The sequence below is a fragment of the Siniperca chuatsi genome, linkage group LG10 (genome assembly GCF_020085105.1).
Source record: "Siniperca chuatsi isolate FFG_IHB_CAS linkage group LG10, ASM2008510v1, whole genome shotgun sequence".
Classification (NCBI taxonomy): Eukaryota; Metazoa; Chordata; class Actinopteri; order Centrarchiformes; family Sinipercidae; genus Siniperca; species Siniperca chuatsi.
The window spans coordinates 5,418,990-6,537,850 of NC_058051.1; the positions used below are offsets into that span (position 1 = coordinate 5,418,990).

General features: G+C 40.1%; 27 protein-coding genes and 8 long non-coding RNA genes across 129 annotated transcripts; 21 read left to right on the top strand and 14 right to left on the bottom strand.

Moving 5' to 3' along the window:
* Window positions 1-233: 233 nt before the first annotated feature.
* Window positions 234-26,586, top strand: trim33 (tripartite motif containing 33). Of its 4 annotated transcripts, XM_044211011.1 has the most exons (21): window positions 234-864; window positions 5,323-5,441; window positions 6,435-6,588; window positions 6,949-7,081; window positions 8,581-8,697; window positions 8,856-8,970; window positions 9,933-10,079; window positions 10,733-10,850; window positions 11,137-11,426; window positions 12,464-12,658; window positions 16,277-16,333; window positions 16,573-16,773; window positions 17,350-17,482; window positions 18,044-18,107; window positions 18,258-18,411; window positions 19,186-19,616; window positions 20,199-20,310; window positions 20,392-20,466; window positions 21,343-21,495; window positions 23,595-23,645; window positions 25,824-26,586. In XM_044211011.1, exons 1-21 carry the CDS (start codon window positions 288-290, stop codon window positions 26,043-26,045), a joined length of 3,618 nt encoding a protein of 1,205 aa, XP_044066946.1. In that variant the 5' UTR covers window positions 234-287; the 3' UTR covers window positions 26,046-26,586. The 4 variants fall into 4 exon arrangements, with proteins under 4 accessions (XP_044066946.1, XP_044066947.1, XP_044066948.1 ...); XM_044211012.1 differs by lacking the exon at window positions 23,595-23,645 and having other exon boundaries at window positions 235-864; XM_044211013.1 differs by lacking the exon at window positions 16,277-16,333 and having other exon boundaries at window positions 235-864.
* Window positions 26,587-28,787: 2,201 nt separating this feature from the next.
* On the bottom strand, window positions 28,788-29,897 carry LOC122882998. The gene is made up of 2 exons (XR_006379517.1): window positions 29,570-29,897; window positions 28,788-28,851 (listed from the first exon to the last, which is right to left on the bottom strand). It is a non-coding gene; the product is annotated as an uncharacterized LOC122882998 (long non-coding RNA).
* A 531-nt stretch (window positions 29,898-30,428) lies between these two features.
* On the top strand, window positions 30,429-41,450 carry slc66a1 (solute carrier family 66 member 1). 4 transcript variants are annotated; one of them, XM_044211697.1, is made up of 8 exons: window positions 30,429-30,580; window positions 35,471-35,664; window positions 35,759-35,888; window positions 36,388-36,475; window positions 36,942-37,096; window positions 37,209-37,301; window positions 37,966-38,151; window positions 39,905-41,450. In XM_044211697.1, the coding sequence occupies exons 2-8, from the start codon at window positions 35,474-35,476 to the stop codon at window positions 39,989-39,991; spliced, it is 930 nt and encodes a 309-aa protein (XP_044067632.1). In that variant the 5' UTR covers window positions 30,429-30,580; window positions 35,471-35,473; the 3' UTR covers window positions 39,992-41,450. The 4 variants fall into 4 exon arrangements, with proteins under 4 accessions (XP_044067632.1, XP_044067631.1, XP_044067633.1 ...); XM_044211696.1 differs by lacking the exon at window positions 30,429-30,580 and adding an exon at window positions 33,561-33,706; XM_044211698.1 differs by lacking the exon at window positions 30,429-30,580 and adding an exon at window positions 33,662-33,800.
* A 962-nt stretch (window positions 41,451-42,412) lies between these two features.
* nr1h5 (nuclear receptor subfamily 1, group H, member 5) lies at window positions 42,413-58,001 on the top strand. Of its 2 annotated transcripts, none has more exons than XM_044211694.1 (11): window positions 42,413-42,542; window positions 47,143-47,278; window positions 51,680-52,078; window positions 52,223-52,363; window positions 52,526-52,650; window positions 54,239-54,337; window positions 54,426-54,522; window positions 56,447-56,563; window positions 56,679-56,768; window positions 56,886-56,999; window positions 57,405-58,001. In XM_044211694.1, exons 2-11 carry the CDS (start codon window positions 47,182-47,184, stop codon window positions 57,605-57,607), a joined length of 1,482 nt encoding a protein of 493 aa, XP_044067629.1. In that variant the 5' UTR covers window positions 42,413-42,542; window positions 47,143-47,181; the 3' UTR covers window positions 57,608-58,001. The 2 variants fall into 2 exon arrangements, with proteins under 2 accessions (XP_044067629.1, XP_044067628.1); XM_044211693.1 differs by having other exon boundaries at window positions 42,418-42,542; window positions 47,139-47,278.
* Window positions 58,002-58,229: 228 nt separating this feature from the next.
* brpf3b (bromodomain and PHD finger containing, 3b) lies at window positions 58,230-72,412 on the bottom strand. Of its 2 annotated transcripts, none has more exons than XM_044211692.1 (13): window positions 72,049-72,412; window positions 69,304-70,865; window positions 68,805-68,961; window positions 66,964-67,095; window positions 66,174-66,302; window positions 65,315-65,627; window positions 63,527-63,817; window positions 62,244-62,837; window positions 61,342-61,423; window positions 61,166-61,251; window positions 60,303-60,397; window positions 59,829-59,983; window positions 58,230-59,489 (listed from the first exon to the last, which is right to left on the bottom strand). In XM_044211692.1, exons 2-13 carry the CDS (start codon window positions 70,839-70,841, stop codon window positions 59,306-59,308), a joined length of 3,756 nt encoding a protein of 1,251 aa, XP_044067627.1. In that variant the 5' UTR covers window positions 70,842-70,865; window positions 72,049-72,412; the 3' UTR covers window positions 58,230-59,305. The 2 variants fall into 2 exon arrangements, with proteins under 2 accessions (XP_044067627.1, XP_044067626.1); XM_044211691.1 differs by having other exon boundaries at window positions 61,166-61,254.
* Window positions 72,413-73,835: 1,423 nt separating this feature from the next.
* mapk13 (mitogen-activated protein kinase 13) lies at window positions 73,836-84,869 on the bottom strand. The gene is made up of 12 exons (XM_044211695.1): window positions 84,651-84,869; window positions 82,688-82,817; window positions 82,472-82,530; window positions 80,843-80,948; window positions 80,432-80,461; window positions 79,407-79,454; window positions 78,494-78,608; window positions 77,810-77,881; window positions 77,134-77,213; window positions 75,487-75,565; window positions 74,736-74,909; window positions 73,836-74,246 (listed from the first exon to the last, which is right to left on the bottom strand). The coding sequence occupies exons 1-12, from the start codon at window positions 84,761-84,763 to the stop codon at window positions 74,161-74,163; spliced, it is 1,092 nt and encodes a 363-aa protein (XP_044067630.1). The 5' UTR covers window positions 84,764-84,869; the 3' UTR covers window positions 73,836-74,160.
* A 1,535-nt stretch (window positions 84,870-86,404) lies between these two features.
* Window positions 86,405-89,632, top strand: LOC122883276. Its single transcript, XR_006379592.1, has 2 exons — window positions 86,405-87,993; window positions 88,741-89,632. It is a non-coding gene; the product is annotated as an uncharacterized LOC122883276 (long non-coding RNA).
* Window positions 89,633-100,117: 10,485 nt separating this feature from the next.
* On the bottom strand, window positions 100,118-118,089 carry LOC122883277. The gene is made up of 3 exons (XR_006379593.1): window positions 117,944-118,089; window positions 101,353-101,448; window positions 100,118-100,625 (listed from the first exon to the last, which is right to left on the bottom strand). It is a non-coding gene; the product is annotated as an uncharacterized LOC122883277 (long non-coding RNA).
* Window positions 118,090-131,284: 13,195 nt separating this feature from the next.
* tafa5l (TAFA chemokine like family member 5, like) lies at window positions 131,285-182,203 on the bottom strand. 4 transcript variants are annotated; one of them, XM_044211702.1, is made up of 5 exons: window positions 180,787-182,200; window positions 167,775-167,924; window positions 156,129-156,256; window positions 144,153-144,196; window positions 131,285-135,688 (listed from the first exon to the last, which is right to left on the bottom strand). In XM_044211702.1, exons 1-4 carry the CDS (start codon window positions 180,881-180,883, stop codon window positions 144,173-144,175), a joined length of 399 nt encoding a protein of 132 aa, XP_044067637.1. In that variant the 5' UTR covers window positions 180,884-182,200; the 3' UTR covers window positions 131,285-135,688; window positions 144,153-144,172. The 4 variants fall into 4 exon arrangements, with proteins under 4 accessions (XP_044067637.1, XP_044067636.1, XP_044067638.1 ...); XM_044211701.1 differs by having other exon boundaries at window positions 144,149-144,196; window positions 180,787-182,180; XM_044211703.1 differs by lacking the exon at window positions 131,285-135,688 and adding an exon at window positions 135,950-136,950 and having other exon boundaries at window positions 144,149-144,196; window positions 180,787-182,203.
* Window positions 182,204-197,921: 15,718 nt separating this feature from the next.
* LOC122883279 lies at window positions 197,922-201,902 on the top strand. The gene is made up of 2 exons (XR_006379594.1): window positions 197,922-198,282; window positions 200,929-201,902. It is a non-coding gene; the product is annotated as an uncharacterized LOC122883279 (long non-coding RNA).
* A 21,229-nt stretch (window positions 201,903-223,131) lies between these two features.
* mtor (mechanistic target of rapamycin kinase) lies at window positions 223,132-337,617 on the bottom strand. 2 transcript variants are annotated; one of them, XM_044211706.1, is made up of 58 exons: window positions 337,460-337,617; window positions 336,861-337,003; window positions 336,463-336,571; window positions 335,043-335,275; window positions 331,030-331,230; window positions 330,762-330,896; window positions 330,407-330,682; window positions 329,259-329,367; window positions 328,767-328,950; window positions 328,275-328,403; window positions 327,780-328,024; window positions 325,473-325,682; window positions 325,013-325,218; window positions 323,958-324,080; window positions 322,103-322,186; window positions 321,167-321,259; window positions 320,682-320,816; window positions 319,893-320,022; window positions 313,883-314,133; window positions 313,661-313,747; window positions 312,183-312,350; window positions 307,904-308,016; window positions 307,613-307,775; window positions 307,070-307,162; window positions 306,556-306,702; window positions 304,687-304,829; window positions 303,942-304,104; window positions 302,354-302,499; window positions 279,806-279,881; window positions 276,917-277,056; window positions 265,018-265,118; window positions 264,257-264,372; window positions 255,026-255,103; window positions 254,329-254,436; window positions 250,157-250,282; window positions 249,254-249,385; window positions 246,900-247,015; window positions 242,519-242,636; window positions 241,728-241,925; window positions 241,009-241,109; window positions 240,704-240,800; window positions 240,370-240,468; window positions 240,122-240,244; window positions 238,650-238,832; window positions 237,749-237,883; window positions 235,616-235,790; window positions 233,952-234,087; window positions 233,596-233,743; window positions 228,632-228,754; window positions 227,991-228,073; window positions 227,802-227,874; window positions 227,644-227,718; window positions 226,937-227,072; window positions 226,089-226,154; window positions 225,910-225,990; window positions 224,539-224,619; window positions 223,984-224,089; window positions 223,132-223,673 (listed from the first exon to the last, which is right to left on the bottom strand). In XM_044211706.1, exons 2-58 carry the CDS (start codon window positions 336,987-336,989, stop codon window positions 223,658-223,660), a joined length of 7,551 nt encoding a protein of 2,516 aa, XP_044067641.1. In that variant the 5' UTR covers window positions 336,990-337,003; window positions 337,460-337,617; the 3' UTR covers window positions 223,132-223,657. The 2 variants fall into 2 exon arrangements, with proteins under 2 accessions (XP_044067641.1, XP_044067642.1); XM_044211707.1 differs by having other exon boundaries at window positions 337,453-337,610.
* angptl7 (angiopoietin-like 7) lies at window positions 295,401-299,030 on the top strand. The gene is made up of 5 exons (XM_044211708.1): window positions 295,401-295,957; window positions 297,268-297,368; window positions 297,493-297,687; window positions 297,946-298,141; window positions 298,263-299,030. The coding sequence occupies exons 1-5, from the start codon at window positions 295,597-295,599 to the stop codon at window positions 298,430-298,432; spliced, it is 1,023 nt and encodes a 340-aa protein (XP_044067643.1). The 5' UTR covers window positions 295,401-295,596; the 3' UTR covers window positions 298,433-299,030.
* Window positions 337,618-350,903: 13,286 nt separating the features above from the next.
* Window positions 350,904-605,586, top strand: agrn (agrin). 10 transcript variants are annotated; one of them, XM_044209931.1, is made up of 40 exons: window positions 350,907-351,427; window positions 352,976-353,237; window positions 419,057-419,077; window positions 455,290-455,328; window positions 496,461-496,676; window positions 518,156-518,380; window positions 521,833-522,057; window positions 525,235-525,441; window positions 535,613-535,834; window positions 542,916-543,113; window positions 543,640-543,840; window positions 549,274-549,416; window positions 550,378-550,483; window positions 553,155-553,274; window positions 553,830-553,994; window positions 555,633-555,776; window positions 557,241-557,365; window positions 557,520-557,625; window positions 561,933-562,373; window positions 564,666-564,791; window positions 568,941-569,068; window positions 572,857-572,971; window positions 574,589-574,708; window positions 574,886-575,278; window positions 576,775-576,967; window positions 579,338-579,553; window positions 580,753-580,982; window positions 582,507-582,641; window positions 585,287-585,377; window positions 585,713-585,877; window positions 586,155-586,266; window positions 587,981-587,992; window positions 589,937-590,053; window positions 592,191-592,374; window positions 593,236-593,323; window positions 594,252-594,275; window positions 596,024-596,056; window positions 598,010-598,234; window positions 599,857-599,960; window positions 602,682-605,586. In XM_044209931.1, exons 1-40 carry the CDS (start codon window positions 351,227-351,229, stop codon window positions 602,840-602,842), a joined length of 6,339 nt encoding a protein of 2,112 aa, XP_044065866.1. In that variant the 5' UTR covers window positions 350,907-351,226; the 3' UTR covers window positions 602,843-605,586. The 10 variants fall into 10 exon arrangements, with proteins under 10 accessions (XP_044065874.1, XP_044065866.1, XP_044065868.1 ...); XM_044209933.1 differs by lacking the exon at window positions 587,981-587,992; XM_044209938.1 differs by lacking the exon at window positions 561,933-562,373.
* A 4,598-nt stretch (window positions 605,587-610,184) lies between these two features.
* Window positions 610,185-660,189, top strand: ptpn11b (protein tyrosine phosphatase non-receptor type 11b). Of its 4 annotated transcripts, none has more exons than XM_044210927.1 (16): window positions 610,185-610,341; window positions 627,836-627,958; window positions 636,560-636,754; window positions 640,125-640,317; window positions 640,575-640,694; window positions 640,913-641,026; window positions 645,151-645,247; window positions 645,479-645,558; window positions 645,994-646,149; window positions 649,130-649,261; window positions 650,639-650,793; window positions 654,340-654,407; window positions 654,513-654,664; window positions 654,910-655,010; window positions 655,135-655,261; window positions 656,900-660,189. In XM_044210927.1, exons 1-15 carry the CDS (start codon window positions 610,328-610,330, stop codon window positions 655,217-655,219), a joined length of 1,785 nt encoding a protein of 594 aa, XP_044066862.1. In that variant the 5' UTR covers window positions 610,185-610,327; the 3' UTR covers window positions 655,220-655,261; window positions 656,900-660,189. The 4 variants fall into 4 exon arrangements, with proteins under 4 accessions (XP_044066862.1, XP_044066863.1, XP_044066864.1 ...); XM_044210928.1 differs by having other exon boundaries at window positions 640,578-640,694; XM_044210929.1 differs by lacking the exon at window positions 610,185-610,341 and adding an exon at window positions 620,365-620,510.
* On the bottom strand, window positions 658,923-667,694 carry LOC122882942 (RING finger protein 223). The gene is made up of 2 exons (XM_044210931.1): window positions 667,363-667,694; window positions 658,923-663,217 (listed from the first exon to the last, which is right to left on the bottom strand). The coding sequence occupies exon 2, from the start codon at window positions 663,121-663,123 to the stop codon at window positions 662,428-662,430; it is 696 nt and encodes a 231-aa protein (XP_044066866.1). The 5' UTR covers window positions 663,124-663,217; window positions 667,363-667,694; the 3' UTR covers window positions 658,923-662,427.
* Window positions 667,695-668,101: 407 nt separating this feature from the next.
* Window positions 668,102-679,021, top strand: LOC122882947. Its single transcript, XR_006379500.1, has 2 exons — window positions 668,102-668,642; window positions 676,233-679,021. It is a non-coding gene; the product is annotated as an uncharacterized LOC122882947 (long non-coding RNA).
* Window positions 679,022-679,262: 241 nt separating this feature from the next.
* Window positions 679,263-703,999, bottom strand: dennd2c (DENN/MADD domain containing 2C). The gene is made up of 19 exons (XM_044210934.1): window positions 703,687-703,999; window positions 699,417-700,533; window positions 697,153-697,277; window positions 695,888-695,970; window positions 695,533-695,691; window positions 694,399-694,477; window positions 694,062-694,106; window positions 693,125-693,309; window positions 687,598-687,707; window positions 686,703-686,772; window positions 685,963-686,040; window positions 685,604-685,744; window positions 684,970-685,118; window positions 683,484-683,661; window positions 683,142-683,183; window positions 682,010-682,118; window positions 681,150-681,392; window positions 680,280-680,366; window positions 679,263-680,206 (listed from the first exon to the last, which is right to left on the bottom strand). The coding sequence occupies exons 2-19, from the start codon at window positions 700,313-700,315 to the stop codon at window positions 680,175-680,177; spliced, it is 2,814 nt and encodes a 937-aa protein (XP_044066869.1). The 5' UTR covers window positions 700,316-700,533; window positions 703,687-703,999; the 3' UTR covers window positions 679,263-680,174.
* A 2,054-nt stretch (window positions 704,000-706,053) lies between these two features.
* Window positions 706,054-724,507, bottom strand: ampd1. 2 transcript variants are annotated; one of them, XM_044210935.1, is made up of 17 exons: window positions 724,357-724,488; window positions 722,836-722,847; window positions 721,783-721,791; window positions 720,773-720,938; window positions 719,800-719,947; window positions 716,895-717,060; window positions 716,544-716,763; window positions 712,955-713,084; window positions 712,059-712,253; window positions 711,432-711,563; window positions 710,997-711,160; window positions 710,627-710,753; window positions 709,730-709,893; window positions 709,352-709,472; window positions 707,179-707,352; window positions 706,650-706,760; window positions 706,054-706,463 (listed from the first exon to the last, which is right to left on the bottom strand). In XM_044210935.1, the coding sequence occupies exons 1-17, from the start codon at window positions 724,376-724,378 to the stop codon at window positions 706,308-706,310; spliced, it is 2,217 nt and encodes a 738-aa protein (XP_044066870.1). In that variant the 5' UTR covers window positions 724,379-724,488; the 3' UTR covers window positions 706,054-706,307. The 2 variants fall into 2 exon arrangements, with proteins under 2 accessions (XP_044066870.1, XP_044066871.1); XM_044210936.1 differs by lacking the exon at window positions 722,836-722,847 and having other exon boundaries at window positions 724,357-724,507.
* Window positions 719,958-720,475, top strand: LOC122882946. The gene is made up of 2 exons (XR_006379499.1): window positions 719,958-720,300; window positions 720,395-720,475. It is a non-coding gene; the product is annotated as an uncharacterized LOC122882946 (long non-coding RNA).
* A 5,290-nt stretch (window positions 724,508-729,797) lies between the features above and the next one.
* Window positions 729,798-733,712, top strand: rassf11 (Ras association domain family member 11). The gene is made up of 3 exons (XM_044211204.1): window positions 729,798-730,334; window positions 730,758-730,870; window positions 730,948-733,712. Exons 1-3 carry the CDS (start codon window positions 730,225-730,227, stop codon window positions 732,279-732,281), a joined length of 1,557 nt encoding a protein of 518 aa, XP_044067139.1. The 5' UTR covers window positions 729,798-730,224; the 3' UTR covers window positions 732,282-733,712.
* csde1 (cold shock domain containing E1, RNA-binding) lies at window positions 733,479-749,031 on the bottom strand. Of its 29 annotated transcripts, XM_044211176.1 has the most exons (24): window positions 748,877-749,031; window positions 745,497-746,219; window positions 744,198-744,450; window positions 742,842-743,030; window positions 741,972-742,170; window positions 741,647-741,813; window positions 740,663-740,749; window positions 740,474-740,571; window positions 740,312-740,393; window positions 739,880-740,008; window positions 739,592-739,717; window positions 739,251-739,466; window positions 738,925-739,095; window positions 738,669-738,833; window positions 738,466-738,477; window positions 738,175-738,192; window positions 737,311-737,418; window positions 736,833-737,011; window positions 736,601-736,713; window positions 736,353-736,472; window positions 736,059-736,237; window positions 735,766-735,929; window positions 735,456-735,588; window positions 733,479-734,984 (listed from the first exon to the last, which is right to left on the bottom strand). In XM_044211176.1, exons 3-24 carry the CDS (start codon window positions 744,321-744,323, stop codon window positions 734,937-734,939), a joined length of 2,829 nt encoding a protein of 942 aa, XP_044067111.1. In that variant the 5' UTR covers window positions 744,324-744,450; window positions 745,497-746,219; window positions 748,877-749,031; the 3' UTR covers window positions 733,479-734,936. The 29 variants fall into 29 exon arrangements, with proteins under 29 accessions (XP_044067111.1, XP_044067121.1, XP_044067122.1 ...); XM_044211186.1 differs by lacking the exon at window positions 744,198-744,450; XM_044211187.1 differs by lacking the exon at window positions 744,198-744,450 and having other exon boundaries at window positions 742,842-743,051.
* Window positions 749,032-750,088: 1,057 nt separating this feature from the next.
* sike1 (suppressor of IKBKE 1) lies at window positions 750,089-753,476 on the top strand. The gene is made up of 5 exons (XM_044211206.1): window positions 750,089-750,535; window positions 751,427-751,532; window positions 751,613-751,755; window positions 752,205-752,318; window positions 753,205-753,476. Exons 1-5 carry the CDS (start codon window positions 750,377-750,379, stop codon window positions 753,328-753,330), a joined length of 648 nt encoding a protein of 215 aa, XP_044067141.1. The 5' UTR covers window positions 750,089-750,376; the 3' UTR covers window positions 753,331-753,476.
* A 1,162-nt stretch (window positions 753,477-754,638) lies between these two features.
* Window positions 754,639-757,017, top strand: micos10 (mitochondrial contact site and cristae organizing system subunit 10). Its single transcript, XM_044211207.1, has 4 exons — window positions 754,639-754,881; window positions 756,052-756,099; window positions 756,553-756,659; window positions 756,796-757,017. Exons 1-4 carry the CDS (start codon window positions 754,809-754,811, stop codon window positions 756,799-756,801), a joined length of 234 nt encoding a protein of 77 aa, XP_044067142.1. The 5' UTR covers window positions 754,639-754,808; the 3' UTR covers window positions 756,802-757,017.
* A 1,360-nt stretch (window positions 757,018-758,377) lies between these two features.
* Window positions 758,378-766,001, top strand: htr6 (5-hydroxytryptamine (serotonin) receptor 6). The gene is made up of 3 exons (XM_044211209.1): window positions 758,378-759,956; window positions 763,118-763,252; window positions 765,302-766,001. Exons 1-3 carry the CDS (start codon window positions 759,042-759,044, stop codon window positions 765,656-765,658), a joined length of 1,407 nt encoding a protein of 468 aa, XP_044067144.1. The 5' UTR covers window positions 758,378-759,041; the 3' UTR covers window positions 765,659-766,001.
* On the bottom strand, window positions 765,688-774,632 carry tmco4 (transmembrane and coiled-coil domains 4). The gene is made up of 14 exons (XM_044211208.1): window positions 774,545-774,632; window positions 773,710-773,860; window positions 773,090-773,264; window positions 772,564-772,591; window positions 772,328-772,463; window positions 771,839-771,936; window positions 771,567-771,710; window positions 771,250-771,369; window positions 770,385-770,549; window positions 769,982-770,118; window positions 769,524-769,608; window positions 769,093-769,210; window positions 768,751-768,868; window positions 765,688-767,059 (listed from the first exon to the last, which is right to left on the bottom strand). Exons 1-14 carry the CDS (start codon window positions 774,591-774,593, stop codon window positions 766,553-766,555), a joined length of 2,031 nt encoding a protein of 676 aa, XP_044067143.1. The 5' UTR covers window positions 774,594-774,632; the 3' UTR covers window positions 765,688-766,552.
* A 10,957-nt stretch (window positions 774,633-785,589) lies between these two features.
* On the top strand, window positions 785,590-797,073 carry vwa1 (von Willebrand factor A domain containing 1). The gene is made up of 6 exons (XM_044211238.1): window positions 785,590-785,957; window positions 789,396-789,953; window positions 792,374-792,706; window positions 793,298-793,573; window positions 793,893-794,168; window positions 795,248-797,073. The coding sequence occupies exons 1-6, from the start codon at window positions 785,873-785,875 to the stop codon at window positions 795,274-795,276; spliced, it is 1,557 nt and encodes a 518-aa protein (XP_044067173.1). The 5' UTR covers window positions 785,590-785,872; the 3' UTR covers window positions 795,277-797,073.
* On the bottom strand, window positions 795,692-800,087 carry LOC122883076. Its single transcript, XR_006379557.1, has 2 exons — window positions 799,956-800,087; window positions 795,692-797,919 (listed from the first exon to the last, which is right to left on the bottom strand). It is a non-coding gene; the product is annotated as an uncharacterized LOC122883076 (long non-coding RNA).
* On the top strand, window positions 800,069-829,364 carry LOC122883074 (ral GTPase-activating protein subunit beta-like). Of its 25 annotated transcripts, none has more exons than XM_044211211.1 (34): window positions 800,074-800,213; window positions 800,587-800,650; window positions 801,300-801,520; window positions 804,040-804,242; window positions 804,492-804,658; window positions 804,741-804,927; window positions 805,266-805,397; window positions 806,035-806,213; window positions 807,237-807,305; window positions 807,800-807,951; window positions 808,301-808,544; window positions 809,155-809,190; window positions 812,773-812,974; window positions 813,100-813,267; window positions 813,443-813,557; window positions 813,784-813,931; window positions 814,084-814,148; window positions 814,264-814,408; window positions 816,074-816,210; window positions 817,096-817,278; window positions 817,564-817,712; window positions 818,413-818,600; window positions 819,887-819,990; window positions 820,159-820,314; window positions 820,464-820,529; window positions 821,555-821,764; window positions 822,776-822,934; window positions 823,151-823,319; window positions 823,834-823,956; window positions 824,063-824,199; window positions 824,315-824,423; window positions 824,701-824,779; window positions 826,175-826,323; window positions 827,199-829,364. In XM_044211211.1, the coding sequence occupies exons 3-34, from the start codon at window positions 801,344-801,346 to the stop codon at window positions 827,390-827,392; spliced, it is 4,701 nt and encodes a 1,566-aa protein (XP_044067146.1). In that variant the 5' UTR covers window positions 800,074-800,213; window positions 800,587-800,650; window positions 801,300-801,343; the 3' UTR covers window positions 827,393-829,364. The 25 variants fall into 25 exon arrangements, with proteins under 25 accessions (XP_044067147.1, XP_044067165.1, XP_044067146.1 ...); XM_044211217.1 differs by having other exon boundaries at window positions 820,162-820,314; XM_044211218.1 differs by having other exon boundaries at window positions 816,074-816,204.
* Window positions 829,365-831,079: 1,715 nt separating this feature from the next.
* Window positions 831,080-915,548, top strand: prex1 (phosphatidylinositol-3,4,5-trisphosphate-dependent Rac exchange factor 1). Its single transcript, XM_044211210.1, has 40 exons — window positions 831,080-831,622; window positions 849,077-849,142; window positions 849,395-849,517; window positions 855,027-855,131; window positions 858,436-858,537; window positions 858,977-859,138; window positions 863,049-863,182; window positions 863,491-863,606; window positions 865,521-865,670; window positions 869,538-869,685; window positions 874,978-875,078; window positions 876,992-877,095; window positions 877,912-877,961; window positions 880,013-880,088; window positions 880,497-880,569; window positions 884,093-884,238; window positions 886,472-886,564; window positions 889,093-889,241; window positions 889,326-889,411; window positions 890,947-891,086; window positions 892,521-892,665; window positions 893,265-893,440; window positions 893,913-894,074; window positions 894,852-895,062; window positions 896,370-896,655; window positions 897,384-897,602; window positions 900,732-900,820; window positions 901,548-901,630; window positions 902,401-902,491; window positions 902,631-902,759; window positions 902,854-902,895; window positions 903,813-904,030; window positions 906,035-906,137; window positions 908,717-908,860; window positions 910,026-910,140; window positions 910,907-910,973; window positions 911,766-911,941; window positions 912,179-912,281; window positions 912,933-913,000; window positions 913,105-915,548. The coding sequence occupies exons 1-40, from the start codon at window positions 831,479-831,481 to the stop codon at window positions 913,145-913,147; spliced, it is 4,938 nt and encodes a 1,645-aa protein (XP_044067145.1). The 5' UTR covers window positions 831,080-831,478; the 3' UTR covers window positions 913,148-915,548.
* Window positions 915,549-916,345: 797 nt separating this feature from the next.
* Window positions 916,346-947,990, top strand: kcnq2a (potassium voltage-gated channel, KQT-like subfamily, member 2a). 12 transcript variants are annotated; one of them, XM_044212032.1, is made up of 19 exons: window positions 916,372-917,136; window positions 929,323-929,413; window positions 929,501-929,627; window positions 930,048-930,223; window positions 931,523-931,648; window positions 931,829-931,939; window positions 934,072-934,167; window positions 934,288-934,382; window positions 935,031-935,090; window positions 936,491-936,520; window positions 937,240-937,293; window positions 938,155-938,360; window positions 940,771-940,818; window positions 941,103-941,120; window positions 941,913-942,018; window positions 943,366-943,497; window positions 944,158-944,226; window positions 945,010-945,103; window positions 945,264-947,990. In XM_044212032.1, exons 1-19 carry the CDS (start codon window positions 916,838-916,840, stop codon window positions 946,116-946,118), a joined length of 2,793 nt encoding a protein of 930 aa, XP_044067967.1. In that variant the 5' UTR covers window positions 916,372-916,837; the 3' UTR covers window positions 946,119-947,990. The 12 variants fall into 12 exon arrangements, 10 of the variants coding, with proteins under 10 accessions (XP_044067974.1, XP_044067976.1, XP_044067967.1 ...); XM_044212033.1 differs by lacking the exon at window positions 937,240-937,293 and having other exon boundaries at window positions 916,373-917,136; XM_044212035.1 differs by lacking the exon at window positions 944,158-944,226 and having other exon boundaries at window positions 916,378-917,136.
* Window positions 947,991-979,058: 31,068 nt separating this feature from the next.
* LOC122883451 (neuronal acetylcholine receptor subunit alpha-2-like) lies at window positions 979,059-992,779 on the top strand. Of its 2 annotated transcripts, XM_044212161.1 has the most exons (6): window positions 979,059-979,441; window positions 984,175-984,326; window positions 987,057-987,101; window positions 987,191-987,300; window positions 989,208-990,645; window positions 991,324-992,777. In XM_044212161.1, the coding sequence occupies exons 1-6, from the start codon at window positions 979,390-979,392 to the stop codon at window positions 991,447-991,449; spliced, it is 1,923 nt and encodes a 640-aa protein (XP_044068096.1). In that variant the 5' UTR covers window positions 979,059-979,389; the 3' UTR covers window positions 991,450-992,777. The 2 variants fall into 2 exon arrangements, with proteins under 2 accessions (XP_044068096.1, XP_044068097.1); XM_044212162.1 differs by lacking the exons at window positions 979,059-979,441; window positions 984,175-984,326 and adding an exon at window positions 984,363-986,448 and having other exon boundaries at window positions 991,324-992,779.
* Window positions 992,780-1,002,623: 9,844 nt separating this feature from the next.
* Window positions 1,002,624-1,012,556, bottom strand: zgpat (zinc finger, CCCH-type with G patch domain). Of its 2 annotated transcripts, none has more exons than XM_044210821.1 (7): window positions 1,012,472-1,012,556; window positions 1,011,144-1,011,804; window positions 1,010,677-1,010,810; window positions 1,010,287-1,010,451; window positions 1,009,944-1,010,060; window positions 1,004,139-1,004,550; window positions 1,002,624-1,003,706 (listed from the first exon to the last, which is right to left on the bottom strand). In XM_044210821.1, exons 2-7 carry the CDS (start codon window positions 1,011,746-1,011,748, stop codon window positions 1,003,568-1,003,570), a joined length of 1,572 nt encoding a protein of 523 aa, XP_044066756.1. In that variant the 5' UTR covers window positions 1,011,749-1,011,804; window positions 1,012,472-1,012,556; the 3' UTR covers window positions 1,002,624-1,003,567. The 2 variants fall into 2 exon arrangements, with proteins under 2 accessions (XP_044066756.1, XP_044066757.1); XM_044210822.1 differs by having other exon boundaries at window positions 1,012,340-1,012,510.
* Window positions 1,012,557-1,012,980: 424 nt separating this feature from the next.
* On the top strand, window positions 1,012,981-1,048,145 carry tti1 (TELO2 interacting protein 1). Of its 5 annotated transcripts, none has more exons than XR_006379491.1 (14): window positions 1,012,981-1,013,134; window positions 1,013,743-1,014,482; window positions 1,016,380-1,016,717; window positions 1,016,816-1,017,101; window positions 1,020,036-1,020,213; window positions 1,020,481-1,020,773; window positions 1,022,881-1,023,297; window positions 1,023,914-1,024,073; window positions 1,024,754-1,024,921; window positions 1,025,134-1,025,285; window positions 1,026,460-1,026,600; window positions 1,029,987-1,030,191; window positions 1,034,286-1,034,440; window positions 1,034,573-1,038,555. XR_006379491.1 is itself a non-coding variant. In XM_044210816.1 (14 exons), the coding sequence occupies exons 2-14, from the start codon at window positions 1,013,757-1,013,759 to the stop codon at window positions 1,047,619-1,047,621; spliced, it is 3,372 nt and encodes a 1,123-aa protein (XP_044066751.1). In that variant the 5' UTR covers window positions 1,012,981-1,013,134; window positions 1,013,743-1,013,756; the 3' UTR covers window positions 1,047,622-1,048,145. The 5 variants fall into 5 exon arrangements, 4 of the variants coding, with proteins under 4 accessions (XP_044066751.1, XP_044066753.1, XP_044066754.1 ...); XM_044210816.1 differs by lacking the exons at window positions 1,034,286-1,034,440; window positions 1,034,573-1,038,555 and adding exons at window positions 1,042,723-1,042,810; window positions 1,047,402-1,048,145; XM_044210818.1 differs by lacking the exons at window positions 1,034,286-1,034,440; window positions 1,034,573-1,038,555 and adding exons at window positions 1,042,723-1,042,810; window positions 1,047,402-1,048,145 and having other exon boundaries at window positions 1,025,137-1,025,285.
* A 9,419-nt stretch (window positions 1,048,146-1,057,564) lies between these two features.
* Window positions 1,057,565-1,116,876, bottom strand: LOC122883238 (V-set and transmembrane domain-containing protein 2-like protein). Its single transcript, XM_044211620.1, has 4 exons — window positions 1,116,386-1,116,876; window positions 1,066,141-1,066,310; window positions 1,063,260-1,063,304; window positions 1,057,565-1,060,183 (listed from the first exon to the last, which is right to left on the bottom strand). Exons 1-4 carry the CDS (start codon window positions 1,116,501-1,116,503, stop codon window positions 1,059,719-1,059,721), a joined length of 798 nt encoding a protein of 265 aa, XP_044067555.1. The 5' UTR covers window positions 1,116,504-1,116,876; the 3' UTR covers window positions 1,057,565-1,059,718.
* LOC122883240 lies at window positions 1,086,395-1,098,633 on the top strand. Its single transcript, XR_006379586.1, has 2 exons — window positions 1,086,395-1,088,179; window positions 1,089,855-1,098,633. It is a non-coding gene; the product is annotated as an uncharacterized LOC122883240 (long non-coding RNA).
* Window positions 1,116,877-1,118,861: the final 1,985 nt, after the last annotated feature.

The following is a 1,118,861-nucleotide window of genomic DNA, read 5'->3' on the forward strand; positions in this document are numbered from 1 at the left end:
GATTTGTTCAGTATTCTGTCTTTTTGTATGCACCTGCTCCTATTGATCAAATGTAAAGATCTTAAAGCCATGATTTTTGTACATAAAAAATAAAATAAAATAAACAACAACCTTGCGCTAAACCCTGATTTGGTGTGAATACAGCCTTATAATACATCCATGGTTGAGAACAGCAAACATGCAAATAATAAACAAAGTCGTGTCTTGGTCAACGTCACGACGTAATCATACGCAATCCTGGTTCGAGAAGTTACGCAGGACGTGCAGCGGTTCAAAGAGGAAGGAAGATGGCGGATAACAAAGGCGAGGAGGATATGGAACCGTCTGCTAATTCGGACTCAGTACCTCCAGCGCAAGATAATGAGCAGCCAGAGACGACAGTCGAAAATGCGGTAATAGTCATAGAAGCGAATACAAAAGGCGCTGAAGAAACAGAGTCCCATGATAACGCAAACGAAGCACCTACTCCCACCAGCGACGGAGGGGACGTTAGCAGCGGCGGGACTGCTGGTGCGGGAGGGGAAGCCAATGGTAGCGCTAGCAACGCCGTCAGCCCGGCTGGTACCAGCAGCACCAATGCAGAATCAACGGCAACGGAAACCCTGGCCGCCGGGGATGTTCCTGTTGGCGGTCTCACCACTGAAATGTCCCCCCCTCCTACGGCTCCAGCGGCCACGCCGGTATCCGTTCCCATTAATTTACTGGATACGTGCGCAGTGTGTAAACAAAGTCTTCAGAGCAGAGACTGTGAACCAAAACTTCTGCCTTGTCTGCACTCTTTTTGCCTAAAATGTATCCCGCAACCAAATAGACAGATAAGCGTACAGGTGCCTGGACCACACGGGCAAACTGACACACACATAGGTGAGTTTTTCACGAGCAAGTCACTTAGCTAGATCTACATGCTAACAGTCGTCTGCGCTGTCATTTGATGTTAGTTAAGATAAATTGCTGTCTGTCAAAAGTTCATGCTTCAGTAGTTGGAGGGGTAAGTTAAACTTAATTGATTTCCGGTGGGAAAGGTGTTGATCTGAGACTTCACACCTAACTACACTTATGCTTACCTGCCAGGGAGTTGAATTTAAGACTATTGCATTGCGCAGAACAAGGTGGCGGGTCTGTCTGTGGTTAAATACACTCCCAGCCCTCTCGGGAACCTACAATTGGACCGTTAATCATTTCTTCCATCATAATAGATATAAACAGGCTGCAGTGAGTAAGATGAACCGAAACGATCACTTGAGTTTTAATTGAAAAAAGGACTGTAATCATATATATATGCCGAATCAATGACAGTGCCGAAACCATTTGCAACAGACTTCACGTTATGCTCTGGCATAGCTGCCATGGTGAATAGCAAGGCAATATTAATTTGACAGATTTCCATTGGCTTCTGGCATTAGTACTTTTCAGTAGATACAGCCAGATGACATGAACGTGAATGGATGCTGATCAAACACTATGGGCTACTAGTCAAACCGAGAATGCACCACTACATGTTCAGTAGCAACTAGTAACAGTGAGACATTAATTAATAATAAATGACAAATGTATTAATAACAATATTATAATATTATAATAATAAATTAATAGTTATTAATATATTCTTAATGTGCAAAAGTATTCCTAATAGATTCCTATAAATCCAAATGTCATGTTAAAGTGTAAAGCATGTTATAGATGTGTACATGCTAAGTTGTTGTGTAAATGATATGTATCAAAGTATGACTGTGGGATGTCTCTGTAAAAAATGTCTTTTCTCATAATTATGACATCCATATCTCGAAATTATGAGATCTTTTCTCATAATTATGAGATCCCGATCTCCTAGTTATGTTATTTTTTTCTCGTAATTTTGAAATTGTAATAATACTTTTTCTGTGGTGATTGCAGTGCAATATAATGCTGTGTAAGTGCATACACAAACATATCTTGTCCATATGTTTGCTACCTTACAGCTTTTAAAAGATACACACATCACACGTCGACCTAGTAGACTCCATGATGTTGCTACATTTTTGGAAAGCTTGATTGTCAGATACCAGGCAAAAGCCCCACGAATCAGTTAACAACAGCTGTTCAGCTGGTGTAACAAATGTTTCATTCTGAGAGCAGACTTAGACTAAAGCAAAACTATAGATTTGTTTTGTTTTCACTTCCCCCTCAGTGAAAACAGACCAGGTTGAAAAGGTATATTCACTCCTCATGAGTAAATTCATATTTTGCATAGTCATATTTCATATTCATATCATTTTGTAAGGTTCTCTCTCTTGAAGACAGATTTAAGCAAATTAAACCTCAGCCTTTGCTGCCATAAGTTGACATTTTGTAGGGCAACTCTACTGATAATGTACTGGCAGGTGTCTGGACTCATTTCGTGTTGATGTGAACCTCTGCACAACAATAATTGTATTGCAGTGCTGAACCAGAAAATGTAACCATGATGTCCATGTAAAACAGATCTTAGCACTGGCAGTCTACACAAAATAAGTGTCGTATTACAAGTTCAACGAAGGGACTCTTAGAAGTGCCTCATGGTGACATCTCATATTACTCTTTATTCTCCAGTTTTAGCTACGTGTGTAAAGTTTTACCTCCTTACAGTACCTGTTACCAAGCCTGATTTAATTTTATTAGTCTTGGTCTCAGTGGAGAGTTTTAATATCACATGGTTTAAATGCTGTTTTCAGTAATTACATTAGAACTGGTTTCAGGAGAGATTTAGTATCACATGGTCTGAATTGTATTTACAGAACTTCCTGTCACCACAAAGGATTGCTTATGGAGTCATTTTTAGGTGGAATTTTCTCTTTACCTTTAGTAGATGATGTGGTTAATATGTTCTGACTCAGCCCTACAATTTGAAATTGACATGGGAAAATGTTCCTTTGGCCACAGTTGCCCACAGTTGGCATTGTATAGGTCATTGTAGGGGCGGCTGTGGCTTAGAGGTAGAGCACGTCGCCCACTAATCATAACATCGGCGGTTCGACCCCCGGCTTCCCCCTCCCGCATGTTGATGGACAAGATACTGAACCTCAAATTGCTCCCGAAGGCTGTGTGTGTGTGTGTGTGTGTGTGTGTGTGAGAGAGATTCGTCTCTTTCTGATGAGCAGTTGGCACCTTGCATGGTAGCTTCTTGAACACACATTCTATGACTAGAAAGGCACTATACAAGTAAAGTCCATTTACCATACCCTGTCTGGAGTTTTGGAAGGTGGGGTCTTAAAACACTTCTTCTCAGTTAACATAATAATGAACTACACAGCATGAGACCCAGTCTTTCCACTCTCTACTTTCTTCAGTTTGTAAAAGCCCTTACATGTCAGAAAATTATTCATTGACCACTTCCACCATAGCAGTTAAAACCTACAAAAAGTTTGTTAGTAACTAGATTTACAGCATTGATTAACATGGCTTCTCATAAAGGATTACAAATGTCATCCCTGCCCTGGTCACAAAAGGCTACTGATTGATAGTATTAAACCCTGTGCTTTAGCTGGTCAGAGGAGTTATCAGAATTTGTGTTAGGTGCCAAAGCTTTTACATGATAATCAGTTAAAGTGCATATTTATTTCATGTACATAAAATGAGGAAATGTAAAAGCCAGGTGAGCATGCTCAGTTCAGAAACAACTTCACTGTTTCTTACTTGGACTGACTAATTCATTCATGAATTCATCCTCACTTTCTACTTCTCTTTTGTAATGTCTGCTGTTATAGCTGATAGCAGCTTGTAATGTGACATGTTGTTTAGCTTCTTACTAATATAAGCCTTGGAATATCAAGAAATGCCCGTCAGGTGCGTCTGAAGAATGTTTTATTCTTAAGTTAAATGTGCATTAACCTCCACACGACTACTCCTTAATAACTAGTCTTTTTCTTCTTATGGCATACATGATTGCTTTGTTGTGAAGATAATTAAATATGACTAAGATGCTAATCATTTTCTGCTGGACCAAAATTACCATTTAATGTTATAACCTAAATAAATTATAGCAGGGTTCAATAAAGCCAAGTCTCCAAATCTACTTTGTGGTTTCTATATATTCCATATCTGTCACTTCTACACAATAAGTTATGTCCCCTGTAATTTCTCTCTTTTCCTGTATTTCGGGAAGATTTGGTATTATCTTGTTCCCAGTTTGATGTGGTGGCAGCTCGCTCTGGGCTATCAGTTGTATTAATGGTACCTTGCAGTTACATAATGACTAGGTTAATATTTGGCAAATCAATAGCCTGCTTTGGTTAAACCAACCTGTTATTGGGGTTAAAATATGCTATTATAGTCTTGTTTCCCCTTCATATTTTCTGTAGCAGCGGGGTGTACTTTTGATGAATACAGGGAAACACAACCCCAGTCCTGTTTTTAAAATAAGGTTTTAATTGTGTGTGTTGGGGTTATAAACAGAGGTGGAGCTGTGGACTGCTCCAGTTCAAAGTGACAGCTGTGTGGTACATTTGTTTTTGTATATGTGTGTGTGTGTGTGTGTGTGAGTGTGAATATTTAGGGGTTGTGTGGGTTCCTCAACACAATCCCAGTGGCGGTGCTTTCACAACCAATCAAGCAGGGACCCATGCAGCTGGAGCTTACACAAACCGGCTGTGTGCTGCTCAAGCCAGTGTAGACTGGCTCAAACCGGCTTACACCGGTTTTTACCTCAGCTGGCTGGTGAGGGGGGAATTTATGGATTTATGAGGAGGAGCGATATTATGCTGACTCAATTTAAAACATTAATGTAAAGTTTAATCTTGTGCATAATATTAGACTTTAGGAAATAAGTGGCAAAGTTAAGACGCTGAACTAATTATTTGTTGGGGTGTATGATTATAGCACTAATGCTATTAACGAAGCCAACTAAGGTGATTATGTGGAACAGTCCTCGTTGTTTGGCCATTTGATTTGATATTCTAATAAAAATGCCAAGGATGACAAGAATGAATCATCTGGAGACAAGCGCTAAATCAATTAGCCCTCACGAATAGGTAGTGGGTGTCCCACGGTGCCAAGAATTTTTAATAACAACAGGAATTTACCTAAAGGAAATTATGGAAATAAGCAGAAAGTCTGCTGAAGGCCTATTAATAATCGTCTTTTGTTTGAAGCAGGACTATTCTAAGACAAGAGTTAAGGGGGCTTCATAAGAACTCAAGTAGCTTAAATATGAACTTGTCCCCGATGGTGGCTCCTTGTTTGGCTTTGTTTCTATTTTTCTTCACAGATCAGTCATCAATGAAATATCACTAAGCACTGAATTTTTAGCCCAGTGATCTCATTTGACTCGTGCCCCCCCCTGATTTTCTGTCTCTTCTCTGTCTTTAGTAAATGTTATGTGCTGTTCGGTGTGCCACCAGGACTACAAACAGAGTGATATTATTGACAACTACTTTGTCAAAGATACCACAGAGGCCATCAGCACGTCTGATGAAAAGACTGCACAGGTATGTCATAACAGTTGGCCTTGTGGCCATGATGTTTTGTACATAAGTGTATCCACATCAATGCTTTGCCATGTAGTCTTTCCTCTGCTGTTTAGAGGGGTCTCAGCATAACCTTGGGATTCAGATATTTATTTTCTAATAAAAGCAAAGATGCTGCAAAGTCTCATTTTGTCCATGATTCATAGCAGTTGTATCTAGATATGCACCAATTTCATTTAGTCCAGAACAAATGTAAATACTAAGAATCTGATCATATGTTGCCATTCTATAATCCTTAACCATGTTTTTTTTGTATTGATATTTTTAAACCAAGTGGGTAGGTGGACATGGTTAATATCGAGGCATTACATGAACAGTCTTTCACATCTTGCTTATGTGTGTTTTAAAACAAAAGTCATACTCTTTATACAATTTATTTCATTAATATTGCTGTCCAGTCATTCTTGGTGGGAGGACACGCCTGCAACCATTTTTTGAAATATTGTAATTCCTGACCCCTTAGTTGTCAAAACAAATACTCGTTCACAAAGTTCATGATCTACAAAGTACAGTGTTGACTATGAGGTCACAGCTATAATATTAGATCTTAGTGGTCTGCACCCCGTGTAGTGCTTTTTGGTTTAAGTATTGGTATCAGAATTTGGGTAGCGTAACAGCACTTTTTACAGTTTAACAGTAAACAGTTTGTTTAGGCTTTAATATACCAGAATGAGTTTTCTAAACAATAGGTGCTTGTTATTGAACTACTAATATCTGTAAGTTAGCCCTTTCACATCAGACATTTTTCTTCAGCCTGGAAATGTTTTACATTGTCCCAAAACATGTGCTATCAAAGTACTGTGTCAGTATCAAGGCAACATAATTTGATGATCTGTTTACACGTTTGTAGGAGCTGTATCATTCAGCACCAATACTGATTCTGGAGAGACTACGAGTCCACCTCTGATTCTATGTAGAGTTCTTTTAGATGTTTTCTGATGTTATCTTCTCAAGGTGTGCACAAGTTGCGAGGACAATGCAGGAACCATAGGCTTTTGTGTAGAGTGTGGAGAATGGCTGTGTAAGACCTGCGTGGAGGCCCACCAGAGGGTCAAAATTACCAAGGACCACAAGATTCACACAAAGGAGGATGCTGACGCTGCCTCTGGTAAGATGACTGACTCTCATAGTGAAAAACTGACCAGTGTTTACTGAAGCTAAAACTGCAAAAGCCTCAATAAGACAAACCCTAGTTGAAGCACAGTGAATGTGGTGCTGCTGATAGGTTGTTGCCATGGTAACAGTGCTGCAGAGTCTGGTAGCTTAGATGGTACCTCTAGCTGGGGGACCATACATCCTGAAGCTCTGACCAGACTTAAGTTATGTCAAAGCCCCAGTAGTTATTTCTATTTTTGTCTTTCTTTTGTTCTGTCTTTCTTTCACTAGTTTCTATGATAAATTGCCTCTCTATTTATTTCTCTCTCTACAATTAAGCATCAGTGGTGTCTTTTCTGCTTTGTGTCTATAGAGTCTGTTGGTACGTCAGGACAGAGGCCTGTTTTCTGTCCCATCCACAAACAGGAGCCACTGAAGCTTTTCTGTGAGACCTGTGACACTTTGACCTGTAGGGACTGCCAGCTGCTGGAGCACAAGGAGCACAGGTAGCTCAGCATTTACCACATCCCACAGATCTATTTTATTACTTCTCCTGTATGGTACCAGTATTTTTTGACTAATTCTGCCTCTAGTCAGTTTTTTGTGTTCAATGTTCATGTTAATTCAAATTTGCCTATTGGTTGTATACTGGTTTGGTATGTTTTAGGCCATTAATTACCGTTGGCATATGTTACTGCTGACAATTTCCATACCATAAAGTTTTTGATTGATTGCCTACCCTGCGGGCAGCCATTGGTTTAAGCTCATTTAATTATGAAAATCAGTTGCAGAGAGTTGAAACATGCTTTAAATAGGTAATTCATCAGAGTAAATCACATGGCCACCTTTATGTTTGTGTAACTGGGAGTGTGAATGTGCACCACCAAATTTTATGTCAATCCAACCATCAGATTTGTTGGTCATAAAAAAACAGATTTAGCAGTCACATTAGTAACCTTATTAGTAGACAACAATGGCCCACCAATGTAGTCCTGTCTGAATTTTTTTTCCCCCCACATTATGCTTTGTCAACTTACGTTTATTTGTGTAGCTCATTATCACGTGATGTCTCAATGGGCAACAATTCCCGACCCAGCTGACAAAACCTAACGACAAAAGGGGAAAAATGGTTAAAAAAAAAAAAAAACTTCAGGAGAGGACATTTAAAGAGAGCCGAATTATCCAATGAGTTCTCCTCCTCTGGACCAGGTGATTAAAACTGATTAAAAACTGAATAAAGCAGTTTCACGTTAAAAATCAGTATTTCTCTGACACTGTTTGGTGGACAAAGTATGTCCCAGAGGGGCTGCGAGCCGACAGCTTGTTTCTCTGATAACTTAAGATCCAGACGTTCAGGATGTTTTTACTGGGAAACGAATTATCCGTAGAGGTCTCCTCTCCAAAACAAACGGACCCGGTGATTAAAACCGGTAAAAACACTGCATAAAGCAGTTTCAACTTGCTGGTGTACCATCAGGCTCGCTCTTCCGCAGGAAACTCAATATTTAGAACACACTATAAAATCTTCAGCATAAGGTTGGTTTCCCACAAAGCCATTAGTAGTTTGAAATCTTTATGGTTTGAATCTGGAGCGCTGCTGGTTTTTCATTTTAGTTATCTAATCACGGACTGATTTACATCTTGCAAGGTGAATGGAGGCTCCCACCCGGTAAGACGGAAAATGAATGCTGCTCTTACCCACCGCAAAGCAAAAGAAAGAATTCCCCTCTCAGATTCTCATAAATCTTTTACGCTTGACGGCAAGAGACAGTAGTTGGATTCATGCATGGTTCTTTAGTACTAATTAATAAAATGTGAACATTCCCAATTGACAGGGTCCCGGTTTGACACATTATTTTTATTTCAATGAAAATTTTCCCCTAGAATTCTCATACATTTTTTGTCCCTATTTCTTATTTTTTGTTTAACACAACTAGATATTCACGGTCATTCAGTTAATTGAAAGTTGTTGGTGACTATAATAGTGTTACCCCTCGACTCTCAGGTACCAGTTCCTGGAGGAGGCTTTCCAGAACCAGAAAGGCATCATTGAGACCAGCGTGGCCAAACTACAGGAAAAGAAGAACTATGTCCATTACTCTGTCTCTCAGGTGCAAAGCAGGTGCGAGTTTTTCATCACCAGCTTCCTCTCCTGTGCTGCCCATTGAAATAGTTACTGTATGTTAATACTCATGTCAGTGGGCTGACACATGCAGTCAGCATGGATATTGGTGGCTTGTGTCTCTAAATGTTTTGTGTCTCTGTCTTTTTATCATCCAGGTTAAAAGAGCTGAATGAGACACATAGGAAGGTGGAGCACGACATCAAAATTGCTGTATTTACTCTTATTAATGAGATCAACAAGAAGGGCAAGTCCTTGCTGCAGCAGTTGGAGGTAATCACTTAGAAAGATAATTAGTACATTTATTGTAATGGATTTGAAACAATAGTTTTTGTAGAAATTTATGTGAGCTCAGACAGTGTCTTTTGTCTCACTGTCACTGCACTGAAACATACTAATTTCACTGAAATTACACCACATATTGAAAAGCTTTGCAAAAAGCTTTTGTGTAGTTTGTGTGTCTGGACTCGCATACAATTCTGATGAGACATCCAACAACACATTTTTCACATTGTGTACTCAAACCCCCTCATTTATTATAGATATTGAATATATCTTGATATTGTGATGCGTTCTGTTCACTAAATGTGTTTTCATACACAATGAATTACACATTTTCATTACTTTCTTCTCTCATGTCTACTGCTTTATAACAGCCTTGCTGTGATTCTTCCCCCCCTGCATTTCTTTACGTTCTATCATTGAATCAAATATGCTATATGTTATATATACTTGACTACTTCTCCATTTGCTGTGCTCTTATTTATTTAATTGTTTGTCTTTGCTGCATTCTATTATTGACTGCTGAAATAACCCAAACTCCCCACTGGAATCATTAAATTTTAATCTAATGACATCTAATCTTCTAATCCATGTCTATGCATATGCTAACATTTTTGTAATAGCTTAGAAGGAAATTTGGCTTTGTCAAGACTCATTCATTTAAGGTCCATTGTGTAGGATTTAGTGGCATCTAGCAGTGAAATTGCAGTTTGCAACCATTTGAATAATGCTCGCCTCACCCTCCCCTTCCAAGCGTGTAGGATAGGGCTGGGACGATTCATTGACATAATCAATGACATCGATTACGGAAATACGTCGATTTGCATATCGTGCGTCAGCGCGTCAATAAAGTATGGCTGCACCCTAAATGTTATACACTGGGCCTTTAACTGGGGTGTTCAGGCTCTCTCAGTAGCAGTTCCTTAACCAGAATAATCTCACTTTCTGTCTAGAGTGTGACCAAAGAGCGCAGTATGAGGCTTGTGGCTCAGCATAAGGATACCACCCAGCTGGCCCAACAGATCCACCATGTGCTCAACTTCTGCCACTGGGCCATCACTACTGGCAGCAGCACTGCGCTGCTCTACAGCAAGAGGCTGGTATGTTTCTCATGAGCCCTAGATGTTCAGTAGTTTGAGAAGCTAAAGCCGACAGTGTGCTCTTAACAAAACTGAATTTACTTTCCATTCAACATGACAGGTTTGTGATAGCGTTGCTTCTGGCTTTGTTTGGATCCCAAATTTTTGCTGTACATAAAAAGAAGTATACTAGTTTTAGTGTTAAATTCTTGTTTTGAGGAACGTTTGAGTTGTGTCTGCTTCCAACATAACTTGTGACTTCGTCATCATCATCAGGTGTCAACAGCAATAAACTATCAGATGTAGGGTCGTAGCTATGTTGGTATTTTTTGGCCCTGGAAGTCTGTATTCAACAGCTGTTTAAGAACATGACATTTTGGAGTATACTTCTGGCCCAGCCTTTTCTAGATCTTTTGGTGAAGTTGCAGAACCAGCTTTTTTCCCCACAATATATGGATGGAATTTTTATTTTTTGGCTCAAATCTGGGAGGCTTGTGCCATGTGGATTTGACTACTTAACCACAAGACAGTCAGCAAATGAGATAATTGAGATAACCTTATTGTGGAGTAATGCTCCCAAAGGGCATGTTGATAATGAGTTGTTTGTTGCTCTGACATAGCCAGGCTCAGTAACCGAAGAACATTATTCTGTGTGTGTGCGTGTGCGCATGTAGATCCTATTCCAGCTTCGCCAGCTCTTCAAGGCTAGACTGGAGCCAGCGCCCCAGGCCAATGGAGTAGTGCGCTTCTTCTGTGACCCCACCTTCTGGGCCAAAAATGTGGTGAATCTAGGTGAGAGGGGCCTATTGCCTTATTATCCTGCATTAGTCAATATTTCTCTGTGTTAAATATTGACTTTCTGTTTCTTAATAATTTATTATAATCAAGCTTAATACTGAGAACAGTCTTAATTTGCCATTAAGTCTTGCCTTACTGTTTAGTGGCCATAAACACTGTGAAAATTAAGTTGTAAGCAATTGATTAATGTGCCCTGCTGCATAAATATTATAAAGGAATATTTCTAGAGCATGTAAACTTTAAATTATGCTTACTGTCAACCCCCTTCTTCGTATTGTAGGTAATTTGGTAATTGAGAAGCCACCTCCACCTGCGCAACCGCCCAATGTGATGGTAGGAGGACCGCCTATTTCACCAGGCCAAGGTCACCCCGGCAAACACCCAGGACAGATCAACCTGGCCCAGCTCCGGCTGCAACACATGCAGCAGGCTGCCTACGCACAGCAGAAGCAGCAACAACAACAGCAGCAGCAGCAGCAGCACCAGCAGCAGATCCAGCAACAGATGCGCATCGCCTCCCAAATGTCCCAGCAGCACGCCAGACAGGCCGGTCCACCCATGGTGCAGCAGGTATGGCAAACATTCACCAATCAATTAGGAACTCACTTTTAAAATGTTATTCTTAGTGTAACAAATTATTATTATTATTATTATTATTATTATTATTATTATGTGGGTATTAGGTATAGGGTCTTTGTTAGGGAGTGTACGGTTTTTGATTGATCTCCTACCTTCCAGAAAGGCAAATCAACTTGCAGACACTGAGATAGAAATTAAACAGTTCATCACATTTATTCTCACAATTTTATCTAGAGTTATCATACATTGTGTGGTAATGCATTTCTGAGCAGGAACTGAAAATTCTTCTTGGTGGTGTATTAAGGGAACATCATGCTATTCATAATTAAAGAAACAGCTGCAAAAAAGCATTGTATGCATAGGTTGTATATTGTCACAAAATCAAACTAAAAAGACAACAAGTAAGCAAGCATGGATGTTGTGAAAAGGATAATCGGGACTTCAGTCTTGCTTGAAGTTGTTGCTGTTAGGCAGTGGCCTTGACCCCACCATCAGTGAGTCAGACCCTACTTGCCAAAGCATCACCACATGAGAATGTGGTGATCGAAATGTGCCCTGTGATGGATTACCTATCTCATGCACGGTTCAGGACTCTGGAAGTAAATAATAATAATAAATTGATTACCTCTCTTTCTCTTCTTTTTTAATTAGTCTATGGCAATCACAAAGGACAGGAACCCAAAGTGATCTCTTAAAATCACTTAAGTTGTCCAATCAACAGTCAAACTAAAAATGATTTAGTGTTGTTAAACAGGGGAAAGCAAGCATTTGAGAAGCTGTAACCAGTAAATATTTGGTATTTCTAAAGGATAAATGACTGAAGTGATGAATTGATAATTCAAGTCTTCAATTTATTTTCTGTAGATCGACAAATCGATCAATCTACTTATAATGTCAACACTAATTATATGTTTTGTATGTAATTGTATGACCCTGAAAATCGCCTGCTGTTTGCATTAATTGCCATGGTTGTGTTTATCCGATGATCTGATTTTCACACTGTCTGGGTATATTTTTGATTTTGACAGCCTCCAAGGCTCATCAGTATGCAGCAGCTACCGAGAGGGCCTGGGGGTATGAATGGTGGGCCAGGTCCACCCATGTACCCTTCCTCCCACCATATGCGTCTCCCGGGTCCACCACAGGGCCGAATGCCCACGGCTCAGCCGAGACATAACGGACAGCAGTATCCCCCCATGATGCAGCCTCAGCTACAGAGACAGGTCAGTACAAACACAATCCGGTTTCACTGTATGGAAATAGATGAACAGATCCTTAGAATTTGAGTATTTTACAGTATATTTTGGATTTTACATGTGATTTTATTTTTTGTGTAATGCATTTGTGGCTGTAAATGTTGGATAAACTGAAACCGATATATTGATATGTCAATGTGACTGTTAAAAGATTGCTTAACCCAAAATGTCAGTTCTACTGTGATACTTAGTGTATAGATACACAGGGTGAGGCTGGTCTGAAGCAGCCAAACAGCCTGCCTAAGAAACAAGATATATATATATATATATATATATATATATATATATATATATTATGCAAAAAAAAGAATTGTGAATACTAACAGACATTGAAGTGAGGTTTCATTTGGCTTTTTAGCACCTAGTACTCCTAATTTAGGAGCAGTCAGGCTCCAACAGGTATATCTATTTTTTCTTGTTTGGTGGTATAATTATGTTTTTATTCTTTAGAGTTTGTTTAGAAAAAGGTCATTAATGGTGAGGCCATTACATAGTTTGTCCACCAGAGAGCACTGACAGGTTTATTTTTCAACTGTAAAATGTCTTATTTAGTACATATTGGTCATAATTCTTTAAAAAATTAATTTAAGGCATCCTTATCAAAAATGTTTGTTCATGTTATGTGTTTAAGTGAAAAAACAAATATCGGCTCAGTTATTGTTATCTGAGTTTTTAAAAACTCTCAAATAACTTTATTGGTAAAAATTGGTATTAATATTGAAAAAAACAGTATCGGTCAGCTAATGCTTTTTAGGCAGTCTGAAAGAAGGCTGGTGGCACTGCTTTGTAAAGAGTTTAGAGCTGCCAGTAGTAAAATAGAATCATTTAATCAAAGTGAAATTTCACTAGCCATGTGTGCATGATATAAGAAATTTAAACTGAAAAATCTATCATTTTTTAATGTGTGAAAATGCAATAGAACTGACCAAATTAAATTTAAAACCCCATTGACAAAAAACAGGTTACTCCCAACTGTATAACCCTACTGTAATGACATTGAAATTAAATGTGGAATGGGGCTTTGCATTTAGCAGAGAAGACACAGTTAGCGACTAGCTGGTGAACACAGTGGAGCACTTACCAGCTGAAGAGCCAGATATTTCCATCAGGAGTTGGTAGACACCAAAAACAGAACTAAAGGAGAGTGAATACTGGACATTCACCAGGTGACCAAAATACGACTCCAAATGAATGATAATGTTGCTCCATAACTGCTAACAAGTTTGCCATCAACTTAAAAGGTGATGATATATTAGTGTTGTTTCTGCTGCCCCCAAGTGTCCTAAAAATCAGTTATTGCAGGGTTAATAATCTGTAACCTGGGGCTTTCCATAACCTGAACCTTTAAAAACCTTGTGAAGCTTTCTAGGTTCAAGGTGCTGGGTGCTTTTGCGTTTCCACTGTATTTTACAAACCATAACGTTTCAGATATACTTCATTAAAAAGACAATGGCAGGAACGGTCTCATCATATTTATGTATGCACTGTTTGAGTAGCAAGTTAAGTAAGTGGTTGTGTGACAAACAACAATAGAAGACATGGTGCTGATACTGTTACTGATTTTCTTTCATGTTTATATGAACATGAGATTCAAGATTATATGCCAATGGAGAATCCAGTTCACTGCTGGGGCAGCCAGTGTCAAACCACTTTACACTGCTTGGCTGTGTTTTATCTCCATTTATGCCAGATACTAGACATGGTGTCTGTTGTAGTCGACCTTGTTGAGATGTGCTGACCATCTGCTTGATCAATCATGATAGACAGCACTAGTGGTCGACCGATATGGGTTTTTCAATGGCCGATATTTAGAGAGCAGGGCAGCCGATGGCCGATTTATAATGGTGATATCAAAACAAAGAAAAGTAATGTATAATTCCAATATTCCATGCACGTTACAATCTAATATACACGGTTGTCTTAGCCAGTAACATTTTGTTTTAGATTGAATTTTTTATTAATTAATGAAATAGAAAAATACATTGAGTTATGTTGTAGATTTCAGAATGTGACTGGTATTCAAGGGAGAGCGGGGTACAGTCAGTCAGAACTTCATTCAACTGCATTATTCTATACATTATAACAAAATATATATTTAACGCTAGCCAGTAATGGTTTTAGATTAGATTTGCTGTCATTTAGGATGGGAGAAACGTGTTAACATTTAGAAAAGACGATGGTGACTGAGAGATTTTAGGCAAATGTTTACAGCAGGATGCAGGAGAGTTATTGTACAGGGCTCCAAACGAACTTCCCAGAACTCACAAGGGAGAGCACTAACATTGTTCCACAGCAGCCACACTGACAAGGCTGCTTGCTAATGTGTCTGCAGACGATCTTCCTTGGGGGTGCAGGCATCGACCAATGCCGATTATCTCAAAATGCCAAATAATCCACCCGATTATTTGGCTGACCGATTAATCGGTCTATCACTAAACAGCCATCCCTGAAAGTACCTGGAACTTGCATATAGTATGACCTCCTGAGCTGTGCTGAAATTTTGTTCCAGCAGATGGATAACTATGGAAGATTCCTACAGTGGAAATTTAACAAGTGCCCACTCTGCCCACTAGTTTTGATAGGTAACTACAGATTCCTCAAAACAAGCGTGGGAGAATGCTGCCTTTATTTAAATGAAAATGAAAACTGCTTTGTCTGAGCTACAATTTTAACAGAATTTAAATGCAAAACTCCAGCTTTCATTTTCAAGTTTAAAGGGTCCCTGTGGAGTTTTCTTGTAAACAAACAAAAGTTACGCACCAAAACACATTGTGTGTATCCTAGAGGTCTAACAAAAGTGTCGAGTGCATTTCCTTCCTTATAAAACATTTGCAAAGCTGAATTTTTAAAGTATTTTAAATCCATTGTTTACATCCATGCTTACTAGCGTGAAGTCTTATTCTTCCTTGCCTTTGCTGGCACATTGTATCTTATTTTGGCATGTTACCACCACCTGTAGATCAGTGGAATAGTGTGACACCATTGGTAGGATTGTGTATCGCGTCACCCACGTATGCATGCATGTCCGTCCTCGTGAGTGTGCAAAAGATAAACATAATTGGGACCCCCTCATAGCTCCATAGCGCTACTAGATGTCTTAAACTCCACAGGGAACCTTTAAGTAGCATTTTGTCCACCAATTTGAAAATTAAAATGCATAGTGCATTTCACATTCAGTTTCAGTATAATTATGGCAAGGTTATACTTGGGAGTGCACTGAAAACTATTTGTAAGTGGAGTTTTGATTTTAATTTTGGCAGTAATAGTGCATTTTCAAACATGGAAATGAAAAGTGTGTTCTTTTAATTGTAATTTTGCGCACACACAACACAAACTGGCATAACTGAACTTCCATACCCAAGATGCAGACAAACCAAATAAAACAGAGTTGTTAAATTTAAAAAAGTTGTACCGTTCATTCAGTCCTTCTTTGCACTGCCTTGCCAATGTCTCTACACATATAAAGCTGATTATTTGTTCAGGTCAAATAACGTGTACAGTATGAAAATGTACATTTACTGCCTGCGTGTAAGACTAGATAAGAGAAACCTCCATTATATCCAGCCCCTTTTTCTTTGTGTCCAGATGTCTATAGAATCTGAGATGAGCCACCAAAGGTTTCGTTTCTTACTACAATCAGGGGTTTGGCACCTTTTCCTACTTTGTCATTTGTGTGTCTTGTGCAGCATGTGTTGTCACCCAAATGCATGATCATGCAACCATGTTGTTTTCACAACAAAGAATATTTGATAAAACTCATTGAATGACCTGCCTCATTGTTCCTATCCTTTTTTCTTTTTTCCTTCCCATCATTGTCCTTCCTTCCCTCCTTCCTATGATCTTCTTTTCCTCCATCCCTCCCTCTCTCTTTTTCTGTGCAGCATTCCAACCCAGGGCATGCAGGTCCTTTCCCGGTGGCATCCCTCCATAATGCCAACCCCACGAGTCCCACCAGTGCTAGTATGGCCGGTGCCCATGCTCACCGCGGCCCTGCCAGCCCCATCATAGGTCCTATCGAGCTCATCCCCTCCGTGACCAATCCTGAGAACCTGCCCTGCCTACCTGAGATCCCGCCCATTCAGGTGCGCACATTTTAACCATGTATGTTTGTTTCAACCAGGGTAGGACCTCTAACATTTTCTTTTTATTGACCTGCCACTTTTAGGTTTATGTCAGCCAAATTAATTTTCAAATTAAAATGAAAGTTAGAAATATAAAACTATGAACAATTCTTTCAATTAAGGAAACAAATCAAGTGTAAATGTATCTATTAAAAGTATTACATAATTAGCATTATGATGAACAGACAAGAAGAATGAGAGAAATGTTGTACAATATTTAGAGAAATTATAAAATATATGCAATATAGACAAATGAGAGAATGAAAAGCAAAATAAGCAAATATGTGAATTCATATACATGTGTAAAATGTACCATTGACTGGGAAAGATAAGGAGAAGCACAACTACAACTTCTAATGTGGTGCAGAAGTAGACAGATTTAACACAGGCCAAAATGTCCCAAATATTTGTCTGTTTGCTGGTGATATTTCCCCTGGTTGTCATGTTTTCATTAAATGTATTCCAAAAATCCATCTTTAGTAATTTGATTCTCTGTTGAAATCTTTCCCTGCCACTGTGCTTTTCTGGCATCACTAGCTGGAGGATGCAGGTTCCAGCAACCTTGGCCACCTCCTGTCTCGTTACATCACAGCCAGTACGCAGCATCAGCTAGGCTCAGTGGACATAAACCCCTCACCTGGACTGTCCACACACTCGTCTGGATCTTCAGGTACCCACACTTTCAGGAAGAGGGACTCCCATTCTCATCAACTCTCATTCACATCTAACAGACCTTCCTGATTAAGTGTTTTTTTTATTTTTATTTCATGCCTTATTTCCTGCTTTCTAAAGTTTTCCTAATCAGATTTATAATAACATCACAGGCTTGAAGGATTTAGTGGTAGGGACTAATGTCACAAAGAGCAGCCATTGGCTCTACTTGTAAAATACTGCCAAATAATCAATTTTGACAAAGTACATTTTACACATATGTAATACACTGGATACTAGTCACAAAAGCAATAAAATAATTGAACGTATAAGCCATTCCTAAATTTAATTTCCAGAAAATTACCATATCGTGATATATGTCATACCATGTTGGAAAAATGATATAGTGTAAAATATTGGCAGTATTGCCCACCCCTTCATCATATCCTGTATCTCCTTCCTATACACTGTGTACATTTTTGTGTCCACTCTAGAGAAATGAAACTTTCATGTACTTGTACAATAAGAAGTGATCAGTGCTGCTTTATCACCTGTTTCCTCTTTCATTTCTCTTCTGCAGGTCTGTCGAATGCTCACACACCAGCACGACCTTCTAGTACATCCAGCACAGGCAGCAGAGGCAGGTAAGAAGATATGAAAGTCACTACAGTTATGATACCTGTGCAGCCTCAGAGAAGTAGAGATAATTAGTAGGTAATAGGTTTGATGTTGTTAATGAGTTCAAACAACTGCAATAATAATTTCTCCATGGTTTGTTTTTGTTTGTGTCTAAGCTGTAGCTCTGCGGGGAGGGCGGTGCCAGGAGGTGGAGCTGCGGTGGAGCAGGTGAGGGTGAAGCAGGAGCCTGGTACAGACGACAGCTATAGCTGCCCAGCTTCTTCACTGAAGACGGAGCGGGGGAAAGATGCTGGGAGGAGTGCCTGCATGGTATGAATACTGTTGTCATTAGTTTTTAAAAAAGCCATAGGGTTTGGGAATGTGATAACGTCATACTGCACTGATCTGCCATACTTGTTGGTAGCTGGTTATCTGTACTGCGTTGTGCTTGTGGTCAGCTTACATCATGATATGGCTCACCCTGTCACAAGGAGTCTCATTCCAATACCTTATTTTGGAAAGAAAGTCCAGGAGTGCAGGAAGACCGATTTGGAGAGTAAACAACGGTAAATTCAACAAAATATGATGACATTGTTGACAAAAAATGTTCGGTAAATTATGATCTTAAGAGTCAAATGTTCAAATGTCAAAATTGTAAAATATGCCTGATAACTGGTAACATGGGCTAAATGGGCCAGAGTATCCTTCTAACAATATTAATTGGCATATAGGTGGTAATTATTGCTTTTGCATGGTATGGACATTTTTGTTGTGAACATTTTCAGCCACTCTGCGCTATGCATGACTTGTGCACAATGATTCCATCAGAATCCATCAATCTTTGCTTTGGACATAACTCAGATATGCCCTTCTCATTGATATATAAGTGAAAATGGGAGGAAAATGGGAATGCAGTATTGACAAAATGGGAAATAAGAGAAGTGACGAAATAAACTTTGCTTACTGTCATTTATTCTGTGACACACTGGGGCTCCATACTTACAGACAGTATTGTAAGATGTGTGTTTAAAATAAGACAAATACTCAGAAGATTTTCATACTGTCTTAAAATGGTCTAATGTTTTTGCGTGTGTTTTCCCCCAGATGAGCAGTCCGGAGAACAGCCCCCTCCCTGTATTGGGAGTCGTATCTGCAGGCCAAGATGCTCTTAAGGCTTTAGGGGAGCGCATCAAAACAGAACCGCAGTCTGAGACACCTTGTTCTGGACTAAATGGCTCCAGTGTCGCCACCTCCTCTCCTTCCACTACCACTATGACCTCCACTACCTCGTTGCCCTCCGAGGACAGCAGCAGCACGGCAGACACTCAGCTCACTAATGGAAACTTAGACAAGGGGGCAGAGACCAAAGGGGGCAGGGCGTCGGCTGGAACCAGCAATTCTGGTGGGAAAGAGGATGACCCTAATGAAGACTGGTGTGCTGTTTGTATCAACGGTGGTGACCTGCTGTGCTGTGACCGCTGTCCCAAAGTGTTTCACATGAAATGCCATGTACCCACCATAAAAATCTTCCCAAAGTAAGTGATCAGTATAGGTGATTTGTTTTGTTTGGTATTTTTTGGTGGTGTATTTTTATAACAGTTTAACTACTGTTGCACACTGCCAAGACACTCTCTTAAAACTCACACACCTCCAAGTTTATTAGAATATGACCAGTATGAATTATTTTTTTCAGTGAGGTAGCCAGTAATAGGGACAGTAACATTTAGGGAAACATGCAAATGCACACAAGTAGAACCACAAAGTTAAAAAAGAGAACAGAAAAAGAAATGGCTAAGCAGAATGGCTGAGATGCAACAGTAAAACCAGAACATATTTTAGACATTGACAAAGTTGATACCTGATTTGTAGTAACAGGGTCATACTAGCAGACAGATACATCAGTCTAATTCTGATGTCTAAATACACCACTCCATATTATTCTGAATGTTCTGGATCATCTCGAAACATTTGGCTTTGACTGTTGTTAATTGACCATGCAGATGAAAGGTCAAACAAAATGAAACATAATGTTAACATAATGTCCTGTGTGTGTGTGTGTGTGTGTGTGTGTGTGTGTGTGGTTTTTTTTTTTTTTTTTTTTTTTTTTTTGATCTCAGGGGTGACTTTCTCTGCACGTTTTGTCGGAGTCTCACCAACCCCGAAATAGAGTACTGTGACGACAGCAGGAAAATCAATGGAGAGCAGGGCCTGAGTACTGAAAACCAAAGGGTTAGTACAGCATCCACACCCTCAAAGGCCTCTTCAAGATTAGTACAAGGCAGCTAATTCTCTCTCCTCTTCTCTCTGCAGAGATGTGAACGCCTCCTGCTGCACATCTTCTGTCATGAGCTCAGCGTAGGCTTCAGAGAACCTGTTCCTAGCTCTGTAAGTAACTCTACATGACTCTCTCACACACACACACACACACACACACACACACACACACACACACACACACACACACACACACACAGACCAGCCAGTTCCTCTACCTGATGGCCCAGGTCCTGTATCTTCCCCCTTTGCTTTCCTCTCGTCTTTGTTGTTGTTCCGCCCAAACAGATTGCACACAGTCACGGAGATGTTTGAAGTAGACATGGTTGCCACTTGAAATTACAAAGCAAAAGATAAATGCCTGTTTATTTTATTGTGGAACCAACTGTAACATTTTGTTAGAATTCCAAGATACTTTGACCCTTTTTGCAAACCAGGACAATTTTGAAATGCACTGAAAACACCTGGCAGCAGCACACCAATTTTGTGTCCTGTGTGCTGATTGATTAGATAGTTCTTAACTCAGAAAATCCTTCGAGACATACTTGTGATGAAGAGCTGTTCAAATTAACATAATTTCAAATAGCCCTGATGTTGGCAAAGCAGGTACCTGACAATCATAATCACTTCTGATTAATGAGTTTTCAAGAGGGTTGAAAGGAGAGACTCAGTGGAAACGTTTCATTTATATTTGCAGTATTTACCACATGCTTGGGGCAAGTGGAAAATGTTCTTGTTGTGCTTTATGAAATGTTTTTGTTTTTCACAATGCACAATGAATCGAAATGTTATCGAAAACGCAATATGGCCAAGTGCAATATCCAAATTGCAGAAGCTGCAATTGATGTCTGATTTCTATGTTTCTGTTGTTTCTGCCAAACTACAAGCCACATTGTCCTCCTCCTTTCATGTTCAAGGCAAAAAGAAACGTTTCACCATCCTCTGAAGTAGTTAGAGATGTTGTCTGACCTACTTTTGTTCAACCAGGTGCCGAACTACTACAAGATTATCAAGCAGCCCATGGACCTGAAGAAAGTGAAGAAGAAGCTGCAGTTACGGAGCTCCCAGTACTACCAGTCCACCCAGGAGTTTGTATCCGATATGCGCCTGGTCTTCAAAAACTGTGCAAATTACAATGAGGTGAGCAGCATGAGTCTTGAGCCTGCTTTGGGGAATGGCATCTGCTGGTGTGTGTGCATGCAGACAAGGGTTAGACTGATATGAGTTGAAGTTTAAATTGCCACCAGCTAAGTAAATAGCTTAGATTGAATCATTTGACCATTTTTATGCCCCAAAAAATACTAGGCTAACACACTAAGCCTTTAAAATGAATAATTAATTTGCAAAAATGTAAGTGAACAATGAAATGAATGGATTAAACAATGTTCATTTATCAGTGTTATGTATCATATATCACTTCAGTCAGGCCGGAGTTGGCAAACCAATATATTAGTCTAACCTTATGTGAAGACACAGCCTGACATTGGAAAAGGAAGTGGGAAGTGGTGCTTACGGCTTGCAGTGTACGTACAGTTTTGAACACTTACTAACACTGGCTTTTGGAGGATTGAATGTAAAGGTGTCACTGTGCTCTCTTCATACTGGCATTGTCTGAACCCTGTTAACTGTCTGCATCACAATGATAAATTACAAGTTTGGTTTTTAATGGTTGGCTGTTGTCACTTGATTATTTCATATTTCACTTCATCTTTAAGTATATTCTTCTATGGGGGGGAACTATGTATTTGAATGTATATTGGATGTACTTAGTTTGATTCTTTACGTTTGGATGCTGGTGGGTATCCGTTTAATTGCTTATGATATCGTGTACCCTCTGTGTGTAATAGAACACAGTCTTGATATTTCACCTAGATGGGTCTACTATAAAGTATACTGTACATGATCACGTATTATACCTTCCAACCACCTGAGGGAGCTTGCTTCTGTTTTATCAAGAAGTGAACAATGTCTGGAATGACAACCCAGACTACCCCGAGACATCACTTCATTTGGCTATGTTGATCGTAAATGTTCTGAGCCTTGCAGGACCTCACCATGCACCTGATGTTATTATGTAATCAAAATTAACAGCAAGCAGGGTTCTCGCTTGAGAAGGATGTTGGTAATGTTCGATACATCTTGTGATTTTAGTTTGCATGACTTAACAATATAGAGAGACATTTCAGCAGGACATCATCACAGTAATATAATTAGATTACTCAAGTCTTAAAGTAATTAGTAAGTCATTAATTAGTGCGCAATTACTCATGTGACCATTCAGGTAACATACGGCACCACCCATTGCAATACATGTAAAGGTTTGAAGCTCTTTTCATTGGTCCATCTTCCAGAACTGGAGGCTTTAAAACCTGTCAAACGATTCTTCTTACAACCATCTGAATTTGTATAATTGAAGAATCAGTTTCTCTTTAACAACAGAAAGTGCCGTAGGCATTTCTTCAGACATTTGGAACAGCTATGGGTCGGTCTCTCTGTTGTGCAATTAGTCCATGTTGGGTAGGTAATAACCCGTATACACGTAGCATATATACACAACAACAATACATTTTTTCTAGGTGTGAACATTAGAAAAGGTTCTGATGAACTAGTAACAACAAAATATATAACATCAACTAAGAATGGTTGTCCTGTTGAATGCTGTCTCTGTCAAGAAAAACCTTCTTATAAACCAATTGTATAGACTTAAAAAAAAAAGAGAGGGTAGAAACAAAAAACATAATTCCCAGAGAATATTTTTCTTCAACAATAAACTATTTTCAGGCAGCTACAGTTACATTATCTATAATTGATTCATTCCTGTGATGATACTAGTTGTAGACAACATTCTTGACACATACTATCAAATTGTAAGAAGTGACATTTGGTAAAACAGGAAATGTGTCATTGTATGCATTGTATGTACCACCATAGAGATGGTGATATAGAAAATGTGCTGCAGAAAAGTGAACTAGATTTATACACTAGAGATTAACTATATTATTACACGTTCTCTGTAGTTTCCTGTAGCTTATGTGACTAAATGGACCTAAGAAGACCTAAGACTGAGTGCAGACTTTACTTGCTGTTAATTTCTGCAGTAACACCTCATAGGCTTGAGCACAGTAGGCCGTAAACCGATTTCTGATCGGTCATTATGTAACCTGCCTGTGCTGTGAACTCTTTTCTTCCCCCCCCTGCTGCTTCACTGTGTTTGTTGTAATGTTATTGCCCCTTTTTAGATGTCTCGAATAATCCAGGTTTATGATGAGGAGAAACAGATTAATACGCAGGTAAGCCGTTTCAAATAGAGTACAGATGTCCTGTGCCCTCCCACTGAGGCTCCAAGAAATGTTTTTGTCCTCCATCTTAGCATAGAGAATTCATGAGCAGCAGACTTGGGCAGTCATACAGTTTCAGACTATAAAAATTATGTCTAAAAAGCTGGAAAAATTAAATTACATTTCTTCCCATTTAATCTTAATGAAAAGGTCTGTAAAGGTCTAAAAATGTCTCCATGTGTTATTTGGATCAGTTTACTTCAGAGGTCTTGAAACCAGTCTATTTAAGGGGCCAATATACTTTGTCAGAACTGCTTGTCGGATAGCTTTAAAACCACCCCCAAACCTCTCCGACATTGGATTAGAGGGAGGCTGTGTGGAACCATTTTAGTAACTTTCCGAAATAGACAGTCTGACATTCACACCCACTTCACGCCATGATTGGCCAGCTGATGAGAGAGTACGCTGGGTTTGAACATCTCTCTCTGGCGCTCTTTTTTCATTTGTTAAACAACAGTTTGTGGCACTTGTCATGTGTACAACAGAGTGCAGCACTATGAATGTCTACCTGGAGAGGCTGATGAAAATGTGCGCCGTTATCCCTATTTTTAAACTCCCCCCGTCAGACAAAATGACGTACGAACCACTTCTTTTCTAGTATAACCTTGCCCTTAGATTGTGCGACCATATGAACGGTTGATTCTAAGATGCAAAACCTAATGTAATGTAGATGTGCTCTAGAGGCTGTGCCAACCCTAATTCATTGTGGACCTCTCACATACATTCATTCTGCACTTACATATATTTTCACTGTCATCTTTGTATTTTTTCTTTCAAATGCATGTTATTTCACTTTCACATTTATTTTCACTTTTAGGTCTATTAATTTCATATGATAAAGAATATATGTGTATAAAATGAGAATGAATGGTTAAACAAGCAGATAACATGTACATGTACAACATTTGTATGTATGTGTCTGTATGTGTGTATGTATGTATATATATTAAATTTTATTTATATAGCGTCAATTCATAACAGAAGTTATCTCATTGCACTTTTCCTATATAGCAGGTCTAGACCGTACTCTTTATAATATTATTTACAGAGACCCAACAAATCCCACCATGAGCAAGCATTTGGCGACAGTGGCAAGGAAAAACTTCCTTTTAGAGGCAGAAACCTTGGACAATTTTTTATATATAATATAAATATAAATATGTAAAGTGTACATACATGTGAGCGAATATGCATGTCTTGACTTGCACAACCCCCCATAGTATTTGGTTCATTTAAGAGTTTCAAGTTCCGAATGTTACAAGCAACAGTTGCACATGAGCATCAATCCAGACTTCCATTTGGTGTTCTAGGCTTTCTAAGACCAAGGAACTACTGGCTGTGATATCACATTCTTTCTCTTCATATAAGTGAACTCCTGGTTTTAGGGCTCGTTTCCTGTAGCTGGTTAAATTTTGTTTTCAGGACTTGGGCTGTGGAGTTATTTAGTGCCAGTAGAGTTAAGATTGCTGACCAAACAAACTAAATCAGGGGTCTCAAACTCAAATTACCTGGGGGCCACAGGCCGTTCTCTCATAGGGGAGAACTATAAATGTACGAAATTTCAGAGTTAATCTGAAAAGCTCCAAACAAACGCTCTTAAATTTATATTGAGTTTTTAGTTTGTTGGTGTGCGGTCTGTTGAGAAACCAGGGAAGCCAATGGATGCTGGATAGGCATTAAGGATTTTTTCTTGTTAAGTCTACAGAATTGGTTTTTATGTGTCAGTGGTATTAAAAACTGTTTCAATGTTGATGTTGTTCTAACTGGCCTTAAAGGTTTTCAACAACCTATAAAAATGGATATACTTTATTTTAGCCCCACTGGTTTATTTATTGACCCTTTAAATTGTATGGAGGAATCTGTAGCCAGCCTTGCTGAAATTTTGATACTTAACTGAATTGTGGAAATGCTTCATGGAGCCAAAGTGGGACGGGGCTGCAGGATATCTCTGCTCTGTACACCAAGGTTGAGCCGGGGCCACCCTGCCACCTGGAGTCTTAACCAGATCTAATTTGTCTCCTCATTCTCCTCTTCCTCTTCCCTGCTTCAACCCATTCATTCCTACTACTCAATGGTACTCTCACACCTGCTTCCTCCATATCACTCTTCCCCCTCCTCCTCCTCCGGCAGGTGGGATCAGAGATGGCGATATCCGGCAAGGCAGTAAGCCTGTACTTTGAGGAGAAGTTGCAGGAGATGTTTCCAGATCAGAGCTTCCCTGAGACACCTGAACCTGAGTCCCTGGACACAAAGGAAAAGGAGGATGATGACACAGACAACTCTGAGGAGGACTTCCTACAGCCCAGACGCAAACGCTTAAAAACAGATGAGAAAGTGGTTCACATCAAGTGAGAACCAACCACAAATGAAACGAGAAGTGAAAAACTGTCTTCCTCACATCCCACACTTTTCCTTTGTTTGAGGCAGCAAACAAAAAGGACGAGATTCGCTGTACAAACTGCTTGGTTTATCTCATCCTTGCCTTTAATAGGAATTACTGTCAACTACATTAGACATCTGCCTTTATCAGAACTCTTGAGTTGAGTTCAGAAACATAGAAGAGCTGCATTCCCTCCTTATTTCATGGACACTCAAGAACTCGCTTGTACAGATTTTGAAGTAGGACTTGTTTTGCAATAGTTAAGTTAACGATTGGCCATTTCTTTTCTATCATCCATTTTCATTTGTAGATTTGTTGTGACAGTTGCTTTATAAAACATTTAAATCCCCTCTTCCCAGTTCTTAATGTATTATATCTATAATTTGAAACCTACCAAGTATTTGTATGACTTTGTGGAAGCGTTATGTAAATAAGAGAATCTAGCCCACTGAAGGTATTCCTACAGTATTGATGTTTGGGTGCGTCATCAATAAAACCTGTTCATGAAATGTATCAAAGAAAATGTGTGGTATGGCTAGGTTTGGGGTTGCCAGGGAGCTCTTAAAGGAGCATTTCACCCAAATTACAAAAAGAACAACAAAAATCTAGCTGTGTAGATATTTTTGGTTTATTTTGTCCATGTTTCAAGATAGAATTTCATTTGTGATGCCTACAAATGTAGTAGCTACATCTCTTTGCAGAAATAGTGTCCCCTTTACTTTGGATAATCCACAGAACTAACAGTAGTAAAAGTTCAGGTGTAACATTAGGCTAGGCAAGGCAAGTTTATTTGTATAGCACATTTTATACACAAAGGCAATTCAAAGTGCTTTGCATAATACATTAGAAACAAAAAAGAAAGAAAATCAGCATAAAAACATTAAAATGCAATTTATTTATTTTTTTTAAAGGAAATGAAAACACTAAGAGACATAAATACAGGAGGGCAAGGGATCATTCTAAGTATGTAAGGTTCAGTCAAAGGCAGTGCAGAAAAAAAGTTTATAATCTGGATTTAAAGGTGGTCAAAGTTGGTGCAAGTCTAATATCCTCTAGGTTTGTTCCAGCTCTGATGCACGGTAACTAAATGCTGTGATGGCTCTGTTCTATTCAAGGTTTAAGGTACATTTATTTCATTCTACAACACAGGGCTGCACAATGAAATTAAACTTGTAGCCCACTTCACGCTACACACACAAAACATATATACAAATATTTAATATTAGAACACAATAAAAACAATATATGCAGTTACTTATATACATATATTATAAAAGGTAGTGGTACGGTAATATGCAAAAACCAGCGTAACAGAAAGTTCCATGTCATTTATTTATGGTGGAGTGTGAAGGATGAGGTGGAGTTGAGGAGTCTCACAGCCTGAGGAAAGAAGCTGCTGTGTAGTCTGGTGGTACGACAGCGGATACTTCTGTATCGCTTGCCAGACGGCAGCAGGGTGAGCAGGCTGTGGCTGGGGTGGTACTGTCTTTTAGTATCCTTTGGGCTCTGCGCAGGCACCTCACCTCATTGATATCACAGATGCTCAGTGGGTTGGTACCAATGCAGTTCTGGGAAGTTTTAATCACCCGCTGCAGAGCCCTCTGGTCCTGGGCCGTGAACATCCCATGCCAGTTTGTGATGTTTCCAGTCAGGTTGCTTTCTATTGCTCCTCTGTAAAAGAACTTGACAGGAATTTTGCTTTCTTAAGTTTCCTTAAGAAATAGTTGTTTCTGAGCCTTGTTGTGCTAATATTCTGTGATAATTATTGAATTACACTGAATCTAGAAAACCAACCACTTTAACATGTTTCACAACAGTTAATATTTTTCATTCGATTCATAATGATATATTTGGTGGGGGGGTTGGCCGATGATGGTGGCGTCGTCCACAAACTTCACAACAATGTTCTCACCCTGTTGGGGATTGCACGCAGCCCTGGGGGGGGGGGTTGAGCCCAGTGTTGAGCACCAATTACAGAGTGTGGTACTCGAGCCCAGAGTGCTAAGTCAGCCAATCAGTTTCATGGGGGAGATGGTGTTGAATGCTGAGCTGAAATCAACTAGGTGTTGTTCTCAAGGTGTGTGAAGACTGAGTCGAGGGCAGTGGAGATGGCATCCTCTGTTGATCTGTTGCCTCCAGAAACCCTTTTAAACACACCAGTTCTCTGAGGAACTTCGTGTAGCTTATCAGGTTCCTTGAGGAACCCTTTTGTTCACCATGGTCTGGAACTACTTTGGGTTCTTCAAAGCACCATTTCCTAACCATCTGAGGTTCTTCAAGGAACTTTAGCTTATTTGGGGGTTTAAGGCCTATTATTGCTACTGCTGCAACTACTATTACTACTACTAAAACAAAACATTACAACACCAAATCAAATTTAATTTAAGGCTGATTTATTTTATTATTTTTTATTTATTATTCATAATATAATGAAGAATACAATGAGGTGTCATATTAATAAAACAAACATTACATAAATAAATATCAAATTACACACAATAAATAATAAATAAACAAATAAACAAGACAAGAATTAGTCCTGAAAGTAGTCCTGAAATTACTTTCAAATTTCAAAAGCAATTTGATGACTTTTACTGGCACACTTGTCACCACCGATGAGTCATTTCACAGCCAACACAGAAATCCACACTTATTGATAGTGCTGTATTCATTTAAGTTCATTATCAAGTAAAAATACATTTGATTGTTACAGATTCCAGGGTGGGGTGGGGTGGGATGGGAGAGGAGAAACAGGAACAACGATGGACCAGTCTTCTTCTGCAGAGTGTGATCCAGAAAGAAGAAAGACAGTCTTTAATTTCATTAAAATCATTCCTCGTGGTCATTGCATGAATTATTATTTGAATGTATGTTAAGTCATGTGACTGTAAACATGTACAAAACAAATATTTTAACAGAATTTAACTATTGTTGTGGAGCACAACCCACACACACACACATAACCAACGATCTTGACAGAATGTGGCTATCAGCTTAAAAATGTTAGTTGCAAACACTGACTAGTATATAACGTTAATTGATTCAGTTTATAGCAGAAAGACAGTTATATTTATCTTGCCTGGCTTAATGCTGGCCAACAACTAAAACTGCAAACATAAGTGAAAAAGACAGACACAAGGATATGAGGATTGCCGTTAGCTAGGTGATAACGTTAGATTTTTTTTTTACATTTTATATGATGTTAGGGTAACTGAGTGAGAGAGTGAACAAGACAACATTTCCTATGTAGTGGGAAAAAAAAACTTTCAACCCTTTTTTGTCAGCTAGCATAGCCAAAGTTAACATGAGCGACTATACGGCCGTTAGCATCATTGCTAACGTTAGCTAACACCACAGGAATAGTAATGCTACATTCAGGCTGTATTTGTGTAAACTTCATATCAGTTATCACGTCAAATTAAACCACTTAACCTGTGTGTTTTACTGTTAAGGAGTTAGCAGCAGTAGGTAGAGACAGATAGCTAAAGTTACCTACCTCAAAGGAACTGCTGTTGGTAGACGTTGAGCAGTTCAATTTGACCGTGGCGCGTTCAGGGACACTGGGACATTCCAGAGTTCAATGCGGAGAGCTTCAAAAATTAGACTAATATGATTTTTTTTTTTTAATATATTGTATTATACATATATCATATCCTCATGGTTAACTTCATTTGTATAACCTCCAGTTTAATTTATGGCAAACAGTTTGATGGCTATAGTTGTATCTTAGAATGCTGTGTGTATGAATATTATAACATAAGCCCATTGTGTGTGTGTGTGTGTGTGTGTGTGTGTGTGTGTGTGTGTGTGTGTGTGTGTGTGTGTGTGTGTGTGTGTGTGTGTCTCCTGAAGTGTATTAAAATGATTTCATGGTTTGAAGTTCTTTGGTGATTCGGATTTCCGACTATAAGTGAATGCACAGTCTGTGAGCTGAGGAAAAGTGCTTGCTGGAACCCACTGTGGTGGTCAGAGGTTCCTGCAGGAGCTTACAGGTTGTCGAGGGTTCTTTCAGGAACCTCATCCTATGGAAAGGTTACTCGAAGCACCTTTAATGTAATTTTAAGTTACCCAATAGGATATTTGAGTAACTTGTAAAGAGTTTCTGGAAGCACCTCAAATATAGGCCTATTTATAAGTACCTTGGGTGATATTTGTTATTCTATGATAATAAGAAGTCGGTATGACTCCATAAAAATATCGCAGCCTCGACTTCTGCATTGCCTATTTCAGCCTCCTCTTTATGTTGTTACAAGCACATTGACACATTAGATAACGTCTCCAGTGGTCGGAATCAGTTTAGGAGAAGCACGTGACCACAGTAGAAACTTGACTTGCAGCTAACCTGAACATAAAATCGCACCAGCTGACATCAGCGCAGCGAGGTGCTGAGTCGTCAGTCTGTCAGATTGTCAGCTGACACATTTTGCGTCACCTCAGAAATTTCGGAAATAGCTTGTTGAATCTACTCTTTTTCTTTTTATCTGACGTCGGATTTCATCGTTTCCAGGTAGGATGTTTTCTCCTGACAGTTGTCCTTACCAAATATATAATGGCAAAAGAAACTGCTTTCTCGTTTTTATGACGATATCGTTTTCACACCTTGAATGACTTTTTGCCACTCACTACAAAGTAAAACTGACATTATCAACTTCAGCTATAGTGATAGCGACAATGAGCCATCGCGTCATCTCTGCACAGAACAAAAGAGAAGAACTGTCACTGTTACATTACTCTTACAGTCCGCCTAACAACTTCTCCAAAATTCACTGGGAACATTTGCATACAAGCCCGTTTTACAAAGGGTAAAGTCAGGTAAATGGACGCGGGAAGTAGGGTTGCTGAGGGGGCTGCAGCCCCCCCTAATATCAGGCTCAACAAAAACATCAATTAAACGTATAAAGACTTTTTTTTTTACTGGGATTTATATGCGTAGTGCACTAGTATTTGTGGTAGCAAAGAGGTTTGACTGTAGTCTCTGTTAACAGCTTTTCAGCCAACATCAAACGGAGTGACAGCTGTCTCACATGACCGGATCCGTCGCTGGTTGAATGGGCATCGGTAGATCCCCGTGCCCTCGTCTCCTGCGTGAAATGCGCGTCCGGGTGTTGCCTCACTGCCTCTTCCTCTCCTTGCAGTTTAATTAGTTCAGTGTTCCTGTGGTTGCTGTGGCTGCTTCGACATACAGCAGGCCTATGTTGGTGTTCATGTTTGCTGTCTGCTTGTGAAACACGCTAAAATTGTTAGAAATAATATAGCCTATATATACTGTGTGTGTATATATATATATATAAAGCAGCATTATAATGAAGTACTGTAGTGCTGCAGAGATGCCCTGGCCTACAAATCTTGTTCTCCGGATGTTTTCTTACATCTTCATAATATCTGTCAGAATAATCGCACATCGTGCAGCCCTAATAATAACCACTTAAAAAACAAACGAACAAACATGAAATACAATTGTTCTTCAATTAAGTTGAATTGTTTGGTGTCCTTTTTAACCATCAGTGACTGTCCCATTTTACATCACCAGCTGTCCCATTTTACTTGAACATGTCATCGGAGTGAGGTAGGGGTTCTTGATGTGATTCATAATGTATGTATGTATGTATGTATGTATGTGTACATACATACATACATACAGTTGCCTCAGGTAGATAGGGTTTTCCTACTGAATGCATATTCTGTGCCACTTATTTTCCTCTTTGCTCGCCTCTCTAATGTTGTAATGTTAATGGCTTTGGCACATTCCATGCCCTTATCAAAAAATATATTATATTCATTTATCGCATTCATTTATCTGCTGATTATACTTTCCTCCAACTTTTCTGCCATGCTTTCCCTGTTCATATTGTCTACAATGGATATTAAAAATGTTAATATTCCCTTTTAAAGTATACCTCCCTCCCCCCACCAGGATGTGTGTGGGGGTGTGTGTGTGTGTGTGTGTGAGTGTGAGAGAGAGGGCGAGAAACATGCAACTGTACATAAATGCACAAACACTTGCATTGTGTGTGCATGTATGTGTGATATGCACAGACACTTGCGTGTGTAACGATGATGGCTAATTCTGGACTATTATGGCTGAAATGGGCTCACAGGCTGGCACACGACAGCATAGTAACTCATGATTTTATGGCACCTGGTAGCCCAAAATCATGACGGTTTCACTTCAGAAAAATGCTGAATTTTTTTGTCCCATTTTACCTAATGCGTTCAGGTAAAATGGGACAGTCACTCAAAACCCTTTCCCATAAAAAGTTAAGTTTATTGGGAAAATATTTTGATTATAAGTCAAACAGTTAATAAAATGCAACATCCTACAACCATTTTTGGTGCTATGCACTTATTGTTTTATCTGTAGTACTCTTATTAACAGAAAGAGAAAATCAACTTGCCACTTATCTTGCAAGTTCGGGGACCAGTGATTTTTTTTTTGACGATTGTTTCATGTAAAGGACATTTGTAGCAACAATGCAATAACATGTTTGGTGACTGGCTGATAATATTTAAAGAGCCCATAATGTATAACCCTATTCGTCCCATTTACCTGATATCCCAAATTACCTGACTTCACCCTATAATTTATGAGCCTGGCTATTATAGCCAAGGTGTATTGTTTTTCACGGCTGCATACTAAGATGCAAAGCTAGCGGAAGAATGTAGGAGGCCTCGGAACTAAAGAAGGCCCAGGACTAATGACTGAATTACCATGTGGAGCGAAATAAGCAGTTTAACAAGGCTTGTAGATATGTGATGAGAGTATGTGAAATGTGTGAGCGCTGGAACATCAGATTGGCACCGCTAAATTGTCCCAGTTCTTTAGAAAAGTAACATTAACATGAAAGCATACCATTGTATTGCTTGTTCCACAGTCTCAATAAATCTTTTACAACTCAAAAGTCTTGACCAGAGACTGTTATACACTGATGTTGATCCTGAGCTGTCCTGTGTGAAGCAGAATAATGATTTCTCAATCTTCAAAATCATAACATATCCTCAAAGGGAAAGGGATATATCGATGAGAGATTTTATTCTATTATAAATAAAACCTCACGCCACAAAAACTGTTTCTTTCATCTGCACCTGGCCTCATCAACAAGGCCCGGGACCCCCACTGACACTGACAATCATATAGGCCAGTACTGTAAACTTTTGCACATTCCCATGTAAATATTTTGCACATTGCAAAAACTGTAATTTAAATAACAGTCATATTGTACATATTCATTCTTATTTTTTAAAACATATTTTTTAAACATTCTTTAGTATCTTACTGTCAATTTTATATTTTATATTTATGATTCTTGACCTGGAATACTTGCTCTATCTTTCTTCTTTCTCTGCTATGTTCATTGTTTTGCACCAAAATACCAAAGCAAATCCCTTGTATGTGTAAACCTACTTGGCAATACAGCTGATTCAGATTTTGAAGGCCTGGCTGATTTGTTTTGGCGCTCGCGAGCCGCTAGTCACGTGCTTATTTTGATGAGCCCTACAGTGACGTTTCAGTTTAACGACCAATCAGCTCATGGACATAGACCTAGCTCGGTCATTGCCTGCTTCCGTGTTATTTTCCCAGAGGTTTTTGTTCAGCTAAGGATTTGCCGGAATGGGAATGTCTGCGGCTCCCCAGGCAAGATGCATATGCTTGATTCATTTCCAGTTTGGTGGTTTGTAGACTTTTTTGACGTAAAAACCACAGGCGAGATCCAGCTATCTATTATTAGGTAGTAGTTCTTGTGGTTGTTAGCTAAATGGCTAATACATAATTTGGGTTATTTATTCTCTGGTTTCTGTTGAGCGTATTTTGTGTGAAAAAAGTGTGTTTTCTAGCGTTACTCAATGTATAAATGTAGCTACACATACCACCACTTTATTTAACGCTTACTGTCTTGATCTAATCAGCAGAATGTTTTGTTTATGGCAGGTTTTGTTTTTAAGCAGGACTGCCAACTTTAAATTTCGTTTGGAGTGAGATTCGGTATCGGTGAAGTCGGTGCATTTTATGAGTAGACCTTCTGTGGCATTACCCACCGCAGGGGTCGGGACCATCACTCCTCACAATTTGAATGCATTTATAGATGAAAAGTCATTAATCATGGTCAATGATGAATAAGTATGGTTGATCAGCACACCTGCTGACCTCCAGGCATCATAACCTAAATCATGAGACCAAACCTAACCTGGGTATCTGGAGATCTTCCCCCAGAAAATTGTTAATTTCAGAGACTGTTTTCCTGCGTTCTAGTGAATTTATGGAGTCATTTTGTTGCCAAAATGTGGAGTCAGGAGGACGGGGGAAGTGGGACTCTCAGGAGAATCTGAGGGTTAAATATATGAGCTGCTGCTGCTGATGATGATGATGATTTTGTTCACTTATATTGTTAACGGATACTATTGGTGATTTGATTTTCAAATGTGTAGTAATTTGTGGGTGGGTGGAAGGGTGGGGGGTGGGGGGTGGGGGTTGGTGCACACCATAAAGCGGGGGTCTGGGGGTCCTTCCCAGGGGAAAAAGGATTTAATACCATTTTCTGCGTCCTTTTATCATATTCTCAGCTACTTAAAAGCAACACATTGGGTTTAAGATGGCTATCATGCTTAGTTTAATCATTCTCTCATGAAAGGTGGTAAATATAATATATGTATAATATGTACAGAAAAAGCTGTCTTACTCTCTGCATGTTTAATCCAGAACCCTACTGAACATCACATGCTGTGGTATTCAATTAGAGATAGGCACTATCAACAGATAATTCCATTTTCAACTTCAATCACAACATACAGAAACAGAAATGTATCAAAATCTGAAATAAATATATATATATATATATATATATATATATATATATATATATATAATTTAAGAAGTTAAACACTGTCAGTAGTTTTATCAAGTTCACTGTAAAATAATGTGTTAGCTTTTGTTTATGTTCAAGTCCAGTGTCTAGTACTCTTTATTATGAGGAGTACATTATGATTATACCTTCTCACTGTAACTCAAAATACATGCCTTTTTTACTCCCTTTAAAAAAATAGACATCAATTAATCGATGAGATCAATTCATCAAACTTGCTGTTGTTGGCGACGCTTCATTTTTAAATTTTTCTATCACAAAACTCTACCAGTAATGTTACCACTCTGTCACAAACTGTCTGCACCTCACAGTGCGAGAGGAGGTCCGCTTGATTACTATCCCAGCCTTCCCCTGTGTCGCATCATCTGGGCGGAGTTGATTCATGCCGAGACGTTATCAGTTATGCATCTGTTTTTCACTGCCTGAGAAAGTGGATGTGTGGCGTGAGAGCGTGTGAAAAGTGTCAATTGCGTGAGTGAATATGTAGGTTATTTTTTTTAATAAACTGGATGTTTTACAGACGATTTTCTCTCCTGCAGAATATGTGGACAGACGGAGTCCTCACACGGGGTGCCTTTGGATGGACCACTGAAGGAAACTTCACTTACTTGTGCCCTAATGGGTCCAAATGGGTTTGGGACGGGTTTGGGGAATGTGCCCAGGATGCGAGGGACATGGCCAGCATTTACCTAGGCCTCCTGTCCATCCTCTGCTTCATGGTGTCTTCTCTTCCGTAAGTGTTTATGGTAGTGTCTGTGCCTCTCAGAGGAAATGCTCTTTTATCTTAACACTGTGTATAATTCTGTCTGGTTTTTTTCTGGTTGCAGACAGTACTACAGCTCATGCAGAACAGGGAATATGGACAGCGCCCTTTCTATTTGGTTTCTGCTGCTGTGGTTGGGAGGTGACACCTGCAATCTGGTGGGCTCCTTCTTGGCAGACCAGCTTCCACTTCAGGTGACTTGTAGTGATATAATGATTGCCTCAGTGTAAGGGTGTTTCCCGTGACAGAGTTGGGCTGCAACTAACAGTTAGTTTTATTATAAATGAAGCTATAAATCATTGTTTTTTGCTCAATTCTTTGGTTTGTAAAATGTCAAAAGCGATGAGAAATGCTCATTACAAGTTATGAAAACCAGAAATTATGCTTTTAAATTATTTCCCATTCAATGAAAAAAGTAGGGATTTTATTATGTTATGACAAAAAAAGCAAATGAACATTTTTAGAGCTATTACCTGTTCATAATTGTTTGTGTCTTGATCAATGACTTAGATGATTAACTAATTATTCCAATTGTTATTGATCATTTTTCTGTCAATAGGCTAATTCATTACTTGACTAATCGCGTCAAGGAATGATACAAATAGCTTTTTAAAGTGAATCCCCTTACAATGACTTTGTTTGTGTGAAGAAAATCTAATCTTTGTTACATGTGTCTTACTCCCTGTCATCCAGATATATACTGCCATTTATTACGTTGTAGCTGACTTGGTGATGCTGGCCATGTACTTTTATTACAAGATAAGGAACAAAATGGTTGAAAGTGAGTGTTTTTTTTTGTTTTGTTTGTTTGTTTTACTACTCAATTTTCAAAATGCCCAGTATAAGGACCAAATTGTCGTTTTCTGTTGTGTTTGAGTTTCAGTGCGCTGTTTGCATCGTTGTACCTCATTTGGTATCCTAGACATAGGCCTTTCTTAACATATGGAATAGAAATGAAAAACCCCAAACATGTATTTAATCTGCAACTGTAAAACTTGGGGATGATTCAGTTGCTAATAAGGCATTGCTTATTTAAGTCTAAATCAGTTTTATCTGACACAGCAGCTTAATGAACAGCAGCTTCTTATATAACAATGATCTAACACTAGACAACATCACATGCCTCATGTTGCTGTGGCGTTTGTTCCCGTACTGTTGACCTTTGACACAGTAATCCTTGTCTGAAAGAATGTGCTAAGATGTCCTCCCAGTGCTGATGATGAACACAGGTGTTGTCTCTTCTCCAGGCAGGATGGTTTTGCATGTGTTGGGTGTAGCCTGCGTCCTGGGCTTCACCACAAGCCTCGCCCGACTCCCCGGGTTAGGCACCCAACAGGAAATCATTCCTTCTGGTTTCAGAAGTCGGGCCTTGCTCTCAATCTCTGACGTTAGCCCTATCAAGGTGAGTCCTATTAATTTGTTTAATAAGTGACCTGTGGGAAGTGAACCAGTTATGTGTGGCTTTTTTTTTTTTTTCATGGTGTAATGTTGTGTCTGCCTCTCTGTCGCTTCAGGCTTTTACCCCGAAAGAGATTATTGGTTTCTCCATCGGCTCAGTGTCGTCCGTGCTCTACCTCTGCTCCAGACTTCCCCAGATGTACACTAATGTGAGTATGACAAAGTGTAGACTCCTTAGTACTATTGGCTGCATACTGTAGTTGGTAGTCATTAACTGATATTAATACTTAAGCTAATATTAATAAAACATGGATAATAATGATAATTAGAACAAGTATCCCCATCATAATATTACTTTAGCATCACTCTATAGTGCAGACTTTCAAATTATAATAGTTACACTTTTTTTTTTTCTCATTACATGAATGTTGGTAAAACTACATCCAATACAACATGTTCTAAACTAAAAAATTCCGATATTTTGGTATCGAGATTGAAAATTCCTATATCAGGTCAGGTATCTACGGGTACCCAATGAGTAACATGTATAACATTTAACAATAATAATAATAATAGACAAAAAAGCTGTAAAGGCATTACAAGTTGTGTTTAGATGTATGTTTAAATCTGCATTAGATGCAAAATGTATGTCAAAGTGAAAGAGGCAAAATTCAATGTAACTGAAAACTGAGCAGGTGAAAACGCAAGTGAATACTCACAGCATGGAGAGTTGCCTCTGCAATCTGCACATATCGCTGCACATATCACTCTGGTAGAAAATATGTGGTGGCTGTGTAAAACCTATCTTCTTTAAAAAAAAAAAAAAAAGGTTAATGTTATTCCCACTTCCTGTCCTCTCATTTCTCCCCACAGTTCAAGAGAAAGTCGACAGAGGGAGTGTCTTACTTTCTGTTCGCGCTGGTCATCCTGGGAAACACCACATATGGCCTGAGTGTGCTACTGAAGAACCCTGACGAGGGCCAGGGTGAGAGAAGCTACCTGGTCCATCACTTGCCCTGGCTCATTGGCAGCCTCGGCACCCTCTCCTTAGACCTCATTGTATCCTTTAATGAAAAAAAACATGGCCGCTGCTGCTGGGCCTCTGGACTGTCCTTAATCCCACGTACATGCTACATTTTAGGCAGTGCTGACCTTGTAGAGAGGACACTTCATCGGATGGGTGAAGGTCTCATGACTGCGTGTGTGGAAACACAAAGGTCCAAACACTCAAGGGGAAACTGGCTTGTCACCAGCAAAGAAACAGTGTAAAAGCTGCACTACCAGCCCCAGGAGGCCACGTGTCTCTTTGCACCCCACAAATGTGGTGGACTAAAGTATCAACTTGCTTGCTGCTTTGTTTTTCAATTAACATATAGATGAGGCAGGGCCAGCTCTCAAAAGAACCAGGTGAAAGCTTTTACTGAACATATGCCAAGATCACTTTGGTTCTCTAAATATCCACATCAGACATTTTCAGCTCATACCCCAGCTCTACTGTCATAGTCATTTGCAATTTATTAAAAGCTGAATATCAGTCTGCCTTAGCACTTGGTATAGCACCATGGTTAGATTAACACTGTACCCCTATTGCCCCCCCACATGTACCTTATTGCCTCCTAGTTCTCATTAAAGGAGATTGATACCATTCTCTTATCTGTCTGGTAAATATGAAGCTACAAACAGGAGACGGTTAGTTAGCATAAACTAAACTAACTGTGACAACCAGCAGAGACTCCAGGTAGTCACAGTGCCTGGCCAAAAAGTAGCCAAACAAGTAACCTCCACAACCATTGTCATTTTAACAAGATATAATGTGTTAATTTTAATTGAGCTTCATAGTGCTTTTTAACTTTGGACAGAGCCAGGCTAGCCTCTCCAGTCTTTATTCTAAACTAACATTGCTTGGCTGTAACTTCATATTTAATGGACAGACATGAGAGTGGTAGCAACCTTCTAATTCTCAGCAAGAAAGGGAATGAGCGTATTTCCCAAAATGTCAGACTATTTCTTTAGGTATAGTGCCCACTAGCAGAATATACATCAGAATCAGAATCAAATACTTTATTGATCCCCGAAGGGAAACTCTTTGTTACAGCAGCTCGTCTTTACGTCTGTGCACACAGGAGAAAGTACTAGCAAAAAAATATATAATACAATACACTACAAAAACTATAAAAAACAGGTCAGAAAATAAATTAAGTACCAAGTGGGTATAAGTATAAAATAAAATAAAAACCATTTGCAGCCTCATATACCCAGAGACCAGCCCAGGTTGTCTGTGTTTCTATTTTGGTAATTTGACTAAATGCAACTTTATTTAGGAATATGCACTATGTAAGAACAACTAAAATAACACAAGTGTTAAAACTAGATTTTGATACAGGATTCCATCAATAAGACAGGGCTATGGTTAGGCAATAATGCAGGATACGCGTTAGTTGATATTGCACTTGAAAATTCTCCAACACATTTGCAATTAATTTAAATTAGTAATATCCAATTGCCACACAGTGAACCTGGGACTTTGGGGAGTCTTGGGAATCTGTGGCCCCAGTGCCCACTTTGCCCGGTGGGTGATCCAACCTTGCACAGCAGATATAAAGGACATTTTTCTTTATACCATGAATTAGGGTGTCAGCAAGTGTTTTGTCACTTTGTGGTCAAATTATCTTTTCAAAATTGAAAAAGCCAAGTATCTTCTGTTCTTCATACTTGTGTGTTTTTCTAGCTGAAATTCTGACAGTAACTGGTTTAGCATTAAACAGATTTCTTTCACAGGATTTCTTTAGATTTCCTTAACGCTGTGGTTCAGATCTCCATCCAGTTCATAATTTACCGCAAATCTGCAGTGGAGCTGGGCATCGGCCAGGATGAGACAACGCCTCTGATCGTGAGCTAAACGAACAAAAGAAGAATGTACCGGTGGGACACAAGCCAGACTTACTACTTCCAATGAACCCTCTAAATCAAATTTCTGACAAAATCAGGATGAACAAACTCTATATTTTAGTTTAATTTTATAGGTGTATTTATTATGCTCTCTATTTTTTTTTTAATGTTTACAGTGTTCTTTTTTTCTGCAAAAAAACTGTGACACAAATTTCTTCACTTGGGTTCAGCTTCAGCGATGTGATTCACACACTGCTCTTAATGTTTGCGTTTTAAAGGGACAATTGAGGGTTTCAGGTGTCTGACATGGATTGTAACTCCTCCTGCCAACCTGAACTCCTCCGGATTTTAGGTCACAACCTCAATTTGATGTCAGACCTCATATAGGTGTCAGAAACCTGCTGGCCTGGGTGAACAGACGATACAGGTTTCTCTGAAATGATTCAGGAGTTTTTAAAGGTGGGGTATGCCATTCTGGAGAAATCCAATACCATGATATATAGCGAACAACAACACCGCAAGTAATGTAACTAACGTTAGCTAGGTTGTGGGTTAGCAAACTGTTCCTATATTTGCTGCTGCCAAGCTAACAGCCAGAGAGGACGAGACGGTTTCCCAGAGCCAGCACAGCAGCTCCAGACAGCGATACTCATAACTCTCCTGCTACCATGGCTAACATCACAACAACAGCATATCTTGGCAAAGGAGAAAGTAAGCTGAATGTCAGTGGGCAAGTCATATAACGTTACCGGACACACAAATCATGGCTGGAATAGTGTTGTGTGGCTCGGTCCGAGCCACTTTGTTTATTTCGCATTTACAGAGCCAGGGCTGCGTACAAACACCAGATTTTATTTTTTTTTTCAGCACGCACACTGAACGGACAGCTAGCGGACCGTGAGGAGATATTAGCTGAATTTGACAAAAAGACGTATATCCGATTAGAAAGGCATACCCCACCTTTAAGTTGACACTTTCAAATTATGACACTAACCACTGCATGAAGCCCTGTCTGATCTTGTTTACAGTATTTCAGAATTAGCACAAGAATCTTTAGTTTTTCGGGCTTCAATGATGTGTCTGATTGGAAAAGAAGAAATGTTTTGTAAAACATTTGCAAGTGTAAATTGTATTTAGTCCATCTTTAATTGATGTTAACAGCAAGTGCCATAATTAAAAACCAAACCTTTTCTGAGCATTTATGTTTTTTGTGCATTTTAGATATCTTTTTAAGTACAGTTGTACGATTTTATTTTACTTTGTTTTTCAAATACAGACACTTGACTTGATTTTGTTTGCACTGGTGATAAAAGTCACACGACTTTATATAGGTTTCCTCTACCATGTTTAATTTACACATTTTTATTTTCTCAGTCTCACTGTTTTGCACATCAAAAGTTGGTTTTGTACAAAATATTAAATATGTTCAGTGGGTCAGTGTACTGTAAAGATTAAAAAAATGAATAACACTTTTCTATGTTCCTTTGATTCTGGGTGAAGTGTTGATTGAATCATTTTAAGATTGTTCCAATTCCTTTTTTTTTACTTGCTGTAATTTATGAGTTTTAGTCAAACTGCTCCTCTTAAGAAGAAAAGCTCTCTGGGAGCACCTCCTCCCCTACAGTTTACTCTCCCCAACTCCTACTTTTTTCTGCCCAGTAGAGGTCAAGGCCTGCTATTGGCCTTGATGTTGACCTTTGACCCTTTGCCTTCACTGACCTCAACCCCCAGCGACTGTTTGACCTGCTCCTGGGAGGCCTTGACAGCCGTGTTGTTTTTCTTCATTAGCAGATTCACACTGGCCTCTCAGTTACACCCCCATAACACGCACGCACACACTTTCCCTCACTATTAAACATAATGCAATCATACACACTCAGAACAGTAAGGGCCCACCCACCAAGGAAGCAAGGTCAGTACAAAAAATATCAAGGGTTCAGTAAGTAAGTGTGTGTGTGTGTGTATTTGGGGGTGGAGGGTGTGCGGTTGTGAAACAGTGGCAGAGAGATTGTTAAGCGGGTTGGGGAGTTAGCAGGAAGAGCCAGTGATAGGGAGCATCCATCCATCACAAGGGATGAACAAGAAGCTGTTTATAAACACTCTATACTGGGAATTTCTTAATGAGATGATTCCAGTTTCTACAAGCAGAGCAGGGAGGGGGTCCTTTGTGACTCAGAGGGTGCCAGTTCAAATCCCTTGTGCAACTATAAGGCCCCATGCTGGGAATTTTTATTTTAAGTTCCTAGTGTTTTCCCAATACTTCCCCTATGAATTATTTCTTCTTGCCAATGACACACACTTGTCCTGTAAGAGAATATTTACAAGAAAAAAGATCTTTGGTCAGGTTTCTGCATGTCCAGCTCAAACACACATCAAGAACAACTGTCTCATTTGAAAGGTTCTGTTTACTCTGTGTGTGTGTGTGTGTGTGTGTGTGTGTGTGTGTGTGTGAGTGAGGATAAAGGCTGGGCTGGAGCCAACATTACAAAAAGTGAGATAGTTGGACAAAGCGAGAGGACGTTGGGACGCTCAGTGCAGCAGTAAGGCTCCCACCATCAGCGGTGAGTCCACAACCTCTGCTTCTAACTAACACAACTGCAACATAAACAGAATTGTTCTTAAGCCAACGCAATGTTATTTAGTTATCTTCGACCTAAACATCAGCACGTTAACTCTCCTGCATTTTGAATAAGTCATCTACAGGGGTCAAAAGAAGGGATATTTAACATTACATTTTGTCATTTTTTTTTGCTGCTGTTAGAGTGGATTCTCTTCAAGATTCAAAATTCAGCACTTTATTGCCAGTTCAACATAACTGATAGGAATTTGTTTTGATGAGCTCACATAGAACAAGAAACCTAAGGACATAACATGACCAAGAGGAAGGCATAAAAAATGTTTAAAAATGACCAGTAAAAGCTTTGTGCATAAAAATGTAAAATGAATAAGACATTTGATCCAGTATGGGTGCTATTAGCACAAAACGACTTCCCAGTTATTTAAAAGAAGGTAGAAATTAAAAAGTCAGGTGAGACGAATGCTGTAAAATCTTGTGCTCATTTTTCCGTTGGCCAGGTTGTACACGCTGCATTAAGTAGGGTAGGGTACTGTTTTTATCAGGAATTCAATGTATTTGATTACATCCAGCATACACAACCATTATATCAAAATAGACAGAACATAGAAGAAAATGAACAAACAACATAGTATGAAAGTCCAATCTCAATAACCTCTACAGATTGGAGGAAATGGTTTCAACCAAATACTTTATGTAGACATAACTACCATTTGACAATTTACATTCCTTCTCATGATAAATACCCTCCAACCACACTCACTCACAAATGCTCAAACATAAGCTATGGACTTTATTCATGAATACTGAGGCCACTTTAATGTAAGCGTCAGTTTCCTGCAAGGATCAGTAAACAGTCCAGGCCATTATCGAGCTGCAGCTACCAGCCAGCAGCTCTCTGATAGAGAGGAGCTGGCCACATGGAGAGGACGTCCTGAACGGGATTTATGGTGTGCTGAATTTATCTTGTAATGTGAGTGGTTCAGGACTAATGAGTTTAGGAGTTTGCACATGCCATCAGTTTGTTTTCTTTGGTCTGAACTATAGAGGAAAAGTTGTCTTAGTTGCCTTTTTCTGTTTGGTTTATTTACATTTGTGTTAAGTAGAAACACTGGACTTTCCTCGATTTCTGTGGTGTTCGTCTCATTATACTCCATTTCTTTTTTGTGCACACATTTTCAGGAATCTTGGTGCCCTAAAAGTCTTTCCCTCCTTTCTCCCCCTCTCCTTCTTTCATGACACTTACCTCCCATGGGGCAAGCCCTCATAGTCAGGCCTGTGTCCAACAATGTGTCCAACAGTGTGACACCTCCAGAAGATCCATGGCGACATTTGCACAGTCCCAGATATTGTCCCCATCATTTAGTGTCACTCTCAGCACTGCTGCCTGCTCTCTACTGTCCTTCCATTCCTCAGAGGTCAGAGATAGTTGGAGGAATAGCTGATGGCTTGTTTTGCCACATATGTTGGGACATGACACACTGCTGTTAACTGAGAAATAACAACAGCCTCTTCTTTAGCAATCGATTCATGCAATTCCTGAAACTAACAACAATCTATCATATAGAGGCATTTGTTTATGATACACTACACTTTACGCAGATGATACTATTCTATTAAGTCAGCACATGGGCGTTAAAGAACTGTTGATGGAGACGTTCATTTTTAAGTCTTTTCCATAATTTCCATAATTTGAGCTATGCTTGCAGTGAATGTCTAATTTAGACTAATGCCCAGGTTCACTTAATCTAGGAACTTTCTAGAAACAAAGGTCAACACACTGAAGCAGGGCAAAAATGGAATGAAGAAAATCAAACAAGTTGGTTTGAATTAGAATAATGTGAGTTGATGTTACCTCTTTGGAAGTTATTTGTTAGCCATGCTAGTGGCATAAATCCAACCAACTTTGGTGATCTGCTAATGTTTCCATTAGCGCCACCATGAGGTTGACGTTTTTGGCTTTTATTGAAACATAGCAACAAGTATTAGATGGATTGCCATGAGATTTTGGTACTAATATCCATGGTGGCCAGAGGATGAATTCGAATGACTTTGGTGATCCCCTGACTTTTCCTCTAGCCCCACCATGAAGCTGACATACGTGGTTTTGAGTGAAATGTTTCAACAACTATTGGATGGATTAACATGAAATTTGGTACACAAATTCATGCCCCCCTCAGGATTACTTGTAATAACTTTGGTGGTCCACTGATTTTCCTTCTAGTGCCAACATCAGGTCAAATTTGTAATTTGTCCAGTACTTTGGTTTATGACCAAATACTTGCAATGATCAAATTCTCATCAGCTTCAGCTGCACTTTGGATTTAATGCTAATTAGCAAATATTAGGATGCTAACATGCTAAACTAAGATGGTGGTGAACATGGTAAACATTATACCTGCTAAAGAAGAGCATGATAGCATTGTCATTATGAGCATGTTTTTGCTATCATGCTGATGTTAGCATTCAGCTCAAAGCACCGCTGTGCCTAAGTGCAGCCTCACAGAGCAGCTAGCATGGCTATAGACTCTTAGTCTTGTTTCATTTTGAGTGAACGAATTAAACAATCACTCAAATCAGTTTTGCTGCAATAACTGTCCAGCAAGAACTAACTTGTCTTCTCTATTAAAGTCAAATACATTTTTTATATAAACCAAAATCACAAGTTTGTCTAAGAGGAAAACATACACCGTCAATCCTTAGACCCTCAATTTGGAAAAAGGAAAAATCTCCACAAAAACAATTTTTTAATGGGAAAAAAGAGGAAAGCAAAGGAGGATTCCCTCTTCCAGGACAGCAATAGGTCTTGTATATACAGAATAGACTTCAGAAAAGAATTCACTATATTATATACTGTATATATATATATATTCTCACACTGGGCTCACTGCTTGTCTTCACAAAGTCTTAGAAGAACTTAAAAATAATCTTGAGACCTTAAAAGCAATATTATCAGTGTAATTAGTCTTGTATTTTTCACCATGTGAAGGCAGGCTTGTAGTGTTGAATTTATTTTTGTTCCTCAATAATTCATTTTCTGTTAACCTTTTTCCTATTCTGCAAATTTGTAGTTTTAAGTAATGTTTTTATTTTATTTGGTTTTCGTTAGTTTGATTTTAATTGCTCTGTGATTCAAATCAAAAGCTCTTAAAAATGTAACATTTGGCTTTCTGAATCCTGCAGGCCGCCTTGCAAAATTCAGGTGTTTGTGTGGTTCTATATTACAACAAACTTTGTGGTAGGTTTTTGACATGTAGGACACAATTTTGTTTTGTTTGATTTATTTGCTCTCTTTTAGTTTGTGCTTTCCCCTAAATTACAATTTAACTCGAAGCAGCATTGTCATTGTGCACCGTGTGCACATGTGTACTAATTTACCCTTTGGACATAATCTTCAAAGGAAAGACACTGTGTAGCTAGCAACCGAATTCCTGCGTCATTTGTCACTGAGATCGATCGTAATCACTCCAGTGAAGGCTACAGCTTCAGTGTGCATGATTGGCTCTTCTCTAACCCTGTGCTATCCACCGGTCAGTCCTGGTTCCCATAATGAGCCAGTGAAAGGGATGATATGCGGGTGGGAGGACGCCGTTAATCCTCAGTAAGCATGCTGCATGTCAAACGGCCCTGCTCAGAGATTTACAGGCCAGTGTTGAGGTCACTCCTCTGTCTCCTCTGGATGGTTCAGGCCTCAACTCCTTTCGCTCTGCCCGGCCTGGTTAACTGTCTGTGGGGGAGGCGGAGGTCGTCGAGCCCCTTCAATCTAACTGCTGTCTAATATTAACTGCAGCACAAACAGAACAGCGGTAAACAAAAGGCAGAGTAAACACACTCTCAAGGCTTGGAGGACAAACATGGACAGACACACACACACACACACACACACACACACACACACACACACACACACACACACACACTAAGTATAGTAAATAGTTCAATGTAAGTAATAGGGTTTGTTTCGCATGGATTGAACCTGCCAAAAGCTGCAGCATTAGTCCATGAAATGCTCATGAAAACTTTTAACAGGTGATTCATTGATGGGAATTATTTTATTCGTCTCATTAGATTAAACTGAGAAATTGTTTCCTTTGCCCAGCCCAGCTGTTGCACTCTTGGATACATCCATTCAGGCCAAACCTCAACACATACACACATATACACACATGAGTGTCCCTCACTGTGCCCATGAGGGCATCCATCTTTTCCTCCCTTCATCCATCCATCCGTGCTGTCTTCTGATCTGTGAAGTCCTGGCCAGCTCCAGCTGTTTGGACCACAGTCCCATTCCTGTTCTTCCTGGGTGTCCCCGCTTTCCCTTTCGTCTATCCCCTGGGGACGGTTAAGACCTCCTCCAGCACATCATCCACCATAGACCAAGAGCCTCAGCTGCACTCTTCCTCTCTGCTTTGTAAAAATAGGCTGGGATATCAGCCTGGACAGCTAAGAGACCTGGACGCATCCTGGGGATTGAGGAATGTCTCCATACTTCCCAGATCCTTCATATCTGTGTGAATCCTCTGAGTAATTGTCTGTGTGTGTGTGTGTGTGTGTGTTTATATCTGCATGTGTGTGTGTGAAGATAGATCCCGTTTTACAAGCTAAAGAGAGGATCTTCTGTCCAGATGAGAGAGTGGACTGAGTTGGAGATGAGCTTTTCGGCAGGGGGGTTTCTCTCCGCCGCGGATGGTTACTGCTCCACAGAGCAGCTCCAGTACTATGGTGAGTCCACAGTGACACTCCTGTCTCTGCTTCTTTCTCTTCTGCTCCTCCGTCCACTTTTTGGTTTCGCTGTTGTTTAGCCTTTAACTTTCTCTTCTCAATCTACTTCTGTTTTTTTCTTTGCTTCTCTAAAATAAGTTTGTGACATATTAAGACTTGCAATAGTTATAGATAAAACACTGAAGATGGACTAATATGAGAATTTATGATCCTCTGTCTTAACTAGACTGTTGACATGTGATAACAATACATTTATACCAAGAGTTGAATATAAGTAAGTACAGGAAAGACTGGATATTCAGACATGAGTGGTCATGTCTTATGTGATTTGAATGTGTGGAGACATTTTATTTGCAAAGCACTTTCAGTGTTGTTGATCAGTGGTAAATGAATTCAAATGCTGTGTAACATCATTGGTTTCACTGGCAGGTAGATATTTCTAATCTGGAATAGCAAGGAGTCACAGCTGGTATATTTTGTTTTCTACTGTTGCAAAGGGTTAGTTCACCCAAATTACTGAACAAATGTACGCACTTCAGATAGATTTTATGGTTTAATTTGTCCATGTTTTTTTTAGATATTCACTAATAAGATTTCTGACTACACCTCAATACGATGAATGGAATCAATTTCCTTTGTGGTGCTCTCAACTTTGATAAATTGCATCTATAAAATTCAAAAGCAACCATCTCTTTCTAGCATTGTCCCTGTACCTCGGGGGAATCCACAGAACACACAGTTGGCTGTTTTTATAGAGACTATTTCTTCAGCAGAACGTAGTTCTTATGAAAAATGTTCACTGTTTTTTTTAACCTGCTTCACCTGGGTAAATTAAACCCAAACCATCTGCATGGTTAGATACCACCAGTGTTAAGAGATTTTTTTTTATTTTTTTTGTCATTTGGGTGAACTGACCCTTTAAAGTGGCCTATTAAACTGTTGTGACCTCAGTCCTAACTGGATCACCCATATCTATTCATGTTTCTATACACTCTTATTGACCAGTTTCAATGCATACTATCAGAGATACTGCCATTTCTTTTTACATTTTTTCAACATATGTCAGCTGATTTGTTGATTCAGTCCAATGCTGACTTAACGTGAGACTATGTAACTTTTGAAAGAAGAAATAACACTTTCTTCTTCTTACAAATGAAAAGTTGAATTCATAAGCAATAAAATGCACCCTTGCTCAAGTCATTACACACGGGGGTTTTGCTGCTACAGCTAAACTTGGTCTGGTATGACCAGTAGCTTATGGTGGTTAATGATTAGCAAACTAAGTAAGTGGGTAATTTATACATTATACAACGAAGATGTGACTGCTCTCTGTGTGCAACGCAACCTTATCTCATTCACTCTCACAGTTGATGAATGAATGTCAAGCGTTTATTTACCGCCTTTGAGAACTCAATGACATGAAAAAAATTGTTCTTGAAGAGGTTCAGCCTGCTCACTGCATTCACAGCACGCAGGGAGGCTGAGCGTGCATTGGAGGTATCTATACAGTATTTATACTGACGTGTATCATCAACAAATTCCCCTTGTTGTCTGCCCTCCTGCCCTTAGGAGCAGGGGGTGGGGTGGGGAGCTATGTGTGTATGTGTGTGTGTGTGTGTGTGTGTGTGTGTGTGTGTGTGTGTGTGTGTGTGGGGTTGTTGGTGTTGTTTGGCTCCCTAGTGTGCGTGGGATGGAAGAGAGGCTGAGGAGTGTTTAGACAGGGTTCAAATGGTTTACAAACAGTGCGAATCACAGTCCTGTCACATGCCGAGAAAGCAAGGACCCCCCCCCAAACCATCACCGCCATAGTCTGGTAAAGACAGGAAACATCTGGAGAGGGAACGAAGGAGAAGACAAAAAGGAAGGAGTACAGAGGGGTTAATAAGTTCCCGTTAAAGTGATGATTCTTCTTTCGGACATTTACTCGACCAGAGCAGGGGTGTCAATCAACTAAATACACCAATTTTCTACATCTGCTGTCATTTGTCATCAAAACTTGAAAAGTACTTAGATGAATTCGAGGGTCCAAAATGTATCAGTTTTGATGACTATTTGTCAGGTTGAAGACAGATGACTAATAGATAGTCACAGTGGCAAAGTATTGAGAGTAGCAGCCCTTACCACACGTACAGTAAAAGGCCCTCCTACATACCAGAGCAGAGTTGCTCTGCTGTAAAAAAAATAAAAATAAAACTAATTTAAAGGAAAAGTTCGACATTTTGGGAAAAATTCTTCTTCACTGTCTTCCTGTGACATAGATGAGAAGATTGATACCACTCTCATGTCAGTACACTACATATGGAGTTATACCAGGCGATAGTTAGCTTAGCTTAGCATAAAGACTGGAAGCAGGGGGAAACAGCTAGCCTGGCTCTGTCCAAAGGTAACTAAATCCGCCTAACAACACCTCACTAATTAAGACATAATATCTCGTCTGTTTTGTGGTTTTACTGGAGGCCATGTGTTGGACTATTCCTGGACCGAGTGCAGTGACTTCCTAGAGTTGCTGTTTCCTTTTTCCAGTCTTTCTGCTGAGCCGAGCTAACCGGCTGCTTGCTCTAGCTTCATATTTAGCGTACAGATTGGAGAGTGGTATTGATCTTCTCATCTAACTCTCAGATCAGACTCGGTATCAGCAGATACTCCATATTAAAGCATAATGATAAAAATGAAATGTGATCAGGACATCCCTACTTTTGACTGAGCCTTGTGACTTTTCAACAAGAATACATTTTTATAACAGTCACTTCAAATAGAGGCTCTTGCTCACAGGCCCTTAGCCCTTGGCCCCGGAGCCTCTGACCGGGAGGCCGGTCCAACAATCTATCCATTGTCATCAGGGTTACAGTATCTTCACTTAAGCCATTCTAGGGACTAAAAGTCAGGATATCACGACCTTTGCTGTTTAGATGATGACCATTCCTTTTTTATTTTTATTCCTACGACTTTATGGGAGTGTAATACTAAATCATGTACCCCTTTAACAATGCTACAGAGCTACAGGGATGGTTGGTTGGTTTCCCTGTCAAAGCTTAACGGCACACTTCAACCACAATTTAAAAGAACACACATTTTTAACATTATCAGATTGATATTATTATCAGCCCTCATCTTCATGCAACATGTTTTACCCTTTAAATTTCCATCTCCAGCAGTTCTGAGACTCCTGACATTTGGGTGGGCTTTCCATTTAATCAGTGCATAACAGATCCCACAGCAGTCCCAGTTGTACTGGTCCAGCTGTACTTTAAGAGGCTGCCAGTGGTCACACATGTTTTCTCAAAGGAGACAGGACATGCAAAACACAAGCTGCTGACCCAACTCAAAGACGTTTCAGTCCGTCACAACACTGAATGGCCATTACAGACTGAATGAAACATCCAGAAAGAGCATCAAAAATCCTAAATGGCACAGGAAGCTCTCAGCTGCATCCTGTTTCAGCAGTCTGAACAAGTTCACAAGGTCTCACTCTCAGCGTTTTATTGTATCCCCCAAGAGCCATAAAAGCAGTGAAGTCACACGAATCACGTAAGACCACATTCCTACGATGCTCTTTGACTTAACACGTAACAACGCAATTTCATTGCTTGAAATCTTCATTCATGTTTCTGGTCTTGCTAATGCAGTTGTTATGGCTGAAAATCAGTCTTCCTTCATTGTTCTGTTTTTTTGTTGTTATTCAGATATGTGTGTGTGAAACATTTTTAATGTTTATGGTACTGACCAGATTACGTTTTTGGGAAGGATACCTGCTGGACGTCAGGGAGATGCACAACATAGTGACTGATCAACCTCTCTGTTTACAAGTAGTATCCTGGTTATGATTGGGGTTTTGGAGTATCCTGGTGATGTATTGTGCATGTAAACTTATCCTGGTTTTGAGAAACCCGGATATGCTACTTGGAGTACTCCTATAGAAACCATTATACTGTGGCATGTAAACACCTTATCCAGGTTTCTGAACATTCTTTGTTGGTACAGAACATAGTGGCTGAGATGGTGAGAAATCAAGACAGAACTGTACACAGATGATCATAAACCTGGATACTGTTAGAATCATGTATACAGAGAAATTAATAACCAGGTTGCTCATGTTCCACGTCATCATCATCAACAGTTTTCTAAGAAGTTCAAATTCCCTTTTCATGTGGTCTTTAAATGTCAGGTCAAATGCCTAAATAATCTTGCTTGCATCATTTTCATTTGTTTTTTTGCTAGAAATATTATAAGGAAAACTGAATCAGATCATAAATCTGAACACAAAATTGCAAAAGCCACATTGAAGTGGTCCACATCTGCAGGTCTACACAGTTCACTCATTAGTCATAAACTTAAATTTCTGACATACATAACAATTAGTACAAGTTTTTGTTCCTGGACTTCCATTTCATTCCATTTCAGACATGCTGGGTGACCCTCTGGGCTACCCCCTGCAGGACCCTGACCTCCAGCTGCTCCCTTACAGCCAACAACAGTACAGCACCGCCAACCTGCCCTTCTCCCTCTATGGCTCTCCGCCCTCCTCCACCTCGTCTCCCTCCTCTTCTTCTTCCTCCTCACAGCCCTGCCATCCTCTGTACCACTACAGCCCTCATTGCCTGGAGGCCCCCTGTGAGCCCAGCCCCGAGCCCCACTGCGGGGGCCTGGCTCAGGGGCTCGGAGCAGTAGGACTGCCGCTGGGGCGGAGGACACGGGTAGGGTCGGGAGGGAAGAGCAGAGGTCAGGACGAGCTGTGTGTGGTGTGTGGAGATAAAGCATCAGGGTATCACTACAATGCTCTTACCTGCGAGGGATGCAAAGGTATTTCTCACTTTTCACTTTTGTATTCTATCTTTTTATTCTTTTCTCCAATGCTGTATAGTTGTATTCTGAAAGCTAATCTAGTAAGATTTTGTTTCAACCTCACCTGGTCCTTCTTTTCCCTTCTTTACCTGGATGCTGTAGGTTTTTTTAGGCGTAGTGTGACTAAAAAGGCTGTGTATCACTGTAAGAGTGGCGGTAGCTGTGAAATGGACATGTACATGAGGAGGAAGTGCCAAGACTGCCGACTGAGGAAGTGCCGCGCTGTGGGAATGCTGGCTGAGTGTAAGTGACCTCTACTATACTTCAACGACATGAAATTAAATGTAAAACATCATGTAATAAATGAAAATGATTGATGAGAGTAATTAATACCTCCTAAAATAAAATTCATTTAACTGATCTGGCTGGTTTGTTGTGAGTCTGAAAATGCATATTTTTTCTTAGGCCTTCTGACAGAGGTGCAGTGCCAGTCCAAACGACTAAGGAAAGGAGGTAAAGATAGAAGACAGGAGGAAGAGGAAAACACAGACAGTAGAAGGGTCAGCTCTACTAGCAGGCCACCTGGACAGGTACTATAAAGCAGGACTGACTTAGTCTGTTCTTGATTGGATGGCAGATGGCAGCTTTTTTAGCCATGCTAGTGGCATGGCCCCGATGATTGCAATGCTGGTCTTTTAGTTGGCCCACAATTCTGGTCCAGACTGAAATGTCTCAACAAGTATTGATTGCCATGAAATTCTGTACAGATATTCATGGTCCCCAGAGGATGAATCCCACCGACTTTGATGATCCCCTGACCTTTCCTGTATGGCCAATATGACGTTGATGTTTTAGTTTTTTAGTGAAATGTCTCAGCCTCAGCTGTACTTTGTATTTAGTGCTAATTAGCAAATATTAGCATGCTAACACACTAAACTAAGATGGTGAACATGGTAAACACTATTCCTGCTTAGTGTCAGCCATGTTACCATTGTAATTGTGAGCATGTTAGCATGTTGACGCATTTAGCTCAAGGTACCACTGCGCTGAAGTACAGCCTCACAGAGCCGTTAGCATGGCTGTAGACTCTTAGTCTTGTCTGGAGATTGTTGATTGTATAGTTGTTTAGTTTGAATGTTGGGTTGAAGGATGCTGCCGTGATAGCGCTTTAAATTTATTAAATGCTTGGTTGGTCAGTTGGTTGTATGATTGACTGTTATTGACTGCAATTTGGATAAAATCCAATTTCATGGTACATGCAATTTTATTTTGCCATATTAATATATATTGTGATATACTACATTTTGTTTTTGGACAAAACAGCTACATGGGAATGTTTGTTTTAGACTAATCTAGCAAATTAGATACCTGGCAAATCTAATAGTGCCACGAAGCAGTCCTGCTCATTGATTTGTAACATTGCCCACAATGCCCTAATACACTTTTACACATTTTATAGACATACAAATTTATATCGTTTTATGGTATAGTGTCATATCGCCCAACTCCTATTGGTTGAACAATTAGATCACACTGATGATAGGTTGGATTCGTTAATCCACTGGTTATATGGGTTGTTTGTTTTTATGATGTGATAGGGTGGTTGGCTCTTTTTAAAAAAAATGTTTCTGTTAAATGGTTTGGTTGATTGTTTGTTGAATGGTTGGTTGGCTGGTGACCACGTGGTTGGTTGATGGTTCAGAACACAGAGGATTTGATTAGTGAAATGGTCAACATGTTGTTTTGTTGGTTGGTTGGGTGCTTGGCTAGTTAGATCCTTGGGTGGTTTGTTGGATGGTTGGTCATTTTGTGGTTTGGTTTTTGGCTCGTTAATTGGATGGTTGGATAAATGATTAGCTGTGTAGCTGGTTGGATGATTAAACAAAACCATATAAGACCAGTGTAAACTCTCCTCCCCCTGCGGTGGTCAAATTCACACAACATTTATCTTTCATCTTAATGCACTTTCTGTCCTGTAGTTTTAACATGGGGAAATTATATCATAATCTTGATACTAGTTTAACCTTGTGTTGATTGATTTGTTGAGTCTCTGTAATTAATATTATAAAGAGTACGGTCTAGACCTGCTATATAGGAAAAGTGCAATGAGATAACTTCTGTTATGAATTGGCGCTATATAAATAAAATTGAATTGAATTGAACATCCATCTGCACCAGGCTTCGTCTGCCAGTTTAACCCGAGAACAGAAGTACATTGTGGACAGGATGGTGGAGGCCCATCGACTGTACAGAGCACAGGACAGCAGCCATTGCAGGGTAGGTCACAGTGTGGAAACACTAGTTGTACTTTCAAACCAGAGTTACATTTTTTATGTTGCCCTCTTGGTTTCTTGTGTTTGTTCAGTTGTTTGAGTGGCCATGTACAGAAGAAGGGGAGGGCTTGTCTGATGTTGCATCGCCCCAATTACAAAGACTGCTACAGTTTGCCAGGACAGTGCCAGGTAAGACGGGAATGTATACCCTCAGAATCTCTAATCTGCTTTCTGCTGTGTTCACTTGAGAAAGAAATATAGAATCTAATAAAGGGAAAATATGATCAAATTACAAGGAAATTTAAAGGAGAGGTGCTATCTGTTGCTCTGTGGCACTCTCCTACAGTATGTTGAGATGAAGTAGCCCTTGTAGCTGAAGCCCTGCACTGAGTTTTTAGCCTTGCTCTATAGATGGCTCTAGGGATGGCAATGTTGCCCTATTGGTCCACCACTTTGGTCCAGACTGAAATATCCCAACAATCATTGGATGAATTGCAATGATAATTGGTAGCCTACACACACTTTTTTTCCCTTCAGGATGAATTGTAATAACTTTGGGGATTCTCTGACTTTTTATCTAGCCCCACCTTCAGGTCAAAATTTTAATTTGTACAATACTTCCATCAGCCTCAGCTGTACTTTGTGCTTATTGCTAATTACCAAATTTTAGCATGCTAGCACGCTTTCCTAACATGGTGAACATAGTAAACCCCACAGAGCCACTGGTATGAATGGCTTTAGACTCTAGTGTGTTTCACTGATCATGTCAGAAATGACCAGTGACCTCTTAAAATGCTTTGCATTAGGATTTTAAAACCAGTAGTGCCAGTATAATCAATACTAAGCTACTATGAAGTTCCTGCAACTCTCATTTCCCATAATTTCCTATCTGGGCACTATAGGTTTTAGCAAATGCTATTCAAACAGGACTAAATAGTGCAGAGAGATTATATTTATCTGCTGATTTGGTGCTCTAATGATTATTTACGGCACCAGGGCTGTGTATGATGGATTGGCGTGAAATTAAAAACAGTTTAGCCATGTTTATGATAATGAAGGAACATGTCACCCAGTGCAACAGTGTGGCTAATTGATGTGTTTTAATGGTTTTTCAACAATGGATGTCTATGGTACAGAGGAATAAGTTATATCAGACTTTGGCAACACATACAACATTTGTCAGTAGGATCAATTCATTGTTGTTTTTGATCTTTTCATGGGATTTTTGACAGTAAGAAAAATATCCTTTAAATATGGATATTTTGACAAGATTTCTGGGGACTAAAAAGAGCAAAAACAGATGACTGCAAGGAAACAATGAATGGATGATTTGTCTGTTTTTTTTGGTCATGAAATTAAAATGGTTCATCCCATATGGAATTCCATGGCGCATGATAATACCACACATTAATAAGGACTTCCAAGGAAGTACATACTGCCATCCATCATCACAGCCATTGTGTTGAGAGAATGATAACGTGATTAAAACATGTAAATACAAAGCAGAGCCTCATCAAATTCGGTAATTTAAAGGTGGGGTATGCGATTCTAATCCAATACGCGTCTTTTTGTCAAATTTAGCAAATATCTCCTCACGGCCCGCTAGCTGTCCGTTCTGTGTGTGCACTGAAAAAAAATCTGGTGTTTGTACACAGCCCTGGCTCTGTAAATGGGAAACATACAAAGTGGCTCGGACCGAGCCACACAACACTATTCCAGCCATGATTTATGTGTCCGGTAACGTTAAATGACTTGCCCACGGACATTCAGCTTACTTTCTAGTTTGCCAAGATATGCTGTTGTTGTTGTGATGTTAGCCATGGTAGCAGGAGAGTTGTGAGTATCGCTGTCTGGAGCTGCTGTGCTGGCTCTGGGAAACCGTCTCGTCCTCTCTGGCTGTTAGCTTCACAGCAGCAACTGTAGGGACAGTTTGCTAACCCACAACCTAGCTAACGCTAGTTACATTACTTGCTGTGTCGTTGTTCGCTTTATATCATGGTATTTGTTATGATATTGGATTTCTCCAGAAACACATTTCACTCATAGGAAATCCTGAAAAAATCAAATAAACAAATGCTGTATATAAAAACAAATAATGATGTTCCCGTCACAGGTTTTGACCTCCTGGATTTTTCAGACCAGCGCTCTCTCTTGTCTGTCTCTTCACTGGAGGTCATGTTCCTGCTCTCAGCTCAGCAGTTCTCCCACAACCCAACAAGCCCCAGTCCAGGTGAATAAACCAACAGACAGGCATTTATGAACCATACTTGCATTTGAGTCGGTATGAAGCAAGTTCAGTCTGATATTTAGTAAAAAAAAAATTGTTTCTTTTTCACTATTATCAGCCCTGCAGCTTTTCAGTATGTCAACACACAACTGGCTGAGAAATGTAGAGTCAAAGGAAAGCAGCCACAGTAGGACATTGGTCAGCTCAGGTGAATCCAGACATGCACTCGCTCAGAGAATATATAAGAGCTTACACGCTTTGAAAAAAAATAGTTAAAGATATTTCACATAAAAATTAACAATTTCCTATTTGCTGGTGTGAACAGGAGGCAGTGAGGATCTCTTCGGGCCAGTGCTCAACTTCTTCCACAGCATGGAAATGCTGCGGGTGACGGAGGCTGAATACACCCTCCTCACTGCTACAGCTCTGCTCTGCTCAGGTCAGACCAGGAATCTATGCTCTCTAATTTGTGGATGTTTGGTCTGAAATAATCCAATCAGCTGTCAAGTCAAGACATGTCGATGCTCTATTCAACTGTAAAAAAAATCATTAGCTCTTCAGCAGGTTGTGATAGTAAAACGACGCCTCTGAATGATTCACTCAGTCTGTCTCACAGGGTCTGACTATAGACATTATCAAGGCTTAAAATGGCTTTGCTGCTTTCATGCTCTGTAGGGGTTTTCAAAGTCTGACAACTGCTCCCCCCCATGCAACACAGTTGACGTTTCCATACATTAGGTGTTTGGCAACTTGAATGTGGCAGTCCATGTTTGGATATAAACACAAAGAAACTCAAGATCTCATCTATGTTTTAGTGTTATGAACCTGTCTCTCTGTCCTGTAGACCGTGCATCCCTGCAGGCAGCCAGCTGTGTTGAGAAAATGCAAGAACTGATCCTGGACATGCTGTCCAGGGTGTGTGGGGCTCATGTTGGAGCTGCGTGCGGGAGACCTCAGCGGTTTGGCCGCCTGCTGGGCAGACTGACGGAGTTGCGAACCCTCCGTCACAACTACCTCCTCCTGACGAGACAGCAGCTTGGACACTGACAGAAATGGTGAAAACCACCACTATCATCTCTGGGGAGTTTCATGTTTGAATTTAAGGACTAGATGGTTCTGTATGAGCTGAGAAATTGCGCAAAAACATTTTAGAAATGCAAGCTTTTCACCTGATATTGATCAGATTGTGTTGGATTCTTTGGTCTCAGTTTTTGAAAATCACACAAATCTTTCACCATCTTTTCAGCTGACTTCAGTTCATTCAGACCTGCAGTCATTATTGAATTTTAGCTTATGATGGGACTGAAATGTGTTTGTGGACTGCTGCATTTTAATGGGACAAAAGATATGTTTTAGGTCTTTTTATAACTGTTGTATACAGCTAACATGTAACAGTACTTTTCACTATGCTGAGTAATGTTAAAATAAAATGAAAAATTAAGACTGTGTAATGAATTTTTTTCATTGGAAAAAAATGAATGACTAAATGGACTTCACTGTCACCACGCCTGTTAACTCTTCCAGAGATTTGAGCTAATGGTCTGCATCCTTGCTTGCAAAGCAAATAAATGTCCTCCAACCAAGTGATTATTAAATAATACTTGAATGAGAACTGATCTCGCCTTTGGTTTAAAAAAAACAAAAAAAAACCCAAAACACAAAACAGCAGTTAATTATTCAAAAAGGTTTTTAATAGAGCATTTCTTTCCCAAAATTAGGAAATACTGGTTCAGACAAAATATTTTGTGAGCAGGTAAAATATGCAGGTAGTACAAGCTTATAAAGGTGTATTTTTCCATTTGATAAAATGGGGCTCTCGACAATAAATAGAATCTTCTTGGGGTCAACAGTGAATGATGGCGGTTGGTCTTGAGTAAAATCATCAACATCAAACCAACCGTGTGAACTCATTTGTTAAAATCTTGGCTGCATGTTTTTAAAACACTCCATTTGTTTTAAATAAGAATTAATTCTCAACTTTAACCAATATAGCTTTATTTCTATAGTTCTGTCTTCCATAAATAAATTATTTCTCTCCGTATCAAAAAGAGAATTCAAATATAAAGAACACTGGCTCATTGTGTTGTAAGCAAGTCAGGAATTATTTTATCTCCACAAATACACACAGCCTCACTTTGCCCTTTGTGGATTGATTGAAATACGCATTTCAAAACAGCAACATTAAATTAAATTGGGTTTGATAATACACATACATATGTACACAAAGTATGCCTTTATATTATACAAGTGTCTTTGTAAAAGATTAAAATGTAAAAAGCTATTGTATAAAAGATGGCAGTGATCCATTCATACGTCATCTGCATTTCATATAAATATGGCAAATCTCTTTTCTGACAATTTCATTCCTTGGCAGTAGCATTATACAAAATAGAGGGGAATTCTTTTACATTTGATCCAGACACACAGCTTGAACACATCCAGGTGGAGTAAGCAGATCCCTCAATACACCCCTGAACAGGGAACTAGCGCTTACTGACTGCAGCAACACGGGACCTAAAGGTAACTTCATCCACAACAATGACACAAAGGCAAACACCACTGCTCTGTGTGTCAGACACTAGTGGTTTGGTAATGAACTTCAGTTCAGGACTCGGTGCTGCCACAGCAACCTCTTCAGACCACAGTGTGAATACAAATTCAACTTGCAGTAGGACTCTGCCCACCTGCTCCTTTAAGACCAAAGAGAAATGCATAGTGGCTGACTGTGGCGCTCACAGTCGCCCTCTACAGGTAGTTTGAGGCCACAAAGCCGTGGCTGTGGCTGACGCGGCTCTGGTGGATCATGGCGCGGTCATACGCCACCTGGACAGACTTGCGGATGCTGGACTTGCGGCCCTCCATTATGCGCAGCTTGTCTGCTGTGTCGTCTACACCCAAGGGTGTCACCTTGTCACGTGGGAGCCACTGCCTACAGTAGATATACATAGATTCAGACTGTTAGAGCCTTTGAAGAAGAGTGATGATGACCACCTTTCACTGCTTTAGACCTGTTTTGTATGACCCCTCTCTCTCGCTCTCCAATGTAAAATATAAAGTGTAAAGTAAATGTATACATATAACTACAACATATAAAACTATATTCATTTTACAATTTACAAATGAAAAAGTCCTCCTTGACTGGACAATTCACCCAGCTGAAGTGTATTTAACTAAACACCTGCTCCATGTAGGTCTATAGCTGACCTCTGACCTCACTGTGGCAGGAGGAGCATTGCATTAGATTTGAGCATTTCTGTTTGACCCTCACCATGTTCGCTTGTTATCAAAGAAGAGCACCAAGTAGAGCCTCTCGTTGGTCTCCTCCTGCCTCTGCTCCCCCAGTCGGAGGACGTCTTTGGGTGGGACAGGGATGGGCACCCCGTTGTGCAACAGGCCCTCCTCGGGCATCTCTGGGTCAATGATCTGGAATGAACACAGTCAAACAGGGAATTTAGGTCTGTTTCTAGCACTGCACACAGCTGTTCTATGGTCCCAGGGTACTCTTGATTTTTGTTTCTTCTAGATGTGGTTATATCACTGTCAAACTCACTTATTGAGTTTGAAACGCTTTGAGTAGTTGGAAAAGACGAGAAAGGCGCTATATAAGTATGGTCCTCAGTCCACTTATTTCGATTTCTCAACATGTGGTTTGGTGAAAGCTGCCTACATTATTTAAAAGCTTCACCACCTGTTGACAGCTCATATTAGATGGCTCTTCAGTAATACTAGGTAGGGGGATTACCAGAGCAGGATAGGAAGGATATCCCCGACACTTAGCCCACACCAGTTCTAGAGGCTCCAGCTCTGTCTCATCGTCAGACGTTTGGCTGCCGTTGCCTGCAAAACAGCAGCAGATGGTGGCATAATTTTATGAATAAGAAGGAAATGAACACGACATTCATACATACTCTTAACTTTACTGGGAATATGTGTTATATTTTGTGACACAAAAATTGTGTTGTTAAAAGAGTAACTAAACCCCCAAACCACTTTTTGAAAACCAATGTATATGGGTATTTAGTGGTGTTGTTGATGGATTTAGGTCCAAATCTCGACATTTTAGTGCTATGTTTCGCTGCTCTGATTGGTTGTAGGTCTGGGCCTGTGTCCAGTCTGCAGGTCTTTCCAGCACAACATACCGGGCTCACGAAACTCAAACTAGGCAGTGTCAAGATTCTGTTACTACATTGCCTATTTCCCCACCTTTTCAGAAACACATTTTAGTGTACTGTAATTTGAGAAAGTATGTGACCAGGCCGCCATTTTTTCCTGCTTGAAAACGGACCAAGCATCGCTCATGGCACCTCCCCATCGCTCAGGGCTACGTAACGACACATGTTTCGTTGCGGTGATTGATTGTATGTCAATCCAATTGCGCCCCCTCCCAGAGCTGCCCATGTTGATACTTGTTTCATGTTCTAGAGGCATTTTTTGAATTTCCAGGGTAGAGGCACTTCAGCCAAAACTTTGGGGTTTTGTTACTCTTTAAGGCACATTTGTGAGCAAGAGAGAGGGAAAAGAGGATGATATGCAATGTTACACAGAAGAAAACTTCTTTTTAAAATTCAGGTGAACAAAAAAACAAAAAAAACAACAACAACATACCAGTGTAATCTGAGTCTCCGTTGACTATCTCCAGGAAGGGAACTTTGGAAAGAGCTGGTTTCCCGAGGCTTCGTTTGGGTGGTGAGCTGCTGTAAGATAGCACCTTGTATTGTCAATGTACTGTCAATCATTACTATAACCAAACAACCACTGACAACAGATACACCATGTCTTACATTTCTCTGTGGAGGACTGGACAAGGGCTGTACTCAGAGTCGGACTCGCCGTCTTTGTGCTTATTGAAGCCATTGGTCAGTCCTGAAAGCAAATGAGAGAAATCTCAGAACAGCGGCAGCTGAAACAAGACCAGGAGGAAAACTAGACAGGAAAAGGGGACACCTAAGCACAGATATCTTTAGATATCTTTCTCTCATCTCAGTCACAATGAAAACAACACCACAATATAGTGCTACAACAATGAGTGTAAAAGAGTACAGCACACAATAATCCTAGATAATGGGGGGATGCAGGGGTGGTGTATGGGTGAAGTGAAATGGGCAATTGTTTGTTTTGTTGATCAGGTAGACTGAGATAGGCAAAAACAAGCTCCTATACTGTGATCAGGTAGCACACTTTGTTTCCTCACGACAAAGGGAAAGAACAAGAGCTCAAAGGATGTATGATTAATACACAAAACTAAGTTTGACATGTTGTAAAATATGTAATTAGTATTAGCTAGCTAACCTAAAGTGATAAACAGATAGTAAAAATGGATAAAGCCAAGTTGAAGACTGCTATTTTATCTCTTGAAGAGGTCTGTTCTGAAAGAATGTAGCTAAATTTAACATTACTTAGTGGGAAACTAACATCTGTAACTGCATTCTAACAAGTTATACATCCCTCCACATATTTTTGCTGACATTGTCATTATTTGTATCATGACTGTTGAGACATGTTTAAATTTGTTATTAGCTACCAGTTAAGTAAGCACATTCCAACAAGCATCCTATTTGATCACTTTCTAGTGAATGTCTTCAGCGCCAACAGTAGTCAGTTCTAAAACACCACCCTGAGTGGTGGATCTTAAACTTGGGGCAAAAGAAGTGTCCAATGTCAGTAACTAAGTGAAGCTTCTCACCACTTTCCAGTGTATGATTTGGTGTCTTCTCCAGCTCACTATCTGAGCACATGTCTCGGCTGGGGGTCCATTGTTCATTGAGGGTGGGGGGTCCTGGGCTTTTCTGTGGGGTCTTGGATGGAGTGGACAAAGGTGTGGAGGATGTGGAGTTGGGTGCTGTAGGGGTGTTGCTTGTATCATCGTCCTGTGGCCCCTTGCCATTCAGCAAAGGATTGTCTCTCTCTCTGAACAGCTTAGCTCCATTTTTTGCCTTCTTGAACAATACAGAGGTTCGTCGCCCAACTCCTCCGGTGGTGGGCCGTGGAGGGGCGCTGAGCACTGGCAGGCCGTTGGCCACTGCCTGTCCTTGTCCACTGTGCAAAATGGGAGGCGGTGACACAGGCCACTCCTGTGCTTTAGTGCAATTAATGTTCTCTGTGGTGCTGTTTGAGAGGTCACCGTCCAGCTTTAGGCGTTTGCAGGGCCAGCTGGGGGACTGGGGCTCCCCTGTGATTGGCCGCAGGGTGGGAGGCTCCAGAGGTGCGTCCCCCCGTCGTGGAGGAGGAGCAGGCCCTGTAGGTTCCAGTGTCGGGGGTGAAGTGGATTTGAGGTCTTCTGAAAGATGAGGACAAAAACGACATTCAATTTCATTCAGCGTTTATTTGAAATGAATGCCCATTTAGTATGTAGTGTGATGTGGTGGTGTAGTATTCACACTGGAAAATGGTTTCACTTCATAATGATTTACACTTCACTCTAACCACAGCCCAAAGGGAGCTGAGGTATTCTGTGGATATGGAGGACCTTATCAAGACGAGTGAGTAAACAACTTTGCGCTCACAACTGTACACCAGCAACATGGTAACATGGCAGTATTTTATGACTCAACTGACACAAATCAAAGGCGTTCTGCTGCCCTCGTCTACGGTAGCAAGCCCTCCTCTACTGTAGCAAGAGACTGTTTGTAGTCAGAAGTGGGATGATATGACATGACTGTACGTGGCCAATGGAGAGTGGTGAGTCCATGAGAGTGATGTATAGAAGAGGTGCAGACATAGAGTGCACTGGGAGAGAGGAGTTGTGAGGCAGCCATGGCTAACGAGACTCTGTGGGCCCCTACTTACTAGACTGGAGACAGTGGGGTGGTTGGGGTTGGTGCGTGGGGGGGACCCTGGCTCAATTACCTGAGGACAATGTTCCGTTAGCTCATGTTCACAACTGGTCTCATTGAAAAAAGTGGCTTTTAAAGGTTCATGCATTGGCAATTTCATACTGTTGAAATGTCAGTGCTTTTCATCACCCACCTTTGTCCGAAGATGAAAGGCTGTTGTCTGCCTTGGCCTCTTTGTCGTCATCTTCCTCATCATCGTCATCCTCATCGTCTTCTTTCAGATGTCCATTGTGAAGGCTGTGGCGGGGGTGTTGGCCTTGTCTGTAGCGGATGTTGTTGATCTCACGACGAAGCAGGCGGATGCGTCGAGTTCGGGCGCCACTGCATCGCATGGAGCTCACAAAGTCCAGCTTTTCTAACAGCTCCTTCAGCTGTTCCTCCACTGTCATATGAAGCCGGTTGTCTGGATCCAGCACACTGTCAACTGGACACAAGAGGAAGGAGTTAGGCTAACAGTGAAGCTAGCATGCATGTCCCACAAAAGGTACAACAAATATGAGTTTAATACTGATATTTTTTAACTGAAGCTGAGTTGCTTGTATTAGCTAATGAGCAACAGTACAAGAGCCAATGCACTTGCAAATGAGAGATGAGAACCATTCTCTGCTCTCAAAAAAAGAGGAGAACCCACCACCTGTTTATCACACCTGAGTTCAATTGTTCTAGCCACACCCAGGCCTGATTACTGCCACACCTGTTCTCAATCAAGAAATCACTTAAATAGGACCTGCCAAACAAAGTGAAGTAGACCAAAAGATCTTCAAAAGCTAGACAGCATGCTGAGATCCAAAGAAATTCAGGAACAAATGAGAACGAAAGTAATTGAGATCTATCAGTCTGGAAAAGGTTATAAAACCATTTTTAAAGCTTTGGGACTCCAGCGAACCACAGTGAGAGCCATTATCCACAAATGGTGAAAACACGGAACAGTGGCGAACCTTCCCAGGAGTGGCCAGCCGACCAAAATTACCCCAAGAGCGCAGTGACGACTCATCCACTGACAAGACAAAAGTTGAAGGTGTGTGTTCCATTTACATCTGGCGTAAAAGTAACACCGCATTTCAGAAAAAGAACATCATACCAACAGTAAAATATGGTGGTGTGATGGTCTGGGGCTGTTTTGCTGCTTCAGGACCTGGAAGACTTGCTGTGATAAATGGAACCATGAATTCTGCTGTCTACCAAAAACTCCTGAAGGAGAATGTCTGGCCATCTGTTCATGACCTCAAGCTGAAGTGAACTTGGGTTCTGCAGCAGGACAATGATCCAAAAGACACCAGCAAATCCACCTCTGAATTGCTGAAGAACAAAATGAAGACGGAGTGGCCTAGTCCTGACCTGAATCCTATTGAGATGCTGTGGCATGACCTTAAAAAGGTAGTTCATGCTTGAAAACCCTCCAATGTGGCTGAATTACAACAATTCTGCAAAGATGAGTGGGCCAAAATTCCTCCACAGCGCTGTAAAAGACTCACTGCAAATTACACTTAAACACTTGATTGCAGTTGTTGCTGCTAAGGGTGGCCCAACCACTTTTTCACACAGGGCCATGTAGGTTTGGATTTAGTTTTCCCTTAATAATACTTTCATTTAAAAACTGCAAAAAAAAAAAAAACCTGCAAAAAAAAATAAAAAATCAGGAAGGGGGCAAACACTTTTTCACACCACTGTATACACAACAGCCTGAAATCTGAATCTGAGCTGAACTAAATTTCAATCCCATCTAATCAACTTTAAGTTGCAGTGTACTGATGTATTATCGTCAAAATTAATGTTTATTTGTACTGTATCATAGACCATGTATCTAAATAAGTATTAAATCATTTGGGAGCGATACATACAGACCCCTATCTTAAGTACAAAAGGTGTGTGTGTGTGTGTGTGTTCATATTTCCTGTTGAGTACCACCACTTTGACTTACCATCCTCCCAGGTGCAGCTGTAAAAGTCTCGTTTCTGCGGTGACTCGGGAAGGAGCATGCCAGTGTCCATGTCCAGGCCTGTGTTGGTGGCTTGTCGTTGGGCATGGCGCAGTATGGCTCCCCCTAAGTCTCGAAGACGCAACGCTGCCCGGTGGAAGACTGTGTCCTTGGCATTGTAGAGGAGGCAGTTGGACACCATCAGGTTGAAGTCTATTTCCAGGTCAGCCACTGAGCGGTAGGCATGACTCTCCAACTTAGAGCACATAGTGGAAAAGTCCATGGGCTTGCTGATAAACTCCATGTAGTCTGGGACCTTAGAACAAGACAGAATGGCATATAAAATACAAATTAGTGAGCTTAAAATTGTGTCACGTGGACCGCTAACAGAGGGCAGGACCTTTTAAAATTATGCTGTTGAGAAACTGATTTCCAGTCTGCAGCTTAAATCAGTTATTTTAATTTCTGGGTCAATTCGCAACTATGGAGCCCTGTTTTTATAATCGCAACAATGAAGCGTTCTGAATTTGCTACCTCTCTGATTTCACCTTTGACTGGCTTCTCCTGCATAGCAATAGCAGCCAAGGCTCATGTGTATTGTAGTACATAGAACTGTACATCAAAAAAAGATTTCTCAGAAACAAAGTTGAAATAATTGAAAGTGGTAAGAACATCTTTAAGGTCTTCATTATCTCGGAGTCCTGTGATTCTCTGTTAAGTAACATTGGGCATGCCATTTAAAGAAATCTTTGAAATGGGAATACAGGGGACACTTCTGGCCAGCAGACCCTCCCACTTCACAATCCTATATAAACTGTGTCCATGCATCTGGTCTCAGTGTTGTAACAGTGAAATGTCTGACCTCCTTGATGTTGACTGGCTGTGCAAAGATCTGGGCTGTGTCCTTCTCCTGTAGTTGCTCCAAAGTGGAGCGGAGCAGCACCAACATCGGGGTCAACTGTATCTCCAGAGCTGCTTGGTGAACTTTGACCTGCAATTGTTAAAGGATATGTATGTGATGTCAACATACATGGAAGTTGCTACCATAAAGAATTCAGGCAAGTTCTTACAGACTGCCGCAGGCTAAAGAGAAAAGATGTAATGCGAAGCAATACTTGTGAGGGACTGTGTAATGTTAACTAACCAAGCCAATGGTTTTCTGTATGAAATGTGATAAAATCAAAATATTTCTACAAAGATGTCCACAGACAACTACAATATAATTTAAAGTCCTCATCTGGTCAGACTTCAATATTCACAGACCACTGGCTGTCCAGCATAGCTTATGTATGTAAGGTAATTGTCAGTTTTGATGGGCTTTACTTTTCCCAGTAACGGAGCTCTACCCATTCATAGCAGCCACAAATAACGGGTAGAGCTGCAGTTTGTGGTTAGTATCACCACGAAAAAAAGAGATGTCAAAGAAAAGTGAGACCATCCAAACATCTCAGAACTTCAGACTACACTGGAGAACACATTAACATTTTAAATACCCATAATTTATGCACTTCAGATCTTCAAAATTCCAGCTTTGTGTTCTGTACATTGAAAGTTATGCTTTCCAAGGGTAAATGGTGAATTAACAAGCCTGAATATGAAATACAGTTAATAGCCATGCCTGTTTGCATGTCAGATTCATCCGTATATGTTACCTGTTCTCGTTTGAGCTTCTCCCTCTTGCGGATGAGCTCAACCAGCAGCCTGGCTTTTTCAAGGTCATGCCGCAGCTTCTGCCAATATCTCAGTGCTTCTCTTGCAGCAGAAACCTTCTCATCCACCTCAGGCTACAAAGTACAATACATTTTTTAGAGCTCTGTTGTATAAACACTGTATCAGAGATGTACAGTGATGTGAAAAAGTGTTTGTCCCCTTCCTGATTTATTTTTTTGCATGTTTGTCACACTTAAATGTTTCAGTTTATCAAACAAATTTAAATATTAGTCAAAGATAACACAAGTAAACACAAAATGCAGTTTTTAATTGAAGGTTCTTATTATTAAGGGAAAACAAAATCCAAACCTACATGGCCCTGTGTGAAAATGTGATTGCCCCCTAAACCTAATAACTGGTTGGGCCACCCTTAGCAGCAACAACTGCAATCAAGCATTTGCAATAACTTGCAATGAGTCTTTTACAGCGCTGTGGAGGAATTTTGGCCCATTCATCTTTGCAGAATTGTTGTAATTCAGCCACATTGGAGGGTTTTCGAGTATGAACTGCAGCATCTCAATAGGGTTCAGGTCAGGACTTTGACTAGGCCACTCTAATGTCTTCATTTTGTTCTTCTTCAGCAATTCAGAGGTGGACTTGCTGGTGTGTTTTGGATCGTTGTCCTGCTGCAGAACCCAAGTTCGCTTCAGCTTGAGGTCACGAACAGATGGCCAGACATTCTCCTTCAGGAGTTTTTGGTAGACAGCAGAATTCATGGTTCCATTTATCACAGCAAGTCTTCCAGGTCCTGAAGCAGCAAAACAGCCCCAGACCATCACACTACCACCACCATATTTTACTGTTGGTATGATGATCTTTTTCTGAAATGCTGTGTTACTTTTACGCCAGATGTAATGGGACACACACCTTCCAAAAAGTTCAACTTTTGTCTTGTCAGTCCAGAGTATTTTCCCAAAAGTCTTGTGGTTTTAGTCTTGGAACTCTGCCATGCAGGCCATTTTTGCCCAGTCTCTTTCTTATGGTGGAGTCATGAACACTGACCTTAACTGAGGCATGTGAGGCCTGTAGTTCTTTGGATGTTGTTGTGGGGTCTCTGAATGGCTGAAGAAGAACAAAATGAAGACTTTGGAGTGGCCTAGTGGAGATAGGTTGAGCAAACTGTTTGCGAATGTTTATTCAACATCTGTTGCATAATAGCTGAACCTTATATGGATTCAGATGTGAATTTGATACAGCATTCTAGTGAGGCTGACAGACGAAGAAGAACAACAAAATGAATCTGAATCCTATTGAGATGCTGTGGCATGACCTTAAAAAGGCAGTTCATGCTCGAAAACTCTCCAATGAGGCTGAATTACAACAATTCTGCAAAGATGAGTGGGCCAAAATTCCTCCAAAGTGCTTGATTGCAGTTATTGCTGCTAAGGGTGGCCCAACCAGTTATTAAGGTTTAGGGGGCAATCACATTTTCACACAGGGCCATGTAGGTTTGGATTTTGTTTTCCCTTAATAATAACAACCTTCATTTAAAAACTTAAAAACAAGCATTTTTTGTTTACTTGTGTTATCTTTGATTACTATTTAAATTTGTTTGATCTGAAACATTTAAGTACGACAAACATGCAAAAAAATAAATAAGAAATCAGGGGGGCAAACACTTTTTCACACCACTATATCTAAAAGGCAATCAATGAATTGTAGAAATTGTTTGGTAGGACAATGGCAAAATAAATACACTGAATACCATCACAAAAAATGTAATCATCAGAGTACAAAAACAGTTACAGAGTGCCAAGGTTGTAGTTCTGTTTCCTGCCCTGACCTGTTCAGTATTCCTTTGGGATTGGACATTAGAGTGCAAACGCCGGACCAGCGGCACACCATTCCTCGACTGACGCTTCAGTAACCAGTAGCTATGCAGCCTCTGCATGAACTGGTTTTTTCTCTGGAAGAGGATTCCTTTGCAGATGATATTCAGCCTGTACAACAGAAGGATGCAAGTTGTCTTACTGTCAACATGACAACTGAGCATCAGTTCAGGCATTACCACTAGAGAAATGTTTCTTTTAAATTGTACACCAATGCTTAATTAAACTGGCTAGCAAATTCAAAAATCTCCACCAAAAGCTGCTTTAAAACATTTTTTTGGTATGTTTTGACCAAGTTGGTCTTCACTAGGCGTGTTGAAGATTTGATGAAAATCATCTTGGTCAAATGTTAAAAGTATTGGTCAAAATAAAATAAAATTGGGTGTTTAATTTTTGTTGAACAGCAACAGAAGCACAGCATTTTATTTTATTCATAATAAAAGAAAATTTAACCTGTTTGTGGGTATCTGAGGCATTGCCATTTGTGGTGAAGCAGTGTGTCGTGTTGTTGACTCTGTGCTCTTCTTCCCTTTCTTTTTATCCGTCTTGGCATCATCTTCAGACTTTCTGCCTTTTTTTGGTGTTATAGGACCCTCTGTGTAGGCACTCCATCCTCTACTAGCTCTCCCTCTGCTGCCCACCACTCTTCCTTCACTCTCTTCATCTGAGATGGTCTCTTGTCCTGGTGGTGAATGGGCCTCACAGAATGCGGTCTTCTTAACAGAGAATGTGGTCCCGTTGACATTTGTCTCTCGCACAGGATCTATCTTCATAAACAAGCCAGCACGCTGAGCACATGTGACATGAAACGCTGTGTAACAGTTGGCCTTGTGACACTGAATTGATGCACCGCGGCCCTTCTGCTTACACAGGTAGCAGGTCAGTTTCCAGCGTGCTGGGGGAATGTTAATGACCCCTTCCACTGGTTCTAGAAAAACTGTGTTGGCAAAGCAGACTTCAGGGATCCAGATGGCACAGACCACATGTGCCCAGCGGCCGTCACTCGTTTGCTTGAAGGCGCCGCCACGGTTCGGACATAGAACACAGTCAACAGGTTTCTGAGGGGACTGTAGGCAGCAGCGGCACAGCCACTGGCCCTCAGGGATGTAGGGCACTCCGTAACACTCCTGGTGCACAGCCAGGTTGCAGGAGTCACAAAAGAGGATGACGTTGCTGTTGAGGCACTCATCATCTAGGCACACACAGCAGAAGGCATCGTCGTCAATAGTGTTCTGAGAGGGTGCCCGGCTGCGGGCTTCCCGGTACGCCTCCTCCTCCAGCCGGTCCACCAGCAGCTCAAAGGTGTCTGGTGAGACAGTGGAGTAACCCTCTGATGTCCGGCCAGCATTGACCATCTCCAACCAGGCGGTGTCCTCTTCGTCCATGTCATATTCTGCCTCAGCTTCCTGCTCCTCAGCTAAGCATTCAATGTAGCGGTAATATGCTGTAGGCAGAGGAGGTGCCTCGACTGGCGTGAAGGTTTCTAGCACATGAAACTTAGGTTCGGGGAGGGTCATGTGGTGATGGTGTGATGTGTTAAACTTTTCGGGTGTTTGTGGATGAGAACTGGGGCAGTGGTTCTTGGAAGGTGGTGGCGACTTGACAGGAGGACATTTGGAGTCTTTCCTGCGGCCTCGGGGTGTGACGGGTTTGCGGACTGTTTGGGCACTGCTGGTGGGAGATGATGACTGCTCACTGTTCTCCTTGTTGCTGTTACACTCACTAATGTCCTGAGCCATCATCTCATCTTCAGTAATGACCTCCAATGGCTCCAGTATAGAAATGCGGTGAAGCCTACCATCCAGTTCCACTTCCACCACCTTCTGGGCCTGGGCGTAAGTCAGGGTTTCTCTGCTTGGAGACGCTTTAAGGCTATAAGGGGACGGGGATCGCTGGCGGGCACCCCCACGCCCGCCAATTGTCCCATTGGACTTCCTGACATCGGCTCCACCTCCTGCTGCCACCTGGCCTTTTCGACGTGGCTTCCTCATAGGCCACCAATCACACGTTCCCTCCTGTTGGTTTAAAAGGAAATAAAATGAGAAAACTGTGTTGTCAACTTGTCAGACTGTAAGTACAAGAATAAGCATTTCATGATGCTACAGTAGAATATGAAAACATTATGCCATCATTCCACCATTTACAGATAGCCCTATATAATGATACATTCATACAGGACATTGCCCTTGCTGTAATATTTTGCTGTTATTGTTAGCTTTTGTTATCTTAATAAATTGTTCTGTAATCACTTATTATCTAGCTAGATTTATTCTCTGCTGCTTCAACAGCTTAATTTCCCCTTGTGATGATTATAAAATTTACAGGACTAAGCAAAATCTAATGCCATTGCTGTAACAATGCCATAAAACTAAGGCCTTAAGAGGCTAAACATGCTCTAAACATATTGACTTATTAACTCATTCAAAACAATCTCGTGCATTGCATTTTACTGTGTTATCAGGCAGGGATATGGTCAATATCACCTGTAGTGTAAAACATTCCTTCACACACCTCAACTCGCAAAACCCTTACTTACTCAATCCTAGTAGCTAAATATGTAGACCAATGTATTGACAACTGACCAATTGTCAAACTGAGGGTTACTCTCCACTGTCAATACACACACGGGCAATAGAGAAAAATTATCTGTAGATGATTCTCGACTTAATCTCATAAACTGCTGGCAACTACTATCAGGGCTAGCCACAACACAACGTGCACATCCAATCAGCTTTCATGAAAGTTTAACTGATCCATCCCAGAGCCAATCAGCTTTAAGAAAACCACTGTCTCAACTGATCAGCGTCCTTACTTTGGGAGTAAAATGTCAGCCATATTTACAGTTTTAAAACACTGTTAAAAGCTCTTCTATGGTTTGCATTTTAATAACGTTAATAGTTTTGGAATGTTCAAGCAGTGCTTCATCTGGTCAAGTCGGGATGAGAAAGGCAAAGTACTGTGACAGTATTCCTGTACTCTGACATAAAGTACGGAGACAAGTAGGTTAGTATAATTAAAGATATCAGCTAGCTAACCTGCTAACTTTAAAACATGGGCAGTGCCAACGTTAGCTGGCTATTATTTTTAACGTTGACAAGGCGCAGAACAAGTTAAACCATTGCTAGCTAAAACGGAATTAAAAGTTCTGAGCCACTCTATAATATAGAAACGTTAGGTAGCAAACTTAAGCCATCTTACCTATTATGGCAACTGACTTGACACAAGTAGCTCGACAGCCGGCGGTCTAAAGCCGCTTCTACAGTAATGGTTGCCTAGCCAGCCGCCTTACTTGCTGTAGTTTCGAAGCTAATAGCTACCGTTAGCCAGCTACAGTTTGCTGGTACAACCGGTATATTTCGATATTTTATAACGCTTCCGTTTCTTCACAACACGGCGATTTGGAGGCAAGCAATCAATCCCAAATGCTTACTGAGAACACGAGTGGTACATTTACATTGATAATATGAAAAACAACTTATTGTCGACCCAGTTTTGTGAGAAGGAGAAATACTAGCCTCCTTTCGTCTAGCTGGCTAGCTATTTGCAGTATGTGCCAAATTGAAATTAGCTAAAGTAAAAACACAGGACTTCCGGAAACGTCTTTCAGAATAAAGTCCTTATTGGCGTATACTGTTTTCAATGTTTCACCACTAATACAACTAAAAATAATTAGTTACATTTAACGTGAGACCGAATTTAATTACACCTAGTTTTTTCCTGACATGTCCTTTTCACAGTATTCCATTACCGTACAGTCTATGTGTGCTGTATCAATACACATGGTGAAATGTAGCATATGTTGAGTGAGCAGTATTATATATGTGGCCTAGGTAGTTAGGGGCTGCAAAGTGCAGAGATACTCCTACACTTTTTATTTACAGATTTTAAATAACCCATATTTAATATATTCTTGCTTGAAGTATGTTTTACTGTTTTTAAATTGTATTTTTTCCATCTATGTTGTGTTACTATTTCATGCTGTAATACGTAATTTTCTGGGGATATTTAATCTTCTTGATCCAACCTATTGTCTTTTGTTTTGACATGATGCAATAATTTTTAAACTTAATTTTTGCTTCTTACACTTTCAATAGGACATTCTAGGATAATTATCTTTAAAATAATGTATTGCTTTAGAAGCTAGACTTTCAATCTTGATAAATCAAATTGCACAAAATGAGTTGTCATTCTACATGATTGTAAATCATTTTATTTTGACAGCGAAATATCTTGCATCCGTTTTTATGGAAGCATGTGGGCTACCTTGATAACAGCAGATTGATACAAGTTTATCCCGCCCCCATGACGTCAGTAGACTATGATTTTCGCGCGCAAGCTACTTAACAGGGTCAATGACAGATCAGTCTGTTTTGATCTTAGTACAGCTTTATTAGCACTCTGAACTTTATGTGGACGGTTTTCTCTGGAGTGGAAACCTGACATCTGTCCTGTCACCCTATGTACACAAAACGTGTGCAGACATGCATGTGCATGAATTGTTTATTCTATTCATATACACACATACCTACTCAGAGCAACAGGCCCATGGATAAAATGAGTGTCATGGGGAGCAAGGTGTCTAGTGCAGGATCCCCATCAAATAGATGACGTGGAACCACAAAGTGATTCAAGCAGAGACATGAATAAAAGGACTAGTTGCTTTTAGCATCATACACACCATCATGGTCACATATTGCAGCTGACACTGGTGACATATTGCACATTAACCGCCCAGGAACCGCTAATCTTTTGGGGACTTTGTTGGTCTGGGGTTTTTATGGCATTCATAGGCAAAACCCAGACTTTGTCCCTTTCTGATCATTTTAATTAACAACATATAAAGATTCTATTTTCACCTCAAGCCTGCACTAATTTTAATGACAAGAGATTTTAGTTGGCAATGAGTTAGACCTTAGATCTATTTGTGTAGTCTGTCTTGGGCAGCAGCATTTACTATTTGCCGTAAAAACAAAACTTCATACACATCTTGTCTTATTGTTTAATTGGAAAACAATATTACAGTAAATCTTACAGTAAACCCTGTGACCTTTGGTCACAAAACATTTGCAAGACAATCCACTGATAGGGAATGTGTAACATGAAGAGCAGTCTACACTTAGGAAACAATTGCACATTACTTAAAAAAAAGGTGTGACAGTTTAAAAATAATTACTCTTCTGAACACTGATTCAAAATCTAAACATATACAGGGTAAAAGCAAGAGTGAATCCATGGTTCAAATATGCAAGGGCACCATTGGCTGTTTGCTGTGAAGGTTGGGGCATCAGTAGTTACAAGACATTCATCAGGTCACTGAGACATAGTCAGGGTGTTTTTCCTCTTGGAGTCCCGCCGTGGGAACGGCACAAAGCTTTTCACCTCTCTGAAACATAACCCTGTAGGCAAAAGGGGAAAATCATTTGTTTTCTGCATCTACAGAATGCCCACAACACCAACAACTTAATGTATCCACCATAAGGCAAGTTTATTTATCTGTTTATATCTTTCTCATTTAACAATATAGAAAAAAATTGTCTTTCAATATTGTATAAAAGGCTTCTTTTCTGAGAAATTTGTAAAAGGACTGTAAACAAATGAGACCATAACTGATACTATAACACATCAATTCTGTGAGATAAATCAGATCAGAAATACTTTATTGTTCCCCGAGGGGAAACTCTTTCGTTACAGCTGCTCACTATCACATCAATGCACACAGGAATAGAAGTACTAAGCAAATCAAAATATAATACACTATAATACAGCTAAAATTGTAATGACTAGTACATAAGCAGTGTATACACAGTATACACTAAGCAAATCTGCAAATTGATTATATTACAGCAATTTCTTTCAATAATGTTTACTTATTGTTTTTCACTTACGCTTCCACTCATCCAGGGACAACGTGGAGTTGTCATGGCTGTCATCGTATGGCTTAGGCTCAGGGAAGTCGTCTGGGTCCCTTAGGCTGTCAAAATATGGGTGCTCCAGAGCTAGTTCGGCTGTGGGCCTCTCGTCTCCGTCCAGAACCAGCATCTTCTCAAGCAGGTCAATACCTGCAAACGGTAAGTGGTACAGAATGATTCACCAATTTGTTCAAACATAAAAACCATAAAAATGTACATGTCAGTCAATGGTTAAACATTTTTACTGACATTAGCCACATGGAAGGTTGCTGCAAGCTTTTCAGAAGAAGATTAAATTGTGCATACCAAAGGAAACACTGTACTATTTGTTTTGTACCTATTTAACAATTTAAGGTCATTCCAAAAGATACAAAAAAAGAAGAAATTCTGCTGCTGCCAGATACATAAAATGTACCACTTAGAAAAAATCTCCTGTTCTTGACCTACCGACACTGATTGTGGAAAAGCTTTCATGAACAGGGTACATGGAGAATCTTTACAGTGTTACATCATTCAGAGACAGAAATATGCAAAATGAACATTATAAGCAAATGAAACAGATGATTAGTTCAACTACAACCTTTTGATCCCTAATTGCTGTGGTGGACCACCACGACAGTAGTAAAAGGCTGTACTTGTACTAAATGTGTCTCAAGTGTGATAAAAAGATAAAAATAAAAATGTGTGGACCAGTCGAGTCCAAGAAAAAGGGTGTGGCTAAACTCACCCTTTGCACTGGCTCTGGGGAACAACGTTGAGAAGTCTTTTCTGGGATAGCGAGGAAGGGCCTTAACATAATTTTTGGCCTGTTTTTAGAGATTAAAGAAAAATAAAATTAAGCATCAAAAACAAAATTTGACAAAATTGCAATGCAAATCAAAACAACAGCTCATATGTATCTATTCGATTTTGCAGACTTACAGTGTTTTGTATTTCATCTCTGGACATGGACTAGAATGATTCAAATTACAAGCATTTCAACTGATGAAAAACTGTGACTGTGTTCACTAATGCCTATATAAATATACTGTATCTAAAAATCACTTACAATAAACTACTTTATATTCTTCAAAGACATCAATTGATTCTTAGCTATTAGCTTATGTGATGACAAATCAACTGCTTGAGTCTGCAGATGATACAGGTGTTTCTGTAAAAGTCAATGAATCATTCAGTCATCTAACTTACTTTGTTGAAGTTAAAAGATATTCTGTAGTAATTTCATTGTATGCTCTGCACCTTGAAAAAATTAAATAAATGAAGCTAACAGTACCGCTAAGCATACATAAACCATGATGTGCTTTTAGTATTTATCATTAAACTGTCCAAATAATTATACACAATATTTGAGCCACACAGTGGCTTACCAGCAAAGACAGGGTTATGATATGAAGTGAAATATTTGGTCAGATTCATTGAAAAACAAATTTCAATACTATTTGGGAATTGGTAAAACCATGACTGAACCAGCTTCTTAGGATGGTGCTCAACGCTAACCAAAGGTAACTCCTAGAATCCGGGAATCCACACCAAATAAAGGGGGAAAACAGAAACAACATGAAAACCACTGAAATGACCTTGCTAGTAACATTTAATGAAACTTCTGATGCACAGAAATCCACAATAGTGCACACAGAGCAAAATATTAGCGACATGCGGGTATGCAATATGTTTTGACCACATTCATTCCATTCATTATTTGTATTATTATAGTGTGACATTAATAAATACAATAATTTATCATTCAGTTCCTGTTTCTGGGTTTTATAAGAAATTATAGGTAAGGAACGTAACTTGTTTCAGATTGACTGATTTGTAAAGACATGTCTTTAAGCTGTTACTTGTGGTGCACCGTGGATAAAATTCATATTTCTATGATTCATTTCCATGTCTCTAAATAACTTTATTTTCCATTATCCCTTACTGCTACATGTTTTTGTTGATGCCCTGACTTTTCCTCTAGTGCCACCCTCAGGACAAATTTTATGTTTTTACTGCCACTGCTGGTAAAGCGTAAAGAATGGCAAAATTGTTGGATGTAAAAACTGCTAGTGGGACTTTAGCCTTGTTAATATTATTTTCATGGGTGTTAGTGAAGGATTTAGTGTACCGTATTCCAAATGATTTTAGAGAGATGAGTAATTTTCACCCTGGGGGAAATCACCTAATACTTGGTATTTATCTAATTGTTTTAAAAATTTGTCAGCTTTGAAGTTGGTGAATATTAGCTAAATATCAGCCACTGGGATCAGTGATTTAAAAAACCATCTCAGTCAAACTGTAGTTTCATGGCACACATGTATTTATTTTATGTTTATATATTTATATTTATTTACATGCATTTATAACATACCCATACTGTAATTTTCCCTACCTCTGGACTGTCCAGCTTCTGTATGAACTCTGGGCCAGGCACTCCAGTCACTTTCATGATCTGAGTCAGCTGATCCATGTCTGGTAGTGAAGGGGTTACAATCAAGGATTTTTAAACCTGGGATGTCCTGGTTCAATAAGCAAGCGTCCACTCAGAAGCAGTGAAAAGTAGGGTTTCCAAGCAGGTCCATAAAACAGAGTAATAAAGGAAACTGAAAGCCACTTGATGAAACAGGGGCAGCTTTATTTGCTAGTAGGCACTATAAATCAGTGAAATGCATCAGGTGCAAAAAAGAACATAAAAAGCAAATATAAAACATGTAGGAAAAGTATGTAATATAGTGCAGCAGTAGCTGCATTGGATGCTGCCTGAGGAAACATGTAGCTTTTGCTGCATGTAATATACTGTAATTGCCTTTTGTGTTCTATTCTGCACCTGATTTATAGTACCCAATACCCATCATCAAATAAAACTGTCACTGTTTAATCAAGTGGCTTTCAATCACCTTTTTTATTCTAATGATTTAATAAAGTGATATTAAAACTCGATGTGAATCATACAGTACATTTCCATTTCTGTATACTGAAACTTGTCATTATTTTGTATTACACATTACATTATATTAGGCTTTAAAAGTTAAAAGTCCAGTACACAGACAAGTCAGATGAAAGGATACAGTCTCTCCCTTTGAAAAGGGTTTTTCCATTGATCATTTCTGCCATGATACAGCCCACAGACCAGATGTCCACTAGAATAGACACCAAAGGAAAAAAAACATCAGTGAGAACCCAAGCAGAATACACATCACTAAGAGTGTTTTAGTTTTAGCTCAGTGCAGTACAAATGAGGAAGGTAGCATTTATATAGCAAGTAAGTAAGTAAGTAAGTTCCTATTCACGATAGAGTGCACAATCTATTGTTCTGTTTACATTGGGGACTATTTGGCGAGTAATACAATCCTATAAAGGGTGTAAACTTGCCAGAGTTGCTTTCTGTGATACATTCCATTCTGTAGATGCTGTTTACAACATGAAAAACCACTATCTCCTAAAGAAACACAAATCCTGGGAAAGTCAGTGTCAACTGCTAACAGATTAAGGGAAAAAGGATTGGTTGTCTGAATGACACTCATGCTACTTCAAATGTGTTTCATGCACCGATGACAGGATTATAAAAACTGCTGACCCATAAAGTACCATACAAGCCACTGCTAAAAAGAAAACATTCCTATAACTGGGGTTGGGATGTTTTCACACGACAAACAACAAACAGTTACAGTTACAGCACCGGCAGGCCAACTCTGTACTGAGACGACAACAAGGACAGAGGTAAGAATATGTAACAGCTACAATTGTCTTGCCAGTCTGGGTGTAGTGCATCCAGTTCAGAATGACCTCAGGTGCCCGGTACCAACGGGTCACCACGTAGCCCGTCATCTCAGCGTCAGTACTGCGAGCCAGCCCGAAGTCCAGGATCTGAATCGGAAGCAAAGAAACTGGTCACAATCTGGAACATCAACACTGTATATAACAGCTAATATATTGTTTGATAAGGTGTTTCATTTTTACATGCATGTCCAAATGTGTGGACACTTAATGGACATATAGGCTGATATTGTCCATAATGGTTCCAATGTTTAAAGGTCCAGTGTGTAACATTTAGGAGGCACTATTGGCAGAAATGGAATATAATATTCATAAGTATGTTTTCATTAGTGTATAATCACCTGAAAATAAGAATTGTTGTGTTTTCGTTACCTTAGAATAAGCTGTTTATATCTACAGAGGGATCGGGTCCCCTTCCACGGAGGCCACCATATTGCACCGCCATGTTTCTACAGTAGTCCAGAACGGACAAACCAAACAGTAGCTCTAGATAGGACTGTTCCCATTTTGGCAAGTTTTGCGGCCACCGTAGTTTCTCCTACACGCTCGGAAGGAGAGGATGATCCAAGTGGTATTCAAATGGTTGCAAACTTCAATTTCACCACTAGATGCCACTAAATCCTACACACTGGACCTTTAATATATACGATATTTTCATACATCAAAAACAATATCTTAACGATTTTCTGATCCACTTTTAAGTAAGAATCAAAACAGCAACATCTGTCTGATAACGCAAACAACTGGCGGTAAATACATATGTTGTTTTCTATATATTACTTACTCTATATACATTCTTCTTTACCTGCTGAATCCTATTATTTTGCTGCAGCAGCAAACATTTAAGTTTTGTCATGATTTTATAGTGTATTCCTTCAAAGTACAAACCTTCAGTTCACAGTCTTGGTTTACAGCCAGGTTTCCAGGCTTAAGATCCTGTACAAGATAATTGTGATGGTTAGTTATTGCACACAGTGATTAACAGCAAATTATAATGTTTGTACTGTGCAGCATCAAACTGGGACTGGGAAGAGGCTTAGTGCTTGTGGTTCCTGTGGCTTAACTTGGCTCAGCTGTTTGTCTCAATGCATGAATACTGTGGGGATTTTAAACAGGGATTCAGTGGTGTCACTCAACTATAAGCTGACCATAAGGCTTGCTGCAGCATTTCTGCAGAACCATTCACAAAATACTGTGACATAATGTGTGAAAAGTGTGGCACTGTTAGTGAGTGTTGATAACACCTTAACTGCGTTAGGAATTACAAGAGTAATAGCAGGGTAACACTTTAACAGAGGACTGAATCAGAGTGTGCACGACCATGTTTCCTGCAAGGAAAACAAGAAAATAGTAGATTTAACAGTAGATCTTGCAGGTTGAAATCCTGCACAAATTAGTTCGAACAATGACACGAATTTAAAATAATGTTTTGTTATGTATTTTTGGCAACATGGCTGTATTAATAGTGCCACTGAAAGGTCTTTGGGTGTCCAAGAGATAAAAAGCCATTAATATCTGCCTGATATATAAGTGCTGTTTTGGTCTAACCCTATTTTCCCTACTCCAGACACACACCCACACGTCCTGGCGCTTGTTCTGAAGGGTATGGCCTAACATCTCTAGACATGCAGTCAGACATCAGACGACTCAACTCATCCTACCTGTTGGGGCAGGGTTTGATCAAGCTCGATAACAATGATTAATTAAATCAATATTGCCATGTTGTTCTGCAGTACAAGAAGAAGTGCATGTCTGCTACCTGAGCCAGAATAATATGCAGTACAAACCACTGCACACATAAAAATTTCTTAATTACAGCCTGTAAATATCAAATCATTTACCCAAAATAACACTTTTTTTTTTAACTAAGCTCTAATGTCAGCTCACTACAATGACATTTGACTTCTACTTACCCTGTGGATGATTCCAGCCTTGTGAATGTACTGCAGAAAGGGAGAGACAGAGCAGGTAGCAGACGTTTTTATTGCAGTGACATCCAAAATGTATGTATGGTATATTGCATTTATTTATGGTGTTTTCATATATTTAATATGCCTGATGGTTTTATAAGTACACCTGTTTGCACTATGACCTCACCTGACAACTTTTGTTGTAATGGCAAATAAAGTTAACTGAACTAAATAAAGTTTTGAGAGGAGTTTGAACAAAAACACTTTTTGCATATGGCACATAGCACATAGCAAACAACCCATTATATTTTCGTAAAGTACATTAATCTGTGTTTCTTTTAACTAATACCTCTCTACTATTCTATAATTATATAAAATCAATCATGAGTTTGTGTTATCCCTTCCTCAGCTCACCCTGAGTCCACAGAGCATCTGGTAGACGAGAAACTGAACTTTGTCTTCTGAGAGATTACCTCGCACCTTCGACAGGTCAGTAAACATGTAAGGCATCACCAGATAGCTGAGAAAAAGAGAGGGAGAGAGGCAGAGCGAGCAAGAAAATAAATGAAAAAAGATGGACAGTATGATTACCCCTCTTGAGCAGTCCAAAGACTATACAAGCTTTATTCCGTCAAGATCACAACTAATGTACAAGAAAAAGATGTCCTTTGCTATTAGCGGTTATTTTCCACACCCTGTTAATGCTGTAATCCATGTCTTGTCATACTTTCATTAAGGAGCTTAGGGTGCTTGTGTATGTTTATGTAACACTCATGTTTACACATCCTTCAATATATTCTTCCTCTTTGCAGAATTAAATTATCAGAAAATGTAATGACTTTAAAAATATTCAAACACAAATTTTCAATGTTATGTTTTTTCATACCAATTGTCAGTTTTACTTACTGTAAAGTTGTGTATTTTAGTGTTTACAGGACTGCTGTGTCATTAGGCATAAATCAAAATTCAACCATTAAAATGTAGGCTTACTGTTCTCCAGAGTGCAGAGACCAATAAGTTCAAGACAGAGAACCATCACTGACTTTTTAACAATCCTCATTGAAAACCACAATGACCTGTCTGTTCTTTAGCCACAAACGTATCTTTTTTGATTTGAAATCCACATCATGCTAAAATTAAAATTTAGTACAGCTAACTTTAGCTCACTGTCCTGGTTAGTTTTATGATAGGCTAATTTTTCTATATCAGAGTTCCTTCATCAAGACCTTAGGTTCTTGCTTGATTTGTAGGTTTTGGTCTAATTAGTGTGTCACCCAAATTAATCTTCACAGCAAACACTAGTATGTAGTGTATGGGACAGGGGCGTCCCATACAATGAATAGAACCATTAATTCCATTTAAGGGAAGTCTTAATGATACAGCATACACTGACACTTAGTATGCAGGAACAGTATGCTTCCAAATTTGTGGCAACAGTTTAGGGAATGGTCTTGTTTCAACATGACAATGCCCCATGCACAAAGCCAGGGGGCAGAGAAATGGTTTTCAGCGTCTCACTAATACTCTTGCGGCAGAATGGGAGAAAGCACCTGCAACCAGGTTCTGAAATCTTGTGGAAAGCCTTCACAGAAGAGTGGAGGAGCATATTACATGTACACATTGTCCGTGGTTTTAGAATGACATGTTCAGCATTAACAAATGGGTATAATGTTTAGGTGTCCACATACTTTTGGCCATATAGTGTATGACATTACAGTGGACCTTTGTTTCATACTTATCCTGAAAAGCAAATGACTTTTCAGATCCCGGTCTTGAAAGTCTTTAAATGTTATGGGGACTTGATGCATATTAGACCACATCAAACATGTCAAACTGAGTAACCTGACATGCTCCTGTCAGAAAAGTGAGAAGAGAATCACACTGGAGAGCGACCTATTGTTTAACCCCCAAAATAGAAAACAATGTTTGTTCCCAAAGGTTCTGCAGTCCTGTAGACATTTGGTGAATACTAAACCTGCAGATCATCAGAGGCGTTGCTTGTCTCTGCCTAAGGGCTTTGCTAATATTGCGAAAAACACTCACAAGTCCTGGATTTCATCGAGGCATGAGGCGGGTGTAAACACATCAATAAGTCCGATCACCTAGTTGAAATGAAAGAGCAAGATGACGAATACACAAACATGGGAGCAGCACATTATCATATTTAAAATGCAAAATTATTATGCTTTTTAAAGGCTAAAAACACCAGTCAAAACGGTCTGTTAAAGGAAGTAAGAGATGTGTGTTTAATCTACTCACATTTTCATGCTTCATGTGTTTGAGCAGTCGGAGCTCTCGGTAGGCTCTCTTAGCAAAGATCTCTGACTGGAAGGGCCTGTGGAGCTTCTTGATGGCCACTTTCTCTTTAGTCTTTTCATTTATTGCTGAGCTGTGGTGAATAATGGAAAAACATTTCATTAGCTTTGCACTCTGAGTCTGTGTGTGCCTTCTAGTTTGATTTCACTCCTTTGAAGTCAGAACAGTGAGAAAATGACAGGACGGTCTATTTTGAGGTTTCCCTCTTGCTATGAAGTTCTACATGAAATCCTATGCAACAGCAAAGGAATTCTCAGATGGAGGTACTGTACGTGAGACTCTCTCTAACTGAGTGGGGGGTCTGTGGTTTATTGAGTATGAACATGTAAATGTTTGGCAACTCGTGATGTGCATGTCTGCAGTGATTTGCAGGGCACCAAATCGTAGGAGGAAAGGCTTTTTAGGCTATTTGGAGCCACATCCACCAACACACATTACACACATCACTTGTGCATAGTGCTGTGGACAACGTTGATGCCCTAATGTAGGATATTACAGTCAATTTTACACACAGCAGCTGATCCATGCCAGCCAAACATGATACAACACAATACAGTACATCTCATACATACAATAGTTATGAAACTAATGATTATGTTACTGTTAATTATTTCCTTCTCTCCCTATGTTTGCAATTTTCCACAAGACGGTTTATGAGCGATGTGCTAATTGCCAAAATTACAGATAATGGTGGTGGCTTGATCCCAGTTCATCAGATGGTGCTTCTTTTAAAGGTCAGACTTTTTTTTAAAGCTTTAACAGACCATCACTCCCACACTATAATGCTTAAAACCCTGGTAACCATAGTTAGCAGGCCAATATCTGCAGCTCAGATGCACCAAAGTCCACTATGATAAACCATTTTGACTTTTTGGCTCTCAAAATGTTCTCCTTCTAAGCCTCATTGGTCAGTGTACACAGACAGATGATCTATAAACCCCTTCAATGGGATAAATGACAAAGCTGAGACTGGGTCTGGCCTAACATCAAAACTCAAAGTCAAGTACTCTTTAGGGGGCTTAATGACGTGAAGAGGAGTTTACAATCTATGATTACGCTACACACATATTAGACTTAACTACATATTAGGTTCTGCTGGGGAAACTTGGACTCATTCATGACCAGTATTTCTAAAATCCTGGCTATGGCCGGAGTGTAGGTTATAGACCCCAGTGCATATATATAATATTAATATGAAACTTGACAGCAGATGAATTTACTGTATTTGCTTAAACAAACGTGAATGTCACAACAGCATCAACATGTTGCCACTGAAAGCTGTGTTTCCCTTGAGGCCTGACCCCCTATATCTATGTGTATCCCTAAAATTTCATTTTAATTTCTGTACCATGTATGTTACTACATGTAAATGCATGTAGACATATAAAAATTAAAAAAAGTAAAAATATACAATACGTTATGTATTTACATATATGTGCATCTGCAATATGCACATGATCTGCTTCTGTGGCTTCCACAATGTATTTACTGTACCTTGCATGTAAGTGCAGGTAGAAATCAAAGTAGAAAGTGGCCATCTTTAATATTGCCATTCAAAAATAGCTGCATCACCTCTATTATTGTAAATTACAGATGAATAATACATATAAGGTTGAAAGGCACGTGTTATGAGATATGTAACTGTTAAGTCTTCGTGCTAACACATGACACATGCTGTTAGGATGTGTTATGAGGTACCAGGTGTTATAACTTGTTAACATGAGTAGCTAGCTGTGTCTTCAGTGTTGACTGTGTGTTGGTGTACACTATGGGACATAACCCAGGCCCACCACAGACTGCACAGTGTTCGCTAACGTTAATGAGTGCTGGGCTCAGACTAAACATAGTCCAGTCCCAACTACGACACACACTTCATGCAGCGTTCAGTAAATGACAAGTCACTCACCAAACCGATCCGTACGCCCCGGTCCCTATCTGTTTGAGCCGTGTGTATTTCTCCGGGACTTCCCACACCGTGCTGTTGATTTCCTCACGGGAGAAATGTGCCTGAACCTCCATGAAGAAGAGGAGAAGGCGAAGCTAGAAAAAAACTTCTCCCGCTGTACGCCTATCACTTGTTCAGAAGGTAAAGCGAAACACTGTTCAAGTACGAGACAATATACCCTACACCGTACTTCCGTTAGTGGTTTTCAAAAATAATGTCCGTTAGACACTAACTGTGGGAGTGGAAACAAACAGCTAGATAACATGCTGCGCAAACCCGCGAACAAAAAGACTAAGGACGTAAAATGCATTCTGTAAAAACTGACTGAACTCGTCTCGTATAGCTAGCTGTGATTTACACTGGAGTCTTTGTCACTTTTTTGCCTCCATTAATGTCAACTAATAATAATAACATAAAGATGGTATTTAAAGCAAATACAAACCCTGCTAAATGTATTCAGAAAACATGGCTTTTTGTTTGCTTTTTTTGATTTTCTTGTTTTATAAGATTCTCATTTGAGTTTCATTTGACTTTCACTTTAAAAAGCTAAATAAGCCTATATTTTCAATAGTCATGAAACGAAACTTTATTTTGGAAAATCACTAAAGTTCCGGTCTAAACCTTACTGTCTCCGGTGGGCTTGACTCAGCAGCACAGTATTTTGATGTCAGTAAACTGCAGCCACTCTATTACAGTGGATAACATGTTAGGTAACCTGTAGGACTACTTAACATGTAGCCTCATGTGGTCTTCCCTTTGCAGAAAAAAAAACATTTCACAACAAAAAGCTTCATCCACCGTGTGGAAAACAACCAAATGGCGTAATCGCTATACTCTAATCTCTAAGTCAAGAGATCCTCACTGAAAAATCAGGCGGCTTGCTTGCTGAAACATGTCAATATGACTCGATTTGCTCCCACCCACGCACAGTAGGTGTTACTTGTCATGAATAATTACTGTACATTTCCAGAACTTTATGAATCATGGCAGCCTACGGCAAGACATTCACACTTTCAGGCATGGGCAAAATCATGTAAACTAAGCCCTGCGATTTTGACTTTGTACACAAATATACTGTATGTTTATTATCAAATTAGTAAATGATTCAAAACTATGAACCTTTCTTTTTCAGTCATGCTGTTTTTAGTGTTATAACATGAACAAACTAAAAAGACTAATGTTATTCCTGTACTGTAGCTTAAACATTTGTGTAAAAGAACAGTTCCCCCTGAAAGCCTGAAAAGCCAGAAAATCAACACTGAAATCTACAGTGCCATCAAGATACTTAACCTGGAGCTACTCTGTTGGCAGTCTAAGACTGGCCTTGTTAATTCAATGCTGGTGTTTTTCTTTCCATCTGAATGGATATCCAGTTGCAATAATACTGTCAGTTTTCTGTTATCAGAACTGTACCTGCATATCTGTGTGATAACAGGCTCCATGTTAACTCAGTTTCAGCTGGATCTTTTCTGCTATTAGTAAATCTGTGTTCTGACGTTCTCCATAAATCCAATTTTATTTGAACTAAACCTCATATGTGTGTATGTGTACAGAGGGTGGTCTTAAACTTCCAAATCTTATATAACTAATTAACTAAACTAAACTAAGATTAGTTATATAAGAATTCCCCACAATATTCCTATTTGGAATATCAATAATGATACAAAATGCAAATTGACAAATCAGGTTATTTATTTATTATAATCATAAATGTTAGATCAGGTAGGGACTATGTAAGCATGTGCGTTTGGAAGTGTTTATTAATGGTTATTTTATTCAATAGCAGAATGTAAGAAAACACAATGGTGCTAAGATGGCGCATATAAAATCTAATTAAATGATCATACAGTCAAAAAAATAAATGAGCGAATTAAAACTCAAATGTGGTATTCATCTATAATGCCTGTTTGGGATCTAAGTCAAGGCAGCTCTCATATTGGGGGACAGCATTTTAAGTAAAAAAAAGGGGTGAGGTGTTTTTAAGTCTGCAGTAAGTAAGATTTTTACTGCTGGATGGCACAAAATGACCGTAATATATCTGTGGGGGTTGAAAAGGTTATGGATCGATAGGAATGACTCAGCCAGTTCTTGGCCAGCTGCTGAACTTTCTGGCTTTCAAAACTCGCTTTCCATTCTGTTCTCTGTTTTGGAGAGAAACCACCCTACCTACTGGACTTTCGAGACCTAACCTCTATTTAGTCAAATGATTGGCAAAGTAGACTAGCCCTAAGGAGGATGAAACTGTAGCATCCACGTGTCAAAGAAGTTTTCCCCTTTCCCTCATTTGTCACAGAGATTTGCCCAAGAGTTGACTCAATCAGCCTATGTGCCCACCATGTTAGCAGCATTCACACACAAGCGTGTGCGTCAGTAAAAGTCATGGTAACAGAACAGTGACACGTGACAGAGGCCGTGTAAGATCTGCAGACTTTCCACCTTCTCACTTTGTACTTGGACTTGACACGTGTTGACCTGCTGCAAAACCTAAACGCTGGACAGCTAAACTCTTGGAGATCTGAAGCATGTGGAAAACGAACCTTGTTGAAGAACCAAAGCAGTGGATAACTAATCTACTTTGAAAAACCAACCTACTGGAGAATTGCCTGTCAACTGACCACCAATCACAGAGGAACACCTGCTGATTGGAGTCCAGTGTGAGTGATCATGCAGATAGGTTAAGACAACTTCTAAATTCATGTTTTTCCTATGCTTAGTTCATCAGTTCATCTCCCTAAAACCATTAAAAGCTTTCTCAGCACAAACATGAACAAACATATCTAGGTGACTTTAAAGGTGGACAAGTAACACAGTTTAATTTGGCCTGTTTGAAAAACACAGATTGAGGGATACAGACGTTTTATCGGTGTAAAACTTTGTCATGTGCTGTGCATGTGCGTGTCCTGCGTCCAGGATGCCCTCTCCAGCACGCCCCCTGACCTGCAACTTATAAACTTGGAGAAAAGTAAGTAACCATATTATGGCCATGGTCAGCAATAAAACCTTTATACTTAAAAGAATAGTAATAAAAATAATAAATTATTAAAACAAGCGATCCAGTGAGGATCCTTTCACTACCACAAAACAGCTATGATGTATACAATTGGATACATACTCATCCATTATTAGGAGGCCTACTGTAGTTTATGTATTTTATTAATCACCTTTTTCTATAGGTGATGGGGCCCTACATGAACACACTATTATTTGCCAAAATATGAAGAATAATTTCACATGATTTCTGTATGTGTGTTTTGTCTGTGCTCCCGTCACCATTCTGTAGTGGATGAGGCTGTATTGGAAAAAGGTAATGTCTCAAATTTGTATTATTTAACAATATCTAAAGAATCTAAATCTGAATAATGAGGTTTGTGGTTGTGTGTTGTGTTTTTTTTTTCAGTTTTAATAATTTGGCAACACTTTCTTTTAACCCCCCATTTAGCATTTATAGGCACTATATAAACATGTACAGTATAAGTAACTGTATATATTGTTTTAATTTTATTTATATTCTATTCTAATTTTAAATATTTGTATATGTGTTCTGTGTGTGTAGCATGAAGAGAGCTACAACTTTAATTTCATTGTGCAGCCCTGTGTTGTAGAATGACAAATAAATTTACCTTGATTTAATAAATGGTTTATAACACACTATTAAGAAGTTGTAAGCAGATAGGGCAGAAAGAACATTTTTAAATCTTTATTAATGTACAGTATTTGTCTACCGTTATAAATTATCCTATGAAGATATATTTTATATTATTACGAATGTGTTTTACTATATTGTCATTCTTTATGTTTACACTCCAACCTCCAATTATGGGTGGTTATAAACCATGTATTAAATGTTTTTACACTGCTTATCAATGCTAAATAGGGGGTTGAAACAAAAGGGTTACCGTATTGCTTATTTATAGTGGTGATGGTGTGGTTGATGATGTGTTTGACGGTGATGATAAGGGGGATCTCCTCTCATCCAGAAGTTTCCAGCACCCGATTTTTGGCTTGATCAGTGGGTCTGGGTATGATTAGTTTTCTCTTAAATGTTTTTCAGGAAATGACCATCAGATAACTGCAGGTACAAGTTTGAACCTGAAGAAGACCCATCGGGATGTGGCTCTCTCTCAGTACCATCTGTCAATCATAGGAAGAGTTGTGAGGAAAGCCTTGGCAAAGAGGAAAGCTGTAAAGAGCAGAATCCTGTATGATTGTCAGCCCTGTATGATGAAGGACTGATAATCCATTTGGAAAAAGTAGGATCTGGTGGCTGGACCTTTCTTTGTAACTGTGATGGCTGACCTTATGCGTCTGGCAGAGCTGGCAGTGCCCTAGGTAGCACCTTGCATTAGCTCCTATTTATATCTAGAGGCTCGATTTTTTCTTTGTAATATTTAGGGCTGGCCTCTCTGTCTGGCAGGGCTGGCGATGCTCCAGGTCACACCTTTACCGTTGCTCTTTTGCATTGAAAGGAAACATCTGAGGTATTTCAGATCAACTTGCTCATGTGCCATGCTTGCCTGAGGTTCAGTTGGCTTCATGTGAATAGGACGAGCCATGGATCGAACCACAAAAAAAACAACAACCCTGAAATGAATGTAAGACCTGCTACCACCTGAGCTACTGCCATTCACATAATGTGGGAAAAAAGGGTGAGTACAAGCTTTTGACTTGGAAAGAATGTGAACTACAATGGTCTAATATATAAGACAAAGAAAGTAATGTATGTTAGCTTACATATACATATACTGTACCTGTGTATCCATTTAACATCATTTATTTAATAATTCAAAGTCAATTTATCTTACTCTGTTGTTCTTTTATTTATTTATTTATTTTACTGAGGTCAAGATGGCTTTACAAGACAGATATGGAAAGCATGAATGACAAGATTAACAAAAGAGTCTTGTAAGTCTTATTATTAATAAACAAAGTGATTATTTAACTCACTCTGTTGTACTTCCATGTTTTTTTTACTGAGGTGCAGATGGCTATAACATGCAGAAGCATGGTAATAATTAGTAACACTGACAAAAATCTTATGCAAATCTTAATATATGTCATTTATATAATTCCTGAGAGTCAAAGTCAACCAACCAGTCACTATCTGACAACAACACTATCTGAAGAGCCAGTGAGTCAGCAGAGGATGGCAACCATTCAAGAGGATGAGGAGCGTCATAACTTACCTGTGCAGACAAAGCTAACGCTATCCGTTTCCTGAGGCAGTAGGTTTGGTAAGCTCACACGCACAGAACAATCTGTCACCATTTGCTCGCCTCCATGTGCAGAAATCAAGACGGACAAGAAAGAGACATTGACTGCTCAGGCTGAATTAGAAGTGGAAAACGTTTAACTCGTATTATAGCCTTACATTGAGCAGGTAACGTTTTAGGTAAGGTTATGTTTTTATTTAATATAAAAACAATAAACTTTATTCCCTAAAAGAAATAGTACTTTATAAATATGTCTTTATTTTATTTAACAGTATTGTAATCTTACATACACTATACAGTATAATAATGCATCTGTTATAGCATGACATCCACTTATATTTGAGTGGTAACTATAGATTATAGGCACTAATTTATATACAGTAAATACAGTATTTTGCCTGCAGTAAACTATTGTTGCTGTCATATGTACTCTGAGGCGGTGTAGTTCCTTCCTCTGCTCTTCTGTCTGTCCCCACAGTTAAAAAGAAATTTGGAGGCTCCTACTGTGCCCCCTTTCTCCAGAATAATCTTTCTGCTGACATCAGACAGTCCAACTCTGTAGCGTCCTTGAAATCCAAACTTAAAACTCACCTTTTCCCCTTAACTTTCAATTAGTTGCCAATTCTTTGATTACTTTGGGCCCCTGTACCTGTTACCATTATCCTTCTGACGGATTGATCTCTGAAGAGATCAAAACTCCAGCAGCACTTGTAGTATAATAACAACTAACTGGGTTGGCCTCAGTCTCAATGTATTTATTGAGCCTTAGTAATTAAAGTCCATTTCTGTCCTGCCGACAATAATACTGTTAACTGTTTGTTTGTAGTCTAAAAGCCATGAGCACATTAGTGTCCAAGCTGTGTGCCTCTCTCTCTCCCTCTCTCTCTCTCTCTCTCTCTCTCTCTCTCTCACTCTTCTCCCTCTCCTCCCGTCCTTTCTTTTCAGTACCGAGGCTTCTCTGTACTGGACCATCGGCTGTCCTGGGACCTCTCTCTCTCCCATGGCTGTCAATACCTCATTGCAGACTATTTGGATCTGGATCTCAGTCCTCCAGGAGATTCAGCCTCACCTCTTGTCTCTCTCTCTCTCTCTCTCTCTCTCTCTCTCTCTCTCGTGTGAACAGTGCCGTTGTCTCTTCTCCCTTCTGTGAGAATGGTATCCTTGAATTTTTTTCTCTTGTGTGTATGTGTTCTCTGTCCTCTTTCCCTCTTTCTAGGTCTTCATGGTAGAGAGGAGGCGTATGGCTCAGATCCTAACTGTTTTGGCAGCACCTGCATGTTCCTTGACGTCCTTCTGGATCCATATTCTTTATATACTGTACGTTTGTAATCTATCTACCTAAAGTTCACTGGTTTTCCACATTGTACATTAAACATTTTTTATTTATATTAATAGCAAATATTATAGATAACCGATTTTTTAAGTTCACATTTTCTGCACCATAGATAACAATTAAAGTCTCATGTTTTTGTTTTGTCAGGATTATCTGTGTTACCAGTGCCTTAAACTCTCTCTTCTGTGGCTGTTGTGGTGTGTCAAGCAGGAAAGCAGGAGTAGGACCCAAATGCAGAAAACAGCCGAGCAGGTGCAGTTTGATAATTTTATTAACAAAAGAAGGCTTACACTGAATTGGTGGCCAAAAGCAATTCTCAGCAGGTAAGCAGTCGAAGACAGAAAAACAAGTCAAACGGTGAGCAGGCAAAAGCCAAAATCCACATACAGGTAAGGAATAAGAAACCAGGGCGCTTGACAGAGATACAACGTACAACGATCTGACACAGAACAAAGGAAGGACACAGACTAAATACACTTATGTTAGGGAGACAGCAAGACAAAGGTGAAACGGATCAAGATACAGGTGAAAACAATGAAGGACAGGAAGCAAAACTAAAAGACACTTGAGGGAAGGAAGCTATTTCAAAATAAAACAGGAAATAACAGAACACAAACCCAAAACCATGACAGTAGCTTTCCATGGTGCCATGGGTTAAGTGCCATCCAGGTCACAAAAGCATTTAAAACATCCATTATGTTTTAAACACAAGAAGTGGTCATTGTAAGGTGCAGTTCTAACAAAACCCAAAGTTCTACAAAAAGCAACAGTTGTCTTAGTGGAGGCGAAAAAATAGATTTGCACTAATCAGGGCTAACCCTGTTTAACATACAGTAATTACACCTCCACACTGCAGCACATACTTTCAGACAGAATTCAAAATTTAAACAACCAATGCCCCAATGATCACAATAAACATACCAAAGCCTACCTAAACTCAGGTTAATCATTTTTGCCTTTACAGTATACGAATTAACCACAATTTTACCTGCCAAAATGTAGCACTATTCTGGTTTTGCTGAATACATTGTACTGAATATCAAACTGACATAAAAACAAACATAAATCAATGCTTTTTGGAAATTATAGTTAGTTCTCGCTATAGTAAAGCTGATAACAGTACCTCCATCCATCTATCCATCAATTTTCTAAACCGTCTATTCTAAGCAGGGTCGCGGGAACCCTTTTTGGAGCCCATGACAGCAGAGACACACACAGTCTATCACAAGGCAAATACATCCAGACAGACATATCTCTGGGGATGAAACCAGAGCACCCAGACACGGGCAGATCTTCAAACAGAAACGACCCATCTGAGGTCCGAACCCAAGACCTTTTTGCTGTAACCACTGAACCACAGTGCAGTACAGTCGTTTAAAAAAATCAATAAACCTCAGATGCATTTCAGTTCATAAAACACATAAAAGCCTGCTGTCATGATATAACCACCATGCTTGTAGTTTACGATAGGCTCCCACCTGTAAAGTAACATTTGAAATAATAATCCACTAATGGCTGGAGCCAATGATCTTCAAAGGACAATTTAGCACCTGGCACAGGCTTAATTTAATAGTCTAACTGTAAAATGAACCAAATTAGCTAAAAGTTTCATTCACTTTGTCATTCACCTAGAGCAAAGGCTAGAAATTTCTAAGTATAGTCTGGCAGCCACACTGTCCCTCTGTCCTTCTGTGGAGTTTGGGATATATGCATTTGCATTATTGACTTCACTCTACCATAGTTGCACATTATAGGTAAGTCTGAGTCTGCATACTTTGTATTGTTCTATGTAATTACTTTACATACTACCTAACCTGCAGGCTAATATATCCAAAATTGAGAAATCCAATTTGACAAACATCTGTGTTCTGTCATCTGTTGCGAATATTGAGCATAAATCTATTTATTTATTTATTTGCATTTTCATCTCCAAAAATAGTTTTCATCAACTGCTTGAAGAGAGCCCTGTCACTCTGTCTGGGTAAATGTCAGTGAAATGCCAAATTTCAGAGATTCTTTGAGACACCAAACACAAAGGATTTTGATTAACTTCTAGTGAGTAAATTACATCAGCTTCTGGCAGAAAAGGTATGGCAGATGTGTCAGTTACAAGTTGGCTAGAGCAGAATTTGACAGCATTTTGTGATTTAAAGAGTTGTTTAAAGGTAATCACTTTCCTTTTATAGGAACCTAATAGTTCAATGTTATTCATGCCATGTCTAAGAGTCAAATAAAGCTAAATGGATTCAGTAAAATGATGATATGCTAATGCATATTTAATATCACCCACACAGTGATTGAACACTTTATATTATAAAGGCTGCAAAAAGTCAGTCAGTTATCTCAATCTATGTGGATTTATGTTATGCTTAAATAATGAAATGATGAACCCATTTTCGAAAATAAAGCATTACATATTCGTTAAGCCTGGCAAGCCTGCCACATAGCCTGCTTTGAGCTATAAGCTTGTTTTGAAATAGTACTTTTACAAGATGTAGCAGATTGATGGCATTAGCCACCCCTGATCCTACTACACTTTTCTCTCAGTCCAATTCAAGCCCAGCTTGGCTGTGTGAATAAAAGCTATGAATGTGGAAATGTGAAAACACTCACACCCAGGTTGCAGCCTTAAGGTTGCAGCTCAATATTTTCTGAAAAAGATCTAAATACAGCCCACAAGATGGAGCTAACGTCTAGCAGAGGGCCACAGGATGAGCTGAATGGTGCATCTGAATGGTGCATTCAGGCCATTTGATCAGATCAGTGACCAGTCCAGCTTTGTTTAGGCATAGCTGTGTGTACTGTTTGAATCTGTTCATGTGTTAACTGCTTAGAAAATAAAATGAAATGTCATGTCTGGGCTTTCAATTTTGTCATAAAGTGGTAATCCAAAAATGGATGTTTTTCCTCGAATTTTATGTTGATAAAGTTTGAGTTTCTGTAGATGCTGCTCTTATCTTTCAGCAACTGTAGCTATCCCTTCTAATGCTAACTACCAAGTTCTTTTTTTTAATTCATGATGAATCCAAAATGTAAAATGCATCACTTCCTGTGTGCAGGAGGATTATTCCCAGGAAAGATCTTCCAGACACTGACTGTTAAGAAAAGCAAATGTAAAAACTATCATAGGTTGAATCATTACTCTTTACTGCTTTAATAATTGGCAACAGAAACAAAGAGACTGAATGAGATATTAGTAGATGGCACATTTATTTATTAAACATGTCACAGAGTATTATTTTAAAAGTAAAAGCCTCTGAGCTGTACATTGCATCAGCTTCCTTCACACAATGGGGATTAGTAGATAATAAAATAATATGGCATGTCCTCTATTGTTGCTTGTGATGCAGATACTCTGGCTGACTGGATGATGACTGGTGGCGTATATGTGACTTAAGACAAAGTCAGACACATACAGACATGTACCTATAGATCACTGCAAACATAAATGCACAGAAACTGACACTGACTGCCATACATTCGTGCAGGCACACACTTGGCCCTGTGAGTCTGTTCATTCCCCCATCATTTGTGCATTAACCCGTCTGCCAAAATCCTCTCAAAAATCTGACATGACATTTTCCAACACTGAATCAGCAGAAAAAGTAGGCTAGCACGTAGATGGATACTGCTAGAGAGACATAGGAAACAACAGAGAGAGGAGGATAACAAGCATCTTGTTTCACAAAAGGCCACGGGTAGAGGAAGACATCTATTTGCCCCCTGTGCCACCAGAGCACAAGATGGCATTAACCTAATGTGTCTTTACATAGTAATTAAAGGTTCCCCACTGAATGATACTCTCTGTCATTCTGTACCGAAGGAGAATTAATTATTAGTATCAATCAATGATGTTATCTGTGGGTGTTACTTGGTTAAGAAGGGAGACGGGCAGACAGTGGCATTTAGCTGTGATTAATGAAGTGACCTTCCCTACAGCCTTGGCTGAGATCTAGAAAAATCTATTCCATTTCAAAGTGACCTCCGGGGGGGATGGCTGGTTGGAACACCCATACACTCAGCATCCAAATGCAACAAAACACACACGTACACACACGACCTTCACCATAAGGACTGGGCAGTGGTGTAGATGCAAAACTTCAGAAATTAATTTCTGAGGAAGTCACATCAGAGGTTCCTCACAGTCCTCCAGTCAGACCTTGCTCTCATATTCAGTTGATTCTGACATATGACTGAAGATTGTCGTCATTGCAGCTAAGTTTAGTGGCTTGATTTTATTCCTCAAAGCTTTAGCACACCATCCACTGGCATGCAAATGTGATGGTTGCGGTGATGATAATGATATTAATGGGTGCCCAAAGACTTTTCCTAAGAAATTTCCATATTTTGTCCCATGGGCCTCAGTTGGTAGAGCATGGCATTAACATTTTTATATTGGTACCATTCCCACTAGAACAGGACAAGCCAAGCATGTAGGATATTCATTCTTCACACTGGAGAACAAGAGGGAAGAACCGTGTTTTCCACATGGAAAGGTTCACAAAGCAGGCATGGAATTATTATTATGGACAAGAAATACTTTTAGTTTAAGTCAGTTTTAGTATATTTTGTCATTGTGAACATGTTTCATATCATATATGTACATATAGATGCTGTAAATGTTGCATATGTACAATGCTCTGTTTGAGTTCTGGCACAAAGCAGGAAAGTACAAGCTGTGCTGTGCTTTTACAGTGCATTTGTTTGACCACAGAACCCTTAAATTATAATGCAGGAGCTGTGTGGAGAGAATTGCTGGATGTTTTATGTTTTTATTTTATGCTACTTTATGCAAAAATACAAAGATGATAATTTAAGAGAAGCTGCAATAGAAGTAGTTCGGATAAGTAGTTGTGTTTAGTGGCCCCCATGAACATCAGTAGAGTTAGAGCTGATACGGCTACGGCATGGGTAGATAAAGATAATGACTAACAATGACTGTTAGTGAACTTGCTGTATGTTAGTCTCAGATTAAGCATTATGGAACCCTCCTGCAATGGCCAAAACTAAGGTGAAGGTAATACAATTTATATTGATAAATGCAGTAAAACCAACACTAGTGCCAATCCCATTCACATGGTTAATCTGTGTGACAGTAGGAAAAGCACAGGTGTAAATAATGAAATGAATAAATTCCATATAGCTGCTTCAGTTTCACTGTCCTTGCATTGTTCATGTTGGCTCACTGTCACACTGTCATACCTTACTGGGGCACTTGAATAGAACAGAACCATAGTTAATGTTGTTAGTAAAACCTGTGCTTTACCTTCTATAACAAGTCAAGTGTCTGCTGTGAAAAATACCTTCTAAAACTCAACAAAATATCACTGAATGGAAAGAAAAAAAAATCTAAACACAGAAATGGAACATGTAGGGAGTATGACTTACTGTATGATCAGTTCAGAAACAAACTGCAGATTTTCCTGCTATAACTCAAACTCTTCAACTGTGTATGTGTGAACCTTGGCCATTTGGAGGCAGTGAAACAAGCTTAAAACACAACATTTTATACCTTATAATGTTGTTATGACGAACATGTTAGCAAGCAATTGCCTATTTCAAATCCAGCAGACACTGCACCTAATGAACGTAAGTCCGATATTTACTCTCCTTTTATCTTTGCTAACTGTGTCTGTTTAGAGCTAGGCAGGTAGTGTACAGTGGGTTTATCAGATCATTTTTTTGTTGCTGAAAACAGTTGACCTCTGCAACTGGAATGGAAATGAGGTTGATGAGAGCAGAGTTGCAGGCTGGGAAACCAACACAATAAGCTAAAAGAATCAAAAATAGCTCTGTAGAGCTGAAAGGAGTTGGGGTTTAATTCTCTGTGGGTTCATCACTACAAGCGACTCATTTCATATTACACATTGTCATCTGATCCATTGTTAATATAAAAATATTGATTAGTGCAGCTTTAAGTCCTTTACTTTAGATGATTGATGATTTGTATTTACTTTTAAATGATCTGCAGGTAGCATGATAAAGTGTTGCTGTTAAGTTTGGACTTGGCCATGCAGACAGCTGTCATGGAGGGTAATCGTGGATGATGATCAGGACTCAGATCATGAGCATTTTACAATCCCAAATGTGTCCAATCCATTCAGACGGCCACCTGGCTCTCCCTCCGTCTGACCCAGCACTCATCTCCCAATGAGGATGAAGAACAAAAATACATTAGTTAAAATAACTCTCCAAGCTTTGCAGATGTTGCATTTGTTTTGTCACAGATTAACATTTGGTAACAGATGGGTAATACACGCACATGCACACAAACAATGCCAGCAATAGCAAACACACTAGCACTCATCCAAACAGCGATTACCATCTCATATGAGGCTGGTGCGCTGCCCAGACTATGACAGCTCCTCATACAGTACAGGAAGTCCCTGCGGTGCCACTTTACAGAGCCTCAGAGGCATGCAAGTCATTGTGCCATGTTTCATCTCACACACTCATTAATGATGCTCGCTGGCCAGCACATGACAGACCTCAGCTTTACCACTGTTTGTCTATTGGCTGCCTCTGCCTCTCAATTCTAATAGTATACATGGCATGTAATTGCTGCATTTCTGGAGCGTACAGCAATAATGGGCTATAGGAGGCTGTTAGTGGGGTGACCCTCAGCATAATGACCCAACTCAGGCCTTATTCAGGACATTGACTTTTCATTCATGAGTGTGAGACTGAGGAAAAAGGACATAATAATGAGAATTAGCCAGGCTAGTGTATTAATTTGTGAGAATGATGACCCAAATAGTGTCAGAGGTTACAGAGCCATGTGAGTAAGAGGATATAATAAGACAGTTGTTCATGTCGCAAAATGTGTCTATATATATTCAATGCGGCTTAAATGGTGATTTTATTGCACCAACAGTGGAACAATGTGGTGTTATTAGACTGCTCTAAGGAGAAAAGTGCAGCTAGTGCTGATCAATAAAATTTTACAATCAACCCTAAATTGCCCTGGTAGCCAATGAAGTGAAGTTAAAATGGAGTATTAGATTGTCTTCTCCACTTAGCTCCCATCAGGAAAGCAGCTGCAGAATGCTGGACAAACTACAATCTGGATTTAATCTGCAGCTTTCCAAGGAGGCGTAATGAAGGAGAAGCATGGGTTGCAGTTTTAGCGGTGAGTCAAAGACAGAAAATCTCTAGTGTTATAAAGTTAGAAAACACAACAACACAACGGCCTTGACATGTTTTTTTTTTTCTGAATTGACACTTCTGGCTTTGTTCAAACAGTAGGCATGTAAGGCTAAATGTGTGTATGTTATACCAGTATGAGCATAACTAATATATAACTAATTTATCTTAAAGTATAACTCCAGTATATTACAACTTTAGTCTTTTTATAGTCTTGACCATCATTTCTATTGATCGGTTATGATAACATTGTACTCACCAATAGAATCACTGAAATGATGGCCAAAACTATAAAGTAACACCCATGTAGTAATAAACCAGAATCATCCTTTAATTATGTTATTTATTTTCATCAAAACCTACTTGTAGGTTTGTGCATGCTGACTGAGGTTACCTTTCTTGTCCAACATGTGCTAGTAACAAGCAGGATTTCCTGCTGCTCATTTTGTCTTATTTTTATAATGGCATATCCTAGTCACGTTGCATTTATCACAAGAGACACCATCAGTGACAGAACAGAATAGTATCTGTCATGTTGTGTGGTCTTGCTGTCAACTGTCTTGTCCTTGTTTGCTATGCTTTTGTTTCCACAACTTCTGTTTTCTACAGTTAGAAAATACCAGACAGCAGGGCTGGAGCAATGCTGGGCCTAATAACCAGAATGTCAGATTCATCCATAATCATCTATAAGAAATCACTTTAATATACAGAAAAAAGTCAGGTAATTAGGCTAATTGCTACATACAGTATCTCCTGGGTTTAGAGACAGTTGCATTTGGGTATTTTCAGCAAATCAGTGACAATACCCAATTATGAAAGAATAATGTACTGTATATATAGAAAAAGACCCAGCATGGACCTCAAGGGAACACCACATTTTACACAATCAATATCTATAAAGTTACTTTACAGCAGAGGAACTGTTGTTTATTCAGTTATAACAGTACAAAACACCTACTGGGTTTGAGACTGTCCAGATATGTGTTTTCATTTGTTTCATGGGCCTTGTCCTGCCACATAAGAGACTGTATAAATGTTCACTCTAATTTAAAAAAATGAACACCAAAATTATAGTTATGAGATTGAAACAGCTGTACAGCTGTAAACTAATTTAGTCTCCTCACAAACAAAAGGCTCATTATTTTGAAAAGTCTACATTCAACTTCAGTGCAGGAAGAGTTTTTACAAGCAGCTGGGAAACACAGCCGCAAAAAACTGTACGTGTGTGTGTGTGTTTTAAATCCACATGTGTATATGGCTGAACTTTGCATTCTCCATGTGCTCTTGTAACCATGTGTGGCATCCTATTTGTTTATGTATTGCACACACTACATTGCTCACAGCATGACATCCCTTGTGTATGTATGTATGTATGTATGTATGTATGTATGTATGTATGTATGTATGTATGTATGTATGTATGTATGTATGTATGTATGACATATGTGTGTATGTCAGTGTTTTCACTTCAACTGATTTTACAAGAGATACTATACATTTGATCTTTTCTATGACATTCACTGACATCACGAATATTCCGCAAATTCAGTTTTGACCAACTTCTATCTAGGAAAACAAAAATATAAATTATGGAAATTTCAGTTGGAGGAGCAGGAACTTTCTTTCTCACAGTGACTTGCAGGGTTGTACAACAAACAGTACATAAGTCTCAAACTTTGTCAGTTAACTGATATTAGCCTTTTATTAAAATTCAGGTATCAGCTAGTCAGTGTCATCCACCTCATTTATGACAGATATATGCTGTTTGACTATACAATATTTTATTGAAGAATGGATGAATTCTAATAAATACGGTCTATGGGAGGCTTTGAACATGCTGCCAGTGCAATATAACATTTTAATTCCACCTGGAATCATGACCTTTATGTTTTAAATAATCACCTAAGTCACTTTGAGCACAGTGGCTGGAATGCCTGCGGTGGTATTGTTTATAGTATAGGGGAAAAAATCATATATTGTGGTAACAAAGAAATACCTAGTGCATAGGTGCCTGTGTGTGATTGAGGCACTTAAGTAGCTTGTGAATGGAGATGAACTGTGGGCACCCAATAAATGAATATTTAGAGCCTGAGCAACCACATCTGTCCCTGAGATGTGCTGTTGTGTTGTTGGAGAGCTCTGCATGTTGACTCAGTCAAATCCTCTAGTGAAGTAGAAGTCCAACCTTGCAGCTACTAGCATTATACTTTGCATTCCTTGGTCCATTTTAATAATGGTGGTGTTTTATTCCTGTGGGTAAGTGAGTACTCATTCAATGATTGATGGATCGGTTATTAAAAACACATACATTACATGCTTTATAAAGAAGATGGAAAGCCTATGATCTATGTTCATCATTTGGTCTATTAACATTACTATTCTGAGAAATATGGGAGAAGCAGAAGAAAAGGTAGACAAGGCAGGTTGAGGAAAGTGAATATGAAACAAAGAACGTTTCCACAATGAGTCACAAAATTACCCCCAGCACATCATAGATTGATGATACACAAAACTGAATAGTTACTGTTGAGTTTTCCATCCCTTTAGTTTGCATTTGCATGACGATAGAGCCCATTAGCGCTCATTATGCTTGTTGATTGAGTTTACCAACAATAAAGCATGTAGGCTTTTTCTTTCCTAAATAGAAACTTGATTAAGAGAAACCAATGACTTGTAACATCTTTCTACTCCAAATACTTCATTTGTTATCTCAGTAAGTGGTTTTACAAATACATTGCAGGCATCATATCCAAGACTTCTTTCACATTTTTCAGCATAAAACTGGCTCTACATGACTGACAAACATGTACGAGGCATCATTCATCACCAAGTTTCAGCCAACTCACTGGCATTCCACCAACAACATTGTGTGGTGCCTATAATTAGTGTAGAAACTGTAAGTGGTGAGTGGGCAGCCTGTGTGTTAGAGAGCATATGTCACAGTGTATTAGTGTCCAGGCTAAAACGTGTTACTTACGCCTGTCATGGCCGCCCTGCCTGCCTGTCAGACCAGCCGTAAGGTGACAGTGATGCGTCTTGTCTGTCTAGTTCACTGGCCCAGAAGACCAGTCACCTGTCAACACACACACACACACACACACACACACACACACACACACACACACACACACACACACACACACACGTCGTGTTTCCATCACTTCAGAGGACATTACATTGATTTACATTCATTTCCTTCCTAACCACTACTTGCCTAACCCTAACCCTTACTCTCACTTTAAACCAAGTCGTCACCCTAAAATGTAATGATTTATGTTATGGGGACTTGCGTTTTGTCCCCAGAAGGAAGGTGAGTCCCCACAATGTGACTGTGTAAACAGATTTATGTCCCCACAACATGAGTGATACATGTCCACACACACACACACACACACACACACACACACACAACCTTTTCCTTCCCCAACAAATACAGCAGGACACACTATCGCGACATGGGCTAGTAATTCTAAAGTGCTAGCATGGAGCCTCCATTCACCTGACAAAATGTATGTTACAGTGTTAAAATGTAGCTTGACACCTGTGTATCAGACTTTTCACCTGCTCTATTTTGGTGCTGCCCATTGCTTCCTCCTGGTAGCACTTGTTCCAAAAAGTCATGATATGGAAGCAGATATAAACACAATCTCCTGCCCATGACTAGTCAAAATCTAATGCTGGAGTCTGATGTGACAGGAAGTCTGTGCTCATTTCCTCAAAAACAAATGGCAGTCTTCTATCTGACTTGAATGAAATATTTCAGCCCATGTGGACTCAACCAAGGCACTTTCTTTTCATGAAAATAAACAAATCCATGAAAAAGACCTTATGCAGCCTTTACCAAAATAATTTAATCCAAACTTAATCCCAAAATTTAAAACTGCACCAATCAATATTTTTTATATCAATTGTCGATCAAATGGCCATGTATAGTGCAAAAGGGGTTACTTGTAGTGACAAACCCACAAAAAATTGCCGCCAACTCCACTGTCTCCCTCAGCTCTATGGAACCTTTTAGTTTATTTTTGATCACTGTTTTAGTTTTTCAGCCTGAAACTCAGCTTCCATCAACCTTATTTCCAGCAGCAGCACGGCTCCAAATGCTAATGTGGCTCTGTGTCTGCTAGATGTGGTGGGCAGTGGTCGCCTAAAGGTTAGATAAGTGAGCTTGTTACCGGAAGGTTGTTGGTTTCCCCTGGACTGGCAGGATAAATCTGGGTGGGGAAAAAGGCCCTTAACCCCAGCTGCTCCAGTGGAGCTGCTCAGTGGCCAGACGATCAGACTGTGGTTCTACTGGACAGCTTTCAGGTGTGAATGTGTAACTGTTAAGTGTTTTTCCACCAAATTATCTCTGGCTCTTGAACTGGTTCTGTTCAAGATTCTTGGAACCATCTAGTGAACCAGCCTGTGTTTCCACCAGTTTTGAGCGGAATCATTGTAATCAAGGATGTGTCAACAGAGGGCGTTACACAATGCACAACGATCTGTAGAATACCCACTTCGGTTTGGAAGGAAAACCTGCTGTTTTTGCACTTGTTTCCCAGCTGGAACCAAATTTTTGGGTTCCGAATCAATTTACATTTGGTCAAAATGCTCAGAACGGTTCAAAATTAGGTGCTAGCAAAAAAAAAAAAATACTGCTAGCAGTATTCATGTTATGTTACATTGTTGTATAAATCTAAATGTGTAGTTGTGTTATGGAAAAATGGGGACACCTTTTTGTAGGGGATGACATTATTATTATTATTATTCTTTGCTTTTTATTGGATAATGTACAGAATATGTAAAAGCATTAATGGCCATGAGAACACAATGCAAGCTCCCTTTGTTCACTGTTAAAGTGTTTTAATTGTTAAGTTCAACAACACGCCTATTTTACCCTATTCTTATTTTTGTCCAATTTAGCTTCAGTATATCTAACTATCTACAACAACCTTGTGTTCAAATGGTAATCATTGAGGTTTTGTCTTATCTTATCACTCCCTTTCTTCTCCATCAGATCCCTCCTCTCCTCTGTCCTTGTGGATGGCCCTGCTCCAAACCTTTGCCTTCCACCCTGCAGCACATCAGCCCAGCTACACTCGCTCTTTCTCTCTAACAGCTCCCTCTTCCTCCTCCTCTTCCACCCTCTTTCTCCTGTCCAGTGGCCCTTGTCTAAGTGTGTTTTTGTGTCTCTCTCTGAGGCCCAGTGTGTTAGTGCCAAATGACCTGAAGCCACCCATGACCAGTGGTCCACGGCTAAAACGATAAGGCAGGGGACTTCTCTACTTGCCGTACCTCCCTTACTCTCCTTTCATCACCTTTTATTTTGTTGTTTTTCCTCTCCTTTTCTTTCCTTGCTTAACATTGGATATTTCAAACCAAAAGTGGTCTTAGAACTGGCCGGCATCAGCCTCCCCATTGACTTTGACTGCAGCTTTGCAGCCCTGTGTTGGCTTCCAGAAACCCCAGAGAGTTTTGATTAACCACATCTGGCCCCGCTCTTTATTTGGATTGATCACTGCAAACTCTTCTGTAATTAGAAAGACCGTCCTTCATGTCAAGTCAAAAACATGACTGATGGCTATTTATAATCTTACAAGTACATGTGAGTGTGTGTGTTGGTAGTATGCAATAGAAAAATCTGATTAATGATGCTCATCTCGGCCTCCCTTGGCTGTCCAAATGTAAACAGAGGACTCAACTGTTTGCTTGCAGTATAATTAGTCAGTGGTGACAGGTCTTTTCTCTCTCTCTGTCTCCCTGCTCGTCTTGTCAACAGGACAGATACGCACCATGCTGTCAACAAGCCTGATAGCCAGCACTGGTAGAAAGGTTAAGATTTACATAAAATATAGCTATCTGCTTACACAAACTCCACATCAGACAGATTTCCATTATTGTTTTTTTTTTTATACTTTTCTTTCTGCGCTCTCTACCTCTACCATTTCTCTTTTCTAATGCAGACTGTTGCTCTGATTGACTCACATACAGAGGCAAGAGTGCATGCATGATTGAGTGCACACATACACACAAATAGTCATAAACATTCCTCTTTGTTGAGCAGGTAGACAGCAGAGTAACGGTCATCTGTCACAGTCAAGGTAACGTAGTTCTAGTACACACTGTATACAATATATATGTACCTTATTGTTTTATTGTACAACACTGCTGTCATTAAGTTATCGTCGTCAACAGCCAGAAAGAAAACACTCCTTGTAAGAAAGGGATGGATTGAGCAATTCAGAGGTTCATTTTCTAAAGCCTGAGAACCCAAGGTGTTATATTTCCTGGAAAAGTAGAAGAAAAATGTACAAGGAAAATGCATGTATTATGGGCTACATATTGTTAGTATCCACAGAATGTTTCCTGGTTAATGGATGAAAGCAATAAATTCATAAAAAATTAACAACATGAAAAAGATTTGGTAAAAAGAGTGAGCGATAAAAATATTCATAGATGTGAATGGAGTTAAAGGGGTGTGTTCGGGGTTGAATGGTCATCTTGTGCAACTAAAATGTCAACTTCTCCATGTGTGCACGCAGCTAGTTCATTTTCACATAACGGCAAATTTGCCCTTGACATTTTGCGATACGCTGAGTATCCCCTTTAATAGGTGCACCTCATCATTTAAAGTAATGCCCCGCTCCAGACAGTGAGTCACATATGAATAAAGCATAAGTGTGAAGCATGCAGGCAGGGTTGAGAGTTGAGAACCTTTAATATATCCTTACATTAGTAACGCTAGGTCCTCTATCCTTTAATTAGGGGCTTCTGGCAGTCCAGTCTTCCAGAGGCCTCAGAACAGGTGCACTAGTCAATATTGGTTATTTGCTTTTCAGTGAGTCATACTCATCGTGTCCTCTTCCATACAGTTTTATTGATCTTCTTTCAAGCTTTTATCCGTACTCTGGTATCCATAGTTTGTGTTCCATGCTTTTCCCTTGCTTTGTAAAGCAATTACAACACACATAGGCGGAAAGCAATTAACTGTATTTACTGTCTATTCAGTCAGGAAAGTTTATGGTCAAGGAATTGATTATTTATAGCAAGCGGTTATAATGTTAGATTTGACAGAAAAGGCTCTGTCAGCTTTTTAAAGGAGCTCTCAATGAATCGGAACAGCAATGAGGATTCTGCTGGAGAGGAACAATGCGAAAAACTTAGCACATAAATAGGAGGTTGAGGTGGAGGAGGGAGCTGCGGCAGTGTTGGCATGAGCGTCTCAGCAGAGTCATAGTAGAAGTGTCAGGTTATAATGGCTGCACTGTACACCTGCATGAATATGATTGGATGTTACTAGCCACACAGCCGGGGAATGAGCCACTGATTGTGAAGCATACATGAAACAGTTGATACCAATCTGAAAATAGTAGTAGTTTGCAGATTAAGATTTTACACATAAAACATAAGATTAAAATATGATTCTTTGTTGCAGATTAAACTACCAAATGGTATGATACATTAACTACAACAGAGTAGTTAAAATTAGCTTCACCTCAATAAGCCGCAACAATAAAATGTTGCTTGTATTTTAATGCATCAGTAGGGCTAATGATAATCCAAAAAATAATGCACCTGTTGTTGTTTTTATTTGTACTTTTTGTATTTTTAATTTGTTGGTATACTGGCAAATAATTCTAGAGTGAAGCTATACTTGGAATTAGGTGATTTCACCAAATGTCAAGCACATATTAGGCAACTTAAGGGAAAACAGCTGTGTGGGTGATATCTTTATAAAATATGATGCATTGCTCTTGTTATTACTTGACTACCAAATATTATGATAAGTAGTTAGCATTAGCTCAAGCTACAACAATAAAATGCTGCTTACACATAAATGCATCAATTGTTGTAGAGTTAAAGAATTTTTCAAACCCAGATGCAAGACTCAACAAAGTTAATCACAGTTTAACGTGAAACCAGATGAATGGAGATGAGCAAGGTGAGCAGAGCAGAATGACAAAGCAAGGTAGACAGCGTGAGCAGATCCGTGAGCTGGTGAATGGTCTGGTACGGCAAAAGAGTGAGGCAGGCAACAGGAATCTCAGCAGAGACGTGAACCACATTGGCAAACTGAATGATCTGGCAAAGACTAGACTGAAGAGCCGGGGTAGATATAATGTAGAGTCATGATTAGTGGATGAGTCACAGGTGTGCAGGTGTTTAGCAGCAGGAGAAGGAAAGGAGCGACACAGACAGACAGACAGACACACACACACACACAGAGATAACAGACAGGGGACTGTCAAGAAACACAAGGGAGGGGAGAACAGAAAGAAAGAGAGAGGCACAGCCATACCATGACAGCAAATTAATAATACATAATAGTATAACACTGACGGGGTCCACGCTGCATAATGAGTACTTTTACTTTTGATACAAGTTAATTTTTCTGATAATACTTATGTACTTTTACCTATGTAATTTTTTTAATGCTGTGGTATTTCTACTTTTTTAAGTAAAGCATCTAAATACTTCTTTCAGTCCTTACTGGTCCTTTCCAGCAGCAGGAAGTTGTTTTCAGGGGAAAAAGCTCAGATAAATCCACTGTACACTACCTAACAAGCACCAGTAGAGAAAGGTGAACATTGTGGAGCATTTAGCAGCTAAAGAGGCAGATTTTCCCAGTAGGAGTTAGAGAAGTTTGTTAGTGATGACCAAAACAGACAAAAATGATGAGAGTGAATATTTGACTTACCTCCATCAGGTGGCCAGAAACATGACTCCAAATGAATGCTAATGTTGCTAACACATTTTCCATAACATCTTTATAATGTCAGATGTTGTGTTTTTTCTGATTCTGATTTTTAGCTTGTTTTGTTGTTCCCAAGTGGCCAAAAACTAATGCAGCTCTAATGCTTCTGTGCTTGGTAAATGCAATGCACCTGAGAAGAGTGAAGAGGGCCAACTCTGGGAGGTCAGTTTTTGACTGCCTGCATGCCTTAAGAAGCACTTACAGTAGCGTTATGATAACCTTAATTGGCTTATATGACGATATGTCAAGCTTGGGACTGTTAAGTAGCCTGATAAGCTTGAGTTGTTTTGATTTAGCAAACGCTAGCCATCACAAGTTGGAGCACAATGACCCCTGCTGGTGTTATAATTTTTATTGATTAATTCAATTCAATTCAGTTTTATTAATATAGCGCCAATTCATAACCAAAGTGATCTCATTGCACTTTTCCTATAGAGCAGGTATAGATTGTACTCTTTATAATATTATTTACAATTACCACCATGAGCAAGCACTTGGCGACAGTGGCAAGGAAAGACTCAGGGTGGGCGGCCACCTGCCACTGCTTTAGAGAGAAAGAGAGAGGGAGAGAGAGAGCAGGAGGAAAGAGAACATACAGCAGTACAATGTAAATTCTGAACAAACACGTTCTGTAGTTTGGTGTATTTAGAGTTAGTCTTCATATTGTGGGTTTTTGCTTTATCTTTAATAAATGCTTGTGTATAATTATGCGGGCTTCTTTAATGTTTCACAAGAGTGAGTAATTTGCCAACCTCTACTATGTTGAACTCCAAATCCTTCAACTTACTACCTATGAATGGTAATTTTGGTTATAGTTATTAATTTAATTATTAATCTGAGTTCCAAATTGATAGTTTAGTGTATTTTATGAGACTCAATCAATTAATTGTCTATCATTTCTCTTCTTTAGGAAAAGTGGTGTCCAGATGACTTTATTAATTAAAGTTATTATTTATGATTATCTTTGATAATTCTGATTAATTACTCAGTTGCTAGTTGATTGCACCTACACAAGTGGGTGCCACCCTTTAACCATTGTGAATCCCAACATAATGGTAGTGGTAAAATTAATATTAATAAAATAATAATTGTAATAATAATGATAGGAATAAAAATTATAATAATAATAATAAGACTAATAATAATAATAATTGTGTGTTTAGCAGGAACATAGGTGCAGTAGGTGGCTTGCATCATAGATCCAGATTCTGCAGCTCCGGAGGCAGAAATACCTGCTGACAGCAACCGAAGGAGAGAGGAGAGAGAGACAAGAAAGCACAAAACTACGGGAGAGAGAAGATGTCGAGTTAGTAACATGCATTAATGGGATAAGAATGCGTACAGATGGAGAGGGAGAGGTGGAGAGAGGTGCATCATGGGAAGTCTCCTGGCAGTCTAGGCCTATAGCTGCATAACTAAGGGATGGTTCAGGGCTCACCTGAGCCAGCCTTAACTATAAGCTTTATCAAAGAGGAAAGTCTTAAGCCTACTCTTAAATGTGGAGATGGTGTCTGCCACCTGAACCCAAACTGGGACCTGATTCCACAGGAGAGGAGCTTGATAGCTCAAGGCTCTGGCTCCCTTTCTACTTTTGGAGACTTTAGGAACCACAAGTAACCCTGCATTCTGGGAGTGCAGTGTTCTAGTGGGGTAATGAGGTACTATGAGCACTTTAAGATGTGATGGTGCCTGACCATTAAGAGCTTTGTAGGTGAGGAGAAGGATTTACCATTCTGTTCTGGATTTTACAGGGAGCCAGTGCAGGGAAGCTAATATAACTCTTTTCCTAGTTTTTGTCACGTGACGCAGCATTCAGGATCAACTGGAAAGTCTTAAGGGACTTATTCAGACAGCCTGATAATAAGGAATTGCAATAATCCAGCCTAGAAGTAACAAATGCATTGATTAGTTTTTCTGCATTTTGAGACAGGATGTGCCTGATTTTTGTAGGTGTTATGTTGGTGAAAAAAGGCAGTCCTTGAAGTTTGTTTTAAGTTAACTGATTAGTGAGCGTATCCTCTTCTTAAAACTCACTTTTATCTTGTGGCTTTTTATTAACTGATAGTATTTGTTGTAATTGTTTGAATCATTTTATCTTGTTTTATATTTTATGATTTGGATTTTATTTACTTTTATTCTTAGTATTACAGATGCATGACTGTGTAAAAAGCCTTTTAAACTTTTAAAGTACAAGTTACATGTTGCAACTTTAACTCATCAGTGGGCAGATTTGACTTTCATGCCATTAAGTGTCTTCAAGGCCTCAATCCTGAAACCCTCCCAACCCCTTCCCTTGCCCACCGCCTCCTTAAAAAAATACCCTGCTGGCTCTGAAGCAGGAAAGAGAGAGAGAGCTGGCATTAGTCAACATTTTCAGAGATTTCTCCCCACTGATGCACCACCCACTCCCATGAATGCCAAACAGTTCCTATATTATCTCATTTACATGATTTTCGGGAGTAGCTTATTCCTCCACCCTTCCCTCTCCTCCGCCTCCCTGCTCTCCTCACTTTCCTTTCCCCCTCTTTCTGCCTTCCCCCTTCTGCTCTATCAAAGTGCTGTATCATTACGCTTGGGATAATCCTGATCCCCTCGCCCCTCCTTCCTTGTCCTTCCTAAGTCTCGAGCCTCACCCTTCAAATTCTTCTGTTTTACAGCATTTTCAGAGTGGGGGGAGGAGGTGGATGCAGGGGTAGGTTGGAGGGGTTGGGATGTCTTTTTCTTGTGCTACTCTGAAATGATGATGAAACCATATGGAGACTGGTGGTGGGGTCTGTAGGGAGGGAAAGAGGGAGATGGGGGAGAGGAGGGGGGCTACACGGCAGCGTAAATGACTTCTTAGCAGTGCAGCGAGATGTGAAGGACAGACTGGCGTGAGATGGTGTGGTGAGCAAACTAATGAGCTACACATTTCACGTTGTGAAAGAAAAGGAAAGAAGAGAGGGAGTGGAGGGTGAAGAGAGGGAGGGGCGATGGAGCAGGAGGGGAGAGATGATGACAGAGATAGAGGTGATGAGAGGAAGAGGAAAGGAGAGGAGGCAGGAGAAGATGGGAGAGGAGAAGGGAAAATAATGGAGGGAAAACAAGAGACGGTGAAACCTTACATTTGCAAAGTTGGGAAAAGAAAGAGGGAGACGGGGAAAGAGACAGAAAAGAGGGAAAAGAGGGGGCAGGATAGAGTGACATGAAAAATTACCTCTTTCTTTTCTCATTTATCCTTGCATGACAATGAACAATAAAGTTAGCTTCTATGAGATATTGCATGGGTACACAATCTCACAGGCTGCTCACACTTTTCATGTTTTTTGATTATGACTTTCAAAGATTTCTTTTTATTTGACCGCAAAGGAAATACTTATCGATGCAAAAAAGTTCCAAAGGGATGTACAGTGTTAGTGTGGAGCTGATATATGGCTCCCAGACTAACTTTAAGAATGAAACATCAGATATCCGCCAGTCAGTGCAGTCCACATCTGATATGATAGTTTGTTTGATTACATGTTCATTGTGGAATTAATCAATACAACACTTGTTGCCTATGGGAAGCCCTGGACCTACTGTTACAGAGGCCTTTCCACTCTGGCAATAATAGAATTCTGCAGAAACATCACTGAATATTATCTTTTGGTATGAGGATGTCAAGATTGACAAAACAATTTTCCAGGCCGCATCCAAAAATATTGGCGACAGAATCCATGTTGGTTAGACTGTAGGCTGAATGAGTTTCTATTATGAACAAGCTAGACAATAACGTACTTTTCAACTATATTGTTTTGTAAAATCCAGTTATATTTACTCATGAGAAAACAGCATATGGTGACCTTATGCTATATCAGTAGGTGTACATAAAGATATTCCAATCGTTAATATCACCACAAAACTAAATGTACTGCTGCAGAATGCTGCAGCAGTACATTTTGTTATTTTTGGCCTCACACCCAGGACAAAACATCCTGCTCTCATCCCTCTTCCTTGGCTTCCTGCAGCGCAAGTTTTTCAGTACCTGGTGTGATGGGTGTTGGAGGAGGGCTGTGGTTCTTTTTTACTGAATGCAGGCTGGCATCCAACTCGTCAGTCACTTCCAGTGTTTGTTCTGGTCCAACCCGCCCACCACTCCACAGTCCCTCAATGTATCACAATTTAAAGCACAAAACACTGATAAAATGTGGTTAAAAAATACAGGGCTTTGCCTTAGGGAGTTAAGCCTTTGCTTGGTGTGAGCTAACAGTAGGCCATAACTTTGCCTTGAAAAACATGTGGCCAGTGCATTTCTTAGACCAGGACGTGTCTAAATCCCATGATGTAATCATCTTTAAATGAGTAAGAGGGGAGCACCACAAAAACTTTTGAATCAATGTAATAGGACTACCCAACTCAGAATTTTGTCAGTCAAATCAGATTTGGCTGTTACATACAAATATTCAACTATTCGTTCCTTTTTTTCCCCCTATATAGACTATGAAGCTACGCTTTATTAAACTGACAGATTTTTTAATGGGTTTCGGTAAGACATTCAGGGTGACAGCGATGCTCATGTAATATAGTAAACAAGCCAAGTTAGCCCTCCAAGCTAATACGTGCTAACGATGCTAACAACAGATCGGAAATGTGCAACAACATTTTTTGCAGACACTAGATATCAAACAAAAACTAGAGACTATATCGTATTAAGTTGCTGTGAGCTGTAAATTCACCACTTCTAAGCAGAAGGCAGAAGATAATGTTATTGCAGAGCCTGACCGGGCAAGGCCTCTCTTCCCCCCTCCGAATCATTAGGGTTTTTTTGTCAGTCAGTGTGCAGTGTACTTCTGGGAACATTTTGGTCCCCAGAACGAGCTGCAGAGCGAGCGCTCTTCGCTTTCACGCTGCTCTCCAGGGTAAAATCATTCCACTATGTCAAGTCGTCCTGTCCACTCGGTGAAGATGTCTGCAACGAGCACAGGCTTTTTTATGAGTGCTAGATACTAACTGCCAGAGTGCTAGACACTTTCAGTTTCAGTTGTGATGGCAACTGCTGCCTGCTATTAGTATGGATTGCACCAGCAGTGTCGCTGCAGCTAAGATGACCTATTGAATCGTTGTGTTTTCATTACCTTAGAATAAGCCGTTTTAATCTACATACATAGGGAGCAGGTTCCCTTCCACAGAGGTCATCATGTTGCACCGTCATGTTACTGCAGTAGCCCAGAATGGACATTTTTCGTGAGTTTTGCCAGTTTCTGGGCCACCATAGTTTCTCCAACACACTTGGAAAGGGAATTTGATGTGAGCGGAATTCAAATGGTTGCAAACTACAGTGTCACCACTAGATGCCACCAAATCCTACACACTGTACCTTTCAAAGGAGTTATATGTAAGAATTTAGGTTTAAAACATTCAAAAATAAACAAATTATCAGCAGAGTGTGAAGAAATCACAGTTATAACGTTTATGTTTCAGAGATATCTACTGAAGTTAGCATGCTAACCAGCTAGTCTCTGCCCATCCTGTCTCATAATACCACTTTGTACCTCAAGATGCAATAGTGAGTCACTGTAGCGTCCAGTCTGCCCTCAGTCCCACAACACTAAGGGGGTTTTCTTGCGGGGTTTGGCTGCTGGCACCCTGGGGTGACCCTGCCGTAACCCCCACTCAGGCCTCCGGAGGTGGATGCTAATTGATGCCCGACCTCCCCCTCGCTCCTCTCCTACTTCACACGTCTGAACCTGCCGTGTCTTCATTGTCCCTGGAGTCAGAGTCCTGGTCGAAGCGGCTGTAAATCATCTCTGTACTGTATTCCCTGTCGTCAAACTGGCGTCCGTCTGTCTCCGAGGCTGTGTTCAGTCCCGGTTCGGCTGTATTCACTGGTAGGCTGCTTGCCCGGCTCTGGTTCCATTCCGGCACCGCTCCCCACCAGCATTCCCCGCTGGGTCCCCCCCCCCCGGCCCCCGGCCTGAAAACCTCAAAGCTCCTGTGCTAGCTGTGTAAATACCAAAACACCCCCAGTGCTCAAAGCTCCCAGTCTGGGCAAAGAGAGCAACTGGCGAGCAATAGGACTGCTAGCTGCACGGCTAACTGAGCTAACTAGCTAACGGCAGCTACAGTTAGCGGTTACTTTGGTGATATGCTGCCCTATTTGTTTGGAGTATGAATTCGACAGGTGGCTAATTCTTAAATATTATACCTTTAATTGTCAATGTAATAATGAAATGTAATTTAGACATTTGATTTTCTGTTTCTGCAGGGCCATGTTAGCATAGGTGTTTCTGCAGTGTAATTGGTTCATCCTAACCAGAGGTTAAAAAGGGCTAACATGTGAATCAACTTCCTCTCTCTCTGTCTCTATTTATCTCCCCCCCCGCGCACTATGCTGATATATTATGCTATTTAAGTCTCCCTCTTTTCCTCTTTTAGTTGAGATAAGAGTTCATTTCCACTGCCTCTTCTGCTTCTCTCATTATTGTAAAAGTCCTTCTTTTCATGCCAAGGAGCCTGGCAAAGAAGCAAATTGCTTGTCCTGCTAATACTTTATTAGACGATACTGGTGCGCACGTACTCCTTCAAACTCAGTCAGACTCACTTATTCTCTTAATCAATCACACGCACTCCCCTCAGCTTGCCCTATCTGGTGACCACTTATGCTAAAAACCGACCTTATGCACACTCAGACACACAATCACACACACACTCAATTCTGAGTGAAAACATGCTGCAAAAATGATCATCTTAATATGCGATTAAGTCTTGTATTTAATCTTAAATTTGCATTTTCTTCAAGTGGTAATATGCAAGTTTGTCTTCATTATGCAAGTCTCTTCAGATCACTTGAAATGAGTGTGGTCAATAAGTATGACAGCTATGATATTTTCATCATTGATGGAATTGTGCTGTACTCTTTGGCCATTTCTATCACAGCCTGTGCAAACTCTCCAGCTCTTTTACTATTTATTCAAAAAGAAAAACACATTAACATACAAGACACCTGTAAAAGCTTTCAGCTTCTCGTAATTACTGCAAAATTATCTTACTAGTCAAATGTTCCGTTGGTGGCCTATATGAGTACATGTAATACCAATACATATTGGTATTAGGCAACACCATAAAAGCATTGCATATAAACTGTTACTATCTGTACCACCTCATCACTCAGGCTTGTTCAGGTATGTCCTTCCCAAGCAGCTCCCAGAGGTTTTGGAGGCACAGTTGCTGCTGAATTCTAGCACCTGCATTCAGGGGGCCGTGACCTTCGCGTCTTGTTGAGCTAGAGAGAGATGGGTCACTTTCCAAGCTGTGTTTACAAGCTACACAGTGCAGAAATCCACTCAGTATGCATTTAAAACAAGTGAAACATGCCAATAAGGTAAGATTATTCTGACGGAGTTAAATTCAGAGACAAGGGTGTATATCTTGAAAGAAATCACAATAAAGCAGAATATAGTGGTAGTGTTGACAAAATGTGATTTTCAAGGTGGATGTGCATGAAATTATCTGATCACAGGGGTAGATTTTGACTCAATACCAGACAAAATAATTAGTGGTCCAAGTAGCGAAGCTGCTGGAACCCTATTGTATCTATAATTTTTAGGGGTCCAAGCAGTGAAGCTTGGACCCCAGGATTATTTTTCTTCTTCTTGACTGCACCGCCCTGTTGGGAGAAGGGGGTTAAAGGAAACGCTAGTGTGCTTGCTCTATGGGCCGCACAGATGTGGAAGCTATGTGGAAGATCCAGGTTATTTTATTCCCGGAATTCAAACTTTTTTGGCTTCATGCACCACTGAGCAACTTTCATAGGAATGAGCGGGGCCCCAGGTCTGACGCTGTATCCAGTTTTCTTTATACGTGCATGGTCCAGACGAATCTATCCATATAAGTCACACCCGAATGTTTTTTCGCTACTCCTCCTACAAATTTTGAGAAATTGACATCAAATTGGTTACATTGCATATCTTGACCAATACGGAATTTAGTACTTTAGATTTGATATTCCATATGGTTTTGAAATTATACATTTTTAAACCTGTGTCTTTAAGTTCAAAACACTGTTTACATAAACACTCAAATCAAAATTGGCTTAAGCTATGCTTGGTGCACGTGTTCGGACGCTAGGTCCAAGCTTTGCTGTACAGTCCTGGGATAATCTGCCACTAGGGGGCACCACAAAAAGTTTATATCTCATAATAAACTGCACAGATTTGAGTGAAAAAATTTCCACACGTTCTACTGTCATGTTCAATTAATTGTATAAAGTTTGGTCATGATTGGCGAAAAGGGGAGTGGTTTATAAGCGTAAACTCACGTTTTCATCTGTGTCAAAACTTCCTTAAATCCTTTAAATTTCACCTTAGGTCCTAGAGAGCTGAAATTTTTTCAGCACATCCACTAATGTGTGACAAAAGTTTGCCTCGCTGCAATTCACTCTATATTTCAAAATCAATTAATATCTATATCTCCACAAGTCTTCATTCAAACACTACCAAAATCTCCAAAGACATTCTTTGGATACTAGATATTCCATGTTTCGAATGGGGTTCAGATATGTCAAATGAGTCCACAGTGATATTCAGTGTCTTACTGTAATTAGTTACGTATCCACAACGCTTTCTTATTTGCTCAATGTTGGATCAAATGACACCAAATTATTTGAGAATACATCCAAAACCAGCAGAATGATTTTTTTCAGAATTATCTCACCAACATTTTGACTGTTGTGTTTTAAGTTTAAACAGACAAAAATACCCCAGTATGGCACATGTGAGGTCATTGCCTCACGTTGTAAGAAGGTGTGTGGAAAGCAGGCGCGGACTGGCCATTGGAAATTCAGAAATTTTCCCGGTGGGCTGGTCTTTTTTTTACCCAACCCTGGCATTATGTAGCCTATATACAGAGATTCAATAGGTCATCTTAGCTGCAGCGACATGTTTGGTGCAATCGGTAATAGCAGGTAGCAGTTGCCATCACAACTGAAAGTATCAAGCACTCGGGCAGGTAGTATGTAACACTAGTTGCTGAAATATGGATAGAAAGAGAAAACCCGCGGCCGGCGGTGCAGAGAAGGTGCACCAAAAAAAGAAAAAGGCTTTGCCAGCTGATGCCACAAAGTGTGCTAAGATTACAGATTTATCTAAGCAGTCTGCAGGTGATGAGGACAGTGGTGAAGAGGCAGAAACAAACAGGCGTGAGCAGGTGTTTTGTCATGCTTGCATGCTATGAACTAGCTAAATGAACTAGAGAACATGTTAACCTTGTTTTTGTTGGGGTTTCAGTGCCACTGCACATTTGACCATTTCCAAGGTTTAACTAGTAAATTTGATCATTTTCTTTCTAGACTACTCAATTCTTTTTCGCGTTATAGCTTATGGGGGCATATAATATTTGATAGCCAGCCCAGCAATAAAAATGATTTGTTAAATACTTATAAACATGGGGATAAAATACAAATTAAGATTGTTTAAAAAAATAATGATTTGTTGATTGACAAATGTGTTTTGTCAATTCAAATTTGATGCATCAAATTGGGCATGCTAGACAGCAAATTCCCTGGTGGAAAGCCATGTCTCCCCAGTTGTGCAGTCAGTAAGTTACCTTCTCTGGGGATACAAAAGGTCCTTAGTTCGAGTCCCAGGGTGTCCAATTTAAACTTGCCAACCAAGTGACAATTTATGCAGCATATTTTCAGATTCTTCTGAAGGTCATTTCATAATTTAACTTACTTTTCGTTCATAGATTACCATTGTTTTTAAACAAATGGATAAGTATTTCATTAAACAGTGTATGTGGTGTTGTATTTTACATTGATGCATTAAACACTGATCAAGTCCTTGATTCCCATAAATGGATAGGATAGAATATGGAAAGCTTCCTTCCATAATAGAACTATTGAGAAACACTGTTGTAAAATGTCTCTTCCTTGTGTATATGTTCAAAGTTCATAAATGAATCAGTCAAACATACATCTGAGTAAAATTTTACTATTCAAATACTACAATACACAAATATAATAGAATACAGAATATTATAAGCACTAGTAAACTATAAACTGAACACAACAATCGTCCCAAAACGTCAGGATCATCTATGGGCTTACTTATAAAGTCACTTACCTTAAGTTGTTAAAGAAATTTTGATACGTAAATCATTTCAATTATAACTAAATCTTTACTATCTATTTTTAATCAAAATAGCAACAAATGGAGTCATGTGAAACATGTCTTCACTGAAGGTCATGAGATACATCAAATGTTTCTGAAAGTAGTTTTATATACCTCAAATGAGCATCAGCATATAGTGATGACCACAATTAATTATTTTAAATAAATATCAAGAGTTTTGCTTGTAGTCAAATAAGAGACAAGCATCCAAATGCTCGCGATCTGCTTGGACCCCGATCAGTACTTTAAATTTCCAACAAATGATCTCAATGTCAGTAGACGGATATCCTTCAATGTGATGATCCTCAAAGGGCTTGCACCCCCCCTGATATTATGTCCCAATATTATAAAGAATCTTTACCCCTTATACTTGTTTCCCCTCTAAATCTCATTGTATATCAGCTAATACCTGAATAACTTCAACTATATTTATTATGGAGGTGCAGTATGCAATGCACAGTTTAAGGACCCAAATGCAGAAGACTACGAAGCAGTAAGTGGATGAGGTAGCAGGATGACTCAGTACAGGCAGGCAGGCAGATACAGGTCCAGGTAACGGAAAACGGGTTACAGGCTGGCAATGGTCGAAACCAGGAAACAAGTCCAACAAGGCCAAACAAATCTGACAAGGAGCAGGCAAAGTTCAAAGTCCAGAATCCAGACACAGTCCAAGGGAGACAAAGAATAACACCAACAGAACTCACCAGAAACAATTGCCCAGCCGCTTGACATCGGCACGATAATACAACGAAACATGCACATGACAGGAACAATGACATGACAATGAACAAAGGAAAAACCCGGGACTAAATACACTAAGGTAAGGGAGACAACGAGACACAGGTGCAAACAATCAAGGTGGGGCCAACACTCAAAACTAGAGGGAAAGCAAACAAAAGACAGGAAATAAAACCACAAGACACACAGGAGAATACTACAGGGAGGAGAATACTACAAAATAAAACAGGAAACAGGACAAAACCTCAAACTATGACAACATTGACATCTGTAAAAACTGAACATAGACTTTCCAAAAAATACTTACAGAGTCCTACTCCATTTCATTTAGCTCAATTTAAAAAGTACAGAAACAAATTAAATCATGTTATCAAAACATCTAAGAAACACAATTTTAATACTAAATTGTCCAACTATAAAAAATAATATAGCATATCTTTGACAAACCATTAACTTTATTATTAATAAAAACAACAAATCCACAAAACTACATTCCACCTGGTAAAAATGATCCTTTAAAGTTTATGAATTATCCTCTTCTAGAAGATTTTTAATTTTCTCTGGTTACGAAAGCTGATGTCCAAAAGGTTCTATACAATCTAAAAGATTCATCTCCTTGTTTTGATAATATCCCTGGTAGTTCATTTAAATCAGTTCAGGATCTAATATTAATGCCTTTAAGTCACATCTCAATCTTTCCTTACAAAAAAGTGTTGCCTCTGCTGAACTGAAAATAGCAAAAATATTTCCAGTATACAAAGACGATGACCCAGCTATTTTCAATCACTACCAACCAATTTCAATTCTACCTGTAATGGCAAAAGTGTTAGAAAAACTTGTTTATCAAAGAATGTTGAATCATCTGGATAGGCATAATATTTTCTATATACATCAGTATGGGTTTAAACAGAACCACTCTACTTCCATAGCTATCTCTTATCTTGTTAATGAAATTTATAAAGCTTGAGATAGAAAGGAAAGCACTGGAATCTTATTAGATTTATCTAAAGCTTTCGATACTGTAAGCCATCCCATTCTTCTTCATAAACTAAAAAAAAAAGAAAACTGCGTTGCTCTGGTTTTCGAGTTACCTTAATTACAGAAAACAGTTTGTATCTTACGATAATATAAATTCTTTTTGTTATATCACTTGTGGAGTACCTCAAGGATTGGTCCTTGGGTCATTATTGTTTTTAATTTATATTAATGATTTATGTAATGTTTCTAACAAACTGGCTAAGGTATTATTTGCTGATGACACAACTGTTTTTTATACACAGAAAGACCCCAACGAAATAGCTAAAGTAATAAATCAAGAACTCATTAAGATAAGTGATTGGTGTAACAAATTATCTCTCAATATTAAGAAAATATGTTATGTTCTCTTTGGTACTCGGCCAGGGAATGATGGCCAGTCTTTAAATATAAAAATGAATAATACGATTATTGATAAAGTGCAGTCTACATGATTTCTGGGTGTTCAACTTCATGAGTATCTTGGGAAAAAAGATTAGCACAATTACAACTAAAATTGCAAAAAGTGTATTTTGGGAAAAGTCCAACCTATGGCAGACACTGTGGTTGCCACTCTTCTATGCTATTCTTTGGTTTATCCACAAGTAGGTTTATCCATATTATATATATATATATATATATAATTTGATATATAATTATCAAATCAAAAATCAAATATACTATTGAACATGCAGGCACATATGATGGAACTGGGCTGAGTAAGGTAAAGTTAAGTAACAAGTACTGTAACCAATTATTACTATTGAGGAGTAACTAAGTAGTGACAGGAGTAATTAAGTAAAGTAATTTGTAAAGTAATGTGATGTGAAATTTTCAATGAGTACTAAGTAATGAGTAATAGATAAAATTTTTCAAGGAACTTTCCCAACACTGATATGACATACAGTACACGCACATCACATAATCTCATGTAGACACAAACACAGAGCAATAGGAAGCTTGTCTGAGTCTGGAGGAAGAGGAAGACCTGCCATGACTGCTGGGGGCTTTAATCAGCGTCTGACAGGAGGAGGTGAAGCAGCTCGTCTAATTGACTATAGACAGAGTCTCTGCATTCAGGGCTGCCGCTGTGGCCTCCAACATGCAGCATTGATCTGACACTGTCTGTCTTTACTTACCCTCTTTCTTCATCCATCTGTCCTCTATTCCTCTTGCACCATTTCCTTTCTCTCGCTTTCATCCAGTGCCCCTCCTCCTTTCCTCCTTTCACTCTGCTAATCACTCCTTCCTTCTATCTCCCTTGCTGACGTTCTTTCTTTCTTCCTCATCAACATATTCCACTACGAGGGATCTGAGCCAAGCCTTTAAGACAGATGGATGATGATGAATGGTGAGGAAAACCAGATCTACTCCCTCTCTGTCTTTGTCTTTTGCTTTCTTCCTTTATTTCACATGGTCTTGAATTTGTTTTCTTTGATGCACTTTTGAAGTTAATGAGAACGCGCCTTAGGGAGGGAGATGATGTGCTTTCAAATGATTAGGGCCAAAAGCTACTTCCTTGGCCATCGAACATCAATAGAACAAAGCCAGTTGGACATAAACAGGGGTGAGACTGAAAAAAAAGAGAAAAATGTTCTATTCAGAAGTCGGTTAAGAACCCTCTTGTGGAAAACCAATGAGGGGTCATCGCCAACTTCTTAGAGCTTCTACCCCTTAAGTCTTTACTTCCCTATGATAATGATGTGATCCTGCTTGTATCTCTAGTAGATTCAAGGGTTGTGGAGGATAAAGATCTGTGAGCAGAGTGACACATAGCTTTCGCCTTTGAAGAAACACAGATGAGGCCTTTTGGGAAATCCCCCCAGGACCCAAGATGGACTCCCCTTGGTCTCAATTATACCAGTTTCTGCTTGATACTACAGCGTTCCCTCTCTGCAGTCTCTATCTCTCTCTGCATGACATCCCTAGGTCTCTTGTAGCACCACAGGACAGTTCTGTCCTTCACCTTTTGATCCAGGCCAGATCAAACACCAGCTGCTCTTTGATGATAGCAGAGATGGTGGTAGTACTAAGGATCCCAGGGCATCATACCCCCCTTCGGTTTATCACTGCAAAATCCTAACAACCTGTAGCAGCAGGCCTGCAGTTATGCTGTTGACAGCTCTTAGCGGGAGGCACTATAAATAATGGTCGTCTAGCTGTGGTGATGCAAGGTGTGGGTGTACATTTTGCTGACTGTTAAGTTTCCAGGGGTGTTTGAGGAGCTGCTCTGCTGGAGAACGCTGTGATGTAGGTGGTGGAGCCAAGCAGTTTATGATTCATAATGAGTGACAGAGGTTTGGGCCAAACCACAAAAGCTATCAGAGTGAAGTTCAGGCTAATGCAGCAGTTCTGAAAAGTCCTGTCTGTAATTCTAGGAAACAATGACGTCCATGCACATGCACTTGACTGATATTCTTTTTGCCTTGAAATTTAGTACAAATAATCATGGTACCCATAGGATGAGTTTCAATTATCCAGTGAAATATCTCAATATCTACAAGATGCTAGACATTCATGGTTCCCAGATGCTGTACCCTAATGACTTTAGTGATCCCCTGACTTTTCCCTAGCACCACCAGCAGGTTGAGGTCTTTAGTGAAATGTCTCTCAACATGGATTGCCATGATATTTGGTACAGACATTCATGTCCTCCACAGGATGAAATGTAATAACTTTGGTGATCCCATAACTTTTCTTGTAGGAATTCCAAAAAATATCCAAAACAAGGACAGTTTAGTCATTGGTTTCACTTCCTACTCTGTTCTCTATGGAAGCCCTGAGAGGCAAGTGAGAAAAAAATTTATTCTGGTGATCCATTTTCTAAGTCTGATCTAAATTGTTTTCTCTCCTGTGTTTATGACTTATTGTGTTTGTTGTTGTAATACTCATTTCGGCCACAAGAGGCTGAAGTGCACCACTACCCCATGTTCTAAATAGGACTAAAAGCATTCATGTTTTCTTCCAGGTGAATACATTTCTAGCTAAAAAAAAAGACATGACAGTAATGTTACATAACTTGCTAACGCACAATATATGTACCTTGCGTTTAGAGTGCATGGAGAAATTATAACTCACCTGGAAGAAAACATGAATGCTTTTAGTTGTGTTTAGAATATGGGGTAGTGGGGCACTCTTGTGGCCGAAATGTGTATTACAATAACAAATACTTTTTTCTAAATTTATCCTGACCAAAAAAAAATTTCACTTGCCAAAACTTTTTTCCACCTGTTTTCTAAGATGAAAAAAAGTAACTTAGAAAAACTATCCTGGCAAAACTTTGTTTTCTCCTGGCAAAACTTTTTTTCCCACCTGTTTCACAGACGAATTTTTTTTTGAAGAAACTGTTTTACCTGTTCTTAAGTCATAAACACAGGAGAGAAAACAATTTAGATCAGACTTTTTTCCCTTCATTTCCGTAGTTCTCCCACACAAAGTGCAGAAAGTTGTACAATAGAAAATGAAATTAGTGTAAACAACAATCTTTCATTGGTTCTTTGGGACCCCCATTAAATAGTACTCCAAATTGTAATAGGTGTCAAGTCAAATCACATTTATTTATATATCCACTTAAAACCTGTGGGCCTTACAGGCAAACACAACACCAACAGTTCCTGACAAAAAATACAAAAACTAAAGAAAAAAACGATATAATTAACTGAAATTTTGCCCATTTAGAACAGGAAGCTTGTATGTTTTTTGTTTGTAAAAAGGTCTATTTGTGGATCCAGTATATATAAACATTTTTGGACCTCTGGATTATGAGAATCTTAGTAGGTTGTATAAACTCCTTTGGCTCAAATCTTGCTGCACATTGTACCTTATCCATACCAGAACAATATTAAATCTTATATCATAACTAGAAGTGATATTTTATATAGCTATATCACCTTTAATACTGTTGAAAACTAACCATTAATTATGCAAATTACAATATCAAACCCACTGACAAATTGAGGAAAAAATTAGAATGAGCAGTGTGTCTTTGAGATTTATGAATATTATCATCATCTATTCAGACCTTTTCATCACCTCGGGTGCTTACCTTCTCAAGCCCTGACTAATACAGCTCTGGACGGTGATATAAAATGATTACGGCTGATATGGACATTTATGGTGCCCACATTCATACACAGAAGAGATACAGATACTTGAAGGTCAAGTGGAAGGGGGGGGGGGGCAGTCAATTTCAAAGGACCTTTTGTCAAGTCCTTATTGAAATTCATCAATAAAAATGGGCTGCCCTAAGCCTTTTCAGAAATAAAATTGTCATGCTAATTCATTTTGATTGCCACATTGAAATGGCTAAACAAAATGAATGGCGGGGGCCAGATGCGCCCACTGAAGCATAACTCTGGATATTTCATAGTGAATTACCCTTGATCGACTTGCCCAGTGGATCTTGGTGCAAATTCCAATCAAATGGCCACGTGTGGAATTCCAATCACCACTTTGCTAACTCATTGATTTGCATGCCAAAGACATACACATTAAAAAACCCAATGAAAAGCAGCACTGCTGACTGGGACTTTTTTTTTCAAATCAAAGAACGAGGAGAATTTAAATTTTCATCCCAAGCGTGCACCTCCTGACAGTGAATGAAAAAATGATTCAGCCATTTACAAACCAAACAATGAATATTCACCCTTATCATTTGCAGATACTTACAAACACTTGCAGAGAGTAATATGTTTCATTAAGTTTTTATTAAGGCTGACATTTGTGCTCAAACATATAATTTTAGCAGGGACTTAAGAAACACAGCAACTGACACAAGTTCAGAGCAAAGTGCATCAAATACATGACAGTTCCTGTAGGTTAAAGACCACAGACCATAGTATGGAGGAACACTGAGGAATAACAAGCCCTCTGTGTTGCATGAGAGACAGGACTCTTGTGGATGAGGGGGGAGGATACTTTCCAATGAGCCATCTGGACATTGCCCCCCTGGGGACACAGAGCAAAGCATGCTTGATCTGTCTGCCTCTCTCCCTCTCCTAGTCTATCTATCTATCTATCTATCTATCTATCTATCTATCTATCTATCTATCTATCTATCTATCTATCTATCTATCTATCTATCTATCTATCTATCTATCTATCTATCTATCTATCTATCTATCATTTTAAATACATAGGAAAACACTAGGAAACACAGCTACAGTACTGCTGACGCTAGCTGGCTTTCTACATTTTGAATAACTGCTCATGTTGATTAAACATTATAACTTTTATCCCTAACCAATATGAACTGAGTAATGTGTCATCGTATCTTTTTATATTTTACTGAGTCTTTAGTAGCTACAGTAGCGTGTAACATTTAATTTTATTATTTTAGCACATTTTGGGTGTAGTAGGCACCTTTAGATATTGTCTGAATCAGGAAAATCCCTAAATACAATTCAAGCAGGCTTTTTGTTTGTATTCTTTGTTTTCATACCATGTCCACTAAAAGTGGATGCATTTTAAAACTTTATCTTTTTCTTCTAATTTTGGAATCCCAAAGATTGCTAATTTTATATGCATTGTGTTCATGGCCACAGTCATTTTTGCTAATGCAGGCTTCACCAAGCTGCTGTGTGTGCCACACATTTAAACCTCCAATAACAGATTTTTTTTCAATTTGAGCAGAAGAATCTTCACCTCAGTTTGCGCCAACATGCACAAATTTACGTCTGTTCATGTCCACTTGCGTGAATCCAACTTCCTTAAGTAAACTGTTCAGTTTGCTTTGGTATGCTAGTAGTGTGATTAAAATGCATTGTTTCATTTTCAAGCAACCTCGTCAAAAGGGACCAGAAGCTAGTGAAAATGAGAGAGTGGAGGCAGGCATAGAGAGCAAAAGACTTACAGTAGAACAATGAGAACTTCATTCATTTTTTTAGCAACCCCCCCAAAAAAAAAAAAAAAAACCTGTTGTTAATGTGTAGTACTTTTAAATCATCATTTCACCAAAGCCATAGGATACCTCAAATGGAGTTTCAAACGAAAAAAATCTAGGTATGTGCCTCCTGTGATCACAGTGTTGTGTTCAGATAATATGGCTGATAATGAGCATTTTAATACAAGCTGTACATAGGTTGCATTCTTCAGGATCTTCTGGATGATTATAAGGTAAACCACACATTCATATAGTCAGGATGGAAATTAACAATGTGGTTGCATATTTTTGCGATTAAGACAAAACATCAGACTGTGTAAGTCAAATGTGAGGACATAAATGAGACAAGGGACACTTACGCTGCAATGTGAACGTAGCTTTGGACTCAATGCTCTTATCCATCACTTTACAAATCATTTCTCCATCACAATCTCTTTGTCTTCCCCTCTCACCCTTTCTCAGTCACCCTCTGGTTTGTCTGTCTCTCTCTGTGTCATTCAGTTGTAGGGATTGGAGGCCCACGGGGTATTGATTGGGCTCAGCTTAATGCTGTCAGACTGATGGGAGACATGTGATTCACAGACGAGATCTTGGCCCTGGTACACTCAGCCTCCAACCACACACATATACTCACATGCATATAAGACAGCAAGTGCATGCATACACACATATGTGGGCAGCGAGCATATAGACACAAATGAACACACATTGGATCATGCACTGATGCACAAAGGCAAATGCATGTACACACACTTCAATGGGTACCACACACATGCACGAGTGTGCACACTCCCACACATACACACCCCCTTGGGAGTCCCTCCTGACACCCTCAATCTGTCACAGCTAAAACCCAGAGGACCTCGTCTTCGAGTCAGGAGGGCCGGGACAGTACACTGAGCTCAGCAGAGTTTGAGCTAATCAGGACTGGCAATGACAGACTGCCTGCAATGACAGACTTTTTTTTTCCACTTTTACATGTTTCACAGTTGAGTATATCTCGTTTCTTTGATTAGAAGCATGGAAAAGGGAGTTTGTCCTGGTGGACAACTATGTATTGTGCTTGATCACCCATCATGGGACTGAGGCGCAAGTCTGAATTGATAGACAGCTTCCGGTTATTCAGCCATATTTACTGACAACAATAACTGTTACGGACAGAGAGGTAGGAGACACCGATATGGAAACAGATGGTGATTTATTGGATTACAGTACGAGGAATACAGGAATGCAGGTGACGGAGTATTAATGGAATGATTGCAGGAAGACAGATACAGTCCCTTGTCTTACGGTCCTGCAGATAGTAGATGGGTAGATGGCTGGTGACCAGAGGAACACACGAGGAAGGTGGGTAAGCTCACAACCAGACGATGAAGCACGGAGACTAGGGAAACACGCTGGAGTGGAATAGGGATTTCTTTCGAAGTCGTGGAGATCAACATCAAGAGTCCTTTGTAGAACGAGACCGGACAAATGGCTAAGGTGCGTGGTGTGCTTTTATACCAGTTGTGATTAGGTGCTGATGGGAGCAGGTGTGTGTGATTAACTGATGGTGGAGCCTGCATGTCTCCCACGGCCAGCTCCCGAGGGCCGAGGACCCCGACCCAGTGGTGGGCGTCCTCTTCCACGGGGAGGAGGTTGATGGTGAAGGGGCCAATGAATCTGGGACTGAGAGTCACTGGAGGCCGGCGGCGAAGACTGAGACCTTCTGGGGACCGACGGCGAAGGCGGAGACAGTCGGGTGGCGTGCTGCGGTCCAACCAGGGCAGGAGGCGGCTGCGACCCAGCAGCAACGAGGGATTGGTGCTGCTGCGATCCAGCGGCAACGAGGGATTGGTGCTGCTGCGATCCAGCGGCAACGAGGGATTGGTGCTGCTGCGATCCAGCGGCGGCAAGGGATTGGGGCTGCTGCGATCCAGCGGCGGCAAGGGATTGGTGCTGCTGCGATCCAGCCGGGAAAGGAGGCAACTGCGATCCAGCGGTGACAAGGGGTTGGGGCTGCTGCGATCCAGCCGGGAAAGGAGGCGACTGCAATCCAGCAGGGAGTCCAGGAGGCTGCTGTGATCTGGCAGGTAGTCCAGGAACTGGGAGCTGCGGCGATCCGGCAGGGGGTCCGGGAACTGGGAGTTGCTGCGATCTGGCAGGGAGTCCAGGAACTGGGAGCGGCTGTGATCCGGCAGGGAGTCCAGGAACTGGGAGTGGCTGTGATCCGGTAGGGAGTGATGATCTCGGGGGTCCTCGCAGTCATCAGACTGCACCCCAGCCTGCCGGATCGCAGCCGGCACCCCGTCCTGCCAGTCGTCAGCCTGCAAACCAGCGGCTCGCCTGCACCGCTGCCCAGCTGCTCACCCGCAGTGCTGCCCAGCTGCTCGCCTGCTTTGCTGCTGCTGCCTCCAGTTCCTGCGCCGACAAATGGCTGAGGTGCGTGGTGTGCTTTTATACTGATGGGGTGATTAGGTGCTGATGGGGAGCAGGTGTGTGTGATTAACTGATGGTGGAGCCTGGTGTGTCTGTGACAATAACATGAACAATAAAGATTTTTATTAGTTGCATTAATTCTGGTTCACAGAAAATGCAGGAAAAGATTTTATTATCACAGCAGATCAACGCTGTGATCTAGAATTAGTTATTTAATGGTAAAAAATATATAAGTAAATGTAAATTATAGGCTTTAGTCACTGATAAACATAAGGCTAAAGATCAGTAGAATGGAAGCCAATCATAGTATACAGTATTCAGAAAATTTTAATTAATTTATGATGTCTGTCTTCAAAAAAGATATGTTTCACTATATAATCAAGATGAGAGTGATAGCATTTAGGATTGTTTATGATAAATTTCCATGATAAATATAAATATTTATGAAAGGTGAAGTTATTGAACTGTCTATCAATAGTTGCTGACCTCCCTAGACTGCGTGTGGCACTCACTTTAAAGCCCATTTGTTCTTACTGAAGACATGAATCTTATTAAGAACTGGTCACAAATATATAGTATTAAACAGGTTAATTTGTTAAAAAAAAAAAGTCAAAGCAATTTCCTAAAAAACTGGAAATAGTGCATTTCTTGAGGTCTATTTTCAGCTGCAGATTAATACAAATTTGGTGTTCTACTCAGTATTTAGCAGGAAGTTGGTGTATGTTGGATTGAGTCAAAATAAACTGCAGTTCATGGTGACGAAGGAACATGTCATCCAGTTCAACAGTGTGGATCATTGATGTGTTTTTAATAGTTTTTGGACAACAATGGAGCTCTATGGCACAGATGAATTAACTATATCAGGCTTTGGCAACACAAACAACATTTGTTAATAAGATCAGTTCATTGTTGGTTTTGGTCTTTTCGTGGGATTTGTTGACAAAATGAAAAATAACATCAGCCTTATCCTCTAAGGTTGTTTTAACCTCCATTTCTTCAATGAGTAACGCAATTATATAATCAATGTGCTGCAGCTCCAGTGCTGTTTATTTACCATTTCATAATACACCTATTGTGTTTAATTTCATCAAAATAAATACATTTGATTGAATGCCGTCCTTGAATAGAGTATACTGTCTTTGTGACCTAATAAAATGTACATTTGTCCTTTTCCTTACGCGAGTACCCAGTGTCCTCTGTGACATCTGGATGTTCGCTTTGTGTGGGTAACAGAGATGAGTAGCTGCTGCTGAGTCTAAAGGCAATAAGCGTTCAAATAAACAACAGAGTCCTCAGCAGTAGGCCTGTTAATTGTCTGCATGCAGGGCTGGGGATCAGTGAGACAGATGTGGCAGGAAGCAATCATGTGATGAATTGACCCTGGTGTTAAATGGTGCCACTCAACCTTTTAAAATTCGATAAACAAGTCAGAAGGCCTGCATGGATATCCATACCCTCATCACAGTGAATTTCCTGCTGCGCAAATGGGTCAATGCCAAAAATATGACCCCTGACTTTGTTTTTTCAGGACGGTCCAAGGGGCAGCCTGACACTAAAAGAGACAATTCACCATTTGGGCAGCTGCACTAATACCAATTATTTTTCTGGTAAGAAATTGCTAAATTATTTAAAAACTAAATCCTAATCCTATATTGCTGTTATGCTAGTCATTATTCTTTTACACTCATCTAGTTTAGATGGAATATTGCAGAAAAGTTGACTTTTGTGTTGAATTTACAGTATTCTCACTACTTTATCCAGTAAAGCTACAGCCATGCTAGTGAAGCTTTGTGAGGCTGTACTTAGACAGCTGTGCTTTGAGCTAAATGCTAATGTCAACATGCTAACTTACATGATAATGTTTACCATGCTCACCATCTTTGTTCAGCTTGTTAACATGCTAACATTTGCTAAATAGCTCATAACACAAAGTACAGCTGAGGATGATGGGAATGTCATTAGTTTTGCAGGTGTGCGGTCATAAATCAAAGTAGCAGACAAATTAAAAGTTTGACCTGCTTGTGGCACTACAGAAAAAGTTAAGTAACCATCAAAGTCATTAGCATTCATCTTCTGGGCAGCATGGCTATCTTTACAAAATTTCATGGCAATCCATACGATATTAGATATTTCAGTCTGGACCAAAGTAGTGGAGTGATCGAGTGACCATCATTGCCATCTACAGAGCCATGCTGTTAGCAACAAGAACATTGGCCATCAAGGGGAAGAGACTAAATGATCAGAATCAGAAATACTTTATCGATCCCCGGGGGGAAACTCTTTTGTTACAGCAGCTCGCCTTTACGTCAGTGCACACAGGAATAGAAATACTAGCAAAAATATAATACACTATAATACAGGTCAAAAAATAAATTAAGTACCAAGTGGGTATAAGTATAAAATGAAATAAGTGTGAAGTACCAAGTGGGTTTACTGGTTGATGATAATAATACGGTATACGGTAATAGTGCATGAACTGTCAAGTTAAGTGTAGCTTATTAAGGTTATAATGAGATGGGGGATATTGCAATAAATATGCTGATAAAGTGACAAGTGAGTTCAACAGATTTAGCCCAATTCTGATACAATATATAATGCTAGCATAATGACTTAATACTTGCTGTGTTGTATTGACATTACTGTTGAAATATTACTTCTTCTGAGTAATGAGTATTATTATTTAGCATGCACAATCTGAATGCAGATCTTCAGAAAACATGTGAATGACTCCCATAACTTTTCCAGTACCTTAAATATTTCACCTCACCGTGTCCTATTAGTGTAAGAAAATGATGACTCCATTGGTTAAATTTGGCTCCGGCCCCTCTCTCCTTGACTCACTAAATGAGCCGAGTGAAGGATGTTGTGCTCTTCTGCATAAACGCTCGCAGCAAAATAGAGTTTATTAAGACCCATAAAAAACAACATTAAAATTCACAACCAAGGGAGCGTCGCCTGACCCCTGGAGAATGATAAATTAGCTTGTGTTGCTCTAGCAAAACGACCATTTTATACCTTTTTCTACCCCCCACACCCCGGGGGTGGGGGTGTGGGGGGTGGGGGTGTGGGCCGAGAGGCTTTGGCAAGGAAACGTTTTCAGATGACACTGATATCCTCCTGCCTGCTTCCCTCCTCATAGGAAATCACTCAGTGGTTTGAATGACACTTAATTCAGCTACATGTCTGCTTTTCACATTATCAGTGTCAAGTGGTGCCGTGCTGCACATACCTTAAACTAAGCAGGTCTGAATTTGACATTGACGTGTCTGTTGTAATAATAGAGAGCAAGGGCCAAGAAAATAAAAGTCAGAAATCTCTCCAGAAAAGTCTTGGTATAAGCTTAGGGCTCTTGATACCTTTGATTGTATTCAACTTTTCACTTACGATGTATTAAGTGTTTTCTGCAGCGAGTGCTGCTCTGCTTATCTGGGACGGGTTGTAATTGTTGAGTGCAGCCACCTCCTCATTGTTAGTTTGAGGGATGGTACAACTGATTTCATGTGACAGCGACACTTCCATTTCCCACAAACAATACATGCAGGTGTCTGGGCAGCATTTGAGAAGAGATGAAAGAAAAAAAAATAGGTCATAATGTAAAAACTTATCAATGATACTCATTGAAAAAAGAGGTTAATACTAAGCCCTAGTATTCTACAACCCAGGCCATGTACTCTTTACATGTATGAAGCTGTTGCCCTGTAAGTGTCTACCTTTAATGACAATTCGGTTGCTAACCAAAGTCCCCTGTGAGTCATAACCGGCAACTCATTAGCACTATGCTAAGCTAATGGATCAGTAAATGGATTTTTATGTGGGCATAAATGCTAATTCGCTACACTGCAGCACTGTTTAACAACGCTGTGTTTAGCAAGTCCATCTGAGCCTCGGGGGTGTGTTTGTGTCTCATTAGCCTCGGCCAGGGATCTATTGTGGATGTGGTGGACTCAGTGGCAAAACAGAAATACAATGACAAAGGCCTACAATGCTGAAACACTTCCATCCTGCACCTGAAGGTTTTATTGAAGAGGGGAAAGATATCCCACAAGTGCAGACACAATAACTTTTTAATAACAGAAAAACAGCCTGCAAGACCAGAACAGGTTGAGTGTCAGGTGTTATTATGTTTCATGCTGGTTGTTACTATCTGGGATTGACAGTGACACAAACTGAAGCTACTTGATAAAACTTAAGAAGGTGTGTAGCTCAGAAATAAACACAGACATGGTGACTTTTAGCCCCTCTTCTGTTCCCACACCAACTTTTACTGAATGTCTGTCCATCCTCAACTCAAATACATTTGCACATACATTTATTCATCAATTACTGACACATTCTCAATTGGTGATCGTAATCATATACTCTCCACTAGTCCGCATGAACATAATCTGTGTAGGGAGGTCATTATCTGTTTAAACTTTCTATGAAGCCCATATCTACAATGTCTGATACATGTATACACTAACACGTTGTATAATGCATCATAAGACTTTCTATAAGCCTTTATAATGTATAATGTTTTCTACCAAAGGTCATAAGGCATTACAAGAATGATCATAATGATTAGGTCAAGTATCACAACTGCTCATGCTAAATCAGCTTATTTGCATTAGAGATTATAAGGTCTGATGAACATTATGGTTCTTCCTGCAATCAGAGTACACAAAATGTGGTTATAGCTTACCATAACAGCTTCATGACAGGTTATTGTCTGCTTCTGGTAATGTATGCGTTTTCTGATATCCAGCGAACATACTGTACTGTACCATAGATGGCAGGGGGCAGGATACCACCTTCACACCATTTGTTGATCCTGACAGCAGCCTACATTCAAAACCCTCAGACAGCAAGACAGACATTCAAAATGGAAGGAAGTAGCAGCAGGGCCTCGTTGAAAGAACATCTCTGAGTGGGAGTTGAGTGGGAATACTGGCTTGGCAGCAGCCACAGAAGCCACATGTCTCAGAGATTCTACAGCCAACTGGAACACAAAATATTCTTGATGATACTGTATGTTGCGGTATTATATTTTCACCTTTCTTAAAGCAAATATTACCTATTTCTATTATGTCATTAAGACATTGTGGCAAGCATAAGAACACTCTCCATCAATAATGGTTATAGAAAGCATGGTAACGCTTTATGTTCCAGGTCCGATATTTCCTAATGATTTCTTTAAGGTTTCCTGGAGTTTATCAATGGAGCTGATCAATTTAAACTGAAGTAAAAATTGATTCATCATTCATGTATTATTGGAAACTTTATTATTACATTTTTTTGCATGGTCACCTGACCTGCTGGGCTCTGAGTAAAAGATTCAAGGTTATGCTAGTTTAGCAATTAACTAGGATTGATTAATAGAAAGTGTTCCGATTGAACACTGTCTCTATTTTACCAGTGATTTTTTTTCTCCAAAAAACTTGCTACAGATGAGTAGCACCCTCATCACTTTTCTAAATAACTACTTATAGCAGGAAGTCTGCTGGTTTCAGTCACTATTACACACGATCTTCTATTTGTTGGAGTAGTAAAATAACGATTACTCCAAGGTTATTCCAAGGTTGACCAAGATTGTGGCGATACAAGTTTTCCACTAAAAGAGCATATTGTCCCCCAGAATAAATAATAAAATACTGACTGTGTATTCTAAGTGCTGGTTTGTGGGAAAATTTATGATACACCGTGCAGTTATGAAATATAAATGCACTCCACACTGTGCGTTATATTTTGGTACCCACACCCCACCGCACACCACATTGTGGATAATCGCTCACATGAAGGCCTCTGGCAAAGTTTGTAATGTAATGCTGCTGTTATAAAGCATTATGCAGTAGTCTACATTATAAAACATCATACACATGGGCTTCATAGAAAATGTTACCCAGTTTCATTTTAGTCTTCACAAGAAAATTTTTTTATTGTTCCAGTTTGTCTCAGATACTGTTGCTGTGTCGTGTTTGGGAAATAATTGGCCTGTAGTTTTGTAGTTTTCAACCAAAGCCTCTTTTAAAACAAGGACAGTGCGAAATGGAGGCATAAAATATTTATATATAGATATTTGAGGACCACAAAAGACATTTATAGTCCTGACAATTTAAGGACACTCCCTCAGCTTGGGGCCTTATATAGTTCCTCCACCACAGTGCACCAGAGCTTGAGAATCAGCAGCTCAGTGATAGAACTTGCAGAACTTAGTATGATGATATGTGCTGGTATAAATGCCTACCTACTGTCAAATCTTAAAATTTTTTAGACAATTTTACAAGTGGAGGAGGTCCAGATATTTGCTGTTTCTGTCCAGACCTACTGTGCTGCCTTGCTGAGTGCAGCTGCAGCAGCAGCTCCACCATTGACAGTGACTCAAATCAAAGGGACAATTTATTTATTGTGAGTGCAAACCAAAGAAACGATAAATAAAGGAAGCATGAAATCAAAGGTATGGGATCAGGTGTAAATTGGTATTTTCTCACTACACAGACCACTGTTGACCTGGAAAACACTCACACACACACACACACACACACACACACACCAAATACACACTCCGCAGCTCCCGGGAACGGACACTCTCTTTATATCCTCAAATGCATACATTAAGATGGAGATGTACAGGATTTTTTACTACAAAGAAATGAAAAAACAGGGTGTAGACACATAAACAGGAACACCTGTACAATATAATTAATTAATCATTAATCATTTTTGCAGACCGTACTGTAGGTTGTTGTGTTGTGGTATTTGGATTGTGTTTTATTCTGTGTTTTTGAAATATCTTACTGGTGTTTGTGTTATTGTGTCCACCTCTTGTACTTCTCTCAGAAGCATGCCTCTTGTGCTCCATCTTTTCTTTATCTCCTCTTGGAATGAGACCCACAGAACATAAAATACATTAATTGAATATATACACAGACATATATATATTTATACACATAATTTATATGTATATATATATATATATATATAGACACACATAATTTCAAATATATCAAGCATCTGAAATCAGCAAATAGCACTTCCAGCTGGCCGAAACATTTCATATCAAAATATAATCAATTTAGACAAGTATTCTGAATACATTTAATCATCATTAATTCATTAATCATAATTACAGAATTTAACTTATGTGACATAGTGTAGATTTGTCCCCAGTTTCAATAATATTCCCCCCAATATAAATATCTCTATGTACTAAAGAAAGGACAAGAAAGACAAGAAAAGGCAAACCCAGGATTCATCCGTGAAGATTCAAATGAGATCCAACATCTGTAAAATCGCAAAGGCTTCTTTTGCCAGATGGTGAGCTCTGGTCTGGGTGTGTCCCAAAAATATACAAGAGTATGAATAATGCATTGGATATGACTTATTTCACAGTGTATTTCTGGATGTGCACACCCACTCACATACAGGCACACAAGCATACACACACACATATATTCACACAGGGACAGATGCAAACATGCACACACACACACACACGCGCACAAAGAGTATAGACCATTAAAATGAGCCAGGGGTCCACATCTGCTAAATGCTCCCAGTGGTGTATACAAGATGTGTGAGGTTCATTGACAAAAACTACTCTTCTAGTCTATGTTGGCACCACATAAAAAACATAAGTTATAAGCTAAGTCGTCCAAAATGTCCACATTTCACCATCATCACCTTCTTTCACTGAGGACAGACAGTCAACTCATCTCTGTCGTCTCTTCTGTGACACGCCGATAAACTTTTTCACAATTTCCGTCCTGTGTGTATGCAGAGATTTTGGAGGCTACAGCCTTGTAAAGTTTCACCCAGCCAAATGAGAGAAAGGTGTTAAAGGCTAGAATCCAATGAATGATACGGCCTGGCTCAACCTCTGTAAAGTCACAACTCTTTAGCAGCGAGCTGTCATTAAAGAAACTTGGCTGGAATATAACCCTGGACGGCTTAATAGCGGGGATAGTAAAGAAGATGAAGGGGCTGACTTTTGAAAGACCTTCTGACAAGTCTAAATCAAGCCACAAAGGTACGAAAAATCTTCAAGGAGCCGTTCCCTGCAGACCTGATGTTGGATAACAAAGACAAAAAAAGGTAATGTACTTCAGTGAATATTCCACTGCCCTGTTGATAACTGCTCCTCACAGGGATTTTGTTTTATGATGTGTCCGTGAATTTAGCTGCAGTGAAGATTCTATGCCAATGGTGTACCATGCTGCTCACTTGAGACAGACAGACAAGTGTCTACTGAGAGTCTTTCACTGTGGTGATTGGAGAAGCTCTGGGTGGTTGGGGGTTTTTTTTGTTTTTTTACTGAAGGTCAAGCCTGGTGTGAAGTTTGGGAGCCTCGTTGATACATGGACACAATGTTCTGGTGTAGTGATTGGCCTCAGTTCCTTTTGTAGCATGGATGTCAATGAACCTGCAAAGGAATGGAAGAAAAAAACAAGTATGTAAGTATGCTGACAATGTTACATGTTAGTCAAACAACTCAATAAGTGCCTGAGTCACTTTTATGTAAAAGTCACGATGGTAATCTTGCTAGGTCAAATGTAGTTAACATTTCCATAACATTTTCTGTAACACAAGTCCTAACTGAACACCATCACATTAACATAAAGGCTACTGCAGCACAAAGCAAGGTTAAATATTCACAGAGATTAAATGCACATGTTCCGCCTTCTTGAGAGAAATGTAATACTTTATTAAATCACTTATCATTTCTTATCCACAAAGAAAAGAAAATCATGTAGCCATTATAATAAAGGCTTTTTAATTTTTGTACGTTAAAGCAGCAGAGTGCCTTGACTTTTTGGGAATTCATTCCCCTTTTTTGTAGACATTGCCTACCAGCGCAATAGGAGCACCTGTTTTGTGTCACATCACTGTCAGATCCAAGTAGCACTTCCACATTTGTTTTTAATCAAAACTAAAATCAGTTTAATAAACCACAAAACTGTTACGGACAGAGTAGGCCGGAGACACCAAGATGGAGACACAGATGATTTATTGCACAAGATGGAAACAAGCAGTGAGTAGAATGGTGGATAATGGTTACTGATACTGTCCCTAGCTTAGCGGGGTTGGAGATCTGATGCTGAAGAGACACACACGGGAAACAGGAGAAACACAAGGCAGGAGTCGGGAGCTCAGGAGAAGCGAAAGCACTCTTTTCACAGGTTTGAGTCCAAAACGTTGTTGTGCAATATTGAGAGTAGTGTCCTTGCTGCAAACAAGACCGGACACTGACTGAGGTGAGTGGTGTGCTTTTGTACTGGGGCTGGAGTGTTGCAGATGGAGATCAGGTGTGTGACTGGCAACAGGTGTTCTGATTAGAATTCTGGTGAGGGAACGTATTGTGGTTGTGGAGCCTGGCGTGTCTGTGACAGTACCCCCACCCACGGCCCACTCCTGAGGGCCGAGGACCTCGACGTTGTGGTGGCCGTCCTCTTCCACACGGGGCAGGCCAGTCTGGAGGGGTTATGTGGAAGGCGTCTAGTAGCGAGGGGTCGTGGATGTCGTGTCTTGGGACCCATGATCTTTCCTTGGGACCATACCCCTCCCAGTCCACCAGATACTCCAGAATGCCACCACGGCGCCAGGAGTCCAAGATCTCATTGCCCTGGTAGGCGGCTCCATCCTCCAGGATCAGCGGCAAGGAGGGCTCTGTAGCAACGCCAGGCTCTGTTGAGATAGGAACAGAAGGGTGGTGAGGTTTGAGAAGGGATACGTGAAAGGTAGGATGAATCTTGTATTGTGAACTGAAGCTTGTACGTGACTGGGTTGATCTGCTCGAGGATGGTGAAGGGGACTGAGCTTTCTGTAGGGCAGGCACATCCTGATGTCACGGGTGGACAGCCAGACCTTTTGACCGGGATGATATTCTGGAGCAGTAGACCGTCTTTGGTCGGCTGTGAACCTGCGCCTGCAGAGCGCTCTTTGCAGCTGGTGGTGCTCTGCATCCCAGAGTGAGTCCAGTGGTAGGTTGGCGTAGGGAGTTCTGTGCATACTCTGCCCAACCCAGGAACTGGTTCCAAGAGTCCTGGTGGCCATGGCAGAAGGTATGTAGGAAGCGCCCGATTTCCTGGATCTTCCTCTCAGTCTGTCCATTGGTTTGAGGGTGGTAACCTGAAGAGAGGCTGACGGTCACACCTAGGAGCGAGAAGAATGCCTTCCATACCAGGGATATGAACTGGGGGCCTCTGTCGGACACAATGTCTTCAGGGATACCATAGTACCGGAAGATGTGGTTGAACAGACATTCTGCTGTTTCCATGGCCGTGGGTAGTCCTCTGAAGGGAATTAGTTGGCAAGACTTTGAGAACTTATCCACAACCACTAGGATACAGGTGTTATTGTTGGAGGGTGGTAAGTCGGTGATGAAGTCAACTCCTAGGTGTGACCAGGGAGTGTTTGGCGTGGGTAGTGGGCATAGTTTGCCTGCTGGAAGATGGCGTGGGCTTTTGGATATGGCGCATTCCTGACATCCTTGTACGTACCTTCTCACATCCCTGGCCATATTGGGCCACCAGAAGTGTTCCCATAGCAACGAGAGGGTTTCATTGGCCCCTGGGTGACCAGTGCCCAGAGATGTGTGGGAGGCGTGTATCAGGGTGTTGCGTTGGGTTCTAGGAACATAGTGATGGTTCGGTGGGCAGCCCAGCGGAGTGTTGGTGGAGGTATTGGAGGAGGGAATGGAAGTTTCCGACCACTAGATGGGGTTTACGACAAGTCGTTGGGGGAGAATGGTTTCGGGTTCTTCGGGTGTGTACAAGTGGGACAGGGCGTCTGCCTTGATGTTTCGGGCACCGGGACAGTAGGAGATGTTGAAATGAAACCGAGTGAAGAAGAGTGCCCAGCAGGCCTGGCGAGGGTTTAGCCGTTTGGCGTTTTGGAGGTACTCTAGGTTCTTATGATCACTGAGTACCGTGAAAGGGTGTTTGGCACCCTCCAACCAATGCCTCCATTCCTCCAGGGCCAGCTTGATGGCAAGCAGTTCGCGGTTGCTGATGTCATAATTCCTCTCCGCCGGGCTGAGTTTCCGGGAGATGTAAGCACATGGGTGGAGTTTGGCCGGGGTACCCTGTAGTTGAGACAGCACCGCTGCTACTCCTGTGGTAGAGGCGTCCACCTCTACCGTGAATGGTTGTTCAGGATCAGGATGGACTAGGAGCGGTGCACTGGTGAAGGCTCTTTTGAGGAGTGTGAAGGTTTCATTAGCGATGGGTGGCCAGGACAGAGACTTGGGCTTGTTGTGGAGCAGGTCGGTTAGGGGTTGGACAATGGTGCTATAGCCTCGGATGAAGCGACGTCAAAAGTTAGTGAATCCCAGGAATCTCTGTAGTTCCTTGATGGTGGTAGGTGTGGGCCAGTTCTGGATGGCGTCAATCTTCCCCTCGTCCATCTGGATGCCACTGCTACTGATGTTATAGCCTAGGAACTGCACTGAGGGCTGATGAAACATGCATTTTTCTGCCTTGAGGAAGAGTTAAAAGTCCCTCAGGCGTTCCAGGACCTCCACAACGTGCTGGCGATGTTCAGCCAGGCTCCGGGAGTATATCAGGATGTCATCGATGTAGACTATCACGGACTTGTGGAGAAACTCCCGGAGCACCTCATGAATGAAGTCCTGGAATACGGAGGGGGCGTTTGACAGGCTGTACGACATCACCAAATATTCATAATGACCAGTGGGTGTCACAAAGGCAGTTTTCCCACTCGTCCCCTTTGCGTATCCGGATGAGGTTATACGCACTGCAGAGTTCCAGCTTGGTGTAGACAGTGGCACCGCGTAGCTGTTCCAACGCTGCACGGACAAGGGGAAGCGGATACCGGAATTTCACGGTGATCCAGTTGAGTCCTCATTAATCCACACAAGTCCGCAAGCCTCCGTCCTTCTTGGCCACAAAGAAGAAACTGGATGCTGCCGGAGATGTAGAGGGTCTGATGTATCCTTGGGCCAAGGCCTCCTCGATGTGCTCCCCCATGGCTTTTTGTTTGGGAATAGAGAAAGGATATATTTTCCCACGGGGCACTGGTTCACCCGGTATGAGGTCGATGGCAGTCCCATGGCCGGTGTGGAGGCAACCGAGTGGCTCTCTTAGGGCAGAATACATCTCGGTAGGCGGCGTAACAAGGAGGAATATCCACAGACTGTTTCTCTTGCGGACTCTCGATGGATATGGTGAAGACTGGAAGTTTCTTCGGGCGAGGAGGAGATGGTGAGGGCAAGTGAGGGAAACAGTCTGGGAAACAGGAATGACCCCACTGCAACACCTCACCAATAGTCCAGGAAATGATGGGGATGTGTTTTTTTAGCCAGAGGCGCCCTAAGATCACCTCCGCGGTTGAGCCCTCCCGAACCAACAGATGTTGTTGCTCCTTATGCAGCACTCCAACTCTGATGTGACGGGGCCGGCGGCCTTTCGGATATGGGCTCGACTGAGGGGTCTTCCGATTACTGCATGGATCTGGTAGATGGTGGGAATGGGTATGGTGTTGAGGTGTAGCTGGCAGCAGAGAGTGCCGGAGATGAAGTTGCCGGCTGACCCGGAGTCGATGAGGGCTTGTACTGGGAGGGACAGGTTGAGGGTGATCAAGGTTATTTCTGTCGCTAGCGGTTTCACATTCTTAATGGAAGGTAGGATGGCACGCAACATGGGTCGGAGCGGTCTTATGAGAACAATGACTCTCTGGCTGGCGGAGGGAGGGGATGGACTGTTGCTGGTCCTGGTGTTTGACCAAACATGCCTGCATACAGGTAGCTACTCGGATGGCTAGCTGGATGAACCTCTTGAGGCCAATGGTGTCTTCATATGCGGCGAGATGCAGTCTTACCCTGGGCTCCAATCCCTGACGAAAGGTGGTGATGAGGGATTGTTCGTTCCAGCCGCTAGCAGCGGCGAGGGTCAGAAACTCCAGGGCGTAGTCATTGACGGAGCGGTGACCTTGCTTGAGGTGGTAGAGCCGTTCGCCGGCGGATGTATCCTCCGCTGGTCTCCCGAACACATCCTTAAAATGGGAAGTTAGTCAGGGATTGGGTCACTGGTCCATCTTGGGTCCAGATGGATTCGACCCACTCGCCCCTGGAGCCGGGAGATAACAAAGGCTACCTTTGAGCGTTCGGTCGGGTACAGGGAAGACTGCATCTCCAGGACCAGCGACCACAACAGAATGAAGCCGTTGCAATCCTCCGCCGAGCCAGAGAAGGGCGTGGGTTTGGCCATGGGACTGGCACATAACAGAGATAGCGGTGTGACGGAAGCGGATGCGGAAGTGATGGGTGATGTTGCGACTGGTGCAGCGATATCCACCAGCTCCTGGAACGGGTCCGTGGCACTCATGCTGTTGTCGTATGGGGTCCGGTCTTCTTTTACAGACAGAGTAGGCCAGAGACACCAAGATGGAGACACAGATGATTTATTGCACAAGATGGAAACAAGCAGTGAGTAAAATGGTGGATAATATTTACTGATACCATCCCTAGCTTAGCGGGGTTGGAGATCTGATATTGAAGACACACACACGGGAGACAGGAGAAACACAAGACAGGAGTCGGGAGCTCAGGAGAAGGGAAAGCACTCTTTTCACAGGTTTGAGTCCAAAACGTTGTTGTGCAATATTGAGAGTAGTGTCCTTGTTGCAAACAAGACCGGACACTGACTGAAGTGAGTGGTGTGCTTTTGTACTGGGGCTGGAGTGTTGCAGATGGAGATCAGGTGTGTGATTGGCAACAGGTGTTCTGATTAGAATTCTGGTGAGGGAGTGCGTTGTGGTTGTGGGGTTGTGGAGCCTGGCATGTCTGTGACAAAAACACTGGATGAGCCAAATTCTTTTTTCACCCTCACAGTGCAGGGCAAGAAAAGCACACACACCACAATAGTAATAATCATTTTCATCTGTGTCAGCTCCAGCAACAACACTTTACATACAGCATGTGAGCAAATTAAGAATTACATGAGAGCCCCAAATGAACGTCTTGTCATTCTATGCTCGTGCATTGTTGGATATATCAAACAGGGAGCACATTTCACCACTTGTATTGTAAAACTTTATCTAATAAATGAAATATTATGAGGGGCTTCACTGTGAGAAGGTGGTGAGCATCCCTCACACTCACGATGGTCATCTATTAAGGCTTCAACAACAAAATAAGTTTTAAAATCTATCAGTGATGAGAAAAAAACACTTTTCTTCCTTGATATTATTTTTTAACTCACCGTTGTTTGTAGGAGTGCCAGTTGCTACCATTCATGCAGGAGGTGCCAAATATGGCACAAGCATTGGCGTTTACATAACACACAGGTCTGATTGACAAAATAAATTACTTTAACAGATATGGGTCATTCGGTGTCAAATCAGATAGAGGTTTTTGTTTACATTTTAGATTTTGTTCATGCTGATTTTGTATATCTCAAAAAATACGTTCTGTAAAATATTTTGAGAATTACATAGTTTTTAGATTAGAGCCGTTATCATTACTGGCCCTTTATAACTTGAAAAAAGTGCAAAATGGGTGATTTTGGGGCCCCAGGCAGGCCCCCAAAGTATATACATATGGATGTTTCCATATTTCCAGCTAAAAATACAGTATTTGAATGATGTTATACCAAATTTCAGGAGCTCTAACATAAACAGAATCTGATATATGGCAAGTACAACAAGCCAAAGTTGCAATTTGTTGCCTTTTTGAGATGCCAAAATGGCAATGTGGACACATTCCTAGGACAATGAAAATTTGTATGAAAAGGGGTCTACCGTATATGTGGGCATTTTGTGTGTAAAGTTTAAGTACAAGTTCCTTCCATGTTGTCTTCATGTTTAAATTTAACAAGATATGAGGCTTATTATGCCCAATTGACTACCCATGCATAGACATGTATTCAGCAATATAGCAAGTGAGGTGGAGATTAATGCTGTGCTACAAGTAACAAACAATGAAAAGTGATTATTCCTCAATTGATTGTACATTCACTTATTTGCAGAAAGGAAGCTCTCAAAAGCCATTGCAATGTCTCTGGTGGTCTTCCTATCCAGGTTGTATAGTCTTCTCCTCCTAGTGGTAGCTGGAGCTGGGAGGGTGGACAAAACATGTACAGTTGGCACCCAACTGATATCATCTGATGGATCTCACTTATATATCCAATGACATAATCTTAATCAGGTTTCTCCAACCCTGCTCCTGGTGAACAACCCTAATCAATCATACCTGACGCTAATAATCAGATTTACCAGAGAGGTCCCAGTCTCCCAGTTTTTCCAGTGCTCAATATAAGCATATCGGAAGTCGATGTTTGAAGATACTGAACCCTAAAAATGGCTTCCCACCTAAGATGAAAATGACAACATTCCCAGTGGCATAAAACTGCAATTCTCAAAATTCAGCCAAAATATTTTACAGAATTTCTTTTTTGGTCTCAAATAGCATATACATAAGATTTGAACAAACTCTAAAATGTAAATAAAAATCACTATCTACTTGACCTGAAATGACCCATATATAAAACCAGCAATTTTACGTATTCCATGTCTGAAAGGGGCTTTATTTTAGGCCAATCCTCTAGCTCCTTTTTCACAAAATGTCTTTAACAAAGCAAATTGTATGAATGATTCTGTAAAGGGATGGGTCCATAAGTATATGTACTAATATATTCCTCTCCACATGGTGTACATTTCACCTCCAGTGAAATTCTGCAGTTAATGACTTAATTTAGCCAATCATTTGATCAGGAAACCCATTTGAATCATAATAAAACTCTGCCATGAATATGTTATATGGATAAACCCATAAATGTTAATACATAAATGATCCAGGGTGACAGTGGACAAATGTGACACCCAGGACTGCCCATATAAATCATTCAGACACTTAAATATGAGTTGGCAAATCCACACAGAATTGCACAAATTCCCAGGGCTGGCAAATAAATATTAATGACGCCCCCAATTCCCTCTTTCTCCCTGTCCTTGGTAATTGTGCGTGATTCATTTTGTTTTCTCGGTGGAAGAGGGAAAATCAATCTTAGAATATTGGCTAGGTGACATAAAGCATGCAGATTCCAAATGCCTGTGGTTTTGCAGAATATAAAAGCTTCACATTCTCAGTCAGTGTTCTTGGGAGAGGAATTCAGTTTAATCTTTAGTAGATTTCCTTGTTTTTTAAAGAATCGAATTGTTTGCGGAAGTGAAGTTACCCTGCCAGCAGAGTCAGGCTAACCTGCTCCTAAACTAGACCTGCCGACTTTTAATAAGTGGATATTGACAGAATGTAAGGCAGGAAACCAAATGTTAGGAATCTGTTACCATGGCATTTAGAAAGTGATTTTTAAAATGTAGCCTTTTCTTTCGGTAATTGCTTTTGTCAAGAACATCCTCCCATTCATATCAGTTTTCTACATCTGTCCTAAAAGAAAGCTAGGATACTTGAAGTAGCCTCTCCCTTTGATGTAACCACAGTGGGGCTTTTTAGTTTCCATCCTTATGCATTTAAAAGCGTCCCAATAACCCCCTTTGATTTCCCTTTTTGCATAGATACATCAAAGTGACTGCATCCTGAGAAATGGGGGATCCCACCGTGTCTTCTCCAAGTCCTGGATGATCTTTATTTAAACTCAGTGGTGAGAGCAGTACTGGAAAATACATGGTGAGTAGACACTGGGACTCATTCATTGCAGGTCTAAGCTAAACTGAACCTTTATACAACTTAGAATTGAGGCCTGGCTTCTGCTGTTCATCGAGTTTCCCTTAAAAGTTATTATTTCTACTTTCTGCAAGATTCAGCAATCAAAATGTCTTTGTTTGCTTGTATGTCAATGTGAACTGAAGTAGGCTTATACATCCAGTATGCAAATTAGAATGATATACATAATATAATAATACTTACATACTTGCTGTATTCCTCTGCATCCTATGACGGCTCCTTGGGCAAAGGCTGGAGAAGAAAAGTAGAAGGTCAGCATCGGAGGAACAGAGGGCCAGCCTTCACTAACATTTTATTCAACTTTCCCTCAGCACATTGGCCTTGGACACAGAGCAGCATATGTCCATTTAAAAAGCACAGATGGCATGTCCTCCAATTATATCTTAGGCGAGACGATGGAAGCTGAAGGTTATTTTGTTCTCTCCCATTTTTTATGACCTCTGAGGACGCCACTTCTCTCCTCGACCAGCAAATACGAGCGAGTAATGGCCACCTCATCATCCGCGTTAACGAGTGAGAGACCTTTCCTTTCTTCCATCAATGGCATCACACAGATAGAAAATGTTATCACATTAGCTGTAGGGCAGGGTGATAAACAGTGTTCCACTTTGTTTCTCTGTGAACAACAACTTTTTGCCTCCTACATTCATCTTTAGGAGAACACACAAAAACACACTGTTTTCCCCTTGACCGGAGGAAAAAAACAGCTCCCTTGCCTTCTTAATATTAGAATGAGCCACTTTTGTGTAGATAATGACTCGGCTAATCATAATCAGGAAGCTAATGGTCTGTTTAGCCAATCAGAGGAGCCAAGGCGAGACGGCTGTCTGGGCAGCGCATTGGCATTCCCAGCAGCCGCTGCTCTCCTCTCAGCTGTGCCAGGCTATCTGCAGCAGCGAGGCAGACTTGGTATTCCGCTGCCCGCCCGGCCTGTCGTCCTGCGCTCTGTCTGTCTGACCAGCCGAATGGCCCCGGCGCTGTCGAAGAAATTCAGTCCTCTGAAGAGGCACTGATCCATCACACCTCTCCAGCAGCATGTCATCTAAATGCTAAGTACTTCCACTGCATCTTTAAATCAAAACAAGAAAAGAAATGAACACGGGGGCGAGCGGTTGGAAGGGATAAAAGCTTATAAGGGCACAATAGAATCTGCCGAGCAAACCCTTAGCTTTTTGATTACATTCATTTTCGAGCGAGAAGAAATGTGGGAGAGGAGAAACAGGGTGAGAGGAATGTGCATGAGGGACCCAGAGACCTTGTTATCCCTTCAAATGCACAAGGAAAAAAGAGAAAGAATGGATATTGATACACAAGCCCCAAAGGTTCCTTCAAAGAAAATAGTATGTTGTTTGATTTCTCTCCAAAAACCATCATGAATGTACCTGAGCTGCTCCCACAATAGGACCCCCTTCTCTCCCTTGTCTCCCTGTCTCAGTCGGACTCTTTGCTATTGATTGGAGGGATTCTTGAAGTCAGAGCAGAGTGCTGAGGGGGCAGAAGCGGCACTATTAACTGCTCTTACTAATTAAAAGGGTAACAAGGTGAGTTTGGCCCCACGGGACGAACTGTTCAAGAGACGGAGCTGGCTGTTTGCCTTGCACACCGGTAAACAGTGCTCACCGCCTATGGTGTTTACAAGACAGGAATCCAAGGACATCGAAGACATATTCATCTCCCGCTGGCATGAGGGATGAGGGAGATTCACAGATAAGGAGTGAGTGAGAGAGAAAGAGAAAGCAGGGAGCACACTAATAAGCGCTTTGCTAATTGCTTATGTTGCAGTGAAATTGAAACATTTGGACCTCGTCTCTGAGCTTGGGGTGCCCTCGTTTCATCATCACTTGTAAACATTGAGCACTGTGCATAAATGATAAAGTTTCACAGTTTAAATGAGGTGCACAGTCTGGATCTTTGAGAGAGTGCCAGTGGAGATTGGCAAAAATATTAAGGGATTCAATTAACTTCCTTCCTTATCATCAACACAGCATATTTTAGGATCAAAGTATTTTTAAGATACAGTATGCCTCACATTACACAAATAAAATCCTCAGCCAAGGTAGCATTACAAGTCCCAGAAATCTTTGTAGCTGAGAGGGAAAGCCACTGCAGGTACAGCAGACAGCTTGTTTGTTCAGTGCTCATGGGGAAACAAAGAAGAGACTGCATATTTGGTGGCACAAATTCTCACCAGCAGCCCACCCAGTCATTATGGAGACAGGCACTGTGCCATCACTGCAGTAACTAAATATCTTTGTCTCTCTTAACAAGTGGACTCCTGCACAGGACTTAGTTGGTTTCATCAACTGCAGACTCATAGAGGTTCCAGTCATTACCAGCCACTAGTACTGCTGTTGTTATTAGGCTAACAAGCACAGCTACAGCCTACTGAAGACCCTGAGTGGATGCTTCATGCCCAGACTGAAGACCCTGAGTGGATGCTTCATGCCCAGAGTATGAGCCTGATGTACAAAATCATCCAAGCATCCGACCCAGAGCTATCTCAGAGGAACAAAACCAACATTAGTTACAAAGCATCTGGTTCTATTTGCTGCTTCATTTCTGGGGAGGGAGCTACAGATGAACCCAACATCTACTGTCAAAAAATTCTGATCCTTTACTGAAGTAAAAGTAGCAATATCATAATGCAAGAATAGCCCCTTACAAGAAAAAGTCATGCATGAAAAATTATACCTTGCAGTGTTTTTGAAAGTTTTAGCTCTTTAAAGCTGCATTCATTGAACAAACTGTAAACACAACAGTGACATTTTATAACCTAATAAAGTTGTTATGGTTAATATGTTAGCAAAAAATTGCTTAGTTACACATCCAGTAGAAACAGAACCACAATAGCATTAAAACACAAGGGCAGTTCAAAGCCTGGCAATGACAGAACTTCAAATAGGGCAGTGGGGTAAAATGTGTTGAAAGTGACAGCAGAAGGGACCACATTCACTCCAGGTCTGAGGCAGAGAGGAGAGGGGGGCAACATTCACCTGGCGAATGCAAACTGAAAAAGGAACTCTTTTAATATATAATGGCAGTACCAGAAGAGACAAAAACAAAAAAGAATGCGTTGCTTTTTTGCGCCCTGTGAATGAACACCAAAAGAAACATTAGATACTATAAATGTAATCCTGGCTAACTTCCTGCAGTATTAATGTTCCATAACAAAACACCTATGATAACACAAATGAAAAAGGGGAATGGAACGGTGGTCTTGGTTTAGCTGTTTCTCTCTTTTCTGAACATCTCTATCAGTCTAACCTATTTCAATATATTTTCTGCATCAGTCCACACGCTATCTCCTGAAGACTGATGATCATGCCACCGCTTCAGACAAACAGATGAGTTGAAAGGAAAGGAGTGCATTTTTCTTTTCCACTTGATAAACAGAAGATCTGTAAATGAAACCAAAATAAAGAGTATATTTGCTTGTCGAGCGTAACCTCTGTGTACTCTGTGTATGTTTGGCAGGAGCACGTGTGTTGTTTGAACGTTAGTCATTTTATAAATGTACATCCAAAGCCAAAGCGGCCCGGCCACACTATGTTATCCCTGAGGATCCAGAGAGACGCTGTCAGATACATTATGAATGCGACTGTCAGTTCACAAACAGGTATGTCAGTGGAGGTGAGCCGGTAACACATAAAAGCTAGACTTATGCTCTTTTGTCTGATGTATGTATCAAAGAAAGGATGGTGGTGCGTTCAAGTCATTAGAACAATTAATTAAAAATAATAGTCCCAGTTAATTGCAGATTTGCATCTCTCTTGGCAGATACTGCTGCAAAAAACTCCAGTAAAAGTAAAACTGCTTCTTTCAACCCAGCACTGCTGAAATAGATTCTATTAGTTGTGCACGATTGTTGGAATTTACTTGCTGGTGCACAGAATTTAATAATTTCAACTGCAAATGAGACTGAAAGCCAGCAGAGCATTGAAGGACACGGTGCACATCATGCATATCTAATATTTGGAAATGCTCTGGCCTGGTTTTTAAATGCATTTTGAAGATGCAAACATTTCTCTAATGACCTCCAGCCCTGATTTCCTCACTAATATTTTCCCGATGTATTAGAAACAAGACCATTTATAACATATCCTTTTACTCAGGGCCCACTTTTTACTGTATCCTTCACAGCCTTCAGTACAAGGAGTTACTATTCAAGAAACAACCTATTTTACTTCTCTCATTATGCACTTTATTTAGGCTAAATTAACGCTGCTGGTCACAGCACTACAGCACCTAATAAAAGTGATTTCACTGTCATAGACCACCTTTATCTAAAGATGACATCCAGAGAATACAAATCTGTTTGCAAGAGGTTCAGAAGTCAGCTCTGTGACAAATGAGTCATAAAAGAACAAAAAGCAACAATTTACATAACCTAAAAAAATACACTCAAATCATGTAAAAGACAAGTGCAAAGTCACATACTGTACACGCTAATGCAACTGCAAATTAGGCTGAAAGCCAAAAGAGCACTGAAGGACCTCTTGAAATATAGATTTTATTCTCAGTAGGATGAGCTATTTAGATAAAGATTTGGTAGAATCGAAAGGAAAAATGTGTCTATAAAAATGAAATCACAGATAATTCCGCCCGCTTCTTTGAAATAACTTACTTGTATAAATGAAATTTTATCAATTCAAGGAAGTTGTAGGAAAAGGTGGAATTGCAGTTGGAGGAAAAGTGAAATGATGTCACCACAATATTAGATTTCACCAGTTGTTTTGACACATTAGAGATAGATGACATGCTACAGTGCTACAGCAGGACATTTTTGGCAGTGCACCTGAGGCTCAAATTTAAACCTTATTGCTTTCTATTTATTCTTACTTGGGCACCACATCCTTTTCCATCCTTTACACTAATGATACCAAGCCAGCCAGAAATCTGTCATCTCAACTCTCAACACAACTCTCCAACCTCACCAACTAATCAACAATTCATTTCAAGAAGATGCACACAAACAGTTGTGTTGCTGAGAGAGCCTGGGAGTGTATTGCTTTGCCTTTGAGATGCAAGCTCATTAGAAGTCTGTCTCTGGTCAGATGGGTTGCCAGCACAGCAGTGACCATGACTTGGCTGCCTGGTCGTTTGTCGTAGACATTGAAGCCTTTATAACTGAGGTGCTAGCAATATATATGTATAATGGACTATATATCATCTGTCCATGTCATTTTCTCACCTCATTCCATAAGTTCTCTGTAACTGGACAGGAACATTTGTATCTATGTTGTGCCATAAATCAATTTTTCTGTTTGTTTTGTCCACCTGCATCACATTTGTAACGTTTTCTATTCAAACACCTGTTTCCTTTTTCTCTATTATTATTACTTCATTGTTTCCATACAAATCAAGATTTTGTGTCATATGGCAAAAATTTTATTTCAAAAAGCCTGCAGAGCTAACTGGCTATGATGTCTTCATGTTTACAGCAGCATTGGCAGAACTACACACATTTCACTAGCTTTTCGCCCTGGCTGACGCTGGAACAAAGAGCACATAGCTGGAGGAGGGCCACCAGAGCAGAAAAAAGAGAAAATGCTAAAAAAAAACATGACGCAAGCCTCTCTGACCTACTGGGTTGCGCTCTGCGTGTATGTCTATGTGTATGCTGTTCATTTTGCAACTCTCCTTCGTTTGGCAAAAACGCCCAACTGCAACTGTTCTGTTTCTCTCCAGGCCACACACTAGCTCAGCAGTGGCATTTGTTGTGTGGGTGTAGGATTTTTTTCCCATCTACTGATGAGTATTGTCTGAGGGACAGAGTACACATGAAACCGCAGTCTGAATATGATCAAATCAGGGTTTCAAGTACTTATATTTCACAATTTAAGCTCCTTCTAGTCTGTGAAGTGACATTTGAAGCCAAGAACATAATATTTGGGAAAATAGTCAGGTCTAAACTCTGCACTGAAGAAGCACTTCTAAGCGTAGTTTCAATTTGAGTCATCACTTGATTAGCAAAGGCTGATAATAGAGCTCAGTAGTGCTCTCAACTGAGCTCTCACCAAGCAGGGAGCAAGTGATACAATCGCACAGCCCTCTTGCTCGCCTGAAAGGAGAAAAATCTTTTTACTGTTCTGAATCCAGTCTGTCTTTCTTGTCAATTTTCCACCTGACGGCCATTTCCACCTCACATACATTCATACAAATCCAACACACAACTGTGCTCTTGTGTAACCTAGCAATTCACATACACACCCCCCTGTCAAGTGTATGAAACTGACCTCATAACACCCCACCTCACCCCTCCTGAATTGCGCTTTCCACCACGGAGAATATCATATGTAGACCTTTCAGCGGCTCACTAGTGAAGACAAATTGCCAGCTTGTTTGGGGGGGCCTCCAGAGAGTGATTCATATTAATGGCTAGCTGGCAGTGGAGAGCGGGCTGCATATGCAAACTCCATTAGTAGGTTAGGCTGGAGTGTGCGACCTGGCAGTGCCACCGTGAGCTGCACACACAGGAGGGCGGGCTGCAGCGATGAGGATGTGTTTAGAAAGAGTTGCAGGTGCAGGAGAATATGTTTACAGTATGTGTGTGTGTGTGTGTGGGGCAGTTAGACTGGTATTTCATTTTATCAATATATCAGGTTTTATTAAGACATTTATTTTAATATTCTGCAGTAATATTTATTGTAGAATTAGAACAAAAGCATGCTACATCTGAAAAGTAACAGATGACAACACGAGATGGTCACGTGGAGAAAGATACATACAGTATATATGTTGTATAAGTACACAACACAGCTGCTCAGTTAAGGAATGTTGTTATAAAATCCTTTCCCATCTTAAATTAACCGGTTCCACAAAGTTAATAATAAATATTTTCACATATTATCAAAGTTTTAACTGCTGTTGGTTTGCAGTCTACTCCATTATTTTCCCAGGTAAACTTATGTAACAACAAACATATGTATTCTGTGATTTAAACATATGATCTTCATAGTTCTGAATTAGCTTGTGAAAGATAAGGTGTAAACGTCAGTAGGTGACATCAGATTTTTCAACATGTCAGATTAATTTAATCAAGATTTCATATCTTATACTGCTCATCTCATTGTTAGGTTGTAGTTATAGGTTGTGAGCATTAATTAAGTATCTCTGCCTTCTCAGTGGATAAAATACAGATCTCAATTCAACCTCTACGTCATTCTTAACTTAAGCTACCTAACAATTGTTGAAAGCTTAACTTAAATAAATTCGATAAGCAAATTTACTGGATATAGATTTGATAAAATGCTAACCAACCACAACCATATGTTTAACTGATATTTAGAGTATAACATATGTTATATTAGATGCATGATCTGCCACCATCAGGTACATTTGTTTCTTTATTTTAGTGGCTAACTCCACCTACATCAAGCCTACGCACCACACCATGAATAATGAGCGCAGCCATTATCATTTTCAGAAACCCACATTGTCACACTGAATGCTCCTATGTATTGTGATTATGTACACGTGAAGACAGAGTCACTCACAATTAAAACTCCCTCTCTACACTCTTTTTCTCACAGATTCTTGCACAGAGATGTGGACAGACAGAGCTTGGCCAGTGGCCGAGTGGTAGCCTGGTCCTCTATCCCGTTCCCTCGCTCTCTCTCCACATCGTTCTCTCCATGCTTCAGCCTGATCAATCCTTTTTATAGATTTCTCATTTTCATTTATCTTCCAGAATGTGCTTTCCTCCCATTTCAGGTCTTACAACAAATACCTCTGGATACTTCCTCTCTTCTCCTGCCAAATCCTCCCTATCCCTGCCCCCTCAAAAATCACAAGCATTGTGATTAACTTCTGCAATAAAACTCTCCTCAGCAACAGCTAATTGAGAATATGCAGTGGAACACTTAATCTGCATTTTTATAAATGTATGTACAAAAGCAAAAAACTAACCTAAGTGTGCTGTCAGGGTAGATTACAGCAGGATGGGAATGCGTGCGTGAAATCTGACACAGCTGCCCAGGGCTGCTGGACGGAGGAGGCGGAGGAGCGAGAGAGATAAAGAGACAGCAAGTGAGCGAGATAAAAGAAAGTACGAGAGAAAATCAACAGACCCAATCACAGGTTGACCTTTGGCCTTGTGTACCTGACGATGAGGATAGCAGTCTCTCCTATTCTGTCTGTCGTGTCATCTCTTGCTGACATCAACATGCTGTATTGTGCTGTTTCACTCGCTCTGTCTCTGTAAGTTACATCCCTCTGCTTCTTCCTTTAGTCTCTCTCTCTTTATTTTGACATCTTCATACCTGAGGCAGATATCTGTGTATTTGCTGCTGTTTGAACAGATTTATTCACTTTATTGACACAAAACGTAGAAAATCACAATCAAAATTAGTCTTTTAGTCTGTAAATCGGCCGGGCTGTTATATCAGCCACTATAACTGTATGGCAGTTAAGTATAGACATATATATGCCAAATATATGTTTGTCAAATATATACATATATATGCCAAATATATGTTTGAGGTAGTTTAGAAATAGTGTCACCATTACATAGTTTGTCCGTGAGAGAGACAAGTTTATATTTCAACTACAAAATGTCCCGTTCCTGTCTAAGTACATATCTTGGTCACAATTTTTTTTAATTTTAACTAATTTAAGGGATCATTAACAAACATGTTTGTTTATTTTATGTGGTTATGTAAACAAAAGTGAATATTGGCCAATATATTATTATTGGATTTTTTTTTACTTTAACCTTTTTGGTATTGGTCTTAAAATCCAGTATCTGCGGGGCTATACATTAAAGCAAGCTTATGTAAATTTTGCTGGATGGGAATGGTAATAATGGCATATGCAAAAACATAGTGCAGCACTAGGGAGTCATTAAGTCAGCTAATTGACTCATTAATGTCAGTCATATAATATCCAGCTAAGGTTCGCTTGCATTAGCTAACATTAGCAAAGATAAGCCACTGGTCATACTAGATGAAAGCAGGGTGGCATTAAACTGAGCAATAGAGGACTTTATTGTTTGGAAATTCAAATTTCCATTTCTAAAAGAATGAATATGCCATTTGTCTTTCAGAATTACATAGTCCTGCTTTAAAATTTGTGACTATTGTTGAGACAGCCTTGGGACAAATCAACCTTGAAGGTCTAGTCTACTAAGCCTCTAAGAATATTAAGTGTGTTAGTGTTTTTAAATAAGCAATGAGGACCAAATGGAGCAATTATTTACTATAATCAATATATTACTATAATCATTGTTTTTACATTTACAATGGATCACATGACTGTGTATGTGGGGTTGCTCGTAGCAATGAACTAACAAATATTATCACCGAACTTTCTTTTGCTCATTGTTTTGGTTTGATGGCCAGCAACTTCGGCCACAGCAGGCAGCTGTTTTCAGTAAAAAACCTCTGATAAAGTAACTGTACGCTACCTCCCCAGCACCAAACAGCAGACGGACAGAGTTAGCGACTAGCTAGTGAACATAGTGGAGCATTTAGCCAAGAAATAGATATTTCCCTCAACATGTCAGATTAATTTAATCAACATTTCATATCTTCTGCTGCTCATCTCATTGTTAGGTTGTAGCTATAGGTTGTGAGCATTAATTAGGCTGCCACTCAAAACTGAAGTGTCTGTGCCTTCTCAGCAGACAAAATACAGATCTCAATTCAACCTCTACGTCATTCTTAACTTAAGTTACCTTATAATTGTTGAAAGCTTAACTTAAATAGATTGGAGACCGAAACCTGGTGCCCAGAAACACGACTCCATTAAATGCAAATGTTGCTCTGTATCTGCTGGATGTGTAAACAGGCAAACACTTTTTGTTTGAAACATTTTCAAACAACAAGTTTGCCATATCAACTTAAAAAGTGATAATATGTCACTTTGTTTAGAACTTGTTTCTGCTCCCCCCCAAAATGGCCAAACTTTGTAAATGGAAGTTCACATTAGATCAGCAGATCTGATTTTAGCAGGTGCCAGCTTTTTGCTAACCTGATCCTGTGGCTTGATTGACGCTTTTAAAGATTTGACACAAAAACAAATTTTCTCGCTTACCTCTAGTAGAATCTACTGTAGCCATGTAGAGAGTTTAGATATTCCACCACCACAATACATAGGGTTGTCATAGGGATTTTTTTTTTCTAATATAAATTGTTCACAGTGAGTATTGTGGATTATTCAGAGTGACAAGGACATTGTTTCTGGTGAGGTTATGTTGCTGTTGAGTTGAGCAGCTCAAACGAGACTATCTGCATGGCTAGATGCTACTTGAGGTGACGTGATGTAATGCGGTTTCAGATGGTGACATACAGAAAGCAGTTTCCAATTTTGTAACTGTTTTCAGAGATCAAGCAACCCGTAGCTGCAGAAAGTAACATGAATCAGAGAAAATTCAAGCCAAAATTGAAAAAGCTGAACACAAACATATACATATAATACTAGTGGAGCCACTGTTAAGAGACACGGCTGGTGGAACTGTGGAGGGAATATAATTGTGTCTATTGGACATTTCAAACACAGATTAGCTATCAGCACCACGTCAAGATAACTGCTTGAAGACCTGGTGAGAAAACTGGCCTGCATGATATAAAAAGAACAGAGAACTCCTCCATTTCCACACTATGCATAAAGTTGCATAGTGTGAAATTGCCAAGTAGTATAGTGTGAACCACACAGCTACAGTGATACCTGTATCCATGGCGACTTAGCCAGTGACCAGGCAAGTAGTAGTGCTCGGAGAGCAAATATTGTTGGCCAGTCTGTAGGTGCCTTTAGAGTTTTTTCACTCATCGCTTCCATCACATTCATAATACTTCTTTTATTATGATACAAAAAACTAAAATATCAAGTTAACCCACACCTAGATTGATAATGGTATGATGGCTTTGTTGTTCCTGAGTATTTTTTCACTGCTGAATCAAATTTCAAGTTAATCACAGAGCAAAGCCTCAGTCAGCACTGCAGCATTAGCAGCTCTGAGGCATTGGATGCATGTTGCACTGTGAGAGCCTACAGTGGACCAGATGACACCATATTGAGGGTTTTAAAAAATTTAACATGTTATGTATTCATTTACATCTCTCACAAAGTCAGGGAGAGGTCATAGACTGTTTTCAGCTATTATTATTTTTCTCAGCACTACACTAATATCTAAAATGTCTGATCTCTTGTTCGAGCAAATTATTTAGTCATATTTGAATTCAATGTGAGTTTGTAACAGGCTCAAATCTGAAGAGGTTCTGTATCAGAATGGTTTCAAATGATTTATTTTAGGTTTGGGAGGAGATACTGTATTTGAGCCTACTTAGTATTCCTAGTAAGATGCTGGTGTTTCTGACTAGTGTAAGTTAAGAAAAAACTTTTGTAAAATATTTTTCCAGATAAAAAGCAGAATACTGATGAGGTTTGGTTTCGACTGATAGCCAGGATAGTTTGGTATGCATTTTGTCAATGCTAATGTGATATTGGCAATGCAGAACTAATCTAGCAGCTTTTATATCTTTGGCTGCAGACCAAACAGAACAATATTAGAGGTGGGTTAGAACCAATGATGATATGACCATGTTCATAACATCTTCAGAACAAGTCAATTTTATTTATATAGCCCAATATCACAAATCACAAATTTGCCTCAAGGAACTTTACAATCTGTACAGCATTCGACACCTTCTATCCTTAGACCCTTGATTTGGATGAGGAAAATTTCCCCCAAAAAAACCTTTAATGGGAAAAAATTGAAGAAACCTCAGGCAGAGCAACAAAGGAGGGATTCCTCTCCCAAGACGGTTCTGCCTCTCACGATTTTCTTTACAGTATTATTAATGTACTGAGTCCAAGAAAGATGAAAAAATATGAAGAAGTGATACCCAGAAATTTGGTTTCTTTGGTTTGTTCTAGTAAGACGTCCCATAATGACGTCCCGGCTGTGACATCACTGACCATGGTAACAGAGAATGTTTGGAAGTTTTAACCCACAGAGAGCAGTTCAGCATTACTTTTCTACCCTTTGTGATTCAGTATTGATGCAGTCTTTGAAACCTGGGAGCTGACCTAGTTTGCTGCCTCTTGCCCTGGGCTGTGGCTTCACATAATACTATCAGCTGCCTGGGGTTACCCATACTGAAAAAGTAGGCGTGATGCTGTTAAATGCATATGATGTATATTAATGTCACGTCTTGTAAATTACCGTGACAGTCTTGATGCGACCGCTGCCCCTGGTGCAGGTCCAGCCAGATCGGTTGAACAGGAGGCTGCAGACCTCCCCCTCCAGGCAAGGAGCCATCTCACACCACTGACGGCTCCGCACAATTCGTGCTGGGAGGGCGAAAGACAAGAGGGCAAAGAGGCAAATTAGGCAGACAGATTCATATAGAGAGAGGCTTCACATTGTCAACTTTTTCTGGAACAAACAACAAAACTATCCTTTTTATGCTCACCAGACAGGAAAGCATCTTGATATGAGGATATGTCTACAAGCCTGTAGTATTTTAATTAGGTTCTTGCTGAACTACCATGTCTGAATTGCCTGTGGTAGTAACCTTTACAGACCAGCTGGCTGTCCATAAATTACACTCCTGCTAATGCTAGCTTTCACTGCAGCTGTAGTTTTGATTGCTTTTTGACATTTTGTTACATTTAATATGACAAACCGAAAGGTTTGTCTAGGTAATGTTCTAGGTAAAAAGTAATTTGTACCATTTTACAACATAATATTGTTGGATTCTTGAAGCTATACAATGTTTTCCCAAATGTGCACTCAATGGACAACACACCAAATAGTTGCAATGTGAGATCTTCAGGCGGTTTGATGCTGTCTGTCTTTTCACCATTAAGGCCAGACATAGTGTGCAGTATATCACAAAAATCTTGGGCATCTCTTCGTGTATCAGAATAGAGCTACATAGCAGGAATAGCAAGAGTGCGGACTCATTGTTGGATCACAACAATTGATGAAAAAGCCCTAGCCACCTTATCCACCAAGTTCAGAAGAACTTCACTACAAAATTCTGCAAGTAAATAAGGAAAATGATCAACCTTTGCAAAAGAACAGTAGTACTGTAATTGGGATTGCATTTGTGGAGATATAATGATGAAATGGACAATTTCAATTTTTACTTTTTAAAATTAAATGACGACAGTAGAGAGATGACAGGAAATGGGGGAACAAAATGCAACAAAGGTCCCCGCGACCCTTAAGGATAAGCGGGTATTGCTAATGGATAGATGGATACATTTTTATTTTATACAGTTGTAATGCTACATTGGACATTGTTACAGCAATACTGTTCAGTTTTGGCTGATATCAGTTAGCTGCACATATATCACAATGTAGACAATGCAGGGCAAAATAAACTGTGAAAGTTGTCAGGCCATGGACAACTAACCTAAATGAGATTTGAGATTTGAGAAATGAGTTTTGTTTTGATTTTGGAAGGAAATACTGTAGGTGGATACGTTATATATGATATACCGTAAACATGCTAGCAATTTTGTTTAATCTTATGTTTCGTTAATTCATGCACACAAATTATTAATGTATTATTCAATACATAGATTAGAGGGAGTGGATTACAGATTAGAAAGGCAAGAACAACAACACCAACAAGCTTCATTCTTCTTAAAGTTATTTGTCTGCTGCAGGCTGTCAGAGTGAAAGCCACTGATGCTTTCATTCTTCCTCTGCAGTCTGTCTGCATGACACTGAATTAGCATTCGCCTGTAGTCGACGCTGATAAGCACTGATTGTTCTTTACACAGCGTGCTAAAGCAACACTGAAAGGTTATCAGCCCTCTGCGGACCTGGCCAGGGCCGCTGCTCCTGCCTACCCACGATCCCCTGGGGCAGCACATTGTGGAACGAGGTAACATGGTCGTCAAATTGAAAGAGAGGAACTACAATTCGTTGAATGTCCACAGGAGAGCTGAGGGTGGAACAGAGAGGGAGCGAGAGAAAGGGAGAGTAAGGAGGAGTGGAAAGGGAGGCCTTGTGACATTTTGCTGTGAGGTATTCCTGGTCCAGGCCTTGTTAACTGTCTGAAATTGGTCTTTGGAGTGTCAGACCTCGACTGCTGCTCTGCAATAAAGATCTGTCATCTTGTGGTATTTATCTAGCCAGCTGAACAGTACCCTTATGTATGTAACCACACAGACACACACACACACACACACACACACACACACATACACAATTACCGCTCTGTAGATATAAAGCCATTCTCCCTCAGCAAATAATATATATTGTTGACACGTCGGAAGAAGAGCTGTATTTTTTTGGTCTGCCCTCACAGTGTAGTCAGGCAGCTAGGAGGCACAGCAGTAGAACAAAACAATCCAGAAACCTGTCATCTCATTGAACCGAACAAGCTTAAGAAAATATTAAAGCTTCGCAACTCGAATCTGAGACAAAATGGTCATTTCGGCTTCACCCTGAGCAGAGATTCTCAGTGAGCAGAGGAAAATCTAAAGTGACCTTCCTCCTGACACAGCAACATGCCGTGGTGAATTTTCATTTTCACAGCCATCCGTCAGGCGCAACAAAGCGTAGATTTATCAGTCAGTTGCAGATGTAGTTTTGAGTACATTACAGGGCCAGCAAAACTCAATTTCCAGGGCACGGAATAAAAGCTGAGCTGGCAAAGCGGTGGGAGTGCTGACTAACCGTGGAGTGCATCAGCCCAGCCAGCCCAGAGTCGTGGATGTTGGCTAAAATAAATGCATTTTTCAGCTGCTGCAACAGTATCCAGGCACCCGATAGTTTGCCCTTGTTACTTTTTCAATGCCATCCATGACAGTGTGACTTGATCTATGATGACTTGTTGTATTTCCTGGTGCCGTAAGCTGTGGAGCAGTCGCACAGCGTTGGTTGGGATTAGAGTGTCGCTGTGATAACTTCATCAACAACATCATGAATAACACAAGCAGCAACAAAACGGCACTGCTGCAGTTTGGCTTCAGACTGTCTCTATCCATCATACCTATCTGTCCAATATGCTGGCACAGGCAATTGTAGACACATTAAAAAGCTTATATGGTACAACCACCCACATACACATCAACAGTATCCTGAGCAGATTTTAAGCTTCTCAGCTGAAGCTGTCTGAAAATATCTGTCTACTGTTATATTTCATCTTAAACTATCTTTTGCATGCTGCTAATATAATAAACCTGGCTTGTTGGATCACTCAACTACTGCAAATGGCTGAAAATGATTGTGGCTATCCTGGCATTATGGTTTTATTATGATAGGTATCTGTTTGTGTTGTATTTGAGCATGATTTCAGGCCTGTTGTGTAATGTTTTCCTGTTTATGATGGTGGCAGTGTGCAGCAGCATCAGAGGTGAAACAGCTGGCTGTGGTGGTTGGAAGAGAGAGAGAGTGTCTGTCTGTCTGACACCTGGGTGGCCCGTCCTGTTGCAGTCACTGTCTGAGTCCCACCCAGGGACCGTGGACGTTGGGCCAGGCTTGTCAGCTGCCAAGGTCCCTGCTGGGGTACGGCTCTGGACCTCCAACTAGATCACATGTAAGACCATCTGTCCCTCCGTGCACAGTGCCAAGGCCTGCCCTGCCCAGCACAACACAACACTGCCAGACGAGACTCAGAGCAAGGCAGGAGGCACAACAGCGAGTCCTAAACCAGACGCACTGTTAGTCTGATGAAATTCTGCCTCTGCAGAAGTAAAAAATAACATAAAATTTTTACTAAAGCCACAGGCAGGTCATTTAAAATGTATTTAGATGAGGTACAAGAAACAAAAAGAGACTAGTGACAGTTTCTCAAATGCTAAAAGGAAAAACACCAAGAGTATGTTCATTGCATTGAAAAGATGACGTTAAATGAAGCATGAACCACCATAATAAATAATAAATTGTGTGTCTTTTCGGGTAATTTAATAATCATACTAATAGTGATGCTTCTTTTGCTAAGTATCCAACAAGATTAGCTAACTAGCTTAGCTGGGCACCAGAAACACTATAACAGATTTTACAGGCTTCCTGGCTGATGTTAATTAAGCTTCAATCATGGATCAATTTGTAGTGGACAGATTTTCAGCCCTCTGTCCTCTAAGCAGCGCAACCTGCTACCAGAGGGCTGATGGGCTTTCAGTTCTAATTATGACAACAGAAAAACCCAACATTAAACACACTTAAACACAGCCAGCAGCCAAGCTACAAATGACTCTATACTTCATAATAAACTGTGTGTTTTGTTGAGCAAAAATGGCTTTGCTTTTTGTATTTCTGGCTGGAAATGTTTGACATAGGAAGTTAGATCACAAATGATTGAAGGGAATTTATCAGTTTAGTTCATCAAGGTGGCATCAAACCAGGAAGTTAGACAGATTTAGTGAAACCCATTTGGCAGCATCTTGAAAATCTAACAATCTAAATCTAAACTGATTCTGTGGGTGTGTTTCAATTGTAAGGTTAGCTAGTAATGATGACAATGTAACAAGATGTGTCACGTTAATTTTCCTGCTGACTTAAAAATGTTGCTTTGGGGAAAACATTACACTGTTGTCACATACACATTCACTGCTAGAGATATTGATATTCTCATATTTCAAATTAATTTGTCTCTTTACAGCATTTGGGGGCTAGAAAACCCTTCCACTTTTATCAGAAATATATAATTATTTGGTTTTGCTGTTGTTGACATGGATGGAAAATGTAGGCTCCATTGATTAGAATTTTTTTTAGTGTTGGGCTGGTGATCCATTTGAGATGTAAAAGAAGCATACTGTAAATTCTCAAATAAAAGCTGGTATTCAAATAATGGCTCATCATTAATTATTTCCAGTAGCTTTTCCTTTACACTTTTCTGTAATCGCAGTTAACTACTGTCAATGAAACTCAAGTATATATTAACTAACCGTATATTTTACAAATTAAAAGCCAGGGATTATGCGTTTGAGCTGCTGGAAGGTTTTTATTGTGAAAGAATACTGGGCAGGAAGTGTTGCGTGTCATTGACGGTAGCTTAATAGCGATCAAAAAAAAAGGAAAAGTAGAAGCATTGCAGATAATTAGTTAATGAAAACAGTATTTCTGTTAGAGAAGGGAAACTAACTTGTGAATATGACATGACTGTGTTGTTGTACAGAATTAGTTCTGTGAAATGTATACAGTATTATACTGAATTTATCAAGACAACAGGTAAACATGGAGGGAGTGTTGAGTTTGCATTACCAGCAAACAGCATCAACAGCAAACTAAAATGGGAGCAGATCCGAAAAAAGGGAAATATGATAAAACTTTTAAAAAAATGTAAAGGTGTCTAATATAAACTTGTTTCAGATAATTTAAGGTTGGTTGGCCTGGTTCTCTCTGCATCTTAGGTAAATTAAGAGTACTACAAATCTTCTCAATTGTGTGTCTATATTATTTATTCATTAAGAAAGCTTTCCTTTTGCTTAATCCCCTTTCAGCATCACTTTTTTGCTCATTTAGTGTCAATAATCATTTCACTGAGTGTGAAAGCAGAAGCTTGCATCCAGCATATAAACAGCCTCCCTGCAGCCTGCAGACTCTTATCATGGTGACCATCAAGCTTCATACGATTACAGTGTGATGTGGTGGCATGGCAACAACGGGCCAAGCAGAGAAAGGGAGTGGGAGCGGGAGAGAGTTGGGGAGCAGATTAGAGTGAGAGCAGGGAGACAAGCAAGGAAAAGCACATAATCCTCCTGTGTACAGTGTGCAGACTAAACCTGAACAGCAGTGACACACCGCAGCACAAAAAGAGGGCAAAAAAGCTTGAAATATGTCCTGAAAAAGACTAACAAAAGAAGTTATTTTGACGAAAAATACACTGCACTTGTCGCATAGCAAGAAATTGTTCAGTGAATTCAAACAAATAAGGAATAACAGAGTAAACATGTCATACTGCACGAACGATGCAGCCACCATCTGGGCCAATCAGCCAATAAATTCTTAGGTAACTCACATATAACAAACTTTATTCACTGCAGGGCTTAGGTAAGCTTGTTGGTACGACATTATGGAAGTATGAGTATTGGCAGGATGGCAAGGGAGATAAAAAATATTTGTCCAATTGTCTCCTTTAAGCCACCAGCTGCAGACTGTTGTAAATTTGAAAATGTCCCAACGGCTACATCACAAGCCTTGGGTTTTAATTTCTTATCATTACAGGAAACAGCAAAGAGACTAAAATCCATTAGCTTTTGCTGGTGATTATAATTGTGCAGATGAGTTTCTCCAATCTTAACTCCCTGCATAAAGCTGCCTGGATACACTCTGAAAGGTCAGCTGCGAACGTCAAACAGTGTATAGCACTAGCTCTGTGTACAGTACCATGTGAAAAGTAGCACTAGCACCATTCTGTTCACAGAAAACAAAGCTGATGATCATGTGTACTAGCCTCTGTTCTTCGCTACTGGGATGGGATTCAAAATGGTGGAAAATCCATTATGACATAAACTGATGTCTTTGAAGTAAGTTTGTAAAGCAAGAATCATTATATTCCACATCAGGAGGGTAGGAGAGGATGTTTATTAAAGTTTCAGTTCTGACTCGTAATCCCCCCCAACACCAACATGCCAATCACTATAACTGCCAATGAAAATGCATGAAAGTGTCATTTCTGTGAGTTTCATTAAAAATCCAGGCAGGGGTACCTGGGATATTGCATGTGACGAATGAATAAACAAATGCATGAACAGGCAGATCCATTACTGCCCACTCATTTAATTTATAATTTAGAAAGGTCGAGCAGGGGCAGCAGCTGAGGGCCAAATAAATGCTGTGTTCCAAATCAAATTACTAATACTATACAGTATACACTACATACTAACCTTCATAGTACACTTCATAGTTTTTCCAGACTATATATATATATATATACATGTGTATATATAATATATATATACATATATATATATATATATATACATATATACATGTGTATATATATATATATATATATATATATATATATATATATATATATATATATATATATATATATATATATATATATATATATATACATACATGTGTATATATATATATATATATATATATATATATATATATATGTATATATGTCTTATTGACACCACACCATCGGCCTTTGTTCCAGTCAGTCCTGTCACATTAAGGAAGGTGATTTAGTTAGTATAAATTCGGTTGCCTAATATCTGCGGAAAGTTTTGTTATTTATTTATGCCTATTCGATGCTGATTTTTAGATTTTTTTGGAATTTTGCCTTTATTAGATAGTGACAGTGTAGATACAGCCAGGAAACATGGGGAGCAAAAGAGGGTCACAACATCCCATGCGGGAAATGAACTGGGCATGTTGCGGTTAAACAAGTAACTACAACCCAACTACTCAAACTTTCTACCTCTTTTCAAATCACTCCAAACAAGAGTTACGTATGTAACTAAAATTCTATGAATTCTGGATTAGAGAAATGGTATGAAATACCTGAACACCAAACCAGGTTTTGCATCTACATGTATGTTTCTAAAATCAGACGTGACCAAAAGTGAGGAATAATCAGATTACAATAGTTCATGTAAACACACAATATTAGGACAGAGTTCCTAGCCTTTGTTTACTCACTACAGTCAGGCAGTGATAGTTTCATTTTCATTAAAGGTCACTATTCTATCCACCACACATCTCAAAAAGGCAGTGATCCACTCCTGCTGCTGCTGTGAAAGAGTTATATTAAATTGACCCAGTGGACAGTGAGCCCTTGCTGTGTTAATAACAGCTCAGTGAAAAGTATGCCAAAACCTCAGTGAGAGATACAAATGAATATACATGTTTATAAGTCAATAAATTAGTTTATGTGCTTAGAAGGGCAAAGGGGCATTTATGGGAATTCACATCAAAAGTGTATGTAACGGAATATACTCTCAACTAAATGTCAGAAAGGATATCTGAACAGTTGCAGCATTAGACCCATTGCATTCTCATGCAATATGCAGAAATTCCACTTTAAAGCCCAGTGATGATGGACACTATTTCAGCTGTCAGCAGAAAGGCTTTAAATGAGCCTGCAAGCAACAGGTTCCATCTTTAATGCACTGGCTATTAATGGAGTGTAGGGTGTGGTGCGGCTGGAAGCCAGTGATAATCAATTTCCTGCTGCTGTAATCATAGTTCTCTGTAAGTTAATTAGCATCTGTTGAGTGTTATGGAGAGGCGAGAGAGAAGGAGAGGTGGTTAAAAGCAGTGTGGGGAGTGTGACACAGGCTGTGGGACGGCGCTCTTGTGTCAGGGCTATTAGATGAAGGCTAACATGAGTCACTGCGTGATAGAACTAATAGTGCATCTGATGCATGCAATTGTGATATTGTGAGATCCAATCAGCATCACAGATAGACTGTGTCACCACCACCACCCCAACCCCAGCCCCACCGCTAGTCATCTCATCTGTCTTATCACCCTCCTTTAGATGCTGTCCAATAACACAGAGAGCCCTCTAAAGTATAAAATCTTATCTGCAAAGTAGATGAACACCACACATTCTCCATTAAGTGATCTTTTTTTCAATTGGAGTATATTAAAAAGACCAGAGGAGGAGGAAACTTCAACATGATACAGAATGAAGACAACAAAAGAGACACAACGTGATTATTAATTTGCTGATGCCACACCACCTGACTGGACGAGGTCTAATGCAGACAACCAATCACATTCTAAGTCAGTCTAAAAGGCATCAAAAAGGGAGACATGCAAAGTGATTATCGATTGACTGGTTAAACAACCAAATTACATCGGCAGTTGCTTTTAATGGAGAAAGAAGGAAGCCCATACATTTTGTTCAACTGGAGCTTTGTTTTTTGTTGCTTACACTCTGTTGCTGACTTTTATTCAATGTCTAGGATGGGAATGGGTGATATGGTCTTAAATAAGGGTATCTTTTTTTATAACAATGTTCATGACAATACGATACATTTTGACAAATACTTCATTACTAATTTTGTTATTTATAAATGTATTATTATCCTTATTATCATCATTGTTATATATATATATATATATATATATATATATATATTACTTGCCAATGATTCAGCAAGGCTGTGTCAGTTGTGGTTTTGTTGTATCTTTTATAACCAAACCAACGCCACACTAGCAAACTTGCTCCCTTCTGTGGAACTAACTCCTCCATAGTGGAGCCTTTAGTAATGTTACTTTCACTTTCAGCCATGCTTGTTGGCACTGTGCGTTGTCATGACTGATGAATAAAGGTATCACCATGTCACAATATCACCCAATCATACTGTTATACCAGAGAGAGAAGAAATTGAGGTAAAAAAAAATAAAAGTGGTCTTGTTACAACAACCTTTTTCACAATATTGTGACATTTTAATATGTCACAGCAGGAAAAACACAGGTGTAATTAATTAACCATAGCATTAGTTCAGGAAGATCACTGAACGCGCTCGTGTTGGCTGATTGGCACCAGCTGTTTGCAATATGCTTTACAATGATTGGCTCATTCACAGCTGTGTGGCTAGTAACATCCAATCATATTCATTCAGGTGAACAACCCGGACATTATAACCAGACACTTATCACTGTTACTCTGATGATCATGCTCATGCCGACGATGTTTGTGTCTCTGACTGAAATAACATTAATAATGACTACATTGCATTCAGGTGTGCCAGATGTAGGACCATGGTATTGTGCATGCTGGTACACTGAAATGGGACACATAATGGATGTTAATAGTTACACCTGTGCTTTTCCTATTATGATTTTTCATGATGTTCCTGTTATGTCAAAATGTCTGCTGTGAAAAAGGTCTATGGATGTTGTTGTAGCAGAGTTAATGATTCCACATGCCATTACTTGCCCTTATCACTGTTTATTTCATGTATTTTTAGTCACTGCTTTATTTTGCTCTAATGGTGTTTACAATTTTATTTTTGATCATCTTATTTATAATGTATTATATTAGTTTCCAACTGGGACTGGTCTGTTGTGTATAATATGTGCGCCCTCTGTGGCAACCTTGCAGATTTGAGGGGTGTTCTCAGAAATTCAAAACCACTCTGCAGTATCCTGTACCTGTGGTAGGTTGATCTGTTAAAATATTTCAGTGTGTTCAGAAAATTATTCTAAGCTCAAACTCAGCACTACAGACCTCAGGGGTTATTTTCTCGAAACGTAAAGTTATTTGCCCTGGTTGATAGTAGGACTTAGTCTAGCTACTATTTTTGGGCCGTTATGTTTGTTGTAAAAGCCGATACTTTAGCAAGCTAACTAAGCTTACCGTCGGCACCTACCTGTCCAACAGAAAACAAGTCAACTCCACATTACTCTTCATCCCCATCCTCTAATTCAGTGCTCGCCAGCGGGTGAAAGCCAACCCCAAATTCACTCTCGTTTTGGAACAAGCTCTGTCTGCTTGCCATTTCGCCCTGTTATATTTGCGTTTTTTCAGCGCTGTGTCTGCCATTTTTGTACCTTCCTCTTGGATGCGTGCTTACAATCTGGCACCTGGTCACTACATTTTTATACAGTCCCTCACACCCTGTGCACTGATATTGGCTGGCGACTACACACCTACTCCAAAGGTTGAAGCCAAGAAACGTCCCGAACACAGCAAAACAAGAAAATACAGGCAGAGGGCAGGGTCTCTGCAGATACAGACACCGCCACACACTTCTAGTGGGTCATAAGTGATGATTGAGAGGGATTATTTTTGTATGAGTCTATACATGGGTTTTTAGGAAAATCCTCTCATTCTGCCTTTAAGCACACCACGACATTGATTACTTTGCTAGCTTAATTGCTAAATCGCTAAGCAGCAGCTACTTCTTACTTTATTATTTTTAGTATTTTTGGAGCTCATTACTACAAAGCTAGCTGTGGGAAATCTAATATCATTCTGTTTTTACCAAAGATAAATGTCTGGTTGGAGCCAAAAGTGCTAGTTTGTGTCAGAGGCTTTACACCGCCCAAGAGAGAGTACACAAGTGATACACTGTGAAGAATAGACTAACCTTAAACTAATACCATGGTTCTCTTTTTGTCCTGGTTTACTACCAGTTTTCTGTAAAATTTGAAGCTACAGTGAGCAAGCAGGTAAGCTTAGCTTATTGTATAGATATGAGAGTGGTATCAATCATCTCATCAAACTCTTGGTAAGGAAGCGAATAAGTGTATTTTCCAAAATGCCAAACTAAACTACAGTACATGATCAACATTATATTTACCACTGAGTCAAAATAAAGCCATCAGTCAAGCATTCAGTGTTCACTTGGTGGACATTAAAGAGTTAGTGCACACTTAAACGTGTTTTTTGAGCTGTAAACTAAATTATATGGCTATACTGTGATGAAACACATCAATGCTGGTGTTAATATTGACATTTCTTACCTTACTGTTTTAAATCACCCTGAACCTTGCAAGGCCAATGCTGACATAGAGTCGACCGTTTGGGACTAATTTACAAGAGGTGCCTATAATGGGAATAGTAATGGCAGCACTTTCAATAAATGGAATAACATCCAGTGAATTAAATTACAGTACATTTAAACAGTTTCTAATGTTCCTAAGGACCAGCTAAGGAACCTTTTTTGTTAATTCAACATTTATTTATCCACAGAATGCTGCTCTTTTCCAGCACTGCCCTGCTTCACATTCATACACTTGGGCTTGCTATTTCAGTTCCCTGCTCAAGGGGACTACAGTGGTAGTGAATAGAGGGGGAAACATTTACATTTCCAAGACATATTTTTTCATTAGCTTCTCTAACCATTTGGCCTGTTGTTTTGACTCATCCAAACTAAAATCTGCCATGGCACAATTGTCCTCCCCTGGTCTAGGAAGGTCATTCAACTCACCGTCTACACATGCCGGCCTCGCCCTGGTGGTCCCGGCGATCTGGCCTCTCCGGCAGGCGCAGCGGGCCGTCTGCCTAGCAATGGTCCGTCTGGGAATGCTGCTGTCTCTGTTGAGCATCACTATCTCGCAGGTTCCCACCGCCAACTGGCCTGCAAAACACAGCAGACAGGAACATCAGAGTACATCACATTAGCATAATGAGACTGTAATGAATATATTACAGAGGAGCAACTGGTGTTCGAAGGTACAAACAATAGGCAGCCTGGACGCAGGGCCCTTTTTTTGGTCTGTGTAGCACTGAACAGTTTAATACTCTCATTTAAAGTCTCCAATAGAAAAATGAGAAACTGATTTCAATGCTTTAAAAGCAGCATGCTAGAATGCTTCTTCAGTTTTAATATTGTATGGCTGGTTGCTCTGTTGATAAAAGTGTCTTATAGTGATCATGTCGAAAACAAAGATCCCTCCAAGAATATGTTAAAAAGGACATTTTCTATTTCTATACAGCACAGCAAAAGGAGAGGAGGTTGGGTGGATGGTTGTTGTTTTTTGTACAGACATTCATGGTGCCCAGACAACGAATCCTAATTACTTTGGTGATCCATGAGTTTTCCTCTAACACCACCATGAGGTTCACATTTGTGATTTTGATTGGAAACGTCTCAACAGCTATAAATGGTAAATGACTACATTTATATAGCGCTTTTATCCAAAATGCTTTGCAAAGTTTTTGCCACTCATTCACACAATTTTGGGGTTCAGTGTCTTGCCCAAGGACACTTCAACATGTGTACATGAGGATCGAACTGTCAACCCTGTGATCAGTGGACAACCCACTCTACTTCCTGAGCCACAGCCACCCCAGCTGCCCCAGCTATTGAATGGATTGCCATGAAAGTAGGTACAGACATTCATGTCCCCCTCAGGATGAATTGTTATCTTTTTGGTGATTCCGGACCTTTCATTTAGTGCAATCATCAGGTCTAAATTTCAATTTGTGCAATACTTTGGTTTATAACAAATACTTGCAAAACTAATGAAATTCCCATCAGCCTCAGCTGTATTTTGTGTTTAGTGCTGATTAATGCAAGTGTGCAAAAATAAGTGCAATTTTACATTTGTCCCAGGAGGCAACAAAATTTAATTTTTTTAAAGTTACATTTTGGGATTTTTTATTTGCCCATTGAACTAGTTAATGGACCACTGGCTGAAATAATGTGTGACTCGGTTGACATGGCAGAAGCTGCTGGGCACTATGCTCCTACAACAGACCAATTTTCAAGCCAAGTTAAGCTCTTCTGAAACGGCAAATGGACAGAATGTCTTAAAGTGATGATTGCCTTGCTCAGAAATCTTTGTGGTGTGTGTGTGCTATTCTTACATTTCTATCCAAGCACAGAGAATTACTTCAGAGTTCTCCAGCCATTACAAATTGATGGATGACTCCCTCCTTTCAAATTTGTCAGAATGTGATCTCTAAATTAATTACACAAACTGGAGAAGCCTACAATTCACAAGGGTGTTTCAGCTGCAAAAGGAGTACTTGGGAGAGGGGAAAATTTGTATTAAATAAATGTTCTTCCTCATCTTGACTTTTTCATGTCAGGGGAGTTAAAAGAGTTGATAAAACACTTTTAAAACTTTTCACTCAACTTTTTACTTGGCAAATTGTGTGATGAAACTAACACGATTCCAATTTGAATCGTGTTCATTTGAAATATTGAGTGACTTTTTTCTAGCAGCCACTCAGCATTCAAACATACAGAACACCTGTGTCAAACTATGTTAAGGTGAAGAGCTTTGTGCCCAGAATTGCAGCTGTAGCTCATGCATGGCTCTGATGATCATTTCTGATGAGTAACAATGAAAAGTTTCCATCAGTCATGGGCAAACAAAAGAAGAGCTGTAACAATGATGTTTTCAATGTTTAGATTTATTAAATGAACCCTCTGCGTGGCCTTTTGTAGCTGACAGTTTGATTGAATACTTAATGTTGAGGCAGCAGTTTTGTGTGGGTAAATTATTTCGAAACCCAAGGGAACATATTTAATTGTCTTTTATTTAGGCATTCCTGGTGTGTTTGAGAGGAATTATTAACTGTTAATAGTCTTGTGTTTCATAGATAAACAAGCTTTAATCAAAGTAAAACGCTTGAGGTTGTCTGCTGCTTTCAAAAACACATTATGAAGAACAAATGTTTCAATATATGTAGATGACACATTTTCCTTATTACCTTTGTCATTCAAAATCAAAGGGAGGTTTGTTGCAGCCTCAAATGTGAACTAAAAAATAATCAATAACCTGCTGAACTGCAGCTGAACAATACTAATATATGTGAGTACATCAAATCTGACTCAGCTTGAACTCAGCACATTTCTTAATAAGTGTAATATAAATGCATGTGAAGTTTAAGAACTATATCACAATTTATGTGCTCTAGGTTGAACAGTAAAGCTCAGAAAAGGTTGGGGAAACTTACTTCACCTTTGTAATGATCTGGAAAAAGTAGCATAGTTTCTTCCTTCTTTTTTTTATTGAATGGAAAGGTGCCAGTGAAAGCCATTCAGGCTCACAGTGAAATAAAATCAGCTCAGCAAAGGTAGATTAGAGAAGAGTCTGTGCTGCAGTTCCTGTAAGGTCAATCTCTGGCATTCACCAACCATCACTCCTTTATACTGAAGCTTCCCAACACCATCAAAGGTTCATTAAGTGAGACGCTAACTGCTCTATAGCATGAAATTCCTGTAATAATGGCAAAGGTTGAAAGGGTTGTTGATCAACATAAATGACTCATAAAATGACCTCAGCAGGTGCTGAGACTTCCAGGTTTCAGAAGCTACTAAGTTTCAGAGCAAGACATCTTATAAATATTCCAGATGATGATTCCTACTGATTATGGTGACCCTGTGACCTTTCTTTTAGGACATCATAAGGTCAAAATGTCTCCTGGCCATGGCCGGATTAACCCACTAGGGGGCCCCCAGGGCAAAAATAAAGTTTGGGCCCCAGTGACCACCCAACCGATTATTCTCGATTATTACCAATATACCGATATATTACCGATTATTAACCGATTAAACTCTCTGTACACTGACAATGTAACATAACATAACAAGTACCCATCAACTGCAGTGCAGGTTAAACCCAGATGTATTAAGTGTCAGTTAGTTTGTGGTAATTTAATGAAATATAAAATTTTATATGTTATATATAATCCACCTACTGCCACCTCTAAAGCTCACTCATTAACATTTGTTTTATCCATAAAAAAACAATTTGTAAAACTGACAATTCACTGTTTTACAGGGAGTTAAGAAATGTAATGGACAGATAAAGTGGTATCAGTTTTCTCATCTAACAAGCCAGAAAGTGAATAAGTGTATTTCCCAAAATGTCCCAAACTATTCCTTCAACACCCTTATCATTTTAGCTGATACTGTACTTTAGATGTGGATGTGTCCTTAACAAATCAATGAATCAAACGGCCATAAATCAAGTGAGATCCTTTCGGGCCCTGTTGCCTGCTTTGTCTTGTTGGTAATCCAGCCTTTTTCCTGACTTGTTAAGCTATAAAACGGCTGAATTTCCACAAACTTTGCAGTCTAAATTCACGGTCTCCAGAGAATGGATCCCACAAATTTTTGTAATCCAGAGAAAAGATCACTTGATTTTCAGTGCTCCATGAGCTTTCCACCAGCTCCACCACCTCAACATTGCAGCCTCTACGGCCTAGTAGCCAGGGTTAAGACTTTTGTTAAACTAGTTTCCCCTGTCATAGTCCACACCAAACTTTTGCCAGGCTAATAGGACAAATCTGCATCCCAATTAAATGGATTTGTGGATAGGTTGCTGATCTCAGTAGCACTTTGTGATTTAGGCTGATAAGATGGTGTATTTTTACATAAAATTATTACCTAGGCCAGTCTTGGGAGTCATAAAACACAATCACCTCTACGAAGAACTGCTATGCACATTTCATTTCATAGCATCAGCTGTGCTGCCCAACTTCCCCCACCCACTACCCACCACCACCACCACTCAGCCCACCCTCCACTCTCTTTTTGCTGAGGCGAGTCCCTGTATAGTTGGTGGCTGTTTGGAGGACAGAGCTGCCATCAGATATCAGTGCTCTCTGCCATGTTTCAACACTGAACAGATGAATGGGCTTCATGCAATAAGCCTGAAGGAGGAGAATAGTAAGGCGGAGGGGGGAGTTGAAGTGGGGAGTTGTGTAGTGTGTGGGTGTGTAGGGGGACGCTTTGTAAAGTGCCCTTAGCCACGGCCAGCGCTCCATCATACATACAGGAGTTAATTCATGTGACAGGGGGTTTCTGTCACTCAGTAGCGCGAAGACACTTGGCCTCGTCTCTATTTCACATGATGAAATACGCATGCAGCGGCGAGAAGCGTGCCGGGTGAAGGATGGTGCCACGTTGCTGTCCAGACTCTGGATCCTGTCAGAAACGACATCTAAAGGGCTACAGGAAGCCAATACAGTGTACAGAGATTGGCTCTCAGCACTGACTGGCAGTGTGATGACCTTATCACTGAATCACAACACTATACAAGTGCAAAGTGGCAGTGTATACACACACAGGGGTTCAAACACACACAGCTTAGCGCAAACATGTGAGTCTGTGCTCTACATATCAGCGTTTTGATCAGACACTGCAGATCACCAGACACCCAGACACACTGCAGATCACCAAAATACAAGAGCACAAATATCTTAATATCTCTGCCTGAAATAGGCTGCCAGGAGTCCACACTTGCGTTAACAATGTTCCCCTGATTCAATGTGCATCATTGCAGGATTGAGAACTGGTGGGCATGATGAGATTATTAAACACTAGATACATTACACTGGCTGACCCTGGCAATGTACAGTAAATATAGAAAACCTCCAATTATCATCTTTCCTGTTAACATTGCAATCTATTCCAACTATTTATTGTTGCTTATTTAGACAGTTGTACTTATCAATAAAACCTTCACTTCATTCTAGCTTGTCTTTTTTCTTGCTTGTCTCTTTAATTGAGACTGTGCAGATACAAGTAGTTAGTCCTAACTGATAAAACACCTTTATCAGATTTAACAGACAAACACATCAGACACAGCTCTGCACTGCTCCTATACAACTGAAACCACATTGGGAGCTGTGAGAATGGCTCTGCTTCTCCTCAGGGAATTTGCCATAAAATTATATGAAAAGCTGCACTGAATGAACTATGACAAGGATTCCATTTCCATATTAAAACAATCTTCCTTTATAGATTGTAATTACTTGCAGGCTGCTAAAGATGGAAGTGAGGTTTTACAATGTTTTATTGCAAAGAGCGCCTCTGCAAACTACATTTTCGAACCATATTTATTAAAAATTCCACTTCTTGTAAAGCTAATGCAGTTAATTATTCATGACAGTATGTATTGTATTTGGTATTATTCCCAATAAAGGAACAGATATAGCGCCGAACTGTTTTGTGCTGGCTTGGCTTAAACTTCCTGGCATTGAATCTAACCGGTTTTCCCTGAGAGAGCCAATCAGACTCTAATCACTACACTGACATACAATAATAAGTCTGAGTGATTATCTTCATTCCATTGTATGCTCATGTCTTGATAGAAGTGCCATTCTCAAGGATGAAAATGGGGCTGCCAACAAAGCCAGTTTAGAGAGCATGACAATCATATTAACATGCATCAAATCAGATGTGAATTCAACTGATCTTTTAAGGAAGATTTAAAACATTGTGTGAGATGTTTTAAATATTACAGGTAATCAGTCAAAATTGATTTGTAGTGGCTACAGTTATCAAATTTTAAAATGTAATGAACACTCACTAAACCCCCATACCACCACAAATCTTAAATCCATACTGCTGTCTCATACTGCTTAGATTAATGCTTTTCTCTTTGAAAGCCTTATGTTTTGGGCTGCAACTAATGATTATTATCATTATCGATTATGGAGTAATTGAACTATTCAAATGGACTACTTTTATATAGTGCTTTTCGACCTGAGCAGGACAAAGCGCTTTGCAAAACCTCTCATTCAGACACACACCAACACACTCAAATACTGATGGTGGTAGAGATGCCATGCAAGGTGCAATTTGGGGTTCAGTGCATTGCTCAAAGACACTTTGAAATGTGGACAGGAGAAGCCAAAATTGAACCACAAACCATACATCATGTAAATCTTCGCAAATGACAAGCTGAAACTGAAGAATAAGCTTCCACTAGTACAAACAGATTTTTTCTTAAGTGGCACGAGTGATTTAAGAGAACTTGTTGCATTCACCAATTTTCTCTTATTTAGAATTTTCTCAAAATTCACAAGTGGCTCAGGCTTGTCGTACGAGTCATGTACAGATAGTCTTCCTTTCTACAAAGGGGGCATGAGCTTGTTTGACTTAAACATTGTAGTGCCTTAATCTGAATGAATTTGGAATTTAAATATGTTACTGGAAACTGGGAATAAAACTTGCACGTATAAAGCAATTCGGGGGTGTTGAATGAGTTAATGTTACAAATGTGCACTTACTCATGAACAGGTTAAGGTCAAGTTAAAATGAGCAAGGTTTGTGCAGTTAAAAGGGCTTGCTCAATCTGACTGGAACACTCTTACAAGCAAACCTCAAAAGTGAGAGAGGTTTAGGATGAGATTTAGGGCTGCAAATAACAACTATTTTTATTATTGATTAATCTATTGATTAATTGACTAATCGTTTGGTCTTTAAAAAGTCAGAAAATTGTGAAAAATGCCCATCACCATTTCCATAAGCCAAAGGTGGTGATATCAAATTGCTTGTCTTGTCCCAACACTCCAAACCCCAAAAATATTCAGTTTACTAGCACATATGACAAAGAAAAGCTGCAAATATTCACAATTAAGAAGCTGCAGTTAGGGAATGTTTGGCATTTAGCCTGAAAAATTATTTGAATGATTAAATAATTATCAAAATAGTTCCCCATTATTTTTCTGTTGACCAACTAATCGACTAATTGTTTCAGCCCTAATAAGAATACCAAGTGTTCTTGCATATGGTCCGTTGTTTGGATTTTTTGCTTGACGACTTTTAATTGATTATCAAAATGATTCACCATTAATTTTCTGACAATCAACTAATCAATTAAAAGTATTTCAGTCCCACTTATGATATATATTAGTTCACCTATAGGTTAGTCACCACAAACTTTGACATAACACTGTTATTCGGTGTTATATTAGCTAAAAAGGAGGCTAATCCACTCAGTCCTGCAAATAAAAAGGTAATCTAAGTGAGTTTTTCTGGATTCACCCTCCACTGCTGCTCTGGTTTTTACTTCAGTCCTAAGACCTAAGCTTCCCTTCATGCCTGTTCTGATCTCAGAGCTCTATCTGTTATCAACAACTCAGGACGACATCAAACAGCAATCTTATTCGACTGAGCATATGCTAGTCAAGGCAGCCACAGCCAAGTACATCTCATTACCTTGACACCATTTGACGCGTGCAGCGCAGTAGGTAGCATGTAATAGGACACCAGGTGAGAGAGGCAGATGTTTGACTGACCCCATGCTATACGCTTCCTGACACTGCCGTGATCTTCTGCTGCTAAACAAGCAGGGCAGCAGAGCAATGGAGCGAAACATGCACTTTATATTAATGTGCTTGGTTTAAAGGGAATACCACCGTTTGATTTCACATGCTATTTGAATACTCTACAGCAGTCCAATCAATATTTATGCAAGTGAACAACTCTCTGCTGAAGTCGGTGGACCTGTAATGGTACATAAGTATGCAATTTAATCTGAAGCTGACAGAAATGAATCAGGAACGATGGTAAAGGGAAGTGTGGGAGCAGCCGGTGTGACTCCTGGAGATCAGGGGTATGTTATGCTATTACAGGATGAAGCTCATTTATTTGCAAGCAGTAAAATAAGCACTGTGTCGGCCCACAGTCAGTCCACCATTTATTGTTCTGAGGAGCAGTTCCAGTTCTCATATCCTGATGACAAAACAGGTTGGAGTTTCTTCTCTAAAAAGCTCTTCATATTCACAAATGTGTACCAGCATTGTATTCAACTGTTGGGATTTTTAAGCTGCACCAAGCATGAATTTTATGCAATCATGAGCACCTAGTGGGGCTGCAGAGGAAGAGAGAAAAGCATTTCAACCCCACAAGCCGAGACGCCAGAAATGTGCTCTATTTGATCAAATTTAATTCTCGTGTCAGGTGTGTACACTACTCCACCCACAGGGACTGACAAATTGAAACTTCTCGTAGCAGCAGTAGGATGGCGCTCCCTCGGGGGAAAGCCGGACTCAACACTGTTAGATTGTTTCCTTTCTCACTGGAAAGCAGGAGAGGGTGTATAGTTTACTAACTTCACTTTACAGAACTTCTAGGTCTTTGCAGTTACATTTTTGTAGTTCTCACCACTCTCTAACATTCAGTGCTGCCACTGTGTGACATTGCCAAGGGCTTCTTTAAAATAGAAAATATTCCCTTTACATACATCCCCTGCTAGGACTGACACTGTAATTTAGGTCTGGTCTGCGACATGTCCTGTACAGTACACATGATGGAGGTGACTTCTGATAGATTTCTTTTGCAGTGATGCAGTCTGGGTTGCAGAGATATTACAATGTAGAGTACACTCAGACAATTGGTTGTGGATGAATACAGGCTTGAGGCATCAAGAGTGAATGTGCAATATGCCTTGCAAAAGCAAACAGTAGCTCTGTAATGCAGAGAGGACTGTAAAGCCAGTGACTCACTTCAAATTTCACTCAGATAGCCCTCCAGGATGCCCTCTTCTTTAATGCAAACACAGAGAAAATGGTGAGCATTAGAAGACTATCATGACCCCATAAGTACTGTACAGTAATGCGTGACTGCGTGAACTGCGGTGTAGTATTATTATTCAAGCATGGCCCTCTCAGAAAATATGATCATGGCATCAGGAAGAAAATAGAACAGGACACAAGACTGAAGGAACATAACTCAAATCATTTATACCACTCTGCCAATGATGGAGCAGTTTCAAGCCCAGAGCTTTCCGCAGAGAAAATAACAATGCAGAAATACACTGAGCGGTGCACTACACTCAACCACAAGGGAGGTCAAAGCTGACGGCTAGAAAGAATTCATATTCAGGGAGCTATGAAATATGAGCTTTGTGTACTGCCAAATTGATTTAGCTGTAAAAATTCTTTTCATTTTGTTCCATAAAGATGCTCATACTTTTACAGCTCTGCCGCCTATAGAAGCAGGCCTCAATGATTTGCTCAGAATTTACAACCAAGGTCATAATCAAAGCGGGTCTCCCTTTGCATGCTTAATGCCGCCTTGAAGAAGACTGGAATGGAAATCATCCTTTTCACTTCAAAAAGTCGGTAATTCTCTGCTACTCTGATTAGTTTAATGCTTGGATGGATAGGCCCTGCTCCCTGAGTTAATGGAGAATACCAGCCAAAGATTTTTAAATTCATCATTCTGAATTGTTGTCCCCCACACTGAAGCTAATTTGTTAAAAATGGAAAAAGTAACCGCGACAGCATCTGGAATAATTTACCGGGATAAAATCAGTCTGGTTTGTGAATGACATCTGGACCGGAAACGTCACACACATTGCAGAGTCCACAACGCAAAGAGTGGTCTGACTGTGTGAGTCCGTCATCAATGGAGCTCTGTACTGATTGTAAAGCCACAGTGAGTCACTTCAAAATTTAGTGACACAGCCTGTGGACGTAGCTCATAAAATGTGTGCTGTCATTCCCATCGACAGCTCTTACTGCAGTGCAGGATGACAGGATAGATTGTTGTTTCTGCTTCTCAGCTTCAGAACGCTGTTATTTGTGTTCAGAAGCACTGATTTAATAATTCAAACAAATCAAAGTGACTAATTATGACATGTGACATGCTGTAAAAAGCAAAATTGCTGTCTGTTGCACTTATACGATACCAAGTTTAGACTATAGCTCCATAGATTAATTCAAGTAATTTGGTATATTAATGATGTTTGCCATCCCACACATTGTTGTTTTGCTGAACAGGAAGTGATGTTCAACATTTCTATTTGAAAAAGCAGAGAAAGGGCTGGGTAGTTAGCATAAGATAGCTAGCGCCAACCACCACAAACTTAAAGATGAATGATTTTTTGGCCACTTGGGGGCAGCAGAACAAGCTGAAAAGAATGTAAAAAGTTGTTGTGACGCATGTGTTAGCAAAAAATTGCCTATTTAAACATTCATCAGACATGGATTAACATTAGCATTCATTTGAAGTCTTTTTTCTGGAACACCTGATGAATGTAAGTCCAATTATTCATTCTCCTCTAAGCTTTTTTTTTTTTTTTTGGTCTTCACCAACTCCTGAGAAAAATATCTGGCTCTTTAGTTACTAGATACTTCATTGAACATTGCTCAAGAATCAAGTTGAACTTCATTGAACATTGCTCAACTTCTTCACCAGCTAGTTGCTAACTTTGTCTGTCTGCCATTGGATGTTGGGCTGCCTGTTGCTGCTTGAAATGAGACTGGTGAGAGAAAAGTTTGTGGGCTTGAAAACCAAAACATTGAGCTAAAAGAGGCTAAAAAGCTCAGTTGAAGTGAGGGGAACTGCAGAGATAGGTGATAATTTTCTGCGGGTTCTTCACTACAGACCTTTTACATAGTCATTTGATCCAATGTTAATTTTAAAAAATATTTTTTTTGTAGAGCTTTAAACTCCTTCAACAGGATATCAGAAAAAATGGGGTTATACTACTGTACAAACTGTTTGATTGACAGATGATCATTGGAAAGTGCAGTGCAGAAACACCACAGCAATGAGTGCTTGGCTTAGCATCCAAGATGCTCAAAGATCTTGAGGATTGCCACTTCTAAGATGTACAATGGCCTCATCACATTATTTTAGAAGGAGTAATTTTCATGCTCCCACTTTAAGTTGAAATTTATTCTTGGAATTTGAATTCCTTGAGCTAAGTTAGAGCAAAGGCCAACTGTCCTTCCACCGCCAACTTACAAATGTGGGTAAAAATGCTCCACCCCCCTTCCCCTTCACACACACACACACCAACTCAATGGTTTGTGGTGGAGCAGGGAGGAGTTGCCACCGCTCTCTGACTGCACCACTGAACCGGAATGTGGTCCAGTGAGGAAATCCAGACATTTCCAAATTTATCATTGAATAAACTGGCAACGTTGAGAGCGGCTGACAGGCCATTCATCGTGGTGGGTGCTGGCCCAATGGCGTGAGCGGACAGGGCTGCTGTGCTTTGATTTCCTGTCCTGGCCGCCATGACAGATGAGCTATGGAGAGGGTGGAGGCGACACAGTCTCTCACCACCACAAGGCTTCACCTCTCTGCCCACCAGTTCAACCACACTCGTTGCTGCTTCTCGGGCCCTCCAGGGCCATGGAGGTGGAGGTGGTTGAGGGCTGGTCATGGAAAGTAATGAGTGCTTTGACTCCATCAGTGGGGAGCACTCATGAACACTAAAAAAATATACTGTAAACTTAGCGAGTATTATACTTGCTAATGAAATGATAAGAAGGCAGAGGTGGTCAGAACTACGTTTCCAACAGCACTTCCTGGTCAAAGCAGCCAGTTTCAAAAGAGGATTTTAGTAGGATTTGAAGATTACAAGTAAGGATTAAAAAATACTACGTTTCATTCTTAAAATTCAGCTCAGAGCTGAAAAGAGAGGTGAGCGACATAAAGAGAATGTCAAAGCTCAAATCATATCCAGAGGTTTTAACTGTTAGGCCAAACATTGGAGAATCTATTTACTCTAGGAATATCAAGGGTAGTAAAGTTCACAAGAGATTGATTGAACGATTTTGTACAATAACACACTAATGAGATCATATTCAGATGAAAACGAGTCGATAATAAATGGCTGAGGGGAAGGGGAGGGTTGCTCTAACTCCTCAGATAATATGCAGAGGCTTGAGAAACAGTTCAGTGAGAGGCTGGTGACAGCAGCATTTTGGGAGAAAACGCTGCAAATTAGAGGCAAAGGGAGCACATTTCAGCTCCCTCATTTCGCACAGGCAGTTCATTTTTCACATCAGTGTCTACTTTTGTTCCCGGCAAGCTGCCAAAGACATTGATGTAGGCACTATCCCTCCTCCACAGCGGTAATTATGCTGCTGGCCAATACTTGATTAAAAGATCTAATCTGCAAACTTAGTGTTCAACATCTCCCAACAAGTTCCAATGCTTTAAGCCTGTTCTCTGTGTCTTTCACGGCACTGGAATCTGAAACGTTTTGTAATGGACAGCAGCCAATGAAGTGCAGGGAAACATCCTTTTGCTTTCTATTCTGTGTCAGGGTGAAGGTGTAATTGCACCAGCGGATGTATTATTCAAGACGAAAGCATGGCATGGATGGATATAGCCTTTACCTGAGTGAAATTAAATAAAGCTCTGAATGAATAAGTCGGGCCTTTTACGGTCTGCACCAGGAACTGAAACAAGCAAACTATGTTGCTTTTTCACCTGAAGCCCAATGAGGGCTTCACTAAATTATCATTCCACAAGGTAGCCTCCATCAGAATAAGGAAAATGATGTGGTTAGTTTGGCAACAAGGTTACAGCTATTCAAAATACTATTCAAAATTCACAGTTTAAACTTGCTATAAGAATATTATTGTGAAAACAGGGTCACCACAATATATTACAAGCTCCTGGTAATATTATGATGCTACCATACAAAATAAAATGTGTATTAGTTCCAATAATGTTGTTACTATACACTGATTGTTTAGTATTATACACTCACTACAGGATTATTATTATAGAGATACCAAATCAGATTACAAAAACACCATAAGGTGCAACAAGGTCACCATAAATTGATGTGATGAGCACAGACACATTACATTTTACTGGACATTATAGGGATTTTTCCACAGGATCACAGGATCTGACCACACCATGTGCAGCTGCATCCCAATAAGAAGCCCTCAGAGACAATGGTGCTGCTGACAAAGTAATAAATAGCTGTAAGTGTCCTTACCCTCTCTGAGCAGATGGGAGTAGATGAGCCACAGGAGCAGCAGGCAGCACAGTGACGCACCTCCACCTGCGGAGAGCGTCTTCACTCCAGACTGCATCCTACACCTTCAGCCTTTTAGATTATCCAAACTTTGAACGCTTGTGCCGCTCAGATGTCAAGCAGATCAGCAGAAGAGTGGCTAATCCAGTGGCGTCTCCACAGCCTGTCGTCGGCATCCATTTTGAGGTTATAATAGGAGAGGGACTGATAGTAATCCCCCTTGCTTTTCAAATTCCCTCAGTGAGCCGCATATCCATCCAGGCTACACACACACACACACACACACACACACACAGACACTGTCACCAGATCTGGCCAAGTTTACGCAGCTGTGGTTTCAGAAGCTGAAATTCAGTGGCTGGCTTCTGCAAAAGCTGGAAGTATGCAGAGGAAGAGGAGTGAGAAGCAAGAGTCCCTCGCAGTTTTGATCCTCACACGGAGATGCTGATGATGCTGGTAGTAAATTCAGCCGCTCAACATCCCCTGAACGCCGCTGTCACCTCTTTTTTCCCTCTGCGCTCCGCACTGTTGTTATTATTATTCCCAACCAACTTCTGCACCGAGCCCGGCTCTGTGTGACTCTACAGAGAAACGCGCAAGTTAACCCAGGCGGACATGACGAACATACCAATCAGCACGGAAACTTGTCCGAAAACGCAACACTCCAGCGTCCAAAACCGGCTTTTGAAAAACAGCTAAAGGCGCAAATGCGTCATATGTGGCCACATATGCACGGCAGCGCACGCGAAATGTCACGTCAAAACAAGAGCGGCGGGTCTCATGCAGCGCACTGCCGCTGGATAAAACGCACTCTGAGTGCGTCAATACAGGCGATGCAGTGAAGTTGGACACACTTGTCACCTGTATGAGCCTTTGTGGAGGCTCTGGAAAATTGTCAGTGATGTTGCCTTGCACCTCGGGCTCGAGGAAAAGCTCCCCTCCTCGCCAAGTCAAGTGTTGCTTACAGATGAGTGTGTTAACCCAGCCTTATTCTGTCCCGGTCGGCTCCATTTGCATGCAGGCGACGACGAAGAAGAGGATTTCCCCCACTTCAATCCGTGGAGGAAAACGCTGCTGCACCCTGAGTTGCTTTGAGTTACAATGTTTCTTTCTCTCTCTCTCGCTCTCTCACTCACTCTCTCTCTCTCTCACACACAGTGCCCTAATTCATTCTGCAATGTGAGAAAAAACTTTGAGCTCCCAGGCTATAAATCCCAAACTGTACATGATGATGATGATGATACTTATTTATACACAGTAAGATGTCCCATCTCAGCCGGCCCTCAGGAAGACACAACGAAGCCCCAGATTCCCCCACATTCTGACATGCTACTTTTCTCCATGTCTTTATATGGTGAGGGTCAAAACACAACGACATTTCACAAAACACAACGACATTTAAGATTAGGAATATGGATGTGTTTAGGCGGATTGGTGCTAGATTGGATCAGCCGGAGGGACGTTCTGAACTCCAAGCTGCTGTGATTGGTTGTTTCGCTGTCAGGCAACTGATGACGCTCTGGGCATGTGTTAAAGTTAACTAGAATGGTCAGCTACATGGAAGTCCCTTAGACAGCTAACTGGCCAATCGTTTAGGCCTTTGGCTTTATTGAAAAAGGTACACCTTGGGGCACCTTTGGGTGCGTGCACCATATACTAAGGCTGAGTCCTTGCTACAGCGGCCGGGGTTTGATTCCAGCCTGGGGCCCTTTGCTGCAGGTCAACCCCAGCTGCAGACGTGCAAGAGGTTTGAAAATGATGTATTGTGGGAAGACATTTCAGTCCCTTCCAAATTATTGTGATTCTTATGGGAAAGCATTGCCTTTATTAGGGTTAGGGAATTACAAATTTGTTAAAATATTCCCTTATGATTTCCATCTCCTCTTCCAACCTTTCAAACTCAGTTTAAAAATGTGTGCACGGACACTGCTGAGAGTAGTACAAAGTAGTACTTGGGTTCTGTCCAATCACAAACAAGAAGTGTTGTTCCACCTTTTCCGTAATCTGAAATGTCGTTGTGTTTTGACCATGAGGGCCACCGTACTTTATGACCTCTTTCATAGTTGGAAAATGCCCTTGAGGGCTGCATGGTTTGAGGACTACAGTTAACATTTAGCACACTGCCATTCTGGGAAAATGTGCAAGGTCTGTTCCTTCAGAGGGCTGGTGGTATAGCATGTACAGTGTCTCAGAGCTCTTTAAAGCAGAAGTTACATTATTATATACTGCGTAATATCATATCAAGTTTCAAGTGTGCACACATGAAAGGCAAACTTTGGCACATGCTTCCCAGAGTCTGTGTATGTGTGAGCTAAAGCCCTGCAGATGCCAGTCTATCTTCTGAAAGAGCACCATTTAAGACTCCCTTGCCACTTGAGGACCATTACCATGACTCACCCCCCTCACACACACATACACCAAATTCCATGATCAGTGAATGTGCACTTTATTAGCAGATGGAAAAGTTCCCCCTGTGCGCTACTGTGCTATCAGCCTTTCACTGAATGGCTTTTATGATGACATATTGGCCTGGGCTAAGGCCTGTCACATCTTCACTGTAATATATGAAAAATTACTGGGCCTCACACAGCAAAGACTATGCCTTTGTTGAGTATTAAAGGGATACTTTGCCAATTTTCCACCTTCCTGCCACATCAGGGCATCTTGTCTTTAAACCTGCTGATGTTTTCTGCATCACTGTAACCAGCTGCAGCAGCTTACTTTACTTGGCCAATGGTGGAAGAACTACAGGGACAGTTCAGCTGCTGAGATGAGGTTTGTTTTCGTCTCTCGTCAACATCTCGGCTCAGCCAGCTATCAGAGTTAAGAACCACGTTTCAGTCTGTCAGAGTGACGTCCCAGCAGGGGATGCAGTGTAATTAATCATAATAAATCACTGACTGACAGGGTTGTAACAATTCTTCCAGTTCATTTTTACCCATCATATTTATTTTCATGTTTACTAATAATATACAGACTTATTTTTAATTGCATTTGGGCATGTGTGGATTGTAACAATACTAATGCCAGTGACACAATGCTGTATGCAATTTAAAAGGGCTGTGTTCAGCAAAACATTAAAAAAGATTGAAAATGGTGACTTATTTATGATGGATGATTGTACACACACTTTATAAACTGTCTACAACATGCCATTATCCTTTACTAAAGATGGTCATTAATGCTGCTGTGATATTTAGCTGCCATCTTTGATCAGAACAAATATGTCAGTTTGTGTGTCACTGTGTGTGTCACTGTGTGTGTCACTGTGTGTGTAAATGCCAGTGGTGGAAAATAACTGGAAAGTACATTTGCTAAAGTACTGTAGTTAATTACAATTTTGAGGTACTTAACTTGAGTATTTCCATTATATGCTACTTTATACTTCCACTCTACTTTTTTATCAGTTTGAGGTAATACAATATCAAGTTTCTACACACAAAACATATGTTCAACATGTCCTTAGTTTGGAGATACTTTAGTCTCGAAACACAAAAAAGCAAGACAGCAACTTGTAATGTGTGTAAAGCCAACATTCTGAGGGGTGGAAGTTGTGCTGCCAATTTAATTAAGCATCTGCAAAAGTATCACGTGAAAGAAAACCGGGAGTTCATGCTAGCCAACAACCAAAAAGACAACTCCAGGCAGCAGACACTCACTGATGCATTCCAGAGGCAGGATAAACTTCCAGCAAACAACGCGAAGGCTAAAGGGATTACAGAGAAGTTGCTCGATTTCATCATACTCGATGATCAACCACTATCTGTCGTGGGAAATGATTTTGCAGTCTGTTGGAACACTTAGAGCCAAGGCATAGTTTGTTAAATTCATCAGTATCGGCAGATATCCAAATTCAGGTATTGGAATAGGATCGGAACTGAAAAAAAGTGGATTGTGCATCTCTACTGCATAATGAGTATTTTTATTTTTGATACTTCAACTACTTTTAGCTGCTTATACTTGTACTGTTAGTTTGTTTGTATACTGTACTTCTACCTAAAGGTCCAGTGTGTAACATTTAAGGCGTGTTCACACCAAACGCGAATTGCATTTTTTGTGCGATGTGATTACAAAATCACTGCAAAGATACAAATATAGCAAATTTGCGCTGTGCAATTACATACAAAATCAATGCAAAGACACATATAGACGAGAATTCGCGCCAGGCAATGCGAATGACACAACTGATGCAATGCAAATGAACTTGAGCCCAAAATTCCCACGTATTGTGGGGGCTTTCCAAATATTCGCTTCGCTAGAGGAAGAAATGATCTATAGGAAGAAATGGAATATAATATTTATAAGTATGTTTTCATTGGTGTATAATTACCTGAAAACAAGAATCGTTGTTTTTTCGTTACCTTAGAATAAGCCATTTAGCATACGTTGTCTACGTAGCAAGCGGGTCCCCTTCCAGGGAGGTCGCCATGTTGCACCGCCATGTTTCTACAGTAGCCCAGAACTAACAAACCAAACACTGGCTCTAGATAGGGCCATCGTTTTTTGCGAATTTTCTCTGCCACCGTAGTTTCTCCTACATGCTTGGAAGGGGAGGGTGATGCGAGTGGTATTCAAATGGTTGCGCTAGATGCCACTAGCTAGCTGGTGAACATAGTGGAGCAGGTGAAATAACAGATATTCTTCTTAGGAATTGGAAGTAAAATGAGAGTGAATATTGGACTTCCATTTATCAAGTGGCCAGAAACACGAGTCCAAGTAAATGCTCTGTAACTGCTGGATCATCAGCAACTGTTTGCTAACAAGTTCACCATATCAACAAACGGTGAGAATACTGTCAATGTTGGGTGTACAGTTTGTTTCTGCTACCTCCAAGTGGCCAAAAATCAGTTACTGCAGGTTTAAGTGAGATTATGAATGCAGGACTTTTACTTGCAATGGAGTATTTTTACACTGAGGTATTGCTACTTAAATAAAATATATTGGTTTGTCTGCTATGCTCTTATTGTGGCTTTGTGCTCTACACTGGTAACTTGCATGATTGTTTGCCTGCACAGTTGTTCAGTTCCACCTATCAACATGAAGCTGGACAGAGTAAATTTCATACATAATCCATATTGACTTGTTTGTTCAGTTTAGCAGCTGTGAAGTTGCTTATTAACTCATGTCATGCTATTTTGTCAGTCTGCTTGTTTGTAGGAGCATTTGACTTGAGGGTTTAAGGACAGAGGGTGTCGTATGCTGTACAGATTGTAAAGCCCCTTAAGGCAAATTTGTGATTTATGATACTGGGCTATATAAATAAAATTGACTTGACATTTTTGGCTATAATGCAACTGAGTTACACTTGAGACATTTTGACATGTCGCAGTAGGAAAAGCACAGGTGTAAATAATAAGATTAATGATGGCTGAATTCTATTTAGCTGCTTTTTGTGCATGCTGCCACAGCTTACTGGGACACTTCAATAGAACAGAGCCATTGTTAATGTTATTAGTAACACCTGTGCGTTTCCTACTATGAAAAGTCAAAAGACCTATTTTGTGAAATTTTATTATGTGTGGACCTGCAATTTTGACATCTTGTTAGTATTAGGGATGACATTTTGAATTATCTGTCAATTCTTTTGGTGAAGAAAATTATATATCCCAGTATATAGGATGTACATAGTATATATACAGACATCATAATAGAGATTTTATAACAAATGATTGAATCCAAAACAAATTTGTATGAATCCACTGCTGAGGAAATACCACAAAGTGAGGCAGAGGTTCAGGCAGCAGAACTTCCAGCTGGAACAATTTAGAGTGACGTTTGCTGGCATCAGTGCAGGGGTAGTTCGCATGTGAGTGACAGCAAGGAACTGAAAACCTTCAAAGGTGAATTAAAAAACAACTAACAGGAACAACAGAGCAAGTGTTTTTGTAACCTGATTACATTTACATTTATTCATTTGATGATTTCGTCCAAGTACAGATCAGATGCAATCCAAGCCACAGCAGATCAAGGAGAAGCCTCAAAGAATAACACTCAGTTCCATGTTCCAACTGACACAAGTGTCACATGGTTGCAGGTGCATGACGTACAAGTGCATAGTGAGAGATGAGATGGCGAGGGAGGGAGAGATAGAGAAAGAGTATATTAGGTGAGTACTGTAGGTACTCTTGGAAGAGGTAGATCTTCAAGCGATTTTTCAAGATAATGTTTGAAGACCTGATGCTACATGTTTGCACATAACTAGAATATGTATACTATATTAGTTGTTTTGGTTACACAGTATGTGAATGCTAAGTGCAGTTAGCACATCTTTAGAGTAAATGACAAGTTAGCAGAGCTACTAAAATGATGATGTTTACTGTTTCATTGTTTCATGTGACACTTCTCAACCACACAAAAAGTAGCCTTTGATCAGCTGCTGTGCATTACAGAACATGAAATGCATTTTGTGTTTCCACATTTGATAGGTAAGCAGAAACATTTGCTGTTGTAGGCAGAGCTGATATGTGTACGTGTGTGTCTGTAGCTCAAGTTTAGATATGAGGACTCTAGAGAGGGAGGTCAGAGTTTCAGGTCAACTACAAAGCAGAAGCCATAGATCTGGTGAGATTCAGTGTCTTGCTCAAGGACACTTCAGCAGGGACACCGTGGTTTGAACCCAAGACTGAGAACTTATAATCAAATTCAAAGTACAAATCTTGTTCTTATTTTTACCGTCCACAAGCTACCTTTGCACATTGCAGCTATTTTTTTGTTTTGTTAATTATGTCTGTTCACAGGTTTTCACATAAAAACAGTTTTACTGGAACAGGTGAAGAATTTGTTACAGTTAATTTGCAACACTTCATGTCAAATCATGAGTATGAGCATTAGGATACGCATGCATCTCAGGAATGTGATTTGTAAAATTTTATCAAACCAAGACAGGCCACAGCCATGTGCACCCACAAATCCAATCCTCGTTTTCCAGCCACCGGCTGTTTACAGGCTTTGCTTACATGCCGGAGAGGAGCATATGGTAGCTCAAAGCATCGGTTCAAATGGACCATTCTTCTGCAAAATATTGAAACAGTGGGCAGATACTGCAACTACTGTATAGTCATCAGCAGAATCCAACACTTAAGACTTAAAAGTTGCAATTTTGTTTATACAGCAGTAATACTCCACAGAAAATCAATCTTTTGAGTAATAAGCACTCACCACCAGTAGGTTTTAAAGGAGGCTCTGAAAGGTTTGCAGCACTCATTTGCGGATGATGTCAGCTGGTTTCTGCTTGGATTCACAGCAGTTTCAATTCCAATGTTGACTCAGCTTTATAGTGAAACAAATGATCAAGATGTCATATTAACATCTCATCCCACTTATTATCACTTTCTCCATTGTGCTTCTTTATGCTCACTGTGTGCACTGAAAACAAACACTGATATTTTTGCCAAAGTTTGTTGCTAGCATGGTCAGCTCTTTGTCATTCTCAAATAATGTACTGTAAGCAAAGGTGGTTGCATGCAACAAACTTAAGCTAACCACACTAGCAGCAAACAAAAGCAGTATTTAGTCATAGTTTAGCAAAAGTCTGAGTATTTGGAAAGTACGGAGCATACATCCAGACAACTGAATGTACTTGTGGTTTGAAAAATCAATGGACATTTAGATTTTTTTTCTTGCTTGCTGTTGGAATCCACTGTAACTGTTGTCATTAAGCTACAAACATTTCAGAGCCACTTCACAAGCCTTCAGGAGGTGAGTCTAAAATACTCAAACCACTGTTTTTTGGTGGAGTATCTAAAGCAAATTTAAAGAATATTTGAGTGTGTGTTCAGAAGCGAATTTTTGCCTTATGTCATTCACTCCAAACAGCCAATGTACCAACTGTACAGACATTAGGTTTAAGCTAGCTAGCAACGGATGCACTGACCGTGTTTATGGTTGTGTGATTGTGTGTTTGTGTTCAGCTCATCCTCTGACTGAACTCAGAACTCACTTATCTCCATTGACTTTATTTGCAATCACGCCTCTAAAATTCACCTCGCATTCTTTCTGAACACACAGTAATTCAGCAACAGCATGATTGTGAACAAAACTTCTACATGAAACTTTAGAATAAGACTGAAAAATCAGGATACTGACTATAGTGTAGCCCCAGCATACAGATAAAGAGTTTCAACTGTGGTTTCTTTATTTCAAAATGATCAAAACTGGCAAAGCAGGTGAGCCCTCAGGACCCTGGCAGTATTATAGAGGCTTGACCTGCAGATGGTAGCAGCAGCCGTCAGCTCTGCCTTCTGAAATAACTCTCCATGTTCCACACAGATTTCTGCTTGGTTGTTACAAGCATAACTCCCTTCTCGCTCCTTCCATCCGGACAATGCGAGCGACATGCCAGTCAGACGGGACATGGACTGGACCCCTTTTTCTGCTCTGCTGGACAGAGAGTCATGTTGACAAGCCGCTGCAGAAAGGCACAGCAGCGTCTGTCCTTTAGCGGCGCAGCGGACCTTGAAAGAACAACACAAACAAATTTGAGTGCAACAGCAAGGTCCCTCACGTAATTACTGAAGATGCAACGTGCTCCTCATAATGATTCAGACTGAAGAGCTTTCCTTTTTATAGATTCTTCCTATGGATCATCACTGGTTGACTTGACGAAAACACCTCTGCTGTAGCACTGAGGTGTCTGGACATACTTAATGAGACAATCACAAGGTTAAATTAACAATGGCATTTTCACATAAATAAATGTCTGTTTTGCTAGTCTCATATGCTGATAGATACAACAGAATGATTCAGCGTAGCCAGTTTGTGAGGGCGTTTACATTTCCTGTTCCAAACACCCAAGGCCAACAATCTTTTCAGCACGCCATAAAAGCCTAATAGGTCTCCATAGATTTGCATATAATAACATTTGCATGCATTAAAACATTTATTGTTGCATGAGTAATGTGGGAATAATAATAATGCACACTGGATCATCAATTATACATGTAATGAATCAATCGGATATGATGGTTAACAACAACATAAACTCAAGTAACAGATGTTTGACAACTGTAGAAACTCTCAGCTCATCAACAGAACAATGTCACAGTACCCATTAATTAACATACTCATATAGTTTGACTAACGGGTGAACATGACAGGAAAGAACACTTAGATACAAGATATTAAAATCACAAGAATTAGGACTTGAACATGCACAATTAATTCCACAGATTACATTTTAACTCAACATAACCTACGTTATTACACACATCAGTCTACAAGGTTCAAGCAGAGTCCACACAGGGGTGGGTTTGTTAACTAGTAATATCGACCAACCAACTTCATATGAGTTGTGGTGATGCTGAAGTCAGATCAATAGTGCCAAGTCAACAGAAGGGCAATGATTTCCAACACCACACCATAGTCATTATTAGTGATTTACCAACCTGTTTGCATGTGGAATGGAGCGTCGGAGAACATTTCAATTACAAAGTGTTTTTCTTGTCTGTCCCCTCTCAGCTGTTTGGATCAAAACACTAACTTGGGAAATTCAATATGGTGCCATGCCCCAAGAAATTCAGCCTATTTCCTGCCCTGTCAAATTGTGAACTGTTGGCACTGATAGTCCAATTAAAAAACAAAGACTTACCCTGTAGACGAGGAATGATATGTAGCCCATTTTTTAAGTTTCCAACAAACAGGCTTTCCATTATTGTTGAATCTTATTGTTCTGCAGGAACTGTGGCTTTGGAGTGTTTGTTTTTGATTAGGAATGTTTAATGGCCTCTACACATTCAATTATCAGCAGTCTGCTCCGCCAGTCGATAGTCATCCTCACATTAATGGCCCAGAACTGATTACCAAGGACAGAGAGAAATGGTTGAAATGTTATTCATTCAAAGCGCTAATTAAATCCTCCTAGGTGGGACTTTCAATCCCACTAGAAACTTTGCCAACATTTTACTAAGCACCACTTACAGTGATAGTGTGCCTAAAAATAACAGTGACTGTGAAAAAACATGCTTCTGGAAATTCCCTGTAGCCTCGCCATCTCGATACTTCTTTGTGCTGCTGCTAATGATAGAGCTGAAAAGTCATGTTATGGCCTTGGTTTTCTCTATATCATTCAGCTGTACACATTTAATCTACCTCAGTTATATTACCTTTCCCACTGCTGACAAAACTTTCTATGAAGGAACATGGCTCAAATTGAGCAAAAGGGGAGAACAGTCTGATGGATATCGATGCCATGTCAAAACCTTTGTCTGCTTATGTTTCTTTTTGTTGAACACAGCATGGAGTAAGAAATGCCAGAAATGTATTTTCTACCTCTTTTTTTGCAGTCAAGGGTATGTAGCTCTTTCCTCTTTCTCTTGGAATTAATTAACTCGCTGCCAAACAAACTGAAGGACCTCCTCTTGATGGGACACTTTCCTCTGCAGTCTGGATCAAATGATAGTCTTCACATCCTCATACAGCATATCGTCAGTGCTGAGAGAAACCATTCAGTTAAAGACTTTCAAAGGCTGAACTAGGCACGCTGCCAACGATCTATTGTTCCTGTACTGGGTCTCTTGGTTAAGGCTCTCCCACCAGCACTGGGAGGAGAGGATTCACACAGGTACGTGTGCAAAGTTTTTGTCAGAATTAATTCTACCAGAAATGTCAGCAATGACCAGGGATTTTTCTTTTGTGCCTAATGACTCCCAACTTCAATTTGCCTTGCTGCCATGACACATCAGCAGCATCAACTATGGCAAGCAATAAAAGGAATTTTTCCCTGGGTCATTTTCCCTCCCCTTTGGACCGCCTCATCATTTTTCTGTGCTCGTTCATTTTGTCTCCTTCATTTCCCAAAGTCGAAGCTCCTCTGTCCATTGAAACATGTGGAAAGGTATTTAAAGGATGCTGAATGTTTTGCATGTTTTGTTGGATTAATTGGACATAAAGTATTCATAATAAGCTTAATTTATGTGAAGAGCACTTTTCAAAAAACAAGTTACAAAGAGCTTCAAATAAGGCAAATATTTACAATAATTAGTAAGTAAATGAAAGACATTAAACTGGACCAGATTAAATAAAAATAAGGTAAAGCAAAAGTAAATTAAACTACATAAAAGATTTTAAAAAACAGCCATACTAGCCTGTACATGCCTAATTTCATCTGATAAGTAAAACAACTACTCAAGTAAAATGAAGTAAAACTAGTTAATTTTTTGGTACTGTGAACTTAGTTCAAAATTCAAAATTGTGAACTATGAAGGTGAATTAGTTAATTTTAATCTGTGTGAACTGAACTTTGAGCTAGCTGTTGTGAAGTGTGAACTTGCAAAACGCTGTCATTTACGACGGCATCACCCGAATGTGTCAATTAGCAGAACGAGATAAAAACAGACTGGAAGGCGAGTCCTTCTCTCCACAGTGTTCAGGCAGCCTCTCACTGCAGATTTGGACCGTGCAAAAGCAATACTAATGCTATAGTGTTTATCGCTGCAGATGTGCAACCATACTCGGTCGTAGAGAATACAGAATTTAAGCATATGGTCAAAGTGCTTGAGCCCCGCCACAATGTGCCTTCACTTGTGCATTTTAGTGAGTCTTTTTGCCTGCTCTGTATAAACGAGCGCAAGCTGCAGTTGTTCAGGAATTATCAGCAAGTCAGAGTCTTACGATGGAGCATTATTGACATTTTATTTTTTCTTATTGACAATAATCCAATATTTGAGTGCATTAACTGAATTATGGCCATTTTTTTTTGGTTTTCCCTGCTGTACCTAAAACGTACTGAACCGTACCGCCAAAACCGAGCTACATACCGAACCGTGAATATTGTGTACCTTTACACCCCTACTGGTCTGACCTAGCGGAAGCACACATCAAAGTCTGCAAGTTCATAACTGGGATTCCTGAAACTGGGCCTACAGTCTGCAAGTCTGGACTTGCAGACTTAACGAGTCGTCAAGCACTAAGGGCTGTTCAAATTCATCAAGTTGGCAAGCCTCTAATGAACTTCCCGCAGACTTCTAAAGAGTCCCCTTTTGGTGGAGACTTAACGAGAATTCGCTTAGATGATTACCCATAACATAATATGGATGTGACGTAAAAGAAAGGAAGAAGAAGAAGAAAGATTGGTTTTAATCCATCTAAGAAAAACAGTTGCATATACATTATCCATCTGTGAATATATATTAATATTAGCAGTGTTAATGCAGTGTTATCTATCTCATTATACAATGTAAAGCAGCAGACCCTGAGCTTATCTTGCATGACTTGCCAATAAAAAATTGTATACCTGGAAACAAGTGAGTTTAGAAATCCTGACCCATATAGCACATTGTATCTCCTAGGGACCTCACAGACTTGACGTAATGATGATGAGCGCTTACGTATGACGAAAGTCTGCAAAGGCTCAGTCTGCAAGCTCAGAGGGTGGACACTGAAACAACGGAAATGTTTATCTGTGACATGCTAAAACATTGTGTAATAGCAGCATAAGTAAAGAAGACTCATAAAGTCAGGGAACTGACTCAATAATGTCTGTTACACGGTGGTATCTATGTAAAGTTTGCTAACATTAGCAACCATAAGCTACTGGTCATACCAGACCAAGTAAAGCTGTAGCAGCAAAGCCCCAGAGTGTATTGAATTGAACAAGGGTGTTTTTTATTGCTTATGAATTAAACTTTTCATTTGTAACAGGAAGATTGTGTTATTTCATCTTTAAAAAGTTACATAGCCTCACTTTAAATATTATATTTGGGTAATATTAGGCCATATATAGCTATAGCTGCTTATGAGCCAGGCTCATGAAGACAGGACACTTGGTTTGGCATCATATCACTGGAGGCAAAGTATCCAGACAACACCATTACTCTTGGAAATGAAACAGCAGGTTTCCTTTGCACTCTGGAATTTTCACGAACTGAACAACCTCAACCGAGAGATCGACCATAATGTATACATTTAACGCTTCATCCTACCAACTACATTCTCGTTCCGCTATCCTGTTCGCTGTTGTGACAGTCAGCAGTAGCTGCTACTGCATATGCCCCACTATCACTAACGCTCAACCCTAGAACATTAATTGCCTTATGTCTACAAGGTGGCCGTGAATGCATCCTCTGCCCTTCTCTTCCCCATCGAGACATGCCGCTTTGGATTTCCATCAAGGCTGCTTTTAATGGGAGCTGTTGTAATCACCGCCTGTAGGCCTACGGCCGTCTCTGGTTTAATCTTGGTTCCAAACTCCCCAAGCCCCAGGCTCTCTAATGTGTCAGCCCTGCTTTCATCACATGGGGAAAACTCAACATGGAGGAATACCATCAAACCACTGAAATATGTATAGGCAAACCCTTAAACCCACAAAAGTGTGCAGTTTGTGCTGGTTGAGTGGGTGATTTGGGTGCCTTGAATGTCAACACAGTGCAACAGTTCCACTTTGGTCTTCACCTCCAACAGAAGTGGAAAGAGATGTGTGACAGAGCTTACTGTCACCGCCGAGAAAAGCAACAGGGACAATCAAGAGTGCAACAGTATAGTAACAGAGTATCTCAGGCTTGTTTTTTCCCCCTCTCTCTCAGTTTCTGTCTATCTTTCAGTTCCTTTGATGCGTTTCCATGAGAACAGTGAGACAGAGCAGGTAGGTGTTGTTGCCCCTGGTGTAGAAACAACCAAACTGTACAGAGAGGAAGCAGTGCTGGAAGAATTTTGTTATCTACTCTCCAACTCAAGCACTGCCAGGCAATTCAAGGCAAGGCTTTATTTGTTCACACATGTGGGCTTGCACGTGTATAAACAGATAAATACAGCATACACCTATATCATCACACACACATACACACCCTGAAAAACATGATAATGTATATCAAGCCTATACGGATAGTGATGATGTAGATTATTTGCCCTCAATTATCATATCCTTCTCTAAACTTAAATTGAATGAAATGAAACTGAGCCTGGTATGTTACATACAAATGTGGTTCGAAAATGCCTGTATTCTAAGCAAGCAACAATACCCACGAGAGATTTTAAATCTCTTGGGAATGTATCAGACAACTTTAAAGATTCAGGCTGTTCCGTACATACAAGGTTACACAGAGCTGCAGAGATCCCATTTGTAAGAGCCTGAGAGTCTCTCAATGCCATTTAGAGCCTTCTTGGACACCATGACAAAGTGGAGTGGTGCAGCACTATTCATCTTCCAGCTGTGGCCAGGAGCCTCTGACACCCCAGTAGACAGAGGGAAATGAAAAGTGGGTGCATCAGCCAATGGCGCCGTACTTTATCTGCCGAGAGACTTGGCTTATCCGCCAGCTGTGTGGGCACTGCCTTTGAATGCAAACAATATGGCTGCAGAATGTAGGGCAGGCGAGAAAAGAGGCTTGCATGGTTAAGTTGCGGCTGCAAAAGCTATCAACGAACTTTCTCTGCAGAGGATTTAGAAGTTGTGACGACTTTAAAAGGGGGGTATTTGCATCACTGTGAACTTATTGTTAAGTGTCAGAATGTTAAAGGATAAACCCGGTTTATTACAACTTGGGTCTTATTTTTGTAGCTTTGGCCATCATTCCTATCATTTATTGCACATTGTACGCGCCAAAGTAATTACTGAGATGCAGGAACATGGTGACATCGCTACAATGAAGTTCAATGGGGCAAGAAACACAAGCAGTGAGACGATCAGACAGGTTGTAAACCAGCAAATTATCTGAATCACATTATTTGGAGTTAAAACTGAAAGTAAGTGTACCCAAATGTCACTAGGAAAACTATGAAATGAGGGATTTGTACGGTAAGAACCGTAGGTCAAAGTTGAACCACTATCTCAGTCTATAAATTGTGATGGATGTTTACAACAGACAGTTAGGGTAATGGGTAATATTTCATATGGTCTTCATCAGCAGATAGAGTTTGTTTAGTTGTCATGAAGATGGCTTAGATGAAGAGGGTGAGAAGCTCAGTAAAAGCTAGTAAGTGGACCTTGAGTTAAGATTATTTTGTCTACTATTTCCAAGGTCAAGAATGAACGCTTAAGCCAATGTATAATAAAACATAATTATTCTTTAAGATGGCTGTATTGAGCAAAAATGTTGTCACTGTTCCACAAGTCACTAAATGCTAAAGTCGCCTCATTCACACAGAAATTCTATTTTAATATCTTTCAGCCAAAGACAAGACCATATTTCCTCCACAGTGGGAGTAGCCAGCAGGTAAGCTCTCACTCCTTCAGACTTCTTGTAACAAGTAAAATTTATTGGCTACACCAAATCATTTCTCCAGTAAGTGTGAATTACAAGAAACACTTTTGATGATCTTTCTGATTTTCTACAGCAATTTAAAAGCTATCTGTCTGTGTAAGAGCTGTTGAAATGATAGGCAGTAATTTAATCTGTGCTCCTGAAATTGCACTTTGAGAGAGACAGAGAGGGGAAGAGGGAAAAGTATAGAGCGAGATGTCTCATGGGTCATCTTTTTGGTTGACATGAGTTGAATCAAAGATGCCAACCCCATTACTCTAGTTTGTTGTAGTCAAATATTAATATCATAAAACAAGAAAGTGAGGGAATCTACACTGTGCTGTTCAACGCCCTGTAGCACTGAATTCAGTACCTCTGATCTGAAAAGATAAACCTTGTGCTCAAAACAGTGGAGGGAGAAAAAAGTTAAAGTACACTTGCAGTTTTTGTAGAACGTGAAATTGTAACCTAATAGGGTGGGTTCACCCAAATTATAAAAATCATATTTTCTCCCTTTTCTATAGTGCTATTTAGTGATGTAGATTGTTTTTTGTTTGATGCTTCCAGGTTGTGAGATATTTGTCTCCAATATCTCAGATAGCATTGAAAAAGATTTCTACCAATTCTTTTCAGAATGTCTGACTGGAGAGATAGATGAAAGGGGAACAGCTCAGTGCCACTGTAGTAAAAAGACAAGTAACAAAACATCATTTCCAGTAATCAATTCCTATTGAAACGTATCCATTGTGTCTTTTTTTAATTTTTAATTAAATTATTTTTTAATTAATTAGGTAAATTAAATTAAATTAATTATTTTTATTAAAACACTAAAAAAATCATTGCCAAACCCACAGCCAGTGTGGTCTGTAAAATAAAAGTATAATAATAGCTGGCAGTAAACATGCTAACAGATTAGCTCGGTAACAGTAGTGCTAGCTTGGCTACCACCGTCAAGTGACCCTCATCTTGCAGGAAGTGGTCCCTTGTGAGTCTCCCACATCCAGTAAAGTCAGTTCCTGCCGTTAGTGTATTTTGATAGTAATTCGACAGCACAAATTGCTATGTGGCTCTAGGGACGGCCTTGTTGGTGTGTCGGTCTTTCTGCCAATGTGGTCCTGAATATCTCAACAACTATTCTATGGTCCCCCGAGGATGAAGCCTAATGACAAATCAAAATCAGCAACATTTCTTTCTATATACAGTATCCCTGTTACTGTGGATTAACCGCATAAGAGTCAGTCAACAGTCTTCATAGGGACTATTTCTTCAGTGGGAAGTTCAAATGAAAACTGCCCAATATCTCAAGTTTTAGATGCAAAGCTCCTCATAAAACTCATAACTGCACTTCGTCCATTAGTATATTACGTTTTGGTAGCACATCACAATTGAGAAAAACATTACACCATGATTACTTATTAGTATAATAGTAATTTCAGTTTTAATAATAGTATTTCATTGTTTATTGCCAACCGCTCAGCTCTGTTTACCAGCACTGTACCACTGAAGCACTGAAGGTACTTGTCCACAGGATCCGTCATTTCACGCTTTCCATTCATTGTCTATGTAGAAAGCCCTGCAGTGCGTTTGGTAGCGTTGCGTTTCGAGAGACGGGCCGTTGGCTGTTTACTAATTTGCATAAAGTTGAATCCAGGCTACTTTATGCAAATCAGGGGCGTCCAGCGCTACTCGCAGCCTCTGTAGAAATCCAGAAAAACGTTTAAACTAACCATTGTCGATCTAAAATGAAGACCGATTCAGCAACTGCATGGCTTATTTCTCGCCTAAAATGTTATCAGAAACACATTTCGGTTAACTTTTTTCGTAATATAAGAGAAAGTATCCAAACGAGCCGCCATGTTGGTCCGGTTTGAAATCCGGGAGCAGACAGCCAACGAGTGAAAGCGTTCGTCCAATCAGGTGCAGCCAGGAAGTGTTTCCTGTATTTTTTTTTTATTGAAGGACAGCGCCTGCCAATCATCTATCGTGACAACTAGTGGCACGCCTATCAAGCGTCCAATGCTGTGAAGCGTCGCGACCCCTCGCGTGCGAAAACCCCCCTGTGGACAAGTACTCCGGCGATGACGAAGATACGGCGCATTCAGGCAGGACAGGAGAGGCGTCAAGCGGCAGAGGACCGACAGGAAGGTCGGGCATTAGAGAGGCAGCGACAGTGTGTAGAACCAGAATATTTTTCATATCTAACTCAGTGGATTAAGGATTTATTTCGACCAAACCAGAGTTGGTGATTATTGGATCAGTTTAAAGACTAACCAAAACGGTTTTGGTGAGTTTTATTTTGTTTCTGTCGGAGTTTGAGTGAAGTGTGTTTTACGATAGTTCGGTGAAAGAGAGAAATGTGAATTCAGAAGGTGTATGGTTGTTTTGTTCTGTTTGATAAGGAAAATAGGTGTAAGAATATTTCCTTTCTTGACATTTTGTGAGTTTATTTTGTTCATCTATTAGATGAAAAAAAAGCTAAGACAGCTTGTGTAACATAGCGAACTCACCACTCGCGCACATCTCCCAGCAGGAACTACCTGAGCTATGCTATCGGAATATCGCCTCTCGAGGCACACGTGGTATTACAACCTACAACACAGGACAGCCCGGGGCTAGCTGGTTAGCATGCTAATATCAATAGATATCTCTGCAACACAATACATAGACGTCTTTGACATGGCGTCATAACTGTTACTTCTCCATATTCTGTTGATAAGGTTAGTTCATTTTTTGAATGTTTTAAACTAAAATTCTGGCCAAATCTTACAATATTGCTACTTTAAGTACCAGTAGGAACCAGTATTTTCTATGTATTGAGTCATACGACGAAATTACAACATACATCGCAGTAAGTTATGCAGTAAATTGCGGGCCGTATCATAAAGTGTTACCAAAAATCTTTAGATGAACATACCCTTTAAAAAGTGTGATTTTTACATTAGTAGATATGTGAAGGTTATGTTTCTAAAACAAACGTCTTTCTACAAAAATGCACCTTTAGCCCACTGTAATTATTTTGTTTATTTTCAGCCATGGAGTTAAGTTAAACTGTAGTGTGGCAGCCAGCCAGGCACACAGCCACAGCAGGAAGTTTGTGTTCGCTTGTCAAGCAGTCAGAGGCAAAGTGACTCCACGGTCTTGGAACAGCAGTCTTGTCTCTGCAGCTTCCCCTCATGTTGTCTCGCTCTCAGCAGCACACATTAACATTTTATGGAAGTGCAGTCAATGCGTCTACCCAAATTTGGCCATTCATGTTCATTTTACCTCCCTTAGGAGCTCCTGCTCAATTGTTGCTGGAATCACAGCACTGTCCACTGAAATATCGAATGGCCGCTTCCTTTACTTTGCATAGTGATTATAATGACTCATCCTCCTACAGAAGAGCTAATTTTAGCATCCAGAAGTGTTCCACCATTATGACAAGTGGCCCCTATTTCTTTTCATGGAAACGACTGCTTCTTGCTTGAATCAGAGAATAGCCAGCAGGCACATAATTCAAATACTGTCCAGAAAAGTGCTGTGCCTGCAGATTACAAAGAAGGCCTTGAACTGCATGAAATATTAAAGCATTAAGACCAGATGAGGAAGTAAGCCACAAGATCTCTCCAGTGTCTAGACACAGATGAGAAGATGAGAATTTCGTATTGGTGACATCACGAGAAATGTCTGGCCTTCATCCCCCATCAGAGGCAATGAATAAACTCCAGAAGGTGGACAATCCATTTTGGGAGGCTGATGGAAGCAAGATGCTACTGCAGAAATGGCAAGGGTGATTGTGTAAAAGCCATTGTATACTCTGCTATTTCAAAAATTGAGGTTTTATGTGCATTTAAAGGATAATTACATCCTAAGTAAGAGTGATCAACGTAATTCCACTGGCAATCGCATTTGAATAATTACATTTCTTAAGTGAGAAAACCACATAAATAAAAGTAGATAGAAAATGATTAAGGCATAAATGCACAGAGAAAAAATGAGCGAGAGCAGCCTGAAGTGAAAGAGAGAAAGAAAGTAAAACAGACGAAATGACAGGAGGCACAAAGAGCAGCAATGAAAACGGGAGAGCGAAAACTCAGATCAGGGATAATCAAGCGTGAGGCAGTTGTGCAAAATTTACAGCTGTAATTTGGAATCCCACAGCCCTGGCATCTGGATGAAGAGGGAGGCACAACAGATTCTCATTTGCCAGAAACATTCCATGCTCGGTGGGCGTTTCTGTCACTGCTTCCCTCCTCCTCCTCCTCCTCCTCCTCTCTCTCTCTCTCTCTCTCTCTCTCTCTGTCTCTCTCTCTTTATGTCTCTCTGTCTCTGGAGTGCTTCTCCATCCTGCACAGTGCACAAATGAAACCTGCAACACAAGGCAGGCAGCATATCTCAACTATACCTGAGCAGCCAGCCTTGAAGACACAATGCTGTGAGGGATCATTTCAATTGTGGAGGGCAAAAAGGAAAAATGTGAATTGATAGACTCAGCAGACAAAGAGAAGGACACTTTTGTTTTAGGGCATGTTAAGCCCTTTCCAAACTGCTGTGCCATTTTCTTTAAAGTAACATTTTGTGACATCTTTATATCCACCCAACATGCAAATTTTCTCCAGGGAATATTTTTACCCATTTCCAGGGGCCCTACATGTGCATGTGGTTGCCATGAATTATAGATATGTACTATTTTAGGGCCCCAAGAGAGCAGTTTCCATGGGGCCCAGAATTACTAGCAGCATCCCTGTAGGGGGAGACTACAAGGCAGAGAAAGGCAGACAGTGGTAATTTATTGTCCTATTTAATTTCCCAGAAGGGCAGTGCAGAAACCAAAAAAGATAAAGACCATCTACTGTACATGTATTTACAAATTTAATTGGCTAATGAACTCTCTTAGCCGATGCCGTTTACCTGCACTCCATCAAAATTATCCATTCATATATTTGCACAGGTCTAAGTAGGTCCTCCCGAGACATCCTGAAGGGTTTCCATGTCAGATGGGAAGTATGGATTCCTCCAGTCAGTCCTGCATGCACCTGGGCTCTCCTCCCAGGTCGACATTCCCAGAATACCTACAAAGGGAGGCGTCCCATGGAGCCACCTTCAGATGTCTGAACCACCTCAACTAGCTCCTTTCAACATGAAGGTGCAATTCTGCTCTGAGATCCCACTTGCTATCTGAGCTTCTTGGATTTTCTCCAACACCATGTGCCTAAGGCCTCGTTCAGACCAACTTTAGCCCTGTGTGAAAAAACGCAGACCCCTCATTCATTTGAAAGAGGCTAGTCTGGTAACACAGTGGGCATGCTGATGCAGAGGGGTCTGGCAAAAAACCACAGGGCAAAAAAGTTGAACCAGCCTCAACTTTTGCTGGACAGCAATGCGACACTAAGCACTGCGGTGATCAATCAAATACGTGCAAGCACACATTCCTGTTAGAGTACTTTGTGATGTGAATGCCGTATTTCTTCTGTTTACCCGGTAAATTGTCGTGAAAAAACACAAAATAATTGCTGCCGTGATAACTTTCCAGAGCAGCACAATCCTGTGGACATGGACAATCCGGTCCATGTGCAAGTCTTCAAACTGAACGTCCTGGCTTTCATGTCTCACCGGTACCTGAAGCAACACACCCTCACAAATGTAGGCCCTTGAGTTGTTTTAATGCAAGACACCTGCTAACACTGGCCCCGTAGCTACCGGAGCAAGCAGCAGCTTCAATCCTCCGTTGGTGTCTACATTGGATACATTCAGCCACAGTACTAGTGATGTATCAGTCGTGAAGGATGGGAGCCTGCTCATGACTAAGAGCCACCCCCCGCCCCCGGAAAAAGAAATGAACGACACTTCTTTTGAACAGTGCAGAAATATTTTTTGTTTAATATTAGGCCTATATCACACAAATTAAATTGAAATGTGTCTGTATAGAGTTGTGTAATTATTTATTAACCATAGGCTACTATTTCATTAGTAGGGTGTTATTTTTGTTATATAACTAGGATACTTATTCTTGACATACCCCACTTTTTAACCATCAATATGACAGAATATTTCTATGCATTGCAGATAAAGAATCTTGCATATTTATTTCTTGCAACAAATAAGAATGTAACTTAGGCAGTGACCAGCAGCAGTGGTACCTAATGAAGAGCCGTTTGGGAGCCAAAAGCAAAACCTAACACAGCAGCAGCGGATGTCCGCCCACCATTGAGTCTGGTTCTGTCCAAGGTTTCTACCCTCTTAAAGGAAGTTTTTCCTTGCCACTGTCGCCAAATGCTTGCTCATGGTGGGATTTGTTGGGTCTCTGTAATTAATATTATAAAGAGTACGGTCTAGACCTGCTCTATAGGAATCGTGAAAATAACTTTCAGGTTGCACCTACTCATGTAAAATGCAAGTGAAACACTAATTGTTATGCGGCTGGTGTAGACAGCTGTATAGATTGAAACTGAAGCGTATCTGTTCCTTCAAATGCGGATGAGATGAACGACTAAAAATTGTGGCTGAAACATAAAATTAAATTCTATCTACAAACTTTACTATTTTGATGGACTGGGATGCACAATATTCACATATGGGCATGTAGGTCTAAAAATACAGTACAAGAGAACCTTCAGTTTTTTGATTTATCGAAAATGCACATGTAAACATGGCCTTACCATACTATATCTGCAGACAGTTGCAGTCAGTGACAATCATTTGCATTTAAAATGCAACACACTGTTTTGTTTTAGGTTAGGTTGACTTGCCAGTCACATTGCTGCAACAGAACAGAAAAACATAAATCAGTCACTGTTCTTTTTTACAGTTGCAAGTCACAAATGAAATTAAGAGGCTGAGCTACACAAGGCAAAGTTATGTGCCAAGAAATGTTGTCTTGCACTGTACAACAACAGGTGATCATTTTTCACTGAGGAAAATATTTGTGTTGTACAATACCACGATCATCAAATGCTGTCAGTTAGAATCTGAGTGTTTGATCACGGCCCATTACGTCAAAGACACTTTTCTCTTGTACTTCATGAATGTAACAGCAAGGTAATTTGTAAAGTACAACAACAATCTACACTGGGAGAAAGTCTGCTGTCGATAACTTTAAAAAAAAAAAGCTAAACTAGGGGCACCACTCAATGATATTCATTTGAATTAATGGCCAAATGGTGCATATTCACTTCACAGCTTTCAAAACTGGTTACCCAGAAGAACAGCCTGCAGTGTAATTCAAAAGCTCTGGGCTCCATTGTGGGGAAGGGAATGAGGAGGAGGTGGTGGCAGTCACTGATTGAGCACTCTGTCTTAGTAGACAAGAACACAGGAAGAAACCTTAAGGAGGAAGAGGAGGAAGAAAGGCATCGGAGGGTGAGAAAGTAGGAGATGCTGTGATTGTGTCAGAATCCTAACAAGGGAGAAGATGAGAACACTACATGTAATGCATGAGTGTGCAGGTCTTCATTCAACCAGGTGATTCCACTTGGCATTTCTGCTAAAGGAGAGGGAGGAGCTTGTCAGTGACATTAGTTGGCATTGTCTTGAGGTGAAATGAAAACTAAGAACTCAGTCTTATGGGATTTCTTGTGCAGCCAGGTCTGCCAGGACGTTGTCACAGCTTGGCTTGCAGCTATCTAGAAAAAGCTAAATGTGTTGGCTATACAGTACGCAGGTTTGTTGCCCTGTGGATAACAAGCCCACCAATGGCACCAACGCCACCACCGACCTTACTGGACCTGCAGCAGTATTGAGTAAATGCCATAATGCTCCCATGATGTCTTCCTATGGAAGGAGTGGGCCACCGCTGCCTGCGCGCCTGTGGTTTCGCTGTGTAATGAAATATGTCTCCCTTGATGTATGGCTGCAGGAGAAGCCCAAATCGAAAATTGAATCACACTAACTTAATTTGTGGTCGGGGCAATCAAATTACTTGTTTTGGCTGCAGTGCTGACGATGAATTCATCTTTGTGACAGAGCTGTCACAGCAGCGTAAAGGGGGCGGAGGAGACAGAGTGTATATATGTGTGTGTATGTACTATATTGGGTAATAGTGAAAAGAAGTTAGCAGAGGAATTTGCCATCAGTTCTGTTGTATGCAGTATTGTGCCGGTTTGGTGACCACCTTTAGTTGTGAATTTGCTGTGTGTAAAAAGCATTAAGTTCTCTGGAGATTCACAATACCTACAATAAATGTTTTTTTTACTGCAGCCAATGAACAGCTACAAATGTAAGCAGCTTACACAGGCTTGGGTTGCCCTGTGGAGTAGTTTGGAGGAAAAGTGTCAGAAAGTGTTGGCATCTACAGTATGTGTTCATTTCTACTGCAGCTGAACAGCTTGACATCAGTGCCTCAAGACCCAAAGCTTTATATGGCTGAGGCTGAATCGCTCATTAAAGGGTCCGTTCATCCAAATGGCAAAAAAAAAACATATTTTCTCACTTATCCCTTGTGTTATCTAGCCATGCAGGTGGTTTCAGTTTTTTTTTATTTCAGACATCTGTCTGTGTCATTTCTGCCTGCATCCCAATACATTGGAGGTTAAAGAAACACAGATTTGTCTGGCAAAAAAGTTGAACCAGACTCAACTTTTGCTGCCGCACGATGACGTGCACTGGCCAATCAAATACATGCAAGCGCACATTCCTAATCCACCAGGAATTACTTTGTCAAGTGTACGCCATATTTCTATTGTTTACCTCGTGATTGTCGTGAGCAAAGGTAAAATAGTTGCCATCGTGACAACTTCAGGATTACAGGGTCTGTTAGCATTCCAAACCATTGTGGAGTGTTTTGGCATTTGACAAGCCTTTAAATGCATTAATCTGTTTACTGTTTTCCGGACTTTTCTGAACGCAGGGTTAGGGTTAGATGGATGCGATTCTCTTCCTCCCCAACTCTTACTCTGCCTGTACAAAATTTTCTTCTGGATTATAACTGCTTAGACTGTTGTCAAGTTCAGCTGGGAAAGACGTTTTGAGTTTACCAGTCACATTCATCTGGCTGATATTGGGAAAAGGCAAAGTTGATCTACTAACCAGTAAGGCTGATAATGTATTATTTTCAGACACTATAGTGTTATATGTTGGTATTTGACTGCAGTGTATGTATTGGCACTATACCTATGGCTTATCGGGTAGTAAAAGTTCTGTATGTTTTGTGCTGGTGGGCCACTGAGCCATATTCTCTGTTGGTCTATTGCTGTTGATTAGTTATTTTCTGTTTGAAAAAGCCTTTCCAAAGCAAGCTTTTAACTTTGTCTTTGAAGAAGAAATAACAAAAATATAGCCTCAGTTTACAGTTGGGTTCAGGTCTCAAATTAGGCAGTACCAGGCGGGTTCAGTCAGGTTGGGTCTGAAAGGCACAGGTAGGGGCTGGGTTCTGGTCTCACCAAACTTTTAGACAAATTGGACCTGATGATGGCAATACTGAAAAGTCAGGAGATCACCAAAGTTATTACAAATTCATATTTTGTGGAAGATGAATGTTTCTGCCAAATTTCACTGGAATCCACCCAGTAGTTGTCGGGACATTTCTCACTGAACCAAAAATGTCAACCTGCTGCTGGCGCTAGATTAAAAGTAATATCTGATTTACAATTTTTTCAACAAAATCCTCATCCCTGGTCTTGGTTTGGAAATATTTTTGGGGAGTCTCTTAAAGCTACTCACCTTTTTCACACCTAAGGCTATCTCTCAACCAAAGCACATGACAAAATAAACCAAAGACAAAGAAGAAAAAAAAACAAACCTCAATTTTCCCAGAAAGAGCTCACAGTAATAGTGATGTACTGTACCTTTAGCAGGTCATGCCATGGTCTTCGTTGGGGGAGGAAGTGTGGCAGGGTCAAACTCAGCAGTGGACTCGTCCAGGAAGTGAAGTTGATAGGAGGAGACAGAGAGGGTGGGGGCAGTGTTTGTGTGTCACTCCTTCTTGCTTGCTTTCACCCCATGCGTTGTCAAGACCAATGCCGCAGGCGTAGAATAGTTACGCGGCAAATAAATCCCATAAAAGCAGAAATAACAGAATCTTTATTCACCGAGGTGAATACGCCAAGCAGAATTAACAAGTTGGAAGATTTGTTCCCAATTCAACCAATTTCCCCAATTGGGAATAAGTGTGTGATGGGCCATCTCAAATAAAGCCTGTCCATGCATACACGCATACTTCACATCCGTAGACATTTCACACTGATTAATGCAATACACATACACTAAGCACATTTAAAGGGTGGATACCCTTTTTGTTTTTACTTTTGGGAGCAAATGACAGCCAAGCAGAAAATGTTTTAAAAATGACTTAGTGGTGATGGATAAACAGCCTTGTATCCAAACAGTTTTTGCAGCTTAAACAACACCACAATTCAGTGGGCAAAACTAATAATTGTGGGTCCAGAAACCAGAGTTTGAATGGTGTTCTTGGTATGCTAGTGTGGGTGTGATCTGAACTCTTTCAGTATAACAAGGATATAAAACCACTTACACTCAGTTTATCCACATTTTATTTGTTTTTTCAAGCCTTATGACATTCTTTATAGGGCAGAATGATCAAATGACTTATGAAGAAGAAGGGGATACTGAAAAAAAAGAGGGGAATGCTTAAAGAATAATGCCAGTGGGTTTACAAGTTTTTAAATGTTTGCTGTTTCAAATGCATGCTCATTTTGATGGCATCTAGTTCTTGCTCCTATGGAGGTTGAATGCACTTCTTGTAAGTCACTTTTTAACAAAATGCATCTGCCAAATGAACGACATGATCTAATGCTGTACAGTGCACTTTTAGATATTTTGTTGTATTTTTTCCATAGTTCCAGGAAGCCATTGGTTCATTTCTGCACTGTAAATCAATTAACATCACAGTGAACATCAATTCTGCATTTTTTGTGTTGGTGTTACATAGAAATTGTGTGGTAATGTAGTTACGCACAGATGTATTGGAAAGTCTGCACTATATTACTTACCAACACTTAACAATTGGGAAAAAAATTAATGCAGACTTGATGTTTACTGTGATGGATTAAGAGTGTAGATTTTCATATCATACTGTATGGAAATGAATGGAAATCAATGTATGCCTGAAACAGCAGATAAAATAGTGTTGACAATAATGTAATGTGTTACGGTGATTTATTTTCAGTAACAAGTAGTGTCTATGGTATTACAATTTGAAATTCAGTACTTATATCACAGTTACTAATCCCAGTAATAGTGTGGAATTTTCTCTATTTTTTCTTTCAGAGTTTGGGTGTACATTTCAGCATAGTACTGCCACAAGTGGTTTTCTAGCAGAGCATAGGAAATTAAATTCCTCTTCAAGGCACTTTATATTGTGGCCCATCTTGTCATTGTCACGTCCATTTACGTTGATGAATCCAAATTCTTTCACGTTTGTTTAACGGATGTAGTGGTTTGTTTATACTTTGGGACTGGGGTGAAACTGTTTTCTGATTCCTGATTTCTTCTACATTTTCTTTACATTGTGGTTTGTTAAACTTGACACTGCTTCCTACTGGACCTCAATTCGTACAACTTGCAAGTATAAAATAAACACACAAGCAAACGTGTCCAAACAACACCTTCGCCAATGTGCAGCCCAGAGAAGCATAATTCCACCTTTATGTGGAGCTACATTGCTGGTCGTAACACCTGACACTTTCCAGCAGCACACACTTGAATCTAATCAATCCCATGTCTCATAAACAACCCCAGCATAATGAATCAGATTCACACAGAAATCACGCTGCTTTTAGCTTCTTAAGGACATGCGACAGCATCCTAAAAATAGTCCCTGTTTACCCTCCTGTGCTTTGTTGGGCCTCTGTCCTGCTGTGACTCTCTGTGCCAGCTCACTGTTTTTGCATTGCCAGTGTCACCTTCGATTGCCTTAAGAAGAGAGTGAGCAGATGAGGAGAGGAAAAGGTGGACATGAAACAAAGACTTGAGATAGGTAATATTCAAAGATATAAAGATGTAAAAAAAATAAATAAATAAAAGGAAGACTAGAGGGAGGGAGACGAGGCTGCAGCAAAGTCAAAGATGAAAGAAGAGAAATGTGGAAGGGTGAGGGGAGGACTTTGGAGCTTTAGAAAGAGACAGCTTTTAAGAAAGTAAGCGGGATAGAGGGAGAGATTGAGTGGGAAAAAAGCTCGGGGGAGAGGAGAGAGATGGAGTTTTAAAAAAAGACAGAAAGAGAGAGCGGGCTGACTGAATGAAAACAGCTGGAGAGAGAGAAAGGAGTAAAGATGCAGGGGGGGGGGGGAAGTGTGTCAAAGAAAGCGACTGCTCTTTTGAGAGCTATCTTCATGCTCTGGCAGGGCACCACTCTGCTGTCAGGTCCACCTTAACCGGACAAGGACTTCTTGTCACATTAATGGCCTGGAAGGAAGACCATGTCACTTTATCACCTCGCCGCGATGCCAACATGGCCGTGGCTTTTGTCTCCTCAGCTCCCTCTCCGCTCCACAACTCCCTGGAAGTGACTAATTGATCCTGGGAGACAGGCTTTTTTGTGTCTCAAGGGCTGATGAACAATGTGAGAAAAAGCCGCTGATAAAGGGAAAAAAAGAAAGAGCAGGAAGAGCGCCTGGCTTGGGATAATGTAGCCTACTGTCTGCTGCAGTGCTATCTCGTTTCCTCAAACAAAAGTAACATCGTCACTTTGTAAATGAAAGTCAGTCAGGCGAAAGATGCCCCTCACGCTCTGGCGGCCCCTTCTTGAGATAATGGGCGCATGCACATTATTTCTGTAGACACAAGTTCGACTGAAAAAAAGCAGTGTGGGTAGTAAATGAAATTCATTCAAGTGTGTGTGTGTGTGTGTGGCTCCTGTGCCCAACCCTCTGAGCATTCCTTAATATTCTCACAGGAATGTAGAGAATGATTGGTTATAGCCTGTAACATGCATCCAATTGCTTCACAGTACGACTCCATATCTTGACTCATCTCTGTTAGATCCAACCCCTCCTTATCTGAGGCTACTGGAGGTGTTATTGTTTACTCATCTGCCTGTTGATGCTAAATGTCCCGGGATGCAAATGAGAGGGGTAAAACGAAACGGTTGAGCAAACAGTATGGAAAAATAAATCCACTACATTTCAAGGAGGAGAAGGAGGTGGTTTAGTCCACAGAGCACAATTGGAAATAAGCCATGAGAACAGAAGGGTGGAAAGCTATCTAAAGGAGGCGAGAATCTCCCCTCCTTCAATAGCTCTGGCCTTGTCAGATATGGTTATGCTTATTGGAGACACAGGCGAGGGGGGTCACTGCACCAGCATGCCTCAGAACATCACCGCGCCTGGGCTATGATAAGAATAGTGCACTGAATCATAGCTTACAGTGCAGTTATGTGTATGGATGATGCATGGTGAATGAATTGAAGATAAGACCAGGGAACTGGATGTGCTGGATACAGCTACACTTCTCCTTGACGCAGAGTGTGTGTGTGTGTGTGTGTGTGTGTGTGTGTGTGTGTGTGTGTGTGTGTGCAGATCCATTGGGCTTGTGAATCACAGTTTTCAAGGCTCAAGGATCCTTGGAAGGCTGAATTACATGTAAGAGGGGTTTAACTTTCCTTTATTTGCTCCCTATCCTCATTTTTCCTGTTTGAGACTTTATTTCTTCTGGAGGAAAATGGTGGACAATCAAAAATGTTTTCAAAGCTTTCTGGTTAAATTTGGCTGGATAGGTCTGAGGGAAGCAAAGAAGGTTCTACTGTTACAACTAAGTGCATTGTTTGGTTGATAAAGCATCAGAAAATAGTGAAAAATTCCCATTGCCAGAGTCCAAGGTGACATCTTCAAATTGCTTGTTTTGTCCTAAACCCAAGGAAGTTACAATGATCTAAAACTGAGAAAAGCAGCACTCACATTTCTCACACCTCACATTTGAGAAGCTAAAACGAGCTAATGTGGCGATTTTAGGTTCATACATCATTTTAAAGGTTAAAGGGTCAATATTGTAAGATTTGGCCAGAATTTTAGTTTAAACCATTCAAAAAATTAACTGACCTGATCAACAAAACGTGAAGAAGTTAACAGTTCTGACGTCATGTCAAAGACGTCTATGTATTGTATTGCAGAGATATCTACTGAAATTAGCATGCTAACCAGCTAGCCGATAGAGAGGCGATAGTTCTGTTGGTTGTGTTTCAGGGAAGGAGAGCACCTGTCAATCATCTATCATGACATCTAGTGGCACGCCTATCAAGCGTCCAATGCTGTGAAGCGGCGCGACCCCTCACATTCAAAAACCATTACATGTACCATTACACAAGCTCTCTTAGCTCTTTTAGTCTAATAAATAAACAAAATAAACTCACAAAATGTCAAGAAAGGACATATACTTACACCTTATCAAACAGAAAAATACAACCGTACACCTTCTGAATTCACGGTTCTCTTTCATCTTTAAGACCATCTTAAATGCCTCGTTAACTCATCGTGAAACACACTTCACTCAAACGCGACAGAAACAAAATAAAACTCACCAAAACGGTCTCAGTTAGTCTTCCCACTGTTCCAGCAATCTCTGATTTGGTCGAAATAAATCTTTGATCCACCAAATTAGACGTGCAAAATATGGCTCTACACGTTGTCGCTGCCTCTCTGATGCCTGACCTCCCTCACACTCCTCTCCCGCTTGATGCCTCTCATGTCCTTGCCTGAACGCACCATGTCTTCGTTGTCCCCAAAGTCAGAGTCCTGGTCGGAGCCACTGTAAATCACCTCAGAACTATATTCCCTGTCGTCAAACTGGCCTCCGTAAGTCTTGGAGGCTTTGTTAGGTCCACGTTCACTGGGAGGCTGCTGATCCTGCTAACATTGCTCGCTCGCCCAGCTCCAGTTCTGGTGCTCAGTCAGGTAATAGCGCCCATAAGTTACTGTAGCTGCAGGGTTAACTGAGCTAACCAGCTAACAGCAGTAAGCAACAGTTATGACCTGATATGTGATATGCTACCCCCTATTGATTTGGAGTATGAATTTGACAGGTGGAGAGTAGCCCTTTAAGGCTGGTGGTATACTGTACTTTTCTTACTGTCAACAAATCCCCTGAAAAGACAAAGGCTGGGTCCAAAATCACCCACTATTTGCTATATATAGCACACTATATGTTTACTTTGTGACGTTTTATTTAAGTGTTCGAATTCCGAGTGTGGCATTTCACCCTAAAAAATTCCCACAATGCAGTGAAAAAAGTACCTTTTTTCCGACAATCCCTCAATGCCATTCGACGTGTTTGGTAGATTATTGTAAATTACATTAGTATTATTATTATAAATCGGTTAATTACAGTTGTGACTACGCCTGTCAGTGATGACACAAAATGACAATTCATAAACGTCTGAAATCTGCTCACTATAGATGAAACTGTGTTTATTATGTAAGGAATACACTGTGAATAAAGGTGTGAATATGGACACAGCCGAAAACCAATACTGGTCAGATCGTCTCTAAATAGTTTCTGACTCCCCTACCCTGTCTGGGTCCTACTGAGGATGTAAAAAAATATGAAGTTTAATTTTCTAAAACGTTAAGTGAGTTGCTAAAAACAGTACCAAATTAAATGGTTACTCAAACAGGAGTAAATAGTGCAGGCTATTTTTTTGCTGCGGATTAATATACATTTGTCGCACCAGTATTTACAGCAAAAGGACAGTGTATGTTGGATCGACTCAAAATAAACTACAGTGCCCATGTTCATGGTAATGAAGGAACATGTCACCCAGTGCAGACAATACTTGTTAATACGATCAAGTCAATGTTTTGGTCTATTCATAGGATTGGTTCACAGTAAGAAAAATAGAATAGAATATCACTAGCCTTATCCTTTAAATTACTTACACAACTATCAAAGTTGTTGTTTTAGTTAATTTTCTGTCAATCAATAAGCACTAAATAACAGGTTACAGGTGTAACTGGGTGCTCCAGTAAGTCATGCCAGTGATCCAGCATGCACAATACCAGGGCCTTGGAAATGGGACACCTAACTGGAATGCAGCCTTAAGGTTATTAATTACACCTGTGCTTTGCCTGCTAGGATGTAAAAATGTCTGCTGTGAAAAAGGTCTATTCATTGACTTCGACCTTGGGTATTGAATGTTTTAGCTCACATTTCAAGCTGAGCTCTAAAGTCCTGGTTTTGAGAGATGCTGATTGGGACAGACTGCAGAAACCCCCTGGAGCAAGTCCACCATGATTTAAGATTTAAGAAAAACAAGCAAAGGGCAGTTCAACATTTATGAACACGCTTGAAAACATTAGCTTTACCTTTTCTGACAGTACCCCATCCCATCCCACCCCTACCAGCTCCTCTCCTCCCATCCCCATCGTTCCCTCTTTCACACCCTAATCGTTGAGACTTACAGAAAAATCAATTTCCACTACCCAGTGGAGAGGCCCAATGTTTCACCACTGTGTCTGATTGATGACGTGCAGACGCCATCTCACACCCCGCTGCTTTTTATAGCACCTCTGAGTTGGTCGCCATTCAGTGCATTTTTATGGCAAATAATAACAGGAGATGTAATAGCTATTCCCCCTGGTGAGTAAATCTGAGCAGGGAGACAAGAGGATGGCCCGCCCAGACAGCTGGAGGACAGTCCCACGTCAACAAGTTACTTAGGCTGAATGATTGGGTACATGGCTCTGAAGGGTTTAAGGCAATTCAGCAATCAGACATGAAGACTGTTTCTGAGATCACTGGCATCCAATCTGAGCTTTAAGGTGACAACAATGTATACCGTTTTAATACTGCAGAGTGGCCAGCTACTAATCTATGCTCAGGTGCCACTGACTGCAATATAATACATACAGTAGAGCATGCAGACACCTCCAAGAAGCTTAGTTGCCATTTGACTACACATGGACAAGACACGTGATTGAAGTGCGTGCATGTGGGCTGGTATTGTTGGTGCCTCTCAGAGACAGTCACCTCCTGACATTTCCACACATCCTCAGAAAATGGTGTTAACAAAAATGCACGCATACACTGGCAGCTATGTGGGAGAATACACCTTGTATGTGAGACAGGTCAGAGGATGACTAGAGACTCAAGCCAACAGGAAGGCCATACTTACGCAAACAACAGCTCAGTGCAATGCTGGCATGCAGAGGGATATCTGTAAATAATAAACCCCTCACACCTTTCCTAAAAGGGCAGAGGCAAAGGCAGCAGAAGACCAACCAGCTTAAAAGAAATACAAGAAGATGAAGCTACAGTGGTTTCACCATGAGGAGAGTGCTGATCTGAAAGTTAGAGCTTGGTTAAACCAGTTGAATTTCAACGTGCCACTTTTTAGTGTCACTGTTTCAATCCCTTAAACCAGCAGGATAAATCTGGGTGTGGGTGGGAAAATACAAGTGCAGAGCTTGCCCCTTCCTCCTTAATTCAAGTCAATTTTATTTATATAGCCCAATATCACAAATCACAAATTTGCCTCAAGGGGCTTAACAAGCTGTACACCAAAATTCCTCAGGTCCCTCTCCCAGGATGGACAGACATGCAATAGATGTCGTGTGTACAGAATAGACCAACATCGTAAAAATACAGTATGGACAATCAGGATGACAAAATTATAGATAGATTGTAAACATATATGAAGAATATGGATCCAGGAGGCAAATTCAGATTCCGCCAAACAGAAAGGACCTCCTCTCCACCATGGAAACCTGGAATGGGATAGACTACAGACTCACAAGAGGCAAAGCTCAAGAACACCGTTCACACAGGCAGGAGAAAAGAAACACACAGAGACAGATAGAGGGACAAGGACAACATGCACACCACGAAGACAGAGAGAAGAGGAGAGACTGAATCTCCTGCAGGATGAAGATCCAGTTCCAAACATATGGAATGACGCACCGACAGCCAGGGGGAGAGAGAGAGAGAGAGCCTGAGTGAAAAGAGAGGACAAGGAGGAGAAACTAGGGGAGAGAGAGAGAGAGAGAGAGAGAGAGAGAGAGAGAGAGAGAGAGGCACACAGCTGTGCTTGTGGCACACAAACAAAGAGAGGGTTAGAGAGATGCAGTGGTTTTCAGAAAATTTACAGTATTCTCGCCGGCAGAACAAACACAGCCTATAAGCACTAGGCTTAATAGATTCATTGAGACTGACCTGACAGAGGGATAATGGTAACAGGTACAAGGTAGTCAAAAATAAGCAGCTAACTGAAAGTTAAGGCGAAAAGTTTGGATTTAAAGGCCCCAACAGAGTCAGACTGTCTGATATCAGGTTATGATATGATATGAAGGTTATTCCGGGGGATCAGACAGGTACTGTATGAGGGGGGCTTGGCAATTTACAATTTTGTAATCAGAAGCACCTTAAAGTCTGATCTGACATGGATGGGGAGCCAGTGAAGGGAAGCTAAAATTGTTTTAGTCTTAGTTAAGATTCTAGCTGCAGCATTGTGACTTTTAGTATTAGCACGCAGGCGTAGGCCTGACAACAAGATGTTACAATAATCAAGTCTGGATCAAACAAAGGCATGAATTAGGATCTGTGCATCAGCCTTACCACTGATTAGGTGTCCGTGATCAAGGTACTAAATCCCCAGCTGCTCCATAGCTGCTCAGTGGGAAAAAAAGAGCCTCAGTGGTTCTCAGTGAAACTACCCTGGTGAAAAAAAAATAAAGAAAATGAAAAAAAAATAGATTACTTTAGAATGAAAACATTTTGCCTCGCCCAACAAATCACAATTTGTGTTGCAGCAAGGTGGTGGCTCTGTGTCAGAGGTCCAAGCTGGTAGATAGAGTGTAATGGTTTGGGCAGTGTTTTCCTGGCACACATGATGCCGATTAATAGCATCATTGGAATGCCACAGTGTACCTGAGCCTCGCTGCTGATCCGGTGCAGCCACTTCTGTCCAACAGTCCTGTCTTTCTCAAATGGATTTTTCCAGCAGGATGAAGTCAGCAAGCATTCATTGACTTTAGTCCACTGAACTCCACAATCTCCTCACATCAACCTTTGTAACGAGGTGAAACAAGAAAAATCTGCAGTAATGACATTTTAAGAAATGAAGGATTTAACCGTATGTGAGATATACACTATTTATGCTGAAAATTAAGAAAAACAATAAGCCACACACACACACACACACACACACGCACATGATTAAGAAAATCATAGTTAAAGTCAATAATCAGTTAAGCTGTGAATGTTCCTTAACTATATGGTTGAAACTTTCACTTTTAGGCTGTGTGAAAATGTGTTTGAAAAGGGTCAGTCGAGGCATCGGTCTCCTATCTCTCTCTGCAATCGAATAAAGCTGAAATGCAATAGAAATGTCAAATTGAATAGCATCAGTCGCTGCAACTGGCGCCGCAACTGCATCTACAGTAAGTACTGAGACAAACAATCTTTATTTATCAAGGGAAGGGTTTTGCTGAGCGTGCAGCCTCTCTGAACACATTCATACAGTCCCATACAATCACACCTAGGAGCTGTCGCACACAAACGCTTGCACTGTACTGCAATCCGCAGAACAGCTCAGCTGAAGCAAATACAATGTTAAGGTCACTTTTGGTCAGACAGCCCAATAACTGCATCAAGTTTGGAACAATATTATCAGCCTCACAGCACTGTCCTTTGACTGCCAGAAAACAACACAGCCTCCTGTTTGTGCCTCTGCCCTACACTGTGTCACTACAGTGTTGAATACATGGATGACTCAACTGTCCAGGCTCACGGCTAATAGAGACCTTTACCTCCCCATGACCTGCCTCACATCACTGGGGGTACAGACAGTGGTAACACAAGCTGGTGGGAGGAAATGTTGGTCATCAACGAGGTTCCACCAAACACTAGAACCAATGCAGAGCTACCTTAAAGAAAAATTATTTTTTGTTTGTCCAGGATTAATTTTTGTAGATTGGCCTTTGTTTTCACTTCCAAATCCGTATGGTGACCTGTATGATGCTCTGACTGCTTGCGTCTCTGTGTGTGTGCCGTTGGACTCCATTCTAGCAAAGTTGCCGCATCCGCAGATCTCAGCAATGAAGCAGGTGAGTAAAATGTCACCATAACCGAAATGAATAATGGCCAAAACTACAACATTAGACCAGGATTGTCCCTTGAAGATGCACTGCCACTTACTGCCGCTGGATGCTGGATCCAAAAATATCTCTGGGTCCATGAAACCTGTTCAAAAAGTACCAGCTTCTCTCAAAATACAATGTCAATACGTTTTTACAAGACAGTATGGTCTCAACAAAGAGAATATTATTATGCCTCTGGGCCGGCGATAATTTGGCACAAGCGTCCACTTGGATGATTAGAATTTGGTTGTCAAAGGTCAAGTTCACTGGGACCTCAAACGACAAATGTTTTTTGGCCATAACTCAAGAATTGATGTGGTAATTATAGCAAAATTTCACACAGATGTTTAATGAGATACAGTGATGGCATTATTCACCATAACTCAGGGACAGAAGTGGAGATTGTGACCATATTTCACAGTTGGTCGGACACTGAGTAGGTGACACTTTTGACTCAAATGTCATTGTGACCTCAAAATAGGTTTTTAATCATAATTTAAGAATAATTTGGGCGATTCCAGATTTCACACATGTTGACTGGGATGACACAATGAGTAAACAATAACGAGCACAGTACAGTCTTTCCTCCATCTCGTCCAGTCTTTCACTTCCTGCCTCATTCTGAATTTGGCGCATCATCAAAATCACATGACTGCAAACAGCGTATTGGAGCGCGCCTAGCTAATCATGATCCAGTGAGTGAGTGACCTACAGCTCATAGAGAGGCTTCGCATCTAAAGATGAAGAAAACAAAAGCACCACATTTTGTGTAGCTGTACTCTATAAGAATCCATCTTTACATAGTAAACAAGTACATGTGTACCTGTTTATCCAATACATCCATGATAATCCTTCATTTATCAGTTTAACAATGTATATTCACTGGAATTATACATATGCCAAAAAATACACTTTATACCCTTTATTCAATTCCTTCCAAGTATTCACTACAAATGAGTCTAGACAGACATGGATGTAAACTGAAACTTGACTGGTTGGCGGAGGCAGCCAACCGCGGGGCAGTAATTCTAGTGTCTTCTAAGTGGGTCTTTATACCTTGAACTCCATTGTCATTAATGCTGAGAGTACCATAAACATAATTCCATTCACCTACATTGTCTTAGGATGAAGGCGGAATTTTCAGATCTCTCAAAAATCTGGGTAAATAAAAGAAAACTATGCATGCTTAGATACTAGAGGTAAATGACAAAATATGGTTAACCTTTTTCTAGTGTCACTCTCTTTCAAAATCACATTACATCATAATAACAGCTTATATTGTAGTTACAAAAAAATATGTTTTAAAGCTGAACTACCAACAATATTTTATGAAAAAATATCTTTACATACTTGACTTAAAATACACAAAGGCAGTAGAGACGATTGTCCCCTCTACTAAAAATGTCAAAGACTCAGAATACTATTTAGTCAAATTACTGTATGTTGTCAGGTATGTTCAGTTGTAAATGAACTAAAACAGAAAGTTGTACTCACCAGTTAGAACTGCTTTTTGTCTTTGTCCCTCTGTATCTTCTGGTAGAAAATATCACACACCAGCAGTGTTGGTCAACACAAACACGAGAATACTGAGTGCCATTTGCTGATGTCACTGGGTATTAAACTTGTAATTTTTCAAACAGTTAACTACTTCATAGTGCTGCCAACATGCAAAATTCCCAGTACAGCTTAAAGTTCGAACTGGCCCAGTTTTTCATCTTGTCCCTCCTTGGCCTGCTTCTAATTGTGTTTACAGCACAGTTACTGTAACTACAACATATATTTTTTCATGTAGATAACTTTTCATTCACTTATCCCAATAAGCTACTGATTCTGTATTTGTGCTGGAGTTTTAAGTCATCATATTACTTAAATTGTCCCACTATTTGCTGCTGGCATTTGACAAACAGATGATTACATAAACAGAAAAACTTTCCACATACATTTCTGACATGCCAGCTCTGGGGAACATTAACTGGCAGGGTAAACAAGGCTAAAGCTGGTGGGAGAACGTGTCTGAAGTGTCCTTAGAGAGCAGCAGAACTCAGGCGGGCTAAACTGCTGTCATGTTCATCGATACCGGCTTTACACCACAATGCACAAAGACAGCCCGAGTCCTGGCTGCAGGCTCCTGCTTTAAACAACTCTAGTGCCTGCTATTGAACTCTGGTTGGCCGTCAATATCGCCTCGGTCTTTCTCTTCACAGCTGTTAGCCATGCCAGAGAGAAAGAGTTGGAGGGAGGTTGTGTAGTATGAGAGACAAAGTGCTCTCATAACCATAGGAAGGCAGGAGTGTTTTGTTTGAGAGAATTTCTTGGTGAATGAGTATCCAGCTAGCACTCTGCACGTGTACTTCACTTGTGCTGATCTCTTTCGAACCGAACCTAAGTCCTGCAAGTTTCTCCTCCAGCTCTACTCCTTCACTCCTGATCTACACAGTTTTACAAGAGCTATACATTTTCATGACACCTTAATTAGACCTAGTGTGCAGCCGTCAAGCTGAAACAAAGACCTGTGCTCTTTCCTACATCGCCTGTGATCCCTGGAGAGAAAATGAATTGTGTCCCTCATTCAGTGGTCGTCTTCGCTGTTTTGCTTTAATCCTTCTGGTACTTTGAATTTCCTCAAACCCTTGGCCTTAAATAGGGAAATCCACAAATCATGATCAGTGAAAACAATTTTATATGTCTCCTGAGGCTTTGGAGGAGCTTTCCTCAAGCTGGGATTGAACTTGGAGACTAGAAACTTTTAATGGAAAGTCTGTGTTATAAAGTGGGGGCATGGAGTTTTTAAAGATGTGGCTAATGAAAAGACGCTATCAAGTTGCATTATAGGATACCTACGTAACATTGCAAAAATCAGGCACATCCTGTCTCAAAATGATGCTGAAAAATTAGTGCATGCATTTGTTACTTCTAGGCTGGACTACTGCAATTCCTTATTATCCGGCTGCCCGAATAAGTTCCATAAGACTCTCCAGTTGATCCAGAATGCTGCGGCATGTGTACTGACAAGAACTAGGAAAAGAGATCATATTTCTCCAATATTAGCTTCTCTGCACTGGCTCCCTGTAAAATCTAGAATTTAAAATCCTTCTCCTCACCTACAAAGCTCTTAATGGTCTGGCACCATCGTATCTCAAAGATCTCATAATACCTTATTATCTGACTAGAACACTGCGCTCCCAGAACGCAGGGTTACCTGTGGTTCCTAGAGTCTCCAAAAGTAGAATGGGAGCCAGAGCCTTCAGTCATCAGGCTCCTCTCCTGTGGAATCAGATCCCAGTTTGGGTTCAGGAGGCAGACACCATCTCCACATTTAAGAGTAGGCTTAAGACTTTCCTCTTTGATAAAGCTTAGTTCCCTTAGTTATGTTGCTATAGGCCTAGACTGCCAGGAGACTTCCCATGATGTACCTCTTTCCTCTCTCCTCCTCTCCATCTGTATGCATTTTGATCCCATTACTACATGTTACTAACTCAACATCTTCTCTCTCCCGTAGTTTTGTGCTTTCTCATTTCTCTCCTCTCTCCTTCTGTCGCTTTCAGCAGGTATTTCTGCCTCCGGAGCTGCAGAGACTGGATCTGTGGTTGTGGGCCACCTGCTACCCCGTGTTCCTGCTCGACAACTGCTACTACAGTTGTTGTTATTGGCTCTGTTACTGATGCTGACATTATTTTTCCTATAGCTGTCATTCCTATTATTATTAATTTATTAATATTAACACTACAATTACTATTCTAGTATTTTTTTTAAATAAAGAATTCTAGGTGGTATTTGCATTGTGCCTCCCTCTCCCTCTCTCTCTCTCTCAAAACCTAACACGGCAGCTGCAGATGGCCGCCCACCATTGAATCTGGTTCTGTCCAAGGTTTCTGCCCTCTTAAAGGAAGAAGGTTTTCCTTGCCACTGTCACCAAATGCTTGCTCATGGTGGGATTTGTTGGGTCTTTCTAATTAATATTATAAAGAGTACAGTCTGGACCTGCTCTATAGGAAAAGTGCAATGAGATAACTTCTGTTATGAATTGGCGCTATATAAATAAAATTTAATTTAATTTAACTGAATTTAAGTGAAGCAGCATTGCAGCATTATTATAGAGCCTCTTACTGTAAAACTAGGGACACAACAGCCTTTCTAACAGACATTTCTAACATCACTTATTTACAATGGAAATCACAGTGATCAGTGAACTTTGACATATAATTTGCCTTTTGGACCAACAGAGAGCTGAATTCATGGTGTCGCCTCCAGACTAGCCGCTGTTCTACTAACTTTTGTGACTCAATGCAATAGCTTATTGAGGGTTTCATTCATTGGTCCTTGTGAAACGTTCCTGGGGCAAGCAATATTCTAACATAAATGAGTATCTACTACAGCACTTGCTATTGGAATTTAAACCCTTTGTGATCTCAAACAGTTAATTTGTTAGCATACAAAAACTTGCCTGATAAATATAGATGATATCCATCAAAGCACTCTTCTAATGTCATTTTCCCAATTTCTGCTTCAGTCCTCCCTGTCCTGCCACTTGGCTCACTTCATTCTGTTGAGCTGGTTTAACTCATGCTGGTCTAGGACTAGACCAGAACGAGTTAAACCTGACACGTGTTAATTAAAGACAACAAAAAACTTAAATATTGAATAAACAATGATATTACATGTTTTTTTTTTTTTTTAAAGGATTACCCTCCTTGTCTAGATATGAAGAATAAATTGCACAACACAGTGTGGAGTAAGGTTATGTTGTGGCCTGGATTTTTAGTAATTCATGCTTATTACAAATGTCCAAATGTTTTTGAATGGGAGTTCTGGTTTCACTTCAGCTCTATTGCAAACTGTCTCAAGGAAAATGAGAGAACCAGAGAGTCCAAAATCATATTAGCTCCGTCACATCATACAGTTTTACAGTACATAACCCTGCTTTGCCTTAGTATAAACTGTTCCACAAAAGAGATAAGCATGGTTTGCAGTTAGTCATAAGACAGGAGTGGATGGTACAAATACATTCTCTTTATTTAACTGCATTAACTTCTTGTCTGGTTAGCAAGTGAGAGCACAAGTAGCCACTATGTCACACACGTTTTCTCTGCCGGAAAACGGTCGGTTTCTCCCTCTGGGTTGGGAGTGAGTTGCTGCACCAAGTGAAGGAGTTCAAGTATCTCAGGGTCTTGTTGACAAGTGAGGATAAAAAGGAGCATGAGATCGACAGGCGGATTGGTGCAGCGTCAGAAATAATGTGGGCGCTGTACCGGTCCGTTGTGTGATGAAGGGGGAGATGAGCCTAAAGGTGAAGCTCTGGTGAGTGGTGAGTGACATCTGGACTGCATTACTGAGCCTGCTGCCTCTGCGACCTGGTGGAAAATGGATGGATGGATTTTCTGGGGTGACCAGGCACTGAAAGTCTCGGACTTCGATTTTGACCATCCTTTTTTTAAACCCCCAACTTTGGAAGTGAAAGTAATCTTTTAAGTGAACATCACTGCAGAATTGGGGGAAAGGAGGCATATCATGCAGTTTTTACCTGTCCAATTAAGGTTGCAAGACCTCCTTTCAGACCTTGGTGGTTGAGAAACACAGGTGTAGGCTACCTTTCTCTGTAAAACAATAAAAAGTCACCAAGGATTTAAAGTTGTAAGTAAACTGATGGCCTCGCAATGTTCTTTATTAATGAGTAATGTTGACTATTTATGTTGAGAAATTTAAGGCAATTAGATGATTTTATTAGAAAATTAGAATCTTCTCCATCCTCAGAGGGTGCTTTGGTTTGTGTTAATTTGTGTGTGTGACTACCAGACATGGCGAGAGTTGGAGACAGCACTTATGAAATCTCCAGAGGTCATGAGAAGCTAAAGAAGGTGCAAGGAAGTGGAATAACATCCAGACAGAAGCTGGAGGAATACAAGCTCAAAGATGGAGGAAACACTAACAGGCAAGAGAAGCAGGCTTGGGTCCCAGCGGGGGGAGCGTATACTTGTGAATGTGTTGCTGTATTCCATCATTCCTCATGTCTTGGCTCAAGGTGCCAGGCCTGGATGGCTTCATGTGACAACCTTAAAGGCTGATGGAGCGTGGCCTGCTGCATCCCCAGCCTCTGCCACCAAGCCCTTCACCATCCCTCATTTAGGGGCATTGTCTCCCAATGAGTATCATTTGTCACCACTGACTTGCTCCATGCAGACACTCGTGATGTTTTTCTGTGGCCCTACCCATTTCCACAGTTGGTAAACAGCTAAATCCCTCTCCCAATCAATGCAGCCTATTTAACTTGAGCTATTGACACGTCTGCCCCTCAACAGACTTGAGAGGCTGAAAAGATACAAACAAATTAGAAGGTGAGAAAGAACAACAGAAATGGTGGCGGAGACTATGAAAAGTCCCATTTTCAATATTGAGCTTTTGGCGGCAGGAGGGAAGAAAGCGACAGAGTGGAGATAAAGGAAGCAAAGGAAGGGGGAAAAGCGAGGGAAAATGAGGAGGAATCAATCGATATGAACAGACAATCACCGAGCCTCTGTCCCAATGTGTAAAGAGTGTGACATTGCAGAGGTAGGCACGGCAGGGAAGAGATCAATGGGCTGCTTTTTGTTGATCTGTGATCCTTAACTTTCTATAAGTAATTAACCTTCAGAGGAGAATGTAGGGAAGAAATAAATGGAGAAATAAGAGCGGGAATAGCAATGAGCACAAGTAAAACAGAAGCCACCTTGCACTGACCAGATAACAGCACAGGAAACTCAATTAATAGTTGCGTCTGCAATTTGCTACATCTGATTTGGTTTCATTTCTGTCAGGGACTCCCTGTGGTCTTAATATGAGGATAAATATAGAGTAGGTGCTGTATAAGTATTTCTGTTTTTTGTTCTGATTTTAGGGGAGAATCTAATCTGGTCATCCTCTCCCAAAGTATTTCCTGAGTAGATGGAGAAGGGTTTTATTAGGAGTCAGAGCGCCCTCTGTGGACACTAGAAGAAAAACAAGGGGAGAGGTGCACCCTTGCCTTTTAATAGAAAACCTGACTGATGCCAAAAAGATTTTTCCAATTTTACACCACACTTTTGCCCCTTTCTGTTTTTAACTACTGTACTGACAAGCTCAACCTGTACTGTCAAATGAACACAGCGCAGTCACAGTGGTATCTGTACAGGGTTTAATGGCACACAAATGCCCATACAGTACATTGTGATCATCTCAAATCAAATTTTACTTAAATCTTGTCAAAGAATGTTTAAGTTAATAAAAGGGAGAATATGTTCTTGAAAATTGTCACATTATTACACAATTATACAACAGACTGGTGGGTTTCTAAGAAGCATAGAAGAAATGTCATAACATATTACAATATGGCCACTGTAGAAAGCTTTTAGCAAGTGAGTATGGTGTTAAAAGCAAGGAAAGTCATTTGAAGCAATGACGAAATTTTTAGTTAAATTATGATCATCAGGTAAAAACAGAGCTCTTAAGATACCTTTTCATAAACCTAAACATGCCACTGGAAAATCAGATCATTCTACAACAACAACAACAACAAAAAATCTTTCTCAAAGGCTCTGCACTGTGGCTTAAATAACATTTTCAGTGGATATTTGAGTCGAGGGCTTCTTCTTGGTTTACCAGTGAGAAAAAATGTCAAGTGTAACCTTGGCTGCCGAAGACGGTTCCTCACCAAAATGGACACCTGAAGCCAGAAAAAGTAATGATTCACTTAAGTCAAGCAAAGTCTTGTTACCTGTCTCATTCTGCTTCATCTACTGTACACCAGTGATGTAGTAATACATTTTAAAATTTGTGAAAACTACCTCATATAATACAAATACATTTTAAAAAAAGAAAAAAAAAAGCTGACTTGATAATACTTCTTGTGACTTTAGGTCAGCTAAAATAGTTTTTAGTTTGATTTCTTCTGCCCTACATCACTGATCTAAATAAATTATATGGCAGAAAATGTCAAATGCAAACACCCCATAAAAACAAAAAGCAGTACTGACCATCCAATGTAGCACTGGCACAGGTTTTCATGTGATGTGGCTTGCTTGATGAGGAGCTCCACTTGTGTTGGCACATCCAGTGTTTCATCATGAGAAAAGTCTCGACCTGCAGGGAACAAACTCATCAAAACACTAGACCTATAACAGAAAATTCAATCTAGTGAGGCTTGAATTCCTTCTGATTTCAAGGTACTTTTAGGATTGTTTTAAGTCCTATACAGAAAAATGCAGTGGGTGTAGCCTACACTATAATAATGTGACTGAAGAAAGTAAAGACCACTTGACTTTTTTAATTAATTTATTTTTACAGCATTTGTGCACTAAAGCATTGCACTTTCTGAGCAACTGGGAAACAAACTGAAAAATCATTTACAATGTACTTATTTCACAATAAAGAATTTCAGCTTTGTTTACCTGAGGAATTTTAACAATGCTAACAAGATATCTGTATTTCCCGTAGAAATGTACGTGTACAAAAGCTGCTATTTGTCTAGAGTTTTGACCCTTTTTTTAATATCTAGGATGGTAGTGCTTGTTGAGTGCTGCAGAACTTACCTGTAAGTTTGTCTCTCACTCTGTTGATAATCTGAATTGCTTTCTTGTTGAGTGCCTCAGGTTGTACCAAGCCATCTCCAACTAAAAAAAAAAACAAAAAACACAAACAGGCTGGCATCAACTACAAGCAACTTAAGAAAAGTCTACGGAGCCCCCTAAAGGTCAGGGCGAGATTTGAGGACTACTTTTGCATTACCTTCATTATGTTTTGTGTACATAGTAAATTTTGCGTTACATCGCAATACTTTTCATCTTCCATTCCATTTCTGCTCAGCTGCTCCCAGCGCAACACAACAGTATATCAGCTCATTGAATTTCAATTTGAACTGGGCATTAAGTATGCTGATATAACACTACTGCTCAATAGGCATGCATGGTTATGTAATCAGTGAAAGTAAACTTCAACGAATTCTTAGATCAAGAGGTCTCTCCAGAAGAAAGCAGTACGGTAATCTGCAGGATGCTGTTGGGTTTCATTTGTGAAAAGTTACTGTACTCTGTACTGTACTGTACCCGAGAGGGGTTTCACTGAGGAAAAGGAGACGTCTCCAGAGGCAGAATTACAGATGTGCAGTTGAATCTACCTCATAAAACTAATGTGCTGTATTTGTATGAGTCAAAAAAAGCAACAGACAAAAAGGTGACTGAAATGCTGCAAACAGAGTCTGTGGTTCTGTCACAGAAAGAGCAGACAACATTGAACCACTTGAAGAGATACATCAGGAATGCAGACCAACGCAAGCTGGAAAGCTTTTTGCATTTTTGCACCGAGTCCTCTGTTCTTTGCTCAAAACAAATTAAAGCAACTTTTAATGCTGAAACAGGTAGAAGGCCTGTTGCTGTAAGTGTGGAGCAATAACTGATGTTCCTTATACATACAGCTCCTACCCAGAAGTTTGGTAATGTTATATCTGGCAACTTCTTTGCAATGGACATCATATAAGGTGAGGTGTCCATAAACAATGCTTAATGCATTAACTTGAGAATCTTGACACTACCTTCCATTCCAAATAGACATACAGCTCAGAAGGAATGCAATAAGATAAGTATTGCGAGGTAACGCAAAAGTAATGTGAGAGAAAGGAAAATATATTGCGAGGTAACGCAAAACAATGCAAAAGCAGTCCTAAAAAAATTCTCGCTGTGACCTTTAGGGGGCTCTGTAAAAAGCAAATTCAAGTGCTCTACACCAAGTCTCTTTGCATGTAATGGAAATCAAAGTGGACTAAAGTGCTGCCTTACAATAGTACAGCAGTTGCACCAATCATTTATGAAAGCAAGAGAACTTGGTATTGTTGTGGCAAAATGAGCGGAGAAAAAGGGATCTACAACAAATAATCCATGGCATGACAGAATGAGCCGGTAACTCACTGAAGGAGTGAATGGATTCAGGCACTGTGGTCCCTGGTTTCTTGTGTGTGGTCTCTCCAAGGTCTATTCCCTCAAGAGCCTCTGCAGACGACACCACACAGTCACAGGTTTAAACATGTTCTTACAATATTAAGTGGAAAACAGGAAGCAGTTATGGCAAGTGTGTACTGTAGACTAACCCACTGACTGTCCGGCAGTGTACGAGTCGGTCCGGGTGCGGGAACGCTTGGTGCCTTTGGTGTTTGCTGTGGGTGAAGCAGGTAAGGTGTGTGAGAACAAGTATTTTTTCCTTGACATGCCAATTACTACTCTTATTTTTCTACTATATAGTACTCTATATTCTATTTTCCATCCATCAAACAGGAAGCATAAGCATTGTTCTGACCTTTTTAAATGCAAAAAAATGAAGCTCTTTTTTTAACCTTTTAACCATTTTACTAAAAGGGCCGATCTGTTTAAATTGTGTAAATTGTCTCTCAGATTTTATAAATCTATGCACCCAAAAGTTGATTCCTGCTGAACACTAATGGGCTTTTAACTAATGCACCCTGCAGTCCCTGCAAGTAAGATTTTAACATTTTCATGCAGATTTTTGTATAATTTTTCAAACCAATTTTATGGTTCCAACTGTTCCTTGATTATTATTATTTCGTCAAATAAAAACAAAAAATGAAAATTATGACCCTCATTTACAATAAAAACTGATGTATTCTACTGTTGTTGGTAAAATGTCTTGCTTAAAGTTTATTGGATTAGAATCGCATACCCCACCTTTTAGGCAACCTTGACAGTGTTAGTTGAGAGTGTGCCAGAGATATTCATTGACTTTGTTCACTTGAACTTATCCAACGACCTTTATCGTTAAAGGAAACTTCTTTAACGTTAAAGGTCATATTTTCTTTTTCTGGGCTGAACTTTCTCACATCCAGATCATTGTTATTTTAGTGTGCAGCCCATAATTTGCCGTCTGTGTTCCTTTACTGAAACTTTGTAAGCACTGAAATGTGAACAGCTGATGATCTCTTACTGTCCATGAGCCTCCAGTTGAGCAGCGGGTCGTAGACAAAGGCCTCCAGCACAGCCATGACGCTGTCCCGGTGCTCCCTCAGCACCTCCATCACTGTGTGGCAGGTGATCCGGTAGTTACCGTCCAAGCCTGTCACCTGGCACGCAATCAGACACAAACTTTACTGATGGCAACAAAACAACATCTGAAGATTAAGTTTCTGTCTTGTGTTGGTACATGAAAGAGAGGGAGTTAAGAACAGGATCCAATCTAGTGTTTTGAGGTTGGGTGGTGGTGCAAGCCTTTTGTTTATATTTAGATCATTGAATTGTGCTTTTAAAAGCTTTTTAAACATATTTCTACCTTAAAAAACGTTTCCAGTTATTTGAGATGATACAACTTAAACATCTTACAATATTGAATTTTATCTCTTAATGCTTTCATTTGTAATTACTTTTCTTATTTGCTCATTAAATACAAGGCACAGTGAGGCATGGCTTCTGATAAAACACTGCATACTTGGAAAAGATTAATTATTATTTTGACTAAAATACAGGAGAAGAAGCTCAGACAGGATTCAGTTTAAGTGCAGTAGAGGAGTATTTGTAGCTTTAATGTGGGGGACTTAAATACTTGGATAACTCTGTTAAAATAACTTTTGACTTTCCAAGCTGAAGCCAACACCCTTCCTTCCTTGCTTTAAGCCACAGACTGCACTGGTTGCATACCTCCATGGCATTGGTCAGCATCCTTGTCAGTCTGAATGGGATCTTTTCAGGGAACTTCTCTCTGGTCATGGCGACCTGAAGGTTGTCATGAGGGTCAGTCTCAGATACATAAAAAATATTACCTGTGGATAATGTATTGAAAGAAAATCTGCTCTCACCTCAAAACAGTCTCCAAAGTCAATGTGGAGAATCTTGCCACTTAACCTGTCTAACATCAAGTTGGATGGATGCCTGGAGAATAGAAACATCATCTCCGTATTAATGTTCTATGATAACTGTCATTATCATTATTTTAACAATTTGCTCGAAATAATGCAAGACTTCAACCTTTTGGCTGAGAAACTCACCTGTCACCCAGTCCGAGGATGTAGCCCACCATGGACATCACAGCCAGGGAGCGGGTGTAATTGGTCCTCCTGTCAAACCAAACCTGGAGGAGAAATTACATCTGCATTATAAGAGCTCTTCTGGTTCACAACATTGAAGCAGAACAGTGTGGAAACGGCACAGAAATCTCTGGCAGGCTGCTTGATACATCTTTCCAGACACATCAGGTACACAAGGTACTAATGTTCCTAAAAATGGATTCAATTTGGAGGTCTGTTTATTAAGTCCTGCTAAGTCAGTGGTTTGAAAGTAGGACACACAACCCAGAAAACTGATTCTTTGGGTAAAAAAACAAACAAAACAGTTTTATTTAACTACTACTGTATTTACTTTAATCATTAGAAAAATTATAGACTGGATACACGTTTTCTCTCCTCACTATGTTTCCTCTGCATCAAATGAAAACCTTTCTAAAATGACTGCCAGTCCAGCCTCTTGGAAAATTGTTAATTTATAGATCTGTTTGTTATCTTTTCTATAACTGACCACTCTTGACATTTTACTCCAGAACCACTGAAATGTGAGGATGGACGCTGAAAAGATCAAGTAAACTTAATCATTCTTCCTTGTGCTGACAAAGTAAAAAAGCAGAGCATCTCACCTCAGAGCTGGGGCTCTTGAGCCACAAGAGCTTGGCCAGGTCGTCCCCGGCCGTGTTGTTAACAGCATGCTCAAACACCTCCACCTTCTCCATCAGCGTCAGGTGGTCGTAGTCTGGGGCCATCTGAAATACACATAGCCCATTACATAAACACACTTTCAATGTGAACAAATATACCATGCTGTGAGTTTAGACAAGTTAAATTCAAGGCTCTTTAAACTTTAAATGCCGTTACAGGTGAATGATACTAAATTTTAAAAAAAAAAAAAAAAAAGGAAACCTAAACTATATCTTAATGGTGGAGAAATATGTTTTTTAGAATATTTAGAAATTTTGGAAAGCCACCAGAGTGTACTGGAAAACAGCAACATTTAAAGACTGTATCAAAAGGATAATGATTCTTATTTTCAACGAAGGTCTCCACCACCATGACGATTGATTTTGATTGTGTTGAAAATGTCATCACTTACTTCACAGCAGAGTCTGATGTAATTTCAGTTACCAGGAGGGCTCTTGTGCAATACACACCCACAGGGCAAACGCAATTTCCAAAAGGTGATTAAAATACTTTTTTAACGTTGTTCATACACATCTGCATTTATTTCGGTGGCTGCTCAGTTTCTGCTGAATTTTGCCTTTAATTAACTATATATCACAGCTACTGTATAATCTGCTTTTTGAAGGTTAACATATAATTCAATGAATATCAGATCAATTATGTTGATGGACTCCTTATACTGAATGTGTACTCTCTGTGATGGTACCTACTACAATGAAATTAAGTGAATTAAAGTAGTAGATATATTGGCCCAAAAACATTCTACATGTTAATGTAATTACAACTAGAAAATTGTGTTAATACTGAAATATAAGCCTGTTTTAGATCATGGAAAATTAGAATCTGGTGTAAACAGGTCCCATTACAGAAAGGGTGTTAATTGTTTTGAAAGAAAATGCTTTAATAACTGTTCAAATGTCAGAGACTAAGTTTGCACTGCAGGTGTGTATTGGACAGCAGAGTACCCTGCAAACTTAAGGTAGAGCTGAAAATAACCAGAATAATGCTTCACCTATAACGAACTGTAAGGTTCTGGTTTTAGAAAGAAACACAGTGACACACACTGCAAAATACTACAATCTATCATTGTCTCACTCTCTCATCTTTTATCTAAAACTGATTAATGGCCTGACTGATTGACTGGTCAACTTAATATCTTGCCATTTAGAAGACTCAAACTGAATGTAACACATCATTAATAGCTCAAACACCATTAGTAAATTGAAAATAAAATGAGTCTTATTTAAAACATGCAAAAATTTGTGCACAGGGCAATTTCTATTAATTTGTTCTCACATCTGAGTGAAATTAGTTTTCAAACTCCACGTCATGTTTTGGTTCAGTTTTCACTATTGATGAAACTAGGTATTTAGCAGGCTTCTTTGAAAATATGACCAGTAAAAGAAAGAAAAGAAAAGGCCTTTTTTCAGTTAATGACTGATTCCTATAATGTTATTCTGTGATTAGAGAACAACTGACAGAGGGGATGGGAGTGACATTTCCTGCTTGTCTACTCACAGTCAAACATGGTCTGTTGTTTTTTTATCATGTTGACCAGTGAATGTGTGTGTGTGTGTGTGTGTGTGTGTGTGTGTGTGTGTGTGTGTGTGTGTCCAAAATGGCTGCTAGGTCCATGATGGTGTCAAACAAAAGAAATCTAACTCAAAATGGCGGCTGGGCTGAGCAGCAACTGCATGGTCAGACAAAGAAAGGAAAATCAAAATGGCGGTAAGGCCATGTCTGTTAAAGAGCGTGGCTCTGTTAAAGGTCAAATTGGAGTGTACATGTGAATTGTATTGGATAAATGGTGCCAGGTTAGAAAGAGGATAGTTAGTTGCACGCAAGACCCTGTGTCTGTGTGCACATCACTAACATCACTTAACATGTGGCAAATAACAGTGAAAACACATTACAACAATAAAACTCAATGAACCAAATCAATACATATACCTTCACAAAAGTAACACAGTCCTGTGCATAGCCACATACACTGTTAAGCTATGTGAAGCTATGTAATGGCAAGTTTTAGGTTCAGTGGTTATGTTACCAGTCCCTAAAGGAAGATAGTTGCTTTCAAGTTGCTGTTATTATCTGGCAGTTCCGTTGTAATGAGCCAGGCAGGGAAGAATGTTGGTTCCGATTGAAGAAAAGTCCTTGCTGTGCAGTCCGTTTGTGCAGATGGAGGAACTGGTCACTGTTACCAGTTGCTGTCTGCTGTTAGCAGGCCACACACTGAGAGGGAGACAGCCACAGATGTCTGCTGCAGTGAAGGATTTCAGGAGAAAGAAAAAGAACAATGACCGCTGACCCCCTTTATTGACCTGGTGACATCCCAGGGTCACAGGTCAGACCAATGGGAGCTGAAAGTTAGGCCCATAGGAGGAGTTCATACCTCCAGGGATTCTGGGAGACTGAGTTCCATGGCTCTCCTTTGTTTACAGAACAAAAGAGCATGAAGCATAGAGTTTAGTTAAAGGCTAACAAATAAATTAATTCATGCAGAGTCCCAACTGCAGGAAGGTGGACACTGGCGCATTTTGGCTGCTGATCCGTCTCTGAACCTAATTTCTACCGTTTAGTCAACACCTTTGACACTAACTGGCCGGTAAAGTTTTCCTGCGAGTCTGTGGCTACATGCTACCTGTTATAAGCAATCCAGACAAGCACTTTTACTGGATTAGCGTCTCCAGATCAGTTCATCCGTTTGACCTACCTACAGTCCTGTTACTGGAGTGGTCAATCTTTCAGTCTCTGCCTGCCACATCGCTAGCCAGCACAAGCCCACTTGCTTATCCTGCCAGGATCTTTCCGTCCCGGTGTGGTCAGCCCTGCAAGGCTCTGGTTGGTTTTCTTCGCTAGCCACCACCGAACCAGGTTGACCTCCATTCTCTGAGTAGGATTGTAAGGCCAACTGGCCGGTAGCCCTTCCAGGCTAACTCTTGTCCTCACCGGGCTCTTGTCCTCGCTGGTGTGCTGCCACTGTTATGCTGTGGATTATCCCGTGGATACTCCTGGGGTGCACATCGCTTCTCCTTCCCCGGACACCCGGCTCTTAGTCACAAGCTAATGCTAGCTTTATTCTAGCGCTCTCCAACAGGACCATGCCACCACTGTACTACATCTCAGATCTTCATAAACTCAATAACCACATGCGTCTGGACTGCATGGACATTCTCAAAGAAGCTGGAATACTTCACAGAGGCCATCCTCCACACAGAGGCTCTGGACGTGTGTTTCCCTACAACTTCACGTCCCCAAATTCCATCCCATCCATGTGGTTCTTCTCTCCTGCCTTGAATCCTCCCTCAGCATCACCGATACTGCCCTCTCCAGGCAAAGGTCATATCTCACAAAGAGAAAACAGTTCATCAACATCAACAACTGCACCTCCTCCACCGCTCCTCTGTCCCAAGGCATCCCCCAGGTTCGGTGATTGGTCCTCTCCTGTTCATTCTCTGTTCATGCTCATGCTCATGCTCCCCCTTGTTAACATTATATGGTCTCCACATTCACTGCTATGCCAATGATGTCCAGATCTACATCTCCACTAAATCCATCACCACTGCTACTCCTTCAACTCTGACCAACTGCCTCACTGAAATTAGATCATGGATTCAATTAAATTATATTTATATAGCGCCAATTCATAACAGAAGTTATCTCATTGCACTTTTCCTATAGAGCAGGTCTAGACCGTACTCTTTATAATTTAATTAGAGAGACCCAACAAATCCCACCATGAGCAAGCATTTGGCGACAGCCAAAATGAGCAAGCATTTGGCGACAGCAAGCCAAATTCCTCAAACTAAACTGTGATAAATCAGACATCGGTCCCAACTCCCTCACCAAAACCACTCACAACTTCTGCCTCACCATTGATAACTCCACTGTCTCCCTCCCCACACATCCACAACCTCGGAGTGATTTTTGACAGCAACCTCTCCTTCGAACACCATGTCAATCAAATCACCAGAACTGCCTTTTTCCACCTAAAAAACATAGATCATCTCCACCGATCACTCACCTTCTCTGCTGTTGAAACTGTGATCCATGCCTTCATCACATCCAGAATTGACTACTGCAACAGCATTCTTTATGGCTCCAGTATATCCAGAACTCTGCTGCTTGCAAAGTTCTCCATAACCAGGTCCCTTCCTACCTCACCGACCTGCTCCACCACAACACTCCTTCCTGCAGCCTCCGCTCCTCTGATCCCAACCTCCTGTCTCCACCACTCAGGACCAAGGCACCGGACCTGGGGCGACCGAACCTTCTCCATAGCTGCCCACTCCCTCTGGAACTCTCTTCCCAAACACATCAGACACTGCACCGATCTGTCCATGTTCAAATCACTAATCAAAACTAACCTTTTCAGAACTGCTTTTAATATGTGAATAATGTAGTGTTATATATTTTTAGTGTGTTTGTTTTTTAATGATCTTCTTAACTTATGTAAAGTGTCTTTGAGTACCTTGAAAAGCGCTCTATAAATAAAATGTATTATTATTCTCCTTTGACTAATTGGGCATTCTGAGGCAGATATATGTAGTTAATTTGTGACAATTAAGGGCCTGTGAATGTGTTTTCATTAAAGAGTGATTGGTATTCATCAATATAATCACTGAAAACAGATGCTTTCTCAGCTTTGATGAATCTATTTAGTATGGATGTTTTATATGAAAATTAGAAATTTACAAACATTTCATGAATGAGACCAACTGTTGGCACAGTGAGTAACATTCAAGCACATAAGCTAATTTACACATAATTATGTATTTAATAACATAGGACAGCATAATTAATAATGTAAACCAATACATATGTAGGCAGGAAATGCGTATTCAGTCTGTTTTTAGTTATTAAAATGCAGGAAGTAGAAATCTAATGGATGATAGTGGTTCCTCACCCTGAGCATGATGCGATGTTCAATGTTGAGCAAAATCTTTTTCTTCTCTCTGTAGTCTCTGATGAGGGCATGCAGGGTGTCACAGTGGGGCACCCAGCCAATCAGGCCAGAGTTGGTGGACAGGGGGATCACTGCGTAGCGCTGAATGCTGATGAATGCAACACACAGCCAAGACAAACAAACAAACATACAAATCATTATCAAGGTTTCAATAATTTAATTTTTCAACTTCATGTCCACAAATGTGAGAGTATTCAAGGGTGTATGCTCAAGACATATGTGAAATGTACTGTACCTCAGAGTCTGTGTGTGAATGTGTGATGCTCTTGTGTGTGTGACCATCACTGTGTGTCTACCTGAGGTTCTTGCGCAAGGACGCAGGGTCGTTGGCCAGCAGTGTGTTGACCAGACCAAACAGCTGCATGACTCTCTCATCCTGCCTCAGGTCCTCATGGCCCTTCAACAGGAACATGAACTCGTGGCCATTACTGCCTGCAGAGGGTGCCACAAAACACAACATTGATTCACTGCTCAAAAAGGGTTAAGGCATTATGTAAGAATCATTATATGGTTGGATTTGGGAGTACTGGCTGTTTTCTCCAGGGTGCTCCCCTGCTGCTTTGCAGCTGCATCTCCATTACCTTCGCCTAAAGCAATGCCTCTTGAGTTTGAGCAGGCAGTAAATGATTTCATATGAACCACATCACTCCTATAGCAGGCTTTGTCCCAATAATCCCTCACTTCATGGTCACCCTCGGTTTGGAATGGCACTCCAAAACGACAAATATGAGGGGTTGTGGTAAAATAACTCTGCTATGGAAGGTTTACAAGTACCATACTGAAAATACCTTTTGAAGTTCATATGAAATTCTATCTGTTGATTGTGGCCAAGGCATTTTTTTTTTTATCAATTCACGTGGAGTGGAAAATATGTATCTGTATGCAATGGATGAACTGTGACATCCACTCAATCCTTTTAAGAAGAATTAAGTTTTCAGCAAGACAGAGAGGAAAATGTATTTAACTTATCTGAAGTACAGATGATGTCACTTATGTAATTGTTCCACTATCTTATACTGTCCTCAGTATGTCCTCTAAACAGACCAAATTGCAATGATTTCACCAACACTGTAATTGTCATACTACCTTTAATGGAGGTAACTGATACTTCCAGTGGAACGAGTAAGACAGAGTCCCTGTTCTATCCCCACTCTGCTCCTAATGACAATCCCAGTAAGAAATGTATTGTGTGTCACTAGGGGGACAGAGCACTGACAGTAAATCTAAGCGGACTGTAGTGGGTGACAGGTCTTAATCTGAAGTCTTGCTCCAGAGGTCATCTGATTTATTGGCCATCATCTTTTACACAGTATGTTGTGTAACACTGATGGGATACATCAGAACAAGGTATCACATTGTGCAGTGGAAAAGAGTGAAGTAGAGTGAACCATTTGTGATTGATAATCTAAGGATTTGGCTTCAAGATAAGGTGACTTTATAGTGCCATGCCATTTCAGAAGCACTTCAGTGTCGTATTTCAAATCACAAAGCAGAGTAGGGGATAAGGTGTCAGAATTATTTATTTTTGTATTCAAATTAATGTCAATGGACGGTGTTGGGTAGATTCCTGACAAATCGATCTGCGCCTACATGCACCATTTCTCTTGGGATAGAAAATGACTTAAAACTCATGAAATTAAAAAAGTTGTTTTTCTGTGGTGAATGGGATTCATTTTGGTATTAAGTTCATCACTGGTTTGATATTGCTTCTGTTTGTAAAGAACATTTTTACTCTGGTGTATTATCCACACAGTGCGCTTTGCCATGACTCATAAATTCAAAATAAATCGTGGCCTTGGAGCTGTTGGTTGTTTGGGTAAAGATTCTATTAATATTGAATTTTCTCTAATGCGATGGCCCACGCCTGCTGAAAGCATATGACTCTGACTTCAGCTATTCTTTAATCTATTTTCCTAATATAATGGGCCACAAGGCCTGTGCAATTTTCTCTTAATCTTACCCATGATGGTGAGTTTGCGTGGGCGCTGCTTGGAGGTGATGACCTGCAGGGAGGGGGCGATGGACTGGATGCGGATGATAGGCTGGTTGGGGTCATAAGTGCCTGGTACAGCCAGCTCCAGGTCCCGGCACATCAGCAGCTTTGGAGACACATATTGTAGCTCCAGGGAGGTCAGCTGCGTGGAAAGTTGATGAGGTGGGGATGTAGCAAAGGAAGAGACAATTAGTTTTTAGTCTGTTAAAAAAACTGCACTGGCAAAACAGCTCCTGCCAACAGTGCCTAAACCAATATGCAGTGTTGAGTGTTACGGACATTGGCTTATATCCAAGTTAAGGTCTTATCTGCAAAAAGTTACTTATACACAAACTTCAATAAATCACCCTGGAACATTTCACTTTATATGTGCCCATTAATAAATGCATTCTCTGCTTGTCTGCATTCAACCATCAGTGATTTAAACTGCATCCAATCTTACTCTGGCAGACTATTTAAAGGCTTTTACAGTTAAATTCTGAATGCTAATGTATGGTTATGTCATCAAAGCCGCAACCTGCTCTGGATCTGCTGTTTGGATGCATACTGGAGGGGGTTTATTTCTATGTTAATGCCCAGAGGGGGAATATTTGCAATGCTCCCAGCACGTTATTATGTTGCTGTGTATTTCATGCTGCTTACTGTAATGTCACAGCAGGGAGCATCCCTGAGAGCAGGACCACACCACAATGTCAAATAGTATTGCTGTCTCCATTTGCTATGTGAAGTGAGAGCTCCTGACAGAACCATTTTTTATGTCATTCTTCAACAATGAAATGATCGCTGTAAATGACATCTATCAGTTAAATTTTACAGTATTTTAATTCCAGAAGCAACAAGACCTGGTGTAAGTAAAGTTTAAGCCATCTATCCATGACTTACCAAACTGACTTTGAGAAGGCCACCAAAGCAACTGGCTAACAGCCTGTGTATTTGTATCACTTACCTTAGACAGATTCATCATGACTGAAACAGCTTATCTAGCCTCAGGGATACAGTGCAATGAGTGGTCAAACTCATAAAGAGAATACTATGGGAATGTTAATGTGCTTGTTATCATATTCATATGTTTGTTATATAAGAAGGCATTTGTAAAAGTATTTAGCTACTAAGTATAATGGAATCATTGGTGAAGGAAGTTGTTTAATTATCAAGAAAGCAGCTGTCCTGTGTTTTGGCTGTTTAATTGTGTTTTGGGAGATGTTGAGAAAGTTACACAGAATACAACTAATAGTACAAGCTAATAACTGGACCAAAAGTCATTACCACGGAAAAACACCCAAAAGAAAATTAGCTGCAACTTGTAGAATTTTTTGGATTTGACCTGATATTATTTAAGTGTCCCTCATACTTTAGTTGATAAACTGGCTACTGAGTGTATGATATTAAAAAGAGCAATGATATCCCACAATGTTCTGCAATTCCTCTTTGACTTCCATCATCCCTCTGTCTCATCACATCCTGCCATCTTTCAACACTATCTTTGGCATCTTGTTCAATAACTTCACCCATAGATGGAAAAATAAAAGAAGTACCTTGTTTCTCTATCATTATCTTACAATCACTGCTAAATCTCGCTCCGTCTTTATACCACTTTACATGACTAAGAGACAGTATGTACGGATTTACCTGTCATGAGATCAAAGAACGAGTCAGGACATGAAAGGCAAAATATTTCTCATCACATCTGGTAAGAGATTGGAATGAACATAGGAATGCAGAACTGGTGGGATGTCAGCTCTAATTTTCTCAGGAGCCTTAGAGTTGCCGTTGATCAGACATTTGATTTACATTAGTTTGTTTAGTTGTAGCTTCACTGGTACAGGTTGATGTCTCTTTGGTGAACATACCGAAGCATGCTTACATATTCCTATACTTACAAAAATTCCTATATATATATATATATATATATATATATATATATATATATATACACACACACACACACACACACACAAATACATACACTGTACATTTATATCCGTGTACATAGAGTATTCCTACCTGAGGCAGACTGCAGTGGTTATTAGAATGCGGTTTATAAGAAAAACTAGTACAGATTCAACAGACTCAGTGCAGTGACTCCATAGTTTCACTCACCTGTGGCAGCTGTTTGGAGATACGTCTGAATACATGGTAGTAGAGGTCCCAGGCCTGGGTCAGGTCTTTTACATTTCCAGAGCGCATGTACTTCCTGCACCAGTCCTGAGCCTCCATCAAGTCCCTGCCGTAAGCCTGTAGCATGAAGTAAGACAAACACACTCTGTCCCTGTACAATGACTCATTCAATTAAATGAAAATGGTTTGCCAAAGCAGGACTATAAAAATGAATGTCAAGGAAATAAACATCAATGTTCCAACTTGATTAATCTAGGATTTAAGTAAGTATTTTGTTTTTAATAGTGCACTCTGCAAAGGCAGCCTGAATGGAAACGTATGATATTGCTTGCGCAGAGAGCTAGGGTCACTTGTATGACTTATGGCTGTAAAGTAAATAGTCCAGTGGCAACACAGTTAATTTGTGGTGATAAAATATATGTAGTTAATTTTACAATTTTACATGTTTACAAAAATATTGACCCTTTCTTCAACTATTTAATGTTGTATTGTCAACTTTGAATAACAGTGCATTAATGAAGCTTTTGAGACACTGATCAACAGAAAAGAATAATGTGAACGTAATAACAAATCTCTACAAACTCATCTAATTAAGTACAAATATAAAGCACTTTATTTTTCACCTCTCGGGAACTACATTTAGGAACTGAATCAGGAACTAAATGTTCCTTAAGTGCATTTGTATTTGCGCTTCCATTGAATGTCACAACAATGGATTAAAAAGCCAGAGCTTAATTTATGGTGTAATTTTTGCACAAGACAACAAACTTTCGTGCAACTTTTAATCTATGTTGGACAGGAGACATGCAGAGGCTATAGTTTGTGGTGTTGCACTAAACAAGACTAAACTCTAAATTCAACCCCATTATGAGATGACACGCACCTGGTTAAAAGAGGTCTCTTTGAGGGTCTGTGGTCCCCTCTCCATCATGGCATGTAGAGGCTCAAGCACAGCAAACATGCCCTTGACGTTGCGCTCACCAAAGTAAAGACGCGATGCCTCTTCAAGGCCCTCGTGCCACATCTCGTGCCACAAGATGGCCACTCGGATAAGTTCCTCACTCACCTGGATGAAGAAAAGCAAAGATGAAAAGGTCAGACTGTTTTCTGATGTTGCCCCTCAAAACTCAGAGGTATAACATATCAGGTATCTGGTCTTCATGGTTAATATCTACATTTTAGATTGCTACAAGTTTTCTAGATGAAAAATATGACATTTTACGTTAATAAAGAAAAATAACAAGTTTAAGCCACTTAAGGTCTGGCGGATCACTCAACAGGAGATAACACATCAGTGTAACCTATAGAGGAACTTACTTAGCACAAATACCTGCTCTGCAACAGTGGTTGCACTTCATTCATTCTTTTTATAGAGATTTATATGATTTTTTGATTTACAATATACAGCTGTGCCAGAGTGAGATGTTTAGACTTTCTAATTCAGATTGATGCACATTTCTAACGCTGCAACTTTTTTTTTTTTTATGGGACCAAGTCTGTGGAACTCTATTGGAGGGCTGAACACCATTCCTCCACAAGATACAGTGCATCTGGAAAGTATTCACAGCGCTTAAGTTTTTCACATTTTATGTTACAGCCTTATTCCAAAATGGATTAAATTACTTATTTTCCTCAAAATTCTACAAACAGCATGGCAAAGGCTGTGAATACTTATGTACATGTGATTTTTTCGTTTTTTATTTTTAATAAATTTGCAAAGATTTCAAACAAACTTCTTTCACATTGTCATTATGGGGTATTGTTTATAGAATTTTGAGGAAAATAATGAATTTAATCCATTTTGGAATAAGGCTGTAACATAACAAAATGTGGAAAAAGTGAAGTGCTGTGAATACTTTCCGGATGCACTGTAGCCCTCATTTTTATAGATTTATATCAGGTCTCTCTTGCAAAAGAAATCTTGATCTCAATGAGATTACCTGAGTACAGCAGATAGAACAAAAGGGGCATATATCATCGGTCAGACATCACTAAATATATTTCAAGATGTTTATATTAGATCATTTGGTGTTATGGAGAGCATTGTCTTACATGAAAGTCAAAAATCTTCCATATGTGTGAAACTGGGTTGAGATCTGGTGACTGGAAAGCATTTTATTTTCAAACTCACCAAACTGCTCCATGAGCCCTGGTGCACAGAAGCATCTGCATTTGATGCTTCTCCCCTCTTTTATTCAGGTTTTTTCTTTAATTTGATCCCCATATGGAGAAGAATCAACTGACAAACTTTATTCTGCTGGGACATTTTACCCTGAAGAACAACCCTGCATTTTGCTTTTCTAAGTAAAGGATGAAGATGATTTTGAGTAATGATAAATGATTAAATCTCTGTACCATGATGGCCTGCTGAACCAGAGTGTTGCAGTGTTCACACATGTTCTTCAGGATCTTGTTAGCAGCATTGTGGCGGGCTGTGGTAGTGGACTTGGAGGCCACAGTCAGCGGGTAGATCAAAGCCTGGAGGTGAACAATCCAACAATCACTGATCACTGACAGTACTGCTTTAAGTTGCCATAGGAAATGTGTTCTTGGTTCTGTTTTATACTGTGAAACACCATTACTAGTAGTGTGAGCAGACTTACTTGGGGATGATACCGTCCAATGTCTGTCAGCAGCTGGTGGATGAGGCGACCCACTAGGGCTCGAGGAGTGTCAATTCGAGCTATGAGTTGAGGGATTACCTGCACAGGCATAGAGATAATGCAATAAAAACTCAGTAACCTGCGAAATATAAAATACATCATTGACACAGAAAGTGCTCAAATCAGCAGGAACTGAAATAGTGTTTTTTAATCTTTTTTTGAAATTCATGTTTACCCTTTTACCTTGCCCAAACCTTCTCACTTTCATGGTGTTACATTTATCCCACTTCTTTATCTCTAAAAGAACACCACTTTGTGTTTGTGTATGTATTACCTGTAGCCAGGTGTCTATTTGAATGGTCTTGATGCCCTCCACGAGGGCTTCGTTCACTTCAGGCCAATGACCATAGTCAAACCACAGAGTCAGAACCCTGAACAGTACACAAAAATAAAACACAAAAAATTAAATCTGAATCTTTTCTTGCTTAATTATTAAGGATAGTGACAGAGTGAAATCACAATCAACCACTAGATGTCCTCCTATCCCTACACACCACATAAGTTGAGTGTCCATTAATATAGGTGCTGTTTGTTTGCTTGGACTACTTGTCCAGTGTGTGTTACAGTCATTTAACTCACCTGAGTGTGTCCTGCAGGTTATTGCCTCTGGACAGGGAAATGGAGCGGAAGAAACCTTGAACAGCAGGAACTGTGTACAGTAGCAATGTCTTCGAGAGATCCTGTGGAGGGACAGCACACAACAGATGCTTTTTCATGCATGGCAAAAAGAAAAAAGCTATATTGGAGAACATACTGTACTGTAGGTGTTGACTGTAGGTGGGTCTAGACAGTCACTATAATTTGGAGTTCAAAATTCATTCTTCTATCATTATTGGGGACAGCAAAGTTTAAGCAAAACTAAAATTAATTTATAATATAATAATAAGCTCTATCTACAAACAGTGACAGCAGTATTGCCATAATAATATCTTGGCAGGCTAAGTCAATGCTCCACTTGTCCCCAGAAATGTGTCTGTTTGGAAGTTGTGATGTTTTTTAACTGTGCAAGATGCAGGGACTTTGTCATATCTTTAAAATTTGTAGTACTAGTCAGTATGTGCATATTGGGATATGTAGTTGGTCAGTAGCTTTTGAACATGTGGCAGAAATGTGAGTATACAAGCTCGCACACTAGCTCACTGGAGGAGGTATGTTCTTGAGTGGGCAGAAACACTGCATGGGCAATGCAGAGACTGTAGTTATGATGTACACTGGATGGGAGTGCTGGGAGAAGAGAAGAACACTGAGTGGTTGACGTGGATGAGTGTGAAGAGGGTTTAATTCTCCGTGACTCTCACCTCATTGACCTTTTTCTGGCCTGGTGAGGGCACAGGACTGTGGTCAGTGCTGTCGATCTCGCTGTCGCTGTTGCTGGCTTCACTATTAGCACTGGCACCACTGGCGTGTCGCAGCTTCTTCTTCTCGTCACGGCCTTGGTTCTGGTGTTTGTAGTGCAGCACCGCTTCAAAATTCATAACCGCCCAGGCATGCCAGGCCTGTCGAAAGATGGTACAAACTGGGTGAAACTAAGAAGTGGTAACTGGAAATGACTTCCATGTTTGTTCAAGATGTAATTTTTGTTTAAAGTTTACTGAGGGACATATATCTCCCAGGGGGCTCAATTTTTTCTCAAACATATGAGTTTGGCGTTGTGCTGTGTTTAGCTACCAGCTATTAAAGGTTGAAAGCTGAAGGGAGTTGGTGAGGATGGATGGGGAGAGGGGTATGTGGGTATAGTGACATCTTTGTAGCCTGCAGCACAGGTATGGACAAGAAAAAGCAGAGATGGTCTGAGCTCTTCCATCACCTCATATCTTTGATGTATAAGGAGAGGCACCGCAAGTATAACAATCTAATGAGCACAACAAATGAGCCATGCAAAGACAAAAAAAATAAACTATAACACAATAACTATAACACAATAACGTAATGTTATGACATGTTTGGTTAAAAGGCAATAAAACGGGGTCTAAGGTTTTCCTGGTGACATATCAGTGTCAGAACAGCCTCCTGAAAACACAGCTGGAATTTTACTGCAGCCAGAGAGAAGTCAAAAGTGAAAGGTTAGAATTGAAAGGGAGGGACTGACCTTGTACCAGTTGCGGTCATGCTCAGTGGAATGGCTGTAATACTGCAGAACCTTGGGGATGGTGCTCTCGTTGATGCCCTGCAGACTGAGCTGCCACTCCCCTAGCTTCAAGAAACATCTACATGGAAGAAAGGGAGAGATATCAAAATATTATTTTCATTTCTACTTTATTTAAGGAAAACTTGCCCAATCTGGTGTAGCATAGATTATCAGGCTCATTTGACTTTGCTTAATTCTGTAGTCTCCACCAGCATTTATAAAATTGCATGCTAACAATGAAGTGGTACCCAACCAGGGTCCAAAATTAACACCTGTCAAGCGCCAAATGCAGGTAAATTTTGGGTTTGGCGGAAAAATAAATTGGGCCAAGTGGCCGGTAAATCATTTGGAATCACATCATCTAATCGTGAATCTAAGGTAGGCTGTATTTCATATCAGCTGCCGCCAAGTATAAATATCAGAACACCAGCTAACTGAGTAGGCATTTAACATTAACATGATAAACAGCAGGCCTATGGCTACATAATGACATTCCCCCCCAGACACACATACACCGGAGAGCCTCTCAGCCTCTCTGAGCCGTTAGCTCAGCTTCAACACAGGTACCACACAGAAACTTTTATTAAGGGAGCTCCAGCAGACTCTCTGTTTCTCCAGCGCGGACACAGAGTCTGACAGCAGCTGCTCATGACTGGTTAGCTCTGAATTCCAGCTCTATATGGCTGTTATGCATCTTTTAAATATGCTGGGAGGGAGGGAGATAGTAGAATTTGGGTGTGCAGTTACTCTTTAAAGTGATGTTGAATTTGGTAGTATATTGTGCATACTGTGCTACTGTGTAGCTTGGCCATGATAAAACCCCCCAAATCTGTAATCTGTTGCGCTGGTTTTGAGAACAGGGGTGACAAAGACATGTCTGATGATGATGTGTATGAACAGCATGAATTAAAGTGCAACAATGTGATTCACTGATCGTGTATTTTATTTAAATTCAGAATAAAAATTGTAAATCCGATGTTATCTATTCATAATTGTCTCTTTAAAGTGATGCTAAAGATCTGTTTACATACTAAAAACCTGAGGTAATTATTTTTAGTCAAATAATGCATAATGCAGTTTTATGGCCTGTAAAAAATATGTTTAGCTGGTAAATTTGCTTAACCTGCCATTGCCAGATGAGCCAAAAAGTTCATTTTGGACCCTGTACCCAACCAATGAAGCTCCTATGGCAAGCCCTTGAACTTAATTTAGTACATTTTGTAAACATTTTCTGGCATTCAACAGGAAAAATAATCTCCACTTTTTTAGACTATAAAAGTTACTGAGGTCAGAGGTCAATGTTGTTAATAGAAGCTCTGCAGTGGCAACTAATTCAATGACTACATGACATGACATTATCAATGAAGAAACAAAGGCACTGTTGGGGTTGAGATTATAACCATGCTTATGTTGTCATTACTTATAAAGAGTCGGCAGTGACATTCAGTACACCCAAGGGCAGTCAATTTAAGAGGAGTAATGATACAGGACTTGGAAATCATGCAGGCATTTATCAAAAATATTACTACTTAAGGCAGACATGCATTTATCTGCTGAAAGGTTCTGGGATTACATCTGGAGATTTTCTATTATCCAAACCACTTTTCTTTTAATTTAACCCAACGGTGAGCTCTGTGGAATCCCTGTTGAGAACTTAGGCCTATCCATCACCCTCAAAAACACAGATGGTTACGGGCAAATAGTCAAACTACTTGTGTTTGGCGAGGCCAAGACACATAATTCACATACAACTACAGTAAACTGAGGAATGGCAAGCACTGTATTGTCAAACCATCCACCAGCAGTCTGAATACTGTTTGCAGAGCATCCCCAATAAATTGTCTTTCAGGATTCCGTAATTTTGTCTGAGTGCTTTCCCATGAGAGAGTACAGTTTAGGTTCAGCGTGTCTATGCCAGACTGTTTCCCTAAAGTGGGAACAGGTTGAACTTTTGGGGAAGAAGCAGTAGGATGAGGTGTTTGAGGACGTTTGAACAACATGTTTATTTAGACAGGAGATGCCAGTGTTATTGATTTTTCTGTAGAATAGCAGTGAAATTACACTGGATTCTTTGGGGAGAGAGTGGAGGCATCCATGTGATTGTTTGGATGTGAGTGTCTGACTGAGCAGTCCAGGTGTGCTCCATACCACACAGCCAGCCTGTATTCATGAAATGTGTCAGCATGTCTCGAGAGAACCCGTCCTGACTGACATTATACAGGTGTTTTCCCTAACATGCATTCCTCAGACAGCCATAGTCACTGTCTGGAAGATGCAAAAATGACAAAATGCCCCTTTTGCCTGTTGTCACGCTTGTGTGTTGTCATGTATGATTTATGAGATGGGAGGGTGGCACATGAGTGCTGTGTTTGTGCACAAGGCCAAATGAGACTACTCTATGATTTTCTGTAGGATATAGGATTATACGTGTCTGCTCCCAGGTTGCACCTCTTGCTTGTTTTGAGTTGTTTGACCAACACGAAACACAATGCAGTGCAGTCAAATTCTCCAAAAAGTAATCATTATCTCTCCAGCACTGGCAAGTCGCTAACATTCAAACCTAAAGGAGAGATCTTTGGATATCCTCCTCCTGTCTGGTGTTGTGTTAACTGTTTGAAACAGACTCCATACTGCATCATTTCCCACAGTGAGGTTAGGTAATGATAGTGGAAAGTTGCCAAGGCTGTGCCAGCACTGTGGAGGAGACACACCTAGTCTGTGATACCTATAGGCACTGTGCTATGTGTGGTTTGTGATAAGTAGTTGTGTGGGACAAACTGCCAAAAGGGATCATTTTATTGAGAAGTTTGAGGTGAGACATTCGGAGAATCTGGCCAGTTTTGAAAAAGACTACAGGACGTCAATGGACTAAAAGGTGTTATGCCAGATTGGGTCATGCTCATGGAAAAGAAGCAGAACACACTGTACATGACCCTGTGTGTTTACAACACGAGGGCAGAAAATACATGAGGTTACTTTTTCCTTACTTCAGCATGTTGCTTTGTATTTTCTCCATTGAGCTGGAGTGGGTGTATGGAGGCTAGCGCGAAGGTACTTCTTAGATTTAATACTACTGAACCATGTCTAAATGCATAATGACACAATACTTCTAGTGAATTTGAATTTCCCTCTGGAGCTTCACTAGTGATATATACCAAGAAACAAAAGCCATGGAGTCAACTGTATATCATCTATACATCCATGTGAAGAGAAAAAAATGTGAGTTTTCTTCAAAGCACTCGTTTTGAATGTGTTGATTTTGAATCAAGTGCACCGATGCTAATGGTTACATGTAATAAGACTTTTCATGTAAAGCTACAACATTTAAGTTTCAGCACATTTTTGCTCCCCTCCTCCTGTCCATCTGTAGTGGGAACTCATCACTCATCATAACCCTCCTTTCACTGGTCACATTTCTATGTGAGGTTAGCAATTCAAAGCAGCAGGTGCTGAGCACTGTTCACTCTGTCATAAACTAATATAACTCCATAGAGGAGTTTCTTCATTATTCGTCTACATTAACTTACTCCACTTATACATGCTGCTTCTGAGCTTAGCCCATATGCTTATGTTCAATTAATCTAACTTTATGGCAACATAGTTTATAAATGTAACTTGGATCTGTTAAAGTGTATTTGACCCCAAGGATGTACAGGTTGTCTCTGGGTCGCCTGGATAAGGTTGTGTAACTTAAAATAATTAAGAAATTGTTATGTCAAAACTACTTTGTACTAATGTAAAACTTAAAGCGTCAAGATTTAAGACTGAGACTCACCATACCAGTCTACTGAACACAGTACTTGAATCACTTTGGCATCAGTGAGCCTTTGATGGAGATCAGAAATCTATAAAACCTTTAAAAGTGTTCTATTTTTTGATAGATCAAAGCTAATTACACCAGACTTTCATTTATTTAACAGAAGAGATGCACTTTAATGTTTACTTGTATTTGGCAAATTATTTGAATCAAATGATAGTGAAATATTTCTGGAAGTTTATTGGCATTTCGGGCTTATTAAATCTGAAAAGGCCTGGAAGGGTATGTAGACACTCGATATCCACCATGCCAATCGCTTTTTCACAGCAGACAGTTGGACTTGTCATAGGAAGAAAAGCATCAGTGCTAAAAATAACATTAATGATGTTTCCTGGTAAGCCATGAGTGTGACAGCAAGCAAAACACCAGGAGCCTGAAACTGAAGCAGCTAAATGGAATTCAGCCATTATTTCTTTCATCATTTACACCTGTGCTTTTCCTATTGTGACATATGAAAATATTTTCTGGGAAAAAGGCTCATTAGGTGGTGAGCTGCTGCTACTGTGCTTCCAGAAAAGGGCAAACCTGGCCATCAGTTTGTGAAGCTCCAGCTTATGCTGTTGGTCCTCGGCTGCGATGGCGTGCTGGGCTTGCTGCTGCATCCCTTGCACAAAGTGCTGCATGTGCTGGAAGGCATCGATCTGTAGAGATACAAAACAACGGCAGGTAAAGACTCTCTCAGACTCTCTAAAGACTGTCACTGAGAGATACGTTTGTCTGTGGGGCTTTGGACCTTTCTGAAATTTCTTTGAAGCATGTGATTTGTGATAAACAGTGAACAGACAGCAAAGGCAAAAGGGGCAACAGTGAATTGACTAGCACATTTGTCACACAAATCTTTTTCTTGACAGATTTGGCATGTATTCTGTAGGATTCCTCTGACACATCACAAGTGTCGTGGTGAAGTGTTGCCAGATATTTATCTGCCTGTCTTGCTATTTGTTGTCATCATCTTACTGCTCCTACAGAGCTGACTGTCCAGTCAAGCGCAGGACAGCCCAACAATGGACTTTCTTTTCTGCTCATATCAGTGTTGCTGGACTTACCAGTGGCTCACTGGGGAAAATCCTCTGCTGTCACGGTTACAATATTTTTGTTACTTGAACTTTTATTACAGTTAGGAAGACTGTGACTTAGCATGGTCTGATCTGAAAAAAGTAGAAGCAGTCTGTATTACATGCCATGCAGCTTGCACAGACTTGGGATGTTGTTCACAGTGGAGAAAATCCAGAGATCCAGAGAGCATATTTGCTATGGCCAGCATTTGTTTCTTTTTCACATGAACTTCTAGAAAAGTTTACATGTATGACTAACATTAAAATGATATATGTGGAAATTAATTTGAAAAATGATAGAAGAATTTGTCTGTATCAGAAACTGTTCAGGATCTGGTTCATAAGTCTTGCCTTTACTTCTAATCCATTATGCCTGATAGATGACCCACTTGTATGGTTTTCACTCAGTAAGACCGCAGTCATGACAAGTGTGATGAGCGACATACTGACATTCCCTACAGTTTCAAAACACCGGATGCGTCCTTTCCAGCTCTGTGCACATTTGTGTGTATTCTTATATTCTGATTCGTCTGGTGAGCAGTCCAGCTTGCCCTAGCAACAGCAACGCTTACGCTCACACTTACCTAAGTCACCTAATGAGACACAAACACTATTCAACACCTGGCAATAAATGTAGGTGTGTTTAGGGGGGTATATACTGTATGTGAATGGGTGCATGTGTGTGTGTGGTAGACAAAAGGCACAGGGCAGAGCAGTTCAATCCCATGCTGCTCTGGTGACATGTATGTCGGGGTCACCACTGCTGGTAGTTGGAAGTTTGGCAGGTGCTCCTGTGTTGTGCTGGAGCACATCTTTTTGAACAAATACTAAAATGTATTAGTAATCTATTAAGTTATGCTTACTTCATCCGCTGTTGCCATGGATATGAAAAATTAATAACAACAACATCATTAATCTAAATGTAACAGTTTAGTTGGTTTTACGAATCAATCCAGACTTTTCTAAGGGATGATTCAAACCTCTCAGAAATTACAAGACTGAGCCATATTTGTAAGTCTGTTTGTCAAAATAATTCATGCAAATTCAACCAAACCCTGCAATATTTGTGAGTTGCCGCAATTCTTGAAATATTGTAACTCTGTCAGATCTGTAAAATCAGAGGAACACTTGCGAATCTCACTAGTCACAATTAAAAAATTTTCAATTAATTCCAATATAAAAAAATTTCAATTCAGAACTGCTGTAAGGAGAACCAATTTAATAAAATGAATTACCAATTTTCTTGTTTTATTATTTATGTTTGTTTTTAGAACCTTTTTATGGTTATGGTTATCTATAGAGAACCTACAGCACTAAGTACTTAGTTCCTGGAACTATTATTATATTATGGATACCAGTGAGTTCTTTAACAGTCACAATTTTTCTCAAGCTCATTCATTTTTAATAGTCACGAAAAAAGCCTTGAGATCCTGGTGGGACTGATTAATCAAGCTTGACTATACTGTCACTAGGCTGATTTTATGTAGCCATTCTTTTAAACAGGTTGTCCATTTCAATTCCTTTTTACAGTTGTAGTTTGTTGGTGTTTCTCAGGCTGTTTCCCTCACAACAGTTGTTTATGTCACTAATGTGCCAATAATTTAAGCTCTCACTATTTGCCTCATGTTGCACTAAAAACTCAACATAAAAGTATATAACCATCAGAACTCTTTGAAAGTTGACATGTTGCCTTTTGCTATTTATCCTAAAAAAGTACTCCCTGTACTTGTGTCAAGTATGATGACTAATATAAAAGCAAAAAACAAAAATTTACAAAATGTAAATTGTAAACCATTGACTCGACACAAGTTTGTTTGCTCCTACCTTGCGGGCACTCTTCCACATGTACTTCATATAAGCGTAGGTGACATGCGGGTGGGCTGTGGGCAGTGGGTGATCAAGCTGCTTGGAGGGGTCGACACCCAGAAGGAGCACCAGGGTCTTATGGGCCAATGCCTGGAGGGATGAAGAGGGCAACAGAGGCAAAAGGGGCAAATGAATCGCCAGAAGGTTTATAGTTTAATAAGAACCTAGAAGGTTTTTAGGGACCATACCGAAAAAAATACAAAGCTTGATTAAACTTCTACCTTGATACAACTTTAGGCATGAGTAATGATAAGAGTAAAAAAAACACAAATAGGTCAGAGCATGATTAAGTACTTAAAATTGTGTGTATAATTTTTTTTTATAAGAGACAAAAGACAAAGAGACAGAAAGTCTTAGTGGGGTCATTTTTTCCAGCCCCTTGTAATCACATTACCTGCCATGTTTGACGTTGGCCAATCACATCACATTTTTCAGTTACATCATATTTGGGGATTATGGCATTCAGCCTGTATGTGTGTGTAGTTAAATGTAACAAGTGTGTGTAAAATTGGCTGGTTGTCTGCCATCCCTTGCAATCAATTAGAACAACAGTGAGGTAAAGGATGGAAAATTGCATCACTTTAATTGTGCAGATATGCAGGTTCAGGTTTCTAAACAGTGTGATTGAGGGTGCTGTGATACTTTCATCAGCGCCAACTTAAAATGAAGTAGAATTTTGTGGCTGAAGTTCATGGTTGCACTTAACTCCGTCAGAGCTTGATTTCCCTTTTCCGTTTGACAAGACTGACTTAATTAACTCTGATTTATTCCTCCTGAATGTTATGGGATTATAATTAATTATGCATGATCAGGGGTCAGAGCATACTGAGGGGCTTTGTACAAATATGTCAATGTACTGACCAGGCGTCCGCTCTTGCCACAGAGGCTGGCATACTTCAGCCAAGTTCTCATGTCCTCATGGGGGCTGATAACAAGCGATCTGACCATCAGGATCCTTTGCCAGTCCTCTACGATACGCTGACATCCCTAGAGGAGAAAACACAAAAATAACAAGGGACGGACAGGTTAAATGCATTACTCTTTTGTTACTCCCTTCAAAGAGAGGAACCTACTAGTTAAATTCAAGAGAATGAACACACGTTGAGAGACGGGTATAGTTAAAACCCTAGGGGGCTACTATTACTACCAGTGGTCCCTGTCTTAAACATGCCCACATGTGAGTACAGGTTCCTGTGACAGAAAACACACACAAACACAGGTCTATATTCATATATTTGTAGGTACCATTAGCTGACTTCTTAACCCCAACCTTGACCTCATCATTGTGATATAGCACAGTGCTACAGAGGCAGGCAACACAGACAAGACACTGGAGTAATCCAGCTCTGATGAAAAAAAGTATGTGCTGTATAATCCTCTCTGTATGATTTGAATTTAAGACAAATCTAGACGGAGTAGACAAAAGAATATAAACATTTCATGAAAAAGGACTGTTAGAACTTGATTATAACTACAAACATTCTACAAAGAAGGGTCATATGAGGTTGCATGGCGACAAATGAGGTCTTGAAATCAGGACTTTGCTGAATATTTTTAAGGAACATAACACAACTAACAGAGTTTCAAAGATAATACAACTCCTCTGTATGAAGTGGTGATTTAGTTACTTCACAGTTTAAGTAATTTTCATTAAGTGTTGACCTTACAGTATCTGTACATTTTTTGCTGTATTCCTTAGATGACAAAAGTATGGTGGGACAAGCCTTTTAGTAAGCTGTTGAAAGCTCATTGGTGTTGAAAATCAGCCAGCTGGCTAACACTGGTACATTTACAGAAATGCTGATTAATGTGCTTGTCCTTATACAAAAATAATGTAATGACATGAAATTAAGCTGTTGAAAGCTGAGGCTAATTCAATACTACAATTTCTGAAGGGGGTTTAACAAAATGCGGGAAAGGGCTGAGTGCAGGTAGAATAAAATAAAAATTAAAAAAAACATGTTCCGTGATTAGAATGACTAAAGACAGTTAACTGCAAGAAATTACTGACATCATTCTCCAGTTCACCCAACTTAATTGGAAGGAACAATTGTGTATCATTGGGGCGTCATGGTGGACAGGTGGTCTAAGATGTATACCAAGTAACCACAACGTTCCTGGTCTGAATCCGGCTGTGGACCATTGTTGCATGTCATCCCCTTTTCTTTCTACCCACATTTCCTGTCTGCCTCTCGAATGTATACTATCGATTAGGGGCAGAAATCCCCACCGCCCCCCCAAAAACCCACTGTGTATCATTGGTATACCAAATACCTGTTGATTTAACTATAGGTTTTAATTAAAAGCAAGCTTGGATTCAACCTGTCTAAATTAGCCAAAAGGAATTTGACTGTTATATTGTCAAAAGGGATGGAGAATGGGGTATTCTATGGAATAGTGTGAGGTACATTGTTTTAAAATGTGTGTGTAGAGGATCACAGGGAACATTAGTAAAGGCAGAGGAGAAGTTGGACCTGATGTCCTCAACTTTATCTAAGAGGAATGTATCATGATATGCATTTGCAGAAGCTGAGACACCAGAAAGAGAAGGGAACAAAAGATCAAAAGTTTTGAACAGCAAAATTCAAACAGGTTATTTCAATGCTAGAAGTGCAAGAACTCACTGTGATAAATGTACCCACACGCATGCAAGCAAACAAGAAAGCAAGCAAGAAAAAAAGAAAGAAAGAGTAAAGGAGCAGGACAGGGACTCCCAGACAGATGTGTGAGGTCAGCCTCAATAAATCACTATAGAGAGAAGAAACCTATCAGGCATTGCAGCCCCAGCTCTGGTGCTGCCATTATGGGCCCTGTCTGTTTACTCAGGAAGACCCCTCTTGATCCTAAATACCTCCTCCAACCAACCTCCATCTGTTATGAATGGAAAAGTCAAGATGATCAAGAGTATCTTCGTTTTACTGCACAGGGATATGAGTGTGTGTCTGTAACGGTTTCCATTCAATGGTCAGGCAAATTTTATAGAAACTTTTGAAATGTCACAAGGATATTAGTTAGAGTTAGGTGCATTAGCTAGGTAATACCAATCCCCAGAAAAAAAAAACCCACATAGTTTGGATGAAAACAAGTTCTTGGTGCTTGTGACTAATGCTTTTTCAATGTAAAAAATTACTAATGCAAATGATGGACAGTCATTCATATTTCGAAGATGTTCAAATTGGCTGGCATAAATTCATATCCACATTCATACTCCACATATGTTGCTAGAAAATATTCCATTTCGTTTTCTGTTTTTTGATACTATAAAAATGAGTCAGGGCCAGTTCTAAAAAAATCATCTTACTCCTGTATTATTAGTTGTCATTTTTCATGCTGTCTTTGTTTTGGATTATTTCCAGCATTATCTTCTTCACTGTGACATTCTGATGCGGACAGACCTCTGGACATTATAGTGGCATTTGTACTCAGTGTGGTATTCAACAGCCTTTTAAAATATGCCCAATTTGATTTTGAAATAAGTATACTAGAGTCCTCTGGGCAGGCACATGCAGTCTTCAGACAAATACAATCTGCCTGGGCTGTGGTAAAGGTAAAGTATAATGCAGGTTTTTGTTATTTGGTGAGGAGGATCTTCCAAAATGTCAGTAATATCTGAGCAGGAGATGAGGCACAGGAATGCCAACAGGGAAAGGGAGAAAGCGGCATTATAGATGCTGTATTAAACTGAGCAGCTTGGATGCCATGGTATCAAGAGTCAGGAATGGTGCATCACAGATCAAAGGTTTATCAGTTTATCTGCCTGACTTAAATTCTTCCCTCAACATGCACATACAAGGCTCAGGTTTTTCAAACGATCACATTTTGATTCAGCTGTTAAAAGGCCAACATGGAAAAGATTAACTTGAACTGTATTATCTTGATCAGTTGGCATTTGTCTCAAATTCCAAAGGCTTGGCAGTGGCAAAATCTTTCCCAACCGCTTGTGGTTCTTCCACACATCTTCCTGTCTCATTTAACAGCATGTGGCAACACTGTAATTCACAATTAATATGATAATAGTAGTAATCATAATCAGTCTCAGGAAGCAGGAAGAGTTTGGATGAGGATACAGTTTAGGTTACACAAAATGAGTCATGCTTTTTTCCCTGAATATTCCTAAAAGGGTCATTTCATGCAGGCAAGCAAGGGCACTGTTTTATTTTCTTTTTAAATGTGTAGGTGTTTTGGGGGACGTCAGTTATATTTACTAAGTAGGATAAGCTCAAGCTCATGATTTACAAGTCCATTTACTGTATGTTCTACTCTCACCTATGGTCATGATCTTCAGTTAATGGCCAAAACAATCTGAACACAGGAACAAGTGGCTGAAGTGAGTTTCTTTAGCAGTATGGTTCAGATCTGATATCACTTTATCAACATGCAACTCAAGATTTACCACTGTGATCAAATAGGGAGTGAGAGGAAACACAAATTAAAGAACAAAAAACACAATGACAAGAAAGATGATTACAGAACTAGAACAACAAACCACAAAATCCAATTTGGTCACTTGTACACTGCAGAGTGGGCAGTGTGCTAAAACATTCGATTTATAAAACAAACTAGATTTTCTTGTTTTGACAATGTGCTGTAGCTCAAGTGACTCGTTCTTTTCTTTGTTGGAGTAGCTGCAAGTTTAAGGTTGTGACTGAAAGTCTGTAGACAAATAGACTAATTTGGACAGACTGTAGCTTGTTTTGGCTGCATGTGGAACATATCTTTGACTAATGAACTACTGACCTTCATCTGAAGTTTGTTCAAGCACTGTAATTAACACTTACCAGAGCCCAACATGATTATAGTTTTACATATCTACTTTAAATTTACTTTCAAACCTAGAAATAAACAAACAAATCTACAAGATGGTGAACCCTTACTCACTGAGGTATTAGTGGGTGTTTTTGCATGTATGTATGGTGCATGGCTTGTAATGTTTCCCATTAGTAACAGTAGCCTTTCCAACATCTGCTTTACATTTGTAGTTGCACATGTGAGTGAGCGTGAGTGTGTGTCCATATATCATACGCTGTAGTTACCTGAAGCCTCTCCCACCATGTTTCCCTAATGATGTCCCTCCTCTCTGGCACCAGCTTGTACTGGATCACCTCCTCTAGCTCTGACAGCATCTGGCAAGACACCATGGCCTGGGAAACAAACACACACACATTGATTCTTATCCACACATTGCTTATTATAGTTGCAAAATTTATATTGCCCAGATGGGGTAAAAGACCCATCTGGGCAATACAAAAGGATCACTAAATCTTGTAAATGAATCAGAAACTGCAATTGAATGCATTCAGCAACCCATTGGACCTTCTTGTGTGGCATCTGTCATAAAACGGTTGGTCATCTCTATGTGATGGCTTTCTTTACGCCTACCATTTGTAACATCTAGAATCTAGATGCTTGCTGAAGTGTCTGCTGTCAATCTTTATGGTGAACAGCTACAGTATGTACATCAATATCAACTAGGATCAAATGGCTTTCATGATAATGTTACCTAAATATTTGAAATGTTGGATAATTCCACATATATAGATAATAGGAGCACAGAACAGAGGAGGAACTATAAATATTTAAGCTTTTGACTTCTAAAGAAGCTAGATCAGATCACATTTCTATAAATAATCACTTTAATAACATTTTGTTGCTGTGTTATAATCCTCCTGCACACGAATGCAGGATGAAGCCAGGCGTTGAATATTTTGGCTGTCTCAGAGGAACACTTACCCCGTAGGCTCGACTGTAGCTCTCTCCAGCCATGGCGGTCAGCTCAGCATCCAGGAGGTCTCTTGCTTTGTCAATACACTACATAAAAAACAACACGTTTAGCGTGATCTTAAATTTTAATGAAATCTCTAGCTTCATAATCACACATAAACAATGACAATTTAACATTGATAGTTCATTCACTCACCCAAATACTGTACATTTGCACCAAACCATTTTTTTCGTTCTGAATTTATATATTTTTTATTTGACTGGTGCACTGATGGTGCAATTGTTAGTTAGCTTCTGAAGTCACTGTAAATCCTCGACATGAGAAATACTGGTTTAACGCATGACTTAGTTGCCTCTCCAAGATACGGCAACAAATAGCAATAATGGCATTTCCTCAATAAAGTAACGATAGCATGACCCCAGAATGTTCCATGACACAATGTCACATTTTCCTAAAAACTCCCTGCATCAGGACTAGCCAGGATTGGACTAAACCCAAGGAATAAAAACAATTTTTACAAATGAACAATGGCATGTTATTGCTTGCTGTGTGGCCAACAGCGACACATTAGTGCAACTAGGACTTGAACGCCAGCTTAATGAGGAGAGGTAAATGAACTGTTGAGAGCAAAAGTGTGAAAGTTATGTAACCATGGCTGTGGATGTCAAATGTATCTTGAAACTATAATTACTGCCCCACGCTTGGATGCCTCCACCAACCAGTCAAGTTGCAGTTTACATCCATGTCTGTCCAGACTCATAATGTATGTAGTGAATACTTGGAAGGAATTGAATAAAAAGGTATAAAGTGTATTTTTTTGGCTAAATGGAAGTTATCACTATATTGATGATACATATGTATGATTCCAATGAATATACATTGTTGAACTGATTAATGATTATCATACAGATGTTCCTTGCTTTGACGAACTTCCTGCCGCATTACCGCAGTAATGCAGAAATAGGTGGAAGCAGAGTGCTTGAATCCTGTTGACAGGACTTCAGGATAATACACCCTTCAACCACAATGTGGGTTATAACAGCAGAGTGGCGCAGTCCATATTTCCACTAGTAGACTCCACAGGAAGTGAAGCAACTTTAGAAGCAATGTTTTAAAGTCTAACTTCGTGGAAAAGATATGAAATATTTTTGCCTTGTTATGTTTGTAGTGGAAAGAAATCGTAAGACTTTTTTTCCTTTATTCATGCTGATATTCATCTACTGGTCTTCATTATAATAATAATAATAATAATAAATACAACTTTATTTATAGAGCACTTATCAAAACAGTACAAAGTGCTTCACAGAGAGAGAAATAAAATACCACAGTGAATGATAAAATACATAAAAAACAATTAAATAAACAGACAGCTCAGGTAAAATCAGCATATGCTTTCCAATAAAAATGCATTTTGAGAAGAGACTTAAAAGAAAACACTGACTCAGACAACCTTATTTCTTCGGGCAAGTTGTTCCAGAGCCTCAGAGCCCTGATGGCAAAAGCTCTGTCCCCCTTAGTTTTCATCCTGGACTCAGGAGCAGCCAGAAGGCCCCTGCCCGAAGATCTCAAGATATGTGAAGGTTCATAAGGGATTAAAAGGTCTAAAATATAATCTGGAGCCAGGCCATGAAGAGCCTTAAAAGTAATCAATAAGATCTTAAAATCAATCCTAAAACAAACAGGGAGCCTAAAGAGGCTAAAACAGGTGTGATGTGACCGTAACTTTTGGTCCTGGTTAAAAGCCTAGCAGCTGAGTTCTGTACAGCCTGCAGTCGTTTCAAAGTTTTTTGATTAAGACAAGTGAACAGACTGTTACAATAATCAAGGTGTGAGGAGATAAAAGCATGCACAACAGGTGAAAAAAACATGATTGGCCAAGCTTAGTGATATGTTGCTCAAAACATAAATTGCTATCAAACAGGGCACCAAGATTTCTTGCAACAGGCTTGATATGTTGTGACAGGTAGCCAGTAGATGGCAGTATTTGTTTAGTGATATGTTGGGGCCCAATAACAAGGATTACAGTTTTATTTGCCTTGAGCTGAAGAAAATTTATCGATATCCAATTTTCTATGTCAGACAGGCAGAACTAAGGTCAGTGGGCTTGACAGAGAGGTACAACTGTGTGTCATCTGCATAACAATGAAATGAAACACCATGTCTGCGGATGACATCAACCAAGAGGAGCATATATAAGGAGAACAGTATTGGTCCCAGAATTGAACTTTGAGGCACACCATAATTGATATGGGAAAAGGATGACATGAAATTATTAATGAATTTCCTATAGGACAAATATGATGATAACCAGTCTAGTGCAGTGCCAGATATGCCCACCCAGTGCCTCAGTCTATCTAAAAGAATGCTATGATCAATTGTGTCAAAGGCAGCACTGAAGTCCAGCACTACAAGAAATGAGCACATGCCCGCGTCGGCATTCATTAAAAAGGTCATTAGTGTCTTTGAGAAGGGCTGTCTCCACATTGTTTTGTATTATTGTTTTCCACAGCAGCAAGAATCTGCTTAGATACAAGTCTTTCGAGAACCTTCGAAATAAAAGGCAGTTTAGAGATTGGACGATAGTTATCCAGGAGGGTAGGATCAAGCCCAGGTTTTTTTTAGGACTGGCTCAACACAAGCAGTTTTAAAGTAATCCAGGATGCCGCCAGTAGACAGCAAGCTGTTAAAAATAATTAGCAAATGGGGTCGCAATACAATCCATAACTTCCAATAAAAAGTTGGGATTTTGTCCAGAGGGCAGGAGGATAGTCTCATAAAAGACATGATGTCTGTTAGTTCAGGCAGAGTAACGGCAGAAAAATTACTCAAAGAGTAATCAATCAATCAATAATCGGGTGATCAACATCTAAAAAGGCAGGTTTGGGGGTAATACTAGATCTTATTATTGTCACCTTTCCAGCAAAGTGCAAAAGAAATCAGCCTCTGCTGATTTTTCACAATCAGCAGAGGCACAAGGAGAAGCTGGGTTAACTAACTGATCCACAGTCTTAAATAGGAATCTGGGGTTGTGCTGATGGGCAGAAATAAGTGCAGAGAAATGGCATGTTCTTGCATCCTTCACCATCCTATTATAAAGGAGTAATAACTCTTTCATAGCCACAAAGTGGACCTGGAGACCTGATTTCTTCCATCTGCTCTTCTGCATTGCCTTTTAAAGCTTCGAATACTGTCATTTAACCATGGCTGTTTTCTAGTCTTTGAGTTTGGTCTCTTTTTCAGAGGAGCCATGAGATCTAAGGTTGAAGAACATAGTTAAAAGAATCAACCAAATCGTTGGTGTTGGAGGAATCAGGAAACACAATTGAATTAAATAGTGTACAGAGGGGTTCTCTGCTGTCTCTGGACGAGTGAGACCTCCAGAGCTTCTCCTGATCATGGCCTCTTTCAGTAACTTGCGGCGAGAGGAGGAGGAGGGGAGGGGGAGGTGGGCGCTTTGCACCATGTCTGTCCTTGCAGGCTACAGTCCAGTGCTCCAGTTGACATGGAGTTGAACTCACCAGAGCCTTCTCACCAACCCGCCGACAAGTGACCGTGCATCCACTAGGGCTCGGCAAGGAGTAGAAATGGCCATTGCTTTTGGCTTTTAGCTGAAGCGGCTTCGTGCTCCAGGGCGCCAGTGATGATAGAGTCGAGCCACGGAAAAGTGGGATCATTGTCCAGTACTGGAGCAGTCAGGGGCATGAGATGGGATGGTTGCATTTCGGTTGCCGCAGCCAGAGGAGCTGAGGACGGCAAGTTGTTTTGCCTGGGCCGCAGCGAAAGTGGAGAACTCCAGGATGAGCTTGTCTTTTTCTCTGAGCTTGGCTTCCAGACAAGCAATACTTTCCTTCAGCTTTGAGACGGTAAGGTGACAAGATCCACACTCAGCCATCATGCTTGCAGTTAGTCCGCTCAAAGCTTAAAATCCACAATAAAGTCCATAAAAGTGCTAAAAGCTTAAAATCCTTAATAAAAGCGACCGGCTAGCCTAGCCGCCGAGCTAAAAACAAACCTAGCTGAACTAGCAGCAGTGGCAGCAGTCCAGTAAACCACGTCGAGTTGACAGCCAGCTTAAAATCACTTAAGATCCATACGTCCGATGCTAAACATTTTTACCATGTTAAAACATATAGGTAAAACAATAGCCAGGAAAACAGTGTAGTGTAGAAACTTGACTCATTAAGTTTGTTCCTGACATTTATTCAGCTGCTTCTCCGCTGTGGAATCGAATGAACAGTAAGAAGAGACAATGTGTATGTGTGTGTACCTGTGTGCATTTATGTTTATTTATGTGCAGAACTACCTGTGTGAACAAGGACTGCTCAATTTATCACACTAAAAAGCAAGCATTTTTTAAACAGTATCTTTGCGTTTGCATATCAAAATACACTAAGGTATTAAGGCGAAAAAATTCCAGGGAGAGTGTATTTTCATTGCAAGGGGCCTTATGATTTAGCGACAATAATCTGTATTTTGACTTTACAGGCCTAGCAGCCTTCTTTTTTTAAAGAAAAGTTTAAGCATTTTTTCATTTATTACAGAGTGACTGTGGTCAGTGGGGGGGGGAGCTGCTGCGGACACTGATTAGAATAGTAGCTGCACTTGTACCTGATTAGGACTAGGGAGGACAGACTATGAAGTGTTGAAAGGGAGAGTTGAGTGCGGACGCGCTGTTCTGGGGAGCTGCGCTTGGTGCTGCGGACAGTGGTGATGCGCGGATCGGCTCTAATGTGGTCCGAATCCGCATATATAGATAAATCATCCACCCGCCACCACCCGAATTAATTATTTTTGCCGATTTAGAGACCCGTAGTTATAAACTTGACAGAACAGAGGAAACTCTCCAGAGGAAACAGAAACTTTTAAGTTCTGAAATACATTTTTTAGACAGCTGTGATGAAGGAGCTCAGGGTTTATCAGGAGGACAGCTGCTTTAATCCAAACAATTTCACTGTATGAACCTGGACTGTGTGTGTGACCTTTTGGTTGTATAGAAGAACACAGAACATTAAATGTATTAAATAATCAATGAAGAGACGCTGCTGTGCCTCATGCGTAAATGCACACAGCGTCTCTCTTAATTGGAGGAGAGGCTTCACCCTATTTCACCCACCTGCAACCCATCTGCTTACTAATCAGAATGTGCTTTTTTATAACCCGGCCCACCAGATTCACAGATTATCCGCTCATCACTAGTGGACAGCCAAGCTTAGGGCTGCAGGTGGTTAAGACAGGTAGCTGGACTGAGGTTCCTGAGTTAGGCAAGGTTAGATTAGTTACTCAGGGTATTATTACTTCTGACTTTTTGTTTGCCATGTCTGCATTAACTTTGTGTATTCATCAACATCATCAACATGTGCATAAGCGAATCATATTGGCTGTGTTATGTATGATTTGACCAAATGTATTGAATTATAAGCCTGATAAATGTCTTGAATGTTTCTATTGTCTGCCTTGATTTGTTGTGTACTATATACTATATAATGTTTATCAAATATGACAAAGTTAAGAAAATGTATGTATGAAAAGAGAACCTAATAATTAATAATGATCATTAGTTTATAGTAATGAGTGTCACTCTGGGCTTTTTTCTGTAATTTATCTTGTCGAGTTTTTGAGAGAAGTCTTGGTATAAGTTTTTAGCTTCCTACTTGAATCACTTAATTTTGTCTTCCTCATCACTTTTAGCAGACAACGACCAGACAGAATAGCGACCCCACATGTGTCTACAATGAAACGAAAATTTACTGTAGGTTGCAAAATGCAAAATTTGACTTGACAGTGTGAATTTCATATATTTACAGTAATAATGACCTAAGTTGAAATAATCTAAGTAATGACACTTCAAATCAAAGTTTGACAGGAATTGTTTTATCAGTACATACTTTATTTATTCAACTCTTATTCACTCTCTGGCAGAGTGAATTTGACACCCCACATTCATTTTTCCGTATTTAATAACTTACTTTTAGTATGACTTAAAATCCTATGCTTAAAAACACATTTGCCTTTTTCCCCAGTCGCCTGCTTGCCCAGCATGGTGACTACCCCAAAATACAGAGAGAGAGAGAGACTGCATCTGGTCTGCTAACATGTGTGACCTGGTGGTTGTTGGTGCTACTGCAGCTACTCCTGGATAAATCATTTCACCCCCCTTAACTGCCACCGCAGCATTACTGCGGTAATCATGTAAAATTAAATGAGAAACATCTGTAGATGTATTGGCTAAACAGGTACACATGTACTTGATTACTATGTAAAGATGGTTTCTTATAGAGAATAGCTACACAAAATGTGGTGCTTTTGTTTTCTCCTGGCATTTTTAGTTGCAAAGCCTTTCTATGAGCTGTAGATGAAACTCACTCACTGGATCACAATTAGCTAGGTGCGCCCAATACACTGTTTGCAGTCACGTGATTCTGATGACGCTCAAAATTCAGAATGAGGCAGGAAGTGAAAGGCAGAATGGACGAGATGGAGGAAAGCCTGTACTGTGCTCATTATTGTTTACTCATTGGGTCATCCCAGTCAACATGTGTGAAATCTGGAATCTCCTAATTTATTCTTAAATTATGGTTATGTCACCTACTCAGTGTCCGACCAACTGTGAAATATGGTCACAATCGCAACTTCTGTTCCTGAGTTATGGTGAATAATGGCCAAAAAAGTGTTTTTCCAAGACATTATGTCACAGTGAAGGTGACCTTTGACCTTTTGGGTAAAAAAAATGTCATCACTTCATCGTTGTGAAATGTCGTAATTACGCAGCAATTCTTGAGCTATGGCCAAAAACATGTTTTGTGAGGTCACAATGACCTTGACCTTTGACAACCAAATTCTAATCATCCAAGTGGACGTTTGTGACAAATTTAAAAAGAAATGTCTTCAAGCCATTACTGAGATTTCGCATTCACAAGAATGGGACGAACTAGAGGTCACAGTGACCTTGATCTTTGACCACCTAATTCTAATAGTTCATCCTTGAGTCCAAGTGGACATTGAGCCAAATTTGAAGAAATTCCCTCAAGGCATTCCTGAAATATCGCGTTCACGAGAAAGGGATGAACAGACAACCCGAAAACATAATGCCTTCTGCCACGGCTATCGCTGGCGCAGAGGCATAAAAACAGCCTTTTGTGCGTACTCAGAGAAAGGGAGAGGAAGTGGAGGGCGATAAAGAAGAATTCAAAATAGTGGCTGTTAGTCATGGTTCCTGCCATGACCATGATGCAAATTCCGAATGCTTTTCATGATGTTTCACCAACTGTCAGAGCACATTCATGCCCTAAAAATGTTTTTCCTACCCTCATGTTTTTTGGGTATATTACTGACTCATTTGTAAAATTCCAGTTCCCTGACCTTTCACAACAGGACTGCGCTTCTCCAAATTCAGGGATACTGCAGACATTGCATCACCATTGAGAACCCTGAGGGGTGGAAAACCAGTAACTGAAAAGAAAGACCTGATCCAGAGCAGCAAAAGGGACAAACAAGAACAAAAGTATTGTGGCTGAAAGCGTGCTGATTTCTTGTGCTTCTACAGCCAATATTTTTGGGAACTGTTATTAGAGGGAAGGTAAAATGAGGGAGGATGACTGAGGACACACAGCTGTTTCAGACTGACTCCCACCAATTATTTTTTTGCAAGGCGGGAAAGGAGGACTGGCGTGTATAAACACCTCTTCAGGCATGCACAACAAGAGGAAGGGTTATGGGAGGGTGGTTGGGATGAGCTGACAATAAGGCTGCTTCTTTACAGCCTCCACTCAGTTATGGTCCTGTTTACTCCAGAATTACAGCACTGGGGCCTCAATGGAAATGTGCAGTCGAGACGACTCCTGATAAATGCAGTGTCTGGCTTTTGGCCGCACAAACAAAACGTGACCCAATCTTCCATTCTCTTACATAAAGGTTGCACTTATGTACTTAAATAGGTTTAAGTCCAGTGTTATAACTTTATCATTACAGCGTGGTATAAAGGTCTATGTGAATGGTTGAGCCAAATCAACCGCTAGAGGAAACTCGAAACAAAGCGCGAACATGACTGTGAAGTCAAAAGAAGGGCTTTGGTTTGTAAAAAACCTCAGACAATTTACAAATCAAACACACACTGGAGGACTGGATATATCATGAATCTTGGCACAGCAGACTGCTTTACTGAGGGAAGCACGACTGTCGTGTCTACACATCATCGTAGGAACAGACTAAACGCTGAGATTTATAAAGCAAAGTAATCTGAAACCTCTCACGACTCACGCCGAGACTCCTGGAGCACATGTCTCGTTGCTGGAGGTATAGAGGGAGGAAAGGAACAGCCCTACGGAATCAAAAGGACTTAAGTGCAAGGATTACCAACCATATCCGGAAGACTAGGCTGAGCTCATGTTGACATTTAAGCTTTCACCCTAGCTCCATCTGCTTTTCATTCCTCTTCATTCATTGTGAGTGGTCTGATTCTCACCAAGAGTCAAAAGTCTGCTTTCCCTATTCAGCTGATGTAGAATCCTATAGGCCACACCTGGATTTAATCTCCAAATTACAGGACGGAGGGTAGCTGTGGGGGGATGAGGGTGCACCGGGCGAGAGCAGGTCTACCGGGCTTTGTGGTGAAAAAGGGAGTTGGAGGATGAGTCCAGAGAAATTGGAGGAGCAGGTGTTTACTGGTGTCACTGCTGGAGCTTGTGTTCATTAGACGTGCTGGCATCCAGCTTGAACAAATCCATCTCCAGGGACTATGAGCTCATCTAATATCCCAACCTTCATCAAATGAGGAAAACACCACCCTGACCTCCACCAGACCTTGTTGACAGGCAGACATGACGGGTAACGGGCTCTTTTTGTGTTTGAGGCTGAATGCCATGATGATTTACAATTTCAAGAGTTACATAACATTTCCACACCAAGGAGGTACCACATTTTAAAAGAAAAAAAAAGAACTAACAAACCTTGTGCATTTTATTCCTTTTAATGAAAAGCCTGAGCTGAATGGGGAATTCAATCCTGTCTGGAATAGCCGTAAAGCCATTTTTATGTGTCTTTATAGTGTTGGTTTCCAATGATTTTAACTTTTCATACATTGCTATAAAGACTAATGAAAATTCCAGAAACCACAAGACTAGTCGAATTCCCATGTGGCATGTCGTTATGAGATGTTTTCTAAAAATTTAGACTTTTAATGTACATTAAATAGGAGGAAATCTTATCCATTGGGTGTATTTGTGAGTGGTAATGTAACCCACCTGCTGGGCCAATGAGAAGAGGTCCTGATGCAGTGCTAGCACTGCTCTATAAAAAGCGCCATCATGTGTGTCTCTTGGGATCATACATGTATATTCCTCCATGCTGTCCCAGTGCCCTGGAGAAACAACAATCAAGTTAAGAAAAAAAAACAAAGACAGGCTTAAACAGGAATCTTTTAATAATGACTGAAGCGTATAATTAGTGGATGCCGTTAGATGTAACTTAGCTAGACTGAAGCAGATTGAGCAGCCAGTCACTGCTGTTTTGAGCCAGACTCCACCTCAGCTTGCTATAATATAGATGACTGCAACCTCAACATTTTGCTTCCCAACGGCAACAATAAAAGATGGTCTGAGTCTTCAAATAGACAGGCCTGCTGGTTGGATATCATCTCATAGTTTGAATTTGAAAAGTCAAAGCCACAGACCACAAACCTCAGAGGTCGCTTCTGCAGTGCGGTCCCTGCTTTTCTCCACCATTGCACACTACGATAAGTCAATTTATGACTGGATACCATTCCCATCTGGTTATGTGGGGGGACTTGGCAAGAGCTGTTACTCTTTTTATTGCTATTCAGTTTGATTGCATTGTTGCAAGACAGACAGAGGATGGCTTAAATGACAGAGGATGGCCTAAATGTTCCATGCAAAAATCTTCTCTTAAAACTGCTAAGACTGCTACAATAGTTTATTGTTAACCTTTTCTTCCAAATATTTTTAATTGTTAATTCATATCTTATATGAGGTATTTGAGTGGTTACCTAGACCCCAGGCGGCGGCAGCAGCCATACGAGCCATTTTGGCCTGGGTTTCCTCGCTTACCAGCGTCCACTCCTCACAGCACTGCTGGTGTAACTGGCCCCTGGAAAACATTAACCACATGCTTCAGATGGTGGAAAAAGTAAATCTGCAATAATTTGTTTAGTCCCATGTTCACATTGATGACATCAGTTAGAATAATGATAAGAAATTGATCTCATCTATCATCAGGTTCCCTAGTTGATCAGGTAATCAGGTGCAGAATATTATTAAATACACTGCAGTATGACTACATGGACTGCTAACAAGACATTTGATCAAGGAGTGCAAAAAAGGACTCAACAACCTAGAATTATGCTCCGTCATTATGCAATGGCATCTAAAATAATTTGCATATCACATGGCGTCTGAGAGCTGTGTGAAAAATTGCTGGTATTATACAGCTAAATATATAACATACATACAGTAACTTGTAGAATATGCTTCAGTAGAACATGGTGAAGTTGAAATGTAGATATAGGTATATAAAGGAGTGAAGCACTCATTCTTGACTGCCTGACATGAATTTGATAACCATAGCTTTAACTGCAGCTTTTACAACTTGTCTAAAGCAATGCTATACTGTACTGGTCTCCTGGTATCCTCAACAGCTATTCTAAAGTCTTAATGATAATACATACGTGTCAAGACACTAAATTTACTTTTCCTGCGCAACAACAATTGAAGAAATCATTTACCAGAATAGCAAAGCATTTCTGGCCAAGGATGAGAAGGAGATAAGACTTGGTTTTGATTAGATCTGCCATTATTTATTTCTTCATTTGTTCTTAAAAGATGAACATCTTAAATTAGTGTACTGTCCCACAACTGTCTGATAAAATCAAGTATCCCAGCAAACAGATGAATGTTCCAGTTGGAGTCAGGTGCATCTAACCAAGACTAATTCCTCATTAAAAACAATCAGTGCGGCATTGTCCAGGGGGAGATCAAACCCACCGCATGTGTTTTACAGGCAAGATGCTGGAGTGTGCTTAGATCAGGGAGAAAGAGGGATGGACAGACAGAGAAAAAGAGGAAGGCAGGTTTGGATGGGAGTCAGTGAAGCAAAGCCGTTCTCCAGCTGCCTGGCTATTGTACAACGCAAAAGCAACAAGTACAAAAAGCTTCGGTACACTGGGCATATGTGTGTCTACAGCAGACAAACAGAGTCCAGCGGAAGCAAGAGCTTAAGTTATAATTTGACTCAGTAGACCATCATTCACATCTTTGGAATTTCTATTTATCTAAAGTTGCTAAAATAACTATTAAAAAGAGACATTAATTTAGAGTTTTTAAAGGCCCTACACTACACACCATTGGTCCACCCACACAGGTGTTTTCACTTGTGCCCGATTAGACTTCTTCTCAGGACTGTGTGAGCGTGCGCCAACTGTGCTTGATTGAGATCTCCCTCACTCTCATTAGTTTTCTTGTACCTGTTTGGACGGGACAAATAGACCGTCTTCACGGCAGACATTTTAACTTGCCATAGCAGGAAGAGCACAGATGATACAAATTTCGTTAACAATTGCTCAGTTCCATTAAGTGTTCAGTTAAGCCATGCCAGTGAGCCAGCATGCATAATACCAGGACCCTGGAATTCGCTCACCTAAATGGAATGCAGTCATGATTACTAACTGTTAGCAATTACACCTGTGCTTTTCCTGCTATGACATGCCAAAATGTCTCATGTGAAAAAGACCTATTACACCTTTACTACTTTTATTGGCATATGAATTTTTGGACATCACATCAGCATATCTTCTCCCAACTTCAACCTGAAACGAAGCCTAATCAGCCAGAATAAGTGGAAACACCTGTGTGGGTGTGCAGGGCATTTAAAGTAACATACTAGCATCATACCATAACAGAATACACAGCTCTATTGAGCCATGTATTCCTATGGCCCTGGTCCTATTCCTAAGTAGTAACGACTTCATAAGCTTCTTTGATGATGAAATTCTAATTATTACAGGGCTCAACACTAACTTTTAAAAGTGGTTGCCAGGCTGACAATCAGGCATCAGCTTTTGGTTGCCAAAACTGAAAATATGGTTGCCTTATATTTTGAGTAATTAAAATACTATGCAGTTACACGTCATCTTAATAATGTAAATGTGACATAAAAGAATGTTTAAAAGCTTTATTACAGGAACTGAACACTTTTTTTGTAGTTTGCGCTTTATCTGAAACTTTTCGTGTTATCAGTTAACGTGTCCACTCAATTCCTGTTATATAAAATAGCAGCATTCGTTTCACCCAGTCAAACAACTTAATTTGCTTTGTCCCTAAAACAGATGCCCGTGCGGACGCGAATAAACGCATGCGCAGCGTTGTCTAGTTCCGGTTCCGACTGTAACAGCAATATTTAAATATCACTAATTCAACAAATAGATTCATTTTGGGGTGCACAGTTTGCTGTCCCTATTTTTTTTTTTTTTATATGTTTTTGCTGTACTGACAGCTATGCCATTGTCTCAGTATGTACAAAAGTTCTCTGCTCAGTCAAGACTTTCTTGGTTTTCACAATTACTCTGCAGAATTGCAGTTCCAAGAATTCAGACAGAGTGAAACCTCTCTTCAGAGTTCCAGCTTTGTAAATTGCCCCAGAAAGTCCAGCATTACTTCCTGTACTCTGGTCCAGACGAGGCGGCTGATGGACGGCCCGGACGATGAACAAATGGATTGGATTGGATTAGTGGGTAAATGGCGTAGTGGGTGAAGAGAAGACGAATCCGGAGTGTAAGGACGGGCAGCCTAACAAACGGCGGACTATTTTGCCGTCTTCCAGGTGTTGGCAAGCTAGCCATGGACACTATAAGACGAATCTGACCACTTCCCTTGCTTTCTATTAACAGGCTATGTACCACAGTCCTATAGCTGTAATTAAACCTCTTCTAAAAAAGTCCACTCTTGATCCTGGGGTTTTGGCCAACTACAGACCTATATCAAACCTTCCCTTTCTCTGTAAGATCTTCGAGAAAGCAGTCAACGATAAGTTGTGTGACTTTCTACAAAACAATAGTTTATTCAAGGATTTTCAGTCAAGATTGAGAGTGCAGCACAGAGACAGCAATGGCGAAAATTACAAATGACCTAATTGCATCAGACAAAGGACTTGTCTCTGTACTTGTCTTATTAGATCTTAGTGCTGCATTCAACACCACTGACCATCACATCCTATTACAGAGACTGGAACATTCAATTGGCATTAAAGGAACCGCACTAAGCTGGTTTAAATCCTATCTATCAGATCGATCTCAGTTTGTACATGTTAACGGTGAGTCCATCATGCACGCCACTGACAAAAACTAGGAAGAGAGATCATATCTCTCCAATATTAGCTTCTCTGCACTGGCTCCCCGTAAAATCTAGAATATAATTTAAAATCCTTCTCTTCTCTTAATGGTCTGGCACCATCATATCTTAAAGATCTCATAATACCATATTATCCAACTAGAACAAGTCCTATTCATGAGATCAATCTCATTTTGTACATGTTAATAATGAATCCTCCATACACAACAAAGTTAGTCACGGAGTTCCGCAAGGTTCTGTGCTTGGACCAATTCTATTCACCTTATATATGCTTCCTTTCCTAATATTATTAGGAAACGTTCCATAAATTGTCATTGTTATGCAGATGATACCCAATTATATCTATTGATCAAGCCAGATGAAACTAATCAGTTAGCTAAACTGCCTTAAAGACATAAAAACCTGGATGACCTGCAATTTTCTGATATTAAACTCAGACAAAACTGAAGTTATTGTACTTGGCCCCAAACACCTCCGAGACACATTATCTAAAGAAATAGTTACTCTAGATGGCATTGCCCTGGCCTCCAGCAACATCCTAAGGAACCCCGGAGATATCTTTGATAAGGACATGTCCTTTAACTCCCACATAAAACAAACTTCAAGGACTGCCTTTTTTCACCTACCTACCTCATTGCAAAAATCAGGCACATCCTATCTCAAAAAGATGCAGAAAAACTAGTCCATGCATTTGTTACTTCTAGGCTGGATTATTGCAATTCCTTTTTAATCAGGCTACCCCATTAAGTCTTTTAAGACTCCCCAGTTGATCCAAAATGCTGCTTCTCCCATATTAGCTTCTCCACACTGGCTCCCTGTAAAATCCAGAATAGAATTTAAAATCCTTCTCCTCACCTACAAAGCCCTTAATGGTCAGGCACCATCATATCTTAAAGAGCTCAAAGTACCCTATTACCCTACTAGAACACTAGTACACTGTGCTCCCAAAAGGCAGGGTTACAGGGTTCCTAAAGTCTCCAAAAGTAGAATGGGAGCCAGATCCCAGTTTGGGTTCGGAAGGCAGACACCATCTCCACATTTAAGAGTAGGCTTAAGACTTTCCTCTTTGATAAAGCTTATAGTTAGGGCTGGCTCAGGTGAGCCCTGAACCATCCCTTAGTTATGATTCTATAGGTCGGAGCTCCTCCTTTGGTTTTATTACTTTTCATACTTATTGGCTGTTCAGATCAGCTGTTTAGAATTATAAACAAAACGGACTGCAAAATCTGTAAATGAAAGCTATGCAGGAAGGTCAAAAAGTGGCTTTATGTGACACACAGGCCTCCCTGAACACAACATGCCAAAATAGCTGCATGCTTGAGTTTGAGTTCCAAATAGCAGCATTTGTCAGGTATAAAACAGCTCTTGTAATCAGCAGCTTGATGTGTGAGTTTTAACAGAGACAAGAGGCCAAATCACCTGGACCAAAAACAAACTCAAGCTGAAAAAGATTATTAGTGGTCACAATTTAAAACTAACCCAACATGTACTGTATACATTATGCTGGACTAATAAATAATATAGGGGATATATTACTAACTCAAATTGGCACAAACAATCCCTTCAAATAAAAAACTTCAAAACTTAAGATGGACATTTTAGACTAAATGTGTAAAAGCTCAATACTCTACTAAGGTTTGAAAACAAAAACATTAACTGCACTTTTAACAATCTCTCTCACCAGTTTTGGATTAGCACCGAGAAGACTGGTACAATATCCCTTTACCTTGACAGAGAATAATGTGTTCTCTTAAGTCTGATCTCTTCTTACTAATGACCCGGTTACAGCTGAATCATTTTCTTGTAAAATTATTGAATCATTTTCTTGTGAAATGAATCGTAGTGTATACAACAATGGCACAAGGACAGCAGGTTACATAAGCAAATTAACATCTGCTTAGCATCATGAGCTCTATGACGATCCAAATATTTGGCTCCTTTGGCCATCTTGTGACTTTCTTTTTCCCTAAAAATGCTCTTTGAAGATGGGCAGTTGTTATGGAGTTGAGCCTCAGCTGTGGTGGCCTCTTATTAGCATAAGATGCCTGTTCATGCAAATAAAAGCAAATAAAAAGTGGTAGATGGAAGAGTTCACAGAATGTATAGATGCTGTCTTTATCCATTAGAGCCAAGGTTAAAACACGAAGAAACCAATATGTTCCCTATTTTATCACTTCAGTGAATCACATTTATACCTAAAAGCCCAGGGCAAAATGTGTTAGAAAAAAACAAACTTATAGTAAATTAAATACAGTCAGAAAACATTACAAATACTGTACACTGTAATTTATCATTTTACAACACAAGGTTGAGTAATGAAATTAAAGTTTGTAGTCCCTTCATGCCACACACATAGAACATAATTAAATTCATATTAAAATAGGGTAACATAAAATAAATTAAATAAAACAATATATACAGTACACTTATTTATATATTGGGCTGGGTAACTGTCAAAAATTTCGATATCGATACTAGTACCTTGACTTCGATACCGGTTCCTGAACGATACTTTTTTCAAAACCAATTTTATAATATCCACTTTAACAAAAAGAAAATCCAATACACATTATGGTACAATTACTCATTTCAATAGAGGAAGCTGTTCAAAGACCTGGAAGCAGCTGGTTTTACTCTGTGCACTTTACTCAACCTGGATAACTGAACTAAAATGAAGAAAATGATGGAATATCTGACAGTATTGGAATATATAAAATATAAATAAATGTTGAAAGGAACATTAATAACAAATAGTATGGCAGCAATACGCGTTGTAGCATCCAGTCTGCCTAATCCAAAGAAGCGGAAGAAGGGAATGACTGTGTGGGTGATGTTTTTGGTACTGGGACATAGTGGGAGAGTGAGATCTCTTACATTCTCTGTGCTAAAGAACAGCTAGTCCAGGTCTGACAACCATCTGCCGGTCTGTATGATTAAGCAACACAATGGTTTGCCGTCATAAACTCTCTCCGCTTCGGCTCCAGGTTATCCATCCCTGGGGTGGAGAGGAGAGGATCCGCCAGGGCTTTCAAGCCGGTCGACGATGTGGTGAACAGACTCACCGACGAGCAGATATAAGTTAGCTGCACTGGCTAACTAGCAAGAAGTGTGCAGAAAGTTCACTTAGTTACCTGTGCTGATAAGCAGCTGGCAGAAAACAAAACAAAACAGTGAGCCCCATCTCTGGGCATAGCGTAGTGTAGTCTACGACGTGTAACGTTAGACAGCCAATCACCAGCATTAGATCTTGGTACAAGCATATTGCATACTTTCTGGCGTACTGACACTGATGAGATTTACTCCTTTGGTATCAAAATTTGGTACTGACTGACAAGGCATTTGTTGATACTTTTTTAATTTGCATATGGTCGAATGTAAACAGCAGATAGAGATAGTGATGATAATATGGATTACTTCTTCACATAAAAAGTTAGACATTTGTGAGACAGTATCCATCCACTTTGCCTGTGTTTGAGCACCAAGCATCATTGACATAAACACAGAGTCCTCCTCCTTTCATCTTGCCGGAGTCCTTCAGCTAAGAACACAGTCCGCCCGTCAAGTAAATGGTAAATGGACTGTATTTGTATAGCGCCTTTCTAGTCACTCAAAGCGCTTCACACTACATAACACATTCACCTCATTTACACACATTCATACACTGATGGCAGACGCCAACTTCTCATCACTTCAAAGAAACTAATCATTCACACACACTCACACACTGAAGGCACAGCCCTCGGGAGCAATTTGAGGTGTCTTGCCCAAGAACACTTCGACATGCGGGCTTGGGGAAGCCGGGATTGAACCACCGATCCAATCGATTTTAACAATTTTGGCTTAGCCCTTTAAATCAAATCTAGTCAGACATCATTCAATGATGTTTTAGCAATAAAGCCGAAAGAAAAAAAAAACTGATTAAAACAAAATTGTAGCGACGTTTGAAGGAGCTACTGGGCGCTGCACCTACATGCACAGCCGTTGCCATAGAGACAAACAAAAGCTGTAAGTGTCTATATATGAAAATAGGGGACCCCTCCTGGAGCCAAACCTGGTAGGGAAGCTTGCCGACAAGCATCTGGTGGCCGGGCCTTGACCCATTGGGCCCGGTTGGGGACAGCCCGAAACAACTACATGGCCCTGTGGGCCCACCACCAGCAGCGATAGGCATTGGGGTCAGGTGCATTGCCAGCCGGGCGGCAGGGAAAGGCGGGGACCTAGGTGTTCTGACTCCTGGCATCGCAGACTGGTTCTAGAGACATGGAACGTCACCCCTCTGGCAGGGTAGGAACCAGAGCTGGTGCGGGACTCTCCCTTTCTGGAGTTGTCCAGGGTGAGAGGCGTCGGGTGGAGATACTCACGAGCCCCCAGCTGAGCGCTGCTGTGTTCTCCCCGGAGAACAAGAGGGTCATCTCTATGCAACTACGAGTTGCTGAGAGTAAAGCTCTGACTGTTGTCTGTGCCTATGCAACTCAGAGTTCAGACCAGGAAGCAGATTTGCAGTCCTACACGCTTCTCTGCGCTTCCAGAGCAGTTACCCACCCAAAACTCCTTAGTGACGGTGTCTGCCCCCCGACCACTTAAATGAATAAAATCTAAAGTTAACAAAAGAGGAGTTATAAATAAAAACCTAAACAAAAATGCTGAAATAGCACAACAAAATAGGAGATTTAAATGTGGACTCTTAAACATCACATCTCTGTAATCTAAAGCTGTACTAGTGAACGATTTAATATCAGAGTATCAGACTGACTTATTTTGTCTTACTGAAACCTGGCTGGGTCATGAAGAATATGTTAGCCTAAATGAATCCACTCCACCCAGTCATATTAATACTCATATTCCTCGAGGCACCGGCCGAGGAGGGGGAGTTGCAGCCATCTTCAACTCAAGCCTATTAATCAACCCTAAACCTAAACTAAATTATAACTCATTCGAAAGCCTTGTTCTTAGTCTTTCACACCCAACCTGGAAAACACGATAGCCAATTCTATTTGTTATAGTGTACCACGCTCCTGGTCCTTATTCTGAGTTTATATCTGAATTCTCAGTTTTTATCAAGTTTAGTCCTTAAAACAGATAAAGTGGTTATTGTAGGTGATTTCAATATTCATTATTCGTTGAAAATAATAGCTTTAGTACTGTGTTTATCTCCTTATTAGATTCAATTGGCTTTTGTCAGTGTACATGAAGCCACTCACTGTTTTAACCACACCCTCAACCTTGTTCTGGCATATGGCATTGAAATTGAACATTTAATAGTCTTTCCACAGAATCCTTCTTTATCGGACCATTACTCAATAACTTTTGAACTGCTATTACTGGACTACACGGCATTAGGCAAAAAATCTTACTCTAGATGTCTTTCTGATATTGCTGTCGCTAGATTCAAGGAAGCGATCCCATCTGCATTTAATTCAATGTTATGTCACAATATAACAGGACTCCTATGCAAATTGCAGCCCCTCCCAAATTGACCATCTAGTTGATAGTGGTGCAGGCTCACTGCGAACAACACTCGATTCTATTGCTCCTCTAAAAAAGAAGATAATAAAACAAAGAAGGTTAGCTCCATGGTATAACCCCCAAACTTGCAAATTAAAGCAAATATCACGAAAACTTGAAAGGAAATGGCGTTCCAACAACCTGGAATAATCCCGTTTAGTCTGGCAAGATAGTCTTAAAACATATAGGAAGGCCCTTCGTAATGCCACAGCAGCTTACTACTCATCATTAATAGACGAAAATAAAAACAACCACAGGTTTCTTTTCAGCACTGTAGCCAGGCTGAATTACAGCTCTATTGAACCATGTATTCCTATAGCTCTCAGTAGCAACGACTTCGTGAGCTTCTTTAATGATACAATTTTAACTATTAGAGAAAAAAATCATCAAGTCCTGCCTTTAACCGGTGCCGACTTGTCTTCAAACACAGGAACCTTGGAAACAGCTGTAGAGCCTGATGTGTGTTTTGGCTGCTTTGCTCCTGTCAACCTTCTTCAGCTGACTTTGACGATTAATTCATCTAAGCCATCAACCTGTCTCTTAGACCCCATTCCAACTAGGTTGCTTAAAGACGTTTTACCCTTAATTAGCACTTCTTTACTGGATATGATCATTCTGTCTTTATTAACAGGCTATGTACCACAATCCTTTAAAGTAGCTGTAATTAAACCGCTTCTTAAAAAGCCCACTCTTGATCCTGGGGTTTCAGCCAACTATAGACCTATATCTAACCTTCCCTTTCTTTCTAAGATCCTTGAGAAAGCAGTCGCCAATCAGTTGTGTGACTTTCTACATAACAATAGTTTATTTGAGGATTTTCAGCCATGGTTTAGAGTGCATCATAGCACAGAGACAGCACTGGTGAAAATTACAAATGACCTTTTAATTGCATCAGACAATGTACTTGTCTCTGTACTTGTCTTGTTAGATCTTATTGCTGTGTTCGACACCATTGACCATCACATCCTATTACAGAGACTGGAACATTCAATTGGCATTAATCAGAGCCTTCAGTTATCAAGCTCTGTACAGGAAGGGCCAGAGCCGCCTCTATTTTCTGAGGAGGCTGAGGTCCTTCAACATCTGCCGGACAATGCTGAAGATGTTTTATGAGTCTGTGGTGGCCAGTGCTTTCCTGTATGCTGTTGCATGCTTGGGCAGCAGGCTGTGCGTAGCAGACGCTAACAGACTCAACAAAATGATCCGTAAGGCCAGTGACATTGTGGGGGTGGAGCTGGACTCTCTGGCAGTGGTGTCAGAGAGGAAGATGCTGGCCAAACTACATGCCATCTTGGACAGTGTCTCCCACCCACCCCATGACGTGCTGGTCAAGCAAAGGAGTACTTTCAGTGGAAGACCCATGTACCACAGAGCACCACAGGAAGTCATTCCTGCTTGTGGCCATCAAACTCTTTAACTCCTCCCTCTAAGGGTAGTCTGTATGACCCTAAGTCATTAAACTGGACGTTGATCATTACATCTCTGCAATACTTGACATACTTGACATAATTGAACAATATTCTGTGTAATACTCCTGTGCAATAGTTTAGTTTAAAATTCCCTATTTATTGATATTGATATTACTCATGCCTCTATTACTGCTGTGGTTGTGGGCCACCTGTTGCCCCCATGTTCCTGCTCGACAACTGCAGGAACATGGTGCTGACATTATTTTTCCTATAGCTGTCATTCCTATTATGACTACTTTATTAATATTAACACTACAATTACTATTCTAACTATATAAAAAAAAAAAACAAAAGAAGAATTTTGCATTGTGCCCCCCCTCCCAATCTCTCTCTCTCTCTCTCTCTCTCTCTCTCACACACACACACACACACAGCAGCGGCGGCGGATGGCCGCCCACCATTGAGTCTGGTTCTGTCCAAGGTTTCTGCCCTCGTAAAGAAAGTTTTTCCTTGCCACTGTCGCCAAATTCTTGCTCATGGTGGGATTTGTTGGGTCTCTCTAATATTATAAAAAGTACGGTCTAGACCTGCTCTATAGGAAAACCGCAATGAGATAACTTCTGTTATGAATTGGCGCTATATAAATAAAATAAAATTGAATTGAATTTTGCACCGCATTCTTAGTCTCTGGGTGGGGTCCTGGAAAGGATACCGTTTAGGGACTCTATAGTTCTGCTGGGGGACTTCAACGCTCACTTGCGTGATGGAGAAACCTGGAGGGGGGTGAATGGGAGGAACGGCCTGCCCAATATAAACCTGAGTGGTGCTTTGTTATTGGACTTCTGTGCTAGTCATGGATTGGTCATAACATGCACCATGTTGGAGCATAAGGTGATTCACAAGTGTACCAGAACATCTTAGCCCAAAAATGCATTATCGACTTTGTGGGCAAAGATTCAGATGTTCAGATTTGTGACCCTATGTCTTGGATACTAGAGTGAATAGAGGAGCAGAGCTGTCAACTGATCACCACCTGGTGGTGAGTTAGATCAGATGGTGGGGGAGGCAGCCAGACAGACCTGGTAAACACAAAAGTGTAGTGAGGGTGAACTGAACTATTTGCAAGCTCTCACACTCCCACCTCTGGAAGAATTTCTCATGCATCCCGGGGGATTTTGGGATATGCAATCTGAGTGGACCATGTTCAAAGCCTCTACTACCACGGCTGCTGGGAGTTGGGGTCGGAAGGTGGTCGATGCCTGTTGTGGTGGCAACCTAAGAACCCGCCGGTGGACACCAGCAGTGAAGGAGGCCGTTTGGGCTTGGTTGGCCCAGGGGTCTCCTGAAGCAGCAGCTGGGTACCGGGAGGCCAGAAGGGCTGTGGCTTCAGTGATCACTGAAGAAAAAACCTGGGTGTGGGAGGAGTTCAGGGTGACTATGGGGAAGCTTCACCCATATCCCTGGCAGAGGTCTCTGAAGTAGTTAAGAAGCTCCTCAGCACCAAGGTGCCAGGTGTGGATGAGATTCACTCTGAGATGCTGTAGGCTCTGGACATTGAAGGCTGGAACACTGATTTGAATAAATTGTTGCGGCCCTACTGAACTCACAACAGATATGGCTACTGACATACCATTCTCCCAAGGCCTCTAAGCAACGCATTCTGCCCAGGATGAGCTCTGGATCCTCTTTGTTCATGTCGATCTTCTTGTCGTATGCTACCAGGGCATCCTCCCACTCATGTAGCTTCTCATACCAGGTGGCTTGGATTTCCTAATAGAAAAATAAGACAGCAGAAAGGAATCACATAAGAAACATAAAACTGGAACCATCTAACTACAAGAATCTGCACAATTAATATGAACTATTTCTCTGCATTTCATCACATAGCAAAAACGTGTTTGTTATCTTGACCATTTGACAATTTCAGAAATTGTTCTTCAAATTTTCATTATAATAATATTGCATGGCTGATTGGAGATTTTCAAATTACATCTAAACTTAAAACTAAACTTTTAGGTATTTACTTCTTTTGGGAAACATCAACCAATGATTAAGTACATAGATCTCTTCCAACCTTTGCTTTACTGATTACTGACTGGTATTTTAAACAGGGAAACCTTGCATCTTCCCACAGTAAAGCTTTCCAAATGGTCACCTCATAAAGAAGGTTCTCTTAGTCTACTTTGTCTTTGCACTTTTACCATGCTTTTGCAGAGAAACATAATTGCAGTTCACAGAGGCAAAAGGAAACACCTTTTGTCCTAATGGTTGGGAAAACACATTTGACTTGATTTTTTTAAGTGATTATTTTCAGCCCAAAGTCAAGTGAATGCATTCTATTAGACAATACTATGTGTGTTGGTTATCTCTGAAACACAGCCCTGTTTTTTCACTGCGTCTAATGCTAACACATCACTGATCGCATAGTATGTAATCAACACCAGCTAAGCTCTTGAATTTGGATCTGTGGCAACTGTGGATTGTAGGAAAAAGGAAAAACATTGCATATTAGTAACTTGCTAATAGACTGCTGATTTTGATTTAACTGTTAGGCTACAAAGTGCCATAAAAAGTTATAATCTCTCCAGTACACAACAGAGCTTTATTTTGAGTCCATCGCTGCATTCTGTGTTCACTTTCCATTTTGATGATCCCCATGGCTGTTTCTTTGGGCGGGGGGGTTTGTGCGTTAAATTAATTTGTATTGTTTCGAGGTACTATTTTATATTTTTTCTTTGTGTTGAGCTTTTATATTTACTTTCTGTGTGTTAGATTTAAATGTCAATGTTGCATGCATTAAAGCGCTTGCTAATTTATTGGGAAAAAAAATTGTTTCATTTTTTTGTTAAAAAAAAAAAGAATAGATTACACCAGCCATGTTCATTGTAATGACGTAATACCAAATACCCAAATGTAAAATAATGGCTATTTTGCATGTTTTTAATAATTACTGGTGACAATAGAGGTATGTGGCATGGCGGAATAAGCTATATCATGTTTTGGCTAAAAACACAATACTTAATAGGATACATTGATTATTGGTTTAGGTATACTGCTTTAGTCTGTTCTATTCTATTATTAAGTACTGACCTGTCCGATACATCCATACAAGAAGCAAACAAAAACCACAGTTACTAAACGATGCAATGCTGGTAAAAGGGAGGGAAAATGATCAGAACAAAAATTTTATTTTCCTCTAATGTAATTGATGTGGAAAATCTGTGTGATGGTGTCCAAGGCATGTCCACTGTTTGACAGTTATTATCTGGACCAGGTCCATCTACAAAGAACATGAAACACTGTGGAGTTTCAGTAATATTAGAGAGGAGTACATGAACAGAAAAATAATAATCCTGTGATAAAAATATAGCTCCATAATTATCAAAAGAAAATACAAAATACTTTAATTTCAATGCTAATATAAATCTAATAAAACTAATACAGGCAAATTCAAGCATTAGCTCAATATAAATACCAAAACATTCAGGAGTAACATATTCTGTGGCTTTCCCTTGTCCCATCAGAAGTCACAGAGTTACAGTAAAGTCAGCTATTCAGGGAACTTACGAACCACTCGCCATTAAGAAATAATAACTGTTTATATTTTTTGGTATGATACATTACATCCTTTTACCAATGTAAAAAAAAGTGCAAAGTAGTCCCAAGTAGTTTCTGAAAAATACACAGCAGAGACACATGAAAGGTGTGCAAATATGCAAGAAAATCCAAACATCCTGTCAATTGGACAAAAAAGTCCATAATTCTGCTCCTTGCCCTTGACTACTGATCAGTGTAGCAGATGTGTTTTCCACATGCTGCACATTAGGAACAGGGTGTTCTGGGGGTATGTGTCTCAAATGACCCTCATCCCCATGTTAAACTGTGTGTGTGGGGAAAGGATACCCCAGGAAGAAGTGTATGCAGACAAGAGACCACATATAATACAGCCCACTAAGAAAATACTTTGTCCAAAATTGCATTAAGAAATGCAAAGGTCTGAGTTGGTGTGGGCTGTTGCCACAGGTACTAGTGACAAAATAAAATACAAAGATGCAAGTACTGTTTGAAAATCCATGAGTTTTAAGATCAAATGCAACGATACTGCAATGTGGTTTGTACTTGTATGAGGCAGGATTATACAACTCTAGAAAGTTATCATTGCAGCAATAATTGTCTTCTGTGTCCTGTAGAATTAGCACAATGTTACACATACAGACTACAAGGTATTCTACCTGGAATGTGTGCTTGCATGTATTTGATTCGCCAATGTAATGTGTTGCCAGATGATGCGGACTGAGCTGAGGCAAAAGTTGAGCCAGTTTAAATATTTTTGATGAAAAACTGTTTTTTGCAAGAGCCTTCTGCAGCAACACCCCTGCTCTGCCAACATAGAGGTACGACTGAAAGGAAAGAGCAGGCCTAGTTTTTTGTCCCGGTGTCTGTCTGAATGCAACCTAAGATAAGGTTTCCTTTTTTGGTTGAAGGCAAAAAAATTACCCAAGAAAAGAAAAGCACTCACCAGCTCACCAAAATGTTTCATGGCATACTCCAGCACCCCAGATGCGGCTTCTGGCTGCTGCAGTTTGTTGTTGATGCTGCAAAGATATGACCAAAATACAGATAAGCGTTTAGACCAATTTGAACACAAAACCTGGAAAGCTACACTTGGGGAAATCTTTGGTTGAGAATTGTGTCCCTGCGGCATCTAAGCGTTTTCAAGAACAGTAATTTACCCAACAATGAGGTAGTCTTACCACTGCCAACTACGTCAACTAAGAAACCTGCATCAATGCATTCTGGCAATGTAAAATAAATGTTTCCTCTTTCAGCAAGGTGATTATTATGAAAAGTAAATGCAACTATTGACATTTGTCACGCTTGTTTGACAAATGATGCTTTATCTGTCAAGACACCACAATTCCCATTTGTACACCCTCCACACACTCGCACCGCCACTGCATCTGGAAACACTCATATGAACCACAAGTCTATTATATTTCCTCAACTGCAAAACCTGTGTGCAGCCACGGCCAATACATCTGTAAAATGTAGCGTTTGAAGAGTGTGGTATGCAGTGGAGTTCTTGAGGACAGCAGGCGAAAGTTGATGAAGGATACATATGTCAGAAACCTGGTTTGACACAGAGTAAAGGCCAAAAAATGGGATGAAATGGCACAGCAAGTGGTCATGCCAAAACTTAGGGAGCTACTGGTGCAGACTTGCATGATGACAAGTAAAATAACAAATAATCACAACAGGAGCTATCTTGTACACTGTTGGAAACAGAAGACCATCTGACCGCAGCAAGTAACTTTCAAAAAGCTTACTTCAGGGACTCAATGCTCTGAATTTCTAATCATGTGCCAAAATGCCTCCCAAGAAAGACTTAATGCTACTAGGATGCACCGATCCCAGTTATTCTCTACTGATACTGTTTCCAAATTCAGAGTATTGACTGACACAGTGCTGATTCAATTCAACTTTATTCATATAGCGCCAAATCATAACAGAAGGTATCTCAGGGCACTTACTTACGTCACATAGAGCAGGTCTAGACCATACTCTTTATAATATTATTTACAGAGACCCAACAATTCCCACCATGAGCAAGCACTTGGTGACAATGACAAAGAAAAACTCCCTTTTAACAGGCAGAAACCTCGAGCAGAACCGGGGCTCTGGGTGGGCGGCCACCTGGCTTGACCAGTTGGGTTGAGAAAGAGAGAGAGCAATGATGATACCAGTACCAGTGGTGTTTTTACTTACACAAGTTAAAATCTGTGTGGAATTGATTGGAACCAATCTTATATGTGTAACATAATTTTTAACTATAAGTGTTCATACACCAACATTCCATAAGACACTTTTTTTAAATGAGAAACAGTGCACATACGGATCCAGATATGAATCCAGTGTATCAGATCGGTGCCTCTATGTAACAGAATTTCATGTGGGGTAGCTTTAATCATGTATGTGTTCTACAGAAATGTAGTGTCACAATAGTGACAACCCATATCTTGTAAGCCATTTTTAAAAAGCGAGGATTAGACGACCTTGAAAAATGCCATAGGAGGTGTCCCGGAAAACACTGAAGACAGAGACGTGTAATGTTTTTTGGAGAAATGGATACCAGAGGTGCAGGGTCCCAAAAACTTCCAGACACTGGTGTTAATCGAGCGAGTTCATTGAATCCCAAGTGGCAGACCAAAGCACAACTCTCCTCCATTTCCCAGGCCTCTCATCCTAAAGTTTTTAAACTTTAGGGATAGTACATGTGATGAGGGCTGCGCGAGCCAAAGGAAAAGTGATGTACGGAAAACACATCATGTCATGTTTTTCCCCGACCTTTCGGCAGAGGTGATGAAAAGGCGGATGAAGTACGACGCTGTGAAGCAACGATTCCGAGCACGGGGAATAGAATTCGGCTTACTCTTCCCTGCCAGTATATACACGCTGCACAAGGGTGAAGATGCATGTTCGAGCCTCCCGAAGACGTTGTGGCATTTCTCCGTCATGGAAAAGACACTGATGACGACTAAACAAGGCTAGTTTACCTACTTGGATCACTCAGTGGAGCCGTATACTTTCCCATTCTGACTGAACAATCATAAAAGGGTTGAACTTGCGTTTGTTTTTTGGACTACAAGCCTAAGGATCTTTTTTGTTGTTGTTGATGGAGGACATTCTGCAGTTTCATTGGATCTGGTGCTTCGTTTTATTCTCAGTTTGTTCAGGACTGAACAAGTAGGGTATACCATTAATAAGTTGTGGGCTAGTATTAGCCATTGTTTTTCATTTAAAAAGGACTCGATCAGCATTCCTCCTTTTGTAGGTAAATTTGCAATATTGTTTAAGTTAATTACAATGCAATACACACATCTTATATTTTAGGCTGATGTCCTTCAGTTAAAGCAGTGGTAGCCTATTCATGTAGCGCTGAAATGTAGCTTATTTTATGTTTAGGGTCCCAAAGGAAGGTTATATTAACAATACTGTATATAAAGTAATATTTGATTTGTCTAATTAGAGTGCTACACCTTAACTGGAAAAGTTTTGTTTTGTTCTTCCCTGCCAAAGTATCTGTATTGGTTGGGGATAATGGGTTCTTGTATTGGTTGGTTTTCTGCTTTACATACTCCTTTTAATAGGATCGGATGAGGATTAGGTTAAGAGCTTGTATATGAAAGGGGTGGGAAGGACTGCGCAGGTTGACAAAGTGGGACTGTTTCGAGTCTCATTTGGGGAGACAGAGGGTTTCTTATTGTTTTTTCATTTGTTTCTCTAAATATCAGTCTTGACATGGAAGTCTGGTAGACAGGTTAAAGCTGATTCATTATATACAATAAGGTCACTTCTAAAGGTTGTCATGATACCAGAATTTTAATCTTCCATACAATACTAGTATAAAAAAACGATACTCCTTTCGATACTACGGCAAAAAGAAGAAAAAAAGTCTGAGGCATACAAAATAGTTATTTATTTTTTTATCTTATTTTATTAACAACCTGTACACAGTGCTGGTACAGAAAAAAGTCACTGAACACATACCAACACATTTGTAATACTATTCTTTTTCCCTACACATTCTTTGTTGTTATTATTGCTTGAAGTATTATTTCTTTTTTCATGCTGCTTCACTTGTAAACACAATATAGTGGTCTCCGTAGGTTGGCATGCCCCCAGTTTGGAGAAGCAAACAGGAGTACCAGCACGGAAGCTAAGCAATGCACTGCTGGCAGCAACAAAATATATTTTAGCCACTTAAAAAAGGCCCTTCTTTAAGTCTGCAGCTTAGGAGCTTTTTATCAAAGGCACAAATTCACTCACTTCTATGTCCACCTCTTTCCAACTTTAGTCTTTAATCTATGTCCTACTTAAAACTAAATCAGAGGAGTCCTCAGAGAATAGGAGACTTGCTTGGTGTAGAGACTTGGATACAGAGATAACAAAAGCTGAATGGGAGCAGGTATGCCATGAAGCCCACGTTCAAACTATTAATACGAGATTTATACTCCTGCATACAAATGGTTCATGTGTACTTATGTCCCTGTTACACCATTGTGATGCTAATAATCCAGACCAATGTGTGAAATGCAATGCTGATAAAGGCACACTGTTTCACGGTTTATGGGATTGCCCAAGGATCAAAGAATTTTGGAAAGATGTACTTGACACATTATCAAATAGTTTCAGCCAAACTGCCAGAATGTCCAAAACTGTGTATTCTTGGTCTGTGATTCCAAGGCTTAATAACACCAAGAAAAAAAATCATTGTTTTCTCTCTTCTTCAAGCTAAACATACAATATCTGACTAGAAAAACCCTCTGTCAGTGGTTAAAAAAACCTACCTCAATGTCTTGCCTTAGAGAAATTATCCTTTGCTATTAAAAGAAGGCCTGATAGTTTTTATAAAATATGGGAGAAATTCCTACATCTTTTGGAAAATGACTAGGTGCAACCTTGACAAATTAGTATGAAAGATGTGACCGGATAATGTAAAACTTCTTTTGTATACCAGCTTTGTAACTCATTGTTAAGACTTAATAAACATTTTACATGTAATATGCCTCTTATACCCATTTAATTAATTTGGTTTTATGTAATTTGTCAAAAATAAAAGTGAGAGATTATTGTATGAGCATATCACATGGAATATCCATCAATCCATACATCCATTAGGTATACCCGCTTATCATTTAGAGGGTTGTAGGGGGCTGGAGCCAATTCCAGTGACATTGGGCAAGAGGCGGGGTACATCCTGGAAAGGTCGCCAGTCAATCACAGGGCTGACACACAGACAACCATTCACGCTCACATTCACACCTATGGGCAATTTTGAGTTGCCAATTAACCTAACCTGCTCTGGACTGTGGGAGGAAACCAGAGCACCTGGAGGAAACCCACACAGGCACGGGAAGAACATGCAGGTTCGAACCCAGAACCTTCTTGCTATGAGGTGACAGTGCAAACCACAAGGAATATTATGTTGCTAAATTAAAGTTACTGGCCATTAAAAAATAATTCTGTTGAAGTGCTTAAGTGCTCTTAAAAGGAAACTGTATTGTAGTTAAAACAGGATCTCCAGATTTGAAACTAAACCAAACAGTGATGCAAGATAACCTTCATATTCTTCAATTTTGCGTGAAAATGAATATTGTCCTACACACTCTAGCATTTGAAGAGATTTTTCAAAAGATGCTGGAACAGATGATGGAGGGTGCAAGACTTACGGACCTGAAGGAAATGAAACTAGACAGAATGCGATTGCATAACATGAGAAAGTGAGCTCATTTTAAGCATTTGTCTGTGACACTCATGGGGCTTGATAGAGAGCCATGCTGTTTCAGCAAGCAATTAAATAACTATCACACAGTCTTCAACAAACACAACTACCATCCAGTACTCTGACTAACAGTGACGCTATCACACAGGTATGCTGTGTATACTTGGTCAATTAAATTGGACATATAAATTACTACTTGTTGTCAAATAATCAACTTTCAAGCACTAAATGAACAACAAACTTCTATGTCCCACCACAGACAAGCTGCAGATGTATGCTAAAGCTGGCCAGATGTGGTTTCATCTGAGGAGACAAGGGCTTTGTCTCCTGCGGACCCTGGAGATTTCATCGTCCCTCAACTGAAGCCATCTGGCTGCCAGCTCCAAGCACACACAGTCTAAATACATCCAGATGACAAATCTCACATAACGTTCTCCTCAAGTAAAAACTCCATCAAACTATTAGCAAGCAGAAAACTTCTTGAAACCACTGTCAAGCCTATCTCTTGCGCAGGGCCACAAGTATCACTTCCTAACTGGAACCTCTCTCTGATTTGCTTCTGCGAGACATGGACAAGTCACTGAACAGAGCTTGAGCTTAAGTTCTATCAACTGTAAAACCGTCATAATTTATTATATCATGCTGTGTAATGTAGACAATGTGCTGTGTATCCTGAATCAGATATCTTTGAGGTTTAATTGTAAATCCTGGATGAGGTTAGCATGCGGCTCTTTTCCATAGAAGTTTAGAAGGGAAGGTCCTTGATTGCACTTTTCAAATGCATGAGGCCTGTCTATAGGCTATATAATGTAAACAAAACAAAATGTAAAAAATACTGAGAGTGAATTAAGAAATATATTTTACAGGACAAATGCAAACCCTAGACCTACATTTGGCCATACCCTTGGTCAAATACGTAACGAACAGTATTGTCTTTCAGCTTACTTTATGACTGGGAATTTTTATTGCCCATTCTATTACAATAACAGAGCACTACACCATTGCTATTCAAATTTCTCTGACCTGAGGAGAAAGAAAATCATTGACCTTAAAAATACTCCTACCTTTTATTTGGCCTTTAACTATTAAAATATTGTCAGTGCTGACATATGTTTTTGACATATTTTATCAGAAATGTTGACTGAATTTTTCAGTTGAGGCCTAGGTAGAGGCATGCTATTACATTTTCAACAGACAGAGAAACAAATCACTTTCTATTCATGTGTCTCAAGAGTGTAACAAATGATTTATCACGCTGCAAATTCTAAACCACCATGTATACATTAGATTTTGATTAATAAAATACCTTTAGCCATGATTACCTTGGGTCAGAAAGCGCCAAGAGGGAGCAGAAATGCAGATTTTCTTTTCAAGTGGTAAACTGAGGAAAGAAAATCCCCTCCACTCCAATACAATCCCCATCTCAACTATTCTCAAGTGGCTTGGCTTTTTCATTGAGAAGAGAGAGCATGATCCCGGGGGAAATTGCAGATATTTCCCCCCACAAAGGGTAAGATGTATGTAAATCTCACAAAGTGGAAAAATCGGACCTCACTAATGCACCTAATCTAATCTAATTAGGAAGATATCCACTTGATCCTTACTGATTTTTGGGCCCTTTGCTTGCCAAGTGCTGATGCCATTCCTTAATGTTGAACATAATAACTTCAAAATGGGAATGGCTATCTAAACACTGTTCAAGTAAAGGCTGAATCAAGGTCCATTTAATTGATTCACTTTGGGTTTTGTTTTACTTTTAATGTTGTAAACATATTTATAAGTTTAGATATTTCTTAAAAATATATAATATTGTCAAAGGTTATCGACAGGCCTACAATGGAAGTCATTGATTCATCACTCAAAACAGGTGTATTGACACCTGTCCTGCAGGTCTCTCAGTTAGGTGCGAGTTGCCAAACCTAGTGATACTGCATTGTCAAGAAATGAACAAAAAAATCTAGAAAACAGTCCACTTTAAATATGTACAAGAGTTTAACCATATGTAGAGGTTAAATAAGAGGAAATCACAAATGTAGACCACAGATGACTTAGGAAGAATTGTACATAAGGACAAAGTTGTTGAAATGGCCATGAAGGAAGCTTGGAGCTGAAGCTGATCCACTAGCGGAGTTGTGCAAGAAACATGTTCAGTAACTTGATATTATATATAATATTCCGAGACAGAATGAACCCAACTATCTAGCACCTTGGGGAAGTTTGTTCCATTGCACAGGCCTTGTCCTAGAAGACTACAGATGAGAAATGGATGGAGTTAGAACACTCACTACACTGCTTCAACCAACCATTGTCTCTGAAACAAACACTTCCCAAGGCAACAGGGCATGGGAAGGCAATTTTGAGAAACTAAAAGGAAATACACAATCCACCCAAGATGGCCTCATGTTTATGAAAAAAAAAAAACTATGTCAAGCAGTAGGACTCGCTACATAGAGCACATGATGGAGAACCTGTTGTACAAAACAACAATTATTTTATTCTGGCTAACAGGTGGCACAAGTGTGAAAAGTAAATCCTCAAAAACCTAAACACAAAAAAACACACACAAAAATAGCAGCTATAAAGAAAAAGAAAAAAATGAAGCTGTAACACGAATTCTGCAAATGGCACAATTGTTGAAATTGGAGCAACTGTTGTTGAGGTGGAGACATTCAACAATTTCTAAGATTTAAAAAATTCAAACTTTTGTTACATTTTTAATTAACACTGCTTATGAAGTGTTGGAACTAAAGCAAAACCTGCAATTTCAACTGATTTGGCCTTACATTATATAACAACAACTCAAGCATTGAAAGATTAATGGTCTTCCAAAAAAATTAATAATATTAAGATGCCCCTTGTACCCATTTTTCTTTTTCCTAAAACTCTTCTTTTGGAGAAATGGTCAGTTTCAAATTATCCTCATTTGTTCATTGTATCACAGTGATGAATGTAGCATGGACTAGCTTGTTTTCCTTCTCTGTCCAGAAAAAGTTGCACTGACAAACCCATAAAGACATCAGTCACGGGTAATTAGAAAATAATTGACATTAATGGGTCAAAAACAATTACTATTTTTTCCGCTAGATATTTTTTTTAGCAGCATGACTGAGCTTTGAAAGAAAATAATACTGTACTACTGATTGCTGACATGTGAATCACGTGATGAATGGCAAGGCAGGTTTATTTGTATAACCCTTTACAAACAGAGACAAATCAACAATGCTTTACAAAAGGCATTAAAATGAATTTAACCATTTGAAAAGAAATTGAAGGAAATAAAAATAAAATATTTTTTAAAAATTAAATAAAGTAGAAAGAGACAAAAGAATAATATACAAAGTAACAATTGTTGGAGTATCCAAATATCCAACCAGTGTACACATTTTTCTACAAATTAGTTAATTAAACAATACGGCCACTTGGTCTATCTGAACAGTGTCAGTCAACACCATCTAAAATGACCCAAATCTTAAACTTTTAATACATGAACACAACATAAATCTTCAAACCTGGCATGCACACATCTTGTATGGAAATAATGGGCAACATGTTGTCATTATTGAATACAGATCGGCATCTGTGTGTATTAAGATACAGCAGCATCACATGCATCACTGCATGAGATAAGCATGGAGGCATAGGAAGTGGTTACATCAGTAACCCACTTCCGTCCAGATTGTCCTGGGATGTTTGTGGCTAAAGGAGGGCTGAACTCATCTTTGACACCATCTGACTAGCCCTTTGTCTCTCATTTCTCTAAAAACATCAAGACAAAAAGGTGGTTGTTTCATCACTGAGCAGATGCCACAACATGGGGAAACACTTAGTTAGTATCCCTTGATTTTGAAACAATTTCGTTGAAATGACCAAAATCAGCTCTTTCAGTGAAGCTTATCATAAAGCTCAGTACTTTGGAATGTGGCACTATAAACAGGAAAAAGGCAAATGAGACATTATAAACTTGTATTCTTAACATGTGTGTTGCAAATAATGCCAAATGGTCCCTGTAGAAATGGTATACATAGAGAAAACAGGTCCATCCTCTATTGCATAATTTTAGATGACATTTTTCTGTTTTTCTTTTTCCTCAAGTAAGTTAGGTGTGTTAGGGGACCACTGAGACATCAGCCGGAGAAACCATTCCACCCATGTTTACGCCACACTATCGCCACATTGGTACACCACTGCAGAATGTGTCTCCTGGGTTCTTCACCTTCAGGTCAAGAGGCCAACAGAACAAAGCGTCTCCGGTGGCCCAAGAAAAAAAAAATCCTGACAGATACCCCATTGGAATGCTGCTGTTGCTATGTGGACAAAGAGATCGATATACAATGTTTTTGGAAAGACTTGAGTTTCCGCAGGTCACATATTCAGTGAAATTATCCATTAAATATTTCCAATGAAAGATGCCAGTACTTTGATCCATTTATTTTGCTTTATTCAATTGAAATTTACTCATGCTAAAATTGATTTTTCTCCTAAGCAATGGAAACAAGCACAGGGTGCAGTTGTCAATTTAAACAAAAGGATTACGCCTGATTCATAAAGCAGCAAAACACCAGCTACTGATCAAAGAGGCAAAAGTATTTATATTTATAGTATTTGTACTTATACTGGTTAAACACTGTATTCAAATTCATTGAGGAATCCATTCTAAATGCATGGAGATAGATACAAAAGTAGTTCAAGCTTATACAGCTTTATGACAAAGTGATAGTAAGATCTACTCAAATGCATGAGATCACGCTCATACCCACAAAGCTAAAAACACTTAATGGTTAACAAAAAACAATGGAATCCCTAAATGTTGGCACAAGTGGTTTTTGTTTTCTGTCCTGTGACACAACTGTTTTTACATCCCAGTGTCACGAAACCTTTCTCTGAAGCAGTGCCACATGGCAAACTGTGCTTACACAAAGCAGGGTGAACTATTCTAAAGGGATAATGGCTAATCCATCGTCTTCCCCTCCAGTACTGTTTGTCCCAGCTACTGGTTTGTAGAGTGGCAAGCAGACGGCCACTGCCTGGCCTGCATCTGCTGTATGACAACAGAGCCACCTGGTAGCCATCACTAGCTTCAGCCACCAGACCTCCTGATGGTCTGCCAGGGCATGAAGTCTGCCACTCTCAGAGTTGGAGGATGCCGCAGTGCATACTGTCTCCTTCATTATGGAAAATATGGAAGAGTTTATTTTACCCCTATACATGACCTGGTTTAACTGAGTTTCAGATCATTATCCACTATATTATTTTGAAATGCACATCCATGGTAACTCCTGCCTGCTTATCCATGGTGATTTTATCATAGCTTACAGGCATTATCCAGCATGTCATTTCTATTCTTGTCTATTTTCTAACTGTTCTAACAATTAAGCTAGACTGTGAGTAAATAACTTAAACTTCAGAGCTGCGGACCAAAAGTCCATTTTATAATGTTAAATAAATCCAGCAAACCTGGTTGCTTTCTTACATTAAAAAACAAAATGGTACTTAAGTTGTCTTCTACTTTAGTTAAAACTACATAACAGTAAGTGAATTACAGGGAATCCATTGCTACTGAGTGCTTTGCAATACTGGCTTGTACTCAAGATTGATACGGTAAAGGGGCTGTGCAGTAAAAAATAAGCAGTAATGTGGGACCCTGTCTTTACAATCAAAATTGCTGTCCTACGGTGAATATCAACACTACTTTACCAAAGGTCTGTGTTACATTATTACAAACTTCAAAGAATAATCAAAACCATATTGCTACAATGATCATCCAAGATAAAAAAGTGAAGCTTTCATATGTTGTGTTAATCTAAACACAGGATACAATGATTCACAAAATACTGAGTGTAAGCAACTCAAGGAAATATATGCCTTCAAATAAGCCAAAATGATACCAAAATGTGTACAATTCAAACTGGGGATCTTCTGTGCGAACCAAGCTGCCAGGTGGGAGAGGTTTCTTTTAATAAAGATTAAGTTATTCAAAGTTTTGAGATAGAAGCCCTGGAATCCACTGGCTCTTGCTTTCACCTCCTGCCTTTCCTGTAATTGAACCCATGAGTGTTCTGCTGACAGCTTGGCCCCAGTGGTCACTGTTTGATTACAAAACGTTTTTCCAGTGTATTTAGGGCACAAAAGCCGTCTGTGAGCATATTCTGACTAAAAATACTTAGTTTTGTCAGCTCGCACTTATCAAAGATAGATGACTGCTGCAATTAGCACAGCAGGGTGTCCAACTTGTCTTAAAAGGGCAAAGGAAAAAATCTGTTCAATGAAATGTGTGGGTTTCCCGAGGAAGTCATATAAAGAAGGGGGCTTTGGTTAAAAGTTTAGTGAATACCTCTAATGTTAAGAGGAGCCATGCATTCTTCACACAGAGCCTGGTGAGACATGGTTAGACGGTAAATGGTGTTTAAAGAAGCTGTTTTGAAAGGAAAAACAGCGTGATGCGTGAACATATAAAATAGCATCCAGCTGGACTTTCCTGTACTAGCACTGAATGACAGAGTCCAGGGCCAGAGGAAAGTGATGCCGCTGGGATGAATTGCTGGAGAGTGAGATGTGACTCACAGAGCAGTTAGGGTAATGAGAACATCCAGGAAGGCAACTTATCCACATTTTTCCAAAAGAGACTGACGCACATCAATGACATTTATAGGGAGGTCAACAGGTACCACGCACCCTCAAACATTACATTATTGAACAGTTAGAAACATCTGCCAACTGTAGAAGTTTTATTTAGACAGGCTAGCTAAGTTGAAAATGATCAAAATAGAGCACACACTCAGATTCTTTTAAATTTAAGACCAGTAAACTTTCTGCTGTCTCTATGTTGGCAGCAGGGTTGGAAACTATTTCTAATGTAACTCAGTTTTATTTGACATATCATAGCAAAGATACTTATCTTAACTGAATTACCTTTAAATTGTTTCTCTCTGGTAGATATCATCTGAATAATAATATAATGGAAAGGTAAGACTGAACATCCAGGGGAACATTATGTGGTAACTGACTTACCTTGCATGTTACAATCATCACATTTGTTTGCGGTTTTATGCTAAAAGCACCAGTAGGTGTACGTGACTGAGCCACATAAATATTGGGGCTGACCATAATATTATGGAAAGTTGTTGTCAATTTTTATTTTTGACAAATGGCAGGGTTAAGTGGAGGATTATATTTTGGATCTAATCAGTGTTCAGAATTTGTCTGTCAATTAAAACACTGCCGCAAAATAAACATGAAGACTGCCTAGTACGGAGCACATGGATCAAACAAATTTCCCTGTGTGGGATAAAGACGACAAATGGCTTATTACTCCCATATGCATCAGCAAAAATCAAACAAATACAGGAAACTAAAAGCACATGTCAACATAAAAAAAAACATGCAATGAGTACAGGGGAAATTGCAAAGCGGTGACCAGTTATGAAAAGAGGCCAGCGACATTCAGTCCATTTCATAATTATGTAATATTTTTGAATTTGAGGAATATCATTCCTTATATTTCTTCTCCGAACCGCAGTTCCCATGACACAAAGATGATACTGAGCAGAACGATCTAAACAGTTTCCTTATTTATTTGCCTGACCAAGTGAGGAAAATTGAGAGACACCTGCCAGACATTTAGCAGGAGGGACAAAAAGCCTGAGGTTTTTAAAAAAAAAAAAACAAGGCCTCGCTGGTGATGCAAGATTATGTAGTAAGATGGCAGACGAAGGTAAACGTGTCAAATTTTATTTTGACTCCAGAGTTGTGATATACCGTCAACCCTATCTGCCCCTCAGCTTTGTGCTTCCATGGGTTAAATAAATCCATATAACTGAATAATATTACTAACTGACTAAGGATTTGTAAGTCAATGCACCCATGTCCATACATGGTAGTGTATATTTATAGACAAGAAATTCAAATACAAGCCATGGAATAAATATGGAAAAAAAATCATGTGCTTCAAATTGCAAATAGTGTTTAAAGGGGTACTCCAGTGATTTAGTACTGCACTTTCACAAAGTTAGGTAAATTACACGAGACAGATAAAAAAAAAAAAAAAGTTAAAAAGAAATGTTCAATGGTCAACTGTCAAAATGTGTGCAGCTGAGCCTGAAATATTCTCACTTCTGGATTTTTGTTTTAGTCCCAGCAGGAATGTATATCACATGATCCATGTGCACATACATGCAATACGGACCCACTCATAAAAACATTGCACCATAGCACAACAAGTGGTCAAAACTCAGGGTATCTTTAAGGCAAATATAGGGGTATTTAAAAACTTAAACAGGGTAGTTTAAAGTTGTGGTTTAATACTACTGTACTTCACTGTGTATTGTCCACATTTTTCATCGTCATTTTGCAAACGCCTCCATCGCTGACTTTACCAGACAGTTAATTCCTGTCCATGTGTAGAAGGGAAAACCCATAAAGTTCAAGTAAAAACTGAAAGGAATGTCCTGGTTCAGCCATGTCTCAGTTAGTACTGTTATGCACAACTCCCAGCTTTCACTGGCACTTCATCATGGCAGTTCATATATTTTGCACGGCAATGATCACACATAGCTGAGTATCACAGAAGTCATGCATAATCTGCAGTCTCAATGCCCAAGGCATACTCTGATACCCAAAAAAAATCCACAACCATCCCTTTGGCCTAATCTCCAAAGGCATCTCTTCTAAGTTGGCAGGGCTGGCAGCTCCTCAGTGAAGCTGGGGTGAGATAGAAATTCCACAAAATGAAGATCATTTAATCAGAAAGCCTCTCTGATGTCTGATATTGCAAAGGTATTATTTTCATCCTCAGCCAGTAATTGGCATGTTAGAAATTTTAGAAGAGAAGACAACCCAAAAGCAGGAATTTTGCAAACACTGTCATTAAGCCACACAAACGTACCACATTCACCATATAAATGGTGGTTCAAACAACCAGCAAACATCACAAGGTTACCACTTTCCCTGGTAAAAGGCTGCTTTATGTCTTCCACAATTGCAGGTGTAAAGGATTTGGCTCCAACTCCCAACCCCAATGACCATTCTAAGTGCCTATGAGCGGTTCCTTCCAACAATGTTTGACCTGCAAATCACTGAACAGTATTACAAAAATCAGTAAATTAGTCCATGTAACCTGCTACTAACCATTGTTCAGAGCTCCTTTATACCCAATTCAGACAAACACTGTGACCCAGGTCAAACCCGTGTACGGGGTCAATTTCAACAGATCAACACGGGTCAGCTGAAAAAGAATCAATTTATTCCATGTGCAAAAAGTCAAAGGACCATCATCAGCGCAACTTAATTCAGCACCATGTAATTCCAGAGACATAAATAGGCTACTAGATTAACAGCAATGAAAGAAAGAAGTTTCATATTAACTCATCAGCTACCTGGGTGTGGTCACGCGACCTACAAGGAAACCAGAATGTATACATAGATAATGCATGTATGTGTCTGCATTCACCCATGCATCCCCATATACACACCATAGATTATGCATCCCCATATACATTGTATGAGTCTTGAACTCTTTATGCATTCATGTATATTTACACTAAAAACTAAAAACAGTAGTATTAATTACTAGATGGACAACAGTGATTCATTTTCAACGAAAAACGCACTTAACGGCGACACACACACATGACAGGAAAACACCTGGACTAAATACCCTAAGGAAGGTGAGACAATGAGACACAGGTGCAAACAATCAAGGAGGGGCCAATAATGAAAACTGGAGGGAAAGCAAACAAAGACAGGAAGTAAAACCACAAGACACACAAGGCAAGGAACACACTACAAAATAAAACAGGAAATGACAAAACCTATACCCTAAAACTATAACAGTTTCCTGTGCTTTTCAATGCTTACAGTGTTTCTTTGAAATTATTTTCAAATTGTACATTTTGCAGTGATACCACAAGTGTTGTCTGTGCTATAACACAAAAGAGAAAATACAAGCAGCCAATTCCTCCTGCTGTTCATAAAACCCACAAGAATATAATTTCATTTTGTGGTTCTGTGGTTCTCTAGTGGGTAACAGTATACCATTGTAGCTACTTTAAAAAATGCAGTACATGTGTGAAGGCAAAGTGTTAAGCCTTTACACATTTAGACAACATTTTCAGGCTTTGCCTACCTTCTCCTGAACAAATTCTTTCCACTTAATGCAAACAGTATTTTGGTCAAATTTTATCCTGAGGCTAAGCCTTTCTCTTGGTATCAACACCCTTTTGAAAATTGATGCTGAAAAGGTTCTGCGGAAAACACGCCCGCTTCAACATCTGCCAAAAAGGGTAGCATCAATAGAACGCTTAACCTACAATTAAGGGCACTTAGTGACTTCACACAACTCTTGGCATGTGAACACCGAATTTACTGAAGAAGGATACTGTAAAATCTGTCATTAACATGGGAAAAGCCTAGAACAAGTATCCTAAATGTTTTAACAATGTTACTGGGTAGCAAAATAATTTGAAATGAAGTACAGTTATAGTATACAAGAGTTTGCATTTTCACACTGTAACAAGTGGCACGTAACTGGAAGTGCAATGAGTTCAGACAGTAGCCTTTGTTTTGTTTCCTCAGCTCCTTATGTTGCTCTTCCAGGCAGAGGAGAAAAAACATTACTGCCCAGAAACCTTCAACACCTGACAAAGAGAGGAGAAACGTGGGCAAAACCTCTGTGGAATGAGTGAAAGTAAGATGAGGGGAGAGGTAGAGGGGAGCAGGGGAAGGAGGGATGGGGAAAGGTCCTCCACCCTGAGGGTTGGAGAGGGTCAGCAGTGAGTGGTGCGCACCGGGAGAGAGGGGGAGGACCCACATGCAAAATATTTAAGATGTTCAGGCAGAGGAGGGCTTCACTGAGGAAATAAGACAAAGCCTGGGTGAGCTGTTGGTCAAAGAGGAGCTCCAACTCAACTGGTCAGCCAAAGCTCGTCCGTTTGAGATTTGCAGACCTTCTACGGGGACAGACTGCTTTTGAACAACAAAAGCAATCAAAAACACCTGAGATTGAGTGAAAATCTAGAACTTTTGTATAGAAAATGGGAAAAGTAAATTTGAGCGTAGTGGCTTTGGGGGTTGCACTGCTCCTGTTGGCAGAGACATGGGCCCAGAATCCCAAGAAGAGACTGGCATCTCCAAAGCCTCCCAAGGCTCAGTGCTGCGATGAAGTGCGCTCTCTCAAGGTTCAAGTGGCCAATCTGACCAGTCTCCTTGAGGAGCTGAATCACAAGCAGGAGACAGGCTTAAAGAACGTTGTGAGGCAAATAATGGAGCTGGACAAACAGAATCAGCAGCGGGAAGCCCGGGTCACAGAGGCAGAGAGCAAGTACTCAGAGATCAACAACCGTGTGGAGATCATGCAGCTACAAACCCTACAGTCTGCTACTCAAACTTCATCAGGTGAGCATGAAAACTTTGTAGCACCTGTTAATATAGTAGGAATTAAATGACATACTAGCCAGAGTTTTGTGTACTGCTGGTGGGTGTCATAATATCTCAAAAAAATTGCAGGAATATGTTTTAGCTAAACAATTATTTTTGCTAAACTGAATTCATGTGAAAGCAATTTACATAAACAAAATGACTCAAGTGCCTATTTGGGCTACCTGCCTCTAGCCTCTAGTTGAGCAGTTGGTGTCAAATTCACACTCCTGGTGTTAAAATTACTTCTACACATGAGCATAGATTTTAGATATGACTTAACTTAAAATGTACGGTTAAAAATGAACCTTTTCACCCTGTCTCTCTGATTTTGTTTTTAATGAAAAATTGCTGTTTTGAAATTTTGTGAAGTTCAGTTTCAATACATTGCAAGGGCTTTTTTTTATTGGGAAGAGCACTCATATTTGAATTGATAATATAAACTAGTAAATAACAAGCGAGAAAATCACTGGAATGTGAGTACCTACATTTTCCAATATAATCCTCAAATAGGCCAACTATTTTGAACACACAACACTATATATTTATTTTAGCAGTGTAAAACTGTAAATCAGCCTTGTCCATGGCTTTGTGGGTCTCAGACAACTGCTGTAAATTGGTTCCGAGATAGATTACAGTGCACACACTTATCCGAGCTGCCAGACAGCAGTCAAAAGCATTCATTTGGAGCTGTAGAGTCCCATCTGCAGGGCTGCCAATAAAGAGCTCCATCAAAGGCAAATCATCTCCGCCATTCATCTCAACTTTAACACACCGCTAATCAGCACTGGCTGCTGCAGAGAGGTTAACCGGGCATGACGTAGTTTATTATTTCAGTACCTTAACTGTGTGGTCTAACAGGCCACATTTATGTTGCTGGCAAAGGGAACGCAGAGGCCTTTTTAAAACTTGAGTAAATTAAGAGACATGAGAGCAGAACAGGAAGGGGTGCAAAGATTAGAAGAAGTGCAAGCTTTCCATCTCTCTTTTACACAGACTTTAAAGTATTGGGCTCATTGCTCCATTGTGATCTCCTATCCCTATTAATGGCATTACCATAATGTGAGAGGAGTAAAAGAGGGGAACGATGCAAAAATCTGAGCCATGCTGTGCATTTTCCCTATGTTTTGATCTATTTTGCTTTTGGTGGGGGTAAAGGTCATTTTTTCATCTGTACAACCACTCAGATATCCATAAAGCTGTTAGAATTTATTACATTCACATTTTTTAAAAACTGCTCATGAAACTGCATATGGTTTTGGCATAACTGAAGAGATTCTTTTTTCCAGATGCCATATATGACTGCGCTTCCCTCTACAGCAAGAACTACAAGATCTCTGGCGAGTACAAACTGCCTAAAGATGAGTTTCTGGGTACACCTGAGCTGAATGTAAGTTATACTTGAGTCTTGTGTATAGCATGTCTTCTTTGTGTACTTTGGTATAGTATAATGAGGTCCCCTTCTTCTCTCTGCATTCTGTTACATTTTGGTACTACTGCTGAATACTTTTCAGGTCTTCTGCGATATGGAGACAAATGGAGGTGGTTGGACTCTGATCCAAAGGCGCAAGGTCGGCTTAACATTATTCAGTCGTGACTGGAAGCAGTACAAAAGTGGATTTGGATCCGTCCGCGGAGACTTCTGGCTAGGCAATGACCACATCTTCCGTCTAACAAGGCAGCCCAGTATGCTCAGGATTGAAATGGAGGTACGTGTTGGAAAACATGGCACTCATTTAAGCTTGGGCTGAGACACTAAAGAGCAAGAATACGTAAACCATTTCATAGCCAAAAGTAAGAGGGCATAAACACAGAACCAATTTATTCCTATGGGTATTGAGCATAAGAACATTAATAATAAATCAAACTAACTAAGTTTAAGACGTTAGGCAAATCATGAGAGCCAATATTCTCAGGTTCTATGACTGTCCCTCTCTAAATCATGTTATATGTGTTTTCCAATGCAGGACTGGGAAGGAGAGACACGCTACGCTGAGTATGGCTTTTTCACTGTGGGTAATGAGCTCAACAGCTACAAGCTCTTTCTTGCCAACTACAGTGGGAACGCTGGAGACTCCCTGCACTACCACAACAACACCAACTTCAGCACCATCAACAAGGACAATGACAAATGTGTGGATGACTGTGCTTCCCTGCGCAAAGGTAAATTGTGAGAGCAAATCCACTCAAAACAATCCATGTAGTCATTTACAGTAGCTGTTACAGGTACATATTTCTCTCTAATTAACACTAAGTCTAATTCTTTTGCCTCACCTCTTTCCAGGTGGTTACTGGTACAACTGCTGCACTGACTCAAACTTGAATGGCAACTATTACCGCTACGGTGAGCACACAAAGCACTCAGATGGGATCACTTGGTATGGCTGGCACGGGTCCAGCTATTCCCTCAAGAAAGTGGAGATGAAGGTCCGGCCAGTGGGTTTTCAACCATAAGTGCTTCACTGCGTGTCCTGGATCAAGATCATACACATGAATGCTGAGAGATCTACTAATACCTGTCCAACTAAATTGTGGCTTTCCCTTGACTGCGAAAGGAATGAAAGTGTTTGTTTGTTATGGTCTAGCTAAATTTCAGTCAGATGAATGTGTAATGTTTTTGCTGTGTTTGATTGATTGTAAATTGTAGTTCATATTGTGTATTTATCAGTAAAATATTTTATTTTTTAAAAGCTTTAATAGATGCTCTTTTACCAATGTCCCATATGTGTTACTGCATTTTGATTCCTTCTCTCATTTGTCTTGAAAGCACTAGGATGTATTTTTTAGTTAAAACAAGCCATTTATGGGTAGAAGTAAGAATCAGTCCAGACTGGTCTGGTTCAGGTATAAATCATCAAGGACTGGTAGGAATTAATTGAAAAGGATCTTTGTGAGTTGCTGGAATGGGACCAACCACCAAAGGTATTTCTTATAAATTACGCTGCATTTTATTGTAAAACCATAACTATTGATGTGTAATTTGTAAAATGTGTACAGCTCTGTAATTAAGTTGTTTTGTGTGACAGAAAATAAACATATTTTTTAAAAGAAACAAGGTGTATAACGTGTCTCAAACTGATAATTCTACATTTTTCTCTTCATTGGCTAAAGAGCATGGTTGAAATGTGACTCAATGGAAGTCTAAAAGCAAATCAAGGTCTTGTGTCTATTCATGTACAATAAAGGCAACATCTTTGCCTTGAGCCACCGACCTCTGACTCTTGGGTCATCTCCTGACATTCTGGCCAAAGATCCCAGGGCACCTAAGCCAAATGCAGGAATGAAGACACACACACACACACACACACACACACACACACACACACACAGACACTCTATTCTGAGTTTTATGCCTCTAGGTTTACTGCCCTGAAAACAATGACACCATTTTGCTATGGTTTAAACCAACAACAAATTCCTTAGAGCCTTCAAATACCTTCAGACAGGGAACACTGCCAATTCAAGCTCAGTGGTAGGGCTTAGTTAGATTCTCTGTCTTTTACAAAGTGACACATTCAGTCAGGGTAAACGTATAATTAAAGCTGGACATTTATCCCTTCCCTTTAGAAGAAATTACCACAGTGGAATAAAGGGCACATCTTGTATGGTGACAAATGACCAGGTCTTTCTATTCTAAGGTTTAAAATTATTCAAACTTGTGTCCCCAACACTAAAAGCAGACCTTGAACAGTGGTTGATTGATTATAAGAGGTCAGTTACAATTGACATAAACCTTTATGTCTCCATCAGACCTGTGTTCTATTGACTAGCATGCTTCATTTAAGAAACACAACTGCTGCATATGGAATTAATTAGTTACAATGGTGTGAAAAAGTGTTTGCCCCCTTCCTGATTTCTTATTTTCTTGCATGTTTGTCACACTTAAATGTTTCAGATCATCAAACAAATTTAAATATTAGTCAGAGATAACACAAGTAAAAACAAAATGCAGTTTTTAAATGAAGGTTGTTATTATTAAGGGAAACAAAATCCAAACCTACATGGCCCTGTGTGAAATAGTGATTGCTCCCTAAACCTAATAACTGGTTGGGCCACCCTTAGCAGCAATAACTGCAATCAAGCATTTGCGATAACTTGCAATGAGTCTTTTACAGCGCTGTGGAGGGATTTTGGCCCACTCATCTTTGCAGAATTGTTGTAATTCAGCCACATTGGAGGGTTTTCGAGCATGAACTGCCTTTTCAAGGTCATGCCACAGCACCTCAATAGGATTCAGGTCAGGACTATGACTAGGCCACTCCAAAGTCTTAATTTTGTTCTTCTTCAGCCATTCAGAGACCCCACAAAACATCCAAAGAACTGCAGGCCTCACTTGCCTCAGTTAAGGTCAGTGTTCATGACTCCACCATAAGAAAGAGACTGGGCAAAAATGGCCTGCATGGCAGAGTTCCAAGACAAAAACCACTGCTGAGCAAAAAGAACATTAAGGCTCGTCTCATTTTTGCCAGAAAACATCTTGATGATCCCCAAGACTTTTGGGAAAATACTCTGTGGAGTGTTTTTTCTTTTTTTTGCCCAGTCTCTTTCTGTCTGTTATCTTTCTCAGACACACCTCTGAAGCAGTCATAACAAAAGTAGAACATCTTAAGATTAATAAAGGTAGTACATCGCAGGGCTACTGGATTGCATTACATTGTACAAGTGTTCCTGCTATTGTGTTCACCCCCTTTCTACTCATACATTGAGTACAGTTGAGAGGCAAAATAAAATAATGCACAAAAGCCACTCTGGATGGCTAGCATAAGATGAGATTTTGCTTAACAGGTTGCAGTCCTCTATACATCTGAACATACTAAACTTCATTTAAAATTCCATTTCCAAGTATTTCCATGGTGCCCAGTAACGTTATGGCTGCACATTTTTTATTAACACATGGTCCAGATGCAACAATGTCCGGCTCCAGTCGCTACAGAACCACCAAATTCATAGTTTCTTTGTAAATGTAAATGTATACTTTTACACACTATTATAATACCTATCACACAGCTTTTACCCCCATCATTACATCCTACCAGATATTTTTTAAATTCAACAAGATTTAATGAAATAAAAACAAATGACTAATCCAAGTCCAACTAAAAACACTACATGATGTACCAATAACACCACAGGCCAAATGCTCAATTAACAGTGTTCCTCTGTTGTTGGGAATAACGCGGAAAATGTGAACAATTTCCTGGCTCTATCCAAAGCTGTGGGGCCTCAGAATATAGTCAGACCACAAACTAATTCTTTTGATTTTCTTATAATCCCTCACACATTATTCATACCAGTTACAAGTAACAACAACACATTTGTACTATTACGAGTATGTCAATTATTCAAATTGAATACCCTGAATTTTAACTGAAGATCAATATGAGAGAATACAAAGAACAATTCCTGAAATAATTGCAAACTCATCTACAAACACCATGACTCATTAGGTACTAAAATAGCAGTGACGAGGCCTCCTTGTCATCAAAAAGTGTGCATCAGATTTGAACGTTTTGTTTTGGAAGGTTTTTGTTAATACAGCAACGACTCAGTAGAGCCAGGTTTAAGTAGTGCTTTTTGCACACCAGCCTCTAGATCTTTTATGGGAAATCCTGAAGAGGTGAGAACCAGATGGGGATATTGAAAACACCAGAGTGCCGGCTCCCATCATTCATCATCATCAAGGCTCCTGAGAAATTGAAAACAGGCCCCTGAGAAACACAAGTCCAGACACTCATAGATGAAAAGGAGGCAAGCGTCCAATTAGATGCCTGGAAAACAGATTTCTCCATGCCATGCCAAAGGCACAGAAACAAAGAAGGATGAGAAAAGGGAATGGAAAAGATGACCGAAGATGTCAAAGGGTTATGGGACAGGAGGATATGTGTAATATAATTTCGTTGTGTATTTATTTGATTAAAAATTGACTTTGAGAGAATAGTTTAATGTTTGTCTTTAAGCAATAACTTCTAATGCAATAACCGTGAATCACAGAGGTGTCTGTCAAACCTAATTTTTGTGACTAGGATGAATCTACACCAACAGGAAGAGAAAAGAAATATGCAATTACTTACCTTCCACTGACACTGAATTATGTTATGATCTCAAGTTCTAACTTTGAAGAAGCTACATACAGCTATGTATGAAGTTACATATTCCTTTGACCCTACTATAACAACTTAAATTAAAAAACAGTTTAACTGTTACTTGGACCAAAGGAGAAATTACACAACCAAACAATAAGTTAGGCGGACCATTAAATAAAGTAATTTCTTATTTACCCTGTTCATGTAAAGAAAAATGTGTGAAGTTCAACTTCTCACAGTTTATAAAGGCCGTGGTTGTTTCTCGTTAAAAAAAAGTGTTCAGATCCCCTACCTGATAAGAGACTCCAGGATGAGAGGAGAAGGACCTTTCTGAAACTCCAGCTCTTTGTAATGCAGAGCCTTGGCGTAGGCACGACACTTGGCAGCTCTCTCGCCAAGCAACACAATGCCATTATCATCTCTGAGGGGCAGAGGGCCCTGGAAAAGGAAACACATTTTATAAAATAACCAAATCATGGAACATCAGGAATGAACAGTTGTCTGTGACCTCTACTGTCCTCTATCGGCGATTAGTAGGGTTTGCACGAACAATAGAACTTATTATTCTGTTTAAGTCTCACTGACTGTATTTAATGTACATTACAGCTCAATTACTGTGAATGACTGGAATAAGGTCATCTGATGTGGCATTTAAATGATTTGTATTAATGTGCCTTTGTAATTGAGTTAACATGCCAAAGGATGTCTGGTAGCCTCCAGAAAACCTCTTATGCTCTTCTTTCCACTGGCTCGGAATAGGACACTTTCTATGTGTTTCAACTGTAGCCTCAGCCTCAGCAAATGCTATATTATGACCCAACCATGACGGTCTCTGCCCTAAACGTAACAGTATCATCACTACTTAGCTCAACATGTGTGGTCAAGCACGGGACTAGAGAGAAAGTGCCATCTTGAAAGGCTTTCTCTGTTAACCTTTTAGTAGTCTTGCAACACCTGTGTAACAAAGCATTGCTGTGGTTTCAAGTGTTATCTCCTAGGTTCCTGTTCTTAATTTTATCAAAATGATAGCACCTAGAATGTTTTCTGATTAGCTCTCTTATTATAAATTTTAATTAACTGTTGAGAGGTATAATGTATTGCAGTTTGGGCAAACTTCAAAAACAACCTTCCTACAACAGAACATCCATTTAAACAACACCTTTTATTAAGCTGTTTCAAGTGCACTGAAAACCACACTGTGCTCACATCACAGTTGCTCATGGCAACTGTAGTGAATTTTGGCATTGGTGGCTCCACAAAATTTGAGGCCAATTGAGGAGACTTGTTTTGGCATTGATAAATTTACTGAGCGCCTCTATGCAGGTTCTGTTATTTGCTATCATAAACTCTGCTTTGCATCTGGTTCACCATTTGACTTATCTGGCAGATGCCTAAATTCAAAACACCGAATGCTTTCACACACAACTTGAAGATACACCGATGACAAAGGAATACATAAAATTAACTGAGTCAAGTGAACCATCATCATTGTTTCCACAAAGACAACATTAAAGCAGATGAGGTTTGAATGCTGCAGCCTTGCCAACTGGAGACCCAATGTTAATAATGGTATTTCATCATGTAGTGTATGTAATGTCATGTAGATCCAATGGGCATGTACTTTTTGTTCCACAAAAACACTGGACAGTTTGTATTAAAAATTCAAGTTATAGTTGAGTCATTGGTAGTAATGAATAACATTTAACCCTTGTAGATTTATGATGGGCGGGATGTGATTATATTCTCTGACTCAGGAAAAGCCTTATTTATCACCCCTTTATCAGCTCCCTTTTATAAAACTTGACATGTGCAATCCTTCAGTCTAAAATGTATCACAGTGATTCTGTGGTTTAATGTAGCTGCTGCAGTTCACTGCTAACCTTGTCACTGTGCTCCATGAACTCTGCCAGGTTGAGCAGAGTCTGTGTGACCTCAGCAATGTCCTGGGAGGTGAGAGCTAACTCAATGCTGCGGATGAGCTCGTCCTGCTGATCCTCACTCAGCTCAGACCAACAAGACAGAAAGGCTGCGTTGAACAGGTCCCTGTGGACAATAGAAACAGCATTTACACATGAAAACAAAGATACACATTGTGTGACACATTAAAAAATGTGTATTTTGCAGAAGCAGGCTTTAACTGAATTTAGGAGACCAGCAAATCAATTAATAGCAAGATTAGGTTAAGGTAAGTTATTCCATAACTTGTAAAAAGGATCAATGTATAACCAAGTGCAATGTTGTTTTATAGCTTTCGTCACAGAGCATTTATAGCATTTTTCAGTAACAATCTGCTTCACATTTACAGTTACACACAGTCACATGTGGATACTAGTAGCTGGTGCAACCATTCTTGCACAGATGGTAACTAAGCAGATCTGCATCGAGTGGCTCCACAACAACAGCTGATGTTTCACTGCTTTGGTCAATTGTGGCTGTCGAAACCCCTCAACTTTCTTTTCTTCTTTCGTTATATCTCTGCTTTAAAATGAGGAATTATGTGAATGTTTTAGCTGTTGATATATCATAAATGTGGAGCATTAAAGAACTTAGGCAAAAAATAGAAAAAAATAAATGAGAGAGAAGTAGAAAGTGAGCTGCGAGGTAGACACAACAGAAGAGGTGTACCTGGCGAGAGGGATGTAGGTTTGGGCCAGTGACCAGCACGATCGCAGGGCTGGGGAGGACGACTCCTTGAGCAGGACGACACTCAAGCGCCTCAGCCACTCCAGCCAGTCATCTTTGGACACCTTCCTGGCAGCACCCCAAGCCTGTGAAGAGACAGAAATCATCCATCTCAGAAGACCTAGTGACTTCTACTACACAGCTTCTCCAGACATCAGTGTCACAGGTACAGTGGTGTGAAAAAGTCTTTGCCCCCTTCCTGATTTCTTATTTTTTTGCATGTTTGTCACACTTAAATGTTTCAGATCATCAAACAAATTTAAATATCAGTCAAAAACACAAGTAAACACAAAATGCAGTTTCTAAATGAAGGTTGTTTTTATTAAGGGAAAAACCAAACCTACATGGCCCTGTGTGAAATAGTGATTGCCCCCTAAACCTAATTATTGGTAGGGCCACCCTTAGCAGCAACAACTGCAATCAAGCGTTTGCGATAACTTGCAATGAGTCTTTTACAGCGCTGTGTAGGAATTTTGGCCCACTCATCTTTGCAGAATTGTTGTAATTCAGTCACAATGGAGGGTTTTCGAGCATGAACTGCCTTTTTAAGGTCATGCCACAGCATCTCAATAGGATTCAGGTCAGGACTGGTGGTGTGTTTTGGATCATTGTCTTGCTGCAGAACCCAAGTTCACTTCAGCTTGAGGTCACGAACAGATGGCCGGACATTGTCCTTCAGGAGTTTTTGGTAGACAGCACAATTCATGGTTCCATTTATCACAGCAAGTCTTCCAGGTCCTGAAACAGCAAAACAGCCCCAGACCATCACACTACCACCACCATATTTTACTGTTGGTATGATGTTCTTTTTCTGAAATGCGGTGTTATTTTTACGCCAGATGTAATGGGACACACACCTTCCAAAAAGTTCAACTTTTGTCTTGTCAGTCCACAGAGTATTTTCCCAAAAGTCTTGGGGACCATCAAGATGTTTTCTGGCAAAAATGAGACGAGTTTTAATGTTCTTTTTGCTCAGCAGTGGTTTTCGTCTTGGAACTCGCCATGCAGGCCATTTTTGTCCAGTCTCTTTCTTATGTTGGAGTCATGAACACTGACCTTAACTGAGGCAAGTGAGGCCTGCAGTTCTTAAGATGTTGTTGTGAGGTCTTTTGTGACCTCTTAGATGAGTCGTCGCTGCGCTCTTGGGGTAATTTTGGTCGGCCGGCCACTCCTGGGAAGGTTCACCACTGTTCCATGTTTTCGCCATTTGTGCATAATGGTTCAGTCCCAAAGCTTTAGAAATGGCTTTATAACCTTTTCCAGACTGATAGATCTCAATTACTTTTTTTCTCATTTGTTCCTGAATTTCTTTAGATCTCAGCATGATTTCTAGCTTTTGAAGATCTTTTGGTCTACTTCACTTTGTCAGGCAGGTCCTATTTAAGTGATTTCTTGATTGAGAACAGGTGTGGCAGTAATCAGGCCTCAGGTGTGATAAACCACAGTTAAGTTATGTTTTAACAGGTGGGGCAATCACTTTTTCACACAGGGCCATGTAGGTTTGGATTTTGTTTTCCCTTAATAATAACAACCATCATTTAAAAACTGCATTTTGTTTACACTTGTGTTATTTTGACTAATATTTAAATTTGTGTGACAAACATGCAAAAAAATAAGCATCTGCATTCATTGTGTTTCTCCACTCATTTGTTCAGGTTTTTCCTTTAATTTATCACCAGTCTGTTTGTCCATATTTCATCACCACAAGAAAGCTATGGGCTTGTACACACGACTTGTGTGTGTTACGTTTCACTATAGAAGGATAAATCAGAAACCAGTTTTAAAAGTAAAATGTCAATTATCCTTTCTGACCTTCTGAAGTGCAGTAGTGCTGACATGAAGCTTCTTCATAGGCCCCGCCTCCACTGGCCCACTGACCAGAGCATCACCTTGGTTACCACGAAGCTGGCGATGTTGGAAGATTAGAGGGTCCTCTTCCTCCTCTGCCAGAGTATAGCCCTATTATGCCAAAAAAAACACACAAACACAGGCCACACACACAGCCCACACACAGACTGTTGAGCCAGGTCTCAAAGAAGCGCATTTCCTTCATGAGGGATAACTGTTGATAAACAGAGCATGGTAATGACTTGCTTATGGTGCAGGGTACATAAAACAAAGTTTTGTTTATTTATGATTATGTAATTTATTGCTTGACCATGTGCAGTTACTCTGTGCCACTGAAGGGTTATAATGTCTGGGCCTGACTGGGCAAGAGGCAAAGAACAATGAACATATGCTCATGAATTCAGGAGAAATGTTGGAAATGTGCATAGTATCAATTGGTTTGTTTTTGAGAAAACTTGGATATATTGGGGGGACTTACCTTAACAATGCGACATATGAGTATGTCATAACGCTGGTGGTTGATCCTGTGCTTCAGCATCACTTTGTTCACCATGGGGATGAAGATCTGGTACTGAAAATAATAGGGAAGGGAAGGGGAGTAAATAAAAGGGTACATGTGTGCTTTATGTGGTTTAGTCTTGCTACCTCTAAATTTGTATCCTGCACTTGTATCTGACCACCATGAGTCTCAGATCAAAAGCTTCCCCTGCACGTTTGTTGCCAGACGTGGCTGCACGTGGGCTGGTGGTTCGCCCTGAAAACGATAGGAGGGTTTATGGATAAGGGAGGGGAAAGCTCAGGAGGAGAGGGAGGGGTAAATGTGACCTCACCCACTCTCATAAACACCACCCCCCACTGCCAAATGGTCAATGACATCAGCAGTCTAGCAGGAAGTAATAAAGACTGGGGAGGTGGAGGTTACCGAAATGCTGTTCATGTGAAGCCAGCAGTAGGGAGGCTGAAATTAGTCTTCTGAATAATAGCTACATCTAAAAGGAGCCCTGGGGACAACTATAGCTACCTTCTTGCCCAACTGGAACACAAGCGAGGACAGGGTGTCCATAGAGGTGGATCGCAGCTCAGGCGTGCTGTCAAGTGTCCGAACAATCGGGTGGATAATGCGTGAAGCATAGTCAGTGAAGTCCAGGGACTCTGTCAGTCGGTCCAGTGTCTCCAAGGCAACCCTAAGCCACACAGAGGAAAAACAGATAAACACAATCCATGGTGGAATGCAGTGAGAATGGATTTGAACTTCTCATTAAATCCTAACTATGACTACATGGGGACAGGGACAGCCATGTGTAGTACTGACTTGCGAGCCTGCAGGGGCACATCAGGGGCATCAAACAGCTTGACAATGGGAGGCAGCAGCAAGTGCAGGTAGTCGTCTAGGTTGGCACCAAACAGCTGGATGGCGTTGAGCAGCTGCAAAGGAGAGCACACACTGCTCAGTCCCACATACTGCAACATTTAACACGAGCAGTTCATTTAAATGAGCTTGTTATGGCTAAATGATGATTTTCAGGAATCCTTAAAGAAAAGCCGAATGGTGTTTTATTTCAGCAAGGTGCTGGTACACATGGTAGAAACACACAATGTGGGGCGTGCTGGTGAGCCAGCAGTCATATACAATACTATACTATGTAACCTTGATGTCCCTGGTTTGATTCACAAAAAATCTGAAAGTTAAACAAAATAAAGACACACACATGGTCACATAAAACACAACAACAATGCACTAGCATATTGAACATATAGTTTTACATTGAGGGCCCTTTACACTGTGCGTAGGGCTGTCCCAAGCCAAAGCTGACAATCGTGATATAAACACGGTGTGGTCATCTACCCAAAATGGTGGTCTTATGACTGTGTCAAAAATTTTGAACCAAATTCTTATATGACTGGTGCTACAACCCACATAATCAAATCACTACAATACACAGTGTCCAACATTGACATTATATCTGCCAATACCGTAGATACCACATTGGCATGAATATATCTATGGTAAGTACCAGTTCTGAATAAAGATTTTTTTAAACATTCTTTACCATCTGCTAATTGTATTTAAATCAATGGTCTCATTGTTATAGAGAACAGACACATCTATCAACTGGTATTCATATAATTGCCTTGTTTCAATTTCTAATAGGTCAACACCTAACTTGAATGTGTCACAGACACTTCAAAACGGTCATGACACAACAGTCTAAAAGTTCATAAACGTATCACTACGGTTGCAGGGATCACTGGGTGTTATGAGTGCTGCTTCCAGCCAGCCAGCGGTCCATAACACATCTTAAATAAAAACATTAACTGTGTGGTTGTTTTTTGAGAAAGGTTTCTGTAGTTTGATCTAATAGTCACGTTATGTTGTGTGGAGCATGTGTGAGCCGCTATCCATGTGTGCATAGATAGCTTGTGGTCTTAAAGGATGACGTATGTTGCAGCCAACAAACCCACCCCAAACCCCTAGCCCATACCCCCACCCCTGCACACACCATGACCACTTCTGCTATTTCCCCACACCTCCACCCCCATGTCTAAATTGTGCACGACGAGACAGCAGGAAGCCGAGGTAGAGGTGTACAAGTGTGCATGTGTGTGCTCAACGGTGGGGGGGTGGCTGGACAGAACAGCTTCTTGAAATGATGTAAGTATGTTTTTCTTTTCCTTTGGACTAGAGGGTAACCCGATTCCAAGTTCCCCCATCCTGTGCTAAAGATTAGGCTCCAGACCCAGGCCTGAGTTAAAGACTATCCAGACTGTGGGCTGCTGGGTTATCTAATACTGCAGACTCTGAGACAAAACAGCATCAGAGCAAAGTACTAGATGACCGTGCTTCTTATGATTCTGTATTTGTGGTCTGTGCCCAAACCATGATTTAGTGTTTGAGGGAAAACCCAAACAACTACTGGCAGCAGCTGCTGAAACAGGAGAGTGTGTTAGCTACAGGTCTATGCTGTCTTTGAACTGTTGTATTACAAGTGAATGTCTTAGACCTGAATGGTCTTGATGGATATCGACGGAAACCGCAAACAGAAAACAGCACCCCAATAAATCAACGTGGGCTGAGCTCCTGTTCTTTCTGAGAGAGTGTGAAGTGATGGAAGTACATTTTAAACACACATTTGTTTTGGCAGTGCTAGCAAAATTAAGTTATCAACTCAAATAACAACTCAAATCGGCCATATGATCTGTTCAATCTAGTTAGTACACTTTCTCCACCAGTTTTATGACACACAACGTGTCACTTTTTCTCTATTAATCAGTACAGCTGTCAAATGTCTAAGTGAGCTGAGTGGTCAACTCTGACCTAAACAAAAAAAAAAAAAAAAAAAAAAAAATCACATTCTTCGCGGTCATGCAATACTGGGACATGCATATTACAGCTTCACTAACATTATTAATTATGGGCACTACACTTTAACTCTTCACTATTACAGCTACCTTATATTTCTGTGTGAAGATATATAGCACATATTTCGTGTTTAGCTATCCATATTTCAGTAGGGAGTCAACATAACCCATCTAAATGTCAGTAATTTTTACTCTTTCCTATACATCTGTCTCTTGCACAGGGTTTGTCCTGCTTGGAGAATTCTTATGGCAGAGTCAAACCGAAACCCGCCACAAATGTACTTGCGTGGTATGGCCAAAAGCAGGGGGAACAGGAAACAGTGTGGGTCGAGTAAACAAAACTGTTGCAGCAGGCGTGGCTAGCATGCTAACAGAAGCAGTCCACACATTTTTTTAAATTTGTTTTTAATCAAACATTTTATTTTCATTAACCTCGGCCACTGTCCTGCACTCATTGCAATCAAACAGCATCCCTCCTTCTCTTTTGCTTGTATTATTTTGCCGTTCAGTTACAAAACAAGAATATAAACAAGCAATATTTCCTAAATGAGAGGTCAATGAGAGTCTCATGATTTTGTGTCAAAGATAAATCAAAGTGAAATTCACATAGAAATTAATAGGAAGTGAATTTCGGTCTGAACACGCCAATAGGCTGACCTGAAATGTTCAAATATTTGTTTGTTTCATTGGTATTTAAAGGTACCCTGATGAGTTTGTAAACAAACAAAAAAGATTATGTTTAAATTGACATTGAGTGTATCCTCGATAGGGCTATTTACCTGTTCTACATCAATGGCTCTCAAACCTTGTCCTCAGAACTCAAAAGCCAGCTGTCATCTGATGTAATGATGTACACATGGGAGACACCGGTGAAACATCCACTCTTTTTCTAGGCAAAATGTGGAATTTATCAATTTTGTACTATACAGTATATAGCATTTTGTGGTCAAAAAGGAAAGCTGTATATTAAAAACATGCTCCACTAAATAGAGGAAGAATTGATATAATCCACCAGATTTGCAAACAGTAAAGAAAAGAGCACGAGAACACACCGACAGTCTCTGTCCTTTTATTTATATTGATAATATAGATGCTTGTGCTTCTATAGGTTCTCTCAGAGCATTATCCCTACGGGGATCAATAAAGTATTTCTGATTCTGATTCTGATCAAATGTATTTGGGCAGGACTGAATAATTGCCATCCATGTCAATCGGAACGCGAAAGTTGGAAATGGGGCTTGAACTAAGGCCACCAGTTAAATTATGTAAAAGGAAACACTAAGAAATTGACAGTGACAAAATGGAAAATGTTGGATTGTGCGAGGGCTTGGAACATGGTGCAATACGCAGGGAGTGCATCATTAAAAAGTATATACACACTCTCTCTGATGGTACTGCCGATGTACCGGGCCACAGCAGGCAGTTTGGTCTGTTTTTATTGCAAGTATTTTCAAATGACTCCATTTCTTTTTTATTTCAGCGTTTTCTTTGCACTCTGCTGAGTAATCATTCATGGCAGCATTAACCTATTTGAAAGCAATATTTCTTTATTTAACCCTCTACTGAGGGTTCTGAAAGCACTATATTTAAAGCTGTTAAAGCTCTGTGACTAGAATTTCAATTGCAGCCTTACTGGATAAATGTCTGTAACTTCTCAAATTGTCAAATCTGTATTGTTTAAATTTCTTTAAATACAATTTTTATGCTTATGTTTCTTTTTTCTGCCCTGATTAATTCTGCACATTTTCCTGCTGCAATAACTGAATTTCAACACAAAACTTCCATGTGTCACAGTTAAAGGCTCAACCTGTAATTTTTCTGGTATAAATTGCAGGTACATTTACAAGTCGCATTTCAACACATTTTGACATGTAGATGCAAAGAAAAACAAAACATTTTGTTTGCTTCTCATCTTATTATAAAACACAAAAATCAAATTTTACTGCTAAACAAACCTTTAGCAGCATTGGAAAATAATAATAGCTTAGAATTAGTTGTTATCTAGTATTATTTTTTGCAGTAAAAGCCCTGTGAGTGACAACAGCTTTTGTTCAGCAGCTCTTTGTTTAGCAAGCTTAAACAGCCTTTGGTGTACACTTAGATCACAGATAAAAAAAAAAAATGAGATAAACTACTTTAGCCAGGTGTAGGCCTGTAATCACACAGCAGGATTGGTGATTTTGTTGATTTTGTTGTTGATTTTCATTTGAACTGCATCACGTTGCACTCACCTTGATGGTAACACTGCGTCCGGTGCTGTTATCATGCATGAAGACACGCAACATGTGTGGGATAAGCTGAGGCAGGTAAAGCTTGAACTCTCCACCCAGTGCCACCACAATCTGTTCGATCAGAAGGATGATGGTGTTCTGCATGGGGTTGTTTGGTGTCCAGTACTCCTACAGGACAGAGCATAATATGTTGGCATGAATTAGTTTTAACATCATATTAGTATTAGTATTGACATGATATGGAGTATTTCTTCAAAAACTGATAAACTAAGAAATACTGTCTTGGCCAAAATTCTCCTAAAATGTACAGTATGTACTAAAATATGCACAAAACTAATAATACCTAAGTTAACAGACAGATGTGACTGTTGTAGTAAGTTAAACGTTTGTCCTAAATAAGAGTGAGCTAAATTAATATGAGTCCAATTTCTGAATATACATTTTTATATTATTCAAAGGGTTCATCCAAAGCACTTAATACAAAGCACTCCCTCGTCCACCATGCTCTTGTATAGTGTTGAGGGTTTGTGCAGGTCTGAGGAATTGGGTCAAAATGTGTTTCCACCAATAAGCTGAGTGTGAGAGAGACGTTTGGATAGATTTCCCTCTGGATATACAAAGCTTTCGCATGCCAGAGGCAGAGCTGGAGCGTCATGATACCAGATAGCAAAGAACTGAGACAATTTCCTGTCAACTGGGACTGACATCACGTCTCTGTGAGGCTTATGACACCATTTTGGACAATCTAGGCATGGCCACTGTGTTCATTAGAGATAATAGCAATTGGAGATAAGGTGGAAGACTTGAAGTCACGCAACACGTCAATCAGTCAATGGGCTTCAGCTGTGAGATCTGGCGGAGGTGTTTTGTCAGTGACCAGAGGTCTCAAGCAGCCCCCAACTTCCTGCGTTCCCTGCCTGTGGCAACTGACTAGAGAGCAAATGAGTGTACATCCTGAATGGCTATTCCAGCCCCCTCATCTGGATGCAGGAGCTGAGCTGAAGCAAAAATGAATAGATTCTTTGTTTCACTCGCCATTTATTAACTCAGAGGGACTTGAGGCACAGTCCAGTTCTCTCAATTACTTTTGAGTTACCGTCATTGCAACAGTGTCGGTAACAGTGTTACCAAGATTCCGATACAGGATAGTCATATGATATTTTGTGCCTTGCTATATTATTATGTGCTAGACAAGTGTCTTTGTGCAAGGCTATGGCTTTAGCAGTTGTTCAACATCATGTGATAAGGGTGAATGCCAGGACTAAGAAACTCTTAAGAGTGAATTGGACAACGAAAGTGGAAACGTCCATCAGAGCTGTACTGCTGTTAGAAAATGTAAACACATTACTCCTAATGAGGAAAGTGGAGAGCACAACTGAGCATAATTAAGAGTTTGCAGCTGTTTGGAAAATAAGAGGGGCTGGATGATCGGTTTGAGATCGGATTGGGATGGGGGGGGCACTGACACAGTTACTCACTCTGATGAGGGTGAAGATGTCATCCATGTAGGGGCGGATGTGGATCTTCACAAAGCACACCACCATTCCCATCTGCTGGAAGAGGAACTGGAGAACAAAAAGAGCACAAAAAGGAAAAAGAGTAAGAGACTTGCTTTGGGAATAACTGACATTATCAACCAGAGGTAAACAGATAACAGATCAACCAGACAACCTCTTTTCTCTTATTCTGTAGATACCTACCTCTCGGATACTGGCATCACAGACCCGGATGACATTCAGGAACGTGGGCATGACCTGGGGCAGGAATTGGACACACTTGAGGCCCAGTGACTTAAAGATGAAGGTGACAGCCTGGACCACCATAGTATGGTGGTTGGAGAGTGAAGGGTCTCTCAGGATGCGCATCAGAGTGACGATTGCCACGGCAGGGTAAAACTCATCCAGGGGCAGGTTGCCCATGTTCACTAGCATCTCACTGGTGCTGTAGTCCGCTGTAAGAAAATACTCACTTTGATTTTTGCTACAAATTAATCATACAACACCTGCAACATCTCACACTATTGAGGAAGAAATGGTTTATGGTGTGCAATGAACCAGAAGTCGTGACTATATTTTTCTGGAATAACTTTACCCTGAGAAAATCATCAAACCTGAAGCGATAGTGTGAGACTTTTGCATAAAGATGAACGGCAGTTACATTCAAGCCCTTGCCAAACGAGTTCACACAATGCCGATTAAGCCTGTCACCGCCAGGTAAATCGCTCTGTATTTCGCAGTACACCGGTGTGTTTAAATCTGGTGTGTGTGGTGACCTTCTCGCTCTGGCACACCAGTAATGATGCATTTTACACCAACCAGCAATAATTGGTTTGGTTTTGATTTGATTGGAGAGAATGTTTATTAGTGAGAATTGTTTATTTTGTTTATTATGATTGTATGGTTTCTGTTAATATGCTTTGGCAACGTTGTCTTGTATGCAGTCATGCCAATAAAGTCACTTGAATTGAAATTGAACAGAGATGACGCAACTCTCTCTCTCTCTCTACATGGCTCTGGAGCAACCATAGCAACGGAGTAGGCTACAGCAACTAGGAGTAAAACATAAGAAGCATCCAAGTAAAGTTTCTGATGCTCCAGATAAAAAAAGAAACTTGGTGTTCAGAGGAAGGATTACAGTCAAAAAAAGAAAGCAATCAACGGCGAGGACAAACACGGATAACTATTGGTGTGGCTTTAGCTTTTCCTTTATGGAGAGCGCTGAGAGAAGGGACTGAGGGCAGACACAGATGTCACGTTACTGCTCTTGGACAGGTTGGTTAAATATTTTGAGTAGGCAATGTAGCTATTACATTACCTCTACCTAAATAATGGATTATTGTCTTGGAACTATGGAAATTTCTCTGTGTTTTTGTAACTATTTCTGAACACGAGCCTGGGGTGAGCTCACCTGTAGACCTGTGGATCATAAGCACGCATCGTCAACAGTGTTTGTGTAATTACTCTCACAGCCAGAGGGAGGAGACAAAAGTCCAGCACTCCAGCTATAAACAAGCAGCATACCTTAACACATAAAATCATGATTCAACCAATTGTTAAGAAAAGTTCTATATAAATAAAGTTTATTATTATTATTATTACACATACACTAGGTGTTTGTGTTTAAATGGTAAATACATCACATGGATCAATGACAAAGCCACTACAAGATGTACACAATGGAAGCCATTGATACTTCCAACAACACATTTCCTACTTTGTCAACATCCCTGACTAGAAGCCCTATCTGTATTTTTCCCACCATATACATTTGAGAAATAATAACGTAAATAACTTAGTCATAGATGGAATATCTGCATTTTGTTGATGGCAGTCTGCAGTGTTTCTCAACTGATCATAATGGAAAACACAGGCCTGTTTCCCCACTGTTACTAAATATTACAGATGTAAACCAACCCTAAACAAGCTTAGAAAACAATAACAACTTAAATGTAGTTACTTTCAGGTGTTATACCTGTATTAACAAAATAGTGGTTTAATTTTAGGTAGTGTGGAAAAACTCAAACTAATTTGGATCACAAATTGCACCTTTACCTTATTATGTGAAGCCAGCACTAGAGTCAGTCAGCATCAATAAGCCTTTTCTTTAGTCAGACAATAAAAGAACACTTCCAGCTCGAGTCTTGAGAATAAAAGCTGTCCATATAAACTATTTCTGGCTTTTTCAAATGTGATCATACCATCACGAATATTGGAGCTCATTTCACGGCTATGAATTAAATTCCAAGTATAACTTCATCAGCCCAACCCTTATGGCTATGTAGGACAGAAGGCTATGCCGTCATGACACCCAAAAACCATTAGGCAGGCAATAATTCTCCAGTGTGTAAGTTTGAGTATATCAACATTGATTTATGGCATCCCAGACACCCCCCTTTCCATCTAAATCAACACCTCCTCCTTCACATTAAATACAGCTGAAAGTGCTTCTGGGGCTGCTTGTAAATTTTGACAACAATAATAGACTGATGGGAGAGGAGAGCTGATGTTGTTGGCCTGTTGCTGCTGGCCGCTTGTCAGTTCTGGTACGACCCGTATTACAGGATTGAACAACAAATTAAATAAGGAATTTTCTTTTAATTTTTTTAATAAGATGAAGCTTGATTGCAGTGGTTGATGACTATTCCCTGTGTGTTTAGTCTTGTTTAAACCCCAAGAGCCACTGTGTAAAAATAACTTTGTTTGCCAGTATAAACATAGTATTGTTTCTCTTTTGGACTACTTTCATTCTTGTTCTATATATACACAACATTTTTCCAAGTGCCCACAAGTATTACCAATACTGGGGGGAATGGAGGATATATATATTCCATTGTTTTTAGATTTTTGTCAAATAAATTAGCAAAGAAATTCAACTAGCATTTTTTCTTTCTTTGTGATTTGTGATGGATTTATAACTGTGTTATACTGCACAAAAGACATTTTTGAGTTCTCCCAACTTCTAGACATGATTGCGCTGTTTCTATAGAGGTGCAGGACTTATATATAGCAGTACAAATGAGCCCACAGTGAGTAAAAATGTGCAAAAAATGCCCAGAAACTGCTTGGGGTTCAGAGGGTTAAATGCAGAGAACAAATTTCACTATGTGTTGTACCGTGTATGATTGTGTATGTGACAATGAACTTAATTTGATTTGACTAAGCACAGCATATGCATGAACATTACAAATAAGGTAACAGAGAAATACATGATCAAACAAGTTTGTTTAATTGCAGGATGAAGGCACCCACACAAATGCAGCCCCTTGCTTTTCTTTTAAACAGGGCCATTTTTACCCCAAAATTTAGGATATTCGTGATTGCTGCCATCTGTAATAAGCCATTTAAGAATCACCTTCAAGTCCAGGAGAATCTGAGGCTCCTCGTGAGGGTTTCGGCAGTCATGCCCAGAATTAGAAAGCACAATTTTTTGTATTTCTTAACAAAGCCCAAGCAACAGTGGTGGTCTTTTTAACATTTACAATGCACGTTTCTCTTTTAAATAAGTAGATATATAAAGGTTTTCTGTGACAGGCAATGCAAATAGGGTCAGTCTGTCCATTTATCTATGCAGAGCTACTGAGTTTTACAAGGCATCTGAGAATACAGACGTCTGGTATTCAGCATTTCACTGGCCTTCTGCAGGAGTACAGTTTCAGCTGCTCCAGTTGTCTCCCTTAAGACTCTTGACTGTAGACATAACAGATTGGCACAGAGCTTGCAAGCTAAAGAGGGTAGCTTTGCTGTTGGATCTTTTATTATTCCAGCCTTCACCGAGTCTAGATTAATGATGGTGATAGATGGCTACACATCTGTATCTTTACAGCCCACAAACAGGCATCAGTGTAGCTAAGTGAGGCAACAGCACTGTAGTAATTCAGGCTTCAGCTGCGTAGGGAAAAAAACTCAACTGTGTCCTAGCCATAATAACAGATGTAAATACAACAACATACTAAGAAGGAACACTCACCATTTAATCAGTTTTATGACCCTGATGTTATGTAGTAATGTGATCGGTCAGGTTTGAAATCAGGTGGGTCTAGCCAATGACCTCCCACACATAACAAAATACATGCTGTCAAATATTGCTAGTGCTCCAGACACTGACCCTGACAAATCTGCCAACAGATATACAGCCTCCAATTCTGGTCACAGTCCATTTATTTGGAGAACAAACTGGTAAAACTATTACCATACTGTCCAAGGTCACATTCTGAGACATATGACTGGATCAGACAAGTGGAGACCTGCATTCTCCATACGAAATGCACATGACGAAAGACAGATGAGAATTTTTAGTCATTGTTTTGAATTTTCAAGATCTCCACAGGATGCCGGCCTTTAAGTGACAGCGTAACCTTTAATCATCAAGTCAAAAATTTCCATCCATAATAAGGAATGTCAAAACCTCCTGAATTACCATGAGAGTTTCTGTGGTTAACTGCAGACAACAGAGGATGAATCCTAATATTTTTATGGGCTTTCCTTTTTTACCCCTCTAGTGGTAAGGCTCTAAAACAGCTAAATCATCAGTATGTTATTTCTTCCCACATTGTGGGAAGTAAAGAACAATGCAGCCTATTGGGCCCCTAGCTTAAAACTCTTACCGCTTCTTATGGATACCCTTGCTTACATTAAGCTAAAACAACCAGACTTCTATGTTTTTAGTCATCAGTGTCTATTTATTTATTTATTTATCTAGTGGGTGAAAGTCAGCGCAGCAGGGGAGGAGGAAGATTGGTGCTACAAGATTGCAAAGGTGTGTTTTACTCACAGTTCTTTCCCCAGCAATGACTTGTTACTAACAGAGAGGATTCTGCGTGTGCATTCATGTGTAAACATGCAACCTTGTGTAAAGATCATTTCAGTGAAGCGTTAAACATCTCATATAACTATGAACAGCTGCTTAATCAAATTCATAATCTATGACCTTCTTTCATATTCACATCAGCTGTTTTGCATCACTACATTATTCATGAGTATGACAAAAAATGGATGCAATCCAATTTTTAGCTGGCATTTTATCAATCCAAACATTGCAAAAGAACTGATGAAGAAAATTATGACCAGCTGCAAATGCCTTGTTTTACATCTTGGATGCCTTTTCTGAATTACATTTACATCCATCTTCTAAAATATAAACTGCCACTTCATAAGTTTTGTGACCTTTAAAACTGGATTTGTTCGTTGTAAGTTACCTCACACTGCATCTTTAAGAAGTGTGTTACTGTCTGGACTGCCTGCTGCCAGATTTGTGAACTTCCTGGTTGAATAAGATTGTTTATATTTATGTAGAAACACCCTATATATGTTCTTAATGTGTCCAAACACATCTGACCAACTCAGTAGGTGATTTGGGAGAGGTTTAGAGTTGAAAGGGTGTCAGAAGGGCAAATACAGTATATCCTCCATCTCTTAGTGGAGATATCCTTTCTTTTAAAAAATTACTAAAAAGATTACTACTATATTTTTATTTTTTATAATATTATTATATTATACAATCTATATAACCTCTGCCTTGGTTTACGTGTCCCTTAAAATCTGGCTGACTGAAGAATCATTACGAATTCCATTACGATGAATGTAAAAAGTCCAAGGCCACAATAATACCAAGTCCTCTATATACAGACTCTTAAACAATACTATCCATCAGGCTCACACAGATACACTAAAATCACAGCAACAACCCCAAGGTCCCCAATGGATAGACCCACACACTAGACAGCTTCCTGACATTTCACTGGGACATACGGTGTATGATGTGACAGTAGCCTTTAGCCTTTACGGTTTAGCAGCCCTGAATCATCTCACGTGACACTACTCGGCCAATCAAATCTGTGCATTGTGACTCAACTCAGTGAGTGAGATAAACACACAGTCTGTGTGACACAGGGATAGACAGGATGAGAGACAGTCAGATAAATAAGCAAGTTTTTGACGGTATTTAAAATCATACCTTCGGGATTTTTAAATACCCTGGTATACTGTAATACCTTGATATCACCTAATCTCACACAGTGAGATTTTAAAAAGGTTTATGTTGATTTGGAGACTTTCAAGCTGTTGCACTGAGAATAAAATAGTGCTGTAACTTTAAAGAACACAAATAAAAAGTTAAGCTAATCCACATTCTGACTCTTGGTGAAAAAGTACAATACCAAATACCAAAAATGTTCCCAAAACCTTTGATTAGTAATTGTGATCACTGGCCTACCTGAATCCTGACTGGACTTGGACTCAGAGAGACTGACGGCGGAGGCGTCTCGTGACTGGTCAATCATGCCGATGTTCACCTTGTGCTTGTAGGGATCCAGAGCTCCGAGAAGACCCAGTACACGGATAGCCTGTTGGAGATGCACAGCACACACACAGTTAGCAATTTTCCATTGAATTATGTTTGCCTCCACTGGAACACAAGTCTAATAGTACAGAAATCTTCATCAAGACTTTTGGACTTGATTTTTATTCGACTAACAATGTTTAGAAATATATCTAAGATCATATTCTAAGCATTGAAAAAACTAAGCCATTTTTAAAAACAGTTACAAAGTGCTATCGCCTCCTTATAGCTCAGAAGCTCTGTTGAAGTAGCATATTTAGACACTTATTGGCAAGGACAGGATTTCCAATTTATTAGAGATAGTAGATCCACGGGCAAGAGTTGCCAGAGCCAATGTCCATGTGCCACACACCATACACAGAGACAATGCACTCTCTGAGACCCACATTATGTAATAGGTGAGGGAAGAACCAATTATCACTTACATCACAGCTCACGTAGGAAAAAGTTCCATATAACTATGGAAAATGTGCATAACCTCATATTGTATGTATTCATGTGATTATAATTCACCATACCTTCATTTGTTTAGCATATGTTGACAGGTAGGGTTTCTGGCCTCATGATGAGTCACTGAACGACAGAGTTGGGTTCACATTGCTACTAAGAAAACTGTGGGGAAAATTAAGGGTTAGGAGCCAAGATGGAGGCACCCGTGCATACCTCTCTCCTGATGCCCTGGTTTTGTTCCGTCTTGAGGAAGTTGAGCAGCACCTCCAGAAGGGAGGGGTACTTGCGGTAGGGCTCCACTACATAACCTGTACTAGCCACCTGCTGGCCCAGAGTCCACAGCGCCACCTGGTGGAAAGTCAGAGGCAGATTCTCTTTGAACAACACCACTGATAGAGAAGAATAAAGCATAATGTTTGGGATGGGTTTTTTTTTTTTTTTTGCATTGTTACCCAACCATCCTTGTAATAAAATGTACCTATTTTACAAACAATGCTACAAATGTTACTTTACACAAAATGCTTTCTGAGTTACTTTAAATGTTTCCAGAAAGTATAACTATAGTTGTGTTTACTGAAGTAGATGTGTATTTACTGTACTCAAGAAATACATATTCTTCAGAACTTGGGAGTAGTGCTGAGAAAGAGTAAAGAAAAAAATTAGACCAGATAAAGAAGATACTCATTTTCTTGACGTACCTGTCGTTTGGCCAATGAGGAGGAGTCCTGCAGCATGTCCATAATGATTGGAAAAAGCTCATCCATCCACTTCCTCATCTCCAGGCCACTCACCTGACAGGGAAGGCATATGAGAACCAATCAAAACTGAGGAAATCTCATAATCTGTCCAATTTCGTGTCACTAAGATCTTCTAAAATCTAAAAGGGACTGAATAATTACTTTTTACATTAAAATGACTAGTGATCCCATACCAGTTTCAATCTGACCATATCAAACCATAGCCACCTACACCATGTGTAGAATTTTGATGTTACTAATGCATTTGTCAAATTATTCTGATGGCAAGCTTTTGTTGGTCTGTGAAAATTAGTGCTGTGTTGCTTTCAGTTCATTCATCTCTTTGTCCCAGGGTCTTTTTTGATACTACCAGTACAAGTTACCAAAATCAGATATGTTCTAATTCTACACACAGGGGCTTTAAGTTTGTATACAATTTTTTGTATGTAAGTTGACATAGCATTTAATTGCTCTCGTCTGTATTCCCTACATTTTCTTGTGTATTCCTGTGCTGGTTCCTGGGCAGCTGGGCTTCTGCCTCTTCCTGCACTGACTCAACCATGAACACTTGGTCTACCTGAGCATCTCCTGCACTCTGTCTGAACTGCAGAGTTTGCCTGCCTTTAACTGTGCTTTCCTGACTCCTCTGTGGGGACCATCGAACCACCTGGACAGGGTGGAGCAAGACACACATCCATGGGTGGGGGCTCTACCCTGCACTTTCCACCTCAGAAAAAGGACAAGCTCAGATTGCTTGCATTAAAACTGTTAAAGACAAACAATTCTGCTCAGATGTATTGGGTTTCAATCAGCAGCAGCTAGAGAATAAATATGATACATAGGCTAATACTGTCCTCATAAAACTTCAAGGAATTGAAACATTAAATCTAGCCTTACCTGAGCCAACTCGCCAATGGTCGCAAGGACACTAATGACCACTCCAGGGTTGGGGTCTGGGTCTTTCAGTTTGAGGATGAGAGCCTGCAAAAGTAAAGATAACAAGGTCACTTAACCCATTGAACCCCAGTGCAACTCTTAAATTTCATAATCAGAAAAAAAATTATTTGAAGAGCTTCAGGAAATTAGATTGTAATGGACTTAAAAGAGGCCTGCAACGATTTAGAATCAGAATCAGCTTTATTGCCAAGTAGGTTTACCCATACAAGGAATTTGCTTTGGTATTTTGGTGCAAAACAATAAACATAGTAGAAATATAAAGAAAGATAAAGCAAGTACTGCAGGTCAAGAATTATAAATATAAAATTGATTGAATAAGATTAAAGAATATAAAAAAATATTCTAAGAAAATAAAGAATATGTACAATATGACTTATTTAAATTAGCAAAATATTTACATGGGAATGTGCAAAAGCTTACAGTATGAGTATACTGTACTATTGGGGGGGGATCAGTGTCAGTGGGGGGTCCCGGGCATTGTTGATGAGGCCAGCTGCAGACGGAAAGAAACTCTTTTTGTGGCGTGCCGTTTTGGTACTGATAGGCCGCAGGGGAGTGTCTGAAACTATTTGTGCCCTGGGTGGGAGGGATCAGCCACAATCTTTCCTGGATTTAGCATTGGACTCATGATAGACAGTTGAATAAAAAGCATCAAAATCATTGCAGCAGAACTAGATATCGAACAAGATATCGCCTTTTTTTATTTCACGCATTCTTCTTCCTGGCACCTACATTACCCACAATGCAATTCAACCACCAACAGTTTGGTCGGAGATTCGGGTGTGTTATGCTAATAGCATCTAATGTAGCCTCGAGCTGGTAGCCTCAAGTAGAGATGACAAGTGGGCTACAGAGGTCTGGTCAGCTCACTTCTTTCTAAAGCCACACCTAGGCATGGGACGATATGAAAATTTCATGTCACAATTGTCCAGGCCTAAATAATTGCGATTCACGATATTATCCCGATAATCATCAAAATATGCTTAAAACTCCTAAAATGTCCCTAAAACGCACTGGAATCACTTTACCTTATATTTTGTTAAGAAACAATATTTTTATTGCATCACAGATAGGACACATCTTTTTAGTGAAAAACAAACAATCAAACAATCTTAAATAAGGTATCATAGGTCCCCCTGTACAAATAAAGGATAAATAAATTAATTAAAAATAGCAACATTGTGTGTCTGTTCTTTTTTACATGATAATTCCTGTATTTTTTAAATCAGGCTCTATTTTTCACATATGCAGTAGTACTCCCCAAGACATGTAAACAGACTTTGATGTGTAAAATCGGTGGAGTTCCCCTTTAAGCTTTTTTTTTTGTTTTATTCAGAGAAGGTCTACTGAGTACACACGCTCCTCTTAGGTAACAGCCTGGTTTACACTCATACGCCTGCACAATGGAGAAGTAGCACAGTTGTACAGTACAGTTAAGGATGGGTTCCATATATGGCCGTATGAGTCAGGGGGTGTTGGAGACTAGGTGCGTTCCAATACCCATACTACCATACTATTTAGTATGCCAGAAAAAGATTTAGTATGTTCCAATACATAGTATGTCAAATGCAGTATGCCAAAAATACCAGGATGTCCTACTGCATCTGGTTGCATTTTGCAGTATGCAAGCCAGCATGCTTTTCTGGCTATTCTGACCTACAAGATGACGAGCGGGCTACAGAGGTCTGGACGTCTGGAAGAGGTCTGGAAGTCTACTGAGTACACATGCTCCTCTCAAATAACAGCATGGTTTACACTCATAAGCCTTCACAATGGAGAACTAGCAGAGTTGTACCTTGAGGATGGGCTCCATATATGGCCGTATGAGGCGGGGTGCGTTGGAGACTAAGTGACCAAGCATACGGGCGCTCTGCTCTTTGTTCCTGCCAACACCACTGTGCTCCAACTCTGTTAAGATCTGCAACAAAATTCAAAACAGAGTTAAGTATAACACACCCACTCTTCTATATCTGGAATAAATCTTAATGAGGTTAACTCATAGTGTACATAATGGTGTTACGGGAGCAGGGTCTTAAAAAAGAAACCTTTACTAGATCTTATAGAGGAATACTTGGAATTTTTAAGCTGTGCATAATACCATGGCCTTTGCTGCCCTCTAAAGGTATCAATTGAAACAACAGACAATAAGTGATCTTTTCATAGATCACATGATCACATAGGTCAAAATCATGGTAAAAATCTAAATATTGCATTTTTATTTAACATCCATTTACAGGAATAACCAAACTGGAAACCACGTTAATTCATTAATTTAAAAAAAACTTAATTTCACCAATGTCTTGGACAGAATGTTTTTATGATTTCAACTACTCAAGAAATCCTGAATTTAATTCAAAAGGCAGGCTAAAAAGTACAACCATCAAAAAAAACAAAGGCTCTATTTTTTATTTGATTAAAAGCCCCTATGGGGAGATTTTTGAAGTGATTACAGCATATTTCAAATTATTCGGATGACCTAAGTTTTTAGCCAAGGAGGCTTTTTGTTCCTCCATGCCCATGTTGGTACATCGCCATGCCTGCAAAAAACCTGACTGGACAAACTGTTACCCTGAACTGAAATTTAAAAAAAAAAAAAAATTGTCACTTGTACTGCAGCTGTTAAACATCTGCTGTTGACCTTTGTGGACATGGAAGCTTACCAAATTAGGCGAGAAAAAGAAAATGCCAAAAAGTGCCAATAAGTGACAGTAATCAAATGCTGGTTCTTACAAATTGACTGAGGAAGACTGTTTCAATGTTTTTTTTAATTAACCACCAAACACCCTTGATGGGTAAAAAAAATCCATATAGGACCTTCAACCCAATAAATCATAGTTGTGCCTCTCCTACCTGGATGAGCATCTTGCGTAGGAAGGGCATGACAAAGGCAGGGTTCATGCTGCTGAGGCGTCCGATTGTGCATATGGCCAGCTCTCTGATCTCAAACACCTCATCATTCAGTGCAACAAACAGCGCCTGCAAGTTCTCAGCCTGGGCAAGGTGAGCGTCAAACCGCTCATCAAGTGATGCCAGCACACAGTATCGAATGTCTGGATCTGCAGGAGAACAAGGACAAGAAAAAGTCAGACATTTTGACTCTTATTACCTTTATCATCATGTCTCTTGGGCGTGTATTCCCATGCCACAAATGCAACATTTATTATAATCAAATGCTGATTCTTTCAAATTGAGTTGAGCACTTTCAGAGAACTTGATACATTACTATCAATTAAAAAACAAACAAAACTCAATAAATCCACATGGTACTACTACCCCTTTCCTCCCCCATTTTTATTCTTTCATGTGTTACCTGGGTCAGTGATGCCAACAACTAGCAGCTTGCTGAGCACATCTGCAACAACCTGCACAGCGGTCTGGCTGACAACATGGCCACTGATCAGGTGGATGGAGGGAGTAAGGAGGCGTGAGCAGGTCCGAGCTGCCTCCATCCGGATTTCCTTGTGTTCACTGTTCAGGAAGTGATCAGCACAGTGGCGCACAAACTGGGTGAGGGAGTGTCCTGGTGAAAGAACAGAGAGTTAGAATAATCCCTCAACTGGGAGATTTGGCTTAACAACTACTTTTTAGACAGCCATAGGGCAGGTTAGGGCAGTAATACAGATAATTGCATTTTTTAATGCATGTATAAAGCTTCAATTAACAATGACTTGCTTCATCCTGTATTTGTAGTTCTGCTTTTGTGAACACACCATTAGCTTGAGGACTCTTTCCGGACCATTTGGCTTATTTCAAATCGGTTTGGGATTTCAAAACTAGACTCTGAAGACGTCTGGTGGTGCTGCAGTGCGAGTTGGTCAACAACTTGTATTTACAAGAAGAGCCAGAAATATTCCATTACCCATACTAACGCCTATTCAGTTTTGCAGTGTAAGCCCAGCTTGTTTTTGCACCGAAAGGCAAACCTACCCCACTGTCCACTATGGGAGGACAACATAAGACTTTGAACATTAATTATTTCACCCTGGGCTGCTGTATGCACCGTACTGCTGGAAAATATTAACCAAGTCAACTTGGTGACAAACTGAATACAAGTTCTTTTCATCCCAACCTGATTTGAATTTCCCTTCAAAATGTCCTATTCAAAGCATCAAGGCAGCTTATTACGATTGACATTCAACAATTCCTGTAATAAATACAAATCTTATTTGCATTTTGTGCATGGATCTAGGTAGCCTTAAGTGTAAAAGTAGCTTTTAAAATGCTATTTACTTTAGAAATACATACAAATTCCTTGCACTGTAAATATATTACATATAGTGTCGACAGCCACTGCAGTGAATAAAAACATTAACCATGTGCATCCCAGATTCTGTTTATACAGCTATTTCAATTTCCTTTTGCTAAAACTTCTTCAATAACATTCTTCACCTAAAAATATAAGGCAATAACTTAATTTGAAAGAGGAATAAGTTCAAAACAAGTCTTACAAGTAAGTGTCTAGAACTATCTAGTATTTTGATTCAGTGGTATGCTGTCTGTATGGGTCCGGGCCAGAGAACAGCTGGACACCCATCAACACAACTGCTTCAGCCATTTCTGCAGTTCACTTAATCATTTCTTACAGGATTTCTTAAATCTATTTCTTAAAAAATAAACTTAAAAATAAAAGATGATAGTCCTGCTATAAAGCTGTGTCTTTTTTCAGATACCTTCAGCTGAGACATCACTTTGATAAACATATTAAAACTACTGGAGAGAAGGGAAAAGACCTGATTAGAGTATTCATTGATGCATATAAGGGTAACATTAACAGAAAACTGATTTCCAGGTTATATTTATGTTTACAGTTAGATAGGGGACTTTCAACAATGTATGTAAAAAAGAGGTGGGAAAAAGAAGCTAATATAAAAATGAGCGAAGATGACTGGTCAAATATATGCAGGACATTATCTACCACCTCTAGCTCAGGTCTGTGGAGGGAATTCACCTGGAAAAACATTTTAAGGTTCTTTATAACCCCTAATATAAAAATGGCACAGAGTAACAATCCTGAACATGGTCAGTGTTGGAGAATGTGTGGTAGAGGTAGTGGTAATTATTTCTTCGATAGAGGTGGTGAAGGCAATTAGGTCAATATTTGGCTCAGAGCTCGAGTTTAATTTCAGTGTTATATATTTAGGAAATCTACCAACAGGGCTGAGAAAGTCAGTTAGATATTTGTTACAAATACTTTTAGCAGGTAGCAAGAAAGCAATAACCAGGAAATGGCTATGTAAAGATTCCCCGACAATTGCTGAATGGATAGAAATAATTAAGGAAATTTACGTTATGGAACGTTTAACTTTCTCTTTGAGACATGCCCAAAAGAAATGTGAAGCATATTGGGAAAAATGGATATCTTATCTGAATACAAATTGAGATGTATATGTCTTTATTTATGTATTTTTATTCATTTCTTTCCCTTTTCTTTTCCTCTTCTTATCTGTTTTATTTGATGTTGAGCACTTATGTTAACCTATGATGTTTTTGCCTGATGTCCCTTGGTCTGTCTGTCTGGCTTTTTTTTTTCTTTTCTCTTTTTTTTCTTGTCAAAAAAGAAAAAAATAAAGTTTAAAAAAAAAAAAAAAAAAAGCTGTGTCTTTTGCAAGGTTCTTACCTTCAAACTCAAAGCTTCCCAGTGTGCGTAGGGCCAGTGTGATGCTGCCTACGTCACTGGCCTCGGGGATGTTTGTGAGGCTTGGCGAGGCCAGCTGGTGAGCCAGGCCTTTGGGCATGCCGGGGTGACGCAGAGGCTTGTGCATCAACACCAGGGAAAGCATCTTCAACAGACCGTCCTGGATGTCCTTCTTCAATTGGGGGATTTGACGGCTCAGGTCGTACAGCACCGCTGTCAGCGCAGGACTAGATGAACAGGACACAATGGACAAGCATCCCCATATCATTATAATTGCCATCTTTAGATGAGGACAAAGAAGTCTGTTGTGGTGTGTTTATCAACAAATATAACATTAAAAATAACAGTATAAACCAAGTCAAACTCTGGATTTAAATCCTGCTACTTGTATAAACCCAGCCCAAAAAATACAATCCATGCAATTCTAAAACCTTCTTAATTGAATTATTTAGCATAGTGGTGAAGCCATTGTTCTACCTGAGGCCCACAGCCAGCATAGGCTCCAGCAGCTCCTTGATGTCTGGTTGGATGCTGGGACCCATGGCTCTGGAAAGCATGCTGATACAGGTGAATACCGTGGCGTCCACCTGCATGGTCTTCTGCCTCCTACACAGATGGAAGACCGGAAAGTGAAAAAACACACACTAATGCTAAGTCTCTTTTCCTTTCATAGAAAGTATCCCAAAATGATTTTTAAACCACAGAGGAGATACAACCCAAAATATACATTTTAGAGTTAGATTTCATTTTTTTTATTAATAGAGTCAAAATTAAACTAGCCCTTAGAGATTGAGGAGGGTCTCAAACAATATAGGACTACCAAAAACTACAATGATTCTTAAAATATGTGAAGCAACAATAGCATAATGACAAAAAAGTGATCACAAACTGTGTAGTAAGACAATAACTATTAAAATAAAACAGGATAAAAAATTACGTATTAAATCAATCAATATCAATATTACTGACTTGTGTGCAAAGTCCTTGGGTGGCAGGGCAGCCTTGATAATTTCAAGGACCTTCGAGAGGTATGGCTGGATTTCTGCCCTGACGGCCACTACCAGCAGCCCCAGAGCCTGGAAAGCTGCAGTCCTCTCCTTCTCCTTCTTCAGACAGCCCAGCAGGTAGCCCATAGTGTCTGACAGGTACTGGTCTGCATAGTGGGTGGAACAACAACAGCACAAATGGTTAAATGCAGATGTACAATAGTAATTTGTATAGGCTCCAACACTTTAAATCAACTGACTGGGAGAAACTATAAGCAATTTATTAGGGCAAAGCCCACTGAATACAGGACAGAGACCCAAAAGTATTGGTCATGATCTCATTACATTTCTTATCCATAACCACCACAAAGCCCAGTGGATATAGTGATGGGAAATAATGCATGGCTGCATGTTGCTGTATGAAAGATAGATTCAACTGGATCTTGGATTACTATCAAACATTAACTAGTCCCACCTGTAAAGATATGTGCCTGGAAGGCAGCCAGGCGTGGAAGCAGGTTGAGGATGGTCATCTGGATCAGAGGGTTTTTACTGGTCTTGTATTTCAGCACCCACCGACACACCTGGGCAAAGCACATAATAAAAGCTTGTATCAACTATTATTTATGTGGTGCTGAAGTAGATCCCCTTTTTGGAACTAACTCTGCCGTGGAGCCATGGAGTAGCAATGTTACTTTGCATTCAGCCATGCTTGTTGTTGCTGTGCATAACGGTATGATGTCATTACTTCAACAAGACGGAATATCGCCATTATCATGATATGAATCATATTAAAAATTATCATATATGATCTGGCACACCACTACTTGCTAGTCCTATAAACCAGTTTGTATTTGGCTATCTTCATGGACTATTGGGTACATGAAACTCCTGGACAAATCTAGAGCTGAAAAACTAATTTAAATATAAAATGAAATAGTTTTTCTTGTTTTCAATTTGTTGTCAAATATACTTTAGACTACTTTTTTCACCTTTGTACTAAGTAGTTAATCTAAGACTTAGCAGCCTGTACTAGCTACCAAAACAGAGTGCTGGTTTTAAGACTAAAACAAGGGCCAAAGAGTGAGTTTTAACAGTCAGCTTAACCACTGTTGAAGCAGTCACAAACTAAGATATTGATAAACAATCATATCATTCCAAACAAATATTAGGAGTGGGCAAAATAACACAAATACTTTTTAAGTGATGCATTCCAATATAACAACACTAAAATTCAAGCTTCATAATCATCATTTATTGCAGGGTTGCCCTACACCCAAAAACAACTCGCCCTAGCCCTCAATTCAATTTTGACTGAACCTTAGTGAAACACAAGCTAGTGACACAAGGTGGAGAAGAGTGGCTGGAGCAGAGTGGTAAACAGATTCCACCACCAGACTTTTCGTTTCATTTATGCTTTTTTTTTTTTTTTTTTTTTTTTATTGAGCTACCACATACATACAATCTGTGTGCAAGCCATAAAACAAAACACTAAATTAAGACGCAGGTAAAACGCATAGAGCTGCAGTGTTTGATGTCCTTCATTCATAATCATGCTTTTGATAAATAATATAAAAGTGAATACATACTTAAACATTATTCCATCACAGCCATAAAATCTACCTGGTCAAATCGCTCCTCCATCAGCTCACGGCAGTATCGACTCTCCACCAGCGAGGTCTTGGCAGGTACCGGTGTGGCTCCGAAGGTGAGGAAGCCCTGCGGCGTGCTGTAGCCCAGCAGGCCCAGGAGGGCATTGGACTGCTGTGGCTGCACAGACTGGAAGCTAGTGAAGGGTGTGATGTGGCGGGGCTTGGCTCCAAATCCCATCAGCTCCTTGCAGTACTTATCATGGACCAACTGCTGCTGTGTGATCTCCTCCATCTCCTCACGCATGCGCTGTCATAGAGACAAGACAGTCAGAGGAATGTTTTGTTTGTGGATGTGAGAATGTTTCCACAGTGAATTCAGCCCTCACCTCTCCCTCCATGCTGCTGATGCGAACCAGCTCATTCAGGATCAGAAGAGCACCGTGGACTCTGTCGTCACGATTCATCCCTTTCTCTTTGGCCAAAGTCTCATCGAAGCCTTTCTCTGCCTCCTCAAAAGTTTGCTGTTAAAAAGACGAACACTGATGTTGCCTCTTACAAGGACATTTTCCCCTGGCAAATATAACATGTACTAAGGAAAGATACTTCTTTAAGAACAAAAAATGCGATTTGCCACGATACAGTGGAATGTCTTACTTTGTACCACTGTGGTTTCTGCATTTCCTTGGTTTCCCTCTGTGTGGTGAGGATGAGACTGGCTCGCAGTGCAGATACAGCCCCTTCTCGAATGGCCTGCTTGGGGTCCCATACTGCATAAAAGATATTGTCAAAGAAAGGCTGCACTTGCTGAAAGAAGAAGGTTGGTGCGCTCACAGCCAGCTCCCTCAACACCAACACCTGGAAAAGACAGAATCATCATTTTATGGCTTGAATTTACTTCTTTACAGTGTTAATATATGTCAATATTGTGCTTTCAGACATCACTCAGCAGTTATTATATTATTCCAATGACAAAAATACACTTGTGTTATAAACCTAAGGGCAATCGGGCTGCAAAACAGGAGAACCATCAGTTGTTGCTGTTTGTTGGCAGGAAATCGAACACGAACAGACAAATCAAAACTTTAAAAGGTTAATAACAGCATTTGTGCCAATTATTTTGGTGACCTAAAATGTTTTCATTCCTCCTGCCGATGTCATTACAGAGGCAGCATGGATAGCTGTCCACAAAAATATCAGCAATCATTTTCCTATATATGGGGCCAGATCCTGACACGCTTTCTTGTATAACCTAAAAATTAATTCCACAAACTGCCCAAGCTAGAAAATCCATCACAAAAAAAGCAAAAATATGGTTTGATCAGTGTTTCTATTTTAGCATTATTTCTCCTGTGCTTAGTGTTTTCATAATAGACTCCTCAATGCATCAGAGAATAATTGCCAATAAGATAAACAAGGCGAGTGTAAGTGTGTCACAGAAACTTCTACTAATCCCTCACATCTACTGTTCAACAAGCACTGCAGTGAAACCAGACTGACAGTTAGAGAAGAGATAATGCCGAGACAGAGACAGGTCTCGATCAAAGGGGCGGGGCAGTGGCGAAACCCACGTGACACAGATACAGGAACTGGGTCTCAAGTGAGTCGACCCCTTTCTAAAACAACTCTAGTTTAATTTACCAACTACAAATCACATTTCATTGCTCTCCAATTGCATTTGCCGCCGCCGTCGATAACGCCCTTTGGAAACTAAAAAATGAACTGAGAGTGTCCAGACTAATTCACTGAGGTGGGCTGCAAAATTCCACCCACTACTCAGGCACATAAAATTACACTCACTGACCTCAAGGTGGCGCTGTAACAATCAAGTTTACATTTTGACAATTATCTCAAAAACGGTTTGGCTTGTCAAAATTCTTTCACCATTTTAATCTCTCAATTCATCTGCATCTTTGCTCCACTGTCCACTGGTCTTCTGCACTAAAAACTCTTCCCAATTTTCTCAAAATCCCATTTTCGACATCTCGTCAGAAACCGCTGGGCCAATCACCTCAAAACAGGATCATCTACAGACTTTGCAGATGTTAAGTTATTAAAGAAATTTAAATATGTCAATCCATTTCGATTATGCAAGTAATTTTCAAAAATTTGCAATAACTCATGAAAGATATCAACCTGAAAATTTGAGAAACATGTTGAGGACTTATCACTAAGCTTACATATTAAAGCACATTGCGCTTCACCTCTAGCTAGCACCATAAATGCAAAAAGTCTATATCTTGTTAACAGCTGCATGGAATCGTACAAAATTTGTTTTGTGTGATCTAGGGTCATGACTCAGTCGATGCATAAAATTTTGTGATGATTGATTAAAGTGGGCGTGGCTTATTACAACAATCCAAAATTTCCAGACATTTCGCATTCCAAACTTCAAAATAAATAAATAAATAAATATATAAATCACCCGTACGTCCTACAGAGATGAAATTTTCCACATTCACTGACAAAAGTCTGCCTCACTGCAATGTATGGTCAATTCAGAAGTCTGTTACTCTATTTTCTTTCAAAATATACCAAATCAATTAACATGTATGTATATCTCCACAAGTCTTCATTCAAATGCTACCAAAATTGACAGACATTCTTTGGATACTAGATATCACGTTTCAAATGGTGTTCAGATATGTCAAATGATGAGTCCACAGTGACATTCAGTGTCTTACTGTAATTAGTACTGTATGCACAACCTTTTATTTTTCACCAAATCTTTGATCAAATTTCATCCAAGTATTTCACAATATACCCAAAACCAGCAGAATGACATGTCATTTTCCCCCCAGAATTTTATCACCAACATTTCGACTGTTGTAAGCATTTTAAGTTTACAAAGCCAAAAATACCACAGTTTTGTACATGTGATGTCATTGCCTCAAGTTGTGAGAAGATGTGTAGAAAGCATATCTCCCCAGTGGTGCAGTCAGTAAGTCACCTTTTCTGGGGATACAAAGTTGGCCATCATTTGAATCTCTAAAATGTAAAATTTTGCCTTTTTTTTCTTAATTTTCGCAAAATCCTATTTTCAACATCTCGTCAGAAACTGCTGAGCCAATCGTCCCAAAACTTCAGAACGTCAGGATCATCGACAGACTTCACTGATCTTAAGATGTTAAAGAAATCTGTTTCAATTATACAAGCCAATCGTTATTTTTTTAGCAAAATAGCAACAAATGTAGTCATGAGAAACACTTCTTCACTGAAGGTCATGAGCTACATCAAATGTTTCTGAAAGTAGATTTAAATACCTCGACAGAGCATCAGCACATAGTGATGACCACGATGAATTATTTTAAAGAAAATCAAGAGTTTTGCTTCTTGCCAATTAAATAAGAAACAAGCATCCAAATGCTCGAAATCTGCTTAAGGCCTTGATCACTGCCACTTGCAACTATATTTATTTATATTCTATTCAGAAGAAATATTTATAACTCAAGTTTTTAATTTGATTTTCAGTTTTTTCTGTACATGATATCATTATATACAATTCAATATAAGCAAGACATTCTTGTTGCTAACTGTTACATGTAGAGACATAAAAGGGGGGGGGGATTAGAAAACGTTACTGGTTAGGAAGAGTTGTCATTAAATGTGATATGCACCCAAAAATGGTCACAGACAGGAGCTTTAGTTTTATTTCTACCATCTATCTTATTGAGCATATACTCATATGAAGATGTTTTTGTCATTAGGTTTGCCCAATATTTTAAATCTAGGGGCTTGGGGGGTTTCCAATGTCTAATGATTGTCCTAGCCTCTGTTATGATGCCTACCATGGGAGCTGAAAATTAACCGCAAATTTGGGATACTTGTGTTTTGTCACCTAATATAGCTGTGAAGATAACGGTAATGTCATCCCTACTCAGTTACCCAAATATTGTAGGACTTTTATCCACAAGGTTAGACCATTTTGCATTTCCCTTTAGCTTCCCTTATGTATTTCCTATTGCTGGACACAATCATCCACCATTCCTTGTCGTCATATGTGCACTTCAAATCTTTCTGCCATAATGTTCTCAGACTCAAACAATCATCGCTAAGACATTGGTTGGTTATCCTGTAGAAAACAAAAGCTCAATGACATACCACAGGTAGTTCGTAATAGTCAAGAATTGAATTTTCAACTTTGCCTTGGATCTTGGAAGTTATGCAGTCTCTTATTTGTATTTATTTCCAGAAGTGGCCCTTTCCCTTACTTTCTCACTATATCTGCATATGACATGAACACAACCTCCTCATACGGGTCACCAATGGTGTGTGTCCCATTCAGATTCCACTTACTCTATTCTATTTTAAATATTTGTACATATGTTCTATGTGTGTAGCGTGAAGGGGGCTACAACTTTAATTTCATTGTGCAGCCTTGTGTTGTAGAATGACAAATAAATGTACCTTGAACCTATAGTGGCATACAACAAAAAACACACTGGTATTCTCCTTTACTAGCAAAATTCAACACTGTCTCCTGAACAGCAGTGAGTAAGTTCTCCATCCAGGGAAAGCTAGACCAGTCACGAATCCTATTATTGCTTCATAAAGTAAAAAAGAAAAATCCTGAATATCCTCCCTCATCTCCACCATACATAAACACCACCAAGTGGTGGTGGTATTTCAACAACAAACAACCCAGTCCCTGGTGTGTTCTAGTCACTTACTGCAGCATGGCGTCTGCCTTCATTTCTGTCTGCTCCCAGCCACTCCAGGGCCCTCTTCACCTCGAACTCCACATACTCAGCAGTAAAGGTGTCCCCTGCCATAGACAGGTGGCCCATGGCTTTAGAGGCCATCTCCATCACCACAGGGTCGCTGGACGGAAGCAAGTTGCGCAGGTAGTTGGCAAAGCGGCTGATCCTGGTGGCATTGCCTCCCTCGACTCCAATCAGACTCACTGTAACAAATGATTGAGTAAGACTTATATACTATTTCACACATACACTGTGTATACTATTATACCAAGGTGAAAAAGATGCGAATCCTCTATGGGGTTCTGGGGGCATAGGGGAAGATTTTTTATTTATTTTTTTTTTTAAAATATCAGCTTTAAACTGTGGATTTAAAATCAATTTCAGCATGAGGATATAGGGAAAATCTAACCCTAGAATTATGACAATGCTATCAAAGCTAAACATCTTGTGTGTGGGGGTGTGAGTGTGTGCTGTTTGGTCAATTAAAAGACTTTTATAAATTGGTTTCACAACCGCTACAACTAAAAGAAAAACTGTCACAAGGTAATTTCAATTCAGCTCCTGTCATTTTCAGTGAGCTTGGCATTTGCCTCCTTCTCAAGCACATAATTAGGCTACTCTAACTAATGTTAACCTACATCATAAGTTAGGTCCATTTTAGGTAGGTTAAATGTCTATACCGTCTCATGAATTAGTCTCATGTTCCAAAAGCAAATTGTTTAATTACGTCGTGGTTATGACTGTATTAGTCTTGCTAACATTATCTTAGCAAAGAAAATAACGTAATAACGTTAAGTTGGCACTTTGGCTGAGGAGCTCAACTTATGTTGTACAGTCTATGGTTGTAATCGTCGGCAAAATGGTAACGTAAAACGAGTAATCCCAGAGCCCTAACGTCAGTAACGTTATAAAAGTGGAATTCTGAATAACAACTACGTTAGCTAACTCCATGGAAATAACGTAAACACCTAACTCTATATCCAAACTGTGATGGTTAGCGTTCGCTAAATCAAAACAACTCAAGCTTATCAGGTTACTTAAAAGTCCCAAGCTTAACATATCGTCATATAAGCCAATTAAGGTTATCATAACGCTACTGTAACTGATTTTTTAGGCAAGCGGGCAGTCAAAAACTGACCTCCCAGAGGCGGCCCTCTTCACTCTTCTCAGGTGCGTTGCACGTGCTAAGGAGTTGTTTTTTTTCAGAAGGCGTGGTTCTCATTTCATTCAAAAACGGCGATTTTCGCCAAAAGGTGACAAGTTTGCACCCCTGTTATACACATTTTCACGTGACATACATCCAGGGCTGTAACGTATCTCACGCTAATTCCACCGGACTTAAGTAAATCAAAAGTTTGTAAAATTTGGCATTTCAACGTTTATGGCTTACCTATGGCGAGAATCCCTCCTTTCTTCTCATTCACATCAGAGCTGGATACCAGCTCAAATATGTGGTGGTTTAACTCATCATAGAATGTAGTGGCTTCATCTTGGCTTAACTGTGGAAGACACAAAACCAGTATCACAAAAACCAGCGAGCAGGAAAAGCAAAATTGGTAACTGCAAAAATACTAAATGTCTAAAAAAAAAAATCAACAAAGTCTGGGAAAGGAAAACATTTCTTATGATCCCTGCACATATTATGTAATAACCAAACTGAAGTGTGGATTCATATCCACTCCTGATCACTCTACAGCTCTTGAGGGCAACAACACCCAGTCTACATTATATTGGAATGATATCCTCTTGGCATGTTTCTATTACGTCCATGTTCATTTTTTATGTTACCTCTCTGAGCTCTGTAGTCACATAGTGCTGCAGATCTTTGGCAGATTTTGCTCTGGTGTCTTCGTTTCGACTCTTCAGCCCACTTACAAACTGTTGCAGCACAGTGGCTGTGCCTGACATGATCACCATTTGGATGGCCTAATCTGCAAGGAGACAAATAAAATGGATATGCTTTCACTAAAATGTTCTGGGTTGTCAAAATAAATGCAACGAAGAAAAATAATAACACGTATAAATACCATACTTGGAAAGAAATAATATTTGTCCTGAGTTATTTACACGTCAATGTTGTTATAGCTGACGTTAAGGCTAGCTAACGTGTATGGTTAGCTAACGTTAATGAAACAAATTGTCAACCTTGCTCATTAGCAATATACCAACCAGAGACGTTACACTAAGCTAGAACGATAGCATCCTCTACACAACTAATACAAAACGGACATGTCCAAGTAGTATAGGTCAGGTACTGGTGATTCAGAGCCTCATGAGTGTATCATGCTGGTTTTGTTTAGCTAATGTTTGCTAGGTTAGTGCTAAAGTTAAGTTATCTAATGTAGCAAACTGTTAGCCAGATAGTAAAGTCGCTTCGTACCACTTACGTGCTTATATTAATATGTCGGCCACTTAATTGCTATTTGGCTCTTGCAGAATATCTCTCATTGTACGACTACCTGGCTAGCATAGGGTAATGTTAGCTAGCTATGGTATCGCTGAGTTGGACCGTCTCCAGCAGGTTACATACAGCAAACTTCACAAGCGTTAAGTTGCGCTGAGTAGCCTGCGCAGAGCTGCGCGCATGCAGCTCAGATGTCCTTGAGATACTGACACTTTACTTGAACATTTGTGTTATATTTTTAGACTTTATCCTTTATCTCTTTACATTCCAGAGAGGGATAAAAGTATAATATTTCCAAAGACAAATATTGTACGTGTTACTCACATAGTTTAAATCCTAACACCACCTGAAAGTGTCATGGTACCTTTTCAGGGCAGACTTATGAAAGGTACAAGTGTTATTGATAACATTAATGATAGCTGCACTCCATTTAAGTGTTCCACCGGCTCACTGGCATGGCTTTCTGAGACACTTAAATGCAAAAGAGCCATTATTTATGTTGTGTGTTGTATGTTAAGTTCTTTATTTGTCATATGCACAACAATTACAGTGAAGCAGTTGCTGGCAATGAAATTCTTGTTCTCAGGCACCCTCCAACAATGCTCATACAAAAATGTGCAAAAGAAAATCACACAAGAAAATGAGGAAAAGAGAATCTAAGACATAAATAGTGCAAAAGTTAAAATATAGGATATAATATATGATATATATGAAATTTAATAAAATCAGAATCAGAAATCAGAATCAGAATCAGAAATGCTTTATTGATCCCCAAGGGGAAACTCTTTTGCTACAGCAGCTCACTATCACGTCAGTGCACACAGGAATAGAAGAATAATACACTATAATACAGGTCAGAAAATAAATTAAGTACCAAGTGGGTACAAGTGTAAAATAAAATAAGTGTGAAGTACAAAGTGGGTTTACCGGTTGATGGTAATAATATGGTATAAAGTAATAGTGCATGAACTGCCAAGTTAAGTGTAGCTTATTTATAATGAGACACAGGACATTGCGCAATTATGTCAAGTATTGCAGAGATGTAATGATCAATGTCCAGTTTAATGACCTAGGGTCATACAGACTGACACTTAGAGGGAGGAGTTAAAGAGTTTGATGGCCACGGGCAGGAATGACTTCCTGTGGCGCTCTGTGGTGCTTTTTGGGGGGATGAGTCTTCCGCTGAAGGTGCTCCTTTGCTTGACCAGCACGTCATGGAGTGGGTGGGAGACACTGTCCAAGATGGCATGTAGTTTGGCCAGCATCTTCCTCTCTGACACCACCGCCAGAGAGTCCAGCTCCACCCCCACAATGTCACTGGCCTTACGGATCAGTTTGTTGAGCCTGTTAGCGTCCGCTACCCTCAACCTGCTGCCCCAGCATGCAACAGCATACAGGATAGCACTGGCCACCACAGACTCATAAAATATCTTCAGCATTGTCCGGCAGATGTTGAAGGACCTCAGCCTCCTCAGAAAATAGAGGCGGCTCTGGCCCTTCCTGTAAACAGCTTGAGTGTTCTTAGCCCAGTCCAGTTTTCTTGTCCATGTGTACTCCCAGGTATTTGTAGTTCTCAATAAGGTCCATACTGACGCCCTGGATGGAAACCGGGGTCACTGTGTGTGTCGGACCACGCTGTCCGACACACAGTGCTGCAGGCGCGTGCTGTGGTCTGCCATTCAGGTAGTCCACAATCCAGGACACGGGGGGGGGGGGCATCACTGCCAGCTTCTCCCCCAGCAGGGCTGGCCGGATGGTGTTGAAAGCACTGGAGAAGTCAAAACACACGATCCTCACCATGCTTGCCGGCTTGTCCAGGTGGGTGTGGATGCGATTCAGCAGCTTAATGATAATCTTTTATTCTTAGATTTAGTTTATTTTGTTTATATTTGCACTCTATATATTTGCACTCTTTCCTACTTTGTACTGTAACTGCTGCACAACAATTTCCCACGGGATAAATAAAGTACTATTTTATCTTATCTTATCATATGTACAGGTAGGAACAGAATATATATATATAATATATATATATATATACATACATACACATATATACACACACATATATATATACAGAGATGTATGTGCTTTAATGTGCTTTTCCTGCTATTATATGTCAAAATGTCTGCTGTGAAAAGGGTTTATAATCAAGGCTGGATTACCAGTGGGGCAAATTTGGCAACTGCCCCAGGATACCAGAACTCCAGGGGCCCTAGAAGCCTCAGGCTTACCAAGTGGTAACTGGTTTGTGCTAATTTAATCAAAATTTTGTTTAGGAATATGCACTATATGCACAGTATCAACTGGCATGATCAGGGGCTTAAGGTGGGTCCTACTTTATTAAGTCATTTTGAGCCCCTGTTTTAAAATGTGCTAATCTAGTTTTAAGACCTTCATAATTTTAGTTTTCTCTTTATATGTTGCATATTTCTAAATCAATTACCATACAGGCACCATACATGTCATCTAATATTCCATCATAGGACTACTGTACACATTGCGGTTAACTGGGGCCCAGCAGCTTATTTTTAACACAAGGCCCCCCTAGCAGGTTAATTCGGCCTTGCTAATACTTCTTTACCTATATGTTGCATTTGGAGGTCAGGAAAGAGTTTGAAAACTTTTTTCATCGTGAGAAGACATAGAATGAGATGAAATCATCCCCATAGGGATCACATCCAACATACACCAGACTGTCGAGGCAGTGCAACAAACTGAGTTGCAATGAATTTACATGCAGTCAAGTCCAAGTCAAAAGTTTTATTGTCATATGTATGAGAAATTTGTTATTTTGTACAATGAAATTCTTAGTTTGCTGTCTTCTGTGATTGTCATCCATAAAAAATACTTTAAAGTAAAATAACTAAATAGGAAAATATAATACAGAAAATAAATTTTTTAGACTATTATAAAAAATAAAATGAATATAAAAATAACAAAACTGTAATGTCCGGCATTTAACAGTAATAGAAAGGCAGATACCTGGTTACCAAAAATCCAGTTCAATTTAGCTGGTTCAATTACTGGAATCTGTCCAGTGTAAAGGATTAAAAAAAGATGTAAAACATGAGTTTGAATTGAAATGATTATGTGCATACCTGTCACCATTCATTATACGTAATGAGAATGTGACCATATCAAAATAAATGTTTACTAATACTAAAAGTATTACAAGCATGCAAGAAGTGTACATACAAAATGGCACTGAGCTTCTGCACTAGACATGAAACTAAATAAGCTGGTATGAAATGAGATAATGGCAATTTTATATATAATATAGGCTTACATATAATGTATGCATGTGTGGCTATGTTGTTGTTTTTTTCACTGTGAAAATCATTTTCAGCCTCAGGGGGGTGATATTGTCCCGGCAAACAACCAGCTTTTATTACTGAGAGGAACATATCTGACTACATACACTGAACAGTGACATTACCACAGTGCAACACACCAATTAGACCCATACCCTCTTATTTTCAGATGTAGGAAATTGGACCGTAAATGTCAAATTTTAATCATCAAAATTAACCATAATTACCATCTTCTTTTACATTTCAGCCATCATTATGTTGAGGTCATGGTATGCTAGATGTTTCATTTGGCAAACAAACATTCCACTCACTCTTTTAGTGACCCAGGTATACCAGTGGTTCCCAGCCTGAGGTCTGAGGACAATGAGTGGTCATATGGGAAGTTCCAGGAGTTTCCATGCAAAGGGGGGGGGGGTAGTTTAATTTCAAGATAAATAAAATCTGGCTATAATGAAGACTGATTTGATAAAAACTTTTACTGCTGTGACTGATTTTGTCAATTGTTGTTGACAGTTATAAGCATATGCTTTTCTGTTTGGAAGAGCTGGGTGTCAGCCATCTTTCAAGCTACCTGGCCACCTTCTCAACCATGGTTCACCACAACCACAGATCCTCCGAGCAACCCTAGTATCAACAGACTCTTCTCCCAACCTTACACAACAATGTAAAGAACTGATACTCCAGTTTTTAATGGACATATTTCATTGGACTCATCTACACTCCCAGCAGCCTGACAAGCGAAGAAGAAAAATCCATGACATTTCTTTTCATTTAGAGAACTAAAACTGTAGCTGAACTAAATTTGTTCTTCACAAGACCACCACTTAAGATAAAGGCCACGCACAAACATCTGGTTTTTATGTAGTCTTAAAATAACCTGTATTTGACTTCTATTTAATTTAGTTTACAATAAGAGTGTTAGAAGCCATTGCTGCTCTTAGTGAATGGCGGACTTGAATCGCCTTGACTCATACACAATAAAACTGACAAATTAATGGATTAATGGAAATTAATGTGTCAACTAAATTATACTAACTCTTACATTTTTATTCTGATGACAGCTGTATTCTGGTCAAAAAAACAACAACAGCTTTATAGATTTAAAAGAGATTACAATCAAAGTCTTTCTCCTAGGATTTCAGATTAATTGGTGTTCTTTTGCTTTTAAATAACTATTTAGTGTAGTCTTGTATATAGTATGAAGGTTTTTTATTATTCTGCGAGCATAAGCACATTATGATCGCAAGAAAGCGGGATCATAGTTTAATGGCAAATGTCATAAATGCACTTTTTTGTTATTGCAGATTTAATTGGTGCGTGCTTTGGTATTTAATATGCATAGTTACATAAAGTTTATTAAACCCCAATCAGGTTGATACTATAACCAGCGTGCAGCAGTGTGTGTCAGTGTGTATGCATCACATATGTGCAAATGTGTATGTTAATGTGTAATACTGCATGTGTGTGATGTGGTTTTGCAAAGGGAGGAGAAGCAAAAACAGATCCCAGCAGCCTTACAGCACTTTACATAGAGAAAATAAGAGGGTGAGGGAGTGAGTGGGTGGGAAATTAATTTTAACAACACTGACAAGGGGAGCAGATCCCTACTTTTACACCCAAGGGCCCCTCTCCCCCCTCTCCCTCTCTCAGGCCTGGCCGAGCCAGACATATTTCACTGATGAGACATCAACTCACTCAATCGGCAACACTCACCTTTGTTTTAGACATGTGCTTTCACTGGAGAGCTTTGTGTGTGTGTGTGTGTGTGTGTGTGTGTGTGTGTGTGTGTGTGTGCGTACGTGTGTGAAAGAGAGAAAGAAAGATGGGGGGGGAAGGCTTTTGGAAGATGAAACACATGAAGTCACTTGATTTCAACACACACATAAAACCTCTTGAACACCGCAAATGTATGCACACTCACAACCACAAAGGGCTCTTGTCCTAACAGGCAGCCGGCCTCCTCTGCTAAGTGACAGGCAGGATGTTGGGAGCACTTTCATCAGTCCAAGGCTTTGATTCCTCTGCCCTCGCTCGTGTTTATTTTCTGCTTTGCCTCTTCACTCAGCCGTGATTTTAAAATATTTCCCCTATGATGGAGCCTGTCATTCTATCTAGACTGAAGGAGGAGAGAGTGGGGAAGTTGTAAAGGTGAGCTTACTCCTGCACTTATTCCTCCACCCACTTTATTAATCTACCATCCATCCATCCGTTAATCCTTCTGACCTTCATCCTGTCCTCCCTCTGTCACGCACTTCTTAAATTTACCCTCCACCACCCCATGTTCTTTCCATTTCCCCAATTCATTCCTCCACAAGTTCTCAGGGAGTTTTGTTAAGCAGAAGGAGGGATTTGGTATGAGTCACAGATTCCTGGGCAAGGATTCATGAGGTAACATCTGCTTCTAGATGCTGGGGGCGGCTCTCATCCCCTACCTGGCCACAGCCCAGCACTATATCCTGGCCTGAATGCATCTACCCACCTGCACAGGCAACACACCTGTGGATGTCTTCAGTATAGTGCTTCCAATAAGGCTACTTTGGAGGCAAAAGTTGATGGTAGGCCTATCATTTTGGCTTGGCTACCATTTAGATGATTACTATAACTATACCTGAAAGTCACATATCTGATAGTTTATTTTGGTTTGAAGGGAACACTGAATTTAGTTTGTATGATATTTAGTGCTAGTTGGCATTCTACTTTTAAGATAGCATAGCCACAGCTAAATAGAACAATGCTTTCCACTAGTAGGGTCATCGATATTTCATTAACTTAAAGCTAATAGTGCAGCAAGCTTCATGTCATTACTAGCTAGGTCCACAACAAAAACTGAACTATGTAGTCAAATAGAATATTGGTTCTTTAATTTTTTATGTTTTCGAGGATTTGACCAACAGATCTCAGCTTCAATAAGCTATAAAATAAAAGCGTAGACAGGTGGTATTTCACTTATTAGAATATTGGCAAATGTTTGTTTTTTTTACATCCATGCTAATTCTATATTCATGTCATATCGTTCAGACTATTTTTATTATTATATTATAATTTGTATAATTTATATAAAAATATTATAATATTATATTTTTAAATATCATAGCTATGACAGATTTATTATCATATATTATTAACACACAGAAGTGTTAAACCTGTGGCAAAGGGGTTTTAGCCACCATGGCTGGCAGTTACATTGAAATATAATCCAAAATCAACACCAATACAATTCATTCAGCTAATCAAAAAAAGGAGACACACGCTATTTGTTTACAGCTGTTTTTAATAAATATGTAACATGGTAAAATTTGCTAACTTAGGCCTATACTATATGGGTTTCCCATTCCTCCCATTCTGCAAACATTTATGAATGCAGCATGAAGCCCAACCAGAACGTGATGCATCATTTTAGGGATAGCCATGGTACTACCACGCAGTCAAGCAAAAATGGTACCAACAGCAGTCTATGCACAGTGTTGGATGTTTAGTAGAAGAGGAGAGGATCACTGATCAGGGAATCTGTAAGATTCATAATGACTTATCAATAATCTTATGATATCCTTTTGATGGATACAGATGGGTCCAAACTTAATAGTCACAGTAAAATTAAATGATTAGATCATCTGGCTGAATTAAATTAGCATAGCTGGTCAGATGAAAAAGTGCGAGGCGGCACTGAGACAATGGGCTGTGCAATTAGCTAATGCAACTGGGCAGCCATTTTGGGTTGAACTAAGTCTGCAGAAGGGGAAGCCATGATGATGCTGCACTTTCTTGTCACATTGCTTAGTTTGTCTTCTGGCACAGTGTTCAGCTCCCTGATTTAGGAAGGGCAGCTATAGACACACATACACCCACACAGTCAACCTATTGATCATGTTTCCTTCCCTTGGTGAGACGTATAGATCAAACACTTTTGCAGGGGAAACCCGAGGTCAGCTTATGGAAATGAGGATCCTCTTTGACACTGAGTTCCTGTACATCAAAAAGTCCTTAATCAGAGAGCATAACAGTGAACACCGGTCCCTCTGGTTTAAAAAGGTGTTGGTGTTTCCACAGAGGCATTACTCATTGTTTCTATTACAGGCCACTGTCTGGCTATAGGTAATCCTGTTGTTATGGTGAGATTCAATTCGTCAGATAGAGAGGAGATGACATAGTGCATTAATGGTGAATTAGAGTAGTCAATTTCACATCAAAATGTATCTCATTACACATCTAGCAACAGAAGTAGCCAACAGGTACAGAATACAAATTCAGCTGAACAGTGGTGACTAAATCACTTGGAGTCAGACAGGTTTTGATTTTGTTCGCGTTCGCAGTGGACTCATTTCCTAATGGACTCTGGCGAGCGCCTGCCAAAGAGCAAGCTCGGAATGAATGAATGGTATCCATTAGACAAAATGGCTGTCTGTAAATTGTAGCCACTCTGCATAAACGAGCAGGAGCTGGGTGGGAACGGGACCAAATGGATGGAGAGGTTTCGTAAGAAACTAATAGTAATGGAAGCTGGCTCGCTATCATTCACTGCTGCCCTAACGTCAATATGGCCAGTAAACAGTTCACAGCTGGTTTTAAACATAATGATTTACAGGAAACTTATACTGGCATGTTGCACTTGACATTAACATTTGATAACCTCAATTTTGGGGATTTTTGTGATTTCATGGGTTTAGAAAATTCAATATGACCTTGATGCTGACTTTTTTCAACTTATCATGTGGTTGTGTGGAAACGTAACACACTAAATCCACTCTAGGAGACAATACAGTCACCATGTGTGACATGAGGAAGTGAGGGGACTTTATCTGTCTCCCTATCTATAATGAGGCAGACAGTCTACATGGTGTTCCTCACTGACACTCCTTTATCTGGTCTCCACTCAACCTAATTATGGCAATCCATTCAGATAAGACAGATACTAATGATGGTGGAACACCTCAAGGACCATAAGGCTAGCATTGTTATTGGCAACGAACACTTGGAAAGACATTGCACATTTGGGTATGAGAGACAGAGAGAAAAAGGGGGCCTACATGAGTCCACCCCAATGTACCCAGATGGTGAGTATTTATGTTTGTTCATTCCGACACCAACAAGAAATATTTCAACTCTGCTCAAAGCCTCAAACCGCAGACTTTCTGACTAAAAGAGAAAGCTGGAGAAAGAAAACAGAAATGGTAGAGGTTCCACAGGGCATTGAACTATCTGACATTCCAGTTAAATGCACAGGGATAAAACCAGGTGTGAAACCACCTCTCCTGTTTAGACTTGACGCCACAAAGCAGAGGGCCATCTGGCAAACTGTCAGACAGCTAAACACAGTCTGTTTGCTGCAGCTCTTCTACCTATGCTGCTTGTCCTGGGAAAGTGGTTCTGCAATTGGAGGAATATAATGTGGCACTAGTATCTCATTTCCCCCTAAACTTATATAGGTAGTCTATAAGCATACAGCATGGAGAAAGATTATAGATGTCATTTGGAAATAAAATGCTCTATATTTTCTTTTCCATGAGATAGATGTCAACAAAACTAGCTTAGCACTAGTTGCATCAATATACATCATAAACAGCAGAATTAAACACATCTGCAATTAACAAGTCCATCAAACAATATGCAATGCCTAAAACAAAACAATCTAATGTTGTGGATGCCATAGCATACCTGTTTGGGAAACCCATCAACTTTGGATGAACCTTCTACCCGACGGTTTAATAGCTCCAAAATAGATTTGAATTGTGCAGAAACACAACATTGAAAAAGCAATTTTCCTATGCAAATGCAGTGAGCTGCTATAGGCATTTCATTTACAGCAGTTCAACATGGACCTGATGAAATTCCTACAATTTCTCAGACACATAAGCAAATGTAAATGTCTGCCCTTATGGCAAGAATAATAAAGACAGAAGTAAAACCATCTGACAATTGTTTCTTGCTGCAAGAGTATGAAAAACAACCAATACAGACTCCAGAGCTATTTAGACTGTGCTCTCGCCTTTCTGTTTCATAAAACTGAGGAATGCTTCAAGCATGTCCTGTATATTTCCGTTTTCGTTGGCATGCATTGACCCTTTTGCTTCTCCTTCTATAGAACTTTCACACACAAACTCTGTGTATGATGCCTGACAATAAACATGTCAAACACATGTTCAGCCAGTGTTTGACCATTCATGTCAGACTGTTGGTATTAGGAAAAATCTCTGGTCATTGATGTTCAACCAAGGTATCGGTCTGCAACTGTAGTTCCATACACATTACTGGTAAGCCATAATTATTGAATATTTCATGTAAGTCTCTTTGTCGTATTTGCAATGTTGTTTTATACATATGTTCAACATGGCAGACGATACAAATGATGACTGATTTCTTATGAAATCTTCAATAAATTAAGCATTTATAAGAAGATAATTATCATCATCTGTCTGAGGCTCCCCCTCTCAGTTATTATCCAGTGACTTCACTGGGATTTGTTCACGGCGACTTTTAAATGTTTTTTTAAAATCATCCATTTTTTGAGACAAGTCAAGCTTCCAAAAAGCATGGCCGTGTTGCCAAGGCACCTTAACATAATGGGGACTTAAGCAGCGTCTTTGACACAATGCGGTTTGGAAACAACCTGGTCTAGGCTTTAATGTGAAGTTCACCGATGCGTCTAATCTCTTGCATCACTCTGATATTACTCACACAGAGATCCGTGTATGGATTCGTGCCTGCATACAAATATACAAACAACAAACACAGCCATAATGACTTGCATTTCACAAGGTAAGCACATCACCAGATGAGTTCATCTACAGCCAGGTCTGTCGTACGGGGAGACAGCAGAGAGAGGGCAGGCTGTACTGTAGGAAACTGGACACTCTGTCTGTGGTCTGAGGCAGATAGATGCAAGCAGGCGAGGCTTGCTCCTCTGTTCTCATGCTGATAAAGGGGACTGGGCCTGTCCTCTGGAAAAACAAAAGAGCTACAGCTGCCTCGTTTGATAATGGTGGAATGCTGGATAATGCCTTGTTTGATAATGCTGTAATGTGTACGTGTGTATTTTGTGTATTTTGTTTTGTTTGTATTGCATGTTGAGCAATGCTAAGTGAGGGTTTGCCTGCACATTATCTATAAGAGCATTGTAAAACTTTACAGTACATACCAAGCAGAGGAAATGAACAGACACTATCAGGATAAAGGATGTTGAAACAGAGCACAAAATTGAATGCCAAGATGCTGAATAACTTTAGCAGGAGTGGTGCATTATTTATGTGGCACACACTGTAAGATATCACTTACATGACTTGAACACAAGCCCAAAGGTTTGATTGATTTTCGATACTGCACTGCACAGTGATTCTCTGACTGACCATGATGCCGTGATACACAGGGGTGCAGCAATGCAGCTGCTTCTCGGTGAAATGCAGCCCCTGGACTTTGCATACAATTTGGCTGCTAATGTTGCATCTTGGGTTACACCTCTTTCTTTCCATTGACACACGTCTGAATACAGAGTCAACTCTTTCCAGCTGCAATGGGTTCCTCTGTGTAAGCCATCAACATAAGTATAACTTATCAAAATAGATTATAATAAAAGACTCCATCTGAATCCACCATCACTGTCATAACTGTGAAAAGTACAGATTGACCACTGTGGGTTATTTAAGGCCAAGACCAGTATGACACTGCTGAGAATCAGTATTAGTTAGCTGCTAACTGCTGATGTTCACCAGCTAGTCACTAACTTTGTCTGTCTGTTGTTTGGTGCTGGGCTGATAGTGTGCAGTGGGTTTACAAGAGCTTTTAGCTAAAAACAGCTGCCTGCAGCAGCAGGAAACAGAGCTGATGAGAGCGGTTAGATTGAACCAAAAACAGAAAACCAAAACAATGAGCTGACAGATGCTACAGCAGAGTTGGGTGATTTGTGGTTTTGCCACTAAAAGTGACACATTTCACATTAGTCATTTGATCCATTGTATAAAATGTAAAAAAGTAGTAAAAGCTTTAAGAATATGAGGAAATAAGTAGGTCTTCAGTGCAAAACTTTCACTTAACAGGGACATCCATTTTATCTTTGTGTATTATATTGTAATTAGTGTGTTGAGAAGGCAATAATACAGAATTGTTGTACCCTAAAACACTACAGTTTTAATTTACACTCATCACTGTTTACTAAAATCAGAAACAAAGTAAGAGCTGGTTTTGTCCAAAAATGACAGCAGTGATTCATGTCTGACACCAACATACAGCTACACTAAGAATAATTTATAACACATAATAACATGCAGTGGAAATGTTTTTGAATTTGGGTGTACTCTTGTTCAAACTAGTCATTACTGCTATAAAATTAAGCTCATTTAAATGTGGAAGCCAACGAAAACGTTATTTAAAACCATAAAGGCAGTCTGCCATTTACTTTCAGTGGAGCAGCTCCAGGCCTGATGATATTACAGATTATGTCATTTGTTGATTTGAGAGATTATTTGTGTTTGAATAGTAGTAATTTAAGTGTACCTGCCCAGAGGAATATTGTGTGAAGAGTGTGTTCTCCTTTAATAAAAGCATTTGGACAAATTTGGTCCTCACCTCATCTGTATAAAGAACATGAAAAGCACTGACAAAGTGTATCATTTTTTCATTCAAAAGACAGTTGTCTATTTGGGTTAACTCAGCTGTCAGAGCTGAGGCCTACTTGAACAAATTTCTGCAAATATCCTCTCTAGCAACTGTGCATAACCAAGCCTGTTATTTTCCCAGGAATAGAAGGGTAGTTAAAATTACAGCTTTTGAGGAGTGGAAATTTACGAACTGTCTGTTTTTAAATAGGAGCTCTAACAAAATAGCCACATGGTAACATTTACAGATTTAAACATGGGATGTTTTACGATATAAGGGGAACCTTTAATGATATATGACATAGCATGAGTTTAGCATCCGCCTATTCAGATGTAGAGTTCAGTTTTACATGGATTTTCAATCACTGAGTTAGTTTTTTCATTGGGTGTACACAGTTGTCCAAGACCCTAAAGTGAATACTTAAAATCAAAGATCCACATTTGATAAAGGTTTGAAGAGATTAAAACTATGGACCAGAGTATACTTAGTTGTTCTATTCCGGTGCTATCCTCCAGTACATCAGATCACAGTGATATTGAGGAGGCTGGGTTTAGACAGCCTTGTCACCTTCAAGAACATTTTAAAGTATGCAGTTGAGTTCCTACAGTAGATCTAAGTTTGGGAGCTAAAACCCAAGTTTTATAATAGTGGAAGTTGAATGATACCTTTTTTGGTTTTTTCATGTGACCATTCTACATCTAAAATCATATCTGAAGGCCATGTCTAGATTAGCGAAAAAACATCAGGAGAGTGTTCAGGTCCAATACTATTTTAAGGCTGACAGTCTGGCAAGCAGCATCTAATAACTGATTACACTGACCAAAATAAATTGTAGTACTCGTCACTTATTCCTTGCTGCCTTGTATTTCATTGATAAGCATATTTAAGTGGTGAATCTTAAAAGACACAGGGACTTGACTGTCTTCAAGGAGGTTGAGTCAGTGGCATCAAACCACAAAACTCATCATCTAACATCACTGTAACTTTGAAAATGGGGGGAAGTGGAGCAATATGTGATCATTACCATTATAGCCTTTTGTTGACTGTGATTAATTAGCCTACTAAACACAGTCAGTCAACTATAAGCTTAAAGGCGGCACTTGGTGTTCGTTGATGTGATATCTTTCAAGTAAATCTTTAACAGTGCTTTATGCTTTGTTGTGAAATCTACAAGATCATTTGGAGGCTAGAGGTAGGACACTGCATGTGACTACATATCCATCTAATGGATGTCAAATTTACAGTCCATAGGCTACTGCTATGAATCTTCATGTAGGGTATTATGTGGGATCTCTGCCTGCTCCTGCTTTGTGCATGTACGAGGTCTGGGGGTTGCTGATGGGGACCAGAGGTAAAGACACTATCTGTCCGAATGGGGGCGGCGTTAGACAGCCACTTTCTACAGGCATCCCATCGCGCAGCCCTCCAGCCCTCCTGGCCCCCACTACCACCCTCACTTGTGGGATCAGCAATTTAGATGGCATGCAAATCCAGGAGCGTCACTGTGAATGGTGTGTGTGTGATAGAGAGGAAAAGAGAGGGGGAGAGAGAAGTGCAGTTGCATTCCTGGAAAGAGAGAGATCCCTGCCCCTTCCTCCTCCTTCCTCTCTTCCCTCCTGGTCTCCCAGCCGGCGGCGGCAGAGAGGGATTTTCAACTCGGGCTGCAGATGCGGGGAACAGGGCTGCAGAGTGAAAGAGACACTGGTAGTCCGTAGGGAAGTTGTGGAAAGGAGGCTCTGTGCAAAATTTAAACGCCTTCGAAGGAGTTTGGAGTTTGTTCTAGGACTCTCCGGGCGGTAAAATTAAATTTTAGGAAAGTTTACTGTTTGGGTTACATCCGTGTGGTGGTCATGGGTTCCCAGCGGACACTCCGGGCCAGCCGGACAGCGCTGCTTCTGGCGGGGCTGCTCGTGGCTCTGTGGCAGCGATGCGCCGCAAGTTGCCCGGAGAAAGACTTGGAGGACAGGGAAGAGGAGGCCAACATAGTTTTGACCGGCACCGTGGACGAAATAATTAACATGGACCCGGTGCATAATACCTATTCTTGCAAGGTAAGTGTTCTAATGGGGTTTCTGAAACGATCAAGTGAAGTATCCGCAGGAGTGCATTACTTCAAGGAAAAGACACCTGCTTCTTGCACGAAAGCTACTAATAGGTTTTATGTGGACTTTTAGAAGACACATTATCACTTATCACTTATTATACCTTTACCCTCGTGTAGCTGATGGAAGCCATTACCTCCAAATTTGTGTTCCAACTCTCTCAAAGGCATCAACAGCTTTCCTGAAAAACATTTTACAAACTCATTCATCCCGAGGCATTTGTCAGCGGTTACATGGACACTGAGAGTGAATCCACTTTGCCTTCAGAAATAGATAGATGGTGTTTCTTATTTCCACTTACCAATTACATAGCTACAAAGGAGGCCTAACCGACCATGTAATCATTCCAAACATGCTGCAGTGGGAGTCTGGCCCCTCACCGGCCTCTTTCTGCAGCTCTAGTCATAAATGTTGAAAACATGCAACTTCATTTGCCAGTGACTGCAAAGATGGTATTCTGAATCATGATTTATTCTGTGGTATTTCTGACAGATGCCACCACTTGTGGCTATAAAAGTGATGTCCTTTGGGATAAAAAAAAGTAGGCTACATAAAATGCAATAAGAAGCACTTAAAGCACCCAAAATGATATAGTGATTTTCAGGCTGCTGTTATTAGATTGTAAGAGAAAATAACAGTAGAGTACTGACAAGTGCTGCAAGGTGTGCTCAAAGCAATGAAGATGTGTAGGCCTAGTTATGCCTAACATTGTTATTAGTCACTGGCCTGTGATAGACCTGAAACTGTGCATTTTCAATTTTCTTAATGTCACAGTAACATTATGTCTCTGACTAATAGACCACATAATAGCACATGATGAAAGAAACACACAAAAAAAGGTTCCACAAATAAGTTAATTTTCAGTCAGGAAGCAGCCTTCCTCCCTCCTCATTCCATGGCCTTTCATTGTGAAACTTTTGCACCATCCTGGACTAGTGATAGACCACTCTATAATCTGTCACAATAAACAAGTTGTGTTTGGTCAGCTCTCTCGCTGCTCTTTTCCTCAGTGCCCACTTGCTTCCCATCTCCCGGTGAATGAGTGGAGTAGATTAGAGGCACACGGCTCTCCTTCTGGAAACCACCACCTTGTGCTGAAATGCGACAAGACAGCTAACATGTAGCGGAAGGGGCGAGCTTTCCCATGACTGGTTATAAAGCAGTCTTTGCTGCACTTGTGATGCACTATGCATGGGTGCATGCAGTGTTTTACATCCGTTTTCAAGTGGCTGGACAAACGCTGTGTCTGGATCTTTTAGAAATAATCAGTTAAGAATTACTGTTATTACATGCAATGTCAGTGGATGTTTTGGTAGCACAGGTAAAGATTTGAACATTAAGTCAGAGAGACACCAGCCTGTCATCACAAAAACATGCATACCCCGGGCGGAGAGGGGGGGGCAGGGGCCCCAAATCTCTAACAGCACCCCTGTGCATACTTATATATTAAACATGATGTAAATCGAGTGATGTCTTTCTGTTGTCTTTCGGCTAAAGGTCAGGGTGTGGCGCTACTTGAAAGGGAAGTCCAATGTCAACCACGAAATTCTCCTGGATGGCGGCAACAAGTTGATGATCGGCGGCTTTGGCAACCCTGGGATCTGCGACAACCAGGTAGCCACAGGTGACACTCGCATATTCTTTCTTAACCCTGCCTCGGAGTCCATGGGGCCAGAACACAAGAACGAACTTATGCTCAACTCAAGTCTGATGAGGATTACCCTGCGCAACCTGGAGGATGTAGAGCACTGCGTGGAAGGTAAGCAGCTAGTTTGTTGTGAATGGAATGAGACCTATGTCCTTTGTGGGATTGAATATACAGCACATGTTTTTGTCTAAAAAAATCTAAGATTGATAATCATATATGGGAGTTAATTTGTATGTTTATCAGGGATTATAATTGCTATTTAATAAGTCACTTTGCTGTGACTTATTTCGATATTGTGTTAGCTGTCTCACAGTTACCTGTGAGAAATTCAGTGTAGGATCCATGCTGTGGTTTGAAGACTCACAGTAATTGTAAATCACTTAAAGCAGCAAGGATTTCATACACCGATGGCTGCTGAAATTACATAGCCTCAGGCTCCCAGCGTCAAAGTTTCCCAGAACTCCATGAAACAAGGACACCTGAGTCATTTTAGAAGCTTTGTTGCCACGGTGAAGCTGCAGCCTTTCCAAAGGTGGGCGTGTCTGATTAACACCTTAAGGACATCGGTTGAGTGGTTGGTCCCGACCTTTGCACCTCATAGCTGGGCCATTTTATTAAGTCGGAGGTGAAACTGCTTAACACTTTCATACACATAACACATGATGTGGAAGCTTTAAAGGGCAACACAGGTTCCTTAAAACCCCCCACCAAATTACTCTTTAACTATACAGAGACAACGACTGCAACAGCAGAAGCAGGCAATTACAGATCAAACTTGCCCACACACGAAAATGCTTTAAAAATAGTTTTCAAGGAGCTTTTGAATTTGGGAGAGAAAAAGTAGAAATGAGTGATGTGTTTTAAATATTGTTGTTTTTTATTTGATTGATTTGTGAACCAGAACTTCAGCATGAAAATTGTCAATTAAATATTTTTTATTCCTCCGAGTCCTTTTTTGGTTGAGAAGTAATTTGTCAGGCTCTTCTGAGATGAACCATACAGCCATGACTAATAAATCTCAGCATCTACCGTGACTGTGAGACTGTAGCAGCCTGTGCCCCCATGCCAGTGAGCAGTGAGCTTGCTTCTGTATAACTTTTACTGGTGCTTGACAATGTTGGCAGCTGTTCAAAGTTTGAATCTAACACTTAGACCAGCTGGGAGCACCAGGGGAAATGAATCAGAGCACGAATCACCTGAAGGCTTTCTGGTGCAATCACTGTTTCAGAGTTGTAGGGTCTATATTCTGGTTACTTTCCTCTGAACAGTTCTGGGTGGCAGGATGTTCCAATGGATGGAGCTTGTTTGCAGTGTTAAGTTGCATTTGGCACACACATAAAACTTCCTCTGTTTGTCTGTCCAGGCACGAAATACTGCACTGCTAACCTTTTTATTCAGCCACCTTTTCTTCTTTTTGGACTCCTGTTGTGGAGAGGGGAGTTTCTTGGCTCTGACAATCTGTCTAGAACGTGTCCTTTTTGTTTTGGGTCTTTATATTTGAATGGGTTTTACTTCACAAAACCTGATTTTCTCATATCACCTTACAGTCAAAGGAATAGCGGTAAGGAAATACATCAAGAAGTCATCAGGAAAACTTTAGACAGAAATTGTGCTTTAAGACATCTGAAAGAACATTTTCCTAGGAAGGCTCTTGAGCTTCTTTTGCACTGACTGTCCAATAAGTAATATTCTGGGATAAGTGTCAGGTTCAGCCCCACAATGAAATCTGTTGTTTTCTGGACAGTGAAATTGGCCCTAATAATTAACTGGCATGCCTCTGTCCGGTAGAGAATGAGCTTTGAGGCTTGTTCCAGTGCAGAGTTTTAATTAGGAGAGTCAAGTCAGATCTCATCCGTTCTGTTCAACCACTACCCCCGGAGACTGTGGGATGTTAGTGCAGCAAGACAAGACTCTACCTGCCGTAGTACTCATTGTACCCTCCTCTGCCTTCTTCTCATTCTTGACATTTTCGATAGCTAGGATAGACTCAGGAATGCCTGGCAGAGAGCTGGGTGGGGAGGCGCATTGTCTGAGGTGGAAGAAAAAAGGCTTTGTGTGAGCTCTTTACCACCAAGAGTTTTGAGAAGGACACAGACACGAAGGAAAAACAGAGGAATTTTTTGTACATGTGAGGACGTGGATCGTGAGGGATGTTGTGTTTGCTTTGCTATGGCATATTTGTTAGAGTTTGGATCAGTGCTGCGTGACGATAGATGCCTTCAGGCATTATGTTTCACACTCTTTCTACTCCTGTGCTCTTCGCACTGGGCTGTGGCACTTCAGGGCCACTCAGTCCGTGTGTGATCACTTGGCTACAGGCTTTCATCTGCTAGAGAGCGGCCCTCCCCAGAGGAGTGTTTACAAGATCTCAGTAAACACTTGCAATGCCGACCAGCTCTTAAAATGCTGTACACCACATTTACTGTGCAACAGAATGCCCCCTGTTTTGTTTCCTGATGTCTTATGTTTACTTACTAACGCCCTTGCCAGCATTTTCTGTGGTTGAAATAAGAAATTGAAATCGCAAAAAAGTGTAACTCTTCAACTCAGAATGTACCACATCTGCACTGTTGAATTTACACCTTGTCGGGACCGATAAGCAGAGGGCCTTTGGCACAGAATCTCTTCCTTTGTTTGGGCCTCCAGCTACCATTCAGTGAAATATTACCATAGTCAATTGTGCTGTGTAGAAAGTTGACAGATAATGTGTCAGAATCAAACAGAGACATTTGCCGAAGTCCTGATTTTGTAAAAGTGGATGAAGGGGGCAATTCAATGCTCAACATAATGCCTTGTCCTCCAGATTTTCTAAAGAGTTAAGAAGCTAAAACGTATTTGCTGTGTTTATTATCATTTCCAATTAGTTTTTTCCAGTGCTGTGTTATTGAGAACAAAGAGGGAAGGCGGAGGTGTTGGGGGTTTGGAAGAGAGGAAACCCTCTTGATGGAGAAGTGCTGAGCGTACAGGGAGATCTTATCTGTCTTGCTCTGTTTATCAGCTGCGTTTGTTTCAGCTCTTGATGACTTGATGCCAGAGTCCTTCCCTCAAGGCCATGACAAAGAACAGCAACAAAGGGCTGTTTCTTCCTTCTGTCTTGATCTCTTCCTCTCCTTCCCTTTTTTATCAGTCTCTTTTTAGAAGAGGAGAGATGAGCCATTAAGAAGTCATTGCGTAGTCATGCAACAGCTGCATCAAAGATCCTTTCTTTGTCCCTTTGTGCTGCATCTATTTAAATACGTAATACTGAGTGGAGCTAGTGTGTTTCACTGGTTGGACAATCAAAAGTCCTTGTGGGATGTTAATGAGCAGTATTTTACTGCTCAACATACCACTGGCTCTTTATGATATGTGTGTACAGCAGTCCAGAGGCTCACTGGTAATGGGGTTAGCCAGGCTTGCTGAGAACATGATGGGGGTCCTGATTTGCCAGCAGGTGGTCTTGCTTAATGATGGGCAAGCAGACAGTCTTGTGGAATGCTCCTCGGGGTGGGTGGGATGTGGGATGAGTGTTTGAGCCCCCCCCCCACTCCAGTGCTCCTTCAGTGAATGAGCCTAGGCGTCACGGAAAACTCTGAGATTTTTTCCCACTGTTTGTGCAAGGAGGAGGCTCGGAATGTGCTGGAATTTCTAACCTGCACGAGCTCCTACCTGGCGGCCTCCTCCCTCCTCACCTTCTTGATGATCCACAGGGCATTTGACAACCTTGTTTCAAGAACAATTAAAGGCGTACTGCAAAATGCAGGGGTCATTTCACAACTACAGTTAATCAGTGACTCAAGATACTCATGCAGTGTTGAACGTATGTTGATACATCAGCCCAGGTTTACTCCTAGCGTACTTATTTTAACCTATAACATATAAAATAAAATGAAACAATATATGCAGTTATTTATACATATATACATACACGTATTACACCCAGGAAATAATTCTGCAGTGCATTTATTGAATTTGCGTCTGATGGAATGTAAACAGCAGATAGAGATAGTGATGATAATATGGTTATATCATAAAATATCGTCTTCACATAAAAAGCACAACATTTGGGAAACAGTGCGTCTACTTTGCCTGCGTTTGAGCACCAAGCATCATCGATGTAAACACAGAGTCCTCCTCCTTTCATCTTGCCCGACTAGCATACTGTCTCATGCTACTATATGATGTTCTAAACAGTAGCTCGCATTTAATATATGGCTATATATGACTTCTTCCACCTGATGTAGTGCCTCTGCTTGTTTTCCCTGAAGGTTAATTTTATTTCATACAAGTGTAATAATTTCCTCTGAGTTTAGCGGAGGCAGTCTTTATTCCAGGCGAGGTGGTCCGCCTTTGCTATAAAACACTCTGGGAAGTCTTGCAGCAAGTTTTCTGCCCTTTAATTTAAATATCAGGCTCCACTACTACCTGCTCATGTTTTAATCTTACCAATAAATTCTAGAGACAGATTAGAACATCACTACTGCACAGTGAAACATGACAACCTACTCTATATTTGACTTTCCCAGGTATGAAAACATATGGTTTGTGGGTAATTCCAAAGGGCAGATGGAGTTTATTTTATTGTGGCTCTGGAAAGTGTGTGAGAACACTACGCAGCTGCACTCAGGTGACTGAACTAAAGCACTGGGGTCTTTATCCAGTCCATGTCTACACAAGCAGCCTTTTGTCTTCAGGGAGTCATGGGAAGTCAAGAAGACTGTCTTTAAGGATTGGATTTTTCTCAGGGTCCTTGAATGGATTAGGCTATAGTCTATGAGTGAGAGTTCATTTGCTTGCTGTAGACCTTTTCTACATAGGTGTACCTTTGGTAAATCTGTGTACCCCATGTGGTTTATATCAAAGTATTCATGCAGTGAAGTGAACAGAATTGGACAAATAGAAAGGCTTGATGGAAGGCTTTGATGAAATAAACAACAAAGGCTTAAAGGGAGAAACAAGACCAATGGACCTGTTTGCCAGCTAGCCCAGAGTCTTCAGAGTTATTGCACATTTTAGATTTTAATTAAAAACGCAGGAGCAAAGAGCCTGCTTGGCATAGCGATAAAGGACTCCGAAATGAAAAAGCCATGAAAGATGGAAGAGAGCAATGGAGGAACGGACCACTTAACCGCAGTCTGTTCTCCTTGGCTTGTATCCCAGTCCGCACCATGAGTGTATCACTCTCATGCTGATAAGAATCATAGATGGTATTGATAGTTTGCAAAGACATCTACATGTAGTGACATGCCTGTCACTTCAGTGAGATGTTAACATGCCCACAGTGTATGCACAGACATACTGTGTAACATCAAGCCTGTCCAAATGTACTGTATATTTTGAAAAAAAGATTCAGAATTTATTGTTGTCATTTATCAGTTTTTACTTGCTCAATCAAATAAGAGATGATTTCATTATTCCCTTGATTTGTAAAATAACTGTATAATGTCTCTCGTATAGCACTGAACCCTGCTGTTCTCCTTAGCGTACTACCGCAAGGGCAAAAAGATCTCCATGAACGATCTCCATGCTTGTGAAAGTTCACAAAAGAACTTGGCTATGCAGAAGTATTTCTCAAACTGACTTGCACATGAAGAAGGTCTTGCAATCAAAATTCATACTAAAATGCATCATGATCAAGTAATTTAGTAAGTAATTTGATAGTTAACATGACAGTCTTTGACAAACAGGGTTGTCCCAGTTAAGCTCTTCTTTAGTTTAGGAACAGGAAAGTGAACTGACCCAGGAGGCTCTGGGCAGGGACTTGGATGTACAGTGACCCGGAAACCTCCCTCTTCTATCCTAGACATAAAGAGCTCAGAGCCGCAGTCTGCATGAGATCTGGGCTCCCTCTGGGGAACTGGATATGTGACAAAATTCTTGCTCCAAGACCACATTTCTGAAGCAGGGCAGCTGCTGTGGCAAGTGTGGCTACTTACTGTCAACAGGCCAAAAACATCAGGTTTAGAGAAAAGGGTTTTGGTGGGACACTAGGGGGATAGCAGAAGCCCTAATGTGATTTGTATTTAGGTCAACTCAGCTGTCACTCCAGAGAAAGAGAAAACAAGGGAAGAAAATGAAAAAGATTTTTTTTTTTGCCCTGTAAATTCTTTTTGTTGTAGGGTACATAATGGACTCCTTTGATAAAAATTTCCTCTGGAAATAATTTGACAAACTATAACTTTCATATAGTGTGCTTGGTGGACACTATTTAAACATTCTGCTTTTAATAGCAAGCAGATAATTTAACATATCCAACACATGCTAAACTGCCTTCAATCAGCTGTCTCTAGATGGGTGTGTTAACCTCCAGCAGTATGTCAGCATTTGCCAGCAGTATTTAAGATACTGTGGTTTTCTCCTCAGAATTAATGTCTTTCAATTTTATCAATGTTTGAGTTGAGAGATGAGACAAAGAAACTTAAGGCAGACAGAGTAAAAAGGTAAAAATTGGAAGATGTTTTATGGAAATTGCCGCATAGAATTTGGTTCAGAGGTTAATAACATTCTGTCACCTTCTGGATGTGGGCTGGAGATGCCTCATTTTTAGGGTTAGGGTTGATGGTATCTAACTGTTGTCTTCCCCAATAGTGGAAGTTTTAGCTGTACCAAATCACGTACATAAATGTTGCTGTTGCTGAACCCTAATTTGAGTCTAATCCCATGCATTGTCTGATTTAACAGTATCTTCATTACAGTGCTGCACATACAGGAAGTAGGGCAGACTTGACACCTGTTGGTCCCATGTTCACAAACAAATCATGGGATCTACAGGCTTTTCTTATACTATTTTGCCTCTCGGACAACAGCCCAGTCTCCTTTACTTCCCTTCCTCCCCCTCATCCGTCTCTCTGTCGAGGGGTTGTCATGGTGAACCCAGGATGAACACCCCTCTCTCCCTTGTGACTTGTCCTCCACATTTCCTTCTGTGTTTGCCATTATCTGCTTCTCTTTCTTCCTACTTTCAGGTGTCATCCTCAATCACGTTCTCACATTCTGATGATGACCTGCACATGTGTTCGTCTGTTGTTGTTGTGTGTGTGTGTGTGTGTGTGTGTGGACGTGTACCGTGCCTACAACATGTTTTTGTTCGCTTTGAAGGACTTTTGTGGCAGGCAGGGCTGATATATGACAGTTTGCTGACCCATCACATTTTGGATTTTATGTCTCCATTCTTACCTTTAACACACGTTAAATTCTTCACGAGTCCTTTGTTGTCGACATCTTCCTCCTCCCAATGTTCCCATCTCACAGTGGTTCTACCTGTAACTAGATTGGAATCCCATGCCCTGTAAAGCTGTCATAGTCCTAACAATCGGGTGCAATTTTGTGCAGACGAATAACAGGAATAACGACAATATATCTGGTTCTGCCACATCGATTTTGATCATGAGTCTGACAATGTTATCGGAGTGAAATGCTAAATCAGTCGATTGATCAAACTTGTAGTAAACTGCAATTATGCACTTATCTAAGCTGACTAAAAATGAATGAGCAGATAGGTGTTGCCTGTATTAATCAGGGACGTTTTGACAGGACACTTGGTTGTTGATACAAACATTCATGAGCTGCTATGGGGATCAAACCAAGAAGAGAGATTAGTACTTTGGAAATGTAAGATGTTAGAGTTTCCTTTGTTTTCTTGAGTTATAGAATTCGTGAAATGTGTGTCTTCTGACAAACCCTGAAGATGACAACTCTCCTGTGAGATGTAACCTCTTAGGAATTCCCCCTTTTGCCCTCCAGGCTGACAGATTTGTCTGGCTGGAGGGAGGCACTCAGCCTAGCCCTGTTGTTTTAGCCAACAATGGCAAGGACGTGATGGCTTTCAGAGACAAACAGAGATATCTGGCAGAGGATGTCTCACTAACTTGAGCATGTATCTGCATACACACACACACACACACACACACACACACACACACACACACACACACACACACACGCAGACATAGACACAGACACAGACACACAGACTTTACTCTCTCCCCTTCAGAATGAGACATAAACAAAATACAGTATGTGTGGCTGTATCTGACCTAGCCTAGCCATTGCATTGTGATTACTTTCAATAATGAACAGTCTCCAAAGTAATGTGTGACTGAAATCCCTTCTTCACAGGGTTGTAATAATCAGTACATACTACATAGAAAAGAGATGGTTCCACAAGGAGTTTTGGGGTTGGGGTAGTAGTTCTACATTACCACATTAACCATTTGTCTCGTTAAAATTAACAAATGGCAGCTGCATTATGTGTAGCAAAAACGTTACGAAAACTAAGAAAGTTATTGGGGCAACTAGTGACAATAACAAAGCTCCATATTCTAATCTCTTAATAGACTTATAGAATGTTTTTTTGGACACCAGGGATAGGACACTGATGATATTTTTTCCCAGTCAACAGCTCATTGTAAAACTGATATGATATGATGTGAATACAGTATAAGCTCATTGCAATCCTTGGCCAGAATCTATGAGTCTAATAAAAAAAAATATGACAAACCTTATCAGAAACCCAAGACACTTAAGATGAATCTTCTACTAGTCAGTCAAACGCTCAGAAGCAAATGTGTAATGTGAAACATACTTGCACTGGCAAATAGAATCAGCATATATGGATAATTCAAGGACCTACATATAATGGAAATACTATAGGCTCTGAGACACGTGGAGCACAAAGAGCAGCCTGTCCTCACCAGAAAATCGACCTGGTCGTCTGTGCAAGCAACTTATTACGACCCATGTTTACGGTTATTGTTAGGTGGCGTCCTCTAGTGGCCATAGTAATTCTGACAATAGCAGTCCGCGTATGGAGGCGGCTGGGGTGGATGGATGGGTGAAACAAACACAGGACTTTCACCCAGGAAACCTACATAACGTAACATACTTATTTTAACCTATAACATATAAAACAAAATGAAACAATATATGCAGTTATTATACATATATACATACATGTATTACACCCAGGAAATAATTCTGCAGTGCATTTATTGAATTTGCATCTGATGGAATGTAAAAAGCAGATAGAGATAGTGATGATAATATGGTTATATCATAAAATATCATCTTCACATAAAAAGCATGACATTTGGGAAACAGTGCGTCTACTTTACCTGCGTTTGAGCACCAAGCATCATTGATGTAAACACAGAGTCCTCCTCCTTTCATCTTGCTGGAGTCTTGCGCTCTGTCAGCTCAGAACACGGTCCGCCCATCTAGTGCTTGGTCTGGGATGTTGATGGAGCAGGTCTCTGTAAAGATGTGGGCACAACAGTATCTGATTTCCTGTTGCTTGGCCAGAGTGAGTACCATTTGGCCAGGAGTAGCCTTAAGTCTAAGCTGGGCAAGCATCGCTCCTATCTTGGGTCTCTTTCCTCTCCTACTGGGGGCATCAGAGCACCCGCTGCCGTGCCTGGTCCGGTTGATCTGCCTTGGTGGATCGTCTCAAGGTCCACTGCTCTTTATTCTGAAACCCCGGCTTCCTTTTCCAGTGACGATGATGATGTATTTCTGTCATAGGTAATACGTGCTTCAACAATAAAGCAGAGAAAAAAACAGATGACAAAAACAAGAATGTAGCTAGCGGAGTTTGAAGGAGCTACAGGCCGCAGCATCTGCCATGTGCAGCTGTCGCATATTCAAAATCTCCTGTTCCAGTCAATTTGAACAATTTTGACTTAGCTCTTTAAAACAAATCCAATCAGACATCATTCAGTGATGTTTCAGCATTAAAACAAAAAAAAGAGATTAAAACAAAAATGTAGCAAAGTTTGAAGGAGCTACCCACTGCTGCATCTACATGTGCAGCCATTGCCATAGCAAAAAAATTGGAACATTGAATGTATTTTAGCATCATAATGGTCATCTGTGGGTTTGTTTTTTGGTACTATATATCCTGCACAATCCATTTTGTATACTGTTTAAGGGATGGAGTGCAACTTCTACAAGGGAAAATAGCTCTGCAACAGAGAAAGTGTGAACGGTTAATATAGCAGGGAGCAAGGAAAGAAAGAGGCGAAGTCCAAGATTAAAGAGCATGAGTGATGGAGAGTCGAAAACAACCGGAGAAGGGCAGACGGGAGAAGAGGGGAGGAAGGAAGGGAAAGAAGGAAAAGGATAAAAAGAGTAAATAGAGTAAGAGGAAAGAAAAAAGACAAGGTTGGCTAAAAGTTAGAGCTAGTGAAATGAGATAGAAAGGATACAGAAAGACAAGAATGTAGGAATGAGGTGATGGGATATACCTCCATTGTTATGAGGTTGCGACAGACATTTCAGAGGTATCTCAAAATCTCAGCACATAAAACTGAAACTATTGGCCAGACACTATTAGTGAGAAAAAAACTGTTTTTCTGTAATTTGGAGGGACTGTCCCTTTAAATGGCTCTCTTTTTTATCACACTAGCAGCTACATGAAGCCTGGACCATCACAGAATAATTAAAAACGCCTAGCTTATTGGTATCGTCTCTTTCCCTCTTGCACTGTGCTGGAACCCCCACACAAAAAAGGGAAGCTTATAGTGAGTGCCATGAGGCAGCTTTTGGCATTTTCCAGCAGAAGCACGGCGCCTCAGAGAGGCTTGGCCTGAGGGAACAAGTTCTATCACAGACTGCGAGCTGTTGCCAGAGGTATACCCAGATCAGCCTCTTCAAATTCCTCCTTATTGTCACTCTGAAGCCCCTTGTACTATATTACTTACACACTGCAGTCTTAATACCATACAGCACTGTCAGCCATTTTGAAATGCCCTCAATCATCTTGTGACCATGGGAGCAAAAGCAACAACTACAAAAAAGTTTCTACATCCACCTTTCAGAGAGATGATTTCCCCCCCTGCGCTGAGTGGGTAGAGGCATGCCCTGGATGAGCACTTGAAGCAGACATGTTTGAGAGAGCTCTTAAAGAAAAATATGAGCTTTCAGATGGATGGAGGCGTTGAATGTGGAAGGTTTGGGTTTGCACTGTTTTTCAACAGGCTATGTGGCCTGCTTGTACAGGTTGTCAGAAAAATTGTATCATAGATGAATCAGGCCTTCCTTTTTAGGCCATGCTCAACAGGACAAACTTCTGACTGTTTGCAAGTGCACTGCAGTGTTTTTTTGTAAATGACAAAACAACATCAATCTTTCATAGCCAGTTATTAGTCACGTCGAGTTGTGCTGAAAGTCAGGCACAAAAGCTAGTTAGAAAGAGATGGAGACAGTGCAACCCTGTCTCCTACAAAATAAGTTAATATGCCACCAATTTGCTTTGCCAAATATGTTTTGAAGGGAATGCAATTGCCTGGATTATGTTCATATACTGTACAATGTTTTGTACAAATCAATAATTTGACATCATCTCAAAGAATTACTTGGGAGGAGGTCAAGGTAGATGGTTGGGTGTATAAAGCGCAAGACTTTGACACTGGAGACCAGGGTTCATGTGTTGTTAGGTTTAGCCTACTCAAAAACTTGGTTGAGGCTAGGGAAAGATAGTGTTTCTTTTAATTAAATACTGAAATAGTCAATGTGTCCCATCTCCTGTTTCAAATCATTTTCAAGACCACAATCTTTACCTAACATTAACCAAGTGATTTTATTTGTCTAAATATAACAATAAAATGTTAGGGTGTAACGGTACACAAAATTCGTGGTTCGGTATGTTTTCGGTACAGCAGGGAAAACAAAAATTAGTATTTTTGTCATTTATTTTGTCATTTAACATTCAATAGGGGCTCATTGGCCATAATTCTTACTGTAACAGTTAAGGCACTCAAATACTGGCATATTGTCAATAAGAAAAAATAAATTACGAAAATAAATAATAAAACGGTGTAGTCCCTCATTCGTCCAGGAGTGTTCTATCGTAGAAAAGGTTTCAGTCGTAGTCATCTGGACACTGTTTTCAGAATCATCCGGATGGGAACCGAAACGTCTTGATTCTGAAAACAGTGTCCAGATGACTACGACTGAAACCTTTTCTACGATATGAAAATAAATAATACAAATGTCAGTAATGCTCCATTGTAAGACTCTGGCCTGTTGATAAGTCAACAACTGCAGCTTGAGCTTGTTTATACAGGGCAGGCACAATGGATTGACTAAAATACCCACATGAAGGCTCATTGTGGCGGGGTTCAAGCACTTTGATGATATGTTTAAATTCTGTATTCTCTACGACTGAGTATGGTTACATATCTGCAGCGATAAATACTCCTATAGAATTAGTTATTGCTTTGGCATGGTCTGACTTGCCTTCCAGTCTGTTTTTGCCTTGTTCCGCTAATCGACACATTTGGGTGATGCCGTCGTAAATTACATGTTTGAAGTGTATCAACAGACATACCTGACTTCAGTTCTTGGTCTCTTATTTGTGTTTGCCATTCAGTGGCAGCAACACTACATGAGCTTGTCTAACCAGGCTAAGCTGACTAGCATGCTACAGCTGATAGACAACAACTGGTAGTGCAAGTAGTCAACATAAATGGACTATTTTGACAGTAAATGTTTGGGTCACAGGGCGTACCTGAGGATTCCAAAGGTCTTCTTATTACACTTTATTTGATGACTAGCAGTTATCTGTTGGTTTAGTATTTTACTGGTTTAGAACATAACTGAGTAACTGAGAGGGAGTAAGTCAAAGGCAAGTGTACCCGCTGTTTGGTGTTAAGGATGTCTTGGTTGAGAATTTTCGCAAACCAACTTTCTGAGTAGCTCCAGAAAGCCGACTGGATCCATTAATGGTGTGGATTTGTCGTAAGTATTTATGATTCCACAATTTTTTGACTCCCTGCAGTTGACTACCTTGAGGTCATCAGTGCAGCGTTACTCATCAAGCACAGGACAAGTTCCAGCATGCAAACTTCAATGTATTCAGTAAATGAGAAAATGTGACATGTCAGGTGTGTTGGCTCCCTGCAAATATTTGCTTTTTCTTAGATGAATGAGTGAACATCTAAAGGTGCTCCAAAGGTTGAGCAAACTCATCTTTGGGGTGGGTTTGAACTTGTATTGATTATGGATTTGATGTATTTCTGGTATTTCTGGAGTCTTTGTATTGAGTTTTTCTGGAGGTACAGTAAAGTCCTCCAGATTTAATTAAATTTTTTTTTGTCTGAGTATGACTGTGAGCAATTGTTTTATATCTTTGAGAAATGTGCAGATTTATGGAACTCTGCCAACACAGATATTATTTTCCCTCACCACACAAAGTTGATCTTGATCAGGCCTTGGATACAAAATTCCCACTGAAATTCCCCTGGGCCTCAGGGCCTCATTCTGGCTCTGGCAGGGTGCAGGCTGGTGCAGGACTATCCAGTCCCCAGACATCCCATTCCAGTTAAACAAAGGAAGAGTGAAAGGAAACAGGTCAGCCTCCAGTTAGTATTTACCTGAGGCTAAAGGAAGAGTGAATGGGTTAGGGGCTGAGGGGTGAAATCGGGGTCAGACGTATTTCTCCCTATAATTTATTAAGCACAAAGTTGCAGTGTTATGCATCAGACAAACATATTTTCATAATTTTTGTTGACTTTTATCTTTGTTTGCATTTTAAAGTCTCCCAAATTGAAATGTAAGCTGATCACTTGACTTGCCCATGACTGACTTAGTTTAACAAGTTTGCTGTATTGAAATTAGATTAGATTAGATTAGATTCAACTTTATTGTCATTACACATGTACAAGTACAAGGCAACAAAATACAGTTTAGGTCTAACCAGAAGTGCAATAAGCATATGTGCATAAATGCAGGATAGAGCAATATTATGAAAATACGTGTGGATATATAGTGGTACTATGGACATTATATACAGAATGTGTGTGTATATGTGTGTGTACCCTTAAGTACATCTTACCTTACCTAATACCTTCTTCCTCTTTTCATTGCTTTATTGGTTCTAAATTGGTGCATTTGTTGCTCCCACTCAAGCAAAAACTCTTCCTTTGTCCCTGTGTATGTTTCTGCATGTCTGTCTGTATGTCAGTCAGTCTTAAACACACTGATCTTTTCCATCTGTCTTTCTCTCTGTCTCTCAGTATGTCTCTCTCTTTCTCTGTTCAGTCTTGCAGATTGAACTTGGTGGTTACGATGCTAGCGGAATCTTGATAAGCTCCAATTTACATCTAGACAATAGGAGTTGAGAGGCGACTTTTCTCCTCTTTTTCCTCTCATTTCCCCTCCTTGAACCCTCTATTCCTCTTTCTTGTCCTCCCTTCTGCTTCTGTATCTTTGCCAACACCCCCCACCCTTCCTCCTTTATTGTGTTTTTTGGAAGATGGGTGTCTTGAGAGACAGGAAATAAAGGATGAAGTGGGAGCCTTCTTGACTAAACTGGATGTTTCTGGACTTCATCTGTGCTCCTGAGTACACAGCCCTCCTGATAATGAACTCCACACACTTGTCAATGCATACACACACACTCTAACATTAAAGCCTTAAACAAACTTTTGATGGCACAGCCAGCCTTCTGCATTGTGCATATATGACACGACACCGCACAGTACCGTCAATTAACACAAGCTTAATTTGGCATCATTTCTGGTGTCATATTCAGACATCGCAATTCAAATACTGATCTGCTTTGACAGAATGCACCCTCACGAATATCTCTATATGCTCTGTGCACAAGCATAAAGCATCTCAGATTTGACTAAGTGCTACAGACTAAAACTGACTCGGCATAATAATTGCTGTTTATACTAATTGTATGTAAGAAGACAGCGAGGTGGAGAGACCTGTCAGGGTGCATATACACTGTAAAAAATCTGTATTCCAAGTCAGTTTAGTTTAAGTCATAAAATATGGTTTTATTAAAAAGGTTTGCTGTCTTACCAGGGGTTGAACTAGAGGTGAGAATGCTAAGTTCAAAGTTGTCTTATTTACATATAAGCTTCTGCTGAAATGTTTCGTGCATTCTACAGGGCTACGGTAGATGCTGATGGTCAGTAAATACCTCCAAACCACTGGCTGACTGCTTGTTAAACCACAATGCCATGTTACTGGACTGGGTAGTCCAGTAACGAAAGACTTTTGCTGTTGAGTAATCAGGAAAGCAATGTCACTGAGTAATAAGCAATGAGTGATTGATTACTTTTTTCAAGTAACATGCCGAACGCTATGGATATCTATAGGTCTGTAGCACAGCTTATGGTGGCCTGTTGTAACTGATACTATGCTCAAGAGTAATTAAGCTGACTAGAGCTAAGTTTCAAAACAAACAAAGGAAGGACAGACCAGTACATGCAAACCACAGAATAACAGATTTGGTTTGTTATTTGCTTTATTTGGATTGAGAATGAGACTTTTTAGCCATTAAGTTTGAAATGTTGTGTCTGCAGGCTGTAGAGTGTGTTATTCAATTTCAGAATAAATATCAGCAGCTGCTCAAGAAATTGTTTAGTCAGTCTTATTCATCAAAAACAACTTGCACATACTATGGTCTGGTTTTGCTTTGGGAAAGTGAGGATCTTGCTGATTGCACCTAAATAAAGAAATTAAGAAATGCCAAAAAAGTTAGATCATTCCACTTGATTCAGAGCAGTTGTAGCTGTTTTGAGGAAGGCCTGTGGAACATAAGGTATATAGTGAAACGAAATAAATCCACGGTATTTTATCAAAAATGAACACAGTGGAATTGCATTGGAAACAAGTGGAGTTTCCAATGCCCTCATCCCATCCTCCGAGGCTTTAGTCACTATGACACTTGACGCCTGATGCGTAACTAACGTTATCCCTCAATTGAAAATCATAACAAATAAGAACGGTGGCCAACAAGTCACAGGGGCCCCATCTGTGGGCCAAGAGACATTCTGCTTCAAGGTTTACAGTTGGTGGATTACTTGCAGTCAGTCAAGGCCATTGATGTTTGGATTTGCTCGCTTTAGCCCCTCCATCACTCCTTTGAAGAAGCCGAAATGAGATCCACCATGCAAATCACCTGGTTGATTTGAGATGAAGCGCCGGCAGTCCCAATAAAGGGCGATGCCTTATCACCTCCCCTCTCCAGATGATAGACTCTGAAGTTTATTAAAAAGCCCCTTTCCCAAGAGTGTCCTTTTTCCATTTTAGCTTTAATAATGGAGCTGTGCAGGGTGTGATGACGCTGACACGTGTGTGCGCTCATGTGTCGTCCTGATTCTCAATGTGTGTTTCTGTATATTGTGTGCACATCCGTATTGTTGTGTGTGTTTGAAAATACGCATGAATGAAGGGGAGCGGCAGCCTTTTTCTCTCAGGCACCAGGGCAGAGTATGAAACCTCCTGAGAGCGAGCAGACGGCTTTTTAATTTCGCTTCTAGGCGCCGCCAGTCGGCTGAATTAACAGGAATTGAAATGTGCCGAGAAGAAAGAAGTTTTTTCATCAACAGCTAACTTTGAGACCGAACTGTTATCAGACTCACTCATTTATTAAGCATCAAACGGGAGATTGAGTTCAGCTTGTGGGGGGAGTTTTTAAAAAAAAAATTGTATCTGACGGTGCAGTGTTTAGTGAGGATTGTGGAATACGCGCTCAGCGTTGGAGGAGATTATAAATGATCACCCTCAGGCCACCGCCAGAGCTTCTCTTTTTAGATCAGTGTTGACAAAGGCACTGAGGCCAGCTTCTGGTGGGGTGTGGAGGCTTGGGGGGGCAGCCTTTGTTGTTGACTTCTTGTCTTTTTGAACCCTCCCCTCCCAACCACCTGTCTTCCATCATGGCTGATTATCACAGCTCTGAAGTTGAGCTCAGCGTGCACACTTACCTGCTCCGGACTTTGAATATGATATACACTGCTCTCCCCTTTCTCCTCTTGTGAGATGAGTGGTATCAAAAAATGTTTTGGAGGAAGGAGGAAGGGTTAGTAAAAAGAATGACCCCCAGTCATATGCCACCTTGGAGCAGCAACCTCAAGTTCATAGAAGGAGGAACAGTTGGGAGGAGAAGGGATTAAGAAGAGGAACCATGGCAGCTCTGAAGGATCGGGGTATTGTTGCGGCCTGCTCATCAAAGCGTAAAGAGAGTTCTGAAAGAGTGAAGGGAAAGGGTGATATAATGGAGGTATACTGCTGTCCTCGCTCACTATCACACACACACATTGACACACACAGACTTTAAGTTTGAACTAAAATGTTGTGTTGATCTGAACTTGCCGATGCCAGGCTCTCATTCTACATTCTCCTTACATTTTGTCTTTATATCTGGAGGAGGATGAAAAGGGTTCAAGCTGTTACTGCACACACACACACACACACACACACACACACACACACACTATCATATTAATAAATGAATTCTGTAACTCCAAAACCATGACCATAACCCTCTTGTCATCATAACCGTAATGGGTTTCTTCTTCTTTTTAGGGTCTTTGCTGCAGTGTATGTGTACCGCACTTTCCAGGGGTCACATGTCAATCAAGTGTGGTCAGCACTGTTTTGTACCTTTTTATTTTCTGTTGAAGTTTTAACTTTGCACTTGTAATTTTAACATTTTCTACATCTATTCAGCCATTGTGGTTGTGCTAACGTAACCACCCAGATCCTAAAAATAGGTCAGTCCTAGTAGGTTTGTGCCGGGAGAGACAGAAAGACCCACACACATGCACTCTCCCAAGCACACTTCATCCTACCCATTCTGGGTTAGGTTCTCATGTCGGCAGATTATTCACGGGGATTTTGTTCTAAATGAGGTGAAATTATTGCTCTCTGTGAAGCGGGACTTTCAGAAGTCACTGCCAGGGCTTGAGCTGCTCCTTTTTGTTCTGCTTCCCTTTGTTGGCCTGCATGGCAGAGTAACCTGACCCCGGACGTGACATGCGCTCAACTCAAAGAAAAAGCAATTTTTAGCAGTGACTTTAAGTTTCAAGGAACATATATTATGGTGAAGGTGTGTGCTTGGCTGTGCAACACTGTCAGACTTGGTTTATGGAGGAAAATCTTTTCTGTCTTTATGTAGCTCTTCTACTATTTATTTTTTGTCCAAATACTTGGCCCCCCTCATGGTTGTTCCATATTCACAAATATTGAAAAATCACTTTTGTACTTATCTGTCTACTTATGATAATTGCATGAAATTTTTAGTGATAAAATTACTGAAACAATTAGCCGCTGAGTTGATTGACTGAATATTAATTGCGTACATCTGTGAAACTCAAGTCAGTTATCAAGCAAAAATGCATACTTCTGGTAGCTCCTGCTTCCCAAATGTGAGGGTTTGGTGCTTTTCTTTTTTGTTTTGGACTGTTGGTGGACAAAACAATTTGAAGTTGTCACGATCTGTGAAAGAGTGATCAGCATTTTTGTTTTCTGACATTTTACAAAAGCAGCTAATTAATTGATAATAAAAAAAATCGATACCTGAAATTCACCACCTTGTATCAGTGGGAGTGGGAGGTAGAATAAAGGCACATGGCCAACTGGTGTTTGTCTAAACTTGGAAAGTGTAAAAAACCAAGAGGTATGGCATTTCCCAGTTAGTACAACTTAGCACTTCCCACATTCTTCACCAAGTCCTCAGAGGAAGGGATTGCATGTTGCTGTTGCGTAGCTCTGGGTATTTGCTCTTTCCAGGCCTGGCTGTCTGCCTTGCTGTGAGTGTGTGGAAGTACTTGTGTGGTCACTCAGTAGTGCTGTAAATGCCTGCATGCACAAACACCATGCGTGCATGTGTGCATGACTCTATGTGCTTGTATAGCATGTGACCGGGAAATGCACACAAACTCAGCTCCTGCTCCTCTCCTTTCAAACTCTCCTTCAGGTCCCCACCTGGTCTCCAAGTCATCTGCAAACATTGTTAACATTCTCAATGCAATGACTGTCAGTCTGCAGAGGATGTTTGCGCAGGACTGTTATCAGTTTTCAATACACGTTCAGTCATTCAGTTTACTTCAGCTGAACAGCGGCCAAATGCAAACATCCCAGTTAATTTTTTCCACTTGCTTCATTCCTTTCCAACTTGGGAGCGTCCTGTTCTGCTCTGTCGCTCACAGAGGACTGAAGCATTAGGGGAAACATAGGGTGATGAGTGTTTGTTGGTCAGAGACAGGCTACATTTGGAGTCCTTCTCTGACTGGGGTGCAGGGGGTGTGGTAGCTGTAGTTGGGGGTCTTCTCCTGCTGTTTGGACTGCCCTTTTGTCTTCCTAATGAATTGGCCGCGTAAAGTTAGCCGCTCTATTCAGGAGGTATTAAGGGTCATTTTACCTGACGATGGCCATTTCCCCCATCACTAGCCTGGGGGAAGGGAGATGTTTGAGAAGTTCCTGTCCACTGGGAAGCCACAGTGCCTTTGGAGAGCAGTATTAACCATATTCCCATATATTTTAATTACAGCTTTTTAAGAATTTGGTGGTGAAAGAAACACATCTACTTGCTTTAATCTGGTTTGTTAATGTGATAATGTGGCACTTTATTGCTCCTTTTGTGGACTTTTCTTTTCACTTGCCCCCCCACCACATGGAGGTCAGAGGTCAGGGTTTAGTTGCAGCACTGCAATCCTGAAGCTGGTAGGGATTCAGTGTCTTGCTTAAAGACATTTCAGCAGAGTAGATGCTTTCTGACACAAATGCTTGAACGTGGATCTTCCAATTGAGGGCAGACTCAACCCTGCACTGCCCCACTGCTCAGTATCCACTACTTTTATAAATGCTAGGCATTGCTTCTAACTGCAGAAATTAAGATTTAAATTATTATTTTATTATTTTAAGTCTTGTTTTTGCTGGTCACACAACACTTAAAGCATCTGTTGTGCTAGGGACTCTGAAAGTGTCCTTATCAATCATGTTTAATCAACTTACAGGGACATTTATGGGACAAATGGACAAGCAGAGAAACATTTAGCTTTCAAATTCTTGGCAGCAGCCCAGAAAGACATTGAATCTATTTTAGTGGGCTACTTAGACATATTGATTCACCCTCTATAAAATGCCCTGGATTCTTTTACTCACTTTTCTCAATGTACATGGAACTAGCAAGCAGATGTCCAGGCAGAAAGAGCATGAAGTTAGTGCATTCACATTAATGTTTATAATTAGACTATAACCAAACTTTGAACCTTCCTGTAAACACTAGGTTATATAAGTCTAAGTTAGAGTAGACCTAACCTGATTAACAGAGTGGGAGACTTCATTACTGTGGCATGTTTAGAGCTTAGTCTCGCTTCTTTAAGTGATTTGATTCTGTGCATGAACCGGTCACATTGTCAACTAGACAGAGAGATATATATATGCATGGGTAGCACTAGCACTGAAAAAAAACATATCAGACCCCAAACACATCATGTAAACTGATTTAGTACAAAACCACATAAATGCTTTAATCAAACCATCACCTTAAACTGGTTATTCGCAGTGATCAGTTTATAAAGTACATGTAAATGTACTGAGTGAGGTTAAGGCACTAGCATGAGCTTTTTCATTAGAATTCAGTTGCCAGCTTGTGGTTAAGTGCTCTAGTACCTGCTCGGTTGCCAAGGAATTGGCACTTAGGTAATGAAATGCCCATTGCTGACGGGGGCACTTGATTGTGCTGAGACTGAGAGAGTGGGGCCAAGTGAGAGGGGAATGGGAACTAGAGCAAGGGAAGGAGCTGGGGATGGGCCCAAGTGAACATTAAGCACATAGCAGAGAGCTGGAGGAGAATAAGTGGCAAGGCTGCTGCTGCTGGCACAGATCCATCATCTGAGGAAGGGTCTGACTAGTCTACTTACAAAGTATTCTCTCCACACGTCTTAACTCTCAAGAATATTAAGAGATGCAGGTTGAAAGCTTTGAAGCACATCAGGGGCTAAAATCCAACCTTCGATATTTTATAAAAGAATTTGGTTTTTGCCTATTAATTAGATCAGCAATGACAGACTCAAATAATAATATCGCCTAAGATCTGGGAATGCATCGGCTAAAAAGAAGTCTGACAAGGCAGATAGACGAGCAGTCACATGATTACCAAGTTCCCAGATTTCAGCAATTACTTTGGTGAGTGTCATTGTTATCATAACTGAAGGAATAATGGCCAAACGGAAATGAAGAGAAGACTCAGTTTGTGATAAACTAGAAATTGTCCTTAAAACAACACACCCACTGTCCTTCACATAAATGAAGTTTTGCTAACTTGTACTTCAGCTAGTTTTCTTTTTTGTACCATCACACCGTCATGTTAAAAGAATGTCTTTTTGTTTGCTTTTGCTGCTATTTCCCTGTTCTTCTCTTCCTCTGCTTTCTTTCATTTCTTTACACTGCTTGAGATGGCCCACCTTTTTCCTCAACCTCCATACTATATACCGTCACCTGAGGATGAAAAGCAGCACATACTCATTATCTTCAGAGCTTCCGCACCACTTTGGCTCCATTACCTTCAGGCCTCCCACAATCTAGACCTTTGCTCTTAGTTTTTGACCCCTGTCCTCATTCTTCCTAGCATTGTCCTGACCTCAACGTGATGCATCGACTACATTCTTGCTTCAAAAAGTAGCCAGACATAATGCGATCACTCTGTCACCTGTCTGCTCATTTATTATTAACCGCATCTGTGGACACTGAAGACTGACAGGCAGGTTGCGATCTTTGATTATGTTCCTGCAATAAGTAACGGCTCAAGTTAACAATGAAACCTGAGGAGGCTTTTTAGTTGAGTATTTGCACCTCTATTGACTTTTGGACATTTCTCAAATTCCTTCCTCCATTCATGTTGTGTGTGTATGTTGTAACGTGTCAGTGCACCACTGGCCTTGTTCTGGTGTAACTTCCAACAATATAATGTATCCTGCACTCAGATATGAGTCATTTGCTTTGTGACATTGGAAAATTCTCTGAATTCTGTTTGAATGCTGACACATAGGGCTACAATTAATGCTCATTGTCATTACCAATTAATCGGTCGGGAGATTGACTGCTAGAAATAATATATGACAGCCCAAGGGGACGTCTTACGATAGTTTTTATTGTCCAACCAACAAGTTCAAACCAGAAGATACTAAATGCACAATGATATTAAAAAGGGAAAAGCAGCCAATTCTAACTTTGAGGAGCTGGAACCAGACAATGTTTGCTGAAAATTGTCGATTAATTTTCTGTGATTAATCAACACATTTTTTCATCACTGCTGATATATGAGAATTCTAATGATCTCAACAGTTGTGCAGTAAACGAAGGTTAATACTGCAAAATGGCCGCTAGTTAAGACTTACAAACACATGTGGAGCTTGACACAGTTCCTTTTGCCCCCCAACCTTACCTTACATTTTGTTGTTGTTTTTCCTTCCCTAATTGTTTGCCTCCACTTAATTCCTAGACCAGTTATCAAACTACAGCTATTGTACTCTTGAGTTTGACTGATTATTTTCCTCTTTCATTTTCTGGAAGTGCCTGCTTAGCCCATATGGCCAATGAACACTTTTGTTCTCCCAACTTCAAACGCCAGGTGAAGAATTCATTGAAGTTGCATGCTCACTAAATTGCTACCTGTAACATGGAGGTCTCAACAAAAACCTGTGTTGCGGACACAGGTGTTTTCTTGGCAACAGATGGGGGAAGAATGGGGATGAGGGTGTGATTGAGAGAAAAGGAACATTATTGATCCTGGAGATCTCTGAGATGGAGGTACTGTTTTCAGGGTAGAATATCTACTAGAAAGAAACTAATTCAGTCTTTTTCCTCACCTGTTCCGTGTGGGAAATCACATACAAAAGTCCTACTCCAGTGTGAATAGCTTAAGGGAATGTATTGTGCAGGCAAACAGACAAGGGTGAATTGGCAGAGTCTTGTGCCAACAATAGACGATAAAGCAGCGTAAGCGTGCAAGACCTGTCTCGCAGTTGGCATTCTTGTTCAAGCCAAAGGTGTTGGATGGGATTGAGGTCAGGGCTCTGTGCAGGCCAGTTTAGTTCATCCACACCAAACTTGGAAAACCATTTCTTTATGGATCTCGCTCTGAGCATGTGGGCTTGGCCATGTTGAAACAGGAAAGAGCCTTCCCAGACTGTTGCCACAAAGTACATTATTGTCTAAAATATCATTGTATGCTGTAGCATTAAGATTCCCCTTAATTGAAACTAAGGGCCCTAGCCCAAACCATGAAAAACAGCCCCAGACCAAAAGTACAGCAAGTATGTGGACAGAGGAGTCCATGTACATTTGTAGGTCTTCTCTCTTGAGTGACAAGAATAACAGCTGGAGTAAGGGATGATTCTCAGGTGTAGGGATATCTGGGTCTACTGTAACTGATGTGTGTGTGAACAGATCACACTTCATGTGACACTTTTCTTTTCTTTACACATGAAATTTGGTGATTATTTACAGTGGAATGCTACTCCTACTAAATCCTACTACTTTGTTTTGGGGAACATCTAATCAAAAGTTCAGTATTGCATTGAAATAGAAGAAGAGTATTACTGTGTAAACGCTGTGTCATTCAGATTTACTACCTGAGTTAGACCCAAATAGCGGTTCTTGATTGGTCAAGCAGCCCTCCTCACTGTAAACCATGCACCCAGCCTTAATGGCAGGATCTCTCAGTTCACTTCTTTCTTCTCAGTTTGTTACACTTGCTTACTCTGCAGTGGGAGGCAGCGTTTGAATTGAGACTATTGTGATAAGTTGCCATGATTGAAGGTCGGAAACGCAGGTGCAGTGACTCAGTGTTTGCTCATTTGGATTTGTCAATTGGTGGTGATAAGAAGCAAGGAGGGCTGGAGTGAGAAAGAAAGGGGAGCGAGAGAGAGAGAGAGAGAGAGAGAGAGAGAGAGAGAGGTGAACAACCTGTTCATTAAAACAGCTTGTTAATGATTTACAGGAGTTTGGGAAATGCACTTAGCAGAGTTAGTGAGCTGAAACGAGGAACAGAGGGTTAATCACAACAGCCCTGTTTGTTTCAGATTTCTGGATGTCCATGTACCAAATAGCATAATTAAACACTCACAAGTTCAAACGGCCATTAGATCACCATGGACTTCTGAGCCAGTTTTGCAGTTTTACAGTGTATTTCTGTTTAACTTACCAAACACAGGTAAACACACCATGACATCATGCTGAAATATTAACATGGCAGCTACATCTGAGTTTTATATCAGGAATTGTGCAGTAGGTTTTGTGCTTGAGCTTTTTAAAGACTAAACATGAAGAAAAGTTTTGTGGTGGCTGGTTACATCTAAAGTCAGTGCTAAGATTCAAGCAGTTGCATATTCACTTTGGGCAGCGTGAAGTGAGGCAACGAGGCAAAAAATCACTCTGAACCCTACTTTAGAGTGGCCATTTTGCATCAATGTTCAACAACCATAAAGATATATAAAAATATACCATTGAGATATCTCACATAATAGCATAAAAATAGACCAGAATGCAGTGCATTCACAACCATAGGCTACAGTGCTAACATTGAATAATACAGTTAATTGGGAATAGCACTTACCTTAAAAACAGGAGTGAACACAGAGGCCTGTTTTTTTCCCTGATCTTTGAGTTAAAGTTAGTGAAGTTTATGATATTGCTCTGCCACGTTTGGATGGTGATGACAAGAATAGCATGCATGCCAGTATCTTTATTAGAGTTAATTAGTGATGAATCACCCTCATGCATGAATCATACATCAATAGCCTAATTTTATCATGACCCATGATTATGAAGATACAGAAAAACAGAAATGCAAAAACAGCATATTGTCAATATTTAAAGAGACCCCCCAAAATTTCACAAATCGTGTTTTCAGGGGAGCTCATGTTATATTAAGGGGAGCCAAGTTTCCCCTGGCTCCCCTGTAGTTCACACCCAGTCCACAACACATGTTGAGGTCGGGGAATAGCTTGTTCAGACACACCCCAGTGTTCATGAACTGCTTGACTAACATATACTGACATTCTCATATTCCCAACTTTCCCAACTGGGCAGCAAGAAGCTCATGCTAGTTTTTTGGGGATTGTAAAAGGGCATTCTGGGAATTGTAGAAAATCACAGCCTGGAGCAGTGGGTACACCAAATAGAGTGACAATTCATTACAAAATACCTCCTGAAAAGCTTAAACATACTAACAGACAGATAACATCTATAGAAGTGTAAGAGAATGAAAAAAAAAAGGGCAATTCCTGGTGTTCTAATAACCCATTAAAACCACTGCTCAGCCTATAGATAACTATCTCTGTGTGTATAATGAAAAATCATTTTTAGAATGACAACTCCTAACCCCCGCAGGTTAACTGAGTCAGATCCCACTTGGAAGGATAGCTCTCATGTCCAATGTCCTCCATAACCTCCTTGGCTTTGCAGCCCACTGGACTTTGAGGTAGAAACATAAGCCTTTGACATCTGGTTATCATTTCTCAACATTTTAAATTGGATATTGGGATTAGCTCGCTGTTGATGTAACTGGATTGCTTCGGTTGTAGTGGGTAGAGAATCCCTCCTGAGTTTCCCAGGGCTCATAAAGCAATCCCAGCACTTCCACTGCACAGTAATGAGCAGCTGCAGGGCTCAGGTTCAACCACTGGGGTTAAAACCCAAAGCCAAAGCATCCACCACCAGCCTGGACCGTAGCCCAGACAGTAGAGCAGACTGCTGTCCAGTAAGCCCCTGGGCTACAAACACAAACTATTCAGTAGAACAAAAGACAAAACCAGCAAAACTAACGCTCAAAAACATCTTCAATTTCCTTCGGGTATATTCTTGGTTTTTGTGAAAGTGAGGCATCTCATCTGTCAGATTAGCCATCCAAGTTATCAATCATTCCACATCAGTTCTTTATGGGACCAGAGGAAGCTCTACAACAGTATTCATGTGACACTGTAATTTCATTGTGGTCTTCATCTTTTCACACATAAGTTATCTCTTTCTGGCATACAGTATTTTACTCAAAGCTCAATTCTTTTTGTGTAGTCACATAAGAATATAAACAGTTTGCAGATAATCTTTGTGCTTGGAGGAGCTAAAGTATTATAGAGAGACAATGCAAAAAGATAGTGAGACAGAAAGTTTGCTTATATTCTTTTTCTAAGGGCTCAACACTTCATGAAGGCCTACGGGAAATTTCAACTCTCAGACACAGTGTTAGATCTCAGTTTATGATGTTCAGTACATTACAGAAGTACGTTTGTGATGAAATGTTCTAATTTACTCGTGTACCATTTTTTCCTCAAACTACTTCATCTACTGTGTGTTTACTTCAGTTAGTGATTTACCTTATTTGCCAAAATGGGTTTCAACAACCTCCAGAGAATGTAATTGAATTTTTTACATTTAGCTGTGGAAAGATTAATTGTGGTTACAATTGCAAAAGTAAGAGTTTTTCAAGATTCGATGAGGATAAATTCTTATAATGGTAACCTGTCACAACATATCAAGCCTGTTGCAAGAAATCTTGGTGTCCTGTTTGATAGCAATTTATGTTTTGAGCAACATATCACTAAGCTTGTCCAATGTTTTTATCACCTCAGAAACATTGCAAAAATACGATCTATTTTAAATCTTAGTGATGCAGAAACTGTTGTACATGCTTTTATCTCCTCACGCCTTGATTATTGTAACAGCCTGTTCACTTGTCTTAATCAAAAAACTTTGACACGACTGCAGACTGTACAAAACTCAGCTGCTAGGCTGTTAACCAGGACTAAGAAGTACAGTGGGTACGGAAAGTATTCAGACCCCTTTAAATTTTTCGATCTTTGTTTCATTGCAGCCATTTGCTAAAATCAAAAAAGTAAATTTTATTTCTCATTAATATACACTCAGCACCCCATATTGACAGAAAAAAACAGAAATATAGACATTTTTGCAAATTTATTAAAAAAGAAAAACTGAAATATCACATGGTCATAAGTATTCAGACCATTTGCTGTGACACTCATATTTAACTCACATGCTGTCCATTTCTTCTGATCCTTCTTGAGATGGTTCTACTCACAAATGAGAATCGTGAGGTCGAAGGAACTGCCCAAGGAGCTCAGAGACAGAATTGTGGCAAGGCATGGATCTGGCCAAGGTTACAAAATAATTTCTGCAGCACTCGAGGTTCCTAAGAGCACAGTGGCCTGCATAATCCTTAAATGGAAGAAGTTTGGGACGACCAGAACTCTTCCTAGACCTGGCCGTCCAGCCAAACCGAGCAATCGTGGGAGAAGAGCCTTGGTGAGAGAGATAAAGAAGAAACCAAAGATCACTGTGGCTGAGCTCCAGAGATGCAGTAGGGAGATGGGAGAAAGTTCCAGAAAGTCAACTATCACTGCAGCCCTCCACCAGTCGGGGCTTTATGGCAGAGTGGCCCGACGGAAGCCTCGCCTCAGTACAAGACATATGAAAGCCCGCATAGAGTTTGCCAAAAAACACATGAAGGACTCCCACACTATGAGAAATAAGATCCTCTGGTCTGATGAGACCAAGATTGAACACTTTAGCGTTAATTCTAAGCGGTATGTGTGGAGAAAACCAGGCACTGCTCATCACCTGCACCTTCTTTATATCTCGTCTTTCACTGTGGTATTTTATTTCTCTTGTTGTGAAGCACTTTGTACTTTGTTTTGATAAATGCTCTATAAATAAAGTTTTATTATTATAATGATAAGGAAGGACAGATGATGTCTGTAGACATTTTTTTTCTGCTGAAGTCCCTTGTCACTATGCTCCATGTGACATTATGACATGCTGTTCAGGTATCCAGCGAAAAGAGACTCCTTCATACAAATTATCTAAAATGTTTTTCAAGTTATTGTTGAGTCAGTATTTTTCTTCAAACTTTTCATTAACAAGTGCTCTGGAAAGCACAATTTCACAAAGTCACATTTGTTCTCTTGCAGGTCATGCTAGAATGTAAAATATTAATGTTGTCTTTGAGTGAATTAGTTCCCTTCTATGCCAGCTGTAAAATATCACTTAACAGCCCTCTTTTATAAGTAGTTCTTTATGCAGCTCTTGCTCCTTCAACTACAGTTATCCATCACTGTGGCTCCTCATAGACTGAAACTTTGTTTTGTTTTTTGTAAATGAAATACATCCCACATGGCTCAGTAGCAACAGGTCTCATATCATAAAGACTACTGAAGCTCTCCACATTGGCAGGAGTTTTAATTGCCTGTAAACTTTATGACATTGCTGAATCCATCAAATTCTAAGGCCTTTTGTAACCATGGCAATTACTATGGGAACAACCCATCCAAGCCTTATTAACCCAAGGCCTCTCAGGATCCCGTTCTTGACAGCTGGCGCGTAGTGGCTCATTCCCACCACATCCTCTCCTTGACCCAGGAAGTGCTCCCTTTTCCCTCTGGAGGTGGCCTTCAGGTTTGGAAAACCTTGGATATCCCAATTTCCCCCTAACTCCTTGACTCACTTCTGCATGGTCTGGTTGTTTACCTGCTTGGTTGAAAGGAAACCAAGAAGAAGAGATTTGGGAGGGGTGTAGCCAAGAGCAACCCAGCTGCGGTGGATGAGAGTAGTGCTGTACCTCAGCTGGTGTCAACCTTGATAGCCTTAGGCCCCTGCTACCCCTCTGTACTCCAGTGATCCAGTGGCTGGAAGCACTACAAACCAGAGCCAAGTATAGGCTGGCAGCCATTATACCTAATAAGAAGCAGATTCTTAAAACATATGGTCCCACTTGATTAAACCCCCAGAGCTCAGAGAGGAAATGTTGTATTTCCAGCTTATGAAAGTGGTCTAGAAGCACCTGTCAGTTTGTTAGTTTTTCGTTTTAACTGTTTTTATTACATTATGTTGAATTCATGTGGAGACAGACAGCTGTTTAGATTGCATTTCGATCTATTTGCTTTCCCTATAGCTTTTCATACAGCCATATGTTTCTAATCATGGGGAAGGGTAATGTACATGTACAAAATCATTTCAGCCCCACATGCTCTCAATGACAGTGCTGCCAGTGAGCACGAGCCAATGAGATGTTGTTCAGCCACTGTTGAAATACTGATTGAAATATACTGTAAAAAGGGCAACTCAAGAAAGTTAAAATCTCTTACTTTAGGATGATTAAGTCTTATTTTTACTGATCAAAAATAATCTTGTCAAGCACTGCACCCCATTGCATTACATTATTAAATGTGCTGCAGCTGCAGCGTCCGGCTGTTTGACGTGGCTCTGAATTGTGATGTGTTTGGTCGCTGCACGTGCGGGTTAAATGTCACTTCCTGTGTCCACTATGTGGCGCTAGACAGCTCACTTTATGCATCATGTTGAAGGATATCATGCGTAGACCACACCAACATTTCATGCAAATTTGCTCATCTTTGCCAGGGAAGGCTTACTTCCTGTTGCCACTAGGTGGCGGTATGACAGTAAAAATTGTGTTTAGGGCAGAACTCTTATCATACATGTGAAGTTTGGTTCAGATGAAACCATGTACAGTCGTATACAAACCACTTCCTGTTTCATGGCGAAACATCAAAATTCGCTGCCTCTTAACAGCCACGACAAAAACTTATGCTTTTGATAACTTTTCATCTGCAGCCTGTTTTATGTATGCTGACTAAATTTGAAGTTGATCAGATTAACGGTCTAGGATGAGTTTGTTAAAATATGACCCCTATAAATCACCAAAAATATAAAAATGGCAAACTTCCTGTTGTGTTTAGGTCATGTCACTAAGCATCGAAATTAGCCGCACCCCCACGCCAAGGTCGTTTGCTGAAAACTCACAATTTTTACAATGAAGCATCACGAAGGTCTTTCTGACGACATTTGAAGTGGATGTACTCAAGCTGTTGGCTGGAGTAAATCAATGTGTAAAACATGCCACCTACTAGCAACATCCTGTTGCTGTGGCAATAATTGTATATTGTCATATAGATTTGACCCTTATCTTACATATGCATTTTGGTTGAGATTGGACCATGTACAGTCGAGTTACAAACCACTTCCTGTTTCATGGCGAAACATCGAAATTCGCTGCCCCATAACGGCCACACTGTTTGAAGTTGATCAGATTAACGGTCTAGGACAAGCAAATCGCCAAAGATACAAAATTGAAATCAAAATGGCCGACTTCCTGTTGGGTTTATGTCATGTCACAACAAAAGACTTTTTTATGTGAGTGAAAGGAGGGGCTGAATCTTTGAAAATTTCAAGGGGGTGCTATAGAGCCATTTCGCCCCGCCCATTTCTGAAACCCATAAAATATCAAATTTTTCACCAGTCCTGATAAGTGTGCAAAGTTTTACAACTTTTTGAGCACCTTTTGGCCCTCAAGAATGTGATTTATTCATAAAAAGTTGGAATCCTAAAGAAAAAGAATAATAATAATAATTCCTTGCATGCCAGTTGGCACTCGACCCTAATTAGTTTCAAGGTTACTGGATATATCTATTAAAAGAAAACTTGATGGCTTGCTTATTTCAAGGCTGGTCATAACAGCATTTATATACATTTCGGACTGCAATCAATTAATTTCAGTGGAATCGATACATTCACTCACAAAGTGAGTTGAAGCAAATCTGTGCAGAGTTCAAATTTGGTTAACTTTGATACACAAACTTGTCTTGAAAGCTTTTGAGGAAATTAGTAAAAAAAACAAAACAACCCTTCTATAAACATTATTTGTGTAATGTAGAATTTGCTATTATGAAAAAATCTACCAAATGCAAAAATTACTTAGGCATAAAAGTCAGATTGTGAGATTGGAGACTATCTGTGATGTTGAAAATCAGTATAACTGGCTGAGAATGGCTTTTATTGTTAAGCTGTGGCTCAGTCTAGTATCTGTTATCTCCCACTGGCGTCTTCTGATTGCTGTGGCTTGAATCATCAAACCCTCAGACAGCTCAGGGGTCAAAAATGCAGATAAGAGATGACAGTGTCCACAGTGCAGCTGAAGCAGTTATCTGTGTGGTTTATCTTTTCAGGTCTTAAGTTTCCTCTGCCTATTATGAACTCTTAAAGGCCTTTTTATTGTGTACATGCTTGCTTTTATCATAGCAACATTCTCTCTTCTTTATCAGAGGGTAAGTGTTTCTGAATAGGTTTCTGAAACATGTTGGCCTTGGTTGATTGCCAAGATCTACACCAGTGCAGTTCTCCCCATTTGCATTATTAATTTCCCTTATTGCAGTTTTCATATGCTAATCTAATTAGACTCATCTGGAACCGTTTGTTAATTAAACATACGGCAAAGAACAAAATGTAGATAGAGCCTGTTCTGCTCCGTGCAAATCTTTTCGAACCTGAAAACACCTTTCCTTCCTGGACACAAATCCATGACAGACGTAATACTGGAGATCAAGGTGAAGTCGTTACTCGCAGCGCATTGCTGTGTAATTATTTGAGCACAGCATTTCCCTCGGCTGCTCATTTAGAAAACCTCATTGTCATGTTAAACCCTCATTAACATGACGCTGGCAGACATGATGCTAATGATATTGGAAATTAGCAGTAATTCAGGCATGTGGGAAGCGTTGTTTCAAACTGTAAATGAGTGAGATCAACCTGAAGTCTGCTTCACATTCAGGAGGTAAACACTTCTCTACAAGGGAATGTCCTTGACTTCTCCTTTTTTTTGCCTTTATTTTGATAGTGCAGTTGAAGATAGACGTGAAAGGGGATGAAATGCAGCAAAGCGCAGCTGGCTGGGTTTGAACCTGGGGCACTGCAGTATAGACTCAGCCTTGGTACATGGGGCACATGCTCCACCAGGTGACCTACTTGGGTGCCCTCATCCTTGACTTCTTTTTGTCAAGTGTGTGTGACTGCAGTGTCCAAGATAGCATTGCCAGATGAAGCCGACAAGACTTGTCCTCTACAATGTCCCCCCAAGATATATTCAGACAGGCATTGTTGGTTATGTGTAACCACTTGAATCATCACTCAAGCACAGCATTTTCATTAATATTTCATTTAAATTTATGCAGGCCACAAAACTAATTCCTGACACATTCATCCAGCCATTTAGTTTATTAAAATGGTCTTCACAGAAGTGCCTCTTCACACCACAGAGTCATAATACAAGCTGACAGATTCATCACGAGTTTGATTGTTAAGACAAAGGTGTTGCATTGTGTCTGACAAAAGGATTAGACGCATTTTACATGGTTGACTTGATTCAAACGCTTTTGAATATAATCCCCTTCATTTGAATACCTAATGAGAAAGATTCTGTCTGGATTCTCACGCATGATATCTGTTAAAGGCAGTTATGATTATTTCTGTAGAATGTAATTGTACATGAAATTTCATTAGCTCAAAACAGTGATCAGGAACCAGCAATACAATACAAACAATAACTCGTGTTGACCATGTATCAGGAGGTGTTTGAGTGTGTGTGCGAGAGTTTTCTCAAGAAAGCTTTTTTTTGCTCTTTGCCCATACCTACAAACAACCCTGTTTTCCCTATAAACATCCAGCTAGAGCAAGGCTATTGTCAGCAGCGATGGCTAGCTGAACAGAGGCTATTCATTAGCTTTAAACAACTGTTGCCATCCTTCCTACCACTGTTTCAAAGGCACCTTAGCAACCACGTGAACAATACCAACACTGGTTATGGCCACAGCGTGTGTGTGGGTTGTCCCAGATGTTAAAGAGGCGAGACAAAGTACTTTGCGAGCACGGACTTTGGCTTGAGCAGGTCAAGCCGTTTCCTAAGGTGAACGCACTTGTTTGTTGAGGGACAAGCCAGAGGAATGCAGCCACAGTGGCTGTGAAGTGTTTTGTGTGACATGGACTTGGCCAGGGTTTGTATATAGTAAGCCTTATTACTGTCTCATTGACATGTGAGGCATGTTTGACCTTTGGCACTTGCCTAGCCAGAGGCTATACCTCTCCAGTCTTGTTTTGGAAGACATCAATAGGCATTCTTGTGAAAATTCAATAATGTTGGTTTTCCTGGGAAAAGTTCAATAGATGGGCGAGATTTGATAGGAGGTCTTTAAATAAGGGTTCTTTGTTTTCCTTTAACTATGTGAGGGTGACTTTCATCTCTAGAGGAGAAGATACTGCAGCAATCCAGTGGATGCTTTTCTCCAGCACTGATGGAGATCAATGCAGCCTCATCGTTTAGGCTGCTCAGTCGATGGTCCCTGGGCTTCTCTGTAACTAATGTGCTCTTGCATTAGTTTCAGCTCCTCTGTGATGAGGAGCTGACTTGATTTGAGCATCAGCCTTCTTTTCTATTCAGAAGAAGAATGGTCCCGTCAGCTATGCTCGGGGAGACGACTTCATCTCTCCATTGGTAATTAGATCACAGCCACTGCTTGCTGAGGAGCCAGAGAAAAGCACATTGGGCCCACAATAAATGAATCAATGCCACTGTATCTCCATTTGCCTAGTACTGGGGGGACAACGAGGAGAATGGAATGCTTTAATGGAAATGCTGTGACGACCTGGGCAGTGGAGCAGCTTCAAACTGTTCCTTTGGGAGTCCTTTGCTGTCAGCATGCCTTTTCAGAAGTTCTCATGTGCCTATGGCTGTCGTAAAATATACAATGAAAATGTTAACGTTGTTTAATTTCTTTGGGACATGGAAATACAGGAAGCAGTCTGTGTGTGGCTCAAGACCCCGGGAGAGAATGGGAAAATGTACCCTGAGCCCCCTCCCTCCACTCAGTCTTGTAATCTTTCACGTTTTCCCTCAACTATGTCTTGCCCACAGATAACCAAGAATAACACTACTTGTGCTGTTTTTAAGCAATATGTGTCTCATTGTCATTGTTTTTAGCAATCAAATTGGAAAAGCGATCAGGGATCAAAATGGAGGGCGTTCACTTTTCGTGTGTACAACCAAGTGCAACACTATGAATGTCTTCCAAGAGAGACTGCCTGAAAATGTGCGCCGTAACCCCTGTATTTAAACAATATTGTTTCTTCCCCTTCTCTATGATGGCTGGCTTCACCTCTGCCTTCGAGTGTAGCCGTTCAGAAAACAACTATACACAATTTTGATGTGGTGGGACGGCATGTCGTAAGAACTAGTTCAAATATGTCCTAAGGCAGGCCAAAAGCCTGTCGTCATGTCGTCACAGCCTCCTCCTCGCTGCATCTCACTGCCTCATTGTGTCTCAACACAATGAATTGTAAAGTGACAGAAGTAGGTGCCTGATGAATGAAAAACCTGGCCTACTTTCACACGTCCTTGAATCATTAATTATTATTATTAAAATCCAAGTAAGAACTGTCTGTAAATGTATCAATCTCTACAGAAATGCGACAGCCAAGATGTCAGTCATTTAAGGACCATACCAAGGTCAGAATCCAAGCAGGTGTCTGAAGCCCCACGTGCCCCCCCGCCCCGTCATTTTTTGTGCCAGTATGCATGCTTTCTCTGTACAATGCTGGCCTTATTTAGCAGAATACCTGTGTCAGGGTGCTGCTGCACTCTGAGTTCCTTTGCAACAATGGGATCCTTTCTCATTCTACTCCGCCCTCCTTCACTCTGTTTCCCGCTGAGAGCCTGCAGGCAGGCTTTTTTGTCGACACATTCAATAAGACCTCAGAGCTTTTCCATTATTCATCACTGTAGGCGAAGGTCAATGTCATTTTCTGCAGGGCAAATGCAGAACCAATGCCACCATGAGAACAAGAAATGTCATATTAAGAAACGCGACCATTCAATTGCAGTGCATGTGTCGTGTTTTTGGCTCTCTGATTGATTCCTGACATCTTACCGGGAACTTATTTAAGGAAACTTACTGGCACTGCTACACACACACACAGACTCACACACAAATATACACATAATCAGTACTGACACATTCAGTACACTCAACCTGATTCATCAGTGAGATATTTCAGCAAGTTGACATTGAGACTTAAGCTGCCACTGCAAGTTCACTCACGTTTCCTCTGTTTGGTCTTTTGTTGTTTCTGTATAAACTCAGTGTGTTTTCACAGTCTGAAGGTCTGTCCCGCAGGCTAAAAGCTCTACAGTAGATACTAATGCTGACAGGACTGCAGTGTAATGACAAACATGTTATCTCAAGAGTGCAAAAGATGTAGATTCATTTTTGATAGCTTTAAATTGAGATTCCACTGCCCCTATGGGAAAATTTAAATAGTCCTTACTGAAATAGCTGAAAAATATCAGTGTGTACTAGTTTATTAGTGATGGACAGAAGGGATCAGCTTACACCAGCAGATTAAATGTTTTTGAGCATTATTATGTTAGAACACATACTACAGTGACTGTGAGTAGAACCTGCCACTACTATTGCTATTGTTAAAGGGTTAAATTCCTACTAGCACTAAATACAAGCACACAAATAAAAGTATTTGGATGAGGAAGATGTATAGGGGCTGTTCACGACATCCCAAATGGTTTGTATGGAAACAAAGTTTTGCTGATCTCAGTAAGTAACAAGAACTGTTAGTTACTTGGAAGGTAAAGTTAGAGATTTTTCAGACATCCAAGAAGGTGAGAACAGAAGTACTGGGGAGAGCCTCTGGCTAATGCCACACAAGCCTCCCAATCTGACCCCAATTTCAATTATGTATGCCTCTGTCTGACTGGGCTAGTCTTTGTTTGATGAACCCTCTTATCTCATTGAGTTTCCAAGAGGCTCAGTGCTCTGTGCTGTGTGTATAGGAGAGGGAGATGTATTCTGAATAATGCATAGTGGTGCGTGTGTATGAATCCATGAAGGAGGTATACTAGTCTACCATCCCAACTTGACCCAATTTGGGTTGGTCATGTGACTTCATATTCAAGATAACACTACATATACTGCAGTGACTGGTGGGTGTTAAAGAAGTTCTGAGTTTGTTCTTAACAAACCATTACCAGCAGGCTAGATATAAATTTATACCAGCAATTAGACCCTTTTAATGAGGATTTGAGAAAGTTTGTCCCTTCTCATACACACACACACACACACACACACACACACACACACACACACACACAAATAGATATGCTAGAGAGGGGGTGCAGAGAAAGTATGTGCAGAGAGGAAGGTAGGAAAAGAGAGAGAAAGAAAAGAAAGATCACAGAGCCATGCAAGTTCTCACTGCCAGAGGTCAAAGGTGACAGCCTTGAAGGGGTGGGGAGGGTGGGGAGGCTTGGGGCCTCAGGTCAGGTAGTCTCTGAGACTGGCAGTCTGTGGGAACCACAGACCACACACACGCGCACACACACACACACACACACACACACACACACACACACACACAAACTAATAGACGGTTAGTGTCAAAATAGAACTACAGCTACAGAAACAGGCACCACAGGTTGGAAAGAAAAACGTAGGTTCCCATCAGTTTGCTCACAAATGTGAAAACATTATCTATGTTAAAATTAGCTGTTTTTTTCAAACACTGTTTGTGACTTTGTATTTAAGAACACTTTCAGTTGACATTTTTGATTAATTATACAAAATGTCTATTAACCATTTTTCTTGTGTAACAATATTGCATCTGTCTTATTCTTTAAATCTGTCTGATTCTATTTTAGTTTATTTTCATCTTCTATTTTATTTTGTTGAACTCTTTTTAAATCCGTTATATGTGTGTCTTTTTATATTGCCTTTTGTTTCTTTTATATTTTTTATTGTTATGCCATACATAAAGCTCTTTGAATTGCCTTGTTGTTTAAAGGTGCTATACAAATATACTTGGGGTGTGACGCAAAGTGCCCGACTGGAATTGAAGTTGATGTTTTTAATTTTTCTGTTTTGTTTTTTAGCAAATTGTTTTCTTGGTGTACTTTAGTAGATTCAGTAGATTTAATATCACTCAAGTAGCACATTCAGAGACTGGGTGTATATTAATAAATAATTAATGAATAAAATGTCAAAATGGACGAAACTAGTGAAGCATGGCATTTTTTTTTTACTGTCATGCATCACCAAGTGCAGTCAGAGCATGAGGCTGTTTTTTTTTCTCTATAAGCAGTTTGAGCCTTAAGGAACTTTTCAGGTTTACCTGTGTAAAGCAGAAATACGCTGAGTCATAGCCACAGACATAGTCACGCTTAGCCAGTGAAATGAAAAGGTGAATTCTGCTGTAATGTCACCTGTCACCATTTTCTCTCTTTTAGAAGTAATACTGTCAACCTGCTAATGCTCATAAATCAGTCAGATTGCAGGTTTGGAAAAAGCTCAATGTTCGGCCATTTTGGTCAGCTCTTTCTGTCACCTCTGTTTTATGGAGACCCTGATGCACACACATCAGAATGGATGAATTAGATAGTGCACATAAAATGCATCATAGAGGCTGACAACATACTGCAGGAGTTTCCCTACCCATTTGTTTTATACCCCATCATCTTGCTTCTGAGAGAGAGACGAGAAACAGTAATTTGTCAGTGCATGTCTATATAATGCAGGACAGTGAAAACATAAAATTGCTTTTCAAGATGTACTGTTTTCTGTGTTGCATGTTGACTCTATATTACAGTAGGTAGTAACAGCAAATTAAGCATTTACCTGCATGTTTCACACTTGAGTACACATTTTTCTCAACTCTGTGAATCGTATCTGCAGTTGGAATGAAACCTATCCATTGCTATATGCCCAGAGATAGATGATACATGCTACATGTTATACTTGTTGAATTTCAACAAATCATAAGCTGCTGCTATAGACTTCATCTAAGTATTTAATTGGGCCAACGGTGGCCAAATAGCTTAATGAAACAAGAACTCTTCATTAATCAGTGCACTCATTTTGGCTCATGTTTTTAGCACAGTGTTTGTGTTGAACACTGAAGTCTCAAATAATTCATATATCAAAGAAGCTGAGCTGCTTTCTAAAACTAAATAGCCAATTGGATTGAATCCTGATACATTTTGCTGCCGTGTTTTCTCCACTTCACTTAGGCTAAATGAGATGAAGTACATTGTTCTAGCCACACTGTTATTGTGAGTTTGTCTTGTCTGCAATGTAGGCTAAGCTGTGCTTTAGTTGATTGTTTGGGGTTGAATAGCATGCACTGCGTTTGAGGAGAGGAAGGACTGGGTATCCTATTTTTCTCATGTGTCTTGGCATCTGTTTGTTTTTATTTAACATGTATCAGTCCTACATTATGTTTAATTCCTCTATTGTCAAAGTTAGTTCCAGTTCTGGGTTCAGTTCCTTAAAGCAAGGCAGCTCACTGCCTGCAGGCAAACCTTCAGCTAAGCACTCCCTATCCTCGTACTTGGAAATTAAAATAATTTCGTGATTTAGGCCACTGTTGGCAAAGTCCAATTGGGTTATCAGCCCAATCCGGAACACATATAATCTCTCAGAATAGCAAACAATCAGTTTTTTCTTTTTGAGTTCAAACATTAAACACTTGTAAACACTGATTTTGCAAAGTCATCTTCTCCATTTCATTAATAAGTGCATCACTTGTATTGATTCAATATTTTGTCTTGAAAGATTGACATGTTTTGTTCCAGTATCTCTGAAAGGCTTTACTTTAGATCATGGTAGACCCTTCTGCAACACAAATATGACTGTGATTTGTAAATGATAACATATCAGAGCACTGTCCCCAAAATATAAAAATGCTTCACACCTGCTGTGTGATAAGCCTAGCCTACTGTGACATGATCTGGAGCTGACTATATTCATTCATTCATAACTCCACCTCAGCTCAAACAAAATAGTCACTGCAATAACAGGGAGAGAAAAGAACAAACTCTCAGTGTGTGTACTTAGTGTCCAAATGAATTGAGTCCATCCGTCTCAGTAATACCAACCCACCATTTCACTCAGAACATACGTCTTGAGAGAGTGTCAACTACAGGTCAATATGCTTTGGGCAGTCCAATCAAGGCTGATGAATTTGTGAACAGCTAAGTGTAGAGCCTCTGCAGTGAAACCACAGGAGTAAATGAAGGATGACCCAAGACGAGGGCTAGAATGAATATTACATGACCTTCCTTTGCATTAAGCGCCATGAAATTCAAGCATGAAGACATTATTTCATAACAGTAGTATTTGTGTTCAATATAGAAATGTCTGATGTAAATGATTTCATAAGTGGCTGATGCAGAATTCTTTAGAGTAGCTTTTGCAAAGGTTCCGCCTGTACCTCATCAGTATGTGGCCTTGTGTACAGGCACCCTAGATTATTATTTCTCTGGTCGTTTTAATGCTGGGTTCATTTATTCATTTGTTTGAGTATGGACCAAAGTTCGATTGTCCCCCCTCCCAGTAACCTGTTTTTCAGACTTGTTTCTGTTTCATTCTATGGTCTGCTTGCATACTCCTCTTCAACAAATGCAGGAAAAATTTTGAACAATGTAAAGGAAGGCCTAGTGCGACCACTGGTATAGGCTGTAAGGAAGGATGAGCGCCCCTCAATCAGTTGGGCTTAAACATTATTCTCTGCTCATACATTAGTGAGGTGTATTATCTAATAAGAAATTATCTAACTAATAATTTTGTTCTGACACATGAATTTTCTTCCTGTGGGCATTGCGCTCTCACTGCACAAAACACTGTACCACAATTTGACTGGAACTAATTTCACACCACCTCATTTAGGTGGACTTGGGCACTGTTTCTTTTGTCTGTACCTGGAATTGGAAAAAGTGTTCATATTTCTTTGGCAAACCACTACTAAACTTCCAGCGTAAAAGTGGCCTCTTTAAATTGAAGTTAGTCAGAATATAGCATACACTCAATTTTGCTTCTCTTGTGGATGAAGGTGCAGATTTTTCTGGACCTAATGAAAGAACTTACAGGACTATTCGATGAATGTCTTTGTCGCTCAATCTGCACTGAGAACTCCTGCCAAAGCCCTCTGGGAACTTCTGTTGTCAGCCTTATTTAATTACAGGGCAGATGTAAAAAACGCCCCAAACAATTGTTTGGATTTTTGACTTCCTGAATTTGAAAGTTGAAACACATCCACCATTTTCCACTTCCCCTCTTCTAGTCAGGATCTAAAACCTCCTTGAATAATGACACCATAAAAACATAATGCCCCCTTGCCACAGGCTTTTTGGAAATGCTCTTAATTCTTACAAACCCCACGACTCAACTGGAGAATTATAGGCCTTGAAACATGAAATCACTCACAAGGATGCCTCCAGAAATCCTTTAAAAAAAGTCAAAAAGTGATTTACTGTACTTTATCTCTCTGTCAGGCCAGTCATTTACTCAATTCTCCACTGTTTCAACAGCAGCATCATGCTCCTCCTCAGTCTTTGCACAGGTGTCAGGGGGTGAATTGAAGTCAACACGCCTCTGGAGAGCAGCACACAGTATTTATTGCCCTGACCTAATAAGTAAAGGGTCAGAGAGGGTTCTAGATGGGTTTCATTTGGGGTCGTCTGGCTAGTCGGTTGGGGGGGGGGGGGGGCAAACAGCTGGAACACATGGCTGGCTGACTATTAGTAGCCCAGAGACCTAAACCTGTTTCTCCTCACACCTTCTCCTCCAAATCTGTTCCCTTCGCTTGGTTTGAAGAGGGCAGAGAGCAAACTGGCCTTGAATGAGAATAGAGCCGATATAAATGAGAAAAAAAAGGCAAATGCAACTCAAGCAGCCACACCAGCAGCTTTGTATGACTGGAACAAGAATGGGTGTCTAGTTTGTATTTTTTCAGCTAACACTGGATGTTTCAACAAAGCACTTTAAGGCTCAAGGTTCTCCTCTTTCATCTTCTGGATTTTGTCACCAAGGACAAACACATGCATCTGTTTTCAATAGATGGGGACTGATGACATTTTCTTACATACATTCTCTTTCAGTCTGTTTTAGCTCTATTATTGAAAACACAAACCTGCTCTAAGAATTTTATTGATAACTTTTGGGAGTTATTTTGGTAGCAAAGAATTAGATGTAGATAAATCTACAATGCAGAAAATGAAATGAAAATGAAACTGAGCTCCTGTTAGCCTGGATGAATGCTTGCTCTGTTGAATTTTGTCAGATTTAAAAAGCATCTGCCTTTCTGGTTCAGAACAAAATACATCAAGCCCTCTGACTTGGATATTGTAACAAAATAACACATTGATTTTTTCCCACTAGATAAGATGGATTTAGCTGATGTTGTTGTTGTTGATGTTGTAGTTTTATGTTGGCGTTGCTTTACTTTGATTAAACCAAAGCAAAGCAGTTCTCTTAAACATAGAGTCAATTTATTGGATATTGTTTAGATTTACTAATTTGTTGTATCTGCAAAGGTAATGCGTAAGCTAGAGACATCTCAAAGCCTCAGCTCAAAGTCATGATAACTGAAAACCCTTTCTAATCCATTCCGAGCAAAAGAGTTAAAGAGGTGCTCCAGTGATTTAGCATAGCATTTTCATTAAGTTGGTAGACTCACAAGAGACAGGTTAAATAAAGGAAGGCAGAGATATCCTGTCTTTTAGTCCCTAGTATGGGTCAAGCTCCAAAAACACTAGATCCTTCATTTCCCATAATGCAACTCAGTAGGGCCTTTTGCTAGACACTCCCTGTCTGTTGTTTGTAGCACAGGCTTTCTATTAAAATTTGAAGTCATGAGCCCATTCCCAAATAACCAAAATGAAATCCTCATGATAATTTCCTCAGACTTTTGAAAGCTCACTTCAAAGCCACGTGTATTATACAAGTGTTTTCACAGGTTGACTAGTAAACTGATCTTCATGTATAGAATTGGTGTAGTACCCCTTTAAGGCTGTGTTAGGGATTGTGAGTTGTGTGTTTTAGCTTGTCCTATCGTCCTTACTCAGAGATTGTCCTGCAAAAGTTGTCCTGGTTCCCTGGTCCTGCCAAGCACCCACAGTATGGCTGTAAAGAAAACTCTAATGAAATTGTTGCGCTGGATCCTGCATGCTTATTGCATTAAGTGCAATCAATAAATCCTTTTTTTACACAAGCAACCTCCCTCTCCCTGAATTGCAATAAAGCTGAGTGCTCTCTGTGTAATGAAGATTCCTTGGGAACTTGATTACTCTTAGTGCAGTTGAACGTAAGGGGCTGTTCTTGGCAGTTTCCCCCACCCTGAAAGGGCCATTACTTGACTTTTTTAACATATGGGTATGCTGTTAAAATGAGGATGATATATCATTTCAGCCTGTGTGTGCTGAGTCAACCTGCGTCACGGTAACAGGATAGGCAGCGGGTGTTTATTATATCCTAACAGATACTGTATCTTTTAAATGTGAAGCCAACTAACTGAAAGTGTCACTGTGACTCATACGAGCCATTCAGAGTGTCACTATTTGAGTTAAACATCACTGTTCTGCTACTTGAAGTTTTGTAGCTAAAAGCCAGGCTGTGTTGCTGGAAAGCCTGCTCAAGCTTCTAAGGAGCTGTTTCCATAAGTGTCCTTACTGTCTGGGATGGGCGTTTTTCAGTAGACCGCACTCTCCAGTCTGGAAAGTGTCCAACCTTTGGCATAGGTATCTACATACTGTAAGTTTTATAAACTGCTTAACCCAATGGAGTTCACCTCATTTGGAAAATGGAGTTGTTTTTTTTAAATGAATTTCAGGCATATATTTTAGGAAGGATTTATACCTCTGGGTTCTCTCATTGGGGCTGTTTATGGCTTTACCTCTGAAAGCCCAAAGAGAGGATTGACTCAGCCTAATAGTGTGATTATGGCCCCTGTCCCTTTCTTCTTATGCCAGCGCTAAGCCTAAGACTAAAGTAGACCCAGTTGTCCCAGTTACCTCACAGCCCACTTTGCCCCTTTTTTCTTCTGGGTGAGAAGAGGCTTTAGGGACCTGCTAGGTTCACCCGCTGCTCTCGTGACCCAGACTAGATGGATAGGTATGGATATCACTCCTAGCTTGAAGAGAGAGCGTCAACACAGAGAGGAGAGCAGTCTTGTTTTGTCTAGAGCTCTTTTCCCACTGCAGGGTATCTCTTCATCAAGGCACCAAGCCTGGTGATAAACTAAGAGCTTCTCTTAGAATCTGGTATTTGCCCTCTTTTTTTCTCTTCATCCCTTGCTTCCATTATCGTCTTTTAAGTATTTTCACAAAGGAGATGTGAAGCTCTTCCTTGTTGTGCCTAGGGAACCCTTTTCACTAAAATTGCAATCTGGATCGTAGATCACAGCTTTTCTGTAAAGTGTGTGATTTGTCATGGAGTTCACGTTCACCATTAGTCAGCACTGATAAATCATGCATCGTTACCTCTAGATCCCAGGTTAATCTCAAAAGATTACATGTGTGACATACTGTGCTTTGATACTGTATCACCAAATAAGGTGAAGCCAGAGGTGATAGTAATGCATTCTATTCCCACTGCCTGCTTTGAAGTCTCATCAGATCAGTTTTCTGTATATGACTTTCAGTGCTCACTCATATTCTCGGTCAGCAAGCTTGCCTCTGCAGTGCCCCTAATGCCTTTTTGAAATATGGATGACAAAGGAAGGTGACCCCTGTGGCTCTTGTGTAATGCCAAGTGGAACCTGTTGGTGAACTGATCCTCAGGCTGTAAATATTTCAGTGCTTGTCACAGAACTGAAGGATGATCGCCAAAGAGTAGGAAGGGATGGAGATGCAGTTTCTCTGTACTACAGTTAATACTTTTCCTACCCAGTGGGACCTATGGAGGAATAAATATTTTCTTTAACAGGGACACAAACTTACTGCCTGTAAACTAGAAGCACTTACAGTATTATCTCCGAAGTATTTGTTGTGGACATGACTCTGGTTACTGATTAATCCCATTAAATAATAATTGTCTCCTGGAAGTGACATGATGGCAGATAATTGAGCCAAGTCAAAGATGAATTAATTAACAATTATAATTTAGCAAAATCAAGAACTAAGATAGAGTGGATAGAGGTATCTGAGTATGCGGTTCTGAAGCTTTAATGACTTACCTTGTTTGATTATCAGAATATACATCAGACCCTAGGTTTTTAATCTTGACAACAGAGCATCACTGTTCATTCTTGACCTAATATAGTAAATAGTAGTTTGACAAAAAATATAACTTAACACAAGGTCTTCTTGATAGCTTTTCCGTAGAAGAAGAGGTTTGTACGATGTGTTGTCCGACTATGTCGGAAATGAAAAGTGTTATAGCTGTCATAGAGAGGGGGAGATGCAATATCGGTGCACATCTTCAGACAGTCTCTCCTGGAAGGCATTCATAGTGTTTCATTTGGTTGTTTGCATGGACAGTGACAGAAATAATTGTAAGGAAAAAAAAGCTAGAGAGGGAAGTTCAAACCCTGCTTACTTTCTAACCCACTCAGCTCGTCAATTACAGCATGAAGTGGGTGTGAATATTGGACTGTTGGTTTCGGAAAGTTGGACACAGTCCCCCTAATTTGACGACGGAAAGGTGTGCGGGGAGGGGGTTTCCAAAGTTATTGCACCATCCAACAACCAGTTCTGACGGAGTATACTGGCCCCTTAAAAGCTGCTGCGACCGCAGCATGAAAAAAAAGCCTATTGCGTTGTGTGTGTGCCTTTCTGTCTGCTGCTTCTTTTTTGTCCTATTATGACATTGCCATAAATAACCTAAAATCCATAGGAGAAATTGAACAAATCCAACAACATCAGCTAAAACCAGCCATCTAGTGGAAAAAAATCAATACTTATTTTGTTACAACGTCCAAGTCAGAAGGCTTGATGTAATTTTGTTGTGAAAGGCAGGTGCTTGCAGTACCAGTCTGAATGCAAGTATAGATCTTTACCTTGAAATATGAAGATGATTGATGATTTCTACCATTCTCTGTCTTGACTCAGAGTGCTTCACAGTAGTAGTGTGTTGGAAGACCTTCTCCTTCCAGACAAGTGTCTATTATAGCAATAGTTTGTTTTCGAGCCCATAAAACCCATAGGTACCTCTGTCCAAACATCACTTTGTCAGTGCAGTGAATGTATACTTTACAAATGTGCTGATATATGGCTTAAATCTTGGTAAACAGTGTCTAATGTTTTCTTTTTCTTTCATGTGCTGTCTTATCTTTTGCCCTGCCAACGCCCTACCAGGTAAGACCACTCCCTTTACTTTAATCTCTCTGTCATAATGGCCATGGTCTTCCATCCCACCTAGCCCTATCATACCTCAAAGGACCACCTCATCTGTAGGGATAGAAGGTAGCTTGGATTTTCTGGAAACAAATGTCAGATATAATCACATTTGAATATTTGCTGCATTTGTAGTGATGCATGAAGTTGATGTTCTTGTGTTGTAGTTGTTGGTATAGCTGTTTATATCTGGTTTCCATCTTTATGCTATATCAAGCAGGCACATTTTACAATTAGTACATAATGTTTTGTTGCATACCTGGCCAATAGCTTTTTTGCCATCCATTTCCTGTCCATGTTGTGTCAAGAAGACACCACCTAGACCTATGGCATTTCTCTGCCCAACGTAGCTCACTGCCATTTTCCATTTGGTCATCAGCTCCTATGAATTTGACATGGTTCTGCATGGAAAATGAGTCAATTCATGGTATGTTAGGTATAAAACTGGGATTTTTAAAAATAATTTATGGCACTGCAAGACAGTGCTTCAACTGTGTTTTGAGAAACTTGTTTTAGCATTTCAAGAGAGGTTGCCAAATGAGAGTGCACTGTCCTATTCTGACTATTTTGTGTGTGCTTGGTACTCTTCACAACATCGTTCAGCGAGACAGTGAGAGTAATGTGTTCAGTCGGGGCTCCGTGTCATTTAAGAGAACAGACAAGGACATCGAAAGAGGAGTGAAGAGCTCTATACAATTTAAGTAGGGGAGATTACGGTGAGTAAAAGCCTAGTGCTCCATTTTAGCAGGCCCAGTACCTGAACTGTCTGCCCTTTTGTTTTGAACTCATTGTGCATGAAGAGCGCTGATCTCCAGCACACTGGATGGGCCATCAAAAGCAGAAGGTTTTGCTCAGGCAGATGTCTTTGCGCTTTGATGGAACCTCAACCACCGCTGATGATGACACAATAAAGAGCAGTAGCAGAAACAATAGAAGTTTGTCAAGGGATTTGGTGCTGTTGCCAGGGAAGGTCCCAGAAGGACATCTTTTGTCATGCAGATTAAAATAGCTCTTCAGTCAAAACAAGGCTGCTCAGTCTGTCATTAAAGCTCACAGATGACGGAGTTGTCCTTTCATGTGTTCCCCACTCAGGGCCCTTCCCTTCCCCTTCCTGCCCCTCTCCCTGTAGATCCAACGATTTCACCAAAGTAGCTTACAAAACTAACTGAGGTGCCTGGACTGATGGGTTGAGATGCATTTGAAGTTGCTACAAAATGCATAAATGTACACCTTTGACTAAGTGAACAGCTGTGATAAAAAGCCAGAGAGTCAGATGCAACAAAATGGCTTCTTTAATTAAACTATGTCATCCAAAGGCTCAGCTGTTCTTTTCTACATTGCATCCACTTTGGAGAGCATTTTTGAAAAGCTCTGTTTTCAGTGACTGAAAATGCTGGCCTACTATGAATGGAAGCCAAAACATTACTGTGGAACTGAGAACATGTACAACTGCTCCTTCTCTACAGCACTTGACTTGAAATATTTGGGGTCTTTGATTGAGGAGGAAGCACTGGTACTAGTTAACATTTAAGTACCTTACAGTGTGCTGTAGCATTGCCGAGAAACAGTGGAGGCTTTGTGCATCGTAATAGGATTTTAATGCCTTCTCTTTGTGGCTCAGAGAAGATTTCTGCTGATTAAATTCCAGACTGGCCTTGTGAATTGAACCAGCTTTCAAGGGTAAACACATCTGAAACCCTAAGAAGTACAAAAACTGAGTTTGAACCGACAAGTAGCAGAACCTGTCTTTGATGTGTGGTGGCTCCTATAAGTGCTGTTTACTACTTGATTGTCACACTGGCTTATTGATTGACGTCGAGATTTTCGTAAGCTCCGGTTTGTAAAGGCAGAAACTACCATGTTTGCCGTAGCATGCCAAGCTCTTCTCCCTGTTTGGTGTGGGATTTCTTCAGGCCTTTCAGTGGAAGTGGCCACTATAATGGCCACATCATGCCACTCTGAGTGAGACAAAACACCTGTCAGGAGTGGTCACGCCTCATCACGGTGCCTGTTAAAGTGGGAGGTCCTCTTGTCACTCAGTGCAGTACCCCCATCTTTTCCTTAATACCATGTTTTTGGAGGAGGAAGCTCTTGAAAGGGCCTCTTCAACCATCCACACAAGTTTTACAGCATCAGATTTCCTTTTTTTCTTCTTCTTCTTGTAACTCTTCCCTGTGAGCCTGTTTGAATTGTTGTGCTCTTAGTTTGTTGTCTGTATGTGCATATTTGTGTGTGTATGTAGGAATGTTCGTGTACAGCCATACACCACCACAAAGGTGGATGGTCTTGGCCACTGTGTCACTCATTAAAAGGGCACACTGAGCAGTTTGATATATATATGTGTGTGTGTGTGTGTGTGTGTGTGCGTGCATGCATGTGCGTGAGGAGGCTGAAGTGCAGATTTCATATTCTCCCAGATAATGAGATTAAGAATGTGGCATCTACGGGAGGAATTCCAGCTATCCCTCTTCCTGCCACAGAACTCTGCTGCTCTGCCGCGGAGAGCTGGTGCAGGGCAGGTCTGCATATATGCTGATCTTTCTTCTGTACTCTTATTTTAGCAGCTTTTCAAGAAATCCAAAAAATCTCATGTACTTGGTAACACTTTATTTTAGGGTCCCCATAGTTTTCCAATACTTTTCTAGAAAGAAGGGTTACTATGTAATTTGGCACTAATTATAGGAAAAAGTGAAACACTATTTAATTTCTATACTTCTACTTAATTCATATCAATTGCTAGTGTAACTGAGACACTTTTAGTCAGTGCACAGCAAGTCAGCCAACATGCTAAAATGTGAAATTTGTCTCCAGGCAAGCATACAATTATATGGATACAAATATAGAGAAAGAAGTTTCTGATAAAATTACTATTTACTTGGGTTTAAATGGATCTCCAGGTTTAAATGGATTTTCCAGTCATTTTAGCAGGTTTTTCAACCATCAACAAATCAACAAAACTCTACACAACTACAGTATGTAATTACTATATAATTTATTTCCTGAAAATAAATGAGGTGGTAGACTACTTATTATGTTTACGGTCTCAAAACATTGTCTCTATTTTCCATATAATTAGTACCAAAGTACATAATCTTCCATCTTTCAAGGAAACGTCCTAGGAAATTATTAATAAATTAGGGGACCCATAAAGTGTTACTTTATGAGAATGTATAAGAACTTATATGTATAGGCCTTATATACAGTTATTCAAGTGGTTTTAATCAAGTGTTTTTCAACTTTGCACTGCGTGTCAATTCATAGTATATAAGTTAAACAGACCAACATTTCTATTCATTCCAAATTATAAGCTAAAGAAAACACCACTGCAGTAAGAAAAATCAAGATGACCCTGGCAACCTGCCTTTCAGCCACTGAGCCCTTCAGCAGGGTCTGTTTTTGTCAGCTAAAGTTGGCCATATTTCATGCTGACATGCACACAAAGTTATGATACACCCATACTAGGACTGCAGCAACATGTACATGGGAGATTTCTGGTGAACAGATATTTCACAATTTTGCTGCATGGTTCATCATTTAACAAATACATTTCCACTTTTCTCTATTATTTGCAGATTTTTTCAAATCGATAAAACTTCTGTCTCTGCTTCACGTGAGCAGAAAGATTTTTGTACTTTTGTACTCTGTGTTTTTTCATTGAAATTAGTTGATTCTATTCAGATCTCAGATCTCTCTCTCATCCTGTAACTCTTTTCCATGTCTTGGTTTACCACCATATGTCTGTCACTTCTGTGGAATGCTAAGAGCAGTTTAGTAAGTAGATGGTCTGCCCAGACAAAATGACTGTACACTTTTTATGGCCTGCAAAATTGTAGCCCACAATATCCCCTTTCCTTTCTAACCAGTGCTTTCTAACACATGAAATCATTACAAAATTGTCACTCTCAGAGAACAGCAGTCAGGTGTCACTGAATTCAGATGCAGAGAGCTCTTGAAAACTGTGTGTGTGTTCTCTTGTTAATCCCTGAATGCAACCGCACCAGTGACATGATTGCCTGTGTGTTTGTGTGGATGCATGTGTGTAATATGCTGCATGCCTCTGTACCAGTGCAGTATGGGGATCCCACCCAGTGACAGGCACTGGGACACCCACCTACTTTATGGGACTTGGTGTGAGATTGTGTGTGCAACTTGAGCCCCTCCATGTGACAGCTCTAGTCCCATCCTGCCCATTCACCCATAATGACTGGCCCTCCTGAGACACACACACACACAACCTCACATACACACACACTCCCAGCATGGGTGACGTCCGACATGGGACTTCTCTGGCATTTCCCCAGATCCTCTTTCTTCCTCAGTTCACAGCTAAACGAGAAAACGGTTTACTGCACAGACTTCAAAGCTCTCAACGTGTATATGTCAGTGTGTGTGTGTGTCATGGGAGAAAAGAGAATGAAAGCAAAGAGTAGAAATGTCAGGTAGGAATGGTGCAGCTCTGAGAGGCAGAGACCTATAGAAAAGAGATGAGACAAGTTTATACATGTCTGAAGCTGGTCCTGTGTCAGCCTGCACCTACATTCCTCCCTCTCTCTCTCTCTCTCTCTCTCTCTCTCTCTCTCTCTCTTTGTGTGTATGTGTGCATAAATGCTATTTCTTTGGAGTGAATTTGGTGGACAGAATCTATTCATGTGTGGCGCTGATGTGTTTGTGTGTGTCGAACTGCACTCGGCAGAAAAAGCGCTCATAATGTCATTTTAATGACGCTGTAATAGCCTAATAATGAGCAGCCAATAATCATCATTTGCCTAATGGGCATAGCTTCACAGCTAATCACTTGGACATGGATGTGGATTTCAGTCTTTCAGTCGCTCCACCATCTTTCCTTCTCTTCTTCTCTTCACCCACAGATGTGACCACAGCAGTTATAATCATGGCGTTTGTTTGAGAACTTTTCTTATTGATGATGAGAAATGATTATGTTTCCAATAAAAGTTTTAAGGGAATTTCAGAAATGTCTGCAAAATAAAATGTCAGTCAGTGCGTGCTTCCATCAACTACGTTTATGTGCATACATTAAAGATGACAAGATTACATAATTAATTAAATAAGAGTGACTCTGTAATTTCTTTGCTGCTTCCCACCTAAGATGAAATTGGCATTTTTTTCAATCACAACAAGGCAAGGGCCCCCCTCTGGACTGGTTTCGTACTCTCCAACACCCCCACTCTTTTATTATGTAACAGTGAGTGGTAGCATTACATGAATGCTTTGTCTACAGTAGAAGAAGCAGAAACAGGTACTGCAACATTAAGATGCATTTGAAAAATCTGTTTCCGTCAGCCTTTATCGCATCTTCCCTTTTTCAATATGCCAACTTTTCTTGTCACCCAAGTTTAAAAACTTTTTTGTGATTTCCACTCAGGTTTTTAGCCATGCTCGTGGTATGGCTCTAGGAATGGCAATGTCTGTCTCTCTGTCTGTCTGTCCAGTACTTTGGTCTAGCTTGAAATATCTCAACAACTATTGGATAGATTGCCATGAAATTTTTTACAGCCATTCATGGTCCCCAGAGGATGAATCCGACTGACTTTGGTGATCCCCTGACGTTTTATCTAGCGCCACGAGCAAATTGAATTTTTGGCTTTTAGTGAAATATCTCAGCAACTATTGGATGAACTGCCATGAAACTTACTACAGACATTCATGAGGGCCCAGAGGATGAATCCTAATGACTGTAGTGCTCCCCTGACTTTTCCTCTGGTGCCACTGTGAGGTTCACACTTATGGTTTTGAGTAAAAGGTCTTAATAACTATTTTGCTACACACATTCGTGTCCCCCTCTGGTTGAATTGCAGTCACTTTCATGATCCTCAGACTTTTCATCTAGCGCCATCATCAGGTCATTTTATTTTGTCCGATACTTATGACCAAATGTATGCAAAACTAATTAAATTCCCATCAGCCTCATCGGTACTTTAGCATTGTTATTTTGAGCATGTTAGCATGCTGAGGTTAACATTCAACTCATTGCACCGATGTGTAAGGACAGCCTTACAGAGCTGTTAGCATAGCTGCACTAGTTCTGTTTATTAGCAAATTGAAACTACAAAACAGGTGGATGGAAACATACCTAATGTGGATTAGTTGGAACTCCAGTTGTAGATTAGCAGCAGTTCCATCCGGCTCTCCTTTAGGGAGTTGTGCTTGTGTAACATTTTTATCCAAATTGGGTTAGTGTACATTTTTTCAATTTTTAAATAGGCACCTGACAGTTAAGGAACTTGTGTTTTATTGCACCACTGTCAAGAGTGCTATTAACATTGCATGATAGCTGTCACAATTCATTTCTTTTTTATAAGCTGCATAACTACATTCACACACTAGTCAGAATGATTAAAATGATGAGAAAGATGAAATGAGATCTTTAGTAACAATTAAGGCCATAAATTGTAACAGAGGAAGTGCCACTTGATGTTAATGTTCATACCTTAGATCTTTTTTTAAATTTTGACATGAATTCTGGATATTTGTGTAGTCCTTTTTATTGCATATCTAGTTTCCATCTGACTTGACCTGCTCTACTCTAATGTGAATGTCAGCTGCAGATGCAGAAGTTTATAAAACACTCCTTTATTAGTGCCTGTTCCAATTGATTACTTAACTACACTGCTTCCAAGCGTAGTCACTCGAGACTACAAATTACTCCACCATGAATGGTCTGACATCGTTGTGCTCACGTTTTTCTAAAGTAGGTTGATGCTTGCAAGTTTCCCAGTAAAATGCTGACTTTCACACTATTAATGACTGTTATGTAAAAGTTTCATTCTGCAATCTTTCTGTGTAAGCTGTAATACAACCTCAGTGCCTGTCATCACTATCAGCATATAGACAATGCGTGGTTGTTGAAACACTTTGGTTGTGGTGAAATACTTAGCCTATTGGTAATGCCGTGACATCTTGGAATGAGTCGAGAGCTTTTAGGCGGATGTCCAAGGTTTAAATCTTCCTGTCATCAAGCATACACCCTGCTGAAGTGTCCTTGAATATGACGTCCCCCTGCTGATCTGTGACAGGTCTTGATGTCTAACCTGCCTGGAGGGTTTCAAGAAAAAACTCCCACATACAAGTTATATATTGTTCATCATAGTGTTTTTAGTGGGTTCTTGTCCCCTTTACATGCTGTCTGCTCTTCACTGCAGCCAGTCTCTTTCTGTTTTAGTAGATAGATGGATTGTAATTCCTCCATTGTCCCCCTTGTGGGCACTTAGTATGTAACCTAACCCCTCAACTCATAAAATAGCTTAACCAGATGGCTGTAGCAGAGATATATCCTGCCATGAATTCCACTTCTCCTCTTTCAAAGTCTGACGGCTCCTCTTTCACTTTGCTTTATATCTGCCTAAGACGTGAGTAGAGTTATAGAGAACCTGAGCATCCTGCTCACTACAACTCCACACAAAACACCAGCAGTGGTTACAATGGCGTTGTTGTCTGTGTTCCCTATTGTCCCTGTGTTGCCTATTCACCTCGTGAAAAACGGGGTGTGGAATGAGGTGTTAGTCTGTGTGTGTGTGTGTGTGTGTGTGTGTGTGTTTTTAGAGCCCTCTCTCTGTTTTCCTCATTCACTGTTTTTTTTTAATTTTTAAGTTACGTCATATTGAGAAAGTTTACGGCTGGCTGGAAACTTGCTGCATGCATGCACAAACACATGCAAGCAAATACACACACAGCTTTCCATGTGGACCTAGTCATGCCAGCCAGGCTGTTGTGTGTGTGTGTGTGTGTGTGTGGAAAGCAGGGCCCTAGCGGCATCTCTCTTGCTCTCCCTGTGGGAACATAGGTGGCATTGTTGGGTGCTCAGAGCGCTGTGCAGATGGGGGCGAGTTGCTAAAACTGGAAGGAAGCCCAAAAATACTGGGGCAACAGGGCTCACTGGCCTGTGTGTTAGGAGTTCTTCGGGGTAATACCCACCCCTCACCCAACATGTGCACACACACAAACACACACCCCGACTATCCTGCCACATCCCTCTAACGCCTGTCGTTATTAATTGAATTATTTGTGTGCAGCAGATTTTGCAGCCAAGCCCTCATTCCCATGCCACAATAAGCTGAGTTGGGCCACTGACTGAATTTAAGATGAGGATTGTGGGAAATGTAGTCATAACAGCCCCAGGAGCTTTACAAGTGCGTTACTGCCATTATGATGGATACAGTTGTGTTTTCCAACAGTAATGTTAAAGCATTCGTTTTAGAGGCTACAGATGTCACCTCACAAAGTAATTTACATCAGTCAGGACTGATATATAGGTTGGTACTATCTAATCAGAACTCTCACTTTGAGGATTGACATTGGGGAAATTACCCTTAGTGCAAACCCAGATGGTAAATGGCTCGGGATACAAGTTTTCTCATAGGGACACCACTTTCTGCGAGTCTCTCTTGCTTTTCAAGCAGCTGGAAGTGTAGCCGGCAGAGACAAGTGGATTTCTGCTATTCCTGGGCCAGCTGCTGGTGACTGGCGTAAATGTTGGGAAGCTAATGTATGTGAAATAAGGCTGTGGTTTGTCTGCAGGCCTGCAAAACACTGCGGCCTGAGGCCAGCTCTGGATTTTTACTGCATCGCAAACATTGGCAAAGATTCATTGGGTGCTCCAGCAATGCTGTTTTTTGAAGAGTTGTTGAAGTTTGGTGGCTAGAAACTGGAGAAGCATGAAGTTTGATCCAATTGATCAGTTTGTATATTAATCTGGGTTTACACCTCATCCTGTGTTTATTTCATATTGACTCCATGGGCTCTTTTTCATAAGAAAAGTTCATAAGAAAAGTAATCTGCATCAGAAAGTGACTAGAAGATGCACTTTTTTATTGTAAGAGAGCCGACCACCACAGCACACATGTAATCTCCAACCATAGCTATTTTCTATTGAGAGTTTTTTCCTCTTTGCTGGTTTTATTTAGGTCAGAAGAAACTAAATTTACCCCTGTGAGATTATTTCCAGGGATGTAGTGTACCGTAGGAAGGTAAATCTACCTTCTTATTTTTCAACTGTTATAGCTGTCGTAAATGTAAGCCAAACTATTCAAGTTGTTAACAGATAACAGAAAATAGGGCATTACAAGGATTAAAAAACAGTTCTGTAAATGTAATTGAGATTGATTTATCGATTCAGTTATTTTTCAAAACTGCTACACATTCTCTGGTTCCAGCTTCTCAAATGAAAGGGTTTTCTGCTCTCTCTCATTTTTTCACAATTGTTTGACTCTGAACAATTAATTAATTAATTGAGAAAATAATTAGCAGATTAATCGATAATGAAAATAATCATTAGTTGCGGCTCTTCTAGTGGTTGTGTACCTCATGATCACCATCAACATGGTTTACCTTACTTATGTGTATTTAAACCCACAACACAGAACACAACAGCAGCATGCAGGGTGTAGTGAAGGTAATACAAGAATTTACTTCAGTGTGACCTTAGTCAACCATCAAAAAAATCAAACAGCAATTTCAATTGTTTTAATTTGATTGAATAATAGAATATTCATCAAGCAAAAATGCAAAAAACATTCACTTGTTCTACTGTTTCCTGTTTTATATGATTTATATTTGAATGTCTTGGATTTGAACTGTTGATAAGACAAAATAAGCAATTTTAATAAGTTACTTTAAGTTCTGGGAATTTTGACATTTGGCTATTTTTGGGCATTCTATAGCTTATACAATTAATCAATCAATCAAAACACAAAATGGGTAGATTAACCTCTTTGCAGCCCTAGAATGAATAGTGGCTCTACCCCAACATCACCTGTAAGATGACCAGAAGCTCATCAATCCCAGAGGCCATTTGCACCACACACATTCTGACAGAGCATATCCTCTCACAAATGAAACAACTAGATCAGATGATGCCTGCCCGCACACCTGCTACAGCCCTTGATGGTAGTGTCAAGGGATGTATCCACACACACACACACACACTCACAAAGTTACATAAGTACTTGCACACACACCCTCTCCTTTCTAACCCCCAGGCATGGCTGTTGAACACTGCATCAGAGGCAACATGTTGATTACAGCATTTAATTAGTGGTTCGTGACATGACTATTCTGTGATGTTATTAAATCCACCCAGAGCCAATTAGACTGATTATACACCGCTCTCCTGGTCCATTATACAAGAGGCTGGCCATGTTTGCTAATACAGTGGTTTGGTTTGGAGTCCTAAAACTCAAAAGGGAGATAGCTTTATTTTTTTTAACTATGGGTTCCCTTTTCTGAAAAGCAATTATGATTTGAATGGTGTTTTGGTTAAAATGCCTGAAACGAGGTTTGTGGTTAAGACATGTTTCAGACAGTTGCAATGTTTTGTTCGGTAAGAGAAAATAAACCATTAAAAAGAACTGAACCACAGTGGGGTTGTTTCAAATAACAATACAGTATGTCAACACTTATTCCCTTTTCAATTCAGTCAAATTCCATTAAGGTTAATTTCTAGTTATTCCAGTTATATTAAACAAAGGTGATTTACAACACCACTGAAGATTCCCATTGAGGTCATACAATAGTTATGGTGGTGCTGTATTTGTCTACAAAAAACGTCACTGCTGGCCAAGCTAGTATATAACCACTCATTACTCACTACTGCCATAAACCTGTGCAATAACACTATTAGTGTATGAAAGGATTTCACTTTTTAACCACTTTTGTGCAAGTTTTGTTAAGAAATGGTGCTGTATTCTAAAGAACACCTCCTACACGTTAAAATATTGGCATCAAAAATCACTGAAATATACGTTATATGGTACCTAGCTGACTGTAAATGTAATCCACTCAAATTTGAGAAAAACAGAAAACATATTCCACAAGCCTCTGCTCCATGAAGTCATTTTCAGTTTGATTAAACTCCATGAAGTCCTCCTGCTCTGTCTAAATAATTGTCAATCTCTTTGCATAGTTGTTATCTGTCTGCAAAGAGGAGCAATATCATATGTTTGCAATATCATATGTTTAACTTTGAAACACTAAGAATTCATGACTTCTTGCACTGTAATCAGATAAAATACATACAGTAATTTCTAAGTTCTTTATTATTCTTATTTAAAATAGCAAATTCTTAAAAGTAAAAAAAAAACGTCTTAAGCCCTAGGGCTTAATTACTACATAGTACTTTCACATTTATCTTGTGTAGGTCGGAAAAAAGTAGTGATGTTACAATATTTTCTTCCAAACCAAATGGCAAAATCAATTTCAGACCACATCCACAATGACTACTTTCATCTGTCAGACAGGCAATCAGCAATTGTGATTATTCCAAACATCTATGCCTTCACAGGCACTGAAAGTGTTTTATGTGAAAAAAAATCTTAATTCAACTTACTAGCTTTCCCACTGCTTTTAACCGCATCTCACGGTCTCCATCAACATAGATGTTGAGTTTGCTCAGTTGTCATGGAGATAGCTCACTTGTCATCACGTGGCCTACAGAAAGTTTTCACATGATAACAGGTGGTGGTATATAGAGGGGATCAAAACGCCTATGTCTGTTAAAAGATGGACTTTGATGGTGGACGTGAATGGCCTTCTTGATCTTTCTCTGCCAATTCTCTGACTCCTGGTCGATGACATTGACTCCTTCCCAGTTCTGGTCATGACCAGTTTTGGTCTGGTCTTCACAGACAGCTGATGGTGTCTGTTTCATTCAGTCTCTTGTCCACAGTCCTTGCAGTTGCAGCAATGCTGCTAAGTATAAAACTGCTATTGTAAAACTGTAATTCAGGTCAACTGTGCTACTGCAGCTACACCAGCTTCTCTGGAGAGCGCAATACAAAAATCAGCAATCATCAATAACTCTATAACTCTCTCTTGTGTTATGATACAATGGTGTTCTATTTGTAATGTTGCTTATCAGAAGAAATACTGAAACTCAACCTTGGTGTACGTCAAGTTACAGCAACAAAAAAAAAAAAAAAAAAAAAAAAAAAGCCAAAAAAACAAATCGCTGAGTAATGAAGGCAGACCAACAGATGTGTGAAAATGCATCCAGCAGTTCCTGCTGCCTTCAGTTTGTCTGCTGGCACTTAACGTTTGTTTAATGACACATTTCAGAAAGAAAGGAAGCACCACCAAGATTGATTCACTGATGCCAGCATCAAGTAAAAAGAAGTTCATCAAGTTACCATCAGCAGGAATCGTCAAACTGTCATACGTGTCATTTGTTTTTACCATGTCACATCTTCCAACGACCACAGTTGTCAGTGGAGTCATTATTCATGCGTAATGCTTGCAGGTTTCTTCAGGGTGGAGGATCTGGGCTATGCAGGGACTTGTCTATGGGTGAAGTCATGCTCGGAGCAGTTTAGAGGCTTCAGATTCTTGCTCGTGGTTGTTTGGAATTCCGACAGCTGGTTTGAATGGATGAATGAAGACTGATGTAGATGTAAAATCTAACAAATCAACCGACTGAAAGCCAAACTGCTCAGCAGCTGCTGGAGGAAAGTTCCTTTCCACATTCTCAGATTGGGTTTTGTTTAATCTCCTGCTTGTGGCAACCTCTGTTGTCCTGTGTTTTAGATGAAATGGCTGAACCACTGTCCTGAGCCAAGAGGATTATCGGAAAGGTACGCCAAGTCAGCAACGTCTCGCCTTTGTGGCTGATACTTTCTATCACGTATAATGACCTGCTCTTCAAAGGGGGCTGGAGAGAGATTAGAGTGAGGGATGTATGTTGACATTGATATAGACACTGCCCTTCTGGATTAAACTGGAAATGTAATGGACCAATTTCAGCAAATTGGAACAGAATTGAGATCCATCGTTTCTCAGGTTGGTTTTGTGCCAATAAATATAATCTCTTGAGAACATGCATCAACTCCTTAAGTAGGCAAATTGGCTCTTCCTTTGTAGTTTTAGTTGTTGATGCACCTCGGTTTTAAGGTGAGGAAGTGAGTTTTGTTTGTCTTGTGCAGGGATTTATAATTAGGTAGAAACTTCCAGCATAAGAAGGAAGAAAAGAGAAGGCATAGATGAGCTTCCTTCATTTGTATGCAGCACAGGGTGGATCAGGAGCTTACCTTAGCCAGCCAACACTCACAGGAAGGTTTCTCATCAGCTCTCATTGTCAGCCAGAACACTTAAGACGATTGCTTCCCCGGTGACCTGAAATGCGTGGGAGGTTGAGATGAAAGGATGTAGAGAGAAAGAGGAAGGGGTGGAGAGAGTGAAAAGGACAGGGGTGAAAGAAAGACAGTGATGAGGGAGAGGAAAAGAGATACAGGATGTCAGTACATGATGCTGATATCACCACTGCGACATGGTTCCTCCCTCTACTTTTTTCTGATTTTCCATACGTTCAACACCAGTCATGGTCAGACTGACCTAATGAACTGTTGAGAAATATAAGAGAGAATAAGCATTGAATATACCCCCCACTGGTCATGGAAATCCTGGCATTTATGGAGGTGATTTCCAATCAAGGACAGTCAGTGAATTTACAGGTTGTACAGCTTGCTCAGTTAAACTGTAGTGGAAACCAGAGTGAACAATAAACCCATCAAGAACATTTTTAGTATCTGGTTTAGCAGAGGAAATGTATGGAATTTAGGGCCATAGCGGCAGGACTGACTGAATATGTCTGTGGACATATGCAGGCACCTCTATCATTGCCCTGAGGGTACAGCTATGAATGCCATCCTCAGGTATCTCTGTGTGTGCGTGCATGCTTGTATTACCAAGACAGAAAGGTAGCGACTGCTTAATGAAGTCTCTTTCATTTTGGGGAGGAAGGGAGGTGGATGCACTTCATTAACCTCGATGTTACTTACAACACACACACACACGCACAAACACACATACATAGGGAGAGCAGAAAAAGACAGGCTACATTGAGGGCGGAAGTAACTAAAGCATATGCCAGGCGGATGAAGATGGATGGCAACCTTTTCACTGGGTGCTTTATCTTGGCCCACACAAGACAAAAACAGCAGCTTTGTCCACGTCCCATTCTGTTTTTCCATTGGAGAATAGAGAGACAATGTCTAATGGCTAAAGACCCTGACGTTTATGGATATAAATGACATGTCAGTTGGGCTCCAGATAGAGCTGCGGTGCATTCATTGAAAGTAGAAACAATACCTGCTATTAAACTTCATTACAATACAGAAAATTTCCATCTTAATAAGTCCTGTATATTCATGCTCAGAGAATCGTTTTGGGTTGGGAAAAATGTTCATTTCAACTTCAGTTTTACATGTTAGTAGTCAAGATAAGTAGGTGTCAGTATCTTCAAACAAGGCAGATTACTTACTAGTATCAAGTAGTGATTTGAGAAAAGTCTTTAAACATACAGTATTGATTTGTACTGGAAAAGAATATTTAATTTTTAAAAAACATTTATGATCTCTCCCCCACTGACAAACACAGAGAAAAATCTGATAAGAGTCTTTAAACAAGAGTGGCAGCAGTTTTTCTGTTTTCAAGGAAACACAACTGAAACAAACAAAAATAAAAACGATACAAAAACCAGAACCTTAGGTATTTTCTATTTCCCTTCGCAATTAATCTGCAGTTTAATCTGTGGATTATTCTTGAAATTAATCTGTTAATCGTTTAAACATCTCTCATCCATTTCATCCACAAAATGTAAAAAAAAAAATAATCTCAATTTCCCACAGCCCAAAACCCAAAGATACAGAATATTATGATGGTGAAGAATGCTGAATGCGTATCTCTTTACAACCCACCATCACCTCTTATCTGTTGAAAGACTCTTTTTTTCTTGTTTTCTTGTAGTGACATGTCTTCAGTTTTGGGTGTGACGGCCTTTCCTGCCCAATTTGCTTCAGTAAGAATCCTGACTGGACAATAGACATTTTCCTTTTAAATACACCAGGCTGCTCCTACATTAACCAGTCCACTGATCTCACAGTCCTCTCTGCTAGTGGGCAGACATGAATCAAATTATAATATCCCTCATCTGCCAAGTGCCTGTAACCCTCAACAGCCAAGGACGTCACACTTCTCAATTACCATCCTCTGCATGTCCTCTGCCTGCCGGCTAATAACTTCAAGCTGCATATATCATCAGTTCAGATCTCTCATCTCTCATGATTGGATCAAAGGTTCCCCCCTGATTCGAACCGAATGTTCTGGTCCTCTGTTTATGTATGTTTTTGATAATTACACCCCTGTAGAGGATCCAACGTGGCTCATGGGACAGCTGATGGTCCCTGTCTTCCCCTCATTTTCCCTCACTCTCATGCTTGCTCTCTAATTCCGTGAATCTCTCGCTCCGCTGATGAATTTACGAGCTTGTTAATTGGCTAAATTAAAAGCCATTTCCTCTAATAGTTAGAGCTTTAGGAGCCATTAATGGATCAGCCTATTTCACTAAAAGGGGGGAAGGCTGTGTTTCTGATAGGGGTGGGAATTATCTAAAGGGAAGAGGCGGTGAAGGATGGGACATCATATACTAAAATGGGCTGAGGATTCAGTGATGTCATCGGTGGGACTGGGAAGCCAGACTGGACTCATTGCTTTATGGATGGCTCTGGTACTTTTAATTTCTTGTGCCTTTTTGACTTTGACCAGGCCAACATTAACTGCTTGGTTGAATTAAGTAGCAAGGCCCATTGGAAAGTTCGGCCATGCCAAGCCTGCATTTAGCAGTGGACTCATGGTGCTGATCCATTTGATGAATGCATCTGAGAGAAAGTCTTCATTGCTTAACTGCCACAGGGAACACTGGACAAGCTTAATATGAGATGGAACTTTGTGGACTGATGTAGTGTCCCCTTAAAAGTTAGTGTTTTTTTTCTTTAATTGTTTTTCTTTATCTATTTCCACACCAAATGCAAATTTATGTGCAAGATATTCGCACAAAACCAAGCAGGTAGTTAAATATTTTTGTAACTTTTTGTATGTTGCAAGTGTGTATGATGAAAAAAAAACTTTTCTTCTTAAATTTCGCCATGAGAAATGAGCATTTGACAAGATTAAGGACATGTTAGTATTCGAGTCATCACCACTGACCTTCCTCAACAACAAAAGCCGTCAGATAAAGGTGAATGATAGGATCTGGATCTTCATTTCGCTCATATACAGTAGGCTACAACAAATATTTAGATCTAGTGGCCCTATAAACAAATAAAAACATTATAATCCAACCCCCACACACACACTGCCAGTCGGAAAGCTCACCATCCTCTTGTTGCTGCTCCAAGATTGGGTTGTTCTTATGCAAAATTGATGCATACATACCTTTCACATCAGAAAATATGTTCATACATTTGAAAACTCCATTATAATAAACTGTCCAAACTAGCTGTCTTTTATTGTATTTCAAACCAAACTCCCAATTTAGTTGTTCTCATTTACATATTGTTCTGTTTCTGACCAAGGCCAACAGCGAAGGATTGGTTTTCAGATTTTTTACTTTCAGATTTCAGATTCAGATTTTGCTTTAGTTTTGTGTGGACACGGCCTGAGGCTCCACACGCATCTTGAGGTTGTACAGTGTGAAGGTTTGAGGAGAAAGTCATCTCTTGCCACAGTTGAAATGTCAGGAACGTGGGGGCTGTCAGCCTCCAGCCTTCCCATAATGCCATAAGTTGTAGAGTTTGGTGTAAATGGACCACAGACGAGGAGCGCTAACATGGAGCCCCTTCATATCACAGCAGCTCCCTCCTTTGACTTTTCAACACGGGCAAAGCAGCAGACTGTTGCAGGGCCTGCATGGAGACATACATAGACTGTCAGACTGGGAGTGGGAGGAAGGGTCCACGGCCCCCTTGTCAAAATAAGGATAACACTCACAAAGAGACGAGCCTTTGAGGCGGCTGGAGATTCAAATGTTTTTATTCATCATGTGTTTATTTTCACTACAGCTGTGGCTTTTTCAGTCTTTCCTGGGTGTCTATCTTGGTGTCTGCTTTGGAGTGTTTAATCAATTCCCTCACACTAAATTAATCAAGGCAGGCGCAGGCCCACAGAGGAGCTGCAGATTTGTGTGGCATGAAATTACACTATTGTGAAAAGATTCTGCTTGAGTGAAAGGAGACCTTCTTTGCATTTCTATCTTCTCTTATATATAATCACGGTGCCACTGCGCTGCATATGCAAATTACTCATTACAAAATTTAAGTGCCCGCTGTGCTCTGAGATTAAGCTAGCCTTTACCAATTCTTTATGGACACAGTCACACATTCCTAATCTGTGTCTCTCGCAGAGAAACATGCTTTACACCGTGATCCAACTCACCTCCGCCACTATATCTAGAAAATAGATAAACACCAAATGGTGCCAGCATGAGGACAGGCAGAGATGGTGGATCTCACTCTTCGTGGCCTCAACAGCTCAAGCCTCATTTCCCGTCAGCTGAGGCAAAGTCCGCCAAGGCCACGTAAATTGGGGCGACATGAAGGATGTGTTGCATAAACCAAAGGGATCCATCCCTCCTTTTTCTTGTCTCACCCTCCGGCCCATTTCTCAGCCTCTATTTATTCAAGTGGTGGAGAAAAGGAGGGGACGGTGAAAGGGTTGTATACACCTCACAGCTGGAAACTGATAGGACTTTTAACAACCTACAGTGTCCTGCGTGTGAGAAAATGCAGTAGTTGGTCGAAGTCCCTTAGAAATCTCCCCCCTTTGCCAGTTCTTGGCTCTGCTTGTGGATGACCTAAAGGCTCTCCAGTCCAGACTCACATATGTTGCCTGAAGCTCCTATACATCCTTTTTAATCAGGGATCTGAAAAGGCTGCTTATTCCTCCTGATGATGTCTACTACTAGCTTACAATTAGAAGACAGACTGTGGAAAAGCGGTTAACTTTTTAAATTGACAAAATGGTTTTGTGTTTCACACCATACCAACTACACAACCACAATTATGACTCAGTTATTAAGCATTTGAAGCAGGTTCATTATTGGAGCCACGGACTGACTTACTACCACTGTTCTGCAAATAGAGTTTCCCACTTAAAGCCTTGACCAATGTGAAAACAGAGGGAGGTATTTGAAAGTGTACAATAGAGCTAGAGAAGAGAGGGAGGGATAACACATTTTTCTTCCTGTCTATAAAATCCTTCCTTTTTTGGGGAGTGCGGGAGTCCTTTTGAGAAGGAACAGTATTCTTAGAGGAGGGGGTCTCTTTTTTTTGCTGTCAGCATACAACTGAGTTGCAAACAAAGACTCCCTTCCCCTGTTACAAACACACACATTTTGACAGGAGTCTTTACATGTGTTTATCTGTACAGCATTAAGAGAAAAAGCTGCATGTATGATGTGGGACACAATTTAAGGCCTGCTTTGTTTGCTTTTTAATGTTGAAGTGCTGAATGCTGAATCTTTTTCTTTGTGCCTCTATATGTATTCCTCCACTTTTTAAATACTCACTCCAGAAAAAACGTTTGATACAGAGAACAAGCTTTTGCTGTTTGAGAGCTTAGTTGGAAGTGCCATTGACATGCTGTGTCTGTCCATATAATGTGTGTGTGGGTGGCAACATGCAAAAATCCATTCAGAGTCCAATGGGTCCATCTGCCATGTTTGAGGCCCTGCTCACACACATGCACACACACACAGCTGTCTACCTCTATAGCAGCACCCCAGCTGCCCAAGTAAACCATCAGTCATCATGCCCCTTGTCCCTTGATTAAGTTTTTTGCCTTTTTAGTTAAGAACAGGCCTTAAAATATTTGAATCTTACAAAGACTAGGACTGTTTACCCCAACATACACATTTTTTAGTTTTGAAAGCACATATTCAACAGAAATTGGCATCCATCTAAAACAAGTTACCTTCCTAATTTATGCTACCATGGTGGATGGAGAAACGAGGGCCACGTGGTTATGTCTCCTTCTCACAAGGTTGATGTCAATAGTCCTGACGCCAGTCGTAATGACAACACATGTTTAAAAATATTTTGGGTATTTCCATCTTCTTCTGCTATACATTAATCACTGCTTTTGGTTTTGTACTCAGTTGTTTTCTGATAAATTACCACTAAATATTTCTCACAGAACAAAGAGAGAATCACTCCTGAATTCCCCAAGGTGGCTCACAGGGATTTGGAGCTGCATTAATGACAGCTTTGACAGCTTAATGGAAAAAAATGCGAGTATGGTGAAATTTAATAAAAGGAACTATTTTCTGACCTTGGGTGGTACCAATGAGCATTTGTGTGTGCGCATTCATGTGTACTAATTTTGGTACCAGGCTCTAAAAACAAGCTTGCACACACTCCCATTCTTATTTGATCAACATACATGTGTGTGTGTTTAAGGAAGTCCTGTGACTGGCCACATCCCTCCCTCTCCCCCCTCGACTCTCCCTGACACGAATCACTTAGAACCAACACAATCTGAGCTAAATTAACTCCCCCTCTCGCTTACCCTTAATCACATTAGCTTAAGTGATATGGGAATGCCAGGCCAGACACACACTCCCTCCTCTCTCTGTCTTTCAACCCAAATAAATAGCCACTCCTCCTCAGCTTTAAGTTGTCTTAAGCTCCATCTTTGGATAATAGACAGTTTGCTCCCCCAAAGACCCCAGTGTGGAATAATGAGGATCAAGACAAGGGCAGAGAAAGCAGGACGAGAGAAATGCGAGAGGGTGGAACAGAGGAGGAGAGCTGACACTCGGCTAATACCCGCCCCGGGACAAAACCCATCCAAACACCTGTTTTGTCAGGGTTTGTGGTTATTGTGCAGAATACTGGATTTTTTTGTAGTCGACTGCTGTTGGGGTGGTGTTTGAATAACTTTTAATGAAACAGGAATGAAACATGCCTGGAAGTAGGCTGTTTTGACCAGCTGGACAAACTAAAGGGGTATTTCACAGTAGATTAGTGTTGTCACCATACTGAAACTTTCAACTGTGATAAAATACTTTACACACAATCAACGGTAATTTTTTTATGTTTTAAAAAGATAAATATAACTGCTAGCTGAAAGTCTGCTGTCTGACATGTTTCAGGCCTGATAGCTTTGTTACCATATAACATCAAATAAATGCCAAATCTCGGTTTCTATCCCAGTGAAAAAACATGCCTACATTGTGGCATATAACTACTAAACAACACAATGATTTGAGTAAAATAACCATAGCTAAGCTAAGTAGTCTAATGTTGTATTAGATAAACATGTTGGGGTTGAAATGCACCAATTACTTCAGCTCCAGGTTAATGTTAGCTCAGCTTAAAACTGGAGGTCTGGTCCAACAACAGCACAACTATCTTATCTAACTAACTTATCTTTCAGAAAAATGGTTTACTTGGTCATCTTATTATTATCTTAATGTAGTGATGTTAATATGGTACCCAGAGTGGTCACTAACATCTTGAAAATTATTTTTTAGGTCAACAATTTGGTCCTGTAAGTAAATTTCTTTTGTTAGTATCTCTCGTTGGTACTGCTCCGTAGCTTTTTTGCTGACTTTTTTGATTTGATGTCAATATGTTTCTCTGTGCAGAATGATCTGGGTTACTGGCAGGACACAGACAGAATGTCTCCATGTGTGCCTGGTTAATAATCGATGGAGGGAACTCTGTGGTTTGTGTTATTCCCTGGTAAATAGCTCCCAATTTCTGCCAGCCAAATCTTTTATGGATGAGCCTCTCATATGCCTTTTCAACACTGCTCACCATCAATCTGCATCATGGGACAACAGCTGACAACAGCTGGGCAAGTAGATTGACTGGCCTGTGTCAGCCTGTGTGTGAGTGAGATAGAGGAGATGAGCAAGATTTATGATTTTGTGTGTCTGTGGTGAATCTCTGCTTCTTGTGTTTGAGGTGGGTGGGTTTGTTCAAGTATACCATCTTCATAATTGTAGTACTTTGTCGGTGCTGGGCTTTGGACCATTGAATTCAACCGGCCTATAGGCACCAAAGTTTTGTGCAACTTTGCATTTCTGTACCTCAGCAATATTCAAAATACTGTAGATGGAAGATGGAAGTGATTGTATATATTGTGACACTGATTATTACTTTAATTACGTGGAAAAAGACTCCTTTCGTGATTCGTGATCACTTCTCCTCATCATCCTCCTTCATCTACTTCCTGTCACTCATCTATCCTGTCTCTTTCTGCTTCAGGCCCCCACTTTTTTCCAAAGTTGTACACATTCTGATATGTCTTGTGTGTTTTTTGAGATCTTCCTTTCACTTTCACTAACTGTCTCTTTTTATTTCTTATTTCTTTCCCTCTTTGCTTTCTGAAGCCCACAAATATATAATTGCAGGTAAGCACATCAAACTCTTCCACTGCTTCGTCAGTTTGCTAACAGGTGGTTAATCTTCATGTGTCCTGATCAACTTTGCGGAAAGAGAGTAAACTTTATCATCCTGCTGCATAGTTGGTTAAACAGTTTATCTCATAAGAGCAAATAATATCTGAAGCATTCTCTCTGATGCAGGCCTAATTAAAATGACGAGTCAATACGAGGAGCTTGAAGATCAATGCCGCATACAGACACACACATATAGACACACACACACACACCATTGAAGAACACCCAGGAGGTATGTGTCTGAAAAAAAAGTGTGTGAGTGTGTCTGTGTCTGTGTACAGTATGTGTCTGATTTAGTAGGGTATGGGAAGGATTTGTATGTGAGTTGCATGAGGATACACCTGGGCTGTGACAGTGTTCACCTGTTGCATGCATGAAAAATACCTTTAACATTTTGAGATGGGAGCCCTTTTGCTCTTTTATGTACTTGATACTTCCTGACAGAATTAAGGGCCGTAATCTCATGTCATACATACTGTATGTATGTAATTTTCTGTGGTGTAATTAGGGCTGCCATGGGAAATTTATCACAGCAAAGCCACATTTGTGTCAAGCTGCCTGCAGAGTGAGGACAAACTATGGCAGCACAAATGGGTTTCATGTTTTGTGAAATTATTAAATCATGGAAAACAATATTACATATTTCTAAATTTGGTGGATCTCTGTGTTTGAGAGTACATTTTGAACAAAAACAATTACATTTTTTAACTCTTAAGTGGCTACTATTCAAGTATATAAGTAAGTATACATAGATTTTTTTTTTTGCTTGGGCAGAAGAATTTCACTTTCACCTTTTTCACTAGACAATTTGACATGTCAGTAAGAAAAGCACAGGTTTAAATAATAAAATTAATGATGGCTGAATGCCATTTAGCTGCTTCAGTTTCAGGGTTCTTGGTGTTTTGCATGCTGGGTCACTGTCACACACGGCTTACTGGGGCCCTTGAAAAGAACTGAGCCATTGTTAATGTTAGGTAAGTAAGTAAGGAACTGACTTCTAACATGTTAGCCAACACAATTTTATGAGGCAATGGGCCTTTTTCACAGTAGACATTTTAACATGTCATAGTAGGGAAGGCACAGGTGTTCCTTATATCTCTGTTTTTGGGTGTCAGGACTCTGACGACAAAGACACAGTAACTTTACCGAGGTGCTTTTCTAGCTGGATTTTACTCCTGACCCCGCCGGCCCACTCAGACCTCAAGGTGGATAGTGACTGATGCCCGACCTCTCTCTCACTCCTCTACTGCTTGACGCCCCTTCTGTCCTTGCCTTTACCCGCCATGTCTTTGTCGTCAGAGTCAGAGTCGTGGAGGGACCCGCTGTAAATGACCTTGGTACTGTATTCCATGGCGGCCCTGAAAACCTCCTCCTCTCGGCTGTCCAAAGCTCCTGTGCTAACGGTGTAAACAACATCACTCAGCCGATGCTCTGCGCTCCCAGCCCGGGCAGAGACAGCTAATAGGACTGCTGACTAGTTAAGCAGCAGACTTAAACATTGCTTGCATAAATGGAAAATCAGGTTACATTATATTTCATTTTCATTTTCAAATTTGAATTATCATTTGTATATTGTCCAATGTACAGCGGGTTACAACTTTGAAAATTAAATGTCGGACAGCTTTTCCATTTTCATTTTAATAGAGTCATAGAACGTCCATACAAGTATGTGAAAATGAAAATGAAAATTGGATTGTTGCATTTTCATTTTTACTCAAATAACACATGCATATGTGGAAAATTATAATGCTATTGTGGAATTACATTTTCATTTTCAGGTTTACATTATCATTTCAATATAGTCCAGTATACGCTTCCATAGCGTACAACATCGTTCTTCTGTTTTGATTTTCTCTTTGTGCTGTGAATCTTTTATGATTTTTGCTTTATCTCTCATGCATTCCTTTACCCTTTGATCCATATGTTGTGCTTCATTTTAATTTGAAAATATAAGAAGGATGGGGGGTGGAGTTAGTGGGGTAAGATATTTTCAGTTTTTCTACCATTTGCTGGACCTTTGTCACATCTGCATTGTCAGAGAGGACATTTTTCTCAGTGCTCTGTCACAGTGATAGAACATGAATAACACATTCTGCTATGAGCTGCGTGGGTCTCATCATCAACAGACCCTATTATCTTCACCCTGGCATTTTCCTCAAGCAGCCCTATTCAACAAGGAACAGGTAGTTTGGCCATTTTCCAAAGCATCACACCATTAACAATACACACCAGTGGAGAGGACATCTTATGTAGGCTTAGCTATGAATCAAGCAGATACCAATTTCCTTCCCTAGCCAAAGACAGATCCGTTGTTCCTCTTGTCTGCTCCAGTGATTCCCTTTTTCTGAGCCAGAACTCCATTATAAGCCCTTTTAATGTGACTTTAAAATGCAAGAGGGTGCAATTATCTGCTGTCTGGTTTGGGAGGTCAGTCTGTGCAGTAATCAGGTGTTTGGAGGGTTACAGCCTGTAGCTTCTGGCTCTTTAGCCTTCTGTTCCCAAGAGGGTAAGTGTCATTCCTATTAAATGAGAAGCTGTATGCTCAATATTATCCAGCTTGCTGGTGGATAAGTGGCCACTAGACATAGCCCACTGGACTGTTTGCAAAGGCACACTTTCTGACTGAGAGCTGAAAATCAAAGGAACTGACATGTAGGGAAAGGGCTTTCTTCTTTTTGCCCTCTTTTAACTAAGCGCTCTAGGTTTTCTGGCTTTTTGCCTCTTTTAAGGTTGTTGATTAATTCAAAGAGATCGATTTGCAGGGTTAAAAGTAAATGACCATGTGAAAGAGATGGAGTGATTCACTTTAAGAATAGAGTAGATCGCTGAATACTGTGAATAGTTCGACTTGGAGACTCCCAGCTGTGATCTTGATGTCGAGACAATGTTTGATATGTGTTTTTTGTATCGGCTGAAATATCTGTGAACCAAGGGTGTTCATTTAATGATGATTGAAGGAGATAATGGCGCTCCTTGTTGGCTGGTTAATTTACTTTATTACTTCTTAAAAGTTACTTTGACTTGTAGATCTGCAACATGTTGAATGCGCAGTTAATTGAGGCTGTTCCACAAGTGGTTTATTCTCATGTTGAGTTAAGTTGAGACTGTCCATTTTGGGCCAGGCAAGCAGCAGCTTCTTATGTTATTGCTGACTGTTCATCATCGGCACCCCCCTTGTCATGTCCCTTTCACTCCTTCTCTTGTTTGGCTTCCTCTCTGCCTCTTTCTTTGAGGTCAGAGCGAGGCCCCCGGCCCTCCTCCAGGAGCCCAGCCTTGGATTGGAGACATCCTCATCTATCAGTCCAACAAAAAAACTCTATGTAGTCAGGGCCATCCTGACCCTCTGTTATCAGCCCTTCCTCAGATAAGAGGCTAATGAGCTGACATGCTCACAAAATAGACTGGATTTTCAAGGATCATACTGGTTTTTTAATTATATACTTGACATTATTGTAGAATATTTCCCCCAGAATGCTCTGAGTTACAGAAAGATTTCCTACCTTGCAGGCAAGCCGTTGGTTTCAGTACATGTCAGTATGTCATGAAAATTACAGTAAATACATGAATACATACAAAATTACATGAAAATCAGTCAGTGAACTTTCAGTCTGGTTTATTTGTATTGTCAAAGCTATGTTAACATTGGAAATACAGAGACTGTTTTGAGAGCTCTTTCTTGGTGGTGCATTTCAAGACACCCAATACATCCAAGATTTGTGATTTGGCTGCCAAACACTTTGCATTCTTAAAGTATTTTATCTGGAAATCAGACTCGGACAACAAACAACAAACATATATGGATGTTGTGATAAGGATAGTGTGGATAGCAACATAAGTTGACAAAAAAATGGCAAAATCTTTACTGTAGTGAATCAAATTTTAAGTCTCGGCAAACTGAATTTAATTCTTAAATAGAAAATGCTTAAAGCTTATTCATGTCTGTAACTGTTGGGCAACCGTTTTTTCCCCTTTGCCTTTCCTTTGGGGTTTATACTTGTCAGTAAATATCAAGTTTATCATGTGTTGAATCCATTTGAGGGTGTCTGGGCCTCAGAGGTTTACGTGTAAGTTCTTGCATGCTGGCATGCTCATATATGTATTTCCAGAAGAGTGCATATGACTGTTTATTTCCATAGGCGTATGTGCACACAGGAGTGTTTATTTCCAAATGTGTGTGTGTGTGTGTGTATAAGAAAGTGAGCTGTGTATAGAGAGCAAATGCTCTCAGCAGCATATGTTTAGTACCGTGACAACTCCTATTCTCCCAGCACTTTAACAAATAGAAACAGTGCCTAACAACCTGCAAGGGGTTCTCAAATGTTGTCAGTAATGTTAGGAAGCAATGTATAACATAATACAACTGTTGATAGACACTCGCAGGACCATAAAAGATGCTCCATTCACGTAATCTTAACAGGCCAGAATTATGTTGCATAGCTGTGACAACAAAACAAAACAAAAAGATAGCTAACAAGCTATTAGAAGGGGTTTTCATTTTTATGACTACAATTTCAAAAAGGTATACACGTAACACAATACCCATACAAATCACTGAAAATTAAAAAAAAAAATAAAATAAAAATAAAAATAAGTTTAAACATACACAAATTGAAATGAAATTGCATGACAATAAAACTGCAGTAACCTTGGAGCTTTTAAAATTGCATATCGTTATTATGTGACATTTTATTATTATTGGCAATTTAGAATTTCCTGTATTCTGTGGACAAAAACAAAAAAACATTCACCAATAATAGCACTTATAATGGCTGTCACAGCTGATTGGTATCTTTTTTATGAGGATATACATTACCATCCCTTTCAAGTTTTCAAAATGTAAATCAGTTTTAGTAGTTTTATACTAATCTGAGAGTATATTTTAGTTGGACTTTAAGTGTCTCTTGAACTAAAGTATTTTAAGTGTACGTCTCCTGATTAACAGCTTCGATTTGCTACAACTTGTGTAAGATTATTGTTGCCCAGAGGCACGTTTATTGAGTTGCACATATTCTTTTTGGCAGCTTCAAAAACCGCCTGGAGTCTGTCTGCTTGGCTGTTACTGTTAACTCCGTCTTCTCTTACTTATTGAGAAGGAATCACTCTCTTTCTCTCTCTCTCTCTCTCTCATTCTCTCTCTTTCTCTCTCACACACAGACACTCATGCGCACACACGTACGCACATAGTGCTGTAACTTAACTGACTTGGTTGGAACATGACCAAGGGTCCTTGCAGTGATCCAAGCCACCCTTTTCCCCTGCAGGCCTGAACACTATCCTCCACTTTGCTCCACGTCACCCTTTCCTGCTATAGCCAGACACAGGCAGCACCTCAGCTGTATTTACTGTCCTCTCCTCTACTGTGATTTCTGACCCATATGCAAACTCTTATCTTCAAGGCTCCATTGAACTTTGTGTCATGGTAAAGCTCATTAGTCGGGCATATTCCTGCATTGTGTAGTATTGCTTCCGTCTGGTTTCTGCCTTGGTCTGCTGTAAATGCTGTAAACAGCACTGCAGAGCACCACACCTGCAAGAGGTAGTCTCTCCAAGTGGCTCAAAGGCACATGGGAAAGTGTGTGGAATATTTAATGGGTCCTCTGCCAGCTTCTGTTTCCCAGACATATGTGTAAAATGTTTCGGTGCATTGCAGTTCCTCTTTTACCCTGAAAGTACTTAACTAACTAACTATATTGTGCCAATACCTTACTTTTTCTGATTAATGCAGACTAAGAACATCAGATTTGCCTCACTGGACTTAAATATTTGAGAAATTCTCCATTTTGTAGTGGCTTTAACTTTGGTTATCAGCTTGATAACTGACTCCACTGTGGTATCAGCGCATGTCTAGTCTATAGCTGCTTTCATTAAGTTTCCAAGAAGCTCTGATGTGACAACAATAGGAATTCCACTGCAAGTTAACAACAAAAAACTGTTCAAAAACAGCTCACTACATATGCTACAAGTATAAGTAATGATCAGAGATGTAGTGGATACTAAACTCGCACCATATTTCTTATTTCTATAATAGATTTCATTTACCCTGACTGAATATATCTTGATGAATATTGCAGATCTACAGTTGATATCACCCCAAAATATGTGGTCTTTTGAGGGAAAAAATCTATTGTAATATTGACAATTTTCTTAAAATGTCATGGATTTAGTTTACAGCACATACAGTATTGACAATTGCACTCAGTTGATGAACTTTATTGGTTTCCCACCTTTTTATTTATTACTTCATTAGACATGCTGATGTAGGGAAGGAGGTGGAGGTCTATAGAATGATTAAGAGTGTCTTCCCCCACCTGTGAAGGGTTTCATCGGTAGTTCTTATTCCTGGCACTGATAGTGTGACTGAACAGAATGAGGCTACTCTTTGCATCTGCTGCCATCTCATGGCTGCTTGCTGCACAGTACAAAGTAAGTGTTTGCTATTTCAATGTACTGCTACCTTACCTGTTACTGTAACATCTGTATTACTGTAATAAGAAAAAGATAGATAAATGTAAGTGAATTGGTGTTGGGTGTCTCATGCTGTCTCCTGCCTGCTTGTTGTGCACTGTTAGCCTTTGCTCTCAGGATATTCTAAAGGGAATTTGCAGTGTTTCTGATTTTTTTTGCTGTAGGTCACAACATCAGTTCATAGGTAGTTGCAAGTGCCCAGTTCTCTCTCCATACTAGAACCACTTAACCCATCTATTGTTTGTTGTCCTGGGCATCTGAAACACATCTGTTTTTGTCTGAAGGTTGCTGATAAATGAAACATGATACAGTATGAAGAAGAAGAAGAGGAAAATGGAAACAGATAACATTTGGAAATAACTGTGTTGCTCTGTGTGTGTGTGTGTGTGTGTGTGTGTGTGTGTGTGTGTGTTTGTGTGTGTATGTCTATGTTTCCCAGAATATGCTTGTTCTTGCGCTGCTTTTTTTTTTTTTGTCTTTTCTCTTTTAATGTTAAGAGAGAGCACTTCTGTTTCTCACCCCTGGGAGCATCCATGTGTCCATCATCTCTCTTTCTGCAGACATGCAATAACAATTTGGATTACTAAAGTATACTCTTTTTTGATTTGACAACCCAGGTTCAAGCCCTGCTTATGCAATACCCCGAATGCTGTTCTGTAGCTGACACTGACCTCCATTTTTCTTAACGTGGCTCAATAGAGGATCACATAGTTACTTTACCACCATCAACCATGGAGTAATAGTTTATACGTCCTTCATTCGACATAAACATATTCAGTACTGATTTCATAAGAGGTTTGTTTTTGTGTTTCACCTTAAACTCAGGTGTTTTTTTTAACTCTGTGTCAATAGGAGAGGGAGCTGCATGCTGGAGTCTTTTAACTTGCAGCGTCAAGCTGCTAGGACCAGTAAGTACACTAGGGGGTGCAAGTGCTCCAATACTGAGTATAGGGAGGTGGCTCCACCAGCTGATCACCTCCTCCTCCCCCTCAATCCATGGGTCTGGAGAGTCCAAACCTGCGCGCAGCCCTTAAGCTGCCCTCCTTCTCTTCCTGTCTGGGGTCACACTCATCAGGGCATCACATAATAGAATCACAGCAGGCTGCGGACATTATCATTTGAATACATTCTTTTTACATGAAAAACAGCCGCAACTCAGGCAAAATGTGCTGTCACAGAGGTATTTTAGTTTAATGATGTTTTTTTTATGGTGCATCTGCTCTTTAGAAAGAAAAACAGAGCCAAGAGTGACAGGAATGAGGAATGAGAGGGCGGGAGGCTGTAAGATGGATTTGAACCAGAAATATTATGGGCATCATATACACCCCGATCATTAAAAGGAAGAAAACCGGGAGGGAAACTCTGAAAGGAGGGCGGTGGTTCATGCACATTCATATTTAATTTGTCATTTGAGCTGCTGTTGCATCAGCTCTTGTCATTCTAGTGACTGAGTAGCCAGTGCAAAGTCTGCCTCGACTGTATGGTGTGCTGCTGGGGTTATTGTGTTGCCAAGGGCTCCATCCGTAACCCAGTAGGTCATGGGGGGTTAGAATATCTAGGTTATAGTAATATAATCTCTCACCCATGATCGCACTTACTGTATATGCAGAGGGCTGCAGTGAAGGGATAAGGGTGTGTGTGTATGTACGTGCCCAGGGGCTTGCTAAGTAGGTAAATGGGGGATGTCCCAGCTGGTGTGTGTGTAGCCTCTCCACACCCCACCCTCCAGATTGAGAGGCCAGCTTCTGAGTCCATGGCCCAGAATTCTTACCCACCCTCACACCCACACCCTCCTGCCTCTCTAATGCCCCCCCGTCACCCCCCATTTCCTACTCAGGACAGACGGCCTCATGGGAGAGACATGGGAGGTCTCCATTAGCAGGCCTGCCCCTGATGTGTGGCTGTGGTGTTGCATTCATGGACCTGCACTGAAGAATAATGGGAGTTAAAAGCGATGGTGTCAGCTGTGAATTTGGATAGGGGGCCTGAAAGTGTTGTGCACAGGGTTACTCTCAGCTCACATGGGCTAAAAATGTTTTTCCACATGGAAATGACTTTCGGTCTAAATCTTTGGACATACTGTGTGTTGCAGGTATAGAATGTCATCAGTGTAGTGGGGGAAATGTGAATTAGATCCCAAGCGATACTGGATTTTCTAAGCCAATATTGATATTTTAGAGTTTAGAAAATCTGATTATGATATACAGTAAATGCAGGGAATGATGCACATACTGTATATATGAGGGTTACATATATAGGTTACATATGCACATGCATTTTTTGTCCTCATTTTGGCTGTGTCTGCCAGCATATTCTGAAATAGATTCTGATATTTTTTTCATCAAGCAATAACCCAGATCTTCTATATCAAAGTGTCCTCCCTTCCCCCCATATATCCATCTGCTTTACCTCTTTCAATCCTTCAGCTTCCCATTGCTGCCCCTGACTCCCCCTGGAACCACTCTGCTGTCCCCAATACAGCCATCTATCCATACTATCCAGATTCACTCCTTAGGCGCTGACCCACTGGAAGCTTTCTGTGAATCCAGGCCACACCCAGTGTAGAGGACCCAGTTTTGTCTTGTTTGTTACACCAAGAGTGCTGGAGGCCTCGTCATGTTGCTAAACCTCCACAAACACCATTCAGCACCAAAACATGGTCCAACTCTCTGTGCACACTGCGTGCTGTGTTAACAGGGGATGTAAGGGATCTTCTTGACATCCGAACAATAAGATATGACTACATTTAAAACCTAAGCAAGAAAAGAAGCTGCCTCAAGTAACAGACTTTGCATGCTCATGTGTGAGTGATGTCTTTAATCACCCCAGTAGCACAGAGCGTGCTTTTCTTCCCTTTTTCAGTACCAATTACCATCATTGACAGTGATGAATTTAGATTTTGACACGTTGGCTTTCACGCAACGTTGTCGCCCCACGCTGTAACAGCAAGGAGGCTTGTTTGCGACAGAGCCGGGGAAATAACTACGCAACATATGGGGCTTTATGATCGAACTGTAAACATCCAAAATACTTTCACTTTAATGGAAAGCATGCCCCATCAAGTAGGGTGTGGGAGGCAGCATCTAAAAGCCATTAATGGCCATGCTTCCACTGAATCCTTAATGACTACGTGTTGAAAATAATGCGTCCAGAACTGCACCAGTGTTTGAAATCATTGTTGATCAAATGGAAAAAAATGGCAAATGGTGCCCTTTGGCTTTCACTCTATTTCCAAAACTAAACAGCATTTGTCTGAGAGACAACTGTGTGTCGTTTAAATAATTCCTCCACCTGATTCTCTACCATCCTTGGGGGTAATTTGGAAACGACTCATGAAATTTCAAGTTCTCCATTTTAATTTCCTCAAGAGTCTACTCCCATTATCACTAAAATTAAGCTATAATCCATTGTATGGTAAATTGAATAAATTGGTTTGGGGATTTAGGACGTACCTTATTTATGAGGTGATTGTGCCCTGTGGCAAGCCACATTTCTCATTTCAAAAAAGATTATGGTTCCCTAATTGATAAGATAAACAGGCCATTATGGGGCCTCTTTGGTAAACCTTGTAAACTGAATTGAGTCCCCCCCCCCCCGTTGTGTAACACTAATCCATCTCCATGTTTCTTAATGTAGTGCATGTAACAAGGCAGCATTGTTATCAGACCCTTTCAATTATGATGTGTACTCCAGGCTAAATAATTATTTGTGCTCAAAGCAGAAACGTCTATCTCTGCTTTTGGACTGAATGTTAAAGTGGGCCTATTAAAGTTACATTATTTGGACTCACTTTCATGATGTAACTGGGGTAAATGGGAGTGCTGGAAGAGAGATAGTGGCATGGAAATCCATTAAGAGCCAGTGGGGAGAGGAAGGTGGGAGCTGCTGCTGGGAAAATGATGGGGAGGCGGGTGTAAGGGGACATGTAGCAGAGGTAAATTGGCCTAATTGGCACTTTTGGCCGTCTTGTCACATACCTGCTTAATTGGCGTGCCGAGAGGTCGGAGAGAATATAAGCAGGGGCTCTGGAGCGGGTGGCTTACGCCTGCAAATATGTGGGAATCGTGTTTGTGTGAGCGGCGGCGGGGATTGACAGAGCTCAGAGTGCATCTTTCCGAGAACCAGAGAGACAGTTAGAGCATCAGCTCATCAGCATAAAGCATTAAACATTTAAGCTGACCTACAAAGGCAGACAGCCCCCCTTCAGTCACACCCATCACCTCTCCTCCCTCTGCTTCATATCCTCTGCTCCCATCTAGCTGTTCCCCTCTCCATACATACACACACTCAGGCACAACAGCTCTGTTTTCTTTGGTTGATAATGAGGACTTGGCAGGGGCAAACTAGAGAAATTGGTGGTTTGAATGGCGAATGAGGGACGGTGGGCTGTGCTCTTGTTAAAATAAGAGGAGCTCTTTAGGTTTTAGACAAGTGGCAAACCTGATGCTCTTTGTTCTCTCTCCCTTCAATCAACCACTCCACTTCTGTTAAACAAGGGGGATAGCTTTTATGACCTGCATTTTATTTTGGAGAAAAAGAAAACAGCATTGTCCACTTTTGGTATTAGCTGTCTCCTCTTTGCCAACAGCTATAATTTTCAAATGGCTTTTTGAATCTCATCAGTTTGGGTTTCAGATGAGAATTTGATTTTTAAATGAAGGTCTAAATGCTATATCCAAGCCTTTTGTCTCCTAACAAGAATAATCTCTGGGAAATATCCTGTGTCAGTATAAAGATAGGATTCTCTTCTTCATTAGAGCCTAAGTTTGCAATTTGTCTAATGAAATGGATGCATTTTTCTAAATCTTATTGTGTCTTTAAAGACATTGGCATGAATATATCAGCAGCTGCACTCCAAAAACACCTAAGTTTGTCTTCACAACTTTTAACTCCTTGTGTCATGATTTAATGCAGAAAGCATTCCACGAAGATGCAGCAGCTGTAGCTTTTACTCATGCAGCTCAGTGGTTCTTAGGGAAACAAATGGGAGAGATGCAGACTGTTATCATGATCGACTGCAGATGTCTTTTTGTGGCCAGTGCACTCTGCTGTGGAAATGGTTTGGGCAGTGAAAGAGGGAAGAAAAATACAACAAGGATAAAAAGGGGAAATGAGAGTCTCTCGTGGTCTGTCTCTCTCTTTCTCTTTGTTTCTCGGTCCATCGGTGGTCTGTAATAGATGTGATGGAAATTGATTTCCAGGTGAATTATTTTGTGTGCCCCTCAGTCTCAGGGAGACAACAATCTTTCCCCTTCCCCCCTCCCAGAGAGGCCTGTGTACTCTCAGGCTGTACTTTGCTGTGCGTCTTCCAAGAAGGACTGCTTTAATTGCTCATTTCAATATTCTGGACTGTTTCCATGACTCTATCACCTCAAGCCTTCCCGCTCAGCGTTGAGCACTACCTGTCTATTAGGCAGCTGATGTGCTGATCGATAAGATGGAGAGCTATGTTAGGAAAGAGCAAAGCTAGAATCACTAGAGAAAAAGAACAATTTTAAAGGGCAAGAGCGCCCAAATCATTCTCTTTCTTTACCCCGGCAGCAGTCTCGATCCTTCCATCTACAAATCATCGCCTTGTTAAGCCCCCTTCAAATCTTATCCTTCTGGGTAAATGCCAACGCCATATTTGTGAGTTTTAGAAGGAAAACTGCCACAAGAAAATACACAATGTTCAGCCCTGTGAATGGGGCTTTATCATTAACATCGCCCTCTGTTTTCCTGGGTCTTGATCAGACCTTCGGGGTCATTTTCTTTGTTTCTTCTTTACAGAACCAAAGCAGAAGCTAAAAGGCTACAGTGTGCTTTATCGACAACAGAGGAAGGTGGTCGATGAGTCAACATTATTGACCTGGGGATATGGGACTGAGCAAAGATAAACTCTGCTGAAGGGATGATCAAGCTTACTCTAAGTTATGTCTTGCATCATCAGCTATTTGGGCTTTGAAGCCAAATCCTGCTTTGAGTCAAGGTCAGACATCTAGGCTTTTCAGGCTGTGTTATATTGGAGTTGCATAGCTCCGTCTATTCCACTGTATAATACACATATATAGTACGACATGACACATAGTGTTTCGTATTGTTTGAAGCTTTCAAACTAGTACCTTCTTTGAACTAATGATTAACACAAAGTCATATATTATCATACAGCTAGTATTAGTACCTAGAAAATCCCAATCCGAATTGTTTGTACTTCCTGCAAAATCTGGATGACAGTCCATGGCATTTTTACAAGCAGTGTGTCTACAGGCACATTCACTTGAGCTAGGACTACTGTAGATGAGCAATTTGTGGTCATGGTTCCTAGTGCTTTCTTTGCACCAAAGCCACGGATCATTGTTAATACTCCAGCCTTGGCAACACACAGTTGTGGAAGAAAAGGGGAAGTAATGCTGGAAAAGGTCAGTACAATACCAGGCAACTAAGTTTTAGGCTGGATAACTGGACTTGGCAGTTGAATTTTAATGTGCTGCATGATAATTGTTCATCAGAAGAAAAACAAATAAAGATTTTTAACATTTGAATATCAACAATCATTACCATGTTAGTTCTTAGACATGAGTTCCATTAGTGCTGCAGCTAATGAATATTTCAGTTGATCTGTCAGTTTTTAGGTTTGATTAATCCATCCATCCATTTGCCTACAAAATGTCAGAAAAATTGAAAAATACTGAAAAATGACCATCAAAATTATCCAAACCCCCAAGTGCAAAATGAACATCTGAAGATCTTAAAGAAAACAACTACTTTGCACGTAATGAATGCATTCAGTTTCTTCATACCTCCACCTGTATGTTAGCATATCATCTCAGGATGTATATTGGCTGGTGATGTGGTTCTCAGACTCAGAGCCAGAGCTCATCCAGCTGCATCTCACTTCCTGGGCCTCATCCAGAGGTTGGAGCCGGCAGGCTAGGCAGGCAGGCTGTCTTACTCGAGCAAGAAGAACTCCCCTGGGGGTTATCGCAGCAGAAATCCCTCCCTCCCAGTCTCAACCACGGAAAAGCCAAAGGAGCCTGACACCAACTCTCAGACCTGCCAGCGCAGCGTGCACCGTACAACAATGTAGACACACACATGCACACATCAACCTACACACACACCACTCTCCCCTGCAGACAGCGGGGTCTTGAGGGTTATGCTGCTCAATTTCTCTCCCTCTTTTCCCTCTCTGGTTCTTCCTCAATCTTGGCAAGAGCTGCTTGCACCTCTTCCACCAGCCATTACCCTCTCGATGTCTCTCCCTTACGCTCACCCTTTCAACTCCTTGCTGTCAATCCAGCTCCCCCGTGTTTTCTCCTGTCTCTCTCTGTTTCACCCTTTTCAAGCTCTTATGATCTAATCCCTCTTTTTTTCTTACTGCACCTGAATCTTTTTAGTATCTCTCTCTCTTTCTCTCCCCCCAACTTCAAAACTCACATTTCGTCTCCCCCGGTTGAAGCAGCCGGTCTGTTCCACCAGCATAGGCGGCTCTAACCCCTCCCCAATCTCTCCCTCTCTCTCTCTGTCTACCACTCTGCTCTTTCAACTCTGCACTAATTTGCCTCCTCTGAGCTCGGTCCTGGCTCCAGCTCCTTTTCCCCCTGAAGTGTGATTGCCTGCAGAGTGTATGTGAGAGCTAGTGTGCGAAAGTGTGTGTGTGAAGAAGTTTGATTGTGTGTACCTGTCTGTGATAGAAAGTGTGCATAGTTGAGTTCAACAGTTAGTTCAGTTTTGTGTGTGTGTATGGCTGTACCTTCGACCCCCCTTTCCCCTTGTAATGAAGCAGACTGCATTAGCAGGCCGTGGGTGACTGGGATCTTGATAGAAGTAAACCACAGGTTTAACCCCCTTCCCCAAACACACAAACACACGCACATGCACACACACACACACACACACACACTACCGTCTCCCTCAGGGCAACTCACCAGCTAGCAAATCATTTATCATGCAGTAATGGCTCTGATGATCCCTCTCCCTCTCCCCATCTCTCCACTTAAGGGGTTTGCCCTAGATTCTCAATCACAGGACAGCCACAGCCCCACAGCACACACACACAGGGCTCCCAGGGTGTGTGCTCATGTTAAAAACATCTTAAAGCTGCTCAATGCATGATTGTAACAAAAAATACACCTGTCTAATCAGCTGAAATCAGAAAGTCGGGCTGCAATGCAGAAAACGTAAATTACCCCAAATGGAAGTGTGCTTTCACATTTGGAAACCTGTGCAAAGGGAAAGATACATTGTAGTGCTGAAATGATTAGTGGTTTAAGTAGCTGTTTGGCAAAGAAAATTAATCAACAACTGTGTAGATCATCAATCATTTAAGTCAAGTGTGAAAGTACATTCTTGAACTAATCTTAGCTCAAGGTCCACTTACTAGCTTTTTCAAAATCTTTCAACCACATCTCATAATCTGAATACCGGGAGATGAGATCATCAGCTGATGGAAATGTTGAGATGCGGTTGAAAGCTCAAAAAAGGCAAGTGGACTTTGAGGTAGGATTACCTTGTCTGTAAATATAAAGCTACAGCCAGCAGCTGGTTAGCTTAGCATAAGCACTTGAAACGGGGAAACACCTAACCTAGATCTGTAAAAGGGTAACAAAATCCACCTACCAGTACCTCTAAAGATTACTAATTAACATGTTTTATTTTGTTTGTTTAATCCGTGCAAAATACAAAGTGTAAACACAACAAGTTGTGGTTTTATGGGGGGCTATGTGCAGGAGTATTTCTTGAGTCTCCACTGGTTGCCTGGCAACCACATGATGACGACAAGACTATAGCTTCATATGTACAGTAGAGACACTAAAGTATTATCGATCCTCTAACAACTAACAACATCTAACTCTTGGAAGTGAGTGAATAAGCATATTTCCCAAAATGTTGAACAATTCCATTAATAAATATGAGGATTTGCTGTTGTCCCTGCTATAGATTGTGAATTGAATATCTCTGGGTTTGGGACTGTTAGTCAGACAAAACAAGCAGTTTGTCACCTTGGAAATTGTAATGTTTGTGCTTTACTATTTTGTGGCATTTTCCAGACTACATGGTTAACTGATTAATCAAAATAAAAATAATCAACAGATTAGTTGATAATGAAAATAATCATCAGTTGCTGCCTATTGAAATGTAAAATCATAATCATTAACATTGACAAAACATGTTAATAAACATAAATGAATGTTTTGCTGCTCCCTTGGACACAGTAATTATTCTGCCTAAAGGCTTTTTTATTTACTATATTTATTTACTATATATTTGAAATAGTTGGTGTTTGGTAAATATTTCAGGGGAAGAATTGGATGCACAGGAGTTTGATGCTTTTGGTTTTTGTGGTAATAATAGAAGCAGTGCATGGTTAGCATTAGCAGTAATAGCCACCAAGGCTGAACAGACAAAGAAAAGAACATCATTGAAACAGACAAGGAAAAGGACATCACTGTTGGAACTACAGAAATGACTGCAATCTACAAAATGGAAAGATAAAAGAAAGAAAAAGAAATTCAAGGATTACCACTATAGTGAAATCCTGTCTCACAAACAGCAGTGGGCAAGTGCTCCATCTTAAGAAAGCAGGACCTGCCTGTGTTGGATCCTTATTTTCTCTCTTATCCCTTTGGTACCCTTTGGTATAAAGCTTCACTGACCGGCCTGATCGGTAAACATGAAGTGCTGTGTACAGGTTTTTAATCCTCAAAATTCCAAAAACAGTTTCATCTCTCTGACATTTTGGGGCTACCAGTATGTAATAATTGCATAGTGCTGCTTAAATATCTCATGAATATGGATGTATTGTGAATATCTAAATTCATAGCATTTAAAGTTCTTCAGCCTGTAAGCCTACAATTCTCTTTTTGAGGTCTTCAGACTGTTTTTCTTGCTGTGTTGTATTTCTCATGAGGGATCAGCCCAGACAAGCAGAGCCACTCTCCCTTAGACTACAGTTGTTTTCATTTTCACATTCATTTCTAGTGGGAAAAAGTGGGCCTATATTTCATTCTAACTAGATGTGATTTTTTTTTAATTTAACTTGATGAAACCTGGATCTGCACAGCTGCCTGCTTCCTATGGTATAATGTGCCAGTAATGCCCATATAAGAAAGAGCTGTGGCTCTGTGGTGCTCCGCTATTAGGAATGATGGCATAGATCTCATGGAAGGCAATCAGGCGAGCTATTGAGTGCCTGGTTCATTTGTTGCTGTGGAGAGGCGAGACATATGATCCGGCCTTGGGTCTCCGGGGAGTCACCTGGCCCTGCAAGGGCTCATAAGGGTCAGGTGGCAAAGATCTGTATTTGATCAAGAGGTTGGGGGGGATTGTCGGTGGAAACCTGAGAGGAGGACTGGGACTTGGAGTGGAGGGATGAAGAAAGAGGAAGAAAGACAAGATTGGAAAAAGGATCACCATTTCCCCCCTGTTTTGGATTCAGGCGGTGTTGTGTCCTGGCCTGTGCTATGCCAGTGTAGAAATTGCCAGTATGTTATCATTCAGGAAATGTAGTGGTATGCGGAAAAATGAAAGGGAGAGGTAAAACAGACAGAATGCAAATGACTTGCAGGTGTTGGAATGGAAATGAAATGAATGGCAGATGAGGTGTTTCTGCTCGCCTTATAGAAATACAGTGACAGAAGTGACCCAAATTGTCTAAAGCACTGCTGCAAATTGCTGCGAGTCAAGCCTCGCATCGTTCTTTCTTCTTTCCTCTCGCTTTTTTCTCACTGTATCTGAGTCTCTTTTTCTCTCTCACTCTTTCACTGTCAATCTTTTTCTCTCTTTTAACCCCCCCCCCCAGACAGAATGGTTTTCGAAATGAAATCTCACAAATCACCATTTTTCAAACCATGGCATGGTGTTTTGTGCATACGAGGTGTTACCGTAGCAACAGGGCAATAATTCATCCCCCTGCTGTCTCGTACAGATCATGTTGTATGAATTTGTCATGACATTTGAGACCGGGATTTTTGCTCTCTGTACCTGTGCTGGTAGACTGATGCAACTGTTTGGGACTTTAACTTGTGCTGCAAAGGGATTGGTAGTTTGTTTTCTGATGGTGGAAAGTGGCGAGGGGCCTGATGTGGAAGGTGCTGGGTGCTCATGGTAGGTGGATGATTGACAATGTAAGAAGTACCCACTATACATGTATGGATTCTGCAGAGATGCAAATTCTGTAACACCTGTATATCTTCGGTCTGATTGAGCACAGTTTTTTTTTTTTTTTTGGGAGACGAAACATTTTCCAAAGCTGCGGAATTGCTCCACGTTTCTCGTCTCAAGGATGAGAGCTGCAAAGCTGTTTTGCTTTGACCCTGTGTCCAGACCTTGTTGTTTACCTCGCAGATTAATATGCGCCTCGGGATGCCGCTGGTGCCGCCGGCTTCTAAATGTCTCTTTCGGTCCGTCGGCATGATTTTCGCTGCCGTTGTTCCTCTTCATTTACCTCGTTTATCAGTTTGTTACCCAGATGAATAATGGATGAGGCCGCTTGTTGCCTCGGCGACATGCCAAGCTCATCATTGTCATGCGTTTGCTCGCAAAAACCAGGTCCACTGCCCTCCCCTGCCTCCCCCTGACTCCACCCCCGCCACTTCTGGATGACAGACGAGTTGACACATCAGCACACACAGCTCCCACCATGACTGAGTCTTGGCTGCACAAGCTGATGAAGATGAAGAGGGAGGACCATGAGAAAAGGATATGTAGAATTCCATACACATACATACAGGTCTTGTCAGGGGTCCAAAGAAGTGCATATTTTCCCTTTTCTATTGATTCACACTAGATTTTCTTTTGGTTAAACCATGCACCTTCTTGATGTGAGGACCCAGTGTTAACCAAATCTCAAACTTTACATTGTAAAGATTGATCATGTAATTGATAGATACCTTTGATTGCTGTACTAATGATAAAGCACCCCCTTTTTCAGTCCAAACTTAGACAACGTGAATTTATGTAATGTTTTAAAAATCTGCTTTGCTCTTTGAGGATGCACTATACCTCCACCTTTGTCGACGCTAGTTAGAAGATGAAATTGAGGCCAATCACCAGTGAAGATTGAGGTTTTTCTGCTGTGACCCAGCATCAGAAATAAAGATACTTTATTGATCTTGCTGGAGAATTTTCTCCTGTCTCCTTAAAAATGGAGGTCAGAGGTCAGGCTTAGCCACAGGACAGCACTCAGGAGCTGGATGCGATTTAGAGTTTTGCAAAAGGACACTTTAGCAGGCAGGATGTTTGTCAAAGCAGGAGTTTGAAGCTGGGGTTTCCAGTGAGGTAAATGGCTTCTTAGCTGTGAACAGAGGGAGGTCATGAAACATCAGTAAGTCCTTTAAACGGGCTCTTGCAGAAATCTCTGTGCAGCTACTTGTCAGGCCTTTTTTCCTGCTCATTTTTTGAAGAGGGAATTATAAAACTTCCATTGAACCATTTGGTTTCCACCTCTTGTACTTTTTTCTTGCAATTTTTTAGCAGACCATTTATTTTAACCCTGCAGCACCTTGTGGCATTTGAAAGAAGAAATCTGTCTGTCTCTATATTTTCCTCTGTCTTGTGTGTGAATGCAAAGTCATTGTGCTTATCTTGTATGAATCTGTGTGTGTTTGAGAGGCTCAGAACATTGTGCAACTGGAAAGGAAGCAGCTAAAGCTTTGTGGTTGTCAGACAGCTGGTCTCATTGTTATAGGAGGGTATATTGTTGTCTGTCAGCCAGCTGTGGAGTCTGATGATGGTTCTTTGGGTACTGGGTACTCTCTGCTTTCTACGGCCGGTAATGACCCTCCTTCCTGGCTTGGGTTTCCTTCCAACTACAAACTACCAATGAGAGCACTGACCCTGCTAACCCCAAAGCTCAGGATACAGTAACACAGACCAATGAAGGGCAGGAGAATCCAGTTTACTCTTCCTGCACCAGCCGAATGCTGACGATGGTGGTCGTCGTAATGGCTGGCATCCATCTTGTGTCTAGATTGTGTCTTGCTTTGATGTTTAAATTAGGACTGCAACTACTGATTCATGTTCAGTTTATCTGTGGCTATCTATTGTTTGAAATTGTCCGATATTAGGGCCTGAGTTTTGGTACTTTGAAGGTAGAAAATGATTTTTTCTTTTCGATATCTTACTTTGAGAAATGTGAACAGATTTTTCTGAAAAATATGTTTTTATTTAACAAAAGAAGCCAAAATACTAACTTAACCTAAATACAAAACTGTCTAAAATTGGTTAAAAAGTAGCAAAAAAAGCATTGAGTTGAGATACCTAGCCCTATTAATCTGTTGATTCTTTTGATAAATTGACCATTATTTAGTCTAAAAAATGCCAGAAAATAGTGGAAATTGCCAAAATACCCAGTCGTCCAGTTAAATTTAGTTACAATTTCTTCTTCTGTCCAAAACTCAAAGATAGTCAATTTACATTGACATCAATAACTTAATGGCATAATCGAGAGACTTTCCTCCCAAGAAGGACAGCATCAGTCATTTCAGCAAATGCCTCAGGCTGCAGTAATTCTGATGGAAGCAAAAGAGGAAGTAAGCTGATGTTGTAACAGGACGTTTGTTGTTTTGGAAGGTATAGACAAATGATGTTGTCCTGCCAATAGGGGTGTCATATCCGAAAACGCTTCTATGTGCTGTTTAAGAGGTCATGGACAATGTATTTTGTCATTTAGCTTGCAGGACTTGTTAATCGATTATCAAAATTGTTGTTTCTGTTCATTGACTAACTGATTGATTGACTTATCATTCAGCACTCATTTAAACGCTTTGCTGGCATACACATTAAAATCTGTTTGATTTGTCTACAGTTCCTGGTTGAATCTATGTGCAAATGTCTTTTGTTTCCTGTTATAAAATCCCTCCGTCCATTCTTCATGGATCAGTCTCATTTCATTCACACTTGGTTGCTAATAGTCAGTATACCTTGTGTGCATTGACACCTGAACTGTATCTGTTTTCATTCTATCAGAATAAAACCCTCCAAACACAGGATGCATTTTAATACCTGGTGCTAAGCGGATAATTCATTTTCCTGACCGCGATCGCAGCCAGAAAACAGCTATTTCGTCATTATGGCACCATATTTTTATTAGGCTTCTACTTCCAGCACACAGGCTTATCTGACTGCACTCTTACCAAAAGGAACTAGAATTATTTACGAAGAGGAAAAAAAGGAATAGCACAGAAGCTGTCATGTTTGAGAGAATAACTTGAGCACATGCTGTCTGATTAGGCATATTAATAATTTATAGCAGTTTCATTTATGGGCTGCGTCCCAACAAGGGGCTATTGCTTGCCAATTAATATTCCCTCTCTGCCCTCTATCTGAGAAGATCCAGCTCGCTGTGCATCCAGCAGCCAGTGAGGGGACGAGAGAAAAGGGAAAAAAAGAGAAAAGAAGTGGAAGGAAAGAGAGCGAGTTCATTACTGTAAATGCAAATGAAATTGTCCCAGTGTATAATAGCTTGTCACTGTCAGCTCTGATGCCAGAAAGCAAATCAAGTAAATCTGCTTGTGTACAGTATGTATATGTCACAGCGATATATGTTGATCCGTCATGCGATAGTTAGAGAAAGGTAAAGACAACAATAATAATATGTTCAGAAAAGCAGGATTATTGATGTAGAACACAAGGGATTTGCTCTATAGTAGATCACAAGGCCTTTGATGGAGCTGGAATCTAAAATAGACTATTTCTAGTTCAAGTCAATGTGCATAATGACAATGTTCCGCTTCAGAAATGCTGCTTATTAAATAACTGAAACCTTTACAAAAAATGTCAAAGAATTCGTCACTTTCGGTCTTGGCATCGTTCCACATCTGTGGGCAGCAGCATATCCCCATGGCCTTAGCATTGTTAGCTTTTGTAATTACACTTCCCTGTATCGCTGACTTTTTAACGTTAGTGTTAACTTACTGAATGGTGATAATTAGGGCTCCCACACAGTTCTCCTTGCATTATTTCACTTACTCCACTATGTTCCCTCACATGGGTTTCATTTGAACACTTTTGTCGGTGCCAATACAATACCTGAGATTCAGTACCGATACCAAAATAATACTTCTTTCAGCACCTTAAGGTGTATTCACACTGAACACAAAGTGAATATTAGAGGCGGTTGCATATAAAGTCATAGAGGTGGACATAAATAGATGCAAATTCACTCTGTGAAGTGAAGATATGTACGTGTAAGTTGGAAATCTTTGAACTTGAGCAAAACATTTGCGCACATTCTGAGGCTTTATGACTCCAATTAATAAATGTACAGAGACAAGAGAAAAAAGAAGACAGTCAAGAGGAAACTAAGTGAAAGAACTGGAATTCCGGGTTTTGAGATCAGTCAGAGTCTGAGTTGTCACACAAACGCAAATCACAGACACACTCCACACGGTTGGTGTGTACGTTGCTAGCTACAGCTAACATCTGTACACTGGCGTTTTTTCGGTGAATAAACATGGATTGCAAAAACATGCAAGGGGAAAATTAGCTTTGCATTTTGTCTGAAAACACCTTTTTTTATTTGATAAAAAAAGGCCAAAGTGCTCAGTGTATCACTGTTAAATAAATAATTCAGCCTAATTAAAATATAGTCTGAAGTTTCAGATCAAGAAATATCTCATCAAAGAATAAGTAAACAAGCCTATGAATATGAACAAGCAATGGCAACTTTGTATATTTGACACTTTTCTGACAGTAACACTATAAGTATTGATGTTACGCATATACCTAGCATACCTAGCCCTGCTTGTGCATCTATCTGCCCTCTGTCTACACCAGTGCAAGGTTAGCTACTGTTGGGAATCAGCCATGTTGAAAAGACAGCTCCCAGCTCATAATGACTGGTCATCACGAGTCTCACACTGCTTCCTCCGCATGACGGGGCCAGTGTGACTTGGCCAGTTCCCCATGACAGATGGCTGACTTGGCCAGAGACTGACATCTGTATCATCCTTCATCTCCATCAGTCGTGTGTAAAGGCTGTAAAAGCCAGCCACTCCTCCTCTGATTCCCTGCTCCTAGCCTTCCTCTGCTGCTGCCACAATTGGCTCCATATGCCAGCCACATGGAGAAGTGTCACTCTCCACTAGTTTTGCATACAGCGGCGAAGCTCCCAGGTTGCTCTCTTTTCTTTCATTTTTTTGCCATTTCATTCTCTTTCTGTCATTATTTCCCTTTCTGTGCCCGTCCATTGGAATAATTTCCTACATGGCTATTAAGGGAAAATGTTGGTGCTGAAGACCTGAATAAACAGGACAAGGCAGTGGAGCGAGGAGCATATTACATCCTGTAATCATTATTGTTGTGGGTGTTGATGTGCAGGAAGGGCTGGCTAGAAAATCAGAGCTGGCTAATAACGAGTTACTCCTTCCTGAATGAGTTCCTGTTCATTTAGAAGACCAGTGGAAAAGGAAGGAGGAGGTTCAGTCGTCAACAGGCCTGAGAACATCAGCCCTCAGGCTAAGATTGCCGTCTTCTGGCTCCAGATGAGCCCCGAGGCGAGGAATATCATCCTCACCACATGATAGAGAACTGAATGTCCAGCAGTGGACAGTTCCTGGATGAAGCCCTAGGCTAAGAGCTGGCTCAGAGTAGGCTGAAAAAGCAGGTCATGGCAGCGTGGGATGGAGTGGGACAAAGAGGCTAATGTGGCCTGAAACGTTGAGTGTGGACAGGTGGATCATATTGACTGGGGACTCCTCTGTGGATGGCTAAACAGCATCCGTTGGAGGAATGGCTAGCAGTCTAAACCAAGTCAACATACACAGATCAGGCTTAAATGCCTAAATAGTCCCTAAATGCCAGATTTCAAGCAGTGCTGTGATCCATGGATTTGTGAACATTCATGTTCAACCGTGGGCTGGATTTCACTGCTTTGAGCATTATAGTGTACCCAAGCTGACACCAGATACTTGGCGATGTATCACATTGTGAGTCACATTGTGTGGAGCCCACCCAGTGTGGGAACTCTCTCATTCACACTTACATCAACGCTACTCAATAGTACCATCATCCACTGAGTCAGAAATAGTGTTGTCATGAAAGCAGAATTTTGACTTTGACACAAGTTGGAAAATCCTTCCTCATAGTCTTTTAAACTGCTGCACAGTGTTTTAGTGCCTTTAAATTCTAGGATCTATTAACCAAACTAGCCTTACAATTTGTCTCCCATCTGTAGTTTCTGTCTGAAGCTAAAATGTAATTTCAGCATGCTGATTGTGAAACAAGTACTGAACATGTCCAAAATTAAATATTTTCCCATCCATTTGTTGTAGTATTGATGCTTGGTTGTCATGATAACACTAGTCAGAGAAGCATCTTGTTTTCATCCTTCATCATCATCTGTCCTTGTACCTCCCACTCTTTTTTCTTGAGTCCCAGTTCAGCAGAGGTTAATGTTGTTAGCCATGCACAGCTGCGAGAGGCCCTGGCCTCGTCGTTGCTAGATGAGTGCTGCTCAGTTCTGAGGCTTGATGACTGGGAAATCTGGGAATCTGTTGGATGCTGTAGCGAAGTCTGACTTATGATGATTCGAGTTCACACCGTAGCAAGACAATTGGCCCACCTGCTAGTATCTCACCGCCGTAGCCCACTGGGTGAAGGGTCTGGGCTTCCCTCCACCAGACCGGCTGCATGGCTCGATGCACATGAAGAATTCAACATGGCCTTCTGATGTCGACCTAATGTCCCTGAAAGCAGAATTTGTGGCCTTGAATACATAGCTCACTGTGGAATTAGATACACTTATAAGAAGCGTCACTCCACTGATGTAATGTGGGGCAGCAGGGCCATTCAAATACATTCCAGGTTATAACTGTCAATAGCTCCTTATTGAGCTTTGAGATGCTCATTGCAGGAGACTTCTCATTAGCTATACATACACATGCACCAGGAAAAAAAAAACACAACATGACAAATATTACAGTGAATTATCTTGGAAATGAGGCGCACATGAATAGTTGAGTGGGCTAGTAGACAGGCTTTAATGCAGGCAATTACTAAATCCGTTCTAAATTTTAACAGACTTTATTTTTTTCATCAACATCATTAAAACCCTCATTTACAATGGACAGCAGGAAAGGATGATCTCTAATGCCATTAGTGAAGGCAACAGCTTCGCTTTTGATAGCTCCTGCTTTGAAAAATGGACAGAATCCATCCTAATGGGGTGTTGCTGTATTCATCAACTGAGATTTTTTGTGTACAAAGCTGTTGTTGTTGCATTTAGCGATAGATCTTTACATACAGTTTTTCCCAAACAAATTATTTGATGAAAGATTGACCTGAAGAACTTATATTTATGTCATGATCCAGGATAGTTCTGTGATAGTGAGCATGAAAAAGTACCCAAAGTCAGACAGAGAGCAGGAAAACTAAGCCTGTAATGTAAGTAAGTAAAATTTTATTTATATAGCTCCTTTCAAAACCTAGGTTACAACAGGATAAAAAGTTAAAAGAAAAGAACACACATAAAACAGAATATAGTACATGACTCAAGCACAAAAACACTTAGAAAAGAGATGTGTCTTCAGCTGTGACTTAAAACATTCAAGGGATTTTGCTGACCTGACTCCCAGGGGGAGGCTGTTCCACAGCCTGGGACCCAGGACAGCGAACGCACAGTCCCCTCGTGTTTTCAGTCGTGAACGAGGTGCAACTAGCAGGCCTCGTTCAGAGGACTTGAGAGGCCTAGCAGGGGTGTAAGGCTTTAGTAGCTCACTTATATATTCTGGAGCAAGATTATTCAAAGCCTTATAAATAAGGAGGATGATCTTGAACTGAATCCTAAATTTAATCAGAAGCCAGTGTAGTGGCATCAGAACCAGGGTGATGTGAGAGTGATATGAGGTCTTGGTGAGTAATCTAGCTGCAGAGTTTTGGACTAACTGTAACCTGGGCAACTGCATCTTGGCTTAGGCAGGAATACAGAGCATTAGAGTAGTCTAGGCGAGTGGACACAAAAGCATGGATAACCATTTCCAACTGCTGGAAAGATAACAGAGGGCATATTTTTGCAATATTCCTCAGGTGAAAGTAACAGGACGGAATAACTTGTCTTGACATGTTTATCAAATTTCAGTTGGTAGTCAACAATGACGCCTAGGTTTTTGGAAAAAGGTTTTGTATTTGTAGCCATTGAACCAAGGTGTTTGAGGATGTTAGCAGAGACATGATCTGGGGCAAAAACCAGAACTTCAGTTTTACTGTGATTTAGTTGAAGAAAATTATGAGACATCCAGTTACTAATCTCGGCCAGACACGTGTGCAGAGTAGTTAAATTTGAGAGATCACCGAGCCTAATGGATAAGTAGAGTTGTGTGTCATCAGCGTAGCATTGATAAAACACACAGCCGAATTGACGATCAAGTGCCCTAAGGGGAGCATATATAATGAAAATAAAATGGGTCCTAGAATTGACCCCTGAGGCACCCCACAAGTCAAAAGAGTACAGGTGGACACCTTGTCATCAGCGGATACAAAAAAATTCCGGTTGGATAAATGAGAGGAAAACCGCTTTTGTTCTACACCAGATATCCCAGCCCATTATCATCATTATCATCATCAATTAGAGTAGCGTGGTCAATAGTGTCAAAGGCTGCAGACAAATCTAAGAGAATTAAAATTGCAACTTCACTGTGGTCTGTATAAGAATGTAATTTGTGACCCTTAGCAGAGTAGTCTCTGTGCTGTGTTTGTGACAAAAGCCTGATTGGTATTATCAAATATTTCATTTTGTTCCAGAAGTTGTTGTTGTTGCAGACCAGTTTTTGTAAAATCGTAGATGTAAAGGGTAGCTTAGAAATAGGTCTATAGTTTGTTGTTATGCTAGGATCTAGGTGTGATTTGGTGAACTGGGGCCATTTAAAAAGATTCAGGGACATAGCCTGATGCAAGTGACTGGTTCATTATAGCAAGTAGAGACGGTCCAATTATGCTGATGGTGTCTTTAAGGAGTCTGGGAGGCACAATGTCAAGGGGACACATGGAGGAACCAGTGTTGGAAACAGTATTAATCAAATCCCTGAAGGAGATGGGGGAAAACCGATCTATTAGGATGGGACAGGTGTGAGACGGCTCAGTATGAGGGAAGGGGGGGCTGGGGGGCACGATAGAAGATCTTATTCTGTTGATTTTGTCTACAAAGAAGGATAAAAAATGTTCACAATCTACCACCAAAGGTGAGGACATACTGGAGGCTAAGTTATTTAACAGGCGGTCAATAGATTTAAAAAGAAACCTAGGATTGTGTTCGTTTGTGGTGATGAAATTATTGAAATAAATAGTCTGTGCATCCTAAATCTTTTGATTCAACAAGATCATCAAGTCTTTCATTTGATTATAATGGACAAGCAGTCCTGTGGTTTTCCACCTATGCTCTGCTTGTCTACATTCTCTTTTCACAGAGCAGATGTCATCAGTTAGCCACGGAGAAGAATTGGTCTTAGAAACCGATTTGGTCGTAAGGGGTGCAGCAGCTTCTAGAGCAGATGCACACATATCATTAAAGTGGTTCACCATGTCATCAATATGTGAAAAGGATAATCCTCCTTGATCCAACACAGAAAAAGGGGTAGAAAATGTGGCTATAGACTGACTGGTAATGTGGCAACATTTTATGGTACGCTTCTGGGCTAAAATGGTGTAATTTAAAAAAGTATCAAACAAAATACATACATGTCATCAAAACAGGTTGAATGACTTTGTATTAATTCGTATCAATTTTGTATCAGTGCTGAACCAGAAAAAGCAGTTTTCTGAGAAATTCCACCCTTGGGTACTTAGTCATCTTTACCATCTTTGACAAGTTACTCTCTGTGAATCAGCACCACAGTTAAAATGTTGTTAATGCAAATTTGATTTTTAGTTCTTTGATTGCTGCCTGTAGGAGAGAGTTCTGCAGCTACTGACTGGGTTTTGCTTGGCCGCAAGGAAAGCATGATGATGCTGTGTCACCTGTTTTAACTCACCAAATCAAATCAAATCTGTTTCTACCTTTCAAATCTTTGAAATCTAGATATTTAGATATGGGATGTGTGCTGGGCTTCACACACACACACACACACACACACACACATCTTGATTGAAGGATCATTGTCAATGAGTTATTGAACTTGACAAATTTCTCACCCTCTGCATAAAGAATAGCACACACACATGTGCATGTGCACACACATATCAACTTTTACTCCTGCCAGACCATTAAACAAGAGAGCAGCTCCTTTGGCTCTTTAATGGAAATTGCCATTTCAAAGCCTTCGGAGAGAGATGTTAACCTTGTGCGATACTTGTGGCATTAAAAATGGATCAAAGCAGCCGAGCTTTGATGTCAACAGAAGATCTTATTTGGGTCGTGGCAGCAGAGCAGAGTGCTGGGCTGACTCCCTAGTGCCCTCTACTGGGAGATTTTGGCATTTCATTCATTGTCGCAAGTTTTGATGTTGTGTTTTGTACTTTTTTGCATTGTAATTGTTTTAACCCTTTGCTGCACCCCAAATTCCCACTTGTTGAGACAATAAGTGTGATGATAAAGACATAAGAGGGACAAATGAGAGGCAGCAAATAAGACAGCAGCTCTTTCCTTTTTCTTTTGAGTCAGTCCATCAATCAGGTTTTGTTAGGCAATGTGAGAGCTGGTGTGGACTGTCTGGGGTATTGTGTCAGGAAAGAGCAGAAAGGGAGTAGGCACTTCTGGGTTGCTGATGATGGGGGGGGGTGAACTCTTGACCCTCAACAGGCAGTCTGAAAACGTGGCTCCCCTCGTATTAGAGTCTCCCCCACAGAGCTCAGGTTAGGCCTGGGAATGAACACACTGTACAAAGAGATAAATTGCTTTGGGGGGAAGCAAGATCACCTACGTGTGTGTGTGCCTGTGTGTGAGAGTGAACTGTAGTGTGAGTGTGTGTCCAAGTTGTGTAACCTTGTAGGCTGAAAACAGATAGACACAGAAAGACAGAAGGTTCAGATTACTTTATTTGTACCCGTAGGTAGATTTGGAAGGAGCCATTTTACTGTGTGTGTGTGCTAGTTTCTATCAGGCAGAAAAGGCAATTGTGTGTGCACTCATGCAGTTCCTCAGTGGATGCATCCACTGTGTGCAACGCTACCAATGTGTATGCTTGTGCACACCCTTGTGTAAAGCTCAGAGTGGGGGGACTGAACGGCAGACATGGAGATGGAGACACAGATAGAGTGAAAAAACCCCATAAATAATTGATGATAGATACCGCCTTGCATCTGCTGCATGCTGCCGTTGAGTTTGCTCAAAGTAGATATTGATGCAAGGTCTTGCTAAAACACAGTGTAACCACCCCTCTATTCTGACCTCATTAAAACATTGTAACATTGTTTTTAAAAAGGGCAAAAAAATACATTTTTTGCCATATTATTTACCACAGGGGGAAAAAAGAAACCTATTCCTAGTTGTCATGAAAGTGAGTCAGAAAAAAAAAGGTCCAAATGGAATTGTTAATTAATTGAATATTGACTTGTTAGTGTGGAACGCATGTGGCTTTTCTCAGGCTTATTTCTGCACTGGTTGCGCATATCGGTCAAAAACAAGTGGGTTAGGCTGTTTGGAGAGACTGAAATGTGATTGACTTTAATGTATTTAAGTTTAGCTCTCTCACTCCCTCAACAGGCCTATTTTTTCTCAGTGTGCCTCATTAAATCTTTGTGGAAATTCTCCAGCTCTTGTGGAAGAGACTTTCTTTTGATTAGGCTATAAACAAATGGAGGAGTTGGTTGACATCTCCCAAGACTGTGGCCCTCTTTTGTTTTGCTGCTGCGCTGTTGCTGCCCCCCTCCCCACCGTGACAGGACTCGAGTACTATTCCCCAATGCCTTTATTCTCGCTCGTTTTCTCTTTTTTCCCCGTTCTCTCACCCAACACCAAACCCTCCTCCCCTCTGTCTTTGTTAAAGACGGCCCCTCAACCACTCCCCCCACCTCTCTCTCTCTTGCACTATCGCTCTCGCTCTCTCATTATGCGTTCATCCGTTCCGCTGGCTGAGGGCTGAGAGAGGAGCGCTCAGGAGGAGAGTGTTTGGAAAACCAGCGACACGCTGCTACAGTTTTCTCCAAAAGAAAAAAAAACGAAGTGTCAGGAGTCTGCTTTTCCTTTTGCCTCAGTCCCATTTACTTCTCCTCTCTCTCTGTATTGCCGTGTCTGTCCGATGACTTCTCTCATTGACTCACTCCTCCCTGCTTCAGCTGGCTGACTGAGTGCGCTGACACTGGGACCACTACCTGCTGCCTGGGGATTAAGGGCACTATGAATACCCGGAGCCTAATTTGTTGTTTTGGCTGCCAGTGAATGTTGGATCCCAACGGAGGAGAAGCTGGTGCATAAATCCTTGCGTCCAGGATGCTGGAAGTGCCTCTGGACTAAGACAATCCAATGAAAAAAGGAATGGATGCTTGAGGAAGCGTCTAAAAGAGACGACAAACCAGAGAAAAGGAAAAGGCTGGACTGGAAGTACTTTCCTGAAAGGCAAAAACAGAATAAGTCTTACGAGGATCCGGACGCAATGAGAACCTTTTCCACTCATTATTTGCTTGGGATTCTCTGTCAGGGTGCTGACACAAGGAAAGAAAGCCCAACAAATCTCTGCCTTGAGCTTCTCGGTTGATTTCTGATCACACACAGGTTTTTCTCCTTTTCTTTCCATTATTCATTTAGAGTGTCTCTGTGTTTTGCTGCTCATCCGTAGCTGCTTGGGGGAGAAGACTGCTCTGCACTGACAGGTCGAGTGGGGATTGCGATCGTTCTCCAACTTTTTCCCCCTCTCCACCACTTCTTCTGACCTGCTTTCAGCCCCAGCGCACCAGCGGGGTGGGGGGTAGCTGCTCACCCACTCCGTGAGACTGGCCGGGAATAAAGGTTATTGAACCGAGGAGGAGTGGCATGCACGCAGAAGGGAAGGGGAGGAAAAACAAACCATCTCCGTGAACCCGGGAGCATATGGTTTAGCAAGAGGCAGCCAGCTGCTTTCCAGCCATCCTGCTAATCACGCTACAGCAGATTCAAGTTGCTCTGGTGACGGTGTCAGGTTTGGACGGATCTTACGTGGCGTGGTCGTATATCTCTTCACCATGACAGAAGCTCCCAGACCATAAATGCAAAGGAGCCAGTCCAGTGGATACAAAGAAGCAGTTGTGTCGAGTTAGAGGCACGCTGGGCATATCATTCCTCAGGAGAACAGCTAACTCTTGTTGCCCCAACAGGCAACAGCCACAGAGGGGCTAAAAAAGATGCTCGGTTGTCACCTCTTAGGGAAATACTTGTGACACATGTTGGTGAGCACCAGACTGTGGCTTGGTTTGTAAAGGCTTTTGACAAGGAAAGAAGGGGGAGTGGTCTAGAATCCTGCAGATCCCCAGACCCCTTTCACCCCCCCTATTTAATTACCACTCAGGGTCACTGGGAGGAAAGGAGAGGATACCTTTTGTGGATTTACTGTCTGCCTGAGTGGAAGTTTTCTGTGTGGCTATTTGACAATCCAACACCCACATCCTAATGCACAAATTTCTGGCTTAGGTGCATCTCACACACATACATGCCAAAAGCGCACTGACACACATTTACAAACACATTATCACCACCCACTTAAGTCCACACACATGTTTGCACTGTAAGTATAAACCACTTCACAACACACACACACACACACACACACACACATTCGCACATTGAAAGCCCATTAGTTTGTCTTTTTCCCAGCGGGCACAGCACAATGGAGGTTGTGTGGACAGGTGGGGGGCTGTAGGAGTCCAACATCCCTGTCCCCCTGTCTGTCCTCTTTCTCCAAATGGATGTTATTATCTCTAAAAATGTGTTGCTTGGAAACCGCTGAAAGCTTGTTGCTGCGTTTCTCTGACAGAAACAGTCACTGGGTCCCCGCCACAGTGCACAGCTGGAATCGCAGCTGAAACACCGACCATTACGCATCTTTTTTGCTTTTTGTTTTATTTTCATCTTCATCCTCTGCCCTTACCCCGCCGCCATCATTTTTTCCAACGGGTCTTTGGGCACCCCTCGTCGCCCTCCTCGTCCCGTCATCTCCTCCACCCTGGAGGGGAGGGGGTCATTGGAGTGGAGCATGAGCGGGTGCCACTATCCCTCACCACCGCCACTGGAACAGGACCGCAGGTACCAGCACAAGGTGTCCCTGGTGGTGCGCTACTTCATGATCCCCTGCAACATCTGTCTGATCCTGTTGGCCACATCTACACTGGGCTTCGCCGTGCTCCTGTTCCTCAACAACTGTACGTTGGTACAACAGAAACACACAACTTTACCGTCTGCAGTGCAGTCTACTATATTCTTGTCTACTGTACTAAATGTATAGGTGACTGTGTGGCAATAGAATGCTTGTCATAAACCTCAATTCAAAGTATTTTGGCTAGAAAGAAATTATTTTGTGTTGCACATTCTACATAGTTTTTGCATTAAACGTCCTTGTTGAAACAAATGCCCACCCAAAACCGAGCTCACTTTACCTCTCATGACAGCCTTATCTGCACTTGAAGTAGGGACATCAGGACAGCTACAGTCACAGCCCCCCTTTCCTTGATTCTGCGTCTGTAGGCTTCCGAAATTGCTTCATATCTCCTTTTCAAAGACGTGGCATTTATTTGAACTGCGGGATGAAGTATTAAATGGCGATTAAGTGACTTTAGAGGATGAAAACATGTCTTTTGGCCTGGAAAGCCCCAATCCCTCCCGTCATCTGTTCATACTGCATTATTCCTGTCCCATTGTATATTGAAAGTACTGTGGCTCATTAAGAGGCGGAGGCATAATGTTTGTGTGCCTTAGTTACAGGTAGCAGTTTTGATGGTGGGCACCACAGTAGATTCTAGGGTTAAAGAGTTTTCTGAGAGCAGTTCTGACAAGAGAGGTAATTGCTTAGTTTGTCTTCCGTTAACCTCCATACTGGGTATCATTTGAAATGTATCAATACTGGTGCCAATGCAATAATTGAGTTTCTGTACGAAAACAATTTCATTTCAAAAAGTTCCTCCAAAGTATTGAGATCTGATACTCAGCTCTATCAATGACAGGTTTAGCCTTAAAGGGACAATTGCTTGCCATCACAACATGACTGAAATAGACATTCACCAGTCACCTGAGCACAATATGCTACCTTTGTTTTACACCACCAACAGCACATTTGCCACATTTGTCTGTGTTAACACTGACTTCATTCTCCTCACTCTCTCATAGACCCACACAAGTCTATTTCTAAGTGCCATGCCAGTTTAGACTGTGTTAAAGGTGAAATTCCTCTCAACTCTCCAAAGTGGGCTATTATTCAAGACGTGTGCCACATAATCACTTGCACATTATAATAAGTAAGTAAATATGTTAAATAAGCACAGTCTTGACAGTCATTTTCATGCTGCCAAACTCTGGTTGAAGTGGTATTTGAGCAACACTTTGAGGGGAGAGGCTCTAGTATTAGTTTTCAACCATGGTTGTTGTTCCATTTCAACCCTTTTTCTCTGACTTCCTCTTAGTCTGTTATCAGGCTATTGACTTTTCAGCCATAAACAAAGCAAAGTCCCTGTAGCCCAGAGAATGCCACTGCATTAGATGCACCTTTTTGCATTTGTCAAAGAGTGTCTACTTCTTTTTTAGGTTTTTGTCTTTCTATCATCTTTGTCAGTCTTTCCTTCTCATTCTAATTGGTGGATGTGGGTGACCAGGAGAAGGATTGGTTCATTTGTAACCTTGCTGTGTTACCAAATCAGTTTCAGCCAGACTGATTCTATTAGATTTAATATAAACTCAGTTAAAGCGGGCCAATCTTCACATCTCAGATGACCGTGTGAAAAGAAATGTGCGCTGGAGAAATTGATGAAGTGAAAGGGGCTCTATTATGCTGCCAAGAGCCCTCGCCATGCGGCCACAAGGACAGCTGGATAGAATAGCGATAGTGCTGGTAGTGATGACGTGCGTATGTGTGTGTGTGGTGGGAGGAGGGGTGTTAGAAGAGTCCTGCAACCTCAGATTCGCAGATTTCTATTGTCACCATATGGGGTGAAGCATGTCACACGCACACACACACACAGTTTGTAGCCCCCCCAAAACCCTACCGCCTGCCAATAGAGCCCACACACAGACACACTCTCGCTTTATCATTCTGTACGACAATACATCCACAACTACACCAAAGGGGAAGGTGACACACATACAAAGATACATACACACACTCCTCTCCCTGCACATGGCTAAATGTCAAAGTCAGACACATATTGATTTTCTGAAGATATAGGGTGAATGATGGCCATGTTGTGACATTCACACATGCACGTGAATTCACACAGGCTTTTCCATGTGCAAAGGGAGATGGGAAGAGCTGATATTCTTATGGAAAGACCTTATCTTGTCCTTTCATTATGGAAATGTGAAGAAGTTGTTTCGCCTGGCATCTTGGCTCGCTTTGTACGCCACCTTCTCTGTCAGGCTCTTTTTGATTCACCTTGTGCGACAATACGTCTGTATCTGTGTATGTTTGTTTGTGTGTGTTCAGACATGCTTATGAATGAGAGACAGGAAGTACAGCCTGTATGGATGTCTGTTTTTATGTGTGCTCATGTATGCTCCTTTACACTCTTAGCAGGACGTCTATATTTTCCTCATGCCAATTTCTGTTCCCCTCGTTTAATAAGATTTCTTGAAATCCCCTCCAGATGGAAATCAGTTACCGTCATGACTGACTGGGAAACAGCTTCAGCAGACACTTCATTATTCACCTCTAGCACGAGCCTCTCCTCTCCTCTCCCCTCTCCTCATTTCTCTTGCTCTCTCTCTCTCTCTCTCTCTCTCTCTCTCTCTCTCTCTCTCTATCTATCTCTCTCTTTCTCCCCCAAAGCCCCAGCTGTTGACAAGCAATTTTAAGTGAGCCTAAATTTAAAACTCAGCTGTGTCTTGGGACGCCGACGGGTATCGCAGAAGTCCTGAGAAAGGCTTCGGTGAAGTGGTTGACGGGGCCCCGAAAAAATGTGTTAGCTGGGTAATTGATGTGATGTGTTTTATCTTCCTCATTATCCCTCACAGTGCAGAGACATTGGAGAGATGGCTGGGTGGCTGCACATCCTTTTCTGAATGTGTGTTGGTGTGTTTGTTCAGTGCAGGCATCTTTGACAACTCACCGGGGCTCTGCTTAGTGAGTCAGACAGTCGAGTTGACTGCAAGTGTGCAGATGGTGGTTTGGTTGGGTTGTGCTTGGTACTCCAGTGCCCTGGTACACTGTGACCAATGTATCATGATGGCCTTTGAGGAACACACCATGTTTCTAAGAGCCTGTCCATTTGGTAAATGATGAGAATGCAAAGACACCTGTCAGTACTTGTGCTTACTGATGGCTATGTTTATGGCGCTGGTGATTTTTTTCTGTGAGGAATAGTTACAGTTAACGCAAAATAAGATTCTGCAAGACTTAAGGCTGGATATGTTTTCTATTCTTACATGATGTCAGTCATCACTCAGTGCCATGTCTATCTTATCTGTACATATACATATATATACTCTTTGTATAATTGCCAAGCTAACCAAAAGGCAGATATCTCACTTGATGTTTTCTGTTCAGTGCTGAAATAATAATTTGTTTAATCAATTAGTCAATCAGCAGAAAAGTAATCTATCACAATCTGAATAGCGATCAATCGTTCAGTAAACAAAAACGCCAAACATTTTCTGGTTCCAGCTTCTCAAATGTGAGAATTTGCTGCTTTTCTCTGCTTTATATTGGAAATTAAATATGTTTTAACAATAAGCAATTTGAACACATCCCCTAAGGCTCTGGGAAATTGCTTTTTTTCCCAGCATTTTGTGGCCTAAACAATCAATTGTATAATCCAAAAAAAATTATCAGATTAATCGACAATAAAAAATAAATGTTAGTTGCAGCCCTAATTCTGTTTTTGTTTGGTTTTTGTTTTGTCACAAACAATATTCCCTATTTCCCTTCTAAACTCTGCAAAAACAAACTACATGCTCTTCATACTCCTCCATTACATGAACTGTTATCGATCCATTTACATTGCTTGTTAAAGATTGTCCTAATTTTCTAGCATCAAGGTGTCAAAACTGCAAAGGACTCAGGTTTCATGAGATTTTACCCCTGTGTGTTACTCCATACTCAGTCATTTGAGACTACAGGTCTTGTTTTGTGGTTCCCACAAACTGACCAAGCCTTATGTCATTGTCTGCTGGGTGTTGACTTGGAGAGAAGCATGATGTCATTTGATATATTAAGGGGGGGGAGAGATCTGATTTATTCTCCATATGGTTGCTGGGGGTGGGGGTGGGGACTGAGTAAGTTTTTACTGATGTACTGTATGTCATCACTGTTGTGAAATTTCAAATCTTATCTCACACATTTAAACTCAAAACAAAAACAGATCTCTTCCCCTGTGTTCTTCATTCTCATGTGCTCTTATACTATCAAAACTCATGCGGTGTGGTTTGGGATGAGAAGACCATTGAAACAATGAATGACAAAACAATGATGGTCGCTGTACTCCTGTCAATTAGCACAGCTGGGTTCCTGTAGGGCCCAGTATCTGAATGTATTAGATAGAAAAGCCAAGCCTATAGACAGAATGTGTCTTTTTTTTGTAGCAACTCAATTACTTGGCCTTTACCTCTGGGAAGTGTCTGAATCTCCCCAAAACTAAAAACCTATTTCTCTCTCCTTCTCTTTTATCTCTTTCAGACAAACCTCCTCACTTCACACCGGCTCAGCCTCCTGATGGTAAGTCCTCTGTGGTTTCTCTCTTTTCGCCTTTGTTGACCGCTGGTGTTTTGGGGGGTGTACCTGCGAATTATGACCTTGGACAGCGGAACCCTGTCTTTGAAGTGGGCAGCCGTCTGTGCACTGTGCCAGATTTGGCTGCTCCGCTTTTTGTTTCTACACTGTTGGCATGGAAGGCACGTGGCCAGGTCTGCTCAGGGCTTTGATGTGAGAAGAATCTTTTGATGACTTGATTTGATCTGCTCTGCATGGCCAGTTGGGCTGATGTTCAATATGTGTTACCACAGAAGCATTCACATCCTTCTGATAGGGTCTAATAGGCTAATACCCCCCGTTCCTGGGTATTCAACATTGCTTGAGGCTGCTGGAGGTTTGTAGGCCAGGGGCACAGAGCAGCACCATCACCACACCTTGTTATCCACATGTTCTTGTACCGTCCCACACATATAAATCTTTGCAGTGGGTGCTGCATTGTTTCAGTTGTTTTCTGGCCCAGTAACATGAGTTGTTAATTAAAAAAGCAACAATTTATTTCTAAAACGGTGGATCTTGGCAAGCTTTAATTGGTGGAAAACAGCTGGTTTTCAAGCTGTTATCATGAATATTTATCAGAAGAAGCACAGTGAGACAGTGTTTGATAGACTTTGGTGTTGTATTTTTTTACTGAACTGACAGCCAGGGATGGACTCCTACTAGTTCTGAAGGTGTTGTATCATCCTGCTTATGTGCAGGCTACAAAGCCAGAGGTTTGGAGGGAGAAAACACGATGAGAAAATGTTTTCTAATGATCCCAGCCTGCCAGCTGATGCCAGGGACAAAAGGCCACAGTAGGGGCTCGCTGATTCTGTTTCTAAAATTGCTCAATCATTCGCCCCATAGGCCAGCTTGTTTGGAAAAGCGTTTTGCGAAAGATGTCAGCTTAAAAAATGTATCAAATTAGAGGTGGTTTATGATGAATGTGATTGTCTAGCACCGTCGGTACAATAGGCTGTTCACTGTCAATGTGAAATGGCTGTGGTGTTTGGCTTCAACAAATAATTGTGCTTGATTTGAGCATTTCTCAACGCGGCCTCACCCTAACACCTGAGGAGTGTACAAGATGTCTATTTTCTTCCCTTTTGTGCCTCATATCACAAAACACTAGAGATTCAGTTGCAGCCAACAGTTTACAGAAGCTATTTGTTTTTGTTTTAATGACAGCTGAAATTGACTTGACAAATGATTATATCTCACAGAGAGTTCTCTATTTGTCTGTTTTTGAAGCAAATATTGCCATAAAATTTGGCTTTCCACTGGGAAAATGAGAAACAGTATGCAGTGAAGCAGCCCATTGAATTTTCCCCTACAAAAGAAATAACGCCCTGCTTATCGATTGAGCCACTCATTTCCCATGTATTAAAGTTTTTGCTGTCTGAGGGGCACAGTTTGTTTCTGCACTAGTCAACCGTTTAAAAGCTGCTGCTAGCCCTTAATTACATTTCCAATAGTTCTGTAGGCTTTCCATCAGCAGCCTATGCTGTTTTAATATGCCAAGCAAAACAAAAGGCAAAGTCTCCAATCAGCTGGGTAAGCCTGTCCTGTGGGACGCAGAAAGATTAGTGAGACAATTATAGTTGGCCCAAATTAGACAGTAGGCCACTTTTTTGGAGATGCATGGTTTTAGTAGTGGTGGAGGGCGATTTAGAAGATGCTCTAGACCAGCAAAGGGCTAATATAGCTCTGCCATTAGTCAAATCTGCTCCGAAGAGCACAGGGCTTGTTCTACTGAACTTGTCCTCAGTGCCAAGGACGCTCTGTTCCCCAGTCCTTCATTACAGGAAATCATAGACAAGATACCAAGGAGTCTGCATTTTTAAACAGCCTAATTTGTCTCTGAACTGCCGTTGATGAGACGTCCTTATTAGCGCAAGGAGATTCTGCAGAAAGTAAAGGAATTTGTTCTGCAAATTAGAGCGAGAGAATCTTGGGACTTGCTGGGAAAAAATGCAGGTTCGGCACAACATAAGCATTATGGATATTTATGGTGTGCGCCACCCGCAAATAGCTGACTCCCCAATGAATGGCCTATAATCACCAGTCAAGAAAAAGTGACAAAAGTCACAAAGCAGCCTTTAATTAGGCTCTTTCTTTGAAAGCTCAAAGCAGCAGTTGCTTGGCTCAGGCCACACTCATTATTGCCTGTCGTCTCCTGATAATAAGACAGTTGTTGCGTGTTTGGCCAAAGCAAAAAAGCTCTGAGAATTTGCAGCTTGAGGGATTAGTATTGGACTTTGGAAAGGGGGTTGACTCAGAGAAATGCTTGATGAATGCAGTTCTTGGCCCCCACTTGTCAGTGTCCACATCCAGAGAAAACACAGAACATGTTTGTCCACTGGTTAGGGGCATAGGAAGGAGGAGGTAATATTAAATATGATCTCTCTAAATCAATTTTTAGGGATTATTACTTAATGCCTAATCTAGTTATAATTTAACAAGGACAAAGAATAGATTCACTTCTTGAATTCTGTCTCAGTGTCTTCAGGCTGAGAGGAAAATCAGGTGTAGATGGCTCCTTGGAGGTATCCTTCATTACATCCGATTTCAACCTTAGGTGACTAAACACTAGCCAAACAAGATCCAAAACATGCCAGAGACTCAAAAGAGGTGTAATGGAGAAACAGAGCCTCAGGCAGTTCAGAGGTCTTCTGTGACTGTAGCCGTCTCCAGCACAACATGCTCCATTCGCCGTGAATCCTTCAATTTCGCATTTGTCACTGACAGTGTTCCCCAGAGGATGCTTCTTACTGACAGACAAAATAAACTCCTGCACTGAAATGTGATTTGATCTAAGATGGTGGGACGCCTGAAAAAAAATGCCAGCGGGCTCACTTACACTTTGAGAACACTACCTCGTCCTAAAGAATTGGCATAACTCTTTGTCAGCTCTGGGAGAATACAGTAACTAAGCACTCCACACCCATTACCCCCTCAGATGGGACACACACACACACACACACACACACACACACACAAACACACAATTGTCCTGTAATTTATTCTGCCGGAGCCTTTCCCTGTGTTCTTGACAGTAAGCCTGACTCAGAGAGAGGCAGAATTAATTATGACTCCTCGGCCTATCTTAATTAAATCATTCCACATCATAGATTTCACACAACAGAGGCAAAATATCTACCTCATCTTTTAGCCGGGGGTAGGGGGTGCGGGGGGGGGGGGGGTGTCTCACATCAAGATATCAAAGGTACACCGTAAAGTTGCCGCTCCAGGATTACGATTTCACAGAAGAGTTGTCATGTTCGACTTTTAACAGCGAGCAGCTTGTTAGTCCACTATTGCAGAGTTTGGTGGGGAAAAGTGGAGGGGGCAGCGGGCAGCCTTGACTTTATCAATGGAAAAGTTTGTTGCCCTTTGAAAGTACACAGAGCCTTCAAATTGCACAGCTGAACTCTGCATCCTCGACTTGGTCAGGGTAGCCTGTCTCGTTTTGTGCCTGTGGACTCAGCAGATGCTTACGTGAGCGTCTGAAGAGCTCAGTAAGTAGTGTTTTTTCATAAACAAAGGTGAAAGGCAAAGGAATTAGCCAAGTCCTGTCAACCCCCACGTCTAACCATCTGTCTTTGACAGCATTCCCACTCAGGCTCGCCTCACCTCACCTCAGCTTACCCACTATTGATCTGCCAAGATAGGTTAGAAGCAGTAGTCCAAAGAGAGAAAAACTAAAATATTAGCCAGAAAGGAGAGAACTGAGTGGGCCGGTGCTGTAAAGTGCAGCACTATTTACTTTTTATTCCCTATGACATGGAGTAATTATTGACGCAGTTACCAATGCGGGTTTGCTTTGATATGTCCCCCAGCTGTGGAGCAACCCCTGCTGATTGTTGATGCAGGTTATTCCTCCGACCTTGTAAGGATCAGCAGCTCTTTGATGTGGATGGACAGCACGCTGCGCTATCTGTGGCTGTGATCTGGAAGCTGTTAGCCAGCATCCCTGATAGCCATATCTGATTTGTTGGCATTAGGCTCTGTTTTATACAAGCTATATAGAGGTGTGATCTCTGATCTGGAGTATTGCAATACACATATCAGCTTCAATTCAACTTTTTAAACCTCTTGTTGCCAGATAAATATTAAAAAGCAAGCCACAAATTGCATGCAAAACAATTTTCAGTGTGTTTTTAGTATAGCCTTTAGTACATATTTCACTCATGAATATACCTCCACAGTAATGAAAGCTTCTTGTGGTGGCAGCTTTTTATTTTGCCTTGTTAATTGCACAGTAAATTCATCCAAACTTTGTATGAGTTATTTCATTTGTCCTCATGGCAGGGCAAGAGATAAAAAAACCCCAATAAAATAGAAAATAAAACAAATTTTCAATGTACCAAGTCTATTTCTGAAATAAAAAGAATGACATTAGTGGGGTAAACAAAACCCCATTGACAGTATGAATCCATGCAAGCTAAGTGAAAGTTTCTAGCTGCTTATCAAAGCCCTTATCGCTCAGCATGGCAGTGCAGAGGAACGGTTGAAAGCCCACCCCTTCTCAGCTCTTTGTCATATATTGGATGTAATTAGCATGCAGAATGGCCTAATGTTGCTTTAAATAATCTCACTGTGTTCTCTGCATGTTGATGGCGACAGTGGCCATTTGGCACCAGTGAAAGGCTATGTCGTTCATTCCTTCTCATTAACACAGCAGCAAGTTATTTTAAATCGGAACTCAGTTGTCATTCCACTTTTAGCTGTGAGGGGCAGGCGCTAATTTAATTGTTGGGTGGCGATGTCAGAAAATAACCACACTGGGAAGTGTAACCAGTGCGCCGAATTTCATTGTCAGGTTGTTAATTAGAGGAAAATAAGTGGCTTGCCATGTCAATGTGCTGCTGAACAATATTGCGCTGTGATATCCAGCTATTAGTAGAATCCTGCATCACAGTGTTTTCCTTACTAAGAAGTAAAAGTTATTGGAGCGTTTCGCTCTGTGCTGACAATATCTACACTGTTCACACAGATACTGTATATGTCTTCGTTTTCTGCAAAAGCGACGGTTGCTGTGAAAGTCAGGCATCTGCAGTTCAGTGCTCTCTTGCTCTCTCTTGTTCTGTCAGACAAATATACACACACACACACACACACTCTTACTCTCGAACATTTCACCCCTTGCTTCTTGTTTTTCTTCACTCAGCCAGAAACATTGTTTACAGATTGCAGTTGAACCTCAGGGTGTGTGCATGAACACACATACTCTCCCAGCACACACACATTTCAGAACCCCCGAACATCCGATTTTACAGTTTGTATCAACTTTTATCCGTGTCTGTGTGTGTGTACTGTGGGAATATCGGTGTGTATGTGCTTTGTGTTCCTGTGTGTGTGTTCCCGATGAGTATGCGTAATGAATTTGTTGTGTGTGTGTGTGTGTGTGTTCCTTGGAGGCTCATACACAGGGAGTGCAGGAAGCCGTCCATTCTTAACCTTCTCAACCTGACCCCGACACACAAACACACACACAGGGTGGAATGAACAAATCGCCTCTCTCAAATTCTCAGATTTAAAGTAGAGATATTAGTTAGTTTATTCTTCTGTACCAGTACATTAAGGTTGTCATGGCAACCAGATGTGCATCCAGTCCATTGAATCCCAGTAGAGCCCCATACTTCCGTCCTGGTAAACAGTCTATTCATAATTCACTGCTCGTATGGTTGCTCCATCTGCAGTGAGTACTTACCCACCCTGTTACACACACACACACACACACACACACACACACACACACACACACACTTCCGGACCTGGAAGCCCTGACGTCAACCATAATCTGTGTGTGTGTGTGTGTGAGTGACTGTGTTGAATATATGTTCTCCACTGGACACAATTACAACACACTGACACGCCCAGCAGCATGTCAGCGACACCATTTTCACCCGGCTAGCTTTTTTCACAATAAAGATACACACACACACGATATACAGAGCCACATGTATGTGTCTCCGTATAACGTGCTGATCCCTGCCCTCTCACTGAGCTTTGAGAAGGTTTATGATAGCACACAACAAGACAGAGGGCAGACGATATTCAGACAAAGAGAGAAAAAGAGAGAGAGACTGTAAATCACTATTATTTGAAAATTTATCTTCTGCTTTTTCCCTCAGTCTAATGAAACATATAGAAATACTGATAATATACAGTATATATTGTAGCTGGGGGAGTGAAGGGAGACAACATATTATATGCTACACTGTGACTCAGAGCCAGCCAGGGGCAAAGAGGAGGGTAAAGACACATTACACTGTTTACCCACATGTCAAAGTCTAAAATAGCATTTATGCATGAATTTATGTAGATTTTATGTATGGGGATATATAAGTTGCTGAGTTATTACTCACTACTACTACTCACTGTCCTCCAATGGACCATGGTTTACTCAGGTGAGCACATAGCAGCCACTGAGCCACTCCACTCTTGTGCAAGGCAGGAATAAGAGAGAACGTCTTTTGAGCGGCATTTACTTTTGAGTACCATTATTCCATGACACACAACACAGACAAAACCCTTTTCAGATATGCACTTCACTCAGTAATTTTTTAAAATTAAATTAGACCCTGAGTCTTTTTTCCACACTAATTTTTCTGACAATCTGCCTACCGAGGACCTTGTAACATTTCTCGTGGCTGATATATTAAATCAGCCTCTTGTGCCAACATGTTAAGATAGCATCGTAATAAATTTCATATTTAATGTATATTTAATATGTAGATTTTTAATATGAGGATTTTTCTTCTGCTGTACTCCAAAAGAAAAACAAATGCACAGACAAGAAAAAATTGATTCATCAGACCATCAGCCAAGCTGCCTCACATTTTCAACTTTAACTGTAATGACCTCTGTCCCCTGTATAGCAGAATTCAATGGTCATATCTAATAAAGTATGAAACTAATCAGACGTTTTACTGGAAGAGCTATATGGTGCTTACACAACTCTAAAGGGGTGATTGAAGTGGGTGTGGCACTTTCCCCTAACACTGTCACAGTCCTGATACAGATACATGCATGTGATTCTTTACATACTACGCTGGGTGTCTGCATAAATTTGGGTTGCAGACCCTAGCAGATGAAAACATTTACGTCACACACAGACCCTCGTGACTATGTGGATATGGAAAATGTATTTTGGGCTTAAGTGGTCTGCATTCAAGCCGTGGAAATGTCCAGCCATTCAATTTAAAAATAAAATTAATCACTGGGGCAGTCAGTGTGAGAACGCTCTTCTTCCAACCAATCACTGTTCTGTGCTGCTGTGGTGTGGAGGAAAAACAGATACTATATTCGGAAGGATCAGGATCTACAGTATATATCTATATGTCTATCTGTCTACTGGATCTGTCTGAAGAAACAGTTTACATGAGAAAACTTTTTTTTTGTGCAGTCTGGGAGAAATGAGGGGAATTAATTTTCCCCTAATGCTGGCTTTGTGCGTATATTGTTTTGTTCACTTCCCATGCATTTAACTCATCATTACATTACATTGTCCTCAGTGTTTTAGCCATACATCTGAGAGTGTGTGTGTGTACGAGAGACAACAAATAGTGTTGAGAGTGTGCTTAGTATTCCAACAACCTTGCACATCTGCCTGCTTGCTCATTTCCATAATGAGAGAGAGAGAGAGAGAAGGAGCGAAATAGAAATAGAATGAAGAATTATGACAATTTGAACAATTTAACTGTTGTGTTTATTTTTTGAAAGATGGAAGCTATTGTGTGTTTCTTGATTATACAGAGCATATGAATGTGTGCGCCTCAATGCAATTTAGTTATTTGTACAGGTTTTATGTTGTGTGAATAGTAAGTTTCCACATTCCCACAATGTGATGAGCTTAAAAACAGAACGTCCTTTGAAAAATGTCAAAGGTTTCCCATAATAAGCCAACAGGCAGGCTGCTGTGTGTGTCTGTATATCTGCTCAGCGCTCATGCATTTGAGCTTGTTTTTCCACTGGAGTCTCATGCACCCCAGCACACTCTGTAACTCCATAATTAGGGGTTGGTGTCACTGAAGGCAAACACTGTGTGTGTGGCACTATGTGTGTATGAGTACTCTTGGAACTGGAGGAAACTGCTGCATTTACTGGATATTTGGTCCAACTCTTTTTTTTTTTTAGGGCCAAGTTTAAGAGGTACATCACAAAAAATGCATATCTTGAACAAGTAATTTTAGTCTTTACATTACAGGAATTCAATGCTTTTAGTACATTTTCACAGGTAAGACATTTTTTAACAAGGATAAGAATAAGGCAGATTCTTTTACAAGGATAACAAGAAAAATATTCAAATATGTTCACATGTTAGGAAATGTGAAACTATCATTCACTGATAGTTTTAAACATAAAAGTGAGTTTACTTGTCATGAGGAGTACTACACAGCTTGTACAATTTACCAGGCAGGGGAGTTTTAATGAAACAATGCTATTGGTTGCATTATGGGAAATGAAGGATTCAGGATTTTTGGAGCTTGACCCATACTAGGGAAAAGCCGGGATATCTCAGCCTTCTGTGCCTTTTTGTTAATGCATCTCTTGTGAGCCCCCAAACTTTATGGAAGTGCAATAATAAATCATCAGAGTAGCCCTTAGACAATGCTGGAAGAATTTTTAAGACAATACTAGAAGAAATTACTTTTTCAGATCCATATTTGTTGCTTTCTAGTGTGAGAATTGTGTCTTCACTCTAGTAATAATACAGTCAAATGTGCTTTTAATTTCCTTGACAATAGATAGACCTGCAAGCACACACGTATAAACATGCACTAGCACAGCTCAAAGTGAAGTGTTTTATGTATGTGTCTTGCTTGATATATGGTTGAGAGGGTTGTGTATCAAATAACTGCAAAGCACTCAAATTCACTCAGTCGTATACCCACACACACATGCACTCAACACATGCTGCATACAAATGGAATTTCATTCCAAGTGAGATCACACACACACACACACACACACACACACACATCTTGTAGGAAACAAGGCATCCAGTGTGAGTCCCTCCACAAGTGATGTGTATTAGCTGTGACATTTCCCACTGGTGTCAGACAGCTCTCATCTCCAACAGCTGTCTCCTGTCATAACACTGCAAAAACTTTATCTTACTGTAACAAGTTGGTTATCTAAGTGTAAAAGTTCATCAGCAGGTTGACATGTTTGCCCGTAATTTTAGTATCTTTTTACTAATTTTCCTGAGTTAAGTGACAGATTGCTCCACCTCCACTTCATCAAGATGTTATAGCTTGATTCAGGGACACGATTGTAACTGCTAGTACTTGAGATTCTTGCTTTTTAGTTATTGCCTTGAATCAGTGTTTAATGGGTTTTTATGCACTGTGCATTCTTCTTCTTAATCCCTTTGCTATCTATCTCCTCTCTTAACTCTCCTCCCTCTAAAACTAACGCACAAACACATTCCACACAAACACAGGCATTACCACAGACTAAACTACAGTCCACACACACACACACACACACACACACACACACACAGCACAAAGACCCCTAACTGTGGCTACAACCTACCAGGTGTGTTTATGTCTGCAGGAAATGTTGAATACATATGCATGTGTATGGGTTCTAGTGAATAATGAGTGTGTGTGTCTGTCTAATTCAGTCCATTAGTCGTGGATGTAGCTCATGCATGGTAGTTGGAGGGAGGGAATGGGGGGCACCAAGCAGCACTACTGCAGCTGTGGAAGAAGTTACTCTAAGTCTGGCTCACAGGCTCTCTGGAAGTATGTAAAGGGAGGGAAGGCTCAGTGGGTAGACTGACAGTAAACTGTAAAGCAGTGGTTCCCAACCCGTGGGCCAGGACGCCAACAAAGGGTCAAGAGATGATTACCCGGGTAGAAAATAAGAAAGAACTTTTTTCTGCTGCACAAAATTATGTTTAATTTTCTTTTCTCAAGGATTCATCTTTGCTCTTTTGAAAAACTGTATAGTTTTACCTCTTGTGATGAGGAGTTGCAAGTACACATAGCTTTGAATTTAGGGTTCACAAGCAAAAAATTTAACCACTTTTGTAAAAGAGCTGAAAAGTATCATTGAGCAATACACCGAAAAGAATCGGGAAGAGAAGAAACAGTAAGACGGAACAGAACAGGGAGGGAAAGAACAACAGAAGGAGAAAGGAAAAAAGAATGTGAAGGAAGGGAAGGAACTGAGGAAAGAAAATAGAGGTAAGAAGGAAGATGTGAGGGAGGGGGAACTAGAAAAAAAGAAGTAGAAGGTAAAGAAAGAAATTAGACTCGGAGAGTGAGGGCATGGCAGGTTGGGCAGCAACTCAAATATAAGCACCACCATCCTGCATACTGAGAATATTAAGTTATCATCGTTCAAAAATTGACCTGAACTGAAATTCGCCCTCGATTTATCTCCCTCTCCCTCCTCCTCCTCCGTTTTTTCACTTCCTCCCTCTCACAAAAATCCCTTCCACTTTGCCCTGCCGCTGAGGGCTTGTCAGCCTGGGGGGAGGACTTAGCACCTTTAGTGTGTGTGTGTGTGTGTGTGTGTGTGTGTGTGTGTGAGAGAGCATGTGTGTGTTTGTCAGAAGCAGATATTAAAACAGGTTGGTCCAATTGGTGCCTCTCATAGACTGCAGCTCACCGCACATACACCGCTCATACACAGCACACTTTTGAGTGGTCTCAGACTGCGTTGCTCCATCAGTACCTCAGATATCAGTCATATCAAAGGACAACATCACTCAATGCCTTTTAATAAAAGATCAAAATCTGCTCGATCAGGCTAATAAATAATTGCAGAGCTCAAATCTGCCTTGCCGAGTGAACGGTCATTGGTATATTTTCTAAGTTGGACTTAGAATGTGGTCAATGCATTGATGCCCACAAGGGGTGGAGTTTAATTCAGAGACTCAAAGCCTTGTAACACTCATCAATCCCCTAAGAGGCAATACATTTCCTCTTGTTCAAAATTAGACTTTTATGTGAGAGCAGAAGCACTAAAGGGAAAAAAAGAATGTGCAATTACCTCAGCGCCATGCTGGGTTCATCTGATGCCACACTACGATTCAATCACCCTCCCCGACCAGTTCCATTATAGTTGAAGAATCCCTGTTCGTCTCAGGAACAGGGATTGGTTTGGGTGATGATGTGAGGCTTCTCATTTTTGTCTTTCAACCAGATAACGGAGTATTTTTCTTCTCCTTGTCTATCCCGTCTGGAGTGGCTCTGAACTGGCGCTGTTAGAGATGGCAGCCAGGTTCAGCACTCCTGTTGGACGGCCGCACAGGTCAGGAGCTGCTACAGAGAGGCAGGGCAGTGTTAGGGGCAGATCGCAGCCAATACAAACATATATAGATTAACCACACACTTTCTGTTCCTGGGGCAGTGTTAGATTGGTCACAGTAGTCCTCCTGTAAAAGATTAGATATTGTGTTGGAGATAGGCGATGGCTAGCTTCAGGGACTGGATACACATGCACACTCACATATGAACACATACCCTTTCATCATTATGCATCAGCACACCCTCTAGCCAATGCAGGTAAACAAACAGGGACTGGTGTTTGTCAAAGGATGCGCCATAAAGCCAATTTAAGTACGAGATATCTAGTCTATCCCTGCTGCTCACTGACCAAATACATTTTCTATGCAAACTCAAACCAGCTCAAAATTGGCTTTTTTCTGTATACACTAGCACATATGGAGTAAACAGTGATACATGGTGAATTATGTTCCAATCCAGGCCTGTTCAATGAAAGGTTTAGGGATCTGTGGTTGTCTTTGAAGGGATTTCACTGAGTCCCCATGAAGTTAAATTTTGCAAACAGCCATACATATTTAACTCTCTTAGATGCAGCTGTAAGAAATGTTTTAAATTTCAAAAAGTCGCAATCGGCAACATTCTATATAGATATATAGATTCATCTCTGTTTTGCTGCTCCCTTCTTTAGACTTTTCATTTAAGCAGTGAATTATTCAGTCTATATGCAATCATCAAAAGTTTTAAATTTGCTGTTCTAAACACCGGGGTAAAGTCCCTTGTCACACAGGAAAAGATGTGCTTTACATGCAGTAAATAGGAAAAGAGCTGGGTAGTTAGTACTCGACTACAACAGTAGGTTCTAGTATGAAAAGTTTTTAATAAGAAAAGATAAAGGAAAGAGCACCACCTGGAGAAACGTCATCAACAGAAAATAAAACCACGTCTCAGTGCCACCCATACAGTAGGTGATTTCTGGTAATTACAATGTTAAAACACCACAGCATACAGTTACACAAGCAAACGTAATTCTTAATCTTTAACTGACATCACGTATGTACCTTTTATCATTATATTATAATCCTTACATTATTTAAAAGCCCATTTTTGATACTACTGCTTTTATAGCCATCATTTTTCTGCAATAGCCATTCAATGCATTTGCATTCTGTGATTGCCTCTCTATATTTTATTGTAAGTATTGTTTTTGGCAGAGTCTACCTTTCTCGCACTGGATTCAAACTGCATACACGCGCACAGGATTCACAGAACATGTTGCAAGCACGCACTGGATGTGATGCCAACTTTTGACTATCTTCTTTAATTTTCTTTATTAAAACACATGACACAATTAATCTTCTCAACTAATGGTTTGTTAGCTTCTTAGTAGCCGCTCAAGGGACCACGACTGAAATCTATACTGTGTGCCATTTGACACTGAGCAGGTAGCATACAGTGGAATTGCAGCTACCTGCTGCAGCTGGAAGCAACGCTGATGAGAGCAGTGAGAGTGAACCAAAACAGTGAAATTGTGGACTGATCAATCAAAACAATGAGCTGAAAGATGCTAAAAATCTCTGTACAGCTGATGGGAACTGTAGAGTCAGGTGGTTATTTGTGGGTTTGTCACCATGAGCAACACCTTTCACAATACACATAGTCATTTGATCCATTGTTCATATAGATGTATTAATTAGTGCAGCTTTTATGATGATATATCTAAAACATGGTAGGAAATAAAATAACTGGAAAAACAGTTTGAGCATTATTTAAAGTTACTTTGTATAAAGATTTTCAGAAAGCCCAACCTCCTTAAAATCCTGTCTCCTTAATGATCTTTCTATCACTGAACACATTATGCTAATGGACAGAGTCAAGGCCTGCTCTGTCAAAGAGCCGCTGCTGCTTTTAGAGGGAGTGTTCAGGTTCATCAAGTTTTAATGAGCCAGGAGAGAAATCAGCAGAGACATCGCACACTTCACTTTATCCCAGCACACTCTTCTGAACTATATGCAGCACACAGGTACACCATCGCTGTCAGTTGTTTGAATTTTTAGCAGCTCTCTTTTTATTTAGGAAAAGGCTTTCAATCTAGATTCAACACAGCTAATACTGCACATAATGAAAAACAGGATTATCACAGTAATGCTTTTTGCCTTCCTAAAAAAGGGAGACTCGGCTGTGCATATGGGATGTAAAAGCGCAACCAAAGCTTGTGCTTCCATCTCTATAGTGTCTTCCTCTGTTTTGGTTTGAATTGAGTCTTTACTGTTGTTTCTCAGGGGCCTCTGGGAGGATGTAGCTGCATTATTTAAGAAAGATATATGCTTGCAAATGTATTCACACATCCTTGTTTAAATATTTTAAATGTTTTTGTTTGTACTTGCAAGCCATGGCAAAGGTGTTGCAGTTTTATTTCTTTTTTTTGTTGAGGCTGTTTGCTGGGATGAGCCAAATATGATGGACAGAGATTGGTTGGGACAGGGAAATCACAATGCATCAAAAACATTTGAGATGAGATAGGATGAATTTGGGTCATTGCGGCAGCAGAGAAGACAATATAGATAAGACCAAAGCAAAGAGAAGATAAAACCGATTTTAGAAGAAGACGAACAGATAAGAATGTCATAATACACCCAGCTCACCCAGCTTTTGTTTGATGCACAGTTTTAGGTTCATAGCTTGTTATCACATTACTTTGGGGAAAAATGTGAGGCTAGATGATGAACAAAGTTTAATTCCCAAATCAGCACCCGGTTGATTTCTCACTTAGTCACCTTCATGACAACTGAGCAAACGCCATCTCCTGATATAGACTGAGTTGAAAGTTGAAAGCTCCGGGAAAAGACAGTAAGTGGACCTTGAGTTACAACTTTTCTTTTTGTCCAAGTTCAAGAATGAACTTTCATGCTCCAGTATTTGCCTTCTCTATTGTCTTGTTGTCTTGTTGTTTTTCCTCCTTACTTGAAAATCCAAAATGGTTGCTTGGTGGAGCATGCATGTCGTCAAATATTTATATTATTACATTTTGTCAGACAGACCTCCTTTACTGTACATCCCTCTCAAACACTGATGTGCAAGATTCCAGCATTCATTTTCCACATTAATATGAATAGTTAAAATATAATAGAATATTAAAATAAATGAGTAGAGGGCTCTTTAATGTGTCCAGATTGTTAAACATCGCAGATGGAGATAACATACGCAACACATATTCCTGCATGAAGATGAGTCATTATGCTTGCAGTGTTGAAATGTTTTTGACAAGTGCAGTTTCATCCTAATTAAGATAAGAAAGACACCAAAGTTCGTGTCAGCCAGTGCTTCTGTATTTTTGAGCTCTTTAAGTGCAACAGCATGGTGCTCTGCTGCCATTTACTGAGACTTTTATCCAGCTTTACTTCTCCACTGTGAATGCAAACATATGTAGGCCCAGGTGGAAAGTGAAGCCATAACTCAGGTTGTGTCATCTCACTGAGCTGCAGGACCACATGCGCCTCATACTTGGAGATCTATATTATAGAGATATATTCCACTACCATGAGCACATACAGTATGAACTGTGCTGGGATGGTATAACCAGAGGCTGTATCAGTGAGCAGAATCAAAATTAAGGATCATGATTTCTCTGCTCCCTGCCTTGAGTAAGACACATGCATACAAACTGAGCCACGCACACCATCTGCATTCACAGTTTGAGGTTCTGCCATGTGGTAGAAGGTGCAGAGATTCACAAGAGTCTGTACAGAGAAAAAAAAACGAAACGCTTCATAGTGTATTCCACACAGATATGCAACTTTGAACCATTGGGGAAAGATAAGGCACTAATTGGAGCTCTCTGTAATGTAATTACACCTTCACTCTTTGTGATAAAAAATGTATTCTCTTGGTGCTATTTACCATCTCATTTACACTACTAGATATCTTGTACTGTTAAAATGCAATGTAATTGGGTGAAGACAGAAGAAACTTGACACCATTGTGGACATTAAACCTCATCTAACACACGAAACATAAATATATTATATTATATTATATTATATATTGCACATACACTAATTATACTTCTTCTTCTTCTTCTCCTTGTTCTTCTTTTTCTTGTCTCTGCCACTTTAGGTTTAAGCATTCAACACACAAAATATACTTGGAAATAGGGGCTTGTGTGGTACCTGCTCTGCTGCACGTCAAGCATTTTGTAGTTTTTAAACCTCCGCTACGTCCACAGTGGGATAAGGACTCAAGGATAGTCAAGGATTATGCAGCATTGCTCCTTCACTGCATAAGATAATATAGAGTTTTGGTGTTGATGGGGCCATATGCTGCTGCCCGGGAGCCCATCAGGGGATCAGTGCTGAGCAGGAAGTGTTGTGTTATTAATACCCCAGGTGCAACATTGTAAATCTTCCTCAGGACCTAATTTTTTTTTTTATCTCTCTCACCTCCATGGAGTCAAGGATTAATGTGTTGTGTTTGTGTGTGTCAGGTATGAGTTCCTTCTCCAGTCTTTGTGTCCAAATTCTTCAGTCCGCCCTTGACTCTGGATCTGGTACTTGTGGGGAAATATACAGTGTGAATAAGGCAAAGTTGATCATACTATTTTTAGACAGAGTGCTGGGAAATGTATCAATTATTGAAGCCTAAGTGTGTGTATGTGTGTGTGTGTGTGTGTGCCCGCACGTGTGGGTGTGCAGGCTGGAGGAGTTCTGAGGGAAGAGAGAATTGGTGTAAAGATTAATAATGAAGGACTGAAGTGTCAAAGAAAGAGAGTGAAGGGAGAGAAAGGAGACGGGATAGATGAGGATACAGGTGGAGTATGTCTGTGTGTGTGTGTGTGTCTGTGGAGAGAGTGGGGGTTGGTACTAGCTGTTCTTGTACCTGGGGTGATAATAACTCAGTCTAACACATTTTCTGACACGTTTCTCAGCACTGACACTTAACTGGCCCGGAATATTAGAAAAGCCCTCTTGAGGATGAACACTTTGAGTTTGTTTGGTTTCAGATCAGTGATACTCTCCAAGCCATTATCTCCATATTTCAAGTTGGAGTGTTGAAGTGAGTTCGTTTGCTTTGTCTTCTATTCATCCCACAAAAAAAACCCCGATGTGCTAAAATATCTTCAACACTCATGACTGGTCTTGAATTTTTCACTGTGTTTTGCATCAGGATTGCTTTTGATGCAGCTATATGCCACTGCTGTTTACAGATACTTTACACTCAGAGATGTGGAGTCCGAAAGTTTTTAAATTATGCAAATATGAATTTACAGAGGGGTCGACAGATTCTTTGTATTTGCTGATAAGTGGATGCAGAGGGAAGTGAATTAGGCCTTGTTCACATACAAGGATTCAAAGTGGCAGGCTTGCCTTTCATGAGCCCAAAGCTTGCAAGTGTGTTTGTTGAGTATGTATGTAATTTACATACTCAGCTCCGATTGGGCAGTTATTTTCTCACAGTGCCATTAGAGAAATGTGTTTCTTCTTCATTGTTTTTCTCATTCAAGTCCAGATAGTGCATAATGGTATATCTGATAGAATTAGTAAGCCATTAACCATGACAATCAGAGTTTCATCAAATTCGCTTAAATCAGTATTGTAGAAAATAACTATGTGCTTTTGTTTAACTAGGGAATCAAAACGGGTGTGATTGGTTGTCACCAGGTCACTCCCGCAAGTGTATCAGGAGTATATATGCGTAAAGTTAAGCCTTTCTCAACTTACCCAGTTCAATTCACAATGAATGACTCCAATCTGAATCTCCAGTGTTTGTGACCATACTGTATGTGTGAATGGGCCATTACTGTAAGGGTACTCCAGTGATTTAGTATTGCTCTTTCATAAAGTTGGGGGACTTGTGAGTGGTCAAGATCCTCAATGCAGCAGAGTCCAAGATTTCCTTACTTTTAGTCCTTAGTATGGATCAAACTCCAAACTCCAACTCCTGGATCCTATACTTCCCAGTCTTTAATTAGCCCATGCCTGATATAAGCTCATGTCTTTCAAACTTCATGCCCTCAGTTTGAAATGCAGGCTTTCTGTTAAAATTTTGTAGTCTCCAAGCCCAACCCTGATGACATCATTAGGGTTATTTTCTCAGACTTGACCAGGCTCCTCCAGAGCTACAGAAGACTTATACAGCTGTTTTCACACACTGAGTACTGTTGTACTCCCCATGATTAATAAATCGACTTGAGATGTGAAAATAGTGGAGCCACAAATTGCAGCCACATTGTGATGAATTACCATCTTTTGTGGCTATTTATCACGTGAATGTGACAGCAGTAGTACTTAAATGTTCTTATTTATCACTTTCTTATTGTTACATTCACACTCAGGGAGTCATTTAAAATTAGACCCAAATCATATTCACTCTTACATTCATAGAGAGAGGTTTTCCAAAAATATGCAAAAAGCAATTTCCAGTTGAAAGTAGTCTGATTTTGCCAGCTGTTATTCCATTCTCGTATCTGATTACAGGGAGCATAAAACAATAAAAGAAAATGATTTTAGCTCATTGGAAACTGCTCATATCCTGCATATGCATGACAACTTTTGTAAAAACAAAGCAAACCTCTCAGTGATTCAGTTATATTTCATTCTTTGGTGTAATTTCCTGTATATTTTTGCCATTGCTGACACAGGTCTCAGCACTGCCCTGCTACTGATTGCTCGCATTTCAGTAAAGGAGCAGACGGTTGAAGATTTGTACCTCACCACCTTGACAGTTATTAAATACTATTCAGTGCAGGGCAGATGGATATTAAAATATATATCAGAGTGTCAAAACAGTGTGAGATGTGTCCGTACCTCTATTCAGCGAGACGCTGTCTGTGTATGTTGACTGATGAAGTTGGATTGAAATGTAATCGACAGGGCAGCTATGAGAATGACTTTTTTTATTGAAGCCATCTGTGTTGTATCTGTGTAAATGTTTTTGTAAGCAAGGCATCAATTCACACTATCTACACCAATCAAGGCTCTTTATCTGAACACCCCCTCCATGCATGCACACACAAAGTATATGTCAAAGGTCAGACTCCCACCCCGATGTCACCTCCGCTTATTTCCAGCCCAATTTCCAGGATGTAAATGGTCTCGTGTGGAGTTGAATACATTTGAGTAAGGTTGAAGCATGAATATGGAAGAGTCCCTGTTTCCAGATACACACTCATGCGCACGTACACACACACACACACACACACACGAGTGTCTGGCCAGTCACAAACCCCCACCCAAACCAGCTGGAGATCATCTGCAGGGAGGTGATGGACATTGAACAACCCAGCCCCACCCACCCTCATGTACTATTCATGATGACCTTTCCACCGCCCCTTTCTCCATCCCCACACACACACACACACACACACACACACACACACACACACACACACACACACACACACACACACACACCAACCATCATGGACTGGTCCAACCTGTGGCCCCTGGGTAGCTCATGCAGGTGAATTTAATATCACTGCTGTTAGCTTGTTAGTCTAAGCATCAGTGAGTGTGAAAACACTCCTGCCTGCATTCAGTATAAGCTTGACGGATGCATGGATGGATGGATGGGAGTGGAACAAGCAAGCCTGTGGTTGTGTAACTTAAGGTGTAATGAATCCACCACACATGATGGGGAAGTGTAGGTGGGAAAAGCTAATTAACAACACTTTCCTTCCTTCAGTAACTTATGTTGTGGTGTCCTTGAACAAGGCGTTGTACAGACAGCTGCTGCAGTGTAGCAGCTCAGCAGTGTGTGTGGAATGTGTGGAAATGTATGATTGTAAATTATTGCGTGAGTTGAGAAAGAGCCTGGAGGTCAATCAGTTGAGTGTAGGTAATGATAAAGCAAAGGATAAGTGAAGGTTAAAAATGACATCTTTTAAATTGTAAGTAACCCAATGACGAGCATCTAATTAACATTATGATAGTAGATCTAGACAAGGTATACCACAATGATGTTTTTTTAATACTATGCATTGTTAACCTACATATTGCTCTCAGCTTTGCAGGGCACAGCAGGTTTATATTGATTGCAGTTTGGGTAGACAATGAGATGACTGTGGTCTGAGTTAGGTAGGTTTACCTACCATCAGTATAAATGAGAATTACTTTTAGAAAGAGTCATTTATACAAACAAAGCTTCAATTTATTCAGCCTTATACGTAGAGCCTGCATAAATGTGAATAATTGACCTGAAATAAGTGATATTTTGCATATTGGCTAAAAATGACGCACTGTAATGTGAAAGGGTTACTAGTACTACCAAACTCACACCCTGAGAATGAACACCCTGCAGCTCTTTGCAGCTTTTAGGCTCTTTTAGCTCATAGTTTTTGTTCTCCAGTTGGAAATAGACTATGTAGTTGCGTCTTATGGCTCTCATCACCCTCACCCCATATAAAACCGCAGGCAGCGACAAACACGCTGCAACTAGCCAAGTGTGCTCACTGCAAAACAGTAGAGGAATGAAGAGTATTAGTGAAGAAATTCGAACCTAGCATCCTAAAGCTAGCTACAGTACATCAGCTAAACATATTTTTCTCAGGAGTTTGTGGACACCAAACCAGAGTTAAAAGTGATAGTAATAATTAAATTTTTCAGGTGAAATATGATTTCAATGGGATGCTTATGTTTCTCCATGTTTGCAGGATGTGTAACTAGGCAACTGTTTGCTAAAACATCAACATCTTAATAAGCTAACGGTTTATGAGGGCTGTTTCGGTGAGTTAGTTTCGGAGTCTTTCTGTTCTCTAGTGTTAAAAAGTTGTTTAATGGAGCTAAAACTAATTAAATCACTCTCAATTAAATCCTGAATCAACCATTATAAACCATTATATGCTTTTTCCAGGCATATTTAATGTACTGGTAAACTGTATTTTGTTATTACTCTTTTTGTCAGAGACTCACCATGTGTATTAACAGATTTAAACCCCTGAGAATATTTAAGAATTAGAAGCATTAACATGAATCTGTTTTGGTTATTAGAAATTCCAATTTATATGTTGCAGCTCAAGCACTGTTCTTTGGGGAAATTCTTTTTATGAGATGACAGGGATATTATTACAATAGAAACTGTCAGTGGACGTGAACCGAATTAAATGCTCTCAATTTGGTCATGCTGTATGCACTTAACAATTTCATCATTTTCTGTGTTAATTGTTCAGTAAAACTAAGAATCTGTTGCAGCCTGCACAGTATTGGATGCTCCAACCAGAGGTGACACACACACTAACACTCTAGCTGACTTCTTTGTATCTCCTGCTGTCGTGTATGAAAATGAAAACGCTGCATGCATAATGGGAAACAAGGCCCTTGGGTCTCTCTCTCTGTTTCCACATTATTTTACCTAACGAAAGCAGTTGTTACTTTTCATATCTTTACTACACAGATATCCATAAATTCATGCTGGGAAAATACATACCTAGCACCACTTACCATATGAATAGCCTTACATTTAGCTTAAGTGATTCAAGTTAATGCAGTCTGGCACTCCATTAAATGGAAAGAGAATCTGATGCAATCTAAATTTCAAGGCTGCTCGCCTCAAATGTTCTGGCTTCCTCTCCAATGACAAACTCTCCACACATTTGCCTAGTTTAGCAGCAGCAAACCCACGTACTGCTGTCACCTTATTCTGCTTTCAAGTGTTTTTGGAGATATCATAATTACACGTTGAGCACAAATAAACAAGCCGACAAAGGGGTTAATGTGACACATAAAGTTGTTGATGTGTGAGCTACTGAGATATGATCTTATTGAAGATGAGAGCACTTCAAAAATTAATGTTTAAAAGTGATGGATTACATGAGTTGATGGTTGTTTTTATGTAGATAAGCCATACAGTGTAATTATTCTATTATTGTTATTATTCTGCATACTTATAAATCTCCTTGGACATGTACTCATTTTCTGTTGCAGCTCTAATTTGTCAAAAGCTTAAAAATGAACAGCCACTAACTCACAGCCACAGTGTCCATGTTGTTGTTGTATCCAAAAGAACTTGAACGGGTGACAAGTCATATGTACAGTTTGTGAACTTGGATGAAGGAGCTTATAAGAAGAGCTTGAAGGCAGCGTTAGACAGTAGCAGCCAAATCATTTCACAGAAGCACTCCATATTAAAACAAAACAAAAGGCTGGCAAGGAGACACATGCTGTAATGTTTTCCTGAGCCAAGGACGGCTCCTATCAAAACGAAAATGAGGGTTTCGAGACAGGATATTGCTCAGTGAAGATCACCTGCAGCCCAAAATGCCTTGTATCGTTCTATGTCTCTGCAGCTTTGAAATGAAACAACAAGCACTAAGAAACTACATTCGTTCCAGGCTTCATTTTGCATTTGATCACACATGAAGTCATGCTTGCGATGTAATTCCACCTGTCTCACTTTCCAAACTTGTCTCCAGCCCACCTAACTGGAGCTGAACTAATTCAGCCTGACATTATCCCTGTTGATACGTTGTCAGTGTGCAGCGTCCTAATCGGCTTCAGACATATGTCATTCGGGCTAGGGATCATTAGCGTGCCCTCCGGGGGGGAAACATCTTATGCAATTGAGTCGTCGATGATGATTCAGAAATGAATACCTTCCCCACGTTCTCTCTTCCCACTCTGTTCCCAAAGGTAGAAAGGGAAAACGGCTGCAGAACGAGCGTGGAGAGCGAGCACGAAACTGCGGAGACAAAGAGAAGCATTTATCTGAGTTTCCATATGTGTTTAACATTGGGAGATGCTGAATCGCTCAGCCAAAAAGCCTTTAATATATGAAACATGCGTGCCATATTTTGTATTTTGTATGTTTTAAAAGACTGTCTTATTTGCAGGCAATGTGTTTGTCGCAGCACATTAAAAGTGTTTTCCATTTAAATTGGTTGGTGTACGGCGTGATAGATAAGCTCCAGAGTGAAAAGGGACAGAATGGGGAGGGAGAGAAACCAGTGTCTGTGAATGAGCCATGTTTTGTTGTCATACTTTTGTATTTGTGTTCACACATTTCCATTTTAATTTTGACACACTTGTTGACAAAGTGGGAGAGGTGTCGCACGGTAATGGACTAAAATTAAAAGCCATTTTACGAAAGAGGTTATTTCGATCGTTTTGCTCCTTCATAGCTGATCTGATCTGTCATCACTTGTTGTTGCGCACACACGCACACACACTTGTTTGTGTATCCTAGAGAGGATGGATCAGCGGTAGGTTTTCACTCTGTTCTGTTGGCTGCACAGACCATTAACACACATACCCATACTCACACACGAAGCGGCCTTGGAATGCATTGTCTCAGTGTAGAATGGGATCTCAGGCGCCCTCACACACAGGCGTACATTCACTCACCCAGAAAAACACACACAGCAGTCAAGGCTCCACTGGACATGGAAGCAAACATCGCCTTCCTGCTTTCCATCTCGCCACAGGGCATAGCAGTGGGGTGTTACACAACTTCGCTTGGCATTCAATAAGTGTGTATGTGTGTGTTATATGAGAGTCTCTTATTCCAAAGCTGGTTTGAAGAATTCCAGTGCTGATAAAAGTTAAGGGTAAACCACCATCCCTGATTGTGCTTTTATTTTGAAATGCCAATGGGAAATGCATACTTGTATCGCATAAATCAAGGCAGCAAAGTTGACACAGGTAAAATGATTTCCATCTGTGCCCACAATTTAATACATGTAACTTTGCCTCTTTACAACTACTAATGCGTAAAGCTTAGAGGTGGTGCTGACAGCTAATTTCAGAGGGTAAGTATATCTGAATGACTTGCACACTTTTCCAACAAAGTGTAAGCTCGCCAGTTGGAGCGACCTCAATTTACCTGACATCTTAGCTCCACTGCAAACTCAATCCAGCACTTTGTTTAGCCTTCGCTCCTCCCATTCAGTCAGAATCTGGATCCCCTCTGGTGCTTTTCGGTTCTGTTCGGGCTGTTTGTTGCATTGCACATTTTGTTGGATGAATACAGCGGCCATAATAGTCACCCACAGTGGCTGACTTAATTTCGTTCAGCTCTGCTTTCAGCTTAAGTTAAACTTTACAGCAAAGGCAGTAAAGTTGGCTCTCCCAAAGTTTGGCTTGCTCTCTTAAATCACTCCTATTTTTCGTGGTGAATTTAAAGCACTCACCCATGGGCTTCAGTGTGTTTTTTCCCTCTGGTGGTCCTGTTTTTGTATTTAATATAAACTTTGCTGAAGTCTTCTTCTTTTATTACCCCTCCTTTCATACTGCACATATTCATAATGCTGCAAACTCTTCATGCTTCATGGTTTCTTTTCATCCATTTCAAATTAAGATGATCTTGAAATGGTTTTGTTAGCGGTATGTTGTTCAGTAACTCTCTTTTTCACATGATTTTTCTTTACTGTGCACTAGTCTTTCTTGCTAAAACGGTCCATTTTCAACATTGAGATCATCTTATCTTATTTACATTTTAGTGTTAATTTCCAGGGTCCACACCATTAACACAGCACCACCATGCTTCAGCCGTCTCTCTCTCTCTCTCTCTCTCTCTCTCTCTCTCTCTCTCTCTCTCTCTCTCTCTCACTATCATGGGAAACTATTGGCTTGAAAAGGGGAACACTGTGGCAGCTATTAATTATGTTGGGTGCTAACTGCCAAGTCAGATTGTGTAAGTGTGAGTGTGCATGCACATCTGCACACGTGTATTTACCTGCCATGAGCTTTTGTAGAAGTGTCTCGTGCGCTCAAACACTCACACACACACACAAACACTCAAATCAACCAGCTCTTAGTCAGTCAGAGAACCAATCACCATCTGTTTGCTGCATGATGAGGAGGCTTCCCATACACACACACACACACACACCAAACCAACATACTCAAACCAGCCACCTCACACCAATACTGGGCCAGAGAAAGAGAGGGAGAATGAAAGAAAGGTGGGAGGTAGAGAACAAAACAACAGGCTGTGTGTTGGAGAGAAAGATGGAGGCATGTGCGTTTGTGTACTTGTAATGGAAAAGGAGAATCATACTCATAACTGTAATGACAATGGAACTGTAGGCACATCATCATACAGAAGTATAGTTCTCTATGTACAGATCTATCCATGCTTGTATATATATTTGCTCATATACCACCCATGTAACTTCATATCAATGCTGGTACCAGTTAATCTTGCAACAATGGGCAAGTTTTCACACGGGTGTTGATTTCTCCCAGAACACCACCAATTATTGGTGTTAGTGATTTGTAAGGCTCCCCTCAGGCCACACTGAGCAAATGCTTTGAGACAGAAAAAGCTTGGCTTTACAATAAGATCTTAGTATTTTATGCAGAAACACACATTTTGCATGAAGAAAACTGCTGGGCAAAAATAGTCTCTACAGATCTACAATGTAGTTGAACTTCTGAGCCTAAACTGAGATTTAGTAAAAATAAAATTAAACAAGATTAAACAAAAATAAAAATTTACACTTGCCTATAGGTAAACAGGCATAATGCTGAACCCAAAGAACTGCAGTTGCATTTCTTTTGACAACTGAATTCTCTGCAGTAGCTTAAATTTGGGCTTTAACTAATGTTTATTTTCATATTGATTAATCTAGCAACCAATCTATTAATCATTCAGTGTATATAATGTCAAAAACGTAAGAGAGAGTCAAAGGTTGCTTGTTTGACCGTCCAACAGTTATATATATGTAAATATTAAATTTACATATATATAACAGAAAAGCAGGAAATCTTTACATTGGAGAAGCTGGATCCACTGAATGTTTGCCATTTTTGCTCGATGAATTCCAATTAAATGATTATCAAAATTATTCTGTCAAATGACTAATCAATCAATCCTTTCAACACTAACTGAAATTGCAATATTTCCCACTCCACAAATTAAAAGACTAGGGTTGCAACTAACGATTATTTTCATTATCGATTAATCACCCGATTATTTTCTCCTTCAACCAGGTGACACGTGTCCTTCAGCATCTGCCCTGCTGAAGTACCCCTCTCAACTCCAAGCTGTGACTTGAGCAAGGAGAGTTTCCCAACAGGGAGCAATGAACTATCACGTAGTTATCACATTACTGAGGCTGTTATTCAGAGTTAACCTTGTGCAGTGCAGATTTAACAGCACGACTGCAGGTCAGCTCTCAGATCTTTAAGATTTATCTCCCAGATTATATTAGATCCACTTATATTAAATGAAGGTGTTTTTACAAATACATGTACTAATGCTTTATGAGGTTAATGGAGGCTTTCTTACTCCACCACCAGCAGTCGCAACGTCTCAGCAAACATCTGCTCTACTGAAATGTCTTTAAACCAGACACTGAATTCCTACCAGCTGCAGGGCTGCGAACCAGTCGCTCAGCTTGGCCTCTGATGAGGAGGGGGCAAACTAAAACAAAAGACATCAATCAATATAAAGGTACACAGACCTCACCGGGCTGTTTAAGACCAGACATGCAGTGGACTACGGGCAGCAATGAACCAGACAGCCATCACATTCATCACACACACGCATGCATGTCCAATGCCACTATGTCTTTAATGATATCATTAGGCAAAGTCTTCTCCACTCTCTGGTGTAACGACACCTCTGAGAGAGCTTCATTAAAGAGCAGTGCACAGTCTCTGCTCTTTGTCTGTCCATAAAGTACATGAATTGAAATGTGAATTTACATAATGAAGCTTTTGAATGCATGAATTTATTTGATAACTAAAAAACACATAATGCTGCTTTACAGCCATTACGTACATTAAAAATGGCCGAGGATGAAAACACAATAAAGCCCAAAGGTTTATTTCCATTGCGGCCTTCTAGTATAACACTTAACACACCACAAGATAAAAACAAAACAACAACCAGACGACCATAACATGTAACCATTTCTTTAAGGCCACTTTAAACATGCTCTGTGAAACACTCAATTTCAGATTTGTGGGCAGATTATTCCACTGCACTGCTGCACTGTAGAGGAAAGTGTTTTTGAAATTATCATATGCTTTAGCCTATTAATGAAGTTTCCATTTTTAGAATATCCGTCTTCAAGTTGCCTAAAATAATAGCCTCAGAGTTTGTGACATTGTTTGCACAGATGTCCTTAAGCAGTTCATAAAAATGATTTTGGTCCAGACGCATGTAATAAACTCTGACCACACAGTCTCTAATTCTTTGTGGCAATTCAGCTCGAAAATTAAAAAAAATGTCCGTCCTCAGAAACACACAAACCCCTCCACCATTTTGATTTCTGTCCTTTCTTAAAATTGTATAGTTTTCTAATTCAATTACTCTATTACTACTATCTATCTTATTAGTCTTTCACAGAACTGTCAGGCTGTTTCTGAAAATTATAAAATTTACTTTGAGAAACAAGCAAGCTCTGAATGTTTAGATAAAGTACATGTAATCCTCTTAATGAGAATATGTTGTCCAGTTAAGTGATGTTGTTTGTTAAGACATCCTTTCCGCATTGTAGTATCCTCTTAGCTGGTGTCAGGCATGGGCTCGTATCCGTTGCCAGCTAACCTGTGTATGATGGTGGGTCTCGCTCTGCTGGTGTAAGGCTAGAATTTGCCTCCGTTGTTAGCTCTGAACACGGCTGGCCTAGCTCACTGTCCACCCAGTCATACATTTCACCCACATCCTGGATTGAGTCCCTGCTAGCTGTCAGCATTTTCGCCATTACCCTCAAGGCGATATCATGTGCCGACACTTGAAAATTGCCAACTGGAAGATGCTGAACGTTGTCCATGTCGATAAAGTTGAAGGGACACTTAACGATGGCGACATCAGTCGTAGAGATGTCTGCATTTTTTGAATATAATGGGACTATATGGCACTCGGCTTGTTGTGCTCAAAGCGCCAAAAATATACATTTGAAAAGCTCAACAGCAATGTCTCTTTCCAGAAATTGTGACCTGGTTACTCAAGATAATCCACAGACCTTGTTGTGAGCAGTTTCATGTAGGAACTATCGGTAGAAAGAAAATAGTTCCTACATGGGCGTGCAGGGAAGGAACGATATGAATATGCACAGGGCTTGACAGTAACCGTTGCCCAGGCAACCAGATTGCACTGCCTTCAACCATCTTGTTTGGCCTGGTTGGCACTGTTGACAACCAGTTTTCTATATTACAGAAAAATGTATCCTTTGCCTTTGGTGTAGAATCTTCTTCCTGGGTGAATTAAGTTAAACAAGTTAAACAACAATTCATTTGTTAGCATTCAAAAACTACCATTTTTCCATCTTGGCAGCGTGCATATTCTACGCCATTGTAACAGTTTCTTCCTTATTCATGATATTTCCCAGTGCTCTCTTCTAATGTCATCTTTCCAATTTTCTAACTGTAATCTCTGCTGTCTATAAACATCTACACCCTTTGGCCCATCCAGCTTATTCTCGCAGCTCACTTCCTTACTTCTGTAGCAGAACCAGGAAGTTACAGTTTCACTTTGGCTCTCTATATAAATACTGGAAATCAGGCGTCTTGCAAAACCTATAAACCCATATTATGGGATACTGAATAACTAAGAACTCTTTCAAACCCAAACTCATCTGCTGCATCTCCACATTAGAGAATGGCTCTTCTCTGACTCAAGTGAGAGATGACAGAGCAGATCTCTCTCCTAAATATTTTACCCTGCTAATGTGTAACATTATTTAATCACTGTTCATTTTATTTTAAAACTGCCACTTCTATTTAGTGAAATACAGTTCGTGTGCAGCTATGTGTGACAGCCAGAGAGAGAGAACCATACAGAAATGTGTTATGATGTTAACCATTCTTGATATCACTTTCTTGTTGCTAAAATATGGGGCATAATTACAAAGAACCATTATCTTTCCATTATAAACAAAGAAAATATGGTGACCATTCTGTCAAATTTGGGAACCAAAAGTCTGGTTGCCAGCCTGCCAACCATTTTATAAACTTCCTGCCGGGCCCTGGTGCATCTCTGAGATGTGTTTGTGTGTATGTGTGTGTGTGTGTGTGTGTGTGTGTGTTGCCTCACACTTCATTTTACTGGCATACATAAACAGGCATATAGTGGTTCACACAGTATGATGATACTGCCTGGCTCTGAATGGGAGTGTTAACGCATATGTGCAAATCTGCATACTGTAAGTGCTTGCAAGTGTGCGTGCGTGCGTGCGTGTAGGTGCAGCCACTTGTGTGTTCGCGCGCACAGCTGTTATATAGTGGAGCCACAGCGGCGTGGGTCAGGATAGGCTAAGCGTTCCAAAGAGAGGAAATGAAGACAAATGAACAGAGAGGAGCTAAACACTCTTCCAGTCAGCTCCATATTACTTATCCTCCTCCCTCCTCCTCCTCCTTTTCCCTTTCCCTCCTTCCCTCTCTCTCCCTGAGAACATATCACAAAGCCACACAGAAAGATTCCTGACACGCTAATGAAAAGCGCAAAAGCGTGGCAATTTTTGTGCTACTTTTACGTCACCGGCAATTAATTCCACACCGGCGGCTGGCGGGTGCCCGTGGTGCTATAATACAAACGCTAAAGCCAGCAGTGCATGGACACCGCCTATAAATTTGAATCTACGTCAGCCACTTTTTCTCTCTCTGCCATTTACTCCTAGTGTGGTGTGTACATTATGGGAGCTTATGGCCTCCGAGGCACCTCAGAGAAAAAGTTCAGGTTGATGGATAGGCAGCCGACACCAAACTTTGATTTTCTGAAAATAACACAATCATATGCTACATTCACCTTTCAGGGCTATTAACAGAGAGAGGCAGTGATAAAAGAAGTGTGTAGAAGTGTGTGTTTGTGAGTGTTCGTGTGGGACAGTGATGGAGACAGGGTTTAAAATGAGCTGGGCTGTTCTAAAATACAGATGCCTTCTAATAGGCTCTATTTGCCTTTTTACTCGTTATTTGGACTGTTGCACAAGTACCTAGTAAACCAAGGAGGAGGCAGAGAGAGAGGAGGAGGTCACTTTTTACAATGACATCACTCTGCCCCCCCCCCCTATTTTCCCTTTTATTTTCACACCAGTGAAAGAGGGAGTAAGGAGAAAAAGAAAATGAAGTGATATGTAGCTGTGTCGATCGACAGGTCAGGGCTATTGATCAGAGAGTGGAGAGAGATGGTAGGAGGAGGAGGTGGAAAGGGGAGGGGGATGATGAAGTGCTTTGTCTGGGCAGGAGAGCAGCAAGAGGGGGGTGTACCCCCACAAACAGCTAGGAGGCCCATGGGGTTTAATATGGACGGGTGCAAAACTAGGGCACCTACGGCTCACACTCGAGGCACCTCCCTCGAGGAGCCGCTGTCATCAACTCATGATGGGGAGAAGCTATGGTCACAATATTTCCTGCAGGAGCTTTTCAGCTGGGCACATCAATATTAATCTATAGGCTTTAGGGGAAGATAATGCCCTTTACCTCCTGGATCTCAAATTCACTTCTAAATGGAGACATCACGAAGGATCCCCCGTCCTATTTTCACTTTTCCCATATGGTGACACTAATACAAACTGGCATAAGACTAGTTGGATCCTTTTCCTACTTTTAACACAATTCAACACGCTTTTGCCTGCAAAATTGGTAATTTCTTCTCCAACTATCCTGAATTCCCTCTGTTGACAATGGCAATGAGTCTATGGGCACCTCGTGATTAGGCATAGCGATGAGAAGCATATGGAGGAGGCCGTCTCCCTTTTATCCAGTGCAGACCAGCTCAGCACTTGAGAGCTGCCGCTTCCTGGCTCGCCTTCCAAGCTCTCCCCAGGTTGTCTCTGAGTGTCATCCTGCTGCCATCTGCCACTGACTTGGGCTCCCTCCAGAAATCCTGGAGGAAAAAAAACGGAGCACCCTCTCCTCTCCATACTGGGAGCCAGCATGGAGGCCCAGTTTCCTCTTCAGCTCTTTACTTTAAAGGAAACTGCCACTGTTTGAGCCCCCTCAGGCAACATTGAATTCTGGTCATATGGGAATAGCTGGTGGAATGATTTGATGATTCAGACTTGAAGTGGTCACATTTTCAAACCATCAAACGCCAAACCCTTTAACTAGCACTTAGCAAGTAATTTGAATTCATATTTTGCAGCAAAAAGAACATTGCAATATCTAGTATGAAAGGAAGATCCTGCAGTTGTGTTCTGTATATTTGCTACATTTTATGGAACTGTATGACAAAATAACTACCAAAAACAGTTCATTTTTGTTCATTTGAAATGAAAAACATAATTTCCTTCATATTACCAGTGCAGGTGTTCAAATTCAGAGAAAACTTTGCTCTGTGACATGAAAGTCAAACATCTACACTCTTACTTTCAGCCTTAGTAGATGAAGGGCACACTACATCCTGTGCTGGTGTAAATCTTACGCACCTTATCGTCCAGTGCTGATTTGTAGTTTAAGTGTAATTTCCTAATGTTTAAAAATACAGACTTATTGATTGAAACATGGATAGCAAACTTAGCCAATGTACTTACATCAATTTTACTCGATCAGCTTTGTTTACAGCCACTTACAATGTTGGGATTGTTGCTAGCCAAGAACTATAGATGCAGTTATGCTGGATAACACACAAATAGAGCTGACTGACTGCATGAGGGAAAAGCTGGATAGTTCTGCTTTTTATACACAAAGAAAACAAAAAAAAATATCACACTACAACTCAGTCAGACATGTTTGCTGTGAGGAAGTAGGTCTCACAGTTTGTCTGAGGTAGCCTCACATAATTATATAATATGAAGCCAAGCACAGCACTCTTCTACAGTATGACACTCTGTTTTGGCATTTGGTTGTGTGAAAAACCAAAGATCTAGATTTTGCCTCTTGTAGAAGGCACATCCTGGGTGAAAACAACTTTTAGGCAATCTGATCTTCTAAATCATTCAAAACTTGCAAACCCTAACCTAATTTTGGCTGATGACCTAGACCGCTATTTCTTTCCTAATCACGGCTTTGGCTATGAGGTGACACTGACTGGCTCTGTGCAAAGTTGGCATCGCTGCCCAGTTTTTTCTGTATTCTCTAGGAAACTGGAGTGGTGTGTAGTGAAAATGAAGCAGAGAAAATGTGTCTGAAACCCCATGCTGTGGTAACAGTGACAGAGAGGCAAGTTTTACCCTCTGCTCCTCCTCCTCCTCTGACACAACAACACTCCTTTTTAATGTATGAAGTTGGAGGGAATGCAACGCTGATGAAACATTTGGTGATGGTGATGAGGCATGGAGTGAAAGAGAGTGGAGTGTGTGAACAAGCTGAGATGGCGTTCGCTTTCAGCACTTTCATGTGATGTCTGCGTGTGTTTGCGTGCATGATTATATGCGTCAGCATGTGCGTGTCTTTGTTTCCATTCTCTGCATGTGTCTGTGGACCGAATTGTCCCTCACACTACCACACAATGCCTACTTGCAATTAGCAAGCATAAAAATGACCTGTGTGTGTGTGTGTGTGTGTGTGTGTGTGAATGTGTGTGTAATATGAAAACCAGGTCTTTGTATAAAGAGTCCATCACAGGTATCTGGGAGGTGACAGTAAGCTTTGATCTCAAGCTCTGAGATGTGAACAAAAGAGGGCTCCTCTCCTCATAATACTGGCTTAGCTGAATAATTGAATTCAGGAGCGTACTGGCAGCAATACTGGTTTTCTTCACGTATATTGCAGACCAGCAGTAATCTGTTCTTGAGGAGCATGTCTGGCTGTCTGCTGCTGAGTTTGTGGAGGAGATGTGAGGTGACAGAATAGGGCTCTGTCACCAATGCCTCCATTATTGATAGCACTGGGTGGGGGGAAGCTTGGAGATAGAACTGGAAGAACAGGAACACTGTGAAGCTAAAAAGTTTGTTTGTGCCAACACACAGCTTGGTTCTATTCCCCATGCAACTCATTAAAGAGAGCAAGGCACTATAACTGATGGGGTTTGGGAATGTATTTCCTGTAAAACACTTAGGGTTGAACAAAGCGCTATTAATGCTTGCAAGAGCAGGGTTGCTGTAAAGTGCAGCATCTTAGCCAGGGTTGAGGGTTCTACGCCCTCTATATCTCAACTAATGGAGGAAGGCATGTTATTCCAGTTTAGGATGAGGAGCCGTTCCCTATGAACACTTCTAAGGTTAATGTCATCTTGATGAATGAATGATAAACTTTTTTGCTTCAGTCAGCAGTGCCAAAGAGCGGCATTGTTATTTTTTATGTCCATCCATCCATCCATTCATCCATCCATCCATCCATCCATCCATCCATCCATCCATCTATCCATCCATCCATCCAACAGTTTGGTCCCGAAAACATAGGTATCTTGACAACTATTGGCCACTTTGCCAAGGAATTTGGTTCTGGTGTTCATAGTTTCCATTGAATTATTGTTAATATTTTTGGTGACCCCCTGACTTTTCGTCTACCACCACTGTCAATTTTGACAAGGTGTCTTGCTGTTTTTTTTTTTACTGGATTTACTCTTCACATTAATTGTTATTCTCAGAGGATGAGTTATAACCTACTCATGTACAACAAATATCAAGACAACAATGCGCACATTAAAACATTTAAACATTTTATCAAGCACATTCATGCTCCCAAGAGGATGAAACCCTTCTAATTTTGACTTCATTAATTTTGACTTTCTCTGGCGTCAACCTGTTGTGGCATCTTTGCGAAATAGCTCATAATGTAATTAGCAGATGGCATATACTGTATGTGTTGGAGCAAAGCACTAACACTGAAAGGTCATGGGTTCAACTCCCTATTTAGCTGTTTTAGTGAGTATGACTGTAAATCTGCCATGATGAGGAGTTCAGTATCCTGTGTCGATCGCCTTCACTATTTCATTCTCCTGATGTCTTTCTCTCTACTTTCCTCCCTGTTTTCTTTCTCCCTGTTTTCTCTTGTCCCTGCCTGATCAAGACAAATAACCAAGTGTTTTTCCTCATATACCCTTCATGTATTTTTCTCCCATAACAAGCGTGATTAGGTAGATGTTCTAAGCTGTCAAGAGCTGTCATATTGCAGGCCTGATTTATGACGATGCAGCACCTGCTATATTCTGAGACCTAAAAGATAGCGTGAATAAAAGGGTGGACTGATCATTTTGAAAGATGTGGTTACTGGCAATATGAGCTTGTAGATGGTGATAAATGTCAAGATATTTCAATACCCACATTGTATTTGCTGTGGTCTGCACGAGGAGATAAGTAGTTAGGTGTTGATTTATTGCACTGCAGAATTTTAAATGAACCATAACAAATCATAACCCTTATTGAAGCCTTTATTGATCCCATACTTGGCGTAGGAGGACACCGTCTTCCCGGCTAAATTAACAAGGGTCAACAGATTACTACTAAATCACAGCGTGCATAGCCCATTATGAACACCCTCTGTATTAGGGTTGGATAGCAAGCTGATCACGCTTCCACACCATACACAGCTCTGGGGTTGGTTTTGAAACATATTTTGAGCCCGACCTCCTCCCTATGCGTTTGTAGGTTTGTTTTTTTATTTACACTTAATGCCAGTGGGACTTCATTAAAATTAAAAAAGAAACCATAGCCAAGGGAGACTAGAAATAGCAATGACAAAATCTCAGAGCAGTAGCAACAGTAGTAGCTGAGGTGACTGAGCAACAAAGTCAGCAGGGAAAATATACGGATCTAAAGGCTGGTGGATTAGTTTTAAAGAAGCAGAATATATTTAAATTATGCCCTATTGATTTTTATACAGAGATGTAAATAAGGACAATGAACACAACTAACTATGCTTTTATTTTAAGCCAGCTGTCGACAGATACACAGTGGGTGCACATTTAGAGCTTTCTTTTTTCCTTTTGATCATAAGAACCTAGAGGAAATTGTTTCTGTATTTCTTTGACTTACCGGATTGAACGAGGCACGTGTAGAAACTGGGAGGGATTTGAACTGTAGGTACTTTCCTTCTGCCTCTCATATTTCGCTTTGACCTTTTTTGTTTTTCTTCTAATAAATGCTCTTCCTGCATTTTTTCCCCCCTCTCCTCACTCCCCCCATCTCCCTATCTTGACTCTCTATCTCCAGCTTTATCTCTCATTCTCTGGAAAGGCGTAGACTCGTGCATCTAAACTGTGCACAGCGAGGAGAAGCGGCCGGTTGGTAAATAAGTTCACCCTGCATGTTAGCCAGGTCAGGGCCCAGGCGCTCAGCTGTACGAGCGTGTGTGTTACATTCAGGAAGTAGGAGGAGAAAGAAATTGATTGCCCCCTTTATGTGAGGGAATGAGAAAATACTGCACCAGCCTACACACACACAAAGACATACTCACACACTCAAACCCCTCCATTTTCAAGCAAAGAACTGCAGCTAAAGGCACAGAGAAAATAAACGAATAGCTCTTTACAGTTTGTTTTTGTCAATTTGTTCATTCTGCTGTTACCCTGATAAGAACAGTGCGGTTGAAAAAGCAGGACAAGAGAAAAGTTGTTTGCTTCTGAAAATCCTTTGAATGGCTCTCCATTCTTTCCTTCCTTCTCCCTTATTCTTTTCATTTAATTGGTTTAAAGAAGCGATTTTTCTCATATTGAGCTGGTAAGGTGGCGTGTTCCTTTGTGAGCAGATGTTTTCTTTATTTCATGCTGGGCGTTGTATGATTGCAGCAAGATCAATAATTGACTGTATTGGTCCCCTGAGGACAACTAACCAGAGATCAATAGAAGCCTTGTAGGGTTGCTTTTTCCCTTCAGATATTTTACCAGGTATAACTGCTGCCCACCGTTGCGTTTCTTACTTAACTGATTTTTTTCGCAATGGCATAGTACATCACTTCTGGACTCTGGACTCTTTGCTGTAAATAATCAAATCTACGGGTGAGGAAGGGAACTTCTCTGCAACTGTTAATCAATGCCGCGCCGATATATTGCTGTTCTCCACACCTACACAACACACCTATAGCCACCTATAGTGCTGAACATGGCCATAGTGAGAGAATTAGATTTTCTAAATTAGATTTTTATCATTTAGTGGAGGGAAAGTGATGAGACAACTGCACAATCACAGCAAATGAAAACTAAACATTCATTTTAAAAAAGTACTGCGAGGAGTTTGATATGGGGGCCAGTGGATTTATACAGAAGCTGCACGTGTGTGTGTGTGTACCTATATAAACCACCTGTGTGCATGACGGAAAGTTTCCACTCCCAGCCTGATGAGGCAAGCTGCTCTGTGCCGATTGCATCACTGACTGTTGCCATAGCAACCTCCCCTCAACATGAAGGTCTTCTAGCACAGTTACACTGATAGAGAGGCTAAAGCCCTCTTATAGAGAGAAGGAGAGAGAGACAGACAGATGAGAGGACTGTTTAAAGCCGGCTGGCCGAGGAGCACATCTGTATTACTTAGCGTCAGCTGAAAAGAAAGGCTCCCTTTATTAGGAAGTAAGTGGAAGATGTCCCACAGGAGTGCTAGAGCGTAATGAATTTAGACTCATTCAACATTAATGCGATGTCGCTTCGATGCCACCGAGCTGTATCTCCCTCCATCAACTTCCGTTTCCTGATTTCCTGACAGTCAATAGGTCATTAGTCAATGTTGAAGCCACCATTTGCAGATTTAATCTGATCACGGCACAATTGGCTTCACCTGAATGGGTTATTCAACACGTTTGCCATTTGTGCATCACTGCCCCAGCCGTCCCGGTGATTCAGTCACTATTCTTGTCACCCATGTAAAGTTCAGGACTGTTAATTATTCATGCACACCTTTCCTTTCCTCTCCAGCTGAAGTAAACCAGACTGCTGTGAAATAATTTATAAATCGGACAGCTAACCCCCACCCCCCGCAGAGAATAGTGTTTCTTCCCTAAAGTAACCATTTTGAGTTTGTCAGGGTGATTCTGTCAAGCCTTATTGGGTCTGAACGCGTCCATGCTTGCCACGACAGTCCATTTCTTCCCTTTTCACTTTGTTTGAGGTAAATGCAACAGGGCAGCAAAACAATGAAACTGATAGAGCATTTCACCACAAACACAGACTGTGGGGACATTTTCTTCACAGAGCAGAAACAATCTCAAAGAAATAGGAATGGTTTGGGGGCATATTTATTGAATCTGTGTCTGTCTGAATGTATGTTGAAAAGCAAGCAACAAGCACAAAATGTTGCACAGATAATATATTATATGATGAAATGTGTCTTTCATCCACCATGCATGCAATTAAATACTATTTTAAAACTGGGATTGAATTTGAGAGCATAGGGCTCCACCATGCTTAACTGTGTTGACTCCACATGGTCTGCAATGTTGTGGAATGGTCAAAAAATAATGTATTCATTTACACAATGGCATGTGCTTTTGTCCACCAAAGAAATGGAAGCATTCTATTCTATTTCTATTTTATTTTAGGTGGAAAATTGCCACCATAGAACTATGCCAGACTTTCTTTCAACTCATAAACCATGACATTTTTTCACCGTGGCTTTAATCATGACAGCGCGATCCCTTTCCTTTCATAACCCACTGAGGCATTGAGAGCATCCTTAAGGCTCCGATACCGTGTCATATTTAATGGATGAGCTGTCCAAACACGGGATGAAGTGTTACCTGGACAAGACGTTTGCCTTGACAAGCGCAAACTGGACATGCTGTCTTTTCTCCCAAATGGGATTTTCTTCCTCAGCCTCCAATAGAAAAAAACCCAGCATGAAAGTGAAGCTTTTAACGCTGCAGGGCTGGAGATTACCTTACACACTTATATGGACTGGCGAGCATGCACTCCCATATATACACACACTCACAAAGAGTGCACAAATCTATGCGCAAAGAATTGCAAAGTATACATTCATGCTGGAAGTGTGCTTGCACAATTCTGTATACTGTACAAAAGCACACACCACATTGCATGCACTTAAGAACTGTTTTTCTAAACAGATTTTAAGTGCCTGCAAAGGTGTGTCTAACAAGTCTGAATGATAGAACCTGGGTAAGTTGCAAGATTTAATATTTTCTGTTGTTGTATTCCTACAGTTTTACAATATCAATAAAACCAAACAGTAAAACAAAATATAGTATCCTATATTATATAAAATATAATCATCCTTTTGAGATACTGCACAGCAGCTGTCAATAGTGACAACAGTACAAAAACAGGGCAGTGCAGCCAAGCACTTCATATTGAGAAAGGCATTTATTTTTTTATAATGTCCCCTGTCATCAGATCAGCTCAGCTAGATCTTACTTTCTTGTTTAGACACATCATCAGAGCAGACTTTGTTGCCTACACACACATACACATAATACACATTTAAAATCCGCACTACTTTCATGAATCAAGTGAGAGAAAAGAATCGCCGAAGGTCATGCCTATTAGTCCCAGTGGAACAGCATAGTTGTTCTCATTATAAGCACATCTGTTATCTGTAAACATCTATATGGAGTTTTGGTATTCAATAGAGGGTAAAGCTTTAATTTTGATATCTTATGTATAGCCGTGCTGAAATGTTATTTATTGCTTAGGATTATGGATAAACTTATCTGATGGTAATGTGCCCACCACAGTGACTTGAACTCTCTTAATATACGTGCATAAAAACATGGACTGTATCTCAGACTACCTTTTGAAAATTTAGACAGCTGTCAAAACTATAAGAATCCTACCTTTTCATTTTGGAAACAGTAGTTTGTGATGTTGTTGAATTGTTTTACATCGTACTGAGAGGTGTTTTTAATATTTTGTCCACCCCATCAAAATCAATAGACTATAAGATATAGATGGGGTCTAAGGCTATAAGAATAACTGGCAAATAAGTGTACATTCAATAGCAACCATCATTTTTATGTTAGTAATCTGTGTGAGCAATTTTCCAGGTGGCAGCCAGAGAAATGCACAAATGCTAATGCGGTACAGGCAGACAGAAAGGAAGTGGGGGAAACGTTTTTGGTGTATGCCCAGGGCAAGCGACTCATTGGAATGAAAGAGCCCCCACGTTTGGTCACCTCATTCATTGTTTAATACATCAAAGAGGCAAAGTAATTAGCAGGAAAAGGTCCCGAGTCAGAGGGAAAGTTTTTTTTAGCATTTATGCTAGCTGTTTCCTAGCTTATTCCAGTGACCATAGCGACTATGCTTCCTAACTGCTCCCATTCTAAAATCAGTCATCTGTTTTAACACAAAATTCCACTAAATTACCAAGAACCACTGACTTTACTCAATCATGCCATTATCACCTACATTGGACAAAGTAAGTATCTCTGTGTGTAACAAAGGCAGAAAACCAAAATCTCCTGCTTATAGAAAAAAATGTGTAAAGAGATGACTACATGCGTAAATGAATTGTCTCTGTTTATTTTAGTGCCCAAACCATGCAATAGTAAGACACACAACACCAGTTGTGTGCGCTACCTGTGGCTTTACATCGGCTTCCTGAAGATTACATTTTATCATATTTGTTGTCTTTGTAAAGTAATGTCTATCTGTCTCCAGGACATGTCCACAGGATCCTCACTGTTTTTATTATTGTGTCTACACTCCCAGAGATCACCTGTCAATCAAACTGGGTCAGAGCCAGCACTGTGCGAATTTATTGTTGACAAAGTTTTTGTCGGTGATGTACTTTTGTTTTCAGCCATGTACTGTAGATATCAGCGTTCATATTAACTACCAAGGGTTTCTTTCTGTTCTAAAGAAATCGGGAGTGTCAAATATATCTTTTCTCAAGTACCAGGAGGATTTCTCGCAGGAAAGAACTCCCAGAATGTATGCAGTTTGAACACTCTGTCCAGAGCTTGCACTTGAAACCTTCACTTTGGCAGAACCCTCAGCTCCGGTGTCAGTCTTTTGTCAGTCAGCTAAGCTCGAGGCTAGAGTGAGATTTTCTTATAGGAAAACATCACAGAATATCTGGTTACAAACTACTGCTGGCATTTTTTTTCTCTCCAGGTGGTGTGTTCACTGTATTTGTAGTGTGAGTTATTTTAATAACAATATTAATAGTATTTGCTTTATGGCTGAATATACTGGTGTTACCTATATATACAAACATTGCTGATACATTTAAGACATGGGGAGATCATTGTTTGGTCACATGCAACCTCAGTCTCTTGTGTTTTTGTTCCTGGCATACTATCAGACACCCTCCCTCTCTCTTGTACACATCTGACACAGTTTGATTGAATTTCACCTCTTGTCACTCTGCTCGCATGGCTTCTTCTCCAAGCCACCCGCTGACACTCATATGCACACACACACACACACACACCGCATGGTGTGAAGTGATGGCAGAGCAGTGGGCCAGTCATGACAAGGCCTTCATGCTAGAACCTGGCTGCTTGTGTGTGTGTGTGTGTGTGTGTGTGTGTGTGTGTGTGTGAGAGAGACACCTAATGCCTACACCTCTCAGACACACACACACTGTCAGGAATACAGATGTATTCATAGATAGCTTCGCACATGCACACACACTCAATTCTTTTTCCCCTGGTACAAAAGAGAGTGAGCTCAGGTAGCTGTCAGGCGCTCTCCCAAGGGGAACAGTGGGCAAGTCAAAAACAGCCTCCTCGCCTGTCACTCCATACACACACACATACACACACATTCACACACTGTGCTTCGGTGTGGGGAGAGAGACAGAATGAGATGCCTTGGGCAGATGCTGGACCAGTTGTCTATGCTGCACACAAAGAGTTTGTGTAGATGTGTGTGCGTGTCTATCAGACTGTCTATCTGTCTATCCAGTGCCGCAAAAGCCACCTGCCAGAGAGTCCAAGTGGACATGCCGCCTTGCGTTTAGTCCTGGCCTGGGAGCCAATGATAAGAAATAGCTGTGTGTGTGCATGTGTGTGCAAGTGTGTGACAGGTACTGTATATCCTCAGCATTGACACTGGTTGTTCGCCCCTCCAACCAAGAGAACGTTTTTAGAGTGGACTTGGATTTTTATGTGCTTTCGCCCATTGATTTATAATCAGGTTGGCTACCTGTGAGAGCTTGGCATCTCTTTTAACGCCCCCCAGTGCTGAGGCAAGGACGTCACGCCAGCTGGCTGCCAAACAGCCCTCAAAGTGGGCGCAGAGCCACAGCAGCTGTAGCTGCCACAACACGGGTCAATTACTCTCTAAGTTGATGTTGTGTACACACAACACAAGCACATACGCACACAGGTACTCCCTGTTTGCTTTGCACTTCTGACAAAGTTTACAGTTTACAGTTTCACACATGATCAAAGCTGAGAGTCAGTGGGAAGTTTAGGATCAAAGTCTTCTGAGTTGTTGTTGCTTGACTTGTGTGTAGCCTTGAAATATTTGGCTAACCTTGGTTTGTGTTGCCGTGCCTCCATGTTTTCCTGGACGGTGGATCATTGATGTTTCAAAGACTGCAGCCTTTTCAGAGGATGAAAATGAACTGTCCACCAGACTGTGTATCAGCCTGCTGCCTGTAGATTGATTTTAATGTTGTTGCTTACTTTTAAACATTTTGAACATTGACGCTTTTCCAAATTCTGCAATAGGCTCAGCATGCCATGCACGCTGTGCTTGCTCTGCATGGGTGGACAGATTCTCCCTGAGTGAATTAAGAGCATCTGTTTTCTTTACACCAGGATCACATTTAATCCCTAATGCATTTGTGTTGCTGAACTGTGTAGAGTTCTGCACAAAGACCCCAATGGCTGACGCATATTGAGATGAATCTGTTCAGACATGCCCGTCTACTGTTAAAACATAAACTTTCTTTCTATTCACTCATGAAAACTTCTCTAAGAAGAAGTGAGGGAAAAAAACTAGTTAGTTTGTCTTTGTGCATGCATAATCAGTTAATGTACGACAAATGCAACACCAGGATCACACTCATTAGTGTTTAATTGAACTATGTACTGTGCAGGTTTGTGGCAAGACAGCTTTGAGCTACTGTAACTGACCTTGAAATTGTGAGAATTGTGATCAGATGTTCTTATATCAATCTTAATACCTCCTCCTTTTTTTCTTCTTGTCTGGCAGGCTGCAGAGGGATGTTGTGTGGCTTTGGCGCTGTATGTGAGCGTGACCCAACTGACCCGGCCAAGGCTGAGTGTGTTTGCAAGAGAGTGGATTGTCCATCCTTGGTGGCGCCTGTTTGCGGCTCAGATTCATCCACCTACTCCAACGAGTGTGAGCTTGAAAAAGCCCAGTGCAACACACAGCGACGCATCAAGGTGCTGCGCAAGGGACCCTGCTGTAAGTAACATCACCTGCCTACCAACCAACTAATCACTATTAGAGTACTGGCAGAATATATCCAATTTACCAACTCGCCCAATCTCATTTTGAGTCTGAAATTAGTTCTTTTTTAAACAAATGGAGTATGATTTGAGATAAGTCCATGTACTTTCAGTGCAAAGTAACTAATTTGAATTTAAAATGGATAATTTTTCCATAGTAGGGGAGGCAGTCGAGCTGCAATGGCACGGTGCTAGTGTTTTTCCACTGCACAGCACAGCAAGGTAAAGTTGTTTACCTTGATGACATGTTGGATATGTGCTAATCACAAACCACAGAAAGAGCCTGTTGCCTGCAGCCCTTTTCAGCTCACTGTGGTTGTTACTGTTTGTACCGTTCCTCCCTGCAATATTTAAAACTGATAGCGCAGAATATGTCCATATTCAATTCAATTCAATTTTATTTATATAGCACCAAATCATAACAGAAGTTATCTCAGGGCACTTTTCATATAGAGCAGGTCTAGACCATATTCTTTATAATATTGTTAACAGAGACCCAACAGTTCCCACCATGAGCAAGCACTTGGCGACAGTGTCAAGGAAAAACTCCCTTTTAACAGGCAGAACCGGGCTCTGGGTGGTCGGCCATCTGCCTCAACCATATCTGGTCGATTAGATCTGTTTTCATTGAAGAATAGAACCACTGATGAACTTGGTGACAAACACATTTCCCATAACTTATTCACAATAAAAGCATCCCACTGGTTCGCCAGTGGAAAGCTTTTAATGTGAAGCAGCAACAGCAGGAGGACTTAACACAGCTGCAATATGGCTGAAAGCCAAGCAGTAAACAGTAGAAATAAAAAAAATATCTGAAAGTACAAACAGGAACACAGGAGTGAATCTAAACAAACCACAGAGATTCAGGTAGAAGCTACAAAAGTACTGAGAGCTGAACACAGAGCTTTCTCTCTAGTCTCCAACACAGATACACAGGAGGTTAGCCGCTGAGGACACAGCTATGGAGAGGAGACTGTCACTGGCTGGCCATAGTTGGCCCTGCTACCAAGCAAGACCACAACAGTGCGGCTCGTGGGAAGCTATCCCCTGCTGTGGGGCTGTAGTGGAAACACACGTCATCATGGCTTGGCGTGGTGCGGCTAAAGAGGACCAACACAGGCAAAAATCCTAGAATTTTTGGAAATCCCCTGACACTTGTGGAGTGATCTGCCTTTTTCTGCCTCGTAAGAGTATGAATATGAGACTTATTCACTTGTTAAGATGAGGTTGAGCAGATTTGACATGTTCATCTGCTGTACTATAATTATGAGATCACTACACTCCAAATAGAGATTAATATCATTCTTCGAAGACTTGTAGCATTTGCAGATTTTTTTATGTCAGCGTGTGTTTTTTGAATTGTTGCCATTAGTATAGACAGGATTTGAACATTTTGAGAGATCAAATTGGTGCCTTTGATCCAGAAAAGATCAATCCCAGAAAGTCCACTAAATCTACAGTATTTCAGAAAGTAATCTGACCTGAGACTGACACTCTCCATTAAACCGCTGTGAGAGCTGAATTTAAAAGCTGTGAAGTATAGTTGAAGAAACTGCTTAAAGCATGGTGAATGTGGAGGTTTTCGACAATAATAGACACAGGACTTGGGACGTTTTGATCTTTGAAAACTAGCTTGGCTACTTCATCAGCCAAACACAAAGCTGCAAGCCTCTGAGTGACGTTAAATAGCTTGTTATTGTCAAGTAAATGGATTTCTATTACACCCTGTCCTAATACAACAGGATTTGCCTTCCTGTCTTCATCCCCCAATAATAAAACACGTTCCTATTATGTCCAATCTATTGTCTTTCCAATATGGCCTCGCTCCCAGTGCTTAAGCACCACCTGCACCCTCACAAACAAAAAGTGTGCCACTCACTGCTCCCATTGGTAGCCATCCAGTGTGTATTTTATCCCTTAGCCCCTGGTGGGAGCCTATACTCCTGCTGTACCTCTCATTGCTTCTCTTTAGCAAAGCCCATCAAGTTCCAGGGCTCTGAGGGGAGCAGCGCATTCCTGCCAAAGCAACATTGCAGCAGCCTCAATAATAACTATAGTGTTTGTCAGCGTCGTGCCTGCCTGCCAGTGTTTGCCCACTGCTAATTCCAGGGGTCTGATTACAATGCCGGCTTGGACCTGGCACTAATAACAAGCTTGGTGACTGCTCACCACTGGCAGAGAGGAAATGAAGAGATATAAAGAACAGAGAGAGGACAGGAGGAACACCGAGTACAGTGGAGAAGCATCTGGAGAAGCAGTGAGGGCATAATGTTGAAAGAGGAATGAGCTATGAAACATTTAGAGAATGAGGGGGATGCAAGAAGAGCAAGTGAGTGAGTGATTGAGTGAGTGAATGGGTGAACAGAATACATGAGTAGATTAAATTCAGGGAGAGAAAGTAGTGCTAGTGCTGTAATAATAGTTTATGGGGGGTTAAGGCCATCAGAAGCACCATAATTACCACTGGCAACAACAGCAGGCAGTCACTAGCAAAAAAATAAAGTAAAAAATAATAATAATGATGATACTAATGATAGTATTGCTGATAATAACTACACACTCACCACCAGAACAGAGACTTCTCTCTTATCACGTCACATCTTCAACAATGAGTCAAAAGCTGGGTTTTTCATTCCTCCGTTGCCTGCATTTTAAATAGGCCAATATCATTTTTATGGCAACTTTTTCACGTAACCATGGAATCCCAGTTCCATTATTCCTCAAATTCCTTAATGTGTGGGCCTGTCACCCAGCAAAAGACTACCACCAACACTGTTCAGAATGTGAAAAAATTCATTTAAAACTCATGAAGCAACATTATCAAACCCATAGCCAGTGTGGTCTCTAAAATAACATTGTAATGTCTCGCAGATTAGCTTGCTAGCATTAGTGCTAGCTTGGCTCCCCCTTTTGGTCACCTTGCTGGTCATAGCAGTCCCTTAAGCGACTCCCACATGAGCACCACTTCAATGAGGATCATTTAGACTCAACCGCATTCACACATCCTGCTGTGAAATAGTTTACATTCCAATGCAGGCCATATAGAATCCACCATGACATGATGTAGGCACATTGTTTTTTGTTGTTTTTATTTTCAGGGAGGACCTTGTGAAAAAAATATCCACAAAAATGAACTCGGTGCAAGCAATCACGGTCAAGTGTGTGCCAAACACTTAGCTAGCTGTCATCTGTAGGTTTATTTACCTTTGCTTTTATTGCAACAGCCTTGTTGAAAGCTCCCACACATAGCAAAATGACTTTTGTCAGTAGACAGTGTTTAGAAGGGCAGCTGACCAAAGAGTCAAAGGAAGTAGTTTTATAGCAGGATAAAAGGTTCATCCAAGGTTCATTGTGAGCTGTGGTTTGAGAGTCATCAGAAGATGTTTATGTGTTTGTGTATGGCTGAATTGAAAGATATTTTCATTTGTACTTTGTATGTTCATACAGGTACTGTAGGTAGAGGTATATGTGCCGGAGTGCAGGATGGTATACGTGCACGTCTGCCAGGGTGTGTATGTGTGTGAAAGAGAGAGAGGGTGTTAGGAGGTCAGGGGAAGCCGAGTGACAGGTTCTCATTCTCTTTCTGCCTCCAATAAATTCAGCTGGTACAGAGGGTCTGGACAGGTCACTCTGGCTGAGATTATGGAGTTGTCAGGGCTGATGGAGGAAGAGAGAGGCAAAGATGGGAAGGAAGAAGAGTGGGAGACAGCGCAAGAAGAGAGAGAGCTGAGGGAATGAGAGAGCTTTTAACTTTAAGAATAGTGTAGGCGGTTGGATTGGTGCTTTTGTGCAAAGCCTCATTTGACTCATTCGATTTGAATGGTGGGTTTTCATTGGGGTAAGTGAATTGGCTACCGTTCTGAGAAGCCGTCATGTCCAATTCAAATCAACTCGGGAGTCTTATCTGGCACTCAGGAGTGCAGCCACAAAAAAGTTTTTTCTCACAGATTATCCCCTTTTTAAAGGGACTGGAGTTATATGGAGCATGTTGTTAGCACTAACTACAAGTCTGAGGCGTGGGGTATATTTTTGCAAACAGGAGGGGAGCATCAGGTCCCGGACATCTGTAGGATGCTGACACCTCTACATTTCCCAATGTAAGCATTTTGGTGCTTACTTAGAGCAAGGCCGTGTAACTTAAAAGTAAAAGAAGAAATAACACACTATTCCTTTTACAAATCAAAAGTTATATTCTTAAACTGCACCCCTGCTCACTATGGTGGCTAATGTTTAGCCAAACTTTGGATCTTTATTGCTGTGTAACTGACATTACTGAGTATGTTTGTTGACTTTATGACCTTTCTCCACTTGGTACTTGGTACATGTACACTGCATCTTTCATTAACCGTTATCCTGTAAATGTCTCTTGTGGCCACAGTAGCCACTTACCTACATAGTTCTGTAAGGTTACATTATGTTCTGTGGTCATTCAACAGAATATGCACACACCTTTATCTATGTTAATGGAAAATTCCATTCCAGTTTCATACAACGTGTGTCTTATTTTCAGAGTTTGGGCCATTGTTCCCATCAGTAATACCACTGTACTCACCAAGTTAATTGTTGAGAGTTGGGATTGGCAACATGATCAGACAGGTTTTAAACAATCAGGTTAGCCTAATTTATTTGGAAGAGGAAAAGAGGATAAACAGTAAAATTAGGACACAAACTGTCAGTTGTAAACATCCATCACAGTTTACAGACCAACTTCCTGGCACAACTTTGTCCCACTTAATTTACCGTAGTTGAATGCACACAGTTTTCCTGTGCAATAGGGGATATTTACTAATGTATTGGGTATGCTCACTTGCTCATTTGTAACTCCAAATAAAGTGGCTTGTTTACAACCTGGACTCCGTCAAACATCGTTGTCGCCATGTTCCCAGTCCTCCCCTACTGACAGATGCCCATATATTCCCACTCTTCTGACTGCGCAGTTCAGCTTAGCTCAGTTTGGCATAACAGTGGAAAAATCCCATTTAACCACATTCATTTAGCACCTCACTCATAACTCTGAAGTGGCTATTACAACAGTTAAGTGCCAAGGTAACAGTGTAAGTTCCCTCCTGAGGGCAGGACAAAACGACCCACATGTCGTTGAGGCGTGGGCACTTAGTTGCCCCCAGTGCTCCGCTCTAATATTCACATAACCTGGCCCTTAATGGTTCAGACCAGATCCGCGCCAGCTTCTTCATTATCTTCCTTTTGTTCTAGATGTATGATTTAGGAAGGGTGGGGTTACATTTCTCGCAGTCAAGCGGACAGGCGGTGAGCAGATAATGGCCTCTGATACTATCGAAATTAAAAGGAGAAGCCGCGTTTAAATTGGCCCAGCAGGAGTGCCTGATAACAACACAAGGCGAGAAGAAAAAAAGTGGTCAGTTAAGAAAAGAAAGAACTCAGAGGCAGAGAGAGAAACAGCCAGCAGAAGCACGTTCTGGTTCAGAGAGACAAGAGACATTTCGGCAACTGTGTGTATGGGCATGCACACGCTACAATCAGCTAGGGAACGTGCACCATGTTGGCTTTCCTAATATTGAACTTGGAGCAGAGTGGTAAATACACTCCCTTTTCCAGAGAGAGCCACAGAAGTGCTGAAGAACTCATCTTGTGTGGCCACTCTAGTGGAACATGGAGTTTTTTTTATTCTTTTTTACTTTTTCTTCTTGAAGGACTGCAACAAGTCATGCAAAAAAGTGGAGTGCGTGTGTGCGTGTGAGTGAGGTGACTGGGGTTCGAGAGAGTGATCAATGGAGATTGATTTTGTGTGTGTGTGCGTGTGCACGTGTGTGTACGTGTTCTTGAGAGTTGGCCATAAGCACAGCCCGCTGCCTCTTACTCTATCAGTCCACTCTCCACACTCTCTCTGTGCTTTAGAGAGGGCTTTATCTCTGCAGCACCGACACACTCTTGTGTCCTCACAGTGAAAGGAGAAAGGCATCAGTACTCCACACCTGCTGCTCTGTCTGCTCTAACATACTGCAGGCAGTCAGGCCCAATACTAGGAGGATGTGAACCTCTCCATCTTAAACTATGTATAAAAGTATGTGGTGCAACTTGAGGTATTCAGTTATAATCTATATTGGACATTTCAGAGCTGTTCAGGGATTCGATGTAGTTGCATTCATTTTCTGTATTTATTACTAGAATGGATCAAACCTGTTCGCATTTGCCTAATAATTTTCATAGCAACCATAATGCTGTCCAGATTACATTTTCTATCAGCTTAATGAGGACATATTTATATCGCGAAATGTTCTCTTTATTTGGATTTATTTGGATTTTTTTTTTCAGAACATACTACAGTATATTGCCATATTGAATGTGCTATTTGTGTATGAAACTATTAGATTTAGATGGTGGCACATTAAAGGAAAACCTGAATAAACAAGTAATGAATTTTGACGCCCACATACAGGACATGAGGGCTCACAGAATGGTTTGATGAGTATAAAAATTAAAGGTGGGCTATCCAATACACGTCTTTTCAGCGAATATCGCCTCACGGTCCGCTAGCTGTCCGTTCTGTGCGTTCAGTGTTTGTACACAGCCCTTGCTTGTACACCGATTCCAGTGTGTCAGGTAGCGTTCAATGACTTGCCCACTGACATTCAGCTTACTTTCTAGTTTGCCAAGATATGCTGTTGTTGTGATGTTAGCTATGGTAGCAGGAGAGTTGTGAGTATCGCTGTCTGGAGCTGCTGTGCTGGCTCTGGGAAACCGTCTAGTCCTCTCCGGCTGTTAGCTTCACAGCAGCAACTGTAGGGACAGTTTGCTAACCCACAACCTAGCTAACGTTAGTTACATTACTTGCTGTGTCGTTGTTCACTCCATATCATGGTATTTGTCATGGTATTGGAACTCTCCAGAATCGCATACCCCACATGTTAGACAGCTCTCCCCACCACCATCATAAAAACACCAAATGGGGGAATCTCTTTTGGAAGAATGGTGTTCATCCATCCAGTAGAGTTCCACACAGCTGGAGAATGTATGACAAGGAGCACTGACGCTACTTGTGGTGGAACAACACCTTACTATGACAGTTTATGTTGTGTTTTTCCATTGATTTTCCACTTATCTGTACATATGTGTGTTCCCTGTCTTTGAGTACACTATTTTACAAATACTGAGGTTATGTAAGATAGCTGAAAAATCTATTTGAAAATAATTTGGTACCCCAATCATATATTACACTTATCTTATTCACCTGTTGTATATCAAAGTCTTTTCTTCTCTGAACTATTGTTGAGAGAAGGCTTTCCCAGAGAAGCTAAAGCCGTCTTTGGCCTGAGCTTATTACCCCAGCTGTACTTTTTGCCTTTTGTCTGGTGCTGGTCTGGCTGGTTGTTAAGGTGTCTGGGCTGGGCCGGGTAAAGCCCTGATTTATCCCCTCGTAGGGCCCAAAGCTGGCTGGGAGGGAAGGTTTCAGGAAATCTCCTGCAAGCAAAAGCTGCATTTTGGAGCAGAGCTGGAGAGTCAGGAGATGAAAGCCAACCTGCTTTATTCCTCCTTTATCCCCCTTTCCTTTCCACATTCTCTTCATACTTTTCCTCTACACCTCTTTTTTTTGCTTTTTTTTACTTATGCTCTCACAATCTCTTATGTTACCCCGGTGACATGCCCGGTTGCCCCCGGTGACAATGGACTGGTGGTAATAGCTGTAGATGGTGGAGATGACTTTTGGCTCTGCCAGAACTGATAACAGTGTTCTGCACAGTCTAACTGACGATTATTTATCTCTATCTCTGCACCTTTTCTCCCCTTTTGCTTTTTTTTCTCTGTTCATTCCTTTTGCCCTCCTTTCCTTCTTCCCATCCTCTTTCCAATATTCCTCCGTTCCCTCTTATTGTCTTTTTCCTTTCCCTTTATCTCCTTCCTTGGTTTTATCCTTCCAATTCCTTTCTTCCCTTTTCCTCCCTTCCTTCCTCATTCCCTCCTCTTCTTCTCCCACTCCATCGTTCTTTTCCTCCGTTCATCTTTCTTTTTATCCTTCATTTCCTGCCTCCCTTTTCCCTCCTCCTCCCTCTTTCTTTTGAGTCCATTCTTCTTCATGTCTCTCATTTCACCTCTCCTTCATTTACTCGCTGTTAGACCAGCACAAAATAACTCACAATCTCTCCGCTTCTTACTTCTTTATCTCTCCTTCACTGTTTCTCTTTTTCTCTCAGTCCCTTCCTTCTCTTCCATAATCTTTCTGTTTCTTGCTGCTACTCTCATCAGTAGTAACATGCATGCACACACACACAGATGCAGAGAGTAATCAAATATCTCTGGGGTGATTGGGCACATTTATGTGCATGCACACACACACACACACACACACACACTAACACATTCACAGGGCGAGAGGTCATTGTAAATAACTCGGTTTTTGTGCTTTCATTTCCCTGGGGCATTGACTCTTGCTTGGTATTCATAACCATAACATGCAGAACCTGACAGACTGACTGTGTGTGTGTGTGTGTTTACTGATACTGTATTTATACCCCTATGCATGTACACACAGGCATACTTAGTGAAATATACACACACCTTAGGCATTTTGCAAACAGATAGATGGAAAAATATACATTCTTGTTATCATTCTTTACCACACACACACACACACACACATAAAGAGGTGATAATGGGCTTTGCTGGAATCCTCTATCCATCTTTACTTGCTGTTCCACTCGTCTGCTACTACTGATACTTGTAAGACAAATCCTGTCTTCTTCATCTCTCTCTCTGTCTCTCTCTCAGCGTTCACCTCTCTAAAACCTGCAGGCAAAACACTGATTATCTACATACACACACACACACACATACACATCTATATCCACACACACACACACACACACACACACACACACACACACACACACACACACACACACACACACACACACACACCTGTTTAATACCAGACAAGGGGTTGTGTTTTGAGACTTTTTAATGTATTTATGCATTTGGCTTCTCCTGAATAATACATCGTTATTTGTTATTTTCCCTGCCTATACTTTGGGAGAGAAAGAAAGGAGAGAAAATAATAAAAACAGGGTGTTGTTAAATATGTGGATAACTACCAGCTCAGCAGACAACAGTGGATTTTATTTTTTATTTTTTGTGGAACAAGAATGGCGACAACTGTCAGGAGTTGGATTTCAAAAGAATATCTGTTTGTCTCTGTATTGGCTTGGTTTCTATGGTATGTTTATACATATGTGTGTGTGTGTGTGTGAGAGTGTGTGACTTTATTGGCATGAAGAGACAGAAAGAGACAAAAGAGACAGGCTTAACAAAAGGTTATTTGCAACAGTTCATTCACTTAATCCATGTTGAGTTTATTAATAATATGGTTTTAAATTACTGTATGTACAGCAGAAATGATCTACAATAAGTATCTACAATAATATTTAACAGTCAAAAATATTTTAAAGTCCTATGTCCTATATTCTTCAGTGCACTTTTATACTCAACACCTTTAGGTGCACACACACAACCACTCCTGCCTTGCTACTTATTTAAGGGCCATCCATCGACTGCATTCACTCCCAAGAGTAATGCTGTGTTCATATTGTGGCAGTAGAGGGCAAATTAGATGGTGCTTGCTTTCAATGGGAGATTAATTGTAAATTCCACCAAATGAGTGAACAGATGTTAAACTTTCAAAGCTTTTACCTTCTTCTGCAGTAGGGAATGAGAACCAGGTGTTGAGATAATAAGCCACATGGATGTATCATGTGTGCGTGTGAATCAACTCGCATTGTCTTGTCTCAAAGCCGAGACGAAGTAGTGCAGTGGTTATTGATCCAGGACGTCAGGACCCAGAGTTCTTCAGGCGTTCACGTTAGCGATCTAATGAGACACTGCTTACACTTGGGTTGGAATGTGAATGCGGTTAACTGGTGGAGGAAGTATTCAGATCTTTTACATAAGTAAAAATACTAATACCACACTGTAAAAATACTCTGTTACAAGTAAAAGTCCCGCATTGAAAATGTTACTTAAGTAAAAGCATGTAAGTATATTCGGAACATGTACTTAAATGTGACTTTAAGATTAGTAAACTGCCAATAAAGTTGTCCACATTTCACCAACCAGTCCTCCATTATTGGAAACTGATCTACAAACATAATTTCTCTCTCCATAATACACCAATCTGGAATAATAGGTGAATACTGATAAAGAAGAAGTCGTTCTGTTTTAAAGGATGGATACACTAAAGGATATGGTCCATTCAACATCTAATGGATATGTTGCACTATGATGAGTTCAGTTGTAAATATAATTACAGTATTATATTATTGTAAATACATATACTAGTAGAGAATATTATGCTGTAAATAAAGTGATTCCACAAGCACTTATTCATGTAATTAAGGGGGCCTTAATGTACACATCGACAGTACCTGGACTGTTCACACTGTCTATTGAAGCTTGTCCTTTCTTAGACAAGAAATGTAATAACACGATTTTAAGCTCTTCTCTCACCAAAGATTGTTTTCCCTTGTCTCTAAAGAGGAAGTACATATTGCAGGATTTCACCACTATGGCCTCTTAAGAGAATTAGATGTAGATATCTCAGTTTCCCTATACCACCTAAAGCTAAAGAAGTACATTTCAAAACAATGAATTACATGTATTCCTGTAGTGAAATTGTACGATTTAGGTTCAATTTTGACTCTAATGAATGTGTATTTTGTAAAACAGAAATAGAAACAGTTAAACATCTGATGTTCTCTTGTAATGTATCTAATTTGTTTTGGGAGGATTTTCACAGTTGGATATTAAGTAATAATTTGAATATGCCAGCCCTGACTTATAGTAATATTAGATTTGGTTTCATAATGGAGGACAGAAAATTGGAATTTTTATATAATAACTCGATAATACTCGCCAAATATTTTTTACACAAATGTAAATTCTTTAAAACCACCCCACGTTTCGATATATTTTTTGTTGTCACTTTATTTAGACTCAGTGAAATTGATTAGATCTAAGAAAGCCCTATTTCTATATGAATATTTGTCAATTCTTTCATTTAATTGGACCCCAGACAAAAGAAGAAATAGACCTATCTTACTTTTTATTTGATCTGTTTTTTATGTAATTTTATTTTGGTTTTCTTACTTTTTATGATATTTTGTACTTATATTTGTTCATTTTCATTTGGACTGTATTTGCAGTCTTAAAGTGTAGTGTTATTGGAAGTTTCTATGCTTGTTAAATTTGTATTCTGCAATAAAGAGAGAAAAAAAAAAAGAAGGGAGACGGCTCACTTGAGAGCCATTTCCTGTATCTGTGTCACGTGGGTTCCACCACTGCCCCGCCCCTTTAGGAGCTTAGCGGCAGGTCACGAGTCTGTTCACTCCAATGGGAGAAGTGAACGACAGACAAATCAGGAGAAAATTAACTTTGATTGAGACCTTATTGAGACAATCTAAATCTAATCTAAAGGGACTTATACGTGAAACCATTAATTAAAAGTAAAAACTGAAATAAAAGTTGTGTTTCTTTGCTTAATATTACTATCATATTTATTATTATTTAACTGGGGAGAGTCGACCACGCCCACTTAGGAGAGGAAGAGGAAGTGTATACCATTTCATACCATTGGTGTTGCCTGTAATGCGTTATCTTTGTTTGAGCATCTTTGGTTTGACAATGGCATTAGTCCCGCCCGTGGTGCTGATTGGCTAATCATTAGTTTAGTCATTAGTCATCAAGAAACCGCTGTTTCATGTCGTGATGCCAGACCACAATCAGTCAACTCAGTGGAGTGGGTGGATTCAAAGGTCTGGATCCAGGCAAGAGCATGCCCATTTTTTTGAACACTTCCTCTGTGTGGTGTGTCCTGACACAATATCCATTTTATAGTGGAATTACACAAGCAAGACGCTATTAAAATGCTGTTTCTCATTGGATTGAATAGATCAGTTTTATAGTGTTTATCAGAATCACTTGACTGGCGATGCTGACCGTATGACTTATTTTCTCTGGCAACATTATGAATGCCACTTTGTTTACTGTTTTCCCTAATCACATTAACTTCATTCTTACTTTGTGAGGATTGTGGGGACAGGCGAATATACCTTCATTTCTCCCTAAAATGTGTTTGTTTTTTTACTATAAGATCTAACAATTTTCTTCACAATTAGAATAATAGACACACACACACACACACACGCAGTGCCTGCCTGCAGTAATAGTGCTTGCCAGAAATGGAAGAGAATCAATCCAAGTTATTTTCATCTACTATTTGCTCTGAATAAATGTCAGTACTCTCTGCTCCTCCTGCAGCTTCATTCTGTCTCTCCTAGAGAGGCTTATAAACATAGCTTAAATTCAGTTGTTTTCATGTTAAACAGGGTCCTATATTGCAAGGCTGAAACACTGATTTGATGGGTTTGCAAGTGTGTGTGTGTGTGTGTGTGTGTGTGAGAGAGAGAGAGAGAGAGAGAGAGAGAGAGAGAGAGAGAGAGAGAAAGACACATTTAGAAGTTGATAAACAGCACATTGGTCTTTTTTACACGAGTTTTGAAATTTTAATCCACTGGATCTTTTTTATTTTTTAAATTAAGTCTCAATCGTTGGTGCCATGCACTCATTACTGTGGTATTTCTGCATTTGCTTACAAACGATAATTGTTTTTTTTGTTGATGAGTGTTGTTTCAGTTTATACCAAAAAAATCATTGGAAATGTAAAAGTCATGACTTAACGCACTGGTTCCTAAACATTTTGGCTTCTGACCATTTATAGCCAAGTCTTGAGCTACTGTATGAGCTTCTCATATTGCTTCAGTTTAGCAGTTTTTAGAATCCTGTAGCATTAATACTCTATATATAGTTATAGATGTAATTGCTCTTATATCTGTTGGTGACAGAGAATTGTATTTATTTACATGGGACTGTCAAGAAGAGAGATAAAGCAGTGTGAATTATCAGACTTTAAGCGCACGTCTTTGAGCTTATTTTGCATTCATGTGGAGTGTGTGTTGATACTGTATGTCTTTATACAGATGTGCCTGTGTTTGTGTTGAGGACCAACACCTACTGTAACTGACTTTTTAGCAGCTCTGAACAGCATATTGCGCCCAGCGGCCATCACTCATTAGCGTGTGTTGATGGCAAAGGCCAAGTATGATTAGCCAACGCTTCGCTGCACATCAGTGCTGATTTTGGCTCCCCACCACCACTGGCTCCCGTTAATCAGGAGCTAATGAAAGGAATCTTGTGGCATATGTGCCACATAGCCCACATGAGTCCTCCTTTCTAGGGCCAGGATGCCATTCTGCATGTATCGCTCTCTGATGGAAGTTCATTGATTTCAAACACAGCATCTTTCTGTTTTCCTTTTGTTGTCAATTTGTGGACATAAAGGTGTTTTGTACATTGGGTTTATTCAGCTTTTAAACTATTATGCATACTAAAGTCATTTCTCCTGGTTGTTCCACTCAGCGAAATTTCAGTGATGAAAAGATTTCATCAGTGAACCATAGCCGCAGTATAAATGTTTGCTGTAATGCTAAATCTGCTAACTGGGTCTAACGAGTTTCATCTCACTGCATTTGATCCAGGGGTGCCTGGTGTAGAACTCAACAATTTAAAACAACATAAATGCATTATTGATTATGTGTGATCCTGGCCTTGAAGAGGTAAACAAACAAGCAGTTAATAGCGTCTCTGACTGCGCTCCCCGACTTATTTTGGCACTAAAATCTTCTTTGTTGCTTTCAAAAGGCCACAGCCTTAATTCAAGAGACACAACTCTTGGTACAAGCACTGACAGTTTTCCTATGGGTAATACTGACTTTTTCCCATACACCATTAAGGTGACAGGGAGGCCCAGAGGTTAAAGAGACTGTCCATCAGCTAGTGTTGTCTGTCTTTTCTTCTTATCTTTTATCTCTTTTAGTTTGCTTATATGGATTACAGGTCTGAAATAAAGTGAGTTGTAACACTTTAACTGTGTGAATGGTTTGGCACATGATGTATAACCATCCAGAGAGTCCTTTAGCAAGACACTGAAGGCACTTTCACACCTGGCCTAAATACATAAATCCCAATGCTGGATTATTCCTTCAGTTTTTTTGACAGGGTGCTCATCATCACTACTTTTACTGTTTTTACACACAAGAATCCTTCCATCCAATCCTTGTTGATCGTACAACAAAATACTTCAGCATCACTGTCATGTGCAACATTTTTATTAGCATAGTAAAAAAAAGCTCCAATTAACTGACTGTATGCTACCTGCCCAGCAGCAAACAAGAGACAAAGTGACTAGCTGGTGAACATAGTGGAGCATTTAGCAGCAAAAGTGGTAGATATTTTTCTCAGGAGTTAGTGGAGACCAGAACAGAGCTAAAAGGAGAGTAAATATTGTTCAGCTGCCCCCATGTGGCAAAATATTAAATACATTTTCACTGCTATAACATTTTGTATTTTGATATTTACTACATATGTTTCCTAAATATACCAAGTGAACAGGCATTGTCACCTGGAGACCACAACATCCCCTTCCCCGCCACCATGAGTCATACTGTATGTAATGATACACAGCGTAAATGTGGCACATTCAACCAATCAGCTGTTTAATATCGAAACCCCATGTTGTTGTTATGACGGGGACCCAAGACCGCTGTTTTTTTGCTATTCTGTAGTCTGACCTCCCTTTAGAGGGGTAAGAAAATTTCCATTTGAGGGGTGTGTTTTTATAAAATTATGTTTAGATTGTTCAGATAATCACACATAAGATAAGATGGTTATGACGATGCTCTTTTCAGTATGCAACTGCCCCAAGGCTCCATGTTGTTTCCTTCAAATAATAAATGTGTGTTTAAATATTCTCTGAAGAATTTAAGTGTTTTTTGTAAAATTGTGCAATGTCCTTTCAAAGACCTGTACATCTCTGTCTGTGTTTGTCATAAATGCCACATCCAGACGATTTAATCCAATTCTGCCTTATTTCTGTCACTCAGCAGAATAAATGGGCCCTGTGTAGTCATAGTCGGCACCCCACCTGTGCTTTACTGTATCTTTCAAGCATGAGATATCTGCCACTGGAAAATGACAGCTACAGTACAAAATTGACTATATTGGCATTATATGACCTAAACGCATTGCAACATTTTAGTATTTTATCATCTGTCATTTATTTTATTCTTAAACATTTATCTTATCCTCAAAAATAAAGTGCACCAATTAAAGCCCCTGTTCTTTCTCCCCTTAAAAGTTTTTTCAACCTCAGTTTTACATTGCCCAGACATTTGGGTTGAAATCTCTCCAGACAAACACTATCCAACATACACTCACACACCACTACTTTGCTGTGAGTGTGGCCAGGAGACTGGAGTATGATGAGGGCTTTTTGTGGTTCATTTTCCATTCTCAAGGGTAAAACAGCAAAGCGTGTAAAAGAGAGCAACAGCTGCAGTTCAATGGAGCTCTTTGAAGAACTACATCAAACAAAGAGAATCATCTTCCAGCCATTGGCCTCACAGTAGAGAAAGTGAAGGGAGAGTGTGTGAGCGTGTGTGTGTGTGTGTGTGTGTGTATGTGGGTGCTGATGGCATGTTGGAGAGGTGTGTAGGACTGTTAATCCTTTGGCCTTCCCTCAGTCCCTGCCTCCTGCTCCTCGTCACTTGGTTTGGTTGTCTGGCTGCACATTGTCATCTATATTTGGTTCTTGGATGTTGGTCTGTATTGATCTCGTCTGTTAATCTCGTTTATTTTCTGACCATTCCATACTGCCTTTTTCTTGCTCCCATTCTGACCCTTTCCCTTATCTCATATCCACACACTTCACTCCATACCACCTCTCAACTTCTCAACTTTAAGCCTTTCCTTGCTTGCTTGTCCCCTTCTTTGTTTAAACCACCCACATCCTGCATTTCACATGGCCAACATCAGATGTCACTCAAATCTTATTTAAAAAAATGTTTTGTTACTTTGAGTAGCATAATTTCCTATATGCATGGAGATTTTTCCTAAAAAATACCTATCAGACACTGACACTGGACTTTTTAGGGCACTATATGCTGCATACATTTTATGCTTTCACACAGACACACATTAGGTGGCATATAGGTAGTGATTTTGGACACAGCACGAAGGTTTAGAACAGCAAATTTTTAAAGCTTTCATGTTCTAGCTAGGTTGGATCAGCATTGAATTAATGTTAAGGACTAGCAAACGCGGCTATGTGAAGAGTGAAAGAGGGACCAAAACATTAGTATGATCAATAAGTTGTGATGCAGTGAGAGAGAGCAGTGTGCAGGCTCTTCTTTTCTCAAGAGAGTGAAATTAAAAGATCAATAACAATCTCGTGTTTGTGTTAATAAGTTTGTCTTGCCACTGTGGGGCACAACAACTAAGCTGAACATCGCACTCGTTTGAGATATTATGGACTTATAAAATTGCTGTGGCGCCTATTTACACATCCAGCAGACACAGAGCAACATTAGCATTCATTTGGAGTCATGTTTCTGATGAATATTCACTCTCCTTTTAGCTCTGTTTTGGCCTCCACTGACTCCTGAAAAATGTGGCTCTTTAGGCGCTAAATCGCTCACTTCACCTGCTTCACCAACTAGTCGTTAACTTTGTCTGTTTGGTCCTGGGCAGCATGCAGTGTGTTTATCTGAGATTTTATTTTTTTTTTACTGAAAACAGCTGCTGGAAATTAGGTTGATGAGAGCGCTGAGACAGAACCAGACAGTAAGGTTGTGGGCCGTAAAAACCAAAACACTGAGCTAAAATATGCTAAAACACTGTAGAGAGCTGAGGGGAACTGCAGAGTTGAGTGATAATTTTCTATGGGTACTATCAGTACGAGCAACCCCTTTCATTTTACCCCAGTAATTTGACTCTTTGTTCATATAAAAATAGTGATTAGTGCAGCTTTAAGTATGGAACTGGAGTTAGGACGTGTTAAGCCTAGTTTAGGGGGAAACAGCTAGCTTGGCTCTGTCTAAATGCCTCACTCTCGGACAGAAAGCAAATGAGCATACCAGTATTTCCCAATATGCTTAGCTATTCCTTTGCTGTAAATGTCTGAATATTTTATTGAATATTTTTTCTCCTTTTCTCAAAGACATTTGAACTCAATCCCCTCGTTGCCGTTTTCCTCTCTGCCACATTCTCTCTCTCTTTTTCCCTATCTTTCTCTCTCTCTTCTTCTTCTTCTCTTGCTGGTGATATGGGAGGTTTCTTGATTAGAACACACACTGCCAAGTCCCCCCACATCGCATCACTGCATTTGATTAGCTCCAACCCCCTCCTCCCTCCCTTATCACTACCAGCACCAGGAAGAACCACACACACACATACACACACACACGTATGCACGCATGCATGCATAGATACACATGCACACATATCACAAAGTCACTTGCAGACTTATCTGAACTCCATGGCTGTCTGTAAACGTGCACTGGCATATATGAACACGCACACAATATCCACACACACACACATCTGGGCTACTGCTGGTGCCGTGGCGGCAGGGCATCAGGTAAAGCCAGCATGGCACTGACAGCTCCTTGTCCCTAATGAAGCATTAATAAACTGCAGCACAAAACAGTGTATCAGAGAGCAGCAGAGCTCCCCACCTGCCTGGCTGTCTGCTGGCTGCCAGGGGGAGAGATGAGAGGGGAGAGGATCACTGTAATCCCCCATCTTCCAAAACCCCTCTGCCCCACTTTTCAAGGAGACATCACCCCCCATCACCTGCTTTTCAGTATTGTGCTGAAGGTTATGTACTTTTCAATTTTTATGAGTCTGATGTCACCCTAATACTCTACATCTATAAAAGAGACCTCACATAATTAAACTACCATACAGTACCACCACTAACACTCTAGCAGCTTTGCACCAAGCTGTACAGCTGGAAGTGCAAATGTTATTTTCTCTACAGTTTTCAAATATATTATAATATGCAAATGAATGTAGTTTTATTGAAAAGGTACGCATTACTTGATATTGCGTTTTTATGCATGCAGGAAAAACAGACTCGGGAAAATGGAGAGATTCAGCGTTGTTGGTACAAAATTACAATTTTCAACAGCTTTGGTTTCAAATTTTCTTCAAACCTTCATCAAATCTACAGCTCAAATAGAGTTGAGAAAGTCACTTAAGTGTTTTTGCATGTTTATTTGCAACCACAGCCAATGTAGCTTTTAACTGTAAAGACATTAGCTGTAGCTAGCTAGCATGTGTGTGTGGAGTGTATCTCTCCAGTTTAGCCTTCGACTGATCTACAAAATCACCAGGAACTCCAATTCTTTTGATTATTTTTCCTCCAGACCCCTCTCTTTTCCTTCTTGTCTCTGTGCATTCAGGAACTGAAGTCATAAAGCTTTAAAATGAGCACAGTTTTTTTGTGAATTTGTGTCTGTTCGTGTCCATTTTGCATTGACTTCATGTGCAGTCGTGCTGCCCAGTTTTGCCTTCAGTCTGAACACACCTTAAAAGTAAGCCCTGCTAATCAGTTACTTGCCAGTAGCCATCTTACCTCTGCAGCTTTAGTACAGTACATCACAATGAGACTGATTTCTGTCCCAATTTGAACCCAGATTTACCCCACATTAAAGCCCAACCTGCAGAGATGTTCATGTGTTACTCTTGATATGTGATGGTGTGTATCCAGGAATCACCACAGCACATGAATTCACAATTAGGCACGCAGGTAGTCCAGTCACAATACGTCCCTGACTGGCAGACAATGCCGGCCCTCTGATTCAAATGAAACAAACCTGCTGAGTGTAGATATTCCAGGAGGTGTGTCCATTCAAATGCTGTATGCCTTTGATTAGAAGAATTGGAGCAATTTTTCAGTAAAAAGACCCAATCAAATCCAGGTCCAGCTGTGATGAACTGACAAGAATGAGCCCAAAGCGCTTTTAAAAATAGATGGATTTTAGAAAATGCAGTATCTTAAATGTAAATAAACCAACATGTAGTCTCCTTCAACATACATGTACATATATAAAGGAATATTCTTTAAATTGGGACCCAGAATGCCAGCTGTTCTTTCGGGCGACCTCTCCTTCCCTCATCATACGCTAGAGATGTCATCTCTGGAATGCCGTTCCTTCAGTGTCGTTTTGTCTCTTTTTCTCTCTGTCTATCTGTATCCTTATCTGTCTTATTTTTCTCATTATCCTTGCAGTCTAAACCTTGCTGAGCTTTACTCCAGTGAGGGAGACTGATCTAATTGGCAGCGAGGATCACTCTAATTTAGCAAAGCCAGCTCTGCTGACTTTTTCAGTTCTTCACTTTCTCCTCTTTTTTTGCCACCTTTCACATGATAATAATGAGAAAATATAAGCGAGAATCCCTGAAGTTTGCTGTGGTGAGTGTGTTTTTTTTTTCCATGTGGGCTTGTTACACCAATCACATTCACCCAGGCAATTTGCCTGCTTGTCTGAGTCTGAGAAGGGAGGCTTATCTGCATTAACGCTCCATCGAGGCTGTGCTTCGTATCCAAATCGGCCCCCGTTAGTATTCAAATCAAGAGCCCCCACCTCCCCTTCCTATTCTACCTAGCTCTCGTGCCCCTTACTATCGCCCCCCACCCCTCTTTGCCAGTCAACACGCCAGCTTCACTCAGAGGAAAAGAGAGAGAGAAAGCCCGGGCTATTATTTAATGAGATCAAGAAGCGCGAGGGTGCTGTTTACTGTCACAAAGCAAACAGGGGCCTCTCTCTGCAGGAGAGGAGGATCACTGGGCTTCTCCCTCATCTTCCTCCTCTTCTTCGGTAGCTGTGACTGCCGCCTCCACCTTAACAACCACCATTTTACGAAAACCGTAAGCGCTCTGACAAGATGCTTCTTCTTGTCAGGACACATACCGCCTCTTTCCATTCCCAGCAGAAGGTGCATAAAAACAGTATGACTTTGAAGGTTATTTCTACTATTACTGCATGCTACATAACAAGACTATTTTATAAGTGCAAATTGTGTAGTGAGTATAGCTTGTTTGTAATTGCTGCTGCTGTGGTTTAACACGACCTTTTACCTGCTCTGGCAGATACAACAAGGTCATTAGTGCAGCGCTGTTTCCCACAGGTCATCAGTGTCTCACTGTTCATATGATTAGACAGAAATTAGAGGCCAAGTGTCATAATCGCTATCTAGTCCACATTGGCTGCCATTAAGCCACCATCGATGGCTCACAATGATTTATGATTTCAGTCATTTTCATCAGTCTCCTTTAGTTGAGCTGTAATTAAGTACTTTTTTTAAGTTACTTTTGAGGTGTCTTTGTCATAAATTTGATCTAGACTCAGTTTCAGTTCCTGCCGCAATACAGCACAAATATAAAATGGGGAAAAAACGTTAACGAGTCTAACACACCAAGCCTCAAAAGGACTTGACAGGAGAGAGCGGAAAACGAAGGGGGGGGGGGTCATGAAGATGAGAAAAGCGAGGTGGGGGGATATCCTTTGATCAAGAGCACTCCTCGTAGCACTCTTGTCTCCTTACACATCCATAATATATCTCTGCACACATTCCAGTCTCTTATTAACAAGGCAGTGCCATTCCATCCTGAAGAAGGGTATCAGATTTTCAAAAAAGACAAACCTGAAACACATATTGTCTCTTCTTCAAAACGAGGATGGGTGAAAGAATTTGAGATTCAATATATGTACTCCCCCTTTAAATTAAATTCATTCATGTCGGTTGCAACAAAAGAGGGGATAATATCAGACATGGGTAAATATTTATTCTAAAAGTGGCGGGCTTAGGAAATGAGAGGGCTGCCGATGCTCGGCTTCTCTCTCAAGGTAGAACATGTTTGTCCATGACAGTCATAAATATGTATCATACAGCAAGATGACAGCGATTGTAATCTGATGGCCGCCTTTTGTCGAGCATATGAAACCCAAGAAAAGCCCCCATCAGTGGCACCAGCGAAATTAAAAGTTGCACCTTCTCCTATCATTGGAATGAGTCACTCAGCGACAAGTGGCACACTATTTAATTAGGGTGGAAACAAAGTCCTCAGGGGGGGAATACCTCTCACCCTTTTTCCCTCCTCCCTCTTGGTCTCATTTGTAGAAAGGTAAATATTCAGAGGGTCGCTTTTCAGCCGTGGCGATTAAAGCATGCTCGAGCATAGCAATAGAGAATGTGTGGTGAATTCAAAGTTCCTAAATCAATTTGTTCTACGCTGCGAAATGAAACGCAACTTGTTTGTACGAGTAGACAGCTGTGGCGGTGCCTCCTTACCCAAGAGTGTCAAGTAGTTCTTCAAACCCAGAATAACTGCGATGAGCTTCCAAAAGTGCACCAGCAGCCACTTAAATAAGGTGGCCTGTCATCCATGATCAACTACAGTAGCAGTGAGTGGTCCTGGAGTACAGCTGGTTGACAGGTGTATTCTTCAATAGAAGAACCCCTCTGCTTTTGACTAAACCTTGTTTTCATGTCTGTCCCTGCCTGCAGCTCTGAAGGACCCCTGCACTGAGGTGACCTGCAGCTACGGAAGCACCTGTATCCAGTCGTCAGATGGCTTGTCGGCTAAATGCATGTGCCCCCTCGGGTGCGAGGGCAAACCCGAACAGACAGTGTGCGGCAGTGATGGAAAGGACTACCGCAACGAGTGTGAGCTCCATCAGCACGCCTGCAAGAACCAGAAGAACATACGAATGCAATATCAAGGGCACTGCGGTGAGCTCTCTCCTCATGTTTTCTTTAGGATTATTTTCTATCATTGAACAATTTATTTTGTCTTTTTAGCGTCCAGAAATAGTGAAAAGTGGCCATCACAGCCCAAGATACCATCTTTAAAATTGTTTGATGACATATTAAATTTACAATGATATAAGCAAGGGAAAGGCATTTATGGCATTTTTGCTTGATAAATGACTTTCAAAAAGCTCTACTTTTCTTTCTCCTCTATGTTCACTGCTCCTCTCATTTTCTCTTTTTTCTTCTCTTATTTACTACCTCTGGCTTTTGTATGTTTTTGTGTGTCTAGTTTTTCCTTCACATACCCCACTTACTTATGGCACGACTCTGCTAATTCTCATTTTTCATTCAGGTTGCTTTGCTTCACACAGGTACTCCTGTGGTGCGAATTGTTGTTTTGTCTAAGTAGGTCTTCAGAGCTGTCGTTTTCGTTCTGCCCAGCTTTTTTGCTCATCCTTGTTATAATCAGGCGGTGGTTATTTACTCCCAAAGTGCTCAACTTTCAGGTTCTTTTTTTTTTGTGGCAAGCCAGATGGAGGGAAAGAACAGCAGACACAAACTGTCTTCTAGCAGCAGTAGCCTCTGAGAAACAGAGCAGGGGGGGGGGCAACGAGAGATGGATGTGCTGGTCTGCCGGTGGAAGGTTGGTTGTATAAATCCAGCCTGAGTCGGCCAAAGAGACCTGAGTTGCCCCATCCTCCCTAGGCACAGAGGACCAGTCGGCCCTGATGGTCCTCTAAATCTTCCTACAGCCATTTCATCTTGGCTATTTCAAGTCGCTAGCCCAAGCCAGACAAATGCAGTTGATTTATCCGCACTGCCAGTTTTTGCAGCAAACAGGCCATTCTTTTTGTAATTACCGTACTTGCTCAGCTAGAGGAAAGCATAGATCCTGGAAGCTGTTCTTCTCAGTTAATGGGAGGTAATGGTCTTTCTCTCAGATAATGGTCTGGCTGGCGGGTGAGGCACTGCGTTATGCAGAGACACTGCATGCATTACGATAAAACCCCTGTTTGCTTGGTTGCTAGTCTCTGAAAGCCTTTGCATTGTGCTGATAGAAAACAATCTGAGGCCTGGCCATGGTCACTCCGCCTCCCAGCCCTGAGCAGCCAAAGCGGCCCCTTTTTATGTCCTCGCATTGTCAGTCTTTGTATCCCTGCCAGAGGTCTTTGGAAACCATTTCCCCTTATTCTCTCTTTCTCATTCTCTTTCTCTACTCCTTTCCTTATGATAGGGTGTTTCATCCTTGGTGTGTTTTGAATGACTCGCCGGCAGCTTGGCAGTGATTTGATATGTCATGGTGCTACATAAATCCTTTGTCTTCCCACATGCTGAAAGCGTGGCGAGCAGGATAAAGCCTGGGCTCCTGTTTCAAGGAGTAACACCCCCGTCCCACACAAACCAATTCCATTATGATCACGGACTGATATGTCTGAGCGTCCCAGACCGATGCTCCCCTGGAACAAGGGAGCAAATCAAACAGACGTCTCCTCATCCATTTCCTTGTCTTCCCTCCGCATCCAAGGTCCCACTCTGAGCTGCTCTCAGCTGCTGAGCCACTGATCAAATCTGTGGAGCAGCGGTGATGGATAGGGGTGTAACGGTACCCAAAATTCACGGTTCGGTATTGGGGTCGTGGTTCGGTACGTTGGCGGTACAGCTGGATAACCAAAAAGATGTAGAAAATTAAATTTTTGTCATTTATTTTGAAAAATGTAAACATTCAACAGTGGCTCATTGGCCATACTTCTTACTGTAAGAGTTAAGACATGCAAATACTCGCATATTGTCAATAAGAAAAATAAGTAATAATAAATAGCCATCGTACCTGCTGCAGGCACAACAGACTCACTAAAATACACACGTGAAGGCACATTGTAGCGGGACTCAAGCACTTTGGCCACATGCTTAAACTTTGTATTCTCTACGACTGAGTATGGTCGCACATCTGCAGCGATAAACACTGCTATAGAATTAGTTATTGCTTCGGCATGGTCCGAATCTGCAATGAGAGGCTGCCTGAACGCTGTGGAGAGAAGGACTTGCCTCTCAGTCTGTTTTTGCCTTGTTGTGCTAATTGACACATCTGTTTTTCCACAGACACACCCGACTTCAGTTGAACAATGTTGGCATACAGTTTGACACCAATCGTTGGCCATTTTCACTGTAACTAACTGGGAAACTGTAATGCTCCCATACAGTGGATCTAAATGTCATGGGAGAATCCTCCAGCTCTGGTCTCTCATTTGTGTTTGCCACTCGAGGGCAGCGACACTACATGAGCCTGACCAACCTGGCTAATCAGGCTAAGCCGACTAGCATGCTACAGCTGATAGACAGCAACTGGTGCACCACCAAAACTTTCTGGGTAAAACCCACACTCAAGAATTTCTGTTTGCTCGTGCAAGTAGACGACATAAATAGACTACTATAGTCATTGTTTGGGTCTCAGGGCGTACCGAACCAAACATCCTGTACCAAACAGTTCGGGACGAATACATGCACCGCCTCACCCTTAGTGATGGAGGTGATCATGTTTCCTCTTCCCTTCTCCTTTCTCTTCGCTTCTCTTCTCTTCTCTCTGAATTTACTGAAACAAATATTGTCCGACAAACAAAAGTTAATGCGTTCAACCCATACTGAGAGGATTTTTTGGCCTGAAATAATATTACAGGTGTATTGTTGTTTATTGCAATTTAAAAACAGACCTACCAAAGCTCTAACAGGAGCTTTACTTTGGAAGGAATCGAACAGTTGCCAGTTTTGAGGCAATTAAGCCAGGACAGCGAGAGGCTCATCCCCCCAAAATGCACCACAGAGCGCCACAGGAAGTCATTCCTGCCTGTGGCCATCAAACTCTTTAACTCCTCCCTCTAATATCACTGCAATACTTGAAATATTGTGCAATATTCTCTGTTTAATACTCCTGTGCAATATACTCTGTTTTCAGTTTAATATTCCCTACTTATTGATATTTATTCATACTTCTGTTACTGCTGTGCAATATCCACCGTCTAATAATCTGGTTAATCTGCTACACTTCACTTGACAGTACTCATTATTGCACTATTACTTATTACTTATATTATTACATTGTATTATACCGTACCATACTTATCAACCTCTAAATCCACTTTTGTACTTACATTTATTTTAGCTTTTATACTTTATATCCACTTTGTACTTAATATATCTTAGCTGTATTATAGTGTATTATATTTTGATTTGCTTAGTACTTCTATTCATGTGTGCACTGACGTGATAGTGAGCTGCTGTAACGACAGAGTTTCCCCTCAGGGATCAATAAAGTATTTCTGATTCTGATTCTGATCCTGTAATATTTTAAATGTAATATTTTAAATCAAAATCAAATTGTACTACATACTGTGTTGTACTGCAGTACATATTCATGAATGTCCGTGTCCCCACAGACCCATGTAAAGACAATGAGAACAGTCTGAACACGATGTGCCGGGTGGAGGCTCTAACACGCCAGCCCCTCTTCTTTGGCCCGCCGGAGTCGTGCCCCCCAGGTATCGAGCCTTTGTGTGCCAGTGACGGCCAAACCTACCCCAGCGAGTGTGCCATGAGAACAACGGGCATGCAGAAAGGCATCAAGCTCAGGAAGATCCATGCAGGACGATGCAGAAGGCTGGGTAAGGGCGAGCTTTGTGGCCTATAGCAGGTACTGAAAACTAAGAGAGGTCTTGTGAAAAAGAAAGTCAACTGGGATCACACTAAATGCTACATTATACAACTTTTTAGAATTAGAGTCAGTGGTGATATGAGCAGCTGAAGAAAAATGCATTCTATTCTAGTGAGGTGCTGGCTTGCAGGTAGGTTGATATAAAAGGAAGTAGGGGAAAGTCACACACTCATAATCCCAAGCAGAACTTTATATTTTAGGTTCTACAGTGTACAGGTACATATAGCCCCCTTCTTGTTATTATCCTGAGGAATATGTAAGACAAGTAGCTTCTTTTGCTTTTTGGCCCTCCTGCCGACTTAGTCAGCTCCTTGATGTCCTCCCTTTGTTGTTGTAGCTGTGACTTTACTGTGCTGTGGCCACCAGCTTCACCTTGATAGCCACAACCAGCTAAATACTGGCCATAACCTTGCACCTCACCCATAGCAGTTAGTGCACACCCCATAATTTTCCTAGATTTAATCTTTTACCAACGACTGCTCCACCTGCAGGACGCTAGCACTGTAGAATGTTCGTGGTCTGCTAGTACTATGAAAAGTTAAATGAACATGTTATATATGTGACATCAGATTTTCAGTCATTGTGGTCATTTTCAAAAAGAATGCCCTGCTGTAAAAATAATTTAGGTACAACGCTCAGGAGAGTACACAACCAAAACCTTCAAAGTATAGTGTGTGTCTGCCTATCTTCAAAACAGTTTGGCAATCCAAGGCAAACCACCCCCAAAAGTTAGGATGGGTTTTAAAGGGTGAACAAACTGGCTTGGCAAGTATAGAAAGCAAAACACAGTCATGAAACACATCACATGCATCACATTATCATATATGCATGCATTCACATATTTCACATGATTTCTTCCTAAAATCTGAACAAGTGTAGGTGAACTAACATTAAAAACTAACTCTGTAACTGTATTCCACTGCATGGCACAGAGATAAATGACTCTGAGGTCTCGGGGTCTGTACTGTATCCATGCTAGCAAAAGCTTCCTCTAGCCTGATAAGAGTCACCAGGGCTGTTATCTCTGCTATTAGAACAGGGGGTTTAAGCCTTAGTCAACAAAGAGCTGTCAGCTTTTACTGTACGTCTGATAGCCATCGGAGGAAATCCAATTTTCCCGCTGTGTTGTCGGCGGGGCCTCGCAAAGCCACAGCTCTGTTGGTGCACGACAGTGATGTGTGGAGACCCCCACCCATTTACTGAGACCCCTGACAATGCCAAAGACAAGAATAGATCACTGCAGGACGCCCTTTGTCACAGTCAGCAATGAAGACCGATACACACTTCTTTGACACACCCTGGTTCTCCCTTTTGCTCTGCTTGACAGGCTGATGGAGGAGAGTGAGGGCTTAAAATTGCACAAATCCCGGTCCAAATAGCGCTGTGACTTCATGTTTGCGTGTCAGTATGTACGTGCGGACATGCGTATGAGTGTGAGCAAGTGGATGAACGTTTTTTCCCCATTTTCTGCTATGCCTTTTTCAAATGAAAGAATAATTCAATTTGAAACAGAGATCCATGAAATCATATCCCTAAGCAAATTACAAATTGGTATCTAATGAAAATGGCCATTTCTACTTGTAACCATGACATTGCACATCCTTGTAGCCCTCTCACTCAGATACAGCAGCGATGTAATTAAGTGTGGCATGACAGGCTTTTAAAGAAAAGAGAAGAAGGAATTGAATTGCTGTACAAATTTGATCCACTGATCAGGAGTAAAATAAATTCGAAGCCTCGTGAGCGCCTCCAGAACAGAGGCCTGCTTCAAATTGGATTTTCTCACTTCAATGGCAAATTTGCCATTCCACATTACCAGTATTTCTTTCTTTTCCTTAATTTCCACAGTAAATTTCTGCTTAGTGAGTCAAAATGTAATGAATAAAATAGTTTAGACTTTAACTTGACCCTAATATTAAATTCTTGAGTTTGAATACCCCAATTTTATTACAGTTATTGTGGAACTTTATTATTAAAGTTAGATGGGAGCATGGCAGACCTAATCACCAGTCAGTTGTCATGGGTTACATGACCAAAGAACACGTATTAACAGCAGTCGAATCACAATGTTATTAAGTGTCACTTCATAGAGTATGTTACCAGGTTTGTAATTTTTTTGCCATGTATATTACTGTAGTAAAATTAATAAAAGTTAGGGAAAATGTAGGAAAAACACTTTTCTGAACTGAAATAGAAATAATATTATCCAGAACCAAAACTAAAACTACTGCATTTCAATAAAATCTAATATTTTCACTTTTTCATGATTCAGTCCCTTGTGTGGTAAGAACATTTCTGCCACAATTACTTTCGCAGCTTCAGATGATTCACCTTAAGTTCTGCAAAAAACATGAATGTTACTGTACATGAAGTATGACAAACAAACTGCTTTTTCACCTAATGTGCTTTGAACGAAAGGACCAATTAAACACTCAAAATGAACAGAAATTAATAAATACTAAAAAGTTACTAGTACTGTTTTGAATGACCAGTTTTGTATCTGTCCAACTGTAATCTGCAATCTGTTGGCTGATTTGTTTGGCTTGTATTGGCTTGATTCTTCTGAGAATGACTGCTTATTGTATTAATACTGAATTAACTAACACATATTCATTTCTGATGTGTTGAAACAATTTCATGTGTTTCTGAAAAAGGCTTAACCTCTGCTGCTGAAAGAAAAGCTTTTACACGCTACCAGTGACATCAGTCCACCTTAACAAGTAATTACTGTTTGGATGAAAACAGATTTATTTCCCCATGGTTGGACCAGCAGTATCACACAGCAGGAAGAACAATCAGTTCAACACTTTGCTAGCTGGAAATGTTGTTTTTTACGCTTGCTGAGTACTTCTGTTGTCCTTTCCTCTATGGTGATCAGTCTGCCACACTGTTACAAAATTTGCAGTTGGAAACAGCTCTAAAAAGCCTTATCAGTGTCTATACAGATGGGTGACAAATTGAAGGGAAAAACCTGAAGAATTGAGTGGAGAAATATAACGAATGCACATGCGAGTTTGATGAGTCTGAAAATGGATTAGGGTTAGGTGAACTCTAAATAGTACTACGCAGGAATAGCCAATCCATAGATTGTAGATTCATTTCCTTTCTATCCATCTCCTTCTTCCAGAGGACTGCAAGGAGGAATGCCTCTTCAACTCTGTGTGTCTAGTGGAACAGCTGAACGCCCGCTGCTCCTGCGATCCCATCGAGTGTGACGGCACCTACAAGCCCGTGTGCGGCAAGGACGGCCACACCTACACCAACGACTGTGTTCGACGTAAGGCGGAGTGTCTGAGCAAGACCCTCATCCCCATCAAGCACCCAGGGCCCTGTGGTGAGTAGAGCTGGAGGATACACGGACTAATGCTGTTTCCTCTCAATCCCTCTCTTCTTCTGTGTCTTTCTCTGCTTACTTTAGTGCATGGTCAATGTGGTTTTCCTTCTGTATCTTCTAGGCTAACTGTATGTATGTCTATTCTTTAAACTGAAAAGTCTGAAATGGTTTGGTGATGCTCTCTGAAGGGGGTTCGGGGTAACTCAAACCGACAGAACATGTGTGCCTTCCTTTAAAAAAACCGTGCCTTCACTTCTCCACTCGTTCACCTCCCATCCATCTCCTCATCCCTGTCACGCTTCATCCCTCCATCTCAAACACACACCCAAAATGAAACACCACCTTCATGTTTCATTCATCCACTGTCTTCTACTCCGTCACTAGTGCCAGTCTTCCACTTCGGTGGCTTTTGTCGTTTGTTTCTCTTCTGTCTTTGTCTCTTTGTCTTGTGTGTGGCTTTTTATCTTGTATAAAAAAAGCTATTCTTTCTTGTTTCAGTGCGTCAGTCAGTCTGTCTGTCTGTCTTTGTCCATGTGGCCATCTTCCTGGCTGTCTGGCTGCAGGTGGAAAGTGGGGTCACCCAGTGGGCGACCTCATCAGGCGGACTCTGAGGGGTGAAGCCCTTCCCCTCACTCCAAAAGGACCTAATAGGAGGGGTCTTGTACTGCTGTCTTTTTCCTCGCACTCCTTCTGTCTTTGTGTGTCTCTTTGTGTCAATAATGTCCTTTCCTTCTGTTTACCTACCTGCAAAGATGTGATCCGTGAGGTTGGAAGTCGACCTCTCTCCCTCATCTCTGCGTTTTATTTCCTGTCTAACTAAAAAACGCTTCTCCTGTTCCTTCCTGCCTAACTACTATTCACCTCTGACTCCTTTCCTTCTGCATGCAGTAGTGCATGCCAGCTCCTAACCTCACTGCTTCCCAAACAATCCCTCTCTTCATCATCAGGACTGTCTCATAAAAGCTTGAAACCGCCAGATGAATCCACAAAGCTCAGGGTTTTTGTTTTTTTTTTTAATTTGTGAGCATAAAAGGTGCACTAGGGTCGGAGTTCGACTGCATTTAGTCGATCCTTTTAGTCCTTTTAGCTTTGCTTTTCAACAACTGAAAGTAACTAACGTTAAAATAACTTAGCTAAAACTTTGAGATTCAGGTGAGATCTTGAACCACCTTTGTTTATTGAGAAGGTAGAACTAGGTAGACTACAGTTTTGGTTTTTTTTTATTTTAATTGTTATTATTTATTTTTTTACAGTTGTGCACATGCTTCTTAACCTTTTTCTGTCTAAACTAAATATAAATGGAATGAAACTTTCTATTATTGATGGTCACTATCAAAGGCAAACTCAATGTATATACTTAGGGCCGGCCGTAGCAGCACTGCAGCAGCAACACTGTCTGTGTGGACACCGCACGCATGTGAGTCGCAGCAGTTCAGTGAGGTAGCCGTCATGCACAGGTAGAGGTAGGTGGTGTGGCCCGGGCATTATGTAGCAAGGCTTCAGTAAGTATGGGGTGGAGGTCAGGGTGGTGGATGGGCGTGTAGCGCATTCAACATACATGCAGGAGTTTGCGACCAACAATTAATGTTTGCTCTTTTCAACCGGAACCACAATCTTAAAAAACATAGTCATTGAATACAATCTGGGGTTTTGCAAAATAGCCCAATATCAATGTTCTGTCTGGTGAAACTAAGAAGCCTGCTACCTGAATGTACTGTAAATTGCTCTTTGCTAATAAAAGAAGAATGAAGAGAGATAGACGATTAGCTAATCTGAAAATTTTATTAACCTGCAATTGAATCCAAATTGGAAGCAACTATTGGAATCCATCCGTGAGCTGCACACACTTGAACAAATGTGTCAATTTGACAGAAATGATAAGTTGTGAATGTCAAATGATCCCCCAGTTTTAAATGAGATCAGATTCATCCTAATTACAACCAATCATATTTTCTCACTTATAACTAATGGTGATGGGTTTTTTTTATACACCTCCACACATACAAGGTACAAGGTAATACACGTTGAAATCTGATTTCTTTTCCTGTCAAAAGTACATTTTTTACTGGATGCCACTTTAAACTTGTGCATATATTTGAACTATTACAGTGAACTTTTTGTCTGGCTTATCCCCCATCCACCAGTATCCTAATAACCCATTTTTGACACTGATCGGCTTAACACCTTTTGACTTGCGTGTACTTCCTTGTTAGATCCATAAGTAAAAATTTGTAAATGTGTATTTCAAGGCATGACATACACAGTTTATTTGGCCAAGTGCCTCTCTAGTCAATTTTGAAGGTGATTTAAGTGCCTGATCTTAGGTGAATCTCCTCCTGAATTAGAAGCATTTTTGTTGTTTCCCATCAAAACCCGGTAACCCAGCATGCATGATAAAGCCGATGTAAACTGCTCATGCTGCTTGGTGTCACGTTACCTCAATCAACAAATCCACTCAGCATCCACATTTTCATTGTTGTTGTGACAGAGGTCGGTAAAATGAGAGAGATCTGTCCATCCTCCAGGCGTTGGGGTGTAGCTGAATACAGAAGGTATCTCCAGTTGTCAGTATCAGGAGGCACCAGCACTCATTAGCATTATTTGGCCGTCTGAGCTGTGCATAAATTAAGTAGTGGGAAATGGCAGTGCGAGCTCATATGTGTTTTGCTCTGTTTCATTATTTCTGGCAAATGGTGTCTCAGTCCTACCCCCCACCCTCATTTGTTTAGTTATTTTACTTTCTTTCTCTCTCTTCAACCTTCCTCCCTTCCCCTGCGCATCGCAGCCGTCAGCGACTGGTAGTATGTTTCTTTAATGCATTTTTATTGACATTTGCATATTTTTCAAAACAGAGCGCCACGAACGCCACCGCCTCCACCCGATTCGGTTTTAATTAAACATCAAAAGAGGCAAGTGTAGGTGCCCACAGAGACTGTTGGTTTAGTCAGACAGATGATATGCATGCAAGGTGTGTGTCTGTGTGTGTGTCCATGCACATGTTAGAACTTTCTTTCTTTCTTTCTTTCTTTCTTTCTTCCTTCCTTCTTTCTTTCTTTCTGTCCTTTTTCCTTCTCTGTCTCTCTTGTCCTTTCAAAATGTATTACTGCCAGTGTGTTAGTAGGACTGAGTCCAGATTAGACAGAGGTCTGTCTCTGTAATAGCACTGCCCAAAAGACGTAAGATATTCACAAGCCTGACATACACATACAGTGTGTGTGTGTGTGTGTGTGTGTGTGTGTGTGTGTGTGTGTGTGTCTTTCTGTCTACCGAAAAAGACTGACTTGTCGAAAATCAATCAATAGCCCACACTGATCACACAGCAGGAACACACATTTTATACAGTATGACACACACACTTTCATTGTGCTCCATTGTGCTCTGACAGTGACTGGCAGTGTCAAAAGATGACTGCACAATGACCGCTGTGTCACACACACATACACACACACACACACACACACACACACACACATGCATGGACTTGAGGCTTCAGGCAAAGTTTCATATATCTGAAAAGAAAGAGTTTGATATATTAAATTATCATTATTTGATAAATAATGATCTCTTTCCTCATTTCATTGGCTGAGTGGTGCGTGGGGCGAGGAGATCGATTGCCCTGCCAGCTGTCAAACGGATGAAATAGTTCAGTTCTGACACCGTCATAAATCTCTTTTCATGTGGGTGACAGTGCTTAATGTCACCACTCCCCTGTCAGTGCTCGCCTCCACAAAGAATGGTCATGGAAAGAACCCACATATCTATAATGTCCTGACTGCTGTCCTCCCCAGAAAACAATTTTATTGATATCTAAAGCTCTTCAATTTAGAGATGCAGACACCACGTGGTGTTTAGCTGATTAACTTACGTCCAGGCGGAGTTACAAATCTTCAATGCGTCCGAGAACATGTGAGTCTGTGAAGGATTTTCTGGAAGTGAATCAGAGCGGGCTGCTCAGAAGGAGGGTGAATAGGTCTGCAGCCTTGGATTAGAGTATAAGAGCCACTGGAGGAAGAGAAGATGTTTGTCATCACCAGACAAGCTGATGAGATGACACATCTGCTTACGCATTCCCTGTTAGATCATCAGTTGTTTTTTTTTTTACTCTGGACTTTATTTTCATCATGTTTGCCATAATGATGATTGTGTTGGAATTTTCATAACCTACTTAGCAGCATAGAGCTTTTACCATGTTGCTGTTCTCCAATACACACAAAAAATGATTAAACCATAATTTCAACCTCACACTGCAAAAAAGCCTGCCTGTCTGCTGTGGTCTATCTATAATCGATTGTAAATCCATACAGTTGGTGTCGATTAGACGTTTCACAGCGTGGAACACAAAAAAAGGAATATTTTTAGACCAAAGCAGTGAAGTCCTGTTTTTCCTCTCCTTCCCATATGATGTCAGCACAGCAGGCGACAGCACAAACTAAACAAGGAAGTATGCATGCATCGCCGGCTATTGTAGCAGAAATGTTGTGATAATTGTTCAGCTATATTTAGAGGACCAAACAATGGAGGTACATTGGCACCCTAATGTTTTCAAAGGCTTTTATTCTTTCTTGCTTGCTTTTTTGAGTCTATTGTATCCCACACAACTGATTAGTCAGTAGATTTAAGAAAAGTGGACCAGTAATAAAGGTAACCCCAAAAAAAAAATGCAGGAATGAATTTTCAATCCAACAAGTCACCTATTGCTACCATCAGTCCAACGTCCACGTTTTGACCCGTAAAACATCAAATCAAGATGAGTTTATAGTTTATCCTCACCATATGCAAAAGGAAACATCTTTGGGATGAGGCTCGTCAGCAGAATTCTGATGCTGTGAAATGCTGATGAATTTGGCAGGAAAGACACATAGTGGGTCCTCAGCTCATCCTCAACATTACCTGTGTGTAATGTACTCTGCTTAATATGCTTTTGCTCGGCCCCTACTGTAGATATACTGCCTGCAGCTTTATAAAAAGATATTTAGAGCTGCAGTGTGAATATTGCTGTGTTTAAAAGACACGGTTCAATCACTGTTTAGGGTTGTCCATGCCATGTGTGTGTGTGCATGTGTGTGTGTGTAATAGACAGCAGAAAAAGCGTGAACTGATCTAATAGTAAAAACCAGCAAAATAAAGCTTATTATAAAAAAATAGGAATTATTCTGAAGGCTTTACATAGACTTTCGCTGAGGAGCAAAAACGTTTTTCAGAATAAGCCTATTTATTTAATATCCGAAAGCCAGCGTAAAATATATTACTTTTATAATAAAAATATTTAATTCAAACTTTTTTACTTATATCTTTTGTCTTGGCCCAAGTTAAATCACAAGGCGTTTTTTTCCCGATGCCCCTGTAAGTCAAGCTATTTTAGTGCATATTCAGTAATACTTTGAATCAATGGAAGCAGGAGTGTGAGGTGGCTCACCACAGCTCCCTGGAGCCTGTTGATGTACTGGCCTCAGGTCTGGTATTAGTAGAATAGAAAGTGGAGAGTTTCTAAATTGGTAGTTAGGCTGTTCATAAAACAGAAATACAAGCAGCAGTATGGCTTTTGAGAACGTAGAGGAGGATAATTCTGTAAAACCACTAAAACAGACAGTCTGAGAGGAACGCATTGCCAGGCAAACTAGGAATGAACAAATGAAAGAGCTAGTTTTGCAGTCAGCAATTCTTTATTCACAGCTCTTTTGTCATTTCATGTGTACACAGCTGTGTGTGTGTGAGTGCATGATTGCAAGCGCAGAAAAACTCATACAAGCGCGAGCAAGTTGCTTGAAATGTGTTGCCTGTCGCCTCCGGAGGTTAACACAAAATCACTCAGCGGCAGACATATTGTCATTGACAAAGAGCTCTGCAAAGTAGGAAAGGAAAATCAGTCACCTTAGGTGTCAAGACTCTGTGCCGAATATTTTATCATTTGCATGTTTATTTGATTAGCGTCTCCGCCGACTGCAGTGATTGGACTCACAAACAGTTGTGGAGCTTGAGTATGTAAGTCAGCCTGAGATCACCAGTGCTGTTTTTCCTAATCAAGTTAATTAGAGGAAGTGCCGTGGGAGCCAGCCTGACAGCAGCCAGGGATCGCCGGTCCACTTACTGCAGCTCGTATTCTGTCATTGTACAGAAATTGCAGAGAAATGTGGGTCAATGGGGTGTCAGAAGTGACTCCAGGCATTGCAGGTGTTGGATACCATCGGGCTGTGATCAACCACGCAGTTCTTCCAATTTCTACATTTGTTATTTAATTTCCTTTCTCTTCTGAGCCCTTCCTCATGCTGTAGCTCCTGACTTGATTGGAGATGCAATAAATGTCGAGCTTTGTCGTTCCATTTTCACGTGTGTTTTCTTTTGCATACATCAGTCTGAGAAATCTTCAAAATCATTTTGAAACTTCCTGTGGCACACACACCCCGATGATAAAATAGCTTTTTTGGATTAGACAAACAGTGTTTAGATGTCATCTCACGTCTGATAGATACATGTCACAAGATCAGGGATCCCAGCTTGTCTTTATTCTTTCACCACACTGTTTTTGCTTGTCTCCATTTTGAAGAGCAGCACGTTCTTAGTTGTAAATGCACAAAGAGGCTTCGATTCACCTTCTGCCTGTGATAAGTATTCAGTGGTAGACAGACACAGCCTGCGGGTATGCCTTTTGCTGTATGCTAATATAGCCTTTTCCCTGCACCTCCCCTTCCCTTGACTAATATGATACATAAATGTTTTTAATGCGAGGGAGGCAAAGGGAGTTAGATCAAAGCCCTGCAGGTGAAGAAACACAGAAGGCGTGGCCTGCTGCAGATTGGCTGCGCCCCATCGGAGTCCTGTGTTGTAATGGGTTGCAGTTGTAGGTGATTCTTATTGCCAGTTGGCTACTGCAAGCATCACCTGGATTACACTGATTCACTGCCCTGCATAATACAGGGAACGATTTGGAATTGCACACGGACCCGAGGGATAAAGTCCAATTAACATATGTATGAGCTGAGCAGAGATGGGAGGAAGCTCTCGCCAAAATAATCTCCCAGCATTTCACTGACATGTTACGGGGGGTTAACAGTATACGCCTGCTCACTGCAACAACCACACAATCCCAGCCAGAGTCCTGCCGGAGCTTGCTATGCCGTCACACCGACCTAACAAGGGGTTGTTTAGCTTTAGAAGTTACACTGTGGCGTCCTCGCCACTTCACCCATCAGATAACACCACTAAGTGGGCAGTAATGATACTTCAGGCAGACAGGTAAGCCCATATCAGGACATCAGAGGAATGTGTCCTCTCAATTTTCGACGTGGCCATGCCTCTGCTGGGGCGAGTTGACACAGCGTGGCCTAACCTGAAGTAATCCCCTTCGAGCCCTGAAGCGGGGCCGTGCCATTAAAATACCACACTAATTAAAATAGAAAAGTTACACGGCGGCTGGCAGGAGAGGGTACAGACTGAGGTGACACCCAGAATGTAAAGTCTTCTCAACTGGCGTCATGGTACAGAGCTGAGTGCACAGTAGCAGAGCAGAATCCTTGATTAGAAAGAATTATTCATGTTTTTTGTGTATTTCTTTTTGGTCTTTTTTTGCTGTTTCTCCTGGCTTTTCCCCACTGTCACTGCACCTGCTCAGCCACTAAAACAATGCCTTGGCTATTGTGCTTATGTGTTTGGCACTACAGATGTTCCCATTCAACTGTCAGGCTAATTTTCACATATAAATAGCTTGGTTTGAACCCAGCAACTTTGGTTTATTCTGGACCTGCCTGACAGAAACACTGATACATGCATGAAGAAGATGTATTGAAGTGTCTGGGAGAAGACCAGGGAGAGAAAGAGAGCTGGAACAGGCTTGTGAACACCATCCCACAAGCCTTAGTTGTGAGAGGCTGCCATTTCAAAGCGTCTGCCTGCATCCAAGAGAGAGAAAAGGACAGCTTCAGTTTTTAACTGTGTCATAAGATTTTTACACTTGGGGAGTTTTGTCTTGTTTTTTTTTTTTTTTCTTACACCCTCTCCACTTAATAAATCAGGCGGAAATGTTGCTCCCCAGAGGTAGAGGATGATAAAAAATTAGTTTTGGAGGGGAATTCTTTCATCTTTTTTATGTGTGTGAAACAAAGAGAATGGGAGACTAAGGCGTTATCGGAGGCTGCAGTTGTGTTTTAGGAGCCTGTCCTTGGGAAGTGGGCTGGTGAACTTTTATGAAGGCCAAGGTTGTACAGTTAAGCTCGGATCACAAGCTTAAGACTGTTACACACACACACACACTCACTCTCAGACTCACACGAGGCGTTAAAACGAGATCACGAGGAATCAATTGTTTTTGAAGCCGTACCAAATTAAGCAGCATTGAACAGCTTACATATTTATGTTGCACCTCCGAGCTCTTCTGAAACAGCAGCTTGGTATCAAAACACAGAAATCAAAAGCTGTGTTCCACCTTCTAAATTGAAACTTTCCAAAATGGGTGAGCCTGTGTCCTTGCTTGAGATCCGGAAAGATTTGTTCAATTACCACCTATACGATCCTCTCTACATTTTTGCTATTTTAATATCTATAACTCAGTCTTTGGAAAGATGGTCCACAGCGTTGGTTTTAAGACGTTCTGGCGACATTGATTCTTATCTCACATACCCCTCCCATCGCTTTAATCAGAGTGAAACAAGCTAATTGCCTCCGTCTGTGTTGTCAGTTGATAATTTACCCTAGCGAGTAGAGGCACTACTGAATGCTTCTGAGCTGATAAATGAATCATGGGGCTCCAAGCACGCCAAGTTGCCCCCCTGTGATGCCATCTAATCCCATAATGGTCACGATAATGATGGAGCTATGGGTGGTGTCATTGGGTGGTTTCCATGACAGCACCTCCACCCCCTTAACAAAAGCTAAAAGAAAAGGTAGAATAGAGAAGGAAGAAGTCTTGTTTGACTTTGGGAGTAAAATGCACCTCTTTCAATTTTCAGCAGTGCTTCTCATCAAAAATTATTATTATTGACTTTGTCTGCTTTTTTCTCTAATCTGCAGACACACCGCATTTAGCTGTGATCCATCCCTCATGCGTAAAGCTTTCCAAATGAAAATCACTATGGAGCCAGGCTATCGTCTCTTGCTTACTCTTGATGCCGGAGTTTGTAGCATCCTATCTTAAGGCTCCCACTTTTAACCATCAAGCCAAACCCTCAACACTGACACATACACACTGGCATCCTGTTTCCGTGCCGTGTAATATTTTCATTGACACATAAAGCTACAAAGAAATGATTGAGTCAGGCTGGGAGGCTGTGATCAGAGGATTGTTCATAACGTTTTTCAGGTTTCCTTTCCCTCCTGATCAAGTCAGGTTATATCAGCCCAGCCTACACCCATCGGACGCTACAGAGAATCATAGGCGCAAAATCCAGTCCTCATTTTAATGAAGTCATGCTGGAGCTAGTGCGTGAGAGGGAGAGACTGAAGCAGACACCTCTCTGTGATGTTCACATTTCATATCTGCCTCTGCCCAGGAGCTTGCCTTTTTTGAATTATTAAGCAGAGGACTCTTTCTTCTCTTCGCCTGTTTCTTTTTTTTCTCTTTCTCCGTTCTCTACATTTTCTCTCTCTCTCTCTCTCTCTCTCTCTAAAACACTATCTCCTTCTTGCTCTTCCTTTTCTCGCTCCTCCATGTCAGTTCAGCCAGCTTCGACTGAAGCGGTGGCTCTAACTGAGATGCAAATGGCAGCCTTTGATGGGGCACATTGGGAATGTCAATTAATCCAGGCGTTTACTCGGCTGAAAAAAAAAAGGCTGTGCAACCATTGTTCGTAGGCTGTTTCATCTCGATTGTGCTACAGGGCCATGTTTTTATCCGCTGTCCTCATGCCACCGAGTTTGGCTGGCTTTTCAAAGATTCAGGATACATTAGGATAGGTACAAAGGCGAGGAAATGACATAGGAAGCTGAGGAAGCAAAGGTGTAACAGGAATAGGGCTGTATTGCATATTCCATCATATTTGTTTTCCTCCCCAAACCTTTTCTAACACAAAACCTGCAGCTCCCCATGTAGCTATACTCTAACTCCTCCCTGTCACCTATACCCTTTCCAGCCCCAGATCTTTCTCCAACCTCTACTTTATATTCTTCCTGCTTCCCATCTACCCTGTTCAGTACCGCCCCTTTAACTTTGCTCTCTATCTCTTGGGTGGTCGGCCTTCAGATCTCAGCATACCGAGCCCCTGCTTGGATAAGGTGTGCGATCATGGGGCGGTGTGCGTGGTCAAGAACAACGAGCCGGTGTGCGAGTGCCCCGAGGCCTGCCCGCAAACGTCCGACCCAGTGTGTGGATCTGATGGCCACAGCTACGGCAGCCCCTGCGAGATGCGAGCCATGGGTTGTGCCCTGCAGAGGGCCATCCACATCCAACACAAAGGACACTGTGGTGAGTAACCACACAACAAAACACCACAGACCCACAAAACTAAAGTGTGCTGGAACCTCATTCATGAATTGACAGTGAGCATCATGTAATAAATATATTGTGCAGTCACATTATACCATACAATCATTTACAGTGCAGTCATGAAATCACTATGAAATAGTGTGAATCATAGCTCACAGGTGGGGAAAGATATCTCCTTGTGAAATATAATTAAGCTCAAATTAATTAATAGTGCTACATTATCCAGAGGCAAAATTAGAATCCAGAGACATTAACAATTAACACATATGGATTTATATTTCATGGTGACACCCAGGGGCTTTCCATTTAAAATCTAACAAAGTCAAAACAATACTTAATAAATCTTCAGGTCTCTTAAGGAATTTCCTGATCCCTTGTCCATTCTTCTTCATCTCTTCTCTCCTGCTCTTTTTATCAGCCCTTCTATACCAACACCAAGACTCTAATTTGCCTGTTTTGACCTTTAAGTGAAGATGCACTTTACTCCTGATGAAAAAGAGTGCGGAGTATACTTGTCTGTAATTGGCTACATGAGTCACTTGGCTTTGTCTTGCAGTGTCAGCTAGTCATTAGTACACCATCGACAGCAGAGCTTCAAGTGGTAAAAATATCTTCAGATCCACTATGCAGGCACACAGCCATATGGACAGATTTTTACAGCTTGGTAAAACCACGTAGTGAATACTCTTGATGGCTAAATGCCATCTTGGAAGACCAATTTTCCCATGGACTCTAATTGCTGATAGAGTATTCTTCCTTGACTACGATCAAGCCTTTCGCTTTTCACACACACTGGGCAGAAGTACAGCAGTTATTAGCCCCTTAGCCCGATTCTCTCAGTTTTACTACAATAGATTTTTTTCTGCATATTTTGAAGACTATAACAATGAAAATGAGTTGGCCTCTGCGGTGCTGTATTTTTGGACGAGCTGAGCAGTTAGCTGAATGATCAATACAACTGAATTAGTCTCACTTTGTTAGCATGAAATGAACTCTGTACTGTTTTGCCTAAAATGTGCAAACAGTTTATAGGTCGAGTTTGTTTGTACAAGCTAGTGTTTTGTAAAATGAGTAGTGGTTTGACTTTCTTTCTGTAGTATATGACAGGTTTAGTTGTTGGAGAGGTCCTACGCCTCCCTCTCTGTCTGCCTGTGTATTGCATCTGTCATCTTCCTCTCCCTGCCTTTCCTCAATTGCAATCCAGCGCATAAGGATGTATGCCAACAGGAAATGGAGCAAGAGCAGTGTTTGGTCCGTGGGCAGGCAGGCTGACTCAATTTCGTCCGCCACACCGCAGGTAGACGGCAGGTCTGACGTTCCGGGGTCCCTCCACGGTAATGAATAGTTTTTATTTTAAAAAGCTAGGAGTGGAGCGAGCTGGCGGAGTGGAGGGCCCTGTCTGTAATCCAGCACTATGGATGGTTCTTGGCTCCCAGAGGAACAGGCCTGCGTCAGCGCAATGGTGCCATAAAAATGCTGAGGCATTGGCTTGCCAGGCGTGAGCCAGCCGAGGAATGATGGCGATGATAATGTGGGTTATTTCTGGGCTGTTTGCACAGCTTTACTGGGCTTTATTCAGCACCATAACAACTGACTGACTTAAGCTATTATCTCACCTAATTATCACAGGATATTCCCATCACTAATATACTATACACATTTATGGAGCAGAAAAGGAGAGAGAGGAGAAGAACATATGCTGCCTTCATGTGCTGTTGGAAGTATTGGAAATTAAATGTTTCAGGCATGAGCAATGGCAGAAAGTAGTGAATAAAGTGAGGATTTTCTGTGATACCCAGGTGTTAAGTAACCCTAACCCTTATGTCACAGAAGAACATAGAAGTGATTAATTTTATTATTATTTGTTTACCATTCTGTGCTGATAATTGGCATTATATGTCTAGATTTATTGCTTTAGTTTTGTATATACCAGATTTTCATCTATGTATTCTGCAGCATTAAGTAGGTCTTTATATGTGTTTACAGTATATATATGTGATTTCCAAAATAGCCATAAAAATGTATTTTTGTTTACTTGCGCTGTTTTGTTATTTCCATCCAAATGCACTATAATGTGTAAGCTGTCAGATTTATGGCTTCCAGACTCAAAAGTAGGAGCTTAAGTGAGGCAGGTGAGGGCAGCAATAGTTTAAGAGGTGAGAGAGGTGCCACAATAGGGAAAATAACTGGGCATGTGTGCTTAACTGTGTATGTGTGTGGCTTACTACAACCTCTCATGGGCCCAGCCATAATTTCATTTCCTTCCCTCCGGGCTGGAAAAATAGTGGTTATCTGTATGGCTCAGGTGCAACCCGATAGCAATATGAGTGACATTTGTTATTATTCTGAGATTTTTCCTCCTCCTGCGTTTGAGTGGCGGGTGACCTTGTAAGGTGGGCTGGGAGAGGTGCGCTCGGTTAATAGACCCCCCCAGCTGGATATCAGTTGCCTCGGAAAAAGGACCATTCATGCAGCTTTTCCCAACCAGATGAGAGTAGAGGCGCCGGAGTCACTGGAGAAAAGGAAATAACAAATTCCCCTTTTTTCTCCCACAGGTGTTTGAAACGATATACGCAGTTGAGTAAGAAATATAGGTCACACCAGCAGCATGAGAGTGGTCGGAGAGAGACAGTAAAAAGAGGGCAAAGGAAAGAGGGAGGGGAAAGTAATAAATGCAGGGAGAGAAGGAGATGGAGGTAAATAAGATGAGGAGCAGCAGAGAAAGTGGGGGACAGAGTTAATAGTGTACTGGCCAGGCAGACATCAACAGGGGAGTTGTTATCATCCAGGCATGTTCACAAGCCTTCAAAACACAAACCAGCCTACTTCTTTCTGCTTAATCCTGAGGTAATACTCCGCTCAGACCCCCTGAACAGCAATTCAGGTTTTTTCCCGGTGAGGATATCAACAAAACGCCATAAAGCTGGTGGGTCTTTGGTTTTTTTTTCTCCTCAATGACTCAATTCTTCATGCTTTCAAGGCCACTTTTTTTTTACCAAACTACCTCTATTTCTCACTCACACTTCCAAAATCACAAACACTGCCACCTAACACAACAAGAGACGCTGTCCCAGTGCAAGAACCAACATCAGTAGTTCCCAACTTTAGATCCAGGGGACTTCAAGGGATCCTTGACTAAATTCTAGCAGATCCTCAGCAAAAGTAAAAAGTTTGGTTTGACAGTTTGAGGAGTGACATGGCAGGAAATATAGAAAAACAAGGAAGGTTGAAATCATATAAGGTGAATCCACTTTAATGTGCAGCATCTTCGTGTTATCCTGTCATATACACTACCCAAATACATCAAGCAGTGACCTACTGCATTGTGTAATTATTTCTGATAAATAAATGCATAATATTAAAATTTCCATGACTTTTGAAATTGCCATGGCTAGTGAAAGCTGTTCATGTGACACAATCATATCTGGTTCTCAGCTGCTTGCATTTTTGAAACAATTTCAAATTAGATATGTAAAGTCAAGACCCCAATATGTCTTAAATAAAGGCTGATCTTATGTTGGTTTCGAAATATATTCGAAATAGATTTCCCAGGTACTAGCATGGCTTGGCCATTGTGTAGCTGATTCTCAGCCCATCTCCGCATGTCTAAAACATATCCAAATTATGGGCAGCCATTTATGGGCCAGAGGCAGGTCACATTTGGTGCCGACTTTAAGCCGCAATCAGCCTTAATCGGGTGGTTACCTGGGTTATCTTGCTGTAATGTTTTTACAATTTTTAGTTTTCTCTTCAGGCTAATTTTTGAGATATAGTTGGCATTAGATTTTATTAGACCTGGTATTATGGCCTTAAAATATCTTACTTTGATCTTGGACATACTGTGTTATACTGTATATTTTCCTAGGCTAGAGATGTTCTTGCATTGGTCGACAAGGTATTTGAATGAGATGAAATATCCCAGTTAGCACACTAGCTCTCACTTATTAATGTCGTGAGTATGTGTCTATGTGCCTAGCCTCCCAGACTTTTTACCTTAAAGTCTGAACTCTTTATGGTTACGAAGATGTCTGCCTTCAGAAAGAGAAATAGAATAGTTTTTCACTGAAACTCAAAATTAGTGATGACAGACTTAGAGATGACTGAATCAGAGATGACAGACAGTGGACATCGTAACATTACTGGTAATGCCGACAATTCTTCCTCTTCTCCTGGCTTTGATCTGAAGCTCCCCTCCTTTTCTGTCTGTTTGCGATGCATGTTTTCTGGAGGATCAGGCAGTGTGGAGAGCCAGGTGTGAGGGGCAGGAGTTGATAAAGAAGCAAGCCTGCTATCAGGACACATGGCCTGATAAAGGACAACACTCACCACTGCCACTTCCTGATTTATAGTTGCTGCAACCAGAGAGCAGCTACGACTACAGCAACCCCCATTTTACTGACACTTATATTTTCTATTTATTTATTTTTGTCACAGAAAACCCTAACTATCATAGAGCCTCTTCCTCTAATAGCTTTTTCAGCCAAAACTTCTATCCCATTGGGATAGAAGGAGCAACATCTGAACACTGACAGTAGATTATTATTTAGTCTGAGTCATAAATTATTAGACTTAAACTACATGGCCAAAAGTAAATGGGTATCCCAACATTACATTAATATGTAGCTATAAGAGCCTCCATCCTTCTGGGAAGGCTTTCCACAAGATTTTGGAACCTGGTTGCAGAGATTTGCTCCCATCCAGCAAACAAGAGCATTAGTGAGGTTTGCCACTGATGCGGAGGCCTGGCTTGCATTCAGTGTTCCAATTAATCCCAAAAGTGTTGGATGGCTCTGTGCAGGCCAGCCCAATTCTCCCACACCAAAACAAAATTTTATGGACCTGGCTTTCTGCACAAAGGCATTTTCATGTTGAAAGAAGAAAGGGCCTTCCTCTTAGTGTTGCCATGACGTTGGAAGCACATTATTGTCTTAAATATCATTGGATGCTGTAGCATTAAGAGTTCCCTTGATTGGAACTAAGAGGCCTATCCCAAACAACGAGTAACAGCCCCAGACCAGAATGACACATCGGTTAAGGTGAAACATTGGTCCTTCATGCTCCACACATGTCATTTTTTAGGTAGGTCATTCTACTAATACACAGTATATTGCTCCTACAGGAAACGTTAAGTGCCACACATTGCCATATCCAGTTCACAGTCAAGGCTGTTAATCCAAGAAGGGAGTGGATGTCAGTACTACATGGAGAGATGAAAGAAATGAAAGACTCTGAAAGAGCAATAAACAGATTAATAATGTGGAAGGTTCCAGTGGCCAGCCTCGCCTCTCTCAAATAATGCTAAATCAGCATCGGTTATTAGCCTGCCCCTAATTGAATATGATTGCGAGTTGTGCTAATGCAATCCTCCAGGTGTAATTGGTGTCAGAGGGAGAGGAACATCTACTGCTAGCCCTGTCTGTCTACAGGGACTCGTGTTTGCGTTCTCATTTGTTTCCTGCCCCCATGTGACATCAGTCAGTACCCTGAACATGTCTGATCCTGCCTTGCCGTTTCTTCAGGGAAAAACTGTGCCTCCAGAAGCAGGCAATTCCTCAAGAGATGATCCAAGTGAATCCTCCAACTAATAAGGAAATTGTCAAAAGCTCTCTAAGCCTTTTGCGTATCTCAACACTGTCTTTTGGAGAGAAAATACAAATATCATCTGCCTGATTCAGGCTTGAAATGCAGTGGAAAATAGCATATTTATAAGCAAATATGAACAGCCTTACACAGTGATAAATACAACCAGTGACTTTTCTCACTCAGTTCTGTCCAGTTTTCCAGTACCTGTTGCTCAAAAACATTCCCAGAGACATTCCCAAAGGATAGTGCTGGCACCATGCTTCCCCATACAAATGGTGATGATCAGTACCTGGCTTTCACTAGAAATAGCAATTGGCATTCAGGCCAAAGAGTTCAATTCTTGTCTCATCAGACCAGAGAATCTTTTCCTTCATGCTTTCCGAGTCCTTTAAGTGTAGTTGGACAAACTCCAGCCAGGCTGTGTGGCATTTTCTCAGGAGTAGCTTCAGTTCCTACCACTTTCCCATAAAGTCCATTTTTTCTGCAGAGAACTTCAGAAGCTCTTTGTGTTCAGTTATTTAGTTTCAGCTCTAGAAAGAGTGTTTTTGGGTGGTTCCAAATTTCTTCAGTGATGGAGCCCACTGTGCTCCTGGGAACTTTCAGCGCTTTAGCATCTTTTTTTTTATCCTACTCCTCAGATCTGTGCCTCCAATTCTATCTGTGGAGAGTTTTTTAAATTTCATGGCTTGGTTTTTAGCTCTCACATGCATGTGAACCGTGACATAGTTTAATATACAGGTGTGTGCCTTACGAAAGTATTTCAAATCAATTGAATCTGCCCCAGGTGGACTCCAATAAATTTTTACGCTGACTGAGTTTAGACTCAGTATGGAAACTTTGCATCTCTGCACTATCTGTTCTGCTGCACTGCATCATTAAGCACTACACCAGCTGTCAGCAACACAGCTTATCAAGAGCTATAAAAAGAAAGGACAACAATTAATTTTTACTATTTAATTGTTTTATGGCTGTGGTTCACATTATGAATGTTAAAACACAGGAAAATTATAAGTAAATATATGTTTACTGCATCTGAAAATAACATGTTAGCACTATCTTTTTGTCAAGATAACATTATCTTGATAGACGCTGCTTAAAAATTGACCACAAAAGTGCAAAAAGTTTATGTACTTTTTTGTGAATATGCACAGTAAAAAGATTCACTACACAGAACAAAGTATGTGAAGTCAGGAAAAAAACTGATTCCTTTGCAACTTTACAACCATTTGAGAGATGTTTCAAGGATCATCAAAAAGAAAAAGAAAGTTCGAAATGCACTGCAATACGTTTGTAGATTTATGACGTACAACTAATTTACTCCATTTAAAGTCTTGTAAACATGTAAAAGGGACTTCATATTTTCCAAATTCAGGGTATTTATTAGAGCCGATTTGCCAGCGAAGTCATGTAAAAATACCTGAAACACACATAAACACACACACACTGAGCCTTTGACTTATTACTTATCTCCATCTAGATGAGGCTTGTGCCAACTGCTCTTTCGGGGCAATCTGCGATGCCCAGAGCAGGCAGTGTGTGTGTCCATCGGAGTGTGTGGAGTCCCACCAACCTGTGTGTGGCAGCGATGGCACCACCTACAATAGTGAGTGTGAGCTGCATGTGCGGGCCTGCAATGAACAGATGGATCTCCGAGTGGTCGGCCAGGGAGAGTGCAGTAAGTAATGCATACAGTTATAAAGTATGTGTCTAATACGTACAGTGCATCATACTTATTGTTTTTGAAACCCAACATCAAATGAAGAATATAAATGATTCTTGGCATGTACATGAATCCTGGGTGATCATGAGAAAAATGCAAAAAGCACACCAAGATGTATGAAGTTCGTTTTCTCTAGCTCTAAGTTAAATGTACCTATAAAAAATACAAGCCCAACAGGAACATCATACAGCTGCAGGCAGGCAGTTCATATTCTAACAAACTTGGAATGGAGTTGCTGGATACTCAGATGGGGAATTACTAAGAGGACATGTATATGTCAGTTTTAAGAGAGGGCTATATTACAAGTGGCATGCATGGCAGTTAGGAAAGGACCAGAGACATCTCATTTAAATATCTATTCCAGAGATGCATTAAATGCGTGGTGTAAATTAAATACATCAAAACAACTCCATGAATATTTCCTTTTCTTGCAATGACGCATCATGCTCTGACCTGTCCCTCTGCTGTGTGTGTAATTCAGAAACATGCGGCAGCACTGTTTGTGCCTGGGGTGCCCGGTGTGTCCAGAATAAGTGTGAGTGCCCGCAGTGTTCAGGCAAGGCCTTCTCAGCGGTGTGTGGAAGTGATGGCACCACCTACAACAACGAGTGTGAACTCCACATGTCCTCCTGCATGCAGAAGAGGAGAATTGATGTGGCGAAACTCGGCAGCTGTGATGAAGGTAGGAAATGGACTTTGAAATGGTGTAATTATGTTAACCAATCGGCCATTGAAATGGTGTAATTATCTTTATCAACTGACCTGTGGTACTGTATTCAGTCATCTGTGGATTTTCATAATGGTTCCAAATGCCACCAGCAGCATGCCAACAGGCTAACATAACAAAAGATAAAGTGAGAGTCATACTGCATGTCCATAAACAAAACCTGTTACACGAACAGAAATTACTTCTGGGTGATTAAGTTCAGGTCAGCTGTACATTTCAGAAACAATATCTTTGGCTATCTTGTTTGTTTGTTTATCAGTCCATCTCTTATAGTCCATTTCTTCAGGTAAGGTAAATTCTCAAATAGTTGCCAGGTTCTTTATTTACCTCAACTATAGATAGAGCCAGTCTCATATAAGAGACAACCATTTATTTCTATTTTATTATATTTTATCAGATTTTAGTAAAAAGCCTCCCTGTTTTCTGATCTGCTTCTTTTCTTATTTGTTGCAGCTTTTGTTTGTTGTTTTTGGATCTCAACACTTCCCCCATTTTTACTTTTTGTCTCAATAAATTAAAACAAATTATTGTTGGTCCTACTTTGCTGTTCTTTCATTCGGTGTTAATCTACTGTGAAACTCAACACTTCTTGCACAGATGTTTAAAATTGAAAGCCGTAAAAGCCATAAAACTTCCCATCTTCCTAGCAGGCTTTTAATGTGAGAAGGAAGTGTTAAGTTTCATTGACATTAGCGCAACACCGAATGAAAGAATAGCAAAGTATAAGTGAATGAGAACAGTATTTTCTGTTAAAGAGAGAAACTCAGCAGACTGGTGGGTATCACATGAACATTTTTCCTTAATTTACCAAAGTAGCGATGATAGCACAAGCAATTTCACTAAGCTTTTATTAGGGGCTGGGTTTTAGTTGTTTGTGTCATCACAGCAATTGAATACCGGCTTTTATTTGAGAATTATGGTATAAATTTTATCAAGTGTGTGACCGATGGCACTTAATGTGAGCATCCCTGATTTCTACGCCTGTAGCTCTGTCGTTCCTCCACATTCTGAATAAATGAGATTTAATTCACCGTGCAAATCATATCTTGATCAGCACTGACAGACTGAGGCAGGTATCACAGTCCCTCTCTCGGCCCATCTTGGGGACAACTCTGGAGGGAGGAACATGCCAACCTCTGGTTGTCATGCAGACGGCAGTGATGCCATTCCCCCGTGGCTGTTGGGTCGTCACAGGGAACATAGTCGTCCTCTGACAAGGTGTGAAGGGGGGCAGATTACACCTGCCAGCAGGAGGGATGGCTGGAGAGAAGAAAAGAAGAAAAGAGGGGGTAGATGGAGGACAGAGCAAATAGAGATGAGAGGAATCCTCTTCCATTTTGATTACTAGCCAGGGGTGTTTCTTTTTTTTTTCTTTATATTTTTCTCTCTACCATTGTCTACCGTATTGGCCCTGGGCCTGTGAGGCGAATCATGCCGCCAATGCTTCTCGTGGTCGATTTAACATCATTTCATTGACTGAGACGAGTGACCTTTTTTGTATGTGGAGCATAAAGAAATGTGAAACTGTATGCCCGCAATGTACACTCACTGTCACCACACACACATACATCTACACACACTGGTATCAGGCAAAAATGCTCTCGTGTACCCCCTCAAAGGCATTGCTTTGCTTGTGGTGGCTGATGGCTTAGTTTTTCTTTTTATTCTCTCTCTTTCATACTGTCTCTGAACATGCTCCCTTTTTTTCATCACTTGCTTATTTTGATTTAGAGAAAACCATCAGGCTTACACAATAGAATCTTTTTTTTTTCACTCCCCGTTGCTCCCTGCCATCCCACCCACTCATGTCTCTCTCCATTTTGCACTCTTCTCCATCAAAATTGTGCCTCTCAACAAAAGGGGAACCGATGCTTTCACAGATAGGGGTGGAGATGGGATCATCTGCAATCTATAAATTTCACCCTAGGGGTGACCACTATCCCTGTTGTTTTCTGCAGGCTCTGTCCCCGGTCCTTTCACCCCCCTCAAGTCTAACCCAGACCCTCCACGGGAAATCTGGTGTGATTATAAAACGATTAAAATCAAGTTGCTGTTTTTCAGCTTGAAATATCTGCATTTGGCCATGGGATACTTCTCTTTGGGTACACACTGTAAAAAGTATTTGTTGTTGATGCATTCACCTGCCTAGATGTATGGGTGGTAGGTTTTGACAAAATTAGGAGTATATATTGTGTAATACAGCTCACACAAAATATAAGACCAATGACTGTATTTTCTGTTGTAGACAGCAGCGAAGCTCTACATCACCGGTGTGGACAATCCCCCACTGCATACTTCATATCTAAGAAAAGCCTGGAGAGGAAGTGAACATGTGATTTATTCGCTTACGTAGACCTGACTTAAAAACCATCCTCATTAGTCTTGTTGGGGGGAGGGGGTTACAGAGCATAAAAATGGAAGTTGTTTTTTTTTCCCGCCTTTTGTTTAATAGTAATGAAAAATGACAGTGTTCCTACTGTTGGCCATACAGGGAAATTTATCACCTGTTTAATTTCACACTTGGGTAGGCATGGCCTCAGCTCCTTTTCTCGACACTGACAAAGTGGCAACTGTGAGCAGTGCATCACCTACGGGGACCCAGGCCCTTTTTAATTGAATAGACATTTAATAAACAAGATTATGAATACAGAATCACACAGTGATACACAGTCCACACCCTCTTCACATCGCACAGATCGGATCAAGAAAGCACCAAAAGACATGAAAGGGCATGAAAAAATAAAGAAGCAAAGTGGGTAGCTGGGTGGGGAAAGAGCTCATTGGAGTGAGATCAGCGGATTTTTTCTTCATGGTCCATCCATCACAGGGCTTGTAACCTTCTGTTTAGGCAACAAAACTTCTTTTCTCCTTCTGCCGTCTCCAAACACCCCATCCCTTCTCCCCACTGGGCGTGACGCTCTATCCCTCTCTATCTCACGGAACTTTATTGGGACTAACACACTGTCACATCTGTCAAGAGCAGGCCATACATGGGACTGATAAATGGAGCAAAAACAAAGGTAAATCACGCCGCGTCACATCCTTCGGTAAAGGCCATTGTCATTTTCGAACTTTGTAGTGACACGCGCTACAGTCAGGGAGGATTTGTTTCGAATGATAGATGTCCAAGTTGACATTCACACATGATATCAGACGTATCATAAAAAAATTGGTCACACTTGGAGCCACTGATGTTGACACGACTAATATGGTGGACCAAACATCTTCAGGCCATCACACACATTTTTACCTCTCTCTGTTATTCACACTTATGCTCCTCTTTTCCTCTTCTCTCTGTTTTCTTTAACACTCAGCTTTAACAATAGCATCCATCACTTCTCTTATTTCCACTGTCATATCCTGGATGTTTTTTCCTCTCTGTCTTTCTTGGACATTATTATTATGCTATTCATTTCCTTTCTTCTCTCCGATGCTGAATTCTGTCTTCTTAATAGAGCTCCCTTGGCTAAATAGACTCTGGCTTCTGACATGACTGAGTAAAAAGGAACTGATGGGCAGTACAGAGAGAATAGCTGATGCAGCCATCTTAGCTGGGGAAGTATTAATTGAAAGGTTCATAGGCAATGCGGGTGGCAGGCACATCAAAGAGCAACAGCTAATTAGGCCCCCCCATTCGCCCTTCACTTTTATTTATTCCATTCTAATGTCTTACCTCTTTTATTTATTTATCTTGTCTCTGTAAGGGGGACTGAGCGGAATATGAATTGGCTACTCCTGCATTTCCCTTTTATTGCTGAGCTGGCGTACAGTATACAGATACAGATGGCCAACCGCCAGTGCCTCCGCTTTTATTACTTCTTTGTCTGATCTGTTCTGGAGTCAGCTGACTTCTGGTTTTCAGATGACATCTGAAGCCAAATACCTACGATAATGTCACTGGCAGTTGAAAGCCATTAGCCAGTGCATCATCACAAAATGCTATGTTTAACTTGGACTGTGGTTCGCAATTGATAAGTAGCTACAACAGCAAATCCAAGCTAAAATATTAGGGTCAGAGGTTCTGCTGGTTTAAAATTGAGACAGAGCGAGTCCTTAACAAGTCCTGATGTTTGTGGGGGATGTGGCCTCTGAAACGCTACAGAAAGCTCCAGCTCCACTCTTGTATTCACTGCTAATGAAGTGAAGCCCCTCCACTGCCCCTGCCCCTCCCCTGCACTGTGACCTGCTCCATAATCTACTTTAGAAGATGGGTTATGCTAAGTGGCACTTCCATCACTATGACATTGATTTCACCATTAGAAGTGGCGCATCAATACAGAGAGTTGAATGAGAACTAAAAGTAGGAAGGAAGAGAAGGATTCAACTTGATTACCTGATGCTTTTTGAGTCTTTCAGCTGCACTGGGAGCTTTTAGTTGGGCTGCATTCCTTTTATGAATAACAAATTTGTTTCAAATGAACTTGCCAGCCCACAGGGTGCCTCTCTCTCTGTCTGACATTCTCTCCATCTTTCGTGCTGACTGCTTTCATTCCCTGCCTTCACACACATTCACCTAATCTCCCTCAGGAATTCCATTGTAGGTGAAATTTGCAACTTCAAAAGCAGGATCCTCCCCCTTTTTTTGCCTGCACTATGCAACAGCCCCCGATTTGTTTTTCATAAATGAAACTCCAAACTGTTCTGCTGGATATGTTTTTTTCCCCTTCATGTATCCCTTTTAAATCTTGGATTCCTTACTTTGTGCTAAAGTTTGCACAACAGTTGAACAATGACAACAGTTTTGTGAACCCACAAATCCTGGACAGTGATTATGGGTCTTTGTTTGGCCTGGCTACCTCTTTTATTAGGAGGTCAGCTTGAGTAGCTCTCTTACTTCGATCCAGAGAAGTGCATTTTTAAAACAAATAAAAGGGCTTCCAGGGTCACTGTTAAAAAGTTGCTGGGACAACTTTCTTTAAAGTCTCAGGCGAAAATTAGATTTCATAGAACACTATGCAATTAGTTGTATTCTCATATCAGGAAGCAGGCACCCATAAAGTAGGCCTTGCCACCAATTCTCTCTGCACACTTGGAGTTAATAATTCCCTCCCCTTTTTGTCTCTGATTTAATTGAAATGAAAAAGATGCCTTGCTGGTGGTGCAGAGATGTTGTGTCTAATTTATTTAGTCAATCTCTTACCCTCACTACAGTTGGTCATTATCTTGTATTACCAGCGGTGCCTTAGTTCTCTCTCCCCACCACCAGTGTGAGGGAAATGTAAATTATCCTAACTTTGTGACGTTCCTAATGTATAAGTGTAGTCTTAAGTTAAAGAGAAATGAAAGTAGGACACTGTTTCCACCTGATGCACTGATAAAGGGGCATCTTCCTCGTGTGTTTGTATGTTTTATTAATGATATTGCGTACTTGCTGTGTTTATAATGCAGACTGTGGCTCAGGAGGGTCAGGCTCAGGGGTGGAGAGCTGTGAACACGACCGCTGTCGCATGTTTGGAGGCTCGTGGGACGAGGATGCAGAGGACGACCGTTGTGTCTGTGACTTCACCTGCCAAAGTGTGCCTCACAACCTGGTACGGCTACCTTCAAAACCTCTCAACAGTAACCACTCACATGGTTTAGTCATTAAGACACAATTGATACAAACTGTGTCAAAATCCTTTTTCCCAGAGTGATAACTGGAACACACAAACATCAGACACATACGGCTGTCGACCTGTTCTTCCTATTAATAGCTGTATTTCTACAGTTCACCAGGGATAAACGCAAATTAGTTTAGAAATTATATTAAAAAGCACTCCTTATAACTTAAGATCTTGTCTCCTAATCATCAAATTTGGACTTCAGTATCATTGTCTTCAGCTTTTCTTGGTGCAAATTTACCAAAATGTACAAATATGAGATGAAAAATGTTTTAAAAAATGTTGGAGTTCACCGACTCCATGACAAGATTATACTTCCCGTTTAAACAATTTCAAATTGCATAAAATGTTTTTTTCATAAAACAGTCCTCGAACTTGTATTGTACAACTGACATGCCAATTGATAGCACTTCTGAGTAGTGTAAGTTATTTTAAAATAACAATGTAGACCATTTGACAAAAAATGAAAATTAACTAAAGGTCCACTTACTCGTTTTTCCCAGGCTCTCATCCACATCTCACGGTCTTCATCAGTGGCAGTTTGCTTAGTCGTAATGGATGTGGCTTAGTTGTCATCACATCACCTAAGTATGGAACATTGTCAGATGATAACAGGTGGTTGTTGTGGTTTGGTTACGTTGCTGAAGTTCCATACTTAGGTCAAGTGATGACAACTGAGCCATATCCATGACAAATGAGCAAACTATCAGCAGATGAAAACTGTGAGATGTGGTTGAAAGCTCCAGAATGAACCAGTAAGTTGACCTTGAGTTAAGATTTAGTTTTTTTATTTAACTACTATTTCCAAGTTTGAGGAGTGAAACCGAGCCAAAGGAGCCTAGGGTTAAACCGAACATTGCGTAATACTCAACTTTCTGTCATTGTTTTGTAGGTTTGTGGTTCAGATGGAAAAAACTACAGCAACGAGTGCGAGCTGAAGAAGGCCAGATGTGAGAAACAAGAGCACTTGTTGATTCAGAATCAGGGACCCTGTGCAGGTCGGTATATTACACCACTCAGAATTAATGTCATTACAGTGCGCAGAAGCACCCTCACCAAGACTCATTGTCATTGACATCCCATTTCTCCACTCATTTCATCCATTGATGGGGTAGTAATAGTCTGTAGTTGGAATATAATTCTGACAGCACTGCTGTTGTCTCTCTGCAGTGTGACCACTGTAGCCATAAGCAAAAGAAGCAAAGAAGTTCAAGGTTAAACATGATGTGTATGTTTGTGTAATTTGTGTAAAAGTTAAGAATCTTTCTCACGGGCACATGTATTGACTGAGCTGATAGCAATAATGATTCACTGTCAAAATAGCCAAAATATCCCGGATACGGGAGCTGCCATCTCGCGCTGGTGACGTCATTTGGAGCCAGAGTCTGCGCAGTAGTGATCGGGGTTGGAGCCACGGTATTGAGGGCCTGCCCATACACCCGGCCGACTCAATTGCAGGGCTCAGCTGTCAATCACGACGTGAAACCCTCTTTTTATAGCATCAAATAACTAATTAAAACCAAACTTAAGAAGATAAAAATTAACACTTGAACATACATCAGCATGACATGAACTACCTAAAATGACAGAAACCATCTTTGGGAAACATTTATTTGACGTGTATTTAGATTTTTTATTTTAGCCCATGTCCCATCCGCTAACATGGAGGGGGCGGGGTTTATGACCTATACTGCAGCCAGTCACCAGGGGGCGATCGAGATGTTTGGCTTCACTTTTGGGGAGCTATCATGTCGTCCATCTTTATATACAGTCTATGTATCAGCCAAAATAGTTGTTAGATCAGTGGCTAAGTAGCAAAGGTAAGCCGTCTTCCTCTTCATGGCTATGTTAAATGAAAAGCTTTTGCTCTAATGCTAGCACAGGCCGGGGAGCAGAGCAAAAGGCACTTAAGGGATTTCGTGTGATCATTCCAGCCTGTTTGATTCCCCGTGGGTCTAAAATAGAGGAGGATGGATAGAGTTCAAGAGAGAGTGAGAAAGAGGGAGCAGCCAGTGTTTTCACACACATCCCTGCAGATTCTTCTCCTTCCTAAGCTGGCCACCTTGGGCACTGACTGTCACGCTTTTCTACCATCCATGGATAATCAATCCTTTTTTGAAGAGCTCTCTATGGGTACGAGAGCTCTGGGCTCTCCTCTGCTATTGGCAAATGGAAAAACTCAGATCTTGGGGAATTTCACTGCCCTCCACATTAGCTATGTAAGGAGAAACTTAATTTGACCTCAACTCCAGAAACTTATCAAAACATGCCAGCTTTCACTAGCGAGCATGAAAGCAACCTTGTTTTTTAGAGGTTCTGACTTTGAAAAAAACTTTACCTCTTTTATATACAGTTTCAGCAGTGTCACCTGCTGCATGTACATTTGTATAGTTTGCCATAGCATTTCAAACCATCCTTTGGCTGCCTACAAACTCAAATCTGGGTCAGGGATTTCATTAAAATCCAAAGAAATGCTTATTGGTTTACTAGACAAGCAAACACATGCATGTGCCCTCACAGGAATATTAAAGACTAGCTATAATCACAGCGCAGCAGCAGCAGCAGACCTTGAAAATGGGAGGGTAATATTGCACAGTGAGCTGCATTGTGCCGGACAATGGCCACTGAAGGGGAAAAACCCTTGAAGGGTGGAAGAACATATGAAATTAAAAGTTCTCCTTGTCCTAATAGGCACAGTACAGATAGCTGAATGGAGCGCTGGAAAGTGGCAAGTTAAATGAACTGTGTCCAAAGCCCATCTCTGGAGTGGGAAAGCACTGGAAAAAGAGCGAGCCGAGTCATCACCATTAGGCTGAGGCTCATATCCACACCAGTAACAGTGTGATTTATGGCCCCTGTATCTCAAGCCTCCAAACTCCAAATGAGCAACACAAGAAAAAGAGATCGGGAGGGGAATAGAGAGAGACAGAGAAAAAAGGGAGGGAAAGATTTCTGCATTCTATCTCTACAACTTTACTTTTCACTCCAAAGCCTGGAGAGAATTTGAACAATGATATTTTTGCCTTGGCCATTAAACAAACCCTGTTTTCTTCCCACTGTGTGTTTTGTTGTTCTCTTCCAATTTCTGGAGAAGGGCCAGGTTTTGGGAACACATTTTCATTTTGTTGAAAGTAGTTCTTTATTCAGAGCTGTCACACTAGTTTGAAGGCTGGTGCATCCTTAGACAAAGGAGCTCTCCACACACTGTGCACAGGCAAAAAACTGCTTGGCACATTCCTTCACATTATGCAGAAGGCTTTCTTTTTTTTTTTTTGGAAGTGTGTAGGGCAGCAGCGCAATTCTGTAATATTAGACAAGAACAAATTAAGAGAACATGCCTCCTAGTAGGTGGTAAATGTCAGCTGCCGCACATTCACCAGCAACGCCATTGTTTGTTTTCACTGGAGGTAATAGCATCATTTTCCCCCTGATTTTGAGCCATTGTGGACAAAGTAGCAAATAGAATTGTTATCTTGAAGCCGGCTGCCAGCCTCTCCACCTCTGCCCCTCAAGCCAATCTCATTGTTGGCAAAAAGTTACATGTTGCTTGGAGATTGTGTTGTCTAATTCCCCCCTAGCAAACCCTCCCCACCGCAATCACTCAAATGTTGGTGTTCTTCTTTCTGTCCTTGTGCCATCTTCCCTCCCATTTTGTTCCTACCTCATCAGCGATTTCAGCCACATCTCTGCCTGAGCTGACTGCACCCCAGCACTGCAGTCTGTCTGTGTACGGCTGCTGCTCCGATAACATGACGGCTGCCTTAGGAGTTGGACTGGCTGGATGTCCCAGTAAGTCCTCTTTTATGTCCCACTTTGACCCTTCACCTTCGATGTGTCTATGTATAGATACTATCAGGCTTTTTCAGCACATTGGGCTTACTGTCCTTGCCTGCAATTACAGTACCAAAGTTGCAGAGGAATAATTATGATAATGTTGCACCATATCAACAGAAAAATCTCTTCATCTGACGATCTTAACGAATGATAGCACATAGATGGTGAAGAAAATGCTGCATCAAGCTGTTAGCTAGGGGATACAGTATGGATGGAGAAAATGCAGACTTAGAAATAAGGATATACAGAGATTTAGTAAAGGGGAAACTCACCTAAGCGCACTTTATCCACCTTTTTATTTGTGGAATAGGGCTTACCCAACATTTGAGCCTAGCATAAATCTTTAATACAGAGTATCCATCATAGCAAGCAGTATTCAACTGTTGTAAGTTATGTGACGATAGCGTCTTTCAAAGTTAGAAAAGCATAAACTTGTGATGTATTGCAATTGGATTGCTGCTGAAGCAGTAGAAGTTAAAAGTGACATCCATGTTGCTTTGTACTCCTCAGGTACCTGTCAGTGTAACGTCTATGGCTCCTACAAGGGGACGTGTGATCCAGCCACTGGCCAGTGCTCCTGTAAGCCGGGTGTCGGGGGACAGAAGTGTGACCGCTGCGAGCCGGGCTTCTGGAACTTCCGTGGCATCGTGACAGAGAACATGAGCGGCTGCACCCGTAAGGAATCACTTATTTGTATCTGTGCTGATCGAGCAAATGTACTTGCAGGCATTGCACCTGACTTCAACAGCAGAATCAGTAATTTGTTACAGTGCTAGTCACTGTATGTATGCTGCTTTTTGTTCCTTCCCATAAATTGCTTATGGCATCCTTACACCTTCTTTCCACAAAGGGTCAGTTCACCAGAATTACAAAAAAAACATATTTCTCTCTTGTCTCAAGTGGCATCTAGCAATGCAGAGAGTTGTGGTTTTATTTTGTTTTGAGACATCCGTCTCTGAGATTTCTGCTGTGGCCTCAATAGTCAAGTGAATTTTATATTCATATAGCCCAATATAGCCCAAAATCAGAAATCACACATTTGCTTCAGAGGGCTTTACAATCCAAAAAAAAAGAAGTAAACTGGGGGAAAAAGGAAGAAACCTCAGGAAGAACAACAAAGGAGAGGTCCCTCTGCCTGGACAAACAGACATACAATAGATGTACTGTACATACTGTACAGAGTTGGCGAAACAGAATGACAATATTAAGTTAATAAAGTACAAACACATGATATTGACTAAGTGTATAGTGTAAATGTAAAAAGGAAAAGAGTTTCAAGCAGAATGTAAATGTGTTTTGATTGAAGAATGTGGTTCCGATGGAGGTGAAAGGAATTAAGTTCAATTAGTTTCATTTTGTTGGTCGTCAAAGCATTGAAAAATTTTAAGATTTTAAAAAATCAACAGCACTGTGTCTGTCCTGAAACAATGTCTTTAGATAATCGATAGACCTCTCTGTGAACAGTTTTCTTTGGAACTACTTTCTAACAAAGAAAGAAATAGTCCCTTTTAAAGCTTCTGACAGTGTGTATCCAGAGTAACAGAGAAACTGGTTCTGGAAAAAGATGCTGTAGTTGAATTTGTAAACCAAATTTTTTTTAACAAAACAAAATTCTTTCACCTCATTCTATTGGGATGGAGCCAAAAACATTTTGAGACAGATACCGCAAAACCTGGACAAATAAAACCAAATCTACATGGTTGTGTTTGTGTATGTTTATGTAGAAGGAAATCCTACTGTGTCCTTAAGTCCTGTCAAAAGTGTATTGAATGAACTGTTTTCATTTGTATTCAAGTGAAGACTGGGGTCAGAACCCCTTGTTTGTCTTGGTGTAATGCAATATGGTGACCAGCTCGTATCCTGCCGCCAAAGCCACAGAGCTCTTACAGTCAACAGCAGGAAGCCTGTAGGTGCATCACCCGTGGCCTGACCTTAACAAGGTTTACCCAAAGCAAGCAGACAGCACACTGCACACCAATACCAGGTTCAGCAGGACAGAACAAACATAATTGATTCTAGGAACATGATGGGGTTGATGTTCTTCCCTAGGGTTGTTTTCTTGAGTTTCTGTTACGTACTCATCCTTCTCCTCCTCCCTTTCCTCCCTTTGTGCCCCCTAAGGCTCGGTGAACTATTCCCAACCCTTGACTCTCAGACATAGATGTATCTGAAGTGAAGAGGCTAAGGTTGCCTCAAACACACTTTGTACACTATACAAACCTATTCGTATCCCTCTTCCTGTCATTGTCGCTAAATGATACTTTTTTCTCATCAATCTTTCTCTTCCTTTTTTCCTTTACTTCTCCATGGCAGCGTGTAACTGCGACGCCACAGGCTCTGTCCGGGACGACTGCGAGCAGATGTCGGGTCTGTGTTCTTGCAAGACGGGAGTGAAGGGCATGAAGTGCAACGTGTGTCCAGATGGAAGCAAGATGGGCATGAATGGCTGTGACAAAGGTAATAAGAGAGAGTACCAAGGCAACCAGTGGAGCATTAATAAACAACATAAACACACACACACACACACACACACATTTTTCTCTTTCGTCCCAGCTTTTCTCTATCATTCTAAAGTGTCTTTCTGTCACTCGTCTGATCCGTGGATCAGCCTTGTAGCAGCCAGTTCTTTCTCTGTCTGTTTTTCACATCCATCTTGTTTATTGGTACAGGAAGGAAGTGGCAGCAGGGCAGTTAATCGATAGTGATTAGGAAAATACTGGAGTGTACAAATGACATGCGCGTGACACATCACCCATTGATATTTTATTTTCTCTACATCATACTCCATTTTGGATGATTCAATACTTGTGCATGTGTATGCTTACACTTCTGCATAAGGACTATTCATTACTTTGATTTAAAATGAAAATAGCCCCAGTGATTGCACAAGCTAAAAAGCTGGTTGAAGGAAAGGTTAGTTCCTGCTGTGGGGGCCTGCAGCTCCTTGATTAAGATGCACCATCAGATATCGACTGGAAGTCAAACGCCTAATGAAGCCAGCAGTCCCGGCACAGTGGTGGGGCACTCCGCCACACACCCTGCCAGATGAAAAGACAAGGTACTGAGAACTGGTAGCACATGAAAGCAGGAGCCAAGTGGGTGGGGGGTACTCTAAGCCTCTGTGATGCTGCAACAATGTAAAGACCCCACACTTGCAGCCTGGCAGGTGGATGGTGGGCTCCCCGGCTGCAGCTCCTGCTGCGGCAACTTCAAGGCTTCAAACGCTCCTTTGAAAAAAAAAAAAGGCAGGGCCAAAATATCCTGAGTGCACACCTTTACACAACTCTTTATTTTATTTTTTTTACCTCATTAAGGCTGTTAAGGGAAAATGCTGTGGTCTATGAAACTATGACTGATTCACACTGTGTGACGTGCAGGTAACGAGACAATTTTATGATTGGTTGTTAAGAGACTAAAAACAGGTCACTCACTTAGAGGAGAAAAACTTAGAGAGCAATGTCCGTCCCCTCCGCATTTTAAAATCAACCAAAGTGGAGTGAGAGGTGTCAGGGGTTGTGGCTCTGCGCAAGGCTAGTTCAGTATCACCCTAGTTACCATCACTAGCGCTAACACTATCCCAAAGCAAGCCAACACATAGTTCTAACAAGATGAAGAATTCTATCAATAATAAACATGCTATCAGTAATGCAGATAAATCTGTACATGCTGTTTTTATTAATGTAATGACTGTTTATCAGGCAGAACGTCTGCTTACTTAATAAATGTAAGCAGAAGTTCTGTTAATTGTGAAAGTTTAATATTAAATATGCATGCAAATGTAACTTTTAATTTAGCTCCACATTTTTTACAGAAGTGTCACAATCAGAATTCATAAAGCAGCTATACTCCATTGCTATAAACTGTATGAGAAAGGGACTGTACGGAATGCGTAACAACACAAAACCATTTCTTCTTCCACAGGTCCTGAGGCCCCAACTTCATGTAAAGAGTTAGTGTGCAGTTTTGGAGCATCTTGCATTGAGGTGAACGGCCAAGCTCACTGCGAGTGCCCTTCACCTGACTGCGATGAGAAAAATAAAACCAAGGTGGGTCTTTCAAACTGTCAACACTTAAGAAATTGGTAGTTTGAGCTACAAGTTTGCAACTCAGTATAAACAGAAAGACGTTGTTTCAGTGGCCTACAGGGAGTTAACATGTGTTCCCATCTCCTCTCTCTCCATCTCTGTCACTGTGGAGCAGGTGTGTGGCTCAGATGGGGTGACCTATGCCGACCAGTGCCAGCTGAGGACCATAGCCTGTAGGCAGGACAAGGACATCACAGTGCAACACTTTGGACAGTGCACAGGTGAGCCCTGTCGAAGCCTCCATGCATCACGCGTCGCATGGATGGCCAACTGTTGTCAGGCTCCAATCAAAGGATAATGAGCAGTGCCGTGGCCCTCAAATTATCCCCCTCCTGCTGTTTCTCCTCCTATCCGTCTCTCTGTCTCTGTCTCAGAAAGTAAAGGCACAGCAATCTGTTTGCAAATTTAGCTTGAATTTTGTGTCTACCAGAAAGTGCCTGCACATGATAGCAGTGCTAGCAATCACTTATTTGTGATTAAGCAAATCCAAATATTATATTTCAAAAGACACATTTCTAATTCATGGATAAGATCAAAGTGACATGTAAGGAGTCATCTGTATTCAAGTTCTCTTCTGAGAATTCTGCTTTTCATTGTTTGTAATACTGCACTTTCTCAAGCTCCATGATTATGATTATCTAACAGCAAATATTTAGTTAATTTCATTGAGTACATAGAGTACAGTTAAGTAAGCCCTGCCCTCTCCCTGCTCCTCAACTGCCAGGTGAGAGCAAAATCATGTGCACCACTGGAGAAAAGTTAGAATAAGAAAGAGAGAGATTTTGCAGCATTTTAAAACCAAGGGCTCTGTAGTTTGACTGGAGTCTGAGTCTTGCAATCCCACAAGATAGCAATGACACTCCCTGTCTGCTTTCTCGCTCCTCTGTTGGGATTTAGCTTCATCTTCAAAACCTCCTGTTGGGAAATGCGTCAATCCCTTTGCAGCTTTACGCTGCCAGGAACACAACGCTGTTTCAGTATGATGGAGGATGTAGAGTACATGTGTACTGAGTAAAAGATACAGCTCTTGGCCCTTGGTCCAGATGCTGATGGACATTGTTTGGATCGATGTAATAGGTGCTGGGACACGCGCCAAGGCCATGGATTTCATGTACAGTGACGTTGTCGCACTAACTGCCAGCTTGTGTCACAACGGGGTTCTAGAGACACCACCGGCAAGCGCAGTCGGAAAGCGGAGTGCCAGCTGTGTGGTTCTGGCCATGAGCCACTGCCAGGTGTCTAGCATTTTAAGGGGGAAGAAAATGTTCATTCACCTCATCGCTCAGTGGGCACAGATCAGGTGACCTAATACTGTGTCACCAAAGAAAGAGTCCTCTTCATACATCTCCCTTGAGCACTTTTTGTCAGATCCAAACTAGGTCATATCCATAGGAGGCAAGGTTGTTGACATGGTCTGTGTTGAATTGCAGTTGAAGGTACACAGATAAAGAATCCAAATATGCTCAGCAAGAGATCGACAAGGCTTTGATAAGTCCCTGAACATCTGGTACTTACAAATTCAGTGCCGTGGGTTACCAGCAAAAGGAGCCAAAATCCAGTCTGGTTTCACATTCCTCTGTTGCCTGGCAATAGAGATGTGGGTTGTGTGTAATCCCTCACCTAGCATTGCTGCACACAGAAGGCAAGAAGACGCCTCGCAGCGGCCTCTTTCTCTATCGAACGCTCAGGGGAGGAACAGACAGGCGAGTGCTCGGGCCCACCGACAGCCACAGAGGATCTTTTAATTTCTTCTCCCGGATGCAGTCGCACCGCGGGTAGCTGCTCTGTCGCTGCTCGAGCTCATTTCACGTGTGGCTGGGTGCGAATTAGCATTTGCTCTGCCTCCACCCCTCACCACGCCGCAGCCCTGCCTGCCCTCCCTCCCACTGTTTACATGCAGTGCTTCCAGACTCCCGGCCTAAGCACTGTGGCATGCTAATGCTCACCAAGCTGCTATGTGGTTTGAAAAGAGAAAAATGGCAACGGCTTATATAAATGACTGAATATAGATCTTTTTTAACATCATTGATCTGTTGCAACTTTCTATTATTCCACACAGTGTGGCTACTGATGCACGGTCTGCCACTAATGGGCAAAAATTCACTATCATGTAGAAGAAGCTCCATAAAATCTGTCTGCTTGCAGAGAACTTGCAGCTAACTGTGATGTTACCAGCTCTCTCTGAAGTCTCCAAGCTAAAAGAAAGTGCAGCCACAGAGTATAGGGAGGAGTTTTTCTGGCTTCTTTGCTGTGTCTCAGCAAAAGATGAAGTGATATCTGAGAAACCCAGCAAAAAATGCAAGAGCTACTGTACCAAGCAGCAAAGGGAGGGCATTTGGACTGATGAGCAAATTCTGGCGGTGGGGGAAAATGGTCACCAAGTTGGCAATGACCTGCCTCTCCCATATGGTGTTATCACCTGTAGGTTCGCAGCAAATTGGCAACGAATGCCAGCATATGGCCCTCCGCCTGCGTATTAGGGTTCTGTTGCCTTCACCATCTCTCCTCCATGTCCTGTGATTTTCTCTCATTATTCAATCCGTCATTCTGTTCCCACTGTTCGCCTTGCCATATTCTCCCATTGTTAGCTTTGTTAACCTGTTTTTTCTTTCTGTAGGCATTTGTCCCTATCATTTTCTTCTTCTTGGCTCTGTGGTTCCCTTGTCTTTCCACTCCAGTCTTCTGTATCCAGATTCCTCCTCCTCACTGAGTGCGGCTGACACCACAAACAATCTTAATAACCACCTTTCAACAATAACTACTCGGCTGAGACAAGCTAAGATGACAATGATTTTTTTCCCTCTCCATCCTGTGACATAACTGTCCAATGCTCCACTGAGAGGAAAAAGGATAAAAAAAAGGCAAATGGACTGTTAAACCTCATTAAGAGAAGCATCAGCTGAACAGACTGTGCTGCCAGTCTTTCTTTTTCTTTCTCCTCTTTCAGACCTTTTCAGAGTTCTTTTCTTTCCTTATCCCATGTCACGGAACTCGATGCTCGAGATATGCACACACACCTAAACACACAATAAGCACTTCCCAGGGAGCAAGCCGCCCTGACGCTAAGCTTGGCACCTGACTGACAGGTGTAGCCAAGAGGAAAGGCAATGCATGCCACAATTCTTGGTGATAGCATCTCTGCTCTATGCACTCCACTCCAAATCTCTCTCTATACAAATATCTGCCGAGCTTTAAGCTGACACACTGTGTGTCTCCCAGGCTTTCTGCCGTCTCAGTAGGTATCACATTTCACACCTTGATGAATAATTGCAGATCAAATAGGCGATTATAGCAGTGTAATTAAGATCTACACATAATGTTAGGCGAATCCTAATGAGGCACAAATCTACGGTATAGGTTTTATTTTAGTCTTCTGTTCATTTCACCCACACACTAACACACATCTATACTCGTGGGGCGTAAAGAAGTAAAGGAAGAACGACAGTATTGTCACGCCTGCTTGCCTCGGCTAAATCTGAAGTGCTCACTTACGTAGCATCTCCCTGCCAACTCACTTCTCCCCCTTAGGAGTTTTTGTCCTATTTATCGTTCTTTTATCGCAGACAGTTTGTCCTTTTGCAACAGAGCTTTTTGCATTGGTAATGATGGTCTCTCTGTAGAGAGCCTCTTCTCTCTCCCTCATTTGGAGTGATTCCTTGCTGTGTGTGTCCATGTTTGTGTGCATCTGTTGACAGCAGCGTGTTTGTGGTGGCGTTGACGGATGCTCATGCTCTCTGCGAGCAGCAGCCTGCCGTCTTTGAAGCCAGAGTTAAAGCCGGCTTTTTTTGCCCCATTTCTATCAATCATTCATCACCGGAGGCACTGGCTGTTGGTGATTAAAGCTTTGCTACTGGAGGGCAGCATTTGAATATGGATATATAATTCATAGGCATTGGCACAGCATGCACACAACACATTGCACATGCATATTGTGCACACAAATGCATGCCATATGTGTACACACACAAGCACAAACACACTACTATGCATTGACACCAACTGGAGCAGTTTAACCCTGTCTGGGCAACATAACTCATCTGCAGGCGTAACACACTGCAGTGCATATAACTCTGAACGCAGTATGTCATCTGTTGGCATATTCCATATTCACTCTGCATATGGATGCACTTTCATTACTTAAGGTTTGTCAAATAAAGATTCTTGACATCTCATCCATTGCAGGGTTTTTAATCAGAGGTTGCTTCTACAAATGGGAGCCTGCATATGTGTGTCTGTGTGTGTATGTCTTCTTTTTTTAATGTAATTTCATAATGATATTGTTGAGCATCAGGGAGAGCGGTTAGAAGATAAAAAATTCATTCAGTAAATGCAGAGGTAAAAAGTTATTGTCAACAGTAGGTTGTAATAATCATTAAGTGGCTGTGTTATGCTTTTAGGCTAATGATGATTTTATTTCCTTTGGTGTGATTTTTGAGGTTGTAATGGAGTTAGGTGAAGCAAAATCAAACATTTTCATCTTTGCTCAGTCATTCATCCATTCCTTGCTTCCTCCCCTTCCCTCCACCAGAAACCATCTCTGAGCCGGCAGACCGACCTTCCCCCAACCCCCCCGCCACCACCCCCAGCTCAACTGCTGCCGCCACCATCACCACCACCGCCCCCTTCCACCCTAACATGGTGTGGGCCATCCCGCCTCCAAGGACAGCCGAGATAGAGACCACTGAGCGGCTCCCGACCACCACCCCCTTTTCCACCCTCACCCACAACCGCGCACGAGCAAACCACCGCCACCGCCACCCCATCCACATCCAGCCTCAGCCGCCGCAGTCCACCGCTGCCACCACCTCCTCCTCTCGCAGCAGCCCTACCCCCTCCGCCGCTGCAACCTCCTTCGAGGGCTCGGGCAGCGGGGAGCCAAGCGGGGACGACCAGTCCGAGGAGGAGGAGCAAGAAGAGGAAGCAGGTAGCGGCATCACAACGGAGGCCAGTGGGGCAGAGGAACCTGTCGGTAAATCCCTGCTCTTTCACTTCATTACCCATAATGCTTTGAGGGGTATATGGGAGGGGCTTTTTTTTCAAGAAGGGGTTGGACAAACTCTAGTTTGTTCTTAGCTGACATCATAGCACATTCATGCCATCATCTGTTAATTGTAAGTTACATTAACATCAACACAGGCTTATGTATTTATATGCAAATTGTTTTTGAGGAGACAAATGTCAAAGCCAGGCAGGCAGGGAAGAGAAATCTTTGTAAACAGATACTGTTAGTGTCATTTCCACTTACATAAGATGCATATCTCAATTTCAGACAGAAATGAATGTACTTGCACGGTTCAATGTTGCTACATCACCCATGCTCTTTTCGCCCATTCCACCAGCACGCTGGCTCTCAATAGCTAGCAAAACAAACCCAGACTCTGTAAAATACACTCTCTGCAGGCCGGATGAAACTGTTGGCCCGCATCTGGAATCTCTGGAGCCTGACTTGACAGGCTGATGCGACTGGAAGGTTGAGGTGTGAGTGTGTGTGGAGGCTGTGTACCTCGTCACATGACTAGTCTCAAATCTTTCTCGACATGCCCTCCTGACTGTAACAGCAGGCTGCGGTTTCTGGGCCTATGCTTGGACAACAAGGGGTGACTGAGACTTTCAATCAGACCTTTTTTATATATTTCGGTTGTTGTTTTCCATCCATCCACCTTGCCTGACAGCTTTCAGTAACAGGATTGGATTGATGGCACAGCGTGGCCCCAATGTGCTCTTCCTCAGCTCTTCCTCCTCCTCCCCTCTCGCTCCTTCTCCCTGAGTCTTAGATTTATTCTCTTGTCAAAGGCTGACCAGAGTGCTCGGTGACGCGAGGAGCATGTAGCCTGTCTGCCAAGGAGACCCGGTGTCTTGTGGCTGTGTGTGTTTATGTGTGTGTATATGTGTGTGAATGAATGTGTACCCAAGCATGCCTGGATGTTTTTTACATTGTGTGTGCTTGCTGAAGCACTTTCGCACACATCAGTCTGTTAGATTTGGAGATTGTACAGTGCAGATTTCAACATGGATATTAAAATCCCCACTAATCTGTGTTTCTTCGTAATTGTAATGTGTGTGTTTGTGCGTTTTATATGTATGTTGAAGTCTTATCTTTATTTTGTGTGTGTGTTAGTCTTATCTTCCTCTGCCTCGTGTCACTGAGTGTGTCCAATTCTGATTGCACAAACCACTATTTGAGTATATAAATGTAAGCAGGTCAGAGGTGTACATTTGTACGTGTTTTTGTATCCGCTCTCTGTTGAAATCTGCACTTATCTGTGGCCATGTGTGTCAGTGTGTGTGTGTGTGTGTGTGTGTGTGTGTGTGTGTGTGTGTGTGTGTGTGTGTGTGTGTGTGTATTTATTTGACAGCTTTCATGGCTCCCACTGGAGTCATGCAGCATCCCCTTGCTGTTGTGCCCTGTCCTCTTTCTCCATACCAATGCTCTCCTCTTCAGCAGAGCATCTGTAAATCTACAGACCACACGCCAACAGATGCCCTATAAACCCCAGCCTCTTCCCTCCCTTCTCCCGCTCCTCCCTCCTCTCCTTCTCCTTTGACCGCGAGTCCTTGAGCAGGACAGCCTCCCCTCTGACATCTTTACGACTTGTTTAGCCGCTAGCTGTTTGCCTGCGTGATTATTTCTAATCTCTGTGCGGCCATAAACTGTGTTGCTTCGACCAAGACACCCCCTTCCACCAACACCATCATTAGAGAGGACAGGGCTTTGCTGCTGTTACACATATTCATTCTTCAGAGAGAGAAAGCCCAGTCACTTTTATGTCTTTTATGTCCCAGATATACAGTGACCGTAATGCAAACACGACTGTATGGTTTTTTATTCTCCTAGGAAGCCTTGAAGGTAACTGTCAGCCAATCAGCAGTGAGCAGTTATCACATCCCCTCATCATTTAAAGTGTTCTGTGTGTGACATGACTGGCAACAGTGCCCATTATGTGTTCTCCGCCTGACAAAATGAGTTCCAGGTGTAAAATTCCCATGAAAATGCCATATAATCACTCCCGACAGATGCCTCTATTAGCGTCCAATCACAGGTCAGCAGACTGAAAAAACACAACCATCTGCAGAAGCAAGAGCAAGTTGCGAAAAATCAAAAGATTTTGTAGGTTTTGATCTTAGAAACATTGCCCGTCCACAGAGCCTCAAACGTCTTTAAAAAATAGCTCTAATGTGGGTCTCTGAGATATGCTGGCTTGAATTTATGAATTTTGTGAAGCTTCATTAATTATTATGAGCCCCTGTGTATCACCCCCAGGTCCCACGGTGGCAAGCACCACTGTACCCATGGCTGAGGACAGGTCATCCTGTGACAACACAGAGTTTGGCTGCTGCCCCGATGGCAAGACACCGTCCAGCACCCCAGAGGGCGCCAACTGCCCCTGTAAGTCAAAATGCCTCTTCAAAAACCACTTTTTCTACCCTATAATTACCTGAATATTACCCTGTTCTTCCTCCTCTGTGTTTTTGTCTCCTGTCAGTTGTACTATATTATAAGATATGATAAGAGAGCTGAAATCTTGATATCACTTCCGGGCTAGCTGCAGTTCCACTAGCTTCTGTGACTCATTGCCATCTCCTTCATTGAGTCACATGAGCTCAAATAAGCTTTAATTGGCCTTTTTGAAAAAGTGAAACATGTTCCTGGGGTTAATATCTATATTCTAAGATACAGTAAATGAGTATCTATACTAGCAAGCATTACAATTTAAACCCTTTGTGATTTTAACAAATTTACAAATAACAAATACTTTAGCTTAGCATAAAGGCTGGAAGCAGGGGTAAACAACTTGTCTCTCTCTCTCTCTAAAGTTTAAAAAAAAAAAGCCTACCAACACCTCTAAAGCTCACTAATACTCTTTGATTAACCCGTATGCAAACAGAAATATAACAACAATTTGTAGTTTCAGGAGGAGGTATTTATGTGTGTGTGTGTGTGTGTGTGTGTGTGTGTGTGTATATACATATATATATATATGTGTGTGTGTGTATATGTGCGTATACAGTATATGTTTATATATGTGTATATGTGTGTATATATATATATATATAGATACTGGTATGTATGTATGTTTCCACCTGCTTCCAGTCTTTGTGCTAAGCTAAAGTAATCGTCTCCCAGCTCCAGCTCCGTACTTAACGTACAGACAAGAGAGAGCTATTGATCTTCTCATCTATCTCTCAAACGGAAAGCAATTTTTTTGTAGCATTATTGTGCAGTGTTTTGCCCCAGACTTCAGTCATTGATCTTTGACTGTCTGTTGTTCTTAATGTTTCAATGTTAAGAATTGACATTGCATGCTATAACTATCACTGTCCTGAATGCAGAGTGGCACTGCACAGAAAGCTTGTCTCTTTCTCATTTTACTTAACTTCTCCTATTTTCTTTTTTATACTCCTGTCTTCAATTTATAACCTTAATTTGTTGATACATTGAGATTTAACACAATATTTTTCATATTTAATGTTTACTTCTGGAATAGTGATATTGTGCCATCTGTCTTAAACAACAAGATGAACAGGTGGTATTTTTTTCTGAAGCAGTTCTTTCATGAATCACCGCCCTCATATGTAAATGATCATATTGGCAGGAGGCAGGGAATAAAAAAAAATACACAGTGAAACGTGAAGTCTGACCTCAGCAATCCATGTTTATGAATTTGACAGCACTTGACAGTCTGACTCTGATATTAGTCATATCCTGCTTGATCCCAGTGAGTTTCATTTTCTCTAGTTTGTCTCCTGAATGAAGTTTGGTTTGATACAAAAGTCAACATCATATTTTAGGGGCCCCGTGCCTTGGTTTATAAATAACCATTACTGTCTCTATTCCTGCTTTTTCAGTCTTCCTTCACCTTCTTTCTATCTCTTTTAATCTCCCACCTCTCCTTTTATTCACCGCCCCCTTACACACTCACATTCTTCTCTTTATCAGTCAGTGCCACTGTTCGGTATCTCCCTTTTGAGCTATATCTCACTCTTTCTCTCCCTCAACTCAGTCAATCTCAATCCAGTCTTGCATCAGTTAATTCTCTCTGGAGTTGAGAGGGGAGAGAATCGAGAGACTACCAGAGGCCGACGAGCACTGTTGTACCAATCAGTGCCTTCTGCCAGACTCGGTTCACAAAGATAAAGGGCTTCTTTCGCCCCTTTGCTTCTCTATCTCTCTCTCCCTCCATCCCTCAGTTGAAATCTGCTCTCTATTTGTCCCAGCGGTGTTGGTCTGACTGATTGTGATAGGAGGGATTCTCTCTGGCTCCCATGGGAGCTTCAGGTTATGACTTGAAAGAGCTGAGGCCACAGATTAGTGCACAGAGTTGCATTTCGGGCATGTTGAGGGTCCCATAGCCTTCCAATAAATCAGCAGAGTTCACTGCCACATGATCCACAACATGATTTGAAGATATGAGGCCACTTTTGGCCTTCCACAGCCTTCTGCCATTTATTTCTTTCACAGAATTTGATGCCAAACAGAGGTGAATCATTGGACACCACATCTATTGAGGTTGGATTTGATGACCTTTGGCCCCAAATCCAGACGACTATAGAGGCATGTGCTATGTAAACACATGTAACAGGTTTTAGCTGTAACAATTTGGTACAACAGTTGTAACAAATCTAAAAAGGCCTGTAAATATTTATCTCAGCCAACAATCATGGCATCCCAACGATCGATATTTAATTCAACTCAAGTGTTATCAATACAAGCAGGTAGCGCGATAGTCTGATCGATACGCCGGATCTTTTTTCTCCTGAGAAGGGCTTAGCCGATCCTCCACTCATTAGAAGTGAAATGACACATCCCTCATGCTAGAATATCCATCGGCTGCCATCTCATTGTACAGTTCAATTTATTGACGTGCACCTGGCTGTCTCAAAATGAAAAGGACTAATTGTTCGCTGTTCCAATCTTCGCATTTCATTGAGACATCAAATGGTGAAGTGGCTCAAGGTTGAGTGTACTACACACATCCACACACTCAAGGAGATCTATGAAGCCCTTTTTGTATTCTGTTGTCACAGTGTATGTCAGACCTTGGTTAAGAATGTATTAAAGGTTTGGTTTACTCAAATTACAAAAAATACATTTTATCACTTACCTGTAGTGGTATACAACAATGGGCATTTGGGTTTATTTGCCCAGGTATTGAGATATCGTCTTCTGAGAACTTTATGGCCAAAAAAGTTTCAGTGCAACATTGGTTCCTTAGCCCCATATGTAACATTTAAACAAGGCAATACCATTCATATGACATCAAAGATAATGACCAGCAAATGCTCATGTGAAAGTTAATGGCACACTAAATTTCAGCTACTGTAAACTCTTCCATATGCCAGTGGAAGTCTGACAAATTCATTATATTTTACAGTTCACTAGAATCTCTGTCCCTCCTTTTATCACTCTCTTTCTTTCTCTCTTAACGTTCGTCCTGGCAGTGGGCTGAAAAATCCTCCTCTCTGTTTGTCTTCTTTGCAGATTAACAGTCAGATCTCTCTCACTGTCCCCTCTCTTTCTTTCTTCCCCCTTTGTCTTATTGGCCAAACCTCGCCCATTTGCCTCTATTTTATGGCCGCCGTCACATCTGAATAAATGTGTGCTGCCCGTGAAAGTACTGTAAAGATGAGGGGAGACGGAGGGAACGCGAGTGGGGCGGGTGCGTGTCAGCAGTGTCTGCTGTCCTTTTCATGCAATTTTAACCAGGCTGTGTCAGTCACCGGTTTGGCGGCATTAAAGAGACAATTATGGCTATCTTTCACGATAATCATACAAGTGTTCTTCCCGTTCTCCCTGGCGTTGTTCAGGCAGGGGAAGCCATGATTGATTTGGGCAATTTGTTCTGCTGATTACGAGCGGCGTGGAAGCGCGGCATCAGCGCCTTGTATGCTCCTTCGTTCTTCACCTCACACAAACACACAAATCCCCTCCACTTTCAGCTTTATTTCAAGCCCCCTCCTCTCTGGTGGCAGTACGAAGAAACTGTATAGAGAGTTGATAAATGTTGGACAACATAACCCCCAAGGTCACACGGGGAGGCTCCCTCTTTGCTGAAGAAGGCACTTTTGAGAGTGCCTGTGGGCTGTTTCCTGTTTAGTGTGCGTGTTGTTTTTCTTTCATGTTTTTGTGTGTCTGTCTAACTTGTTGTCTTTTTACCCAGCCCTCCATGCCTCGGCCAGCTTTTGGGACGAGTCTTGGTCTGGTAAAACTGGCCCATTTTTCCACCTTCCCTTCCCTCCTTTGTTCCTCCCTTCCTTCTCTCATATCTCACAGTCCACCTCTTCCACCACCACAACCTCCACCACCACTGTGCCCTCCTCTAACGGCCAAACTCCAGCTCTTTTGAAACCCCCACACAATCAGCCACAAACTCACTAACCCCTTGTCAAACACACACAAAGACACAATCCATCACTAACCCAAAACTGGCACTAACCCAAAACGAGCACTGTGTGAAGACAGCGGGAAGTGATAGAAAAAGGTTTGAGCTATGGTCTTTCAGTATCACATCTTCTTTCCTCACTTTGCTCCTTCCAGCCACCATGAGGTTCAGCGGTTCCCTGCACTTGGACCAGGTGGAGGGCCAGGAGATTTTCTACACCCCCGAGATGGAGGACCCCAAGTCAGAGCTGTTTGGAGAGACAGCCCGCAGCATAGAGAGTGCTGTAAGTGCTTAAGGAGCAAGTAGCGTTTGGAACACAGTCCAAGTAGCAATACTATTTCTTGGCTAAATCATACGTAAGACAATGTTTTACTGATATTATGTTTAAATTTCACCATTAAAGTAAGACTCTGAAACTGTCTAAAGGAGAAATAATGCAATTTTCTTTTTACGAATGAAAAGTTGAACTCATAAGCAATAAAACACTGCTACAGCTTTTCTTGGTCTGGTCTGACCAGTAGCTTATGGTGGATAATGTTAGCTAATGTGTATATTATATATTATTCAATCAGTTCAGAGACTTTATGACTCGTCTCTACTTGTGCTATTGTTACACTATATTTTAGCATGTCACAGATAAACATTTCAGTTGTTTTATCATATAAGTAAGACACACCTACCTCACCAGGAAATAAACTTCCTGCTTGTGGTCCCGTTTTGCTCATTTTCATTCAAGGTCCTGTAATGATGATGTAAAGTGAAAGGTGTCGTTTGTGACGAACCCACAGAGAACTGTCACCACCTCTGCTGTTCCCCCAGCTCTTCTGAGCCTTTTAGTCTCTTTTAGCGCTTCGTTTTGGTTTTCAGCCATGCAGACGTCACACTCATCAACACCATTTCCAGCTGTAACAGGCAACTGTTTTCAGCGAAAAAACTTTGACAAACGCACTGTAGGGGGTGCTTTGGTAGCGATCAAAACAAAGCTAAAAGGAGAGGGAATATTAGAGTTACATTCATCAGGTAGCCAGAAACATGAATCTAAATGAATAATATTGCTCTGTCTGCTGTAAGCAGGCAATGGTTTGCTAACATGTATGCCATAACAATGTTATAATGTAATAATACGTCATATGTTGTGTTTTCAGCTTGTTCCGTTCACTTGTTCTCAAGTGGCCAAAAAATTAAATTAGTACTGCTTTAAAGCAACTGACTCAAGTAGCAATAGCAACTTGTGAACACACTTTGAATCTTCAAGTCAGGAGTGGAAAAGCTTCTGAAACAACATTCAAAGCATCATGAGGGACAAAAACTCTTCACCTAGAGCCAGACGAATCAAATTCTTTGAGCTCCTTCAGGCAGGCTCAGGGAGGCTTCATTACAGGTTTTACAGACGTAACACACCTGAAGCTGCTGAGTAATATTCTGTCACACTGGGTAGGAGTGATTTCTCTGGTCAGACATCTGATAGAAAAATAACAATGATAAAAAAAAATATTCACTGGCTGCAGTCTGGGAGGAACATACATCATATCAGAGGAAGACAACATAGCCTGGCTGATATTTGATTTTTAATAAAAGGAATACTGGCAAACAGTTACATCAGTTAACCCCTAGGAAGGAATATAGTGATTGAATACCATTTTTTTTTTTTGACCCAGGGAGGTAGATCAGAACAAAAGAAGATTCTTCACATGATCGTGGCCCATCGTGGTGGTTCAATAATTGTTTTTCCCAAACATTCACATCAAAATAAGAATTCTGATGATGTCTAGACTAAGATTTTTCTCACATATGCTAATTATTAATTAGAAATGTTCACAGAATTTGGCTGGTGCTTTTAATCCGTCACCAAGTGCTTGCTCATGGTGGGAATTGTTGGGTTTCTGTAAATAAAGAGTACGGCCTAGATATAGACTGCTTATATAAACAAAATTGACTTGAATAAAATTGAATCTCAAGCTGCATGCAAGTTTTAGGGCTGAGTTAGCATAGACACTACATGAGGCTTCCTCAAACTCTTCAAGTTTAATAAGAGAACTATAAAAAAACCTAACAGCTCTCTGCATAATTGTTCAAAGATTAATTTGTCGATTGCTTGCCAAACACTTCACAGCACCAGAAAGCAGCATCTCATATGAGATTAATTAAGATTTTTCAGATATTTGAAAAATCAAGTCATTATTCTGGATATCGCTCATAAGTTTGGATGGTTATGATGCCAGTTGCTGTTAGCCAGCAAAGGCAGGCACAGAGCCTGTACAGTAATCGCAGTTTTGCCCAGGCAGTTTACGGTGGTTAAATTTCTCCACTGTCCGCTTTCTCTGTTGAACTCAGAACTTTGAACAAATGTCTTTGTTGTCAAGCCAGGGCCTCACTCCTCTGATTCAATGGGGATGTGTGTGTTTCTGTATACACAGTACACATCTACCAGCTGTTGAATTGGTGTCACTCGCCCCCACTGGGACCTAATCTACTACCTCACAGCCATTTGTACACGTGTGTGTGTGTGTGTGTGTGTGTGCCCTCGTTAACGCTCTGTGTGTCTCTGAAGCCTGGTGTGCCACTTGACAGCAAACACCCCCTCTTCAACTTCAAACACACACACTGAGCACATACATACATACACACACACAAAGAATCAAGCTCCAGCACATTTCTGTTGCACCGCAGCAACCTGTTACAATTAGTGAATAAATTAGGATATGTGAGAAAAAGAGAAGGAGAGGAAAGAAACATCAGGTGTCTAGGTCACTGTGTCCACAGGAGAGTTTGTCCACCACCATTTCAATCCCTAAGCCATCTTTGGAGGATTTTGTTTTTGACCTGTCTACTTTGCTCTCACACCTCAGCCCACAAATTAGAGATGTTTAGTACATGAAGGAAATAATCTGATTCCTCAAGTTAAACTGAGTGTACTCAGTGGAATCAGCAGCTTTTTGCATTGGAGCTTACCTCCCTAGTGTCAATGTACAGTATGTTAGTTATTGGTGAAAAGCTTAGTGAAAGACAGGAAAAGCAACGAACAATGTTCATGTAGTAACTCTGCTGCAGCTAGGTGGTTGCTGAGCATTAAACCTTATGTGATAATGCGATATCCTAACAAAAACGAATGAACTACATGGTCAATAACTATATGAATCTATGACTGGAACTGCACGAAAAGACTGGAATGAGCAAAATGACTAGAAATGTCCATCTCCACCACAAATCACAAGAGTTCCAACTGAATATGCCTGTTTAATAAAAAAAAAATAATGGGGGATTTTTGTTTAAAAACATCACTTTGTGGACAATGATTGACTTTAGTAAAATCAGTGAGATGCACATGGGGTGTTTGGTGGAGCGTTCGCTGGAAACAATGGAAGCTGGCCACTCAGAGGATGCTCCAGTGAAGTGGGTTAGCAGGTCATGTGACACCTGTCATTTTAACCAGCAGCTTAAATTATGACGAGCCGTTGGATTTTCCTCTTGTTTCTTGTTGCTTTCGACTGTGTGATTGTAATTAATCTACCACCACAGTGACAAGAACAGAATTATGGGGAAACAATGAGTACTGTAGACTAAGTGGAACTTTTTAATATTCTAGCAGGAAAATGGTCCAATTTTAGGATAAAATATTGGTCCAGAATTATGGCTGAAGGCAACTTCAGTCTAACTGCTGCTATATCACTGTTGGCTTAAAAAACATTTTAGTCAAACCTCCTTATGGAGCTCTTCTGGCTGTTGCAACTTGCACAAAGCGGGGACATCAGAAGCAAAACCAATCAGGAGCACATGTCAGGGCAGCATGACATTTATCTTAGCTCCTCCCGAAAACTTGTCCCTATAATTAATGCCACGGCTGCAGCTAAATGTCAATTTGTGCACCCACACAGGATAGGTTTCTTCTCTGCACCCCAATTTGAGAGGCAGCCTTTCTTCCTTGGAGATAGAGTACAGTCTTCTGGAATTGGACTTGCTGCTATGATAGCGTGGAGCTCATTACCAGTCTCATTTATCATCTCTTCTCTCTATCTGTTCTCTCCTCCCACTCTCTTTCTCTCTCTCTCTCTCTCGCTCTCTCTTCCTTAGCTCAATGAGTTGTTCAGGAAGTCGGAGGTGCACAAAGACTTTATGAGTGTTCGTGTCCGTAACTTGGCGCCAAGCAACTCTATCCTGGCCTTTGTGGAGGCCCACTTCAAACCAGGTGAGAAATTGAAGAGAGCAGAAGTTTTGAGAAAAAAATGAATAATGATTAAGTACAGTAGCCAATAGAGAGATATATGTGGTTATAATCAGTTATGGTTTGTTCCCCTTGTCTTTTAGCAAGCAAGATATCTTAAAAATGACTTACTAGATTTAAATGAAATTGGGATGGCCAAGGAAGACCTAATTAGTTTTTTATGCGGAATAAGCCACATATCACCATTTTTAAAGCACTTTACAACTCTTGGACTGTAAGGCGTAGAGGCGAAATTAGTTCTCTCCTGGATTTCCTGGTCCAGCACTATTCTTGTAGAGTTTCCATAACTTTTTATTACTCTTTCTACAAATTTCATTCAGTCTTCACTAAATTTAGTGCATAACATTTTTGGATAATATTTTTAATATTCCATACAGTTCTTTTAAAACTTAGTTAGGTGTGGCCTATTTGACATAAATTGACATTATTCTTGTAAGCAATTGTGCAACAGAAACCAAACTGGCAACTACAGCAGCAAAACTCATTTAAATAGCCATGAATCAGTAGTCATGCTTTACTTGAAATTTTACACAATTCATCGTTGTATAAAACATTACCAGGATTTAAGTGATTTCCAAAAAATCATTATGATTTTCTATTGCTTTGTGTATTCTGATGCAGATCCAGATGCAGGTTTAAAATTTCCAAGCATTTCTATTATTAATATAACAAATTTAGAGGATTGTGCATTCTTGGCAGAGGTATGCGCTCTTTGAGTGCTTTCTACTTATTTTTTATTTGGCACATAATATTGTGAGGCACTGCAAGTTTTTCCTCATTTGTATCTTTTTTTAAATTTTCTTCTCAATGCCAACTTAATCTCTTGCTTACAACAATTTGCACCAGTGTTAAAAAACCGCAACATCATTAGAAGGTTTTTACCTCTGCTTAGATGATCAGATTGGTTTTTGTTATTCATCAGAGCCAGGTAAATGGCCGTGCAGTTGAGATTGTTGGCTTGTGCTCTGTTTCAGCACTCTCATACAGTTAAAGGTACAATTTGGGATATTAAAAATTAAAAATAAGTGTGCCCAAAAAAATTCTAAACGGGAATGGAAACAGCTGTTACTCTGAAATTGATTGTCTTAATACAGTGACAAACACTGGACAACAACTACATGTGAGTTACTAATCTTTTTTTAATCTATTAAAGGTTTGTTTACATCACTAATGGTGTAATCACAGGCTTATATTTTCAATTATGACAAATTGCCTCACCTACGTAGTGCTGATTTGTCATTATTAAGACAAAGTCTTGTATGTATATAAATTCAACTCAAAATGACCCCCCCTTTCTTTTTTTTATGAGCGTCGTATAGCGTCCTTCATACCGTTAAGCAGCGCTCCTCCGTGGCCAGTAAAGCGAACATCTGCAGTGAACATTATGAGACCGATTCATCAAGAAAAAAGCCAGACAAGCGGCGGGTGGAGGACAAGTGGTCCCTGAAGACCCTCCACCTGTCATACACAGGGCTTTCTGATATATCCATTGTATCCACTAAAGAAGCCGAGTCCTGTATTTGCTTTGGAGTGCTCCTCAGAGGCTATGTCCTGAGTGGTTGTACCTCTTGTTTATTGTAGATACGAAATACACAGTGGAGGACATCGAAGGAGCCCTGCTGAAACAGCTGAAGGCCTCCAAAGAGACCAGCATCGCCGTGAAGAAGCCGGAGGACGAGAATATTCACTTCAACAATTATGGTAATACAGTGTGGACTTAACAGGAGTGTGTGGGGATTAATAAAATGAAAAGGGGTTTTAAGTTATTCATGAGGTGATTTATCAAAGGTTTTATAGGTTTTGAATAGGAAACCTCAAGGCCATAGGCTCAACATATTTTAATGTCACTTTTGTCAAATTTTCAAATTTTGTTGACAGGCTTCTCCTCCACCCCATTCTTCACCACCACTACCACCACCACAGCGTCAGTCACCACAGCTGCTCCCACCACCACCAGCACCAGGCCCCCGCCAACCTCTTCCTACATCACCCGTCGCCCGCCAGGCACTACCCGCAGGCCTTACAGTGGTCGACGTACCACCACAACATCAGCGCCGGTCACCACACCACTAACCACCACCACGGCAGCTGTCACCACGACCGCGTTGCCTCCAGCCACCACCATATCACATATTTGGGACAAGCTTCCCCACAAGGCTCAGAAACCCTGCAACTCCCACCCCTGCCTCCACGGGGGCACCTGCGAGGACGACGGCAATGACTTCAGCTGCAAGTGCCCCGCCGGGCGAGGAGGCTCTGTGTGTGAGAAGGGTGAGCCGGCTGGGTGTTTTTTTCATTTTTTTTTATATATTAGGAACTATTTCTTCCATTATCTCCCAAATTTGTCATTACGCTTAAATCAAAAGATTCTAAATCTGAGCTTATTTCAAAGTCATCTAAGAAAATGAGCTCGAACAGACTTTTCCTATAATTTAGTACTATTGCAATTAGCAATTTCAAAGAAACCACCAAAGGCTGACATTTACAGTGATTTTGCAGCAACTAAGAGGGTTTTAGGTACTCCGCTTTCTATTGTGCCAATCATGCCTTTTAGCTGTTCTATAATCACTGCTAACCACATCCTCAAGTGCTTTAATATATTTATAAAGTAGCAGAGACACACCATTATAATAATAAATCAAATATTAAAGGAATGTTTTATTTAATGAAACTTTCATTTTAAAGAAAAAAAGAAATATATTCCTTCTGCTAATCAGTAGTTTTGCCTAATTGCAGCTTCACAAAGTGGCTGCAAAGTGACACCTTAAGTAGTGGTGTGAGTAATGACTTTCAGTTAGTGCTGGAATATGTAAATGCAATGCTATGTGGTCACAGATGTGGATTTATTGGGTCATTAAAAGCTCAACAAGACAACGGCAATCAGAGCTCAGAACAGAGCATCAGTTTTATACTAGATTTTTTTAAAACTTGAGAACAAAGAGTTGAGGTGTGATTGAGTCAGACACCACATCTCTCCTCAGTGGCTGTGCTTCAAACTCATCTCAAGTGATTCAAACAGGTTCAGCACCTCAGAAGTGAGCAACCGCTGAGCCGTTCACCAAAGGCAACACAGAATCCAATCAGCACCATGGAGAAAATCACAAATCAAGGAGAACTTCTTGAGAAGCACAACTCTTTTGTTTCTTCCATCTTACCCTACTTTGGGATTTTTGGGGATGTGGAGCAACCTCACACAGCTGCATCTTAAGATAATTGACACTAATTGCTTTGATGGGGATTAGCTGGTGAGAATCAGTGTGTGTCTTTGAGTTAGAGTGGCTAAACGCACACACAAAGATACACACACACAAACTGCACGCCAGCCTCCCCCAGATCAATCAAGTCATTAGAAAAGAGTGAGCTCATCAGCTGCCATTCTCCTCAGAGAGACGGACAGAAAGACAGATGGACGGAGAGAAAAGGAGCCTGGGGGAGAAAATGGATGATAATAATCATAATTGTTGAGTGGCGGAAAAACAAAGGTTTCCTGTGCGTGTGCATGAGTGTGTGAATCTGTGTGACTTGAGGGTGGGTGAAAAGCTCCTCCTCTTTCTCAACCATCTCCCTTTGATAAACTCATCGAGCATTTTGGAAAAACATTATTCCTAAAATAAACTAATAGAAAGGCATATTTCTCTGTGATCAAGAGCCAGTGACACACCACCTCCGCTCACACTTAATTATGCACATTAAACGCCTATTACGCCACGATAAAGCAAATCATGTAGTAATGACAGTATTGGATTGTTGTCTGCCTTCTTCCACAGTGATCAAGTACTTCATCCCGTCATTTGGAGGCCAATCGTACTTGGCTTTCCAAACCATGAGTGCCTATCACACAGTCCGCATCGCAATGGAGTTCAGAGCATCTGAGACGACCGGCATCCTGCTCTACAATGGCCAGGATGGCAAGAAGGACTTCATCTCTCTGTCTCTGGTCAATGGCAGAGTGGAGCTCAGGTGAGCATTGCGAGAGTTAAGAGGGGCAGCGACCTTGTCAGCTGTTGATTCTGCTGCTTTTGTTTGACTAAGTGTGATGAAACTTAAATGATCACCATGGGTAGACAGGGTCATTGCAGCGGCCGCTGAGAGACGACGTAGATAAGAATATAACAAATAGAGGGCTCTGAAGATAATGAGGCAAATAATTACAGCAAGCAAACATGATGAAAACACCACTGTCAGAAAAAAAATAAAGACACAGAAGCTTCTTGACAGATTTGTAGGTTACGGCTATGAAGGCATGCTTACAGAAATTTGTTCAAACTTGCAAATAAGCTGTTCACATGATCACGTTTACAGATGGTGGGAACATATGCACAGAAATATGTGCAGGAGGTCCACATTTGGCAATTTATGTGTAATTTTTAATCACATATATACAGAGTTAAGGTTTATGTAAAAAGATGATGTTTGTATTTACAGATGGAAGCAATGACATATAGAAATGAGTCCAGAAATGGCTCGTAGATGTATTGGACTGAACATGTACATCAAACAGACATCCTGCAGTCAGGATAGAAGTATCATATAGTATGTATAGAAATCTATTAACACTGGGCAAGTCTGGACTGAAGAAGAAGAATCACCTCATTTGTTAAATATATACAGATTTGAATCTGAATATGGTGATTCATGTTATGGTTGGGCGATCTGATGATATATCTCATGAGACAAAAGAAATTTTGCTTTACCATTCATACAGAGTTAATAAAAAGTTTGTTTATTTACAGTATGTACCCTAAAATCGCAACATTGCATTGCATTAGGCTGTTACAGGCAATGTTATAAATCAGTGAGTAGGACTTCATGGCAATGTTTGGTCTTCGCCGCAATGAAATGATGAATTATCTTTAGTTTTTTTCAGGTATTTCATTCAAGTATTTATCTATAAACAATTTCTCAATTAATTTTTCAGAAATTCTACTATATTGCGATATTCATTAATATTGGGATATCAAATTACTTTCATAAAAGATTTTATTGTCCAAACTTGATTCATGTAGTTGAGATTGTTTATGAGTATTGGATTGATTTTGCATCTGATGTGTCCACTGTTTGCAGTGTGTATGGTTATTTGAGTATCCATTTAAAAAAAAAAGAGTACTGCAGTGATTTGATATTGTGCTTCCATAAAATAGGGTACACACAAGAGACACATTGTTTTAAAAAGGAATGGTCAAAATCAATCCAGCATAGGCCGAGATATCCTGACTTTTAGTCCCTAGTATAGGTCCAACTCCAAAAACATTGAATCCCACGTCTCCCATAATGCACCTCTATAGTGTCTTTTGTTAGACCCTGCCTGCTTGGTAAACACCCACGTCATTCATTCATTTCCATGCCCTATTTTGTACCGCATGCTTTCTGTTTAAGATTTGTAAGTTCTAAGCCAGGCTTAGTATCGCTCTTTTTAACATGTAAAACTGGTGTAGTGCGCTTTTAGGATCTACTGTAAGGCTAGTTTGGATTGATGCTGACAGTAACCAAAAGTTTCATCCAAAAACCAGACCAGTTTCCTGCCAGAAACCTGCAGAAAGACTAAGTATTCATCTCTTCCCCCACAGTGGAATTGTATGCATAAAAAAATCATTCAGGGTAAGGCAGCCTTAGAAGAACCGTGAATGGACTAATTAGAGATTCTGGACCTCGTCTGTTTTGGACCTATTATTTCAAACACCATCCACTTTCCTTATCTTTTGGGTCTTGTGTTTCACCCTGGCCCCTCGAAGCCCTTTCAGCTCCTCCCAATCTGGCCAGGTTAGATTTCTCTATTCAGAGTGAAATCAATAGCAAACTAAAGGAGATCATTAGTCACTTGTTTCAAATGGAGCTCTGCCTCAATTCCAGAAATACAGCTGTGAGATTACCACCCACAGCTCTGCAAATCCAAGACGTAGGGGGAAGAACTAATTATTTGTGGCAGATAATTGCTCTCAGGTTGTGCTAATACTAGCATATATGTGTAGGTGCACATATACGACAGCGCTTTTCTGTGATGATATGGCCTTTTTCTCAACAAACCCTCATTAGATAAAAGCTTTAAATAAAAAGAGGGTGTGAAACACATTTTTAAGTGAGTAACTGCCTCATTCCAGTCACATAGTTTGGAATCCCATATGGGAAGTCTTGTACATTCTTTCTTTCATCCCTCTCTGTCTTGTTGAGCAATATGAGCAGGTTTCTTCTAGTCATTAAGCACTGCTCAATAAAGAACAAACGTGGAAAATAATCTCAAGTGCTGTAAATATGAAGCGTGATACAGGTATGAAGTGACTGATAAAGTGGACTGAATGAGCATCTAACATGCTCTGTTTCTGCTCTTCTCAGGTTCAACACAGGTTCGGGCACAGGCACAGTGGTCAGCAAAGTACAAATCAATCAGGGCCGCTGGCATCAGCTGGTGGTGACTCGCAACCGGCGCAACGCCATGCTCAGTGTGGACAACGAGCCGCACATCGTGGGTGAGAGTCCACGCGGCACAGATGGCCTCAACCTCGACACCCACCTGTTCATTGGAGGAGTACCCGAGGAAATGAAGCAGGAGTAAGATCTTCTCTCTACAGTTACATTTTGTTATGATAACATTCAGGGCAGGAAGTAAATCAGACAGAAAGTCCATTGACTGTACCTTCTCTTAAATGAAACCTTTCAGTCTACAGCTTTTAATTATCCTACACTTGAATCCACTTTCTCATTTTCGCCCATTTTGCTGACTGATTCAGACTTTTCTTTTTTCACTATGGAGTAATCTACGGTACGTCTTACTTCCATGGGCAGATTAACCCTGTTTGGGGACCCGGGAAAAACAGTTAGCTGTGGACCCCTATTGAACCCCCGTTTGTGGTAATTAAGCTGAACACAAATTTATTTAGAAATGTGAACCGTGTAAATTTTGACACGGGGCCCCCCTTCAAACAGGTGGACCATACAAGTAGACAGGTGTTCTAGACAGGTAGGCAGAACCCACTTTAAAGCTCTTATCATTTCAGTTGATATTTTGCTTTAAAGGTGCATGTTCCCACATACATTTGCAGTTAATCAAATTACCCCAAACCAACTAACCCAATGAATATGGGACCTCCAGGGGCCAATAGGGGTCTGGGTTGCTAAATTGGTAATCCAGCCTTGCTTTCTTCCATGGGGTGGATCTCCAATCTTACTTGACCAAAGGATTTTGTATACATACAGTAAAGCGAAAAGTAACCAAACACACTGATTTCTCATGTTGTAATGAGATACAGTCACTTAAACAATGGAAATTATCATCTCGTCACCTTTTCAGTAGTCAAATACTTTGGTAATTGTTTTAGCATTTCATTGTTAAAATGAGAGATGTCTTGAATGTGCACTAATTCATGGTAAACATATGCTCTTGGGATGGATTTTGGATCGTCTAATAGGTCTAATATCCTATTGGTCTAATAGGACTGTATTTGAGAGTCATGTCAATCTACTGTAAGTAAATCGTAGGTAAAACAGTTTATGAGATTTTGAACTGATGGGATGTGAACAATCTTGGAAAACAAAGGATTTGAAGTCAATCAACTGAAAAGATACTCATTAAGACTCAAATTATTCTTCAACCTCATCCCTTATTGTAATATATTGAGGTACATTGCTGCATTAAATGTATCAGCAATATTATACATAGCATATAGCAACTCCTTTACACTAAACTCAGTGTTAAATGATGGTCAGTAGTGTAGACATTACATTCTTTCCGTTTACCTTTTTTTCTGCAGTGTAAGGGAAAGGACAGCAGTGGCCACAGGTCTGGTGGGCTGCATCCGCTTGCTGGATGTCAACAACCGGGTGCTCAACCTGCAGGAGAACGGTGGTGACAGTCTGTACGGCAGCGGCGTGGGGGAATGTGGCAACAACCCCTGCCAGCCAAATCCCTGCAAGAACGGCGCTGCGTGCCAGGTCAAGGAGGCAGAGATGTTCCACTGCAAGTGCAGCAAAGGATTCTGGGGTAAGATGCTGATAAAAGGGAGCTGCATTACTGCGGCGGTGCAGTTCAGCAGTGTTTCCAATGGTCATACCTGGATTTCTGGACAGTCGTGTAATTTTGAGAGGTTTATTCCAGTGTTAGTGCAGAGAAATAAGAAGAAAATATGTAAATTCATATGTGAAATTTCCAGACTTTTTTAACACCTTGTTAAAATTATGTTCATATCTCTACTGTGCCTTCTTTTCTGGGATTCACTGTGGTCATGACTTAATCGCAAATCCTAAGTAAGCTTGACAGCCTAATTTGACAGTGTAACTCATGCCCCCAGCAGGAGCGCTGGAGGTCATTTTGTAAACATCAACACCATCAAATCTGTGTGTCCAACACAGAAATGAGAGATTAAATGTTGACAGGGCACAGAAAACATGAAGACTTCCACCAAATGCTCAGTCAATGGCCTTTGGCCTATCTCTACTTCCACATCCCTTCCTCCTCTTTTTTTATCCCTGCAGCAGATGCCAACTAACAAGCAACTCAGAGAGAATATAGTTAAAAGCAGACACCGTCAGGGGCTAGCCAAGCGTGCCCCTTGCTGGCTGTACCGCAGAAAGTTTCACACCAGAACCAAATTAATTGTCAATGTTAACTTTTATGCTTGAATAGTAAAGGATTTTATACACACATGGGGGCAGCTCAGTGGTTAGGGAAACTACCTATCAGCCAAGTTTTAAGAGGTGGATCAATAAAGTAAATATTATTGTTGCCTTTCATATAAGAGGTGCTTTTATGTTTTGTTGTTATTTAGAAGCCTGAAAAGAAGCAAAGACAACCTCCACTCTGAAGAAGCATTGCTGCGATCAAAGTTGTGTTGGCAACACGCCGTAAAATGAATGGTGATAATGAGAATTGGACCGTTGCCTGCAGACTCACATTCAAGTTAATTTTGTCATCATGTCAATTTAGAAAGTGGCCGAGATTGCTGGACTCGAAGGGAGGGACAGATCACAGAAAGCAAGAAGAGAGAATAAATGGGTGGAACGAGTTGTAGTTAAAGAGAGGACATGTCAGGACAGCCTGATAAATGAGGGAGGTGAGAGAGTATTAGTGTTAAAAAGATTGGAGAGAAGGAAGAGATGTGAAAAAAAAGAGCTGTGGTAGGGAAGAAGTGAGAGCGGAGGATAAAAGCTAGCTTCCAAAAGCGTGAGTGAGGAAGAAGCTCAGCGGGGATGGGGTTCATTAAAGTGCTCTCCTCACCACAGGCTCTGACTGCTAAAGTAATGACGGGTGAATTTAGATGGGCTGTGGCAGAGGGCAAAACCATCATCCACCAGACGCTCCCGAGCCTTTCCCACAGTCGGCGTTGGCCCAGAAACATGGCCGCATGGTGGGGAGGCTCTCCACTGTTTAATCTGGACGTATAATATTTCCAGATCCTATTAGAAAATGACCTCTATTACAGAGGAAATCCACATAACCCGCACACCCCCTTCTCAGATGGAATAAAAGAAAAAGTGTTTTTTTCATGTGGGATTTGTACGTGTCTAGGTCCAACTTGTGCTGACGTCCATGACCCATGCGAGCCCAACAGGTGCCATCTATCCTCCCAGTGCCAGGTGCTGCCCGAGGGAGGCTACAAATGCGAGTGTCCCATGGGACGTGAAGGGAGGCACTGCGAGAAAGGTAATCGGACTTAACACTGTATATCCTGGTGTAACTCCATAACTTCATGCCTCAATTGTTCTCTCCTGTGCTTATCAAGGAGCACCAGTGTTTTGGTCTGGAGTCAGCTGAATAACATCTTCCTCAATTTTTGCCCCTTTTCCTCTTTTTTTTTCTTCTTTGTGCTCTGTGACATTTCCACCCATCCTGAATCGAAAAGGGAGATCAAACGCACGGGGGTGGGGGTGGGGGGTTGTTGAGCCTTCAGGGTGGGAGGGGATGGGAGGGTTGGTGGGCTGCAGAACTGAGGTAGATGATTGGCCCCATCGGGCCATCGACTCGGCTGCGCTTGTTAGAGGGTAAGCGGCAGCAAAGCCACAGCCTTCCTCCACTCCCTCCCTCCCTGCCTATCCGCCCACAGGTGTTGTGTTCAAACACGTTTGTTGCTACTTAGCTCCACATGGCAGAACCGGGCCGCGGCTGGGGAAAAGACCAGAGCACGACTCAGCGGCTTTTGAAGTTCATCATTAGCACTTTTGGCGGTGTAGCATTCTGAAGTCTACCCATGTTTTTTCCCTCCCTGGCTTTGTAGATGTTGTCATGAATGTTTGCAGAAGTTGACTTGTGTAACTGTGAATGAAAGAGAATATATTATCATGCCATTCCTAACAAAAGAGATACATGCACCCTTGTACCCCTGGGAATTTTGAAAAAACAGATGGGAATAGCCTCCTTCCAAGCCCTGAGTCCCAGTTAGCAGGTGATTAAAATAAATTGAGGTGAACCAAAATCAATGCTGTGTGAGCGAGAGCATCTTCCATTCCAAAAGGCTATTTTTTCACCAAAATCAATGAGATGACTAATCGCATCAGTCCTGCCTGCCCGCGGTGATTAATGGGAACGTCACTCAGCCAGAGTGTCAGTCCCAGACAGGAGCTCACAGATAAGGCAGCAGTCAGGTGGACATCCTCTGAGGGTTGCACTGAAAACAGTTAAAAAGACAGTTAGCTTAGAGCCCACTCATCAGAAGCCTGAAGGTGAATTAGTCGTAATATTAAGTGTGTGTAACCTACTGTGTGCAAACGTTCAGGTGAGCTATAGTTTCCATTTCAATTCTGCCAGGGTTCGTCAGTGCAGATTGCTGCTATAATATTCACCAGCAAGGACTTTTCTCAAGGGTGTTCCAATAGTATTGAATGGCCTACTTTCCTCTGTGCTTTTACCCTGCAATAGTGTAAATCATTACAATTTAGTCATGAAAGCAGGATCACTTGAACTCAGCCGGTCCTTGAAAAACTAACTGCAGGAGGGAGTTTGAATTTCAACGATGTTTTACATTCAGCGCCTTAGCTACATTAAGCCAGGGACCAGTTAATGTTTGTGTGTGTGTGTATATAAGAGAGAGAGAATGAGAGAGACAGTGTGCGTCTCTGGTTCACACTGCAAGCAATTCTGTTAAAGAGCTGATTGATTGGGGGCGGAACCGGGAGCTTTGATTGCAGCCACAAAGTTTTTAACTGGCAAAATGTGCGTTTTAGCTGCATTGTTATTGCCTTTCCTAATTTTATATTGTTTTGATGGGCTTTATTGTAAGTACTAATTAAGTAACATTACTCAAATATAAACAAAATTACCTCAGAGCTTACCATCAACCTCAGCACTAGATGCAACAGCTCCGTAAGTATTGCTTTTGAGGCCTTTCTTTCTGTGGCGTTTAACCAAAGGATAATTGTGAAAAGTTCAATTTGACTCAACTTTTGGTCATCAAGCTCGTCAAGCTCATACAGCATGGGTTTTCCTGGTCACCCAGCTCATTCCAGTGCCTGGACCTCTGGTGACTTATTGATCACAGTGCTTTCATTTTGAACACAGGGTGAAAGAGAAAGCCCCTCCACACTCCTCTATAAGAAACTACATTCTGAGCAGCTCTACTACTCTAATAGAGTTCAGTTTTGTGCACGAATCCTTATTGTGTGTGTAAGACCATTTTTCCCTCTCCTCCATGGTGCGTGCCATCATCATTAGCAGTCTTCTGCACAATAGCTAATTAGCTTTCTCATCTCGGTCTGCCTTCCCCATCCTGACTCGACTCAGCTAATCCCAGCCAATTACGAATAAAAGCTTTCTTGCCGGCTACATAGGTATGTGTGTTAGTTTGTGTGTGCACATGCCTCTGAATGATGGTAGTTTTTGCAGACAACACCATAAACACATACCCCCGGGTGACACTTGAATGATTTTTAATGTCAAGCCACTTGTTAGAAGGATGGCACGGTGCCTGTCCTAATCACTCCAGACAGCCAGAAACGGGACAGCCAGACATAGACCCATCGCAAAGACATGAATTTGTAAAAGGGCCTGCCAAAATACAATGACTGCATTATTTCATGGGTCCCGGCTGTGGTGTTAAACTCTACATGTCTCCAAAGGTTCTTTGTTATACTGTGGCGGGCTGTGTAATCAGTCTGACATAAGGGTTTTTGAATTTTTTTGTTTGAATTTCAGTCAAGAGAAAGTCTTAATCCCAAAGGCTATGAAAACACAAATCCATCTCTTTCCATAATGCTGACAGGTCCCTCAAAGATGTACTGACTATCCCTGAATTTCAATTCTGTCAGCAACAAAAACGGGACCTGAGGATGAATATAGTCTCTTTGTTTTTCCAGTGGCTGAGAGGAGAGGGGCTTACATGCCACTATTCAACAGAGACTCTTACCTGGAGCTGAAGGGGCTCCATCTCTACGGGCATGACTTGCGGTAAGTCCCATGTCTATGCATTAAACCCACACAGTCAAGACTTGCATATATTACTAAACACAGGATATCATGTAGTTTTCATAGACTGAGCTTGTTCTGTGCCTAAGGCAGAGCTGTCCTCTTTAAGCCTGCACTGAAGTGACAATGAGGGTTACACAAATAACACATGATCTAGGCCTATGTATGTAAAATATATAGTATCGCTACCTAATTTCCGTATAGAAAGAGTGCCAGTGCACCAAAAACAGGCATACAAGCATCTTTTGTTCTATGTACAGTAGTGTATCTCAGACTCTTGCGTGTGCTCACTGACTTTGCTTGTGCTGTGTCTGCAGTCAAAAGCTCAGCATGACAGTGATTCTCATGGCCAATGACTCCAACGGTTTGATCTTCTACAACGGCCAAAAATCGGACGGAAAAGGAGACTTCATCTCTCTGTCCCTCAATGACGGGATCCTGGAGTTCCGCTACGACCTGGGGAAGGGACCCGCTACCATCAGGTTAGCATCATCTAAGAGTCCAAGAGGGTTTAACTTACACAACTAGGGACAAATAAATATAAAACATAAATATATAATAGATTTTAATGAAAGTATAAAGAAAATAATGAAAATATCGACAAGACATCAAAAAGATATTTTGGTTGCTATAATCCTTTAAAATTGCATTTGAACATGCTGCAGGTTAAAGGACATACTGAACACAGCAATGTGTTTTTAATGAGCCTGTGTTTCCTAATATATGACTCACCTGAGTGTCTGTGTTTGTGTAATTCAGGAGTAAGGATGCAATCCAGCTGAACGTGTGGAACACCATCAACCTGGAGCGCTCCAACCGCAAAGGAGAGATCATGGTGAACAAAAAGGACCCTGTCCGAGGGGAGGCACCGGTAAGAAAGAGCAAGCTAACAAACTGTTGCTAATGGTTATCTTGCTTTCAGCATGCAGTGCTAATGGGCCTATTCTATGCTTACCCTTGCTTATGCTGTAAATACTGTATTTGTTTGATCATCTGCGTGCTCTTATCACATCATCGCCACAATCTTGGGCTTTAGTGCTCCTTTTTGCCCTTGTAGAGGCAGTTCAACTTGCCACTTTAGGCACAGCTGAATCACCAAACCTTCCCCCTTTGCTGAGGTTTTCACACCATGCGCTTCTGCCAGCTTGATTGGCTGAAAATATACCGCTATCTCCCAACATCCATCGAGGTAAGATGGAGAGCTCCAGATGTAGAGGGCCAGTTTGACAAGCTGTCTTAATTTTGGAAGTCCTGTAATTCCACTTTTTTTTTTAAACTGCCTTTCAGCTTGCTGACATACTGGAGATAAAACTTGGTGTTGCATACAGAAAGCAAAAGCAGCTTTCACTGCTGGTATACAGTCAATTTTATAAATTCAGCCTTTGAGGTGGTGTCTGGGGAGGTGGAGGCAGATAAAGGAGATAGCAGCAGCGAAAAGATCGTAATGAAACTTTTCAGCCCCGCGTCGAGACCAATAAAGCAGGTACATGCTTCCAAATGAAGGCGATCTAATAGTTTGATAAGCCTATAAGTCATCCAATTATATTAAACAGTGTAATTTGTGATTATGAACATGCACTCTGTCAACTCCATCATCTTCCTCTAAGATGCAACGCTCTCCTCCTTTTTTCTCTCTCACTGCTCTGTCCTTCCCCCACTGCCTCCCATCGTCCGTATGGTAATTGTGTTTTACTCCAGCAACAGAGGCAGAAAATCTTATTAAAAGAGGAGAGCAAGGGAAAAGCGAAGATGGGTGGGGGGTTGGGGGGGACGCAAGGGATGAGCTGAGACTAGTTGTGGAGCTCAATGCAGAGACCCCATCCAATATGGCTCTCAGCTAATTCTCTCATACTCCTGCTTTAAGAACTAGGAGGGACTTATAGTACGCTTTGCTCAGAGAAGCCCATATCATATCAAAGGTGGTCACACACAGGCACATGTATGGATACATATTGCGTGCTGGGAGTGTTCATCATATCAAAGACGGCTCGGGCTGCCAGCATGATAAAGTACATACTTTAAAAGGCACATAGGTATAAACAGGAGAAATACAAATCTACTTCACCTCTCACTGAGTGGCAGCTGTCTTTTAAATTAGGTTGAGTTAAGTGGCACTATTCACCGTCTCTCCATCTCCAAATTTTTTCCTTTCATTGTTTCTTAGTGGCACCATCTGCTTCATGCATGGCCTTTTTATTTTGTCTCTGTTTTATTTGTAGTCACTTTCTTAAGTGTAAACACACACTTGCACAGCTTTGTGGTTGTATGTGAATGTATAGTGTATATAATGCAAAGGTGCATTTGCTAAAATGTGAGCTCTTCACATTTCTCATATTTAATGTACGTATCTCACTTGTCTGTACTATACTGCTGCTATCTTTAGTGCTCTTACAGGTATGCCCAGTATGTATGTGTGTATACATGAGAGTATATGTGAGTGTGTTTGTGTGCGTGTGTTTTGTGGGCTTTCGCACTTACCTAGCTCTGCATGCCTCTCTGTGCACAGACACTTACTAGTCTTCCCTTAATAACCCTCTTCCTCCCTATTTTCTTTCTTTCTCTATGATGTGCTGTCTGGAAATAAGAAATCACGCAAGGTAATGAGACAAGTCCCAGTCACACCTTAGCCCATATTTCATTTGAGTCGTTCACTACGTCCTCTCACCCCCATCTCTCCATGCAACAACAGCACAGAAAAAAAGGAACTTCTGCAGAGCTGTGGGCAGCTTTAAAGGTGCCAGTTCTGTAGAAAAACTTTGCCATTTCAAAAACCCATGCACATACACAAACAGCACTGAAGGAGAGATGCTCTTAAAGAACACGGTTTGGCTTTCACCTCGGTCCATCTGCCGTGGGGGTGGAAGGGGGTGGGAAGGTGGGAGGGAAGAAGGAAAGGAGACAGTCATCTTTGTGACGGCCATTGTTTTTAGCAACAAAGAAACGTCTTCATTAGTCGGGCGTAGGCGGGGGATATCACGCCAGTGCCGTGTGGCTGTCGAAAAGTGAGAGCGAAAGATGAGAGGCGAGCGAAGGGGAGGAAATATACCGTAGGAGACGGTGAGGTGCCAAGCCAAGCCGAGCTGTTCTTTTGTCATCTGCTCTCACTTCACTTGGACACAGGAACAATCCTCCATATATCATAAAGTCGTTCACTCTTCCACCCACTCACTCGCCCATAACAACACTCACTGAACATCACCGAGCAAGAATCACTCCATTGAACCAGTTGTCCTCTCTCACCAGGTGCAGATTATTAACTGTTTAAAACAGAACAGAACATTATGCACCATTTAATTGCATGAAATCTCACTTTAGTCATAGAAAAGTCACTTTATATAGGTAGTCTGTGCTCAAAATCTCGAGTACCACATTATAAAGGTGTAACATCTCAAACAAGATCAAAAACCACAAGTCCACGGGAATGGGTTCAACATGCGTCTGTAACTTTTACCTTCAGAGTAAGTGAGTGTTGCAGAGCAGTAAGGTCTACATAAAAAGCCTGAGGTGGCCAACTCTACTCTGCAATTGGTGAGAACTCTTGGCTAAGCCTGGAGGCAACAGCCACAGCTGGGTCCAGCAGCTTTGGCCATGGTCCCCACCCTGTCTCTGTTGGAAGCAGCTCAAGGTGCAATGACACAGCCCCAGGCTTCAGCCAAGCACCGCTGCCTCCTGCACTCCAAATCCCATCCTAAATAAAATCTGAGCCAGTGCCAGCTTTCCTGCACAAAGCCTGTTTATTTGGCCCCTTCTATCATTTTTCCAGCAATTAACTCCACTTTACCCCTTTGGCAATTACTGCTCTACATAAAATAAAGATAATTAATTCCATCCCTCTGAAGTGGGCCGGGTCTTCCATGCAAAAGAAGGAAGCGGCACCTTGCTAATGCAAAGCAATTGTCCCAAAGGTTTGGTGGAAAGAATCGAATTTCATAGCCGTCTGCTGCACAAATGAATTGCAATTAATGTGTCTCCACACTCAACTGTTTGAAAGGTCGGTGCTTATGATCAACCATTCATTAGAGATGTCTGTAAAGAACCATCCATATCTCAAGTCCAGCCTGCTCCTGATTTCACTTTGTAGTCTCCTTTTATGTCTCACAGATAGAGGATAATTGACCACTCTCTCTGAGAGACGTAGAAATCAATTATGTTGTAATGTATCAAGTGTATTGACGTGGAAAGAAGGTGAGGAAGTGCAGTTAGTGTCTGCCAGCTACAATATGGATAAACCTTTTTTTGTATTTTTAGTAGGACAATCTACGTGTATGACTGCGACGTGTCTGCAAATTTGGTTTATTAATCTCACTCTTTATATCTCGACTAAAAGGATACAACTTATTTCATGCTCCCTGGACACATAACTCCACTAAGTAAAACCATAAACCATTACGTTCTGAATTAAAAAACCCCTGAGAGAAATTACAGATGGGGTACGGGAAAGATTAAATTGGGTGTTTTTTAAAGATATATGTGGAGTTTTTGTTCAAGTTTGCACTGCTCTAGCTCACCAGTTGATATCTCTTTGTGTCCTGTCTCATCAGAACCTGCACGTAGACCTTAACCTGAAAGAGTCTCTTTTTGTTGGTGGAGCTCCCGATTACAGCCGACTAGCAAGGGTCGCTGCACTCACGGATGGCTTCAAGGGAACAATCCAAAAGGTAAATATTTACAAGCCTCTATTTCTTAAAGGAGTATTGTCTCATTAGCTCTGCTTGTGGATTCTACTAATGTATATATGTTATTTTAATGACTCCGGGCCCTTGTTCCCTCAGATACACAGTAGCAAATTCAAACGATAAGTTTTTAGCTGTCCAGCTGTCATCCTACAGACCCCCATATTAGTAATTTTCTATTATAAGCTCACACTGTGATGGGCAGTGGCTCTGCTCATTTGGATTAGCATGCACTAATAATAGAATGTACATTTTGAAGTCCCTCCCTCTCGCTATTCTCAGATCTTTCCCTGACAGCCTTCTAGTTTTTTTCTTTTCTCCAGCAAAAAGCTCATCTCTGAGTGCCAAAAATAACCCAGTAGAACAAAGGCAGGATGTTACTGTTTGTGCAAACTTGTCATTAGTTCTCCTCTGCAAAGTTTCCCTTGACAGTTTCAAGCAAATCAAAAGCTAAATGTGGCGTTTATGTTACTTGGCCTGTAGGGAATAGTTAATTATGAGGAAGACAGTGTATTCTCAGTTTGATGTCCTTAACGTGTGTGTTGTATCAACACCTAACTTCTCTGACATTTTCCTATGTGGTAACAGTGTGGAATTCATGTTTAGAGGAAGAACATGTTAAAAAGAATCTACAGTATCACTGTACACAGTTGTTTTCTCTTAGGACGTGTTGTGATAATTAGGTTTAATTATCATTCAGCAGAAAACACAAGGCCCCATAACTCGATGCTTTCATTTGGACAACAACCAAGAATGGTAACAAATGATAATCTTCAAGTGTTTTGCTAAGGAGCGAAAAATTGAATCAGATAAATGTGACAACAAAAGCAATGAAACGGAGGTAAGAGATTTAAAAGCAAGACAAGAATCATAAAGGTAACCCTCGAAAGAAAGGTCAAAAACAATTAATATTAAGAGTATTACATAACCACAGGTCTATGAAAATAGGTTTTAATAAGTGATTTATGAGATTATACTGATTCAGCAATCTAAATTTACAGGCAGGTTGGTCCAAAATATGGGAATTTTAAAACTAGACATTCAAATTGAGCTTGTAGGAACTATATGTCTGACCTACAACCTTAATGTTAGCCTTACTGGAGTGTGTAGTATATATTTACTGTATATTATATGCAGTATGCCATGTATTAAAGGGCATGAAAACATATTTTCTCAATCATATTCTTACTATGAATGAACTAGCAGTGAACACACCTACCTGAAGACACCATTTTCTGCCAAAGTTAGAACAGTTTTGGTTATTTAATGCAATATATTTCTGTATTTCTCTATGTCCTTGCTTTTCTCACTAGTTTGAAGTGGGCAAGGCTCAGTTGAAAAAAGGTGATAAGGTCACATATTTCTGCACCAATCAGAGTTTAGCAATCTCTGAATAAAAATGCGATGACTGTTTTGGGGTTGCTTATGTTGCCAGGCCACTGTCAATCAAATCTGATCAAACCACACCCACACAGCCATGAGGAGGCTGATTAGCTTGAATCTTGAACTCTTAATAGATCAAATCTAAGGATGTTTTTATCCAAACTTTAACTTTAATTGTTGCTTATTTAGTAATGAATATTTCAATTTAAAGAGAAATACTTAAGATTTGAAGCAAAGTTTTTCAGGGTATTTAAAGGCATACGCCAGTGATTTAATATTGTACTTCCAAACTAAAAAAGTAAAGTTGGGGGACTCACAGGAGACAAATAAAACAAGAAAGGTCAAAATCAAAGATGCAGAGGCTGAGATATCCAGACTTTTAATCTAGTATGGGTCAGACAAAAGTTGGATACTACATTTCCCATGCAACCAATAGCATTTTTGTTAGACCCTCACTGCCTGGTAAATGCCCACGGATTTTAAACTCCATGCCTCAAGTTTGTAACACAGGCCCTCTATTATGTAAATGTGTAGTCTCCAAGCTCACGCTGAGATATCTCTGACAACATAATCAGGGTTATTTTCTTAGACAGGAAAAACTCCCCTAGAGCCACAGAAGACATTAAACAGCTGTTTTCACAGGCTGAGTTGTACTAAATATCACTAATGATGATCTTATAACCTAAGTATTTGAAAAATCCTTGGAGTACCCCTTTAACACTATGTTTCCTGCTCCCAGATCATTCTGATGGGTACCCCGATCCTCAGAGAGGAGAATGCCCTGCGCTCCAGAAACGTAGCCATGTTCCAGGACCACCCGTGTTCCCAGGAACCCTGTCACAACGGCGGCCGCTGCAACCCCCAGCTGGACACCTATGAGTGCGTTTGCCTCAATGGTTTCTCAGGGGGACACTGTCAGAACAGTGAGTATCTCTGGCCATTGTCTATCATCATCTATCCTTACAGCCATATTACATTTGTCTTTATCCTATTTCAAGTCAAAGAGCCACAGACGATCTTGATGCTTAAACACGTTAGCCTAAATAGAATTATAAGGATCGGTATGATTGGTCTACATGTAAGCCAATGGCTAACAATGGCAGTGAGATCACCTTATCATGGTAGTGTGAAATTGCAATGAATCACTGTAACTGTACAAATTGTTCTATTTCCTCATCCAACATTATTTGGTTTTTCTCTAAAAGGATACATGGCAGCATTTTGGCTGCTTTTAAGGCACAGTATGAGCATGAAATCAGCTGTACTTTATGTAACACGGCTTGTTCTTGGCTTGCCTCAATGTAAGGTGAACTACTCGTCTCATTTTTGTTCTACTTATAAGACCTTTGTTTCCATTGTGTTCTGTCTAGGCAAGGTAATAATGTCGACATGAGACATGTGATGTCTCTTTTATGTTAGGGTTATTATGTATTGATTTCAAACTAAAGCGGCAGTTATGAAAATGATGAAATGTGTCAATTGAATATTCATGAAATGATCTTTTCAAGAGTTGCACATCCCTTTCATCATCTTCATGTCACTCTGCCAGACATATACTCACTATGGCCCGATCTGTCTTACATACTCAGTCACTGCCTTCACCATTAACCTTGCGCGAGTGGCCGGCTGTCCCTTTCACGTTAATTAAAACTACAAATGCACCAACACTCCCCCCTACCCCATTTGCTCACACTCCATTGCCTTCAGCTCTGATAACTGAACCCTCTGTCTTATTGATTGGTATGATCTCATCCTCTGAACAATGCTTTTCCCCTCCTTCACAGCCATCTATGAGAAGTCTGCCGGAGAGACAGAGGCCATCGCCTTTGATGGGCGTACGTTCATCGAGTACCATAACGCTGTTACAAAGAGGTAAGGAAGAGGACAAGGGGATCATCCTCATCTATTCAGCTTCATCTAACACCTCCCTTGTAATAGCCATTAGCCAAATAACTCCTCTGTCTATCTATCTCCTCCCTTAGTCAGCCATGATGACAGTGTTGATGAAATCATCAGAGCTAGGTCTTCAGGGTGAACTAGGCGGTTGGCTAATAGCTCATCCCCCCTGTCCATTGCAGTCCTGCTCCGCTTTTGACAGGATTTCACTAATTAGCGTGACGGTTAACAATCACAGTGTTGCCCTGAGCACGCTCAATTCGCTCTGTGGTCCACTGCTTAGCACACACTGGACAATAAGCACACATGCATGATTAAACGTATCTTATTTTGAATGTGTGTATGGCTGTTCTCCATAAAACTGGCATCCGAAGACATGTCGCTTGCAATTTTTAACACCCTGTAAAGGGAAAAAGCTGATGACGCAGGTGTGAAATGGTTTCTGGAGCGGGTGGGGGGAAAAAAACAAGAAATCCTGTCCCTTTAGGCAGCTGATGAGACATTTTTACTCTTCCATCCATCTACAAGGTTGGCAAGAGTGCGCCTCCAGGTTGGCATAAACAAAAATGTTTATGTGATGAACCTGAAAAGACATCAAGCATACGGCTCTATATCTTCATCCCACAGCTCTTCACACAAACACTCAGAGGTGTGAAAACCGGGCCACAGCCCGCAGATCATCACACTCCCATGGAGACGCACAACTCACACTCACTTAGAAACAACTGGCTGGAGAACTCTGTCGGATATGTGTGTGTGTGTTTATGTGTATCTTTGCTGTTTGTCCATGATCTAAGCGTTCCAGTTGCGTGACCTTTGTCCTGTCCTTCAGTCTGACCACCCGTGTCGTTGTCCACACATGTCTCATATAAATGTCCTTCACTGTCTTTCCTTTTCACTCAAGCCAACTGACCAATGAGATCCCAGAGTAAGTAGACTTTATGACTGGGTATTTGCCCAGCTTCAAATCAAGCCCAACTAACAGCAACAAAAAAAGCCATTTTTGATAGTTAACCCAATTGAAGAGATTAAAGTACATTCAGTTTCCTGTCATAATTTCCACACAGAAATCATGTTTACCATTAAAGTCAGATTTACATTTAACTCCATATTCATGATTTAATTTGACAGATTTCTTTTTTAAATACATTTTACAATGTTACAATCCTTTTATCTTTTTTCCAGTGCAAAGGGAAACATGAATGTGTGCATGACAAGCATTGTGCTCAACCCTCAGAGAAAATTTATTGCTGTACCAAGAATGTGCAATATTTTATGCATGGTTGTAACTCGTTCATAAACAAAGCGAATTGCCATGCACTTTACGCTGAATGACATTATCTGTTATGTGGGAAATGAATGAGACCCCTTGAAAACTGCAAGAGGACGATATACAAAATACCCCTTAACCTAATTTCTGGTGTCTGTAGAGTTTCTGCATGGGAAAGCCCTTGGTCATGACTTAGTTATTAAGGGTTTTTCTTCCTGCTCATTAGCTCGGTAAGTAACCTCTTTTTAAAAAATCCCACAAAGCGGCGAAGCAGAATTCAGCTCAAATTAAGCCGACTGGATTCAGCCCAGAGTTCCAATCCATGCCAGGGCTTCTGTCATTTCGTTTTTGCCAGATCTCTAACTGTAATTGTGAATAATTACGGAGTCGGCCGTACAGAGAGGCAGTGACATGTTAATCACAGATTTGTCTCCCTTTGTAGATTAGACCTCCAATTGAGATCTCTCTGCAGTGTGTAGCCATGGGCATCAATCTCACTTAGCAGGAGGGGAGAGTGGTCCTTGGAGCCAGACTGTCAAAAGTTTAATGGATGTCACATTTACTAAGACCCACAACGAGCGTGAATCTAAGCAAACCAGAGCCCTGGTGCAGCACTCTGAAGGTGTGCCGATCAATTCAGCATGATTTGATGTTGTAAAGGAAATGAAGACATTTCTCGAGAGGCCATTAAGAGCTGGGTGAGGCCAGATGTCAGACACTCACCTTGGGTTAATGTTTCTGTTACTATTTACAGCACCCTTTGATCGCTCCTCCTTCACCTCTCTGCCCGTATCTGAAAGCTCAGGTCGATTTGCTCAAGCCCCATTATTTCAATGACATATCATATCTGTCCATGACTCTCAACTGATATGACGCTTGACCCCATTTTTTGACAATTGCCCAATTTTTCTCATTCACCACTTCCATCTCTAGACAGAAGGTAATTGCTGCTGCACTGTGGCGTGTAGCACCATAAATATAAAGGAGTTGTTCAATAATTGGACGCTGACTTAAAGTAGCCTTTGTACCGGTGTGGACACACCATGATTGTACTTAATCTTGATGCTCACATTTAAAAAATGCTTCATCCCAGGGCATTTTGGTGCATTAGTCATCATCTTGATCTGACTAGTTCCCTTGAGAACCTCTTTTTATGGTTGTGGTGTAATCAGGGCTGAGCTACACACTTCCTATGATCACACAACAGTTGTTATCGACTGCTGACATGGTCAATATTGTAGAAGAGCAGATAAGTTATGCTTTTTGCAGCTCCAGGTCTAAACTAGACCTCTGTGAGTCACCCAGTGGGCTCACAGCATCCTTCCTTCCTCCCTTCCTACCGTCTTTCCTTCTGGCCTCTTGCGCTTATACTGCATGCCGTTGACTTTCTTCCCTGCTCCCTTAAGTCCTGAGTCTCTGGAGAACCCATCTGACCAGAGGTGAGTCTCTCAAAAGTCTTTAGACTTTGGTGCTGTCCACTCGCCTCTTGCCTCCTCATCCTCCCCATCTCTCCAGACAACCCCTCCCCGACCTCTCACAGGGCTAAACTCTCCTCCACAGAGACAAGATTGTTTCCATTATTGAGATAGAGTTACCAATACAAATCACAAAGAGCCTCTGCATATGCTTCAATTAATTCTGAAGTTCAGAGCTCTGATAACGGCACAAAACCAGCCAGAGCTGCAACGTCTTTGCAGTTGCTGTCCTCCCCTGATGGCGTCTTATTTTTCTAACCACTACTGCCACCTAGAGTTTAAATGGAGGACAGCACTCTGGGAAGCCTTCTGAGAATTTGAATACTTATAAGAGGTAGATAAAATCCCTCCATTTACAAAAAGAAACAGCAACACACCAGAAATCTATGAAGTCAGTGGTGTATAAGAGATTTAGAACGCTGCCAGCGTTGTTTTATTCATGATATATTCAGCACTTTTAATAACCTTGACCTTATCACTGACAAGCCGCTCCGATGGAGATTTATTGGGCCCTGTAAGCTCTTTGAGGGTTTGCCAAGAGAGGGTTCACTGAGCTGTATTTGTGCTTTTTTTTCTCTCTCTCTGGAGGAAAAAAAACCATGACGCTCTTAAATCATGCTTTTTTTTTGTTCCTGTTTACCTCAGCGGTTAGTTAATCAAGGGGGTCAAAGTTTCCAATTTAAGTATGATTTTGGAGGAGAAAATCTAATTTGACTCTGGATTTTCCTCACTTCTGCTGAGGTGAACCAGCATTATTGTTTGCCTGGGCTGTCAAAGTTGCTTTACCTTAGGCCCGCGGTTAATGAACTCTAAAGTTAAATATCATCCCATTGCTTCTACACCTGATTAATTAAAAGAACATACTACTTACAGTGTAAGGAGAACTTACTCCATACTCAGGTTTTCATTATCCTCTCCCATTTCCTGTCCTGTTTGTACTCTCATGAGCCTCTCTGCTTGCAATGCTGACTCCTTTGTCTTGTCGTCTGTCTTGTCTAATATTTGTCTTCAGCTCTGTGCCACTGTTGTATTTTTTTTAGCCACGTGTCATTGGTTTTTTGTCATACGTGTCCTCACCTTGTCTTTGTCTTTGTGTTCAAATACCCTTTGAATAAGGTGAAAGTAGATTCATTTGGCAGATGTGCAGACAATTGCACAGATGCTGTTTGATGACGTGCGCGCACAGTCGTACACACACACACAAATTGAAGATATGATTCTCTGGATGTCTACTATATCTCTGCTGAACTCACAAAGAACAGAGGGACTTTGTAAGTGTGTGTGTGTGTGTACAGGAATGGATATGTGATGGTGTTTGTGTGCGCACACATACAGTAGAGGCACATCACAGTGTGTATTTTTCTCACACATCAGTGACAGTGACGTACAGTGCCTCTTAAGGATAGGTGGAAGTCGCCTAGTCTCTGCATCCAAATCACCCCCGCAACTGTAGCAGTCAAGAGACTGGAGATCAAACAGCTGCCTAAACAACACACACACTTTCACACACTCACACACACACACACACACACACACACACACACAGTTCAACACAGGAAGCACAGAGCATCAATGCAGTTCAGGCTCAGTAGGATGTAGGAAAGCTAATAGCAAAACAGCCCCCTGCTACTCCTAAACTCAGTCTGCATCCTTCAAAATCACTGCAAGTCTGTTAGTATGCGGCTGTAGAGCCTGAGCTACAAAGCTTTCTGGCTACATGTGCTAGCACACAAAACCATATGTCATGCTTGAATCATGAGTAGTACCCTCGAGAAAACAGCAGAGGTCCCTTGCTTCACATAAGCAACTACAAATGACACAAGCACCAACTGAGCTGCGTCAGTTACACCAATGATTAGAACTCATTTTGATGAATTAAACCAAAAGCTAACTAATGTACTTTTTTTGCTCTCCTAGTGAGAAGGCTCTGCTGGTGAACAAATTTGAGCTGAGCATCCGGACGGAGGCGACCCAGGGCCTGGTGCTGTGGAGCGGGAAGGGCGTGGAGCGCTCTGACTACATAGCCCTGGCCATCGTGGATGGATATGTCCAGATGACGTACGACTTGGGCTCCAAGCCCGTGGTGCTGCGCTCCTCGGTGCGTGTCGACACCAACCGCTGGATACGCATCAAGGCCAGCAGGTAAGATAGGAGATGGCAGGTAGCTGGGGATCAGGAGTGGAAGCTTTTTCAGTTAGAGCAGGATTAGAGTTAATCCATATTGTATTTGTGTTGCTGCTAACTGTGTGATCTCTTGCATGAATCCTCTGCTACACAGTGATCCCTTGCACTGAGATGACTCTGATTAGTTTCAGATTAAGGTTATTTTCATGCCTGGTCATGCAAGAGTATGACACATTGCACATCAAATTGCTTAGACACATTAATGAATGTTCAAAAAGGAAGAACATGCGGCAACATCCCAACACATTTTGGCACATTATAGGAAATGTATCCAAGAAATAAATGAATAAAATAAATAAAAATTCATAACAGTATATAAATTACCACATACACTGTATACACACACTATACTCATAACATACATTGATCCTGTAAGTGCTTTATATAAGGCAGAGATTTGCATTAGAACGACATTTAAAAACATAATAAAAAATAAAATGATAATAATGATATACTATTAATATGTTATAGTAGTATTGATTTATAAAAATAATAATAAATCAAAATAGAATAAATGAGTGCAGTATTCCTATGCTGGTTTCAGGTTTGTTGTGCGGTAATTTGATTAAACACAAATTCATTTAGGAATATGCAATATGCGAGCACAGAATCAGCTGAAAAAATGAAGGTCTTAAAAACTAGAAGGCGACACAGGGACCCTCTTTTAAAGACAGGTCCTCAAGATAATGCTCTTGCAGTTGACACTGCTTTAATAGTGTATATTCCCATATTCTGAATCAAAATACAATTCATCAAATTACCACAAACCAGAACACAGTAAGTTTTTGGGGCCCATTTTGTACATCTACACCTATAGCATGTGTCTACAGTAAATACATAAATAAATAACCAATAAATTAGACACAGTAACACAGGTTTAAGTTTAGTACATCGATGCAGAAGAAAAACAAAGCATGCAATACTTTTTGCCACACAGTGGCACATTAATGGATTCCTTCATTAGAAACAAATTAACTGCCTGAACTTTGAAAATGACCCACTTAACACCTTCCACGTGATCCCTGCTTTATCGCTGCTGAACATTTGCTTTCAACATGGCTGTGAATGGAAGTATGGGGCATAATTAGATTGGTTTCATCGTGTAGGGCAAGAATAATCGATCCTCGAAAAGCCGCTGCATCCATTTCAAACAGGGATCACATGAGCTGCTAGAAGATGACATCATTTGGATGTTGATGATGGTGTAAATGCATGTGGCATGCAACTCACATAGTTACATAGCTATCTCTGTTTGCGGCTTGCCTTTAATGACACTCTCTGTTGGAAACCCACTTTAGTGGGTTCAAATTAGCCCCATCGTCACAATCCTTAAGTGTGTGCTAATGCGTAGCACCTAAAATGAATGGTGCACTAACGGCATCTGTTAGCTGGTAGACAGGCACATTTAGAACGCTGCTTGGCAAAGGCAGTTATGTGAGTGCTTAGTGTGCTGGCAGTGAAGCAAAGGAGTCTTGATGCTTCAGATTAAATGAAACTGCTATTTACAGCTATTCAGTATGACATGCATGCATCGCACCGACTTCCAACTGCATCTCTCTCTTTTTCTTTCTCCTCCACAGAGCACTTAGAGACGGCTCTCTACAGGTTGGCAATGAGGCAGCAGTAACAGGGTCATCACCTTTGGCAGCAACACAGCTGGACACAGACGGAGCGCTCTGGTTGGGTAGGTTGCCCACACATGTTTTAAAAAGAAAACAACATTCAGACTTGAAAATTTCTCTACAAATGCCATACATCAAGTCAGGGGAATTCTTGTAATTCTGTATTACTTTTTCACTGGTAGAAGGCTGCCTAAAATGAGCAATGAACTCATTGGCATTGCAGAGGATAAGCAAAGTCTCTGGCAGGGAAAAAAGATGTCCAAGTCTATTCAGGTACTGAGTTGAGAAATGAAAGGCTATCTGACTAATTCAAAAGTTGTCTGCTCTCCTGAATTGAAAATGACCAAAGTCGGCCCGTTATCTACCGCGAGTTCAATTTTGTCTGAACTCTGAGCTCAGAGAAATCGCTTTTGAAAGAACACACACGGCACGGCGGGATCGAACATTCTAAGGAAATAACATTGAAGACGGGCACCGAAATAAAGTCAGGCTGCTCTTTGAAATGCACAGTGCAAGGCGGCGGAGAGAGGCAGGCTTGAGAGGAGAAGCAGCGTGAGTGACATTTAAGAGACACGCTGCATGTAGAGGTGCGCTCGTGTACTCAGGTACACGCATACAAGCACACACACTTACAGACAGGGAGGCAGTGCAGTGGAACAGGTGCTGAGCGAGCCCTGCAGCAAGAATACATAATCCTCACACAGCCCTCCCATTGAGAGCCCTTCTCCTTTTAAATCCCCTTTTCACTGTTCATCATTAATTCATCTGTAACTTGCATGAAATTAGCCCTGTCGATCCCCGATTCGGAGGCGCGCAATCCGATTAAAGGGGGCAGGGACAGGGGATGTAAAGAGCTTGACGGGATATGAACTCTCAGCCCGACAGACTAAAAATGAGAAAACAGGGAAGAGAAGGAGAGATGGGGAATGTGGGGGGGGAGTTGGACTAACATGAAGCGAAGAAAGACAGATGATGCAGAAGGATTCTGACCGTGTAGATAACAGAGAGGGAGAAGGAGAGAGAGCGAGCAGGGATGGCAGCCAGGTGAAACATCAAAAACTAGGATCAGCCTCTCTCCCAGTAAGAACAGATCTCGTGAAATTCTGAATAAAGACGTTTCAAGCTGATTTATTGAGAAAGACACTAATGACTACTTTGGGTGTGCTGGCTCAAAAGAGTAGCTCAAAACACCATCAAAAGGAAAAAGGAGCCAGTCACACACCCAACAATTAGGTCATCAAGTCTCCACAAAAGGATGTTATGAGATTTAGTTTAAAAAAACATGTAGATGATTTGAAAAAGAAGAAAAAGTGCAGTTAAAGCAAAATGGTCAAGTACAAGGTGGCTGAAACATTTGCTTTGAAATGCAAATCCATGATATTTTCATATTAGGAAATATCCATTTTTAAACTTACTATGGCAGATAGATAAAACACTTTGATGAGTCAATTTACATTCAATTCATAAGTGCTGTCATTTTGTCAAATAATAAAAGTTTTTCCACTTAAATCCTGTGGTATTTGGCCATGCAGTTTTGGCCTCCTCCCCGCTACAACAGAGGTGAATGGTATTTGGTGTGTGGTGCTCACAGCACTGAAACATTGATTTAAAAAAAAATAAAAAAAACAGCAACATCTCTTTTCAGAAAGTTTCCCAGAACATGCTGTCGACAGTTTTTATAAGGGACTAATTCCTTGATAGAAAATAGCTTCACGTTTGGTGAATCGGCCCTTTAACATTTGTTAACGTTATTTGACTTGCAGCCAGTCTTTTCCTGGGAAAAACACACAGGAAATGGTTTATTATATGTCCTTGGTTTGTTTGGAATATATAGAGGAAGAAGTGCGTAGTTAGCAGTGGTATCCAACATGGATGAACAGCCAAAGAAAAGTGCAGCACCCATAAGAACTCAAACTTTAAGAAAAAGCTGTCTCAGTTCTGAATACACTACTTGATAGACAGGTGATATCTGGGGAGTTCACAGCACAACAATGAGTGCTTAGAACTATAGATGGAAACAAATTAAAATTATTGAGGATGTTAGGTAGTCATAATTTTACACTCTGTCACCACCTTTCATTTGTAACCCATTTTTGAGCACTTTATGCATCATGTCAAATTAAAAGAACCTTCTCTCTCGTCTATCTTATCTTTCTCTGGCTGGTATGCAGGCCTTTCTGCCTTTTCCCCTTTGATCATGGTGGTTCGACAAACAAAGTGTCAACCTGTCATGCAAAAAATCAAATCAAAAGACAAAGCCTGACAAAGAGAAGTAACTGCTTTAATGCCAGAAATACATTTCTTTACCAAAATATTTCAGCCTTTTGATGGCATTTACAAGGTCTAATTTGGTATGAAACCCAAACCTTTATCCTTTTGTTTGATCTTTAAATGGGCACTCCACGCATTTTACACATGAAGGTCAGTTTACTAGTCATGCGAAGTACTACTCAGTCTGTGAAAACAGTTGTGTAATGTCTTCTGTGACTGGAGATGCTGAGAAAATAATATACCTTGGCTTGGGCTTCGAAATTGAAAATTTGGAACCGAAAGCCTGTGTTACAAACCGAGGGCGTGTATTTTGAAAGATGTTTCAGGGAGTGCTATTGGCTGTATAATGGGAAATGCAGGAACTAGCGTTTTGGGTGCTTGGCCTATGCTAAATAACTGGAGCAGCACTTTAAAAAAAATTACAAAAATAGTTGCTACTCTAGAGGGCATGAGTGTTTATGTACAGTAGCTGATTCATCATTGTATCAACCTCTGTCTCTGTCTCCCCTCAGGTGGTCTGGAGGAGCTGGCAGTGGCCCGTCGGTTGCCCAAGGCCTACAGCACCGGCTTTGTTGGCTGCATCAAGGATGTGGTGGTGGACGGCGTGGAGCTCCACCTGGTGGAGGACGCCTTAAACAGCCCTAAAATATTACACTGTTCCGCCGCCAAATAACCCAGCAGAGACAAAATATTGAGGAAAAATGAAAAAAAAGAAACCCTCCCACCCGATCCCTCCATAGCACCCATGTCTTCTGCTGTAATTATTTTGTATTTTTGTATACTTTTCATCGCTTTTTATATGGAAAGAAAATTAATGTTGTTTTGATTTTTGTTTTATATATTTTGTTCTATTTTGTTTTAAAGCCGCACCTCCGTTCACACTTTCTTTTTCTTTACTACCGTGGCCCTTCATCTTTTTCAAAAAGCAGGCATCTCTCTGAAAAAGAGATATTTTATTCTTGTCAGTTTTGTTGTTTTAAAACAAACGCCAACTTAAAAAAAAAAAAAAAAAAGCCTGCTCCTTTTCCTTGCTCATTACTTAAACACTGATGGACCTTGGTGATGATCTCTGGTTACTGCCTTGTCTTGGTGCCATATCTATCGTCCATACTCCCCAAGCATGGCCTATACATCCATGAATATAAAGACATACATTCCCCCCCCGTGAAAGCTGGACGCAGTGTACGCTGTAGCCGGTGTGTGCAGTTCTGTGATGCTGCAGCCAGCTGGCGTCTCCAGTCAAGAAACTCTGTATTCAGCCCCGGTAGCCCACTGTATTTTCCTAATGGGACTTTTCAGATATCAGTCAAGCTGCTACAGTGAGAAAGTACACAGTCGAAACCACTCGATCAACCCCCATCTCAGAGCGCCAAAAAAAGAAAAACCTCTCCACTCGATCTGAATCCCATCAGAGCCTTTAGTTTTGAAATATGACTCACTAACACTGCAACCCAACATGGCGTGTTGCGTTCCACAATGACTGGCATACCATTAGTCATAAGTCAAGACATGAATCATAGACATGAATAAATGTTATAAATATAGAGTATATAAATAATACCTGAGACTGTGAATATGTAAGATGGGTTCTCTTTGGAGAATTGTGCTTCTCATGTACTATTGTGCGTTCTATTTTACAATCAGCAGATGAACTAATGATGACCACTATAAATGCATGCACTTCTGCAGTGTTGGTTTGAATCTGGTTTTTGTTTGTTTGTTTGTTTTTTTTATTCACGTTTTGGTCCAGAAAAAAAAATGATTTGGAAAATGTCACTGTTTGGGGGTTTGTTTGTTTGTTTGTTTGTTTTTTTACAATGACTATAAAAAGATTCCTTATTTTCTCTTAGAACCACTGATGTAATTTCAGAAACTACAGAGAATAATGTTTGATATTTGTTCATTCCCTGTACTTTTTTCAGTCTTCTTTATTTTTCTTGGGCGCAGTTGGTTTTGCAGGACCTTAAATGGTGCATAAGGGGTTGTTACTACATCTGACCTTAAGGAGGTGCTGAAAGCAAAGACTGAAGAGAAGGACGGACAGAAAGGAGGCAAGGAGAGATCTTATCATGGGGAGAGCTACTACTGTCCTGTCGAACAACAGCCAGTCGTCAACACAAACAACAAAGCTTCAAAAAAAAAAAACTCTGCCTGAGACTTAATTTCTTTTAATATTTGACCTAGGAACATTCCTGGAGGAGTCTTTATTCGGCTCTTGAGAGAGAGAGACTGTGATGTTGTTGTGACCTTTTCAAGCCATAACAGCTGCAAAAATGGGAAAAGATGCATAATCCTACAGTACTTGCAAATTAACATAGTAACGCATGGGTTTGTATTACTAGTGCGAATTCTGTAACATTCAGTGAACTGATGCAACGTGGAGTCGTCTTTGCTGAACCACAATAAGCTGCGATGACTGATTTAAAGACACTTGTTTTGATATGAGAACCTTGGCAATATTCTAAGAAAAAATCATGCCTGTTCGTGGTTGAGTATCAAATGGTCTTGTACTATTTTTTTTTTTTTTTAAGTTCGTAATTATGTTTTCCTTCTTAAATCATCAAACAACCTGTTTTTGTACAGCCCTGCAATTTTTAAGTGTAAATTTAGCAAATGTGTGATCTGTGGAGGTTTATGTTTTTAGTAATATACACTGGAACCATGTCTGACTTGTCTGTTCGCCTACACAATGATATACTTATGTACATGGGGGAGGGATAGCCCTAGAGCTATAACTGTGTTGTGTGTAATCGAGCTCTGAGTGTCCACCCCAGATCAGGAAACCCTTTTCTGGTGTCCCTAGACACGTTTAAATTCCAGCACTCACTCTGTTATCCTTAGACTGGTCATATTTTATCACACTGTTTGTTGAATTTGATCCATTCAAGTGATAACACTTAATAAGAGAGAGATTCCTGTGTATTTGGAAGGACTCAAGAACAATAAAGACGCATTGCAGTCTATGGTTTGGGTGAAAACTATGAATTGCCTTAAAAACCGGTCACCTCGACCTCGAGCAGATGACAAAGACGTCATCCATATAACTGTTTCCTTACTTTAGCCAGTGTATTAGCCTCATCCCCATAATGTACATGAGTAATACATAATAATAATAATGACAATTATATTAGTAATAATGCTCAAAAAACAAACCCCAGGAGGCCTCTGCAAATGTCCCCTCTGGCTTTTTACAAAAAAATCTTCTATATACTGTTTTTTGAATCTATTTTCTGTTCCTTATTTATGTCTACATGTGGATTACCCTCCATGTCTGGCCTCTGTAAACTACTGTCTGACTGCGCAAACCTCCTCAAAGGGCAGTGCACCGAGTAAGAGTGGCATGACCTGAACATTACTAACTTTATGACCTTTGTCTTGTGTTCCTACCACCATGAAATAAAATGTCAACCAAATGGAGCCCATTCTTGTCAGCCGTCTTGATTTTGTCATCATCTGGAGCTGATTTGCATTTCCCGCTGCAGTAAGGACATAGTGCGCGCGCTCTACCAGGTGAGCTACCGGTGGCAGCCATGAAGGTTTATTCTTGACATTGGACATTCTTAACTCAAGGTCCACTTACTCGCTTTTTCCAGAGCTTTCATCCCACTGAGGAAGAATGTGAGCTACAGAATGAAAACTAGTTAGTGGAGTTAAGACTAGTTAGTGGAGTTAAGACTCTTTTATCAAAGTGTCCATGTTCATTATAATGAAGGAACATGTCAACCAGTGGAAAAGTGCGGCTCTTTGATGTATAATCATTGGACAGCAATGGAGCACTATGGCACAAAGGAAGAAGCTACAATATATCAGTCTTTAGATGTACAGATAATACTTGATAGTAGGTAAATTCATTGTAGGATTTGTTTACAGTAAGAAAAATACTGAATATCATCACCCTTATCCTCAGAGACTGAAAATATTCCACGTTTTCTGATATTTTATGATATCATAGATTCTTAAGCATTGGAAATAGTAGTAAGAAAATAATTTGAATACAAGGTTGACTTTTTCCTGAGCTTTCAACCACTTCTCATGGTCTCCCCAGTAGGTGGAGTTTGCTCAGTTGTGATGGAGATGGCTAAGCGGCCATAGGCCATCGTTGTTCAATCATATCAGTTGAAATCTTGTGAATTCACAGTGTCTTCTATTAATTTTTAGTTTCAAGGCACCTGAATATATATGACGCAATCACGAGTTGAGACTTGAATCTATTATCTGCTAACATTTTGATTGAAACATTATTTTTCCAAATCAAAAGCAATTTAAGTCAGCACGCTCATGCACACGTCAATAAACAGCATTTCTGGCTACAGTGATATTTTCTTCTTATAATTCAAATCACCTACAGCAATCTCTAGTGCCCTACTGCTAATTGAAAGTCTGGAATTCAAAAGAAAAAGGCAACTGCTGCACAGCTTCATTCATCATTCAGTACATCCCAAATCTGCCTCATTTTCATTAAGCCCAAGATTTAATGAGTTTAATTTATTCCTTGCTAATGACAGAGAAGGACATTGCATCTTGTGTTGTGTTAATTAGAACTCTAAAATGATGTAGATGAAATAGTTTCGCCCAGTGAGGGATCCGTCTGGGGAAAGATCGTTTTCAAGTTAAAAAGTGCAAGCAGTTTGATTAAATGGTTTTCCAGGAATTAAAATCAAGACAAAATATGACATCCATTCATAGAGCCAAGAAATAGAGGATCACTGCATGGGGGACACCCAGGTGAGCTAGAGGGTTGAGACGGTTCGGGGTGAAATATGTCTTTCGCAGGACACAGGATTCACAGTACCAAGGAGACACAGAAATCTAATTTTGATTCATGTGTTGAGCAACTGACTGGCTTTGAGGGAAGCTGCAGAAGCAAGAGCTCTGTTTTTGTTGGGGAATGCAGTTTGTACACAGGTCAAAGTAGATTTAGGAATTATGCAACAAACTCGGGCCCTCTCTGGATGAAATTTCATCAGATATTTTCAACCTGAGCCAAACGCATGCCCTAGGGTCCAAAAGAGTCTGCAACATCATCAGTGATGGAAGAAATTGTTCTTAAAAAATCACTGAATGATCTTCTAAGAATGTTTTCTAAAAATGTTGGACAGTTACTCCCCTAAAATAAAAGACCTCACCCTTGCCATACTACATTTCATCCCCTTATGTGAAGTTCCTCTCTCACAGCTTTTTATTTCCACATGGTGATAAAAGTTCTTTCTCTCTGACTAGGCTCCAGCTGTCCAGCTGCATCACTCTCAGTATAAGTCCTCTTTGTTTCCCTTTCCAGATTTTTTTCGATCTTTGGACAGGCTGATTTGCAAGTCTCAAGGCAAAAGGGGTCAAAGGCCACAAGCCTATAGAAGCAGCCACCTCAGGGTAGATGGGACATCCTGGTTTCCAATCCCCTGGGTGGAAAACTAGGCTTTGTGCTCTTGAGTCTTTTTGTCCCTCCTAGACTCAACAGGACATGAGTTTGCATGGTGATAAAAGGTGAATGTGTCAGTCCAGGAACCTCATCATACCTTTCCATCCCTAACTTTACCACTGATTTTACAAATCATGTACCCTTTACATCACAGTTAATCATTTAGCAAACCCCATTATTTTGTTTTAGAAATGCGAATGTATTTTGTCTACTCTTCCAGGCATCCGTTGTTTTCCATTCATTTCTGTGTGGTGTGAAAATCAAGCAGGACACAGTTTCATTATTGTTGTGATGTAGTGTAGTCTTTTCAAATGAATATGCACTTAAACTGCGACACACAGCAAGAATAACAGTGTACGTTTCAAGAGTCTGCTCATTGATTTGATGTATGTAATATATCCTAAACCTAAAACTGCATAACATGCATTTGAAATAGTCAGCAAAAATGTAAAGTATACATGATCCGAGTTAATGCGCTAAAAAATTGCAAACACATTGGTACAGTCCTTTTAAGCAAAACCTCAAGATTGTTTCACTTTGCTCTATATTTTACAATCATTGTCTATTATACAAGTCCTTGCTGAGCAAATCCCATCACTTGCATCACAATAGAACAATTTATAGTCTGGTTGCCAGGGTGACACTCTCCCATACAGTCCTTTAGAGCCAAAGGCCACTTCAAAACTTTACCTTAAAGAACCAGCTTTGAGGTTAAATTTATTACTCCGAGACTATTTTTTCCATTATAGTCAAGGGACCATTTTTAATGGCCACAATTACAATGTTTAAGGTTATGACAATTTGCAATCCCACTCCCCACACACAAACACTAAAACACAGCTTGATTGACCTTCTTCTCAGACACATGCAAAAGCCAAAGTGAGCTAATGTCCTCCAGCTCCAGCTAAAATATGTGCCTGTAGGTGCGGCACAAAAATTGTTTCCCATCATCCTTAAAACCAACACAAAACATACAAATGGCATCTCAAACACCCAATAAATGATAATGACTTTGTTTTTCGAGTCCATCAGTCTTGTATCAATCACATTTAGTATTAAACACTCAATGAGCACTCATTGTTATTCCAATATTCAGCTATTTCTCACCCACTTCAGCAATTTCCACTATGTATTGATCAGAGAGTAATGTCTTCCCCTTGTGCGACATGATCATTTTAACTGCTCACCATACCCAAAAAAATAAACCCTATGTTCAAACCCATCAAGCCAGCCTGAAGCCCATTGAATTTGGCAGAGAAAAACATCTACTTCGACAACAGAAATTCCACAGAGGGAAGAAATTCCCTCTCCATCATCCCAGTGTTTGTCTGTAAGCTGCAGCGGCACACTGGGTCAAACAGTGGAAAAGCAAATCCATAGATGTGAAGCCTGCTCACAGACAATTGCATAAGCCCATCCATCCCCCAGTAGATTAACCTCCACTGATAACCACAGGCTGGTGACGTCAATGCTGCCCTACCTCTCTTACTCCTCTCCCCCCACCACCAACACCATTCTCCAGAGCTGGGAGGCTGTCCCATCATGAGGGTATGACAGAAAAGGAAGTATATAGACCTGCCTTATCTCTCACAAGACAATAGCAGAGCTTTACAATAGCATAGCAAAATGCTGCACAAGTTAATTACTATTCACTATCAGTGGTGAAAATAAAATAATTCAATGGGCAAAAATAGGTGAATTAATATTGAGAAACAGCCTTTATTTTCCAGTACCCCATACTATAAGTAGACACATGTATGAGTTATAAAGGCAGTTTCTTTATTTTATACTATTTTATTTTATTTCATAGGTTGTTGGCCTACAGCTTAACTGTCCTTCTGCTTTGACATTGGGTTAACACTGTTATCAAAGAAACAGTTAAAACAATAAGGTCATTTCATTTGTGCAACTATTCATAGTTAACTTTTAGCATGAGAAAATTTCATTCTTCCACGTTTCAGCATGGACAGCAGCCAAACACCATGGTTGCGGTAGCCTATGTTTTAGCTCGTTAATTAATTAACAGTTATGCAGTCACAGGTGTACGGTTTTTGGGAATTCCCCTGTTTTCAGCTTCCAATATGTCTCAGACAATTAGAAGTGAGGACTTAACGATCTATGTATGCATATTTTTCTACGGCCCTTATAGTAAGAGGCTAAGAAGCCTTTGATATTAACCTGAATATGCGTGGAACTTAAACAATGTTCTCTAGATGCATCAAGCTAGGGTTAGTCAGAAAAAGACAGGAAAAGAAGCTTTGTCGTGCAAAATAAAGGTGTAAAACGGCCACATTTGACAAAAGAATACGTAGGCTAACCTAAATATCCTTTTTAAAATGTGATAGTAGGCTACGACAATAAGATGTTGTACTAAAATACCACGGAAGTTAACAAATTTGCACAAGCCTAGGTTTGTACTAATGGATGAAGAATGGCATTTCCTTAAGACAGACATCTTTTCATGGACTAGAAATTTTCACAAAATGAAATAAATCAGAATAAAAACAGGAATATTTCAAATAGGTGGTTATGAAAATATACAAATTTGCCTGCTACGGATTTCGCTTTAAAATTAGCCTACAAAGGAGGCCTTTGTTTTGAAGGCAATAACCGGAAAACGTGTCGGTAGTTATGTGTAGCTCAACAAGAAGGTTCAACAGATCGCTCGCTCTTCTTCACAGCGACTCAGCAGCGGCAAAAAGGGGAACGTTTGGGGACTCTTGACAGCTTTCAGAGACTGCTATGACATCTCGCAGGTAAAGTGGAGTTTGTTTTTTAAACTGTCATTAAACGCGCCGTAATATTGAACTCTTTCCACTGAACGAGTGGTCAGAAATTGTTACGGGCGAGATTGAACTGAGACTGCCAGCAAGAAAGCAGGGTCGCCTCAACTTTTATCGTGCCACAAACCCGTGTAACAGAGGCACTTGACGCCTCATATTTAAATTTCATCCAAAGAAACTCCCATTATGTGTTTGTCTTGTTAGTTATGAATTGGCGTAGAGTTATTTAGCTGACTTTGCTTAAAGTGTGGCGGTAACAAAAAAGTGGCAACGTTGGAAGCTTTGATAAGAATGTAACGTTAAATTTGCTCGAAGTTCGCTAGCTGCTGCGAATTTAGGCTTAATAACAGTGGAATTAAAATCTACGTCAGGATGCTCTGTTTTCATGTTTTAAAGCAACATAATTTTTCATTATGTGTGCATGTTTTTATTAATGGTGTGATTTATTCCTGAGTTGTAGCTCAGTCAGACGTCAAATTGAACTCCTTACAATTGTTTTCATACATCACACAAGTTTTTATCCTGACTTTTCTTCTATAGTGCTATGGGCTTTTTCTGGCTCTGTCCTCTCTTTGTTTCTCTGTGTGCACAGTGCAGGGAATTGGCTTATAGCTTCCTGTGAATCCAAGCCCTACACAGAAAGTATTATAGTAAACCTAAAACAAATTTAAAAGGGCACTTCAGTAAAATCTCAGAAAAACCTCAAGTTTCTAAAGGAATGTTAAAGCAACATCAGTTTCAGGTCTCTACTAATGTACTGGAAAACAATTCAAGTGCGCATGTAAGTAGTAACTGGATCTTAAAAACAATAACTATAAAACACTATAAACTATTTAATACCAATATAAAATTGTTCATTACAATACCAAATGTATACTTGTCCCTCTAGGAACAGCAATAAATAGTGATTTGTTTTTTAATCAAGATGTGCGCCTTTTTAAATCAAGGACAGTGACCTGCTTAACACTAACAGCTTTGGTAGGTGTTGTGTACGGTGTGTATATTCCACCTACCAATAACTCTGTACTCTGTCTACATGTTATTAACCATCTACATCTGTGGACTAGCAATGATTTGTAGATCTCCCTGAAACATTGACCATCTTAGCATGTGAGGAATTAAAAGCTACAGGAGGTTGCACTGAACACTGTAAACCTGAATGGATACATGTACTGTATGTAGTACTTATTTATGATTTTTTGCATTATTGGTTCATATAATGTCAGATTTCCTCCTAGATAGCCCTTTCCAGGTCCTTTCCAGTACACAGTAAGATAATAATACCTCCCGTATGCATAGGTAAAAATAATAATTAATCGAAATGTTCGTTTTGTTAGTGTTATGTGGTGGGGTATGTGAAATGATGCAGAAAAAATGCAGCCATTCAAACTTTGGCACTTGTAGCCCTCATCATAACTAATAGTCCGCACAAGTGTACCAACTGTTTGTCCTGGTGCAGATTTCTATGCAAGGTGACCTCTGAAATGTTGAAGAGAAAGCAAATGAAGAAAATGCAATGTTGGCAATAAGAGAGTTTACAGTTGATACAAATAGTCTATCACTATATGGGTGGAAAAGATAGTGTATGTGTTGTGTCGCATAATGTTTAACATCTGACTGTGTCCTGTATGCCTTTAAAGTTGCAGTGGTGAAATAATGATGTTGAGGTTAAAAGGCCAGTCCACGTCACAAAACACACACACATTCTCCTCAGACAGAACAAAAAGTGTTTGTTTTTTTTTACAATAGAATCTTGCTAGATATGGCTTTGACCTCAGTGCATCAAAGGTAGTTTGGAAACAAAGCTGTCAGGCTGGCTGTTGCATTAAAGGAAAACTTTACTACCTTACACACAACATTTCCATAATCATGGACCATTGCCATGCTTAGCTGCTTCCTGATACACCCTACAGCAAGGATGTACCTACATACAATACACAGTTTTGTTTATAGCAGTACTGTGTGTGCCTCAGCTTTGCATAAAGTAAAATCCAAATACTTGTAAACTTGCTGCAGTCGCTGATTATTCATCAGACTATTGCAAGGATGTTGGTGAGTCTTTTCAGTTTGATGGTCATATTTACATGTACCGGAATATACAGATGAAGAGCTTAACCAACTTTGTGTGTGCTCATGTATACCTTAAGTAGGTAGGTCATTCCTGCACATTGAACCAGCATCTAGTTGACTAATACAATAGAAATTTTGTGTAATTACCTTCAACTTTTTTTCTTTTTACTTCCAAATGCAGTATGTGATTCAGATTACTGGATTAAATTGGACTTGGGTAAAAGCCGTCGCCAGTAGACACCATTGTAAAAGTGTGTCTAGTGGTGCCCTTTTGTCCAAAATCTCAATTAGACCAGTGGGTAAAATGTTTTCACAACTGATAGCAATAGCGGTAAAAACTATGAAACTATCATTTCTCACTTTATCATTAGAATTCTACCTCAAGGACGTTTATTTCATGTCACAGATATTAGTGACGTTTTTCTCAGACATTTACAATAAACACTTGTGAGCTGACAGAGGGCCAAGTGTTCAGTTGCCCCGGGGGCCAAAGCCACCAGCAGGCTAAGATCAGAGACAGAGGAAAACACAGAGACAAAGTTAAGTTGTTTTCATCTCTGCCAGTTTCCATGGTTTGTCGCCGGGCCGAGACACGCATGACTGTTGCTCTGTGGCTCGTTCTGTACTTCCTGAACTGAAATACCACAGGGGAACAATACTACAATGCGTGCCATCTTGATCTGACAGACCTGCTCTCCTGTTGATAGTATCACTCAGACTCCCCATTTCAGGAGGGATTTTAGTTCATCATACTATTGGGAAGGGCTGGAGTTTCCACAAACTTTTTCAGTATTGTCTTTGCAGTGAGGATTTGTGGCGGTTTAGTCATAAAGGAACCATTTGTACTGTCCCTCATTGTGATTGTACCGCCAACGTTGCAATGATTAAGCATTGTAATGAGTTCAGTACAAGAAAGAGAAAGCAGTAATGATGCAGAATGACTTTACGTCGCTGTCCCATTTTTATTTTGCTAGTTGATTCTGTGTAGTATTACAAACTTTCCTCTTTTGGAAACCACCTCTGCCCCCCTTTGTTTAAAGAGAAGACCTCATCTGTCACTGAAACTCATTTGACCAGCTGAGAGCAGTGAGTCAGTTTTCTCGATAAGCCGACAGGAAAACAACAGCCCATGTGGAGGAATAAGATAACACTGCCAACATTTCCAGGAGTGCTCTGAACCAACTGTTAGTTTTTTTCCAAATACATGTTTTGCATTTTATTCAGACACAAAACAATGCAAATAGAGTATAGTAGACAAAGCATAAAAATTTGCTCTCCATGCTCATGATTTTCAAATATTACATCATGCTTGTGTGGTTAATTGTTTAAGGGTAAAGTGCTTAAAACGTTTAACATATCAGAACTGCACTCCACTTTGACTGAGCTGTGTAAATCCAAGTTCAAATTTGATCAGGTTAATACTGCCACACCTACTGTTTCTGGGTCTTCCCTGTAGATAATGGACTTTGAATATTAAAAGTCACGCTCGTCTCACTTTAGTATGAAGTGCTAATGTCTCACTATCTTTGGCTGGTGAAAAGCGTAGGCTGGAAAAGAGGAACAACGTGATTGCCCACTAGGGTTAGGCGATGTCTACCAAATTGGCATATGACGATGTCCGCAGTGAAACATCGGGATAGACGATGACATCGTTGTCAGGGGGGTGGGGGGTTGGGGGAGCATTTACAGCCCATCCTCGCCCATCTTTCTTTACTTTTCCTTCCTATTTGTTATAAGAGTAGCGTGGCTCCTTTAAGGAACAGGGCAGTGCGTAGTGAGCGTAGTGAGCGTGTGGGTGAGCGAGAGAGAGTGACAGTGACTGCACTCACAGCAGACAGGTGTGTTGGCGATCGGAGCAGAGGGAAAGGTTAGCAGTGAAGTTGTCTAGTGGCAGTAAATGAACAGTGTAGGTTACAGTTTGCCCACGAATAAACACTGCAGCTCCCCAATACCCAAGACATTCCCATGTCTTGCTTCCCAGCTGCTGGGTAAAGGTGAAGGTGGTTAGCCCCGAGGTTAGCATCAACTTAAGCCCTGGAGGAAAACAAAGTCTTCCCTGTGCTTCCTGACCATGGTCTGAAAGCTGCAGCAGGAACAGTCAGCTTAAGTTACCACATTAAGCAGATCATATGATTATAAAAAATATTTTAAATACTACTCACAGTGATAAACTACTTTGATTAGCTTTTTACTTGCAAATCTTTCATTGCACTTTCAGTAGCAAGATTTTACTCACAGGGGGTGGGGGCTTTTAAATCACAGGTTGGTCGCCTATGTAGTTTGTCACAGAAAGAGGAACTTAGTCTAAGATTGTATCTGTTGTGGGATATTTCTCTCCATTACGGGTGTGTCATCACTCTCAATGGTCCAAATGTGTAAGATTAGGGAGCTTTCAAACTGAGTTTATGAGTGTCTCAGCATTTGTTATTTCCATTATGTAGGTGCTAAACATGAACTACATTCAAACTAGTATGCCCTTAGTTTTGCATAGTAAAATGAGATACGAAAAATCTTAGCGAGGTGTCATCATATACTGTATTTGCCTTCAATAATAAGAATGTAAAAAGGTAACATTTTCCTGTGATCAACTGGAACTCGACTGAATGTCTAACTGAACTACATCTAGGGGTGGGCGATATGGCCAAAATCTTCATGGTATATGTTATTTTATCTCTTTTAACGTTATATATCACGATACAGTAATTGTTATGTAAATTCAATTGAGGAATGGTTTAAAATAACCATACCGTACTTCATCACGTTTGATTATTTTCTTTTATTTGGAACTTCCATACAAACAGAAACAACTCATCCTGACATCTGTATTTACAATTTCACTCTCCTCCTCCGTGTTTTCTTGTGACTCTCTTCTTCTGCGGTGGTTGGCGAACCAACTTACAGGTGCGTTACCTCCACCAACTGTCGCTCTCATGTCACGTGAGAACGTCGTAAGCGGTCCTGCTGCCCAAATCACGCTACCTTGCGAGTAGCTGGATTCGCAAGATCACGAGAGAATTGCAATATCAAGAGATCACGCGAGAATCCAGCCATGATTTGCTACATTGTTTGCCCCGAATATATAGCAGAGACACTAAGGGATAGCTCCCGAGGTGGAAACGGTATTGCCAAATCTCCACCGGTGGACACATTTCTACTGTCGCAGGGTAGGACTTATACATGTCCTGTGTCAGGAAATGGGCAGGAAACATCACTGCAGCTCCTTCACACCCTGGTCACAACCTGTTCCAACTTCTCCCCTCTGGTAGGCGCTGCAGAGCACTGTACGCCAAAACAACCAGACACAAGAACAGTTTCTACCCACAGGCCATCACTCTGATGAACAGTTAACACCAGTCACATAGTGTCAGGAACAACCCCTGTGCGATAAATAAATTAAGCTCATTGTTTTATGTAAATATTAGCACTTTTTAAATCTACACACGCTGTGCGTACTGTATATATTGTCATATCCATGTACTTCATGTATATAAAGCAACCTGTTACATAAATAATATTTATTTCCTCACCATTTGCACGCTGCACCATTGCACTAATTGTCTTACTGTTTACAAATATTACTGTTGTTGTTTTTTGTACTTTGTACTTAAAAAATATATATCTATATTGCACATAGTAGCTTAATGTGCACATAGTAGCTTAATGTTTGTCTACCTTGTTGACCTTGTTGTCCTTGTTTTTAGCCATATTTATGTCTATTTCTGTGTATGTACATAGAGAGCAATGAAAAACTGGAGTCAAATTCCTTCATACCTGGCCAATAAAGCTGATTCTGAGAATATATACCGTCATATCGCCCAACCCTAACCACATCTATAATGTGCTGTCCCTTATAAACTCTAAAATATGTTTCGTTGAAGACAGTTCTTTTGAATGCTTGTTGAGTGGAAAAAGGAGAGCATATAAACCATTTGACATTGTTCAAAAAATGCAAATATGACATCTGAGTAAAGAACATTACTTTAATGTTAAACATACTGTATTTCTATCAGTACATTATTTAATCCAAATTGAAAAAGGGATTATTCCATTACTTTAATCTTTTGCTCCCTGATAAATTTAGCAACGTTTTTGCACAGAGGTCAGGCAAAATTGCAAAGAACTGCATTTTCAAATATTTATGTCTAGTACAGAAAATGTGCTGTGTTAAAGAGTGAAAATGATGAAGACTTTTTGAGCGATTACTCTGTATCCACAGTTTGTTTCTTAATCTGTGTTTTGCCATTTTGGGCAAGAAGTCCTGTGTGTATTAACTAGTTTCTGTTTTCCAGAAAGTTTGATTTCCATGTTGGCTGTTGAAAAACGGTTGGATATGATGTCTGTGAAAAAGCATAGTAGTTATTTATTAACCAATAATGCCCGGAACCACTTTCGCTCTGTGTTTGACAAGTGCTGTTTACTCCATGTAAATACAAAAAGCCACAAACTATGGATACTCTGTGCTATTAGTTGTTTTTGCATGATTAAAGAACTGCCTAAGTATCCTGAAAGCTTTGGACCATTTGTCATATCACCACTAGCATTTTTGTTAATCAGTTAGTCCGCTTCTGGTGGGTTACATATGTGCAAGTGTTGAAAACAAACTGCATGCACGTGCGCAGTGTTTGCCAAAGTTAGTCATTTAGCTAGTTCTAAGCTGTCTGCCTGGCGCTACACAGAAAAGGGAAGCATCCAGCAATGGGGGGTGTCCGAGTTTTGCACCTCATGTAAATATCCCAGCTCATCAGCTAGGCTAAAAATATCTACGACATTACCAAAATCCACACCCCAGGGCTTGTCTGTGACCAATATAGCCCTAGCAGAGACTTTCATGCTGCGAAGCAGCTACTAAGTATATCACTTTTTTGTCAGCAGGCCTAGATGGGTGCGCTTTAAATAGCCAACCAGGGCTATATTGAACTTGAGACGTTATGTAAGAGGATAGAGTGGTGGCTGGATGCACACTGGGCCTGTTTCCCCTCAACCACACAGAGGCCTAACCTGCAGCTCCCAGCTGCCTCTGTCTCTCCCACAGTAAATCCAGTTTATTCTCTTTTTCCCTGTTAACGTCTCGTCAGATAAAACCAGGCTATTTGAAATCTCATTCTCTTTGTCTTGTCTCTGTCTCTCTCTGTCACTGCCCAAGGCCAGATGCAGGGAAATGGGGCGCCTGGTGGTTGTCAAAGGGAATCCTATTCTTGGAAAGCCCTGAGTCACTCCTGCTCCTGCAGTCATGATCTGGGGGAGGGGGGGGTGGATGGACCTGGCTGTATAGGAAGGGCATGACAAAATTCACCAAATAGGAGTGTTACACTAAAAGAGTCCCAAAAAGTGAGAGTATCAATAATCTTTTAACTGACAGTGTGAAAATTAATACTCTGCCAGTGTAATTCTGCATCCCCTGAGGGTTAATTGTACAAATTTCTGTTGAATTGGTACCCTACATCCAAATGAGGGTTATAACAAGATAATAAACACATGGCAGCTTACGATTGCGATTATTTTATTAAATCAATTACTTTCACTGGACTGGACTTCCACTGTGTCTAATTGAGAATACATCAACAGCACTTGATCACAGCAGTTGCTTGATATGACACTTGAACATTTGCAAGAAAATGAGCGGTTCAATACTCTTTATATCACTGGTTCCCAATAACCAGGTCCACAAGCATGTGACGAGTGATGGCCTAAAAGTTAATCATTAAACAGCAACAAACACTGAAGGAGAGAGGACAAATACATTTTGTCCTGCGCTTAGACAACGCAGACAGCCAGATCACAAAATAATAGTTTCACTGCAAATCTCAAAAAGGCCTCCCAGAAAACCTATCAAGAGCCTTGCAGCCAGGATTTCATAAGTGACATTTTGGGAAAATGAGTTTCATAATTAAAAATAAAATGTCTTGTTTGATCTGCCTTGCGTGAAAAGGACAGGGCTGGAATCCGAGCCAAAATCACACTGCAACAAAAAGTGTTTGGTCTTCACCGAGGAAGTATTTCACCAAAATGTAAAACTCACACTTACTTCTAGCTTTCAGTAGTTGGGTCTATGCAGATTACGGAGACATTCAGTTTAAATTAAAGGTGTGAGGAACCTGGCTCTCAGAAGTGAAGCACTACATTGATCAAGTGTCTTTGATAAGCATTTGAATTAATATAACAAAACCTGATATGTTAGGCATAATTAAATGAGGCAGCTTTGCATCTTGGTGGCCTCAAATAGCAGCAAAAGAAATCCTGTAATGTAATAGTGCTTTATACCAGATAGTAGTGTGTGAGAGAAGTGTTCATTTTTAGTATTTTCTTTGATTTCAAAATGTTCCATTGGGTTATATTTTATACTGCTCCCTCTGTGAAAAACTATGAAGCCAAAGCAATGCTACTGGCCTAAACCAAAATCTTAATTTTTACTCCCTAACTTCAAAATGGACAGCTGGCGAAAAGCTGGCGCCTATTTTCTGTCATGGTGAGAACATCTGTTTGGCCAACTTCCAGCTTCCCATTTTCACCACTGAAGTAGAAGGCAGAAATTGGGAAGAGCCGACTTTTGTTGCCTAGTTGTCCCTGCAAGCTCAATAGAAAGCTTCATACAGCAACACTGATGTCTTGTAATGAACATTTGCTTTCTTGTGCCATTATCGGCAAATTCGGTGTGATCATCGGTCAGTCAGTCCTCCGACCGGACTAAAACTATTAGATGGATTGCCATGAAATTTTGTACACCCATTTATGGTCCCCAGAGGATGAATCATAATGACTTTGGTGACCTCCTTACAGTGCCACCATTAAGTTGACATTTTTGTTTTTTAGTGAAATGTCCCACCAACTATTGGATGAATTGCCATGAAATTGGGTACAGACATTCATGCCTCCCCCCCTCAGAATGAATTGTAGATGATCCATAACTGACTTTTCATTTTAACATCATTATCAGGTCAAAATTTCAGTTTGTCGTTACGATGAGCATTACAGCCTCACAGAGCCGCTAGCGTAGCTGTAGGCTTTTAGTTTTGTTATTAGTCAGTCTTTAGGCGTGTAGTTTCGGACAATAAGAAAATTAAGGAATATCCAGTATTTGACAGACAAATACAAAAATATGATCAATAAGAACAGGAATAAAAATGGAATACAGACCACATTTAACTAAAATCAAATGTAAAAAAAAACAAAAACGGATCAAATCAAACTGTACCTGTCCTTTGAGAGGTCATTGTAAGGTCATTAGAAGTTACACTGCAGTCTAATACTGATGCCTTTGTTCTCTGCATTTATTTTCTAACTCGTCTGCAAAGCTCCCCAACCAACCCCTGCAAAATTAATAGCCTAATGACATACTGCTGAATTGGCTGGATTGGGGGATTTAGCTTGCCGAGGGCTAACAATGATCCGGTGTAACTACGCCACGCACGATTAGGTGTAATCTCCAGGCACTGGCAACACAGCTGTTGAATTTAGCCTCCAACAAGATAGCAGGGACCTTGTAGCTCTCGGAGACCTGGCAGCCTGATCTGTCCTGACCTGGTCAGGTCTGTGTTACAGCCAGAGAAAGCTCTGTTAGCTTTAGGATCACAGAGTGGGCACTGGAGCGGAGCCATCGGACAGCCGCTGTCCTCTCAGTGTATGAAGGGGAGAGAAGGTGAGGCTGAGGGAGGAGAGCAGAGGGTGGTTGGACCAGTCTGCCTCCGCCTGTCACATTCATCTGAGGTGGGAAAGGAGGGAAGGCGGGGGACGACTGATACCACTGACGGGTGCTGGTATCAGGCCTGCTCACGCTCGTCCAAATCCCAGATTAAAAGCCCCCGCCCCCTCACTAGCTCTCCCTCCCGCACTCTCTCTCTAACACTCCCCCCCCACCACCACCACCACTTCTCTGTCGGTTCTTTCACTGTCTCTGTCTCATTCTATCTAACCCGGTAACACTTTGACAAGCAACCCCCCACCCTGCCCCTTTCGTCTCTATATCTCTCTCATTCCCTCCGCCCTCTCTTGTGTAACAGTGCCCAGTGCTGGATTACTAAGCTCTGAGGCTGCTGAAGCAAGGGGCTGTGGCAGGCTTCGACCAGAATGGTGAGGTAGGGCAGAAACAATCCAATTGAACTTCAGTGTATTTTCTGCTTTTGGACAACCCTCACACGTCTTTTAACTCCTCCTCTTCCCATAAATAATGCCTTTTAATTCTGCAGTTTGCTTAATTTAATGCACAAAATCCAATGCTGAAGGACAACAAGTGAATTTGGGAGAGCATGTGGAGACCTGGCTATGCAGAAGTGTGTGTGCAGATATGTACAGTATTTCTTTCACATGCATTGATGTGTGTGTGTTGCTGTAAATGTGGGCGTTTCGGGATGTTTGGTTACAAAGGGGCTAGGAGTACGCTCTAGTTGTTATGAAGGCTGAAAGAGTTGTGTGTGTGTGCGTTTGTGTGCCAAGACACTCAGGAAGGTGTCCCCCTGCCTTCAGCTGTCTGTAAACCTGACAAGGTGAACAGTTGTGCAGTAGTTGCTGCTGTTGTGTGTTTGAAGCATTGGTCCAGGGTTTGTGCCTGGTTCCAGCCCATCTTCATTGTTTCGATAATTTGACAAGTGACAGCAGCGCTGTGATGAGGGATTAGATATGGATTAGTGACATAAGGCATTTTTGCCCCACTGTTAGAATTTTTCAGTATGAATCTGTGTAGGATTAAAAACAATACCACGAGTAATCTGTCCACCAGCTGACACCCATGACCTGTCAATAGCTCCTCAGTACAGTAACCTAAATGTGGTGAGTTGAATTGTAAGAAAAGGGCTATGACGAGTGGAAAAAATATAGTCAAATAAAATATGATAAATACTTGATTTTACCACAGTAACTCTCTTATAAATAGTGTACGTAGCACAGAGTATGGAAAACTGCTAAGTACCTTGAGTTGGCATGGAATTTAACATGGTTAGGCTGCCTATTAGCATGTCACAGATATATTGGTATCGGCGTATATGTCAGCTGGTAAGTAACAAGACACAGAAACAGTGATGCTATTACATAGTTCCTCCATCTGAGACCACTGAAGAGTTTATTTTCAACTGTAACATTTGTTAGTCTCAGTTCTTAAAAAAAACAAATTTAAGGGACATTATCAAAAATGTTTGTTATGTGTTGATGAATCATTATCGCATGTTTTTAAACTCCCAAATATTGATGTTGGTATTGGCCTGGTAAGTTTCGGTCGGGCTATAACTCTTTGTGTAGACTAGTTTTACACAGATTTAATTGCATTTGAATGAGAATATTGCCAGCGCATTAGTCTTTCTATTTCTGTTTGTCTTCATACAGTCTCCAATAGAAGCCATGACAAAATACTACTAGGACACATGCGTCTAGTATCGCCTATTGATTCATTTTGAGTGTTGTGGATAATACATTTAACACTTTCTTTCCGTCCCTTTGAGTCATTTCCTGTCTGTCTACAAATGGTCTGTCCCAAGCTCAACCACCCAACCTCCCTGCCAGAGATATTCCTAATGTCACAGGGAGGGCATTGTCACCCTCTGCTCTTACACGTTTTTATGACTAATCTTCTTGTAAGCGGTTACAATTTATTATTTGTAAAGTTCCTCCTATAATCTGCTCCCTCAGCTCGTGGAATGAGAGAAAACGCAGCAGATTGGTTTTGCCCCCCAGTGAGGATAAGGGCATCAGGTGCAGTCTGGGTCAGATGTCTGGTCTGGTGTGGTCTGTCTGTCGTGAGCTGCCCCGGTCCAGGGCTTTGCTTTAGTCTCGACTTTAGTCTCTAGACTATCAGTCTAGACTCTCCGTTCATACAGGCTCGACTGATATTTGTATTTAGATCAAGCAGATTTTGGCATTTTATTTAATAATGGACTTGTCCTGTGGTTAACCTCCAGCAATAGGATCCTCGGTGACCACAATGGAGAGGTGTAGTGCCCTGTGTTGGTCTAAATTCTGATTTATATCATGTATCATTCCCTCCTGTCCAAACCCAATCCCACATTTAGCATCATTACTGATTCTCCTGCAGCGTCTGTCTCTCGCTTCACCTCTCTCTTCTTTCACTCTTCTTATGTTTCCTCTCTGTCATAGTCGAAACAGGTCAGGCCGCTTTGTGATTGACAAGCAGTCAGTGTCTCTTTGATTCATCTGTTGAATGCAAAATGGTGGCAGTTGCTTCATCTGCAAAAAACTGCCATGTCTGACATTTGCGTTTAGCTCCTAAAAAACAATTTCAAGCCTTTTTAATGTAGTTTCAGTAAATGTCACTCACAGTTAATTTGATATGAATTGTTAAGTTGTTTTGACAAACAGAAACTCTAACAGTCGACAATGAGAATGTCAAGCTTAGATATCTTTGTTATGCATTGATTATATTATATGTTATTGTGGTTTTATGAGTTATTGAAGAAATTAATAGAAAGTGTTGTGTCACATAACATGAACTGAGATTCAGACCTTTACACCAGCAGTGACCACAACAGTATTCTGGTTTATATTCGCCACTCTGAGGTAGAGTTGGGCAATCTGACGGTCTGTACCGCGTGACGGGAGAAATGTGTCCACCGGTAGAGATTTGGCAATATCGTTTCCACCTTGGGAGCTATCCCTTAGTGTCTCTGTTATATATTCGGGGCAGGCTATGTAGCAAATCAGGGCTGGAGTCTCACGTGATCTCACGACTCCCTTGCAAGGCAGGTAATGATATGGGCTGCAGGAATGCTTACAGTTGGTGGCGGTAGTGCACCTCTAAGCTAGTTTGCCAGCCGCCGCAGAAGAAGAGAGTGACAAGAAAACACGGAGGAGGAGAGTGAAATTAATAAAATAATCAAATGTGATGAAGTACAGTACGGTTATTTTAAAACATTTCTTAATTGAATTTACAGAACAGTTATTGGTATCTTTATATATACCGTTACTGTGAGATAAAGTTAGCCTACATATACAGGGCTCCAGACTGCGACCATTTAGTCGCATTTTTGCAGACAGTGCTCCTAAATTTTATAACTAGGAGCATCAGTGCGACTTGCAAATATGCTCCCTGTTTTTTTTTTGTTTTTTTTTGTTTTGTTTTAATCATTATCATATATCATGTGAAACAAGGAGGCAATAATTGGTGTGTGAGAGTGTGTATTACTAACGTTGTGGGGACATAAATCTGTTTACACAGTCACATTGTGGGGACTCGCTTTCCTTGTGTGTGTGTGTGTGTGTGTACCTGTGTCCGGTCCTTAAGTGCTCTTGCTCTCGCTTGGCCCTTTGGTGACAATGAATGGTTTGGTTAGCTGGCTATTTAGCTATATCGTCACTGCCTTTTGTTGAAACATGTTCAACTAGTCGATGCGCTCGTCAATGTCACTTTTCATGAACCGACCAATCACAGCCTGGATGGGGCGGGACATTAAAAAATGGTTGACATGCTACAGTAAACTTTCAACTGTTGAATTCATTGTTATGCATGAATGGTTATAATAATTAACAAATTAATAATAATTAACATGTCAGGCAGCAAGTAATTTTATTTGCATAAACTGTGGCGTGGGTTGGTGGTGTATCGGCGGAGGGCAATATTAGATAGGGTATTGCAAAGAAAGGAACGCCATGTACTGCTCTCAGTGTGGCCGAGCACAGCACATTGTTATTTCTGTAAATCGTCTATTTATTACCAAAGCGTTTATCAGTAATACACTTAAGATGGAAAAAAATATGAATGAGTTGCGTTGCATGTCGATTAATGTGGTGCTCCTAAATTTTCAGTAGGAAGCACCAGCGCTACGAGTGGAAAACGTTAGTCTGGAGCCCTTATATACCGTGATAGAAGATTTTGGCCATATCGCCCACCCCTACTCTGAGGTAACACAAGATCTGCTGAGCTGACACATGAGTCTTATTTTTATCTTCCTGTCATGGGTTTGTGTCATACAGTATACAAAAACAGAAACGCCTAAATGCTCGCCCACTGTTTTTTAGATATTATCTTCACAGCATGAGTTTCATGAAGGGGCTCTTGTGTCACCCACTGCCTGCTCTCTACTAGGTTATATTAATCAATAATAAGCCTTTGTAATGTGTTGTGTGTGTGGTGGTGAAAGGCTATGATTTAGGATGTGAAATACATGATTTCCATGACTCATTTGGTCTATACATCAGTGTCAAAAAAGTTTTCCAATTGTTGTTGAATCATTGAAATTTACAAGAATTCAAGGGCTGCAACTAAAGGTTATTTTGGTATTTGAATATACTGGGGACTAAGTTTTCACTCATTCATCAATCTAACACTTATTTTCAAAACAAAAAATAAACAAATACGTAAATCAGCCTGAGAAAATGTTAGAAAATCAGTTTAGAATCTATTTAGGTAAATGTTTGTAAATTGCAGATTCTCTATGTGCAGGTAGGGAGGAGATGATGAATTTATATCTTACAGTAGTGTTTCAACCCATGTGTCTTGGAAAAAAATCCACTTATGCACAATAAAAGTCTGTTTTTAGACAATGTGAGCTTGCTGTCCTGGAGATATGGACATTATTTTTCCATCCTCAAGATCAAGCACAAAAATATAGTGGTGAGTTTTAGTCTATGTGCAGGTGTGAGAACTTTATCCACAGCAAAGATTAGTAATTCTAATCTTCTGAAGCACCTAGCAAAACAACACGCTTCTACAAAGCTACTCGCAAAAGACCCCAGAGCTACCTCTCCTGACCAAGTAGGAGCCACTCCATCCAAACCCAATAATTCTTCTGCATAGACTGTAAGCCAGGCAGAACTAAACAGACTGATTGCCAGGTATGTTGTCAGACATTTGCCACAGCAATACTAAAATAATATAACTATGTGTGCATTAATAAGAGAATTGAAGCAGATATTTAAAAGTAATGCAAAAGTTACTTACCTAGTAACTAATTACTTTTATATGCAGTAATTGGTAAAGTAATTCAATAACGTTTGAGAGAAGTAACTAGTAACTCTAACTAATTACTAATTTTTAGTAACTTGCACAACACTGCTCCTGACTAACAATCCAAAAACCGAAAGTAGTTTATTTATGATATAGGCCTAAAGCAGAAAAGCAGCAAATTGTCAGATTTGAGGAGCTGAAACCAGCAAATCTTTGGTAGTTTTACTTAATAAATGACTGAAACAGTTAATTATCAATATTGATCATATATTGATTCATTTTCTGTCAAGTGACTAATAGATTTATAAATTACTCTCATTGTGTTACCAGCCAAAGTGTTAAAAAAGATCAAATATGCACATGCGATTTGATCAGTTCTTTCCACTAGCTATTGCAGCCCTAACTGGTTGCCTGATTACTCCTTGGATATACTGTGTAAAATAACTTAAAGGCTCAACTGTATTTATGCATTACAATTGTGAAATCCCAGTGTAATACGTAGAGGCAAAATTGACTTTTAGGTACATTGTGACATTGCTGTCACTGAGAGGTGCATAGCTTCCGTGCTGTACCAACTGTGAGTTAATGTTTTTACTAAAATGGCACAAAATTTGTTTTAGATGGAGTGTCCCCCCCCCCATGAAACACCAACAAAATTCACAAACCCATGTCCCTGAACCATTGCACATTTTTTGTGTCACCACTTACTGTATACGTGTGCAATTTAATGTCAGATTTGTCAAACCCCCCCTTCCTTGACACACAAATGGGGCCCTGGATGGCTAATGGTGCGTTGGATTAGCCAGCAATGGCACACGGTAGTGGGAGGTTTAACCCAATGATCCCTGCTTAAACATGAGCTTTAAATCCACACAGCTGACATACAACCATTCACTGGGACATTGCTGCTGTACCTACTCACTGCTTCTTCGAGATTAATGTAGTCCTTCACTCATCAAACACAGTTTTTACTCAACACTCCAGCATGCTAGTGCTAGTTTGTAAATAATGAATATGGTTTGGTTTGGACAAGTGGACAACCCAGAATCGGTCAACATACCTGAGAAGTGGATGGAATAAATATTTGCAGCAGTGCAGCTGCAGTGTTTTGCAACAGAGGAAGTAGCATGTATGTAATCATTAGCTTTGTAGTACTGTAAACCTGTGTGTCCTTCCCTTTCAAACCAGGACAGGACATACCGTTCGTGTGTATTCACTGATTCATCAAAAAACAAATGTGTGGTTCCTTTCTATTTTAATTTAAATAAAAATGCACACTATGTACTAATGCAGAATCATGATTACAGATATTGTTATGAACCATCTGTAAATAAATCTTTAAGAATAAGAGCATAAATGACATTTGATATAACTTTCAGCAGTTACAATTGCTTCCAGTTTAGCCGTAGATCTTCTGCAAGTTGTCTTTTTCATACAGCTCACTTGAAATAGTGTGTCAGACTACTACCGTTCATTGGTTGGTAAATGATGATATTATGGAATATCGCAATTGAAAAGCTAAAAGATAAACATTATCATAGTTCTGTTAAAAAGAAAAAGATAAAGCATAATATTCATGAGCAGAAACTACTGATCTATAATCAATTTTTTTCTTAAATAATGAGAGGTACCCCCATTCATTTGAAAACTGAATCTATGGATAGTCCTTACATCCATCCATGTTCCTGACATTGCATCACAGAAGACTGAATGTGCAACCACTGCCTGAAGACATACGTCTAGTACATACCCTTTTTTGACCTTCACTCACCTAATGTAGGTAACCATTAAAAGTCTGCCTCCTCTATCAAACTTGAATTACGACTAACTGACAGCTGTGCCCAAGTCACAAACCCAAACTTGTTGCTGACAAACACTTACTGATCAGCGAAGCACAGATCGCAGAGGCTGAAATACTGCTAAACTTTTCCTTAAACCAGCCATAAACACAGTAGCAGATTGAGAAATTACTTCAAACCCGTAATTTTTCCTCTTCAGTTTCTGGGCAAAATCACCGACTCTGTTAATAAAATACAGGGTTCAACTGCAACTTCGACAAGGAGCTGAGACATCTCTTGGTCACCTTAGTTGTTAGTTCGTTCTTTATACGCTCCATCTTAAAAAACTCGTGCCCTTTTAAAAGTCTTAGTACTGAATAAAAGTCTGTTTATTCAGCAACTTTTAAAAATTCTACAGCTGTACAATTTCCATTCTTGCAAATGGGTATGAGATGTATAAAATGGGCCAAAGTTCCTATAGTGTTGGCCCACTATGAATGTTAGCAACCTCAAATTGAAGCTGAAAATCTGCACTTTAACCTCATAGTTTCATTTAAAATTCTATGGACTTAAGTACAGAGCCAAACTAATACTGTATAGTCCTACTCCATAGGAAAGGAAGCTGGTGGGAGGGTGGGACAAAGATTGCAAACATTCTTCTAACATGGACACATGGATGATTTTGGTGTTTAACAGGCCACTCTTTTGTTCCCTGTTTTTCACTGATTTTTAGGTGGTTCCACCCCAACATCACCGGAATTGAGGCAGAGCAGCTCCTGTTGACCCGGGGTGTCCACGGCAGTTTCCTGGCTCGGCCCAGCAAGAGCAATCCGGGGGATTTTACCCTCTCTGTCAGGTAAGTTTTCACCTGCACTCCCCTGATTCCTTTCCATATTGTTTTTGTTGTTCACCATCAGCCTCACTATTTAACCTAACTATTCTCACCGGTTCAAAGTTCAGCCCCGAGAATAAACAAAGCTCTGGTGCTGTCGTTTTGAGAGACTTGACAGGTGATTAGAGAGACAAGTGGTTCTCTCTGGAAAATAATCATTTACATTTTAGGCCCTTTGCTAGTCTTCCAGTACACAGTGATTTAAAGTGAGTCCAACTGTATAAGCCTAAATGCTTGGATGACCAAATATTACACACAAACAAAACTCAAGAGTACAAAGGTCAGATGCTCAATACCCTTAAAATAATTATGTGACCATGGATTTAGTCAGTTTTCAGTCTCAGAATGCAGAGTGACTGTGCTCGTTTGACTAAAGTGGGAAGTTTACTAATCAGGAGTGGGCAAGGCCTTAGAGTCTCAGAAATTCCTACCCGTGGGTCAGCAAGTGATGTAACATTTTGTCTGGGGGGGTAGATGGCATTTAAACAAAAGTTGTTTTGTGTGAGTGTTTCTAGGAACATGTTAGATAACAGATTTAGAATGTGCGATTTGATAACATTCTGACACAAATTGGCCAGAAAATCCTTATTTGGGCAGTAAGGTGGAGCTGAGGTGAGTCGGACAAGCACAGCCGAGTACAATACCCTGTGAAACCCGTCATTCATGCTCTAAAACATATTTCTCTTAATCTCTTTAATTGAGAACCCTGGTGTGTTGCAGAGAATGTGACATTTCTGGTAAGTAGGACTCAGCACTACATGTTGTGGGGATTACAGAGAGCAGGAAACAAACTGAGATAGAAGAGCGAGTTTCAAGAGTGTCTCTTCCTTGGCAACAGAAGCTTTTAAGAGATACATCAGTCGGCCGAACGCCTGGAAGAAAGCCCAAACGCATTTGTTACTCTGTGACTGTAGCTGTAGCTGGCATGGCTGCATGGCCAGGGAGAGGCTGTGTGTGTGTGTGTGTGTGTGTGTGTGTGTGTGTGTGTGTGTGTGTGTGCATGTGTGTGAGAGAGATAGAGAGAGATACTGTAGAGAAAGAAACAGAGACAGAAAGAGGAAAAGGAAACAGTGTAGTTAGACAGGCAGTAGCTTTTAAATAATGTTAAAGAGTGAGGGACCTGTTAAGACTTTGACCTTCACTGCCTGTGGTTTGTCTGTGTGTGTGTGTGTGTGAAGCAGAGTGTTGTAAATCTCACACACCACAGGAAGGTTGGTGGGGTGAGTTGTAACCACAGTTACTGCGTGTGTATGTATGTTTAAGTCTGTCAAGACCACAGAGGTCAAATGGCCAATGTGCAGAACCTCACCACCTGCTAGAGAAGGTGGGTCACATTGAACTAAGAGGAAGGAGGAGGGAGGCAGAGTACATATTAAAGAGAGACTGTAAGTTTTGAAAGAATAAACAACACAATCTTCCTACAAATACAAAGTAGTAAAATGCTCAATTCAGTACACTCAGGAGTTTGGCCGATACAGTCTTACTTGGTCTGGTATGACCAGTAGCTCATATTGGCTAATGTTAGCTAAAGTTAGCAAACTTTAGATAGATATTGTTGTTTAAATGACATTACTCACTATACCAACTTTAGGACTCTTCCCTATTTGTGCTACTGTTAAATAATGTTTTAGCATTTACCAATATCCTGTTATGGTCACTTGTTAGCTTAAACCTTTTCCTGGCCGCTGTTCAGAAAAAGTTAAATAGGCTTAAACATGGCTTTTGGCACTTTTTATACCAGTAGCTAGCAATTTGTACCATTTGAATTAGTAAAACTTTGGAACTGAATGTAAGATTACAAGATTGCATGTATTTGCAGAGGACTTTTTATAGCCATTGTTGTGCTTATACTGTGCAAAAAGTATAAAGTATTGGAGAAAAAGGTGATATTGTTACTGTTACCAATTAATGATTTTTAGACGTTTGTTTATAATATACACAACAAGAGCAATATTGTATCTGTATATTTACCCAATTTCTCTTACCTCCTGCTTTATTTTAGTGATTACTTTGTGCCTTACAATTGGGCATGCATAAATATTTCAGCACAAAAAGTTATATTTGATATTTGAAGAAACAGCCCCACATATATGGAGGACCACAAGCGTCACAGAAATAGTAATAAAGCATTTCATTAATTAATAACAAATTGTACAATAAAAATAGGCATTCATACATTTGTTTACAAATTCATTTATTAATCTATAAATAAATAGACTAAATTACAAAGTAATTCAGTATTTGATATTTTAATGGGCAATAAAAAGAGGAATTATACAAAGAATTTACAAATGAAATATGAATCCATCAATAAATAGTTAAAATTAAAAAGGGATTTACAAAAGCAACATTAAATAGTCAATAAGTCCATCATTTAAAAATACATGAATGAATTCATAAATGAAGAATGAAATTTAAAAATCTATTTGAAAATGCAGTTTAAAAAGAGAAATAACTAACTGTATTCACAAATTGAATACAGATTTTAATCAGGCATTTAAAAGGACAATTTCCTTATCATTTGCATTTCCATTTCCCCACTGCTTTTCCTTTTCCTATTAGCTATTCGATTTGCTTAGTCATTCAGCATCTCCTTTTAGCCTCTCTCCATTTAGCCTTTCCGTGACACTTTGGGCCTTGCGCTGGTCAAATGAGGTGAAACAATGCAAATTAGCCATGGGATGTAACAAGCTCTCTGGCTGGTTAGAGAGCCTGCCTCATACCAGTTGGTATCCTCGACTCTGCCTCAGCTCAATGTGTGGTAGTAGGTGGTAGTGAGTCTGAGCTGCTGTAATTTAGTGAGCCGGTCTTTTTTTGGTAGTTTTACATTACACTTGTAAGTGGTGCAGACTGCACAAACACAATAATTGGCAGACCATCTGCACAAACTCCACCGTTCCCTAACAGAAAAAGCTTCCTAGCTAGCTAGCTTTGATGCCTGGTGCGTGTTGCAGATGAAGAGAGGAAATGTAATCAACTATAGGGGAAAAACATCAACACCTGTATCTATTTGTGACTCTAATTGTAGAAACTAACATGTTTTACAGCTCCAGTACACCTCCATCGGTGCAAAACAAAAATTGTAAAAAAAAAAAAAAAAAAGTATAAAAATATAGGTTGTAAGATTCTATACTCTTTTGAATCTAATGTTTTTACTTTTGGCTTTATACTAATTGTGCTGCTTAAAATATAGTCTGCAAAATGTAGAAAATATTGGAATATACTAAAGATAATTAAATAAGATCATTTTCCTATATCTGCAGAAGCTATTCTTAGCTAGCATATCAAGCTACCTAACTCAATCTCCATTTCTCTTACAACACACACATACAGTGTCTTATCAGAGCAGAGGAGAGGCTAATTAGCCAGTCATTAGCCAGGTTTCATCTTACCAAGGCCATTATGAGCAGGATAGTCACTGTGAATGTTCAGATTATAATGGATGCTGAGGGAGTCTGTTGTTCCTCTCTCTCTTTCTTATCTTCCTCTCTCTGCCTCCCTCTTCTTATCTCCACCACTTCTCCTTTTCTCTGGTCCACGTGGTGAAAAAAAGAAGGGGTGGTCAGACAGAGCTGCTGCTAAAAAGCATCTGAAGGCTGAGACCTAATGAGAGCTTTTTGAGGGTTTTGAAAGTTTCATGAAACTCAAAGAGAGAGAAAGAGAAAGTTTGAAGCAGAAAAAGTTTGACCATAATTTATACCAAGTCCCACTCCGTAAGGAGAGTAGTCTGGTCAAGTTTTCTTATTTTTCATGCTCTTTATATAAAGACCCCAAGGAGGAATTTTACGGGCAATCTTAAGAGAGAATTTTGCAGGGCATATTACCGTAGAGAACAAATGGATTTTCTCTTAGCCTCTGTGTTATATAATACTAGCCTGGGTTTACTTAGATATGTTTCCACTGCAACCAGGCTATTTATAGGTTTACACAGTTGAGTAAAAACATCATTATTGTGGATGTCAAGTCAGCCCAGTTTAATACCCTCAGCTAATAGTGGCATTAGATGTGCCAGATCTGTATGTCAGCAAGGACAACAGACACAACAACCATGGCTATATAGCGTACAAATGGTGGTGTCAGTGTTTCTACTTTCCTGAAACGTGTAAACACAGTAGGCCTATTGCATGTACCATAAACAAAACACCTGAACAATGGCTCCTTTTTCTGTTGAGAAGAGTCAGTTGAAATATTGAAAGAAACTAATTGTATTCACATTAGCTCTACTTATTAATAATGCTAACTGCTAGCTACTGTTACAGAAACTGTTTCTCAGTCTGCTCCCTCTTGAATTATTGACTGGTTACTTAACTGTTATCTTTAACAAAGTTTGTTAGTAGAAACATTTGACAATTATAGTGAAAATTGGTGCAGATATATTTCATTCCTCTCAGTGTCTAACCCCCCAGATCCAACTGTTGCATATATTTTTTGAGAATACCGCTAGGGAAACACTTTAAAGAAACACTTCTAAATATCACATAAGTGTTTGTATAAAGGCAACAACAGTTGTTATATAACTAGCTACCAATAGTAGTAAAGTAGCAGAGCTAATCTGGGGATGTTTACTGTTTAGACTTACACACACACAAAAAGTAGCTATTGTTCATTTGTTTAGCCCCGAAGTAATTTTTATCCATATGCTCAAGTTTTAGCCATTGTCTTTGAGCTGGGATATGAATTTGCAGACACCTCTTCAAATTGCTCAGCCTTCAGAAGTGAGCCTACTATAGCTGAGGGAATAGAGGGTATATGTAGTTCAATAAGATGTCTGCTTTTTACCAGATAATGCATTGGATGTATGCCTGTTTTTTCCACACCCACATGAGACACAGTACACACTGACCTGACACCTGACACTGACATAACATGTGAAATTTTACATCAGATTTGAACATGCCTTCCTTAGGATTTAGGTTAAAAACCAGTGAAGTAGTCTGTAGAGATGCAAAAGGGGAATTGAAAACTGTATCACCCTCAATTTGATAAGTGGACTGGATACGGTAAAAGGAATTTCTCTGATGTCGGGCTGTATTGAGGGAAAAATCTTGCTTGGAATAGCTTCAGGGCAAAGTAAGCAATGATTTATATATTCTGGGCTTTCTGTGTGCACATTCTGTGCATTTTTGAGTATGTGTGTGCACTTCTTCTTATCAAATTATTAGCTTGTTTAGTCAAACTGATCTAAAAACTGTTTATTACTAAAACTCACTATTTTTCAGGCTTCACTTTGATGTGATCTGTTTGCTGCTGTTAAGCTGCAGCAGAACCCGCTGTGAAGGACTGTGTGACATTATGTTTGTGCTTCTGCTCAGTTAGTCCTATCAATGCAAACCAGTTTTTATGATAATGAATGACAAACTTATCTTGCTTGTATCTACTGCATTTCATTTTTTCCCAGTAAAGCAGGATTCCATTGCATCATCAAATTAAATACATATGGTAGTAAAGACTGACTTGAATTCTACTGTGTATTCTTAGGACATAGTGTATGTACACTCAGATTTTCTTCTTTTTTTGCTGAAAGTTAGTCTTGTTTACAGCTTGATTTGTGTACTTAAAGAAAGCACATTTTGTTTGTTTTTTTTTTTTGCATTTAGATTATTCCAGCTTGTTGTAATTAGTAAATCCAGAAGCAGAAGTTCAGAATGATTAAGCAGTGTTATTCCAGACATGCTACTTTCAGGCACATAAACTATGCTACAGTACATAGAGCAGCTGCTACTTTAGGCTGTATCACTGTGCTGAAGTTTTTCTCTTACAGTGCAATAGTTTTTTTGTGGGTTGGTGATGATTTCATTTAGGTTGACTATCACGGTGAATTGCGATTCTTTTATTTTTATTCACTGTGATCAACTGCAATTCTTTCAATACACACGAATGGTTAGTATCACTTAGCTTCTCCTGTTTCTATTCACACTATCACTATCAATGTTACTCCACACACTCGGGCTGTGTAAAATAGTTAATATTTATAATGTACATATAATCAGAATTTTGCATATAGGCGTTGTTGTAAGTATTTCAGTGATCTTAATGTTTTATAAACCCATGAATTTGTTACTTTTATATATGGTTGAAAGGAAGCTGTTACAGCCTGGCACTGTGTTAAGCCATTTTATCAAGGTTAAAAAAATACTGAGCTATAGTTTGTAAGACATTGCTCTGCTCCACCAGTTTAGTGTATTGAGCTAGAAATTATCCATAGACCACTATGCAAACATGCGCCATGGGCCTTGACGGGTTTCTTTGTTTGTTATAGAAAAGATAGTTCTTCATTTTGGACAGTATGGAACCTATACTGAGATAAAAGAATCATCCACAAGGCTATTTGTGGATAGTAACTTTTAAAAATCAGTCACATTGTCTTTATTTCAGCAGAAATGTGCTGATGTATAAATGTTGCAGTTTATGGAAAACTTAAGTTGTAACTTCTGTTGGTATATTAAGTTGTACTTTAATAAGGCACAAAACAGGCTGTCTTATAGTTGATAAATTGACAAAACAAAAGAAAAATCATGTTAAATGATCTGTCATGTATTGAAATAGAGAGTAGTGAACCATAGCTGAGCAGACATGATGCTGACCTTGGCTCCCTGGATTTTGTCTCTAAAGAAGGCTGCCATATTTTAATAAATCCATAAATGTTATCAATGTCTGTTGGAGCAGGGAAGTCAATGAAAATCTAATAGGATGTATTTGGCTCATTTCAGAGTTAATGGTGTTAAACTCTGAGAGAAAAGGGAGCTTTGGCCCGAGAGCTGAGGAGGGGCCTTTAACAGGGCCATAGACCTGTGGCACCCTGCCAACAGCCACTAATAGAGCCATAAAGCAATTACCAGGAAATGCTGGAAGAGAGGACTGGAGGTAGAGGCAGAGAGATGGATTATGGGACAGATGAATACAAGAACGAAGGAAAGGATTTACAGTATGTTGAGTGGAATGATGGAAAGAAGGAAAAAAAGGATGTTAAATTCATAAGAACAACAAGAAAAGTGATGGAGAAAATAGGATTTGTGCCATTTGATATGACCATTAGCTGATAATCAGTTTGCCTAGAGAGAGAGAGAGGGAGAGACACACAGAGAGAATATTGTATCTCAACCTGCAGATCAGATAGTACTTACTGCCTAGCTAACCCCCCTGTGGTCCCTAAAACTATGTTTTATGTGTGTGTTTGTGTGCCGTCATTCTAAATATGTTTACAGGATGTTTTGTTTATCTCTGCTAAGGAAAGATGCATCTCTGATGAGCTCCATCTCTTTCTTCGCTTACTTCCAGGCAGATATCTTTATAGAGTAGAACTGTGTGTGTGTGTGTGTGTATGTGTGTGTGTGTGTGTGTGTGTGTGTTTCATGTTCTTATATCTCGGTGGGGACTTTAACCTGAATGCACACTAACCCATGGGGACTTGTGTCACTGTGGGGACAAAAATTGAGGTCCCCACGGGTAGAGACTGCTTTTTGAGGGTTAAGACTTGGTTTTAGGGTACAGGTTACAATTAGGTTAATGTTAGGGTTAGGGTAATGGTTAAGGTTAGGCACTTTGTTGTGATGGTTAAGGTTAGGGTAAGGGGCTAAGGAAAGCATTATGTCAATGACTGTCCCCCATGTGTGCGTGTGTGTGTGTATGTGTGTGAATGAGAGAGAGTGTATTTTCAGATTTGTGTGCACCTATTCAAACCAGTCAGAGGACTTTGAATATGCAAAGTGGTATCAAATGTTTTCTGGCTTATCAGTCTTTGAGCTTGGCAGCTGCATGCATTTCTGTTGTATTGTTCTGCACTTTCACGATTCAGCCTTCCTCCAAATATGTTAGATATGAAAACTACAGAGTATTAAAAAAAGGGATGATCCCTTGTGAGAAGATTTGTGTTGTTTTAGTTATAGAAGTCAAAGTGAAAAATATTCTGTGCGTGATAAAATGGATCAGTATTTTTAAATTACTGCGGCTTCGTAGCGTTTTTTTATTTTGAATTTTCTTTCCTGTAATTGCTTGTGGCTTATTTTATCATTCCAGTGTTGGCACCGATGGAAAAGGTTAAGTTTTATAATATTTAACAGTTATATACTTATTATAATTAATTATATATAACAATATGATCAGCTTCACAAGAAAAGCTCCAGTATTGCAGAGATATGAATATGTCACAGACAGAATAATTTAGATTAGTCTAAGAAAATAACACTGAACAGGAGACAAATTAAATAATGTCACCACATTGGCAGATTCTTTAACATGTTTTTAAGAAGAGTAGGTTTTAAATCTTAAAATGGGAGATGGCTTGATAAGCTGGACATTTTTATAGTGTATATGCATTTATGCTCTGTTAGTGAGTGTGGGTGACAAAGTGTGTATGGTCTTGATTTTTGTGTGAGCATATCCATGAACATGTGTGTGGGTGGCTGTTTGTGTGTTCACTGTTTAAATATCTGCAGGGTGCGAGTGAACAAGAGAAAAATACGAAGAGAAAAATTCTGAGTCCTTCTTTGCACTGAGTCCACCTCTGTTTACATGCACGATCACTAACTGAGTGCTTGAATTCCCACTGTGGTTTTTCCCACTCAGGCGGAGCGATGAGGTGACCCACATTAAGATCCAGAACTCGGGCGACTACTACGACCTGTACGGAGGCGAGAAGTTTGCCACACTGGCCGAGCTGGTGCAGTATTACACCGAACAACAGGATCTCCTGCGCGAGAGGAACGGCCATGTCATCGAGCTCAAGTACCCACTCAACTGCAAGGACCCCACCTCTGAGAGGTGCCGACAAACTCTCACACTAACACCCACACGTGCAAATAAGCTCACATTTGCATACAGCTAAGCACTATTGTGGATAAATCCAAACAGATAGATACAAATATACGTATAAACTCAAACATATAAACTTATCTAAGGTCAGCTCGATATGTGGCTCTTTTATCTAAACTAAAATTAAAACTGCACAAATGTTTCTCCCTGACCACAGACAGTTATTTTTATTCTTACATCTTCAGGGGTGTCAGACTGTAAAGCCGCATCCGGCCATGAGAAGCAGCTAAACCACCTGAGCAATGTTATTAGTCTAGCTTTCAGTGCAGTTACAGTATCCTGTTATGGCCTAAATACTGTTAGTGAGGCATTTTCACCCTGCAGAGAACAAAACTCTGGGCAAAACATTGAATCCTTTGAATCCATTTCTTGAATTTGATTTGGGGTATGACAGTTGTTACATTTAATACTTTGCATTAAAGTGTTGCATCATTGTGATACATTTCCATCATATTGAACCTAAAGAGACATTTTGGAGATCAGTGTAGAATTGCAATAAAAATCTATAGGAGAATGCCACTAATGGCAGAACAATGTACATTTGGAAAAATAAAGAAAACAAACTTATTCTAACATATTAACACAAGTTAAATATTTAGAAGGTAAATTATCATTAATGTAGGAGCAAGTTGGATCAGATCTCCTTCATGTCTTGAATGGAACTTGATTGAGCCATCACAATAGGGCTGGGTGATATGGCTAAAATTAACATCACAATATTAATAAGAATATTTTCGTCTCAATGAACTATGCACTGTTATGGATTACATTGGAAAAGTGTGTAACACTTGAAAAGCAGAAATGTAGGCCAATCCTTTTTAGCTCTGTTTTGGTCTCCACCAGCTCCAGAAATGCTAAATACTCCACTATGTTCAGATGCTAGTTGCTTACTTAGGTAGATTACAGTAGATTTATCAGAGCTTTTTTGCTGAAAACAGCTGCCTGCTGCAGCTGGAAAGGAGGTTGATGAGAGCACTGAGACTGAACCAAAACAGTGAAGTTGCAGGCTGGAAAATTAAAACAATGAGCTGAAAGATGCTAAAACACTCTGCAGAGCTGAGGGGAACTGCAAAGTTGGGTGATAATTTTCTGTGATTTTGTCACAACAAGCGACAATTACTCACATTACACAGTCATTTGATCCATTGTTAATATAAAAATATTGATAAGTGCAGCTTTAAACAACTTATTTTAAAATGTTTTAATTGCAGTTTGTTTAGAAGCATCAGTTTAAACAACAGAATTTGTAAAACGTTAATACAACATGGTCATCGCAATGCAATTTCAATGAGAGCTGATAGACGATAATACTGAATTATTATCCAGGCCTACATCAACACCAGCAAGTTAACTGTTGAAACTGTAACTGTGAATAGAATAGAATGGCAATAAGAAAGAATCAGCCATTAGTTCATTAACTTTGTACCAATACACATGTGTGTTTATACATGCTTTTTGTAGGGAGGATGCATTATTCTGTACTCATGCACTCCCACACATTAAATTCAGATACACTTCACATCCACATGCATAAATCGTGGCATATTCCCAAATGCATCTTCAAACAAACTAAGTGGGTGGTGCTGCTGTTTTTGTTTATGCGCACCAAGTATCCACTCGCTAACATCCTTCTAGAGAGTATACACAGGTTGGACACACTTCATCACACCTACACACCTTCATTGAAATGGGAGACTACGGCAGATGGTGTATTAATGCCAGGAATCCATGCATGCACTTGCACGCATACAGGAAGCATTTTAGAAAGCTACATGATCAGATCACTTTTCAGCTGTCTTTGGTATCATCTCATGCTGAGTAGGTTATGTACATATTTTTTTTCTACACATCTGCACATTGCGATGCGTATATCAGTTTCTATTTAGGTAAGAACAACTTGTCATCTATGGTTTTGGTTTATGTGGTTTTTCCATTCTACGTACATCTCTTGTCACGCTCGTGCTCACCACACAGGGGGGGGAAAAATGCAGACATGCAGGTTTTTCATCTTAACATCAGCACATGATTGAGACTGCAGCAATGTAAGAGATACTTTCTTTCTCGAGTAGGAGTCTATGCTCATAATGCACATATAGATAGACATTATGTTAAACCCTAAAGCTGCAATATGGGACTTTTTCCTTTAGGCAGGAAGCATATTGCTGGTCTTCCCCCTCAGTTTGTCAAGTTTCAGTCTCAACGCTTGTTACTTGTCTTGATAATTTGTCTACCTTGAAACAGCATCTAGCCTGAGGCTGATTGACAGGACATGATTTGCCTGCTGCATGTTTTTATTTGGTGTCTTTTGTTGTTGTTGTGACTGATCTGTAGCTGCCTGCTAGCTTCACCTTAATTGAGACAGCCAGCTAATATGACATGATGCCCACAGCAAATGGTTTTGACCCTAAATGTCCTAAACATCACTTAAAGTGGTTATAATTGATATTTTTTAAAACAATGTATCAAATGACATTGTAAAACGTTAATGACAATGTGAAAGGGGTCGCTCGAAGTGATGAACCTACAGAGAATTATCACCTGAATCTGCAGCTCCCTTCTGATTTCCGGAATTTTAGAGCAAATTTTTTGTTTTGGTTCACTCTCACTGCAGTTGCAGCAGGCAGCTGTTTTCAGTGAAAAAGCAGCTGTTTTCAGTGAAAAAGCAATAAACACCCACTGTACACTACCTGCTTAGCACCAAACAGCAGACAGACACAGTTAGCGACTAGCTGGTGAACATAATGGAGCATTTTGCAACTAAAGAGCCAGATATTACCCACAGGAATTGGTAGAGACCAAAAACAGGACTAAAAGAACGTGAATATCGGATTTATATTCATCAGGTGGCCAAAAATATGACTCCAAATGAATGATAATGTTTCTCTGTAACTGCTGGATGTGTCAATAAGCAACTTAAATGCTGTTGATATGTCAATGTTCACAACTTGTTTCTGCGGCCAAAGAAATCAGTAATTCCAGGTTTAAAGCTAATATTAAGAGAGTGGGGAAAATGTAATAGTGCAGCGTAAATAAAATGAAATACAACATCATAACATTGTAATATGATAGTAATTACAAGGTGATCAATAATTATGCAATAATAATGATAATCTAGTAATAGGCCTATAAAAACTTAAAGTTCCTAACATGTTTAAATTATTTGTTGATTTTCATTTTGAGGAATTGCTACAAATCATTTGATACCATCCTTCAAGTTATTGGTTTGCACATTCAGTCATTCAAGCTGTCAGTTTGTCATTGAATATTGTTTCTGGATTCATGTGTTGGTATCACAGTCCATTCTCTCACTCCTCTCCAGGTGGTACCATGGGCATCTCTCTGGGCGAGATGCAGAGAAACTGCTCACAGACAAAGGCAAAGCCGGTAGCTTCCTGGTACGGGAAAGCCAGAGTAAACCGGGCGACTTTGTCCTCTCAGTTCTCACCAATGAGGAGAAACACGAGAACGTGGACCGCAAGACCAAGGTCACCCACGTTATGATACGCTACCAGGTGAGGTAACTCAGTTCAGGCCACTTGAAATATACAGAAACTTAAATTGATAAGGAGGATTTTGAGTATTGTTTAGGTAAATTAAGACAGCCTGGAGGCTTTTGATGCCTAGACTCCCTGAGTTCACCACTCAGTCTACCTCAGCATACTGGTGCTTTGAGTCATATATTTTTATGCAAGTCATTATTAATTTTTACACTTTAGGAGCTTCTCAGACTAGCTGTTGCTATAGTCGAACTGTTGATGTTTGTCGCCAGCAGGACGGTAAATACGATGTAGGCGGCGGTGAGCGGTTCGACACCCTGGCTGATCTGGTGGATCACTACAAGAAGAACCCCATGGTGGAGAAAAGTGGCATCGTAGTGCACCTCAAACAGGTATGGAAGAGAAATTTAACAAATAACACAAACAAAAGCATCCAATCAGGTGAATCTTGTGCATACAGTACCTTGAAGGCATGGATGGTGTTGCAGTATGCTGGTTAATTCAAACCACATGAAAATGTTATTTTCATACTTGAGCTTTTTAAATTTAGAACAATTTGCTTTGCTCTGTTGACTAATTTAATTTCCCTGTCCCAATTTGACAACGACAGCCCTTTAACGCCACAAGGATAAATGCAGCCAACATTGAGAACCGGGTACGAGAGCTCAACAAAGTAGCAGACAACTCTGAGAAACCCAAACAAGGATTCTGGGAAGAATTTGAGGTATGTAACCTCAAAACTGTCAGCGCCAGAATCATTCCTTTCAATCATGATTTAAACAGAAATATGGGGAAATGTGTATATATAATAAAATAATAAATAATAAAACTTTATTTATAGAGCACTTATCAAAACAAAGTACAAAGTGCTTCACAACAAGAAAAATAAAATAACACAGTGAATGATGAAATATAAAGAAATAAAACACATGAAATACAGAAAAGCAATAAAATAAACAGTAAAATAAACAGCCAGTTCAGGTAAAATCAGGATATGCCTTCAGATAAAAATGTGTTTTGAGACGAGACTTAAACGAAGACACTTACTCAGACAACCTAATTTCTTCGGGCAAGTTGTTCCAGAGCCTCGGGACCCTGATAGCAAAAGCTCTGTCCCCCTTAGTTTTCATCCTGGACTCAGGAACTGCCTGAAGATCTCAAACTACGTGAAGGTTCATAAGGGATTACAAGGTCTAAAATATAATCTGGGGCCAGGCCATGAAGAGCCTTAAAAGTAAGCCTTAAGTAGTTAAAATCAATCCTAAAACCAACAGGGAGCCAGTGTAAAGAGGCTAAAACAGGTGTTTTGTGGTCGTACTTCTTGATCCTAATTAACAGTCTAGCAGCTGAGTTTTGTACAGTCTGCAGTCGTGTCAGAGTTTTTTGATTAAGACAAGTGAACAGGCTGTTACAATAATCGAGGCGTGAGGAGATAAAAGCATGCAATTTTGCAATATTTCTGAGGTGATAGAAACATGATTGGACAAGCTTAGTGATATGTTGCTCAAAACATAAATTGCTATCAAACAGGACACCAAGATTTCTTGCAACAGGCTGATATGTTGTGACAGGTTACCAGTGGATGGCAGTATTTGTTTAGTGATGTGTTGGGGCCCAATAACAAGGATTTCAGTTTTATTTGAGTTGAGCTGAAAAAAATTTATCGATATCCAATTTTTTATGTCAGACAGGCAGTCCTGCAGAGAACTCAGCATACTAAGGTCAGTGGGCTTGACAGGGAGGTACAACTGTGTGTCATCCACATAACAATGAAAAGAAATACCATGTCTGCGGTTTACATCACCCAAGGGAAGCATGTATAAGGAGAACAATATTGGTCCCAGAATTGAACCTTGAGGCACACCATACTTGATATGGGAAAAGGATGACATGAAGTTATTAATGCTAACTCAGAATTTCCTATTGGACAGATAAGATGCGAACCAGTCTAGTGCAGTGCCAGATATGCCCACCCAGTGCCTCAGTCTGTCTAAAAGAATGCCATGATCAATTGTATCAAAGGCAGCACTTATGTCCAGCAGCACAAGAATTGAACACATGCCTGCGTCTGCATTCATTAAAAGGTCATTAGTGACTTTGAGAAGGGCTGTGTCAGTGCTGTGGTGTTGACGAAAGCCAGATTGGAACTTTTCAAAGGTATTTCCACAGCAGCAAGGAGCTGCTTAGATACAAGTTTTTCGAGAATCTTCGAAATAAAAGGCAATTTGGATATTGGGTGGTAGTTATCCAGGAGGGTGGGATCAAGCCCAGGTTTTTTTAGGACTAGCTGGACACAAGCTGTTAACAGCGAGCTGTTAAAAATAATTTGTAAAAGGGGCGCAATACAATCCATAACTTCCAATAGAAACCTAGTTGGGATTTTGTCCAGAGGGCTGGAGGATACTCTCATAAGAGACATGATGTCTGCGAGTTTGGGCACGGTAACAGCAGAAAAATTGCTCAAAGAATCCCTGAGCGGGTGATCCACATCTAAAAAGGCAGGATTGGGGGTGATATCAGATCTTATTAACTCCACCTTTCCAGCAAAGTGCAAAAGAAACTTTTCACAATCAGCATCACACTCAGCAGGGGCACAAGGAGAGGCTGGGTTAACTAACTGATCCACAGTCTTAAACAGGTTTGTGCTGATGGGCAGAAATAAGTGCAGAGAAATGACATGTTCTTGCATCCTTTACCATCCTGTTATAAAGGCATAATAACTCTTTCATGGCTACAAAGTGGACCTGGAGACCTGATTTCTTCCATCTGCGTTCTGCTCTTCTGCATTTCTTTTTACAGCTTCGAATACTGTCATTTAACCATGGCTGTTTTCTAGTCATTGAGTTTTGTCTATTTTTCAGAGGAGCTATGAGATCTAAGGTTGAAGAACACAGGTAGTTAAAATAATCAACCAAATCGTTGGTGTTGGAGGAATCGGGAAACACACTGCCCGGAGAATTGAACAGTGTACAGAATTTTGAGGCACTATGCTCATTAAGGACGCGTGTGTACTTAGAGCGGGATAAGACAGTACTGGCAGCCTCTCATTCACAGTTGAAAACAATGCATAGGTGATCAGATACAAACATGTCCCTGGTTTCCACAGATGGGGTTTTTAGGCCCAAAGTAAAGACTAGGTCTAAGGTGTGGCCACGGGAATGAGTTTGGCCAGACACATGTTGTTGTAAGTTGAAAGAGTTAGTGATATTTAAAAAATCAGCAGCAAGGGCATTAGAGGAGTCATCAACGTGAATATTAAAGTCACCACAAAGAACAATTCTATCATAATTTAACACAAGACTGGATAAAAACTCAGGGAGTTCCAACAAGAAGGAGCCAGCTGGTTTAGGGGGGCGATATATAATAGCAAATATAACTGGGAGGGGGCCACCAAGTTTAAACATGAGCACTTCAAAGGAGGAAAAATCATTGCAAGCTATGAGGTCACACTTAAAATGCTTCCTATAGACAGTAACGAGGCCCCCACCTCGACCACAGACCCTAGGGCAACTAAAGCAGTCAAAATCAGGAGGGCACAATTCAGCCAGCTGACTGTGATCACCAGGACGTAACCAGGATTCAGTTAAAAACATAAAGTCTAACTCAGTGGAAGAGATAAAGTCATTTAAAATAAACGTTTTGAAGGCATGTTAGAGAGGGATCTTACATTCAGAAGAGCCATCTTAAAAAGTCTGTGCTGGTTCAGATTTGATGTTGAGACTGGAGGTCGGGTTCTGGCCCGGATCTTTATTAAGTTATTATTGTCGCTGTGTCGGCTGTGTCTGTTTCGCATTAAGGACCTGTCCGAAATTACCACAGGAATGTTAAAGGTGGCACTAGAGGCATCCGGGCTCCAGATAGCAGCACTATGATCAGTCCACAAGGGGGAGGTAGTGACAGCAGAGGGTGCGTGGCAGTTTTTGGTGGGCAGAGAAGAGAAAGAAGAAGAGCAAATATAGTTTATAATATAGTTAATATTAATGGTCATTTTCGAATTCCAGTCAAGTTTACTTTGATGGGTTTCTTGCTTCTACCTTGTACCATAGAGTATACAGTATTTTCCATAACAGACTTTTTTTATTCATCTGTTTCATGTCTATTTGTATAGGTTTACATCAATGTTTTTTTCCAGTGAATTTGTTTTCTTGTCAAGAGAAATTCAAATGTATTTATGCTGTCTTAACCTTTGAGTAATGTTGTTGGTCGAAGCTTATCTTGTGGCTTGCTCTTATGTTCCTGTTTTTGTCATTTTCATGCAGCTGACAGGTTGACTGAATTATTTCTATTGCATCAGTGCATATTAGGCTATGACTTATTATTTGGTATTTATTGGCCCAATACCAATTTTTTACAGTTGTTTGCCTGTCTACAAGATCATAGTTAGTGATTAAAGTCTGGTTGTTGGATTGCCTGCTCCTAGGCTACAATCTTTATTGAGATGATAATCATTTTCCAAATGAATTTAAATTGCTTACTGCATCTTCTGTGTTGATGTGTGAACATAAAAACACTTTTATGCCATCTCATAGATGAGCTACACAATGTAATTTATTTGGAAATTAATTCAGGAAAACAGTGCCAAGATATTAAATAGTCTATCTGGCTTTGTATTTATGGCATATAACTGTTTTTTGTTATTACTAACTAAAGAACTGTAGATAAATGCTGTAATTGCTTGACATATTCAACCAGATATGAGCAGATATGCATCCAAAATTAATTTATGAGCCCTGTTTTTAATTGAAGAAAACACCCTCCTGATACACTTCTTCTTAAGTCTACTACCTGAACACTGACACATGCAGTTTTCCTTGTCATTCTTCTTTTTCTTTTGTCATCAACTACCAGGTACTTCAGCAGCAGGAGTGCAAACTGCTGTATCCCCGGAAAGAAGGCCAGAAGCCAGAAAACAAGAGTAAAAACAGATACAAGAATATCCTCCCCTGTGAGTCACGCAGCAACCTGCCATTTCCTGTCTCTCCAACTTCCTGTGGAAAGAATGACACAAATAGACAACAGACACAACATAGAGGCCTAAGCAGAGTGTGAAAGATTTTGCTTTGATAGCTCACATCTTATCAATTGACATTAGATTACAAAACAACATCAAGCATGATCTCAGAAAACTGTAGACATTTTGTTGTGCATTAATGAGAATTTGACTTTGTGTTTTCAGTTGACACAACTCGGGTTGAAATCATGGAAACAGATCCAGATGTTCCTGGTTCAGACTACATCAATGCCAACTACATCAGAGTGAGTCTGTTCAGCATTATACAAGGCCATTTGTCAACAACTCTAGATAGCAGTTATAAAATAGCAGTAATACACAACATTCATTAAACACTCAAGATAGTTCACCTAACTATGTTGTTAGTTAGATAGTTAACGTAAAAGAATTGTGAATGGTTTAGGTCCAAAGTTATACATATATCACACTGTATGGCTACCTCAAATTTATCAATCAATACAAGTGATTTAGTAACAATTTAAAACCTTTTTATTTCTTTATTTTAGTCTTAATTTTAATTGGTGAATATTTTCTTCAAAAAGTGAAACTATTAGTATATTTCTGTATATTTAACTTAATCATCAGGTAGTTCACATTATTAAGGGTTAGGGTTAGCGAATATGAATCTATTCACAGTGTCAAAATACCTAATTCAGTGTATAATTGTCCATGCCGTACAGAGTATGCATGAAGAGGGGCGCCATGTGGAGGAGGGCAAAGTCTTCATCGCCACCCAAGGGTGCCTACAGAATACAGTCATTGACTTCTGGAAGATGGTGTATCAGGAGAATACACACGTCATCGTCATGACAACGAAGGAGGTGGAGCGAGGACGGGTGAGCGATTGGCACTAAACATACTGTGAAAATATAGAAGTATTCTGCTGTTCAGCTGCTGGTGCATACCTTAATGTTAAACTAGAAAGGTAAATTACTGAAGTAGAAATGTTTCTATACATTATATTTCCAAAGTAAGTAGCTTATTTTTCTATAACCAGCTCTTTTTCATTTGCTTTTTCAAGCATTTACTCCAAAATGGTCTCCCCATTGTCTCAAGATTTCACTCATTATAGCTGATTGCTGTTGATTGCTTGTAACGATAGAGATCTATGAACTGAGGGGTATTCTGTGATGGGAGACTTAAGATTTTGTGATAAGAGCATGAGCAAAATACCCCACATCTAAAACATTAAATGTTAAAAATCCACTATACTATAATAAACTTTAATTCAATTCAATTTTATTTATATAGCGCCAGTTCATAACTGAAGTTATCTCATTGCACTTTTCCTATAGAGCAGTCTAGACCGTACTCTGTATAATATTAATTACAGAGACCCAACAAATCCTTTAATAATAATAAACTTTATTTATAGAACTTTTCTTAACAATGTTACAAAGTGCTTTACAAAAAAAGAAATAATACCAGACAAGGCAGATAAAATGAGAATAAGGCCAAAGAACATGACCAAGGAGGATGTAAAGACATTAAAATGAATAAGATCAAATAAATACAAATAAAAACTGTAAAAACAATAGAAGACATATCAAACATTTCCAGAAGCTTTCACAAAGAGAAACGTTTTAAGATGAGAGAGGCTAGAGACTTGTGTGTCTGAGTTCAGTGGGCAGTAGGCTCTAATAGCAAAAGCCTGATCACCCTTTGTCACAAACTATGACCTGGGAGTAATCAGCAGGGCTCCATCTGCGGATCTCAATGGTCAAGAGGGCACATACCAAGTCAGTAAGACAGACATGTATGTAGGAGCACAGCCATTTAAGGCCTCAATTCTAAATCTAACATGGAGCCAGTGTAGTTATGCAAGCACAGGGGTAATGTGATTGTGCCTCTTTGTCCCTGTAATGAGTCGAGCAGCAGCGTTTTGTACTAGCTGGAGATCTGGCTGATACCAAAGTAAAGTGTATTGCAATAATCAAGCCAAGAATAGATAAAAGCATGTACAACTTCTTTCAAATCAGCAATTGATAAAAATTACCTAATTTTAGAGATTATCTGACATGACCAAACAACATTTTTGACTTGATCATCGTAACAGACTTTAGCATCAAATATTACCCTAAGATTCCTTGCAGCCTGCTTAAAATCATTTAACAGACCGCCAAGATTAGTAGCAAAAGAACTGATGGAATTTTGGGGATCAAACAAAATGACCTCAGACATACCATCGTTAAATTTAAGGAAGGACATCCAGGATTTAATATCAGAGAGGCAGGTTGTGAGATTAGCTAGGCTACTATTATCTGTAGGTTTTAATGGCATGTATACCTGAGCGTCATTGGCATAAAAATGGTAATGCACATCATGACTTTGAATAACCAGGCCAAGAGGCAGCATATATATAGACAACAGAAGGGGGCCAAGAATGGAGCCTTGAGTGACACCACAACTTAAATGAGCCATCGAGGAAGTAGAGTTGCCCAGAGCAACAGAAAAGGTTCTGTTGAAGAGGTATGAGTGTAATAAGCTAAGAGCTGAGTCCTTGCTTCCTACCTAAGTTTTTAAGCGATGTAAGAGGTCACAGATCACAAATAACAAAGTCACTTACCTTAAAAAGAACTTAAGGATTGTGGTTATTTCTGGATATAAGTTCAGAAAAGTAAGCCGATCTTGCATCCTTAACTGCTTTCAGATCGATTAACATTTGGTTTTTGCAGGTGTTATGTGTTATTTCGGACTTGTCGACCTTCCATTGACGTTCAGAGTCTTTTAAGAGCTCGAGTGTGATTGTTCAGCCAGGGGACTTTATTTGATAGTTTTAGATGGTGCAGTTTTGATCAAGGATGGATAGGCACTGATCGTTAAATTAATTTAACAATGCGTCTGGATTGAGAGGAGATATAATGGAATTAAGGGATGATTAATTAAAAGCATCACAGAATTGACCTGCAGAGCCAGCACTGAGAATGCGAGAGCATGTTGTAGGGTAGGGACTAGGAGTAGGGAGCTGTAGTGGAACTTGAAAAGCAACAGCAAACCGAACACCTTTAGCCACCAGTGGAGGGAAAGCAGGTGCCATCTGCGAAGAAATGTCCAGATCGGGACGAGTCGAAACCGTAGGAGAATCAGCTGGGTGAACTGGAGTGTAATCAGACAGGGCCGCGTAGCAGTTGGAGAGGCTTGTGCGAGGGGGTGAGGCATCTGGAAGTTGCCTTAACAACCAGATTGGTCACAAAGTGCCTTACAGAGAAACTGAAGATAACAGGACAAATAAGAACAAGAGGTGAACAGTTTTAGTGTCTCATGATGAGCTGAATGCTGTTTCAGGCACTTTTCAGGCACTGATTTGCACATCTCTTATTTCTTACAAGAAATAATTGTCTCGTTGCAGACTTATTTTATTATTATTTCTAATCTATTAGTACTTCTATTCCTGTGTGCATTGACGTGATAGTGAGCAGCTGTAAAGAGTTTCCCCTCAGGGATCAGTAAAGTATTTCTGATTCTGATTTTCCCTGTTAATTTGACAAAAAATTGTTTCGATTGAATAACATAGTATCAAGTCCTTTTGTTGACCTTTACAAATCTGCATTGCTCTAACTGCATGTCAGTCATGTTTTTCCTGCATTTTCAGTTGAAAGATAGAGAGAGTGAAGGATATGTGTAGTAGGGATGATGTGTGTGTGCGTAAGGTATGGGGGTGGGGAGGGAGACGGCTGACAAAGATATTATGACCGTTAAGCTGATTGGAAAGCTGCTTGAGATGAGCTGGTTCTTTCAACTATCTAATACCCACCACCCGATCTCTCTCTCCATCTTTCTCTCTGTTTGTCTTTCTCTGTTTTTCCTCTGATTTAGAACAAATGTGTCCGTTACTGGCCCGACCTCCACGGCACTAAGGAGTTTGGGATGGTGCTGGTAAGGAACGTGGATGAACGGCCAGCACAAGACTACATCCTGAGGAAGCTGGAGGTGACCCGTCTGGACCGGGTATGGAAAGCTGCACTCAATCAGAGCTGACCCACTGACCTGGGGTCAGATTATCTAACCCTTCTCACACACACACACACACACAATCCTACAGCACGTGCTTGTGGTCACAGGAGGATCGACTGCATGAATCTCAAAAATACAAGAGACAGATAGAGAAAAAGTAGATGGCAAAAGTGCACAGAGCATTTAAAGATTTGTAGTTTTCTTGCACTGAAGCCTAAAAGAGAAAAAAAACTTTGACTCAGAGTTGTCCTTGACATGACATGTCCATACATGAATACAAATGTAAAGTAGCAAATGAAGGGTAAAAACAAAAGTTTCAAGTGTGCACAGTGAACACTAGTAGACGCTATTGCTTTGATCACAGTAGTCAATCTGTTCAAACTTTATTTAAAAGGAAAGAATTTAAAATGGTATGTAACGTTTGGATATCCAGTCTTGGTGTAGGTAGAAGCATGCAGATGTGAAGATCAACTTAGCAATATTGTCTCCAAAGAGTGATGCTTCTGTCCAACCTTAATGTTTGTGTTTTGGTGAATTACTGCTAGACGGAAGAAAATCAACCATCACTTGTTTGTTAATATATCACATTATCCCAGTCAAGGTTACTGTTAATCTCCTGTAAAAGCAGGAGACTAAGGCGGACAGAGTAGTGTCAAGCATGTTTCTGCACATTCAGGTCCACACAATTTAAAGATTTTGTTTCATTTAAACGAGGCAAAGATAGACTCAAGTTTTTTTTTTTTTTTAAGTCTGTCCACGTTTTATACTCTACACAGAAAGGGTTCCTGGTTGCTATAATCCTTTACTCTATACTGGTCCTAAGCATTAGTTCCTCAGCATGAGCTCACTGTAAGAAATTAAGAGACATGATGCACAATCCTTGTTGCACACAAAAGCATTTTCCAGCACTCAGGGCTACTCATTAGTACTGGAGTACTTGCAGTTTTACTATAATGCCAGTTTCAGCAACAAAGCCTACATGTGACTATCAGAGAATATCCATCCATCACAGTACAGCAATGAACAAGTCCCAGCGAACACAAAGAAGTAATTTGTACTGACTGTGACTTAAATACCCACTGGAATTAGCTAAATCAAACAACTGAAACATCATATTAGCTTTGGTTGAACTTTGGAAACAATGCGTGGAATGAGGATTGTGAATTTTGTCTCCTATTTCTTACAGTGGGTTCATTCCTTTAAATGAACACTGTAGAGCCAGTATGGAGGGGAAGGAGGAGGAAGACACATCATAATATATGTTACATGCCCAAAGTTAACGGAATCAAATTTAAAAATAAACTATAAATGTTAAGAAAAATGTTTGACAACTTCAGCTCATCATCCTTTTTTCCTGGAATTTCCTTTTAGAAGGAGCCTCTGAGGCACATCTGGCACTACCAGTACCTCAGTTGGCCAGACCACGGGGTGCCCAATGAGCCTGGTGGTGTCCTCTGGTTCCTAGAGGAAGTCAACCGCACCCAGAGTATCATTCCAGACACTGGACCCATTGTTGTCCACTGCAGGTACAACCAGGAGGGAAGGACACTGTTTTACAATATGAAGCTCAGAGTTTGGATGAAAGAGACTGTGTTTGGGCCATAAGCTAATTGTTGGTGGATCAGGTAGAGGAAATAAGCAAGGTGATCTGTTCTTCAGCAGATATCAACAACAACAATTACTAAAATCCCATGTTGTGTACACTCCTCTGTGTACACACACGTACACACAATAGCTGTTAGCCCCCTCATCTGAACCACAACCTGAAGGCAGTGTTACTAGGATACTGAAAACATCCAAAACAAGCCAATTACAGCGTGGCTGTTAGTCTCTTTTGAGAGGCAGAGTAGAGTGTGAATACGAGAGGAAAGTAGAATACTCCAGTTTCACTTATCAAGTTCAAATACACACATATTGTATTGTTTTTGGTGAAAGTTAATTGACAAACGTACATTCAGATTCAAGGACATGCTCACACACACTGTCATACATTACACATTAATTTGTCTGGCTTGAGTTTTCCAGGGAGTTTCACTTATGACTAAACCCATCTGTGTATTGACAGCACGTTCGTTTATTTGCAAAAGAAAAGTCTGGAGAGAAGCTATTCCTTAATTTGGCATTTATTAAAGAATTGGAGGATCAAACGCATCTTGTACAAGGATCTTTTCTATTCAGAAAACCACAGTCAGCAAGCTGTTAATCTGTAGCTATCATCCTAAAAAAGAATGCTCTTCTTAACATTACACAGAGTTTTAAATGAAAAGGTACAACTATCTGATAGGTTTCTACAGAGGTGGGGAGGAGCTGTGGTTTAGACTTAGCTCTCCCTTCGGTGGTGCACAGGCTGGTCCCAGCCTCTTGGCACACGATTCCACCCTTCGTGTGTAGACAGCACCCTAGTGGAGGAATCCTACACTTCCTCTGTTTTTAAGTTGCTAAAGTCTCTGCTTCGTTCCCCACAACTGATACTTCTCCTCTCATGGTCATTACAATACATACTGTCCTCAGTACATGATGTTTTTTCTGATATCCCTGTTTCTTTGTATAAATGTAAGCCTGTTTGCAACAGCTAATCAACTTTTCCCTGCAGTCAGCAAGTCTGCAAGACAACACTTTGAATTGTTAAACCTCATGCCCTGTGTGTGTGTGTGTGTGTATATGTGTAAAAAAGTTTCAACATGGTATTAATATAATAGGCAAGCAACCTTCATTAAAAATTTTAATTCTCACAGTATGGAATGCCATTTTATTCGATATTAAATAAATAAATAAATACATAAACAAACACATAAATAAATAAATATGGCTATGAAATAAATCCTGAAATAAATATATGAGGCATTAAAAATATAAATAAATGTAAATATATAAATTAATCAATATAGTTCAGTCCATAAATATATAGGTTTTTATTTCAAAAGGGCGTTTTTTAAAGGACTACTTTTATTTATTTCAGGGGACTTTTATTTCATAATGCCACATTTATTTATTTCATGGGACTTTTATTTCATAATGTCACATTCATTTATTTCATGTGAGTTTTATTTCATAATGTCACATTTATTGCCATCTGTTATATTTAAATTAAGGGGGCATAGTTATTTCACAGAGCAGCAAGCCTCACACAGCCTCGTGAGACGGCATGACAGGGAATACAGTGCTGAGGTGTTTTTTTTTTTGCTGACTCTTGGCATCCTGCCTCAACTATCGATGATTTATGGAGTTTCCCGCTATACAGGTAGCTTTACTTGTTGCTAAAGTAACTGCAGCTGCCATTAGCTAGATAGCTGTCCTATTAACGTTAGCTGACTCTGCCTGGACTGGGACCTCGGATCACCGGGGGAGTGTTGGCGTTTACACTTCTAGCACAGGAGCTTTGGACCGCCAAAACCGAGTTTTGCAGCACAGCTAACTGAGCTAACTAAAGCAGCGCCAGCTACCGTTGGCAGTTGACATTACTCTAGTAACAGGTAAAGCTATCTTTCCATCAGTAAACTCACAGAGAGTTGAGGCAGAGCAGGGTGCCAGTAGCCAAACCTGGCAAGAAAACCACCTGGTACTTAGCTACTGTATGATTCCCTGTCTTGTTGTCAAACTACAAACTGGCCTCCATCTTCTCTGAGGCTGTGTCAGGTCTTGCTGCTCTGTGAGATAACCACGCCCCATTCATTTGAATAGATGGAAATAAATGTGGCATAATGAAATAAAACTCCCATGAAATAAATAAATGTGGCATTATAAAATAAGAATAACATGAAATAAATAAATGTGGCATTATGAAATAAAAGTCCCATGAAATAAATAAATAACAACAATAATAATAATAATAGTTTTATTTGTATAGCACTTTTCAATACAGATAAAGTGCTTTACAACAATCAATATAATATACACAAACAAATTAAAATAAAAGATAAAATAAAAATAGGTATCACGCAATAAAAGCTTTTTTATTATCACGGCAGCGGCGGATGGCCGCCCACCATTGAGTCTGGTTCTGTCCAAGGTTTCTGCCTGTTAAAAGGAAGTTTTTTCTTGTCACTGTCGCCAAATGCTTGCTCATGGTGGGATTTGTTGGGTTTCTGTAATTAATATTATAAAGAGTACGGTCTAGACCTGCTCTATAGGAAAAGCGCAATGAGATAACTTCTGTTATGAATTGGCGCTATATAAATAAAATTGAATTGAATTGAATTAAAATGTGTTATTAGAAGTGAGATAAAACAGGGGACTGACTCTGCAAGCCTGATCTCCTCTGGCAGATTGCTCCAGAGTGTAGGGGCCCTGACAGCAAAGTCCCAGTCTCCTTTGGTTTTCAGCTTAGACCTTGGAATGGCTAGCAACTACTTAACAGAGGATCTCAGTCTGCGTCCTGGCTTGTATGGGGTGAAAAAGCTCAGAAATGTAGGGAGAGGCCAGCCCATGCATGGCCTTAAAAGTAATTAAAATAATTTTAAAATCAGTCCTAAAATCCTAAACTTTAGATATTATCTATTTTATGTTGACTGTCAGGACTAATCACTTCTTTTTTTGTGTTTTTATTGAGATATTTATTTTACAGCGGACAGGTGACTCTAAAACATGTTGATATCAAATGAATGTTTTAGATTTGTCCTTTTGGTGTGCCATATATTTTACCATACCAAGCCACCCCAACATGTACTACAAGCATGATGACCAGAAGACATCTGACTCATTAACTTCACTCATCAGTTAGCTGCTGATAAATTAATCTTGTTATTGTGGGGAAAATAATATTGAGTTGAGCTGAGTTCTCTTGGAGATCTAACAGCATTTTATATGTGACACAACAACAAATTCAAGTAACTTTATTGCTGCTGGCAAATGAAAACCTATAATTCATAACCTTAGACTTTCATGTTACTTCCATTGTCATGTATGGGTTGAGAAAACTCTTCAGCACCTTTCATAACTGACTGGATAAAATCAAATATGCTCTTAAATACATGTCTTATTTTTCACCATGACATTGATGCTTAATTTGAGCTTGAATTCTTCACGTGAAGTAATTACACATGGTTTGACTTTTCACTCTGTTGTCCCCGCAGTGCAGGCATCGGCAGGACAGGCACCATTATCGTCATTGACATCCTTATTGACATTATTAACCGTCAAGGTGGGAGACTCATATATGAAACTGACACTGGACTTTTTTATTTTAAAATCTTTGTACGGCATCTCTGCTAATTTCTGGATGTGTGTGTACATGTGTGTGTTCTAGGTCTAGATTGTGACATCGACATCCCTAAGACCATCCAGAGGGTACGGCAGCAGAGGTCGGGCATGGTGCAGACAGAGGCTCAGTATAAGTTCATCTACATGGCTGTGCAGCAGTACATAGACACGGCTCAGAAGAGACTGGAGGAGGAGCAGGTACTCCACTACACAAGAAGTCAAAACTACAGTGGCTTCCAAAAGAAATTAAAATACATCACATGACACTATTTGATACAGTAGTGAAGGCTTTAAAATATTTATGTAAGACGTGTTTGAGCTCACAGTCTGAAGGCCTGTACTGAGTTAAATTCAGGTCTTAGACACAGGACAGTTTTGAGATCTTTGTAGAGGATCTTGTCCTCTAAACTGAATCTGCCTCTTGTCATGTTGTCACATTGCAGAGGAATAAGATGAAGGAGAGGGAATATTCCAATATCAAATATCCCCAGATGACCAACTCGAGGTCTAAACCCAACATGGCATCCTCACGCTCTTCTTCTGTGTAAGTGTAATATACCTTGATGGTAAAGTGGCAGTCGACGTGATTATTAAACATGATCACAGAACCATCGCAGAAACTTTACAGTTGTTTTGTCAGTGAAAATTTTCTCTGTGTGCTATTATAGGATGACAAATGATTCGTCGAGTGTGTACGAGAACATAAACTTTAAAAGCCCTCAGACGTCTTTTAGCAGTAACACCAGGAGGTAAAACCATCGCTGTAGACCTCCACATCGCTCTGTCTGCCTCTCTGTAAGTACTTCATGCATTTCACTTTGTGCTGTGGCAAAATAATTCAGACACTTTTGTTTAAAACTAGCACTTGTTTTGGCATTTTTATCCTGAAAAAGTGAACAAATATGCCAGAGCATCACCCCACTTGCTGGAGAAACCTTTTTTATTGTAGCACTTTGTAAAAGGTCTGCATTACATTGGATGTGGTCAGGGGAAAATAAACAAGAGTGTTGTTGGTGTTATATGTTGGATGTAGCTTTTGTTGGAAAAATTCGATTTAGCTCTAATTTAAAGGTTCCTTGTGGAGTTTTTTTGATGAATGGGTCCTCGTTTTGTTTATCTCGTGAACAGTGAATGAATTTAGCATACTTTGTTAAAGGAGCTGTAAGCAACATGAACTGCCACTAAATGTCGCACTAGAGTACCAGCATCTCAGACCAAAACAAATGGGCACTACGGCGCACCAGACTCCATTTGGAAAATCAGTAATTTTACCTCACAAATCATCGTAAAACACACTTCATTCAAACTGGACAGAAACAAAATAAAACTCACCAAAACCGTCTCTGTTAGTCTTTCCAACAATCACCAACTCTGGTTTGGTCGAAATAAATCCTTAATTCACTGTGTTAGATGAGAAAAAAAACGGCTCTCCTTACAGACGAACAGTTTCAAATGAGGGACTCGCGTGCACTAACATGCACGCACGGCCGGTGCGGCTTTATAAACAAAGCACAGCTCCGATAACAACACAGGCAGAGGGGGTGTGATGTCACCCACTATAGCAAATAGTTGTATGCTGCTATATTAATGTTCAGAATCTCATTTACAGAACCTTTAAAAAAATAATGTAATGTAATGTTCTTTTGTGTTTTATAATACTCAAATTATAGCACCTACGAGTATAGATCAGATCAGAGTTCCTCTGTATGTCTTTCATGGTTAGAACTTTCAAGTAAAACCTCTTTTTATTTATTTGAACTCTCAGTGTCTAATTTTGATGGGGACTTTGACTTTTCTTTGAGGCCTGTTTAAATGTGTAAGTGTATAATTCAATGTTCTATATGCCACACAGTGTCCCTTTGTATGTAATGTACCTGTTCCAGTCCTGCATTTTGAAAAAAATGTTTTTTAACTACAAATGTTGTACATCCGAATACAGAAGTGAAAAAAGACAACTTGTACAGCTAATTTTTAAGGCAGATTTACTCAGCATGGAGCATTTTCTGGCTGTTAGTTCTCTCAGACATCTCTTTTATAGAGCACGACAGATAAATCGTCCACACCAACATTAGCTTAAAGCAGACACATCAGTATCGGTTTGTTGGCCAATAAGTAACAAGAAATTGCAGCCCAGAAATTAAGTTTAAACCTGACATGCAAAGGTATTATAATTGCAATAAAGGTTGTTGAATTTCTGACTGATTGTAAACACTTCCAATCATAAAATCATTTAAAATCCAAACACACATGGACACATTGGTGTATGTGCTCCATCTCTCCCTGTCTAGATAACCTGGCATGTGTAGTGTATGCTGAGTAAATGCTGCTTTTAGCTCCATATCACGAATTACGTCAGATCCTAGTGTTTATGATTCAAAGTGACACCAACCATTAACTCCACTTCTCTGCCCTGTCTGTTTGTGTTTGCTTCAGTTTCAGCAGAGGTGTTGCTTTGTCAGCGCCTGAAAATTTCTTGGGGGAGGAGGGAGTGTGTTGCTCTGACTAAACCCCACATCAGTGGACCCTGCCTGGGCTGAAGGGGGCAAACTGACCCCTCTCCTGCTGCCGTTCTGCTGGACCTCTCTGTCTGGAGTCAAACCTTACCCTCCATTGAGAGGACTCTACAGCATAGTGCTCTCGCTCAGGGCCCTTGTCCTCCCCCCTTTCTCCCCCCACCGCTCCAGCTTCTCCCTCTCTTAACAACGCAAGTGCCTTGTCACAGGATGTGTCTGTAATCTTGCCCCCCCAAATCGTTACATCAACAACATTAAATACTTTTACAACTCTACTGCCACCACTTTCCAAACCCTGGAAACCGGGGCTGATGAAAGAAACAGATATTAAACATGGAGTCTGCCCCAGCCTGAACTGAAGAGAACTGTACGGGACCCAAGAAGAGGTCAAAGCTAAGCTGTTTGCCAGAAATCACTCTATTCGCTATCCCTCTTTCTCTGTCTTTGCTGGTTGTCATTTGAACTCGAACCTAAGACTGTTTTTGTGGCGTTCTGTCTCTCCAGCTGTTACGTAGCTTGCTACAGGAACCTGAGGCACAGGGAGGGCAAGTAAGCCTCTTTTTTTCCCCAATTTATTTTTTTTTGATGTATTAATTTCGGGTGTAAAAGTGGAATCTTTTAATTAATTTTTTTTTTTGTTTTGAAGATATGACTGAGTTGTACAGTATGTAACCTCCTGTGCTGTTGCAAATGCAAATCAGCTGTTCTGTTGTACTTTAACAGATTTGTAGGCCATTTTTACTTATTACTTATGGTTACTGGGACATACACATCAGTCCTGTCTGTCATCTGAACATGGCCTCTAGCTGACCCCACTTTGAATACAAACTCATTCATGAAAATTGTGGGTCTGTCCTTTTAATGAGCTTTTTTTCATTATTTCTTTTTAAAAAAAAGGATTATTTTTGGGGGCTTTTTGCCTTTATTTGATAGGGACAGGTGGGGGTGGGGGGGTGACAGGCAGCAACGGGCCATGGGTTGGATTCGAACTCAGGCTGCTGCGATAAGGATTCAGCCTTGTACATAGGGTGCGCTCTTCCAGGTGAGCCGGGGCGCCCCATGTTTTCATTATTTGTTGGTGTTTTGGTAGGTATATATATATATATTTGAGCATTGTCGTGGAACAGATCATGTTTAAGCACAATTGTCTAAGCAGCACCCCAAGCACAAATTTTGATTCACTGGTAGAGTATAATAGTTAATAGGTGGTTGGAGTTGAGCTTGGCTGACCGCCGTCTCTCAGCTTTGTTTGACTGGCTGTACTCGTTAATCAGCAGGTCTGATGCGGTTCAACATCTGCCGTCGCAGATCGTCACAAGCAGACAAGGGAAAGGGGGCGATTACAGTGGGCCAGATGGCCATCTGCCTGAGATTGAAGAATAGATTTGTCTCCAAAAAGTAATTTAGAAGATGGCCATAATCCAGGCTTGATGATAGCAGGGTGAGTACACCGACGTCATTGATGTGATAAGGAAGACGGTGGTGCCGCAGAGCACTGAGCCCTCTGCGCTGTCTGGCAGATTGTTTCACTATTTTTAGCCTCCAGGATCAGCACCAAAATATCCTACTCAAATACAAGTGCAGATACATTGGTGAAATCTGAGCTAGCTCATTTAAAGTGTTATGGCTTAATGGTCCTAAAGACCGTAAAAAACGATGTCTCTCAATAGGAAGATGTCATGAAAATGTTTGTTCAGTCTACCTTTTTTTAATTTTAAGTCATCAAAGTAAACCATGAATGAGCGGCACTTGTTGGTGGTGTTGACGCTCAGACCATTCCTCTCTCTCCACCAACAGAGATGTTCAACTAACCAGGTCAAGGACACTCACAGGCTGGACTCACCTTGTTTTCTTCAGTCATGAATTGGCTAGTTTCTGCATTTCATGATGTAATATTCAGCTAAGTGTAATCCAAATGTACTGGAATAATAGTATTTCTTTCCTTTGGGGGGCTGCAGGGGGGCTGGAGCCAATCCCAGCTTACACTGAGTATAGCTAATGGATGGATGGATGGTAATAGTACTCAGTCATTGCACTGAAATAAACTATAATTTGATACTGTTGACCTTGTGGGGGATATTGAAATATAGTAACAGTGTAACCTGCAGCAGCCATATCGTCTTGTTTGACAACAGAGGTCTTTTAAAGGCTTACAAGAGCACAGAGTCATTTTATTAAGGTCTCAATACATCAGTTGAAGCTTTGTCTGTCTAGTGATTTCAGTCACTTGTCTGTCAGAGTGGAGAGTTTTCCTGGTATAAATTGTTGCCTATGTATTTTTATGGTTGATTCTTTATGTGAATAAAAGCTATGTTTCATGAAATGAGTGGCCCTGTGTCAGTGAAGGCCCATGTCTGTTAGAAATATGCTGCACCACTTGATGTACTTCAGTTATATTCAAACAATGAAGGTGTTTGAATCCCTCTGGTTTTTCCTTTTGTTCTTTCCCCATCTGAACTGTGATCCATGTCCGATGAATGAGAAACGACTTTTGTGGTTTTGTTTCGGTGTTTCTGAACTATCTTGCGCTATGGATAATTTTGATTTTTATTGTATTTCACTTTGCCTCTATGGGTCAAAATTTTTTATGATATGGTGAAACATCAATACTTGAAAGTGTGAAACTGCTGAATCTTTGGCCTAAGGCTGTGCGTGGATGTCCATTGGCTGTGGAAGTATTTTTGTAGTGCATCCGTTTTGTTGTTTTATTGTTGTTGTTGATGTTTCATTTTGCTGATATGTTTCAAATTGTATTTCTAATTGATTATTTTATCCACTCTTGTATTTTGTATTGTGTCTGAATTATTATTATTATTATTATTATTATTGTTACTATTATTATTGGTGTAATTTCACCATCGATAAGTAAATTCTGGCTCTGAGTTGAACCAGTATGCAGGTATGCAGTAGTAACACAGTATTTTCTTTCTGCTTGTCCTCTTACATTTACTTGAACATGATGTCGATTTCTTTTTGTTCTGATTCCTTGTTCCTCTGTTGGTCACAGTATGAAGTGAGTAGTGGTGGTATACTGAGTGCTCCCATGTTGTACAGTGGAGGCTCTTCCCTTTCCCTTTCCTCTTCTTGCACTGGCTCTGCCCAGACGCCTTTTTGCTGTATAGGCTACAAATGCAATGAGCTGCCAGAAATGGCATCTAAATTGTTTATTATCATATAGTTTAATAAAAATCTATGATGGCACTATGTAAAGTTAAAGTTTCTGTTGTTTTTGCTTGTGAATCTGGAGCAGTTTTTCTACTGGGGGAAGGAGCTGGAGAATCTCTTCAATGCTATTTTTGGGAAAGGTTCCTGGAAAAATTGCCCCGAAGTGAAAGAAAGATTGGTGTAACAAGCAAGCTTTCTGTATCTTGGATTGTTATGCCTCCAGGTACAATCCCTGTAGAAGAGAAGCAGCAGAGAACACGGTGTGTTATGAAACAGTGTTTGTGTTAGACCCTGCTGTGGCTCTCCATCTTATTCACTCTGGTTGTCTCTTCAATTGCAAAAGTGCTCTACCGCATGAACTGCATGATGACCGAGAATATTGCTCAATGAACACGACTTAACTAATATTAATATTGAAAGCAAGGCAGGAAACGCATTCCAGAAAAACACAGATTTCACCAGTAATGACAGATTATTTCATGGTTGAAGTAGCCTTTAGAAATTGTGCTTTATAATAAATGACAAAGTAAAACGAGGGAACAAGCATAATGAGTTTGAAATTTGTGCTGTTCTGTTATTTTCAGCATTTTTACAAATGTGCTGCATGAAGTGTTGGTTAAAACAGTTTTATGTAGCCGCTATCCACAAGGAAGCAGGCTGTTCATTCTGCTTTATTGGGGAGAAGAAAAAAACGTAACACACCGACAACTTCATAATAGGCTTCATTTTTGAAGATGTGTAGTTTAAATGCCCTAGAGAAAAATGAAGCCAACTAATAGGAAGCTTTTAAAAACATTTTTTAAATACAATATTTATTATTGTCTTCTTTTTTACCTTTATTCATTTAGGGGGGAATATCATTAAGTAATTTTCCAGCCACGACTGAGTCTTTTTTTCCCCTGCATCTATGGGTTAGCCATGTTTACTGGCAGTTTAAATGGTGCTCGAGGAAGTTGCACTTTTATTATGGCCACTCCTAAATGAATGTTAGAATTTAACATTAACCTCTTATCAACCATGTGTCACAAGTGAGTTTCTCGGAAAACCCCACAACTTTTCCATTATCTGACTCACCTAATCCAAGACAACTTCCTGTCGAGACGAAGTAGGGCTTGACTTTGATAGTCTTTGATATGTGTTGAAGGTTCAGCTAGGGAGGAAATGACTAACAGCGGCCAGTGAATGGCTCGAATGTTTTGCAAATCGACTCTGAAACTAATACTTAATTTGCATTCAAGCATGTCAGGAGCGGTGTTGTTTTAGGGGAATTTACTACACCTGATGTTCAGACTAAACCACCAACTGATGCTGCAGTAAATTTAGTTTTTAAGCCGTAGAGAAAATACATGGACATGATAAACCACAATCAAATGATATCAATCTTAATAATGAGGCTGTCATACACAAATGTTTCATTGGTTCTCAGAAACATGATCTAAGCTAATACCTCACTTTTTTATTATAGTTCTGTAAACAAGAACATATCAAAACACACAAATCAAATGTACAATATATAAAGTTTGAGTTCTTAATTGGCACATTGGGATTACATTCATTTTCTTTTGGGACAGACCTTTGTTTGTTGCTAATAACTTGACTCTTTGTTGTTCTTTACCCAACCGGATATTTGCAAACAAAGTTCTCTGTTATCTGATACTCAATCAAGTGTCCAAATATAACAACGAATTCCATCAAACCAGTTAGACCGAAAATTCTTATCTAATTTCAAACTACAGGTGTTGATTAAAGTGCAAAAATTTGGCTTCTGTGAATGTTTTTGTGTCCCATGATTTGAGGGAAAGTGCCTGTCATCATCTCCCTCCACGTTTGGGTGTCGTTACAAGCTTGTATGAACAGTTTAGTAATGTACTACTGCTAATGTAGAGCTGTTGAAAAGAATCAATTCCAGCTTTGTAGAGTTGTAGCCGCTATGTGTAGAATTTGTATGCGATTACAATTTAAAAAATCAAGTAATTCAAATTAGTCTGATAGCATATGAGACAATAACACAGCCCTTTCATCTCTGTCCCCTGGTGCGTTCTGCCACAGTGTCTTTTTTGAAACCACCACTGGGAGACAGTCATCATGGCTTTAACACCTGTGGTTCCATTGTAGATTAAAAATCTGAGGTGTTAACAGTTGTGCGTAGCAATAACAATGTGCATTCACCAAAAGTGCAATTATGCACAAAAACATTACAATGTCAAATATTTAAATATAATTACTAATGTGTCATTTACAATATTATGTACAGTTACAGTGAAGTCCATTCAGTCTAGAAGTTTACTCTGTCAGACCAGTTGATCTGGTGAGCGGGCTGAAAGTAGTGGTAGTAGTTGTGATGGTAGTGGGGTGGATGGGTGCTCGCGTACAGCGCATGTTCCCATTGCTGAATGCACACTGCAGTGGCCACAACACGACGACAACAAGCAGCACCATGAGCACGATGAACAGCACCATCCTCTTCCAGTCTGCCAGCCGGTCCAGCAGGCCAAAAGTCCGGGGCTGCGTCTGGATCGGAATGTCCACTGTCTTGCTGGCCCCAATGTCAATGCAGATGCAGAAGGCCGTGGGACCGTCAGGGCCGCCCGAGCCAGCGTTGTGCCTGGAGCTTTTGTAACACAGCTTCTCCCCGTCCAGCCACACCGGCTCCTCTTGCTGCTGGTGGCTGGGCAGCTTGCAGAGGACCTCGTGGCTGGTGGTCAGGGCCGGGGGCCCCTCCTCGGGCAGTGTGGTGGGGTGACGGCAGAAGGGGCAAGAGAGGCTGCCGCCGTTACCGTCCTGGTCAGCCAGCGAGACTGCCATGAGGCGGGAGAGGCACTCCAGGCAGAAGGTGTGGGTGCACTCCAGCAGCTTGGGTGTTTTGAAGACATTGTCGTAGGTATTGTAGCAGATGGAGCACTCCGGTTGGCTCATGACCTTCTTTTGCAGCTCTCCAGCAGTGTCCTGCATGTGCCAAATCTGCGGAGACTGTTCCATCTTCAGAAATATAAGTCTACCCTCTCCTTTGTCTCCTTTGGATTCTCCGGCCTTTTCTTTCCTCTTCTTGGTCTGTCCTTAACTTCCAGATTATCTTAAAAGAGAGTGAATGAAAAGTAGAGATTAGTTTTCATATTTCATATGGTATCTTGCTGCTGGCATCATGAAAACTGTGCAAGCAAGTGCATTTTTTTCAGTCATGTACAACCATAATCCCAACAGGATCCAGGATCAGTGCACATTTTATACAGCCCAGTTGAATGCTGAACTTTGAGCTATTTTCACCCACACGCAGAGCACACAATATTACAAAGTTGACAGGATTTTGGTCTGTCAATGAGTAATTCAATCACGGGTGTGATGCAAAATGGGTCAAATGTGTTGAGCGATATTGTGGATTTACTGAAGCAATAGCAACAAGTACAAACAAATGAGTCAGTTAGGTTCCATGCCAGCGCAAGAATGGAAATGTTCACTCCCATATGTAGTCTGGAGGCAAGACTGATACAGAGTTGCAGGTACAGAGTGAGTGTTATTGTTTAGATGGACACAGTGTTCTTAAGGGAACACAATAAAATATTTTCAAATCACGACTAAATTTTAATCAGGACTCAGGACAAGACAAGCCATATTTTAAATTATAAAAATTATAAATCTCCACTGACCCTGTTGCTAACAACTAACAAATTGACCCCTGAGACTAAGTAAAACTGATCCAGCACAGACTCTGGAAACCAGTACAGTAAAATATGTTTATGTAATTAAGACAGATAGTACCAGAATATCCTAAACACCCATGTAGCTCAGATAAGAGCTTATCTATGTTACTGCATGGAGTTTACATGCCACAGCTTGCTTGTGCTTTTTTACAAGTATTCAAAAGACTTGAGTATTTTACATTTTTCTGGGCAGTTTGCATTTAATGGTAGCCAGCGTAGCATGCAAATGTACACCAGCTGGTACAGGGAATCCTTGGGCCCTTCTTGCATCAAGCAGCCGATGAAAGATTGTTACAGTATGTGGCCCTACCTGAGACAGCATCAGGGACACACACAGGCTGCTTTGTTAATGTTACTTTTTGAGCATGTGTGTTCAAATCTGTATCAGGACAGCACAGTACAGGACTCTACAGAAGCTAACAGACCAGGTTTTGGGTCAATGTAGGTCACATGGACCAGGTTTGAATAGTGTAAAGTCTGCAGAACTCTGGGCTTTGAGGACCACATTAATGCTCTCTTCTGAGTCTGCTCTCCTTGTCTCATTTGGGTTTTTTTTAGGACGATAAGAATATTACGTTAATAACCTGCCTGCTGGTGTTGTGTATTAGGTATTAAAGGCCCCTAATGTGAAGGAGACTGTGTGTGTTTGTGTGTTAGGGATGAAGGATGGTCAGAGCACAGGTGTTCTCCTGTCTGTGCCCTCAGGGCTGGTCCTGCCCCAGTACTCCCATCTACACAAAGTCCCTGCTTGTTCTCTGTCTAATCGCTCCATCTGCCCTTGAAATTCTTGCATCGCCAACTCTCTCTCTTCAACTCTACAGAATTCAAACATGCTTTAGTGGGATGAGGACAGATTTTTCTGTATAATTACACCTGTCTTATCAGTTTAAACCCCCCCAATCACTGACCGGGACTCAGTTTCCTTATTGCTCAAATTGAAATTCTGTTATTGGGCGTGGTCGTTTGCTGGAGCTCCTGTACAAAAGTGTATCCAGATAAAATTTAACTCACCATGACAGACTGTTTTTATTAACCCCGCCTCACCAACCACTAAGAAGAAAATACCTGTATGAGAGTGCAGCTAACAGAAAAATTCAAGGAAGTCCTTCAAACATTCAAATATTTATGCAGTTGCTTCTTATTTTCAAATGAGGCTGCACCACAGTCGGCCACAGCTAACATTGGCTTTGGCTCTCTACCACTATGCTGTTATCATTTTTACTGTTAGCATATTCATACTATTGGCATAGTGTTGGCCTTTACACAAAGTGTTCATTCACACTCATATTAGGTTAATCACTATATGTTTCACATCATTCATGGGTCATAGAGATCAAGCTCAAGGTCAAAGGAGAAGCAGTTTTCAAAAGCCTCAGGCTATGTTGCCGGTAGTACGAGCAAGTAAACAGCAACCAACCGAGCGCCAAATAGTCTCATATTGTTAAAAGCCAATGAGGTAGCAGTTTTGGTGGTGGCCTCAGGCTGTACTTCTCCTAATGATTCCTTGAACAGTCCTCAACAGAACTCCAGGCTTGAACACTCATCAAAAAGATTCCAATACATTTACAGCATCTCAAGGGCACTTCAGAGGTGGTAATGACAGAGGAGCAAGCTCTGCTTTTTCACTTTCCCCGCTCAGATTTATCCTGCCGGTCCAGAGTACTGAATGGACAACCTTACGGTCACAAGCTCGCTTCTCTAACCTTTAGGCCACCACTGCCCCAAAGGTTTACAGCGTAATGAAAAAAAAAACAACAAGATTAAATTTGAACGTGTCAGGTCTATCAAATCCCACGCCACACCTGCTTAGCTGTGTGCTTGATGTAACCTCTCCTGTGTGAGATCTACAGTAAATGTGTCCCCAGTAGATCTCCATTTCTAGTGCTTTGGTAACACATTCAGCTTCTATCTTAGCTAAAGGTTCACAGTTTTTAATCTGCTGGCTGGTCAGAAGGAATGCACAGAGTACATTCACAGCTCTAAATTCCTGCCGATCTTATTAACAAATGCAAAAATATGCTGTTTAGATCATGATCTGATCTTTTACACATTCCAGACACAGGTGAGACTGCACTTGGAACAAGTTATGAAATTATATTCTTGCATTGGTGAAATATATCCCTTAGTTCTCAGAAAATTAAGGAATGGATGGTCTAGATGTGAGACTCATATTGGTGGTGAAGAGATGTCTGCTGTAAACAGAATCTGGTGACAAATCTAGTTTCAGACTCTTAAAGTGAGACTAAGTACATTTTTAAAGAAGGAATGACTCATTCTTTCTTTTACTAATTGCAATTAATTAAACGCACCCCTGCTCCAATCAATACACTCAGGGGGTGGCTAATGTTGGCTCATGTTAGTAAACTTTAGCTTGATTCAGTTTTCTTTACTTGTGCTACTGTTACATTATGTTTTAGCATTTATCATTATCCAGTAATTATCACATGTAGCCACAGTGGGCACTATTAGTCTAAAGTTACATAGTCTCGATTTATGGTGGAGGTCTAACTGCCCTTCTACTGCCTATTTTCACAAAAACAGACTGCTTTGAATCGAGATGTAAAAATCAGCTGTCCAGAGTCAAGGTTGAGGTAAGGCAATCAGTATAGCTTTGGGGCCAAACTGAATGGTCGTATACTCTACAGCAGAGTCAAATATTAACTCACACTAAGTCGTTGCTGAACCCAAAATATCAACTTCAAACATGGGGGACGTCCCTTTATTGTCTTTGTACAGAATTCTGCTTTGAGCTCAATTCCTCATCGCTATCAGCAGCACGTGTTTTTCTTACCTGCCCCACTGACCCATTAGTATACAAATATCACAGCTTGTCGGTCACAAGGCCTAATTTGTGTTTTGTTCTTTTCTAGCTTCGTGTCAATTAAAATGCTGTCGTTTTCTTTTTTCAACCCCTTTGTGTCAGGTTCAGCTGTGTGTATCTTCAGCTGGATGTTCAGCGCAACCATCATCCCAAATGCTGCCCTACCTGTTCTCAGTTTGAAAAGTAAATAAAACCTGATCTACCTGCCGTTTGAACGGGGGTTGGGTGAACATGAGGCTGACTGAGGCAAAAACAGCATGTAGGTCTACACATGACACATGTGTAAAAACATCAGACAATGCAGGAAACATTACACAGACACTTGAGAATCTAACTTGAGAATAACTGAATACATGAAATATGACTACTGACTGATGCAGCTGCCACTGGGGTTTTGTTATCCACCTTGTGACGGATGTAATCTACCTGCACCCTCAAATTTATTTGCAAATGAATTAAAGATTAATCCAAAGGTCTGGATTTACATTTTATTGGTTTTTGGATTTTCTCTTCACTCACAGTACTGCAGTTCTTAAAAAGAGTCATTCATATATATGGTCTTATTAATTGCATATGCATGAAAACAATAGTTACAGTGAAACAGTTTTTAAAGTCTTGCATTATATCAACAGCAAGCCACAAACTGGTATAAATAGCACAAAGATTTAAGGCAACGTTTAGAGCAAAGGTTCAGTTTACCTGTTAACTGAAAAAGATGTCAGATGATCCTCTTTTTCTCTCTCTGGACCGGGCTCAGCTCACTCCCTTTGCACTTGAAAATGCATTTTTCTGGAGTCAAAGTGACTTCTAAGATCCCAGCAGGGACTTTTAAGTGCGTCTCTTCCCAGGCTAAGGTCCTCCTCTGTGCTGGTCTGAATACCCTGCTGGAGTCACAGGTGTGTGTGTGTGTGTGTGTAAGCAGGTGTGTGCTCAGAGGCTGTGTAATAGCTTGCTGTGTCAGTGTCAGCTCTGGGTCCTCCTTCCTCTGCGTCTGTTGGCTGGTATCACCAGCCCTGCTCTGTCAGCTCCCTTTTAAGCACTTTATGCAAATTGTTTTAGACAGTGTCTCGGCCTTGAGGTGGTGTCTGGAGGTGGGGAGGAGGAGAAGGAGGAGGAGGGGGCGGACGACGCCCCAAGAATTCAAGGAGAGAAATACACATTCATGCCCTCTTTAGCACCCCTCCCTGTCTTTTTCTATGTTGATATCTTTCTCTTTTTCCTCCTCACCTCTATCTACCGGTCTTCACTGTCTCCCCACCCTCACAGAAATGCACAAGTAATGCAAATACCCCTCACCTCCAGCCCAATATACAAACACATAATAAATCCTTCAACTGACAACTGTATTTCCTTTCTTGTCAACAATATCTTATGTATGCACTCTTAAAAAACTCCCAGAATGACAAAATGCAAACTGAATGAGACAGCACTGGACATAAAACACAAAAGACACACAAACTACACAGCTTTTGCATCAGCCAGTATGCCTAAGCTGGACAATACATATAAAGGATTCATTTCCATTTAGTCAGTGATAAGGTAACAGGTGGAGATAGAGGACTATCTTCCCACCCGAGCACCACTCTATGTGAATAGCCTGTTGTTCTACTTCCTTACTGACATATAGTGTTGCATTAGAAAAGAGCATTTTCTTCAAATCTGCATTTCAAAGACTTTTATGTACATTAATTCAATATTTAATTCAAGAAATAAACATAAAAGTAACAAATGTACTTCCACCAGGAAGAGGCTCCTGCTCGTTTAGATGACTTAATGGCTCTGGGCCATTAGCAATAGCATGTCTCTGTAATAACAGTTGCCTAACTGACTTGGTTATTTAGTAACCCAAACACAAATACTGCCGTATCATATCAGCAAAGTAATTTATTGGGCAGTGAGTTGAGTGCTTTGAGGAAGAGAAAGGTACACAATCAAAAGCTGTTTTATTCCCCTTCCTGGAATCCATGAACTTGGCTACGGTAAGTTATCTTGTGAGATGGAAGGTTGGGTGAAGCTTCTGCTAAGGTTGGGGAGAGATACACATGAGCATGTGTGTGCAGGCAGGCTATAAAATGACACAATGTTGACTGTCTCTCCACTCGGCCAGACATTTACTCCAACACTAGAGAGCACAGATGATATTTTCAACCTCTGTTGCCAAACCACCAAGGGCAAAACCTGTGCTCTTGCTTTCTTTCAGGGTAAAACATACAATGTTACGTCTGGGACAGCTGGTAGGAATGGGCAGTAGGGTGCGTGTACACTGGTTTGATATTGGCTTTAATATCTAGGAGGGTTTAGTCAGTATTGTCCACCTCTTATATGATGTTTTTTGATTGATCACAATTTCAAGAACTGATCAGTACCATTCTAGCTGTCTGTGGGACTAACATGGCTGAGGACTCTTAGTCGTGCTATATGATTACCACCTCAAGTTTCAGTGGAGAGTTAAGTGTCCCATAACAGAACAAATTCTTTCCATAGGCGTTTCCAACCAACAGGAATGAAAACACAAAATATTGTAATGTTTCAGATTTTTGCCCTTGCAGTTGCAAGCTTGGATGGTTTGGAGCAAGAGGATGAATGTTTTTTTGTGATCCCTTGACCATTCCTCCCCAGAGAATGAACCCTTTCCATTTCGGACATTATAAGCTTTTTTCTTGCATCTGGTAAAAGTGTCAAGTTTTTTACACAATAAGTTGAAAATTATTAGTTAGCTTTTCATCAACCTTGCTCTGAAGCATCCTTATGATTTTAGCTAGTCTCTGACTTTTTCTCCAGCATCGACCTGAGGGCAAACGTTTTTTAGCCTATGTTTTAGGCATTTGTGCCTTAATTTGAGTACAGTAGATAATTTGACAGGAAATGTGATGGCAAAAAGAAAGGTGAATAACCTGCAGCTGGTGTGAGTATGAGTCTTTGACCACTATGACACCATGAAGCCCTAAACTTGACATTTATCGGGAAGGGTTTTGAAATAGTAAAATCATCATAAATCCTACAACAGTATCGATCATAATTTGCAATAATCTTAAATTTCGATGTCCTTTTCAGTAGATTCTCAAAATCTCATTGGTATTTGGTATTTGTTCACATTTGTGTTTAATAATAGATTATATAGAACATTTTAAATTTACATGCTGAAAATGTGAACATAGAGAAGGCAATTTCTGAAGAAATTGCGGTGTGAATGCTGGATGTTGAAAAGCTGACGCTAAATTGAAATGATGGCTTTAAAAGAATAATACCAATAATACATGAAAGATGTGGAACATTATAAGGTCTGAAAGGAGTTTTTTCGCAGAAAGGATCAACAAGTACACGAGTTGAAAAATGCATAAAAAAGTGTAGGAAGGAATTTGAATAGTTCGGAAAATGGAAATGGGTGGAAGGATGCAAAATATCGTGTAAGCTATAGGAGCTAAACTGCATTACTTGACTGATGGCTGGGAGCTAATCTGCATCTCTGGATTAACTTTGTATGAAAAAGCAGCTGAAGAAGTATGAATAATGGCTGGGCACTAAACTGCATTGCTTCACTAATGGCTGGGAGATAAAACTGCATTGCTGGCTTAAGTTTGCATGAAGAAGTAAGTGAAGGACTATGAAGACGTGGAAACATGGGAAGGGTCTAATTAGTATATTTAGGATTCAAAAGTTGAATAAACCTCATATTGCCTTAAAAGATATAAAACATTTCAAGGTCTGAATGGAGTTTCTATCTGAAAGTATAAATGAGCAGATAAGATTGAAAATGCTTGAAAAAGTCCTGCTTCTAGCTCAAAGACTGTAACTCTTTTTGCCTAAGTTAAAATACGGTAAGAAAGAGGAGACCCTGCCGAAGGGGCGACCGGCACAAACTTTCCTATGTTTTGATGTATAAATAATGTATGTGGAGTGAAAACTGTAGGAGTGAGAGCAAGTTTAAGAGAAGATTTTTAGATAAATTTACTGCTCCTTTGCACTGTAATAATAATAGTAATAAAACTGTATTTATAGAGCACTTATCAAAACAAAGTACAAAGTGCTTCACAACAAGTGAAATAAAATACCACAGTGAATGATGAAATATAAAGAAATAAAATACACAAAAGCAATAAAATAAACAGCCAGTTCAGATAAAATCAGGATATGCTTTCAGATAAAAATGCGTTTTGAGACGAGAGTTAAAAGAAGACACTTACTCAGACAACTAAATTTCTTCAGGCAAGTTGTTCCAGAGCCTCGGGGCCTTGATGGCAAAATCTCTGTCCCCCTTAGTTTTCATCCTGGACTCAGGAACAGACAAAAGACCCCTGCCCGAAGATCTCAAACTATGTGAAGGTTCATAAGGGATTACAAGGTCTAAAATATAGTCTGGAGCCAGGCCATGAAGAGCCTTAAAAGTAATCAACAAGATCTTAAAATCAATCCTAAAACAAACAGGGAGCCAGTGTAAAGAGGCTAAACCAGGTGTGATGTGGTCGTACCTCTTGGTCCTGGTTAAAAGCCTAGCAGCTGAGTTTTGTACAGTCTGCAGTCGTGTCAAAGTTTTTTGATTAAGACAAGTGAACAGGCTGTTACAATAATCGAAGCGTGAGGAGATAAAAGCATGCACAACAGTTTCTGCATCAGTACTGTAGCGCTGAACTTGCCGCCCCACACACACTAATTCAAAAATCTCAGAAGGTCTGAAAATTGCATGAATTTTGAACTGCGACTGTGTAAAACGCACGAAAGCTATGAAAAAGTTGAGTTAATCTGAGGAAGTCCCAAGGGTTGTGAACGTTTTAAATGTTGAGTGGAGTTTCTATATGTGTTTGAATGAGAGGAAAGAGGTTGAAGATGATGATAACTTTACTTCAAACAAAGTTGAATATTCTGAATACTTCTAATGGGATTTGAAAAGTTATTTATTGAAAAAATACCAAGAATGTATGGAAGATGTGGGCCACAGCTGAAAGTATGAATGAGCAGTTAAGAGTTGAAAAAGTGGGTAAATGTGGACATTTTGATTAGCATTTTCTGGAAAATCTGGAATATTTTGGAAAGTATGAAAGGTATGAATGAGAAATAGCCAGCATGTCCTAATTGAGCTGAATGTTACGATGTTTTAATGAAGTCTCTACGTTGAAAAATGTGGGAGGAGTTAAGTGCCAAAAAAGAATAATAAAGAATTTTTTTGCGGAGAAGAACATATGTTGTGAATGCTTTCAGCAATCACACCACCAAGGGAACATGACAATCAGTATGCAATGCTTAGATACTGAGTACACAGTGATAATGCATGAAACATTAAAGCTAGCTGTAATGTAACCTGTTGGACATGTTAGCCGATATAGGGCTTCTGGGGAGGTGAAACCAGACATCTCAAGGTGCTTTTCTACTTTCCAACACCCATTTGCTCTACACCTCAACAACTACCAGCAGCACTACGTCAGTTTTTCCAAAACCTCTTTAGTCTTCATGTGGATGGAAGAATGGGTTCCTGGAGCAAGCACCCAGCATGTCTACACTTTCCGTCTGCATTCTCTCTTTACTGTCAACAAGTGAGGTGCCAGAGCTGATAGAAGGTCTCTGTTGAACTTATATAAAAAGCCCACATCCAATATATGCTAAAGGTGAGATGTGGAAATGCATGTTAACAGAACAAAGGGGAAAGAGTCTAGTTTTGGGGTAAATGGGATATTTTTGACTAAAATTTAAGAGCTTAGGGCTACAAATACTGCAAATGCTGTGATATTTGCACAAATATATGTGTAATCTCTCATTTGTAGTGTATAGTTCAGCCTCGCTATGTGAGATGTAGACTCTAAAAAACCACAATGCTAATAAATTGTACTACAAGCACAGACTGTATATTAGGTTTTGGTCCGGTCACCTACTGTATTTCTTAGATATCTAGGACAGAGGTCATATCTAGGTCTGACAGGTGAGGTTCAGAAGGACTTCAAAACAAAGCAGGTAAACACAAGAAATATTGGTCAGCTTATGAGGGTCTATTTTACAGTTTACTGTAAGCCAGTTTAGGTAATCAACTTATCTTTATGGGCCATGACTGCAAAACAGTCACGTTCTTCTTCAATTAATCTTTGCCTCTGCGGCTCTTACTGTAGACTCTCTGTGCTTTTTCTTGCCAAGTCATTTATTGAGGAAGAGGAAAGTATATTCTCCTATTATTCATATTGCTCCTTATCAAGGTCACATTATCATTAAGAAATTATCTACATAGGATCTACATGGCTTTCTTAGAAATTAAGATGAGTTAAAGCAGGTTGCAGACCTCTCACTGCTTTCCAAAAGGTTTCCAAAAGGTTATCACCGTTCTAAGAATAGCTTTCCAAACAAGGGTCCTACTTTTGAACTCACCTCAAGCAATATTTCTGTTTGGTGTGAGATTAGCATTTTCCAACACACTGACCTTCACTGTCAACATGCATTTATTATGGTTATATTTATGTGGCGTCTATTTTATGCATCATTGCATACAGGGAAAATTACTGTTGGAAAATGATGACATAAAAAACACCTGTTGTCACACACTCTGTTACTCACCATGAATGTAAATATATTGGATGCAGCTTATCATTTTGGGGTGACAGTTAAAGTAAGTAAGTAGTAATAAAGTCAACTGCATTTAAATAGATACAAATGCATGAAAAGCAGTAAAGGTTTTGGTTTGTACACAATCACATTTTTTTTTTACTCCAAACACTTTTACATTTTGCCTGAAACTCTTCTTATAATTAATATTTACTCAAAATGATAGGTTCTGTTCTTTATCTACTTAATATTACATTATTTTGATGCATATTGTAATTCTACTACTGATACTTCTGTCTACTCTGTACATACAGCACTAATGTCTGTCTGTCAGTCCTGGATGTGGAATCCCCCCCCTTTTTTTTTTCAATGAAAAGGTTTTTTTGTTGAGTTTTTCTCTATCCAAGTTGAGGGTCTAAGAATAGTATGTGTTGTTCAGATTGTACAGCCCGCTGAGGCAAATGTGTTACTGATTTTAAACCTGCAGGGAGATCCAACAAACAGGGCCTGGTCAGAGGACCTACAGTTAAGCGCACTGTACTGTACTGTACTGTAGGTGGGTGTCTGTCCATGCAGAACTCTGTTGTGAATTCCCTCTGTGTTGCCCACCGAACTCTGCTCCCCAGAGGGCCAAGAGACAATTCATGCCCAGCATGACTCCCCTGATTAGATTAAGTGACTTTTCAGGTGTGCTCTGACTGACCAAGTTCTCAGTCAATGTGTCTCCAGTCCCAGCTCCTTCATGAATCACTTACAGTGTGAGTTTTCCTTCTTTATTGTTGATTTGTTATTGCTTATTTGAATTCTGCTTTGGTTGATGTGCAGTTGATCACATTTCTGTCACGGCTCCGGTCGTGACGCCGGGTTTTCTAGCGTTCTCCTGTGTCTTTCCCTTGTCTCCTCCTCCCCTGTGTGTGTGTGTGTGTGTGATTGTGTGATCGCCAGATTGTCCCGTGTAACTCCATGGTAGACTCCAGTGCCAGTGTCTTCGCCCAGCCATCTCCAACACGCCACCTCAGCTCCTCTCCTGCCATACTCCACCTCTCCTGCCTGCCTGCCTGCCTGCCTGCCTTCCTCAGCCCTGCTATTCCACTCCAGTTTAACATCATTTGTTCATTAAAACCCTTACTAACTGAACTCTCTGTCCCTGGGTCTGCTTCTGGATCCGCTAAAAACAAAAACCTGACAATTTCCATCTTATTTATTGATAGTTTGCCTTATTGTAGTGATGATTAATTACTGTAGGTTATTTGTTTGTTTGATTATTATAAATAAACCATAAATTGAGTTCATTGGAGACAGAAAATGGCCAATGAATTGCATTTTCCTCTCAAGCAGTCCACTGTTTGTTTTTCGGCATCCATTCAAACAATTGTTCAAAATCTAGATGTAGAAGATGTAGAAATGGATTGACAGCAGTCCAAGTGGGATGAAACAGACATATGAATAATCAGTGGTGATTAGAGAAGTACTCATATCCTCCTTACTTAAGGTAAAAGTACCAATACATACATACCATTATATCTGACATTATTAGTTTGTTAATACTGATGCAACAATGTATAGTTGAATTTGTTGCAGCTAATCAAGGTGGAGCTAGTTTTAACTACTTTGTCTGCAGTTAGGTAGATCAGTCCAGCAGTTCTCAAAATGGAGGTTGGGCCCCCTCCAGTGGTCACAAACTAAATCTGAAAGGTCATGAGATCACTTAAAGGAGCTGTAAACGATATAGAGTGTTGCAGGGATGACGTATTTTTGTAGGCTAATCCGGAAGTTATCATTGCTCCGGTTCCCTCGACAAAAAGCCAATGGGATCTTTCCACTGGATTTTGGATGATTTCAGAAAATAAGCTCTGTGACACTTACACATTTTGTTCACCAAGATAATCTTCACAAATGAACATCACTTTTATGATTTTTGAAGCGTAAAAAAAAAATAATAATTTTACCTCACAGACCATCATTCGAACTTGACAGAAACAAAATAAAACTCACCAAAACAGACTTTGTTAGTCTGTCCACTGTTCCAACAATCACCAACTCTGGTTTGGTCGAAATAAATCCTTAATTCACCGCGTTAGATGAGAAAAGAACTCGCCGTTATGTCGCTCTCCTCACAGACAAACAGACTCACATGCACTAACATGCACGCGTGGCCGGTGCAGCTGTATAAACAAAGCACAGAGGCACAACACAACGTCACTCTCTGCTCAGGACGCCATTACTCCACTATATCTTTACATGGCAAATAGTTGCTATGTTAATGTTCAGAATATCATGCAGTACTGTTTAAGTACAGAGCAAATATACTTAGTTAGGTTCCACCACTGTGAATAATCATCACATCTGTCAAAAAACAATGTAATTCTCTGGATTTCTGTGAAAAGGAACAAGTCACAGTTTTGGGTCTTGTCAATGTTAAATAACATGTCACAATAAGTCCTGGTCGGCACTGTGAATGTAACAGTGTAAGTAGCGTGTCCACAGGGAGTTTCTGCCACAAAAATGTGAACTGGTCGGATTCGGTGAGCACGACAGAACCAAACTCTGAGGCCTGATACTGCATAAGAACAAGCACTAAAACAAACGTAATTGTACTGCAAATACTTTAGAAGTGACATGTTGACATTATAGTCCAGCTCCATTTTTTTTTTTATTTGGTAGATAAAAAAATATTTTACGCAAACCTGTTTTTTAATTTATTGGCCTTGATATGAGTTGCTCTAAGTCTATCATCAGAACTTGTGTAATTTATCATATCTGTCTTAAAGGTAGGCTACAGTCATTTATCGAGGGAAGTGAAATGAAATTGTTTGTCTTTAAACAGTAGACCTTGGCAGATAGAAAATGTGCGTACATTTGCATCGGCACGGAAAAAAGTAAAACAAAACTGTTTATATGTGATATAATGTGTTGTTTTTTTCCACTCCAAAAGCTGAAAATGATTAGTTTGTTCAGTTAAACTAAACTTTATAATTTATGTTTATGGTTGAACCTATTTTTTATTTTTATTTGGATACACTGTTGATGAATTATATGCAATGCAGGAAAATGAGGCTGAAGAACTGGAGCAGGCAACCATGGCGATCTTTATCACTGGGAAAGAGGATCCTTTCCATCCACCCAAAGACATTAAGATAGTCATCGAAGGAAGAGAGGTCCTGAACGAGTTGCCCTCGGTTGCAACAGCTTTTGCCATGTTCTCCGGGCTCATATACACACTCAACCTAAAACATCCAAAAAAACTGCAATACACCTTTGAATTTGTGCCTATCCTGATGGAACTTGATGGAAAAAAGATGACCCTAAAAGTTAGTAGACTGAGCACACACTTGCACTGACTTGCTTGATTCTGTTTTCCCATTGGTGCTCACATTTTATTGTGTTTCTACAACCAACAATTTGGACCCTTTATAAGAGGCTGGTGTTTGGAGGTTGCACTTCCATGACTGCATTTTCACTGCTGTTTTTGCAAACATGTATGCCCAACATCAATAGTCTTGTCTCTGGTGTCCATCTTTTATAAATTTGAAATTTATAAGATGTGCAATATTGTTATAATAACATGTAATTCTATTTTAGGGTGTTAAGAGGAAATGTGTTTTGTCAGAAAAACTAACCTAATTAAGTGTTACTACTAATTTGTGATGTCATCACGTCACAGTTTGAATTAATCACTCATTCATTCATTCACAAATTTGTGGGCTCAAAGAATTTATCCATTACATCCAAATAAGTTGTATTTAAAGATTAACTAAACACATGGTTCTTTTGCTGCCTTTTTAAAAAAAAAAGTTGAACCAACTGAGGCCTCTGTGACATTCACAGTCTGGCGATATTCTATATTTTTGTTATTGTCTACAAATCCCATGAAAAGACCAAAACCAACAATTTGTCTCAATATTTTCCAACCTCTCCAGCCTGTCTGTAGCTCTCAGCCACAAGCCCATTGGTTCCTTCTGAAGATGTAAATCTTAAAATATATAAATAAATAAAAAGGCTAAATAATTTATTGTGAATTTGTTGGGGACTATTTTTAGCAGCAGATGAATCCACTTTCACAAGACTTATCCTTAAACAGTCTTAGTCTTAGCATCATTGATATGTGATTCTATGCAGTGTACCCTGTGGGAACTCAAGTTCATACTGTACAATTTAAAACTCTGATCTTGGTATACAGTCTTTAACACCTAAAATCAGACTCTATGAAATTAAAGGTTAAATAAACAGTTAATAATAGTAATAATTATCTTCCCTCTAACAGTTGTTATTGACTGACTTCCACTACTTGTCCAAAATACAACAGATATTTAAAATCTAGGCGCAATCATATGTAAATACGAAACATATTATATCTGAAATGCTGATGATGATGCGTTGAAACAGAAAAATTCCAGGTAGACTTTCACTGCAAACTCAAAAAACTCAACTCTGCTTGTCCCATTTCTGTCAGTGGAAGCACATGCAGACAGTGCCCCCATGTGGTCATGGTGGTGACATAATTGTATGCCGTTGCTTGGATGGTCTTTTACACCATTAAATGGCACATAGTAATTGAGAAAATTAAAGAAAAATTATTGACCTGAAATATGCCTCTCAGGCTGAGCTTACCCCTGTGTACCATTCCAACAAGCTCCATCAATCAAATGTTTGTATTTTGGTTGGAGCTGGTAGGTTTAGGGCCATGTTTGGGGTTGGGATCTAAGTTTAGGAGGTGGGAGATGTGTGCAGCCAGAGAGGAAGTTGTGCCTGAGAGGCTCAGCAGAGGGCAAACAATTTCCCCCTTGGAAAAACCTGTTCTGCCAGAATCCTTCTTCCCTACTCTCTCAGGGTGTGTCATTCAATCAATACAACAGTCCTCTGGTTTGACTCTTCTGTACAGACATTATTTTCAAACTAACTTATTTAGGTGACTCCTTTTTTGGTTTCAGGCCCCAATTGGACATAATGTGCGAGGTGAGGTCAGATGTACATGAGAGGTATTTTACATAATGTGCTGGTAAATGTAAATCATGGAGTTAATTTGCAATGCAGTGAACATCATGCAAAGGGAGTTCTTTTCTGGATTTTTTTTTTTTTTTTAAGTTTAAGAATGGTGCCTTAAGTGGAAAAAGAAGATTGGAAATTGTAATAAAGTGTCATCATAGGTGGCTTAAAAGAGCAAATGATTTTTACCTCCTGCTAAATTACATTTTTTCTAGCCAGTGCCATACAAAAACAAACATTTTTACTTGCTTTTAATACGCGGAAGGAGTTGAGACGATCCTGCATAAAGTTCAGTTTGATTTAAACATATCAGGACTATGTTTTTTCAGTCTGTTTCAATGTGAACATAAGTGCAGGCTTGTATTTTTTAAATGTAAATTCAAGATTGCAAATATTTACTATTTTACTGGACCAAGTAGACACTCTGTACTTAGTACTCAAAGTAATATGGAGTCATTTCTCTATAAAAAGACTAAAAACACATACAGGAGTCAATGTGACTTTAACACAATAGTCAGGTGCCCATATGAACACTGAAACAGGTTTTGCTGCAATCATTCCTCCTATTCATACTGGCTGTAAAGAGATCGCTTCCTCATGCTTTTCCAGTGTATGATGGGGGACAAATCCACTGGATTTGATTAACTCAGCCTGCTGAAGCCTCATTAACTTCAGATAAACTTTTGAATACATTTTTGCACAGGATTTTGTCCCCAAGCTCTTACACTGAAAGTACATTAAACATCTCTTAATGGCCAGTATGAACAGGAGCATTACCTCTTCAGTGTTCATGTGGGCACCTGACTATTGTTTTAAGACAGACTTGAAATTTGATCCTATCCTGTTTTTCCCCCCCAATACAATTGGTCCAGACCCTTTGGGACACCCTGATATTGAAAAACCATGGAAACAATATATAATAGTTCTTACTCAGATATACCCTCAATTTAAAGCAGGCACTTTTTTTAATAGTATAGAATATAGAGCAATACGGCCTCCCATACAAATGCTTAATCACACGTGTAATCACAACCCAGTTTTCAAGACATTTGCATTATAAATACCAGTAAATAGCATGGTCACACGTTAAATACTGTCCCTGGGAACCCATTTATTTATTTAAGTATGTAGGACACATGCTTTTATACAAAAATATTCCAAATACTGTACACTGGTTCTCAACATTGTGCAAAAATGTAAAAAAAAAAAAAAATAATTATTTACAACTCCAGTTAACAAGGAAAAGGTCAAGGACAGAAGAAAAAAACAGACTTAATGTCCTCAAAATGTAAATACTAATTTTGATTGAAGGTTTAACCTGGAGCCTAAAAACTTTGAAATGTTCTCATCAGCGTTAATAAACCTCTACTTAATCTGAAATGCAAACAAATAGAAACACAGTAAACAAAAAGGTTTTTCCAGTTCGTGCTTAAACAAATGCAATGTGGAGAACGAAGTTTTACATAAAAAAAAACATGCACCGGGTTGGAACCACGGACATTATTTTCAGTTGTAAAGTACATACAAGATTGGAATGTAACATTAAAGTTGCATTTATGTAAAATGCGCACATTGTGCAGTAGAGCTAAATCTAAATGTGAAAGTCTTGCAAGTAAACATGTTTCCATTCAAGGACAAAGAGAAAATAGTTACAACCACACATGTTCAGGTTGATAACTGAGGTTAAGTAGCTGGAATGTTTTTTTGTAGTTTTCCAAAGACACAGTGCCTTGTGCTGAATGCTTCATAAAACAATGCTAGAAAAGAAACATAAAAACTGTTTCCAGTTTTCGTCCAATAAGAAGTGCACTACTCCCAGACATGCACACATGGCTATAACATGAGCCTGGTCCTCTCATATCCAAACTCTTCACCGTCGCTTTTACATCATTCATCCAGACACAAGACTCTCTTCCACATTCATTTCCTCAGCAAGTCCATCAGCACCAAGTGTTCCGTTTTTAATTACGAAGTCTTTCCAGGCCAGGGTGTTGGTCTTTTTGTCATTTAATTTGTAGGAGCTTCATCTTGTTTCCTAAAAAAAGAAACAACAATTAGCTGTTGAAAATTAATCTTTGATGATCATTTGATGATAGAGCAACACTTACCCAGTCCTTTAAGAAACTTGTTCACACCACTTGGCTCTGGCTCAGGGTACGAATCCAGATACTCCACTACTCTGACCTCAAAGAGACCTGGGAGAAAGTTGGAAATGTTGAGCCATCGAGACATATTATGTACAGCACTAGATATTCAACTTAAAATGAAAAAAGTTTAGTTTTTCTTCAAATGCAACACGATTCACTGTTCTGGTATTGGCATGCAGAGATTTATCTTCTTAACCCTGTTTTTCAAATGCCCTGCTTTTAGGTCAGTGCATGCTGTGACTCATTTAACTTAGCTCATATGTCATGTTTCATATGATTAAATTAAACACTACCATTTATCCATTTAACAAATTATGTGGAAACATCTGACTTCTTTACTCCAATTTTTATGTGAAATCTTGTCGGGATGATAATTTAATATGTTCGTCATAAACATCACAGGGTGCATTCACGCTACTCTTCAAATTGCAAATCAATATGGGCACTGGCAAATTTAGTTTTTTTATTATTATTTGAAAAGACTGAGCATTTTCCCCTTTTACTTTTGTCATATTCATAAACTTTGTTTGCACAGCATTATGGGAACATTAAAAGGTAGGGACAGTTTAGGCAGCAATAAAATCGATTCATTTAAATAAAGCTTAATCTACTCTGTCTGAACAGTGTGAAGAAATTGTTGACACCTCCAAGTTCTGTTTTGCATTTCAGAACTCATATCAGTGCATTGTAATGGAAACAGAGAAAATAGCCCCTATTAGACGATATAATTAGCTGTTTCATAAAGTCATGTAAGAAAAAAAAAAGTCCTAATATTTTTTTTTAAAGAATCAACCATTATGATTATTGGCACTGGTACATCAACACAATTACCTCTTCCTCCTCCCTTGCACAGCTCTTTGTCCTGAATGAAGCCGGCAAACATCTGAGTATCCATGAAGAGCTGCAGGAACTGGCGGACTCCACGGGAGGGGTGAGATTTGCGGAAGCTGTCGCGCTGGAGCTCCCTGCTTCCGTTGGACGACTCGACCATGTGGAGAGGATAGTGGCCCACCAGCTCCACGAAGAACCGCACAAAACCCTCCGAAACCAGAGAGCTCAGGTCAGACTGCTGACCTGGATGGGCCACATTTTGGATGAAGACAAAAGGGTTAATAACAGACTCCAAAACAGATGAATTCTACTGTGGTTTTACAGTAAGATTATCCAACAGATATATTTGTTATAAAATACTACAACAGACTTGCTACAGAGACAGAGGTAAAAGCTTTTGCTTACTTGACTTACTGACTTAATATTGAAACGTCTTTATGGTGGACAAATTGATGTATTGCAAATCATAATCTAGTAAACAACACGAATAGGTCATCAGATCATCTAATTCAGTTTCAGCTACTGAGTTAAAAAACAAAACAAACAAAAAAAAACACAATAAACTGTCTGCAGGTCATCAGTAGTGCAGGCACGTTGTGCAGCTGGCATTTGCAATTCATTTCTAAACATCCTCTGATCATAGATTTAGTACACTGACCAGAGGGAGAGCTGATGCTGCTGTGATGAAAAACAGGACCTGCAAATATTCTTTAACACTATAAACAAGAAGAAAAACGAACTTCATCTGGTGAGGATATAGCGACTGTAAGTGCTTTATAGTCAGCAACTGAAGATGCTGAAATACCTGACTGACATACAGCATCTTGTTGTTTGGCACATGTGATGTCTGTTCTACCAACCTCCACATCTGTCTCCACCCTCCTGTCTTAGGATGTCTTCCCTCTCCTCCAGGATCTGCAGCAGTGCTGCCTGCAGTTTACTGGGCAGGATGCAGTCTTCATCGCCCAGCTGTCACACATCACAGGAAAGGTCAACAGCGGTCACATGATGCCATTTACAGACACACATCTAAACTGTCTCCCACACTGAACATATATTTCTGACTTTTTTGGCCTTAGTGGTAATCATTGCCTGACTTGAACATAAATACTGTATGTACTTCTGACTGACTGAAAGTGCTGGATTTCCCATGTGTTAATCATGTTTGGCCAATCTGTTCTGATTAATTAACAGCCGTACATTTTTGTTTAAGAATAATTTTTAGTGCTGTGATGCACAAAGATAGATTTTAAATCAGGTGTACAAAAAACAAAGACCTAGTGCTGTTAAACACGAAAGGCAGTCTAAGTATTTGGGCAATGACCCATTTCAAATCCAGTGTGCTGGACTACAGAGCCAAAAGAACAGTGTTTCACTGTCTAAATACCACACCTACAGACTATAGACTACACTGTGTATGTCAAAGTTCTTTAGTCCTTTATTCAAACTTTTCAAACAATAGAAAGTTTGAACAAAAGGGCTTCATGTTACATGCTGAGGAGGGAAGCTACCAGCAATACTGAAATTACAACAGACAGCTAATGTTGGAGTGGCAAGTCAACCACTGCTTGTCCCCTTAGCTTGTAGTTAATAGAAAAAGAGACCGTACCTGAACAAAGATTAAGCTCACTAAATGAAATGTCAAATAGGAACCCAGCCAAATTAAGACAGACATAATATAAACACAACCCAAACAAAAAAACCCGAAAAAAAATAAATAAATAAATTGAATAGACTGTGTGATTACTTTTGACTGACAAACCTGCAGCTCTGAATCAGCCAAACAATTCTTGTTTGTATCACGACATGATTCTTCTCTGGGCTTACATCCTATATAGTTTAATCTCTACAGTGTTTATGGGAGTAACATAATTTTCTCTCTGTCACCCTAAAAACATTCTGCATACAAATAAGGGACAAGTGCGGGCAAAGCCATCTCTCACACTGGGTCCACACCTATCATTCCCATTATGCACTGCTATGTGTACACACCTGAATGACAAACTTGTCTGCACACAGATCCACTATGAGCACCTGGGAAGACAGTGAGATAAAAGAATGACAGTTACAGGCTTCAAGAGTTCATTATTTCGCAACAAGAGTTATAAAAAGGTGAGGTGAGCCTGAGCTACAGTCTCTTCAGGGTGTTTCTCCACCACTACTCACACACAGTGGATGCTACAGTGGATCCCTTACTTGTTCTAGATTCATTCACAATATGCAGTGAATATACAACCAAAAGATGACACTAAAACCACTATACAGAAAGGCCAGTCTATTTAAACTGCAAATTGGACAGTGATTTTAAAACATTTTAACAGAATTCTGACCGACCTCCTCAATGGGCAGCTCCAGCAGCTGTGGCAGGCAGGGTGCCAAGACCCCAATGAGGAATGGGGTGGGGGAGCAGCTAATGTCCAGCATGCTGGCTGGTAGCACAGGCACAAAGGTATGCTGCCAGGTGAAGGGGTAGAGCAGCGCCAGCACTGCATGGCCACACCGAGACAACACACTTTGGTGAACAGGGGAGGAGAGAAAAGATTCAACACAAAAACACTATTCAGTTCTCACACAGATCATACGACACAAAGATATCAATCACAGCTCCCTGAAAATTGTTTGGTCACACTATTATTATTCTTTTCCACCATATTTTCAAACTGACCAACTGTAAGAGATTTCAGCAAACAGTACTTAAATAATTCTCCCAAGACGCAAATGATGTATGCTAATACTCTCAGTTGCCTACCTGCTGTGAAATACCTCCTCCACTTCCTTTGTCAATTGGTCAATTTCTGGGGAAAAGTTTTTCTCATCTTTGGGAAACACTCTGCCAAGCTCAGCACTTTTTCCAAAGCACACACATCTTGTAGCTACTCCCTATTATCTTCTGGATTTAAAAAGAGACTAGTCTTTCATCATCATTTTTCTCAGAAGTTCTGTCTTCTCAGTATCGAACTGCTGTTATTGTACTCCTCAGCAAAAAGCCAACTCTGAATCCTGCTATTTTTGATCACTTAAAACCAATTTCTCATCTACATTTCCTCCCCAAAATCCCAACATTTAATATCCAATTAACTGCTAGATAATTGTATTTCTAATAACCTATTTAGACCACTTTGTAGCACAGAAACTGCCATACCATGCTGCTGACTCCATCGCAGCCTTTTAATTCTAATTCTAAGCACAGCATTTGACATTGCTGATAGTAAAATTTCACTTGATCAGTTTGAAAATTATGTAGCTGTGCACTCTCATGGTTTTAGACCCTAGACCCTACCTGACAAACAGGTCACAGTATATATAGCAGTTTATCCATATTGTACCTCTCCATACTTTAAGGTACTGCATTCCTCAAGGCTTGTGTTATCTTGTATTTAAAGTTACTGTCAAGTCAAGTTTGTTATCAAGTTTATTATTCAACTGTGAAATGTCCTGCTAAATAATAATAATAATAATAATTTGTTTAATGTGTTTAAGAGCTTGGACTGGGTCAGGAGCAGTTATTGTAGTGGCCCCGTAAAGCCCACTGAGACACTGTAAGTGATATTGGACTGTAGAAATAAACCTGACTTGACTTGCCATTGGGACTCTGTCGTAGCTTAGCATTGAGGCTAAGGTACACACAGATAAATGATACCGGTCCTGGGGCTGTGTGACATAATCAAGCATCAACTATAGCTGGCACACATCAAGTGGGAATCTAATTTTTAAAATAGCCTATCTCAATATTTTTTAATCGCTATGGTACATCATCCTTATATATACACACACCGATGGTTAAGTGGCCCTGCAGTATTTTGTGTTACCAGGGTAGTACCTGAGTTTGTCAGCGATTAAGATGACCCTCCTCTCAAGCAGAAGGGAGGCAAACACCTGCAGGAGTTTCCCGACACTGAGACACTGCAGCAGACTGTCAAAGTCAACGTGCTCCAGTCTGGAGTCCACTGGCCGACACAAAGTCAGTACCTGGCAAAGCAACAAGAGCACAGGCTAATTATAAATACAGTGTTAGAACTTGTAGTTGTTTACACTAGTTGTGCCACACTGACTGTTGGGTGAATGCCTGAAACCTGTATGTTAAACAAAAACAGACTCTTTAGATACATCCATATAAATGTTGCTGAAATTGTAAAGACAAATGACTGGTGGAGGATGGAGTTTAGAACTGCAGTTGTAGAAACTTAAGTTGGCGTAGAAGAAAGTAGTGATTTGGCAACATTTCCTCCTTTTTATGGGAAGGGTCATTACTGCACCTATTTTAAGTAAACGCTAATGACTAAACGGATTACTGTTGACAGCTATCCCAACATGAACCCTTCAAAGCTGAAATACCGATCCCTATTGGTTACACAGATAACCTCCCATTGTGAGTCATTCCAAGTCTGCAGAAAGGAGCAGTTAGGAGGAACAAAACTACAAATTAACATTTCCTCTTTTTGTTTCAGGGTTACCTCATTCCCAGAGCCAGGGAGGAAGCTTTTGACAGTGACTGTGCGTCCAGGGGCTGGAAACGGGGCCTCCATCACGCTACGCATAAAAGGGTAAACCAGCGCTGGGGAAATCTCCCTGCGTCTCTCCACTTCCTCCAAAATCTGGACATACAGAGCGAGACAAATCACTGTGTGTCCTGAAGAACGTACTGTAAATTTCTCTCAGCCAACTAGAAAATGGGTGGGACACAACTACATGCATTCAATTTCATTTTTGAAAAACACACCCAGGGATTGCTCAGGATTATTTTCTATTATCTTCCTATAAAGGCTTCTATCAGCAGAAACAAGGAAGCAGATGCATTGTATAGTTGCCTTACCTTTGCAAACAGGTTGAAACAGCCCAGTTTGCTGACAATACAGTGCACCTCAGGAAGCCTCTTCCCTTTTCCACTGGGCTTAAAGACACATATAGTGTGACACATATGTTATAAAGCAGTTAACAACAGAGATACATATGACAAAAAACACAAACATTTAACTAAACAGAGTACAATCAGGGCCAGAACATCAAGAGCCTATTTTCCCTTGTGTTTGTAGATTGGAAGAAAAAAAACAAATCAAGAGTCTAAAGTCTACCCTCCATCAATGTTTATGATAGCAGCCATGAGCTTATCTACCAACTAAACATTAAACTCTTCATATTAGGTTTGGGATAGCCATCTACATTAAAGATAGAATAAACACAACAAAATACAGTTAAAGAGTGCTTAACAAGACAACTACAGAATATTTACTATAATAACAAATAAAAGAAAACAGAAAAGGAAGATTTACCACATCATTTCAACCTAAAAAAGTGTGTTTTGAAAAGTGTCTTAAAAAGATCTAAAAGCAGTTCTCCTTGTGAGGCAAAAGAAAGGGGAGAATTATGAAATTCTTCTTGCTGAATGTCATTGATTCAAAAGTGGTTTATGGTCTGTGATTCACATGTAGTGATTGTCCTCAGAGATGGTGAGTAAGCACATGGCAGGCTGCCATGTCATGACACACACACACACACACACACACACACGCTCAAGTCAATGATTCAGATGCAAATGTTAACATATCCACTCACTAAAATCTTACGGCAGTAACAAAACCAGCGGCTGCCATCCTCTCCGGTCAGGACAAAGGAGAAGGTCTCACTGTAAAGACAACATCAATACACAGGAGATGATATTTAAATGACTTTGTTTTAATTGTAAAATATCCATAGTATCTTTAATAAAAATAAAAAGAGATTGAAAAATATCTTTTGGTCAATTACTTCATCATCAAAATAAATAAATAAATAAAAAACACTACAACATATAAGTGTTTTTAAGACAGTTAGGCAGTGTAAGTTGAGATCATAGCCCACATTACAACAATGAACCATACCCAGTAGAAATAAAAAGAATGCCCAATGCCCCTTAGCACTCAGAGATTTTATTTGATCAGTTCAAATTTAATTATCCCTGTGGGGAATTTAAGTTGTTGCAGCAGCAATCTATGGGTTGAAAGCTGAGGATATAAATAGGAAAAGAGGAAATGGAGGTATGAAACATAATACAATTGATAATTACGGTGCTAGAACTAAACACTGTACGTGAAAGAAAAGTTAAACATAAGACACATGAAAGTTGTATACAATGACAAAACAAAAGAAAATACCGACATGAAGGAAATTATTGGAAGATGAAAAAAAGAATACAGTATCATGTTACCATTATGCCATTGTAATGGGACATGATAGGAATGTTAGGATGCAGTTAATTCTGTATACATCTAGCATGCTATTGTGATAAAACAAGGTAGAGCTCAGTAATCTAAATCTAAAGGTCTTCAAAGACATTTAGTTCTAATGTTAAACACATTACTTCTCAAAGATCTTATGTTCATGGTAATACAGTGTACTATAAGTTCAGTTACTTTATTATTATTATTTATTATTTTTAGATAGTTATTATTACTGTAGTGCATGTGCTTACCTTGGCATGTGTGCAGAGGGCTTCCAGTCCTGTGAATCGGGGAAGCAGAACTTGGGAATGACTTTCAGCTGATCCTCAGCCTCTCTGGAGAGCCGGGATGACTTCTCAAACTGAAACAGAGGGACTCCAGTTACAACAGCAACGGTATAATGCAATAGAAATGATCTTAGTTAAGTATAAGAAAATAAGAATCTTGAGTATTTTGACATAACCACTTGTTCTAAATCACCACCAAATAACAATTAGTGTTGGAGCCATTATGTAGTTTTTTGTTTGTTTTATTTTATCCTTATCTAAAACACTAGGTGACTATATGTATACACATGCAGTTCAAGCATTTAACATAGGGTGGAGCATTAATGTAAGAAGTGCATATAGCTAAGCTCCAGGTGTGGAACTGGAGGCAAACAGTTTTTGACCGTGTCAGCGTAGCTTGCGTGCTTGAATCTGAATTTGCTGAATGGAAACGTGATTGAATATGGACAATGCTGACATCCATATGCTATGGTGAGCATGTGTATGCTGAACTGTGAATAGGTGGATCGCAGAATTCAAAGATATACAGCGCACTGGACATTGGTTTATTTTTAGCCCAAGAACACATGTCCGGAACAAGTTCACCCGTTTGCCCCTCAGTGGCTTATTTAGGTATATTAGTTTTGTTGAAAGTCACGACATTTAAGTTAAAAATTTGCTTCATTGCAACTTGCCAAGATCATTGTTCAGAATTCAACAAATGATTGATTGGACATCTTTGGATTTCTGTGTTGCGCTGTGGATCACAATAGGACTATCATGACAACAAGTGCCTGCTACCCTAGCTTCAAGGATCACAAACAGGGGGGATCCCAACTTGTATTTATAAGAGCTGTGGAGTGGTCTATCTGTGAAAGTTATTTATTGTTTATGTATTTGATTGGTGATGGATTCAGATAAGGGCACAGAATCAAGGTATTGTTAATGAGCCTGCAGCCACGGTGGAAACACAATCCAATGTGGGTGCAGCCAATAGTGAAATGGAAACACAATCTGTCAATAAATGTTCTATTAAACTAACACAAAAAACATTGATGGATAAATTGGACAAGCTGCAAAAGGCTAGGAAGTCCAAACTAAACAAAGCATCTAACCTAAAAAGGACAATTCAAGACCTAATGCAAGACAGAGAATATGAAACAGAGGTGCATGGTACTTTTGACAAATACAAAACTTGAAGCAAAGGAAACACACAAATCTCTGTCACAGTTTTTACCTCCTGAAGAAAAGTAGAAACATGAGATATGGTTCAAAGCAAAAATGTTGAGCGTCAAGTAGTCAAATGCAGACATTAAGAAACCTGATGAAAATGTGGATTGTAATGAGAGTGAACTAAAACCCAGTGACAGCATTTCAAAAGTTGAAACGTAAGAGATCAAGCTGGAAAAGTCACACCAGTTCAAGAACCAGCAAATCCAGTAAATCTTCTACTGCATGAGCATGCATTCAGGCAGAGGCAGAGAGAGCTGCACTTATAGTTCGCGCTGCAGCTTTAAAAGGAAAAGCATGCTCTGGAGGAGCAAGCAGAGTTGCTGAGAAGGATAAAGAAAAGGCTGGAGCTCGATACAGAAATGGCAGCTTCTGCTGCTAAATTAACAGTACTAACAGCCTCCAGTCACCAAGCTTTCTCCAATACACAATCAAATGGAACTGAATTTTGTACTTAGAAAAAGAAGCAAGGTTAAAGGAAACCTCTACCACTCTCAGCCTACATGCCAAAGAATATCAACCAACACCTGTGGACTCACAACAACAACAACATGACAGAGGCTATGGATCTGCTACAGGAACACTTTGGGAATAAACAAAAGATCACTGCAGCATACAGTGGTGTGAAAAAGTGTTTGCCCCCCTTCCTGATTTCTTATTTTTTTGCATGTTTGTCACACTTAAATGTTTCAGATCATCAAACAAATTTAAATATTAGTCATATTAGTCAGTTAAATATTAATATAAGATAACACAAGTAAACACAAAATGCAGTTTTTAAATGAAGGTTGTTATTATTAAGGGAAAACAAAATCCAAAATGAATCCAAAATGACAACAAAATGAAGACTTTGGAGTGGCCTAGACAAAGTCCTGACTTGAATCCTATTGAGATGCTGTGGGATGACCTTAAAAAGGCAGTTCATGCTCGAAAACCCTCCAATGTGGCTGAATTACAACAATTGCAAACTGCAAAGACGAGTGGGCCAAAATTCCTCCACAGTGCTATAAAAGACTCATTGCAAGTTATCACAAACGCTTGATTGCAGTTGTTGCTGCTAAGGGTGGCCCAACCAGTTATGAGGTTTAGGGGGCAATCACTGTTTCACACAGGGCCATGTAGGTTTGGGTTGTGTTTTCCCTTAACAATAACAACAACCTTCATTTCAAAACTGCATTTTGTTTTTACTTGTGTTATCTTTGACTAATATTTAAATTTGTTTGATGATCTGAAACATTTAAGTGTGACAAACATGCAAAAAATAAGAAATCAAGGGGGCAAACACTTTTTCACACCACTGTAGATAGAGAAAGCCCTCGGCTTGCCAGTAGTGAAGCCTGAGGATGTCAAATCTCTTCAAGCCGATGCACTCTTTTTGCGCAAGTGTTGCAATGCTATGGATGATCTACAATACACGAGATAACTGGAAATGCCAGCAAATATGAGAACGGTGATTCTGAAGCTTCCATACAAGCTAAGAGAAAAACGGAGAGTCTCTACATGTGAGATACTGGAAAGATTCAATCACAGGGCACAGTTCATTGATATTGTCACATTCATCGAGCGTCAAGTCAAAACAGTGTCTGACCCAGTCTTTGGGGACATTCAGAATACACAACTCTGTACAGTAAGCAAAAATGTTAACAGGATTAAATCACAATTGAAGCCAAGATTCAAAGGAATCAGTTTTGCAACTACTGTTACTACCATTGAAACCCCTACATTTGAAGAATCCAGAAAGTCTAACCAGGTTCAACGGCAAAGTAATCCATCAGCAAAAACACCAGTTTTTGTATGTGTTGCTCTCAAAGGCACACACTGGAGCACTGTTCACAATTAAAGGAGAAGACACACAGGGACAAGATTAACTTTCTGAAGGAGAAAGGAGTCTGTTTTGACTGTGGAGATGAGTTCTGAGGAAAATCTCTCAACAGTCAACTTCTACAAGGCCCTTACTCACAAGTTCTTTGTTAGTAGTCCTCACACAATTTACACATGAACCTGTGGCATTGATGGCTGATGTTCAAGCCATATTCCATCAAAGGAGGAACAGAAAGATTTGGAATGGATTTTCTTCTGTTCTTGTGGTGGCCTGAAGGCGACTGAAAGCAAGAACTTGTGGAATACAGGATGATTGGGCATCTGTTCGGGGCAGTGTCTTCACCCAGTTGTGCTTGTTTTGCACTCCAGAAGACTGCAGAAGATAACCAGAATAGTTTCCCTGCTGAGGTAAATTGACAAAGTCAATATAAACTTTTACATGGACGACTGTCTTAAGAGCTTGCCGTCTGAGGAGGTCAGGAATTTTACAACTGTTTGTGATAAGGGAGGCTTCCAGTTGACAAAATGGATTATTAACTATCCATTCCAGAAGAGCACAGATCTAAGAACCTGCATGAGTTGGGTCCAAGATGGCACTCAAGGAACATCCCCATACTGGAGCTGTGGTCAGCTCAGTTTATGATCCTTTGGGATTTCTTGCGCCACTCACACTTCTAGCTAAGCTCATACTACAGGATCTTTGTAGGAGGAGCTATGAATGGGATGATCAGATTCCCCCAACTCTCCAACAGCAGTGGATCAAATGGTTGAGAGACCTGAAAAGAATGACAACATTCAAGGTTGATAGATGCCTCAAGCTGACAGATTTTGGACAACTCATTCAATATCCATAATTTGTTTTACTCAGTAGGAAAGGGTCCACGATGAATTTGCTGTGTTATGATCTGGTAAATGTGAAGTGAAAAAGGATAGCACTATCTACAAACTGGACACCATTTTGGAAGATTCATAGATTGCTTAGAGTAGGAGGGATATTGAGTAAGGCAGCCATGCCTGAGGAGACAAAACATCCAGTCATCCTATGCAAAGACCAACATGTATCCACTCTAATACTAAAGTACATTCACAAACAGGTGGGCCATGGTGGAAGAAACCACGTTCTCTCCAGATTGCGGAGAAAATATTGGATTACCAGTGCTAATGCAGCAACAAGAAAGATCCTGTCCAACTGTGGTTTTAGCAGGCGCCATAATGGGAATTTGGGTGAACAAAAAATTTAACCAACTTTATTGGTGCTGAAAGGGAGTTGAGGGAGGCTCTTACTGCTTTAAATCACAGCAAAATACAAGAAACTTTTCTACAGGAAAGAATATAGTGGAGCTTCAACCCACCAACAGCTTCTCATCATGGAGGTGTATGGGAGCGGATCATAAGGATGGCTAGATGGAAACTAACATCAGTTTCACATCATCAAACCTGAATGACTAGGGATTCCATACAGTTCTGTGTGAAGTTGAAGCCATTTTAAATGTCCGCCCCATCTCAAAGTTATCTGGAGATCCCAATGATCTAGAAGCTCTCACACCCAATCACCTGCTCACAAGGAAAAGAAAACCAGTCTTACCAACTGGACTATTTGAGAAGACTGATCCCTACATCAAAAAGAGTTGGAGGCAAGGACAGTATATCTCCTCCCTTTTTTGGAAACAGAATACTTGCTTTTGCTACAGGAGTGTCAAAGATGGAGTAAAAAGAGACAAAGTTTTATTTGTCTGGAGACACTGTACTTGTTGCAGATGCTACAGCTCCACCTAGTTCCTGGTTACTCAGAAGAGTTATAGAAAGCTAGAGACTTATCTAGACAGGAAAGGACTGATGCGTTTTGCACAAGTGCAAACCAAGACCAGTACACTGCATAGGCCAGTGACCAAACTTTGTCTTCTTCAAGAAGCTGCAACATAAGTTATAATTGGACAGTCATTACTGGTGACCTCTGACCCAAAAAGGATTTTTTTTTGTTTGTTTGTTTTGTTGATTCATTTTCACATGGATTTATTGGCTCCATTATATAAATATGTATGTGTTATCTAAAACACCAGGATCAGGTGTGTGGAACTGGAAGTGGCTTATTTAGGTGTATTGGTTTTGTCGAAAGTCACTACAATTAGTATAAAGGTGCCTAAGACACCTAAAAATGGCCAAATTTAACATGACGACAACATGAAAATATTATAAAGTCACTAAAATATGAATAAAAATTCATATAGAAAAACAAAACACAACAACTTACTTTCATGAAAGCTCTTGACTTATGTAGTTGGGAAAGTTCACTTTAAAAGGACTCCTCATCACGTAAGATAAGAATCATCTTACTTTATATTTTGGACAGGACATTGTCCTAATCACACAGAATACCATTCAGTTAAAGCACTATGATCAAAGTACAGTTATGTTCTTTGCCTAGAAGAAGGGTGGGGTTGTGTTAAAGGCTTCTTCTAACCATTTTGGGGAACTGCTGCGTGATTTCAGGGCAGTAGGTGTTTCCTGGGGTGCCTTTTCTCAGTGACACCACCACGAAGATCTGGAAAAGCTGCTGCTGCTGCAGATGGATCAGGTCTTTCTCCAGGGTGCGGTAGCCTGGCCGGCGTTTCAGTGTAGATTGGATGTAAACTGATCTCCTGGAGCCTAATGGACAACACACAATGAGACTGTATGGTAATGCTTGTTCTGGGAGATATCCCATAAAGAACACCAGAGCAATATGAGGCATTATAAATATCAATATACAGCAATTGTGAAGTTAACTCTGATTACACGCGAATCAATGGTCATGGATAAGTGGTAGTCTGTGTCTCACGGTTGTGGTATTATTACAAAGTTAAAACAACATTTCCCATTTACCTCATTGTTAATGAGGATGTTGCTTGGATGTGACTTTGTTTTATTTGACTTTTCTGAGGAGGCTAAACAGAAGCCAAAGTTGCCAAGTGTGGCTTTAGGGATGGCAATGTCTGTCGGTCGACCACTTTGGTCCGACTGATATATCTTGACAAATAGTATATTAGAGGGATTTCCATAAAATCTTGTACAGACATTCATGTTCCTCAGAGGATGAAATGTAATAACTTTGGTGATCCTTTTTAATCAAGTGCCATCATCAGTTCAAAGTTTCATTCTGTCCAATACTTTGTTTATGGCCAAATAAAACTAATGATATGCAGTCAAGTCAACATCTTCCAATTGCTTGTTTTGTCTAAAATCCAAATTTAAAATGTTATAAAATTCTGAGAACCCTGAAACCAGTGAGAGCTTGGCGTTTTTGACTGATTGATTGAAACTAGGATTTTGTACTCCATACAATATGTACCTCTAAACATTAACATGAAAACCAGACTTAACATAAAGGAACATTAGAGACATTAACTTTATGGTGATACCTTTGGTGCTGTCCTCAGGATCGCTCTCTGTCCCGCTAGTCTCCTCTGTTGATGTGAGTTAGAGGAGGGAGAGATTAGGGAGAAGCAGAGGGAAGGAAAAGACTTGAGAAGCCATAATCAAATGCAGACAGTCAGCCTTTGTTTCATAATCAGCTGCTTTGCCTACTGCAGCTGGCCTTGTGTGTACCATCAAATGCTGGGTATTTCCACCAAGAAGCTCAACTTAATCTTATTGAAGTGTTGATGTGGGTGACATTTGGGCATCTGTTATAGTCTATGTGGGTGTGTGTGTGTGTGTGTGTGTGTGTGTGTGTGTGTGTGTGTGTGTGTATGTTACCTTGCACTGAAATTCCCTGGTTCTTTACTCTCTTCCTCCCTCGCTTGTCGTCAAAGATGGTCTCAATCTTGTTGACGTACTTTGTAGTAGAACACACACACACACACACACACACACACACACACACACACACACACAGGTACTTGTCAGCCCCATAATTTCAAAGCCATTATAAAATCATGATTGCAGGGAATCATGATATAACAGCCACTAAGTACATAATTATATTGCAGATTTTCAGCATTTTTTACCCTACATTCCGGCATTCTACTGTTAATGCCCCGAAAGAACACACATATTTGATAGTGGACTCAAGTCAACTAAGGCCCTACATTAATATACAGAGTTAGGCTCAGCACAGAAACAGGCACATACAGGAAGCTGAAACTTATCTTTATGAGGACACACAAAGCCCTGCCAGTTGAGGAGGCAAACTTGTATGACAGTGTATGGAAAGAAACTAAAATGACCCCTTCAAGACAATGATACTGTTGTTAAGCAGAAAAATACATCATGTGTTATTATGTCTATGCCCATTTTAAACTATTAACATTAAACATAAGACAAAATGTGGTCTAAAAAAGAGTTTAAGGACAACTAGTTAACTAAATGTTATGTTTTACTATGTAAGCTATTTATTCTAAACTTGGTTGATCTCTTTATTTTCCATGATGTCACTTGTAAATAAAGACATCTTGTTAAAATACCATCCAAAAATAAACTTGATTGGCATTTGTCAAACCTGCTAATAAAAGTACAATGTAGTCATCACCTTTACAGATATATGTCAATATGTCTGTTTTATTACTGTACCTTATTGTTAAAGTTCCTCTCTGTCCACACTCTTTCCACTGCCATGAGTCGTATGTTCAAATTCATGTGTTCTGTCTGAATTCTCATGAGCATACATACATGTTGCTCTACCACTATCTATTTCTTTCAGTGTCCTCTCCTTCCTGCTCAACAAGTCACCGCCCTCTTCTTTTCTTTCCAGCATAACATGTGATTTATCATTCAACAGAGTACATACCACTTTGTTGGTCTACCATATGGCTATAAAACATCTCAGTTAACCATTGCATCCAAATAACAATGGTTTGTGAAAACTATTGACAAGACCCATTTATCATTTACCTGAGGTGTCCTCTGTGTTTTTTGAATGCTTGTGCGCAGGGGTGTAGCTGGTTTGGGAGTATCTACAAGGGTTGAGGATTTGGATGATGTTGATGCTTGGAACCTCTTCCTCTCCATTTTGCCAGCATAGCCTTGCAACGTTTGGGGTTTAGGAGGAAGCTGGAAGACAAGAACTGCGGAGTTATCACTTGGTTTTAGGTAATTACATGGTATCAAACTACAATACTTCCTTCTTCCTTCCTTAGAATCTCAGGTTAGGCAGTGATAATTTGATACACCGATACACAATGATAATGATAATGAAAAATACTTTTGTACTGCAAAAAGGGGACATAAATGGAATATCTTCCATTACCTTTGGGATGTGAGGCCTTCCAATAGGGAGACACATGGGAGATAGCTTGACATCGTCATAGGGGTTATCTCTGGTGACTTCACCTGGGGGAAGACAGAGTGATGGGAAAGATAAGACGAGCAGACTGGATGTTTTACCAGTGATTTTCACACCACCAAATGCTTGCTTTCAAGAAGGTACTTTAAAAGACCAGTTGCAAACCTACAAATTGCCCAATAATTCCTAATAATTTCCATGGCCACATCATTGACTATGGATACAGATAGGGCTGCAACTAACGATTATTTTCATAATTGATTAATCTGTAAATTTTTATAATTGTTTTGTCTATAAAATGTCAGAAAATAGTGAAAATTGCTTGTTTTATTTGACCAACAGTCCAAAACTCAAAGATATTCAGTTTAATATCAGATATGACAAAGAAAAGCAGCAAATTCTCACATGTGAGAAGCTGCAACCAGATAATTTTGGGCATTTTTGCTTGAAAAATTACTACACTGAAAGGTGAGCATAAATGACTTCAATTCATTTTAGAAAGGATGTAACATTTCGGACACACATTCAAGTCTGGCTGAAGACCTCTGTTGCATGTAATTCCCCATCTTTCCCTCCCATTTCCATTATAATAAAAAGGCATAAAAACACCCCGAATTATTTTGTATTACCTTTATCCATGACTGTTAATTTGTACATTTGAACAAAAGTAGCCGTTCATGGCTAAAATAAATGAAAATGCACACTTATGCACCTGTAACTAAAACCTGTAACATATTGTGTATAATATCATAAGTCTCACTACCCCTTGAATAATCCTGATTCCTTGACTTTAGAAGTCATCCAATCTGCTGTCTGTTGCCATCTTGATTATTACTCTCAAAATATCACAATTTTCCAGAAACTGTAAGATCTGTGTGAAACCAGAAGTGGGAAACAGGCCTCTTTTGTAGGCATATTCAATGATTTTTCCTGATCAGTTCACTTGTCACTGTACAGCATCGCTTTTTAACAGGCTCTGTTAATGCAATATAATACGTTTTAAATGGGGCATTTAGGTATCGGAATCGTACATTCAACCAATGACATACACCCAACAGTCTTTATGACTTTCTGTCTTTGTCTTTTTAACAAAACCAGTGCTAAGTTAAGCGGTTTAAAATAAACAACAGCCAGTCAGTCAGTGTAATGATCAAAAGCTCTAGAAGTTAATTCACAATCTGCTCCACAATGTCTTCTTCAGTTTATATGACACAGGAAGTTCGACTTACAAACGATGTCCTCGTAAATATTGTCATCAGAGTAGGCATGGTAAAGGCCTGAGTTGCTGGCCTGGTCTCCCAGTGTGTCTTGCTTGGCCGTCAGACGCGCCGCATCCTCGTACTCAAAAGACTTCCTGTGGCAGGGAGGAGAAGGGAAGGCAGTGAAAAAGAGGGGCCTGGCTGCTGTCCTAAAGATAACCACCATACTTTTGTTTACTCAATTGTCTTATGTGCAGCCAGCTCCCACCACAAAATTCCTTTTGTTGATATCAAACTCTGTCTCAGCAAGACAGAGAGAGTGTGATAAATTGTGATGAAAGGAAATGACTGAGCATATGGTACAAAACAAGGAAAAAAAAGAGTAGGACCGGATTTAGACAGAGATAGCAGTTGGCAATATGACAATGTCAGCTGTCATAGTAAAAATTAGGTCACTGTGCAACTTTCCTTGCAAAGCTTTAAAATATAGATACAACTTCATTTAGTTACAGTTGATTTACTATCAGCTAGGTCTGTTTACAAGTTCAGTGCAAGTTTTATGTGGTCACATTATTTTACATGTACTTGATTTAATTCGTTTTGTAATGCACACAATATTCCAGTAAGAAAATAGTCAATCTGGCTCAGTGCTGAAACAGAGACTGTTACATGATTCAAGTTCAGTGAGATTTAATACCTAGCCCCATGGAGGTATTTCAAAATGTACAAGAATGAATGACAACTAATGGCTTCCTCTGAAGTTGGTAAACAAGGAGCCCTGTACAACTATGCTAACTGTGTCCAGATATGAAGAAGAGTGTAGGTGAGAGACAAGTTATTAATTAAACAATGCAAAATTTGATTACACTGCCAACTTAAGTATACTGGTAATGGCAATATTGTACCACAATTAGAGGGTTTAAAGGTCTGTCTTTACAGTATTTAGAAGCACAGTTAACACAATATAACTTAAAGCAAGTACACCTTTAGCTAAAAAACAGGAGCTGTGACCACAAGTCGCAATTACAGGATAATGGCACATAGACTTTCCCCTTCATTTCCCAGGATTCTCTTGAGTCAGTTGCTTTTTTGGGGGTGGGTTTTGGGCAGCTTGTGATAATTTGGGCTACTTTTTGTACCATTTGGGCAGTTTCCCCCAATGAAAAGTTAGGCTATATTCCAGTAAACCGGGCCCTCCTCTCCTCCGAGTAGTATGATTGAGATAGAGTTCAATAGGCTCGACACGATGACTGCTAACGGATGACCAAGAAAAAAACAAATGTCATTTCAGTTTATTACAACTAGGCTGATTTTTTTTCTCTATTCAAATTCTCATCATCATGTGATAAAAGACTTGTAAAAGCTTTCATCTGACTTTTAACAAGTAATGCAACGTTATCCAAAAGACTTAGTGGAGATCATTTTTGTTATTTCAACCTTAGTTTTGGGTTTGTGTAAGTACACTAATACTGCATTTTTAATCAGTTTTCTTCTTGCACTCATATTGAGATACATGGCATGAGGCTCCTTCCCAGCGTAATTTTAAAGCAGACCTCATATAAATATACACCCAGTTTATTAGGTACAGCTAGTTAAAACGAATACAGTCTAATACAACAGTCCTGCAATAAATCCCACTTTGTGAAGGTTGTAATGTTTTGTTGAAAACATTTTGGAGAATGTAGTTTGTGGTGCTGTTGAACTGTATTGTGTTATACTGACAGGTGTTTCTATTATTGTGGCCACTCCATTTATATCAGTGAGGGTATGCTACATAATAGAAACACAGTTAAAGAGAACTGCATTATTAGAAGTCATGTCACCTAATTAGTCCTGAGCTGAATGTGTATATGGGTTACAGTTATGTCTTGCTTTGCTTAGCCTTGAGTGAATGACTGAGTGGGTGTAAGAGTGTGTGTGCGTGCCTGTAGATGATGACCTGGGACCCCTGGCTGCTAAGGAACTAGGCCACATCCAGAAAATACAGAACAGTGTTGCCAGATATCATGTGACATCATACCTGGACCCTAGCCAGCAACTACACTGAGTACCCTCCCCAAAACCGGCCTAAAAAACACTCTGCTGATATTCAGTAAACACCATAATGTGTTTTAGACTCTCCAAAGCAGAGAACAGTCTTAATGTGCATTTTTACTAAATACGAGTTTCCTTATTCTATCAGCCAGAACTGTTTTCTTCAGAAACATGATTCAGATCAAATAAAGCACTGCAAGAAATTGCATTCCCTTTCAATTCAAAGTTATTTGTGCTCTGCTTTTAGTTCATTGACTCACCTGTTCTTTTTATGCCTTGAAAGCCCATTAGTCTTTGCAACCGGACATGGAGGAGGTGGAAAGTTAGGTGGGTGAGCTACCCTCCTACTCCTCACGTTGGAGTGGTTGTTATGAGGGGATCTGCTGTCCCATCGGATTGTGTGCTCTGTGTTGTTGGCTCCCCGATACTTGAATGTCCGCTGAGGTTTGGGAGGAGGCTGAGCTTCACCTGAAGACTCCCTGCCTTTCTCCCAGAGCAGTCTGTCCCCCTCAAGCTTATGCCAGAAACCCCTTGAAGTGTAGAAGTTTCCAGCTGGCATGTTATCTTCTTGGTCATCAGTTGATAGAGGTAGAGGTTTAGAAATGACTTCAACATCCAAGATGCGATCTGTTTTTTGGTCGCCATTGGCAGTGAAGATTTGTTTACCTGTAGAGTTAGCAGAATAAGCCTCCACTTTGGGAGACGCAAATATTTGCGCTGCAAGTGGTTTATTTCCTGGGGTTGTGGTTGAAAATTCAGTGGAACAATTCTGCAGAGGTTCTGACTTCCTACCAACCACACTATGTCCAGCTTGTGCTGGGCATTCCCGAAAATCTAAACCAAAGCTCTTAGCTTTTGAGAGGTTGGCTTTTGCGTGAAGCCCCCCTCTCGATCCATCGTTGGAACATCCGTTGCCCAGGACATCTCCAGACAGAGTTTGGGATACAGTCGGAGAGTGTGCTTTCATCCCGGCATCCTGGCTGCTGCCCTGCTGACTGCGACCTTCCCACTGGGAGATCTTCTCCCTGATGTTAATGCCTTGCTCGTGAGAAGGGGGCCTCCCTGACTGATGGCCCTGCAAAGCCACGGTGGCCCCTTTCTGCAGGTGATCAACCTCACCACCCCCTCGCCTGCCCTGCTCCAGCCTCAGAGCCAGCATGTTGAGAGGGGGCTCACCCTCAGTTCTCCATTGGTGAATGCATCACGGATTTCCTCACAAGGACGGACAGGAAAAACCACGTAATCTGTTGTCAATTAATCCAGAAATGATAAGTAAAAACAGGAGCACCACAAGGTTTATGGTTCTAACTGTTCCTTTATGTCTTTATGTGTCTTCTTGTGCTAGTAGAGAGTCATTTCCCCCCTTTTGTAAACAACCTAAAAAGAAGACAAGACACAAAAATGACTCATCAATCACTGCACTTAAAAACAAGACCAGACAGCACACCGCAGGGTCAAAGGGATACTGAGGCAACACAGGGGGACACAGTTACTTTTGAAACAGCACACATCTGAAGCAGTCTACAACTTGTAGGCAGCGACAGAGAGAAGGTCATGAAGGACAGGCTCCTGACAAGGTCGGTTTCCAAAAAATAATCCAGTAAGAATAAGGAAAAACAGTGACAGGAGCAGCGTTACCGCAGATTGCTGCTGCAGTGTGTCTGTGTCTTGAGCTGCCCCAACCCTCCTATAGCCCCAATGGAATTAAGTCTTCTATGTAGCTGTTGTCCTTAACCGCATAGCTGACAAAATACGAAATGACAATAATACAGCAAAGCATTAAATCGAATTTAGTGTTCTTGCAAAGCTTACTGGGAAGAATGCGCATTTTAAGTGATTTCAAAGCGCTTTAGAGGAAAGACAACACATTAATCTAAAGGCATACATAAAGAGCCAGGGACAATTGATTGAAAATATTTTAACCACACTTATCTATGCAGTGGATAAAAATCTCCTCAAATGGTTGAGCTATTTATCAGATGCAAGATGAAAACATACTGGACTATAGACTCTGATTAACAGATGCCTTTGTGCTTGGATTAGAATATGTATGGAATAAAGCTGTAATATATGGTCTTGCTCAGTCTCATCAAATGCTATCAAACACTGAGACTTGATGTAAACTTCTGCAGCGGCATCCACCCTGACTCATACTCCCAGAGTCGACATCAATGCGGTCACTGTACACTCTTGTACAGCAGCTCTTGGTTTGCTGGAACCAAACCATTTGGACACGTTGCACATGAGGACCGAGGCTGAGAGAATGTGGAGAACGGGAGACATGGTAAAATTCCACTGCACAGTTCAATCATGATCATAATAACTCTACGAACTGCATTCCTGCAGAGCTGCACAAGAGGGGGGTCGGGGAATAAATTTAACTAGAGACAGTCAGTCGGTCAGTCAGTCTTGCAAGTGACGCCTTTGTTTGGTTTGACCTAAATCAAATGTATGTGTGCACTGGAATGCTGCTCGATCATTACCAGACCATGCAATGACAATGCGACTCCCAAACTGACCCACTTGCGCTATTTGTCTGTGTGCGGTATGTTGTACAGGAAGGCATGAGTTGCGTTTCCTGAGCTGCAGGAAGAAGGATCAGCAGACTGTCCATAATTATGGTGTAGGGAGATTTTCACCCAGTTGCAACCACTGATTTGAGCTATGTTTAGATTATCTACATTCAATCTCTGTGATGGTAATCAAACATTGTCTTTGAAACACAGTAACAGTAACTCCAGAAATATACCAGCTACTAGTTGGTTACAGTAACATTTGCAAACACGTCTAAAACTGTCAGCTCCACCTATTCCATGGCATACAGTTAAAATAAAATATTTTTACTGCCAGTGAGGCAAACTGTGAGGTGCTGTGATATCAAGTGACAAAGCCAGAGGGTGAGTGAAAATGAACTTCACTGATGTTTATAAGGCTATCAACTCTGCAGAAAGGTATCCTTGTATTTTCTAGTGAAACTCACTGACTGATCTATGTAGAAACCAGACAGGGGACCCGTGAAGCTGAAGTACCCCGTCATCACTTGGCAGCTAAATTAAACCTAATTGCACCTTCAAAACCACCACAAAATGCCCTCCCAAAGAAGTGCAGCATGACACAACATGCTGTAGGTGAGGTATTGTACGACTGTGGTTCACCATCAACACTGACAGATAAAGCTATAATAAAAGAAAAATGTGGGTTTGCTAAATGCCAGCATGAAAGGACATACCAAGATTAACTGCCTTAAAATGACTGATCCATCACCAGCCACCAGAACAACTTGAGTGCATCCAGACATTTTGACAGCGCCAGTGCAAGAGTGATAGTCCACATCAACCTGACAAGTTCCATCATTTGGTGTCATTTGTTGTAAATGGTTGCGAATACCCCTATGCTGAAAATGTCTCCCAAGTTCTCTCATAAACTCAGACCAATACAGCTATAATATAAAGACATTTGAATTAATTTTGTGGTAAACTGAAGAGCTTTAGCACAAAATGAAAACAATTCATTAATAGTGCTCCTGGTGTTGATTTCACCCTTTTCTCTGAGAGGATTAACATGGTAGAGTATACACCCCAGATACTTTCAGTTGTAGTCAGTTATTCATTAACTCAGCTGTTTTTCCTAAATTTGGTAACAGCTGTAGAAGAATTCCATAAAGCAGCTATCCTCTCTGCATTAAGGTCCAATGACCTTAGCTAACTCTGGTTCCTCCTGGAACTGCTGTTTAACGTGTGTAGATAATCAATTACCTGACTGCAGTAAAATGGGGAGAGATGCAGGAGGAGAGAAAAAAATGCTACAGTAAGTCCCCATGTTCTTTGTTACATCTTGCCAAACTCCCTTAAAAGCTATAAGAATATAAGAATTTCCTCCTTATTGCAAAGCCTCACTTGCATAGAAATTAAACTCAGTCACTCCTCTGATTCATTAATTACTACTCTGTAATTTGGCCTTAACAAAAGGCCGAAATAACCTAAAGTAGTTCATTGGTTTAACGTTACGCTGCTCGCTTTCAACCACCAGGTTAAATATCTTGAGTTGTCTGTTGGAAGTGCGATTCAGGAATAACGTTGTCGTTACCTCTGAAGGTCTATATTGTACTAAAAAGCGCTGTTTAAATTATTAGAGGGATGCCGAACTGAACTGAGCTTATTGACACAGAAATATTCTTGATACTGATATTAAAATATAACTATGTTTGTCGATAATGAAGTCAGTTTTAACTCGCCATATTTTCAATACAGTTCAGCGTTGACTTTTCACTGTATGGAAAAAACCGCAAGTATTGGAAAAACCTAGCTGAGCTAACTTACACATTTTTACGGACAGCAACTGGGTTATGTTAATGTTAAAATCACTGAATGCAACAAAACAAAACGGCTCTTACATTAACTAAGTTAATTTAGTTAGCTTGCGTTAACTTAACGTTAGAAGGGAAACACTAACGTTAGTCAGAGAAGTTGTGTGATATTAGAACAAAATGCCACATGGGAAAATACATAAACTACATGTCTCGTGACTTACCCCTCGTTGTTTAAAATTATGAGCAAAACTCATGTTCTTTTCTCATTTTCCTTTCGATAAAACACAAATAAAATCCGAGTCCACTCGCTCGCGGTTAGCAGTCTGAATAAGTTCAGGTTAACGTTGGACTCCACAGCCAGTTATTGGCAACTTCTTAGAAAACAAACTTCTATGAGGCATAAAAACGTGTCCCCTATATTAATAACTATACACAACAACAAAGAAAGTGGCCATAGACTACAGAAAACTAAAGCAGAACACTCCTCGCCCTCCTTCTCTGGACAATCAGTGTCAAGCCATCCAGAAAATATATGAGTTCCGGTTTCAACTTCCAAAATAAAATGCTTTATTTATTTTTAAATAAAGATACAAGTTTGATGAATACCCTTCAGAAAGCCTATCACTGATCTGCAGCTACTCAGGAATATATATGAAGCTGATTTTTGTATGTTTGAAGCCCTTGAGCTAAAATAAAACCCTTAATCCGTAGTTTTCTCAACTTTCGAAGTGAAACTAAACAATTAATTAATCTTCACCTTGAAACCACGTTTTTGTGTTCTTTCGATTTGTACATTTTGATAACATCTTTTCAGAGTTATCTTGTTCTGGATTTTCAAGGCAAATTTATTTTCATTTAATACTGCAGATGGGGGTATGTTATTCTGGTTTAGTGTCTTAAAATGTGATTATTCTATACTGGCAAATGGCCAGTCACTAAAGTTGGAAACGACAAAATTCTCATTTTGTGTAAAAGGAGGGGGGGAGGAGAGGAGGAAAGAACATGTGTAAATTCCAATCTGCTGCATCAGAATCAACAGAGGATAAGGGCCCAATGCACAGATTGTGTAGTAGCTTAGAGATCAATTCAATTACATCCACACTGTCGGAGGTGGTTGACTGCGGACGCGTAATGCATTCACAAAATGTTCGCCCTGTTTTTTGAATTAACGAGATGATCTCAGAATTCCGAAAAACGTTTTCATAAAAAAATAAATCTGCCTTGTTTTTCTGAATTAATGCTCTCTTCTGTTACATGTGCTGACATAATTTGCACTGATAATTCACATAGCACTGTTGGAGGGTCAGGCTGATTAGCAGCAGCAACCGTACTCCGTCTACTTGTGTCTACTTGTGTCCTATAAGTAAATGTCTCGTTTATGTTTTAGGGATATATACACAACTCATCGTGGACTAATGAAATATAGCTGCCTTATTTTGAATTTAGCTACACTAATTTTCTAGGCAAGTCGCTTGACTTCCGGTTTTACTCTGGGTGTTTCTGTCGAGCTTGACGCAGCTGCGATTGTGAGAAAGTTTGGTTGAATCCTCCCGATCCAAGAGTGAAGACGTCATCACATCAACTCTTGCAGCTGTCAACGACGAATAAATACTGTTGTCTTCAAGTGTCCTGGGAAATATAGATACTATGTTATGAGCTGCACCTGCGCCACACCACGAGTTAATAAGTATGAATGGGACTTCACTTTCATTTATAAAGTACCGAGATGTGATGTTTTGGTGCAGGAAAGTGATTGACAGCGTTGAAACTGTTGAGAAACCGTGATATGTTCATTCAGTTGCTTCAAAACAACAATCGATTCGCCCAACTCTAAACTAAAGTCAAAGTCTAATAAATGTCGATTTTGCAGCAGACATTTATCTCCACAATTTTGAAACTCACTTAAAGAATCTATACAGTACAGCAGACTCACAGCATATTCTGCGAATTTGTTCAGCTATTTCTGACAAACCGTGGGCCACAAAACATGGCCTAAAGGGAGTATTAGTCTTGAACTCCCCCTGATGTAATTTTGCTCTTCAGACATGACGTCCAAATAGATCTCAGCCTTGCTCTCCATCCATGGAACAAGGTTAAATGTGAACTCAATGCAACTAAGATATAGCAAATGTTGACTTTGTCATCCCAGTTTTCATGTTCAATAATATGAGGGCTGTGTCTTCATGGGAAATGGCAGACATCATGGAGGTTCTGTCAATAACTTATGGGAAAAGTGATGCATTATGCAACAACTCAGACTAATAACTTCATTAAATTTGCACGACTGATGCACATTTTCCTCTTCGTTCTGCTGATACAGCTAAATGTCTATGCAGCTAAACTTCTAAAGGAAACAACAGCCATCAGAAAACTACTTATGGTACACTGTCAAAGAAACAAGGCGCCGAATTAGAGTGCATAATCAAGTCTCATTTACAACTTACAGGTCAGAGCTTATAGCAGTAGCACTGCCAAGTCACAAAGTCAATACAGCTAGACACAATCCTGCTGTAAAGTAAATAATGTTGCAATGTAATACTGATTAAATTATGCAATGCATCAATGGGTCAACTACCACGCAAAGACACTTGTTATTTCACAGTTTTATTTCCTTTCATTCTTATACATGATGTTTCTCCGTATGGAATACGCATACTGCAATGTACAAGTCGATTGGACAAGATGTGCAGATGATAAACAGTGAAGACAATTATCAAAAAGTTTCTTCCTCCAAAGGAGAGAACATCAGTGTGTTAGAAGGTCAGTTTCTTTAAGATTTAGTTAGTTATTTTAAGAATTACTGTGATGAGTTTTGACCAGATGTAAGTCTGATTTGAGAGTGTTACTCAGTCTTCAAGCCCTCCTTGATGAGATTGAGCTCATAGCACAGGGTCTCAAAGCGATACGCCATACGGATCTGGGCCACATTGGTCTTCCGGATGTCGTTGCCCTCTGGACCCTCCTTCAGGTAGTCGTGACCCAGGTAGTGGCTCTTCTCCTGGAACACAGATTCGAAGTCCGTATATGGTCAGGATAGAATCAGTGTCTTTCAGAAGATTTGACATAAAGCTTTTAAGTGCAGAAGCACCACTACAAGTATTGCTTTGCACCAAAGATGTTACCAATATCAAAGAAAAATCTTTTTATTAAATGTGTTAAAAAAGTTCTCCATCAGGTGTGTTACCTCATGAGACATGGCGCTCTGCAGCACACTGTTCCTGGAGATCTCACACATGTCGCAGGTACTGAGCTTGAAGACCTGTGCTGCAATGGCGTACTCTTCCATCAGGGGTTCCTGTGGACATAAAGGCCAAGATTTACACTCTGATATTTTGATCACTCCTTCAAGTTACTGAGGCTCAAAAGAGACCTAGTAGATGCAGCTACCACCAGCTATAGTACATGCGTTTACCATGAACTGTGGAAGGCATCATTTTCCACAGGTAACTGTGTTTGTGTAGCATATATGTGTATATGCAATTCACATTATTAAAAGGCTAATTTTGCGCACATCTGCATGCTCTACATATGGCATAAACCTGTTTATGTGTGCTATAAATTACTTTGCCTGTATAATTTGAATACAAAGACTTGCAACGAATACTAAAATGCATTCGTCTGTAGATGTACATATTACAACAGTCATTATACACAGCATAGTATGCAACATTGTTTATATTATCATCAAAGGCCCTCTCTTCATGTGCTCAGACCTTGGTGTAGTGGAACTGCATGGGGTCGTCGGTGGACAGAGAAACCACCAGGCCTTTCTTGTGGAACTCCAGCAGGGGGTTCTTGGCGTATTCCAGAAACAAGCTGTTGTTGCTGAGAGGGGACATGGCAATGGGGATCTGGGCCATGAAGTACAGGTACTGCAGCACAGGACTCTGGTGGTGGAAGATTGATGGATAGATATGATCAGCTTACAAGATCAGTTTCAGTCAACTATTTTTCAAAGCCTGGCATTTTGACTTTTATTTTTGACAGTAAAGCAGGCAAAATTACTTAGAGGGCAATAAGTAATGTTTTAACTGCAAGATTATTCACAGGATGAATCTCAAATCTGAGATTGCACTCTCATTGTTCATATTACACTATCAATTGTACAGTAGTCCAAATATCTCCTTACAAATTAGCTCTTTTTAGAAAACCTGAAATCAGTTAAAGATTAATGCAATAACCCAATAACAACTAATACAGTTAAGGTCTGGAGAGCAGTACAACATATTAGGGAAGATCCAGGATAACATCCATTCTTACTCCAATCATTAGCAACCCTGAAATTTTACCAAGCATTAAACATTGGCCCTTAAAAGGTATTTCTTCCCTCAGGGACCTCTTGGAGAATGGAGTCCTTATGGCCTTTAATCAGACAGTACAAAAATAGGATATATCCAGAAAGAACATCTTTCAGTACTTTCAGATAAGAGATCATATCTTCTTTGTTGATCGATTTTAATGTCTCCAGTATAGAGAAGCAGGTCTTTCGTGCTATTTCGTATTCGGGAGCTGGGATAGAAATGGGAGAGGAAACTGAGTGTTGAGATTACAGAAGATGTGTAGGAAGATATTTGGAACAATACAAAACAATAGTTATTGAACTAGAGCATTATAACTCAGAATGCTACAAGGAGTGCATTTATCGCCTGATCATCTTTCCAAATTGAATGCCGTAAAACTGTAAAACAAATACTGGTAGCTTAACGCAATGTCTACGGTTCCAAATTACAGAAATACTTGGAACATGTACTTGGAACATGTCCTGTATAAAATCCAGAACATGTTGAGAACTGAGCTTGAAATCAATCCAGTAGTGTCTCCTCTCCTCGGTCTTCCTAGCAGGCACATCACTAAGGTGCATCACAGAAAATAGTTTAATGTCTTGACATTCCGTGCAAGGAAAAATGTATGACTTTAATGGAGCCCCTGTTAGACTCTCACAATCTCTGGTTGCTTTAGGATAAAAATGAAGCATATTCCACTAGACTTTGTGACTGATGCATTCTAAGACTTTTAACAAAATGATTATTGTGAATGCATCTGCCAATTTAACTAGGGTTTTTGTATCAAGTATGTATGAGATGCTAAGGCCATCTATGGTAGTTGCTGCTATATTGTATAACTGACTCTGAAAATTATGTAGAATATTTAACAAATGTGCCTGTAGAGAATGGTGGGTTTTTGTTGTCTATGCTGAGCTGAACAGTGTGTAGTTTTTAATTCTGTTTGTTTTTTCTTTTTCTTTTCTTTTCTTTTGTTTGTTACTGGCTCATTGGCTGCTTTCATGTAGTTTTTTTTTGTATTTTGTTTTTTGTCCTCCTATTGCTTAATGGAAAATTCTACATGCAGTGAACACATTTTGTGAGAAAAAAAAAGTAGCTCTCCTAAAGGTTATACTGTATAACACTATGCAACGCTATAGACTGTGCTGTTGATTACAAAGCTGTGTATGCCAAATGTATCTTAGATGCAATGAATTTTGGGGCTTTCCATTCATAGCCATCAACAAAGGTATCATTTCATGTATCATCTACTCACAAGTAAACCTCAAGGATATATTTCTGTTCTGGATTGTTAGATTATTGGATTTATACTGGCATCATACATTGACAATTAGATCTAAATTCAAATCGGGTGAACATAATAACGCATGCGAATGTATTTTAATCTTCTTCTCCTATACATATATATATCATTGTTGTTTTATGCTTTAGGACAATGGAAACATTATAGCTCCTTTACAGAACCAAAGTCTGGCACCCAGAACTGGTGCTTATCATGTGTAAATGAATGTATGTATGAGTGCTACTGAATTTAAGTATTAAATTACAGTAAGTGAGACGCTGCATCCAAGCTGCCATTTTATCTTGTAAAGAGAGGACTGACCTTCTTGAGGTTGAGGCCGTGAGAGATGTTGTCAGCAGTCATGAAGGCAGCCAGCAGATGGGTGATGGCACCGGCCTCGCCGCAGTGAGGCCTGAACGTGAATGTGTTCATCCCCCTCTGTCTGCAAAGCAGAAAATAAAGTATTATACTGCGGAAAGTATTATACTGTGGAAAGGACACATATTCTTAGAGGAACTTATTGTCCTGTTAACGTCAAATATTTACAGAGAAGATGTCATATAGAAATAAAAGCAAAGTATCATGGATATGAACACAAAATGGCAGGAATCTCTCAGAAACATTAAATAATTATATTCCTGCACTACAAGCAAATACTAAAAAAGACAACACTGCTTATACAGAGACGAAGCAACTGACCTGCGGAGTTGGTTGAGCACAGCGATGTTGGCATACATGTAGTAGATGTAGTAGGTGTAAGAGGGGTTCTTGATGATGTCCCACTCCTCAGGTTTGGGGCTCTTGGTGGAAAACATGTGACCACTGTGCTTGGACTCATCGTCCACGCTGTCGAAACCGGTCACCTACACACCAGGAGGCAAATGTTAATTATACAGGGAACAGAGGGCATTCAGGCGACTTCCCCCCCCTGGAGGTTAATCTGGGATCTTCAACTCAAAGTTAGCTTCAACGAGAAAGTTCGCTGTGAAAAGCATTCCTTTATGTATGACTACATTTCACGTTAACTTCATCTTGTTAACACTTTCACAACTCAGGTAGATGTTTTGTCATTTATCCCATAATTAGATCCTTAAGGGACTGTACAAACATTATTAGGGTCAGAAAAGGGTAGGGTGTTTTGCTGATGGGAAGGTAGTCTAACATTTTTGGGAGACCAGTGGATAATTTTAAAAACAGAGCTAAAAACACTACATCGAAATTGTGGTTTTCATGTGCGCCATGGAGGTGCATTTTGCCATATGTAAAGGATATGGGGTGGGGTGAAAATATTGAGGTGCAGAAGCCCTTCTGCACAGACCTGTCAGCTGTTCCTGGTTCACTCATATAGGGGCTGTAATAGCTGTTTATTTAGTAGCTCTTTATTCAAAAATAGAGAGCGGCTGTATTTTTACCATTATGTTTGCCAGAAATATATTATTTTTAGATATTTTGGGAGGGTATTGCAGTTTTTGTGAAGGGGAGGGTCCAAGGAAATCCATCCTTTAACCAAGATAAGATTTGGTATCTTGTTGTGTCTGAGCTGTTATGATCACCCCTGGTACCTATGAATGCTTTTTGTGACTGTTTCTGACTCACATGATTGAGGAAGATGCTGAGCTCTTGGTTGGATTGTGGGTCTATGGTGGCCTGGAACACGGGAAGGAAAATGTTCTCCAACATCTTGCCAAAGTGGGGCACAAAGTTCCTGCCTCTGAAGATGTCGCTAAGATAGAAGAGGGACAAAAGAAATTTATTTAAATATAAATTCTAGCCATCTTTCAAAACTTTTGAGCCTTTTTTCAAGCGCATGGGGGAGTATTTGACTCTCAAAAAATTGATTATTCTTTAATATCATATACTAGGCAAAGTATAACCTATAATTGATCCACAACAGGATAAATAATTCTCTGTCTGACTCACAGCTGGGTCAAACTGCATGGAGAAAGAATCTAGATTGAAAACTTACTAGATCCTGGGTACTTGAATCATCCATTTGAGGTTTGGGGAGTAGACTCTGTGCCTGACGAACCAGCTGGAGAGCTTGTTCCACTCGTTGGGCTTGCAGCCGTAGATTGACAGACGAGGCTCAGCATACTGGTACTTGGCATCCTCCAGGTCACTGGCTACTTCCTGGTTTACACAAAGGTCAAATCAGACTCAGATCACATGAAGTTCGATACATAATAGATGATCTATTTGGCAGATCAATAGGCTGCTAAATAGACAACAGAAAGCAGTATAACATCTCCTTCTAGGGTGTTGGCTTACGATCCTGAATGTGTCAACTGGATGTCAGTTGGGTTATAAAAACATGGATCATTTCATTATCCAAAGTTTTTTTCTATTTTACTAGAACTGTTTTTTGATGTTTCTTATCTATTCTTTTTATATGGAAAATGACCTTGATGATGGTGGCAAAGTACTCTCCATTGATGTGGTTCTCTGTCTTCAGGTACAGGTCACGCAGCTCACTGGCTCCTACAGGGTTGTACTTGGCATTGAACTTATCGAAACGCTGGAAGGTTTGTCTACCCTTCAGAGAAACAACAATGAGACAAGAGATTTAGATCAAGGAAAGTTGACTGAGGGGATGGGACAATAGGATTGATTTATTCTAAATGAAAATGTTGCAATATTGGCATTTTTTTGAAAAAAAAATGTTTTCCTATAGATGTTTAAATTGTGGCCATTTTTATGTAACATATTTACTGTATTGTCTGCCAGCATGTATACAATCCTATAATTGTAACAAATTATGACAAAAACACTTTGATTTTTAATAAAAAACCGTTGACTATTGTTCTCAGCTACTTTTTCATATCTGAAGCTCATCATTAGGTTTTATACAATAAAAAAATCAATACTATGTGCACTTAAATGGATACTAACACAGTCAGAGGACTGCAATGAAATGGCAGAAATTTCTCATGTTACCTTTACATGGTAATTCTGTTTGTAGCTATGCACTTATATTACTCTATCTATTTACATCTAAGGCCACCGATGTTCCAACAAGTGAGTAACTTACAGCATGCACATCCAGGGAGTCCACAGTGAGGTCATAAGGATGCAGGTTAAGGGACTTGAAGAGCTCTTTCATGGTGACCTCTTTCCCTTTAAGGTTGTGCACGACGCGGTCAGCGTCCACACGGTAAGACTTCTTGATGAAGCGCAGCAGGTGCTTCTGATTCATGCAGGCGGCAGCGTGGATGTGGGTGTCCACCTGTTAAGAGAGATGATGGAGGTAGGTTTAGGGTTTCTGTGTTAATAACTCTCTAATAACTCTGCTTGGTCACAAGAGGGAGCTAAAGACACATCCAAGGTTCATGGCAGCTAGACCTGAGGAAAACGACAAACTGAGTGTGAAATGGAATGTCTATAATTCAAATGTATAGAATGTACTATCTCATCATTTATGTACATATGACTATATTTGAAATGAATATGATGAAACATAATTTTATAAAATGTTTGACTCCACTTAAAATGTTGATATTCAATGTACTCAAAGGATGTTTTTAACCATTTTTAGACTCTTGAATTACTATTTCCATTTGTTTTCTGAATGAACATAATGTATGCTTTGTGTTATATATAAAATCAGACAATCATTCTATCTGACTTTACCTACATTTCTGAGAACTACATCCCTTCCATTAAAAATCACTGTAAAGATTTTAAGATCAGTCAATGGAGGAAGAGTGTGAAAATTCCACTTTATTTTACAGTTTCCCCTCATCTGAAATCCAGTCTTTGTGGGAACTGTATCCATAGTACATGCATTTTTGTTATGTCCCTCCAAATTAAAATGGCAAGAGTGCAGTACAGTGGATTTAAAGTGGATTTAGGGTTATTTTTGGGCGACTTTCATGTTTTAAAGCAAAATTAGAAGCAGTGCCCATGCTAAATTCTGTTCATGGCTACCTTCCTGCAGTTGTAGAAGTCCCTGTGGGGGTTCAATTTCAGCTCCTTCATCTCCTCCATCTCATTCAACATTTCATGCACATTGAACTTGGACATGAGGAACTTCAGACGGCGGTGACAGTAAGTCTTACTGCAAAACAAAGAGAAGCATATCAACACATGTAGTTGTCATGTGTTAGCACCTGTGAGCTAATAGAGTGTTTGTATCTATAAAACATGTTACTGTTACATCAAAAAAGTAAAATGTTGATTTGAAGCATCTTGTTATTGTATGTTATTTTGTTGTGGACCTTTCTAGGGCCCCTGTGTGGATCCCCATGACCACACACAACGTTTGATAAATTCAGTCAACCCTGTGGGTCATCTGGGGGGCGTGTGTTAGATAAGTTCTACTATATAGTACTACAAAAACATGGCGGTGCAACATGGTGACCTTCGTGGAAGGGGACCCACTCCCTCTGTAGATAAAAACGGCTCATTCTAAGGTAATGAAAACACGATTCTTATTTTCAGGTGATTATACACTAATGAAAACATACTACACTGTAAATATTATATTCCATTTCTGCCAATAGCTCCTCCTAAATGTTATATACTGGACCTTTAAGTACCACTAAAACTTTCCAACTGGTTTTCTGTTTTATATTTTTTCATGTAAATGGTGAGTAACCTATGTAAATACAAGTACAGGGGAAGGCCACTTCCAACACTAAAGTGGCCTCTCCGCTTGCTTGTACGATATAACATCTCTACAGAACACCTTACACAAACTCATGAGAAATGTGGAGAGCCTACAGGAAAAATTCTTGGACGTGGAAGGGAAATGAGAAGATCAAATGATCATATATTGTGAACCACGCAAATATCCTCAGAAAGGCTAAATAACAACAACATGAGGGTGTGTGTCCATATAGTTTTACTCTGGCAGAAAAGCACTGGCTATCACGGATACGCCTGGCTCCACCGTCTACTAATCATCCACACCTGCGCCCTGTCACGCTCCTTCTTCCCCATCTCCATACCTGACCACCTATCCTATCTGGCTGTAATTGAATAAAACAACTATCTGTCTCCCTATCGGTGCCCCCTGCCTGTCTGTCTGTAACACTGGCGGAGTGCAAATTAGGCTACAGTATATCATTTAGTGCCCAAATCAGAAAAGCCCAAAATGAACGCCTTTAAAAACTAACCAAAGAAATCCTACAACTCGATGGAGTGTTGGCCCATTCACCATTACCTGATCTATTTGAGATTAACTTATCCACAAAACATGCTGAAAATCTTATTAATAAATCAAGACATAAGACATATGAATATGGTGAAAAGGCCGGGAGTATTCGGGCTCACCAGCTAGGTCAAAAGAAAGCAGATCAATCTATAGTTGCAATAAACAACGAGATGGGCAATTAAACTTACAGACCCCTTAGAGATCAGTCAATGTTTCCATACGTTTTATTCAAAGCTTTATAACTCAGAATCCAGTAATGATGAATCTTTGTTTGATTATTTTTTTAGCAGCCTTAACACTCCCATAATTGACGAGAAAACTGCCACAGATTTAGAAAGAAAACCTGAATGAGACAAGCGGTCATATCATTAATTCCTAGGCAAGATTTTTAAAAAACCTAGAATGCAGCTCATTTCTACCCATTTCCTTACTGAATGTTGATAGTAAATTGCTTACTAAAATGTTAACCTGCCATTTAGAATAAGTTTTACCCTCTTATCATTTCTGACGATCAGACTGGATTTATTACTAAATATCCTTTACAATCCCACTCCACCTGAGCTGCCCTTTATCTCCCCTCCTATTTGCTTTGGCAATCGAACCACTAGCAATTGCTCTACGTGATGACATTTCAATTAAAGGTATACAGAGGAAGAATTCTAAACATAAAGTATCCCTCTACGGGGATGATATGCTCTTGTACTTATCTGAACCATTAAGTAGCCTGCCACAAACCCTTACCTTACTAGATACATTTGGTAAAATATCGGATTATAAAATAAACATACAAAAAAGTTAGATTAGATAGATTCTGTGAAACAAGATTTTGAACGTTGGAATTTATTATCCTTATCATTAGGAAGTAGAATTAACACCATTTAAAATGAATGTGCTACCTAGATTTTTATATCTGTTCCAATGTATACCTATCTTTTTGACAAAATCCTTCTCTCTGCTTATGGATAAATTGATATCCTCATTCATCTGGAATAAGAAAAATTATTAGTGGGCAGCTAATATACATTCTATGTTATATTGGCTTAACTCACAACACATGATAGCAGCCCAAAATAGTTACAGTTAGAGAACTTGTCATGTGGACCTGCCTTTTTACATGCTTTACTTAGCTCCAAGTTCCCACCGCCTGAACCTATATCCAGACAGTTGTTAAACACTCCTTGAAGGTTTGGGCACAGTTCAGACGAGCCTTTTTACTTTTTTAATTTATCAATCAATGCCCCTATAGCAAGACACCCTCTATCATAGATGGATCCTTCAGTACCTGGACCAAGAATGGATTAGTCACATTAAAAGATTTATATGTCGATGACAATTTTGCATCATTTGAGCAGCTGAGATTAATATTTATAATCCCTATCTCTCACTTCTTCAAAAACTTGCAACTTTGCAACTTCACCACCCAGCTCACTCCTTACCCTAAAAAAACTATTGGCAAAATCTACACTTTACTCAACTCTTACAATTTAAAACCCCTGATACGTTTAAAAAGGGAAGAACTAGATACAGAATTTTCTGAGGACATATTGCAATCTACATAGATACACTGATCTTCAATTTGTTTAAAACATAAAGTAATACAGTTTAAGATTGTATATAGATTGCATTGGTCTAGTGAGATTGGTCAAATTTACACCAAATATCAATCCTAACTGTGATCGCTGTAGAACAACACCAGCCACTGTATCACATATGTTTTGGCTCTGCCCAAAATTAACAGATTTTTAGCAATCTATATTCACATTATTTTCTGACATGCTAGAAATATCCATAGAACCATAATAGCAATATTCGGCATGGTACCGCGGGATCTCAACCAAAGTGGCAAAAACATGATAGCCTTTGCTTCACTTCGCTTTCCTGGCTACGAGACTTATACTGCTTAAATGGAAAGAAAGATTTTGTCCAACTTTCAATCTATGTATTAAAGATCTTATGCATCATCTAACCCTAGAAAAAAATTGTTATGCTACAAGAGGCTGTGCCGTCAACTTTTACACCATTTGGCAACCAGTTCTGGATCAGGTAGAAAAGATGGATGGATGTCATATTGTAAATTTGTAATGGTGCAAAAGGTTAGGGTTACTAGTGGGATGGGATTTTGTTGAAATATATCAATCTGTATTTTAAATTGTATTGAACAAAAAAAAAACCCTGTGAGTCATCTATAACAATGGCAACAAGTCATCAGTTGAAAGTGGTAAATTCCTGACATGATTTTAAAAGATCTGGGTGGAACAGAAATTGGATATGGGTGAAATCATGGAGGGACAACAGAGATGACTGGAATATTGCAATTCTAAAATTTAAAACAGAGTAATCAACACATTTTACAGGACTCACGTTGGGCCCTGTGCAATGAGAGCAATGAGGAAGTTCATGTCGTCAATGAAGGTGGCGTAGTCGGGGCAGGGCAGGTCTTTGGGCTGATGTTTGTCAGCAGCTGCAGCATCGTTGTACACATAGATGAGACCATCCTTCATACGAGCAACATATCCCAGATTCTTTGGCAGGTCCTTGGTATCGAAGGGGTCTTCCCCGTTCTTTGGAGGAGATGTGAAGACTGATGGATACATGTAACATACAAATTAAACATATGGGATACCCAATAGCATATGAAACATATTGCATAAGTGCATTTAGTTAAACCCCAGGTCCACCACCCTACTGAGCCTGATGTCCTTTTCTCCTCACCTGGCTGCACCTGATCTTCGGGTTTGAAGGTCTCTCCCTCTATCTCACGCAAGTACTGGGAGGCCGTCCGTGGGAAGCGCTGGTAGGCCAGCCTCATGTACTTTTCCCTGATGATCAAGGCACGGTACAGACCCTTACAGGACTGCTCAAAGTCATCCATGGTCACCTGAATAGCAGATATAAGATGTGTTACAGATTTTACATTTGCCAGCAAAAATACCAACGCAAAGATTGTAGCCTTACAATTACAGGGTTTTCCCTAAGTTTCTGGAGGGCTTAGGTGCTGTGGTTGCAATGGGGGGTGGGGGGGTCTTATGGTCGAGAGTTTGGGGGTCCTCCCCCAAGAAAATTGTATGTTATTTGACACAAAACTAGTAACTAATTTTAGACTATTATCATTACAATATTTATTTTAAAAAAACACTGGTTGTAGTTTTTCACATTACACTCTGACATTAGCAAGAAAAAACGTGAAACAAATATGCTCACTGATGAAGTAAGCGTGATGTCCTGAAGCAATCCTTCACATTTTTGTGAGTGATCACACTGTGTGCCATAAAAAATAATAATCACAAAATAACATTGGTTAAACTAGGCTTATAGTGAAGAGATTTGAACTGTGATTTGCGCATCCCCCCAAAGTCAGGGTGAAGCCACTAACCAGCGGTAGGGGTGGGATTAATCATTAGGATTTGATCTTTATCTTATCCATACTCTTATTGCCCCGGTTCTTTAACAATACTCTTTCCAGTTCTTTTTCAGTGCTAAAGCTAAACTTTTAAATTATCATTTTTTAAAAAGAGTAAATTCAGAACAGGATTAGAATTGATTTATATTTTAAATATAACTAAATATTGTTTCTAGAGCTAGAACACAGACATAGTCAGTATCAGTCCTCCCTCCTGTCCTGTCCTCCTCCCTCTGCTGCTGTTGTGATCCACTGCCTGCAGGTACCACTTGTATAGAGATTAGGGGCTGGTTTTGAGGGGGTTTGCCATCCCAGACAGTAGCTAAAGTTTAGTTTACAAGAATTTGCCAAATTTGAAGTGAGATTTGTGGCAAACTAAGATAAACAGTTAGGCTACATACAGACAGCGTTTGTGACAATTTGCTATTAGCTTAACAAGCCTGCTGTGGTTGAGTAAAACAATAACTGCAGACAAAGCAGGTAGAAATATCGCTTTTTTTACTTTTTAAAACATTACCCTCACCACTATCTTAAGCGTTCTTTTCTGCTCTGCTGTCCGCTGTGTGTGAGTGTGTGTGTGTGTATGTATGTGTGCTTGCGTGCGTGTGTGTAGGAGCTGAGCCCCGCCCTTGGTCAAATACGCAGAGGAGAGGACAGAAAAGCTAGCCTACGCAACCATAAATTACAGCAAAACGTGGTAGAGAACTCTTAGCATAGTTTTTTTTTTTCTTTTCGTTTGGCTGAGGCGCTGTGAAAAAACAGATAGGGAAAACCATTTATATTTGTTTAACAGAAGGCTTGGAGGGCTGATGTTAAAAACATTTTGTGAAAATATGCTATAAACTGATAAGTCAACAGTTTTCTGTTCAAAATATTGTCCCTATTTTGCTATTATACTGTATGCTGCATTACATAAGAGGTCATTTGCCCTCTGTGATAGCAATATGTTATATAATCAGCATACCTGAAATGTATCTTAACAAATGGGAGGTTTTGAGTAGGATAAAGTAGAAATACAGTAACAATCAGCTCCTCCCAAAGTGTTTCTCTACCTGTAAATGTTAAACCCACAGTCATGAAACCTAAACACGGGCCTGCTCTCAGATGAGCTCCATTCATGGGCCTCCGTTAGTGGGAGGGAGGCTGTGAGACCACTGACCCACAGACGCATATAGTCAGTGAAATTCAATGTCAACACCTCCTGCATCCATGTCAACTTGACCCAAGTCTAGTTTAGGAACCTTTTCTTGACATGCAGTAATATAGGGGTAGAAAGGCTACTTCAACTACTACATCATACCGTAATTCAGTGAAATCAACTAATATTTTATAATTAACCTAATTTAAAAAGTCATGTTTTATTAAATGAGAGTTAAATGATTGATACACACACTCATATCTGTCCATTCAATATAAGGCTTCAACCAGCAGCCAGTCATCTTAGCTTAGCATGAAGACTGGAAACATGGACAAAGTTGCCTGGCAACTTCACGGTAATGACTAGACTCCAGGAAGTCACTGCGCCCAGACAAGGAATAGTCATATATCACCATAAAACCTCAAGTAATTTTTAAACTTTGTTTTTTTGTACAGATTAAACAAATATAACGTGTTAATTTTTAGAGGTGCTTGTTTGACACCATTGGACAAAGCCAGGCTAGCTGATTCCCCCTGGTTCCAAACTATATGCTAAGCTAAGCTAACTGGCTGCTGGTTGTTGTGGCCTTACATTGAATGGACAGATATGAGAGTGGTATCAATCATTTAACTTTAAATCAAGTCAACTTAAATTTCTTGTTAAGTCTTGTGATTTGAAATGATAATTGAATGAATGTTCTCCTGGCTGTTCACTAAACTAACCAAATGAAGTTTCTAAAGAAAATGGTTAGCTTATTAGCAAAGACTCAAGAAAGTCTTTCAAGTTTGAAGAAAAGTTACATGATGGAAACTTTGCTAATACATGTAAAGTCATGGTTGCTCTCACACGTAATAATGAAAAAACCATACATTTAACAAACTCAAGTTTAGTTTTCCAACAAAAATGAAGAGAACTTTTTAAGTTGAACTAGCTAAAAATATTTTATGATGATTTTACATCAAAGATTTATCTAAGTCTACAAAGGATGGTGATATTTTCTAAGAATATTAAGGAAAATGTTCAAATACTTCAGGATCATCAGTGAATTTGAATGGGATGAAAGGGAAAAGGAACAGTACCCCGGAGGCGTAGTCTCCAATGATGGCCACCCTCTGGAAGTCAGGCACTTCCAGGTAGATGGGCATGTCCACCTCCACTGCAGGGGCAGCAGTTGTCTGGGCAGTGGCTGAGGGCATTGACATGGTGCGGCAGCGCTGGTGCCTCTTGCTGTGGATAAGGAGAGTATAACTGCCGTACATATTTCTTTCAATTAATATGTTCTATAATTTCCATACATATTATTTCTGTCGTTTTAACATGTTTTTGTTATGTTTGTTTAAATTAATTCATGCATATTGAGTGCTTATGTTAAGTAGGAACTAAAGTACATATGCGTTACACACGGACATTTTTGAAAGATGCAACAGGAAAAAATGGACTTTTGGTGAGAAGTTAATATCTCTGCATGTGAATTTAAAGTTGTAAAGAAGTTGCAAAAAAGAAAAGATGTTTTTCATTTTTGTATTTTGATCGGGGTATTTCAAGAACTCATTTCCTCTTGGTTATATGCAGCCAGCGAGGTATGTAAAGTATTTTGTGTTTCCCGAGTGTATATGTATAGAGTTTTTTGCAATATATGTGAATGTGTTTATGTTTTACATTGTCATACTGTAGTTTGATGGTGGATTTCATTGACGGTGAACGTGATAGCGGAGAAAAGAAGGAGAAAGGCAATAAATCCATCAGTATCCAGAACCATGGCGTCGTTTATTTCCCGGAGGGAGTGATAGAGAGGTGAGGTTTAGTCATTGGCTTCACTGTCAAAATTTCTGAAATGTTTGTCGTGAAAGCCAACCAAATTACCCTCAAGAATTAATATCAGCTATAGCTATAGTGACATTTTGAACTGTTCTTTCAGGGAACTTACCAGTCCTTAGATGGTCTTAAAAATCTAAATATAATATCTAAGTATGTCTTATTTTCTCACCATGTAATGACATGATTTTGTTGCGCCACAAACACAAACTGACAATATGTAATCTCCCATCTCACCGTTTCTCAGCATCATCCTCAGTGTGCAGATGGTGGGCCATCTCATGGTGGAGGATGGGACAGTCCTCAGCCACATCAAACATTGAGATCTCGTCGCGGATGTTCTCGTCTTTGGTCTCAGACGCAAAGACCTTCTCCGCGAAGGCCCGCATCTTATCATCGGTCTCTGTCAGGCATCGCAAAGTTATGTTAATAACAGAAAAGCATTCTGCTCCCATCATATCATGCAGCACTAAACTAAACTGGCTATGGCTATGAGGCAAGCCACAAACAGAACTTCTTGACTGCTAATCTGCACTGCATGAATGCTGCTGAATGATGTACATCCATGATGAATGAATGGTGCACATGACATCCTATATTTATGACATAAAAAGGCACATACCTTACCTAACCTGATGTGTACAGACACATGCGTTGTATACATGACCAAAGATTGATTCAGTCACTACAAGTCTGCAACTCTGACCTCCAGTTTGGGCTACAAACACAAAGTCCCATGCATATAGAGGAACTACAGCGATGAAGCACTGACACGTAGTTGGCTCGACTCGTATGGATACAATATGGTAAAGCCTTTATTAATGTCCTCCAGACCCAGTTTTCTTATCATCTTTCACTGTTTATTTTGCATTTTATTATTATTTGCACCCCATCAGTCAAGAGGTGAGGGGCTCTATATGGACGTAAGTGAAATGATTTTGATCAGAATTCATCAATATGTTGAAAAAATGACAGGAAAACAGTGTCGTGGTCTAAAATGACTGGAATTATGAACCAAGCTATGAAAAAGTACTTAAACAGGCGTGCAAGTTTCATAAGAAACACAATGACAATACACAGCATGAGTGGAATTGCTTGATGCCTACTAAAGAGATAACTACTCTCTAGATCAAACTCTACTTGTTTCATGCACTTACTAGGCAAGAACCAAGGCTTTCTACGCTAAGACAGCAATGGCACATATGACTAAAGCGATTTTTGGCTCTACTTTCACCCTCCATACTTACTCTGTTGACCTGATTATGCACAGCAAGAAAGTAGCACCACCCGGAATAAAACCCAAAAAAAGAGAGTGTTAGAAAAGCATTAGTTAGGAAGGTATTATACATGAAGATGACATACAAAGAGTATATGCATAACAAAATGCACTATATAACTTCCATAGTTATGAATATATAACATTTTAGGAACAGAGACTGTACCTGTCCTATAAAATAACAGTTATTAACAATATATAATACAGATTAGAAATACATGCAATAAATGCTGAGCATATGAGCAATGAAATGAGACATTGAACAAGTGTATACACTTAATGGTAAATTGATAAGTTAGATTAAAGTAACATACAGTATGAGGATAATAAATGGAGAGGACACGTGAGTGTTAAATTGAGTTTACAATTACACTTGAAATAAAAGTGGACACAGTAGCTGGACAAAGAATTGGTAACTGCATTTTCATGACATGTAGGGATGATTTCATGGTCTCAGTGCTCCTAGTGGAGCAACACATTCTTATAAATCAAATATGTAGGATTCCATTACTGCACCCCAACCACTGTTAAACATCTCCATGCATATGAAGATGCATTTCCTGTGTCTCCATGGCATTCCTTTGATGGTTCAAACAAGTCTGAAAGTCAGTTAAGTCTTGTTTGTGTGCTGCTTTGCTAATTGATAAGCATTCCCATGGCGGAAGAGTCAGTGAGCTACCTGGGAAAAGTCATTTATTAATGTAAATGTTCACTTTCAGTTCAGTTTTGATTGATGATGCTCTGTTTGTAAACAAATACATTATAATGAACCAGAGAACCGATATTGAATGTGAACAACAGATTAATAAATGGTGTCCATTTCCACTATATTCCATTACTTTCCATTTTATATGGAGTAAACGTTCAGTTACCAAGATCCATATTAATAGGTTGCATTCAAATGCACTTTGGAGAAAAAATATTTGGTGATGTGACTGTCTCACATCCATACAGTAAACCATGCATTTGAAATGCTTTGCATCTTCCCCAAACTCCTTAGGTAGTTTCTTAGCTCCATACTTACTTCCTCTCTCTGCTGAGTAAGCAAAAAGTCTCAGTCAGGGTGGGTCCAGGTTAGAGGGAAACAAAACAAGTGCGGTTATGTCTGAGTTGTGTAAGGGAATTTTTGAATGCTGCAGTACAAATTAAATTCCATTCACCTCCATGGTATCTCAAAACCTCTGTAAATAAAACCAAAACTATCTGCATGGCTAAATCCCACTACAAGTAAATGGGAAAATGTGTTCATTGTGATTTGGGTAAACTGGCCCTTTAATATAAGAATTGAATATTTTGAATTAATGAATTGAATTTGATCAGTTTGATCATTAAGACATTTATTGTCAGCTCTCCACAACGGCTCCGGCAGATCGTAAAACCTGCCTGCGTGGACTGCATGACAAAACTGGTGTGAAATCTCTGCAGGCACATCAGAATATCACAACAAGTGTAAACAGTCTCAAACACATTCTCCACCAATACCGGCTAAATCATTACAACCACATAACCCTATTAGTTCTTCAGACAGCAGCTGTTTAGACCATTGCATTTCTATTTTTCACCCTTTGAGAAACTCTTGACAGCATAATGTGACTTCATACTTGCCAGTTGCCCAGTGCCTAGTGGAAGTAAGTCTATAATTAGCAACCATTACAACAGCATTTAAAACAGTAGTAATGAGCATTTTATACTGGGGACGTACTACAAGAAGGAACATGAAGAAAATTAACTATTGAAGTAAAAATTTAGCATGACCTGATCTTCTGTCACACTTGATCTAGGAGACTCTGCTGACAAATCACATCCATCAAACATCCTCTTGACATTTTCACAGCCGATATTGAATCGCTCATTAGATTCTGCACTGTCAGAGGCTGATACACAGCCCTAGAGTTCTCTGATTTGAATTTGAATGCATACAATTGAGCTCAAGAAAAGGTATTTTGATGTTAGAATCTGCTGATTGAACTGATATATGAAAATGTAATATATGAAAACTATTTCGCTATTTGCTGCAAGCACAGATCACAAAGGAAAGATTAAGGTAAACAGAATTTTTATTTAAAAACGTTCAATTCTGAGAAAAAAAATTACACCTTGTGATGACTATATATTACTCAGTATGGACTTTATATTGGAACTATATGCATTTTAACCCTACTTAACCTGTCATTAAAGCTCTCAGTGCCATCCATTAAAGTGACATTATAGCATTAGCAAACAGATGGAAATTTATTACCTTTAGCGGTTGTTGATATTCCGCAGTTAGGGGTGTGACCCCTGTAAGTTTTGGGAGTTTCAAGAAGCAGACATGAGGGTGGCATTTTTTACCAGAAAGGTCAAAGTTTTTTTCATGTGGTGGCCAAGACACACCATGGAAAAGCATAACAAAAATAAATTGAATACACTTTTGGTGAAGGCTTTCTTCAGTTCATCTTTATAGTCATGTGTATATGTAAAACAACCCTTTGAAAATGCTATCCAAACCCTCTTTCTACAGGTGAGAGTGCATGTTCAAACCATTGATCATTCTGCCCATACTCACCTGGCACTAAGACTTTAGGCATGGTGACACTCTTCCAGTGAAACGCTCCCTGAGAACTGCTAAAGGGTGGTCAGCCACTGGACCACTGTGGTAGGGAAGTGTGGATCCCTGTGCTTGGTCTGTGCAATATTAAGCTCCCTCTGCCCCAAGTGTAACCAGAACCTTCTCTGCTCACACGGGACACCTACGTAACAGGGAACTCAGATGTGTCCAACTCTATTTTAAGTTGTCTATATGCACACATGACTCACTGCCAGGCACAGTGTGTAGACAAAGAGACAGGTGTGTGTAAGGGGACTCGTATTATTTATGATTATATATATAGATATATATATATATCTATATATATATATATATATATATATATATATATATATATAGATATATATATAGATATATAGATATATATATATTATTATAGATTATATATATATAGATATATATATATGTATATATCTATGTATATAACCCTGATAGATGCACAGGTTGCTCTGCACATGGTAGGTGGGTTTTTAGATGGGTGCTTATTGTTGCTGTTGGGTGAAAATGTCAAGTTTTCAAAAAATAACAGTTTTGAAAATGACCATTCATTTTTGGTACTCTGTTGATTTTTGAAAGGGATTCATAGCACAAGTGGAGTGGACTCGCATCCCACTTTGCTTGAAAATCCCTAAATTGGACATGTGATCCTTGCACCTGACATTAGTGATTTGTAGTTTTTACAGAGGTGTACAAGTGGTTTTATATTGTTGTTACATTAGTAACAAAACACCCTAAGCGCCATGCTGCTACTTTTCAATAACCTTCAAATGAGAAGTTGAATAGATCGTTTAAAACTGTCTTGAGTCATTTGATACATTTCTTGGCCGATGAGGACAATGAAGGCTTGTTTTTGTGATTTTATTTCAAGTGCATTTTTACAGAAAAGATTAGAGAGGAAGATTTGAAGATTTTTTGCATAGTAGGGCTAATTCTGTTAAGCCTTGAAAGACAAACTTTGTTATCTATTTTCCATCACACTAGCGGCTCTGTGAGGCTGTACCATAGACTGTATATAAAGATGGATGATCACTGTACAAAAATAAAGCCAAAATATCCCAGATAACAGCACTGCCATCTTGCGCTGGTGACGTCATTTGGAGCCAGAGTCTGTGCAGTAGTGATCGGGGTTTGAGCCGCAGTATCGAGGCCTTGCCCATACACCTGGCCGACTCAATCACAAGCAGAGCTCAGCTGTCAATCATGATGTGAAACGCATTTTTCATAGCATCGAATAACTAATTAGAACCAAACTTAGCAGAAAAATTAACACTTGAATATACATCAGCGTGATAAGAACGGCCTAAAATGACAGGAACCATCTTTGGGCAAGAACCATCTTTATTTGACGTGTACTTTGATTGTTTTAGTTTGGCCCATGTCCCATCCGCTAACATGGAGGGGGTGGGGTTTATGACCTATACTGCAGCCAGCCACCAAGGGGCGATCGAGATGTTTTGGCTTCACTTTTGGGGAGCTGTCATGTCGTCCATCTTTATATACAGTCTATGGGCTGTACTTAGGCACAGCATTTAGATTTGAACTAAATGCTAACATCAGCATGCTAACATGGACACAATGACTATGCTAACATGCTAGTGTTAAGCAGGTATAATGTTTATCTTGTTAACCATCTTAGTTTAGCGTGTTGGCATGTTAACTTTTGCTAATTAGCACGAAACACAAAGTACAGCTGAGGCTGATGCTAATGTCATTAGTTTTACTGGTATTTGGTCATAAACCAAAGTATTGGGCAAATAAAAGTGTTGACCTGATGATGGCGCTAGATCAAAAGTCACCAAAGGGGATCACCAAAGTCATTATCGATTTTGCACTACTGAAAACATACATATAAATATTGTATTCCATTTCTGCCAATAGCCCCTCCTAAATGTTACATATGGGACCTTTAAGGTTCATCGATTGTATAATTGTCTGTTCAAAGTTTTGTACCAATCCATCCAGTATGTGTTGAGATATGTGAACATTTTTGACCAGCCCGTGGCGTTAGAGGAAAAGTCAGGGCATCACCAAAGTCAGAAGAATTCATCCTCATGGGACCACGAATATCACAAATCAAATTAGTATATTTTTCAGTTTCTGAAAATTTACACTTAAAAAACCCCCCACAGAATACGTTGTCAATATTTCTTCAATTGCAATTGCTGTTGAACCTTTAGAATGTAATCTTTAACTACAAATTTCCATGCACCTCCATTGTATCAGGGTAGGCGCAGAAATCTCAGACAGGTATTTCAAAACCTAGACAAATAAAACCAAAACTATCTGCATTGCTAGATACCAAATAGGTAAGTAGAAAAATTCATCTTTATTAATTTTGGGTGAACTGACCATTGGCATTTTTTTTTTTTTGTGGTTGTTAAAGTGGGAAAATCCTCGGCAACATTGCACGGACTTTGCCATTCACTTGTGTAACACACTTTTGCCCCTCCGTTACTCCGAAGAAGCTCTGCAGCTTGAAGACACTTAACAAGTCATCTATTTTTAGGGAATGTGATCCTAAATGTCAAAGTTCCACTTATGGTACAACTAGTTAAAGAGATCAAGTTGGAAATGGGCAGTCAGTCAGTTCAGCCATTGGAAATAAAAATGCCAGACAGAATTTTTTAATTCTGAAAAGCTACTGGTGAAACAGGACATTTTGTAAATGATAATTCATTTCATAAGCATACATTTATATTATAATATTTTAAAATTCCTTCTAAAATTACAGTACATAGTTTACTGGTGATTGGAATTAAACTTGTGACAAGAATCAACAGTATTGTAACATTATCCTGAACAGTAGAAATGAAATTGATCTTCCCATATCTTGGCTGTTGTGCTTGTGTTTGGACAGTATGTTCTCAATAAAAATATTTGTAAAAGAAATGGAATGAATTTCCTTTCAACAAATCAACCTTCAGTTGCTCATCTCAAATGACACTGATAACTACAAGTTTGAGGTTGAACATTTCCTCTTTGTGTGTGAATTTTTAATGCTACATCTCTGATTTTGACCACAGCCTTTGCAAAGTTGCCACATGAATGTGAATTTGAAGGGCAAACCTTTAAGGCAACAAATGCACAGGTTTACATAAATGAAAAGTTACTGAAGAATTTCTTTTAAGTGGTCTAGAGAGATCTAACTGTTCCTCACCAAGAACTCGAGAGATTATCAACAGCTAGTTGGGGTTTACATGAGCAAGAGGGAGCAGGGAGTCTAAGTTTCCCCGTCTCATATTACTCCTATCATCACCCAAACTGTCAGACACTACCAAATTACAACAGGTGCTCCCCTGTCTGGCTTCTGGTCTGGGAGTAGTTTAGGTAGCATTTAAATATTGAATATTCCTGGTGTCAAGTTCACTGACTAAAGACCATTTAAGTGCATGTGCAAATAAATCTGAAACCTCTGCTCCTCCAACAGCCACACAAGACTTCAGACATAACGCAAAGATCACTGCAGCATTACAGCTGCATTAATGCACGGTGTTGTCTGCAAGTGTGAACTGTGTACATGACATATGGTCAGAGTGAAAGCAAAAACTGGCACATTATTTAAAAAAAAGATAAATCTCCAAAAGAAGTGCATTAGCTTTAAGTAAAATCTGAACTCTGACATTAAAAAGCCCTGATTTTATTGAATGGAAGTTCAGAATATTTAGCAACACTGAGGAATGAGTATGTGCGTGATAGTAATAGCTCACTGGTGCACAGTTTACAAGTTCAGCGTGTTTACATGTTCTGTTTGGATTGTAATCACCCTTCCTGTCAAAAAGATAAAGAGGAACACCCAGATCTAAAAACAGCATAACCACATAGCTGGTGAAAATACATATACAGGACCTGTTTGTTCTCAGGCACAGCAAGTTTCATAAGACTGTTTAGATTTTACTCCACAAAAGACAGTACCTTCAATTCTAGTTATTCTAGGACAACATCCTATAGATTGTTTTCTTAAACTGTACTGCACATTAAAACACTAAAAGCATCAATTTCACATTTTAAAATCTCTAGATATAATAGCTTATAAAAATCAAAACTTGGTAAGCTGTTGAACTTGGTACAAATGTGAAGGTAGTGGTGGTGTGTGAATGGAGTTGGGAGGGATCACACAGGACACTGCCTTTAACAGCAAATAAAACTGTGTTCAATAGCTCTTGAAGGTGAAATAAAAGCAGATTTAAAACGAGACTTTATAAACTATTAAAAGAAAAAATATAATATGAATTCTGTTGAATGAAAAGCTGAATTCAGCAATAAAAACACAGTTGCTCAATTCCGTACACTCTGGGATTTTGCAGCTACAGCCTCACAAGGTCTGCCATGACCACGTGAGGCTGCTCACAGTGGCTAAAGTTAGCAGACTTTAGAACTTTAGATAGATATTGCTGTATAACTGATATCATTGAGTTGGTTCGCTGATTATGACTATTTGTACTGCTGTCAAGGCAGAAGTCAATGGAAAAATGCAAGTGGAGGCACATTTGCACCGGGCAGTGCAAATTTAGACTTGGTGCGACCGTGAAAACGAGTTGAAAAGCGAAACATTTACAGTCATCCTAAAGCTGTACAACTTCAGTGCAATAAATGTACAAAAAGGAGAGGGGTCTGAAGGAAAATAACAAAACAGAAGTGGAGTTCCTTCTAAGTTTTGTCAGTCGGAGGCTGAGCTATCACACAAAAAGAGCAAAGACCCATTCCACATACACACACACAGTCGATGCGTAGGTTGCTGAATAGCTACACCTAATATCTGTAGTTGGTAAATAGGCTGTTTGGGGTGAAACACAGAAAAAAACTCCAGTGGTCAAATTTGCAGAATAAAATGACACTGAAAATTTGCTTCACACACCATCACACTATATTGTATTTCAGCGGAAGACTCATCCACCCAAAAAGCACAGAAGAGCGCCGCAGGAAGTCATTCCTGCCTGTGGCCATCAAACTCTTTAACTCCTCCCTCTAAGTGTTAGTGTGTATGACCCTAAGTCACTAAACTGGACATTGATCATTACATCTCTGCCATACTTGAAATAATTGTGCAATATTCTGTGTAATACTCTAATATTACACAGAATAATATTTAGTTTTCCAATTTATTGATATTCACACCTCCATTACTGCTGTGCAATATCCACCGTCTCAAAATAATCTTAATAGGCTACACTCAACTCGACAGTACATGCACTACTACTTATTACTTATATTATTACATTGTATTATTATACCGTATTATCATCATCATTAACCGGTAAACCCACTTGGTACTTATTTTGTTTTATACTTATACCCACCTGGTACTTAATTTATTTTCTGACCTGTTTATAGTGTAGTATATTTTTTGCTAGTACTTTTTCCTGTGTGCACTGACATAAAGGCGAGCTGCTGTAACAAAGAGTTTCCCTTCGGGGATCAATAAAGTATTTCTGATTCTGATTTACCATTATCTGTAATTGCTACTTGTGTCCACAGTGGTTGCTGTTCAGCAAAAGTCGGCTGTTGAGAATAGAAAAAGCTGCACTAATAATTTTGTTTTGAGCAATGGGAATACACATATACAAAGGCCTCTTCATTCCAACTTCAAAGTCTCTTTAAGCACTGATTGATAACTCAGACCCTTTATAGCTATGTACTTCTTACCATCTCAGTACTGATACAGTCTATGGTACTGACAGTGACTGACAAAATGTCTGTTACTCTATTTTTTTTTTTTTGTCGTACAATTTCATATAAACCTAGAGAAATTAAAATGTGCTGTGTTTTTTCAGGCAAAATGGAAACTATGCAAATTGGGCGGGATCATAAACTGTCCTCTAGTGGTAGATGCCTTCAGGAATTTTAATTGGTCTTAATTGCTCAAGCGTTCCTCCCAACCAGCACGTTCCCCCAGAGCAGAGAGGTCAGAGCAGCTGCACTACGGACAAGACAAAAAGGTAGGTCCCTTCAAATATTGTGTCATGGATATTTCTTTTAAAGCCATAAATAAAAGCTTGTTTTCTGCATTTTTAGCATTACGGGGACTGTCACTGTAAACATCCTACAAAAATGTTTTAAACTGCCCACAAACTTGACAAGATAGATTTTTTGATAATTTTACAAGGGTTTGAAGGGTTGTATAACGAGATTTTGATTGTAGTTCCCTTTATGCTACTCAAAAACAAATGTTATGTACAAAAATTATATACAGTAGATTAGTGAACATATGATAAGTCATAGAAACACATGATGGGCAGACAGATTACAGTGAATGTTAATGGGGGTCATAAAGCTATCTCCACCACTTCCCCTAACCGAGAACAAGTGCCCTGCACAATGTGCTGTACCTTGACTAAACTTTAATGTTCTTTTCAAATCAGACTGGGTACAATGGAAGTAAAGGTGTTGGTGGACGGTATCCCACGCGTGGTCTGTGGCATTACAGAGGCAACAACATGCCAAGAAGTGGTCATAGCGTTGGCTCAAGCCCTGGGTATGTATGTCTGTGGCTCTACATAGTAATAAGATTTATGTTCTGACACGTTGACAAACAGTCATCTTTCTCTTCAGGTCAACCAGGACGCTACACGTTACAGGAGAAATTTAAAGACTTTGAGCGGTGCATGGCGCCTAATGAATGCCTTCTGGAGACTCTTAAGAAGTACAGTGAACAGGCCAGGGAGGTCCAACTCACACTGCTCCACAACGGACCCTCAGTCTGGGATGAAATGAGCAGGACGAAAGTTGGCAGATACCAACCCTGCCCGCCACTGAGAAGAAAAGACGCAGGCACCAGGATGCGGCGGGGCAGTGGTTCACTAAGTTTGCATCGTCAAAGCTTGCCGCCATTGTCCTGTTTAGGACAAGAGGCTGAGCAGCAAAAAGAGGAACTGAAAACGCCTAAAAGAAAGTCTCTGACGCTCATGGAGGAGGCTTGGGAATGGCTGGAGAGTCTGGGTAAAGGCAAGGTCTATAGTACTGCCTGTGATAAGGAAAGCAGCAAGAGGACAGATAAAAGGAATCGGACCTCTTTGGATGTTCCTCTCACTGTTGAGAAAGAAAACTCAGGTCAAAGTAGTAGGAGCAAATTCAGAGGTCAGAAAAGTTTAAAGTCAGACTTGGATCATCAAACATCCTGCTGCATGGGAAGTCAGACAAAGGGTAAAGAAAGCAAACACTCCAAAAAAACTCAAGAGGCAAAATCTGATTACCTGTCCAGTTCAGGCTGTGCTACAACTGAAGATGAGAAAAATAGCTTAAGAGAAACCATAATATGTCAACTCAGTCGTTTGCAAGACATACAGGTCCAGATAGCACGCACAGACAAACAGATATTTGAGCTTGAGGACAGACAGAGGGCCAAAAAAGCTGAGCAGGAAGCCCAGCAGAGAATGGTTGAAGAAGAGATGGAGCAGATCAAGTTTTGGGAGAATGAATTAAAGACAGAGGAAGGTTACGAGAAAGACTTGCAATGTCAATTCCTTGAAATGAGGGTGAAGGCTGTGGAGTGCAAGGCCAAACTGGAGGAGTACAAGCGCAAAATGCAGGGGCTTGATTTCTTTGCCACTCAAAACGTTCAAGAGGATTCTGAGATGGTTTCAAAAGTTGGTGCAAATGCTGCCACTGAGATTTCAGCTGTTTCAACTAGAAACTTAAACCTGCAACAATCGGATCCAGTTGGGAATGTAAATATTAACAGGAAGTTCCTGCCCAGAGAAGACTTAAGCCCTCCTCATGCTCTAGTTCCTCCCAACCAGATAAAGGAGCGACGGCCCACAGGGCCCACCGAGCTGAGGGAGTGGTGGAAACGCTGGTCTGAAGCTCAAAGCCCTCCAACACAGACTAAAAAGAAGGTGATTCACCGCTCTGAGCTCACTATATATCTGGGTAGCACCAAGGTTTAGAATCAAATTAACAATGTCATAAAGTCAATAAATATTATGAATACATTGTATACCAGTTGTGACAATTTAATTCCTCAAAAAGCAAGACAGTGATTCTCCTGGTTTAACTTACATTGAGTATTTGTATCCAATACTTACTGTTCATGTGTGTTTGAGATAGAGCGACAAGCACTGTGTTGCACCCATTTCCACATCAGCACAGTCTTCTTTTGGTTTCTTCAATGAAGTGAGCCCCCCCCTAGAGATTAAAAAAAGTTCCATACCAGAAGTGAGCCCCCGTGGTCCTCAGCAAGGGAACAAGGGCAGGGGGATCAGCTGAAGTCAAAATTGAATGCCCTTCACAACAGGTATTGTTTCTATAACAAACATTCCTTCAAATAAAAAGAAAATTAAAAATAAATAAATGGTTTATGCCTTTAAAAAAAAAAAATACAACCTGCACATTTTAAATTAACAGACCATTAATTCACAAACTCTACATTTTAAATTTAAATATCAAATTACATCTGAAGGTAAGATTGCTTGCCAATGAGCTCCAAGTTTCCAACCCATGCGACCTTGCATTGGGGTAAATTATGGAATATATTGCACATGCTATACCCTTACTGGAAGCGAGGGAAAGTAGTACAGAATTTGAAATTCATTCAATTTTAGTAAAGTCCATAAGCACAAGAACTTATTGTACTGATTAGACGGAATTGTGTTTGTCACACTGAAGACTGTGCCGTCTCTGAGGACCAAGCAAATAATTAGCCCTAAAGAAATGCTGGATTGGATGATGCATTTTACTCTTCTCTGTAACTCAAATATACACACACACACACACACACACACACACACAGTATTCATTTTAGAGTGGTGGAACTGGACCGAAAGCTTTGACTGAGCTTCTCTGGTGAATTAGTAAATTCTGTTAATTAATCTGCTAAGAAGCCCTAGTTGTTAATGCTTCTCTCTGTAGAGCACAACTATGCATATGCACCTTTGTCTTTTGGTAACAGCTTTTGGCTGATCTTTAATAATGCAAAAGACAAATGATCATTTTTAAATTTATCCAATTACCTTTGGAGTGTAACATTTGTCTATATAATCGAATTGTTTTCACAGCTACTTTATATTTTTTCCCCCCCAGTCTTAAATAAAGCAAACTTCAGACTTGCAGCCATTCTCTGAAATAAAAAGGCAATTAACAAAACATGATTTTCATAAAATTTTAATTCAATTGTTTCATTCAAGACCATTAACAAAAAGTACATGAGAACCTCTGTACGTGGTTCAACTGAAACCCAGTGATCTCCAAAGTTGAAATTAATTTTGACTGTAACTTAATGTGCAGAGGCACAACAGCTCACCCACCATGTCTCCAGAGCACAATTATTAATATCCTGATTCTTAATGCTTTTTTTTTTAAAGTGAATTTCTAATACTTTACCTTTCTCCTTTAAGTTAAATTTGTTTTGTTACATCTGAAGTTTGAACTTTCACTAAGGAAAAAAAAAAAAAAAAAAAAAAGCACACATTACATACAGTATAGTTCAACCCACAGGTTTGGGATGCATATCCGTATTATTTCTACTAGAAAAGAAAGCCACCCTAAGATTGTTCTGAATATTTTGGCGGTTGGCTGGGAACAGAGGATACATCTAATTTTTTGTTTTGTTGTTTTTTTTTTGTTTTTTTTTTATTATTTCATTTGCTTGTAGTTTTTAGGCACCTTATTCTTACTTAATTCAATATTAGCAGATTGAGTTTCAATGGAAAAAAGCAAAAATACGTGCGAGAAAAAAAAAAAAGTATAAAAGAACTGCAGATAGATGCCACAAGGAATTCTGCACCTGGGAAAACTGCTTAAGTGGAGCATGTGAATACCAAAAAAGGTATCTAAAGGCTCCAGATTGGTAAAAGTAAACCCATTAGATTAACTACTTTGACATTCACATACACCATCCACCCACACACACCCACCATGCTTTCACTTCAGCTCTTCAATAAAGCATTTTAAAACTGCTCAAAAAACCGAGCAGAGAAGAATCCTCAGTTTAAGCTCGCACATAATGAGAAATATGATCCTCCTTATGGAGGGAACTTTGCTTTGCTTTATGCGTCTTGTAGGAAAGCATACAGTAGTGGAAACCTGACAATGAAACCATTTTAAGTTTCCATGGGTAAAGGAGCAAAAATATGAGAGAAAAAAAAAAAATGGAGCAGATGCTCAGAGACATGCTATCAGTCACACTCATTCACCCAGGCAAACTACTGGACAGACTACAGGTGCAGAATTCCAGACAAAGCAGATTCAAAAGATAGGGACATAGACAGTCACACAGTTATCACTCTGATGTAGAGGGACAAGACCCTCAGAAACAAATACCTCCGTTACACACTATAATCACTTCTAGGATACGTCACACACGCACACACTCAAGAGATCCCATGTACACTGCAGTGTGGAACTCTGTATCAAGTAGATCATACATGGGAGGCAGGGAACCGTGGAATGAGAAAAGTTACACATGCCGATTACTGTATGTGTGCGTATGTTTTGTGTATGAGTGTGTGTGTACAAGCATGTGTCAAATCAAATTCCCTTATCCCCTGCTGTTGCCCCTTGGAACAGCATCCCACCAACGCCAAACAGGGTAGGCTCTGTATTGCTCAGTCAATGACACCGGGCTGGCGAGTCTTGCGCTCCACATTGAAGCCCTGTATAGGAGAGGACGGACGTAATTAATGTCGCAGCTTAAATAAAATGCAAAAAGTATTTCAATCATAACTGTAGGAAAATAAAAACCTTTGATTCTAATTAGTGCTGAACATACTTTTTCTCCCCCTCAAAACCAATCTACACCTAGTAGCACTAATGTTTGCCAGATAACAGAGCACCAATCTCATAAGCGAAATATTGTTTTTTGTAGCACATTAGGTGTAAAAGAAATTGGTAAAAATCAGTCAACACTAATGTATACAGAACATAATCCAGCTAATGGTCCAGTATGTGCGCTGATATACATTTTCTCTCATTAACAACTTTGTATTTACAATATTTAATATTAAAAAAAAAAGTTAAATTGGTATTTGAAACAATGATTTCATTACAATTACATATCAGGTAGAAGAACAGCAGCTACTTTCATAGTACAGACAAAATGTGGCAATAGACATGCTTCATTGTACCTTTGAATTGTCAGGACCACGGGGCTGTCTTACAATGACCAGGCGAGGAGCACTGGTGTCGTCAAGAGTGATGCTCTTTAATCGGTTCACCAGACGATCAGGACGTGGAGTCACCACCGGTTTAGGCCCCTCACTGTAACATTAGATACATAATGAGAATTCAAGATGAGCGACCAATTATTTTTTTATCTTATACCACTTGAAAATGTTATTGTGTATCCCCAACAAGTTTAGCCAAAATTCTAATTATAAAATTGAACCACAGTGTATAACAGGTTCTACATCATTCATTGTCCTCTGGAGTCCTTACCTGACTCTGCGTACGTTGCAGGCACTACATTTTCCTGTGCGTTGATTGAGCACAACTGAGAACTCCACCTCATCCCCGGTCTGGAGCTCCAGGCCATCTTGCACTTCTTTTACATGGAAGAACAGCTTCTTGCTCTCACCAACTTCATATGTGATGAAGCCAAACTGGGGGCAACAAAACAATAACTTCAGGATTCAAAATGAGCGGTCATTCACTCCAGCATAACCTGTGCAGTAGTAACGGTAACAACACTGAGGTTTCTGATACATGTGATGTGAATAACTGATCACTACCTGGTCTTTGACACACTCCACCATGGCTCTACGCTGAGGGACCACATTACAGGCCATCTTCTGTCCAGTTTGGGTTACTGTGCAAACCTGAAACTTCACAAGTTCTCCTTTCTGCAGACAATCTGCCTTGTTTGCCATACCCATGATTCCAAAGGGATAATTCTGGCCTTTAGTTCCACCTGAAACAACCAAGAAAGGAGGAGGTGTGATATCGTCTTAATTTTCCTAAGAAAACAGCATGCTTTAAATAATGTAAAATGAAATAATAAAGTCCCATCATAACTTAACACCAACCTTCTTCTGTGACTTCAATAAGCCCTTGGTATTCTGTCTGGGAGGGGTCCACACTGCGCAAGGGACGGATGACTTTCCCCATCATCACTGTTGTGCCAACATCCTCACCAATGCCATTCACTAAAAGTGAAAAACAGTGGATTTCACACACATTTTATTTGTTGGCACTCCCACCTACATTACCATGTCTACAAACACTACAAATATGAATAATGTAAATTAAATGGCCGGAATTAAACCCCTCATACCTGCAGCCACTTTGGTAACCTTTTCAGCACTGACTTTGTTTCCTTTTCCCTTAGAGAGAGTGTACTCCACTGTGTCGCCCAGCTCCAAGTTCTCCAAGTCACCACACATTTCACTGAAGTGAAAACAGAGATATACTGAGACTTGGGTATCAATTAACAGATCTTTGGATGCCATTAATATATAACGCAGCAACTAACTAATCAAAAGGAATCTTAGAACTTAAACCTCTACCTGTAGTGAAAGAAAATCTCCTGGTCATGATTTGCTGTCTCAATGAAGCCAAAGTTGTCCTTCAGTGTGGCAACAAATCCATGCAGTCTCTTGGCATTGGAGGCATTACGGTTGAGGACCCTGATGGAGACTGCGCTCTGCTGGCCAGTTCGCTTCACTTCGTTGATGGAGAACTCCACCTAAAAAGGACCAACGTGTGTCACACACATGGGGCAAGACAGACTAAACAACTTCAAGTTTCAACTAACTAAATCACCACTGCAAACAGCGACAAAAGGGTGGGTTATATATTAGCATTTGTCTGTATAGGAGCAGACCTCATATTGCCCAGCTATTTAGCACTGTACAACAGTTGAGGTCATAACTTCAATATCCAAGTCCTTTTAAAAGGAGGAGTTTACATTTGGTCAACCCTTTGAACCATCTTCATTTAAGTCTCAAGAAAAAAGTACTGAGTGCAGTGTCACTCAGTAGATACCTTGTCTCCGACCTGTGGGTAACTTCCTCCCTCCAGGTCCTTGGCATGGTATGGCACAGTGAGCTTCACGCCGCAGTCTTCATATGCAATCACTCCTTCCTCAGCTTCCTACAGAGAGTGCAACAAGTCAAATCTACATTATCTTTCCAATAATGAGCATGACCAATGCTTGATCCAGCTGGCCCCAGCCAAGGCCGATTGGCTCATCAATGCTACACCTGTTTCTCAACAAAACTGGTGTAAGCTACCAATGTCTCAATTGATTCAGATGATTTAAGAATATGCAGTGTATTAGAAGATGGTGTGCAGATAGCCTACACAAGCATATGAGAGGCACCAGTGAGTGCAATGCATCATTCTGTAGCAGCCTCGTTGGTTAGCATTAGCCTAGTCTACTGCGACATCTGAGGTACACTACAGTGCAGGGCTGCATAATTACCCATCACTATTGTAGTTTCAACTATTGGGAACAGTTCTGCAATACTTGCATAATTTATTCTCTCAGTAATTGCCTGAACCAATCACATCATGCAATTTACTGGCATCATGTTGGGCATTAAAAACAAATAAAAGTATGAGGGGGAAAAAAGTATACGAATTAAGATGACTATTTTATGCTTCTTAATCTGTTGTGACAATGAATGATGATATACTTTACTGAAGACACTTGACAGACTGCTCCCAAAAACCATAGCAGTAATTGAGACGACTGTTTCATCATCAATTGTGCAGCCCTACAACTCACTGAATGAGTGATATAAAGTTTGAGTCCATGGTAAGGGTTAATTGGTGATCAAATACCATGCTGTCAACTAAAGAGTAAAGGAGGCAATCACTGGACCAGATGCCTTTGTAAAGACTAACCTTTTCTACAACTTTACCCTTGAAAAATAAGAGAAACATACACCCATTAGACGGCAAGGATAGTCTACATCACATTAGTAAATACAGTAGTCTTTGCACTGCATTATTTCTCGACTGTTGACTTTTAGATTGTTCATCAAGGTCTTGGAATCAAGTAATTATTAGACTAAATGTTAGTGAAATGTATAGACTACTGGTATATGTTTGTACAATTTGCGTAGAATACGAGCATCTTTATAATTTATTTGAGAGACTATTGATGTGGCTTCATGCAGAAGGTCTAAGTCCTACCTTGTCTTTTTTCTATCAACAAGGAGCATGAACAGGAGGAAGTCATTGGAGGAGAAAGCAAAGAGGAAAATTAGAACTAAAACAAAAATTGGGGAAAAGGGGTAGATAATATGGATTGGGGTGGACTAGGAGGCTATTGTTTTTGATGTAGTGGGGGTATTTTCATGTACAATAATATTTGTCATAATTGTGCACTATGGTACCTTCTCCTTGCCCTTGGTGGGACTGGCATTCTTGTTGGGGGTTGCCACAACTTCCTTCTCCACCACACCCACAAAGCGCTGCTCAGACTGAGTATGGAAGGACACTGTGCCCTTGGGCAGCTTCTTGATACGCACTGCATGGTTCCTCTGAGCTGACAGCATATCCTGACAATGACAGGACATTTACTTTAGTTAGTAGTCATTAACAAATAATAATCAGAATGTGCCTGCTTAAGAAATAATACAGAATACATACTTTTGTGAAAAGCTTATAAACAGGACCTACAGGCACAACAGTGAACTCCACTTCATCTGAGATGTGCAGTTGGCTCTCCTCTAGAACTTCACTGAAGTGAAAGAACATCCTGGCATCCCGATCCACACACTTAATGAAACCAAAGCCATCACGTATAGCTGCAATCACCCCCTAGAAGATAATTGGGTGACAGGAATAGGTATTCCCTTCAGTTCAATGAATGTGGAAGCCCCTTCCAATCTGTCATTTCTTTCAACTCTACAGTACATAATATAAATTGACCACTTCAGGAAAATCATATTGATTTTTTCTTTAGCAATACTCACCATCTCACGGGCCTCCTTGGTGAAGTTGAAGGTGTCTGGGAGGACGTCAATGTTTGTAGCCCTCTCCAGCTTGTCTCTGCGGTCGGTGGAGATGTTGAACTGTATGTGGTCTCCCTCCAAAAGGGTCACCTTGGATTTTGTGTCCTTCTCGCCAAACGGCAGTTCCTTGTCAGTGAAACCAATTCGGGCACTGATTCGACCTGGGAGAGGGTCATTCTGTGGAAGTAGGAAGGAAAGAGTTGTATTCTTGGTAGGTGGATAACGATTCCATGCTTGCTTTTACAGCCAAAGCCTCTTCAAATACAAAAGAATTTAACTTGGCAGACTTGTAATCTACTTGCCTGGTTTTTGGTGGGAACCTTAGGAATGACCTTGACGACAGTGCCTTCGAACTGCTCAATGCTGATATCCTCAAAGATGACTGTTCCTTGGGGGAGCAGCCTCACATCTGTGGCTACTTCTTTACCCTATGGCCACAAGAACATAATATATAAACCATGTTATATCCACATTCAGGCAGGTCATTAGAGTTACAGGTATCAAAGTTGGTCAAAAGTGGATCTATGCAAAATTTAAAAGTTAGTCGAGTATTTCTGGATGGTAAAGTTGAAAAGCTTGACAAGACCTACATTTCTGTCTTTGATGGTGAACTCTACATCATCTCCAGCCTGTAGAGCCTCCAGATCACCCTTAAACTCACTGTAGTGAAAGAAGATCTCCTTCACCACATCGGCCCTCTCAATGAATCCAAAGGCCTCCTGAAAGACAACACGTGGTTCAACATAACATCAACCTGCTACTCAAAATTGGAGATCCAGGCCCTGACTCAAGAGTTACATTTGTAAAGTATTTTAGTCACTATAGCATCATATTTACCTGTATGGTGGAAATCATGTATGGAACCAGATACATACTAGCATTACCTAACATATCTAAAACAGATCTGCTTGTTACAAATTCCACCCCTTGTGCAAACAAGCTAGTAGTTAGGTTGGTAAATCCTGGGTTGACAGGGAACGTGTATGGCTACTTTTCTCAACTGTTTTGGATAGAGCCCTTACCTTTGTAGCACACACCACACCCTGGCACCTCATTTGCTTTTTCTTCACAAGTTGAATATTACGAGCACTGACAGCACCAGTACTGAAATACAAGAGTGATAACTATAAAATTCAAGGGCAAGCTGGGAATTAAGACAATACTGACATGGTGTAAAGACTTACTGCTTGTTGGTCTCCATGTAAAAGCTGACTTTGTCACCTGTGTCCAGGTGGATATTGCCCTCCACATCATCAGGAGTGTAGGTAAGGTAGAACACTTCCTGTGGGAAGTCACACCAGTGTCAAAACTTTGTTAATAGGGTTTTAGACACACCTATTAACCCTACTTTTATTAAAAGTCACTTCTCTTACCCCATTTCTTTCATAACAAACACTGCCAGTGGGCACCTGGCCAGGTGCAGACTTTCCATCCAAGTGCACTGGGATTGCAGAGACAACCTGCAGAAAAAAGGAGGAAATTGCAGGAGGAGGCTATTAACACACTGCTTTGCCAATCGTATGTTTAATATTCATTGTAATTACATAGCCCAATTAAAATATTTCTGGACATGTGATGGATGAAATGACTGAATTTCAAATGTCACAGTAACAAGTATATCAAGTGTCACAGATGTGGTGCACAATCCACACCTTAGCAGAGTTGCATGTACATGATTGTGCTTCTGTGCGAAATCTGCACATTGTCAGGCCTCCTAACGGCCTCTAGCATGTTGATAACCTGACTGAACAAGTTAGTGAGAGAATTAATTAGTATTTGTGTGCGGCGTTGTAGAGTCACACTGTGCTCTGCATGTAGACTTAGAGTTATTATGTGTATGCATTACAAGACAAGCGGCATCACTTGCATGTTATGGATTGTACATCACCAATAAGCCAAGCACAAAAGTCTGCCATGGCACAGCTCTACCTTCCCCTGCTGAGCTCAACTTAATGATGTAGTCAGGCTCACTGACTCTTTACAACCATGTACCAGAATGGTACATGTAAGATTTGTTTTTGTTTGTGAGACTGAACAAATCTACGAGCTATACTAGTTGTTGTGAGCATTCACAGAGAAATTAATATACCCGCTGGGCAATTACATTGATCACTTGACCATATTTGTTCAATAGACATTCAACACCTCCAGCAAACATGCACAAGCCAATCTGAAAAATTCAATTGTATTGTAAATCTTGATGGAAAAAGTTGTTCAATTTATATGCAGGATTAGAGGGGGATCATATTTTACAGTGTGCTTACAATAACATCCCCTGCCCAAAAAACACAAAGGGCCATACAAATGTTAAGTTGACAAACAAGGACAGAACCAAAAATAAAATGGTGTTCCTTAACTGGATGAATATAACCATGCAGCACAGTAAAGGGATAGGCGTGCAGGTCTGGCCCCACCTGGCCCGAGATGCGCTCCTCTGGCAGCACCTCTGGCTTTATCTTTAGCAGCTTCACTGCTATGGGCTTGCCAGTGCGCCTGTCAGAGGATACCTCAAACTCTACATCATCTGAGGAGAGAAAACCAAGAGAAAACCAAACACTTAACACACTTCAAATGATACAGGGACAACTTAAGTTTCAGTGATGCAGCTCAAGTGTTTTTCCTTTCAACATGTTAAGTTTTACAGGTTAAGTATTCATGATTGATAAGTCCAAGGCCTCTCACCTCCTATTTTAAGCTCCTGCAGGTTGCCATTGTACTGGGAACAGTGGAAGAAGAGACGAGCCTGACGTTCGGAGCACTGGATGAACCCGTAGGAAGTCAGGAGCTTCTCCACCACACCAGTCTCTCTAATGCCAGGCCCTGTGCCGTTGGCGTACGCAGTGTGTCCATTGTTATGGAGCATGCCTGGGTCAAAACTCATCTGGGGAAGAGGAGAAGTAAGTATTAAAATGCATCCAGTAGTGGATCAACATAAAGCAAAAAAAAAAAGGAGGCCACAGTTTAATGCAGTGTCTGATGCCAACCTTAAAAAACAAAAAACTTCAAACATGCAGGTACATCAAACTTCAGAGGAAGTGGGGAGGGGAAAAAAGCAAAAGTAAAGCTACATCAGAGTCTTCTGGGGCTATTTGATCAACAACAGAGGAGAACACAGATAATGCCTTGATAGAATTTCAGGATAATTTATACCACTGACTGGAAATAATAGATAAATGAATAAACACAACAACAACACCACCACCACTGTGTGGCACTTCCTGGTTTGTTTACAAGTGTCATGCACTCAACTTGTCACATGATTTTAATCAATTTCTCAAATCACCTGAACGCTAACAAGACTTTGCAGAAATGTCATGCAATTTTGGTTAGACAGACAAATGTCCAAAAACAGTTCACTTCCCTCTACCTACCAACCAACCAGTGATTCTACTGGAATATCAAAAACTCACTTATCAAAATCTGCCACTACACCCTGGTTGAACTAGTTTTTCACGCAACTACAAACCATGCTGTTAGCAAAAGTCACATGACACAACAGCAGCTCAAAGGGCTGTTAAGTCAGTATGAGCACCACCGTACATGCCCTCTTACTGATCTCTGATACAAGGGAGTCCGCTTGTGTTTTTTACTTCCTGGGTGGGGATGGCAAGAGACGGAAGAGGAGCGGGGGATAGGCATGGGACCAGTAGAGGTAGATGGGGCAGAGCCAGTGTTGCGAGCCACTGGGGGTTCAGAGGAGCCTCTTTCCATTTCTGACACTGGTGATAGGACTTGGATATGCTGTTGGGAGGAGTCAACAGCCTTGAAAAGGAGCATAATCATAGCATTTAACTTTTTTTTTTTTTTTAAATTACTATTATCCAGATATCACAAGTTGTTTAGTTATTACGCAAAACCAGTTATCATCCAGCAATTGGGTATAAAATACTTTGTCTACTTGACCTGGCTAATCTGTCGATATTTCATACGACACCCTGTGTTTTCCTATGCACCAATTTTTTGGAGGCCCAACATATATACATTTCACATCATCACAGCAATATACTACATGTTCTTGTGTACAAATACTTCTCCAATGCTAAATATATTTTAGCTCATCACAACCATCACCAATACTCAAACCCTGTGGGAAATCCTGACACCAAAATACTAAGCAGAAAACCCTAAGGCCAACAATGGATCTGCTAACATGACAATCTCACATTACACCATTAATGAAAAGCACTAATAAATGGTTGAAAACACTAATGTATTTAAACAGGAATGGCTCTACAAAGAAGGCAGATTAAAAGAACTGAAAACATCAACCAGCTTCTTTGCGCAGCCAGTTAGGGTGAAGTGGTTTAAGTGCAGTGTTGTATATGTTACTCAGGGTCGAGTAAAATAAACTACTGAAGATGGAGAATCGGAAAATGCAAATGACAGGTAAAATAGCGGTGCATCTACAGTGGACAGAGAGTTGGTGATGGGTTATGGGTTATGAGGGGGTCCCAGAGCAGCCTCTTCTGTTAGGCCCTGTAGTGTAATACCACAATGAGCTACTCTTAACAATCAGTTTTTCTAGGAACCAACTGGTATATAGTTTAGTTTGTATTTGTGTTGCCTTGATTTCAGTGACGTTATGTATCAGCATTAACAGCACAACACGATTTGTCCGCGTCACGGCCCAATTAAGGTTTAATTGCATTGTGACGCAAAGTAAAAATGAGGAGGAAAAAAAAAAAAAAAATGCTCTTAGGACTTGTGAAAATCGCCAAATTTCTACAGTCTAATCGGCAGAACACCCCTCACCCTGCAACACTATAACTTAGTAGAGGCTAGTCTCGGGAGCCCTAAAAGGATGAAAGAGGTTAGGCCATTCACAGCAGAAAGATGCAGGGCAAGGTGGGTGGATGGGTGTTCGATGGGGTGGGGCACGTAGAAAAGAGGTGGGAAGGTGGAACTTACGGATCGGCCATATGGCGACAGGCTGAGTCCGACAGGGGAGGTGCTGCTCAGGTCAGCGCTAACAAACGCGGTGGGTGGCGACGCAGGCAAGGTAAACTCAACAAAGCCTTTCCAGGGGCTGCCCATATTTTCCCATAAACTCGGACCAAACTTGCTTGAGCACTTGCTGAACTTGGATTACTTGTTTAAATGTTTTGCTTGACTGTTAAGTACTATTTTTATGTAACCACCCAAATGATACACCGCTGGATGTCTGCAAGGGTGAAGAGAGGAACAAACATAACGGGTAAGGTAGATAGGCCAGCCAGTGTGCCAAGTGTCACAAACAAACGAAAACAGCTGTGGGCTTTTATCCCCCAGGGAGGGGGAGGCAAAAATCAGGGGAGGTATGACTTGAAAACGAAAAAATAGAAAAAAAAGGTGCGGGCTGGGTGTTGGAAGGCAATCAAGTAATTCTCAAACTAAATTGAATAGCCAGTTTCTGTTTGGAGGTGGTGGTGGTGGTTCAGTTCAGCTGGCTTGTGTGAAGTTTTAAGTTATGTTTAGAAGTAGCAATGTAGAGGTCACTGACAATAGAATCAAACTTTCAACTCAGTATCACTTCGAACTCATTCCACATTAGGAATGTGTAATCATGTGCAAAGAGCAATGAATATACAAGGTTGATTTCTGACCATGCACTGCAGCAGCTGCTTTCACTGACACTTCCCTTTCTCTGGTTGAGGGTGTGCTAATCAGTGAAATCAGCTGCTGCTAATAAACAATCACTGAAGATGCTGCCATTTAAAAAATTTTAACCCTAAACTCTAACTGACAAGGCATATGGCCTTGTCAATTAGAGTTAGTAGATCCAGATAGTTTCAATAAAAGCAATTTTAAAAATAGTTGCACATGTTTGTCAAAGTTGGATGTTGTTTAAGCAAACAAGGACAAACACACTGTTATTTCTGTTCAGTGCTAAAAAGAAAAACAACCTCTGCATTGCTGCCCAAATCAGTACAGCTGACCAAACTGAATCAGAATTGAGTGTATTACACAATCTGTGTTTGTAGATCTGTATATCAGGGTAATGTGTACAAACAGAATTTACCAGTTAATTTCTGAATTCCACCCAACTTGCGGTATCAAATTTTTTTAGGTGAATTCTTAAACCCCTTACAGGGACAAATTCTCATGATGGGGGGATCATTCAAAACATGACAAATTAAATCATAAATGACTAAACAATTAAAAAGTACAGTTATCGTTAACATGATAGTTCTCATGTTATGTTATGAAGGGACTACAACTGAGACCCACCTTTTATTAGTCGTCTTGAATCTTGTAATTTTCAGAATCTCGATGACTATGCAGTTCCTGCAGATCTCTTCACGCACACAGTTGAACACACACACACACACACACACACACTTGTTACAGGTTTCTGGCACAAGTTCTAGATGGTTGCATAAAGCAAAAAAAGGGGGAGAAATCTAGCAACAACAAAAAAAAAAAAAGAAAAAAAAAAAAAAAAAAAGGCCAACGCAGGTGCAATAACACTGCTTAGAAAAAATTACAATGAAAACAGTGGGAGGAGTAGAGGGAGGGAAAGACAGGGGGGAGGGACTATGGGGGGGGAAACTAGCAGATAGCAGCCCACTCCACACCCCGGTGGTGAGTCAGTGGTGTGGTGAGGATGAGGAGGGCTAGGAGCAGCGTTGGGACGTGTGCTTTGTCAAAGCTGTTGAGTAGGCACAAACTTCTGGTTTCAGATCAGTTATTGTCTTCTCAGAATATGCTTGGGCAAAGGATTGCTTCTCTTCTGCGTTTCAATTGGGCTGATGTGCATCTTTTTTTGGTCGTTTCAGGATTTGGTTACTTCTTGTGTTTTTAAACCCTTGAAGTGATCCTTTTTTTTCTCCACGTGTCTTCAGTGTTGCAACTTTGCTTGTTTTGGGAAGGTTTATCTTCAGTTTCTTTGTTATGATCTGAACTTGAAGCAGTTGCGGATGGTACAAAAATTCAGTTCCGTTTCACTTCATACTGTTGGGGGAAAAAGCAAATTTGGTTAGCGGAGCAGAATTGATGACTTTGACTTCACCTCATAATTAACAACAAATCACAGATAATTTTTTTAGGGTTAACACAAAAAGCAAAAGGCCCAAGGGTACAGTGTCAAATTTCACATTTTCTGTTGCATGAAAAACAGTAACAACCCTGAGCTTGGCTTGAAGTTTTGAGAACACCAGATTCTTGGCCCCCAGACTCACAAGTATAAAAATAGGTTTTCCTCAGATGCCTCTGGATACAGCCCACAATGCCAGGCAGCTGACTTGCAGGCAAGAGCTGTGGCTCAACAAGTCCTTGAATATACCTTCACTTTAGGCCATGATATTAAGCCATGATATTTATGGCACCATTTCTGACCAGGGCCCTCTGTTTTGTCATTCAACTCACAATTGTTTTGAACATGTGCAGGTGGGACCCACCTTGCTACCAAGATGAACAAAATTTGTGTGTGTACCTTGTCTGAATTTTGCTAAATTCAGTTAGAAACTGCTCTATCAGTAGGTTAGAGCAGAGTGTTGTTGACCTAAATACACTGCTTTGAAAACAAGCTGGGTGAGCCAACCGGGGAGACATGATATCTACTCTGCTGTGACTGTGTTGCAATGACTCCCATCCCATGTACTTCCCGGAAGGTTAAAATATAATGTTGTAAAAATGCTCAAATGGAATTCCTAGCAGTAGATAGTTTGGGTTTTTTTAAATTTAAAAAAAAGAAAGAAAAAGAAAAAAGGTGCCTCCTTGGTATTCATATCCAAATTTCAAATCCAGATTTACCAACAAGCACATTTGTGTTTTGTTTTAACATGCAACGCTTGGATGAATACTAGACCCACAGGTACTAAAACTGTATAGCCTAGTGACAGTACAAACAAAGCAGTCACTCATCACAAGATGGGTTGGTTAAGTGGGTTAAAGGTTATGAGCAATGAACAGAGACGACTCTTCATGAAAACCTTAGAGGAGATGTTTTTTTCAGCTCCCCCCTTTTCAGCTTTGGTGACGCAGAAACAGTGCTGGTGTTTTAGTCCACCCACTAAACCACTAGCACCGATTGGCAGGACTTTCTAATGAGTATTAAACTGCAGTTTTGCTCGGTGATATAAAGAATAGGAACCATCCAGACTGCCCCTGTTACGACAGAATGGCTAATAAACCCGCGATAAAGCCTCTAGTCTCGCAGGCTTTAACACGGCGGTGCTACTATGGGTCTGGGCCCGAACAACAACCGCCCTGACAGGGCTGCCCATGTGACTTCCTAGCAATCCGCCATCCTCAGCTGGAACTGCGAATATGGCCTGATCCAACACGTTGCGGCATGCATCGTTATTGAAAACGCCACATCTTGGCTAGTCGGCTACTTTCTAACACATGTCAAACTCTAAAATACGAGCTTAACAATCGACGGTGTGTTACTTTTCTTCGTGTTACTGCTTGTTAGTCAAATTAACGCACACAGTAAACAGTTAAGTATAAATCTCATCATCTTAATGACCTTGTGTGGACAAACAGAACCAGACAGATTAGCATGTCGCTAAAGTCGTCAACATCCAATACCCCCGGCCGTTTCCGACTCTTACATTGAAAATAATTCACTGCGACACTGTCATTTAGTTACGCCACAAGTTAGCGCAAATAGTGAGCACATCAGGCATTTTAGTTATTTGATTGTTAACACAGGTGCATGGTTCTGATCAGAAAGTTCGGTTAAAGTAAGCGCTCAACCGTGTTATTCTTGTAAACAGAGACAAGCATACCAAGCTCCATCCAAACAAAATGCCTTTTTCATGTTTTGTGGTTTTGTTTAAAATAAATAATCTTGGTAGAATTTTTATGAAGCTTGTTCCTAAACGATTGGTTATCCCGACAATTTCGGCACCCATGTGGTAAACGAGTAATTACTTTGTTTTAATATAATAATATTTTGTAGAACTGGGTGACGTTGGCACCTCGACCTTCCCTCAGATATCGGGTATTTTGGTAGGATTTTAACTGAACAAACAAAAGCAGAGTTTGCAATGGTCGATATGAGAGTGACAGCCGACGTAAAGACTAACGTTAAACCGTAACCGTTCGTTATTAGCCGGGCTGTGTACACTTGCAACGAATCAAGGTCAAAAGAAATTGTCAGTTATAACTGAGTTCATTATCTTCACACACAGATAAAAGAAAGATAACGTTATCGGAGCTAACGGCACGAGGACGGAACAACAAAGAAGCTTCGACAAGCGGTCGGAGGCTCGTGCTCAGTTATAATCAGTTACTGCGTCTGTCACTAATGTTTAACACAGCAATTTCACACAAGTGCCGACACTTTGCTGGCCCGTAGAAATACAGGGTTGTTTATTTGTACCGTTAACAATACAGATAGGCCGTTCACAATGCTAAGCGGCTAATAGCAGCTACCGTTAGCTAGCATACTGCTGAACTGCATGGTTCTTGTGTGTGGTGATTTATGGTGAGGAAAAACACGGCTGCCCCCACCCAGGCCCGAGCTCTGCGTATGACTATGCGCAGGATAATCCGTTCGATTCTAAAGACCCACATGATAAAAAAGAGAAAATGTCTCACTGACACACGTCAAACAAATGTTTGAATTGTTATATGAAAAAGGAAATTTAATAAAAACTCACCCCAACAGCTTTCAGCACTGTCACCAGCGCCGCTAGAAGCAGCACGGCACATTACGTAGTGATTAGGGATGCTGCTACCGCGATATTTGACAACGTGAGGCCAACCAAAGAGCCTAAAAAAAAGAGTGGCCTGTGCTGCGCAGCTGCTGATGAGTAGTCCCCATTGTGGTCTCACAATAATCCATGGGAGACTGGGTATACAGTAGTATGATAATGGTGGTAATATTTTCTCTAACTTCCTATCTGAGCTCGAAAAACATATTACTGGACCATAGACCCTATGTTCTGGACATATAGTCATGAGCATGTCATTCACTAGTTCCAGACAACTGAACCTGAACTCAACACGTATCCCATAATGAGTCCCCTGACAGTGACTTTTCTCTTCCTACAGTAGAGTTTCTGAAGCCACACGTTGCAACCATAACCTGGGGGTGTATTCAAGAAGGAATCGATTGTAGGGGAAATGTCATTTGAGGCCGCAAGGCTTCTCACTTCAATTATTCACTATTTTGATATTAATGATTTAATGGAGACTTGAAATGCTGATGATACGTAAAGCTCTTAAATATGCTGATTAGATATGGCTGATGAAATGTGTTCATCAATGTATTATAAAATGTGTTGAACTCTCAGAATATATTTTACTTGAAATCCCACAATTGCTTAATTTTTAAACAGAGGAACTATATAAATAAACAATACAGTCTATATGCATTGCTTTATTGTTACCATATTCTGCTATATACGTTGCTGTGAGATGCAAGGTAAAGCATCCACATGGCCATATAGGTAGGAATGCGGGTTTAAACGTTACAAAATTCATTATGACATAATGAAAATTACACATCCACGGTGACTTAACATGGTGTATCTTCAGTTCTATATCTGATAAACTGAAGTAAATGGAATGAATCTCCAAACAACATTAGAAAAGTTGTAAAGTTGTTTTTTTTTTTCTAAAAACACCCTCTGTTCCGTGACACTTCTCCGTGGTATAGAGAACGTGTTGATACAATAAGTATAGACAATGATGAGCTCTTTGTTAAAGCGTGGCATTTTATTCTGGAAAAACATTTCAAGTTAATTGGTCTCTCACAGTTGCTACTGTCAAACTCCCATGAAATCTAAACTCTCCAGTAGATGGCGACATCAACCTCGATTTTGGTTTGACTCGTGATATAAACATATACAAAGAAGACGAAGATACGGAAGTGACGTTGTCATTTCGTCTTACACGCAAACGGCAGACTTGACAACAAACAAAACAGAGTGGTCTTTTTTTTTTTTTGTATGTGCTGTGCTTATTCTGTGTACCGACAAATATTTCCGAAGGCCTGCAATCGTTTGCACACGTTACTATAAAGGCATCGTAGCTGCCTCGGCTAACTAAGGCTAGATAGCCGACGTTAGCTAACACTGCGAGGTTTTTTCACCTCGCTGGTGGTGCGAAGTTAGGTTAGCTTGTTTACGTTACATACAGGAGTTGTCATTTTCCAAATGGCCTGCACTTTAGAAAAAGTGTTGGGCGATGCCCGGACCCTTCTAGAGAGGTTGAAAGAGCACGACACGGCCGCCGAGGGACTGATAGAGCAATCCGGGGCCCTCAGCCAGAGAGTGCATAGCATGAGAGAGGTGGGAAATGCCCTTCCAGACAAGGTAAGGACAAGATTTCATTCAAGTACATGGCTATGTAAAGCTGCACTGTTCAATGGCATACACACAAGGCTGGTACAACAGGACTTAGTTGAGCTCAAACGTATCCATCACTTCAGCATAAATGTAAGGCAAGAAGAGTTTACTGCCCCAAAATTTCACAAATGTTTCTTGCGATGATCCCACAATCTTCTCGCATCAAAACACAGGGGAAACATGTAAACCAATACTAAAAGCTGAGATTATGATGAAATTAAGTGGTGCTTGATGGGTCACATCTGTGCCCAGTTTAGATCCTTGCGTTTTGATTCGTTCAGATGTTTTGTAGATGTGAATGTTTGAGATAACCACAACGATATTAAATTCCATTAATGTTGAATGGAGTTTGGCGTGACATTCATCGTTAGAGGTTTCATTTTACATCTTGTGTGACACCACTCTCTTCCTGAGACTACCTGTTGTTTTTTGTTGTTATATTTTGATTGTTTATGTGTTTATTTGCTTTAACAATCACAACGACTAAGTTGTTGGCCAACCAGTTCAACCTCCCATCAGTGGAAAAGCAACTTAGAACAATTAGATGTTCTGAATGTCATGGAAATATTCCTATGGAGCAGATCAATATTTTTTGTAATTTACATTTTGATGCCGAGATTTTAGTAAGTAAATACTTCTCACAATAACATCATTTTGTATCTTTAAAATGGAAATTTTTGAAGTACGGTGTTAAATGCATATTATTATGCACTTTCAGTTTGTAATAGCTGGTAATGCCTGCATTTGAAGATAATATATTCCCCCATATCATGGTTAATTCAATATTAAAACAGAGCAACAAGTCTTTCTATTCCGTATAATTTCTTTCCACTGCCCTTTACTGCTCTCTCCTCCCAGCACATAGAAGACACTTCAGAGATTCAGGAGCTAACCAAATACAAGCCTCATGTCCTTCTGACTCAGGAAAACACTCAAATCAAGGAACTACAGCGGGAGAATAAAGGTAAAAAAACACTCTATTCTGTTGATTGTATGGCTGGTGTTTTATATATTAGCTAACCCTTTTCATGACTGTATCTGCAGAACTGTGGTTGTCTCTTGAAGAACACCAGTACGCGCTAGAGTTGATCATGGGTCGATACCGCAAGCAGATGCTCCAGCTGATGATGGCGAAGAAGGAGCTTGACACCAAACCTGTGCTCAGCCTTCACGAGGACCACGCAAAAGTACACTGGCTGTCTTCACATTTTAAAATTCCCGGTCATTTGTAGGTTAGGATTACAAATGAATGGTTGTACAGTTAAAGCTAGGGTAGGTCATGTGTATCAGAAGCATTTTTTGTTATATTTGTTGAAATTCTCTTTACATCCCGACAGCAATCAATGAATCAAATGCTCTGGAAATTAAAAAAAGAAATAATCCATCCAATCATTTTAATGGCCCAAATGAAGTGATTGGCTGCTTGCCTGCCTGCCTACCTGCTCGCTCTCTGCCCGTGCACTCATTGCGCATGAAAATGTGTTTTCAGGGAGTGGCTTTGCAGGGAGGCCTGAAGGGAGGGGGTGGGATTTTTTCAGTTGGATACTTTCAAAATCCCAACTGTCTCTTGCTAGTTTCTCCACCGTTACCCTAGCTTTAAAAATGCATTGATTTTGGTTTTCTGACTCTACTCCAGGAAGTGCAGAGCCAGGTGGAGCGGATATGCGAGATGGGCCAGGTGATGAGAAGAGCAGTGCAGGTGGATGATCAGCACTACTGCTCTGTACGAGAGAGGCTCGCTCAACTAGAGGTGAGCACAGTGCTTCAGTAGAATTGGGAACAACTGTAGATGTTTTTCTGATTGAAGCCATATTTTTTGCATGTATCACCTACATGAATATAAATGTATAAATTGAATAATATGTGTACATAAAATACATATACAGTGGTGTGGGTATAATGTAATAATCCCAGTAATCTGGGTATAATGCACATATATGTTCCTTTTTTTTAAAAAAAAACATCTTTTTTTCATTTTTTGTCTCAATTTCTAATTCTGTGTTATGTATAGAATCAGGTAGCCAAATTTCTGTCCATTTTACACAAGCGTTGGTTCACCTAAATTATAAAAAAAACAACAATTTTTTTTAGTTACCTCTAGTGATATTTGGTCATGCAGACAGTTTTGGTTTTATTTGCCCAGGTTTTGTGATATCCATCCCTGAGATATCTACTGCCATCCAAAGCAATCATAGTGAATGGAATTACCTTTGTGTGACTCACAGCATTGAAAAATTACAATTACAGGTACTATTTTTTTCGGTAAGAAATAGTTCCAGTGATAACTGTTCACCGCAAAAACATCTCTAGTCTATCCAGAATAACAGTAACACTGTTTCTGGAAGTAGGTGCAACTGTTGGATTTTTTAAATTTCTAATTTTTGTAAGTTTTCAATGCTGTAAGCGCCACAAATGTAATTCCATTCACCTCAACTGTATTTGGGTGGAGTCAGAAATCCCAGAGACTGATATCTTAACCTGGACTAATTAAACCAAACGTATCTGCATGGCTAGATACCACTAGAACTAAGTGAGAAAATATGTGATATGTATTTTGGATGAACTGACCACTTAACTCTGAATATTTACAACTGAATATTTTTTCCTTAAATATATGGTTACTCTGTCTTGTTCAGATTGAGAACAAGGAGCTGCGAGACCTCCTGGCCATCAGCAAGGGCTCTTTGAAGACAGCGAGAGAGGAAACCAACCAGCCAGCAGCAGCACAAGAACACTCCCCTCAATCAGGGTCCAACGAGTGATCAGAATAGCTTCAGTGTGAACTGTGGTTGGGTCAACAAGTCCTTCAGGACCAGGAGACAGGGTTGATGATCTCTTTATCCATCTCTTTATCACTTTTTTATTTTATTTTTTTACATAAGATGGAATGCAGTTAAACCACATTATATATATATATATATATATATATATATATATATATATATATATATATATATATATATATATATATATATATATTTTTTTTTTTTTTTTTTTTTTTTCTCGTGAATGCCACTTAAACACAATATTATGGCTATCAGAAGCATTTACCTGCAGGTATATCTAGATGATAGCTATTGTTTTCATATGTACAGCATGTGTATTATCACTGCAGTCGTGTTGGAGTGAATTTCTTCATAAACCGTGACTTTTAATGAAGTGTCTTGGTTATCACAGACAAGAATTGATTGGGAGCTAAGACACACACATGTACTGGGGTAAAGGTAGTAAAAGCAAAGAGGATTTATTTATTTTTTGGCCAAAGATACATTATTCCTTAAGGACACTTTCTACCTCTTTGGTGCCCCTTTTCCGTTCACTCACAATGTGTAAAATGCTCATAACCATCCCTGCTATGAGTTCACTTGAAGTCCATTAAGAAGCCAACTCGTATTCTACACCATTTTAAGAGGCTGTGGTTGATAATCACTGCCCAACAAGATGACTTTTGGCTGTTTCACACAGTTTGCCTGCTGAGGAGTGACAGTGGATCATTTGTATGTGATTCTGTATCATTTTCTGAATTTGATTCATTTGTCATTCTGTTTGTGGAATTCATATATAACACGATTTACATGTTTAGTTCTTTGATTCTGTGTGTTAAACACCAGTTTTCTAGTTTTCAGATTTGGATGCAGAGTAATCAAGTGTCCCAGCTGATGGCACATCTTTATTTAATGATAACAATTTCAAAACATACCAGCTTTTTGTGTAATGGATATCAAATGTTTGCGCACTGTATGTCATAATTTGTATATTGTCATCTCAGGAAATCAGTGTTAATAAGGTGAACATGCTGTAATGACCAGACTTCATGACAGTGTACTGATTTGTGTCAAGTGAAATTTCATTCAGAGACTTTGAAATAAATTTTCAATTAAAAAATTGTATGTCTGTCTGAATGTTTTTTTTTTTTTCTGCCATAGCATACTATTCTATTGTTTACCGCAGGATGGCGACATTAATCCGCTTTGGGTATCGCATAATGCTGCGTTCATGTGAACAGCTATAAACGGAACTTTCGCCAGTTTAGGCGTTTTTTTCCACAGATACTGTACTGTCTATGTTGTAGACAACATAGAAGTGATAAAGTAACATGTTAAACTCTGTCGGCCTAAAACCCTCTGTTCTTTGACACTTGGTTGTTCCTCTACGTTCAAATCAGATAATTGTACATTTCCGACAGGACCTGACAGCAGCACCGGAGCTGCATTTGACACTTCTAGCCTGACACAAGCTAATGTTCAGCATGTCTGAGAAGGAGCTGGGGAAAAAGTGGGACCGATGCCTGGCAGACGGTGCCATTAAACTTGGTAAATATCCCAACGTTTTCCGCGTGTAACGACATTGTAATGTCCCCGAACAAGGATAAAATAAGCAGCAGTTTGTATTGTAGTCCACAGCTGTCATTGACTGGGCGAGAGGCTAACTAGCTAACTTTAGCCAGAAAGGGCTTGTAAAGGACATCTGAATGACCAGTCAGATATCTGACTTATTTATTCTGATAGGTAAAATTATATTGGGGACAATTCTGCAGTTAAAGAATGCACCCTCGGTAGTCTTGCCCTAACGCTACTCATAAATATTTGCGTTTCCCTTAGATTTTGTTGTTGGAAATAACCTAAGTGGAAACGCCATTCAGAAAATATTACTTTGACGCGTTCTTGCTTATCGATACGTACACCTTTGTTAGGACATTAATTAAGATGTTTTACGAGACAGTATTGTCCACTCCAGAATTCGCCAGAGATACAAAAAAACAACAAACATTTATTTCAATATCATGTAAACTCTCCATTGTCTTGGCTTACAACTCCACAATTTTCCAGAACTAACATAATATAACGTTAGCTAGATAAAAATGGCGGCAGGGAGCAGGGTAAAGTTGAGTTTATTTATTGAAATAAGGTATTGCTCGATGATTCACTGGTATTATAGACCAGTGGATCCTGTAATATCATGTACGTAGCGTTACTGCTAATAAGCAATGTACCATAAAATTGTCAGATCTTTTAATGGAGTTTGGTGCGATGTCATTGACACAGCATCAGCCACTGGAGTGAGGCACCTGGCCCACTTTGTTTTAAGGAGGCTGTGTATAAAGATTACAGGTGTTCTTTGAAACAGTGAGAGGAAATTACACCACATTATTAACTAGTTTCAGAGAAAAAAATGGGAACAAATGTTAGTGTACTTCCCACCACCCTACTGTATGAATGAGAGTAATCTACAAGTTCAAATTTAGAGTTTCAAGTTTATTGTCATATGTATTAGAAATTAGTGCATTACAAAACAACAAAGCTTGTGCTATGGCTACATGAAAAATATACAGTACATAATGTAAATGTACATAAGTCTGAGACAGCATATGCACACAATAAATCAATAAAGATGAAGCAATAGCTATATAAATGAAACAATTAAAGGTACATTGCCATCCATGTCATACTGTGTCAATGTTTTTATTTCCCCCTTTTTTTCAGGTACTGGGCTGGGGTTAGGAATCGTGTTTTCTGTTCTGTTCTTCAAACGTAAGTAGTTTCAATGCATTGTTGCTGTACTGCATCTTGAACCTTTAATTTAGCTCGGAGGTCCTTGACAAGAGGAGCAGAGCTAAGAGTGATGTTCTGTAGCTACTGCAGCACGTACAAGTAGTTGTCTGCTACTGTTAGCAGCGAAACACTTTCTTTTACGTAGCAACAGTCTTTTGAGTGTTTTTTGTCAATCAACAGACTTTTATCTAACTGAACACAATATTCGATGTGAATTTAGAGAGTATTTAGTGCTTTTGTAGTGAGAAGAGCACTAACAACACTCATCCTCAAAAGCATATGAATATTAAAGTTAAGTACAGGAAAGAAAAACAGACAAGGCATTACAAACAAGAGTGTGAAGAGGATTTCACATGCCATCTCTTGTATGTTTTTAATAACACCGTGAAGTGCTTCTCTGTGTAAGAGATAAAGTACCTGTTTCATTTGTAGGGCACACCTGGCCCATCTCATTCGGCTCAGGAGCGGGACTTGGCATGGCATATGCCAACTGTCAGAATGACCTGAGGTCACATTATTTGCGGCACAGAAGCGAAAAGGTTTGTTAGTGCAATAAAAACACATATGGAAACCACTTACAGAAATGATTTCATATCTCTAACTCAGAATAACAGCCCTGTGTCTTTGTTTATGTAAATCAAGATTTATTAAACTGATTTCAGTTTTCTTTAACAGGAGTAATAGCTGCAAGTCATCGAGGGACTGTCGTTTTTATTTTTTTGAATTTGTTCTTTTTGTTTTGTTTTGTCTGTGGGAGAGTCAGCATTTGCACTGTTCTACAGTTAGATCCCTGTCTCACTGTTGAACGATCCATCCCTAGTATGACTCTGTATCATTTGTATGTGCCTGATCAGGACAGTCTGTGTTTATTTAATAAAATAATCATGAGAACAAAAATGATGCCCTGGTGATTCATTTTTCCTCAGATGCTTTATAATGAATGAAAACCTTTTAAAATCACATTGAACTACCGGTAAGTAATACAAAAAACAAGAGTAACATAATGAATTATAACAGCTAGATTATACTTACTCCAAGCAGTAATGGTGGTACTTGAAGGAGTAATAGTAGTCAAGTGTTAATGCAGCTTTGAAAAGGTAGGTTTTCAGTTTATTTCTGAATGTAAGTGGGAGGGATTTTCTGAAATGTGTCGTGGAGGAAGGTGGGGGCAGCAATGCAAACGCTGTCCCATAAGGTGGTGGGCTTGGTGTGGGTGAGAGGAGGTCAGAAGGTTGGCAGCAGCTGATCTGATGTGGCAGATGACAGGGGTGTAGTGATGGAGATTAGTCAGTTTTGAGGGGGCATGAAAATTGAGAGCTTTGAATATTATGTTTAGTATTTGACAAGGCTATTTAAATGCTGGAGTGCACAGGACTTTACCCCATGAATAGTGAGCGGCTGTAACGAAAGAGTTTCCCCTCGGGGATCAATAAAGTATTTCTCATTCTGAATGTGAAAAAAAAAGAAATTATGACTGGTGCAGCCAATTGGTTCAGAAGTCACGTAAATTATATGGAGTATAAGTTATTTGAGGTGATTTGAGATGAAATACACATGTATCTGGAGTGGCCAGCAGTTGCCAAAAACCAAATCATTAATTCAGAAAAGGATGAAACAAATCTGAGACAAGGTTATTGAATTGGGAAGGATACAAGAACATTTCCAAGCATGGACTGTAGTGTACAAAAGCTAAATGATATCCAGTGTGATTCAGTCTTTTTAATCATTAAAACATGAAAATGTCAGAGAGGGTTAGTTATTTTTTCATAGACTGGACCTTGCTACTACTGCTCTAAAAAAGAAAAACATGAAAGATGACTCCTTTAATAAGTCTGACACTCACCATGTCTATAAATTGTACACATTCCATGAAAACAAAAAGCAGGTAGAATGCACAATCCTTTTGCAAATAACTGAAGAAAAAGCAGTCACATCAAATCTTTATAATGCCTTACAAAAATGCTATGATAGTTGTACCTCAGTAGTTAGAAAAAAAAACATGACCAAACATGGAAAACGAACACCCACACCGATTCCTATGATGTAGAATTAGCATTTCTTGGCTGTGATTGTGCATGGTTATGTATTAACAGCTTAATGCTTTGACACGCTCCTTCTCAGAAGCTGTGCGCTCTGGCTGGGATGTGTGCTGGAGTGGCCGACAGGGATTAACAGGAGCGAGGGATATAAAGGCAGCGTTACAAGGACCATGATACCTGTAGAGCACTTATGAACAGAGCCTTGCTTACTAATGACTGCTGCACAATTTTGTGTTGGTTTCTGCTCTCCTATGCTGTTTCTCAGAATAAAAGGACTTATGAAAGGCAGCCGAGCTCCAGCTCAGCAAAGGACTTTCGGAAGCTGTACAATTCCACTTCTGTGAGGTGAGGTATAATTTTGAGAATTGGTCCTTGTTCTCTTCATCTTCGGTAGTTCCTCTCACCGGCACAGCTCTCGTATGTCTAGTCGAGCTTATCTCTCTGTGTGCCCTCCTCCAGTGACTGTCATCATTGTGACATGCTGCTTCGAAACCCTCTGCCAGCCATCGAATGGCTCATTCTGGCTCTTAGCTGTGGATTAGGCAGGGACATGCTGGCCAGGATGGAGAGATGAGTGAAACTGTCGGTGATTTTGATCACTATTCTGGTGGCAGTGGAAGGAAGCCCAGGGCACCTGGATGTATTCCTGCCACAGGGAGGTGGAGATATTTACCCATGGAGAACAGTCCTCCATTTAACCTGGACAGGGAAAGGGTTGGATGGCTTCTCAACACAAGACCTCAGTGGCTTCTTTTTATTCAACAATGTCCCTAAAGTGAGAGCTTTGGCTGCAAAGGAGAACTGGTTAAGGTCTGTGACATTTAGTAGTGTCTGAAGAGGAACCTTCACGAGCTGGTTCATTGATTGTTGCCAACCCCAACCATGGCTGACACTCACTTGTCTAGTTCCGTAGGGAGCTACAACAGCAGCTCTCCCACCACTAGTGCTTGGAACATCACTGGCAGCGGCCCGTGGTTGTTGGCCTTCATGCTGACTGTCATCATTCTCATGACAGTCTGTGGCAACATGTTGCTTATTGCTTTGGTGTTTGCCCATCGCTCTTTGCGTTGCACCTCAAACTGCTTCCTGGTGTCTCTGTTCCTGTCTGACCTAATGGTGGCACTGGTGGTCATGCCCCCAGCCATGCTCAATGTGCTGTGTGGGGCTTGGGTGCTGTGGCCTGCCTTTTGCCCGATTTGGCTTTGCTTTGACGTCATGTGCTGCAGTGCGTCCATCCTCAACCTGTGTGTGATCAGCCTGGACCGTTACCTCTTCATCATCTCACCGCTGCGCTACAAGCAGAGGATGACCCCACCTCGGGCGTTGCTCCTTGTAGGAGCAGCTTGGGGGTTGGCAGCATTGACCTCCTTCCTGCCCATTGAGATGAAATGGCACAGCTTAGGCCACGGGAGTGGACAGTCATCGGTTCCCGGGTTCAGCAGTAGCAACACCAGCTCTTACTCTGACACATTGTACCCAGCATCCTATTTTCAGTTGTCACCATCAGGAGGCCTTTCCTTCCAGTGCCGCCTGCGGGTCACCCTGCCCTTTGCCCTGGTGGCATCTGTACTCACATTCTTTTTGCCCTCCAGCGCCATTTGTTTCACCTACTGTCGGATCCTTCTGGCAGCGAGGAGGCAGGCAAAGAGGGTCGCAGCACTGAGCCACCCACCACACCCACATCCCTCTCTCGGGGAACCTTCAAGGCCTCCTTCACCTGGGGTTGCAGCAGGACAAGCTCAGCAGGACGGAGATGACTGCAGTCACCAGGAGCCTCCTGTGTCACAAAATGTACCGGTAAGGAACAGAGACCAAACAGTAACAGTGCTGACCAAGACATTGAATAAAACACTGAACAATTTCTATGTGAAAGCTAAACTGAAATGTCTGATAAAAATGAGCAGTGATACTTAAATAGTAGACTGGCTTTTAAGTAGAGCAGACCGTAATGAGAGTAGGAGTTGAAAAGGTTGATTCTGTGAGTGGATAAGGTAGCACAAAGATAATAACCAAATTATAGTTGTCCATCTGTTGTAAGAGTTCTCAAACTTGTCTTTTGCTCGACATTTCTAAGGTTTTACATAATACTGTTCATACCTACATCTCATGCCATTCCCTTAAAATGCCATTTATACTGTTGAAATCCACTCCTAAGTTCAATATCATCCAAGTGCAGCAATTACAAACCTGCAGATGTTATTTTTATGATTATAGGCCATTGTGTGCTTCAAATGTAAAAAAAAAAACCCAACAACTTGAAGAACGCTGTTTGAAAGCTGCTTTTTTGACAGCCAGATTTGCATTATTTCACTTTCCGAGACCTAAATTCTGAGTTTAGACCCACTTGACTGACCTTGGAGTTTACATAGTTTGGAAGTATATCTGAAAATATGACTGACTTGGCCCAAACAGTTTTGGTGTTTATTGCAAACTACTTTGTGCTCAACATCGCAGAGACATTTTTGTCTACCAATAAACTAATATAAAATTTTGGAGATCAAGTGCACCATTTAAATGTGCAGGTCTGAAAGTGTTTGGATACTTGTGTCGTGGCACTGCAGTAGGATGTGCCTGTCCTAATGAAAAGGACCGGTGTGGAGGTTTACAGCCTTTCCAATGAAGCTATTTAGTAATAAAGTGATGATGTTAAAGACTGATGCTAAAATGTAGTGGATACCATTGAACATGAACATGAAATTACAAATTTGAGGTAGTTGTAGTTTACTAGAGTTGAATTTTTCTGATAAACTGAAGGATTAAGTGTTCCTTTGTGGGTTGAGAAAATTCTCCTACTTCTTAAGCAAAATAAACTCTTAAAAAACAACAACCTTGGATTAGCTGTAAAATGCATTATCAAAAAGATGAAAACGGGGCTGTTTTTCTTAACTTGTGAAAAGTTGACTTTTTAGAGATATGTGGTTCTTACAGGACAGCGATGCTACAAATATATGATGATCTTATAGAATATGATGCATTGCTGTAGCTAAAGCTACCCAACAGTATATAAAGCAGTTCAAATTTGCACAACCTTAAACATTTACAGCAGTAAAATACAACATGCACATTAATGCAGCAGTAATATTAATCCAAAAACCTAATATATAATAGTAAAACACTGAGAGGGACTATTTTACTGCATAATGAGTACTTTTACTCTTGATACTAGTAAATTGTGCTGATAATACCTACATACTTGAGTTATTTTTTAATGCAGGACTTTTACTTGTAGTGGAGTATTTTCACAGTGTGGTATTAGTACTTTTACTTAAGGATCTGAATACCTCTTCCACCTCTGGAGAGCAAGGATATAAACCAATGAAAGGAATGCTGCACAAATGTGTGCTCGTATTGTTTACTGGCTGTCTGCAAGGACAGGGAGATAAAGTAATTCTTGAATTTAAAACTTTATTCATCATTATCAGGCTGTCAAAAGAATCAGGAGAGAAATAACGCTGCAGCTAGTATATGATGTAGAGCTGAAAAATGTTTTGCTCTTCAGCCATTTTAACCCAAGAATGTATAAAAGAAAAGTAGAGAGGGATGTGTAAAACCTGCCCAGAAATCTTGGAGAGAAAAGTACAGCCAGTGCGTCAGATGTGCTACCCCCGTTTGTGAGGATCACAGACACATAGTCTGTCACATTTTCCTGCAGTAAAACCACACACACACACACACACACACACCAGAACAGTCAGTTCTAAATTAATTCTCAAAAAATCAGAATGAATTGTAACCCCATAACATTTAGTTTTATTCCCATTAAGTAGCTTTAAAATCCTCTCATTCTTAATCAGAAATAATCCGTATCAGCTTGTTCCAACTCTTCATTGAAGCTAAGCGACACTGACATTAAGTGGAATATTCAAACCTTTTATGGCTGCACCATTATATCAAATGGAAACATTCTAGATGTACTGTGCATCATTTTATACTCATTTCCCCAAAATTAAGCCTGACATATTTGGTTTATTTGGGAATTTTATGATCTCCACTAAAATTTAATATGAAATTCTGTGGCTTTCAACAATGTTCGGCTGCACAGCATGAGTTTGTAATGACTGGCCCGCTGGTCAATGAAGTTTAAGGTGTTGAAAAAGAAAAAGAAAAATAATCAAGACATTAAATATTTGCATTTGATCAAAATTGTAAAGGAATAGTTTTGGGAATTCTGGGAAATGTGCTTTCTTGCTGAGAATTAGATGAGAAGATCGATACCGCTGCTATGTCTGTGTGTTAGCTATGGAGCTACAGCCAGCAGATGATTAGCTTAGCATAGACTGGAAGCAGGGGGAAACGGCTCTGTCCAAAAGCAAAGAAATTTGCCTACTACCGCCTCTACACCTAACTAATAAACATATTTTATCTTGTTTGTTAAATCAGTACACAAATAGAAATCTAAAAACATAAAGTTTGGGTTCACATCCAAGAAAATGGACATAGCACATAACTCCCCGTAAAACTTATATATTAAACAAATATGGTATAATGTGTTCATCAGTAAGCTTTTGAGGTGCTGGTAGGTGGATTTTGTTTTTATCTTGACAGAGCCAGGCTAGCTGTTTCTCTATTTCCAGTCTCTGTGTTAAGCTAACTGGCTGCTTGCTTATAGCTTTATATTTAGAGTACAAAGATGAGAGTGGTGTCGATCTTCTCATCTAACTCGAAGCAAGAAAGCAAATGAGTGTATTTCCCAAAATGAGGAACAACTGCTTTAATTTCATTCATTAACTTGATAAAAACTGGACAGCTTCAAGCAAACCACTAATTAAATGCATAAAGGAACTAAAAGTTAATTAAAATAAAGTAATTTGCTTGTCAAAGAGGCCGTAAAGAGGTACCCAGAGCAGCTTTTTCAAAATACCAATGTAGGCAAGGGAGATTTACATTGCATCTACAATTCTAGGATGAACTATTTTATACTTGTGTTCTATATTTCTATTGTTCTCTACTGTCCACAGCCGTCAGTGAACAGTGAGCGTCGTCTGGCTCACAGGCAGGGTCGGAGGGCACTGAAGGCCAGTCTGACACTGGGAGTCCTCCTGGGACTCTTCTTCAGCGCTTGGCTACCCTTTTTCATCACCAACATGGCTCAGGTCAGTAGGGACCAGACACTGACTCTACCATAGATAGGACACAGAAATGTAGTCAATGAAAATACAGGTAACATGACATTTCAGAAAACAAATCTTGGATGTTAGATACATGTTCAGATGAGCTGGAAGGGGTGAATAGCTTCAATATATCCAGGTTGCCTTCACCTATATTCACATGCGAGCGTTCTTTCTTCACTATAAAAATTTGCAACACTTTCCCTCACCATTTAAAAAGTCTGTAGTTGTTTTTGGAATAGCTCTCCTATTTCATATATCTATATAAAAGACTCAAAGGTTGTTTTTTTTTTGGTCAGTTTTCTCACAAATTTACGTGTGGAGGGCACTAAAACAGTGTGAAATAAATGCAAAAGAAAGAAAGAAGAAAGGAGAAAAAAAACACTTGGATACCAATCTATTTTTGTATTGGCCAGCCTTGGCGTCACAGCCTTGCCAAGCTATCCAACGAGGAAATAGATTGGCATTTCAGCTTTGTGTGGCTGACTCATTCCAAAACCTAGAAAATAACACACCAGAGTACCATTTATAATTGGTATTCTTTTTAAGTTGTTGATTTTGATTTGATTAGACTGAGCACACACACTCATTACTCAGCGAACAAACATTGGAAGCCATGAAAAACCTCGGCAAGAGTAAATGAATGTCAAAAAACAGCTTAATCTAAATTGGTAATGACACTCATGTTTTTCAAGCTTTCAATGATCCAGTCATTTCGATTTCCCATCTGTGCCCTCTTGCTTCTCCCCTGCATAACATAGAGCACAGAGACTTGACTGTGTCTGCGCTCTCCTTCCTTTTCGCACTCAATGTGGTGTGTGAAACGCACCCCTCCTTTCTGTCCTATTCCCACCGCCTCCCTGTCTCATCTTGATAGTATTGGAAGCTCTCCTCTAACAGCTGTCTCCTCCTTCACTGTCCTTCTCTAAACCTAGTGGTTATATTCAAGATCAGTGTTTTTAACAGTCAGATGCAAATGTATTTGCAAGTTCTATTCAGGGAAAATTAGATGTTCCATAAGAAAAAGAATGATGGACAGCCTATGTGATCTCCTTTTTTTTTTTTGATTATTACACAACTCAGCTACTTCAAATCTAATGGGGCCCAAACGGCACAGGGAGAGTAAATAAATAAAAAAATGAATCAGAAACTAAACATATAAATAAATAAATGTGTGCAATTAATTCTAAATAAAAAAAATTGCACAATTAGCTAAAAATAAATAAATGTTGCCAAAAAGCATAAATAAATTGATGGGCAATAAATAAACTTAGAAAATGTAGTTCTTTGTCTATTTCTTTCTGTATTTATTTATTTTCAGATGTATTTCAGTATTTTTTTATTTCCAAGTTTTACCGTAAATTAACCTGTTTTAAATAAATAAATGTGCACTGTAAATTTAGAATAAATACATTTTGCAAAAAGGATAAATACATTAATGGACAATAAATAAATAATTAGATTTTTCTGATTTATTTCTTTATTTATCTCTCTCTCTGTATATATATACACTGTGTACATATATATATATTTATATATATATACACACACACACACACATTTTATTTTATTTTTTGTACCTTAAAGGCGTGATTTATTTTAAACAAAGTGATATTTACATTGTGTGTATCCTTGAGGTCTAACAAATGTGTTGAATGCATTTCCTTTTTTTGCAAAGCAGATATTTTGAATCGTTTAATTTGTGCATTGTTTACATCTGTTTCCTAGTTTGCAGTGTTCTACTTTACTGTCTTCGCCAATCAGCATAACAGTCTATAACCAGCAGCAGGAATGCTTTGGCCACCTGCTTGTGCACATGCATGATACCCTCTCGTAAAAATACTGATCCATAGCGCTACTTTGGGTCAAAAACTCTTTAGGGTGCCTTTAAGATTATAATTTTCTGTATTTATTTCTTTATCTATTTTCTGTTTTTATTTTTTCCTCATTTATTTTTTGATTAATTCCACATTTTACCATAAATGAACTTCTGATGCCTTAATGCCTGCAATACTTTTCACCGTTTTCATTCAGGCAGTGTGTGAGTGCATCCCCCTTGCCCTCTTCGACGCCATCACCTGGCTGGGCTACTGCAACAGCACAATGAACCCCATCATCTACCCACTGTTCATGAGAGACTTCAAGCGAGCTCTGGGGAAGCTCTTGCCCTGCTGTTCCTCACGGTCAACCAGAAGACCCTCACCAGCACTCTCCCTCTCTCTCCGCAACTCAGGAGAGCCTAACATCGCCAGCAACCCTCCCTCTCCCCTGGCCTCTGACCCCACCCACCCCCCTGCTACTGCCACCGATGCTGTCAACCTGCTGGATGCCGAGCACGCTGGCATCGAGTTGCCTCTGCTTCTGCCCAATCAGGTGGACACCCTGGACTGAATAGCAATTACGGAAATAAAGTCAGCTAATATATTATGTCAGGGTTTATGGTGGAAAAGTGATTCAAGGCAAGTATCGAGACTCATAAAACATTCCTTGAGTTAAGAGGTTAAGGCCTAAGAGAAATAAAAAAGAATCAAATTTAAAATTAATTCTTTATGGGCACAGAAAAATGTCTATGGACACATATTCAGTAAGCTCCACCCTTGTTCTATCTTAAATTGTGTGTTTCTTTCCAATTATGAAATATGGTTGAATAAACTGATATAGGTGCATTACCAAAACAAAAACAAAAATCAGGGTTAAGACTATTTGTAATTATCAGTGCTAGTATACAATGTAACTAAACTCTATAGTAAGCAGCGCTTCACATTGGTATGGGTGGAATAGAGAAAAGAAAGACCTTGAAGAAGCCACATTCACTGAATTGCCCCCGGGCCATATGGAAATCAAATTACTGTGATAATATCCATAGCAACCAAGCCAAGTGATGAAAATGAGAAGCATGAGAGGAACAGAGATATCACCTATTTTGTAGCATCCTCTAAAACCTGAAAAACACAAGTAATATTTACAAGTATTTGATCTCACAGCGGGTTTAGAAAATAAATGATGACACTATGTACAGTTTGTAAAAAATCTACTTCATTTACAATTTTCTAAATTGTTATAAATTAATACATTAGTCTAAAAAACATTTAGGGGTAAAACAAAGCAGTTAATTCAGGGGCTTTTCACTTGAGGCTGCCATATGTGTGCACTGACTCTAGCCGTCTCTGGCATGTTAGTATGTTGAGAATGGAATGAATATTTTCTCCAACAAAGCTTTGATGCTGAAAAAAACTTGAGAAGATGAGATTTTACAGGGAAGCAGCTGGTCCTGTAACATGCTCTTTACAAGTCTGGCTGCCTTTGTTTGTGTGTGTGCTCTATAGTCCAGCGTGTATCATCCCAGCTCCATGATATGTGTTCATTGTCAGCCCCCTCTACATCGTCACACACAGTAAAAGCAGATGCTGTGTCGTCATTAGTGGCATTCTCCTCAGAAGTAAGTGGTAAATTGTTGCTGACTCCGATTTGACTCTCTGATTCTGTATCATTTAATGAGTCCAGCAGGTCTGAAATATCAGGGATATCCCAACCGTCACCCATCTCGTCTGTCTCTGCCACCTCTTTCACGTTTCCACTTTCTTCTGTACAAGTTTCAGCCTCCTCAGCTTGGTTTTGTTTCTCAGTCACTTGTCGCTCATTGGGGGTTTGGTCAGGGATAGCCACTGTTCCCTTTGTAATTGTTACAGGCTGAGGAAGAGCAAAGAAGGCTCCTGGGACTTCTTTGGTGGGAAGTCCTACTGCCACCAAGATGGTGTCCATCTGACGCATGTAGTCCAAGTGACCTTTCACCTGGGAAGCAGAAACATAGTTTTACTGTCTCTGACTAAAAAAGGATACATATTTCTTTGTAAATTACAGTGTATAATTTCAGCTTTTTACAGAAAACATTAATCCTTTGTACAAATCTGTTCTTCTCGTATATATTTTTTTTGTATAGCAAATTTTCCTATTCCTCACATTACATGACTAGATATATAGTGTGTATGGTGCTTCAGACATGTCAAGTATCTTTTTACTGTTCTTTTTTAAATGTTCAGTTAGTGAAATGTGAAACCTCTGATGCTTTACCTGGTTCAACAAAACACCTTACCATGATAAGTACTACGTGTTAAGTTTCTTGTGAAATCATGTTGACTTACAGGGTGGCAGAAAGGCATTGCTGTGAACTGAAACAGACCAGCAGGGGCCTTACTTTTTTCTTATCTTTTAATTGTATTTAAACAATACAACTGTCTTTTAAAGTGCTAATTCAATTCTGCATTTATTAATATCACAAAAATATATCTCATAACATTTTATTTAAAGTTATTAGAAACTGTTTTTGTATTAATTACTAAAAATAACAATTTCTTCAAAAAATCTCCAGCTGGGTTTTTGTTTAAAGCTGCACTAATTAATATTTTTATATTTGACTATGTGAAAGGGGTCGCTCATCATGATGACTACAGAAAAAAAAATCACCAGGCTCTGCAGTTCGGGCTCTACAGTGTGTTTTAGCATCTTCCAGCTCATTGTTTTGGTTTTACAGCCCACAACTTTGCCGTTTTGGTTCATTTTCACCACTCTCACTAACGTTGTTTCCAGAAGCAACCAGGCAACTGTTGACAGTGAAAAAGCACTGCTAAACCCACTGTACACTACCTGCCCAGCACCCAACAGCGGGCAGACACAGTTAGAGACTAGCTGGTAAACAAAGTGGAGCATTTAGCAGCTAAAGAAAAGAGCCAGATATTTCCCTCAGGAGTTGGTGAAGACCAAAACAGAGCTACACAAAGTGCTACTGGACTAACATATCGCCAGGTGGCCAGAAACACAACTCCAAATAAATGCTATGTCTCTGCTGGATGTGTAAATAGGCAACTATTTGCTAACATTGTTTTTGCCATAAAAACAAGGTGTTTTATGTCAGTGTTGTGTTTACAGCTTGTTCTGCTGCCCCCAAGTGGCCAAAAAAATATCAATTAATACTTATTAAGGGACACAGTAAGCAATGACTAATAAGCCAATGATTTAACAAAGATTATTTCCATTGTGGATGACAGCCTGTTTCCAAAACCTAAAAACTGAAAAAGCTTAGCTAATGGATACCCTCTAAATCAATTGGTATCTAATCAGAGACAAAACATTACTGACTGAATGATTCATGTGAACCTTTATAACCAATAGAGACATGAATATGGCAGATTAGCTGCAGGAAATGTGTAGTTTATGTTGTCAGTAGTGTCATGTAGGACTGTGTGAGTTGTGTCTCCCCTCTCATCAATTAGTCAACGACACCTTATATTATTTTACAGACTCTGATCTAACAAACAAATGTGACATTTTTATGCTTGAAAAGTGTAAATTTGTGGTGACTGCTGCATGTGGTTTTTCCTGAAAGGTGAAAACCTTCAGATATGAAATTCAGCTCATATGTACCTGAAAAACTATTCATTAAGGACATTTTAGTGGGCCTAATTTAAATATAAGCTCTGACTTACCACGGAGGAAAGATCCACATTGATTATACGCCGATCCTGGATGTTGATTGGCTGTAGCCCAGCAACAGACAGCTGTGCAGCTGAACTTCGATACAAGAACCCCAGGAGCCAGTCCCCTCTGATAGGTGGATAGTTAGAGAAAGTAATTTATTCATGTAATACTTAAATCACAATTCCTGCTGTCAAGACAGTAGTTTCCGAAGCCACTGTAGCCAAAACATTGGACCTCAAATAAACAGTGACTATATATAAAGCATGCTATAAAGCAACCGTAGACTTTTACTGTAAAAATGTAAACATTTTACTCCATGCATACTGCTAGATAGAGGTCTGTTAGATTACCTGCAGTAGCCGTTCACTATTTTTCCAGCCACTACCCTGGTCATTCTCTCCCAGGCCTTTTCAGAGCCGTCCACAGGGGCCCCCAAGAGGACTACATCCTCCACTACTCCTTCACTACCTGAAAAATGAAAGAAAAATGAGAAACTGCAATAGGTTAATCACGGTTCAATTTCACGTGGTATAACCACATTTAAATGCTGAATATTTAGGGCCATCATCATAACAACTCTACTCTGCTTAACCAGTGACTTGGTAGAACAGAAGAGGAAAAGTGTGGCTTTTAAAAGAACCATGACTTCAACCCAGGAATATTTCAAATCCAATTGAGTTGACCATTTTGGTAGACAGTCAGTGCAAAGAAATGGGGATGTGAATCAAATTCCATTGCATAATCAAAACATGGTTCATCCACAGAAAGGTGTTCATTTCACCTTGGTCATTGGCAAGCTCCTGCAGACAGTAGTAGATAACTCTGGCCCCAAGACTGAAACCTATGAGACTGACAGGCCGCTTCCCCTTCAAATACAGAAAGAGAGAGAAGAGATGCACAATTCTTAAGCAGCTTTCATCCTCCTAGTGTTGACTGAACATAGGCAAATTATTCTCTCTGAGAGTAAGGTAATATTTCAGGTTAAATTTTTGTATGAGTCTATACATTGTTTTTTAGGAAAATCCTACTTATTCTGCCTTTAATAAATATAGCATTTCATTTAAAGTTTTGTTCTAATATCCTACGAGTACAATCAAAGGAACAAAGAATAGAAACATTATGGTTGAAGTTGAACTAATGCAGTTAATAAAAAACTAACCCTTCTAGAGCAACAGCTGACACAATACTGGTACACTGCGGTAAAGTGTGTCTTAACAGAGGTAAGAGGTAGTATGATACCTGCTGTCTGCTTCTCAAAACCTGTGCCAGGTGTTTCCCCACCTCAGCTGAGCGGTTCAGACAAACACACCAGGGGTTGTCAATGACGCTGGCTGCTGCCAGCAAAGACGCCGGCCACGTCAGAGCCGCCACGATGCCTGGACAGTGTAAAAGACATCAATGCCGTACCAAGCAAGGGTCAATGCAACAAAAGGACAATAGCTAGATAACATAGTTGGAATTGTTTAACAGAAATCAACTCATTACCTGCAATCAATGCAACAATAGCATAGACTTTACTTCTCATATCACACATCCCAAGTGTGAAGTTCAGAACAGAAAATATTCTACTACAAGCACAAACTGTTTCCAAATACAGATCCACTGAATAGACTAAGTGCTTCCTGCATGACCATCCTCCTACCTGAGAGCACTGTGTACTTGAGCGCTTCCTGGGCCACCATGCTGACTAGCCCATCCAACAGAGAAGCCATGGCTGAGCCCAGATCCCTGAGGAAACGTGACTCCCACACCAGGCAGTACTGTTCCCCGCACTCGCCCAGGCTGCACCACGGGGCCTGGAACGAACCTGCAAGACAGCAGTTGTGTTTTTATGTAAGGAAACAACTAAGCGGCACTTGTAAGTGAAGTGTTTTTTAGCCATTGCATGTGAAGGGGGTACTGAGGTGGACACTACTGGTATAGTTTTAGAACATTATGTGCAGAACTTTTCAAAATACAAGCCAAAAAAGTAACAGCAGCTACAGCACTTCAGCTGATGGTTTACCCTTATTCCAACTAAGAAACTTAAATGACACCTCAACTCCTTGTCTGTACACTTTAGCTCATTCAAGTCCTTACAAACATTTCAACACCTTTCATTGCTTACACTTAATTTTGCCCCCTTTATCCCTTTCCTCCTATTCCAATTCTTCATACTTCTATGCAGGCTTAACTGTCATGGTAAAGACAGCTAATGGAAGATAAAATTATTTGCACTGATTTCATCACACACATTGTACATGTCCAGTGTAGTTGTATGGTTACATTCAGTTGTTATCATGCCATGATATCTAACACCTCTGAATGCAAAATATTATGCCAAAAACAGACAGTCTGATCTGGTTATTTTATCATTTTCATTTTACAGAAAATTGACTATAACATGATATATATCAATATTGCGATATAAAATTACATATACCATGACAGAGGATTAACCATATCGCCCACACCTAATCAGCGGAAATTGTAAGTGGTTGTAGTGAGACGGTAGAAGCTATACTTACTGTATTTACCACTGCAGAGCCACCCTGTCACTGCGATGGTCAGGTGAAGATGCTTCCCGGAGCTCAGTGGCAGGAATTCAAATTCCTCTATCGCCCCAACACACTTATTCATCTTATAGCCTAGACAGACAACGTATGAAAATGAAATAAAGGTAGAGAAGAGCAAAAATCAAATAGAAGATGAGAAAAGCTATAGATATAAAAATTAGGGAACACCACAAAAACATGATGAATGTGTATTTATCAATTTCAGTCTAAATTCCAAAGATGATAACTTCATCTTTCGCACACAATCATATGTCATCCAACGCTCTTACCAGTCAATCCAGCTCCTGCTGCTCCAAATAGGGAGGCCATGATTGCAATGCCAGTGGCTGAGCCCAGAGCAGCAGCCCCTCCAGCCCCCAGCACAGCACTGGCCCCTGCTGCCACCAAGGGGGCTGCCAGCCCACCTGTCACACCTGGCAAAGGCACAAAGAGTACTGTCAGTAGAGAAAAAAGCAGGTCAGTGCCAATATCTGTAAGGTGAAGCATTTTAGAGAAAAGTTAATTCTACGGAAGGAAAAATACACCAAGCGGGAATAATCACCAATCACAGTTCCTCCGCCCACAGTGGCTAGTCCAATCAGGAGGTAGCGTCGTAACTTTCGCCCTCTTTCTCTCCTCAGCCGCCGGGAAGACTCCTCTCTCATAAAAGCAGAGTCAGAAAGATCATCTGTTTTACTTGAAATATTCATTGGCTTCAAAAAATAAAAATGTCAAATGACTTTTTTGGTGCATTTAAGATGACATCTTGAAAACAATAAGCTGCTTGTTTATGCCACACAACTATCTTCATCCTATCATTTTGGATACAAGTGTGAGTGCCATGCACAGTGTTTGTGCTGTTTAAAACAGTCTGACACACACAAGGTTTGGCAAAAAAGAAAAGACTGTACATATTGTCATTTAGCAACTGACTGAGATTTAAGGTTTTGAACACCTAAATGAAATTTCATGTTATTAGTTGTGTAAAAGACTCAGTCAGATTCATCTATCATACATCCTTCCATGATCCTTCTATCCAACCATAACTTACTCGCTCTCCTCTCCCGCTTCCGCTTCTCTCAGCCTCTCGCCCAGTGTTTCCTCAAACTCCTCCAGCTGCTGTGGAAAGACTCGTAGCAGACAGCTGACATGACGGATGAGAACCCTCGCTCTGGCATCATACTGGCCTGAGTACATGACAGACCATGAAAGTTATCAAGTAACAGGCTTATATGAATTTACACCAACTTAAAGTAGGTAGTCATTAATTCATCAAAGGACTCTTACCGTCTTTGACAGAAAAAGACACCAGATCCTGTAACACAAAGTGAAAGCTGGTTATAATAGGTGTTTACGTAGAAATACAGACACAAAATTAGTACAATACAGCTAATTACTGTTATTAAAAACAAACCAAAGAGCTTAATTGTTATGTTAGCGTGACCAGTTGTGAAAAAAGTCCTATCAAACAACAAAATAATTTTATATTAAATAACACTTAACACACTGGACATATTTAATAAACTGAAATAATGTATGACCTTGAGTATAATTGATTATGATACACCTTCTATGTAGATTTTATAATCAATAAATGAATTGCTGCTCCAGTTCTTTGTAATGTAATTCTTATTCTTTAATACTGCATATATCTTTGACTCAGTATTCTGTAGTTATTTAAATTTACAAATCTGTACCTAATATGTTTTTTATTGCACTAATTTACAGTACAACGGCTGTTGCAACAATCCAATTTCCCACAGGGTGCATTCCAGTTTAATGGCATCGCATCCTCCATTAGAGTGACAAAGACCTGTATGATGGGGGTGGCCCCAGCAGCAAGTAGTGTTTCGGCCTGTAGGGTGGAGAGGAAGGTGTCGGAGCCCTCGAAGCCCAGGCCTGACAGGAAAGCCCCCATAACCGGCATCACTGACTCATCCAGGTCCAGCCAGCGGACCAAGCCCTGTAGATACTGCTCCCTGAAAACTCTGAGAAACACGCAACTGCTCATCTCCTCAAGTCAAATAATAGTTCAGTTAAGAGCATTATTATTCACAGTTTAGTTAAAAAGTCATTATTACAAATGGTTATTCACAAGTGCAAGAAGAAAAAGCTTTCAGAAAAGTTTGAGAATTTGTGTTGAAAAATAAATAAATAAAAGACCAGTCCTCGTGATTTCTTGGAGGTTCTAACTGGCTACTGCTGCTCACTTTTTTCTAAATTCAAAATCAAACCTTTGAAAATTTCTGGATGTCTGAGACGATTTAAAGACTGGGTAAGAATCCCTCTCTTATCCACTTAAATTTGACCTTGGTGAATTTCCAGAAAAAAACTGAAGCAAGTTGTACTCCTTAACACAATGACTACACTGACATTACTAGAAAGGACACACACAGAATGTCATGAAGACACTATCCTTCATGGCTCTGTTACCTGTTTTCAGGTCCAGCAAACAACTGGCCCAGAGAGACACCACAGAGCGCAGCATATGCAAAACGGCCCTGTTCAGTCAGCTGTCTGCTGATAATTTTCTCTGGGCTTGGGTCACGTGGGGCATCTTGTGTTGTTCCTGTCCCCCCTGGGTCTAAGGTGATAAACGGACAAAGCTTAATTATTAACTTAAAGGTAGCAGTTTGATTCAGACAAATCATAGAATAAAACAAATACAAAGTGCCACATTACAACATATTAACGACACATCAATCATAAGTAAAAACCTCAAATATATGGTATTTGTAGTTAGGGGTATACAGACAATGTGTAAGAATGTTGATTTTTATTTCAAATGCTGTTTGGTGGATGACCTAGGCTAAATGCCGAATTTACTACAAAACCCCAATGATTGATATGCGGACTTAAATGTTCCACAAGATATTTTACCCATGCGATCTCTGCGAATTTGCCGATTTTCGAGTGTAGTTTAGTTTGACGTTTCGTTCTAACACGAAACTAGGTTACATTGAGTCTAACGTTGTGCTGATGAACTGACCTGAATTCAACATACAGAGGCTGCTAAAATGTGTGTGACCCACATGATTGTTCAACATTCCTTTTAGCTTTAGCTTAAAATAAAGCCAGTGCAACTTAACCAGTGCATTTCAACAACACACAACACTTAACGTTAGCTGCTAAAAACAGCTGGCTGATAGTTGCCGTACTAGCTTAGGCGGTTAACTAGCTAACGGTTCAGTGGTAACTTTTTTAACGTCGTCAGTGTAAAAACTTACTTTACTAATGCTGAAAATAATAAACGACTTCTAAGTGGTACCTGGGGCAAAATTGGTTTCCGTAATGTTCTTTTTTTCCTCCATGGCCATAGATGTCTCAACTCTGTAGACTGAACTTTTGTTGCCTTCAAGTGTTCCTCCTGAGCTCTGACATCTGATAATTACACTTTAATACGACATTGACACATGTTCAAGCGGTTCAAACCAACGCGTTGGATGTTAAATATGCCCCCAAACCACCAAAGCAACCAAAACTTTTCTTGTGGGTGTTTTAATGTTAAATATCAACCTGCACAGAGCTACTGTGTGCTGGATTGATAAAATAAAGGGGAGAAATGTACATTAGAAACACCTTTGGTGATATGATTTACTTACTTTGGGAAAGCTGCTGTATATATCGCTGTTACAACCAAAGAATAGTACAGCTTCTAAAATGCAGCTTCCTATGTAACGAAATAAAAAAACTTTTGGAGTTTTTCAGAATTTACTGATAATATTTTCGACGGTATTTGAAAGCATTATTTGTTTGCAACTTTTGAGTGACGTAACTTCCACGTACGCTTAAAACAGAGCAGGGGTCTATTCACGACTGAAACGTTTTGGAAAGTTTTTGTTAGAGAAAAATTACATTATTTTACATCTTTAGGCCAGGAATGGGCAGGTATGTGTCAATGTGGAGGCTAAACCAAACACTCCAGCTGCTGGTTTCACTGATTAGCACTAGTACTTCATACAGAGAAGAGGAAATAACCACTGAAATCCTCTACAAGATCCAAAATCAGAGCTACTACAACTACTGGCCAGTAGGTGTGAGTGTAACATTTATTTTCAGCAATTCTGGCTCCACAACCCTGATTATTATTGTTGTTCACTTTAATTAGCTGAATGCTTAATATTTTCATAATGTAGATTATTCTAAAATGTGGCAAATTTAATAGTATAGCAATAATATGCCTTTTTAATTTGTTCACCTGCTATTGGCAATATGACCAGAAAAATGCTTTCTCTCAGATGACCGGTGACAGTACATCAGAATGAGGACGGTTGCCTGCCAGCCACTCAAGGAAACAGCTTCACTCAAGGACATGGTCATGGAAGCACACTGGAATCATTTGAGTAGGCCTAGATGTTGTCAGTGGCTAAGAATGCAACAGAAAACACCATTGTTAAGTGGTGTGTGGTTAATACATGGATTTTTAAAGTGGCAAGGGTAACAAGCATAGAGAGAGAAGAGCAAGAGACACTCACAATAGATCAAAGTCAATGCATTTGGAATGACTGGGATTTAATGGGATTCTGTGGTGATCTAGTTTATGTGCAAGAGGCGATATAAGCTATGAGTCATACAGTACTATACCCAACTATATAGTACAGTATAGTATAGTAATTACAGTATAGTATAGTAAAGTATAGTACAGTATGTGTAGTGTAGTATAGTATAGTAATTACAGTACAGTATAGTAAAGTATAATGCAGTATGTGTAGTATAGTATAGTAGGCTATGTGTAGTATGGTATGTGTAGTATATTACAGTATAGTATAGTATGTGTAGTATAGTATAGTGAAGTACAGTATTAAAATGGTTCTCTTAAGTGTAAGGTCACTCAATAACAAGTCATTCATTTGCAATGACTTTATTATCTATATTATAAGTAATATTGACATCCTCTTTCTCACTGAAACTTGGTTGAAATGTGATGATTTTACGCCATTAAATGAGGCTTCCCCTACCAATTTCTGTTACTTACACACCCCTAGGCTCTCTGGCCGCGGTGGTTGGATAGTTGTAATTTATAGGGATAACTTTACCTGTAGTACTGTACCTTGTGGTGAATTCTCCTCTTTCGGATACCTTGCCTTTCATCACGGTAAGCATCAACCCATTTTGTTTATTTTAGTTTACCGTCCTCCTAAATCAAACAGCTCCTTTACTACTGAGCTCTCAGACCTGTTGTCAGTGACCATGTTAAAATATGACACTGTTATCATTCTTGGTGATTTTAACATTCATGTGTGTTGCTCAAACAGTGTTAAATCTTTTACAATCTTTTAACTTTGTGCTTCATGAATCTGGGTCGAATTCCAATTTAAAGTCTGCTGACAGAAATCTTGGTGTAGTATTCGACTCTGACCTTAAACTAGACCTCCACGTAAAAAAGGTTGTCCAATCCTGTTTTTATCAATTATGAAATATCACCAAAATCAAATTGTTTGTGTCATTCAGTGATCTGGAGAAGGTTGTTCACGTGTTTATCTCATCACGTCTCAACTATTGCAACTCGATATACACCTGCCTCTCCCAAATGTCTCTCCATTGCCTCCAACCCATACAAAATGCTGCAGCTCGGCTCCAAAAAATGTGACCATATTACACCTATTTTAGATTCCTTACATTGGCTACCCATGTCTTTTAGAATTGATTTTAAAATACTTTTAATCACTTTTAAGGCCCTATTTAACGTGCTGTCTGAGATCCTCAGGCAAAACTCTGTTATCTGTTCCAAAGTAACGGCTAAAAGCTAAAGGTGACTGTGCATTTGCTGTCAGAGCCCCCAGACTTTGGAATGCCCTGCCTGAGGAGATCAGGTGTGCTGAATCGGTGCCCCATTTTAAATCACTCCTCAAAATACACTTGTATAAATTCTTCTTCATATACAGTACACACCACCTTTTCATATACACACTCTGACCACTGTTCTGTTGATCTCTGACTTTCTCTTGGGTATTTTCAGACTGTTAGGCTGCTCCTCTCCCACTCCCTTCCCATCTGCTTCATCAGCTCCAGTTTACTGTATATACTTGGCACCACTCTCATCTCCCTTCATGTTGCCCAGTCTGAATTCTGTGCAATGCCAAGAGAGCAAGGCAAATACCGGAAAAGTGTGCAAGGACGGATTAAACTTCCACAAGGTCTTCTTGTGGAAGAACTGTTAGTACAGTGTTGGTACTTTGTCAAAATAATATCCTGGCCTTGACACAGAGGAATCTCCAAACCTACGTGTGCTGTATTTGTCTCTCTCTGAAAGGCATCCTGTTTATACAGCCTACTGAACAGTCTCTAGTGTATCATAAACAAAACTTTATATATAGCAAAGCTTGATGTGCAAATTATATACAATAGTGGAATCTTTTTCTTACATAGTATGAATAATGATTTCTACAACACAGCAAATACAACAACTAACTATTGATGATATACAGATAAGAGGCATTTTGAGAGAAGAATTGTTGAACCCATATGGGACCGCTGAGTTCTCCTTTCATAGACTTGACCTGTTCAGCTTGCCTAGACTTGTAATCAGGGAAAAATAAAAGCCCAGAGTCTGACTTTGAAAACCCTGAGTGTTGAAAAGCAGCGATAGAAAAGATAATATGAAGTGAACTCCTGCTGTACCTTGCATAAAATTCAGGCTATTTGTTCACCTGGCTCAATGTCCCTGGTAAACAGTGCTTACTGCTGTTATCAGTACATTTCCTTGTGTAGCTATGGTGGCATTAAAATAACAGTTTCTACAAAACAGTCTTGAAATGTATGATTACACTTTACCAGTATTTTACATTACTTAATATTGCATGGGCGGCAACACTGTAAAAATCTAATCTAAATTCTATACACCAAACTTGAGTTTAGAGCTGCAACAATTAATTGATTAGTTGATCGAAAAAGAATATCGGCAACTATTTTAATAATCATTTATTCGTTTCAGTCATTTTTCAAGCAAATATGTCACATTCACTGGTTTCAGCTTATCAAATGTGATTTATATGATAGTAAACTGAATATCTGTTGGGTTTTGGACTGATGGTTGGTTAAAACAAGATGTTGCTTTGGGGTCTGGGAAATTGTCATGGGCTTTTTTCATAATTTTTTGATTCAACGATTCATTGAGAAAATAATCAGCAGATTAATTGATAATGTGTTAGTTACAGCCCTACTTGTGTTTATATTAAACATGTTTGCAAATGCATAAATCCCTTGCAAATATTACTTTCAATTTAAAGCCACAACTTGTTGATTCTTAAACGTTCTGCATTTAGCACCCCCAGTTGAAATCTAAAATATTACAGACAAACAAAAACAAATACCATCAGAATAATTAGAAAGCTGATCTAATCACATAAACATTCTACACATAGTGGCTTTAACTCATCAATTCATACTTTGAAAAACCCTCTAACTACTTGTATTCTTCCAGATGTTTTATTGCTTCTCATCATCTAGCCATAAGAGATGGAAGATGGATCTGAAAACTGGAATTTTTTCAAATGCTCCCCTGACTGTTTTCTATTGTTTCTGTGGCATTATCTGTAATGGATTTCAAATGCACCACAATAAAGATATTTCACTCATTCAGTTCAAAAATACACACTGCTGATGTCATCTTCCAAATCCTTTTCAGTAGCTAAGAAAAAAGTCCAAGGGGTCAGAAAGTAAGTTGTGATGTCACATCCCAGACTTCGAAATTAAATAAGAAGAGTCCACAGCCATGCTAGCAGCTCATGAGGCTGTATTTTGGCACTGTGGTGCTTTGAGCTAAATTCTAACATCGGCAAGCTAACATGCACACAATGACAATACTAACATGGTTATGCTTAGCAGGTGTAATGTTTACCATGTTCACCATCTTAATTTAGTGTGTTAGCATGCTAACATTTGCAATTAACGATACTAGTTTTACAGGTATTTGGTCATAAACCAAAGTATTGGACAACTTCATATTTAGACCTGACGACGGCAGTAGATGAAAAGTGAGGGGATCAGCAAAGTTATTACAATTCATCATGAGAGGGACTTGAATGCATGTACCATATTTCATGGCAATCCATCCAGCAGTTGCTGAGATGTTTCAATCTGGACCAAAGTGGTAGACCAGCCGACAGACTGACATTGACATCCCTAGAGTTATGCTGCAAGCGTGGCTGATAAAAAGAAACTTAGGTCGGAGATTGTTAAACAAGTTGTGTGAAGCTTTGACAATTTTAGGTATACATTACTGCCTCACAGTCATGGTACTGTTTTCAACCACAGAATATTTATTATTATTTATTTTCCATAAGTAGATAAACTCTTTAACCTAACCGGCAGACTCCTCGTCTCACACATCACCCATCGATCTCCCTTGGGCTAAAACTCCTCTTCCCTCTTGTACTTGAGCTATGTCACACAACCTGCCAGTGTGTGTGTGTGTGTGTGTGTTTGTGTGTTCAGTCTTACAATGGATTACTCATTGAAAAGCAGACAGGCAGACAGGCAGAGCTCACGCCAGACAAGTTCAAACACAGCACCCCCCGTCTCCCCCCTAACATATATCTAACAGACAATGTCAGGTTTCTACTCCTTTCTGTCACCTTGACACTCGACAGGAGGGAGGCTGAGTGAAACCAAGAAAGAGTGGACTGTTTGACCTGTGGGGCACTTTGTAGGGTGTGTTATGTTTTCCTACGGTAAAAAGAAAGAGCAGGAAATGGGAAACAGATAACAAAGAGATGCTGAAACTTTGAGCGCCATGTGCAGAATTTGCCTGAAAGTGAAAGGCACAGACTTAAGTGGGGAGGCAGCGGATATGAATGACAGGTGTTTGTGTTAATAGACAGGATGGGCCAAACAGCAAGGTTGTCATCCATCTGTCATTAAAGGACGGTGGGATGTTCATCACACCTGGTGAGGCGTTTGAGTAAAAGTTTGCACCACAGAGTTTCAACCACTCCGTTAATCCTGGCCTGAAATGTCTTGCAGCACAAATATCAAGACTGTGATTTGACCAGGTGGCGAGATTGTAGCTTTCAAACAATATATGAGCCTTTGTGTACATTTTATTTGTGCACTTCTTTAGAGCAAGCAGATACAACAGAGGGGGTGGTTTGCCTCACTGATGGCTTTGAGAGGTTGCCAGGTCCTCCCCCAACTCAACCTGCCCTAACAGATTCTACTGCGGATGCACTTGTAATTACAACACATCCCTGCTTCTTTAAACCTACAGACATACCAAAAAAGTGACTTCAGCTATCTTTTATGTGTGTACGCATTGGCCCGCATGTGCGTTTATACTGTATATGCATGCATGCATGTGCACCTCTGTCAGTGTACATGTGAGGGCTTGTGTGCGTGCTTGTGTCTGTGTGTTTGTTTAGTACGCAGGAGTGTTACTAAGGGTGGAAGGCAGCTGGGACTGCCGAGGAGGGAGTGGATAGGGAGTGAGGAGCAATAAGGGGGCGAGGAGTCACAAAGGGAGGAGAGAATGGAGAATCCAGCTGCTGTCCACTGTGGCCAAAACACTTTGGAGAACCAGCAGTAAAAACAGTTTGGGAGAGGGATGATTAGAGAAAGAGTGGAAAGAAAATAAAGGATGAGAAATATAGAAATATAACTAGTCAACATGAGGCAGGAAAGAGAGGGAAGGATTTATTAGAGTCCTTGTGATGTGAAAACACACATAAACACACTTCAGCACAGTACTGGATTGTGGTTGTCTGTGTGTGAGAAACGCCTGTTACATTCAGCCAACTGTAGCCTACCATCCTTCTTCCCACAGGCTCGGAGAACTCTGACATCAATGAGTCACCACCACTGACCTTTCTCTTGTGATTTCTGAATAAGTGGGACTTTGAGATTCTTTGAGCAGTTTGTGCTTTTGGATGGAAGTCATTTCATACAGTACAAGAGAGAACTTGGGGGCACACTAAGGCTGTGAATGGAATTTCCTTTTTATATTGCTGAACTATAGTCAACAAAGCAGAATTCTTAGTTCTCAGTTACTTTATTTAGACATTATGGAAACAACCAGTTGAGCCTTTCCAGAGGACTTCAGGCTCATTAGAGATAAAGAGAATTTTCTCACATGCTGCTGGAGTCAGACCCTAGTGTGCTGTTAAAATGGCCCATAAAATGTTCTTTCAGAGAGCTTCTTCATAAATCATGGGACTCTTTACCTCAGGTGGTAGATGCAATCCTATCTTTGAACCTGCACATCAGCCAGCCATCTTTTCAAAGGTTATTCAACTTGCCATTTATCCACTATCAATAAATGATGTCCTGCTGCCAATCCTCAACACAATAAGACCATTATCTGAGCAGACCTCTCAAGAAGAGCCGGGCCAGCTATAGAGAGAACCTCATTCGACCCAACTTGGCAGAACCAGAGGCAGCCTGTGACATTTTACTGTGGAAACTTGCTGTGGGTGTTGGCCTCACCATTGTGGAGCCTGACTGTCGATTATTGCAAAACAGATGTTCAAACTAGCAATATGAATCTAGCTATATACCCAGTTTAAGTCCAAGACAGTGAGCAGACAAGGGATGGATGGACTGGATGGTTGCTTGTGTTTAATGTAACTTGTTGTATTTGTTTAGGAAAAGCAAAGATTGAGCATTTCCCTGGATGCAATTAGGTCTTGAGTTCTTGGAACACAGGGAGATATCAACAGTTTCATCTAGAGGCAGCATCTTACCGAAACAGCATTTTATTCTGAATTTTTGTCTCAGATTGGAGTTTCTCAGCTATACACTTTCTGCCAGGTTTTTAATACAAAACAAAATGTCATTGAGAATGACTTCCGGATGGGAGCCGAAACGTCTTGATTCTGAAAACAGTGTCCAGATGACTACGACTGAAACCTTTTCTACGATAAAACAAAATGTTATACAAGTTAAAAGCATAGGAAATGCCTTCATTGACACAGCTTAAAAGGAAAAATCCACTGTGGACATACACAGGATGTTGATCAGAGGAGGCAGGAAAGTACCACTGACGCAGGACAGGAGGTCTCAGTGTTGCTCAGGAAGGCAGTGGGCGCTTGGCACATTTCTGGTCTTCTGCACATCCCAGTGAGGAGAAGTCCCTCCGACTTCCCTGTCGGTATTTTTAGTTGCTGACTTTTATTTATGTGTCGTGTCAAAATCCACTACGCTGGAGGCAAAGAGCATTCTTGGCTCTGCGTTTGAGCCCCTTGCCTGAAAGGTCCAAATGTAAATTCTGCTAAATATTTTGTCTGCGTTTCACTCTCATTCAGCATCTCTTGGATTGATCTCCATTTTCCATCACTCTCACACCTGCATCACCCTTGTTCCTCTCCCTAATCTCTCTCCCCTTAATCCGTGTTTCATCTAGCCTCTCCTTCTTCATCTTTTATATCTTTATGATGCAGTTTTTTACTGAGAAAGAGGTAACATTTCTGCTTTCATTCCTCAAATCTGCACAAAAACCATGAACCAAACCTCGAATACCATAGACTGGCAGAAAGAAGGAAAACACTGGCAAATATAGATCTGTGGAATTCACTTAACCACTGACAGTGGCATTCCAATATGTAGCCAAACCTTCTGCAGCCAAAATGTTAATGGGTAATTACAAGAAGGCTGCTATTATGGGCCAAAGTTACAAGAGGCTGTATAAGAGGCTGTAACTTAGGCTGCTTAAAGAGTGTTTCAGGCTTCAACCCCCTCCCAAAGGATGTGCTGTTTTTCTTTATTTCCATGTTATCACACCCTCAATGTTGTAATGAACAAAATGTCGTAAACGCTTCCATTGCCTTGATGACAGCTCACTGTTTACGCCTTTACTCCTGTTGCTCCTACTCCCTCTGCTACTGCCTTGTCCATAGCTAAAAGGTCAAGTTTTACCCTCTTAAAGGACTTTTAGGTGTCATCCCACCAGGTATGATGGTATGTGAAAATGAGCAGAAAGTGATCACTGTTCAGGCTGCATAATCTGACATACTGATTGAGGCAGTGGAGACAGTGTGCTGACATGAGACTGTGTTGGGTGGAAACAGCTGGCAATGTCAGTGGATTTTAGCGCAACGTCAAATACTAACTCGAGCTGCAATTTGTGTGCTTGACACGGGTCAGTCAGATGCATGTAATCTGTCATTGCACAACTCATGCAATACTTGACATGATGACATACACACAGAAATGTCTTCATGTGCATGCACACGCTCATGCAAAGAATATACACTCAGAACATGCTCTGTGCACATGCATGTTCAGCTATTTACTGCTCTCACACACACCAGTGCCAAGTTGTTCCAGGTGGGGGTACACTGTGTGTATCTAACTGATTTACAGCTCACTGACTAGACTGTAAAAAGAAAAGCACAGGAAGAGAACTCCCATTTATAGTAATATCCAAACAGCACAGTGTCGTTGCCCTTAGACTTTGGGGGCTGCATGAGAACTCGTTCAGCCCTGGAGGGGAGTTACACAAAAACCACAGAGAAATGAATGTTGCATGTAGCAGCAGGGTGTAAATAGATCATGATACAGCAGGGAACTTGACTTCAGAGTTAAATTTTAGCAACTGAGCATACAACAAAAATGTTCAGAAACTGGACACAGACTTAAATTGACATGGCTGCCATTATTCATCATTATTGTAAATGTGTAGGCCTATCAAATGAACAAAGGAGGACTCGTGAGCCACAAGCATAATAAAGTGCTTTTTTTTTGCATAGTGGATTTTTGTTTTCTATATGGATGATTACAATGAAAAGTAGGTCAGACAGAGCTATCATAATGCTTACCAATCCCTGACCTGACTGGAGTGGTAGTGTTTAGTTACTAGGTGTGTGTATTGGGAAGGGTGTGTTGGTTGGTTTATTGTCAATGTCTCACTGGAACAAAAGAAGTATTTGGACACAATGCGTCACAGGGGAATCCAGATCTTTGAATTATCGCATCCTCTCACATCCATTCATTCCCTCCTACCCCCTTTGTTTCTTTTTTTTGTTTCCGTCTCACACACAAACAAATCAATATACACACCCACACGCACAGTAGGTCCTGTGTGACTCCGTGCAGCCTGTGCTAAATTGTCCACTCACTTCACTTTCTACATGTAAATCTTACTTATTTTAAAAGGCTGAGTGGTTGACCTCAGAAAATAGCCTACATGCAAAGCTGTTGACCTTTTTTCCACTCTAGGACTACGTGCTGTATAATTTCAAAGATGCACTCCATGTGGTTTGAATGCTACAAGTATTTGTGGTCCCTCTTGGTGAACCAGAGGTTCCTTAATCTCTCGGATAGCTGAAATTCTTCAAATTGTCTTCACCACAACAAATATTCAGAAAACAAGTTAATTCTAAAGGTAGCCTAAATATTACTTGCACTGTCTGAAGACTAACTCAAAGTGTACAAAATATATCAAGAGGGCAAATGGGTATTTTAGCAAAAATATATTATAGTTTTACAAATGTATTAATTTATGCTCTTATCCCTCTGTAATTCCCAATAGACTCCGCATTAGGTGATACTTCCCTATGACTAATTTCAAAGACTTGTCTTCAGAAATGTAAAGTGAGTTTTTAATGGGCTCTCCATTTATATCCATGCTAATAAGGTAACGTGAAGACTTAAATCTAATTGTGGCTCAGATCCAAGGTGTTGACGCCTGGATGGTGAACACAGCCCTATTTACTATTCTGAGTTACTGGGGAGTCTGGAGCGAAGGGAGGAGTGGGGTAAACTACACAAGACAGTCAGAGGTGTCAAGCCAGTCAGAAGAAGTCAAAGGAAAGTTAAAGCAACTTTACCTTCAAAATAAAAGCACATTTTTGTCAGCCATGTCAGTGGTGGCTTAATCTGGTTTGTCTGTTGTTCCATTTTCAAGAACACCTCTGCTATATGGGCTACTACACATAGCAGACATCATTCTTAGTAGTGAGTTTGTGATCAAGTCTCTGTGTCAGGGGTTTCTATACACTAAGTTGCAAAGTCGTTGAATATGTTATTAGGGATGCACTGATTATGACATTCTGGGCCGATACCGATGTTTAAAATAACAATTTGGTACGCTATTAATATTTTTACTTACTTTATTTAGGCTACTAAATGTTTTATTCCACCACTAGCTATAAAGCCACGGGTTTAACCAAAATAGCATCTTTCGATAATCACAACTATACATACAGTAAAATCTAACTTGGTCTATCTAAGACAAAGTCCATAAGTGTATTTTGGCAGCCCATATTGACATCGCGTTTTTCTTTTTAAGAAAATAAATTAGCCTGAGCAAATGAGTTTTATTTTGAAAGTTTTGTCCGGAAAGCTTGTACTTACTTCTCGCGTGCTTGATATTCGTGACCTGAACGCAAAGCGAAGCGCGTTTGCATAGACGAGGAGCGTCCAGACTCTGCGCACACGGACTGAAGTTTTGAGTGCAGTTTAAGGTTGATTATGCTCAACGAAGAAGAACGAGGAGACGCAAAATAAGAAAGGCTGGATGTGACTCACAGAAATTATGCTTCTGACTACGATTTACTGATTGGGAGTGCGCTCCTCCGGGCTGTGGTGGATGTATGGTTGACTCAAGAACCCATAACTTTTGTGTTATAATTTTCTTCGTAGAAACTAACTCAGTGCCGTTGTGATGGAGATCCACATGTCGTTAACATGGATGCTGTTGTGTCTGCTCCTGCGGCCGTCGGCTACACAGATCAACACACCTGAAGGAGGTAGGCTCCCTCAGATGGATATGGACATCATTGATCCAATGTAATCCATATTGGATCATGTCATTTTTAGCACTATAGAGGTACATGTGTCAGAAATCGATTTGGAGGCCAGGACCAATATTTACTTTACGATCATATTGCGGCGATCTAAGAACTACCCACAATGACGAAATACCTTCTCAGTCATTACGCTACTTTATCTCCAGTTAATATAAAGTGAGTTTAAATGCATTGGTGGCACATAATATGAGATGCAATGGCTTTGCCATTAGCAACCGATGCTGCTGCAGGAGGTGAGGACTGTGTGGGCTCAGGGTGGATCCGGGTGGGGTTGATATTACACCAGTGTTCGCAGTGAAATGGTGAATTATCAGTTGATAGAAATCCCACAGCCTGTGGCAGTGGTTCCCAAAACGAGGGGCACAGGGACCACCCAGGCGTCCTGTGGAAGGCTTCAGGTGCCATATACAAAAACAAAAACAAAAGAAAAATAGGGTTGAATTCCCAGATTATTGTCTGTTGATGAAACCCTCTTGGCATTACACCAGTGGTTTCCAAGGGAATTACAAAGCAGTCTCCAGATCAACTGAGAAATAGTTAAAATGTATTATTACATTCATTAAAGTAATAATCCAAGAGCAAGAATGACAAGTCTGATCTGCAGTTTTAGTTTTCCACATCTACACTACAATGTAAATTATGTACTAAATTATATGTAGGCCTATGATAAAAAGGGTCACTAAGATATAATAGAAAGGTAAAGTAATCTTTCTTTATCTTACACTGATGTAGAGGTGACTAACACTGAGACACTCCTCAGTGAGTTTATAGGCTGTTTTATAGGCTCTTCTGTTTTTATTACTAAGTCTCTAATTATCATCACTTCTGATCAGTGACTACAGATTGTTTGATTCACTAACACAACAAAACAAATGTTAGCGCAGCACTTCCTTTCCGCCCTGTGGTAAAGCTCATGACCATGAAATGTCTGAGAGGCTAAACTTGTTGGTGGCGACACTGCCGAGTTTTTCAGGGAGGGGATCTTTATGACTGTGTTAATGTAGTAGTGAGTGTGATGCTGTCACATTGCTATTTCCATGACTGTAATAGGGACCTGATGAGACTTAACCAATATAGCTTACAGTAATTGGGTTTTTTATAAGTGCACTAGCTGTTATTACTGTCATCCTTATATAATAAAGAGCTTACCATCCCCATAACCCACACCCTGCAGAAAGAGAAGGAACATGTTGCCATACTACTGGATGGCTGTTAGTCTGATGATTCTTATTCTGTTGTCTGGCTTTGTAAGCTGTTCTGGACATGAAATGCTTAAAGTTGTCTTTTGCGGTCCTCATATTTATGCTACATTTCTGCACATCCAGCCCACAAAACCTATATTGTTCAAGCTTGATTGTGCATGCGTCAGTGTAAGACTCATGATGTACCCATGTGTTCAGCAGGTTGCAAGACCCGATCTGCTCCTGTAGTGTTTTACTGGGGCCACGTGAGGTTTTCCGCTTAATTTTCCACCATCACACCACTCAAGTGCACCAATAAGTCTGATTTATCGTGTGTACGATAGCAGCAGGCTACATTTAAACACATCTTCTCTCTGGATAAACAGTGAAGCGGCTGTCTCCAGATGTCAACATATTTTTAGATAAAGACATAGCTGCACAATGGTAGAGGTAGGGGGCTGTGATACGGAGCAGCCCCCTCGCTCCAAAGTCCAAACAATGTAAGGAACAAGATGTAAGGAATTCTTTAGGCTTATGAAGAGAAAGGCAGCGAGCATGCACGTCTGCATGTGTGTGTACATGTTTGATTTATGTGTGTATACATGCCCTGCTGCCTTCTCAGCTTTCAACACCTCTGAGTCTTATCAACCTAATCTCCCATGTTAAACATTCAAATATTTAAAAAAAGAGGCATCCAAAGAAAATAAGAGTTTCCAAAGGTCTGTATTTACTCTCCATGTTTATATACTACTTTCAAAACTGTTAAATTTATACTTAAAACATAACACAAAAATACAGTAAATTCGACTGCAATTTGCTACATTCTGCTACATCTACAGCTCAAGAGAAATAAAAAAATAAAAATGCATGATCTCCTAAATGGGACATACAACAGGAACGGCTATTTTCATCCCTTGACGACCTCTATGAAAGACTACACTGTAAGGTATCACAATCCATGCAATAAATAAGTGCACTTCTTTTTGTTGTAATGGAATTTTGGTTTATGCTAATTAAATAAATAAATAAAATATACTTCAAAAACATTAGTCATATACTGTATATTGGAATGTAATAATTGTAATGTTAGTGGTTGTTAGTGTTTTTTAGGTCATTGTGTAATGAGTGTCAAAGTGTTGCAGTTGGGAGACAGATGTCATTGTTCTGCTACAAGAGTTGACCCTGAGATGTGTATGAAGTGTTCTGGTTATTGCATTAGTGAATTTTGGATGTGCGGTTGTGCAGAGCTGCATGTCGGTGAAGAGAACTTTGTGAAGAGTTTTGACAAAGTGAGCTCAGTATAGAGAAATGTGTGTTACCAATTGTAAAAAAACAACAACTGTAAATCAGAGTAGAGGTGATCTAAGGTCTTCATCTTTCTATATATCTGTCTCTCACACTTTTATTTATCTTTTCTCCTTAACCTTTGCTCTCAGATTTTAACAGTGGGCGTTTTTTCTTGGATGACTGCACAATCTGAAGATCAACTGCAACTAAATATTGCTTTTAGATTCTGTCTCTATTGCTGCTGCTTCTTTCTTTTTCTCTCTCTGCTCTGTATATGGCCATCCAACATTCCTCTTCGTCTTTCACATGGAACTGCCCCCCCAATAGCCTCACTCCTCTCCTTTTAATGCCTTTTATTTCCCCTTGTCCCACCTCCTTTCTCCACTCCCTTTCCCTCTACGACTAATGCCCAGCAGCTACTGTTTTCCCTCCCTCCTGTCCTTCACTCTTGGCAATCACTTTTAAGTTTGCATCTGTTACGAAATATGGAAAATGGGAGGGGGTGATGATCCACTCTCTGGTTCAGTGCTTAAATGCCTTTTATCCATCGTGCCCTTCTGAAGTTCCTCTGTTTGTTTTCATTTCTTCTTATCATAACTGTAATTACTTGTTTCTTACTTACTTCTGAGTCTTTGCTGCTTTCATGACAATATCCCCAACAAAAGTTGTGTGACTGTGTTGTTTCTAGAAGGTGGACGGAAAAGGGGAGGGAGATTTCAAATGTGTGTGTGTGTATGTGTCAGTGAAGCATGAGAGGGGACCTGTGGAAAAAGTTGTGGGAGTAAAAAGGAATCAGAAGGAATAGAGGGATTTGTATAGTTCCCACATCAGCATCAAAAGGCAACACGTACTGATTTTGACTACTTAATACTAATTAATGACTGTATTGATCTTTATTTTTCCTCCACAGTGCTGAACTGCTGCGAGGGTGATGTCCTCTTCTTACTGGATTCTTCAGGGAGTGTGTCGTCCTACGAGCACTCACGAATGCTCACCTTCTTGTCTGAGCTCCTCCTCCCCTTCTCACTGGGAGAGGACCAGGTGAGGGTAGGACTTCTGCAGGTGGGCACCCGACCACGCCTCGAGTTTGGCTTTGACACCCATAGCACTCAAAGTAGCCTCCAGGCGGCTTTGAGGAGCATCAAACCTCTCAGGGGGGACACCAACACAGTGGAGGCGCTGAGAATGGCAAAGGAGTGGGTGCTGAGACCTGAAGCAGCGAACGGGGCTCGGCCGGGGCTCCCGAGAGTGCTGGTGTGGTTGACGGATGGGGTGAAACCGGGTGATGTGATTGGACCAATGGCCGAGCTGCGGGAGGAGGGGGTGGCTGTGCTGGTGGTCTCCACTGGGCATGGCAACTATCAGGTGTTGAGGAAAGTGGTGACCCCGCCTGTGGAAAACCACCTGTACTTTGTGGACATCGATGATATGAGTATCATCACAGAGGACCTGAGGGATGCCATCATTGGTGAGTATGGTATGGGTTAACTGGTGATTTTTGAGGTTTAAGGTGTCGAGCCTGAGGTGTGTCACCATAATAATTATTGATTTTCTAGTGTTTAATAATAATCAAATAATAAATGATAGATTAATTATCAAAATAAATAATTTTAAAATGGAATGACAAAATAAATGTTTAGATTTTACCTTTTGGTATTCTATTTACTAATGTGTCTGCCAATCAAAGCCCCTGTTACTGCTTTAACAAAATAGAAACTATGTTAAAGCAGGAGACAAATTGTCAGATGGAAATTGATTGTCAGAGACATTAGTAAAATGGAGTATTAAAAAGCAATACTCAAGAGCCTTTTAATTTAAAGAAATATTTCCCACAATGGAAAAAGTAGTGTCCATGGCATGTACACCACTTTCTCCTAAGAATTCCACAATGCAATTCTCTGCATGCGAAAATTAACTTGTGCGACTCTACACCTGTCAGTGATGACGAGATAAAATGACGAGACGATGATTTATAAGTGTCTGAAATCTCAATATATTGCTGACTATAGAGTAAACCTGTGAGTGTCTATTATATAAAGAGTAGTGAATGAGTGAACGCCAGAGTGATTTCAGACAGCTCCTATGTGTAAAGGGAAAGGTGTCATAGCAAATTATCTCCTGACTCTGCAGTTCCCCTCAGCTGTACAGAGCGTTTTAGTGTCTTTCAGCTCATTGATTTGGTTTTACGTTGTGGAACTTAACTCATTTGGTATAATCTTACCACTGTCATCAACCGTGTTTCCAGCTATTTAAAGCAAAAAAACTGATAAACCGACTGTACACTACCTGCCCAGCAGGACAAAGTTTGCAACTATCTGGTGAACGTAGTCAAGCTGCTACAGAGTAAGATAGTTTCCTCAGGTGTTGGTGGAGGCCAAAACAGAGCTAAAAGAGAGTGAATATTTGACTTATAGTATATTTGCCAGGTAAACAGAAACACGATTCCAAATTATTGATAATGATTCGTGACTACTGGATGTGTATATAGGCAACTATATGCTAACACAATAGCTACAACAACTTTTGGCTATAAGGTAAATTCCCCAAGTGGCCAAAAAAATAATTACTGCTGTTTAAATTATGCTTAAACACTGGGAAAGTATATAATTATGCAGATGACACACTCCAGACTCCATATTATATTGGTGATATAATGGTATATATAATGGTGACATAAACTATGATATAGTTTGCATGATGTTATTGTTAACATAACTCCAGATCATCCCATGTCCAGCAGTAATTTCTAGGATTCCACTAATATTGTATCAAAACAATTTCTGGCTAGTTTCATCACAATATACAGTACATGCCTTTGCACAGGTTTTGAAATATCAGGATGTAAGATTTCTGCTGGCACCAAAATATAGTGGATAGAAATAAATAAAATTTCATCCATGTAGCTCAAAGCTTTCAAAAAATACATTTAAATTAAACAGAAACATAGTCCCTATATAAACTGTTGACGGTGATTTCTTATCCAGTAGAGTATTATCCAGAGTAACCAGGACATTTTTTTGGACATTTGGGCAAACTAACCCTTTAAAAACTAAGCTCAAAACAAAGATGCTTAAGCCATGTGTTTTGGTAGCAGAAACACCCTCACTGAAACAGCTACAATCACACTTGTTGCCTGCCACTCATACACAGATGTATTATATGTCTCTGTGCTTCTCCCTAATTCCACACATGCTCCTGAAGACAGTGAGACTAAATGGGAAGCCAGGACACTGAGTGTGTCTGTGTGCGTGTGTAAGAGTTGCTGAGATAGGATGATCTATTAATGGATTAATGATTCAACTTCCCTTTCTGATTAATGATTATATATATATATATATATGCATTCTAACATATATATGCCAGACATGATATATATATATATATATATATATATATATATATATATATATATATGATATATATATATATATATAGACCAGGGAGGTCGCCCACATCTCTGGCCAGATTAAATAACTGCCATAACACTCCAAAGGGACACCTCAGCAATTATAGTACTGCAGCTGCAAAACATGATGCATATTATAAATAAGGCTTGGGTACAACAAGGAGAAATCCATCAGTCCTAGTGCCTAAGGATCCTATCACAGATATCAGTGCCTCTGTGGTATTTGTTATTTTGTTGCAGGGCCTCACTGGGTTGGCTATTTCAAGTTGTCTCATTGCAAGGGTTATGAATGCATCCAGAAATGCAAGTCAGGCTGTCTACGTGGGTGGCTGTCTGAAGCCAAGGCATTTTTAGCACTCTGTCTTGTCCTCTTCCCTGTCACCATCCTTTCTCTGTGTCTTTGCAGAATCCTAACTTGTTAAGATCCTGACAGACCTGTGCGCACACAGAAACTTCATTCATCTTTATCTTGCCTCCAACAGAGATTATCCGAGCGGAGCGAATCCAGGTCCGTGACATCTCCTCCAACTCTGCCGTGCTCCAGTGGCGACCCGTTCTTACCGGTTTGACGGGCTACTACGAGGTCCGCTTTGGTCCGCTTCCAACGGGAGGACCAGGGGGTGATGAAGGAGGTGTAAATGAGACCAGTCCCAGCACCAGTGGTAGTGATTACCAGAGACTAACCCAATCTGCAGATTCCAGCACTGCCAGGCTAACAGGCCTGAAGCCCGATACCACCTATACCGCCAAACTGACCCCGAAGTCCAATGAACAAGCATTTAACGCACTCTCTGTCACCTTCACAACAAAGCCAGGTTGGATGACATCATATTTACACATTGTGTCATAACCCATAACTGTGCTGCTTGCTACAATATCTTTTTGAACTGTTTGACAAACAATTTGAAGATGTCACCTTAGGCTCGTTTTTATGGGCATTATTCACCATTATTTGACATTTTCTAAGGTAATGTTTTATTTTACGGCCGGGTCAAAATTTTCCCCCCCAAAATTCCAATAATCTGGTACTAATTATAGTAAAATAGGAAAAGCTCAATTTAAACAAAAATAAATATTTCTTTATTATTCACCTGTTGGAAACTATTTTCCATATATGTTGAATTGTATGCTTGTCTGTAGACACATTTTCACATGTTCAGCTGACCTGATATGCACTGACTAAAAGACTTGTAATGCTAGTAATTAACTGGAATTAATTAATTGGAAGTGTACCAATTGAGGTCTGTCTCTATCTTCTCTCTGTTCTTGTCATAGTTATTAGTAAATTAATCATAAATTACAGACCCGTAAAATGAAGTGAGAATATTATCAATGATTGCAGCCCTGGTATATTTTCCTCATATTATCTTATACTGACTGTTTTTTCTTGTCTCCCCACACTCCAGAGGTGCTTAGCCCAGCTGTGGTAACGGTGTCTGAGTCAGGGCAAACAAGCGTTCGGGTGAGTTGGGGTCCTCTTCAGCCAGAGATGGTCACAAGTTATTACATCGAGTACTCCGGCCTGCCCAGGGGCAAGCTCCACGCTGTCACAGTGGGTCGAACACAAAATTCCACGCTCCTCAGAGACCTCCAACCAGATACCACTTACTTGGTCACCGTTAGTGCCCAGCACACCTCGGGCAAGGAGAAGGCCATGTCTGTCAAAGTGTGTACTCAGGAAGGTGAGCTACATGAAGAAAATGCAGTCAAACTTGGTGATCAAGGATCCATTTACTGCACACTAATCCTAATCCTACACAGCCTAGTACTCTCTGGGCCTTAAATTTCAGATAATTACTAGCAGTTCCATTCAGGTTTGACTACTCCAAGGGCAGTTCTGAGCAACTAGAGGCGCTTGAGCCAATCAGACACATTTTTCTACTGTACGAGTTCTATTAAAGCATTTCTGTTTTCCTCTAGCTTCTACTTTTTATAGTCCTCTTTGTTCTCTTTCCTTTTGAAATATACTCTGACTAACACCTCTGTGGTCTCCATTTCCAGTGACTCCAGCCCTGGCAGACCTCCAGCTGACCACAGTGGGTAGTAACTCAGTGCAGGTCGACTGGAAGGGGAGTGTAGCCGGTCTGAGGGGCTACTGGCTCACCTGGGAGGGACAGCACAGCTCTGTACCTGGCCAGCGCTCCTCCCTCTATTTGCCGCCCGACTCTCTGTCAACGCGCCTCACACACCTCCCCCCATTAGCTAGAGTGTGTGTGTCACCCATTTACCGGACGGCGCGGGGAGAGGGACTGTGTTGCACGGCACAGTTTCATTCAGGTAACAGGGTCACGGCCATTTCATGTCACGAAGTGAATTTTTAGTTGGGTCGATATTTATAGGAACTGTTTGTGAAATATACTTATTAATTTTCTTTCAGAGAGTTTAGCATTTTCTACACAGGTACAGCCATGATGCAATTAGCCTAGCTTAGCATAAAAACTGGAAGGAGGAAAAATAGCTAGCTTGGCTCTCTCCAAAGTTAAAAAATCCATCTACCAGGACCTCTAAAATGCACTAATTAACATAACGTATCCTGTTTTTTTAATGCAAAGCAAAGACAGCTGCTGGCAGTAGCTTCATATTTAACGTACAAATATATGAGTGGTATCAATCTTCTCATCTAACTCTTGGCAAGAAAGCAAATAAGTGTATTTCCCAAAACCTATTCCTAAAACTTCCTTTTAAAAGGGTCAATTTCCCTAAATTACTAAACCAGGAAAAAGTATTTTCTCACTTACCTCAAGTAGCACAGTATCTATTATGAACTATCCATGCAGATAGTTTTGGTTTTATTGTCCAGGTTTTGAGGTATCCATCTCTTTTTCTGCCTATACCCCAATACAATGGAGGTAAATGGAATTTTGTTTGTGGAGCAACTACAACATCTCTTTTCAGAATCAGTTTCCTGTTTAAAGTGGATAATCCACAGAACTCACCGTCAACAGTTTTTATTGTATCTACTATTTATTGTAGTATCTATTGTGTACTAGTCCCTAAAATGACATTTTAATTTTTCATTGCGGTGAGCCCCACAAATTAAATTCCATTCTACTCTATTGCATTGCTGTGGAGGCAGAAATCAGACCGTTATCTCAAAACCTACGCAAAGAAACCTGTGTGCATGTCTAGATACCACTACAAGTAAGTCAGAAAATGTTTTTGTAACTTGAGTGAACAGGCCCTTTAAAGTGCGATATGTTTATGTTGGATTGAATGAATAGCTCCAGATTAACTCAATTTGTTGTCTGATGGTAGTGTTCATAGATACAAGAAAATTCACAATATAACACTTTGACTTTTGCCCAAATGTTTAAATGTCAATGTCTCATCTGCTGTTTTCTCTCTCTGCTCTTTAGATGCATTAGCATATGGATACCAGTCGTAGCACCCCTGAACTGCAAGTGCACCTTACCAAACATGGAGGGACGATGGCAAGAAGAATGCTGACTTTCACCCATAATTCTTTTCCGTGCCTCTCCCATCTGTGGACATCATCCAGGAGAGATGTGTGGTTTGGTTTGCTGAGCACTCACGTGGAAGACACAGACACTTAAGAGTGGTCTGGGACAATATGGCCACATTTTGACTGCTAACAATCTGCAATACAGAGGACTATTTGTTTTTCCATTTCTATTGTCTATCTGGTTTACACCTAAATGCATAATGCTTCAGTTTAAATATGCAAGCTTAAGATAAAGATATTTCTTAGGTGCGTTTTGCAGATACCCAGCAGGGCATGCTGGGAATGTTGGATGTTTTATGTTGCTTGTTTTGCAGAAAGGCTTTGCACCATATGTGGGCCTCATGCCCAAATCAGTATTTTTTTTCAAATCCTGCTAACACACAGAGAACATCTGATTTACATTTTAAGGAATACTTATGGCTTGTACTTAAATTACTTCTCTTTCAGCACATGCTTGATACGCGTGTGTGCACACTGGACTGCAACAAGGGAACGTTAACATGCGGTCTCTAATAACAGGATCTTCAAGATTGCTTTGAACTTTCCAGAAATTACAAACAGACCAGCCATATGCCCTGAAACTACAGAGATGCTGCATAAGATACAAATGTGTATAACTGAGAGTAGTCTTGTATTGGTCTCTGGACATAGATCCATCATTCATATTTATTAAAATAAGAATAGAATCATGCAAGTGTGAGAATTAATAGCGTCCAGTATTTACAAACATGCTGTTTATATTTTAAGACTAACTTTTTTAAGCCAGCCTTTGCTGGCCCCTACTGAAAGGATCCTTACAGACTTACAGCTGATCTTTTACTGTTATTCTCCCAGAGAAAATGTATTGTTATATTTGTTGATCACTATTGAAATGTAACATGAGCTTGCAATAAAGTCCTATATAATTTTGTTTATACTAATTATAGTTTTTTTTATTATTGTACAATCTAGCATCATGGACTTCTGAAGAATAGCTTTTTTTTTTTTTAAAGAGGAGCTCCACTGATTTTACATGTCAGTTTCAGTTTACCAGTCATGAGGAGTACTACTCAGCCAGTGAAAACAGTTGTATAATGTCTTTGTGGCTCTGCAGGAGCTTTGAAATGATCATTTAGCAGGCAGATAGAGTCATGAATTCAGCATTTTTGGAGTTTGACCCATACTAGGGACTAGAATTCAGGATATCTTGGCCTCTGCTGCTTCGATTTAGACGATTCATTTTAAAATCTGTCTCTTGCAAGTCCCCCAACTTTTTGCAAATGCAAAACTAAATAAATAAAGCACCCCTGTCATGGTTTTGGGGTTTTGTCCTGTTATTTCCTGTTTCATTTTGAAGTGTTCTCTTCGCCTCTGTGTCTTGTTGTTTTACTTCCTGTCTTTGTTTGCTTTTCCCTCCAGTTTTGATTGTTTTCCCCGCCCTAATTAGTAGCACCTGTGTCTCGTTGTCGTCCTTACCTGAGTGTATTTAGTCTGTGTTCTTCCTTTGTTCTGTGTTGGATCATCATTGTACCATTGTCAAGCGTCCTGGCATTTGTTTCCTGTGAGTTCTGATGGAATTATTCTTTGTCTCTCTTGGACGTGTCTGGATTCTGGATTTTGAACTTTGCCTGCTCCATGTCGGATTTGTTTAACCTTGTTGGACTTATTCCCTGTTTTCGACCACTGCCGGCCTGTAACCTGTGTAAGCTTTTCCTTACCAATAAAATGTATTGAACTGCACCTGCTCAGCCTCAGTGTCTGCGTTTGGGACCAATCCCTAGTTTCGCCTGCTACCCTGCTTGACATGTTCGCAACAGAATGACCAACAATGGACCCAGCAGACTTACATACTGATCAACTGGTTAATTTGAATTCGGACCTGTTGTGCTTTTTTTTTTTTTTTTTTTTTTTTTTTTTTTTAAAAAAGGTTTTTTGGAGGAAGGCTACCAGTGATAATTAGGAAGAGACAGTTGTGATTTTTGCTGGCACAGAAGTCTCCTCAAAACCTTTGCTGAGGAACTCCTTACCTGAGTGGGCCATGGACTTCCTCAGCCCCTGGGTTCTAGCTGTCAACCCCAACCCGCCTTCCGGCCTCCAGCCTTACCTCCAGTCTACACCTCAGTCTGTCAGCCTCTAAGTCTCAAGCCTGCACCCCTGCCTGCTAGCCACCAGCCTGCTAATTTTCTGCCTATTATGGGAGTCACCTTTTTTAGGAAGCTTTCCAGGAGGAAGCATGTCTTCCGTCGACAGTGTCTCTCTGCTGCTCGTCCTCTCCACTGCCCAGCGCCTCAGAGCCATCATCAGTCCTGCCTGGTCCTCAGCCGGCAGCCTGGCTGACACCAGTTCCTATTGTGCCACAACAGCCCCCTGAACTTTCTGTGCTGCTGCAGCCGCGTCCTGCCTCTGCTGCCCTGTCGCCAGACTCCAGATAGCTTTGGTTGTCTGGCCTCTGGAGGGGTTTCGCCTTCCTCGCCCACCTGTGTTGCTCTGTACGTCTGGTCGTAACCCGGACCTGCTCTGCTCTCCTGTCCTGCCCTGGGCCATCTGCCTGAAATCTTTTGCTTGGCCCTTGAATCTCCCGCCACCCTGTCGGATGGCACATATTATAAACGACTGTACTCAAGTCGTTCATTCCTTTCCTTGTTTCCTGTCCAATCAGAGCTGGATTCATCACCGGCTCATGTGTTAATGATCCTGTCCATCTCATGTGAGAGTGGTCTAGCTTTGTCAAACTATGCTGATCTAGGTCAAAACTATGACTTATATAATTGATTTTTATCTAGTAAATACACTTGCAGTTAAGCAAGATGTAGATTAGAAGAGGGACATGATAACAGCACAGTAATGTCAGTTTTATAGAGTAGAGATAATGCTTGATACGCAGATACTGGTGCATTTTATTTGTAGGCTATTTTTTTTCTTCTACTTTGAAGGGAGGTTTCTTGGTATTTGTAGATTAGAATATAAATTAGGCTTTTTAAAGCAGACTTCTTTTTTTTTTTTTCCTCCAGATTTTGTACATGGATCAAATACACACTCAATGAAATGACTGGAGTAAACTGACTGTTTTTAATTGGCTACTGAGTGACTGAGAAGGCAACTTTTCTGTATCAAGGATGCCCCCTGCAGATGAATGAAAGCATCTTCAACTGATCAGCTGGTGTATTAACAGTTACCATTTTGATAAACATTAGTAATTAATTTCTTTTCTGGCTAAATCTTGAATTAGCCATTTAGAATATTTTGACACATAATTCCAAAGATATGATCAAATGAATTTTCGTGTGTGTGTGAGATATGGGTGAAAGGTTGTTTCAGTGGGTGGCTGTTGTTCAGGCCGTTGAATATTAATTGTAGGATTGTTGGCTCCTGGTTCCCCCTGTCCACAAGTGTCAAAGTGAAGAAAAGCAGAGTCCCAAATTGCTCCTGATGTATATGGAAAAACATGTACTGTAAACTTTATATTGCATTCGTCATATCATGATGTCACATTATCTGGAAATTGACATGCAACCGAAATATCCTGATTTCAATGTATGTGTTTTTTTTTTTTTTTTTTTTTTTAACTGATGTAGGGCATTTCTTACCTGACCAATCAAATTACTTTATCACATTTATGAAGTTCTGTAAATCAAATATTGTCATAAAGCAGTCTAGTTCATTGACTTGCAGCATTGCCTGCAGTTGCCTCATACAACCAGAGAGATTAAAGGGACAGCAATCTAAATGGTATAGCAAAAGGTATGTTATTGTCTTATGACAATATATGCCATATCACTCAACCCTACAACAATCTTTAACAAACACAGCCTAAAATATATGCATTGTCTCTCAGGCTTGACCACCACCTCTACTCATAATGTTGTGATATTGCACTGCCACTATTTTCCCTCAGCTCAGCATTGGAGCATCAGCAGTTTAGGTTCATATCCTTTTGAGAATTCAAGTTCAGTAAATACAAACATTACATGGTGGAATCACTGAGTCAGCAACTGCATAGCAAGACAATGTTTATATGGTTTTCCTATTCTCTGATCAAACTTTTACCACAATAGTGTACATATTTAACTATAGAATAGAGGCTGATCTGACAGTTAAATCACTAGTTTTCTGTAAGTGTACAAATTGACTAAGGTTAATGATGTTGTTAACAGATTTATTTTAAAGGCCCTTCTAGGGAGGAGCATTGGAAATTAGCAGTAGCTATACTGTAAATGCTGTTACATGCATTGGATAATTGTCATGCACCTTATGTATACTGTATCTGTCCCTATTAAACAAAATGTATTTCATGTTTTAGCTTTTTGGATTTGATAAGTGTCAACATCACCAATTTACATAAGTTATCCAGTGAAGTAAAGTTTGAAGTAACAGGTTGCATGAATGTAAGAACACAAGATTGCAGGCTTTAAGACATTTTGATATTCAGAGGACCTAGGGTCAAGCCTTTAGCAAAATTATTGTACATAACTTATGTGTCACCTAACTTCTGTTTGATTCCTTGTTTTATTTTATTTAGAAAAGCCTCTTAGGCCTAGACACAGCATATTTTTTTTCCCTTTGAATTGTAAAACAAAACAATAGCTACCATGAAGACAAACACTACTGTCTTAATATCTCACTTGAATGGGTGCCAAGAAGGATTTCGAGCGGACGAGAGTGCACCAGGAGCACATGAAGGCAGCATCAGGTCTGATGCAGTTGCTTCACAGTAGGGGGCGTCAATCTACGGATCCTGTTTCCCGTTAGCCCATCAAACTGCAATATCCAAGCCTTGACATTGCGAAGATGGACGCTGTTATGGTCTAGACCAGGAAACATAGAAAGCACAAACTGCGAGTTTCAGAGCTCTGTTATGACAACATTTCCAGTTGGCCCAGGTAAATGGAACCCCCCGGCTTACTTAGCTAGCGAGGAAACGTTAGCGTCTTTGCAAAGTTAGGTATAAGCTAGCTAGGTTAGCTAGCACAAATGACAGTCAGCTCAGCTAATGTCAACGAACGGGCTAGCGCAGCGAACATTAGCTAAGCTAGCTAGCAATGTCGGATGAACTACAACGTAGTTTGAGATAACTGATAAGTTAGCACATAGAACCGCCAGTTTGTCTTAGCGACAGCTACTTGTTTTATCCATAGAGACTGCATTGTAACACAGAAGCCAGCCAGCAGGTAACTTCAGCTAATGTCATCAGCAAGATAAGGAAGACGTTTTGATGTCAATGCTAGCTAACGTTAGCACGCTAATCATTTTCAGAACCGTTTCCTGGTTGTGATTCCTCGGCTTGTTACCGCCCCGAGGTGTAGGATACAAATGGTTGGTATGTTTCATTCCTCGTCTTCGTTAAAGCTTACAGGGCATACAAGCCAGCTAGTATTTAACATATGCTATGTAATGCTTGCCGTGACACGTTGTGTTTTCTCTGGAAGGAGAGAACGTAGCAATAACGTTAGCAACAACATAAAAATATCTGGGCTGTTTGATGGGTCCTGTTCAATTTCAAACTAACGTTATACATCAGTGAACATGACTTCAGACTCTTTACAAGGTTTTATGATACGCTCTTGATTTCGCTATACATGCAGTGCACCAAATGGTAATTGTTTTAATATAATTAAATATTTTTGTCGTTGCTAACGTTATAACGTTACGTTTTAATTCTGCATTTCCCCTCCACCAGAACACACTAGCTACGTAAGATAAGAGTTAACAGTTAAACAAGTCAAAGTTGAAACACTGCTTGATGGACCTTTGATAGTCGTCAAGATCGAATCGATTATCAAAAAGAATCTCGTTCTGTAAGAGGTGTGTATGTTTCTCTGTTAGCAGGGTTACATATTGACAGCTTTGGCAGAATTGTTCTCACAACAGAGGACACAGCTGTTTATGCAAGATACTAGCTAAGTAGCCTATTCACAGTTTTCCCAACTTGCCATATTAAGTGGACTTATGGATTTGTATGTCTGCAGGTGGAGGCAGGAGGTGTGAGTAGAGTGAAGTAGACATCAGCAGCATGTACTCCGAGTGGCGCTCGCTGCAGTTGGTGGTGCAGAGTGACCAGGGCCACCTCAGTGTTCTGCACACCTATCCCACTAGTGTGGGCACAGAGGTGGCAAATGCTGTGGTCAAGCCTCTGGGTACAGCTGTAAGCCCTGTCGCTACAGAGAACATCCTCAAGACGGACAAGGAGGTGAGAAAGAGGTCCACACTGTTGTACCTTAGGCATTGTGTATGCACAATGCAATGTTTGACATATCATTTTAATGCCTTCATAGTCTGCCAAGCTACCAGCTCCATCACCAAAGCTTTGGAGAGCTGGCATAAGATGTATTTTAGACGACACTAGTTACAAGAGATCAGTGTATACCACACTGTTTGTGCTATCGCTATGTTAGGTTCAGTTTTTTAAGTAAAAAATATTAATGTCAAGATATTTTTGCATGTAGTGATGCTACTTAATTAAAAAAGGTAGGCTATCCAAAGGGTTATGCTTAGTAAAAATTCAAGGAATCTAAACTCTTCAATTGAGGTTTATCTACTAATATCAGTTGTGACGACACAGTTATGTGTACATAGTGCTTAGTGTCACTAGGGTGATGGAATTCAAATTATCTTTACTCTGCATGATCATTGTTTGATATGATTTGAGCAGTAATCAACTTAAAGGAACAGCCTTCTACTTAGCTGGTGTTGTCTTAAGTGCCATAAGTAAGCTGGCTCAACTAGATACTATTAAAATATAAGAAGCCAGAATCAAAAATACAGTGGCTGCTGGCTCCTGCCCACAGCATCCAGAGGGCACCTCTATTTTACATACAGATATCTGTCATTACTGTGACAACTAATGTAGGTCAAAGATAAGTGCACTGCTAGGAGACATACAGTGCTATTTGCATCCCCTCACCATTTTTCTTTTTCTTTACATTTTATTGTGTGTTTGAATTGGATAAAATGTAACTTTTTAAGAAAAGTCTAATAATTTATTTTTTTGTGTTATGTATATATATATATATATATATATATATATATATATATATATATATATATATATATATATGTATATATATATATATATATATATATATATATATATATATATATATATATATATATATATATATATATATATATATATATATATATATATATATATATATATATATATATATATATATATATATATATATGTATATATATATATGTATGTATGTATATATGTATGTATATATATGTATATATATATATATATATATATATATATATATATATATGTATGTATATGTATGTATGTATATATATATATATATATATATATATATATGTATGTATATATATATGTATGTATATATATATGTATGTATATATATATGTATGTATGTATATATGTATGTATATATATGTATATATATATGTATATATATATATGTATATATATATATATGTATATATGTATGTATATATATGTGTATATATATATATGTGTGTATATGTGTATATATATATATATATATATATATATATATGTATATGTGTGTATGTATGTATGTATATATATATATATATATATTCAGTGATAAACAATATGTGTGTTTAATGGGGATGTCCTGAGCCCTTCCATAGGATCAGGACCAAGTCTGATTCAAGCAGTTTTTGATGGATTGGTATCTGCTATAAAAACCCTGATCAATTTCTGATCCTTTGGTTTGTATGCTTCGTACACACCAGCTGTCAAAAAAGTCTCCCATGTGATAAAACACTGGAAGGTCTGATAACACACACTGTTGTGAGAAAGCAGAACTCACAGCAAACCTGGAGTTTCAATTAATGATATGTCAGCATGAGTCAGGACGTGATGTGAGAGGAGCTGCGTTGGGTTAAACATATTACAGCAATATTTCTCAGGTGCACCATGCATCTGAAGTGCTGCTGTTGCTTTGAACTTCACTTCGTGCTAAGGATAAAGCTTGGATAAACCTTCGTGCCAGTACTGATCCACACCGACTCTCCCCTCTTCACTAACATTTCATAAAACACTGTATGAAATTCTACAAAATATTTCAGGGAGAGCAATTATGCTTTTAATGTAGGCTGACTTTAGGCTAAGTATGTATCTGTATTATGTAGGAAAAAACAATCTTGAATTATACTTGGTATTGGCAGATACTGAGCATATAAGGACTTGGATCAGGATCATGGGCAAGAAAACATGATTGGGACATCCCCTGTCTTTACTGTCATTTTTGATGCATGTACACCAGTGTTTAAATGTAACATTGACTGTAAAATGATGATCTGGTTTTCATTCATCACTTCCCTTATGAATATCTGATCTGTTTTTGATTAAGCAAGAAACTAAAAAACATGGTTGAGAAAGGCGGTATATTGTTATTGCCACCATCATCTTACCCTAAACCTTTGGCCTTCTTTGTTATGAGACACTAAATCAGATGTGCTAAACTCCATATGGTTACTCACTTGACATAGTGCAGACGACATAAAGGTACTGTATTGTATCAAAAGAATGGCAGCACTTGCAGAATATGACACTGCTGACACTATGTTTGAGAACTGTCATTTTTTCTGTGTCATGTGCAGTTGGATGCAGGGCTCATTGACAGCAATATGCTACGTAGTGAAATGCTACAAAATAAAACAATAACTCAGCTTAAAAACATTCACATAATTTAATAAGAATGGTCTGGTTCCCAGGTGAAGTGGACCATGGAGGTGCTGTGTTATGGCCTCACCCTCCCCCTAGAGGGGGACACTGTCAAGCTGTGTGTGGATGTGTACACAGACTGGATGATGGCCCTGGTGTCGCCCAGGGAATCGATGCCTCAGCCTGTGGTCAAGGAGCCCAATATGTATGTCCAGACGATCCTTAAACATCTTTACAACGTCTTTGTACCAAGGTATGTCAGAAATGTTCACAGATGAGCCTTTATCTCCTATTAGCTGTAGTTTTCAAATTTAAATGTATACATGGTGCATATTGTGTATATTTGTTTTGGCACAATGTCTATGGCTGTTAACTGTTGTCCTACATAAATCTCTGAGTACTGATGTCACTTATAATGCCTGCTGTTCTCTTTATACTTTCTCTCTGATTTCTTCTCTCTCTGATTTCCTCCATATACCCTCATTTCAAACACTCCCTCTAGGCCTGAACAGCACAGTCTGAACCACATCAGGCTTTGCCAGCAGGTTCTGACTGCAGTCCAGAAATTGGCACGAGAGTCCGTTGCCATGGTGAGGGAAACCTGGGAGGTGCTGCTGCTTTTCCTGCTTCGCATCAATGACACATTACTTGCCCCGCCTACAGTTGGAGGTATGCCCCACCCTGTCCTACACAACCTGTATTTAATTAGTTATTAATGATGATTACTTATATCAATAATCCCCTCTTTCAGTTGGGGTGGCAGAAAAACTGGCAGAGAAATTGATGGCAGTGCTGTTTGAGGTGTGGCTACTGGCATGTGCCCGCTGCTTTCCCACGCCGCCATATTGGAAGACAGCAAGGGAGATGCTGGCCAATTGGAGACACCACCCTCCTGTTGTAGAGCAGTGGAGCAGAGTAGCCTGTGCCCTGACCTCCAGGTTAGAAAGGCATCAACTCAACTTCATTTGGCCTTGGATTTAGTGCTGTAAAATGTTTCATACAGTTTGTCACTGATTAATTGTTTATAATTGAAGTACTGTTGAGTCATTCAATAAGAGTTAAGATAGTGGGTCACTTGGCTTGTCTAACCTGTTTAACTCCTGTGTCCACAGATGGGAGGAACAACCCTAATTTTGAACTAAACAGTAGTAGCCTCTGACGTAGGAAATGTATTGGTGGTTGTAATAATGACAGTAGGAAAAATAACAAGATAAACGCCTGTATTCTCTACTGAGTGTAATCATCTGTACATTCTTGTCTCACTTCTTCAATTCAGGCTTTTGCGCTTTACCCACGGACCATCCTTCCCACCTTTTAAAGTTCCTGATGAAGATGCCAACCTGATTCCATTAGAGATGGACAATGACTGTGTGGCACAAACGTGGTACCGCTTTCTCCACATGCTTAGGTGCATAAAACCTAATTTTCCTTCGTTTGAATGTGAAAAAGAGATGTTCTTTCCCCATCAAACTAACTAATGGACACAGATGATCTTTCATGTGTTGTAAGGGACAGAGAAGTTGTAGCACAGGGTGGAACTGAAGAAGTACCTCATATCACTCTCTTATCAAATATTTCCCTTCTCTATGTACTCTACTTCCCCTCTAAAACTAATTCAGTGGATGCTCATTTCTTGTGTGATTTCATCCATCCTTCCCACCTTTCCTTCATTCCTTTCTTCTTGTATTCACTCATTCATACTTTCCCTCATCCTTCTTTCCTTCCATCTATCATCCTTTGGTCTTGCACAGTCTGCTCCAAAACATCTTCCTCCTGGTGGCACTGCAGCCACTGTCCAAAGTTTGAAACTCATTCCTCTTCATAGATCATTTAACCTTATTTGTTAAAGTCATCACATTTTTCTTTTGTGGTTGGTTTCAAATGTGTCCAGAATGTCAAAACCATCATGATACAGCTCTCTCATCATCTTAATGCTGACAATATCAAATGTCCTCTCTTTCCAAGCCATGGCAGAATCAGATATTGGATATATCCAAATAAGCTTTAGCGGCATCTTAAGCTTTTTACTTTTTGTTTGTTTCTAGCAACCCAGTGGACCTGAGCAACCCTGCAATAGTGAGCACCACTCCAAAGTTTCAGGAACAGTTTCTTAACTCCAGCGGTATTCCTCATGAAGTGGTGCTGCATCCGTGTTTGAAACAGCTACCCCAGATCTTCTTCAGGGCCATGAGGGGCATCAGCTGCCTAGTGGATGCCTTCTTAGGTAAGAGGATGCTGAATTAAAATGAAAAACTCAGTTATGGGACATTTGAGAGGAAGTGACTTGTAAAAGTTCAAAAGCAACAGAGGAATATGTTTCAGAATGAAATGAATGTGTGTTTGCACATTTTACTTGTTAAAGTACTACAAGACATGTCATAGGTCCAGTGTGTAGGATTTAGTGGTATCTAACGGTGAAATTGCCGTTTGCAACCATTTGAATACTGCTCGCATCACCCTCCCCTTCCAAGCGTGTAGGAGAAACTACGGTGGCTGCGAAAAACGCGAACGGACCTCCGTGGAAGGTGACCCGCTCCCTATGTAGATAAAAATGGCTTATTCTAATGTACTGAAAACACAACGATTCTTATTTTCAGGTGATTATACACTAATGAAAACATACTTAGAAATATTATATTCCATTTCTGCTAATAGCTCCTCCTAAATGTTACACACTGGACCTTTAACATTACTGCTCATTTTGCAATGCATGATAATGTTAAATGCAATGTGTTGTTCCTACCTTCTAGGCAGCTACCTGCTTGTGTAAGATAACCCAACACATTCAACATGCTTTTACTATTGTCAAGGTTACCTAATTGTTGTATGGAATGATTTTCAAAGCCTGTCCTGCATAGTGTTTGTGATCTAGCTCAAGCAAATTTCACATTGCTAAAGGTTAATTTTCATACTGTATTGAAATAAAAGGATACCAATGAGTGCTGGAGGGTAGGAAAAATACATTCAAAAATCTAAAATGGCCATATTGTTTAGAAAAGGTAGTAAAAAGGTAAAGTGTATGTGATTAGTAGTGAAAAAGGTAAAACAGGCAAAAACACTGAGTCATTGAAATGATTGACAGCAATTCCAAGCATTAATTTCTTTGAACAGTTTTATTCCTTTCCAGTTGTTATTCTGGGCACTAGTCCTGAGTAAAATCAAGATGGAGGATGTCAGTCAGTAATAGCTGTTTATACATTCGAATAGAAACAGTGTGTCAGTGTGTATTTTTCTCTTTACACTGTAGGTGTTTCTGTTGAAAAGAGAGATGTACGGGAGAGGGTGTTCTCTTTTTGTCCAGTGCCGCTCTGTCATGGTACAGATATCACCTAATACATCATATAATGAGATGGGTATATGATGAAGTGGTCTATTTATTGGTGGTGATGATATTAACAACTGGGGTTAGTCTTGTTATAGCAAAATGATATGTCCCAGACATTCAGACTAAGCTGCAAGATCATCAACAAGGGGTCGCTTGTGGGCACAAAAAGTCAATCAAGATGGATGGATATCAATTATTGCTGATTCGTATCTAACCATTGTCTTGCATGTCTACGAATTAATATAGTCTATGATCAACTCACAACTCTGAAGCCACTTAATTTTCTTCTCTCTATTATAACAGTAGAACATGGGGAAATGGCTTCAAATGATTCTATTTATCCATAGAAAGTTCTGTCCACTGGAAAAGTGGCAGGATGGTGATTTTGTTTTTTTGTTTTTTTTCTTTTCTTGAGGCTAATCAGAAATTTATTTCCCCCCTGCTATGGAGGGAAAAACACAAAGTTTTTACCTTGCTGTCAACAGGTATATCACGTCCCAGAGCTGACAGTGCCCCGCCCACCCCAGTCAACAGAATGAGCATGTCCCCGCCACCCTCCATCACCAACACCACGCCCCCTCACAGCCGAAGGCAACGGCATACAGTGGTCACCAAAACCACAAGCAAGAGTTCAACTGTAAGTTCAAGTGTTGCATTAAATCATAACAAATAGTAAGTGCAGAGTGAAAAGGTTTAGGTCTGTAATTTTATTTATTGTTGTATATTATTTACACTTCATCTACAGACAGAACAGAGCTTATACATTTGCGACACATTTTTGTTGCCCCTATAAAGCTACAGTAACCAAGATTTTTATGGAAGAATACAGTACACTTGTCCATCAGTGTTTGTATCACATCTACTGCCATTTGTTTTGTCCTGTTTATGTGAAGAAATCCCAAGAAATCATCTTTTTAACTCATCTTGTCTGTGTGTGATCTGTTAGTTAAATCAGATATCTTCCTCTATCTCTCCCCACCCTGCAGAGCAGTGGTAGTCAACCAACCAAAGCATCCCAGCAGCAACAGCAGCAGCAGCAGCAGCAAACTTCGTCCTCCCCCACCCTGCTTTCCAGCCCCAACCAGAGCAGTTGGGAGTCTCGGCCTCTACCAGCCCCAGCACGGCCAAAGGTCAACAGCATCCTCAACCTGTTTGGCCAGTGGCTTTTTGACGCTGCTTTGGTCCACTGTAAGCTCCACAGCGGCCTCAGCCGAGACCCCAGCATGACTGGTAAGAAGTGAGACGATGGCTAATAGCATTTCCATTTATGCATGGGCAGGTGGGTGTTTTGTTGCTGTTCATTAGTATGTGTTTTTGTGGGGTTATCTGTGTTTTTGGTGTCTGTGTTATTTTTTACTGTATGTCGTTGGGATATCCTTTCCTTTTTTCACCATTTTCTCTGAAACTTCTTTGTACCTTTCTGTGTGTGGAGGGCATGGTTAGAAGTGGCCTGGTATGAGATTTTCATCTGGTTCTAATCCATTTACATCTACCAACTATTGAAACCTGGCTAAAACTGCATATAGACTATAACCATATGCTAAGGACTTCATACAGTCATTTTATTGGTAAAATCATCTCTAGAGGAGTCAATGCACATACAGTACTTGGTATTTGAAAATAAATTTGGCTCATCATTGGCTCTCCATTTATTTTTCTCTTTTTGGTGTAGTGTCCTGCACGTGTCTACCATGTCTGATTAATGTTAAAGAGTTGTAATGGGTCAAAAGTCATGTATTGAGGAGAACAAAAAAACACAATTCATGCCTGACATGAATTGATCCCAAAATATTGGATCTGCTTTGATTTGTGTCTCTCCACTATTTCTGTTATCTTGCAGCCTCTTTTATCCAAATTCTCCTTTCTTATAAATCTTGTAAGTAGGAACGGCAGCTTTTTTTCCTCACTTGATTTGCGTTTCTTGACAAATCTTTTTGCTTTTTAGTTGAGTTCCTCATGATCATTGCCATTATCGCCATTGTTTTCCGTTCCCACTGCTTGTCATATATAAAAATTCACCAGCGTTCTCTCAGCGTTTCTCCAAAGGTGATGGAATGGGTTTCACCAACTGACCACTTGTCTCGACCATAACGTTGCCAGTTTGTGACAACGCCACCCTGTTTTAAGTTCTCATTTTCTTTTCCTTTGGGTCACACTAATCTTTATTATTTAGTTTCAGACCCCCCTCAAGTTCAGCATTAATGTTTTGTTTCTTGTAATTTCCTTTTGTATTGTCAGTTCACTTGAGTTTTAATTTTTATTGGTTTGGTGCCTCAATGCATGAAATGGATGTTCTGTACCTTGAGTGATCATATAATTGCAACAGCGAGGGAGCTGACACAGGGATTTTGCTTTGTGGCCTTGCAGCTGAAAACATTTTACCAGCACACTACACTTGGCTTTGTGCCAGTTTTAGGAAGAACTTTTATGGCAAACTCTTTGTGTCAGAGTTCCCTTTTGAATGCTTTTAAATGATGTGAGTGTGTGTTTGCAGTCATTGAAGTTAGGGCTGGGCGATATATCGAATATATTCAATATATTTAAATATATAATTCTGATTGTGATATTAATTAATTATAGCAGATGAACATATTGTCATATTCACTGTTTCCGCTGATCGCCGCTGAGGGGTAGTTACTTTACTTTAGTCATTCATAACGTGTGTAGATAAGCTCAGGTTGCAGTATAATAGTTTGTGAAAGGTTGTGTGTTGTGTTTGCTAGCACAGAAAATAAATAAAAAGTCCCTGTTTATGTAACAGCTAACTTTATGAGAAGAAAACACGATCAATCATTTGATCGCTCTGATTACTCTACCCGCAGTTTCAGCTCCGCAGCTCCAAAACGTATTTGGGAGACCTCTGGTTTTAGGCTATTTTAATTGACTTTAGCCTGATTCAAAGCTGCTAAGTAGCTAGCTGTTCACAGTATAGAACAACTCTGCTGTGAAGAGTACAAGAAGACGCCGTAGCACCATTACATAAACAGGGACTTTTAATATATTTTCTGTGGCAGCAAGCACAACACACAGCCGTCCAGTAACTATTATGCTACAACCTGAGCTCATCTACACACTTTATGGCTGACTAAAGTAACGTAAGGGAAAGGCTCCCTTTCACAACAACACTGCTGGTTACCCACAAGGCTAACTTCCTTAAAGGGGAAGGCTCGGCTGGTAACACAGATGCAGTTCAGCTGTGGGTGTGCTAACCAGAGGTGGAAGAAGTATTCAGGTCCATTCCAAAAGCACTAATACCAACCCCACTGTGAAAATACTCCACTACAAGTAAAAGTTCTGCAAGTACTCATTGTGCAGTAAAATGGTCCCTGTCATTGTTTTACTATTATATATGATGTTTCTGGATTAAAATGACTGCTGCATTAATGTATATGTTGTATTTTACTGCTGTAGATGTTTAGGTTTGAGTTAATTTTAACTGCTTTATATACTGCTGGGTAGTTTAATCTACAGCAAAACATCATATTCTATAAGATCATCATATGTTTGCACTATTTGAGAATTTACAGTATGTTATTTTAGAGAAAATGCGTAAATCGAGATATATACAGTGGTGTGAAACAGTGTTTGCCCCCTTCCTGATTTCTTATTTTTTTGCATGTTTGTCACGCTTAAATGTTTCAGATCATCAAACAAATTTAAATATTAGTCAAAGATAACACAAGTAAACACAAAATGCAGTTTTTAAATGAAGGTTGTTATTATTAAGGGAACACAAAATCCAAACCTACATGGCCCTGTGTGAAAAAGTGATTGCCCCTCCTATTAAAACATAACTTGTGGTTTATCACACCTGAGTTAAATTTCTCTAGCCACACCCAGGCCTGATTACGGCCACACCTGTTCTCAATCAAGAAATCACTTAAATAGGACCTGCCTGACAAAGTGAAGTAGACCAAAAGATCTTCAAAAGCTAGACATCATGCCGAGATCCAAAGAAATTCAGGAACAAATGAGAAAGAAAGTAATTGAGATCTATCAGACTGGAAAAGGTTATAAAGTCATTCCTAAAGCTTTGGGACTCCAGCGAACCACAGTGAGAGCCATTATCCACAAATGGCGAAAACATGGAACAGTGGTGAACCTTCCCAGGAGTGGCCGGCCGACCAAAATTACCCCAAGAGTGCAGTGATGACTCATCCAATAGGTAACAAAAGACCCCACAACAACATCCAAAGAACTGCAGGCCTCACTTGCCTCAGTTAAGGTAAGTGTTCATGACTCCACCATAAGAAAGAGACTGGGCAAAAATGGCCTGCATGGCAGAGTTCCAAGATGAAAACCACTGCTGAGCAAAAAGAACATTAAGGCTCGTCTCATTTTTGAAAACATCTTGATGATCCCCAAGACTTTTGGGAACATACTCTGGACTGACGAGACAAAAGTTAAACTTTTTGGGTAGGTGTGTGTCCCATTACATCTGGTGTAAAAGTAACACCGCATTTCAGAAAAAGAACATCATACCAACAGTAAAATATGGTGGTGGTAGTGTGATGGTCTGGGGCTGTTTTGCTGCTTCATGACCTGGAAGACTCGCTGTGATAAATGGAACCATGAATTGTGCTGTCTACCAAAAACTCCTGAAGGAGAATGTCTAGCCATCTGTTCTAGACCTCAAGCTGAAGCGAACTTGGATTCTGCAGCAGGACAATGACAAAAACACACCAGCAAGTCCACCTCTGAATGGCTGAAGAAGAACAAAATGAAGACTTTGGAGTGGCCTAGTCAAAGTCCTGACCTGAATCCTATTGAGATGCAGTGGCATGACCTTAAAAATGCAGTTCATGCTTGAAAACCCTCCAATGTGGCTGAACTGCAACAATTCTGCAAAGATGAGTGGGCCAAAATTCCTCCACAGTACTGTAAAAGACTCATTGCAAGTTATTGCAAACGCTTGATTGCAGTTGTTGCTGCTAAGGGTGGCCCAACCAGTTATTAGGTTTAGGGGGCAATCACTTTTTCACACAGGGCCATGTAGGTTTGGATTTTGTTTTCCCTTAATAATAACAACCTTCATTTAAAAACTGCATTTTGTGTTTACTTGTGTTATCTTTGACTAATATTTAAATTTGTTTGATGATCTGAAACATTTAAGACAAACATGCAAAAAAATAAGAAATCAGGAAGGGGGCAAACACTGTTTCACACCACTGTATATATTGTATATCGCGACATAGCCTAAAAATATCGAGATATTATTTATAAGCCATATCGCCCAGCCCTAATTGAAGTCTTTGTTCTCTCTTGTTGTGATAGCGATTCTGCGATCTGCTTTATGGTGCTTTTGTTCTTAAAATTTTTACTATGTTTACTTTTTATTGTAGTGTGCGTATAGTAGCTACATGTCTATGTTTGCCTGTTTCTCATACATGCATGTATACTAATGACCACATTACAATTCAGGGTCCTTTCATTCTCTGTCTCTTTCCACTCTCTACAGCGATAGCCACGCAAGTAGGGCTGGAGCTGAGAAGGAAAGGTTCCCAAATGTCCACCGATTCCATGGTGTCCAATCCCATGTTTGATGCCAATGAGTTCCCAGAGAGCTACGAGGCAGGACGAGCTGAGGCCTGCGGGACTCTCTGCCGCATCTTCTGTAGCAAGAAAACTGGAGAAGAGATTCTGCCTGTTTACCTGTCCAGGTAACAAAGTCAAGTTTTTTGTTTTTTTTTATCATGCCAAATTCTAATTCAAACTAACATCAGCCTAACTGTGGGAATGTGATTCTGGTGTTAAACTATAAGTATTCCTCTTTCTCTTTCTGCAGGTTCTACATGGTCCTGATTCAGGGTCTCCAGATCTCCGATTTCATCTGTAGACCAGTTCTGGCTTCTATCATTCTCAACTCTTCCTCTCTCTTCTGTACTGACCTGAAGGGCATCAATGTGGTGGTGCCCTACTTCATAGCTGCCCTGGAGACTATTGTACCTGACAGGTTAGACTGGTAGAATCTTACACAAGTTTTGGATCAGTTAACATGTAATTAGCATCTCTTATTTACTGGATAACATTTTCAGACCATATGGTTTTAGTGAAATTTCGCTTGAGAGGTTTTGAGAATATTGTCTTAAGTTTCTTGAAGACCATGAGATTTGTTTTACTCTTATCAGAGAGCTGTCCAAATTCAAGATTTATGTAAATCCTACCGACCTGAGGAGAGCCTCCATCAACATCCTGCTTGCCATGCTGCCATTGCCACATCACTTTGGCAACATCAAATCAGAGGTAACAGCTTTGGTATCTGTACATTTTATTTATTTGAAATCTGCCACTTTAGTGCATGATTTAGTATGTTCATGGGTTTGTGGTGTGAATTGAATATTTTTTTATCATTGCAGCTTTTCCCATAGCTAACGTGAAATCCTTGTTGAAACATTTTCTACATCATAAAGCCACTTGTTGTTAAAAACAAGTATGCCTGGTTCTTTACAATGTTGATGTTGTGCTTTAGGTTCTGTTGGAAGGAAAATTCAATGAAGAGGATGGGTGGCCCCATGACCAGCCCGTGTCTTTCCTGTCCCTGAGGCTACGTCTCGTCAATGTCCTCATAGGAGCACTGCAGACTGAGACTGACCCCACCAACACACAGCTCATCCTGGGTATCAACTGGCTTCTTCATAACCTTGTTATCTTTTTATTTTGCCTCTTCATATTACTTGTGCAGTATTTTTGCTGGCTTTTTTTTTTTTTGGACTGTGCGAAAGTCTATATTTTATTCTGTATCAATGTTTTATTATTCACCTCCTCTTAGGTGCAATGCTAAATATTGTTCAAGACTCAGCACTGTTGGAGTCCATAGGTGCACAGACTGAAACAGTAAGGCTTAGATCACTGCTCTTAATATTTCTACTGATAAACGATTAACATTTTATAATGGTAGGAGCAGTGTGATGGACTGGACATCAAGATTGCTGTGTTTTTGTGGTGATAGGGGAGTATAGATGGGAGTCACATGACAGTGAGGAGTCAGAGTCACAGCCGTACCAACAGTGGCATTAGCTTCACCAGTGGGGGCAGCACGGAGGCCACCAGCCCAGACTCTGAGCGTCCTGCCCAGGCCCTGCTTCGAGACTATGGTAAGACGCACAGTGGATTCACATAAACTTAATATCCTCCTGCTCTGTGAATTAACAAAATGGTGCCCGCTTTGGTCAGTTTGTGCATAACAGACTTGCTGGAGCATTATTTCATGTTATTTCAAGTACCTGCTTGGTGATCAATGCAAAACATGTAACTTATTAAATTAACGCATATATTCTTTATAGCTAACGTGGTTAAAGTGGTATGCAGAGTTAAGAAGCGTTGGGTAAAATGTCTTTGTAGGTGAAACCCAAGTTATTTGCTGTGTTGCTGTGCTGTTGAACAATTTGCCACTGAGACGTATGGAGTGCCTGGGCTAATTGCATTTTTTTGTCTATTGCAACATTATTACAACCAATCAGTCTTTTCCTCAGTAGGGCTGAGCGATGTTGACGAAATTAATGTGTGGGACATTGTAATGTGAGAGGCATTTTTTGATTTTAAAAAAAAAAGACAAAATAATACATAATGACCACTCTCATTTAATTCTGCCCACAAGTTCATATATATATATATATATATATATATATATTTTCACTGAACACTGTGCTGCTTATAGGCAACTTTGTCCAGCAGGAAATGGGGGCAGGGGAGTTCGCAGGGTTCCTGTGGTATGGGACAGTTACATTGTGTTGTGAGTGTCAGTACTGGACAGGAAAAACAAGACTTGAGAGTTGGCAGGAGTGTTGAGACAATTGTTTCATACGCTGCAACCAAGTCAGCATGATTTGGGAGTTTTTGCTTATCATAAATTTAGAAAAAGCTTGGCCTGGTTTCTAAAATTGGAGCCAGGTCTACATCTTAGACAGGCTCAATACAGAAGCCTCAACATAATCACTTTTAATCACATTTTAATTGATTGTGTTTAGACTTCCTCAGGTTTTTAGGTAGAAAAACTCTGAAATGGAGAGTAATATTTACTCTGGATGGGATAGAATTAACAACAATCAAATTTATAGGATGGAGGGTAATGGGAAGAAATGAAATGGGACCAGGCAGAAAACAGAAAATTTACTTTGTGTCACAGTCTTTACCTAAGGCTCTGTTCCTTCCACTGGTTAACACTTTTCTTCTGGAACAAAGTTGAGCTATTCAAACAACTTTAAATTCTTGTTCAACACAATTGCTTTGCTTTGCAATGATTTTAAAATCAACAGTTTTAAGCCCTGCAAATTGTAGGTTAAACTGAGAAAGTGTATGGTTCTGACAAGTTGTGACTACCCTCTTGTATCAGTGTCTGCTCCCCATGAAGCTGTGAAACATATTCTGAGGAAGTCTTCTAATGTTACAAATTCCTAGCAATTGATTATTAAATCACAGAAAACCCATCAGATAACATTGTATATTTATGGTTCAATTTATGATTATAACAACAGTTTTTTTTTTTTTTCTTTCAAAGTCTAAACTTGATCGCTCAGCCCTAATCCTCAGTAGTTTATTTACTATCTATTCTTCGGTCTACCTGAATTTTTCTCAACAGTTGTGTGCTGTACTAATTTCAAACTCTATTCTAATGCATGTTTTCAATACCAAGACAAATCTACTAAATGAGCATCCAGGACATTTTTCCTGTTTTCCTGTATACCTTAGCTGTGTTGCCTGAATCCTGCTTTGCTCTATTCTTTGCGGTGTTTGGTATTTTGGGGTGTTATATGGTCTAGCTCTTCCAGATACGGCGGCAGGCCTGCTGGTGCGCAGCATCCACCTGGTCACTCAGAGACTCAACTCCCAGTGGAGGCAAGACATGAGCATTTCACTGGCTGCCCTGGAGCTGCTTGCTGGGCTTGCCAAGGTAAAGGTACAATGTCCAAACACCACAGAGACTCAGTGTAACGATCTGTGATCATTACTAACTGGCCACTACCCACCCAAATCTCAATACAGCAGAAGCTGTTGTATTGGCACTTCAATCATCAATCTCTCACTTTATAAAACCGCAGCTGTTTTGCAGGTACAGTAAATCCTAGATTTGCTCCTCCAAGAACAAGGCTTACAGAAAACCCCCTATTCAAGAAATCAGGTTTACTGAGTCTGTGCCTGTTACCATGGCAATGGATGGCCTGAAACTAACCTGTTGTATTACATGTTAACTTGATCTTAACCCCATGATCCCAGTTAACCAGTGCACCTCCTGCGCAAATGAGACAATCTAGCCTCACAGAGAACAAAACTAATGGTCCTTCATGTCAACTTCTAAGTCAGAAATTTCCAAGTTCATCACAAGGGAACAAACTGTCAACACAGAACAAACTGGACAGAGCCTGCGATTTCTCTGCATGGTAATGGCTGTACAGTTGGTCCCAGTTAACTAGTGCACCTACTATGACATGCTGCTATGAGATGTCAGTTTTCAAATAATGTCAAATTAGTATAATAGACAGTAATTGGCAATAAAATGTAAATATCACGCACTTGATATCACGCAAAGGCAGCGTGCAGAGAGAGAAGAGGCCAAGGCAACATTTAGATTACATGAACTTATTTAAATTTACATAAATACATTTAACTTTAAAAGTTTTATTTAAAACCACAAATAATCAAATGTGTTATAATTTGGTAAAACAGCCAATCGCTTTGGCATCAAAGCCTACATAAATTGTTCACAAGTGCATGAAATGAAGAATTTCATAATGTAGCCTTATGTACTACATTTTTCTGTATTTTTTGTAAATGTCTTAACCAGGTAAAGGTGGGAGTAGACTCTGCAGACCGTAAGCGTGCTGTTAGCTCTATTTGTGGGTACATTGTGTACCAGTGTAGCCGTCCAGCTCCTCTTCAATCCCGAGACCTCCACTCCATGATTGTAGCTGCCTTCCAGTTTCTCTGTGTGTGGCTCACAGAACACCCTGACATGCTGGATGAGAAGGTAAGTTTCAAGACTGAATTAAAATTTACGTGAGATATGTTGTTTGGTTAGAGAGTGATATAATTTTGTTTGGTAAAATTAAACCTCTACCAAGAACATACAGTTAAGAGGATACTTTGGTATTTCTCTCAGATAATTTATTTAATCAGAATTTTACAGGAACATTTTGTTGGTAGATATCTTTAAGTTTAGTCTAAGCCTCATTTGTATGGAAAAAAGGGCACTCCTGCTCTGAGATTCTGTCCCCTATGCTTTTTAACATTTTTTTTGGGGGGGGGGGATCAGGATTGTTTGGTAGAGGTGTTGGAGATTGTGGAGCTAGGAATCTCTGGCAGCAAGTCCCGACAGGAACAGGAAGTCCGACATAAAGGGGAGAAGGAGCACAACCCAGCTTCAATGAGGGTGAAGGACGCTGCTGAGGCAACTTTGTCCTGGTGAGACTCCTCAAAATTTCTACTGTATGGATCAGACAGTACAGTTAGTTGCTATAGTTAATACACTATGTTACCCTTTCAACATAAAAATCTGCATGTACAGGCAAAGCATACATTTTTTTAAATGCTCTTAGTTTATCTTGTTACTTAAACCAACTGAAATAAAAATTCAGTTTTGGGACTTCATATATCTGCTGTGTCAATTGCATGTTCTGGGCTGTCTTTTGAGGGAGATAAAAGTACCCTAAAAAGAAAAATTGACATTTAATATTTTTTGGTGTCCTGTGTGTGTATGTATGTATATATGTATGTGTGTGTGATACATACATATATATTGTGATGATAGCCAGTCACACAATAAACACTGTATCTATAAAATAAAATGTAACTTTTATCAGGGTATTGGCTAAAGGGGCATTTCTGGATATCTCCAAAAATGTGTTTTTTTCTTCCTTTCAACATTAAAATGTTATTAGCAATACATTTGAAAATTACTTTTACATTATATTTTTGACTCCAAAAGGAACTTTGTAACTTTGTAAATTTTTCTGCTGCTACAATGACCTAGTTTCCCCAGTTTTTCTGCTGCACCTCCACACAGCACACAGACGACTACTTTTATAAAGTAGAATGTGCTGTACCTATTGACCCAGTTTCTGTATATTTATGTTCTTGCTGGTTTTGCTGTGGTGTTCCCCAGTATCATGCAGGTGTTGGGGGCCTTCCCTTCCCCCAGCGGGCCCGCCTCCACCTGCAGCCTGCTGAATGAAGACACCCTGATTCGCTATGCCAGACTCAGTGCCACAGGAGCCAGCAACTTCCGCTACTTTGTCCTGGACAACTCGGTCATCCTCGCCATGCTGGAACAACCTCTCGGCAATGAGCAGAGTCAGTAGCTTATTATAATATAATAATAATAATAATGATAATGATGATGATTATAATATATTTATTTATTTATATAGCAGTAACAAAGTGCTTCACATAACAAGCAAAGAACACATAAAACATAACATAAAAACAAATAAAATGCAGCGGTAATAGACTAAAAACATTAAACCATAATAAATAATAAAAACGCAAATCAGATGAAATCAGGGAAAGCGGTGCGATAAAATTACGTTTTAAGCTTAGATTTAAAAGAAGCCACTGACTCAGCCTGTCGTATGTCCTCGGGCAGGGTGTTCCAGAAACTCGGGGCTCTTATTTCAAAAGCGCTGTCCCCCTTTAGCCGAGAGTCTGGAACACATAGAAGGCACCTGCCAGAGGATCTCAAGGTGTGAACAGGGTCGCACGGGGATAAAAGATCTGAGATATACCGAGGAGTCAGACTATTTAGTGACTAAAAGAAGTAATTAAAAGCACCTTTAAAATCAATTCTAAAACATACTGGAAGCCAGTATAAAGAGGCTAAAACCGGGGTGATATGTTCGAACCTGTTTACTTTAAAAGCTGTTAAAAGCCTGCCAGCTGAGTTCTGTACTGTCTGTAGCCAGTCTACAGTTTTTCTATTTAGGCATGTAAAAATGCTGTTACATTAATCCAGGCTTGATGAGATAAAAGCATGTAAAATAGTTTCTTTATCTTTAAAACTTAATGTAGGTTCTGGCAATGTTTCTTAGTTGATAAAAGCTAGTTTGTACAGGTTTTCTAATGTGCTGCTCAAAGCTTAAATTATAGTCAAATAAGACGCCAAGATTTATAGGTTTTATGTACTCAGACAGGTACCCAGTAGATGGCAGTAATTGACTGTTTGTGTTGCTGGAGCCAATGACAAGAATTTCTGTTTTGGTTGTTTGACATCCAGTTTCTTACATCTACTGTTCACTCCTGTAAAGAACTCAGCATAGTGAGGTCAGTTGGCTTAACGTGGAAGTACAACTGTGTGTCGTCAGCATAACAGTGAAAGGAAACACCATGTCTATTAATTATATTACCTAGTGGGAGTATATAAAGAGAGAATAAAATTGGTCCCAAAATTGACCCTTGAGGTATCATCCATCCTTTGATGTAAAACCGGTTTATTGGGATATCAGGGAAAATTAAGGTGTTACTTGGTTCATTTTGAAGTAGAGTTTCTCTTACCCGCCAAGTACCAAGCACTGGTAAATTAATATCAATAACCAACAGGCCATCCTGTTTCTTCATAAATGAGAGCATCTCTGTCCTCACAGACCCAAGTCCATCAGTGACAGTTTTGATCCGAGGGACGGCTGGCAGACATGCCTGGACCATGCAACTCTTCCACCAACCCAGAGGAGCTCGGGCCAATCAGAGGGTGAGATCACGCTGTTGATTACTGCATCATGAGAGACAACAATGCTAAACCAATATAATTTCAGAAATGTTTTAAAATTGCATGCTAGAGTTTTGCTTTTGTAAAACAAATCTGTTTCACTGATAACATAACTCTGCTTCATCTCTATCTTCTTCTCTCCTTCCACAGCAGGTGTTTGTTCCTGAGGGCCGCCCAACGCCCAACAATGACGTGGGGATCAAGTACAACGTCAAGCAGAGGCCCTTCCCTGAAGAGGTGGACAAGATTCCTCTTGTCAAAGCGGACGTCAGTATTCCTGACCTGGATGACATTGTTAGTAAAGAGGTGAGATTTTCTTCCTGTAGAACCCTGTCATTGATCTTGTATCCACATTATGACTAATTAAGCTAACACAAGATTGTTTGTTGTCATTACTAAAATAGAGCCATGCAGTAAAAGAATCACTCATATCATTTGTTATTATACAAACTCAGGTGTGTTGTATGGGCTGGCAGGATGATTCGAGAGCTACAAATACACTGATGCGTAATTACCCACACGTGAGTTGTTGGAGGGATGAAATTTCACTTGGGTGTCTCTTGGGGGGGAGGGTCAAATTATCTGGTTTGGTGACAAACATATGATGATGGTTTTGTGTGGTTTCTCAATCCAATGCAATACCCTTCAGGGCTCCAGACTAACTTTTTACATTGGTGGCACTGGTGCACCTAACTTTTTTTATTTAGGTGCACCAGCACATAATTTAGGTTCACTCAATAATACATTTATTAATTATTAATACTTTTATTGTCAGTTCCCATACACATTGGTAATTCCTTAACGCATGTAAATGATTGTACAGGAATTGGGTGGGCTGGGTCAGAAAAATGAACATTCTGATTAATAGCGGATAGGTTGTGGGTGGGTGAAAAAGGGTGAAGCCTCTCCCCATTAAGACAGACGCTGTGCACATTTACGCATGAGGCACAGCAGCGTCCCTTCAGGATTGGTCAGGATCTAATGTTAATTAATGTTCTGTATCTACACATCCAAAAGGTCTCACACACGGTACAGGTTCATTCAGTGAAGTTTTGGAGTAAAGCAGCCATCCTCCTGATAAACTCTGAGCTCCATCAGAGCTGTCTAAAATGTATAGGGTTGTATGTATGTATAAATGTATTTCAGAAGCTAAAAGTTTAATTCTGTTTCCTATTTTAATGCAATCCAAAACCACCACTAACTACCCTCTGAAAAATTACCACAGAGTTGAATCAACTTCTCACAGACAGTGTTAAGAAAGTTTAAAGCTTCACAAGGCTGGATGTGTTGAAGGGCTGTTGTACTGGATTGGATTAGATTGTACAGCTAATAAATGGTAACTCATTCTCCAATGAAATGTCTGATGCTAATGTTTTAAAGCACAGATGCACACTAGTGACTCTTTTCACACCAACATTGGGAGGTGACACCTCAGTATATTTGGACTGTGGGATAATGCTGAATTTTGTCAGTCGTGTGCCATTCATCAGCCACAGCCTCTTACAATTGACTTTAAGAAAATGCCCCACCCTCTTCTTCTTTTCAGCTGGAAGTTCAGCATGACAAGCTTCGTGTTCTGATGACCAAGCAGATAGAATATGAGAATGCCTTGGAGCGGCACAGTGAGGAGATCTGGAAATCCAGGCGTTTCCCTGACCCACAGACCGACTGCAAACCCCCTCCGCCCTCGCAGGAGTTCCAGACAGCACGTCTCTTCCTCTCCCACTTTGGCTTTTTGTCTCTGGAGGCACTCAAGGTTGGTTAACATAATTTGTCTGAAGTTGAAGTTGCGAAAAGCAGTTTCAAATGTTACATACAAGCCTTCCAGCTACTTATACTTAACTTTAATTGGTACTTTTGCATTGTGATTCTATTTAAGTCTGTGGATTGAATAATGGTAAATAATAACGTAAGGGTGCTCCGATCAGGATTTTTGGGGCCGATCACCGATCTCTGGAAACAGTATCGACCGATACCAATCACAGGGTCTATATGAAGCCTTCAATTTATTGTGTAGCTTTATTTATTTACATACCTATTCTTAACAACATTGTATATTAAGTAATAAAGAGATAAGAAAGTATCATGAATTGACAACTGTCTATTTATTGTGCAACATATTCCACTGTCTCTCTTAGAGACACAACTTAAACCATATAGCCTATGCTTGGTTATTATCTAACAGCTTAGAGCTTAACAAATTTACAGTGTTTCCCACAGAATGACTATACTACTAGTTACTATACTGTAACTGGCGGGAAGGGGAGGGGGGGTATATTTCTATTTCTAGTTTTTTCTTACCTTACTTACACCTCTGTCTCAATGCACATACACCTGCTTGCCCCGCCTGCCTCTTTCTGTTTCCCTGTTTCGCTGTATCATACAGGGACAGACAGGCTCTATGTGTCTTCTCTGTTGACTTACTTTGTCAGCAGTATGTTTTATGAAGTCACCCAAAAAACACAACTCCCGTTTTGGAGTTTTTCACCCGCAATTCCATTTTCACAACAGCAGGTGAGCTGCGTATGGAGGAGGCTTGTTGTAGCCTATCGAAACTTAATTGCATCTTCTGGTCAGCTCTTCTGATCGGCCTTCATAGAGACCACCGATCAAACTATTTAGAACGAATATCGGCCTGTAATGGTCGGTGGCCGATCAATCGGAGCAATCTTACTGTAATGTATAAAGTATGGTATATACATTTATGCAATTGTTATTGTCAATATAGTTCATGTAAAATGTATGTGTATTGATTTATTATTGATAGGAGCCCAACAACAGTCGTCTACCTCCTCATTTGATTGGCCTGGAGTCATCCTTGCCAGGGTTTTTTGAGGACATCAGCTACCTGGACCTGCTTCCCTGCCGACCATTTGACACTGTCTTTATTTTCTACGTGAGGGCTGGACAGAAAAGCAGCCCTGAGGTGAGGGAATTCTAGCTGATTGGTGGTGGCAACACGCAACAGATTCTGTATGAAATAATGATTGACAAGTTTGGCTTGTATTTTATTACAACTGCAATGAAATGGCTTGAATTTGACTTGAAAATGTACAGGTGTTAACCTTGTTGCTTCTTTCATAATATGTGTATAAAAATCTCTGAATAAGAATGGATGTGTTCTTGTGCTTATGGTTATCAGATCCTGAGGAATGTGGAGTCATCGTCCAGTGTCCAGCCCCACTTTTTGGAGTTCCTGCTGTCCTTGGGCTGGCCTGTGGACGTAGGACGCCACCCAGGATGGACGGGACACCTAGATACCAGCTGGTCCCTCAACTCCTGCTCCGACAGCAATGATATACAACAAACAGGTAAGCTACTAAGCTACTACTGCATTAAATCTGAGAAAGATTAGTTGTCATTTTTGTGTTGTTTTATAGTTTTAACTATTAATGAGGTCGTAGAAAAGGTTTCAGTCGTAGTCATCTGGACACTGTTTTCAGAATCAAGACGTTTCGGCTCCCATCCGGAAGTCATTCTCAATTGTCCTATTTATGAGGTGTCTGTTACATTTCATGACACTAGCTGTACTTTACTGGTATGACGCGGGTTCTTGAGAGCTGCTTTTTCTCTCTCATTTTACACTGCTTGCCACTGTAGTGACTCTTTCACTCTGCTGGATAAACTTTGTAGTGACACCAATATATTTTAACACAACAGCCTTTCTTTCTGCCTAATATACTAAACAGAAAACACTTTTATATTGGCTCATATTGGATAACAAGGACACCAATACTGCAATAGGCCAGTATCAGCTGATAATATTGGCTGAGCAATAAATTGGTTGGGCTCTTTTGATTTTTTTTTTTTTTTTTTTAACTGTAGAGGAAGCAGCTACTCCTGAGGACACAGGAGGTTCAGTGTTCAACGGGGAGAAGAAAGTTTTGTACTACGCTGATGCTCTGACAGAGATTGCATTCGTTGTTCCATCTTTAACAGAAAATTCTGGTCAGTATTCACTACCTTGAATATGAATTGATAGATATTGTATATGATGAAAACCTAGTGAGGGATTCAGGGTTGACAGAGTTGCCATTTGCTCTTTGTTTCCCAGAGGAGTCATCAGTACACAGTGACTCCACAGTGGAGGCAGACACCAACACAGACCTCATGCCTGGTTTACTAAAACAACCCAATCTCACACTGGAGCTGTTCCCCAACCATTCTGAAAACCTGGAGTCTGCCAAAAAGGTAACGTTGGGTTTATATGAGTGTATCTGAACTGTATGCTGACAGCCTTGATTATGATTTTTTTTTAAATGGTATCTAGTGTTTGCTTAAAATGTGTATTGTTCTAATTCTGTAGCTGAGTCCTTTGGTAAAGACAAAGAGGTCGTCGACTGGAAAGTCTTTCCCACCACTGGGTCCTGAGACGAAGGTGTTTGTGGTCTGGGTGGAGCGCTTTGATGATATCGGTAGGCACATACTCTTTATACTGCCAGCCTGTCCTGTAATTTGAGACTACAGGATTCAAATTACAGGACAGGGATGCTGTATAGTCTCTCTCCATAGATTAAATTTTATTACTTTCTCAAGTATTTTCTCTTGTTCAGTCAGTAAGTTACTCCACACAAAATCTTTTCGTGTAAAATACTCAACCTCTAAAGCATTAAAAGGTGGCTGTAAAAAGGAGTAAAAAGTATGTGACCAATGGATTGAGGTACATGAATGTCATTGTTTTTGTGTTTTTAGAGAACTTCCCGTTGTCTGATCTCTTGGCGGAAACCAGCACAGGCTTGGAAGCTAGCATGAGCAACAGCACTTCCTGCAGGTATTCAGAAGTTTACACTCAAAACACTTTGCTGCCAGTATGGAGAACATATGATTCGTGAATTGGTTTTAGTCAGGTGCAAAAATTAAGAAAAAAAACAATTCTGCAAAACAGCATGTGCTCTGACATGCAGATTAACAAACCATGCATAAGCACATACAGTGCAAAACAGGAAGTACAACATGCAGTGTTTGCAAAAGCAGGCAGAGAAAAGGAACTGTGGCAGAGCTGTGACAACAGTTAGGAGTGTGATGTGGCTTAAAGGGAAATTTTTTTTTGTTTTTGTCTAACATGATTCATATGTAAGTTGTTTTGGTCACCCTTTTTAAGGTTGAGATTACAGCTGCTTCATTGTAAAGATTGTGGATAGGTTGACATCACTTGAGGCCATGGACCACAAGCCTCAAACAGATATAAATGGGTTGTATTTAACCAAATTAACAATTCTGCTTTTGAGAGGGTGTTGTCAGGTGATTTGTGATCTAATACAAGATGACAACCGTTCATTCGTTAGTAACATACCTAATTTTCTAAGTGCCCACGCCCCTTGCACGATAATGGGTGGGTGGCATTTGTGAAGATTGCTAAATTGACCTTTTCTTATTTTCAAAGCAAACAAAGAAGCTATATTGGGCAATTTAATGCTGAAAACAGCACCATACAGGGCTCCAGACTAACTTTTTCCACTAGTAGCGCTGGTGCTTCCTACTGAAAATTTTAGGAGCACCAGCACAAAATTTAGGAGCACCACTTAAATCGACATGCAACGCAACACATTTATATTTTTTACATCTTAACTGTATTACTGATAAATGCTTTGGTAATAAATAGACAATTTACAGAAATTACAATGTGCTATGCTCGGCCACACTGAGAGCAGGATGGAGCAACATGGAGTTCCTTTCTTTGCAATACCCTTTCTAATATTGCCCTCCGCCGATACACCACCAACCCACGCCACAGTTTATGCAAACAAGATTACTGAACAATATTTATAACAATAACTTTAATAAAATAGATGTAAAATAGAACAAGGGGAACGTGTTGCTCTTGGAGGTGGCTGGCTAGAAGGAGCACATATTGGCACAATGGCACTGGCATCCTGGCTCTGGCTAAATCTAAGTCTCTGCCTATGTAATTGTTTCATGTGGAATGAAAATCTATTGGCATTTACTTAAGTTGACTTAAGTTCAGCCAAGTTCTACAAGATGATGAAGAAGATGTTAATGGCAAGTATATATGAGGTCATATCTAGAAATGTGGAGCTTTTATTGTATTTTGTACTGTATTGTGCCACTGTTTCTCAAATATTATTCTATATTAATTTATTGTTCTAGTTCGTTGCAAATCAAGTCATCATTTTCCTCTCTGTTTTTCTAATTGTTCCTGCTGCAGGTCAGGGTTACTAGAGAAGGATGTTCCTCTGATCTTCATCCACCCTCTGAAGACGGGACTCTTCAGGATCCGGCTGCATGGAGCTGTGGGTAAATTTGGCATGGTGATTCCCCTGGTGGACGGCATGGTGGTCAGCCGCAGAGCACTAGGTAATAGCTCACATGGCTCTCTCTGTCTTTGTTTATCCCTACGTACCATGCATTTCCTTTTTTCCTCAAAGAACAGAGGCAACAAGTCTTAATGCATCACATGGTTTCCACAGCATATCTATTAAGATCAGTGATGAGCTTACTGAAATAATAACTGCAATATATAATGCACACATTCATATTTTATGGTTGGCATTTGAGTTTGCACAGGAAACAAACTATTGAATCTGCTTATATTGTTTTTCAATGCAGAAAGTATGGTTTGTAATACAAAGAAGCCATAGGTGTTACTTGTATTCACAAGTTGAACTTGTATCAGCATGCTCTTAGGCTACACAAACTATGATCAGTTAAATACAGAGAGAAAGCCAGTGGAAATATCATGGTTTAGCAGTACCATGAAAGAAAACATCTGAAGCATTTCTCTCCCCTCTGCTGATACATAAATTTTACCTTGAAAAACATAAAAATGTAGCCATAATAAACCTCATTCTGCTTCAGTACCTGTTATGCCACTCTTGGCCAGCAGATAGCATAGTTGGAAGCTATGTTTGACAGTTGCTTTGGCTTTCCAAAACATAAATGTACAAGAGTAAATTTAAAAATAAATAAAAAATAATAAAAATATATATATATATATATATATATTTATTTTTAACTTTGTTCCTTAGTCAAGGCAGTTAGTAAACTGTTGGAATCTCTTTCCCACCCTAACTACATTTATCTTGTTAGAAGGTGCTGTGGCTATAAATTTTCATGCTTTATCAGTTGTTATAGGATCCATCCATTTCATGACATTTCTGTACACTGTCTCAGAACTGTCCCATTTGACTACTTTGGCCTGATGAGCTCCTATGTTTGCTTCCTTCTCCCAGGGTTTCTGGTGCGCCAAACGGTCATCAACGTGTGCCGACGGAAGCGCCTGGAAAGTGACTTGTACAACCCGCCTCATGTGAGGCGGAAGCAGAAAATAACTGAGATTGTCCAGCGTTACCGTAACAAGCAACTGGAGCCTGAGTTTTACACCTCGCTCTTCCACGAGGTGGGGGAGGGAAAGCCTCACCTCTAACCCCCCTGTCTTGTCCTAACACTGGCTCACAAGCACACATGACACACACACACACACACACTCTCTTATCCTATACTCATACACCATTTACATGTGCGTGCATACACACACACACACACACACACACTCACACACAGAATCTTTATATTTATACTGTACTGTTCTGTTATTTATATGAATACATATATCAACACTGTCTGCCTTTGACTCAGAGCAAAGTTTCAAAAACCATGCCAAGGTGGAAAAAGCTACAATTCTGTCGCAGCCACTCATTGAAGATTTGAATGGCGGAAGTTCAACAGTGACTGTCTCTCCTCATTTAGGTTCATGCTTTGTGGCAAAAGAGTTTCTGCTTGTCATTAACTGCAATACAATAGTTACACTGTTTGCCTTTCTGAAATTGTAAAAAGTTTGTCCTTTAAACCCTGTGATAGGAGTGAATTTCATGATGGTTTGGTAATACAGAGTTGCGTCCAAAGTTTTTGTTTTAATCAAACAGATTTTTGCCAGCATTAATCCAGAATCTAATTTTACAACAAATTGTCATCTACATGGAGATACCTGCTAAAGTCTTCCTTGTGCGAACACACATTCGGCCATTGCAGCAGCTGCCTTTTTCCCCCCAGATGATTTATAGGACTCCTATGTTGTATTACTGTATGTGGATGTCATTTTTGACACATGCGCTGTCTCTGTGCCAGTCTGAAAGTCATCCCATCTCACAACAGCCACTGTGTGTGTGTGTGTGTGTGTGTGTGTGTGTGTGTGTGTGTGTGTGTGTGAGTGTGAGTGTGAGTGAGAGAGAGAGAGAGAGAGAGAGGTGCCACATGTATGCTTGTTCAGCCAGTCAAATCATTTACACTGCAAGGAGTCATAATGACCCCTAAAAACCCCATAAATGGCATTTAAAGCTGAATTATCACTTTAAACAAATGAGAATCTCAAGATAATAGAATTTTAAAACTTTCAATTTTTTCCGTCAAGACATAACCCTAGAATTGGTTTACTCTTAGTGCTTGGTAACGTTTGAGTTTACTGATAGTGAGAGTAGTTACAGAGCTCCTGGAGTTTGCACTTGATGTTTGCAGGGCTAATATGAAATGACCACAAAGACATTTTAGGTTTGAAGTCTCTGCCAATACCAAACAGAACTACAGCACAGCTGAAGTGTCTTTCTCCTCCAAACAAATCTATGGTGTTAGATTCAAAGGCCAAAACACTCAATGTAGCTGAAAGCATTATATACAACTTGCATTTTGGCTGATCAAAGCTGTAATTTATTTTTATTCTAGACACAAAAAGAGAATATTTAACTTGTCAGTTATATTCTGTTTGCTTCACAATTTGTTTCACTTTTGTTTACTCACTGTACTTTGGTTTTGATTCAAGCCCCCTCACTGTCTGCCTGTAACAATGTGAATTTATTTATCACAGAGATGGAACAGGGCAAACACGTCTAGTTTCTTTGTTATGTTGGAAAGTCTTAATGCACTGAGCACATTTTATGTTTTTTTTCTATTCCCTTTGGTTACCTTACATGTCTTTTTGTACTTTTGTGCATTTTGAAAGAAAACCCTGCTGAAGGAATAGTTTTATCTTGTGTAATATGAATGAAGGCGTCGTGGAGTTTTTAACCTATCATGTCTAATTGTGTGACTCACTTTTTATGACAGTGCTTTATGCACATGCCTTTTTTGGAAGGAAAAAGTAAAATTAAATATGCTTCAAAGAAACTACATACAATCAGTTATACATTGTATCCTATGTTACTCCTCTGATGTTTGATCATATTTAAGGATTTGCCATGTACAGAAGCAGAGGATAATATGTAAATATATGATAGTGTAAGCCATTTACAAGTTGTCTGTCATCTGAGATAGCGAGAAAAGTTATGTATGCAATTATGTGTGGGAGGATTACAATGGGTATTGAATGTAACATGCATCAATTAAAACTATTATTGACATTTTAATTTCTCCCATTCCTAATATTTGACTTTTTGTTCACAAGATGTCTGAGGAATAAAATTAATTTCCACTTTTACTTTTTAATATTTAATTGATATACTTTTTTCCTCCATAAGCAGCTTAGGCTCTAGATTGAGATCTAAATTACTTTTATTAGTTAGAGCCAAAATAATATTAGAATAAAATGGAGACATTTCAGTTATTCTGTTATGAATATTTGCACCACAAACGGAATGAATGTGCCCTGTGGCGTTAACGGTAGTCTGACGTATGAATGCTAGGAAAGAACTGCCGGATATTACTTGATACAACAACCAACAGCTCGGGGCGAGACCTGTGAGAGTAGGTGTGGCCCCATGCCCTGAAACTGTAATGAAATATTATCGTACTGTAACCGATAATATTTGTATTTGGTCTAACATAACGACAAGTTTTGACGAAAGCTTAAGGTTTTCGCCTAATTATTGATGCACTCATGTATACACCAACAAGCACAGGTGTAAGCCCTTACACTGTTCATAGAACTGGTTGAAATTGAAAAGTGAGCATTTCACTAAGTATATATTCTGCAAAAAAAAAAAAAAACAAACAAAAAACGATCCATGACTTCGTGTTGAGAGGCACAGAATGATCATCAACTCAATATGTAATAGTAGCACAGACCGCGCGACCAGCAGCCTAGGAGCATAATAGGCACGAGACAAATGAGCCCGCGTTCAGTGTGGACATATCGGAGCCAAAATAGGCACGAGACAAGTCAGTGCTAAACACGTTACTAAGTCAAGTGGTTTCTAGACCTGACTTTGCACTGGGGCTTAGGAGCAGTTTGAAAATGAGTTCAACAGACTAGCTACCTGTGCTCATTCTACAAGTAAAAGGTGTACTTGTGCCTGTATCCACCAGGGGGCGCTTTCCTCTTAAATTTACTAGCTAGCTACAGGTGGGATGCTGTTGTGAAAGGTAAGGGCCTAAATATTTAGCTAACTAATGCTACTCACTGTAGGTCTACATTATTTCAAACATTTAATAGATTTATAGGTCGTGGCCCTAAATTCGAATACTTTAAAAACAATTCTAAATAAATGTTTCATAAAACCTGGAAGTCTTTCTGCCCTATATTTCTGTCTTAAATTGCTAGCATATATTGCATTTGACTAAGAAGGAAGAATGCCAACATTTGAATTGCTGTAGGCCTATAAACATTATAACTGTTAGCTACCATTTTGTTCACTCTGTATGCTTTTTGTTTGAATCTAATACTTAAAATGCTTTATATTTAGCAGCATGTGTTAGCTAAACGTTCAGGAAAGGGACATTGATTTAAAGGTAGGCTATGCTATTTAGAAGCTCTTTTAGAAATGTAGCCTAATTAAAAGATCCACTTAACCTGATAGTAGGGCTGTGTCCATCTCACAAATTACATTTCATTGTGGAATTCAAAAAAGCATAAAGATATAGTAGATACAGCGACTGTGGGACTTTTTGATGTGCATTACAGTAGGCCTATTTGTTGTTGTCTTTTATTACATGTTTTAATATGGTTTTATACTGTGTTTCTGGTGTAAGCAGACTGAATTAGTTCAGTGCAGTTGTAGTTATTTTTCGTTCTTATGTGGTATCGCTTGTTTCCTGTGGAGCATTCCTAGGGTCAATGTGGCACTTAATAAGGAGTTGCAATTAGCCTACTAATTGTATTACAAGTATTATTAATTACTACAGTGTTTGACCATAACTCTGGGTACAGATGTGACTGTGAACGTGTGTTTGTTTGTGTGCTCTGCGAGCTATGGCCCCCGTGCGTGTCTCTGGCACTGGGTCCCTCCTCCTCCTCCTGCTCTCTGTCGTCTCTCTAGTCTGAACTGATCTACTGTTGCCTTGCCCGCTCTCAGCTGGTGTTGCGACCACACAGCAAGGCTCTCCGCTTGCCGTTTGGTAGCCTACTTTTAGTGAACTTTATTTCGAGTGTGTGGTGCGCTGCGCATCACTGCTCGTGAAAGGTTTTGGGACATTGCTGCTGCAAAATGGACTGAAGCAGCAATTCAGCAAAGTGTGGATACTTGTGTGGAAAAGAAGAATATTTCTGTAGAGAGCAGTCTTTCTAACGGGTTGAATTGCCATCATGGAAGAGGACGACGGGCATCTGGAGAACGGTATCCACGCCGCCAAAGACTCGGACCGACAGCAGCGGCTCAGGCTTTGTATTTTAAATGAAATACTGAACACCGAGAGGGATTATGTTCGGACATTGCTTTTCCTTCAATCGGTAAGTTTGACATTACCTTTCACTCTGCTTATGTTCACGTTCCGCTCACCACTACACACGGGCAGAACATTACCCCAAATTCAGTCAGAAATATTTCAATTCGAGGTTGTATTTCCTTTTGGCGAACATACACGTTGAGTACGTTGTGTGAGACAACTGGTGGCATTTTATGAAATGACATGCTAAGCTATTCAATTCGGCATATATACAGTAAAATAAGTGGCACACGTTGCAAGAAAAAAAATAACTTTAATATTTCCCCCTGCTGTATCTCACGGGCTGGGTGTGAAGATAAACCAGCAGCAATTCGTATTGGGGTTGGCGTGACGTTCTGTACACATGGGTGGCTTCTCTGTTTATAGTAGTTTAACTTTTTAATCCCATGTTTTATATATAAACAGGCTGCAGAAGTTACACACATCGCAGCTCTGGTTTACAGCTTTTGTTTGCTTTGGTTTCTTCGCAGTTCACACAGACATTTATTGACAGCTTTCTTCTGAGAGGACAGCCTGCTGGAAATGTTATGAGCATAGACGTACCTGTGTCTAACTTGCTACATCCTAGCCTAATGTTATCACTTAAAGTATTCAGGTAATGTGAGAAACATATAGGTAGACTCGTTACGATTTCGGCATGAGGGTTACCGCATGGGCAAGAATGCTGAAGGGGGGGGGGGTCATTCACACCTCTCCATTGTGTGTTAAAGCTCAGGTTCACAGCAATCAAAAGAGAACGCAATTCACACTGGTTTTGCAAATAAATAGATATTCAAGAGCATTCACCACCACCACGCCTCCTTTTTCCAGACAGAGAGAAGAAACCATTTCAGCACAGCTACTTATTCACTCATTGTACATCAGCTGCGTTCGATGAATGAACGTCCTGCTAATTTTACATGCTCCTTTCAGCCACCAACACTGCCAGTATAGATAGCTCCCACCTGCAGGACCACCTCCTTGTCATCTTTCGTTGTCCTTCTCCTCCCCTCATCCTTGCCTTGTCATCTATTGCACAGTGCAGGTGGTTTCTGCTTCCAGCTGAGACATCATCAGTGTGTGGTTAACTCAAAATTGGCTGCATTTAATGTGACAGCAGTAATGTTACTTTATTATTATGCTTTATTGCTCGGTGTAGGGAAATCCTCTCTTTTGTTACCTCCTCAACAACAAGGTCAAAGGTCAGGGTCAGCTACAAAGCCCCTCCCATGAGCTATTAGGGATTCAGGCTGTCTTCTAACTCGCTTTGCCACCCTGCTGACTCGAAGGTTGAAAAGGCAGCCCCTGATTGTTTTCATTTTTACTTGCTGATAAAAGGCTGTTTCTTATGAGCATGCTTATGATTCTGTACATTTTCCAATTTCATCATCTGACAAGCGTTTGTCAAACATGGCCGTGGTTCCCTCTTTCTCTTGTGCTGTCACTTGTTACGGAACTTCCTCAAAATTCTTGAAATAATTCTCTTCATCTGTCCAGACGGTTCACAGTAGCCTAGTGTCACGAGAATACTAAATGATCTTACAGACTTTGAGTCAATGATTTATGACTTTCTCAAAATTATACCCACATAATGTAGCTTCAAGATGATGTATGCAGCTGAAGCCTGAACTAGTTTACTGAATGGATTTGATAAATGGAATGGAATGGATTAAAAAAAAACAACAACAAAAAAAGCATCTTTTAACATTTGGGATCAATCTCTGGTACTGTTTCTTTTCTCAGTTACACAAGAATCAGCCAAGGCTTATCTTCTGTTACAAGACAGACAAGGCAGCAGAGGGACATGCTTTGACCTCCCCCCCCAACCCACTTCCAGCATAATGATAATGACAAAGCCCCAATGATTTATCAGAGAAGTCTGGGATCTTTTTACTGTGAACATCTGAAAGCTGTCAGTGCCCTCCACCATGGTCCTCCCCATCATCACATCAATTGGCATGTCTTGAGTTAAGCCATATGGTGTATAGCCAGAGGGGGGGTGATTCGGTCAGGCTTGAGGGAAATTCTTTTCTCACCTGTGTCTTTTCATAGAATGCCCTTTATACAGCTAATGCTGCCGTCAAATAGGGTGTCAGGATTTAGTCCATATTTTTCCTTGGTATGATAAGCCTATGGGATTTTTGCTGGGATTCATGGTAAGCCAGATGGTATATTAATTCAGCTCTTGCACATGAGCAGTTTGATAATAAATGCTGCTTTCTGGTCACTACTCAAAACAATTAATCATCCTATTAGTTTAAGAAAGGACATGCCAGTTATGTACCATTGCCCTGTACTGTAAAAATTGACAAACTGACTAACTTTTTGTATCATCTTGTCAACAAGTGTTTCTGGAGGCTGGAATAGATGCATATGGTTGCCCTCATTACTAGTCATCTTCACATATGGGCACATACTGTTTAAACAAGGCTTGATACCAAAGCAAGCAGCTCTGTACTAATCTACCCTATTTGTGATAGTATATGCCGTGTGTACATGTGAGACCATTCCAAAGCCACTGAACCTCTATATGGATGACTTTGTATCACTGGGGCTCAGTAGCTTGGATTGCTAAAGGACATGGATATTCTAAACAAAAAGCGAAAAAAGAACCATCAGTCCCCATCACCAATGCCAGTCCTCTGCAAATCCCTCCCATGCTCTCCAGGTCCTGGGTCTAGCCGAGCATGCTCCTCTTCCCTCAGTGGGAGTTGAGGCTTTGTCACCATGCAGCTCACTGTAGTGTTGATAAGGGAAGTCTGGCTGTGGGAGCTCAGAACATATGGTTTCAGTAAAGATATAGAGTGGTTCATGGTGGGGGGTAGGTGGGTTGGGGATGCGTGGTCCCTCAGTGTGAAGAGGCTAAAGCAGTGATGGAATGAAAAGTGAGTGAGTGATTATAGAATAGAATCAGATTATTCTCTAAGCAGTTCCTTGTGATGTTATTTGAGTTATTTTTTTGACAAGTGATGTTTTTCACATTTTTGAGTGTCTGCTTTTTCTCAACCTACCTACCTACCATAGTTCAGTTAGATAGCTCCTACATTTCCCAGAATGACATTTGACAGCTCACTGAGAATGTTTGGTATATTTACGCATCTTCTGTGAATTATACACATACTTGGAGACAGGAATAGGCATAACGTAGGAGCTAAACAGTGAGAGGTGTTTTCCCCAGTCAAGAAAAGTGAACTGCACCTATGACTGAAAACACAACATGGTTTGAGGTTGCAATGCTTTCTAGTGTCCTGATGCCACTGTCCTGTCCTGTATGTTGAACAGCAGTGCAGATTATGAAGTTTTGACACCACAACCTGACATACTGTTAATGTTTAGATCACTGAAACTTTTTCTGCTGTCAAACTCCATTGTAGCCACTCGTTAGATATCTGGACGTGATGTGATGTCTATATTTAACTATTTAAGTCCAAAATATATTACTATAGCTAAGTGTTTCAGTATAATGATTTTTTATGTAGACCCCCTCAGCTTCTTCCTTATCTGTAGGCACCTGCCGGTTTTATTTTCCTCAGTCTGATTGGGGTTTTTCCCCCATGTTCATGGTAGAAATCGAACAGTAGCCTATTGAATGGCAGCTCGCCATTAACCGCCCACATCACTCTCCATTGCCTTATCACTGATTTATTTTCCACCTCCCTTTGTGCACTGCCACAACCTCCTGGATCTTTAGCTCCCGTGCAGCATCGCTTCTCAATCGCAATGATTGCAATGACACACTAAAGAGATGGTTATCTGTCTTTGGCATCTCAGCCATTCTGCATGTCACTCATCCCCTGGCAATTACCACCGCCAACAAGCTCATCCAATGTGCTGGAGGGAAGCATGTAGGGATGGTGGGAGGAGAAGAGGTGAAAAAGGGGTTGGGGGTGTGAAAAGAAGGATTAGAGGATTCATTTTGCTCAGTGTTATTGTGAATCTCAAATCTGCCTCTTCGAAGGAGAGTGGAAGCAGTCTCATTTAAACAAGCCGACTTCTTTTCAATTCCGGGTTTATGGTGATAACTGCTCTCTTCAAGCTTTTGTTGCTTTTATGTCTGAATTGATCATTTCTTAGTGCCATAGATTAGTGGGGATTTTCTTCAGGGCAGTGCTTTGCTGATTTAATCCAGGCAACTGGATTTTCCCTGTCATGATCCACCAAAATGTAGGATCTATGATAGGAATACGGTCAGTGGCGTCATACCCGGTAGATGTGAGGGATTTCCCTTCAAAACCATAAAACTGGGGCTTTACCGTTTTGAAAGCGGCTGTCTTTTTCTTTTTCTTTTTTTTTGACCACACTGACCCATGTCTTAGTAAATCCTGTCCAGTAAAGACAACAGTGGAATCGTGTGGCCAATAAGGTAGTCAGCTTTTGACCTCCCTTTTTGATTCTGAGAATTGAGAGACAGAGAGTAGGGTGACCAGGAAGGTCTTGTTAGGACTGCGGGATAATAGGAAACATCTGGAAATCCTGCCCTCTGTGACCCTTGCTTTGGGCCACACACAAGTGACATTACACATGTCTAATAATGATGTGTTTGTGTGGATAAAATATATTATGTTTTGGAGTGTGACTGCACGTAGACCATATAGCTGCAGTTTCACCTCTTTCTCTTCTTATGCTTTTGTTGACTTTTCTATATGTCCACCTGTAGTTACTATTGACAAAGCTTGCTAAGCAAACAGGATGACACGTGTAGATGCATTCAAACATTATCCGACTGGTGCCCAGGAAGCCAGACATGCAGGAAGCCAGCCTTGAGCTTCCTCTCCAAACTTGAGCCTGTGTCTACCTTTCCTTTCTTTTTTTTCCCTCCGCTCCATCTCTCCAGCCTTCCCCACTGGGAAGGGAAAAGACCAACATAAAGTTTCTCTGGGCTAAGGCGGTATAAATAGCTTCAGATTCTAACTCTCATCTTGGCCACAATGCTAGTGGTTTCAGGTCACTGCAACCTCAGCCCCGCTGAAGTCATACAAACACAGGCACACATCACATATATAGCACGAGTGAAGGGGAAAAACAGCCCATGGAGTCCTAACAGCAGGTAGAACAGTTACTATGGCAGATTGCTGGGGTTTTGTGACTTTTGTTAATACTGGGCTTTAAACTCTCTGCTGCTTAGTAAGACTTGAAAGATAGGATACAGAGTCTCATCATGTAGCTCGTAACTCCCAGATTAATCAAACCTTCAAATGCTGAAGGTGGTATTCAGTTGAGGCAGATATGCTGGTGAAGCAAGAGAGAAAACTAAAAAAATTTGGTTAACTAGTGTAGTGTTCATAACAACTTCTCTGACTCTGCCCTCTGTTTCCAATCCAGTGCTGTTGTCAGAGATTTTTGTACACTAAGAATTCTAGCACTACCTTGACCTGAGGTCAATGCATAAACCACTGACCTGCCTTTGATACATACATATGACGTTACTGTTTTAATTTGCCTCCATGCGCCCTTCCATCTCACTCTGGACAATTGGTACCTTGCAGTGCGGCTTTTGCCACAGCTACAGTGCCAGACTAACTCATTACACTGCAGTGTGTTGCATAAATGGGGTAAATGCCAGTTTCCAACTTAATCTTAGTGGGTTTTTTTTAGTCATGTGTGTTGATAAGCCATTTCTTTGAGGCATAAGATTGCAGCAGGGATTTTAAGAATTCAAGTTAATAAGTCTAAACCACTGTAACACCCGGAGGCATGATGTAAAAAAAAAAATGTATTCATAAGTGGTTGGTGCTGTGGAATCTGTGGTGTGTGGAGGCATGAAAGTCATGAACCAGAAGTAATTAGCATACTGATGTCACTGTGTCAAATATCAAACCATGCACTGTCAGGAATGCAGACCAGATAGACTTTCAGATGCACTGTTAACAGGGACATTTTTATGACTGGAGCAAACACTAAATAAGAGACACTACCACTGTGTATGTGAAAACCTCTGTGCAGTGCTTTTCAACAGGCTGATATACGATACAGTGGGTGACCTGGCCTGAATTGTAAAAGCTCAGCAACATGAGATGTCCCCTTGGAGATCATGAGCCAGACAAAGTTGAGACAAGTACTTTCTCAGGGTGGATTCTGGGTGCAGTAACTGTGCAGCATGTTTTGAGAACAGTCTTGAAGGGTGAATGAATAGGATGGATGGATACCTGCAGAATGACTTGGCATAGACTCTCCCCTGGGAGCTTCCTATTTGGTTTACGGACTGTGGCAGCAGGCTTACAATGTTTGTTTGCTTTCTCAAATACAACCAGATGTGTGGCTTCTTTTAGGGTCAGAGGTCATTTCCCTCATAGAAAAATGCGGAACAACAAAACAACCATGGAACAACTTTACACAAAGCTTCTTAAATGTAGATAATATTGCAAAGATAAAGATTTGATAAAGCCTTGGTTAGATTACAGGACTGTTGAAGTGTTGCCTGATCAGGGTGAGTCAGAGCAAATGCCTGGCCTGTATGCTGTCCAGCCAGGAAGCTGAACATGACACAATGGGACAAAGGAGTGTCACACACACATCACACACACCCCAACACACTCTTAAGTAGTTCTTCTATTGTCTCTCGTTCCATGGTACAGAAGCAGTTTCACAAATGTATTTTGAAGTAACGTTAATACAATACCTATGTGGACTGATCCAAACTATTTCTGTTGGTGTCTAGTTATCCAGAGTGGAGCAAGTGGACCTGAGAATCTTACTTATGTAAGATATGTGCATGGGTGGGAGATGTCGCTATGAATTATGTTTCTTTTCCAATTCATTCTTGTCTCTTTTGTCCATTACTTTGGTCTGCAGGCTCAGTTCTTCTCTCAATGTCAGCTGAAAACAAGGAAGGCTTATGCTGAAATGAACTCATCATGATTGTCACTTTGTTAAACATTATAAGATAAACAATTTCACTTTACCAATTAGTGGAGATCTTTGCCTATTTATGTTATTTAACCCCACGAGTTAAAGAGGCTGCTGACTATGCTGTTCATGACAACTGCTGACAAATTCTTGGGCCTGGTTGCTGAAGAGCTTTTATTTATTTAATTGTTCATTGTGATGACATTTTTGCCAGCTCACATGGCATGATTAAAGGCTTGAGTCATACATGCTTGAGTCATAAATGCTTTGTTCTCATATGCTGGCATGAAGCCTTTTAGGAAATGGTCCTACGTTTTGACATGCTGAATTACCACATTTTTGCCTCCAGCTGTGATTTACACGACCCTTTACAGGATTGTCTCTCTCTCTCTCTCTCTCTCTCTCTCTCTCTCTCTCTCTCTCTCTCTCTCTCTCTCTCTCTCTCTCATGGTGGGATTTGTTGGGTCTCTGTAATTAATATTATAAAGAGTACGGTCTAGACCTGCTCTATAGGAAAAGTGCCATGAGATAACTTCTGTTATGAATTGGCGCTATATAAATAAAATTGAATTGATAGATATGTGACAGGAAAAAAAACTTCACGTGAGTGAATGGAGCCCTTGATTTAATGGGGATTTTACCAGGACTGTTGTTGTTGTTGTTGTTGTTTTCATCATATGATTACATGTGATTCAGTTTTACAATTTAAGTTCCAGTTGAGATAGAATGGGCAGTTGTATAAGTGTTTTCAGAGCTAGAATGACTTTTTCAGACAGAAAGGGCTTTAACTAGATGCTGTCTGTCTTTCTAAATACTGTTCTCTATCAGGTTGGAAAATACTGTTTTAGTCAGAACCAGTGGGTGTTCCCTGTGATCTCTCCCTCCACTTTGTCAAATGAACATTATTGTGTAGTGTGGTTCTCTACCACCATTTTCTCTCTGTCTGTGCCCATGACGCTGTTTATGTCAGCCCAGCTTAATGCCAGGCATGGCATTCTTAGTTTGGTTTTGCTTGGTTATGTCACATATATGAAAGCAAACACATGTTTTTGTTCTAAAATACAAATGTGTACAGACATTATGGAAAATGTCAGAATCGGTAACTGAATGTAGCTTAAATGATCAGTTGTGCTACATCTTTTTCTGTAGCTGGTCTTTGGTCTGTCGGAAGCTTCACAGCTCTCTGATGGTTCACTCAACATCATACTCACCACACTCTGATTCAGTCTGTGATCCCTACGTCTGTCAGCACCAAAAAACTCACGTCCAAATGTACAGATGGCCTCTGCAATCTGGTCCATGATGTTATCTCCTGATCACCACATGTCACCCCTCAACAGGCAAGCCACTTAGAAAAAGGACTCACAGACAAACCTGTGCTGAGTGTCAACACTGGTAGAGATGAAATTGGGTGATTATTTAGCTGAGTTGAAAGCTTAACGTTCCCTGTGAAGAGAATATGTAATTTCAGCAGTATAGACTTGAATATAAATATATCATATACAGATAAAGTTAGAACATTTAACAGATTTACAGGTTGAAGCAGATGTGCAAGTCTGAATTGCTGGCTGTTAACATTCAGTGTACAAATGGGGAAACAAATATAAAGACATGTCTTCCAGCACGCTAAAATGCATCACAAGCTATTTCCATTTCCATTATCATGAGGGGAGTAAGTGAGAACGAGTGTTGTGTGCTTCTCTGTCTTTTGTTCCTATAGTTGTGTAATGAGTGACAGAATTGAGAGTCTATAATTGTGTGACTGAAGCTGCCTAACAACCTGAAAAAGAGGAGATATCATATAGTATATTTATACCACATTAATTACATGCAGCCAGCGTGAAAGTGGGAGCATCTAGCTAAATGAGATGGTGACACTGCCCCTCCTCAGTTTTATATGCTTCATGCCAACTTAGCCAATAAAAACAAGGCATGCTCAGAAGATTTAAATGTTTGCAGCAGTGAAACCATTGAAAATTTGTATTTCACCATGTGCGTCATACATTCATTAATGCAACAGAGCTGATGTGGTGATGAGTAGGCAGTCTTAAACAGGAAGTCTCTGGTCCAGCGCTGTTTGTCTGTCCTCTGTGTTCGAGATGCTGTCTCATCCCCCTGTAGTGTTTAGTTTCCGCCCATGTGAGCTACTCAAAGAGCCCTGAAGTTTAAAGTCCTTCAAAGCGGAAGTGAGTGAAAGTGGGAGAAAAAAAACTGGACAGGACTCAAAGAAGACTTTGTGTTTTGGTGATTGGCTCTGCCAAAAAGGGTTTCTCTTGGAAGACAGTGAGGGACTGGTTGGAGGGTGAAGGGGAGCTGAGGGAGTTTTTGGAGGGTTGGGGAGAGATGTGAATTACGGCTTCAGAGTGAAAGAAGTCTGCTAAGGTTTGCTGGGGTCTCTCATTGTCACAACGCCACGGGCCATTCTCTGGCTCTGCTGCACTCAGGCCACAAAGAGGGGATTTTTTCATTTATTTATTCAATTTCATGCCATGTCGACCCCAAAATGGCCCCCATCCCCTCTCCAAAACTGCCCTGTCCCCCTTTGTGGCTGGCCACCCCAATCCTCTCCCTCAAAAGAGAGACCCTTAATGGACACATTGTTTTAAGCTTGTTGTTTTCTCTTGGATAAGGAGGGGTAGAGAGTTTGAGGCTGGTGACCTGAGAACTCTCATAGAAAAGTCCTGAATCTCTGGATCTGTGATTCTGTTTAAGGGTTGTTTCAGTAGGTGTGGGAACTGCAAAGAATTGAAAAGGGGCTCTCAGGGCCTGCTGGAGAAACCTTGACAAGTGTTAGAGCTTCTGCTTGATATACAGGGTCTCTTGTGAGATATATGTGAATTGAGTGAGATGGCCCAGCATTGTTACTGAATGCTGATGCAGCCATGGGCAATCAGAAAAATGACCCAGTTTTGTCCCCATTAACGCCATCTTTAGTCTCATTATGGAGAAGCTGCTAGAATGAGAGAAGTCTACTCCTAAAGAAGATAATCAAGTGTGATATTTAAAAATTAAAGCAATGATGTGCCTTAGATGGTGCAATCTGATCTAATAAGCTAAGACTAATGCAGTTATGAGGCTGCTCCATAAAACGACTTGTTCCATCAAAGAAATGGTCAAGGAAGTATTTGACGTGTGTACCCATTACACCATCTATTTCCCATATATTACATGTAAATTTGCACTTGCTATTATGACCAACAGGAAGCAAGCCCACGCACATCTGTCAGGTCATTGTCACATCTCAGTAATTCCGTTTCTCTGGGTTACATAAGAGTATTTTAACAAATGGATGTCAATTGAACACGACTAAACGGATGTAAAGTGAATGGCATTGACACATGCCACATTGGCATATATGTCAATGTTTCATCTGAACATTGACATCTAGTCAATGTATAGACACATGTTTCTAAATCTAGTATAAAAATATTTCTGTTTGTTCATATACAAGCTTTTCATGTAAGTCAGGAGACTAATACAACAACAGATATTTTTGTTGGCACTTCCCTCCTTGCTTTTCTGTACAAAATATTAAAAACACCTTTCAGTATAATGCAATCCAGTACATCACCACCACAGCTTCCACACTGACAGTCAAGGTGCCACGTGACCATGTTCTCACAGACATTCATCTCCCATTAATCCCTGTTTAATATGAATAACCTTTGCTGAAGATAAACATACAAATTAAAACTTTGCACCTGTCTCTGAGTGACCCGTGAGGCAACATCCTCTGCCAGCAGTGTGACAGCAGCTCCAACAGCTCCAGCAGCTTCAAACCTATGTGCCTGACTTACTCCCATGTTGCAACTTGACCTAGTTTGACAATTATGACTTATCTAGTTATGTCTCTGCTGGCTTTTAACTATTAATTAATTATTAATTAATTACTAAGTAATTATGCCTGTGCAGAGTTTCTTGTGTGAATACATTATTTTTAATTGTTAAGATTTGACACTTGTTAAGAAAGTGTAGATGTACATTATGCTTATTTCACAGTCAGCTTGATGAACTTCATGGTCGTTATTTTACTGTATACAAATACTGTATTTGTATTTTTGTGAATTCTATGCCAGACGGTTAATAGGGTTCTAGTCGAAAGTGAAAACCTTGACTCAAAGAAGTGAAGCTATTGTTGGGTCATGGTTACGTATTTGGCTTAGCTGCAGGTAGTAAGCTCTGTTCAGAAGCAGACAAGGCAGACGTGAAGGCAGCAGGCCTCTTACTCATTGTCCAGTGGAGCGGACACTGAACCCACACCAGCATATGGTCCATCTGTATCTTCACACCTTACTGTCTGGCCCCTCTTCGCTCTGATAAACCTCAACATTTAGCAAACCCCCCAACCCACATCTAACCCTTTGGCTGTTAGTCATATGAGATGATGCCTGATGTCTCATATCACACAAGACCAGTTATTGGTGTTAATCAGTGATCGCACTGTCTGGGGTGGCAGGTGATGATGGATGTTGGGTCAGACATGGCATGTTTTTTCAGCCTGCCAAGTACTATGATGGGTGGCATTTGAATGTGTAAATCATGAAGACAGTTGCTTTGGATTTCTGCCTGTTCCTTTCAATCCATAGCAATAAATAGCATGATCTTCCACTAGTCATTTTCTAATCGTTGGTGCCTTAAAACATAGACAACATAGTCTCATTACAGTGCAGCTGTTGTGCCACAAAGTTAAGGGTAAAGTCCACAATTGAAATAATTTCAAGTGTATAGAGTACAGTGTGATTTATTTGTTTGTTACAGTTTGGTTGCATGCTAGCACAAAACTGTCAGGCTTTACTTAGAACCCAGTTGAGTTAGCGGCCAATCAAACATGTCATATACTTCCTTTGCACAAAAGCCACACTTCCTGTCCAGAAACGACATCTGCTGCTTTTGTGTCGAGAGGCACTGCTTCATTCTGGAGACTGTTTATTTTCCTTCCCTGCTGAGTTGAACCACATGCACATCTGCTTGAAAAGAAAAAAATTCTTGTCAATGATTTGGTTGTCTAAAAAAGTGTTGGCTTTTGTTCAGTGTGATTGCTCTGTTTTCACTTCCTGTTTGCATGCCACAAACACAAACATACCAACAGAGGCATGCGTGCACACTTCTTCTGTTGCAGTTTGGGGTTTTTTAACTTGTCTTCACTTTTTTTTCTCGCACAAATTGTTGCAATAAAGTGGACAGTGACTCAGTGTGATGGAATCCCCCAACCTCACTTCAACCTGCTCACGTTCCCATTCAACAAGTGGCTCGTTTGACAGCTTTTATGTAAACTGATGTAAGGGCAATTTGGGAGGGAGAGTGATGTCTGAGTAAAAACTCTACACCGCCTATGTCACTTCTGCTTCTAATGTGCTACTTTTGTAACACAGAAGATGCTTTTTATTATATTAACACTGATGCTGTGGTTGTCAATTTTTGCATGATATCATGAAATGAGGCACATTTTTTGTGTGACAACTTTGTGCTCCTAATAGTGAAGACTTTCACCAGAAGAGTGTTTTGTGCTGAGCTCTTTGCATTCATTCACACCACGGAGGTAAAATGACGGCAGTGATCAGTCCTAGAACGGTTGGTTTTCACATTTGTTGTGGACCTGAGAGTGCTTTTCTCTACTACACCTGACTTTGACAGGAGTTTTCACACTTAAGTAAACTTACCAAACTCTTGGACCTAACGGCCTCGGGTCCTGAAAAACCTCTTGTTGGTTCAAGTGTAAAAACACCCTTGTATGTTTGTAAATGAGGGCAGAGGAAGTGGTGTGGGGTTGTGAAAACGCTAACAAAAATCTTATACGCTATACAATGCACACAGGCTTGTTTCTTGGAACTTGAGGTCATGTAGGATTGCCCTTTATGGTTTAAATTAGATCAATCGGCCTTTTAAATGTCTCACCTTTTTTTCCTGGTATAAAGATGTCCAACTGCATACTTAAGGCCAGGGCCTTCATCTGTTTGGCTTCTGACAATGTTGCCATTGCTGCAAGGCTTGCATAACTGCAGTGCAGACTGGTTTGACTACCAAGAAAAGGAGTGACAGAATGCAGACAAATAGTTGTTCAATAAGGTAAATACACAGGTCTGAATGTGAAAATGTTATTGGTTCCTTGTCAACAACAAGAGTAAGATTGCAAGAGTTAAAACAAGACTTTATCTGTACATTGTATGAAAAACTGAAATGGGAGGTGCAAAAGTAAGTTAAGTACATTCTGTCTCCTGAAACTGAGGGAAATCAACATGATTGATAACTGAAATATTTAGCAAAATGTTCAAGATTATAATACTTTCCATAATGATGTAACTTAAGTTTTTTATTTCAGAAGAAAAAACAACCACAGGGATAATGTATAAACTATTAATGGCTACAAAAGTCTATTTTATTAATTATAACATTTTCTTATATTTCTTCCTCTGATGCCAGTTCAGCTGGCCTTATGGAGCATGTAAATTTGAATGTTTGATGTTTTTTAGTATGACTTTCGACTACTTCCTTTGTGGAGGATGTTGGACTTTCCTGGCTTTACCATACTGAAAAATTAGTGGTATAATTCTGCTTTAGTGTTGTACTTGGCAGCTGCTTTGTGGTCTATCAAGAAGTTTCATGGTTTTGTTACCAGTCTCCTGTGGGATTGCATCATGAGCAGTTTCCCCTAACAGCCTATCGCCCCTGTGGCAAGAGACCATCATGTGCAATATCTCTCTTGTGCTCCGTGCGGCAGCTGAGCCCTGTCCGTGCAGCCACTCTGACTCATTATTATGAGTCCAAGGGTATCAAAAAATGAATTTGTGTCCCATCTGACCAACTATTATTAACACATTGTTTGATGTCATCACTATTTTTAGTTATCGGAGAGTAACTAGGCATGCTATGCACACAATCTGCTGTGAGCTGCTTAGGACATCCTATGCAGTAAAGGCTATAGTGTGTGTATGTGTGTGTATGTATATAGCTGTGTTTTAACCAAGGAGATCTGTCAAGTCAATTTTATCTATATAGCCTAATATCACAAATTTGCCTCAAGGGGCTTTACAATCTTTACAATATATATCTATATATTTTTAAGGGCTACAATTTGCTTTAGGCTGTGGGCTTTCAAAACATAATCATCTCCTGGTTCATCTCTATCAAATTCACAGCCAGTGTGGGTCCAGAGCTGACCTGTGGCTGAATCAGATTTCAGACACTAAGAGAAAGGCAAATCTGTCCTTAACCAACATAGACAGAGTTATTGCTATTCATCATTCATGTAAATATTCATCAACGTCTGATCCTCCACTTAACATGATTACACACCCTCGGCTCACTGATGACGATGTGCTGATGTCATGAAAGAGGCAGAAAGGTCACCTGAGATGGAGGTATGAAAGTAAACAAGGACCGTCAGCTGCATCCTGCTGCCTCTCAGCATGTTGATAAGAAGTAATGAGCTCAACAACTATGTCCAGTGGGTAGAGTTACAGTGTTCGTCATGACTACAGTGTTCGTTTTTCATGATTGATTTTTTTTCCCAATAACAAGTGGCTTAGCTACATACTGTGAAAAAGATGGCTCTTTCAATATTCATCTCATACCTTAATGTCAGTGTGTGTGTCTGTGTGCGTGTCCAATGCTCTGAGGTATTGTCCTCTCCATGCAAATGATGCATGACTTGATATGCTGAGGGTTATCTGAGGGTGCAATCACATCTGCTTCTTTTGTGTTATCCAGTCCAGAATGGGAAATATTGACTCTGGTTTATTTTTGCGTTTCATTCACACTGTTAAAATTATAAAGCCAATCTGGACATGTTAACAAAAGTCACATGGACAGACTGTCTTTGACTATTGGTATACGGTCAACTTGCCAAGTTACAGATTTAGGATGTAGAGGAAGTCAAAACAAATCAGATTCCAGTTTCTGTAACTTCTGCTAAGTATGACTGTCTTGTATGTTCTCTCAGCAGGAAGTTACTTTGACTGGTGGTCATTACTGTCAAGGGCTCAAGAAATAGCTGAATATGAAAATCAGACTAATTTACCCAATTATGATGCTTGGCTGTCCATCAGATGTCAACATCCTTCCAATTATACCCTTTCCTGTCGTAGATTCTGACACGCTCTCAAAATATTACAGTCCAGACTGTAAAAATCCAGAGTTTGAGGTAACTCAGACATGCCTGGTGTGCATGCCGAGTGTATGCTCTGTTCTGTCGTCTTCTGTGGCTCTACTAAAGCTTTTTTCCCAGTCGTGATGGTGGACAGAGAAAGCTTCCAATTTTCTCTCCAAATAAACCTGTATGCTTTGTGATGGAACAATGAAGACAGCCAATACAACCCTGGGTGAAAATGGCCATGTTGGGGCGAGACCTGTACTGAAAGGATCTCTTTGTTGCTCCTTGCCTCCATCCTCCCTGCTGATCCTCTTGTCACCACATCTGTGTGGCACATTTTGCTTAAGGAGTGAATCCTGCTTGGATGATAGCTGTCTAAGATGTCAATAAGGAATGACTCCAAAATCTGGATACTTTAGTTTTACCTCCCCTTCTATTCCACCATTGTCCTTTTTTTTGCTTTTTGTTTTCATCCTTTGCCCCCTTTGTTCTCTCCTGCACCCACCCGCTCTCACCCTGCTCTCCTCCATCTGAAAGCGACTGAGGAAAAGCCTTGTTTCCTGCCTCTTCTTGTCTTCTCTGCCAGGGAGCAATCTCTCACATGAGTGACTCCTGCAGTGTGGACACAGTACAAGTTGCCATATGGGAGATTTAATTAGTGTACGCCTCAAGCACAATCAGATCCCAGATCCCAAAACCAGTCAAGAACATGACGACTACTGCTTCCCTTTAATACTGGTCTTAATTAGCGAGGTCGCAGCTCACTGCTAAGGACCTTTGCTTTCTATTTTGGTACAACCTACGCAAAAGCTAGTAAAGAGGGGGAAAAACTGGAGACAATCCTCCCAAAGTGTTCAGTCTCTGAGGAAATAATATGATTGCTGTCTGGGTGGCTGGGTTCTATCTTTAGAGCAAATGTGTGATTACAAGTGTGAGTCTTTCATTATGGGCAAATGACTTACTGTAAGTAATACATGTAGTAGGCTGATGTTATGTGTGACTGTATAGAGCATGCAAAGATATTCTATAAAGGGTCGGTTCATCCAAATGACAAAAAAATGTATTTTCTTACTTACATCTAGTGGTATCTAGCCAGGCAAACATTTTGGCTTGCACAGTACCAAAAAGTTTTCTTAAGGACAATTTCTGTTCCATTTAAATATATTTGGACTGGATATCGAATTGTCATATTTTTTGAGTAACGACTAAAACCTAGCATCAAAAAGCATCGAGAATGTATGTATTTATGTCTGTGTGTGAATTTGAAAATCCTTTATTTAACACTGATATACTGAGCAATTTAATTAAAGGGTTTAAACATGTTTATGTTTCCCAAACTAAGGTATCAAAAAACATATTGCTTGGTACTGAAACTCAGGTATTGTATTGGAACGGATATTGACGATTTATAAACGCTACCCAGACCTATTGGGACATTGTTTATGGAAAGAAACATTGCTGTTGAATTTTTGTCATTTTCAATGTCGTGAGCACCAAAAACTACTAGATACCACTAGAACCATTGACCCTTTAACTTTAGTGTCCAGGCAGTATGTGTACAGATCATTGTGCTGCCTGTTTCATCCTTGTAACTTTTGAGTGGCATGTGGCAGTAGAGTTTTATTTGGTGGTTTGGGGATTCATACCTTTCTTTTCAAGACAGTATTAGCATCTGGAGATGAGGCAGACAGTCAAACTGAGGCACATTAAGCCTGTCAGACATAGGCTGATAGACAGAAAACTGGGGAAGAAAGAATAAAAGAAACTGTTTGCAGATTCACTTCCCCTCTCTTCACGACCAAGTCAGGATTCTGATTGGCAGGCATGTACATGCACACACACACACACACACACACACACACACACACACACACACACACACACACACACACACACACACACACACACAAATGGACAAAACTGAACACACAAGCGAAGCTCAACTTGATTTAAGCCTATTTTGGTCGTCTTCGGTGAAGTGGTGATTGTAGACGCTGCAACAATGAGGCAGTTGTTTTTGCTGATGTCTTACAGCTGAATGCTCAGGTGCATTATCATTAGCTTCCACCACAGAAGATCCATACAGTGAGCTTTAAGTGTCACAAGACAGTGAAAAAAAGCGGTACCTAAGGGATAGTGAAACAACTCTGACACATCTATGTCTAGCACCATGAAAGGCGATTTTCCATTAAGTAGCCTGTCTGTTGCTCAAAGGCTTGTGGGTTTATGCTCATGCATAGACTCTGTATGTATTGTATGTATCTGTTTCCTCAAAGCAAAGAGAAAGAAAGCCTACATACTCATTTTGAAATAATCAATAGAGGGAAGGTGGACTTCTACTTCCAGACCACATGTGCACATGAGATGGTTCAGGATTTTAAAATCCTGTCTTGTTATCTTGTTGATAAGAAATCAGACTCTCTCAGGATGTTCAAAACTCACTATGCTTATAGTCTCATAGATGTAAATCTGTCAGCCCTCTGCTTTATCACTAGTAAAGCACAATGCTTTTTTTAACCTGATTTGTTTCTGTTTCCTCTTCAGGCATTTTTGCACAGAATCAGACAAACTGCAGATGACCAACAGTGTCTCTCACCAGAACATGTTAAGGTATGACTGGCTTTCGAATACTTCTTTGTGTAGCCCAAAGACCAAGCTTACAAGTCAGTATATCTAAAATGATTGGTTTTGATATTATGATGCTCAGATATAGTTTTTATTCACAGATTTGCCTTTGTTCCCCACATCTCTGTTCATCTGCTGGTCACTTCCTTGCTCTTTCCCCTCTCTTCCTTTGACCCCACCTCTTTATCTCTTCCTTCCTCTGTATCCCCTCCCTTTACATCATCCCTCTGTTTATAGATTCTGTTTTCAAATATTGAGGACATCCTGGAGTTGCACAAAGACGTGTTGTCTGCAGTGGAGGCCAGTCTGCAGCCTGAACCCCAGCTTCAGCATGCTCTGGGACACGTGTTCCTCCAGTTTGTAAGTGCATGACACACACAAAAACACACATAAAACAGCAGACAGTTGCACACATATACAAGCACATGGACACGCATGTGAGAGCGCATACATGCATGAATTCCTCTTCCATGCAAAAACACACAAACTCTTTTCAAGGGATAGGCCTAACCGTAACCACAGAAAGCGTGCAAATCTTCCTGTGAAAATACTCCCTAATTCTCTCTTTCTCACATGAAATACCCCTCCCATCCCCTGGACTCCCCCTCACTCACTCACACACACACACACACACACACACACACACACACACACACATACATACACAGTCAAAGACTACCTCCACCCATTTGCTTTTCCTCCTTTTCCAAACAGGCCTGCATTACTGTCAGGCAAAAGAGTCTCTCTTCCATCTATCACCCTCCATCTCAGTCTGTGCAAGTTGCTGTCTCTGCCATCTCCTTCTTTTGCTCCTCCATCCCTCCATCCAAAGATTCCTCTCTGCTCTGCAACCCCCTCCAACCCCTCCGCTCCCCTCCCCTCTGTTTGAACTCGTTTGGCCCCAGGGAACAAACAAAGAAGGGTCTGTGTCCTGGAAGGAAGAGATGGTGTGTCACTCAGCAAGGGGACAATGCTTCTGCTGGTAGCACTCAATCTCAAGCTCCTTCTCTCTCTCTCTCTCTGTTTGTTTCTCTCTGATAAACTATCTTAAATTCACTTTCACTGCGTCACAGAACACCACAGCAAGGTATTCCACCTTCAGTTTGCTCCATTAGCATACAGGTCAGTGTTGCAGGACACCATGATATTCGAATTTTACGTCCTCTAAGACAGAAAAAAGATCTCATTGTTTGAGAGCCAAATAAACTCAGTTTTTGCCCCTTGCTTTTTCACTTGGGTTCAGTCTAATATTAGAGCCAAAAATCTGTGGCTCTTTAAATCCCCTGTAGTGAAATGATGATACAATTAATAAAAAACCTTTCCACTACTTGCTTGTTTCATGAATTACATTTAATCACATCTGTGGATAGCTGTTGAATTGGCTCATTAAAACGTACCTTCACACATGTGTGAGCTGTTATGGTTGTTCAGTCTGTCAGGCCAAGTGTCATGGTAGAGAATTTATTAAATGAGCCCAACCAGTTTTTTTCCCATCCCTCTGTGGTCAGACTGGGAGATATAGAGGTCAGGCTGGATAGGTAATAGGGAAGCTGCAGGTGCTTGGATTCGATTTGTAACTGAACTGATAGGTTTAAGAGGAATAGCCTCGGGTTCTTCATAATTTCAGTCTACCTCAGTGGACAGACAGGAAAGAAACCATTGTGACTCAAACCAGTACCGGAAATCAATTTCAGGAATCGTGATGAGTCATAGTCATGAAGCAAAACTCAATGAATGTCACCGTAGCATTGATATAATAAATTTCATATTCCAGTACAGTTCTGTTCAGCTGATTACGATGTCATGTTAAAAAATATACATGAAAACAGAGGCTATATATGGTATTTAAAATATACAGTATAAGTAATGAATGTTTATACATCTTAATCTAATGATTACTTTCATTATTGATTAATCTGTCAATTGTTTTTTGCTGGTTTTGTCTGACCAACAGACATTCAATTTACAATGATATAAAAGATAAAAGCAGAAAATCCTTATATTTGAAAAACTTCAACCAGATTGTGACAAGACTCCAGGAAGTGTCTGGCCAAAAAAAAGTCCACCACACAAACCCTCGGAAAACCACAGTGTCATTTTTACACTTTTATTTTGTACAGATTAAACAAACAAGATGTAAAATGTTAATATAACGTTCTGACAGGTAGATTTAGTTACCTTTTGACAGTCAGGCTAGCTGTTTCCCCCTGTTTCCAATGTTTATGCTAAGCTACCAGGCTGCTAGCTTAGGCTACATATTGACTGTATAGAGGTGAGAGTGGTATTGATCTTCTCATCTAACTCTCAGCAAAAAGCGAATAAGCTTATTTCCGAAAATGTTGAACCGTTCCTTTAAATTATTAATTAATTTCAATGAGAATTGTTGCCGAACAAATTGCACTAATATGTTTAATGCCCAAACATTATACACAATATATAAACACAAACACATTTCTTTTTCACTTTGTCGTTTCACCGCTTGTAAATGCTAAGTGTTATCCTGCATATCCATTACACTTCCCTTTCCAACCCATGACCTTTGTCTCCTTCAACACTGACACCTATCAGCCAATCGGTCAACCCTGTCTGGCGCCCTCCAGCCGTAGCCCTTGACCTCAACCAGAGGTCAACACCATGACTGGGATTTGATTAACCTCCCGCATGGTTCCACAAGACTGTCTGCCACTCACAGTTAGGGAATAAAAATAGGTAGATTCATTGCTATTCAAAGTCAGATGTTGCCAAGATGGCTTGGTAGGCTGCAGATGTAAAAAGTAAAGTGCACCAGTCTTGGATTTTGAATTAAAATAACCACAATTGTTTGTCATTGTAACTCTTCTTGGGCAGTATACAGATGCTTCTTCATCACTATTAATGAATAGGATATAATACTTTTCTTACTAACTTGAGGCCAAATTCGGAATGAGTTTATTTCCTCTGACTAAACACACACACACACACACACAGAGATTTAGCCATCATTCAAGATCACACATGCATTAAATAATTCAAACTCTGCAAAGGTGAAAAAGTGACTCACGTTAGAGGAGAAATCAGAGACCTCAATATTTGCTCTAGTTCTGGGAGTGTATACATGAGTACTGTGCAAGAAGCAACAGTCATGTCATTATGCACTTTCTGAACTACACCCTTTATGCTTTGACTATATGTGATTCCTCAGTGTGTGATACTACCCTCAAATCTAGCCTCCAGAATAACATTCCAATGATGAAGAGTTCAAATAAAGAGTTATGTTTATGAAAGGGACAACCCAAGTCTTTGAGGTATTCTGGGCACAACTGATGTCTTTCAGTCTTTCAGAGTAGTCCTGATGTTGAAAATTGACTCTGCGGTTCACATTTTGGCCCTGTTAAGACATTTTGATTGACTATGTAGTTGTCACCTGAGAAAAGGAAATGCCTTGGAGTGGTCTTTGGTTGTACACATAGCTGCAAAAAGGCATGCTGTTTTTGGGAGCAGCAGGGCTCAGTTGCAGATGGTGATTGAGAGCTGAAATGTTTATTTCAGGTTCAGTGCCACCATGTCCGAGAACATGTAGGTGTACACTCATACACAGTGGCTACATTTACATGTCCCTGAACACTCCCTTAATAGTGTTACTGTTTATTTTTTTTTGTGTGTTATGTTTTTAACTGGATTTCTGCATTTCATGTCTGTTGCTCTGTCCTTTATTTGCTTTTTTGTCTTTTATTGTGAAGCACTTTGTGACATCTGCTCTAGAAAGGTGATATACAAATAAACTTACTTGCTTAATATTCAGCCTGCTCAAGTATTTTGTTCATTAGTTGGTCCATGTATTTGTTTTCTATACTTTTTTAAAATATAGACTGGAACAGCTTAGTTCAGATAGAAATCTCCACGAGTTGTTTGGGATACTCTGATATTATCTGGGATACTGACGCATGGAAACGTGTCATCCTGTTTACCGCTGGATTTCATGAACAGCAAGCTATTGGAGAATTCGTTTTTTTTTTTTTTTTAGTTGCTTAGTCTGCCCAGGGTAAGACTTTAAAGGACCATGCTGTGGTTTTTCCATTTTTTAACCCCACAAATTGTGTGCAATTTACATTTCTGTCAACTGCTTTGTAAAGCATACCATAAAGTTTTGTAATGTGTTTTCCAACAAAACAGCATTGCAAGAAGCTGCAAATTAGATATTGGTACATTTGGCCGGCCAACATAGTTTGTTGCCAAATGATGTTGCATTGTGTTGTGGACAAAATAGTGCCAGAATCAACTTTATTGTCACACTACCTTGAATTGTTTTCTGCTAGAGAGCTTTGGGGCTGCTGAGCTGCTGAGTGGTTTGAAACAAATGAGGAAGCCTAGGTTTTATGACTAAGTGCTAATGTGAGTGGTAAAGCCCTCTTACACATGAACAAATAGACTAAGGTTGTACATGTACATTAACAAGTCTTGACCCTCCAGTGCTTTCTTCCTCTAGCTGTGTACTATGTTAACTCAGTTTGACAGTATCTGGGGTATCACGCCATATGCTGGCCCAGCTGTTGCTCCCGGTGGTACTTTGGACTGGAACCCCCAGCCAAACGTGGCTTTGGGTGTGTTTGGGTTCCTGCCTGCCTGTGTGGTAAAAACTGTCCACCGTTTACATTGTGTTGTGCACTTGTGTTACACATCTACAAAAGATTCTCAGCTCCTTCTGGTCAAGGGAATGGGATTGAGATGAGACACAGAGTTCTATAAAAAGAGCTGTTAGCTTTGTTTGGCTGCTTCTGTCACCACTGCTGGGTTACCATGTAAAACAGACACATGCACTCAGCAGTGACATATTGTATGTAGTAAAGTTTGTGTGTGGGAGTAAAACCACTTTTGCATATCTGTGCCTGTACATGATGTTGGCTTGGTAACCATTTGTATTTTTGTGTTGTCATAGACAACATTGTAATTTTATGGAACTCATAATATTATTCAAAGATGCTATCAAGCTCTTTAGCTTGATTGGTCTCAGTGACTGAATATTAACAATTCTTTTGTAGCATTATGGCCAAGCCTGCTTTACATTCAAAGCCTTCGGGCAGTAGAATTTCAGTTAAAGTAGAAAGTGGTGTCTGAGCACCTGCAGTTTTGGATTTCACTTACCAGGCTGTTTCAGATGACAGTTTCAGTTTCTAGACCTCAAGCTTAGGCCCCACCATGCACATGGTTTCACATCCCAATTACTGTTGCAGAGTTAAGAATACACAATAAGCTTAAATAAGCTTCAGGGTATAAATTCAACTGCAGCTGTGATACTGTGTATACATTGTTGGCTACAGTATATTCACTTGCCCAGGTGTCGTAATGCGCATTGTAAAGAAAACAAAATGGCAGCTCGACAAAAGCTTAGTGCTAGGGTTGTTTTGTCTTGTTGCACAGTGTGAAGCTATCACCTATGAAAAAGGAAGTGTTGGCAAGCTATTTTTTCCACTGTGATGTAGACTGCTTTGAAAAAGAGAAGTGTGACAAATGATGTCGATGAATACTAGTACAGAATGATTCAAACAGGTCCATGAGAGTTAGGTTTCTTTCAGTAATTTTGTGTAATCATTGTTGCAGTTACACTTTACTGTGATAGCCTGGCATAGCAAATGCTGATGTTGCTACTGCTAATGATAATAAGCAATGACAGCTGTGAAACTGCAGCTATCCACCACTTTCCTTGCGATAGTGCACCTGAATCTTATTAGACTGTAGTAACCACGGCCATCTCCCCAGTTTCTGTTCTGCACTGTCAGTCTTCCTTCTGTCAGTTGTCTCAGTGGATTCCATAAGGCTGCCAACTAGCCAGTAAAATATGGTATCAAGTCTCTGGTCTGCAATCCTGACCTGTGTTTTTCTTCTGCTGCAGATGGAGAGTTTCTCCGTGTATGGCGAGTACTGCAGTAACCATGAGAAGGCTTTGCGACTTCTCATGGAGCTAAACAAGATCCCCAATATCAGGACCTTCCTGCTGGTAAGTCACCACAGCTCCTCTCCTCTGCCTTACTTATCTTGCCCTTTCTTAGCCTTGCTTTTCCACTCCTCAAGTAATTTTTGAATCTGTCTTTCTTCTGCATTTTTATGGGCGTCCTTCCTCTTCTCACTATGACTCTGACTTCCCTCCTCTTAATTATGTATAAATCAATCTTGTATGTATCCTTTCCTCTTGTTGTGTTTGTCCACATAACCCTTTCACCTTATTTTCTTTCCTGGCATCTTTACTACCGTCTTCCTTTGCCCTACATTTCTTTCCTCCTGTGGGTCTCCTCTTGCATATTTCTTTTTTTGTCATCTATCCATCCATCCCCTCTATTTTCCTTCCATCATATCACCTCCATTTCCATGTTAACACTTGAATACAGGGAAGAAACCATAACAAGGTCAGAGGGTTCTTCCTGCCCCAACAGGATGTAACCACCATCAAGGTCATTTTTCTGTCGCTCTTGTAGTGTTTTCCGCTGCCAGCTGTTTCTGTGTTTTGACACCCAAATCTTTGGGCTCTGGACAATGAACCTAGAATGGCGACGGGGCCTTTGAGCGGGGGCCCAACCAATGAAATCATCTGCAGATTCTGGTCCAGCCAGCTGTGGAGTGTTGGCAGCCTTTTTGGGATTGGCCAAGAGATCTGAGGCCCTGCATTTGCTGCTGCCTGATGGTTTGCTTCCATGGCATTATTCTGACCCACAGGACTGGAAACAGTGGGATCAGAGTGTTGCTGTGTGCTTTGGCTTTTTGCTTCTCCTGGCCCAGTCATGCAGTTGTTAATTGGTTAGGTCTTATGCGATGTTGATGCTTCCAAAATAAAATCACCACACAACATCTGGTTATATATTAAAGCAGTTGTCCGACCTGCTCAGTATAATCTCAAATATTGAACTAGCTCTCGTGTTTTGTATAGCAACCATGAGCAAAATAGAAGATTGATTCACTAAAATTCTGAACCCCCCCCCCCACAAAGCATTGTCTATTTAAGATGTGTTGACTTAGCAAAGAAAATATGTGATTATTTTCTAGAATAGCAGAGGAAACAGATTTAAAGTTTTTTTTAGTTCTCAAAGTGGTGACTATTGCAAATCGTTGTCATAGTAGTTAATGGCAGTATAAAATGTATTGCCATTGGCTTCTTTTCAGCTGTGTTTAATTCCAGTAGAATTTCTTTTTGGATTAAACTATTTTTATGCTAATTGAATCACACAATGCAGAGACCTTCTGAAATTGTATGTAAAAATGAAGTGTTAATTGCGTTGGAAGAAAAGAGAGAAGTGAAGTGAAAGCAAAAGGAGGTCAGAGTGAAGAGCAGAGGGAATTCTGGCTTCAGGCTGGCAGATTACAAATAAGCAGAAGATGAGAGGAAAGAAGAAAAGGAAGTCAGGGAAGATTTAGATAGAAATGGGTGTGTGGGGGAGAGTACATTAGTATTAATATATTAGGAATTTGTGGAATCCCAAAGTTCTGCAATCATGATCAGTTGCATTATTGTTGCTAAGTTTTCCATCAAAAATACTCGGCTCTGTGTAGAGTTGAAAGGAATTGCCATGTGATTATAATGCTCTAAACTGATCTCCTGCGTTCTTTCCCACTGGAGAACACTCAAGTGGTTTAATCTGCATGGCTGCTTTTCATCTTTCATCCCATCCCATAAGCTCATAGTTTACTGACAGCCTGCGTTCCTACAAAATACAAGGCATAGAGAAACCATGACTGTAACTGTAAGCCCCCCTTCTGAACTGGTTCTTGGGGGCAGTTCCTTAAAGCCCAAATCTTCTGGGGAAGGAGAAGGCATTGTTGAGGTTTCTCAGTGATCCTTTTGTTGAAAAGCATAGCTATTATGGAGGGTTTTTCAGTGGCACAGTAGAAGAAATATAATTTAGTTACAGACATCGAGTTGTGTGTCTAAACAAGCCAGTTTAAAAATGACACTGGAATCTCTTGACTGTTGCTTTCCTGTAAGATAAGCAGAAAGAGAATGATATTTTGGTGTACATAAAAAAAGTGCTACTAAAATACCCCATGCATTCATATAAATTTAAAATAACATGACAAACAAGCAAATACAGTATACTGTATATGTAAAAATACACCTGTGTCAACCTTAATCTCGAAATGTCGCTGAAACAGACTAGAAAGTGCTATTAGCAATAGTTAAACCATAGACTTGCCGAAATAAAGCTTTGGTGACAGGATGTGCTCATTAGTGGTAAAGCTTTTCCACCAACCACAGCTATCGTGGTTTGGACTTAAAACCGAGGTTGTGCACACAGGTTACAGGGGTCAAATAACAATGTAATTAAATGAATAAATAAATTAATGGTAAAAGTAATAGTAGTTCTGTATACAGTAATATAATGGTAAAATTATTATAAAGAAAAGTAGACATAGGCTAAGAAATAAATAATCAGGCATTTCTGAAATAAAAGACATAGGCCTACATGACAATTAATGTTAAACATCACACACAATTTTTTTTAGGAGACTAAATATGCAAATGCCATTTCAGTAGCAGCAAAACGTTTGCTCCACAATTGCACATGCATTTTTTAAGTATGAAGAGCATGTCTCAATCTTCATACAGGTTTAATAACTTGTTTAGAAATGTACCCCACCTAAGACTTGGCTCCCAGACAAACAGAGACAGATATTTCTACTACACCTGGACCTGTTATACATCTGCTGCCGGTGCAAAAGACTGTGACTGAATGGAAATGACAACAATAGTCAATTAAAGTCTGTTTATTGCTGAAAAACATACAAGACATGAGGCAAATGCTCTAAAATAGTTTTTTTTTCAGACAGGTGCTGTGTTAAATAATAAACATTTTAAAAAGTTATATGCAGTCAGTATGGAAAAGTTAAATGGACTCTTACACTGTAACTGAACCAAGATGCATATTTGAAAAAAAATGTTTTTCTGATTCGTCTTTAATTAATCCCACTTGATAACAGGAAGTAAATCTAAAGAAAAGGCTAACACTTTCTCCAGACAAAGCTGGGTTCACCAGCACGTTTTCTTCTCTAACTTTATTTGGTTTTCACTTTTGTACACAAGCGTTTTTATCTTACTCGGTTAGTGTGTAATCTTGTTACTGTTGTTACTGATAAACTGTTAAAGAGGTTTTGTGGGTGTTCATGTCCTTTTATTGACACACTCTTACTGTATACCTCTTGCATTTCAGGGAGAATCTCTTTCTTTCTGACTATACACATAATCCATTTTAAATATTAAATGTGTCTTGGTGTACATTGGTGTGTAATATTGTTTGTTTGTGTTTTTTCTTCAGCACTGTATGCTACTCGGAGGGAAGAAAACCACAGATATTCCCCTAGAGGGCTACCTTCTCACCCCCATTCAGAGGATTTGCAAGTACCCTCTGCTGCTGAAGGTACTGTAAACTGCTGCACTAGTTTCATGATGCTGCTAGTTTCATGATGCTCAAATATAACACCAGCTTTGTTTGGCATATCACAGCCTGCTAAGACAATCTAAAAACTAAACTTCATCAGAAACCTCATTCCATGTATACAGTAATAATGTATCTGTGTTGATCAATACCAGTGACTCATTTTATAGTATTTGGTAAGACATTTTGGAGCAAAATACCCGCTGGCATTTCAAGGCACCCAATCTTCCCCACCTACTAGTATTTTCAACTGCGGGGGTAGTGGGTTTGGCACTCGCGTAGAAGAAGAAGAAGTTGTTGTTACTAAAGGTCACAGAATACTTTATGCCCCTCAAAGACTGAAGTGTTTTTTTTATGTGCCTGCTCCTGGAAATTTGACAGTTTGTTTTAAAACTCAGCCCACCTCCTTTCCCCAACTTAGGAACTGTTAAAGCGGACCCCAAAGAAGCACGCTGACTATCCTGCAGTGGAAGAGGCTCTGCAGGCCATGAAGGCTGTCTGCTCCAACATCAATGAAACCAAGAGGCAGATGGAGAAACTGGAGGCTCTCGAACAGCTGCAGTCCCACATTGAGGGCTGGGAGGTGAGAGCAAGAAGGACAGTGTAAGGGGGAATGAGAAAGGGTCAGGGAGCAAAATGGAGACAGTAGTCATGAGGAGACTCAAGATAGAGGTCGATTAAAGAGGAAAACAGCTATTGCTTGCTTGAGAGCTGAAAGATAGTGACATAATGGTTAAGGGTAGTACTTTGACTAGGATAAAAGAGGGTAAAAATTGAAGGAAAGAAATACATAATTTTCTTAGAACATCCTGAAATCCAATACAATTATGATTTGTACAAGGTTTCTGTAAAAGGAAGAAATGAAAGTCCTATAACATAACCACGAGAAAAACAGCCAGACTTTCTTTTTTAGAAATACCCCAACCACCGTGGTCTCCATCTATCTTAAGAGTTAAGCGCTAATGCAGCCAAATCACTGCTCTGAGCACAGGGGCCATGGATGGGGCTTGGGAGCCGAGCGAAGGCTCCAGTGCATTTTTCACGCCTCCCTCACCCACCACAACAGAGGCCTTGTCTTAACAGGCACCAATGGGACAATCCACCCACACAGGGTGCCAAGGGGGATGCCAACGGGCATACTGCCCAATCAGAAGAGACCTAGGAAGCAGAGCTCTAGTCTCGCATTGGGAGGGTTATATGAGGGGACCTTTTGGAGGGGGGAGAGGAAGAAAATTGTAGGATGGAACCAGAGAGTGGGCCCCACTGGGACATCCCACTATCTGCTTGCCAAAACAGACCCCCTTTCTCCCTTTCCCTCAGAAAATGTCACCATTTGACCCTGATAATTGTCCACCACAACAACAAAAAACAAGAAATGGTTATTTAGCTTGGGTACATTGACTGACTGTTGAAGATCATATAGAGTATTTTCTGGTTCCTCTTGTGATGAATATTCAATTCTGTGTGTTTCTTTCTGTTCCATGGTTTGTGCATTAGCCACCATGATGTCCCCCATCCTTTATTGTATGTCTCAAGTAAAACCCAAGACCACAACAACTAGTACTGAATCAATTAGCCAATCAACTGAGCAGAAGATTAAGAGAAATTATTCAATGATTTTGATAATGGACTAGAATTCAAATTTTTCAAGTAAAACTATCAAAGATTCTCATGTCCCAGCCTCTCAAATGGGAAGACTTGCTGCGTTTCTCAATTTTATACAATTTCAAATTAAATATCTTTGAGTTTTGGACTGTTAGTTTAACTAATGAATCTGAAGACGTCATCTTGGGCTCTGGGAACATGACATGAAATTGACATGAATGATTATTGAACTCAAATGATATCAGTCATTAAACAGAGCACAGCCATCACGTTACAGCCAAAATCGTTTACTTCTAAAAATGGATGTATATCTGATTCATTCAAGGAAAAACCTCAAACAGATTGTAATTTGTGCTGTCTTGTTCTCTTCCTTTGAACAACTCAGAAGAAGCTCAGAAAGGCATTTCACCCCCACCCCACCCCCCCATAGAGCCTTCGACCTTACAGCATTAGACTCACTCTTCTTTCCTCTCTCTAGCCACTCTCCAGGATAATCACCTCCAGCCCTAATGGAAGTGGACGCCAGTAGTGCCGAATCAGGCCCAGACGCATTACTGCTGCTCAGACACACTATGCTCGTGCATGTGGACACACGCACACAAATATACACCGCCACCACGTATTCTTATACTTGGCTGCATACACATACATTATAAATGCAGGAAAGCGTTCACATGCATGCAAACTCACACTGCAAGACATGCATACACGGCACCCATAGGTACAAGCATGCCCTCTGAATTCTTATACACTCTTACACACACTCATGCCCACCCCCACCTCAGCTTAGTGCAGTTAGCATGAGGTTGAATCGATTGTCTGAAACACGATCCTCTCTACAGACCCTGTTGGTATGCACCTCAAGAAAAGCTCAGAGAATAATTTTTATCTCTATGAACTCATGCGCATTGAACATCCATCATAATTAAATACTCATGGGAATCAATTTTGGATGCTTGAAAGTGGGTGTGGTGGAGGGTTTCCACAGGTCTCTGGTAGACCCATGTCAGAAACATCAAAGACAACAGGGAAGTCCAAATCCGATGTGTGTGTGTGTGTGGGGGGACTCTAAGGGGGGTTGTCCTAAGTCCACACATGGGTGTGTTTAGTTCCAGATGATTTGGAGTGGAATGATCCATATAACAATGAGTAATGAGATGTCTTTTAACTTTATTATAACATTTTTTGGTAGACAGCTTTGGTGAATAGCATGTATACTCACTCCTGCTCATAGACTCTAGAAAGTTATCCATGTTAAATTCAATCCTTTGATATTAACTTGGTCGTTTGAATTTTGATAGTAGGAAACAGTTTCATGTCATTCACCATTGTCATTCTCGGGCAAGATTAGTGCATGGGTGCTCATGCATGTATCTGTGAAAATAGTGTCTGTTCCCTAGTTGGAAATGTGAAAACGCTGAAAATGATTTTTCTAAAAATAATGATGTCTAAATAAAGTTATAAGTTGGTCCTGAAGTTCAGCCACTTTGTGAAAAGGTTAATTAGACATCATGCTGTTGTCAATCAACGAGGCATTTTTTTAACAGTTCCAGATTGATGTCAACAACCTCATTAACAAAGACTAAAAGAGTCATAGATCGCTTTTCTAAATGTTAATTTTCTAAATTATATTGTGTTTAAAATAAGAGAGAAATTACTCAGACACCTCTTGATCTTTGATGGCTAACATAATTCAGACAATTAAATACAGAAAATCTGGCATTATGTGTTGAACGGAGTTCAATTGTTTCTGTTCTTACAGTCCATTGTGTTGACTATAAAAGACCAATGTCTGTCTGGCCTTTGCACTGCTCCATAAAGTAAAAAGGTTCTTGCGGTCTTAACAGGTTGTGGTGAATTTGATAGCTGACGAGAAACAGCTTTTAAGAAGGACTTGATCACATCCTGTGAAGGTGGTAGGCTGCAGAGTGACATAATACAGCTTCCTGAATAAGTACAGTGGAGTTAACTAGGCTTTTATATCACAATTTTTAAATTTCCCCTTGGCATGACAGATGTACAAAGCATTTAATCAGGTTTCACTGCAGGGATCAGAATAAGGCTTAAACACTTACACCTACAGTCTGTACAATGTCATGAGTCAAGTATTTCCTTCCTCTATGCATATACAACTGTATTTTATGTGTATGGATGCAGGCATGTATTTGTAGCTTGTGTATACATGTGTTTACATCTTGAGAAGAGAATAAAAAGGCTTAGTTTGTTCCTAAAACAAGAGTCCCACAGGAAACTAGATATAGGCCAAGGTAACAGTTTTGCGGGGCTGCCCTGCCACTTTAGTGTTTAGTGCTTCCAATAAACTTACACATTATGAGTTTGCTTAAAGCTCCAGTTTGAGACAGTTTGCAGTAATGTCGGGAAGCTCTCCAGCTACTATGTGTTGACAACACTCAGTGCAGGAAGGCTGTGTTTTGGTGTTATTTGATTGATTAGCGAGAGGCTAACTGTCCTGGCAGTGAACAGTGTGCAGATAATAGTTTTGCATTGGGCGTAAATTAAAGTTGGGTGGGGGACAGCTGTGTTTACTCTTCCCCATCACTGACGATAGAATGAAAACAAATTGTTCACAATGTCAAAGTTGAATTTCATATTGTTTCACTGAGGTTGTGAACTCTTCATGTTTTGATACAGATAACAATGTTTTCTTCGTAACTTCCCAATTTAGACAGTGGGTGCTATCAGAGTTCTATGCTCTGCTCAAATAAAATAAACTATGGTTGCAGCACTTGACCACGAAGACTCTAGAAATGACAAATGGCCGTGTACATGATGGATAAAACTGCCATCTTCAGTTGTGTAACTCGTAATGTTGTCACAATAATATTGCCAGGAGCTAATGTCCTTTTCAATCTTTGTTTTTTCTTCAGGGAACCAACCTGACAGATATCTGCACAGAGTTGCTGCTTCATGGAAATCTCCTTAAAATCTCAGCAGGCAATATACAGGAACGTGTCTTCTTCCTGTTTGACAACCTTTTGGTTTACTGTAAGCGGAAGTCCAGGTGAGAAATCCAACTTCTGGACAACTATACAGCAGCTACCACAACAGAGTGTCAATGGAGAAGGAACAAGAAAGCATTCAAAAATATCTTTATTGATGACTACTGGAAAGAAGCTGCATTACTGTTTGTGTAGACAGGTTTATAATATGCAAGCAAAGCAAAAACAACAACGTGTGTCTGCTGCTCCCATAGTTGTGTTTGTATGAATATACATGTGTTACAGACACAAATTCTTTTCTCACTGTGGCACTGGCATCAACGGATGTTCTCCCTGCAGAGTGTAACCACAGTGTTGTCCCATTACCTAGGGTTTCTGGAAAGAAGTCCACCAAGAGGACCAAGTCTATCAACGGGCCCCTCTATATGTTCAGGGGCCGAATCAACACTGAGGTGATGGAGGTGGAAAATGTGGAAGATGGAACAGGTTTGTTTTTACCCAGCAGCTTTGGAGACTGTCTATATGTCTATTCATGCAACTCTCCCAGGGCATTTGTGTAATTTCTGTAAGAGTCTCTGGTTATTTCTGATGTAACTGCTATGTTACCCATGATTTGTTAACTTTGATGCCAGGTAATATAGAAAATTACATTTTGCAATAACAGTAATAACTACTACTTTCAATTTGCCTACAGTCCTCATTTTTCATTTAATTTTATCTTAATTTATGAAACTGTGCCATTTAGAAACTGGTGGTTGGATATGAATAAGGCACTTGTTGACAGTTTGGGTGGAGTATCATACTTGCACCTAGTTTCAAACAGGATGTAGCTTGCAACCTCATGTACCACCTTTGGATGTCAGCTATTCAGTAATAGGTTGAGGTGTTGATACAAATCTGAAGTGCGAAAGCAACCCTGAGCTAGGTGATACACTTGATGTGCTCTTGTATTGGCTGAGATATTGTGCCAAAGATACACGACTAATCTGTGGGCTTGTTGTGATATGGTCGTCACTCAGCTCATTTTGCTATTGTGGTTTTTTGCGAGGCACCGCACTGGGCATGGTACGTGTTGTCTGCTGGTGTAGAAACACTTTGTCTTCCTCTCGCTCACATGTTTCCTCTTTTTTTTCTCTTCTCTGCTGGCAGAATATTTTGCAAGCTCACATGACCTTTTTTCTGCATGTTGGCTGCTGGCTGTCACATTTAGGCTGCTGAAGGGGAAACCACAAAGAAAAACATGCTTTATTCGCAGAACTAAGGGTCCCACATATGTGAACTCCCAGTACACAGATTATCTGATTGCTAAGTGTAAAAGATATGAAATGTACGAGTATTTTTTGCATACACCCCTAGATATGGAAACATACTGTATTTGTTCTCACATTCAAATATTCAATATTCATTTGTGGTTATCTACCGAAAGCGTCAATGGAAACATTGAGTTTCTGTTGCAAAAATCATTAAAACAGATAACCCAGATTTCATAAATTATACACAATATATTATAACCTTAAATAACAATGTCAAAGAAGCTGACTTAAATAGCAAGCTGTTTGATTAATTTATTGTGAACTGAGTGGAAAGCTTTTCACCTTTGCAAAAATTAAAAATGTCCTCACTTTTACTGACTCATACACTTCTCTGTTTTGATAAATGGCACCTTACCAGATCTCAGCATGTAATTACATAAGATTTTACTACTATCCTTTTTTACATCCAAGTAGCTAAAAAGAGACAAGACACAGTAGTATGTGTCCCAACCCACTTCCCTGCTCTCCCAGATCAGCAGGAGCTGCTCCCTGTGCGGCCTGAAGGATCAGATCTATTTATATGACCTTTGAGCGTGAGACTAATGCACCCCATTACCAGTGGCCATTCATTATTCAGTAGCTGCTCACCTGCAGCTAAATAGATGATAAAATTAGAAAGGGGTATGAGGAGAGATTTTGTTGAGTCAGTGGAAAGATGGTCTTTTACTGTTCTCATGGTGCATCATGTTTATCTTTTTAATTGGCTTGTAAATCATTGTTCAAGTAGTAGATCCTCTTTAGAGATAACTTTAATGTTAACCTATACAGCGTCTTTACAACTGTAATTTAGTTACACTGATTACTTCCTTTAAATACCACTGATATCAGTGTTAACAGAGTGTGTGTCTGTCTAATTTTTTCAAAATGAAAATGCTTAAAGAGAATATAAGAACAAGAGGAGAAAGTAGTAAATTTGATTTTAATTAGATGATTTGTTTGAAGTATATCCCTAAACCCTAAAGGCCATTCCTTTATAGGCCTGATATATTGAAAAAAATGATAGCTCACATAAAGCATTTTAATGTTATTCATGATGAGCCAGCTCTTATTTTAAAAATGAATTACTTTATTAATTTTTGCCCTGCAGCGGACTATCACAGCAACAACTACACGGTGACTAATGGCTGGAAGATCCACAACACTGCTAAAAACAAGTGGTTTGTCTGCATGGCCAAAAATGCAGAGGACAAGCAGAAGTGGCTAGACGCCATCTTGAGGGAACGGGAGCAGAGAGAGAGTGAGTAACATTTTTTTTAAAGGCCACTTTATGGCACTTCTGGTTTATGGGACTGACAGCGCAAAACCAGAAATTATCCTTTTTTATACTAGAGTTCCCTTCATGGAAAATTGTTTTTGTAATCTTGCTTAGAAAGATATGGCCCCACCAATCATGTTTTACAAGGGAACCTTGTGTGAGCATTTATTTATTTCATACAGTGTTTCACAAGATCATTATATGAAATACACTCAGTTGCTAAAACGAATGCAGTCTAATACAACAGTCTTGCAATAAATCCTACGTTCCTATCCTATGTTCAGTTTTTGTTGAAACTGTTTGAGAGGTGTTCATTCAACTGTGTGGTCTTTTAAGAGGCTGCAGTTTGTGGTTGAATTGTATTATGTTATACAGAGAGGTGTTTCTGTTATTTAGCCTACCCTCATTCAGTTCTACAGCACCACCAACTACATCCTCAGCCACTCTAGATTTCTAGATCTGCAAGATCCTCATTTTTACTTTTGTCTGCGTCTTTCGTGCTGCACGCTCATCACAGTGTTGAGCTGCACTTCCCAGAGATCCCTTGTCAATCAAATAGTTTGGCCAATACTGTAATGTGTCTGTCCTTGGAAACACATTTTATGGGTGGCAGTCTTTGCCTTTGCATTCCTGATTTGTAGATGTAGTCGTGCAGTTGTGGGGCTTTTTCTGCACCTGTTGTATGTTGCCCTACATGTTGGTGTCACCTTTGATTCACAAACAATCAAGGCTCCCCCACAGTAATGACTGTGGATGTGCTTATGACCTGGATAGAGTGTTTGTGTCCTACGGTTATGTCCCACCTTGAACAAGCTGCCTGCCTTTGTTTTGTAAATAGAGGCTTAGGTGACATGATGTTTTCAGTTGGCCTGGTTGACCTGTGCACTAAACAGCGGCTGCTACAACAATCTATTCTTCACATGAAAAACATCAATGCAGCAGAGGCATTTGACTAATCAAAGCCCTCGGTGGGAAGTGACCTATGAATCAAATGTCTCATTCACAAACAGCAGATATCCTAAAAACAGCATCTTCACCAAATGCTTAAAATAGAAAAGCATTCACTTGTCAAAGAAAGTGAAGCTCTTTTACGTCATACACATCCACTTAAATTAATCTGGATCTATTTTTACTATACTAAAATTGTTTGTGTCTTGCGTAGACTTGAAGGCTGAGTTGTATCTATTTCAGCTGTTTGTTTTGCAGCCATATAATGAATTTAACTTGTGGAATTAGTCTGCAAATGTATTTAGTCTCACCCAAAAATCCACTAAGAGATACACTTAATTCATTGATGGTAAAAAAAAAGCCCTATTCAGCACCACCTCCTCTGATTTGAGATTAGAAATGTAAACTGATATTCTTGTTGCTCCTTCAGTTGTTTTCCCTTCATTGTGCAACTTCCCTCTTTTGCCTTAAAATGTGTTCCCACCTGTTCAGCACCAGCCATCTGTCTTTGTTAACTTGTGTGCATTAGACAGTGTGAAAGGCTTTAACCAGATTTGGGGCGGTACACAACAGGTCACCTGATAGCATTGATCGCTAAAAGTCAAAACTGGATCCCTAAAGCTATTTGATTTGGCTGAAAATGACTCAAAGGTATAGCTGCACATGCATCTTAGCTGAGTACAACTGTCAACATAAACACTTTTGTAAAGCATTTTTGTAAATTAGTCTTTCTAGTTTTACATTAAATAAGCATCCACAGTAGAGTTCGATGTCGTCAGCTGATCATGGGATGAAAGGGTTCAGAGTACGAATAAGTATGAAAGGAGTGTGCTGCAGCTTGAGGTGTTAAGTTTCAACCCTGCGGAAATTGACCTGAGGCAAACAGATGCCAAATCAGTCACAGTGCCTAATTTCCCCACACTCTCCCTTTCTATTACCCACTCTACAGTATACTCTGCTCTCAGTGTGCTTACCTTTCTCTCAACCTCTTTACTACAGTCTAGACAGCTACATGATAAAGTTTTACTGCAATAAATCCTGGCAATGATTTTTTTCTCCCCCTTTATTATTGCTTGTCCTGGCATGCCTTGTTTAATTTGACCTTTTCCATGTATCGCTGTGGTACTTCCCTGTGTTGGACATGTGGCTCTCCTGAACCCTCCCACAAGACTTTCATTTTTTTAACAACAGCCAGCTGGAGGTATTTTGTCTTACCACTGTTTTCATGGAAGTTTAGGGAAAATGCTTGGGACAGATAATGCGATACGCGTATTAGCTTGTGCCAGTGAGTGCAGGAAGACGAGGAGCAGCACAAGACAAACTCTGACAGCTGGACCAGAAGCTGAGGGGCCTCTGCACGGGACAGCCCCCGTCTGTTGTTCAATGACACTCATTGTTTAAGTCTACTCCAGCTGCTATCAAATGTAATATAACCCCACCTCCATCACAGGCTGTCAGTGCAGAACCCCAAAGACTCAATGGGAAAACTGGATTAAAGTTAATTGTGTAACTTTATATATTGTTTGTTTCATCCTTCTCTCTCCCTTTCATTTGGTCAGACTTCCACCCCAACACTTGTCGCTCAGCTTTCTTCCCTCAGATACTAAGTTGCATAATACAGCATAAAAGATATTTGTTTTCAGTGGTATTGCATAGATTGCACTGGACAGCTTGGAGTCAAAAAGCATTAAGGACCCTGGCACTCCAAGCTGACCACAAAGAAGTAGTGACAAAGGCCAACTGATCAAATGTCTTCCGTTGCCGCACATTGCCTTGTGTCTTCTGTTCATATTTGCAGATGAAGTCACTGCAAAGGCTACAGCCAAATGCCAGCTGACTGCCAGCGTGCACATACGCTCTGGGGCTACATGAGAGGAAATGACTAGTCAGCAGTTTGTATTTGCAGTCCAAAAAACATCACAGGAAGACAAACGAAGTCACCTACTATCTTCAAGCCAAAAAGATGAGGAGAAGCGCCACTAAATGGGTGAATTCACTGATTTGCTAGGCTGAGTAGCCAGTCAGGAAGGTTCATTGGCACAATGGTAAACGACGGCCGATTGTCAACTTGTGTGTCAGGGTCCTAAGAGAAAGCAAGGCTTTTGACAAATGATCAGTTAGATCCCAAGTTAGATCTGTCTCCAGGTGTCAAATATATCATGTGTTCTTTGTCAAGCGTATTGCGACACATAAATCAGAATACTTTATAGTCGAGTTCAGCATCTTGGTGTGACTCTCAGTAGAGTTAAGCAGCTTAGGGAGGCGCAGTGCAGCAAAGTTGAGTTGACCCGAGTCAGAAAGTCTCACAGTGCGGTTCAGAAGTTCATCAAACCCCACAATGAGGTTAAGCAGCTCAAACAGTGTACTCACTGGAGAGGTTTCACTGGGGTAGCAGGCCTTACAATGGGCCCTCACATGTTCTGCTTTACAATAGAGGAATAATAGTTAACAAACCAACACAGAAACACGGTCAAGATCACACTGCCCTCCTGAACTTTACTTACTCTAAAAACAACTTGTCTAGGAGATTAACATCTGGGTTTGTTTCAGAAGGTTGTGGCAACCACCATGCTCTGTTCCTGGATTCATTCCATCTGCACAATACCAGAACACAACTGGACCATCCAGGCAAAGGCCCAATTGTCTCTTCTAACACCATGACAGCCTTTGCCTTTTGGCTCTGATACATGTACTGTAGATAGATGTGGAGAGCAAGTTGAAATTTGTGTGCCTCAATGGATCTGCTGTATTTTTCTTGGCATTGTGATACAGTCACTGTGTTGGGCTGAGATTTTGTCACTGTTTTTATGGAAATGTTTCTTTTTAAGTCAGTCCCATTCCATTGATGGTAAGAGTGACAAATCCACTTGGATCTGACTTGTTTTTCTCTTTTGTGTTAAGGTCTCAAACTTGGAATGGAGCGGGATGCCTATGTGATGATTGCAGAGAAGGGGGAGAAGCTCTACCACATGATGATGACCAAGAGTCGACACCTGATTAAGGATAGACGCAGGAAGCTCAGCATTGTGCCCAAGTGCTTCATGGGAAAGTGAGCTTCTTTGCTTCCTCTGTGCCTGGTTTCTTCAGGTTCCAAGAATGTGACTGCAGTGCTATGTTGTTCACAAGGGGATCCTTACAAATTGTTGTTACGTAAGATCAGCGAATTTTCAAAGGAGCTGGTATCCAGTCTCCCCAAGTTCTGGCAAAATGCCTAAACTGTTTTGTCTCTACATCCTCTTGTCCGTAATGAGCCCCCCTCATAGTCTCTCACGGGTCATAGAAAAGGCCAAGTTGCTCCCCACTAACTCATATCATCGAGCACACATTCACACAACCAGACTTTCATTAGCAAAGGACCTTTAACTGAGGCTCTGCAACAAGCCATTCCCCTTTCTGTCCCCTTGATGTTTCAATGCAATGAATAGACAATGAGAGACTTGCTTAAGTTTGCCTGAGTTGCTCTACATACCCACCAGCGGTTGTGAGATTCTGAGCAGCAATTAAATTCTTTCTGGCACCATTTTGGGAGACAAAAAATAAAACTAGGCAAGACTATGATGGTGACTGTTGACTGGTCTTGTAAAGAGAAACCAGGGAGCAAGAGCAACCATTAATTTCTACAAAACTGCCAATGTGGCCTCTCAGTATATTACAAATCATTATATGCATCCCCAATCGGAAATTGTTTTTTTTCTAGGGGTAAATGTAGTGGACGATAACACTGCATTGCGTACTAACACATCAGCCACTGCCAAGAAGTGAAGTTAATGAGTTGCTCAAAAATATAATGGTGTTTCTGGTAGACGTGTTCCGTCTTGGTGGCGTCACATGAAGTCCTTGTCTGGATGTTTTCCTCTTTCTGTCTGATGTACCTCAGACGGTCTGGATCCTGGGACCTTCCAGGAATTACATTCTGCCATACTGTGTATGTCAGCATTCAGCACTCTTCTTCCTTGTCAGAGCATACTGTATTAAGAACAGTGCATTATTAGTATCCTCCATAGAGAGGTAATGTTTTATCTTGCCCCCATCCACTTGTAGGTGAAAGTTTAGAGTCAGTGCCAGAACAGAAGCTGTCGAGCTGGTTCAAATTTCAATGATTGCCAACATGGATGTTTGTTTTCTCTGACAGTCCTTTTTCAGTTACTCATTCCCTCCTTTGCCTCATCCATGTGGTATACGTCTAGTTTGTCTCGCTCATTCCCTCACTCACTGTTTTTCACTTTCTACCATCTCCCACTTTCCTCACTTTATCACTCAGTCATTTCCTGCCGATGAGTACAACCTGCATTAGCTCTGCATTTGTCTTTCTGATGAAATTAGCAGCAGGCATAGTTTGAGTGCTTATTGCATTAAACAGAATTGCTGACTGCCGGTTTGATAGCACCCTGTTGTCTTGATAGCATAATTCCATCATCTGTCTGCTATCTACACTGGAAGATGGTCAGTGTTAACACGCTTTACATTTTCTTGCTACTTTTTTGGTCGTGCCAGTGCTTGCCTAGCATCATTTGTGGGGATTTAAAGTGATGATATACCATCTACAAAGATATGGAATTAGCTCTCAACGGTTGACTCTAAGACAAATCTTAGAAATATTTCTGCTCCATTTCTGGGTTAGCTTCTGTTCCAATTGCTATTGGTTCTCAATATATTTTTTCCTATCCTCTAAGGGAAAATACATTACCTGTGTCTCAGTTCCATGCTGCGCGTTCATTCTGAGCAGGTTTAGAGCATGTAGTGTTTTCATAGTTTAAACATGACAAAATTAAATACGCGATAAACAGTCAGTATACATACTTGTGTGTTGGTGCACACTATTGTCCCACAATGCAATGCGAAGTTAGAAGTGTTAGAAGTGTTTGGAAAAACATTTGTTTTTCATTTTATTTTCACTTTGTGAAATTTAATTGGTAATGACATTCTAAAGTTGCAGTTTGATTGATGTATTGTCATTTTCTGTAAATTATGTTGACTTCTTGTATACTTACTGCAAAAACCATATACTATAAAGATTAGCCTGTCTATCCAAGCCTAATAGAACAGGGCTCACTTGAAAAGGGGGTAAGATTTTTTCTTCCTGTTGCGAACTAAAATGACATCATCAACAATGCTTTTGCAAAGAAATGCAAAAACAGCCCTGCTAATGTTGCTGAACCTAACATATAGTTTTCAGTTACAGAAATATGTAGAAGAAGCTCAACCAATCATCAGCAGACATTCCCACAAACCCATTATCCTTGTCTTCTACCTCTTTGTGTGTGGCTGAAGGCGCACTCTCTCTCTCTCTCTCACTCTCTCTCACTCTTTCTCTCTATCAATGTCCATTTGTCTCTCTCTCTCTCGCTCACACACACACACACACACACACACACACACACACACACACACACACACACACACACACACATACATACACACACACACACACACACTATTCCAGCTCATCATATTCATTTCCTTAACAGATTTGTGTCCAAAATTAACTTGACTCTTACATAACATCCACACACACACACACACACACACACACACACACACACACACACACACAACATCCCCTCATATTCACTTGAGTCCCCTGTCAATGTCAATTAACCGGCTTTGACATGAACATACAGAAAGACAATGAACACTAATAATGCATGCATGAAAACACATTTTTTTCCGGACTCAGAAAAAATTCTTTGGGACTGACCTCCCTCTACACACACACACACACACACACATAGCACTTACAGGTTATAGCATGCACCTGGCAGGTCACAAGAAAAACTTAATTATGATAAAATATTCCCTTTGTGAACAAAAAAAGACTCGTGGCAGATGGCTCAAGGTGTCTGCAGTTCTTCATGATCATACACACGCAACAATCATATGCTTGTGGGTGGACTTTATATACATACACACCCGCACACCTTTTATTCTTGACATTCTTGACATTTGCACATGCTATATTTGCGATCACACATACACTCATATATCTGTCTGGATGGGAAGGGAAGAATGTCATTTTCTCCTTCAAACATTTGTTCAGCGCACTCTGGGTGTGAAAAGAAGGCAGCAGAGCTGAAGTGCTTACATTTAGATGGTTATGTGCAGTATCAAAGCCTTAGGGATATTTGTAGCAAAAGAGCAAAAGGATTTTCTACAAATATGTACTGTAGATGCACTGTCTGCGTTCAGTAGTAGTAGTAGTAGTAGTAGTTCATTAAAGCTGTAACCATTTAAATGTCATACTTACAGACTAAATTGCTCAAAGAGCCTTGCACAGTGTCAACATGTTGCATTGCGCAAGGATCTTAGCAGTGAACATCAAGGTCAGCTCAGCTTCAGAATGGATATATTTCACTGGTTGTGTCATGTGCACCTACAGGTGCTTGGAGCGGCCAAAAAAGACGAAGAAAGACTCGTAGTTCACCAATCATTTCTCACATTTGATATACCGAATTAAAACGACATTATATTACACATCATATTATAAAATCTTGTGTCTGTATTATGAAGTCTTGTTGAATATGTGACGTCACCAAAGAAGTCCTAATATGATAAAACCATTTCCACGATAGGTTTGCTGAGAGGCGCAATGGATTTCTGCTCAAAATGTTCCTCACTATGACCATATTAAATCCATGAGGTGATTGCTGATACTGGTACCATCACTGCATGAATAGATGCTCATCAAAATCCAAACGGCGGCTGGCTTGACTGGATTTTCACAAACGACGGCTCACTTGACGGCAGTCAAAAGCAATCTACATGCACCAGTTCAAACACAGCATTCTTGCTATTACTTAGACGGCATTGATTTTCTTTGCTTCCGCTCTATCTTCTCCACGGACTTCAAAACTCCCTCTCACGTTTACTAACAGTGGATGTTGCCAAGCTGTCACTCCAATTGGAATCGCAAAACTTTTGGATAACATTTTTAATCACAAATTTGTGAGTGTGGATAGTAGTGATGCTCGGGTCAGGGTTTTTTTTTTTTACTACCCGCACCCAATCGACCTATTATGAGAGCCAATCCACATCGCCCAACTTGCAAAAATATGCATTAATCAACCACCCAAACCCGACCCTGTCTCTCTCTCTGTGTCTCTCTCTCACTCACACACACACACGATACGTCTTTCACATCTTAACAGTGAATTTAAAGAATATAGTAGCCTACATGTGTAGGTTTAACCTAGTGATTGGCTGCACTGTGTAGAAAGAGTCCACAGTTCCATGATTTAATCTATTTCGACACACTTAGAGCACACGACTAGCTGAGCTGAAAGCGTGCTCACTGGATGCGCTTGCTGCTGGAATGCACAGCCAGGTGGACTATTGCACGCAATGTTTCTGTAAGTTATTCAGAATCAGAATCAGAAATACTTTATTGATCCCCGAGGGGAAACTCTTTTGTTACAGCAGCTCACTATCACGTCAGTGCACACAGGAATAGAAGTACTAAGCAAAAAATATAATACACTATAATACAGGTCAGATAAATTAAGTACCAAGTGCGTATAAGTGTAAAGTACAAAGTGGATTACCGGTTGATGATGATAATACGGTAAAATAATACAATGCAATAATTCAAGTAGTAAGTAATAGTGCATGAACTGTCAAGTTAAGTGCAGCCTATTAATAACTTACTCGAAACGCTGCTTTGTCACTTTTTGACCCATCCGCCCAAACCTGTGACATTTTCTATTAAGCTTACCCGAAATCATGTTCTAGATGGCACGCCTCCAAAAGTGCTCAATGAAGTATCAAAATAAATTGATGAATGGGCTACATTTCAAGACAAAAAAAGGTATACAAGATACATCTGCAATATTGGCATTCTGTATTTCCAAACAACAACAATGCAGAAGATACATCTATCAAAAAGAATATTATTATTATTTCAGGACAATAGGATGCCTCTACAATAGTAATATTTTACATTTCATAAAAAAAGGCCTATAATCAATCTCCTCATTTAGACCAGGATTTACCATTGCATCAAGTAATGAAAAAGAAATGTGTTGTATGTTGTACGAGTGTGGTATGGTTCAAAGTATTTAGCATGAGCAATGAGCGTGAGAGGCTTCATGAATGAACATGAAAGAAAATAGGGCTACTCTCAGAAATACCAACTTTATCAATAGAAATCCAAGAAAAAACAGTGGCATGGTGGCACCCATGCTGTGTGTATGCCAGGTGATTTCTGTGAAATGCCATGCGAAAACAGCACAGCAAGGAACCCCATGCCAAAGATGGTGACAATTTCAGAAATAAAGCAAAACAGTGAACAGATAATCACTTTAAGAAACCAGACCTCCTCATGTACTTCTTTGTCTTGTGTTCTCAGTGAGTTTGTGTCATGGCTGATAGAGAGTGGAGAGATCAGTAAGCCTGATGAAGGGGTCAACCTGGGACAAGCCTTGCTGGAAAATGGCATCATTCACCATGGTGAGACAAAACAAAATCCTTTTTTTCTCTCTCTTTCCTTTCCTCATTTTCTTTGTCTGTTTTTCTCTGTTTGTTAAACCTCTATCATCTTCTATTCCTGTATACATTTTACTCACATTTTGATACTCATTGCAGCTCCCCTTGTCATGTTTTTTATTCTGTTTTTAACTTTGTTTAGTTATCTCATACTCTGTTTCTTTAGCTGGTTTTACTGCCTCTCTTTTTCTCTGATTCACATTCTCCTTCTATAATTGTTTGACTCATTCATGTTATGAATTTGGCCTCCACTTTCCATTGGAGCACATGTTTTTGGGATCCAAACACATTGTTTGGTACTAATAATTCTGGAAATGTGTCTCACATTATTTCCTCTTCCCTGATTTTGTCTTGAGTGTGACATTCCACAGGCCCTCTAACCTGAATTATGCATTGAGAAATGACAGACACACAAACACATACACAAACACAAAGCTCTAAATAATGTATGAACACAGTTGTCCAGAGTGTTGCTGAAGGGGCTCTTGTACAAAGTAAGTGCAAACCACTGTCACGACTTATACACACCACCCTCTCAGGGAAATTTGCTGAGACCCAACATTCATATTCCTTAATACCTGTGGAAAATCCCCTGAAATCCTCCCTCACAGTAGCCTACGACCACAGAGAGATACAATGATGACATGCAGGGTCTTTATGGGCCCTGCAGGCAAAGTGTAGGTGGCACCAGTCAGTCAGTGAAAAGAAATCAGACAGAGAGAGGTAATGTGACAGATTGGCAAATTGAAGTTGTCCATCTATACGCATTTGTTTTGTGGAGACACATAAAACAACCACATGTATTTTATAGTTAAGTGCAAACTTTATCCAATCAGCTGTACATGTTTGAGCCACTAAAACATACCAATTTATACTTGAATGTTTTCAATTGTGATATCTCCTTTGCTCCCATAATAATGCTATCATTTCATGTACTTTAAATTCCACATTTGACACTTTACAGTGGCTGATTGCGTGGTGCCTTCAGTTTTATGAGTGCATTTTAAGTCTAGACTGAGAAAACCAGCAGCTTACTTGAGCCCGTGCCAACTTTTGTGGCGGAATCAAACTGCCTCTGTTTGGCAGATTTCACCGTTAGCTTCTCCAACAGGCATCTGTTTGTGGATGTATTAGTCATTTCCATTTTCTGTGTTGGACTGATTATAAATAGGATCTTGTTTTGGATGTGTTTTTGTTTATTTATGCGAGTTGGGAGATTTTATGGCAATTGGCAGCTGTCTGCTAAGTTAAATATTTGAATCTCATGGCTTACCCAACACAGACATGAATTTACAACTGCAATGTTTCCCCCAGACATTTGCTTCTTGCTTCTCATCTCTTGTCTGTACTTATCCCAATACCATGAGCAGATCAGATGTGTAAAAACGTTAGCAACAGAATACATTAAAAACCTAATGCTCTGCCATGGTATGCATTATAATGCATCTGCGTATGTATATTCAGAACTGGAAAGATGAAAACAAAACTGATTTGAGCCAAACTCGGGCTATAGCTCATCAGCCATGATGTCTGAATACATCAGAGACAAAGGTAAACTACTACTACAGTGATACCAGAGAGCACTGCTGTGTCGTGGACTTTATAGACATGCCAGCCATTTACATGTGACAATAAGTAGGAACATTGGTGTTCATATCAATCCTTCTTAAGTAAATGTAGACAGTTTTTGAGGATTAGAAAATTTCAAAGCAAGGAAAGATGTGAAAGGAACCATTTATTTTTGCTTAACATTTTCCACAGTTAAGAGTGGAGGAGAAAGCGCATACTTAAAGCTTGATGAGTTATGAACCTCAAATCACACAGTATTTCAAACTTGAGTCCAGCTGAGGTGACATTTTCTCCTGGTGATATTTCAGTGTCAGACAAGCACCAGTTCAAGAACGAGCAGGTGTTGTACCGATTCCGCTACGACGATGGCACCTACAAGGCCCGCAGTGAGATGGAGGACATCATGTCTAAGGTAACTATAATTCTGATTCTGCATATCCTAGTTGGTGATTGATAAGAAATGTAAAAACAAAAGATGGGGGAAAAGAGAGAGCACTTGTTACAAGGACAATAGTCATTAGTCTAGCTGTAAATGTACATTGGATTTACAGTAAATTAGAAGGAAACATATGCAGAGAGACAAGTGTCTGCACAAACTGCATTTGAAAATTGCATGTACCCATCTCATATTGAGTCATATAAATCATTCTACAAACTAGATTATAGATTAATTCAACAATATAATTTTAATGGCCACGGGGAAAAAAAGAATAAATCCAATAACATCATTGACTGCACCTGCGCTACCGGTGGTAGTTTTCAATGGTAGTTTTATCGTCATCTCATTTCTGCACTTTATTATCAGTAACATATGAAAAAAAAAGCTCTATGTGATATTATTGATTTTAACAAACTTTAAATCATAATTTCAAAGTAACATGTAAAATTGTTCAACATATTTTTTTATTAAACTCATGTAAGCATAAACCTTGATAACAGTTTATGCTAATGTTCAAATATAATCTCTGGAGGCACTAATCCCTTCCCATAGAAACTCAGTCAGAAACTAAATAAATAAAAAAGGACATAAAAGTTGGTTATGTTGGCCTACATCTGTTCTCAGACCCCATTTAGAGAGTTTTGAAATTTCTATCCTGAAACTATAGCCTTGGGGTAACTCTTTTCACAGTCAACAGTCAAATCTCTTGTCCTGAAGCCATGCTTGTACTTGTTTACCCAAGGTGTGTATGTTCCATGACTCAGCGCTTCCCTTTTTCTTCTCATTTAGGGCGTCAGGCTGTACTGCCGCCTTCACAGCCTCCACACGCCTGTCATCAAGTAAGTACCTGCCCCTCTCTCCTACACACCCCCCCAATGTGCTAATGTTCCCGCTCTCCAGGTGCATGAATGCATATTCATGAAGGGTTCACATTCGGCCCACGTCACCCTCTCTGTAGTGACTGAACTAACAGGAGCACTGCCAGGAATGGCCCCTTTCCTCTCCAACTTGGACTCCCAGCCAGGCCTGAGCTGCTGTAGGTTCATGTGTTCAAGATTCAGTTCAGGTCGAGGATGTCAGGTTTTCATGACTGGAGATTTATATGAGGTAGTTCTTAAATGATTAAGGAGAGCCACATATTATGAGCATTTGTCTCTTAATCTTTACAGTGTTGTGGGTTAGCTGAATTTATGTTAGTACATTTTTTAAAATTACATGAGTTAAGTGGGAGTCCAAATGATGACTGCAAACATTTTTTAACTTCATCAGGCACTTTATATTTCTCCTTTATGCTCTCTCCCTCTTTCACACACATAAACACACACACACTTTCTCACTTTCTTGCTTACATTCGCAGTACACATACTCAGAAATATAAACACTACAGTATACAGTTTATAAACACACACCATCCCAATAATGTTGGACCCCTATATGTTAATGTACAAATGCAGTGGTCCATTAATCCTTAATTGTTCTTTTTAAACTAAACTTTTATTATAATTTTAACTCTAATTGAAGTGGAAGAATGATCTCACTTTATAAAAATGTTTTCCATCATCCAACGACTGTAAGAGTCAAAGTACGAGTAGAAGAAGTACAAATTTACAGAAGCACAGGAAACGCGCATCGTCTCCCTCTGACACCCCCCTCAAACACACACACACATAATCTGTCCACCACAGCCCCACCCTTCATACTCTTCCCCCCTTCATCTCTCTATCTCTCCATCCATCTCTCACCCGCTGATTGAAGCACCCGGGGTTGCCATTGGTGCAAACAAAGGGCTATTGGTCTGAGGACAAATCCTATTAACATACAAAGGCAATCCTTCTGCCTGCCAGCCAGTTATTGTGTAATATGGCCTGGCTTTTTTAATCCATCACTAAATTGACATTTATAAGTAGCAACCATTAATTATAATGTTTGAGTGATGGATGTATTGCATTTTATGAATGATTAATAATCATAAATTGTGCCTCTGTTTTGTTAAACTTTGTTGAGTGACAAAGCGCCCGCCAGTTTCCTAACATTAAAATGCAGTAAATAAGAATAACAATGTCTGATAAAATAGATATAAACCTAATAAAATCAATCTTGGGAATGCCACAGATGTCTTGGATGATGCAGAAAATCACTGAACAGCAAATAATGTCTGGAAGCAGCTCACTTTTCATGTTGTTTAAAGACATTGTCTGCAGTATCAATCAGTGCACTTCTTGTCTATATCTGCACTTAACAGGTATTGCATTTGGCTTTCATTCTGAATGTGACAGTTTACAATATGGGTGGTCCAGATACAGCCCATGTCTTACTCACAACATTGAGATGTTAAAGCAACTAGAAGATACCGGCTCTGGTGCACCCATCAAGTCACACAACCAACCACACATCCTCTATAGCGTTTCCTGTTTCACATGTTTACATGTTGAGCTGATTGGTCCACTGTGGTTGTTCATGTAATCCCACTAAAGCTCAAAGAATTAGAAATTAAAGGGCTATGAATGTAAGTCGTTCTTCTGGTAGGATTTAGAAAACTGTATACAACAAATAACAGACTGTCTGCAACACATGTATCACATGTAGTACTGTACCTACAAATACATTATTCTCATGATATGAATGTTCTCATGGCAATAACAGAAATAATAAATGCTTTTTTATGACTTTCTCTGATTTTAAGTAGAGACAAAGTTCTCTTTTTTCTGTTACTCAAGAAATGCAACATGACATAAACTGTTGGGTGATGATGCTGTTGACCACAAAGAGGTTTTGTTATCTATCAAACATTGTTACATGGGAAGCCACAGACTGTGAACTGTATATTTTTCATGCCACCTGGATTGTACTGTGAAAATACATTTTGTGAAACCTTTTAATGCTCCTTTAGGGACAGAGACCACCATCTGAAAACCTTTAAATCTGTGGTGCCTGCCAGCAAACTGGTTGACTGGCTACTCTTGCAGGTAAAATCAATGTCTATTATACTTTCTTTTAACCCAAACACACATAATACTAAACAAGGCACCAAGGGTGTATAAAATGATAGCAACTGTCAGTACTGTAACTGAGTATCTTTTTTTGTTGTACTGTTTGAGTATATACTTCATGTCAGTGTTCACATTATTTTGCAAAAAAAATGTTTTGGACATTTGTCACCATTCAATGGCCTTGAAGAACACAGCCAAGTACATGTAGAATCAGTCTCCCTATCTCTCATTGTTTTTATTATACACATATTTATTAACACGTGCTGGCTCACAAATCACCAGCTTCACTCCAACAAAACTCAGGCCAGTGGTGCTGCAGTCTGATAAGGTGTAAACAGGCATTGTAACTGACTGACTGTGTGCGTCATTGATTTGGTTTCCCAGGGAGACTACTCGACCCGAGAGGATGCTGTGACACTGGGTGTGGGGCTCTGCAACAATGGCTTCATGCACCATGGTCAGTTAAATTCTCTCTCACACACGCATACATGAAGGACAGGTAAACACACACAAACTGACTAGGATTTTTCCTTCAATTCAGTTTGATGACACTCCTATTCAGCATAAGATAAAAGGAGCTCAATGACACTTTCACATGACACGTGCATAATGTGGTGGTGTCTTTTGTCTGGCTCTAATTATTTAGTGTTCTCTTTTGCAACAGCTCTGGTTTAAATTTCATTAACGCTGTTGTTGTGAAACATGATCATTCTTCTCTCACTCTTGCTCCGGTATTCTCTTTTCTGTGCTACTTGATTATCTCATTGTGCATTTTGTCCCTTATTTGCCCCCCAGTCAGTCCCTCTCTCTACCCGCAAAAATATAACGTTAGCCTCTCCTCTGTCATGCCATCGTAGGTTGAAAAATGCATGGTAAATTTGAATACCTGGTCTAGCCAAGTCTCAGCAACCTCACTGACCACATTGTATTGAAACAGCTTTGGTTTTAGCCCAGCATGTTGAACGTAAACAGCATTAGCAGTGTACCCTAACCAGAGCTGTTTGGCTTAGCTACAGTTCCTGTCTGGGTCAATCCACTGAACCATGACCCTGGTTAAGGCCTAAAATTGAATCGGTCAACTTCATTGGCCAAGTGTATTAGGTGTAAAGTGAGAACCACCACAAGTAGTTAGTGTTGGAATACACTATGACTATGAAGTAACACGATGACAGTGCTTCCTGATGCATATAGTGAAGTATGCAAGAAGACTGAAATCTAAGACGAAGATAATCATTTTTACACATTCTCTAATTGGGCAATTTTGTAGACAGGTAAATTACATCTATTCTTAATTTTAATTGGAATAGTTTGGATCTTACAGGAAGATCCTGGAGATCGTTTGACAACCACTGTACAGGCGTCCTAGTAGTGAATTACATTAGCTACTATTTCACTGGCTACTTATTGGCATGTCTTGCAGCAGTCAGTACGAGGGATAAATCAGTATTTACAGTAGAGATTTGTAACCTTTTAATCATGTGTACATATATATTTTGATAGCGTATACATTCTAAGTCACGGGTTTGTGTTTTGCTCTCATTTAAACGCACTTAACCACTCCCTGGCAGTCATATAGTGGCTTTCCCTTCACTTTTCGCTTGCCTCATTGGCACTCATAAATACACCTACTTCCCTCACCATCTGTTGGAAGGTGTCACCTGTTCTCTTTTACCTCTCCCTCTTCTCTGCCCTTTTTCAGGGTCACAACCTCTCTCCTCAGCCTGTCTGCAGTCCTCTCCTCTTTAGTTACTCTCTTTAGTCCTTAGTCAGCACATCTGCTGCTCTTCACCTGGTTCCTCTTAAACTCTTCTTATCTCCTGTCTTTTTTCTGTCCTTTTCTTCCTTGACTTGACTGTCTCTTTTTGTCTGTCTGTCTGGTTTTATTTGATATGAGGGCATGAGGCTCCTCACTGGTGGGAAGATCACTGATAACAGATAACACAGTTAATATGCCTTTCATCTGTCCTTACCTGCTTAAATCATTCATCTACGTGTCTGTCATGAACATCTCTTGCATTTTGCCCTTCAGGCAACTCAACATACAGAGCACAACACCAGATATATAAATAAATTTCTTCCATTAGTCCTGTTATACGGCAGGATTGAATGAGTCCTAAGCCAAAATGTCATTTACAAGTCATTACCCATTTGATAATATTAAATATAGACTACCAATAATGGAACTATCAGTGAGTAATGATGATTTTTTTTAACCACAGATTTCCCTTCCACCGCAATTTCCTTATCTACAGCATTAACAAAATGGATCCCAAAAAGACACATTTTGTTGCAAAGTGTGTCTATTTGGTGGTCAGCGACATTAAATGTTTTCAAATCCCTGGTTAAGTGTACCACTGCACTCAGATCAGTCAGAAATGGATCTCTTTTTTTGCACTTAGTAGAAAGGATACTTAAAGAAGTATTTATTTAATGATTGCCCATATAGTTGCATCGGTGCATCATATAATTATATAAAGTAAAATTTAAAAAAGGTATATGTTACTTAGTACTCCTGTTCTGACCCTTGCCAGCTGTTGTCAGCATTTAAATGATGATTTAGCACATGAGTGTGTGTGTGTAACTATGTGTGTGTTATTAGCGTATGACAGTTTCCGGAGTAGCACTCCCTCTGGTTGAATAGGAGGTGTTAAGGTATTATATGGCCACAGCCCCCGTGACTCAGAGGAAATAACTCACGTTCAAACTTCGTTTGAGTTGGCGTAAGGCCATTGTAAGTGGGTTTGGCGTGCGTGTAATCAGTTTGTGACGGCTTTTGTTCACCTGAGGGTGCCAGGTGCTCTCCAAATCACTGAACAGCTGGGTACCTTTGGCTCTCAGAGTTGCCTGTACAAGCCCTATTTTACAGTGGCCTTACAGATTCATACACCTAAGATTAGGAAATGTCCTTGGTTGAATGTCTTGTATCTGTGAATGTGTTTGAGATTTGGGTCAAATGTCAAAAATGCTAACTCCTATGTGACACAAACAAGATGGATATTTTCTTAATTCTTTCCAACACAATAAATTCTCCCACCCACATCATGGCTTTAGTCCAAATGCGAGCATCAAAAAGCTGAGTTGAGGTGATGTCCGTGCCAGCTGTTAACCTGCATAGAGTACAATGGTGGATATCCGGTCATTTCAGGCACCTGTTGCAGTCGTGTCCAATGCTTGTGCTTTGATTTGACACAAATAAAAACTGACAGCCATCATGAGTGGAAAATTGTTGTGTAGGGGTAAAATGGCTAGATCTTTCATTCAAGAAAATCATTGTTGAGCACAATAAATGCTCAAATACTGTAACTGGGGGTCTTATTTCAGTGGCTTAGCTCCTTATCAGAGAAACATTTTAAAATCTACAGTAGGGTTAATGTAGAGTGTTTTGGTTCAAGCTCAAAAACTGCTGTGACTGGAGACGCATTTATAATGTGCTCCTCACCTGTTTGAAGTGCCCCATGTGTTTGAGTGAGGCTCAGCCCAACAGTGGGATTTCTAAACATACTCAGACACACATGGCAGACGGTTTCTTGTTTCCTCCGGAGAATCCTTCCCAGCCCTGGCCTGAGCTGTCTACGACCCAGATGTGGTTTGGCTCCAGATGTTCCTGCTAGCATAATTAGCTAATGAACTAATTAACCGTTAGCTTGTTTGTGTGTCCACACATTAAGTGTCAGCTTTTATTTATTCTGCTCGGGCAGGCCCTCCACGGGTCTTTGAAATTGCAATTGACCTGCAAACAGGGCTTGTGCCATCATGAAACACACTTAACATTTACACAGTCCAATTTTCCAACAACACCACCATTTTAGCCAGTATGAGCACATACACACTTTGGATTTCAATGGACAAGCAACAATGTATGGTCAAAGCTAATGCTAAATGCCCTTTTTGGCATTGAGATGTGACCCATTGCTGTTTGTCTCATTATTACTTTCTGCAGCGGCTTTCTTATTACATGCTGTGTGTGTTTTTTCCCTCAGTCTTGGAGAAGAGTGAGTTCAAAGACGAATCCCAGTTCTTCCGCTTCTATGCGGACGAGGAAATGGAGGGAACCAGCACCAAGAGCAAGCAGCTCCAGCGCAATGACTTCAAACTCATCGAAAACATCTTGGCCAAGTCCCTAGTGGTGAGATGGAACACAGACACACATAAACACATGCATTTCCTCATTCTCTCACACAAATACATGGTTTCAAAGATACTTATTGTCACAGTGCCAGACTCGCATTGTAATTTTTGTTTTCACTATATTATCACTGTAGTATCACTATATTGTGATACTAGCATTATCCACTCAAGAGAGTGTTATCAAAAAATAAATAAATCACTGTGGGAAACAATGAATCAATGTGGATGTGTTGCAAAAACAAAGGAAACAAGCTGCTTTTTGAAATCTATGCACACTTATCTGACACTTATCACAAATACGTGTGTGTGTGTGAATACACAGTAATTATATAACAGGACTGTATTGTATAACTAATTGAACTGACATCTACTATATTCTTCACTCCAGTTTGTTTAGACCTGTGGTTGTGCGTGTGTGTTGTTATTTGTGATCTAGATGTCAGATATACTGTACAGATGGTATGGAACATTTCATTTTAGTGCACAGACATGAAACAGGGCCTAGTAAGTGGTAGTGAGCCTAGTTTGGATTTCCCCCCCTTTACTAATTGCTCTTCTTTAACAGGAAACTTATAAAATGGTTTGCCAGTCAAGACTCCGTCTCAGATCCTAATATTTTTTTTACTAATTTAGTTCCTTTATCTAATAGCGCAGAGGCTAATTAAAAGTGAAATGCAACAGTATCTCAGTTTTTGCACATTTACATTCCTTCTTTTTTTATCCTTGGTGATACATTGACATTTAACAATCATCATTCATGACATGAGACAACAGCTGCAGGGAGAGTAGAGTGAAGGGACAAAAATCAGGAGTGAGATGTTTAAAGACTGCCTACCCCTGTCTTGTAAAATTGGTTGAAGCATCTACTGTAAACAAAACGGCGAAATTGTGGGAAGTTTCTAAAATTTTATGAATTTTTAAAAGAAAGTTCAATGCATGATGAGACATAAAATACACCACTGATGCATGTAACACACATGCAAAAAGGTAGTTAAATAGTAGTAGTTGTGGACATCCCATCCTATACTTAGGCCAGGTATAAGATAATAGATTCAGTAATGGAAAAAAATAGTGTCTGCTTACCAGATTAAAGCTCCCAAAACCTCATTGGACTGAAAAAAAGGCAACATTTATCCTACCAGGTCATCATCAAACATGCAGCATACATGTCCTCATGGTCTGAATAGAGACTTATATTGTAATTCATTTTTCTACACTAAAAGCAGCAACATGGTCTGAATGTTTTTTGTCATTAGAAGTTATGCAATAGGTCATATAGCATATAGCCTGTTCATTATGAAAACGGTATATAACTGATGTATATTTATTGGGCACATAAAATAAGGTCAGTGTACATTGTTCTGGATCAAGTGGTTTTTAGTTTCCAGAGACTGAAACAACAAAACAAACAAAAGTTAACTGTTTAGTTAAGTCCATTATCTTTGGGGGAACCTAGAAGCATCACTAGCAGCGCTTTTCATATCATAGTGTGAAGTAGGCATGCTATTTGGCCTTCCACAAGAAGTTGAAAACTATTTTTTCTCAATTAGCAGAACTAATCCTCCCTCATGGCTATTATTGAAGTGAAGTGCAGGAACTCTTTATTTACCACAGCCATCTCCTCTGATGTAACAGCAGAGATCCTCATCTTATCAGGCTCGAGCAGCAGGAAGACGGCCCCAGCAGCTTACCTAATGGAAGCCGGCTAATGTGTTTGGTGATGACAGCGTTTAACTAAGCCTCGCCCCACTGGGGAATAGAATATGAGAAGGAAAGAACATCTTTAGAAGCGAGACACCTGACACGCAATGAAAATCACGAATTGTAAACCAGCAAGATTGAAACTACGATAATGCGTGGATATAATATATATATATATACGACCAGAAAGAGAGCCATGTATCACCTTTTTAATACGAAACCTCAATGATTCCTCAGAAGCAATCGGGTTATTGCAACAAATACGAACAAATTACTTTTTATAGCAAGACCATGCAGTTGACTTCTGATTAAGAGTCGGCCGTATAAGATGTACAAATTACATGATATTGGGTGTTCGAAACAGCAGCAGAGCATAGTGCGGCAAATAAAATGAATATGAATATATATGTCATGACAATTATTTTGCTACTTGCTTACTCATGATGCTAAACCAGTGAAAGACATTTAAGTCTTAACAATCAGTCACCAGTGTAAATGTGGGAGTAATTAGGTGATTTTCTCTGTGCTAGATCCACCCTGAGGAAGAAGACTATGGCTTTGAGATTGAGGAGAAAAACAAGGCCATTGTGGTGAAATCTGTCACTAGGGGCTCACATGCTGAGGTAATGATCACACACACACACACACACACACACACTGTTCTGTTTCTCCTTCCTGCCCTAGGGCATTAGTTCCAGTAGGTAATGGCTGTCTACTGTTTGGACGGCTGCTGTCAGTCTGCCTCTTTTCCCTTTGGAAGGACTCTGATTGACTGTAGAGCCATTAGACATGCTTACTCACATCACCTCTGCAAAAAATACACACACACCATTTTGCTCATTCAGAGCAATTTAAAATGCAGATTAGGTTGTGACAAAGCATTTAAAACGTGCATGATTATTGTGTTTCTTTTTAATAAATCATGCTGTAGTATTATTTTTATGTTTAGGAGCAGCCTGTAAAAATGACATTTGTTACATCTGTGGCTACTGTGTCAGCAGTTGTTTTACACCTGACAAAACTAAAGTCACAATGTCACATTAAAGGCGGGGTATGCGATTCTGGAGAAATCCAATACAATGACAAATACCATGATCTAGAGTAAATAATGACACAGGAAGTAGTGTTAGACACATCCTAGTGTTAGCTAGGTTGTGGGTTAGCTTAGCTAGGTTGTGGGTTAGCAAACCGTCCCTACAGTTGCTGCTGCGAAGCTAACAGCCAGAGAGGATGAGACAGTTTCCCAGAGCCAGCACAGCAGCTCCAGACAGCGATACTCACAACTCTCCTGCTACCATAGCTAACATCACAACAACAGCATATCTTGGCAAACTAGAAAGTAAGCTGAGTGTCCATGGGTAAGTCAATGAATGTTGATGACACACAAATCATGGCTGGAAAGGATGGAATAGTGTTGTGTGGCCTGGTCCGAGCCACTTTGTTTGTTTAGCATTTACAGAGCCAGGGCTGTGTACAAACACCAAATTTTTTTTCAGTGCACACACTGAACAGACAGCTAGCGTACCGTGAGGAGATATTTGCTGAATTTGACAAAAAGACCTGTATTGGATTAGAATCGTATACCCCAACCTTTAATGCTAGAACTAATGTAAGACTATTTTCCTTTCTTTTCCTGTGATTTCACCTTTGCTTCATGTCAGCCAACGGTTTTTGGACAGGTGACATCTGGCAAACTTTCTTGCTACCCACCATTTCATTTTACAAACATTTCTCTCGTGTCCCTGTGGTTCAAGTTTCCTCATCGCTTTCTGTTATTTTACTCATTACAGTTTTTCCCCACATTGCTCTTCTCCTCAGTCACTCTCTGGATAATCTTTCTTTTACTCCCCTCTGCCTGCTTCCACCACAGTAAACACTCACTCTTTTCTCCATTTCTCTCTCCCCCTCTTAGTCTGTTAATCATACCTCATGTCCCCCGGGTCCCACAATAACAAGATTGCTAGTTGTGACACTGCCTGTGTGCCAGCATAGTGAATGAAGCTCAGCTGATTCCCATGGTGCTCTGAAAAGGGCTGAGAGACACACACTCACACACACAGAGCTCTTTCACTATATGATACTATTAAAGAAAGTCACGTGACCGGCAGACCGGCACCCATGCTGTATAATCACACACACACACACACACACACACACACACACACACACATACATCCTTCCACATTCAGATGGCTGTGGCTCCTCCCACTCGTCTACATCCATCCTGGGCCGTTATCCAGTGTCTGGGCCCGGCTCAGCCAAGCCACCCCACCGGATCTGTGCCCAGGACACTGGACTCACACAGAGAACACACAGAGGCAGCATTATTCGCACAACGTGACTGAAGATGTGCAAGATGACTACATTCAATGACGTGCAGCAGGCTGTGGTGCTGTGTGTCTATCATTTGAAAAGGGATTTTAGAAGCTAATATCTGACTGTGCAAAGCTGAGGATGTTTGATACTTTGTGAGCATGCATATTTGTGTGTGCAATTGTTATTGTATTTCCACATACTTACATACACTTTGACTGATCAGATTGTATTTAATTCAAGGAAAAAGGCAAGATCTGATAACTCAAACCACCACTTGCTGCAGGCAGAAACACGTGGCCACATTAAGAGAAAAATGTAAATAAAGTGCATCTCTGTATTCACACGTGCATAACTGGAAATTGAAAGTAACCCTTCAATCTGGAAATGTGTGCAAATCCAACAGGCAGCAGGCAGGAGACTCAGGTGTAAATATCACGCAGCTTAGTCATATCTAGTAGCCAATCTTGATATGCACTCCCTCCATAAAAAGCCTATTCATTTGTTGGAAAATACATGACAAGACTGAACAGGCTGTGAAAATATGGAGCAGTACACACTGATTTTCTCTGTTCTGTTCTATGTTTTGGTTTGTTTTCTTCCATGCTCCATGGAAGCACATATACTCAACAGGGACTTGATTCTGGGTACTACACACTAGTCAGTAAGGTAAAAACCTTAATACTTCATCTGAGCCTAATGCCACACACAGTTTAGGTCTCACTGTGACACTACGGAGGTAATTCATGAATTTAATCTGGTCCCTACCTGAAACTCTTGAAACAAACTACAACCTAAAAATAACAGCATTATGTCTCCTGTCTGTCTGTCCATCCAGATGGCTGGCCTGCAGGTGGGCAGGAAGATCTACACCATCAATGAGGACCTGCTGTTCCTCAGGCCCTTCTCAGAGGTGGAAACCATGATCAGCCAGGCCTTCTACATACGACGCTCCCTCCGGCTGCTGGTTGCCACCAAGGCCAAGGAGTGAGGGAACACACACAAACACTCAAACACACACGTTTACACACACATTGGGCGCACTGGTCTCACTGGTCTTTTCTCATTCAGGATTGTGAAGATCCCTGACAACCCAGACAGCCTCTCCTTTAGACTCTGTGGCTCTGCCCCTCCTCATGTCCACGCTGTCAGGAAAGGTGAGTGACTGATTTGATTGACCCCTGGAGACACTTTGATCACCACAATACCTGGCTTTTTTTCAGGGGTGGTGAATGAGTTTCAGTATTACTACCTCTTTTGAGTAACGTGGAGAATACCTAGCAAGATAAAGACTTACTACTTAAGTTTTAATAATAATAAATCCAATAAAAAAGATTTTCCTGTGTTAATTGTAATTATAAATAATTATATAAACTTGTGTTTTTATATTCTGTTAGTCGTGGTCCTTGATTACTAGTTGTGACACTCCGGTGAGTGGTTTACAGTGACATATATTTTTCTTATGACCCCAACACTGGAGATCTGTGAACAGATTTGTAAGAACTTGACCTTGCTATTGCAGAATCGGTGCCAGTAAATGCTTTAAAAGTGTTTACGGTGTCAGGAAGAAAAATAATTCTGGGTGAATTCAAGGGAAAGATGAGGTAACTCTAGCCTCTAACCACCTGTTACAGTCTGCTTTTAGTGAGCCTCTATTAGGTTTTTATGGCCACCTGTCAGCCAGACAACCCGTGGTCAGGGTTCAAACCCCTGATAGACCAAACTCAACTTTTAAAACACACACAGACATGTGCACGCACACAATGCTCTGTGATCAGAGCTGAAAGTGTTACAGGTAACTAAAAAGACACCCCCACTTTTGCTCTACCTTCTCATTCCTCCTGCTGTCTCCTTACAACCTCCAGATGTTTGTACTGCCTAGACTAGAAATTAGAGATTGAATGAGGGTTCATTCCTAATGTGTAATCCAGACAGGAGTAGGAGAGAACACACAAAAACAGCGAGAAGAGGAGCTGCTGGTTGGTGCAACAAAGGAATGCGATCTAATGGTTTTACTTTTCTTTATTATGGCAGTGCGACTTCTCCGCTTTCTCTGTTCTTATCATTTTTCTCCTTTCTCCTACCTCTCCACATTCCTTTTCCTTTTCTCTCTTTCCTAGTGTCTTGTATCACTTCTGCCTGTATGAGGAGCATTTTTTTCCAGCTGATATTCAGAGTCTCCAGTAGTTTTTTTGTTCTGTTCCTAAATCAGTCCCCCTGTTTGTCATCCATGCATAGGTCAAGTAGCCCTGGAGTTGGGTAATTGCTGGTACCCTGGGTGGAAGTGATGCCAGCAATGGTATTTTTAGAGCAGAGAGGAAGATGATAGAGGTGTTGATTGGACTTCCAGGCTGTAAAGCCATTAGTAGCTTGGGACAGCGTGTTACGGCACTGAACCGAGTAATTTTCTATTTTCCTGGAGGAACAAAAGGGGTGAGGTTATGTGCAGGCATGGGAATTGAGTCCAAAGCGAGATATTAAAAATCCATAGAAAATGAACTCATGCACTTTGATATGAGCATTTTGGAGAAGATTTCTTTCCTAGATATGGGGGACACATGTACTGCACTTTTAACGCCTTAGCGACTTAAATTTCATGTTTTCCTAATAACCTAATGTGTTGTATACAGTTCCACTGTAATTATATCACCCTCTGACCTTTGACCTGTGATCCTGTGTTGACCCACTGCAGGCTGGGAGGCGGTCGGGGCGGGTCTTCAGCCCGGCCAGGTCATCCTGAAGGTCAACGGCAACAATGTCAACCACAGTGACTACCAAGAGGTCCTGGAGCACTTCAGCGCGCAGCACACACACCAGGAGCCTCCCCAAGGGGTGAGGGGACAACTGAAAACAAGCAATAACACACAATCTTTTCTTCATCAGAGCGGGTTTTGTAGTGTATTTAGTGAGAGTATTTTAAAAGAAATACACTCTACTCACTACTCAAAAATAATTTCCCACAAGCCCATCACACAGTCCAGCACATCATCCCACTCTGTACATGGTGTCCCGTGAGTTTTTACAGTCCTTGTGTGTGTTGTTATGGCTTACTGTACCAGCAGTGCACTCTCTGAGCGCTTTATTTATACTACAAACTAAGTAATGCCACAAAGTAGCATGATTAGTATCAGCTGTAGCTTTTTAAGGCAATTTACCAGATTCAACAATGTGGGACAGCTCACTAAATTCACATTTGACGAGCTAACAGACTAACTGAGAACCTCAGTGACCCAGACATTCCTGTTCTGAAACGGTACATAAAACAGCATTATATTAGTTAGAGCTTGAATTGGCTACAGTAACTTTGTGTTTGAAAAGAAAAAAAAGCATTAAAAACTTTTCATCTCTGTATGATACCAAAGTGGTTTCATCATCATTTCATCAGCGTTCTTGGCTTCAACAGTGGGTGGCCTAGTGATCGCAAACATAAATTACTGGCTGTCGCTTGGTCGCTGCAGGCCACTTGTAGTGTGTGTTGAACATTTTTTCAGCTCAAGGTCCAACCCTGCCCAGAGTGGAAAAAGTAGCCCAAAGCAACAAATAAACGACTTGCCTCTTTCCACTGAATTTTCATCCATTCCTGTTCACAAGAATGTTTGGGTTGAATTCTGTTTAAAGTAACAATGGCAGAGTATTTTTTTTTTTCAAATAGAGTCATAACTGGATACAAGTATTTGCACTCCATGTTGTTTGGATATTCCTACAGCAGCAATCTATAGCTCCAGGCAGTATTTTTGCAGTCAGAGTAGGATGTCCTCCTTACTGTATATAGCACATTGTTTTGTTTTGTTTTGTTTTGTTTAGCCTGGCCTACTCTTTTGGCAAATCCCCTTGAACAGGCTCAGCTGAGCAGCCTTATTTGGGCCTTGTTCCAGTAAATGTTTGCTGCTTCATTTAACATCAGGATAAATTACCAGCATGTTGTTGATGTGGCTGACTGCACTGCCGAGTTTGGGGTGATACAGTCAATCCTGATTGCCTTGTCAGGTGAAAAGTGTCCATGTCCACAGGGCATATAGAAATACTTCAGATTCTTTTCTTCAAATTCTGTGTATAAAGTGCACCCACATCTACAGCTTGGTTTAAAATGACTTGAACAATGCTTAATTTAACAATTTCCTCATTCGTCCTCTTTCTCTCTCACTTTCTCTCACTTATACCTGTTACTGCTCAGTTTTGTCAAATTTTTATTTCAATAATGATTTTTTGCACATTACAGTAATACTTAATATGACTGTTCAACTCTATTTCATCTGTTTCACCCAGTGTCAGTGGGTGTATCGTGCATTTGAGGATGTGGAAGAGCTACAAAGAGAAAGAGGTGCAGGTGAGAAGGAGGAGAGCCCTTTCAGGCCTTATCCAGTGGAGAATGGCTCTGACCACGAGGAGGAGAATGGCACCAATGGAAAAGGTGAAGACAGTGTATATTGTAGTGTACTGTCTGTGTAGATTGATTGCAGGCTTTATGTTTCTGCCAAAAACATTATAACAGAATGTTATCCACCTAAATTGCTATTTTCAGATGACCTCTGAATTGGTTCATAGTCATTGTGTCAGTAAATAGTGGCTTCAGCAGTAGGTAATTTTGCCCTGGATATGGAAAATCAGTTTGAAAATTGCACACGCTATATACAGGCAGTAGTTACAGTCATAGCATGTCATCTAGTAACACTCTGTGACAGTGTGTATACAATAGTTTACAGTGCTGGCAGGGTAAGTACACTTGACAGATGTGCAGTACACTGTGTACCTTTACAAGTGCCAATGTTATTATTTGTACTTCCAAAGCTTAGGAGGTTTTGTAAGAGTGTATTTGTATCTTAGGCCAGAGCTCTACCTCTGGAAAAATAATTTTTCTCTGAATTCCCAATGCTAAACATTGGGTTTGTTAAATAGCATATATTAAATACATTCTTCATTTTGTATATAAAAGCTTAACTTAAATAAATAGAATGACTTCTGAATGCATGCAAAGCTTATATACTGACAAGTGACAATTGTGCTCAACAGACTACCGACTGGGCAGACTTTCCCTCTCTAGTGAGCTGCCTCTGGTCAGTATGACGGTAGATAACGTCCATCTGGAGCACGGCGTAGTCTATGAATACGTCAGCACAGCCGGCATCAAGAGCCACGTTCTGGAGAAGATGGTGGAGCCCAAAGGCTGCTTCAGCCTCACTGCTAAGGTAGTAATGGGAGAATGAGTTGAAGTTTGATTATCTTAAGCTAATTAGTAAGTTGAAAATCTGATGCTGAGGAGAGAATGGACCACAGGGGTATAAGTCATACTTGCATTAGTTTGTAGCTAAATGTTGTACATTGCCACTTTTAATTTGTATAACAGCTGTTAACATGATTCACATTTTCTCAGCCTCCAAAATATCACATCTCATGTATCATAGAAGATCAGAACTTGGTCGTTCACCAATTTGTGGGTCACAGATATTTGTTCAACTTGTACTATTATGACAAAAGGGTTTTTGGCCTCACTAGTGGTTTCGGTTGTTAGTATTGGAAAGCTGAATATTTAGCTAGGCGAAAAACACACTTGCTGCTACTAGGAATTATGTTTTTACTCTATTGTAATCAACTAAATTAAGTTTCTAAACTTTTATTGTAGGAGTTATCCATCCTTACCAATGTTTCTTGTCTCTATAGATCCTGGAGGCATTTTCTAGTGATGACAGCCTCTTTGTTCAGAACTGCAGCCAGCTCATCTCCCAGAGCGACAGAGTAGTTACCATGCCTCAGTACGAGTTCAGACAAATCTGTGACACCAAGCTGGAGAGTATCCGACGGCGTATCAGCAGCTATCAGCAGGTACTAAGACACTTTTCTACACTCTCTTGAACACATAGAAATCAGTCTATCAGATCCATGTAAATTGTTACACAGCGGAATGTCCCCTACTCATTCATATATTCATAAAAACACAATTTGAAAATTCTTTATTCATGTGTGACTGAATAACACTGATATACAAGTCAGGTAAAATCATCATTCATACCAGTATGAAATGCTATATAAAGATATATTGTCTCTCTTCGTCAATATATTTCTTACTGGCTCTTATTTTCCAGATGCATTAAACTACTCACAGCCATGCATTGTAATGCTTTTAGATGCTTTTTGGTGGGATGTGATAATAGGTCGAACACTGCCTTTCTTGTGTTATTGTGTGTCTATTAACCGCACTCATAAATATTATCAAATATACAACCTCATGGTGAAATACAGCTCATCAATATACACTCGTAAAACATGACACCTAATAAGAAATTTGATGATAATAGTTTGACACAAGCTCTTGTCCTTAAACTTTTTTTTTCATTACTCAAGACAGTAAGAACTCTTCAATTAATGGGAAGTCTGTAATAAACTTGAAGATGACTACATTACATTTTGGGTCATTATGGGTTGTATCTCCATGTCTTATCTGCTACAGTGACCATGTTTTGCCTTGGTGGTGAAAGTGAAAATCATCTTATTATAAACACACACACACTACACATATTATAGCTGTCAGTCATGTAGGTGTGCTTTCACCAAGATATGTCGGTTACCTGCTCCCCATAATTTCCCCCCTTTTTCACCCAGTTTGCCCTGGAGCTGAGGAACAAGGCGTGGCCCTCCTTCAGGCAGGCCGGTGTTCGCCCTCACCCACTGGGCTGCATGGACTTTGTTCCCACCAACTGCCACGTTAACTTCATGCAGGTCTCCTATCCCAAGAGCGCTACCTCTGCTGGCAGGACTTTCAGCATCCGCTTTGGCCGCAAGAACTCCCTGTTTGGCCTGGATCCTGACCAAGGTAGAGGAGACACACATACACACACCTCTATCCAATAAGTTTTGAACATTAGTACAATCTCTGTCACATATTCACTTCTTAAACTAAGTACTTCACTGAGATCCATCCCCTTCATGATAATACAGCTTAACCTACTTAACACCAGCTTAATGATCATTTTGACTAATTGCCCCCCCTGACCATTTAAATCCTGCAGCACAGAGAAGGGAATGTCAACACCAGCCTCCCACTGTAGCCATAAGGTCTCAACAAGGATTCCCATAGTAAATTTTAAGAGTAGTTTGCCATTAAGACTCCATTAGCCCCTGGCCATACTCATCTTATTGACATCAGAAGTGAATGAATGATGTCAGCAAAGACGGTGCCTCAAGGCAGCATAGGAATGTGTGCCATTCACTGAATGCTGCTGCTGCTGCTGCAGAGGTCAAAGGGGAGAGAAAAAGAGAATGAGAGATTGAGTGGAAATGGAATGTTGTCGCCAAGGAATAATTTCAATTAGAGGGCAAACTATTAAGAAATCCTATATCCATAGATGCAGAAAGTACCCTGTCTTCTGTCTATATGGCCAGACCATATTATGACGTAGCTTGATATTAATTAAGAGTCTTTAGGCTTGCTTGCTGAACTCCCCCTACTCTCAGCAAAGATGAAAATGCAACACAGCTGTCTAGACAGCAGACAGTTAGCATGCATTGTTCCAGTGTGCCTCGTCCTCATCTTTGCTCTCAGCTCCAGCTCCAAGTGAGACATCTGCCTAGCAGTTGTACTGACAAGATGTTCAGCTCTGGTGCTTTTCAGTATGCATTCTGCCGGCTTGAAGATGATGTTTTCTCTAGTGACAGACAACTTTAATGTTGCAGTCAGAAACAGAATGAAATTACGAGGCTTATTACCTGAGGTGATACAAAATTTCCTCTTCCAGCACCATACTGTGTTTTAAAGGTATGTGTGGAATGTACATAAAATGTATAAAATGTTGTTAAAACGCTGTGTACTAATAATTCCCACTCTGGTTCATTGCAAGAACTTAATCTGTCTGCAGTTTTGGGATTTCTCAGGTTATTGCAGCTTAGTTTGGCATTCAACCCAAGTAAACAGTTTTGTATCCTGCTCTCGCTGTGCATATCAATTGCATAAGTACCCTTTAAGAAGTTGTTTTTCATCAAGTCTAAATGGAGAACAGACAGGAGTTTTACTTCATAGGGATTTGAACATCTGGGGTAGATATAATTGTCAGAGTGAAGTCTGTTTCAATCACCTATTGCAAACTTGTTTATCCTCATTGCCTCTCCCCTCCTCTCCTGTAGCACAACTGAACCCCATGTCCCACACCCAGCACTGTGTGACCAGCATGGGAGCTCCTTCCTGGAACTGCTCTGGCCTGGAAGGGGACGAGGCTGACAGCAGCGGGGAGGTGACCGTGGATGGAGGCGAGGGGTTGATGGACAGTCAGCGGGGTGGCCATGGGGAAGGCGGGTTGAGCTTCCTGCTCAAACAGGAAGACACAGAGACTCAGGATGCCTACATTCATTTGTACAGCCGCCTGGATGTTGCTGTAAGGGAGATGAGGCAGTATGTCGCTCAGATAGATGTGTAAGTGTTACTAAGTTTTGAAATTTAATATAAATATGTTCTACCTATTGAATGGTATTTCTTCCATATAAATCTCTTATCTCTACCTCCAAGTGTCATCTATCAAATAAAAAGAAAAGTGTTTACTCATATCCATTCAGAAGATATTTTCAGCTGCAACAGCTGGTACTGTTATCAAGTATTGGTTTTCCACTGGTGTTTATATGCGTGTAGACTATTTTCGTAGCCTTCACAGTGACATTTAGAGATCTTTTCATAAAAAACTAGGAGCTGTTATCCCCACACCAGCCTCCCCAGGCTTTTCGTCAGCCTCTCTTTGTCTGTCTGCCCTTTGCCTTGTTTAAAGCTGAGGATTTACAAAAGGAACATTCTTCAGGCCCCAAATATTTATGGGCTGGGCCCAGTACAGGAACAGAGAGTGAGGCCAGGATAACATCAAGAGAAAGAGACACATATTGTCTGTCTGTGAAGGGGTGTGACAGTGTGGATGAATAGATGTGTATGTTTGATTGATTATTTGAAAGATTTAATTCCAATATACTGTATATTTTTAAAGCTATCAATACATTTTGAAATATTTAAAAATGATAAAAATATACCACAAAAATATATTGTACTAAATGCTAAAACTTGTGTTGTAAGTAATGCTTTGCAGCATTAGCCATATTTCGTTAAATGTGTTTTTAAATCTAAAGGTGGGAATAATACCCCCCTCTTTTTTCCTTTAGCCTCTTGTCGTCTATCACCGAGCCCACTCAACTCCAAGGGGAGGGTGGGGAGCCCCCGGTATATGAGCCGGGTCAGCCGCCCTCTCTGGCCCCCTGTGAGGATGGCTGTGACCAGGACAAGGTGGAGCAAGGTGGCATTAAAAGGGTCTGCTTCAAGGTGAATGAGGAGGACCAGGAAGACTCGGGTCATGACACAATGAGCTACAGGGACTCCTACAGGTAATGGTTAAAGGCTGTACAAATAAATCAGACAGTCTTTCTGAAATTGATCAAGTTGATATTAGAATGTAACCTGGTTATGAGTTCTCAGGCTTAGAAAGTACATTTAGTTATCTCCAAACTGAGACCATAGTAGCTTAAAACAATAATTTTGAATCATATTGTCATATTCTCAATAAGCTGCCTGCCATTAATTGTTGGAAAGAAATCTGTATATACCTGGTATAGCAACGTCTTTATAAAACACAAGAAAGGAGACATGGGACACCCTTGTCCATACCTGGATTTCTAACTGTGGACTATATAAGCATGAACAACATTCTAACTCTCTCTTTACTCTACAAACCAATAATGCTGTTCATTTCCCCCCTTTGGAGACTAAAATTCATTCCAGATGTTGGCATTTTAACTGAGATCGAGGACTAAAAATGACTTCAAAATGTTTTGGTCAGATCTGGTTATGTCATTTGCTTGTTGTGAGTTCATTCAGATGTTTCTGTCTGTGTGTGACAGAGCTTGTGTGTGTGCACGGTTCACTGGGCAGTGCTCCACTGAGCCCCACCCTCCACCACCCACTAAGATGCAGTTATTGGTTGTTGGTGTGGTGGGCTGGTGTATAATAGAGCCAAATGTTTGGGGTGCGGCCTCCTCACACACTCTGTCATTAAGGCCCGGCCATGCCATGTGAAACGCGACTACATCATCGCAATAAAATGTAAAGGAAAATGTAGGCTGTTGTATGTGTAGTGCACTCACACACTCATACACACCATGAGATGTTTACTCAGGATTTTGAAGCCCAGTGGGGAAAAATACTAGCAATATAAGGCTGGACATCAAATGTGACTGAATCATGCCACTTATGAAATTTTGGATGTGATGAAAAGTGCTACTGTGTTTTCAGAGGTGGGTGGTGTATCTTTTTTCTTTTTCTTGAGTCTTGTTGAGAGAATCAGACATTAAAGCCTGAGGTGGAGACAGACCACAGCAGAGCGCAACAGTCGGAGGTCATTGGCCGAGTACAGCTTGTGAGGAACATAATGTGAGAACAAGGATAGAAGAGACTGGCTTCCACACACACACAGAGACACAGGGGGCCAAAGACAAAAAAATACAGAAAGAAGTGAGGAGAGGAGAGAGTGTGAATTGTTCTATTAGTTTATTCTAAACTGTGTCTGTCATAAATCTTTGTCTCTCTAGTGTGCATCCCTGTGTGTGTGTGTGTGTGTGTATGGCCCTGTTAAGACCTGTTTTGTATTTAGATATACTGTATGTGGAGTGTGTACAGATCCAGCTGAGGCAGATTACAGTTCACTCTTGGCATCAGAATACATCTCAAGTGACAGCCTGTGATTGATCTTCTTTTGTTGCCTAACATTTTAAATAGTCCTATTCATCTCTTTTGTTTCCTTAAACAAGAGCTTACTTAAAATCAATCCAATACATGTCATTTTTTCTTTGCTTACTCACCCAGCTTGCTCAAGATGTTACACTTACTGACAGTATATGAACCTTAATTTATAGACATAATGAACCATTCCAGCTTTAACACATTATGCAAGTCAAATTTGTTTCCAATTATTTAACATTTTTTGTGTTTTGTTTTCGGAGATATTCATGAAGCTGTCATACAGATGTCCAAATTTGTTTAACCATTTTAATAGTTGAGTAGCTCCTCAGTTTTCACTGTGCATTGCATTCTGGGACAATATGTCCATTAACGCCACACTCTATATGCTGGCATTTTTAGTATCCTTAATCCAGTGTAATTACTATATATAGCACTAGACAGTATGCAAATAAGACATGGCTACAATTTAAGAAGCAACCTCAGAGGAGGCTGTTAATGAGTTTGCACTGGGATCCCAATGTGTGCATTCTCACCTGTATTTAGGGGTGTAAGTAAATCACCCAGTATATACATGTTTTTGAATGTAAGTGTGAACAGGACGTGTGTGTGTGTGTGTGTGTGTGTGTATGGTTTGGGTTTAGGCCATAGAAGCAGGATAATTGTCCCCATGCAGAAACAGATAGTCAGAAGGGGATAACACAGGACACATAGGGAGAGAGGGAATTGTGTGTATATTAGGCAACAAATAAAGAGAAAAGCAATGGGAGGCCTGAAGTATGATTAGAGGGAGTGAATGGAGGAAGAGTACAAAGACAAAAATTTTACCAGATTTACTAGTGCATGCACACATATTAGTATGTAGGTATTAGTGTAACATGGTGTGTTTGAGTGTGTGTGAATGAAAGCCAGCGGAGAATTCAAGCCAAACCACTAAAACATGGTTATATTAACTCTCTGTCTCAATAATTGTAGCAGCTCTGAGGTAGCCAGTCCCCTGCTACCACCACAAAAACACATTCACACACATTAGGAACCACAGAATAACCCGGCAGGTGATATCCACCCCCTGCTCCCCCCACTTTGTCATTCAGCCAAGTCGGGTAATAGTAAAGGAAGACAAAGCCAGAGTTGTCGTTTTGTAGCTTGTAGTCGCTCATAGGCCATTTGTCATGTTAATTCAGTTTGTGAATCATTCAGAGCTCCTCTGAGGGGATTGCAAGGGTGCTCACTTGAAGTGATGTATAATTTGAGCCACATAAATCTTCCACATGCTCCCGGTAATCATGTTGAATCACGTAGACGTATGACTATAAATACCAGACTATGTCATTTAACAAAACGGTCTCAGGCAGGTTGAAGTTCTCTCCACACACCAGTATGAAGAAATACACTGACAACTGAGCTACAACACACTGGCAGTGCTGAAAAAAACATGTGTATGTAAAAGTGTTTTGTGTAAACGGGTGAGCTCCATTTCAGTGTTTAAGTCTAATGTACACATTTATTATTAGCCAGATGTTTGGGACTCTACTGCAGCTACAGTTTACTGAATGCTTCTCCGTGTAAACCAGTGGTGGCTGCTGCTGTTAGAAACATTTAATTACTTTTGGTCTCACATACTGTAAATCAGAAAAGGCATTTACAATCAGAAGGATTATTTGGCAGCATAATTACACGACATAACTTTCCAAATCCTCTATGTGGTTTAAGAACGGAATGAACCCTTTGCTTTGTAACGTATTTTAACTGTGTGCATTTGTGTGTGTGCATTATTACAGTGAGTGCAACAGCAACAGAGATTCAGTCCTGTCCTACACCAGTGTGCGAAGTAACAGCTCTTACCTGGGGAGTGATGAGATGGGATCAGGTAAAGGAAGAAGAAAGGAAATTTAGCTTTTTTCTGTCTATCTGTAAATGTATTTTTTTTTAATGCAGAACTGTACATTTTTTATGTTTTCATCCAGAAGACCTCTCACTAGAATATCTGTCCTTTTGTCTACAGTGACACATTTCCTATTGTTTTGTACTCCAGCACATTGGATTTAAAGTGAAACTGCAATCATGTCAGATCCAAAGTAGAGTAAAGAGCCAACACGAGAAAAAATGCGTCACTGTCCAAACACATTGTAAAGTGAATTCAACATAAGCTTCCTGAGTGTCAAACAAAGACAAGAAATAATGGATGTTTGCATTATAATTGGTCAGCAGTTGCCAACTTGTGATTCCTCTTCAATTTGTGATAATGTTGATCATATGTCATGCTTTCCGAACACCAAAACAGAGAAATACTGTAGATATATTTTGGACACAACATTTCATAACCCCTGCAGCCACATTTTTGTGTTGTGAGCCAAGTATGCGTCCACTGGTGTTTATCACTTTGTTTTTATCAGCATTAAGTCTTGGACAGCCCACAATGAGAAATTCTATTGAAATGATTTATTAGCCTTCATCTTCTCGAATTTTATGCATCAGAATTTACATTAAAACAGATGGATAGAAACATGTTTAATGATGGTCATTTAAAAACGAACGCTGGTGTCCAAATGTGTGATTTCTCCTCAACCTTTTGTTTGCTGTTTTTTCGCTGCTAGGGGATGAGCTGCCGTGTGACATGAGGATTCCTTCGGACAAACAGGACAAGTTGCATGGCTGCCTCGAGCACCTTTTCAACCAGGTTAGTTCTAGGGTTCACTTTAGAGTAATTAGTAAATTTGTTTTAAGAAGTTTTGTGTGGTTGAATTGTAAACCATCCCCAACCGCTTCCCCAAACCCTAACCTCAGTCTAATCCTAATTTTAACAAAACATTACAGTAATCTTTATTCTCAAACCACACCTTGGGAATGGTGAGGACTAACTGAGATTACATGTCTTTAAACTCAGCCATAAGATTTAAAACTGAAAGATACCACCATCACCACCAACTGTTTTGGAATAGATGATTGTGATAGTAATCAATCAACATCTGGGCTGAGTTACCTCATGGAGCTCTCTGTCCTCTGGTCAGGATCCTGGTGTTCTCTCTCATCTTTCACTTGATCTCCTTTCTTTCTTTCCTTACGCCCCTCTTTCTCCTCACACACACACACACACACACACACACAGATTTGCACTGATATATGGACTAAGTTAAAGACATCCATCCATCTTTTCATCTCCTCTTACCAGCATTTGATGTCCTTTGACTCCCCCGTGGGGTGCACTCACTTTGGCTGCTATAGTTCTTTCCACATGTAAACAGTAGCTCAGGGGTCCTGCAAGCACAAGCCAGAAGCTATCGCAGAGTTGTGAGCATGTGTGTATGTTTGAATGACACAAAAAGAAAGGAGGTAGTTGAAAGAATAAAAGAAGAAAGAAGTGTGGAATATGAAGGGCAGAGAAAGCCTGATTGATTACCTTATAATCTTTCTGTGTATGTGTGTGTGTGCTTTTATTTCTGCACACAGGTTGACTCCATCAACAGCCTACTCAAAGGACCTGTCATGGCCAAGGCCTGTGAGGAGACCAAGCACTTTTACTCGGACCATAGCCAACCAGGTTCATATTTATATCTGTCTGTGTGTGTGTGTGTGTTTACTGCTTGAAAGGTGAGAGGTTGTGTCATCACTGTACTGTTAATACAACTGTTACACAACAGATACACACACTCACACTTTCCTGGGTTTTATGTGAACAGAGTTCCGCCAAACAGAAGACTGGACGGTTCGTTGTCGTTACATTATCCACAAGAACATCCAGGAGGACCCTTGGAACCTGCCCAACTCTATCAAAACCCTGGTGGAGAGCCTGCAGAGATTCGTAGATGGTTAGTGGAATACAAACACATATGCACACAGGTACATGTGATAGTATACAGTTACAATCAGCCATTCCATTTTGTTTTTCTTCTACCTCTACAGATGGAAAGAACCAGCTTCTCCTGGCTCTGCTTAAGTGCACAGGTAGAGTAACATGTCAGTGTTAAATAGAAACCAGTTCATATTCAGAGCATTATGAGGTGGCGGCGAATAATCAAACTAAATAAAACCCAGTTTTAATTTTCCATAAAATTACCAGAATAGTTCTCAAGACAGGCTGTGCAATCACTCAGAGGAATGCAGTCTCAAGCAGCAGGAAAGGCCTCATAACTGGAGTATTTTAAGTGATTCCAACAGTTTAGAGCTCTTTGCAAATGAGATCATCCATCATAGGAAAATACAGCCAGTTCTACATCAGGACATCTGCAGGTCCTTAAAACAGCTTCAGAGATTATTAAATTCTAACAAATTTTATTTTAAATGTCAAGAATACAGTTTCTTTGGAATTTTTCAACATTTAACGTTTGTCACATTTGAAACAACGTCCACTTTTTTTATTAATAATGAATAGTATAATACAATAGCCCTATACCTATGTTTAGCCCTATAAGTATATTTTAATGTCATCATATCTTCTTTATTACAGAAGATAAAGCAGATGTTTAAATTTATTTAGTTTCTAGTATAAGAGCCCTAAAAAGTCTTCGTTTTCAGCATTGTTTTAATTTTCCAGATCAGACCGTATCCAGGTGAAGGCCAGTTGTTCTGTATGTTTTTACAGGAATGACTGTTGGTGTCAAAACACATGATGCTCTAGTCACTTTGAACTGTGCACAGTGACATATGGTGCTAATTAATGGGAGATATCCTCTCAGGGGATCCAGGCTAATGGAATAAAGTATATGTGCACGTGTAATGAGGAAGGTTACAATGGAAGGTTGGGATGCCTTACCCTCTTCTGCCCACTGACCTGCGCCATAATCTCCCCTTTTTTACCCGCTGATCTCTCTTTATCAATGTCTGACATCAAAATTTCGCGCTCTTGAAACTCCCAATACCAGACACGTCTCTGCAGCTGCGACGGGATGTGATCTTCTGTCAGGCGGCGACGGGTGCCCTGTGCGCACTGGCTGAGCAGTTGTTGGCGGCGTTGCGGTTGCGGTTCAACAACGCCGGAGAGTACCAGGAAGACAGCAAAGAGACCAGCCGCAAGTGGCTGGAGCAAATATCTGTCATTGGCGTGCTACTGCACTTCCAGTCCACCCTAGCACCACACCTGGTGAGGACAGAATTTCTGTTTTCATTTGACGGGCAAACCATTGGGTTTTCTAATGCATCCCCACTTTGTGATGAAGTTTCAAGCTTTAAGTTGGATATATACAGTACTGTGCAAAAGTTTTAGGCAGGTGTGAAAAAATGCTGTAAACTAAGAATGTTTTGAAAAATATAACTAATAATAGTTTTTTTAATCAATTTACAAAATGCGAAGTAAGCAAACAAAAGGAAAATCTAAATCAAATCAATATTTAGTGTTACTACCCTTTGCCTTCAACACAGCATCAATTCTTATCGGTACACTTGCACAAAGTCAGGGCTTTTGTAGGATTATAGTCATGTTTATGATCAACCAATTATACCAAACAGGTGCTAATGATCATCAATTTCACATGTAGGTTGAAACACAGTCAATAACTGAAACAGAAACAGCTGTGTAGGAGGCTTAAAACTGTGTGAGGAACAGCCAAACTCTGCTACAAAGGTGAGGTTGTTTCATGTCACAGGTCATACACCATGACAAGACTGAGCACAGCAACAAGACACAAGGTAGTTATACTGCATCAGCAAGGTCTCTCCCAGACAAAGATTTCAAAGCAGACTGGGGTGTCAAGATGTGCAGTTCAAGGTCTTATAAAGAAGCACAAAGAAACGGGCAACGTTGAGGATTGTAGACGCAGTGGTCGGCCGAGGAAACTTAGTGCAGCAGATGAAAAACACATCAAGCTTATTTTCCTTCGAAATCGGAAGATGTCCAGTAGTGCTATCTGCTCAGAACTGGCAGAAACCAGTGGGACCCAAATACACCCATCTACTGTCCGGAGAGGTCTGACCAGAAGTGGTCTTCATTGAAGAGAAGCCATAGCTACGACATGGAAACAAGGCCAAGCGACTCAACTATGTATGAAAACATAGGAACTGGGGTGCAGAAAAATGCCAGCAGGTGCTCTGGACTGATGAGTCAAAATTTTAAATATTTGGCTGTAGTAGAAGGCAGTTTGTTTGCCGAAGGGCTGGAGAGTGGTACAATAATGAGTGGAGGTTCCTAGCAAGTTTGGTGCTGCATTTCTGCAAATGGAGTTGGAGATCTGGTCAGGATTAATGGTGTCCTCAATGCTGAGAAATACAGGCAGATACTAATCCATCATGCAGTACCATCAGAGAGGCGTATGATTGGCCCCAAATTTATTCTGCAGCAGGACAACGATCCTAAACAACTATCTTCATTGTAAAGAAGAACAAGGAGTCCTGTAAGTGATGGTATGGTCCCCACAGAGCCCTGATCTCAACATCATCGAGTCTGTCTGGGATTACATGAAGAGACTGAAGGATTTGAGGAAGGCTACATGCACAGAAGATCTGTGGTTAGTTCTCCAAGATGTTTGGAACAACCTACCTGCCGAGTTCCTTCAAAAACTGTGTGCAAGTGTACCTAGAAGAATTGATGCTGTTTCGAAGGCAAAGGGTGGTCACACCAAATATTGATTTGATTTAGATTTCTTTTCTGTTTATTCACTTAATTTTGTTAATTGATGAACTGATGAATTGATTGAACTATTAACACTTCCATTTTTGAAAACATTCTTAGTTTAAAGCATTTTTTCACACCTGCCTAAAACTTTTGCACAGTACTGTGTGTGTGTGTGTGTGTGTATATATATATATATGTGTGTATGTGTATATATATGTATATATGTGTGTGTATGTGTATATATATATGTATATGTGTGTATGTGTATATATATATGTATGTATGTGTGTGTATGTGTATATATATGTATGTGTGTGTGTGTGTGTGTGTGTGTATATATATATATATATATATATATACACACACACACACAAGTCTTAACTGATGCAGTTTTAAGCATTGTATTGGCTGTCCTGTTGTATCCACTTTTGTGACGTGTTTTGGGTCTTTATGGTTTTCTAGCTATGCAGCTGTCTTACAACTATCAAAACTCCCTTCCTGGTGCTTCTTCTGAGCTTTCTTTCTCTCCTCCGGCAGAAAGAGGAGCGAACCATGCTGGAAGACACCAAGTCGGCCCTGCTGGACTTGGACAAAGTCACTGTGTTCTTCAGGCAACTGGAGGATGAGTGTCTAGTCGCAAGTAAGAGACTATCAACAAAGACTGACTTGGCCCATTCAAACCACACTGCTGCTAATGAGCAGCTGTATGGTTTGACCAACTCTGAATAAAGTTCCATTATGTGAATGTATGGTAGCTATTGAGGGTGAATTAGCCATTTTGCCGTTGCAGATTTCATTTTTTTTCAGTGGAGAGTGACTGAATAGGGAGCTAAAACAACACTATAATGGCTCCATAAATCATCTTAAACAAGGGCAGAGCGTGCAGTCTCTTAAAGTCCTTGTTGTCCTTGTATTACAGATAAGATTGTCCCTTCCTGACAGGCTGTGAGGGGCTTCATTTAAACTTTAGTGCTGCTCTGAGACACATGAAATACTCACGCACAGAAGCACCCATAGATATTCACAGTACATTTAAATACTCATTTAAATACTCATACACATATGTAATATTCTTACACCAAATGCAGTATGTGCTGTAATATTCGATAAAAAAAATTAGCGCCAAATTATTACCCAAGTTATCTCAGGGCACTTCTCATATAGAGCAGGTCTAGACAATACTCTATAATAAAGTAGTAGAGACCCAACAATTCCCACCATGAGCAAGCACTTGGCGACAGTGGCAAGGAAAAACATTTTAACAGGCAGAAACCTCGAGTAGAACCTAGGCTCTGGGTGGGCAGCCATCTGACTCGACTGGTTGGGTTGAGAGAGAATTAGTAGAGAAATATTCTTTTGAGCATGAAAATGGCAAATTGATTTTGTGGTTTGCTTCTGTCCTGCCAAACTGCTCAAAGTTGGAACATTTATTTCAGAGTAAGCATTCAAATACAATAGTGTACTGCAGTATTTTCAAGTGAGGATGCACCCAGGTTGTTAATAAATAAATATATATAATAGTAAGATATTGAGAGCATCTTGACATGACTGCATATTTAAAGTTGGGCATATTTGTGCCTTTAATAACCTCAGTATCTGTATTCATTGAATGTGCTCCTGGCTACCAGAAGCCTTAAAGCCAGCAGATACAAAGGAGGACTGCATCAGTTCTCTTTTCAGCAGCCTCAATATGGCCAGCAGAGATTTCTGCTCAAAGGAAAAGCACAACATCCACTTCTCATTTTAGGAGGCAAAGCTATGGATGAAGCAGGGAATTGCTATTATAGGTTCACTTTCAGCAGCAAAAAGTATTTATTGTACACATGCATATATTGTGCACAAACATGCAAACCATTGCACATCTGCACATATTGACTTGGTAATTCATACTGTACTTACATTAATTATGTACGACAGGCATGTAGAAATATATAGAGTGTGCAGACCCAATCTCCTAACACTTTGATGTAAAAAAAAAAAAAAAAAAAAAAAAAAAGTTGTTTTTTAACCAAACTGCTTTGCTGAAGTTGCATTTTATGCTCAGACTGCTGCAGTGCAGGCAGGTGGTTTGTGGTGGCAGCATCCATTGGACAGTATTGATTTGCTAATAGCATCTTCAGCAAGTTGGGAGCTATGCTGTAGGTAGAGTCATGTAAGCACCACAGAGTCTGAGGCCCCTGAGTTCAGCCTGAAGCATCACAGCCAATTCCACAGGATTATGGCTTGATGGGTTCTCTAGGAAAGAGCGCTGACCCTAGAGGTCACTCAATAAAAGGTCATCTTTTCCTTTTTCTGAGAACTGCTCATGTGCCACAGTCAGAAAATGTTAGGAGAAATCAAGTCAGCTTTAGACTTATAAATTATTTGTAGTCATGTATTTTGTAGAAAAGGGTACTGCTCTGCATACAAGTGATATAGTAATGACAAATTCTACAACTACAGTTGTCTTAGGTGCAAAAAGATATTTAAAATATTAAAAAATGTGACAATATATAAATGGTACATATGTATGTCACTGCAACACATGGTGAAATCAGGGATCAACCTCTGTCCATTTGTCCTACACAATAATTTGGACACCACTGATCAGATTTTCACAAAATGTAAAATAACTGTACTCTGTTGTTTTTAAAGTGTATTAAAAATCTCATTCCACCAGTGTCTTTGCCAGCTGCTGCTATATTAAAAACAGCTTACAGACATAACAGTATGTGTATTGCAGATGTTCCCAACATTACAAATACACAGGTAAGTACCACAGCTATATTTAAGTGGACATTTTTTCCATTACTGTTCACTCTGGCAGTGCTGAAGACACAGTGAGTTTTCCACATTCAGTTCTGGCAGGATGGAGTTTGTGATATGACTCCAGTGATTATGGTTTTATGAAATCATGTTAGGAAAAAATATGCTGTTTTTAATGGCATTTGGAAACCTGCTGTATAACAGAGCTTCTGACTGTGGCAAATATATTGGAGGATGTAGATGTTAATACACATTAATAGTGACAGAGGACAATACACAGGTGTCCCTTTTTGTTTCACTGTAAAACTGCACTATTATTTCACTATTACTTTATTATTAATGTTGAATTTTCTGTATGTGAAATTGTTCACTCTGTAGATATCTATAACAAAATATCTTGAGTGGCTCAGACAGCCAAAAGTATAATAGGACAGTCTTGTTAACATCTCCCCTGTCTGTGTCTGTCTATTGCAGACACACCAGTGTGTTACCAGGTGGATGGCAGCCGACAGGCCCTGAGGGTCACACTGTATCTTGACAGCTGTCACTTCAGTGAGCTGCCCAGTCGGCTGCAAAATGGAGGCAGCCTCAAGCTCCACACCGTCCTCTTCACTAGGGGTAAGACTGGGCAGACTAGGACAGAGATGAACTGGAGACAATGTGAAAACTAGAAGTCCAGGGTGTAGATAAATGGGTATAGCATAACACAACAGTGGCAAGTGGGGCTGGGTGTTGTTCCTTTGAAATAGCAATAAAAAGCAATACTTTTATACAGAATTGTAATTTAAGCAAGAACTTAAACTAAAAATCTGTATAAAATTATGGTTTAAATTTTGCATTATCTGATAAAAAAAAAAAAAAAGTAAACAGGATTCCCAGCACTGTTGCTGCTTTGACAGTTTTCAATACTCAATGCTTAATTCATTCAAATGCACATCACACTGTTAGGGTCAATGGAGTCAAATTCAGGGAGGGTTGTATTGACCACAGAGGACATGAAAATCACTTATATGCATGCACTATACACTGAATTGCATAATTTAACACTCTCATGTGTTATGCTGCCTCTCACACATTTCCTGATAGCTTTACGTGCTTTTATTACGTTACCGGTAAATCTAAGCCTTTAAAACACCCCGCCTGTACATTCTCCTTTCCTGCCATGCTCCTTTTAGTTCTCCATCAGTCTCAGCTGGCCTAGTATGAATTGATGGCACTATGAATCAAGCCTGTCTGCCAAATAGCCATTAATTTTCCATTGACAAGTGCCAGTTGGAACACTAACCCAATGAGAAAGCTCATATTGTTCTCATGTACTTCAATGTGGAACACAGTGCTGCAACTCAACGTCAGAGCCATTCAGCAGTGTAGATCTGTGGATGAACATTGCCACCTACTGGAAAATAGTCTTTATTGCAGCTTGGGGGGGCGTATTGGGCACCTTCTGATATTGCAGATGCTGAAGTTTGTGTGAGTGTGTGACCACGTGTGAAAACCATATGTCCTCAAAAACAGAATCAAACAAAACATCCTCTAAAGTAAGGAGATTCTGGGAAATCCTCACTTTTTCAAAATATTCTTTTAGAATCAACATTAGGATTACTTTTAAAGCTGGTTGGATCTGATGGATTTGGTGTTCAGAGTTAACATTAAACTGATGTTCATGTTAGTGTAAGGGATAATGATGAGGTTTGAAGAGGTGAGGTTTAAAGTTGATGGGCATGAAAATATGTGATCATATGAATGTGTGCTGGTCTAAATGCCTCCTGCCTGTTTTATCCAGCACTGGAGCGTCCAGAGGGAGTGTCCCAGCAGGACTACGCAGCCATGGAGGAGTTCCAGCAGCGCACCAATGCTGTCTCACTAGAGAAGGTCAAGGCTTACTACCGCAGACTCAGGTACGCTATGCTACACTGCATCACAGCCCTCCAGTGGTTTACTCACTAGCACTCAGGATATATTTCACCTTAAAGGGAGAGTTCACCCTGTGGTGTTACATAATCAAGCAGAAACAACTCTTCGATTGCTGTTTTACTTTTCTTTTAACAATTTTCAAAGGTCTAGAATTTTTCAAGGCGAGAACTGTATTATTTATCTAGACCTGTCTCTAACAAAGTCCCACATCGACTAACAGGATTTTGTTGGCTCATTTAATAATGCCAAATGGCTTTAGATCTACTGTTTCTCAAACATCAGCATGTGTAGCTTTTATAGACAGCTTGTGTAATATTTTTGCAAGTTTTGCATGTTTACAATAAAACCTGTATGTAACCATGTATTTAAAGAACTGTAAACCTTTCATATAGCATTTTCAATTTATAAAACTGAGATTTACAGAGTTGCATATATGAATGTATGTATTTATTTTGCTTTTTTTTCTACTTTAATTGTTTATTGCCCCATAACATATTCATGTATTTTTAAGAGCCTGTCAATATGGTCGTGATTTCAGATATGTGCACGCTAATTCCCATGAAATGACTCATGCAACATCAATAAATGATGAAATATGTACTGTAGCAGATGCATATTCTATAAAGTGAAGTACTCTAGATGCTAGATGACTCAGCTCTCACACAGTGAGTCAGAGGAGAAAAATCTGTAGATTTCCAAACAAGATGAAGAGTTTTTAAAACTGAAATAGATATGTTTTTGTCCTAACAGGGCTTTCTATTTGGAAAAGTCCAACCTCCCTACAGACTCAAACACCACAGCAATGAAGATAGACCAGGTAAATATACAATTATTCTGATATATTTCCCATTTACTGCTTTTGCTGTGGACATTACAGTCTGTGGTCTTTTATCACATAACTTATATCCTGTTCTTGTAACATAAGTCCATTTTTTATATAATGTTGTGACTGAATATAAATGCAAGCACAGATACTGGGCCTTGAAGTTAGAGACCTTCAACCAAGCATTTCAAAAGTAAGATGAACTGGTGTCCTGTTCCCTCCACTGGAAACCCCCACTAGCTCGTCAAGACTCCCCTATTAACTCCAACTAACCTCAACACCTCAATATTATAAACTGCTTCCATTTAAACCTCAGCGATGATTAGATTAGAAAGAAAATTCTAGTGTCATAAACTGACTGTAGCTGAAATAGATTCCAGTAATTAAAAATGAGTAGAATATACAGTAGTTTCAATTTAGAGAGCTTTATTCTCAGGTTTTCATTGTCTTTCAAAAGAAAGACTGCAAAGAGTTCCTCTTTGTGTTATTTTTGATGGTTTTCCCCCTATTTCTGCTGGTGCACCATCTTAACAAGTCAGTTACTCTACTTAGTCTAGTATTGAGTATTAGAAATATATCATGTGGTATGAGATCATTTTACTTTACAAATCAACTTTTTCACTATTTGTTGTCTTGTTTTTCTCAATTTACAGATTTTAACACTCCATAGTAATCTAAATGACTTTGTAAGATGGCCACTTTTGTGATATTGTATTGTATCATCTTTCTTTCTGCAGTCCATTTAACCACTGACCCTCACTGATATTCACTGTCTCCACCTCATAGCTGCTGCGACCCCTGAACACACTGGACGACCTCTGTCGACTAATGCAGTCCTACGTCAACGTGCGCCCGAGTGCCCAAGGCCACCCGTCAGGTGTCAGCGTGCTGTGTGTGTCCTCTGAGCTGTGTAACCGCCTGGGAGCCTGCCACATCACCATGTGTGGTACAGGCATGCAGAGGTCAGCCACGCCACATTATTATACTGCCTTTGTATTACCACTAGACTGTCAGCTGGAATAAAGATTATCACAGTGAATGACATGCACCACTGAACCTCAAAAGTGCAACCTTGCCTCACTGTCTGAATGAATTTTTACTTCAAGGTGTCCAGCAGGTGCACATATGGATAACCCCATTAATGTGTTTGTTACAGAGGTACACACGGCGCTGACCTTCTGCCTTTTTGTTCTTTGCAGATGTACCCTAAATGTGACGCTGGAGCAGGCAATGATCTTAGCCAGGAACCACAGTCTCATGCCGCGTTGCATCATGCAGACCATGGATATAATGCGCAAACAGGTAAACCTCAGGGGCAGTTGATCTCAGACTGAGATCCCTCAGGAGGTTGTATGACTTCCCCGCTTATATTTTTTTCAGTAGAAATGATTTTAGTAAGAACTAGGACTGGGCAAAATAGTTTAAATTAATATCACGATATAGAAAATATCACATATAAAATTTTGAAATTTGATATTCATTGCAATTAACTATTTTCCACTTTAATGCATTATATCAGACAAAACTCCAGACACATGTAGAACAAAATATTCAGTAACGGTTTTGTTAGTTTTTAAATACAATTTGCTTAAAATTATTTATTTGGACAACAAAAAATTGTTAATGATAACAAATGATAACAAGGTATGATCATATTGTCATAGTACAATTTTACTGAAAGTCGATAAAAAATAATATTTAATCACCCAGCCTGAATTAGAGTACATATAGAGTAGGAGTAACTATTGTGATCATACATTTCTCTCATCTCAACCACAAAATCTTTCCGCATGGATACCTTTGGCAAAATCATATCAAATAATAGTCTGTGCGTCACATGAAAATACATAAAATCCTTTGTAAGTTTTTTGGATACTTATCCATTCAGGGAAATTGAGCTAACTGCAATATGGTCATTGTGGAGCTTATAGCATGTATTTTCTCTTCTACCAGGGGGCAAGAGTTGAGCTCTCTGCTAAAAATCTCAAGGTAATGGACCAGATGCCTCCATCATTCCCAAGGTACTGTATAAAACCACTTCCAGGCACCTCTTCCCACGCCATCAGTACATTATACCATTTATGGTCTTAGGCAAGGTCATTTTAAGTTTTTTCTTTTTCAACAGGCTCTTCAAGCTTTGTTTGCCACCCTCAGATGGAGAACTCTAAGAAAACCGTCACTTCAGAGAAAGGGTGAAAGTGGAAGAGGATGATATGATGAGGGATGACAGTAACAAAAGAGTCTTACCACTTTCCTTCCAAGAGACACTGCCAATGGAAAGACCCCACCCCATTATACCATTTATGGTCTTAGGCAAGGTCATTTTAAGTTTTTTCTTTTTCAACAGGCTCTTCAAGCTTTGTTTGCCACCCTCAGATGGAGAACTCTAAGAAAACCGTCACTTCAGAGAAAGGGTGAAAGTGGAAGAGGATGATATGATGAGGGATGACAGTAACAAAAGAGTCTTACCACTTTCCTTCCAAGAGACACTGCCAATGGAAAGACCCCACCCCTCACCCCCACCCCTCCACTGCCCTAGTTACACAGGGATCATTCCACCATGGATACCACTAGAGTCTTCAATGCAACATACAGGCTGAACAAGACCATACAAATGACTAATGTCAATTACCAGGGAGCACCTACTGTGAGACTGATGCAACCTGAAGCTCAAGACTAATCATCTACTGTTATACTGGGAAGCCACCCGGATAGAAGTATTATTGCTTTGGCTGTCTGTCTACACAAAGCTGAAATGAATGACTTGACACTTGGTGCAAAACATTCACAACACAAGTGAAAGGGAGATGCCAGTTTAAGGCCTCATAAAGACGACATCCACAGTGATTATGCTCATAACCGAGCTCTTGCTATTAACTGGATTAACCAAACTACCTGTAGCTGACTGTCATCCTAAATGCAGATGTTATCCATTTTGCCTTGGACTGCAACTCCAGAGAGCTGTCCCTTTCTCTGTTTGGGCTGGTATTCCCCAGTGCTCAATGTTTGGACCCCAAGGGAAGTAGAATACTTGAATACCCTGGTATACCCTGGTATTCATGTATGTTAGCTGGCTGAATAGATGCAGAAAGTCAAAGAATAGACAGAGAGATGGAAGTAGGGATTGAGGGACAGATGAAAAGACGTATGATAGGGGGGCTGTTCTTTCTTCAGCCCGTTGCATGTGGTTACTGTGCAATTACTGTAGGTTTAGTGTGAGTACTGTATTACTGCACTATATGAAGGATAGTTATTTATTGTGTCCGGAAGGAGCATTTTTATCCCTCACTTATATTATATCAGGTATTAAAGAATCTAAAAGCATTCCAGCCTACGTATTGAACAGTATTTAAAGGACCAATGGCATGCCATTTTTTAGACGTAACTGCTTGTGTATTTTATTTATATGTATGGTCTTTTATCACGTCAAGAAGTGTTACATGGATCTTCAGGGAGAGCAAGGGAGGGAAGATGAACAGAAGCTAGCTAATAAGAATCAGGACAAAGGAAGCTTAAGCAAACTATACAAGGCTGCTTGTCAAAAAGCAGCCTAGTCAACAGGTTGGGATATTGAATCATTGTTAAATTATTAATATATTAATTCAAATGTACTAGTTGAAGGATTGCCTTCTGTTAACTAAGACATTATTTTGATTTTTAAATTGGATTTTACATTGTCTTGGGACGATTGTATTTACTGGAGGTATTAAAATAAGCACAATGACTCAAGTTGCAGTGTTAGCAAAAAGTACTGTAAGCAGTTTGTGAATTATGTAAACAAAGGGATAATTCCAGGACTGAAACACAGTAACATTATTTTACTGAGGATTTTAATTTCTTGTACATACAAACTGTAACAATGTCAGAGAAAAAGATAGGAAGTGTCTTCAAGCAGCAGAGTAATGCCATAAATTTAAATTGGATTATTTTTATGGAGATAGTATAGTATATAAAACATTTTGTATTCATGACTGTGCATTTGAAGAGAAGCTGTTTCTCTTTGCTGACTGTAACCTCACTGACAACTTGTTGTTTTTGACTGTTAAAAGGGTTCAACATGCATTTCAAGAATCTGTCTTGACATGCTGCATTCATTAGGCAGATCACTTAGTCCTTTTTATTTATTTAAAAGCAGTCTGGTTCCAAATGAGTATGTTGGAATAGTCTCTACACATCCCTCAGCACTAGCGTGACCACTGTAAATTTACATCCCTCTGTTGGCATATAAGACTCAGTGGATATTTGCATTATTATAATTTCCCTTTTCAAATTTGCTCCCAGTCTGAGCAGTGTACATTGAATGAACTCAGAATAAAGCATAATTACACAAATCTCGTTTTAAGTGTGTGTTACCAGTTTAAATTAGCAATGACTGCAGCATGTTGGTGTAGATGGACAAATATGTCACTGATTACAGATATATTTACATTATTCTAATGTTTTGTATATACTTTATTTGCAATTTTATGTTGCTTGAAAATAACTGTACAAAGGACCTTTGTTGAATCTTTCTAAAATTATCATTGTAAATGCAATCTTAACAAGCTAGTAAATAAAATGTTCACATTATGACGATGTTTTTCAGTGAAGCAGCAATGTTGGCAAGTGGTGATCCAACAGAGGACATGATTTCCAATATACAAATGCTCATACACACACACACACACAGCTGAAGTGGTTTCCCTCTTGTCTGGACCTTTTTACTACAATTTCTTTTAATTTTCCTGCTCTACAGTGTGTCCTACCCATGTTTATGTTGCCTTTCGTTTACTGTATTTTACTGTAGTTTCACATTAATGACACAGAAGATTATTACATCTCTTTGCCTGCGCCCACAATATCAGCAGGCTGTGACTAAGTGCTACTGGAAGTCAACAATAGGACCTCTAACTGAAGTGGTTTCTTTTTTTTTAGTCCATTTACTCATAATTTTGCTTTAGGTCGCAGTACATAACTCTAATAAAGAGTTAAAGAGTTTCCCCTCGGGGATCAATAAAGTATTTCAGATTCTGATAATTTGATGAAATTGAATTCACTCAGAACATAATGCCATTCATTAAGTAGTCCATATCTTCCATATCAGTTTGCTACACATGAATCTACTTTGTTTTGCATTTCAATGCTCTGCTAAGTGAAGGCTGAGATGTGCCATTTCTTTGTTTCATGTCTTGCTGATGTTGACAGATACTTTCAGATTTTGGCAAAAACTGTGTGTGTCTTTTACCATTGCTCAATCAGAGAATGCAAACCTTTAAAACATAGTTTGGCATATTTTTAGGTGTCCATTACCCTGACTGAAGAAATCTGCACATATGAATATTACATGACCATGCATCATCAAATGAAAGCCTTCTTTGCAGCATCTCTCTTTGGCTGGACTTGATGGGAGAGGATGGAAGGTTATCTTGGGATAGACTTTTAGAAACAAGACACAGTAAAGATCCTCTCCTCCTAATCTACAACTTGTAATTGGTTTGACAGAATGATCCAAATTGACAAACCAGACCAGATGTTATTGCACAAGAAGAAGGCTGTTGCATGTTAAATTTAACTGTGCAGTGTTAGTCATCTCTGGGCCATTCAATTACTGGGATAGCTTCTAAATTGCTGATGGCCAACGTGATTAGACTGTGGATTAAAAATCATATAAAAATCCCTACTTGCTGTATCTGTCAAATGGCCGGAAGGGGCTAAGGCAGAAGCATACACTGAGCAGTTTCGCATGTTTATTGCAATTGGTTTTCTAGGGGGACCGACACCGACTGCATTCACCACCAGCACACACCCCTCACCACCGGTGATGCATCCCCGCGGCAAGGGCACGGACAACTCCTCTATAGAGTCGTCTCGACTTTAGAATGGTGAAGAAATCTCTCAACGGCGGGGTTTACCCAACTCAAGCCGGAGAGAAGAAGCACAAAGTCGGGTTTGTCGGATTGGACCCCGGGGCTCCTGAATCCAGCAGGGATGGGGCGCTACTCATTGCGGGTTCGGAAAGCACCAAGCGGAGCAGCATCCTCTGCAGACCGAGGTCCAGCATCTCCGTCGGGAGACCCAGACCGTCGAAGAAAAATGCCAGCTATCGGAAACTACAGAATTTCCTATATAATGCGCTGGAAAGACCGCGAGGATGGGCGTTCATCTATCATGCTTATGTGTAAGTGATGTTCGGGCTGAAACCAAGCATGTTGATTCTGCTCTTGGCCTTTTACTTAGGGATACACCTCTATTACTGTCATGATATTGGGGGAACCGTTATTGAGTTTTGCGGGTTTTGTGTCTCGTTCCACATTGATGAACATGTTCAGATGGCGCATTAAAGGGTTAAGCGTTGTCATGCTGCCAAGCTGATAGCCTGATTATAGGAGGGGTATCACTTCACCTGCATAACTCCTGCTATAACTCTATTGCCAACTTATGCTTATGTCATACTGATGGATACTTTGGATGATTGTTTTTTATCTGTTTAACTGTTTATGATGATGTAGGACATGCCTACAGTCTATGTTTGACATGTGCTCACATTTTACACACTATAGTTTTTTATTGATTCGAGTTCCCATGTGTTGCGGCAGCATTAGGTTTCAGCACCGCGGTATGTGGACAGCTCCGCGCCGCCTCAGTACTTTAACTAATTAACGTTGCAGTCCAGCTCTGCACAGTCATGTACTACATACAGTATCTCTGTGCAGGCAAAGGGAGTGTTCTGGATACTACAGCTAGTAACCAGACAGTCTGTGAGCCTCTTGTAGCTAGAACATGGTTTGGTTTGCCTTTGTGTGTGAGGCCTGGGCCATCGTAAATAATATAGGTTGGTGATCTGTGACCTCTGTTGAGTGGGCAGCATTGAGGCAAGCAACCATAGATGACAACAATCTCTTGAGAAAAAACATTCATTCTTGCACTTTAAAGTGGTACTGCAGCAATTTAGTGATGCACTTCCATAACATTGGGTGACTAACAAGGTGAGATATAGTAATTATAGTATGTTAGCCTACAAATGTAAGCTCTATTCTCCAAACTAAAGGTGGGTTAACTGCAGTTGGTAGTTTACTCTCCAGCCATGCCTGAATCCTTCCAATTCAGTGATACTGCATGCTTGGTAGTGAGGAGTTGAAATGGCCACAGCATTAAGGAATTCACTGTGCACAGCATATCGACTCCCCAGAGACAGCTGGATGCCCAGAAGTAAGCCTGTGCTTTAATGTGAAACCACACTCACACACACACACACACACACACACACGCGCGCAGGCCCTCTGGGTGCTTTTGAAATATTAACTGAATACTATAGCAGCCAGCTAAAAATCCTTCATTTGTTTTGCATTTTGGGAGATCTTCCTCATCCAGTGTCGCTCTTAGGAGATCTTAGGAGTGCTAGCTTCATGGCTGAATCTAGTTTAGGCAGCAGTGATATTTTTTGTAGGATAATACAGCATTTGGAGCCAAACTTCACTAAGCAACCTAGTTAGAACAAGGTCAGTAGCATGTGTGCTGCCTAAAATCAGAAACCTCTGGAAAGCAAAGACGTCTGATTGGAGAAATGGGACAGAACACATGACTGTGATCATAAAAGTTACCCAAACACATCTACAGTTACAGCAATCTACAAAGTTCACACTATGCCATCCAGCCTGCAAAAGAACATCTGCATAGAGTAACCACGACTCTGCTTCTTTTCCATTTGTCTGTTCTATACATTATTCATAGTCACCACATATTTAATTTCCCAACTCTTTTTACTCCCAGCCAGCTGATTTATAAAACTATCGTGCTGATTTCAATCAAATCTTTCCCCTCCTCCTTCATTCAGTCTCTGCTCCAAAAGACAGTGTTTGCCAAGCAAAATGACACTGCTGCCTTGAACTGACCAAGACAGCATTGCAAAATGTACTTGTGCTCAGACAACAGTTATTTCTTTTTGATGGGTATCCTCCTGAAATGTTTGGCAGGTGTTTTGTTCCTCTGTCTCGTTTGTAAAGCATGTGTGAATGATCAATATGTGGAACATGAGTACTTATATCCAGAGTACTCTCTGTCTTGCTGCCTCTGGTCTCTCTCTCTCTCTCTCTCTCTCTCTCTCTCTCTCTCTCTCTCTCTCTCATATTCTCCCTCTATCTATCTAGCTGTCTGAGACCAAGGCCACCCTTCCCCTTGTGTTCTGTCACTGGTGCAACATCAGTTAAAGGGGAGAGACATGGTGATCCACAGTCAAGGATATGCCTGTGTATCTAAATCTTTAGCACTTTGTAAAATCGACATACTGTGACTGGGTTTGAACATTTTGAATTCTCCTAAGTGAAAGGGAAAAGTGTGAAAAACCTTTTAGAGCAAAGGCTTCTTGCAACAGCCTGTTGTCAGAACAGTTGCAGTGTGTCTCTGTTCCTTACTGACACAAATTCTGTAAGGAGGGACAAATTGCAAAAAATCAAAATCCTATACTGATCTATCCAAGCAATGGTAGGTCCCTGCACTGATACAGAGAGCTCTGATATCTTCACTGATTTGGCTTCATCAGGAGCCTCATTACTGCGTGTCCTCTTGCAGGAAGCTCCAGCTGTGTGAGGAAATTGAAAGGCCTCTACAGCTATAAGATGACAAAATGTGTCAGTTCTGCAGTGGAGAATGTTGAGTCCTTGGTTGGGTTATGGCTAGGAATGGATTGTGTCCCACTGCTATTTTGATGAGAAGCCCCAGAAAGCTGTTAGGATATTTTTGTATTTTGTCCCTCATGATGTTGACATGAGAGCTCTCATATAATGCACCCTTGCTCAATTCAACACACTAAGGGGTTTTGCTGCTACAGCCTTACTTGGTCTGGTAATGACCAGTTAGCTTATGGTGGCTAATGTTAGCAAACTTTAGATAAATATTGTTGTGAAACATTACTGAGTCACTTTGCTGACTCTTCTCTACTTGCACTACTGTTACACTATGCATTAATTCAATTCAATTCAATTTTATTTATATAGTGCCAATTCATAACATAAGTTATCTCATTGCACTTTTCCTAGAGAGCAGGTCTAGACCGTACTCTCTATAATATTATTTACAGAGACCCAACAAACCCCACCATGAGCAAGCATTTGGCGACAGTGGCAAGAAAAAACTTCCTTTAAGAGGCAGAAACCTTGGACAAAACCAGACTCAATGATGGGCGGCTCTCCGCCGCTGCCGTGTTAGGGTTTGAGAGAAAAAGAGAGAGAGAGAAGGAGAGGTTTAGAGAGAGAGGTTATAAGAGAGAGAGAGAAAGGTTTTGGGGGGAAGCACAATGCAAATACCACCTAGAATTATTAAAATAATAATAATTCAATGGTAGTGGTAACATTAATATTAATAAATTAATAATAATAGGAATGACCGCTATAGGAATAATAATGTCAGCATCAGTAACAGAGCCAATAACAACAACTGTAGTAGCAGTTGTCGAGCAGGAACACGGGGCCCAGCAGGTGGCCCACAACTACAGATCCAGACTCTGCAGCTCTGGAGGTAGAAATACCTGCTGAAAGTGACAGAAGGAGAGAAACGAGAAAGCACAGAACTACAGGAGAGAGAAGATGTTGAGTTAGTAACACGCAGTAATAGGATAAAAATGCATACAGAAGGAGAGGGAGAGGAGGAGAGAGGAAAGAGGTGCATCATGGGAAGTCTCCCGGCAGTCTAGGCCTATAGCAGCATAACTTAGGGACTATTAGCATTTATCATCATCCTGTTGATGTCACTTGTGGCCACAGTGGCTGATGTTCAGCAAAAGTTACATACGCTAGCTTTAAATTTGTTTGTCACTATGGTGTGAATTCAGTGATGACAGTCATGATGGCCAAATTACAAGATGAAACTCCTTTTCTAGAGAGATACAGTAAATCAAATAATACATACAGTGTTTTTCTATAAAAAATAATTCTTTAAAACAACAGTTATAATAAATATTTCTATATTATCAATGGATCAAATGACTACTAAAGGGCTCGCTGGTAGTGATGAACCCACAGTGAATTATCACACAAATCTGCAGTTCCCCTCAGCTCTTTAACATCTTCCAGCTCATTGTTTTGATTTGATGGCCCGCAACTTTACTGTTTTGGTTCAGTCTCACTGGTTTCATGATGTTGTTTGGCTGCAGCAGGCAACTGTTTTTTTCCAAACGGAAAGGCTCTGATAAACCCACTGGGCGTGACCTACCCAGCTCCCAGCAGCAAACAAAGTTAGGAACAAGCTGGTGAACACAGTGGAGCATTTCGCCTGTAAAAGGTGATAACATGTGGTATGCATTGCGTTCACAGCATGTTCCTGCTGTCCCAAGTGGCAAAAGAAAATCAGGTTTTAAAATGATCAATAGAATCTAAATTTACTTCTCAATTGTCAAGTGTTGCCTAGCATGTAGCATGGCTGAACACAATTTGGCCAGTCACTGATATAGCATAAAAGACATGGCACATTTTGTTCTTTTCTATTGTTTGAATATGTTTGAATTTCGCTTTTGTTTTTTTAATTGAATTGAATTTCTGTAATTTTACTACTGCTAGATCTGTCTCTGTATATACAGTATATACAGTATTATTGGGGTCTGTCCTGGAAGAGGGATCCATCCTCTGCTTTCTCCCTTATTTCCCTTTAAAGGGTTCTTTGTGTACTTTTTCCTTAGCCTAATCTATGGTCTAAGAATAGAGAGGTCAATTTGGCTCTATAAACAAAATTGTCTTGACTTCACATGATTGCCATATCTTTGGGGTCACATTTAATATCACACCAAATAAAAATTTCATCTACTTACACAAATTTTATTAACTATTAGTCTGATATGGATCTGCTGCTCCTCCAAGCTTGTCGTTTTTGCCACAATTCAAACCTGTACATTTTACATCTTATGCACATAAAAAATGCAAACTCACTTGCATATCTTTTTAATGGAACAGATTTTAACTGTGCTCGATTGCATTGCTTATAATGTTATTTACTGATACAGTGTTCATTTGGCAGACTGATCTAAAGCTACAAGAAACATTATTTTAGAGTGCAGGCTTGGTATATATTATTGTTCTTTTTCTTGGTAAATTTCTTCATTTGCAGAATACTTTTTATTTTGCACGTGAAATATACAAGAAATGATTTCTTTTTCCTAAATATGAAAACGCCTTCGGTATTTCCCAGTCATGGCTGCTGTAAATGTTGCTGTTGTGAATGTTGCATGCATTTCAATGTACCTCTGTGGCTCATAAAGAACACAATGACACCAGGTAGCTACACTAGGAGGGTCACTAGTGTATGTATTTACACAAGATGAGTGCCCCAGAAAGTCATCATCACCCTCAAACATCCCCTGAGGAGCCCACAGAGTGGACGCTGCAGTGCCGGCATATGGTCTTCACAGGCACTATTTGCTTAGTGAAAAATCATTTCTTCCTTATTTGCTCTCCTCGAGTTCGTCGCAGTCTAAATTTAGCGTGATGAGTATGTCTGGGTAGGCAATGTTGTGCTGAGCGGGGCAAATCAATGTTTCTTTATCTGCAACTCATGAGTAAATGCAGGCTTTTCTGCTTCCAACAACAGCCCCCTCAGCTAGATTGATCAATAGGCACATTCCTACCGATGTCGTCTGGACGTCTCTGGCAACAAGGGGATGTGTGTGTGTTGCTGCCCGTGGCTGTTTGTGGATGTGATTTTCACTATAAGTGGGATTTTATTGGGGACAGAGGTGGCAATCCAGATGAGATGACATAAAAATAGAGCTCTATGGTCGTGTGTGTTTGTGTATGTGCTGTGGTGTATGTGGTATCAGAATGTCACTTTATCCCTATAATTGAAATCCATCCCTCCATCTATCTAACTGATATAGAATCAGAAACAAGTGATCCTACTATTATTGGGCCAATAGAATGAAAAATATTTAGTAATAGTAATGTAATAATAAATATTTACCCTACTGGAAATTTTACAGTATTAAATGATTTTGGGTGCCTTTCTTTAAGATATTAACTGAAATGTTGCTCAAGTAATGAAAGGAGTAGTTCAACATTTTGGGATATACCCTTATTTGCTTTCTTGTAGAGAGTTAGATGAGAAGATTGATCGCACTCTCATGTTTTTATGCTAAAAACGCTACAGCCAGGAGATAGTTAGCTTATTAGCACCAATACTGGAGAAACAGCTTGCCTGGCTCTGTTCAAAGGTAAAATTCTCACCTACTAACACCTCTAAAACTCACTGAACACATTATATATTGTTTGTTTAATCCATACGAAAACCAACAAGTTATGGATTTAATTCGAGTTATGAGCCAGGTGAGCCAGGCTAGCTGTTTTTTTCCTGCCTCCAGTCTTAATGCTACGCTAAGCTAACCAGCTGCAAGGTGTACCTTTATATTTGGCATACAAACACGTGGTATCAGTCTTCTCATCTAAGAAAACAAAAAGGCATATTTCCCAAAATGTTAAACTATACATTGCAGTCAGACACTAAATTACATCTAGACATGCTTGTGTTGCCATACACATGAAAATAACATTCATTCATTTTGTGTATTTGACCATGTCTCCTACCCAGACTTTCTCATAACCATGAGCTGCAATGTGTATCCACAGACAGTATGATGGAGAGGTATAAATTAATCCTTGGAAGCTTCACTCTGCTGATAGTAAAGGGAAGGATAGACGAGTAGCTGTAGAAGCTAATTGTTTGACTGCTTTAGGAGGCAGGTTCTGTCCCTCTCCTTTATCAGCAAGTGTCCTCATTAGTAGGTACTGATGAGCTTGGCAAGGTCAGGAAAGTTGCATAAACTGATGTCTAATTAGACTTGCAGCCAGCCAGATTCTTTGTCTGGTTATACGTATTTAAGGAATAAAAGAGATCTGCTTTACCGCAATTTTAGAACACGTAGGAACCCTTTGGCATTTTGGTACTACATGGAGCTAATTACTGACAACTGATTTCTCATAGTGCATCTTTTGGATTAGCAAGCTATAGCAAACTGGCTACAAGTGATATCAATCATGTTGTTAAGGTATCAGCATGATTAATGTAGACTTCTGAATTCTGACCAGAAGTCATAAATATGGATGTGGTTCCGGTATACCTAAAAAATGTTGATCTTTAGATGTCAAGTCAATGTGACAAGTCAAAGTTGTGAAGAAGATGTGAAGTGTCTGACTCCTTAACTGACTGACCTTAATATGCCTCATGGCTACAGTGGAAAAGACAGGAACACCAGACATCTCAGGGTTGTCACAATACAATGTTTTTCCTTGACTTGGGAAAAGCAGGTGCCTAAATGGGAAGCATTTGATTCCCTTAGAGCTCAAAAAGCCTATTTCAGTGGATATATAAATGAAATTTAACAAAGTGTGCACACATGATTTGCGCCTTCACTCTGGCAGAAGGAGGTAACAGAGGGGATCATAAAGGCATCAAATGGGTGCTGTGGTAGGAAAATAGTTTGGACATGAGGTAATATAATTGTATATGTAGAAATGAATGGTTTCTGCCTTATCATTGTTAGGGCAATACATTCTCACTACCAACTCATCAAATATGGCCGCTTGGTCAGTGGCTGTATGCTTCAAACTATGACGCTGTAGGTACCCCTTATGGCGGGGACACACAGGACGCGGAAGTGCCGCGATGCACCGCGAAGCGTCCCGAAGCGCTGCCCGCTTCCTTTCGGCGCCCATGTTAACCAATTGGGCTGTTCAAACAGAGCGTGCCGTGGCTCGGAGTTCCGGGGTTGGCTTGCGCTCAGCAGTGATAGTTTCGGTGTCTGGTCTATTTTTTCCGTGTCCTGTGAGAGAATCTGGCAAGAATACGAACACACTGATAATCTATTATAAACGATATAAATTGATATTATATATGATATAGTGATCTGATTCTGATAAATAATATCCTATGCTTGCCAACCCTTTTGATTTCTCTGGCCCTCTCCCCACTTTTCTCCTGGAGTGATTTCCCCCCCCCCACACAATGGAATATCAAGATCTGCCCATCCACTATATTTATTTGAAATAGTATCACTGCTGTTTGTGATTGTGTTTTTTAAATTATGTACTCATTCCACATATTTGTCAGTTGTCTTTAAAGAGACACACTGTGTGTGTGTGCCCCTCCCCGCGGATCATCACACAAGGTGATCCTTTTAACTTGTTGCTGATGAAGCGACGCCCTGCAGAAACATATACAAAGCTTTAAGTTATAAATTCATGAGGTTATTATAAAGATCAGCTCTTTATTGTGATTTGAAAAGAGCAGAGGAACAGAATCGCTTGTTGATTGGCGCAGAGAAATGCGCTTCTGGTCTGAACAGCCAGGCTACTGCTCGCAAGAGAAATGACCTAGCGTGGCGCTTTGTGGCGCTTCTGCCTCCTGTGTGTCCCCGGCATTAGCGTCAGTTTTGCACAAGTAGGACTCTGGTCAAGTTAACAATAATAAATTTGCAATGTTCTGTTGGACTTTCAAAATAAAGCTTGCTGAGAAACATTTCGTCAGACATCGTAGAAAAGGTTTCAGTCGTAGTCATCTGGACACTGTTTTCAGAATCAAGACTGTTGTTTTCTGGCTGCACCTACCTCATCACTGTTAAGTACCTGATTAGCATATGATTGGCGTGACCAAGGTGTTAATACACTGTGATAGACTTGTGATAGAAGGCGTATTAACACCTTGGTCACGCCAATCATATGCTAATCAGGTACTTAACAGTGATGAGGTAGGTGCAGCCAGAAAACAATAGGCCTGATTACTGATTACTGGGCCATCTTGGAAATAATTAGGTCAGTTTCAGGTGAACTTGCTAATTAACAGATACTCAGGTAGATTCCTTCCTGAGGGCAGGGCTTATGTAACACAGAGTAGCTTAAATTTCTAGTTCCCGTCCCATTTTTTTCACAATTGAGAATGACTTCCGGATGGGAGCCGAAACGTCTTGATTCTGAAAACAGTGTCCAGATGACTACGACTGAAACCTTTTCTACGATAGAACACTCCTGGACGAATGAGGGACTACACCGTCTTATTTCGTCAGACATGTTTAACGTTGTGAAACTGTCACAGTTGGGATAGGTTTAGGCACCAGAACTACTTGGTTAGGTTTAAGAAAATATCATGGTTTGGGTTAATTTAAGTATGTTAGTTACATACTTAAAATAAGTATGTTACGTATGTAAGTTAAAAAGAACATTGACTATTGGTTTCACACGGGAAACGAACTGTGGTCTCCTGGGTGAAAGTCCTATGTTTGTACCTGTACTCGTCAAACAGTTGGTTTGAACTAAGATACCGCCTCTAATAATAGCCAATCATAGTTTAGGATAATGGGGTGACAGCTGGGGTGGCCAATCAGATGTGTCCAGGGGGACACGCCGCCCGTGTTTTGTCCTTTTATTCATAAAAATGAATACTGACCAGAAGTACAAGTTTTCTTCATCAGGTGCTAAAAAGAGAAAGAAAGGAATTCATGTTTTTTTCCATTCCTGGCATATATAGATGATATATTCCGACCACTGGTACAAGAGCAACTTATCAAAAAAAAAAAGACTGCAAAATTGAATGACCTAGAATATAAGAAAACTATACCTTGCTATAAATAATACTGTTGTTAATTTAAACTGACAAAATCTATACTCACTGTAATTCCAATATATGAGAGAAGTCTTTCAACAGCTTACATAGATTTAATAATCCAAACTATACTGACAAACTGCAGACATAAGGCAGCATGTAATAAAAGCTTTGTCAGTGCATGAAGAGCTCACTCTTACCAAACAAGCCTTGATTGCTATAGCCATCAATGATGTATGAGATGCCGCCAAAAACACACATATACTGTAGATGTAAGAAAGAATCACCTCAATCTAACCTCACAAAGCAAAATGTACAGAACTGGTGCGGCTACAGCTGAATGTGTTAAGAGCTTTTTGTTGGCATGTCTTTATGCCTCTGATGAAGAACAATACAGAATATCATATAGAATCAGCTTATCCATGGACTTTGCCATTGCTACATACCATAAATCTCTGCCGCTTCATTCTGATTGGCTGACAGCCAGGGGCTGTTGCCAAGAGTTTGATATGACCAAACAGAAACTGCAGCAGCAGAAAATGGATAGGTGAGCTGCAGTTAAGAGTTCAAATAAATTCTAGTAAAAAAAGTATCATTATTATCTAAAAACAGGGAGTCCAGGGAGGATTGATCCTTGATGATGATTGATGAGGGCTTGTTGAAGCATAATGGAAAGTAAAAGCTTATATGAACTTGCGTGCCAGGGTAGATCATGTGAAAAATCAGATGCTTTACATGTGTAGCCTGATTCACTCTGAATTTGTGGTAAAAGCTTCCTCGAAGGGAAGGTTCATGGGCAGACAATGGGCCCCCAGTAAACTATATCAGGATTAAGACAGGAAAGAAATGTACTGTAGTAACTAAAGAGCCAGACATTTTTCTCAGGAGTTCATGGAGATCAAAACTAAAAGGAGAGTGAATACTGGACTTACATTCATCAGGTGAAAGAAACACGACTTCAGATAAATGCTAAAGTTTCTCTGTGTCTGCTGGATGTGGAAATAGGTATTATTACTAGCATGTTAGCCATAACAATAACAATTACCATAATTGAACCTGATTATCGCAATCATCAGCCCACTTTCACCCTGACACCCTTCTGACAACTGGTTTCTGCATATGTATAAATTCTTGTTTCATAGCAAAAATGATAATTGTATCTCATACTGTATATTGGTAAATGACATCACTTACTGTAAGTGCAGTGTGAGCTTTGATGTGACATCACTTTAGTGTAGTGTGAGCTTTAATGTGTAGCACCTGATCTTGAGCTCAGGAGATACTTGCTGTCATTCCACAGTATCTCTACTATGATTAATGCTGGTTGCGCCTGTGTCTTAAAATCCTGCATTGTCCTAGTATTGGGTTTCATCAGGCACTCTCCATTAGCTCTGCTTTGGATTCCTTCCAGAAGATCTTTTCCAAAGAAAGTCCCTGAGGTCAGGCCCTGCTGTGCTTCTTCTTTGTCAAGTCACATGTTATCTTCCATCCAATAAAGCATTTCCCTGATGGTCTCAGCCAATCTTCTAAAGGTGTGGCTGCAGAACTTATTTTCTTCCAAACCCCTTTGATGTGCTGTCTACTTAAAACCATCTACCATCACTTTTCTGTTTTTATCTAAAAGAATCATTGGTTTTATTGAAACACCTCTGACGTTAATGCTCATCCTGTGTTGAAAAAGGTTAATATGATAAACAGGTTTTTGTTTTTCCGGTGAAGAGCTACTGACTGACACAGTCAGCAATGTCAGCAGCTGTTACTCCGTGTTCTACACTCACAATTTATTGTTCTGTACACTTGTGAGCAAACATGTTTGCATAGGGTCACTTTTCTTATATGACAGAATCAGATTAATTCAATTCATTCCGGGAAAATCAGTGTTCAAATGAGCATTCACCTTACCTAATTTTATCTGCTCACTTGCCTTCAGTTATTCTCTCAAGCTTTCTTTGTTATTTACTCACTAACTGACATATTTACTCATTCTAACTTGAGCTGCTGCTGTTGATGCAGTTTGGCTTGTTTCCACTAATAAAGGCACCACCCAGGCTCTGCAGCTCTAATTATTCATTCAGTCCCCAATTGTACCAGCTTTAGGAATTGATTAGCAGATGGCAATTGGTATTTATGGGACATTATACTATTGCAGCCATCACAACAGCTGAATATTAAATCCAATGTGGAAATATCTTCGGGTTGGTTCACCCCTAATGGTATCTAGCCATGCAGATAGTTTTGCTTTATTTTAGATTTTTTAAACTACTTTTTTTAAACCAAAGAAATAGTCCAAGTGATAACTGTTGACAGAGGTCTGTGGTTTATCCAGATGAACAGGGACACTGTTTCTGAAAGAGATGATGCTGTTAAGTTATTCAAATGTGATTTTTCAGTGCTAGTAACAATCAAAATGTCCATTCATCTGCCATTGTATTGGGGTAACAGCACAGTTTTCTGAGCCACAGCACATAGAACTAAAATATGCATATCTTTACCCATAACGCACATGGTGGTAGCCACCTGCTTGACACACCAAATTTGGATTTTGTGGTTTCACTGACAAGCATGGTAGTGAGCAGTAAACCCAGCTCCTCAGAAACCTTTCACTGAAATCCCAGATGCTATATATCCAAATATTTCTCCAGTCTGGGGTTATAAATCAACTGCCAACTGCTTCCCTGAATATATTGAAATTCCTACCTGCATCTAAAACAATATTTGACTAATTTAACAGCAACATACCTTAAAAAGAAAAATCAATAACAATTTTTTTACTGTTTCCTATCTCTTCCAGCTTCCTCTTGGTCTTCTCCTGTCTCATACTTTCAGTCTTTGCCACCATCAGAGAGTTCAAAAATAGCTCAGAGAGTGCCTTGTACATCCTGGTAGGTATAATTTTGTTTGCTGTAAACCTATACTCCATATACATTCATGTCAAAGTGTTAACTCCACAATTTTGGTTTGTTCCACAGGAAATTGTGACTATCGTGGTGTTTGGAGTGGAGTACATTGTAAGGATATGGGCTGCTGGCTGCTGCTGTCGATATAGAGGATGGAGAGGGAGGCTAAAATTTGCCAGAAAGCCTTTCTGTGTCATAGGTGAGAAAACAGGGTCGGCTTGTAGTTTGCTGGCTGTCATTTCTCTCACCTTGCTCTCTCAGAAGAACATAACACAGGCACATTACTGTGTTTTTCCATTCCTTCCATTTTCAAATGCTTTCCTGTGATTTTCAGCATAGTCTTTGCTTTGAGGTTATATTTAAGACAAGGTGAAAGTAAATTTCTAACCATAGAAAACTCAATAAAATTATGACACTTCTAATACTAGTTGCTAGCATGCCCCCTCCCCAAATTTTAAATCACAAGAAAAATGACCCTTATTGTGCACAGTAAAGTGTTGTTAATTCAATCTGATTTGATCAAAGATATACTATCTCTGGCTTCCCCTGCTTCCCAGCATGTGGAGAATACTATTTGTTTATTTATTTATACTAATTGTGTTTTGCTCTCTCTCTCCAGACATTATGGTGCTGATTGCCTCAGTATCTGTACTGGCAGCTGGATCTCAGGGCAATGTTTTTGCCACCTCAGCCATCAGGAGTCTGAGATTCCTGCAGATCCTGCGCATGCTGCGTATGGACCGCCGTGGAGGCACCTGGAAGCTGCTCGGATCTGTAGTTTATGCCCACAGCAAGGTGATCCTGACATCATTTCGTTATTTTTCTGTAGAGCTTCACTAGGAGTTGACCGCTCCTTTACTGAAGCACCTTCTCAATTTTGTGATTAGATGGTGGGTATTATGAGCCAGCCATATGTGGTGTTTAAAAACCATAGCTGACATGCACTGCAGTCAAATTAACTACAGTAAAATTGGCACAGGCAAGGAAGTCAGAGGTTTTTCAACCAAAACATTTGATAGTATAACAAAAAAGACCTGATATGATAAAAAATGTTATCTTAATAATGTATCTGAGTACTGTCCTTTACTGCCTCATCTTTGATGATGATTCCAGCATCTTTTTAGGAAAATAATTAACTGTAAATAAAACATTTAATTATTGTTTTACCAAGAAAACACGTAGAGGAAGTGAAAGCACTTTTTTCAGCCCTGAGTAATGTCTGTAGTCTTCCTCTCAGGCTGCATACAACCTCAACAACCTCCATAAATAAGCTAGGGAAGCCTGTCTGTTGCCTGAGAGGCTAAACCCAGGGCAGAAATATGATTTTGAAAAGTGAGGGGGACACTACCACCTTTATCTCTTTAGCAGTGCTCTCCTTCCCTGGAATCATGCCATCACCATGTTACTACATACATTTTGATGGCCTCTGGCCACATAAAGAAGTGAATTGTTAGCCAACAAGATGATCAGGTACAAATATAGGGTAAGAAGTTTTAGAACTCTGTACACATTTAAATCTAAGTCTGAGTCACTAGTATCCAAGTCTAAACCAGGTAAAGAGTGAAACTGAATTCCACTCTATGACTGACTTAAATAAAACACTTGAAAGTAAAAATGAAAATGTCATGGTAGACAACATCTTCACATGGGTTTTGAACCATGGGAGTTGAAGCTAAAAGCCCTTTATTTTCCACTGTGCTACTTCAGTGACGCATTATTTCATGTCTCTTCCAAGTAACTCTGTCATGGTGAGGAAACATATTTGTCTGTTTCATTTTAATGAGCTTTGAAATAGAATTATTTGCTTGCAATAATAAGCTGTGGAAAATGTGCAACTGTGTGTTTGTGTGTGATGTTATGAGAAGGAGATTGGGCGGGTGTGTAGAATGTGTGGAGTTGAGGGAAATAAAGACGGTTATGAAATACTTACTTGTAACAGAGGGCATACAACTCACATAATCATGTCCAATATTATTACAGAATGGCCATTTTTTATCAATTTACAGAGATTACATCACCACTTTGCAAGGCATCCTAGATGACACTTTATTACTTTAGATTCCCTGATGCTTATTGTATTGGTTTTCTCTATAGGAGCTCATCACAGCATGGTACATAGGCTTCCTGTGTCTTATCCTGGCGTCATTCCTGGTCTACTCTGTGGAAAAGGAGTCAAATGATGAGTTTGAGACCTATGCTGATGCTCTTTGGTGGGGACTGGTAAGAACAAAACTGAAAAACAAAAACAAATGTCTACAAAATCTACTTTACAGTTTTGAGAATCACAAAATTCTCTGATGTTATGATACTAATTTTATTTCCAGTTTCCCCCCACTTCTATTACCAAATATCTACAACCTGTACCACACCTGTAGTAACTTTGATGTATCTTTTCACCAGATCACTCTCACCACCATTGGTTATGGTGATAAGGTTCCCAAAACCTGGAATGGACGCTTGCTGGCAGCCACATTCAGCATGATCGGGGTGGCCTTCTTTGCACTTCCTGCTGTAAGTATGAGGGCTCGTCAGGAGTACTTTGAACCCAGTGTCGTTATGCAAAAGAGTAAGCTGAAAGTGCTGATTTTCAAGAGCCTCATTTGTGTTCATTTAGTGTCTATCCATCATGGTGTTAAGCGCTCATCAATGTGGTGTTACTGCTCTGCACCTCCCTAAGAAACGATGTGTTCAATTCTATGACGTGTTCTTCCTTGGATTTTCTTTTGATTAAGTTTTTGAATTGAATTTGAATGTCTCTCTTTGTCTGCTCTGTTTATCGCATCTCATGCTAACTACTCAGTTTTCCTTTTGTTTATAACAAACAGAACATTAAACACATCACTTTTTAGACCCATCAGACTGACTATTTGGACGAGCAGATGTAAAACTGGAAATTAATTGAATATACCTAGTTTGGATTATATCATTGTCATTGGTCTATGCTCAAGAGTAGCACATTCATGCTAATTTATATTAAACATAGCAGATTATTTCTTTAAAGCTGCACTAATCGATATTCTTATGTTATCACTGGATCAAATGACTATGTAAAACATGTTGCTCATAGTGATGAACCAACAGAGAATTTTGTGTTTAGCTCTCTGGAGCGTTTTAGCATCTTTCAGCTCATTGTTTTAGTTTTAAGTTTTAGTGTTTTAGTTTTGCAATGTTTTTGATTTGGTTCAGGCTACATCCACACTATTACGTTTTCGTTTTAAAATGGCATTAGAAAACAACATGTAGCCTCAGTCTCACTGCTCTTATTTCCAGCAGGCATCTGTTTTCAGCGAAAAAGCTCAGATGAACCCACTGTACACTACCTGCCCAGCACCAAACAGTAGACAGAAAAAGTTAGCAACTAGTTAGTGAACATAGTGGAGCATTTAGCAGCTAAAGAGGTTTTTTCCTCAGGAGTTTGAGAGACCAAAATGGAACTAAAAGGAGAGTCAATATTGGACTTACATTCATCAGGTCACCAGAAACACGACTCCAAATGCTAATGCTAATGTTGCTTCATGTTTGCTGGATGTGTAAATAGGAAACTATTGGCTAAGCTAGCACAATATCAAGTTTATAAGTTAACGTGTCAGTGTTGTCACAGGTTGCTGCGCTGCCACCAAGTGGCCAAAAAAATAAATAAAACATTAATGCTGCTTGAAAATTTAGGACTTAAGTTATTATTTGTAACAAATAAACCAGTGAAGAATGAAAATTAAGTTATTGCATTTAACTTTTTTTGGTCCTTATAATAGACAAGTGCTCAGTAAAGAAGTACAGCAGTAATAGACCTTCTTCACAGCTGACATTTTGAGTTGTCATAGCAAGAAAAGTACAGGTGGAACCAATATTAGTAACGATCATGTCTCAGTGAACCAGCATACACAATACCAGGGCCCTGGACCTGTAACACCTAAATAGAATGCACCCATTGTTAATGTTGATTACACCTGTGTCTCCCTGTTCTGAAATGTCTGCTGTGAAAAACATATATATATTTTGGAAAAGGATGTGCAATACTTTATATGGTATTGTGCACCTCAGCCACCTAGCACAAAGCACTCTAAGTGAGCCAGTCACTTTTATAGTTATATTACTTTTGTCGTCTGTGGTACTTGGACTGCAAAAATAAACTAAAAGCTTCCTCTGAATCCACAAAAACTCTGCTTTCTCCCCTTTACATTCAGAAAGCTCTCATCTTATGCTGTTGTAATTCTAGTTACTGATGTATTTGTCAGTTGCTGTCAAATGTTCTTTGTTTCACCAGAGGTTTGAAGATGTCAGACTCAGCAGTAAGCTCTGAGTAAGCAGCTAAGACCTCTATCATACAGAAAAAAACTGTGGATTGCTGTATCAGCACTCACTTAACAGGAAACAGTTCATACTTGCCATATTGACTTCTGATTTATGTGGATTAAATTTTCTCTCACTTTTCTATTACATCGAGGCTTTGCAGACATGTTAAAGTCTGTGATATTATGTATTTACTATATTTTTTTGTTGGTTTTGTTTAATTGTGGAAGGGTTCAACAAGGTGTTGGAAGGGACAGCTTGCTGCTGTTGCAATTCCAACTCCTGACCAGTAGAGGTCAGTAAAGGTCATTGATCACTTTATGGGCTCTCTGTGTCACTCTGAATCTGTATAGGGCATCCTGGGTTCTGGCTTTGCCCTCAAAGTCCAAGAGCAACACAGGCAGAAACATTTTGAGAAGAGACGCAACCCTGCTGCAGGCCTCATCCAGGTATGCGTCTAAGAAAAACTGTGTGATAATAACACCATGTACAGATTTATCAAACAGAGATAATCTCTGTTTTGTGCTCCTGACAAAAAGGTAAAAATACTTTTTAATTTCTCCATCCAGGCTGCTTGGAGGTTTTATGCTACCAACCTTTCCCGTACAGATCTGCTGTGCACTTGGGATTTTTACGAGCAAACTGTAGCTGTTCCAATGTACAGGTAAGTCATAAAAGTGTCTGAATAATGTTGTACATTATTTAGCATTTTCAGTAAATATGATGTTTTCCCATATCACATTCTGCCATATCTTTTAAAACTGGGAACCTAAGTGGAAAACTGAACCTACAGAGTATCCTCATCTTATTGTATTCCAAATTCCCTTGTTGAATCAGATACTACTGTCTCTTTTGATGAATCACACACTGGTGTGACTTTTCACTTTCTGCTTTAATAAGGGTAATTTTACAGTGGATGAGCCTGGTGTCTTGGCAGTGACACCAGAACCTCTCTGAAATGTTGTTCAAAAGGCAAACACTGCCAGTGGCTACTTAAATTAACCACCTATATTGCTGTCCAGTATGTTTTATGAATCAGCAAATAAGCTGCCATGCTTGACTTTCACAATGCAGATTTCTGTCTTTTTATTCGTCTAGAAGTAGAAGATCTCTGCTTGTCTGATTTGGAAATTGCTTCGTGTTCGGTTTCATTCCAGTAGTAATTTGAGGTGAAAAGGTGATGACCAGCAGAATAGATAACTGCCAAGCTAAATGGAATTAGCTTTAAAATGCCCAACAGCGAGCTTTAACCTTTCAACAGTTGGTGAAACTGTCTTGACAGAATGACACAATGCTCTTTGTCTTTTCCCAGACTTATTCCACCTCTAAATCAGCTGGACTTGCTGAGGAATCTGAAGGGCAAGTCATTCAGGTATAAACATGACAGTAAGAGTGGCAAAGCTGATGATGATGATCTCATGATGACGAGGATACCAGGATGCTGATAATGGGAATAACAATGATGATAATAATGATTATTAACGCTGAAGCAATAATCTTGAAATAGAAAAGAGATCTTTGAAAAAAAGAATTTGCTATCCATGTTAAAGATACACTAATCAATATTATATTAACAAGGCTCAAATAACTATGTGTAATGTGTAAGGGCTCAGTTGTAGAAACAAACCCACAGAAAATTATCACTCAACAAGCAGGAGGCAGCTATTTTCAGTGACAAAGCTCTGATAAACCCACTGTATGGTACCTGTTCGGGACCAAACGGCAGACAGACAAAGTTGGCGGCACAGGAAGTACTGGTAAAATAATCTCTTGTTAGGTCTAGGGGACTTAATTATCACTGAGCCTTTTGACTGTACCAGCTACTAAGAGGCAATAACATAAACTGAATGCCTCGATCACCAATAACAAGAAAAGGATGCAGGCCTTAGGCCCCTGAACCCCAGCATGCTCGGCCTGCTTTCCATAGTCGCTCCACTCTTCCCCCGCGGGCCTCTTGCACTTGCAGCGTGGTTGGGCCAGCTCGCTTCGGTCCTCTTCTTGTGTTGCCAACCGTGCATTGAGCTTGTTGTTGGCCTCAGTTAATTAAGGTTAACAAATAGACACGGACAGAAACTAAACCAAAATACTTCAGGGATGAAGGCTATCATTCATTGTCTATCACTGTCTCAACATGGTCTCCACTTGTCTTTTTCTGCTCTTTCTCTCCTTTGCCTTCAGATTGACTGATATTACGTAAAACCCACCTTCTTGAGATTGGCAACCAATTTCCAAGAGATCAAAAAACTCTCCAAGAGACCAAAAAACTGATTAATGTAGCTTTAAAGCGGCTATAATCAACATTTTTTATAGTAACAATTGATCAAATATATATGTATAATGTGAAAGGGGTCGCTCATTGTGACAAACCCATAAAGAATTATCACCTGACTCTGCAGTTCCTCTCAACTCTACAGAGCTCTATAGTGTCTTTCTTTATTTTGGTTTTCGGGCCAGCCTCGGCCCGCAACTCTGATTAAAACGTCAGACAGACAAAGTTAGTGACTAGCTTTTGAACATAGTGTAGCATTTAGCTGTGAAAGAGCCAGGTATTTCTCAAAAGCTAGTGGAGACCAAAAACAGAGCTAAAAGAGACTGAATATTGTGCTTACATTCATTAGATGGACACAAACTTAACTTCAGATGAAGTGACTCTCAATTCTACACATTACATTGTATGTCATACATCAACATTGCTCCATGTTGATTGCGACATACAGTGTGATACATGACTGACTTGCACTGTGTAACAGTTGGTGTCTTCTCTCCTCACAGGAAGGAGTCTCAAACAGAAACCTCTCCCAGGTCTGTGATCTGATTGGTTTTTTACCTCTCTTCACCTCCCTTTGGCTTCTCTTCAATTCCGCTCTTAGCTGCTGCTGAGGCACTCTTCTTGGGGGAGTGTGTGTACAGTATATCTGTGTGTGTGTGTGTTTGTATGTTGGGGGTTATTGTAAGTCCTGCGTGTCAGACATGGACATGGCTGTGCGTTAATGCCTCCTTCAAGAACGGTCATGCTGCATTTGCTCACATGGTGCACAAAGATCAACTCACTCTGGCCTCACTCCCAACTTGCAGCTTTATTAAATATTCCCCAATAAGCTGTTCTTTGATACTCTAGCTTTCAGCATCACCTCTGGAAAAAGTGATTTTGAACACTTAAGAGCCTTGCTTAAGCCTTGACACTGTTTTTGACAAAAGAAACAAGTGTAATTATTGACAATGTAGTAACACTTTATCATGACTTAGTCCTTTATAATCCATTTGCATATTTTGTGTTGTACTATGATATGAAAAATCTGCCCTAAAACATCATTAGAAAGATACTGGCAGGCATTAAATTCATTCCATACATGGAAAAAGTCTTAATTTATGATATCATGGACAAGCAGGTTGCAAATGAATTATGAATTATAGTTACAATAAAGTGTTACTGGCATCACAGTATGGCACACACTGCTGTTTTTGTGACTGTATCCACTGCTATTTTATCTTTTTGTCTCTTTTACTGCCCACCACTCCAGTAATGAAAATGCACACAAAGACAGACTTTGCGGGTGCTGTCCAAGAACTATTAGGTATAGTTGCAACACAGATACTAACATCTGCACTGCAAGTCTGTGTGTCTCCTTCCATTCCTACCTCTGTTCCTCTTCGTCTTTAAACACAAGCAAAGGTAGAGAAATCACAGAATAAGGACTTTTCTTAGATATGTCACTTAGTGAACGATAAACTCTGACTAGTTTACTTTTTTTAGTGTAGTTCAGTCAATGATGTCTACATGACACGCTTAAAATAAACACAAGAGCTAACCTGCTAACACCTTTTACCTTTTTCTCTGAAAAATATATACATCTTTGTTTACCACCCTGTCACAGTTGATTTATTGTTTCTGTTTAGTAATGTCTTTATGCAGTTGTTTTGCTTGCTGCCTTTTTTTTGCCTAAACAGCACCTCTGTTCAGCAGGCAAGGTGCATATTGCTGAGTACCTAACAATGCGTTTCCTTTGACCGATTCCTGTGTATCAGGCGGAGCATACTGTACAGTATGATGGTGAATTATTTTGCATGATTTGTGTTTACTTTTTGCATAGAGTGAGACCACAGCTCTTCTTTTTGAGACGTGCAGTGTCACTTTGCTTCCCATGCATGCTTGCTTGTAGCTTCCTGCTGCTTGCCTGACCTACTGAATGCTCCACTATGTTCGTATATGGACATGGCTCCTTCTGCTGTAGGACATTGCCCATTTTGCGTTTCTGCTGAGGTAAGATTTATTATCACATCAGTGCTGAATTCGACAAATTCCCAAGATTACACTTAAAACAAGAAAGCAATAGGATAAAGACATTTAGTTGCAGATAGTTATTTAATTTCATTTGATGATGCTGTAAAAAACATAAATTTGTTACATTTCCCTTCTCATTACTTGCTCTCTGTAGTCGAAAGGCCAGCCTGAAGGACAAGGTGTTCCCTAGTCCTTCCAAGGCTCCCGTGGCCAAGGGGAAGGCCCTGTCTCCGGGGGCAGAGGACGGGGCCGAGGCGAGTCCCAGCAAAGTCGCCAAGAGCTGGAGCTTCACTGAGAAGAACCGAGGGCCAAAGCACGCCTTCAGAGTCCGGGGCAGCACCTCACGCCAAAACTCAGAGGGTGAGGGAACTATAGCCAGTACAGAATAACATATGACCAGATTAAAAAGGAGTGTTGACACATATGGACTCTTGAAGGACAGTGCCACTACCACTACTTTTGTTTTAGGAATAACGTCTAGCCAATTGTTCATAGTAAAATGAATGATCCATTTGCTCTATAATTGTATTTATGTTAAGGTGGAAAGTCTGAAACAGCATTTAAACCATCATGAAACACTAAACTCTGTAAAGAAACTCAGACTGCTATTTAAGGGAGGTTTGCAGCTTTTTAAAGGAATCGCTCGACATTTTGGGAAATATGCTTATTAGCTTTCTGGCCGAGAGTTAGAGCATTTACCACTCATGTCTGTATGGGAAATATAAAGCTACATCCAGGAGCTTAGCTTAGCATAGAGACTGGAAGCAGAGGTAACTAGCATGGCTCTGTCCAAAGGTAAGAAAATCCACCTACCAGCACCTGTAAAGCTCACAAATTAACATGTTACATCTTGTCTGTACAAAACCTGAGGTGTAACAACACTAAGAGTCTACAGCCATATAGTCACTCTGTGAGCTGTACTAAGGCACAGTGTTGCTTTGAGCTAAATGCTAACTTCAGCATACTAACATTCTCCCTGTGACGTGCTGATGTTTAACAGGTATATTATTTACCATGTTCACCATCTTGGTTTCGTGTGTTGGCATGCAAACGTAGCACTAAACACACAAGTACAGCTGAGACACGTGTCATTAGTTTTACAGATATTTGGTCATAAACTAAAATATTGGACACATTAACTATAACTTAACTATGTGGAAAAGGAAGGGATCATCAAAGTTGTTACAATTCATTCTGAGGGGGACATGACTGTCTGAACCAAATTTCATCACAATCCGTCCAATAGTTCCAACAGACAATCGAAATTTCACTCAAAACCACTAATGTCAACCTCATGCCTCAAAGAAAACTCTGGGATCATAAAAGTCAATAGTATACATTGTCTGGGTAGTAGATGTTGAGATATTTCACAGGATAAAGGAAAAAGTCAGGGGATCACCAAAGTGCTTTGCAATTATTCTTTGAGGACCATTAAAATCCGTACCAAATTTTGTGGCACTCCATCCAGTAGTTGTTGAGATATTTCAGTCTGGACCAAAGTGGTGGACCGACAGACCGACATTGTGATCCCTAGAGCCACACTGCTGGTATCGACAAGTTAGACAAGTTGTGGTTTTTATGGGTTTTATGCACACTGCTCAGTTTTTGTACAGATTAAAAACAAACATGATTTAATTCTTACTGCCAGTATTTATACTAAGATAATTGCCTGCTTGCCACAACTTCATATTTAGGGTAGCATGTAAGTGGTATCTGTGGGACCTAAGGATAGAGGGTGTCGCATGCTGTGCAAATTGTAAAGCCCTTTGAGGCAAAATTGTGATTTGTGATTTTGGGCCATAGAAATAAAAGTGATTTGACTTGACTTGACTGTCAATCTTCTCATCTTATATCCCAGCAAGAAAGCGAGTAATGCCAAAAATGTTGAACTGTTCCTTTAAGCCAATATGACCCGCTCCATGTTAAATTGTTGAGAAATTGGGATCCTTTACAGTGTTTCAAATTAGAAATTTGAAAACAATTTAATGAAAATGAAAATAAAATTGCATTATTGTTTTACTGGCAGTTTTCAAGTATGGTCAGAAAGAACCCGCTAATATATCTTGTAGTGCACACAACAAGCCTTCATGAAAGGCAAACATATGTCCATATCCAACATATTGGTCTAATCTTAGTGGAGGCATGAAATCTAATCTTAGTTTAAACATTTCCATCATTAATGCTGTTTTTCAAAATCTAATCTGTTGGTATTTAGATCACAAGTTACTGTTTATTAATAAAACCGTATCCAGTAGCTTACTTGACTATTGTTCACATTGTTGACACTGAGTCTTTCCACAGTTATGAATTTAGTTGATGTGGAAGGATATACATCACAGAGCTCTCAAAAGCCAGGCAAGATGTGTGTTTTTAGAAGGAGGGTGTTAATGGCACTTAATTAATTGCAATTGAGCCTCTTTAAGATGCAGTCATTCTGCAGACTGTGCAGTAATTGTCATGCAGGTAATGTTGCTATATAGTTTATCCTGCATGTATTTATACATATGAGGAGGACAGGGAGATTTTCTTGACACACTAAAGCCAACATTTCAACATTGTGCTGGGGAGACAGAGGTCCGTTGGTTTGGATGTTGTGTCCAGCCATCATTTATTGCTAGACAGCCCAACTGCATCCATATGCCATCCAGGTCACTGTATCACTATCAACAAATATACTTCTCCTCTTCACCATTTCTTTGCCTTTTTGTTAAACAATTTGTATCAATTCTCATTAGTTGTTTTTCTTCTTCCGCTTCATGGCATGTTAAAGTGCTGATTGAAATGCAGGACGAAGACTTTGGACTGAAGAGTTCTCCAGGTTAGACAAGTCATTATGACATGTCTTCAATTAAGACTGTAATATACTCTGTAATGTCTAGATTAATATTTTACCATATATATGTTATATAAAGCTTTATAATATATGCAGTTTGTTAAGCATACATATAAGAGAAGAGAGACAAATGCTTTCAAACATGAACCAGAAACCATTCAGTGGACTCCACAAGTTCCCATGTTTGGAATTGATTTGTCTGCCATAGTCATCCTGCTAGAATCCATAACAGATCTTTTTCCATGTCTCTCCTCTCTCTCTTTTTGCAGCAATTGAAGGTTTAATAAGTAAGACATCGGTATATTTTGTTGGTTGGCTTCTTTGGGGGAAATAATCGAAAGACAAGTCAGCTTCACTGGTCTGAGAAACCTGCATGCTGAAATCTGCTGAGATTTGTTCACTTGACATGAACCCTTTTTATTTCGATTTTTTTCTGAGCTCCCCTTCCCGAAAACTAAAGACTGAAGCATGATACTAGCTGAGAATAAGCATGTAATGATTTAACTATTTATTAGGATTCTACGAACTCCATACTAATGATTATAGTATTTATTTCACAGTAGTGGTAGGCGAAGTTAATAGTGGGTTCAAGTCAAGTGGTGCCAAGATAATCCAAAACTGACCCAGAGACATAATGCCCAAAAGACCCGCTTTACATTGCATGAAGAGACCTCACTTTCCCTACCAGATTCTCATCTAATTTTTGATTAGCAGTGATTGGGCCTTGACACCTTTGCCTTATGCAATATGCTTCAAAATCCATAGATTAGCCTCCTGACTAAAACTAAACATGCTAGTTACAAGGCTAATCTAAACTGTAATTGGTGGTGGGAAGAGAGTACTTGTTGTTAAAGGTTTATTCCATCAGCACTATCCTTCAATTCTGCACCAAGTCTTTTTTTTGTTGTTCCACAAAGCCCACTCACTACGCTCACAAACTGGCTTGAAACCAACTTCATAATTGAATTTTGCACCTTTAAAGCTAAAAGCAACAGCTCTGCTTTGCATCTGCTGTGGACACTGGTCATGTGGAAGCAGATTAAATATTCTTTAAGAGTGTCCTTGTCTTTGCTCTGTAGAGGCGAGCCTTCCAGGAGAGGAAATTGGGGACGATAAGAGCTGCCACTGTGAGTTTCTCACTCAAGAATTGCCACCAGGCTTGAGGGTTACAATAAGGGCAATCTGGTAAGGATTCGCTTTCATACCCAATTATAATGGTTCTGCAATGTTTATTTCACCCATGGAGACAAAATAGGCAATTATGGTTTGTGTTTATGTCTTTTCCTGTACTTTGTGGTCATATATGGTGCTTGCTTTACTAGCTCTGATAGCATTTAAAGAATAATTCCAGTTAGGTTAGGTTTTACTTTTGGCCATCAGTCCTATCAGTAATAATAACATTGTTCTTAAAAAGTTAATTGCTGAGATCTTGGAACACAGTGACATCACTAAAAAGAAGTCTGATGGGGCAAGAAACACGAGCTGTCATACAGTCAGACAGATTTAAAACAAATGTCCAAGTCAAACTATTCTAAAAGAGAAAATTAATATGATCTGTAATCTTCTGTTTCAACTTTGACCTACTGATTTTACTGTAGCTGTATGTGCACTATTTTCCTGTGCAATGATAGATTGGATTGGGAGCACTCACTTTCAGTTTTACCTCCAAATAAAGTGGTTGGATCTAATCTGGCTAGGTTGTTTAAAACCAGTCTGGTCATCTGATTACTTGTGTTTCTCGCCCTGTTGGACTTTGCTATAGTGATGTCACCGTGTTTCCAGATTTCAACAAATGACTTTGGTGAGTTCAATGTTATTATAACCAACAGAAAGGATGGCTAAAATTATGAAAATAAGTCTGAGCATAAAAATTCTTTATTGACCTTGGAAATAGTAGATTGACGAAATAATCTCAACTCAAGGTCCACTTAGGTTTTTCCAGAGTATTAAACCACATCTTACAGTATTCATCAGTGGGTGGAGTTTGCTCCGTTGTCATGGAGTTGCCCATATACGACCACCTGTTATCGCCTGGCCAAAGTTCTATACTTAGGTCACTTGATGACAAGTGAGCCAACTCCACCTGCTAATGAAGACCGTGAGATGCGGTGGAAAAAGCTAGTAAGTGGGCCGTGAGTTACGAGTATTTTGTCAAACCATGAAGTGATGAAGTTATAATGAATTACCCTTTAGGAAAGAAAACCGTTTTCCGGATCTACTGTGTCAAATTGTTATAATAGGCCTTTTTAACGAAATACATTTTGACATATCACAGTAGGAAAAGCACAGGTATAAATATAAAAAATTAATGATGGCTGAATTCTATTTAGCTGCTTCAGTTTCAGGGTCCTACTATTGTTCATGCTGGCTCACTGTCACACTGTCGCACTGTCATGGCTTACTGGTACACTTGAATAGAACTGAGCTGCCATTAATGTTATTAGTAACACCTGTGCTTTTCCAACAAGTCAAAATGTCTGCTATGAAAAAGGCCTACTCATGTACTCGTGAAAATAATGTGTCCTCCCTCAGCATCATGAAGTTTCTGGTGTCAAAGAGGAGGTTCAAAGAGAGCTTGCGGCCTTATGATGTCATGGATGTGATCGAGCAGTACTCTGCAGGTCACCTGGACATGTTGTCTCGCATTAAGAACCTGCAGTCCAGGCAAGTGCACATTTACTATACAGTATTTTTGCACCAGTTTAAATCTGACCCACACTCATTTTCAGGTTGTCAGGTTGATTGAATAACCTGTCCCACTGTCACTTTCACTGTAAGCCTAAATGTCAGGATGGATATGGAGGATACATGGAGCATTTTCAGAGTTATTTCTTTAGTTCAATAATTAGTTTATACATACATACATAATTAGTAATACAGTGTTTGTGGTGTCTTTGGATACACACATGTTGTGACACACAAGTCATTGATTTGCCTGTTTCATTTGTCCAATTACATGTGTTGTATTCAGATCTCGGTTTTATCTATAACCTTTATACTTCAAAATATGATTCACTCCCTCAGCTTTGAGTGCGTCACAAATTAATTTTAGATATAACATTGATGTATAACTCACATTGTTTTCTGTATCAGTTTTACCTTATGCAAATTAGCTCCTAATATTTTGATCCCCGAAAGGTCTAACATGTAGAATAAATATATTCCAACAGTGAAATACATGCATTTTTCATCCACAAAGCAAGCCAGACTCACCGTATGTCTTGTGTGTGTGGAATATATTGAAACTTGTTCTCCATAGCTGATGTGATTCCCACGTTGCTTCATTTTGCATTGCACTCATATCGTCTCTGTGTGCCTTGCCAGGATAGATATGATTGTGGGGCCCCCTCCCCCATCAACACCTCGCCATAAGAAGTCCACTGAAGGTCCTAGGTTAGGTTAATAGACTGCACCTCTAGAATGATCATTTTACCAGCATTATGTTCCTTATACCATAGTCCAAATATTGAAGCAGTTACATGCTACCTTATTATTTTGATTGACAGAACCCCTTTTGAGTTCAAGCCACTTGACCTGTCTCATTTAGCTAGATAATACATGCTGAAATGAAGCAACATTACAGATTTTATACTAATAAACAGTTTGTGCAACATTTTGAGGATGTTGTGCAGTTACTTTAGCTCTTATGTCACATTATATTAGCTGCTGTCAAGAAAAGGCCCCCCCAAAAAAGTGAGACATCCCGCGGCTTTCTCACTGAATGTTAAGAGCCGTGTCATATGGCCTCACTCAACAGGGGTTTGACAGTGCTAGATGCTTGCTCTCATACCGGAGAGACAGAGGGAGCGCTCCCCCAGTAGGATGCAATGGAAATGAAGCATGAAGCACAACAAAAGCATGCCAAGTGATGCATTTTGGCCCTAGACAAAATGTCCCCTCTATTCACACTTTGTTTCATTAAAGACTGCCTAATCTAATAATGCATGCATCCACACCGTCCACCTGAAATCAATTCTTTCTCAGGAAATGCTCAAGTGTTAGGCCATCATTCATTCATTCAAAACACATTTGTAGCTCACCTAATTTACATGTAATGGTAAGTTCACATTATGGCACCATGAACTTCTTAAGCTTAAAAAATGAGTTAAACCATGCAGCCAAACAGAGAACAGAGTGTTTTTTTAAATCTCAGATATTACTTTTCTCAAATGCTAGAGTTGACCAGATAGTTGGTAAAGGTCCTAAAGCGGAAGGAGATGCTGCAGAGGACCAGAGCATGATGGGACGTCTGGTCAAAGTGGAAAAGCAGGTACGAATGTTTCTTCCAGGTCTGTAAACAACTTTGGTTGGTTTACATTGAGGTCAATCATTGGAGTATTTGTAATTTATGTTTTTCTAATGATCAATATATTTTAATTCTGGTGATGGAACCCCATTTTATCATTGTGTGTTTTTCTTTCTCCCTGCAGGTGGTCTGTATGGACAGGAAACTTGATTTTCTGGTCAATGTGTATGTGCAGCGTATGGGCATCCCTCGTTCGGAAACAGAGGCCTTTTTCAACTCCAAAGAGCCGTATCCAGCCCCGCCTTACCACAGCCCAGAGGAGAGCAAGGAGGAGGAGGATAAAGAGGAGGTGAAGGAGGAAAAGGAGGTGAAGACATGCTCAGCTGCAGATGTCCCGTGCTCTGATGGGTCTTTGGAAAAGAAAGATCCTTTACTGGGTCGGTCTGTGGCGAGATCGGTTGGTACTCCCTCTGGCAGCAACAGCCGCCCCTCTACCTCCTGGCAGCACCAGCTGCAGCACCCCCTCAGCCAGCCTGCATGGAACAGCAGCGTGGCCAACACCCCATCACCAGTTGGTGGCAGCGGCGATCATTCGCCCACCCTGTTCCGCCTTCCACCTCCGCCTGCTCCTATTCACGACCGATCCTCCTCTGGCCTGGGCGGCAGCGGCAGAGAGAGCAGCTCCCAGAGCAGGAGGCGCCACAGGAGGCAGAGGTGTCAGCAAGATGCCACCGCTGTGGAGAGCGACACATCTCTATCCATCCCATCTGTTGACCACGAGGAGCTGGAGCGCTCTTTCAGCGGCTTCAGCATCTCCCAGGCCAAGGAGGACTTCTTTGGGCCTTCTTTCTTTATAGGCTCAGGAGGGGGAGCTGGAGCAGGGACTGAAGCTGCAGCTGGTCCTTCACTCTGTGCCAAGGTCAGACCTTTCATAGCAGAGGGAGAATCAGACACAGACTCTGACCTCTACGCTCCCTCACCTCTGTCCTTCACTGGAGAGGTCTCGTGTGGAGAGAGGGCATGGTCAGGACTGAAGTAGGTCAGGAAGGACTCCTCTCCCTGGAAGAGCGGCTCATGATAAAAGATCAGTGCTTCAGTTGCCAACATTAGCCCTATCATGAGACCTTGTAGCCAACTGACTGTTGTTGCTGATGATGCTATTACAGACTATTTTAGGTTAAGTGAATGGTTATGATTAGCTGTTTATTACTGAAGATGGTAAAAATATGTCCTTTATATAAACAAAGGGGTTGTCCTTTATCACCTTTTTTGTTTGGGATGTAACACTTTACAAGCAATGCTTCATTACAGTTGCATTGTATCCATTTAAGATCTTGATCAAATAGAAAAATAGCTGTTTAGGGACATTTCTTTAACTTACTTGGGGACATTTTTGTTGTATTTTTTAGTGATGAAAGGTATGTGAGAGTATAGATGTGTGAGAGTGTGATTTATGACACTTAATTTTGCATTGAACTTAAACTTGACATTGCATTTCAGCACTTTTTCTGTTACACTGACCACTTTACCTTTCAAAACATAGCGGGAGTTAGTAATGCAAGATTGTTAAAGTCTTATCACATGGTTAGCATAGTGTCTTGATAACTTCTATACCTTTGAATGACTTGAGGTGTTATGATGCCAAAACCTTAGCTATGATAATCAATTAGATTCTCGCAGAGTAAAAAAATGTGCTTGCTTTTGAGCATCATTAATTCAGCCTGGTGTTTACTGAATACTACAGAAGAACTCCCCTGAAAATATTGCAGATACTTCCCCATCAATAAACCAGTGAACTTGCTGCATGGCATGTTAAATGGTTGATTTAAGGACTGTGTTAAACAGGCTACAAAACCCAATAACAGCGGCAAAAAATAGTTTTTTTCTTCTATACAAAGATAGACAAACAGAGCGGTGAATAAAACATGAAAATGTTTGCATGACTGGTTTCAAGCTACAATGTGTTAATTTTTTATGGGGCTTTGCTTGAATTCCAATCATGTAAATGCAGCCCAAGCTTGCTAATTTCAATGGATCTTCTTTTCTGGACAAATATGTCCACAAACTATGTACAGACTCTGTTAAATACAGAGGCAGATGTTTAATGCCACATATAGAAACAATATGGGCTCAAATGGACATTAGCTCATACATTTTGTATTATTATCACACAACATGCAGTGTTGAAGTTGGATTGAATCATAAGTCTTAAATCATATGGGACACTTACCTACTCAGACATGATGGTATTTAGCCTGCAATGCATAGGTCTGTCATTTAGATTCTCTGCTGCTATGTCAGTTCTGCACTAAATGAGGAAATGCAATAAAAAGCAAGCAAGGCAATCAAGAACCATCCTTTACCAACATTAACATGGCCTTATTTTTCACACTGAAATAAATTGTTTTGTAAGTAAACAAATCAACAATTTCATTTTAAACATTTCATAAAAGTAGTGCAAGTACATTTTCAGGTGTTATATAGGAGGTTCTGTAGATTGAGAGCAGTTGTTCCGGGTTACAAATTTAGCCACTGATAATGCTAAAAGCATGGGATTCATAGGGGCATCTGAAGCATGAACACTTATTGTTAAAACTAACCTGCGTCATAGCAAATCAAACATTTTAACATTAACACTGAAACATGGACATGGTGATAGAGGAAATGTCATTTAGTAAAGGCTGTTCACACAAGATACACAATCCATATTTTTCAGAAAACAAGAAACAAACCCGCTGGCATGTTTTATACAACCCAGAGAAAGGACCTGTAGGGTTTTATGTGATACAGTAGCTCTTAGTTCAGCATCATCATGTAACTGCACCTTCTCCTTCTTCAGTAATAAAACTTTGTACATCACTGAAAATCATCTCCTGTTTTTATATTCTATATCAATAAAGCAATACTGTGACATGTTCTGTGTTAAGTGTTAACACTGTGAGAACTGTATTAGCCATATGGTGTAATAGTGGCCATTTATCACTAGATGGCAATCAAGAGCTTCAGTTGAGTGGGTCCTTGTTAAAACATGAGAGCGGAGTTGGATAGATAGATAGCTAGATAGATAGATATGACCAAAAGTATGTGGACATCTGAACACTGCATCTATAAATGATTGTTCAAAATCTCATTAAAAAAACATTATGCTGCTATAACAGCCACCACTTTTCTCATAAGAGGTACCACTTTCAAATAAGTCACCCTTTATACAGGGTTTGTGAGTTGTGACTAATGTCTTTATTCATTTAATAGAATAACAAATCATTTAGTAATGCTTTATAGTGCTGATTGCGTCCATAACATTGTTTTGTATTAATTGCCTGCATTGTACATTTCCTACTTTGCATGATGATTGCCTTACTATTTACAGTGATGTTGATCAATGTGCATTGTCCCTGAAAATAAACAAATAAATAAAATAGATCAGTTATAAGCCATTAGTAGGAACAACTAGGCTACCTGGTTGCCAGGTTGTGAAAACACTTTTAGCTCTTTAATTCATCAAGAAGACCCTCTAATCGGTCACTAACCTGGAAAAACCTCCAGAGAATCTGGCGCAAAATCCCCTTATTAAAAACTGATTAACGTTTTTAACTTTACAGACTCGATGGCTTATTAGAAAGTGTGAAACCCACATATTAATGGATGGATTAATGAACAAACATTTATATTTGCACTTTTACCAAATACAAAGTATAAGCACCAGTTAATAACACCATTAGTTACAACTTATAAACCCTTAATACAAGGTTACTTATCAGAAAGTGGTACCTGGAAAAGCATTCCACAAGATTTTAGAACCTGGCTGCAGGGATTTGCTCCTATTCAGCCACAAGAACATTCGTGAGGTCGGCCACTGACTATGGGCAATAAGAACTAGCTCACAGTCGGCATTCCAGTTCATCCCAAAGGTGTTGGATGGGGTTTAGGTCAGGCCTCTGTGCAGGCAGATGAAAAGGGACATCCCCAAAATGTTGCGACAAAACCGGAAGCACTCTATTGGTTTACAGTATTATTGTATGCTGTAACATTAAGATTTCCCTTAATTGAATTTAAGAGGCCTAACCCAAACTATGAAAAGCAACCCCAAAGCAAAGGTACACAAAAGCATGTGGCCTGTCCATATTTGGCCATATAACGTAAATTAAGCCACTGTAACTCTCTGCTATTGTGTATATGTCAGCAAAAAGTTAATTTATTCATTGCTATCGCCTGACAGATTTTATTTAACAATGTATTTAACAACTATTGGCTAATGTCAATGAAATAGCAAAGGAGTGTTTCCATGCCACATGCTCAACCCTAGGTCAGCCAATTTGTTAAGTGTTGTGAGGCGAGGATTTTAGTTGAAAGGGTAATACAAATAGGAATTGATTGTCTCATTAATAAAAGTCAGATGATGGCGAAACACACCTAAGGCTAATTTACTCTCTGCAGCACCTGGGGAATTGCAGACATCTTGACCACCCGAAGCACAGACCAGAGGACAAACAACCAGCAGAGACAAGCATTTGAAATCAAATCTATATGACAGTGAATACGTGCTTATTATCATTATATAACCAGGATGGAAAATGCAAGTTTGTGACAACAATGTACCTAGGACAGACCCAGAGTTTTGCTTTGAATCATGTTTTGCTGTGGAAAACATTGTCTAAGTAACACAATACCAAAACGAATTAGTACAATTGAAATGTTTCCTCAGGGTTGCCACTTTTCTGCATGAGCACAGTGATAATGCCAATCGGTTTGTTGAAGCCCATCTGCAAGTGACATTTATTCAGAGATGAGAGATTTGTGTTTAAACAGTGTCATTACATAGAGGTAGAACATTGACCCTGATGAATGATAAGACCCAACAATCAATGAAACCATTAGTGATCCGACTCTTACGAGAGACAGATGGACTTTGCGCATTTTGGTAATGGTATGTATGCTGACATGTTTCACCACTCAGTGCACTGACAGGAATGCAATAAAATGTAGCTCATCCAGTAGCCTCACTGTATACATTTACAGTTTCTTTTCATCTGTACATAAGAACAAATGACACTGATACCCTCTGAATTGATTGGACTTCAAATGTATAAATAAATTAACGTACATGCTGTTTCTTTAAATGAGCTCAGATCAAATGTAAATCCTTAATTTGCCAGAGATGACTTTCTACATTTAGGCCTTCAGCTCAGAGGAAGAAATGACTCTGTGTCCTTGGCACCAGCTATGTTTGTGTATAGGTGTGGTCTAGTGGTCTCCATGTAAACATTTTATTTATGTATAGTGTTAGTTAACGTCAGCAAAATGCCATCAATGTCCACCAAGGGCAGACACAGGTAACCTTCCTTTCTCTCTCTAATACACACATACAAACACACATTATGGACACACAGGTCCATATTGATGATGGGGTGGGGATTAATGTGTATATAGTGTAAATAATATTGGCAAACATATATCACAATTTAGATTCATTACACATTGGCTGCATTTCAGACAAAGGCTTTGCAAAATGACAAAGGCGATCTGTATTGCTTTAATGCTTCATGACTGCAATTGGTTGTCATTCTGATAACCCAATGGAAAATTGTGACTTACATTAAGATATAAATGTGTGAAAGCATAAATGCATACACATGAAAAAACATAATTATATTTCAGACAGACATGTAGAGGATTTATAACTGAGGTAAATACATACATATATATATATATATATATATATATATATATATATATATATATATATATATATATATATATATATATATGTGTGTGTGTGTGTATGTGTGTGTGAGGTAAGACACTTATCACATATAGTATTAAACTATTCTCATCATCAGATTGTAATTTGAATGTGATATGATTTGTGTGACCAGTTCTTTCAAAATGAAAATATTCCAGGTCTGGGTCAACAATATCAAAAAAACAAAAGAGCGGGAATCCAGATATTGGTTTCTGTAGGAGAATAATACCTCGGACTAAACCTAATTGAGTGCACACAGTTTATCATTCATCATGAGACAATTACCAAATAGGATTGATCTAATTCCCTCAAGGCTCTTGTTTGCAGCAAGTCTAGTCATCCATTTATCAGATCAGAGGAAGGATAAGACAATTTTATTGATGTATATAACCTGACTCGACTAATTAGCTTGATACACTAGTTATTAGACAGCAAAGTCACAAGTATGTAACTGTGCTTGCATTTGAAAACATTAAGAAAAGACAGTCAGACACCCTGTTTGGTGTTTTCCCAGTATGATGAATGCAGGTGGTGGCTGGTGATTGGACTGGAGACTGATGGCACCTTTAAAATGGCACTTACTGATGCCGGTTTCACTTAGTCTCTTTCCTGGCTCCCAACCAGTGATCACTGATTTAGTGCCTGCCCTTAGATGGATCTTTGTTGTACATGATGTGAATATCTTCTAAAAGAGCAGTACTGGTAGCTGTAGGGATGAGAAGCCTTTTCTGTTGTCATCTGTTCTCCTTTTTATGTTAGGGAGGTAGGTAAGCCACCTGTGTTTTCTTTTCTAATTTTAACATTCACAAACCACAAGGGTCACAAACCAAATTGGTCACCAACATAACAATCAACAATTCCTCATTTGACACACTAGGCTAGATTTAACCTTTAACAAACGAGTTTGCATCCCGGACGAGCCCCCATTTGTCACAAACTAGCTCAGGTAATGTGACAAGTAGGGAGTCCACACAAGCACCAGCGCACGTTATACAACGTGGTTAACATGGGAAAACACAACAGCAACAATAAAGCAAAATCACACAACAATGAAGCTCAGGTTACAATAACACACAGTTATAAATCTTTCTCTGCCCAGACACAAGCCTCTTACTTGGTAGCAGTTTAATGTGTTCAGTCCATGTGGCACAGCGGTTATCCTACTCTTTCGTGAAGAAAACGGTTAAATCTGTGTCTTCTTTCTGCAGGCATATGAGATCGTTATGTGTCTGCTCCGGGTTTTCGTCTTCCGATTCCATCATTGTTGGAATCACACTGACCATCCTTCCACTCCAAAAGTATCCTAGTGGACAGTTACTCATGTTGAGACAGCGAAACATCACTTTTCACCACTCCGACAATAAAGTCAAACTTTTCGGACTCCCAGCAAAACACCACTCTCCATTGCAGAGCTTCCCAAGCACTTCCAGGTTTCCAGCGCAGCGTCTGGGGCAACGTTGATGAAGTCATGGTGCTCCATATGGCCAACGAAGCTAACCCCTCCACATCAGCCCTCCCAGAGGGCCAGGTTATATCTAACCCTCAACCAGCTCCACCTGTGTCTCATTTTTCCTTTTACCCCAGGCTTCACTAGCAACCAGGGCACATGTATTCCTTCATCCCAGCATCCTTTCTTCTTTTCTTGCTCCTGCTTTTTCCATTCCATCTTCTTTGGCCACCACAGCTCCGCCCACCTCGACATCGGCCACCACAGCCGCACAGACTGCATCCACCACAGTGACCTTCGGTGGTGCTTTCGGCCAAAACCCTTTATTTCCCCTACCCTTACCCACCCCCTCCCCACAACCCATGTGTAGATAATGTCATTGTTCCCCTCTCAAATGCACCTTTCTTTCCCACAGTTCCACCCCCCGCCGGTTTCAGGCAGCTGAATTCGCCTTCTCATTCTCATTATACCATGACACCATCTGCTCAGCCTTCCCTGACCGCAGGTCAGAGCTAGATGAATATCTTTCACTGATCCTCAACCTGGCCTTTGCGGTTCGGCGGCAACGGGTTCTACTCCTACCACACCCTCTTTGCGTTCCAGGCTGCCGGACGCCTGCAGCAGTACAACCAGGGACTTACTGGGGCACTCTTGATCCAGAGCTGTATTGTCCTCAACGGCTTTGCATTTCGCCCCTCCCTGTACTGCAACCTGTGCGACGCACCTTCCCTTCCTGCCTCAGCATGCACCCTCACCACTTCCCTGCCCCGCACCAGGGCACAAAATCGAAGCTCCGTCATTTTCTGCAGCAAGCCCCATGCAGCCCCCACTGTCCATACCCCCCAAACCAGCCAACATTCAGCCAACCACCCTAGGCCCTCTTCCTAAGGGCGTCGCTAAGAGAGGAAGACCAGTCCTCTATGGGAGGATGGTATGCAACAACTTCAACGACCTAGGATGTAAAAATTCAAGCTCCAGATTCCTCCACACCTGCTCCTAATGTGGCGGAGCTCATGCCAGACCAATCTGTCCCCATAATCCAACTATGCACAGCTCATGTAAGTATCTTAACACTTCTATCAAAATCAATGGTCTTGCAAATGCCATAAAGAACCACCTTGATCGCCAGTTTGTCAACTTCCTCATACAAGGTTTCACCCATGGCTTCCACCCAGGGTCACAGGTTATGTCAGAGTCCTCCTACACAGGCCACAACTTACAGTTAGCCATATCCAAACCTGACACTGTCAACAAACTTCTGTTTCCAACTGAAAACCATACGAGACTGAATCCAGTAGCTGGATCACCTCATCTCTGCCTCTCAAGAAACCATCCTCAACAGTATCTCTCCCCAAACACTCTCGTCCTACCTCACCAGATGGAATTGCTTAGAAGCTTTCCAAGCCTTCTACAGTCTTCTGTTCCATTCTCTCGACGTCCTGACCCTCTCTCCTTCATCCCCCCCTGCATCCCGCATCCCACATCCCTCATCCCATGACCTCGGCCCTTTCCTCTTCATCCCTCAACCCTCCCCCACATCCCTCCTTCCCCACTGCACCAATTAAGCTCTCCTCCATCCATATCATGCAATAAACTGTTCATACGTTCACTAGCATGGTCTTTGTTAGTTAAACGTTGATTAAAGCAGCCAGCCTCCTGTGGCAACTTGTGTTTTCAGTGGAATAGCAATGGCGAAACTGACATGCTGGATTCTATAGACTTGGTAACGTTATGACCGCATCACAGGAGTCTCCTGTGTTCCTGTAGGGCTCGTCCAGTGGGAATCCAGGATTTGGTTTTAAACTTAAATCTCACACTCAGGTGAGATTTACCAGTCCTGAGGGATTTGGGTGCTGGTTCAGGCTTTTATTTCTACATATAGTACATGTAGACCTCTTTCTTAAGGTTTTGTTTCCTACAGGCCTTTCCTTTATTCCCCATATGGTGAGGTCCCAACACGAATTTGTGTGATTGCGCCATGCTCTGTATTGATTCCAATTTATCCTATGTGCTGCCTGAGCAAGCACACACGTCGTCCCATTCAATTACAAAACGTTCTGGATTCTGCCTCACTTGCCCCCTTTCCCCACCTGGCACAAGTCTTTCATTAAGGAATGAAAAAAGGGGCTCAGTGTCACAATTAAGAGTTTATGCATTTTCGTTTTTTTAAATTTCTTTTTTAGTTATGTTAGGTTTTAAAGGTAAAATTGAACAGTTTTGACAAGCAATTGTAAAAAACTATAATACAGAAAAAGTCCACACGAGACACATTATCACTTTCTACGCACACTGTCTATATTCAGATTGCATGTGTTTGAAACAGGTTAAGGCTACACTACCAAAGCTACACTGCAATGACCTAAACACTAGTGAACACAATGAAGGATCCATGTGCCTTTCTTTATTTAAAACAAACAAACAACAAAATACAACTGTTATTACATAGCGATTAGAATAGTGTCATATTAATAGTGTATCAGGATATGCTTCACTCCACATGATAAAAATTCTAAATTGTTACAACTCCCATTTGGTGTAAATGGGTATGAAGGTGAGGACTTACTATAGCAATAATAAAACTCAACTTTTTTTATTTTTTAAAGAAAAAAACAAATGTCCATTGACTTCATTGTTAAAATATGAAAAAACATCACAAGTCAGGTTGGTGCACAAATAAATAATTCAATACAAAAGAAATTAAGAGAAAACTGTAGAGTCAAACTGAATAAGCCAGTCAGACAGCTTTTAGTTGGCACCCATCAACAATCTGAGGACAGTCTTAACTTACTGCACAGTCTTAACACACACTGCTTCAAACACACCTTCATCTGAAAATCTTTGAGGTGGTCATGATGTAATATAATTTATAGAATTTATGATGTGTTCATCAGAGATTATACCATGTCATTGTGACACCTGCCATGTCTCTCTTTCTCCACTCTACAACCTTCTCTCTTCCTCAGGGCTTGTTGTGAAACTCTCCAGATCTTGTCATCCCCTGACCAGATGCCCACAGACTTTCCCACCATTTGCCAGTCACCTGATCCTACGCCACCCAGCACACCTGTGCCTTGTTACCCCAATTTGCTCCACAGTATAAATAGCAGCCACTTCCCACTCATGTCTGTCAACTGCAACTGAGTTTAAAGAAATGCTTGTCTGTGACTTCCTTTCCTGTATTGGATTAGTTTGCCTCAAAGTTCTTTTGATTCTATCTGTTGTGCCAGTGTCTGCATTTGGGTCTCCTCCCTGTTGCCTATACCTGAACGGTGACATAATTGTTCAGTATAAAAAAAGGCAGGTAGCTTTCTTACTGAAAACAGCTGCTGCTGGAAATGACGGTAATGAGAATGGTGAGACTGAACCAAAACAGTAACATTTTGGCAATAAAACCAAAAGACTAGTTAACAGATGCTATAAAGCTTCATAGAGCTGCGGTGAACTGTAGAGTTGGGCAATAATAGTCCGAGCAACCCCTTTCATATAACACATAGTCATCTCACTCATACAAAAATACTGATTAGAGCAGCTTTAAAATCCTATAAAATATTACCATACTTGAGGCCAATTCCAATGCTAAGGGGGGAAAATTGGAAATATGAGTTTATGAATGCTCTTAAAGAGCAATAGCTGAGCTTGTAATATATTTTGAGAGCTCATGCACATACATTATGCATCACAGTTATGTAAAGAACAGAAAACTGAAGTATACTCATGTCTGTTGCGTACTGATGGCATTTTTGTGATATTTACCAGCTTTACTTTTCTGTAATGGTATTCATAACACCAGAGTAGCTTCTGTGAGATCAGTCTTACTGGAGGGACACAAAGAAAGGAAGGTGGAGGTTGAAAGTGAAGTAGACTGTAGACTTTGTTAAATAAATAGTCACTGACTTGCCTTCAGCAGCTTTTTTTGAATGCAGGAAATGACAAGGACTCCTTTATATTTTAACAGAGAAGTGATGTGGGTTTACATGAAGTAAGCAAATCCCTCATCTATGATCTATGCTAGGGCAAGACCATTTATGTAATGTTTTGTTAGAGAGAAGCTTTAGTATGTATATCTGAGACTAAGTAAATGATCAAGGAGACATTCATACAAATATAAAATACTGAAAATATATTTAAAATTTACTTGTGATTTATAAAGTCCATGGTTTTGAATTTATATCTATATCAATAAGAGGGAATACTTTCCTCCCTTTATAACAGATCATTTTGTTGTTGCTTTTGGTCTGACGTGAATTGTACAGTTTAAACTTCAACATGAAACAAATGTTGTTTGCATACAGTCGATATCTTTACTCTTAAGGTCTTGTTGTAAAAGGTGACTAAAGTAATCATTAGTAGCCTCTAAGATTGAAAACCCCAAATTAAAATTGACAGATCAGAGTGATGATTTCTGATGCCAATCATGATTACCCTGTAATTTCTAGAAACCTCCACATTAATGAGAGATTGGTCAAGGATATTGAATTGGATAACAGATAACACACTGATACTGAAAGCTCTGTAGGATTTTCTTTGGTCTCATCAGCTGGACTTTCTCTTTTTCTTAATGCTCTGTTTTACTGTATTTTAGTTGTTTAGTTGTTGTCAAACAAGCTGACTGCTAGTTAATCCTCTGAAGATGTTTGTAGGGCACAGACTTCTTTTAGAATCCAAGATTTACTTCATGCACAACTTAAAATAGTACAACATCAGCGACAAGAAATTAGTGTTAGGTTTGAACATTGACTATTACCACTATATGACTACTTATATGAATATAACTACAAATACTACAGTACAAATTTTACTGCTACATGAAAATCACACTCACTTGTCTTAGTTTAAATTAATGGAGATATAACAGAAATGAGCTAAACAATGGGAAGAGTTGCTGAGTCAATTAAGGTCGCTCAGTGTAACTCAATAAATCCTTCTCAGCAAAATGAACAAAACATAATTGAACTCTAAGTAAACTAACATTATTGAACTCCAAGCAGACAAAGAAACAATGCTGCTAAAGCACAGCTAATTCCATGTTTATAAGAGGGCTTTAAATTAAAATTGTAATATAAATAAAAAAAAAAAACACACACACACATCATTGTGCTGCAGCTGGAGGAAAGACTGCAAGATCAGTTTGTTTGCCCCCTCCAAGTGGAGGTTAGAGCACAAAGTTAGCCACAGAGCAGCACTCTGGTGCTGGAGAAGATGTAGCTGCCAGTGTAGTTGCTTTTGCGTTCATTAGTATTCAGTGGGAGTAGCATAGGTAAAAGAAGCTGTTGGGGTTTATCTCTGAATAATAAAGCACTGGGATGTTATTAACAGTCAAATGCCTTAGGAAATGGTTCAACAATTAAAATGAGTGATTTGTGAATTAAGAAAGCACATTGTGAAGGGGTTGTGAAAGTATGGAGGTTGAGCATCGGGAATGCCAAGAAATCAGGACACCCAAGGAGAGAACACTCATCATAAGGGCTTTGTCTAACCGCAGGAGTTTTGAGGCTCTGTCCTTGTGGGAAAGGACAAAAAGAGAGCAGGACAGGGAAGAGACAAGACAGGGAAACACTGAGCAACATAAATATGGCAGTCTGATGATTGCAAGGTGAACGACTTAAAGGCAAATGCATGGTCTTGTTCCTCCCCACGTTCAAATAGGAAATAATTTGATAATTTATTGATGCCTTGATTATTACTTTGGCGATATGCCAGCTCTAATGAACAACTTGGCACAAGTGTGTGTTTGTGGTGACCTGATTTTGTGATTAGAAAGGGATCCTGGAGACAAGCATGATTGGCGTATCTTGAGTTGATGGGATTTCACAGAGGTTAAAATGAGCTGTAAAGCTCACAAAGCAAAAGAATATGAAATCTTGAGTAGCATTTATGGTTGGAGAAGGTGTTTCAATGAAGCCAGTGAGGTTTGAAGTGAGAGAGAGAGAACCAGTCAGCAGTTTCAGCTCAAAAGAGGAATAGGTCTGGGCATATGAGATGAAGCTCACGACAGAAATTATATAAAGAAATCAAAAAGGCAAATTGAAGCTTGAAACAATTCCATCCTGTCAGGTAGGAAGACAGTGTGTGAGGAGGGCAGCTGTGGAGGACTGCACCCTGGAAGGTTACAAAGAGGCTAGTGATAAGATGTGCTCACACTGAAGGTGACGGTAAAGACCCACTGATTATGGCTCAACGCGATGCAAAGTTTGTCCCATTCATTTTCTATGGGACATGAGCAAATTGTGGGATTCAGGCGATATGGAACTGACCAGCAATACAGAAAAAAGGGACCAGCAATGTGCCCTTACTCCTATGCAGTATTTTTCTGAAAAACTAACAACAAAAAAACCACTGTAGTGGGGGCCCAGCCAGTTTAGTCTTTACCTGCTGTGAATACATGTCTGAGGAGGAGGAGAAGATCGTTATTGTACTTTTTGGGATCCCTCTTTTCTATGTCCTTGGCCTCCATGGATTACAGATACAAACAAAAAGGAAGTGCCACTTTGCACAACGTATATAGTAAATATATAGTCAATTGTTGGAGAAAGTGCAGGTTGCGCAATGTTTGCGAACGAGCAAGCTACTCGCCCACAGCGTCACTGCTTTGGTGCTACAGGAACAAAGACGTGAGCTACCGTGGCTGAGTCACTCTCCTCCTGGGCCTGTCTAGCTCGTAACCCCGGTTAGAATCATAACTAGGCTAGCATTAGTGTTCAGCAGAAGCCTGGAACGGTATAGACAATCAGAGGCAGAGAAGGGGCGGGTCTACAGATGACTCTTCTTCCAGTACAGGCTGTAGGGGGCTACTGTGGCTTAATGGTAGAGCGGCTTGTACACCAATTGGAACGTCAGCAGTTCGATCCTGGCTTCCCCCACCCCACATGTCAAAGTCTCCTTGGGCAAGAAACTGAACCCCAAATTGCTCCCGAGGTCTGTGCCTTTGAATTGTGTGTGTGAATTCACACACAAACTCATCAGTTCTTTGAATTGATGAAGGCAGTGTATGAATGTGTGTGCTCGGCCCATAGACTTTAAGCAGCTACACTGGCAGCTACATCTTCTCCAGCACCAGAGTGCTGCTCTGTGGCTAACTTTGTGCTCTAACCTCCACTTGGAGGGGGCAAACAAACTGATCTTGCAGTCTTTCCTCCAGCTGCAGCACAATGATGTGTGTGTGTGTTTTTTTTTTTATTTATATTACAATTTTAATTTAAAGCCCTCTTATAAACATGGAATTAGCTGTGCTTTAGCAGCATTGTTTCTTTGTCTGCTTGGAGTTCAATAATGTTAGTTTACTTAGAGTTCAATTATGTTTTGTTCATTTTGCTGAGAAGGATTTATTGAGTTACACTGAGCGACCTTAATTGATTCAGCAACTCTTCCCATTGAATGGGGTGAATGTGATATGTAGTAAAGTGCTTTGAGTAGTCAGAAAAGACTGGAAAGGCGCTATGTAAGTACATTTCGTCACTTCATGTGAGGGAATCTTGCCACCTGGTGTAGCTAGTAACTGCACCAAACATTGCGGATTCCTTTTTACAGATCTGCTGCAGTACGAATTGGACAAAATTCCACAAATAAATGGGATGGAAGTCACAAATGTCACGTGGCCCACAAGCTGACAGGAAGCAATCTACAAATGTGCAAAACCCATTTCACATGTAAAAATGATTCCACAAATGCGTAAATATCATTTTACATGTATTTGTTGTGGTGAAAATATTTACATTTGCAAAACATTATATCATTTTTATGTGAAATTAAAATAAGTTTTTACAGAGTAAGTTATACATATTTGCAAATCGCTCTGTAATTTTGTGGATATGACTTTACACAACACAAATAAAAAAATACATGTTTGTGCATAGTGAAATATTTGTGGGTACACATTTGTCTTCTGTGGGTTACAACTAATAAAGTCCAATAAAAACGTCCATATAATTTTAGCTGAATGGATGGGAGGCAAAGGTGTGAGCTCATTACTTAAAGGTCCAGTGAAAATAGACGATCCTTGTCCTTTTTAGGTAAGCGACAGATTGGTACTTGGTTCAGAGTTTCAGGAAGGTGGCCTGTGTAAAACGATTCTTTAAACATTGATAAAAGAACTGGACTCTACAAATTTTTTAAAGAATTCCACCAGGAACCCATCCGGATCAGGGGATTTACCAGACTGCATGTTTTTGATTGCTGCCAAAAGCTCCTCAACCGACAAAAGACACAGAAGTTGTTTTTTCTAAGATTCCTCAAGGTTTGGCAAATTCAATTCCTGAAAGAAAAGCTCTGATTCATTGAGCATGTCGTTGCAATCGGATAAATATAACTTAGCATAAAACTCCACAAAGGTGTCGTTGATCCACTTGTGATCTGTATGAGGCAGCAGTTTGGCGGGCTTGGTGGGCAAGGAGCCTACCAGCTTTATCACTGAACTCATAAAACGTATGCTGGGATTTTAATAATAGTTCCTCTGCTTTCGTGGTAGAAACCAGATCAAACCAGTCTTAAGACGAGTTTGCTTAGAGTTCTGGACTGTCTAGATCGGAGATCTTGTCTTAGAGCTCCTTCAATTTGGACACTCCCATCTTTCTAGTGTTTGACGCGAAACCAATAATTTGACCATGCAAGTATGACTTTAGCGCTTCCCATCTCGTGCTATGGGATTAGTATGACAACGGTATGAGATTTTCACATTACGATAACCGTCTCCGAAAATTTCACAGTTTCTTGGTATCATGGTATACGGTATTACACAATTATTATTATTATTATTATTATTATTATTATCAGTTACAAACAGAAGGTTTTTTTTTGGTTGACAGACCTGAAACTTGAAACTTGAAATATATATTTTACGGTAGAATTCAATACTGTAGATAAGAAAATGTACATGGTATGACAACGGTCAATTTTCATAGCTGCATGGGATGTGGCTGGCGAAGCATTGGTCTCAAAAAACTTAATTTGGGATTGGATGTATATCACGAATGTACTATCTGACAGCAGAGGGTTCAAGTGCCACACTAAAATGGCTGTGGTCGTTCTAGTCAAGGGAGCAGGTCTGGAAGAGGATCTGTCAAGTGTAGGGCATAGCACGCAGTTAAAGTCCTCCCAATAATCAAATGATGGTTGTTGTTTTCAGGGATAGTTGAAAAGAATGAGTTAATAAAACCACGATCATCCCAATTGGGTGCATATACTTGTTACAGTAACTATGACAAACCTGCCATTTGGGTCTGCAATCATTTGTTCATTTTTAAAGGAGATACCCTTGTGAGTCAGTATGGCTGCCCTTCTAGCTCTTGAGCTGAATTTGGAATGAAAAACTTTCCCTACCCAACTTCTGTAAATTCTTATATCTACTCCTCACAGGTGTGTCTCTTGAAGAAAAGCTTTCCCTACGCCTAGCTGGTCCAAATTAGCTAATAACTTATTTCTTTTCACTAGCTTGGTGTGTAGTTTGATGTTCTCAGATTGTAAAGCTGCATGAGATACTTTAAGCACCATGACTCCGCCAACCACGTCAGTGAGAGAGGTTTCAATGGCTGTGTCGAAACAGTCATTTGAAGAGTGGAGATGCATGAGCGTAATTGAGACAGTATTTCTTGCTTTACCACCGCCACATCCGAATGCCCTCTTGTAAATCCAACAGAAGCTTAAGCCAGCGAGGTCTGGTTGGACATGTTGCTTGTTTTACTCCGCTCCTGTTACTGGCCATAGTTGCCACTAAAAAATGTTTACAGTGTTAAACTTAAAAGGTCAATGAAATGAAACGTCGCACCCAGGAAATAATTTCCTCAATGTCTTCTAGACATCGCTTTTGGATTGGAAATGATAAAACAAGAGAGATGTACTCTGACCTCTGATGCATTAGAGTTATCTGGGAGAGCTGTGAGTTACTGTATAATATAAAAATCTTGAGGTTTAAGGTGGGGTGAGATGCACAGATATTTATAGGAATTTGTCTTCCTGGAATGGCTATATACTTAAAAAGCACTAATGTGTTCAAAGGACTCTCAGGCAAGTGAGAAGTGAGAAAATGTTTCAATGACACAGCAATTTCTGTTGGGATATTACTAAGTGGACTGTTGGGATGGACTCATAAAGAACCAAATCAAGGATGTGCAAGAGCAAATGCCACTGGCAAGTTTTTACTGAAGACTCAGTGAAAGCACAAAATAAACACAAATCAGACAAAGAAGATAACATCTCAGCCATTTTAAATAGGAAAACGTCAAATATAAAGCTAAATTGTATATGGCCATGGTAAATAACATCTCATTATATCACTTAACCATAATCTAAAACAAACAACACACAACTTTACGAACTTTAATACATTGTGCCAGGCAAATGATGGCAGTGCTGTGAAGTGTGCCTCAAACCACAGTGGGTGGTGAGGTACAACATGATGGGGAACCCCAGGAAGTCTTGTCAAGCTCTGCAACACAATTATCGCTCATCCATCTTTAATATCTCATCCATCTATTCCATCTCGAATGACAGAGAGGTACTCACCTTGCAATTGTTATCACAGCTGGTGTCCTAAGTGGAGGAATTAGATCTTCTCCAGAATCCCTCAAAAAATGCCTGATACCAAAAAAAAAAAAAAAGAAATGGAAAGAGACAACAAAAAAGTATTTTGATTGTTTATTGCACTCTATAGGCATTGGCCCACCTGCCTTTGAGGGCCTCTCTCAGTGATTTACTGCAATACCCAGAATGCAACCCCCAGAAAATGTTTATTTTACTCAAACGTGGTAATTTTGTTATACATTTAGCTCGTAAGCCAAACAATTCATGAACATTGGGCTGTGTCAGGTATTACCTCCCAAGCCACATTTACAGATGCATGCTTTTTGAATTAGGGTGTCACACATTCAGCCGCTCTGCAAGAGACACCACAGGAGTTGTAACTATGCATCAGGGCTCCAGGGGCTATGGAGATACCATGTGGAGACTGCAAGAACTGTGCTCAGCTTGGGCTGCTTGTGATTCTGATGCAAATAGAGATTGTTGATGAAGACAACATGGAATAAGCGTGAAGAAAGCATATATACTTTGGGCATATAATGAATGCTTGCCACAGTCTGGTGTTGCAGTAGCACAAAGGACAATCAACAAGTGAAAACCTTTACTGAACCATAAATTCAATCGTAAAATGGAAGCATCTCGGTTGGGAACACCTTCATGGAGAAGCATACATTTGTCTCTAGTATATCCGCACTTAGGTTACTAATGCAGAGACAAGGACACAAATCCTCACTGGTATCACATCTCTGAACACGTCCATTTGTGTTGGCTACAACACAAGACCAAGCTGACAAAACTCCCCAGGTTTGCCCCATAGCTGTCATGGTTTAGGGTTTGGTTTTATTTTGGTAAGAGTTCTCCCTCTTGTGTCTTGTGTAGTTTTACTTCCTGCTTGTGATTAGTGTGATGCCCCTTATTGGTTCTACCTGTGTCTCATTGTCTCCCCTACCTGAGTGTATTTAGTCTGTGTTCTTCCTTTGTTCTGTGTCATATCGTTGTTGTATTTGTGTTAAGCTTCCTGACCCTAGTCTTCTGTGTTTTGGATTTATGCTCTATTTCTTGTGGACATAGTTTATGGACTTTTGGATTTTGGTTTTTACCTGCTCCCTGTTGGACTTGTTTGCCTTTTTTTATTGCTTATCTGGTTGTGACCACTGTCTGCCTGTAACCAGAGTAAGCCTTGTTTTTTTCATTAAAAAACTGAACTGAACCTGCTCTGCCTGCTGTATGAGTTTGGGTCCTCTCCCTGTCTCCTTGGATTGACACTTAAATGTGACAATAGCTCTTTTAGGGTGGAGGTCCCCCTTAGCTGTAAACTTATTTTTAGAGATTTCTCACAAGGCTCTGTTTACCTTCATGTTTCAAAATCAAATTCCGTTTCTTATCACACCAAAGATTAAACTTTTGCTATAAACCTTTGAACCAGAATGGTTAGTCACTGCCCTGTGGGAGTAAGATAAGTGTAAAACAGTTGGCCCTTCAATTTGGACACCGTTGAAACAACTTACATTAAATTAAAAGTGCCACTGGATAAGAACCTTAAGGCATGAGTGCTCAAGAGTCATCAAATGAATTAAGGGATGTATACAAAGACAGAGGGCTCAGTTAATTCAGAATGCTGTTTAACCAAAGTAACATGCATGATTAAAAATAGACTGATTGGCCAAAGCAAATTGTCTTTAGCGTTTACACATTTATCTTTCCTAGGCAAAGAAGCCAGGATGGTTTGAAATTGTTGAATGCACATGTCATGTGGTCATTTGTCACTATATGATGATTCTGCATCTCAGGGGAGCAAAAACAAGCGCTTATCTATTGACAATATGTTGCGGTATTGACGAGCCCACCCCCACTGAACCTCAGATGGTGACGTTAACATCAGGGGAACAGCATTAGTCACTCAGGCTGCACTTAAGTATTCCCAATTTAATTAAAGCTATCAAAACGGGGTGCTCTTTAAATTGGACAATCTGTAGGCATTAGTGAGCGACTCATAACAATAGGCAAATGAAAGATGAAGCATTAAAAAGGTGGGGTAGCAGTTTGGTTCAGGTAATGTTATTTCAATATTTTTTATACAGAAAAGAATATTAAAGCTTATTATATTAAATCTTAGTTTTTGCGATTTACAAAAATACACCACTGCAATGTAATAATGTGATACCAATTACAGGAAAAGCAATTTTCTTCTCCATTTTTATCTGTTTGGTGAGATGGTATTTAATTTGTCCTTTCCTTAGTTCAATACTGCAGCCAATCTAACCGATCTTTGATGGATCTATTCCAGATAAAATTCTGATAATATACATATGCATTCTTGAGTACCTTTGAACCATCAGAGTGCTTTCATTTTCTATTTATGCAGTGAGGTGTATGAGTTCCCATGACTTCTCAAATGATGGAGAGATTACCTACTTTTATTTAGATAAAATTTTTCAGAAAAACATGGATCTCCTGCAAATTTGAAAACAGCATGAATTAAGTAAAAGATAAATCTTTACAAATGGGCCAGTGGTGTGTTGGTTTTCTCAATAGTGGGCAAAAATGAAAATTACAAAAAAAAAAACCCTATACTTTACTCTGTACACTTTCATTTGTCATAGAAAACATTTCTACAAAGTTGCATACAATAATCGTGATAACTAAAAAGAAGCATATAAAAAAATTTACATTTTTTTATTTCAATTATCTATTGTAGACAAAGTAGCTGAGTGCATCAAGAACACCAGCAATATCCCCATGCCTTACCTTGGCACCACACAGGGATTTACAGTATTGAGGTCATATTCAGAGGCAGGACATTTAGCCTTTTTTTTGGGGGGGGGGGCAATTGTTTCACACAGAATGGACTGGAGCAATATTATTCCAGAGGGATTTATTCTTATAAATAAAAGATTACCATGAAGAAAACAAAACCCTCCTTGCATAACTAGATAGTGTCACCAGCATTTCATGCCAGAGACTTTTGAAAGGAATCCCCAACACACCAGACTGTGGACAGCTAAGTTACCATGTAGTCTAATCGTGCAGCGGTTATTCGTCATTGCAAAACTGGAAATAGGGCTGCTTTCACCAAATTTGCAACACACACAGAGAGAGAGATACAGAGTTCATTGATGGTCAAGTTCAAATTCAAGTTTGATGAACAATCAGTTATATACAAGGCTATACTTAATACATCTTTTCACACTACAGTCTTCATTGTGGCTTTTGTAAATCCCATCTGCACTGTTTACGCCTCCTTTTCACAGGCAGAGAAATTTCCCCGCAAAACTTAACTGTTATAGCATGACCTCAGAAAATCTAGCGGAAGACATAATCATCCTCTGTTGAACGTGCCTCCTCCTCTTATTATTATTATTATTATTATTATTATGCAATGAGGAGAGAAGCGCTCACACAAACTCAACTCGAGACTCAAACTGCAACTCCAGCCTGGTGAATCTGCTTGATAAATACAGCACATTTGGGGCAGAATGCATCACATCTACTCCTGAAAAATAGGTGCAAAAGCTGGCCCAGAGTTCTTAGAAAGACATGATGGAGGAGGTGGGATGCAGCCAGGAAGAGTGTGGCCATTAGGAAAGGATATAAACACTTAAGACTTGGTCGGACAGCACATTGTAATTCCTTTCAAACATACTGAATCCCTTAACTGCAACCATATCCTGGCTTGAGTGTGGCCGGGGACCATTGTTAAATGGCATCCCGTGCTATTCCCATGCCTCCAATTGGCCATTCTGAATTGAGAGGGAAAAGGGGAAAAAAGAATTCTTTATTTATTTTGTAAGAAACTTGAACATACATACATGTAACAAGTGATTGCGCTCTGAAGCAGAAAAAATATTCATGTATTCAGTATGGCATCAATTATTGAAAACTAGACAGCAGAAAGAGAAGGGCATATTGTTACAGCTGACATGAAAACACTTTGAAATCTTGAAGCAAAAGGTTAGAGGCAAAGGCCAATCCTAAACACTCTTACACAGTTGGCATTTTGTGATAATCTTTACTCTCCAGTTATTATTTTGTGATAAAGTTCTAATTTTACTCAACCTGCCTCATCTAGAGAAACTCTTTCATTAGAGACTACCTACATTTCCCAGAATGCCTTTTGACAACTCCCAGAGAATGGATATGAGCTTGTGTGCAGGAATTTGTCATGTGTGGATAGACAAATAATAGCAAACAGCAATAGCAGCTTCAGTGGACCAAAAGTGAGAGCTTCAACACATGCCCAAAACATGTCTTGTGACTGAAGTGCATTGTGGTCTACTGAGGCTGTTGGTGGAGCATTTCGTATCTCTTCGCTGCTTCTTCCATAACAGATTTCTCCTTCTGTGAATGTTTAACATTGCAGATTCAGATATTTCCAAAAATCGATCTTCAGCTGGTGGGGACTATCCACAAAATCTAATATTTACTATGTTACTATGTTATCTATCTTAGATAGATGATCTGAAACAGTTAATAGTTTTAAGCAAGGGAACACTGAGTTGAAGGACAACAAGGCATCATTAATGTGCTGTAGTTGCAATGAAAACAGTCTTTTATGAGTGACAGTGACTCAGTCTTGCTCCCAAATGCAGGTGTGTGTGTTATTAGTGTGCTTGCTGAAAATTATTACTACAAATGTTTTCTAAAATATCAACCATAGGTTTTACACTACATTGTAATATATTAAACTATTCAACTTTCTGAAGCAATGTGACTTTAAATTATTATTTTTTTTAGTTTTTGATACATATAAAGTACAAGTTTTACCTTAGTTTACTTTCCAACACAATGACACTGGAGACAGTGGGTGATGTTGTCAGCTGTTGTAGACATCTATAAATTGTTAGAAAAACAGGTCACACACTCCCCTGACCCTCCTTATACTGAAGGGACGACAGTAGGTGGATTTGGGGAGACAGATTGAGATGGATAGTGACCCAAAGAGGGACAGATAGTGGAAGGAAGAGAGAGTAGGAAGGAAGAAAAGGAGAAAAAGTTAGTACAAAAGTGGGAGGCAAAAGGTAGAAACAGAGAAAACACACTCCTACCCTTACTTTTGTAGCAAGCATCCATATTTTCTATGGATTTCAATAGCTTACCAGTACAGTCAGTAATCAGTGTTCAAGGCATCTATGTTGGAAGTATTTTATTCAGAGGAAAACTAATAAACCTACTCACTCTGATGGATGACTGACAGCTTTTAGGCACTTAATACAAGGGGAAAATAATTCTACTCTTGCTAATACATGTACAGTATGTTCAGCTGCTTTACAAAGCACAACAATTCTTCAATTGGTGATGAGGCTGTATATGTGCTTTGCTGAACTTCCAACACTATCTTCAGCTGTTGAATAAAGTGGATATGGAAACTGCAGACAACAAGCCCTCTGGCTGTTGACACCCCAAAAAGCTCAGCCGCACAAATGACTTTCTTGTCAATCTCGGCCTGCAGTCATACAGCCTCTTCCTCCTCCATTATTATGGAGGACGAGAAAATGAGATGGGCTCCATTATGTTTATTGTTGCTCCAGCTGGTGGGCACCTACCTGAGCTACATGTCTGGTAATAAGAGCAGTGTTGAATATTATTATTTTTCATGTTCCAGTGGAGCATGGAGGTTGTGATGGGGCAAAATATAATATAATATATACACTGAGGTGCCCCTTACCATTACTTGACTTACATGATAAATACACTAGGTCACACTGCAGTTATTTAAGTAGTTTTTAAAGTTGATTAAAGTTATTAAAGCTTGACAAAAAATGAACAGCACAAATGAAGAAAATTTTAAACCACGACACAGCATTGAAAAAATAAAACTATTCCCAACAAAATACAATATTCAGTGTATTTCTGATGGTTGATTTGCTCATGGGTGTTTTACTCAAGATAAATGTACCTAGTGCAGAGAGGAATGTGATTAGTCCACTGAAAAGAGCAGTGAAACCCAGAGGCAGGACTTTATCACAGCAGACATTTTGACTTGTCATAGTAGGGAAAGCACAGGTGTTAAAAATTACATTAACATTAATTGATCGCTCAGTTCTATTCAAGTGTCCCCATAAGCCATGACAGTGTGACAGTGAGCCTACACAATACCAGGAACCTGAAACAGCAGCTAACTGGAATTCAGCCATTATTAATTTTTCTTTCTTGTCACATGTCAAAATATCTTTGATGAAAAAGGTCTATTGCGGTCCATTTTCAGAAAGACAACGTAATGTTAAGGTGAGTTTCATTTACTTTTTAAAGACTTTTTAATCTCAAGCAGTTGGTCCTTTGGTCAAAGACTTTAGAAGACTGAAAATACTGAAAAGTGTTTTACTACCCTCTCTCCGGTTGAAAGTTTCAGGCCACAGTTGTGGCCATAGTGCATGCCTGACAGCAGCGTTCTTATAGAGAAGTCAGTGCAACAAGAGTGCCAGCATGGTGAAATGCTACCTGTACTAATAATGTCATTGATGGATCAGCATTTGAAAAAGAATCACGCATGGCTTGCTGGGAAACACAGCAGGCTGGGCAAGGAGGGATCAGAGGCTAATAGTCATAGAAGTCAGCCAGGCACATTGTGTGCTGTCAAGTTGACTCATGATGGATGATGGAGCCTATTGCAACATGCTAGAGACGGCCAAGGATGTTCAGGATCCTGGTGTCACCATGTGGGCTGCTCACTGCGGCCCAGACAAATGACTCTTAATATGCATTGGAGATTTCCCCTAATTCACTTGACATTTTAGAGACGTCTTGTTAATTCCATCCCGTCTCCTATGAATTACATTCATATGCAATGGTCCTGCATTACCAATTTACGCTAGACAGAAAGGTTCAATGCAAATGCTAGTGTGATTTTTATATAGTGAAGCTAAAAGTAAGAATATCTCAGTATGCATAATGATGTGAAAACAAATTTCAAAGGTGTCATCATTTAGGTGATGTCATAGACTGCAATCACTACAATATGATCTATCTATCTGCAGTAGCTGCTGCTTGATAATAGTTTCAATCTCCTACAACATTGTGATACTCCAACAGTATTCCCATAGGACATTAGGCTTATAGACTCAGTGTTGCTGAAATTGGACTCTATTGGACTTTGAAAGATGTTTGAAGCCAAACATGTTGCCTTGCTATTATTAATTACGCATAGAAGTGAAGAATTTTTGCCCTTTTTCTAATCAACAGGCTCAACTCTTTCCAAAGAAACAAGCCACTGAATAACACAACAATATTTCGATGATTGTAGTTGTTGCATATGGTATTCTGTTTTTTTTTCCTCATGAAAACATGATTTTGGGCCCCTGGGCAAAATACAAGCATAGCCCCCCCCCCCATTCCAAAACCGACTCTTCTCAATCCATGTATGCTTTATGTATAGTGATTTTAAATCTTAGAATTAGAAGATACAGGTAATAATAGCTTATGTCTGCTATTCTGTACTTACTTCTGAAATAGTAGGAATGCAAAAGGTATAGGAATGCATGCAACACTGATGAAAATATTGGCGGATAGAGCTGATGCATAATCAAAACTTTCCCATAAGTCTGAGAAACTTACCCTCACTGGGTTGTTTCCATGGGAACATTCTGTGTTTCCTACCTGTCTCGTAATAGTAGTCAATGTTGACAGTTTCATTGTTTGTTTTATTGTTTGTGGTTATGTTTACATAATTTGTATTACATATCTTTGTTTAATTAATGTATTCATCAACGTAAGGGGCCATTGTAATCTTGAAGTCAAATGTTAGCTGTAAATAATGTTTATCATGTAAATTTCGACCACGGCATCAACAGACGCGTTTAAATGACACGTTAACGAAAACGAAAGATTATGAGCAAAGGTGGATCTCTTGTACTTCTCCGGTCTGTTGTTGCGCTATGGGGAAGCTTCGATGGGGAACCCGCGGTAACACCCAGGTACGACGGACACCCCCCCCCAGGGACAGTACGGACAGAAAGAGAAAGAAATGGGTGTGAGGGAGGGGTGCAGAATACAAGAGCGAAAGAGTACGAGATGGGTTAGGTTGGTATTTATGGAAATGATGGAAGTGGTGTGATCGAGGTGCTCCTGAAACTCTGAAATAAATAATAATAATAAAATAATAATAATAATAATAACACAAATAATACGAATAATAAGAAGAATTAAATTTCCCACTCTGAAAAAACGTGGATTACTGCCCCTGCACTGTTTCCCAGAGGAGCCTCTTCAGCTGTTTCTACTGATATGTTGCTGACACACCAGGGACTTCACACCATACTCCCCCACATACAACACTATCCTCTAAACACATCCTCCAGATATATCACATTCTGCAGCAATATCATTGAGATGATGCATGGAACAAATATTTATCATAGCTATTTACTGTGTGATCATCATTGGAAGTTGATTTGTGGCCATATTGTTGGCTAATGTTAGTTTTTATTGCATAAGGCAATACAGAAACATGAGACAAACATGCAAAATTTCTCCACATATCAAAATATGTATGCAAGCTTAACCCACATATTCATCTCTCTTCTGCTGTGGCTTTTGTAATCACCTCTTTGAGTCAACGTGGCGCTGAAGGAGGGTTTGTATATCAGTGCCTCTCTCATTGTGGTATATTTCCACTGACAAACTTTTGAAAAGGATGGACCTGTGAATGTGTGACCAGTTTTATGTGAGTATAACAGAAACAGAGGTGAGGTATGACAGAGTGTGAGTTAAAGATACAGACAGTGGGTTACAGAGTGATGAAGTCATCCAGCTGGTTCACTCTGCAAATCTAAGACTTAGTCAAATCAACATTGCAGTGGGTGGTCCTCTACCTAGGCGGATGAACATGTACCTTTGGGATAACAACAATAGCGTCACACTTCCAGTTGCCTCTTATTTCCCATTTGTAATTATGCCATGCCCCAAACGTTCACATACTCATTATGATGCAAACGTGGGTCATATAAAGCAATATTGCATTTCTGACAGATTATCCCTCCTCTATGCTGATACCTAAAACCTCAAAGTGAAAGAGGGGAAATGGGAGGGTCATGAATAGATGGATATTATGGTTAAACTCATTAAAGAATAGACGAGAAAAGTTAACCAACAATGTCGCTGAATTAATTAGTCTGTCTCCAAAATTAAATAATAGTGTTGTCTTTTATACATGGTGTCCCTCTGTGTGCAGTTCAACAGAAATGAATACTGAGTCAGCAGTGGGGCTTGAATCTTTTGTGTATAATAATTAAACTGTAATTGAATTTTCTGCACCCACTTGTACCAACAGATTTTACTGTATTAGCTTAAACCTCAGGTGGCTGTTGAATTAATCAAGTCCAATAAGGATATTGCATAATCTCAACAAAACCACTGAAAGCCTAGTTCCAATTACAGTGTTTTAAGGTAATACAACTTTGTCAATAATTGTGGTTAACATGATTATACTATTAGTTCCATAAAACCCACTATTGCATAAGCCTTAGCCAGTAGATGTGCTCCACTGATTAGTTTTGTTTTTATTGTGGTTATGTTTTTAATTTGTTTGTTAGCATGGATGCTGTACATACAGTAAACATATAGATGTGTATTGTATTACTACTATTACTGCTATCTAACATGTACACAGTGCTAATTTGCAATTTCCAGGGAAATTTTACTCCAGAAAGCATAAATACAGATAACTAATTTTTGTGAAAGCCATATGTCCATGTCTGTAATGGTAGTCATGGGGTGGTAATTACTGTAAGGAAGTTTTCATAGACACTGTATGTAGTAGTAACAGCTTAAACAAACTGATTTCAAACAAATTGATTTCAAAGAAGCAAAAAAAAAAGAAAAAAGGCTTTTCTCTCAGCCAGTGCCAGGTATGTCATGGTTTAGAGTTTTAGTTTAGATATTTCCTGTTTTATGTTGAAAGAGTCCTTCTTCATGTGTCTTTCCACAGTGTTTCCTAGTGTATTTGGACTTTCTGCTTGATTTATTGGACTCTGGATTTCCTGCCTGCCCCTTAGGATTTGTTTGCCCTTTTTTCCTGGTTTAGACCTTGCCTGCCTGACTTATCCATAAGCCTTTTTGTATTAACACTTTTTGCCATTGAATCACTGAACTGCATTAAGCTCTGCCTCTGAGTACGCATTTGGGTCCTATTCCTGATGTTCGACGGTACTTAGCTTGACATGTGTGACAGGGTATACTTTAGATTGTTTGTTTGATTCTGTAGATGTATCAATGAAGGTTTGTGCAACATCTGCAATGAACGCAGTGGAGCAGTTTTAGGGAAAACTTCAGTAGCACTGTTAATTAAAAATAACATCAAAGTCACATCCATTTAATTTATACATTTATCATTTTCATTTCAAATCGGTCACCCTTGACTATTCTAGAATCAACCAAATATAAAACTGCCTTTAACAGGGACAGACTGGTTCCTACACCAGTCTTTCCTTTCTCTACCTGAGTATTGACTTGAATTTTGAAATAATCTGATTACCAGAATTCATGAATATTGCCCAAAGAGGAGGGGTGTGGGGTGGAGGGGTGGATGAGGCTGAAGGAGATCCTCTGCCCCCAGCTGTTTTCTTTCCAGTATGGAGAACAAGGAGAACTGCCTTCTGTTAGGCATATTTGAATATGTTCTTAGAGAATAACTAACACTGTGTTGAATGGAAAGGCAAGGCCATTTAATGCTTTGGAAGTACTGTATTTTTGCTATTGGACAGTTGTGAAGGCAGCGTTAAAAAAATAAATACTCTCCATCAAGATGATCAATTTCTAGGTTTTACTCTATTCATCCATCACTGTTTGGCAACTGATGAGGAACTACTGTTCATGTGAAAACATCAACTTATGGTTCTAGAGAAGAAATGTTTACTTCCCCCAGTAATAATCTCTAATGTGTCGTGCCCCAACATTGCCATTGCAATATTCTGCTATAAGTGTAGCTGTCATTACTTTTACTAACTTGTGACATCCATGAACACCATTATAATGTAGTTGTAATGGGGCTGTAATATCATGTCGATGGTCAATCTATTAATGACCAAATGGAATACAATCCATTACTGCTTTTGTTCCTGGACATACCATCACTTGGTTTAATGGTGTTTGTGCCTATTGATTTTCACTGTAATAATATTGATCTCAAACAGCACTGATACCAGCATCTGGCATCAGCCAGTGTGAAATGATGGAAATGAATTGTCATTACATCATCTATACATTAATAGTAAAATTAAAATTCCTTGCTGACTTTCAAGAAAAAAGGGAGTTACATTAATGTAACCATTTTCAAAGAAATCAACAGAGATGGTGACATTTTGTTAAGGTTGTGTTAGCATGTGGCTAATAGATGACATTCACCTCATAGATGCTGCAGGTGACCCATCTTTGTTGGTACCTGTTCACTGGTTCTCAGTTTACCCCTGGGCTGTTGCAGGTGGGTTCATGGTTGGCATCCGACTATGTCAATATTTACCACAGCATTCAGGACAGCTTCAACATCCATCCACTGCTTCAGGGTGCTAGTTCCATCCAAATTGACTCCACCCTAAAAGCAAACTTGACAAAAAGAAGACTATGTGACAACAAAGGCTACACCATTATTATTATTTAAGCCTGAAAGATCTACCCTAGATTCATATCCCTACAGGGCATTTGCAGGTGAAATGGCTTACACAGATAATCCAGGAAAAATCAAGATGTGGTTTTTGTCTCTTCTTTAAAGAAGCGGTAGCCATGACTGACATGTGATTTTGGCAGCCTTAGTAGGATAGGTGTTTATGTATGCATTGGATGAATCCCTGTGTCTGTGTGGGTTTGTGTGTCTGAAGGTGGATGCATGTCAGTATGAGTGTAACGAAGAGAGTTGTGTGAATCACTGACGCAAAACATGCGCTGTTGAGTGTTGGCTGACCTGGTGATCTTAGATCCTGAGGCTGTTCCAGGGAGCTCTCCTCACAGAGGCTGGCTTCAGTGGGAACAAATTCTGTGATCTGATCAATACTACAGAAGCTTCACTGCGCTTTGGGAGCACATCAAAAATGCTACTATTCTCACATTTGATTCAATCCCCGTTGTCTGATTAACATGAAATCTATAGCTCACCCTCCCACTATTCTTGTTGTCATATACTTGTATGTATCCCTGCTAACAGGGCTATGTTGATGTAGGACATCTATCTTAGATCATTGTTAATGACCACAAAGTAGCGTAGTGTACTAAAGCATGAAGTGGTTATTAAGGCCAAGATTCTGAAGTAAAAGTCCTGTTCTATTCTTCTCAAGGACAATAATCGGGGGCTCACTGTTTTAAGAAATGTTGGATCACCATGCTTAAAATTGTACACAAAAATTGTGGAGGAGACTCCAGTGCTACTATAAAGCAGATTATTGAGGTTATCACTGAAACAAAACTTTCAATTGCAAACGCACAGAGGGTGTAAGAGCCATTTATCCATTTGTTTGCCTTTGTGTTTATTTTGGTGTAATACACTTTTTGTAAAATGGGTGGCAGTTATCTATAATGGAAATGCATTTATACAGGAAGGGTAACGCAGCCAGGTGTGTTGCATGCTAGGTGAGGCATACAGTTTTTTGACTGGTAGTGTAGCAATGGCTCAAATTTGGTTAAGCTACCTAACAGTGTGATTGATGATGTTCTACCTGGATGCAAGAAACTTTGTAAATATCTGTAAGCAATAGCCTAAAAGAAGCAGCAAAAAGCAAAGGTAAACATCTGGACATTGTAATTGGTTTGGTTGGTTAGGTGCTTGGCTTTCTTAAAGAGGAACGTGTTCCATCCTAAACCTGGATCTTGTTAGGGCATAATACTGTGGATAGACACGGTCATTGTTGTTATTATTTTGATTGTGTGGTTGATGAAGATTTTGGATTACATGTGCATACAATATATAAGTAAGGCTCTCTATAGGCTTGCCAGCAAACATTAAAATAAAATAAAGTAGATGATATAACTTGTAGGCCTAAGTTACAATACGAAACTTTTGAGTTAAGACAGGAAGTGTATTGTAAGCCTTGCCTCAATCTAACTTTGCCAAGTTGCCACTTCAGCACTTGGATTCACCTTGACGCGCTGTTTAACTGAAGGAAACATCATCACCTGAAGCTGAGGTAACCAACATCAGTAAAGTCCAGGTGGGACAGGTGGGACAATGTCATTGTCAAGTCTCAAGTCTTGGCTTTGAAGTCCATAGTTAAGTTCAAGTCCCAAACCTTGATTTTTGAGTCTTAAATTATGCAAATTTAATTATGGACTCTTCACCAAATGTAATGCCATTTTTAACAATAAAGTAATATTAATAATAATACATTATTAATGACAAAGGCTGAATAATTTATTTTCCCTCTGCTAGCTCTGGACAGCCTGGCACAGCATCTAAAGCAGACCCTGGTTCAATTGTACCAGTCTCAATCTTAGTTCCTTATCAATTTTAGGATATAAAATAACATGTGCAGACTGACATGGCATCTGCGTTACATTTCAAAGCATAGTATTTCTTGCGTGTTTATAAAGATTGTATATATTTTTGGTAATGGTTGTATTTAAATATTTATTGTATATTTATGTGTGTGAATATCTGTGACGTAACTGGTATGTGCCAGCCAATTATCTGAGCAGACACCGTTTATAAGGGAGTCAGTATGTGTGTGTAAGTTAGGGGTGGGCAATACCACAATATTTGGTTTGGCATGTTAGCATGCTAACATTGGCTAATTCACACTAAACAAAAAGTAGCCTAGAGCTGAGGCTGATGGGAATATCATTAGTTTTGCAGGTATTTGCTCATAAACAAGTATGGGACAACTAAAAAAGGTTGACTTGATGATGGCGTAGATGAAAAACTAAGGGATCACCAAAGTTACTACAATTTATCCTGAGGGGGACCGGAATGTCTGTACCAAATTACATGGTAATCCAGCCAATGCTTGTCGAGACATTAAAACCACTAATGTGGACCTCATGATGGCACTAGTGGAATAGTCAGGGTATCTCTCTTTGCAAAATGATATGCCAATCAATCTAGTAGATTTTGAGATATTTCACTGGATAGGCTAGGAAAACTTTGACCTGCTGGATGTGCTACATGAAAGGTCAGTTGACTGGTGGCACTGACCTTTCATGTTCATCATCTTGGAACCATGGATATCTGTACAAAATCCATGGCAGTCCATTGAATAGTTTTTGAGACATTTCACTAAAAAACAAACATGTCAACTATGTGGTGGTGCTAGAGGAAAAGCAAAGTAATAACCAAAATCTGTAGACATCCTCTGTAGACATAAAAATTTCATAGCGATCAATCCAATAGTTGTAGATTTTTTAGTCTGGACTAAAGTAGTGGACTGAGGTTGCCATCCCTAGAGCCACGCCGCTAGTGTATACACATAGTGGCTTTATACAAACCAGCTAGTTGAATTTGAAGGATTATCAAATGCCAAGACAACTGCGCAGGTTATGCTTTTTTGGTGCCAGATTGTTCAACTGTGGAAATTTAGTAATTTGCATTAGAGAATTGTTGGGCCTCTGTAGATAATATTATAAAGAGTACCGACTAGACGTGCTCTGTAGGAAAAGTGCAATGAGATAACTTCTATTATGAATTGGCGCTATATAAATAAAAGTGAAATGAATTGAACTGAATTAGAATTTTGATTACCCTTTGTATAGTGCACAGCATTTTAGATAGCAGCCACCCAGCTCAGCTGTTTACAAATATGCCCACAAAGGGTCAGCAACTGTGTTTGGGCTGTGACCATCTGAAGCAGAGGTCAAAGGGCTTGCTTGGGGATCACCAGATCCTTTCAGCTATCAGGACAAGTTGAATTATTAAGGAGGCTGCTGCAAGAGGTGAATACTGCCACTCTTTATACTCCCTTACCATTTTAAGAGTGCACAGATGGTCCTTCTCTTCAGCTGAGGTGGCCACAGAGGGAGCTTATATATGTCTATAGTGGGCGTTAGATAAACTAATGTATATGTCAACCACCAGGCTGTAATTGGCCTATTTGTGCACCCTGCGCTTTACTGAAAGTGAAATTTCCTCTTCCAGTGGACTCTGGCTGCTGCATTGTCCCATTTACAAATTCTTGCTGGACTCCTGTCACCAATCCAACTAAATAATCGTCTATTAAATCTCTGATGGTAAGATCATACATCTGCGCTGTGGCGGCACACCGGTGAGAGGAATCTCTTCATCTGTCAAGTCACTGTTAGTCATCACTGGATCAAGAGAGCCGTGTCTTTGATTATAAAAAATCAATGTGTACACTGCGGAGGCTTTTCTCTGTGGGCTAATAGTGTATTGAAAAGAAACATATCTGACAAAGACATCTACTGCAGCAAAATATATCTCCACCAGGACTTCTTTTGTTGCACTCTATCATATGACACAGAAAGAACTCTCGGAAAGTCAAAAGCAGGCCTCTGCCTTAACCAATCTCAAGTAAACATGATTCTTAAGTCAAGGATTTTTTTTTTAAGTGTCTCCAGTTATTCTCACTTTCTTTGTGTCATCAAAACATCACACGTTGGCATTGCTGGGGTAAAGACAAAAGATGTACGACAACAGTAACTACACCTCAAGCAAATGCAACTGTCTCAATAGATGGCCAGCCTTGGCACTGAGCTCTACTGACGTATAAAAGCTGCAGAGACTGGCAGTGAAGCACAGAGAGGTTGCAGAGAAAGATCTGTCTTTGTGTATGATATTATGTGGAAAAAAACCTGACAGCAGGTGAGGGTCAGGGGTGTTTAAAAGAGAAGGAGGGGAGTAAGATGGGGGGGTATGATATGCTCCTGGGAAACAGGGCAGAGAGGCGATTGAAGAGTATCCAGAGTTTCCATGACTCACTGGCTCTTTTACAAGACTGGACTTTGACAGGCATCTACACAAAGGCAGCACACACACTGTAACTCACATACAAATAACTGCAAAAACACACACTCACAAACACACACATCACTGCATGTATACTGTATATACCGGTAAGAAAATCTCAACAGATACATTCTCTCTTTCCCTCACACACACTGACAAAAAGTTGTTTTTTTCCATGGAAAAAAGTGAAGAAGAGACAGAAAACTGGAACAGGGAGAAAAGAAATAAGTTGGAGGGAAAGAGAGAATGCAAAAAGAGAGAAATGAGGTGTGTGAGCGAGAGAGAGAGAGAGAGAGAGAGAGAGAGAGAGAGAGAGAGAGAGAGAGAGAGAGATGAGGTGAGGAGGCGGAGAGATGAGAGGCGAGGGAGGGAGGAATGTAGACAAGGAGGGTGGAGAATAGAGGGATAAGCCACATTTGGATGAAAGATTCCAGTGGAGCGAGGAGGGAATTTCAAGTGTTGGATCAGGAAAACTAAACTACAGGTCTGTGGTCCTTCATACTGACACCTTCACACGGACAGAAGAGCAACTGAAGAGATAGACAGATGGAACTCGGAAGGACATCAGGCCCCGGGCTGACATGGACTGACATGACCTCTCCATCTCACTGTTTAACCTAATCTGAACCTCCTGAAGACTTGCTGTTACAGGACAGATGACTGACCACTGGGACTGAAATCAAGCACAAGTTGGAGGGAGTTCACTCACAGAGTTTGATACCACTGGAGGCATTATGGATGCATACAAATGTTTGAGCTTACTTTTCTTCACTCTTCCTCCACAAGGTAAATCATTTCCCTTTCTGTCAGCTACAGTTGCTTTATCTCTCATTTTCTTTATCAACATAAGGGACTGTGTGAAAATTATTAGGGGTCGGGGGTATCGGAAAGGGGGGAGGGACATGTATTTTTATTTTGCTCAAGGGAGGCTAGTCTGTATTTATTGGGGGAGAGCAGCTTGTTACTTAAAAATAGAGAGTGCCTGTAATTTCTCTATTTTGTTATGTTTGCCATAAATCTATTATTTTAAGATACTGAAGGAAGGGTATTGCAGAGTTCTAAGTGAGGGGAATGGGTCCAGCGTATGGCTTGCTTTTAAAGAAAATGTTTCTAACTTTGTTTATTGGATTTTCAACGTAACCAGCATTTATAAAATAATTGCCCTAGTAAGTTATTTAGCAGGAGTATAGAACAACACATCAAAACAATAATACAACAAAACAGGGTGTGAAACAGAAATATAACAACAAAAAATATATTGATACAACTGTTTACAGGTCAACTAGATCAGACAATACAGTCCTCCTTAACATCCTAGATGCCGTGTATACACATACCAGACCTCTTACCATCACTGGAATGTGTCATGTCCTCACCTCCATCCAACGAGGATAAAAATAAAAATAGTCTTGCTTTTTTAGAAAATAAAATAAGATTCAGCCCCCTCCCCAACCCAATCATTTTCGTACAGCCAATAATGAAGTTCCAGTCCCATTATTTATTAGAAAAGCAAGGAAAATTGTTTCTGACAAGATGAGTAACACAATCACTGACAAAAACATAACCTTCAGGACACTAAAACTTTGTTGTTCTTAATGGTTTTCATTGGATAAGAAGGTAGAAACTGCCTCTGTTGCGTAGTGACCTGGTAACAAGCTTTGTCTGCTTATTTCAGGAGCAGGAATCACTTATATAAAATGTGAAATTTGCTGCTCATGCATTATTGGCCTATGAGAGTACATTGATCAAAAGAGGACAGAACTGGGTCCAGTAGCTTTGACACATCTATAACTGAGTATTATGAAACTGTTAGGCTTGTGCTTTGCAAAACTGAAAATATCAGCAAATAAACATTACTCAAAATGATATTTGCAATAATACTACCAGACTTAACTTTTCTGGATGATTCACATAATTCATCTTGTTGGATGTCAATTGTCTGCATAACTAAATAGTGAGAGCATACAGGTGGACCAACAATAAAAACCATCCAGGAGAATAGCATGATTTAAAAGAGAAGGAACTGGATATTCTCACAAAATAAGGGGGAAAAAGTTGAGTGATTATATTCAACGTCAACTGGAATGAAATGTTTCAGTATGAAAAGTGAATTTTCTCCATTCTAAGTGACAAGTAACATTACAGTCTGTACCGGTGATATTCATAGTGTCTTGTAAACCATATCGTACAGAAGTAAACTCATCCAACAGTTACTTCCTCCTGCACACATTACTGCTCTCAGGACACCCTGCGAGCTCCCCCTTCTAAACCATTAGTTGCAAGACTACTTTAGAATCTCGAGGAGCGTCCCTCTTTATTAAATATCACCTGCATTCAACAGATATCACTCTGTGCTGATGTGATGAAACACAGGTACTTGTGTCAATTTCTCTCATCTGAAATGCAGAGACATTTCAAGGTTGTTGGGCGTCTGGACATGTCAGACAGATTCAGGTGCAAACAGGAAGAGAAGACGTGGGAAAAAAAAAACTATATCCATTTAATAAGATATTGATCCCAAGCCTTTAAAAATTGAGGATGCCAGTTTTCAGGCAACTGAAGGACAGCCCATCTGCTTTGATCGAGTGGGTAGGAGGACCCCAGAGGAAGGTTAGCAGCATGACAACAACACCTGCGTCCCTGTTTTAACAATGCAAGTTAGAACACCAGAGCATCTTTGTCTAAGATAGATTGATAGATAGCCTTCCTGTGCAATCGCATGACTAAAGTTATAATGAGGTCATCAAAAACGCCCTGCAGCTCCCGTACAATTAATATTTTTCATAATAAGCATTAAACAATATATACAATATAATGCTCCACACACAAGAAAGACATTGAAATATGCAGTAGTGCCAGGCATAATGAAATATCACTGAGGCTGGTGATACAAAATCGCAGCCTATGATGTATTGCTGTGGCACTGAATTACCTGCACAGATGCACAACGTCCAGAATAGAAAAATGCGTAATTGAATATGAAAAAAGGATCGGAATACAAAGGACATTGTACTGTACGAGCCTTGGGACGATCCCCGTCTCTTTGATTGCTCCCAGACCTCGTTAGGTCATTCTCAGTGCTATGTGAGCTGATTGTAAAGGGGGGTGTGGTGATTGGATTGAGTTGCTCCATTAGCGCAGCCTGCAGAGAGGGCGAGAGGGGGTGAGGGAGGGACGAGACGTCTCGACAGATCCGTCCATCAGCACGTCTGTTCGGAGACACAACGGATGTCCTCAGATTCAGATTCATCCTTCCTGTCTTTCCTTCTCTCATCTCCTGCCCCCCCGCTCATCTCTCAGATACAGTCTCATGTAACCATACACCACCTGTATAATAGAGGTCACCCTCCTTTTAGATTACACTCTATATCTACAACGGTGGATTCTTTACGGTGGCATGGTCGCATCAGCTAAATCCATTACATATTAATGTAGACCTATTGTAGGTAGAAAATATATTCAATATTTATAAGCATTTGAAATCATGGTTTCTATTTCATACATAAATGTGCAAAAAAATAAAACTATTCAAACTGGTGATAAGTATATAAAGGGTCACTGGCAAAGTCTGCACAAAATGAGCACAAAGGAGTAGCAATATTAAATGTTGCATGTGCATCTATATGCAGTCTTAAGCAAAGAACTAAATTTAAACTACTAAAAAGACATTAAATGACACATAAGGGCACAAAGGCCACGTCATTAGTCTATGCTTTCCTTATGCCTGAAACAGGGTTCTGGATCTTCCAGCAATATGCAGCTAAATCAGGTGAATCTCAGTTCATTTTTGGATTTGTAGCGCCCCCTAGTGGTTGATTTGAATTTAACGTTCAGGGTATGTTTCAGGTACCTATGTGGACATATACGAAAATTTGGCATCAATCGGACATACGGTTTGAAAATGTCTTTTTCAAAAAATTCAAAATGGTGGAAAATCTAGTTAGGCGAACTTTAGTGGCCCAAGAGGCTTTTTTGTAGACCACATTGAGCTGGACTTGGGAGAGAAATTTCAAGGCATTCAGGCTTACGGTGTGAGGGGCATAGCCTGTTCAAATTTGCATTTTTGGGCCTTAATTACAGTGCAACCATGTAGCCGATTTGGTCATATTTCTGTGGAAGCACATGCACGTCATTTCCAGTTATTGGGCCAAATTTCGTGTTTCTAGCTCATTCCAGCTCACGGGAATTTGAGCCAAAGTGGCAGGCAACAAATAAATGTAGCCGCAAGCGGCAATTCCGGGGTTCAAGTCTAGAAGTTTAAAGCTTTTGATCTGGACCTGGTCAAATGTGGCCTAGAGGTGAAAAAAGCAGTGAAATCTCCCTTTTTTGCATTTTCACAAATAGAAAACTAACAATTTCTGATTGTCTGATTTGTGTTATGCCAAGCACATTTTTTCCCTTGTAGAGCCCTCTAGTGGTCAATTTTAATGAAACTTTCAGGGTATGTTCAAGTACTTCTGACATATCCTGTAAGTTTTGTGATGATTGGACCATCAGTTGCTGACTTTGGTCTATTCATGTGGTGAGCCACGCCCCTTTTGAAATTTATTTGTCAATATCTTGAAAACAAAAAAAAAATCAAAAAAAACTTTATAACAAGACGTTGTAGTCCCTCATTCGTCCAGGAGTGTTCCATCGTAGAAAAGGTTTCAGTCGTAGTCATCTGGACACTGTTTTCAGAATCAAGACGTTTCGGCTCCCATCCGGAAGTCATTCTCAATTGTGAAAATGGTCTGAGAATTCAGAAATTTAAGCTACTCTGTGTTGCTTAGGCCCTGCCCCTGAGGGCAGTGTCCAGATGACTATGACTGAAACCTTTTCTACGATACAACAAGCTTTATGTAATTTTTGATAACCTTGGTCCAATGATGATCCACCGAAAATTTGGTAGCAATCGGACATACGGTTTAGGAGGAGATGCCAAAAATGTGTTTTTCAGAAGATTCAAAATGGCAGAAAATCTAGTAAGGCAGACTTTAGTGGTCCAAGAGGCTTTTAGTAGAGCACATTGAGATAGACTTGTGAGATAAATTTCAAGTCATTCTGACTTACGGTGTGAGGGGCGTGGCCTGTTCAAAATTGCATTTTTGGGCCTTAATTACAGTGCCACTGTGTGACACATTGGGCTCATATTTCTGTGGAAGTACACATCATTTCCAGTTATTGGGCAAAGTTTCGTGTTTCTAGCTCCAGTTCATGGGAATGTGAGCAAGACAAATAATAATAATAATAATAATAATAAACCAGCACAAACACTTCAGGGCTTGAACCCCTAATAATAAACTTTATTTGTAAAGCACCTTTCATACAAGAAATGCAGCTCAAAGTGCTTTACAACAAAAAATAAATGCACCAAGTGCTTCACATAAAAAATGACAGCGTGAACCAAAAAACAGGGATATAGTGCCATAGATAATGTAAAATAAGATTGAGTAAGAATAAGAATAAAAAACAATGTCCAACAATGTCCACACCCCATGCTTTCCTTATGTGTCTAATCTCTTCTTTTCTCCCCTCAGTTTGTTCCCAAGTTGGACCTCGTGCCCATGCTGAAGAGAGGCTGCTCCAGGATCTGTTTGCACATTACAATAAGCTCTCCCGGCCTGTGGAAAACACTACAGACACAGTGCTAGTCCACTTTGGACTGTCTATTGCCCAGCTTATTGATGTGGTAAGTAAAACCTCACAGCCTTGTTAAATTTCACAAGTAGCCAACAATGGATATCACTATTAAAGACCAATTGAAATTAAATTGCATACATCTCTGCTCTGTAAATCACTTGTTCTGTGGTCTCTGTACTGATAGTAGTAGCTGTCGTTAAGACAGGTTGGATTGACTGATTGACGGCTGTCTTAAGTTGTTGTAACTTGATCATGTTGGTAAAGCTGCACTTACCAGACAGCCGATTGTGAGACTATTATTTAGATCAAGTTCCTTGGGGACACGATCCCCACAGAAGGGGTCCAACCAGACAAGGCAAAAGTAAAAGCCATATACGACATGGAAAAGCCAAAGGACAGGGGTGCAGCAGGCCCTTGGTATGCTTAACTATTAAGGAAAATTCATACTGAATTTAGCAGTGAAAACTGATAATCTAAGACAGCTGTTACATCAATAGACAGAGTTCCAACAGGGACATGAACATGAGACAGAATAGTAAGGTTTACTACATGTTCTAGCAAGTGAACCCCTACTGAAGTGTTTCTGCCCCGAAAAGAGAACAAAGATGCCTCCCAGGATGGTTTAGGGATTGTGCTTCTGCAGGAACATGAGGGAGCATGGCGACCAGCGGCGTATGCGTCATGCTCCATGCTCCATGATGGCTACAGAGTGCAGATACCAAAAATCGAAAAGGAGTACCTTGGCTGGCTTTTTGGTGTGAAAAATTTCATACCTGCATCTATGGACTTTCTAAAGTTATCCTAGAAGCAGACCATAAGCTACTGCTTGGGATTGCAAAGAAAACCCTTTGTGACATTTCGCTGCAGATACAGTGCCTAATGATATGACTGCAGCGTTATGATTATGAGCTCACATATGTGCCAGGAACACAAATGTTCATAGCGGATACGCTGTCCAGGGCTGCACCGTGTGTCACACACAATGAGTCAGAAGAGGATGTGACCCTTCATGTGGATATGGTCTATGCAGCATTGTCTGCCACACAGGAACGGAAAGATAGCCGCAGAGACATTGAAGGACCCTTTTCTGAAGAAAGTGATGAGAAATCTCCAAGATGGCTGAAAGAAGGGGTCATGTAAACAATATTATCACATTCAGTCAGAGCTCTCTGTGGTGGATGGACTTCTGATTAACTGTGACAGGATTGTGGTGCCCACATCTATGTGACGAGAAATGCTCACCAGGATACGTAAATGGCACCTGAGTGCAGAAAAGTCAAAAAGAAGAGCACCTGAGGCTCTCTACTGGCCAAACATGAACTCTGATATTGACCAGCTGATCAGTGATTGTGTAAAATGCCAGGAGTATCACTATAAGTTAACAAAGGAAGCCCTCATTACCACAGAGCTCCCATCACAGCCTTGAGAAAAGGTAGGAACTGATATATTTCACTATGAGGGCAAAGACCATTTGTTGGTTATAGATTACTATTCCAATTATCTGGAAATGTATCTCTTGTGACTCTACAGGAGAAGGATGTAGTTTGCATAGAAGGGCCTAGGTCATGGGCTAAAAGAGCCATCGTTCTGCAACAGGTCGCTCCCAGGTCATACAGTGTCATGACAGAGAATGGTGATGTCTTTCACAGAAACATGAAAGCATCTACTGAAAACCACGGACTCATTGCAACCACAGATGGACAGAGAGGTTGACCCAATAATAAAGAGAAGAGTGAGTGATGATGAAACAAGAGCAATGGCACAAAGTGACGAAAGACACAATGTGATAATGTAACAGAGGTCCTTTCTTGGGTGTGGGTAGTGTTCATAATTTACCTGCCAATGTTTTTGTATGCTTATTAGTTTTGTTGTTGTCATGGTTTATATTTGTTTCCTGTTTTATTTTGAAATATTCTCCTTCCTCTGTCTTGTAGTTTTGCTTCCTGTCTTTGTTTGCCTTTCCCACCAGTTTGCTCCACCCTGATCGTTTTCACCTGTGTCTCGTTGTCTCCCCTCACCTGAGTGTATTTAAGTCTGTGTGCTTCCTTTGTTCTGTGTCAGTTCGTTGTTGATCTTATGTCAAGCATCCTGGCTATGTGTTCTGTTGGACTTGTCTTCTGTTGCTCTGGAACCTTGCTTGGATTTTGGATTTTGTTCTTGTCCTGCTCCCTGTCAGATTTGTTTACCTTTTTTGCCTGCTACACAAGACAACACTTTCCTGCTAAAGTCTTCTTATCTAACTTACAAACATGAACACAGGTCTTGTCCTGCACCTTAGCTTGTTGAACGAGCCACCAAACAAACATTCAGCGGGGAAAAGTGTGCCGTTAACATCAGTTTGCAGACTAGATAGCTAATAAGCTGGTCAGCTGTAGCACAATAAACAGCATGTAAACTTACTTGCAAATATCACTTTGATCTGTTTAGGTGCTGTGTGGTCCTTTTTAAAGGTTTATTTATTAATATGAATGTTATTATGGTGCAATGCAATTGTGTAAATGGCTCATTTCAGTTGTACTCTTTGTCTTGTGTATTATATTAATTATGATCATAATAGCAACCAGACACAGTACAGTGAGGGTGTTCTTGCATAAAGCACTGCCTAATATTTTTTGGTGTATTACACAACTAATCTGTCTTGTATGAAGATTTGTTCTATAACTGATTCATGAGTTCATGTAGGAGCTTTGAAAATAAATTACTGGAAAATTGGATGTAGAAAGAAATACATATGTGATGATTGAATCTGTAACTTTCTCTTCTGTTTGCATGAAATAAGGATGAGAAGAACCAGATGATGACCACAAATGTCTGGGTCAAGCAAGTATGTGATGATGAGAGACAAAACACATGCTGAAGATACAGTCATATATAGGGCTACAGTATATAATTATGATTAATGTTTTCCAACAGGAATGGAACGATTACAAACTCCGTTGGAATCCGGAGCAATACGAAAATGTCACCTCCATCCGTATTCCCTCAGAGATCATCTGGAGGCCTGACATTGTCCTTTACAACAAGTGAGGATCTGTATCAATAGCTTGTATGTGTTCATGTGAAGAAATTGTAAGAGATTCTGGGATCTTAAATGTTGCCATTTTCAAGGCAAAAATAATCAAATAGAAACTAATGTTCAGAATTTAATGATTTAATTCCAATAGATGGTATGACTAGGGAAAAATGAAGATTGTGTTGCTGTGCCAAACATTCTGTCCTGTGCCAGTGTCATAAAATAATTTAACTAAAATAAATGTGAGCAAGGTCAGCCTTAATGGATGTGGTTACAAACAAAGCTCAGTACATCGTACAAAGCAATACATTAGGCTGGGAATTAGAAAATGAAATGTAATTGGATATGTTTCAAAGGGCCTCAGATGAAATGCATTGAGTGTGAGTGCCTCAGGTAGACCTGTATTTATTTCACTCTAAATAAGGGAAATAAGCTAATATGAAAAACTGTATCAGAAACAGGCATGAGAGAATTTGCTAAATACAACTTTCAGATTCACATGTCATTATACAAACTTGATTGTGTTTTCTTGTGATGAAATATTTGAGGCTCAGTCATTCATTTGTAGGAACTAACAAAGCAAGGCATAGCCTGGCAACTTTATTTGTAAAGCACATTTCATGTGTCACAGTCCTTTACATAAGACGCTGACTAAAACAACAAAATGAGATGAAAGATCAGACAGATTTTTTGATCCTAAACTATTGTGATTTACATATTCAGCTTTCTTAGTCTTTGTAAAGACTTAAGCATCAGAGGTCTAGCTGTAGGTCTGATTTTTGAACCCACTAGGGATATAGACGAGAGCATTTGACAATAATTCTCTAATTATTGCTATATTGTTATGTTGGTAATAGGCTGACTTCTATTGTCTTGATGTAATCCATGACAACACAAAAATATCTGTTTTTTTGTTTTTGTTTTATTGTAATACTAAAGGGGAACATGCCTTGGCCACAACGCTGAGTAACATGGCCGGTGTGTGTGTTGGTGTGTTCAGTGGTCTTTGTAGGTCAAACCACAGGCTTACATTTGGTAATAAGGAAGGAATCCAGAGGGCTATGGAAGGCAGATGCTCAGAACAGATAGAACAGAATCATATTTAAGTGTACTTGAAACTGCTCAATTCGCGCATTATGATGTGTGTGTGACATAGTGACGTAGATACGTTACAAAAGTAAAGGTTGGACTACAATCGAGCTGTTTTCTGGCAGTTCAGGAGCAGAGTTTTCTGTGGGAGAGGGTAACTCTCTTTGAGGTGGACTTTGGGCTTTTTCACTTTGCAAACCTATTACATGCACAAAAAATATATACAACACAATAAAGTAAAGGGAAAAGGCCAAAAGGCATAATATGACCACTTTAAAATAGTTTTCTGAAAGAACATCAGTGGTGTAAAAGTTTGCATTTTTTATGCTTTGCACTTGTAACACTATATAAAAAAGTTTCCTCATTTGTCCTTCAGGTTAGTCAGTCATTCAAATTAAATACTGTTGCAGTTACTGGAAGTCATTGGTTGTAATAAGAACTATTTATGGCATTTTGTTTATGAATAACCACAGTGCTTATTGCTTTAGTAAATAGTTAAAAAACAGTTGAGATTCAGTCAAAGGTAAGAAGATATTGAGTGTGGGGCGTCCTGGTAGTTCATCTGGTACAGCGCCTGCACCATGTACAAAGCTGAGTCCTTACCGCAGTGTCCTGGGTATTTCTATATATGATAAAAATAAAATCTTATATCAGGGTCCACTTACTAGCTTTTTCTGGAGTTAAGATTCACGTGAAGTCAAGATTTTTGTCATCTAAAAAGTATTGCTTGAATAACTTAAAAAAATGCTTTGATGAAGGAAAAAATGAAACGTGCATTTTGAAAAATGTCTCCACTTTTCTCCCCCTCCCCTTATATTTTGTGTGCAGCGCTGATGGCGACTTTGCAGTAACTCACCTCACAAAGGCACATCTATTCCATGACGGTCGGATAAAGTGGATGCCACCGGCCATTTACAAATCTTCATGCAGCATAGATGTCACCTTTTTCCCTTTTGACCAGCAGAGCTGCAAGATGAAGTTTGGCTCGTGGACCTATGACCGTGCCAAGATCGATCTGATCAGCATGGCCAGCAATGTGGACCAGATGGACTACTGGGAGAGTGGCGAGTGGGTTATTGTCAATGCAGTGGGAAAGTACAATACCAAAAAGTACGAGTGCTGCACAGAGATCTACGCAGACATCACTTACTACTTCATCATCCGAAGGCTTCCGTTGTTCTACACCATTAACCTTATCATTCCTTGTCTTCTTATCTCCTGTTTGACTGTGCTGGTGTTTTATTTGCCATCGCAATGTGGCGAGAAGATTACCTTGTGTATCTCAGTGTTGTTGTCCCTAACGGTATTCCTCCTACTGATCACAGAGATTATACCGTCTACATCACTGGTGATTCCACTGATTGGTGAATACCTGCTGTTCACCATGGTTTTTGTCACACTCTCGATCATAATTACTATCTTTGTGTTAAACGTACATCACCGTTCACCACAAACCCATGGCATGCCTCACTGGGTACGGAGAGTATTCTTGGACTTGGTGCCTCGAGTCCTCTTCATGAAGCGTCCGCCAGGCACAGCCAAGCAGCACTGCAAGAAGCTTATTGAGATGATGCACCGTCCCACCACCATATCTACAACAGGAAACTCGCAGGCTTTTTGGACAGGGCTGGAGACCGGGTTGAGACAGATGGGCCAGGTAGAGAATACACTACCAAAGACTCCATCTGACAGTCCAAGTATCCTTGTCTGCTCACCTTCTCCAACCTCTTCCCCTCTTGAGGACAGCAACAAGGAAGATCACCCACTGAAAGCCAACATTTTCTGCCGGTCCACATCTGGTCAGTATTCAGTTCTCTCAGAGAAACAACCCTTACGTGGACACAACTCTGCAGCCTCATCTTCCTCCCAATTGTCTTTGCCACCAACTTTGCCACTGGGCCCACTTCCCACCCTATCTGGGGAAAAACCAAACACACTGGCCCCAAATGGCCGCTCCCTCAGTGCAGAGCAAATGTGTGACCAACAGAAGGAGCTTCCTCAGAGAGCTGGGCATCTGTGCCGTTCCCACAGCTTCCAGTATTGCTGTCTGCATGATGAAGGGCCTGGGGTCATTGGGATTGCAGGGTGGTTAAAGAAACAAGCCTCTACAGATCACCTAGCTGAAACCCTCACAGCAGAATCCACTAAAGATGCAAGTACCCAACAGGACACCGTGGTTCCAACTATTTCCCCAGCTATGCACCGGGCCATAGAGGGAGTTCAGTACATCGCTGATCATCTCAGGGCGGAGGATGCAGATTTTTCAGTGAGTTGACAAAATGATCTTCATTTAAGTAACCAGTAAAGCCATGGTAATGACAATAGTTTCTAAATGTTTATGTAGTGCTCATATTTGAAAAAAAACTCACAGAGCTCCTTAAAAGTATCCTAGAGGAAATGACCATTAGACATATGTCATATTGCTGGTCTTTAGTTTTGACAGTGTAAAAAAGTTACATGACACTTCTTTATCGCTTTGAAACACATCAGTGAAAATGTATTTTAAACAGGAAACTCCTAAGCAGCAAAAAGCTTTTAAGTATACAGTACTGATTCAGTGTTAATTATTGTGTCAGTGGAAAAAAGAAAAGAAAGAAGTGTTTTTGTGAAATGGGAGGAGAAGTTCAAAAATGTGTACAATTATTCTAAATTAAGTGGTGAAGATTATTGTATTCATTAACACCAATCATTGTAATTACTACAATGCACTTTCCATCTCTAGCCAGAAAAGGCCTGTCTTTTCATCTTTGAAACAATGGGACCTCAGTAATTTGACCTTGAATTTTTCATAAGAGACAAGCAAGGATTGACTGACATTTAGAAGATAATAATGGAAAAATCAGCCATTCGAGAGAAATCAATCAAGGGTGAAAACTGACAGCTGGTGAAAAGAAAGGTGGTGTGAAATTTGAATTGTCCCTCTGCTGTGTCTCTTCTCTGCTAGGTGAAGGAGGACTGGAAGTATGTGGCCATGGTCATTGACAGGATATTCCTCTGGATGTTTGTACTGGTGTGTATACTGGGATCGGTGGGACTCTTTCTTCCTCCTTGGCTGGCTGGAATGATCTAGAGTCCAAGAACACTGCAGGAAGACATGCTGTCTTATATTGTAAAAAACAAACAAAAGAACAGAAAAAACAGAGAAAGGTTAATCATTTATCTATTTTCTATTTACTATAAGAACTACAAGTCACACTCCTTGCTCTTGCCCCAGGTTACCAAAAGGTTACTCATGGAGAAACAAGATGAAATATCTATCATTGATTCCAGTGGGAATATAAATTCTTTATGAGGGCAAAAGGCCAATAGCGAAAATATCCTTCCGCACCACTCCATTTTGACATTGAGCTGCAGCTCAAGTTGTCACCTTCATAAAAATCAGAGAAGAATAGACTTTGACTCACTTACAGCTGCAGAAAACACCACAAACAGACCAAGACTCAGAAAAAGTTTACTTTTTTTTCTTCTTCATGAGAACGGAAGATATTTATAAGACTATCAAAGGTTTGCTTTAAATCTCAATTTTAACATTCCAATTACAATGTCAATGTTATAATATCTTGACAATAGTACAGGTGACAGTGCAGTGCCCGCACCAAATAGTCATAAAATATTCATGTTTATATGCAACCTGATTTGTCAGAAGTCAGTGCTGAGAAGGATTTATGGGAAGGAGCTATGTGTTCAGGTGTAACGCTTTGTGCAATGGTCACTGCTTAGGTAAGCATACAGCTCTGTGATTTTTAAACACATTTATTCAATATTTCTCTCAGCCATTCTCTTGGTCACTACCACAGTACTTTGGTGTTAACAGGGAGGGATTTAAAGTCACTCATGCATGGCCCTTCCTCCCCTCAATCCCAGCCACCTAAAGGCAAGGGCACATTTAATGTTTTACTTTTGCTTGATACATGAGTAGAATAGGAATGGAATGATTGGCCTGATTTTAATTTTTTTTGTCAAGCATGATTTCCCAGGCCATTTTAAGCATTGATATTTAAAGTTAAAGGTGAATATCAATAAATAACTGCCACATTAATTTTGGAGACATTTGTATTATTATCTTGAATAAAGCCTCTACACTGCATTTTAACTGTGTACCATATAATCAGATCTGATGGCATCATGCTGATAAACATCAGCATAATATTGTCATTGTAGCTGTGTCTCAATTCAGGGGCTGCATCCTTCGAAGGACACGTCCTGCGAGGGATTATAATCTTTTTGTTTTACCATTTATTAGAGGAAATGGACATGCTTTACTGCAGCTTTTTACTGCACTACTGTTATTAATTACTATATTACTACTATATAATTATTACTTTAGTTACTGTTTACTTTGTAGATTCAGATTATTAATGCAAAATATAAATCAACTAATAAAGTATGTATTTATTATAGATTAAGCTACCCAGCTGTATGAGCTCCACCTTTACCAGCTGCAACATTAAAGTGATTAACATATTAATTATAATCCAGTAATATAATATACATTATTCTGAAATGGGCCATTCTGTACTTTAAGTATATTTTGATGCTAATACTTTTTACTTAATTGAATGCAGGACTTTTACTTGTAATAGAGTAGTTTTACAGTTATTGCTACTTTTACTCAAGTAAAAGATCTGAGTACTTCTTCCATTAACATTGTTTAAGCTGTGTACTTTTCTACAACAGTAATGCTAACATTAGCATATTTATAAATAACCCTAACCTTTAATATTAAATATTTGTTGGATTTTTAATATTTTGTCATGAATCAGCTAAAACAGGTTGAGTAGATAGATAAGCCTTATCTACCTTTAATTCTTATCTAAGATCTCCACACTTAACATCTAGCTATTTTGTTTATTTAACAGTTTCTTTTTCATCTTCCCTAAACCAGCCCAAACCCCTGTACTGCAGGATTAACCTGAGTGTTCATGTGCTGAACAGGTTAACCAGCAAGACACGTGGCCTGATTTTTGGCTGAGCAGGGAGGCCCTGGCAGTGCTGCTGACCTTCTCATCCAGGAACGGAGACACGAATGGGGTGCCACAATTGAGATGTTGGTGTTTTTCTTCTGGCTGGCAAGTGGGGCATCATAGAGGGTGGTCTCTAGAGTGCTTGCAATGCCTCATTCCACTGTCCACCGCATCGTCCACAGAGTCACTGAGGAGGTGGTGGCCATTTGCCACCAGACACTCCAAACACACTCCAGAGACCACTCCAGATGATGTCCCACTGACAGAAGACACCAGAGTCTTTATTGTGGCAGCCCATCCAGGTCCAGCAGCACCACGTGGGACCCCCTGCTCAACTGAACAAAAACATACATAAACACATTTTCTAAAGGCCTAATATTTATGAAATTGAATTTAAGACTTTTTAAAGGACCTGCAGACACCCTACATATTCCACTTCTTACGAATGTACTTTGTTGTAAATAGTTGTAGACAGCTGTAAATGAAATAAACATGGTATTTAACAATCACTTTATTCATTCATTCAGTATTTATTAATTTTTATTCAATCTCTCAATCAGAGAGAAGAGCTTCTCCATTCTCTCTCTCCTCTCCTCTGCAACCTTATGTCTTCCTTTAAGAGCTGAAGAAGCGCATCTTCTCTTTCTCTTAACTTGCTCTTGATTTCCTCCTCCTCTTCTTGGTCACCCACTGCTGCAACTTGGCCGTGGTTTGAGCCGCAATTCCCCATCACTACACTCATTTCACCTTTTATTTCTGAGATTTTTTTGTCTGATTTATCTAAATTGTTGCAGTTCTTTTATACCGTTTGGCTCTTTGAGAATAGATTTCTTTGCTTTTTGTGCCAAATTCATCTATGCCTGTGTCTTGAAATTCTAGCCGTGAGATGTTTTTGAAAGCCTCCTTGGGTTTCTTTGTCTTGCTTAAAAAGTTATACATTTAATCATCCATCCATCCATCCATCCATCCATTTTCTACCGCTTGGTCCCGTTAGGGGTCGCGGGTGACTGGAGCCTATCCCAGTGACTTTGGGCCTTAGGCAGGGTACACCCTGGACAGTGGCCAACTCGTCGCAGGGCTAACACAGACACAGACAAGGACAGACAACCATTCACTCTCACATTCATTCAATACGGGCAATTTAGAGTTATCAATTAACCTACACATGCATGTCTTTGGACGGTGGGAGGAAGCCGGAGAACCCGGAGAGAACCCACGGTAACACGGGGAGGACATGCAGACTCCACCCAGAGAGATTGTGCGATGTTGGTCTGGTCTGGGAATCGATCCCACGAACCCACGATCTCCTTATTGGGAGGCAGGAGCTTTAACCGCTCTGCCACCGTGCACCCCGATTTAATCATTTTTCAGCAATTTTATTATAAAGCTAAACCAAAAAATGGTTGAATAAGGTATGAAATTTGTAGAAAAGGTTTCAGTTGTAGTCAGTCTTGATTCTGAAAACAGTGTCCAGATGACTACGACTGAAACCTTTTCTATGATGGAACACTCCTGGACGAATGAGGGACTACACCGTCTTGTTTTGAAGGTATGAAATTATTTAATAAAATCACTCTGAATATGAGGGTTTTTTAAATTTCTTTTTAAACATGTGCATTTTTGGCCTAAAACTCAGTCTCTCCTTAAATCTTGATTAAGCTTTAAGTGTATGAGATGGACAAATTTATGGGGAAAAAGCAATGAGTGCAGTGACAAACGTGTCATTGAATGGATGGAGAATGAAACAATTAAACTACAATGAACAAAAGACTGATGAAACATGAATGCTACTCGGAAGACATGAATTCCACAAATTACTTTCAGTGGAAAATGAAGATAGAAATTTCCCTAATCTGTATTTTAAATATGTGCATGTACTGTAGTCACAGGTGATGTTTTACTCCCCCCCACCCAATGCCAGTTATGCCCTCATGCTCAAATTATGTCAATCACACCTCTAATCGCCTGTCAAGCCTACTTATACCAGCTAGCTCCACTGCTGGAAAACCTTGCCTCACAAGAATGCCTCACAAGAAGCCATCCTTAACGGCCTCGCCCCATGCACTCTCTCAGCTTATCTAACCGACTGGAATGTTTCAAGGTATAACACACCACAAACCAGCTTCCCTTTCCCTCTCTTGACATCATGTCTATCAGCAATTTCATCACCCATGCTCATTCCATTCTGAAAATCCGCTCCTCTATCATCCAGATCTACACCAGGAATAAGCTTTATCATCAAACTAGTTACTGGCAGCCATTATCCTTCTACCTCCCATTCCCACGCTAATCAAAGGCTTGCAAAAACAAGAACCCACTCTCACAGCAAACTGCTTGCCACTCACTTACCACTTTCTCAGCCTCTGCATCCATTCTATCATGTATGTTCAAGCTACTCATCCCCCGTGGTAGACTTAACTCTAGAACGTTCTTTCTCGTTTTTTCCGGCTTCCCGCAGTGCTCCACATTTGCTCCAACATCCTCTACCTATAATCCTTCTCTTCACCCCAGCCTATCTGGCATCACCCTTCGTACTTCTGACTCTCATATTGTCATATTCGGAGAAGTAAACGACCAGCTGGGAGCTTCATTCCCCATCGACATTTTCCATCTAGGGTCCTACCTCAGCCCATGCCGCTGACCAACTACATCAGTTCTAGGTATGCCGTGAAAGGTCTTATCTCAAGACCCACTCTTTCTCACCAAATCAGGGAGAATGGACACTCAATTCTGGTTTCACAAGCATTTTCACCAAGTCCTCTGCATTTCTGGAATATCTTCAAAATACTATTCCAGCCTTTCTGTCCGCATTGGTACAGCTTTTACAGCAGTCAGACTGGGTATCTCAGATCAAACCATTCAAGTCCTTGGTTGCTGGTCATCTCAGGCATCTCACTCCTATATTTGCAATAATCCTATCGATCAAGCTCAGCGCACCTCAGCTCCATTTAAATCTCTTTTTGAGGCCCGTAATTGGCTCGGGTGACTCAGCTCCCGAGACGGATACCCCACACTGAGTCTCCTCCTCCCTGGCCTTTAATACAGTATATCCGTTACTAGACTATATACAAGAAGTGGACATAGTCTCCGGGTCTGAAAAGCGAAGCCAATGCGAAAGTTAAAACTACATTCTTTCTAATGGCCAGCAGGGGGTGACTCCACTGGTTGCAAAAAGAAGTCAGATTTTATAGAAGAGAGAAGAGAAAATGACGCTACTTCTCACTTGATTTATTACCTCAGTAAACACTTTCTTAATGAGTTTATGGTCACAATCACTAGTTTCAAGTCTTCTTCAATACAGCATGATGTTAATTTTGTTAATTATGGTCCCATTTAGAGTAAAATAGACGATAAAGCAGGGTATGCTTTAGGGCATGGCTACCTTCAATTCAATTTATTTATATAGTGCCAATTCATAATAGAAGTTATCTCATTGCACTTTTCCTATAGAGCAGGTCTAGAGGCAGAGTAGAAAGTCCAACGACCGAGTAAGAAAGTCCAAAACTAGACACGGGTGAAACTTATCAGAGCAGGGCAAACAATCAGAACTGGAGGGAAAACACACAAAGACAGGAAGTGAAGTTACATGACACATGAGGGGAAGTCTTTATCAAAATAAAACAGGACAGATCACTGACAGAAAAACATGAGACAAAGAAGAACATGATCTAGGGAGCAGAGCAGGATGTGACACTTCTAAGAACTTTGACCCTTTCACAGTATGTTTTCAGTTCATGAAATCACAGTTAACGTGAATTACAGATGCACCTTGCCAACCAAGCAAGCTAGCTAGCGCTTGCGTTTGCCTTAGGTAGAAACCTTCACTCCTCCCCAGCTCCACCCTCTCGTCCAAATATAGTCACTTCTAGTTTCAAAAATCCAAGATGGCGTCGGCCAAAATGCCAAACTCAAGGCTTCAAAACACCAGTCCACAAACCAATGGGTGATGTGACAGTGGCTACGTCCACTTCTTTTATACAGTCTGTGGTTTCAGATTGGCCTAAAAGGACAACTTCCTTCCCCACGTTTATCCCCTTTCTCACATCCATTCATCCATCCGAACTTTTGTCTCTGGCCTTCTGGCAGTGAAAGTAATTAGTTCCAAGACAATAATCCCTTTTTTAGGTAGAGTATAGCTACATAGCCTACTCCAAATATTTTACCAACCTGTACAAGAGCAGCACCTGTACAAGATTGAACGTGCCCCAGACAAACAGGACTCCCGATACAGATCCCCCACAATGAGTCTCCTCCTCCCTGGCCTTCAATATATCCGTCCCAGACTGGCCTAAATTGATAGCTTCCTCCCCCACGTTTATCCCCTTCCTCACCTCAATTCATCCATCCTCAACATCGAATACTTCCTTATTTCATTAAACCTTTAAAGTCACATTGTTGTGACATGGTCCTTGCTAGTGAACAACACTAACAATACAGCCCGACTGCTTTGCAATACCTGAGGAACAAAGTGAACATCCAATAATTTGCGTAGCTTCTCTGAACTGTTTGTCTTCATCAAAAACAAAGTCTTAAATTACTGTTTACAGCAAGTCATCAGCTCTTTCCCACTTGAATCCTGTTCCCACATATCTGCATCTTGCTGCTCAACCTCATTAAAACTTTGATTAGATTTAAAAGCATGTAACGTTACACCTGAATGCCCAAAGTGATGACCTCAATTTTGACCTCAGCCAACAAACTATTGTATTTCCATTGACTCAGCAGAAGACCAACCATTGATCATTATGTAAAAACAGACAGGAGAAAATGGCAATTAAGCACAATATGGAAACACAACACTTTAAACAAGGTGAAATACCTGCAGTGCTGTGTATTTATTCATTGATTCCAGCACATAATCTGCAGAAGAAAGTCTGGATGATAGTCTGAAATACAAAATAGCACTTTGTCGCAACTCCAAATGAGTTAAAAACAGCTTTATAAAAAAGTTAAGCTTAAGTTAGTCTTTTGTTCGTATGCAAAGATTCGTATAATAATAATAATAATAATAATAATAAAACTTTATTTATAGAGCACTTATCAAAACAAAGTACAAAGTGCTTCACAGCAAGAGAAAAAAATGAATTGATATTAATTTCCATTTGTCCTTCCAGTTTCCTCTGGAAACACAATACCGCAGTATATTGTTAACTGAATTCTGAAATGAAATGAGGATGGTCTTTATGATACTACAAACTAATTCCCATTAAATGATAAAACATGCCTTTTCAGCAGGGATTTCATATACATAATTTCAGTATTAAATACTTAGACAATACAAAGGCAAATTACAAATGTGTACATCAGATGGTAGAGTTCCATAAAGGTCCTCTGTACTGGCTGCCTCAAGAAAGCGAAGCAAAAATGCCACACAAGTACATAAATGTATAAATTACAACTAAATGTCATGTTATTAAATTATTTTCCTTGATAAAAAATTCAATGCTAATTTCAATTAAGTGATTGTCTTTGCAGATACATATGCCAAGGCTTTGATAATTAATTTAGACAAGGAGAGGTGTTTGAATTTAATAACTTTAATAAAGATGCTTGGCACATGATGAACCTGATGGTAATGCAGCTAGCTGATTCCTGTTAGGGAATTGTTAGGAGACTATCTGTTTGTGCACTTATGTATGAAAGCACTGTATGTATTTAAGTTTGTGTGTCGTGTATGTGTGCTAATTTAATATTTTATATATATATATAGAATATACTGTATGTATGCAAGATGAGGGTGTATGATAAGACTATATATATTTAGGAGAAAGTATATATATAAAAGACAAATACTAATATGTATCTATATGTGTATATATACTACGTACATCACGTAGGTTTTTCCTTTAATTTGTCATCCATCTGTTTACATACATATATATATATCTGTTTACATACATATATATATATATATATATATATATATATACACACACACATATATATATACATATATACACACACATATATATATATATATATATATATATATATATATATATATGTGTGTATATATACATAATATGTCTGTGTATTTCAACAACCATGGATTTTGTTGGCTGAAAAGACTACTATCGCTAGCTGATTTTAACAGCTGTAACTACTGTAGTGTAAGCTAATGATAATGTTAAAACTCAGTGAGGGTGGGTGAAAACTCCATCTCCAGCTGACTTTTTGATGATTCCAGCTGACTCATTTTAAAATGGGAACCCTGTAAAAGGGTTTTGAATATGTACGTTATGATGGCTATGTATATAATAAAATGCTAAAAAACTAAAGCTAACAGGTATCAAACAAAAAGTCACCATTCTCACTAGTTGATCAATATACAAGACATGGAAATAAAGGGATGTGTATTGCAGGGTAGAGCTAGTTAGTCCTAATTAGTAAATGATCAATTGGGGGTATTTAAATAATTTTGAAAACATTTTCACAGATTTTGAAACACTCAATTGAGGTCTGCTTTAAGACAGTTGTAGGCAACATAACTGTTCTCAGGCCTGGTTCTTTGGTTCCATAAGGATTGAACACCCCCCAAAAAAGACATCCATACAAGGACTCCAATGTGTTGACAGTTTCCCCATGGATTCAGTCTTCAACAAATCTTGAGACTGACAGAATCTGATCAACTTCTCCACGCTGCCTTTCACAAGCAAAATTATCTGTAGCTCCTCTTTACATTTGTTTAACGCTTTCTAAGAAACTATTAAAATGTCTAATGTAGCTAGCCATCAGAATGACCCTTCATACAATCATTGAGGACAAACGCTATTCCACTGCAGTGTAGCATATGCTCTGTTCAAGGAGGAACTTCATGTGCCGATGAATTCAAGTGTATGAAAAAAGACGATAGGTTAAAAATACATGCGTGTGTGGGAAGAGTGTGTATATGCAAAAATTAAAATACATGTAGCCCTACATATATTATTACATTGTATTATACCGTACATACTTATCAACCTCTAAATCCACTTGGTACTTACACTTATTTTAGCTTTTATACTTATATCCACTTTGTACTTAATTTATCTTACCTGTGTTATAGTGTATTATATTTTGATTTGCTTAGTACTTCTATTCCTTCTATTCTCAAGTGTGCATCGACGTGATAGTGAGCAGCTGTAACAAAAGAGTTTCCCTGATTCCTTCCGATTTTGATATACAGTCTATGTGGAAGTGAAAATATAGGTTTGTGAAAGTTAAAATACACATGTATGTGTTTGAAGTGAGTGTATAGATACATTAATGAAAATGTATGCATGTGAAAGGAGAATGTATGTATCTTTGTGAGAAGCCCAGAATGAATTATCTATCTATCTATCTATCTATCTATCTATCTATCTATCTATCTATCTATCTATCTATCTATCTATCTATCTATCTATCTATCTATCTATCTATCTATCTATCTATCTATCTATCTATCTAATTTTTCTGGGAACATTAAAGGCATTCTGAAGACATTTTCACAGTCACTTTCATTTCTATACCAAAACTCACAATTTGAAAGCCAGTATGTCAAGCCATCCAAGATTCAAAACCAAGTACAAACTGCTGTGTGCAATAGGCGAAAACAGACAGAAACAGAAATAAAAATTCAAGCTGGAGGGTCCGCTGGGGTTGAGGCCGGGGGTTGGAGCTCAGCTCTGGGGCTTAACGATCAGCCAGGGCAGGTGCTGGGGCCTGTAGCCCTTGGGGAAATTCTAACCTGATGAGGAAAAAGTAAGGGATCACCAAAGTTTTTACAATTCATCCAGAGGGGGACATGAATGTGTCCAACAGATGTCATGGCAATCCATCCAATAGTTGTTGAAACATTTTACTCAAAATAACAATGTCAACCTCATAGTGGCACTATAGAGAAAGTCAGAGGATTATGTCATTAGGCTACATCGTCTGGGAGGAACATCTGTACAAAATTTTGTGAAAATCTCTCTGGTAGATGTTGATATTTCACAGGATAAGTGAAAACGTTGACCAGCTGGTGACACTAAAGGAAAGGTCAGGGGATCACTAATGTGATGCGGTTTCATCCTCTGGAGAACATGGATGTTTCTACAAAATTTCATGGCAATTCCTTCAGTAGTTGTTGATATATTTCAGTCTGGACCAAAGTGGTGTATCAACTGACCAGCTGACATTGCCATCCCTAATCATGCTGCTAGTGTGGCTAAAAATGGATGAAATCATAACAGCTACTGAGCTCGCATGTCATTAGATTCATCTCCATGACAACAGAGCAAACTCCAACCATTCCATCCAATAAAGACTGTGTGATACGGTTTAAAGGCTCTGGAAAAAAGTAGTGAGTTGATAGTGAGTTGCAATTGTTGTGTCAAACTGTTTCATTTTGGCTATAACAGAAGAAAAATGTGAAGGGGTTCACAACTTTCTGAAACCACTGCCTGTAAATACTGACTGTAAATTTGCAATATCCACATGAACTAGAATTTGTCGTGGTGGCTGTAAAACAGATACAAAAATGATGAATAGTGCAAATACATACAATTGTCTCAGCAATAAGAAAACGTTATCTTTATCAGACTACAAATTTGTACCACAGAGAGCCAGGTAGCATAACATTAGAAAGCTCAACACAACTCTACACATTCATAGACCAAGCCCTGTAGCCTCGCAGCCCTCAGCTGAATAGCTTAGCGTGAATTCATAAGAAAAACATCTGTAAAGGTGGCCATCCAATCAATTTTCCCATCACATCTCCTTATTCACATAATCCAGGCTCTGATAAGTGCTGATTAGCTGTGAAAACTAATAGGCCAGTCTGAATCCATACATGAGACAGACGTCTGCAGGAGTGTGCAGTGCATACAGACAGCCAAGAATGTAGACAACACACAGACCTGAACACAGTAAATGTGCTTTTGGCTGGGCAGCGATAACCTCAGAGACCAGAGGCTCATAAATGGGGTAAAGTGTGACGCACAGACCCTCAAGGGATCCCATTAAATCAACACACACACAAACTGCATTTTCCCATTTTCCTCAATGATCAGCAAATTCAGTGTGATCCCTCCAGTCACCAGCAATCTAAAAGCAGATCAGAGTGTGAGAGGGGCTTCCCTCAGGGTACCAAGTCAAGGGTTCATGAGTTCTGCATATGCAGCTGCCCTCTGCTCTGCCAGTCTATCTAGAGACTTCATGGATGGCTTATGAAGTGCACTGTATCTCCCTGCTGCTCTTACTATTATTAGGTATTTATTATCGCTTCCCTGATTCTTTTGGAAAACATTTATTAAAAAAGTTGAACACAGGCAGCAAATATAGTAGTTCTGTATTTTTTATTTTGCCCTGTTATTATGCTGCATCACATTCAGATTAGAAAAAGCTCATAAAACGGAAAGCATAAAAGGATTAAGACCTCATCTACAGCTACCTAACATCACGACTTCAACCTTTACTTGAGAGTCTGAAAGGTAGATGCAGTCACTAGCCAACCCACCCACCACCTACAGACAATGTGCGTCCGATCTTACGAGCAGACTGGAGCTGCTCTCCAAATTCATTATTTACTAGAGAGGTTACGGTCGTAGCTTCAAAGACGCTGTGTATGAGCCGGTAAGAGGCGTGGGCAAATGGAGAGGTTTCACTTCAAAACTCTGTAAAGGTCCCCCAACTCCTGAGGATGTAATTTTAAAAATCAGTCAGAAATCCAAGTCAAGGTATACTGTAATAACCATCTGAGCAGCCTCTGGCCAGAATTACTGAAACCTCTGCCAGAAAAGTATAACAAAGAACACATTAATAATTTTGTGGTAGAGAAACATTTCTTTACACTGAAGTTTAGTTATGTAAAGGTGTATGGCTAAAAAGAGAGGAAAATGCACAGTAGGTTCTCCAAACACAGGGTTTTTAGTGCTGATAAAGACAAATACACTGAGAGAAAAATGTTCATTACAAATAAAATTTTGTTTGTGACATTATTGTGAAATGCACAATTTGAAACCAAACAACTGTTCACACAAAGTAAACTGCTCAGTCCTTGAAAATAAAATGAGAAGCAGAAATGATCTTCAGCAAATGATTCTGCATTCTGCCGAAAGTGGGCACCACCGCCAGCTCAAATCCATGATGCCGGTGAGAAATAATGCTAAAAATGTCTGAACAAAAACAGTGTAGCAAATAACTGACAGCAGGAAGGGACAAAAGTTCATTTCTGGCAAGCAGTGCTTCCCTTTATCCTCCAAGTCTTTGAGAGAACTGAGCTTAGAACTCAGTCATCTTCTTGTGCGTGTCAGCCTTCTTGTGCTCTCTCTGGATGGACAGCTCCTGGGCTTTCTGCTGGGCCAGCAGCCGGCGGGCCGCTGACAGCTTCTCTTCCAGCTGCTTCACTCTGGATGTGTCCCTTTGCACACACAAACAACAAATAGATTAGGAAGTGGGAAGAGACAAGTTTTAGCTGCACTTTCTAGAATAAGTTGGCCACAAATCTAACCTTGAATCTTTATACCTTATTTACATTTTTACACAACTCCCACAAGCTTTCTTAATTGTGAATTTAAATTAATTACCACTTTACTTGACAGGAGCTTCATAGCAACTAATGTACTTATATTTTACAATGAATCATGGTTGTGTAAACAGTGCATTTCTGTACTGTTATGCTAGGATTGATCATGTGTCTGTACTCTCCATGGAGGAGAAAACAGCTGCTGAGCATCTTTGGAGAGACAGGGAGTTGATGTCCCATTGGAATTTACTGATCCTTAATGACGTCATTTAAGGTCAGTTAGAAATGTACAATAAATGAACAACATACACAGAACTCAGTACTGACCTTCCTGTTTGTCTGTTGAGTGACTCAGTCAATTTCTGGATCCCCCTTTCAGTCTGGGACACCCTCTCAGCAGCTTGAAACAGCTTCACATTCAGACTCCTCTTGGTGCTTTTTCCTCCCCTGTAAGCCTCCACCCCAGTCCCTGCTGATGGCGCAGCAGCACCCCCCTCAGCAGGATCAGCGCTCTTGCCTCCTAGCTTGTGGTTGAGAAAGTCAAAGACGGTATGGCGCCCTTCAGTGGCGACCCGAGGCTTTCTGCGTCTCTTTGGCCGGCCCGTTTGTGTGCCATCTTTAGCGGCCTTGCTCTGGGTGCGTCTCTGGGTGAACTTGGCACACTGGTCCAGAGACTTACCTTTGGGTAGGACCATTGCTATGACTGGCTCTACTCGGCCCTCCTGCATCTTTCCTAAGCCTGAGAAAACAAAAGCAAATGAGTGAGGAAGAGGAACATGTTAAATTTTATTTTGTACATGAAAGCAAGAATACTGGTGAAATTTAAAATGCATTCTATCATTTCAACACATTTCTATACGTAAATGAGGTTTCTTATTTAATCAGAATCACAGTTACCCTAAATACAAAGTGCAATTAGAGTACCTACATATTACAAACATACTTTTATCTAAATAAGTGTATTTTTAGGCCAACTAGGTTAAAAATTACTAGCAAAACCATATTCAAAAAAATAATATCCAGCCTCTGTAATGTTACATAAGCATGTGGTACATGTCTGCATGTTTTGTTAATTCATTATCTCTGTGTTTAATCATATAGCATGTTCCCCTTGTTCTGTATTGTTATGCTCAGCTTGCAAACATAACCTTAAGTTAACACGTAATATTTATGTTTTGCATTTGGCCCATACATTATACTTCTGTATTCTGGGATCTTATCCTGTAGTTGGTATGAGCCTATCCTCTCCATGGGTGAAGAAACACGTGGTTATGTACTTAACAGGGGAGTGCAAAGGGAAAGTGCACAAAAACATAAACACTTGGCAACACTAGACTTAAACATACATTTTAAAGCTAGCGTTAGGTTATATTTTTATGAACATTTAAAACATTATATATTCTGTTTAAATGACTCTTGTTGCCCTCTAGTGTCTTGTTAACCTATGGCACCCATCTTGTTACTTAAATGAAATGACTGTTTGATATTTTTGTTGTATCTTTTGTGACCACTGGTTGAAGTTTGTGCAAGACTCCTTTGAATTATACTTACGTCTATTCATTTTGACCTTTAAAAAAAAAAAATTCCCTTGTCATATGGTCAATGTCCCAGCATATATGTGATTAGATGATGATGTCGTCACTGGACATTTTGCTGTACTCCTTGTTTCCTTCCCATGGGTATTTATGTCTATTTTGTCTTACTGAAACCTGGCTGGGTCATGAAGAATACGTTAGCCTAAATGAATCCACTCCGCCCAGTCATATTAATACTCACATTCCTCGAGGCACCGGCCGAGGAGGTGGAGTTGCAGCCATCTTCGACTAAAGCCTATTAATCAACCCTAAACCTAAACTAAATTATAACTCATTCAAATGCCTTGTTCTTAGTCATTAAAACTCAACCTGGAAAACACGACAACCAATTCTATTTGTTATAGTGTACCACGCTCCTTGGCCTTATTCTGAATTTTGATCTGAATTCTGAATTGTAGGTGATTTCAATATTCATGTGCATGTTGAATGACAGCCTTAGTACTGCGTTTATCTCATTATTAGATTTGATTGGCTTTTGTCAGAGTGTACATAAACTCACTCACTGTTTTAACCACATCCTTGACCTTGTTCTGGTATAGGGCATTGAAATTGGACATTTAATAGTCTTTCCACAGAATCCTTCAATATCGGACCATTACTTTATAACTTTTGAGCTCCTATTACTGGACTATACGCCATTAGGCAAAAACCCCTACTCTAGATGTCTATCTGATAGTACTGTAGCTAAATTTAAGGAAGCGATCCAATCTGCATTTAATTTTATGCTATGTCTCGATATAACAGAAGACTCCTATGCTAATTTCAGCCCCTCCCAAATTGACCATCTTGTTGATAGTGCTGCAGGCTCACTGCGAATGACACTCGATTCTATCGCCCCTCTATAAAAGAGAATAATAAAACAAAAAAGGTTAGCTCCATGGTATAACCCCCAAACCCGCAAATTAAAGCAAACATTGTGAAAACTTGAAAGAAAATGGCGTTCCAACAACCTGGAAGAATCTCGTTTAGTCTGGCAGGATAGTCTTAAAACATATAGGAAAGCCCTCCGTAATGCCAGAGCAGCCTACTACTCATCATTAATAGAGGAAAATAAAAACAACCCCAGGTTTCTTTTCAGCACTGTAGCGAGGCTGACAGAGAATTGTATGTATTCCTATAGCCCTCAGTAGTAACGATTTCACAAGCTTCTTTAATAATAAAATCTTAACTATTAGAGAAAAAATTCATCACGTCCTGCCCTCAACCGGTACCAATTTATATTCAAACACAGGAACCTTGGAAACAACTGTAAAACCTGATATATATTTTGACTGCTTTGCTCCTATCGACCTTCTTCAACTAACTTCGACGATTAATTCATCTAAGCCATCGACCTGTCTCTTAGACCCCATTCCAACTAGGTTGCTTAAAGACGTTTTACCCTTAGTTAGCACTTCGTTACTGGATATGATCAATCTGTCTTTATTAACAGGTTATGCACCACAGTCCTTTAAAGTAGCTGTAATTAAACCTCTTCTTAAAAAACCCACTCTTGATCCAGGGGTTTCAGCCAACTATAGACCTATATTTAACGTTCCCTTTCTCTCTAAAATAAGAAATCAGGAAGGGGGCAAACACATTTTCACTGTATAATATATATATGTATATATATATATATATATATAATTTTTACATTAAGTGAAGGCAGCAGAGTGTAGAATCTCTAAGCGTAAACTATGCCGATTGCTGTCTGTTCAACAGGTTGCTTTATCAGGCATGTACATCAATCCCGATTCAACAGGTGGCTTTATCAGGCATGTACGTCAATCCCGAATCAGAGCAGTAGCGATGATTGTTCTACTGAAAACATTATCACATAATCTAACAAATATGAAAGAATAATATCAGATAGTTAGAATAAACATAATTTTATGATTACTTAACAGCAGTTCTGTTTTTTGAATCGAATTTCGTTTATTATGGGTAAAGTGACAAATTAATAGAAAACCCAACAATCAAAACAACTTTCTAAGTTTCTTTGGGAAGTTTTGGTTGAGATCTGGTGACTGCGAAGGCTATAGAATATTAACTTTGGGAATTAACCTGAACTCAGATAGCAAGAGGTAAAACAAGGAACAGATACGTAAAGTGACTGAATGTAAGTTACAGAAAACCAAGGCAACAACTTAATATTTAAAACATTTATTACTAACACTACTAACAAAGAAAGACACAACAATGACTCATGGTGAGAAAGCAGTCGGCAATCAGTTGTGTGACTTTCTAAATAACAATACTTTATTTGAAGATTTTCAATCAGGATTTAGAGTGCATCATAGCACAGAGACAGCACTGGTGAAAATTACAAATGACCTTTTAATTGCATCAGACAATGAACTTGTCTTGTTAGATCTTAGTGCTGAATTCGATACCATTGACCATCACATCCTATTACAGAGACTGGAACATTCAATTGGCATTAAAGGAACCGCACTAAGCTGGTTTAAATCCTGTCTATCAGATCAATCTCAGTTTGTACATGTTAACAATGAGTCCTCCGTGCACACCAAAGTTAGTCACGGAGTTCCACAAGGTTCTGTACTTGGACCGATTCTATTCAGTTTATATATTGTATATGCTTCCTTTAGGCAATATTATTAGGAAACACTCCATAAACTTTCATTGTTATGAGGATGATACCCAATTATATCTATCGATCAAGCCAGATGAAACTAACCAGTTAGCTAAACTTCAAGCATGCCTTAAGGACATAAAAACCTGGATGACCTGCAATTTTCTGATGTTAAACTCTGACAAAACTGAAGTTATGTACTTGGCCCCAAACACCTCTGTGACACATTGTCTAAAGATATAGTTGCTCTAGATGGCATCGCCCTGGTCTCCAGCACCGCCGTAAGGAACCTCAGAGTTATCTTTGATCAGGATTTATCCTTTAACTCCCACATGAAACAAACTTCAAGGACTGCCTTCTTTCACCTACGTAACATTGCAAAAATAAAGCACATCCTGTCTCAAAATGTTGCTGAAAAACTAGTCCATGTATTTGTTACTTCTAGGTTGGACTATCGCAATTCCTTATTATCAAGTCCATTAAGAGTCTCCATTTGATCCAGAATGCTGCGGCACGTGTACTGACAAGAACTAGGAAAAGAGATCATATTTCTCCAATATTAGCTTCTCTGCACTGGCTCCCTGTAAAATCCAAAATAGAATTTAAAATCCTTCTCCTCACCTACAAAGCTCTTAATGGTCATGCTCATCAAGCTCATAATACCTTATTACCCGACTAGAACACTGCGCTCCCAGAATGCGGGGTTACTTGTGGTTCCTAGAATCTCCAAAAGTAGAACGGGAGCCAGAGCCTTCAGTTATCAAGCTCCTCTCCTGTGGAATCAGATCCCCGTTTGGGTTCGGGAACCATCCCTTAGTTATGCTGCTATAGGCCTAGACTGCCGGGAGACTTCCCATGATGCACCTCTTTCCTCTCTCCTTCTCTCCCTCTCCGTCTGTATGCATCTGTCATTCCTACTATTATCAACTTACACATTACAACTTACACATTATTACTATTTTAAAATTCTAGTTGGTATTTGCATTGTGCTTCCCTCTCTCTCTCGCTCTCTCTCTCTCTCAAAACCTAACCCGGCACCGGCAGGTGGCCGCCCATCATTGAGTCTGGTTCTGCTAGAGGTTTCTGCCTCTTAAAAGGAAGTTTTTCCTTGCCACTGTCGCCAAGTGCTTGCTCATGGTGGGATTTGTTGGGTCTCTGTAAATAATATTATAATGAGTATGGTAGACCTGCTCTATAGGAAAAGTGCAATGAAATAACTTCTGTTATGAATTGGCGCTATATAAATAAAATTGAATTGAATTTATTTGCCTGAGGAAGACCAGTAGCTGGTCTAAACATTGCCAACAAAACTAAAGGGAGCTGTGATTCCAGTGTGTGGGTAATCCTAGTATTGCAATGTTACTGATTTTTTCCCCCTCTGCATGTGACCCCATAACTCTTTAGGTGCAGCTGGCAGCCACAGTGCAGAGTCTAAGGATCAACTCAAATTCTGAGGTGAATGCTCTGGTCAAGGGCAAAGGCAGAAGGATTTTTTAAATATAGCATGCATGTGTTTGGGGTAGGAGGAAACCCTGGGGAAACTCATGGGAACACGGGGAGAACATGCAAAATATGTCCCAGTCAAACTGGGACCTTCTTGCTTTGAGACAACAATAGAACAGAGGCACTATGTTGGTTGTAAAGCTTTAGACAAAGAGAATGTGACAAAGAGAATAGAAACTGATGTATTTTTTTTTCTTTTTTTACATAAAATGAGTATACTACTGCACTACACTCCATACAAATGATTCACTAGCATTTGATAAAGGCAATGTAACATCCTTTATCAAATGCTGGTGAAACATTTGTATGGAGTGTAGTGCAGTAGTATACTCATTTTATGAAAAAAAAAAGAAAAAAAAAAAGAAAAACCTTATATATTTATTTATTAAATTATTGATTTGATCAGGACAGGATGTGACTTCAGAACCTAAAATGTAATTAATGTTGTGCAGTTGCACTTACCTTTCCCATATTCATAGCCCATTTTAAGCATAAGCTTGGATCCGATGCCTCTGGTATGTGCCTCCCAGCCACCAAAATTTTCTAACGTTACTGTGGATTCTACAGCAGAGTCCATAACTGTTTGGTAAGAAGTGAAAATCAAAGTAGAAATGGTCAGTTACTTTGTAAGGGACAAATGGCATCAAACAACTTTTAAACAAATTCAAATGTTTATTGGCACATAGATACAATACAAGGTCATTAACTAAAGGAAGCTTTTAAGTCACATTTTATTTTTGCAAGATTTCAAAGACCAGCTCAAGTTGTGTTTGGCAGGGGAATGGCAACACAGATCCATACACACCTTTTGCATAAGCCACATCATCTCCTTCTTCAGTGTCATCCAGGTCGGAGTCAGAGGAGAGCGGATCGTCTTCTCTCAAAGGCGGGATAACACAATCGGCCTCGACCACAACATCTTTCAGCAGCGGTGAGTCAAACTTCACAGTGTAGAAACCACTGTCAATTTCTACATTGAGAATAAAACATTCGAAATAACTGGAAGCATTTAATCGACCGCTGTCTTGGTTGTTTTTGTTACATTGTGCAACTGTATTCAGATTACTTACCAAACAATTTCATTTTTGACAAGGTGACACAACTTGGAAAATCAACCTTAGTGTGAATTTACTGCCAGACCTGTCAAGTTTACTGTAAAATACATAATCAAAAACTGGCCCTGTCAAAGGAATACCTTTGATTTTAGCTGGGTACCAGATGCCGTCCTCATGTCGAACCAAGCAGGACGAGCCTTCTTCAAGATTACTGAGGTCACATTCAAGGAACTCTCTGAGCTCCGACACGTACACCACTTCACCGTGGGAAAACCTTCGATAAAAAGAAAAATATTGTGTGGAAACAGAACTGAGATCCAAGAGGATCAGTACAGTATACAGTAAATAATCGAGGGACTCAACTAATGTGGCTTATTGAAGCTCATACTGTACTAGAACACATCCACAGTCATTTATTCTTGTCAGAGTTAAAACCCTCAGAAACAGCCTTTAGACATTCATGGGACGCATAACTCTCCACTCTCACCCTAATTAGAACTTCTTTCAGGATTAGCAGATCAATAGGGTGGCACTTAAATTATTAGGTAAAACGTGCAAAGACAACGACATTTCATTGCTGTGGTGAACCATAATTGTGGTACTTTACCTGCAATTATCCTGGAAGCGACATTTGTCCTCTAGGTAGAATGGACAGGGTTTCATAGACTTCTGGGTGGGGTAGACGTAGAGAACTCTTACTTGTGCCTCTTCTCCGTCAGGTGATTCTGCCCCCACCACCATGGCATTGTGATACTCCAGTGTCCCCCATGTTGTCCGGTAGGGTGCTCTTACTTTGGTACCACTGAGTACATCTTCTTCTTCCTCCTCCTCCTCTTCTCCATCCTCTACCCCACCTTCCTCCTCATTGTCCCTCTCTCTAGTATCAGAGCTACTACCTGAAGACTCCCCGAGTTCAGAGTAGAAAGCAGCAAACTCATCGCCCAAACTGCCGTTTGCACTGTTTATATCAGCTGCTGCCTCTGAGGTGTTTACCTGCAGTTCATTACTGTCCTCGAGGCTGGCCAGAAGAAGACTCTTTTTGACAGACACCAGGCTGTCCTTGGTGAGCTCTATCAGCTGACAAAGGTCCTCTTTCAGTTTGAGCAGGTCTGACTGCTGGGAGGGGTCCAGGCCAGCTGACAGAGCTGTCTCTACCTGCTGCAATTGGGCACCATAGGCAATGATGGCTGCCTCAAGAGTTTCTTCATCCATACTGACACTTGGCACAGGGCAGGACAGGATTGGACCACATCAAGCCCCCAAGACACCTGAGAAAAAAGAAGATGGTTGATTCATAATTCAAGGTAACAGATCTAAGCAGAATGAGATGGACTGACTTCCTTATGCACTCCTGCAAAGTGCTATGTCCTTCTTTCTCATCACATGAGAATACAATTTGTCCTTTCCTGTATCATTTTTTAAATCATATTTTAGTGGTTATCTATTTATAGCAAGGATATAGAAATTACCAAATATTTTGACTGAATTTGGAAGGACACAGTAAAAGGGAAGGTGACTGTGATCAAAGATTTAGAAAATACCATTGGACCAACGCTAATGTTTTACATTTTACTGCAATAAGAACTACTTCGTGCAATGACTGTATGTTATGGAAAGGCCTTTCCGAAAGATTCGTAGAGCTCCTGCATCGTGATTTGGTAACATCAACTTTGTCCAAAGATTTAACCTAGCTACGAATCGCTACCCCAGTTATAACGTTATCAGAGCTAATTTTAGCTATACTAAATGTTAGCCGTCTTTAAGCTAACATTTACAACTGATTATAATAACACTCGCATTAACCTTCGTAAGTAGGCTAGCTGTCTGACATCAATTGCACCGACGGAAAAAAGAGGCAGCCATGAAAAGATGTAACGTTAATACTACTACTACTACTATGTTAAGAAAATAAGCAATTCAAATAAATTCACATACTGGTACAGCACAATCTCTACATAAACCGATTCAGTACCAAGGTAGCAGAAGTGAATGTTAGGGGGACTTCCGTTGTGAATTTTATTTTCTTGCAAAATAAAACAAATGTCAGACATGGAATGGGTTTGACTACTAACTACTATTGTACAAAGTTAGAAATGCAGCTTACTAGTGTTAATCAAGTGTCTGAATGCCAGAGCATTCTTTTTCATGAGACTATCACTCACTCTTTTTTGAACAAAGAAATCGCTATTTTATATAATAAAACAATTTTAACGATTGATATTTCTGTTAAATAATCGAGTATTAACAACCACTCACTTAGACATTTAATCCAGTTCGATAATGCTTCATTGACATGACAAAATGCACACATTTCTACCATGAAAGCATGGTTTATCATACATTTTCATAGGTTTTTCTTTTTTATAGTAAAACTTTCTGTTCTTTTATTTTGAGGGAAAAAAATCGCCAAACCCGGAAGTATTTTTTACTTCTACATACGTCAAACACGTGCGACATCGACGCAGTATTATGACGTTACCTTTGCCCAGAGTTCAGTAACTTCATTAGTGTGTGCTGTTATAATTATTCTATTTAGAAACCTGTTCTATGCTCTCATTGCTCCGCGCAGTGGGTCCACTTAATACTACTAATGTGAAGGTAGGCTACCTGTTTGTTGACGCTAGTACGGCAGTGCAGCTTCAGCAGCATACTGTCAGCTAACTACAGAGTAATTTACATCGATGCTAAAACGTTAGATGTGCTGCAGTTACTGCATAGACATAATGTTATGTATCTGTTTCTTAACTTAAATAAACTTTTAGCTTTGTCAAAGTGGCCAAATGGTTTATAATAAGTCCTCAAAACAGCATTGCACACACAGTAGCTAACTTAATACTGGTTGGCACAACAAATCTAAATTCAGAATGTCAGGGCAGAGTCTCAGGCTATCCAAAACATCATCATAACCACAACCACCATTACCACAGATAATGCTGACATGCAGTTTAGTAAATTATCATGGACTTCCTCGTTCAACTTTGCTAACATTTAGGAGGCAGCAGGGATTTTAAATATTACTTCAAAAAAATTACCAGTCAACACGACAGGTGACCATTACAGATTTAATCACAAAGACAAAAGGTAAATTATTATAGTTCTAAGAATACATTAATTTCAGTTTCTTCCTACAGTACTTGAAAAGTCACTTGTTTTCTTTGTCTTATTTTTGCATCTTCCATTTCTCTTTCTGCACCCCCACATTAAAGTGACCCCTGATGTCATGCCTCCAACCATGGCTCAGATAAGTGATCCAAAGATCGCATTTGCCTATCTGCGTCCGGCCTGTGTCCTGCTCACTCGAGATCCCACTGTGACCAATGTGGAGACACTGAGCGCCCAGTTGAAAGAAGTCAACGATGCCACGTTGCAGCAGCTCCAAGAGTACGTCCTATTTCCTCTTCGCTTCGTCCTTAAAGTCCCCACGCCCAAGAAGGACCAATTGGTGCAGGCTGTGGCTGAGGCCATGAGCCACGTGCTGGAGAAAACTTGTGTCCAGACCTGGGAGACCCTCCGTGACCTTCTATCAGAGCTTAGCCTCTGCTTGTGCTCTCCAACCGATCCTGGGAAACCTGCAGATACATCAGAGGAGCTGAAATCAGCTGTGCTGAGGTGCCTGGATGCACTGCTTCATGCTGCTTACGGTGATATAGTCTTCAAACTCTTTGAACCCGTTATGCTGCCCGGACTGGGAGCTGCCATATCACTGCTGCTGGCTTTAGGAGAGAATGAGAAATCTCGAGATATACAGTCATCAGCGTTGAAGTGCCTCCAGGCTTTGACTCTGCAATGTGATTGCACTCAGGAGCACATAGTCCCATCCTCAGAGGAGAGATGCACTATAGGCAGCACCATGGCTTCATTCTTACCTGGGATCACTATGGCTGTAGCCAGGATCATTACAGGAGATCTGAGACATGGCCATGCAGTCACAGTCAGGGCGATCAAGGTACCATATCTTTGTGTTAATTTGTGTTTCTAGGTTTAATGATCCAGTACAGTACACAAATATTTTAACTGCTGCACAACTTGTTACAAGCAATTCATTGTGTAGTTGTAGTTGGTGATGTTTCTCAGCTTTTAATCTGTATTAGACTGTGTGTATTTAGATTGGATTCCACACACACACACAAAAATGGATATTTTACTACAAAACAAGTATGTTACAAGTATTATATCATTAAAGCATCGACTAAGGATTATTTTTAGAGCTGCAACTATTAGTCTATCAATTGATTAATCGAGAAGATAATTGGCAGATGAATCGATAATGAAAGTAATCACTAGTTACAGCCCAAGTTATTATCAACGAATATGTTGATTATTTTTCTTATTAATTCATTAATAGCTTAGGCCATAAAATTGTGGCGGTACTGATTCGCAAAACTTAAGCTGATCAGGCTTTGAACCAGTTCCCATCCAAATAAAAATACAGAAATATTTACTTAGAGAAACAAATCTCACAAGTGCCTTTAGAACGAAAAAATGCCTCATTATTAATAATAAACAAATGCCTCTTCAATAATAAGGAAACTGAAATATTGTTTTTTTTCCCCAAATGAAACAGACAAAGGAAATTTGTATAAAAGGAGGTTTCAATGAAAATAAACAAATAACCAAATAAAGCCTGCAGGCGCTAGGCTATCGTTAAGCAAGCAAAAACTCATGCACTAATAGCACTAAGATCTGCCCTAATGCAGGTAACCTAGTTGAAAGGTGATTTTTTTTTTTTTAATATTCACTCAAACTACAATCCGAAATCCTCAAAATCACCCTCAATCAGAAAAGCAAAAGACACAAAAGAATTCTCAAAAAAGGCCTAAACAGACCAGTTACTACAGCTGACAATATCTGCTAAAATGAGGTCTGCAGTAAATCGAGGAAGGATCAGAATGACCTGCATGTGCAATTCCCCACCTCTCTTAAGCCCCAAAGAAAGGGCGTCGTCACACTCTGATTAGCCAGAAGGGGAATGCACCAAGCTGCTCTCTTATTATTTAGGAGCCAGTCCCCACACCCTGTGCAACAGGTGATCTGAATCACCCTCCAATCAACTCAGAGGAATTTCAACATTCGGCCAAAACAAATTTGGAAAAGGGAAATGATAGCAAGCACCAGAGAATGGGTTACATCTTCAAATTACTCTTTCTGTCTTAACCCACTGTCCAAAGCTTTAAAATATTCAAAGAAGAAAAGCTGCAAATCCTCAAATTTGATAAGCTAAAACAAGTTAATGTTTGGAATTTTAGTTCAATAAATGCTTAAAAAAATTAATAGATTGAAGGTTTTGTTGGTTAATGTTCTTTTGATCATCACACTATATATTATAAATATACTGACTATCATATAATAATACAAATGTGAAAAGTGAGTGTCCCTTGATAGTCTATATACTGTTTCAGAGGCTTTTCCACACTGACCCATATAACATTTAATGTAACAGTATCCATGTTACTTATTGTAATAAGCATATGTTTACAGAAAGCCTCCTTGTATCAGTTGACTAAAACATTTGTGTTTCCTCATTAAGTTTAATTTGTTTGACCAAATGTAAACTAATGAATTTTAACTGCCAGGACACTGAAAAATGCAGAAGGAAAAAAGTCCATCATGTTTAGCCAAATTTACAGAGAGTGCACAGATTTGTATATTGTAGGTATATATACAGATCTGTATATAGACTTGTATTGACTCATCCATGCCACCAAAACTCTAACGTGGTGGAAACATGTCCACCCTTGTTTGGACCAAAGTTAAATAAAGTGATTATATCCTTGTACACATGTAATGCAATGATTTGTTAATATGCCACAGAATCATCTCTTTCCACTCTTATTGTCATTCAGGTTTGGTCCAGGACTGTGGGGCTTGTCATGGAAGACACCCAGCTGCAAGCCAGTGAGCCCTGGAAGACTCCCTCACCTGACCTGGGGAGAATCAGACAGCTGGTGGTCCATCGGACACAAGACTGGGTGAAGAGCACAGCGGGGAAACTGTTTGTGCTCCTGAAGAAGATTATCTCCTGCACCGTGGCTCACCAGCACTGGACGGTTAGACTAGAGATGGTGGAGCTAGTTGACCATCTGCTGGCCAGGTGTAGCCAGTCACTGGGAGAGTGTGTGGGACTGCTACTGGAAGCACTGGTGGGAGCAGTCAATGATGAGGAGCCCAGAGTCAGAAAGAGGTTTGATTTGTTTGAAGTTTTTGTGAGATTAAATCCCTGACTACTTGATAACAAGATGTTTTTAAAAAACAAAAAAAACCTTCTCTCCTCTCCTATAGGTGTGAGGTCACTCTCAGAGAGGTATCACAGAGGCATCAGAGCTGCAGCAGTGATACCAGCAAAAGCAGCAGCAGCAGCAGTGCTCAGACCTTCACTGATGTGCTTTCAGAGAATCTCCACTCTTTGGCCACCTCCCTGCCCAGACTGATGAGGACCTCTGATGACCAGAAGAAGCTGTTTGTCCTCAACGTGTTTCTGGGTTATTTAAAAGTCCTGGGACCACTTGTCTCTGTGGTACTAAACTCAGCTGCACATCTTGAGAGGATTTCCAAAGCCTTGATGCAGGTAATGTTAGCTGCCATTTTATCAGATTATAGCCTACATCATATTCTATTTGTTTGAATGGGAACCAGGGTAAAACATAGCTTTATGATTGCTGTTAATCAAATTAAGTAAGTTTTTTTATACAGTAATATAAGGAAGTTAAAGATCTAGTTGATTTACATTTAAATGTTTTTTTATAAATCAAGTTTTCATGAGGTTTGTGGGTTGTCTCTGTACCACATCTCAGTTGACCTCTTAAACTTCATCACAGTTTAATATAGCTTAAGTTTTGCTGTAATTCACCACTGAGAACCATTTGCCTCCAGACAAACATTACCTACAGCTTTTAAAAGAAAACTCAGAAGAAACGCTCTGTCCATTATCTGAAAATAAGGCAATGTGTCCACTACACCTCTTAGTATCTCATTTCATTAAGTGGCTTATTTAACCAATTCCAATGCAGTGCGCATAAAAATAAAAAGCCTAAAGGTGAAGTTTTTATCAGTTATGCCAAATATTTTTCATGAAGGCAGCATGAGATGTGTAAAAAATAAAAATGTTTAAGCTGTATGTTGTAGGGAAACGCTAACTGAAACATAAAAAAAAATCCAGACCAGTAATTCACTAATTCATACTAATTTCGGGCTCTTTGTAATATACCTATAATATCCTTATAGTGACTTATGACATATCTGCATGGATACAGCCGCGGGGGCTGCCTAAGATACGTGCATGCATGTAAACTGTCGAGCGTGTGCACGTATTCATGTTTAGAATAAGCAACTGACAGATGTAGTACATTTTCTATAATTAAATCTGAAGCTTGCGTAGAAATAATATTACAGCACTTCCAGTATGCAAGTAGTGATATGCGTGTGGGAGCCACTCTATGAACTTGACTTTATTTTCTGTGAAGCCCACCATTTCCTTTTTGATTTTCCATGTCTCCTTATTGACTGTTGAAGTATTTATATGCCACCCTTATGCACAAAAATGCCACGAAAGGGACAAAGAACAGACTTAGAGCAGACGACTGAAGCTAATGCTAAGATCCTGCAAGACAAGCTAGCTGATTCAACTGAATCCCCGGGACATCCACTAGCATCAGTCCGTTTGGGTTTTCTGGCGGAGTCTTCTCAGGCTCGGATACTGACAGTGGCTGGGGTACCGCTCTGGCGGCAGGTTCAACGGCAAAGCTGGTCCTTGGGTGGCAGCCAAGGAAAACACCATAGTCGACTTAGTAGGAAGAGAGCAGGGCGTAGCGATTATCCTTCTCTCCCGTAAAGAAAACGGTTAGCCTTAATCCGTATCTTCCTTCTGCAAGTATATGAGATTGCTATATAGTGTACAACAATCTTCTTCAGGATCCAAAAATGTGTTCAGCAAACACAAAAACTGTTTCTCGTCCAGCGAATTAATACCTTCACCTAGGGATTTAAAGTTCAACGTTGAAAGCAGATCACCCCCTGTAGCAACTGGAGTCACAGTGGAAAGGCGATGAGCGAGCGGTGTGCTCTGAACTTTATAGGTTTGGTGATGCCGTGACCTGGTGGCACCCTCACTAATCCATCTGATATACTGTTAACAGCTGCTTTTCAGACTACTAGTCTGCACTTTAAGTGCAGGTACATTGTCACTTGATTCATTCTTCAGTGGCATAGAAATCCCCACCATTAGCCTTGATTGCAAAGTTTTCTGTGCCATCCAGTCTATGCAAAGTTGCAAAACCCCGGGCCCAGACGGGTTTTCTGTTGAATTCTTAAAAGCCACACACAGCATCCTGGTGGGACCTATGGTTGATATGTTTAATGACACCCGGTCTTTGCATTGTACCCCCCCCCCCCTCAAAACCTGGCGCGGCAGCGGCGGATGGCCCACCATTGAGTCTGGTTCTGTCCAAAGAAGTTTTTCCTTGCCACTGTTGCCAAATGCTTGCTCATGGTGGGATTTGTTGGGTCTCTGTAATTAATATTATAAAGAGCACGGTCTAGACCTGCTCTAAAGGAAGAGCGCAATGAGAAAACTTCTGTTATGAATTGGCGCTATATAAATAAAATTGAATTGAATTGAATTAAAATAGGGCTACTGCCCCTTTCTGTCCGTCAAGCCTAAATGTAATGTCTTTAATCCCAAAGAAAGACAAAGACCTGTTGGACTGTAGTAATTAAAGGCCTATGAATCTCTGCCCTGTGGATGCCAAAATTCTCGCTCACATCCTTGCTTAATGGTTGGAGCCCATTTTACCTGAACTTATTCATAACGACCAAACTGTATTTATTAAAAATAGAAAATCTTTTTATATTATCTTTTTATATTAGGCATGTTCTAAATGTTATTTACTCCCCTTCCAATTCCCAATCCCAAGAGGTTCTGGCACTGCTTGACCTGGTTACTCAAGATAATCCACAGATTTTTTGTGAGCAGTTTCATGTGGAAACTATTTTCTTTCTACCGATAGTTCTTACATGAAACTGCTCAGAACAAGGTTTTGGGGAAGGGGAGTTTGTGACCATATTTCACAGGTGGTCAGACACTGAATAGATGACACTTTTGAATCAAAGGTCATTGTGAACTCTTAATAGGTTTTTAGCCATAGTTTAAGAATGAATTGGGCGATTCCAGATTTCACACACATGTTGACTGGGACAACACAATGAGTAAACAATAACGAGCACAGTTTGGGCTTTCCTCTATCTTGCCTTTCACCTCCTGCCTCATTCTGAATTTCGAGCGTCAATGAGTGTTTAGTACTTTACAGTGAGCTAAATATACGGTACGTATGATTCTTGTATGTAATTTATAATGTCGCTATAAGAATTTAAAATATTCCTACGATATTTCTGTCATCACTTTTTTTATTTATACCTGACTTTACCCACAGTCTAGAGAAGTTACAATTCATCTTAAATCACAAATTGTTAAAAACACAACAAACACCTCTGTATGCCTTTACAGGTGCTGGAGCTGGATGTGATGGATGTTCGCATTGTGGAGGAAAGGAGTTATGCTGCTACCATAGAGACAGGCTCAGGCTCTCATGATTCCTACACTGCTCACGCACAGAGGAAGCATTTTCTCTACTTCACAGATGAGAAGATCTTCTCTGTGCTCATGGAGATCTGTCGAACATTAGGTTGGCATGAGTGCTGCATGAACTTAATGGAAAGACTGTGTCAAAATAGTCTACAATTCATTTCTTATCCCTCTTCATACATAAGTCCCTTACGTCTGTGTCAAATTTACTTAAAAGTTGGACTAATGTCAATTTTTGAAGGCTGATACTAATACATAATGTATTAAAGGTAGCTACGTTTGTGCCTATATGTTTACATTTGACATTTTGTTTGACAGCTCTCCTCCCAAAAAGGTAACAAGTAACTTTCCCTCTTCCTGTCTTTAGGTTACTATGGCAACATTTACCTGCTGACAGATCACTTCCTGGATCTGTATCAACTGTCTTCTGCATACAGAAAGCAGGCTGCCATGGTGCTAAATGAGATCGTCAGGGGTTCCGCAGGCATAGCCGTGGCAACAGGGGGTCAGGGTTTGGAGAGTCAAGTTCGGGGACACTCTGCCACCCAGGAAGACCTTAAAGTGGCAATGGTGTCTGTCATGGAGGAATACACCAGTCTGAAAAACTGGCACTTGATTACAGTCAGTGAGGAGACGGATAGAGACCGGGAGGACCAGCAGGTTAGGATAGTTTCAGCCCTGCAGCTTTGATATTTTGTCCTGAGTCAGGATTTTACTTTGTTACAGTTTAACATTGTTTTGATGTGTGGAGTGATCTCGTGTAATAGATGATATCACTCTTCATGGAATGATATTCTGAATGAAGAAGTGATACTTTGCTATTTGATTTCACAATTTTACATCTCATTTTGTATTCTGTTAATATTTTCTAATCAAGTGTGATATTATTATTTAAAAATGTTTTTTTTTTTTATGCTCAGCCCGTAATGCACATCTTCCTCTGCATTTAAATTTGATCATGATCAGATCACTTCACTACAAACAAAGCACTCCAGGCTTTATTGAGAAATATATCCACACTTCGCTCACAATATGGCCTTGGAATGATTGCTGTGTGCTCTTATGCCTCATTAGACTGAGCAGAGGGGGAAACTGCTCCAGCGTTTCAAGTAACTGCTCTAAACTTTCAAGGCTGGATTACTGAGCTGACAGGCAGAGAAAATATCTCAGGGCCTCCAACCAACAGAGGCCTGAAAACATTGGCAACACTTAGTTTGTAGATAAACTTGCAGTTTCTCGTTGTCAGCAAAAATGTGTGCCCATGGAGGCATACCACCAAATGAAAAGGATTCTAAGCACAGAAATATACACACAGTGTAGAGCTGTTGTGTGGTCCTCCCTCAAGTCAAAGTAATTACATTCATAAATGGAATATAGAAAAAATATGAACGTGGTAGAAACTACAGGCAATCCGCTGTATGCTGACATCAGTGTTGACAGATAATTTTATGGGAAACGTTAGCACAGCCACTGTCTTTACACTAACATCTACCTAGGTTCGTGAGTGGTATGCCTTGAATAACTCACAAGAGAAGTTGAGTAGCTGACAATTTTATTGCCTTACAGCAATAACACGATATATACAGTGCTGCAATTTGTATATAAAGAAATTAAAGAAAAATAGCTCTTTAAAATATATAAAATAGGAGAAGCAAAGAATAAGTCTCTTTTGAGTTGAAACCTTCAACTCGATTGCTCCTTTAAATTAAGGAGTTTGGCATCCAAAGAGTTCAGTTCCTTGTCCTTGTGTGTCCTGTGTGTGTATTGAATATACAACTACTACGATTACTTCTACCTGGGTAGAGCTCATAGTGTGTACTTATTCTTATCTGGTGTCTAAATGAATGAATCAAGCTAGTCAGGTCAAGGAGGTCATTGGCATGACTGGTAAGCATTTACCCTTCACTGCTGGAGTTACAATGAGTTGCTGTCTCCTTGGAATTTCACACACTTGAACAAATCTTTCATAAGGAATGACAGACAACTGGTTGGGACAGAAAGGTGACTCATCCTCAGACTCTGAGTGCTCCTCAAGGAGCTGAGCTCGACTGCGCCTGGTTCTTTTTTGGTGGACCTTTGCTCTGTCACAGATGTGCAAGCAGGGCGCTCAGGAAACACGAAGAATAGGACCCAAATGTACACTAGAGGCAGAGCAGGTGCAGTTCAATGGTTTAGTAACAAAAGTCAATATCAAAAGGCTTACGGAGTGGTGATGAGGCAGGCAAAGGTCATAACTCAGGGACAAGTGGCCCTGGGAGCTGAAGAATGGAGCCGGGGACAGCCTGGGGGTTGGACAGGGGCAGAGCAGGAGACCACAGGCAGATGGCCTAAGGGCTGGACAGGTGCAGAGCAGAAGACTTCAGGCGGATGGCCTGAGGACTGGACAGGTGTGGAGCAGAAGACCTCAGGTAGACGGCCTGAGGGCTGGACAGATGGGCAGAGCAGGTCTGGAGGGCGACCAGGATACAGGACCAAAGGGCAGAGATGCTCTGGATGACTGCCTGGATGCTTGGTTGCTCCCCTTTGAGAACAACATGCAACTGCACCTATAAACGACATATAGGGTTATAGTAGCCCAATGTTTCATATGGGTTACATTACCTTTGTAAATTCAGGTTTAAACGCAGATGTCTGCTCCTGTTTTAAAATTTAAACTTGTCATCTTTATATTGACCTTTTTATGTCTGTTAAATAAAACACATTGAATTGTAGAAAACAACTTAAAACTGTATGATGATAATGACATTTGTCTTTTGTCTCTCCGTAGCTGCTCAGCCCATCCAGACACCTCTCCATATCCAACAGCAGTGTCAGCAACACTAATGCAAACTCTCTCGAAGTGATTCCTTCCACATTTGCCTTCCCGTCTCCCTCATCGTCCACCTCCACAATCCACCAGCTCAACAGCAACATCTGGCAACTGTGCATCCAACTTGAGGGCATCGCCTGCTTTGCTCAGGCCCTGGGGCGTGACTTTCGTCCCTTGTTGATGACAGCACTGTACCCCGTACTGGAGAAAGCTGGGGAGGAGACACTGCTGGTCAGCCAGGCAGCACTGGGCTCCATGTGGGACATCAGTAAGGCCTGTGGCTACCCCTCCCTGAAGGAGCTGATCAATGAGAACTCAGACTACCTGCTCAATGACATATCACTTAACCTGCAGAGGCTCAGCCAGCATCCACAGGTAAAATTGACATTTGGCATGTTGTTAGAATGCACAGTAATGCACTGTAGCACTAGAAACGAAGAATAGGAACTAAGGAAACATAGACAAATAGGAGAATTCAAGAAAGCAAGTAGTGTGCGCAGGAAGAGGAATTCAGTTATTTGAGGCAGTAAGATATCACCATTTTAAAGTAGAAATATAACAAGAAATTGTTTTCACATTACATCTGAATGTAATAATCTGAGGTATCATATGATGTCTGTCCACTGGTGTGCACTGCCAAAGCACCTGTCCCTCTTGTCAACAGTGTGATTGGCTGCTGTCAGACTGATGAAGTATATCCGTTGTCAGGAAAATTAAGATTTGATTAACGGCACACGTTTTTATAATATATTTTTTAATCTTTGGTCTTGGGGAGGATATCAAGTAAGTCAAAAGGCTAAAGTCCAAGTGAGGTTACGAAGTCAAGTGTTAAGTCATCAGTTTCATGACTCGAGTTTGACTCTAGTCCAAGTCATGGAGCCTGAGTCCACACCTCTGTGGTTTATCACCCAGGTGAATACCGAGAATGGGTTTACATGGGTTTGCTGCACCCTGAATATGTATTTCATCATATTCCCGTCTTGTTGGCCAGGCTCCACGGGTGTTGACAGTGATGTTAACTCACTCTGACTGCAGCCTGCTGCCTCTGGTTGGGGACATCGTTCAGGATGTGCTGATGGCTCTGGATCTCAGTTACGACAACACAGCTGCTCTTTTCTGCTCTGTGCTACACGCGCTCATGACGGCACTGGGTGAGATTTCAAAACTGATGTCAACTCATTTATTACATATTGTGAGGGTGAAAAAGAAAAAGGGACAAAATGAGTATATTGCTTATGTGACTCTACCATACCCATATCATACAGTACCATACCATCCCAGTGGTACCACACTTTGCCTAAGCATTTAGCCCAGTTATATTCAAAACATTTAAAGATGAATCATGGATTTTAGTAGGGGGTTTTAGTATCCCCATGATGTTTTAAATAAAATAATAATAGTATAATTATTTAGTGGAAATACAGACTAGTTGTTAATTTATGGCGCTAATATGGTCAGATTTAAAGGCCATGAATATTCATGCAAAATATTAAAAATCGTTAATCCCTTCACAATCTCTAACTAGTCAAATTATATTTACTGTAGAGGCAGAGTTTAGTATTAGTAAATTACGTGACCACTAAATCAGATGTGAATCAGATGACACCCTATTCTGCAGCTCTGTGGAGCTTTTAGGTGCTTGTGCTAGAAAATACAAGAAAAGAATATCCATGGAAAATGTAAGGAAAATACATTACAGTCCTGAAACAGTGTTTGATTCACAGGTGACAAATAACAAATAAAAATATAGAAAAAGATCTTGCACACCTCTTAGTCCCACACCTCATTGCGTCACTAACCTAACCTTTTCTTCTTGTTGCTTTTCCTTTAGTGAGGTGGTTTCCCTCCAGTTGTGGTAGAACCAGTGAGTCTGCCAGACCCAAGAAGACCTCCACTCACAAGGAAATCCTCAACATCCGCCAATTCCTGCTGGATCACCGCAAACAGAAAGAGCTGGCAGAGGGCATTGGGATAGAGGAGGAGGACACTGAGGACCATGGTAAAACAGTATTATAACAGTATTTTATATTTCATCATAGTATGGGTTTGACATTATTCTAGAGGTTATATTAGATTAAACTCAGTACAGTATCAGTAAGGAAACTGGGTTATGGTGACAGAAAATACAGTATGAATAACCAACATCAACATTGGGTGTTTGCCAAGTCTATCAATCATACATCATCCGTCTGACCATCACTGTCTCTCCAGAAGTCCCTCCTCCTACAGAGTGTGAGGATGTTGAAGATATTGGTGGTCCTGATATGAAAGCAGAGCTTCCTTCCCACCTCAGCATCACTAAAGATGTTATGGAGCGCTGCATTCATCTGCTGTCCCACCCTAGTCTCAGGCTCCGACTCAAGGTACTGCCTGTGGTGTGATGTAGTGTGAAGGGGAGTGTTGGTTTTGATGATAAAAATCCTAGTGAGGATTGTTCACCATTGTATGGGAACCCATTTTAAATGCATAGATACTATAGAAATAATTTAGTTTTGTCTCTGCACTGTGATGGCTTTGTATTGGTGTGACAAATCTCCCAGCCACACATGATACCATCATGAAAATGAATGTATATAGTCACAACACACACTAGTTAGCTAGAACAGCTCCATGTCATCCTTCTCCAAAATTTTAGACTTGGCAAAGAGCTTGTTCCAAAGACTGCAGTACAAAGACATGCCAGGTCTATAGTTTTAGGTCAGTCATAGCTTTGCAGTCAACTAGTCTAATATGAGTTAGACAAAAAAGATTAAGACTAATTAAAAGACTAATTTTAGTAACAAGTTAGCCACCCCTGGCTAACTCTGAGCTATAGGCTCCGTAACCATGATAATAATCAATGACCTGCTGACAACAAGAGGAAAAATAGCTCTATTTGTAGTTTGTTAAAGTGGTTGTCGAATGAGCAATAAGAGTTTCTAGAAACCACAATAACCTCATTATGAGTTATTACTAGTAAAATATAACTTAAATTCTTTAAGAAAGCATACGTTTTCTGTGTTTTCTAGTTTTAAAAACGTCTGTCTCATGCTTGACTCTTTGTTAGATCTGAGCCATAGAAGCTGCAGAGAAAGTCTATCTTTATGCAGCCAGTTCCAGATTTGTAACACATCTGGAACTGGCTGGTGCAGACCACCAGACAGCAGTGGTTAATAATAGAAGTAGTCAATAGTGATTGAGATATTTAAGTCTGGACCAAAGTCGTAGGCTGACAGACTGACATTGCCATCCCTAGAGCCACTTCACCAGTGAGGCTAAAAACTCAGATGTATCAGTGATGAATCAGTCACGTAGTGAGAAAATAAATAGAAATGAACCCCTCTGTACAGTTCTGCTATAACAGGCAAGTTGTACTAGAAAAGTATTTCTTTGCTTTTTTACTTCTTTCATTGTTACCCAGGATCTTTGGACCTCCAATATGGCCTACAGAGGTTGTTACATCACCCAAAAGCTACCTATGCACATGTATGTGTTGTTGTTACACTCTACATACAAAAGATATATATCAATGGGTGTACTGCATGTCTTTGTCTTAAGGTACTGGATGTGCTGGAGCTATGTGTGTGTGCACTGAGTGAGAAGGAAAATGAATTGCTGCCTATGGCTCATCGCTGCTGGCCCGCCCTCCTACAGAGACTCACAGCTGATGACCCTTTAGCTGTCCTCAGAGCCTTCAGGGTACGTAAAACAAGTCTTTTCCTGAAGTCAACAAGCCTTTTCCTGAAACTCTTTAAAAAGAAAATTGTTAATTTACTGTGTTGGTGGATCATTTGATAAAATCTGCAGCTTAATATTGTGACAAATTACACAAAACATTAATTAAATAATTGTTTATATAGTAATGTAATACGGTGTAGTCCCTCATTCGTCCAGGAGTGTTCCATTGTAGAAAAGGTTTCAGTCGTAGTCACCTGGACAATGTTTTCAAATTCAAGACGTTTCGGCTCCCATCCGGAAGTCATTCTCAATTGTGAGAATGACTTCTACATAGTAATGTAATGTTGTTTTACATTATCAGGATCAAATTACTGTATGTCATTATGTACAGCAACTGACAGGTCTTATATATTGTTTGTATCAGGAAGGGGAAGCACCATTACAGTCACAAAAATGACACAAGGCAAACAAGGCAAAGTGTCCAATACAATACAATACAATATCTTTTCCCAAAATCTATTAACCTCCAGGCACTGCCAAACCATATAAAGAAAAGTGCTAATGGTATTGTCTGGACAAAAGTTGCAATATGGATTAGCTCTGCAATTCATTTGTTGTAATCTTTGAGGTGAAGTTGTAGTGTATCATTTGATGGTTTGGATGACAGGTATATTTGACCATATAGTATGCCAATCCAGATCTGAAGAGGTATTAATATCTCTCTTCCAGAGTCTGTTAAGTGGCAAAGGTTTATATGAGCGCTCAGTTATAAATGTATTGTCAGAGACAATACCATTGTTTTTACCTTTGGTCCCAAGTATCAAATGAAAGGGGTGAGTTTCAAAATCAGTGTCCCATGGGACACCTTGAGCATGCATTGCTGCACGTAACTGTAGATAAAAAAGAAAGAAGTGCCGAGGAGTTTATTGGACCTGTTGTTAATCTTGGAATTCACAGAGACCTTGTTGCCCTACAATGTCTTGGAGAGTATGAACACCTTTGTCACCCCATTGTGGAAAGAAAATTGGCTTCCCATCTATCAGAATAGAATAGTTATGGAAAATTGGAGATTGATGAAAGAATTTGTTGCAAATTTTGGCAAACTGCTGGACTTAATGCTACACAGTGAAAAGGTATGATATAATTGGCCCAAAGTCCCATTTCACTATCTTATGGGGTATGTTGGAATATATCAAATTTGGTAGATTATGTGGGTATGTTAATTGTTCTTCAATGGGGCACCATGATACACAAGGCTCTGGATTCAACCAGGTGGTAAGTTTACGCAGAGCAAAACACCATTAGTACCATTCAAAATTAGGCAGGTTAACACCTCCTGATAATTTATGCCTTTGCAAAGTAGAAGCTTTGATTCTGGGTTTTTTCATGTTCCGCAAAAAAGTGCTGATAACTTCTTCCAGTAGCCATCCGGTGGGTCTAGAGGTATCATTGAGCTGAAAAAACTGATACAAGGCAATATGTTCATCTTAATGACTGAAAGTCTAGACTTAAAGTAGATAGGGAGTGTACCCCATCTCTTTAAATTGCCATCTATGTCGTTTAGGACTTTATTGTAGTTATTAGTAGTTAATGTGTCATGGGAAGGATAGATAAAGTCCACTAAGTATTTGAAATTGCAATCAACAGGAATACTAAAAGAAGGTGTTTGCACACTTAATTCATCCAATGGCATAAATGCTGATTTTGCCCAGTTAATTTTATATCTAGAGATATTACCAAAAACCTCAAAGATTTTAAAGAGATGTGAGAGTGATTTAGAGTGATTTTTGGTAAAAATCAAAATATTGTCTGCATATAAGGAAATGTAATGTGGTGTGTCGTGTATGATGACTGGCTTGAGGACCTTTGACTGTTATATTACCTGAGCAATAGGCTCCAGAGAAAGAGAAAATAAAAGTGGAGATAAGGAGCAGCCCGGATGAGAGAATCTGGAAACTGAGAATCTAGATGAGCAAATGTTGCCTGTTATCACTACTGCAGAAGGGTCAGCATACAATAGCTTAATCATAGAAATAAAGCTTTCACTGAAACCCATATGTTGGAGCACAGACCATAATTAGCGTCATTCCAGCCGGTCAAATGCCTTCTCGGCATACCTACCTATACTGAAAGTACCTTGAAGCTGAATCTCTCTCGGAGATCTGCCTTTATTCATTGATTTGATGGCTTTTCTTAGCTCTTCTAGAGTGATACGCGCCACTAATGAATGCACGGCCTCCGGGGGCAGGTTAGGTAGATGTAATTTTTCTAAAAATTAATTACAGACTTTTTCATCATGAACAACCTCTGTTTTATGCAATTTTTGATAGAATAGTTGAAAAGGGCTTTATGGGATCAGAGGTTAAATTTCCCTCTTTGGTCCTAATTGCTGAGATGTTTGCTAACTGATCTTTTCTTCTTAACTTAAGAGCAAGAAGGCGGCTGGTGTGAGCACTATTCATGTAGTGGTTCTGCCTAGTGTGATAGTCTGTCTTAACAGGCCCCTAAGTTCATCCAATAAATTCTATCACTAGCGAATGTTTCACGTGAATTGTTATTTAGCATGCTTTTTTCTAGCACTGCAATTTCAGTTTCTAGAAACTCAGTACGATATTTCCTAACTTTATTAAGATTTCATGCAAATGATATTGTTTTATTTCTGATACAACCTTTGACTGCATTCACACTCAAGGGTCGTCAACTGACCAAATTGACTAAATTTTTTATTAAATTGAAATAACATTTTAATTAATCAGTTTTGCAAGCATGTAAAATTGAAATGTGCCTATACTGAATCAATCAAAGGTTGTGGTTTTAGGCATAAGTATAGTGTCAATTTATTATGAAATAGCTATAATTCTGTGAAACATTTTTTAAAAAACATTTTAAACTAACAAGACAAAGAAAAATCATTAAATTGTTTGATTGTCTTCCCAGAGCTGGCTTTTCAAACTATTTCAGAGAATCACAGAGGATGAAAATGGCATTCTACTTTGTTCCCTGTTGAATGACGATCACACTTCTTTGTTTGTGATCATTTCTCAAAGTACAGGTGTAAATTGATTCTGCATGTCACTGTAAATTTGTCTACTTGTCAAAATCTGTCTTTAGTTGGACGATTTTTATATCTTTTTTTATATTTTTCTGAAGAATCGAGAAAATCAGACATAACTAGTTTGTAAATGGTCATTTAGTTACTCAGCACTACTGCTGGCAAACCGTGCTATGGCCAGCAGTAATATGGCAGCTTTTGGGTTTGTCCAGGTTTTGTAAATACTATGATTCATCCAGGGGATAATACAGTGTAGTTTGTCAGATTTTAAAATGAAGGACACACTACAGGGACAATTTATTACATTTTGACAACTTGCTGCGTACATACATTACATGCTGAGTCTCTCTGCCAGTTGCTGTGTACGCTGGGTGAAACATGTGGTGACTTCCTGAGGAGGAGGGTTTCTAAAGAGGTTCTGCCCAAGCTGAGCTCCTCGCTGGCACGGCAAGCTCCAATCAGCGCCAAGGCCGGACCCGTCTACACGCACACCCTGGTCTACAAACTGCAGCTGGCTGTACTGCAGGGGCTGGGCTCACTGTGCCAAAGGCTGGATCTAGGTAAGAGAATAGGAACACATGACACACAAAAACACAGGTTTTCCAAGACAAATCATACAGTATCACCCTATATGATTGTACCTGGTATGATCCATAGTATAACAATGATCTTAATAAAGGTTGGTGTAACATTATGGCCATTTAAGCAAGAACATAGTGAGGATAGATTACCTTTGTACCAATGTAATATTCACCTAAGTATGTTGTATAATGAGAGCCCTGATGAATAACCAGAGTAAAATTCTGCTCAAAGTCAAGCATTTAAAAAGAAACAGGCAGACAGCCAGTCATTTACATGCATTAAGGTTCATGCAACCTATCCTATCCAACATTAGGCTGGCTGCTATTTGCCAAGAAATAGTTCCAGCTCATAACTAAAGCCCCAAATAGTTGCTTATAAATTTCTGTTGTATCTACAGGTCATTCTTTTAAAATGGAGCCTTTGTTTTGTTGACTTTATATTGAAATGGGTGGAGGTTAAAGATTTTCTGCATTCAGCCAAGATGACCACCTCATTTCCAAGACTCAGTGACTTTTTGACCACCAGATGGCAGTCTTGTACTACAGTAAAAACCAGGCAGGGGGACCATAGCAGGAGTTAGTGTATCTCAATTCTCCTTCTCTGTTTTATTATGAAGGCCCGAAGACATGATCCTGTGTTGCCTTTGATTGTGAAAAAGGTGTATCTATTTGTCGATTTGGTGTGTGTCTGTGTCGATCTCTTGTTTTTGGGACGTGGCAGTGGTTTTCATGACAGTCAACACCCTTTTGCATTGCATTGCAGTGTGCAACAGTTATACATGCCATTTCCACTTAAAAACACACAATAATCAATGGAATTTCATGACTAAAAAGGCCTTTAGGCTGTGCTCGAATTCAACATATTTTAAAGATGACTTTAAACATACAGACCATAGCCAACTGAGCCAACAGGATGCTACTGAATCCTTAGTTGCACTCAAAATAACTGCTGCAAGCAACTGTTCTCCCTCAAGCTCCATTTCACCACAATTAAGCAAGAAACACTGTTAAATCTGCACAGCAATCAGCAAATGAAGAAGCTAGAGGAAAGGAGGACATTTAATTGATTAGCTTGGAAATGTAATGTTTTTTAGAGTTGTGTATTTTGTGCTTGGCATAGCTTCAATATCATAACTGAAAATGTTCATCCACAGTGGCCTGAGGGATCAGTGCCAGTGTGTTACCAATGATGTAATTATGAGCTGCTTGTCTAATTTTTCATCAATCATTATGTTCATTAAGCAGAGATGTCTCAGTTGCAGGCGTACTGGGTTCAGATTGCTCTAATTTTCCAACACTGCTGAATACTCTTGGGGAAACAGTACGTATATTGGAACTAAGAACATTTTAATGCAGTGTAGGACCTCTTTTCACCTCTATTGGTGTCTTTACTTATCTGTGTAGGTTTGAGTGGATAAGGGTTTTTTCAAACTACGTAATGAAAATAACATGCTCATTACCTACAGTAAGTAGTGGTGGTTGCAATCAGCGCTAAAAAAATATGGGGGAAATGGTCTTTTCATTCATCAAGTGGTAATCATAATCACTTCTACTTCCCAAGGACAGTGAGTATGCAACAACTGGTTGGTGGGGTTGTAGCAGCAATAAATCATTACATAGAGGTTTAACACAGCTCTGATTCATAGGGCTCATTATTTTTGTTTTTGAAATAAAAAATGGCTGTAATTCTTATTTAGAAAATACAAAAATCTGGATAAAAATCAGATTTTGTGATTTTAGGGGGTCCACCACCGCAAAGACCTGGGATTTGATTTCGAGTAGTGATATCTCCAGTCTAATAACCTGTACAGTGGGGTGTGGAACTTGGTGATAATGTAAACCTCACACGTTACACCCTCCTGCTGAAGCTCATCACTGACAGATGAAAAGTTAGCGGCTGGTGACACCATGTGTCACAGAGGTAGCAGGGCTGTCTGCAGCACACCTTAGACCAACAGTAGAGTTAGTAGTAACAGAACTGCAGTGCATGGGGAATTCTAAATTGGGCATGAATGGGGGAAAAAATTGTAGAAGCAGAGAATTGCAGCTCATGAGTGTATGTTCTGTCTGTTACATATTAGATACTCTGAACTGTTGTCATCACAAGAGGACCTTGTTTACTGTAAACTGCAGTAATCAGTCTCTTCCTACAGCAGGAAAGATGTGTGGGAATATAAAATCTCAGTGAAAATCAGAGAGGGGTATTTTTGGTGAAAATTGATCAAAAGCAACATAGAACATTATTCTTATACAACAAGCAAACCTTACGAGTATTATGATGATGATAATAATAATAATAATAATAATAATAATAATAATAATAACAATAATGATAATAGATCTGTTTAGAAATACAGGCAGACAAATATTCAGACACAGGGCATTCAGCAGTAACCCTTGAGATTGTTCTAGTAGAAAATACCTAATAAACCCACACTGAGTTCATGTACACAAGATACATATAGCAGTATGTAAAATCTGTTAGTGATGTTGGATTGTCTTTGTGATGTTCAGTGAAGTCAGTTTCAGTATAGTTAAGGGTCTGTGGTTTGGGTTCACAGTGGGTGTGAACAGGGCAGGTTGAACAAGGAGATGACCCAGCAGCGGTGAAGAAGAGGTGGTATTTGGTGTTACGCACTGGTATTGGTGGCAGACGACAACGTCTGGAATAAATGCGCACCTAGGCAGGCAGAACTAGCAGCAGTAAGCTTTTGCACTGCAACCACACAGTGCTCTTAAGTCAGTGTCAGTGCTTTCACTTTTTGAGGTGCAAAGAAAAGGTGAGAAAAGCCATCAAGTGCACCCGCAGAGAAGCCATCTGTACCTGTCTCCAGTAATAGAGAAAATGTGACTTACGCTGTTTAACTTCAGATGAAGTCAGATCAAGTGGCACATTCCTCTTTGGTACTGGTACAAATTTAAAACAAATAAAGAACCTTAGTTTAAAGGTTATATTGATAATATTTTTAAGTAGACACATTTTTTTTAACTTAATAATCCACGGAGCTTTTAGAAAGGTGCGGAATAAATATATCACTTTTCCTAAAAAAAATATTATTGTGAATTAATACTTTTAAAAATTTTGACAGGTCCAAAATGAATGTTTTGTTTATCTCTGTGATTTCTGACGTTAGGTTCCTGCCTCTAACAAGGCTTTATAGTTCCCTCAAACAATGTAACGTTATAAGGAAGATGCGTATCAGAGGGGATTTAGAAGTGGGCCATGGTTAGTACAAGTTTATCAGGGCAAGTTGATTGACCAGTCACTGGTCCGTCTGGGTCAGTGGCGGACTGGTCCGCTTATGAAAAGATGGTCGCTCTTCTTTAAGAACGGAGTGGATGTGGGACCCCACTATATTACCAATGTGTCATGTTGAAGGTAAATTAAAGTTCAATACTAGTGTAAATCTGCTCATTATACTGTTAGGACCCAAAACGTGACTATTATTGAGGGTATCATCTCATATAGCGGTCTAACGTTAGCCCTATTATAAGACACTTTACTGAGGTACTTGTGGATAGCTAGCCATGTAGCCAGCTGTGTTGATCTCAACAGCTACGGTACACACGTTAATATAAAAATCTGAAAATACTGATATGATCATACAATCGTTCTTTCTTCCTGTAGCCATTGTTGCTGTGTGGCGCTCAGCTGTTTTTTATAATCCGCCATGAGATTTGTTTTCACCAAGAACACTTCTAATGTTAAGTCAACACTACACTAACACTAACGCTAACTAACGTCAACTTTTACTGTAGCTGTCTATCTAATGTCGAGCGCTGTCAGTTTTAATAGCATCCCTACAATGTACTGTACTGTACTCTTTGATTGGATTAAAATGTAAATATTTACCTAATGTTTTATAGTGTAAGGATGATTGAAATGTTATTTTACGGTAAATGTTGCAATATAGGACCCCTATAATTATTAAATGATGGGTAAAAAAGAGTTACCTAAAGGGCCCAGAAACATTTTCCAGCTCCTCCTAGGGGATCATGAGGCGTTCCCAAGACAGATGTTGATATAAAATCTCACCAGCGTGTTCTGGGTCTACCCCGGGGTCTCCTACCAGTTGGACGTGCCATGAAAATCTCTTAGGAAGGGCGCCCAGGAGGCATACTGATCAGATGCCCAAACCACCTCAATTGACTCCTGTTGACGCGAAAGAGCAGCGGCCCTACTCCAAGTTCATTCCAGATGTCTGAGTTCCTTACTCCACATTTAAAGGTGAGCCCGGCCACCTTACAGAGGAAATTTATTTCAGCTGCTTGTATCTGTGATAAAATTTTTCTGGTGACTATTGGTGAGGGTTGGAATGTAGATCAACTGGTAAATCGTACGCTTTGCCTTCCGGTTCAGCTCCCCTTTCACCACATTGGTCCGGTACAATGCCGGCATTACTGCTGACGTTGCACCAATCCGCCTGTCAATCTCACGCTCCATTTTACCCTCACTCGTGAACAAGAACCAGAGATACTTGAACTCCAACACTTTTAGCAGAAAGTCACTAACAACCTGGAGCGAACAATCCACCGTTTTCCGGCAGAGAACCATGGTCTCAGACTTGCAGGTGCTGACTTTCATCTCAACCACTTCACATTCGACTGCACACCACCCACCATGGACATGATTGTAAGTCCACAAAATACATATAGACTGGATGGGCAAACTCCCTTGACCCCCTCTAGTAACCCTGCAAGGGTAAAGATCTGGGCCACTGTTCCACGACCAGGACGGAATCCGCATTGCTTCTCCTGGATCTGAGGTTCGACACGGTGCCTCCTTTCTAGCACCCTGGCATAAGCTTTCCCAGGGAGGCTGAGCAGTGTGATACCCCGATAATTGGAGCATACCTTCCGATCCCGGTCTGCCATTCCGTAGTCACTGTCCCTGACCTCTAAGCAACATTGAAGAGGCGTGTCAGCCACGACAGCCCAACAATGTCCAGAGCCTTCAGCATCTCAAGGCGAATCTCATGCATACCTGCCGCCTTGCCCTGAGGAGAGGCAGCTTTAAGTTTTTTTTTAAATGACCATGATATAAACATTATAATCCATTCTGCGATGTAATTTAAAACAACACTTACTCACCTTATGCTTTGTGTTGGGTGTTTCTTTGCCTCTGGATTGTTCGTACATAATGATATCAAAATGTAAAAGTGTTTTCCACATGTCCACAATGAGAGGACCTGATGTCTGAAAGATACTGTGTATTTGTTACACAGCCCAGATTATGTTCATTACAAAGTAACAACTTACAAAGAAATACACTTCTAACAAACCAACCTGCATTTGATGTAGTTGTAGTCTCTGTCAACTTGGTGAAAGCAGCAGCTCTGGGTGTTGGTGTTGATAAATTACTCCTTTTTACCACCAGATACCCTTGTTTGCCTGTATTTTTCCACAAGAGAGAAAAAATTAACCTAGCTCTGCTGCCACAGTTACACCATTAGAGATGTAATGATACGTTCAGCTCACAATTTGGCTTGATATGCCATACTGGGTTCTCGCTTTGATATTAACACAGTATTTCAAACAAAATCAGAATAAAGCCAATCATGACTGAAATGTTTTTTTCTGGATTTCCGTGAAGCCAAAATAATTAACTTTAATGTTTTTTTTCATCCTTTGCAATTCACATATAACACGACATATTTCACTCAAACAAACGGAAAAAAACAGACAAATATATGGACTCAAACCCAACAGTAAATCTTACACTGTTGTGAGTTTTAACATTGCGATGTGGTTTTACTAGTCGTCCTTGTAAGTCAGTGTTCTCTTACAGTAACTTCCAAAGCAAAAATATATTGGATTCTCAACTAACAGTTGTCAGCTAGAAGGCGTAGCTCTGTCAGTCTGATTACCTCCCACTGTATTTTCGTTCTGCCTTGTCACTGCCACCAAAAGTATGTAACAGTCAACCCTAATAAATTAAACTTGAAATTGCGTCTGTTAAATGGGTTAGTTAGCTGTGTGATAAAGTCACGTTAGGACAAATTACCCTAGTCAGTTAACTGAAAATTATGTATTAGTTAGTGTGATAGACCACAGATAACTTTGTGAAACATTCACTGCAAGATTTTGTGTTGCAAAGTTTCTTTACATTCTCATGAACTATTTTTGAAAAGAAGTCAAAAATAAGTAAATTTACTTGGTTATTGGACCTTTTGAGAAATTCCTCAATATTTTTGCCTAGCTTTATATTCTTCTCTGCAAGTCTTTGGTGCACCAACAACAATGTTAGGATGCCCTCCCTCGTCATACTTGACCTTTGTAGTGATATCTGGTTTGTCCGACATCTTTATAAGACTTTTCTAAGACACAGTTTCTCTGCACCTTTATGTGTGGCTGGCTCTGCATTATTAATAGGTTTTTGATTCTCTAGGTTTTCCCTAACATTATTTTATACTAGAGTTCATCATGAACATAACATTTCCAAATGAAATAAAACATTTGGCATATATGTCATTATACAATGGATATATTGCTCACAGTAAAAACTCATCAGTTATGATGCAGCTATAAACTCCTACATTACTTGCTGTCTTACTTTCCTGTTTTCTGTCTCTTTCTTTATTTAAACCAAATATGATTAAAGGTATGAAAATGTGCACCAGCCATGATATGTTTAGGTTTGGTCCATCTTAACCACTCGTGTCTTCAACATTGAAGAAAATAATTTCTCTATGTAAGTATCCCATTTAATTCAATGTAGCAGAGTACTCAGAATAGCTAGCACTGTTTTTCTTTTTCTGTTTTAAACTGCTATAGGAGACTATAGACATTATGTAGCATTATGAGTTGAGTGTGTTGAGTGTTGAGTGAGTGAATGTAACTATGAGACAACACAGAAACTGATTTTAAACTGTATAAAAGTTACACAGGTGTAACTAATACGTACTCGTTAGGACTAATGACAATGTGGTTGAAATCAAAAGTTCGGAGGCAAAGTCATCAGAGTTTTTTAAAGACCTTTATTGAAATCAATAAAGACCTGAATCGGTTTGCAAAGCAACTGAATCACACAAGCATACAGTTCAGTATTTGTACATCTCATCATAGAGGGTTGTAACCTCACGCACCAATTACAGCAGATCCTGAACGTACACCTCTTGATCATCTGATTATCATTTATGTTGCGGCATGGTCAGCCTTGTTCTCTGTGTCACATTCAAACCAAGAGCACAAACATTGGCATTTTGTCTAGATTTCGGAATGTCATCCCCAAGGCTTACTTGATGAGTCTAAACCTTTGGAATGTCAGCCTTAAAGCTTGTTTATCTTCATCAAACACATGCTGAGATAATCTCAACATCCTTTCGATCTGGATTGCTCCTTGATGAGCTGTGGCACTTGACTAGTGACACTTCCATTCATGTGAGCACGAGAGCCTTCGCACTCCTTTAGCGGGCCGCCTGGTTGGCCCTACACAGTCTCCTGCCCGGCACCTTACTCAAGCCCACTCAGCAAGAGGGAGAAGAGGAGGAACCACTTCGTCCATCGCCATGGCTTTCCGCCTCCTCGGTAGCAGCTGGAGGAGCCGGCCTGCACCTTGAGGCATGGATCCATTCTGCTCTGCCTTCGACCTTAAGGGCTGTCCTGGTTGTCAGCAGCACCTGGAATGGTTCTTTCCACCTAAGAGATAAAGATACCTTGTCCAGAGATTTAATTAGTACAAAATCACCAACTTGAAAAGGATGAATAGGCTCCTCTGATGGTTTTGGGTGTCTGTCTGATACCTGCAAATTAAACTTTCTCAAGGTTTCTGTTAGTCCTTTTACATACTCTGTCCTATATTCATCAGTCCATAACTAGAGTGGTTTTGTACATTTCATTAGATCAAACTTGTCAGTTCCTGGTTTACTATGATTCAGTTATTCTGCAGTCACTCTGAGACTATCCAGTCTCTTAGACATGACTTTAATTGATATTAATTTTATTCATTAATAAAATCAAGTTGTTAAAAAAAGTTTTTTCTTCTTGTTTATATTTATCTTTGCCTTACGGTACTTCCCCGAGATCTCCAATATTGTATCCACTTTCGATGGGAATGCTGTATCACAAAGTCTCCTTCCACAATCCCACAAGCAGTCTGTAGGGGAGGTAGACATTCTGGATCTTTGGGTGTTTTTGAACCCTCCCCAGTTGCACGCAGATCAGCTTATGTAGAAGGTGGACAGAGGACAGTATGAGTTAGGATCCCAGAAACAAACCCAGATTGTCATAGCAATTTTACAATACCGTTCTAACAAAGAGGAACAAGATGTCTTTATTTGTCTTTATTTTACTTTCAGAGCATCACAGGCTCAATATCATCCCCAAGGCTTGCTTGATGAGTCTAAACTTTTGGATTGTCAGCCTTAAAGCTTGTTTATCTTCATCAAACACATGTTTAGGGCACAGTCCTCTGTTTCAAGGTGCACGGTCATCATATGCTGTATCACACAAAACCAAGATCATTGCACATGAACAAAGGTGATATTATAATAATATTATTATGAACATAAAACACAAGTATTTACTATGAGATTCCATCACACAATGTGAGTTTTCTCCTACAAGGTTGGGTTGTTATTTTTTAATTATAGTTTTAGTTGAGGCACACTTTAATTACATGACTTTGCGCTTACTGATAGCTTGGTTGATTATACTGCAGAAACCATGGACTGAGTTGAGTGAATAGGCGAGTCAATTTTATTTTCTTATTTAAGGTTAATTTCACTTTATTACAACTTGGCTCTTATTTTTGTAGTTTTGGCCTAATTTCTATCGCTTGTGAGAACATTGTACTCTCCAAGTATTTGCTGAGGTCTGGGAAGACGGTCGCTAAAATGAAGTCCGGCAGAGCAAAATACACAAGTTGTAAAAATCTGTTATATTGCCATTACCTTAACATCATCTGTTAAAGTAATGGAATTGGGCTTTCAAACATAGGTCCCCTTTACAGAAATGTTCCGTAACAGCTTGGTTCAAACATGAAAACACTATGTTTAGCATTTGGCATGTAAGATGGTAAGGCAAATGTTGTTTTTTTTCTTTTTCATTATGACATGCTATAGTGTTATGCACTGGTAGTTGGCTGGTTTGTGTAGTGTTAATGTCATTAAACATGTTAAAGGAGTGGCTGATTTTTGGCATACTAGCTGCATGGCTCTAGGGTTGGCTACTTGTCCAGGTGGGCCACTATGCCTTATTCTGCATGGGTCTCATATATATATATATATATATATATATATATATATATATATATATATATATACACACTCAGTGGCCATTTTATTTGGTAATACTGGGGATGGCCCCCTTTCCTCCCAGAACAGCCTGAATTCTTTGTGGCATGGATTCAACAAGGTGCTGGAAACTTTCTTTAGAGTTTCTGGTTCATGTTGACATGATAGCATCATGCAGTTGCTGAAGATTTGTCAGCTGCAGATTCATGCTCCAAATCTCCCATTCCACCATATCCCAAAGGTGCTCTATGGAATTGAGATCTGGTGACTGTGGAGGCCATTGGAGTACACTGAACTCATTGTCATATTGGTGGAACCAAGTGAAGCGTGCTTTGTGATATGGCACGTTATCCTGGTGGAAGTAGCCATTAGAAGATGGGTAGACTGTAGCCATAAAGGGATGCACATGGTCAGCAACAATACTCAGGTGGGCTGTGGCTTTTAAACCATGCTCAATTTGTATTAAGGAGCCTAATGTGTGCCAAGAAAATATTCCCCACACCATTACACCACCACCAGCAGCCTGGACCGTTGACGCAAGGCAGGATGGATCTATGGATTCATGTTATTTATGCCAAACTCTGACCCTACCATCTGCATGTGGCAGCAGGAATCAAGATTCATCAGACCAGCTGACGTTTTTCCACTCTTCTACTGTCCAGTTTTGGTCACTGTAGCCTCAGTTGCCTGTTGTTAACTGACAGAAGTGTCTCCTATGACGTCTGTCATTAACAAGGCATCTTCACCCACAGAACTGCTGCTTAAAAGATGTTTTTTGTTTTTTGCACCATTCTCTGTACTCTAGAAACTTTTGCGTGTGAAAATCCCAGGAGATCTGCAGTTTCTGAGATACTGAAACCACCCCATCTGGCACCAACAATCAACATCAAAAGTCACTTAGATCACATTCTTCCCCATTCTGATGTTTGATCTGAACAACAACTGAACCTCTTGACCATGTCTGCATGCTTTCATGCTTTGAGTTGCTGCCACATGATTTTCTGATTGGATATTTGCATTAATGAGCAGGTACAGGTGTACCTAATATAGTGGCCACTGAGTGTATTATGGTTGTTACCAGACTAGTTGTTTATTTGTCAGACCGCTTTGCTGTTTTGCCAAAGCAAGAATATCTCTCCTGGAAAGAGGAATAACTAAAAGATAATGTTGCACTGGGTTCAGGTCTAAAATGTGGCAGTAAAAGTCAGACTCTGTCTTCAAATCTCAGTTATGGGCAGGGTTCCTATCTCAATTTAATGCCTATGTAGTGCTGGTGTAAAATGTAGCTGTTTGAAATTCAAGGATTGTAGTATCCAGAATTTCTGCACAGTAAATTGCACACTGAACACTTGTGTTTACCAACACTTTCTGTTATGTGATGTACCTAATGATGTACTAAAAGGGGAGGATGCAGATCCAACATTTATGAGTCCAGCTTTGTCTGGACAGGCTGCTCAATCACTGCTGTGTAGGAGACAGTTTATGCTTAACAATTTTTCATTGGGATTAATTGAGAATAATGTACACTCTCTATATATCTTTCTACATTCTTTCCTGTCAGCGTCTATACATGATACCGGGATTTAACTTGGGCCAAAATGGAAAATCTTCAAGGGTCATTGACAGATTCTCTTCTTCTCTTGCAAGTGCATTTTGTGATTTTGGCAGACAGACCTGGTGTATCGCACATAAAGAGGTAGTACAGCACAGCTTTAAATACTGGAAAAGCTCCTCCTATTGCATGACCACTGGAGACTACAAAAAGGCAACTGCAGTAACATTGCTTCCTCTCTTCAAATGTTTTTTATACAACCCCCACATGACTGGAATGTAACCAAGTAAAAAATGTTTTTTTTTTCTGTCACATTAAAGGAAATAGTCTAGTCCATCCTTTTAAGAACCTTGTGCTTGATTTGTCTTACTGTTACTTGATGCTGTCCTCCTTCATATCAGAACAAGGGAGATTTGGAGTCAGAGACGGAGAGAAAGTGAAAGAGCAGGAGAGAAACAATCATCGGCTGCAGCCTTACTCATGTGAATACCGATTTGACTACAGCTTACCTCTGGGATGCCTGCAGCAAGCCAATTACCTAGCCTCAGTCACACAGAGACAAAGACAGAAACACAGATTGACTGACTGAAGCAAAGCATACGCTTCAGTCCTAGTTCTAGCTTCAGTTCCAATTCAACCCTGTTATTCATTTACCACAAAATTTAACAGCACCTGGCTCTCTCCTCTTTAGTATTTCTCACTTCTCTGCCTCTCTCCAAGCACCTTGATTCCACAAAAGACTACAGGCTATGAGTGCAGCACCAGAAAAGGAGGAAGAAAAGGGATAAAAGCGGTTGCTAAATAATCCCATTTAACTCTGAAATGTGCACTGCTGCTTTTATTCTTGACACACAGCGAGCAGGCCTGGTTCAAGCCGAGTGTGGGTTGAATTGGCAAATAGAGTAAGCAGAGAGGGAGAGAGACATGTTTTGAAATGAGGCTTGAAAGGCAGCCCAGTTCGCAGCTTAGGGAATCACTAAATGTCTGCTGGGAAAGATGGGGAGAGAGAGAGAGAGGGAGAGGAAGAGGAGATGAAAGAGTGGAAAGAAGTCAAGTAGATGGAGGGAGCAGGAGCTGGCCAGGTTATGAAAGGTACAGTTAAAGAAGGGGAGAAAAGAGAATTAAGGCAGGTGGGTCAGTGTACATAAAACTGCAGGAAGTGAAGAAAAAAGATAAAGGGAAGGATAGAGGAAAAAGAGGTAGCCCTGTCCACACTCATCCATTCCTCAAAGGAAGAAGAGTGGATGTGTGAAATCCAGAGATGTGGTAAATTTTTCTTCAGCCATCTCAGCAGTTTCTCTCTGCTCGTTAGGAGTTAGAAAAGGTAAAGTCCAGGCATGATCTATTTTTTTCCTCCTATTTTTTCTTCTTTTTCTTTTATCTCTCTTCCTCCTCCCTTTCCAGTCTACCATCTTACCAAGCTACGCAGTATGCTGGCAACTGCGATTACAGCTTGAGTTTTTGATCATGTTGATATTGATATTTGCCACCTGTTTCCTGATATGATTATATTTTTCTAATGATTTTTGTTGGCTAAGAAAAGTTAGGCACATTCTGGGCTTGACAATAACCACATGACTGAAATTCTTCATCTATGAATTGCTATTATGTAAAAAAATCTGTTTCTGAAAATCCAAATGAAATATGTTTTTATTTTACAATTGGGCTCTAAAAGACAATATGGATGATGAAATTCAGTAAAGATCTTTTGTTTTGTTTTCTCAGGTGAGGCAGACCTGGATGCTGTTTGTGAGGCCTCCCTGCCCTACCTGAGCTGTAGACAACCCATCAGACTCCAAGAAGCCAGCCTAAGGTAAGCCCTTATCCAGTGATGTAAAGTAACTAAGTACTTGAGAACAACTTTGAGGTCATTTACTTGAGTTCTTCCATTTTATGCTAATACATTCTGCTTCATTACATTTATTTGTAGTTACTAGTTACTTTGTTGATTAAGATTTTACATATAAAACAATGATATTTTCTGTTGTGTTGTTCTAGATTGAATTACCTATTCTAAACTTTATTTAGAATATAAAGTAGTTAAAATTAGCTTCACCTCAACCAGTCAAGCTTCAATATTCAAATGCTGCTTACATGTTACAGGTGCCTTATGGAGAAACGGAACAAAAGTCATGTGTACATACAGTATTTCTAACCAAAAAATATTGTGTGTATGCTAGCGGCCTAATAAACATGTTTAATGCATTTCCTTCCTCAATTTTATAAGGAAGGATATAAAGCTTGGATTGTCTACATCCGTGTTTGCTGCATTACTGCCACCAATTGTCGATCAGCAGAATATCATAAAACCAGCGGCAGGAATGTTTATTGCGTCCTGGCACGTATGCGTCCTCATGCACGATACAAACAAAATGAGCACCCACATGTAAATACACTGCTTCATAGCGCTACTTGTAGTCAAAAATTCCACATGGTACCTTTTAAGGCATTGGTAATAATAAAACAGTATGGAAAAGGCTATTCTGCATAATGAGTAAAAGATTTTTTCAAGTCTAAGTACAATACTATAATTTAAGTAAAACTTTAGATTTAGGGATTTTACTTGTAATTGAGTATTTATTTTTAAGTACTTTACTTGCCCATTGAATGTAGATACCATATACATAGCTGATAGAAGATGCATACCATATTTAGTTCAGTTCCTGATAAATACTGTAATCTGTCAAAAATAAATATAGTTCAAAACATATGATGTCAATGACACAAGCCCTAACCTTTGACTTTATCTGTCCATGCTGCATTATTCAATATGCTGTTCATTCATAACCATAGCCATAACAGAAAAATCCATTCTGGCTGAATCCAAATGTCAATCCCCCCTGACTTGTGGACTGGTCCCCTCGTGGGCCCTCAGTGATACTGTTCATTCAAAATATTGAATTTAGTATAACATAAGATAAAGAAAGAGAAGCTAGAACCAGAGAATGTGTGGCACTTAAGCTTGAAAAATGATTAAATGATTATTAACATTGTTGACCAATAGATTGAGGTAGTATGAGTAGGATGAGAACATTCAAAGTTGGCCCCTCCTCCCCAGCTCAATGACACCAGAAGCGCACGCTCAGTGCTGTATATGACAACATTGTTGTATCAGTTCTTCAACGTTAGAAAAAAAACATACACTGCCAACAGTAATGTTATCTATAGTCAGCTATATACCAGCTCATTACAGACTGCAGACAGCACTGATTCTCCGACAATCAACTTCGTTTGTTTGGGACTGCTGCGGTAACCGTTGTGGCTTGCTCAAAACATAAAGTTATTTGCATTGGTTGATTGTAGGACTTAGTGTGTACGTACACTGCTTGTGTGTACACTGCTAGCTACTATTTTTGGAATGTTACATTTGTTGTAATGGAAAAGCCAGTACTTTAGCAAGCTAACTAAGCTAACCGACGGCACCTACCTGTCCAACCGAAAGTGGCCACGTCTGCGTCCCTTTTCATCCCCTCTCCTTCAGTGCTCGCCAGCGGGTGAAAGCCAACCCCACTCTCATCCCATTTTGGAACGAGCTTTGTCCGCTTGGCATTTCGCCTTGCTATATTTGCCTGCACTGTGTCCGCAATTGTCATAGCTTACTCACACCCTGCGCGCTGTTATTAGCTGGGGGCAACACACCCACTGCCCAAAGGTTGACGTCCAGAAACATCCCAAAAAACGTCACAGCAAAATAAGAAAATACAGGCAGAGGGCAGGGTGTCTGCAGATACAGACACCGCCACACACTTCTAGTTGGTCATATGTGATGATTGAGAGGAATTATTTTTGTATGAGTCTATACATTGTTTTTTTTTTTTTAGTTTTTTTTTTATCCGACTCATTCTGCCTTTAACAATGCAAAAATATTACTTTCACATGAAAGCTTTACCTGAGGATCTCACTTGGTGGTCAGATTTTTTTCTCAGTAGGATCAAAATCAGCATTTGTCTGACTGCTGATTATACGATACCAATCCAGATTATTAGGTATAAGAATATATGTGTGTGCAATATCAAACCTCACGGTATCAACACATTTATACATTAAAAATCCAAAAGATTTTTTTACATGAATATAGGACATTTCGATTGGATGATATGTGTACAAGTTATACTGGTAGACCAGTTGTTATTTTACCATGCTTTAATTTGTGTTAGTATTGTTTTATCCTCTCGTCGACACTGTCACATTTATTTTGCTCAGAATGTTGGGTAATCTTCCGTCTTTGTGAATTTAATAAATTGTAGAATTTGACAAACCTCACCATTCCATACTTCATAGGAACACAGTCATTAAGTTCACCAGTCTGTAAGTGGGGGGACATCTGGATTCAGCCGCTATGTCATAAGTAGAAAGCTCAAAGCTTAAATTAATTAAATGATCGTGGATATTTGTCATGCTTAAGTTGATGCTGAGGGGCAGACTGGGATAATAAGGCTGGGAATCTAACATCAGTCCATGCCAATCTCCTCAACAGACCATGTATGCTGTAAGCGTTATGTTGAATGATTGTTCTGTTTACTGTTTATGCCAGTAACATATCTTTTACTCTTTTAGTTTAAAAACAACAACCAAAATAGTTAAAAACAGCCAAGTGTCTTTAGTTTCAAGAGTTAGTCAATTGCACTTCCATAATTAAGGAAACAGGAATAAATATTCAAATATATAATTTTTGTGCACTTTTGGAGTGTTTGTTTTGCACCTGGCATTTCCTCAGAGCTCTGACTGGACTTGTGTTTATCATCATGAAGCTCTGGTAGCTCTAAGTAACTGGAGATACTTTCACCTGACAGAAAAGAGTATACAGCTCCATCTTTTCCAGATTATTTCCATGCATATGCATCTCCTGCTTTCCTAAATAGCATGATTACGTTTTTTAAAACATAGGATTAACTCGGGAAAGGTAGTTGTGATATGACATGCTGAGGCCACGTCCCTTGTTTATGAAGATATCTATAATTTTACAGCAATTAACAACACTTTCCTTCTAGACTTTTCTCCTTTTAATGCACTCCCTCTCAGCTCTACCTTCTCTCTTTCTGCTGTGTTGTCCATTTTTTCTCCACACTGCTTGGACACGCGCACTCCATGCACTGACTGAATGTTGTGTTAATGTGTATGTGTAAGCCGGGAATTCTCCCAGAGCACCTGATGGCCAGTCCGTGTCTGATGATGCTGAATACACTTTTAAGTAAATTTATATATTTAACTGTCTGTAAGCTGTGCTATATATTAAAAATACCTATATCAAAAAGCTGAAGTGACGTAAAGGACACAAAGAAAGTTTGGAATTTTATATGGAATATTTTAACAATAATAATATATAATAATATAAATGTTACTGGGTGGAAGTTAATTTAAGAAAGTAAACTAATTGATTGAATAACCTGCTGCTTGAGGCAGCTCATATTAAACTAGGGCTGCACGATATGGTAAAAAAAAATCATATTGCGATTATTTTGACATTACGATTGCGATGTGATTCACAATTAGTGGGAATGATCATTTTTGCATCACAATTTTTATACTAAATGTACTGAAAAACTATTAAAATCATGATGTTGTGACATTTGGGGTCTGTACCAAACAAACATGTTTTCTTCATACTTCATTATAATGCTGTTTTGTCACATATTTTACCTTTATCCAAAAATTGCAGCTTCTACAATTTGGATATTGCACTTGGTCATATTGCGATTTCGATAATATTTCGATTAATTGTGCAGCCCTATTTTAAACCTAAAATGAAGCAGCAGCTGTTCCTTTAAGTTTTATGAATATGCAGTCAGTATACTCCATCAGAACTGCTTGTCAGGTGGTCTAATAGCTTCGGGAACTTTTCCAACATTGGATTAGGGAGGGCTGTGTCCAACCATTTATGTACTCTTCTGAAACTGACATTCACACCCACTTCATGCTGTGATTGGCCAGTGTGGAGGTGAGAGAGGACCCACTCCCAGAACCTCTGTAGTTCCCTTTTTTTGTTCTTGACACAAGTATTTCTGTTACTTTTCACACTATGAATGTCTTCCAAGAGAGACTGTCTGTAACAACTGGGGTAATCAGGGGCAAAGGACTCAAATGCACGACTCACTTTTGATTTGCAACGTGGTCGGATAGCTCGTAGTAAGAACTTGTTATGATCGATTATACCCCAGCCCTTAAGTACTTTCCTTGGTAGAGAGAATAAAAACAACCTGAAGGCAAAAGGCGGTGTTGAGTTAATGAGTTTATAGTTAAACTGTAGGACTGCACACTAAAGCAAGTGAACCTGCTGTGTTCTGCTCAGTCCATCACTTTGTATTACAGGAAGGTTTTTTTCCATACAATAGATATTATACACCTTAACAAAATGAAGCCCAGGGCTAATCCTCTTGCCATGTATCTTTCACTCCTCTCCACAGCGTTTTCCGACACTTAATCCAGGTGGATCCAGATGCTTTCTGGTTTACTCTGAATGAGCTGCACTGCCCGTCCTCCTACATCCCACCCCACCCCGACCTCCAGCCTGTACAGCTAAACGGAATGGGTCGACCAAGAGACGAGTACTCGGACAACGTGCTGAAACTGCTGAGGGAGGAGTTTGGCTCAGTTGCTGAGACAGTCAACCAGCCAGTCAGCTAATGAGCAAGTGATTGATGTGATTGACTCATCTCTCGAATGGATGGCTTATTGAACCACTGACTCCAACAAGTCAATTAATTGAAAGAAAATCTGACAATTGTGCCAAAAACAGCCAACAGATACGGTTGTGATAACCTTCATGTTGCACACAGCTCTGATAAGCAGCAAGGTACAAAGGGAAATGTCAATGAAGCATCTCTACTGCCGTTTACTCTTGCTGCAGGTGTAGAAACCAGGAACACTTATGGTTTGGGAGACATGCAGTGACAGTGCTGATGTTTTTCATTTCATGCGAAGGCACTGACATATACTGTATGCAAATGTTATACTATTCCTTTTCATGTTATTTCTTTATTGTCTTAAGAAATACCTTATTCCTAACTACCTTTCTGTTTTGAATTATTCAACCTGGGGACTTTAATACAGATTAATTTGGCTGTTGGTGACCCAGATAGTTTTTTTGTGACCCAGAAACATTCACAATCAAAATAGTCACCAAAATACTATTAAAAATAACTTCATTATGTGTTGCAGTCAAACCTCGGGGTGTTCAGCACTTGAGAACAGGACTGGGTATTGAACCTCAAACGTTAATGGCACCAACTAAAATGTGTCTGTAGCAATAAGTATCAAAAAACTCAAATGTTTGACCAGATTGGTAATCTTTTTACTTACTAGGTAATGTCACCTGAGTCAGTGTCAGTTGGAACTGAAAACTAGTTTGAAAATGAAAAAAATCTGAGTGTGGAGTTAGAAAGGAGTGAGTTTACCAGACCTCTGTAGCCCGCTCCTCATCTCTGCTTGAGTTTAGCATCTTGAGGCTAAATTAGCTGCTACTAGCATATCTGAATCTCCAACCCAAGTGTCGGCAGTTGTGTTGCATTGTGAGTAATGTAGGCACTAGGTTTTGATGGGGAAGAAGAATGCATGGATTACAAAAGACAATATCTCTGGTTCTGCATTGATTTCTGATCGACAATGTTCAAGGAGTGCAATGCTAAAGCAATGGAATACTCTTAACCTCATACAGTAGTTTCCATTTTAAACCACAGTTTTGCCAATTTTAAACTTTTTGATTTAGGCATAGTTAATAATAATAACTTTATATAGCACCTTTCCAAACAAAGTTATAAAGTGCTTTACAATAAAAACATAATAAAAGCAAATAAGATCCAGAACTTAAGATATAAACATGATAAAGAAAAAGCCATACAATAAAAGTGAGTCTTGAGAAGGGATTTAAAGGAGGAATACCGTTTTTGCCTTGCTGAGATCGTCAGGCTGGGAGTTCCACAGCTGAGGGGCCTGGACCGCAAATGCCCGGTCACCTTTAGTGACAAGTCGAGATTTTGGAACCATAAGTAGGGCCCTGCCAGAGGATCTCAAGCAGCGATCAGACTCATAGGGAGTTAGCAGATCACAGATATAGGCAGGAGCTTGACCGTTCAAGGCTTTAAAAACAAGCAGTAAAATCAATTCTAAAACTCACAGGTAACCAGTGAAGGGCAGCAAGGATCGCTGTAATGTGGTCGCTTCTCTTAGTACATGATAAAAGCCTGGCAGCAGTGTTTTGTATCAGCTGCAATGTTTAGATGTTTCGCCCGCTGATATCAAAATAAAGTGCACTGCAATAGTCACGTCTCTAAGAGATAAAAGCATGGATGACCTTTTCTAAGTCTGCAGACAAAAGGAATGACCTGATATTGATTAGCTGTCTCAGTTGTGCAAAGCAGGACTTCACCACTTTAGTCACCTGAGCATCAAAGGACAATTCTGAATCAAAATTGACACTTAGATTGCAGGCCTCTTTTCAAACATTATTAAGGTAAGTTAAGGCACCCAGACTATAGGAGAGATTATTAATGCTGCTAGTACTGGGGGCACATGGTGTCATTCAGTTTCAGAAAATTTTTGGACATTCAAATTTTTTATCTCGGTGAGGCAGGACATATGACAGGATGCATCCGTGGTACCAGGCTTTATCAGGACATACAATTGGGTGTCATCTGCGTAGCAATGGAAGTCAATGTCATGACTACGTATGATGTGACCCAGGGGTAGCATGTATATGGTAAACAGGAGGGGACCCAAAATCCTTGGGGGACACCACAAAATAGAGGAGCACGAGAGGAGGAGGCATCTCCAAGCACTAGAGAGAAGGACCTGTTCGACAGATAGGAGATTAACCAATCCAGAGCCACATCACTGATGTGTTCTTCAGATGGTTGATTAAGATATCATAGTCTACTGTGTCAAGGGCTGAGCTGAGGTCAAGGAGAATTAAAATGGAGTACAAGCCAGTGTCTGCTGCAAGCAGTAGGTCATTGGTGACCTTGACCAGAGCAGTCTTAGTGCTGTGTCGGTAGTGGAAACCAGATTGAAATTTTTCAATGATTAGATTGTTATTCATAAAATAAATCAGTTGAGTGGAGAGTGAACTTTTTCTAAAATCTTTGATAAAAATGGCAGCTTAGAGATGGGTCTAAAATTGCTTAAAACAGAAGGATCTAGAAATGGCTTCTTTAAAAGGGGTGAGAACAGTAGCATGTTTAAAATTAGAGAGGAAAAGGCCAGTAGATAGAGAGCAGTTAATAATGGCTAAAATATCTGGACCAACCGTCTGAAATACAGCTTTTAAAAACCAAGTGGGAATGCAGTCTGAAGGGCAGGTGGATGATTTTGAAAGTGCAACAGTGTGTTCCAGGCTTGACAGAGAGATTTCATTGGGATTGTGACCCTGTCTAGTGATCAGGTCTGAAAAATAGGTGTTCCTTGCTTCTTTGATTTTATACTGATATGTGTACATTAGATTTTTCAGAGAAGCAAGGGAGGCACTGTGTTTATCCTTTTTCCACTTTAATTCTGCTTCACATATTGAGTCAAATTAAAAGAATCTAAAAGTTTGATAAAATCGTAAGTAAAGGAGGAGGAAGAAGGGCAACAAACATGGATATTAAAATCACCAAGAATAAGAACTCTGTCATGTTGTAGCATAATGACTGATAAAAGGTCTGAAAAATCCTGAATAAAACCAGAGGTAAATTTAGGGGATCGGTAGAGTAAAACACATAAAATGGGCAGTTTGTTTAAAAGTAAGACTCTCAAAGGAGGAGACGCAGCCAAGTGAGACTGGGGCACAGTTAAAATCATTTCTGTGTATTACTGCAAGGCCACCCCCTTGGCCTGTCAGTCTTGGCTGGTGGAAAAATAAATAATCTGCAGGGGATAACTCAATGAGAGGGGCACATTCATCAGGATTAATCCAGTCAATGTTATTGGTCATGATAAAATCCTGGCAGATGAAAGACTTATTGGCAAGGGACCTTACATTGAGTAGACAGAATTGAGCTGATTCAACAGTGGGAACGGAAGAAGTGTTTTTAACCATGATGAGATTGTTTCTGTGTGGACTGTGAGTAGATTTTGCTATTGCACAATGCCTTTCAGTAATCCTAACTGGAATTAGTAAATTAGCGAGGGAAAAAGAAATAAAACCAGCACCAGCAGGATCCACACTGTCTGGGACATGGCTGTGAAGTGCAGAGCCATGATGCTGGGCAGGGTCTTGCTGGGGAAACCATCAATTAAGGCTAAAAGCAATAAAGGTAGAAATCAGTTTTTCTGTTCCTTTCCTGTTAGGATGCAACCCATCATATTTAAAAAGGTCCCACTCTGTCCAGAAGGATTCAAAATAACTAATAAAACCAAGAACAGTGGCAGTAGTAAAATGTTGCATCCACAGGTGCAGACTAAAAAGACGGCTAAAACGTTCAGCGCTCATGGTCATAGTAGGAGTTGGACCGAACAGGACACACCTCCTACCCAGGCTGTGGAGGCCAGAGACACAAGTTCAAAATGCAGTTTAATGGACTGCCTGGCCATGACATCATTGGTGCCAGCGTGCTCTATCACAGTGTGGACAGAGGTGTGGATGTCAAGGAGGGCTGGAACTAGTTCAATAAAATCAGCTGTCTTGCCTCCTGAGATACAGTAAGTAATTGCACCGGGAAGTTTTAAGAATCTGATGATAGTCTCCAACAATCAGTTTCAGGGTTTCCTTTGTAAATTGAAAGTTTTGATCTGAGCTTATGGCCGATCATTGAGCTGGCTGAGTGGTTGATTTCTTGGTCTAATGTTTGCGTAGTGGGTGGAACTGGGCTAGTAGCAGGTGGCTGTGGTGAAGGAGAAAAAGTCACTGGAGATGACACTGAGGCTCCAATTGCAGGAGTGACAGACGGGGACGTTTGCACCTGGGGTGGGGGGCTGACGCCAGGCATGGTGAGCCCGTGGACGAGGTGGAACCGGCGGGTGTGGAGCGTTTTCTAGTGGCAGGCTGCACCCGGTCCACTCTGCGGGCAGGAGGTGGAATAGGGGAGAGAACAGACCTGAGGGAAGCTCAGCCAGAGGAGATAAAAAGTTTGTAAGTGAGTTTCCAACTCAGAAGTAGAGGAGAAACTTACAATCGAGGGCCAAAGGTCGGGCCCGCTGCAGTTGTATCTGTTTTCAGAATCAGAATCAGAAATACTTTATTGATCCCCGTAGGGAAACTCTTTGTTACAGTAGCTCGTCTTTACGTCAGTGCACACAGGAGAAAGTACTAGAAAAAATAAACACTATAAAACAGGTCAGAAATAAATTGAGTATCCTGTTGGTATAAGTATAAGATAAACTAAGTGTCAAGTACCAAGTGGGTTTACTGGTTGGTGATGAAAGTACAGTCTAGAATACAATGTAACTCCTTATGTAATAAATAATAATATTAATAAGCGGAGGTGCATGTACTGTCGAAGAGTAATTGAGGTATATAGTTTCAGTAGCAATAAATAAGATAAAAACTAACAAGGGGAAAACTAATATTGCACGGAAGTATTACACAGAATATTGCACACTTATTATTAATTATGGCGGAGATGTAATGCTCAATGTCCAGTTTAGTGACCTAGGGTCAAACAGACTAACCCTTAGAGGGAGGAGTTAAATAGTTTGATGGCCACAGGCAGGAATGACTTCCTGTGGCGCTCTGTGGTGCTTTTTGGGGATGAGTCTTCCGCTGAAGGTGCTCCTTTGCTTGACCAGCACGTCATGGAGCGGGTGGGAGACACTGTCCAAGATGGCATGTAGTTTGGCCAGCATCCTCCTCTCTGACACCACTGCCAGAGAGTCCAGCTCCACCCCACAATGTCACTGGCCTTGCGGATCAGTTTATTGAGTCTGTTGGCGTCCGCTACCTTTAGCCTGCTGCCCCAGCATGCAACAGCATACAGGATAGCACTGGCCACCACAGACTCATAGAACATCTTCAGCATCGTCCGGCAGATGTTGAAGGACCGCAGCCTCCTCAGAAAATAGAGGCGGCTCTGACCCTTCCTATAAACAGCCTGAGTGTTCTTGGTCCAGTCCAGTTTGTTGTCTAAGTGTACTCCCAGGTACTTGTAGTCCTCCACAATGTCCACACTGACCCCCTTGATGGAAACCGGGGTCACTGGTGCCTTGGCCCTCCGTAGATCTACAACCAGCTCCTTTGACTTTGTCGCATTGAGCTGCAGATGGTTCTGCTCGCACCATGAAACAAAGTTACCCACCACAGCCCTGTACTCAGACTCATCACCACCGCTGATACATCCCACCACAGCAGAGTCATCAGAAAACTTCTGAAGGTGGCAGGACTCTGTGTGGTAGCTGAAGTCTGTGGTGTAGATGGTGAAGAGGAAGGGAGAGAGGACAGTCCCCTGAGGGGCCCCAGTATTGCTGACCACGCTGTCTGACACACAGTGCTGCAGGCGCACGTACTGTGGTCTGCCAGTCAGGTAGTCCACAATCCAGGACACAAGGGGGGCATCCACCTGCATCGCTGCCAGCTTCTCCCCCAGCAGGGCAGGCCGGATGGTGTTGAAAGCACTGGAGAAGTCAAAAAACATGATCCTCACCGTGCTTGCCGGCCTGTCCAGGTGGGTGTGGATGCGGTTAAGCAGGTAGATGATGGCGTCCTCAACTCCTAGCCGGGGCTGGTAGGCGAACTGAAGGGGATCCAGGAGGGGTCTGACCATGGGCCGCAGCTGTTCCAGCACTAGTCTCTCCAGGGTCTTCATTATGTGGGAGGTCAGTGCCACCGGTCTGTAGTCCTTGGAGCCACTGGGCGTGGCGTCTTCGGCACAGGAACGAGGCAAGATGTCTTCCACAGAATGGGGACCCTTTGAAGACTCAGGCTCAGGTTGAAGACATGCTGAAGGACTCCACAAAGCTGGGGGGCACAGGCTTTTAGCACCCCGGGGCTAACGCCATCGGGGCCTGCAGCCTTGTTTGAGTGGAGCCTCATCAGCTGTCCTCTCACCTGGTCAGCAGTCAGGCACACAGCAGAAGTTACAGGTGGGGGAGGGGGGGAGTCGCCGGTCTGGAGAGGGCCGTTAGCCTGATGGGGAGGGGGGAGCAGAGTACTCAGAGGAGCTTGAGGGCCGACAGCAGCTGAGTTAGAGGGGGGATGAGCAGGAGCCGGTGTGTCGAATCTGTTAAAGAACAGATTCAGTTCGTTGGCCCTGTCCAAGCTGCCTTCAACTCCTCTGCTGCCAGTCGGTCTGAAGCCAGTGATGGTCTTCATGCCGCTCCAGACCTGCCTCATATTGTTCTGCTGGAGTTTCCTCTCCAGCTTCCTCCTGTACTTCTCCTTGGCTTCCCTGATTTTCACCTTCAGGTCAGCCTGGATTGCCCTCACCTCCTCCCTATTACCATCCGTAAAGGCCCTCCTCTTGGCATTCAGAATGTCCTTGATGTCCTTTGTTACCCACGGTTTGTTATTCGGATAACAATGGACCATCTTGGTTGGGACATTGCAGTCCACACAGAAGTTAATGTAGCCAGTGATGCACTCAGTTAGCCCGTCAATGTCCTCTCCATGAGGCTCACAGAGTGCATCCCAGTTTGTCACCTCAAAACATTCCTGCAGTGTCTCATAGGCCTCCCCTGACCATCTCCTCACTGTCCTTGTGGTCACAGGCTGCCTTTTAACCAGAGGCACATAGCAGGATTTGAGGTGAACCAGGTTGTGGTCTGACCTACCCAGAGGGGGGAGGGGGGAAGAGCTGTATCCATCCTTAACGTTAGCATACATCAGGTCCAGTGTCCTCTCCTCTCTAGTAGGACAGCTCACATACTGGGTGAAATTAGTCAGTGTTGTTGAAACACTGACATGGTTGAAGTCACCCGAGATTAAAATGAGTGCACTCGGGTGTTGAGTCTGGAGATGTGCTATGGCAGTGTGAATGGCGTTGCACGCCGATGCCGGGTTAGCAGAGGGGGGGATGTAAACAGCCACAACAATGGTATGTGAAAATTCACGTGGCAGATAATATGGCCGGAGTCCCACAGCTAACAGTTCAATGTCCGGGGTACAGATACTCTGCTTGATGGTAATGTGACCAGGGTTACACCATCTGTTGTTAACTAGAACAGCAAGCCCGCCGCCTTTCCGCTTACCGCTCCCGGTGTGATCCCTGTCGGCCCGAACAGTCTGAAAGCCGTTGATGGAAATGTTATGGTCCGGGATATCCTGGTGTAGCCATGTCTCAGAGAAGCACATCAAGCTACGCTCACGGAACTCCGTCTGACTCCGGGCTAACGCCGTTAGCTCGTCCATTTTATTCGCCAGCGATCTCACGTTGCCCATGACGAGAGAAGGCAGACATGGCTTAAATCTCTTATTCTTAAGTCTCTTTTGTCTGCACCCCTCTCTCTTCCCTTGCCGCTTCGTTCCACCTCTGCATCCTCGGTGTGTCCTCCTCCAGATCTCAGTGGGGACATCGGTAGTCCTGGGCGCCATGCCGCTCGGCTTCAGCGCGATCTGCAGCGGTGCCCTGACCGAGTAGTAGAAGAAGAAGTTCCACGGCGAAAAAAAGTACAAAAACACTTTCTGCTCTCATTTTCGCAAAGAGCGTAGTTTAAATTACACTTACACACAAGTTACTCAAGTTAGGAATAAAAAAGGAAAGTTAAAAGTTGGAAAAAGTAAGACGACGAGACGGAGCTACGGCAACAGGCAGCATGCGGGCTGGCGCATGCTTGGTAACTTGGTAACTTTGGTAAGTTTTTAGCCGAAATTGCTTCCTCTGGGGATGTTGCCCATGAAATTCTTGCTGTGCGGATTTAAAAGAGCGACCAAGCTAGTTTGCTAAACAAACCTGGCTAAAACAAACCTGGCCAAGCTAGGTTAGCAGTTGTCGCTGCAGACCTGTAGCTGAAAGCTAACTTTAGAATATCAGATCCAATTGTCCGATGGTTAAAATCTTTTACCCTGTTACACCATATGGATAAAACAGCAAGGATCTAAAAGAGTAACGTAAAAAGTGTGGCTTAAAACTGAATAAAATGATAATTTAAAACAGCTCAACAGTTAATAACAGTGCTTTTATGGCTGCTTGTGTTTCGAAAACACTGACCATTTAAGAACTTTGTCTTCTTTTGTTAAATGACTAGAGAATTAGTAATAATGTAATAATGTAAAATGATACTCAGCCTTACTAGAGATTTCTTACAAATATTGTCTTTTTTTTAATAGAACAGTATCAAATTAATAAAACGGGCAAAAATCTTTTTATTAAGAAGCTAATGTGTAGGTGGGCAAGATGAAAAGATGGATGGTGCAGGCTCAAATATCTGCTGGTAATATTTTATATTTTTAATTTTGTCAACAAATTACATGAATAGACTAAAACCAACAATGAATTGATCCTACTAACAAGTATTATCCTTGTTATCCCAAGTCTGATATAACTTATTTCTCTGTGCCATAGAGCTCCATTGTTCTCAAAAAGCTATAAAAAACACATTAATGAGCGACACTGTTGAACTGGCCAACATGTTCATTACGATGAAGTTAGTTCTAGTTTATTTTTAGTCAGTCCTGCATACACTGTATATGCAGCCATAAATACTCAGTAACAAACCAAATCCAGGACTGAAAAGTCCACAATTTGCTAAAAATTACAGTGCTCAGCTGTTTTGGGAATTTTTTTATTCAAAACATTTTTTATTTTATATTCCTGCCCTTTTTTTTTCTTTTTTTTTTTTTTTTTAAAGATTTACATCTTCATTAGAAACCTGTGGGCATGGGGTTAAGTGCCACAAACAGGGTAGGGAAGTCAGAAGGTTTTGAGAGACGGACTCAGGCATTTTTGGTTTTGGTCTTGTAATGGAATTTGCTTACAATAAGAAAAATATAGAATAAAACCAGACTCAACCTTTAATAACACTATGGCAAGTGTAAAGATGGAGGAACTCTTCCCCATTAGGGGATTCCCTCACTAATCAGTCTTTGAGTTATCATACCACCCATGTGCTTTCGGCAGAAGATGCGTCAGCTTGAAAGGAACAGGGTGCACCAGGTTGAGTAACTATGGCGGAACTGAATGCCTCATGACAGGGATACTAGCCAATCTATCATAGTACCTGTTATCACTCGGACCTCTACAGGGTTCTAGAGATGTTTTAAATGAAGGAAACAGGAAGCCCCCTCCATTATCACATCAGCTCACTGAGAGTACCTAGAGCCTCCCCGCCTCATTGCTCCATAATGAATGTATGAACCTTCTAGTGTGGGGAAACAAGATCGCCACGTGTTTTGTATTTAGCTGGCCTGGCTTAATGCTAGTGAGCGCGGCACAGCGCCTCTTTATCTCATCCTGTGCTCTTGCTATTTATCCTGCTGCCAGTCCTGACAATAGCACCATTAGTCATCAGCAGCAATAGAGGGGGGGCTTTGGCAGCACCTATTACACACAGGCAACTGCCTAATATCGTTTCTCTTGAATGCACACGGACAGACACTGAGCTGAACAAATACCCACAATAACCCTTTAGATATAAATGTGTAGTGATTGTTCTACATGAAATCTAAGCTTATTGTGGTTTTTACCTTTTCACGCCTCAAAGACAATGAGAAAATGACCATAGATTCACTGTTATTTCATATACAATTTATTTCATTTGATAAAGCCATACACTTAGTGTGAGACCAAACATTGTAGAAGAAATGTACATTTTCCCTCTCTTGTAACAGTGATCTCTTCTTTACAAAACATCAAATCAAAGTTACTTGTTGAAAAAAACAATCCCACAGGTCACTCCTCCTTCGACTAAAGCACCCTCCCAGTCTACAGAGACTGCCAACAATAACAAGAGAGCTGTAGTTGCTCTGATGGATAATACAGCACAGAAGTAAAGCCCCTCATGGCCTTGAGCCACAGATTGTATTTTGAGGCAGTTGAGACAGCCAATTTCAGTGTTTCACTAACAACATTTTCCTCTTACTTCTCGCCCTCACTGCTCAAGGCTTTATCCAATATGTTACCCACATTCACTTTGTCCCATTTGATACCTTCAGTATGAAGTATTGTCCTGTGCTTCACACAAGCATCTAAGCAAAGAGATTATCATCGAGTTACAAAATTGGCAGAAGTGAAATGGCCTCTCAAACCTTTTCAAACCAAGTCCCAAACTGCACAAAATTAATCCCACGTTCAAGCTCATTAAAACACGGAACAAACTCATGTTTGTGGACCTGCACATACAGTACAGTAGTTTGAGAAACACTGCATAAGTACTAAGATACATTAGGGAAACCCCTTTCTGAGCAGCTATGAAGGGAATGTGTCATTCATCTGTCTGTACAGCACTTCTGGAGAGCAGTAAAGCAATGGAAAACTGCTTGGAGGAAAAAAAAAGGATCTCTAACAGAATGGACACTTCTTTTTAACATGAACCAAACTTTTAAATGACAAAAATATCTTTAACTAACACATTGTCTTGGTGTATGGTTGGTTGCAAAAGTTTTTAAGAAAATTACTGAACATGCACTCACTTTATTTCATATTATACAGTCATATATACAGAGTGGATTAGAGGCTTGTAGTGGAGAGGATTGAGGCTTTTTAAATGATTGATGAGCACTGGGCCAGAGCATCGGAATAAGGGAACTAAACTAGGATAGGAATACAGCACTGCTCTGCCAAAAAAGTATCTTGCACCAAAATCCCATTTCTTCCACTGATTTGTAGTCACAGAGTGGATTCAGAGGCACACCAAGTCAGATTTTGATCTTTTCATGGCTTTCCAAACAGGTGGGGTCCACATGGAACAACTCGATTGATTTCTTTCAGCCTGAACAGCCATGAATGGATCGAACCTGCAGCGCAAGGGGTGAACAGAAATCATATTTTCTGTTGCGCTGCAAATTCACAAGCTCAAAAGCGCTGTGGGGAAAATACAGCCTGTGATGTGCTTTGTTTGAATTGCGCAAAAATGAAAGAAATCCCACACTTTCTACACTGCCACTGTATTTACTCCAGCTCAAATTAATTGAGACCGTATCTGTCCTTGATGAGCACTGCTGCTCTGGGACCTTATTGAATTCCTGCTGAAGAAAGCATGTTTCTTTCTCCCTGCGAGTAAACACGGAATAACTTGCTGAATTTCAGGTATATACAGATTTTGCACCATGTTCATGTCCATTATTTGAATACAAAAAGATGTAATGAAGCTAGTGCTCTAGGTAAAAAGCTAAAGAATCAGACTTGACAAAATTTCCAGGAAAGAATTACTGTTGGTTGAGTTTCATTCAGTGCACTCTCAGAATAAAAGGAACATTTTCTTTTACCGAGCATATACTTTTTTTCTGAGAGTGTACCAAATGAGAGAGTAAGGCAGTGGAAGAAGTATGAGCATGAAAGCAGGTTTGTGTTATTTACAGTATCTAAAGTACAAGAGTGGAACAGAGCATGGGTTAATAGTAAGACAAGTCTTTTTTGTCTGTGCTGAGAACAGAAAGAGTGGAGCTGCTTGGATCTACACATCAGCCCCCGGTGCTGAATGTCGTGAGGCCAGGCAGACAGTGAGCAGTCCAAACCAGACCCATGCACAGCAAGAAAAGCTACATTCCCATCACAGTTTACAGCACTGTGCTCTGAATAAGCTATACTGTACATTTCTAGGGATTCTGGATTTGTGCACAGGCTTGCACTGTGTGGGAAGAATAGCTTTTTATGCTGTGACACACATCATGTTATGCAATCCTTGTCTAATCTATCACTCAGGTGTAATAAACCAACATCTACAGCGTACAGCTTGGCTCGTTGGTGCAGTCATTGTGGCTGTGGTTACTGTCAACATCCCTCTTCCTCTCTCTGCCTGCCTTGTGCTGCTGACTGTTGCTGCTGTGGCTGTGGCCGTGGTGTGCGGGCGATGAAGGCCGCTTGCCGTGCTCCTGGTGGTCCCCGTGATTCTGGTGATGGCCGTGAGTGTGCTCTTTGGTGCCACCGTGAGACTCCATGTCATCCCCGTCAACGAAAGCCACTCCTCCCTTGGTATCGTCCAGGGCCTCGAAGTTGTCGTTGTGGTTACTGTTGATGATGTCGCTCTCTGGCACCACCTGCAGGTAGGCTCTGACACGGTGGTGGCGGGCACCTGCGTCATCGCTGAAGTCGATGACACGGCATTCATAGGTGCCCTCATCAGACGGCTTAACCCGGGAGAGGCGGAGTTTATGGGAGATGTTGCTTCCTACAACCTTCACAACCTAGCAAAGGTAAATTAAATAAAAAGAAAAAGCGAGAAATTATGGTGAGATTGAAAAAGAAATCATACTTAATACAAGCCTGTGTAACTTTTGCAGCCGCTGCTTTGGCCACAAGCGGCAATTACAGGATAATGGGTAGCCTAACACTATAATGTAGTGTAACAATAGCACAAGTACAGTAATCAAACTGACACTAACATAAGTTACAAAGCAATATCTATCTAAAGTTTGCTAACATTAGCCACCATAAGCTATTGGTCATATTGTATTGAACTGAGCAAGGGTTTATTTTATCGGTTACTTTTCATTTGGAAGAGGAGAAATTAGATATTTCTTCTTTCAAATGTTAACGTACTCTTGCATTAAGCAAAAACCTTAAAGTTATAGTGATATCAGAAAGATGTAAAGGTTCTAATGGCCTCAACAGGGAGGTATTTTTAATATTGGTGCAAAATAACAGTGAAATGAAATCATTAACTGCAAGTAGATCATATTTTCCTGAAACATAGTTAAGAATTTGTCATCAGGTCTAGTTCTTCCATGGTCAACATACCAGAATTGCTACTTTCATTGTGCTTCACAAATAAACATGGTAGACGAAGAGTGTACAATGCAAATGTGCACTGAAGTCCAACATCAGTCCTACACATACTAACCATTGAATCATCAATAGAATTGCTGCTTTATTGTATGAAGATATGACTTCAAAATGAAATACCTGCAGCATCACAGCAGATGCACAAAACAAAAAAAAGAGCAGCCTTCTACCCTATAACACACACAAACACTTATTGGTACTATCTCACAGATGCTCAGTCAGATGAGCTGTCTGGCAATAAAACTGGGTGAGTGGTAATGTGAGCAAAAAGTCCACTCACTATCACATGCATCTACTGGCTACCACAGACACACTTGCAGTGACGGTGGAACTGTGGACATTGTTGGACATACCAGAATTCCTTTTACTCATTTTGTTGCCTGTCTTCCTTGTACAAGATGAAAAACAGAAAAAAATAGACATTGGACAAGTTGTGGTTTTATGTGCCACACTATTTTCTGGCCCAGGAGCAATGACTTCCTGAATTCTTTCCGTCACTGTGAGGTTGGCAACCAGGGGAGACTTCAGGAAGTCACTGCTCCCAGCCAAGAACTAGTCTGCCCCCCCAAAAAAATATCGCAACCTGTTGTTTTTTCACTTTTGTACAGATTAAACAATCAAGGTATAACATGTTAATTACTGAGTTTTGTGCTGGTACACAGATGTTTTTAACTTTGGACAGAGCCAGGCTTGTTGTTTACCCCAGTTTACAGTCTTTATGCTAAGCTAAGCTAACTGTCCCCCGACTCCAGCTTCATATTTCAAAGACAGATATGGGAGGGGTATCGACCATCTAACCCTCGACAAGAAAGCTAATAAGTGTTTTTCACATGTCGAACTTTTCCTTTAATGGTTTTAGTATCCTCTTGCATGCAAATTCAGTCAAACACAAGATATATCTGCACTTGCCAGTTATCACCCACTGAACAGTTTTACAGTGATTATCTGTTTAAATACATATAAAAGGTTTATGGCTGCCTATCATAAATTAAACTTTGGTGTGTTTTAAAAGGAAAATAAGCTTACCATATAGATAGACAGATACATGAAGTGGTGAGACGGGGGCTACAGCATAGATGTGATATTGAAATCACTTATGTAGTGTATACACTCCATGGCCACACCTCCTAGTCAATCACTCCCACTCACACAAACTCAGACAAAGGTGCTGCTTAATAAATTCTATTTGTGGCCTTGAAATTATGAAGAGACTACATCTTGGAGGTAAAAGCTTTTTAAGTTCACAGAGAAGCACTGTTGAGATGATGAGTCTGGGGACATCATGAGATGTGGTGCACCAAGATAATACCACCACCTTCCTCCCTGTGATGCCAGTAGGTAGTTGTGTGTGTGTGTGTGTGTGTGTGTGTGTGTGTGTGTGTGTGTGTGTGTGTAAATGCTTAACACTTAACACTGTTTTGTAGCACTATGTGTCAGTTTGTGTCTACATATATGTGAGAATCTACCATGTTTTTGCTTGACAGTATGGATGCGGACCAACATTCATTATATACAGAAAGCTCATAATGTTTGGCTCCACAAACACACACACACCCAAACCACAGCTGGTGCTTTCATTACAGCGAATCAGCAGCAGCAGCTAGCCTATTGGGGGGAAGGAGAGAGGCATGTTTTTTGTGTGTGTTTGTTTCTACATACTTACAAAGAACAATGTAAATGTATCTTTAAACATCTTTATCTTTGCATGTCTGTTATATTTAACTTTACATACCATTTCATTTACTTAGACGTCACATCATGCTTTTACATGCAATGCTCCTAAATGCAAAATTTCTGTGATTAGCCAATAGCAATTCTTGCTCTTTTTCGTAATTGTAAAGTATTTAGCAAGAGGAATATGTTGGTGTGGAGGTAATGTGCATTAGTTCCTACATTCTCACTTCTGCAGTTAATTAGGAAAAAGTCAAAATTTTGAGTCACTATATGGTCGTGCAGTCTAGCTCAGTAAAAGGCCCTCCCTGCTTTTTGTGGGAAACTGTTCTCCTGGTTGAGTAACTAAAAGTCTCTATGGATACCAGAGGAGATATAAAAAGCTCTGCTGACGTTCCAGCGTGTGTCCTTCACTGTTTATTATTTTGATTTTGTATTGCAGTCATAAAGATGCAGGGGTGTTTATGAGAACCTGAAGATGATGCACTGCGGGCTGTGCCCCCTTGAGGAGGACACCCACAAGCACTAGTGCTGCCTGCTCTTTGGCTGACACTGTGATTCTACAAACCCATCAAGGACAAAGTGAACCTGTTGATGTGTCATCTGGAGCGTTCACTGCACTGAGAGCTGCACCGAGTGAAAATCATATCCTTGTGTGTAATACAGCATAAGTACAACATCTGTGGATCATCCGGAACAAGAAATTTAAATGTAATCATGAGGGTTTTGTGCCTCATTTCTTCATATAACACCAAGGCAAGCATAAGGCTTTTCTCAGAGAATGACAGCAGATAGTGGTTAACTCACACTTATCTTTGTAGCATCCTTTGGCATCTCCTCCTCAGGAGCCACCTAGAAAAAAAACCCAAACATGAGTGACAGGATTTAATCTTAATACTTTTAATAATTCATTATTACAGTTGGATTAAAGTTTAATAGGGGTTGTGTTCATGAGTGTCAACCAATAGACATCGATGTAGTCCACGTTAATCCATGCAGGTAATATATGACAATGTGCTGGATTAATTGACCTGGTATTCTCCCAAATTTAGCTTTTCTACGCATAATGTATTTCTCAGGAATTCTGTTTATCTTTTCTGTTATAGCTGCATGAATCAATATTTCAATTAATATAATATCAATATCAAATAGCTGTATAATTTGACAAAGGAAGCCATCACCAAACAGTAGACAGACAAGGTTACCAAGTTACTGGTGAACATAGTCGAACATCTAGCAGCTGATTTTTCTCTCACTTCTGAAGACCGAAACTAAAATGAGAATTAATATTGGATTTACATTTGTCTGATGACAATAATCCTGACTCCAAATGAGTGCTAATGTTGCTCTGTGACTGCTAGATATGAAAGCAATTGTTTTTCTACTGTAACACGTTAGTGATAAATACTTTTCCAGGGAAATGGTGTGCTGCTTGTCTGTCTGCCTGTGTTTATTTTCTGCCCCCTAGTGACCAAATATTCATTAATGCAGCTTTAAAGATATAAATTCAAGCTTAAAGTGTAACTAAACCCCTAAATTCTGCTAGCTCCCTCCCTCCCAGCATATTTTTAAAAAATGCAGCAAAGTAGCTCTGCACAACCGCTGTAGGGGGTGTGGTCAGTGTGTGACGCAAAAGGTAAGGAGACATGGACCAGAGTGACAGACAGACAGACCACCGCAGCCATGAACAGCTGCTGTCAGCCTCTCTGTGTCTGTGCTGGAAACACAAAGAGTCCATTGGGAGCTTTGACAGTCACTAGAAGCACATTCATGGCCCTTTGTAAAAGTTTCTGTGTGGTACCTGTGTTGTAGCTGAGCTAACGTTAGCGACTCAGTGACAGTTGACGGTTAGTGACGAAAGCTGCCTCCATATATGTCACCTGCCTCCAGCCAATAGCAAAATTCAATTGCAATTGCTAGGTTTCAACCTGTAGAGGGCAGTCGCTATGCACATTTATAACAAAATATGTAGAATTAAAATACTTTCCACTAAAATGTCAAGATTTGGATCCAAATCCATCAACAGCACTACTAAATACCCATATACATTGGTTTTCAGCTGAAAAAGGTGGTTTGGGGGTTTAGTTACACTTTAAATGTGAAATCACAGGAGACACACTGGTGTTATATACCAAATAGACACTTAAGGATAATTTTGGTTTATAGGAACTTGGTCTTATTTTTTGTAATTCTGGTCATCTGTTTAATCAGTTATAATAACATTGTATTCACCAAAGGGTAAGAAACACAAGCGGTTAGAAAATCATAAAGGTTGTGAACAAGCCAACAGTTTTGCTAGATAATCTAAACCACTTGATTTTGAAAAAAAAAAAAAAAGTGAGCCCTCCGAAATGTTGGTAATAATCCCTCACTGCACAGAAAAATGGTGAGCTTCACAACTACAGTAAGTACTTTAGGTGAAAGTTGAATCAGTAAGTCCATCTGTAAACTGTAGCAGGTTGATTGTCTGACTGCTCGTGTTTCTTGCCCTTTCAGACTTCTTTTTAGTGATGTTGCCATGTTCCCAGATCTTAGAAGTTACATTTTGTGTACAATGGTATTATTATACAGTGGTGTGAAAAAGAATATTTATGATCTTTAACAACTTTCTTAATAGTTTTGACCATCATTCCCATCTACAGTGGTGTGAAAAAGTGTTTTCACCCTTCCTGATTTCTTTTTTTTTTTGCATGTTTGTCACACTTAAATGTTCCAGATCATCAAACAAATTTAAATATTAGTCAAAGAAAAGTCATTCAGAGGTGGACTTGCTGGTGTGTTTTGGATCATTGTCCTGCTGCAGAATTCAAGTTCGCTTGAGCTTGAGGTCACGAACAGATGGCCGGACATTCTCTTTCAGGAGTTTTTGGTAGACAGCAGAATTCATGGTGCCATTCATCACAGCAAGTCTTCCAGGTCCTGAAGCAGCAAAACAGCCCCAGACCATCACACTACCACCACCACATTTTACTGTTGGTATGATGTTCTTTTTCTGAAATCTCCAGATGTTATGGGACACACAACTTCCAAAAAGTTCAACTTTTGTCTCGTCAGTCCACAGAGTATTTTCCCAAAAGTCTTGGGGATTATCAAGATGTTTTCTGGCAAAAATAAGACGAGCCTTGATGTTCTTTTTGCTCAGCAGTGGTATTTGTCTTGGAACTGTGCCATGCAGGCCATTTTTGCCCAGTCTCTTTCTTATGGTGGAGTCATGCACACTGACCTTAACTGAGGCAAGTGAGGCCTGCAGTTCTTTGGATGTTGTTGTGGGGTCTCTGAATGGCTGAAGAAGAACAAAATGAAGACTTTGGAGTGGCCTAGTCAAAGTCTTGACCTGAATCCTATTGAGATGCTGTGGCATGACCTTAAAAAGGCAGTTCATGCTCGAAAACCCTCCAATGTGGCTGAATTACAACAATTCTGCAAAGATGAGCCAAAATTCCTCCACAGTGTTGTAAAAGACTCATTACAAGTTATTGCAAACACTTGAAAAAAATAAGAAATCAGGAAGGGGGCAAACATTTTTTCACACCACTGTAGATGGGAATGATGATCAAAACTATTTAAAAAGTTGTTAAAGATCATAAATATTCTTTAAGCTAAAGCCCAAAAGAGAAGTTGTATTTACTTGCATAAGAGTTAATTATTTCACATCAGAAGGCAGTCAGAGTTCCTGTTATGAACCTACTTCATTGGTTGTCCAGGGCTGTCTGTCCGTCCAGTCAAGATGGTTCCTGATGTACCACCACTGGATCTCCAGTGAATATGAGGGCGTTCCTGCCCCTCTGAAGGAGCAAGCCATCTCTACATCTTGACCTCTCTGAGCAATCGTATCATGAGGCACCTCTGTGAACATGGCTGGACAGACACAGAATAAGACACGGTTAACAAATGGTTTCTAGTCAGTGGCATACAGCGCAGTTAGAAGAGAAAGTCTAAAGATGATGCCCTATAACGGTTTCACCGAAACAATTTTTTGCTGATATAAATATTTTTGGGTTCTGCCTGGAAAAAGGCGATCTCCATAATCTTTAAATTTTATGCATTTTTTTTTTTACATATATTTAATGTCTATCCAACAATTTTATTTTTAGCAAGGTGGAAAATCCTCTAAAGCAACATCGTAGATCAAGGCTAGGATGTCGCTTCAGAAGATTTCCCACTTGAACCCATAAAAATTGTTTTAGCATCTCCTTAACACAAAATAAGAGATGATTCATAGCATAAATGTAGCATTGGTTCAGAGAATTCTGACATGCCTGTTAGTGTTCAAGTCATTTTCTCTAAAAGTGTTGTTGAGGCTCAAATTGTAGTGATGAATGCCAGGAAACGTGATGAATACCAGGTGGTGTATCATAAAACAGTTAAATCATTTTTTCTGTCTTTTTCTTGATCTTTCAACATCATACACCCTTGCTCAGGCGACCCAGCCAGGGTTGCTCAGACCCTGACTTGTGTCCCAGCAGCATTGGCCCAAGGATCACCCCTCCAGATCCATAGCCATCTCGAGGCCCTCTCACCAGCCTCTGTGGTGGACTTGATGGCTTTTCTCTTCTCAGCCCCAAAGCTGACAAATTAGGTTTAGACTCTGCAGAGTGAATGTCCAGCAAAGCCTCTGTACCCTACCTCAATGGGCTCACAACGAGCCTTCCAGCCCAAGCTCTTCAATTCAATTCAATTTTATTTATATAGCGCCAATTCATAACAGAATTTATCTCATTGCACTTTTCCTATAGAGCTGGTCTAGACCGTACTATTTATAATATTATTTACAGAAACCCAACCATGAGCAAGCACTTGGCAACAGTGGCAAGGAAAAACTTCCTTTTAACAGGCAGAAACCTTGGGCAGAACCAGACTCAATGGTGGGCGGCCATCCGCTGCTGCCGTGTTGGGATAAGAGAGAGAGAGAGAGAGAGAGAGAGAGAGAGAGAGAGAGAGAGAGAGAGAAGGGGGTTGGGGTAGAGGGAAGCACAATGCAAATTCCACCTAGAATTTTAAAATAGTAATAATGTAATGGTAGTGGTAATATTAATATTAATAAAGTAATAATAATAGGAATGATAGTCATAGAAATAATAATGACAGTAATAGTAAATTATTGACTGGTTTCTCCGTAATGGGACTGTAGTGCCATCCAAGGAGAAATGGAACTTATCCACCACTTTGCCACCAGGGACCTCTATTTGGCTGGTTTGAAGCTCATCCTTGCCCAGGCAATGAGCTTTTCCAGACCCTGGAGGATCCACCTGCTGCTGGGTACTGATGTTATGGTGACAGTGAGGTCATCCATGAAGGCTCTGATGGGGGGCTGCCACACACCAGACTTAGTCAGGGAGCCTCTGCACTCTGCCTTGGCTGCCTTGACCACAATGTTCATGGCAAGGGTGAAAAGAATAACTGAGAATGTGCACCCGGTTATGATGTCCTTCTTCAGCCGATGCCAGCCTGATGTTGTCGATCCAGAAGTGACTCTAAGCCTGAAGTTACCGTATTAGTTCAGGATAAGGGCCTTGATTTTTCTGGGAACATGGTGTCGATCCAGTGCAGTCTCAACCCGTATGAATCTCTTGACCCATGTGCGTTGGCGAGGTCTAACCAAAGCATTACTCTGCACTACTATCCTGGGGTGGAGCTGGCTCTGGCTGCAATGGCTACCTCTTGGACTTCCTTCCAGGTGAGCTCTCTCACTTTGAATATTCACTAACAAAATATTACAGCCGCCCTAACATCCCATAGAAAAAAGGTGAGTTCTTCCTTGGTTGCTTTTTCAAGATGCTAAGCAACATTATAAGTGTCTGTGATGGTGAGATTGATGAAAATGGGGAGACAGAGTATGTGAGTGTGTGTTAAAGAAAGTGAAGAAGAGGAGAAAATAAAGTGTGCTGAATTTAAGTAAAGTAAAATGTAAAATTAAATTAATGACACTAAACAAAAATAAAATGATAGAGGTCAAAGAGTGTTTTTTAAAGGGAGAACAACTAAAATTGTGCCTGTAAGTACAGTAAGTACAAAATTAATTGTGGTTGATATGTGACATGTAACATTCATGGAGTGTTCCCAAACTGTTCCCTTTTTGTTTAAACTGTTATAACTTGTGAAGAACGTTTGAATGTTACAGGAATGCTGTTTTTGGAAGGTTTGTTTGGTGTTACCTTTATATTCCTTGACCAAAAAAGAACATTCCAGATCTGTTAAAGGAATAGTAGCTTATGCAGCATTTAGCTTAGTTTAGCCTAAAGCCATGAAAAAGGGCAAAACATCAAGCCTTGCTCTGTCCAAAGGTTGAAAACAACAACAAAGCACCTAAAAATGCACCTACCAGCACCTAGAGCTCAATTGCATAAAACACAAAAGTCAAAGGAAGGTTTTGAGAATTGATTTGTGGTAAGTGCTAAGTTTATATGAAGGCTACGGTAAATAGGTCTAGAGCAGAAGAATCAATACACTTTTACAAGACTGGGGCTATAATGTTGTAAAGATACATGACAGCAAAGAAGACGTGAATTACAAGAACAATCAGCACTATTAAATATCATATTAGTGGTGGTTTGAAAGTGTTATTGATCAATGCAAGACACTTTGCTGTTTAATTCAGGTTCAATTGCACAATGGAATGTGCAGGGACCTTAAAGAAATATGCCTACCCTGACAGCTTCATTTCTCACTGTGTTTAGGTGAAAAATAAAAAAACATTTCAAATTAAAGGTAAAAATAAACCAAACATATATAGTTTCTTCCTGATGAATGGAAGTTGCATTATTTGTGAATTTATTATCTCAAACACAAGCTGAGGTGGTTCAGGCATCTGATCAGGATGGATCCTGGGCACTGCCTGCACATCTATATAGGCAAACTAGGCAATTGCCTAGGTCAGCACTTGCAATTGCCTAGGGCAAGAGCGGCGAAACTATTCATGAGCAAAATCGCAGAGTAACCAGTAGCAGTAACTGCAGGCTCGCTAGGCTACGCGTTCTGTAAGCACAATGAATTGCTGAGGAATGCGTCAGTCACTGCAGCCACCTCCCTCCCCTGCCTCCCGCCCCCAGCTCTCATGAGGCACTACTGGCCTGGCCTACTGACACCAATTTTGATTGTCTTCAAGAAAAAAATATGCAATGTGAGAATAAGGAAATACTGCAGCATGTCTAAACGACCAAAATTATCTGGCTGCAAATATGGAATAGATAGATAGATTAATGAAGGAGCAAGCACTCCAAAAACAGAGGGATTCGTTGTTAAGATATATTGATCCCAGGAGTGTTAGCAAGCATGACGCACCTTCAAGTCCACCAAGGAACCAAGAGGCTGCTAGCACAACTGCCCCTAGTGTTCCACAAGAGGCAGCAGGTGCTAGCCCTAGCAGCATCACCAGAGCAGGCACTAACCCACCTTCAAATCTACCATCCAGTCCATCGCCATGTCAGGAGATTGGCAAACCAACTACCGGAATTTCTCCACAAGGAGAAACAGCAGGTGCTAGCAGCACCACGAGAGCCTTCAAATCTAACATGAAGTCCACAAGCAAGTCGGGAGATTGATAACTCAGCTAGTGACATCGCTCCACAAGAAACAGCAAATGTTAGCAGCATCATCGGAGTGCAGACACAGACACCTGAACAAAGCACTTCGTTCTGGCTCCAGTTTACTTCACGGAACACTGTGGTAATGGAGCAGGTCAGGTCAGACAGCAGTGTTTCTCTGTTGGTCCTCGGATGCCCACTGTCGTGGGATGCAAAAGTCTTTGATGCAATTTAGGCTACCGTAAAAATTAAGGAAGCCGGCAGACAGGTGCTATGCACAATGACTCTTGAGCCGTAGACTGGTGGCTGGCGTCGGATAGAAGCTCTGCTAAACATCCTTTCTATACACATTTAAATAAACTTGAAAATAATTTTTTTGGCCGATCGACACTACCTTCAAAGTTATCAAAACGAGATTGACTGGAATGAAAAAAGGCTTAACGCAAAGAAATTAGGTTTGCTTTCACTAAGATTAACATAAATGCAACTTAGGCGAGAAAGAATAACGTAGGAAAAGAAAATGCTGTATGTAGGAAACATGTTTTTTTTTTACTTATGGATTTATTTAAGTTCATGTTTTACGCACAATCGTCACATACTTCCTCATCACTATAGTTAATTCACTGTGGTTCTAACATCGAATAGTATGTAATGATGTTTTGCATAAAACATTTAACAAGACATAAAGCAGAAATCATATCTCAGAATATCATTCATTCAGTTACATAACATTTCTAACTACTTTAACTATTATAGCAGAATTTCTAATATTGGTAACAGGACAGCAGAAGGCTAAACAATAGTTTAATCACACATTATAATTCTTATACGAATCATTTTGCATTGTTAATATTACAGAGACCCCGTCATCAGTGGTCACTAGATGACAGTATGGTCACATGGTAAACAAGATATTAAATTCATGAATGAATAATTCAGTTGTTCTATGTCGTACAGATATCGTAGTTGGGCTATTTTACTAGAAAACGTGCTAAGTAAGGTTAGCTAGATTACTGACCGATTTGACATTTGACATTAGTTCACATTTGATTTAGATTTAGAAGATTTATGTCACATCTGCTGAGATCCTGATCTTCCTTTCACCAGAGTGAGAGAAAGGAGCCAATTTGATCCTTGTGTGTGTGTGTGTGTGTGTGTGTGAAAATGGGAAAGTCTCATGCATAGAGTGAACGATCGTTCCTTTAGTTTTAATTTGATTCAGTCTTACAAGTAAGACTCCAGTCTTTGTCCTTTGGGGAAGGTAATTCATTGATTATTTGGTAGGTTTCATTTTTCCTTGTTGTTGTAGTCAGTTGAATTAGAAGAAAGAGTCTTGACTATTCCCACCCCTGCTGTTAATCTCATTATCATGGCTCCGAAGGGAACCAGAAAGTCTCGGTACCAGGTCTGGAAGGTGTTGAATGACACTTTTACTTGTTAATGAGTGCTAAGTCAACTTGATTCCATTGTCCATTTTGTGCTGCTGTCAGTGGCAGAAGACGAAAGTCTAACTGACGCTTGTGGAGCAGCTGATGAAAAATTACTTAAACTGTGTAGCACTGCATGCTGTTACTCTAACTGTGCTAACAAAATCCTTTTTACAAAGCTTCTTTGCACAATCTGTAATTTGCTGGTGATACCAAACCTGAACAGTGTGAAGAGTTAGATTCAGGTGCAGCAGGAGCTAAATTTAAACCCATATTTTGAACACTTGTCTCTACCAAACTGCGCAATACCATTAAAACAAAACCTCAATGAACCCAGACTATAGGAAAGAAATAATCTTTGTTTGAAAGATTTTATTTAAATGTATCCTTAAATCTCCTCTACTCATGAATATTCAGTAGCATTTATAAAACGGGGAAATTTAAAGGTACTGTTTCATGTTAAACATTAAGTAAAAAGAGACATTGGCACATTATACTGCATCTTGCTGCCGTACTTATTGGTCTGTACTGTATGTTATTTTTCTTAGCCTCTCAGTGGTTTCCTTGTCTTACCTGAACTGATTATAGTATTATCTGCAAGCTTTAGAAAGCCAAATTTAAGCCTTGTTGGGACTGTTAAATTCAACCTGGGAAAAATTTTTACACCAATTTAAAAAACAATTAGAAAAGAAGACAATTAGAAAACAAACAAAACAAAGTTGTGAATTTACTGGGGTTTCTTTGATCACTAATAAATACATCGGAATTCGACCATTGAAAAGCCACAGCAGGTATACATAGTGGAAGCCAGGTAGAAATGTGTTTTTACTGTCAAATGGTAATTACATGTATATATTTACTATTAACCATTACCATGGAACACAGTTTGTTGGTTGTCCATCAGTTGTTGAAGTGAATTGTCACAACTTGTACAGTAAACTTACGTGCCATAAAACATGACCCAGTTCACAAGCGGTATTTACACAACGGCTGTTGTTTCCGAATTAGAAAAGTTTGACATGTTGACAAGGAGTGCTGAATGCACCATGAATTTGGTCTTTGTGAGACTGTCCCTTTAGAGGAGGAGGACCAAGCCCTTACCTGGGACAGTTGTGTTTCAAGTGATCAAGCTGGATGGTAAATGTCAGTTATCATTTTGTAGACACTGTTAACAGTACCATGAGTATGCTGGTTTTTTTGGATTCTCTGAATTTGACAACTTGTAAATGAAAATGCTCTAACTTGCAAAACTTGCATTCCCTTTTCCTTTTTATATCTTTTTGCAACATAACAGGCAGCTTTTCAGCCAGTTTTCTCATCATCTACAGCAGACCACAGACTCAAGTGTAACTGTCAAATTTAAAGAGAGCCTTTTCTTTTGAGTGGAACTTGGCAGGTCATTACTAAAAAGACAACTTTTCAGGTAATTTTTTTTCACACAAAATCGAGACTTTGTAACTTTTGCTAAAATAGTGGAAATTGCAGGATAATCGCACAGTAAACTTCATTCTTGACCTTAGAAAGAGATATAGTACATACAAAAAACACTACTGAAGATTTAATTAATTATTAAAATGTGGAATGTACATCAAAGCACAACTGAACCTCTCTAATATGATGACATTGACCAATATTTGTTTTATAATGAAAGGCACTTACTAGCTCCATATATCACCTCATTACAATAATGGAAACTGCACTTTCAATATTGTGACTACCACAATATTTTCCACTTGTCATGTGGGAATTTCCCTTGAAATGAGTAAATCAGATATGTTTTCCCTCTTGGGAAATCCTGTGTCACAGATTAAGAGTTTTATTCTAAAGTGAAATCAGCACCAAGTGATTTCCTGGTTCTTTAAAGCAAAATCTACAATTTACAAGTACCTGGGAGTACACATAAACAATAAACTGGACTGGGCTAAGAACACACAAGCTCTTTACAGGAAGGGCCAGAGCTGCCTCTATTTTCTGAGGAGGCTGAGGTCCTTCAACATCTGCTGGACAATGCTCAGGATGTTTTACGAGTCTGTGGTGGTCAGTGCTATCCTGTATGCTGTTGCATGCTGGGGCAGCAGGTTGAGGGTAGTGGACGCTAACAGACTCAACAAACTGATCCGTAAGGCCAGTGACATTGTGGGGGTGGAGCTGGACTCTCTGTCAGTGGTGTCAGAGAGGAGGATGCTGGCCAAACTACATGCCATCTTGGACAGTGTCTCCCCCACTCCATGATGTGCTGGTCAAACAAAGGAGTACCTTCAGCGGAAGACTCCTCCCTCCAAAAAGCACCACAGAGCGCCACAGGAAGTCATTCCTGCCTGTGGCCATCAAACTCTTTAACTCCTCCTTCTAAGTGTTAGTCTATATGACCCTAAGTCATTATACTGGACATTGATCATTACATCTCTGCAATACTTAATAATAATTGTGCAATATTCTGTGTTAATACTCTTGTGCAATATACTCTTTTCAGTTTAAAATTCCCTATTTATTGATAATGATATTTATTCATACCTCTATTACTGCTGTGCAATATCCTCCGTCTCATTATAATCTTAATAGCTACACTTAACTTGACAGTTCATGCGCTATTACCGTATACCGTATTATTATCATCAACCGGTAAACCCACTTTGTACTTCACACTTATTTTATACTTATACCCACTTGGTATTTATCTGACCTGTATTATAGTGTATTATATTTTTTTGCTTAGTACTTCTATTCCTGTGTGCACTGACGTGACAGTGAGCTGCTGTAACAAAAGAGTTTCCCCTCGGGGATCAATAAAGTATTTCTGATTCTAAATGTACTTTATTACTGTCCATGCTGAAGTTTATCTGCCATACTGAGCTTTTCCCTGACAGAAGAGTGACGCTCAAGAGGATTGAGTGTGGTTTTAATTACTGGGCTATTTAAAAATGAGTACATGTCCCTCTGCAACCTTTAAAATGTCTTAACTTTTGTGCCCCTATACCCCTATAGATTTGTCTGGCTCGTTGCATCAATAAGAATGAGTCAAACCTGCACGTGTCGATTTTCATCTGGGTTCATAGATTAACCTCAGCTCTTCAACCACTGATGCTGCTCTATGGATCTGTCTTGTATTACTAGAGCAGTACAAGCCTCAAGTCATACATCCCTCTTGTATATTGATCAAATCTGCTTGTATTTTTCATTTGTGAAACCTGAAACGCACCAGGTATCGATTTGACATTACACAGCCGGAGTCAGCAACAATGCCCACAGCCCCTCTCTTGTTGATAATATTCAAAGCTGGGACATAAAAACTGCTGTGTAAGAGATAGAGCCTCTGAAGTTGCTCTCAGCAATGATAATCTGTCTTTTCCCATTTAGCTGTAAAGCGCAAAATCCATGCACATTTCTGACCTAACACTTCACACATTTGGAGACCACAGGAAAATGTGATAGTCATCAGCAGTCCATAATAATCTAGGGAAGATCATTTTTACAGAGCAATTTACAAAATCCATACAGCAGATGCTAATATCATCATATAACCTAGTGCTGTTTCTCATTCTGTCTCATTCAGTAAGATATATTTGTCTTTATTTCAGTAATTTCAGCACATATATGATACTTAAAAAACAGTTTTTACTGTAAAAACTGCAACAAATTAAAAGAAAATCTCACAGATAACCACTTCAAATGTAATTATTATCTTCTGCTGCTCTGTAAGTCTCTATATTCCATTGATTCCGGTGTGACAATGATTCAAACACATGACTATCTAATGCTGTATCTCTTAGAAATAGTCATCTCTAATCCCCAAACTGTCATTGTTGAGGCCATAAAAGGCTGCGATGAGTTAGATCTGCTCACCCTGAAGCATTATCATTATCTCCAAGATAAACAGTGGAAGGCTCTCGGGCGATTTCTGTAAATCAGTGCTCGAAAGCTACAGTACGGCAGCTAAGTCAGACTCCGTGTCAACCCATTTACCACGGGAGGAAAGGGAGATGGACAGAGAAATGAATATGAGTGAAAGAGTGTTCATGAGATTGAGAACAAGAGACTGTATGTGTTTGTGTGATGAGCGAGGAAATAAATCATCACCAGAAATTGAATTAATGAGCGGGTTGGTGTTTGTGAGAGACTAATATATCGCAAGAATAAAAGGAGGAATTAAATGAGACTGTGTATGTGACAGAGAGAGCAGAAGAAGAGGAGGAAGGCGGAGGACAATGTGTGAGGTAGCAGATAGCTGTGGGCGGGGGCTGCAGGGACGCCTGTTATCGTTTATTTCTTTGAGAAATGGAATGTGGTAATTATAGACATGATAAAAGGAGAGCAGGAGATGTTTCTTTGTGGTGTAGTCTTACTCCTACCTAAACTTCCACTTTACTCCATCTAATAGCTTATTTACACTTAGCCTACAGTAAAGAAAGTGATCTACCTTCGGATGACACTTGTCTCCAAATGTTTCAGAAAGAAAGGAAGGAGACTGTTTTATATTAAAGACCATAATTTCAAATAAAAAAAAAATCACAGGAGTAACATAACTCAACAAAAGTGATGGACTGCATTGCACCCAAGTTTAGTTTACTGAGTGGGAGAGAGTTTGTGGCAACAGATAAATCAATACACTATTGACTGAACATTTTGTCTTTTTGTCAAACACCGGTGTAACTTTAGAATGCCAATAATCATTATAACACTGAATCTAATTATTTTGTGTAATAAGAAAGGAGTCAGACATAGTGATGAACCAGCAGATAATTATTACCTGACCTTGCAGCTCTACAGAGCTTTTTAGCTTTTAGCTCATTGTTTTGGTTTTATGGATGCAGATTTTTCTGTATGATCCAGTTTCACTGCTCTCATTAACCTTGTTTCCAACTGCAGCAGGCAGCTGTATTCAGTGAAAAAGCTGTGATTAATCCACTGTATGCTACTTGCCCAGTAACAAAAACAAGATATAGTTAGCTAGCTGCTGGTGAAGAAACTTGAACATCTAGCAGCTAAAGAGCCAGATGCCTTTTTTCATCTTAAAAACATCGCCGTCTTTGCCCCTCCCTCTCCTTCTCAGCTGCTGAATGCTCCTCCATGACTTCATCACCTCACGACTCAATTACTGCAACAGAATTCTGTACGGCACATCCACAAAAATCCTCAACAAACTACAATACATCCAAAACTCAGCTGCCCATCTGCACAACCTATTGCTAGATGTGTAGGTAGACAATTGTTTGGTAACGCGTTAGCCATAGCAACTTTATAAGGCAATAATATGTTAGAGCTGTGTGTCTACCTGCTTGTTTTGCAGTTAGGTTAATTCAGCTTTAATATTAGTTGAATTCCATTTATGTCCCAGTATTTTGCATTGATGTTTTACTGGCATGCCTAAATGGAACAGAGGCATATTAGTTAAACCTTTGGTTTTCCTACATTAAGGAGAAAGCCAAGACTTCCGTGCTCCTCTATACAGTAATTTGACAATGCACTCAAACTTCAAAACAGCAGAAAAATAGACAGATAACCATAGACTGCATAAAACATGGACGTAGTGTCCATGACGTCACCCATAGGTTTCTGACGAGCTGTTGTGAAGCTCAAAGTGGGCGGCTCTGGTGGTCGCCATCTTGACAGTGCCTGACTCCGGCTAATCCAAAAATGCAAAGAGGTGGAGCTGAGGCGGGCCGAATGAAGCCTGGTTGATGAAACCACCTAGTGGCAAGCCACCTGAGAGGGCACCCTACTGTCACTAAAAGTGGCCCACCCTTAATTATGCATAACTTTAAGCCATAACTTTATTATGATATTATTTGTGCTACACGTTGCTCAAACACACTTTGCGCAAACATTCAGCAACTTGGGTGTGCACTTCCCTCATACAGCATCCCAGCACTTCAGGCATTTACAGAATGTTTTATTGTTTGCATTCCACCTTCACATTTTCTCCTGCGCTCTTCTGCACCTGTGAAGGGCAGGTCCACGTGTGGTGGCTCTTTTAATTTCATCCACTCAGCGCTGTTGTAGTTATATTCTAAACACATTCTGAATTTAAGTGCATACAATTTAGTAAAAAATGATTGACTATTGCAGTGTTTTTATAGGCCTACATGATAATAATAATAATATAGAATAAGAATCTACATTGTTTTTCCTGCTTGTTTGTTTCGGACTGGCGTGCATCCAAACAATTACACATACAAAAATATTTATTGAAAAGAAACAATTATTCTAATCAATTCCAAAACTCAAAGTAGATTTTTAACCAATGAAAAAATCTATAATGATTACTTTTGCTAAACAATAGGCCTACACTGCGGTCGAAAACTCCTACTCTCCGCAGGTCACGCACCACCTGAAGGGACCGCAAAACACATCTATGTCAGAGGGAAAGACTACTTTAGACTAAGTCCATTTCATAAATGTTTATAGGCTACAATTGATAATAATAATAATATTATCTTTTCGCGAAGGCTCTGGATCGCTGTCCGATGATGACCCATCAATAAACTCAGGACACGTCGCTCAGTCCTGAAGCCTCTCCTTCACTCAGTGCATACAGCAAGTCTAATGCTTGTTTTGCATTCATAACTCTCTTTCTCTTTTCCAAATTGAAGGTTAGCCTATGACTTGACACAGCTCTATCAACTGATAGCATCATAAAAGAACATCTTATTCATATGTTGTTTGTTGGCCTAATCATGATTATTGATTTGAGGCCATAACATGATTTATCCTTCTTTTAACCATCTGCCACAGCATTAGCAACCAGATCATGGGAGACAAGTTGAAAATGAATATATGCTTACTCCTACTTACTGCATTTGTTGCAAAATAGATCCCGCCGAGGAGCTGGCAGCATCAGCCTCTGAATGTCAATGCTGTTCGGTGTGTGAGATGGCTGGTGGTGCATTGGGCCACATCCAGTACTCTCAAGAGCTTTTCAGCTTTTTGAAATGGCTTCATAACAGCTGAGGAAGTGGCTACAGCGTAGTGTGCTTCACTAGCTATTATAATGGTAATTAGGCTGAAATATGTGCATCCTCTGTTACACTCTGAGAAAGAGAAGGATATATATTGCTGTGTTGTTCAATTACACTTCTGCTAAATAGAACTGTATTTTCATTACAACGCTAATAATGAATAATATATTAGTTAATTAATAACATATAGTTCATAATCCTTAATGGATAGCTTATATATATATATATATATATATATATGTATATATATGTATATATGTATATATATATATATATATATATATATATATATATATATATATATATATATATATATATATATATATATATATATATATATATATATATATATATATATATATATATATATATATATATATATATATATATATATATATATATATATATATATATATATATATATATATATATATATATATTTTTGTAATTACTGCTTCATTCAAATGGTAGAAGGAAAAAATCTATTGTGTTTGCATCTATTCTAAGTCTGCTAAATGGTAAAAGGAAAATTGAACAGTGGCATCAGCTTCAGAATCTCAATGCCGTTCATTATGTGATGCACGGTAGTTACATTACTGTGTGTGTGTAGCTATACATTTGAACACGATTGAATACCAATGAAGCCAGAAAATGTATTTTTAGAATGACTTAATAGCACTTGGAGCCCATTTAAAAGCTCACGTCACAGAAAACCTAGGCCATGAGAAGCAACCCAGGTGGGATAAATGCTGTATGACAGAAAAAAAAAACATATATAAGGCAATTCACTTTCCTCATGCACTTCTCTATTGGGAGATCAGAGGTCAGGCTCAGCAAGAGCAAGCAACCATGGAGCTGGTAGGAGTTCTTTTTCAAGGACTGAGGATGCAATCAAATCTGCAGCCACATACTTTCAAGATGGTTTCACTAAGCACTCTTGTTACTTAACACCATGTAATTTATTCCTTTAGATTTAAAATAAAGTTTCTGAAATCCTTGTTAGAAGTAAATAAGAAGGTAAGTCTATGGTCTTATCTAAGATTAGCAGATGGGAACATTGTGTGCTCTGAGTTTTCAGCAATACAGGCTTTGCATTTGGCATATGTTGTGATCATTTTTGAGACTTTTCCCTTTGATACAAAACAGAACCTTACTGTGATTGCAGCTGATGCACCAGCAATTTACGCAGCGTCTACAGTAAATCATAATTTCAAATGCAGCTAAACAATTCAGTCATATTAAGCTGAATACCAATTATGAGTATATCTAGGCTTTAAAGAATGACTTAACACCTGAACTGAAAAGTTGAAAAGCAGTGTTTTACTGCCCTCTCTGCTTTCAAGTTGGTTTCCCATTTGATTTGGGTGTGGTGAGAAGTGTGCTCTTTCGCACTTGTAGCCACTACCCAACAGTGATGTCACAGTGTCCTGACACACCCTGGAAAACACATCACTGCAGCAAGTTAAACCAGTGGAGGTCAGCAATAAGATTTTCAGGGGGTGATAAGATACTTTTTTATTGAGGCCCGACAAACAACATTTCCATACGTTTTCAAGACAGTTTAAAGCAACTTACTGTAGGAACCAAAGATAATTGGTCCCTAAAGTGCTGTTGCATCAAACACATTCACAAACACTGCAAATTTCAATGAAAAAAGTCTCAATTATCCAGACAGAGGAAAACTACATGAGCAAAGAAGAACAGTGGTCACAAGTTGATTCTCACCATCAGTGACTCAGGACACTTAACAGAATATTTAAATACAAACTATGCCCTCAAAAATTATTTGAGTTAACACCTCTGACAGTCTAAAAAGAAGACAAACATGATGAGCTTCACCAAACTGGGATATTGCACTACATTGTCAGCTATTCGTATAATTTCATCCACCAGTGCATGTGTGTGCGCATAGATTCTTCTGTGTTTGTTTATGATGTAGTATGTGCAAATACCGTAAATTCTTTATTTATTTACTTTATTTTCTTAATGTCTTTATTTACCTCAGTGAAAGAGAGAACCAGGCCTTTATTTGGAACATTATTATATTAGAGACAGGGGTTTATTTCTAATTTCCTCTGTTCCCCAGTTAATGCAAACTCAAAACTTCCTACATGTTTATCTGTTGTTTTGATAAATTCAGTATAATGTCCATTTCCACAGCATTAATTCCATCAATACAGCAAGTAATGTCAGGTATTCCACTTTTGCCAAGCAATGTTAAGCTAAACATGAAAGAAACACTTCATCCTGGATTTTCACATTAAAAGTATGCAGTCTTCACTTTATAAGTAGGATTTTAATGTGAAAAAACACCAGGAAGGGTTGAGTTTTGTTGATGATAGCTTACCATCGATCAGGAGTATGCAAAGAAGAAACGACTGAAATTAATTAGTGTATAAAAACATTCGATATTTGACTTTGTTCACCAGCTAGCCACTAGGCAGGTAGGGTACAGTGGGTTTATTGTAGCTTTTTCACTGAAAACTTCTGCTGCTGGTGAGACAGAACCATACAGTAAAAATATTGCCATAAAACCAAAATATAAAATAAAATAAGCTAAATGAGGCTCTACAGACAATCTCTTTTTCATTGCACATTGAAATTGCACTTGCACATGTTATTTGATTAAAAGTTAATGTGAAAGCTTTAAAGCAATTCTAACATGTATATGCTTGCAGAATGTGTGTGTCGTATGGTACACAAATTCATTTGTGCTTATGTGACTTTGCGTGTGTCCATAATTTAGTGATGTATGTGAACATTTCTGTATTCTGTGTGCAAGAAGTGTGCCACACAAAATCACTTGTATATCCCTGCATGCATTCATATACTGTATTTTTCTGCATGTGTATGTTTCTGTGCATCCACTTACACACACACAATGACATGAGTACATACACATGTGGGTATGTGTGTATATGTGTATGTGTGGTCCTTCACCATGCTTGCCTTTACCAGCTCCTCCACTTGAGCTGAGTTTCCTGCTGTTTTGACCCAAATCCCAGCTGCCAGCCTGCCTCCCTACAGCGCAGGTCAAATACTGTTTTCCCTCTTAATCAAATGAAAAAGGTTAAAAGGAGAACACGGCTTCCTGAGCCAGAGGGTTCAGCCAGAACACCAAGGACGAGTTGTTTTTTTTCTGTAATTCAACACAACAAAGGAGCCACCTCTACACAAGAAATTATTACTACATCAACACTCAACGATTACTTCCTCACAAAAACACAATGGGTGCAGAGAGTTCAGAATAACAATGATGCCTTTGTAGTACAAAACTGTTTGTGATGCTTTAAGTATCTCTCGTTTCACCACATATGTCTAAGAGAGACATCAGGTGTCATAGTTTTGGGGTTTTGTCCTGTTTCCTGTTTTATTTTGTAGTGTTCTCCTCTCCTCATGTGTCTTGTTGTTTTACTTCCTGTCTTTGTTTGCTTTCCCTCCAGTAAGGATTGTTGGCCCCGCTTTGATTAACTGCACCTGTGTCTCGTTGTCTCACCTACCTAAGTGTACATAGTCCAGGTGTTTCCCTTTGTTCAGTGTCAGTTCATTGTCATTATCATTTGCATCAGCAGTGGTGTGTGGTTTAAATGTCAGGCGTCCCAGCCTTGTCTCTTGTGCTTCTCCTGGGTCTCTTGGATTTATTTCTGCATTTGCTTGGCCCTCGATTGGATTTTTGGATTTCGTTTATTGCCTGTTCCTTGTCTGATTTGTTTGCCTGTCTTGGACTGCCCTCCCGATTTGGACCTCTGCCTGCCTGACTATACTTATAAGCCTTTCCCCGTAATAAATTAATGAACTGCATCTGCTCAGCCTCTAAGTCTGCATTTGGGTCCTATTCCTTGTGTTCCCTGCTCCCTTGTGTGACATCCACACGACATCAGGTTGATGAAGAGGCTCTCACTTGATCATTGAAGAGACTGCAAACTATCTGAATATCAATGTACTGAATACCCCATATAGTAATTAGTAGCATTAAAGGATAGGCTAATCACGGTTTGATTTAGTGAAGTCGTTTGAATAGTAACTGAATCTTTCTTAGCATAACATATAAATTTACCATATACAGTACATCTGGAAACAGCATTTCTCTGTGCAGTATTTATAGAAATGTATCAGCTCTCAAACTCCAGTCTTTCCTCTCCATCACGTTGAGGAATAATACAGACACATAAATCTGGCTTCTCATTCAGCAGGGGCCTTATTTTGCTCTGTAGGACCACATCAGTTGTGTGGCTCAGAGCTCCCGGTTGGAACAATAAGAAATTCAGGACTAGAGCCGGGGCTATTTCTGTCCTCTGTGCTATGCATAAAAAAAACATGCAGCCTGTGAGGTGCTGTAAAATGACTCCTTTCTTCATTGGAAACACTGAGAAACATGACTGAAACAGAGGACCTTCAAGTCAGATGTAAATGATCAACATTTTGAACCAGTGGAGATGGGTAATAATGGGGTAATAATTGATTGTGGTTGCTCTGATACCACAATCTACACATTCACTAACAGCAAACAAAGATGGCCTACTTACTCAACATGTTGTTCTCTTAGAATTTATCTTCACTCTGTATTTCTTGTATTTTTATCTTTATCATATTATCTGCTGCTGTGACAACTGAAATCTCCACAGGGTTTATTAAAATGTCATCTCATCTAATTGTTGGCAAAGTCATCTATCAACAGACAATTTTTATACACAGTGTACTCTGACCATATTGAACAGGAAAACCCATAAACCTTTGCTAATACCCATGTAGATACATTGCTTTTACATGGATACACAAACACTGGCACCCATCAATAGGCCTATACACTGCAAACATATGGTGCTTCCAGTCTCATTGAAAGGCTGCATGGACTCGATGAAATGTGTAGCTTGAAAAATATATCTTAAGAAAAAAATCAGAATATGAGAAAAAATAAGGAAAGAAAAATGTGCCATGTGGAAAATAAAGGTAAGAGCACAAAAAAAAAGGAGGATGGACACTGAGTCAGTGGAGGAGCTGACATTTAGGGAGCTAATATGTTGATGACAGCCAGTAGGTAGGCTACAACATCATCAGTCTAGAAATAGAGATATACTCTTGGGACAATGACACACAGCTCCCTGCTTTCTTTAACTGCAGCCACAGTGTATGCTACTGTGTGAGATATATACTGACTGTACTAAATATCATCAGCAACTGAACAGATCTTAAAGCTATAATTGTTGATATTTAATTTCTCTTTTAGTCAGTTTTATAGATTTGAATGTACCAACAACAAAGATATAGACAATATTTAAAAAATGCATTCATTAGTGTTTTATGTAAAAAAAATTTATCAATGTATTATCAATGTAATTTTAGTCTATTTTAGTTTTTGTTTTATGGCTCGCATCTCCGCTGCATGGTTTCCAGATTTATAGTTGTTTTAAGCAAAAAACCTCTATTAAACCCACTGTACACTTTCTGTCTGCTGTTTGGTTCTGGGCAAATAAAGTTAGTAACTACTGTAGCTACACAATACAGTGCAGTATCTAACAGTTTAGGACCAAGATATTTGCCTCAGAAATTGGTGGATATTATAAGTACATTTGCCATGTGTCCAGAAACACTACTCCAAACGAATGCTAATGTTGCTCTGTGTCTGCTGGATTTGTAAATAGGCAGTTGTTTGCTAATCTGTTAACTACAACAACTTCACAACAACAACATTTCAGCCTGTTCTGCTGCACCCAAGTTGCTGAAAGAATCCAATAATGCAGCTTTAAATTGACAGTACAACCATTCAAAAATATACTTTTTAGTCACATTCCCAGTAAATAAGCTTGACTAAGCTGTACTACTCAATGAGAACACACAAACTGTACAAAAGCTGTGCGCTGAAATACAGTAGACAAGTGATTTGTGAAGGAGAGGAAATTTCGTGGGCTACTGAATGGAAAAATGCAAGACATCCTTTCCGTTCAACCAAAATACTTAATCCTTTTTATTATACAACCTTCTCATTTGTTTAAAATGGGTGTGAGCAAAATAGCCCATAATGTGGTTTTACCCATTCAGCAAAATAGACATACCATTAACACCCAAACACGATTCTTGAAGATCTGCATGATTATCTTGAAGCAGCAAGTAAAATAAAAACATAAATACATTTTTCTTTCCATCTGTATGGTAAGAAAAATGACTATTATAAACAATTGGGTTGACTCCAATAGACCATCCTGCAAAGAGAAATTATTTAAATGGGGAAAAAAATCTCTTGACAGATTTCACAGAAACAGAGTCCTATAGAACAAAATTAGCCTGGCATCACCATACTAATTCGCAAATGTGTATTAGTCTGGAACCTCTCAGTTCATTTTTGATTTCCAGGGGGCGTTATCAACGAGCGCAGACTAAAATGCATCTGGACGCAATTGGATAGACCTACAACCAATCAGAGCTGGTGCCTTGCACTGTCTTAACCAATCAGAGCAGCGAAACGTGTGACGTGTGGACTGGTAATGCTACTCTGTCAGTCATCGTATCAAACCCGCTGTGATTGGCCCGACCGAATCCAGGACGGGTGGAAATCTGTTTGAATGGGAGGAAGGCCAGACGTATCTGCCAGAGCAAATGAAACATGAGCTCGACAGATTCGTCTAGTTCCCAGGCTAGAACAATATGTGATGAATATATAATATTCAGAGTAATGCCGTGTACAAGCCTTTTAGCTGACTGGTCAACTTAACCAAACCAAATATGTGATTAGGCAACAAAATCAGCTGGCTGTTGGCAGAAGTTTTAGCGTGTATACCATTTTGAGCTACTGTTTGATCGTGATCATTTCATGTTTTTACAACTTGTTTTATGACTTTATTAACCAACAGTATAAAATCCCCACAGATTTGATGTTTGTTTTAAATGATTAAAACAAGTTAGTGATAAATATTATGTTGATAGATCAATTTTATGTCAACTAAGTTGAAATGGCAATTTAGTATTGAATCATGAATCATGAAAATGTAATTTTGAGAGGTTAATGGTTGTGTCTTGTGTCTGAGGTTATCAAACATATGTCAGTAAGTCTGAACCAGTGGTTCCCAACGTTTTTTGTATTGCAACCCCTTAAAATGAGGCAATGTCTTATTGTGACCCATCATCACAGCTATATCATTAGTTGTGGGCGGTTTAAACCAAAAAGTAATTTCTCTGTCTCAGATTGTTACATTTGAACGATTGTTAGAGACCTGCAATGGTGAAAGTATCCAATATTTCACAAGAAAAAAAGCAAAAATCTAAGAAAAGTTAATAAACATACATTTCTTTTGTAACAGAAATGTGTTTTTCAATAATTGTTTTTAACCCTTTAATCATCCTTTTGACCTCTCAGATTTATGTTGATTTATGTCACTCAATACCCACATAGCCACAAGATAAACTTTAATCTGAATAACCTCTGCCAAGCTGGAACTCCCAGCAGTTTGACAGTAGGAATTTCGGACACATTTGACCCTTGTCTCTGCAACACCACATCCATCTTCCTACTGTACTGTACTGTCTCTCTGCTTTTCTCTTTACTAATTTCCATCCTGACTTGCCAGGCAGCTCCTCAGAAATAATTAGCGACTAACGAGTCTCTCACACGGCCTCATAACAAGCTTCATGCTCTAATAATGAGCCACACAGTTCTGTGGTAAACAGCTGCCATCAGTTACACAGAGACCCTCCCGGAAGCCTTAAGCCTGAGCGAACCTAAAGACAAACCAGCCTGAGCAAGCAGAATCCACCAGATTGTTTTGTCTCTTTGGAACGCGTTTAGGTTTTTTTGAAGATTCACTAATGAGAAACCACAAATGAATTCAATGTAGAACGGCACAGTTAGAATTTGCTGACTGCCTATTGCCTATTCATAAGTCTACAATACTTCACAACTTTAATCAGCCGTCCAAACAACAGAATGAAATAATGTGTTTCCACAGCATAATAAATGTAAAATAGTTTGGGGGTAGGGTAATTGAGAGATGCTGTTTCAAAACATTATGAAAAACAGACCTTTCTGAAAAGAAGCCAGCTTTTCTCTCTGCAGCCAACTTCATAGCCTTCTAACACTTGTGGAAAGACACTTAATCCTTCTCATCCTGCTATTTGTCATGGATTTAACATGGTTTTCCCAGTGGTGAAGATAATCTGACCACAGTTTAAGTGATAAATTTGAGAAGATCAAGGGAACTTTCTAAGTAAATATAGAAAATCTATTTTTGAAGGATTAACCTGTTTCTTTGTTGAAACATGGCTGCAGCAGTGATGTAACTTATACCTGTCATCTAGCATCATAAATCTCTTGCTGTTCGTGCTTCACCCTGAAAACCACCAAAAATATAATGTGTCAGAATTCACACAAAGTAACAACAATATTTTGTTAAAAATCAGCTTTAGCTTTAAGTTATTGAAAAGGACATGCAGGCATCATAGTGAGGTGTGTAATGATTTTTACAAGCCTAGATGAAAATGCCCTGTGGGGTGTGTATAGTCCGTACAGCAGGAGCTGAGCTAACTAGCCATAAAACAATGATGGATGATATGAAGGTTTAAACAGCCACGTGTAAATGCCACCGTGTTTATGAGCCGTTTCTTGGTGTTCATGAGGGTTTGTAAAAGGCACACTTCTTGCATACTGAGTCTCTGACTTAATAAAAGATAACCAAGGTTATAAGAATTGTTTTTTTGGGGGTTTTTTTTTGGTGGTGGTATTTTCGGTCATTCATTTATTCAAACTGAAAGCTTCTGTTATGCTAAAACTTATGTGACCTGTACCCTTCTTTACTCTCTGTGAAGCCCATTCAGAACCAAATGCAACTTCAAATACATGCGTCAAAATAATTGCACCACAGTGGTCCACTTACTAGCTTTTTACGGAGCTTTCAGCTGTATCTAAAGACAGGAGTCAGTGGCTAGCCAGAGTAAGATCAAGTTGACATTATTTTGCCGCACATATTGTTCCCATGGTCAAGAATGAACTTCTATGCCACTGTAAAGGAACATTCATTTACATTACATGACATTAGTTTAGCAGACATTTTTGTCGAAAGTGGACACAGCTACAGTACATATACACAAGCCTGCATGCAGAGTTGTTTTAAACCTCACGTCTCCGTCGCTGCAGTATTTCTCCTCACACGACTGCTTCTCCCCAATGGCTCAATTTCTCAGTTTCCACCATTTTAGTGTACTAGCACACAGCAATTAAAACTCCTCACCAAACATTCAGTCAATGAATTTAAAGGTGTGTAGCTCACCCCGAGATACAGAGCGATCAATATAGCCATCTCCAAGGTGAATCTATAGCAGCTCCCAATAGACACAGAAAACCGCTGCACAAAGTGTAAAGATACAGCCATGTTTTCAAAAATACAAAAACAAAATAACAGTACATAAAATAAAGCACAGCCTTGTCTTTCCTTTTCTTTTGGTATTGTTGCAGTATTCTTATTTTCTGCAGCAGTGCAGCCATGGGAGGAGGACTTGTTTCAGAGAAGAAAGCAGAAGAGGAGATGATGAAGTCAGAGGGAAGAAGAGGCAGAATGAAAGAAACAGGCCTGCAGAAATCACAACAGGGAGCATCTTTCTTCCTCTGCCTCTTTAAAAGTTGCCTCCACCAGCCTATTCTCCTGGGCAAGGCATCGGCAGCAGAGAGGAGACATATTGAGAGAGAGAGACAGGAGATATCAGCACTCAGTATCTAATCTCCCTACCCTTTCTGATGCACCCTGGAGTAACCTCTCCAGCATCAACACAGGCAGATAGATAGGAGTTGACAGCTGCACAGGCTAAAACCCAGCACCCGAGCTTTACAGCTAAAGGTAAGCTTTCCCTGCTGGACCTGACTCAGAACAGAAGGGGGGCAAGTTTGGGGGTGGAGGAAGGCTAAAAAGGCTGAATCAGCTGGGCTTGTTTAACGTCTTATCACTTCTTTCCCAGGGGCTGTTAAGTCTACATTACAAAAAACATTGTAAAACTTTTTCAAGAGTTCACTTAAGTAAAAGTACAAAAGTATTAACAGCAAAATGTACTTAAAGTATTAAAGTAAAAGTACTCGTTGGGCAAAAGTGTCCCTTTTATATTATTATTATTATTATTATTATTATTATTATTATTATTATTATAGATATCATATTATTTGAATATTATTACTGATGCTTTAACATGTAAGTCGAATTTTAATATTAGAGCTGGTGGAGGTGGAGGTTAACTACTTTATATACTGTTGGATAGTTGAATCTATATCATATATCATCATATTCTATAAATTGATCATATATTTTTTGTAAAATCTTAATCTGTAACTGCAGCTTTCAGGTAAATGTATTAGAGTAAAAACAATACAATATTTCCCTCTGAAATGTAGTATAAGTATTATAAAATTTAAATACTCAAGTACCTCAAAATTGTATTTAAGTACAGTACTTGAGTAAATTTACTCAGTTACTTTCCACCACTGATTTCTGTCACAGTAGGGCACTACTCTGTTGATACGTCGTTGGCTGCATCAATACTTCCTAGTCTAATACTTTCTAAATCGCATCCACTAATACAACTATTGCCATTGCTAAATTTGTTATGGTTTTGTTTGTTGATTTCCAACAGCAAGACTTGAAAATCTGCAGTGTGAAATTCGTCTTTTTACTCTTGGGTTTTTGTGAGTGAAACTTGTGCATAAACAAAATGGAACCCGTAGGCTTATATAGGAAAGGAGTCAATGCTAATTATCTGACTTGGAACACTCGTACATGCAAACCTCAGGGAAGAAAGAAAGATAGATTTAGGATAGGATTACAAAAATGTTCTTGCATGAGGCCCATTGACTGGTTACTGAGTCAAAATCATTGTATACTTAAACATACTTGGTTGAGTCTGATTCTGATAATAAGGGATAAGGAAAGGTTGAGTGGTACGTGGAGTTTTGAGGTCTGGGTACACCTTTTTTCATGGAGTACACTATTTTTTTTTTATCCCAGGAAAGAGCTACAGGACAGTGAATGTTTAGAACTGCAAATAAAAAAGCTTTTTATATTATGGCTTGAATCACCATATTCAGTGCTGGTTCCAAAGGGGACATTTATGGATATTAAAATGTGATGAATTGGACATCATGTCACAGATACACTTATCACAGATATCTTCCTTTAACATGGAGAATGATTAATGCTCTGTTTGGTTTGCCTGAAAACGCAGCAGTATTATGGAGCTGTTTGCAGAAAGCCAAAAGAGTCTCCCATTATCAGACTGTTAAGAGCCAAAGCTGAGAAAGCCTTTGTGTCCAATGCTGGAGGCGTACAGGCAGCAACAGGGAGAAGAGGAGGAGGAGAGGGCGGGGGGCGTGTTGGTAGACAGGACAGCTGGAACCGAGCCTCCCTGTCTGGCAGGGAGTGGTAAAATTCCCCTCCACACAAATCATACCTCTTTCTTCCCTTCCTCCGCCTCCTCTTCTCCTGCTTTTCTCTCGCTCTTCCTCCTCGTCCTCCTCCTCCCTTGCAGGTTGCTGTTGTGCGAGCGAGGCTCTCATGGGGCGAGCTGACGGCACGGATAAACAAGTGAACTGGCTTGTTGGATGCACATACACACACCTTTCTGCATAGAGAAACGCACACACACTATCCTTCCAGCACTCACTAAACTGAAGTACATATTCTTGCACACACATAACACAAAATGGGCTTTTCGAGAGGAAGCATATAGTCATATAGCTTTGCACACACACACACACACACACGAGCAGATGTATAGTCTGTCACTCCCTTACACTCCTTTCCTTCTCTGCCTCTATTAAGGCTGACATTGATGAATGACAGAGATTACAGGACAGGCCGCTGCTTAGCTTCATCACAGAATGAATGCAATCAAACACAGAGACACAGAAAGCATCAAGGGAACTTAACACTCTACAAGATGGAGGCGGGAGAGGTAACAGTACAGACAGTGTGAAAGTCTATGTACGAGGAGGCAAGGGTTTACTTTGTGAAAAAAGACTGAAATACAAAGAAGAATTTCACATGTCAAAACTCTGGCGGACATGTTGGAGATCCTCAGCACTCACACATGTTGATGATTGGGTCTGTGTGGCTCCACTGGAAAATCTGAAGGTCCGGGCCTGTAATTTTCAATCATCTCAGAGCAGGAAATCAGTCCTAACAAGCCAAAAAATTCTCAGAGAGATGTATTTTGGTCCAACTTTTAGGCTTATTAGTACAAGTATCAACCTTCAGTGTGCAAATGTACTGTCTCTGCTGAACTCCAGACAACTCCTAACTAACCTGTTACTGTTTTGACAAGAGTGGCATAATTTCTGTGACCTGTGCAGAATGCAATCACAAGAACATACACTATCTCTGCAGAAACCAAGATCTTCGCAAGTTTAACCTTTTTGGCAACAAATGCAGCTTTGCAACAGTGATTATTTGGGTCTGCCACAACCAACAATTTTGGTAATAATTAATCAGACTTCATTTCTCTTACATTGCCTTGGATAATGTGCAGACTCATTTATTCCCCCACCCAGTGTGAAGTCAAAACGCTTTATTACTTCCAATTACTGATGGCAGGGCTATAATATTTTATAACATGTTCATGTTGTTATAGGCTTTGGTGTATTTCCTAAGACTGGGTGACTTTATAGAAATGCCTTACTTTTTCCCACTTGTAAGGTCTAATACTATATAACAGTGGAGATTCAGAACCGTGGAAGAGAAGGTTCCATGTTCTCCATGGAATGGTGTGCCACACTGGGTTTTCAACATTACTGCTGCATGTGGAATATTGTATAACATATGCAAGTGCCGCAAATCCCACTACCACAATAGAGGAAGATCCTGACAGTGACAATGATGATGATATTGTACAGTATATTATATTGGTAAATATCATTCTGAGGGGTTAGCTATTATTAACTTCCACTTCCTGATACTCCAAACCATAACTATCAGAAAAACTACAAAACATTATCATAATTTCTACTTTGCGGCTCTCAGTGTTCAACAGCGACTACACATTCTCTCCTATGAGTAGTCATTCTTCTGCTGAAAGTAAGTGTAGGGAGTCCTACTCTGAGGTGGAAGTGTTTTAGTCATACAGTAGTTAAACTTTCAGCACAATTCCAATTCCTGTGGTTGTGATTTAAAAACTCAGATAAACCATTAAGGAAAATCACCACAAGACTAACATTTTAAACATGGATTAGTCAGTTATCCAAATAACTAGGGATTTGGATAACACATGTCCAAATAACTCTAATCAACATCAAGGAAAGACTTATTAACAAATAGATTTGGATAAATACATTTTTCTACTTAGGCCCACAATTCCTTGCAACCAGCACACAACTCTCAGTGGAACAACTCCTGCTGGAAGAACATAAAGGGTTAACTATCTCTTGTCCAAGTCCGCGCAGAAAATCATTAATGACCGATATACAGTACTTTGATTATTTCATGTTCAAAATTAGAAGGGTTTTGAATCCTAAAAAAGTCCCTGAAACAACATTTTGACTCAGTGCACAAAAAGTGATATAATGTTAATGTTGTTTATTTATCATATAATGTTAAATAAATATAATGAGGCAATGTAAGATGTCAAGATATAAAACGTTTTGTTCACAGAGTTCATTCATTCAGAAGCTGGAGCTGAAAAGAAATACTGTATCTACTAGGCTGGAGGATGCCAGGAGGATCACTGAGATCACTGACCTGCATTATATAAAAAGATTCCTACCATTGTAAATCAGATACAAAAATAAGGTTTTCTTGTTCCAATATGGTGGTGTAATATAAAACAGTACTGAAGCTGTCAACTGCCAGATAACAAGGATGGCGATACTACAGTTCATACATCTTTGTTTTGCTTAAACAAATTATGATAGTGCTGAGATTAATTATACCTGCAATGCATTCTTACTTATTTCAAGTATTTTAATTCATTTGAAGCTATTTTTTGCAAAAAAGAAAGTCCTTGAAACAACTTGTTTCATCCTTTACTAATTTCTTTTTTCAGTATAGATATAGCCACTAAACTATATTTAGATATAGTTTTGGGTGATGTGATGACATCAACCCTTTTTATTCCGTGGAAGAAAATGATTTGGGATAATGATGCTGGAGCTGTGAAGGGTCTGGAAAGAGTTAGTGGAGCTTTAACTTAAGCTCATTACAGTTGTCCAAACAAAAGTTAAGACTAATTTGGACGCATACCATCCTGTACCATGAGCTCATTATACACTGGCTTCAAATCAGCCCATTGCTAATTGCTATCTCCCTTTCTGTCCCGTCTTTGCTCTCTTTCTCCACGTTATGGCATCCAATAAACATGAAATGCCACACGTATTTTGGAGTGAGGAAGTGACTCTTAAGAAATGGCATTTAAAAAAACTAAACAAATTATAGCTGCAAGCAGCAATAAGGCAACCTAGTTCCAGACGTGCATATTAGTAGTAGTGAAGGGGAAAAAAGCTGATTTAAAGGTTTTAGTAGTTGTACAGAATTCATTGTTATAGAGTTAAATATGAAACACTTGGTTTTTTCAAATAAGTTTTCAAATTCAGAAAAAAATGTTTCCACAATTAAGTCATTTAGCATCACTTCAGAAGGATTTGTCACTATAAGGGTTTCAAGTGTACCCCGTTAGGTTACCTTGACTTTATTGAGCATGTACATGTCAGTCAGTCAGCCAGTCAGTAAGGTCGTGTTCAGACAGACACCCGCACTGCATTGGCAACACAGGGTCATCCAGCAAAAAAGTTGGGCTCAACTTTTACCACAACACAATGCAGCTCCAGCCAGCAAGGTGCTGCGTTGGCCAGTCCAACATGTGCAAGCATCTCAACTAAAATGATTGCCACCGTGATAACTTTCCAACTTCAACTTCATTATTAAGGATTAGATTATTTTTATTATAGTCAAGGACATAAAAACAATACAAAAATATTTATTAAAAATAATAAATAAATATATCAAATATCAAATTCCTTATAAAGTGGATGATCAGGAGAGTTAAGAATAAATTACTGATGGCCCCATCAACGCAGCCCATTGAGTTTTTTCAACGCAGGGCTGTTTGTGGTCATTCTCCCAGACCACATCGCCTCTACAGTCTGACAGACCAACATTTGAGTCATAGATTCATGAGTTTGAGGAGATTCATCACGTTATTCTCAGATGCTTAGACCAGCAGGTAAATAGTATAAACAGTTCACATCACAAAGTGTTCACATAACCAGAAATGTGTGCTTACACAGGTTTTTTTTACCCAGTGCTTTTGTCTGTCTGAACACTGCCTTATTACACATGGAAAATTAAAGAAACAAATCTGAATAGATTCACACTCACACATCATTTGGGACTGGATTGTTGGTGTTTTTGTTCATCAGAGAGCAGTTTTAGTAAACAGAAAGAAAGCTACTAGATATTTGTGTCTGGTTGCCTAATAAAAAATCAAGGTGATATACTGTAGTAGGTGGACAGAGTACAGGGACTTTGTGTGCTGTGACTGTGAATACAACACTGGAGCTTGTTAGTAGTCTGGCAGGGCTGTAATTTATTGTTGCTCAGTGAGTAAAAGCTACAAAACAAAATGGAACATCCTGATATTAAAGCTAAACACAAATTCGCCTGAACTGTTAGGATTTTGATTAAATAAAAATACGAAATAATAAAATACATTTTGCTTAACACAATCTTTTTTTTAACCATATTTGTGTGATGTGTGAAACTAGTTGTGCAAACTAGGAAGAGAGGACCATCATTTTCAAATAACTGTGCAGTCTCAGCTCAGTACAGCTCATTACATTAAGAAAAAAAATCTAACTAAAAAGCACCTCAGGGCTCCAGACAGCAGCACAAGGAGCTGACGGGAAAAAAGAGGCACCTGGCCTACTTTCCAAAACTTACCCAGAATTTTAAAGTAAATCACATTCGATTAATCAGAGGTGAAAAAAAACTCCTTTCCTGTGATAGGCGAGTGTCTGCCCTGCCTGCATCAGTACTGGATCTTTTCATCTTCTCAGCGGCTGCCACACCTCTGCCACATTAACACGTTTAGAAAGAGGGAAAGAAAGAGAAAAGGAAGGGAGAAAAGAGGAGAGTGAGAGAAGAGTGAGACACAGCCTAAAAAGATTGAGGAAAAGGCGAACAACAAAGAGAGAGCATGACTTTGACACAGTAGATTAAAAAAGAATAACAGGCTCGAAAAGTGTCACATCTAATAGGGACACGACACATCAAACCTCCTATGAGACGCCAAGCTGTCAGACAGGAACAACGCTCTCTAAAAACAGAATGAGCTGCGTCTTTGCAGCACTAATCAGAGCCGACGTTGGGAATACAACTCCTCGGTTGTAATCTATTTGCAGCATAAGCTAAGCTTCATTTATAGGAGATTTCATTTGCAGCGTGTTTGTCTTTCTGAAACTACAATTTGGTTGAGTTAATGAGCTCGACATATTGTACAGCTCAGGACAACAGCGAGACATCAGAGCTTATCGGGGGCTCACTGTTACAAGCACAATAATATTTAATCTATAGAGAATGACAAATGATCTGTTTACATCATTAATGAGACATGCACCAAAGCATGTAATGGGTAACATGGGAATTGGGAAAGTTTCCAATATAAACTTGCTTTAATTCTGTGAATTTGGACTTAACTGGACACTAACACCTGTAGAAAGATTATCAAGTAGAAAGTAGTCAGAATAAGCTGCAATAATGTGTCTATTAGCTGTTCATTCTCCTATTAAAAGCATGTCATGCCTTTCATTTTGAACAAAATCTCATCTGAAATAACCCGGTCTGGGAAGACATTTAACTGAAAACGTACTGGAAAGAAGGCAAAATGGCCACTGCGTAGAAATGCAGTGAAAACAAGCAAAGCCAGGAATCTTGGGAGAGAAAACAAGGAAATGTATGAGTCAAAATGTACAGCTGGGTAAAGCAACTCTCAAGTCAAAAGGTGATTTGATATGCATCAGATTTTCATTACTAATCCATTGTCTTAAGTTATAGCTTCAGCACTGAGCAGTTTCATGGTTAAAGCACCCCTTTAGTAGCTGGATGTGCAGCATGCTCTCATCACTGATACCATGTCATGTTCAGGGCTATGTAGCTCCAATACTGAGCTCTCTGGCCAAAGTGTTCCTCTCTGAGCAGCACAGTCAGATGCAGACAGAAGTCCACCCGAGGGACAGTTAAGCACAGCTCTGAGCGGCCTCATCCACAGCCGTTGGAGAATGTCTCAGCTATGACATTTCTGGGACTTCCTTCAGCATTAAGGGCCAATGCTCACTCTCTGTGGAACCAACTGTCACTGTCCCGCAGAAACCTAGTATGGAAAATATCCACTTTATTTTTAATTTGTTTTTTACCTCAACATCATTTTAACATAGAGAAAATTCAATAAAAGAACAGTTTTGGGAACATTTAGGAAAATATGCTTATTCCAATCCAGCTGCGTACTTAACGCACAGACATGAAAGTGGTTTGAATCTTTTAATCTAACTCTATTATTCTGTAATTCCCAAAAATGTCAAATTATTTAACTCTGGTACGAACTCAATGCACTAAGTTTGTACCAGTTATATAGATATTAATTTATAGACAACTATTCAAAATCATGCACACACGCAAAAAAACGTTTTTTTCTTCAGATTGTTTTGGGTTAAGAAGATGACATATTCATTTGATACAAGTTTGCATTTCACATTTCCGTGATCAACTACTACAACTATTGTATTACAATGATTAACCGTTGGCAGAAAATTAATTAATGTTGCTAAAAGCAAAAATGCCAAATATTCAGTGGTTTCAGTCTCTGAAATGTGAGAATTTATTGCCTTTCTCTGTTTTATATCATTGTAAATTGAATATCTTTGGTTTTGGACAGTTGGTCAGACAAATTGAGCAATCTGAGAACGTCACATTAGAATCTGGGCAACTGCAATGAGCATTTTTCACCAATTTTTTTCAACATTTTATGGTTTAACAAGTAACTGATAAATTAAAAAAGATATCTGATAGATTAATCAATGAAATTAAATGAAAATATATAAGTTGCAGCACTAATAATGAGCAATACATTCTGAAGGACACTCATTAAATACAACTAAGTCTAACCAGCAGGATTCAGTATCTATCTGGACTACAGCTGTCATCTGCAGTGCAGCCAACCAATACAAACCACACTGAGAAAAAACCATTTACTTTTATGCTGTTCTACCTGAGTGTAAGGGTATTAGCGTGTTTGTGTATATGTGAGTGTTTACATATTTAATTCGACACTGCCCACAGGTATGAAGCTGTTCAGCTCAGCAGAGCTTTGTAAATACCATGCAGGGCCTCAAAGATGGCCAAGAGCCTATTATTTGGCCATGAAAGACAGACATGTGAATCACTGGCAGCCAGCTAAAGAAGGGAAAGAGCATGATTGGATTCAAGCAAAGTGTGCCTGTCAGTGTGTGTGTGTGTGTGTGTGTGTGTGTGTGAACGCCAAACAATACTTTGAACGACTACACATGTGTATGCCAGTTAATTTGGCTCGAGTTTGGGTAATTGTAGTTGCGGAACCAACCAGTCGACAGAGTCATTCACAGGCTACAATCGAACACAAATAAACACACCATGTCTGTGTCCATATACATACACACCCACTGTGTAGGAAAGAGGCTCTCCACAGTGGTGCAATTAGGCCTGGTCACTGCAGAGTCGTAATGGATAACCCTGTCTGAAAATGGCCGGGGGTAGCACACATAATTGAGCATGCTGTGTCTCTGTGCTTGCATGTGTGTGTGCTTCACAAGGGAGGGCTGCAAAAATGGCATTTCTTGCTGCTAGCAGGACCTAATGAATGTGGAGTTTGAAGCCTCGTGCCTTCATATGTGGATACTGGGTGGTCCGGGGTTGGAAATCAGAAGCGTGTGTAACACTTAGCATTAAAAGAGTAAACTTTAGCCTTTTTAGTCTTCACATATATTCATAGAACTAAAAAAGCTCTCTGCTTATATAGTACAACATACGGTGTAGGTGCATAAAATGTAAAGGAATGGGCATTTTTATATATTTGTATGCTCTTCTGTTGTTGTCTACAATGCTTGTATAGACTTTGTTACAGCTAGGGTTGAGTTTAGATAACCAGTCACATTTTAGATTGAGATCCAAGTTGAAAACATTCCAAAATGTGTTCAGCTCCGAGTCTAAAGCCTAAAGTCTAAAGCTTTGTCATTCAGACATACAGTATGTGTCCATTATGTAAATGTTTATTATGGCTTTATTTCGACATGACAGGACCTTTATGGAAAGAGCCACAATGCTGGTGCAATATTTGGAACCTGGTGCAGAGAGGGAGTGGTGCTAGAGAACAGCGATGAGTTAAAAAGTGTCTGTCAAGGAGGAGGTTTGTTTTCTGTCTTCTCACAGGCTGCATCAGTGAGATTTTAAAACTTATTTTGCCGTTTTCCCTCACTTCTTACTTGTAAATCCCTTTATACATTTTCTCATCAATTTCACCATTTATTAGATAGTGAATTCTGCTGTCCCACTGTGCACAAGCATAGAATGACACAACATTAATTTGGGTCTCTCATTTAATTCCTGTTTGCTCATACATAGTATGTAAAGCATTACGGGTATTCATAATTTCATCCATGCAGTTGGCATGGATTATGGATTATTACTGCACCGCGAGGGGAAAAAACAATTTTTATAGACATGAGGAGAATCTCCGCAGGGTTTCTAGGTTAATCAAACTGATTTTATTTTCTTTGTGCATAAGAGATGATAGCTGACTGACTGCATTTATTGCTATGCTGTTAATGAGGCATAACAAGGCATGCGTTTAATCTCTCTCTGTGTATTTATCCTTGTGTTGCTGTGGCCTTTACGATAATGTATATATGTAACATGAATATGTTACCAAGTCTGACCTAATAAGATTGCCGTTGTGACTCAAGCACTTAGTAATATATTCATTTTTGAAAGGGGCTTGGCAAATCTCTTGACAATTTTTTTTTAAATTTCAAATCTGTTTAAGTAACAAAGAGCAATATACAATAAATCCAGATTGCCATTCAGCTAAATATCCCGTATGTAATCTATCTTTGTTTGTGTAAAATGAAAAAAATAAGAACTAAACTTAGAACTAAAACTAAAGTTATTTATAATGTTTTACTTAGAATTATATAAATAATTTGAATTGAAACTACGTGATGCTTATATTGAGAGAAATATTTAAACCCAGCAATGTTTTTATGACTGCACTATTAAATCAAATAAAAATATTCAGTGTCTGCATCATTTTATACACACTTTCCAAAATTCAGCCTGACATATCTGGTATATGTGGGCATTTTTACATTTCCTCTAGAATTTGAAATAAAGTTCTGTGGGCCTGGGCTCACTGGTAGGCCTGACAGTGTTAAAGAGGTTCAGAAAAAAAAGTAGCACCTTACATACTGATGGCAACGCTGACTGTGAGTTTTATAAATAATGTAACCTTTCCACACTATCCTTGAAACATTGCTTTAGAAAATCATCAAAATGTAAATGTTTGCTTTGATATCAGCCACATGAAAGGCAGCGTGAAAAGCAAACACATTAAAGCAATCTTCAAAGTTAGTTTTCCCCATATGCTTGAAGTCATGGGATGCCGCCTGCTGATTATGTGATGGGTTGATTTCAAAGGACTGACAGGGGCCTGTAACATCGATGCACCTAGAATAGCAGGATATACTTTCTTCAGAGCATGAGGTCCACTGGAGACAGTTGCCATGGTGAGGAATCGGTAGATTAGGAGAGAGGGTGGGTGTACAAAACAAATACATGACCATTGACTTGAAAATAGAAGCTAATGAATCACACATACAAAGGCAGCTACAGCCAGAATAATTGATTTTAAAATGTCACTTTTTTTGTCACTCGCAAAGCAACATGATGGAACTAAGAAGAGATGAATCAGTGCCATAACTGAACACACTCAGGTCACAATAAAACAAAATGATTTAACAAGAGGATCAGTCTGGAAAACGGCATGGCTGCTCAACACAAAACTACAGCTTCAAAAAACTGTGTACACTAATTAAAACTAAACTAAAACTAAACAATTTAATAATAATAAGCCATTTGTACTACAGGGCCAAAACAGAAAGTCACAAACCCTCATGTGTGGAGAGAAAAACGTCCATCCCTGATTCCAGGTTTTAACAGTGTGTAATTTTCCCTCTGTTTCTTTCTTTCTTGACTGAGGTGATTTTGCCACTCTGTTACCATGATAGCTATCCTTAATATCTCTGTTAAAATTAGGCCATTGCATTTACTTTATGGTAATATTGGATTTACAGGAGTTTTGTATCAATGTGATAAAGTACCTTGGTTTGTCCCTTATATTATTAACTGGACTTGTCAATTACTGTCAGTTTCGCCTGTTAAGCTTTCCATTCTCACATGGCACATAAGCAGTTTACAATGACATGGTGGCAGATCTACCACTCAAAATTTTTTGTATTTGTTTTCAAACAATGAGTCCTTGTTTTCAAACAAAGGTAGATAAAAGCAGGTTTCTCATTTCAAGTGACCATCGATTTTGCTGGACAAAATAACAAGTGTCGCTGGCAGATTTGATCAGCTGTAACTAGCTACCTTATTAAGCTAACTTTAGGCATATGAATCTGGCTGACTTTTTAATGTTTCCAGCTGACTCGTTTTAAAAAGAGAATCCTGTAAAAAGGGCTCTTAAATATGAACTTGATAGTTTATATGATATGGTGTTACAAAAAAAGACTTGAGTCGGACTGAAAGCTCAGAAAAATCTTTGAGTTCGTTAATACCAGGGGTGTAAATATAGACAGTGTAGGCAATGCGGTTGCACTGGGCCCCATGATGTGGGGGGGCCTGTCGAGAGAGCGGGCCCTACAACAACGTGTTTGGTAGAAAAAGGGACCCTGCTAGTGATTTAGAATACCGCCTAGAAATAACATCTGTGTTCAAAGAAGACTCCCCATTTAATTAATTACTGTTGCCATTTGCTATATATGCTCTCGAAAAGGCAAACCCATCTCCATGATGGTTTACATTTATTTTGGTAAAATAGTCAGTAGCAATCTCTAACAAAATGCTTATTCTACATAAAATATAAAAACTGTAAATAAACTATAAAAAAACTATTCAATTAAATGAATAATTTCTTATTTTCTTTGGTATTTTTGTCATATACAGATCTGCAATGATGATTGCTGGGTAATATGTATGTTAATAGTTATCAAGTGTCAAGTCTCTCTTTGATCACGTGACGAGACGATACAATATACGGTAGCTAAATTAGGCGCTAAAACTGTCAAGACTGACAAGCTGAGCACATCTGCAAGCGAACTGAGCAGTCATGTCTTTCAAACATAAACGCGGCAGTAAGAAAAGACAAGAGAGAAAAGAACAGGAGGAGAAGGTATCAAAGCTCCCTAAATTAGATTCCTTTAGCCCATGGACGACCCCCCTCATAGCAGCAATACAGCAGTTCGACAGTTCATGGTGTGTCAACAACCATGCAGCAGGTAACGTTAGGCTAGCAAGCTAGACATAACGTTAGTCCTAAATAATATTGTGTTAGATATAAATTTCAAGACAAGTTATACATACATTAGGGCAGTCTTACTTGTAGGTGAGTACAAGTGCTTTTTCAAGGGGATTTGGGGTATCTGATGGCCTGCCGTGCCCCTATTTAACAGGTTGTTATTGTCATTGTCATTTTGGAGACAGGTTGCGAGCGCCTGTTACATTGTGTATGTGTTTTTCAGATGTGGGTAAAGCTGCTGTGTGTGCCGCAAGATAATTGATTATTTTTGTATTTTTGCTTGTAAATTGTATAGGTTGACTTTGGGGAGTATAATGTTACAGCAGCATGTCCAGGCCCTGTTGTTGACGAACCACAGGCCCACAGCGGCACTAAAACACAGTTTTAAAAAGTCATATTGAGAATTATAAAGGCACTTACCACTGGCCCTGGGTGATACATTGTTAGTCTTGTTATGAATAATATGACAATATTAAGGTGATTTTAGCTGATCTCTAGGCCCTACAGACACTGTACCGGCAGGCTATACTCATAGATGTCATTAATGTGGAGTCGCTTTTTATATATAGGATATATGGCAGAAATAAGTTTGTTGTGAAGTAAAACCATTATTTGATGGGATTTATGCAGACTGTGTGTAGCTGGCCAGTTTTTGGGACATGGTGTTGTTTTTTGTTAAATATTACAGCTCTCTTCTGTCTCGTCGTGTGCTATAGGCTTCATTTTACAATCATCTCTTGCCTTTATATCAAATAGGAGTGCACTTTTGTTAAAGTCAGAGGTCATTTCAGCACCACAGTGAAATAGACAGCTCCTCTGCCCTCAGGAGCTGATGCTTGTTTTCATGTTTCAGCACTTTGACCGTCAGAACGCTATCCATGGTTTTGATAGCTTTTTCTTTGACCTCTACTTTCCCAATAGCCTAAGTAACGCATTCAACTGTAAAATCCAACAAATTGTTGGTAAAATATATATACACCATGTGTATGCGCTTCATAACTAGTAAGTAGCGTGCACTGGGGCCCATCGTAACTACTTTACGTCACTGGTCTATACTGCTTATCTGGTTCAGGGTTGCGGGACTGCAAAAACACATGATGAAGCAGCATCTTAATGTGTGTTTACATTTACATTAATATGTTCTGTCATATTAATCGAGTGTGATGAACATCTGTTTTTATTAACCAAACAAAAGGATCTGTCTGCGTTTGTAGAAGTATGTTTAGTTGCACATGTGCCAGTTTCCTTCCAACACACAGTAAACAAATACAAAGACGCATTTTTTTATGAATGTTAAAATATATAATAATGTTATAAATAATAACTGCTTGTTGTGGTAACTTAAAGCAATCTTCAAAGTCAGTTACCCCCCATATGGTGAGTGTGTATGTGTGTGTGAAGATGTGTGCCGCAATAAAATGGAGAATGTCATAAGCAGCCTCTTCTGGCATTCAGTGCAGCTCATAACATGTATATTACATGATAGCCTATGATATGTGTATGTTACTCTGTGCACAATAGACTCGGATGATTATTTTCACAAGTCTCAGCAGTCCATAGCATGTGAATTACAAATTCACTGCAATAGACTGACAAGGCAGGGTTGTAATTACATTGCTGCATTAAATGTGACTAAAAAGCACTAAGGCAGCATTTTGCAGTGTATGGAAAAATGCAACAAATATGCAATACTGGCTTTTAATTTTTTTTGGTTTCATGATTAATTTACATTTCTCAGATTCCCTCTGGGGAGCAGAGACATTGTGTGATGTCGCACTGCCATAAAGTACCAGGACTTGTGCTGAAACATCGCTCATGCTTTTGATAATAACTATATATAGCACCATCCAACAGACTAAAAATAGTTCTATTTTATGAATATGAGTCAAATAAACACAGATAATATCAGAACTGTAATGGCATGGTGAGCAGAAAAAAAGAATAATAAATGTCAAACCAACATGTGACTTAAAGATACAGTTGCATAGTCTGAAAAAAAATCTAACACAAATCAGAGAGACTCTCCAGGGAACAATAATACTTCACTAAATTATGTGGCAGCCTGCTGGTGGCTGAGGAGCTCTTTCAGGCTGCAAATGACTGATCCTGGACCACGGATACATCACGTTCCCCTCTTTGCATGTCTTCCTCAGCATCCTCCTCTTTTCTCCCTCAGTGAGACTGCCAACAGATGAATCCTGCCAAGTGCCTCCCCAGGAGAAGTGTGTGTGTGTGTGTGTGTGTGTGTGTCTCTCTAAATCTGAGAGTCTGTGTGCATGTGTGTCCTTCCACTTTGATGGCAACGTTGGCAGTAATGTGTCTAATGGAAGATAAGCAACACTCTCTCAGACAAGTCTTCACAGCCAAGCACTTCCCCCAACATCATCATGCTGAGTGCAATAGAGGGAATACTCTATCCCCCTCCATCTCTTTGAGCACACACACACACACGCATGCACGCACGCACAAACACACACACACACACACACTCGCACACACAACTCACAGTGTACACCCATGCAAAGATACACAAACACACACACACACACACAGTGAGTGACGGTTTGGATCATCTGTCTCAAAGCTACCCTTATCTCTCACACAAAGTCTGCAGAGCCTCATACACACGCGCGCACACACACACACACACACACACACACGGGTTGGATGATGACTCCCGGAGATGAGTTTCAGTCATAGAGGGACACCTCAGAGAAAGTGTAGCTTTGGATCGCCATGCTCAAAGCTGCCTGCAATAATTTCTCCTCCAAAGTATGTCCCCACACACACAGTCGCACAAACACAGACACCAGTGAAGTGCTTTGTGAGAGAGTGAAGGACAAGCGCAGCAGAAGGCACTTACAGAGAAAGAAAGAGGGAGAGTCCTTGACTGCCGGCTGACCCTGCAGCTTGTTTGTGCCAATTTTGAAGAGAGTGTTCTGATTGAGGGGGAAGGGAGAGGAGTGGATTCAGAGTTTATTACACACAACACAACTAGCAGTGACAGGTGAGGGAAGTAAGGAGGAGGGAAGAATGATGGAGGACACCGAAGGTCTGAGTCCACATTGTCAGGCAATGAGAACATCTGAGCTGCTGCCATTTTTTTATTTTTTACGACGTACTGTCGTATTGTAGAGCTGTTATACTGGATGGATTGTACTTGTATTTAGTCTTCCGACTGCTTTACACTACATGTCATTCAAACCATTCACACACATTCGAACCGTCGATCTTCGATACCTCTAGCCGCCCTTTATTGAACAGGATGCCTCATCTGAGCTACAAATCACGAAAGAATTCATCGTTTCTACCTTAATACAAAATGAATTCTAGGGAGCCACTGAATCCTTGTATTTCTTCATGCTTATGCTTTGTACTGCAAAAAACATGTTGACTATCAGTGCAAAAAAAAAGTAGTTTCAATCCAAACATTTCAGCATTAGCCTTAAAAAAACAATGTTGGGTAATTTTCACACTTTTTTGCAACGGTACTTGGCAAGTTATGCAAAACAGCCAATACTAAAATGCTTTCAGATCTCAACTCAGCAGAAGGGGTTTTTCAAACGTTGCCAGCAACATACACATGGAGACTGAACTCTTGGATGCACCATTGTGCATTAAACGTGTATACTTAGGGACATACTAGTGCCTGAGTGGTGTAAGGCTAGGCCTTAGTGCTTTAAAAAAAGAAAGAAAGAACAAAATTCATGAATTACAGACACTTTTACACACAGAATTGGAAAATGTTCAACTCTGATGTCCCCAGTGGGCAATCAAAACAAACAGGCAGTGTCTCTACAAATGTTTCTACAAATAAAAATGTGATGTGCCATCACAATAATTTGAAAGATGCTTTAATCACATCAAAATTCTACACAAAGTGCCTTTAACAGGTCGAAGTTTTTTTCACCTGGTTCAATTTGCCTCACCCAGTAAATGAAATGAGCAGAAGGGGCTCATTTTCAGATGCTTGCATGTACAAGTTGATCAGTTGTACAAAGCTATGTCATTAGAGAAAAAGAATTGGTGGAGGTGTGGCCAAAGCTTTTTCTTTTATTTTGCATTTTAAACTTTTTTGTAACTATTTTTATTGCCTCAAGTCAACATATGACAGAACAACCATTGATATTTCTGTTTTCAATTGAAGTTTTGCTGTGATCTTCTCCATCACAAAAACCAACCTAATCCTTCCTCTCCACTGTGCTGTATTTGGAGACTGCGGCTTTAAAGTTTTCTGAACCAAAGGCTCAGTGGCCTAAACCCATTTATCGAATCAATCACTCTTTAGGAAAAACACATTCTCACTCACTAAAACACATTTTGCACTTGTGTTGCAAAATGGTAAACATGAGTGGCAGAAGTACAAACACAACTACAACACAGATGTCATCGTAAACACACGACTCAAGATTGTTTGATTGATTAAACCATTTGAATAGAATATAAGCCAGTTCAGAGTGCACAGGTGGCACACGTAAGTCGAATGTTGATACCAACAATGGATGGAAACAATCTGAGAGGCAGAGGAGGAAGAGTACGTGTAAGAGGTGGTGGATGAGGAAGAGCAAGAATAGTAATTTCAGATGAAATTCAAGCAACTGTGATAGACCATGTTTTTGTTCATGGAATTACAATGAGGGCAGCCAGACAAAGAGTACAACCCAGTTTGAGCAGATTATCTGTGGCCACCATAATCAGGAAACTGGGAGAAGGACACAGGCAATTTTTTTTTTAGTCATTGAAAGTTTACTGTATATAGATCTTTCAGTACATCACTTCATCACTTTGCCAATAGAAAGGGAACCGGCAGAAAAAAGGAAAACTTTCTTAACATGTATGTATACTTTTGTAACAGCATCTTCCCTTTGTGTAGAATTGCAAGACTGCTCTGTAGCACTTACAAAACTAAGTCCCTGGTCAGTGCGGTGGCAACGTGACCCTTTGTGCAGCCATAAGTATTCGTGGGGTTCTCCACCGTCATGCCACCTTGGGGCCATATAACATGGAACATCTTACATTTCTAGTTGGTCTTCAGGATGTTTTGTTTGAGCGTGAGCAGCAGGATCGTGAGCAGGCAGGGTATCCTGTCTATGTCATGGTTTGAGACAACGTCAGTTTTTACCATGGTGTCTGGATACAGGAGTGGTTCAACATCAACCAGCAATTCATAAATGTTTGTCTTCCACCATACTCCCCTTTCCTCAACCCAATAGAAGAGTTTTTCTATGCATGGCGGTGGAAGGTTTATGACCGGGACCCAGATACCAGGGAAAATCTCATAAAGGCAATGGACTGTAGTCCTGTGGTGACATAGGTGTGGAGTCCTGCCTGGCAAGTGAGAATGTAGACAAAGTCCTTTGGCCTGACCCAGCACAAAGACGTGATGCTGAGGGAGAATTAATCTGTCGTCGACTTTGATATTGCAGTTGCACAACATTTTACAGTGTACTGTATTGTGCTTTTCATTGAGATTTTTTTCTTTGTTATTTGGCCTTTTGCAGTACTGTATTTGTATTCGTTCAATACTGTATTACTTGCAGTATACAATATCCTCCTAATGTTGTTAGCTCCTTGCCTCAAAGGTATAAAACTGGTTTGGTCTGGTTTGATTAACTTAGCTATGTTCGTCTGCATTCTTTGTGCCAGAATGTTTGTCAGTATTTTCTGATCTGAACAAACTGACTGGTTTATACCAGTTTATTACACGAAGTAGGATCTTTGCCTTCCTTAAACAGAACAGAGATGATAGCTTCTGACCAAATTTTTGGTAGGTCCCCTGCTCAGAAATAAATGGTACTGATTTATTAGTTAATATGGCTACTCCTCTTTTCTTGCCATAGGAGGCATGAAATACCTGATTCACCCAATCTCTATTTAACTTTTTATATTCTTCAATTTGATGGGTTTCCTGGATTAGAGAAAATTGAGCACTGTAGTTCCTTTAGGTGATTCAATATGTTCTTCCTCTTAATGAGATGGTTTAAGCTATGGACATTATATGGTACCAAAGTAAACATAGTCATCCTTTCCTAGGCTATGGTATTGGAAATACCAACATGCATACATTACTCTCTCTAGGCTGTAACCAAAAACACCGGACCTCAAATAAACTGAGAATTCTAAGCAAAACGTGGCATAGTCATAACACTCAAATAAGAACATCTCCTCCTAATCTACTATATAGAAGTAGAACTAAAATAAAATCACTTCAACAAAGAACCTCCACGTAAAACAAGAAAGAACAGAGAGATGTGGCGAGTTCTCTCTAAATAGCACAAAGTGCACCTGCAACTAACAAGATGTTAAACTAAGTTGCTTCTTGTTCAAATCAACAAGCCTCTGTTTATTTGCTCCATCAGTTTGAAAAATTGAGGGTGTAGTTGCTCTTCAATACAACAATTTGAGCAAAACGTGTATTATAAAAACACACAGATTTTAAAAAGCAAAAACCTTCTGAAGTTTAACAGTTTAATGTTTTGGTCCACCCAGACAGGTGTTTCCACTTGTGCCTGATTAGACCTCTCCTCATGATTGTGTGGGTGTGTACGGACTGTGTTTGATTGACATCTACCTCACTCACCTGCCTGTTAAGGCGGGACAACTTACATCTTTATCATTCTTATTGGTATGTTGAGTTTGGTGATCTCACGTCAACCAGCATAGCTCCACCCAAATTCAACCTGAGCACAGGTCTAATGAGAGTAAGTGAAAACACCTGTATGGGTCTGCAGTGCCCTTAATTAATTACATTTCTTTTTGGTAAGATGTGGCCCAATGATATGATTTGAATCAGAGAACACTGTATGTGGTTTATCCTTTTAAGTTTCCGGGATATGTAAATGAAATAGATTTTAGGTTTACAAAATACTGTATTAGGAACGCATTCTCTTTCTACATAATAGACTGAACAAGTGAATCCAGATTTTATTTAAATATCCAAATAAATTATATTTGATTCCTTCATGTGGCAATCCTTTAAAGCTATAACGTGCATCAGTGAATGGTGGAGAGCAGCAAAATCAACGCCTCTTAATATGAAAATGTCATGGACAATTACTTTGAGTACACTTCGCTCATGAAAGGATATGCAGACAAAGCCTGTACAAGATTGATTTTTAAGTCTTGAGACAACCGAGCTGTGCATTGTGCGGAGGAACGGTGCAGCTACAGTAATAATTTCTCTCCTCTCTGTAGTTTATCCCAGGCTTCCCTCCAACACTTGTCTTCTCAGTGAGGAGTCTATACTGAGGTCAGGACCTAAATACATTGGCTTTACCTACCACTGAGCACCAACAAGCTTTAAAACTGTCAGCCTGTCCCTCTCTCCTCTGCTCCCTCATCCATCCTTCCTGTTTGTTCTTGTTTGACACTTTCCTTCTTCTTCCACTTTATGTCTCTTTGTGTTTACTGACAGTGGCAGACAGACAGAAAGTAAAAGAGCCCCAAGTATCTTACGTCCGAAACTAATTTAGGCTACATCACACATTGGAGTGTCAAGGCAAATTGGGCATCTATTGACTTAGAATACAATCATATATGTAGAGGTACTGAAGGTGCTTGAATTGTTTGTTTTGTATGACTAACTATCCAAAGCCTAAAGATATTTAACTTACAATGATAGCAAATGCTTGGCATTTTACTTAATGAAAATGAAAAATGAAAATTGCTGCTTGTCACATACATTACATACATGAACACATTTTCATTTTAAAACACTCATGGTGATAAACTGCCAGTAAGACTGATGTTGTTGATGTTTGCAATTCACAGGCCTTTTTCACAGCAGACACTTTGACTTGTCATAGTAGGAAAATCAAAAGTGTTACTAATAACATTAACAATGACTCCATTCTACTCAAGTGTCCCAGTAAGCCATGACAGTGAGCCAGCATGCATAATACCAGCACCCTGGTAACTGAAGCAGCTAAATGAAATTCAGTCATCTTTCATTTGATTATTTACGCTGTGCTTCTCTTACTGTGACATGTCAAGATGTCTTCCATGAAAAGTTATGTAAGTTACAGTATGGCTATTATTGGTTACGGTAAGCTAGGTAGGTTGGCTAACAGCTGGTAGCCAGCGGTTAAATGTTATCAATATCATGTAAGAATTTACTGACCGATTTTATTTTTAGTCTGATTTTTGGTGTAGTCTACAGTCTGCAACGTTTCTGTGTTCATCAACCCTGTACACAGACGTTGTAGACTGGGCTGGATGGTTGGGTGTACAATGCATCTTGTCTTGTGCTGACCAAACAGTGACGTATCTTACCTGCTGACATCATTTTCAGTCAACATGGAAGCTGTGCTATTGGTTGTTAGGAGCAGTTAACTAAACCTTTTGTGTGCCAATTTTCAAAGAAGCCAATTTAAAAGAATAGTTCAACATTTGGGGAAATGCAGTAGTTAGATGAGAAGACCAATACCACTTTCACATCTGTATGTTAAATATGAAACTACAGTCAGAATCCAATTAGTTTACTTCACATAAAGACTTTAAACAGGGGGAAACAGCAAGCATCCCTCAGTCCAAAAGGTAAAAAAAAGCTCTAAAGCTCATTAATTAACATGTTATATCGTTGTACTAAAACCAAAGAGTCTTGTCATCATCATTATTTCAGTAAGTCTACTTACATCAACCTGCACAGCTATGTCTATCTCATCCACGCTTGTTGCCATTTTTCTGTTGCTATTTTTTCAAGGCTGGCTATGCAGGAAGACGACGTGAACATTCTTAATCCCATCTACATAGATCGAGGTCGAAAACACAGCCATCAATGGGCACAACACTGGACTTATCTGAATTACTGACCAAACAAAATATGGGCAGTGAGTCAGAGGTCAGGAACAAGGCTAAATTTGCATAATCTGGGCAGAATTACATTTGCTACAAAACATATTTGCCAATGAAAATTAGTAGTATATGAACGTGACTTAAAGGGAGACAGAGGTGCAATGCCAGATTTGTAAATAAAATAATTTTCCAGCAGTAATTCAAAGGTTTTTTGGCCATGCCCATAGTAGAGAGTCTACAACCAGCACCTGAATAATATCTGTAATGTGGCCATTGTACCTTCAAAATTAAATCTTAATTTGTTACTGTCCCTTTTGGAAGGGAGAATAAGTAAGATTATAATGTATATGATGTACAGAATATAGTGTGCTATTGTAAAAAATAATAAATGTAAAAAACCTTGGGATGATTTTTGACTCTGTTTTTAAATTTGACAAACAGATAAACTCTGTGGTGAGAGGCATTTTTTTTCTAACTGTGAGCCTTAGCCAAAGTAAAACCCTTCCTAACATTCCAAGATTGTGAAAAAGTAATCCATGTTTTCATTTTCATTCATCGTCTCAACTACTGTAGCTCCTTGTACATAGGAGCCGGTCAGTCCTCACTCTCACGTCTGCAGTATGTGCAGAACGCTGCTGCGAGATTTTTAACTGGTTCCTGTAAGCATGCGCATATTTCCCCCATACTTGCCTCCCTCCACAGGCTTCCTGTCAGTTTTTTCTTTCTGTAATTAAACCTCTTCTTAAAAAGCCAACTCTTGATCCAGGAGTTTTAGCCAACTATAAACTATATCTAACATTCCCTTTCTCTCTGAGATCCTCGAAAAAGCAGTCGCCAATCAGTTGTTTGATTTTCTACATAACAATACTTTATTTGAGGATTTTCAGTCAGGATTTAGAGTGTATCATAGCACAGAGACAGCACTGGTGAAAGTTACAAATGACTTTCTAATTGCATCAGACAAAGGACTTGTCCCTGTACTTGTCTTAGTGCTGCATTTGACACCATTGAACATCACATCCTATTACAGAGACTGGAACATTCAATTGGCATTAAAGAAACCTCAGTAAACTGGTTTAAGTCCTATTGATCAGGTCAGTCTCAGTTTGTAAATGTTAACGATGAATCCTCCATGCCAAAGTTATTCACAGAGTTCCACAAGGTGCTGTGCTTGGACCAATTCTATTCACCTTATATATGCTTCCTTTAGGCAATATGATTAGGAAACACTCCATAAACTTTCATTGGTATGCAGATTATACCTAATTATATCTATTGATCAAGCCAGATTAAACCAATCAGTTAGCTAAACTTCAAGCATGCCTTAAGGACATAAAGACCTGGATGACCTGCAATTTTCTGATGTTAAACTCAGAATAAACTGAAGTTATTGTACTTGGCCCCAAACACCTCCGTGACACATTATCTAAAGATATAGTTACTCTAGATGACATTGCTCTGGCCTCCAGCACCAACGTGAGGAATTTAAAACAAGTGGTTTTATTAAACAAACTTCAAGGACTGCCTTTTTTCACCTACGTAACAATGCAAAAATCAGTGACATCCTGTCTCAAAATGATGCAGAAAAACTAGTGCATGCATTTGTTACTTCTAGGCTGCATTATTGCAATTCTTTATTATCAGGCTGCCCCAATAAGTCCTTTAAGACTCTCCAGTTGATCCAAAATGCTGCGGCACATGTACTGACAAGAACTAGGAAAAGAGATCATATTTCTCCAATATTAGCTTCTCTGCACTGGCTCCCTGTAAAATCCAGAACAGATTTTGAAATCCTTCTCCTCACCTACAAAGCTCTTAATGGTCAAGCACCATAGTATCTTAAAGAGCTGATAATTCCTTATTACCCCACTCAGGATGCAGGGTTACTTGTGGTTCCTAGAGTCTACAAAAGTAGAATGGGAGCCAGAGCCTTCAGCTATCAAGCTCCTCTCCTGTGGAATCAGGTCCCAGTTTGGCTTTGGGGAGGCAGACACCATCTCCACATTTAAGAGTAGGCTTAAAACTTTCTTCTTTGATAAAGCTTATAGTTAGGGCTGGCTCAGGTGAGCCCTGAATGAGCCCTTAGTTATGCTGCTATAGGCCTAGACTGCCGGGAGACTTCCCATGATGCACCTCTCTCCTCCTCTCCCTCTCCATCTGTATGCATTCTTATTCCATTAATGCATGTTACTAACTTGGCATCTTCCCTCTCCCGTAGTTTTGTGCTTTCTCGTCTCTCTCCTCTCTCCTTCTGTCGCTTTCAGCAAGTATTTCTGCCTCCGGAGCTGTGGAGTCTGGATCTATGATTGCGGGCCACCTGCTGCCCCCATGTTCCTACTCAACACAAGCTGCTACAAAATATTATTATTAATCTTATTATTATTATTGCTATCATTAGTATTACTAATATTATTTTATTAATATTAATATTATTACCACTACCATTGCTATTACTATTACTTTACATCTATGTGGAACTTGCATTGTGTTACTGTATGTTCTCTTTCCTCCTTCTCTCTCCCCTCTCCCCTCCCTCCTCATCTTGTTCTCTCTCAACCCAACCAGTTGAGACAGATGGCTGCCCACCCAGAGCCTAGGTTCTGCTCGAGGTTTCTGCCTTGGTCTCTGTAAATAATATTATAAAGAGTACAGTCTAGACCTGCTCTATTTGAAAAGTGCCCTGAGATAACTTCTGTTATGATTTGGCACTAAATAAATAAATTTAATTGAAATTGAAAAGGCGAGGAGCAGACGGAGACATTTGGTTTCTGATTCTGTAGAAGACACAAGTAAACCCCATAAGCTGCTGTTGAATGTTTGCCAGTGATACTGCACTGGCCACTGTTAAATCTGTAATAGTCTAATAGTATTGTGATGTTTCTGCCTCAGTGCTCCAGTTTGCTTTTAGTAGAAGTCCCCCCCACCCCCACTATATTTACTGTATCATACAACACACCCATCACCCATCATTAGAAAAGGGCTTTTGAGGTGGTAAAGAAGGGGTTGGAAAGGACGCTGAACCATCGCAGGCTGTGACTGCATCTGTGCCAGACTGGTTTATACTCATACATTCATCCATCCAGTATATTCCTCTCAAATACTGTCACAGTGTAGAGGAGCAGCGATGCCTGAAGCCTTTTAAGGTGGTGCAGCAGCTATAAAGGATTTTGTCTTCATTGAATGGTAAATTATTCACCTGTTGAATTGGAAAAATGGTTCAAATCCAATCTAATAATGGGAGTCAGAATGGGTCTGGTTTCTCTGGTGATGGAAGTCAAAACAGGGTGAATATATAAGGTGAGTGAAGACTCACAGACACGGATGTCTTCTTTAGTCCAGTCAGTAGAGCCAAAAATACAATTACATTTGTCATCTCACATTAAAGTGGAAAGCATGCTTCAATTTAAGATTGATGCTGAAGAAACAGTAATGCACGTTGTTCAGGGAAGATTGATAAATGACTCAAATGGGATAATCTGGTATTTTTAGAATGGAACCATCAAAAAAAACAAAAAAAAACTGTTATCCAAATATCTGTTAGCATTGCTCCTATCTGCTTTCCTTTGCAAAGTTTTAGCATTTTATTGGCCCAACGGCTCATTTACTCTTCACTGATTAATTAAGGCAATTGATTGGCTGGAATAATCACCCCACTGGATAACCATGCCCTAATTAGGAGTTAATTTCAAAGTATCAATGACTAAAGCAGCCTCTGGGCAGATGCAGACTGGAACATTATGATTTCAGGTTTCCAAACTGTTTTTCTTTCATTTCTCTTAATTCCTTTTTCTTTTTCCTCACTGTTCTCTATTCCAGCTGGTGGAGTGCCAGTGAAGGAAAAGGATGATAAATTATGACCCCCATAGGGCTCAGAAACCATCAATACAAGCCAAACTTACGGTATAATCTCAGAAAAGCAAATGAAGCCTTCACAATTTTCCTCAGTGACCACATTCTTTTGCCATTCATTTAATATTACTCACTGTGGTGTTGCCCACGCTGTGAATTCACCTCATAAGTATGGATGTGAGTCCAAAAAATGTATTCTGCAAATATAAAGGTGTTAAAGTGAGTTCAGGTGGGTTTACCCTTGACTACACCCCTGAACTCTCATCACACCCACCCTGCAAATCATTATACCTGCAATTCATCTGACAATCATATTAGGACTTAACTCTATACTTCAGTATTATGCACTGTGTTCTGAATGTTTTACTAATTATTACATTGCAGGGCCACTTAATATTTCAATTATGAATACAGTACATGAATCTGGTAATGCACTTGAATTTGCAAGAGTTTTAAATCTCTTGTTGCCCTCCTCTTTTCTTTCATTCAACCCTCAGGACTAAATAAAAACAAGTGTATCAGCACACACTCATTTCCATAAAAATCTCACACACCCACTGTTTGGAAATATCTCTTCCCATAAGCATATTATTCAGTTTGAAAACAGATTCTGATGTGTTATGTTATGGATGTGCCAGTCTGCTGCAAGATATTACTCATATTGCTCCAAATGGCAACAAAAGGAGAAATACTAAGTATTTGAAATTTAAATACAGAGAAATCCTTTAACATGACATCAGTAATTATTACACAGCATACGTCATGCTCATGTGTACAACCCTGGCCAGTCTCTGATGCTTTATAACAAGGGATAGCAAATATTTAGTGGCTGGCATATACAGTATAATGATATGATAATGTATGAATGATGATATGATGAGAATCCTAAGACCAGGACGGACACTGCTAAATCAACAGAGACCAGCAGAAGTTTTCTGGTACAACCTAAAGACAATCAATAATTTAAGCTTATCGACGTTATAGTTTTGAATCATGACCTACTGTATTTGGATCAAATAGCTCTTGAAAAATAAGGTGTGCAAGATTAAGCAGGCTACACCTGTTCAATGTTCAGATACATATTTATAGATAACAGCATTTAGGTAAATATATGGACTGGATCAGACTCTGTATCAGCAGATACCCAATATTAAAGGACTTCGATCAGGGCCAAAAAAACTTGAGAGAAAAACCTGAAGGCAGTTTAAAAAATTGTGGCCTTAAAATTGCAACTTGTTTTTCCACTTCTATTTTCTATTTTTTTTTTTAGAATTGAACAAAAGACATATAACGTGCTAATTAGTGAGCTTTAGAGGTTCTGGTATGCAGATTTATTTACATTTAGACAGAGCCGGGCATTTTTCCCCAGTGTCCGGTCTTTATGCTAAGCTAAGCTAACAGTCTCCTGGCTGTAGCTTCATATTTAACAGATATGAGAGTGGTATGAGTGTATATCCCAAAATGTTGAACTATTCCATTAAGCTTTTTTCTTCTTTCTTCTCCTCTTCAAAAAGATCTAACACTAACACTGAGTTCTGCTTTCTCTGGATGACACATTTGCTGCTTAGAAAATGGGTTACAACTCAACTTACTCTTCTCAAGTTTCAATTAATCACTTTCTGTGAGTGCAGACATGATTATACCTGACAAGATCATTTAATTTGTGCAAATCACTGTCTCAATTGAAGGGAATAGGAATATCCTCTGTGTTGTAACCCCGCTTTGAGATTTGATGTAATTAGGGTGTATTTTTAGATGCAAATTTTGCATAGTGCAGCTTAGTTTGTGGGATGCAAACTGAGTCATGGGTGTTTGAGGGATTCTGGCTCCCAGGTTAAGCTGTTGGGAAGCATCTAATAACAGAGTACATTTACAGAAGTAAGAAAAGTTGGTAATGGATATACTCTAAGACTCAGTGACTAAGGGGCATTGAGGCATTCAGACTTGCTGGCTTGCTGATCACCTCCGCTCATTCTCAGTCTCCTCCTCCTTACTTTATTTTTTAACCCACACAAACATGTGTGCAGGTTTGGCAGGTGCTGGCAGCGCGACGCCTGTGGAGATTGGCAGGCTGAGCCAAAGTTACCGAAACAAACCAGAGAGTCTTGACACTCCGTGACAGACTGTGTCAATTTGTATGAGGTAACAAAGTGTAAACACTGAGACCATTTAGGAATGCACCTGGTGAGAGAGAAGGAGGCAGATTGGAGTGGAGGTTGTTCAGTACAGATTTCATGAGGATACTACAAGAAAATATTAACTTCCATCTATCAGTTAACATCACCTCTGCTCCTTCTGGATGAATCACCCACTGATCAGGAGAGAGGCAGATGAGAGGCACTGGTGAAGAGCTGCAGCTCTCAGAGAAAACAAAATCCTAACAGTCATGAGCGCAGGCTCACCATACATCACAGAATGTTACACCACTAATTATATGAAAGAACACAATCCTTACACTCATTAGAAAGGGCTACCACAGTAATGAATATTCAGCCTTCGTATAACATATAACTGCAAATGGTCTTAACATCCACATTTAAATAAGACTACAAACCTTGTTGGTCTAATAAGATGGATAGACATGCACTGACTGAATGACAGGTTGATCTATTCATAGACCTAAACTCTTTTTCATTTAATGCCTGACAGCAAGAAACCACAAGCACACATTTGCCTTAGTTGGCATATTATCAGCATCGGCATCTAAGCCTGTGTGCTGCTCTTTGTTTAATTTCTCCTCTGCACGTGAGCAGATGGCATCACCTATGCCGTCCTCTCATAAAAGAAAATTAATGAGAGGAATCTAAAGCGGATCTCACACCTACCGTTCCCAGAGATGTGGTTCTCTCTCTCGCCATGTCCAGCTTGCCTTGTGGAGACACTAAGTTGCATGTAGAGTCCCATGTAATGTAAACTCCCCAGCAGCACCCTGAACGCTCCCATTTCTCTTCGGTTTTATCTGCTCTCCTTTCCCCTCTCTGTCTCTTTCACATCGGATGGAGTGCACGTCGGAAAAGATGTTGTTTTCTTTTCTTAGTTTTTTTTAATTAATTTATTTATTTTTTTAATCCAGGTGGCTTGTTCTGGCGAGGAAGGGAGTGAGATACCTGTGAGAAATAAAGAAACGAAGAAGTCGCTGCAGCCTCCCTCTATGCCAGCAGACTGACTGAGGCTCTGTCTCCGTTCAGACGGCTCTACATGCGGCGGAGGGAGACTTCTCCCAAATGGGAAGTGCCACGGTCTGCAGTGGGGAATATTAGTTGTGAGAGGAGTGATAGTAAAAACACATCCAGCACCATGTTAACTAAATAATAAACGGATAAACATGTTTTTCTACAGCCAAGCATATAGGGGAGTGCTTCCACAAAGTGAAGAAATTTGTTTTGTCCCTGGCTGGTAGCACCCTAGGGTTGAATAGAGCCTTCCTTTGTTTTAGGCCCTGAAAACTTTTTTTCTCAATCGGTTTTTATTAATCAGTCTATTTTTCTGCCAAAGCCAGAGCAGTTTTAGTTCTTTCTTTTTTTCCCTCTGTGCTCTTCTGATGGTTTGAAGTGGGCCGGGCTCAGTCATGAAAATGTGATGTGACATACTTCTGAGCACCAATCAGGATTTATCAACATTTGAGTCTGAATCTGAGGACAGTTGGTGGGTTGTTAGGTCACTATCAATCAAATCTAATAAAATCACATCCACACATCCTGATGAAGCAGATTAGCTGCGTTTTTGAGTGTTAACCTCATAATACCTAAAGAATTTTTTTCTTTTACTTTGATTGTTGCTTATTTAGTCATAAATATTTAATGTTACAGAGACTGTATAAAACAATTTGAAGCCACATTTTAAGGTGCTTTAAAATGCCTGTTAGAGACTTAGCTTATCTGTTATGATTTTACCAGTCATAGCTTTTGCTGGGAAGGTATTTTATTTGTCACTACCAATATTTAAAATCAGTGTAAGTGAGCAAGTCCATAACCAAATTTACATACTGTAACTTTTTTTGTGAAATCCTAGATTTCCATTCATGACAGAGGGTTTGGACCATAGAGAGGCCTCTTACCTAATAAGGTCCTTCCCTGGTTTGGACCTGCCGTGGGTGTTTGCCCACAAAACTGATGTCAGGAAGACATAGCATACTGTAGCTTTGGTGTGTTGCTGTCCATGGTGCTGAAATGCAGCCTCATTGTTTATACTGAACAGGAGACTATGACATTTCCAATGACAAGCCGCAATATGATATGGGCTATTGGACTTTATGAAACAGTATGTAAGTGCTTACATAATCTTCATTGATCTTAAGCACTTTTCTCAGAACACAGCAGCATAGCCAGGGAGTATTTTATTCAGCTTGTTAGGCAAAATGATATATGGTGTGTCCCATTTATTTCAAGGAAACAACGCAGAGAAAGCCTTTTTAATACCTTTGCTAACTGGATTTATGCATTAAATGCTTCAAAATAGATATGTATACAATAGGCCAGCTGCATTTTCATTTGAATCTAAAACATGTATTAGAGTTCATTTATATTATGTTTGTTACAGAGCAAAAGAAAGATATGTTTTATGATATTTTTTAATTTGTGTGTGTGTAGGATTCACACACAGGTAAATTTTTTATCAAGGTCAAAACTGTGATATGGCGAGTTCTTTAAAAAAAAATATTTTTAGTAGTTTAAGATATGCTGTAGATGCTCTTATTGTCCATGTTAACAGTCATTATCACATTATGTGCCAACCTCTGCTTCCCATAAGGGACAGTTGTAATATTTATACACGTTGTCACTCATTTTGTATTTAACTGCAAGCTTTCCAGACCCCAGGACAGCAAACCACGTGGCTCTCTCTCCAGGTTTAGGTCAGTATGCAGTATTCGTTTTTCTTCCAAATAATAACATTGCACCCTCTATCAAAAATTGTAACTTCTGCCTAATTTGTCCACAGAATTTTGTTCCAGTGGCCTTACTGTTCTTTAGATGGGAGCCTTTTTAGTTAGCAGTTTTTCTTGAGAGCTTCAATTCAATTCAATCCAATTTTATTTATATAGCGCCAATTCATAACAGAAGTTATCTCATTGCACTTTTCCTATAGAGCAGGTCTAGACCGTACTCTTTATAATATTAATTACAGAGACCCAACAAATCCCACCATGAGCAAGCATTTGGCGACAGTGGCAAGGAAAAACTTCCTTTAAGAGGCAGAAACCTTGGACAGAACCAGACTCAGTGGTGGGTGGCCATCCGCCGTTGCCGTGTTAGGTTTCTTCCTATCCATTCTTTATTTTTTTCATTACACTTCCACTACCTG

What these genes read in the sequence shown, in the direction of transcription:
- zgpat (XM_044210821.1), bottom strand. Translation starts at nt 1,011,748, where the DNA reads ATGGATGAAGAAACTCTTGAGGCAGCCATCATTGCCTATGGTGCCCAA. An exon ending in TGATGTGGCTTATGCAAAAG is followed by an intron (nt 1,010,061 to 1,010,286) that starts GTGTGTATGGAT and finishes CTTACCAAACAG; the next exon opens with TTATGGACTCTGCTGTAGAA. An exon ending in GGGCTATGAATATGGGAAAG is followed by an intron (nt 1,004,551 to 1,009,943) that starts GTAAGTGCAACT and finishes TTGTTTTCTCAG; the next exon opens with GCTTAGGAAAGATGCAGGAG.
- angptl7 (XM_044211708.1), top strand. Translation starts at nt 295,597, where the DNA reads ATGGGAAAAGTAAATTTGAGCGTAGTGGCTTTGGGGGTTGCACTGCTC. An exon ending in TGGGTACACCTGAGCTGAAT is followed by an intron (nt 297,369 to 297,492) that starts GTAAGTTATACT and finishes AATACTTTTCAG; the next exon opens with GTCTTCTGCGATATGGAGAC. An exon ending in TGCTCAGGATTGAAATGGAG is followed by an intron (nt 297,688 to 297,945) that starts GTACGTGTTGGA and finishes TTTCCAATGCAG; the next exon opens with GACTGGGAAGGAGAGACACG.
- prex1 (XM_044211210.1), top strand. Translation starts at nt 831,479, where the DNA reads ATGGAAGAGGACGACGGGCATCTGGAGAACGGTATCCACGCCGCCAAA. An exon ending in ATATCAGGACCTTCCTGCTG is followed by an intron (nt 855,132 to 858,435) that starts GTAAGTCACCAC and finishes TTTTTTCTTCAG; the next exon opens with CACTGTATGCTACTCGGAGG. An exon ending in GGAACGGGAGCAGAGAGAGA is followed by an intron (nt 865,671 to 869,537) that starts GTGAGTAACATT and finishes TTTTGTGTTAAG; the next exon opens with GTCTCAAACTTGGAATGGAG.
- tti1 (XM_044210816.1), top strand. Translation starts at nt 1,013,757, where the DNA reads ATGCCTCCAACCATGGCTCAGATAAGTGATCCAAAGATCGCATTTGCC. An exon ending in GAGACCGGGAGGACCAGCAG is followed by an intron (nt 1,020,774 to 1,022,880) that starts GTTAGGATAGTT and finishes GTCTCTCCGTAG; the next exon opens with CTGCTCAGCCCATCCAGACA. An exon ending in CTGTCCTCAGAGCCTTCAGG is followed by an intron (nt 1,026,601 to 1,029,986) that starts GTACGTAAAACA and finishes TCTCTCTGCCAG; the next exon opens with TTGCTGTGTACGCTGGGTGA.
- csde1 (XM_044211176.1), bottom strand. Translation starts at nt 744,323, where the DNA reads ATGGGCAGCCCCTGGAAAGGCTTTGTTGAGTTTACCTTGCCTGCGTCG. An exon ending in TTTGTTATGAAAGAAATGGG is followed by an intron (nt 740,572 to 740,662) that starts GTAAGAGAAGTG and finishes GACTTCCCACAG; the next exon opens with GAAGTGTTCTACCTTACCTA. An exon ending in TGGAGTGTGTCAAAGACCAG is followed by an intron (nt 735,930 to 736,058) that starts GTAGTGATCAGT and finishes TGTTGCCCCCAG; the next exon opens with TTTGGCTTCATCACATATGA.
- LOC122883238 (XM_044211620.1), bottom strand. Translation starts at nt 1,116,503, where the DNA reads ATGGGAGCGTTCAGGGTGCTGCTGGGGAGTTTACATTACATGGGACTC. An exon ending in AGCCCTGGACAACCAATGAA is followed by an intron (nt 1,063,305 to 1,066,140) that starts GTAGGTTCATAA and finishes TTTTTTTTCTAG; the next exon opens with GTGGCTCCTGAGGAGGAGAT. An exon ending in AGGATGCTACAAAGATAAGT is followed by an intron (nt 1,060,184 to 1,063,259) that starts GTGAGTTAACCA and finishes TACCTTTGCTAG; the next exon opens with GTTGTGAAGGTTGTAGGAAG.
- micos10 (XM_044211207.1), top strand. Translation starts at nt 754,809, where the DNA reads ATGTTCAGCATGTCTGAGAAGGAGCTGGGGAAAAAGTGGGACCGATGC. An exon ending in AGACGGTGCCATTAAACTTG is followed by an intron (nt 754,882 to 756,051) that starts GTAAATATCCCA and finishes CCTTTTTTTCAG; the next exon opens with GTACTGGGCTGGGGTTAGGA. An exon ending in TTCTGTTCTGTTCTTCAAAC is followed by an intron (nt 756,100 to 756,552) that starts GTAAGTAGTTTC and finishes TTTCATTTGTAG; the next exon opens with GGCACACCTGGCCCATCTCA.
- mtor (XM_044211706.1), bottom strand. Translation starts at nt 336,989, where the DNA reads ATGGTGATCATGTCAGGCACAGCCACTGTGCTGCAACAGTTTGTAAGT. An exon ending in ATATGGAGCCCATCCTCAAG is followed by an intron (nt 322,187 to 323,957) that starts GTACAACTCTGC and finishes TTACTTTTGCAG; the next exon opens with GCTCTCATCCTCAAACTGAA. An exon ending in AACATCGCATCATGCTCAGG is followed by an intron (nt 228,755 to 233,595) that starts GTGAGGAACCAC and finishes TGTGTATTTCAG; the next exon opens with ATGGCCCCAGACTACGACCA.
- tafa5l (XM_044211702.1), bottom strand. Translation starts at nt 180,883, where the DNA reads ATGCAGTCTGGAGTGAAGACGCTCTCCGCAGGTGGAGGTGCGTCACTG. An exon ending in GAGGCCGGCATGTGTAGACG is followed by an intron (nt 156,257 to 167,774) that starts GTGAGTTGAATG and finishes TCGCCCTCCCAG; the next exon opens with CACGAATTGTGCGGAGCCGT. An exon ending in GTCGCATCAAGACTGTCACG is followed by an intron (nt 144,197 to 156,128) that starts GTAATTTACAAG and finishes TTTCTTCTCCAG; the next exon opens with CCTTTGCCCAAGGAGCCGTC.
- tmco4 (XM_044211208.1), bottom strand. Translation starts at nt 774,593, where the DNA reads ATGGCCATGGAGGAAAAAAAGAACATTACGGAAACCAATTTTGCCCCA. An exon ending in TTTGCTGGACCTGAAAACAG is followed by an intron (nt 773,265 to 773,709) that starts GTAACAGAGCCA and finishes CGTGTTTCTCAG; the next exon opens with AGTTTTCAGGGAGCAGTATC. An exon ending in GAAGCGGGAGAGGAGAGCGA is followed by an intron (nt 771,937 to 772,327) that starts GTAAGTTATGGT and finishes TGCTTTTATGAG; the next exon opens with AGAGGAGTCTTCCCGGCGGC.
- ptpn11b (XM_044210927.1), top strand. An exon ending in AGGAGGTGGAGCGAGGACGG is followed by an intron (nt 646,150 to 649,129) that starts GTGAGCGATTGG and finishes CCTCTGATTTAG; the next exon opens with AACAAATGTGTCCGTTACTG. An exon ending in AGGTGACCCGTCTGGACCGG is followed by an intron (nt 649,262 to 650,638) that starts GTATGGAAAGCT and finishes ATTTCCTTTTAG; the next exon opens with AAGGAGCCTCTGAGGCACAT.
- sike1 (XM_044211206.1), top strand. Translation starts at nt 750,377, where the DNA reads ATGGCCTGCACTTTAGAAAAAGTGTTGGGCGATGCCCGGACCCTTCTA. An exon ending in GAAATGCCCTTCCAGACAAG is followed by an intron (nt 750,536 to 751,426) that starts GTAAGGACAAGA and finishes CTCTCCTCCCAG; the next exon opens with CACATAGAAGACACTTCAGA. An exon ending in TTCACGAGGACCACGCAAAA is followed by an intron (nt 751,756 to 752,204) that starts GTACACTGGCTG and finishes ACTCTACTCCAG; the next exon opens with GAAGTGCAGAGCCAGGTGGA.
- LOC122883451 (XM_044212161.1), top strand. Translation starts at nt 979,390, where the DNA reads ATGGATGCATACAAATGTTTGAGCTTACTTTTCTTCACTCTTCCTCCA. An exon ending in GACATTGTCCTTTACAACAA is followed by an intron (nt 987,301 to 989,207) that starts GTGAGGATCTGT and finishes TTTTGTGTGCAG; the next exon opens with CGCTGATGGCGACTTTGCAG. An exon ending in CGGAGGATGCAGATTTTTCA is followed by an intron (nt 990,646 to 991,323) that starts GTGAGTTGACAA and finishes CTTCTCTGCTAG; the next exon opens with GTGAAGGAGGACTGGAAGTA.
- dennd2c (XM_044210934.1), bottom strand. Translation starts at nt 700,315, where the DNA reads ATGCTGGCTCTGAGGCTGGAGCAGGGCAGGCGAGGGGGTGGTGAGGTT. An exon ending in AAACACAGAGGACACCTCAG is followed by an intron (nt 694,478 to 695,532) that starts GTAAATGATAAA and finishes TCTACTACAAAG; the next exon opens with TACGTCAACAAGATTGAGAC. An exon ending in CCAGGGAATTTCAGTGCAAG is followed by an intron (nt 694,107 to 694,398) that starts GTAACATACACA and finishes TCACATCAACAG; the next exon opens with AGGAGACTAGCGGGACAGAG.
- vwa1 (XM_044211238.1), top strand. Translation starts at nt 785,873, where the DNA reads ATGGAGATCCACATGTCGTTAACATGGATGCTGTTGTGTCTGCTCCTG. An exon ending in GATCAACACACCTGAAGGAG is followed by an intron (nt 785,958 to 789,395) that starts GTAGGCTCCCTC and finishes TTTCCTCCACAG; the next exon opens with TGCTGAACTGCTGCGAGGGT. An exon ending in CACCTTCACAACAAAGCCAG is followed by an intron (nt 792,707 to 793,297) that starts GTTGGATGACAT and finishes CCCACACTCCAG; the next exon opens with AGGTGCTTAGCCCAGCTGTG.
- trim33 (XM_044211011.1), top strand. Translation starts at nt 288, where the DNA reads ATGGCGGATAACAAAGGCGAGGAGGATATGGAACCGTCTGCTAATTCG. An exon ending in CCTTGCTGCAGCAGTTGGAG is followed by an intron (nt 8,971 to 9,932) that starts GTAATCACTTAG and finishes CTTTCTGTCTAG; the next exon opens with AGTGTGACCAAAGAGCGCAG. An exon ending in TGAGTACTGAAAACCAAAGG is followed by an intron (nt 20,311 to 20,391) that starts GTTAGTACAGCA and finishes TTCTCTCTGCAG; the next exon opens with AGATGTGAACGCCTCCTGCT.
- slc66a1 (XM_044211696.1), top strand. Translation starts at nt 33,683, where the DNA reads ATGGGAATGTCTGCGGCTCCCCAG. An exon ending in TTCATGGTGTCTTCTCTTCC is followed by an intron (nt 35,665 to 35,758) that starts GTAAGTGTTTAT and finishes TTCTGGTTGCAG; the next exon opens with ACAGTACTACAGCTCATGCA. An exon ending in TTCCCCAGATGTACACTAAT is followed by an intron (nt 37,302 to 37,965) that starts GTGAGTATGACA and finishes TTCTCCCCACAG; the next exon opens with TTCAAGAGAAAGTCGACAGA.
- ampd1 (XM_044210935.1), bottom strand. Translation starts at nt 724,378, where the DNA reads ATGCCTAAAGTCTTAGTGCCAG. An exon ending in GTGCTCAACCAACTCCGCAG is followed by an intron (nt 709,473 to 709,729) that starts GTCAGTTGCTTC and finishes TCTGCTTTGCAG; the next exon opens with ACAGAGGGGGATGAACACAT. An exon ending in TGCAGTTCCACTACACCAAG is followed by an intron (nt 706,761 to 707,178) that starts GTCTGAGCACAT and finishes TTATGTCCACAG; the next exon opens with GAACCCCTGATGGAAGAGTA.
- rassf11 (XM_044211204.1), top strand. Translation starts at nt 730,225, where the DNA reads ATGCCTTCAGGAATTTTAATTGGTCTTAATTGCTCAAGCGTTCCTCCC. An exon ending in ACTACGGACAAGACAAAAAG is followed by an intron (nt 730,335 to 730,757) that starts GTAGGTCCCTTC and finishes TTTTCAAATCAG; the next exon opens with ACTGGGTACAATGGAAGTAA. An exon ending in AGCGTTGGCTCAAGCCCTGG is followed by an intron (nt 730,871 to 730,947) that starts GTATGTATGTCT and finishes CTTTCTCTTCAG; the next exon opens with GTCAACCAGGACGCTACACG.
- LOC122882942 (XM_044210931.1), bottom strand. Translation starts at nt 663,123, where the DNA reads ATGGAACAGTCTCCGCAGATTTGGCACATGCAGGACACTGCTGGAGAG.
- agrn (XM_044209931.1), top strand. Translation starts at nt 351,227, where the DNA reads ATGGGTTCCCAGCGGACACTCCGGGCCAGCCGGACAGCGCTGCTTCTG. An exon ending in TATTCACTTCAACAATTATG is followed by an intron (nt 574,709 to 574,885) that starts GTAATACAGTGT and finishes TTTTGTTGACAG; the next exon opens with GCTTCTCCTCCACCCCATTC. An exon ending in AGACGGAGCGCTCTGGTTGG is followed by an intron (nt 599,961 to 602,681) that starts GTAGGTTGCCCA and finishes GTCTCCCCTCAG; the next exon opens with GTGGTCTGGAGGAGCTGGCA.
- mapk13 (XM_044211695.1), bottom strand. Translation starts at nt 84,763, where the DNA reads ATGGAGGTTCAGGCACATTTCTCCCGTGAGGAAATCAACAGCACGGTG. An exon ending in AGGCTGGAATCATCCACAGG is followed by an intron (nt 79,455 to 80,431) that starts GTAAGTAGAAGT and finishes TATCTTGTACAG; the next exon opens with GATCTTAAGCCTGGAAACCT. An exon ending in ACCAAGACTGTGAACTGAAG is followed by an intron (nt 78,609 to 79,406) that starts GTTTGTACTTTG and finishes CTTCCGATTCAG; the next exon opens with ATCCTGGACTTCGGGCTGGC.
- kcnq2a (XM_044212032.1), top strand. Translation starts at nt 916,838, where the DNA reads ATGGTGAAGAAATCTCTCAACGGCGGGGTTTACCCAACTCAAGCCGGA. An exon ending in CTGCTGCAGGCCTCATCCAG is followed by an intron (nt 934,168 to 934,287) that starts GTATGCGTCTAA and finishes TTCTCCATCCAG; the next exon opens with GCTGCTTGGAGGTTTTATGC. An exon ending in TGGTCAAAGTGGAAAAGCAG is followed by an intron (nt 945,104 to 945,263) that starts GTACGAATGTTT and finishes TTCTCCCTGCAG; the next exon opens with GTGGTCTGTATGGACAGGAA.
- LOC122883074 (XM_044211212.1), top strand. Translation starts at nt 801,344, where the DNA reads ATGTACTCCGAGTGGCGCTCGCTGCAGTTGGTGGTGCAGAGTGACCAG. An exon ending in CTGCCTGTTTACCTGTCCAG is followed by an intron (nt 812,975 to 813,099) that starts GTAACAAAGTCA and finishes CTCTTTCTGCAG; the next exon opens with GTTCTACATGGTCCTGATTC. An exon ending in ACCTGGAGTCTGCCAAAAAG is followed by an intron (nt 824,200 to 824,314) that starts GTAACGTTGGGT and finishes CTAATTCTGTAG; the next exon opens with CTGAGTCCTTTGGTAAAGAC.
- htr6 (XM_044211209.1), top strand. Translation starts at nt 759,042, where the DNA reads ATGGCTGACACTCACTTGTCTAGTTCCGTAGGGAGCTACAACAGCAGC. An exon ending in CTGTGTCACAAAATGTACCG is followed by an intron (nt 759,957 to 763,117) that starts GTAAGGAACAGA and finishes TACTGTCCACAG; the next exon opens with CCGTCAGTGAACAGTGAGCG. An exon ending in TCATCACCAACATGGCTCAG is followed by an intron (nt 763,253 to 765,301) that starts GTCAGTAGGGAC and finishes GTTTTCATTCAG; the next exon opens with GCAGTGTGTGAGTGCATCCC.
- nr1h5 (XM_044211694.1), top strand. Translation starts at nt 47,182, where the DNA reads ATGAGAGAGTGGACTGAGTTGGAGATGAGCTTTTCGGCAGGGGGGTTT. An exon ending in GTTTGCCAGGACAGTGCCAG is followed by an intron (nt 54,523 to 56,446) that starts GTAAGACGGGAA and finishes TTCCCGTCACAG; the next exon opens with GTTTTGACCTCCTGGATTTT. An exon ending in TACAGCTCTGCTCTGCTCAG is followed by an intron (nt 57,000 to 57,404) that starts GTCAGACCAGGA and finishes TCTGTCCTGTAG; the next exon opens with ACCGTGCATCCCTGCAGGCA.
- brpf3b (XM_044211691.1), bottom strand. Translation starts at nt 70,841, where the DNA reads ATGAGGAAGCCACGTCGAAAAGGCCAGGTGGCAGCAGGAGGTGGAGCC. An exon ending in CCCAAAGGAATACTGAACAG is followed by an intron (nt 67,096 to 68,804) that starts GTCAGGGCAGGA and finishes TGTACTTTGTAG; the next exon opens with CCTGAGGTGGATGAGAAGGT. An exon ending in CCTTTCATCTTCGGACAAAG is followed by an intron (nt 62,838 to 63,526) that starts GTGGGTGATGAA and finishes CTCATCTTTCAG; the next exon opens with AAGACCTCAAATCCACTTCA.